This window comes from Botryllus schlosseri, chromosome 4, assembly GCF_051294905.1.
Source record: "Botryllus schlosseri isolate E-star chromosome 4, Bs_hap1, whole genome shotgun sequence".
Taxonomy (NCBI): Eukaryota; Metazoa; Chordata; class Ascidiacea; order Stolidobranchia; family Styelidae; genus Botryllus; species Botryllus schlosseri.
In genome coordinates this window covers 3888491-5041923 of record NC_137239.1, presented here as the reverse complement: position 1 = coordinate 5041923, position 1153433 = coordinate 3888491, and the positions used below count along the sequence as shown (strand labels likewise).

Genomic DNA, 1153433 nt, shown 5'->3' with positions numbered 1-1153433 from the left:
AGTGTTTCTCAAACTGGGGGCATGACCCCTTGGGCGGCGTGAAAGCATCTGAACAAGGCGCGACGCTCCAGTGAACTGAAATCTTTTCCTACGCTTGGCCCGATTCACCTCCGTTTTATGGTGGTTGCTCGGTGTATAGTCTGACTTTCGTATCGGAGAATTCTCTCATCAACAGTCATAACCTTCCATACCATCAAACTATATGTAAGGATTGCTAACTTTCTGGTTTCATTGTGTGCTATGACGATAATGGGGGGGGGGGGGGGGCACGGAATATTCACTGTCATAAAGGGGACGTGTCTAAAAAAGTTAGAGAAACAGTGGGCTAAACTAAATATTAATATTTCAAAAATGGATGAACAGCAAATAAACTCTTCTGAAACCTGTGCTGAACCATTTGCCATACCACGGTCAATTTTTTTTTTAAATCTCTGACTAGTAACGCGGCTTGTTGCAACAATAGCAAAAAAAATCGAGTTTTCAACCAATGCTTCATCAAACTTGATCAGCCATTTGTAGAGATGTTATCACAACCTTACCTCCAATCTTGGACAAATTTACTGGGGCCAGAAACTTTTCACACCCTAATTAAGTATCAAAGCAGATATTTGTGAAATAGCAAGAAATTGACATAGCTTGTCAATTAGAATAGACTAAGCTAACACTATTTTGAAGGTCAGATGCAGACCGTACCTCCGATGCCAAATGCCTTTATACCTATTCACTGAATAGACAAACACAGCCAGTTTGTCAAATACTATGGAAACGGCATCTAGTGAATGAAGCATGTGTTTTGGGTTATAAATCCGAACTGGTTGCCAGATGCCACATATTTCTCTGTATTACCAATTATGCCATTCCATAGAACAGGGCCGCAGCACGAGCAATTTTCTACGTTGATTGCATTGTACTTTTCCTTGCTCGACGGCCGCATTTTACTGCCAAATATAACACGATGTACCAAAATTTTACAAATTCTTTGTTGAGTAAAAATTTTCATGCATTGCGTTTTGCTATTATGAATTGTGTAATAGTGATCAGTGTTTTTTCGGAATTCCCTTAAACAAGGAAACGAGAATATCCTCTTTGGAATCCTTTTAAGAAGTCAGTCATTTTTAAATCTCGACAGGGTTACGAGTTGTATATATGGAATACTACTGTCAACATTTTTTATTTTGTTATCTCCTATCATTTGGACAGAATGGACAATGCTATAGCTCAGGGGTGTCAAACTCAAGTTGTGTCGTGGGCCGGATTCATACCTTCAACTGGCTCGCGGGCCGGACCAGTAACATTATTATAAAATGCTTCCTCAAAATCCATGCCTGGGTTACCCACTTCAATACTCAATTAGGCATCCTATGGATCATAGGGTTCTATTCTATCAACACCTTTATTCGCAAACAATGGAATAGGCAAAATGAGGACGATTATTCGGTTGAATACGGTTTTAAAAATTGCTAAAGCGGTGAGTTTAACGACGATATGCGTTGGCATATTGGTGTGACGGCTTTGTTTTAGTCGTAATCTGGCAATAGTCCTGTGTATGCGTTATGAGGAATAGACGAGATTTACCTGTAAACACAGACGTTGAAATTTGGTTCGTCGCTATTCTTTATTTTCCGGAAGTCGAGGAGCTGTGAATTCATGAGCGAAAATGAAGTACCACCATAGGTATTTTAATATGTCATTGTGTAAGGAATATGTTATCCATTTAGCCTGCATCTACCGGTTACTATCTGATGTCTTCACTTCTGTGAATGACTACGTTTAGGTCTATTTTTCGACAAAACTCCGAGTTCAATGTGTACTTTTTAGTTCTCGGAATTCGGGGTCAATGGCAGGGATTTATTGCTGATGGACAATACTGTGAAACCATAGTGTCCTATATGGTGTCGATACAAGCAAATCTCACGGCTCAGTGAAATTGTATCACGTCACAATTTCCATTTGGCTACAGGCAATTTGACTGCCATCTTTGACCGGCTTGGCGACCATTAAATTTGGTAAAACAGGTATCAATCGAAAGCTGACTTGGCACTGATTACGAAAATATAAATTTTATTCCACTCGCGGCCCTGGAACCCCAACACTCAGCCTCGAATTTTTCATTGTTTTGGATATTGGCATTGGGACCCAACAATGCTGTCTGGCGAAACGAGAGAGAAGCTTATGACGCAACAATGCTGTCTGGCGAAACGAGAGTGTAGCTCAAGAAAAATAGGTCAAAAAAGCATTGTTGCGTCCCAATGCCAGTCTCAATAACAATGAAAAATTTGAGGTTGATTGAGGGGGTTCCAGGGCCGCGAGTGAATCAGTGCAGAGTCAGCTTTCGATTGATATCCGTTTTACCAAATTTAATGCTCGGCAAGCCGGTCAAAAATGGCCGTCAAATTGCCTGTAGCCAAACGGAAATTGTGCCGTGATACAATTTCACCGAGCCGTGAGATTTGCTTGTGTTGACACCATATAGGACACTATGGTGAAACCGTAACACCACTGTCGGATGGTTTTAATGTGGCCTATGAAGATACTCATCCGTTTCTGTCTTGAGAGATTATTTATTGAGATTAATTCATACTAACATTCTCAACATTTATCAGAAAGGTGCTGGATAATGAAGCCCTTTCCCAGAATCGTTAGCGGGCAGGATGAAATCGTCTGGCGGGCCGTATGTTTGGCACAGCCTTGTATAAATAAATCCTGCTTTCCATTACGATGAAGAACTTCTTTTTAACATCAGGAATATATGTCATTGGCTATTCGTATTTCTCCAAAAAAGTAACTTACTTTCAACCTTGAAGTCGAAGTTATTATTGTGAATTGAATGATCGACCATTGTGATGTCATTGCTAATAGGTAATTTCACAGACGAGCTTGAAAAACAGGGCGTGAAAGTTTTAAATAGCTTGAATGACATTTTTTGCGAGATTTGAGGCGGCTAAAGGCCAGAAACATGTTTTACTAAGGATTGTGGTAGAGGAAATATGACAAAATCAGCTCAACTATTTTTGTTACCTATGGTGTAATCATCGGATCCGGATCCCCGAAGCTTTGAATTCGTAACGAAACTGGAGCATGAGCTCCACGTGAAATTCAAATTGAGCACATTAGGTGGACAATCTTTTTTGCCTTTGTGAATAAGTTCGCCAGTTTTTTACGTAACGATACAATTTTGACAAAATTTTGTCTTATTTTTACAAGTCAAGATAATCACTTTACTTTTTAAACAGACAGTGGCAGTCGATTGCAAGAATGCAGCATACATCAATAATACCAAATATACACATTGGTATGTAGGCATACATGTGTAAATACATGAATGTAGACCGAGGGGGTTATCAAGCTAAATGGTCTTCGGTTATTGGGATGTAATCATATTTCCAAACGAGACAATGACAATCCAATATTATTGCGTTTTAACTTAATATATGTTCCTAAAGTATTAAATAGGTACACATTTATAACCTGATGATTTGGTTTCGAGCCATCCAGACATGCGACAAAACATTATCATCATGTTCAAGGGGTGCGTAAATTGTAGCCAGTTCCTTCGAACGCTGCTTACGACTTAACACTAGCATACATAATCTCCAAATGCAGATGATATGTGAATGAGGTCACTGAAACGAGGCACTCGGCAGAAGACCATACATATGCTAATTCGTATTGGCCACAATAGCTCGGTTACTAGCAGTAATCTTGATATTCGACCATATGTCTCAAAATCGCGCGATAAGTGCATAGGAAATGCTGGTTCTCCTCCAGGATTTTCTGTACATCTGCTTTTCTGCGTACAAGATGTTGAATATCGCAATGATGCCCGCAAATCTTTACACATGGCTCGTGCTGCACATCTATCACGGGCGCTAACGACGCCTGTTCATGTTACCACATCGTACCATCGCCTACTGTCAAATCCTATTGGCTATTTTTTCATGTATATCTGTTCCATATAAATACCTCTCACTCTCATGAGTAATTTTTACACACACAATATTTGTCTCTTGCATCGGGACCACCCATCGGATCATTATACCATTTTGTCTTTGCGACGACTCTTGCATCGGGACCACATATCGGATCATTATATCAAACTGGAAATATTTATAGATCAGTCATGTCTACCTCAATTAGCTGAAATCAGGCTTTTCACTCGCTTTCTTGTCAGACCGGTCAAATCACAAAACCTTAGTGGAAAGCTTCATCTTCAATCATATTGGGTGTCAATATAAGATTTTATTCATTTACACGTTTACTGGTAAAATGGTATTGATAATAGTACATTGTACACCCAATTAAATACAATTGAAGCTGCTGAAACGGTTCTCTTAAAACCACATGTCAAAGCTATGCATGGATGCCTATTGCCCAGCGCCATTTGTTCAATCCGTGTACGATGTTGGTCCTGAATACGCCTTGTAAAGATTACATGAGTAAACTGGGTCAATACTATTTATTCACCATTCAGTTTTCAACATATGCGATTTTAGGTCCAGGCCAAACGTGTGGCTGAGACATTGAACCGAACCGATTTAATACACGAAAGAAAGTGTGAAAGGTGAATAAGTTAGTTGAGCGACACTACATCAAGGTCACAGTTGCCGGATGGATCCGCATCAAATAAATTTGAGAAGATACAACCGTTTAGGTCAGAACTCTGAAGTAACGTAAAATAGCGACCACAAATATTTGCAGTCTAGTTTTATTAGCACTTTAACTTGGATATAGCGGATTAGCTTTAGCGTATTAGCATTTGTGAATAACTAGATTTTGGTTCATATTCTTGTCTTGAACACTCTGCGTTTCCTGCATGCTTATGACTTTTTTGGCTTTATCTGAATTTGGCGTCGGCGTCACAGTCTTGTCAGTGATGGCGAATAGAGTGAAGACGCAATATGTCGTTTCGTACGGCTATAATGGGACTTATGAATAACGTTAGGCATATGATATGATTAAGGAACATTTACCTAAAGCATTTCTTACAAAAATATTATCTATTAATCTGTTGATAATATTAGCATTTCTTCCTTTACAATGCATTGCCAAACGCACCGCATGATTTAACTTAGCAGCATGCGGAAACAATCCCAGGAAAATATAAGGACTATAGGGATTAAGGGTGGGCTCTGGGTGGCGGTTCAGGGACGCTTGGCGTCCCCGTATATGATGTAGTAGGGTGATATGATTATATAGTAGAAAAACAGTTTTATACATATCTGAGGTATATAGCCTGACAAAATACAGCTGTATGTTTAGAAGATCATATGTGTACCGACCATAGGTTGCTTACATTGGAACTCCGTAGAAGTGTAACTACGTAACCGTTTCGATGCATATTTATACTTATTTGTATCCTTGGCTGGTTTGATTCGGGCATTAGTTATGATACAGCCGGTGTTTGTTTGTTTGTTTGTTGGGTATTCATGGTGTTTTTTTGACTACTATGGTCATTTACACCAGCCCGATATTCTTCTTATTTTCCGTAACAGCCGACTTATAGCACAACTCACCTCTAGGCTTTTGTAAGACACCGCTTACGCGGATGAGGTGGCGAGGAGGAGCCTAGGTAAACCTCCAACACTTAGGTATCGGAATTCGGAAGTCGACCTCTGTCGGACTCGATCCCGCACCCATCGGTGTTGCAGCCGCGGATTATACAACTGCGTATCTCGCTACTCTATTTGTAAATGGGTAATGGATTGCATCTTATTAATTCCTTTCGCTATTCTCGATTTTGGCTTGAATATTTAACTGACGCTATGCAATTACTTTCATATTTTAACAGTTCTACGTATATGTGAGCGACGCATCGCATGCATGTATATTTATTCGTTCATCGGCTTCAAATCAATGACCACTCAATCGGTATTTTAGACAGATAGCAAAATGCAATGACGTCAGCATGCCTCATACTTCGAAACGGCAACTTCACTAGTATTGTGACTTGACTCGTAATTTGACTTGACTTGACTAGACTTTACTCGAGTCACCTTGAAAATTTGAGTGACTTGACTTGACTCGAATCTCCTTCGAAAATCGATTGTATCAAAGTGTACATTGTTTCCCTCTCACTTGGAAACTAACGCACACATATCAGTAACGATATATATATAGGCCTACCACAATATTTATACACCACCGTTTTGTAAAGCACATTTGACCACAATTCTCAAAGACTAGTGCTATATGGTTACTATATATCAGGGGTCACCAACACGCGGCCCGCGAGGTCATATTTTGCGGCCCGCGGCCTGATTTGGAAAAATTTCGAAGAACGATTAGTGAAGCATTTTGAAATGCTGAAATTGATATTTTTGTCGTTCATCAAAGTTAGCCATTCTACTGTGCCCAATATCACTATTCTTCACTAGCTGATATACGGCTTCGGCATGATAATATCATTCCGTTGAGGAAGAATTACCCGGTATGAATGGGCATATTGCCTTGACGTGCAATTGACCACCACTGCCGAGACCTATACCCGTGAAAAACGACTTCGGGCTCTCCAAAAGACCATGCTTTACGAGGAGATCATTTTCCAGCAAGTAGACTACCGTGTCTAGCTAACCCAAATATCGATTCTTTAATCCAGGGGTGGCCAATCTGCGACAGTAGAAGGAAAATTATGCGGCTGTCGACATTTAATTCAATTAGGATGTGTTGGCGGCCGTCAATATGCAACTTGAATTTACGAATTGACTCTCGACAAATCTGATGGGAGGTCAAGAAATAACTGCATGCGGCTAAGGGGACTAATAGGAATTGACCCAACCAAAGATGCAGCACAGCATTAATAACTTCCCTAAGTTTTCGAAGACAACCCCTGCATCAGCTCTACTGGTGAATCAGATCACATTGGCCGAAAAAGGATAAATATTTTATAGTGATATATGAAACTATACCAATATTTATTGACGAAATTCACTCATGAACCTGGAAAATTTTTCGCGCTTCGCGCGAGTACAGGTCTAATCCGTCTGACTCTTTATATTATGACGATTTCGGTGCGCACAGTAAGTCGATATGCGTAAATATATTAGTCCGGAGTGTACCGGCGATGGACATGGACAGTCTAACGTGGGTATTTTCCATTTGGGCCCAGTTAGTTCACTACGACTATGCGGCCGCAGGCTATTTGAGTAATTGAAATGCCGCCATGAATAGGAAATAGGTTGGCCACCCCTGTTTTATTTGCGCTACAGAGTGTTGTCAGGTATCGTGCACAGATCATAGTTTAAAATATAATGAAATTGATGATCTTGATATTTTTTGTTGGATTTGTGTTTGTTCAATGAAATATTATTTCTTTTGTGGAGACTATAATATGCCCGTCGCCCATGCTACAGAGCACAGCATTGTACTAACGTAGAGTTATCAGACGTGGTTGTTAAACTGTGTCGCCGACTTTAATCTCGATATTGATGTCATGCGGCCCGCGGCCTCTAGGAATTTTGAAAGGTGGCCCGCGACCCATTTTGAGTTGGCGACCCCTGCTATATATGTACTCCATTAGAAGAAGTTGTCCTACTTTTCGAGGAAATCGAAAATATCTACGCCGACGATCCTCATTTATAGAAATGTGCCCTCCTTTAGAGGCTTTGACAGGCAGGATACTGGACATACATGACGCGGAATCTGCGGGTCATTAGGGAATAAGACAGAAACATAGCTTTTCAAAAACACCATGTTACTGCATGAAAAGAATGGGTAAATCTGGAGTCAACTCAATATAATGACTTTTTTCAGTCAACACCATATCAGTATACGTTAAAATGAGTAATACTGGATTCGGGCCGGAGAGATGACATTTTTTTAGTCAACACAATATGAATACTAGCACAAATTTTAGAATCCGCTAATCTGACTTTCATTATTTGTGAAAAGTGTCCTACTTCTTCGATTCCAAAATATGGTAACTCTCAAAAAGACTCGTTTATTAGGTTAATCGGTATTTAACAAGATTTGGAAGTGGATTTCATTGGTTCATTATCAACAAAAAACTAGGAAACGTAGTGGGACGAAAGCAGACAGCAGTTTCGTATATACACCGGTACGTGAAAAGAATATATGACATATGCATATTTTTGATGGACAGCTGATGCGTTTAAAATAACGAGTATGAGTAAGGATTATGCTACAGTATTCGGATAGCCTCGCCACATTGTCTGTTAAGTTTTGAGCGCCTGACTATTTCTCTGTTATGGTATTTGCAGTTAAGACTCGTTCTATTTTGAACGCCATTCAAATCTGACAAATGTGAATAAGCAAATGCAGGTTTCTTATATAATTTGGTACACGTCCTCTGTAACTAGGTCTTTTTGGCCGATAGGCATAACAGCTTCGATCCCGTATTCATTTTGTTTCGACAAGAAATTCTTCGTTAGATCGTAGCAGCACATGTAGTCGTTCTGAAAGCACAAACTAGATTAATTCAAGTAAACTGATACATTCATTTTTGAAATTCGATTGGGTAATTCTAATATTTTGCGTACCAAGTATTACAACTTATAGGCAACGAATGTTATTCAGTCGTACATGAGAGGTTTGTTTGTCAACAGTAATTTTCCCTTCATGGTTATTTGCGGGGACGAATTCTTTTCGCCCTATTTTATTTTAGTATGCCACCTAATAAAATAGTATTCTAGCTCTTAGCACCCTTTACTAATGCCGTATGGGTCACGACCAAAACATGGGCCGAGACGTCTGCAGAGCGATCTTTTAAAATGTATGTTATGTTTGTTTGATTTTTTGCATGATTTCCTATGGATGGTTTGTATATATCATAGATTTATGCGCAGGATAATATAACACATGAACGATATGGTATGGCTTCATCGTGAAAATGCGTTGATCCTTTGATTGCACAAATTGGTTTGAATACACGATAAGATTTTCCTACATTGTTTTTGCTGGAGAACTTCGTCGGTGACCGTTGTGAAACTTTAGTGTAGGGCGGTGATTCCCAAGCGTGGCCCCGGGGGCTGCATGCGGCCCCCATCAAAATATTAAGATATCGATTCATGATATAAAATAATATTTAAATTTATAACATACTCTGGCTTGGCTTTGAGTCTAGAGTTTTTCATTAGTATTGCAGGAAAGTTGTGAGTAGAGTGCTAACGTTACGGCACTGCTGTTACAATGCAATGTGCCCCAACTCTCCAGTTGGACGAGCAGTAGCTGTAGATATAAGTATTAATAAGTAATCTACGGATAGATGAAGGCTACACACGTGACTAACGGTCGAAGACGCCGAGATGCGTTCTGCTGACCATGCTAAAAGCATCATAATCGGTAGTCCTATAGCTCGCCACCCAAGCGTTCGAATAATTTGATATGTCTCGTCCTGATCGAATGCTGGTCCCGCTCTGATTCCGAAAATACGAATCGAAATCCGGCCAGAAAAATACAACTACTCCGAAATAGCCGCCGAGGGCCGATCGTTCTTGACAAAGGGAGCGCGGCAATGCAATGACCATAACAATGGCCAGTGGCGTCGAGCGATTGTTCGGAATTACGCCAATTTACATATTTTAATGAATATTTTGGTTTCATTTCATTGCCTTGGGTATATTTAAATTTGTATTTTCCGTATCACTGCGACAGTTACTTTCGATTAGGAATGTGTTCCTCAACCATATATTCCGCCGACGTACCATTTCGAGGTTTTATGCAGTGCTCGCCTATCACCTACATGAGTTACGCGCGCCGAAGACGATCAAAATGTTTCTACCGTGTGGAGCCGCCGAAGGCGCCGAAACAGAAAATAAATTGCCTATGTTAAGACGCAGTTTGTGATTTCTGCATTGGATCCATTTGGAATTTCTTGTGATCGAATGTATTAAAACAGAATTAAGTTAGGTAAGAATCCCAATGCTTTACAACTAGATCACTTCTAAGTACGCCGTCATTGGTGGGATTGCTACTTCCCATGACCAGGGCTGTGGAGTCGGTAAATTTTACCACCGACTCCGGCTCCGACTCCACACATTTTCAATGTACCGACTCCGACCCCGACTCCGACTCCAGCATTATTACCAATTTACTTCGAAAATTATATGCCACATTGTCGGTTGAATGACTATCATACAACCAATAAACATATGCAAACATATGAATAACGGTAGCATGCTAAATTGTATCATTGTCGTAGAGCTCGAATTATTCACTATGCAATCAACATGAAAGAAAGATTTGCTAAATGTCCTTCCTTTTTCTAGATTTTATATGACATGGACTCTCTATTATCCTGAAATGTATGAATCATTCGAGTATGGCAGATATCCAATCCTGTGTAATAAAAATGTATATAAAAATCCAAGTGCAGCTCTTGTGTATGAGTCAGCTACTAATGAAGATATTGGACTTCTAATTTTGTCATTGCACACTATCCTGATTACAAGCACACACACTCTTACTACTGGTCTTAACTGGCATTTAGTTATGTAGTCAAAGACCATAGCCTATGTCTAGTCTACATGTACTTTATCACGTATTCAAGGATTGGGACTTGCAGTCTTTCCTAATCATTTGTTCGGCCCAAACAGCTCAGCTACATTACAGATTTTTTTTTAATTTTGTGATTTGGGAAGCATTGTTTGGTGATATTTACATCATCTTACAATTCTACAAAACCAGTCGATGCAATTTCTCTCTCACAGTATCATGGTATAATTCCAAAAATTGCATCAATGTTGCCTGCATCGCGAAAACGCATTGGTGGTACATAAAACTTATATTGAAAATTATTTGAAAGCAAATGTTTTCATGATAGAGAAGTCGGAGTCGAAGTCAGGGTCATTCTAACAAACTCCGACTCCCGTCAGTATTTTCCCCACGACTTCAACTCAGACTCCAGTTATTATAGTTTTCACGACTCCGACTCCATCAAGCGAAAATTACCCAGACTCCGACTCAGACTTCACCGACTCCTATTCAAACTTCACAGCCCTGCCCACCTGGAAGAACTTTGCGTAGGCTGCCTCTAGTGGTACGCATAGTCTACCATAGGTTGGGAACAGACATATTAGACATATTAAATATGGACGCTCCGATCGCCAGTTATAGGACAATCAATCATGCTACTTTTATCGGGCACAGCAATAGGCCTTCCGGCGTTTAAACTGTGTGTCATGTGTCGCGCATCGATCCGTATGTTTGATATGAATGTTTAAGGCATTACCGAGCACCAGTTGTCCAGTTCCGCTCGCTTTTACTCTATTTCTCTAAATTTTTATTGATCTAAAGCATTCACAAGTTCTATACTGCTGCAATAAGTTAATCAGTCATTTCGTCAGTGTTGGGATCAAGTCACTACCTTCGAGTTACGAGTCATTGCTCATTTTGAATCGAGTCGAGTCAAGTCAATCGATTTTCGAAGGTGACTTGAGTCAAGTCAAGTCAATCGATTTTTGGAGGTGACTCGAGTCAAGTCGAGTCAAGTCAAGTCAAGTCAGGAGTCAAGTCAAAATTAAACTCAAGTTGCCTGTTCGAAGTACAAGGCATGCTTACGCCAATGCAATTTGCTAGCTGTCAGAAATTAAGATTGAGCGGTCATTGATTCTGGACTCATGAACGAATATAGAGTTCAATATAAACGCAAGAAGGCACTTCATTGCGCACATATACGTAGAAATGCTAAACTACATAAGTAATAGCATAGCCTCGGATTATAGTTACCAGCCACAATAGAGAACAGAGAAACGAATTGAGAAGATGCAATACATTACACGGTTACAAATTCATACAATTCGGGCCTGCGGTAATGGCTGTGGACTATATAAACTATATTAGAATTCAATTTCAATAAAACGAGTTTGGTTAAGTTAAGAACAGAGAACAGAAATATACATTTTGCTAATAAATTACTTTACTATAGTAGTTTACGACAGCGTAAGCTGTAAGCTTCGATCACCTCGTTTCCGATCAATATATTTGCGTGACAACAAAGGAGGTTCAGGAAAAAGCACCATCATTGAATGATTTTTTCGCTCTCACGGGTTACACCAGCGTTTCTCGTACAATCCGAACATATGCAAGACACAATGAATTTTATCGACATCGATTGCTTGATGACTCGAAATTGACTCATGCATTTTGCTCCGAGTAACGAGTCAATCCGCATTTCTGATACGCCGAGTCAAGTCATGTCAAGTCATTTTAGCAAAGTGACTGGAGTCAAGTCAAGTCATACGAAAAAGGTGACTCGAGTCATTCCAACACTGCATCTGGTTACGTTGGTAGGTGCTTCGATGCTTTATAATAGGGATACCATATTTTAGAAATCTGAAAAGAGGACACTTTTTCATAATTTTCAGGCTAAAAGAATAACTGGTGGAAAATCCTTAAAAAATGGAAAATATTCGACACCGTCCGACTAAAAAATATCAACTTTCCGACTCAGCTCCCGAAATACCCATTGAAGTGTTACTTCAGTAATGATCTACTGTAAGTTACTTGATTTTGCCCGATATTTGACTAATGTCCTCATAAAATAGGACAAAATCTCAAAAAAGGACATTTGGGCGTCCTTCGAGGAAACGTTAAAAAATGTAAAAAATTAGGAAAAATACTCTTAAAGGACGACGTATGGTAACCATACTATGAAATTTTGCTATACTTAATGAGTGTATTCGTGCGTGGCCCCAACCGCAGTCTTAAGTTCTAAATTTTGACCTGACATCTGAGAAGGTTGGGAACCACAGGTGTATGGTGAGCAACACGCTCCTGCGGGACTATGTGACTCAGTTAATGGGGAAATTTTCAGGCCCAGTGCAATTTGCCGCTCTCGGGAAACGGGGCGGGAACATGGGATCCCTGTCATTAGGTGGTACTTTTATCGCAACATAGTCCACTCAAATGTTCATTGCTGAACCATTTTTGTTTACGGGAGGTTATTAGTGGCGTGAATCCTACGTACCTGTGTTGGTATCATTCCGGGTCGAATATCTCTGAGATCTTTAACGGTACGAAAGACGTCGATCCTATTCTCCGACTGAAGTCTTGCAAGTACATTCAGAACCGCGATGAAAATTCCACTTCGTTTTAAGCCGTCCCTAAATGCGAATAGTAATATGAACGAATCCTTGTCATATCCTTACAGACACTGTATTTAGGTTTGTCGAATTCAATATATTAATAATGCCGAGTGAAATATATAGGACGACGACTGCTGATATAACAATTCAGAGGTAACTATTTTTTATCACTTTAAAATGCGATGTGAACCAAAACAGATCAGCGACAAACAGTTAAAATTCTAGCAGTATGCCCGTATTTACGTCTTAAGATCTATCAACAATATTACAACCCCACTTTCAAACCAAAACAATTGAATCTGGATATATATCGATGGGCAACTCTAAACGGCGGAACTAGCGGACCGAGGAACTATTAATACTAAACGGCAAACCAAGCGGAACTGCGAACCGAGCGGACCGATACAAAATAGCCCGAATCTAAACGGCGGAAAGCGGAACATGTGATACTAAACGACGGACCAAGCGGACCAAGACAAGTTAGCACAAATCTAAACGGCGGACCGAGCGGATCTGTGGACCGGTGGACCATCGCAAAATTTGCAATGTAAACCGTGGATCAGGCACATCTCAAAACATTCTCCTTTGTCAAGTGATTTTTTCCAGGACATTGTTGAATTGAAGATTATATTACGTTAAAAAATTTGTCAAGTAAAGTATTGTCTAGGTACAGCACAAGTTTATCCTATTCTATGTCGTTTTGTGCCATATATGTATTTCTATAAATCTTATGTTGCCATGAAATTGTAAGTTGACATCACAATGCGAAATTTCACGAAGGGCTAGAAGGGGAATAATGACTCTGGCTTTTAACGAAAAGTATGTAAGGTTTTGTTAATTATTAGTTCAGGAATATTTCCGAGCACCATTTTTGAAGTAGAGCTGCGAAATCTTTACGGTTTTCATTAGTAGCAACCATTCTATGAATTATCAACTCGACTTCCAACCGCATTCACTCACGTGCAGTGGACCAAAATGGTTGCCGTACTTTCCTGGTCAAAAGCAATGATGCGCCTCATTATGTTAATGATCTGATCCTCTTGTCCCGGCATATTTCCGATCCTCCAACCAAGGTATTGGCTTTGCTTAATAATCTAGAACACCAGACATTGTTAACCAGTGGTTCCTGGCTTTTTTCTTATCCGAACGCTCCATTTTAAAAGTGCTGTTAAACTATGCTTTCGAGACGTAGTGTGTTACAATATATAATGGCTAGTTCAAAACATTTTGTCGGAAAAACCACTAATTAGCGTGATGAAAATTTGTTACGGGAGATTTTACTTTCTTAAACTACGTGCATGAAGCGTAAAAACACATTTTAGATGAAATCCAGTAACCACTTCATTTGCGTAAACACTAAATTCTACGTCGGGTATATTTGGCGCGAAGTGCGTCAAAAATTATGGATAACTGATGAATTTTGTTTGGAATGAATGAATTTTGCAAGGAGATCTGAATGAGATATAGATCTATATAACTTTGTATCCCTATGAAAACTAATATATGTATTGTTACGACATTTTTCCGTCTGCGCCCGCATAACGTCTCAGCGCCCCAATATCGCACCCTGAATGTTTCCACCTCTTTAAAATCTAAATCACCCACAATGGGCGCTGGCGACATGATTAATAACCATGGACGTAAAATTTGCGGTTAAATTAATTAACTAACGAGTAGGGCTGGGCACAATGATTCGAGTACTCGAATCTAAATCGAGTAGGCTATTTATTTCAATGATTCGAGTCGAGTAGTAAAAGAAGATTTTTTTCCAGTAGGCCTACTTGCAAGTGAGGCCCTTTGCGACTGAAAATATTTCTATTTTCTATCGGTTGAATTTTTTCATTAGTCAGGCAACAATATCAAGTATCAGCACAGAAATTTTCCGCTATGGTAATAATACAATATATTATCCATGTAAAGATGAGGTTATACAATATACACCCTGACATTTCTTAATTCACGGTCTCTGACTACTCCGTAACCAATATGACGCAATAATGGGTAACGTGGTAATCCGATTTTGTGAGCGTGAGCCTGGTATGCCGTGGCTGTAATTTATACCGGTTGCAAAATTACACAAGCATGTTTAGCAGAGCGATGAGCAAAGCCTCGAAAGGAAGGAAGTCAGCGGCGTGGCAATACTTTGTTTCGCCTGTCGACGAAGGAAGCGATGGTCGGAAGGTAGCTTGTATACTTTGCTAAGAAAAGCTATCTTTCCTCGATAGCACCGCTAACCTACTGACGCACATAAAAAGCAAGCATCCTACCATTGATATGAACAGAAGATCGTACGAAGGACGTTGAAATCTCAACGCTGGACCTTCTACGTCAACATGAAGTCCGACGCAGCTCAAATTGGAATTTTCTTCCATGACCCCTTCTAGGCAAGAGCATATTATTAAAAAGATTGTCAAATTTATTGTGGGTGATTTAAGGTAATCCTCTGTTATTGAGGGGGAAAATTTCCAAAATTTGATTCCAAGCCCAGAACCTATGTATAGTATACCATCAAGACGTACTTTTGCACAACGCAAGAAGATCTATTTGTTGTCTCGAAAAGTAACCTGCAACATTCACTTTGCACAGTAACACATCTTGCACTGACATTTGATACATGGACCAGTATCAATATAGCGTCGGTATTTGCTGTTACAGGACATTTCATTGATGAATAGTTTTCCCGGCAATCATGGTTGCTGAGCTGTAAATTGCTAGACGACCGTCACACTGCCGTGAACATCTCAAGATGGGTTGAACAGATATTAGCAGAAGTCAATGTGAAGCTATCAGTATTCAGCAGTTACTTGTACAGTAAGGGACAATAGCTCAAATATGAAGTCAACAAAAGACATGTTACAAAGAAAGCGTGGTTGGTGCAGTCTAGGTTGCTCAATGCTCAGCGCACTCAATGCCACATTGTATCACACATGCTTTGGCAATCTCTTCATTTCAACAGTGCCTTGTTGACGTTAAAAGACTTGCAGATCATTTCAAAACAGTGGTGCCACTCCTAGTGTTTTAACACTAGATCTAGTGTTTTTTCGGTCGTCCTAGTGTTCTAGTGTTTTTTTTTTTCGCTAAATTTTGCTAATCCAGTGTTTTTCTGCAATCATGCGAATAATGAATATTCTAACGTTAGACGACTTAATTATACGCTAAATTTATTGCTAATGAGGCGATTCGGTGTCTCTGGCTGTGTTTGTTTTCAACAATTCCATGTGGTGGTGCAGTAACACGCAATTATTACGTAACAGGGTGCGCTGTGAATCCGTACTTATGAGCGAAAGTCTCTGAAAAAAATGAAGAGCGATTTCGCTCTGTCGTTTCTTGTTGAACTCAGTCTGCAGATTCGGGCAAGATTTTCATTTGCCGAGACAGACAGACAGTTTTATTGAACAAAATTGCAATAAAAATATAATCCATGCTGCAGCGATACGATCCTTGGGGATTCCTGCGGATCATCCCGCCAGCTGCATTGATGGAGTGCTAATCAAGCATTGTTCAATTCGAGTCTCGCGTCATCAATAAATATTGAAAAATGTAAGCAGGCCGAAGAATAGTAAGAAGAAGAATAGTAAAATCAATCATTCCTCTAGCTGTGCAATTTTCCTCTGTGATATTATTTGATGAACTTGAACTTTGGCAAGATCGCAAAATGAGCTGCAGTTTATCAGTCAATGCCATCCAACAGAATTTTTGTAAAAATTTAAATCTGTGCACAATGGATTCAGTGAATCAAAATTCCATTTACTGGGGAAGCTCATGACGAATCTCTTGTCATTGCCACATTCCACTGCATTCGTGGAATTGAAGTATGCTGCATATGGAAACCTCCCCATTGTTTGGTTGAAGATGTGCGGTAATGAGAAAGATGCCCCGCAAAAGATACTTATGTTTGATGGATGGTGTACAAATCGAAAGATAATTTTTATGATGCCGCACAATTCGAAAGCGACAAATTTGATTTTTTTTTTGCGCTGTTGAATTCGTTTCATTAATTTTCATTGAACAATCATGCAGTATATCATGCATATGTATCGAATTAATGTGTGGAACACTTCTTATCTGTGGATTTGTACCTTGGTCATCATGATTACTTGGCAAGGGCGAATTTTTCCAGCAATTCACTAATCTAGTGTTTTTTTCGCCAATCTAGTGTTTTTTCAGGACATAATCTTGTGTTTTTTCAGGACAGAATCTTGTGTTTTTCCGGTAACCTAGAGTGGCAACACCGTTTCAAAAGATCAGGGGTAGCAACATCATTACTAAAGCAGAAGTGCGAGGAGATGAAAATGGAGTTCAGAAAGCTTGTGATGGAAGTGGCAACCAGGTAAAACAGCAGGTACTACATGTTGCAGAGATTATTTGATATGCAGTGGCCAGTAATAGCTGTATTGAATGAGCAACAATCCCAAACTAGTAAATACATGCTGAAACAATTGGACAGGATTATAATGAAGCAACTTACAGACATATTGGAACCTTTTGCTGAAGCCACTGAGATCTTGGGTGCCGAAAGGCAAGTTTCAATATCACTCGGAAATCCGTACCGTATATTACATCATTGAAGAAACATGTCTGGGATGCAGCATCAGAAGCTAGCGGACCGATGAAAGAGTTTTGCAAAAGAACTGGGAGAGCAAATGTCCGTACGATTTCTTGAAATGCCTGTAGACGGTGACATTACTTGGAAATTGACCGCACTTGATCCAAGATATGAAGTCAAACGAATTCACTCCACACAATCTGTTAAACTTCGTAGTTTGCTTTGATGTGAACTGCTGGATGATGTAGGGGGCAAGGAAAAATGCTACTGTTATTACCAAAGCTACTCCCACAACAAACAGTGGTTCAAGACAAAGCTCTTCAATAAATAACCTGCTTGACGCAGGTTATGATTCCAATGAGTCAAGTGACAGCTCTAGCGACACTGATGTTAATTTAATTCATGATGAGCTTGAGCAATACTTCTGTGAAAAGGCTCACACAGGATCAGAATCCTCTGAACTAGTGGAAAGAGAATAAAGCCAAGTATCCAAACATTGTAAACATAGCATTGGAATTTCTGAGTGTGCCAGCTACTTCTACTCAATCAGAACGAGTATTTTCAACAGCTGAGAATACAGCATCTGCATTAAGATCGAGCCTTACACGGAGGCACGTGGAAGATCTCGCCTTTCTTAAATGCAACGGTTTATACTAACTAATTGTGAACTCCATTTTTATTTGCAGGTGTATCCAACATTTTGAATGGGCTGTGTACAACTAACTGAACAATATTGCAAGTGACCACATGTGACAATGTCATTTTCACATCAGTTTGTCATAAATTTTCTTTTGTACTAATATAAAATGTGGAAATGGGAGTGATTTCCGCTTGTTTTGAACATTGTGCCGCTTTTTGAGTGATGCTCGAATACTCGACTCGACTCGAAGGTTTATGCTTGATTCAGAATCGAATCAGCTAGGTACTCGATTTTGCCCAGCCCTACTAACGAGGTGAATTTCTTACTCGATCTTGCCGATTCCTTCTGTGCAGCAAAAAAGTCCTTCCCACCGTATTTCCTAGTTTGTGTTCACTTTGAAGTGTTATCGATATGCTGTTGCAGGTTACTGTCGCGTTGAGCTGTTCCGGCCAATATTCGCAAAAGTTGACTCCCTCACTCTGAAAAGGGAAATTTAATGATATATCTTTTGTGACGGCCTTTCGATAACTGAGTAGGTTAAGAAATGTTTTAGGCAACATGAAAAATAGGAGGCAGAATTTATCTCTACCCCAATACCATGCATCACGTGCTGCGTAGATCTCTGTAAATGCTATGATGTTATAAAACGGCTGGGCAAATTGCATCAACGTTTCTTGTTGCCCTAATGGCTAGTATAGTGTGAAATAGAGATTTTATTTTGATGAGCACTCACGAACAATTACGACATTTCCCACCTCTATAGCCTGTTCCAAAAATGCGGGGCGGGATTGAAGCATTACTCCCCGTTACTCGCTGAGAAATGGTGTAATGCATATTTACAGACATATAGAAGCATTGATCTAGCCCAGTGGTTCCCAGTCTGACGGGCACACCCCCGTTCGGGGCTTGAAAACATCTGAAAGGGGCCGCGAGGAAGCGGTCAACTGAATAACGTTTTCGTCCAATTCACGCGAGTTTTTCTTTATATCGACCGATTTTCATATTTTTGAATTCCCTCATCAACAGTTATACCCCTCCATGCCATCAAACAATTGAATAGGGTTGCTAGCATCCGTGTTGGAGTTCGTGATATGATAATGAGGGGGTGCGAAATTTTTCACTATCATAAAGGGGGTCGTGTTAACAAAAAGGTTGGGAACCACTGCTCCATCCGCAGCGTTGCCTTAACTAAATAAACGACTCTAAAGATCTATGAGACGTATATTATCATAAATATCGTTAAATAAAAAATGAAATAAAACTCTCCCATTTGTACGTAGGTATGTCAATGCCGCGCAGTCAAGCTACGCTGTAAAATACTTGCAACCGGCGGCAACCAATTAAAACCGGTAGCAACCCGATGACGCTGTAGATTCAGATACCTTCGCTTCCAGTGGAGGATTGTTGAGCATGATAACTTCCTCAACATGATTATCCCACAGAGCTATCAAGAACTTTTCTACGGTCATAACTGATGGTCCCCGGGATGCGATAAGACAAAGGTTTCCTTGATAAGCCTGTCAAAAAGTGATGTAGGTGTTGTGAATAAAAATACTACTTTCACAAACATCGAAGCGGTACATTTGTGTGTATCTGTGATTTCTGTGTTACTGATCCGGCGAAAGTCGATAACATATTTTCCGATGTTTCAAGCAAGGGTCATGTGAATCAGTCAGATCGGTCAATAGTTCAGCGCTCACATCAGCAGAACGGCCGTTCGAGATAAGATATCCAAATGTGCAAACTCATTATCATTGCGTGCTTGGCATTTACTCGGTGTGAATAAGTTGTTGAAGCACATGTCTTGTTATTTTGAGATGTTCCGGATTCGCAATGCTCATGTACATCTTAGTGCCATCATTTTCATATCACCGCTATGCCGAGCCGACGGTGCACACGTTAGACGTAACTCGCCATGCAGTGTGAAGTTAACTAACTTGAAACAAGTCGGAGATCAACTGACCCATTTCGGCCAGCTATTGATCATTTGAAACAGAAAAATGGATTATAGAATAATCACACAGGAGGCCCGAAACGATTCCTAATGGCCCGCGAAATGTTCGAAGCGCGAAAAAAACTATGGCCTATTTAAACTAAAAAGGGACATGGAATTTACTTCGAAATCAAGTGTGCTTATGTACCACGATGGTAATGTAACCTTGGTACGTCGTTTGAGCATTCCAATTTACAATGGAAGGTACATGTCGCTGTTTACACATTCAAGTTCATGTGTGATGGCATTGCTACATTAGGATATAATAGGTCTGTGCTTTGAACATTATATCATATCGTTCGAAATCCTTCATAAAATATTGCAATCATTGCACGTGATAACTTGTCATCATCTCACAAATGATGTTATGTAAAGAAATAAAAGGCCAAGCTGAACGCCGCCATGTCAACAAGATTTTGAGCTCTTAACATATTTACTGACGTCTGTCACGAACCAGTCATTTTAGGAGAGCGCACCGAACACATTTCTGTGAACAAAATTAAATGCGGAATTATAAGAGCAACCATACAATACATACATTCGGATGATACGTAGGCCTAACTCCTAGTGAAGCTAGCAAAACAGCAAACCTTTTTGACAAAGTCACAAATTGCTGGGGACGTAGCCTAATATGATTACGGCTACTTATTTACTGCTGTCAATATTTTAACAAACCTGGACTCCGTAGAATAAAGTAGGAACTTTTGTTTCGGCCAGCCCATGAATTTACTACTTCACATTTGATCCGTCGGGAGAAAATAATTGCTCACCCCTGGGTTATGCAGTGACATTTATTAAAAGAATTTTAAGGAATGTAATGAGTTCGTTTCTGATAACTTACTTATTCGGGTTGAAATTTGGTTTTCAGGTGAAATATTCATTTTGACAGTTGTCAGTCAGATTTGAAAGAATGATTTCCTTAAGAGCAGCCCTAATGCCATATCACTTGAGGGCGCGGTAAGCTCTCAGGAGGGGCGCGCGAATTTTTCAAAGTCTCTATATATCGTGACTAAACATGTCTTTCAAAACCATTCTGAAAACACGATTGTTGAAGATGAAACTTATTTCGTATTCAAGAAAGCTTGTCAGATTCAATCTCCAGCTGTCGCGCTCTACGGAGTATTCATTACTTAATTGCTCTGGCAGTAGCCTAAAGCTCGATGCGCTGGCTAGCTGTTGTTAATAGCTGGCGAACTGGACTGCCTAAGACTGACTTGGATGCCATATAGTTTGCCCGGTTTTGCATTGAATTAAGCTACCTTAAATCAATTCCAAATCTGATCAATCAAATCAAGCAATTCCAAAACTGATCACAATTAGCATGGCTGGACAGAGCGACGCCGTGCTTTCTGTAGCCACTACCAGCAAGTCCCGTAACTGCCGCACGGGATGTGCGAGCTCGAAGCGGGCCCTAAATTATTTCGTGAATTAGCATAAATTATGGAGTATTTTTCGAAGCTTCATGTAAATTGTTCAAAAATCTTTTCGCGCCAGCCCCGATTTCGGGTATTATTTTCTTAATTTTTGGGTTCTTTTCCTCCAAGAAAAAATACGCAAGATTCATAGAAATGGGCATTTTGGCGTTGGCCATTACCGCGCCACGACGCACCAAGACATATAAAGTAGGCCACATAGCATATGCGACTCCAAGAACGGTGACAAAACAATCCGCAGCGAGAAAACATTGGCCGAAAAGGACTGCCCTAATGCTGACCGAAAACTTCGTTATAAATACAAAATACTGTCTTGGCAAAATTTTTACCAGCGGGATGGTATTTGTCTTCTGAGGTTCAGATTGCAAAGACAGGAACATTCGGCGCCAGTCATTTAGGCGCCTATGGACAATTAAACCTATATGTATTTTGTATATATAACGAAGTCTTCGGTCAGCATACTGGCATACACCTTTTCGGCCAAGGTTTTCTCGCTGCCGATCGTTCTGGCACACTTCTTGGAGTCGCATGTTATATGGCCTAAAACTTGATTGTATGTCTTGGTGGGTCGTGGCGCGGTAATGGCCCAATACTGAGTAATATAGGACGAAGAGAAGGACGTAGTTTATTTTTGTCCTTGATGTTTTTGCGGATATACACCGACTCATGATACACATACACACGATCTGCGCATATGCATACCATGAGTGCATGATGTGCATATGCCACTGGACAAGGAAGTGCAGATATAGCCTTTACGGCTTTCTAAGTCATGCACCAGCCCTCCATGCTATCCTAGTAATGCATGAGCGCCAAGCAGGGAAGCCATGGATACCAGTGTTACTAATCAGGTCTTTGGTCTGACCCGGCCGGGAATCGAACCCACGACCTACCGATCAAGAAGCCGGACGCTTAACCATTAAGCTATCTTGTCGGTATGAAATGAAACACGCTATCTTGTCGGTATATAAATAAGCGGCTACTTGATTTTGAAAAAGTTGCATACATTTTTTACAAAAATACTCCATGATTCATGCTAATTCACGAAATAATTTTGGGCCCCCTTCGAGCTCGCCCCCCCCCCCAATTGGGGATTTGGGGTGCGGCAGTTACGGTGCTGCATACAATTCCTGATCTTATTGTCCGATTTTTTTTTATGAATTTTCCAACATTTTCGCGCATCGCGCTGGCTCACTGAGCAGTACAATTCATTTCGTCGCAAAAGCGAAGAAATTGATTGGGAGTAGGTTTATCCTGCTATGGGAGCCCCAGACCCGAGATTTTTTTTGTAGGGCCTGACGAAGTGCTGTTTCATTCCTGCCAACGGGTATACGCCCGAAGATGTTTGTTATAATATTTAGGGGTCCTACCTTTTCAAACACACCTCACTCAGCTCTACCTGTAAATCTTATTACGTGAGCAGAGACAGGACAAAAATTGATAGCAACATATTGCAATTTCCGATAATATTGACCGATTGAAGCATGAATTATAGGACATTTTTCGCTCATGGCGCGTTTAGGCGGGAAAAGCTGACCCAGTAAACGGCCACAGAAGTCTGGTTCATCAACACATGGGGGGGGGGCTAAGACCAACGTTTAGGGGTGGTGACGAAGTTCTGTTACGGACCTACCAGCATTAGCATTATAGTCTCAGGGTAACCTACGTTTAAATAAATTATTGGTGTCCTGTTGTCAATGTTTCCTGTTATTTTCAAACAAATTTGGGGAAATTTGTCACAAATGTAAAAGACTCAACAACTGGAATGCGGATTCAAACTTGGCGTAGGATAAACCACATGTATACTATTAGATCAGGGGTGGGCAGTCTGTGGCCGTAGAAGGAAATTTGTGCCGCCGTCGACTCCTAATTTAATTAATGCGTGTTGGCGGCCGACGACATGCAAATTGAAATTACGAATTCACTCCCGAATTTCTGAGAGATTTTATTTGATCTTGAAATCTTCTTCGCACTCCGCGAAATTTATCACGACTGTATTTTTCGATTTTACTATAGAAGCGCGCATCTTAATATAAGCCGGAATCGGAATCATGTGTTCCTCACGAAGGAAATTTGGTTATGGTACTTTTGGACGATTTCAATATATTTCCACTATCGATACAATCGACAATCTCGATGTAGCGGATAGGTCAAGAAATAACAGCATTCAACATAATGACTAATAACTAGGGCGATTTTTTTGACCTGAAAAACAGAAGATTTTGACCTAAAAAAAACTGAAATTTGACCAAATTTTGACCTTACGTATGCAAATTAGGTGGTTTCGAACATAATGTCAAAATTGTACTACTTATCTTCATTTCTGGTCGGAACTGTCTGTCCTTACAAAGTAGATCGGCCTGAAAGAACGTTTTGGGCACAAAAACTAGCAAATTTTTACATGAAAAAACTATTGAATAGTATATTCATATTGAAATGAACCGGAATATTTTCGGCTGACACTCGTCAGGGGTAATCGTCAGCAACTAGTAGAGAATTGGAAAGAGAATGGTATATCAACAATCGTATCACAAAATATGACGTCATTTGTGTGACTTGGAGTCGACTTTTATCAAAATACACCAACCAAAACTCTGTCAACAAAACGAGTTCGTGTTCCACCTAAGAATAGTAGGCTTCTTTCATGCTGGCGACGTCATATTTTGTGATACGATTGTTGATATACCATGTTCTTTCCAATTCTCTACTAGTTGCTGACGATTATCCCTGACGAGTGTCAGCCGAAAATATTCAGGTTCATTTCAATATGAATATACTATTCAATTGTATATTGAAGTTCTGTACCTCCAAGAAGCCCATGAAAAAACTAGTATCTTAACGAAATCTGGCCCTATGAAGAATTCCAGTAGTTACATTACGTATTATGGTGGAAATAATTAAAATTTGTTGTAGTACAACGAACGAAAGATAGCTTACTTTCCTACGTTCTCGGGTAGAACGTGTTTGTCCCTACTAAGTAGCTTGCCAAGAATGGAGAAAGAACGTTAAACAGCAGCGGTTTTTTGCTGACAACACTGAAGTTGTGTGCACACTGCTGGTGACACACCGTCTTGCTTCATTCTGACAATGTTGTATGTATCACAATTTATCAGCTTGCGCTTCTTGATAGAAGAATCATGCAATGTCCAAGCTGTCTTGCTTCAGTTAGAATATTGCGGTACGTTGACCATAAACCATGTAACTGTTTGTTTCATTTGATCGTTTATGATTCACAATGAGCAGACGATGGGTCGTTTACAACGGCAGGCCTATAAAGGAGGCTACAAGCTGTAAAATATCAAGTGATAAGTTCACCGACAGGGCAAAATCTACGACACAAACAAAATTCAGAGGTCAAAAAATGTTTGAATTTGTAAACAATTTTGACAAATTTTGACCTAACACTACAATTTTGACCTTATTTTGACTTTTTTCCCTAAATTTTCGAAAGCCCTCCCTCCATCAACTCTACCGGTGAATCTGATCACATAGGCTGCGAAAGGATACATGTTTTATAGTAGTATGTTACATTGCTACTAATAATTACCGTTCGTGAATCTGAAGAATTTTCGCGCAATGTGCGACAATATGCTATCCCACCAACTATTCATAACATTGCCACTCACCACTTCGGTGTGTACAATAGGTTGTTGTGAAAATTAGAATAGTCCAGAGATCACAGGTAATGAATATGGAAAGTTAAACGTGGGTATTTTGCGTCCAGTTAGTTCATTACGGCTACGCCCTGGAATGCAGCCTTAGGCTACATAAGTAATTGAAATGTGGCCGTGATTAGCAAAAAGGTTGCACACCTCTATGATAGATTACGTGCTATTTCTGACATGACGATAAGTGAAGGGGTGGATTTTTTTGACCATCGCCAAGGAATGCGCATGTTCAAAAAGGTTGATAACCGTTGGTATGGCACATAAGAATGGGAGGTATACACGACCCTGAAAATGATCAATATGTAGAACACATAAATAATGGTATTGTGTAGCGCTAAGTATTATTTTTCTACAAATAACATCCAACTACACTGTAAAAAATCTGGTAGATTTACTGGGAAATCTCTGTAAATTTTACAACGAATTACCAGTCGCAGCCAATAACTGTGCGTAGCTTGTAATTTGACATTTTGATATGTAATATTACCTTAGTTTAGCTGTGAAGTCAAGTTACCAGAATTTTTTCGCAAAATTACTGACAGTTACTCGTAACTGCAGTTTACCAGGCTATTGGGAAGATTGATTAGCTTCATAATCGCTGCAGCCAATATATACGTGGATATGAATGTTACTGATATATCATTCTCGTGGTGATTTGACTTGATTCAACTTCGTTTGCGAAACTGGGGTCTGTCGTACGTAAATTGTTGGCCCTAGTACCAATTTCAGTATACTACATAGTAGGGTACAAGAAACAACTGACAATCGTAGCTAATGTGGTTACACCATAGCCATTATTTATATTATAAGGCTATTGCTATACGGCCGTTCTCGCTGGTTACATTCGCTGTTACGGATAGGGCTGATAAGTTAGAAAATCAGTTTAGGAAGTATAATATTGTTCGGGAAACTAGAAATATCAGCACCGCATGCTCAGTTGACCATTTGCTAATGGCGGACAAGGCGACCTGTACTAGGTTACAATAGGTTACCGTTACGCGTTACTGGTTTTCTGAGATTCGTGGTAAACAGCCAACGCACAACTGTGACATCACAAGCAGCGTCTCGTTAAGTAAGTACAGTAAGTAGTGAACAACACTTGGGATAAATATCAATTTATACGAAATTAGATGGAAAAGAAAGGAACTATATGTTGTGATAAATGTTTCTGTATGAAAGAGAAATAACCTAAGTCAAACATTATAACGTGGCCAGCAAATATTATTGGTGGCATGTCAGCGGATGAATACCACTTATTTCGAAATCGTTCGAGTGTCGTATCGTTGTCTGGCCATTATTGAGATTGGAGCAAAGGGTGGAGCGAAGCTTGTGCTTGAAGAAAGTGGACACGATCGTGGAAGATTCCTAGGAACGCTGAATGGGATACGCATCGTAAAAGGTACAGTACTACATAGTATTTCTTACCGTGAATATCTGCGACTGTGCAATGTGCACACCACTTTGATTTCATGATTGAAATATTTCATTCTCCGCATTCTGTTCTATTTTGGGATATTAGTCGACCTATATAGTGACCTGTGACAACACATACTCCGCCGCGAAGGAGTTGAAACTGTTGGCTTGTTTATGTCATTTTCGGGCCATAGCATAGAGATGTTTTCATCCACTGCTGGATTTGTTTGGCACACATGTCACCTCAAATGAGGAACCTTTTGCTTCAATACATTATATAAAGTAAGTCATGAATCTCTGCTATATCATGTACAAGGCGGAGCCTTCATTACACAATGTACCAGTACCGGTACTTCAAAACATGTTACCGTGTATTTTTGTTAGCCTATTTGTCTTAATAGTCTTTATAATGTCATGTCTAGGTTAGGAAATTTGCTGTATATAGCGACTTACTCATGAATTCTTTTTAGTGGAACTGCAAGATACTAGTTACACAGAAGGATTGAGGACGAGGAAAAGAAACAATTGGAAGTTTGGCCGGTGGTGGAATTAATTCACCTTTTCTTGCGACCACTCGTGTTACTGCATGTCTCCTAAAGATGAATTAGACCTCCAGCAGCAATACTTTTCCATCGATTACCACTTCATCGTGATATCATGAATGAATATACAGTTTGTTCCAATGTCGTTTTGGGAGTGTGAAGAAAATTTTGCGATATTTTAGCATCGGGTTGCTTTGCGATAGGTATGGATGTACGTGAATTTACAAGCTGGTATGTAATCCTGATTTAGGTAGGTAGGTAGGCGGTCTCGGTCTCAAATGTACAGGAGAACATGTAGATTGGATATACCGGAGGGGACTGTAACATTACAGTCTGGCGTGTAAAGTGAGATTACCGGACGAGTGTAAGTTGAATTTGCATTGACTAACGGTAATGTTAGATTACCACGAAATGTCTGGCTACCGTGCTTCCAAACATTTCGCGGTAAATCGAGGTTTTTATTTTTTACAGTGTAACAGCTCAGTATCACAATACATATATTGAAAATAAATATTCCAAAAAGCTTTACCTCAACGGCAGTAACGTCGATCGTGGCCCATCCTTCATCAGTTGGTTCGCCTAAGGACATGTTTGCTTGACCTAAAACGTATGCGCAATATACTTCTCTAGTTTCCATCCGTGTTATAAAAGAAACTTTGTGTTATTATAATATTTATCAATGGGGCGTAATGAGAAATAATTATTATCCAAAGAAACACCGCGAAAATAATGACAATACCGTTGTTCTAGTAGCCAACACAAGTCGGCTACAGCTGAACATCCCCTAATAACATTGCCTTAAATCAGGGCTTTGGAGCCGGAGCCCGGAGCCGGACCCAAGGAGCCGTGCATTTTTGCGGGAGCTGGAGCCGGAGTTGGAGCCCTACATAATATTCATCCGGATCCGGAGCTGGAGCTAGGTATTTGAGAGGTAGCTCGGGCTCCGACGTAATACGTAGGATACTATATTCTATAATATAGTATAGAAGCTATATGCAACAACCATATCTGCTGAGTTCACATAATTCAACAGCAGGCCTTCGCGAAATTAAGAATTTTTTACCTTTGGCGCTACCTTTTCGGACTAACCATGTTCCTGGGGATTTCACAGCATAGCATTCATATATTCAATGTTCAATTTTCATACATGAGTTCCGAACCTCGGTATGCTAGTTAACCCTGTGAATATTGTGGGTATTGGGCATACCCGCTATTTCATCATCATCACAACCTTGTTGGCCAATTGTACGGTTCCAAAATAATGATAACTATGTAGGCTATCATGCGTAATGTGTGAGAGGATAAAAACGTGATTTCGTTGCACAAGTCGATATGACGAGCACGAGCCGAGAAATTCCATGTCATCGTTGATATGAATCGGATGAGCAGATATTCGTTCTTTCGTGGTAGTTGTTTAAATCGGGCCGCGAAATTGGACAGTGTTATTGAATATGCAATTATGCATGCGAATTGGAATTCATTACTGCGTATGATCGTCATTCACTCCAGTAAGGATTTTCGAGCGTGAATAGGGAATGCCAGAAGAGTAGCCTAAAACGCCGTTACACTTCATGAAAAATTGTCGCGGTGCGAGCTACTCAATGCAATGTCATGACCCCATGATATTTTATGATGGAAAAAATTATCTGATATGATACGCGATTTCCAATTTGTAATCATCTGTTTAGGAAATTCATTCTTGATGTCTGCTTGATACTCTAGTATTCCCGGATTATCGCGGACTGTGACTTGTAAATGTGCAATGTGCATACTGCATAGTTCAATTTGTTATGGGCATGGGTCGGAACTGATATTTTAGTCATAAACATCCCAAGTGTCGCGGTTTTTTGGTTGGCCTTGTAAGTTCACAATCCGAGAAAATCAATTTCGATAGTATAACAGAATTTCAATAATATATAAGGGGAAATTAGCTCGCGGGCCACTCAAAACTTTCTCGCGGGCAACATATGGCCCGCAGGCGGTGGGTTGCCCACCCCTGAAAGACAGACAAATTCGATAGTTTTCAGAGCCGGAGTTGGAGCCGGAGCAGTGGTAATAATGCCTGCTCCGGAGCTGGAACAATGCAAATTTACGGCTGCTCCAAAGCCCTGCCTCAAATCCAAATATTTGTTGCAACAATGTTTGCTCGTCATTCCATACTTAAGAATTCCGTATAGCTTTATCCAGTGAAGAACATTTATCAGAAGGTCATATGTAATGGGGCAGAATTGACTCATAAATTCCGCGCTCTCCTAACCACAAGCAGATCGTAAATATTATGAGCGTTATTGTTTCGGGTTTATCCCATCACCACGATATACAAATATTTACCTGAGTAATGCTTCCTTCGAGACGAAAGACGACTTTTTTTTAGTCATGCACCAACAAACTTTGGATAAACTTACCAATTTTTCTCGATTTAACTCCGGTATTGTAAGTTTGAAAATTTTGAAATATTAGTCTCTTTTCAGATTCCTGAAATACGGTAACCCTACAAATATTTACCCTGGCAATGCTCCTGTAGTGTAAAACTCGAAGCTTCTAAGTCTTTGAGGAGATCGAACTCCTTCATAACCCTGTGTAAAACGAATATTTAATTCTATCCTTTCGGGCCGAACATATTTTAAAGATTTTCAATGCTCTCGATTGTAAAAATAGAATAAAAATCACTATAGATCAGATCGAATATGAGAAGAGTAATTCCGCTTTGTATCCGGGTAGGACAGCGGTTCCTAACGTGGTCGATTGTATATACCAATTGGGCGAAACTACCAAAGCGTACAATTGGGGATAATAGGGTGCGGTAATGTTAGAACATCCAGAGAACGGGAGGAGACAATTTGTGTCGAGCTTGATAAGGGGTGATGCGTTGTGCAATGTTGGGAACCATTATTGTGAGAGATCTGAATATATATGTCTCATGCTATCTGGCCTATAGAGAAAGAAAATGGAAGCGAGGTTGAGCTGACGTCGATCATAAACAGCGACGTGCCCAAAAGATTATTATTTTAATAACTGTAATTGATCAACATCCCTAACATTATATTACGATGTTTATCACTGGTTGCTATTTGAAAATACTGATCAAAATCGAAAGTTGTTTTGATCAACTGTGCCTTCAGCTATATTGCCATGGATTGACAGAGCCAATGTTAGTTCAGCCCCAATATTTGTCTTTAGGTGATTGTACAGAAGTATCGGCTACTCCAACTGACTTATCGTCTGTTATCCAGGGAATTAGTTCCTAAATTTTGCAATTGATAATATATCGTTCGCACTTACTCAGAACCGTATTTGTGAAACAGCTTGCTTCGATCCATATCTGTCTCTCCAAAATGATAATGCTCTACCAACAATTGATGAAGCATCTCATATTGCTCCTATAGCAATATCCAATTTAGTTTTCGGAACAGAATATGACATGATGGTAAATGTAATGATCAATAGAGTTATAGTTCATTCGTGATGTCTTGAAGTCTTTCGAATATAAGTGCCGTACGGTCAAGTACATAAAATACCGCGATCGCTATAGTGGTGATACATTGGTGTACTCCTGAGGTACTTACCACAGTCTGGACTATGTTCACCCGTTGTTTATTCATTTCGAGCACAGAGTCGTAAATGTCCACACTAGTTTTACTCTTATCCGATAACAAATCAAATCCAATGAATATGCCTGTTCTGCCAGCACCTGAACTAAAGTGAATAATAGGAGATGAGAAGATTCAATGGATATATTACGGTTGCGTTTAGAACGCGATATATGGCACAGAGTCCGTAGGCTACATATGTGAATCACCGCTCTGTGTTGGGTCGGGATTGTTGGCATCGGGTATGGTTTTGGTACTTCGGGCTTTGTTATGGCTTGACTTTTGAAAATATGACGTGCATATAAAGGTCTAATCCACTGGTTCATTATGTACAGGACAGTCCACATATTTACGGACACACATGCGCGATTGCCGGTAACAGCTAACTGCGCTGGAATCTATGTTGACCTATCGATAATTTCAATTGAAAGTGTCCTCGGAGTATGCCTAAATGTCGTATTTTTTGGGAATGTGTCCTCTTTTTCTATACGTCGAAAAATGTTCAAAATCACCAGTTTTCTTGGAGCTTCAAGAATTGATGAATAGTGTCCTCTTTATGAGAACTAAGAATATGGTATCCTTATTTTAAAGCAGGGGCGGACAACATACAGCCCGAGGGGTGGATGCGGCCCGCGACAAGATTTTGATCAGCCGGCAGACAGTTTCAGTTTCCTTACATGATAATGCGGCCAGCGGGTCTATAGAAATTTTTGAGAAAAAATGCGACCTTCAACATTAACAAGACGAAGCTGCGTTCCCTTTTAACTAACGTTCACGCGCATATAAATGTTATATACATCCGACATGCAGCCAGAGTTAAAAGAGGTTGCGTAGACAACTTTTATCGGCCACAGATGTCTTATTGAACTCAACAGCTATTAAAGTAGACATAGGGTCACCATATTTTGGGATTCTGAAAAGAGGACACTTCTTCAAAATTTACAGACTTTCAATGCTAGAGAGAAATTGGTCAATTTACTCCATATTTGAAGTTGGTTAACAAATAAAATACTGGCTCAGCTCGCGAAAGGTCCTCCGAACCATTACTTGAGTGCTAATTCCCTGTATCTCAGTCCAATTTCCACACACATTTAAACAAAACTTTAAAACAATGGGACAAATTATCAAAAAAGGGGTCATTTGGGCGTCCTCCGAGGACACTTTGAAAAAAGAGGACATATCCTCTTAAAAGAGAACTTATGGCTACTCCTTAAGAATACATATCGTTAACAAACTCATAAAATAACGACTCTGGTCTCTATGCTTCAAATTTGAAGTTTACATTAAATACGATTTTTATATAGGATATAAAATTTGCGATTAAAGTATCGGTTCAATTATTTTGGCCCGCCATGTACCCCATATCCGGCCGGCGGAGTCTGGAAGCTGCCCGCCCCTGTTCTAAAGGGTATATAGCAGTTTTGGGTAGTGGGGATTACGGACTCGAGATAAATCTGACGGGGGGAATGAAGACAAAAAGGTTGGAAACCACTGGTCTAATCCTTTTAATATTCACTCTAGATTTTGCATCAATACGGGCGGATTTATGACGTTCGATATTATTGACGTCGTTTCAGTGGAATGATTCGGCGCTCGTAGATATGAGTTATGACAAGAATATTGGCCAATTTACGATATCGATACCGAAATTTTACCAAGGTCATGGACATATTGTCATGAATATAATGGGTGGTGTGAATTAGCAACGACTTGCAGCAGTCCATGTTAATTTTAATCCAGATTATGATATAATATATTTTTTAATATTGAGATTAGTCCTGTACGTTCCTCGTTTATTTGTCATTTCCATGCAATCAGAATAAACTATCGATAATACCAGTCAACTGTTGACCCGGCATCACGAGTATCAATACAACATGAGATAGCGTATGGTGTTGGCTATGGATATTTTGTCAACTAGCTATTGAAATAGTATTTTTCAGACTATACTCAAAGTAAAGAGTATAGAGGATATTTTGACGAATGCTGTCACACCAAATCAGCATTCGTTTATTGAAACCAGGGATATATAGAACTCCGGGATGGCTGACTTCTTTTTGGCCTATACATAAGTAGGGCTATATATCAACCTGCAATCTACCTCGAAATCTTCACTTTTTTCGCAAGTTAGCGATGTAGGTGTTTATACAATCAGGTTCCTTGACCTTTCGCCGCCTTCCTGGTGAGCAAGCAAGACATTCTAGAAAACATGGGTCTTCCCATACCTCAACCTTTATGGTAAGCAAACTCAGACAACGTTGAATATCAGCAATTTCATTCAGTAAATCATGAATACAGTTGTATACTTCAAATTAACCTGAATTTACCGACAGGTAATACATAGAAAGGTGGATAACGAAGAAAATCAGTATTTTCTAAACGTTCAAGACATTGTTTTCCAAACTTTTTCAGTGCGGGTGATAATTTTGAAAAGTATTTGGGAGAAGTAATATAAGTCAAGCAGGAAAGAGTAACTATATGATGCTGAGACTTTTTGAATTGTAAATAAAGGCTCTTTTGAATACTACAACACGCCCAATTTTCTCCACTTTTTCGTCGATAGACATTCCTGAGCTTTATCGTCATTGGCTGTGCAGTAGCAGTACATCCCGAATCAAGCTTCTGAAGGGTTCGATACTAATTCGCAAGTATTGGAAACTATGTGTATTGGTGATACGCCCGGCTTCTCGATCGGTAGGTCGTGGGTTCGATTCCCGGCCGGATCAGACCAAAGACTCGAAAACTGGTATCCGCGGCTATCCTGCTAGGCGCTCAGCATCCACGGATAGCATGCAGGAGAAAAAAAACGGGGTGCAGACTAGGTGACCTTACGGTCGTATAGCATCTCCGCCGTCAAAGCATCACGATGGTGCAGGCGAAAAAGAATATCATATCTCTCGCTCTCTCCAGAAGATTTTCGGACATGATAACTGATTCAATGGACTGAGTAGATATTAAAAGCGTCGCTGCTGAGACACAAGACCCAAATTTCCAGATTGAAGCCAATATTTGAAGATGGTAATGCAAGTATTGTATAGCAGCATATCCACTGATGATGTGCTGTACAGGATGGAACGTCGCATTTCGTTTCATGAATCTGCAACAAAAATTAACAATTTAGAGATACAAATCAACCATAAACCCAATCTTTAAGAACAGCTTGATCTGGGGATTCAACCCAGTGGTGCTAAACCGCCAAATATGTTAGATTTTTATATCTCAATATTACAAATGCATGAAGCTGGACGCTTGTCCATTAGAGAATGAAACATCAAAGTTCAGATTGAATCGGATTTTTCTGCATGGTGTCGTAATACAGAGCTCATAGTTTACTTTGGTCTTGACGTACGTCACAATGATGCAAGTGTACGGAACGAAATATCCTACACCTCTTTCAGCAACAGTTATATGTGAAAGCTATAAGACTATTAAAAAAAGTTCTTTAAATTTGGACAGTACAATTTAGCGATCTTTAGCAGTGGAATAGAGCTGTGCTAGAAAACTGATAAGCTGCTGGTATTTCTTTCAAAAGCAATCAAACAGTCAAACTGACGTTGGTGGCAGAACCCTTGCAGAAATTCATTAGCACCACCTATAATATCAAAAGGCATTAAATGTTGTTTCCAATATTTAGTTTTTAGTTGCATACATTTGTCCTATATGCAATTTAGGTTGCAAGGTGTGCAAGATAAAAAAAGTTGAGAAGTGACAACCACTGATTTAACCGCCATAATATTCCAGCTATTAATTATAATGTCGACAAAATGCACACTGCAAAGTTGACAAAATGGCAGAATGATCTTTACTATAGTATAGTATAGCAGTGCAATACAGGGGGTAGAAAACTGATGAGCTGCTGGTATTTCTTTCAAAAGCAATCAAACAGTCAAACTGAAGTTGGTGGCAGAACCCTTGCAGAAACTTCATCAGCACCACATATAATATCAAAAGGTATTCAATGTTGTTTCCAATATTTAGCTTCTAGTTTCATACATTTGTCCTATATGCAATTTAGGTTGCAAGGTGTGCGAGATCAAAACGGTTGAGAAGTGACAACCGCTGATTTAACTGCCATAATATTCCAACTATAGAGTACAATGTCGACAAAATGCACAGTTGATAAAATGGCAGGATGATCTTTTCCATAGCGTAGTACCTCAAGCCATAAGCAGTTGATTCGCTCAACACAAACACACACACACGACAATATATTTAAATGGATTTCAATCCTTGATTTGATATAGCTCACCAGAATCAGACAAACTTACCCATGCATGCTGAGCAGAGGTCCTGGCTGTGTCGCAAGGATTTGACGAAAACTTTTTAACTGTGATGCAGTTTCAAGAGTTCAATCTTCCTTCGCCACATAGGCCTATACAGCATTTCCCCATTGTCACATCCTGACGATAGAGTTAACTTATCCATCATGAGGGAGTGGTCAACATCAAGTCGATTGATGTGATGAATAGTCCTGTCTCTGTCTTGTATCTTCAAAAGTTTCAGTGGCCAGCAAATGACTTGGCTATATTTTACAGTTCACTGCAACGGAGGTATCTTTCCAGTATAGTGGCATTTGATTACCAGTCATTAACAAACATATTCAATTATTCATGTATCACTAGTAGCCTATCGGTATCTGTAAAGACAGATTGAATTTAAATGGTGCCTGGACTGTTATACAATAGGCTTACCATATTTTGGAAATCAAAAAAAAAGACACTTTTTCAGAAATTTGCAACTTGCAAAACCGGAGCAAAATTCTGAAAAACCGGTTAATTTTTCCCACTTTGTGATCGGTTGACTAAAAAAAAAAAAAAAGGTCATCAAAATAACGTTTTTTACTCCACATTGCCAGGTGGATGACTAAAAAAAAAAGCTCATCTTTTCGCTCAGAGCTAAAATCACCGTTTTTCACTCCGAAATACCCGCCGGAGCTTCACTTCTGTGCCAATATGCGGCATATCACTCGCGATTTGCTCTAAATCTGCCTAAATTTTCAAAAAAGAGGACAAATCTCAAAAAAGAGGACAAAAGGGCGTCCTCCGAGGACACTTTCAAAAAAGTAAAAAAAGAGGACAAATCCTCTTAAAAGAGGACGTATGGTAAGCCTATTATACAATTATGAAAACTTCTAACTACTGTGTATTGTATTGTACCACTTAACCACTACCATACTCCAAGGGTTTGTATTTTACGTAAAAGTCTAAAATTCATCCTGACTGTTTGATTGAAATGCAACTTGCATACTGGTACTTAGAGGCTGCAGTTCTTGGTCTTTTCACCCTATAAAAACTATATAACCGTTTTCTGGGAAACCACGGGTCGGTATAGAATCATTAGGCTCGTTCGATACTCCTTTCCTTTCCTTTATTCTCCATCATGTTCTACAATTAGGAACGTAGCATGGATAAACTATAATTATCAATTAACCTATTACATAAAATCCTGACAGACGAAGTCACTCTAAACTGGCGGCAGTTACTGTACTGTACACTGTACAGCCTAGGACTTGGGCTTATTATGCAATTCTATAGCATCAGATCAGTCATTAAAAGCATAACGTAATCAATACTAAAATCATCCTGAAATGTAATTCTAAACATTTTGCTACATCCTGATATGCACTGACGCTTATCAATGTAGCAAAACATACTCGATACGCGGAGATATTCCGAATACCAGCGATATATCGTACCGGCATACCGATACCGGTGGTGCCGATAATAACCTGCAGCTGAAGCTACATAACCAATACTGCTAAAATGATCAACTACCTGAACATCACATGAGCCCTCTAGCTTTATAAACGTTAATATATTGATATCATCTACCACCAATCACAAACTAGAAAGGCAATTCCGAATCTCCAAGTCATGCACAGACAAAGCGCTGTCAACAATCCTATCTGCAGTGAGTGCGCGAAAATGACCCTACTTGTGTATGACCGCGATGACGCAATCGACGGAGTCAGCCATCCCGGAGTTCTATATATCCCTGATTGAAACATATTCTATCTATATTTGTGGTAGGCTATGTCAAATATCGATTGCACTCAGTTGCAAAATTAATAGCCTGCCACGAATATTTGCGACCATTATATTTATGACCTTAACAAAATTTTGTTGGATTTATTTATGCAAATTATGGATTTTCCCACATAATTTTGGACTCGTACTACTTAACTTCATTTTTGGTTGAAACTGTCTGACCCTACGAAGTAGTTTGATCTGAAAGAACTCTTTCGACGTGGATACTGACAAATCTATACATTAGTACAAATTTATTTTGACGAAATCTGGTCCTATGAAGAATTCATGTAGTTCCATCACGCATTATGTTGTAAATTTAAAAAATAGTACATCGAAGGATACTTTCCTACATTCTCGGTTGAAAAGTGTCTGTCCTTACTAAATAGCTTGTCAAGAATGAACACGAAGCACCCAACAGCAGCTGTAGTTGGTGACACAGAGATTCTCTTCATTCTGACGATGTGGTCTACATCATAATTTTTTATCATTTGTTTCTCGATATCAGTATCAATGCTCACGTAGCCTTACTTCGGTTAGAATATTGAGGTACGTTGAGCATAACATCATGTCAACGTATTTGTTCCATCTGACGATTTATAATTCTCAATAAGCAGACACTGTGCCGTCTACAACGGTAAGCCTATAAAGTAGGCTACAAGCTCTAAAAGTTTACCTACAGCACAAATATCTACGATAAAACGAAATCCAATTGGCAAAAAAATGACTTTGTAAACAAGTTTTACAATTATAGACCTAATGCTACAATTATATCAAAATTTTGACCCAAAAAGCAGAAAGCAATATGTCTACAATTTTCATCTCGTGACGTAAACGATCACCACAATCGCACAATTTATTATAGGGACACGCACGTTAACTGCCTGGACTTACTTGCAATGAACAACGATAGACCGCTTCCCCGTGTTGTTCAGCTGGCCATTCACATGTTTGTGAAGTCGTAAAAATGATGAAGTAGTCGGTGGTATGCCGTTTTCTGGCCATCTTTGATACAGGTAATGGATTACCGAAATCACCTTCTGTAGATGAGATAACCTCCTCTCGTATCAAGTTGAAATTATTGCGATTATGAAGGCAAGATAGAAGGCACCGAGTAATTAACTTTCTATTGACACTGCGACTACGACGTCACAGTACATTTAAAGGGGCACTGTACTCTAAAAATGATGAGGTCTCATATTAGGGGCAATACGAAAACAATTTCTGGCCGCAGCCATTTTCTTCAGAACGCCACCGTAATGGAGATGTAATTTATTGAATTTTTTAGAGGACTTTCAGGCTTCAGCTGCCGCGGCTGCGCGTCATAATTTCTTGGTCGGTTCACAAAATTTATGTCACGATATCTTCACCGTCGCACTTGCTCGAGGCGATTAGGCAATAACTTGAAGAACGCACTTTAGATATTTGTCAGCCGATATTATGATGGAGATTTATCTTACATGACCTGTCAGTTTAGTTACGTTAAGTATAGGCGCAAGGTACCGACGCTCAATTTACGATGGTAAGTCAGGAGTATTTGTGTGTGAAGCTTGTCATGATATTTGCCAGTTGACTGATGCCATTGTGGGTTGTATATTGATGCAATAAAGCTATTCCTACAACTGTAATTGTCAAGCTGTCATTTTACAGCGGATTACCAACTGCACATTGCACAACCTTTAGAGTAGCCTAGTGGCCTTCTGGGAGAGACAGACACGGGCAATTTTGCACCATTTACCCATGTCATAGCAATGATCTTTATACGATCAAGCTTCGTTGTTCAAGACACTAATGTATAGTCATTATTCAACATTAGAATATAAATATTTTATTCTCATCAAATTTCAAATGTAGTTATGAGCTGCCAAATCGCGTGGAGCATGTGCGACGGTGAAGTCATGTCATCTAACTGGTTAACAAATGACGCGCAGCCGCGACAGCTGGGGCGTTAAGGTCTTGTGGGAATTTCAATAAATCGCAGCTCCGTCACGGTGGCGTTCTAAAGAAAATGGCACGGCGAAAAATGTCTTTTTTGTTTTGCCCTTCAAATTGCGACCACGTCCTTTTTAGATTCCAGTGCCCCCTTCATTGGGCATGGCGCGTTTATTGCCACGAATGTTACGATGAAGAGCTTTGAAAACGACAAATGCACTGGAATGTGAAAGGCGTGTAATTGAAGAAGTAGGAAATGATTAGCACATGAATAGTTTGACATAACACTGCCAAGAAATATCATGTCATTTCAAGCGGAGATACAAAAGCAGAATGTCATAAGAGTTTGGTTCTTCTCGATGTCATTGCAATATTGAAACTAAAACATACGCGACGCATCTACGTTTTGCGTTTATGTAGTTCATGCTGAAATTAGGTTATAGCATGGCGGGTACGGTACATATAGTTTCAGGGAGTATGTCTTCGTAGGAGTATAAATATATGTATGATCAAATAATCGCCCAATTTGAAGAAAATGGATAGTTTCTTATCGACTTCTGTCGAGCAATGTTTTTTATTGCAGAGAGGGTCCTTTCCTGTTATCGGACTTAGAATACCTGGATCTGGGCCCCGATTCATCGTATCAGAACGGATTTCGTTTTCGATAGAAAGTAAACCGCCTTTTGTACTTGCCTTATTGTCTGCGATTGTATGGAAGTTTGTAGTCAATCAATACGCTACGGGTCAGTAATCGCATCGATTGACAAGCGGTACACAGATTATTGATTGATTGATCGATCGATTGATTGTTCTTACCTGGCCGTTGGCTTTGACTTTGAGCTCCGTCTTTGCAATGCCATCCGACATCTTTTCGCCTACATTGGTTATTCCATAGGCCCCATAACTGACGTCGCAGTTAAGAGCCGGCCAGTATCTCTCGCATTGTGTCTAAACATGCACAAATATTCTAAACCAGTGGTTCTTAACCTTGCCCCCAGCGCCCCCCAGGGGGCGCTGGCGATTTTGAAGGGGGCGGAAGCGCTTAGGGGGCGATATGGGGGGCGCTGGGCTCAGGGGGCGGTATGGGGGGCGCTGGAGAAAAATGGCCTCGCAGTAGACTAGTAGAGGATGTGGTGGTAGGACATATCCTTAATGAGTATTCAGAGCAAATTAACACCGAAAACTTCGTTACATATAGCCTTCAAAATACATATAGGTTTAATTGTCCATGGGCGCCTAAATGACTGACACCGAATGTTCCTGTCTTCGCAATCTGAACCCCAGAAGACGAATTCCATCTGGCAGGGAAAAATTATATGTCAGTGAAGAAATACCAATCTGAAAACGTGTGCGTCTTTTAGTTTAGTACGATTGGGCGACAGGGATATTCCTGTTGGGCGATATCCCCGTTGAGCGATTCTATATTTTTTGATATTGCAGACAGGGGGTCATGAAATAACATCATGCAACGAAGTCATGCCAACGGGTTCGCCCGCCCGAATATGTTTCATTATTAGTAACGGGCCCTACAGTTTCCAAGAAACCTCACAATGTTCGCTTTAAGTTTTGATGAGTTTGCGCACACTCAACAACTCACTGCGCTGACCCTTGGACAACAGTGCGTAACGACTAAAAAAAGGTAATAACTTCGGATTAGTTGTGCGAAACGTAGATTTTCTGTGCGCAGAGACCGTGTCAGCAGTGCGCACGTGCGCAGCTTAGAGGGAACATTGCACCTCACTCAGCTCTACCGGTAAATGTGTTTACGTGAGCAGAGAGATGATAAAAATTGATCTCAATTTACATGCAATTCCCGATGATATTGACCAATTTATTCATTAATTAGTGAAATTTTTCGCGCTTCGCGCGACTAGGCCGGAATAGCTGCCTCAGTAAATGGACACCTAATGTAGATACCTAATAGGCTATCAGCAAATAGCGGACAGCCTAATGGGGGTCTGGGAGTGAAGTCCCCCGGAAGTTTGGTTTATCACCCGATGGGGGCCCTGGACCAACGTTTTTTGTTTGGAGGGGGCTGACGAAGTGCTGTTACGGCCCTGGTAACGAATAATTGTACCTGCGGGCACGCCCGAATATGTTTAATTATTAATTACGTGCCCTATATTTTCCTATACAACAGATCATTCAGTGCTACTGGTAAATCTGATTACGTGGGCTGAGAGGATAAAAAGTTTATAGCGACTTATATATGTAATTACCACCTATTCATTCATGCATTATAGAAAATTTTGGTACCTAGGGTGACCAGGCCACACAAACTTTGCTGACCATCAAAATCACGATATGGGGTTCGTGGGGGCGAAGCCCTCAGAGGTTCAGTTTATCACGCTATGGGTGCGCAAGGCAATCGTTTTTAGGGGGTTTGACGAAGTGCTGTTACGGCCCTCCCCCTTACTCATTGTCTTTATTACATTCCTTACAATATGAAGTTGGGGGGGGGAGGGGCGCTGGAGCACGATAATTTTTGAAAGGGGGCGCTGGAAGAAAAAAGGTTAAGAACCACTGTTCTAAACTGTTTATGTAGAAGACATACAACATGATGATTGATGAGCTTTAATGTATCTTTCTATATGCGTTAAGAGCGATGGACACTGGTTTACACTGAAGGCGAAGGTTATGTTTGTTTATTATCATTTCGAGCGCCTCATTACGCCTCACCATGCTTCATTACGCTTCGCCTGTTTTTTTCGTGGTGCAGGGAGGCGTACAGCGGTGGCATCTGGAAATTGAATGAGGTGGTAGGTGGTCGCGATACCGGAGTCGTTGAGTAGACGTAGCGAAAGATATGTATAGATATTAGCTGCCGCTTTTGGCGTTGAAATTACTCTACGTGATCGATTCCAAGGAAAAGAAAAGGCTGGCGCACCCAATATTGAACAGACGTGAAACTGCAAGTTTATAGACACAGTACCGATGAGCCAATATGGAACCGGCGTGTCTTGTGCACACTGCACAGTATACCATATATTTTGTTCACTATATATAGGCGTGACAGTGGGAACCATCTTGGTACACCAAACACATTAGGCTAAACGTACCAGGATTCCAACCTGACCGGTTTGGTCATATTTTGTCATGTCCAATAATGTTGCTGTGCTATATAGGACTTGCTTTCATCTAAATTTACCGTCGCTATTTTGAATTTCTAATGCAAAATTGCCTATGTCCAGCATTTTAGAGTGAACTAGGCCAACGGTCAATCTTGTCTGTCTTGCTGGCACGTCTATTTTGTTCATGCTATTGCTGTAGATCTATTTTGTGCATGTTCAATATAAAATAAAAATTATTGTTTTGGATAAACCTGCATAACTTTAATAATTGAAATTGTGATAAGTGCCGGAAAATCCTTGTCTGGAACACTGTTCTATATCCTTGTTTTGCAGATATTTATGACTGGCGTCTTCTATCAAACAATTGGATTTTCGTATGGAATGAGCAAATCTGCTGTTGCAGAAATTGCTCAATTGTGGATGTATTCCAACCTTGATTTATGACAAAATGAATAGACAAAGGTAGATCATGAATTCAACATGATGTGTCATTACAGAATTGCATTGGATTGAAAGCATGTTATGTTGCAACTTACAAGCACCCATCAGATTGGCCATCTCTGGCTCAATATTCTGTAATTATGAATAGTATATTGTTAGTGTGCTATTCGGAGTACGGTAGATGAAGTGATTCACATATGGTCGAGGTGATAGTTCAGTATTTACCAATTCCAACTGCAACAAACATATCATATTCATATTGAATCAGGAAATGTGTTGTTACACAAATTGTTATATGATAAAGTGAAAGGTAAAAGACAGCTGATGAATTCAGCATGGTATAACATTTCCGAATTGCCTTGGGTCTGTAATAAAAATGCATTGATATGTTTAAAGCAACAGCAAATTTTGGCTCATTATTTTTAAACTATAAAAGGTATATTAGTATGTCATTAGCAGTAGCTGATTCGTCATACAGAAATTGTTGGCGTTGATAGATTTTGTGATCAATGCGATAATTCATCATTGTCCAATTTTACTCAAATACTTTATAGAAGAAAAAAAATCGTTCGCAATCACCATTTGAGACCAATTTCCATATGAAGTGTCAGCATGAAAATGAGTGCACAGCGTACAGTACATGTCTGTTGTATTATTGGATAAACTGCTTTCATATTACTCCTGATGCCGTAATGTTCTGAATATTAAATTCAATTGGATTTGTTATATGCAGTCGGGGAAACTGCTGGTAAGGAAGGCAAACGGATTAAATCACAATGAAATGCTAGTCATCTTGCTGATTTGACCGAAAATATCAGTTTTGAAAAAATTGTATCTTCTTCGAATGATTAATATGTTGGTGGAAGACTGTGCGTCTTTGCATACCGTGCCGGGAATTACTTCATAGATTCGATCAATCGCTCAGTATCCTTCGACTAAGTTTGCATAGTGGCACCTATTGCACCATACTAGTAATGAGTAGTAACCGGGAGCTGGGAATGCCTGTTTACGACGGAGAGCGATCTCACAGGTCATGCGTGGCTGCATACGATTTACGCTGGCAGTGTGAACTTCAGCTTCGCTTAGGTTAGCTTCGTTTGGCTTAGCATAGCTTACACTCTGTGTAAACCGCCATTAAGCCTGGTCATTGTGAGCCAAGCTAATAACGAAGCAATGGTATGGGTTACATACCTTACCATTCTCTTGGCATTTTGTCAACATCACAATCACCGTACATGCCTGTTCCACAACCATTCGCCAGAAGTCAATGATTGTGTTTCTCATCGGTCCTTGAGTTGCAATGATTACTTTGTCACAGCCCTGCATACACGATAATCAACAGCGTGACTGATTTCGTCAGTCCAAGTAGTATTGATAATGAAGAGGTATCGATATACTCTTCTTACAAATGAAATAAATACTGGGCTAAGTATTCGTGGAGAAAGGCGGATGAAGAAAGGCATTAATAATAGGCAGCATGTAGTAAATAAAATTATATTAATGATCAAAGATATACAATTAATCCGTTGAAATTTTTACACTGGTAAAAGTAGAACATTTATTAAAATATAATTATAGTGTAGCAAACACGACGTCATATAGGCAATAAAAAAGTTCTCCGACCACTCTTCATTTGTGTACTTCTGTAATGCCGTGAATCAAAGTCGGAAATTCTAAAAATACTGTTATTATGAAGTAATATGACGATAAACAAACTCATATAGGTAGGCAGTGAGGTAGGTTTCAAAATATAATCTTTCTGTGAACTAGTGTCGAGCGAATCGAAAAATTCTTCAGTCCTACTCCGATCCTGTTTGCTAATGCTCTATTCCGACTCCGGTCCGACTCCTAGCCCGTATTCTAGAAATGACCATGATCCGTTCCGAAATACTCCGAAAATAATTATCTACTAACAGGCAGAGGTGGTCAAAGTAGTCAAGGAAGCTACTCAAGTAGAAGTAGCGACGGAAAAATCTACTCAAGTACAAGTAGAAGTAATTCTGCCATAAGCAACCAGAAACTACTTGAAGTAGAAGTAGAATTGACCGAATTTAAATCTACTCAAGTAAGTAAGTAGTTTTGAAAACAGTCTTAATTCGTTCGCATGGACTGTCAAAAGCTGCAAATTGAGCTATGCGGAACGTGCAGAGAGCTTAATTCGTATTGTTGCATCCCATGAGGTATCAATATTCGACAGAATAAGCATTCGTCCGCATCATGGGATGCAAATTATAGTATTGATATGAAAAGGTGATACTAAGTTTTTGTTTAGTAGAATACTACGTTTTAGATAAGGCCCCAAGTTTAGGCGAAGAGCAGAACGGAGAAGTTGTATCGGATACGTTTTCAACACTATGCGCGATTAGTATACGTTATTACCAAATATTGTGGATCGTAAAACTTATACTTAGTGTAACTTTATTTTCGGAAAATAGAGGCATTACTACAGTTGCGTTTATGCTTCAATATATGTTCTGCAGACAAAAAAACTGAACGTAATTAGAACTCAAAGTAAGTAGAATACTCGGAATTGAATGTGAAATACAAATGCCACTTCTAAAAAGCGGAAAATATATTTCATGTCTTTTGTCCATAAAGCTTCAAAGGTGATCTACTAAATCAGGTGTAGCGTTCAAAAATGCCGGATTTTCCAGATTAGCTGGACACGTCATGGGCTGCTAGATTAAGATATGATATGTAATTTCTATATTGAAAAACGTTAGTTTCAAACGTTATGGTTGGCCTTATTTACTGTCATGAAATATTTGATATGGGCGACAATGCGGTGTAAACGGAACCAAGCAATCCGGTACCTAAATTATATTCACTGATTCACTGATTCAGTTTCGTGACAACATATTCGTCACGCCATTACTACTGTGCGCGAAGCGCAACAAAATATCTGGGCTCTACTTGACTTTTATGAACATTAAATGTTGCTACTTCGTGAGAACAGATCCGAAATTTCTCAGGCTATCTTCCGTATTGGGGGATTAAACTACAGCCACTTGACAAACTGAAAATAGTGAAAGTAAGTAAGTAGATCACAAAATATTACGATGTAGAAGTAGAAGTAGAGAAAATCAGATCTACTTGAGTACCCTTTTAATGATAGATATTGAATCACACATGCAAAAACTGGAGACTATCGTTATACTACCTTTATGTAACTTGCGTTGATGTAGCTGTCACGACATTGACCCTTCAAACGAACCCGGTTGGTATCGTCTGAAAAGAGTAGTTTGAATTTTTGATTGATCAGTGAGCAAACGGAATGCATGCAAGTTATGCTTGCAACGAGAGGTGCCGCAAAACTAGCTGTGAATCTGTGGTTCTGACAGTGAACGAAATCCACCATAGAAACAAGTTCATTCTCTATCATTTGAAATAGTTTTAATGCAAAATTCAATGAAAATATTGTCTAATGTCACTCACTGTAATAATTGGTAAATGTTGAAATACATTATAGCCGATTTGACCAAATATAAGAACTATGATAAGTATATTGTAATTTGTTTTAATGTTTCAAGAGCATCTTGGACATTGTTGGTCATCCATCAGGTTTACGTCTGAAATGTGTATAGTAACTTTCATTGTTACCTTGGGCATGTGAATCCGCAACGAAAACATATACCAAGAGATGCTTGGATTCATGTCACATTACAAACATATAGCCTACTGTAAATATCTCAGACAAGATACAGCCAGACAGATGTAAGCCCATTGCGCTGTACTTTGATACGAATCAATTTGTATAACGTGGGGATACAGCTTAATAATCGAAAAACAATAATAGATTTAATTTCGCCCGAAACCCACAGGTTTGTGATGTGCACATCAATTTTTGTCATCCCTGTTCCTGTTCTCTTTTTTTATCGAGACAAGAAAAATAATTTTTTCCCATCCATATGCTAGTGGTTCCGAACCATTGGAGAATTCCCGACTGGTTTAGAAATCAATGGTTTTTGATGGACAACAGACGCATTTGTTAAACATTTTACACAGGATAGTGTATGTATTTACAGAGGTACACTCTAAATTCAAATGCGTGCAGAGGAACGCAAACTTACATGCCAAATCCGTTTTTTTTTTAACTACCACACAACGTGCTGGAGCCGATGTGTGCCTGGCTATCCTGTGTTTAGTGGTGGTGTGTTCATGTTGACTGGTGCAGAGCTCGAAATTAATACCAGCCATCCATGAATTTTTACTCAGCTTCGGCTCAAAAAAGATTTTATTGCAACGAAAGATCAATACAGAACATTCATTTGCAGACGAAAATGTGTGAATTTCTAGCTTGCACAATTGAAAAACTTGAGCTTATCCAAATAGAAATAAGAACTACAGCTACAAAGTTAACATAAATTAGATTCTAATTAGAGCAAAGAAACGTTTCACTAATTGGTGTGGAAATAGAATTATAGCGACACAGTTGCAACCACGAATTACATTTGAATCAGAGTAAAGAAACATCTCACAAATTGGGATAGAATTAGAATCATAGCGACACAGTTGTTATCACAAATTAGATTCTAATTAAAGCATAAAACATTTCGCATAAAACATTTCAAAGATTGGAGTAGAATTACAATCCTAGCGACACGGTTGTTTTAACAAATTACTTTCTAATTAGAGCAAAGAAACATTTCACAAATTGGTATGTGAATAGAATTATAGCGACACAGTTGTTATCACAAATTAGATTCGAATCAGAGCAAAGTAACATTTGAAAAATTGGAGTAGAATCAGAATAACTACTGCAGTATATTGTCTGAATTAGATTTAGAATCCATTTATAGAGGTAGTTTTTATTTCAAATTAGAGTAGAATTAGAAATATAGCTATACGGTAGTTGTTTTCTAAATTAGATTCGATTGAAAGCAAAGAAACATTTCACAAATTAGAGTAGCATCAGAATTTATAGCTACACAGCTTTTTCCAAATTAGAGTAGAATTAGATTTGTAGCTCGTTTTTTTCGAAATTAGAGTGGGATCAGAATTATAGTAACAGTTTTTTTCAAATTATAGAGAAGAATTAGAACTATAGCTACACTATTTTTCCAAATTAGAGTACAATTAGAATTATAGGTTCAGTTGTTTTCACAAATTAGATTCGAATGAGAGAGACGAAGCACTTCACGAATTAAAGTAGAATTATAATTATAGCTACTTTTTTTTCAAAATTAGAGTATAATCAGAATTTTAGCTACACATTTTATTTTCACTCTAATTAGACAACTGGACTAGTACTAGAATTGTATAGTTGTCCAAGTCAGCAAACCAAATCAAAATCATTACTGGGATTTCTGGAATCTGCTAATAAAACAGAGAAGTTTGTTGGATTGAAACCCAAATTTTTGTATCCAATCAGGACATACTGTAAAATTGACAGTATCTGTAAAACTTTTGGATATGGTCACAAACATAATAACACGCGAGAAGATCCAGCACCATCTCAAATGGTTTCGCTTTATTGTGAGACGATCCCTTTATGCGGATGCTATTCGCCACGATCCATGACTGCAGGTCGCCATTTTCATGGTACGCTAGTACGAGATGTCGAGGACTCAGCTTTGTGGCCGTTAATTAGACTGAATGGGCCTGGAATTGAAAGAAATATGTCAAGTAAAATTATATTGCCAATAATCCATGTGTGAATCGAAAGCACAAGATTAAGATTATGTAGAAATGCCTTTATGGGACTTCTGCATAATGCATATTGAATAAAAATAGAGCTGAATAGGTCAATATAGGTTTTTGCCAATATGGTTTAACAAGCTTAACTCATGGAAACAAGTGATAGCAAATTCTGTCGTCACGACATGCTGTCAAGTCGCTGACATGTATGGGTTTTTCCACATAATCATAAGTTTACTAACCTTTAATGATCCATTCAGATTTGATCAGTATACCATCATACAGGTTCCTTTTGGAACGGCACAAGTATTATGTTCACATACACTGATTCTATGCACTATATCCATGGTACCCATCCTCATGTACTCGAAGTCAGGAAAACCAAAAATTACATTAGCAGCAGAAATGATTTTCCATGTTGTGGGACGAAAACGAATTTACACCAGCTCATTCTAACTTGGATTTATAGCCCTATCAAAAATAATGATGTAATTGAAAAGCATTTAATAATCATTTATTTTTGGAGGCCTTCTTTCAGTTCGAGTGTTTATTGCACCGTCATAACGTAAACAGCGTCAATCAAAACGTAGGCTTACAATATTTTCGGCACCCAAAAACCAAATGTGGCACACGTCTGAGCTCAACAGACCCCGAGTTAGAACACATGTTTGTGTCGCAACTTGGAAATTAACAGACCGTCGAATTAGAACCAACTCAACATGCGCGCATGTTAAGCCATAAAATTTTCCAACAACTAGCACTACTTATGTGACGGTCTGTTAAGTTCAAACTTGTGCCAGATAGTGTCATGCAAAACGTTCAAGGTGTTACGGAAAACGCCGAATAACGTTTGCCGAAAAATCAGGACAAGAGTCGAAATCAGTACAAATCTGAAAAATCAGGATGTTATGGTACATCTATGTTCATTGTTCACACAGTTCCAGTTTAAGCAAGCAGCAAATCCTACAACTCACCTGATAAAGCGTTATCGCCTCAAATCCTGTTGTGATTCTCTCTTCAGTTACTGCATTTCGTAATTCCCTCAGGAGTATAACCGCAGCGGCTTGTTTTCCCTACAAATAAATATAAAGTAGAAGATTTGGTAAGGACATTCCACTTATTGCATTCCGGTTGATATGAAGGCAGGAGTTCTGACACAACAATGTTTAATATATAAAATTGCAACAAAAATAAACAGGATTATCCCAATTAATAAATTCATTCTAGAATAGTTAAATAATAATAACCTCTTCATCTGTCTCTAGCTCTACTCCAAATATTTCGTCTGGAGTAGTAAGTATTTCGCTTCGACACTCCTCGGAACGAACATTTGAAACCCCGCTCTGATCTATTACAAAGGCAAAGTGTTACTATAAAAGCAGCTATGTAGTGAGCTAAGCATGCACATTGCACACACACTTCTATGTGTTATATAGAGGGAACTTGATATGAATATAATAAGATTTATTTCACTGGATAATATCAACAATAATTATTATAATAGGTTCATGAATGAAATATCATGTTTTCGACCAATGAAAATGTCATGTAATTGGAAAAACAAGTGAGTCAACTGCGAAGCAAGATCTATATAACTTGGTCAAGAATTCTAGTTGTAAACCCATATTGCATCAAGTTAGAGGATTAACTGACATTCTGAAACTCAGTTTCGATGCTACTGCAAGTTGATCTAAAAGGCAATCTACCAATATTTCTCACACTGCTGCTTGCTGTAAGAACCCTCTTGACAACATACCGGTAATCATAACATATCGCATGTTGATATTCATGAACGAATTACCTTCAATTATTAAAGCAATGTGTTCTCTTGTAGTGCCGTACGCAATCAACATCTTCTTTATTCCTTCCGCTATGATGAGATTAGCGACACGTTCATCCACATCCACAAAGTCACTGTACTGCGACCTGTCGCTCCATTTAAATTTCACCCTTTGACCGTGACTGAGTTTCCGCCGTTACCGAGAGATGTGAAGCGTGAATGAGAGAGAGAGAGAGAGAGAGAGGGGGGGATAGCAATAGAGAAATTATAGATAACTAACCTACGTATAGAGAAACGTAGGTTAGTTATCTATAGAAAAATACAGAAATGTTCATTCAGTCAACAGTCGAAAGTAGAATACACTGATAATAACCTGGTAACACTAACGATTACTAAACAACGTACTTTAAAATTACATGGTGATGACAATGATTGATTGATTGATTTCTTCATTGCTGATATATGAATGATCAATAATGAGGAAACGCAATATAATGGAAATGATCAATTTCTTCTGCCAGTTTGGTAGGTAAATAAAATGAGAAGAGAAACGATCACAGAATCTAGTAAATGCAAGAAAGCGACACACTAAAATAATGGAGCGACATTGATGAAACAGCAGTCCACTTCATGGCTCCTAAGCAATGTGCCCTTTTAGGTACGCATGTGTGCAATTGATTTGAGCTGACGCGGTCTCTGCTCACATAAATTATCAGTTGCGCACAAAAAATCCGAAGAGATGACCTTTTTTTATTGGTTACGCACTGTTGTCCAAGGGACCGCGCAGCGAATAGGTGAGCGCTGGCTGCAGACTCGTCAAAATTAGAGGTAACATTGCTTCTGAGCTATATGTAAACGGGGCTAAAAGCACGCATTACTTACACGAGAGTCGTTATCACCGTTCAACATCTATTATAGAAATGCTGCATCATTTGAGAATCTATATCTTGCAGCTTGATTCCTCCCCTGCAAATAACCCAGCGGGAGCAAACGGACCCCAGGGTCATTGGGTTTACCGATGACGTCATGTTCGGCACACGAGTGTACCGTACCTTACCCTGGATGATCTGGTCATTTACCAGTGTCATTATGATTACATTTCAGCAGCGTTTCCAGCGTCGACCTCACAATCCCTCCCAATCTTACTGATCTCACAACTCGTGCGGCGACTTACCGGACTAAAAATGTATACGTAAACTCTTTCATAGTGATCAAAGCCGGCGATAGATGATAAGATGAGAGCAGAAGCACATATTTCGTAACTTTATCTGATGAAGTGTGGACTTGCACATATTATGACACCACTTCGGCGAAAGATTCGGGTCGACTTTATGTGTTTGTCCCATGTTGCATCTTTGTATGCACAATTTTGTGTCTAAATCGATGCTTTCGATTTAGAGTGTACCTGCGCGGTTACCGTTACCATAGTATACTGCTCTGGAATGTATGTATCAAAAATTATATTGCGTTGCGTGCTGTTCACAAAAGCTAATTTTTAACTCAGAACACCTAATGTTGGAGTCACGAACGCATCCAGCACGACCAGTATGCATTGAAATAAAGCTTTTGCTAAATTTTGAATGATACCAGTATCTGTTCATGATACGATTCATTTTGACCTTTCTTAGTCATCATAATAAAATTTATGCCCTTTTTAGGATTTCAAAATATGGTAACCCTATTTCAAAAGGTATTAGGAGTGTGGAAAGAGTGTGGAAAGAAGACTCATAATTGCTTTGGTGTTAGTTTATTAGGAATATATTAAACAATTAACCTAGACATGAAGTTAGCCATCATATATGCGAAAATCACACTACAAAGCTGGCAGAGGTGGTCAGTAACGAAGTACTTCTACTTTTTTAAAGTACTTGAGTAGTTTTCCTCTACTTCTACTTCGTAATATTTTCTGAACTACTTACTTACTTTTCGCTATTTTCAGTTTGTCAAGTAGAAGTAGTTTTGTCCACCTAGCAGGAAGATAGCCTGAGGAATTTCGTGGCTGTTTTCACGGAGTATCAGCATTTAACTTTCATGAAAGTTGAGAGTAAAACCAGAATATTCGTCGCGCTTCGCGCTCAGTGGATATGAAGTGACCAATATGATTTCACAAAGTATCGATGAATACAATTTAGGTGAGGGGATGCGTGGTTCCGTTCACACCGCAATGTCGCCCATATGAAATATTTCATCACAGTATATATGGCCCAACATAACGTTTGAAACTGATGTTTCGCATTCTAGCATTTACTTATCGTATCGTAATCTAGCAGTCCATGGCGTGTCCTAATCTGGAAAAGTGGACCCTGTTTCAGCATACCGCCTTTGAAACTTGTCTGGACTAAAGACATGAAATAAATTTTTCGCTTTTAGATGTAGTATTTATATTTCTCTTTCAATTCCCAGTATCATACTTTGAGTTCTAATTAGTTTCAGTTTTTTTTTATCTGGAGAACATACATGTTGAAGTATAGAAGCAAGTGTAGTGATGCCTGTAATTTCCGGTAATAAAGCTACACAATATGACATTTTTGCGATCCACCATATTTTTTATCAACGTTTACTGATCGCGCAAAGTGTTTTCACCGTATTCGATACTGCAGCTTCTTCGTATTGCTCTTCAAGTACACTCTACGGGCCTTATAATATGGGGGAGGGCCCCATACCACGATATTTTCTAAAATGGGCAGTTCGAGTGAACAGAGGATTAGTATCGCATTATCATATCAATAACAGCATTTTCCTCCCATGATGTTAACGAATGCTTATGTTGTCTAAAATTGGATACCTGCTGGTATGCATCAATATGAATCAAGCTCTGCACATTTCGCATAGCTGAATTTGCAGCTTTTTGACAATCCTCGCGAGCGAATTACGATCGTTTTCACAACTACTTACTTACTTGAGTAGATTTAAAATCAGAAAATTCTACTTCTACTTCAAGTAGTTTTAGGTTGCTTATGGAAGAAGTACTTCTACTCGTACTTGAGTAGATTTTTTCTTCGCTACTTCTACTTCTACTTGAGTAGCCTTCTTGACTACTTTGACCACCTCTGAAAGCTGGTAACAGAAGTACAGCATCATCGGCCTTCGTGAACTGCGTATGCCTAATCGTCGGGTAGATTTGGAACGCTGCGCCAATTCAAAGTAACTGAATAAGGCAATATATATATAGGTTCAAAATGAGAAAGGCAAAACCTCACTCAGCGATACGTGATATTGTGCATTATCGAAGGTACAGAAATCTGATATACAATTGAATGTTCGGGTTCATTTCAATATTAATAGTATTCAATCGGTTGTATTGTAGTCATTGTCAACATCAATTTGCCACTTACATGGCACGATATTCCTGTCCCTATTTTTATTCATTACTTCGTTTTTATAACCTTCTGTGGATACTGGTGCAACCAATCTCGATCTTTCCTGTAGTTCCTGTAAATCAGCAAGATACCTACAATTATACACGTGTTTATAACTATCAATTTGTCTTCTGACCTTGAACTGGTTCTGGAAACGCAAGCTGTCTTCCGATTTCATTGAAAGATAATATTCCCTCAGTCCATGTAAAGGTATTGCCGTTATGTGATTATGTTCTTGATACACCTCGTAAAGAGCTGATTATTGAGCATACTATCATTTTACGTGTATAAATAAAGAACATGAAATCGAATAGGGTATACTCACGTTCGTCCCCAATTACGTCATATAATGACATTGATCGAGCATCGCTTTTTGCTTCGAACTCTCTCGTGGATTTCCTGTTTACGAATGCATGTAGGCAAAGAATACAATATTGGATTTCAATGCCCAAAAGTTAGTAAATTCTATTTGCGCATGACACGATGCAAGCTGGACCTTATCTTCGTGATATTCTTACCTTCTGAAATAAATTAAGACTGCCGCTGCAACCGCTAAAAGTATGAGGGGAACCAAAACATACACCGTCAGCAATTTAAGTTCTGCAAAGACAAAAAAATCATATTTGTCGATACATCTTATTTAGAATATAATTTGGTGCAACTAACTACTGCATTCTTGCCCGGTGTACACTCTAAATCCGCAAGGTCGCATTGAACACCTCATAACATTTTATTCTGCGTAAAGACGCACTTTTTGGGCATATAAACTAGGGTTGCCATACGTCCGGAATTTCCCGGACCTGTGCAGAATTTCACTGAAAAATCTGCGTCCGGTAGGAATTTCTAAAATATGCCTAAATGTCCGGAAATTTGAAGGCTTGAAGTAGGCTCGAAAGTTTTGCGTAAATCAACATAAACAATATTAATTTCAAGCGCTGATTTATGCTATTCGAAATTCTTCTTCGCACTGCGCGCGAGCTATAGCAACGTATTTTGATATTAGTATTGGCACCAGGCACCACCCTCACCAAAAGCGAATAATATAAATAACCACCATTGACTGAAATAAGTGTAATGGTAATCGCAATTACAAGCTAACGGTATATTCCTAGAGTCGGTTACGGCCTATTAGATGCTTTAGTCACAGATAAGTGGTTCCAAATCTCGGGTTTTTTTGCCTTTATCTGGGGATCCCGATGAAGTTGGACATAATCACCTATAGGTCGGGAGTAAGTTTGGGAAAGCTGAATTTTTTCAGTAATCAGCTTATCAAGATTTGAGCAGGGCCACGGAACATTTTCAAGTTTGAAATGAGGTCGCGACCATCAAAGGTTGGAAATCACCGGATTTGCAACCTGCTGGTGCATTTTGTAGTATCCTATGGAAGAATCAATATTATTGACAGAATTCATTCACATAATTCAACAGCCAAATGCATATAGTATTTGCCCAAGTAGCCTAGTTATGTCGATTACCCTATGGCGGGCCCAAGATCAGTTCTTTTTTGGACGGAAGGGGGCAGAAAAAATGTTATTTCGGACCCGATTAAAACAATAAAATCAGATAGCCGCACCGACCTATCAGTAGCAGAGCTGTCAAACATAATCCAGTCAGGCCAGACACGACCCGCCGGACGGGTTTCATCTGACCAGTGGAGAAATCTATTGCAGACCCTAGCAAGTAGCAATCACCAGAGCTCACATCACAGATGGCAAAATTCATTACCTATGTTCCACTCCATTTCTGTATACAGTCGATTGACAATGCTTTGCTAGTATGACGTCATATTCGCAGACAATGCGTTTTACCTCATTTATAAAACCGCTAGTGGGCGCTGAAGAATGTCCGGGATTTACTGCACCAAATTATGGTAACCCTAATATAAACGTATTGGGCTATTATGGTCGCAACGCTTCTGCGTATTTCTCCGTTTATATGTAACACTTCGCGACTGCGGCTTACTTTCCATAAAATTTATGCTTGCTAATTTATCATCAATTTCGCATTCATAAACTATCGGTGCGTTTGTGCATCACATAAAACCATGATATATGTAAAATAATATTATTCAATTGACCAAACCACTAAGTTTGAGGGTAATATTTCAATAAAATATACATATTTTCCCGTGACGCAGAGGGGTCACCACCTTCGTTGCGGTGGAGCGCGCTCGATTTTAGGTTGGAATTTGAATTGGTGGTTCGTCAGGCTTCAGGCAGAGAGTTGGTTACACGAAAAGACTTGGCAGCAATGTTCCCTCTAAGCTGCGCACGTGCGCAAATGCGCAGTGCTGAAACGGTCTCGGCGCACAGAAAATCTAGGCTGCGCACAAAAAATCAGAAATGATGTTTTTTTTTATAGTTGTTGCGCACTGTTATCCAATGGACCACGCAGGCGCGCAGATTCGTGAAAATCAAAATGGAACATTGCCAGGGCCAAATAGTGTTATCATTGAAGTCTGAAACCGAGGTACAATTGCGCCCCGTAAAGGTAACTATTGCGCTTCGTGAAGAAATGAGGGTTCATAATCACCTGTGCCTCACGGAAGATATTTTTTTAGTATGGCCTCGTACACGTGAACGATACTGATATCATTTCAATAGCTCATTATTTTCTGGGAATGGCGAAATAACATGGTTTAACAAAGTTATAAATAACAATGGGCTAGCTTGAAGTTAATCTGCGAGAAACTAACGAATGATAGTCTTCTTCGCGTGGCATGAACATTGCGTAAGATTTACTCGGGACCGTAACTTTCGCACCCCAAACCCCCAATTGGAGGGGCCGAGCTCGAAGGGGGTCCAAAATTATTTCGTGAATTAACATAAATCATGGTGTATTATTTGAAATTTTTCAGGAATTTTTTTCGCGCTACGCGCGTTTTATTATTGTAAGATATCTGATTATTGGGTACCCTTTCCCAACATTAATTAGGCATGATTTATAGAAATAGGCAGTTGGGCGTCGGCCATTACCGCACCATGTCGCGCCAAGACATATGAAGTTAAAGGCTATGTAACATGCGAATCCACGAAATGCGCCAGAACGATCAGCAGCGAGAAAACCTTGGGGGCGAAAAAGACTGCCCCGGTGCTGACCGAAAACTCCGATATCTACAAATATATGTGTAATTGTCCATGTCCATTAGGGCGGTTCAAAAATAACATTTTTTTCTTAATCTTGCGGGCTACATGATTAAATCGTCAGGTTACCTTAAAAAACGACGCACACCAAATTTGAATTCATTCCAACCAATATTCGCGGTTTACGTAGAGTTTGAAAATTTTGAATTTGCCCAGAAACGCAAAAAAAAATTTTTTTCAAATTTTTCTGCTAACCCCATGAAATTGTTGGGCTGTCTTCAAAGACTATGCAAAACAAATTTGACTCAATTCTAAGCAGTAGAAGTGGAGTTATATCAGTTTTTCTTTGATAATTCTGGGATTATCCTTGATTGGTGCGTGCGTTTTACTGAGCCTCTATTGTTCTCTCACAAATAAATTTACCGCAAACGAAGTGATCGAAACTTACAGCTTACGTTGTCGTAAACCATAGCAAAATAATTTAACGTCAAAATATATATTTCTGTTCTTATCTTTACCAAACCTCTTGTTTCATTGAAATTGAATTCAAATATAGTTTATTTAGATCTCAACCTTTGGCGTGGCTCGAATCGTATCATATCAATTTATAAGCGGGTAATGTATTGCATCTGATCAATTCATTTCTCTATTCTCTATTCTGCTGCGAACTATAAACTGAGGCTATCTAATTGTACTTACGTAGTTTACCGGTTCTGCATATATATGAGTGATAGGCTACAAACACCTTCTAACGTGTATATTTAACTCTAGATTCGTACATCGTTTCAGAATCAATTATCACTAAATCTGTATTTCAGACCGCTAGCAAAATACAATGATGTAATCATGCCCCATGATTTGAAAAGGCAACTTGACTTGAATTGTGACCTGACTCGTGACTTGACTTGACTTGACTACACTTGACTCGAGTCACCTTCAAAAATCGATTGACTTGACTTGACTCGAGTCTAAATTTGCTATGACTCGAAATGAATCGTGACTCGAAGGTAGTGACTTAATCCCAACCAGGGATATATAGAACTCCGGGATGGCTGACTCCGTCGATTGCGTCATCGCGGTCATACACAAGTAGGGTCATTTTCGCGCACTCACTGCAGATAGGATTGTTGAGCGCGCTTTGTCTGTGCATGACTTGGAGATTCGGAATTGCCTTTCTAGTTTGTGATTGGTGGTAGATGATATCAATATATTAACGTTTATAAAGCTAGAGGACTCATGTGATGTTCAGGTAGTTGATCATTTTAGCAGTATTGGTTATGTAGCTTCAGCTGCAGGTTATTATCGGCACCACCGGTATCGGTATGCCGGTACGATATATCGCTGGTATTCGGAATATCTCCGCGTATCGAGTATGTTTTGCTACATTGATAAGCGTCAGTGCATATCAGGATGTAGCAAAATGTTTAGAATTACATTTCAGGATGATTTTAGTATCGATTACGTTATGCTTTTAATGACTGATCTGATGCTATAGAATTGCATAATAAGCCCAAGTCCTAGGCTGTACAGTGTACAGTACAGTAACTGCCGCCAGTTTAGAGTGACTTCGTCTGTCAGGATTTTATGTAATAGGTTAATTGATAATTATAGTTTATCTATGCTACGTTCCTAATTGTAGAACATGATGGAGAACAAAGGAAAGGAGTATCGAACGAGCCTAATGATTCTATACCGACCCGTGGTTTCCCAGAAAACAGTTATATAGTTTTATAGGGTGAAATGACCAAGAACTGCAGCCTCTAAGTACCAGTATGCAAGTTGCATTTCAATCAAACAGTCAGGATGAATTTTAGACTTTTACGTAAAATACAAACCCTTGGAGTATGGTAGTGGTTAAGTGGTACAATACAATACACAGTAGTTAGAAGTTTTCATAATTGTATAATAGGCTTACCATACGTCCTCTTTTGAGAGGATTTGTCCTCTTTTTTGACTTTTTTGAAAGTGTCCTCGGAGGACGCCCTTTTGTCCTCTTTTTTGAGATTTTGTCCTCTTTTTTGAAAATTTAGGCAGATTTAGAGCAAATCGCGAGTGATATGCCGCATATTGGCACAGAAGTGAAGCTCCGGCGGGTATTTCGGAGTGAAAAACGGTGATTTTAGCTCTGAGCGAAAAGATGAGCTTTTTTTTTTAGTCATCCACCTGGCAATGTGGAGTAAAAAACGTTATTTTGAGTGATGACCTTTTTTTTTTTTTTTAGTCAACCGATCACAAAGTGGGAAAAATTAACCGGTTTTTCAGAATTTTGCTCCGGTTTTGCAAGTTGCAAATTTCTGAAAAAGTGTCCTTTTTTTTATTTCCAAAATATGGTAAGCCTATTGTATAACAGTCCAGGCACCATTTAAATTCAATCTGTCTTTACAGATACCGATAGGCTACTAGTGATACATGAATAATTGAATATGTTTGTTAATGACTGGCAATCAAATGCCACTATACTGGAAAGATACCTCCGTTGCAGTGAACTGTAAAATATAGCCAAGTCATTTGCTGGCCACTGAAACTTTTGAAGATACAAGACAGAGACAGGACTATTCATCACATCAATCGACTTGATGTTGACCACTCCCTCATGATGGATAAGTTAACTCTATCGTCAGGATGTGACAATGGGGAAATGCTGTATAGGCCTATGTGGCGAAGGAAGATTGAACTCTTGAAACTGCATCACAGTTAAAAAGTTTTCGTCAAATCCTTGCGACACAGCCAGGACCTCTGCTCAGCATGCATGGGTAAGTTTGTCTGATTCTGGTGAGCTATATCAAATCAAGGATTGAAATCCATTTAAATATATTGTCGTGTGTGTGTGTGTGTGTTTGTGTTGAGCGAATCAACTGCTTATGGCTTGAGGTACTACGCTATGGAAAAGATCATCCTGCCATTTTATCAACTGTGCATTTTGTCGACATTGTACTCTATAGTTCGAATATTATGGCAGTTAAATCAGCGGTTGTCACTTCTCAACCTTTTTGATCTCGCACACCTTGCAACCTAAATTGCATATAGGACAAATGAATGAAACTAGAAGCTAAATATTGGAAACAACATTGAATATCTTTTGATATTATATGTGGTGCTGATGAAGTTTCTGCAAGGGTTCTGCCACCAACTTCAGTTTGACTGTTTGATTGCTTTTGAAAGAAATACCAGCAGCTCATCAGTTTTCTACCCCCTGTATTGCACTGCTATACTATACTATAGTAAAGATCATTCTGCCATTTTGTCAACTTTGCAGTGTGCATTTTGTCGACATTATAATTAATTGCTGGAATATTATGGCGGTTAAATCAGTGGTTGTCACTTCTCAACTTTTTTTATCTTGCACACCTTGCAACCTAAATTGCATATAGGACAAATGTATGCAACTAAAAACTAAATATTGGAAACAACATTTATTGCCTTTTGATATTATAGGTGGTGCTAATGAATTTCTGCAAGGGTTCTGCCACCAACGTCAGTTTGACTGTTTGATTGCTTTTGAAAGAAATACCAGCAGCTTATCAGTTTTCTAGCACAGCTCTATTCCACTGCTAAAGATCGCTAGATTGTACTGTCCAAATTTAAAGAACTTTTTTTAATAGTCTTATAGCTTTCACATATAACTGTTGCTGAAAGAGGTGTAGGATATTTCGTTCCGTACACTTGCATCATTGTGACGTACGTCAAGACCAAAGTAAACTATGAGCTCTGTATTACGACACCATGCAGAAAAATCCGATTCAATCTGAACTTTGATGTTTCATTCTCTAATGGACAAGCGTCCAGCTTCATGCATTTGTAATATTGAGATATAAAAATCTAACATATTTGGCGGTTTAGCACCACTGGGTTGAATCCCCAGATCAAGCTGTTCTTAAAGATTGGGTTTATGGTTGATTTGTATCTCTAAATTGTTAATTTTTGTTGCAGATTCATGAAACGAAATGCGACGTTCCATCCTGTACAGCACATCATCAGTGGATATGCTGCTATACAATACTTGCATTACCATCTTCAAATATTGGCTTCAATCTGGAAATTTGGGTCTTGTGTCTCAGCAGCGACGCTTTTAATATCTACTCAGTCCATTGAATCAGTTATCATGTCCGAAAATCTTCTGGAGAGAGCGAGAGATATGATATTCTTTTTCGCCTGCACCATCGTGATGCTTTGACGGCGGAGATGCTATACGACCGTAAGGTCACCTAGTCTGCACCCCGTTTTTTTTTTCTCCTCCATGCTATCCGTGGATGCTGAGCGCCTAGCAGGATAGCCGCGGATACCAGTTTTCGAGTCTTTGGTCTGATCCGGCCGGGAATCGAACCCACGACCTACCGATCGAGAAGCCGGGCGCATCACCATTACACATAGTTTCCAATACTTGCGAATTAGTATCGAACCCTTCAGAAGCTTGATTCGGGATGTACTGCTACTGCACAGCCAATGACGATAAAGCTCAGGAATGTCTATCGACGAAAAAGTGGAGAAAATTGGGCGTGTTGTAGTATTCAAAAGAGCCTTTATTTACAATTCAAAAAGTCTCAGCATCATATAGTTACTCTTTCCTGCTTGACTTATATTACTTCTCCCAAATACTTTTCAAAATTATCACCCGCACTGAAAAAGTTTGGAAAACAATGTCTTGAACGTTTAGAAAATACTGATTTTCTTCGTTATCCACCTTTCTATGTATTACCTGTCGGTAAATTCAGGTTAATTTGAAGTATACAACTGTATTCATGATTTACTGAATGAAATTGCTGATATTCAACGTTGTCTGAGTTTGCTTACCATAAAGGTTGAGGTATGGGAAGACCCATGTTTTCTAGAATGTCTTGCTTGCTCACCAGGAAGGCGGCGAAAGGTCAAGGAACCTGATTGTATAAACACCTACATCGCTAACTTGCGAAAAAAGTGAAGATTTCGAGGTAGATTGCAGGTTGATATATAGCCCTACTTATGTATAGGCCAAAAAGAAGTCAGCCATCCCGGAGTTCTATATATCCCTGATCCCAACACTGACTTGTACTTGTATATTATCATATCTCACCATATGTCATCAGATTCGCCTGATGACTTCGAAAATTCACGGCATGTAATTGCAGAGTAAATCCCAAACAAAGCTCATGCCACGCTCAAAATACTATTCGTTAGTTTCTCGCTGATCAACTTCAACCTAGCACATTGTTATTTATAACTTTGACAAACCATGTTATTTCGCATTCCCAGATAAGATTGCACTATTGAAATGCTATCAGTATCGCTTACGCGTACGCCAGTGGTTCCCAACCTGTGGTACGCGTACCACTAGTGGTCGGCGAAGGTCTTCCTGTTGGTACGCGAGTAGATTCTGTTTTTTTTTATCGACCGAAGGGAGTTATTAGTTAAGGTGGGGTTGAAGAAAAAGATTGTTATCCAATAAAATTCAAGCTTATCATGGCCTACTTGTACTTGACTCTAGTTTCTCACTCCACAGCTGCTAATTTTCCCTTCTACGTGGGAGTGCGACCAAGGATTTTCATCTCCGATGACCGACTTGTTGCGCCCATGCTTGACTTTAGATGTGCTTTGAGCAAACATATGCCACGCATCAACCAGCTAGTGCAGTGGTTCTCCAACTGGGGGGCTTGAAAGCATTTCAAGGGGGGCGCAAGTCTGCGACCAACTCCAATTTTTTTTCGCGCTTCGCGTGATTTACTTGCGATTCATTATTTCTACTCTGTGTATAGTCCTAATAGCATATTTGAGAATTCGATGATCAACTGTCATAATCTTCCAGGCCTTCAAATTATTCGTTGGGATTATTAGCATTCTGGTTACGTATTGTGATATTATAATAAGCGGGGCGAGAAATTTTCAACTATCATAAACTGAGACATGTCTAAAAGAGTTTAAGAACCACTGAGCTAGTGGAAAATAAGCAAATGCAGCCATCGCAGCATTGAAACAATTGACGTTTTTTGTTTGCTGCTATTTCATTGTGTTGTTCTTCTTGCGATTGGTGGTGAAGAAACAAACCCATGCATGGATTTTTTGTGCGCAGATTAGATTTTCTGTGCACAGAGACCGTTTCAGCATGCACATTGGCACTCGTGCGCTGCTTTGAGGGAACATTGATAAGGGGCGTGTCTAAAAAAGGTTGAGAACCACTAATCTAAATGAAGCAACAATATCATGAATACTAACCTGGAGTAAAGGTGGTCGTAGTGCTCACAACAGTTGTATCTTCTGTAAAAATATGGTTTGCACAATAAAAGCTGTAAGTTGATTCGCAAGGCATTGGTAATTAGTCAAATTCAATAACGTCTTATCAGATAGATTCGATGTTGTTTGATCATTGTACTCTGCTCAACAGATGTATCTTCTGTAAAAGAAGTTGATTGAATACCAAAGCCTATATTTTCATTATTAAGGTAGTAGAATTATTTCGACTTTAAAAATGTTGGCAGACTCACGTATGGTTCGAAACTAATCTAATGAATATCAAAATTAACAACAACATCATGCATGCTAACCTGTCGTTGGAATCATCGTAGTGTCCTCAACAGTCGTATCTTCTGTGAACGAAATGGGTCACATGCTAAAAACTATAATTTGATTTAGAGGATAAAAATTGATAGCAATTTAAATGCAATTCCCGATCATATTGACCGACTGAATAATGATTATGTAAATTTTTCGCGCTTTACGCGTCCAAGCGATACACCCACCAAACGGACACCCAATATTGATGATAAGTAGCGGCAAAAAAAAAACGTAAGGGGCGAGGGGGGTTATCACAATATGGGAGGCCTGGTTGCGCACATTCATCTATGGTCCTGCGCAGTGAGTTGACGTGTTTGCGCAGACTCGTCCTAAATTAGAGGGAACATTGATGCTTGTACCAGTGTTGGGATGACTCGAGTCATGACTTGACTCAAGTCAGACTCGAGTCACCCTTTTCATATGACTTGACTTGACTAGAGTCACCTTGCTAAAATGACTTGACTTGACTTGATTCAGCGTATCAGGAATGTGGATTGACTCGGTGACTCGGAGCAAAATTCACGAGTCAATTTTAAGTCATGTAGTAATCGGTGTCGATAAAAATCACTGTATCTTGCATATAGTAGCAATGTTCGCGAAACGCTTGTGTAGCCGGTGGGAGTGAGCAATTATTCAATGATCGTGCGTTTTATTGAGCCTCCATTGTTCTCTCACAAATAAATTTGCCGCAGACGAAGTGATCAAAACATACAGCGTACGTTGTCGTAAACCAGAGCAAAATAATTTAACGTCAAAATGTCTATTTTCGTTGAGCAGTGTCTGTCGTTCACAAAATTAAAGGCACCCAATATCATTCGCAGTGCATCATTTGCTCCATTCCTTGAGATGCAGTCTTTGAATCCACAGCTGAATGTCACCATAATATGGAATAAGGTTGCTGTCATTGCAGTCTTCTATAGTCACATTCCTCCTTGCGTATTTGCATTGGTGGCTTTTGGGGTAGGCAAGGTAGGTGGTCGACTAAGGCCCCCTGGTTGACTTACGCATTTTCGAGGGCCCTCCTGCCAGGCTTACGCGCTTTTTTAACCGTATCTCCAGTTTTCGCGATTTTTCAAATGTTAATATCTTCTGAATTACCACGGAAATCCTTAAAGCTATAAAGGATATACCACAGTACAGCGTAAAGAGGGATCAATCATCAATTCTTGGTTTTTAGTTATCATTTTGCGAATAACCGTTGGAATCTATTCACTCATGTAAGATATGGTACACAAATAGTAGTCGATCATTAAACTTCTGCACCCGCTACGAGATCTCACTTCGATTTAATTTTCTCTATCCATTTTCCCGATCAGCTAAAGGCCCCCTCCAACATTTACGCAAATTTTAGTTATCATTTTGCGAATAACCGTGAATATACACATAGCCTACTCATGTAAAATATGGTGCCGTAAACAGTGGTCTGTCTTTGACTTTCTGCAGCCGTTGAAAGAGCTTACTTTGATTTTATGAGGGCCCCCCTCCTACATCTATGCGATTTTGCGATAATTTTGAGAATAACCATGAAAATACATGTACCCATATAGAATATGGTACCGTAAAAGTGGTCCACAATAAGCCTAAATTTCTGTGCCCGTTAAAAGAGCTTACTTTGATTTTATGACCCCCTCCTACATGAACATGATAGCTCTTCCTGCTCATTTAATCGTGAAAATGGTGGAATTTTTACCAGGTCTGAAAATGAGCTTTTTAACCTCGTAAATTTGTTCTCCGTAGATACGTTGTGTAAATTGATCTAATATAAAGGTTTATTGTGTACACTCCTGTGTGTTACTCGAGTCGGAGGTCATTGCTCTTTGCAATCATATGAGTATTCCTCAAATTTTTTGTCAACTGAAAATTTTAGGTTTTGTTCATGTGGTCATATTGTAACATAGAATGAATTATTATTGAATATGTACTTTTTAGTGGCAGCAGTGTATATTTTAGGTCATCAGAATTTTCCAGTGTATGTTTGTTTGAGATTCTACTTGCTACCACTTGATGCCAGCTTTCATACGATATGTTAATTTTTAATTTTGTTATAGGTAGAGTTGTGCCAGAAATATTCAAAATTGGTGTGGAACATGAGTGTTTCTAGCAATTATTAGTGCTGACTCTGGTTAGGACGTCTAAACACATATTGTGGAAAAATTTTCCCTTGAGCTTCTATTCTATCCATAGACATACCGGTAGTGATTTGGTCTTGAGAGGTTGGCTACACTGGCAGGCAATGTAAAAAAGTAATTGAGTGACCACACACATTGCTGCCTAGTTTTTCGATATGGAATTACCCAGTAAAAAACTGAAAATCCCTGTATCCATCCATAAATAATATGGTGCGGTATGGTACATTGCCTTGTCATAATTACGGGTCCGTCATCAAATCTCTGCACTTAGTTTGGATGTACTCTAACCTTATGAAAGTGATTTCATCATTGAAGTGAAGTGTTCGGGTGTACCAATAATGCGTTATCATAGCAGTTGTGTACTGTATTATACTCAATTCTTGTGAATCATTTTTGCAGTGTGTGTGTGTAATGTGTATACTATAGTGCATGACATTGACATCATATGAGATCATATCCATATGGCAGGAAATTTAGTATTGCAAATAGCTAACTATAATTGATAATATCTGCCCATTATGGTACAACTGTCGATCCATAATTTTGAAATATTTCAATTTTTTACAGGCGTAGTCTAAAGGTATTCTAACCTATAGGAATACATAATTTGGACATATGAAGCACGCCCAGCAAGTCCACATTGAGTCTGTATATCCAAAATATTAAAGGAAATACTCGTTTGAAAGCAAAGGAAAACATATAGGCTACTATATATATTGTAATTTAATGAGCCATTCTCATCGGTCAGTCATTCAGTATGCTTTTATTCATTTCACCAACAAACACATGTAAATTGGTATGGATTGGGCGACGACGGGGGACCGGTAGGTCTCAGATTCAGTCGCCACCCAGTCATCACTCAACATTTTTGTCGTGATTTGTGCTGTGCCTTCAGATCTTTTCTGAATGGAAATCCATTCACAGGGTTGTCAGGATTGTAAGTTTGTTCATTATTTTTTTGCGGATTGGCAGCGTATGTTCAAACTTTACCATGACCAATGTGCACCCGGTACAGTCAATCAGGAAATGTTTCTAGTGTTCGCAGCAGGTGATTATTGTAACAGAGTTCCATGTTTTTCAAATGTTGATTTACTACAAATACCAGATAGATCTTGTTTACAGGAAAGGTTGCAGTGGCCTGATGCGTGATATTTTATACCCCAAAATTCTATGTCGGTACTTGAAAGTTTTGAATGGCTATCATAGTGAGAAAAGTGTACAGAAGGCTACATATGTTCAATTTGTTGTGATGTTTATAATTCAGCGTGATGTCACGGAAAAAGATTTTTTAAATTGTGACTAAGCAATTTGGATTGGAATCAATTTCAGCAGGGCAGAGGAAAGTATTAAATGATCAGGTGTTGCATGAGACAATTGTGACCATTGCATTCTTGAAATGCGCCTACCAGTTGAATAAAAAGATGACTCGGTAAACAGCATATTTGGTACTGCGCACTCGTCAGTTGATAACCGTACATTCAATTAGATACAAAGAGTTTGGTATCACTCATTTATATGTCATGTTGTAATTGGTAGCATTATTATCTCTTGAATATCTGATGCAATGCCTCGAGTATATGCTAAATGTAAGCCGGGATCTAAGAAAAGAAAGTTGGTTCAGATTCGGAAAGAAAGTGACAATGCAAATTTTGAACTGCTACACAAATAATTCAAGCCATCTATGTCAGCTCACGAATGTTCTGAACAAATTGAGGATGGTGCTGTTTTTCCATCAATGATAATGCCAGATGAGTAACTCCCTGTCGTAGTCGAAGGAGAAAGCTCAAGAGATCACTGTACCGAGGAATTATCAGTTACCACAGCGCAGCCAAAGTGAAGTGATTATGCGGGAGGTCAGCCTGCTAGTATTGTGAGCAAAATCTGTTGAATTACTGAAAATACTGTAGTTAATTCAGCAACAATCTCGCAACAGCCAAGCTTTAGTAGTACAGGCACCGCTGTAGGACCAGTCAGAAATGCCTCTTCTGACAACCCAGGTGCTGTCCAGATGGAATCTCAAGGCTGCTGTTCTACTTAGTCTCGGCCCAGATTGGAATCCGTATCGGAAAAATCTTGTCCTGCTGTTCATTCCATTACCATTACCAAAGAAGTGGCAGGGAAATTGGATGATATTGGAGTATGGCAATCTAGACTAAGTACATCATAGAAGAATGAAGTTGTTTTGAGGGAGGAGGTTCACGATGATTTGAGTTGTGTTGTGTCTCCTGTCACTAAAGACAGAAAGTTCTCTGTGATTCATTTTCAGAGGAAGCTGAAAACTCAGAAACTACAGAAGCGCTCTTAGTTGGTATACTCGAAGTCGACCGATTCAGCGTATTGCTTTCACTGTAAATTATTCTCCAGTGGTAAAAGTAGCCTGGTTCATGATGGTTGCAGCGACTGGAAAACTCTTGGTAAAATAAAAGTGAACATGAAGTTTCTGGAGATCATTTCAAAGAACTCCACTTGTTTTCGGAAAATAGTGCAGCTCTCAAAAATCTAACAGTTTTACAGAAGAATATCCAAAGTACGCACAGTGAACTCGGTGAATACTGGAGGTCTATTATTAAACGAGAGTTTGCAATCATCCAGTACTTAGCGAGACATAATTGTGCTTTACGCGGTACTGCTGGGCATGAACGGCTTGGGGATCCACATCAAGGCCAATTTCTTGGCCTTATAGAACTTCTGGCAAAGTTTGATCATGCCCTTTTAGAGCACACTAACAAAGTCAAAAATCGACAGATACCCAATCATTATTTGGGAAAAAATATTCAAAATGAGCTCATTTCTCTGTTGGGTAAGAATATTCTAGATGAAATATCTTCTAGTGTTCCTAGAAGCACACACTTCAGTGTCATTCTTGACTGTACTCCTGATTACAGTCATGAAGAACAAATGATGCTTATTGTCAGATACGTGAATACTGAAGGTGATGTTTCTGTGAAAGAACATTTCACTGGTTTTCTCAATGTTAAAAAACTTCCTCGGTGGGTCTAACCAAAGAATTGCTTGATCGACTGAAAGAGCTTGGTCTCGATATTGCTAATTGTCGAGGGCAAAGATATGATAATGGTGCAAATATGGCTGGTCAACATGCTGGTGTACCAAAAAAAAAATTGAATTTAAATCAACGTTCTTTCTTTATGCCCTGTGGATCACATCCCCTGAATCTGGTTCTCTGCGATGCCGCTAAATGTTGTACAAAATTCTATGTCTATTTTGGTTTTCTCCAAAAACTGTACTCTGCATTTTAATCGTCCACGAAACGATGGAATATTCTCAAGGAAAATTGCCGTAAAGTTGTTAAGTATCCCAGCGACACTCGTTGGGAGAGTAAAATTGCATGTGTGGAAGTGGTGAGATTTAATTTGGATGGAGTTATCAAGTCACTGTTAATGGTTTTGCAGAGTCCGCAGTCTGTAGGCGATGGGAGAAGTGCTGCAGATTTAACTGGGATTCTGAAAGAATTGTGTTCTTTTGAATTCATTCTCAGCTTCGTTATTTGGTACAAGGTCCTATTTCAAGTCCATGTTGTATCTCAGCATTTGCAAAAACAGCCAATCAAGGTATACATTATGCAGAGTAAGGTTTCCGGTCTCCTTGAATGGATCAGACGTTTTCGTGTTGATGGCTTTCAGCAATCTCTAGAAGAGGCAGAGTAGTTTGTCAGAGACATGGTGATTGATAGAGTGGAGGTACAAACGTCATTTCAGCAGCCAAGGCAGAGAAGCCGAATCTTATTTTTAACACGCGACTTCAGTCAACGAGGAAATTCTCTCAGCTCAAAAGAAATATGAAGTTGATGTATTCAATATGATGATAGACACTTTTATTCATTCCATGGAAGAACGATTTAGTCAATTAGGTAGATTTTATTCAACCTTCAGTGCATTGTTGAATATCGTGACCCTTGAGCCTAATGATATTATTCATCAATTTTCAGCTGAGGCATGTGATAAAATTGAGCATTTTCTTGGAGAGGACATTGATGAAGCTGTCCTGCTGGGGGAAATTGATACCTTTATTAGTATTCCAAATAAATGTCTCGGTGTAACGGCTCTGGGTGCCTTGCGGTACCTTGTCAAAACCGGCATGACTACTAGGGTGGAGTGAAAAATGGAAAATTTTGAATTTCAAAACGGACACTTGATACGTGGTGCCAAATTTCAAAAAACATAATTTCTATAATAATTTTGGGCGCGGGAACCCTTTAGTGGTCGTGCAATTTCACCGAATCAGCCAAAAATAGCCAATTTCGCTAAATAATGATGACCGCTTACTCTAGAAAGCTGATTTTGGGCTTAAAAGATGCGGAAGCAACGCGTTTCTATACCACCTCCATAAAACGTTGTCTTAAAAATGACCAGAAAAAAGGTAGAAGCAAATAATTGAATTTTATACCATTTTCGGTAAAATTAGGCACTGAAGCAGTGGGTATGAGGCCTAAAGCGTGTAGTGATTTGTGATTGACCTTATGACTGACAACTCCATATTGGAAGCATATGAATTGCAAATCCATATTGAAAACACAAAAACATCAATTCTATATTAAATAAAGATAGATTTCGAAGATGGTTTCACTACCAGAGTATTAGTCTGCACAACCTTTGAAATCTTGTTTCGTATTAAAGGATTCAATCTGCTTTCGAGACTTTCTGTTTTTGTCTGATTAAGCCATCTCTAGCAACGTTTATATCCTGAGACATGAGCATATGTTTCGGTTACCGCTTTAACGTCAGTTTCCACTGCCTGGTTGTGCCAAGGATGATTGAGCCTTAATGGTGACAACCTTAGATTTTCCAGCTCGATATATGGCAAGTTTTTTTTATTGCTGGTGTTCCACATTTTTAGATTGCAGTTTACAATTTGGTAGTATGATTTGACCTTGATGTTTAAAGTTGGGATTTAAACAATCTGATTCTAATGTCAACGTTGTTTTTAAGTTTCGGTATATTAACATATCCCCCTTCAAAGTCGCCAATTGGAGTCTGGTATTCTGTGTGATCTGCTCATAGTTGTAATTTTGTTACCTGCGAGACTTCTGAGACCCTCATCATCGTCACTGAGCACCCCCCCCCCAAGAAAAAACATTTTCCTGGTGTGCAAAATATGCCTTTCGTTGTACCAAAGATAGTGCAAAGTTACGAAATTGTGTATCAAAAAGCTTTGTATCATGAGAAAGTTTGTAGAAGTTTTTATAATAATCAACAATGGAATTGTCTATTTTTATTTCATGCCATGACGGCAAATAAACCTCCATGCAGAATTTTGTGGTTCTATGAGCGATAGAGTCAAGCAATCTAAAATATATTGCTCAATTTTGCATAAAGGTTCATTTTCTGTCATGGATTGAAACGAAAATGCACAATTATGGATAACTTGAACCCACATAGAACATGGCAAATTCCGAGGTTCTATGTGCGGCAGAGTCATCCATTAAAAACTATGACCTATATTGCTCAATTCTGCATCAACCATTGTTGATGGTTGAAGGCCTCAGAAGACTCGCAGTGAACAATATTACAACTATGTGCAGATCAAACAGAATACCAGACTCCAATTGGCGACTTTGAAGGATATGATAATGAACCAAAACCTAAAAACAACGTTGGCACTAGAATCACATTGTTCAAAATCCCAATTATAAAAATCAAGCCCAAATCATGCTACCAAATTGTCAGCTTGAATCTAAAAGATGTGGATCAGCCACCAGCAATCAAAAACTTATCAGATCTCGAGCTGGAAAATCTAAGGCCATCGCCATTCAGGCTCAATCATCCTTGGCACAACCAGGCAGTGGAAAGACACGTTAAAATGGTGACCTAAGCATCTGCCCATGTGTCGAGATTTAAACGTAGATATGACCTCATCAGAAAAAAACTGAAGTCTCGAAAGCAGATGAGATCCTTTATTACGTAACAAGATTTCAAAGTTTATGCAGACGAATACTCTGGTAGTGAAACGATCTTCGAAATATATCTTTTCCTAATATAGCATTGATATTTTTGTGTTTTCAATATGGATTTGCAATTTATGTGCTTTCAATATGGAGTTATTAGTCATAGGATCAATTAGTACACACTTTTGGCATCATACCCACGGCTTTAACACCTAATTTTACCTAAAACAGCGAAAAATCAATAACTTGCTTGTAACTTTTTTCTGTCCATTTTCAAGACAAAGTTCTGTGGAAGTGAGATAGAAACTTGTTGCTTTCGCATCTTTTAGGCCCAAAATCAGCTTTCTAGCATAAGGGGTTATCAATATAAAGCGAAATTAGCTATTTTTTAGCTTGTTCGGTGAAATTTCACGACCACCAGAGGGTGCACGAGCCCAAAATTATTATAGAAATTACTTTTTTTTCTTTATATTTGGCACTACATATCAAGTGTCCATTTTGAAATTCAAAATTTTCCATTTTTCACTCCACCCTAATGACTACTGATTACCATTATCTCTTCGAGGCCCTGCGTATAGTTCTAACAATGCCGGTGTCCCTGGCAAGTGATGAACGTTTATTCTCCAAATTGAAATTAATTAAGACGTATCTGAGATCTCGAATGAGCCAAGAGCGTCTGAATGGCTTGACACTAATGTTTATCGAAAGTGAAATTAATAAGAGCCTTGATCACAACTTACTTATTGACGAGTTTGCCAACCAAAAAGCTAGCAAATGCAGTTTTTCATGATTTTGTAAATCAGATCAGTTGGGAATTCCTAGATTTCCAAGGACGTGTGCTTACATTGCTACCATGCATTTTGTCTGATTACATTAGTATGATATGACTTCTAGTCTTTTTGCAAGGTGATATAGAACAGATGTGTAGGCCTTTAGTATAATTTGGGCCAACTATGCCAATTTGACATTCACGTATAGTAATTAGCATTTATTCTTCTCAAGGTGCTTTGTCATTGTTATTCTTTTTAGCTTGTTGACTTGAATGATGTAACACATAGTAATAGGTCCATTTTGTGAAAATGTATTCCCAACTTTGGTATCAGTTCAAACAAGGTAATATCCGATACCACTTTTTGCAACTTTCATCTTACTTTGAATTTGCAGTGAGAGATATCGATAATAAGTGTTACATCAATATTACCTTTATATCTGTGAGAAATATACAAACAACAAGTAAGTTTCTGGATAGAAACAATAATAACTTATGCAGTGTGTAACAATGATTTAATGACATTGCAACAAATTTTTGCTAGTAAGATCCGCTCAAAGAGGCATACCACTACCAGCATCTAAGCCCGCTTTAAAGATTTCAACAATACCTAAATCACTAAGGTAAGCTGATCTTACCCTGTAAAAACAAAATATTCCAACACCCGTCTGCCTTGCTCTGCTTGCATCAACTTAGGCCCTTTTCATACCGGATTTACGAAACTCTTTCGGGAACAAGTTCCGAAACAGGCGATGTTCACATAGAGAAAAAAATACCGAAACAGTTCCGGGAAATGAGCGCGTTCATACCTATTTAGAGTTACCGCGAACTTATGTTCATACAGGTCGTTTTTTCGGTTAATTCGCGGGAAATTATGGCCAGTATGAACGCGATTCTCCGTAAGTGTTGACAGTTACGAAACCATGTCTGTGGGGTGTTCCAGTTGTAATATGCTTGTGGAAAACGATGTGACAGAGGCATATTCGTGAGATGCGGAGAAATGGGCTCCAACTTTTTGCTATGGGATGTTGCGGATATGCCTTCTCGATGGGTATGGGGCTCCACTCAATATACCTGACCTGTATCAGTAATAGAGCCCGAGCATGTTCATGGCTTGTATATTATCAACCGAAGCTGAGAGCAGAAAATGGAAGCCAGCAAAGAGGATAGAGTCCTGGAATGAAAAGAGCCACCGGGGCAATTCCCTACACAGACAACCGATGTTCCCACCACTACCTCTCCAAATCTCATGAAATTTGGTACACGCACAGATGAGCTAATTCCGAACAGGATGAACTTTATTTTATGAAAATTGGACTTGGGGGTCAAAAGTTACGTCACTTTGAAAATTGACAATTTTCTGCTCATTTCGGGTCTGCACTTTCAGGTTTTATCAACGCAATATTCAAGAAGGTGTAGCTAGATGTTAGACGGCAGTTGAGATACGGTACTTGGATTTATCTGAAGCTTGTCTGATCGTCTATATTTCCAAGTAAAATTTAATGCCCTATAGGTTAGGGCCAAAGGTTAAATTGAGGGGGAATTTGGTCAATGGTCTAAAATCAGTCAGGCGTTACACGATTTAGACTGCGGATTGCTCAAAAACATATTAAAATATTTTAGAAAATAGGATCTTAAATGAAAGTTTGCTTCAAGGAGACTTCGTTCATAGCTGTTTGATTTTGGCTATTAGACTGTAAAGTGATGAAATTGCAGTTTCAAGAGCACACTTCATTTGCACATGGAAATGCAGTAGTAGTAGGGTGCGTTCGGACATCGAGTCTGGAGTGTGTGTGGATATCATGTCTGGGATGTGTTCCGACATCATGTCTTGGGTGTGTTCGGACTGTGTTGCCATTGAAACGTAGTGTCTGGGGTGAGTTCGGACTGTTTTGCCCCTCGGACATCGTGTCTTGGGTGGGTTCAGACAGTTTTGCAACTCGGACATCGGGCCGAGGGTGTGTTCGGAATGTGTTGCCATTCGGACATCGTGTCTAGGGCGTGTTCGGAGATCATGTCAGGGGTGTGTTGCTACTCGGGCATCGTGTCTGGGGGGGCTCGGACATCATGCCTGGAGTGTGTTAGGATTGTGTTGTCAATTGGACATCGTGTCTGGATATTTTTGTGCTGCGCCAGATATGCCTCAGACCTGATATCTGCGCACAATTCTTATCCAGACATGCTCCGGAGCTGATGCCTGCGTACTAAATACCTTCAGGCATTGTCCGAAACGGATATCTGCTCACTTAGTGGACACAGACATACGTCAGACGTGATACCCGCGCACTAAACGACGCGTGACCTATATATGACCTCTTTATTTGCGGTTTTTGCTTATATCTGCGAGAGCTGGGTATATTCACAGTAGTGATAGCTGAGTATATCCACATCCACAGTAGTGATAGCTGAGTACATCCACATCCACAGTAGTGATAGCTGAGTGTATCCACAGCTATCACTACTCTGGATATAGGGGAGATGTGGTACCGATGGATCACTGGGACCGAAAATACTTTGAAAATTCTCTATTATAATTCCATGATCATACTCCGTGAACTTGTCTACAATTGCATGCTGGCAAAATCTTTCCTCACATACAAAAAAATTCGACGTGCACGAGCTATGGGTTCTCTCACAGATGTTTTTTATTTTGGGGGGTGTAAACTAAATTTAGATGGACATAGACATTTTTCTTTGTAACCTTCAACACGAACAAACTAGCAATCATTTTTATTGTGAAGTGTAGGCTATAGGGCTTGTATCAGGCTATATAATGAGACCTATTATTTTATTCAGTACTTTCCTTGAGTGGACTTTTTTTCGATTCATGTATAAAATTCGTAGGGTGGGGACCGATGACACAATAGCCAAATCAAGCAAAATAATCAAGCATACTGATCATGAAACAAATGAAACATGCTTACGTACAGAAAATCTTTATGTAATAATTGCATATGATGTTTTATCGCTATAACGAGGTATTTGGAAGTCGCACTGTCGATATTCGGGCAATATGTATGTACCCTCAAATTTATAAGTCCGAGCCTAAATCGAAACGTGATTTTATGACAACATTTGAGTTAATATCTATTCTATTATTTGACAGTTGCGACCAAACATTCTTCTTTGGCTTGCTGTAGCTTAGATTAAAATACTGAGCAAGAAAAGAAGTCCCATCTGAGTTTTTTAGGGTATATGTGTCATAGGTCCCCGGGTCGTGTGCCATTGGACCCACCGGGTGGGGACCGATGACACGTTCGAGCAACAAATTTTGAACGTCCATAAATATTTTTTGAAAATACGGATATTCATATATATATGTGCGCTATAGGTAGAGCTTGTATCAAAGTGCTGAGCCGGCAAAAGATCTGTTGTTTTCGGTTGAACATTTCGGCGCCAGCGATCATTTTCCAATTTTTGATCCAACTGTACCACATCTCCCCTACTCACCTCAACTATCACAGATATCACTACTGCGGATGTGGAAATACTCAGCTGTCGCTACAGTGGATATACTCAGCTATCGCAGATATCACAAAAACCGCAAATATAGAGGTCATAGGTCAAACGTCGTTTAGGACGCGGGCATGACGTCCGACGCATGTCTATGTCTATTAAGTGCGCGGATATCCGGTTCGGACCATGCCTGGGGGTATTTAGCACACAGGTATCAGCTCCGGAGCATGTCCAGATAAAAATAGTGCGCAGATATCAGGTCTGAGGTGTTCGGATTGTTTTGCAACTCGGACATCGTGTCTTGGGGGTGTTCAGATATTATGTATTGGGTGTGTTCGGACTGTTTCGCAACGCGGACATCGTATCTGGGGGGAATTCGGATTGTGCTGTCACTCGGACATCGTGTCTGGAAGGTGTTCGGACATCATGCCTGTGGTGTGTCCGGACTGTGTTGTTACTCAGACATCGTGTCTGGGATATGTTTGTGATGCGCCAAACATGCCTCAGACCTGATATCTGCCACTATTTTAATCTGGACAGTGAACATGCGTCGTAGCTCTTACCTGCGCACCAAATACCCCCAGGCATATTCCGAATCTGATATCTGCGGGCTTAAGGGACACGTACATGCGTCAGACGTGATACCCGCGTCCTGAACGACATTTGACCAATATATGACCTCTATATTTGCGGTTTTTGCTGATATCTGCGATTGCTGGGTATATCTACAGCAGTGATAGCTGAGTATATCCACATCCACAGTAGTGATATCAGTGATAGCTGAGTATATCCACAGTAGTGATAGCTGTGGATGTACTCAGCTATCACTACTGTAAATTTGGATATACTCAGCTACCACTACTGTGGATATACCTAGCTATCGCAGATATCAGCAAAAACGCGTCGTTTAGGACGCGGGCATCACGTCTGACGCATGTCTGTGTCCAGATATCCGTTTCGGACAATGCCTGAAGGTATTTAGTGCGCAGGCATCAGCTCCAGAGCACGTCTGGATAAAAATAGTGCGCAGATATCAGGTCTGAGGCATGTCTGGCGCAGCACAAACATATCCCAGACACCATGTCCGATTGACAACACAATCCTAACACACTCCAGGCATGATGTCCGACCCCCCCCCCCGCCCAGACACGATGCCCGAGTTGCAACACAGTCCTAACACACCCCTGACATGATGTCCGAACACGCCCTAGACACGATGTCCGAATGGTTACACATTCCGAACACACCCTCGGCCCGATGTCCGAGTTGCAAAACTGTCCGAACCCACCCCAGACGCGATGTCCGAGGGGCAAAACAGTCCGAACTCACCCCAGACACTAAGTTTCAATGGCAACACAGTCCGAACACACCCAAGACATGATGTCGGAACACATCCCAGACATAATGTCCACACACACCCCAGACTCGATGTCCGAACGCACCCTACTACTACTGCATTTCCATGTGCAAATGAAGTGTGCTCTTGAAACTGCAATTTCATCACTTTACAGTCTAATAGCCAAAATCAAACAGCTATGAACGAAGTCTCCTTGAAGCAAACTTTCATTTAAGATCCTATTTTCTAAAATATTTTAATATGTTTTTGAGCAATCCGCAGTCTAAATCGTGTAACGCCTGACTGATTTTAGACCATTGACCAAATTCCCCCTCAATTTAACCTTTGGCCCTAACCTACAGGGCATTAAATTTTACTTGGAAATATAGACGATCAGACAAGCTTCAGATAAATCCAAGTACCGTATCTCAACTGCCGTCTAACATCTAGCTACACCTTCTTGAATATTGCATTGATAAAACCTGAAAGTGCAGACCCGAAATGAGCAGAAAATTGTCAATTTTCAAAGTGACGTAACTTTTGACCCCCAAGTCCAATTTACATAAAATAAAGTTCATCCTGTTTGGAATTAGCTCATCTATGCGTGTACCAAATTTCAGGAGATTTGGATAGGTAGTGGTGGGAACATCGGTTGTCTGTGCAGGGAATTGCCCACCGATCACATCTGCGTACGACAAAGTCAGTTTATCTTTGTGATTGCTGTATGATGGTTTTGGTAAATCTAATATTATGTATACTGTACAGAGAAACCAGGGAATTCTAGAAATCCGTGAGAGAAACATTTGGTATACTCTGCAACAAGCTTCGAGACCATAACGAAAAGCAGCCAGCAAATTATACGAACTCAATTTCTCTTGATTGCTGAGTAGCTGTCGCTCTTTGGAGGCTAGCCAATGAAGCCAATCGTTTATAGATCCAGGTAAACAACAGATGTATTCTATGAAGGCAACTGTCACAAGTTGATTTTAATAAAAATAATTGCTGGTGCCTATAGTAGGGCTAGCCACAATGATTCGAGTACTCGAATCTGAATCGAGCATTAACTTTATTGATTCGAGTCGAGTATAGTAAAATACTATTTTTTTGAGTACTGAAAGTTGATTTACTAATGAGAATTATACCGTAGTTTTGATACTATTTTCCACTGAGTAAGCCTTGAAACCTTGATTGGCCGTGTCGCAACATACGAGATATAGTACAAAGCTACGAACCTACGATCGTTGCTGGAAATAACACATTTCCGAAGTCGTGACCATTCCATAACACTGTCAAGCAGTGCAATGAAATCGGTATGGTCGAAAAACACCTAAGTATCTTTATGCGAGGGACAGTACCGTAGGCGTTATGTTCTTTGTGGTGGCATAAAAGGTAGCCTACACATTTGAATTTTGACATAGTACATTGTGTTGTGATGTCATCATGATGATACTCGACTCGAAGCGTAATAAGTGATTCGGAATCGAATCACTCAGGTACCCGATTTTGCCCATCCCTAGTGCATAGTAATATTTCTATATTTGTCATGACATGGCGGAATGTCAGCCAGTTTTTGAATGGCATACCACTACAAGAATTGATGGAAAATAGACTTAAACTGGAAACTGAGCAGTCAACACAATGACTTGGACTCGGACTAGAGTCATAAAACCATGACTCGAACTCGATGCTCTGCTCGATGAGTTGGTCTCGGATTTGAATCGGTGGTGAATTCAAAATGACTCGACTTGAATCTAGTCTGAACTTGGGACCCTGCTCACTCATCAAGTTGGTTTTAGTTACTAAACCTAAGTAATTCTAGTTGTGGATTTGAAAAAGTGAATACTTTCTGGTTTTAGTTGCGGATATTTGAGAGTAGTTCTAGGTCTAATTGCAGATTTCGAAAAGTTGATAGTTCTAGTTCAGGGCCGGCCTACCCGTGGTCCGCGAGTTAATTTCCGAAATAAGTAGTATTATTAAAAATTAATTGCACAGATTGTGAACTTGCAAGGCCAATCAAAAATTTGATTAGTCTGGCCGCAACACTTGAGATATGATGACTGAAATATCAGTTCCGACGCGGTGGTAGATCCATGAGCCAGTCACATTTTGGTAGATCTTCGTACACTACAATAAAGCAGAATACTTTGCGATAGATTTATCAAAAGTAAAAATTTTCTACACGCTTAGCGCAACATCTTGTAACTCGATTTCTTGCTTTTAATATTGTTACCCCTTCGTGAAAATGAAAGAACGCCTTATGTATCAGATTGAGTCTAACCATATATATTCGCGACCTCCCGATTACGCTCGCAGAAATACCGTCGACTATGAAACCTAGGCAAAAAATGATAGACGCATGTTGGACGAAGCTTTCGATATCAATATGTCCAGGTGCCGAATAGTCCAGTCCTTGCAAACTGAGCCCAGCAATATACAGCAGGCTTGCAATATAGTCAAGTGACAATATTATTAATTTATCTACTTGAAAAAATTTTCGCCCCTGGCGCGCGCGCCTTAGTGGCCCGCAGAATAGTTCGTCATCGAATGTGGCCCTTTGGCTGAAAAGGTTGACCACCCCTGTTCTAGTTGCTAGTTTGAAAAATTGGGTAGTTCTAGGTAAAGTTATGCATTTTAAAATTCCAGTACTTTGTACAAGTCTGAGTGTTCAGGGTGTGTAAAAAATTACCACATCAACATTTGTACCAAACATGCATTTGCTGCGTTCAAGTTTGTCAGGATGACTTCATGATTGGAAGCCTGAGGTTTCCGTACTAGCCTACATAACTGATGACGCAGCCTATCCCTTTCAGCCTCGACTCATGAAGCCTTTTCCCTGAAACACAAACAGCATAAGCCGAAGCTAATTTCAAATATGTAATATAAATTTCCTTTCTGCTGCCCTTAAAATTCACAATTGCTTTTTCAGAACTTAGCAAAGCACACATGAAGGTTGAAAGATTTTGGTCGACTGAAGGCACGGTGTCCGGAAACTGCAATCCGCTAAGGCCAGAATGATACAGAGGATGGTATACGCAATGAAGTCCTGGTGGTGATCCAAGTATCGCTGGCCCAGACGTTGGAAATGCCCTGTGTGACTTTCTCAATAAACAATGCTCTTGCTTAACCAGATGTGTTTGTGCTGTTTCATTTTATTCATGAGAGAGACTTTAATGCACAGTTCGGCCCTTTTCATCAGTATCCTCCATCTAGACCTGCGGAAAGATCAGATTAAGTTACGCTTGCCTAGCATTGCATAACAGAGGAATGAGATGGTAGTAACAAAAAATGAAGGCATAGGTGAAAACCAAATTATGGCTTGGATGATGTACGACCGTTGGTACAATTTGAATTTTGGTTAGTGAGTCAGAGCTAAGGACATCATTCTCTGCTGTGCTGCCACTATCAAAGCAGATGTTACTAAATCCCCTTTTCAGTAGGCGTATATGACGGTGACTAACCTACGCACAACATATCCGTGGTTAGAAACTTGCCTTTGATGTAACAAAGTTGGTTAGGGTCAAGATCACCTACCAAATCAGTGTTCAAGTCCTAAAGTTTTCAGGCAACTCACCCAATGCTGCATCATTTGGAGTTGGAGATGGTGTTCTACCTTTTTAGCCGTGCTCTGTTTACAAAACCACAGCAAAAAGAAGCTGACTAGTAGTCAGTGACTACGTATTGTGAGCATACAGAATAGAAATCCAAGAATAATACATTCCCAACACCATTACAAAATGCCGCAGGTAGCTGACCTCGAAATACAAGCAGTCGGAATGAACAGCGCGTTACCGTAACTAGAAGTTTGATTGACAGCGTTCCGGGAACCCAGCTGCGCCATTCGCGTTCATACTCAGTCGGTCCCGTAAAAATCTTCGAAAATAAGTGCGTTCATACCGCCCCGAAACACCAGTGTTGTGTTCACATAGAGGGGTTCCGGTAAACATTTTCGAGAAATGTTATTCCCGGAACTCCGGTATGAAAAGGGCCTATGCTTCCTTCCATATTGATGGACGTAGTCAGTCATCCAGAACTCTTCTGAATTTTTGTCATGTAATTTTTGGTTTGATTGAGAAACGACTTTGATGCGATAAGAAAAATCAGCCCCGCAATCAAGTTTCTGCTGCTGGTCTGTCTCAGACTCCAAATTCCAAATATCATGTATCAGCTTCAAAATTGGAAGTCACTGTCACTCGTCATTTAGTCAACTCCAAGGAGCGTCGATCGGTGCGTCAGTGATGCATCATGTATGTTTAGTGCATTGCAGTTCCATCAACTGTTTCATGGCGATGCGGGAATTAATTTACTGAAACCTGTGATGTGATCGTCGATTTCAGGAGTGTTAGTGGTAGTTAGTTCGAACTGACTAGTCTTCCATCGTCGTTTTAACATAATGACTGAAGCACCGTCGACGTCAAGCGGGTTACCCATAAAGACGAAGAAAAAGAGTGACATGTGGAAGGATTTCACTCTGATGGCGCATGATAATACCGGCCAGTATACTAGGTTTGCGAGAAGTCAAAATTTCGCAAGTCGGCATGCAGTGCGTCGAATCTTCTAAGGCATAGCGAAGCGTGTAGGAAGTATTGATCGCAGTTGAAGAAAGTTCCTTTCTTTCTTCCAACAAAAAAGTAAGCGACAAATCAAAAGAGAAGGTGATCATGAGCAACACTGATCGCCGGGTGAAGAATACCAAAGAAGTGCCGGATTGCCGTGCTGTTGTGCAGAAGACGTTTTGCCATCTAGATTTACGGTGAAACGTAAGTTGGATGAGGAGGCTTCATCTTTGAAGCAGAAGCTGCCAGAGGAACTAAAAGTTGCTAACAAGTCTTATGGGCTAGCTGGCATCACCACAGATATGTGAACCGATCTAAAGGGTCGCAGTTCTATTAGCTTGACTGTTCATTTTGTTGGGAAAAGCTTGACTCTCAGAAGTAATATTGCGACTGTTCGGCAATTCACTGACACTAAAAAAAACTAGTCTGAATATCAGACAGGCTGTCGAAAACATCGATTGGGATTCTTCGACAATGGTTTTCAATAGACCTCTACCGATATGGATGTTTCGGAGACTGGACAAGATTCTTCGGGTTATCTCGGAGTCTGGGATTGAGATCCACGGAGTCGGAGGGACTTTGCCTCAGAGACCAAATTCATCGGAGGGACTCGGAGTCTCAAAAGCAGACTCCGCTCATCACTGGTTATGAGACAATGTGGTAGGCGCCTAACCTAGAAAATCAACACGATAGAGAAAAACGGAAGTGATTTTTGAATTCAGCGCCCAAAAGTTAGTCAAAAACAACTGTACGATCAAAGTCAACAAAACCGTGTGGACCAGTGTAATCCAAGTCGGTGGTTCTCAAACTTTGTCTTCGCGGCCCCCTTTTGGACCGCCACGGAGCCCCGCTGGCCCGCTCAAGTTTACGTTCAAAATTACCTCAATTATCGTGCCACCATTATCTGTCGTGTGCAAATATTGATTGCAGGCTAGTGATAAACTGCCACAAAATCACTTTTCTATAAAATAACATACCAATACATGTAGGAATTGATCAGACTTTTGTTATTTCCAAACGAATTTTGGAGCGGTTTTTATTGTCTTGAAAATCCACGTATTAGATTGGATATGAACGAGTGCTTTAAGTCCATTTATACAAAGATATAGTACTGGCATATAAACGCCTGCTGCGTGTGTTTTTATTGAACATATCACTTCCAGCTTCTTCGTTTCCATCTAGCATCTCAGGTTGAAGTTATGCAGTGGTTATATCACAGTACAAAATTGGTTTCGCGGCGAGATTCCAATTGATTCATTGTGACAGATTAGAAAAAGTCAGGAATTTCTATTTCAAACTCGCGTTTACTAATTTTCTCTGAATCCAAAATGCTATCTCAAACATTTCGTTTTTTCGGAAACCCTAACAAAACGTCTCTACACAGTAATATGTTTAAAGCGGCACGCTATTGGTGATTTGATGAATGAAATGAGTTTGCATTGTCGGATATTTCATCTCAGATGACCATTTTAATGATTTGAGCTAACGTTATAGGAATGGTGTGACGAGACTGTATCATGCTTTTCCTATTTAAAAAAAGCATAAAAATTAGGTTGGCAATCACTTTAAAAATTTAGAGGTCTCGCGGACCACCTTAAAATGCTTCGCGGACCCCCGGCTGAGAACCACGGATCTCAGAGAACCAACAATGAGAGCCAAAATGTCATACATACTTACCAGTCGCTGGAATGAACGTAAGGTCCTCCACAAGAGTCGTATTTCCTGCTAAAGAAATGGTTTGTACACTATAAAAATTGTATCCAGATTCTTGAAGATGTAATGATACTGTCGATTCTAATTGAGTATTAGCGGGTAGCTTTAGCTAATCAGTGTATGGTTGGTCACCTTTTTATCAATAATCGAAGAAAAGCAACAATGCCATGCATACTAACCTGACGTTGGAATGATCGTGGGATCATTCGGAAAGATTGCATTTTCTGCAAAAGCAATGGTTTGCACAGTATAAAAACTGTAACTGAATTCTCAAGACAGTTAAGATACTGTCGACTCTATAATTAAGCGGGTGATGGTAGATTCCTATCAATATTATAAGACAGTGGTTTCCGACCTTTTTCCACTCATCGCCCCCTTTTCAAACTCCACGTCGATCATTGCCCCCCCCCACCCCCCTCCCCCCAAAATATTGGGAACACAAAAATGGGCATACAGACTGAAATCACCGGCGAGTGGAATAAGAAAAAAGGTCAACTTTCCGGCTCGACCTCGAAATTACACTTTTCCAGCTAAATTTTGGTGAGTTGACGAACAAAAAAGGTGATTTCTACGACTTGGTTCCCAAAGGACCGTAATAGCACTGCGCCAGCCACCCTATGCGTTGGTCTTGACCAATTCCACAGGACTATAAAGAAAATTTCTGCACCCCCCAGACCTAACTCCCCCGATACCTCTTCACCGCCACTTCCCAGCACAAATTGTTGGACTTCCTAATTTATATTATTCATGATGGAATCGGTCAATATGATCGGAGTTGCATAAATATTTCTGTCAATTTTCTATCCTCTCTCTGCTCATGTATTTAGATTTACCGGTAAAGCTAAGTGGGGTGTTTTGGAAAATGTAGGGCCCGTAAGTAATAATTGAACAGATTCATGCGGACCCGTGGGCATAATGACTTCGTTAGGTCATGAAATTTCGTGGCCTGTCTGCTATGTCAAAAAATATTCAAATCGCCCATACGCACTAAGACTAAAAGACGCACACGATTTCAAATTGTTATTTCTGCACTGGCAACTAATTTTTCTCCGAGAGATGGCATTTATTTGTGGGATTCTGATTGGACAGAACAGTAACATTTGGTGCCAGCTATTTGGCCTGAAACTTCATATGTCTTTGTGCGTCATGGTGTGATAATGGCTGACGCTGAGATGCCCATTTCTTCTATACCTCATGCGTATTATTTCATGGAGGAAGGGCATCCAATAAGCAATGAATATGTGACCACGAAATGGCTCGCAGCGCGAACTTTTTTTGAAAAAGTTTGCTAAATTTCCAAAATTATACTCTATTATTAATGTTAATTCACGAAAAAATTGTGGGCTCCCTTCGAGCTCGGGCCCCCCATCTCAATTGGGGACTTGGGTGTGGCAGTTACGGTCATGGACGCCAATATAGCCATTCCAACGCGCCATCGCATTCCCCTATCGCCCCCTTCGTCCAGTTCCGCCCCTATCGCCCCATTGGCTATTTCCGCCCCCCTGGACCGACAAATCGCCCCCCGGGGGGCGATATCGCCCACGTTGGGAAGCACTGTTATAAGAGAACCAACAACGTCATACATACTAACCAGTCGTTGGAATGATCGTAGGGTCCTCCGGAACAGTTGTTTTTTCTGCCAAAGAAATGGTTTGTATTAAAACTGTACCCAGACCCTTAAGGAAGTAATGATACTGTCGACTGTAATTAAAATTTAGTTGCATGAAAAATCTAAAAGGTGCAAAACGTCTCTTGAAAGAAATCAAGAAAAGGTGCAATACAAGATTCCTTCGAACAGCTGAAAACACCATGCTACACAACTTCCAAGCATTTAGACAGCTGTCGGAAGCTACAGAGAGAAGTTGCAAGAAGCTGCCCTGTGATCATTCAATTCTTTCCTCTTCCCCTCTCAAATTAATTACATAGCCTAATTGTTCGGTCACATTTTGAAGCATTTTTTTGTGACATCACATTAAATTTATCGGTCTAACAACAAAATGAATATATGTAGCATTCGGTACACCTTTCTCAATCATAGCCATTCAAATCTTCAATGTATTGACATCGATTTTGAGACATGAGATATCAGTTATCAGGCCGCTAGAACCTTTCCTGCATGCAAGATCTATTGTAAATGTATTTGTAGTACACCGCCAACTACAAGACATCCATTTCTGATAAATAAAAACTCTTTCTACCAACACTATAAACACTCTATGACTGACTTTACCAGGGGCATATTGAACAATGCACATGATGAAGCTTGGAAAATGCGATGTCAATCTGCAGACATGAAAGGAAAAAAATTGTCATAATGACAACCCTGAGAATGAACTTCCATTCAGAAAAGGCCCAAATCACATTAAATATGTCGAGTCATGAGAATGGCTCAGTGATTACCAATATATATAATAGCTTACATGCTTCCATTTGCTCTCAAATGACAATTTCTTTTGATATTTTGGACATTCTGACTGACATCACAAGTCGACAAGTGGTACGTCGAATCTTCGAAGACATAGCGAAGCGTGTAATAAGAATTAATCGCAGTTGAAGAAAGTTCATTTCTTTCTTCCAACAAAAAGTAAGCGACAAATCAGAGTAGAAGGTGATCATGGGGAGCTCTGATCGCCGGGTGGAGAATACCAAACAAGTGCCGGTTTGCCGTGCTGTTGTGCAGAAGACGTTTTGCCATCCAGATTTACGGTAAAACGTAAGTTGGATGAGGAGGCTTCATCTTTGAAGCAGAAGCTACCAGAGGAACTAAGAGTTTCAATCAAGTCTTATGGACTTGCTGGCATCACCACAGATATGTGAACCGATCTAAAGGGTCGCAGTTCTATTAGCTTGACTGTTCATTTTATTGGAAAGAGCTTGACTCTCAGAAGTAATGTTGCGACTGTTCGGCAATTCACTGACACTGAAAAAAAAACTAGTCTGAATATCAGACAGGCTGTCGAAAACATTTATTGAGATTCTTCGACAATGGTTTTCAATGGCCCTCTGCCGATATGGATGATTCGGAGACTGGACATGATTTTTAGGGTTGTCTCGGAGACTGGGATTGAGATCCCCAGAGTCGGAGGGACTTTGCCTCAGAGACAAAATTTGTCGGAGGGACTCGGAGTCTCGAAAAGCAGACTCTGCTCACCACCGGTTGTGAGACAATGTGGTGGGCGCCTAACCCAGAAAATCGACGCGATAGAAAAAAACGGAAGTGACTTTTGAATTCAGTGCCCAAAAGTTAGTCAAAAACAACTGTACGATCAAAGTCAACAAAAATACTGTTGACCAGTATAATCTAAGTCGGTGGTTCTCAAACTTTGTCTTCGCGGACCCCTTTTGGACCGCCACGGAGCCCCGCGGGCCCCCTCAAGTTTCCGTTCTAAATTCGCTCAATTATAGTGCCACCATTATCTGTCCTCTGCAAATATTGATTGCATGCTAGTGATCAACTGCCCCAAAATCACTTTTATATAAAATAGCATACCAATACATGTAAGAATTGATCAGACTTTTGCTATTTCCTAACGAATTTCGCAGCAGTTTTTATTGTCTTGAAAATCCACGTATTAGATTGGATATGAACGAGTGCTGTAAGTCCATTTCGACAAAGATATAGTGCTGGCATATGAACTCCTTCGGTGTGTGTTTTTATTGGACATATCACTTCAAGCTTCTTCGTTTCCATCTCAGGTTGAAGTTATGCAGTGGTTATATCACAGGAGAAAATTGATTTCGCGGCGAGGTTCCAATTGATTCATTGTGACAGATTAGGAAAAGTCAGGAATATTGTGTTCAAACTCGAGTTTACTAATTTTTTCAGAATCCAAACTGCTATCTCAAACATTTCATTTTTTCGGAAACCTCAAGAAAACGTCTGTACACAGTAATTTGTTTACAGCGACCGCGCTATTGGTGATTTGATGATTAAAATGAGTTTGCACTGTAGGATATTTCATCTCAGATGACCATTTTAATGATTTGAGCTAACGTTATAGGAACGGTGTGACGAGACTGTATCATTCTTTTCCTATTAAAAAAACAACCATAAAAATTAGGTTGGCAATCACTTTAAAAATTTAGAGGTCTCGTGGACCACCTGAGAATGCTTCGCGGACCCTCGGCTGAGAACCACGGATCTAAGAGAACCAACGATGAGAGCCAACAATATCATACATACTTACCGGTCGCTGGAATGAACGTAAAGTCCTCCACAAGAGCTGTACTTCCTGCTAAAGAAATGGTTTGTACACTATGAAAATTGTATCTAGATTCTTGAAGCTGTAATGATACTGTCGATTCTAATTAAGTATTAGCGGGTAGCTTCAGCTAATTAGTGTATGGTGGGTCACCTTTTTATCAATAATCGAAAAAAAACAGTGCTATGCATACTAACCTGACGTTGGAATGATCGTTGGATCATTCGGAAAGATTGCATTTTCTCCAAAAGCAATGGTTTGCACAGTATAAAAACTGTAACTGAATTCTCAAGACAGTTATGATACTGTCGACCCTATAATTAAGCGGATGATTGTATATTCCTATCAATATTATAAGACAGTGGTTCCCGACCTTTTTCGACTCATCCCCCCTTATTCAAACTCCACATCGATCATCGCCCCCCCCCCCAATATTGGGAACACAAAAATAGACATAAAAACTGAAATTACTGGCGAGTTGGATAAGAAAAAAGGTCAACTTTCCAGTTCGACTTCGAAATTACACTTTTCCAGCTAAATTTTGGTTAGTTGACGAACAAAAAAGGTGATTTCTATGACTTGATCCCCAAAGGACCGTAATAGCACTTCGTCAGCCCCCTATCCGTTGGTTTTGACCGACTCAATAGGGCTATAAAGAAAATTTCTGCACCCCCCAGACAAAACTCCCCAGATACCTCTTTACCGCCACTTCCCAGCACAAATTATTGGACTTCATAATTCATATTATTCATGATGGAATCGCTTAATATGATCAGATTTGCATAAATATTGCTGTCAGTTTTTTATCCTCTCTCTGCTCATGTATTTAGATTTACCGGTAAAGCTGAGTGAGGTGTTTTGGAAAATGTAGGGCCCGTAAATAATAATTGAACAGATTCATGCGGACCCGTGGGTATAATGACTACGTTAGGTCATGAAATTTCGTGGCCTGTCTGCTATGTCAAAAGATATTCAAATCGCCAATACGCACTAAAACTAAAAGACGCACACGATTTCAAATTGCTATTTCTGCACTGGCAACTAATTTTTCTCTGCGACATGGCATTTATTTGTGGGATTCTGATTGGACAGAGCAGTAACATTTGGTGCCAGTCATTTGGCCTGAAACTTCATATGTCTTGCTGCGTCATGGTATGATAATGGCTGACGCTGAGACGCCCATTTCTTCCATTAAGCAATGAATATGTGACCGCGAAATGGCTCGCAGCGCGAACTTTTTTTGAAAAAGTTGCCTAAATTACTAAAATAATACTCTATTATTCATGTTAATTCACGAAAAAAATATGGGCCCCCTTCGAGCTCGGGCCCCCCATGTCAATTGGGGACTTGGGTGTGGCAGTTACGGTCATGGACGCCAATATAGCCATTCCAACGCGCCATCGCATTCCCCTATCGCCCCCTTCGTCAATTTTCGGCCCCTATTGCCCCCTTGGGCTATTTTCGCCCCCCTGGACCGACTAATCGTCGCCCCCTTGGGGGGGGGGGCGATATTGCCCACGTTGGGAAGCACTGTTATAAGAGAACCATCAACGTCATACATACTAACCAGTCGTTGAAATGATCGTAGGGTCCTTGGGAACAGTTGTATTTTCTGCCAAGGAAATGGTTTGTTTTAAAACTGTACCCAGACCCTAAAGGATTGAATGATACTGTCGACTGTAATTAAAATTTAGTTGCATGAAAAATCGAAAAGCTGCAAAACGTCGCTTGAAAAAAATCAAGATCAGGTGCAATACAAGATTCCTCCAAACAGCTGAAAACACCATGCTACACAACTCCTAAGTATTTAGATAGCTGTCGGAAGCTACAGAGGAAAGTTGCTAGAAGTTGCCCTGTGATCATTCTATTCTTTCCTCTTTCCCTCTGAAATTCATTCCATAGCCTAACTGTTCGGTAACATTTTGGAACATTTTTTTTTGTGACATCACAATAAATGTATCGGTCCAACAACAAAATGAATATATGTAGCATTCGGTACACCTTTCTCAATCATAGCCATTTAAATCTTCCATGTGTTGACATCGATTTTTGAGACATGAGATATCAGTTATCAGGCCGCTAGAACCTTTCCTGCATTCACGATCTATTGTAAATGTATTTGTAGTACACCACCAATTACAAGACATCCACTTCTGATAAATAAAAACACTTTAGTCAAAACTATAAATACTCTCTGACTGACTTTACCAGGTGCACCTTGAACAATGCACATGATGAAGCTTGGAAAATGTGATGTCAATCCGCAGACATGAAATGAACAAATTTATCATCATGACAACCCTGAGAATGAACTTCCATTCAGAAAAGTCCAAATCACATTAAATATGTCGAGTCATGAGAATGGCTAAGTGATTACCAATATATATAATAGCCTACATGCTTTCATTTGCTCTCGAATGACAATTTCTTTTGATATTTTGGACATTCTGACTGACATCACAAGTCGACAAGTGGTACGTCGAATCTTCGAAGACATAGCGAAGCGTGTAATAAGAATTGATCGCAGTTGAAGAAAGTTCCTTTCTTTCTTCCAACAAAAAAATAAGCGACAAATCAAAGGAGAAGGTGATCATGGGGAACTCTGATCGCCGGGTGGAAATACCAAAGAAGTGCCGGTTTGCCCTGCTGTTGTACAGAAGACGTTTTGCCATCCAGATTTACGGTGAGACGTAAGTTGGATGAGGAGGCTTCATCTTTGAAGCAGAAGCTGCCAGAGGAAGAGTTGCTAACAAGTCTTATGGGCTGGCTGGCATCACCACAGATATGTGAACCGATCTAAAGGGTCGCGGTTCTATTAGCTTGACTGTTCATTTTGTTGGAAAGAGCTTGACTCTGAGAAGTAATGTTGCGACTGTTCGGCAATTCACTGACAATAAAAAAAAACTTGTCTGAATATCAGGCAGGCTATCGAAAACATCGATTGGGATTCTTCGACAATAGTTTTGAATAACTACCTCTACCGATTTGGATGTTTCGGAGACTGGACAAGATTCTTTGGGTTATCTCGGAGTCTGGGATTGGGATCCCCGGAGTCGGAGGGACTTTGCCTCAGAGACCAAAGTTGTCGGAGGGACTCGGAATCTCGAAAAGCAGACTCCGCTTATCACTGGTTATGAGACAATGTGGTGGGCGCCTAACCCAGAAAATCGACGCGATAGAGAAAAACGGAAGTGATTTTTGAATTCAGCGCCTAAAAGTTAGTCAAAAACAACTGTCTAATCAAAGTCAACAAAACTAGTGTTGACCAGTGTAATCTAAGTCGTTGGTTCTCAAACTTTGTCTTCGCAGACCCCTTTTGGACCGCAACGGAGCCCCGCGGGCCCGCTCAAGTTTCCGTTCAAAATTAGCTTAATTATCGTGCCACCATTATCTGTCTAGTGCAAATATTGATTGCAGGCTAGTGATAAATTGCAACAAAATCACTTTTCTATAAAATAACATACCAATACATGTAGGAATTGATCAGACTTTTGTTATTTCCAAACGAATTTTGGAGCAGTTTTTATTGTCTTGAAAATCCACGTATTAGATTGGATATGAGAGAGTGCTGTATGTCCATTTCGACAAAGATATAGTACTGGCATATAAACGCCTGAGGTGTGTGTTTTTATTGAACAATTCACTTCCAGCTTCTTCGTTTCCATCTAGCACAGGGGTGGGCAAACTACGGCACGCGAGCCGCATGCGGCCCGCAACACCGTTCTGTGCGGCCCGCGAGAGTCTAAAGAAACTTATTAAAAATATTGATAAAATGCGTATTAAAAATCGAATTAATGCAGGGACTTGATTAAACTTTTTCTTAGTATATTTAACCATGATAATTCTAAGGCTTGGGGTCCCAACCTTGGGAACGCATGCCCCTTGGGGTAATGAAAGCATCTGAAGGGGATCGCGAAGCTGAGCTCAACTGAAAAATTTGTCGCGCTTCGTGCGATTTACTTCCAGTTCATCATTATTGCTCTGTATTTAGTAAGAATTTCATATTTCAAAATCTCTCATCAATAGTCGTAACCTCCCATGCCACTAAACTATCCGTTAGGTTTGCTATAAAATCCTGGTGCGTTTTGTGATATGACGATAGGGGGCGCGAAATCTACACATATAGTAGATGCGTGTTTGAAGCTAACATGGTTATGTTATGATGCTGTCAGCATTGTGTGTCCTGAAACCGAGCCCAAAGCGCAATTAGTAAATCTGTGAACAGATCACTGCTCACAGATTTAAATTCCAATCCTGTTCCGAGAATCTGGACAACAGACTTTCATCTCTATAGTTTTGACAAATTGGTTATTGAGGTCGACCAGCCTATGAAATCTCGCCATTGTTTCTGGCTCGTGTACGATATCGTCATAGCAATGTTTAGTTTGTTTCAAATAAGCATATATATTATCTCCATGTCCTCACTATATAATCAGGAATTTCTATTTCAAACTCGCGTTTACTAATTTTCTCTGAATCCAAAATGCTATCTCAAACATTTCATTTTTTCGGAAACCCCAACAAAACGTCTCTACACAGTAATATGTTTACAGCGGCACGCTATTGGTGATTTGATGAATAAAATGAGTTTGCACTGTCGGATATTTCATCTCAGATGACCATTTTAATGATTTGAGCTAACGTCATAGGAATGATGTGACGAGACTGTATCATGCTTTTCCTATTTAAAAAAAAGCATAAAAATTAGGTTTGTAATCATTTTACAAATTTAGAGGTCTCGTGGACCACCTGAAAATGCTTCGCAGACCCTCGGCTTAGAACCGCGGATCAAAGAGAACCAACAAAGAGAGCCAACAATGTCATACATACTTACCAGTCGCTGGAATGAACGTAAGGTCCTCCACAAGAGTCGTATTTCCTGCTAAAGAAATGGTTTGTACACCATAAAAATTGTATCCAGATTCTTGAAGCTGTAATGATATTGTCGATTCTAATTAAGTATTAGCGTGTAGCTTTAGGTAATCAGTGTATGGTTGGTCACATTTTTATCAATAATCGAAGAAAACCAACAATGCCATGCATACTAACCTGACGTTGGCATGATCTTGGGATCATTCGGAAAAATTGCATTTTCTGCAAAAGCAATGGTTTGCACAGTACCGAAAACTTTAACCGAATTCTCAAGACAGTTATGATACTGTCGACTCTATAATTAAGCGGATGATGGTAGATTCCTAACAATTTTATTAGAGAGTGGTTCCTGACCTTTTCCCACTCATCGCCCCCTTTTCAAACTCCACACCGATCATCGCCCCCTCCCCCCTCAAATATTCGGAACATAAAAATGGGCATACAGACTGAAATCACCGGCGTGTTGAATAAGAAAAAGGTCAAATTTCCGGCTCGACCTCGAAATTAGACTCTTCCATCTAAATTTTGGTGAATTGACGAACAAAAAAGGTTATTTCTACGACTTGATTCCCAAAGAACCGTAACAGCACTTCGTCAGCCCCCTCCCCCCCATACATTGGTCTTGACCAACTCCATATAGCTATAAAGAAATGTTCTGCACCCCTCAGACCCAACTCCCCCGATACCTCTTAACCGCCACTTCCCAGCACAAATTGTTGGACTTCTCAATTTATATTATTCACGATGGAATCGGTCGATAAGATCGGATTAGCATAAATATTGCTGTCAATTTTTATCCTCTCTCTGCTCATGTATTTAGATTTACCGGTAAAGCTGAGTGAGTTGCTTGGAAAATGTAGGGCCCGTAAATAATAATTGAACATATTCGCGCGAACCCGTGGGTATAATGACTTCGTTAAGTAATGAAATTTCGTGGCCTGTCTGCTATGTCAAAAGATATTCAAATCACCAATACACACTAAAACTAAAAGACGCACACGATTTCAAATTGCTATTTCTGCACTGGCTACTAATTTTTCTCTGCGAGATGGAATTTATTTGTGGGATTTTGATTGGACAGAACAGTAACATTTGGCGCCAACCATTTGGCCTGAAACTTCATATGTCTTGGTGTGTCATGGTGTGATAATGGCTGACGCTGAGATGCCCATTTCTTCTATACCTCATGCGTATTATTTCTTGGAGGAAGGGCATTCAATAAGCAATAAATATGTGACCACGAAATGGCTCGAAGCGCGAACTTTTTCTGAAAAAGTTGCCTGGATTTCCAAAATATTACTCTATAATTAATGTTAATTCACGAAAAAATTGTGGACCCCCTTCGAGCTCGCCCCCCCCCCAATCTCAATTGGGAACTTTGGTGTGGCAGTTACGGTCATGGACGCCAATATAGCCATTCCAACGCGCAATCGCCCCCTTCGTCCATTTTCGCCCCCCTATCGCCCCCTTGGCTATTTTCGCCCCCTTGGACCGATAAATTGCCCCCTGCAGGGCGATATCGCCCACGTTGGGAAGCACTGTTATAAGAGAACCAACAACGTCATACATACTAACCAGTCGTTGGAATGATCGTAGGGTCCTTCGGAACAGTTGTATTTTCTGCAAAAGAAATGGTTTGTTTTAAAACTGTACCCAGACCCTAGGATGGAATGATACTGTCGACTGTAATTAAAATTTAGTTGCATGAAAAAACTAAAAGGTGCAAAACGTCGCTTGAAAAAAATCAAGAAAAAGGGCAATACAAGATTCCTCCAAACAGCTGAAAACACCATGCTACATAACTTCTAAGTATTCAGATAGCTGCAGGAAGCTACAGAGAAAAGTTGCAAGAACTTGCCCTGTGATCATTCAATTCTTTCCTCTTTCTTTCTGAAATTAATTCCATAGCCTAATTGTTCGGTCACATTTCGGAACATTCTTTTGTGACATCACATTAAATGTATCGGTCTAACAACGAAATGAATATATGCAGCATTCGGTACACCTTTCTCAATCATAGCCATTCAAATCTTCCGAGTATTGACATCGATTTTTAAGACATGAGATATCAGTTATCAGGCTGCTAGAACCTTACCTGCATGCAGGATCTATTGTAAATGTATTTGTAGTACACCACCAATTACAAGACATCCACTTCTGATAAATAAAAACACTTTAGTCAAAACTATAAATACTCTCTGACTGACTTTACCAGGTGCACCTTGAACAATGCACATGGTGAAGCTTGGAAAATGCGATGTCAATCCGCAGACATGAAATGAACAAATTTATCATCATGACAACCCTGAGAATGGACTTCCATTCAGAAAAGGCCCAAATCACATTCAATATGTCGAGTCATGAGAATGGCTCAGTGAGTACCAATACATATAATAGCCTACATGCTTTCATTTGCTTTCAAATGACTATTTCTTTTGATATTTTGGATTTTCTGACTCAGTGTGGACTTGCCTGATTCTAAACCAGTGTTTCTCAACCTTTTTTGCCTCGCGGACCGGTAAAGTTTAAAAAAATGTCTTGCTGACAGGTGATCCGTCCAAATTGAAATGAAGCCAAAATGTAAAGTATGCAATCGTTTTTTGCAATCATATGATGCTAGAGAATGATATTTGGAGGGTTTTGATCGCATTTAATTATATTCATGATGGCAAACATGTGATTTTATGCTAGTGAGTCTGACGAGTCGAGGTCAAATTACCTTGTCCAGATAAACGTGCTACCGCCTAGAGTCGTTTACAGTCTTTCGAACCGCAGGCCGTGGATTTAATCAACCACGCCAACTCCAATAATATTCTTCTCTTCGACAATATCAAGAGCAAAAGCGTATAGGAGTCGAACCAAGCACCTTGTCGTGCTACCTTGCTCATTGCCAACTGCCACCAGACACCCGCTACTCTGGCAACTACGAATACAATGCTTGCCACAACAACAAAAAAAAAACAGATTACAGCAGCTATACTGGCCATCCGCCAATCCAGGCCGAGAAAGCATTTCGTCAGCCCACCCCAAAAACGTTGGTATCGGGGGCTCTACAGGGCGATAAGCCAAACTTCCGGGGGCTTCGCCCCAAGACCCTACACTTGGGTGGATGTTTTCACTTGTACTTGTGATCACATCCATTCTACTCAGCGTAAGCAGAGAGTTTACCTTCTTGCTTATCGCGACGATAGCGAAAATTTTCGATCATTCACGTCTTGGTGCAGTAATGGCTGACGCCGAAATGCCCATGAATTACGCGAATTTCTCTGATAAGGTCATATAATAAGCACGACATTTAGGGACACTAAATCGTGCAAAGCCGAAAAAGAAATTGAAAAATGTTTGAAAAAGTTTCAAATAAAACGCTATGATTTATGTTCATTTGCGAAATAATTTTGGGACCTTTTCAAGCTCGGCCCCTCTCCGAATGGGCGGTTTGGGGTGCCCCAGTTACGGTCCTGCACAAAATAAATGAATCGAAAACCAATGATCAAACTACGCTGTTTAGCGATGAGTGAGCTCGTATCTGTTCTGTATTTGTCGCTCGCATGTCGTCAAATTAAACACCCTGAACTTTAAGTCAAATCGAGCTGATTCCAGTCCTAAATATTACCTCACGAAGTTTTGAATCAGATTAAAATTAGACATTTTATTTATTTTATCAAAGGACAAGCCTTGAACATTGCATCTTGAAATTAAAGTATAAAATTCTAAATATATCTCGCGGACCTGCAGGAATGCCGTCGCGGAGCGGCAACGGTCCGTGGACTGGCGGTTGAGAACCACTGTTCTAAACTAACATATCATATGAAAGCTGGCATCAAGAGGTAGCTAGTAGTATCTCAAACAAACACATACTGGAAAATTTTAATGAACTGAACTATTCACTGCTGCCACTAGGAAGTATATATTCTATAAAAATTCATTCCACGTTACAATATGTCCTCATTAACATAAAATCAAAGACCGCAGTGTTAACGTGCAAAGAAATTCAAATATCGAACACCGCTTACGGTACTATATTCAACATGAGAAGGCTTACGTGTATTATCACGGTCATTCGCAAAATGAAAACCAAAAATCCTTTAGATTTAGGAGGGGCCCCTCATAAAATCATTTAGAGTTAGTTTTTTGACGGGTGCATAAATTTAATTATCAACCACTGTTTACGGTACTATATTCCACATGGGGCATGTATTTTCAGTTATTTGCAAAATGATAATTAACGTTCGAGTAAATGTAGGAGGGGGCTTTAGATATTTGACAAAATGGATGGAGATCATAAAATCAATGTTAGCTCTTGTAACGGGTGTAGAAATTTAATGATCGACTACTGCTTACGCTACCGTATTCCATAATGATTCATGGATTATAATCATAGGCGCCGACTTACGCGGTTACTAGGTGGCGCAGTCACCTCGTGACCATATTTACGAGTAGGGCTGGGCACAATGATTCGAGTACTCGAATCTGAATCGAGTATTAATTTTAATGATTCGAGTCGAGTAGTAAAAGACGATATTTTCGAGTACTGAAATTACAAGCTCCTCGCCACTGAAAGTTAATTTATCAACGAGAATTATAGTTTTGATGCTAGTTTCCAATGTGGAAGGCTTGAAACACTGATTGGCTGCATTGAAGCATACCAAACATAGTACAATGCTACAAAGCTTACGTGAAATAACACATTTTCGAAGTCATAATCATCCCATAACCTTGTCACGAAGTGCAATGAAATCGGTATGGTCGAAAAAATATCAAAGCATCTTTAATGTGGTGGATAACAGCCTAAAAGGCATTATATTCTTTGCTGTGGCATAAAAGGTACATATTTGAACTTTGACATATGACATTCTGTTATGACGTCATAATGTGTGATACTCGAATACTCGACTCGACTCGAAGCATAATACGTGATTCAGAATCGAATCACTCAGGTACTCGATTTTGCCCAGCCCTATTTACGAGGTGGCGCCAATCTCGTGCAAGATGCTCAAACGCCTAAGTGATATTTGTTCAATCACCAGTAATTAATAATCAGGCGAATCGATGCAACCTCGTTAGAGACGTATTCGATTTTGATACACGCGTGTGCCAGGCTCGAAGCCACGGGGGTCCAAATTCCCTATTTGAAACGCGAAACCCTTGCTTTTGAAATGATAATTAGAACTTTAATACTCAATTGCAATTCAATAATTGCGTTTTCGGCGTTTCGCACGGCTGATTTGCGAGAAACGTGTTGTCAATTAGGGAGAAAAGTCTGTGATGATCTCCCGCTGAGATGGTCGCTAAATTAGATCATTCATTCTCGTGCGCGTGGCAATCGCGGCTTGCCTGATTTATCGCATGTCGAGCTAGCCTGGTTCCGCAGGCTTGAATAATCGCATCTGCAATAGGGCCAGTTCACACTAAATCATCGCTTTCCTGCGCAATCGCATCTGCATTGGCGGCTTCGCCCTGGTGTGCACGATATCATCGCTTTCCTGCGCAATTGCATCTGCATTGGCGGCTTCGCCCTGGGGTGCACGATATCATCGCAGGCCTACACAATAGCATCTGCAATAGGCCTTGTGTGAAAGGCTCTCGCTGGTTTTGAGACAATGAGGTCGAGTTTACGCTAATTAGTGATTGTTTTATGGCATATTCATCAAAAAGCGACATAGCGAAACTGAGCAACATCGAATCGCTGCAAACAGACTTTACCCTACGTAATTGATTCCCGCTAATACTTAACGTAACGATCAGAAGATGTGTATCATGGCTCGAGTTCTGAAAGACGACTAAGGTTTGAAAGCGGTGCCATCAAGTTCAGATTTCCGAACACTGTCGCCGAGACTGCGTAATACGCGCGCATATTTAATTGTTCACCAGATATCAGGGACTCGCTATTTGACAGCACTGCCGGACTCTTTGGCAAACTTATCATACGCCTATAATCGTCAATACGAAGAGATTATATGATCGCCATTTACACATGTACTTGACCCGAATTGAATCGATGTCATATTGGTAAATTTGAAAAAAATCAAAGTCCCTGTAATTTTTGCGACTGGCTACGTGCGTGGCGTGTACTGAGTAGCACCATTCTATATCTCCTATCCCGACCAGCCGCGCAAACGGACGTTCTGCTTTTCTGAAATCTAAATTATGTGCGCCCATATTCATTTACAAAACCATTCATGAGCTAGCTAGCTTCGTAATAGTCTTGGTAATCAGAGCGCGAAATTGGAGGGTGTGTGCCTGCAAATTGGAATTCATGATTCTGATTAGAATACACGTTTTCTCATTTGTCATCATCCGATCATTAGGGCTGGGCAAAATCGAGTACCTGAGTGATTCGATTCTGAATCACGTAATATGCTTCGATTCAAGTAATCGAGTATCACCCATTATTACGTCATAACAGAACGTAATACGTGATAGTTCAAATACTTACCGTTTATGCCACTACAAAGGATATACTGCCTTTTAACCGTCACATAGATGATACTTTGATATATTTCGACTATACCGATTTCATTCCACTTTGCGACAATGCTGTGGGATGATCATGACTTCGGAATTGCGCTACGTCCAGTAATCTTCGTAGCTTGTACTATATGTTTGGTATGCTACGATACCGCCAATCAAGGTTTCAAGGCTTCAACAGTGAAAATCGATAGTATCAAAACGACAATTCTCATTGATAAATTAACTTTCAGTGGCAAGAAGCGTACAATTTCAGTACTCGAAAAAATTCGTATTTTACTACTCGACTCGAATCATTAAAATTAATACCCGATTCAGATTCGAGTACTCGAATCATTGTGCCGAGCCCTACAGATCACCCATATTACCTGTTATTGACTTGATACATTCGTACTCCGAAATTGTCGCACAAAGTCATTTTCCGTGTTCCTTTCAATATTAACGTGCAGTAGGCCATGCCATGCCATTGTCAAACATTGATGCACCACAAGATTCTGGGTGGCTCAAATTCTTATTTTATTCGATTCGTTTGCACGACGATCAACTTAATTGCTGGATGTACCGGTACTCTTATCGAGATCAACAATATATTATTACAATATTAAACTATTAGACATTAGGCAGACAGTGGATTTCTATTGATAAGATCGCGCCATGCGCCCGGAAGTGGAATTAATTCTAGCCCAGGGGTGGCCAACCTGCGGCCGTAGAAGCAAATTTGTGCGGCTATCAACACGTAATTCAATTAGCTTGTGTTGGCGGCCTTCGACATACAAATTGAATTTGCGAATCGACCAATGTTTTCCCGAAATCGTATCGGGTAATGCACCAATGCCGCCCAAATCGCTGTTTTATAATCAGCAAACAATTTTCGCGATTCGAGTTGGTCGACGCGAAGCAAGAAACTGTAATAGACAATTACTGATTGGGTGCGCGATTTCGCGTTTGCAATCATCATTATTGTCTGTTTGAAATATTCGATAGTTGCCGTGTGTTACTTGCGAGGCCAGTGCGTATTGTATTTGGTTGCTGAACACGGCGAATTGCGCGTGAATAACATTGATGCAACTGCAGATTATCAGTGACATGAATTCTGAATTTTGTTCGGTGCATTCCGTCGGTAGCGCAGGCCGCAGTTACACTTTCGAATGATCGTACCGTTTCAAGATTCCATTTAATAATCGACTGCATGGTTTGATATTAATGAGTGCATGGCCGATATAAGGGTGGAGATAATAAAGTTAACTGATCCGGGAGAATGCTAATCATGTGATTAAAAACTTAATCGGAACCCATTTTAGGCAGTGATAATAAAGTTAGCTGATCCGAAAAAATGCTACTCGTGTGATTAAATACTGCTAATCACGACACATGAAATTCGAGAAGGTTACGCGCGGTGTTTAGTCCCGGTGACCCGAGTTCTCAATCAGTTACATAATAATGCAAATATGTGTTCTACATATAGGCTACTATAGTTGTTGAATGAAACTAGAGATCCCACAATCTCCATAATGAAACAGCAGCCTACTAATGCCGATACTGCCACTGTAATAGGTAGAATTATCATCATCGCAAAATGAAAGTCGTGTCAAATTCGTACGGTACAGCTAAGAAAATGTGTTTAACACTAACTTTATGCGGTGATTGCCGCGATCAACCAGCTTACTTAATCCATGATTGATAAATCCTGACGAACGCGCTAATGGACTACACTGCTAATCCAACTTCATTATCTTCACCCTAAAACGTCACTCGAATGGTTCAATTCTGCACGTACGCCAGCGGCATGTAGTAAAGTGCGTTTTCGTGCGACGATGACGTCATCGATATGGAACAATTATGATGCCACAAGACTTCGCCACCTCGTAAAAAAATAAAAGTCGGTGCTTATGATTATAATGGTTATTCGTAAAGTGACAACTAAAAAATGAGAATTGACGATTGACCAGTGACCACTCTCTACGGTACAATACCATAATTTTTATGGGTACAAGAATTTGCACAGTCATTAAGAAAATGGTAATACTTGAATAAGCTAGCGTAAACCGGAGAAAAAGTAGTTGAAAAAAGCGCATAAACCGAGGAGGGGCCTTCGAAAGCGCGTAAATAAACCAGGGGGCCTAGGCGACTGCCTACCTCGCCTACCATAAAAGTCATCATTGCGTACACCCGAGGGTGTGCCAGATTGTCTAAAGCAGTGGCTCCCAACGTGGGCGATTAGTCGGTCCAGGGTGGCGAAAATAGCCAATGGGGCGCTAGGGGGGCGAAAACGGACGAGTGGGGCGATAGGGGGGCGATGGCGCGTTTGAATGGCTACATTGGCGTCCATGACCGTAACTGCCACACCCAAGCCCCCAATTGAGATGGGGGCCCGAACTCGAAGGGGGGCCACAATTTCTTCGTGAATTAACATTAATTATAGAGTATTATTTTAAAAATTTAGGCAACAAAAAAAAAAATTCGCGCTGCGCGCCAATGCGTGGTCGCATATTCCTTGCTTATTGGATACCCTTCCTCCAAGAAATAATACGCATAAGGTATGGAAATGAGCATCTCGGCGTCAGCCATTATCACACCATGACGCACCAAGACATAATAATGAAGTTTCAGGCCATGCGACTCCGAGAAGTGTGCCAGAACGAGAAAACCTTGCCGGAAAAGGACTGCCTTTATGCTGACCGACTCCGATATAAGTACGATATACATATATATTCAATTGTCCATAGGCGCCTAAATGACTGGCGCCAAATGTTCCTGTCCTGTCCAATCAGAACCCCACAAAAAATGCCATCTCGCAGAGAAAAATTAATTGCTAGTGCGGAAATACCAATTTGAAATAGTGTACGTCTTTTAGTTTAGTAAGTTTGGGTGATTTGAATATCTTTTGGCATAGCAGGCAGGCCACGAAATGTCCTTACGTAGCGAAGTCATTATACCCACGGGTCCGGTTACGGGCCCTACATTTTCGAACACACGTCACTCAGCTTCACCGGTAAATCTGAGAGAGGATAAAAAATTGACAGCAATATTTATGCAAATCCCGATCATATTGACCGATTCAATCATGAATAATAGAAATTTTTCGCGCCTCGCGCGAATGAAAACGGCTAACTAAAGAGTCTAGCAATTTGTGCTGAGAAGTGGCGGTAAAGAGGTATCGGGGGAGTTGGGTCTGAGGGGTGCAGAAGTTTGCTTTATCGCCCTATGGAGGGGGGTCAAAACCAACGTATTGGGGGGGGGCTGACGAAGTGCTGTTACGGTCCTTTGGGAATCAAGTCGGAGAAATCATCTTTTTTGTTAGTCAACTCACCAAAATTTTGCTGGAAAAGTGTAATTTCGAGGTCTTGCCGAAAAGCTGACCTTTTTTCTTAGTCAACGCGCCGGTGATTTCAGTCTGTATGCCCATTCTTGTGTTCCAAATATTTGGGGGCGATGATCGGTGTGGAGTTTGAAAAGGGGGCGATGAGTCGAAAAAGGTTGGGAACCACTGGTCTAAAGGGTGTACGGCTCGGATGAGTGGTACCTGGGTGTACCAGATCTGTATTACAATGGACCGCTTTATGTTTCAGAACAGATTGACCGAATGTACAAATTGGAACAATGTTCATCGTTCATATCATATGAAGCTTTTAAATTACTTTCATTTCGTGATGTCATAAGCAAATAAATAGCCGAACTACGGTATCTGTGTCAAGGGTGTAGGAGTTTTGAGTAGAAGTGAAATGGGTGTAACAAGACGGAAAAGGATGAACAGCACTGAGACGAATGGGTAATTTCTCATCCTCTCACCAAGCCAAATTAGCAAAAAAGTGGGATTCGTTTAACATGGATGTTGTCAGGGCATGTGAAAACGGAAGAAAAACTGTAAATTAGGTGAGCATGTTCTCTTTTTCGAGCGATAAAGGTGTGCTGTGCAAAATATGCAGAAAAGCAAAACATGGAAAAGAATGGCATTCATTTTCTTTAGAAAGCCACCGCACTCGAACTGTAGTCAAAACACCCTCAAACTATGCACCCCAGAGCACGTGCGATATCAATGATGTCGAGGTTTATCGCATTTGCGGGTGAATGCTTCTTAGCCCTTTGTGTCACTACAGAGTCGCACGTGTGCATATCCCGAAAATATTTCAGCAGAAGCCCAAACGCGACGGCTTTCTGAAATAAAATGGCCTCACACATCATGTTTATAGAGCTTAGTTCCCCGTCTTCACTCATAATGTGAATATATGGTGTAATGCAATGTAACTAAATGTAAATGCTGTGTTTTGATTCTATCAATGAATCATGCGAGTCGAATGGATACACGCACGTCTGACTTTAGGCACAGGACCGTAACTGCCGCACCCCAAACCCCCCCCCCCCAATTGGTCGGCCCGAGCTCGAAGTGGAACAAAAATTATTTTGTGAATGAATATAAATCATGGAGTCAATTCTTGGACATTTATGCAACGTTTTCAAAGAAGAAATAACAATTTAAAATCGTGTGCGTCTTAGTTTAGTACGTTTGGGCGATTTCAATATCTTTTGACACAGCAGACAGGAGGACACCAAATAGCATCATGTATCGAAGTCATTACCAACAGGTACGACCGAAGATATTTGATTATTATTTGGGAGTAACACCTTTTCCTAACCCACCCTACTCGATCAGCTCTTCAGGTAAATCTAGGTACGTGAGCAGAGAGCGGGTGAAAATTTATAGCAACATATATGCAATTCCCGATCATATTGACCGATTGAATAATGATAATATAATTTTTTCGCGCTTCACGCGTCCAAGCGATACACCCACTAAACGGAATACCAATATTGATGATGAGTAGCGGCACAAAAACGTAAGGGGCTCGGTGGGTTATCACAATATGGGGTGCCTGGTTGAACACATTTTTCTATGGGCCTGCACAGTGAGTTGACGTGTTTGCGCAGACCCGTCCTAAATTAGAGGGAACATTGGTGCTTGTACCAGTGTTGGGATGACTCGAGTCATGACTTGACTCGCGTCAGACTCGAGTCACCCTTTTCCTACGACTTGACTTGACTCGAGTCACCTTGCTAAAATGACTTGACTTGACTTAATTCGGCGTATCAGAAATGTGGATTGACTCGTGACTCGGAGCAAAATTCACGAGTCAATTTCAAGTCATGTGGTAATCGGTGTCGATAAAAATCACTGTATCTTGCCTATGGTAGCAATGTTCGCGATACGCTTGTGTAACCGGTGGAAGTGAGCAATCATCAATGATCGTGCGTTTTACTGAGCCTCTATTGTTCTCTCACAAATAAATTTACCGCATACGAAGTGATCGAAACTTACAGCTTACGTTGTCGTAAACCATAGCAAAATAATTAACGTCAAAATGTCTATTTCTGTTCTTACCTTTACCACACCTCTTGTTTTATTGAAATTGAATTCGAATTTAGTTCATATAGATCTCAGCCCTTGGCGTAGGCTCGAATCGTATCATATCAATTTATAAGCGGGTAATGTATTGCATCTTATCAATTCATTTCTCTAATTTCTATTCTGCTGGGAACTATAAACTTAGGCTATGCAGTTTTACTTAAGTAGTTTACCGGTTCTGCATATATATGAGTCATGGGCTACAAACACCTTCTTATGTGTATATTTAACTCTAGATTCGTTCATGGGTTCAGAATCAATTACCACTCAATCTGTATTTCATACCGCTCGCAAAATACAATGACGTAATCATGCCGCCTGATTTGAAAAGGCAACTTGACTTGAATTGTGATTTGACTCGAGTCACCTCCATAACTCGAGTGACTTGACTTGCCTTGAGTCACCTTCGAAAATCGATTGACTTGACTCGAGTCAAAATTTGCAATGACTCGAAATGACTCGTGACTCGAAAGTATAGTGACTTGATCACAACACTTGCTTGTACTTGTATATTATCATATCTCACCATACGTCATCAGATTCGCCTGCTGGCTTCGCCTGATGACTTCGAAAATTCACGGCATGTAATTGCAGAGTAAATCATAAGCAAAGCTCATGTCACGCGGAAAAGACTATTCGTTAGTTTCACGCTGATTAACTTCGGCCTAGCACATTGGTATTCATAACTTTGACAAACCATGTTATTTCGCATTGCCAAAAAAGATTGCACTATTGAAATGCTATCAGTATCGCTTACGCGTACGGCAGTGGTTCCCAACTTGTTGTACGCGTACCACTAGTGGTCGGCAAAAGTCTTCCAGGTGGTACGCTAGTAGATTCTAATTTTTTTATCGACCGAAGGGAGTTATTAGTTAAGGTGGGGTTGAGGACAAAGATTGCTATCCAATAAACTTCAAGCTTAGCATGGCATCCTTGTACTTGACTCTAGTTTCTCACTCCACAGCTGCTAATTTTCCCTGCTACGTGAGAGTGCGACCAAGGATTTTCATCTCTGATGACCGACTTGTTGCGCCCATGCATGACTCTCGATGCGCTGTGAGCAAACATATGCCACGCATCGACCAGCTAGTGCACTGGTTCTTCAACTGGGGGGCTTTAAAGCATTTCAAGGTAGGCGCGAAGCTGCGGCCAACTGCAAATTGTTTTCGCGCTTCGCGCGATTTACTTCCGATTTCATGTTTCTACTCTGTGTATAGTCCTGATAGCATATTTGAGAATTTTATGATCAACTGTCATAATCTTCCAGGTATTCAAATTATTCGTTGGGATTATTAGCATTCTGGTTACATATTGTGATATTACGATCAGCGGGGCGAGAAATTTTCCACTATCATAAACGGAGACATGTCTAAAAAAGTTTGAGAACCGCTGAGCTAGTGGAAAATAAGCAAATGCAGCCATCGCAGCATTAAAAGAATTGACGTTTTTCGTTTGCTGCTATTTCGTTATGTTGTTCTTCTTGCGATTGGTGGTGAAAAAGCAATTTCATGCATCCCATTAACCATGGCTGATAATGCATAGTTTGATAGTATTTGCTATTACGGCTAGAATAGGTCAAATACGTCATTATGACGTCATTAGTGACGAACACGTTTTTTGACCGCCTGTAGCGCGCGTAACTTATGTAGGTGGTACGCGAGCACTGCATAAAACCTCGAAATGGTTCATGGGTGAAAAAAGGTTGGGAACCACTGGCGTACGGGACCATACTGAAAGAAAAATCTCTTTCGTGAGGCGCACGTGATTGCAAATTCTCGTTTCTTCTCGGAGCGCAATATCTACTTTTGCCGGCATCACTTGTATCTCGGTTTCAGACTTCAGCGATAGCAGTATTCGCCCCTGGCAATTTTCCCTCAATTTTTTCATGAGTCTGCGCACCTACGCCATTCCTTGGGCAACAGTGCGCAACGACTAAAAAATGTCATCACTTCGGATTTTTTGTGCGCAGCTTAGATTTTCTGTGCGCCGAGACCGTTTTAGCATGCGCATTTGCACACGTGCGCTGCTTAGAGGGAAAATTGATAAGGAGGCGTGTCTAAAAATGGTTGATAACCACTGATCTGAATGAAGCAACAAATCATGAATACTGACCTGGAGTAAAGGTGGTCGTATTGCTCACAACAGTTGTATCTTCTGTAAAAATATGGTTTGCACAATAAAAGCTGTAAGTTGATTCGCAAGGCATTGGTAATTAGTCAAATTCAATAAATTCTTATCAGATAGATTTGATGTTGTTTGATCATTGTTCTCTGCTGAACAGTTGTATCTTCTGTGAAAATAATTTTATTATTGAGGCAGTAGAAATACTTCGACTTGTAAAAAATGTTAGCAGACCCACGTATGGTTCGAAACATATCCAATAAAAATCAAATTTAACAACAACCTCATGCATGCTAACCTATCGTTGAAATCATCGTAATGTCCTCAACAGTCGTATCTTCTGTGAACGAAATGGATCACATGCTAAAAACTATAATTTGATTTACAAGTCAGTGGGAATAAATCGACTTTAAAATGTGTTATCAGATTGATTGCGCAGATCCGTGTACGTATAGCGACATATCTAATAAAAATCCAAATGTAGCAACGTTGTCATGAATTCTAACCTGGCGTTGAAACGATCGTCGTGTCCACATCAGTTGTATTTTCTGCAAAAGGAATAGATTGCATACTAAAAACTATAATCTTATTCTCAAGGCAGAACTAATAAATAGACTTCAAAAACGTGTTAGCAGATGGATTTATGTTCGCGCTGTATCTAATGAAAACGTAAATGAAGCAACAATATCATACATGCTACAGTGGCGCTGAAATGATCGTAATGTCCAAGTCAGTTGTATTATTTTCATAAGAAGTGGTTTGCAGAATAAATACTGTGATTTGATTCACACGGCAGTAGGAATAATTAAAATTTATTGGAGTGTAAGTAGAAAGATTTCGCCGATCGGCGTATGATTCGCGACATATCAAATGCAAATCTAAATGTAGCAACAATATCATGCATACTAACCTGGCGTTGAAACGATCGTATTGCCCTCAAAAGTTTCTTCAGTAGAAGATACGGATTGCATACTAAAAACTATAATTTTATTCTCAAGTCAATTTGAATACTTTCTACTCTAGTAATATGTTCGCATCCTTATTACGGCTTGATTCAGTCAAATCTCGTATGCGGTCAGACATTTCTAGCCTAAATGAAGAAACAGTATCAAAAATGCTAACCTGACGTTGAAATCATCGTAGTGTCTACAACAGTTGTATCTTCTGTAAAATGAGTGTCTCGATTCTCAAGGCAGTAGGAATTGATTGAATTTAGAAGAGTGTTAGCAGGTAGATTTAGCATATCAGCGATCTGGGTATGGCAGGGGTCTCCAATTCAACTCGGGTCGCGGGCTGGATTCAAAACTTTTTATCACTCGCGGGCCGGTCTAATCAAATGTTCCAAAATCTTACCTCCGAATCCATATACCATCGTCTTGTGTCTTACCAAAAAAGTGTTATAAATCATATCAGAGGCCATATGGGCTCTATTTTAGCAGCATCGTCATTTGCAAACAGTGGAATTGACAAAATGCGATGATTGGCCGATTGAATACACTTATAACCTTTGAGGTAGACTGGAGACAATTGTAACACTTTTTTTATTTTTTAACATTGGGTGCCTTTCTGTTGGGCATATCATTGCCAAAGTTTGATATAGAGAAGCTAACAACTCGATAGTTGATACAAAAACTAAAATGGAACTCAATCAAATATCAATCATTGAAATCTTGGGTCGCGAACATCATTGCTTAAATGACACAATCGCATCGTACCCAGGGGCAATTGTAATGCTCATGTGGGGCAAATATAACAGTGTTATCTATAACTGAAAGCAAACGAAATGAACAACAAAAACGTGAGTACAAATTGTATTTTTGCATTAAAAAGAGAAGTTTAGCTTCCAGGCTACGCCCAGTTCGCATTTTTGGCATCTGAATGAAGTATCACCCTTCGTGCCTTCTGCATGAGCTCAAAATTTACAAGAGACACTTTTATTCCATAATCTTCCTACCCATATTCGGCCTCTTCTACAAAGGTGCAGTAGTTCAGCGTGCATAATGGGTTGGACATTCGGTCACCTGCGAAGGTGCAAAACCGACCTAGCTGAAGTATCTTGGTGGAACGGGCCGATGATAGTGTAGCAAAACGAGGACACAACATGGAGTGGCGTCAAGGCTAATCGCATTTTTTTGTTCAGTACAAAATTAAAATGAATTGTTCACACTATATGACAAAATCTCAATGGGCCATGCTCAATGTCAGTAGGTGAGAATTCAATCATGAGCAAGTTCTTAAGTGATAATTGAAGGTCGACACACAAAAGTCGATCAAGATGGGAAAGTAAAGTAGATTCACGGAAATAAGCGAACCCTATTATTCACATCACCACTTCTGTATGGCCGTTCGGACAGAGAATCATGTTACAATTGGTATGGCATGGTAGTGTCTGTTCTGGTATCGTACTTCTGGCTGTTGCGAGATTCTACTGCAGTAGGTACATGATTATACCAACATATGAACACATATATTCAGCAGTGAAAAGATATTGTAACGGGGCAAAAGTAAAAGACTGTTATTATTGCTTCAGACACCCTCGACCATGATTATTGTCTCAGTATGGTATCTTCCCGGCGATCCAAGTCATAGTTTTCATATCATCACGTTAGACTATGGTAACATTGTTACAGCTACATATATTACCTTGTAACTACTACACGAGGTATTATTCTTCTGAACATATTATTCCAGACAAGAAAATATTTATTCAAGTGTTCGATTTTTTTTTCAAATTAGTTTGGAGCTTCGCGTCGTAACTCGATGTAACTTTAGGTATATTAGGAGACATGAGTCATGTGAATGTGAAAGTCAGTATGTCGCATGACTATATCGCATGCGCACTCAAAATATGAAGACTATTTCTTCATCCTACTGGAGGTAAGGTCGAATGTTACATTTTCCCCGTGTTACAGTGGCTACATCGACGATATAAGTTTACTAACTCAATGATCTCCTGGCTTTAATTATGATGCGTCGCGTGACCTGCGTATTCGTGGTGATGTATATAAAATACTGTAAACGAGGGCGCAGGAATTTTTATATCACCAATTGACCATTCGAATTCACTGGAATACGGAACTGAGTGTTTTCGGTCAGAGTAATATAAGCAGCAGTGTTGGGATGACTCGAGTCATGACTTGACTCGAGTCAGACTCGAGTCACCTTTTTCGTATGACTTGACTTGACTCGAGTCACTTTGCTAAAATGACTCGACTTGACTTGACTCGGCGTGTAAAAAATGTGGATTGACTCGTGACTCGGAGCAAATTTCACGAGTCAATTTCAAGTCATCAAGTAATTGGTGTCGATAAAAATCACGGTATCTTGCATTTGGTCGGATTGTACGCGAAACGTGGTGTAACCCGTGAGAGTTACCAATCATTCATTGATCTTGCGTTTTCCTGAGCCTCCATTGTTCTCTCACAAATAAATTGACCGCAAACGAAGTAATCGAAGCTAACACCTTACGGTATTGTAAACCATTATAGTGTAGTAGAACCCAACCTCTTGTTTTATTGAAATTGAATTCGAATATAGTTTATATAGACCTCAGCCATTGGCGTAGGCTCGAATTGTATCATATCAATTTGTAAATGGGTAATGTATTGCATCTTATCAATTCGTTTCTCTATTCTTTATTTTGGCTGGTAACTATAAACTGTGGCGATGCGATTACTTTTAGTTTAGCAGTTCTACGTTCATGTGAGCAATACAGCGCCTTCTTGCGTGTATCTTGAACTCTATATTCGTTCATTGCTTCAGAATCAATGACCACGCAATCTGTATTCCAGGGAACTAGCAAAATGCAATGACGTAATAATGCCTCATCCATCGAAAAGGCAACTTGACTTGAATTGTGACTTGACTCGTGACTTGACTTGACTTGACTCGACTTGACTCGAGTCACCTCCAAAAATCGAGTGACTTGACTTGACTCGAGTCACCTTCGAAAATCAATTGACTTGACTTGACTCGAGTCAAAATGTGCAATGACTCGAAATGACTCGTGACTCGAAGGTAGTGACTTGATCCCAACACTGATAAGCAGCAGTGGAAATAACGATATTTAAATTCTATTCGTCGTGTAGCTATTCTATTCTGCACGTATTTTACATGCAACGGTTTCGGATTGTCGCTTCCCCCTTTGTGAACAACTATATCATTTGGTCTATTTTCCCAGAAAACTCTGAACAGAATGTGGTATTTTTTGTCTTCCCATAATTTAGTGTCAATGTCACCATCTTGTTCCTGATGGCTACTTGAGTGAAAACTCAACACTATCGAAAGATAGTTTTATGGTTATAATGTGTCCGATAGACATGCTCCACATTTACAACTATGAGCAACGTAGGCCTACTGTATATATAACACATCAATTTTTCTATTACCTCAGAATGACCTCGCTGACCGGATGAAACTATCCGGTCAGCCGGATGCGACCCACGGACCGTATGTTTGACACCCCTGGCGTATGGTTTGTGATATATATAATAATACGTAAATAAAGCAACAATATAATCAGGGTTGCCATCGACAGGGACCTAAAAATAGGGACATTCGAAAAATTCGATTGCCCAGAAAAGCGATATTGTACATACTATGTATTTATGCGAGCCGTGGCATATCACATTACCTTTACTCAGGGCCCAAACAGCACTCTCTTAGCCCCTCCCTCAAAACGCATTGGTCTGCACCCCCCCCTCATTTGCTGATAAACAAAATGTCTTAACCTTGTTCTGATTAGAGGCGTCAACCAGGCTAGAAACAGGCTGTACATCAAGCTAATACAAATCCTTTTTCAGCGTATGGAGCAAAAACTCCAGTAACAATGCGTGTAGTCCTGGTCCTGGCCGAAGCAAACTTCTTTGCAATGTTGAAATCGAGGAATATATTGCATTGACTAGTTGCGATGTGCAATCCTTGTAGAGGAATGATTGCTAGTGTTTGACAGTATGGAATGCTCAGGTAGCCTCAGCAGCAGCTTCCTTAGTGTCCTGTGGTCGTTGGTGTTGATCGACTTGTGAAAAAATTATTCATCGACTGGCTCGAATCAATCATTATAACACTCTTCTTGCGTTTTGGGGTATCAATGTGAGGTGGAATATCAGTCTTTCCTATGACCTTAAGGTTAATGTCACAATTGCAGATAGTGCAACGTACGAAACACTCAGCCTTCAAGCTTCGTTTGATACCTTTGAATTCTCTCTCATAATCGTCACGAAAAACGTTTATACGCATCCTCATTTTAACTAAACAGATTTAGCCTTATTAGTAGCTGAAACTATATGTGCAATATAATATAGATAAATTTACCAATGATTGATAGCTGTACAACTTTCTAACCTAAGTGTCGACTGCACTGAGCCCTTTCCAGTAGGGGAGATGTGGTACCGATGGATCAAAAATTGGAAAATGATCGCTGGCCCCGAAATGTTCTGCCGAAAACAGCAGACCGTTTGCTGGCTCAGCACTTTGATACAAGCTCTACCTATCGCGCACATAAACATGAATATCCGCATCTTCAAAAAATATTTATGGACGTTCAAAATTTGTTGCTCGAACGTGTCATCGGTCCCCACCCGGTGGGTCCAATGGCACACGACCCCGGGACCTATGACACATATACCCTAAAAAACTCAGATGTGACTACTTTTCTTGCTCGGTATTATAATCTAAGCTACAGCAAGCCAAAGAAGAATGTTCGGTCGCAACTGTCAAAAAATAGAATAAATATTAACTCAAATGTTGTCATAAAATCACGTTTCGATTTAGGCTCGGACTTATAAATTTGATGGTACATACATATTGCCCGAAAATCGTCAGTGTGACTTCCAAATACGTCGTTATAGCGATAAAACATCATTTGCAATTATTACATAAAGATATTCTGTACGTAGGCATGTTTCATCTGTTTCATGATTAGTATGCTTGATTATTTTCCTTGATTTGGCTATTGTATCATCGGTCCCCACCCTACGAATTTTATACATGAATCGAAAAAAGTCTACTCAAGCAAAGTACTGAACAAAATATTAGGTGCCATTATATAGCCTGATACAAGCCGTACACTTCACAATAAAAATGATTGCTGCTTTGTTCGTGTTGAAGGTTACAAAGAAAAATGTATATGTCGATCTAAATTTAGTTTACACCCCCCAAAACAAAAAACATCTGTGAGAGACCTCATAGCTCATGCATGTCGATTTTTTTTTGTATGCGAGGAAAGCATTTGCCAGCATGCAATTGTAGACAAGTTCACGGAGTGTAATAATGGAATTATCATAGAGAATTTTCAAAGTATTTTCGGTCCCGGTGATCCATCGGTACCACATCTCCCCAACTCAATAAATGCTGCCTTCCCCTCTAGCTTATTTTGCGGACTATAGACGGTGCTACTAGTTACTGCTAAAATGACGTCCGCTGGGATAGCTTGGTGCTACTGAAACCTCTATACCACTCACTGCCCTAGCTATATCACCACTTAGAAATCAAATCTTGGCGTGTAGTGTGTACGTCACGGGAGTTCCTTTCATTTATGATATCAGAAAATCTCCCCGTCAAAGCATTATTTTAGAATAATATGCAACACGATGCCAGAGGAAAACGATCGAAGTTCTGCAGTTGTAGAAAACAAGACAAAATAAGGACGCAAGTCGAAAAGAACGACATTTCTTGGGAATAAGAAGAGTTGAGTATTCTAAGACGTGGCCATTGAAAATAAGGACAAATCTTAGCAATAAGGACGGTATGGCAACCCTGAATATAACAGTGATGGGATCAAGTCACTACCTTCGAGTCACGAGTCATTTCGAGTCATTGCACATTTCGACTCGAGTCAAGTCAAGTCAATCGATTTTCAAAGGTGACTCGAGTCAAGTCAAGTCACTCGATTTTTGGAGGTGACTCGAGTCAAGTCGAGTCAAGTCAAGTCAAGTCACGAGTCAAGTCACAATTCAAGTCAAGTTGCCTTTTCGAAGTATGAGGCATGATAACGTCATTGCATTTTGCTAGCTGTCTGAAATACAGATTGAGTGGTCATTGATTTTGAACCGATGAACGCATATAGAGTTAAATATACACGCAAGAATGCGCTGTATCGATCACATGTAAGTAGAACTGCTAAATCTCAGTTTATAGTTACCAGCAATGATGAAGAATAGATACGAATTGATAAGATGCAATGCATTGCGCATTTACAAATCGACATGATACAATTCGAGCCAGCGCCAATGGTTGAGGAATCTATAAACTATATTCGAATTCAGTTTCAATAAAACAATAGGTTTGGTTGAGGTAAAAACAGAGAACAGAATTTACTTTACTATACTAGTTTACGACAACGTAAGCTGTAAGCTTCGATCAATTCGTTTGCGGCCAATTTATTTGTGAGAGAACAATGGAGGCTCAGTAAAACGCACGATCATTAAATGATTGATCACTCTCACAGATCACACCAGCGTTTGGCGAACAATCCGAACATACGCAAGATGCAGTGATTTTGATCAAATCCGATTATTTGATGACTTGAAATTGACTCGTGAATTTTGCTCCGAGTCACGAGTCAATCCACATTTCTGATAGGCCGAGTCAAGTCAAGTCAAGTCATTTAGCAAAGTGACTCGAGTCAAGTCAAGTCATACGAAAAAGGTGACTCGAGTCTGACTCGAGTCAAGTCATGACTCGAGTCATCCCAACACTGGAATATAATAGATGGTAACATGGCGTTGAAATATTGGTAATGTCCAAATCAGTTGTTTCTTTTGTATTAGAAATCGTTTGCACAATAAATACTGTGATTTCATTGTCAAGGCAGTAGGAATAATTCAAATATAATGGAGTGTTAGCAGAAAGATTTCGCCGATCAGTGTATGATACCCGGCATGCATAATGAGAACCTACATGTAGCAACGACATCATGCATACTCACCTAGCGTTGAAATTGTCGTAGGGTCAACAACAGTTATACCTTCTGTCAAAGAAATTGATTGCATAATAAGAACTATAATTTTATTTTCAAGGCAGTAGGAATAAGTCGACTTTAAAAAAGTGTTAGATGATAAATTACGTAGATCTGCGTACGGCTAGCGACGTATTCAATAGAAATTCAAATGTAGCAACAATATCATGCATGCCAACCTGGCGTTGAAATGATCGCAGTGTCCACAACAGTTTTGTCTCCTGTAAAGGAAATGGTTTGAACGATAAAATCAGTAATTTGATTCTCCGGGCACTAGGAATAAGTCGAATTTGATAAAGTGTATGGTTCGTTACATTTCTAATAAAATGTGAATGTAGCAACAATATCAACAGCAGTTGTATGTTGTATAAATGAAATGGTTTGCACACTAAAAACTGTAATTTGATCTCAAGGGACTATGAACACTGTCGACTAGGGATGGTGTGAACAACTGAAAGGTCAAGCTTTGTGTGAACGCGAACCGTTTTGGAAGGTTCTGTGTGAACGCGAACGTATTGCTATTTCCAGCCCTATCTTTCAATAAAGTGATAGCCTATATTAATGTACACATTAATGTATCAACTCAAGCAATCAAATTATATAGTAATCCCATAAAATCAATATCTCCCGACGCTTTGCCGACAATTTCAAAGGGGACTCGTATTGCCAGGGAATATAAGCTTACGCCATAAAGTCTAGGCTAGACCGGACAACGCATTCGTGTCTGATTATTACCATATTGATATTGAGCAGTAAGAGGTTTCTATACTCGCTATTAATTTTTCCAACAAGTTATACAGCTGTAACCAACACCTCAATCGCACGGATTTTGCTATAATGATACTGTAAACCTACTACATTTGTTACATCAGAAAACGATATCAATCTCATTTACTGATTGGATAAGCATCATTTGCTGACTACATGTAGTGTATTTCTCTCGTGATTTTGTGTGAATGCAGGTAAATATCACAGCAGAGAACATGGAATAATCCAATTGACCATAATAGTACATCAAAAACAATGATTTCGTAACCTTTTATCGTTTCGGAGCAATTCTAAAATTTTGTTGGGTATAAATGAACAATCTGTCCGAATAGCACGAAAAAATACCAATACGGTAATAAAATTACCTGGTGAGGTGGTTTGTCCAACAGCCAGGGTGACGATTACAAAAATAGGTCCCAAAAGCTTGAATATATATCGCATACTTTCAATGCGACCACAGGTGTTACGTCGAAATTGTCGGTAATAGCAATGAATAATATTATTCCATCAATTCAGTTGGTTTACTGTATTAGATATCATTTTAAATGTGTTAATAACTAACGAGTGATGAAATCGTTCTTTATAAGGGAATTGCTACATATGCTCCACGTAATTCATATATTCCGTGTCACAAAGTTCAACTTGGAAGCAAAGGCATACCACGAGTTGGTTGATATTGAACCTTATCAGCAACTTCCTCCAGCGATTGAGCACTTAACTGATGCAGAGTTGGAAGAATGCCGCGAGAAGCCTCTGATTTTGTTTCATCCATGATAGAATCATACAGTGGAAGGACATGTAAAGCTCGTAAAAGAAGAATCAGCACAAGTTTCGGGATTTGAAAGACGAGATGGCGTCTCAATTGCCATAAAATTAAGTCTCGTAAACTGATGAAAAAATTTGACACAAAATGCATTTTCAATAAGTCGTTAAATGTGAGTGTTTCATTATGATGTTTTGAACTGATTTTAAAAGGACTGTGTTGTGAATATATTAGTATTATGGGCTCAATATTCGGTATTGTCAGTGTGTTACATTTAGATTAAAAAAAACTGATGACAGATCACAATTCGTCAGAATAAATGCTGAATTTCAACGAAAATGTGCGTATATATTGTTTTTTGACTATAACTCATTTTGTGTTCACAATACAGAAAACTTTCTTCTTAAGACAGATAGAAACATAATGCTTCCGCAGATTTTGAGCTATATATCATGGCTTTAAGACTAGCGGTTGCCGAGATGGGTCATCCCCCCTCCCCCCCACGCGCAGAAATTGGGGGGTTGCCGGCTGGAAAATGGTGGTAATACCCTGAAGTCACTTTTTATTGAAGTTTTGGGTCATTTGTCAGGATTGAGGGAGGCCTTTTTTGATTTGAAAAAAAAAAGTCATTTTCATTCCACCTTACGAAGCCTTACCATATTTTGAAAATGTAAAAAGAGGAAATTTGCAAGATGAAAAACCGGAGTAGAATTCTCAAAAACTGGTGAATTGTTCCCACTTCGTGATCAATTGACTAAAAAGAATAAAAAAAAAGGTCATCACTTCCGCTCAGAGCTCAAAATATTATTTTTTCTCCACATTGCCAGGTGGATGACTGAAAAAAGAAAAAAAAGGTCATCACTTCCGCTCAGAGCTCAAATTACTGTTTTTCTCTCCACATTGCCAGGTTGATGACTAAAAAAAGGTCATCTTTTCGCTCAGAGCTAAATTTACCGTTTTTTACACCGAAATATCCGCCGAACCGCCACTTCCGTGCTAATTTGCGGCATATCACTCGCAATTTGCTCTAAATCTGACCTAAATTTTCAAAAAAGAGGACAAAATCTCAAAAAGAGGACAAAAGGGCGTCCTCGGAGGACACTTTCAAAAAAGTCAAAAAAGAGGACAAATCCTCTTAAAAGAGGACGTATGGTAAGCCTAGGCTTACGCCATTGGACACCATGTCAGATGCACAACAATCTAGGTCATAGGACATCTGAATTATGAGTAGCTAATGAATATGGAGATCGTAATCACCGTAAACAAGCTCGTTAAATTGAACCTAAGGTAAATTTTATGCTCATTTTTTTGGATATCAATCTCTGCCATAGGGATTGGGCTTAAGACTATACACCACCTGTCCCTAACCTCTGGTACACGGAACACTAAGAATTCCATGAGGCAATCTCGGATGTTCTATAGAGGTGAAGACCAGGACCGAAACCGCATATGGTCGCCCCCCGCTCAAAAAAAAAGAAACATTACCAGACTTATGGGGATCTTAGCGCTATGATGAACCATATATACCGTTACAAAATATTTCATATGGGCGACAATGCGGTGTCAACGATACCACGCAACCCGCTACCTAAATTATATTCACCGATATACTTTCGTGAAATCATATTGGTCGCTCAATATCCACCGTGCGCGGAGCGCGACAAAAATTCTGGGCTTACTCAATTTTTCTGAAAATTAAATGTTGATACTCCGTGAAAACAGCCCAGACATTCCTCAGGCTATCTTCATGGTTGGAATATTAAACTACTTCTACTTGGCGAATTGAAAAGGGCGAAAAGTAAGTTAGTGGTTAACAAATTATTATGAAGTAGAGGTGGGAGTAGAGAAAATTAGTTCTACTTGAGTAAGTACCTGATGTAGAGGAAAACTACTTGAGTACTTCGAAAAAGTAGAAATACTTCGTTACTGACCACCTCTGGTAATTGCATAGCCTCAGTTTATAGGCATCAGCCGAAATAGAGAATAGGGAAACTGATTGATAAGATGCAATACATGACGAATTTACACAGCGATAGGATACACAATACATAAAGTATATTCGGATTCAATTTCAATGAAACACGAGGCATGGTTAACGTACGAATAGATAACAGAGATTGACATTTTGCTATTGAATTACTTTCCAATACCATAGTTTAGGACAACGTAAGCTGTAAGCTTGGATCACTTCGTTTGCGGTCAATTATTTGTGATAGAACGAAGAAGGCTCATTAAAACACACCATCATTGAATGATTTTTCGCTTTCACGGGTTACACCAGAGTTTCGCGAACAATCCGACCATATGTTAGATACAATGATTTTTATTGACACCGATTACTTGCTGACTCAAAATTGAGTCATGAATTTTGCTTCGAGTCCCGAGTCAATCCACATTTCTGATACACCGAGCCAAGTAAAGTGAAGTCATTTTAGCAAAGTGAGTCGCGGTAAGTCAAGTCATACAAAATAGGGTGACTCGAGTCTCACTCGAGTAAAGTCATGACTCGAGTCATTCCAACACTGATAGTGAGCCAGCTTATGAATTACGAGTGAATAGGTCAATATGATCGGGGATTGTATGTATATTGCTATCAATTTTTTTGAACTCTCTCAGCTCAGGTAATCAGATTTACCAGTAAAGCTGACTGAGATGTCTCAAAAATGTAAGGTCCGTAAATAATAATGAAACATATATGGGGCTGACTCGTTGGTATGATGACTTATTACATGATAATATTTCGTTATCTCCTGTCTCCCATGTCAAACGATATTGAAATCACCCAAACGTGCTAAACTAAAACACGCACACGATTTGAAATTGGTGGTAATTTTTTCTCTGTAGAATCACATTTGCCTTGTTGGGTTCAGATTGCCATGACATGAACATTCGATGCTAGCCGTTTAGTACCATATGGAGAATTAAACTTTTATGTACCCTATATATGTCGGAGTTATCGGCCAGCTTTAGGGCAGTCTTTTTGGCCAAGTTTTTCTCGTTTCCGATCGTTTTGGCACACTTTTCGGAGTCGCGTGTGACATCTCCAATATTTATAGGCGCATTTGTAATGCAGCAATCGGTATCACTCAATTGCGTTTCGACCAAACAATACATCGACACTTTCCGAAACGATAACTAGTGTTTTGAATTGATATATGAATAGTAACCGCATAGGTTACACTGATGCTCAATAAATATATGATAGAGTTTTCGTTTTGTGTGAAAATTATTCAATAACAATTTCTTTTTTACTAGTGTGCAAATGTGCATTCCATTTATGTGTACACATTCTGTAGCAATATCTTATATATCTAGTTAGACATGTATTGTGGTAGACCCAGCAAAAATTCGGGGATAATCGACGGCTTGGAGATTGTATTAGGTGTCCCGCGGTTAATTTTAGTGAACGTAAAGTACAGTTTTTCAAGCGGACCTGGGCAAAGTTTAGCCCGTGGAAGGTTTCTGGGAAATCAAACTTGCTTTTTCAATGACTAACGTCATAGGCTGTTTCAATTCAACAGGAAATTTGTTTCCTTGAAGCCTGAAATTTCCTGGAATTTAGAGGTCCACGTGCACAAAGGAACCTTAATAGGTTATGGACTGTGAACCTTTTTCATATATTACAATGTCTTCATGTAATTATAACACCTTTGGTCGATAGGCTATTCTTTGCATTTCGTCTCCGGATGAGACTATGCATGACGCTAGCCCCATAAAAAAGCAACACTCTGCTTGTTAATATTGAAGGGCTCTCTGCTGTAAGAACGAAATACACTACATTTGGAGGTTTACCTAGGTTTACCTAGGCTCCTCATCGCTATCTCATTCGCGCCAGCGGTGTCTTACAAAAGCCTAGAGGCGGGCCGTGCTATAAGTCGACAGTTACGGAAAATAAGAAGAATATCGGCCTGGTGTAAATGAGCATAGTAGTCGACAAACACCATGAATGCCCCAAAACAAACGGAAAGAAACACTACATTTGGGGAGTCAGCGAATGATGCTTAATCAAACAATCACGGATATTTATATATCGAATACATCATTGTCTAACGTAGAAAAATCTAGCAGGCGTACGGGATACATCTTGATTTGATATATATTTTATCATGAAAATAACTCTGCGACTGGCAACTATATTACTTGTTAATGGGGTAATATCGGTCGCAAGTATTGAAACCGGATTTAGACTCTGCTCAATACAAGTATAGCAATAGTCAGACGCCGCATACATTCTCCGGTCCAGCATAGACCGTTAAGGCTACCTTGTAATTGCAAGACCTCGTCGAGATTTGGTAGCAAAGCGACAGAAGATATTGATTTTATTATAGCATTTGATTGCTCCATTTGATGACGTGCACAACGTCAGCAAGCACTTAATTAGGCATTAAGACTTATGTGGCGTGGAATGTGGGGCTGGGTCACGTTCGCGTTCACACAGATCCTTTCAAAATACCATTGGTGCATGATGTGCATATGCCGCTGGGCAGGGAAGTGCAGATATAGCCTTTACGGCTTTCTAAGTCATGCACCACCCATCCATGTTATCCCTGTAATGCATGAGCGCCAAGCAGAGAAGTCATGGATACCAGTGTTACTAATCAGGTCTTTGGTCTGACCCGGCTAGGGATCGAACCCACGACCTTCCGATCAAGAAGCCGGACACCTAACCATTACGCTATCTTGTCGGTAGGATGAGGGCGGACTGTTGACTGAGGGATAGAAAATGCAAGCTTCGCTCAACAGCAAGGTTATATTTAGGCTGCATAGTGCACACGGCTCGAAAGGCAGCGACCAAGAAAATAAGCATACATATTTCAGCGCAGTGGTTCTCGAATGGGGGACGAAGCCGACGTTTATTGAAAACAATTATCCCGCTCCTTGCGATTTACCCCAAGATCACAGTCTTTGTTCTGTGTATTGTCCGACTTTCATATTTCATAATTCATTCATCAACAGTAAAAAAATCCCATGTCAACAAACTATCTATTGGCATTGCTAGCATTCTGACTGTACTTTCTTTATTATATATTTTGTGATATGATAATGAGGGGGCGTGAAATTTTTCACTACGCGTGCCTAAAAGGTTTGAAACCACTTTTTCACAGTCTTATCAAAGAACGTGGATACGGGGTTTAAAGAGAGTTAAGAATGTATATTGTTTAACATATTGTTTCGAATCATGACGGCACTTTCTCATTGTCTGACTTCTGTCTGTACTTCTCATGTGGCCCGCAAAGGAAAATAATTGTCCACCCCTGTTCTAGACTGCAGGCTAGAGTCTCGTGGATGAAGTTTTATTTAGGGTTAGGTTGCTTGAAGTGATAAAGTTAAGTAGATGTCCAAAAAGTTGTAAGTCACTGGTACAGATGATGGCCAGCAGTCTAAGGATGGTGCGAACTCCTGAAAGTTTCTGGTTCGCGTGAAAGCGATCATGAACGCGATGCTACGACCTCACGTGACCTCATCATGCATATTCCAGCACTACATTTCATTAAAGTGATATATTGATATACATCAGGGCCGGAAAGCTTCTGTATGCTGCATGTCGAAATGTCAAAAAATGTCAAAATATAAAAAAACTGGCGTGCAAAACATTTCAATTTTGTCATTTGTCGATTCAAACAAAGAATCACATGAACCGCTTTTCTGCAGTTGGCAACGGCATCGGATACGCCGGTGATTCTAAAAGTATTTGGTGCGAACCGTATAAATTTTTGTCGCTACCGCACTTGACCCATGGCTCAATCTACGTAATATTTGCATCAGGAATTTTTAGTAGCGCTATGATCGGTCTTCTGTGTTTGCTTAAGGTGGTTTTCTAGTCCACTGTGTTCGATACCATAGCCAATAATTGGCAGGCTCGTCAAAGTATTTATAATAATATGACCTGAGGGAGAGGAATGTGACAATGTGATGTGATCATACAAGTCTGTTTAATGCCATATCAATGTTGGTATGACACTAGATTTGCCTGCAAAGCTGCGAAGGTCGCAGTAAAGGATGTAGTTGCTACAGTCATATTGAAATCGCTTACACCGTTACACGTAGCCTACCATACGAAACTAAAAGAATATATCCTCTCGTGAGATGAACACGATATCATATCGCATTTCTACGTGAGATCATAACTTTCCTCAGCGGGTCTCCTTGATACTTGCCGCTAAAGCTGCAGGCTAACATTCGCAAATTATAATCACCTAATAGGATTCCGGTAAATCGCGCCAGCCGCGGAAAAACATGGCTACGAGCTTTTAAAAAAAAGAAAATTACTTTATGCAATAACATGGTAATAGTATGTTGTGCGCATCAAATCATTTGAAGCGCCATTAAACAAAAACGTCGCGCATGCCACAAATAGCACGCGTGACGGGGGTAGCCGACCCTGATATACATGATACCCAGCAACGATTTAGGCCACATTATGCCATAATTCCGAGAGAAACAAATGCTGATTTTTAATTTATCTCCAAATATATGGACTGGAGCAATCAAATGCTTTAATATTACAATAAAATCAACATCTTACGCCGATTTGGCAACGATTTTGACGAGGACTTGTACGGGAATATAAACGGTCTAGGCTAGACTGGATAATGTATTCATCGTCGACCTATTTGCTCCATTGATATTGATCGGAGTGTAATGTGGGGTTTTTATACTTGGTGCAACAGACACGGGATGATTACTTCACGAATGTTAGCAACCGCGATTACGAATACGATTACAGCAAAATCAGTAAGTAGTCGGTTACGATTGCCATTGTATTGAAAACAAACTGATGAAGATTAATCACGATATTTTGCTTCCTAGAACTTATATTTGAAAATTCATTGGAAGACAATATTGCAATTTTGACGAAGCCATCATGAGAGAACAACATTATTTTATAATGAGACGTCATGACGTCATTTTATGTTTATGGTAAAATATATCCATTGCTTAATTCATGAAAATGGGCATCTCGATGTTGTTCCCGGCCATTACCGAGCCATGACACACCATGAGTATGCATTCGCTGCCAACATGGGACGGGAAGTATGAGCTGTGACCAGAGGAAGACCTTGGTTTAAACCAGGGGTTACCAACACGCGGCCCGCGAGGTCGTATTTTGCGGCCCGCGACTCGATTCGAAATTTTGGAAGAAAGCTATAAGAAAACCATTTTGAAATCTTGAAATAGACTACAGTTTCAACACATTGTTGTTGTTGTTTCAAAATATCGCTATTCTCCGATGCCCAACATCATTATTCGTCACTAGATTTGGCTTTGGCGTTGTCAACAGCATTCCATCGAGGGAGAATAACTAACTGATAGGAATGAGCTGGGCCTATTGCCTTGACGTGCAATGGCTCCGACACTGCCGAGACCGAAACGTTCGGAAAACGGCATCGGCCCGTGGTTCTCAAACTGAAGGGCGCGCCCCTCTTGTGGGGGTGTGAAAGCATCAGAAAGGGACGCGCGGCTGTGCTCAACTGAAAAAAATTTTCGCGCCATGCGCGATTTGCAGCACATTCATATTTTGTGTATAGTCCGGAATTCATGTAATAAAATTCTATCATCAACTAGCAGTCATAGCCTTCCATGCCATCAAACTATCCGTTGAGATTGCTAGCATTCTGGTTGCACTTTGTGTTATGACGGTAAGAGGGGACCGAAATTTCTCAGTATCATAAAGGGGGCGTGTAGAAAAAGTTCAAGAACCACTGGCTTAGGGCTTCCCCGCAAGGTAAAGCTTAATGTGGAGATGGTCTTTCAGCTAGTAACATATCTCGCTTGCCCCAATATCGATTCCTTGGTGGCTGAAAAGCGTTCCCAGGTATCGTGCACAGCCCAAAGCTCAAAATAAAATGAACTTGATGATAATGATTTTTGTTGTATTTGTATTCCTTTAAAAAAATATTACTTGTTTTGTGGTCACAATGCCCATTGTCTATGTTAGTTAGCACGGCGTTGGACTGACGTTGAGTTTTAAAATGTTGTTGCGTAGTTTATATCGATATTGAATACTTGCAGTCCGCGGCCGCCACGAAATTTGAAAAGTGGCCCGCGACCCATTTTGAGTTGGCTACCCCTGGTCTAAACTATAGATATGTGTCTATTGTACATCACAACGCTGGGTAGCGGCGACTTCCTTTTTAATCCGAGCGCTACATTACAATTGCCGCTCGGGGCACCTTAATGATCACCTTTCGAAAATGAAAATTTCTGTGTAAGTCTCACTTACGTTTTTCTTCTAGATTTATTACGGTCTGCTACGTTAGGGCGACTCCAATACCTTCGAATAAAGAAGCAGACCGAAGTCACGAATAACCAACATAGAAAAAAGCAATAGCAACAACAGATCCACAAGAATAAGTTAAAATTATGAATTATGTGCTATAATTTTCGAATGCACCCCATCCCCCAGCTCTAACGGTGAATCTATTCACAGGGGCTGAGAGAGGATGGAAAAAATAGTAGTAAATGTAATTACAAAATGACAAAATCCAGACAAGAATTAGAGATTTTTTGCTCTCGGCACAACTTGACAACGATCACCCAGCGAATTAGGCGATTTCCCTCGCCAGAAATATCATTGATACCAATACTGGGGGCCCAAGACATCCATTTTTGGTGGAGAATGGTTGTTTTTGTCATGCTTATAGCTGCTACTCATGCTAACAATAATTTACGAGCTTTAGTGACAGATGCAAATATTGAATAAAGAATTGCGAAATAACGATTGACGCCTGTTTCAAGTAGGGCCATGTGAAACTAGGCTAAAGTGAACATAAGATTTTGCCAACAGTCCACTTAATGCGGATATTGCGATCTGACGTTTTACGAGTAAATACAACGGCTCAGTTATGATTTTTGTCGACAGCGTTCAATATGTAATACTTTGATGTGAAAATCAACATGTTATATTTGAGAAGTATGAAGTTTCAGATCTTTGTCCATACTTCTGTCCGGTGTACGTAGATAGGCATACTGCTGGTCAAGCAGCAACAGTCAAACTACGTTAAGCTAACCATAACAAACACCAATATACACGTTACTCTGAGACTGCAGAGCAGGGGTCGGCAACCTTTTGCGAGTCGCGAGCCAAATTTCGGGTGTACAACCTTTTGGCGGGCCGCATTTTTTCTCAGTAATATATTTTACGCTCACTTCGGTATATTATCCTACATTGCTGCAATCTCAATCATACCAATCCGAAGACACGTGTATTCACACTTCAACGACACAGAATAATTGTGACAATTGACGCAGCTTGCTTTGTGAAACGTTTTCAACTTCTGGTAACAAGTCAGATGAAACTAGAATCAGACCCTATTTAAAATGGACGTCCGAAATACGTGATCTTAGCTTGCTCATCGTGAATTTCATTGTTTAAGACTATTGTTCACGTGCGTACGTGCTTCCAAAAATCGATGCAATTTCTTTTGCATTGCCGGTCCAGCTGGGATAAAGACCAATCTCAAGAACGTACTGTTTGTCAAAGTCATGCAGCGATATGCTCTTTGTATAAAATTTGTCATTCAATTAAACTGCATCGCATTTTCGATAGGCCCATTTAAAATTTTCAGGCAATGGTATTAGCGCCCACATTAAACAGAGTACTGAATTGTCAGAATTCATTTTGTAGAGAAGGAATGTCGGAAAAGCGGGTGAATATTCAGTAGTTAAATTTCGTATCACAGTTACAAATGTGCGTTGGTTCTAGGTTTTCTCTCCTCAAGTATAGGAAAGTGAGCATAATTTTATTTGTACTGTTGACATTTTCAGAGTCACAGATTTGTTTGAATGCGACTCAACATCTCATTTATGCAGTTGTTTTCCCCTGAAGTTGCAAGTTCAATTTGTTCAGATGTGACGTTAAATGTACCAGAAAAGCAATATGAGATACCCATTTTCGATTACAAGATTATGAGCAATGTTCCCTCTAAGCTGCGCACGTGCGCAAATGCGCAGTGCTGAAATGGTCTCTGCGCACAGAAAATCTACGCTGCGCACAAAAAATCAGAAATGATGTTTTTTTTATAGTTGTTTCGCACTGTTGTCTAATAGAGCACGCAAGCGCGCATATTCGTGAAAATTAAGATAGAACATTGCGAGGGCCAATAGTATTATCACTGAAGTATGAAACCGAGGTACAAGTGCGCCCCGCAAAGGTAACTATTACGCTCCGTGAAGAAATTAGAGTTCACAATCACCTGCGCCTCACGGAAGATATTTTTCTAGTATGGCCTCGTACACGTGAGCGATACTGATATCATTTCTATAGCGCATTATTTTCTGGGAATGGCGAAATAACTTGGTTTAACAAAGTTATAAATAACAATGGGCTAGCTCGAAGTTAATCTGCGACAAACTAATGAATGATAGTTTTCTTCGCGTGGCATGTACATTGCGTAAGATTTACTCAGGACCATAACTTTTGCATCCCAAACCCCCCAATTGGAGGGATCGAGCTCGAAGGGGGTCCAAAAGTATTTCGAGAATTAACATAATTCATGATGTATTTTTTGAAAATTTTCAGGAATTTTTTTCGCGCTACGCGCGTTTTCTTATTGTAAGATATCTGATTATTGGGTACCATTTCCAAACAAAAATTAGCCATGATTTATAGAAATGGGCAGTTGGGCGACGGCCATTACCGCACCATGACGCGCCAAGACATATGAAGAGGCTATATGTAACATGCGAATCCAAGAAGTGCGCCAGAACGATCAGCAGCGAGAAAACCTTGGGCGAAAAAGACTGCCCCGGTGCTGACCGGAAACTTCGATATATACAAATATATGTGTAATTGTCCATGTCCATGGGCGCCTAAATGGCTGGCGCCGAGTGCTCCTGTCCTGGCGATTCGAGTTCCACAACAAGACAAATGCCATATTGAGGGTATATCATTTTCCAGTTAACAAGTACCAATTTGAAATCATGTACGTCTCTTACTTTCGTACGTTTTGACGATTTCAATATATTTTGACATAGCAGATAGGGGGTCACGAAATATCATCATGTCACGAAGTCATTATATCAACGGGTACGCCCGAAGATGTTGTCTTAATATTTAGAGGGCCGGTCTATTCCAACACACCTCACTGGATCCGCTCTACCGGTAAATCTGATTATGTGAGCAGGGAGAGGATAAAATTGATAGCAATATATATGCAATTTCCGATCGCATCGGCCGATGAAATCATGAATTATAGAAACTTTTTCGCGCTTCACGCGTTTAGGGACGCTACTACTAACTGGTCAATCAATGTACATGATAAGTACCGAGTAGTCAATTTTATCACCCTATTGGGGGGTGGTTGCGCACTGTTGTACGAGGGTCTGCGCAGTGAGTTTTCGTGTTTGCGCAAACTCTTGAAAAATTAGAGGGAACATTGATTATGAGTCGGCGATATATGTATTTTCGAGGAAAGTTGCTATTTCATTTCATTTCATACACTCGTGTAGGCATAGCTGCTCGACTCAATGAGCGAACATGACAGATATTGGCCTACATGACATCGCCATATTGATTCTCTGCTTCTATTAATATCTGGCGTAACTGATTCAGTTGATGAGACAAAAATCATATTACCAGTTTTCACCATTGTGGCCAAAACACTATTCAGGTTTGTTGTCTTGGCACACAATGCCTTCTGGAAAATTAAACTATAGACAGGCTAACTAACATACGTACGTTAATTGAATAGTTTGAAATTCCGTCATTGCGTCTGAGATGCTCCAAGCGTTTTCGAAGCAAAGGAAGAACACCTTTATTGTCACACCCCGTCAGAGTGATTAACCCTTTAAAAAGCATGGAACACCGTCGGTTGCGAGATACACTCGATTGATAAGCACTGATCTAGTCTAGTCTGTCTGCATCTCCTACTTCAACCATCGTAGCAATGCCGCATTTTATTCATGCAGCGCTGCACTACAGATTGAAACTCATCATGAAGCGGCGGGCCGTATTCTTGTGATAACTAAATACTATGTCGCGGGCCGGACGATTTCGCTTGACGGGCCGGATCCGGCCCACGGGCCGTAGGTTGCCGACCCTTGTTGTAGAGTGTAGGCTATGAAACTTTTAGAGTACTGCTGCGAGAAAGAGGCTTCTGGAGTGTATTGATCACCTAAAAGACACGTCAGGTGCTCTTACAATAACACTACTGAATGTACAATGAACATGGAATATTGATTTACCACGTGCGGATAATTCGATGCGCAACAAGTCAAGCTTGTGATTTAATAATGATCCGTGGCGTTTGGATATCTGACGTTTCTGTTATCAATAATCTGGTACAAATCGCACTCTTCATTGTTCTTGAATATGCAGTTTGTGTCATTGTGCGATTGCGGATACTAATTACGATTATGGCATGTCTGACTTGCAACCGATATCACTTCATTAACCAGTTATACAGTAGCCAACACTCCGATCGCGTGTATTTGGTTAAAATAATATATGGTTAGCATATTTTGAAAATCGATGAAGAAGAGTGTTTTTCAGAGTTTTCTGAATTGCAAAACCGGAGAAGAATTCCCAAAAATGGTGAATTTTACCCACTTTGTGGTCGGTTGACTACATAAAAGGTCAAATTTTCTCACTCGCTGCCCAAAATACTGTTTTTTCCTTTACATTGTCGGCTGGTTGACTGAAAAACGTCAACTATCCACTCGGCTCCGGAAATACTCGCTAGAGCGTCACTTTGCTGAGGATTTACGGTATCTCAGTCGAAATATGTTATAAATATGACCAGATTCTCAAAAATAGGACAAAATCTCAAATAAGAGGACAAACAGGCGTCCTCCGAGGACAATTTTGAAAAAGTCCAAAGAAGAAGACGTATGATAACCCTACAATAACATATCAAGATGGACCTTGTTCGCATTCTAGATTTTTACGTTTGGACAACGATGTATTCTTGATATAAATTTCGTTGATTCATTGAATAAGCAAAATTCGCTCACTATACAAACATATAGTGCATTTCATTCTTGATGGCGTGTGCTTGCGGGATAACCGTTAACAAGCAGACAGGTGACTATTTCGAGCAAACGCTCGTATCCAACAAAGTAATATTTTTAAAATCGGCAACGTGCATGCTCATTTAGTGTGGGATTTTTTATGCGGCCAGAGCCACGCAGATAGCGGTGTGAATTGAAAATGCAGAAAATATCAATCAAAGATGTTTCAATAAGGCTAAAATTGTGATATTTCAATGAAGTTCATAGTGCAGAACCAACAAGGCTCGTTTGTGAAAGTGAACCTCCAAAATTTTATGAGGGTCAAATACAGAACGCAAGTGTGAAAGTCACGTTCTCACCATCTCTACTGCAGTCGTGAACTATTCATGGATTAGATCAGTGCTTTTTAACCTGTGTGACGGTTCGCACTTGTGCGAATGAAAAAATTTGCAGAGCGAATGACGAACATGGTGCGAACGGTGCGAATGAAAATCGCGGATGAGTGCGAATGAAAATCGTGAATAATATTTGCTTTTCAAATAAACATAGTACGAAATTCAAGGGCAGTGTAACTTTAGTTGTTGCGACGCAATTGTAAAAACTTGTTTAACTTACGACGCACCACTAGTCGTAGCTCCAACAAGATGTAGTGAATTGATATTTTTGCACTATAATTATCACGTGACCAAAAGCCTAGTTTGGAAGCTGGTGTAGTGACAGACGTAAAGTAGCCCGTCTGAGGCTGGGAAAATGACGTTAAATTCACTTTCTGCTTACTTTCGCTAAGCAATCATCAATACTTCCGTAATACCTGTTCGTAACTTTAGTTGTTGCGACGCAATTGTCAAAACTTGTTAAACTTACGACGCACCACTAGTCGTACCTCTCACAAGGTGTAGTGAATTGATATTTTCGCACTATAATTATTACGTAACCAAAAGCCAAGTTTGGAAGCTGGTGTAGTGACAGACGTATAATAGCCCGTCTGAGAGTGGGAATATGACGCTAAATTCACTTTCTGCTTACTTTCGCTAAACAATCATCAATACTTCCGTAATACCTGTTCGATTAGTGCTAGTCACGAGGACAGTAGTAAATACTATCATTACCGACTGCCATTTGCAAGTTACAGTAACGCAAATTTTACCCTTGTAGGGGTTATTAATGTATAGACCGCAAAGGATATAATTTTGGGTCGACACGGTGCCAGGACTATCTATCTGTTCGACGTAGCTAGCCGAAAAAAGGGAGGGTGGTTGAAATAAAAGGGCGGGTTCGATTTTTACCGCATTTAGTAATATACAGGGCCGTAATAGCACTTCGTCAGCCCCCATATGGCGATAAGCGCGAACATTCTCGATAATTCATGATAAAGTAGGTCAATAGGATCGGGAATTGCATGTATATTGCTATCAATGTCTTGTCCTCTCTGATCTCGTAATGAGTTTTACCGGTAAAGCTGAGTAAGTTGTCTTTGAAGCTGTACAGTCCGTAAATAATGATTGAACATCTTCGGGCGGGCGGACCCGTTGATATGACTTCGTTACATGATGTTATTTCGTGACCTCCTGTCTGCTATATCAAGTATATAGAATCGCCCAAACGTACTAGACTATATATATATATATATCGGCTATCAATTAAATAAAAGGGCAAAAGTAAACAGGAATTAAATGAACATCAAGATAATGAGTTTTGGGCCCTTATTAACCGCCTTCATCGTGGGCGGTCGTGGGCGTCTTCGAGCGATAGCCCGCGTTGCGCTAGCTCGGTCTCTATTGTAGAGCGCCATGTGGTTCTATTCCAGCCACCTCTGCGCCATGGCTCCGTCGGAATGTGGTTGATGATGCGGCGGCTGGTTGATCGTCTTGATGCCGCACTAGATGACCGATTAAACGTAAGAGTCGTACAGAAGCCAGCAAACGGCATGGGGCTGTTTTTTGTGAGTTTGCGCAGAGCATTGGTAGATATGTGCTCCGGGTGGTGGATGCCGAGTGCGTAGAGGAGGAGAACATCGTAGTTGGCGTTGAGTGTCTTAGCCAGCTTTTCTGTCAGCGTGAGTGCTTCTATTCCGTAGAGAAGAACCTGCTCGACAGTGGCACGGAAGATGCGGGTCTTGAGCAGGGTTGAGGCACTTGAATGGAAGAGGCAATGCAGCCGTCTTGCCGCGCCCCAGGCCTTTGCTCGCCTCGCCTTGAGCGCTTTTCCAATACCGAGGTATACAAAACTCGTTACATACTTGAGATCGATATCTCCTAGTTGAATTGGTGTCGCGTTCGCCGGTAGAGCTGGTATGGCCAGAACCTCAGTCTTCTTAGCGTTGATCTGGAGGCCAACAAGAGCGGCGGCGGCCTCTAGCTGGTCGATCAGACGCTGTGCCGATGCGGTGTTCGGGGCAAGCAGGGCTAGGTCGTCTGCGTAGGCAAGAATACCTACGTGGATTGCCTCGCGAGTCGTACGCGTGCGCGTTCCTTGCCGTGGCCGCCATTCGAAGAAGTTCGTATTATCCGGGAAGGCCGTTCGTAGCACGAAGTCAAGGATGACCAGTGACCACAAACAAGAATGGTGCCAGAGTGTCACCTTGAAGCACACCAGCCGAAGTGTTGAAATCTCCGCTTGGGCCGTCATCTGTTCGGACTCGCGCTCGTGTGTCAGTGTAGCGAGCCATAATGGCGTACGTTATCACATCAGGAACTCCATAGAATCTGAGGATCTCCGCCATGGCTGGGCGCGAGACCGAGTCCGACTAGACTGAAAGATCACGCGGTTTCGGATTGGTATTTCTTCCCTGGCATATGATATTTTTTCTTGCAGGATGGTATTTGTCTTGTGTGTTTGTCTCGCTGCGATCGTTCTGGAACACTTCTTGGAGTCGCATGTTTCATGGCCTAAAACGTTATATGTCTTGGTGCCTCGTACCGCAGTAATGGCCAACACCGATATGCCCATTTCTATAAATCTTGCGTATTGTTTCTTGGGGGAAGAGCACCCAATAATCAAGATATTTGGCGATTTGAAATTGTGCCTAGCGCGAAGTATTTTTAAAAATATTGCATAAACTGGCTTTGGGGTGCGGCAGTTAAGGCCCTGGTAATATAGCACTAATTCATTAGGGTTAAGTACATGCGTAAATAACGATTATACAACGTCCTCGTATTGACGAATATACGCGTATGATAAGCTTGTCGACGAGTCCGAAAGAGCTGTTAATTAGCGATTCCCTGATCTGTAGTGAACAATTAAATACCCGCGCTTATCAAGGCATCGAACAATAAAATACGCGCGCTGACCAATGCGTCTTACGTAGCCCCGACCAAAGTACGGTAGGCCCATGACGCGTTTTTATCTTTCGTATACTAAGCCAATTGCAGATGCGATTGTGCAGGCCAGCGATGATATCGTGCGCACCAAGCCAATTCAGATGCGATAATGTAGACCAGCGATGATATCGTGCACACATAGGGCCAATTGCAGATGCGATTATTCAAGCCAGCGGAACTAGGCTTGTTGGAGACGCGATAAATCAGGCTAGCAATGATTGCCGAGCGCGCTGCAAAAAATGACCTGATTTCGCAATTATCTCAGCGGAAGATCGTGTCGCTCGTGTCACGTTACGTTTGCAATGCAATGCGCAATGACGAATTTCGCTAGTTGGTATCACGCCATTCGTTATTTGGCCGCGCGCAACACTGATAATACGACTTCTTGAATTGCAACCGAGTATTAGGGTCTGAGGGGCCATTTCAAAAGGATGGGGTTTCACGTTTAAGGAGAGATTTCGCGTTTCTAATGGGAGAATAGCACATTTTGAACAACGTCGACAATATTTTTAAACAGAAATGAATTTCAGTACTGGGCGTTCTTCTGAAAACAGATCCCGGGCCGCAAAATATGACATCGCGGGCCTCATGTAACCCTCGGGCCGCGTGTTGGTGACCCCTGCTTTAAGACCTGACCATCCATTAATAGAAGGGTTTTAGTGAAATAGCTGAAATCGAAACGAGTGAAAATAGTAGCATTTATCATGAGACACTTGATATCTTAAGATACATAGTAGCGAATTTGTTGCACATCTGAGCAAATAAATGTTGTATTTTCATATTCTTTTTGTATATCAATATTCGGTTAGTTTGTGCGAATGAAATTTATTTTACAAAAAAAGTGCGAATGAAGCTCAAAAAGGTTGAAAAGCACTGGATTAGATAAACTTGCTTCTGATTCTGGACGAACCCCGTAATCACGATATGATCATCTGATCACCAGCGGAAATTCATTCCGAGAATTCTCCTGTCCGCCACTCTGCAGCTTGAGGAGACAGATTTTTTACTATCCGCTTCAAACTGATCGACAAATAAATTCAGGTTTCGCGAAATACTTCTTACTACTAAATCTGCTGACATTGATATCTAGCTACAGTACTCACACATGATTCACGGTATTTCTTCACAAAACCACAACTACAAAAAGACTGTATAAAATAGGGATATTGCATTGATTCGCAATTTTTGGATTGTATAAAGGCTTACTACTCTCTAATGTTGAACCGTTGCAAGATATTTCAATTGACCTCTCCTCATCACACTACACTGTGTTTAACTGACTAACTAAATCTATTATCATAAATGTTGAAATAGTTGGTATAATATATAACCCGTGTACGAAGATAGACTGAGATTTCTATCTGATAAGTGTGCAACATTTTCGAGTCGATAATTAACGAATGCCAATATTGTATTGAATTAGTGGGTATATTGTAATGCTGTGTTGATAACGAATTTAGGTCATGAGATTTCAAACTATAAGTGTGTGTGCGTAGCGACTGTACTAATGATTAGCTATGAGACATATACGTCGCGGGAGAGGTTCAGCAAATGACGTTCATTTATTTTGTGTCAACTGTTCCACGTAAAACTATATTCTGAGTCGAAATTGACACTCGATGTTTCCAATAATGTATTTGCTTTCATAGCTATCGATATTGACAGAATTCCTGCTTTGGTATAAAAATTTACCCTCACTTGGGTTGCTGTATATTTTCAAGTGGAAAATCCGATATTAGGAGGTAATAGGCTGGCGATTCTAGAATTTGACTGCTATTTTCGTCACTGTGTAGTTTTTTGAAATATCATTCAAATATTTTATCATCATAAAAAGATTTTTTTGCCTGAGGGAAATCTGATAAATGGAATACATCACTGCATCTAAGACTATCTACGCCTATACGTCTTGGTAATTATGCTAATCGTCTGCTTAGGCCTTAGGCCACGACAAATAATTTGGTAAAGTTCAGTGTCTTTGCTTCCGTGGTCGACTTCTCATTATCACGCATTGCCACTCTTTACAGTACAGGGGTCACCAACAGAGGTGTACAGTATAGGATCATGACTAGAAAAAATCTTCAAAATTCTATGTGTCCTGTAGTCACAAATGATGAACTTTTGTGTCTTGATTTCAAACTTCACTAAAATTAATACTGTTTAAACAAAAATCTTCCGCCCAAAAATGTTTCACTTACCCGACTGACCAGGCCCAATATGTATCACATCTTTTGACACGGTTTGTTTCTATTGTACTCAATGCCGTTTAGTACCATATTTATAACTTTTTGTAATCGCTGCCACTGTTCGGTATATTAAAATCTGTCATGTCTAGATGCTGAACACTTGGAGATTGGAGTTGCAACACTGAAAAATCACCTCCACCTCAAAGCCCACCAGGCTGCAGGAGACTTTTTTGGTGCCTTGTTGACACAGAAAAGTATTGCAAAATACAACGATATGAGAAGTCTGATGTTTTGTGATCATTTTAGAGCAGCAGTCCTCAACCTTTTTTGATACGCCCCATTTTATGATAATCGATAGTTTCACGCCCGATTATCGCCATATCACAAAAATTTAACAGGGTGCTAGCAACCCCAATAGACTGTTTGATGGCATGGAAGGTTATGACTGTTGATTAGATAATTGAAAAATATGAAATTCGTTCTAGATAGAAATAAACACGCGTGAATGGCAGAAACATGAACAGTCCCCCCTGAACGAACAATAAAATATGTTCATATCCATCTACATTGGTTTGGTCCCATTTCTACCCGCTTTGAACAACAATTGATTTCTGCGGTTAGTAATTGTTACGAGACAGTCAAAACCAATCTGACATTTACGACTACGCAACTGTTACCTTCAACACGCAAAGGCGTGTTTCCTGCACTTCAACAAAGTAATGTAGTGTACGAATATAAGTGTCACTGTAATTGTGACTACGTGGAAAGAAAGTCAAAGCGTCTGCAGGAACGCATAAACCAACATGTCTCCATATTTATCTGAACACGTGTATCACGCTCGGTGAAAAGTTCACGCTTAACTCATTTACTCAAGCTTGATGCTGATCTATCGAAGGCCATTAATTGTGCAGTCGGCAAACATCTGTTGGATAGTCCGATTTGTGCGAATAATTATCGAGGCGAAAAATTATGCGTTGTTGTTGGTGGCCGTTCAGACTTCCACTTGTGTGCCTTTTCACTGTAAAAATTATTCTTGTTGATTTACAAGAAAATAATATGCTATAGACTCGATTACAAGTTTACAGGGTTAATCTTGTAAATCAGTACAAGCTCACAAGCCAATTCTTGTTAACTCAATACAAGCCCATAGCTTGTAACTCTCTTTTTCTCTCTCTCTCATTATACCTAAATCTTGCACCTGTACCGACAGTACTTATATGCAGAAAGACCCAATGCATTCGGTTTTCATGCTTGATCGCAAATGTATAGCAAAAGGTTCATTTAATTACAGCCAATTAACAACTGCAGCAGATCAGCGGGCTATATTCTTGCTCAAGCACAGATGGACAATGAACAGCAGCACTAGAAAAGGCAATTGTGTTAAAACAATATTTGCATGACTTGGCTTGCAACAAACTCAGCACGCTAACTCGAATATTTAGGCAAGAAGCAATAATAATGAAGAGGTGATAGGTGTAGCGGCAAGCTCATGAGCATTCAAATCTATCTCAATTTATTCCACAAAAGTGCAGCTTGACGACAGCATGCTGAAGATGAAATACTTGACAAGAACTCATGTAGTTTTAAAAGTAAATTATTTGGTCCAGTACAAACCTGTTCTATAACTATTTCTACTTTACAGCAGGGGTGTCTCAACACGCGGCCCGCAGCCGTTTGTTTTGTGGCCCGCGACGTCATTCATTATGAACGCAATCACTACTGTCGTTGTTACATATTAATTTAGCGACTTCGGCTGTCTCATCGCGCCGTCTCTGTTTCGTTTGATTACTCATTTCCTGCTGTTTTCTAGTTTATTGGTATATGCTCGACTTGATTGTTATTTTTTGAATCGGTATTCAGCTGTAGTCTTGTTCAAGAGAATCCCGCTGTGAAGTACTCTCTTAAAGATTCTTTCACTCACTGCTAATTGTTTGAACAGAAACAAAAACAAGGAACGGGAAATTAATCAGCGAAAACTGGGTAACTCGGTTGAAGAATGAATTTTCTTTCTTGGATATAAATGAAAAAATGATGTGCTATATATGTCAAAGAACATTTGTCGCAATGAAGCGTAGAAGTTGAAAATTAAAATGATACCATGTCAATTTCTTCTGTAGTTATACATATCACCTAATCTTAGAAAACGGCACTGTAGCTAGGTGTCAAGTAGAAAATCCATATTAGAGGCGCTGTTAAAATTGCCTAAGCCGCTACAGTCGCATCGCTCTGAATTGTTTGGTATATCGCTAAACCCAAGAACTATGCTGGAGAAGGTGTGATCTCAATATAACTTTAATATACTGTCCAAAACTTAAGCAGCAATTACAACATAAATTGACTAATTTCGAAGGTACAGCTATCTGATTCAACCGTGATCGCATGTTCTGAAACACGTTGGCAAGTATAGATTCACTTCAGCTGTTTCGCCTCCAAACCGGTCACTGTCGCCTGGCGGCTCACCTATTCAAAATAGGTTGCGGCGACTCCCCCCTTTGTAATGTGTGTTACGTACCCGACACGGTAGACCACATACTCCTGCATTGCGAAAAATATGACTTTCACCGAACATTTCTTGCCGACGCATGTACCACGCTCAATGTACCGCTTACTTTAACCAATTTACTCACCATGCCGCAATTATTTACGCCGGTCGCCGAGTTTATTATTGCATGTAACTTGTATATATAGTTTGAAATTTATTATAAGCCTATGTCCCAGAGCACGAAAACTCGATCCTTGATCACATATTTTGTCCGTGGTGCACAAGGCCGGAAACGGCGACACGCACCACTTAAAACTCATCATCAATAATAATAATAATAACTTCAGCTGTGTAGCATTGGACGAATACATCGACTCCACGGACATTGCATAGCTAAGTATATGGGTGCATTTTATCATAGTGGACGTATTTGCGAAGGAAATGCTGACAGGGGGAGGGGGCCAGCTTAAATCGACCGTGGACGCTTGACTCCTCATATCACTGAAAACTCAAAGTGATAATGGCCTTTCTCACGAAAACGTTACCATAATTTTGAATTTACTCGCTCACGCATTTAAACATACAGTTCAGTTACATGGTGAAAAGGTTGGGTTGAAGGTACATATGCGTAATTGGTGACAAATGCATGCATGCACCGCTCCATTACTTGCGCGCTGGAAAAAACATATTCTCACAAAAAAGAGCTACTGCAAAATACGAACGCTGTCCATTATTGCCCTAGAATGCATAAACATGTACTAAATGCCCGTATAAGACTTGTAAATAGGCTGCAGTGGCCTAAATTTAATTGTAGCCGATAAATACGTGGTAATAATGGTCTGCAACTCGCAGCGTTTATTTCCTGCTAAAATGCGGCCCGTTGAACAAGGGAAGTTGAGAATAGGGATGGTGTGCACCTCTGAAAGGTTCAGGTTCATGTGAACGCAAACATTTTTGAAAGGTTCTGTGTGAACGCGAACGTGAACCTCATGACGTCACGTGACGTCATATTGCTAATTCCAACCTTACATTTCAACGAAGCGATAGCCTATATTAATGTACAATTGTACACAATACACATAAAATGCCACAATGCTAAAATACATATTGACGTTTTTAGAGTCACCAAACGTATCAACTGGGGCAATCAAGTGATATATTAATCCCATAAAATCAATATCTTCTGTCGCTTTTCCTGGAATTTCGGCGAGGATTTGCAAGGGAATATAAGCTTACGACTCAACGGTCGAGGCCAGACCGGACAATGTATTGGGGGTCTGAGTATTGCTACGTTGATATTGAGCAGAAAGTAAAACGAGTTTCTATACTTGCTACCGATATTACCCCATTAGCAAGTTATACCGCAGTATCCAACACCTCAATCTCACAGATTTGATTTTTATGATACATAAACATATTAAATCGAGATGGACCCCGTATGCTTCCTAGATTTTATACATCAAAGAATATTCGAGCAAACGTTTGTAAAGCAAGTAAAATGCTTGGGATTTTCAAGGTGCATGCTCGTTTAATGTTAATTTTCATGCTGCTATAGCACCATGCATACAGCGCCCCGCAATTGAAATGTACTAAATTTCAGCCAAATATATTATAATGAAGTGAAAATCGTAAGATATGAAAAAGGTTCACAGTGCAGAACCTATCAAGGTTCGTTTGTGAACGTGAACCTCTAAATTTCTGAGGTTCACACACAGAACGCGAACGTGAACCTAAAGTTCACATCATCCCTAGTTGAGAACCCCTGATTTACAGCAATAAAACTATCAAGTAATGAATTATGCTGAAAACATAATCATTTAAAGCAAAATCTACTTTAGCACCCAAAAAAATATAAATACGTCATAACTTACCGATTTGTATATCAATGATCAAATGAATCTCAAAACTGCACTTCAATTTTTAATACCCATTGAAGCGACTGCAGACGGCATACGCAGCCCTTTCATTTTTGCAATGCAGATGGACAATAAATGTAAAGTATTATTCACACGGCGCGCGATCTGGATATTGAATACCCAATGCAGTGATACAATTAGAGCTAATGACTATGTGAAATCTACTACGTCAGTGGTTCCCAACTTTTTTGTGTCGTGCCCCCCGTGGCCGATATTTGAGCTAAAATCCCCCGCTCCCTATGAAAAAGTGGCCTGTGACTAAAAATGTGCTTTTTAACGCGTAACCATTTGGCCGAGCAATTAATGGCCTAACATATTCAGATATGTTCGAACTATGGCGAATGCGGACCACACTAAACTTTGATGCGAATGCGGACCGCACTAAACTTTGATAAGGTATACAGTCAAATGTGAGCTGTTTTTCTCCATTCGGGCAGTCGCTGACGAAAAATAAATCACCAAGTCTGCCTGCTATGTAGCGGAGATGTGGTACCGATGGATCTCTAATTGTAAAATGACCCTCTAATCTTCAGCCGAGAATAGCACATCTTTTGCTGTCTCAACACTTCGATACAAGCTCTACCTATCGCGGGCATTCACATGAATATCGACCTTTTCAAAAAATATTTATAAACGTTGAAATTTTATTGCCCGAACGTGTCATCGGTCCCCACCCGGTGCGTTCGAAGGCACACGACCATGGGACCTATGAGACATACTCTCAAAAACTCAAATTTGTTAACTTGTTTTGTTGTGAACTTAAAGCTAAGCTACAGCAAACCAATGAAGAATGTTTAGTCGCGACCTTCAAAAATAAAATAGAATATATCAACTCAAACGTTGGGATAAAATCATGTTTTGATTTACGCCCATACTTACAAAATTAATGCCACATACATATTACCCCTAAATCGACATTTCGACCCTCAGATACCTCGTAATTGCGATAAAACACCACAGGTACCTATGATATACATACAGCCTATATATATGTAGTCGAGTTTCTGTTTTTAATTGATTAGTTAGTCCATCTATTTCGCTTGATTTGGCTATTGTACCATAGGTCCCCCACCCCTAAATATTGTAATTGACTTCAAAACAGTTCACTCGAGGGTGGTATTGATTCAAAAAAGATGTGCCCTTATATACATACCTTGATACAAGCCCTATACTTCACAACAAAAATTATGGCGGGTTTGTTAGTCTGAGAGGTGATATAGAAAGATGCAATGTCGATCCAAATTTACTTTACACCCCCTAAAACGAAAATCATTCGTCATAGACTCCATAAATCACGCTGGTCGAATTTTTTTGCATGTGAGGAAAGATGCTGTCAACATGTAATTGCAGACAAATTCACGGAGTGTAATCATGAAATTATCATGGAGAATTTTTTCAGTATTTTCCGTCCCAATGATCCATCGGTACCACATCTCCCCTACTTGAGTTGAATCGATGAATTTGGTGCGGTATTTTTTTCACGTTAGCTCATATGTTGGCTCAAAAAGGCAAACAATTTCACTAGTGGTCTTGCGCTGAATTCGGCTTGACGTTTTCCTGCTTAGGAGCAATTTGGTCAAGAGGCTGTTGCGAACCCAATGGAATGGTCTCGTCAGCCTCACTTTAACATACACCAAGCTTGAAATCCGCGAAATAAACATACAATTGTAAAGAACTACATTCTAGTTACCAGTTTTATACCCTGAAATGTAAAAATCTTGTGAATCTGTTATGTTCGTGCATTTACGTTGGTATCGTTTCAATCTATTTTGTATAGGACTAGTAATTAGCGCCAATCATTATTTCCTCGTGTGCCTTACGTTGTACTTATACCCTGTGGTCTGTTGTCTCGTGTTATTTCGTTGAACTGTACTCTGGATCGTGTCGCTACCTTAAAATTATGCTGCTAATAATATACTGATTTCTTATTGCAACCTCGTCGCATTGGGTTATTGTTCAAATAAGACCAAGAACATAACAATAGCTGTCAGAAGTGGGATTCAAACCCACGCCTCCAATTGAAGCTTTCTACGCACTTCGAAGGCTCCATTCATGTTCAAGCAGCCAGGTACGAATTTTACCATTGCAACATTCAACCGGGACAATCGTATGCCGATTGAATCGCTACTCTACGCGGAATCTCCAAGGATTGCAACTTCACGAGCTCAAGAGAAGGCTGTGATCAAGAGAAGGCTGTGATCAAAGCCACGTTGATGAGCTAACGCGCAATCTCATCATTACAGAAACGCCGCACGCGGATGTGAAACAGCAATGTCTAACACAAAGCAATCCATCCCTTGACGTACTCAAGTAGCCGAAACACATGCGAGAACGCTTGAAACTGATAGGGTTATCCAGGGCGAAAGTAGTGGTAAAGACACTTCACTTCCATCGTTAACAAAATGACGAGAAGTTATCAGAAGGGGGAAAACCTTCCAAATCCATCCAGGGCAGATTCTCCAAAAGACTGAAATCCTGCAACCGCTGGTTCATCGATCACCAGAGAAAAGACTGTCAATATCGACATGCAGTATGTCAGTAATGTGGTCGTGAAGGTCATATCAAACCTGCGTGCACGTCTACCAAACCTAGTGTCACACAACAGGTGACATCCGTCAATTCCTGCTCAGTGCCACTCCTCTTCTTCGACTATATCGACGCGTAGGAAACCAGCTCTGGATCAACTCCAGCATCAACGACAGCCCGTTGCCGAATCACTGGGACTTTCATGTACCCTCCGCTATGGTGGGATTGACTGGGTACAAAACTTTGGGCTCTCTGAAACTCTCAGCATACCATTGCTCTTTCGTAGCGTACGGCGACAAGCCATTAAAAGTGAACGGTATGTGCAGGGGGATTCCAAACTTCGAGTTGGCTTGAAATTGATAGTTCTCGACGAGCACCGCGTGCAAAACATTTTTGGTCTCGATTGGAGCGATGCTTTCTCCATGACCGCTAAGGCAACGTTTGCTTTGGATGCAATTTCCTCGCAGATGGTCATATCGCAATCATATAATACCATCGACATCTCTGATTCCAACGACAAATTGGTATCTTTACAGTCCAAATTTCACTTCGTTTTCTCTAATGTATTAGGACGATGCACCAAGACAAAGGTTACCATTCACTTGAAACCTAATGCCAAGCCCGTATTTAACAAGCCACGTCCTTCGCCTTTCACAGGGGAAATCGCTGTTCAAACCGAATTGAATTGATTGGTCATTCAAGGTATTCTCGAACCAATCAATTACAGTGATTGGGCATCACCAAGTATTGCCGTCACTAAATCTAATGGATCAGTACGCATTTGTGGTGACTTCAAAGCATTGAATCAACAAAACCAGATAGATGAACATCCCCTGCCCTCCTTAGATGAAATTCTTAGTAAGTTACAGGGTGGTTGTATTTTTACGAAAATTGATTTTGCCGATGCGAAAACGTCCGGCCCGCAACGAAATAATTAGTTTCTACAAGAATACGGCCCGCAGATTCGTAATGAGTTCCAATCTGCAGTGCAGCACTGCTTGGAAAGAATGCGGCATTGCAATGTTATAAGTATCCTACGTCGTATTAACATATTGTTACGCCATAAAACTGGTGCGAAGGCGGTTGACTAGTAGTCTATTTTAACGCAGAGCGAACGTTTGTAGTTGTATAATTGTATAATTGACTCCAGAAGGTTGCGGTTACGATTCGCTGCGTGTTCCCTTGCGTTCGACGACCGGCGTAACCACGCCGTACGACCTTGTTGGCTGACGTACCACGAAGCCTGTCTCTTGCACACGTATTCGATGGATCACACTGACGAATATATTTTGTTTCTGTCTCCCCGACTTGTAACTTTATTGAAAATCACGTACGGCCCAAAATGCAATATATTTTCCACCCTATCAGCGAAATACTTATGAATGTCTATCGACTTCCGAACCAGCTAATAATCACCAACGCATGCATCAATGTCAGTACGTGGTATAACACACGTATATCTCGAATGGACACGAGAGATTACATGCACCAAACATCGTACGATTTATTTCTCTTATCTAAAATCACACGAATCACAAAGGTCTTATCAGGTTTTCACTTCAGGGAATTAGGTAAGTTCACAACACTCCCTATTGCTCAAATCCTAAAATGCCGAGAACAATATATTTCGTTAAACCTTTATCGTACTAAAAGTGGGAGGGAGATGGAGAATGTTTGTAGAGTAGACTAGACCAGTCATTATCAAGCGGGGGTAACGTGCAACCAAAGGTATACCATATTTTTAAGAGTTTGCCACTCTGCTAGGGTGCGACAATAAAGGTGCCGTTCCTAGGCTTCAAAAACGCTTGAACATCTCAGACGCAATGACAAAATCTAAAACTTTTCCTTTCATTATATATAGCCTGCGTAGGTCAGTCATCTGCGGTGTAAATCACCAGAAGACATTGTATGCCAAGACATCGAACCTGAATTGTGTTTTGGACACAGTGGTTAAATCTGATTTTTGCCTAACAAACCTATTCGCCGACAGTTAGCCTATACGGCCGTAAACCAAACTTTACGCTGATTGCTCGAGAGACAATGGCCATAGAAACGGCGCTGCAACGGAGGACGCTGCATTTAGCTTAGCCTAGTTGACATTACAATGTATTCCTATAGCCGTGTACACTGTAGACAAGATTACAGTTAAATGTTTATTTTTTCAGGAATAATAGAATTCGGAAAAGAAATAAAATATTTAGTAACACCTACTAGAATATAATGCCGAAATACTGCTGTGTTTATAAATGCAGTGTAACCAATGGCAATAAACTGATGATGAACAGTTCTTTCCATTTATTTCCTTCCAACGGAAAGTACAGGAAGGATTGGGAATGCAGAGTAAGAAGGAAAGAATTCGAGAATTTGCTCCTTCAGACGAAAATAACTGAATACATGAAATGTTGACGCGCATTCGAAACAAAACTACGACTCTTGGAATGTCAACATTGTAAATAGAATTATGCTCACTTTCCTATACTGGTGGAGAGTAAACCAAGTACAGGCACTACACATTTGTAGGTGTGATACGAAATTTAATTACTGAATTCAACCCGCTTTTCCGGCATTCGGTCTGTAAAAAATAAATTCTGACTACTTAGTATTCCGTTTGATGTTAACGCCAATACTATTGCGTGAAAATTTCAAATGGGCCCTTTTGAAATGCGATGCAGTTGAATTGAATGACAAATTTCATACAAAGAGCATATCGCTGCATGACTTTGACAAAGAGTACGTTCTTGAAATGGTTCTTCATCCCAGCTTGATCAACGATGCAATAAAATGGCATCGATTTCTGGAAGGACGCACGCATGTGAACAATAGTTTTCAACTATGAAATTCACGAACAGCAAGCTAAGATCACGTATTTCGGACGCCCATTTTGAATAGGGTCCGATTCTTGTTTCATCTGACTTGTTACCAGAAGTTGAAAACCTTTCACGAAGAAAGCTGCACCAATTGTCACATTTATACCGCATTGTTGAAGTGTGAATACTTGTGTTTTGCTCATTTTGTGATTTGTATGATTGAGATTGAAGCAATGTAGGGTACTATATCGACGTGAGCGTTAAATATTGTATTAAGAAAAATTCCGGCCCGCCAAAGAGCTGTGAACTCGGAACTTATCCCGTGACTAGCAAAGGTTGCCAACCCCTGGACTCTAAAGAAACATATTAAATATATTGCAAGGATATTGCGGGAACTATTGATTGAAAGCGTATACTAAGAATCGAATTAATGCTGGTACTTGATTCAACTTTTCCTTAGTATATTTCACCATGATACTTCTAAGGCAGTGGTTCTGAAACTGAAAGTATCTGAAGAGGGTCACGAAACCAAGCTCAATGATTTTTTTCCGCCCTCAACGCGATAACATATAATTCGTAATTATTGCTATGTATTTAGTCTGAATTTCATATTTAAAAATCTCCTATCCACATTCGTAACCTTCCATGCCATCAAACCATCAGTTAACATTTGCTAATGGTTGCATTTTGTGATATGACGATAAGTGGGGTGCGAAATATTTCACAATCACAAAGGGGGGGCGTGTCCTACAATTTTGAGAACCACTGGTCCAAGATGCAAAATTCCCATGTTCGTTTTTATGTTTAATTTCTGGCGCCACAACTCGATCTCAAAATCCACGCAATTTGAAAGGTCTCAACTGTCAATCATCACACAAATCCTATACGAGATCGTCATATCACGGATCACGAGTGTGATTTCAGATTGGCCACTCCAGCTTCAATTATTTCAGTGATGTGCTTGAAGCGCCAATCATTATTTCCTCGTGTGCCTTGCGTTGTATTTATACCCTGTGTTCTGTTGTCTCGTGGTCTTTCGTTTAACTGTACTCTGGATCGTGTCGTGCCTTAAAGTTATTCTGCTGATACTATACTGATTTCATATGCAACCTCTTCGTATTGAGTTATTGTTTAAATATATTCAAGAACAAAACCGAACCCAGTGTATCTCCCAATGCCAAAGCCAGATCCCCCACCCTAAAAATTTCAAAATTTCCCCTCGGTTGGGTACCACTGCTATTGGTAATGGAATAGAACAAACAATCTCATGAATACTGACCAGTCGTTGGAAGGGTCGTAGGGTCAACAATATCTGCATTTCCCACGAGAGAAATGGTTTGTACACTAAGAAAGCTGTAACTGGATTGTTAAAGCTGTAATAATACTGTCGACTCTAATTAGGAGCTAGCAGTTACCTTGAGCTACACAATGTACGGCTGGTCCCCGTTTTATTATTATTATGGAAGAACCAACAAGCTCATACGTACTAACCAGTCGTTGGGACGATCGCATGGTACACAATTGTTGTATTTCCTGTAAAAAATGATTTGCGCACTGTAGCGGCGACATAAGCGTCAACAAAACACTGGTCTAAAAATAACCGATGCTTGATGGCCAAACTTTTCGATATGGATATGCTGCGTTTTTGGCACGGAATAGTCCCGTTCTTGCAATCGGGGTAGACAAGCAGTGCAGCTGCGACACGCAGAGGAATTTAATTTTCTCTAATTTGAAATCGCGTGCGTCAGACATGTTTTGTAGAGCTGTGGTTGGTAGAATTGCGGTGTGCGCGTTCTGTATGTCATACATGTCCCCAAATCGTAGCTTACAGCTGTAATATTTAAAATGAATTTCTTTTCATGGGTGAGGCTTGGGTCGCAAGATGCCACAAGAACTCAGATCTTGGTGGTATAGTCTAAAACAGGGGTCGGCAACCTTTTGCTAGTCACGGGCCAAATTCCGAGTGCACAACTTTTTGGCGGGCCGGAAGTATTCTTAATACTATATTTAACGCTAACGTCGGTATAGTACCCTACAATGATGCAATCTCAATCCTCCAAATCACAAAAAGGGTAAAACACGTTTATTTACACTTCAACAACGCATGATAAATGTGACACTTGGTCAAGCTCGCTTTGTGAAAGGTTTTCAACATCTCGTAACAAGTCAGATGAAGCAAGAATCAGACGATATTCTAAATGGGCGTTGGTTACGTGATCTCAGCTTGCTCTTCGTGAATTTAATTTCATTTGCGTAGTGGGTCAAGCTGGGATGAAGACCCTTTTCTAACGGACTCTTTGTCGTGCAGCGATATGTTCGTGGTATGAAATTTGTCATTCAATTCAACTGCATCGCATTTCAAAAGGGCCCATTTGAAATTTCCAAGCAATGCTATTGGCGTTCACATTAAATGGAGTACTGAGCAATTGTCAGAATTAATTTTGTACAGAACGAATGTCAGAAAAGGGGGTGGCAATTCAGTAATTAAATTTCCTATCACAGTTATAAATGTATAGTGCTGGCTTACTCTCCTCCAGTATAGGAAAGTGAGCATAATTTTCTTTTTACTGTTGTAATTCCCAGAGTCGCAGTTTTGTTTCGAATGCGCCCCAACATCTCATGTACCGGTATTCAGTTATTTCCTCATGAAGTTGCAAATTCAATTTGTTTAGATGTGACGTTAAATGTATTACGAAAGCAAGATTCGATACCCATTTCGATGATAAGATTATGAGTCAGTGATGTTTGTATTTCCAAGGATAGTTGCTAATTCGTTTTTCAGTTCATACACTCGTGCAAGCATAGCTGCTCGACTTAATGCGCGGACATGGCAGATATACAGGACATCGCCATATTGATTCCCTGCTTCTAGTAATATATGGGGTAGGCTATCTGTCGGTGATTAAGTTTGTGAAACCAAAATCAGCTTTCGCCACTGTGTCCAAAACACTATTCAGGTTTGTTGTCTTGGCGTACAATGTCCTTTGGTGAATTGACTTGCAGACTACTAACCTATACGGAGGCTAGTTAGCTATGATAAAACGGAAAGTTATAGATTTTGTCATTGCGTTTTTGAAGCAGACGAACGGTACCTTTATTGTCGCACCTTATCAGAGTGTCAAACCCCTTAAAAAGGGTTGCCAGTAAACTCGCCCCAAAGTAAATTCAGCCCAGGCAAATTCGGCCATTACATCAGTAAATTCGGCCCACCGAGAATATTGTATTAAAATGTATTACCAACCGTTAACATGAATTAATTACATAATTATACTATTATTAAGTGATTTGGATGTCAGGGTATGCGTAGATCGCGTAATCACGGGAGATAGCGCGGATATTCACGGGGACCGAATTTACCGACGGCCGAATTCACCGGTCAATTTACTGGTTACTCGGTCAATTCTGCCATCGGAGAATTTTTTATAAAATTGTATTACCAACTATTAATGTGAATTAATTCCATAATTATATCATTACCAAGTGATTTGGAGAACAGGGTATGCGTATAAATATATATATGTATATATATATGCCAATGTTTGTTTGTTTGTTTGTTTGTTTTTTGGGTATTCATGGTGTTTATCGACTACTATGGTCATTTACACCAGGCCGATATTCTTTGTATTTTCCGCAACTGCCGACTTATAGCACGGCACACCTGTGGGCTTTTGTAAGACACCGCTGACGCCAATGTTTACGGGGCCGAATTTACCGACAGCCTAATTCAATCGGTATATTCGGCCCTCGGAGAACATTGTGTGAAATTGTATTACACGAACTGATAATTAGGGCTGGGCAATATCGAGTACCTGAGTGATTCGATTTTGAATCACGTAATTTGCTTCGAGTCGAGTCGAGTAATCGAGTATCACTCATTATGACGTCATAACAGAATGTAATACGTCAAAGTTCAAATATGTACCGTTTATGCCACCGCAAAGAATATAATTCCTGTTATCCATCTCATAAATGATACTTTGGTAAATTTCGACCATACCGATTTCATTTCACTTGGTGAGAATGTTGTGGGATAATCATGACTTCGGAAATGTTCTATGTCCAGTAATCTTCGTAGCTTTGTACTATATGTTTGGTATGCTACGATACCGCCAATCAAGGTTAGGATTAGAGTTAGGATTAGGGTTGGGTTAGGATTAGGTTAGGATTAGGGTTAGGTTAGGATTAGGGTTAGGGTCCAGGTTAGATAATAGTATTGCAACTGTTGTTGTTACACTGGCCCTGGCCGAATTTACCGAGGCCGGAATTCACTGACGGCCGAAGTGACCGAGGGCCGAATTCGACGGGCCGAATTTACCTTGGGCCGAGTTTACTGACAACCTTAAAAAAGTATGGTATACCTTTGGTTGCGCGATACACCCGCTTAATAAGCACTGGTCTAGTCTACTCTAGTACTCTAAAGATATTTTAGTACGAGATAGGCTACTAGTCAACCGCCTTCACATCAGTTTTATGGCGTAACAATAGACGTACGATACTGCATCGCAGCAATGCCGCATTCTCTCCAAGTACTGCTGCACTGCAGATTGAACTCATTACGAAACGGCGGGCCGTATTCTTGTGGTAACTAATTTCTTGGTCGCGGGCCGGACGATTTCGCTTGGCGGGCCGGATCCGGCACGCGGGCCGTAGGTTGCTGGCCCTTGGTCTAAAAACTGCTTTACTGTTGTTAAACTGTTATGAATTCTCAAGTTAGATCGAGATAAAGAGCAAAACACACGGCATCGTAATTTGCTCGTCTCATATAATCGCGAGACAAAAGTAAGAGCTCGCTACCTTATGCTCCGTTGCTCCACTGTGCCTACTCTCCGTGATCGTTTTCGCATCTTATGTTCCAAGACATAAGGCAAAAGCCCCAAAACAAACATGTGGGTTTTCCACCTTTTCGACGAACTGGAGCCTCCGGGACCTTTGTGTCAGCTCTCAAACACGATTTCTGCCAGCAGGCAATTTTCACTCATGACAAATACGCTATATTTTGGATAGTGGTGCAGAACAGATTTCAAGACCTGGCCATCGAAGCACTAGTAGACGTTCTTGTACAAAACCCACTTGATAGCTTAAGTTACACAGCAGCTAATTTGTTTGACATCTGAATAAAATGTTGTTAAGTATCTCCATCTCTTTGTATAAAAAATTTGTGCGAATGAAATTTATTTTACAAAAATTTATGTGAATGGAGCTCAAAAAGGTTGAAAAGCCCTGCCCTGGAGGATAGGGTCAAAGGGTAAATTGAGGGGGAAATCTAGAATCTATCCAGCGTTACACGATTTAGACAGCGGATTGCTCAATAACATATTAAAATATTTTGGATAAAGCGAACTTAAAAGAAAGTTTGCTTCAAGGAGAAGTAGTTCATAGCTGTTTGATTTCGATTTAGAAACTGTAAAATTATGAAATTGCAGTTTTAAAAGCAGACTTCATTTGTACATGGAAATGCAGTACTGGTAGGGCGTGTTGGGACATCGAGTCTGGAGTGTGTTCAGACTGTGTTGCCATTCGGACATCGTATCTGGGATGAGTTCCGACTGTTTTGCCCCTCGGACATCGTGTCTTGGGTGCGATCGGACAGTTTGCAACTCGGACTTCGTGCCTAGGGTGTGTTTGGAATGTGTCGCCATTCGGACGTCGTGTGTAGGGTGATACGACTGTACTGTCTGTCACTCGGATATCATGCTTGGGCTGTGTTTGGATGTCATTCGGACATCGTGTCTTGGGTGTATTCGGACATCATGTCTGGGGTGCGGTCGGACAGTTTTACAACTCGGACTTCGTGCCTAGGGTGTGTTCGGAATGTGTTGCCATTTTGACATCTAGATAGGGTTGCCATACGCCCGGAATTTTCCGGACATGTACAAAATTTCACTGTTCAAACTTGCGTCCGAGAGGAATTTCTAAAATATGCCATATGTCCGGAATTTGGAAGACTTGACGTAGGCTCATAATATTTCGTAAATCAGCATTAAAACGATATTGTTTGGTAATAATTAAGCTGATGCACGGTATTTTTCTTCGTGCTGCGCGCGATTTACTGTCACGTTTATTGATTTTAATACGGAGACTACAACCATTGTTCCTTCTAAGCTGCGCACGTGCGCAATTGTGCAGTGCTCACATGATATCTGCGCACAGAAAATCTATGCTGCGCACAAAAACTCCGAAGTGATGACCTTTTTTTAGTCATTATGCACTGTTCTCCAAGGGAACACGCAGTGAGTGCGCGCAGACTCGTGAAAAGTTAGAGAGAACATTGACTACAACCCGCGCAAAAACGGCAATAAAATATAAATAAAAACAAACCACAGACACTGGAATAAGCCTAATTGTGATCGCAATTGTAGGAGAGCGGTATTTTCCTAGAGATCGTAAGGACGTTTAAATGCTTTATTCAAAGGTATTGGTTCCAAACGAGGGTCGTTGCCTTTATTCGGGGTTGTTGAATATTGTGCAATTACGCTCCCTGTATTTTCGAATTCATTATCATCTAACAGCTCTACCGCTGACTCTAATCATGTGAGAGGAGAGTAGTGTCTAATCGTTGGGTTATAATTTTCATCTGTACAAGTCACACTCAATGGACAATGCGATAAGACACAATGCGATGTGTTGAAGAAATGGATATCGAACGACACGTAGTTGCGATCCTTTTTAGACTGACATCCACCTCGGCCTAGAGTGCCCGATGTAACAGTTATTTCCTATGTTGATTTTTTAAAACCACTGCCCTTTCTAGTTATTTCCATTCCTTGTGAGTGCTTTCTTTGTTTGCATATTTCTCCGGGCTTTTTTTTATCGCCGTAAGGACGGCGACGGCGGGAAAGAGGATCCATGACTACACACACAGCCTCATACTACTGAACCGGACACTGACCACCTCTGTGGTCTATGAGCAAAAGCCTTGCTAGTGTGACGTCATAACTCATTTCGAAATCCACCAGTGGGCGTTAAAGAGTGTCCGAATTTTCGTTGCTGAAATATGGTAACCCTAGTCCAGGAAGTGTTCCTACATCATGTCTGGGGTGTTTGGACTGTGTTGCCACTTGGACATCGCGTCTGGAGGGAGTTGTTCAGACGTCGTCATGTCTGGCGTGAATTCGGACTGTGTTTCACTCGGACATCGCGTCTGGAATATGATTGCGATGCGCCCGACATACCGCAGACCTGATATCTGCGCACTATTTTTATCTGGACATGCTCCGGTGCTGATACCTGTGCTCTAAATACCCCCAGGCATGGTCCGGGCCGTATATATGGGCGCTTATAATGGGCACAGACATGCATCAGACGTGATACCTGCGTCCTAAACGACGCATGACCTAGATAGGAGTTATGTCTGCAGTTTTTGCTGATATCTGCGATAGCTGAGTATATCCACACTCCACAGTTGTGATAGATTAATATATGTTTTTGATGCGCACTATTTTAATCTGAACATGCTTCGGAACTGATACCCGCGCACCAAATACTCCCAGGCATGGTCCGGGCTAAATTATCTGCGTGCTGAATGGACGCAGACATGTTTCAGGCGTGATACCCGCGTCCTAAATGACGCGTGATTTATATTTGACCTCTATGTTTACGGTTTTTGGTGAAGTCTGCAATAGCTTGTCTGTGATAGTCCGTGATAGCTTTTTTTTCGCGCTGTGAATATACTAAGCTATCACTACGGTGGATATACCCAGCTATCGCAGATATCAGCAAAAATCCCTGGCATCAGGATTACCATATACATCAGTGGTGATTTACCTTACCTCCAGCGCCCCCCAGGGGGCGCTGGCGATTTTGAAGGGGGCGGAAACGCTCAGGGGGCGCTGGGCTCAGAGGGGCGGTATGGGGGGCACTGGAGAAAAATAGCTTCGCAGTAGATGATGTAGGTGGTAGGACATATCCTTTATGAGTATTCATAGAAAATGAACACCGAAAACTTCGTTATACATAGCCTACAAAAGAGATATAGGTCTAATTGTCCATGGGCCCCTAAATGACTGGCACCGAATATTCCTATGTTGGCAATCTGAACCCCAGAAGACAAATTCCATCCGGCAGGGAAGAATTATATGCCAGTGAAGAAAAACCAATTTGAAATCGTGTTCGTCTTTTAGTTTAGTACGATTGGGCGACAGGGATATCTAAAACTAGATATTCTTGTTGGGCGATATCCCTGTTGGCAATGTTCCCTCTAAGCTGCGCACGTGCGCAAATGCGCAGTGCTGAACCGGTCTCTGCGCACAGAAAATCTTAGCTGCGCACAAAAAATCAGAAGATATGACTTTTTTTCTTATATCAATTGTTGTTCTCCGAGGGACCGCGCAAGCGCGCAGACTCGCGAAAAATTCGAGGAAACATTGGCAGGAGCAAGTCTGAAACCGAGGTTCAAGGGCGACCCGTTAAGGTAAATACTGCGCTCTGTGAAGAAATGATAGTTTGCAATGACGTGCGCCTCACGAAAGACATTTTTCTTTTAGTATGGCCTCGTACGCGTCAGCGATACTGATATCATTTCAGTAGCACAATCTTTTCTGGGAATGGCGAAATAACATGGTTTAACTAAAGAACAATGGGATAGCGCGAACGTAATCTGCAAGAAACTAACGAATAGTCTTCTCCGTGTGGCATGGACATTGCGTAAGATTTACTGTTAAATTACATGCCGTGAATTTTCGAAGTCATCACTTTCATCAGGCAAATCTGATCACTTATGGTGAGACGGGATAATATGCAGAATATGAAAGTACAAGCATCAACATTGTTGAAAAATCCATCCCCTCGCAAACGTTGATCGGGAAACGCTGCAACTGTGCACTGTAGGGCGTTGAATTACATCAGCTTCTATGCTGCAAAAATTTTGATATTATTCAATTCATTTGAACGGGAATCTTCTGTCGATAAGGTAATACCTAGGATTACCATATTTTGGAAAACTGAAAAGAGGACACTTAGACGGGGGCCAAAAATTATTTCGTGAATTAGCATAAATTATAGGGTATGTTTCAAAATTTTATGCAACTTTTGCCAAAATGTTTTCGCGTTGTGCGCGATTTCAAGTCGCCAAATATCTTGATTATTGGGTACTCTACCACTAGGAATAATTACGCTAGATTTATAGAAATGAGCATATCGTTGGCGATTACCGCGCCATGACGTATAAAGTTATAGGCCATGTAACATGCGACTCCAAGAAGTGTGCCAGAACTATCCGGCAGCGAGAAAATCATGGCCGTAAAGGACTGCCCTATGCTGACCGAAAACTTCGTTAGATATACAAAATACATATAGCTTTATTCGTCCATATAGGTGATGAACGATCTATCTTGACCTGATCCGTCGAGGCTTGAGATATATCTTCAATCGAAAGGCCCTAAGGTGCAGCTGGAATCACAAAATTTTCCAATTTTTTTTTATTGCAGAATCTTGAAGTATGAAACTAGTTCTTTCCAAAAATGTATTGCTCTTGTCTGATTTCGAATTAGAAGTATGTTAAAATACGATTTCAAATCCCCCGTTTTCGTAGAAATTTACCCCCCATTCACTTTCATTCATTTAAACTCACTCAAAATTGTCTATAAGCACTCTGCCAAGCTGATTTTATACAATAAATAGAGGAGCCATATGTCTAATCGATGAAGCGTGAGTTTCAAAACATCCAGCAAGCCAGCAGCCCAGCGGCCAGCAGCAGTGGTGCCGCTCCTAGTGTTTTAACACTAGATCTAGTGTTTTTTCGGTCGTCCTAGTGTTCTAGTGTTTTTTTTTCGCAAATTTTGCTAATCTAGTGTTTTTCTGCAATCGTGCGAACAGTGAATATTCTAACGTTAGGCTACGGTACTAAATTATACGCTAAATTTATTGCTTGATAAGGCGATTTAGTCTCTGGCTGTGTTTGTTTTCAATAATTCTATGTTGTGGTGCAGTAACAAGCAATTATTACGTAACAGGGTGCGCTGTGAATCCGTACTTATGAGCGAAAGTCTCTGAAAAAACGAAGAGCGATTTCGCTCTGATGCTCTGTCGTTTCTTATTAAACTCAGTCTGCAGATTCGGGCAAGATTTTCATTTGTCGAGGACAGCATACTGGAGTGTATTGAATCCGTTAACAGCCTATCAACACAAAGAATAGTAAAATCAATCATTCCTCTAGCTGTGCAATTTCCATCAGTGATATTATTTGATGAACTTGATGATTTGTTGGATGAATGGGCAGCTTTGGCAAGATCGCAAAATGAGCTGCAGGTTATCAGTCTATGCCCTACACCAGAATTTTTGCAAAAATTGAAATCTGTGCACAATGGATTCGGTGAATCAAAATTCCCCTTACTGGGGAAGCTCATGACGAATCTCTTGCAAATTGCCACATTCCACTGCATTCGTGGAAATGAAGTATGCTGCACAAGTGCACATGCACACCTGTGGTGTACAATCGAAAGATAATTTTTATGGCGCCGTACAATTCGAAAGCGACAATATTTGATCTTTTTTGTGCTATTGAATTCTTTTCATCAATTTTCGTTGAATAATCATGCAGTATATCGAGCATATGTATCGAATTCATGTGTGGAACACTTCTTATCTATGGATTTGTACCTTGGTCATCATGATTACTTGACAACGGCAAAGTTTTCCTGTAATTTACTAATCTAGTGTTTTTTTCGCCAATCTAGTGTTTTTTCACGACATAATCTTGTGTTTTTCCGGGAACCTAGAGTGGCAACACTGGCCAGCAGCCTATTGCTTACCTGGGAAGAGTTGAAAGCTGTTGATATTATGAGTGTTGTTTATCGTATTGTATATTTTTCAAGATTGCATTGGTATATTGTTGATAGCTATTAGCTAATCGCTTAATTGACGATTAGGACAAAGACATACACTACCAAGTCATTTGGCATAGGGAAAGATAAAACCATGGTAGAAAAGAACCTGAGCTGAACAATCGAAGAAATCTTTTGAAAAAGATAATGATGGTTCGAATTCGGCGTAATCGTTTTTCCTCGCAATTTCTACATTTTTGATGCAGTTGTTCTCAACACTGTGAATTGCCTGACTGTTGCTCATCCGGCAAAGGATATTGGAACTGCACAGAATATGCATAAGGGTTATGCAACTCAAATTAGTGTCGCAGTGTTATGATGAAATTGATGCTAAAAATTGTATGTTTGAAAGATGTTGGGGGGAATATGTGTGTAGTATCTTGACTCATACCAACTGAAATGGGTATTTTGACAATGTCACAATATTCTTGACATGTTGTTCCATTTTCACAACATCTAACTGATGTTTATTTCAAGGTTTGCAAATTTTCGAATATGGTATAGCAGTTTTGAGAAAAAATCATCAAATCAATCATACTTTATACGACTTATTTTGCATTTAGGCACATTCAATCGTCTTCAGATTTGGCTATATTCTGATTAAAGCATGCCTGCAGCATTTAAAAGCAACAAATTTCAAATACCTGCTTTACTTTTTCACCAAAATATTTTTGAATTTTCAAAGTTGATTTTCTCCCATTTCTAGTTTTTCGTAATATTATGTCACGGGGACAGAAAATTTTGATATCAGAAAACCTTCAATACTGATCAAACTTGGCTCAGTACAAGCAGTATAACGGTTCTACCTGCTGAACTTATTGTTTTTGCTATAGGAGTTTAGGTGTAGTTACTATGTTACTTATGATCTGAATTTTATGAAAAAAAGTTGAAAATTCGGCACCGTGCAGGTACCAAACAAATATTTTGGTAATTTTTTCGAAAATTCGTTAGTTTCAAGCAGTTCAGCAGGTGGTTATAGACCTCACCACACTTTATGAAGCTTTGGTTAGAATCTCTCAGCATCCATCGATGAGACAGGCGTTTCCCGTGCTACCCTTACGATTCACCAATCTCCCCCCCAATTTGGGCGCAAGGAATTATTGTGAAATGCTGAAATTTATACAGTATATGAAGTTGGGTATGAACAGCTTACACACCAATTTTCGAGAATCTAGGATTGTCTGTTTATAAAATATCGCAATTTGAAAATTTTGCGAGTCTAGCTGCACCTTAGGGCCTTAAATATATTTCGCAGAATCAGATATTCTGTTCTAACAGCAGCAAGTAGCATCCAGCGTAGACAACACAGGCAAATTAACAGCAAGCACTAGCTAACACACAAACGCATTTATACCCTACGTCTTAACCTAACAATCAAATAATCATTGACCCAATCACCAAATGAGAGAAACAGAAATACGAAATGAGAGTTCACAGGTCATAAGCAATTAAAGCTTCGCAACACTCCTTCTCTTATGACATGCAGCATCTCTCATTCAGGAATACGAGAAATTCCAATTTGCTCCCTCAAATTGCAGAAAGACTGTCGACATAGCGGCTTTGTAAATATGTCGGCAAGCTGCTTCTCAGTCGGGATGTATTCGATGTCAATCTTGTTCGCATCGAGCTCGTCTCGGATATATCCAAATTTCACGGCTATATGTTTCGTTGCTTGGTGATTAACCGGGTTTCGGCACATCGCGATCGCGCTTTGGTTGTCTTCAAAGATGGTGATCGGCACTTCGACGCTTTTTCCCATCTCTTCAAATAATTGGTGAAGCCATGCGGTTTCACGAGCGGCTAGATTCAGTACGATAAATTCTGCTTCAGCTGTGGACTGCGCCGTTACTGATTGTTTCTTCGATCTCCAACAAATGGGAGCACTTCCCATCAAGATAATGTACCCCGAGGTCGATTTCCTGTCATCACGGTCACCACCGAAATCAGCGTCTGCCAAAACTGTAACGGTGTTGACACCACTCCCATAAGTTATACCGTAATCAATAGTTCCTCGAATGTAACGCAATAAATGTTTAATCATTTGCCAATGATATACGGTTGGATCACTGTTGTATTGTGCTAGTTTAGCAACTGCGAACGCAATGTCAGGTCGAGTATACATCGCCAGATAAAGTAGTGACTGGCGAATGTTCCTATGTCTTGGCAATCTCAACCTCACAAGACAAATACCATCCCGCAGGAAAAATTATATGCCAGTAAAGAAATACCAATCCGAAATCGTGTGATCTTTCAGTTTACTACGTTTGGGTGATTCTATATTTTTTTGATATAGCAGACAGGAGGTCACGAAATATCATCATGTAACGAAGTCATACCAACGGGGCCGCCGCCCGAAAAGGATCAATTATTATTTACGGCTATGGAGTTTCAAAGACACCTCACTCAGCAATCCCGGTGAATCTGATTATACGTGAGCACTGCTAACTGAGCAGAGAGGACAAGAAATTGATAGCAATAAATATGCATTTCCCGATCCGATTGTATCATGAATTATCGAAACATTTTGTGCCCTGCGCTGGCTCACTATACAGTACGACTATACTTTCGTAGCAAAAGCGAACAATGTAATGGAGGGGGGGGGCAGATTATCATTCAAGTTTTTTGGGGAGGGGGGGGCTAACGAAGTATACAGGTATATACACTGGGGGATGTTAAATTATTATTGAGGGGTCTTATACCTTTTCATACACACCTCCCTCAGCTCTACCGGTAAATCAGATTACGTGAGCATAGAGAGGATAAAAATTGATAGCAATATATACACAATTCCCGAGCATATTGACTGATTCAGTAATGAATTATAAAAATTTCTCGCGCCTCCTGCGTTTCGCCGGGTAAAGGCGGCTTACTAAACGCAGAACCAATAAAGCAGGTGAGTAGGCCTAGCGATAAACAGCGTATAGCCTGAGGGAGGTCTGGGGCGAAGCCCCCACCAGTTCGGCTTATCGCCATATGGGGGGGCCTGGTTGCGCACTGTTGTCCAAGGGCCTGCGCAGTGAGTTGGCATGTTTGCGCAGACTCAAGAAAAATTAGAGGGAACATTGCCTGTTGGGCGATTCTATATTTTTTGATATAGCAGACAGGAGGTCACGAAATAACATCATGCAACGAAGTCATACCAACGGGTTCGCCCGACCGAATATGTTTAATTATTAGTTACGGGCCCTACAGTTTCCAAGACACCTCACATTGTTCGCTCCACGTTTTGATGAGTCTGCGCACACTCAATAAACTCACTGCGCAGACCCTTGGACAACAGTGCGTAACGACTAAAAAAAGGTCAAAACTTCGGATTAGTTGTGCGCAACGTAGGTTTTCTGTGCACAGATACAATGTCAGCACTGCGCACGTGAGCAGCTTAGACGGAACATTGCACCTCACTCAGCTCTACCGGTAAATCTGGTAACGTGAGCAGAGAGGACAAGAAATTAATAGCAATATACATGCAATTTCCGATCTTACTGACTGATTTTATCATGAATTATCGAAAGTTCTCGCACTTCGCACTGGCTCGCTAAATAGTACAGCTGATTTCGTGGCAAAACGAACAACGTGATTGGGGCGGTCGGTTTATCACCCTATGGGAGCCCAAGACCCAAGTTTTTTCGGGGGGGGGGGGGGGGGGCTGATGAAGTGCTGTTTCGTTCTTGCCAACGGGTATACGCCCGAAGTGTATATTTATTATTCAGTGGTCCTGCATTTTCAATCACACATCACTCAGCTCTACCGGTAAATTTTTTTACGTGAGCAGAGAGAGGATAAAATTCGATATCGATATACATGCAATTCCCGATAATATTTCCCAATTCAATCATTAATTATTGAAATTTTTCGCGCTTCGCGCGTCTAGGCGGGAATACCTGGCTCAGTAAATGGACACCCAATGTAGAAGACTAGTATCAGCAAATAGTGGATAGCCGAAAGGGGGTCTTTGGGCGAAGCCCCCCGGAAATTTGGTTTATCACCCGATGGGGGGGGGGGGCTAAGACCAACGTTTTTGGGGGGGGGTCTGACGAAGTGCTGTTACGGCCCTGGTAACGAAATAATTGTACCTACTGGCACGCCCGAATATGTTTAATTATTAATTACGTGCCCTTCATCTTCCCATACAACAGCTCAATCAGCGCTGCTGGTAAATCTGATTACGTGGGCTGAGAGGATAAAAAGTTTATAGCGACTTATATATGTAATTAGCACCTATTCATTCATGCATTGTAGAAAATTTTGTTACCTAGGACGACCATGCCACACAAACTTTGCTCACCATCGAAATCCCGTTACGGGGTTTTTGGGGGCGAAGCCCTCGGAAGTTTGGTTTATCACGCTATGGGTGCGCAAGGCAATCATTTTTAGGGGGATGACGCAGTGCTGTTACGGCCCTCCCTCTTACTCATTGTCTTTATTACATTCCTTACAATATGCGGTTGGGGGGCGCTGGAGCACGATAATTTTTGAAAGGGGGCGCTGGAGGAAAAAAGATTAAGAACCACTGATATACATGAACCCCAAAATATGGACAGTCGAAAAATAAGATTGGCATTTAAAAGCGTTTTTGTACATACTGTGTATTTATATATACGAGGCGTAGCATATCATTTCCATACTTTCGCCAGAAACAATCTGCTCCAGCAACTCATTGTTCTCAGAAAGTGATTCATTGATCTCACGACCGCTGAGGTCTAGGTTTATCTTTACTCAGGGCCGAAACTGCACTTGTCACCAACCCCCCCCCCCCACCCCAAAAAAAAGGCAATAGCCTACGATGGTCTTGGGCCCCCATAGGTTAATAAACCGAACTTCTTCACCTCGCTGTGATTGGAAGCGCCAACTAATATGGGAAAAGGCTGTACACCAAGTTCAGATAAAATCATTTTTGAGTGTATGGAGCAAGACCTCCAGTACCAAATCTTGTAGTCTTGGTCCTGGCCGAAGCAAACTCCTTGCGATGATATAATAGGGGAATATTGCGATGTGCAATCGTTGATAAAGAAGGATTGGTGTTTTTTGTCAGCATGGAATGCCCCGGGTATCTTCAGCAACAGCTGACACACTTCTTGTGTTTTGGGGTATCAATATAAGTTGAAATACCGGTCTTTTTCATCTGACCTCCAGGTCAATGTCACAATCGCAGATATTGCAACACAGATACCAGATGAAAATAATTCATTCCTTCGTCAATAAAAAATTTGCCGAATCAATAGGATATCTACAATACGCATGTGCCAAATCACTCAATCTTGCTTAGAGGGCAGGCAAATTATCATCGGAGCTCGCTTCGCGATAATATACACTCTAAATTCGAATGCGTGCAGAGGAACGCAAACTTACACGCCAAATCCGTTTTTTTTTTCTAACTACCACACAACGTGCTGGAGCCGATGTGTGCCTGGCTATCCTGTGTTTAGTGGTGGTGTGTTCATGTTGACTGGTGCAGAGCTCGAAATTAATACCAGCCATCCATGAATTTTTACTCAGCTTAGGCTCAAAAAAGATTTTATTGCAACGAAAGATCAATACAGAACATTCATTTGCAGACGAAAATGTGTGAATTTCTAGCTTGCACAATTGAAAAACTCAAACTTTTCCATATAGAAATAAGAACTACAGCTACAAAGTTATCATAAATTAGATTCTAATTAGAGCAAAGAAACGTTTCACTAATTGGTGCAGAATTAGAATTATAGCGACACAGTTGTTTTTGCAAATTAGAATCTAATTAGAGAAAAAAAGCATTTCACAAATTGGTGTGGAAATAGAATTATAGCGACACAGTTGCAACCACAAATTACATTTGAATCAGAGCAAAGAAACATTTCACAAATTGGGATAGAATTAGAATCATAGCGACACAGTTGTTATCACAAATTAGATTCTAATTAAAGCAAAAAACATTTCAAAAATTGGAGTAGAATTACAATCCTAGCGACACGGTTGTTTTAACAAATTACTTTCTAATTAGAGCAAAGAAACATTTCACAAATTGGTATGGAATTAGAATTATAGCGACCAGTTGCAGCCACAAATTACATTTGAATCAAAGCAAAGAAGCATTTCAAAAATTGGAGTAGAATTACAATCATAGCAACACAGTTGTTTTCACAAATTAGATTCTAATTAGTGCAAAAAAATATTTCCCAAATTGGAGTAGAATTAAAGTCATAGCGACACAGTTGTTATCACAAATTAGATTCTAGTTAGTGCAAAAAACATTTCATAAATTGGAGTAGAGTTAGAATCATAGCGACACAGTTCTTATCACGAATTAGATTCTAATTAGTGCAAAAAATATTTCCCAAATTGGAGTAGAATTAAAGTCATAGCGACACAGTTGTTATCACAAAATAGATTCTAATTAGAGCAGAAAGCATTTCAAAAATAGGAGTAGAATTACCATCACAGCAACACAGTTGTTATCACAAATTAGATTCTAGTTGGTGCAAAAAACATTTCATAAATTGGAGTAGAGTTAGAATAATAGCGACACAGTTCTTATCACAAATTACTTTCTAATTAGAGCAAAGAAACAATTCACAAATTGGTATGGAATTAGAATTATAGCGACCAGTTGCAGCCACAAATTACATTTGAATCAAAGCAAAGAAGCATTTCAAAAATTGGAGTAGAATTACAATCATAGCAACACAGTTGTTTTCACAAATTAGATTCTAATTAGTGCAAAAAAATATTTCCCAAATCGGAGTAGAATTAAAGTCATAGCGACACAGTTGTTATCACAAATTAGATTCTAATTAGTGCAAAAAAACATTTCATAAATTGGAGTAGAATTACCATCACAGCAACACAGTTGTTTTCACAAATTAGATTCTAATTAGTGCAAAAAAATATTTCCCAAATTGGAGTAGAATTGAAGTCATAGCGACACAGTTGTTATCACAAATTAGATTCGAATCAGAGCAAAGTAACATTTGAAAAATTGGAGTAGAATCAGAATAATTACTGCAGTATATTTTCTGAATTAGACTAGAATCCAATTGGAGGTAGTTTTTATTTCAAATTAGAGTGGAATTAGAAATATAGCTATACGGTAGTTGTTTTCTAAATTAGATTCGATTGAAAGCAAAGAAACATTTCACAAATTAGAGTAGCATCAGAATTTATAGCTACACAGCTTTTTCCAAATTAGAGTAGAATTAGATTTGTAGCTCGTTTTTTTTCGAAATTAGAGTGGGATCAGAATTATAGTAACAGTTTTTTTCTAATTATAGAAAAGAATTAGAACTATAGCTACACTGTTTTTTCCAAATTAGAGTACAATTAGAATTATAGGTTCAGTTGTTTTCACAAATTAGATTCGAGTGAGAGAGACGAAGCACTTCACGAATTAAAGTAGAATTATAATTATGGCTAGTTTTTTTTTCAAAATTAGAGTATAATCAGAATTTTAGCTACACATTTTTTTTCACTCTAATTAGACAACTAGACTAGTACTAGAATTGTATAGTTGTCCAAGTCAGCAAACGAAATCAAAATCATTACTGGGATTTCTTGAATCTGCTCATAAAACAGAAAAGCTTGTTGGATTGAAACACAAATTTTTGTCTCCAATCAGGACATACTGTAAAATTGACAGTATCTGGAAAACTTTCGGATATGCGGGGTCACAAACATACTAACACGAGAGAAGATCCAGCACCATCTCAAATGGTTTCGCTTTATTGTGAGACGATCCCTTTATGCGGATGCCATTCGCCACGATCCATGACTGCAGGTCACCATTTTCATGGTGCGCTAGTACGAGATGTCGAGGACTCAGCTTTGTGGCCGTTAATTGGACTGAATGGGCCTGGAATTGAAAAAAATATGTTAAGTAAAATTATATTGCCAATAATCCATGTGTGAATCGAAAGCACAAGATTTAGATTATGTAGAATTGCCTTTATGGGACTTCTGCATAATGCATATTGAATAAAAATAGAGCTGAATAGGTCAATATAGGTTTTTGCCAATATGGTTTAACAAGCTAACTCATGGAAACAAGTGATAGCAAATTCTGTCGTCACGACATGCTGTCTAGTCGTTGACATGAATGGGTTTTTCCACATAATCATAAGTTTACTAACCTTTAATGATCCATTCAGATTTGATCAGTATACCATCATACAGGTTCCTTTTGGAACGGCACAAGTATTATGTTCACATTCACTGATTCTATGCACTATATCCATGGTAGCCATCCTCATGGACTAGTAGCCAGGAAAACCAAAAATTACATTAGCAGCAGAAATGATTTTCCGTGGCGTGGGACGAAAACGAATTTACACCAGCTCATTCTAACTTGGATTTATAGCCTTATCAAAAATAATGATGTAATTGAAAAGCATTTAATAATCATTTATTTTTGGAGGCCTTCTTTCAGTTCGAGTGTTCATTGCACCGTCATAACGTAAACAGCGTCAATCAAAACATAGGCCTACTATATTTTCAGCCCCTAAAAACAAAATGTGGCACACGTCTGAGCTCAACAGACCCCGAATTAGAACACATGTTTGTGGCGCAACTTGGAAATTAACAGACCCCCGAATTAGAACCAACTCAACATGCGCGCATGTTAAGCCATAAAATTTTCAAACAACTAGCTGTACTTTTGTGACGGTCTGTTAAGTTCAAACTTGTGCCAGATAATGGCATGCAAAACGTCCAAGGTGTTACGGAAAACGCCGAAAAATGTTTGCCGAAAAATCAGGACAAGAGTCGAAATCAGTACAAATCTGAAAAATCAGGATGTTATGGTACATCTATGTTCATTGTTCACACAGTTCCAGGTTAATCAAGCAGCAAATCCTACAACTCACCTGATAAAGCGTTATCGCCCTCAAATCCTGTTGTGATTCTCTTTTCAGTTACTGCATTTCGTAACTCCCTCAGGAGCATAACCGCAGCTGCTTGTTTTCCCTACAAATAAATATAAAGTAGAAGATTTGGTTGAAGGACATCCCACTTATTGCATTCCGGTTGATATGAAGGCAAGAGTTCTGACACAACAATATTTAATATATAAAATTGCAACAAAAATAAACAGGATTATCCCAATTAATGAATTCATTCTAGAATAGTTAAATAATACTAACGGGTTATTCCAGCCCAAATCAACCGAGGCAGATAACCACGTGTTTCAAAATAAACATCAAATGCAATTCCTAAGCAACATAGATCAATTTCAAACTGAACAAAAGTTATTTCGCGGAAATACATTCAGCGGTTTTGGATTTATGGGGATTTGAAAAAGTGCACTTTTTGTGCTCAGTCAACCGTTAAAAGGTATCATTTTTTAGATCATGAACTTTAGAATTTTACTGTTAATTAGTCTTTCTCTGTGGCTTTAAATGGAGTACATTTTCAGAAAGTACATAGCCTAACACTCATTTTGAACATTTTTATTATGATAATAATCTAGCCGTTTGGGGTTGAAAGGGGGGCTAAAGGTAATGCTGGAGTAAAATCAGTCATGCGTGATGACTTTTTTCAGGTTGAATTGTGAAAAAAGGTATGCTTCAAATTTATTGAGTAAGGTATCATATGAAAGCTAAGAACGAGCACTGTCCAATAAAAGCAATGCCAATAGTGATTTCAAGGATCTAAGCTGCGTTATAACAAGAAAACTATATTCATATATTTCCCATGTGTCTAAAGGTATTTTGGGTTATATATTTTTTATACACCTTGACATATTATAGATTAATACTTCATTAAGCATATGTAATAGCTTGGGGCAGGGCTTACTTTATATTCCAGCCTTTTATATTTCATATTTTGGTGAGTGGTGCATAGATTATTAATGTTCAAATAGTCAGGCGGTATAGCAGCTGTGCATGGTTGAAAAAGATAATTTTGATAACTGCACTATGCACATATGATATTCTTTTTAAGTGGCAAAGATTCATCTGGAAAGCTCAATGTCATTTGTATGCGTCACCCGTCCAAGTGCATAACTGAAATTGTTCGCAAAATTGAGATTTGGGACTGGCATTGGTAGGGGCATGCGGTCAGAAGAGACAGTGCCTCATCAGTCATTCAAGCAAAACAAAACTTGAAACACGAAGTACATGTTCATGTTGTTCATAGTCACCCACAAAGTTTATGAATTATAATTGATAATTATCAATTGTAGAGACATTTTCCAAGTCGAGAACGTCTAATTTCCATTTTTCGTATTTCACAGTAGTAAAATTTGCGGGTTGATCACAAGTATATCGTCTTGCATGAATTCACATTCTCCAACCTCATCATGAACCAGATAGATACTTCAATCAGAAATCAGGCTGTGCCATCTCTGCATGGCATCAATGTAATATACCATGTATGCTGACAAGTTTATAATATATCCTGACTTGTACACTCAGTGTGATTACCATATTTGTTGGACCATTCAAATTGGATTATTTTCTATTAGTAAGGATTAAAATGACCACATTAACTACTTACAGATGATTTTTAAACTAATGGAGACAAATGGTCGAGAATTGCGGTTTTAAAGATAATGTATAAGAATGACGAACTGTTCAAAGAGAATGGCCAATATCGTATCACCACCCTGCCCAAACCATATTTTATCCAAAATGACCTTTCATTACAAAATTTGGTGTGAAATCCAAATACAATGACCTAGAAGCTTGATTGTATTGATATTAGTTTGCCAATTGAGGCGCTACCTGGTGAGCTAGAATATAAATATATTTCACCAAATTGTGACAAGATGAAGAAGGAGATGGAATTTAAGAGCACATGACTAATCAATCTCACCCTACGTTCAGTTCATTTTGTGACATTACAGCAACAAGTGACGTGCGAAGAAAAGTAACATAAAAGCGCGACAAAGTAGGCCTAATATAATTCTTTTTCTGATATTAGCCAGTAGTGGGTAATTTAATCTAAGGATAGGCGAGGTGCTCAAAGAAAGAACCGTTAGATACGAATTATGACACGAATTACAAAGCAATATTTGCAACTGATTGTGCTTTGAAAAGCAATCCGATGATATTTTCAATGATTCAAAATTTTGCATTCCGAAAATGCACCATACTCAACTTCATGAATTAAAATCTTGTGTTACGAAACAACAATACCCCGAAAGGCACACTCAAGGGTTCTGGCTATGACTGTTAATGTATTGGTTACTCGAAAATGTTAGAGTGAAATGTTATGTATAATATAGAACTAGGCACTTCCTTATATCTTTGACTGAATAATAGCTTGATTGAATGTTTGATATCACTTGCACCATGGAAGGAAATGGACAGTGCTAGCTAATTAATATACTTGATCACGTAACCAAAAACCAAGCATCTGTATAAATTATACCCCCCAAAATACCTTCAGACACGAGGGAAATATCATGACCTTAGTTTTCTTGCTATAACACTGCTTAGATCCTTGAAATCACTATTAAGATTCCTATTACTGCATTGTATTTGTTCTTAGCTTTCATTTGATACCTTACTCAATAAATTTGAAGTACACCTTTTTTCACAATTCGGCCCAGAAAATTCCGTCATGCATGACTGATTTCTTTGGGGGCCCAACCGTCTCTGCTCATTTGACCTATAAACTTTCGAAATATCCAGCATATTATAGTTCACATTCAAAGTTCACGTAACAACGGTCTCAAAAACGTTGATTCACCCACGAAAACTCAAGCCCATCATGTATAAAGATCCATGCAAAATAAGTTGTTCAGAAATGCCATTTCGACATGGTTCAATGAACGCAAAAAGTGGTATTTTTCTCACTACGATAAAATCTCAACGACTTATCCGATTTTGATAAAATCAAGTTTTTTTTCTGATCAGGGGATCACTGTCTCTCTTTGTGTGCGATTTGAATAAAATCCATGACCATAGGGTTATCTTTTGAAAAAAAAATTGGTTGATTTGGCAGGGAATGACCCTAACCTCTTCATCTGTCTCTAGCTCTACTACAAATATTTCGTCAGTAGTAAGTATTTCGCTTCGACACTCCTCGGAACGAACATTTGAAACCCCGCTCTGATATATTACAAAGGCAAAGTGTTACTATAAAAGCAGCTATGTAGTGAGCTAAGCATGCACATTGCACACACACTTCTATGTGTTATATAGAGGGAACTTGATATGAACATAAAAAGATTTATTTCACTGGATAATATTAACAATAATTATTATAATAGGTTCATGAATGAAATATCCTGTTTTCAACCAATGAAAATGTCATGTAATTGGAAAAACAAGTGAGTCAACTGCAAAGCAAGATCTATATAACTTGGTCACGAATTCTAGTTGTAAACCCATATTGCATCAAGTTAGAGAATTAACTGACATTCTGAAACTCAGTTTCGATGCTACTGCAAGTTGATCTAAAAGGCAATCTACCAATATTTCTCACACTGCTGCTTGCTGTAACTGTAAGAACCCTCTTGACAACATACTGGTAATCATAACATATCGCATGTTGATATTCTTGAACGAATTACCTTCAATTATTAAAGCAATGTGTTCTCTCGTAATGCCGTACGCAATCAACATCTTCTTTATTCCTTCCGCTATGATGAGATTAGCGACACGTTCATCCACATCCACAAAGTCATTGTACTGCGGCCTGTCGCTCCATTTAAATTTGACCCTTGACCGTGACTGAGTTCCCGCCGTTACCGAGAGATGTGAAGCGTGAATGAGAGAGAGAGAGAGAGAGAGCGGGATAGCAATAAAGAAATACAGAGATGTTTATTCAGTCAACAGTCAAAAGCAGAATGCACTGATAATAGCCAGGTAACACTAACGATTACTAAACAACGTACTTAAAAATTACATGGTGATGACAATGATTGATTGATTGATTGATTGATTTCTTCATTGCTATACTACTGATATATCAATGATCAATAATGAGGAAACGCAATATAATGGAAGTCTTAGTCAAGTCAGACAATCATGTGGTTGTAACAATGATATATATAATTGGGTTGAAATGATCAGTTTCTTCTGCCAGTTTGGCAGGTAAATAAAATGAGAAGAGAAACGTTCACAAAATCTAGTAAATGCAAGAAAGCGACACACTAAAATAATGGAGCGACATTGATGAAACAGCAGTTCACTTCAGGGCTCCTGAGCAATGTGCCCTTTTAGGTACGCATGTGTGCAATTGAATCGAGCTGACACGGTCTCTGCTCACATAAATTATAAGTTGCGCACAAAAGATCCGAAGAGATGACCTTTTTTTTAGTGGTTACGCACTGTTGTCCAAGAGTGAATAGGTGAGCGCTTGCTGCAGACTCGTCAAAATTAGAGGGAACATTGCTTCTGAGCTATATGTAAACGGGGCTAAAAGCACGCATTGCTTACACGAGAGTCGTTATTACCGTTCAACATCTATTATAGAAATGCTGCATCATTTTGGAATCTATATCTTGCAGCTTAATTCCTTCCCTGCAAATAACCCAGCGGGAGCAAACGGACCCCAGGGTCATTGGGTTACCGATGACGTCATGATCGGCACACGAGTGTACCGTACGTTACCCTGGATGATCTGGTCATTTACCAGTGACATTACGATTACATTTCAGCAGCGTTTCCAGCGTCGACCTGACAATCCCTCTCAATCTTACTGATCTCACAACTCGTGCGGCGACTTACCGGACTATTAAAATGTATACGTAAACTCTTTCATAGTGATCAAAGCCGGCGGCAGATGATAAGATGAGAGCAGAAGCACATATTTCGTATCTTTATCTGATGAAGTGTGGACTTGCACATATTATGACACCACTTCGGCGAAAGATTTGGGTCGACTTTAAGTGTTTGTCCCATATTGCATCTTTGAATGCACAATTTAGTGTCTAAATCGATGCTTTCGATTTAGAGTGTAGTTGGGCCATTAACACTTCAAATTCTGCGATTACCTTTTCACTTTTCATGGTAGTAGTTGGTAAACAAAAGTGGAGACCATGAGACAGTACAAACTCTTCAGTGGACGTGAGCTTGTAGTCCGATAAGTTAACAATATTTTTCCCGTCAAAACTAGCATTTTTGCCAAAGCGTTAGGTAATGATGAAAATGTATGATGAAAATGTATGTAGTGATGAAAATGTATGGGTCTGATGAAAATGTATATATACATTTACCGTTACGATAACGTAAAAACTAATGTTGTGTTTACCACCAAATAATTGCTTCCTGCAACGCGCAAAGATGTTCTTCTTGCTTCTCAACAAAGCAATATAGTCTATGATTCCAAGTGCCACTGTGATTGTCGGTACGTGGGAAGAACAACTCAGCGCTTGCAGGAACGCATCAAACAACATGTTCCGAGCGTTATTAGATCACGCACACTGGACTCTCGCGAAGACGCAGCCTCAACTGATCTGCGATTACTAGAACGTAATCAGGCCATGGCAATGAACTCTGCCATCGGCAAGCATTTGGCTGAGAATGCAACCTGCGCTAAAAACTATTGCAATGAAAGATTTTCTATGTTAGGCAGAGGCCGCTCTAATTTCCATCTGTCTGCACTGGAATCGACTTATATTAAAATCCACCGACCGCGCTTGTGTCAGCAGAAGGAATTTTTAGTGGATATGAAAATTGGCCACTAGCTGCGCTCGCGCTTTGCCTGTATTTCATGTTGTTTATTTCTATGACGTCATAATTGGTTGTATGCAATGTAGCTAGATGCATGTTTTTGAAATTCTCCATTTGCTGACGATTGCCCTTGAAAAGTGTCAGTTCGAAAAGCTTCGGGTTTTAATATATTTTCACTATGAATATAATATTAAAATGTATATTAAAATTTTAACATTCTGTGTGAAAACACTTAATTTGCATACATTAGAGTAATATTTTGTCAAAATTAAATTTGTAAGGTCAAAAATGTCAAAATCTTCTGTTTTACGTAAAAAAGCTCCCCTCATCATATCACCGCACTGCGGATGTCCATATTAATGTCCAAATCGACCTCTGAATGTGCTTTTCTGGTATTTTCAGTGAACAGGCGACATTGCAGAATAGACTTACAATAATTTAATTTAGGACAATCACCTTTATCTATGATTATGCAGCAGGCATTCACGGAATTCAGGGTATAGGCCAGGGGAGATCAACTTCTCTAGTGGGCGGGCCAGATGTAGGAAAACTGAGTACTTGGCGGGCCGGATTGCTGAATCGATACAATATTCGCCCAATCATCCACTTTTACAATGAATGTACCGTATTTAATTAATGTATTTCAACGACAGCAATGTCAGTTCAAATCCACTTCTCGCCAATGTAGATTTGAGAACACCATTGTCGTAGCGGCGTCGCCATGCGTCCTTCTTTCTGATCAATCAACATGCGTTGCAATCATAGTGTCTTATATGGTGTTTACACAAGCAAATCTAACGGCTCATCGAAATTGGTCTACGTCGCACTTTCCATTTGGTAAAAGGCAATTTGACAATTATTGTTGACCGGATGCCGAGCAATAAATTTGAATAAATTGCTATCAATCGAAAGCAATACCGTGGTATTGTTTTGGAAAATATAAATTTTATACTTCTCGTGGTCCTGGAGCCCCAGAATTTCAATTTATCACACTAATTGGGGTCCAACATCCACATTTTTGGGGAGCCTGGTGAAGTGCTGTTACGGCCCTGTATCATATGATTTCGTAACAATACCAAACGTTGTTACAATGACACATTCGAGGCTGATTTTGAGAGGTCCAGGACCATGATCAGAACAATATTTATTATTTCGAAATCAGTACCAGGGTAGCTTTCGATTGACACTCATTTGATCAAATTTAATGCTCGTCAAGCCGGTCAAAAACTACCGTGAAATTGTGTTCAACCAGAAGAAAAGTGTGAAGTAGACCAATGTCCCTTAATTACGCAACGCATATTATTGTTTCGATAGTATTTTTTTCCATTGTCGTAGCCATTGGTTCCCAACTTTCTCCGGTGTCGGAGCCACATTTCAAACGCCAGGGGAGGGAGCTGCATGAAAACACTCAAGTATTCTTCTTAGAACGCAAATTTAAATGTAGCTAGCCTACCCCTGGATCTCAACATCCAGCTACTTCAAAAACTTACACATACACTTCTCCTCGCCACCTCATCCGCGTCAGCTGTGTCTTACAAAAGCCTAGAGGTGGGCCGTGCTATAAGTCGGCAGTTACGGAAAAAAAGAAGAATATCGGCCTGGTGTAAATGACCACAGTAGTCGACAAACACCATGAATACCCCAAAAACAAACAAACAAACATACACTTCTATAGATTCCATATCCGTTATTTTAGCATGGATAGACGCAGTTGGCGAGTGCTATACTTTGAAATAAGCTGACATTGAAATAATCTGAAAATGCATATAATTACAACACATCCTTATGTCGTTATGTGATAGCTATGTGATGCACAAATCTGCTGGTGATTACACGCAGAGTAATATCGGACTTATTGCAATTTCACTTGACGATAAGCCGTTATTTTGATATTAGTAAAATTGTGTTGTAATTTCCTCTTCACGTATACGGTATTATAAGGGTATTTGACCAGCATAACTCGAGAAATATCCTTGTTCCGCGAGTATTCATCCATTCGTTTGACTCTAGTCTGCAAGAATTCTGTTTCCTGGTTTTTAGAAGCAGTCTGGGACTGCTTTAGACATAAATACTTCCCTCATTCTAGCATTCATATACAGAAATTGACTATAACGATTCCTAGAAACAAACATTAACTGTGGACTATTAAATATTGTGGCATATTTAGAGGCAGCGTTGTAACCAATGAACAAGGCTCCGAGTCACATCGCAACTAAATATCACTTTTACTGTTTTGACTTCAGTCATTTTCAATTCACCACCGAATCACGTCCGAGTCCAAGTCATCAGGCAGAGGGTCTATTCCGAGTGATGGTATCATGACTCGAGTCCGAGTCCAAGTCATTGTTTTGATTGCTCAGTTTCCCGTAAAAAGTTTCGCATTTATATCATACTAATTTTCCTCACTTTCAGCAGTTTCTGATCGCATTTTCAAGTACCAGTACCAATATTCGAAATCGCAACAGTATTGTTACTTTACTATTCTTCCAAATTACAATGAAATGTCGGTGCTGGCCGTCTGAGTCACGAGTCATACACTGCAAACCAAATAAGTGTAGTTAAAGGGTATCACCCCACTTATCCACGTGAATGGGTGGATTTGCAGTCCATACACGTTTTGGGTGTAACTTTTTGCAATTTCACCTTAAAATATCAGGTGATAATTGCCAGTATACACCCATAAACGGACAAGGATGGCATCAGATGTAGGGCCACGCCCCTAGGGGTGTATATTATCACCTGTATGGAGGAGGTGTGCTTCGTCAAAAAACACCCGACTACGTTAGACACGATTGGTCAGGAACCTTTTATGTCCGAAGAGCCATATTGGACCTGTTTTTTCATTTTAACTCTAAAAGAGTCATACATGTCAATCAACTGTTACGTCAAAATTTAAATCCGTGACATATGGTTGCACTAATTCGAATTCACTACATGGGATTCGGCATGTGCGCCACATGTCCTGTAAAAACTCGTACTAATCATGCTGGTTGCCTTATTGCATTGTGTGTGCGTGCGTTGGGCTGATAAAAATATAATCCGACGATTGATTGAATGATTGATTGATTGGCATATAAACGACCCCTGATGTCGCACGATTCATGCACTTTATTTTGATTCTACTTACACTGTCAATATTAATCGAATCTAACTGTCGGATTCCGAAAATCTACAAACTGATCGAATTCTCCGTTCTCAAAGTATTCGGCGGTAATAGATGACGTTGCGTTACACGCCTATTGCAATGTTTGTAATTCGAGTTTGTAATTGTGAATGTAACGCTCACGGCAGTTCAACTCGCGCCGTAGATCATGATGATCATGTGTACTGGAAATGCGTTGTCATATGGACATCGTCATGTCTGCTATTCTCCTTGATCAATTCAATAAAATAGGTATTTGGAAAAGAGCCATATTTTATTCCCAAATGAGCCATGGCTCGCGAGCCATAGGTTCCCGACCACTGGTATACACTGATTACATCGGCTTCACTCTGCATTCAGATCAATATATGATAAAAACTGGTAGATAAATTAGTACATATTATATCACGTGACGGGCGCATCGCGATTGAAACCTGCGATGTGATGAAGTCAGGTTTATTTTCAGTTATTGAGACGTTGCAGATAAATTTGCACCCGAAATTTTAAATTGCTCCACATCTACACAGTCTATAGCAAGGGTGGGCAAACTTTTGAGCTCGCAGGCCGCATTCAACATCTGAATCCATTCGCGGGCCGCATTACATAAAATTGGGATTATAAACCAAAACGCATTATTGATATTTGATTTTGTATTGAGGACATAGAGATAATATATGTGCGGGGTCTACGATATCGTAGGCCCCGATATGTGCTTATTTAAAACAAGCCAAACATTATTGTTTTGATGATATCGAACACGCGTCAGAAACATACAGTGGCGAGATTTCATAATGTGACTGAGCTCAAAAACCAATTTGTCAAAACAATAGAGATGAAAGTCGGTTGGCCCGATTCTTAGAACAGAATTGAAATTTAATTCTGTGAGCAGTGATCTATTCATAGATTTACTGATTCCACTTTTGGTTCAGTTCCAGGACACACAATGCTCACAGCATCATAACCATGTTAGCTTCATTTCAAACACGCTTCTAATATGTGTAGACAAAATATATATACCCCAATTCTACGCATACAGACAGCGAATCTACCTAAGACATGGCCGAATCGTTTTTTATAAGCACAACAATGAAATAATTAAAAATGGAGTGGCCAATCTGAAATCCCACTCGTGAACCAAATTACGCCAATCTCGTTGCAGCTGCCCCGCTGCGATAGTAAGTATTCAACTTAGATCAGTGGTTCTCAAACTTTTTAGGACGCCCTCCCCCGTTGCTTATAATGGTGAAAGATTTCGAGCCCCCTTATCGTCCCATCACAAAACGCTCCCAGAATGCTAGCAAACCTAACGGGTAGTTTGATGGCATGGACGGTTACGACTGTGGATTAGAGATTTTTTAATATGTAATTTAGACTAAATACAGACCAAAAACTTTTAATAGGAAGTAAATCGCGCGAAGCGCGAAAAAGTTTTCAGTTGAGCTCAGCTTCGCTCCCCCTTCAGATGTTTCACACCCCAAGGGGAGCGCGTCCACCGGTTTGAGAACCACTGTCTTAAAATTATCATGGTGACATATACTACGAAAAGTTAATCAAGTCTCTGCATTAATTCGATATTTTCACAAAAATTTCTTTAGACTCTCGCGAGCCGCACAGAACGGTGTTGCGGGCCGCATGCGGCCCGCGGGCCGTAGTTTGCCCACCCCTGGTATAGGCTATAAATTAATATCTGCTCGAGCCATAGTAGTCAACACAGATGCTGATAATGTAAATTTCGTCGTCTCTCCATCAGAATGTGGGCATTAATGTGTTTGTATATTTCATGTGTATCAATGCGAGTGCGCGCGATAAAATTATAAAACATAAATTGAAATTGTATTGAAATTATTTGATCAAAAAATTATGTTGGCGGACAGCCAAAAGAAAAAACATCTTCATCCGGACATGCTCTAGGTAGGAGTGATGCTTTCAAACTTACCATCATTAGAAATAATTGTTTGTGCCTGTGGTACAGTTTGAGTTAAAGGGGCACTGCTCTCTAAATATGATGTGGTCTCAAATTAATCAGTACAAAAATTTCATCCACATCAGCTATTCAGGACAGAAAGCCACTTAAAAGAAATTGTAGCTAAAATATTATTGAAACTATATCCATTTCACACTAGCTGCCCTTGCCTAAATAAAGGTATATTGCATGGAGGTTGCTTTGTTTTTGCTGCTTCCCCTGTTTCTGTATCCTGATTCTCCTACCATGGTTGATAGAATGAAGCGGACATTGATATCCCGATATGTACGCTTGTGTGTATGTTTGACCTGATTCTTTTTTGTTATATTAACAGACGCCCAAGTATGTACACCCTGTCATTTGCTTCAATATGGCGAATGAAGAGTGGACAGTCAGTTTTGAAGTGGAACGCGTGACACGAATACACAGCGTTCATGAGGTATTGGCAGTGATGATGTCAATTCATTGAGAATTGATCATGCAATTTTTGACCGAAGATTATAAAATCTCAGACTTTCATGTCTATTAATTTTCATAAGCCGTGATTGGCTCTGTATTGATTAGTCATCAAATCATATATGACACGTATTTGACACCTCCTTAGCAAAAAAGCACTTGCTCTATAGCAGGAAGGGGGGCATCCTTTTCAGCCAAATGGCCACATGAAATTTACGAACCATTGCGCGGGCCGCTCGAATTTGATGTCGTTTTTTCGCCGTTCTATTTGAGTAAACCAGATTAGGTAATGGTAGAAATAGAACTTATATTACTACGTGTAAAAATCGATAACAATAAGCCATCTGCTAGCTATTGACGTAGCCAGGAGCCAGGCACGTTTTCGTAGATCTTAGTACGGTATATGACCATAAAGTAGAATATTACACAGCGGATTTATTTCACTTCGAATTTTTCTTACCCCTTTACACGATTTATGGACACTTGATTTCTTGCGCCGAATTTACGGAAACGAGTTCAACTATATTCGAAAATATTAGAGAACGGGACCCGTGTCTTCCAACAAGCAACTTCACGTTTGCACTTGCAGAAAGATAGTCGGTGATGGCACCGTTGCACAAAATGACTGGCGCATGTTCGCCGAAATCTTCGATATTGATACGTCCAAAAGTTGTAAGCCGCCGAAGGCAGCATAGCGGTAAAAGCTTGAAACACTGCGCCCGTAAGGGCGCAGTCTAGGGCTTCTGCAAATGGATCCACCAGATTCCTTGTCGGGGTTTGAAGAGAATGTATTGCACAACAATTTGGTTAACAAGACATTCTGGTGTTCTACGATAGGATCTTCCTCGGTAAGATGTCATAGGCGGGCTTGACCCTACCGACAAGAATTCAAAGATTGGACGTTTTGGGTGGATATCATGTAACATAAAATCTGGGAATATTTAAGATTAGGGGTACTTATGGGAAGATAAAGTATAAATGAAGGTAAAGCCATAATAAGGAAAAAAATAAATAAATATTTAATTTATAGTGGAAGCATCAGAGGGAAGTAATGTAGCAGCGTGAATATGACTCAGTCCAAAGCAACTCTACCATGGCGCCTCACGTCGTCAGGGGTGATAAAGGCGTAGGTGGGTAGGTATGTCCAAAAGTGACACGCGCAATGGTTTGTTGGATTATTGTGGCCCTGTGCCGAAAAGGCTGGACGCCCCTGAACTGTAGTAATTGAAAGATTACAGCAATGTCATTAGGTAGTAAACTAGCTCCCCGCAGTAACTAACTCTGTATTTTTCACAGAATCTCGGATACCGGCCGTTTTTCATGAAAAGTATAACCACTTCCTATTGATTGATCAGGTACGAAGCTCATCAATGTTATTTGCATATGAATCGATTTGCAACTCCACTATGTAAATTATGCACCATTGGTATTTTGTTGCCGCAACTAATATAATTCGTTCAATGTTGGCGGCTAAAAAAAGATCGCCACTTTCACCTGGCTGCCACATCTGCATCTTTTATTCCAGCTGTACCAAGTTTAATTTTTTTTTCCAAAATCCATGGTATGCTCCGTATATTTTGACTGACTCTCCATTTATGTGTCCTAAATAAATTGACCGCCATCAATGTGATCACAGCTATGTTGTCATCAACTAGTGAACTTGCTCCCCGCAGTACCCAACTCCGGACCTTATTATTATATTTCTTACAGAATCTCAATGTAGATTGGATGGTCGAGTACCCGCCGTTTTTCACGAAAAGTATGATCAATTCCTATTGATTGATCAGGTACGAAGTTCATCATTGCCGAATTAGCATCTGAATCCATTACCAACTCCTATGTAAATTACGCACCAATAGCATTTTATTGCAATAACTAACATAATTCGTTCAATGCTGGTGACAAAAAAAAGATAGCAATTTTCACCTGACTGCATAATCTGCTTAGTTTATTCCAGCGATTCTCAAACTGTGTGTCACGGATTTTGAACAAAAAACCTTGTATAATATTCAATATAAGCAAAATGTTCACGCGAACCTGAACCTTACAGGGTTCTTGATCTTACCATCCCTTTATTCACGTTGTTCTGTTGATGTGAGCTCTGGGAGTTTTACTAGTAATGAAGCGAAACTGTCTCGTGATTTTCTGAACTATTTTGAGGCTTCGCGAACCCCCTGAAAATGCTTCGTCGACCCTCTGTTGAGAACCACTGGCCTAGAATCACCTTACATCTCAACAATCTACTTTTCAAGTTTTGCTTTAAACAAAATATGCCTGATCATGCTCTTCATGTTTCATGGGCTGATTACCAGTGTTGGGATGACTCGAGTCACCTTTTCATATGACTTGACTTGACTCGAGTCACTTGAGACGTAATCATACGTCTTACTTTGAAAAGGCAACTTGACTTGAATTCTGACTTGACTCGAGTCACTTAAGCCGTAATCATACACCTTACTTCAAAAAGGCAAATTGACTTGAATTCTGACTTGACTTGACTCGAATCACTTAAGACGTAATCATACATCTTACTTTGAAAAGGCAACTTGACCTGAATTCTGACTTGACTCGAGTCAAAATGACTCGTCAATCGTAGGTGGTGGCTTGATCCCAACGCTCCTGATTACTAAAAGTCTGCCTGTGTGATGTGCTGTGTAGATTTGACCTAATTCTTTTTTAATATAATAAAAGACACCCAAACACGGAAATGGATACCCTGTCATTCGTTTCTCGATACGACGAATGAAGAGTGGGCAGTCGGCTTTGAAGGGAACACGTGGCACAAATACGCAGCTTTCGTGAGGCATTGGTGGTGATTTATGTCAGCATGCATAACGAATACTTAATAAACCTCATAAACACCGATATGGCATTCACTCCAAAACGCTTAGCTAACGTAAATCGGGAACGCCGCCAAACCAATGCCGCCAAAATTCCTGTTTCAAGCTGCAAACAATTGCCGCGATGCGAGCTTCTCAATGCGAAGCCAGAAACCGCACGAAACAATTGCTGATTAGCTGCGCCATTTCGCGTTTGTAATCGTCATTATTGTCGGTTTGAAACCTCATGTTCGAGAGTTGTCGTGTGCTGCTTGCCAGTGCGTAGAGTATTTCGTTACTCACACTAACATTGATGCAACTTCAAATTCTTAGTGACGCAAATTCTGATTTTGTTCGATGCATTACGTCGGACGAATGATCTACCATTTTAAGATTCCGCTTAATAACTTGACTGCATGGTTGGTTAATAAAGGAAAGGACGTAGTTTATTTTTGTCCTTGATGTTCTTGCGGCATATACACCGACTCATGATACACATACACGCGATCTGCGCATATGCATACCATGAGTACATGATGTGCATATGCCGCTGGACCAGGAAGTGCAGATATAGCCTCTACAGCTTTCTAAGTCATGCACCACCCCTCCATGCTATCCCAGTAATGCATGAGCGCCAAGCAGGGATGCCATGGATACCAGTGTTACTATCAAGTCTTTGGTCTGACCCGGCCGGGAATCGAACCCACGCCCTACCGATCAAGAAGCAGGACGCTTAATCATTACGCTATCTTGTGAGAGTGCAGAGTCGGTATTAAAACGTAACGTAAAACTCAAACGGTTAACGCTGATCAATGAATCAATCAGTGATTGGCACTCTGCACTCCGGTGTACACCAGCGCCATGTAGGGAAGTGCGTTTTAGTGCGACGATGCCGTCATCGACACGGAACAATTATGACGTCACAAGACTTCGCCACCTCGTAAAAAAATAAAAGTCGGGCCTATGGGCATGATATTTTTAAGATAGAATAAAAGTAGCATTTTAAACTATCCATTTCTTTCATACTGCTATGGCATCATAATGAGTCGCTGAGCAGCCGTGCCGGAAGTACATATTCATATAACAATATATTGGATTAGTGCTTTTCAACCTATTTGATCCCCACTCGCACTTTTTTTTGTAAAATGAATTTCATTCGCACAAAGTAATCGAAAGTTGTTATACAAAAAGAAAATGAAGATAGGCTTGATTAACAACATTTCATCAAATGTGCAACGAATTGGATACCTATGTAGCGTAGCTTAAGCTATCAAGTGTATCATCAAAAAGGCAACTTTTTTCGCTCGTTCTGCTTCCAATTATTTCAATAAAACCTTTCTTGGCCAAACAAGTTGTTGGGTATTGTACAAGAACGTTTACTAGAGCTTGGAAGGCCAGGTCCTAAAATCTGTTCTGCACTCCTATCCAAAATACAGCGTATTTGTCGCGAGTGAAAAATGCTTAATGACAGATATCGTTTTTAAGAGCCGACACAAAGGTCCCGCGAGGCTCTAGTCTAGTTTGTCGAAAGGATGAAAACCTATATTTTGCGTTGAGGCTTTTGCCTTATGTCATTGCAGCATAAGGTGCAAATCGGTCAAAGAGATTAGGCATATTAGAGCTCACTACCTGATGATACGTTGCCCCAACTTCTGTCTCGCAAGTTTATGAGAAGAGCAAATGATAATGTGTGTTCTACTCTTTTGCTCAATCTAACGTGAGAATTCATAACAGTTTAATAACGGTAAATCAGCTTTAAGACTGCACCAAAATCTGAGTTTTTTGTGGCCTCTCGCAACCCGAGCCTCACCCCTGCAAAGCAATATATTTTCAATATCGCAGTGCAATGCTACGATGTTACGGGCATATATGACGTACAGAACGCGCGCATCGCAATTCTAACCAACACAGCTCTACAACACACATGTCTGCCGCACGCGATTTCAAATTAGGGCGAATTAAATTCGTCTGCGTATGGCAGTTGATCAACTGTCTACTCAGATAGCAAGAACGCGGCGATTCCGTGCCTAAAACGGAGCATATCCAATTTTTTTCGAAAGGTTAGACCATCCAGTATCAGTCATTTTTAAACCGTGGTTCTGTCGCCGCATATGTTTTTGGCACCGCATTTTCTCAGCGGTTTGATCGCCAAAACTTTACATTTTATGTGCCCCGACGCAGAAGGGGTTCGCCTCGAAATGAATGAGTCTCATATGCCTGAGCTCATCCGTTCCACACCCCTATACAAGTTCATCCCAACGGCCTTCGACCATGTTTTGCAGAAAAAAAAGTCGGACAAATCTGACCACGAATTTTCACAATAATGCCATATTTACTGCGCGTCTCACTTATTGCCTACAGTACCCAACACAGTGACCTTGACTATGCGAAAACGATCGCAGGATAAATATTATATATCTATATAAATATTAGATACATATTTATAGCAGATAGCTCTGGCATCGTGTCGACCAAAAATTATACTTTAATAATCGATCAAGGGGTAACAATTTGCGTTATAGTAAACTTGCAAAGGTGAGTCTACCATCGTCGTACCTCGCGCTATTCGAACAGTTATTACAAAAATAAGATGATTGTTTAGCGAAAGAGAGCAGACAGTCAATTTGACATCATTTTTCCATCTTGTCGCAGGCTCAGACGGACGTAATAATTATTGGGGGGATATTTTTTCACTACCGCTTGTAAGAGCTAGGATTAATGAATAATTGCGACCCACCTACAAAAGTTACACTGATTCCACGCCAGAAAAGTTAACAATTATTCACGATTTTCATTCGCACTTTATCTGGATTTTCATTCGCACTGTTCGCACCACCTTCGTCATTCGCACTACAGTTTTTTTCATTTGCACAAGTGCGAATCGTCACACCGGTTAAAAGCACTGTACTAGATTAATCGAATCAATACGTAATCTAACCTTATGCAATTGTGCATATATTATAAGATGACATGTTATTTATCGCAACATTTATTCCAATGATTTGTCATGTACATGACTTTCTGCAACATGATAGACATCTTCAATGAAGCTCCATACCGGATCTCTTTCATTAGTGCAAGAGGCTCCCAAGACACTACAGCAGGGGCGGGCAACTTCTCTAGTCAGCGGGCCGGATATAGGAAAATTAAGTACTTGGCGGGCCGGATTGCTGAATTGATACATTATTCGCCCATTTATCCATATATACAAAGAATAAATCGTATTTAATGAATGTATTTTAACGACAGCAATGTCACTTCAAAGCCATTTCTCGCCGATAATGGCGGAAGACAATAAGGATTTGAGAATAGCCTTGTCATGCAGGCGCCGCCATGTTTGTTTCTCTCTGATCAATCTACACACGCGGTGCAATCCCTAATTTAGATTTCAAGGCGTTCGATAAGCCCGGAAACCCTTATTTACTAAGATATCATTTCATTAGGGTTGAGTAGGTGACGAGATAGCGTCGTTGCTCAACTGTGTGGCCTAACTAATCTCGATATTGAATTCATGCGGCCTGCATCCTCTACGAAATTTGACCAATTTTGAGTTGGCGACCCCTTGTATAACCGGTGCTAACAAAAGGCTATAAGTGTGCCGTGCTAAAAGTCGGCGGTTACGGAATCAAAAATAGGAAATATCAGCCTGGTGACCATTTTAGTCGACAGAAATCATGATTACCACTGACCAAGTTAGGTTTGATTGTATCGTAAATGCCGATAATGCAGGTCTTCTCGCTTCGACGAACTTGACGTAAGCTTCACTCTCTCTCAACGCTGCGTATACACGTATATAACAACATACAGTCGATAAACGTAGTAAGCAAAAAGTTGGGGAATATCGGCAAACTGGGGCCTCGGGCCGCATTATCATGTAAGACAGAAAACTGGCGGCGGGCCGGACAAAATCCCTTCGCGGGCCGTATATTTCCCACCCCTGCTCTACAGGTACTAACTTTGAAATCAATTGAGAACGGAAAAGTTAAGTGGGCGCTTTGAACAACACGACATTATTATATCAATATTTGATTTTCAAAAAGACCTGGCGAACATAATGTAGAAAGAAAAAGTTCAGGAAGAGCTTCTTGGAGGTACAGAACTTCAATATAAAAATGCATAGTACATTCATATTGAAATGAACATGAATATTTTCGGCTGAAACTCGTCAGGGGTAAACTAGTTCTTTCCAATTTGCTACTAGTTGCTGACGATTACCCCTGACGAGTGTCAGCCGAGAATATTCGGGTTCGTTTCAATATGAATATACTATTCAAGAGTTTAAGAAGAGAAACCCACAAACCCAAGTGATGCTCGAATAACTCAGATATTATTGGAAAAATCCAGGCGAGGGGTCTCTGACCAGCACCCCTGCTTTGATAATGACACTAAGCCATTATTGCCAATCAAATCTTCTTCCTAATAGTCGGTAGAGTTTTTCGTTGTAAGGTCGGAAGAATTGACGTAGTTGGGAAATTGTTTCTGCAGAAGGTTCATGTCCCGAGTTTCCAAACCTTGTGCGACCTTTGGCGTGTTGTGGAAGGCAATCCAGCTTTTCGTTAACAACTGCTCGACTCCCGTCGACATTCACAACTTTAGGCGGACGAATACAGTAAAATCCATGAGGACCTTTGCCGAAATCTTCTTTCAGGAGAAGCTTTGGAACGCCAATAAAATCTTGAAGCTGTAACAAAAACGAAATATGTTCTTTAACGCACCTTTAGTATTTCAGTATACGCTCGAGACTTATCACAAGAGGTTCCTTCAGAAATCATAATAATACTCGAAGGTCGTCGCCTAACATAAAAGTAGGGTTACCATATTTTGGAGTCCGGAAAGAAGGATACATCTTAAAATTCATAAAATTTAGTTGAGCGACATCGAAATCAGCTGTTTTTGAAATTTTTACTGGATATCTTGCTGTGTTGATAAAAAAGTCAGTACTTCCGAAACCCACTTGGATGTTCTCATGACCCATTTCGCGTCATTCATTCCGATTTTCAGTTGGTTCAGTAGTTGTGAAAGCTGTATTGGAAGGCGAATTGCCGATATTTGGCGAATTGGCGATATAACGGTCTAGGGGGCGAAAATACAAGTATAGAGTAATTTTTTAGAAATTCGTGCAAAATTTTGGATTTGAATAAAATAGTATTTACGCTGACCGATTCTTTGTTTATTTATTATAGTTGTGATCACCGTAAATACTATTTTTTTCAAATCCAATTTTTTTGACGGCAATAACACCGCTTCCACTGGTTGGAATTGAACCGAATTTGGAGAGCATCGTTTCTATACACAACCTAACACTTTCATGGGCTGAACAGAAAATTTTCAATATTTATTTTTATATAATGAATAGAAACTTACTTCTCCTGTAGCAAAGCGGTTACTGGCTGGAATTGAACCAAATTTTGTGTGTAGGCCTAAATTAGGTAACCTAACAACTTTATCCAGTAACAAATACCATTTGAGAAAAAAAGTCATTTTGAAGAGCCCTAATGTCAATACCAGTGCTAAACAATAGAAAAACAATGTAGTCACCTCTTCAAATACTTTTCCCGGATCAGTTACCAATTCTTCGCCGTCAATAAAGAATATTTGCTTTCGATCAAATGAACGGAACCACCTAGAATGAAACGAACACCATCTTTTCACTAACTTCGTACGCGTAGCCTACTTGTGGAAGGAAAAGGCTAGCAAAATCTCTGCTTTGGTTCGTTGACCTGTGACATGTACTAAACCCTTTTGAAATACAACCTATGTTCAAACTGGGCCTAAGGAATCATTTCCGATGCCTTGTAATCAGGGGTTCGACCGTTAAGGTTCGATTTAGCTAATTGTAAGGGTCACTCACTACACGCGGGTTTGGAAAGCGCGGTTGCCAGGAGATCGTTGATATCGAGCTAGAAAATCTCGAATTATATATGAACACCGTATTCTGGCTCGAGCACGTTAGTCGTTTGGGCATCTGGAATATGATTAAAAAGATTCTAGTCGATGGTGTTTCCGCCCACTTTGAAATCCAAATCGCCCCAGGTGCGCAAGCGACGTGGTTAAGAACCACTAATTTAATCAAATCACATACCTCAGCACATGATAGTAATATAGAGCTGTGGACAGCATATGCCTTGGACCGCCTGAAAGATGCTTGAAAATTATGTTGATTGCATCTTTATCCTCCTTGGCCTCCAAAAGTTTCGTTGTTGTACTTATTATTCCGGGGATGTAGGAATCGAAATCACTTCCTTGAGGAATGCTTTTCATTATAATCTGAATGTCAACGGGTATAGGATCACAGTCACTTTATCTATAATAAATCATAATGTTCTCGATGCTCAATCATTGTTGCTAGTGTCTGTTTGGGGTCCCTATCAGTTCACTACATAACATTGTGTGCCTTGTATATCACATTGTGCATTGTGTGTTTGGTCTTGGGCAAATGAAAATATAATCGGTCGATTGATTGGTTGAAAGCAATGTGGGGCGGAATTCAGAATGTTTTTGGAATGCTCGGCTAGGTATATATTTCGGTTTTGCGATGAATTCCTCTTTGCGTGGCCAGCGGCTGTACCGAGTTATGCGAGGTTGGGATGCCAAGTTGTTACCATTGCTAGTTTCGGTATTTTTAAGAGTTAGACTGCCAGGATCCAACCATGCCAGGCGTTTTTGCGAAAGAGGATGTCTGAATTATCAAGGTTGGCATACCGAACACATGTGTGACATGAGCCTAACAGTGCACGATTGTACACTGTGTACGTACAACTGTACATTTACTGTACATTGGACATAATACATTTCGTCAATACCAAGTACCGGTATAGTGTAATAGCCAAACTCTCGCTGCGAGACGCAGCCTACACGTGCAAGGTTATTTGGTAAGTAGATCCAATATAGCAATCTCAGTGCATTGTTTCTATGTAAACCTTACCGTGAAATATTCGGCCTTACTTCATGAACGAAATCCGAATACGTTCTGTTTACTGGATCGCATAATATCACCACAAGTAGCGCGTTTGGAACCACTGACTTCACTCTTTCAGGAACATCATTTGACCCAAAATTGAAGTAGCTTGGTGTCTTTTCTGCAACTTTGTGATATTGTGCGGCATCAGGCATCTGGTCTCTGACAAATTCAAGAGAAAAGTAGTGCTCACTGCTCACTAGGATAAAGATGATAAGCGAAATTCTGGCAAATTGAGCATTGAACAACCGGGTCACGTGATTGTGGCATGAATCATTGACTTATTTCGTAAGACTCTTATTGCTAATTCGCAATGAAGAATTATGTTATAGTTTCGGATAAGTCTCTAATAGAAGAAATTGTTAGTTTTGCACGTATTGGCGATCAATCTCACTGGTGCCAATACAGTGCTGACATTGTTATCGTGTCATCATTGCCATTTGCCATCCGGTTTCTCTTCTTGGCAAACTCAAAATTATTCAGTCTCCCAAGTCGGGCTATTGTCCAACTTGGCAGGCGCCGCCGACCAAAACATAGCAATATAGTAGAGCAAAGGTTCTACGATACTGCTAAGGTCACTCAATACACTGTTTCCATGCATAAACTGTTTTCGTACGGTGGATGTCTTGCTGGTCTACAGGCAGCACGAGGGTCGAGAACTGGCGACCACTGGGTTAATCGTTTATTTATGTAATTCATTGAGTTATTTGCACATTGTTCGTGGTAGGAATTATTGGGAGCATAGGATGTAATGTCGCATTATTATGTTGATTGTATTGCTATTACATTACTTTTCTATCTGAAAACTCGTTGTTTCGATTGACATCTTTTTTGCGGGTATGCCGGGATAGGTGGGAAGCGTTTTTACAAGCAACGTAGGGATTGTATTTCGCCAACAAGGTCATCGGAGGGGACAAGCGTAATATAGCCGCATTTCCAATCAATACAACACGTGGTCTTTTAAACAAGGCAACGATTAAGCAAACTTACGTCACGAAGTCAAGCAAGGCCCAACTGCATTTATCGTCTATGTCAGGGGCGCTTTAGAACTCACGTGTAATATTTCACACCCTTGTGCCAGTTGTAGGTGAAGAATTGTGATTCCATGACTTTTGGAAATGTGAACATCGGATGATGCTCGAGAATATCTCTCCAGAAGCCAGTCCCGCACTTTTCCACGCCGATGTTAATAACATCCGGCAAACGTTTTTTCCGTTTCTGAAATTTAAACGCAAAATATCATTGTAACAGTCAGTCATTATACCATGGTAATAGATGTGAACGTCGTTTCATCGCGTCACTCAGCTGACTCAAGGTCATGAGTCTACTGAGGTCTTCTTTGGCATGTGGATTTCAACTTGCTAAGCATTGACTTGCCTTCGCACTCCGATTGCTACGGCTATTTGATAAGATGATTGATTCTTTCTTCTGGTTACCACACCTAATCTTATTATTATAATACTCTCTACTATATACGCACCATTGTTGGGGATTCCTCAGCCGCAGCGGCATTATCGAGGAATTCCAAGAATTGCTGCTGGCGCAGCCTCAGTTTGTCACCGCCACCCTGTTCCGGAATTGTCCACGTCTATTAAATAGATTTTATGCAGCATTATGACCGGTTCAGATTGGCATGTTTTCCAATAAAAGACGAAACGGAGATATTGTTGTTGCAATGCTGAACACACTGTAACTCCCAAAGAACTTCAGCTTGTATGGGAACTAGACGTTTATATTTGCACCACAGGCGACACTATTTGAAATACATTTGAAATTTACCGGCATTGAGTTTTCTTCAGTAGCATTATCGTGAGATAGGCTTCGACGACTACAAATTCCATTGCTCACAACGCATCGTTCTTCCTTGTCGCCAAACTGAATAGTGGCAGTCCTAATCACTAATATTAACAGTTTTAAGAAAGAGTGTATATTAGGGATGGTGTGAACCTCTGAAAGGTTCAGGTTCGTGTGAACGCGAACCTTTTTGAAAGGTTCTGTGTGAACGCGAACGTGAACCTCACGACGTAACGTAACGCCATATTGCTAATTCGAATCCTACATTTCAGTGGAGTGTTAGCCTTCATTAATGTAAACGATACCGAGCGGCGACTCAGGCCACATAATTCCGCAATGTTGAAATACATATTAAAGTTTTAAATGTCGCCAAATGTACCAGCTGGGGAAATCAAATGCTATATTAATCTCATAAAATCAATATCTTCCGTCGCTTTGACAACAGTTTCGACGAGAACATAAGCCTCATACGCCTTAATGGTCCAGGCCCGACCGGACAATGTATACGGCATCTGAGTATTGAGCGGAGTGCAAAATGGGTTTCTATACTTGCTACCGATATTACCCCATTGACAGTAGCCAACACCCCAATCGCACGAATTTGGTTTTATGATACAATAAATCAAGATTGACCGCGTACGCTTGTTAGATTTTTTACATCAGACGATATCAATTTCATTGATTGGTTGAATAAGCATCATTCGCTGACTACCTATATGTAGTGTATTTCGCTCTTGATTTGTGCTTGCGGGTCCAGGTCACAGCAGAGAGTGACTAAATATTCGAGCAAATTTTTGTAACAAAGCAAGTAAAATTTCTGAGATTTTCAAGGTGCATGCTCGTTTAGTGTTGGCTTTTTATGCTACCGGCGCCATGCATTTAGTGGCCAGCAGTTGCAATAAATTTCAACCAAAGATGTTATAATGAAGTGAAAACTGTAATATATGAAAAGGTTCACAGTGCAGAACCTACTAAGGTTCGTTTTTGAACTTGAACCGCTAAATTTCCGAGGTTCACACACAGAACGCGAACGTGAACCTCACGTTCACACCATCCCTAGTGCATATTACGCCTACAGCCCGCATACTATGCAGGCAACCGTGAATCCAGGGGTTAAGACCTCAGGGCCGGGTTTGACCGACTCACGTTATTTTCAATAGCTGGCAATCAGTTAAGAGATTTGTCATGGAGTACCTTCTTCTGATGCTGATAGGATATATATATATATATAATTATAACTATCCCATGTTAGTCAGATATTATAAAAATATGAGCGGAAATTTCCGATTTGAAAATCGGAAGTCGCAAAAATGATGCAACATTTACTTTTTCTCGGAATAGGAAATAGCCTACATAGGCCCATATGGAATTCTAACAGCAGACATGCCAAAACCAGGCTACCAGTTGTGAGCGGATCTATTGACAACGCATGAACGCAAGTTCCCTGAATAGTAGCACTAATAAACAAGAAATAAACCAGCTCAAACTTGGTAGTTGTAGCGTTTCAGCTGTTAGAGTTCAACAGTCCATGCTATCCCCCCATAAAATTTAGGGATTCTTACTAAGAAAGCTGAAGAGCATATGGAGCTGGAAGCGCGTGTATTTTATGCGTTATTTAAGTTGTCCCCGGTCAATGGGTAGTGCGCCGTAGCGCCATGTAACGCGTTACAGTTGTATATATACTCCAGCGTTGAAGTCTTACCTGGTTGGAAAGTACATGAATAGCGCTCAGAGCGACAATTCCAGCAATAAGAGGCACTGCTATCCTGGCGCATTTGGATACGTTCAATCCTCGATATAACAATCCCATGATGTAAGTTTTTTATTTCTGTATATATAATCAGAACCGTAACTGATGCACCACAAACTCCCCAATTGGGGGACGGGCGAGCTCGAAGAGGGCCCAAAATTACTTCCTGAATTGTTTAAATTTTCAACAAATACTGTCTAATTGATGTTAAACTTTTCAATTTTTTTCGCGCTGCGCACGATTTCAAGCCGCAAGATATCTTGATTATTTGGTACTCGTCCCCTAAGAAAAAACACGCAAGATTTATAGAAATGGACACATCGGCGTTTGCCATTACCGCACCGCGACGCACCAAGACATATACGGATTTAAGACATATTACATGCGACTCTAAGAAGTGCGCCAGAACGATCAGCAATGCAAAAACCCTGATAAAAAAGGACTGCCCCTACACTGACCGAAAACGTCGTTATATAGCCTATACAAAGTACATATATGGTTAATTGTCCATAGGCGCCTAAATGACTGGTGCCGAATTTTGCTGATTGAATGCAATGAATCGAATGTAATGAATGTATTGTAACGATACAATGTCACTTCAAAGCCATTTCTCGCAGATAATGACGAAGACAATAATGTGGATTTGAGAACACCATTGTCATGCATAGGCACCGCCATGTCTGCTTCTCTCTGAACGATTACCACACGCTGCAGTCCTTAATTAGGATTTCGCGGTGTTCGATATGCCCGGTACCATAATTCATCAATATATCAATTCATTATGGTTGAGTACATCGTAAATGCTGATAATGCAAGCCCTCTCGCTTCTACGAATTTACGGGTGAGCTCCACTTTCACAGGGATTCGCGGTAATGTCCATTATTGGTAATGGCTCTCTTGGTATAGGTATAGAACTCCCGCGGCGATGATCTGCCAAGATTCCCCACTACTTGCCTAATATGTAAAATTTCAGCAGAGGTTTTAAAAGTAGTCAAAAAATCTACTCAAGTAGAAGTAGAAGTACCGACGAAAAAATTTACTCAAGTACGAGTAGAAGTACTACTTCCATAAGCAACCGAAAACTACTTGATGTATAAGTAGAATTGACGGATTTTAAATCTACTCAAGTAAGTAACTAGTTGTGAAAACGATCCTAATTCGTTCACATGGACTGTCAAAAGCTGCATATTTAACCATGCGAAAGGTGCCGAGCTCGATTCATATTGATGCATACCAGAAAGGCATCCAATTTTCGACAGCATAAGCCTTCATGCGCATCATGGGATGAAAATGATGGTATTTAAATAAAAAATGCGATACTCATTCTCTGTTTACTCGAGCAGCACGTTGGAGAAAATATCATAGTAGCCTACGCCGCCCTCCCCCATATTATAAGGCCCGTAGTTTTACTCGATGAGAAATACGCAGAAGTTGTTTGGGATACGGTGTACACACTTTGCGCGATAAGTAAACGGTAATTAAAATATGGTTGACGTTAAATGCCATATTGTGTAGTTTCATTTCCGGAAATTACAGGCATTACTACACGTGATTTATATTTCAACATGTATGTTATCCCGACAAAAGAAATTATATTAATTAGAGCTCAAAGTATATGATACTGGGAATTGAAACTGCAATATAATCATACCGCTTCTAAAAGCGGAACTTGTATTTCATATCTTTAGTCCAGAACGTTTCAAAGGTAGTGTGCTGAAACCGCTCTAAAATCAAATAAAAAGTCAGAGTCCACTTTTCAAGATTAGGGCACGCCTTGGACGTGCAAGATTACGATAGTATAAGTTGCCTAAATGCTAAATTGATAGTTTCAAACGTAGTGACGAGCCATATATACTATGATGAAATATTTCATATTGGCAAAGTGGTATTGACATTGTGGTGTGAACGGAACAATGCCAACCCGCAGCCTACATTATATTCCCCGATACTTTTGTTAAATCATCCTGGTCACTCCGTATCCACTGCGCGCGAATCGCGACGAAAATTCAAGGCTTTACTCAATTTGTATGAAAATTAAATGTTAATCTCAGGGAAACAGCTTCGAAAGTATTCATGCTATCTTCCTGATTGCAGGTTTGAACTACTTCTACTTAATAAACTGAAAATAGCGAAAAGTAAGTAATTAGATACAAAGTTGAAGTAGAAGTAGCGTAATCAGATCTACTTGAGTAAGTACCAGAAGCAGAGAAAAACTACTTGAATACTTCGAAAAAGTAGAAGTACTTCGTTACTGACCACCTCTGAATTTCAGTGACTGTATGTTAGTATTTGTGTGTGTGCGCAGCGCGCGAGTGTCTTCTCGCTTCTACTTACTTGCGCGTGATCTCTACTCTCGCACGCTGCGCACACACGCAAATACTAACATACAGACACTAAAATTTGACGTAGTAAGCAAACAGTGGCGGATCTCGACATTGCGTTCTATACCAATACCGAGAAAACCATTTCCGAGAATGACAAATGCTAAGAATCTGACTTACTGCGATGCCGCTGTCGAGAAATTTATATATGAGGATCGCCATCGAATGTGGCTAGGCCATCATGCACATACACACGACCAGCAGATATGGATACCATGTCTGCATTCCAATTCCTGTCACCACTTTGTACCTGGAGGAGTATAATTTTTTACTATTCGCTTCAAACTCATAGACAAATAAAATCGGTTTCCGCGAAACACTTCTTACTGCTGACTATTCTAACATTGTATTCTCGATACAGTAGTACCAAATAGCCTAAATCACGTTAGTTTTTCGACAAACAACAATTTCACAACGACTATATAAACATGCATGGATTCGTAATTTTCGGACTGTGCAATGGCTTACTATACTGTCGTGTGGTTAATCCTGCATGATATTTCAGTTATTATTTCCTCATATCACTACACTGTGTTCAACTGACTATCTACAGGTCCTGTTCAACTGACTAACCATAGGTCTATTATCAAAATGATGCAACAGTTCGTATATTATAACACCTGTACAAAGATAGACTTTGGTTTATATCTGATAACGGAGCAACTTTGCTCAGTCGATGATTAACGAATGCCAATAATATATTGAATTATTGGTTTTGTTTAGTTATTAAGGGATTCAGTTTATTGGATTTCAAGCTATAAGTGAGTGTGTGTAGTGACTGTTTTAATGATTAGCTATGAGACATATACGCCCAGTGAGAGATTGAGCAAATGAAATTCTTCTATTTCGTGTACATAGTTCTACGTAAAACTAACTATATTCTGATTCGAAATTGTCACTAGATGTTTGAAGTCAAATATTTCTTTCATATCTATCGATAATGACAGAAATCCTGCTGATACATAAATTGACCCTAAGCTGGGCTGATGTATATTTGAGAGAGGAAATACGGATATTGCGAGTTATTATGATGGTCATTGCAGAATTTGAGTGTTGTTTTCGTCTCTCGGTATTTTTCAAATAATCATACAACTTTTTTGGGATTTGATTCAGATAAATATAATTTTGTATTTTTTTGGCTAATGTAAAATCTATGAAATGACATACATCAGTGCATCCAAGACTATCTACGCCAGGGGTGTCACACTCAAATTGCCTCGCGGACGGGATTCAAACCATCTAATGGCGCGCGGGCTGGACCATTCAGATCATTGAAATTCCATAAGCCTATATTTTGCTCGAATACTCCTTTAATAAGCCTACACAATGATATATTACATTGTAACGAATAAAAGTGTTCTTATCAAGTAACACCTTTGTTAGCGAACAATGAAATTAGCAAAATAAGAGTATGACTGGTTAAGTACGGTAATATAAACTGCTAAAAAGTAGCTTTGATGACGATATACCGCATCTGTATGCGTTAGGGGGAATGCAAGGGATATATTAAAGCTGGGTCATCAACGCGATTCGGGTTTTTCCGTATGTAGAAGTTCTGTTAAGACATAGGCGAAATTGGGAGTGCATCCACATATATTTGAATCATATTTTTGTCTAACAAATATATTCTTCATGTAACCTGCATATACCGGTACTATGGCGATTTCACTTCTGTGAATAACTACTTTTGGGTCCATTGCTCTGTAACACTCGGGATAGGGTGAGCACTTGTTGCGTTCTGGGAATTGAACGTAAATTACGGCTCTCCCTTGCTGATGGTGACTAGAATGAAATCACAACGCCACTCTGGGATGGTAAAAATGTGACCTGTATAAACAGCATACTCGAAATTGGCTATCTTGAGGGATTATTGAATGATAAATATCAACATTTGTAAAAAATGTGCTGAATAATAAATCAATTTTTAAATATAGCTTCGCGGGCCGGATGAAATGGTCTTGCGCGCCGTGTGTCTGACACCTCCGATCTATTCCGTCCTTATCGGAGATGATGCTCATCCCTTGTTCCGGGTAACACGACAATGCATTTGATAAAGGTCAGTGTCTTTGATTTTGTAGGCGACTTTCCATTCTCGCGCACTGACTCTTAGCACACTCTCTCCTTCTCCAGTGCATACTGCATATATACTAATGTAATGTAATGACATGCAGTGGTAAGTCCATTCGGTATTTTCTGGTTGCGAATTCACGCTTGAATCGTGTCCAAGGACCACTCGACTAAATAACGATATTATTTCTTTATGCGCTATATTTGGATTCAAATCGCGTTTGTTATAACAAGCATTCAGTACGGGCTCATACTAGCTGGTTCGAACCCGGTGTACACATTCCGTATTCACCTATTAGATTAGCAACATGGGAAAGTTGATTAAATGCGGTTTTGTTTTATTGCTTTGTGTAACTAGTGAATCAACCGGGAATGTGGTAGATGTCATCGCTCACATTGAATTTGGTACTGCAGTAATAGATATTGCCTTTAACATGTGGTTACCATATATCTGCAACCCCAATTCCGGACACTCTTCAGCGCCTACTAGTAGATTTCGAAGTCAGGTATGACGTCACACCAGCAGAGCTTTGCTCATAGACCAGAGGTGGGCACGATCCGGTTCAGGAGTAAGTGGCTGTGTGTTGTGTAACCACGACCGAAAGCACATGTTTTCAGTTACGCCATGTTCATGTCCTACCGATACGATTGTTTATCAGCCTTATGCCGGTGCGCACCACGGAGCTTTATAAACACCCCATATCCAGTGGTTTCAAACCTTTTATGGCCGCTACTCCATCTCCAATTTTAAAATGCTCCGTGACCCAGATCAAAATTTGACGAGCTGATTACTGGAAGAAGTCAGCACCTTTGCACAGTATTAATCACGGGCTATTTTGGAAGCTGATTACGTTCAACATATTCCAAAACCCCGGAATAAAGGCAAACGACCCCCGCGTTTGGAACCACTATCTTTCAACAAAGCATTTGGACGGCCTTGACGATTTCTAGGAATATACCGTTCTCCTATAAATGCGATTACAATTAGGCTTATTCCAGTAAATGAAGCTTGCTTTAATTTATATTTTATTGCAGTTTTTGCGAGTGTGGCAATCTCCATATTAAAGTTGTTAATAAATCTGATAGTAAATTGCGCGCAGCGCGATGAAAAATATCGTGCATCAGCATAAATATTCTCAAAAATAATGTTTTTATGTTGATTTAAGAAAAAAAATTATGAGCCCACGTCAAGTCTTCAAACAGATATGTGTTCGCGTGCCAATTTCCCAGTTTTTGATGACGCCGCTGGTCGCAGCATCAATATGAAATTTGGAAAGTTCATTGGTTATTGTCATTGTTGCTCATTTTGATAACTCTTCCAGTCACGCATCCATTCATCATCTCTCTCGTTTCCATTTAGTCCTCGTAAGTGCCTTTTGCAGCCTATTTACGAAGCTTGACCTAACTTGATCAATCTGGGATTTTGGTACGACTCTGCATACGCAGTGAGATCAGCGATGAGGAGCCCAGATTAAACCTCCAAGACCCTTCCTTCTCTTCTCCCCGGACTGCGAGTCTCCTTCAGACTCACTCGCTCTCTCTTTTCGGTGAGAAGAGCGAATCTAAGTAATTGCATGGCCTCGGATTATAGTTACCAGCCAGAATAGAGAATAGAGAATAGAGAAACGAATTGATAAGATGCAGTACAATACCCATTTACAAATTGATATGAAAGAATTGCAGCCTGCTCCGATGGTTGAGGACTATATTACCATATCGAAGTTCAATTTCAATAAAACAAGAGGTTTGGTTAAGTTAAGAACAGAGAACAGAAATAAACATTTTCTAGACTCTTTGAATGCATGGTGGAAAGTGCACCAGCGTATCTTCGTGAGCTAGTGACAATGTATAATCCCGGAAGAGCGCTACGTACTCAGTAGCAAAAGCTCTTGTCAGTTCCAAGAGTCAGAACATCGGCCTACGGCGAGAGAACGGCCTCCGCTTCCATTCTGTGGAACAATCTTTGTTTTTCTATCAGACCATGTGACTCGGTATATGTTTTCAAAGGCGAAATCAATACTTTCATTCACACTAGCATTCGAACTAGAGTATTGTTCGTTCCCTCCTACAACTATGCACTTCGTCTTTTATACATATCAATTAGTTTTATATTTTATTGCTTTTTATCTACACCGTTATGTAAAGCGTTATATTCGGCGCTCTATAAATTAATATATTATTAATAATAATATTATTTTGCTATATTAAATGTGTACGACTACGTAAGCTGTAGGCTTTGATCACTTCGTTTGCGATCAATTTATTCGTGAAAGAACTTAGAGGCTCATTAAAGAGCACAATCATTGAATAATTGGTCGCTCTCATGGATTACACCAGCGTTTCGCGTACAATCCCAGAATATGCAAGATACAATGATTTCTATCGACATCGATTGCGTGATGACTCGAAATTGACTCGTGAATTTTGCTCTGAGTCATGAGTCAATCCACATTTTAATACGACGAGTAATGTCAAGTCGGATCATTTTAGCAAAATGACTCGAGTCAAGTGAAGTCATACGAAAAAGGTGACTCGAGTCGGATTCGAGTTAGGGTTAGGGTTAGGGTTAGGGTTAGGAGTGTTTACGACATGTGTTTTGATAACTGTAGAGACTTAATTCATCTCAAATAAATCGCGCGTAGTTCACTGTTGGGATTAAGTCACTACCTTCGAGTCACGAGTCATTTCGACTCATTGCACATTTTGACTCGAGTCAAGTCAAGTCAATCGATTTTCAAGGGTGACTCGAGTCAAGTCAAGTCACTCGATTTTTGGAGGTGACTCGAGTCAAGTCGAGTCAAGTGAAGTCAAGTCAAGTCACGAGTCAAGTCAAAATTCAAGTCAAGTTTCCTTTTCGAAGTAAGAGGCATGATTACGACATTGCATTTTGGTAGCTGTCTGAAATACAGATTGAGTGGTCATAGATTCTGAACCAATTAACGAATATAGAGGTAAATATACACGCAGGAATGCGCTGTATTGCTCACATATACGTGTAACCATAGGCGCCGACTTTTATTTTTTTGCGAGGTGGCGAAGTCTTGTGCCGTCATAATCGTTCCATATCGATGACGTCGTCGTCGCTCTAAAACGCACTTTACTACATTCCGCTGGTTTACGTGCAGCGGTAAACTATTCGTGTGGCGTTTTAATACCGGCGTTTTAATGCGATCATTCATATCAAACCATTCAGTCGAGTTATTAAATGGAATCTTAAAACGATACGAGTACGATCGCACGAAAATGTAACTCCGCTACTAGTCTGTCCGACGGAATGCACCTGACAGAAATCAGAATTTACGTCACTGAGAATTTGGAGTTGTATCAATGTTATTCACGCGCAATGCGCTGTGATGTGAGTAGCTGAATACGCTACGCACTGGCCTGGCAAGTTCGCAATTAACACATGACAGCTCTCGAACATGAGGTTTCAAGCAGACAATAATGATGATTACAAACGTGAAATCGCGCAGCCAATCAATAGTTGTCTCTTGCGATTTCTGGCTTCGCGTTGATTAGCTCACATCGCGGCAATTGTTTGTCCATTAAAACAGCGATTTTGGCGGCATTGGTACATTTCCGATTTACGTTCGCGAAGCATTTTTGGAGTACATCGCTCAATTCGTAAATTCAATTTACATGTCGATGGCCGCCAACACATACTAATTGAATTACGTGTTGACGGCTGCACAAATTTCCTTCTACGGCCGCTGGTCGGATACCCCTGGGCCAGCACTAATTCCACTTCCGTGGCTCCGTGCGTATTCCGAGATCTCATCAATAGAAATTCACCGGCTACCAAATGCCAAATAGTTTAATATTCGATATTGTTGTTCTCGATACGAGTACATCCAGCAATCAAGTTGATCGAAAAAAAGAAGGTTCCCTGTTCAAAACAATCGAATAAAATCAGAATTTATGCCACCCAGAATCTCGTTATGCATCAATATTTGACAATGGCATGGCATCGCCTACTGAACGTTGATAACGAGAGGAATACTGAAAAATGACTTCGTGCGACAATTTCGGAGTACGAAAGTATCTAGTAGAAAACAAAAAATATGGATGGTTGCAAACGAGAAAGCGTGTATATTCTAATCAGTATCGCTACGAATCGGTTTTGAGTTTGACATAGTATTGAGTAGCTTTCGTCGCGTCAATTGTTTTCTCATTATATCGGTGTTTAAGCTGTATTGCTGCATTTCCCGATAAATATCAGTGGCAAAGCCTTCTTATAGAAACGAATATGCGCAGAAATGAATTCCAATTTGGAGGCACGCACCAACACACCATCCAATTTCGCGCCCCGATTACGAAGACTATCACACGAAACTAGCTAGCTTAAGAATGGTTTTGTAAACGAATGTGGGCGCACATCATTTAGGTTTTAGAAAAGCAGGTCGTCTATTTGGGCGAATGGTCGGGAGAGGAGATCTAGGATGGTGTTCATGTTTTACGATTACGACGATTTTACGTGTATGATAAGCTTGCCAAAGTGTCCGGAAGTGCTCTCAATTAGAGAGTCCCTGATCCCTGGTGAACAATTAAATACGCACGCGTATTATGCAACCTCAATGACAGCTTTGGCAAATCAAAATGGCGAACTTGACGGCACGGATTTCAGGTGGTTCAGACCTCTTTTAGAACTCAAGCCATGATACACATCTTCTGATCGTTACGTTCAAGTATTAGCGGGAATCGATCACGCAGGTTGAAGTCTTTTTACAGCGATTCGATGTTATTCAGTTTTGCGATGTCGCTCTTTAATCAATGTAACATAAAACAATCACCAATTAGCGTAAACTCGACCGCATTGTCTCCAAACCCGCAAGAGATAGAAGCCAAAGCATGCTAGGTCCGAGACGCGATAGGTAAGCCAGCAATGGTATCTTTCGCACCAGGCCTATCGCAGATGCTCATTGCTCATGTATACCCGCAATGATATCGTGTACGTCAGGCCGACGCCGCCAATACAAATGCGATTGTACAGGCAAGCGATGGTATAGTGTGAACTGGGCCTATTGCAGATGCAGGCTTGTTCGAGACGCGATAAATCGGGCCAGCGACGATTGCCACGCGCACGGGAATGAATGACCTAATTTCGCGACCATCTCAGCGGGAGATAATCACAGAATCTTCTCACTAATTGACAACAGGCTTCTCGTAAATCGACCCGCGGAACAGTGATAATACGATTATCGAATTGCAACTGAATATTAGAGTTAGAATGGTCGTTTCAAAATGACGTGGTTTCGGGTTTCAAAAGGTTTCGATCCCCGAAAGCCTCATGGCTTCGCGCCTGGCACACGCGCGTATCGAACTCTACGACGTCTCTAACGAGGTCGCGTCGATTCGCCTAATTATTAAATATTGGTCACAAATCACTTGGACGTTTGGGCATTTTGTACGAGGTGGCCGACACCTCGTCTCGTAAGTCGGCGCCTATGCGTGTAACTGTTAAACTGGGTAAGTAATTGCTTAGCATCGGTTTATAGTTACCATCCGAAATAGGGCATAGAGAATAAAGAAACGATTTGATAAGATGCAATATCATTTATACATATTGATATGATACAATTCGAATCTGCGCCAATGGTTAAGGAGTATATTATAAACTATCGACTTCAATTTCAATAAAACAAGAGGTTTGGTTAAAGTAAGAATAGAGAACAGAAATATACATTTTGCAATTAAGTTACTTTACTACTAGTTTACGACAACGTAAGCTGTAAGTTTCGATCGCTCCGTTGTGGTCAATTTATTTGTGATAGAACAATGGAGGCTTAGTAAAACGCAGGATCATTGAATGATTGGTCGCTTTCACGGGTTACAACAGCGATTCGTGAACAATCCGAAAATCTGGAAGATACAGTGACTTTTATCGACACCGTTTACTTGATGACTTGAAATTGACTCGTGAATTTTGCTCCGAGTCACGAGTCAATCCACATTTCTGAAGCGCCGAGGCAAGTCAAGTCAAGTCGTTTTTGCAAAGTGACTCGAGTCAAGTCAAGTCATACGTAAAAGTTGACTCGAGTCTGACTCGAGTCAAGTCATGACTCAAGTCATCCCTACATTGGCGTAGTTTTAGATCGTCAATTTCCCGTAAATCACTGCCGTCATAATTGCTAGGGTTGTTTGCAACAAAATGTTTCGAGCTAGGTATTATATCCTGCAGCGCACAGCGTGTGGAAATGGAATAAGGAGGCATGCCCTGTAAATCCCTTTTTGAAAGTAAGAGTCCCTACTACATAAAATGTGTTTATAAGCTTTGTGCACAAAATGAACCATTAAATATGCTTGTATTAGGGAGGTACAAAATTAAATCGTCAGAATATTTCTTTATCATATCATAAGGGATGACACTATCTAGTGTTGTGGTCCACAACCTCACATTACCGTTGTATAATATGAGCCGCTTTGTTTGGAATTCATTCATGTTGAAATTAATTACTGGTACAGTACTAAATTCAATGTGAGCAAATATCGTATGCATCCCATTCTCAGTTGACTTAATTAGTCACACAAAGCACTACAAAAAAAATACCATTAATTCCCCCGTATTGCCAATCGCAGATGTGAATTCGGGATGGTTCGAATTAATGTTTCTTCTAAGCTAGGCGCGTGCGTAACGCTGTCTCTGACACGGATCGAAGTACAGGGTATGACACCGTATACCTTATTGTTGTTATAACAACCCTGATATGAAACTGAATATTGTCGAGTGGTTCTTGAGCGCGAATAAATCGCGTAATATGTCCAATTCTAAAGTCCCAAAAAGACCGACTCGACTTTGACCAACCTCCAATCAGAGAGGGGGGATGCTCGAAGGGTGCCCTAAATTAGTCCGATAAATTACCATAGATTACACATAATGTTTAGACGACTCCCTTGCGAGTACATGCGCATAAGGAGGAATATGCATTTTGGTGTTGGCCAGCACCACGCCACGATGCACGAAGACATATGAAGGTCCGGCCAAGATGGGACTCGGAGAACTGTGCAAAACAATCGTCCGAGAGACAATTTTGTTGACCGTAAACTATGATGTATATAAGTCTAATTGTCCTTAAGTGCTTAAATCGCACGTGTCGAATTATCATGCCATCACAATCTGCACGCCACAGGACAAATAACACCCCGAGAAAACTTATTTGTCAGTGACGAAATAGCAATTTTTAATCGTGTGGTCACTTTAATTTAATAGGTCTACGCGTTTCATATCTTTTTGACTATATAGTGGACAATAGGTAACAGAATAACAACATGTAACGAAGTAATTGTACCAACGGCAACGCCCGAATATGTTTATTTATTTATTATGTGGCCTTCATCACAGCTCACACAGCGCTACTGGTAAATCAGATTACGTGAAATGAAAGGATAAAAAGTTCATAACCACATATATATGCAATTACCAAGTGTTAATTCATTTATTACAGAAAATTTTGGCACCCAGGCGACCAAGCCACAATCTTTGCCGACCATCGAAATCACGCGACGGGGTTCTTTAGAGCAAAACCCTCAACAGTCTTGTTTGCCACTGTGCGCAAGACAATCGTTTTTTAAGGAACTGATGAAGTGCTGTTACTACCCTTCCTCTTGCGCATTGTCTTTAAGATATTCTTTGCAATATGGGTGGGGGCTAGAGCACGATATTTTGTGAAATGGGGCGCTGGAGGAACAAAGGTTAAAAACCACTACTTTAAACAATGTGGCGAGATAGCGCAGTGGTATAACCCGCGGCTGCTACCCCTATAGATTGCGGGTTCGAGTCCGAACGAGGTCGACTTCGGAATTCCTGAACCTAAATGTTGGAGGTTTATCTCGGCTCCTCCTCGCCACCTCAACCGCGTAAGCGGTGTCTTACCAAAAGCCTTATAGCCTGCCGTGTTATAAGACGCCAGTTACGAAAGAAATATGAAAAGTGTCGGCCTGGTGTAAATGACCATAGCAGTCGAAAAATGCCATGAATACCACAAACAACAACAACGCTTTAAAAAGTTTCATTGTACGCGCCTTAAACAAGGCAAAGTACTTGCAAATGGGTTATGCCAACGCTGTAATCACAGATGAATGCTTTTATAAACACAAAAAGAAATTATACGCAAATTACAAGAATAATCTACGGGCATAGACCTAAATCTTTTGACATAATGATGCCGCATGCAGCCAAAACGAGTGATGTGGTAGACTCAATAAACCAGTACAAAAAACTAAAGATCTTCAAAGAGTATATCTTCACAATGTATCAGATTGGATGGAACCCATAAAATCTCACACTCTGCAAAGATTCTCCGAAAGATATCATAAATCCAGTGCTCTTGGAAATCGCCGAGAAAGGTATTCCATCTGCGAAGGGAATTCTTCATATAGAAAAGACGAGAGCTCCGACAGCCTGAATAAACATGCGTGCTGTACCCTCTGAAGTGGAGCAGGAAGAGATAGGTAGCAAACCCCTGCAATATGACTGCGGAAGCATCATTCCCGTCAGAATATATTGCAACGGCACCAAGATCCACAACGGATAGAGACAGGTAGATATTGAAGGGTACATCCCAAGTAGAATACCATATTTTGTGACTCTTGGCAAAGCACCCTGCTATGTATATCATCCACCGGGAGAGGACCATAAAAGATGTTTCAGATGCCTCCTGACAGGTCATACTGCCAACTAACTGTACAAATCTGACAGCCTGCTTCACATTCAAGCGGTATGAGCCAGTGTTGGGATGACTGGAGTCACCTTTTCCCTATGACTTGCCGTGAATCGAGTTACTCTGCTAAAATGGCTTTACTTGAATTGACTCGATGTATCAGAAATATGGATTGACTCCTGACTCGGAGCACAATTCCCAAGACAATTTCAAGTTACACCGAAACGCTGGTGTAGCCCGTGAAAGCGACCAAACATTTAATGGTCGTATGTTTTACTGGGCCTCCATTGTTCTCTCGCAACAAATACATTGATCACAACGAATTGATCGAAGCATATAGCTTCACGTTATCGAAAACAAGTAGTAATGTGATTTATTAGAAAATATCTGTTCTCCGTTCTCTTTTTACCCAAACCTCTAGTTTTATAAAAAATGCCTAATTTACTTACGACGTTTAGGAGTTCTACGTATGTGTGAGCAATACATCGCCTTATTGCGCGTATATTTACCTCTACATTCGTTCATCGGTGCAGAATCAATGACTACTCACTCTGTAATTCAGACAGCTAGAAAAATGCAATTATGTAATCCTGTTTCATGCTTCGAAAAGGCAACTTGACTTGAAATGTGACTTGGCACGTGACTTGACTTGAATTCTCCGAAAATCGAGTGAATTGACTTGACTCGAGTCAAAATGTGCAATGACTGGAAATCACTCCTGACTTGAAGGTAGTGACTTGATCCCAACACTGGTAAGAGCATGTGAAAGATCAATGCTCACAGAACAACATTGCCAAAGAATCTGCATCAAGGGTATTATAAAGGGTTGAAACAACATAAGTAACAACACTAATACCAATGCAAAACGAAACAGAGAGCAACAACGGAGATAAGCAACAACAACGACAGCAATAACAACAACAACAACAACAACAACAACAAGAAACAAATGACAAAACAGAAACGCAGACACAACATACAGACAGGGCAGACAGCAATCAAGCTCACTCACCAGAGAAACAGACAGCGCAAACAACCGAGACACAACCAAATCACCCAGATAAACAGGAAGACGAAAGGTAGAAAATAAACAAAGGCATAATAGATACAGACTCTAGCCAGCCCACACAAAGTGAATTGGAAGCGGAGGACCTGTTCCAGATAGTAAATGAACCAGCTGCAAACAAAGAAGCAAAATCCCAAAGCTCCAACAAACAACCAGAGAGCTGCGCCAAATCTTCGGCACCCACCGTGATAACGACCAACAAGGAGCTGTTCGCCCTTACCTGTTCCCCTATCAATAAGAGGAAACTGCACGAATGCAGCCCACTGTAACCCAAACTGGCGCATAGAATCAAGAAATGGTGCGGCAACCCAAAAAATGAAATATGAAAACCAATGCAATAGATAGATGATGCCTATTATTCTCCAACAAAATGAATTCGAATTTTATTTCTTTGAATGACAATCGGCTAATTGCTCACTGGCACAAAATAAAGAGATATCCTACAATACAAAAGCAGTGGGACGTCATATGCATACAACAAACGCATGTAGACCATATACATAAAATAAACAAATGGTCAGAACCAGGGCTGTGGAGTCGGAATCGGAGTCGGAGTTAGGCTAATCTTCGCTTGATGGAGTCGGAGTCGTGAAAACTGTATTGGCTGGAGTCGGAGTCGGAGTTTGTGGAAATGACCCTGACTTCCACTCCGACTCTAACTTCTTTTCCAGTTGCTTTCCATCTTTAAATTACTAAGGGTAGTCATTTAAGTCTTGTTTCCAATGTTAACCAACTCATTTCGTTCCTATCGGACGACTAATAAAAAGGTTATCAACATTCAAGCAGCCCGCGCCTTGCAACACCCCAACCACATTAACATGGACACGGAAGGGGCCGATGAGGAAGAAAAGGAGAGTTATACTATAAAGGAACAGGCATCTTCATCAGAAATAAAATCTCAAAAACCAATACGAAATAAAATGCAGGATTACCAAATAACATAGGATACAAACGTTATTCCTAACGGATAAACAGACTGGGCGAAGTACCAATATACTAAACGTGTACGGACCGCCTTACGTTGGGAAGACCTAAACCTTCAAGCAACTGACATATGAGCTATGTAGTAACCCGCATAATATACTGTTGTGAGCGGATATTTCAACATGATTCGAGAGCCGATAGACGCCAAATGCAATTCAAACTTAAAAAGGACGCTCGTGGCGAATATATGGAAACGATATGACGAGACGTATAAACTAAAAGACGTGGAGCAATCCAAATAAACGCCTGTACACAATAATCCAGGCAAGGCATAGCGAGAAGAGTTGATCGCATCTACGTGTGGAACGACCTTCTCGCCACAGTTCAAACGTGCGTGTACAAAGTAAACACGATCGCTGATCGCACATTTCTGCAGACTATACAGCTTCGGAAAACTGGCCAAACTGATGGGTCACAGGGTATAGGAAAAACGAATGTTGAGATTACGTTGACGATACGTTACAAAAGTAAATAAAAAGACTATACAAAAAGTGTACGCAAAGCGAGTCGAAATTTGACGACATATACCAGTGGTGCGACCACTTCAAAAACCAAGTAAGGGAAAATCTGATCCAACACAAAGCTCCGAAAAGAACAGCCGAAGAAAATCAGATCAGTAGCTGCGACAAAGAATAATAGAACTACAAAACTAAGAAAACAACGACAAGCAAGCCTATAACCTCATCAACGAGCTAAAAACATAGAGGACGACAACACCAGACGTCTCTGCAATATGTTTCAGCTCTTGGACATGGACAAAAACGAGAAGCTGTCATAATACCTCTTCCAGAAGATAAAGAATGTTCAATTTATATCTTGGTCCAGATAAAAGGTAATCTGTTACGATTATTTGAAAATGCCGAAACGTCGGTATCAATTACGAATACTAATCACGATTATCGCATGTCTGACTTGCAACCGATATTATTTCATGGACAAGTGATGCAAGGTAACACTCCAATCGCACGGATATTTTTTTCAGTGATGCAATACCATATCAAACCAAGATGGATCCTGTACGCCTGATGGATTTTTTCAACTTGGACTAATATACATCGTTGTCCATTTCATTGATTCGTTGTATAATCACAATTCACTGACTTTACAAACATTTCGTTCTGAATGGTGTGCGAACAAACAGGTAAATCTTTCGAAAAAACGTTTGTAACAAAGTAAGTCATATTTTTGAACTACGCAACGTGCATGCTCGTTTAGTGTAGGATTTTTCATGCGGCCAGAGCCATGCCAATAGCGCTCCGAAGTAAAAATGCAAATAAATTCAACCACCAAAGATGTTTCAAAGACGTTAAATATTGTGATAATTTTGAAAAGTTCATAGTGCAGAACCTAGAAGACTCGCTTGTGAATGCGAATCGCTAAATTTATGGGGTTCACGCACAGAACGCGAATGTGTTGCTGTTGCTGTTGTTTGTGTGACAAAAAATTTGGTGCTTATCGCCTGATGGCCTTTTGCACCACGGCGGAAGACATAATGTAAGCCTGTAGGGCGCTCAAGTACTTCGCGTGCCGAATAGCTGAATCGATACATCATTCGCCTATTTATCCACATATACAAGGAATGAATCGCATGTGATGAATGTATTGTAACGATAGCAATGTCATTTCTCGCCGATAATGACGAAGACAATGTGAATTTGAGAACGCCATGGTTCTATAATAATACTGAGAAAACTAATACCAAGAACGGCCAATGCTGAGAACTTGCTTAGATGACATTGTCGAGAAATTTACATACATATGAGAATCGACATCGAATGTGGCAAAGTCTTCATGCACATACACACTACCTACAGATATGCATAACATGCCTGCATTGCACACACTCCATTCTAGGTAATGTCCATTCACATGCTCAACTAAGGCGCGGGGCGGACAAAATCCCGTCGTTGGCAGAATCTTGTCCGTGGGCCGTATGTTGCCCGGCGCTGGATTAGGATACCTTGCTTCTAATCATGGACGGACCCCAATATTGAAGTATGATCAACTGATCACCAGCGGCTATCCGATTCGAAAATTGTCCTGTCACCACTTTAGAGCTGGAGGAAACTAATTTTTTACTATTCTATTCAAACTTATGGACAAATAAATTCCGTCATCGCGAAATATTTCTTACCGCTGAATATTCTGACATTGAAGTCTCGCTACATTAGTAGCGAACAGCCTGAATCACGTTATTTCTTCGACAAACAACAATTCCACAACGACTATATAAGCAGGCATAATTCATGGATTCATAATTTTCGGATTGTGCAATGGCTTACTATCGTGTCGGATGATGAATCGTTGCATGATATTTCAGTTGACATTTCCTCATCTAACTACACTGTGTTCAACTGACTAGCTATAGGTCCTGTTCAACTGACTAACTATAGCTCAATTATCAAAAATGATGCAACAGTTGGTATATTATAACGCGTGTACAAAGATAGAGTTTAATTTATATCTGATAACGGAGCAACTTTGTTCCGTCGATGATTAACGAATGCCAATAATATATTGAATTACTGGTATTGCTGAGTTGATAAGGGATTCGGGCTATTCGATTTCAAGCGATAAGTGAGTGTGTGTAGCGATTATACTAAAGATTAGCTATGAGACATATACGTCCATGGAAGATTCATAAAATGAAATTCTTCTATTCCGTGTAAATAGTTCTTGGTAAAACTATATATTAATTCAAAATTAAACTCGATGTTTGAAATCATGTATATTTTTTCATAGCTATCGATAATGACAGAATTCCTGCGATTTTACATAATAATTGGCCATTAGCTTAACAGCTGTCTATTTTAGACATTAAATACGGATATTGGGAGTTATTATGCTAGCGATTGCAGAATTTGCGGCTTCTTTTCGTCACTGGTTACTTTTTTTTCAAATAACAATATATATTTTTGAAGATTTGATTCACGTGAGTGAAATTTTGTCTTTTTTGGCTAAAGGAAAATCTATGAAATAGCATACATCACTGCATCCAAGACTATCTATTACGGTTCTTCAAAAATTGCTTTTTTCTCATATCGAACTGGCTACTAGATAAAATTGTTAGGTTACCTAATATAAGCCTACACATCAAATTTGGTTCATTTTCATTGCTACAGGAGAAGATAGTATATATTTATTATATAAAATTAATTTAAAATTTTCTGTTCACCCCATATGAAAGTGTTATGTCGTCAATGTTCACCAAATTTGGTTCAATTCCAACTAGTAAAAGCGGACTTATTGCCGTGGAAAAATTTGGATTATGAATGAAATAGTATTTACGGTGACCAAGTCTACAATTATTTATTGAATATTCTCATGATTACTATGATACAACTAAAGTCAAGAACTAATCGGAGGTTTCAAAACATATAGCGACCGCTCAAATAGTCTGAAAACGGAACTGAAAGTTGGCGAAGTCAAGTAATATCCAGTTTCAAAAGAGTTAGACTCTTAAAAAGATTAGAGTTTGTCCAGTAAGTGACAATTAGTTAAGTCCCGCCAGTGGCGGTTCTGTTATTCGTTACTTATTGTACTTATCAATTTTGTGATGCGATTGTTGACATACAATGTTCTTTCCATTTCTCTACTAGTTGCTGACGATTACCCCTGACGAGTGTCAGCCGAAAATATTCGGGTTCATTTCAATATGAATATACTAATCAATTGTATTTTGAAGTTCTGTACCTCCAAGAAGCTCTTCAAATATTTCTGTAAGCGGTACAGTGAAAGTCAGTTGCGTATCCTAAACCACAGTGGCGGCTCGTGACAATATCGGGTGGTGGGGCAAGGGCTGCGAGCGACTTTTATCAACATGACGTCACAATGGCGTTTTCCAACGTAAAAAAGTAACTTTATGATGGTCACATGAATTTCCCGACAACAGTGATTTTAACGTAGGTGCCGCGAGAGGTTTGCCGGTGAGCCGTGACTTGAAGTGTGGTAACAAATGTTTTATTCATTTATTTTTAATCGAAGGATTATTTTACAAAATGTACGTGAACTAAGAATCGTCCCTATGCCACGAATCAAGTATCAGGTCATCAGTAGCATGCGTTTTGATTTCATGGTAGAGTTATAGATTACGCAAATCGATAGACCCTAAAATCCGACCGTCACCCCAAATTCGAAATCCGGATCCAGTCCGGCCAGGTAAAAAAACATTGAAATCCTGCTCCTGAACCGGACTGTGGCCATCTCTGGTTACGACCAGGTGATAATAGGCAACCAAAGCGGAGGCACCCGGCGTACGATTGGATCAATAGACTGGACAACTTCTAGACCTCTCATTTTCGCTCTAAAGGCAACTGCGTAAACTACGTACGGAATAAAGATTCAATACGATTCATGTTCGCACTTGACTTGACCTGACTAATTCCAATGACTAGAACTCGAGAGATTGCGTAAGCCTAACTGGAAAGGTCAACGAGTTCGGACACATACGCAATTGTTATCTCATAGATTGGGCCTGTCATATTGAATCCAGAACATCAATTTGAATGGTATTTGAAGAACTAAGGACAGCAGCCTCGGAACTTCGGTCTCGGAACAACGTAGGACATTTTGGCCTTGAAACTGGAGACTGTGACACAACACATACGGCTCACTGTCTATAAGTCTGCTGCGAAATCGCCGTTGGACAATATATTAATATATAAATACATGAATAAAAGCCGTAACTTAGTATATTGTTACAAGAAATCATCGAGAAGTAGCATACGTAATCTCATAACCCATTCCGGTATGGTACACTGTCAAAATCAATGCAAACAGACGAACACCGAACTTTGAGTAAAATAGATCGAGGAATAGGCTGATCGAATGATCAGCTGTTAGCCGACATCGAAAATGAAATAGCTATCGCAATTGACAGGGGATTGTAAGCAAATGGTTTGAAGGCCACAATTTCACAGTGAAATGGACATTGGCGAACATAAAATTATGCGAATACTTGAATGCAAACCGAGAATCTTGGTTAGCTGTTTCATGCGATCATCGAGATATACCATTGGAAATATCATCACCGATCTCGTTATGGAACGCAGACTATAGATTAGCACAGAGCGACACCGGCTTTTGCGTGAGATCCGCAATGACGTAGGTAGGCTAAGTATCAGATCAGCGCGCATCTCTACCATACTCGACCTCGAAAACGAAATAACTGCCTCAATCATTGAGTGTCAACTTTAAGACTTTGGCACCGCGTTCGATACTAAAATCAAGACATACTGTGTGAAAGCTCATGACAGATCTAGGTATGGAACATCGTTAAAATCAATAGAGACCAGTAACGGCTTTTGCGTAAATTTGTTGGCGATGAATGAAGAGTCAGCTCTTACTCGACTTTGGAAACGAAATTACCACCCACATAGTTCAGTGACAAACTTAAAACTTGTTACATCGGTCGATACTAACACTTACCGTGCCAAATGTCATGACCGATCTCGGTATAGAACATCGTCAAAATCAATGGAGACCAATACCGGCTTTTGAGTAAAATCCGTTTGCTGTACTATGTACATGATAGATCAGCACACACTGAACTTCGGAAACGGAATTACTACCATTATCTTTAAGTAGCAAGCCTAAAACTTGGAGCAGTGTTAAATACTACCTTCACGACATATCATACCAAGTTTCAAGAATTATCATGGTGCGAAACACCGTCAAAATCGACCTATACCAGCAAAGGTCGACTCAACGCATATTACGGTAACCGAGTTCAGATATAGATACGATTGTTACATCACACCTTAGGGGCGAGTAGGCATATTTGCCCCGGTTGCTCGGCCATTTTACGAATAGGAGAGAGTAAATCACCGTTTCTTTATTGTGCGCGGCTTTGAGAGAATAGATAGTGAAAGCTTGTTATGAGCGCTACCGGGGCAAGCCCCGGCTAGGCATTCACAAAGCGAAAACACAGAAGAGAATTCGATTTTCGCAGAGACTTCGCTATGTATGGGCGTTTGCAAGCGAAAGCACAAGAAGAACGCGGGTTTCGCTGTGATCTCGGTATATATTGATTGCTGTGCGTCTATAAATGGTTAAATTGTTATTGAACAGAATTTTAGGTGGCGCAATGCCCCAGTTGCCCTATAGGACGAGCCGCCACTGCTAAACCAGCTGATAAAGTATCGACAACAGCCTTTTTGAAGGCTTGTATCGCAAAAAAGACGTTGCCAGCATTTATCAAAAACAGGATAGAAAAATCACGCGCCCGGCTCAATCCTAGCATGAAACGAGCGTTTTTATATGATGAGATTGGGGAGAATGAGAAGTTAGTTACTACTCTCCGCCATGTTTGTCGATCGCTGCAGAAGGAAGTACGTTCTATCCTGTCGTTTTTCGACTTATTTCGTTTCTGTCTTTATTGAGCATCGATAGATACTATCAAAGAAAAGCAGAATTAAACAAGGAACGAACGCGGCATCAACCGCTTAATTAACCAGCGTTTCGGTAGTAATGCAACTCCAAGCAAGAAGAACATACTCAACCTATGAGACCATAAGCGAAGCCCGACTGAAGAATTCGTTTTATCCCATGTGCTCAATATTTGTCTGTCACCTACCCATATCAAGAATGAGGAGGTATCTGCGGAATTTGAAGTTCTCCTCGGCCAATTAAAACACCATGAACCTAAATAAGACGAAGGTATACCTGCTCTTAAGGCTCGTTTATCAGATCTGGCGCATTTGTATTGTGGATGCCTGGTCGACAAGGTAGGCTTCCTGATGAGCAAGGAGTGTTTCCTTGCCATCAAAGCAATACGATCCAACCCCGAAATTCACATCACCAAACCAGACAAAGGATCCGGTGTTGTCATTCGGAACAAAGCTGACTACATTCCGAAAGTGGAATCAATATTGCATGACAAAACCAAATTTATCTCGCTTGGTTCGGTTTCGGAATTCGATAATACACCTAAAATTGAAAGACGGCGGACAGACCGTTTGCTGACCTTGAAGAGAAAATGATGTCCTAACGGTAGAAACATACAGCGCCATCAGACCAACGGGATCACAAAGACCACGCATGTAGCGACTGCCAAAAACTCACAAAGACAAGGTCCCAGTGAGACCTATACTTTCGATGATCGGGTCTGCTCAACATCAGCTGGCTAAATGGCTTATTGACATTTTGGAACCCGTTCGGGAATTGTACGTCACGGAATGTGTTCGCGATTCGTTTATGTTCGCTGATGAAATACGAAACCTGGATTTGCCGAATCCAGACGTGTTTCTGAGCTCATTCGATATCTCTAGTCTTTCTACAAATGTTCCGCTGCATGAGACTATTGATATTTGTGTATTTGTGCCAACACGCTTTACGGTGGCAAGTTACCAGCACCATCAATCCCGCGAAACGTCTTTGCTGAACTTTTACAAGCAGCAACATGTTGTTCCGTGGAGTTTAGCTTTAACGAGGTCATGTTTCGCCTAATAGACGGCGTGGCGATGGGTAGTCCCTTGGGACCTATTTTGGCCAACATTTCTGTAGGATATTACGAGGGCGAGCTTCTCTCCCAGCGTCAGTCTGTCAAACCATTATTGTACCACCGATATGTAGATGATACTTTTGTCATTTTCAGGAATGAGTCAGGGTGTGATCAATTTCTCATTCGCTTAAACTCGCTTCACCCGGCCTTACAATTCAAAATTGAAAATGAACGCAATAACTAACTATCATTTCTGGACGTTTTAGTCGAAAAGCGCAATGCAAACAAATTTGAAACGTCCGTCTTCAGGAAACCGACATTCACAGGCCAATACCTTTGCTTGAATTCATTTAATCCTCTACGCAGACAAATTTACCTCATAGGCACCCTCGTGCATAAAGCGTTGATGATATGTCCGGGTAACAAACTGAGTTTAGAACTTGACAACATCCGAAAAATCTCACTGGATGACGGTTACCCTGATCACGTCATCAGCCGCGGCATAGAGCGGAAATTAACGCAATTCAACGCAGAAAAACCGACACCGAGCGAAAAGTAAAAGATGTTTATATCCATCTACCTTGGATTGGCCAATTTCCACCCTCTTTGAAAAACAATTGATTTCTGTGGTCAGTAAGTGTTACAACCAATGTTCCCTGCTGCGCACCTTCGCAAATGCGCAGGTCTGACACGGTCTCTGCGCACAAAACATATAAGTTGCACACAAAAAATCCGATGTGATGACATTTATCCACTCGTTACCCACGGTTTTCCAAGGGTCTGCGAAGTGAGTTGGTGAGTGTGCGCAGGCTCGGCGAAAATTAGAGGGAATATTGGTTACAAAAACACAACTGCTCCCTTCAACACGCAAATACGCTCTCCCTGCACTTCAACAAAGTAATGTAGTGTACGAATATAAGTGCCACTGTGATTGTGGCTACGTGGGAAGAACGTCAAAACGTCTGAAGGAACGCATAAACCAATATGTCCCCAGATTTATCAGAACACGTGCTTCACGCTCAGTGAAAAGCTCACCCTTAACTCATCCGCTTAAGATTGATGCTGATCGATCAAAGGCTTATAATTCTGCCATCGACAAACATCTGTTAGATAATCCAATTTGTGCGAATAATTATCGAGACGACCGATTTCATTTGTGTGCCTTGGAGTCGACTTTTATCAAAATACACCAACTAAAACTCTGTCAACAAAAGGAGCTCGTGTAGCCTACCACCTAAAAGTAGTACATTGAACGCTCTCTCATTCACGAAATTCCATGCTGGTGACGTCATATTTTGCGATACGATTGTTGATATACGATGTTCTTTCCATTTCTCCACTAGTTGCTGACGATTACCCCCGACGAGTCTCACCCGAAAATATTCGGGTTCATTTCAATAAGAATATACCATTCAATTGTATATTGTAACCGGGACAGTCGTATGTCGATTGGATCGCTAAGGATTGTAACTTCACGTCAGAGATATCTGAAACTACGGGATGACGCAATCTCTCGTTTTCACCCTCGACACCGAGCGTTAGGAGTGTCACATGTTCTTTGTTTAAAGTTCACTCTCGCCGAGCTCTCGAGTCCGCTGGTTCTCGCTGTTAAGGAGATGTTGCAGTATTTATTCTACCTAGGTTTAGATAAATTTTGAATATGTAGACCAGGGGAGGGCAAATTACGGCCCGCGGGCCGCATGCGGCCCGCAACACCGTTTTGTGCGACCCGCGAGAGTCTAAACTCTAAAGAAACTTATTAGAAATATTGATGAAATGCGTACTAAAAATCGAATTAATGCAGGGACTTGATCAAACTTTTGCTTAGTATATTCCACCATGATGATTCTAAGAGAGTGGGTCTCAACATAGGGGCGTGTGCCCCTTGGGGTCATGAAAGCATCTGAAGGGGATCGCGAAGCTGAGTCAACTGATTTTTTTTCGCGCTTCGGGCGATATCCTTCAAATTCATAATTATTGCTCTGTATTTAGTATGAATTTCATGTTTTAAAATCTCTCATCAATAATCGTAACCTCCCATGCCACCAAACTATCCGCTAGGTTTGCTATAGCATCCTGGTTGCGTTTTGTGATATGACGATAAGGGAGCGCGAAATCTACACATATAGTAGAAGCATGTTTCAAGCTAACATGGTTATGATGCTGTCAGCATTGTATGTCCTGGAACTGAACCAAAAGCGGAATTAGTAAATCGATGAACAGATCACTGCTGATGGATTTAAATTTCAATCCTGTTCTAAGAATCGGGACAACAGACTTTCATCTCCATAGTTTTGACAAATTGGTTATTGAGGTCGACCAGCCTATGAAATCTCGCCATTGCTTCTGGCGCGTGTATGCCATACGATATCATCATAGCAATGTTTGGTTTGTTTCAAATAAGGATAATTATATCCATGTCCGCACTATATAATCAAATACCAGCAATATTGCGTTTTGGGTTATAATCCCAATTTCATATAGTGCGGCCCGCGAATGTATTCAGATGTTGAATGCGGCCCGCGAGCTCAAAAGTTTGCCCACCCCTGACGTAGACTAATCTATTGTACGTAATGGATGATCAGATATCCATATTCTAGTGTGTCGGCAATACCAGTATAAATTAATACCGGTAGGCCTACTGTGCTATATTTGATGCAACTGTTTTGATATAGTATTAGTTGTCAGTAACACATGTACTAGAGGGCCCCTCGGTTGTATTTGAAACTTTGTTAGTAGATTATCTAGTCGCTTAATTGAAAGCATAATTCGATATATATAGGGGCTTCCTTGTATTGTGTTAGTAGTTCGGACTCACTGCCCAGGCAATTCATCATATTTAGATATTTAGGATATACTAAGTTGTGTCTTTATTTAAATAACTACTAATTTGGTAACCCAGGGTGAATGACTATCACTGATAATTAGGATGCCGTATACTTGTTGCATTCCTGGATGCAGCACTGGGTATAGGTCTAGTAGCAAAACTGGTGTGACTTCCCCACTGTTCAAGTTTCCACGCGACGAAAAATCGAGGGAGAAATGGATTAGGGCATTGGTTCCCAACGTGGGCGATATCGCCCCCCAGGGGGCGATTTGTCGGTCCAGGGGGGCGAAAATAGCCAAGGGGGCAATAGGGGGGCGATGGCGCATTGAAATGGCTATATTGGCGTCCATGACCGTAACTTTCACACCGAATGCCCCAATTGAGATGGGGTGCCCGAGGTCGAAGGGGGCCCACAATTTTTTCGTGAATTAACATTAGTCATAGAGTATATTATTTTGGAAATTTGGGCAACTTTTTCAAATTTTTTTCGCCCTGCGCGCCATTTCGTAGTCACATATTTCTTGCTTATTGGATACCCTTCCACCAAGGAATAATACGCATGAGGTATATAAATGGGCCTCTCGGCGTAAGCCATTATCACACCAAGGCATATGAAGTTTTAAGTCATGTAACATGCGACACCGAGAAGTAAGCCACAACGAGAAAACCTTTGCGGAAAAGGACTGCCTTTATGCTGGCTGACTTCGATATATATACGATATACATATATATTTAATTTTCCATAGGCGCCTAAATGGCTGGCGCCAAATGTTCCTGTCCTGGCAATCAGAACCCCACAAATAAATGTCATCTCGCAGAAAAAAATTAATTGCCAGTGCAGAAATACCAATTTTAAATTGTGTGCGTGTTTTAGTTTAGTACGTATGCTCCATTTGAATATCTTTTGGCATCGCAGACTGACCACGAAATGTCATTACGTAACGAAGTCATTATACCACTGGTCTGCCCGAATATGTTCAATTATTATTTACGGGTCTACATTTTAAAAGACACCTCACTCAGCTTTACCGGTAAATCTGAATAGCTTACAGAGCGAAGAGAGGATAAAAAAAATTGACAGCGATATATATGCAATTCCCGATCCTATTGACCGATTCAATCATGAATGATGGAAATTTTTCGCGCGAATTAATCCGACCAACTAAGGAGTCCAACAATTTGTGCTGAGAAGTAGCGGTAAGAGGTACCGGGGGAGTTGGGTCTGAGGGGTGCAGAAGTTTGCTTTATCGCCCTATGGCGGCGGGTCAATACCAACGTATTGGGGTGGGGGGGCGAAGTGCTGTTACGGTCCTTCTGGAATCAAGTCGGAGAAATCACCTTTTTTGTTGGTCAACTCACCAAAATTTGGCTGGTAAAGTGTAATTTTGAGGTCTAGCCGAAAAGTTGACCTCTTTTCTTTGTCGACTTGCCGGCGATTTCAGTCTGTATGCCCAGTTTTCGGTTCCCAATATTTTGGGGGGCGATGACCGGTGTGGAGTTTAAAAAGGGAGCGATGAGTCGAAAAAGGTTGGAACCACTGGATTAGGGTGATACCGAGGCAGAACTAGACACTTTCGGTGAACCACCGGGCTCATAACATTTTACTCGTGACCATTTTGTAAACTAGCACCTATGACTAGACTGAGCGCCGTGCTCGCTAGCGTAAATCGGTGGGTTTAGTAAGACACATACATGTTAAGCTATTCAGATATTGGATGCATCATGGCATCGAATAAATAGGGTAGCCTACCTGCTACGGGTTTACCCGCACACATCTCTTATCAAAACATCATGCTATACAAGCAGCTGCGTCCTACATCTGCCAGCAGCGCAGGATTTGACTATACTAAACTAAACTATACTATACTATACTATACTATACTATACTTTTTCGATATACCAATAGCAGTAATTAACGTCCCAATTAACGTCGCAGTGAAAGAGAATAAAATTTATCTATCTTTTATTTTTCTAAGACGTGTGATGCATGCTAGGATCACCATTGTCCGAAAATCTGCCAAACTTCTGCAATTTCCGAAAAAGTTCTGACACTGCATACGTTGTCTTCATTATTGTCTTTGTTCTGGCGAAAGCACAGCCCCAAGGCCTTACTTCCTGGCAAGAAAGTCTCGTCGTTTTCTCTGAATGGTCTTTCTCGCCGTTGTTCAAGGTGAATCTTTATACTGATCGTCTTCGTGCTCCGTTGCTCGGCGGGCCGGTCGTCGTGATTGAGTGATCGTCAGAGGTCAACCATATAACGCAGAGCGAATGAGTGTCCGTTGCTCGGCCGTCCGGTCGGTCGTGATTGAGTGAACGTCGGAGGTCAACCATATAACGCAGAGCGAATGAGTGTCCGTTGCTCGGCCGTCCGGTCGGTCGTGATTGAGTGAACGTCGGAGGTCAACCATATAACGCAGAGTGAATGAGTGTTCGTTGTTCGGCCGGATGGTTGTTCGGCCGGCCGGTCGGTCGTGATTACTTTAACGTCGGAGGTCAACCATATAACGCAGAGTGAATCAGTGTTCGTTGTTCGGCCGGATGGTTGTTCGGCCGGCCGGTCGGTCGTGATTACTTTAACGTCGGAGGTCAACCATATAACGCAGAGCGAATGTTTGTAGATGTTATACTTTTATGATCTGACTCCAGAAGGTTACGTTTACAACTCGCTGCGTGTTCCCTTGCGTTCGACGGACCGGCGTAACCACGCCGTACGGCCCTGTTTATTGCACACGTATTCGATAGATCACACTGACGAATATATTTTGTTTCCGTCTTCACAACTTGTAACTTTATTGAATCACGTACGACAACTCCAAGGACTTCCGAATCAGCGAATATTGAATGAATTAATATCTCTACGTGGTATTACATACGCATATCTATCATAGCCGCGAGAGAGTACATGCACAAAACATCGGACGATTTCATATTCTGTAATCTACGTTCACACGACAAATATACGATTCACAGAAGTCTTATCAGGGAATTACGTGAATATTGAATATTATTAAAATGGCGTTATACCAATATATCCCGGTAAAGGAGACGTGGAAAACATAGAAGAACAGAGGTAATCTTCGATATACCCTTTACACCACGATAAGGAAAAGGACGTACGAACGGGACAAGAGAGTTTTCAAGAGGTACAAGTATTGTATGGTCGGATAGATCGATAGGCACATCCGATATGATGCCTCGACTTTCCACCGGTTGGGAACTTTGATAATTATGCTCATTATGCTCTGTTCTGTCTTTTCTGGTTGGGATGTCAACCGAGCTCTTCGCTCACATTGGATTTAGTACTGCGCTTATGGTTATTACCTTAACATACGTGACCGTATTCCAAGCAAAGGGACCCTTTTATATTTAACGTTCATGGGAGGTTGTAGGACACAACACTTGACAGTATCATCGTTGTTTATGGTAGGGTTATCCAACTGAAATGTGTTTGCGGGTCAATTTCCTAGTTTTTGATGACGCCGCGGGTCGCAGCATCAACAATCACTAAGCAACATTTTTCAACTTTTCGAATACTTTTTTCAAATTACGATTACCTATAATTCGACGATAGCGATTCCGAATTTGCCGTAAGAATTCACTCATCACGTCACAATTTTTAGAAAAAAAAATGTTTCCTCTAATTTTTGAATTTCCAACTTATTTCCAATAAATTTAGATGCAACTTTGATCAAAAAGAGTCAATTATTATCTCCAAATCAAGATTGGTAATAAGAAATAGGTGGTTTTTGTATGTGTTCTGAGTTGTTCAACAAATACACCCTCTTTAACTTTAGCTTCACTTACGTGAGGAAACTTTTCGTGAATGTTTTTAGAACTTGCACTCTCTTTACTCAGAGCTTTAATAACTTTTTCATGAGATCCAGTTTAAATATAATAATGGAAATACAACACAGTAAGTCTGTCGATAACTGCAGGCTTTGAAACTTTTTAAAGCCTGGTGTAAGATACTCATAAAATCGTCCACTTACGTTTAGTTCAACGATTTCCACTGTCCCATTCACATAAAAACAAGAACACTTTGTAGATCTGGACCGTTGAATCTGTATAATATTCATGAGTGCAAAATCAACTGAAACTTTTCACGTATTATTAGTTTGAGTACCATATTGCAACATGAAAGTAAAAGTTTCATATTCTCGTGAGACCCTTTGATGCTAGTTGTAAGAAGTACAGCTATACAAGACCATTGATTCATATAATGCAACAGAACTGCTTTCAGGTTTGATGCATAAATAAAGAGACGTAATTCGCTGTTAGTGTATTCACTATCACGATGCATATATCACGAAAAAGTGATATCAGTGCTGAGCATATGCTCGGCTTTCAATCTGAAACCCACAATCAGAGCAGTCTCTTTTGGCTACTTGAGATTCGCGACAAAGTCATTTAGTCTCGCTTGGTTCAACTTTATATAGCTGCGGATCACCATCATACTAATGCTAAGAGCATTCTTCAGCCATAGACTCTTCAATATTTTTCAACTGTTGGTAAAACTTATGAAGAGGATGAAATTGCGACATTTTGCCCATGAGAAATCGGTCGTAATGCGCAAGGCAAAATGGGTATTGAATTTTATGCTCATTTGTCACATTGCATCCCAAAACAACAGATGAGCAGAAGTCACTATCTTTCCCATGTCTATGTGGCTTTCTCCCTTCTCTTCACAGCCTCGAAGTGGCTTTCTTTTCCAATCAATGTGCTACGCATGCCTCTTCTTTTTACCGACTAGGCATAGGTGGGTGCCTGATTTCAAAAACTACTCCAAGTCGTTTCGACGACTTCCTATTTATTCATTTTGAAAGGAGGAAAATATTAATAAACTGATACTAATACCAAAAAATAGGCCTACCATACTTACTTTTTTACTTACTTATAAATAGTTACCTTTATTTCTGCTTAAGTACATGTGATAATTACTTTGACGACTTCTGATGACGTCGCAATGGTTATAACTACTACCCAACAGCAAGGAATACCTCACAGTTTTTAGAAATCTCGACATGATAGAAAAGAAGCGACTTCATATTCGTAATCATCGAACGAACATTGACTGAAACGTCACCATTTTGACCAGGAGGTAAAAATCATGTTTACCAGTGTAGTGAAAGTTGTAACTTTTATTAGTCTCTCTCTTTGGTGCTGTTTGTCGGACGACTATGTGCCCTCGTCAGTGTCTTTTGCTGCCGGTTTTTGGACCTTGACTTCACCAGACCAATCTGGACTTTTTCGTACGACATTGCATTCGCCCTACGCAGTGAGGTCAAGCTCCGATGAGGAGCCCGGATGAACCTCCGACACGTACAAACTGGGCAAAGTCGTTACTCGAACCATCAACCATTAGTGTCGTGACGGTGATCCGACATCCCTAGTTCTTTAGCACGGAGATAATATTAATATTAATTAGACAGGATTTGCCGACTTTTAGCACGGCCGAGATTCGTGTTATAGGGGTTATCAGATACCGCTTATAAAGACCAGAAGCCGATTATAAGTCGCAAATCGCGAACTCCCTGTGACTCAGGAGTTGACCTCAATCTGACAAATAACCTTCGACTCATTGGCTTCACCGCGATGAAGCGTATCACCCACCGCTTGTCATGAGCATTAAATAGGAATCTCATCTCTTGTCATATGATATCGGATATGTCTATATCTTAAGTATAATATGCTGGAGTGTATGTTCTATAGATGGGCATATTCCGTTAAGATGTCTTCAATTGTATGTAGACAACCACTTACGGCGTTGTAAATTTTCTTCGCTATCCTCGGATAAACTTTATTTCTGTTCGTTTCCAGTTTATCAGGATAAGCCAAAACCAATTTCTGTAATTGATCCCGAGTTATCATTATATTGTAATAATTGTGAAGTTTGTAATCGCTTCATTCACTTGTGGTTCATTTTTAGGAATAACATCACAAGATTTAGCAGTTTCAGAAGTGTATGTTATTCAATGACGAAGCATACTGCTGATCCATGCTTTGTTTCAAAAAGTTTTCCTCAAGTATACTGCGCCATAGGATGCAGATGACGCTTTAGAATCCCTGATACGACAACAGAAAATATATTGATTCAGGGAATTTTAAAAATATAGTTGACTATGCTCCGATCATAGGATGTTACTTTTATTATTTCACAAAATGTACCTGCATTAGTTGAATGAAATTTTCCGGTGGTGTAAAATTCCGGAGTATATATTCAATAGCGAAATCACTTAAAATATTCATATGTGTGAGCTAAAACGGAAGAAATAATGAAATAGATCAGTGGTTCGCAACCTATTTCGACTCATCGCCCCCTTTTCTAGGTCAACACAGATCATCGCCCCCAATACCTTGTGTACCGAAAATTGGGCATAAAAACTGTAATCATTGGCGGGTTGACTAGAAAAAGGTCAAATTTTCGGCTCAATGTCGGATTTGACAGACTTTTATAACTAAATTTCCGTGAGTTGACTAAAAAAAGGTCAGCCGCTTTAACGCGTCATCGCCCCCCTATTGCCCCATTCGCTGTTTTCGCCCCCCGTCGCCCCCTTTGTCCATTTTCGGTCCCATGTCGCCCCTTCGTCATTTTCGCCGCCCTAGACCGCCAAATCGCCCACGTTGGTAACCACTGGTATAGATTCCAATTTTCGAGCCAATGTACATTAATGTAAGTAAAACACTCAACTCAAATAATTTTTACATAATGACAATAAAAAGACAATACTTGTTTTTCTTGGACGTCACGAAGTTGCCCTCGGGCCCTGCTCCCCAGTGTTGAAATGACTCGAATCAGACTCGATTTACCATTTTCGTATGACTTGACTTGACTCGGTGCTTCAAAAATCTGGATCGACTCATGACTCGGAGCAAAATTCCCGAGTCAATTTCAAGTCATTAGGTGAGCTGTGCCGATTAAATAACCACATCTTATGTATGTTAGGATTTTTCTCGATACGCCGGTGTCACTAGTGAAAGCAACCAGTCATTCGGTGATTGTACGTTTGTACGTCTCCATTGTCACATCACAAATAATCTGACCGCCAACTAAACAATCACAGCTTACGTTATCGCAGTAGCAATAGATTAATCTAATAGAAACGTGCATCATCGTTTCTTAGACGGCTCATTGCTAACATTGCGGATGCCCTCTACTTTACCGACCATATTCTTTGATATAAATCGAACAAATATAGTTTACGCGTTTATATTCTCACGGATGTGTACACTGTTACAAAATATTCTATGCCAAATTACTGGTCTGGTCCTGGCAGCAGTTTTACGACTCTGAGACCAGTAAATTTGAAAAATATTTTCCCGTAAATATTATTGACCGTAATTTATTTTTACAAAGACTGACTGTTAAAATTTTTACGGAAAATTCCCGTTACCTGATGTAACGGAAAACGGCTGTAATACCAAGTTACTGGTCTAGTCCAGTGCAGCAGTTTTACGCTGATGAGACCAGTAAATTCGAAATAACTCTCCCCGTAATATGATTTTACATATGCTGACCGTAGGAAATTTTACGGAAAATTTCCGTAACCTAAGGTAACAGAAATCTGCTGTAATATCAATATACTCGTCTGGTCCCTTGCAGCAGTTTTACGTTCCTGAGACCAGTAAATTTGAATCAGGTTTATTTGGTGCGGGAACACGTAAAAAAAAAGTAAGTGTGGATAATGACGAAAATCCAGTCTTTCTTGTGGAGATCATCGGTCAGCAACTGCCTGAATGAAGAGGGCTTCATCAAAACTTCAGCAGCAGTTGAAGGACTGTACTTTGGGCCATGCTCTTTTGTAGGTTCTTCTATAATCTGAACAAAGATTATGCTGTCATCAACACCGTTACAATTTGGAAACTTTGAGACGCTATAGTATGACATACTGCGACTTTTCATATTCTTGTCAATTTCTCAAATAATGATGGCCCAGGATAGCGATGTCGAACATAAGGCCAGCAGGCCGCATGCGGCTTGCGAAGCAATTCTGAGTAGTTTGAAAAACCCCTGTATTACCCAGCACATTTTCTAACAAATGTTGAGATATTATTGTAAGAAATGCTTCCCGCAAGGCCACAAATGTCAAGATCATAGACCGTGATATAATTATCCGACAGTGGTGTTATGGTTTTACTCTAGTCATCATCAGGAACAAGTTGGTGATATTGACATCCAATTCCAAAAACTCCAAAAAGTGCACACTGAGTTCATATTTTTATGAAGAAATGAGCCAAAAAGTAGTTATTCGTGAAGTGAAAAAAAACTGTTATATGCAGGTCGCATGGAAAATATAATAGTTATAAAAAATACAATTCAAATATATTTGGTCGCACTGCTGTATCACTTCTACTCTAAGGCCCCAGACAGACAGAGAAACCCGAATGACGATTAATAATGAGCCAAATTCTAACGTCTGCGTTTACAATTAAATCACTTGTGTTCCTCAAAGCGCATACGATGAGTTAACGGCAGATTACGATTAAAACAAAGGGAGCATACAAATATGTCAGCTTATTCCGTGGTTAGAGTCAGTGTTTAAGCGGTTGAATTCAAACGATCAATCTTCGAATTTTTGCCAAACTTCCGTTGTTTGCGAGTAAAGGTGCTGCTAGAATATATCCATATGATATGATCGTGAATGTTATGTAATATACCAAAATGTATACAGGATTGATAATAAACTATTTAAGCGAAAAGTAAGGTCGGGCGTTTTGATGTACCGTAACATTTTGGAATGATTTGACTGATCCGACCCGCCAGCGGTTTGAAAGTTTGAATCTGGCCAGCGACGCAAGTTGAGTTTGATACGGATACCCTTGGCCTAGGACTTCGTACCTGAATCATCTTTTCCAGCGTGATTGTAAACTTTTCTGGCAATACTCCTTTGCATCGCACGTCCAATGTATTTCGCACGGCATCGTGCTAGAAGCGAGAGGCGAAATGATCCCTTTCTATCACATAAGCATTCGACGTCATGATTCATAATGCCATAACGCTTCCATTTTCGTGTAGTTCAATGTCAGAAAATGTAATACATTCTTATAAGCCATAGCTTCTGTTCACCATTAAACTGTAACGAAAATACATACGTCTTCAGAAACAGGACTGAGAATAACTTGCCAGATTTGAGCTCGGATACTGCTATACCTACAATATCTGCTATCAACACCTGCAATATTCTAAAGCTAGAGTTAAGCTGTGGCTTCGAAACCCTCAATATCTTACAGCAACGCATCTCGTTCTTATCCAATACGAAAACATCGCGTCGATATAATATCTATCTCGGAACATTCAGCCGCACGTGTTCAGGCTCAGATATGTCTGACGTCTGACGCCACTATGTCTGGAATATGTATGACGTCACAATGTACTGTTCGCTCGAGCAGCTACGAATTCATGATCAAACAATTCACAAGGCCATTCGCAGGAAAAAGGTAAAGGACGTCTACTACTCTCGTCTCAATGGCAAAGGAGCATGGCGGCTAAACACCAGCTCCAGTGTTTCGATATATAGTTTGCATCATACATGCGTTAAGGAGTCTACAATGGTGGCAGAACTGGTCCAACAGATAATTACACAAAAGATCATACCTGCAGTAAAACTACATAACATACCAAATTCGCTTGCGATCGCTTGCGATTGCTAGACCTTGATGTCTCAAAGGATACTATTTATGAAGCGATATAAACGATGGTATCTGCAATGCCCAAATGTTCGGATACCATTCACCGATTAGCAATCAGCACGGCCATCGATGTCGTAATTTGGTTGATGATTGAAACACGATGTAATTACGAAAATCACATATATACATGTACATAAGACCGTAAGCGTGTAAAATGATCGAATTGTGAGTTCAATAGCAATGTTGCAAATAATGATTATCCAGTAAATCGCTTTTACGAATGCAAAAGTAAATCCGGAATACTTATTATCCAGTAAATTGCTTTTACAAATCCAAAAGTAAATCTGAAATACTGGTTATCCCGTAAATTGCTTCTACGAATTTAATCTGTAATTTTTTTACCCTCTAAAAACAAGTAAATTTACTTTTGACGTGCCCGTATATTAATTTAACGGGTATTTACCGTTAATATAACTGACGGGACAAATATACCGGTAAAATTTGGGTAAATCTACGAATATTTCTAAGAGTGTAGTTGGGCAGTGCATTTTACCACATCAATTTCTTCAACTTCTCGAGGATTCGTATTTGATCTTCTATATTGACCGATAAGAAGTCATCAGACTGTAGCATGTAACTATACAATTACTCGCGTATTTTAGTAGACGTTCTTCGTTTGCGGGAGTGCTGCAACATCGTCTTGCATGTACATTTTACTTTATATTCGTTATTTGATTCAAGATAGATGGCCAATTCACCTATCCTTGATCAAGTTAGCAAAATGTAATGATTTTTCATCATCACTCATACTTCGAAAATTCAATTTGACTTGAATCGTGACTTGACTTGACTTGAATTGACTCGAGTCACCTCCAAAAAACGAGTGAGTTGACTTGACTCGAGTCACCTTTGAAAATTGATTGACTTGACATAACTCGAGTCAAAATGTGCAATGACTTGAGATGACTCGTGACTCGAAGGTAGTGACTTGATTCCAACACTTGCTCCATATCGCAGTGACGGCCTATCCATAATCCACATCAAGTTTCTCCATTCACTCGTGCCATACAGTAGCGTGTCTTAGACTATTAACTGCCAATTGGAATGTATTGTGATATCCGTATGTACGCCGGTAGTTGGTATGGTATACGTTCGGTTTCAATATCAACACCCGGCTGATTTATATTTTATGATTCCTGAGCTGCTGACTTACAGCCTGTGGATGGTTTTGTGTCTATGGATATTCCTCCTTATACTTGCTGTTAACCACGTCTCCATACCGGCATAGACACCTTTGCTAAATATTATAAGACAACAGGTTTTTAGAACCATTCATTTCTTCGTCTGCTACCCACAAATTAAGTACCTCCCCGAAGTCAAATATTATCAACAAATTGTGGAGCACTGCCTTGTGGACATTGGAAATATATGTGATCGATATGTATCTGCAAGTGGGGGTGTTTAGAATCATATTTAATTACTATACGCTCGTGGACGTTAAAGCTATCATGACAGTATTCGTGACCTGAACCACACAAATATGGACACTTAAGCGTGAAGAATGCATAAACATAATAAAAATTGTGATCGAAATATAGTCATAGGAACATGATGGTGTAATTCAACTGATGAGAGTGTGTATTAAATTTGTAGAAACATTTGTACGAAGCATAAGCGGTGTATTAGAAAACGCTATGAGTGGACCGTGCTGCATGTCGTCAGATATGGAATCACGATAAATATGAAAATAATAAATATGCACATGAGAAAATCAGCAAACGTCTTTGTGGTACACTAGAATATACGAAAGTATATTCGAGATTGGTAGAAATATGTCTGCTGATTAACTGGAATGTCGACGATTTCTCCAGTTTTCGATCACAAATGCCCCTTCGGTAGAATGGGGATGCCGCCTATAGGTAGCCGCTCGACGAGAGGTAACGTCGTAATGATGTTCATCCTCTGTTTCTCGCGTGTAAGGATTGCCGGGACCAGTGAAAGACGGGTTGGAATATTCACTGTGACGAACAGAGAAATAGAGCATATAACCATCATCAGTACATGAGTAACCTACAATTGAAGACCAGAATACGTTAAGTTTAGTCTCCATAAGTTCCCCGTAATCTATAATTGATGCGCGGTGGATAGTTGATAATTTTAATTAATTGCGGTAAATGTAATCCACTGGAATAATAAATATTGTAGCCACACATAGTGACACGCATGAGGGACCATGGCCATCGTAAAACATTTCGACAACCGTGAAATATCAAGATATCAGGTAGGTTGTTACCAAGTTATTCAACATTGTGGAGTTAGTTTTTGTTGTACTTCGACCCGTAGCTGGTATTGAGATTATAGTATTAGAGTCGATGTGATGTCACGTCTGATATTGAAGAGTTACCAATAACATAGCTTGATAATGCTGCGCAATATTTTACTATCGTTTCGACTTATTGTAGAAGCGTCATACGGGCTCAGAGAGCAAGTGTATATCGATGAATTATATCGTATGGTGATAATAAAAGTTGGTGCCATCAGATTTTAAAAGAATATTTGAATAGTATAGAGGGCGTAGCATGAATCGGAGCCGGATTGGATGTCCGATAGGATTATTTCATCTTTGACCGGAGCCGGATCGGTACTTTTTACTTACAATATTGCAGCCTTACCACTTACATCGTCGAATTAATAGGTAATGCCGAATATTCAATAAGATATACTACATGTTAAGTCCAAGTTGCCCTAATTACATCAGATAAGGGTTGGTTTTGATGCTTGAGTTTTTAATTTCCTGTTTGCATTGTTTTAATCAATATGCAATTCCACCCGATGAATAGATAATTATTATCGGAGTTATTCGGACCTGATCACGGTCATTTCTAGAATCCGGCCGACGAGTAGGACCGGAGTCGGGCGAGACCATTAAATATCAGGATCGGCGTAGGACCAGATAATTTGTCGATCCGCTTCTCACTAATTCCCAAGTCTGTAATAATTTGTAAACTCACCTTCTAACGCTTCGGATGGTTTCGGTATTATATTGACTTGTGTCCTTACCAAATCTGCCAGTCACAGAGCTAAATCTGCCTGATATTGAGTTTCGCACAACATCGTGTCGTAAAACAGCCAAAATGAGAATGAAAAGACCTGTTAATATATATCATTCGGAAAATATTATATACACATTTATTTGGGATAGAACTCATCGATCACGTGCTGGATTTAGCATCGGCTAAAATATAACCCAGTGGTATTAAACCTCTTCGACCACGCGGTACCCTCTCATAGGGGAAATTAGTTCGCGGAACCCTATAGCACTTTCAGTTACCCTGAATTGCGAAAAGCGTACTGGTACGTTGCACCGCTGCAACACACGCAGGTCGCTCCTAGGCTCGGCTCCTAATCATTCTCTGATCCGCATAAGCTAGGGTAACCATTAGGGTTGTTCAGAATTGACCGACTTTCAAAAAGTCTAGGTTTTCAGTCCGTTTCCCATGCCTTATACCTTAAAAACAAATTCTGGCAACTTTTTTTTGTAATTCACCCCCTGCATCCGTGTGCACATTGCCGTTTTTTCATGCACCTAAAAATTTATTCGGAATTAGGGGATTCCCCCGTTATCAGTGACTCGACGGGAATGGCGTGTGTTCTCACTGACGTGACGCGTATGTTCTAGCGCTGATGAAGCGCTGAGCACGGCTGTGAAACGGGGATCATTGATTAGTCAGGGGCCTTGCTGCTTTGTTGTTGATGGACTGTGTTTACGATTGAGGTGCAGGACTTATCAGGCGGCGTTTTGACTCATGCTATTAGCGAGTTTAGCGCGTGATTAGTGAACATAGTATTATAGCAGTATACAACTATTTGATATAATAGACCTGATACTCTTTTCCTTTCTACTGGGATAGAAACAAAGCTTGCAAATGTCTATTCCAGTGACTGGGGAAAACCGCCAGTCGGTTGCTCTACATTTTTTGTTTTATCCCAAGATATCAATATACTGGTATGAGTTTTTCCAATTTAGGAATAACTATCTTCGATAATCTATAACTAGATCTAATCTGGCTACTCCTGTGCAAGTTATGCAGTATGTGTTCGACCTAAAACTCTAAAAGAACTGAAATGTTTTCCACTATTCTTTGTTTCTTGACTGAGTTTATGTATATCTGTTTTTCTAGGATTAGCTGTAGTGCGAAATGTCTGAAAAAAAAGAAAATCGTCATCTAGTGCAGCAGTACCGAAGAAAGCTAGAAGAACACGATCGCAGACATAGCATTTCTTAGTTGTGCCATCTGAGGAAGCCATTACGGTATCGAAGTTGCCCGCTCTGAGGCAAGTTATGCAATATGTGCTACACCTGAGAGAGCATTCATTTTTAAAAAATGAACCAGTCAAGTCACACATCCAGATCGCAGTAGATGAAGTGATCGGTTTTTGGTTACTTGCTGGCATAAAGACTATCACAAAAGTCAATGCCACCAAAAGATTGGAAACAGTATGGAAACAATGGCTGTCACTAAAGAAAACTGCAGGCCGGCAATATGTATCAAAAAAACAAAGCGACTTTGAAGCCAAACTGAGTAAGCTATGGGATATAGGAGCCCCTGACGCGATAGCGACAATTGAAGCAAGTAGAGTTCTTTCTGACGATAAAAAACGTGAAGACATAGCATTTTATCAGGATCAAAGGGGTCCGAGATTAACAACGATCGGTGGCAAAGATAACGACAAAAGAGACGGACCATGAGTGCAAGAGAGTCTGCACCAGCATCAAGTAGCGAAGGTGAATTTACAGAGAGCTCATCTATATCTTCACAGGTAGCTGACACTTCTCACAGCACTGATTTCGAACTTGCACAGTCAACATCTGGTCATTCCGCTAAATTTGTGACTCTAAAAGCTCCTGTAAACCTATTCAGCGACGAAGACCTATGCCAGGTTTTTGATCGCTTGAAAGTCAGTGATAATGCCGCTACCATGATAACTGCAGCACTGATTAAAGCTTGCGATGGCAACCCTAATGACTTCCATCTTTCAAGATCTGGGACCTATCGACGACGCATTGCAAATCGTTTGAAAATTTCCGAATATATCTTTGAAAAAATATCCACCAATCCCCAGAGCACATTGCATTGCACTGGGATGGAAAGCGCACTAAGAGTAGTCTAGGATATCAATTTGAGGCCTTGGCAGTGCTCGCATCGTCTGCGTATTCCGGCGCATTTAAGAAAGGGAAACTTCTTGGCATTCAAACTCTGGAAAGTGCTACCGGAAAAGCACAGGCTGATGCATCATTTGAACTGCTGGAACTTTGGAATTTAACAAAATCTGGTAGAGCTCTTGTGTTTGACACAACATCCTCAAACACTGGTAAAAACAAAGGTGCGGTTCCGTTACTTGATGAATTGATTAACAGGAAAGTTTTCTACAATGCCTGTCGCCATCATATTTATGAACTGGTCATTCGAGAGGTTTGGAAGTGTTTGTTTGGATCGACAACCACAGGCCCTGAAAACACGGATTTTAATACCTTCAAGAAGAAGTGGAAACATATTGATAAATCAAGAAGCTATAAAACGCTGAAGTTTATTGAAGGCAGCTGGTTGGCGATTAAAGCTGATGAAGCAAAGCAAGAAATAATTCCACTGATGAAACCAATGATGGAAAGCAGAAAGAAGTATTGATAAGAGATTACTACAGAGAATGTGCAACAGGCACCTTGGCGATTTTGGATGACAAAAATGTTGATCATCGTTTTCGCAAGCCTGGTGCTACTCATAGCGCTACATGGATGAGTCAAGTCCTGTACTGTCAAAAAATGTTCATGTGGAGTGAGCAAATGGACTATTCTGAAGAGTTCATTGAAAAGTTCGAACGAATCAATACATTCATTGCTTTGTTTTATGTTCCAGCTTGGTTGAAAACTGGTATTGCATGTGACGCACCTTGGAATGATCTCAAATTCCTTCATGACATGAAAAACTGTTCATTATGCGATCTCACTGTTGCTGATGTGGCATACAAGAAATTGCGAAAACATCATTGGTATCTAACTGAGGAAAAGGTGGTATTTACCACGTTCTCGGCTAATCCAACGATTCCTGACAAACTGAAGGAAGCGATGGCTGCTAAATTGCTGAAAATGCCAATCCCTGAAAAATATCGCAGATGTATGCCTCTCAGTCTGATCTCTAACTCTGTCTCTGAGTCGATGAGTATGGTCGATTTGATTGGGCCAGAATCGTGGTTTCTATTTGATGCTATACATGTGGAACATGATTGGTTGAGTCTTCCAGTTTCGGAATGGCATCCTGATCCGGATTTCCTGACTGCTCAAGAATTTGTGAATACTGTTGAAGTAGTTAATGATGCAGCAGAGCGTATGGTAAAATTGAATACCGACTATACTGCGTTCAGAACGGATGACAAAAAACAGCGAGCGAGCCTCCTACAAGCTGTGGAAGATCACCGGAACAGATATGCAGATTTCTCGAAAGCAACCATTTCATCCACGTGATTTATGTAATATTTTGCCAAGTTGATCTCTTTCTTTGCCTTATTTTTTCGTTTCCTGTGATGTTTATTATGTGGCTGTGAGTGGATGTTACATTTACAGTTGTATTCTTGCACATGGGGATCCAGGAAATTGATGAACAGTGCCGGGTAGGTTTGAGGGGTGTAGGATATGTGATCCAACAAAATGACTATCAGTTTTAGGTAGTTTTGAGCAGTTCTAAGGCTGGGTGGGACATGGAAATGATATCCTGAACTCGGAATGCCTTATATAGTGGGGTTTATAGCACTCCAAACCGCAACAGCTGCATAAATCCATGTTATATGTCACTTTAACTTGGCTAGGTAAAATCGTGACACTCAGATTTTAGGGGAATCCCCTATTTTCAGCTGCTATTCTTCCAGCTCAATGTGCACACGGATGTGGGGGATGAATTACAAAAAAAAGTTGCCAGAATTTGTTTTTAAGGTATAAGGCATGGGAAACGGACTGAAAACCTAGACTTTTTGAAAGTCGGTCAATTCTGAACAACCCTAGTAACCATATTTCAGCAACCCAAATTGCGGACACTCTTTAGCGCTCACTAGTGGATTTAAAAAATGAGTCATGGCGTCACACTAGCAAAGCTTTGCTCATAGACCAGAGGTGGCCATGATCCGGTTAAGGAGTATGTGGCTGTGTGTTGTGTAACCGGGACCGTATGCACATGTTTTCAGCCCCCTCCTTCCCAAATAAACAATGATTTTGAGCCCACACTATAGGGTAATCGATGCAACTTCTGGGGGTGTGCTTGCTATATGAATCTGGTTTCTACATACATCTGGTCGTTAAATTATTTGACTGAATTCTTTCAATAATATTGGTCGTCGCATCTATTGATATATAGATACTGCTCCCCCCCCCCACATGATCACAGTTATTGGAGGTAGAGCTGGTGGAGGATGATGAGTTCGAAAAAAACAGGGAGCGTAATATTGCACACCGTTAAGTCATGTTCATGTCCTACCCCACATTCTGTGGTTTCCAACATTTTATGGTCGCGACTCCATCTTCAATTTAAAAATGTTCCGTGGACCAGATCAAAATTGATTACCAAAATAAGTCAGCACCTTCGCCCAGACTTACTCACGGGCTATTTTGGAAGCTGATTATGTTCAACATATTCGCAAACCCCAGAATAAAGCCCCCCCGTTTGGAACCACTGTCTTTTAATAAAGCATTTAAACAGCCTTAACGACCTCTAGGAATATCTCGTTATCCTATAATTGCGATTCCGATGAGGGTTATTCAAGTAAATGTAGGTTGTTTTTATTTATATTTTATTGTGGTTTTCGCGAGGGTCGTAGTCTCCATATTAAAACCAATAAATATGATAGCAAATCGCGCGCAGCGCGAAGAAAAATATCATGCCTCAGCATAAATATTCTCAAAAAATATTGTTTTTATGCTGATTTACGAAAAAATTATGATCCTACGTGAAGTCATCAAAATTCCGGACATTTTGCATATTTTAGAAATTCCTCCCGGACGCTAGCTTGGACAGTGAAATTCCGGACATGTCCGGGAAATGCCGGACGTATGGCAAAGCAGTGTATAAAAAACTGCCTGGAGCGAAAGTGGGCCGTGCAATTAGATGGCATCTCAGAAATCACAATAAGTAATATCGGTGTGGTGTGAAATGCCATAGATGTCTAAGATTTCAGAATATGATGACTATAGAAAGAAACATGAAATGATCTCAGATCTCCGTCATGTCATTGCGCAGCCTACGGTAAAATGTTCATAACTAACGTTCGGTCACATCTCAATATAGCGAGTAATGCCACGATTGGTTACATTTTTCTAGGTATCACCACCCCAAATACTAGTGCATACGTAGGCGAATTTGCGTATGACCATGATTGGCGGTGGAAGGGCTAGTTTCCAAACATACGTGGTGCAAAAGAAATAATCGGTCATAAGCGCCACTATACAAATAATAACACTTGTCAACAAATGAAAAATCTGGCAGTTTCTGGGGTTTTTAAGGTTGCTTATTACGAATATACCATTAGTTTTGTTAGATTGGCGCTAGAAAAGTAGATATTTACACCCCTAAAAAGCATAAAATTGCCTAAAATCACTGTATTTATTCATGAATATTTCACTTGGTAGGAAGGAAATCTTTGATTCTTCTACTTTTATACTGCGCATAAATAGATAATTGACTATGATGAACACTAATGTTGTTCTCAGATATTCCATCAATAATAACGTCACCTGATGTGAGAAATGTACATTGAACATTGAACTTTTGCAGCAGGGGTGGGCAATTATTTTACTCAGTGGGCCAAATGAGAAGTAGAAAATACGTTGGCGGGCCGAATGAAAATTGTTAGCTATATTCTCCAGAGTATTTAATTTTATTTTTAAATTACATTGTTAATAAATGCTGCTAAGTGAATGTGGTGATGTTGGGTAATGAGAAAGTGACAGGAAAATAGGAAAATATCTATTTGCCGTATTGATTCAAAACGATGTTAAACATGAGTTCCTTATATTAGGACTCTGAAACAGTGGTTCACAAACTTTTTAGGCACCTCCCGTGTTATGAAAAAATTCGAACCATCCTCATCGCGATATCACAAATATTAAAAAGTGAAACCAGAATGTTGGCAATACCTACGGATGGTTTGATGACATGAAAGGATACGGATGTTGTGGAAAGAATTCTGAAACATAGAAGTCGGATAATACGCAGAGCAATAACTGCTTTGTGTATGTCGCGCGTCGCGCAAAACAAAAATTTCCTAAAGTTCGGCTTCGCGCCCCCTTTTGATTCTTTCCTGCCCCGCAGTTCGAAAACCACTGCATTAAAAGTGAAATGCATGTGCAACGGTACAAAGCCTATTTTCTAGGTCGCTGTCTTCCAAGCAGTGTGCAATGTGCAGCTTATAAGCCTTGATATCGAGCGAAGTTTGCAGTTTGTCTGAACTTCGCCATCTCTTGATCAAGTGTTTCGTATTTTTGTCATACGACTGACTGACTGACTTAAATTAAAATTAAAAAGCTAATGTTTTATTCATTCAAAAAGCAAGTGTTATGTTTTGAATTCCAAGCAACCTTTCGCGGGCCTCACAGAATAGCTTCGCTGGTCGCACTTTGCCCAGGTCTGTTTTACACAATGGCAATATATTTTCTCCCGTACCAATCGGTCATTCTACCGAGATGAAAAAGGAGTATAAAGCTATCAAGTTTCTCTCTGGACAGCTTAACTAAAATACCCATATGCATCTCTTCTCTTTTCACTTGTGAATGGATAATTTTCCGCAAAGCTAACAAATTAGGTACACCTAGTATCCATATCTAACTAGAAGCTTAAATGAAGAATCTTTTATGGATCTCAGATTCGAATACCGACTACGGATTGCAATTTATTATTAAGAAAGGTGCTCACTGCATGGACAAGCAAGACAGCAAATGTCGAGTATGCTCGTATATGCCATATTATAATCACTTGACTACAATGTTTTGGTTTCACACTTTTTACCACTATAGGAACAAATCGGTGACATTGACAACCAATTTCGAAAAGGCAAATAAGTGCTCTCTGAGTTGAGTTTTATGGAAAAATATGCCGAGAAGCTGTTATTCACAGAAGGGAAAATGACAATGCTGGTCCGTTATATGAACTGCAACATGGATAATATATTATTTACACTGAAAATTTAATTCAAATATCACTGCATGATCGCACTGCTGTATCATCTTCGACTTAAAAGGTCCCCGGAATCTAGAGAAACCTGAATCGTGATTTATTAGGAATACAAGAAAATTAAAGTTACGGAATTTATTGTCTTGTATTCCTCAGAATGCATGCACCCAACTATCGCCAGGTTACGACTTAAGCAAAGGGAGTTTCGAAATAAGTGAACTTGCCGCTACTGTTGGAGCAGCGCTTCATAAGTGCACTCAACCATCCCATCATCGTCGTCAATCCAATTGTTCGCGAATAGAGGCATTGCTTGGTAATAATGTTTTCAAGAGAAGAAATGGGTGCGGCTTGCGAGCATTTGGAAGTTTTGAATCCGGCCCGCGACGTAATTTGAGTTTGACACAAACGGTTTACACATTATACTGTGTGAATATCCTATATATGATATATTATCTCATGCCGCCATTCTATACATGTGCTTACTGAAGCATTGAAAAAGTTACAAATTGGTTATCAATCATTTTGCAAATACAGAGGACTCGCGGACCCCCGGTTGGAAAGGAGTTTATTTTTGACCTTGATGTCCTTGCGGCATATACACCGAAGAGAGAGAACCGCTACTCTAGGGAATGCTAGATTAAGAAACGGCAACTGGTCGTTTAGACATCCTTGCGTCTGTCAATTGCATAGCATTGTACATCGAGTGTCTTGATTGGGTATACAACCATGAACCACCAACAATGCAACACTTAGAATATGGAATGCCTAACTTTTATTATACGTCGACCGCATTTGCTCGCGGCAGCCCTGACCAGTGCAATTGGAATAGTGTGCCGCGGCACACGGGTTGAAAGCCTCTGGCCTGACCGTTTTATAACGTGGGTGATTAGAACAAAATGTATATAATAAAAATTAGTTTGATTCCACATATCCTGCGATCAGCACATCATACGTGACGTGATTTGAATTTACACTCATAACTAAAAATACTGGAAAAACGTGGCACACTAGGGTTGCTCCTAAAACAAATGGCTGTTTCATAAATACTTTGTTTAAAACATGTTTTAAACGAAGGCTTTAATTTTTTTTAAAGTTGTATAACTATGCGCTAAGTATGTAAATACTTTCTCAAAAACATTATCTATGAGCCTTTACGATTATCATCCGATATAGCCGACGTATACGATAGGAGATGATCAGAATCCGTAAAATTGCGGGTTCAACAGCTATAGTACGTAGTAGGGATGGTGTGAACGTGGGGTTCACGTTCGTGTTCTGTGTATGAATAGCGGAAATTTAGATGTTGACGTAACAAACGAACCCTTGGTAGGTGCTGCACTGTGAACGTTTTTCATGTATTACAATTCTCGCTTCATTTTAAGAACTTTGGTTGAAATTTATCGCAATTCAACTGCGGGCCACTGTATGCATGCCACTGGCAGCATTAACATCAACACTGAACGAGCATCCACCATAACAATTTCAAAAATTTTACTTGCTTTGTTACAAAAGTTTGCTCGAATTCCGTTTGTGAATATTTAGTGACTTTCTGCTGTGAGTTTCACCCGCAATCACACAACATCAAGAGCGAAATACACTACATGTAGGGAGTAGGTGGTCATCGAATGATGCTTATTCAACTAATGATTTAAATTGATATCGTGGCCTGATGTAAAAAATCTAGCAGCCGTGCGGAGTCAATCTTGATTTCATATGTTTATTGTTTCATGAACACCGAATCCGAACGGTTGGGGTGTTGGCTGCTTATGTATAACTTGTTAAAGGAGTAATATCGATAGCAAGTACATAAATCCGTTTTACACTTTGCTCAATGTCAACGTAGCAATACTCAGACGCCGGATACATTGTCCTGGCTGGCCTAACGACCGTTAATACGTAAGCTTATATTCCCTTGCAAGCCCCCGTCGAAATTGTTGGCAAAGTGACGAAAGATGTAGATTTTATGGAATTAATATATCACTTGATTGCCCCAGTTGATACTATTGCCGACGTTTAAAGCGTCAATATGTAGCCTACTTCAGCTTCAGCATTGCGGCATTATGTGGCCCGAGTCGTCGCTAGGTACGTCGTCAACGTTCGCGTCCACACAGAACCTTTCAAAAAGGTTCGCGTTCACATGAACATGAACCTTTTAGAGGTTCACATCATCCCTAGTACGTATATATGCATCATTGGTACGAAATACATATTCTGATGATGATGACCAGCGACCGTAAAAATGCTGCATGACGATGTAGTCCTGGTCAAAGACGTTTTGGTCCATATGTGACAGTCGTTGGAAGCCTATTTCGTCAAAGGAGCTATATTGACCCAACATTTTCAATTTGCAATGTCAATCCGCTATGGCGTCACAATTAAATATTCGTGACGTCAATTACCCCCCCAAAAATATGTAACATCGTCTGCGAACTTAAGTGCCACTGTTTGTTTTTTGGTATTCATGGGGTTTGTCGACTACTATGGTCATTTACACCAGCCCGATATTGTTCAGTATTTTCCGTAACTGCCGATTTATAGCACGGCCCACCTCTAGGCATATTGTAAGACACCCCTTTCTCGGATGTGGTGGCGAGGAGGAGCCTAGGTAAACTTCCAACTCTTGGGAATCGGAATTCTGATGTCGACCTCGGTCGGACTCGAACTCGCACCCATTGGTGTTGCAGCCGCGGATCATACCACTGCGCTATCTCGCTTTAAGTGCCACTCTAATATTAGGTAAGTAGAACGTGCATCAAAAAGATTGTTTGAGCAGATAACGCAACACATCCCCAAATTGATTCGCTCAAAAACTTGCGCAAATGACCGTACGGAGTTAATATGCCAATGCAAATTATCTGCAAAAATGGACTCTTATGACGATTACTAAGCATACGTATTCGGTCAACATTCAAGTGAGAACCATTCTTGCGCTCAAAACTATAATGACGAATTGTTTACTGTCATTACGCGGGGAAGATCCATGTTACATTTAAAAGTGTTAGAATCAGCCATTGTCCAATTGACCAAGCCTATTTTATATGGACAGAGAGATTTTCTGCATAAATTAGAAATTTCCCTCTAGTGTATTCTAATTCGTGTTTGTTATTGTTAATTTTCAAATTGCGCTGTTACTTTAGTCCAGGTTTGCCAGTAAATTCGGCGTTCGGTAAATTCGGCCAGTGAATTCGGCAATGACCTCGGTAAATTCGGCCCTTCGAGAATATTGTATTAAAATGTATTACCACCCGTTAACATGAATTAATTACATAATTATACTATTAATAAGTGATTTGGATGTCAGGGTATGCGTCGATTGCGTAATCGTGGGAGATAGCGCGGATATTCACGGGGCGGAATTTACCGATGGCCGAATTTACTCGGTAAATTGGCCCCTCGGAGAATTTTGTATAAAAATGTATTACCAACTATTAATGAATTACATAATTATATTATTATCGAGTGATTTAGAGGTCAGGGTATGCGTATATCACACAGTCACGGGAGATAACGCTGATATTTACGGGGCCGAATTTACCGAGGGGCGAATTCACTGGCCGAATTTACCGAGGGCCGAATTTACTGGAAATCTTAGTACTGTACAGTTGAAGATTTGTTATTGTTGTCATTTTTACATGGCGGACTTCATGGTATATGTAAATTTGATTGTTACGTCATACTTTCACTTGTTGGTTTTGTTTTTCATTCAGTTTAAATTCCTTTAGTGTGCCGTTTACTCTTGAAAAGAGGCACCAGAAAACTCTTCGGGTTGAAAAAATATATTGCTACAATGAATGTTGTATTGAAAGCTATCTTCAAGATCTTTACCAAGAACCAGCTATTTACTAACAATTTGCTTCAAATTCGTTGTTCGTTACCTTGCAAAGATGTGGATATGGTGAATATATAAGCGAACGTAATAATAGTCTTTTCGTTCTTGGCAACCGCCACGAAGAATCCGAACACCCAAGATACACCTAGGTTGAAAACGATCGTAAAATTAGCCAAAAGTCTCTTCTTTTGCGATTGTCGAGTATTCTTCCAATATTTTCCCTGAAATTATATATTCACCACCAATTGAAATAAGGAATCCGTCACAATGTTTAAAATAGAGGCTTACTAGTTCAGAGTCCTTTGTCGTGAACAAACGATAAGTCAGCACGATATACACAGCAATGTTGAAGAAAATCATTAATGCCGTTGGTATTACGGCGAGATACAAAAGTTTTTCGGGATCTATCCAACATCTGAAAATATATTCGTAAAATAAACATCCGCTATGATGGAAGTCATATTTACTAATAATAGGTTTGTCCCATTAGCCTCGAAATGGTACGTAAATGAAATGTTAAGGTTGCCCTGCTCTGTGATGATGAGATGGTAGAATTCAATCGTATCACTTGACCACTAAAATTATGTAGACCTGCTATATTGCCTACCCGTTACCATTTTCAGTTTTGTTCCAGCAAATTTAAATTGACATATTATCTTATACGAATCAAATTTTAGACGCACCATACCTAACTCAACTTCAGAAACAACCTTGACAGTTTGTTGATTGCACGTTCATCAGTGTACTGAATTTGAACGAGTATGTACAAACTCCAGTATACACCACTAAGAAATGCGCGTCTTTACATAGTAAAGGCCGATGGACACTGGTTCACACTGAAAACAAAAGCTCTGTTTGTTTATAATAATTTTGAGCGCCTCATTACCCTTTGCTTCGCTCCACAACGGTGGTCGCGATACCGGTGCCGTTGAGTAGACGTCGAAAGAGATATGTATACTGTATAGCTACTGCTATCTGCATTTTGCTCTGAGATTACTCCGTGTGATCGATTCCAAGGGAAGAAAAAGATGAGTTCACCCAATATTGAAGAGACGAGAAACTTCAAGTATATAGACACGGTACCGGTGTGCCAATATGGAATGGGTGTCATGTGCACACTGCACAGCATAGCCTAGTAGAGATTTTGTTCACTACTCACAGGCGTGACTGTAGGAACCGTCTTGGCACCGAAAATACACTATGCTAAACCAGTGGTTCCCAAACGGTGGGGAATTTCCAACTACTACAGAATTCGGAGATTTCTGGCGAGGAACGGACGGAATTGCACAATAACTACATGCAACATTTGCTTATGTACGGGGGCATAACACCGCGATTACGGTTACAATTTCACTGGTCTGAAATATGTGCGTCGGTAATTTCATCGTGTGTTGTTCACTAAAACACATTTCGAACTCTGGATAACTAATATTGGGGTCTCAAACACGTCCAGTAGGCCTACACACACAAGAAGTTTTATGTTGCCGCAAAATACGATTGTTCATGCCTACTATCTGACGTTACTAAACGAGTTTCATTGGAGGGAACATTTTCAGGGTTCAATGGAGGAATTTTAGTTTCCGGGGAATATGGACCTTCAAAAATCAGAAGTGGGGAATGAATTTAAAAAGGTTGGGAACCACCGTGCTAAACATACCGAGCCCAGCTAGCACACCCACTTGGTATGGAAGTGGAATTTAGGTGGTTAGGTGGGGTGGAAAAACGAAATGGGTTGGTAACATGTATACCACATTGAACCCAAGCGGGATTTCCATCCATATAGATGCGTGGTTATACCATACCAATCCCAGGTAGATTCCAATAAGTCTATCTTCTCGTTAATGTTAATTGCACATATCTATTTGAACTCGGGAGAGTTTTACCTGTTGAGTTTTTGTAATCAAATCATCTTGAAACATGAGAAATCCACCTATAGAGAAGCTCAGATTTCCTATACATTACCCACACAGGAACCAACCTTATTTTCCATCAATGTTATTTGGTTTATTTAATCGAATAAGAAGGTGTTGCCATATGTAGTAAAGTTTTCTAGCTATTATGCGATCCCTGTTGGTCGCTCTAACATCGAACTTTAAAACTCCTACCAAGCTTTACTTTGTCCATGTGATTTGAACTGTTTAAAATTGTCCGTTTATCACACTGAAATGAACTGACATTTCCTTTGCTAGAGTACTCAACTCCTCAGAGTGTGTGATATAATTTTATAGCGTCGATCGGTAGAATAACGATAGAACCAACTGTCCGGATCCTCTAGAATTTTATTTTTTCGAGTTCAGTCAGCCATGAAAAGTTATAGTCAATCAAGCCCGCCAATTTCTTTGAACTTCCGTCTTTCGAAGCTCAAGTCGCTCTCGCTCGCTACCGTGGCTCTTTTGCACTGGGACGTGGAAGAAGTCCCTTTCAGTGCAGGTAGAAAAGTACAGACAGTATTTTTAGGTGACTGAATTGTCAGTTAGGTTGATAGTGATCTAGTTTAACTGAGAGATACTGATTGAAATGTAGTGAAGCCTGAAAGATAGTCTGTGCGTCGTAAAACAGGTTCATGGTTCGTATCATACCTTTATAGCAGTAATCCCAAAGCTATATGCATTATAGCCTCAATTATTTGCTAATTTCTCGGTTCAATATAATAGTTCTTTCTCTTGAAAAATATGGTATCTGATTATTTAGCTGCAGGTCAGTTGTTATAAGCTGCCTTGTACATAAGAGAATCAAAGTTCTCAAATGTATTGGCTTACCCCTATATTATCACCCGTAATTTTTGCTCTACCTGACCTATTGCTCGCCTTGGAATCTTGAGGATTGTACGGTGTTTTGATTGATGAAAGAGAAGCAGAAATGGCGACGCCTGTATGACAATTCTATTCTCTTATCTGCATTGTCTTGCTACGAGAATACAGGCTTGTTGTGGAACGTTACATTGTTCCTTAATTAGATAATTGACTAGGCCTAGTAGAGTAAAGTTAGCCTAACGATATTAGCTAGCACTTTTTCAATACTACGAAGGCATCAAAAAGTGTTCACCACGATCACCGCCTATACATGTTCTCCGTGAACATGTCAGAATTGATGATGTTTCACGTGGAAATCAGCTGTGCTCCCATTTTATGCTTTTTTCTCCTCACCCAGATATATCGCACAACTGATACGTTAATCTCTGGCGCATATCTTGCTGATTGTACCTTACACGTGGGGTTGTGAACATTCATTCATTCATTACATTCAGTACGCTTTAGCACCTATCTATAAAGCATGCATCATTTCCAATTGCCAAGACAAAAAGTGTCGGATATTTCGTTTGCGAGTGAGGTATGAGGGATTCTAGTTCATTACAAGACTTCTCCAGCATGGACATATACTATGGATATATTCGATTATATCAATATATATTATTGGGATGGCGAATGCGAGACCAAGGCTGGGCCTCCAAATTTTCTGATGTAATCTGTTCTCTGTGGATTCTGTTAAAAATCTTCTTCCTCAAAGGGTATATCGCCTTTTCTCAGTTTGGCGTAGTTTTACGTGATATCTGAAAGTTCCTTTCAAGATCACATTGATATCGTCAATCTCCATCCTACTGACGCAAGCCTATTTTGATTTCATATACTCGTGTTTTTCCACAGATGCAAGTATTGACTTCGCCTCTTGATTCGATAATTCGATAATGAAATACGCCGTGGAGATGAGTTTGTGAAAGACTTCGCTAAAAGCCTCGAGAGCAATCTGACGTCAAGTCTCATTCAAGTCTCAATTTGTTATATTGAGCTATCATTCCGAAACATGCCACTTCATTAGGCTATCTTCCCTTCTCTTCTGTTTCTTTATATTCAGTGTCTATCGTACAATGTACATATTGCAATGCGCCATATTATGACGTTGGTGCTTCTTTACACCGTCTTGTGGCTATTGGTAGCTATTGGTGACTGTCCAGCTTTAATAACTGCTTCATATCGTTTCAGTACCTTTCTATTTTTTCATTAAATCGCAATCTATTCGTGTTTTCAAAATGCTGAAATACCAACATCTGATTATCATCAGTTCGCTCCTGCATCACATATTGCCAAGCATGTCCTAGCGACACGAGCCTACAGCCTTGATTCCACCCGCTTATGTTTTCCATCGTTTGTGATGATGATTTTGCATGAGTTGACTTGACCTATTGATTCAATAGACCTCATTTTAATCACTCGATTAAAATTGGGGCAGTCATGTAATGAACTAGAACCCCTCATGGAGAACATGTATTGGTGGTGATTATGGTATTCACTTTGCGATGTCTTCCTACCATCGATGAAGTGCCTCAGTTTTCTGACGCTGAAGTTATTATCTTCCCAGTTTATAACCTGGTATATAGCTGACCGAACGCCCCTGCTTCGATCGAGGTGTAGTTATCATCGCGCGTGCTGTAGGGTCAGTCACACGGTTCGGAAAGATGCTGAAAATCATATGTTCGTGTACGCTTCTATAATCGTTAGCTTAGCGATAATGGTTGATTGATTGAGATGACCCTATAATATCGACTGAATAGGCTACACCACTGTGTTGACCTGATGCTCAATTTGTTTAACCTTTTGGAAAAAAGTGATTTCACTTTTTGGAAGTCGAGTTGAATTACCAAACATGTGTCAATGTTTTCACTGCATTTTTTGCTAACTGAAAGATCAGCCACAAAAACCTCACTGCAACAGTTGTTTACAGTATAGTTCGTGAATATTTGATTGATCAGTAATGGATATACCTAAAAGAACGCGGAGTCGGAGAAGAAAACAGGCTTATGAAATTTACCTTGGTGAAATTCAAGCTGAGGTGGCAAGAGGACCCTCTGATAGCTTGGAACAGGCTGAGGGGCAAATTCAAGCTGAGATCGCAAGAGGACCCTCTAATAGCTTGGAACAGGCTGAGAGGCATCGTGATAGCTCAGTTCGATGTGGTTACCCTGATGAATATGATACACAATGGAACCCCACTACTCGTCATGATCATTCCAATGATGGTGTCTTTCAAGTTACCAGTACTTCACATATTGATGCCAATACGTTTACTCAAATGGATGATGTTGCAGACTGGTCTAGTTCAGAAGAGGAGTCACCTGATGGTCGAAAAGTTGGTAATTTATCCGCACTACTTCGGGACTGGGCATGTAAGCATAATATAACTCATTGTGCATTTCGTGAATTGCTGATGATACTCCGCATTCACACTCAATCAGATTTGCCAAAGGATCCCCGAACGTTGCTGAAAACAATGAGAACGGACGACTATGAAATTAAAAATGTGTCAGGAGGTTTATATTATTACATAGGCCTGCAAAAGGCTATTGAAGGAGCAGTACTGAGGAGGAGCATACAGCAAATCACCATTGATGTTAACGTGGATGGAATACCTCTTTTCAAAAGTGCAAGATCATCCCTTTGGCCCATTCTTGCTCAAGTGAAAGAGTTGAAAGGATTCGATCCATTTGTCGTGGCCATATTTTATGGACCCGGAAAGCCATCATCAGTAGCAGAATATTTAAAAGACTTTGTCGAAGAAATGCAAGATCTTATGGTTAATGGAATGACGATTCAGGAAAAGACATATCAGGTGGCAATCAATGCTGTTATATGTGACTCACAAGCACGAAGTTTTATCAAAGGAATAAAGGGGCATAGTGGGTACAGCTCATGTGAGCGTTGCATACAAGAAGGCGAATTTGAAGGTAGAATGATCTTTCCAGAACTTCATGCAACACTCCGCACTGACGAATCCTTCTGCACGATGGAAGATGAAAACCACCATCTGCAGCAATCGCCTTTGGTGGAACTCGGTATCGGCATGGTGTCGCAGGTTGTTTTGGACTATCAGCATTTGATATGCTTGGGCGTTGTACGGAAAATACTGTATTATTGGGTATTTCCACCCGGCCCGTTGACAGTCAGACTGCATGCCAGGGATATCAGGAAGATTTCCGATACGCTGTTGAGTTTAAGGCCACATTTATCACAGGAATTTTCTCGGAAGCCAAGATCGCTCCTTGAATCAAAGTTGTGGAAAGCAACGGAATTTCGCCAATTCCTCCTATATACTGGTCCAGTATGTCTCAAGGGAATTTTGAAAAAGAAAGTATATAGAAATTTCCTGCTTTTGTCGGTTTGCATTCGGTGCTTACTACATGACAACGCGTATGGTTTGGACTATGACTACATCGAGTGCCTTCTAAAGATTTTTGTTCAAGAATTTTCCTGCATATATGGAAAGGAGTCATTGGTTTATAACGTTCACAGCGTAATCCATCTTGTTGCTGATGCGAAGCGCTATGGGTCATTACAAAATGTATCCTGCTTTCCTTTTGAATCCATGCTTGGAAAGTTGAAGGGCTTGGTTCGGAGCTCGCGCAATCCAATTGCCCAAATTCTTCGTAGGATTAATGAGAAAGAAAACTCTGAGAGGGAATGTGAGCCTGGGCATGATGAAGCATTGACTCCTCAGTTTTGTCAAGAGTACTATTCTGGACCCAAATCTGAGGGCCAGAGACAATTCCGTCGGTTTCGATCTGATGCTCTGTCCTTTTCCTTGAATGAAGGGGACAATTGTGTGAATATTCATAACAAAATATGTATGATTCAGAATATTTTGCAAAATTCCTCCGGAGGCTCCAGTGGTTCAGTAGTATATCAAATATTTCGACATTCTGAGAAATTCTTCGACCGTCCGTTTGATTCGACCTTGATTGGGATTAAACGGGTAAACCGTTTATCATCAAATCTGCATACCGCGAGTATAACAGATATCAGTCACAAGCTGGTAGTCTTGCCTGATGCAAATGATGTCAATGATGCGTACGTGGTTTTCCCTTTGATTCATCAATCCATATGATATGTGTGCGCTAAAAGTATTTAAAAAATCTGATCTTCAATTATAGGCCCAACACCTAATCATTTCTTGCCACGCGGTAGTGTCGTACCCACCTCATATATAGGTTTTCCCTGTGACAGTATTGACAACATGCATCTTGTTGTTTTTGACAGATCCATAATCGTAATGTCGAAGAAAGTATATTGTGTGGTTGAATTCCTAGACAGCAAGGACAAGGTGTCGGCAGCTGTCGTGCCAAAGACATGGCTTGGAAAAAATGGCCGATGCTCCTGGCCCTCGAAAATGTCATCTAACAAAATTGACAAGTTGCTGAAAAAGTTCAGAGATCCTGAAAAAACCTGGGCATTGCATGCCGTTAAAATTTTGGCCGAAACTAGTATGTTTCGTACGCGTATTGGATAGACCTATCCTTGCGTATTACTGTATTACTTATTATTTCCTAGATGACTATGCAGAGGCAAACAAGAAATTGCAAAGATCTCTGAGGCAGACGGATTGCGAGCTTTCGGAATCTGCTGGAGCACTTCCAGCTAAACGGAAGTAAAGCAAAATACTCTTAAAAGTCTTCTCTATGGAATGGAACTTCAAAATATGACTAATGATAACACAGGTCTACAAATTTCAAACAAACAAAAAAATGGTGGTGATAAGTCTTTCTCCTTTTTTCGACTTTTGAAAATATATATCGACGCAGCGTTTTCAGATGGTGGCAGTTTTCATCTTTATACATCATTAATGGTCAAAAAATTGTGTCTAATAACTCCATACTTCAGTTATTTCCTACCGTTATCATGGAATGTCTGCCCTGCATACTTAGTCGGTCAATATCCCATTTTTGTTTCAGAGTGATCCCTTCTCGGAAGAGAAGATTGATAGAAGAGACAAGCAGTGACACCGATGATGATGATAGCCCGATCATATGTCCACCACCTGTGTGGCGGCCAAATAATTCTAAGAAGTCAGGTACAGATCAAATCAATTATCCAATTTCTGATTCTGTAACTTGATGGCTAGCACAATGCTTTATCATTTTCCAGCAAAAAAGTATTGCTACTTGGAGGGGCAACATAGTCAGTCCCTCGGTGACAGGGAAGATGATCCTAGTGAGGAAGTACCCGCATCATTCACCAAGTCTCGCTGTTCGGACAGGCAATACAATGAACCTGATCGGTTTCTCGACAACACTGATATTGATAGTGGTGAAGAAGTGCCCTCCTCAGTTATATCCTCAACAAATCAATACAATCTTGGTGTGTATTGTATTGATATTCAGCAGATGCATAATATTAAAAAATATTATTTTATGCTACAGTTATATCGGCTGAATCGAAAACCATGGGTCGCAGATTGGTGAATCTTCAATCGGACGTCAATCGAATGTCGCGTAGCATCCAGAGAATAGAACATTTCATGGAGCTGATTCTGCCATACTTCAACGCGTCTATGACATCAGAACTACCTTCAGTGTTTCCAATACAAGACGGTGAAAAACTACAGAATTTGGATCAGCTTTTTGCAAGGGAGCCGGGAGTTTTCGAACGGATGGTAAACTTTTGCTTTTGCAAACAAAGATCTGTACTAACTCGTACGTTCGTACAGGTGAAGACTCTGGCTAATATTGGTGGCGATACTTCCGATGACTTCATGAGACGGGTAATGCCGAGATTATTGCAGAACGAATTCGCAAATCGCTGCAGCGTTTTCGGACGAAATGATAAATTTAAGCTGAAGAACACAATCATTTTTAAAGGGGTTTTTGGTAATACCCGAGTAATTTTTATGTCTTTTAATCGGTTATGAATTGATTTACCTTCGACAGCTGCAGTCAAGATGAACATCAACACAAAAGATTGCACCGAAAAAGATATTGAACGTGCCATGCGAAAGTGGATCACCAATTCAAGAGATCGTGCCGGTGGTTCAAGATTCATGACAAAGAAGAATTCATACCCAGGAGCGACACAGGATTGCAATCGTCTTCAACCAGAAATAGAAAAAAGCAACGCAGAATGATATCAATCATTTCATAAAATTGAGCACTCATCTGGCCGCTTCGGTGCTAGGACATACTGACAGTGGTGGTCAGTAACAAGTATTTTACTCTTTCAAAACGACGGATTATGTGTACTTGATTCGATTATCAATTTTTTTGATATTTCTACTTGAACAGTTTTTCATAGTGGTTGAAAATTTCAAGTAGTTTTGGTATACGTTCACACCAATTCTAGGTGTTGAATGACCACTTAGTGTGTGTCAAATCAGCATAAACATGTCAAATAGCTATAGCAGAACTTCTTGAATGTATTTTCAAGTATTGTACCAGTCAATTTATGGTGTAACTAGTCATTTTTGTTTGGTCGCTCGCGAAGAAACATCTTGTGATTTGAAAGTATGCGCCACCTCTGAGTGAGTATGAACGATTGAACATTATCGTTTTTGAAAAATGACTTTTTTTAAACAATTTCACTGGCTACTCGATCAAATTGTTAATTTGGCTAAGAAACTCTCAACATCATATACGGCTCCATTTGAAACAGTGGAACTGGAAGCGTAGTTACTGCATTACAAAAATTTGAATGCAAATAAAATAGTTGGTATCTATGGTGACCACCTAACAGTTTCATAAAGCAGACAGAATAATTGGAAAGAAATATTATTTAGATATTATATAGTCAATCCAAAACTTTCTCCTGTAGCAATGCGATTACAGATAGGAATTGAACCAAATTTGGTATGCAGCCAACTAACAATTTATCAAGTAGCCATTGAAATTTTAAAAAGAATTAATAAACAGCCCTGTTAGACTTGTGCACCACTGCTAGTCTATTGTATTTGTACATTTTCGTTTGTTTTGTTTATTATTTGCAATCTGTGAATTTACCAGACAGACTTGGACAACTAAAACATTTTCAGCTTTTCCAAATTAGATTAGGATTCGTCCTACAGTTTTTTTCCAAACCACATTAAAAATTGAATGTCGCTCCAAATTATATTCGATTGCTATAGTTGTCCAAGTCTGGTTCCAGATAACTGTGCAAGCCTGTCATCTTCGTTTGTTTGCAATATGCCAATTTTGGTATTTTCGTTTGTACGTTTGCAATATACCAATGTTCCAGGTAACTGTGGGAGCCTTTTTCTTATTAATATGGGTTCCCTGGTATGTAAGTGATAGATGATGGTTCATGGGATATGATTAGATCAGTTACGACTGTAGTGGGTGGATTGAGGTCTAAGCGTGGGATCCCCACATAAATGAATGGGTAACCCACATGGTGCCACAGAAAATACCTCTGTAATATGGGGCCAAAAAGGTACGGGTACCGATTGGTTTCCCCACTTGGTACCCGGACCTCGTCCCATTTTAATACCTTCCGGTACCCAAGTAGTCGTGCTACCTGGGAGATTCCAACCAGACCAGACTGGTCATATCTTCCCAAGTGTCATGTCAAATGATGTCTCCGTACAATACAAAACGGGATTTCTCCTATAATTTTGAATCGCTGATTTTAATTCGGGATACAAAACTGCTTTTGTGCATTCTATAGCAGTAGATCTATTTTTCGCATGCTAACCGTCTCACAAGGGGTGACCACAAGGATTCAAGTACTCTCATACAAATCTATTACCAAGTCTGATGGTGTAGTGAAAAGGGGTGGGGATGCTACTACTGGTAAAACTGCAATCGGGCCACTGCAAAAAGTACAACATAACGTACTCCGTATCATAGCAAGGGTCTCAAAGTGGCCTGATTGTCGATCCAACAAGTACAACACACGCGCGTCCACGTCATTGAAAATTCACATGATCTACCGAAAAGATCATCGCTCTGTCATATATGCCGTACCTGACGTTTGGAACAGATTCCCGCCGGCCACCCGACAGTTGACAAGCATGTCCACATTCATGTCGAAATACAAGCAATTTCTACTAAGTAAATACTAGTCTGCCCTCAAGATTACCAGACCACGATTTAACCTATTGTTCTTGCCTCCCGTGACATACCAGCCCTTTTTATCGCTTTCTTTCTATTATATTATCTTCTTTAACTTTTGATTCAGTGTACCTGCCTCCTTGTTACATCGCCTAGGCCAGGGGTTCTCAGCCCTTTCTTGGCCGTGGCTCATTTTCCGGTTTGAAAATGTGCTGTGGCCCACCTCTTATCTTAAAGACATAATCCTGTCCAATGCGTGGTAGTCCACGGCGCCGATATGCCTATTTATTTAATCTATCTGTTAATGTACTGATGACATTTAAATCGGAGCTGAGATCGCGCAATGCGCGACGAAAATTTTCGAGTTGAATAAATATCTTCCAACAAACGACCATCGAAATAATCTTGGGTCCCTTCGAGCTCCCCCAATCGGGAGTTCGGGTGCGGCAGTTATGGCCCTGGTAGCTCATAGGCTAAAACTCTTGTGTTTATTATGATCGTCCGCTGCTCCATTTTCGTCGCGAAACACAATGATCAAATCCCTGCATCCACTTTGTGATTAGGGTTTAACTGCCACTATGGCGGATAATGATATAATCATTCTGGTCCAGCTTCAAACAATGCGGTAATGAACGGGGTGCTACTACTACAGAGAAGTGGGGAAATAGTTTTTTAATATACATGCTGTACAATGTACATTATAGCCTATGTCTTGTACCAGACCAAATAAAGTTGTGATGTCAGAATATTCAATCCAATGATATAATCAATTCATGTGACTCTTACGTTATGTTCAATGATTTCCAGGCCCGATATTTTAAACCGACTCCAAATAATAATGCGCTCCGCTAAATCCTCAATCCATTACGATTCGTTGCGGTGGTGCAGTATGGCTTCACCAGAAGTTGCTAATTCAATTATAAATATTTTTGTCTTACAATAATACGACCGGTCGAAGTACAGTAAATCTATACATCAATTACACTTCATTCCAGTTAATTACACACCCTTTCAACGGCATAAGACGGCATATGACCCTGACAGAATACTTGGTTACTTCAGGATTACCCGCCAGTTATCAATCACATACCACCGACTCCGGCTTCGACTCCGACTCCACACATTTTCAATATACCGACTCCGACTCCGACTCCTGAGTCTTTAAACGAACCGACTCCGACTCCAGACTCAGACTCCAGCATTATTACCAATTTACTTCAAAAATTATATGCCACATTGTCGGTTGAATGACTATCATACAACCATCAAACATATGCAAACATATGATTAACAGTGGCGTGCTAAATTGTTTCATTGCGGAACAGCTCGAATTATCCACTATGCAATTAACACGAAAGAAAGATTTGCTAAATATCCTTCCATTTTCAAGTTTTCATAACACTGACTCTCTAATATCCTGAAATGTATGAATCATTCAAATATGGCAGATATCCAATCCTGTATCATAAAAATGTACATAAAAAATCCAAGTGCAGCTCTTGTGTATGAGTCAGCAACTAATAAAGAGATTGAACTTACTAATTTTGTCATTGCACACTATCCTGATTACAGGCACACACACTCTTATTACTAACAAACATTGGTGATAAATGGAATTTAGTTAAGTAGTCAAAGACCATAGCCTATGTCTAGTCTACATGTACTTAATCAAGTATTCAAGGATTGGGACTTGCAGTCTTTCTTAATCATTTGTTCCACACAAACAGCTAAGCTACACTACAAATATTTTTAATTTTGTCACGTGAGAAGCATCGTTTGGTCAAATTTACATCATTTTCACAGTTTTACAAAACCAGCCGATGCATTTGCTCTGTCACAGTATCATGGTATAATACCAAAAATTGCATCAATTTTGACTGTATCGCGAAAACGCATATTGCGATTTTCTTCCCCTGTGCAACTAAGATGTAATTTGCAAGTGATGCCTAATTTTATCTATATCAGGGGTGGGCAACTTTTTCGGCCAAAGGGACACACGAGATTTACGAACCATTGCGCGGGCAACTGGAATGTTGATAACCTTTTTTAGTCGTCCTATAGGAGCGAACCGAATTAGGTAACATTGCGAACAAGACTTATATTAATGCGCTCTAAAATTGGTAACAATATGTCATACAACTGTGCAGTGCGCAATCAGGCCCTGGTCACGCCAAGCACGAAATTTTTTTGCAAGATAATGACTGAATTATATCAATAAATATGTTGCCAACATACATTGGGGACGCATCTGTGTACCATTGGGCTAATTTGGCAGGGACAGGATTATTCGACGTTTAGACATAGCAAAATCGACGCAATCAGTGAACATGCCTTTATCATTTTGTGCAAATATTTTGTCGACGATCTCGCTGCGAGTGCACTTAGCGAAGCCGATGTCGGACAACACGTTATCTTCTAATTGCGAATATAGTTAGACTCAATTCTGTGAATAATATTTATTTATAATTTTCGGAAGGGGGCTCAAATACTGAATGCAAGAAATCGAGTGACAATGAATCATGCGAAGTACCGAGATAAATTGCAAGTCAAACAAATCTGCTATGAAATATTCTACTTCATGGTCATATACGAAGATCTGGGATAAATATCGCTGGCCCCTGGATATGTCAAGGCGTCAGAACTGTTGTTTTAGTCATCATCAAATTTCGCGGTCATGCTTATCAAATTTTGGTTGGCCGTGCAATTGTACCTGATGTCATAAATAATTTATAGAATTACATCGCAGGCAATACCTAACGTTCTCGTGTGCCAAATTTGGCCTGCGTGCCACGGGCTGGCCGCACCTGATCTGTATGGTTATTATTAACAGTGATTGGTGGTACATAAAAATTCTATTGAAAATTCTTTGAAAGCAAATGTTTTGATGATAGAGAAGTTGGAATCGGAGTCGGAGTCGAAGTAAGCGTCATTCTCACAAATTTCAACTCCGACTCCAGTCAGTATTTTCCCACCGACTCCGACTCCAGCTATTGTAGTTTTCACGACTCCGACTCCATCAAGCGAAAATTACCCAGACTCCGACTCCGACTCCACAGCCCTGGTCTATAACTAATTATCTTGACAAACTATACCAAGTACAACAACAATATTATTCAAATAGTTTGAAATATGATTATTTCGTGCCAGGGGTGAATTCACAATAGTAAATCACATTTTCACGATGTGATCCCATCAAAGAAGGCCTACTTGGAAATACTTCGAATATTGCTATTGTTGGTGCTGCGGCTCTCGGCGCTATCCAAAAGTAGAAAGTTGACCCGCGAGAATATTGCAGTTTGAGATCCCTGCCCTATATAATGTTGATGATGCGCTATAAAATAGTTTGGGTCCAGAAATACTTCATTATTTCGGATGCCCCAAAGATACATGTTTTCATGTCACATGTCACGTCGTAGACAAAACTTTCTAGGTATTTAACCATATAAAATAGGAAATTAGGTTTTGGAAAAGTTTCCATTACTTGAATGAGTGAAATTGTAATAAGTGCCAGATTTTTTTTTCTCGAACACCGGTCTATATTCTTGTTTTGCAGATATTGATGACTGACGACTTCTATTAAACAATTGAATTTTCGTATTTTATCAGCAAATCTGCTGTTGCGAAAATTGTTCTATCTGGGATGTACTCTACCCTTGATTTATGACGAAATGAATAGGAAAAGATCGCTGCTGAATTTATCAGGATGTGGCATTTCAGGATTGCCTTAGATCTATAGACAGAAAGCATGTTTCGTTGCAACTAGCAAGCACTCACCAGGTCAGGTATTTCTGGCCCAATCCCAGTTCAACAATCATATTCTATTCATATTGAATTAGGAAATTTATTGTTTCAAAATTGATTATATCATAAAGTGAATGCTAAAAGATAGTTGATGGATTTAACATGATATAACATTTTCCTAGTTACCTAGGATCTACAATGGAAATGTATGAATATGTTGGAAGCAACACACAGTGTTGGCTCATTATTTGTTAACTGTATTTCTATAAACATTTATATATTAGCATGCTATCAGCTGCAACTGATGCTTCATTCAGAAATTGTTGACATAGATGGATTTTGTGGTCAATGCGGTAATTCATCGTTCTCCGATTTTACTGAATTATTTTATAGAAGACAGTAAATTGGTCGTTATCACCATTTCAGATTAATTTCAATATGAAGTGCCAGTATAGAATTGAGTGCATACATGTATGTTTTGTTACTGTGCAAACTGCTTTTATACTACTCCTGATTCAGTGACGTTCTGAATATTAAATGCAATTGGATTTGTTACCTACAGTCGTTCAACACCGTAAAGGGGAAAATCTTGCTGAGTCTACCCAAAATAGCATCAATTTGGAATCGGTTGTATCTTTTTCGAATGATTCCCCCGTTGATAGAAGACTGTGCGACTTCGCATACAGTGCCTGGCATTACTTTATAAATTCAATCATTCGCTCGGCAGCCATCGACGAAGTTTGTATAAGTCGATATGTGCACCATATCAATCTAGTGAGTTGTGACAGGGAACCTGGAATGTCTGTTTACGACAGAAAGTCATGCGTGGCTTCATTCGATTTGCACCGACAGTGTGAACTTGAGCCGGTCTCAAGGGTTAGTGATTGGAATGCTGGCAATACTAACAAAGTTAAATGACATTTATGTCACTCAAATTTTCTTTACAGATTCCGGTAAATATTGATAAGGCAGAAGGGTTTTATTGTTATTTCTGTGTATGATCCAAAGTATTCTGGACCAATAAATTCTTAGTCCAACACTTGTTTGGTACATTTACGATTACAATTTAACAATCAACAAAACGCGGTTCGCTTGAAATCAGATCATGTAGCATATTAATGTTATCGATGTATACCAATACACGGTGATTTACAAGAATAGCATACTCATACTCACGTTATCGAGTTATATGTTTCGGGAACATCTCCATACACGTAGTTGTCGATATTAACTGCTGCAGATATCCCTACAAACAGTAGAGGCATTAGGACCGCCCATAATATCGACCACAGAACCACCCGCTTGCTCTCGACGTTATTTCTGTTGTAAATTGGCTGAAAGCAAATATACAATTATATTCAGGAATAAGACTTACACCTACATTCATCCTGAGAGGTGATGGACCAGACCTATAGGCACCGTCGTGATCAAAAGTTGGAAGCATTTGAATTGCCAAAATTTCTCAAATGATCATATGTAATCATTATGTGCACTTAGTTGATTATATTGCCTTGCACTATTTCAATTTAAGAAAGTTTCCTTGTTCAGAATTCGTGACGCGATATCATATTTATCAGAACCTTAACAACAAATATTATGCTATGTATTCTGATACATATATGTTAGGGTTGTTCAGAATTGATCGACTTTCAAAATGTCGTGGTTTTCAGTCCGATTCCCATGCCTTATACCATAAAAACCTATTCTAGGTACTTTTTTTTCGTAATTCATCCCTTGCATCCGTGTGCACATTGAGCTGGAAGAATATCGGCTAAAAATAGGGGATTCCCCTAAAATTTGAGTGTCGCTATTCGGACTAGGCTAGTAAAGCGTCATATATAAGCTGGTTTTATGTAGCTATTGCGGTTGGAGTGCTACATAACCTCACTATAGAAAGTATTGTCAGCTCAGGACACCATTTTCATATCCCACACTGCCTTAGAACTCCTCAAAACTGCCTAAGACTGATAGTCATTTTGTTGGATCACCTATCGTATACTCCTCAACCCTACCCGAGATTGTTCATCAATTGCCGGGATCACCACCTGCAAGAATACAACTGTAAATGTATCATTCACTCACAGTCACAATATAAACATCACATTGTTCAATTGAAACGAGACAAAAAGGCAAAGAAACAGATCGACTTGGCACATTGCATTGCACTGGGATGCAAAGCTCACTAGAAGTCGTTTCGGAGGGAAATTTGAGGCCTTGACAGTGCTGGCATAGTCTATGTATTCCAACGCATTTGAGAAAGGCAAACTTCTTGGCAATCGAACTCTGGAGAGTGCTACAGGAAAAGCACAGCCTGGTCTGTCATTTGAACTGCTGGAACTTCAAATTTAACAAATAATGTCAGAGCTCTTGTGTTTGACACAACACCCTCAAACAATGGGAGAAATAAAGGTGCGGTTCTGTTACTTGAAGAATTGATAAACAGGACAGTTTTCTACTTTCTACTTCTGCTTGTCGACATCATATTTATGAGCTAGTCATCCGGGGAGGTCTGGAAGTGAAGTGCGTTTGGATCTGCGACTACAGACCCTGAAAACACAGATTTTAATACCTTCCAAGAAGTGGAAAGATATTGATCAATCAAGAAGCTCTAAAATACTTCAGTTTGATGAATGTAGCAGGTTGGCGAACAAAGCTGATGGAGCTAAGCAAGAAATGATTCCACTGATGAAGCCATATAATGGAAAGCAGAAAGAAGTCTTGATAATAAATGACTACAGACAATGTGCAACAGGCACCTTGGCGATTGTAGCTGCCCAATATATTGATACTCGTTTTCGCAAGCCTGGTGCTACTAATAGCACTGGATGGATGAGTCAAGTGCTGTACTGTCAAAAATGTTCATGTGGAGAGAGCAAATGGGCTATTCTGAAAAGTTCATTAGAAAGTTGCCCTGTTTTATGTCCCAGCTTGGTTGAAAACTGGTAATGCATGTGACGCACAGTATATTGATCTCAAATTCCTTCATGGCATGACAGACTTTTCATTGTGCGATTTCACAGTTCCTGATGTGGCATATAAAAAGATGCGAGAACATCATTGGCATCTCACCGAGGAAACGGTGGTATCAACGATGTTCTCGGCTAAACCAAAGATTCCTGACAAGGTGAAGGAAGCGATGGCTGTTAAATTGCTGCAAATGCCAATCCTTGAACAATTCCGCAGAGGTAGGCTATACCTCTGAGTCTAATCTCCGACTCTGTCTCTGAGTCAATGAGTATGGTCTCTTTAATTGAACCGGAATCATGGTTTCTATTCAATGCTATACATGAAGAACATGATTGGTTTAGTCTTCCAGTTTCGGAATGGCATACTGATTCGCATTTCGTGACTGCTCAAGAATTTGTGAGTAGCGTTGAGCTTTGCATCCCAGTGCAATGCAATGTGCCAAGTCGATCTGTTTCTTTGCCTTTTTGTTGCGTTTCCTTTGAACAATGTGATGTTTATAATCTGGCTGTGAGTGAATGATACATTTACAGTTGTATTCTTGCAGGTGCTGATCCCGGCAATTGATGAACATTCTCGGGTAGGGTTGAGGAGTGTAGGATAGGTGATCCTTAGGCAGTTTTGGGGAGTTCTAAGGCAGTGTGGGACATGAAAATGGTGTCCTGAACCGACAATACTTTCTATGGTGAGGTTATGTACCACTCCAACCGCAATAGCTACATAAAACCAGCTTATAGATGACGTTTTACTAGCCTAGTCCGAATAGCGACACTCAAATTTTAGGGGAATCGCTATTTTTAGCCGATATTCTTCCAGCTCAATGTGCACACGGATGCAAGGGATGAATTACGAAAAAAAGTACCTAGAATATGTTTTTGTGGTATAAGGCGTGGGAAAAGGACTGAAAACCACGACATTTTGAAAGTCGATCAATTCTGAACAACCCTAATATATGTATTAAAATTTACCAGATTCCGTACAGATAATGAAACCGCTGATTTCTTCTTTAGCCGATATAATACGAACCTTCACGACTGCGATTCCGAAAACCACTGCCTCGCAGTTCATCCAAGCGCAAGATGACAGCATGAAAAGATGTAGAAAAATAGCAATCGTTATACACGAAGCGGAGTCGACGTCCGTTACAGCAGGGTGAGAGAGAGATGGTAGTTGACTCACGAGTAAAGTGATATTCATTCCCAGTAGTGAAACCGAGAGAGACACGAGGAGGAACGAGGCGTGATATCTTTTTCCACGCCATGATAATCTGATAGTATAAGATCAAACTCGCATTAAAAGCTGTATATGTGTTCCCATAATGTGTCTTGACATATAATATTTCATTCCTTATCAAGGTCATACATACACAGGGTATCGTCTATGAAGACATGCGGAATTCATTTAAAGGCCCGAAAGTCAATTGTGGGGTTTTCAATGATGGGATCCAATTATTACAGTGTTTCCCAACCTTTTTCGACTCATCGTACGCTTATCGAGCTGGACACAAATTTTCAGCTTCTACATTTACGGATCCTTAAAATAGTACATGTTAACGGGGAATTTAATCACGCAACTCTTATCGCTGTTGAATTGATTAAACAAAAATGACTTTCCCGAGGCTCAGAAAACCGATTTCTGCGACTGCTTACCGTTGTATTGGCCCATGTTTTTAGTCAAATTTGGTGTCATATGCAGAATAAACCGTCTTCACGTGCATTTTAGTCGTGTTAGTTAAATTTACGTAACTGGATGTTCTAGCATTTTCGCTCCCTATCACCCCTTTGGTATTTCCGCCACCTTTTTTTTAATGAACCAATGGGGGGGGGGGATATCGCCCAAGTTGGGAACTACTGAGTTATTAGTACAAAAAATAATTTGAAATGACCGATACTAGTCAAATATGGACGATAGCCACTCGTGTAGGCAGTGCCAGCATGAGTAACGTTGATTTGTTGAAGGTAAGTAAAGTAGACTGGTGGCCCATTACAAATTCTGTGAAATGAATAATTTCAAAATCATCAAAACTCGTCCAAGTAGTCACACTCTCAACTACAAGTAGAAGTAAAGCCGTAAAATTCTACTAAAGTAGACCTAGAACTAACGATTAGCAAGCAAGCAAAAAGTAAATATTGCGCGCCTACTTTTTCCTAAAAAGGTGCAAACTTTCATGAAGTTGAATTATTCTGAAATGATAACCACTTGAAGAACTTATTGCAAAATATAAATCAAGTATTTCGGAAACTAGACGTACTTCGCTACTGAAAAACTCGGAGAAGTACTACTCACGGTGCACAGAAAGCGTATATCAATATAACCGCGATAAGGGCCACAGATGATATCGAGCAACCGACGATGGTGATTATGTCCAGATTATATATCGCGGTAACGACGGAAGTGGTGTCCTGTTGAAGGTGTTACATTCGATAAGCTGTCCCGTGTATACCAGCGGCGACAAAATAAAAAGATCTTACAAGACTACATCAATTTATAGTCGTGAATGTGTGAAAAATCAAATAACACCTCAATATATATATATATATATATATACATTACAACAAATAAGATTGATGTATGTATTTTCCAATGCATAAAAAACAATGATTCGTTTGTATTAGTAATGAATACCCGAACTAAGCTACTTACATATAGGGCTGCGAAGTTAGTTAGATGGTTGCAAGTGCAGATCAGGGACCCGTTTGTGCTTTCATCGCTAACAGTACATCCGTCCGGTGACCAATCGGTGGCATTTTCCAGCCAATATGCGCATACCGACCTATTTTCGCTGTTTTCTAAAACTGGGAGCTGTAAAAATAATTTTCAGATGTCATTGAGAATTCCTAGTCACAAAGTATCAGCTTATTTCAGTTTAGCATTGAATCAACTCTGTTAGAACTGGTTAAAACAGTGGTTCCGACAGTTATGACCCGGGACGTCCGTGAGTTCACGAGGGCAGTCTCTCGAGATCCCATTGAGGCCAAGACAGACATTGAACACACGCACAAGATTTGTGGTCTCACGCGGATTTTAGTGATAGTCGAATAATGATTGTTGTAGCGACACGTAGTATTACTTGGTGAATGAGGGTGAAGTTGCTGTTCAAAGTTGGACCCCAATATTATGAATTTCCGATTACATCTCTAGTATCTGTCACTTTATCAGCTATTAAAGTAATTTGCATCATGCTGTTCCGTTTCCACCGAACAATATGATGACATTCCCCAATGTGAAGCCTCGCCATCTAAGTTACACTGATTCGCCATAAACATTATTTATAATGTTTTCGTTGTTTCAGAAAGTGATACTTTATTGGTTCTGTTTTAACACTCTTGTTGATGCACAGTCCATTCTGTCCATTAGTAAACCATAGTAATGAATGAGATGTGAAGTCCGGTAGTATTTTTGTTCTGATTTAGGTAAATATTCGTTCACCCAAGACGTGCAGATTAGCGTAGGTGTTTCCTGTTTTAAACAAAAGGAAAGTTGCAATTATATGACATCAGTGGTTATTTTAGTATGTTAATTCTCTGTCGAATCTCACTCATCGTTATCACATGTGCGGATGATTTTGTTAGTTGTGCGATGAAAATTAAATGTGAAAAAGAATATAAACAGGGGTACTTTCGGAATTTTGAGGCTATTAGCAAAAATTGTCCGGCTCGCTAGCAAAACGATGCACACCAAATTCAACTCAATTCGTACGAGTAGAAGAGACAGTATTACATTTTGTAATTTAATGTAATAAATTTATATCTTCTTTTTCAAATTTTACCATCTGACTCATGAGATTTTGTATTTGAATTTGAACAATGCAAAGCAAATTTGACTCAATTCCAGCTCGTATAAGTGAAGTTATACGTTTTTTCCCTAATAATTCTTGATTACCCACGGTAATTACTATGTTTTCAAATTTAAGATTTTCAACTCTAATACCTACGCTATGGTTGTGACTTGAATAAAAATTTGCCTGTGAGGAATTAATGAACATTTGGCTACAAATTAATAAAATCATAATTATTCTTTTAAATCGTAAAAAAATGTCCATTGTAAACTAACTTCTATTTTCGACATTTTTCCATATATAGATAAAATTTACAATTCAAAGGATACTATTTGCGAAATATTTAATCTTTAAATGTTTGTCCTTTTGCAGTTCTGGCAAAGTTCTTCTATCAATTTAACTTCTTTTTTCTGAAATTATGTTAGTGCCAGGGACATGGCAACGGACTTACCAGACTTCCAATTGGGTTTTAATGCACTTTATCGCCACAGGACATTCGAGCTCAAAGATGGCAACAAGTAATCTTTGGTAGATTCTAGAGCAGTGATTCCCAACCGCGGCCCTGAGGGCCGCATGCGGCTCCCAGCTAGACTTTTTGCGGCCCCCACAAAAATATTGAGAAATCGATTTATGAAAAAAATATACTTATAAAATACTCTTGCTTGGCTTGGAGTCCGGAGTTTTCAATTAGGATTGCAGGAAAGTTGTGAGTGAACTGCTAAGATGAGTGGACTGCTAAGATTACGTCACGTTTCAATGCAATGTGCCCTAACTTTCCAATTGAACGGGAAGTACCTGTAGATATAGGTATTGACAGGTCGGGCAGTACCTAAAGATATAGGTATTGAAAGTTCCGTAACTGTCGCACGCCAAACACCCCAATTGGGGGGAGCGAGCGCGAAGGGGGCTCAAAATTATTCAGTGAATTAGCATAAATAGAGTATTTTATGATATTTTTGCAACTTTCTCAAAGATTTTTCGCGCAGCGCACAATTTCAAGTTTTGAAGTACCTTAATTAGTGGGTACTCTTCGACCAAGATAAGATACGCAAGATTTATAGAAGTGGGCATATCGGCGTTGGCAATTACCGCGCCACGACGCATATAAAGTTTTAGGTCATGTAACATGCGACTCGAAGAAGTGTGCCAGAACGATCGGCAGCGAGAAAACCATGGCTGAAAAGGGCTGCCCTTACTTACGCAGACCGATAACTTCGTTATGTATATTCAAAATACACATAGGTATAATTGACCATAGGCGCCTAAATGACTGGCGCCGAATGTTCCTGTCTTGGCAATGTGAACGTCAGAAGACAAATAGGCTTATCATCCCGCAGGGAAGAATTATATGCCAGTGAAGAACTACCAATTTTAAATTGTGTGCATCTTTCAGTTTAGTACGTTTGGACCATTCTATATTTTTGATATAGCAGGCTGCAGGTCACGAAATAAAAATAACATCATGAATAACGAAGTCGTACCAACGGGTCCGCCCGTCCGAATATGTTTAATTATTATTTACGGGCCGTAAAGTTTAAAGACACCTTACTGAGCTCTACCGGTAAATCTGATTACGCGAGCAGAGAGGTCAAGTAATTGAAAGCAATATGCAATTCCCGATCTTATTAACCTATTTTATTTTCAATAATCGAAAATTTTCGCGCTCCACGCTGGCTCACTAAACGGGGATCTTGATTTCGTGGCAGAAGCGAACAACGGCAAGGAGGGTCGGTTTATCACCCTATGGAAGCTCAAGACCTAAGTGTTTTTGCGGGCCTGACAAAGTGGTGTTTCGTTCCTGCCAACGGGTATACGCATGAAGATGTGTAATTATTATTGAGTGGACCTACCTTTTCAAACACAACTCACTCGGCTCAACCGGTCAATCTGATTACGTGAGCAGCGAGAGGATAAAATTGATACCAATATATATTCAATTCCCGATTATATTGACCGATTCAATCATGAATTATAGAAATTTTTCGCGCCTCGCGCGATTTGTCGAGAGAAGCTGCCTAATACGGACACCCGATTTAGATGATCAATAGCGATAAATAGCCATCTAGCCTAAGGGGTCTGGGGGCTTCGAAGTTCGGTTTATCACCCTATGGGGGGGGGGGCAACAGACACGTGTTTATTTGGGGGGCGGGCTGACGAAGAGCTGTTACGGCCCTGGGTATTGATAACTAAAATTTACGGATAGATGGGCAATAAGTGACTCACGATTGAATACGCCGAGATGCGTACTGCTTAGCCGGCAAAAAGAAGCATAATTGGTAGTCCTATAGCTCGCGACCCAAGCGTCTGAATAATTTGATATGTCGGTGTTTATCGAAAGCGAGTGTGGCACTGATTCTAAAAATACGAATTGATGGCTCGCCAGGGCAATAAAACTACTCTGAAATAGCCAGCAAAGGTTGATTGTTCTGAACAACGGAAACGCGGCAACACAATGGCCAATGGCGTCAAGCGAATGATCGGAACAATGCCAATTTTCATATTTTGGTAACTATTTTGGGTTCCCTTCATTGCCCTGGTATTCGTGCGGCCCCGGTCGTACTCTAAAATTCTAAATTTGGCCCTGCCACCGAAAAAGGTTGGGAACCACTGGTGTACACGATACCTAGCGACGACTCGGGCCACATAATGTCACAATGCCGAAATACATATTGACGTTTTAAACGTCGCCAATTGTATCAACTGGGGCGATCAAATGATGTAATATTCTCAGTAAGTCATAATCTTCCGTCGCTTTGCCAACGATTTCGACGAAGACATGCAATGATATATAAGCTTACGCCTTAAAGGGGCACTGCGCTCTAAAAATGATGTGGTCTCAAATCGAAGGTGAAAACGAACAAAAATTTGGGGCCGCGGCCATTTCCTTCAGAACGCCACCGTATTGGAGCTGCAATTTATTGAAATTTCTACAAGACCGGCTGCCGCGGCTGCTTAACCCGTTACTTGGCACGATATCTTCACCGTCGCACTTGCTCGACGCGATTAGGCAGTCACGCAGAGAACGAATTTTAGATAGTTTTCAGCCGATGTTATGACGGAAATGTGTCTAAGTTTCGTTCTCTGCGTGACTGCCTTATCGCGTCGAGCAAGTGCGACGATGAAGACATCGTGCCATGTAACGGGTTAAGCAGCCGCGGCAGCTGGTCTTGTAGAAATTTCAATAAATTGCAGCTCCATTACGGTGGCGTTCTGAAAGAAATGGCCGCGGCCAAAAATTTTTGTTCGTTTTACCTTCAATTTGAGACCACATCATTTTTAGAGCGCATTGCCCCTTTAACGGTCGAGGCCAGACCGGACAATGTATTCAACGTCTCAGTATTGCTACGCTGATATCGGGCAAAGTGTAAAACGGTAGTCGCCAACAACCGGACCGCATGGATTTGGTTTTTATGGTACAATACACATATGAAATCAAGATTGAGCCCGTACCCCTGCTAGATTTTTTAAATCAGACAACGAGATCAATTTCATTGATTGGTTGAATAAGCATCATTCGCTGACTACCTACATGCGGTGTATTTCGCTCATGTTGTTGTTTGATTGCGGGTCAAGCTCACATCAGAGAGTCACTAAATATTTACAAACGGAAAGCTGGATAATTCGAACAAACTTTTGTAAGAAAGCAAGCATTTTTTTTATATTTTTCATATATTTTTTAATATTATAATGAAGTGAAAATTGTAATATTTGAAATGGATTCACAGTCCAGTTCCTACAAAAGGTTCGTTTGTGAACGTGAACCTTCATATTTCTGAGGTACTCACACAGAACGCGAACATGAACCTCACGTTCACACCATCCCTAATAGAGCTGGAAGTTTATACCATCCAGTTAGTGGTATAACCTACGATTTTCTTTGTAAAATCAGTCACCATCCTCGGTTTTCTAATATTTTCATCTACATTTCTGGCTTAGTGGATTGTACCAAGTTTTCGTAGTGTTTTACCACATTTGTACCAAATTTGTAGCTGAGAGTAGGATTTGTTGTAGACGTGGGATTGATGAAATCTGATATATGCTTTGAGACACGATATATGATGTTCACAACCAATATATTGCGGTTCATCAAAACCCTTGCTAATCATTTCATTTTGCAGTTTCACCACAACGCCATTCCGCCGCCTAGGATCAACAGATGCTGTTTCACATATGATATGACATTTTTAAATTTTCCCATGCATCATATTCCTCTAATCGGTTTTCTGGACCTCTGAAAATATTTTGAGTAGTTCTACTTTCACCTTTTGGAACACCCAGTTTGATTTGTGTCAGGCAAATTCAAATTATGCGATATATACATTCTACATCTATAATCGAAATGAATATTTATTTATTAATTATTTATTTTTGACTAGAAACAAGAAGACGATAGGATTAATTCAATCTGGGCAATCACAATTTACGAAAGTACTATTTTAAATCTTCGCAATTAGAATTGGGTCCGTTAAATTCCAATCAGTCGATTTCTATATTATATAATTTGTATCTACAAAAGGAAGTCCATCTTTCATACAGTGAAAATTGGAAAAATTTTGAGCTGGAGGTTTTTGTTTAAACCAGTGGTTCGTAACCTTGTCTCCAGCGCCCCCATGTGACGATTTGGATTTTGAAGGGGCGGAAGCGCTCAGGGCCGAAATGGGGGGGCGCTGGAGAAAAGTAACTTCGCAGTAAATGGTGTAGTAAAGACATTTGATTATATAGTAGAACAGTGGTAGTTCTATATATCCCTGAGTTCTCATTGCAACCTAACATGCGACAAAATCTGTCAAACCTAAACGTTTGTCGTTGCGCTCATCGCCAAATATCCACCGAAGACATTTTCATGAATGCAGTGGTTTATTTTATTTACTGTAAAGTGAATTTGGCGTACTTCTGGATTACAAATTTCCCTTTAAAAAATTGTTTTGAACTAGATGTTGTATCCTGAAGCGCACTACATGTCGATTTAGAACAGCCACTGTACTACGGGTACAGCTTTTGAGAGTAATGCCCTTTGTACATTGAAGATGTTTTGAAGCTTTTGGGCCAAAATGATTAACTAAATATACTTGCATTTGAGAGCTACAAAATTAAATCCACGGAATATTTCTTCATCGTATCATATAGCTTGATACAGCTTAGTGTTATTACCCCCATTCATGTTAAAGTTAAGAGCTTAGCGTAGTAATAAATTTAATGTGAGCAAATCTCTACCATATTCTCAGTTGATTTGGTAGTCACACAAAGCAATAAAATAAACCCCAATTCAATTAACTTCCCCGTAGTGCCAATAGTAGAGGAGAGTTCGGGATCTTTTCATCGATCTCGAACCAAATGCTATGAGCCCGAATATGATGGATATGATCCTGAACATAGCCCATACAATTATACCGTTAATTAGTCGGGTGTTCTAACAGTGAAGTCCCAACCAGAAACCGGACCACGTATCCGTTTTTTTTACTACACTCCTTAAAATAGGGGGGCTGCAGACCCAGGCAATTTTTGAAAGGAGGCACTGGAGGAAATAGGTTAAGAACAACTGGTTTAAACAGGCGTTACTTTTGTGAATTTTCAAATCAGTTCAACCAAGTTCATCATTGTGACTACAGGACACGCAAAAGTTTGAATTGTTTTTCAATTCTTAACCCTAACCTAAACTTCTAGCAGTTGAAATTGAGCCAAATTTGCTTTTTCTCGTTTTATCAGACCACTTGGTAATTCCATGGGGTTGACAGTAATTTTTCAGTTTCAGTTCTAATAGTCGGGATTGAGTCAATTTTGGTGCGCAACTTACCTTTAGCCAATCTTTTTTTGGATAATAGCTTCGAAAACCCAAGTGTAAACATTGAGTTATTGACTTGTTTGGTTAAAAAACAAATCGTTGGTGAACGCCGATTATTTATTCATACTGCTTACGGAAAATGTTATATTCTGCTGACTTAGTCCCTTGATACTATTCTCTGCCAGCACGTTTGCTGATAATATCATGTTGTCGGCAAGTTCGGCTTCATTTGACACGACTGCTGTGACATTTTCAGCACGAGATGCGCTGCGAGAAGTATTCCGCCGAAACAAAATGCTATCGCGGTAAACCACTATCCATGATCTTGAACCTGAAAATGCAATTTGCATCTTGTTATATACTAGGGTTCAGCACAGTGGTTCCTAACGTGGCGATATTGCTCCCATGGACGACATTGAGAGATAAGGGTGCGGAAATTCCCAAGGGGGTGGCTGGGAGGCGACAAGGGTGAAATTTTAGACCGTCCAGTGAGATATATATTTAATTACCACGGCCAAAAATGCATGTGAAAATGGCTTATTCAATATGACGAAAAATTCGACCACGCAAAAAGATGAACTCAGCGGCAAGTAGACACGAAAACCGGTTTGCCAAGCACCAACTCGAACAATGGCCTTTCTTCTAGGTCAAGTAACGATGGATCAGAGTCAGTTGATAGAATTTGCCGTTAATATGTTTCCTTTTTGGATCCGAAAATATGGGAAGAGGACGAAATGTTTTGTCGAGCTTTAAAAAAGGAGCGACGAGTCGTTGCAAAAGGTTGAGAACCACTGTTTATGTATCAGGATTGGAATACTCGTAGTTGAGGCCCGTCTCGAGTAGAGCAGTGATAAATCATTATTTGGCAACTGAAATTAAGCGCCTCTTTTCACTGTAACAGTGCTTACACGCTTTTTTGAAGTCGCGAACCAGTTTCAATGCTACTTCTATTACGCAACTACTACGAGATATGATCAAATAAAAGAAAAAACAATATTGGTAAACGAATCAATGCATACACATGCAATATACTATTAATGAGATATGAGTCAACTGAGCTTGCATGTAGCGTATATTCAGATTAAGTCTAGACATGATATTGACTTGATTTTCTTTCCCGGAAAATATCTCAGCTTTTGATTTAGATATGCTGAATGTTAATTTCATTTCTTTCCTTTACTTGGCATTGCGGCTCGGGCTGTGTTTGATATCCATAGTTTGGATATTCTTTGATCGGAGTAACGACAAATTTTAAAAGCTCGTCATAACCTATCGATATACTGTATCAGAAATCATTTAATTCCCGTCGTATATAAGCTCTAAATTAGCTATACGATGAAATAAAAATGTGCCGTCTATATATACATGAAAATTGTACAATGTACATACATCGTAATGAGGACCGATCATCAATTCCGGGAAATTACATTGTAACCACACGTTAACACAATATCATGATCAATATTAATTTCACCAGTAGCCGCCGCTTCTTCTGGAATGAATATGGAAGCTTGAACTCTGTTTCCGTCGATAAAGCTGCCGGCTGGGGTCGGTTTGCCAATGAACACAATCTGATCAGATCTGAATCCTTTTCCGGTGTCAGGTCTACGAAGTACAGCTACCCCGAATCCAGTTTTATCTAAGGACATGTTGTACCGTAAGTTCAGAACGAAAGGGTAATCATTCTGATTTAGATCTTAAAATGCCGACTATGTGTAACACGTTGAGATTGCAATCGATACTCATTTGTAATAATGTGATAAAAATATTGGTCAATCGTCGATCGAAAGCAATGATTTAATCATTAGAATGTGGAAAATTGCCATGCTGAATTCTGCTGTTTGGTTTTGTTATGGTAGAGTAATATATTTCCGAACGCAGAATTGTAATGGGACATGTAGTCGCTTAGAAATAGGGATCTGTCGAGTGCCAAGTTCAAGAAAGATAAATATATTACTTTCCCCAGAATCCACAGTTATTCGATTCATACCACTCGAAGTCAAGCGATATATGAAGATATCTACTACTTCCACTACTGCTACTACTACTTACGGTTACTTGATTGCATCAGTACACATGACGATTTCCTCATAAATGTATATTACCGAATATGTCCAGATCTTTTTGCATGTAGTGACGACATCATTTTATTTTGGTTACTCAGTCAAACGCAAATTCTGACGACAAAATTTCACCGCAAACAAATTTCAATACATTATCTTGAAACATAACGACCTCCAAAGAAAATAACAACTGATAGGACTATGATACGCCGTTCTTGCTTTTGAAAAATACACGTAGGAAGTGTTATGTGGTCAATCTTCCAGTAGTTTAGTGAAATAAACACTCGTCGATCAAAAAAACACCGACATTCCAATTTAAAATTAGTTCCATAAACATAAAACGTTGTTGGGACGGTACGTAATATGCGATGTGGTGCTGGTGTCCATGTCCCTGAGACAGGAAGGCACGTTCCAACTGGGGAGATTACGCGTTAGCGTACACAAGTAACATTCTGTATTCAATTCAGAACAATAGTATACTAACACTACACAGAAAACTCAGCTCTGCTTAGTACTTGACCACTCACTGTCTGAAACCAGCAGACCGACATCACCACTGATTGACGTGTAAGTCGATGCCGTAGCCGTATTTCTGAAACTGCGGGTTGGTGATGAGTCAGACGAGGTCAATTCCACTTTTTCTGCGACAGTGTCAAGCTGAACGATGAGCCTGCACAAAATATATCAATGACTTCTATGTTATGGTAATGTGATGGTCAAAGTAGCTGTCGTCGATGCTCAAGTAGAAGTAGAAGTAACAAGCTCAATTTCTGCTCAAGTAGTGCCAAAAGTGGCGATTTGAAAGTACGTGAAAAGTAAGTATTCCAGCTATAGTTTTGCATAGAAATGAAATCGGTCAAGCAGAAGTAGTATAAATCATAACCACTTCGGGAAGTAGTGAAAATGTACTGAACACTTCTGGTATTACCGTCACAGTCGCATGACTCAAGAGCAGTACAATTAGGTGACTATAGTATTCAAGTAATGTGAAAATCGATTGAACATCAAAAAGTTTTACGGCGTATACGGTGAACCAGGGATCGGCAATTATTTTTACCGTCGGTACACAGGTGAAGCATAGAGTATGTTGGCCGAGAAAAACAGCTATACTAAGATTTTTCGGCGTGAAGTTTTATTTCCAAATTGAAAGCAGTGAATTACATTGTTAACACATGTTGCTAAGTGGATGCGGTAATATTAGGCTGCGTTCCTAGTTGTGTTTTGTCCTAGTAAAATAACCTTGCTGTTTAGTGCTTCACTAGCAGGTCCACGTTAGTCAGTGTGTATATTCACTTTATGAGCTCGATGGGGGAACAAAATTATTTCGTGAATTAGCATGAATTATAAAGTATTCTTTGAAAATCTATGCAACTTTTTCAGCATATTTTGCGCTACGCGCGATTTCATGTGCACTTATGCTGACCGAAAACTTCGTTATATATACAAAATACATATAGGTTTAATTGACCACAGGCGCCTAATTGACTGGCGCAGAATGTTCCTGTCATGGCGATCTGAACCACACCAGACAAATACCAGCACGCAGAGAAAAATTATATGCCAGTGAAGAAATACCAATGTGAAATCGTGTGCGTCTTTTAGTTTAGTAGTATACGTTTGGGCGTCTCTCTATTTTTTTTATATGGTAGACATGGGGTCACGAAATAACATCTTGTTACAAAGTCATACCAGCGGGCCCTACAGTATCTAAGACATCTCACTAAGCTCTACCGGTATATCTGATGACGTGAACAGAGAGGACAACAAATTGATAGCAATATATATGCAATTTCCGATCTTATGGACCGATTTCATCATGAAAATTTTCGCGCTTCGCGCTTGCTCGCTGAACAGTGCGACTAATTTCTTGTCAAAACCGAACAACGTGATTGGGGGTAGCTTTATCACCCTATGGGAGTCCAAGACCCAAGTTTTCTGGGAGGGGCCTGACGACGTGCTGTTTCGTTCCTGCCAACGGTATTCGCCCGAAGATGTTCAATTATTATTGAGGGGTCCTGCCTTTTCAAACAAACTTCACTCAGCTCTACCTGTAAATCTGATTATATGAGCAGAGAGAGGCTAGAAATGGATAGCAATATATATGCAATTCACGATCATATTGACCGATTTATTCATGAATTATAGAAGTTGCTCGCGATTAGCGCATTTAGGCGAGACTAGCTGACTCAGTTAACGGCCTCCAATGTAGATGATAAGTAGCGGTAAAACAGCGTATAGCCCGAGGCGGGTCTGGGGGGAAGTCCCCCAGAAGTTAGAACAATGACCATATGGGGGACCAAGACCAACGTTTTTTTGGGGGGAGATGACGAAGTGCTGTTACGGCCCTGCTCAAATTATATTCCTTAAACACGGAGACTTTCTCGCTGTTCACCATAATCTGTAATTACCGGTTCACGGTAAATTCAGTGAACAAATATTTAGTGCTCGTTGAAAATGTAGGTCATTAGCCGCATCTTCATTACTGACATGCCGTCGATTGTGAGTGAGGATGACCGCTACTCACGTTCACTTGTTGCGTTATTTTACGAATTACGATTTGGAAACGTATTGCGAAACATTTTGAATCACATGCATGGGAATAAATAAGATTTCAAATTGAATCTGGAAATGATGACTTTGTAACTTTATTTGGTACGACATAAATTGCTTCATTGGCTCCCACCACTCACACGTCGTGAGAGAGTTACGTTATCACGGTACATAAATAAACTAGTCTTCCAAGTAGGCCTAAACGCATGCAGGATCAGTTATTACAGTAGTTCATTTCCACACATCAGCAGTAATACATATTAATAGTAATAGTAGTAAATTGTATTTTTCATCGATTTTCACAATATCGGCGGAATATTACCGACAGTTTAAAGCAAACTATTGCGCTTTAACTTCCTTCCAGTGGGTAAAAATGAGTCAAACACGTCGATTGCTATGGACATATATATCAGGGAGGTAGTTGGTTTTGTTTTTGTATGCTGACCCACGCCATCACAAAGAGGTGGTATTCCGAACCCACTACGCCTGTAGTATAAACCACCATAAGAATCGATGTACTCGACTCATATTCATGCGTCGCAATCGGCGTGGAAGCAATATTTCTTACCTGCAAGTATTATTCTACTAGTGTTTGCTCGCATATCGCATATGAATGTTCTTTCGATCACTTACTCCGATGAATCTGACGTATCTTCTATACTCGGCGAATCCATTAAGTTGCTGATGGTGGTAACGACGGAGTCCGCAACCTGTAAAGTAAAATGATAGCATGTGTTCCCAGAAATACCAGAGATGATATAAAATGATGTAATTATATATTCAGTATTCCTATTCATTCCCAAAGCTTTTCTGCTGATACTCATCAGGGAATGCCATCAACAATAATGCGAGTATTGAATAAACTATGTTTAGCAACATAAATATCAATTTGAATATATTATTCAATTTTGTCATGAAGTTCTGTACTCCAAAGCGTCTCCAAATAATGTAAATGTTACACCGAGTTGTGCTATTCGCACGTCAACGTCCTGAAATTAAATAACCGATATGAGCTTTCCAATAGCAGCGCTAACCTCAAATAGCTTCTTCTATCTATAAAGATTTCATGATAAAACAATAGAAGGTATTTGGAAAATAATAGGCTTCAATGTATGGCATTTCACACAAAATCGGTAATGCACGCCCCTCGATATTCAAAGGATTTTTGGATATGGCGAGCAAAACCAGTTGTAATCGACAATCAATAGATGACACTGATCAACACATTTTTTAGGCAGACAAAGTAAGAGTGGTATTGGGGGTTCTGAAGGGCACTGATTCCAAATATGACCTTGACTTTTTGAAATTGGCTCTTGTTGTGGATATCACCCATGGGGCTATTTTGACTGATATCTCCCATTTTCGCGATAATGACTAGATATAAAATCGGCTCAGTCGTACTATAAAGTTTAGAAAATCAATCTACTTGTTATTTCTACACACAGAAGTATCCTTTGAATCAAAATACAGCAACAGGGGTAATAGATTTATCATGGTTACAGATCTTCACGGATATCATGTACATAAATAAACTCCAGTCATGTACATAAGTATTTACCTTGATACTCAAATAAGGTGGCATTAATTCAATCAGTGTTACGTCAACCAGTTTTTGTAAAATTGAAATAATCAGTTGGAATATAATATTATTGATATATTTTAAATCACAATTGTTTTTTTGTAAGATTTTCGCCTGTAAGCTATTTAGTGCAGTTTCTTGAAAGCTTTCGGCAATGGTCTGACATAATATGTTCAATTGTTCATCTCATCTGCCCCGATATCTTTCTTTTGTTGTTCTGATGTCTTGGTAGAACCTCTCCTCTTGCTAATCAACAAGATGATCAGGAAATATATCAAGATTGCTGAACAGGAAGTGAACTTTTCTGCTCAGGTTTGTGCTCAAGTGTTCGATATGCAGATACGAATTTTCGGACCAACTCTTTGTGATTGGGTGATTTATGATTATCTGAAAGTATTATTTACTACATCTTAGGAGAAATTACATGCAGTGAACTTCTTCTTAATGTAAAATTGGAATCTTTCATCGGTATTCGAATATACCTGATACCAGATTCAAGCTTCTCGTTTGATAGGGTTACTAGGTATACCCACTTTGTTGACTCAGCGAAAAATTATCAATTTATCAGTCGAAAGAAAGAAGACGCATATGAGTATTGTAGTTAAGCCTTCCAGGGACAAATTTTTTAGTTTTATACTCCTCTTTTATCTTGGTAGAATGACCAATTGATACAGGAGAAAATGTATTTCCGTTGTGCAAAAGTACAAATTTTAGACTTCAAAAACTGCTTTTTTGGCAAACAAATGTTTCGCATCATGTCATGTTAATATTGATAGAACGACTTAGAATGACATGAGGATTCTCTATGGTCAATTAGTTATTTATACGCAGTATAACATTAGAAAAAACTACTATTTTCTTCGTACCATGTTAAATATTTGGGGGCAAAAACAGTAATTTTGGACTTTTTTTAGGGGTGTAAATATCTCCTGGAAAAGAGCCAATCCGACAAAACTGATGTATTCGTAATCAGCAACCTCAAAAACCCCAGAGACGGCTCTCAGATGTTCTGCCTAAAAAAAAATTCATTTTGTTGACCAGTGATCATCAACAACAACCTCAACAACATAAAATCGATGTTGGCGAAACCGTTTTCCATTACATATGGTCAATTATATGGGTTGGATACTTTGGGCAGTCGAATCCTAACTAGGTTTCAAATTTGAACTAGGTGCTGCAGAAAAAGCTAATCGAGGACTTCCAAAATTTCGTTTCTGATCTGTGGTGTGCACTACCTATGATGAACAATTTATACTAACAATATGAATCCATAGTAAAAGTTTCAACATTTACCATTCATGAAGTCATTGAAAGTGGTACGCAGACTCCAAGTTAGGAACCGTGGCCTATGCGGAGAGGTTAATTGATTGAAAAGGAATTGGATACGTTGCTACACTTCGGCTACACGAATCGCGGAGAGTATGGGTGGCGACTGTCGCTGTAATGGTTGGTTATTAGGTTTGACATAGGAAGCGAGCAAGAATCAAGATAGGGAATTTTACGATTAGACCCAGTTTATTCCAAACTTTTTAAATCTACTAGACATCTGGTTCCATAAGAGATACATTGGTTTAACTATTCGGAATGAAATCTCCGACTATGCTTACTCAGTCGGTTCTTGAGAAAACAAATAGTCTACGGCGCAACTACGTATTTATATCCGGTTCACTTGAAAAGCTCGTCGCATAACTCTGCATTCTTTCTTAAGATTGTTGTGAGGCATGTTTTTTCGAAAATGCGATATAACAAACCGAGTTATCGCACAAGCTTGCAATCGAGAATGATAGGAATTACTACCCATCCTGCGCTATGTGCATGGTGTTGGCAACTTGACACCAGATTCAACCTGTCCTAAAGTTTAACTATGTCAGCATAAATAATTCGACTGGTGTAAAGGATGGTCCACTATCATAACTTCATATTCTGGTATTATGTGAATAAAATATTTCATACATACCGATGTTGTTATATTTTCTGCAGATGTGACTTCTACGATGACTTCAGTCGTTGCGGCAATGTCCTCCTCATCCAACTCCTCCGGTTCAGACGTTAGGATTTCAAGATTACTGGAAGTCTCCTCACGGTTTTCATCAGTTATATTTTCAGTGGCAATTTCCTAAAATACATAATTCAAAGTTTGGATGTTGTTGAATTGTATTTCATGGCCGAGTCGGTACTTACCGTTATAGTTATATCACATTTGGAAAGCCACGTAGGTGTTCCCCACACACCTCCAAGAGTGCACGGTCGAGATCCGAACGGTCGGCCAGCTTGAATTGAAATTATTTGTGGTAAACATTACACAGGGCAACTAATTTGAACGAAATTTTGTTGACTTTGATTTTGCACTTGATTTAGGCTAATTTCGGTCTGCTGAATCCGAAAATGTCGATGATTTTCTTCTGTCACGTCAAGTTTTTGCTCCGCGATATATGCCCAAAATATGCAAATTTTCACGAATTTAGACATATTACTTTTCCATACCATATATAAATCCACACTTTTATGATATAATAAGTTATATAGCCAAGGGGTCAATTGAATTATTAGAAAGAAGTTACTGGTATCGATCTAGGTCGATGCATTCGCCCATTTTTGCCCATAAGATGATGCAGTCATACGAGGATATTTCGGAGACATATTGGATGTAAACTGCAGGATAAGGCAAGAAATATAAACATTACATTTACTATCATCTATACGCCCAATGCCTCCTTCAGTTTATCCAGGATAACTTGAAACTCTTATAAACTCGATAATTTGGATCAAAGTGAATATCTTACGCATGGCGGGCCTTATGCTGAAAATTTTGAAATCGGAGGTGATTCAGAACGTAGAGTAGTCCATCAACACAAGTTAAATGATCCGCATAGGCTCTGAGACTTGGAAGAGATATATTCGGAACCTTTAGCATCCTTGCGAATTGACAAAAGATTACTCGGTAAGATAGCAAAGATACCTCACTTTCGATCATGAGAAACGGCTTTTTCATCGTGGGGCTACTTTCGGTAGATTTTTGTATTGCAGTGATACTGGCATTGGCATGATACTGTTACCATAGGTTGCTGGAGGAGATTTAAATCGCGATATACAACTCAAGTGAATTGCAAATTATCTGCGGAGCTATGCATAGTACACCGATTTGCGCATTGCAAGCATCCTGTTGCGAAATGCCTCCGCACATTCGCCATAGGTACCTAAGCCTAAACTACCGATGTCTTCTGCTTAGTCATCCAGCGAGCAGCCACTCATCTCGGCACATTATCGAAGACTCGTGGCATGAAATATATCGTGTTATTAATCCGAGACTCAATACTTTTAACACGCTAACGAAGGCAGCTTGTTTTGAAAACATGGTGATCGAGCGATTCGATTCCCGTTCCCCTCCGTGGGATTTACCGATTCCATGCGTTGATATCGACCTTTCTAGGTTAGTCTCGAAACAGGACGTACCCCAGTACATCAAATGTAGATGTCTCGACTTTATCTTTGAAAGATACGGCGAACACGTCCATATATTTACTGATGGTTCAAAGACTGAATATGGTGCTGGACTTGGGGTCTACATCCCAGAATATTCGTATTGCTATAATCGGGCTTGCCTGACTCTATTTTCCTCATTCTCAGCCGAATTGGAAGCTATGGTCTTCGCGCTGATGTGGATATTACAACACAGCAGTTCCACGAATCGACGCTATTTGATCTTTTCCGACTGCCTGCCGGCCCTGCGGGCGTTGTCATCCCCGCATACTCGTAAGCCGCATAAGGAAATCTCTCTCTCATTTGATATTCTTTCACAGATAAAGACCACGGGTGGCATGGTAACATTTGCCTGGATACCAGGTCATGCCGGAATAGAGGGAAACGAGAAGGCTGACCAACTGGCTCGGGCTGCATCAAGTCAATCGCGGGAACCCGGTATCGATATCCCAACCGTAACATTATAAGAGGCAAAAGCGGTCACCCGTCAGCTCTGCAGAGACCTATGGCAGGCCGAGTTCACTGCAGAGGAGAGAGGGCACCACTACCAGATGTTGCGACCATCTATAGCAGTGGTTCTTAACCTTTTTTCTTCCAGCGCCCCTTTCAAAAATTATCGTGCTCCAGCGCCCCCCAACTTCATATTGTAAGGAATGTAATAAAGACAATGAGTAAGAGGGAGGGTCGTAATAGCACTTCGTCAACCCCCCTAAAACGATTGTTTGCGCACCAATAGCGTGATAAACTGAACCTCTGATGGCTTCGCCCCATCGAGCCCCATATCGTGATTTTGATGGTCAGCAAAGTTTGTGTGGCCTGGTCGCCCTAGGTACCAAAATTTTCTATAATGCATGAATGGAAAGGTGGTAATTACATATGTAACTTGCTATAAACTTTTTATCCTCTCAGCCTACGTAATCAGGTTTACCAGTAGCACTGAGTGAGCTGTTGTATAGGAAAATGAAGGGCACGTAATTAATAATTAAACATATTCGGGCGTGCCCGCAGGTACAATTATTCGTTACCAGGGCCGTAACAGCACTTCGTCAGCCCCCCTCCAAACAAAAAACGTTGGTCCAGGGCCGCCGTCGGGTGATAAACCAAACTTCCGTGAGACTTCACTCCCAGACCTCCATTAGGCTGTCCGCTATTGGCTGATAGCCTATTAAGGATCTACATTGGGTGTCCATTTACAAAGGCAGCTATGCTCGCCTAGTCGTGCGAAGCGCGAAAAATTTCACTAATTAATGAATTAATTGGTCAATATCATCGGGAATTGCATGTAAATTGAGATCAAAATTTATCCTCTCTCTGCTCAAGTAATCACATTTACCGGTAGAGATGAGTGAGGTGCAATGTTCCCTCTAAGCTGCGCACATGCGCAGTGCTGACACGGTCTCTGCGCACAGTTAATCTAGCCTACGTTGCGCACAACAAATCCGAAGTTATTACCTTTTTTTAGTCGTTACGCACTGTTATCCAAGGGTCAGCGCAGTGAGTTGTTGAGTGTGCGCAGACTCATCAAAACTTAAAGCGAACATTGTGAGGTTTCTTGAAAACTGTAGAGCCCGTTACTAATAATTAAACATGTTCGGACGGGCGAGCCCGTTGTTATGACTTCGTTGCATGATGTTATTTCGTGACCCCCTGTCTGCAATATCAAAAAATATAGAATCGCCCAACGGGGATATCGCCCAACAGGAATATCCGTGTCGCCCAATCGTACTAAACTAAAAGACGCACCAATTTCATATTGGTATTTCCTCACTGATATATAATTTTTCCCTGTCAGATGGAATTCGTCTTCTGGGGTTCAGATTGCCAAGACAGGGACATTCGGTGTCAGTCATTTAGGCACCCATGGACAATCAAACCTATATGTATTTGGAAGGGTATATGTAACGAAGTTTTCGATGTTAATTTGCCCTGAATACTCATTAAGGATAAATCATATCACCACGTCATCTACTGCGAAGCCATTTTTTCTCCAGCGCCCCCCATACCACCCCCTGAGCCCAGCGCCCCCCATATCGCCCCCTGAGCGCTTCCGCCCCCTGGGGGCGCTGTGGGCAAGGTTAAGAACCACTGATCTATAGCAACAGAGGCGCCATATTCCTACCAAAATCGCCTATTTGAAAAAATCCTTTTTCCCCTCCAAACCGGTCACTCTCGCCTGGCGCCTCACCTATTCAAAATAGGTTGCGCCGACTCCCCATTTGTAATGTGTGTTACGTACCCGACACGGTTGACCACATACTCCTGCATTGCGAAAAATATGACTTTCACCGAACCTTTCTTGCCGACGCATGTACCACGCTCAATGTACCGCTTACTTTAACCAATTTACTTACTATGCCGCAATTAATTACGCCGGTCGCCGAGTTTATTATTGCATGTAACTCGTATATATAGTTTGAAATTTATTATAATCCTATGACCCAGAGCACCAAAACTCGATCATTGATCACATATTTTGTCCGTGGTGCACAAGGCCGGAAACGGCGACACGAACCACTTAAAACTCATCATTAATAATAATATTAAAAATAAGTGAATGGCAAATGTCTCCAAAATGGAAACGTCTTAGGTGCGGTAACAATTGCACACTCAGTCATTATTCGTGAAAAATACATAAACATTTGAAATGTTGTGTTTTCTTGTTGGTCTGACAATAAGAATGCAAATGTAACCCTGATCCACGTGTGCCACTACCATGTGTTTCTGTTGGACAGCAGACATTCAAAAAACTGAAATATCCATATCATCTGCCAGAAAACCTTGACATAGTCAGCGATTAGGCAAGGAGAAAGTATTCCCCAATATCTGGATATGATTGTGTAAGATACTAGAGGAGATTGGAGCTTACATATGTTAGCTGACTATTGCTCGAGTATCAAATGAGACAACCCACATAATTTTGATTAATTAGCGTAAATTTGAACCCTAAAACTCGCACTTTATCTGTTCTGCCGAAGCTATATCAGATTAAATCAACCAAATAAAGCAGTCCAAATGTTAATTTGTAGTCTTTTGATTTACTTTCGATTTACAATGGGGTGGGTGCCTACCCCAGAAACTGGTTGTGGTAGAGAAAAACGGGCGTAATTTTTTAATTCAGCGCCCAAAAGTAAGTTGAATTCAATTGTCTGATTAAAGTCTGCAAAAGTTGTGTTTACCAGTGTTATGTTGCATACTATGATAATAATTGCCCTGGAGACAAGTTTCATTAAGTAAGCACTATTAGACGACATAATTTAAGCTTTTAATAACGGTCATAATAGAATATGTATATTAGGGTAGCACGGTAGATCCACATTGCAATAAAGTTCTTACTCCTTATGCATCTATGATCGAATAGGAAGGGGACAGTCAACACTCATCCATATGTATTGCCAACTATATGTTATATGAATGTAGCGTTCCGTAAATCACTGAGCTGTTGTTTCTCTGTAGAGAGACTGGTTGGTTCGTTACTTCCAAATGGATTAACTAAGGGGTGGGCAAACTAAGGCCCGCGGGCCGTATGCGGCCCGCAACGCCGTTCTGTGCGGCTCGCGAAAGCCTAAAGAAACTTATTAAAAATATTGATCAAATGCGTACTAAAAATCGAATTAATGCAGGGACTTGATTAAACTTTTTCTTAGTGTATTTCACCATGATAATTCTAAGGAAGTGGATCTCAACCTGGGGGACGCGTGCCCCTTGGAGTCATTAAAGCATCGGAAGGGGATCGCAAAGCTGAGCTCAACTGAAGCTTTTTTCGCGCTTCGCACGATTTCCTTCCAATTCCTAATTAGTGCTCTGTATTTAGTATGAATTTCATATTTCAAAATCTCTCATCAACAGTCGTAACCTCCCATGCTACCAAACAATCCGTTAGGTTTGCTACATAGCATCCTGGTTGCATTTTGTGATATGACGATAAGGGGGCCCAAAATCTACACAAATAGTAGAAGCGTGTTTGAAGCTAACATGGTTATGATGCTGTCAGCACTGTGTGTCCTGGACCTGAACTCAAAGCGGAATTAGTAAATCTATGAACAGATCACTGCTCACAGATTTAAATTTCAATCCTGTTCTAAGAATCGGGACAACAGACTTTCATCTGTATAGTTTTGACAAATTGGTTATTGAGGTCGACCACCCTATGAAATCTCGCCATTGTTTCTGGCGCGTGTACGAAATCATCAAACCAATGTTTGGTTTGTTTCAAATAAGCATATATATTATCTCAATGTCCTCACTATATAATCAAATACCAGCAATATTGCGTTTTGGTTTATGATACCAATTTTATATATAGTGCAGCCCGCGGATGGATTCAGATGTTGAATGCGGCCCGCTAGCTCAAAAGTTTACCCACCCCTGGATTAACTACATGAATGAATTGGTAAAGAGCACCAATTCCAAATAATGATTGTTGCAGTGTAAGGGGAAGCCGGGACAAATTGCTCGTCGTTTGTGGATTAATTTGTTGCTGCATTAGGAGTGTGAAACAGATCAAAACATTTCTTCATGGCGCGGAAGTCTGATAATGACATGCACTATTTCCTCGTTGTCGTCAATAAAATGTTTGGTTCCATAGTCACCAGCTATTGAAGCAGTTAGAACGCAAACCGAGCAATCTCAAATTGAAATTCCTACCATTTTTTGAAACAAACATTTTAATTTTGGATTGCGCGGATTCTATTGGTTGGAGATGAGTAAAATATGGTGTGCCTTCTCGTACCAAATTTGTCACTATGCCAGTGAAATTAAGACAATCTGGAACAGCGCAGTCGTATACTATATTTGCATACAAAGGTCAAGTATACGTACTGTTATATTCAGATCAAGTAGACACTGGCGACCAATTGGACATTTTAAAACTTCGTGACTTGGCTAGTTCGAATCTATAGGTGGCTGCTCGGTTGATGGACTATTAGGCTATAAATTGTCTTAGCTACATCCCATTTTAAACTGTATAACAGTTCTGTTTTAATGAAATGGTTCGAACTAAACCGAAATGAATATAACACTCCATTTCCTTTAACGGAATAACAGAATAGACCTGGCTGTTAACCTTGTAACATTACATTGATTGCCAGTGGTGAGATTATCTAGTGGTATGATATGCAGCTGCAGCCCAATAGATTGTGGGCTGGAGTCCGACCGAGACCGACAACAGCATCCCTTCCCAGGTGTTGACGGTTTATCTAGTCTCCTCCTCGCCATGTGATCCCCGTAAGCGGGATCTTGAAACCTACAATAGGCCGTGCTTCAAGTCGAAAGATACGGATTCATAGTAAAGAATATCAGCCTGATGTAAATGAACGTTGCATTCGAAAAATAAACATGATCAACACAAATAAAATCAACAACACCTGTATTGCGCATATCATGTCCATTAGCATTCACTCACCATTTTCCGTGTTATCTTCGCAGGTATTAATCGTGTTAGCAGTGTAACCAGCCAGAGTTGTCGGGAACCTAATCACTTCATCCGCCGACACGCATAGACTGGCGAACTGGTCATCATTACACGAGATAGTGGTATTTGAACACGCAACTGAATTTCAATAAATGAAGATTCGATAACACAGAAAGGCCTTTATCCTATTCACTCCCCATGAAATTATTAAAAATGGGCATAGGCATAGCCTACATATTGTGCATATATCCTGTGGAATTAGTCAGGCAGTTCTTTTTATAGGGGAGATACGGTACCGATGGATCAAAAATAGCAAAGTGATCTCTGGTCCCCAAATCTTAAGCCGATCAGAGCAGATCTATTGCTGACTCAAGACTTTGATGCCAGCTCTACCTAACGGACATATATACAATATACATGAATATCCGACTTTTCAAAATATATTTATGAAAGTTCAAAATTTGTCGCTTGAACGTATCATCGGCCCCCACCCGGTGGATTGTACCTGGAGACCAATGTGACATACATTCAAAAACTAAATTATCCAAGTTTTCATGTTGTGTGATATAATCCAAGCTACAGCAAGCCAAAGAATAATGTTTCATCGCAACCATCGAGAAAATATAATAAATAATACCTCACATGTTGCCATGAAAACACGTTTCGATTTAAACACAAAGGTGCAAATTTTAGGGTACATACAGATTGCCCGTAAATTGAGATTTTAACTTCCAGATAGCTCATTATAGTGAAAAACATCTCAGGAAATTATGAAATATGAAATATGTTGGCGTGTTTGTGTTATTGCATGACTAGTTAGTCCCCCTATTTTGCTTGATTTTGCTGCGGTATCATCGGCCTCCACTCTATAAATTTTGTAATGTAATTGAAAATAGTTCACCGAAGGGTAGTATTGAATAACAGAATATGAGCCGTTATATGTCCTGGTAGAAGCCACAAACTTCGCATTCAAAATGATTGCTGGTTTGATCGTGTTTAAGGTTTCAAAGAAGAATGAATGCGTCGATCGAAATTATTTTACACCACGCCAAACATAAAATATCTGTCAGAGACCCCATGACTCATGAAAGTCCAAGTTTTCTGCATGTGAGGAAAGACTCTGCCAGCATGCAATTGGAGACAAACTCACGGAGCGTAATAATGGGATTATCATAAAGAATACTTCAAGAATTTTCTTATCCAGTTTCTCATCGGAACACATCTTCCCTAGGTCACAATTCTTTTCGTTTAACCGCCAGACGAGCTAAGGTTAGTTACGTGCTTTGTAGCCGCAGTTTCCAACTTTGTGGTAAGTGTACCACTATAGTATATGCGAAGTCCAGGCACTGAATGCATATTTTTCGGTAAACGTAATTTATTCTAATGTAAAAAATGCGTTCATCGACTGCATAGCAGCGTAGGAGTGCAGTCACTACCTGAGTCACAAGTCACTAAAATCAAGTAAAGTTGAATTTTCAAAGTACAAGGCACTGTTCAAAATCATTGCATTTTGCTAGCTGATTCAAATAAAAATTGAGTTTCCATTTATTCAGAACTGAGGAACGAATATGCAGTTTATTATACCCAGAAAGGGCGTTTTATAGCTCACGCCTACGTATAACTGCTAACCCACGAATGTCACGGTAACGATCAATTCCATTATTATCCGGCTAAATACAGGATAGAATACGAAGCATCAGAAAATTGAAAAGGTATATGATGCTATGTACTACTACCCGCCTACTTTTACGTACTATTCAGATTAAGGCTGTTCCAATTGTTAATGAGTGACAAACCTATTATAAACTATATCCGAATAATACAAGAGGATTTGTTATCGGACCACTAGGCACTGTGAACTGTTTGTAGATCAGAGCTATTAGATTCCTTTACTTATAGTTTATGTAAGCTATAAGCTCTCATTACTGTGTTTACGGTGAATTCAATTGAGATATAACAATGGACGTTTCCGACCAACTACAATTCAAAACTATTCTCTTGCGAAATGATTTCACGCTTCCTACAGAATGCTCATATCAGCGAACCTACTTACGAGTCGACGAACAGAAGTACATGTTAATATATAACTGTAGATGAGTTTTCCCGAATGTTATATCATCACCGCAATTGGGACACTTCATAATATGTGTCATATTTGAGATCTTACTTTGCTCACAGTCACTGCCAGCTCTGCGATATCCATCGATGCAATCGCAGCTGAAGGATCCAGGTGAATTCCGACACAGTTCCGTATCTTCGACACATTCGTCTTTACATTCGTCAATATCTGAACCGATCGTTGAATGTCAGTTAAAGCAGTATTTATTACCCTTCATACCGCTCGTACTCCTTAAGCTGTCATGAAATGTTTCTCGTACCGCCTATCCAAAATCAAAACAGCATTTTGTTAGGCCGTCGAAAACGATGGTCTTGGGACACAGTACGGTTTTCGGTACAACTAATGTGAATTTCAGATACAGAAGATATATCAGCGACTGGGGGTATCAATATCGAAGGTTTCTTCCTACATGGTGTGTTTGTTTGTTTGTGGTGCTCGTGGTGTTTGTCGACTACAATGGTCATTTACACCAAACTGCTATTTCCAGTTTTTTTTTATGCCTAAGTTGCCGACCTGTAACACGACCAGTGGTGGCCTTGCGATTTTGGGGGTGGGGTCCGGGCAATAAATTCAGGGGACCCCTATAAGTATGTAATTGCAGTTTCCCCCAGACTCCCCTTTCGCATCTATTTTCAACAACTTCACTACAGTACAGCTACAGTACCCAACAAAGTGACCTTTGATATGTAAAAACTATGGCAGGATTTCTTGCAATAAATTCAAACAATATTACATATATATGAACAGATAGCTCTGGCACCGTGTCGACCCAAAATTATACCCTTTACGGTCAATACGTTAATAACCGGTAAATGGGGTAAAAATATGCGGTACAGTGACTTGCAAATGTGAGTCTATCCTCGTGCCTCGTGTTAATCGAACAGTTATTACGTAAATATGATGATTGTTTAGCGAAGGAAAGCAGAAAGTCAATTTTATATCAATTTTTCAGCTTGTCACAGGCTCAGGCGGACTGATATACTGTAGGTCTGCCAATACACCAGCTTCCAAATCAGGCTTTTGGTTACGTAATAATTATAGTGCGAATATATGGATTCGCTACGGTTTGTAAGAGCTACGATTAGTGGTGCGTCGTAACTGCGTAGTCAACAGAGTCTGATCCATGGCAGATATTGCGGCCAACGTGGATGCAGTAGTCTCCTCGGATAGTGCCAGGCTTGGAATCAGCAGGATTGGTTTCGCCTAACATTACACGGCCGGTTTTGACCACACCCAGGCCTTCCCAAACCATTGCAACAACAGGCCCGGAGCCCATGTATTTAACAAGCCCGGCAAAGAACGGATTGGCTTTCAAATCAGCGTAGTGCTCTTCCAAGTTACACTGCCCTTGAATTTCCTATTAGGCTTAAGTTATTAGTTAGTTTTGAAAACAGTCTTAATTCGTTCGCATGGACTGCCAAAAGCTGCAAATTGAGCTATGCGGAAGGTGCGGAGAGCTTGATTCGTATTGATGCATTCCAGGAGGTATCAATTTTCGACAGAATAAGAATTCTTTCACATCATGAGATGCAAGTTAGGGTATTGATATGAAAATGAGATATTAACCATTTGTTTACTAAAGACCCCGTTTTAGAGAATATCATGGCATGGAACCCAGCCCCATATTATAAGGCCCCAAGTTTAGGCGAAGAGCAATACGGGAAAGTAGTATCGGATACGGTTTCAACACTTTGCGCCATTAGTATACGTTAATAACAAATTTCGTGGATCGTAAAATTTAAATTTAGTGTAGCTTTATTTTCGGAAAATAGAGGCATTTACTTTTATGCTTCAACATGTATGTCCTGCAGACAAAAGAACTGAAAGTCATTTCAACTCAAAGTATGATACTCGGAATTGAAAGTGAAATATATAAATACTACTTCTAAAACTAGGAAACATATTTCATGCCTTTTGTCTATAAATCTTGAAAGGTGATCTGCTAAAACAGGTGTAACGATAAAAAAGCCGGATTTTCCAGATTAGCAGGACACGTCATAGGCTGCAAAATTATGGTATGATAAGTAATTGCTAGATTTCAAAACGGTAGTTTCAAACGTTATTGTGGGCCATTATTACTAAGATGAAGTACTTGATATGGGTGACAATGCGGTGTGAGCGGAACCAAGCAATCCGGTACCTAAATTATATTTACTGATACTTTCGTGAAAACATATATGTCACTCCTCAAGTACTGTGCGCGAAATTTCTGGGCTTTACTTGAGTTTTATGAATATTAAATGTTGGTAATCCGTGAAAACAGCCCGGAAATTCCTCAGGATATCTGTCATATTGGGGGATTAAACTACCTCTACTTGACAGACTGAAAATAGCGAAAAGTAAGTAAGTAGATCACAAAATATTACGAAGTAGCAGTAAAAGCTCAGAAAATCAGATCTACTTGAGTAAGTACCAGGAGTAGAGGAAAACTACTTTAGTAGTTCCAAAAAGTAGAAGTACTTCGTTACTGATCACCTCTGACCGTCACACAGGTTGAAAAGCGCTGTTGTAGACAATAGTTATATTTTCCGACTGGTTAAGATCATAATTATTGATTAAACGCTCCGATTGACTAATCCCCACCGAGAAAATCTGCAGTTTTAGCTAAAAGAGAGGTTCCAGACTCAAGTCCCATTTTCATACAAAATTTTGAGTTTGGTAATTGTACCATGTTCGCTATAATTGCTCGCCCTCTTAAATAAATCTGTTTTACCAGCATACGTGATTTGTCGTTTCTGAATGCCACCTTTCAGTGACCTTGCAATATAACCATGTAAATTTTCAAACCTTTACATGGTCCTTGTCCATCCTTTTCATAGCCTCGGTTGCATACGCACTCACCGTCGGGTCCGCAAGTGCTGTATTCGTCACATTCAAGCTCGACACAGGTTTCTTGTGCTGTTTCACGAATGTATATTTTAGCAATCGTAAACAAGTAGCGACTCGTGATAGCAATATATTAGTGGAAGCTAGGCCCACTTCACATACAGCAGGACAGATTAACTTGTGGCTAAAAACGAATTAGGTCTCAGTTACAGATACTACCGTTATCTGTCTACCTGCACTCGAAAACTAAGTCTAAGAGTCCCGCTCCTCTAACTTATGCAGACTTCATAATGACCAAAAAATAAATGATAAAAACGACGCACGTACCGAGTATACTGCACAATATTACTTCTTTACTGTTAGTCTAGGATGTAGAGTACTTATAATTGGTATTGCTACGCGATCTGCCTGAAGGTTCACGTGGTCTACCTAATGTGGCTCGGCGATCAACAGAGCCTAGTGAGCAATCCTGACATAGAGTATAGCGTGGGTCTCATCCGAGTGCTCGAATAGCATTCGCGTATTGACTATGGCGATTTCAGCCGAGTAGAAAGAGTAGTAAGTTTTTGCGAGTGCCCAATCTATAATTTATTTTCTGGAAGAATCCTTTCGGCACTTTATTCCCATCATTAAGGCCTTAAACCTCGAATTGGCTCAAGGGTAAATAAACTATCTCGTAGTAGTGATCTATTTGCGTGAAGATATTCGAAGGAAACGAAACGAAAGCGAATCGTCTTATCGGACCCATAATTCTGTGCTACTGCAATATCAACAACCATTTATCATTTAAAGACGAAAGTCACGGAAATAGCGTAATTGCAGCGGAAGTGAACTATTTATCAGAATTTTTTCCTGTCACTGCCTAGCCGGGTCATATATTTCTTTCCTGTGAGCGTTCATGACTAGCTTTCGTATAAATTTACCGAGAACATTGTTGTAGTTACGTGTTTTTAGTTAAGTTAGTTACGTTATTTACATAATTCGGAGAAATTAGTGGTCAACTCTTGATTTTAACGGTTGGATTTTCTCCTTTCCTTTATCTATTGTGTAAAAAGGGTATCTGTATATTCTCTTTCCGACATCATTGAATGTTAATGTCTACTGTTGCTTGCCTGTGTCAAACGTCAATTTTGATCGTGTCTACAGGATGATTCTTGATACTTCGTATGATATGCCTTGGTGGTTTAACTCCGTGTCATGTTTCAAGCGCAAGACTCACTGATTAGTGTAGTAGTTTTGTATGATCTGAACACTGAACAGTGAACAGTCATATACCCCATGTCAGATTTTATGCTGAAGCCGGTGCTTGTGTATCTCTTCATAATAGTATGTAATGAGGTGCCAAAACGACAATGCATAATCGTATTTACTGTAGCGCAACGATATTGCACAGACCAGTGTCGCCGCAGCAGTAACAACCGGACCGCAAAATAGCGTGACAGTTTTAATTAAAAAGAAGATTACCCGTATGCACTTTTCGCGTGCCATATCGCGCGTAGTGAAATCAGAAGGTAACTATTGAAGTCAGCAACTTATACTACTATATATGATGCGAGAAATGAATAGTACCCCAACATTAGCTTCTACTCAAACGCAATACTCGAATATACATAACATTATTGACTAAATTAAAAGTAGCTTTTTCTTATGTTGGGAAATCACTATGTAATTGTAAATAAGCATAAATCTCATCTGTAACTGTTTAATACATCGAATATAAGAGTTACAGATCGCTTACATTCGAGGCACTCGTCATTCGTCGCATCGTAGTAATAGCCATCAGTCTTGCAATCGCACTCATATGACCCAACCGTGTTCACACAGTCGAGGGCAGACTGTATGCCATTTGGACATTTTGCGGGTTGTTCATCTTCGCACTCATTGATATCTGTAAAAGATATGATGCGGTTTTACGAGCATGTATGAAAGTGATGAAGTGTAGAGAGCCATATCTATGCCACGCGTTGCTACTTGATCGTTGCAGGAATTTCTCAAGCTCAGGTACCCCTGCGATATGGTTATCTTCGATTGATTTTATCAAACTGGTTTTCATGAGTCACTTATTGGCTAATGCTCACACCATAGTGCAGGAGTGACCAGCCTTTTCAGCCAAAGAGCCACATTCGATTGACGAAATATTGCGCGGGCTACTGGCCGCGCGGGGCGCGAAAATTATTTGAAGTTAACAGCTCAATAATATTATCACTTGACTATATTGCGGGCCTGCTGTATATCGCTGGGCTCACTTTGCAAGGACTGCACTATTCGGTGCCTGGACATATAAATTTCGAAAGCTTTGACCAACATGTGTCAATCATTTTGTGCCTAGGTTTTATAGTTGATGGTCTTTCTGCGAGCGCAAACGCAAGGTCGCATGTTGAACGACACTTTGTCTCGTCATCGCGAATATAGTTAAACTTAATCTGATACATTAGGCGTTCTTTCATTTTCACAAAGGGGTAACAATATTAAAAGCAATAAATCGAGTGACAACATGTTGCGCGTTGCATGTAGAAAATTTTTACTTTTGCTAATTCTAACGCAAATTATTCTGCTTTATTGTAGTGTACGAAGATCTACCAAAGTGTGACTGGCTCATGGAAATGCCAATGCGTCGGAACTTATATTTTAGTCATCACATCTCAAGTGTTGCTGACAGATTAATCAAATTTTTGGTTGGCCTTGCAAGTTGACAATCTGTGCAATACATTTTTGCTAATATTACAAATTTTGGAAATTACCTCGCGGGCCACATGTGGCCCTCGGGCCAAGGGATGGCCGGCCCTGCCATAGTGGAATTCGAAAGTTCCCACAGAATAATTTTGTTCGAAGCAAATTCAGCAAATAGTACGTTCATAAAACGGTCGTTTGTGTCGCGACCTATAGTTTGAGGACCAATATATTGGGGATGGTGGGAACCTCTGAAAGGTTCTGTTCAGTGTGAACGCGAACGGGAACACTAAGCTATGACGTCACGTCATATTGCCAATTACAATCCTGCATTTCCGTAAAGTCTTATGATATTGTACAATGTACATGTTACCAGCGACGACTCAGGCTATATTTTGCCATAATCCTGGAGTAATAGCTCACTCTTTTAGCATCACCAAATTTATCAACTGGTACAATCAAATGCTATAATATTGCCAACAATATCAATTTCGTTGATGTTAATAATTGACCGTTCGAGCTCAATTAGTCGACAATATATACTTACATGTAGTGCATGTCGTTAGTTATGCTATTGCGTTATTGCTAGCAAAAGTACAAGTAAGAGAGTCACCAATAATCCGCAAATGAAAAACTGAATAGTTCGAGCTACCTTTACTAGCAAAGCAAATAATTTTTGAAATTGCAAAAGCGCATCCTCATTTAGCGCTGAAATGTTATTCATGCTATCATGCAGTGAGTGGTCCTATGTTGAAATGTAACGAATTTCAATCAAATATGTTATATTGACGTGAAAAAATGTAGTATATAATAATGTTTCACAGTGAAGAATCTATGAAGGTTCGTTGGCGAACGCGAACCTCACCATCTTTGTGGAAATGGATTTTCGGCACTCGTTAATTTCAAATCAACTGCGCGGGATTTCAACACACGACCGCGTATTTCAAAGAATATATATAGTCGTCAATTTCTCAAACTTTTCCTCGAAATAATAAACGTCTACTCAATTTCTACTTATAGTTTGCTGTTATTATAAGGAAAAGTCTTTTTGTGGCCGGTAAATCATTTTTAAGCTAATCATAATGTAGGTGGTACAAAAGACCTAATCGGTCATCAACGCCACTATCCAAATTATAATAATAATAAATATAATAATGTACCACAACCAAAATGAAACTGTGACACATCTCATGTCCGGCTGTGGTGCACTTGCAGCTACCGAATACACATGGAGACACAATAGGATTGGTCACTACATTCATCTTGAATTATGCAAACATTTTAACATCACCACTTCGACAAAAAATTGGTACGATTACAGCCCAGCACCAGTGACAGAAAACGACCAGGTAAAAATTCTGTGGGATGTACCAGTTATAACTGACCGCAAAATCAGAAGCAACCGACCGGATATGATAATCAAACTGAAAAAGAAAAGAGAATGCTTGTTCATTGAACTGGCTGTCCCAGCTGATCACAATATACTACAAAAAGAATCAGAAAAGCAGTCCAAATACGCAGACCTCAAAATGGAATGTGAGAAAATGTGGCGGTACAAAATAAACATTGTACCGATAGTCATTGGCGCTATAGGGGTCGTAAGCATGAGACATATCCGACAGATTCCGGGTAACGTTCGATTCGACATCATCCAAATGATTACGTTATTGGGCACTGTGCATATTCTTCGGAAGGCCTTGAATGCACCACTGGACTAAAATTATACTAGTGAATCACATCATCATTTCTGTAATTTCGATTCTTCATTTTCAATCATCTCTGCCTCTGCTCTGTAACCCTTGCCAATTCTTCATCTACTGCAATTCTGTACTCTGACTTTTCCATGTATTGCATAGGAATAACAATTTGACTGCATTACTGAAATTAAAAAAAAAATACTCCAATCTCGCCATTTTCATTTGGGTGCAGGTTGCTCCTCGGATTATGTGTGTATTGACCAGTTTCTTACTGTGAATAAACAATATAATAATTTTGTGGCTGTTAACTGATATTTGCACAAGATAGATGACCTTTGCACGATAATTGATCTAAAATTGACGTTTAGTTGAAGTATTGAGGGTCCATGACGGTCCGAAGGGGGTCCACGAAGACAAAAAGGTTGAGAACCACTGATCCAGGACGACTGTATTTCGATCTAGGATTTGTATATTACTTTGAATGTATTTTGAATATCATGGTATAATTGTTGATTCGGTCGTTGGAATTAAAGTGCGTTATGATGTATTTATTCGATTTAGCATATCCACGCTGGTAGCATTAGTCTAAATAAGGTAAGAAAAATCATCTTTATTAAGACAATACAATTTCGCCTGTACAGGCTACTTGTGACTCACCGACACAGCCTGTTCCGTCGAAATAATATCCTGGTCGGCATTCACATCTTTCAACCGGATCATAGCAAATTTCGTTTTCATCGCAAACAGGACATACTAAACACCAAAAGAATGCAATCGAATGAATATTATTGGTAATTTTTTTTTATTCATATTACCTTGTGTGCAGACCCCTCCTTGAAGCTCGTAGCTGTTACCCACGTCGCAAACACACGACTCGTCCAGTAGACAAGTTTGTCCGGCCCCGACACAAGTTTCATTACAGAAGGGCTCTTAATGAGAATGATTGAAATTTTTTAGTAGCACAGCCAATGATACACAACATGACAAGTTAACCATGCGCGTGTGGGTAAATTTTCACGCCCGCGAAAGAAATTTGTGAAGTAGCCTATTTCAAATCGCGCCGTTCGCATCTAAATTCATTTAAAATTATTGGGAAGCGAGTTGCACAGTTGGCTAAGTGACACCGGCACCTCACCGATGGTTTATGGCTCTGGTCAGCGCTCAGCCAAATTTCTATATGCTGGTGATTTATATAGGCCTGTCGTCACTGACTTCACTGTGTATGCAGTCTCGTACAAAAAGCCCAGATTGATCAAAGTAAACTCGTGCTTCGTAAATCAGCAGCAAAAGACACTGACGAGGACGCATGCAAGCGAGAGAGATTGATGAGGAATGGATGCGTGACTGGAAGCCGTATAGTACCCAATGCAAAGAACAATGAACATTACAACATTCATTATTAACCTGGTAAGGCGATAATCTCCAAAATTGTTGAATAAAACAAACAATTGAAATTACCAGATCGTTGTTTTCCACCCATCGTATTCGTCAGTATGTCATGCCAAAACATATATCATTTATTCTTTTATCAATTCAAGATGCCACCGATACGAATTCAAAACAACTTTCATGTCCAATCAGACTACCGGCTTGGCCGACAAAAGTAACAAAAATGAAAGACCCAGTTAAACTGGGGCATCGAGACAGAATGAGTAGTAGTAGCCTTTCCGCTTTTTACGAAAAGAGTCACGAGTCAAGTCACAATTCAAGTCAAGTTGCCTTTTCGAAGTACGAGGCATGATTGCGTCATTGCATTTTGCTAGCTATCTGAAATAAAGATTTAGGGGCCATTGATTCTGAGCCGATGAACGAATATAGAGTTATATATACAGTTATACACACAAGAAGGCGCTGCATCGCTCACATATACGTAGAGCTGCTAAACTACGTAAGTAATTGCATAGCCTCAGTTTATAGTTACCGCCAAAATAGAGAATTAAGAAACGAATTGATAAGATACAATACATTACCGATTTACAAATTGATATAATGCAATTCGAACCTGCTCCAATCGTTGAGGAGTATGTAAAATATATTCGAATTAGATTTCAATAAAACAATAGGTTTGGTTAAGGTAAGAACAGACAACAGAAATAGACATTTTGTTATTCAATTACTTTACTATACCAGTTTACGACAACGTAAGCTGTAAGCTTCGATCACTTCATTTGCGGTCAATTTATTTGTGAGAGGCTCAGTAAAACGCACGATCATTGAATGATTGTTCGCTCTCACGGGTTACACAAGCGTTTCGCGAACAATCCGACCATATGCAAGATGCAGTGATTAATATCGATACCGATTACTTGATGACTTGAAATTGACTCGTGGATTTTGCTCCAAGTCACGAGTCAATCCACATTTCTGATACGCCAAGTCAAGTCAAGTCAAGTCAAGTCATTTTAGCAAAGTGACTCGAGTCAAGTCAAGTCATACGAAAAAAGTGACTCGAGTCTGACTCGAGTCAAGTCATGACTCGAGTCATCCCAACACTGGTTACAGGCATGCCGATCGCTCACATGGTACTATTTTGGTAATTAGTTTGTCGCAGAACTGGATTTCGCTGGTAAGATTTAATATGTAACGAATAACAGAACCGTCGCAGACGATGATTAGAATACCGACAAATTCTCACTTATTTCTGATCCAACCCTAATCCTCTGTGAATTCGACGCTTATTCAAAAAGGTGTGAAATAATTGTAAAATCCTACGTCGCTGACACGATAATGCATCAGACATAGCGATCTAGTTATAGTACGGTGTCGGAATCCATTCGCGAGATGTTCTATAGGTAAATTGAGATAATCCGATACCAAATATTTTGACTTTGGCGTAGTGTGAATTGAAATAGGATCGACAAACATGACTACCATCTTTCCAAGTACCATTTCGATATTATACGCACATTGATTTGAAACAAGTAATGAAACATTACAACTCTATTCACGATCCGGCTTTCCGTTTGTAAAAGAGACATTTCAACATCTTACCATACGCAGAAGAATTATTCATAACATTAACCGGTGTTAAAAATATAGTTTTCACTTACTTGATTATATCATTACAACTCGCAAACCTGAATTAATTCATCCTGGTTGTATTCATATGACCGATAATTTTTATTCAACTGTAAAGGTCGTTACTATTCTGTAAGACAAAGTATTTAGTAATCGGTACATATACGACTTGACATAAACCTATAACATTTTGAGTATACGAGATTTGAATGTCTGAACAATAACTGAGAATTAAATTATCACAAGTGAATCCGTATATTACAGCGTAAAAGATATTGGAATGTCAGTAACTCTTTACGGTCATAGTTACAACCTCATTAACTAATTTACCCGACCAACACGTCATGATCATTCCTGAAATCAACACAAACGCGGCCACTGACTTGAGTTAACCACAAAACGGCATCAAGTTTTCAATGCATTTGTAGCTGACAGATTATTCGAAGGCATCGATGGAGAATATTATTGAACTCGTCGATATTGTTACTTCAACAATATATCGCTTACGCCGACTGCGAAAGTTAAGATCGAATGGTAAGACTTGATCGCATATTTGTTGAACACAGACACGACAAAGAACATTACCGAGATTTTATAAACTAGTCATATTACTTTTCACATCTATCAATATCAGAATACAAGTCATCAAACTTTTTGTTTAAAGTAACATTTCAGTTTTGGAATCGGATTCGTTATAGTCATACAAATTGTATTAAACCCAACACAAAAACAAAAGGACTTTTTAGTTCACTAAAATCAAATCATTCGTCTTCGACTTGTGTCTTATTAGATTGTACACGACAATTCGTTACGAATGAGCTGTAACCAAAGTTAAGAAATCTTTGTGTCCACAGATATAGAGCATGCATATAGCTAACACAATCACGAATCGACGTTTCAGAGTATTTCACGGATGTAATAAACTTGTTAGTGCCACCTATCTAAAAGTATGCATGCGTTCGATTTCCATACCGACTGTTGCGATGTTTAGGATTCCCTTACAATGACCAAGAGTGAGGATTTAACATCAATGTCGTTATTGTCGGTATTCGTAACAGAGAATTGAAACATTACACAGTGTGAAAATATCTCTTTGATATCAAAGCACTATCCCAAGTACACGATTAATACTCAACTCCGTTCACACTTTCTATAGAACGTGCTAAATATAAAATATCACGAGGTTGCACTCTAAGACTTTGATCATTACAAAAGTAAATTGGAATATGTTTGCTAGATACATTCAATTCAGCTAGAAATGTCTGGTGCACAACAATCGTAATATCAAGGAAGTACTTGCCACACTGTAATTCACAAAACGTGTTTTGTATTGTTGTTCATTTGTAGTATTGATTGAAATTGTTTTTGAACCTTCAAATAATAATTCCCGACATGAAACCAAGCCGCTGAAAGTCGTAACCATCATAACGAAAGAATTTGTACGATGTTTCCCAAATGTATCATATAGTCAGGTGTACTAGAATTATTTGTGTAACTGTAACACATACACCGACAATGCAATCGAAAATTTTTCCGTTGACATTCGCTAAAGTAAATGTCATCACAATACTCTGTCACTAAAAGACGTTACTTGTATGTGATTGAATCCCTAACAATTAACTCACTAAACCGAACTAAGAAATTTTACTCACTCGAAGGATATGAAACAGCGTCGCTTAATCGGTCTATATCGTTTTTCTAAAGGTAAATCATATCCATCCAATGGAAAACAATTTTCACTAGCTTGGTAATGAAACCGAGGAGTGGGTCTTCATTCAATATTTTGTTTGTGTCAAATACTTTGCAATAAACACACTGGAGTGGTTGAGCTTTACATCATCGGGCTGTAATCTGTAAATCAAGCTTACATCCGATTTGTAACTGTATTGTTTACCTAACCGAGTTGTATGCAGAGTTTGATATTTTTGTCATTTAGTGATTGCTGAACATACCACTTCGATACACTCCGTTGATCTTAATTCTCTTTGTCGTTATCATCGAAGTACATTTGTTTCGAGTTCGTAACAACCGACTTTTCTATGACATGATAAATTTTTGACAAGTTATGCTTAGAAGATTGGTGCATACCGCGAAAAATGATATACCACTCATATTGATACTGTTACTCCATTGATCGGTATTCTCGAACGGGTCGATTTTCAAACGAGTAAAATTTATTACTTGAGTTGTTCTGCTTACTATATTTAAATGTAAACTCACCCGTCTTTCAAAACCACAACAAACAATGATAAAAAAGTATGCAATCAAACACAACAAGATTTACTGAATGACACTAATTATTATCCCACATAACTCATTTCTTACCGAAGGCATATGAAATATATTCATGTTACACGAAAATACTCGATATTCCCATGCTACAAACCTGTACAATGATTGGTGGGGCTTTCAAACTGTTTCGATACCTCAAGAACTTTATTGTCTGAATGGTTGTTCATGTATCTTAATAATCAAATAGTTCAACACAGAACTAGTACGAACAGAAACATCAGAGTTGTTTACACAATGTTTGTATGTGTACAGTATGCGAATACCATGTGTAAGTCCAGCACAATTGCGGTATCTATCCGAGTGTAGTTAACACGAATCTATTACAACTAACCACGTAAACTTTCGTGAAAGAAAAGCATACTCACTTCCCGAGGGTTCTGTCAATGTCATTGCAATAAATCAGCTACTCCAACAACAGAGTACATATGTTTTCTAGTCACGGCACTTACATCTTTCACACAGATCAATCTACTTTGCTAACGAAAAGTGCTGAGTCTTCACATGATTGTCCTCACAACAAAACAACCAGTAGATGGAGCTGTATTAAAATTTCCTAACCCTTTGCACACCAGTGACAAATTGTTTAGTGAATCGAGTTGTTGTTCAGCGTCAAATCTCCATGTTGAAGCGTACATTAAATTAGCGCAATCACAATCCAATTAAAACCACGGATCTATTTTCATTTCCTCACAAACTGTCACATACAGAAAAATAAATTTTATTTTCCCAAAACATACTTGTAACCAATAGCTTTCATTAAACACACAACACCATAAAAGTATTTACTTTCTACAACATAGACATTCCGATGTAGTCAAGAAATATTTTTATTAATCTAAATCATCAACTTCTGTTTACGGTGTTAGTGTGTGCATGTCATACATGTGGGACCCGTATTAAAATGGACACGACACGACTGAATGTAAGGAGATAAAAGTCTATCGCATAGATTTACATGTGGTCTTCGCTACGGTTTCAAAAAACGAATCATCTCTTTTGAATTGATCGAGACCGAACAACTTAGTTACATGTATTCACGGTCATGATTGTGTTTGTCATATGCGAATGATAGGGTTACTGTCAAATCTACATACAACAACATTCTAACACTCATAATAGCAATTTCATTCTCTCCCTTCGTAATTGTATATTCACGACAAGTATATTGTACAAGTATATTGTGGTGTATTGAACTGATGAAATTGCTAATAAACCAATGATGATGATGAACTCGATAGCTACGTTTAACATGACCAACGACACCAAACCCACGACGTTTACCTATGTAAAATTACCACTTTCACTTGGCAGTCCATCGTTTACCTGAGTAAACATATCATTTTCCTTTGGAGATCTGACGTTTACCCAGAGTGACAATACATTTTCACTTGGAAATATATTTTTCTCCCTGAGCAACAAACAATTTTCACTTGGAAATATATTTTTCCCTGAGTAAGAAACCATTTTCACTTGGAAATATATTTTTGTCCTCAGCAACAAACCATTTTCACTTGGAAATATATTTTTTCCCTGAGCAACAAACCATTTTCACTTGGGGGTCTAGCGTTTCCTAGAGTCCGTGTATATTTCCGTCACTGTTCGTTGTAATCAATTTCAAACTGTCGCCAATACAACACATACCAAATTGATGCGTGTGGTTGTCCGATTTCGAAACGAAAATGGTATTATTACTCAGGTAAACATCACATCTATAAGCGAGAATGGTGTTGTTACTCAGGGAAATAATATATTTCCAAGTGAAAACGATATCGTTACTCTAGGAAAAGATAGATCGCCAAGTGAAAATGTATTGTTACTCCGGGTAAACGTTAGATTTTCAAAGGAAAATGATATGTTTACTCAGGTAAAAGACGGACTGCCAAGTGAAAATGTGTTGTTGCTCAGGGAAAATATAGATTTCCAAGTGACAATGGTTTGTTATACTCAAAGAAAAAATATATTTTCAAACGAAAATTGTTTCGTTACTCTAGGAAACGCTAGACCCCCAAGTGAAAATGGTTTGTTGCTCAGGGAAAAAATATATTTCCAAGTGAAAATGGTTTGTTGCTGAGGGAAAAAATATATTTCCAAGTGAAAATGGTTTCTTACTCAGGGAAAAATATATTTCCAAGTGAAAATCGTTTGTTGCTCAGGGAGAAAAATATATTTCCAAGTGAAAATGTATTGTCACTCTGGGTAAACGTCAGATCTCTAAAGGAAAATGATATGTTTACTTAGGTAAACGATGGACTGCCAAGTGAAAGTGGTAATTTTACATAGGTAAACGTCGTGGGTTCGTTGTCGTTGGTCTTGTTAAACGTAGCTATCGAGCTCATCATCATCATTGGTTTATTAGCAATTTTATCAGTTCAATACACCACAATATACTTGTACAATATACTTGTCGTGAATATACAATTACGAAGGGAGAGAATGAAATTGCTATTATGAGTGTCAAAGGGTTGTTGTATGTAGATTTGACGGTAACCCTATCATTCGCATATGACAAACACAATCATGACCGTGAATACATGTAACTAACTTGTTCGGTCTCGATCAATTCAAAAGAGATGATTCGTTTTTTGAAACCGTAGCGAAGACCACATGTAAATCTTTGCGATAGACTTCTATCTCCTTACATTCAGTCGTGTCGTGTCCATTTTAATACGGGTCCGACATGTATGACATGCACACACTAACACCGCAAACAGAAGTCGATGATTTAGATTAATAAAAATATTTCTTGACTACATCGGAATGTCTATGTTGTAGAAAGTAAATACTTTTATGGTGTTGTGTGTTTAATGAAAGCGATTAGTTACAAGTAAGTTTTGGGAAAATAAAATTTATTTTTCTGTATGTGACAGTTTGTGAGGAAATGAAAATAGATCCGTGGTTTTAATTGGATTGTGATTGCGCTGTTTTAATGTACGCTTCAACATGGAGACTTGACGCTGAACAACAACTCGATTCACTAAACAATTTGTCACTGGTGTGCAAAGGGTTAGGAAAATTTTTAATACAGCTCCATCTACTGGTTGTTTTGTTGTGAGGACAATCATGTGAAGACTCAGTACTTTTCGTTAGCAAAGTAGATTGATCTGTGTGAAAGATGTAAGTGCCGTGACTAGAAAACATATGTACTCTGTTGTTGGAGTAGCTGATTATTGCTATGGCATTGACATAACCCTCGGGAAGTGAGTATGCTTTTCTTTCACGAAAGTTTACGTGGTTATTTGTAATAGATTCGTGTTAACTACACTCGGATAGATACCGCAATTGTGCTGGAGTTACACATGGTATTCGCATACTGTACATCAGGGGTCACCAACACGTGGCCCGTGGGCCGCATGCGGCCCGCCAGGTCATATTTTGCGGCCCGCGACATGATTTGAGATTTCGGAAGAAAGTTAAGACAACATTTTGAAATTCTGAAATTGACGTGCAATGGCCCAAACACTTCCAATACCGGGACACCTAGAAAACTGCTTAGGGAAGTGGTTCTAAAACTAAGGGTACTCCCCCCATATGGGGGCGTGAAAGCATCTAAAGGGGCCGTGGAGCTGCGTTCAACTAAAAAAAATTTCGCGCTTTGCGCGATTTTCCTCGGATTCATAGTTATAGCTAGTGGTCTGTGTATAATCCGGAATTCATATTATAGAATTCTCTCGTCAACATTCATAACCTTCCATACCATCAAACTATCCGTTCGGATAGCCAGCATTATGGATGCATTTTGTGATATGACGATAAAGGGGCGCGAAATTTTTCAGTATCATATAGGGGGCATATCAAAAAAGGTTTGAGAACCACTGGCTCAGGGCTTACCCACAAGATTAACCTTCAAGTGGGGATGGTCTTTCAGCTAGTTACGTATCTGTCTTGTCCTAAAAAGTGTTTCTAGGTATCGTGCACAACTCGCAGTTTAAAATAAAATGAAATTGATGACAGTGATACTTTGTTGTATTTTTATTCCTTTAATAAAATATTACTTTTTTGTGGTCACTATACCCATTGCCAATGTTGGGTAGAACAGCGTTGTACTGACGTAGAGTTTTAAAACGTGGTTGCCCCCTTTATATCGATATTGAATTTATGCGGCCCGCGGCCGCTACGAAATTTGAAAAGTGGCTCGCGACCCGTTTTGAGTTGGCGACCCCTGCTGTACACATACAAACTTTGTGTAAACAACTCTGATGTTTCTCTTCGTACTAGTTATGTGTTGAACTATTTGATTATTAAGATACATGAATAACCATTCAGACAATAAAGTTCTTGAGGTATCGAAACAGTTTGAAAGCACCACCAATCATTGTACAAGTTTGCAGCATGGGAATATCGAGTATTTTCGTGTAACATGAATATATTTCATATGCCTTCGGTAAGAAATGAGTTATGTGGGATAATAATTAGTGTCCTACAGTAAATCTTGTTGTGTTTGATTGCATACTTTTTATCATTATTTGTTGTGGTTTTGAAAGACGGGTGAGTTTACATTCAAATATAGTAAGCAGAACAACTCAAGTAATAAATTTTACTCGTTTGAAAATCGACCCGTTCGAGAATACCGATCAATGGAGTAACAGTATCAATATGAGTGGTATATTATTTTTCTCGGTATGCACCAATCTTCCAAGCATAACTTGTCAACAATTTATCATGTCATTGAAAAGTCAGTTGTTACGAACTCGAAACAAATGTACTTCGATGATAACCACAAAGAGAGTTAAGATCAACGGAGTGTTTCGAAGTGGTATGTTCAGCAATCACTAAATGACAAAAATATCAAACTCTGCATACAACTCGGTTAGGTAAACAATACGGTTACAAATCGGATGTAAGCTTGATTTACAGATTACAGCCCGATGATGTAAAGCTCAACCACTCCAGTGTGTTTATTGCAAAGTATTTGACACAAACAAAATATGGAATGAAGACCTACCCTCGGTTTCATTACCAAGCTAGTGAAAATTGTTTTCTATTGGATGGATATGATTTACCTTTAGAAAAACGATATAGACCGATTAAGCGACGCAGTTTCATATCTTTCGAGTGAGTAAAATTTCTTAGTTCGGTTTAGTGAGTTAATTGTTAGGGATTCAATCACATACAAGTAACGTCTTTTAGTGACAGAGTATTGTGATGACATTTACTTTAGCGAATGACAACGGAAAGATTTTCGATTGCATTGTCGGTGTATGTGTTACAGTTACACAAATAATTCTAGTACACCTGACTATAGGATACATTTGGGAAACATCGTACAAATTCTTTCGTTATGATGGTTACGACTTTCAGCGGCTTGGTTTCATGTCGGGAATTATTATTTGAAGATTCAAAAACAATTTCAATCAATACTACAAATGAACAACAATACAAAACACGTTTAGTGAATTACAGTGTGGCAAGTACGTTTTTGATATTACGAGTGTTGTGAACTAGACACTTCTAGTTGAATTGGATGCATCTAACAAACATATCACAATTTACTTTTGTAATGATCAAAGTCTTAGAGTGTATAACCTCACGATATTTTACATTTAGCACGCACAATGGAGAGTTAATGAAATGATTAAGAATTGATCGCCCGCTTCGAACGGTACTCGATACTCAAAGTGATATTCTCACACTATGTAAGGTACGTATGTTTCAATTCTCTGTTACAAATTCCGACAATAAATCGTATCAATTGCTGGATTCAATAGTAACGATATTGTGATATACTGACTCTACACTTTGTCGTTTCAATTACCCGTTGCGAATCGGGATTATAAAGCATTTTGCATCGGATGTTCAATGTATGAATACTGGAATTATTACATCTTTAGCGCTGTTTATCGCAAACGATAGAGAGTAATAATTGTACTGATGTTGAATGTAATAATACCGATATTGTCGTTTCATATTTAGTCTTGGTTACTGGAAACAATTACATTTGTAAAAATATTTTCTGATATCCGCGATACGTAGAGTGATATGTACCAAGGTGGAACAATTTTTCAATCATGAACATTTCAGACACGCATATAGTTTTACAACTCAATATGTTAATAACAACGGTACTGAAAAGTTTGTTGCTGTCATAATAACCTTTACTACAACGCCTGGTCTAATTACCGCGAATAATTTAATAATCAAGTCATGATCAACTGTTACATATGTCTTTCAATAAGTCAATCCTTATGTTTACATCATGATAATATTCGATATAACGCCTGCGTTCGAATATAAGAAATGAATTCTCAACTATGTTGGTCAGACTTTCAAATCTCGTATACTCAAACATATTATGTTAATCTCAAGTCACCTGCACCGGGTAGTAATTACTTTTGTCTTACAAAATATATCGAGTAATAATTACTTTGTCTTGCAGAATATACCGCGTAGTAATTCCTCTATCTTACAGAATAGTAACGACTTTTAAAGTTGGATAAAAATGATGCGTCGTAGGGATATGAGTACCACCGAACTTGTTATGGATTTTAGGTTTTAGTGATTGTATGGACTCGTGTATGCTTGGCTGTTTTTCATACTGATACTGTTTGAGTTGGTCGGGTAACGGATTTACTTGACAATGTTTTTGTGGTTGACTCTTCGAATATGGTAAGATGGTAAGATGTCGAGACGTAATACTATTTCGTACACTCAATTACAACAAAACATAACCAGCATTCAAATAATCCGTAAGCTACAAGTGGATTTAAAACTTGATGCTGTTTTGTGGTTAACTCAAGTCAGTGGTCATGTTTGTGTTGATTTCAGGAATGATCATGACGAGTTGGTCGGGTAAATTAGGTTATGTGGTAGTAACTATGACCGTACAGAGTTGCTGATATTCCAATATCTTTTACGCTGTAATATACGGATTTAATTGTGATAAATTATTTCTCAGTTATTGTTCAGACCTTCAAATCTCGTATACTCAAAATATAATATGTTCATGTCAAGTCGTATATGTACCGATTAGTAAATACTTTGTCTTCAGAATAGTAACGACCTTTACAATCGAATAAAAAAGACCGATCATACGAATACAGCCAGAATGAATTAATTCAAGTTTGTGAGTTTTAGTGATATAATCAAGTAAGTGAAAACTAGATTTTTAACAATTGTTAATGTTGTGAATAATTATTTTGAGTATGGTAAGATGTTAAAATATCTCTTTGACAAACGGAAAGCGGGATCGCGAATAGAGTTGCAATGTTTCATTACTTGTTTCAAATCAATGTGCGTATAATATCGAAACGGGACGGGACACGTTTGTCAATCCTATTTCAATTCACACTACGCCAAAGTCAAAATATTCGGTTTCGGCTTATCTCAATTTACCTATAGAACACCGCGCGAATGGATTCCGACACCGTACTATAACTAGATCACTATGTCTGATGCATTATCGTGTCAGCGACGTAGGGTTTTACAATTATTTCACACCTTTTTGAATAAGTGTCAACTTCGCAAAGGATTGGGGCTGGATTAGAAATAAGTGAGAATTTGTCGGTATCCGAATCACCGTCTGCGACGGTTCTGGTATTCGTTACTTATTAAATCTTACCAGTGAAATCCAGTTCCGTGCCAAACTATCAAAATATTACCTTGTGAGCGATCGGTATGTATGTAACAGAAAGTCACGAGTGATCGCTATGCCTGAGGTGTTATCTTGTCATCGATCGCGGGATTTGTAACCTATTTCACACCTTTTTGAAGTGTTAGTTTGCGAGTGCGGTTATTGTTGGTATTGGAATCAACGTCTACGCCAGTTCTGTGTCAAACTAATTACCAAAATATTACTTGTGCGCAATTCCTACCTCTGTAACACCAAACCACGAGAGATGGCTATGTCTGATGTGTTATCTTGTGAGCGCTCGTAGGATTTTACAAATATTTCACACCTTTTCGAAGTGTTAGTATGTGAACGCGCCTATTGTTGGTATTCGAATCACCGTCTACGCCGGCTCTGTGGTGAACTAATTACCAAAATATTACCTTGCAAGTGATTCCTAAATTTAGCAAACTATTTCACACCCTTTTTGCTGAAAGTACGACATGTCGCTCGCAGCCTATACCCGGAAGTACGAATCACCGCCGCACCCATAAGAATAACGATATATCATTGTCGCACTCACCGTAAACGTTTGGATTAACCCGACTCGGTCATATATAATAATCTGCAAGATACACATCAAGTAAGGATCAACCACGTGACTATTTACTTGAAACATATTCAACACCATACGAAGTACGGCATGCCAACGCAACCTACACCTGAAAGTACGACTTGCCACCGCAGCCATAAGACACCGCACGAGGGATGTCTATACCTGAAAGTACGACGTGCGACCGGAGCCTATACCTAAAAGTACGATGTGCCAACACGAGTTTTCAATACGACGTGCGAGAGATGCCTATACCTAAAAGTACGATTTGCGAGCGCACCCATAAGAGCACATTACGATGTGCGACCGAGAGGGGGGGGTCAAAAAGTACGATGTGCCACCACGAGTTTCCAGGCGAATCACCGCCGCACCCATAAGAGTCCGGCCACCGGTTGTGCGATCTACTAAACTATTCACGTATTGTACTTTGTCGCATTAGATTATGAAGTGTCAAAATCGCCAAAATTCAGCAGGATAGTGACCGTAATTAAGTCGATACATGAACTTAGTAATATCTAAATTTCTGATTTGTCGTTCTTGGGCTACGTTCCTCATGTTTATTACTACCTGTAGACTAAGATGGGTATTTCATTGGTAGAATTTACCTAGTCGATTTAGTCTACTTCCACTTCGTCACTATTTTTTCAAATTTCTGGCGACATTTTCAAATGGTGAAATAGCAATAATGATTGACTGATATATAAGTTAAGTACGTACATGTATGTTACTACATATGTTTTATAATATTATCATATAGTATGATGAAGCTGTCGTTGCTGTATTTGCCCTGTATAGGTTGTGGTATTTATTGCGGGTCTACAGGCGCGGCAAGTTATATTTGCAAACATGAAATTGTAAAGGAAAATAAATTATAAATATAAACACTCACGTCTGCATGGTGCCGTATTATTATTGTGGATGCTGATGAATCCGAAATCGCATTTGCATAGTAGATCTTCGAGGTCACATGTGGAATTATTCGGGCAATCGGGATCGCAAACTGGAAAATCCGATATTTTCATAGTCAGTACATGGAAATAATTCTTTGCGGCACTATTCGCACAGTTGATCATTTCCAGATAAGACTTAAAATTGAGAATTACATTTCAATGGTAACTGGATATGATCCAAATATCACAACACTTAATACTTAGGCTAGGATCCATAAAATTGCTATGGATTTTTCGGAATCAGGTAAATCCACTTCGCCAACCTAGCCAAATTCGAATCCATGTAGAATTTATATTAAGACACATAACACAGGCCTACATGAACGAACCTGCTGGAGCGGTGGTCGGATCGACAATCGTTGTGCTTTCTGAAAGGGAAATATGTTCGTTGAATTTACAAGATGGGTGAAAATGGAACTAAATGTTCATCAAGCAATATTGCTAACGTATCATAATGGCCAATAAGTGAAACTATTATTGATTCGTTTTATTTTCGAGGAATATGATGATGAATTTTTGTGCTTAATTTGGATACCGAAACCTCATTTTGATCATCCTTTCTCATAATATTCAATGCTCAGATCTCGCAAGTAAAAAAAACACCGTTTCTTACTGTTCCTTGTCTATTACACTGTATGACACTATCACTGTATAATCTGAAAAAGAAATTATATGAACGCCCTGAGTTGTTACCTCGAAGTCGATACTCGGTAAATATAACTCAGTTACAACGTTATGACATAATAAGGTGCACACCCAAGCTGTGCTGTTAATGGAATGAAAACCATACCTAAAATATAAATAAGAATCAGAAAAATAAAGTATCAGTATTGATGACGTGTTCACCAATCAGCACTGCTGTGATTTCCTAACTACTTTCGAGTCACAAGTCATATCGAGTCATACTATTTCAGGGTGACTAGATTCAATTCAGGCCGCTCAATTTTTTAGAGCTGACTCGAGTAATAAGGTCTATTCACTCAATTGCTGTAGCATTAGTATCGATGCCGTGGTTCCCTCTCAGCAGTGTTGGGATCGAGTCACTACCTTCGATTCAAAAGTCACGTAGACACTAAGTCTTTTAAAATCGATTCAAGTCAAATCAAGTTACTCTAAGTTTTGAAGTGAATCGAGTCAATTCAAGTCACACTATTTCTGGAAATGACCCGAGTCAAATGAAAACAAGTCATGTTAAGTCTATTCACGAGTAAAGTCACAAAGTGATGTCGAATTTTCGAAGTACGAGGCATAATTCTAGTGATTGTATTTTGTTAGGTGATATGTGCAGATTGAGACATTGTAAATTCTGGATCGAGTTCTAACATACACTTGATATTGACTTGCTTTGTCAATAATTCTGTATTTCTATTGTTGAACGCTAATTAAACCTCCTCTCTATATTTCCTCAGAACTTTGTCAGCACCAACCTGTTGTTTGCGCAGTCGTTTCAGTAACCATTGTCGAATCTGTAAAACAATACAGAATGTTGTATATACATGAATGTAAAACAATTTATGGCAACGATGATGATCACATTTAATTGATTATAAATTGCCGTCGTGGATAACCAAGTGTATTATTGGCTGGCTAGTGGTGTAAATGACGGAGTGAGACAAAATGCGAGGAACTAAGGAAATCCAAGTAGCTCATAATCTGGAATATTCCTTATGTAATAAAGAAAAGCGATACGGCTATTATACAACATTGTGAAAGCAACAAAATAAATTAAATTTAGAAATGTGGGAGAGTTGTTGGATACTCTTGTTCGCCCATTTCTTGCATATCCTGACTGGATTGTACTACATGTTAAAAACATGTACTACATGTTTCTCGATATTCTATGCATATTCGATTTTGAAGTAGTCCATGTATGTCTCTATAGAGTGAGACTGCTCTGTTTACGGCCGCTTAGTTATCTGATTCTCCATTTCCTTATTTGTGTCTGTCATTCATTTCGCCTGAGGATAAATAGTCAGCCACTTAAAAATTTGGAAAAGACTGGCCTTCAGTATGTTATTCTAAGAATTTATCTTCTTTGTATTCTATTTCCTCTAAGTCAGCACGCACCTGTCGGCTCCTGAGAGGTTTCTGTAAACGCTGTTGTCTCTACAAAATACAAGAGAATATTGTATAATGAGTATGATGAAATGTAAGAGACAAAAGGATAAGAATAATCAATCTATCTGATCATGGATATGCTGACAGTTAAAGGTAACTAGTCTGTCGACTGAAAAAAATATAGGAAAATAGGAAATAGGACGATGGCAGAGTTTTATTTTTTGATTACACTGGGCAACAATTTTGAATTTGAAAAATTCGTTGACTTCGATTTCGCGCTTGATTTAGGCTAATTTTGGCGTGTTGATTCCAAAAATGCCGTTGGTTTTCTTCGATCACGTCAAGTTTTTGCTCTACGACATATGCCCAAAATATGCAAATGTTCACGAATTTAGCCATATTACTTTTCCATACCATATAAAAATCCACACCTTAACCATATAATAAGTTATCCAGCCCAAGGCTCAATTGAATTATTAAGAAAAAAGGTATTGGTATCGATCTAGGCCGAAGCTTTTTCCCATTTTTGCTTGGAGGATGCAACCGTCTGAGGATATTTCACACACATATTTGATGCAAACTGCAAGATATGGCAAGAAAAATAAACATTACATTTACTATCAGTTATAGGTTCAATGCCACATTCACCTTATCCAGTGTAACTTTAAACTGTTATATGCTCGATAATTCGGATCAAGATGACGATCTTAGCAGTGTTGGGATGACTCGAGTCAGACTCGAGTCACTTTTTTCGAATGACTTGACTTGACTTGACTCGGCGTATCAGAGATATGGATTGACTCATGACTCGGAGTAAAATTCACGAGTCAATTTCAAGTCATCAAGTATCGATAAAAATCACTGAATCATGCATATGTTCGGTTTGTTCGCAAAACGCTGATGTAACCGTGAGAGCGACCAATCATTCAATGAACGTGCGTTTTACTGAGCCTCCATTGTTCCCTCACAAATAAATTGACCGCAAACGAAGTGATCTAAGCTTACAGCTGACGTTGTCGTAAACTAGTATAGTAAAGTAATTATTCTCTGTTTTTACCATAACCAAACCTCTAGTTTTATTGAAATTAAATTTGAATATAGTTTATATAGTCCTCAACCATTGGCACAGGCTCGAATTGCATCATATCGATTTGTAAATGGCTAATGTATCGCATCCTATCAATTCGTATCTATTCTCTATTTTTGCTGGTAACTATAAACTGTGGTTTAGCATTTCTACGTATATGTGAGCGATACAGCGCCTTCTTGCGTGTATATTTAACTCTATATTCGTTCATTGGTACAAAATCAATTACCACTCAATCTGTATTTCAGACAGCTAGCAAAATGCAATGACGTCATCATGCCCCATACTTCGAAAAGGCAACTTGACTTGAATTGTGACTTGACTCGTGACTTGACTTAACTTGACACACCTCCAAAAATCGAGTGACTTGACTTGACTCGAGTCACCTTTGAAAATCGATTGACTTGACTTGACTCGAGTCAAACTGGGCAATGACTCGAAATGACTCGTGACTCGAAGGTAGTGACTTGATCCCAACCCTGGATCTTAGGGTAGAAGGCCTAATGATGTAGATTTTGAAATCGAAGATGATTCAGAATGTATAGTAGTCCCAAAACACAAGTTATTGATCTGACATAAGCTTTCGGACTTGGAATATAAATTTTCGGAACTTTTAACATCCTTACGAAGTGAGAAAAGATTACTTGGCAAGGTATAGAAGGTATCTCTCTTTCGATCAGGAGAATCAGCCTTTTCTTTGTCGGCCTACTTTCGGTAACTTTTTGTATTGCCATGATACTGGTATTGGCATGATACTGTCACCATGGATTACTGGAGGAGTTCGGAATCCCGATTTAGAACTCAAGTGAATGGCAAATGCCTATAGGTAGCTCATAAAGGATCCTAAAGTGTGGCATTCTCCAAAATGCCAACGTCTTGGACGCAGTAACAATTGCACACTTAGTTAGTCTTCGTGACTAATACCGAAACATTGAGAACATGCAGAAGCATAGAATTGTTGCAATAAGACGAGCAGGATTGCATCATATGTCTCAGCTTTGAAATATTGTGTTTTCTGTTGTGTTTAAGACAATAAGGATGCACAGCACATGTAACCCAGATACACATATGTCACTGCCATATGTTTATGTCGGACGGCAGACATTTAAAAAAAACGTAAATATTTTAATAGTTTCCTTGAAAACCTTGGGATAGTCAGCGATGGTCAAGGAGAAAATGTCCCCCAACATCTGAAGATGATAGGGATAAGATACCAGAGTAGATTGGAGCTTTCATATGATAGATGACTATTGCTCGGGTATCAAACTAGACAACCTACATAATTATGGGTTATTAGCGCAATTTGGAACCTGAAACTCGTACTTTATTTGTCCTGTAGAAGCAATATCAGTTCAAATCAACCAAATAAAGCAATGCAAATGTTTATTTGAAGTCTTATGAATTACCTTCGACTGGATGTAGTTTTTGAAACGTTTTATACAATAAACACTAACTATTAAAAGTAGTAATATTATGTGGGTTTTGAGGCAATGTGGGGGGTGCCTAACCGAAAAACTTGACGTGATAGAGAAAAACAGAAGTCATTTTTGAATTTCGCGCCCAAAAGTTAGTCACAATCAATTGACTGATCAAAGTCAACAAAAATTGTGTTGACCAGTGTTATGAATCAGTAATAATTCATTTTCTACCAAACAAAATTGCCAAATCGCAAACAAACATTGCCAATTTTGAATCGATCCTAGTTAAGTCACCTAATTTTTCAGGGTGACACTAGACTAGGGTTACCATATTTTTGTGGCTCAAATTACGGAACTCTTTAGCGACTATGACGTCACAATAGCAAAGATTTGCCGATCCACCGGGCCACCTGTAATGTGAGCTCTGATGATTGCCAGGGTCGGCAACAAATTTTCTCACTAGCCGGATGAAATCGTCGTGTGTTTGACTGCCCTGCTCTGTGGCGCAGTTATGCGGTTGTGTGTTGCAACTAGGACCGAATCCATATTTTTTTAGCGCTCTCCGGCCCCAAAAAGAAACTGATCTTGACCCACCATCGTGAAATTGATGAGACTTTTTGTGGTCTTAGTATATGCATCTGATTTCTATATACATCTGGTTTTTCCATATATTACTTTGACATACACCAGCAGGTTGCCCTCCGGTGGTGTCAAACCTTTATGGTCTTGCCGCCAGACACGAGGTGATTACTTCGTGATTGTAATCGATTGCGATTACGATTACTTCTGAATGACGCGATTACGATTACGATTACGATTACGATTACAGCAAAATCAGGAAGTAGTCGATTACGATTACGATTACATTGGAAAAGTAATCACGATTACTCACGATTACATATATTTTGCATCTTAGAAGCTATGTTGGAAGACAATATATGCATTGCGCTGAAGTGGCCTAATGATATAACAAACTAATTAACTTGAAAATCCTCTCTAGATCAGTGATTCCCAACCGCGGCTCCGAGCTTGCCTACTTGCGGCTCCCATTGACGTTGGAAAATCCAACAAAAAATATTGAAAAATCAATTTAGAACAAAAAAAAAATGATATTCAAAAATTGCACTTGCTTGGCTTGAAATCTGGAGTTTATAATTGAGGGTGGAGGGAGACCAATTTCGTTGGTGTCGAGTAGCGATTTTCTACTCAACAACGATTTCGTTACGCAACTCACGTCAAAAAGTATGCTCACACTCAAATGCGTTTGGATCGTCACTTAAATTTAAGTCTGCTCATCATCAGACTTAATTAAGTGCAGGTGGTGTTACAACACGTTTTACAACGCTATCTCACCATCAAACCAATATATCATTTGACTTGATTGTTAAGTTCAACGGCCGCATTGACGGAATGAATGCTTTTTCGCCCACGATGAAAATGTTTTCAAGTCCTATTGTAGTTAATGTGGCCACTGACCCTGGTCATTTACAACTTGAGTTGCTAGACATGCAGTCAGATATAAAGACCTGACAATTTGGTTGTGCGTCTCACGAAAGTGTTTCTTTTAGTCTGCTACGCTTTAGCCCAGGGCTGGCCAACCTTTTTAGCCAAAGGGCCACTATTTTTAGCGCGGGCCACTATCCACGCGAAGCGCGAAAATTTACTGAAGTTCATAGGTCAATAATATTTTCACTTGACTGTATTGCGGGCCTGCTGTATATCGCTGGGCTAAGTTTGCGAGGACTGGGCTAGTCGGCGGCTCGGCGCATGGACATATCGATATTGAAAGCTGCGACCAACATGCGTCAATCATATCGTGCCTAGGTTTCATAGTCGACAGTCTTACTGCGAGCGCAAACGCAAGGTCGCATATGTTGAACGACACCTTGTCTCGTAATCGCGAATATAGTTAGACTCAATCTGATACAATAGGTGTTCTTCCATTTTGGTAAAAGGGCAAAAATACTAAAAACAAGAAATCGAGTGACAACATATTGCGCTAAGCTTGTAGAAAATTTTTAACTTTGATAAATTTATCGCAAGTTATTCTGCTTTATTGTAGTGTGCGAATATATACCAATATGTGAATGACTGATGGAGCTGTCAATGCGTCGGAACTGATATTTTGGTCATCACATCTCAAGTGTTGCGGCCAGACTAATCAAATTTTTGGTTGACCTTGCAAGTTTACAATCTGTGCAATCCATTTTTGATGATATTAGAAATTTCGGAAATTAATTCGCGGGCCACTGAAAACCTTCTCGCGGGCCAGATGTGGCCCGCGGGCCACGGGTTGGCCGGCCCTGCTTTAGCCACTACAATATCGTTTGATTATATAACAAACCGGAGGTCACGAATTAACAACTAAAGTAATTATAACAAGATACCAGAGGTTATAATTATGAATTACGTGCCCCCAGCTCTACATGTAGGTAATTATGTGGCGAGATAGCGCAGTGGTATAATCAACGGCTGCAACGCCATTGGGTGCAGAATGCAGAAAATCGGCCTGGTGTAACTGACCGTTGTAGTCGACAAACACCAAGATTACAAACTCTGCAGGTAAATCTGACCATCGGGGGCAGAGAAAGGATTAAAAATGAATAGTAATATAATGCAATTATTGACGAAATTCAGTCTTCAACTTGCGATTATCATCCATGGGGGCGAAAGACTGGGGGACGAATTGCTGTTTCTGTCCTGATTCCAGCTACAACCCATGCTAGCATGATATATAAGCCCATGGCCATGGCGGCAGGTCCCAATGTTGAGTAAAGAATTGTGAAATAACGATTAGCGCCCGTTTCAAGTAGAATCATGTGAGAATAAGATTAAGCGAACATAAAATTCTGCCGTCAACTTAATACAGATATTGTACTGCAAGCTGCCGTTACGAGAAACGGCAAAAACGGGTCGGTTCTGATATATATATATATATATATATATCACCAGCTGTTGTTTTGTACTACTTCGTTATGGAAATCGCAATGGTTTATTTGACGAGTACAAAATTTCAACTATTTGTCCGGTGTACGTAGCCTACGTACTAGATAGGCCTACTGCTCGCCAAGCAGCTACGGTCAAATTGCGTTTAACTAAGCGTATGCATAACCAAACATCAACCCATAAGTTACTATTTTAAACTATAGGCAGAGCCGAGATATATTAAACTGCTGCGAGGTAGTGGCGTGTGGAACGTGTTGATGACCTGATATACAACACGGCGGATGTTCTTACTATGACACTAATGTACGACGTACGTGCATCGAATATCTATTTAGTGTGGATACTTCTTACGCAATGACGCGCAAAGCTAATAGGCTGCTTCTGACGTAATAATGAGCTGTGGCATTTGAAAATCAGACGTTTGTGCTGTCACGAGCCTGATATAATATCTCTTCCTTGTTCACGAATGTCTATTTTATTTCACAGTCCTTGCAAAAATAAAAAGTAATCGTTCTTTCACAGAGAAATCGATTAGATAAGGGAAGTAGTCGATTACGATTACGATTACTTCGTAAATTTTTCGAATGTAATCGATTGCGATTACGATTACTTGAAAATGCTGTAATCGTCGTAATCGATTACGATTACTAATCGCGATTACCCCATGTCTGCTTGCCGCCATTTACAAATTGAAGATGTTCCGTGGGCAAGCTCAAAATTTGATAAATTGAGTACTAAAAAATATCCACTTGTCTACATTTGCTCACTGCCTATTTTGGATGATGATTACGTTCAACATCTTCGCGATCCCAATAATAAAGGCAAAGGAAACTCATGTTTGGAACCGTTGTGTTTGACTTAAGCATCCATACGGCCTTTACTGATTTTAGGAATGCACTGTTCTCCTATAATCGCGATTACAATTAGACATGTATCAGTTCATGATGGTTATTTTTGTTTATTTTGGGTCGATTTTCTTGCGAGGGCGGTGGTCGCCTTAGTAAAATTATTACAGGTTACAGTAAATCGCACACAGCGTAAAGAAAGACTTCAAGCAGCATAAATCTTTTAAAAAATATTTCTGTTTATGATGATTTACGAAAAAATTTTCAGCCAATTTCTAGCCTCCAAAATTCCGGAAATTTAGACATATAATAGAATTTCCTCACGGATGCAGTTTGAACAGTGAGTCAAGCAAGTCAAGTCATTAGTGTTTGGAGGTGAAACGAGTCAACTCAAGGTTATTCAACGCATGAGTCCGGCCTCATATTCATGTCGATTTTTCTAAATACAAGGTATGGTTGACGTGATGATTTTTTTAATACGATAAGTGCAGATTGAGTCGCAGGAAATTCTGAATCAGGAAACAAATATGGAATTATTTGTGCCTTGGTTTTCCCATAAATCTGTACTTCCAATGTTAAATCTTAGAAAAAGCTCTTTATTCCTATGTTTTCTCCACATTTTTTCAGCACCAACCTGTTGTTTGCGCAGTCGTTTCAGTAACCATTGTAGAATCTGTAAAACAATAAACACCTTAGTAAAGGGGCGGGCAACATACGGACCGCAGAGAGTTACTTCCGCGAAAGTGAAATTCATATCTGAAATTATTGACAAACTATATGTATCACAGAATGAATCCAAGTTTGCCAACTCGAGGAAGATTGTCATGAAGCTACTTGTTATGTTTGAATGGACATATATTTGCGAGCAAGCATTGTCGACCATGAACATTAACAAGAAATGGCTGCGTTCCAATACAACTGATATATATCCGACATGCCGCCAGAGTTCAAAGAATTTGTTGACAACTTTGATCGACCACAGATATCCGATCGACCAAAACAGCTATTGAAGTACATTAGGGTAATAAATTCACATCGTTTTCGATCGCTAAGCTTTAAATTTAAGGCTTACATTAAATACCATTTATTCCTTGTATAGTTGGATAAATACGCGATCATGTATCGATTCTGTAATCCGGCCCGACAACTACGTTACATTCCCATATCAGACCAGACTACCGGAGAAGTTTCCCGCCCCTGTTTCAGTATATACAGGAATGTAGAACGAAATATGTCAACGAAAATGATCGCATTTAGTTGATCCATAATTTCAGTGGGAGGTATTGCAAGTGATCTTTTGGCTGGCTAGTGTTGTAAATGACGTTGGGAAACACTATGAGAGAAACTAAGGATATCCAGTAGCCCATAATCTGAAATATTTATTACTTAATGAAGAAGAAAAATGATACCCCAGTTATACAACAACGAGAGAATTTCAATGTTATAAAGTGGATGAACTGGTGGATACTGTTGTTCGCCCATTTTTTGAATATCCAGACTGGGTTGGAGTACATGATAAACAGTTTCCCAATAACTTATGCAAAATATTTTTGAAGTAGATATGTCTCAACAGAGTGGGACTGCTCTGTTCACGCTCACTATTAAAAACTGATTGATCCAATTCTTCATTTCCTTATTTGTGTCTGTCATTCACTCTATCCGCGGAAAAATAGTCAACGGGTTAAAAATTTGGAAAGGAGTGATATTGTGTAAGTTCTAAAAATTTATCGTTTTTGTATTCTCTTTTCTCCGAGTCAGCATGCACCTGTCGGTTGCTGAGAGGTTTCTGTAAATTATGTTGTATATACAAACACAAGAGAATATTGTATAATGTAGATGATGAAAAGTAATAGACAAAATGATAAAAATAATCAATATATCTGATCATCGACATTCTATCAGTTAAAGGTGACTCGTCCATCGACTAGAAATTATATAGAAAAAGGATAATTACAGAGTTTTATTTTCTAACTATGAATCAGTAATCATTCAATTTCGTTGAAAAAAAATTGCCAAATTGATACAAACATTGCCAATTTTGAAACTAGTCAATTCAAGTCACCTAATTTTTCAGGGTAAATCCACTCTAGGGTTGCCATATTTTGTGGCTCAAATTCCGGACACTCTTCAGCGCCTACTATTGGGTTATGCCAGGCCTGGGAAAAGTGCGTCCCGCGGGCAAAATGCAGCCCGCGACGCTATTCTGTGCGGCCCGCGAAAGGTTGCTTGAAATTGAAAATATAAATCCTACTTTTTAATGTTGCTGCGTTTACTAAAACCATAGGATGTATAAACTGAACCAGAAATTTACTATCAAGCCTGTTCATTAACATGCCGCAATTACGCAGCCTACACATTAGTGTCCCACATGCCTAATCCAGATTCAAAATAAAGTAAATGCAGCTAATTATGCCGTTACAATTACCGTCACAAGAAGTCCCCAAACCTTCTTTGTTGTCATTGTTACATTACGCATATTACGGTCTGTGTTTCAAATTGTTACGTGATGCGTTTCCAAATCCCTAATACGTAAAACAAGTCAAACAGTGCCCGTGATCTCTATGAGTATATCACCACCCATATAAAGGATGTCCAAAAAAAGAAATCCGAAAGTTGAAATTCAAAGATGATTCGGTTGACTAAATATTTGTTTACTACCCGTCTTTTTAGGAGTTAGTGCCGAGAACATCGTCGTGATCAAGGAGTATAATTTAGGTCAATTCTGTGACAAAAACACGAAGACATACACTCGATCAAGACACGGCGAATTTTGGAATAACTGTATACTTGGCAAAACAACAAGGACATCTCGGCAAGCTGCAGACTTCTCGGAAACCAGCTACCAAGACAATAAGCTTTATAGTATCCCCAGGACCGTAACTGCCGCACCCGAAACCACCCAATTGGGAGGCGAGCTCTAAGGGCGCCCAAAATTATTTCGTGAACGAACATAAATTATAGAGTATTTTTTGTACCTTCTTTCAAATAGGCGCGATTTAAATATCAATGGCTTATAGAATTGGTTATTTCGGCGTGATTCATTACCGTGCCACGACGCACCAACATATATGCAGTTCAGGCCAACACGGGATTCCGAGAAGGCACTGCAATTGCAACTGCTGATCAAATTAACTAAGTAAAGGGGATAAAGCTCGACAGCGAGAAAAGGACTGCCCTTACGCTGACCGAAAACCACGATGTCTAATTGTCCACAGGAAATACTTCCCAGTGAAAAAATAACAGTTGGGAATTGCGTGCGTCTTTTAGTTTAGTACGCTTTGGCGATTTCGATATCTTTTCACATAGCAGACATGACGTCACGAAATAACATGCAACGAAGTATTTATACCAACGGGCCCACCCGAATATTTCCAAGACAGCACCTCGCTCATTTCTAGCAGTAAAACTGATACGTGGGCTTAGAGAGGTTAAAATAATATAGCAATATATATATGCAATTACCAATATTATTGACTGATTGAATCATGAATCATGGAAATATTCCGCGCTTCGCGCGATTAGGACAGAAAACGTTACCAATTAGTGTATACAACAAATCCCACTCAGAAGTAGTACTAAAAACGTGCATCCCGATGGGGTCCGGTCTAGGGGTGAAGCCCCCAGGAGTTTGATTTATAACTCTATGGGGGGCCCAAGACCAGAGTTCTGGGGCTGACGACGGGTTGTTTCAGCCATCCCAAACACTTTATAATGCATTGATAGAAAAACGCGGATAGAGGTTTAGAAGGATCGAAATGTATCATGTTTAACATTGTTTCAAAACATGACGGCAAAAAAATATATTTTTGATAATCAACCGTCACTTTCTCATTCCCCAATATCAACACATCAACTGAGCAACGTTTAGTGCAAGTCACTGCTTTCAATTTAGAAATAAAATCAATACGCTGGAGAATAGAGCTAAAATTTCTGACACGACCCGCCAACATATTTTATGATTCTCATTTGGCCCGCGGAGAAAAAGAATGGCCCACCCCTGTGTTATGCAATGAGGTATGAACATCGCGTATGTTATTATTACGTCATAATAACAAAGCGTCACCGATTGATGTGTACGCCCCTTTTCAAAAATTGCGTGGGACTGGCGCCCCCCTATTTTAAGGACTGTAGTAAAAAACAATGGGTAAGTGTTCGAAGTGCGGTAGGTCTTTTCTGGTAGGACTTTACTGTTGGAAATATTTCGCGCTTGAATCGCGCTCAAGGATCACTCGAGTTATTAACGATATAATACTTGTATATGTGCTATGTTCGGGATTACATCAAGGTTAATTGTGATTTATGACAACCATCAGTAGGCCTGCCACATCGTTACCATCTGGTCCGAGTCCGTTGTTCACACCCCGTATTCACCTCTGCGTTTGGCAATACGGGGAAGTTAAATGTATTGGTATTTGTTTTATTGTTTTGTGTTACTAGTAAATCAACTGAGAATGTGGCTGAGCTCTTTGCTCACATTGAATTTAGTACTGCACCCACCTCTTAACTTTAAGATGAACGTATTACGAAACAAAGTAAACCATATTATATAACGTTCATGCGCGTTGCCGATCACAAAATTAAACAGTCTTATCTTTTATGATACGATGAAAAAATATTCTGACGAACTAATTTTGTAGCTCTCAAATACAATTGTATTGCGGTAATTATTTTTGCTGCAAAGCTTCAAAGCATCTTTAATGTACAAAGGGCATCACTCTCATAAGTACCTCTTCGATTTCGACGCAATATGCGCGGCAGGATACAATACCTAGCTGGAAACACTTTGTGGAAAATAACCCGTCCATGCGGTGCTTTCCAACCTCCATTGGTCTCGTCTCCATTTCTAATTTGAAAATGTTCCATGGCCCAGCACAAAATTTGATGACCTGGTTACTAAAAAATGTCCGCTTGCCTATATTTGCTCACTATCTTTTAGGCAGGCCGTGTTATTTTTGGCATATGCCAAAACTGCCAAAAATAACTTATTTTTGGCATTTTTTGATTTTTATTTTTAGCAGTTTTGGCATCGTCCTCTAAATAGATAGTTTCAGCCTCGAATAAGTCACAAAAACGCTTTATTTGGGCTAGTTTGTCAAAAGACACCACTAAATGTGCAGCATCCACGTATAATCAGTGCCAACAAACAATAATAAGAAGAAAAAACCTAACGATTTCATAGGTTAATAATATCAAACGAAACACAAAATGTGCAGTATCCATCGGAATCGGTGCCAATAAGCAAAAAAAAAAGAAAGAAAAGCCTAACAACACGCTCAACAGCTGATTGTTACAGCTGTTGAATAGACCTAAATCGTTTGCACTGTAACAGTGCATCCAAACTCAGGTCAGCTAAGTTTCTCCTAAATTCATTTCTCGCCCAGCGAATCTGGGAAATATCGGTTTCAACAGTAGCCGTTGAGGGAAAGAATGTTGCCAGTCATCCACAAAAGGTTTTCAGAGCTTCAAAATCTTTGGAGGGCCGAACCGGCTTCCATGCATCATGAAAAGAGATCACTTTGCAAGTGCCATCGATCTCATCGCGGAAAGAATTTTCTTCCCGATCCTTTTCCAGGAATTTCCTGTGTTGTCTCTCAACACATTCTATTTAGTAGCCCGACTATCATTTCTCCTTCAGTCTACCGATATATTTTCGGAGGACTTTTGTCACTTCAGGTGGCTTTAATATTACCAACTCGCATGGAAGAGTCCTGGGAAGGTAAGCTTGTTTAAGAACATTGACGCAACAAGACTGTCTGGCCAAACGAGACTATGCAGCTCAGAAATAGCCAGACAGTTTGTTGGGTCACAATGTTCAACTCTATCACAATACAAAAATCGTGGTTGATTTTTGGGGTTCCAGTTCCATGAGCAGAATATAATTTATATTTTAATAATTAGCACTGCGGCAGCTTCTCATTGATACACGCTTCATCAAATTTAGCGCTCGACAAGCCGATCAAAACTGGTCGTAAAATTGCCTTTGAACAAATGGAAAGTGTATGACGTAAACCAAATGCAGTCAGCCGTTCAATCTCGCTGTGCCCACACCATTTAGGACACCATGCTTTCACCCCTAATGGGTGGACAGGACCCAGATTAAGAAACCTGCCTTTCAGAAACGCTCTTCTCGCTTGTAACGCGGTCCTGTTAACACAACACCATGAACAAAATACACTATTTGGCAGGCCGTGTTATTTTTGGCATATGCCAAAAATTGCTTATTTTTGGCATTTTCAGATTTTTATTTTTGGCAGTTTTGGCATCTGGCTCCTGAAATGCCAAAAATAACACGGCCTGCTTTTAGGGAAGCTGAATACGTTCAACATCTTCGTGATCCCAATAATAAAGGCAAAGAACAGCCAGGTTTAGAGCCGCTGTCTGTGGCTTAAGTTTACAAACAGGTTTTACCGATTCTAGGAATGCACTTTTCTGCAATAATTGCGAGTACAGTTAAACTTATTTCAGTTATTGACGGTTATTTTAAAATAGTATATTCATATTGAAATGAACCCGAATATTTTCGGCTGACACTCGTCAGGGGTAATCGTCAGCAACTAGTAGAGAATTGGAAAGAACATTGTATATCAACAATCGTATCAAAAAATATGACGTCACCAGCATGAAAGAGAGAGCGTTCAATGTACTATTTTTAGGTGGTACACGAACTCCTTTTGTTGACAGAGTTTTGGTTGGTGTATTTTGATAAAAGTTGATTCCAAGGCACACAAATGGAATTGTGAGCGGCCTCGTCCTACGATTCGAAATCGGTCGTCTCGATAATTATTCGCACAAATCGGATTATCCAACAGATGTTTGCCGATGGCAGAATTAATGGCCTTTGATCGATCAGCATCAATTTTAAGTGGATGAATTAAGGGTGAGCTTTTCACTGAGCGTGTTCTGATAAAGCTGGGGACATGTTGGTTTATGCGGTCCTGCAGACGTCTTGACGTTCTTCCCACGTAGCCACAATCACAGTGGCACCTATATTCGTACACTACATTACTTTGTTGAAGTGCAGGAAGCATGTCTTTGCGTGTTGAAGGGAGCAGTTGTGTTGTTGTATAAATCACATTGGTTTTGACTGTGTCGTAACACTTACTGACAGCAGAAATCAATTGTTTTTCAAAGCGGGTGGAAATGGGGCCAATCCAAGGTAGATGGATATAAACATCTTTTATTGTTCGTGCGGTGGGCTCTGTTCGTTTTTCTGCGTTGAATTGCGTTAATTTCCTCTCCATGCCGCGGCTGATGACGTGTTCAGGGTAACCGTTATCCAGTAAGATTTTTCGGATGTAGTCAAGTTCTAAACTCAGTTTGTTACCCGAACATATCATCTTCGCTCTATGCACGAGTGTGCCTATGAGGTTAATTTTTATGCGCCGAGGACTAAATGAATTCCAGCGAAGGTATTGGCCTGTGAATGTCGGTTTCCTGAAAACAGACGTTTCAAATTTGTTGGTATTGCGCTTTTCAACTAATACGTCCAGAAATGATAATGAGTTATTGCGTTCTTTTTCTATTGTGAATTGCAAGGCCGGGTGAAGCGAGTTTAAGCGAATGAGAAATTGGTCACACTCCGATTCATTCCTGAAAATGACAAATGTATCATCTACGTATCGGCGATACAATAGTGGTTTGGCGGACTCACGCTGGGAGAGAAGCTCGCCCTCGTAATACCCTACGAAAATGTTGGCCAAAATAGGTCCCAGGGTACTACCCATGGCTAAGCCGTCTATTTGGCTAAACATGACCTCGTTAAAGCTAAATTCCACGGAGCAAGTTGCCGCTCGTAAAAGTCAGGGATATATAGAACTCCGGGATGGCTGACTTCTTTTTGGCCTATACATAAGTAGGGCTATATATCAACCTGCAATCTACCTCGAAATCTTCACTTTTTCGCAAGTTAGCGATGTAGGTGTTTATACAATCAGGTTCCTTGACCTTTCGCCGCCTTCCTGGTGAGCAAGCAAGACATTCTAGAAAACATGGGTCTTCCCATACCTCAACCTTTATGGTAAGCAAACTCAGACAACGTTGAATATCAGCAATTTCATTCAGTAAATCATGAATACAGTTGTATACTTCAAATTAACCTGAATTTACCGACAGGTAATACATAGAAAGGTGGATAACGAAGAAAATCAGTATTTTCTAAACGTTCAAGACATTGTTTTCCAAACTTTTTCAGTGCGGGTGATAATTTTGAAAAGTATTTGGGAGAAGTAATATAAGTCAAGCAGGAAAGAGTAACTATATGATGCTGAGACTTTTTGAGTTGTAAATAAAGGCTCTTTTGAATACTACAACACGCCCAATTTTCTCCACTTTTTCGTCGATAGACATTCCTGAGCTTTATCGTCATTGGCTGTGCAGTAGCAGTACATCCCGAATCAAGCTTCTGAAGGGTTCGATACTAATTCGCAAGTATTGGAAACTATGTGTAATGTGTAACTCGAAAACTGGTATCCGCGGCTATCCTGCTAGGCGCTCAGCATCCACGGATAGCATGGAGGAGAAAAAAACAGGGTGCAGACTAGGTGACCTTACGGTCGTATAGCATCTCCGCCGTCAAAGCATCACGATGGTGCAGGCGAAAAAGAATATCATATCTCTCGCTCTCTCCAGAAGATTTTCGGACATGATAACTGATTCAATGGACTGAGTAGATATTAAAAGCGTCGCTGCTGAGACACAAGACCCAAATTTCCAGATTGAAGCCAATATTTGAAGATGGTAATGCAAGTATTGTATAGCAGCAAATCCACTGATGATGTGCTGTACAGGATGGAACGTCGCATTTCGTTTCATGAATCTGCAACAAAAATTAACAATTTAGAGATACAAATCAACCATAAACCCAATCTTTAAGAACAGCTTGATCTGGGGATTCAACCCAGTGGTGCTAAACCGCCAAATATGTTAGATTTTTATATCTCAATATTACAAATGCATGAAGCTGGACGCTTGTCCATTAGAGAATGAAACATCAAAGTTCAGATTGAATCGGATTTTTCTGCATGGTGTCGTAATACAGAGCTCATAGTTTACTTTGGTCTTGACGTACGTCACAATGATGCAAGTGTACGGAACGAAATATCCTACACCTCTTTCAGCAACAGTTATATGTGAAAGCTATAAGACTATTAAAAAAAGTTCTTTAAATTTGGACAGTACAATTTAGCGATCTTTAGCAGTGGAATAGAGCTGTGCTAGAAAACTGATAAGCTGCTGGTATTTCTTTCAAAAGCAATCAAACAGTCAAACTGACGTTGATGGCAGAACCCTTGCAGAAATTCATTAGCACCACCTATCATATCAAAAGGCATTAAATGTTGTTTCCAATATTTAGTTTTTAGTTGCATACATTTGTCCTATATGCAATTTAGGTTGCAAGGTGTGCAAGATAAAAAAAGTTGAGAAGTGACAACCACTGATTTAACCGCCATAATATTCCAGCTATTAATTATAATGTCGACAAAATGCACACTGCAAAGTTGACAAAATGGCAGAATGATCTTTACTATAGTATAGTATAGCAGTGCAATACAGGGGGTAGAAAACTGATGAGCTGATGGTATTTCTTTCAAAAGCAATCAAACAGTCAAACTGAAGTTGGTGGCAGAACCCTTGCAGAAACTTCATCAGCACCACATATAATATCAAAAGGTATTCAATGTTGTTTCCAATATTTAGCTTCTAGTTTCATACATTTGTCCTATATGCAATTTAGGTTGCAAGGTGTGCGAGATCAAAAAGGTTGAGAAGTGACAACCGCTGATTTAACTGCCATAATATTCCAACTATAGAGTACAATGTCGACAAAATGCACAGTTGATAAAATGGCAGGATGATCTTTTTCATAGCGTAGTACCTCAAGCCATAAGCAGTTGATTCGCTCAACACAAACACACACAAACACACACGACAATATATTTAAATGGATTTCAATCCTTGATTTGATATAGCTCACCAGAATCAGACAAACTTACCCATGCATGCTGAGCAGAGGTCCTGGCTGTGTCGCAAGGATTTGACGAAAACTTTTTAACTGTGATGCAGTTTCAAGAGTTCAATCTTCCTTCGCCACATAGGCCTATACAGCATTTCCCCATTGTCACATCCTGACGATAGAGTTAACTTATCCATCATGAGGGAGTGGTCAACATCAAGTCGATTGATGTGATGAATAGTCCTGTCTCTGTCTTGTATCTTCAAAAGTTTCAGTGGCCAGCAAATGACTTGGCTATATTTTACAGTTCACTGCAACGGAGGTATCTTTCCAGTATAGTGGCATTTGATTGCCAGTCATTAACAAACATATTCAATTATTCATGTATCACTAGTAGCCTATCGGTATCTGTAAAGACAGATTGAATTTAAATGGTGCCTGGACTGTTATACAATAGGCTTACCATATTTTGGAAATCAAAAAAAAGGACACTTTTTCAGAAATTTGCAACTTGCAAAACCGGAGCAAAATTCTGAAAAACCGGTTAATTTTTCCCACTTTGTGATCGGTTGACTAAAAAAAAAAAAAAAGGTCATCACTTCTGCTCAGAGCTCAAAATAACGTTTTTTACTCCACATTGCCAGGTGGATGACTAAAAAAAAAAAGCTCAGCTTTTCGCTCAGAGCTAAAATCACCGTTTTTCACTCCGAAATACCCGCCGGAGCTTCACTTCTGTGCCAATATGCGGCATATCACTCGCGATTCGCTCTAAATCTGCCTAAATTTTCAAAAAAGAGGACAAAATCTCAAAAAAGAGGACAAAAGGGCGTCCTCCGAGGACACTTTCAAAAAAGTAAAAAAAGAGGACAAATCCTCTTAAAAGAGGACGTATGTTAAGCCTATTATACAATTATGAAAACTTCTAACTACTGTGTACTGTATTGTACCACTTAACCACTACCGTACTCCAAGGGTTTGTATTTTACGTAAAAGTCTAAAATTCATCCTGACTGTTTGATTGAAATGCAACTTGCATACTGGTACTTAGAGGCTGCAGTTCTTGGTCATTTCACCCTATAAAACTATATAACTGTTTTTTGGGAAACCACGGGTCGGTATAGAATCATTAGGCTCGTTCGATACTCCTTTCCTTTCCTTTGTTCTCCATCATGTTCTACAATTAGGAACGTAGCATGGATAAACTATAATTATCAATTAACCTATTACATAAAATCCTGACAGACGAAGTCACTCTAAACTGGCGGCAGTTACTGTACTGTACACTGTACAGCCTAGGACTTGGGCTTATTATGCAATTCTATAGCATCAGATCAGTCATTAAAAGCATAACGTAATCAATACTAAAATCATCCTGAAATGTAATTCTAAACATTTTGCTACATCCTGATATGCACTGACGCTTATTAATGTTGCAAAACATACTCGATACGCGGAGATATTCCGAATACCAGCGATATATCGTACCGGCATACCGATACCGGTGGTGCCGATAATAACCTGCAGCTGAAGCTACATAACCAATACTGCTAAAATGATCAACTACCTGAACATCACATGAGTCCTCTAGCTTTATAAACGTTAATATATTGATATCATCTACCACCAATCACAAACTAGAAAGGCAATTGCGAATCTCCAAGTCATGCACAGACAAAGCGCTGTCAACAATCCTATCTGCAGTGAGTGCGCGAAAATGACCCTACTTGTGTATGACCGCGACGACGCAATCGACGGAGTCAGCCATCCCGGAGTTCTATATATCCCTGGTAAAAGTTCAACAAAGACGTTACGCAGGATTGATGGTGGTGGTAACTTACCACCGTACAGCGCGTTGGCACAAATATCAATAGTCTCATGCAGCGGAACGTTCGTAAACAGACTAGAGATATCAATTGAGCTCAGAAACACGTCTGGATTCGGCAAATCCAGGTTTCGTATTTCACCAGCGAACGTGAACGAATCGCGAACACATTCCGTGCCGTACAATTCCCGAACCGGTTCCAGAATGTCAATAAGTCATTTTGCCAGCTGATGGTGAGCAGACCCGATCATGGAAAGTATAGGTCTCACTGGGACATTGTCTTTGTGGGTTTTTGGCAGACCGTACATGCGTGGTCTTTGCGATCCCGTTGGTCTGATGGCGCTGTACCTATGTTTCTGCCGTCAGGACACCGTTTTTCTTCAAGGTCAGCAAACGGTTTGTGAGTCGTCTTTCAAATTTAGGTGTATTATCAAATTCCGAAACCGAACCAAGCGAGATAAATTTGGTTTTGTCATGCAATATTGATTCCATTTTCGAAATGTAGTCAGCTTTGTTCAGAATGACCACACCGGATCCTTTGTCTGGTTTGGTGATGTGAATTTCAGGGTTGAATCGTAATGCTTTGATGGCAAGGAAACACTCTTTGTTAATCAGGAAGTCCACCTTGTCGACCGGGCATCCACAATATGAATGCGCCAGATTTATCAGAACACGCTCAGTGAAAAGCTCACCCTTAACTCATACACTTAAGATTGATGCTGATCGATCAAAGGCCATTAATTCTGCCATCGGCAAACATCTGTTGGAGAATCCGATTTGTGCGAATAATTATCGAGATGACCGATTTCGAATCGTAGGACGAGGCCGCTCACAATTCCATTTGTGTGCCTTGGAATCAACTTTTATCAAAATACACCAACCAAAACTCTGTCAACAAAAGGAGTTCGTGTACCACCTAAAATAGTACATTGAACGCTCTCTCTTTCATGCTGGTGACGTCATATTTTGTGATACGATTGTTGATATACAATGTTCTTTCCAATTCTCTACTAGTTGCTGACGATTACCCCTGACGAGTGTCAGCCGAAAATATTCGGGTTCATTTCAATATGAATATACTATTTAATTGTATATTGAAGTTCTGTACCTCCAAGAAGCTCTTCAAATGGTTATTTTTGGTTATTGTGGTTGCATTTCTTGCGAGGGCGGTGGTCACCATATTAAAATTAATATAAGACACACAAAATCGCGCACTGCGCTGAGAAAGAATTCAATTAGCATAAATCTGTTTGAAAATAATATTGTTTGTGCTGATTTATGAAACAATTTTCAGCCTGCTTCAAGCCTCCAAAGTTCTGGATTTTTAAATTTCCTCCCGGATGCAATTTGAACACAAAAATTCTGGACGTGTCCGGGAAATTCCAGACGTATGGCAACCCTACTCCTCTAGTAAAGTAAAGTAATTCAATATTTGGAGGTGACACGAGTAAAGTTGAGTCCATTCAAGTTATGAGTCGGGCCGGACATTCATGTAACATTTTTAAAGTACGAGGGATGATTCACGTGGTTGTCTTTTGTGACATGACAAGTGCGGATTGAGTCGCTGAAAATTCTCAATAGAGTAGCAAATACAGAATTAATTGTGCCTTGGTTTGCCGATAATTCTGTACTTCAAATGTTGAAGCTCTCTCTTTCTCTGTTTGCTTAAAATTCGATCAGCACCAACCTGTTGTCTGCGCAGTCGTTTCAGTAACCATTGTAGAATCTGTAAAACAATAAAGACCTTAGTAAAGTGGCGGACAACGTACGGCCCGCCGGGCGGATCAGGCCCGCAACGCGATTTTATACGGCCCGCAGAGAGTTACTTCCGCGAAAGCGAAATTCTAATCAGCAATTATTGACAAACTTTATGAGTCAAAGAATGAATCCAAGTTTGCCAACAGAAGAAAGGTCGTCATGAAACTAATTGTTCTGTTTGAATCTACATACACTAGCGAGCAAACATTGTCGACCATGAACTTTAACAAGACATGGCTGCGTTCCAATATAATGATGTTCACGTGCAGTCTTTATCAAGGTTTTCTACACCCGACATGCCTCCAGAATTCACATAACTTGACAACAACTTAGATCGCACACATATATCTGATTTACCATAAGAGCTATTGAATTACATTACGTTAATAAATTCAATAAATGTCGTTTTTGGTCTCTATGATTTAAACTTAAAGCAGAGCTTGTTAATCTTGTCGCCAGCTCCCCCCAAGGGGCGATTTTTAAAGGGCGATTTGGATTTTTAAGGGACGGAAACACCCTGGGGACGATATGGGGGCACTGGGTTCAGATGGCGGTATGGGGACGCTGAATAAAAAAGGCGTCGCAATATCAGGTGCAGTTGGGACAGAGTAGAACAAAACTTTAATATATCCCTGAGTTGTCATTGCATATTAACATTCGACAAAATCTGTCAAATCTTAACATTTTTCGTTGCGCTGTACGCGAGATATATGCCGGACATTTTTGCAACATGTTTCCATGTATGCAGGAGTTCATTATGATTAATATAAAATAAATTATCGTACTTCTAGATCGTCAACTCCCTGTGAAAATACTACCATCACATTATCTCGTGTTATTCTCCACAAAATGTTTCGATCTAGGTATTTAATCCCGCAGCTGACATCGCGTCGAAATGGAAGAAAGAGACACTGCACCACTTTTAACAGTGACGGTGAGAGCTCTTTGTACATTAAAGATGCTTTGATGCTTTTTTATCAAAATGATTAAATACATATATTCATATTTGAGAGCTATAAAATCAAATCTTCAGAGTATTTCTTCATCGTCCCATAATTGATGATACTGTTTAGTGTCGTGACCCGCAACCTTAGATGGACTTCATACAATACATTATGAGTTTCTTTGTTTGTAATACATTCATGTTAGAGGTAATAACTCGGTGCAGTACTCAATTCAATGTGAGCAAGGATCTCTACCACTATCCCAGTCCGTACGCGATGATTGCTATGACTCCCAAATTAGCACATGCAATTATCATAGCATCAATTAGTCTTTCGTGTTTTCCGAATGCAATTCAAGCTATTTCCAATAGTGAAGTCCCAATCAAAAAAGACCGGACTGAATTCGAACCCTTACCCCTTACCGTCCTTAAAATATGGGGGACGCCAGCCCCAGGCAATTTTCGAAAGGGGCGCTGCAGTAAAAAAAAGGCTAAGAACCCCTGACTTGAAGCTTACATAAAATACGATTGATTCCTTGTATAGTTGGATAAATACGCGATTATGTATCGATTCTGTAATCAGGCCCGACAACTACATAATATTCCAATATCAGGCCCGCCGACTAAATAAGTTCCCGCCCCTGCTTTAGTATATACATGAATGTAGAACGACTTATGGCAACGTTGACGATCACATTTATTTGATCTATAATTTTAGTGAGAGGTAATCCAATTGAACTTTTGACTGACTAGGGGTGTATATGATATTGGAAAACATTATGAGAGAAACTAAGGATATCCAGTAGCTCATAACCTGACATATTCGTAACCGAATAGATAAGATAAATGATACGCCAGATTTACAGGTTTGCAAAGCAACGAGATAATTTCAATTTTATAATGTCGGAGAGTTGTTGGATGCTCTTGTTCGCCCATGTTTTTAAATATCCAGACTGGACTGGAGTACGTGATAAACATTTTCCTAATAATCTATGCAAATTATTCTTTGAAGTAAGTATGTCTGTATAAAATGGGACTGTTCTGTTCATGCCCGCTATTTAACACTGATTTATTTGATTCTCCATTGCCTTAATTGTGTCTGTCATTCATTTTGTCTGCGGAAAAATACTCAGTGGGGTAAAAATTTACAAAAGACTGGTCTTGAGTAAGTTATTACAAAAATTTATCGTTTTTGTATTCTCTTTTTTCGGAGTCAGCACGCACCTGTCGGTTGCTGAGAGGTTTCCGTAACTGCTGTTGTATCTGCAAAACACAAGAGAATATTGTATAATGTATATGATGAAATGTAAGAGACAAAATGTTAAGAACAATCAACATATCTGATCATCGACATTCTTTAAGTTGAAGGTGACTCGTATGTCAAATGTAAAAACTATACAGGGAAATAAGAAATAGGATAATAACGAGTATGATTTTCTAATTATGAATCAGGAATAATTCTTTTTCTACGCAACAAAATTGCCAAATTGCTAACTAACATTGCCAGTTTTGATTCGAGTCAAGACCTCGAGCAGCATAAATCTTTTCAAAAATATTACTGTTCATGTTGATTTACGAAAAAATTTTTCGCCCACTTCTAGCCTCGAAAATTCCGGAAATTTAGACATATTATAGAATTTCCTCTCGGATGCAGTTTGAACAATGAGTCATGCAAGTCAAGTCATTAGTGATTGGAGGTGACACGAGTCAAGTCAAATCTATTCAACTCATGAGTCCAGCCTCACATTCATGTCGATGTTTTTAAATGCGAGGCAGGATTGACGTGATTGTATTTTTTAAGACGATAAGTGCAGATTGAGTCGAATGAAATTCTGAATCAGTTAACAAATATGGAATTAATTCTGCCTTGGTTTGCCAATAAATCTGTACTTCCAATATTAAATATTAGAAAAAGCTCTTTCTTCCTTTGTTTCCTCAAATTTTATCAGCACCAACCTGTTGTTTGCCCAGTCGTTTCAGTAACCATCGTAGAGTCTGTAAAACAATAAATACCTTAGTAATGGGGCTGGCAACATACGGCGCGCAGAGAGTTACTTCCGCCAAAGTGAAATTCTTATCTGAAATTATTGACAAACTTTATGTAGCACAGAATGAATCCAAGTTTGCCAACTCCAGAAAAATTGTCATGAAACTACTTGTTATGTTTGAATGTACATACATTGGCGAGCAAGCATTGTCGACCATGAACCTTAACAAGACATAGCTGCGTTCCAATATAACTGATATATATCCGACATGCCGCCAGAGTTCAAAGAACTTGTAGACAACTTCGATCGACCACAGATATCCGATTGACCAAAACAGCTATTGAAGTACACTAGGTTAATAAAGTCATTAAGTTTCGTTTTTGATCTCTGAGCTTTAAACTTAACGCTTACATTAAATACAATTTATTCCTTGTATAGGTTGATAAATACGCGATCATGTATCGATTCTGTAATCCGGCCCGACGAGTACTTTACATTCCCATATCAGCCCAGACTACCGGAGACGTTGCCCGGTCCTGTTTTAGGATATACATGAATGTAGAAAGAATTATGGCAACGATAATGATCACATTAAGTCGATCTCTAATTTCAGTGGGAGATCTCACAAGTGGTCATCTGGCTGGCTAGTGGTGGAAATGACGATGGAAACATTACGAGTGAAAGTAAGGATATCCAGTAGCCCATAAACTGAAATATTTATTACTTAATGAAGAAGAAAATGATACGCCAGGTACACAACAACGAGATAATTTTAATGTTATAATGTGGGAGAACTGTTGGATACTCTTGTTCGCCCATTTTTTTGAATATCGAGACTGGATTGGAGTACATGATAAACAGTTTCCCAATAAGTTATGCAAAATATTTTGAAGTAGATATGTCTCAACAAAGTGGGACTGCTCTTTCACGCTCGCTATTAAAAACTGATTTATCTAATTATCCATTTCCTCATTTGTGTCTGTCATTAACTTAGTCCGCGGAAAATAGTCAACGGGTTAACAATTTGGAAAAAAGTGTTTTTTTGTAAGGTATTATACAAATTTATGATTTTTGTTTTCTATTTCATCTAAGTCCGCACTCCCTTGTCGGTTCTTGAGAGGTTTCTGTAAAGGATGTTGTCTCTACAAAACACAAGATAATATGGTATAATGTAGATCAGTGGTTCTTAACCTTTTTTCCTCCAGCGCCCCCTTTCAAAAATTATCGTGCTCCAGCGCCCCCCCCCAACTTCATAATGTAAGGAATGTAATAAATACAATGAGTAAGAGGGAGGGCCGTAACAGCACTTCGTCAATCCCCTAAAACGATTGCCTTGCGCACCCATAACGTGATAAACCGAACTTCTGAGGGACTCGCCCCCACAAACCCCCTATCGTGATTTCGATGGTCAGCAAAGTTTGTGTGGCCTGGTCGCCCTCGGTACCACAATTTTCTATAATGCATGAATGAATAGGTGGTAATTACATATATAAGTCGCGATAAACTGAGTGAGCTGTTGTATAGGAAGATAAAGGGCACGTAATTAATAATTAAACATATTCGGGCGTGCCCGCAGGTACAATTATTCGTTACCAGGGCCGGAACAGCACTCCGTCAGCCCCCCCCAAAAAAACAAAAAACGTTGGTCCTGGGCCCCCATCGGGCGATAAACAAAGCTTCTGGGAGACTTCACTCCCAGACCCCCATTAGGCTGTCCTCTATTTGCTGAAAGCCTGTTAGGTATCTACATCGGGTGTCCATTTACTGAGGCAGCTATTCTCGCCTAGTCGCGCGAAGCGCGAAAAATTTCACTAATTATTGATTGAATTGGTCAATATCATCGGAAATTGCATGTAAATTAAGATTAATTTTTATCCTCTCACTGCTCACGTAAACACATTTACCGGTAGAGCTGAGTGAGGTTCAATGTTCCCTCTAAGCTGCGCACGTGCGCAGTGCTGACACGGTCTCTGCGCACAGGAAATCTACGTTGCGCACAACAAATCCGAAGTTATTACCTTTTTTAGTCGATACGCACTGTTGTCCAGGGGTCAGCGCAGTGAGTTGTTGAGTGTGCGCAGACTCATCAAAACTCAAAGCGAACATTGTGAGGTTTCTTGGAAACTGTAGGGCCCGTTACTAATAATTAAACATATTCGGGCGGGCTTCGTTGCATGATGTTATTTCGTGACCCCCTGTCTGCAATATCAAAAAATATAGAATCGCTCAACGGGGATATCGACCAACAGGAATATCCCTGTCGCCCAATCGTACTAAACTAAAAGACGCACACGATTTCAGATTGGTATTTCTTCACTGACATATAATTTTCCCCTGCCAGATGGAATTTGTCTTCTGGGGTTCAGATTGCCAAGACAGGAACATTCGGTGTCAGTCATTTAGGCGCCCATGGACAATTAAACCTATATGTATTTTGAAGGCTATATGTAACGAAGTTTTCGGTGTTAATTTGCTCTGAATACTCATTAAGGATATGTCCTATCACCACATCATCTACTGCGAAGCCATTTTCCTCCAGCGCACCCCATACCGCCCCCTGAGCCCAGCGCCCCCCATATCGCCCCCTGAGCGTTTCCGCCCCCCTTCAAAATCGCCAGCGCCCCCTGGGGGGCGCTGGGAGCAAGGTTAAGAACCACTGATGTAGATGATGAAATGTAAGAGACAAAATGGTAAGAATAATCAATATATCTGATCATCAACATTCTACCAGTGATCATCACAAGGTGACCCATCCATCGACTAGATATTATATAGAAAAAGGATAATTACAGACTTTTATTTTCTAACTACGAATCAGTAATCATTCATTTTTGATGAAAAAAAATTGCCAAATTGCAAACAAACATTGCCAATTTTGAATCGATTCTATTCAAGTCACTTGATTTTTCCAGGTAACTCTAGTCTACGGTTGCCATATTTTGTGGCTCAAATTCCGGACACTCTTCAGCGCCTACTATCGGGTTATGCAATGAGGTATGAACACCGCGTTTGTTATTATTACGTAACAATAACAAAGCTTCACCGATTGACTGTATACCGTATACAAGAGTCGGGCATAGGTCAAGATTTGCGCCATTTGCAATGTGAGCTCTGGAGATTGCTAGGGTCGGCAAAAATTTCCTCACTGTGTTTGACAGCCCTGCTCTACGGCGCATTTGTGTGGTTGCGTGTTGTAACCAGGACCGAGACAACATTTTTTCAACTGATCATAGCCCACGATCGTGTAATCGATGCAACTTCTTGGATTCTTACTCTATGCCTGGAATCTATATACATCTGGTATTTCCATATATTACTATGAAACGCACCAGCAGGTTGTCCATGCGGTGCTTTTCAACCTTCATTGGTCTCGTCTCCATTTCTAATTCGAAAATGTTCCATGGCCCAGCACAAAATTTGATGAGCTGGTTACTAAAAAATGTCCACTTGCCTATATTTGCTCACTGCCGTTCAGGAAAGCTGAATACCGTCAACACCTTCGCGATCCCAATAATAAAGGCAAAGGACAGCCAGGTTTAGAGCGGCTGCCTGTGACTTAAGTTTCAAAACAGCTGTTACCGATTCTGGGAATGCACTATTCTCCAGTAATTGCGAGTACAATTAGACTTATTACAGGCATTGATGGTTATTTTTGTTTATTTTGGTTGCATTTCTTGCGACGGCGATGGTCGCCATATTAAAATTAATATACGACACACTAAATCGCGCACCGCGCCAAGAAAGACTTCAACAAACATAAATCTATTTGAAAATAATACATATTATTTTTATTTAAGAAACAATTTTCAGCCTGCTTCAAGCCTTCAAAGTTCTGGAAACTTAGACGTATTTTAAAATTTCCAACCGGATGCAATTTGAACAGTTAAATTCTGGACATGTCCGGGAAATTCCAGACGTATGGCAACCCTACTCCTCTAGTCAAGTCAAGTAGTTCAACGTTTGGAGGTGACACGAGTAAAGTTGAGTCCATTCAAGTTATGAGTCGGGCCGGACATTCATGTAAAATTTTTATAGTACGAGAGATGATTCACGTGATTGACTTTTGTGACATGACAAGTGCGGATTGAGTCGCTGGAAATTCTCAATAGAGTAACAAATACATAATTAATTGTGCCTTGGTTATATATTATATATAATGCTGTACTTCAAATGTTGAAGCTTAAATAAACTCTCTCTTTCTCTGTTTGCTTAAATTTTGATCAGCACCAACCTGTTGTTTGCGCAGTCGTTTCAGTAACCATTGTGGAATCTGTAAAACAATAAAGACCTTAGTAAAAGGGCGGACAACGTACGGCCCGCCGGCCGGATCAGGCCCGCAACGCGATTCTATACGGCCCGCAGAGAGTTACTTCCGCGAAAGCGAAATTCTAATCAGAAATTATTGACAAACTTTATGAGTCACAGAATGAGTCCAAGTTAGCAAACACAAGAAAGGTCGTCATGAAACTAATTGTTCTGTTTGAATCTACATACACTTGCGAGCAAACATTGTCGACCATGAACTTTAACAAGACATGGCTGCGTTCCAATATAATGATGTTCACGCGCAGTCTTTATCAAGGTTTATACACCCGACATGCCGCCAGAGTTCAAATACCTTGTCGACAACTTAGATCGCACACACATATATCTGATTTACCACAAGAGCTATTTAAGTACATTAGGTTAATAAATTCAATAAATGTCGTTTTTGGTCTCTATGATTTAAACTTAAAGCAGAGCTTGCTAATCTTGCCGCCAGCTCCCCCCAAGGGGCGATTTTTAAAGGGCGATTTGAATTTTTAAGGGACGGAAACACCCTGGGGCCGATATGGGGGCACTGGGTTCAGATGGCGGTATGGGGTCGCTGAATAAAAAAGGCGTGGCAATAGCAGGTGCAGTTGGGACATAGTAGAACAAAACTTTTATATATCCCTGAGTTGTCATTGCATATTAACATTCGATAAAATCTGTCAAATCTTAAAAATTTTCGTCGCGCTTATACGCGAGATATATGCCGGCCATTTTTGCAACATGTTTCCATGTATGCAGGAGTTCATTATAATTCATATAAAAAAAATTCTCGTACTTCTAGATCGTCAACTCCCTGTGAAAATACTACCGTCACACTATCTCGGGTTATTTTCCACAAAATGTTTCGAACTAGGTATTTAATCCCGCAGCTGACATCGTGTCGAAATCGAAAAAAAGACACTGCACCACTTTTAAGAGCGACGGTGAGAGCCCTTTGTACATTAAAGATGCTTTGAAGCTTTTTGGTGAAAATGAATCAATCTATATATTTATAATTGAGAGCTACAAAATCAAATCTTCAGAGTATTTCTTCGTCGTCCCACAATGGATAATACTGTTTAGTGTGGTGACCCGCAACTATACATGGACTTTATACAATACAATTTGGGTTTCTTTGTTTGTAACACATTGATGTCAGAGGTAATAACTGGGTGGAGTACTCAATTCAATGTGAGCAAGGATCTCTACCACTATCCCAGTCCGTACCCTATGATATTATGACAACCTTGATTTCACCCCAAATTCGCACATGCAATTATCATAGCATTAATTAGTCGTTCGTGTTTTTCGATCGCGATCCAAGCTATTTCCAATAGTGAAGTCCCAATCCGAAATGATCGGCCTGACTTCGAACCCTTACCCCTTACCGTCCTTAAAATATGGGGGACGCCAGACCCACGCAATTTTCGAAAAGTGGCGCTGCAGGAAAAAAGGCTAACAACCCCCGACTTGAAACTTACATTAAATACGATTGATTCCTCGTATAGTTGGATAAATACGCGATTATGTATCGATTCTGTAATCAGGCCCGACAACTACCTAATATTCCCATATCAGGCCCACCGACTAGAGAAGTTCCCCGCCCCTGCTTTAGTATATACATGAATGTAGAACGAATTATGGCAACGATGATGATCACATTTATTTGATCCATAATTTTAGTGGGAGATAATCCAATTGAACTTTTGGCTGTCTAGGGGTGTATGTGATATTGGGAAACACTATGAAAGAAACTAAGGATATCCAGTAGCTCATAATCTGGAATATTCATTACCCAATAGATAAGAAAAATGACACCACAGTTTTACAAGATTGCGAAAGCTACGAGATAATGTCAATTTTATATTGTCGGAGAGTTGTTGGACGCTTTTGTTCGCCCATTTTTTGCATATCCAGACTGGACTGGAGTACATGATAAAAAATTTCCTAATAATATATACAAATTATTTTTTGAACTATGTAGGTCTGTATAGCAGTGGTCGGGAACCTATGGCTCGCGAGCCATATATGGCTCTTTTGGGCATAAGATATAGCTCCTTGCCAAATTTTTATTTCTGTGCTTAAATTTTTATTTGTGTGCTTAAATTTCTATTTGTGTGCTTAATTTATCAATATTGCCGCAACTTGTTATTAAATCTCCAGCACGACCAGTATAAATATTCTTGGGGCAGTAGAAACATGTGTTTGAGAGGTTAATACAATGGCGTATTCGGGGCTCGGCCCCCGTTTCCAAAATCCTTAAATTTGAGTTGCTGTCGCGCCGGCGACCAATATCACTCATGAATTCGATGTACTCACCACAAAATCTTCGATTGCACGATACATTGATTGATCTAAGAAACTAGGAGACATGGCGCCGCCTGTATCACAATATAGTTTTCGAATACACATTGTCTTCCTGATCCACGGCGGGAAATGAACTACGGCGAGAAAAGAACTATCGTGGAAGTGCCTTTCACAACTACATCTTCAAATTATAAACAACGCCGTAGCTATCCACGTTCTTGATTGATAACCGCTTTGTAGCCGCTGTTAAAATGTAGGCTTGTGGCGCAGTGTTATGTTACCGCCGAATTCTTTGAGAATTGAGAAGTCGAATCGGAATGAGTGCGACAATTACATTCGATTAATATCAGTTAATAAATATTCTATGATATTGACGATGAATTGCGCTATCACAGGTACGGCAACACCCGGCCGTGCCTCAGCGATGCCGTACCTCTGCCTTTACGCTTTATTCTCGAACAATAAGTAGGCAAGTTGCGTGATTTTGGTAGTAAAAAATGTTCAAAATCTAGTAGACAGATAAGGCACTGCCTCAATTGCCTCCCCTGACCCAACGTCACTGACTCATCACACATTACAGTGCGGTATGTATGCTGTTTTATAATGACTATCATGTTTGGCTCCACCTACAAGTCTTATGGTTACTTGTTTTTAAGATTAGCACTAAGACCAGAGGCAGGGCCGTTACAGCACTTCGTCAGGCCCCCCAAAAAAAACTTTGGTCTTGGGCCCCCCATAGGGTTATAGGCCAAACTTCTGGGGGGCTTCGCCCCCCACACCCCCCTCCGGCGATACCCCGTTGACCGCTATTTATCATATCAAAAAATACTCTATGATTTATGCTAATTCACGAAATAATTTTGGGTCCCTTCGAGCTCGGGCCCCCGCCAATTGGGAGGTTTGGGGTGCGGCAGTTACGGTGCTGACCAGAGGTATCAAACATGCGGCCCGCGAGCCCATTTTGTGCGGCCCGCGACGGTATTTTGGATTTTGAAGTATTCGACAATACTTACCTACCAATCATTTTTTCAATTTGAGAACTTCTAATTCGATTTAAAACTGCTCCAGAAGCCAGAAACTTCTCATCAAACTTCACTATTACATCACTTTCAAAAGTTACGACGCAGTGTAAGATTACGTATTACCTGACATTGCTTGTTTGTCATGGTTAAACAGGACCCGTTGACGATTCGTACTGAAAATTGTGATTTGGACTTGGGCGCGAACGTTTTGTAGAATTAATCGAACTCGGACTTAATGGGTGATAAAATAAAAATGTCTCGAGTTGAGTCGCGTCAAAAGATACAATCAAACAAGGGCTTTTGTGACGCGGAACGCCGTGACTTGGTACAACCACAGACGCAACAAACCATCAAACTGGTGTGGAAAATAGTAAAATATCAAAGATCGTAGCTTGCGTTTCTTAGCTTATTTAGATATTTAAGCAGATCGGTATGGCAACCATTGGCATTAAATTGCCCTCTTGATGTATAGTTGGTTACATCCTGTATCATCTTGGGTATCTTTATCCATGTTATTATCGCCAATTAAATGTGGCGAGTAAAAATTAGTCGTAGCCTACGATCCACAGCTGTAACACAAATGGATTATTCCGCGATTGAACATTTCTATTGCCATGGCACAGTAATCATTATATTCAAGTTGTTCTTGATCTGTTCTAATATTTGAAGGTCAATCTAACGCTGATTTAACTTGACTTTGTTAATGACATGATCAAGAGCCCAGTTATCAGGAGTATACTCAAGACCCGGATTAGGCTGCACTGCTTCAATGCTCTGATATCAGATCAATGATTGTAAAATTACAAAATTCTACCTATAATTGCGGCACGTCAAATGCCCGCTAGCTGCCAAATTGTAACGCGACAGCTTTTACGATGTCCTGATGCATTTGTACTCTGGCATGGTATCTACAACTAATTATTTTGACAAAATATGCCAAGTACAGCAACAATTGTATTAAAATATCTAAAAATGTTCTTTTTTCGTGACAGGCGTGAATTCACAATAGTAAATCACATTTGTGGAATGTCAGTCTGTAAGGTCCCGTCAAATAAGGCCAAATTGGAAATACATTCAAATCCACTATTATGGGTCCTGCGTCCCGTGGCGCCATCAAAAAGTAGGAAATTGGCCCGCGAGCATATTTGAATTTGAGAACTCTGACTAAGACTAACCTACGATCTCGTATGACTGAATAAAATCTAAAATTTTGTATGACGTTTAACCTCAACAATTATCAACCATACTACAAAGACATCAGGAATGCCATGCAACACCAAAAGACGCATTAACTGAGAAACCGTGTAAAAAATAGATTGGTAGGCTACTTTTACTGTTGTCTATGTCTGTTGGAAATCTAAATGGTAATTGTCCTAAGCTTTGAAAAATATCACATGCCTCTCAGTGCAATACAATCAAAAATATATAACTTGCAAAAGATCTATGTAACTCAAGTTTTGCATACTCATTACCTAAATAAAGACAACCACCATGAGCAGTACGCGTTTTTACTGAGAAAATGCAGTGCAAACGGTGAATCGCAGTGATTTCGAATTTGCGGTACAATGACGTCACGATTTTTCAATTGTGACGTAGTAGTTGATTGACATGAATTGCTCCTTTGGAGTTTGAATGGAAAATATAAGGTCAATATGGCTCTTCGGACGAAAAAGGATCCCGACCACTGCTGTATAGAGTGGGACTGCTCTGTTCACGCGTGCTATTTAACAGCGATTTATTTGATTCTCCATTGCCTTATTTGTGTCTGTTATTTATTTTGTGTGCGGAAAAATAGTCAGCGGGTTAAAAATTTGGAAAAGACTGGTCTTGAGTAGGTTATTCTAAAAATGTATCGTTTTTGCGTTCTATTTTCTCTGAGTCAGCACGCACCTGTCGGTTCCTGAGAGGTTTCTGTAAATGCTGTTGTCTCTAAAAAACACAAGAGAATATTGTATGATGTATATGATGAGATGCAAGAGACAAAATGGTTCGAATAATCAATATATCTGATCATCGACATTCTATCAGTTGAAGGGGACTCGTCTGTCGTCTGAAAAAAATTATACAGGGAAATATGAAATAGGATAAGTACAGAGTTTGGTTTTCTAATTATGAATCAGTAATAATTCTTTTTATACGCTACGAAATAGCCAAATTTTAAACAAACATTGCCAAATTTGATTCTAGTAAATTCAAGTCACTTAATTTTCCAGGGTGAATCTAGTCCAGGGTTGCGATATTTCGTGGCTCCAATTCCGGACACTCTTTAGCGCCTACTATCGGATTATAAAATGAGGGATGAACACCACGACTGCAAATATGACGTCACAACATCAAAACTTTGCTTATCGACTGTATAGTGCAGTGGTTCTCAAGCATTTTCAGGGGATCCGCAAAGCCTCTAAATTTACAACATAATTGAAAACGTAATTTATATTTTTTTAAACTGGGAAAATCATTATGCAGTTTCGCTTCATTGAAAACTCAAAAACTCACATCAACAGAATGACCGTCTGAAATGCAATATCCTGATGTGCATACTCATTTTAATTGCTAAATTGCCTATATCCTACTGATACAAAAATCTTGCTGTTTAGAGATGTGTTGTTTGGGATTGTGGTAAAATTAAAAGTTGAATCAGCAAGGTCAATAACGGTGAATTCGAAATCTTTACAAAAATCCATTTTCTACTTTGATATACATACATAGCCGTTTTTCACACAAGAATTTCAAGATGAGCTGCTAGATAGAAATGGCCATTGACCGGGCTTGCCGTAATATGTTCATTAAAAAAATTGTTTGTCAATTTTGGTGCCATTGTTGCGATCATACCCAAATGTGTCGTCGGAAATGTTACATGTTATTATTACATTCATCACCGCCTGTTTTTGTGGGTTTCTAGACGTATTTCAAGAAATGCAGTTGCAGAATTCACTTTGAAATAATAAAAGTTAATACGATTTCTACATAAATAGTATATGATCTTATTTTCAAGAACAGTCATTTCGTTGGTGTTTATCACCAGCCCACAGTTATGATTTGAACAGGACAGACGACGATTATATGATAATTGAGCTAAATTTGAACTAAAACTTCAGGGGGTCCATGATAGTCCAAAAGGGGTCAGCGAAGACAAAAAGATTGAGAACCACTGGAATAGTGTATACAAGAGTGGAATATAGGCCATGAATTGGGTGAGCTCTGGTGAATATTAGGGTCGGCAACAAATTTCCTTTAATTCTCTAATATGATAAGTGCAGATTGAGTCGCTGGAAATTCTGAATTGAGAAACAAATACAGAGGTAATGGTGTGTTGGGTTGTCAATAATTCTGTACTTCCAATGTTGAAGCTAAGAAAAATTCTCTCCTTTTCTGTTTGCCTAAAACTTCATCAGCACCAACCTGTTGTTTGCGCAGTCGATTCAGTAGTCATTGTTGTATCTGCAAAACGACAAAGCCGAATGGAGGCTATATACTTGAATGTAGAAAGAAATAAAGACATCATGATGATCACTTATAATTGATCTATAACTTTCATGATAGATAATAATCCGTTGACTCGGAAGCAGTGTTGGGATCAAGTCACTACCTTCGAGTCACGAATCATCTCGAGTCATTGCAGATTTTGACTCGAGTCAAGTCAAGTCAATCGATTTTCGAAAAGGACTCGAGTAAAGTCAAGTCACTTGATTTTTGGAAGTGACTCGAGTCAAGTCGAGTCAAGTCAAGTCAAGTCAAGTCACGAGTCAAGTCACAATTCAAGTAAAATTGAATTTTCGAAGTATGAGTGATGATTCAAAGTCATAGCATTTTGCCAGCTGTGTGGAAAACAGATTAATTAACCTTCATCTTGAACCAAATAACGAATATCTAGTTAAATATACAAGCAAAAAGGCGTTGTATCGCACTAACAAAATACTTGAGTAACTCTATAGTTACATGCTACAGTCTGTTCTTATCAGCCAAAACAGAGGGCCGAATATGAAGCCTCGAGAAGTTTAGACAAATTGTTATGGTACAATACACTAGTCATCTACACACCCGTGAGAATGTAAACGCCTAAACTATATTCATTCGATTTAAGTCATACAAGAGGGTTGGTAAAGGTTAGCACTGCGCCATCTAAGAAACAGCTATTAGATTAATCTACTACTACCACGGCAACGTAAGCTCCGATCATTTCGTTTTTGTTTATTTGTGATATAACAATGGAGGACCAATAAAATTGGAACGTACAATAAGTGAAAGACTGGTTGCTCTCGTGTCACTGGCGTATCGCGAATTATCCGAACATACACATGATACAGTGATTCAGTCGACACCATTTACTTATTGATGACTTGAAATTGACTCGTAAATTTTGCTCCGAGTCACGAGTCAATCAACATTTCTGAAGCGCCGAGTCAAGTCAAGTCATTTTTGCAAAGTGACTCGAGTCAAGTCAAGTCATACGAAAAAGTTGACTCGAGTCTGACTCGAGTCAAGTCATGACTCGAATCATCCCAACACTGCTGGGAAGTGGTGTCAATATCGCTTTGTGACACTATAATCAGCAATTAAGTAAATTCAGTTGGTCACAGCACGTTTAATGTAACAAGGAATAAAAATGATACGGCAGTTATGCAACATTTGTCAAAGAACGTAATAGTGTCAATTCGAAGTCGCTGGTGGGTTATTAAAGGATGCAGTAAATGCTGTCGCCCCCACAAATCAAAATAACGTATTGCATATGATTCAAATCAAGGAGAGACAAGGGTAAGAATAATGAATAAATCTGATCATCGATATGCTACAATAGTTAATGTAGACTCATATTTTGACTGTCTGAAAATAATATTGGAATATGGGAAGATAACAGTGCGTGATTTTCTATTTATGAGTCAATTACCGAGTATTGACTTACTGAAGATATGTCAGGTATGTATGTATGTATAATTGGGAATGATGCGTATAACTGTAAATGGATTTTTGCACCATGCCATTTCAAAATTGAAAGTTTTATACTATAGCATATCTAGTTTCATATTTCGTCGTTTGACAAACTTGACTCAAGTCATGTGAACACTGCCTCCAAGATTGTTTGCAAAGCATGTTTGTGATTCATGCAGTTTTAAATGCAGTGAGAGTAATTCCTATTCCTAAGTAGTTTTAGGTTGCTTTAAAACGCACTACTTCTACTTGTGCCTGAGTAATTTTAGGTCACTACTTGTACTTCTACTTGAGTCGCTTTCTTGATTACTTTGACTACCTCTGGATTTTGTCCATAAAACAGACTAGACCCGACTCCTCAACACTATATTGGCTGATGAATTGTAGCGCCACATGCTTGCAATGGATTTCATAAGCCAATGAGTTTACTCCATGATGGGGTTACTATATTTTGGGATCCCGCAAATAGGACTCATCTACAAATAACGAAATCTATAATATCGGACGATAAAACGTGTGATATGAAAAATTTACGGAAAATAATATTTTGGTAGCCATTTTGTAAACCCGGCTTCCGAAATACCCGCTCGAACTTTCAGATTTCAAATGTAGCGGCATTTAAGATTATGGTCATTTTTAGTGGTTCCAGTGCAATCGCCTGGCTCTCAAAGTTTGGACTTACGGTAACCCTACTTTATGATGACAACTGTATTCGTGAAACGTTCTGGGCTTATTAGCAATAAGGAAAAAACAAGATGCTTCTCAGCCACGTTGACAAATCGATTGTATTCCTCGAGAATAAATTACAGAGATTTGTCACAATGCTCTCAATATTTCTCAACTCGAACCTCGAGCTATATTTACGACTGAGTCTTTGACGCCTGTGACGTAAAATCATGCGATAACTATGATTAATCGCAGGAACAATATTAAACAATATAAATATCAGACTGTGTCGGTCGGTGTGTGGGACGCAGATCTCAGTATTTGTAACGAATGCATCCTTTACCTGTTCAAAATATACTTAGAAAATTGATTGATGATACATGCATAAGTTCCAATCATAGTGTTTATATTGCACTCGTGACTATGACCTGCGTGTAATTCATCCATCGGTCAATACCTCTGAAATCCGCCAAACGTACCAAATATATTATAGTAGCAATCGGTTCCCCATAGTTTAGTGACCGGCAACCACTAGTATGCAGCGAGACACGTCAATGTCAATGTATTACCAACTGGCATGTCCAGCATCTTTAGTTTTGTCAGATCGATCGTTTCAAGCAAGGAATCCCACCAACTGCTTATCTTAAGCTATTAGCCCCAACATTGGTTACGTCAGTGGTTCTCAAAGTATGTATACCAAAGTTATCGTTGAATTAATGTAATATTTGATTAATGTCATGCAAACAAAATATTCGCGCTGAGATATATCTTCTGTCAATTCATTCAGTAACAGATTACGCACTACCAGCTTATGGTTTCGCCCCAAACCGCTACCTTGAACGAATACGCAGTATGCAGAACATGGCTCTACGCATCTGCTGTGGAGCCATGCGCAGTACACCCATATGTACGCTGCAAGCTGAATGCCACGAAATGCCCTTTCATATTAGACATCAACACCTCTGTTATAACTATCGCAGTCATCTATTGAGTAAGTGTTCTGCCCACCCGTCTCGTTGCCTAACCGAAGATTCCTGGCATGAAATATATTATCTCATGAATGACAGATTGAATTCATTTAACACGGTCACTAAATCATTTTTCAGAGAAATCTCGTTGGATACGCGTGAGGTACTCGACAGTCCTCCGTGGATCATTCATCGGCCGCACGTAGAGTGACATCTCTCCACTGAAATTGATAGACACACGAAACCGAATTCGATGCATGTTTGCCTAGACCAGTGGTTCCCAACCTTTTTCCATCCACGTACCACTTCGAGGTTTTATGCAGTGCTCGTGTACCACCTACATAAGTTACGCGCGTGCCGTGGGCGGTCAAAAATGTTTTCACTATTTATGACTTCATAATCACGTATTTGACCTATGTGGGGTGTAAGAACTAGAGCGAATTTTTACCTAAAAAACGAAGGATTTTGACCTACAAAAACTTAATTTTGACCAAATGTTGACCTAATGTATGCAAATTAGGTGTTTTCGCTCATAATTGTAAAACTGTACTACTTATATTCAATTTTGGTTGGGACTGTCTGTCCTTACGAAGTAGTTTGACCTGAAATAGCGTTTATGACTTAAAAACAGACAAATTTTTACATGAAAAAACTTTATTTCAACGCTATCCAGCCCTATGAAGAATTCCAGTAGCTACACCACGTATTATGGTAGAACTGAATAAAATGTGTTGTAGTACTACGAAAGATACTTTCCTACATTCTCGGATAGAAAGTGTCTGTCCTTACTAAGTAGCTTGCCAAGAATGGAGAAAGAGCGTTCAACGGCAGCAGTTGTTGGCTGACAACACTGAAGTTGTGCGTAGGCCTACACTGCTGGTGACACACGATGTTGCTTTATTATGACAATGTTGTTAGCATCACAATTTTTCATCATGCGCTTCTTGATATAAGAAGCATGCAACGCGCAAACATTCTTGCTCCCGTTGGGATATTGCGGCACGTTGACCATAACACCATGTCAATTGTCTTCCTATTTGTTTCGATTGACCGTTCATGATTCACCATGAGCAGACAATGGGCCGTCTACAAGTGTAGGCCTATAAATTAGGCTATAAGCTGTAAAATATCAAATGATAAGTTCACCGACAGTGCAAACTCTACAAACGAAATGGAGAGGTCGAAAAAATCTTGATTTTGTAAACAATTTTGACAATTTTTTTACCTAACGCTTCAATTTCGACAAAATTTTGACTCATTTCGACATGTCAAAAAAAATCGCTCTAGTTATAACAAATTCCATTAAACTAGGCATTATCAGCCACGGCCGATGGGATGAAAGGGATCTTTTTTCACCACTAGTCAATAAGCTTCAAAAAATTCAAAATCAACCCCACCTGAACTAATAACTCCCTTCGGCAGAAAAAACAACAACACAGAATCTACTCGCGTACCACCTGGAAGACCTTCGCGTACCACTAGGGGTACGCGTACCACAGGTTGGGAACCACTGGCCTAGACTATGTCTTGGAAAGCTGTGCAGATTTGATTCCCGTATACACTGATGGTTCAAAATCGCGTGGTGGCTGTGGGCTAGCAGTGTGGATTCCATCCCATAAAACCATTTTATCAGAACGATGCCCTAGTGAACTGTCTATTTTCACTGTCGAGCTTTTGGCCATATCTATTGCGTTGCGTTGGATATTAGAACAGAATGCACCGTCGAAATACGTGATTCTTTCTGATTGCTTGAGTGCTCTAAAATTAATAAGTTCTTGCCCTTCTAGACCAATCGATGGATTCCTTGCAGAAATTTTCTCGCTACACGTGCGCATTACGGAAATAGGTGCCAGCTTCAAATTTGCATGGATACCAGGACACGCGGGGATACCTGGAAACGAATACGCCGACGAGCAAGCAAAACAAGCGATACAGAAAATGACATCTGCGCGTTACCCTGTCCCTCAGAAAGACGTTAAAGCACTTGTCCGCTATCACTGCGAAAGGGTATGGAACACTGAGTATCAATCCGATACCAGAGGCTCCCACTATAAACAGTTTGTGGAATCAATTTTCGTATTACCGCCTCAAGCATCCATTCGAGTATACGACCGTATATTATTCCGTCTGAGGACGGGTCATTGTCTCCTGAACTCGCATTTATACCGTATCAACTGCTCGGATACCCCCAATTGTGGAGCATGCGGCACTCCAGAAACAGTATCGCATTTTATATTATATTGTTCTCGATTTGGGTTTCACCGCCGATTTCTAGTTGAATCGTGCAACTATTACGGCATCGTATTTTCACTTGAGAATGTTCTCACGTCTCCTCAACTGGTAACCCCGGTGATGGAATTTGTTCTGTCGTGTGCTAAATATCTGTGAAATATTGTTTTCGCTAGTCATCTCGTACGTGGTGCAAAAGACCTAATCGGTTATAAGCGCCACTATTCAAATATTAATAATAATAATAATAATTCATTGGCCGTTTCCAAGTCCGCTGTGTTGTGATCTATGGTAAACACGTGGCCCAGTCACATGATAAGAACTTTGGATTAGGCTGCAATATTCGTGATTCACTGCACGAATCAAGTATAAGCATGAAATACGATTTTGCTTTGTTTCCTACATTTATCATATTGATGACTATTCACGGCGAATCAACAAAATACGTAGTACCTATTCCTATTAGGTGAAAGTCTGTGATATGTAAGCATACCAGCATGTACCGCCAATAATGATTTCTCACTCACTTGTCACAGGTTCATCAGTTGGGTCATCTCCAGAAGGGTACCAAGAGGAATCTGTGTGACGGAACATAAATTATTCCCAGTTATAAACAGTCATTTCACGAAAATCGTAAGAGGACGAAAATATTGAATTCACATATTGCAACGATTAATGATATACTGATTTTGTGAAGAGCAATGCGCCCACGGGGTGGTCGAGAACTGTGAGAATATCGGAATGGGAAGGTCAATAAAGCCGGATGTTTTTTATTATGTTTAGTTGTGGATGCGTTGCAGATTGCGATACACCAATACATTGCTGATTACAAATCAAAAGATTTTTTATGAACGCAGGCAAGATTATCTCAGTTGCAGCACAAGTCATTTATGACTGACGTCGGTTAACATATAAGATAATATATTAATTCTAGATAGATGAAAAATAAAGAACACTAAAATCAGGACGTTACTCTACTTCAAGATTCTTGGCACAATTACTATTTGTTTATTTATAATATTATTTCCTGTGATTCCGATTTATCAATGTTAACTGCGTAGAGAAAAGTACCTGGTAATTAGTGATCAAATCCCAAAGCTATTTGTAATTCATATTCCAACCGTTACACAACAAAAAAATAATTATTCGCTCCTTCTAAATTCCCAAACGATTACCAGTTAAAAATATGCGCGTTACATTGAAAACAGTGGTCGGATAGCTAGATGTGAAGCATGGCTTCTTAAACAGGGAATTTGGGGCACCAAATTTAGGGTTACGAAATGCATTAGCCGTGCGTCTTTCAGTGTTGGGATCAAGTCACTACCTTCGAGTCACGAGTCATATCGAGTCATTGCACATTTTGACTCGAGTCAAGTCAAGTCAATCGATTTTCAAAGGTGACTCGAGTCAAGTCAAGTCACTCGTTTTTTGGAGGTGACTCGAGTCAAGTCAAGTCAAGTCAAGTCAAGTCACGAGTCAAGTCACAATTCAAGTCAAATTGAATTTTCGAAGTATGAGTGATCGTTCAAATTCATTATATTTTACTAGCTGTGTTAAAGAGATCAATTTGCCATTTATCTTGAATCAAATAAGGAATATAAAGTTGGATATACATGCAAAAATGCGTTGTATCACTCACGCACACGTAAAACTGCTAATAAAATACGTCAGTAACTGTATAGCTACATTAGGGGTGTCAAACATACGACCCGCCAAATGATTCCATTCGGCCCGCGAATAAATTCTGAGTATATGTTGAAAATTGCGTGATTTTATCCAACACATGTCTCGAATTGTAGTACGAAATACTACTAAAAATATTCCTTCAAGATAGCAAATTTCGAGTATGTTCAGGTCACATTATAACCTCCCGACAGCGGAGTTGCGATAGTAGTCATCCTCAGGAGAAAATCACTGACATTGACACCCAATTTCGATAATGCGACAAACTACATATATTGAGTTAAGAGTTAGTAATATTTTGGAATCAGTTGACTGGTGCGGCCCGCGAGTGATCTGAATATTTGAACTCGACCCGCGACGTCAGTTGAGTTTGACAACTCTGAGCTACATGCTACATTCTCTTATTATCAGCCAAAATAGAGGAACGAATACGAAGCCTCGAGAAGATGAAAGAAATTGATATCGTACAATACACTTGCCATCTATACACACCCGTGAGAATATAAATGCATAAAATATATTTGTTCGATTTAAATCATACAAGAGGGTTAGTAAAGGTGAGCGCCGTGCAATGTATACACCGTGTTTGTTGGCTGCTACATTTGTATATGGATTAATAGATTGCTGAAACTGACACTCCATCCGTTCCAGTTGCTGACTTTATGAATTGATAGCCGCGTTCACTCGGCGTAATAATCGCCTACAGCAGGCAGCGCGACCGATATTACGCCTATCGAAATTTTGGAAAATTAGGTCAAACCTAACATCATGATGACTAACGCTAGAGAAATCGGTGATGTTTTACTGAGAGGGAAATATCACTATCTTTTAAGGAGCTGCATGTTCGAGACTGAGGCTATCAGGGTTCGCCCGATAAGTCATAAAAACTCCTAAAAATATCTCAACACATAAATATTTTCTCGCGTTCAGCACAATGTAGCTCTATGATGTATCTTGCGGTCAGCTGTTTCCATGGGGATAATACGCTAGAGGTGAATCTCCTGGTTACCACGATATACCCACGCTGCGATCTATAGCTTATATACAGATGTGACTTTATCTAAATTTTAGTGGGTCGAGTGAAATTCGAGGAAATCGTATAGATTTCATAACGTTACATCATTCCCTATATCAATCAATAAATCAATGGAATCTGTCAGAAATCATCAAATCCGTCATGTAACTAACAATAACATCACCGCGATCATCGCATTATGATATTCGCTGTGGCCTTGTTCTCGGATCGGATGTTCGTAGGTGTCGCTACGTTTACTGCTAGGATGTCCACGTGTCGCCATGTTTTAGTTCCAATATATTCGTACACCGGTTTTGCTGTTAATTGCCGTGCCATGGTGTTATAGTTTATCAGTGAGTCGGCGATAGGGAGAGAATCTGTAAGTGTCCAATGTGTAATCAATACCACACGAAACTAAATGCATTTAGATGAAGTGTGATATACAGATGAGCGTGACATAAGGAGGACAGGCTGATCGTTCATAACCTTCGTCGTTGATTTGGCTGGTCATTGCCAGCGTGATATGCCCACCCCTTCCGGTGTCCGGTCAATACCGAGAAAACCATTACCGAGAATGCCATTTCCGAGAATGGACACCACAGAGAATTGACATTACTGAGAATGGACACCACCGAGAATGGACATTACCGAGAATGCAATATATGCAATGCGGGCATGTTACTCATATGAACAGGACATGTATATATTTATCACGGTGTTGTCACATTCAGTGTCGATTCTCAGGTATAAATCTCGACAACGTCCGTCCTAGTAAGGCAGATTCTTGACATTGTTCATTCTCTGTAATGTCCATTCTCGATGCTGTCCATTCTCGGTAATGATTATTCTCGGTAATGAATATTCTCGGTAATTCTCGGTTGGGTCCATTCTCGGTAATTGTATTCTCGGTAATGTCCATTCTCGGAGGTGCATATTCTCGGTAATGACCATTCTCGGTAATGTCTATTCTCGATAGGGTCCATTCTCGGTAATGGTATTCTCGGTTATGTCCATTCTCGGTTGTGTCTATTCTCGGTAATGACCATTCTCGGTAAGGTTCCAGCTTCGGTAATGGTATTCTCAGTAATTTCCAACCTCGCATGCGGTTGACATCTCGCGTGACTCGGAATGCACTGAAAACGAGTCGACGTTTTGGGGAAAAAACTAGGAAACGGGTTGAATCGAGTCATATCCGAGCCTAAGCTCGGGATTTACCGAGGATATTTTTACAGTGTAAGGACAGAGCCGTCCAATAAACAGCGATGCGCATCTGTTAAATTAATCTGCTACTACGACAACGCAAGCTGTGATCAATTCGTTTGCGGTCAGCGTATTTGTGATGTAACAATGTACAATCAGTGAATGACTGGTTGCTCTCACAAGTCACACTGGCGTATCGTGAATAATCCGAACATGCACAAAATACATTGATTTAGTCGACACCGTTTACTCGATGACTTGAAATTGACTCGTAAATTTTGCTCCGAGTCACGAGTCAATCCACATTTTTGAAGCGCCGAGTCAAGTCAAGTCAAGTCATTTTTGCAAAGTGACTCGAGTCAAGTCAAGTCATTCGAAAAAGTTGACTCGAGTCTGACTCGAGTCAAGTCATGACTCGAGTCATCCCAACACTGGCGTCTTTTCGTTGTGCAATCCCGGAATTTATTAGCAATGGAAGAGTTTTGTGTTGGGAATCGTGTGTCTATTGATGGTAATGAAATTGTGCGTATCGCAAGTCGGTTTGAAACCCATATGGGACCCAAGACCCGAGTTTGTAGACTGCATGACAATGAACATTAGTTACAGGAGCACGGTTAGGGATGGTCTGTAGGGGTAAGAGCGCGAAAAAAAGGTCGAGAGAAACACTGATGAGAGACGTATAGATGTATATTTTACTTATGATAATCCGTAGTCTTTTACCATACTAAAACTACTTTCACCCGATCAAAGCCCGCAGGTATATGTGTAGAATAAACGCTCTACTGGACTCCTGCTAACGCAAGGACCGACGTTATCAACATTAATATCTTTTTAAATCTTTTTCGTCACCTTTTGTTTGGATTATTGGTAGAATATCATTGACTCCAAAAAATATGTAAACTTTTATTCACTCTATCGCAGTGTTTCTCAACCTTTCTGTCTTCGCGGACCCTATTTTGTCAAGCCCTCAAGTTTCTGGTAAAATTTAGCCTAATTATCGCACAACAGTGATATGATTTATCCTATAAATAATATCATACATTATGTAGAGATTGCAGTTTAGCCTAATTATCGCACAACCGTGATATGATTTATCCAATAAATATTATCATACATTATGTAGAAATTATTATCTCAATGCCATTTTATCTAGCAGCTCATCTTGAAGTTATTCTCCGAAAGTGGTTATGTATATTTCAGACGCAAATGAATGAAAAATTTCCATTTCTGGCGACTGATCACATCTTGATGAGACTAATAACTTTTAATCTTTCAAAGCCACCCTGATTGACCTTACTACCCTAACTTTTTATATTTTCACAAACCCCGACAAAACATCTTCAAATATCAATTTCTGTTTGTATCAATTTATCAATTAAAATGAGTTTGCATAGTAGGATATTTCATTTCCGACGGCAATTTTGGTAATGTGTGTCGATAAGTTTTACTAGTTTTGAAGCAAATTTGTCTCGTGATTTACCTAATTGAAAAATACAAATTAGGCTATCAATCATTATGCAAAGTTCGAGGTCTCGCGGACACCCTGAAATTGCTCCGCGGACCCCGGCTGAGAACCACTGCTTTATCGTATATATGAGCAGTAGGAATAACTCATATGTGGACAGGAAATACATACCAGTAGTAACTGCGGTGGCAGTCTCATTGTCAAAGATGGTCCACGTTGTTGTCGTCTCTGTAATGGAACGTTTGAGGTCAAGATATAACTAGGGTAACATTGAAACGTGTCGCGGAAATCCAGAATGGCTTAACGAAATCGGTAAATGATTGCGTTAAAAACAGGCATGTTGAAAACATCGTGCTTTCTCAAAACATGTTTTTTACTGTTTTATTTTTGTCTTTTAAACCACACATTTTACTTGTGGCGTCATGGTGGATGGACATTGGCAATTGAAAATATAAAGTAAATATGGCTCCTTCGACGAAAAAGCATTCCGGCCCTGTAATCAACGGACCATAAATGTTTTTAACCAGGACTACATCGTTTCGCAGCATTTTTACGGTCTACGGTCCATATCATCAGAATATCCATTCCGTACCAATCATCAATATCTACGTTCTATAATTATTAAACCGACGGGGATGTCGAGGGTTCCGACTATTCCATATCGCGTGCGTCGACTAAATCATTAACTTCAAATCATTGGTAGCCTCATACCATATACGTAAAGTATTAACTGAATTATAGCATAATAATGGAACTTTTGAAAACGAATAAAACACCACTTGGTTTTTCATAGAATAGCACTTTTTAAAACAAAAAAAAACATTTGTTTCAAATGCAACCCTAAATCTTTCTAAATACTTTTCAGCCAGCACTCGCAAGAATATTTTGAAGTCGCGGACAATCTGCGAATTGTAAATTACGGCACTAGCAATCTACATACCTCTACAGAGGGTTTGGGAGCGTAAAATCGGTCTGATCAATCATCTTTATGACTGGAAACGCGTTTGAATAATTTCAGGTTTCAGACTGCTTCCTATACTCTCGCTTAATTGGTACAGCAGTTTACTTTGCGGAGCTTCTTGGACGTAGAGAATTTCAATATTCAGTTTTATAGTATATTCATATTGAAATGAACCGGATTATTTTCCGCTGACACTCGGCAAGGGTAATCTTCAGCAACTATTAGAGAATTGCGAAGATCATTTTATGTCAACAATATCAACAAACAAATTTTGTGATACGATTGTTGAAGTGCAATGTTCTTTTCAATTCTCTACTAGTTGCTGACGATTACCCCTGGCGAGTCTCGTCCGAAAATATTCGGATTCATTTCAATATGAATATAACATTCAATTGTATATTGGAGTTTACTTAGCCTACATATGAGACCGACTGCATGTGAAGATCATGGATTAGGGCGCTGGAGGTTGATTCCTGCAATACCATAGTATGTTATAGAAAAAAGGAGCAAATTTAACGGTGAATTTAATTCCTGCCGGATAGATACTGGGCTTCACTTGAACGCGAGACATATACGATAATGTCAATGTTGTAATACCGAACCCGCGGATAGTGACGTTTATGTCAATTATTCGAATTATTCATGTTTCTCATAAATGCCGAGCTTGCTGTAAGAAATATATAAGACACATAAATCCTACTTTAGGTGGAAATTTAAAATGAAGAACTGACAAGTACTAAAGTAATTAGTTTCCAAAAGTATATTTAATCGGTAAGAAGTTAATTTTTAGCGGTTAATTGATGATTTTACTTCCAAAACTGCAACGCGCCTCTTAGTGACAACGGAAAATGACCATTACACAACAGATGTACTCAAATAGTTTCAGTCCTCGTGAAACAGGGGATATTTTGCTCTTTTCGCGTTTACAAAGTATCACAGGTGATTGAAAATCCCTCACAAATTACGTTCTACTTTACAAAATTAAAAGTGTGAAAGTTAGGTAGTTTCTCCTTAAAATACTGTTACGTATAATTGGGAGTACTTTAAAACATAAGCACTTGAGTTGGTAGTGCCCTTAGACATAACCTAGTTCGGTAGGCCGCAAGTAGAAGTACTTCGTTAATCACCGTGTCTAAGAATGAATTATAATGGTCATTGTTGCGGTAAAAATACATAATCCGGGAGCAACCCGCCCCTAAGTAAAATGACTAGTCCAAAGCAGACTTTAAAAATTTCAAAAATATTGTCAAATTATTATTCCTATTCGATGCATGAAAGGAGCAGAGTCCAGAAATACTGTAAATAAAGCATTGACAAGAGTTGCAGAGGCAGAGATGAATGAAAATGAAGAATCTGCATTAGAGAAATTATGCCAGGATTTTCGAGTACAACTGTAATTTTAGTCCAGTGGTGCATTCTAGGTCATCCGAAGAATATGCACGGCCCTCAATAACGTGATCTTTTCGATCACGTCGAAACGATCTTTTCCCGGAATCTATATGACATGTCTCATGAGATTTTTGCATCCGACGATTGTAGCGCCAATGACTATCGATGAGCATATAGAATGTTTATTTTGCATCAGAGTTGGATCAATCACAATAATTCCGTTCAATTGCAATTACAATTACTTCCTTGCATGTTTCAATTACACTACAATTACAATTACTCAATGTTAAAAATATCAAACTATAATTACAAATACAATTACTGTTTAACATGTAATAAATTACAATTACAATTACAATTACTGTTTAACATGTAATAAATTACAATTACAATTACAATTACTGTTAAACATGTAGTTGACTCGGTAGAAAGGTGTTCTTTGACAACCGTAGCGACGTAGGCTAATTAGAAACAATCTCAAGCTATTCATGTTTCATTCATGATACGTAGAATACCCATTAATTAAAAAAAATCCAACGTATTCGAGCTATTCCTAATCATGAGTACTGAAAACTACAAACACAGAAAAATGTTTCAAGCGACTGTTACCAACCAAGATTTTAAGTGACTAACAGCGAATAGGCTACAGGACAGTTAATGAAATGCAATCAAGCGTTTAGGCTAATCAGAGCTGAGTGAGGATAATGAAATGTAATTGGGAAGGCGTCAGCGATAAGGGTAATACAGATATGGTATGTAAAATTAAAATAAATGCAAAAGGAAATAACCGACTACGAATTACAACATTTTGGTTCGCATTTACATTTTCACTTGCTCGGAAAAATTGCATTTGATGAACATTAGGGTGCAGAAAGTTTCTGGCCCCAGTAAAGTTTGCCAAGATTGTAGGTAAGATTCGAATAACATCTCTACAAATGCGTGATCAAGTTTGATGAAGCGTTGGTTGGAAACTTGAATTTCTTTTTACAATTGTTGCAGCAAGCTTCGGTACTGGTCAGAGATTTAAAATATAAAAACGCTGACCGTGGCGTAGGAAATGGTTCAGCACGGGTTTTAGAAGAGTTTATTTGCTGCCTATCCATTTTTGAAATATTAGGATTTAGTTTTGCGCACTAGTTCTTTAACTTTTATAGACATGCCCCTCTTTATGACAGTGAAATATTTCGTGCCCCCCCCCCTGTCGTCATATCACACAATGAAACCACACCGTTAGCAATCCTTACAGATAATTTGATTGTATGGAAGTTTATGACTGTCGATGAGAGAATTCTCTTATATGAAATTCGGACTATACACAGATCATAACTAGGGCTGGGCAAAATCGAGTACCTGAGTGATTCGATTCTGAATCACGTTTTATGCTTCGAGTCGAGTCGAGTATTCGAGTATCACTCATTATGACGTCACAACAGAATGAACTATGTCAAATTTCAAATATATACCTTTTATGCCACCACAAAGAATATAATGCCTGGCATCCGTTACATTAAAGATACTTTGATAATTTTTCGACCATACCGATTTCATTGCACTTCGTGACAATGTTGTGGAATGATCATGACTTCGGAAATATGTTATTTCCAGTAACGTTCGCAGCTTTGAACAATGTCTCGTATGCTGCGACACGGCCAAACAAGATTTCAGTGCGTCGTCGGTGGAAAATAGTATGAAAACTATAATTCCCGTTAGTAAATTAACTTTCAGTGGCGAGAAGCGTATATTTTCATTACTCGAAGAAATCGTCTGTTACTACTCGACTCGAATCATTAAAATTAATGCTCGATTCAGATTCGAGTACTCGAATCATTGTGCCCAGCCCTAATCATAACAATGAAATGGAGGTGAATCGCGCCAAGCGCGAAAAAAATTCAGTTTACTGGAGCTTTGCGCCCCCTTTCAGATGCTTTCACGCCGCCCAAAATGGGACACGCCCCCCTCCCAGTTTTAGAACCACTGGTTTAGCCTATATTGTAATTCAGAAAGTTTTCTGTTGCTACTGAAGTATGGGAAACAGTTTAGCATGGCAGAATTATCTAGTTATAACTCGGCACCCATAGAACACCCCTGTAAATTGGCTAACTATTACAGGTGACGACGGTGTTCTAAGGCCTTAAGGTCCTGCAGAATGCGGCCCCTCGTCGTCATTCTGGCCCGTACCGGATTTTCCCTGGTGTGACAAATAAATGATTGATTGATTACACTGGTCAAGAAAATGCAAATATGTTTTTTAGGCAGCACATCTTAGAGCCGTTTCTGGGGTTTTTGAGGTTGCTGATTACGAATATCACATTAGTTTTGTCGGATTATCTCTTTGTCAGAAGATATTTATACCACTAAAAAGCCCAAAATTACTGTATTTATCCTTAAATATTTCACTTGGTAGAAAGAAAAACGTAGTTTTGTTCTAATTTTATACTGCGCATAAACAGCTAATTGACTATGAATAACCCGCATGTCATTCTCAGTCATTCTATCAATATTAATATGACATGATGCGAAATATATGCTTGTCAAAAAAGCAGTTTGTCAAGCCTAAAAATTGTACTTTTGCACATCGGAAATACAAATTCTCATCCCGAGATTAAAGAGGAGTATAAAACTATTAAATTTGTCCTTGAAAGGCCTGACTACAGTACCCATATGCTTCTCATTTCTTGTGACTGGTAAATGAATAATTTTCCGCTGAGTCAGCAAAGTGGGATACCTAGTAACCCTATCAAACGAGATGCTTAAATATGGTATCTGGTATATTCGAATACCGATGAAAGATTCCAATTTCACATTAGGATTTAGGATTTCACTGCATGTAATTTTACCTAAGATGTAGTAAATAAAACTTTTTTGATGATCACAAAACAGCCAACTACAAACAGTAGGTCCGAAAATTCGTATCTGCATATCGAAAACTTGAGCACAAGCATGAGCGTAAAAGATCACTTTCTGTTTCTGTTCAGTCAGCTTGATATATTTATTAATCATCTTGTTGATTAGCAAGGGGAGAGGTTCTACCAAGCCATCAGAACAGCAAAAGAAAAATATCAGCACAGATAAGATGAACAATTGATCATATTATGCCAGACCGTTGCCGGAACTATTCGAGAAACTGCACTAAATAGCTTACAGGCGAAAATCGAACAAAAAACAAATGTTATTTAAAATATATCAAAAATATCATATTCCAACTCACTATTTCAAATTTACAATAGGTGGTTGACGTGAAACTGCATGATTGAATTAATGTCTTATCCAGTTTTGTAACATTGGGAGAGCAACGAGATAATTTCAATGTTATAATGTGGGAGAGTTGTTGGATACTATTGTTCGCCCATTTTTTTAATATCCAGACTGAATTGCAGTACACCATAAACATTTTCCCAGTATTTTATGCAAATTATTTTTAGTAAGTATGTCACTACAGAGTGGTACTGCTCTGTTCACGCTCGCTATTGTAGTATCCTACCCGATGTCCGATATCACACGTATATTCCGTCTTATTCTGATCCATTATTCAATCCGCTTTCACTCTATCCCCCGCTTCACTATAAGTCTCATGCATACACGCGCACTGCGGTCATGAGACTCATATCCACAATGCCAAGACACTACAGCTATTAAACACTGATTTATCTAATTCTCCGTTTCCTTATTTGTGTCTGTCATTCACTTTGTCTGCGGAAAAATAGTCAGCTAGGCAAAAATTTAGAAATACTGGTATTGTGTAAGTTATTCTAAAAATTTATCGTTTTTGTATTCTATTTCATCTAAGTTCGCACGCACCTGTCGGTTTCTGAGAGGTTTCTGTAAATGCTGTTGTCTCTGCAAAACACAAAATAATATTGTAAAATATAGATTATGAAAAGTAAGAGACAAAATGGTAAGAATATTCAATATATTTGATCAGTGATCATTGACATTCTATCAGTTACAGGCGACTCGTCCATCGACTATAAATTATGTAGAAAAACGATCATTACAGAGTTTTATTTTCTAACTCTGAATCAGTAATAATTTATTTTGAATGCAAAAAAAGATTGCCAAATGACAAACAAACTTTGCCAATTTTGATTCAAATATATTCAAGTGACTTAATTTTTCAGGGTGACTCAGGTCTACGGTTGCCATATTTTGTGACACAAATTCCGGACATTCTTCAGCACCCACTATCGGGTTATGTAATGAGGTATGAACATCGCGTCTGTCATTATGACGTCACATTAGCTAAGCTTTACCGATTGCCTGTATACCTTATACAGGAGTAGGACATAGGTCAGGAATTGCGCCATCTGTATTGTGAGCTCTGGACATTGCTAGGGTCGGCAGTAAATTTCCTCAATGTGTTTTACAGTTCTGCTCTACGGTGCAGTCATGTGGTTGCGTATTGTAACCAATACCAACATTTTTCAACTGATCTTAGCCCACCATCGTCTACTAATCGATGCAACTTATTGGGGTATTACTCTATGCATCTGGTATCTATATACATCTGGTATTTCCATATATTACTGTGAAATGCATCAGCACGTTGTCCAATCGGTGGTTTCCAACCTTTTATGATCCGTTCTTCATTTCCAATTTGAAAATGATCCGGGGCACAGCACAAAATTTGATAAGCTGGTTACTAAAAAAGATCCACTTGCCGAAATTTGCTCACTGCCTATTAGGGAAGCTGATTACGTACATCATCTTCGCGATCCCAATAATAATGGCAAAGAACACCCAGTGTTAGAGCCACTGTCTTTGACTCTAATTTCCAAACAGCTTTTACCGATTCTAGGAATGGACCGTGCTCCAATTAGACTTATTTCAGTTGACGATGGATAGTTTCGTTTATATTGGTTGCATTTCTGGCAAGGGCGGTGGTCGTGATATTAAAATTAATATACTACACCCTAAATCGCGCACTGCGCTAAGAAAGACTTCGACTAGCATAAATCTGTTAAAAAATAATATTGTTTGTCTTGATTTACGAAACAAATTTCAGCCTGCCTCAGGCCTTCAAAATTCTGGAAATAAAGACATATTTTAGAATTTCCCCCCAATGCAATTTGAACAGTGAAATTCTGGACATGTCCGACAAATTCCAGACGTATGGCAAACCTACTACTCTAGTCAAGTCAAGTAATTCAATGTTTGGAGGTGACACGAGTCACGTTAAGTCGATTCAAGTTATGAGTCGGGCCACACATTCTTATAGAAATTCTTGAGTACGAGGCATGATTCACGTGATTTACTTTTGTGACATGATGAGTGCGGATTGAGTCGCTGGAAATGATGAATAGAGTAACAAATATAGAATTAATTGTGCCTCGGTTTGCCAATAATTCTGTACTTCAAATGTTGAAGCTTAAATAAACTCTCTCTTTCTCTGTTTGCTTAAAATTTTATCAGCACCAACCTGTTGTTTGCGCAGTCGTTTCAGTAACCATTGTTGAATCTGTAAAACGACAAAGACCTTAGTGAAGGGGCGGTCAACATACGGTCGGGAAAGCGATTTTATACGGACCGCAAAGAGTTACTTCCGCGAAAGTAATAGTGTAATCTAAAATTACTAACAAACTTTATGCGCCACAGAATGAATCCAAGTTTGTCAGCCCTAAAAATATCGTCATGAAACTGCTGGATCTGTTTGAATCTATAAACATTTGCGAGCAAACATTCTCGACCATGAACATTAACAGGACAAGGCTGTGGTACAATATTACTGATGTTCACGTGCAGTCTTTACTAAGGTTATCTACATCTGACATACCGTCAGAGTTCAAATAACTTGTCGACAACTTTGATCGACCACATATATCAGATTGACCACAACAGCTATTTAGGTATATTAGGTTAATAAATTCAATAAATATCGTTTTTGGTCTGTATGCTTTAAAATTAAAGCAGTGTTCCTTTAACCTTGTCACCAGCGCCCCCAAGGCGGATATGGATTTTTAAGGGGACGAACACACCCAGTGGGCGATATGAGGGGCGCTGGGTTCAATGGGACGCTATATATCGCTGAGTTGTCATTGCAAATTAACATTCGGCAAAATCCGTCAAATCTTGAAAATATTCGTAGCGCTACACGCGAAATATATGCCGGCCATTTTTGCAACATGTATCTATATAGGCTGGGTATATTATATTTCATATAAAAGAGTTGCGCGTACTTCTAGGACGCCAACTCCCCGTTAACCGATTGGCAACGGCTGCCATTTTCAAAAAAAATTTTACTGCATTTTTCAAAATCGAAAAATGGTACCTTGCTGGGACCCGAACACAGTGAACCAGGTATCGTTCGATTCAAAATGTCAACGCGCAGCCGATTGCGCCACTCAAATCGACGCCGACGATGTGTCTCATTACTTATATCAAGGGCAAGCCGAGAAAACGTTGGTTGGGAACAGAAATGCTAAATTGCGAACCTTATGAACCTTAGTATAGGTATTCGATGACGATAGAGTCTTATGTATTGTATAGGCGCAGTATTCATTGTTCTAGAGAGCCCTGAGTCGACACTCTACGTCTAACAGGCGATAATTTCTAATCAAAACACTACCGACCGTTTTAGTCAACTCGCGGCAGGCCGCCGAGAGAATGAGTCATGCGGCGAGTGACGCGCGCGTATGGTAACTTCGAAGGCTTATAACTGAAACTGTTGTGAACCTAAATCAGTCATTTTAGTCTTCCTAGACGGAGATTATACAGTCCTTACCACAATGATATACTGCAAATGCTTATCATTACTGCAACGTAAAGTTTATGATGTTATTTGGTAGCACGTCCAATATATACAACATTTTGCGGGTAATGTACACCGAGTAGTATTGCAGTTATTACGATATATACATGACTAATAACTGTTGTCTGATGTAGATATAATCTTATGGGCATGTACCCTTCACAGAAACAATCTAAGAATGTATATTACAAACAGAATTCAGGACATATCACTTTATGTTATGGATATTCGTCCCTGCGTTTGACACTACCGTGGTAGTCTGCAGCGATTTTCTTCGCGATTTTCAGAAGCGGCCTTGGGGTGACTTAGGCATAACTAATGTTGTTTACATTGGCCTTGTAGGTGGAGATTGACTAGTTCTATTGAATGAGACAAACCGCAAATACTTATCATTACTACAACGTAAGATATATATCGATGTACGACAGCTCTTTGTATATCTAGACGCACGCTTTTGCGTAGGTATAATCGCTGAGTAATTTTGTGCGTATTCCGAATTATACTTCACCGTTAGCCGTTATTTAGAATCATATAGGTAACAACAATCCACAGACACAATCTATGAAGGTCTATGGCTATTAGAACACGATATATATCACGTTATGTGACGGGTATTCATCCATCTGCTAGAAGCTGGTACGGTAGTCTGCGGGAATTCGCTTCCCGATTTCCAATGCAACCTTGAGCGGTGTGGAACTAACTAGTATAGTTGTTTTAGCAAAAAAACAGAAGCTGACAATCCCTATTCATAGCAACTAACTACAGCTGGTTATGACGAATAAAACCAAATGTACAACAGTATATATGACGGGTATGAGGAACGCGCGTCTGCGCAATGATGCTTCGGCGGATATTGTTGTCACGCGGCCTATCACATAGCTTTTGAACAGCTTATATGTAACTAATATCAGATATGAAGATATGTGTGGACTTGTATGAACGCTAGCTATTCACATAAGAAACAACTATGCCCTAAGCCGGCTAGAGCGAAACATACAGAACGTTATCTGAGAGTAGTCAATGACGCGCGAATTGCCGAGACAGTGTATTTTGCCCCATATTTATCTACGGTGTTTGTTATACGATTTTGACGTCTTAGATATAATAAATATTAAATAACAAGGTATCTATGAACTGGTATGAACAATATCTATTCACAGAAATGAACAGCAACGACCTAGCACGATTAATATGTAATATATCTTGGTTTCAATTACGGTACCCTTATCTCGTTTCGGCATGTCGAAAAATAGACACGCCGGTGCGAAACGGTAATACTACCATCACTCTACGTCGGGTTATTTTCCACAAATTTTTTTGAACTAGGCATTACATCCAGCAGCTAACAGCGTGTCGAAATCGAAGAAAGAGGCACCGCACCACTTATAACAGTGAAAGTGAGAGCCCATTGCACATGAAGGATGCTTTGAAGCTTTTTCGTCGACATGATTAAATACATAAGCTATATTTATATTTCAGAGCTACAAAATCAAATCTTAAGAATATTTATTCATCGTTCCATAATGGATGATGCTATTTAGTGCTGTGGCCTGCAACCTTACATGGACCTCTTACAATACAATTTGGGTTTCTTTGTTTGTAATACATTCATGATAGAGTTAATAACTGGGTGCAGTACTCCATTCAGTGTGAGCAAAGATCGCTACCACTGTCCCAGTCTGTGCCCGATGGTTGTTAGGACGACCTTGATTTCATTCCAAATATAGGTATATATTAGCTATACTATTATCATAGCAATAATTATTCGATCGTGTTTGTCAAGCGCAATTCAAGCTATTTCCAATAGTGAAGTCCCAACCCGAAAAGACCAACCTGACTTCGAACTCTTACCACTTACCATGCTTAAAATATGGGGGACACCAGACTCAGGTAATTTTAGAAATGGGGCGCTGCAGGAAAAGTGGTTAAAAACCACTGACTTGAAGCTTTCATCAAATACGATTGATTACTAGAATAGTTGGATAAATACGCGGTTATGTATCTATTCTGTAATCAGGCCCGACAACTACTTTATATTGACACATCAGGCCCGACGACCAAAGAAGTTCCCCGCCCCTGCTTTAGTATATACATGAATGTAGAACGAATTATGGCAACGATGATGATCACATTTATTTTAATTTCAGTGGGAGGTAATCCAAGTTAACTTTTGGCTAGCTAGTGGTGTAAATGACATTGGGAAACACCATGAGATAAACTAAGGATATCCAGTAGCTCACAATCTTAAATATTCATTACCCAATAGATAAGATAAAATGATACGCCAGTTTTACAAGAATGCGAAAGCAACAAGATGATTAAATTTCATAATGTCGGAGAGTTGTTGGATGCTCTTGTTCGCCCATTATTTGCATATCCAGACTGGATTGGAGTACACGAAAAAAATTTCCTAAAATTATATGCAAATTATTTTTTGAAGTATGTATGTCTGTATTGAGTGGAACTGCTCTGTTCACGCCTGCTATTTTACACTGATTTATCTGATTCTCCATTGCTTTACTTGTGTCTGCAATTCATTTTGTCTGCGGAAAAATAGTCAGCGGGTTAAAAATTTGGAAATACTGGTTTGAGTAAGGTATTCTAAAAATGTATCGTTTTTGTATTCTATTTCATCGAAGTCCGCACGCACCTGTCGGTTTTTGAGAGGTTTCTGTAAATGCTGTTGTCTCTACAAAACACAAATAATATTGTAAAATATAGATTATTAAAAGTAAGAGACAAATGGTAAGAATATTAAATATATTGATCAGTGCTCATTGACATTCCATCAGTTTCAGGCGACTCCTCCATCGACTATAATTTATGTAGAAAAAGGATCATTACAGAGTTTTATTTTCTAACTATGAATCAGTAATAATTCATTTTCTCTGAAAAAAAAGATTGCCAAATGACAAACAAACTTTGCCAATTTTGAATCAAGTCTATTAAAGTGACTTAATTTTTCAGGGTGACTCTGGTCTACGGTTGCCATATTTTGTGACGCAAATTCCGGACATTCTTCAGCGCCCACTATCGGGTTATGTAATGAGGTATGAACATCGCGTCTGTCATTATGACGTCACATTGGCAAAGCTTTACCGATTGCCTGTATACCTTATACATGAGTGGGACATAAACCAGGAATTGCGCCATCTGTTATGTGAGCTCTGGATATTGCTTGGGTCGGCAGCAAATTTCCTCACCGTGTTTTACAGTTTTGCTCTACGGTGCATTCATGTGGTTGCGTATTGTAACCAATACCAACATTTTTCAACTGATCTTAGCCCACCATCGTCTAATCGATGCAACTTTTTGGGGTATTACTCTATGCATTTGGTATCTATATACATCTGGTATTTCCATATATTACTGTGAAATGCAGCAGCAGGTTGTCCAATCAGTGTTTTCCAACCTTTTATGATACCTTCTTTATTTCCAATTTGAAATTGATCCGGGGCACAGCATAAAATTTGATAAGCTGGTTACTAAAAACTATCCGCTTTCCGATATTTGCTCACTGCCTATTAGGGAAGCTGATTACGTACAACATCTTCGCGATCCCTATAATAATCGCAAATAACACCCAGTTTTAGAGCCACTGTCTTTAACTCTAGTTTCCAAACAGGTTTTACCGATTCTAGGAATGGACCGTGCTCTAATTAGACTTATTTCAGTTGACGTTGGATAGTTTCGTTTATTTGGGTTGTATTTCTTGCAAGGGCGGTGGTCGTCATATTAAAATTAATATACGGCACCCTAAATCGCGCACTACGCCAAGAAAGACGTCGACTAGCATAAATCTGTGAAAAAATAATATTGTTTGGTTTGATTTAAGGAACAATTTTCAGCCTGCCTCAAGCCTTCAAAATTATGGAAATTAAGACATATTTTAGAATTTCCTCCCAATGCAATCTGAACAGTGAAATTCTGGACATGTCCGACAAATTCCAGACGTATAGCAACCCTAGTACTCTAGTCACGTCAAGTAATTCAATGTTTGGAGGTGACACGAGTCACGTTGAGTCGATTCAAGTTATGAGTCGAGCCACACATTCATATAGAAATTCCTGAGTACGAGGCATGATTCACGGGATTTACTTTTGTGACGTGATTATTGCGGATTGAGTCAATGGAAATGATGAATAGAGTACCAAATATAGAATTAATTGTGCCTCGGTTTGCCAATAATTCTGTACTTCAAATGTTGAAGCCTAAATAAACTCTCTCTTTCTCCGTTTGCCTAAAATTTTATCAGCACCAACCTGTAGTTTGCGCAGTCGTTTCAGTTACCATTGTTGAATCTGTAAAAGAATAAAGTCCTTAGTGAAGGGGCGGGCCACATACGGCCCGCAACGCGATTTCATACGGCCCGCAAAGAGTTACTTCCACGAAAGTGAAATTGTAATCTAAAATTATTAACAAACTTTATGCGTCACAGAATGATCCAAGTTTGCCAGCCCGAGAAAGATCGTCATTAAACTACTTGATCTGTTTGAATCTATATACATTTGCGAGCAAACTTTCTCGACCATGAACATTAACAGGACAAGCCTGTGTTCCAATATTACTGATGTTCACGTGCAGTCTTTACTAAGGTTTTCTACATCCGACATGCCGTCAGAGTTCAAATAACTTGCCGACAACTTTGATTTACCACATATATATCAGATTGACCACAACAGCTATTTAGGTATATTAGGTTAATAAATTCAATAAATATCGTTTTTGTTCTGTATGCTTTAAAATTAAAGCAGTGTTCCTTTAACCTTCTCGCCAGCGCCCCCAAGGGGGATAAGGATTTTTAGGGAGACGAATACACCCAGTGGGCGATATGAGGGGCGCTGGGTTAAGTGGGACGGTATATATCCCTGAGTTGTCATTGCAAATTAACATTCGACAAAATCCGTCAAATCTTGAGAATATTCGTAGCGCTACACGCGCAATATATGCCGGCCATTTTTGCAACATGTATCTATGTATGATAGTTTATTATATTTCCTGCAAAAAAATTGCGCGTACTTCTAGTTCGCCAACTCCCCGTTAAAATACTACCATCACGCTACCTCGGGTTATTTTCCACGAAATGTTTTGAACTAGGTATTTCATCCCGTAGCTAACAGCGTGTCGAAATCGAAGAAAGAGACATTGCACCACTTTTAAGAGTGAAAGTGAGAGCCCATTGCACATGGAGGATGCTTTGAAGCTTTTTCGTCGAAATGATTAAATACATATATTTATATTTCAGAGTGACAAAATCAAATCTTCAGAATATTTCTTCATCGTTCCATAATGGATGATGCTATTTAGTGTTGTGACCCGCAACCTTACATGGACTTCATACAATACAATTTGGATTTCTTTGTTTGTAATACATTTACGATAGAGTTAATAACCAGGTGCAGTACTCAATTCAATGTGAGCAAAGATCACTACCACTATCCCAGTCCGTGCCCGATGGTTGCTAGGATGACCTTGTTTTCATCCCAAATATAGCTATATATTCATCACGCACCTGTCGGTTCCTGAGATGTTTCTGTAAATGCTGTTGTCTCTACAAAACACAAGAGAATATTGTATAATGTATATGATGAAATGTAAGAAATAATCAATGTATCTTATCATCGACATTCTATCACTTGAAGGGGACTCGTGTGACCACTGAAAAAATTATACAGGAAAATAAGAAATAGGGTAATTACAGCGTTTGGTTTTCTAATTATGAATCAATAATAATTCTTTTTCTACGCAATAAAATTGCCAAATTGCAAACAACCATGGCCAATTTTGATTCTAGACAATTCAAGTAACTTAATTTTTAGGGGGACTCTAGTCTAGGGTTGCCATATTTTGTGGCTCCGATTCCGGACACTCTTCATCGCCTACTATCGGGTTATATAATGAGGTATGAACACCGCGACTGTCAATATGACGTCACAAAAGCAAACAATTTGCTGTTAGTGCAGTGGTTCTCAACCGGACCTCCGCGGACTCCTAGGGGTCCTAGAAGCATTTTCAGGGGTCTGCGAAGCCTCTAAATTTACAACATATTTGAAAACGTAATTTGTTTTTTTTTTAATTGGGAAAAACACTATGCAGTTTCGCTTTATAAAAATCACATCAACAGAATGGCCGTCTGAAATGAAATATCCCGCTTTGCAGACCCATCATAATTGCTAAATTGCCAATATCTTACTGATACAAATATCTTGCCGTTTAGAGATGTTTTGTTAGGGATTGTGGAAAAATTAAAAGTTGAATTAGCAAGGTCAATAACGGTGAATTCTAAATGTTTAGAAAAATCTATTTTCTACCGTGATATACATGCATAGTGGTTTTCCACAAGAACTTCAAGATGAGCTGCTAGATAAAAATGACCATTGACCAGGCTTTCCGTTATATGTTCATTAAAATTTGTTTGTCAATTTTGGTGCCATTGTTGCGATCATACCAAAATGTGTCGTCTGAAGCGCTACACGTTATTATTACATTAGTCACGACCTGTTTTTGTTGGTTTCTAGACACGACCACGTATTTCAAGAAATGCAGTTACAGAATTCGCCGTGAAATAATAAAAGTCAATACAATTTCGACATGAATAGTATATGACCTTATTTTCGAGAAAAGTCATTTTGTTGGTGTTTATCACTAGCCCACAGTTATGATTTGCACAGGCCAGATGATGATTATTCGATACTTGAGCTAAATTTGAACTAAGACTTCAGGGGGTCCTTGATAGTTCAAAAGGGGTCCGCGAAGACAGAAAGGTTGAGAACAGCTGCAATAGTGTATACAGGAGTTTATTATAGGCCATGAATTGCGTGAGCTCTGGTGATTAATAGGGTCGCTGGAAATTCTGAATTGAGAAACAAATATAGAATTAATTGTGTCGTGGGTTACCAATAATTCTGTACTTCTAATGTTGAAGCCAAGAAAAATTCTCTCATTTTCTGTTTGCCTAAAACTTCATCAGCACCAACCTGTTGTTTGCGCAGTCGATTCAGTAGTTATTGTTGTATCTGCAAAGTAATAAGCCCGAATGTAGGCTATATACTTGAATGAAGAAGGAAATATGGAGATGATGATGATCACGTCTAAATGATCTATAACTTTTATGGTTAATATTAGATCCGTTGACTGGAAAGTGGTGTCAGTATCGCTTGGTGACACTATAAACAGCAATTAAGTAAATTCATTTGGTCACAATACGTTTGAGGCAACAAGGAATGAAAATGATACGGCAGTTATGCAACATTTGTGAACGAGCAGAATAATTGCAATTCGAAGTCAGCACGCACTTGTGGGTTCTTGAAAAGTTTCAGTAAATGCTATTGTTCCCACAAATCAAAAGAACATATTGCATGTGATTAAAAAATTAGAGACAAGGGTAAGAATAATGAAGATATCTTATCATCGATATGCTACATTAGTTAATGTATAGATTGATATTTTGACTGTCTGAAAATAATATTGGAATATGGGAAGATAACAGTGCGTGATTTTCTATTTGTGAGACAATTACCGTTTATTGACTGACTAAGTCAGGTATGTATGTATGTATGTATGTATGTATAATTGGAAAGTCAGGTATAAGTGATAAGTCAGGTATGTATGTATGTATAATTCGACATGCTGCGTATAACTGCAAATGGTTTTTGCACCATGCCATTTCAAAATCGAAAGTCATGTGAACACTGCCTGCAATATTGTTTGCGAAGCATGTTTGTGATTCATGCAGTTTTAAATGCATTGAGAGTAATTCCTATTTCCAACTAGTTTTGGGTTGTTTTAAAACGCAATACTTCTACTTGTGCTTGGGTCGCTTTCTTGGCTACTTTGACTACCTCTAAATTTCTTCCATAAAACAGAATAGCCCAGACTGCTCAAACACTATATTGGCGGGTGGATTGTAGCCAGAGGTGGTCAGTAACGAAGCAATTCTACTTTTTCGAAGTACTCAAGTAGTTTTCCTCTACTTCTGGTACTTACTCAAGTAGATCTTATTTTCGCTACTTATACTTATACTTCGCAATATTTTGTGAACTACTTACTTACTTTTCGCTATTTTCAGTTTGTCAAGTAGAAGTAGTCTAATCGACCAAAAAGAAAGATAGTTTAAGAAATTTCAGGGCTGTTTTCACGTAGGACTGACATTTAATTCTCATAAAAGTTATGTAATACCCAGAATTTTCGTTGCGCTTCGCGCACAGTTTATATGGAGTGACAAATATGTTTTAGCGAAAGTATCCATGAATAAAATTTAGTTACCGGGCTGCGTGGTTCCGTTCACACCGCATTGTCGCCTATATCAAATATTTCATCGCGGTAATTATGGCCCCCAATAACGTTTGAAACTACCGTTTCGCAATCTAGCAATTGCCTATTATACCTAGCAGCCCATGACGTGTCCTAATCCGAAAAAGTATACTTGAACTTTTTTTAACGTTAGACCTGTTTTACCAAACCCCCGTTGAAACGTTCTGGACAAATGACATGAAATATATTCTCCGCTGTTTAGAAGTAGTATTTGTATTTGTATTTTTCTTTCAATTACGAGTATTATACGTTGTGTTCTAATTATAGTTTCAGTTCTCTTGTCAGGAGAACATACATGTTGAAGTATAAAAGCAAGTGTAGTAATGCCTTATATTTTCCGAAAATAAAGCCATACACTATATGGCATTTTTATGATCTACCATATTCTTAATCAACGTATACTAATCGCGCAAAGTGTTAAAGCCGTATCCACCACAACTTATCCGTGTTGCTCTTCGACAGAGCTAGGGGCCTTATAATATGCGGGAGGGCACCATGCCACGATATTCTCTAAAACCGGGTGTTCGAATAAACAAATGATTAGTATCGCATTTCCATATCAATACTATCATTTACATCCCGCATGATGTGGACGACTGCTTATTCTGTCAAAAATTGGGATGCATCAGTATGAATCGAGCTTTCTACACCTTCCGCATAGCGCCATTTGCAGCTTTTGACAGTCCATGCAAATGAATTACGATCGTTTTCACAACTACTTACTTACTTGAGTAGATTTAAAGTCGGTAAATTCTACTTCTACTTCAAGTAGTTTTCGGTTGCTTACGAAAGAAGTACTTCTACTCGTACTTGAGTAGATTTTTCCGTCGCTACTTCTACTTCTACTTGAGTAGCTTTCTTGACTACTTTGACCACCTTGTAGCACCACATGCTTGCAATGGATTTCGTAAGCCAATGAGTTTGCTCCATGATAGGGTTACTATATTTTGTGATCCCGCAAGGAGGACTGATCTACAAATCACGAAATCTATAATATCGGACGATAAGACATGTAATACGAAAAGCTTTACGGGAAATAATGTTTTGGTGATCATTGTGTAAAGTCGACTTCCGAAATACATGCTCTAACGTCCAGATTCCAGATTTCGCGTCATGTATGGTTATGGTTATGGCCATTTTAGTTGTGTCTGTGCAATCGCCTGGCTCTCAAAGTTTGGACTTACGGTAACCTAGGGTTGCCATATTTTAGGAACCCAAATTCCGGACACTCTTTAGCACCCACTAGTGGATTTCAAAATGAGTTATGGCGTAACACTAGCAAAGCTTTTCTCATGGACCAGAGGTGGTTGGTCATGATCACGATCCGGTTCAAGAGTATGTGGCTGTGTGTTGCGTAACCGGGACCGCAAGCACATGTTTTCAGCTCCCGCCCGCCAAAATATACAATGATTTTGAGCCCACACTATTGGGTAATCTATGCAACTTGCCGGTGCGCACGACGGAACTTTATAAAAAAACATCCAGTGGTTTCCAACCTTTTATGGTCGCGACTCCATCTCCAATTTAAGAAGTCAGCACCTTTGCCCAGAGTCACTCACGGGCTATTTTGGAAGCTGATTTCGCTCAAAATATTCGCAAACCCCAGAATAAAGGCAAACGACCCCCCCCCCCGATTTGGAACCACCATATTTTAATAAAGCATTTAAACGGCCTTAATGATGTCTAGGAATATACCGTTCTCCTATAATGGCGATTAGAATTAGGCTTATTCCAGTAAATGAAGGTTGTTTTTATTTATATTTTATTGCAGTTTTTGCGAGGGTGGTAGTCTCAATAACTCTGGTAGTAAATCGCGCGCAGCGCGAAGAAAATTATCATGCATCAGCATAAATATTCCCCAAAAATATTGTTGTTATGCTGATTTACGAAAAAGTTATGAGCCTACGTCAAATCTTCAAAATTCCGGACATTTGGCATATTTTAGAAATTCCTCCTGGACGCTAGTTTGAACAGTGAAATTCCGGACATGTCCGGGAAATTCCGGACGTATGGCAACCCTACGGGTAACCCTACTTTATGGTGATAACTGTATCCGTGACACGTTCATGGCTTCTTATCAATAAGGTGAAACAAGATGCTTCTCAGCCCCGTTGTCAAACCATTTTTGTTCTACGAGAATCAATTACAAAGATTTGCGTCAATGCTATCAATATTTTGTCAAGTCGAACCTCGTGTTATATTTACGACTGAGTCTTTGACGCCTGTGACGCAAAATCATGCGATAACTAGGTTTAATCGCAGGAACTATATTTGACAATATATAGGCCTACGTGAGACTGTGCCAGTCGGTGTGTGGGACGCAGATCTCAGTATTTGCAACGAATGCATCATTACCCTGTCCAAAATATATTGATTGATGATACACGCGTGAATTACAATCATAGTGTTTATATACCATTCGTGTCTATGGCCGACGTGTAATTCGTCCACCGGCCAATACCTCTAAAATCTTTTAAATGTACCAAATATAATATAGTAGCAATCAGTTTACCTTAGTTTAGTGATCGGCAACCACTATAGTATGCAGCGAGACACGTCAATGTCAAAGTATTACCTACTGGCATGTAAAACATTTTTAGTTTTGGCAGATCTATCGTTTCAAGCAAGGAATCCCACTAACTGCTTATCTGAAGCTATTAGCCCCGACATTGGTTACATCAGTGGTTCTCAAAGTATGGATCGTGAAGGTTGTAAATATTGGTCGCTACCGTACCAAAGTTATCGTTGAAATAATGTAATATTTGCCTAATTTCATGCAAACAAAATATTCGCGCAGTGATATATCTACTGTGAATTCATTGGCCGTTTCCAAGTTCACTGTGTTCCCATCCATGGTAAATATGCAAGAGACCCAGTCATATGATTAGAACTTTGGATTAGGCTGCAATATTCGTGATTGACTGCACGAATCAAGTATAAGCATGAAATAGGCCTACTATTTTATTTTGTTTCCTACGTTTCTCATATTGATTACTATTCATGGCGAATTACGGAAATACGTAATACCTATTCCTATTAGGTGAAAGTCTGTGATATGTAAGCATACCAGCATATACCGCCAATAATGATTTCTCACTCACTTGTCACAGGTTCATCAGTTGGTTCATCTCCAGAAGGGTACCAAGAGGAATCTGTGTCACGGAACATAAATTATTCCCATATATAAACAGCCATTTCACGAAAATCGTAAGAGGACGAAAATAGAGACTTCACATATCACAACGATAAATGATATACGTGACTTTGTGAAAAGCAATACGCCCGCGGGGTGGTCGAAAACTGTGAGAATATCGAAATGGGAAGGTCAATAAAGCCGAATGTTTTTTATCATGTTTAGTTGTGGATGTGTTGCAGATTGCGATACACCAACACGATGCTGATTACAGCAAAAGTCATATATGACTGACGTCGGTCAACATATTAGATAATATATTTCTAGATAGATGAAAAATAAAGAACACTAAAATTAGGACGTTACTCTATTTAAAGATTCTTGGCACAATGACTATTTGTTTATTTATAATAATATTCCTGTGATTCCGATTTATCAATGTTAACTGCGTAGAGAAAAGTACCTGTTAATTAGTGATACAAATCCCAAAGCTATTTGTAATTCATATTTCAACATTTATACCACAAAAAAATAATTATTCACTCCTTCAAAATTCCCAAACGATTACCAGTTAAAAATATACGCGTTACGCCGAAAACAGTGGTCGGATAGCTAGATGTGAAGCATGGTTCTTAACAAGAGAATTTGGGGCACCAAATTAAGGGTTACGAAATGCATTAGCCTTGCGTCTTTTCATTGTGCAATTTCGGAATTTATTCGCTATGGAAGAGTTTTGTGTTGGGAATCGTGTGTCTATTGATGGTAATGAAATCGTGCGTATCGCAAGTCGGTTTGAAACCCATATGGGACCCAAGACCGGAGTTTAGAGACTGCATGACAATGAACATGGGTTCAGGAGTACGGTTAGGGATGGTCTGTAGGGGTAAGAGCGCGAAAAAAGGTCGAGAGAAACACTGACGTATAATGAGAGACGTATATATGTATATTTACTTATGATAATCCGTAATCTTTTACCATACTAAAACTACTTTCACCCGATAAAAGCCCGCAGGTATATATGTAGAATAAATGCTGGACTCCTGCTAACGCAAGGACAGACGTTATCAACATTAATATATTTTTAAATCTTATTCGTCACCCTTTGTTTGAATTATTGGTAGAATATCATTGACTCAAAAAAATATGTAAACTTTTATTCACTCTATCGCAGTGGTTCTTAACCTTTTTGTCTTCGCGGACCCAATTTTGGCCGTCAGGAACTCCCGCGGAAGCCCTCAAGCTTCTGGTAAAATTTAGCCTAATTATCGTACAACCGTGATATGACTTATCCTGTAAATATTATCATACATTATGTAGAAATTATTATTTCAAAGCCATTTATCCAGCAGCTCATCTTGAAGTTCTTCTCCAATAGTGGTTATATAAATTTCAGACGTAAATGGATTAAAAATTTCCATTTCTAGCGACTGATCATTATCTTGATGAGACTGACAACTTGTAATCTTTCAAAGCCACCCTGATTGACCTTACTACCCTAACTTTTTATATTTTCACTAACCCCGACAAAACTTCTTCAAATTTTGGGTTCTGTTTGTATCATTAAGCTGATGTATATTTATCAATTAAAATGAGGTTGCACAGTAGGATATTTCATTTCCGACGGCAATTTTGGTAATGTGTGTCGAGAAGTTTTACTAGTTTTGAAGTGAATTTGTCTCGTGATTAACCTAATTGAAAAATACAGATAAGGCTATCAATCATTTTGCTAAGTCGGAAGTCTTGCGGACCCTTTGAAATTGCTTCGCGGACCCCCGGTTGAGAACCACTGCTTTATCGTATACATGAGCAGTACGAATAACTCATATGTGGACAGGAAATACATACCAGTAGTAACTCCGGTGGTAGTCTCATTGTCAAAGATGGTCCACGTAGTTGTCGTCTCTGTAATAGAACGTTTGAAGTCAAGATAGGGGCTGGAGCAACATTGGATGGCGTCGCGGAAATCCAGAATGGCTTACCGAAATCGGTAAAGGATTGCGTTAAAAACAGGCATGGTAATAAAACATCGTCCTTTCTCAAAACATGTTTTTACTGTTGTTGTTGTTTTTTGTGTCTTTTAAACCACACACTTTACTTGTGACGTCATGGTGGATGGACATTGGCAATTGAAAATATAGAGTAGTTATGACTCCTTTGACGAAAAAGGATTCCGGTAATAAACGGGCCATAAATGTTTTTAACCAGGACTAAATCGTTTCGCAGCATTTTTGCGGTCGGTTGTCCATATCATCAGAATATCCATTCCGTACCAATCATCAATATCTACGTTCTATAACTATTAAACCGACGGGGATGTCGAGGGCTCCGACCATTCCATATCGCGTACGCCGACGAAATCATCAAGTTCAAATCATCGGTAGCCTCATACTATACACGTAAAGTATTCACTGAATTATAGTATGATAATGCAACATTTGAAAACGAATAAACACATTTTTTTTCATAGAATAGCACTTTTTAAAATATGCAAATTGTTTTAAAACAATATTTGATTTAGATGCAACCCTAAATCGGTGAATATCTCTCTCGAATTCGATACCACATAGCGCAATTTATAACGTTTCTAAATATTTTTCATTTAGCACTCGCAAGAATGATTTGAAGTCGCGGACAATCTGCGAGTTGTAAATTACGGCACTAGCAATCTACATGACTTTACAGAGGGTTTGGGAGCGTAAAATCAGTCTGATCAATCCTCTTTTTGACTCGAAACGTGTTTGAATAATTTCACGTGTCAGACTGCTTCCTATACTCTCGCTTAATTTGTACAGCAGTCTACTTCGCAGAGCTTCTTGGAGGTAGAGAATTTCAATATACAATTGTATGGTATAGTCATATAAAAATGAACAGGACTATTTTCCGTTGACACTCGTCCAGGAGTAACCTTCAGCAACTAGTGGAGAATTATGACGAAAATTGTATATTAACAGTATCAACAACAAATTTTGTGATACCATTGTTGATATGCAATGTTCTTTTCAATCCTCTACTAGTTGCTGACGATTACCCCTGACGAGTGTCAGCATAAAAATATTCGGGCTCATTTCAATACGAATATAGCATTCAATTGTATATTGAAGTTTACTTAGCCTACATATGCGACCGACTGCATGGGAAAATCACGGGGTAAAGCGCTGGAGATTGATTCCTACAATAGTATAGTTGTTGCTGTTGTTAGTATTGTACATATGGTGTTCAGCTACTATGGCCTTTTACACCAGGTCTCAAGATTTTTACAATAGTATACTATGTTATAGAAAAAAGGAGCATATTTAAGGATGGATTCAATTCCTGTCGGCTAGATAATGGGCTTCACTTGAATGCAACACATATACGATACTATCAATGTTGTAATACCGAACCCCGTGGATATAGTGAGGTCTTTCACGCATGTTAGAATTATTCTCACAATCCCCGAGGAGCCTACTTTAAGCCATATATAAGACACATAAATATTACTTCAAGTGGAAATCGAGAATGATTAACTAAAAAGTACCAAAGTAATTAGTTTCCAAAAGTATATTTAATCGTCAAAGTAGGTTATTTTAAGCAGCTAATCGATGATTTTTACTTCCAAAACGGGAAAGCGCATCTTAGTGACCAACGGAAAATGACCAAATACACAACAAATGTACTCAAATACTTTCAGTCATCGTGAAACAGGAAATATTTTGCTCTTTTTGTGTTTACAAAATATCACAGGTGATTTAAAATTCCTCACAAACTAATTTCTATTTTACAAAATTAAAAGTGCGAAATTAGGTAGTTTCTCCCCAAAATACTGTTACGTATAGGTGGGAGTACTTTAAAACGTAAGCACTCGAGTAGGTAGTGCAGGTAGACAAAACCTAGTTCGGTAGGCCGTAAGTAGAAGTACTTCGTTAATCAACGCTTCTAAGGATGAATTGTATGGTCATTAAACGCGGTAACAATTCATAATCCGGGAAGCAACCTGACCCTAAATAAAATGGGGAGTTGGAAGTAGACTTTTAATTTTTTTGAAATATAGTCGAATCATTATTCCTATTGTCGCATGTAGCCTACTTTATATGTATTCGTGTGTCCCGGTGCGGAAATCGCCGGAACTAACATCAGTCCCTCAACCCCCATACTGAACTGACACCTCTAGACTCAATGAACCCAACGAACTCGTACTACTCTCCTGTATCCGCTGGCACCGTTGTATTCTCATAATCGAAAATGCATCTTAATTCAATTATGGGTATTTGTGGAATATATTTTTTCGGGATACCGATAATAAAATCAAGACTTGTACGGACACTAAATCGCGCCAAGCGCGAAAATTTTCTTAGGTTGCATTCATTCTTCCCAAAATACTGTTATATTTATTTATTTTACGAAAAGCTTCTAAAAGTTTGGGGGGAGGGATATGCCTACTCTCATATTTGCCCATCGCTGACTATGTCAAGGTTTCCCGGTAAAATATCTAGATATTTTAGCTTTTTTAAAATCTTTGCTGTCCGACATAAACATATGGCAGTGGCACATGTGTATCAGGGTTACATGTGCATCCTTGTTGTCTGAACACTAGGAATACCCAGTATTTCAAAGCTTACACATATTATCCAATCGTGCTAGTAATATTGCAAAAATTCAATGTTTATGTATTATTATTGATATTTCTGTATTATTCACGAAGACTACCTGAGTGTGCAATTGTTACTACACCTAAAACGTTGCAAATTTGAAGAATGCCACACTTTATGATCCTTTTTGAACTACAGATAGACATTTACCATTCACTTGAGTTGTAAATCCCAGCAACCCATGATAACAGTATCATGCCAATGCATTATCAGGGCAATATACAAAGCTATTGAAAGTGCAGCCCTATGATGAAAACGCCATTTCTCCGCGATGCAAAGTGAGATATCATCTCTCTCTTATCAAATAATATGTTCTCAATTCGCAAAGATGCTAAAAGTTCCAAATATTTTTCTTCGAAGTCCCAAAGCCTATGTCAGATCATTTAAGTCGTTTTGATAGACTACTCTTCGTTCTGAATCATCTTCGATTTCAAAATCTTCATCATTAGATCTGCTATCACTGAGATATTCATCTTGATACAAATTACCGAGCGTAGAGGAGTTTCAACTTACACTGAATATGCTGAATGTGTTATTGGACCTAACGTTGGTAGTAAATGTAACGTTTATTTGTCTTGCCATATCCTGCAGTTTGCATCAAATATGTATCTGAAACATCCTCTGATGATTGCATCCTCTAACCAAAAATGGGTGAAAGCATCATCCTAGATCGATACCAGTCCGTTTTCCCTAATAATTCAATTGACCTCTTGGCTATATAATACATTATATGATAAAGTGTGTATTTCTATATGGCATGGAAAAGTAATATAGCTATATTCATGAAAATTGCATATTTGGGATCTATGTCGTAGCACAAAAACATATTGTGATTGAAACAAACACCAGCACTTCAAAATTAGCATGAAACAAGTTCTAAATAAAGGTCAACAAATTTGTCGTTCAGAATTGTTGCTAAGTGTTATGATCGTGTCTAGAGACCAGTTTTGTGTGTACGCAGATAAAATTTAATGCGTGGTATGGATAATGTCTAGAATTCATGGCCCTTTTCGCAAGTAATAGCAACGACAACCACCAATAGGCAAACAGTTATAGCCTTCTAAGCATTCCAATGTTCCAGGTATGTCCCATAACTAAGGTTTGTCCACGTAGGGGGAATAGTTAATGTATAATTTTTCACATTGATATGGTCAAACAATAAGAATACTCGTGTGAGTTTTAAAGTGCAATGGTAATATTGATATGTGTGTATAGTTACTGCTTTTGTTGGTAGGCCTATCGTGACTTATCGATTACCACATTCCATAACATTACACACGAACTGTAATCTCTCTTGAAGTTCTTACCACCGTAGTTTCCCGACGGTCTCTCAGGAATATATATGTATATAAATTATATAAGGATCCAACAATCGCAAACCAAAAAATAAGAACAGGGTTGAGTCTAGGGTTTCCTTTAAAACAAAAATCAAATTAAAACAAACCTGTTTAAAACAAGGTCCTAATTTAAAACATTTTTTTTTATTGATTTTTATGTTTTTTTAATCATGTCATGACGTCACGAATATTCAATTGTGACCTCATAGTGGATTGACATCGACAAAATTGAAATATAGGGTAAATTTAGCTCGTTTGACGAAATATCTGCACTATTATTGTTGCGCTGACTATTCTGAAGGTTTCAACCATCCCATGTCAATATACGTAGGCTATATCGGTTTATAATTATCCGTAGGCTCATACATCACGTTTTTGGAAAGTATTCACACAGTTATGGCATAATTTTACGACTAAGAAAACACAATTTTTTGTAAAGGCCTTTTTTTAAAACACTGTTTGATTTAAATGCAACCCTAGGTGAGTCAATAAACACTCAATATTGCTTTCACAAAGTGACTTTGCTTTTAGCAAAAACTGTGTATAGATAAAACAGCATCTACCGTAAACAGCTAAGCTTGCGATGGAATATATACAGAGAACAAAACCAGGATTAAGAATGATGTGTCAAAGCGTGTTAATTCGCTAACAAGTCCGTCAAATTTCGATCGACATCCCGAGAATTGGCTTTCTGATTTCCGTGGTAGTTTCCGTTTTCATGTACAAGCATTGGCGTGGGACATATATTTTCATCACATCAGTCTAGCTCGGTGTTCACCAACTCAAAATCGGCCAAGGGTTTCTTTTCCCACTTGATAGTAGCCACAGGCCTCAATATTGCGATATCGAGACATACATGGATATTGTATATAGCCTACTATATAGGCTTTGGATAAGATTCTACCATTCTCCGTTACCGACACTTACTCGGGCATAGTCAAAATTATTTTTTTACGTTGAACATCGAGAATAAAAAAATCCAAATATTCAGATGTTATGGTGAGCCCTCCATTTTCATTTTGTATTAAGCCACGTCATATGCTTTGCAGCGTCAAAGCGGCCAAGTAGTTCACATTGGGTCACATTTTTAATGTATTAGCCTACGATCGTTTGCAAATGTTCATCATGCACTGGATAAGCGTAAGGTGGATTTATTTACATTCATTTCGTGAATTTGTAGGGATGAGGCAAAATATTTGTTGCAAAATCAAACATTACATAGAAGTACTATTTGTTATTTTTCGGGGCGATGTTGTGCTCTTTTGTCAAGAACTGGCGAACAAAACCACTTGCGTTATAATCGCCAATCAAAAAATATTCAACACCAAAATCTCAAGAAAGCTGAATGGCCCTCCGAGTACGCTGAAAATGGCCAAATGTCCTATATTTCGGAAATTTCGAGTTAGTTAACTCCACTTTCTACAAAACTCTTAGGCGACGCGTTGAAGATTCTATTCAATAGAGGCTGACGGGTTAGGAGGTGAAGGTAGTCATCAGATTAGCGCAGAATTATGAAGTAAACTAATCTACACTTGAGAAATTGCTCCATTACATGACTGTATCGCGATATCAAACATAATTGTGGATAATTACCGTTGATATTTGTTTCTGCGGTTGTAGTTTCCTCTGAAAAAGATGTTAAAAACGATTTGAATTGAGGATTTCGGATTATAAGAAATAATGATTCTCACCTCCAGACGCAGCAAATAATTCTCCTAGAAATGAAAATAATATTTATTACCATCAAGAAAATACATTCGGCATTGTATATATTCGTGCTTTTTTATAAAACCGAATTTCTCGCGCTTATCAGGAGACATTGATAACAGTTTATGTATCTTTCATTTGTCTTGAAACACCTAATATTTACTATATTGAATAATATAGTCAGGTGCATTTCATAATGAATATATTATTCAATTATGCATTCACGTTATGGTTTTGCAGACATTGTATAATAGTGTATTTAACTATATATTATTATTAAGCCCAGAGCGAACGTTCAGTTCACATTCGTAGTCGCTATGTAAAACATGATGATTCATATGTTAACTTTTGTAATCGAACCTTGGTCGGTTCTGCTTAACGTTTAGTCTGTTTGCGGGTAATCATGTGACTCGAATCCAGTAAAGCTTACTGTTTGACCAGTAGACGGGTTAGCAGCGTTATCAAAAGCATATCCACTCCCGCACAGTGGCAGTTAGTCGCCTGATACAACTGTATATGATGTTTATGTTTCCCATGATTGTTCGTGAGCTTCTAAGACCCGTACCGAATGTTCTTTGACAACCACTAGATGCCGGGTGGAATAATGGGAGCTTGTAGGCCTAATAGAAATAACCTTTCAACCGACAGATTGTTACCAATGAGTTATTCTGAAAAATACTACTGGAAATCGTTTGCTCGCTCTAGTAATATCCGTATAACTCATGTTTCGAATTGTATAAAGGGCGTTGTTTTTACTGCAGAACTTTTAAGCAATATATTTACATGCAGTGGCGTTGAAGAGAAACCAAACGGCACTTTCTATTACCAATCCTATCGACATAGGATAACAAACATTCAGCTGGATTCAGGAATGCTCTTTGTATATAAAACATATACAAATAGGTATATTCGCGCACTTGCAGGGACGTTGATATGACGTTGATGACGTTCAAAGGTGGCCATCCATAATTCGGATGAAGTCAATGGGACGCTTTCATACTTTAGAACAGTGGTTCTCAACCTGGTGGGCGTGAAAGCATCTGAGGGGGGATGGGGGGCGAAGAAGCTGTCGACTTTTTCGCGCTCGGCGCGATTTACCTCTAATTCATCGGTATTTCTCTATATATAGACCGAATTTCATATTTTTGAATTCTCTCATCAACAGCCAAAACCTTCCATGCCATCAAACAATCTGTTGGGATTGCTAGCATCCTGGTTGGATTTTGTGATATGACGATAATGGGGGCGCGAGATTTTTCACTATCATAAAGGGGGGCGTATCTAATAAAAGGTAGGGAACCACTGCTTTAGAACGAGAGCCGACAATTACGTTTTGTAAAACTACTTTTCCCTCAACACGTACACATTCATAGCCAACCGGAAAAGTGGTGTTTGAAATTAGTATTGTCACTTCAGAGGCTCGTATTCGCCTTCGTGTTCACACGAACCAGAACCTTTCTGCGTTTCGCACCATACCTATTTGTTATATTCACGGATCCTTTGTTTAGTTAGATCATCAGCGACACATGACACGCAATCCCGGATACTGATGTAAAACAGAGTGAATCATTTAAGAGCACCCTTTAAATGGGACATGAGGACGTCAACAAGGGTTTGTGTAAACAAGGATTGGAGAAGTGCTACGTCTAACACCCTCACACGATACGCATAGGCAATCAGTCGATCTCGAGGTTTGAGTCATTTCTGACGCTCTGGAAATGTCAATTCATGCCAAGGCGAGAAAGTGGAGATTGCATGCCACTTTATTTTTTGCTTCAGAGCTGCAAATGCTATCAGCAGCAGTATTACAATTGAATTGTACTTGAGACAGTATTTCACCTGCAAGGATAATCTACTTCTCTATTTATATTGTATATATCAAGAGCGCTACCGTGTACATGTCTTTCGAGATCATGCATCGAACTTTTATATCATGTAGAAGCCTATACTGTGTCGAAAATGCAATGAACTGAGTATGGCCGATCGTTCATGCATTTAGGTTGAGTAGTAAAGCTAACATGCGTAGATTGATGCCAGTTACGGTATGAATCGCACCTATCGTATATTGACATTGGAATGAATCAGACATTTCAAGTGGGATGTGGTGTCTTTCTCAAACGACAAACACGGCTTATAACATTGCGCAAAAGTATTGTGGGTTTAGTATACTTGCTGGGCTAGGGCAAGGGTCGTGCGTGCCGAATAAGAACCGGATCAAGGTGATGGGGCAATGTTCATAGAGACATTCAGCGGTATTATTGACATGATGAATTTAATTCTCTCAGCGTTAAACGTGGCGGTTCGTAAAGGTATCGATACAGTGGTATCATGCACACACGGACGTGGTATGTTATGTTAGTCACTCTATTTTGTTAACGACGATGAGCAAACGAATTTATTGCGATTCAATAAACGACATACCCCTATCGCAAACGTATTCCTGGTACCATTAAATGCGTGATATTTATGACATGATAAGTATATCCTAATGCGCGATGCGCCCGCTCTCATTCTATATTACCTTTTTGAGAAATGTATAAGGATATAATGACATTTGGGTTTCGGATTCGCAATGTTATAATATTAAATTATAGATACACCTCCCCTACTCTACACAATACAAATGCTGTGGGAGCATATTTATGTGAAACTTAAAACCAAAAGACATTTCCCAATGCACCATTAACCATTTTGCCACAAGGTAAATTGACTGACACTTTCCTGGTCTTGTGTAGTGCTTCTCAACCTATGGAGTGCTAGTTGAATCTTTCGCCACAAAAGGTTGTGTATATGGAAGTTTGCCAACAAGCATTCCCATGGATTACACTGGTCAACAAAATGAAATTTTTATTTAGGCAGAACATCTGAGAGCCGTTTCTGGGGTTTTTGGGGTTGCTGATCACGAATATCACAACAGTTTTGTCAAATTGGCTCTTTGTCAGAAGATATTTATACCCCTAAAAAAGACCAAAATTACTGTATTTGCCCCTAAATATTTCACTTGGTAGGAAGAAAATTGTAGTTTTTTCTAATTTTATACTGCGCATAAATGGCTAATTGACTATGAAGAACCCACATGTCACTCAGTCATTCTATCAGTATTAACATGGCGTGATGCGAAATATTTGTTTGTCAAAAACGCAGTTTGTCAAGCCTAAAAATTGTACTTTTGCACATCGGAAATTCATATTCTCCTGTATCAATTCGTCATTCTACCAAGATTAAAGAGGAGTATAAAACTATAAAATTTGTCCTTGAAAGGCTTAACTACAATACTCACATGTATCACATTTCTTTAAACTGGTAGATGGATAATTTTCCACTGAGTCAATAAAGTGGGTATACCTAGTTACCCTATCAAACGAGAAACTTAAATCTGGTATCTGATATATTCGAATACCGATGAAAGATTCCAATTTCACATTAGAAGGAGTTCACAGCATGTAATTTCTCCTAAGATGTAGTAAATAAAACTTTTTAGCTGATCATAAAGCACCCTACTACAAACTGTTGGTCCGAAAATTCCTATCTGGATATCGAAAACTAGGAACAAACATGAGCATTAAAGTTCACTTCCTGTTCAGTTATCTTGATATATTTCCCGATCATCTTGTTGATTAGCAAGGGGAGAGGTTCTACCAAGACATTAGAACAACAACAAAAAAAGATACCAGGGCAGATGAGATGAACCATTGAACATATTATGTCAGACCATTGCCGGAAACTTACGAGAAACTGCACTAATAGCTTACAGGCGAAAATCGTACAAAAAAAAATTTCGATTCAAAATATATCAATAATATTGTATTCCAACTGATTATTTCAAATTTACAATAGGTGGTTGACGTAAAACTGATTGAATTAATGGCACGTTATTTGAGTATCTAGGTAAATACTTATATACATGACTGGAGTATATTTATGTACATGATATCCGTGAAAGTCTGTAACTATGATAAATTTATTACCCCTAAATAGTGCTTTTGATGTATTTTGATTTAAAATTGTCTTCTGTGTGTAAAAATGACAATTAGATTAAATTTTTAAATTTTATACTACGACTAAGCCGATTTTATATCTAGTCATTACCGTGAAAATGGGAGATTTTGGTCAAAATAGCCACATGGGTTATCTCCACAACAAGAGCCAATTTGAAAAATATAAGTTCATATTTGCAAACAGTGCCCTTCAGAACCCCCAAAACCACTCTTACTTTGTCTGCCTAAAAATATGTGTTGACCAGTGTTATTATTTTTGATGCGATTATTGATAACTTTGGTAGACTTTGACTATAGCATCAACTTAATATGTTTTGCTCCATTTTGAATATATATTATTTCTCAAAACACATCGCCAAAATCGATAAGTAGCATCGACTACTATAGGGCTGTTAGGTTGTTTACTAAGCCATTTTTCAATTACAATTTTGATTTATTAATTCGAGCTTCGGACTATTTTGTATGTTCAGACACAGTGTTCCGAAGTGATTAAAATATACGAGAGAGATGCCACGCCTAGCCACCCTGCATTGTTTATTCGTGGCGCTTGTTGTGTCCCACACGACGGGCTCAAGTCGGGGAAGAGGAAACGAAGAACAATTGAAATCCACGCCTGACAGAAGACTGGTATTTTCAGTGTGTACTGCATGAGGGTACAACGGCGCAACCGTGGCCTTCGCGGACATCATCGTAGAAAAGTTTCCTGATATTAAAATAGAAGAGAAGACATATCCGCCTCCACCGATCAATCAGCAAGTAGCATCAGCAATATTTGCTTTCAAATTTATCTTTATCCTCTTGATTGTAAGTAAAGTAGACATTTTCCAGAAGATCGGAGTCGCCACGCCAACCTTGTATACGTGGTCGCTGAACAACGTAATTTACGCCTCGCTCATGACTTATTTCGTGTGTAAAGCCGTAGAAACACAACTGCTGTCGACCGGGGCATTCGAAATTACGATGGACAACACGTTGCTGTGGTCGAAATTGGACACTGGCCGAATTCCGACTGTGGATGAATTACTCAAGATAGTCGAAAATCATATTACGAAGAACTAAAATAATGAATACATCGTCTCCTAATTCCTAGTCAATTTTGGGTATATATTCTATAATTTGTTGTTTCAAAAGAAAAGGTATCCTCCACTTTTTAATTACGAAAGTATCAAATCAAGTCATTTTTCAAAAATAAGACAAACCATATATCCTAATCCGTTTCGGTCGCTTATTTTTTTTTTGAACTCGTTGACAACGTACGAAACGAACACCACGTATTTTCCCGATTTATACCCTAGCGCCGCGTAGAACTAACGCAAACGGCACTTTCTCGTACATAATCTCGTGATCACTTCCATGCTATCCCAAAAGCCGCATATAGGTGCAACACCTAAAGATAACCTATCACTACACCGCTGGGATAAATATCCCTAATCCGCGGTAAATTTGACGAGTTTTCAAGTATTGGAATGAGCGGGAAGGTGATCAATTTGGTACCAGAACGGGCCAGTATGCAGCTACGTTTGATCATAAGTTTTTCCAAAACACTTACAGGCAAGGCAATGATTCCATCGCCTGTATTTACATTGTACCGACGCATTTATGTCACATTTCAATATAACTGAGTGCAATAATTTGTTGCTGAGGCACAGTAATGTTTGGAACTATGTTTATGCTAGCATTGATTATAATTTGGAATTATGTGTACAAGTGCAGCCAATTTCGAGTCAAATATATTCATTAAGACAACATTATCATATATGGATGATTTTAGCCAATGTATTCAATATGTATGTGTCATTGAAATAGTTAGTTGAAGGTTTAAACAAAATATGTGTTTGCTTACTGCATTTCATGGAAAATCGCTATTTATAGATGGTGTATCCGTAACTGATTGGTCAGATCCATTGTTCTCTATTATAAAAGTATGAATGACGACGCGCTCGTAAAGCTTTCGCACGAACGTGTTTGATGAATGTCGGATGCCATTCGACTTATTCAATGTAGAAAATTGAACTGACTCAACTCATGCAGAAACATGAACTCAACGTTTTGTTTTCCTCATTAGAAACATCAATACAACAACTGACGCAATGGTGTTCTATTGGATGAGAGGTACGACCAGTCGCATGTTTCGTCAATTTGATTATCGATATGGGCTAAGCGTTCTGGTGACAGCAAGAAACCCAATAATCCGTATACCAATTACTTTGAATGGATACGTGGATCTTGGTATCCGTGACCAACTCTATTCCATTCAAACCCAATATACAACAACAGTGGGGTAAGTAGGGGAGATGTGGTACCAATGGATCACTGGGACCGAAAATACTTGAATAATTCTCCATGATAATTTCATGATTACAATCCGTGAATTTGACTACAATTACATGCTGACATAATCTTTCCTCACATGCAAAAAAATTCGACCTGCGTGAGTTATGGGGTCTGTGACGAATGATTTACGTTTTAGGAGGTGTAAAGTAAATTTGGAACGACATTTGCATTTTTCTATATCGCCTTTCAGACTAACAAACCCGCCATAATTTTTGATTTGAAGTATAGGGCTTGTATCAGGGTATATAATGACACATATTTTTGGAATCAATAACATCCTCGAGTGGACTATTTTCAAGTCAATTATCATATTTACGGGGTGGGGGTCCTATGGTACCATAGCCAAATCAAGCAAAATAGATGGACCAACTAATCACTTAACAACAGATACTCGCCTACATATATATAGGCTGTAAATAATAGTTACCTGTCGTGTTTTATCGCTATTACGAGGTATTTGAAAGTCAAAATGTCGATTTGCGGGTGATATGTATGTGCCATTAATTTTCTAAGTTTAGGCGTAAATCAATTCATGATTTTATGCCAACGTTTGAGTTGATATAAATTATTTTATTCTTGAAGGTTGCGACGAAACATTCTTCATTGGCTTGCTGTAACTTAGCTTATAGTACACAACAAAACAAGTTAACACATTTTGAGTTTTTGAGCGTGTCTCATAGGTCCCATGGTCGTGTGCCTTTGGACTGCGATTATGAACGGTCATTATACACCAGGGGCGGGCAACATACGGCCTTGCGAGATTGGAGCTTACGCGTAAGTTCGTCGAAGCGAGAAGACTTTCATTGTCGGCATTTGCGATGTACTCAACCCTAATGTCGTTTGTGGTATTCATGGTGTTTGTCGACTACAATGACCATTTACACCAGGCCGATATATCTTATTTTTTAATCCGTAACCGCCGACCTATAGCACGTCACACTTCTAGGCTTTCGTAAGGCACCGCTTATGCCAGGAGATGCCAGCTGAAAACGGGGCGCGGGCCACTTTTCCAATGTCGCGGAGGACGCGGGCCGCATGAATTCAATATCGAGATTCATTAGGCCACACAGTTGAACAACGACGCTATCTCGTCACTTACTCAACCCTAATGAATTGATATCTTTGTAAATTTGGGGTACCGGGCTTATCGAACGCGTTGAAATCTTGCACCGTGTGTTGATTGGTCAGAGAGAAGCAGACATGACACCTTTATGACAATGCTATTCTCAAATCCATATTGTCTTCGTCATTATCAGCGAGAAGTGACTTTGAAATGACATTGCTGTTGTTAAAGTACACTCATTAAATACGATTTATTCCTTGTATACCTGGATAAATGTGCTAATAATGTAGCGATTCAGCAATCCGGCTCGCCAAGTACTTAATTTCCCTATATCCAGCCCGCCGACTGGAGAAGTTGCCCGCCCTGTTATACACTGAGGAGACTTAGCCTACCGTTGCACGTTGGCGATGGCATGAAATTGTTGCTTTTATTTAGAAGTTGAAGCAGGATTCACTTTGAAAATGGACGTCAATTTCCTCCTAAATCCTATATATGTTACAAGCAAAATATTTCCGACACTTGTCTCCAGCTTTTCGTGGGCATATTTAGATAGTTTTTGAAATGATCTTGAACGATCTCCAAACTCACAACCCCATGTAATATCATCGTTCGAGGGCTTGGAAGGAAAGTATTACCACGAATTCGGATGTAGTAGAAAAATTGTAAAACAAATATGCTTGTAAACGGTGATAAGGGAGTTCAAATTTGTAAATGATGTCAGTATACACGTTTAATGGTTCGGCTATATAATGTGGATGTTGTAATGTAGGCCTACAGTAATAGCGTCACGTAGGCCACTATGACTAAGAATATTGAACAAGTCATTCAAATAGCTCGGAAAATACCAAAACAATGATCAGATTTACCTGGCACGGTGACTTGTCCAACAGCAGAAGCCACTAGAAGAATAATTCCCAAAACGTTTCGTAAATATTGCATATTTTCAATGTGACCTGAGGCGCCACGTCCAAGTTGTTGGTTATGGCGATGATTAATCCAATCCCATGAATGCAATTAGTTTACTGCAGTAGAAATATTTTCCTGGGAACAGATACAGGTTCACCGTATATTCAACGTAATGAGAAAAGTTTTTAGCAACTTTTTTCACACATCCAATACATTGTCGCGTAGACCTGTTGGGTTGATCTACGTTATTGGGAGCATGATATACGACATGTAAGTTATATCAGATAATTCGAGGATAGACAAAAACAGCGAAAGTAGTCGAACAAGGCAATTCATATTACAAATCATTTTACTTTCTATGGATTTGTAATGGGCAAGAAACTTCATCTACTGTACGTGTGTTTGAAATTGTGCTTATAATTTGCCCTCGACAAGTGACACTGAATAATTAGTATTCTCTTTGCATGATTGACTGTATTGTTAGTAAGAAGATGCTGCTGCTGAGAACGTTGGTGACGATTCTCCATTGATTGCACCGTGTACGACCGCGAGCGACGTGACCCCATAATAATCCATCTCAATTTGGTACACAGAGAGATCTATCCATTTGCGGATTTTCCCCAGCAGTTTCCTCTAGTCCAGAGTACAAACGTCCTCTCCTTCTCTCAGCGCGCTTAATCAACCAATTCGTAACTATCGTCACTTGGGGTTGCAAACTCACCCAGGAGGGGGGGGGCGCTGTGACCAACTATTCCATAGCTTATTCTTATTTTCTTCAACTTATTTTGTGGGGAGGGATATTGTTAGGGTGAGGTTCCCGTTCGTGTTTTGTGCGTGAACCTCAGAAAATTATAGATTCGCGTTCAGAAACGAACCTTTTATCATTTATTGCAATTTTTCACCTCGTTATCGCATCCTTAGCTGAAATTCATTGCAGCTCAATTTCGGGCCACTCTCTGCATGGCGCTGACAGCATAAAACAAATTCAACACTAACCGAGCATGCACCCTGCTAATTTCAGTAATTTTACTTGCTTTGTTACGAAAGTTGCTTGAAATATTCAACTTTTCGTTTGTGAATGGTCCGCAATCACACAGCGAAATGCACCATATGTAGGTTGTCAGCGAATTGTGTTTATTTGCAGAATCCATCATGGATGGATATGTTTATTGTAACACAGGGCCGTCAGCCCCCCTCAAAACGTATACCCGTTGGCAGGAACAAAACAGCACTTCGTCAGGTCCCCCCAAAGAACTTGGGTCTTGGGCTACCACAGGGTGATAAACCTACACCCAATCACGTTGTTCGCTTTTGCCACGAAATTAGCCGTACTGTGCAGTGAGGCAGCGCCACGCGCGAAAATTTTCGATAAATCATGATAAAGTCGGTCAAAAAGATAGGGAATTGCATATCTATTGCTATCAATTTCATGTCCTCTCTGCTCACGTAATCAGATTTACCGGTAGAGTTGAGTGAGGTGTCTTGGAAACAGTATAGGGCCATTTGGTATGACTCCGTAACATGATGTTATTTAGTGACCTCCTGTCTGCTATATGAAAATATATAGAATCGCCCAAACGTAGGCTACTAAAGTTAAAGACGCACACGATTTCGAATTGGTATTTCTTCACTGGCATATAATTTTTCCCTGCGGGATGGTATTTGTCTTGCGAGGTTCAGATTGACAAGACAGGAATATTCTGCGCCAGTCATTTAGGCGCCTATGGACAATTAAACCTAGTTGTATTTTGTATATATAACGAAGTTTTCGGTCAACATAAGGGCGGTCGCTTTCGGTCAAGGTTTTCTCGCTGTCGATCGTCCTGGAACACTTCTTGGAGTCACGTGTTACATGGCCTAAAACTTTATATGTCTTGGTAAATCGTGGCGCGGTAATGGCCAATGCCGACATGCCCATTTCTATAAATCTTGCGTATTTTTTCTTGGGGGAAGAGTACTCAAAATTCAAGACATTCGGCAACATGAAATCGCGCCTAGCGCGAAAAACTTTTGAAAATGTTGCATGAATTTTGAAAAAAAAAATACTCTATAATTTATGCTAATTCACGAAATAATTTTTGGCCCCTTCGAGCTCGCCCTCCCCCCAATTGAGGGTTTTGGGGTGCCTCAGTTACGGTGCTGTTGTAACACAAATCCAAATCCATGCGATTGGGGTGTTGGCTGCGGTATATTTTGTTTACGGGGTAATATCGGTAGCAAGTATGGAAACCCGTTCAAACTATGATCAATATCAAAGTAGTAATACTCAGACGATGAATACATTGAAAGATTTAGCCTAGACCGTTGATCGTAAGCTTTTATTTCCTTGCATGTCCTCGTCAATATTGTTGGCTAAGCGACGGAAAAAATTGATTTGATGGGATTACTATTGCATTTGAATGTTCCAGTTGAATCATTTAGTGATAGTTAAAAGTCAGCATGTACATCAGTATTGCGACATATTGCGGTCTGGGTCGTCGCTAGGTATCGTGTACATCAGGGCTCGGCAAACCCTGGCACGCGTGCCATTTGTGGCACGCGAGATGATTTTTCATGGCACACCAAATAATTTCACGCAAACGACATATTGAGATGATGTTTTTGCAAATAGTGAAACAGAAGTTTTCAAAATGTACAAACCTCGTAGGCGATCGAAAATTACTTCGTAAATAAACATAAAATATAGTCTTTTAGAGCCGATTCGCGCGATTTATTGGAACCTGATGCATTCATTATAATGTGGGAACCCCCAATAAATAAATATATATGTATAAAGAATTTTTTTAATATGAATATTATACAGAAATGAGTCACCGTATTACCAGTTATTAAGGAACGTCAACCGTATATAATATGAAACCGCTTGGATGCTTTCGTCTAGGAGTTTTCACTGTACGTGTACAGCCTACGGGAGCGCAACTAGTATATGAACCGGCATTTCGGCACTGGGCATTTTCACGCTGTAGCAGACAAGACCTAGGCATAAAGTTTTGAACAACATGCGACACGCCGTTCCCGTGTGGTGCATGCAGGGCCAAAATGATTGGTGGCGAAAAAACCTTGAAGCAGAATAAGCTTTGGCCAAAATGTTCGACATTGATATGTCCACTGTCATGTCAAGGCGCCGAAGTGACTAACGCCGAATAGTCCAGCGCCCACAGCTTGAGTCGCTCTATCAAATGAGACCCGCCGAGGAAAATAATGAGCCCCCCGTGTCGAAATGCGACTTTGGAATTGTGTTCGTGTCTCAAAAAAGATATTCCTTTAGCTTCGTCTGATGTGCAAGCGATTCCAATATATTTGGAGAAACGTCAATCTTTCCCTCCACATTTGCAGACAAATATAGTGTCAGACCAACGTTAATGTGACACCAAACTGACTTGAATGATATACAGGGGTGGGCACATTTTTCATCATCATCATACCATATCACTGTAACAACACTGGTAGGCCTGTCACGCATTGGATATGGTACCGAACAATGTCGACTTGGAAACGACCAAATCAAGATCGATCATTGCGCGACTGAAAATAATGTAAATATTACGTACATGCAAGCGATAGGTCGTGTGCGGTATCGACCAAAATTTATTCCCTTCGCGACCCATAATTCAAAAATCACTGGCGTAACGGATGCCGTTTCCAGCGACAGAAAAACGGTTGGAGGTATAACTTGCTTGTAACGTTAATGTTTGGCACGCAAGCTGGTAATAATTTGACATTTTTTGACATGTTGGCGCGCTGCACACAAAAGCTTGCCGGCCCCTGGTGTACATTAATATATTACTTTTGGGAAATGTAGGGTGATAATTAGCAATATGTCGTCATAGGTTCGAGTTCACGTTTTGTGCCCATAGAACCTGTTAAAATGTTTCGCGTTCACACGAACCAGAAACGTTCGGGGGTTCGCGTCATCCCTATTAGTTACTGATATCAACATTGGCAAGATATTGTAAAATTGGCTTACGTGCCTCGTATACCACGGACAAAGAGCACATTATTTGATTATCAAAGAATTCAAATCAACGGTTAGCAAAGAAATGCTCGGTAAATGAAAAAAAGACCAGTGATATCAGCACATTGCTATCTATCAAGGATTTGGTCTTTGATAGCAATACTTTCACAATAATAATCCCTCAATATAGCACATGTCGATTATCATCACATGTCGCATTCCATCGAGAGCAATGTTGCGTTTTCCTTCGAAGATCAGCATTAGTTGAAATTCTGTACATCAACCCCGACAAAATAAAAAAAGTACATCTGGAGTTCATATCAGAAAGAAAGTTATTCACAGATGCCTTTGCTAAAAAATTTAATGCAATTGACGCTGTGCTCAATGAATATAAAATGAAAATTACTCTTGTCGAACTATATGGTAGCCATTGAAAAATCGTCATTCGCGAATCGAACAAGTAATCGACAGCATCCATCTTGCATATACGTGAGGATTTGCTAAATCATAACCATGCAGTGGTCTACTTTGCAATTAATATACGATAATGATGCTTATTAACCCAATACTTGGGAATTCAACATTGACGTCGGTATGTTATCATTTATTGCCTGGAAAATGTGGCTATGATATATCTTTTTTCCATATTACAAAACATCACAATTCTGAGCAGCATTAGGGATACTAATGAATGTGACAACGGTAATCACCGTAAACGAGTCCATGAAATTGAGCTTTGGCTAAAATTGATGGTCCATTTATTAGTCTATCATTCTCCTCCATAGGGATTTGGATCATGAGCAGTGTTCGTTTTAGCGCTCGTACGCCTTGAGCTTTGAATAATATTCCTTGGACTCCCGATTCTTCGGACGCTACCCATAATAAAATAAAACACCCTCGATATAAGATGGCGCGAAGAAAATATTCGATTTGAATAAACCTGCCTGTCCAGAAAATGTTCCATTTTCTATTAATTTGAAAAATACTGTTGTACTCTAGCTAGAGCAGTGGTCTCAAACTCAAATGTGCTGGCGGGCCAATATCCTAGTTTTGGATGACGCCGCGGGCCGCAGCATCAATAATAAGGATATTCAATATATAATTTCCAAGTAGGCCTTATTTAACGGGAGCTTGCAAACAGCCATTCCACAAACATCGTGAAAATGTAATTTATTATTGTACTATTCACGCTTGACACGGAAAAATCACATTTTCAAATATTTGAATAAAATTATTTTGTGCCGGGCATAATTTGTTAAAATAATGAGTTATAGATATCATGCGAGAGGATGCGTCATAACATTTTCAAACTGTCGGGTTATAATATTGCAACTAGTGGACCTTTGACGTGCCACAATTTTATGTAGAATATTTTAAAATCTACTTTAGATTGAACTGATAGCAAATCATTCGAACGGTGTAGCCTAATCCGGGTTTTGATATATCCGTGATAACTATAGGCTATTTTTACTGTCATTGTCAGAGTCAAATAAAAAAAAAGTTGGTTTTTGCCTTCGATTACACTGGTCAACACATATTTTTAGGCAGACTAAGTAAGAGTGGTTTTGGGGGTTCTGAAGGGCACTGATTCCGAATATGACCTTAGTTTTTTCAAATTGACTCTTGTTGTGGAGATAACCCATGGGGCTATTTGGACCAAAATCTCCCATTTTCCCGGTAATGACTAGATATAAAGTCGGCTTAGTGGTACTATAAAGTTAGAAATTTATTATACTTGTTATTTTTACACACAGATCAAAATACAGCATCAGCACTATATTTTGGGGTATTAGATTTATCATAGCTACAGACTTTCACGGATACCATGTACATAAATAAACTCCAGTCATGTATATAAGTATTTACCTAGATACTCAAATAACGTGGCATTAATTCAATCAGTTTTACGTCAACCACCTATTGTAAATTTGAAATAATCGGCTGGAATATAATATTATTGATATCTTTTAAATCGAAATTGATTTTTTGTTGATTTTCGCCTGTAAGCTATTTAGTGAAGTTTCTCGAAAGGTACCGGCAACGGTCTGACATAATGTGTTCAATGGTTCATCTCATCTGCCCTGGTATCTTGCTATTGTTGTTCTGATGTCTTGTTAGAACCTTTCCCCTTGCTAATCGACGTGATGAAATATATCAAGATGACTGAACAGGAAGTGAACTTTTATGCTCATGTTTGTTCCAAGTTTTCGATATGCAGATACGAATTTTCGGACCAACTGTTTGTAGTTGGGTGCTTTGTGATCAGCTAAAAAGTTTTATGTACTACATCTTAGGAGAAATTACATGCTGTTGACTCCTCCGAATGTGAAATTGGAATCTTTCATCGGTATTCGAATATACCAGATACCAGATCTAAGCTTCTCGTTTGATAGGGTTACTAGGTATACCCACTTCCGTTGACTCAGTGGAAAATTATCCATTTACCAGTCAAAAGAAATGAGACACATATTGTTATTGTAGTTGAGCCTTACAAGGACAAATTTTATAGTTTTATACTCCTATTTAATCTTGGTAGAATGACCAATTGATACAGGAGAAGATGAATTTCCGTTTTGAAAAAGTACAATTTTTAGGCTTGACAAACTGCTTTTTTCACAAACACATGTCTCGCATCATGCCATGTTAATATTGATAGAATGACTGAGAATGACATGAGGGTTCTTCATAGTCAATTAGCCATTTTTGCGCAGTAAAGAATTAGAAAAAACGACGATTTTCTTCCCACCAAGTGAAATATGTAAGGGTAAATACAGTAATTTTGGGCTTTTTAGGGGTATAAATATATTTTGACAGAGAGCCAATCTGACAAAACTAATGTGATATTCGTAATCAGCAACCTCAAAAACCCCAGAAACGGCTCTCAGATGTTCCGCCTAAAAAAAATTTCATTGTTGACCAGTGTTATTATTTCACCATATCATTAACAAGTGAATATTATTATTATTGAGCCATTGTAATAGCATGGTTTCTGAACTCTAGCGATCGTACCCCTCGTGCTTGCATTAAGATTTCTCGTAGTCCCTGCTCATTTTAAACACAATTTCTGACGGCACCTATATTAAAATCAGACAGCCCATTCAAATCTTTTATATCGCATGGTAGCTTTTAAAAGTGATGTGATATTGTAGTGTAGTTTGTTGTTATTTCAGTGACTTTTAGATTAGTTTTAGGGTGAAATTTCAGTTCTTATATATAATAAAAGCTATGTGGCACTTGAATATGTTGTTGAATACTTGAAATTCCGTAATGCCGTCGCGGGCCGCATGTTTCAGACCTCTGCTCTAGAGATTGTTTCGCAATATTTCACAATGCATTTGGTGGTTCGCTTGGGGTTCACCTATTTAATAACCCATTGTCTATAGCAGGGGTGTCAAACATACGGCTCCCGGGCCGCATCCGGCTCGCCCGACGATTTCATCCAGCACGCGAAGCAATTCTGTGTAGATTTAGAAATTCTTATATTATTATCCACTATCCAGCACATTTGTAACAAATGAAGAGATTTACAGGAAATGGTTTCATTAAATATTCCCTCAAGACAGCAAAGGCCGAGCATGCCCAATTGTTCCTAGGCCACATTATAACCACTATGCGGTGGTGCTTTCACTCTGTCTGATTCCAGAATGCAAAACTGCACACTGACTTCAGAGTTTTATGGGAAAATGGACCCAAAAAGTAGCTATCCACAGAATTGAAAACGCCAATGCGGAACTGATATATGCAATTTACATGGAATATATATTAGTTACACAAAAATATATAATTCCAATATCTATGGCCCTACCATACTGATGTGTCACTTCCTATGCAATATAGGTCCCGGACTTGGGAAGAGAAACCCCCTTTCTGATTAAATAATAATAATATTAATAACCCAAATTCCTACGCCTGCGTTTACAGTTAATTATATTGTATTCCTCACAGCGCACACGAGCGGCTTACGCCAGATGCCGACTTATATTGTCTTTAGCGCCACTGTTTTATCGGATCTTAACTGTAGTCAACCGGACAATCATCGTATTTTTGCCAATACAATTGTTCACAAATAAAGGTGTTGCGACTCGCTGGATTAGGACCCCTATGATCCGTGTATTATCTATATATGCATGATAATAACTTTCAAGTGACAAGCATTGACACGGGGTTAAATTTGTGGATCAGTTGACTGATCCGGCCCGCGGGAGATTTGAAGGCCTGAATCCGGCCCGGGACGCAATTCGAGTTTGACACCCCTGGTCTAAAGCCAGAAAGTTGATATACCGATGGCTGACGTCCTTTGTACAGTCAGATTGTCAAGCCCTGCGCGTATAGGGTACTCGACCTGCTTAGCTACCGCGGGGGCAAAAAAGGTTCATATCAACTGGAGTATATGAAGGCCTGCAGTCGTGCACTATTCATACCTTACTGATCATCTGGCATAGCATTTTTTATCCTATTGAAAAACCGGAGAAGACGCATTTTTACTCTCTGTTTTAAACTCATTGACAAGTAAATTCCTCGTTTGCGGAATACATATCACTGCTACATCTTCTGAAATAACAAAAACTCGGTTCACTATCAACACATAAATCAAGTTATTTTAACAAAATGACTAGATATCACAGACACAATGCATGGTTTTGCAATTTCCGTAATGTGTGATGGCTTATTACAGTCTGATGCTCAGTCGTAGCACGATATTTCAATTGACTTTTCCTCCTCTCACTATGCGACTATACGCGGTGTTCAACTTACTAAGTTGGTCTATTATCATAAATGATGCAACAGTTTGTATAATATAACCCATGCACAAATATAGACTAGGATTTATATATGATAAAAGAGCAACATTGTCGAGTCGATGATTAACGAATGCCAGTAATATATTGAATTAATGGGGTATATGGTAGTGCTGTGTTGATAAAGAATTCGGGTCATCTGATTTCAAATTATAAGTGTATGTGCATAGCGATTGTATTAATGATTCGCTATTAGACATATACTCTGCGTGAGTGGTTCAGCAAATGATATTCTTCTACTTCGTGTCAACAGAAGTACGTAAATCTATGACTCAAGTCGAAACTGTCACTCGATGTTTGCAATAATAGAATTGTTTTCACAGCCATCGATAATGGCAGAATTGCCGTTGATATATAAGAATTAACCAGAAACAGGGTTTCTGCTTATTTTGGCGTGACAATATGGATATTGGAGTTTATTATATTATGCTGGTAATATCCATTCTCGGTCGTGTCTTGCTCGGTAATGTCAATTGTCGGTATAAATCTTGTTGTCGAATCTTTTTGACCAGGGCGCCAGCCGGACATGTTTCATCCGATTCCACCCTCGAGTAAAGAATTTGAATTCGCAATTACAAGTTTTGAATAGCAAATAGGCAGTGTTGGGATGACTCGAGTCATGACTTGATTCGAGTCAGACTCGAGTCACCTTTTTCGAATGACTTGACTTGACTCGAGTCACTTTGCTAAAATGACTTGACTTGACTTGACTCGGCGTATCAGAAATGTGGATTGACTCGTGACTCGGAGCAAAATTAACGAGTCAATTTCAAGTCATCAAGTAATCGGTTTCGATAAAAATCACTGTATTTTGCATATTTTCGGATTGTTCGCAAAACGCTTGTGTAACCCGCGAGAGCGACCAATCAGCCAATGTTCGTGCGTTTAACTGAGCCTCCATTATTTTCTCACAATTAAATTGACCACAAACGAAGTGATCGAAGCTTGCAGCTTACGTTGTCGTAAACTAGTATAGTAGAGTAATTTAATAGCAACATGTCTATTTCTATTCTCTGTCCATACCTCAATCAAACCTCTTGTTCTATTGAAATTGAATTCGAATATATAGTTTATATAGTCCTGAACCATTGGCGCAGGCTGGAATTGCATCATATCATTTCGTAAATGGGTAATGTATTGCATCTTATCAATTCGTTTCTCAATTCTCTATATTGGCTGGTTACTATAAGCTGAGGCTATGCAAATACGTACGTAGTTTAGCAGTCATATGTATATGTCACCGATACTACGCCTTCTTGCGTGTATATTCGTTCATCGGTTCAAAATCAATGACCACTCAATCCGTATGTCAGAAAACTAGCAAAATGCAATGACGTAATCATGCCCCATGCTTCGAAAAGGTAACTTGACTTGAATTGTGACTTGACTCGTGACTTGACTTGACTTGACTTGACTTGACTCGAGTCACCTCCAAAAATCGAGTGAATTGACTTGACTCGAGTCACCTTCGAAAATCGATTGACTTGACTTGACTCGAGTCAAAATATGAAATGGCTCGAAATGACTCGTGACTTGAAGGTAGTGACTTGATCCCAACACTGCAAATAGGACACTGCTGCCCAATCCTCGATTATTAAATTCGTGGGCCCATGACTGCGAACCTCACCGCATTCCGTTATCGAGTAGTGATTCGAGCACGTATTGCCCATCCTGTGTCGCGTGAGTAGCATCAATTACGGCTCCAGACACAATTTACATAACTTAATCCAACTAATTTACAAAGTATAATGTGATTATAGAAGTATAAACAGATATTCAAATCAAAACCAAATAGGCGAACTACGGACAGTAGATTGTCATTTTAAAGACAGGGCGCTAGACGGAAACAGGAGGAACTTGATTATAATAGTTATTCAGCAATGAAGAGTCCTGAAATCAATATTGAAGTTGGGTACCGACAGTCACACATTCCAGGATTTTAATAAAGTGCAACTGGTAATATCTATTAACCATCGGAAGCAAGTATTTTGCATAGGTTGCGGGTCACGTGTACTCACCTCTATTTTTCCTATTTCTATTAGTCGCGCAAGTGATGAATGTTTAACTTGAAAACTTAGATTGCACTGTAGATTTTTGAAGTAGAAACTAGTTTTGGATATGTATGCATTTCGTTTACGAATGAGATCGGCACAACGATAGCTTCAAATAGCCCGTGTATTTCAATAACTGATTACATTTCGAAAATTGCACCAATATGAAGTGCCATTTATTTTACGTTTATCAAGAAAAAGCTCCGTAAAATCCTGATAGTAGCCAACTTGAATAGGCTACTAAAAGTATACAATACCTACTTGAATAAACTGAAATAGGCATTTGAATATATAGGCTAAATATGACTCCTTGAAGAAAAAGGCTACTGACCGTTGTCTCAAACGGACCAAAAAAATCTCTGATCAGGCCTACATAGTTATTCAGTATTGTTACAGTCGGCGATAATTATTATCATAGCATCCAATCCGTACCAATGAGCTATATTCTATATCTACTTACTATAACAGATAAACCGACAAGTGCTTCGAGGTTTATAACTATTACATATCATATATACTTCGATTATATTTGGTGCAAATTGTCCGATGGCTCGTACTCATACAGTTTTTTTCAAAAGTATTTACACAATTATGGCACGAGAATTGAACTTAAAAAAAATAAAATTGAAAAGCCATTTTCCAAAACAATATTTAAAACAACTTCAAAAAAAGTGTTTTAAAACATCGTTTGTTTCAAATGCATCCCTACATGTGATGGTCTTTCTATAGCCGGCATTCTAAATATTGTACATTATGACGATGAGACATAATCGCGAGGATAACGAAAGTTTTCGGGTATAAACAGTGTAATAAAACGCATCCTTATCAATTGACTTTTCATCACCGGTCTCAAAGACATAAATTGTAGTTCGTAGCTCATTATCTTTTTGATCTGGAGAAGTTATTAATTAGTGTGCCGTCATCATAAAATTATTCAACTATAAAAGGGCAACACTTTCAAAGAGAAAATTATACTCCCCAGTCATGTCATGAACACAAAATTTAATTCATCAGTCCCATGGGCAATGACTAGGGCCATTTTTATATGACCTTAAAAAATCAATGATATGACTTTATTTTTTTGGAAAATATGACTTTATATGACTTTATGTGAAAATCGTGTATTTTTACATGTAACCAACTCATGGAACTGACGAGTAAAACATACGCAACATGACAGTTGCAGAGAATGCTTGTTGCAGAGCTGAGGAGCGGGTCGTTCTTGCTTCAATCCATTTCTCATGCTTGAGTGTTACAAGATAGTGTTCAACAAAAAAAAAAGGTTTCTCATGCTTCACAATGCAACTGCATTGCATACCTGACAGGACACTTTCTCTGTAGGGGAGATTTTGAAGTCCTTAAATTCATTTACAATAACTTTGACTTTCGATGCATTAGATTCTCTCACTTTTGGCATACTGAACCAGATGACTCGAGTCATCCCAACACTGCCCTCATGTCGTTCTAAGTCATTATATCAATATTAACATGACCTGGAACGAAATATCTGTTTGTCAAAAAAGCAATTTGTCAAGCTACAAACTGTACTTTTGCACAACGGAAATATATATTCTGCTATATCAATTTTTCATTCTCCAAAGTTTAAAAGTGAGTATAAAGTTAGAAAATTTGTCCTTGAAAAGCCTAACTACAATACTCATGTGCATCTCATTTCTTTTGACTTGTAAATGGATAATTTTCAGCCGAGTCAACAAAGTGGGTATACCCAGGACTGCATTGAAAACAAGAATCAACCAACATATTTAACACAAGGCCCTTGTTTGAAACAACTTTATTCAAGCCATGACGTCACGAATATTCAAGTGTGACGTCATAGTGAATTGACATTGACAATATAGGTTAAATATAGCTCCTTTGACGAAATATATGTAGGCCTACTATTGCTGTTGAACCGACTATTTTGAGGGTTCCAACCACTGCATATCGTATATGTCGATTATATCGGGTTGTAATCGTGTAGGCCCATACAACACGAATTCAATATCGGGATAAAAAAGGACCACATAGTCTAACAACCACTATTCTTTATCTTTACATCGTACAATGCTGCGCTCTCTAATGTGTGTGACGACGGGCATGGTAACTACAAAAAATATTTTTTTAAAAAGAAATACATCAAAATATCATGATATTACTTCCGTTCTATGTTAAGCAATGTTCTGCGCCAGATACCGGATAACATTTTTAGCGACTGCAGAATCCATATTGGGATTCGCAAGAAACGGTAATTGCTCATCGTAAAGCTTGATCTCGTGGATAACCTCATGTCGCTTTCTACTAGTCTCGGTCTTGGCATGGTCTGGGACATTGCACGTAAAGTTAATGTTCCCCGTCATATCAGATAATGAGAAATAGTGATGTTGAGCAGAGGAGAGTATCATATTTTGAACAACAGCAATAGCGTATTTTAAACGACAACAATATATTTAAATTACAGTCAATTTCAGCATTTCAAAATGCTTTACTTATAGTGTTCTTCGGAATTCTCAAATCATGTCGTGGGCCGCAAAACATGACCTAGTGGGCTGCATGCGGTCCGTGGGCCGTGTGTTGGTGACTCCAGGCTTATAGCATCACTATCACATGAGCAGCTTAAATCTGGTATATTTGATTGATATCAGATTCGAAGACGGATGAAAGATTCAAATTTCATTTTAGAAAGGTATTCACTGCATGAAATTTATCTTACGATGTAGTAAATTAAACTTTTTAGATGATCACAAAGCACCCGACTACAAACAGGTGGCCCGAAAGTTCGTATCTGTCTATGGAAAACTAGGCACAAACATGAGCATAAAAGTTCACTTCCTGTTCAGCCATCTTGATATATTTCCTGATGATCTTGTTGATTAGCAAGGGGAGAGGTTCCACCAAGACATTGAAACAACAACAAAAAAGATATTAAGGCAGATGAGATGAACATATTATAACAGATCATTGCTGGAACCTTTCGAGAAACTGCGCTAAATTGATTACAGGCGATAATCGTACATAAAACAATTGTGGTTTGAAACATATGAATAATATTATATTCCAACTGATTAATTCAAATTTACAATAGGTGGTTGACGTAAAACTGATTGAGTTAATGCCACGTTATTTGAGTATCTAGGTAAATACTTATATACATGACTGAAGTTTATTTATGTACATCAGTGGTTCTTAACCTTGCTCCCAGCGCCCCCCAGGGGGCGCTGGCGATGTTGAAGGGGGGCGGAAACGCTCAGGGGGCGATATGGGGGGCGCTGAGCTCAGGGGGGCGGTATGGGGGGCGCTGGAGAAAAATGGCTTTGCAGTAGATGATGTGGTGATAGGACATATCCTTAATGAGTATTCAGAGCAAATTAACACCGAAAACTTCGTTACATATAGCCTTCAAAATACATATAGGTTTAATTGTCCATGGGCGCCTAAATGACTGACACCGAATGTTCCTGTCTTGGCAATCTGAACCCCAGAAGACGAATTCCATCTGGCAGGGAAAAATTATATGTCAGTGAAGAAATACCAATCTGAAATCGTGTGCGTCTTTTAGTTTAGTACGATTGGGCGACAGGGATATTCCTGTTGGGCGATATCCCTGTTGAGCGATTCTATATTTTTTGATATTGCAGACAGGGGGTCAGGAAATAACATTATGCAACGAAGTCATACCAACGGGTTCGCCCGCCCGAATATTTTTAATTATTAGTAACGGGCCCTACAGTTTCCAAGAAACCTCACAATGTTCGCTTTAAGTTTTGATTAGTCTGCGCACACTCAACGACTCACTGCGCTGACCCTTGGACAACAGTGCGTAACGACTTAAAAAAGGTAATAACTCCGGATTTGTTGTGCGCAACGTAGATTTTCTGTGTGCAGAGACCGTGTCAGTACTGCGCACGTGCGCAGCTTACAGGGAACATTGCACCTCACTCAGCTCTACCGGTAAATGCGTTTACGTGAGCAGAGAGAGGATGAAAATTGATCTCAATTTACATGCAATTCCCGGTGATATTGACCAATTCAATCATTAATTAGTGAATTTTTTCGCACTTCGCGCGAATAGACGAGAATAGCTGCCTCAGTAAATGGACACCCAATGTAGATAGCTAATATGCTATCAGCAAATAGCGGACAGCCTAATGGGGGTCTGGGAGCGAAGTCCCCCGGAAGTTTGGTTTATCACCCGATGGGGGCCCCGGACCAACGTGTTTGGGGAGGGGGGCTGACGAAGTGCTGTTACGGCCCTGGTAACGAATAATTGTACCTGCGGGAACGCCCGAATATGTTTAATTATTAATTACGTGCCCCTTATTTTCCTATACAACAGCTCACTCAGTGCTACTGGTAAATCTGATTACGTGGGCTGAGAGGATAAAAAGTTTATAGCGACTTATGAATGTAATTACCATGCATTATAGAAAATATGCAATTACCATGCATTATAGCAAATTTTGGTACCTAGGGCGACCAGGCCACACAAACTTTGCTGACCATCAAAATCACGATATGGGGTTCGTGGGGGCGAAGCCCTCAGAAGTTCGGTTTATCACGCTATGGGTGCGAAAGGCAATCGTTTTTAGGGGGGTTGACGAAGTGCTGTTACGGCCCTCCCTCTAACTCATTGTCTTTATTACATTCCTTACAATATGAAGTTGAGGGGGGCGCTGGAGCACGATAATTTTTGAAAGGGGGCGCTGGACGAAAAAAGGTTAAGAACCACTGATGTACATAGTATCCGTGAATGTCTATAACAATGATAAATCTAATACCCCTAAATATAGTACTGTTGCTGTATTTTGATTTAGAAGAGTCTTCTGTGTGTCGAAATAACAAGTAGATTGAATTTCTAAGCTTTATAGTACGACTGAGCTGATTTTCTATCTGGCTATTAATCCGAAAATGAGAGATTTTTGTCAAAATAACCCCATGGGTTATCTCTAAAGCAAGAGCCAATATTTTCAAAAAGGTCATATTCGGAGTCAGTGCCCGTCAGAACCCCAAAAACCACTCTTACTTTGTCTGCCTAAAAATACGTATTTACCGATGTAATCCATACAGCAGCAATTGACAATCAACCTATATAGGCGCATTCTGCCAGGCTAAAAACTTTTTAAATTCCCAGCTCAGTTATGTGGTATACTGTTATCACGTGAAAACACTTTTTCCTATATTGCTGCATGACCTAATACTGTATTCCAGGAACGACTGCGCTATACAAACCCTTAATGTGTGGTTGGTTGTTATATTGTGATATAGTGTCCACAAAATATAATGTGTTTGTTGGTTTCGCAATATTGTACAATACAACCAGCCTGCTTTTATAAAGTATAATTTTCGTGCGCTTTGTACGACCCGCGGGTGAGTGAAGTTTAGCTTCAATTCATATTTTACCCAGCAGTACAATGTTTTAAATACTTTTCCTCCTTTACGTATGGCCGTGGAAGGAACAATTGATTTTCCAATTAGGCCGGTTAAAGCCGTTTCTACGTTTCATTCAGTCAATGGTGCGCGGAACCAAAGTTTCGAGTTTAGCAGAGTTGACTGTACATCGGTTTATATGTAACCCTAAACCCCATTCGGTGGCCGTGTTCTTGACGAATTCGGATATAGTCTTTCCAACAACACCGTGTTTGATATTCTCGATTCTCATGAATGAGACAATATTTCCGTTCCATTCCAGTTGCTCTTTCGAACGTGGAAGGATCAAATGCGTCAATTCGTTTGGAGTGGCAACATATGGTTGTTATGTCTGCTAGCCCGCGTGTAATATAGATTCTGAATCCTTATTACTAGATGTCGACAATTTTGCATTACTCGCATTAGGTGGTCGACTGGTCAATGGTCAATCGGACATGCATTATTAAAAATGCAATATTCGTCCACTAGGTGTCACCCGACTTTGGGTGGTGACCGCAGTTGTTACGTACGCGATACCGTTGTCAGAAACCTGTGGGCTGCTTTCCCGACTGTAAATAATGGCTACAACGTGCTCTACTTGAACCGTGAACTCGTTAAAGGATGAATTAAAACTTCGGAACGACGGCGGTCTGGCGACACCTAGTGTTTGGTGGACCCTATTGTCGTTCCGTGAAAATTCAGGTCGGAAACCACTGCTTCGAATGAACTCAAAATTTGGTCGCTATCTACAAGTTTGAGAAGCGTTGATACGGGGAAAAGAACAATACGTAATCTGTAGTAATAATTATAGTTAGTACTGCACTCGAAATACTTGAGAACGGAAGTATACGATGAGTTATGTAAAGAGCAATAAATGCAGACTATCTTACCCACTCATCGCCCTTATTTGATACAAACGCTTGGGGAAGTTGTGTAAACATTCCTGGACAGAAATCCGTGTTTGCATAACACTCTTACATCGGTATGCACGGCAATGATGTTAGCACTATGGGTGACTGAATTATGGGATCTAATCAGAAATCCGTGACCTACAATAACATAGGCTGTATTGTATCGTAAAGGTTACTGTTTATCCATAGTTATATACGATTCAACTTAATAAAGCAAATGATCATATCATTAGTGTAATCAAATGAATATGACACAGTCACCTTCAATCAACCGTTCATTCACGCTTCAATCATTCAACTAATGTACAAAGGTTCGTTTTCAATCAGTAGGTGTCAGCCCCGGGTGCTAGAACCTCAGGTAAACAAGACGCTGTCCCTCAGCGATGCGAGGAAGCTTGACATTGGAAAAGTTACAGTGGGTGTTAAAAAGTATGATGTATTGATCATTTCACATCGCGTTGTCTTTGTTATCAATATTCGTAAGGTTATAATTCGTAAATATGATCGATGCTAGTTAATTCGATTCCTGCCTCGCGCAGACATTGCTTCACTCTATTGCTAATAGTTTACTTCTATTGCAATTACATTGGTTACGGCCAGATCATGTTGGGACCGTGTATCAGGTTGATTCGGATGTGATGAGACTATAGTTGCCATTTAACTATCTAATACTATACATGCGTATTTTTCCTTATCATTCCTAATGTTGCCTATTCATTCTATATCGATTTCTTGGAATGGTTTGTGCTTCTTCTAGCTTACGTCACAATGCCGCAAGTGATGTAAGTAACAGTTTAAGGTGACTAGCAAGTCACAATTTCGAAAAAGCATCGAAGTTTTCAATTTCATTTTCTTGGCTGGAAATTTCAACATAGTACCTATACTCTGACCCCACGCCTTATCTTACCCAAAATATAACTAAAACGTCATAATTTCGATTCTAATCTGCACCGATTTAGTATCTTTTATTACTGGTAAATTGTTTATTAACGTTTTTCTTCATTGTAAAATTTTGTTGCACAGCTTCATGGTATATCAAAAATTTTCATGACATATATGTCGTATGGTATTCACTTTTTTGAAAAGGTGACATCGAGACCTATGTTATGCTTGGATTAGTTTGGCCTAGATATACCTCTGAATTACGGAGCTTCACAGCGAACTTTTTCAAAAAAAATTAAAATCAAATTTCTCCAAGAGGGGTTGCACAATGCACATATTCCTTCAAATTTTAGCATACCACAGCACTGTCCTAGTACTAAATAACGGAGGCGTTGGATTGAAAAAATGGGCTTCACTATTTTGATAATTTGCATTTCCTGTGTCTTTGCGTTTTTTCTCCTTCAAATCCATAATCTGCATAGTAGTAAAAGTGTTTTTATATATAGAATAGCGACATATAGCGACTATGAAAATTTCACGGTGATGGTGGTGGCCATCAGAAAGTTAGAATTTTGACTTGCTAGTTTCCATAAAAGTAGCCATCAGTTCGTTTGGAAATTTGTATGCATATATCTGAAAATTATAAGAAGACGTGTAAACACAGTTGGTAAAGTTTCTTTGGTATAATTCTGAGAAATTGCAGGATAATAGATGCTAACTAATAGCAGACTTACATTTCTTTTTCAAGAAACCGAAAATCGAGCTACATGTTATTTGCAGAAAATCCATCATGACTGCGTATGAGATATCTTACGTGAAAAGGCAGCTTTAATGAAACTTTCAGAATTTCCTTTTTCTTTGCACACATTTTTAGTAATTGCAATTTAGGTTAATTTCCGGTTATTGAAGATTCGCACGGCTGGTAACCAATGTTCGCTTTAAGCTGCACACGTGCGCAAATGCGCAGTACTGAAACGGTCTCTGCGCACAGAAAATCTAAGCTGCGCACAAAAAAATCCGAAAGGATGTTTTGTTTAGTCGTTTCTAACTGTTGTCCAATGGACCTCACAGGCGCGCAGACTCGTGAAAAAATTAGAGGGAACATTGTCGGGGCAAATAGTCACTGAAGTCTGAAACCGAGGTACAAGTGCGGCCCGCAAAGGTGAATATTGCGTTCCGTGAAGAAATTAGAATTTGCAATCACGTGCGCCTCACGAAAGAGATTTTTTTAGTATGGTCCAGTGTTGGGATCAAGTCACTACCTTCGAGTCACGAGTCATTTCGAGTCATTGCATATTTTGACTCGACTCAAGTCAAGTCAATTGATTTTCGAAGGTGACTCGAGTCAAGTCAAGTCATACGAAAAAGGTGACTCGAGTCACCCCGACACCGGTGTAGTCACTGGTCACGTAGGCTACGCGTGAGCGATACTGACATCATTTCAATAGCGCATTATTTTCTGGGAATGGCGAAATAACATTGTTTAACAAAGTTATAAATAACAACGGGCTAACACGAAGTTAATCTGCGAGAAAATAACGAATAGTCTTCTCCGAGTGGCATGGACATCGCGTAAGATTTATACTCAGGACCGTACCTGCCGCACCCAAAACCCCCCAATTGGAGGGGCTGAGCTCGAAGTAGGCACCAAATTATTTCGTGAATTTACATAAATCATGGTGTATTTTGTTGGAATTTTTCAAGAAATTTGTTCGCGCTTCGCGCGATTTCATATTGTCAGATATCTTGAGTATTGGGTACCCTATCTCAACCGCAAATACGCATGATTTATAGAAATGGGTATTTGGGCGTCGGCCATTACCACGCCGCGACGCGCCAATACATAAGCTACGAAGCTATGAGCTATTTACCAGTGCGCCAAAACGATCAGCAGCGAGAAAACCTTGGCCAAAAAGGACTGCCGTTGTGCTGACCGAAAACTTCGATATAAATAGGCTACAATACATATATGTTTAATTGTCTATAGGCATCTGCCACCTACATGGCCGACGCCGAATGTTCCTGTTCTGGCGATCCGAGTCCCACAACCAGACAATTGCCATATCGAGGGAACATTATTTGCCAGTAAAGAAATACCAATTTGAAATCGTGTACGTCTTTTAGTTTAGTACGTTTGGGCGATTTCAATATGTTTTGACAGCAGATAGGAGATCACGAAATAGCATCATGTAACGAAGTCATAATACCAACGGGTACGCCCGAAGATGTTTTATTATTATTTAGAGTGGCTATCTATTCCAACACACCTCACTCGATTAGCTCGACCGGTAAATCTGATTATGTGAACAGAGGGAGGATAAAAATTGATAGCAATAAATATGCAATTCCCGCCCATATTAACCGACTCAATCATGAATTATATAAATTTTTCGCACTCTGCGCGTGTAGACGACACAGCCACTAAACGGGCAGACAAGTAGATAATAAGGACCGTAAAAAGGCGGAGAGCCCGAGCGGGGTCTGGGGGGCGAATCCCCCAGAAATTAGTTTTATCACCCTATGCGGGGCCTGGTTGCGCACTGTTGTCCACGGGTCTGCGCAGTGAGTTGGTGTGTTTGCGCAGACTCGTGAGGGAACATTGCTGGTAACCAAATGATCTCCATTTTATCCAGCGAGAATCCTATTATACCACCAGTTTCAAAAAGGATACAATATCATGACATTATCTAACTCATTGGTTCTCAACCTTTTTTGACTCATTATCAATCTCGACAAAAATCCCCCTCCCTCATATTTGCGGATCCGACAAAGAGGACATATAATCGGGACATTTTTTCACCTAACTCTGATCGCAGGTTAATTCACTAAAAATGGCGAATTACCGATGTGGTGGGTGCTCGGAAAACCGGTTTCGCGTCTACTAGGTACATTCATTTCCCCTGAGCACTGCTTTACAAGAAGAGTCAGGTAAACAGTTTGGGGAATCCCCAATAATTAGGATATTTGACCCCTGATCTTTGAGAAAAAGGGAGATCACGATGAGGATCACATTTGGATCACAATGGCGGAAGTTTCCGGACAATTTTTTCAAATATGAATTCCCCTAATGTATACTTGAATAGTTTGAGCCATATTGATAGTACGGGTAGTGATTACAGAGAGCTCGGTTTTATTTCGTCTATACATCCAGTGTCAAATCCTAATATAATGTGTTGCCGTAATTGAAGGCAATATTAGGCAGCCAACATCACACAAATTGCCAGATCACTTGAAGACTACAGCGGCGAATCTAGGCATTCCGATTCAGCTCACAAAACTGTTATCAGATCCACGGATTGTACTACCAGTTGCTGAATTCGTTATCCTCACCGGCAGAGAGTTCTGACGCCAATGGATTAAACAGACGCAGAAGGCCATATGTTACAATACTAACAGCAGCAAAATCGAATTGCCAGATCGCGAGCAACTAACAAAACCGCCGCCGTCTGCAAGCAGTCATCAGCTGCCAAATCTATTGAGTAAAGACTCAAAACTGAGCAAAGCTCGAAATCTTTGCCAAATTCCAAACGCTCCCTCGAATAGAGCTTGGATCAGTATGTGCTCCGTTGAGCACGACTTGAGTTCGAGATAGAGACGTGCCACTCGCCTCCCTGTATATTATGTCTCCTATTATACAACCAGTTCAACAAAGGAAACTACTTTTTGACATTATCTAACTTGAGGTGACGAATTGAGGTGACAAAAACTTCCATACGAAGGTGTTCGATAAAATACGAGAATTTTCGCAAAATATATTATCATTCCTTACGCTACGAAGTTGTATCGTTGTATCTTTCGTTTTCCTACGGTATATAGCAATGCTACGCAGGTACGTCATAACAATTTTGAAAGACGAAATTGCTAACAAATGATATGCTATATTTACAGGTGCACTAAATACGATACATGAGGAAGAATCCGAATGTACTGGATTATAAATATATACTGGGTGACAAGATCATATATAGAATCATTCATATAGCACTGGTGTAGAATATATCAGGTAGTATTGGCTAATATCGATTTGTCAGCTTTGCAGGAACCATAATTCGAAGAGCGTAGAATTATAAGTTAGCTGGAGAGCATTCGGAAATAAATCTACGTCCCGCCCACGTTTTGATAGATTGGGTCTTCATTTTCTGTAGGTTCCTTTTGGAATGTAGGATTTTCATATACATTTCCTTGCATTGAGAATCGCCTCGCCATTTCATAACAACACTTATAGTCGCCCTGAAAAAGGAGTAGGGAAGTATATTAACTTTAAATTTAGACAAGAACAGGCAAGAAAGTCAAACAAAATGAATCAAAGCGCGGAATTCATTTTGGTGAGTGCAAAAACAGCTTCGTCAAAGCGATACATTTAAATTTTCGAATTAAGGTTAAGAATGTGGTAAAATTTCGGTAGGGATATGATTGGATTAGCAGTGATATTATTGGATATTGCATGCCACTGGCTGTACTGGGGACCGTGGTCTTCGACCACCCTCTGTTTCGAATGCACTGCAATTGTGACACTCGGTATTTCAATCCCACAGTAAACCCGAAAATAAGTCAAACGGCGTTCATGATTTGCTCGGTCCAATCTGCTGGAAATGAGATATCATTATTCTTTTATTATTTTACCAATGATCACAGCGTCAAGAAAAGCGTTGTCACCAATGCCAATTTAAAATATGTTGTGTTCAACGTGATTTTCTATATAGTGGTATAAAGTTGAATGACCATCGCCGTGGAACAGACACACAAAACATTCAATCCTATTCTGTCTCTTCAGCATACCAGATATATCAGTATCATTTCCACCAACAACCTCTGATTGTGAATTGTCATAAATTTATAATGGAATGATCTCCGGTGGAAACGGGTGCTTATATTCATATTATTGTACAATACCGCTTGCCGGAATACTTTGAATTACGTAATGAAGCGTGAAAACCAAAGCATATACCACGTCTAACAAATGCCCAAACTACATTCCTTTTAATGTGCACTACATATTCTCATCCTCTCCTTGACACCGCCTGGAAGCAGATGGAAGAGATTGTTAGTAAGTATTTTGGTATAAGTGTCTTCGCAAAAATCATCCGTCACTTTGATGGCCAAGGACGGTACCGATCCCGTTAAATTAGATCAAAATCGTGCCGGTATTGCGTTGGAGAATGAAACTGAACACATGAAATCCAGTTTTTGAAGCTCGCCCTGACGTAGAATCGCTGGTTTAGTTAGGGTACCAGTGTTACGTCAAAGTGCTTGTAATGCTCGCAATGTCTATATATAACTAACCAACAGATAGATACGCACACCAGTCGTCAGGCTTGCTTGACCGGAGGAAATTACTGCTCAGCAATCTGAACGCAACAATGGAACCTCTTTTAAATGCACCTCAAAGTTTAAAAATGTGCATTGTTCTAAACAATCGGAGAGACGCAGCACAATGACCATAACGATGGCCCTTGCGTGGTTGCGATTGTTTAGAACAATGCCGATTTTCAGACTTTGCGGTGTATTTCAAGGGGGTTCCATTGCCCTGATTAGATTTTAATGTATATTTTCGGAATCAGTGCCACAGCAGCTTTCAAATATGTTCAACTTGATTGAATTTAAGAACGCGGGTCGTCAGCTATGGGATTAGCAACTATGTTGCGTTCAGATTGCTGAGCAGTAATTCCCTCCGGACACTCAAGCGTGACAACGGGTGTAGCGTATCCATCCGTAGGTTAGTTATCTATACAAGGTCACACACGCGTTCTTGACTGCGTCTGCGTATATATATATAGATACACATAGTCTCTGTTTCATGCTATCACAGAAACTCTTGGCCTTGAAATTAGCAAGTCGCAATTCTGAAGTTGGAACTTCTACAGTCGTGCATATATTATCCAGTGTTGGGATGACTCGAGTCACCTTTTTCGTATGACTTGACTTGACTCGATTCACTTAGCTAAAATCACTTGACTTGACTTGACTCGGCCTATCATAAATGGCGATTGACTCGTGACTCGGAGCAAAATGAACTAGTCAATTTCAAATCATCAAGTAATCGGTGTCGATAAAAATCTCTTGTCTCTTGCACATGGTTAGAATGTTCGCGAAACGCTGCTGTAGCCCGTGAGAGCGACCAATCATTGAATGATCGTGCGTTTTGCTGAGCCTCCATTGTTCTCTCACAAATAAATTTACCGCAAACGAAGTGCTCGAAGCTTACAGCTTATGTTGTCGTAAACTAGTATAGTGAAGCAATTTAATATCAAAATGTCTATTTCTGTTCTCTGTTATTGCCTTATCCATACCTCTTCTGTCATTGAAATTGAATTCGAATTTAGTTTATGTAGTCCTCAAGCATTGGCGTAGGCTCGAATTGTATCATATCAATTCCTAAATGGGTAGTGTATTGCATCTTATCAATTCGTTCTCTACTCTCTATTTTGGCTGGGAACTATAAACTGAGGCTCTGCAATTAGTTACGTAGTTTAACATACAGCGCATTCTTGTGAGTATATTTACCTCTATATCCGTTCATCGGTTCAGAATCAACGACCACTCAATCTGTATTTCAGACAGCTAGTAAAATGCAATGACGTAATCATGTCTCATACTTTGAAAGGGCAACTTGACTTGAATTGTGACTTGACTCGTGACTTGACTTGACTTCACTCGACTTGACTCGAGTCCCCTCCAAAAATCAAGTGACTTGACTTGACTCGAGTCACCTTCGATAATCAATTGACTTGACTTGACTCGAGTCGAAATGTGCAATGACTCGAAATGACTCCGTGACTCGAAGGTACTGACTTGATCCCAACACTGATGTTATCTGAGAAATACATAATGGTCGACTTGACACTACCGCAATATTCCGAGTACACAATGGCTTTGTGCACTTATTCGTAAGTATACATTATAATATGGTGGTCAACCTATCTTTGGTTAAGTAATTGCTCACGTCTAAATGATAAGTTTTCAGATAGCAAGTCTTGGTAAATAACGAAAACCCAAAATTCCAAACTTACACTTCTTCCAATCCCAAGCCAACTTGACCGACACCTTAACGCAACCGCAACTTCAAATCATAGATCTAGCCATAACCACTGACGACGAAAAAAGCTAGCCTAGACCCCAACTATGAAGCGATATATTCTGTTTTTATTCGTTTCCTAACACTAGGGGACCAAGTCGCTAATCTTCTATTTAGAATGGCTTGCTATTTTGAATGCATCGCTATTTGTTATACAGTTGTTATTTCAACCGGCGATGAGTATTATATTTTTTCAATTAAAGTTAGATTACCAGTATTTAAATTAAACTTGACCAATATCATCATATCATAACATAAAACGGCACCCAATTATTACCAGAGTTTGAACGATTCCGGGTCGAATATCTTTGAGATCTTTGACGGTACGTACGACGTCAATGCGATTTTCGAACTGCAGTCTTGTGATAATGTTCGTAAGTGCTATGAAAACTCCCGTTCTTCCCAAACCGTTTCTGAAATTTGAAATAACGAAATAACTATAATGTCCCAAAGACGCCACGATGGTCGAAAATAACTAACTCTTATAATGGCTTATAGGCTACAACAGAAAAAGTTAATTTGATGGTATTGGACAACGATCTGTATACTGATTAAAAATTATTCATATCCCTTCTTCATCCTGATGTATTACGTTTGGTCGGATGTCACTATATCCTTAGCTAATGTAAAACTCCCAAACATTGCCTACATGTCGGTGAATTTGATTATAACATTGCTGAAATATTAGCGAGTCAAGCCAGTTTGCAAACGAATGAATTCAAACATTTAGACATCTCTGCTTCGCGTCGGAAGGCGTGCGTCGAACTATGGAATAACCGCTATTTACAATCGAAAAAGTCACAACAATACAAGGAAGGTTTTCCAACCGTTTACCGCGGTGCAGACGTGAATGGACTACCGAAAAGGCACCAAGCGATTTTGTTCCGACTACAAACCGTACATTGCAAGCTCACCTATTAAAATTGGGAATAGCAGATTCAGCCTATTGCTCAACATGCTGTCAAGAAGAGGGTGTCACCCATTATTCATTGATGTGTCGAAATTACACACACCAGAGAAGAGTTCTTGAGGACACGTGGCGAATAAAGACTATCGTTCCCACCGTAACGAACTTGTTGACTTACAAGCATATTTTCCCGTACGTTGTGGAATTTGTTCTCGCTACGAAGCCATACATTTGAGCTTAATTTATTCAATGTAATATCCATCCCTAGATGTTAAAAGCTTTCTTGGATACGGCGAACAAAACCAACTTGCGTTATAATCGTCAATCAATTAGTAATCAATAACAATAGCTACTGAAATATAATGATGGCTACATAGCAATGTACGGCAAATAAAGAATCAGCCACTTTCAGGGATTTAATAAATATGTATAGAATTTGACTCACGTGCAATGCACCAATACAGTTGCTCCATCCTTTGAGCTCTGCCTGATGATGTGTTGAATAAGATCAAGCAGCAGATCAGGTTTCTCGGGGGCATGGTCACATTCCCAATGTAAATATTGATAGTGTCTGATCGTCTGCAAAACATGAACCGCAAGATTTCCATCGATTCTGGCAGACGAATCGGGTATGAAAACAAACGAAATACAACAAACGCATCACAATTTGGTCGTTATGATGAAGGCCCTGATGGGGAAACGATATCATATGTATTAGTTCACTTGCTTCTCTCGATGTTGTTCGTTTTCTATGGGGAATGGTAATTAGCCTGTGGTAGAGACAGAGAGGGAAAGACTTGGAAAGAGAAAGAGTGAGAGAAAGAGAGAGAGAGAGAGAGAGCGAGAGAGAAAGAAAGAGTGAAAGGGAGAGAAAGAAAGAGGGAGTGAGTGAGAGAAAAAGGGAGAGAGAGTTTAGTAATTCCTGACTTCATGAGTGTATTTCCAATTACTATTAATCCCATTCCGCAAAATATTACCAATCGGGCACACCTGATGTGGTTAAATTAAGCATTGGGATCCTGGATACCGATATAGTTCTCATGGTATGGCGATATCATCATTACCATTTCTCGTATTACCGTGGTTTTATGACATACCAGAGTAAATCGTTCATGGAAAATAGCCTAACGAGATTCAGGGTCGTAACAGCACTTCGTCAGCCCCCCCCCAAAGCGTTGGTCGTGGGCCTCCCATATGATGATAAACCGAACTTATAGTGGGGGCTTCCAGACCCCAAGACCCCCCACGCTATGCACTGTTTTCCGCTCCTTATCATCTATATTGGGGGCGTTTAATGAGTCAGCTTTTCTCGCCTTAACGAGAAATTTCTGTCATTCATGATTTAATCGGACAATATGATCGGGAATTGCATATATATTGCTATCAATTGTTAACCTATCTCTGCTCACTTATTCAGATTAACAGGTAGAGCTGAGTTAGGTATGTTTGAAAAGGTAGGAACCCTCAATAACAATTAAGCATCTTCGGGTGTATACCCGTTTGCCTCGAAATTAGTCGTACTGTTTAGTGATCCAGCGCGAATAATTTCGATAATTCATGATAAAATCGGTTAATAACATCGGGAATTGCATGTATATTGTTATCAATTTCTTGTCCTCTCTGCTCACGTAATCAGATTTACCGGTAGAGCTGAGCGAGGTGTCTTGGAAACTGTAAGGCTTGTGGGTGACTAGGTAACATTATGCTATTTCGTGAACTCCTGTCTGCTATATAAAAAATATAGAATCGTCCAAACATAGGCTACTAAAGTGCGGGATGTGCTGTTCTATATACCATATTCATTTTAACCTATATAGACTATTATTAGTTTTAATATACGATTGACTCACTCTTGCTGGTTGATTACGTCTCTCGAGATAAAATGTCCTTTCCACCCACCCCCTTGCTGCTTGTTCACTCTGTAGCGTGATGGTAATGCTGTTGTAGGTTTCAGGCGAGTTTAGCTGAGTCGGCCAGTAATCGCAGAATTGACCGTGATTATCCTGGGCAAATGAAATAAAGAATATTGTTAGGTCATGATACGTTTAGCCTGTGTTCGAATGAGAGGCAAATTTTGCGTTCAATTATTATCAACTCGACATTTTATTGTGATGAATGTCATATCGATCGGCTTGCCACCTATATGACTGCAATGACGTATTAATCCTATCACAAAATATTACGTCACCAGCATGAAATTTCGAATTGGAGAGAGTTCATGGTACTATTATTAGATAGTTTACGAACTCTTTTTGTTGATACATCCCTGGCTGGTGTTCGTGTACCTTCTAAAATAGTGCACTGAACTCTCTGTTAATTCAAATTTCATGGTGGTGACGTCACATTTTGTGATAGGGTCATTTTTGCCCCTCGACACACCTACGAAGAGCCAGGCCAATAGGATAGACGGCTATAAAACCTTGCCTCCAAATAAGCTCAGCAAGCTGGCCGAAAATATGTCCAGGCGCCGAAATGATCAGCGCAAAATAACCACATGTCTTCAATATTGTTCTCGCGGTAGGAATGCCCACGCAAATAAACCTACTATGCCCTGAGGAGAAGTGCGAATTTCTGATCGCGTACATATCACGACAAATATTTTTTTCAGTTTGATCTGATACGTGTAAGCATCATGCTTCAACTGCGGATTTGTATTTAATACCAATTGGCCTGCTCGGAGCCAACCCGACTGAAACACGCTAATAGCCTTCACCGTCGGACATGCATATGGCTAAATATGTGAAACTACGCCTACGCCAAACATGCTTGATGTCTGTCCTCAACCGCCATTTTCACAGTAAATATGATCACATGGACTGAGAGACAATAATATTGATAGTATCATTGTATGCAATTTTCTAATGCCATTGCTAAAATTCATTCACAACCATTGTAATTTTTCGCGCCTGGCGCGATGGTATTTGTGTATTCAATGACGTACCCGTAGGCCCATATTATGGACTGTTCTATACCGGTACCAGAATAATGAATGGTCTTCAATAGTAAATATAATAACAATAATAATAATGATTAATGTTCTATTCATGGTCCGTGAACATGCCAAAGAAATTAGGGGTCCGCGGAGAAATAAGTTCAAGAAATCATGGTATGAATGTAATTGAATATTGCAAACCAGTGCTTCTTCGGATGGCTTGTTCAGCATAATGACATAGTCAACGAAGTTATCCCACAATGCACGTAGAAAATATTCCACTGTAGAATTTGAGGGTCCTACAGATGCGATGAAATACACCTGGTCTTGATATGCCTGCATTGTAAAAAAAAACTAATTAAATATAGATCACACAACATTAGAAACTTTGCATGGTAATTGACAAATCGCATTATGACACCAAAACAAGTTACAATGACACTCATCGAGCTACTTCATGATAGATATTTTTATAATATATATGCTTTTTGAAGTTCGGTAAAATCTGACATCTATTCGTGGTAGGTATCAATTGTCGTTGAAAGCGTTGCAACTCGAATTCAAGGAAACATCATCAAAACCTTAGGATTATGAATTAGCTAGACCTCTTCAATCATGACAATATAATTTTTTCACGTCGTACCTCCACAAATGTAGCATCAATCCTGACCCACTCGGTGTCTTCTGGTTGTCTTACAATGACAACGTTTGAAGAGTTCGCTGAAATATCAACAATATATTGAGCTGCATTTTCGATATTTTTTCGCTGAGCTGATTTGAGTAAAGCGACATACTGTTTGGTTTGATATTATTACATTTAGTCATGTGTTACGAGCCTAAAGCAATATTTGAATTGAATTTAAATTGAATTGAAACTATATCTATCGCATTCCCAAAATTGGATATTCAATGTCGCTAACTTGATATTCAAAGCATATAACTTCGAGGGTTGTTGTTGTTATTTGTGGTATTTATGGTGTTTGTCGACTACAATGTTTGTTTCCACAAGGCCGATTTACTTTATTTTGATTCCGAAGCTGTCGACAGCACGGCCCACTGCTAGTTTTTTTTCTCAAAACACCACTTACGCGGGGGAGATTGCGGTGAGGAGCCTAGAAAAACCTCCAGCACATACGTAGGAATTCTAGAGTCGACCTCAGTAGGACTCGAACCCGCAACCCATTGGCGTTGCAGCTGTGAATTATACCACTACGCTATCCCTCCACTTCGAGGGTGACTCCTACTATGTTTCAAAGTAATGCTTGAGAGGGATGGACATTTACTTTAGAGATATTTATCTTATACAACACCGCACCAAGATATATCGAAACTGCAATAAATCACATATCGGAGTTATACCGAATTATATTGAATTCTTCCGAATTGAAAATACATCTGACGTCACTTACATGGTGAATTTTGACGCCATTTTGGATGCATTGCGTCGAACATATTGAGCAGTGTTAACTCCTGACTCTCACTGCAACAAATAATATTCATCAATCCGTAGCTATAAATAACAGTCGACTTTCTGCTGGTTCATCACAGGCGATCTCACTAAGTTTCAGGTTGTTGTCTGAATTTCTCAGTACTAGCCTTGAGCAGTTATCTTATTCACATTTCATAGACGATGTATTTATCCGCCAGAGGGGGCCAGTGCTTCTTACTAGACACAAATCGCATTGATGGTCACCAGAAATGATACATATATATATATTTTTAATAGGCCTGCCTGGTTATTTAGCACCCACAGGACTAAATAATTTTCTCCGAAGGATTGATATTTCATTGTACACGTTGATAGGTAGCATCAAATATAATATTCAGGGTGTAAATGCTTCTGTTGAACTCCGTGAACCGAAAATATAATGCTACATGCTACTATATTCCATGACACAATCACTGCAAATATTGAGTGTGGTCAAATATTTGCCATCGTCATATCGCATGAGGAAGTCATGATAAAAAACATCGATTCTAATTCCAGCCTCACGCGAGAATTCCTACGCGGTAAATTACTTTCGCTTCGCTGCTGAAGCGATATTTGACTTACTCCCAATTCTTTTTCTCTTTTAGCAAGTCATTTCGGTCGAAGTCCGTCTCCCTGAAATATTGCCGCTCCATCATCAGTTTATGAAGCATCTGATATTGATCCTGTAATATATTTTAATTTGTCAACATCATAGTGAAAGTTGCTGAAAATGACGTATGTCTGAACACGTGCGCAATCAAAACAATTGAAAGTGATTGGAGCCTCCGCTAATATTTAACGTGTTCTTGGTATGGAGCAATGGTGGTAATGCGGCATGACTGTTGCTATATATCGGACATGGAAATGCGTATTAATTGTGATGATTCGAGGAGAGTGGCGAGAGATCATATTGACGAGCACCGATACTATACGCTGTTCCACCAACAATCTTATTATCAAAGAGAATTATAGTTCCGATACTTTTTCCACTGTGTAAGTTTTGGAACTTCGATTCGTCGTAGCACAGCATCGAAATCTCGCAGTAGAAATGCCATAAATTTAAATTCGCCATAGGTAGGGTGAATTCACAAAGAGCTTGCAATGTTTTCTTTATGCTCTCATGAAGGGATCACATGGACAATTTCCACATCGTTCACACTCCCACGAAAGTCATATTCAGAGCTGCTCGAATGCCCCCTTCAACTCGAAGCCAAATACCCGGTTAGGAATAGGATCACGCAGATATTTTGCTCAGTTTTGTCCAGCCTACTTAAATACCGGTTCGTCGTCAAATTACTCACGCTGGTTTGAACCATATCCACTCTCTGTTGTCGCATTTTCAGCACGCATTTGTAGACGTTCATCGCCCGATCACTTTCGCCAAGTAGTACATCGAATCCAATGAATGTACCAGTCCGTCCAACGCCAGCACTTAAATGGAGCATACACAAGGTTTCCGATTTACGAAGTATACAGTCAAGAATGCGCGGGGAACCTATTGGTTCAATTGGTAAATTGCCACAACGATGCAATCATTGAGAGCAGGTGCAAGATGCTATCCTTTCAAGTTTATGTGTGAGGGGGATCGTCATCGCTGGCTCGAAAAGTTCAATGAACGAGTTGGCCGCGCTCCAAGGTCAGCAGCAAAGTCCATATGGGGGAATGCAGAAGTGGATGTATAATTATCTGAGGTTACGAAATCAATGACCATATAAATTTACTTCATATCGTTGCGGAAAGGTGTTTTGCAGGATAATCTTAAGTCGAGCTTATTATTAGATACTATTGTGTATGTAACCAGAGACTTGAAGCAGTCAGTGATTGTGCGCAACTAAAAGTAGGAGAGAACGCCGTCATTTATTTAATAATTACAAGTAGAAGTAACGATTCTAAATACACGTCAAAGCTATTGCCAGTTTAAGAGGGATATGCAAATCTGAAAAGTGGTCAAGTACGTGGTTTCAAATAGTAGTTCTTCTCGAAAACACTTTTAAGATATTCAGAGGTGGCTACTTTCAAAACTTCATGGTGCATCTTCGCGACTAAATCAAATATAGCGTCCCCGTATATTCAGGGTATATCTATATATATCCCGTATAACGGTTTAGCATTGGTGTTTTCGCTTCTGTTATTAATTACTCATTCGTCCATTTTTTCCAGACCTCTGAACTCGGTGTGCACATTTTGCCATTCTGGAATTGAGCGCTAATGCCAGCGACTTAGTTCCTAATGGTGATTAAAGTCAAGCCATAACACCGCTGTCGCGTCGATATACTGTGGCGTTCAAGCATTTCTTCCTAAACACACTTTTTTTCATTCCCTCAAAATTGGTTCGCGGGCCGGATGAAATCTTTTGACACTCCTGCCTTGCAGTTTATACTATACAATATCCAAATTGTTGCAAGTTTTAAAAAGAAGGTTTGAAAATGAGTTCTGCATAAAACGAATTATTTGCAGTGGAACTATGGTATTATAGCATAACCACTTTAGTATGTAGTTAAAGTATGGAAGACGTAATTCAGTACTCAGAAGACGTAGACGCCATTTGGACATGACCGCTTGCGTCCTCACTGTTAATGTTCAATCTATACCTGCAATGTACTACGATTGGGGTCTTTGGATCCGTATTGTGGAACTGAGTCATCACTTGCTTGTGGAGACGGAAGAACGTCGTGGTCGTTTGTGGTACTCCATGGTCCGGCCATCTCACATAGTGATAATGTGTCACCGTGATCTCACTCTGTTACATATATAATTAATTAGTCATCGATCCAGCATACATAATCAGCAAAAAGTTTCAGCAATATTGTATTTTGCTTAAGTTAGCATTACAATTTACCGATGCTTACATAGTTACCACATCATCTATGCATGACTTCTTCATTGATGTTTGTATACAATGAATAAAACTGTGTAAACGCAGACGATGGTGCGTAAAACCATGCTTGAATCATAGGACGGTTGAATACTGGATACTCATTCGAGCCTAATATACTTTACATCTTCTCTATTTTGACTTACTCTAGTTGAGTTGAGATTCGTATACAACAGGGGTGGGCAACCAGTGGTCGTAAAAGGGCATTTGTGAGGCAGTCGACACGTAATTCATTTAGTATGTGTTGGCGTCCGTCGACATGCAAATGAAATTTCCGAATTGACTCCCGGAATTTTGAGGGATTTCAATTTAAAATTTAAATTTTCTTCCAGCTCTGCGCGATTCAATATGGCTTCATTTTTCGATTTTAATACAGTAACAATTTGCCCCCTTTGCAATCTGAGCCCAACAGTACAGACGCGGAGAACAGTGGAAATGATGCACGCCATACATAAATACCAACTTGGAATCACATCCTCATCATAAAAGAAAGTTGTTTCTGATACGCTTGGGCGATTTCAATATATTTCCAATATACCGACAATCCTGATGGGAGTTCAAGAAATAACAACATGCAACAAAGTGACTAATAACAATTGGATCACCGGAAGATATATCATCATCTTAACTAGCCCCCAGTTCATTGTGAATGGACATGGACATGGATATTTGGTGTAAGGTGGTTACGACTATGCCCTGGAATTCGGCCGTAGGCAACTTAAGTAATGGAAATGCGCCGTGAATGGCTAACAGGTTAGTCACTCCTGGTATACATGATGAAGCCAAATAAATTTTTACAACTGGAATTAATTGTGCGATTTATAATCGGAATCTAGGATGGATCACAGGGATCCCTGACTCTACAGAGACCATTATGAAGATACACCAACCTAGTCTGTGCCAAAGCGGTTAGTGTGCCGTCTAAAGCAGTGTTTCGCAAACTTATCTGAGCTGCCGCACCTCTGGACAACGAGGAAAATGTCAGTGCCCCCGACAGAAAATAAAGAAACGGATAATGCTGGTTTAATATTATCATCACCCTCGTCATATTAGGCCGGAATTTTGATGAGAACAATCTCATTCTGAAATCTACATGCAATCTTCGCATCACGTACTGTCAATATGCTTTCTGCTGTGAGTCAGAAACTTAGTCACGGTACTGAAAACACGTTCTATCAACAATAAGCGGGGAGGGGCAACGACGAAAAAGTCAACCTGACTCCACTGGGAGTATTTCCATTTGATTTAATTCAGAGGTCTCAAACACGCTGCCCGCGGTCCGCATGCGGCCCGCGAGACCATTTTGTGCGGCCCGCGACTGTATTTTGTATTTTGACGTGTTCGACAATATTTAACTGTCAAATATCTTTTCTTTGATTTGAAAACTGGAAATTCGCCCCAAAACTACTCCAGAAGCTGGAACTACTCATCAAACTTCACTATTACATCACTTTCAAAAGTTACCACGCAGTGGAAGATCAAGGAATACTTCGGCGATTGGACATTTCTATTGCTACGGCACAGTAATCATTATATTCAAGTTGCTATAGATCTGTTCCAATATTCGAAGGTAAATCTAACCCTGATTTAATTTTAGTTAGGTAATGACATGATCAACAGTCTTGTTATCAAGAGTATGCCCGAAACCCGGATTAGGCTGTAATGTTCTAATGCTCTTATATCAGATCAATATTTGTAAAATTCTAAAATATTCCACCTATAATTGTGACACGTCAAATGTCTGCTAGGAGCAAAATTATAACGCGACAGCTTTGACGATGTCATGATGCATTTGTACTCTTACATTATAGAATGTTTACATTCTATACTAGCATGGTGTCTACAAGTAAATATACAGCAACTGTGCCAAGTGCAGCAACAATTTTATTCAAAGACTTTAAAACGCGATTCTGTTTCGTGCCAGGCGTGAATTCCCAATACTAAATCACATTTTCAAGATGCGAGTCGAATGTCAGTCTGCAAGGTCCCGTCAAAATAATGCCTACTCAAAAATACATGGAATTTCCCTATTATTAATGCTGCGGCCCGCGGCGCCATCAAAAAGTAGGAAATTGACCCGCGAGCACATTTGAGTTTGAGACCTCTGATTTAATTGTATATCCAGAAAGGTTGATTGGACATATTAAACCTTGGTTAGAACTTAAAAGTTGTTCTATAATGTATCCCGCGCCTCAACCATTTCGTGCTCGGAAACTTTACATAATAGTTTGATTATCCGGTAAGAAATTTTTAATTGGAATATGTCCTGGAATGAAATCAACATATCCTTGTGCAATTTTCCGAGATGATTGATTTATGCTTCTCCAGCAATATCGGGTATGCGAGCTGGACCGGTAACTCGGACAAGCTTGAGAATTGCAACAGTTCAGGTCTCGCAAACTTTCTGTGATATATCACTCGCTTATCACTGAATGCGAACATTGCCATTTTCACTTTGATCAGGTTGCATCATTACTGACAAGGGATATATTCTGCTTATAAGTTTTGTAGAATATGCACGTTAAGTATAAACGAGCCAGTTTCTGGTAACCAGAGCACCGTGTCGAAGGCCACGGTCGTAGGACTGTGGAAAATCCACGATTGATCGAAACAGAGATTACCTCCAGTGAGCAATAACTGCTTAATTACTTGGTTGTTGTCACAGAACACAATGAACCACGCTTTCTGTGGATTCAGTAGACTGCTAAATTAATCCATTGATGGGCAGAATCAACATCGTCAAGTAACAATGTACTTTTTCCATACAGCTGATTAGATAGATCGACGGACGACCTTTACATTGTCCTGACTGAATCGATTTTGCATTTTTAGTGCGTATTTAGCTACTTCATTCATCAATCATTTCAACACTACGCAGCAGTTGTTTACTATACCTACACCACTCTCTTTTGCTTTCGGCGTACCATATCGTTCGATAATATGGCCCCCCACGCCCTAATCGCCCATTTCATGGCAAGCGCCCCCTTCGCACTCGCGAATGCCCCCAGTGCGTCCACTGCGAACGAACTATCTTAAATAGGGCTAGGAAAATAGGGTACTTGAGTGATTCGATTCTGAATCATGTAATACGCTTCGAGTTGAGTCAAGTATTCGAGTATCATACATTATAACGTCGCAACAGAATGTACCACGTCAAAGTTCAAATAGTTACCTTTTCTGCCATCACAAAGAATACAATGCCTGTTATCGGTCACATTAAAGATACTTGGGTATTTTTCGACCATACCGATTTCATTGCACTTCTTCACAATGTTGTGGGATAACCATGACACCAGAACTATGTTATTTCCAGTAACGTTCCTAGCTTTTGTACTATGTCTCGTATGTTGCGGCACGGCTTATCAAGATTTCAAGGCTTCCTCAGTGGAAAATAGTAATAAAAGCATAATTCTCGTTAGTAAACTAACTTTGAATTGCGAGTGGCGTATAATTTCAGTCCTCGAAAAAAATCGTCTTTTACTACTAGATTCGAATCAATAAAATGAATCCTTGATTCAGATTCTAGTAGGAAAGATGTGGTACCGATGAATCACCGGGACCGAAAATACTTGAAAAATTCTCCATGATAATTCCATGCTTACACTTCATGAATTTGTCTACAATTACATGCTGACAGAATCTTTCCTCACATGCAAAATTTCGACCTGCGTAAGTTATGGGGTCTGTGACGAATGATTTACGTTTTAGTGGGTGTAAAGTAAATTTGGATCGACATTTGCATTTTTCTATATCACCTTTCAGACTAACAAACCCGCCATAATTTTTGATGTGAAGTACAGGGCTTGTATCAGGGTATATAATGGCACATATTTTTTGAATCAATACCATCCTCGAGTAGACTATTTTCAAGTCAAATACAATATTTATGGGGTGGGGGACCTATGGTACCATAGCCAAATCAAGAAAAATAGATGGACCAACTAATCACTTACCAACAGAAACTCGCCTACAGGTATCTAGGCTGTAAATCATAGTTACCTGTGGTGCTTCATCGATATTACGAGGTATTTGAAAGTCAAAATGTCGATTTTCTAGTCATATTTATGTGGCATTAATTTTGAAAGTTTTGGCGTAAATCAAAACATGATTTTAGGCCAACATTTGAGTTGATATAATATATTTTATTTTTGAAGGTCGCGACGAAACATTCTTCATTGGCTTGCTGTAGCTTAGGTTATAGTGCACAAGAAAACAAGTGAACACATTTGAGTTTTTGAGCGTATGTCTCATAGGCCCCATGGTCGTGTGCCTTTGGACCCACCGGGTGGGGACCGATGACAAGCTCGAGCAACAAATTTTAAACGTTCATAAATATTTTTGGAAAAGGCGATTATTCATGTAAATGTCCGCGATAGGTAGAGCTTGTATCGAAGTGTTGACACAGCAAAAGATCTGCTATTCTCGGCTGAAGATTTGAGGGCCAGAGATAATTTTGCAATTTTTGATCCATCGGTACCACATCTTCACCACCCGAATCATTGCGCCCAGCCCTAATCTTAAGTAATACATTTCACTTCGCGCACACATGTGACGTATTATTTGGTGATACGATTAGTGATACGGTACACAATCTTATTTCTCGTTCTCTGCTATATCCGCCGAGTTCATTTCAATATGAACATAATATTCATTTATATAGAACTGGAATGTTTCCTGGCATACCACAATCGCTTGTTGTATAGCCGCGATTAACGACCTAGATCACGGGTATATTTGTCAGCACAATACAATGCCCGAATAAACTCGAAAACAAATATTTGAAGTGAGGCAAGGAAAATCGCGATAGTGCGTTTTCCTTGCAAAATAAATTTATAGTCATACTCTGATCCGCAGCAAAGTCAACACTATATGCTAATCCGATGTTTACCTGTTCGGGAACGTGTATTTTCAACACCGTCGTCAAAATCCCACCACACATCTTCTCGTTGATATTCCTGATACGATAGGACCCATGATATGCTTCTCTTTTAGATGGTGGCCAGTACATTTCGCATTTCCTCTAAATGTTTATAATGACATTCACAGGTGATTAGTTCAATGAAATAATTATCTAATGCATTCACACATTAAAATAATACAATGCTCAATTTGAAATGGAGAAAAGCCAATGCAGTACCTTTCCATTTTCTTCGCACTTTGTCAACATGACAATAATTTTGACACCCTGCTCCACTATCATTCTCCAAAAATCGGCGATTGTGTTAGGCAGCGGCCCTTGAGTCGCAATGAACGTTTTTTTGCTTCCCTGTAATTTCAAATTTTTCTATATCGTCTCAAAAACCAAGCTCGGAGGAATATAAAAGTAACCTTTATGTAGCTTGCGTTGATGTACGCGGTCTCGCCCTCTCCTTGCAAATATACTCGGTTATTGTCGTCTGTCGAGAGAGCCATAGTTTGTTGGTCAGTAATGACTTTGCCAAGACTTAATGAACTGATAAAATCATCTCAATTTTGGTAGAAATGTTTCACGCTTTACGTCAATTTCGGAAATTTATGCTACTTAAAATGCTATTCAAAATGTTACTTAAAATGCTGTTTAAAATGCTATTTACTCTATTCTCTATAGCAGTGATTCTCAACCGGGGGTCCGTGAAGCCTCAAAATAGTTGATAACCTAATATGTATTTTTAGGTCGGGAAAATCTCGAGGCAGTTTCGCCTCATTACTGGTAAAACTTCGGACCTCACATCAACAGAATGGTAATCTGAGATGAAATTTCCTACTGTGCAGACGCATATAAATGCTAAATTGCCAAAAGCCTACTGATACGAACATCTTGCTGTTTAGACATATTTTGTTGGGGATTGTGGGAAAAAAAAGTTGGTCAAGTAAGGTCAATCATGGTGACTTCAAAATGTTTACAAAAATCCATTTTATCCTTGTAATAAAAGCCTACACAACGATTTTCCATATTAACTTCAAGATAATCTGCTAGCCAGGGGTGACCAAGCTTTTCGGCCAAAGGGCTACATGAGATATACGAAACATTACGCGGATAACTTGTATGTTGATAACCCTTACCCGATTGGGTAATGGTGAAAACGATACTTATAATATTACCCATCAAAATCAATAACAAATATGACATGAAGAATCAGTGTGCATCCATGACCTAGACACGCGCAGCGCGAAACTTTTTCAATGCTAATGAATGAATTCGGTCAACAATAATGCTACTTGCACAAATTGTGGGTCGCCTCTGCATACCGCTGGAATCATTAGGCAAGGTCAACGATTATTTGGCATTTGTAATTTTCAATATCGAAGATTTCGGCGAATACGCGGAATATTCTACTTTATGGTCATATACGAGGATCTACGAAAAATGTGACTGGCACCTGGATACGCCAATACGTCGGAACTGATATTTTAGTCATCAACATACCAAATTTTGCGGTGAGGCTAATCTAATTTTTGGTTGGCCTTGCAAGTTTACAATAAATTACCTATGAGTAATTTAGTTTTTATAATATAACTAGTTTCAGTAATTGGACCGCGTGCCGCGTGTTGGCCGCCCCTGTGCTAGATAGAAATGACCAGGCTCGACGTAGTTATGTTCATTAAAATATTTTATTGTCAATTTTGGTGCCATATTTGTTGCGATCATACCAAAATGCGTTGTCGGAAGCGTTACGCGGTATTATTACATTCGTCGACACATATATTTGTGGAAATGGGTTTTCGGCACTTTCGCCGCGTATTTTCAAGACTCGACTACGTATTACAGGAAATGCAGTTGCAGAATTCGCTTTGAAATAATAGAAGTCAACCAAATTTCTACATGAATAGTATGATCATATTTTCAAGAAAAGTCATTTCGTTGCTGTTTATCACTAAGCCGACAGTTAGCATTTGCACAAGCAGCATTTGCACAAGACAGATGTCGATTGCACGATAATTGAGCTATATTTCAACTAAAACTTCGTTGGGGTTCGCGGGGGCCCGTGACGGTCCGAAAGGGGTTCACGAAGACAAAAAGGTGGAGCACCACTGCTCTATAGAATATTGTAATGAGCAATGTACCCTCTAAGCCCTCTAAGACAAAGCTCAGAAGCTCAGTAAAATGTGTGTTGTTTACAAAAAAGCCGAAGTGAGGTCTTATTTTAGTCGTTAAGCACTAATGTCCAAGGGACCGTGCAGTGAGTTGGCGAGTGCGCGCAGACTTTTGTAAAATTACAGTAAACATTGATAGTGAGACGTTTCGACTATCTACAGCACTTGGGCCTTTAATATGTCAATTATGGTAGCATTAATAACAATTACATCCTTATTATTGAGAAAGCTGTTTCGCATTGCTAAACGGAGTCTCGCTGAACTCCTTGAACTAAATTAAACCTTTGATTTCATATTTTATATCAACAACTCAAGCCAAAACCCGGCTGTCATCTCATAGCCCGTCCTTTAGACTAAATTGAAAACAGGAAATGAAATACCCGGTTCAAGCAACACCAAACAGCAACGCAGCGCATAAATAGATCATCAAACTTACACGGAAGTATATTTTTGAACCGATTCTTCATCATGACTTCAGCGCTTCCGGCATATGTAGACGACGGTGCTACTTTTTTAGCTTCTTGCTTGAGTTTCTAAAACATTGACAACTTTATTATTAGGGAATCTGAGAATATATGAACATCTATGTGCATAGGAATGGGTGTCCATGTTCATCTGCTCTATTCTAAGGTCGCGGGATTTGTCGATTGATCCCATCTGTAGTAAGCTATTGGGCTTGCAAAGGTTTGTGACTGTCATTTCTTCATCTCACATTGATTGATGGATCGCTCGATAATGTCTGATGAGCACTACCGAAAGAACGTATGAAGTTTTCATTAAGTATCCCTGCAGTACATGAATGATAATAGGTGCACCCTTCCCAGAAAACGGAAATGGAAGTGTAATACCGGCAGCTGCTACGATCACAATGTGAAGGTATTAGCATAAACTCTATAAAAGTGTAGCGTAGACCTTCCACAACATTGGCTATATCCAGAAACTCGATTTTGCCCAGCCATAATGATCAATAAAAAAGATGAAATGAGGTTGGATTTGTTTTATCACTATGTGTGTCCTGACTGTCGATTTCTAGTTAGTCTTAGGCTTATTGTCTATCTCCCCAATCATACGTGATGAGCATTAGCTGACTCATATTTGAGATTATGAATTCAAAAGTTTAGAAAGGCAATGGTAATAATTTGAAGGTTGTGAACGATGATTATTCCATATGTACTGAAATTGATTGCATGGTGCATCGCTATTTTTGTTCTGACATTCTGCCAATTATGACGCTTCTGGTTGACGGTCACCATGAGAGCTGAGGTACTTCATTCCATACCACCATTGACCTTAAAGACCACAAGATGGGAGAAGTGTGCCCAAAATCATCTTCACTTCGTCGCGGAAGTAATTCTAACCATAAACGATTACATAATGTCCGGAACTACTTAACGTCAATCTGATACACATCAAGTTTCCAAAAATTCATTAGTAGCAAATGAAGATCTGTATTATATTCGTAAATCCCAAAATTCAAGTTGTAGCTTTCAGAGGAGCTGCATACAAAGTCCATTTACCACAAATTGCTCTCTGAAGAGCATGCATTCATTTGCTTCCATTTGGAGATAATATTCCTTCAGCCTTTTCAAAGGAATGGTTGTGGGGTCGATAGTTTCGTATGGATCTGCAATGCGAAGTGCTGACAGCCAATAAGTTTACAAAAATTATAGTGTGATTTTTACCATGACCGATATCATCTAAAGACGATGTGGCGAATGTCGGACTTTCTCCACTCTTCTTCTCCAATGTATTTCTTAACGCAAGATTTATTTTAATGAGTGTACATGTGACGTAATCCTATTTACGTTGAAATGCAATAATTTCTCACTGACCTTTTATGTCTCATCCATGCAAAAACTGCTACCGCTATTATAATAATTGGTATCAAAACGCAAGCGGTAACCCAGACAAGACCTGTGATATTACAGAAAACACTGTATGAACATAGAGAGAAATCTATCTATTTCGTGAAGCCCTGTTACTGACTGGTGCCTTGGATAAACTTTGGCAGGTCCCCGATCGCTGTGTAGCTTTCATTGTAGGTCACGATTACGTTGCCATCGCTATCCGGAGACGTTGTCACTGTTAGTACGCTGGAAACAGATAAATGTGCAAGCATTAAAAGGGAAGAATACGTTTGCGAATTATGGATGAGGTTTCCTCACGATACAAACATTACATGGCTGAAAATATGTGAAATATATTTTCGTTAGCTATAGATCAGCCATTCCCAACCTATAGAAGTCGTCGAATGGTGCTCAACAAGGTTGAAAAGCATTGATCTACTAATGTATACAGTTAATACGCCTGATTCGGACACTAGGTAAATCAAATAATATCTCCATTAGGCTAAAATGATCCGGAACGGTACCAAAGAAAGCGTTGCACGCACGTTTAAAAATACCGTTAATTCGGTAAGGCGCGCGCAAGTCCTGCTATAATGTTATAACTAGGGCAAGTTTCTGTTGCATCAAATCTTGAGAAAGATGCACTTATATTTAATAAAAGTTTCAGAAAAAAGTTGCATCTATATTTTTTAGGATTATTTTGGTATGAGATACTGCGAACGTTGCGTTTTATAATGCAACAGTTTATGATCTTCAGGGTGTCTGCTTGTTCCGTTTTCTTCGCTTTTCAATCGATCATGCCTACATTTTAAAGATATATAGTCTAGGCTTGAAACCTAGATACGTGCATTTTGGTACTTTTCACGGACGGCATGACGAGACCGCCACTGCAAACTTGATCAAAGGCATTGCAGCAAAACTCAAGTTGTCTGCGACTGCAACAAAATCAATCGCCGGAAAAGGTGACCAAGTGATAGTGAAACTTTCGGCAGTCTCGCCTAGGCGTTCGTCAGAAGGGGAAGCACCTCAAATTTAAACAACAGTAAATCATTCAAGAGATCTGTATCTGCAAACATAGCTGTGAATGGTGAATAATCCCATAATTATAGAAGTACAACTCAAATACCTTCGATTCCACTGGTTAGAATTGCGTCAAATTAACTTTTCGTCGTTTTTTAGATAACTTAAGAATCTCAAGGGGTCGACCGTGAATTTTTTTCAATGTTTTAAAATAAATTCAAAAATTTCAATTGGCACTGCAGTGGATTCTGCAAATTTTAATTGAACCAAATTTGGTACGCAGCCTTTTTTTAGGCAACATAACAATCTAATCACTGAATGATTCATGGATAGCACCAGTACATTACGGGTCAATCACAAAATGGATGTGTTGTTTGTTGAATGCTACATGATGCCTGTTTTAATAGCGTCCTGAGAGTTACAGAATTACAGTCAGTCAAACAGTTGAATAGTATATTCATATTGAAATGAATCCGAATATTTTTGACCGACACTCGCCTGAAGTAATCGTCGTAAACTAGAGTAAACAATTGTTTATGAACAATCGTATCACCAAATATAACGCCATCGACATTAAATGTCCAATACTCGGGGTGAAGAGATTGCTTATGCTGAGAGCTCGGAAGAGTTCGTGTACCCTCTAAAAATAGTCCATTGAGCTTGAGCCATCCTTCTTCGTCGATTATTAGAAATTTCATGCCGAAAACATAATTATTAAATATTCGGGTTAATTTCAACATACCATTCAACTGCCTGTTTTGCCGGTGATATATGAATTTTGCGGGTATAGTCGGATATTTTAGGACTATATGCCTAAATACAATTAACCGCATCAATTGTTCGTTTTGTAAATCGAATCCAGGCTTCAAGATACAGTAGGTGGTTTTAGAGAGCATTATGAAACGCGAGGTATAGTCGTTTGGAGATCTGATGGTCGGCACACCTACATATTCGACAACTATTAGGTATGCCAGCTCTCTAGTAATAGAAAGTATCCCGGTACACATTTATTAAAATAGGGGTGCATTTATTTATTGCTAAACTGGACGTCACGTACAAATCACATGGTAAAAAATCAACTAGGGCTTACATACCTTCTTTTATATAATTATACATTTGTTATTTCAAAACATATACCATAAACCAAGTATATCTCGGTTAAACTATTTGAACTGACCTATATTCAACACCTCTATAATCCAGAGGGATATTCTTGGCAGCGATGAAACTTGAAGAATCAGTTTGTTCTCGTGATGTCATATCACGCAAAGCAGCATTGCAGCCTGTGGCACTATCATTTCCAAGGGTAACCTGAATCGTCTCCCCAATTTCCACTTCTCCTCTGTTATGCAATGAGGACATCGTCATCATTACTTTATCTGTATGTGTGCATTCTGTGATTATCATAAATCGGGTACGTGGTCACTGCATTGCAAGAAACAGACCAAGTTATCCAGGACAAAGATTATTGACCGCAGTCGCAACATATCTCGAACTAGATTCGCCATAACAGCATAGCGGTGCCGAAACGTCACTCGTTACTCCGTCATAGTCAAAATAATAACGTAGTGTACGTAAACATCTGTTCCATACAGGCTTCGTCATGCTGGGATGCTGCCTCTTCGGGATCGTTGTCAACTATAGGTAAGGCAGGGCACAATGAGTCGAGTATTCGAATCTGAATCGAGTATTAATTTTGATGATTCGAGTTTAGTGGTAAAACACGATTTTTCGCGTACTGAAATTATACGCGTCCCGCCACATAAAGTTAATTAATCAAGGAGAATTATAGTTTCGATACTAATTTACACTGTTGAATCCTTGAAACCTTGATTATCGGTATCGTGGCTAACGATACATATAGTACAAAGCTACGAAGGTTACTGGACGTAGCACATTTCCGAAGTCACGATTATTCCACAACATTGTCACTAAGTGGAATGAAATCGATATGGTCGAAAATATACAAAGGTATCATTAATAAAATGGATAACAGGAATTATATTTTTGTGATGGCATAAGCCGTAGATATCTGAAATTTGCCGTAGTGCATTCTGTTGTGACGCCATTGAGAGCGGTACTCAATTACTTGACTTGACTCGAAGCATAATACGTGATTCAGAAACGAATCACTCAGGTACTCGATTTTGCCCAGCCCTCCTAATAGGAATATTTCGACTAAACAACCCGATAGATCGGTTTGGATTTATATGACTGGAATGGGCGCAGTGAGATCAGTGATCTTGTTTGATGTTCATATGATTTTAACAAGGCAATTCTCGGGTGCAGTAGCGCGGGCGGTAACAAAGAACCTGTTTCCTTTATGCATGACTTACAATAATTTACAGGTAATGAACATTTTGACGGACTCCGTGAACTAATTCAATGGTAAAGCAGCATGTGCAAACGAAAGCATAAACACATGCTATGCATGAGCGAATAAGACTGCATTATATTTGATAATTAATCTGATCGACTTCGCAAGCTTGAGTTGTGAAATCGATGTATCATCGGCTATGCTTACCTGTTAATAGCCACGGCAATATAGCCGCCTTCAACTTTCTTAGCGCCTGCTTTTGACGACAACTGCTGCAAATCGCTGAATGATTGTGGAAGCGCACCTTCATTGTCTTTGTAAAGGATGACAAATAAACAGCTGTAGAGTGGAGTATGTTTACTTTTTTACGAACAGCGTAGATGCGTGTGACAACAATATCGTTAAAGTGATTTTTAACATTATGTGCCCCATGAATGCACGCGGCTAAACGGATTCCGTGTGAAATATCACGTCAAGTGTAAACCTATGTACTACGCCACATTCTTTCTACCAGTTTGCACCACGTACCAAGCATCATTCGGTAGGACACTCGAAAAATTATATACACTGAAAAATGCAGCGTATATGTAAATCATTTAGGATTATTTACCTGATTGCACCGTTTGATTCATCATTAACCATCTGAACGACAATTTCTTGGGTCTCTTGACGGACGTTTGTCACCACTTTATCAAGTGAAGGTGCTGGTATCTCATCAGGTCCTGCAAAACAACGGGTAACACCATAATGAACTCGATGTAACTTTATCTCAATTTAATGATTCTCTTTTTAAATCTAAATCTCAGGATCGCATTTCAAACCGATTGAACACAGTCAATATTTCTTGAGCTACATGTAATAACCAACAGTGTGACGATAGAAGTATATTGATATTACAGGTATTAGGCGGGAAAACGTATGTTACCGACCATCACAGGTTCAAATGACACAACAGACAGCAGTTCCGTTGCTGATTCATTCGCGACTCTAATCCCAAGGTACTGTGTCAAAGCATTGTCAGAGTAATTTTTTACCAATATATCCTATGAATTCTTCAAAGTAATAATAAAGAATTCCCCAGCATGAGTACACATGGTCGTACCACCTACTCTGGGTTTCGTAAGAAATAATTTCCTGTCATCCGTGCGTGAAACATACAATTCGTGCAATTTTACACGGCTGAAACGTTAATTTATTAGCAAATAAAGAAGATATATTGTTTTCAATATTGTTATGCAAATAATATATGCGTCATCATATAATTCATGTCTAGTCATATTTATGGTTGCATATTTATGACATTATGATATAATTTTTCTCATTCTATTGCCTAATGAAAAATGTCCATCTTGTAAACACTGGCGTATGATATAATAGAGGTAGCCCTGTATCACCGTGCCACCAATAAACACGAGAAACGCAACATGAATTAATTACAGTATCTCGAATTATATTAAGCTGCGTCGCGCAATCTATATAGAAGCATCGGCCTGAATAGCATATTGTAACTTGTAATGTGAATTCAAATGTATATGTAATGTGATTGCTTTTCATTGCTATGTGCTAAGGATATTATGGTATACAGTGATTGCTGACGAGTTAAATATCTAAATAGTCGTAACGTTCGGTCCACTATTTCTTTTGCTCTTTGCAGATGGGAATGGCTAACCTCCAAACACCAGTGTTTCTCAAACTGGGGAGCGTGAAAGCATCTGAAGCAGTCGCGAAGCCGCAGTCAACTTCTCCGCATTATGTACCTCCAATTCATAGTTTTTGATATGTGTGTAGTACGAATTACATATTTGAGAATTCTCTCGTTAACAGTCATAACATTTTATGCCATCAAACTATCGGTTGGTATTGCCAGCAATCGGGTTGCATTTTCCGATATGACGATAAGAGGGGCACAAAATTTTGACTATCATAAAGGCGGGTGTGTCTAGAAAAGTTTGAGAAACACTGCTATACACCAACAGTATACCTAAATTCTTCGAATAATAACGTTTACCTCTGAAACGGATTCTACAGATTGAATATAGTTACAATATATCGTGTTTATTGGCTGAAGTATATTATGTTAATTTCGTACTCCTCTGCTTCCACTTTTGTGGCATGGAATTTCTAAACCTATTCCGTGTAATTATATGCTATATATCAGATATACCCACCGAATCATGCAAAGAGTGGAAATAAACTGTACCTTCTATAGGTGTCCGGCACTCTCCTATAGCTTCAATTAAAGTTCCATTTCCCGCACACGTCCTTGCAGAAACTTTAACTTGGTAGATTTTGTTTGCTTTTGTTTGCAAATTGTAATTCATCTGTGGAGCGTCAACATAGTCTCCTCCTTCGATCTCATCCACCTCGTACGACAGTCCATCATTGATGTTAGCGGTCCATATTATCTGTTATGAAGTCAATAGGCGCTGCTATTACACAATCGGAGATTATATGTCGATATCCTTTTCGGTTTGCACGGTAGAACCTTCCAATACACTGGTTATTGACATTTTCTCTCTGGTGCTCCTAATTGCCATGCTCGGGCGCCCCATTTCCTATTATAAGGACTGCACTAAAATTGTTTGGGAAGAGGTCGAAGAGCTCTCGGTCTTTTCGGAATAGGAATTTCATACTGGAGGTTGTTGTTTTGTGGTATTCGTGGTGTTTGTACACTACAATGTTCATTTTCACCAGACCGATATTCCTGATTTTTGATTCCGTATCTGCAGACTTGTAGCACGGCCCACTTATACGCTCTTCGTAAGACACTGCTTACGCAGATGAGATGGCGATTAGGAGCCTAGAAAAAACTTTAACACTTAGGTAGGAATTCCGGAATCGACCTCCGTCGGACTCGAACCCACAACCCATTGGTGTTATAGCTATGGATGATACCACTACCACGCTATCTCGCCATACTGAAGGTATTTCGCACCTAAATTAAGCTCGTTGACCACCCTACTAATTAACGATCTAATAATTGCACAAACCATATTCGGGATCAAATGAATTGTGCTATAACAACCATCGGTTACGGGCTCATGCCCATTGAGTTCTTATCAAATGTGCACATCCCAAATCCCCCTCTGTGATTAACCATGGCGGAGCGTTACTTGTAATGGGTTTGTTGTTTCATTGTATAGTGCAACCAGTAAATCCACTGAAAATGTGGTTTAGACCTATATGATCACACTGAACTTAGTTCGCTAAAATATAGGAGATATACTATATCCAGTTCTTAGGTTTATCATGAATGTATTTCAAAAAACAAAGACTTCTTTTATTATTGTGAGGTTGTGAGTCACAACACTAAATGGACTTCTCCGTTTTGGTACGATGAATAAATATAGCGACGATTTGATTTTGCAGCTCTCAAACACACAGACTATCGGTGGGTAATCAATTTAGCTAAAAAGCTTCAAAGCATCTCTAATATATACAGAGGCCTCTAACTGTTAAAAGTCGTTCAGTGCCTCTTTCTCTCATTTCTGAACGCTGTTGTAAACATTCTATTGAAAACATCTATCTGGCGTGACCGAAGTGTGTTATGGGGGAATTTGCGATCTAGAAGTACGTGCATGATGCAGGTAACCTCCATTGTACATGAATTGTAACAAACAATTCATTATTAAAAGCATGGTGCACATATCGCTGTTATATTTTGCGCCGTCGACGACGAAAAAGAAAAACTGTTCAATGACAACCAAGGGATATGTAGAACTATTATTCTGTAACAGAATCATGTGTCCGTATAAAAACTGCTGCACCATAAGCTACGATGTACTATTTCATCAGTGCCGCAATATCGTCCCTGAGCGTTGAAAGTACATATCACACACCCTTGGGGATCTGCAGGCAAGGTTGAAACCATTGCTATAACACGAGTTACAAAAATTCTCTCTATTACGGATATAAGCATTTTGCAATAACAGCGTGCTGTTGTTTACTTTTATATTATAGCCCAGGGGTCGGAATGCTCTTTCGTCCAAAGAGCCATATTGTCCCATTATTTCCAATTTTAACTCCCAAAGAGCCATACATGTCAATCAACTGTTACATCAAATTGAAAATTCGTGACGTGTTGGTAGCACTAATATGGGATTCGTAGCGTGCGCCATATCTTTCTGCCCGCATGCGTAGGTGGAGTCAAACATGGTCACTACAGCACTATATATCCACTGTAAGGTATGATTTGTCAGTGACGTGGGGTTAGGGGAGGAAAGTGAGGCAGTGCCTCATATGTCAGTGATGAGCGACGAAAATTGTGAAACCTTGAATGATTATTGGTATTCTTTTATCGATCTTCAGAAATGTTTTGATTATAAACATTTCTATTTCCAAAACCACGGTATTTTCATATATATTGTTCCAAAGAAGAGCTAAGGCACAGACGGGCTAAGTCTCATCTGTGATGGCGCAACTCATCGTAAATACCTCAGAATTTATCATCAATGATATTATTCAAATAAATTTGTCGCGCTGATTCCGAAAATCTCAATATTAATCGACTTCTAAAATATTCGGCGTAACAACGCTACACATCTACATTTACGGCTGTTCTAAAATACTACCTACTTTACTAATCAAAGCTATGGCGTTTTTTATTTATTTTGAATTTGTAATTGTTAATGTCACTTTAAAGGAAGTTTATTTAACGCCATAAATCAGGTAGACAATGTGTATTTTAAAACTGCATTGTCCTGCAAGCGTAGCTATGTCAACGTATCAATCAAGGAACGCACGATGGCAGGTAGATCGAATTCGTCAGTGGTGTTAGTCGCCAGCGCAACCACAACTTAATTTGTGAATTTTTTAAGTGGGGGAACGAACCCCGTACCCTGGTTACCCCACTGTCTTGACCTCTCAAAGACATATTCATGCTGCCACGAAAATAATTATTTGTGCCGCAATGAAAATTTACCAATCAGTTGCTGCAATATTGATAAATTAGGTATGAAATTAAGAATTTGTCAAAGAGCCATATCTGATACCAAAAAGAGCCATACATGGCTCGCGAGCCATAGGTTCCCGACCAGTGTTGTATGTATGTATGTATTAATGGGTACAACACAGTGGAGCTTATCGCCGTTTAGGCCTTGTGCTTCACGACACGAATTTCATAATGTTCAGAGGTCTTTGCTTTTAGTATTCTTGGGAACGTCTTTCAATCTCTCTCGCAGTCATTCTTCATTCTCTCTCGCTCCCAAGCGTTCCCATCGAGGTCGTTGCTGCCGACTTGTAGCACGGCTCACTTTCAGTCTGGGCTTTTCAATGCACTGCAGTTGCAGTGAGGTCGGCGATGAGGAGCCCAGAGAAACCTCCGACACGTAGAAGTGGGTCAGAACCGTGACCCGACCAGTGTTATATAGCCTGTCTTCAATAACACGAATTATCCAGTTTGACGGGATTTACCTCGACCGTAAGTGATAGCGCATGAGTGCAACCAAAGTTTTTCGCTAATCGTCTCCTCGTTCGTCGATCACGCCTTTTATTAGTGGCATATATTTCTTGTTATAGTATACAGTTGAATATTATGACGGTAACCGGTGTTTGCAATCGGTTAACATCGGTTGACAGCAATCCATAACATTATAATCGGAGGTTGATCCGATGAAAGTCTGATTATATACTGTCATCTCACGACAAATGTTGAGAAAAAACTTCTGTAATTAATTCTGTGACATGAGGCCCAGTACTCGTTTTTACAGTGATGCAAGTGGAATATGACAGGAGAAAATGTCTTCTTTGCGATTGCGATGCATCTTGTCTTGTATGTTTCGTTATTTTGAAAAACTTCCAACGAATACATCACGCGGCATGACAATTCAATACACGAATACTCACGTTGTAACCTTCAACCTGGTCAATTGGAGTTTCTGCTGCATTCCAGGAAATTACGCATACCGTTGTTCCATCTCCATTCATTGTACTTGTGACATCACCGGGCAAGCCGTGGCCGGTGGTGGATATCGCGGTTTTGTTGAGTTTGGCGATGCAACAGTCTGACTCCGGACATACTTCCACCTTAAATGTAACTGCTTCGCTCCATTATGTATATTTAAATTCCCTACAGATGCCATATGAATCAGGAAAAAAATTAGACAGGATAAAATGAACACCGATCAGATACCAAAGACGAGCATGGATTTAGATCTTGCTTTGAAAAGGAATCAACTTGATCATCTCTATCTGACCCCGCGACGATTTTATACATCGTAAAATATGGCATTAGAATGTTATATTAGAGGCTTGCATTAGGTGCAGACTGTCAGACCGTAAAACAATTTCTTGTCCTATATAAAATAGATAGGCAATGCGTAGAAAATCGTGTGTTATCCAAGTGAAAATGACACTTACTTAGGTAGAGGTAGGGATTAAATACAACATGCAGACGCGAAACTGGTCAATTTTGCATTTACATAATTGCGCCTGTCTTACACTCATGGAAGCATTATGTCTTCGTCATTTAGCCGTCACTTGACCTTGTTACATTTTCCTGAAATGATTTTCTATCCGGCTTTTAATTACACTATATCTAGTGTAGGATACCCGTTATGCAGTGAAGATAACCTTTCGATGTCTAAACTCGACCAATGTAAGGATTTAGGAATAGCTTTTGTACTTGCTTATGACACAATTGTAACAGCCAACTCACGTGAATTGTATACGTCGTGTATGGGTCCAGTTCATCGAATAGCACCTGATTACCGTTAATTTCCGATTTGTTGGTGCTGTACGAGCCAGTGCCATTTTGTTGGGATATCGAAAATCTGTAAAATATATCGTGTATGAGGTAGAGTCCTTTCATGCAGAAGGCTTGATTGATCTCTGATGACAGATCCTTGGTGTATCAAACCCGTTATGCTTCCGCTTAGATATTCCATGTTTATAGTGGGGATAAATTTGTATAAAATGTTATGATTACATCTCGGAGGACGCCCAAATGTTCTCTTTTTTGAGACTTTGTCGTCATTTTTGAAAATTTTGGTTAAATGTATCTTAAAGTTCAACTAGGATATAGTAAATCAGTACTAAAGCAACGTTCTGACGGGTATTTCGGGAGTTGAATTGACATTTTACCAGTAAACCAACGGAGAATTCAATAGAAGACTGCATATCGAGTCGAGTCGGATAAATGACCTATTTTTTAGTCAATCAACTACTAACTCCCAATACATTTACCAAGTTTTCCGGATTATACTCCGGTATTGCAAGTGTGGAAATGTTTTAAAATGTCTTCATTTTCAGATTCCCAAAACATGATAATCCTAATGTGAACTGAATATTCAAAACATATAATCGGTAAAGATGTTTTTTTTTTAAACGGAGCATAACTCTAGCAATAACAGAATGGCTTAAGTGTATTTACAAGCGATTTCAAATTTACTTCCGGCTGAGAGCCAGTTAAGGTTACTCTAATTGTGGGCATATCTGTCTAGACTTGATTTGCTCCGTTTGTTTGTTTGTTTGTTTTTGGGTATTCATGGTGTTTGTCGACTACTATGGTCATTTACACCAGGCCGATATTCTTTGTATTTTCCGTAACTGCCGACTTATAGCACGGCCCACCTCTAGGCTTTTGTAAGACACCGCTGACGCGGATGAGGTGGCGAGGAGGAGCCTAGGTAAACCTCCAACACTTAGATATCGGAATTCGGAAGTCGACCTCGGTCGGACTAGAACCCGCACCCATTGGTGTTGCAGCCGCGGATTATACCACTGCGCTATCTCGCCACGATTTGCTCCGTTCTCAATCTACGGTTTCCGCCTGAATCCAATATGAATTAGACATTTTTGTAAGCTATAATATGCTAACGTAAATCCATTCATTCACCTGTGATCGATGTCATATGTGTTGGGGTCTGCATCCCAGTCTACCTTAATTTCACCTATTTCGGTACAAGGCGTGGCCACGGGCTTGAGGGTTATCGGTGCGCTGTAAACTAACATCGGATTTAATCCATTAATTCTGTCAGGGAAAATAGTTGATAATAACAGCTAAATAAACATGGAATTGAAATGAAAGAGTACCTTAAATAGTATCTTACCGGACAAGGTGACACTCGATTTTGCGTAACTGACATTGCTGTCATAAGCAACCATGTTCTCAGCATAGCAGGTATACTCTCCTCGATCTCCTGCGATTGCATTTTGAACGAACAATGTCGACTGAAGGCCGTCAATAGTCTGATGCACGCCATCATCTTCAGACTCGCCTAATTTCGATCCATTACGGTACCATCCATAGTCGGTTGGAGTTGGGGTTCCTCCAACGGTACATGTCACAATTTTCGTACATCCTTCAGATTGAGGAGCGTAGAGAGAAGTAGTCTCCAATTCATCCACATATGCGCGAACTAATATGAATGGGGGGATCAGTTAGTGCAAGCGGTAAAATTCTTCAATGAAAATTATATTTTGTTTGGAAGTAATGCGAGCTAACCAGCCACTTATTGCTAGCCTTTCCCGCACTCAGCACATCCTTTATCAAATGTCCTATTCATAGCTTACTTTACGAATATATCTATTCCATGGATGAACGGATGGAGGGATGGAGGGCTGCCTAAGTGAAGTGCTTTTGACATGTTTTCGGCAATCGTTACTCGAACATGTACTTGGTGGAATTCAGTGTTGGGATGACACGAGTAAGACTGGCGTCACCATTTTCGTATGACTTGACTTGACTAGACTCGGCGTTTAAAAAATGCGGATTGAAACTCGTGACTGGGGGAAACTTCACGAGTCAATTTCAAGACATCAAGTAATCAGTGTCGATAAAAATCGCAGGACAATTGTAATTCATACAATGATATTGGGTTTTAATGAAGCTTCATTGTTCGATAACCAATACATTGACCGCTTACAGCGTACGTTGTCACTGTAGTGATGTAATATAGTACCAACGTATTTATCTCTGTTCTATAGACCGTGGTGCTAGGTAATCACTTTCATTAAATCTCTTCTATGATCCAAATCGAATTCGAATATAGTTTATAAGGTAGTATTACTAGTCAAGCATTAGCGCAGGCCTATATTTTATCCCGTGAATATATAGTTTAGTGATGTATCATATCAATTCGCTTCCCCTGTCTGAGGTTTCGTATTCTATGCTCTATTTTGGCGGATAATTACAGACGGAGTGTATAAAACAGTTACGTATAGTTTGGCTGTAGCCTACTACGCCTTCGTGAGCTGTACTACGCCTTTTTTGCATGCGTATTTAACTCTATATTCATACCTCGAATAGAATTAATTAATGACTTAATCTGAATTTTAAGCAGATAGCCTAATGCAATGACTTTAATCATGCATCGCATTTCAAAAAGACAAGTTCACTTGAATTTTGACTTGATTCGTGACTCTACTTGACTTGACTTGACTCGATTTGACTCGAGTCACCACCGCAAATCGAGTGACTCTACTGTACTCCAGTCACATTCAAAAATCGACTGACTTCACGTGACTCAAAATTTCCAAAGACTCGAGATGACTTATGACTCACAGTCAGTGACTTGATCCCAAATCTCGTAGAATTTTACCATGTTACATAATCCTGCACTTAAATATCAACATTGACCAATTTCTCCACTCTGATTGCGTAACAGCAGGTGGAAACACTGATACTAATTAGAATTATATAACAGGGGTTGTCAAACTAATTTTAGCGCAGCCCATAAATCATTAAAGTAGTTGCTTGGGTCGCCTGGCTTTTACTGTACAAGTGTAAATACTCAAATTGGAAGAGGAAAGTTAGGGAAGTCTATGAAGAAAAAATGTCACCGTTTTCGGCCATTTCCCATCCATTGAAATACGGACTAACTGACGAACTACCTCATGACTGAAGCAAAAATCAAGTCAAAAAAGAGGACAGATCATATAAAAAGAGGACTTGTAGTTTCATAGTTTTTAGTTGCAGTTTCAACTTTTTCATTTACCGGAAAACTCACGACGGGTCCGAAAGTATCCGAAATTATCTTATATTTTGTAGTCATATGCACACAACAATTAAGGTTCTCCCAAAATCTTGGGACTTTATTTCTTGCTTCTGTGTCTGGTCCAGCAACGTCCGATCTGATATAGATAGACATATGATTGTAATGATTATGTCAAAGGCTTCGATGTAATATAGTTCCCCGAAATAGTATGACAGCTTTAAGCGAGTTTGCGAGCCGCCCTTCATGATCACAATTTACAGTACGCTCGTTATAACAATATAATGATATAATGTAAAATAGCCGGGGATCCATAGTTTTATTCCCCAACACACATCCTTTATAGTACAAATGTTACCAAAAAATATTAATTGAGATCCTGACAACGCCCGAATAAAATTTCCTTACCGTGCACAATCACTTCAGTAGAGGCTGACCGAACGTATTCACCGCTTTGTGAAGATGCAGTAAATGTGTATGTACTTCCATTGTCTGATGTTTGGACACTAACTATAAGGTAATTAACAGTCCCATTGTCGACATCGGTGAGCTCAGATTCTTTCGACCCGTCTTTCATAACAATAATAGTTAAAGGGCCATCAAAAGTTGTGATTTCGAATGATAAAGTAAGATTCTCATTTTCCACTCCTATTCGTTGTTCGTCAGATTCTATTGTTACCAGATCTGAACAAAGGCAAATAATTATGTTCCACGACGACGCCTAGTTAAGATGATAAATATACATAATTGTGTAATAGAAAGATAGAGTAATTTGGAATAGCAACTACTTGGTGATAAAAACGCAAAAATAGACTTTGAAATGGTGGTATTTAGCCTATTTTTTCATACTTGAATCCCGCTGGCTATGAGATACAAATTCGAATAATTAAAACGAAACTTATGAATGTGGTAAGTCAATAAGTACATTTAAATTAGAAGCTAACGCTAATTTGAAACAGCCAGGGATTGCCAATTATTCGCCCCGTTCTACGTCATGCTGCAGTGAAACACCTGCATCTGAAGCTGTTATGATGTTTATGAAGTATGAACTCAACGTAAACTCAAAGCTATCCTACCCACTCACATTGGACAGGTGTGGATATTCAAACATTTTCCACGGTGAAGTTTCAGGGCGGTGTCATACATGATAAATTTGTACTTGCGGAATAATTTGTACCTTGATCGCAATATCTCTGAAAATATCCTGCATCGCAGACACACATTGCTTGGCAACCGATTGCTCTGCATTCCCCATTCTGACAAGGATTATTGCTCTCCAAGCATGGCGAATCTTCGACAACTGCGCGGAACGAAACAGTTAAATAGATAAGGCAACCTGGCACTCCATGATTATTGAAATTTGTTCGCTGCTCCAGTGCATATTGCACTGAAACATATAAGGATAAAAAATGAGCAAGAGTAAAGGGCCTATAGCATCCTGACCTAATAAAAATAAAATAAATCACAACTGATTTTACAAGAAATCGCTCATCTGAGACGTACATTGTATAGATGGATGGTAAACCCTTTTATCAATACCGCTGGCAATTACGTATGTATATCGTTAGGGTACGGTTTGTCAGGATTTTGGTTGAAATTTTGTTTAAAACGCACAAATCCTTCATTACGTATAGAACTCGACAGCGGGCAATGCCTGCTGGTGCATCAATTAATAGTGATGTCATTTACAATTTTACTATAGTGAATATTTGTTTCGTATTATAGTATGCCTTGGTAAGTCCTAAGTTATATCGATTGGAATGATCATTCGATTAAAGCATTCTGCATTTACTCCAGATATATCAGATCAGATATTCCTAAGCGAAAGTATCTAGCAAATGATTTAAAAGATTACTATTTTTCGCCTCGGTGTGATCAACCTTTGAAGAATACTGCTATAGCAATGGTTCTAAACATATTTGACCTTGTGCACTGAATCAACTTCATGAGAGCTCAGCATTTCGAATAACGACTAAATACCGAATGTCAATAACTGAAGGTCCTATTTATTCTAGTCTCTCTGTGCTGGTTTGCGTAAATTTTACGTTAGGTCAGTGTTTCCTGAACTTTCTTAAACTACTGCACTCTCTGACTACGAATAAAGTGCCACCGCAGTGCAGGATTGATCTTAAAATTGATCTACACTACGATATAAGTAGCTCCTTAACCATTTGATGCTCGGAAACTTTACAGAATGGATTGTTAATGATGTAAAGAATCAATATAGACATGTAACAATTGAATTCATGACGTGAATAAACAGGCGGGCGAACCTATATAGCCCTGACAGAATTGATATTGCATTTTTACTGCGTATTTAGCTTAGGCTTACCATATTTTGGAAATCTAAAAAGAGGACACTTTTTCAGAAATTTGAGTCTAGCAAAACCGGAGAAGAATTCTCAAAAACCGGTGAAATTTTCCCACTTTGCGATAGGTTGACTAAAAAAAAAAAAAAAAGTCAAAATACCGTTTTTCTCTATACGCATTGCTAGGTGGATGACTAAAAAAAAAGGTCAACTTTCCGCTCAGAGCTAATATCACCGTTTTCCCTCGAAATAACCGCCGTAGCGTCACTTCTGTGCTAATTTACGACAAACCACTCGCACTTTGCTCTAAATCTTACCTAAATTTTCAAAAACGAGGACAAAATCTCAAAAAAGAGGGCAAAAGGGCGTCCTCCGTGGACACTTTCAAAAAAGTCAAAAAAGAGGACAAATCCTCAGAGGACGTATGGTAACCCTAATTTAGCTGCTTCATTCATCAATCGTTTCAGCACTACGCAACAGTTGCCTTCCAAACCTACACCGCCATCATTTGGTGTCAGCGCCTCCCTACCGCCTAATTTGATAGCCAGCGCTCCCCAATCACCCATTCCATGTTAAACGCCGCCTTCACGCTCACAAACGCCCCCATTGGGCGCTGGTGCCCACTTTGGGAAACACTGCCTTCGACTGAAACATAACTTAGTCTTAACTCTTTTTGGAATAGAACCAAGTATTCCAAACACTTTTAGGCATATCTACCGCTAATGACTTCGCCACTGATACCAAGTCTTGTAAAGATAACTGCTACGTCCGACCAATCATTTGTTTGCCAATAATATCGAGTCCGTATCATGCTTCATAAGAATGTCGGTAACTGCCAGTAAAGGTAACAAAATATCGGGAATCTCTGTGACGTCAGAGGATGATAGTGGGGAGTCAGGGGTCTATGACTATATGAGGACTATGCAACTGCTCGGCTTGGTATATTGGTATTTTTCTTGTAGCTCACAGGTGTACAGATGAAGCCTTTCTATTTTATTTCATATCTAAGCGTAACTGTAGTATTCGAATAAAATATCAGAAGTGTCATAAATGCTCCATAAGCTAGATGCTACATCCTTCATATGCCAAATGAATATAACGGCGTTATTGGTGAAAGTTCTATGTCTCGACTTTATTGGTATCGATTACAATCCGATATCTGACGGGCGATATCGCTGATAACTGTTATAAGCAAAAGGTGATACGCTCTGCTACCCAGTTACCACAAGAACTTTCCATCATGGAACGGAGGTAAGAGAGAACCTTTTCTGTTCTCAAGTAATACACAAAATATGTTTATAAATATCACCGTTAAGCTCACGAATTCTTTTGTGTACTGGTCTTCATCAGTGGTAATTTTTGATTATTTTCAAGTCAAAATGTAACGTATATATTATTGGCTTACAATGCGTGCCCTTGGAATGTGGCACCAACGGATTGAGTTACGACATTGAATCCGAAAATTATAATAGGCCACCATGACAAATATAGATCATCCCGCACATTTCTGTCGCAATGTCTTTGCATTTCACCGGAAGCGCAGATCAGTATATATTTTCATTTTTTACAGATTGGCCTATGTTTGTTATCGAGAGTTTATCTTGCTCATGATACAGTAAACTCACTGATTCAGCACGTACTTGAGACACTTAGTTAGCAGTTGCAGCATCGAGTAATTGAAATCTGTCAAATTATCATTATCTCATGTAAAATTGTCTTCGAGATCACATAAAAGGCTTTCCATATCGCCCATGCTGTAAATACGTCACTCAGGTACTCAATTTTCCCCGCCCTATAATTATCAGGACGTTGTCCAACTGATGTTGTCCAACGTTGTCCAACTTTTTTTTATGCGAGTCGGCGAACATAGCTTAAATTATATCCAATCGGTATTGTATCTGAAATGCCATTTTCATTCCAGCATAATCATAGAGCGACGAATTAATGCGTCCTGCATTGTGTCTCTGGTATCTGGCTTATTGCGAGTATCGCCTACTCAATAACTAACCGCAACGTTAAATAAAATCCATAAAATCCTCAAACAGGTTGAAGCTGTACCCAAAGTAATATAGGCTACCGTAGTCTTATAAAGCCTTATTATCTCACTCTTTCATAATCGAAGATATTGCCGTCATGTAATTTAAACTATACTTGTGTCGCCGTCTTATTTAATCAAAAGAATACGGCAACTATACCGCTATAAAGTAAACTAACTCCCAAGATGTCAATGCTACGCTTGGTACTGTTTGTCTGTTTCTAAATTCAGTAACCTTCCGTAACATGGACGATGTAGCATTAAAATGCGACGACGCAGTCTGAACACGAAATTTGCTCGTAAGTAATTGCGATCGAATACTGTGTCATTTAAAACCGCAAATTTGTGAATCCTCTGACATATCAATTGGAGAAAATATATATTGTTCATCATTTGGGATTTAACTCTCTGCTACAAGCGAACTAATGACGTTGTACTAGATAGCGAACTATTGATCGTGTAGTTTTCTGAGCGCTTCAGTAATTACGAGGTTGGAATTTAGAATATACCTTCGCGAATTTCATCTCTGTGATACTTTTATGCCAGTGGTTCCCAACCTTTTTCCACCCGCGTACCATTTCGAGGTTTTATGCAGTGCTCGCGTACCACCTACATAAATTACGCACCGAAGGCGGTGAAAAATGTAACCACCGGTTTGAGCTGCCGAAGGCAGCGAAACAGGATCTAAACTGCCCAATCTAAGGCGCAGTATATGATTTCTGTAATGGATCGATCTGGAATTCGTGTGGTCAAATATAATAAAACGGAAGTTGGTTTGGTAAGAATCTCAATGCTTAACGACTAGATCTCTTCCCCGTAGGCCAGGCATGTTGTAATTAACTATAGGTGGACGCCCAATGCCCACTTTATAGTGTTTATGTTCATTTCTGGCGAATTCCGGACTAATCTATTTAATCATATAGGCTTGCTATACGCACCGAAATCGCGAGTGGTCACAAAAGATGTTGTGGGGCTGCAGGAATTGCCGCGCGAGACGCGAAATCTTTTTCAGATTCACTAATGAATTTCGTGATTAATGTTAGTAGTTTTACGTATTGCTATCAAACATTTATCCTTTCTCACCCCATGAATGTGGTCAGATTCACCGGTAAAGTATAGGGCGGGCGTGTTTTCGAAAATTTTGGGCAAATTTCATAAATGATGATGCAATTTCGGGTGGGCCAATTGTTATTAGTCACTTTTGCTGCATGCTGTTATTTCTTGACCCCCCATCAGGATTCTCGGTATAGTGAGATGTACAAGATTCCCAAGTTTGTATATTTCTATATGGGATGCTTCATTTTCCTCTACTCCTCGAATCTGAAATGTGAGGCTCTAATTGCAAAGGGCCCTACTATATTTAAATCGAAAAAGACACATCGAATCGTGCCCAGCGCGAATAAAATTTCAAGATTAATTAAAATCTGTCACGAATTCAGGAGTCTATTCATAAATTCAAATTGCATGTCGACGGCCGCATACGCATACGAATTGAATTACGTGTCTACAGCCGCACAAATTCCCTTCTATGGCCGCATGCGGTCGCAGTTGGCCACTCTTGCCGTAGGCCGTCATTGGTGGGATCACCCCTACCCACGACGACGACGGCTTAAAAAAGCTTAAAGTCTGAACTGATAACTGATACCTGAACTAATAACTTCCTTCGGTCGAAAAAAACAGAATCTACTCGCGTACCACCTGGAAGACCTTCGCGTACCACTAGTGGTACGCGTACCACAGGTTGGGAACCACTGTTTTATGCCATCGCTACTTCAATAACCCTTGTATTTCAACATTGCCAGAGCTCAATAAAAGTCTCTTAATCACATGGGAAAACAAACAAAAAGCACATTTATATAATTGAAACATGATGCATATTCTATAAAGTGGGCTTGTGCACTATTACTATGGTAAAATATTTCAGATGTGCCCTAGCATTTGCAATTCTGTTCTATGATTAAGTTATGTAAGTTAATATTACGATAAGATTAGTTTATCATCCTGATCGCAATGTCACGCAGAGAAATTAGAATGCGGTAGCTTCGATACTCGCCGTTATCATAGAAATAAACTTAATTGGGAACTTACTGCACTGTGCTTACCTGGTTTTTCACAAATAATTCCAACATTTTCGTGACTTTTCGCAACACCATACCACTTCCATGCGTCGTGATTTCTTCTCATTAAAACACTTTCACCGATGCCGCTTGGCTCGTCTGCGGCCCAATTGTCATAGCCACTGTATCCAATTATCTCATCGTCCAACCATTTCCAAGAGCCATCCTTTTCACCGCCAATCCAAAAGTCGAAACCCGTATCATCATACATGTCATCGAATGTTAATTGGAGAAAAGTCTGAGTGCTATTTGTTTTAACCATAGATAAAGCTCCACCATAGTTCGTGCATTGCAATGTAGCGACATCGTAGGAATGCACTTCATTTTTGTTGATGTAATACTTGCAATCACCGTCATTGTAATATCGTTTATCTGAGGAATAATTGGTAACACTGTAAACACTGTTTCACAGAATGGGAAAGATATACAACCACTTATCTACGATTATATTGAAGTTCAGCCACCGCCGATTCCATTCATATACCATTTACACCAGAAGTAAGTCGAACCATAAATCATGCATATCAGAATCTTTTGTTATGTATCATCCACAACATGTGTTCGGTTGAGATATTACTTTGCAAGGCATTATATCTTTGTAATAATATCCGCAGTATCAATTGATTGATCCCTGTTTAGCAACGTTCGCGGTAGGGAATCAAGCCCAAAGATGGTCATAATTCCATTTCGTCCGATTGAGAGAATATTGCGAATCAAGCGAAATGAGTAGAGCTATTTGCCTGTATCTAAAGCAGTGTTGTCACTGGTGTTCTGAATGACGTACTCATAATACGGTGATCCTAAATGTGTTTATCTACTTGAAAAATGAGACATTATAAATGTCACATACACTGATAAATGTCAACATGAACAATGGAAATCAGTGCAGTTGGTTAATCTGCCACAGCCAAAAAGGACCCGATCGAAGGCGCATAGATCGATGAGACTGAAAGTTCAGAAAGCGTCTTTACAAGACATCCAAAAGATCAATATGGGGCTATTTTGTATATCGGTTATTAGTACTCACTGGTATTTTACCTGGTATTTTTCTCCATACCGATACATTAGCCTACATCTCACTGTGTCTTTTGTATCCCATTTACATTTTTTGTTGCGTCGATGATAGATAGAGAGATTGATACTCATAATGTATTCAGGTTTTATGTCTGGCAGATCATGTTATATATGTATGTTCAACAAATTAGTCCATGCCAAATTAGAGCGGGAAATACACATTTATGTTGATCATATGTGTTGACCTACATAGTTTTTATCGTCTTACTTTGACACTTTGTTCCGGTATATTCCGGTGGACAATTGCAATTATAACCTGCCGTTCCCAGTGTACTCGTACATGTCCCTCCGTTTTCGCAAGTTCCGGGATGAAAGTCACAGTAATCCACTGAAACAATTGCAGCATGATAGACACGAAGAGATTCACTACGTAATCGTGATCGAAATATATGCGATTACATAATCATCAGACAAAACATACGTGATCCCAGGGATCACCGCCAGACTCCATTCAATGTATATTTTTCACCAATTTAAGACCGTTGTGACAAAGACTGTTACATACCAGGCAATAATCGTCTGAAAATATTGCAAGTCAATCTCGATGAAATGTCGCACAGCTTTTGCCGACAGGTGGTTGAAGTAAACATAAACAAACTGCCTTAGTTAACTTTTCAATCGTCTACCAGTCTTTGTGCTCCTTATTGCGGCGTAGAAAATCAATATATTTTTAATTTGCATTTGTTGGCGGTTCTATTCAGGAACAATGAGTAGGCACTGATTACATGCACATTTATTGACCCGTTTTTATTCACAATAATTATACGATCGTGTAGTAACTATAAATTACAGTTCTCCACCGCGCAGAACGTAGATGTAAAACTGCAGATGTTGTATATCGCGCCGGATATTTGTGTGCTAGTTGGATATTTTCTTTTTCGGACCTTGAAATCACAGTTTATAAAGTAAAACAAAATCATAGGGCTCAGATGGCTGAGATGGCAACTTTCAAGACGTCGGAGAAACTCATTTATTTTATTCGAACGGCTCACCATTTCAGTGATCAAGCATCCGGTCGACAATAAGTTTAAGAATGATGCGAACCCCTGAATGGTTCAGCTTGGTGTGAATGTTAACCCTTTATGCAAGGATCTGTGTTAACACTAATGGTAGTCTATGACGTCACGTGATGCCAAATTGCTAATTCCAACGCTATGTTTCAGTGAAGCGATTTATTAAGGTAGACCAGTGGTTCCCAACCTTTTTCGACTCATCGCCCCCTTTTCAAACTCCACACCGATCATCGCCTCCCAAATATTGGGAACCGAAAAAATGGGCACACACACTGTAATCACCGGCGAGTTGACTAAAAAAAGGTCAACTTTTCTGCTCGACCTCTAAATTACACTTTTACAGCTAAATTTTGGTGAGTTGACTAACAAAAAAGGTGATTTCTCCGACTTGATTCCCAAAGAACCGTAACAGCACTTCGTTAACCCCCCCGCCACCCAATACGTTGGTCCTGTCCCCCATAGGGTGATAAAGAAAACTTCGAGGGGGCTGCACACCTCAGACTCAACGTCCGCGATACCTCTTTACTGCTACTTCCCAGCAAAAATTGTTGGACTTTTTAGTAAGTCGGCCTAATTCGCGCGAAGCGCGCAAAATTTCTGTCATTTTATAGGTTTTATAGGATTTACAGGTAAAGCTGAGTGTGATCTTGGAAAATGTAGGGCCCGTAAATAATAACTGAATATATTCGGTCGGACCCGTGGGTATAATGACTTCGTTACGTAATGGCATTTCATGGCCTGTCTGATATGTCAAAAGATATTCAAATCACCCATACGTACTAAACTAAAAGACGCACACGATTTCAAATTGGTATGTCTGCACTGGCAATTAATTTTCTCTGCGGGATGGCATTTGTCTTGTGGGGTTCTGATTGCCAGGACAGAACATTTAGCGCCAGCCATTTAGGTGCCTATGGACAATTAGGCCTAAACATATATGTATATCGTATATATATCGAAGTCGGTCAGCATAAAGGCAGTCCTTTTCAGCCAAGGTTTTCTCGTTCTGGCAAACTTCTCGGAGTCGCATGTCACATGGCCTGAAACTTCATGTTTTGGTGCGTCATGGCGTGGTAATGGATGGCGCCGAGATTCCCATTTCTATAACTCATGCGTATCATTTCTTGGAGGAAGGATGTCCAATAACCAAGAAATGTGGCACCATGATATGGCGCGCAGCGCGAAAATTTCTTGAAAAAATGGCATAAATTTCCAAAATAATACTCTATAACAGCGGTTCTCAACCTTTTTTGACACGCGCCTCCTTGGCGCTGGTCAAAAATATCGCGCGCCCCGTGACCCCCCTTACATTTATCATCATGTCAAAAATAGCACATCATCTAATACAGAGGTGGGCAACCTTCCTGCTAATGCCGCATTTCGATTACTTATGTAGCCTAAGGCCGCATTCCAGGGTATAGCCGCAATGAACGATCTGGACGCAAAATGCCTATGGTAAACTGTCCATATTCATTCCCGGTGAACTCCGTACTATTATACTTTTCACAACGGCCTATTGTACGCACCGAAGTCGCGAGTGGCAATGTTATGAATAGTCGCTGGGAAAGCATATTGTCGCGCCGGGCGCGAAAATTTTTCAGAGCCGCGTATGAATTGTTATTTCGTGATGATTCCCATTCCTGCTCCAATTAAGAAGGGCAATACTGCATTAAAATCGAAAAATGAAGTCTTGTTGAATTGCGCGGAGCGCGAAGAAAATTTCAAGATTAAATAAAATCTCTCGAAAATTCGGGAGTGAATTCGTAATTGAAATTTGCATGTCTACGGCTGCTAACACATACTAATTGAATTAGGCGTCGACGGCCGCACAAATTACCTTCTACGGCCGCATGCAGCTATACGGGCTGCCCACCCATACATAAGGTATATCTTACGCCAATTTTGAAAATAACAAAAAAAAAACATTGAAAAGGACATCAATTAATTTCAAGGTAGGTTGCACTGAGACTAATCCTGATGCTGGTAGTGACTACAGAGAGCACGGCGTCGCTCTGTCCTGCCATGCTAAATTTGATCAGTTTTGGAAATGAATTAAATTGTGTTGATTTATAGCCAAATTGAGTGCGAAACCGGACAACCTATATTGCATCTAAGTCTGTCTTAGGCAGTGCAGTTCGCCAGCTATCAACAACAGCTACCTAGCGCACAGAGATTTAGGCTACTGCCAAAGCTATAAAGTAATGAATGACTTGCACGTAGGAATTTCTCTAAATCTTCAAAGATTATCAAAAATTTTGATCAAATGAAGTTGAAGTCAGCCTATACCCCGTTGAGCGCGACTGCTGGAGTTTGAGTTTGTCAAGCTTTCTAGAATACGAATTAAGTTTAATCTTCAATAATCGTATCTTCAGAATGGTTGTGAAACACATGTTTAGTCACAATTTATACAGACATTGACCAAATTGACAAGAATTTCTCTCCCCCCTGAGAGCCCTCCGCGCCCCCCCAAGGTGGGCCCGCCTCCTAGGTTGAGAACCCCTGCTCTATAATTAATGTTGATTCACGAAAAAATTGTGGGCACCCTTCGAGCTCGTGTGCGGCAGTTACGGTCATGGACTCCAATATAGCCATTTTAACGCGCCATCATCCCCGTCGTCCGTTTCTCCCACCCATTTGCGCCCTTCGCTATTTTCGCCCCCTGGATCGCCAAATCGCTCCCTGGGGGGAGGGGATATCGCCCACGTTGGTAACCACTGATGTAGACGATACCTAACGAGGACGCAGACCACATTATGCTATGATGCTGATGTACATGATGACTTTTTAAAGATCACCATATATATCCACTTGGGCGATCAAATCCTATATTGATCCCATAAAATCAATATCTTCCGTCGCTTTGCCCGCAATTTCGACGAGGTATTGCAAGAGAATATAAACTTACGCCTTAACGCAGTGATTACCAGCCGATCGATATTCCCTTCCCCGTGGAGATAATATTGTAGTTTTTAGAAGGGATTTTTGCTTTAGAATTGTAACGGACTTACCAATTTTGTCATGTCCAAACTATCAAGTAGTAAACTATTTTTTCCGAATCTCTGTTCCTGCTGTCGTATTTAGCTGGGAGTATGTTAAAATGCTATTTAAAATATCTCATTAGGATACGAATTCCCCCTTAATTAGTTCAGATGTTCTGAAAGTGCATTTCTCCTAAACGGGCCAACATCAAGCTGACTTTATCACAACACAACTAGGTGAAAGTGAAAGTATTCGACTTATTTTCAGGTCAGCATTTTTCAGATAGTGAAAAAAAACTATCTCAAAGTCACCGATTCAAGTCTAAAAGGTAGCAAGTTAACTTGCTTTATTTTTAGTTTCAACAGCTACCCGAACGAAAAGAAATTACTGAACTTATTGTCAAAACGACAAATGACGAACTTTTTTCTTGTTCTCTATTTATTAGTGAGATGGCTAAAGGAGCCATGCCTTCACTTCTTGCATAATTTTTTGAATGAGTGATAAATAGAATAATTTTGGCAAATTCATTGAACCTGCAATATTGCTTTGCGCGCTTCGCGCGGTGAATACGCTTGATTGACATTTATATAATCTTAGTATTGCTTGAGGCTGTAGAAATGCATCAGTCTTGAGTTGGGCAGTAGGCTAGTGTGGGATCATTAGGCACATGTATATCCGTGCTAGGACACATCACGACATATAAACTTTTCGTGAAACATGCGACTCCAATAAGTGTGCTCTCAAAACCACCTAAAATCACAAACGACCGATACGTGTTTACCGAAATCGATGGTATTGATATGACTGCGCGGCTCCGAATGACGGCAATAAGTATTCCTGCCCTTGAAATCTGAGCCCCGCGGTACAAATGCGACCCGAAGAGAAAAACGCATCAACTGGTCAAGAAATAAGGGTTTTGAATCTTTCGATTAGCATAGCCCTAGAGTCAATTTTTACAGAAGGTCACGAAATAACAACTTGCTTCAACAAAGTAATGTGGACCCACTCGAAACTTCAATAATAGTCTTAACTGTGTGGCATGGCTGTCCTAAATTTTCGAAGACACCATTTCCATCAGCTCCAGCAGGAGATTTGATCACATGTGTGCTATACATAATATTATTATTGAACAAATTGTTGCATGAACTTCATAAAAACATCGCTCGGCCAGTAACTGCATGCATACTGATTTTTCGCAGCGGGTATATTAGCGATTTGTGCACACTAGGCTGACAAAAATGGTTGAGTTTAGCGTTCGTAACTAACACTGCCACATCTACGAATCGCGTGATTTCGGACTAAGTGTGGTGTGGAAAGGGTGTTTATGTGTGTGCTCGCCTGCTTGCCTTTGTGTTACTGTAAATTGTATGCATAAATGGAAATACCGGGTGTCTATCGAGTGAAACCCTGCTGAATTTGTATTGATTTGGATCAAGTCTTATGTTTTTGTTGACGTCAAGAAAGTGGTTTCACGGCACTGCTTGAATCAAACAATCTGTAGCGCCCGTCTTATTATTCAGTAGACAGGTGTTTACGCGGGAAAATGGCTATTTTTCTCATTCTAGGAAGGATTTTGGCTGAAATTTCGGCCGAAGGGGTCCACGAGATGAAAAAGGCTGAGAACCACTGACTTAACGGTCTAGCCCAGACAAGACAATGTTTTCGACATCTAACTATTGCTATACCTTTATGTTGAGCAGAGTGTAAAACGGGCATATCTACTTGCCTCCGATATATTAGGCTTACCCCATATACATGTGATCCAGTAACCCCGCCCCAAACGCACGGATTTGATTTTTATGATACAATAAATATATCAAATCAAGATGGATCCCGCACGCCCGTTAGATTTTTTACGTTTGACAACGATGTGTTCTTATTATCAATTTCATTGATTGGTTGAATAAGCATCATTCGCTACAAACTACATGCAGTGTATTTCGTTCTTGATATTGTGTGATTGCATGTCAAGCCCACAGCAGAGAGTCACTAAATAATCACAAACAGAATATTTCCAGTGAAGTTTTGTAACAAGGCAAGTATTATTTTTCTTCAGATTGAAAAAGTGCATGCTCGCTGGGTGTTAATTTTTTCTATGCTGCCAGCGCCAAGCATAAACTGGTCCGGCATTGAAATAAAATGAGTTTGAACCAAAGATTTGATAGTAACGTCAAAATGTGCAATATATGTAAAATGTTCACAGTGCAGAACCTAGCAAGGTACGTTTGTGAACGTGACCGTCTAAATCTCCGAGGTTCACACACAAATCGCGAACGTCGACATTACCGAGAAAAACAAGACCAATAATTGATATTGCAGAGAAGATAATAAAAACATTCAACGTCATTTAAAACGGGTGTCTTTATTTTGTACATTGAAGCTAATGAAAAGCTAATGAAGCTAATTAAACAAGGAAGGTAATGAAAAGCGAATGAAAAAAGCTAATGAAAAAAGGGAGCTAATTTCGAATACCACTGGTCTGTCTGAATGTGAATTGGCACTATTGCAATCATGATTCAAAAATATCTATAGTTGGAATCGCATATCCAGATAACGGACTCACAATAAAATTCAAATCTGAATAAAAAAACAACAACTTATAAATCTAAATTTGATGAAATTCTTTATCTGAATTTACCATTTTGGATTTAATAAATCCAGAAATATATGAGCAAAATCCCCATCTGCACACAAAGCTTCCTTGTTTCGTTAGCTTGTTTAAAGGTCAACTGCATGTTCGAAAAGACTTTCGCTTATATATGGAAAAAATGTGAAAATTGAAATTACGTGATAGTTTTCAAGTGATTTGAAACATAAATCGAAATGCCGAAAAACGGAAACGACCTCATCCAGCCGTGAAATGACGTCGAGTACTAGACACAGCGAAATTCATTGTTGTTCCAGATGCGATTGATTACTTATATTTACTGTGGATTTGACTCTTTGAGTGGGATCATGAAAGCTAGGACATAGAGATAAGGCATAGGGTTACCATACGCCATCTTTTAAGATGATTTGTCCTCGTTTCTCACTTTTTCGAAAGTGTCCTCGGAGGACCCCTGAAAACTTCTCTTTTATGATTTTGTCCTCTTTTTTAGAATTCTATTTAAATATATGTTATAATTGGAGTGAGATACAGTAAAACAGCACTGACGTAACGCTTCGGTGGCTATTTCGGGAGCTGGCCACGAAAGTTGGCTTTTTTGTTAGTCAACCGACCACGAAGTGGGAAAAATTTACCATGTTTACAGAATTTTCCTCCGGTATTGCAATTGTGAAAATTTTGAAAAAATGTCCACTTTTCAGATTCCCGAAATATGGTAACGCTAGCATAGAGGTGGGCTTTATGTCACGTATCATTGCTTTAATACTCAATATACCGTACCCAAAGTGTCTTTAGATCGCTGCCCAAACCCATATACCGACAGGCGACCGGACGCCTAGGTGAACGCCATTAAGACCAATAGTGCGGACTTATAGACAACTAAAGGCAAAGTCATTTTGCTTCAATGATGACTTTCAGCCATCTTGAAGTATCCGAGATACGCAATACACTAGCAAGCTAGCTTCGTTAGCTTTTCATTAGCTTTCTATTTTCATTAACTGGTTTCATTAGCTTAATTCGATTGGCATAAGCTTCCTTTTTCCATTAGCTTGTTTCATTAGCTCCATTAGCTTTGCATTAGCTTCCTTCTTTAATTAGCTTCATTAGATTTTCATTACCTTCAATGTACAAATAAGGACACCCCACGATAATATTCAGATCACTTGCTAGTAGGACTGGGCACAATGATTTGAGTACTCGAATCTGAATCGAATAAAAATTCTAGTGATTCGAGTCGAGTCTTGAAACACGGTGTTTTTCGAGTACTGAAATATACACTCCAAAGTTTAATTATCAACTGGAATTATAGTTTCAATACCATTTTCCACTGTTGAAACATTCTAACCTTGATTGGGCGTATCGCAGCATACGAAACACATAGTACAAAGCTACTAGCGTTACTGGAAATAACACATTCCTGAAGTCATGATCAACCGACAACACGCTTCAAAGTGCAATGAAGCCGGTATGATCGAAAAAATACCAAATGTCTTCAATGTGATGGAGAACAGGCATTATATTCTTTGTGGGTGTATAAAACGTACAAATTTGAACGTTGACATCTTACCGCTGTTGCGTCAAAATGAGTGATAGGCGCAGTCGAATACTCGACTCGAAGCATAATGCGTGATTCAGAAATGAATCACTCAGGAACTCGATATTGACCAGCCCTACTCGGGAGACGTATGTCCATTGCTGTCAGGCATTGTTTCCTCGCGCCATTGTTATGCTAATATGATAAGAGCTAATTCATGTGCCCGAGTATTTCTGCAGGACGATCAGTAATGAAATAATAATAAAATGCCCGCAGATGTTACTCTTTCAGGCGGAGTGAATCATCTCAAAATTTATCAGCCTGTTTCCTGGTGAAGCCCGTACCGCTGACGGGAAGGACCCATGATATTACCAACAAGAAAAGTGCGTAATATTTTAAATAAATATATTTAAAGTCAGTACTATTCTCGACGACACAATCTCCATCACAGTTTTGTGTTAAACAAAATTTTTCAATGTCAAGATGACAGTAAATTGAAATAGAAGAAATTTGGATCCCGAAGCTGAGATTACCGAAACCCTATGTGTGTAAATTCTGTGTCAAATCTCAGGCAGAGATCGTGTTCTCGGTAATGTCTATTCTTGGTCGTGTGTTTCTCGGCAATTTATGTTCTCTATTGAGTCTTTCGCGGACATGTCCATTCGCGGTAGTGTCCATTCTCGATAATATCCATTCCCGGTAATGACCACTCTTGGTAATATTTATTCTGGATTTGAAGCATTCACGGTAATGTTCATTCTCGGTATTTTCCACTCCCGGTGATGTTCATTCTTGATAATGTCCATTCTCGGTAATTGCATTCGCGGTATTAGAATGGAACAACTGCGAGTATCATGCGAGTAACAGCCCTGGGTTATACCATGCGCAATATACCGAATTGTAGAGTCTATTTTAGACCACAGGATCCCATATCACAGAGAAAAAAATCGACGCGAAGCTGTTGATCATAGTCCATCCGAGCTCAAATCTGTGGGAGCTGAATGACGGTGAACAGGTGTTTTTGTGGCTAACTTTCTACAAACAGTCCTATATAAGACTGAAATATTTGTTGGAAATGTTTCAGTTATTCCTGTGTGACCACTGCTAAACGCCCTCTCGGAATACGACCGATTGTAACGCAATTGTAGCCTGTATTGTAATCGAGTTCATGGCATTTTTAAATATTACTTTAAAATAACAATAATAGGCTACTGATCTACTTTTACATTGCTGAAGATTTCCCCGTTTCGGTAAATAAATTTATGTCAGGTAACGCAGGCTCTTGAAAATATACGATTGCTAAGCCAGTGCCCACTCCCCCTTACACAAACAAGTTCTAGTTCAAATTTACCTCCATTATCGTGCAGCCGACACCTGTCTTGTGCAATATGGCTGTTCAAAAAATGTTCTTCAGATATCACTTGCTACTCGATAAAATTGTTAGGTTGGTGAAAACAACGCTGCACACACACTTTGGCTTAGTTCCAACCAGAAGAAGCGATTTTCTTGCAGTAGAAAGTTTTGAAATTATCATTAAAAAACAAAGAAACTTATTTTTCAAAATTTTTCTGTCAACTACATAAAATTGTTATGCTGTCGGTGGAGATGATGCACATCGAATATGGCTCAATTCCAAACACTAGAAGCGACGTTACTGCATTTAAAAATTTAGATTAGAATGAAATTCTATTTACGGTGGCTAACTCTTTAATTATTCATCATAAAATGATGGAGTTGGAAATTTTGTTACTGCACCAACTTCGCTTCTAGTGATAAACAGCACCAAATTGACTTTTCCTTAAAAATAACATCATACTATTTTTGTAAAAATTGGGAAGAATTTTATTATTTTATAGCGAATTTTGCTGCTTCATTTCCTGAAATATGTGGTCGTGTCTTGTAAATTACCACCTTGGATTTAAATACGAACGAGTGCCGAAGATCTATTTCTATAAAAATAGGTTGTGCCGAATGCACGAATAACGCTTCCCACGACATCTTTCGGTAGGATCGCAAGATATATGGCAACGAAATTGAGAAGCAGATTATTATATTAACGGACATGTAACTTTCAGCCTAACCATTTCCATCCATTGCAGCTCATCTTGAAGTTATCCTGGAATGGTGGTTATATGTATATCACACGAGAAAATTGATTTTTTTTCATACATTTTGAATTTATCCTTATCGATCACTCTACCTTATTTTTCACTAACGCCAATAAAACATATCTGAGCGAAAATAGGTTTGCATCAGTAGGCAATTTTGCAATTAGAATGAGTTTGCATAGTATGATATTTAATCTCAGGCGAACATTCTGTTGGTGTCAGTATAGAGCAGTGCTCTTCAACCTTTTTCGACGTGGTACACCCTTTTAACGTTTGCTCAAAACTGGTACACCCCTGTTCATTAGGGGTCTTCAAAATGACTTTTTTCTCAAATCGTACTGGCTACTTGATAAAATTGTTAGGTTCAGTAACTTAAGCCTATACACACCAAATTTGGTCCAATTCCAACCAGTAGCCGCATGGCTACGGAAGAAGAAAGTTTCTATTTATAATATAAAAATAAATAACGAAAAACTTGAAATTTTTCTGTTCACCCCATGAAAGTATTAGGTTGTCTATAAAAATTATATTCATCAAATTTGTTTCAATTCCAGCGAGTAGAAGCGGAGTTATTGCCGTCAAAAATTTGGATTTGAATAAAATAGTATTTGGTCACAGAGTCTATTCGCAGCCAGTTAGGCCGCCCGCCACGCAAATTGGAATTTATTTCGTGTCAGCCCCAAAACAGCATGACATTGCGAACGATAATCAACCTAAATGTAACAGTATTGGGGAAAGAGTAGGTAAAGATACTGTTGCAGAAGCGGTAATTCTGATCAGCGATGATATCAGGCGCACCAGCCTAGTGCGTAACAGGCCTGCCCCACCCCACACACAGTCGATAGTAGCACATGGGCTGGAAGAGATGTCAGTAACCTCAGATCGTATGCCGCTATACACAGTCTATTGTCGCTAATTTGCATCACTAATAACAGAATACTGAATTGCAAATGTATAAAATCGGTAAAATCGGCATTTTAAAACAAAAGGGTTTCGATTCCAACATGGAAGCTGTTTCGACCCCGGGTGGCTACGTCACTTCATTTATGTGCATTGCGATATTTATTAACGTCGGGTAGGAAGTACCGATTCAAGAAGTCTGAGCCATCGCGGCGGTTTCCTCAAAAATCACTAAAATACAAATGACTAGCTGAACACATGTTTAATAACTGCATACTTTCCAACACCAAACGGAACCATTGGTCTATTGCCGACGGCTAAATGAATGCGAGAAATATTTGCTTATAATATCACAATCAAGCGGTGTATAGAATTACACTTGTGATAACATCGCACCATATTGCTCATTAACCTGTTCATCAACCTTTACTGACCCATAAACCTGTCTTTGTGATAGCTAGCGACCGGCTCATTGTAATTCGGATCTGGTACACCCCTGTACACCCCATCCGAGTGGTACACCCTTTGCAAATTCTGGTACACCCTAGGGCAGGGGTGGGCAAACTTTTGAGCTCGCGGGCCGTATTCAACATCTGAATTCATTCGCGGGCCGCACTATATTAGGCTTACCATATTTTGGAAATCTAAAAAGAGGACACTTTTTCATAAATTTTCAACTTTCAAAACCGGAGTAGAATTCTCAAAAACCGGTTAATTTTTCCCACTTTGTGACTGGTTAACTAAAAAAAAAAAAAAAAAGTCATATTTTCGCCCAGAGCTGAAATCACCGTTTTTCACCCGTCGGAGCTTCACGTCTGTGCTAATATATGGCATATCACTCGCAATTTGCTCTGTCTTAGAATTATCATGGTGAAATATAATAAGAAAAAGTTAATCAAGGCCCTGCATTAATTACATTTTTAGTAGGCCTACGCATTTTATCAAAATTTAAAAAAAGTTTATTTAGACTCTCGCGGGCCGCACAAAACGCCGTGGCGGGCCGCATGCGGCCCGCGGGCCGTAATTTGCCCACCCCTGCCCTAGGGTGTACGACAACCCCGGTTGAAGAGCACTGGTATAGAGTATGACTGGAGTGACGACTCGATTGTTCTCCCATTGTTAGCCCGCAGAATGGTCACGGTCAGATGGCTGCACCCAAAACAGGATCGCTCAGCGCTTGTTTCTATGGCGTTCAAGGCGATTCGTCGTGGATTTCTTGAAGCTGCGTCGGATTTAGTTAGACAGTTCAACATTTAGGTAGCGATGGCGAGTCGTTATGACTAGTGAATAATACCGTGTATCCTTTGTTATGTTTTTCGCCAGAATTAGATCATACTTCGTCACGCATAGAAGTCGGTATCATGGCTGATTCGGCCGCATCACTTTAGCCTTTGGGGATGACTGGAAGCGGGAGGGACTAACTGAAATGGAAATTGAAGAATGTTTCGAAGGACTCAATAACTGGAAAGGTGTATGTTTTGTGAGGAATTCGAAGCATCCTTTCCTACTGCGAAAGCTTTGAAGAAACATTACAAAAATCATGTTCTCACGAGTAATTGGAATATATCTGAGGATGCTGTAATTACTGTTTCGAAGAGGGCTTGTGTAAATAGCGAAATACTTTGAATGCGCGCCATCATTCGAGGAACTAGACATGACCAAAGCTGTTCCATTGGTGGAAAAACTCCATTCTGAATATTGTAAACTTAGTGTTGACGGATTTTATCAACATTACTCTAATATCCTGCCATCAAGCTAACAAATTTCTGGGTTTGCCACAATTGCCAGCTTCTTACTTTTACATTACTTTTGAAGATTTTTGGTTCTCTCGTCAGCGGTAAAGAGCAGCATCCAATCACAGAGATTGGAGGAGTCATCAGCAAGGAATCTGGTAAGTAAATAGCCTATACTTTGCCGTTCCATGGAAAAACTTTGACATGTTTTTAGACATACTTGAATATATTGGTGGAGTGCTTTTGGAAGCCATTTCTTAGCAAGCCAACGAAGCAATTGCCACATACGTAACAACTGCAGCGCCATCGGGAAACCTCATTAAAGTGATGCAGAAATGGCATGGTTCTCCGCTTTTATGTTATCCACAGTAAAGAAAAGGCAAAACTCCGGAAAAATATTTTTTTTTTCAGGGTACTTGAGGCAATTCAATGCGATCCATTCAATAACAAATTGATTCATACTGTATCTCTTCAATCTGTTTCAGACCTAAATGAGGTTGAGGATGTCATGGACAAGGCAATGAAACACTTGAATAACATCTGTTCTCACAATGTTTGCGAGATAGCTTGAAAAAAAATGAACAATATATGCTCTTTGAAAGTCATTGCTTTTTTGTTATTGCTGAAATTGTATTAGCCATAGTATTTCTTTACCAATCTGACAATTGCTGTCACTGTGGGGTTTACTATAATGTAAAGCAGGGGTGTCAAAGATACGGGCCGCATCCAGCCCGCCAGACAATTTCATCCGGCCCGCGAAGCAATTCCGAGTAGATTGAAATATTCTTATATTTTCCAGCATATCTGTTACAAATGTTGAGATTTTTTGCAGGAAATACTCATGTTCATAGGTCCCGTTATAACCACCCAACTATGTGGTTCCACTCTAGTTACCACTAGTAACAAGTCGGTGAAATTTACATCTAATTTCAGGAAGGCCAAAAGTGAACACTATATTCAGAGTTCTATACAAATATGGACCAAGAATATGGTCAACCTAGCAATTCGGCTTTTGAATGGTGTTATGGAATCAGTATCTTTCAGAGACCTAACACAAGATGTTCTGGAAGCAGCATTTGGATCTTTGGTAACTTCAGTTGACATTCATTAATATTATTCACGAATGTTAAAAGTTAACAGCGGTCTTCGATGAGATACAGCAGGAATTCGGATATTAGCCAAGTCAGTTGCTCAGTAAATATGCCTTATGCCAGCGTAAGGCTATAAAGAGAGAGAAAGGTGCCAATACAACATAATCCTTGGACAAAATCCTTGGACAAAAGTCGGCAAGTAACCCATGACCAAGAAAAGATGAAGCAAATGGAGCGAATGTAGTTTCTGGTAGTGTTAGTATAGTAGTTTTTTTGTCTCTGTGGCAAATGCTGCCTATTCACATCGAGATTCCCTACCTAAAAAAGGAAACCAATACGTTGGTAGAAACCTTGACGTGGTGCATTGGCTTTCTACTAATGTCGACTGGCAGAGGTCTTTCAAGGGTATTCTGGTATTTTGGGCAATGACAACGAGTTCCATTCAAGTGCGATTTTGCATAGTTCCAAGGAGTAGGCTCTAACTATTGTGAATCGAGATCAAGCAGAACATTGACATTACACAAGGCTCTGGTTCTAGTCATACTCAAGTTTCTGCGGTTATCGGACAGGCACACAAGACTACAAGACTGTTGCGATATTATTTGTTATATTCATACTCGAATTTCTGCAGTTAATATAGGATATATTTTCAATCAAAGCTATTGTGAACTGCATATCGATATAGTTCAAGATCTTTTCACTCGTTCACTTTGTAGTATTCTTCAGTCGTCCTTTCCATGAATTCATCTCACAATAGCGAATGCACACGAACCAGAAATTCTATATACCTTCTGTCATTATTTATATACGTAGCAAACTCCATAAAGGATCAAATCCACAATATCACATCGATCTCGTGAGAAATGTAACATAGGCTACACGGTAATATTCACTAGTCATAACGACTCGCCACCGCTACCTATATGTTGAACTGTCCAACTAAATCCGACGCAACTTCAAGAAATACACGACGAATCGCCTTGAACGCCATATAAACAAGCGCTGAGCGATCCTGTTTTGGGTGCAGCCATCTGACCGTGACCATTCTGCCGGCTACCAATGGGAGAACAATCGAGTCGTCACTTCAGTCATACTAGTGTCAGTAATAAAGCGAAACTGCGTGGGGATTTCCCTAATTTAAAAAAATGAAAAATTAGGTGTTCAACCATTTTATAAAATCTGAGCTTTCGCGGTCTCCCAGAAAAAAACTTTTCGTACCCCCGGCAGAGAACCAGTATAATTGCGCCAGATATTATCACAAAATTAAATTATACAGTTGCCAACATCCCAATCGGACGGATTTTTTTTATTGTCCAATTAGGATATCAAATCTATAAGGATCCCGCACATTATACATCGGTGCATTCTTTAGATCAATTTCTTCCATATAAATAATTGATTGGTTGACGAAGCGTAATTCGATGATTGCCCATACATGTAGTGTATCTCTTTCCTGCTATTGCATGATTGCGGGAAAAGATCACCGCAGAGAGTCGTGAAGATTAACGAACGGGAAGCTGAACATTCCGAACAGACTTTCGAGGAAATAAATTTTAAAATTGGCCAGGTGCGTGCTCGTTAACTGCTAAATTTCCTCTCATACTGCCAAGCGGCCAAGTATTTCAACTGCAGGCGTTATGATGACGTGAAAAATTGTAACACCTGCAAATGGTTCGCAGTGCAGAACCTACCTAGGTTCCTTTGTGAACCCCAAATTTCTGAGGTACACACACAGAACGCGAACGTGAACCTCACGTACACACCATCCACAAGAACTAGTATCACGGTCCTGTTGGCATCTGCCACCCATATATGACGAAATATTAACAAGTGATGTATTTACGTGAACAGGTAGCTTCGTAATATCCTGGGGTACATTGGCACTCATAGTATGGGTCAGTTGTGATGCCTTTGCAAGTTCCAACGTTCATGCATGGATTGTCATTCACCAACTCGTTAAATCGTCTCATAGCTATTCGCAACATATCAGATACAAGTAATACTTTTGGGGAGCTCTCTAACGAGTTTTTCGTCTTGGCTGTGCTGAGTGAGGCGTACGAAATATTTTCATATTTGATGATTTTGACTATCCATGGGGGCGGTATAGCATTTCCGACAGTAAATTGATCCAACATGATAGTAATCAATTCGTGACGCCTTCATTTGTAAATTTGAAACTAGCACATCATCCTATATTGACATTATGTCATCGAGATATGACAAAACATTAGCTTGTGATATATTTACCTGAACAGGTAGTTCCGTAATATCCTGCGGTACATTGACACTCATAGTATGGGTCAGTTGTAATGCCGCTGCACGTTCCACCGTTCTTGCACGGATTGCCATTGGCCTGGCAATAATCATCTGGAAAAATACATTTCACTCTTGTTAGAATTTCTCATAGCTTTTCCATCAGGCACTGACAAGTGATCTCCCTTGATTAGGGTTGCCATACTTCCGGAAGACTGGCATCTGTCATCCATATATGACGAAATATCAGCAAGTGATATATTCACCTGAACAGGTAGCTCCGTAATATCCTGGAGTACATTGACACTCATAGTATGGGTCAGTTATAATGCCTTTGCAAGTTCCACCGTTCTTGCACGGATTGCCATTGGCCTGGCAATAATCATCTGGAAAAATACGTTTCACTCTTGTTAGAATTTCTCATAGCTTTTCCATCAGGCACTGACAAGTGATCTCCCATGATTAGGGTTGCCATACGTCCGGAAGACTGGCATCTGTCATCCATATATGACGAAATATTAGCAAGTGATAATTCACCTGAACAGGTAGCTCCGTAATATCCTGGGGTACATTGACACTCATAGTATGGCTCAGTTGTAATGCCTTTGCAAGTTCCACCGTTTTTGCACGGATTGCCATTGGCCTGGCAATAATCATCTGGAAAAAATACATTTCACTCTTGTTAGAATTTCTCATAGCTTTGCAATCAGGCACGGGCAAGTGATCTCCCTTGATTAGGGTTGCCATACTTCCGGAAGACTGGCATCTGTCATCCATATATGACGAAATATCAGCAAGTGATATATTCACCTGAACAGGTAGCTCCGTAATATCCTGGAGTACATTGACACTCATAGTATGGGTCAGTTATAATGCCTTTGCAAGTTCCACCGTTCTTGCACGGATTGCCATTGGCCTGGCAATAATCATCTGGAAAAATACGTTTCACTCTTGTTAGAATTTCTCATAGCTTTTCCATCAGGCACTGACAAGTGATCTCCCTTGATTAGGGTTGCCATGCGTCCGGAGTACTGTCTGGAATTTCACTGTAAAAACTGCGTTCGGGAGAAAATTCTAAAATATGCCTAAATGTCCGGAATTTTGAAGGCTTGAAGTATACTCAATTTCTTTTCATAAATCAACGAAAAACAACAATTTTTTTTGGGGTGGATTTGCACATTAATTTTTTCTTCGCACTGCGCGCGATTTAGTATCACAAACTTGGATTTTCATATGGGCACTACCGCACTCGCAAAAAGTGCAATCAATATTAAATAGAAATAACGGTACTGATTTAAGTATAATCTATCTGTAATTGCAACGTAATATTGTACTTGTAATCCTAGGCTCCGAGAGACGGCGTGGGGCATTGGTGGGGTTACACATTTGTCGGGTGGTGGCCACCCCAAACGAAATGCTTAAACGCCCGCCCTATGTCAATTATCGAGTCCGTGATATCACGTAAATGACAACTACTCACCATTTATCGATACGCGCGCGATTAATTAGATACGTAGCTTCTTTGGCAACGACGAACTGCTGCTTAAAACGCCCCAATAAATTGTAATCCGTGATTAGTAGGGCAAGTTTTTGCAACTTTTGCAACTTTTTTTACAGCTTCCGGCAGCTTCCTAAATACTCGGAAAATATGTAGAATGCTGTCTTAAGCTGTTTGAAGGAATCTTATAGTGCAACTTTTGTCCATTTTTTCATGCAACTTTTTGCAACATTTTGCAACTTTTTCGATTTTACATGAAAGTATTTTCGATTTGGGTGAAATACCCGGCCGAATTAGACTGAAATACCGTATGTCAGCACTGAAGTAACGCTCTTACGGGTATTTCGGGAGCTGAGCCGGAATGTTGACCTTTTCATTTTAGTCAACCGTGTAAAATATGGTCTTTTATTGCAACTTTTGTAAATGCAACTTTTTACTGCAACTTTTGTCGAATATATATGCAACTTTCCACGGATTTAACTGTAATAAAAACTTGTCCTAGTGATTAGTAATCAATAGGGCGGTTTTTTTTGACATGTCAAAATTTGTCAAAATTTTGTCAAAATTGTAGCGTTAGGTCAAAATTGGTCAAAATTGTTCATAAAGTCAAAAATTTTTTGACGTCTTTATTTCGCTTGTATCGTAGATTTTGCACTGTCTGTTAGGCTTACCATATTTTGGAAATCAAAAAAGAGGACACTTGTTCAGAAATTTGCTAGTTGCGGAACCGGAGTGAAATTCTCAAAAATCGGTTAATTTATACCCACTTTGTAATCGGTTGACTAAAAAAAAAAAAAGCTCATCTATTCGCTCAGAGCTAAAATCCGCGTTTTTCAGCCGTCGGAGCTTCACTTCTGCGCTAATATGTGGCATTTCACTCGCAATTTGCTCTAAATCTGCTCTAAATCCTAAAAAAGAGGACAAAATCTTAAAAAAGAGGACAAAAGGGCGTCCTCCGAGGACACTTTCAAAAAACTCAAAAAAGAGGACAAATCCTCTTAAAAGAGGACGTATGGTAAGCCTAACTTTATAGGCCTACTGTTGTAAACGGCGCATTGTCTGCTCATACTGAATCATCAACGGTCAATGGTCAACGTACCGCAATATCCTAACTGGGGCATCATTCTCATATTGAGAAGCGCATGATGAAAAATTGTAATAGACAACATTGTCAGAATGAAGCAACATGGTGCGTCACCAGTAGTGTATGCACATTGCACAACTTGAGTATTGTAAGCCAACAACTGCTGCTGTTGAACGTCCTTGGCAAGTAAGGACATGCACTTTTTGCCCAAGAATATAGGAAAGTATCTCTCGTTGTACTACAATTTTTTAAAATTATTTCAACCATAATACGTATTGCAACCACTGGAATTCTTAATAGAGCCAGATTTCGTTAAAATATTGTTTTTTATATGTACAAAGTTGCCTGTTTCTAATCCAAAAGCGTTTTTTCATGCCAAACTACTACTTTGGGAGTCTTGGGACAGCCAGTTACAACCGGAAATGTAGATAACTGGTACAATTTTGACATTATTTGGGAAAACACCTAATTTGCATACGTTAGGTCAAAATTTGGTCAAAATTTTCTTTTTTTAGGTAAAAAAAAAACGCCCTAGTAATCATACAATTGAAGCGACCTCGTTTACGACGTTGATTTCGGCATGCGTACGCCAAGAAATACCATCTCCTCTCTCGACCAGACGAGCGAATTCACGTTTTACATATTAAATTGTATTTCCGCGCCTATTTGTTTACAAAATAATTTTTGAGTTAATTTCGTGATACTCTCTTTAATTCAGTGGTTCTCAACCTGTTGTCTTTGCGGACCCCAAAATAAGTTTTGGGTCTAGTTTAGCTCAGTCATGGTGCAACCGTGTCGTGTATCGTGCATTGAGCAAATAGTAACAGCATAGGCTAGTGATAAACAACAACAATTTGACTTTTCATGGAAATAGTATCATACTATGTGAAAATTCTGGAGACTTTCATTATTTAAAGTGAATTTTGCAGCTATATCTCGTGAAATGCGTGTTCGAGACTTGAAATTCCGCGCGTTCCATTTTATATGAACGGGAGGAAAAAATCCATGACCACAAAGATAGGTAGAACAAATAGAATATTAGCGCGCAACGCTAACGACGACACATTTATATACATTATGGAAACATCTTCGGCCCCAGAACAGTTCTGGCAGAACTCAGAAACACATTTTTTATTGAGCACATTACGATCCAGCCGCTCATCTTGGAAGAATTCTAGGATAGTGCATGAATGGAGAAAAGAGATTGCGCGCTGTGGTTTCAATCCCTTTCGAACAGATTTAAAAAAAAAATTGTATATTTGTATATTGTTGAATGTATATTTCAACCCACTGTTCACTTATGTTCTGAGACTGACTACTTCAAATAGGAAATATTTAGCAGACATTGCGAAGTTACCCAGATTATGAGTTTGCATTGAATGGGTTATTTATTCCCAGACGCCTGATCCGTTAATGTGAGTCCTGAAGGTTTAGCAGTTAAGAAGCGAAACTGCGTTAGGCTGCCCTTTCCCTTGTTTGGAAAATTAAAAATTAGGTTATCAACCGTGTTGTAAATTTAGAGGCTTTGCGGCCCCCCTGACCCCCAGGGGGTCCACGGACTCCCAGTTGAGGACCACTGCTTTAAATGGAGCGCGAAATAGGACAATGTGTTTGTGTATGCCTGCGAATTGAAAGTCATTCCTGCGCAAAGTGCGTATTTTCATTACGCTGACAAGGCTTAACTAACTTTTATCAGGAAATGCAGCAATGCAGCTCAAACGTCGTTGTGATGAGCAAACAATTGTCGCGATAACGGACTAGGAACCCCATTGTGCTGTACGCAAGTTAGGAATTACTGATTAGATGCGCCCGTTCTCGTTTGATATCACCTGTAGGTTACTAATTCTTGTCTGCTTTATACACTCGTATACCCTCGATGTCACTTGTCAGTGTTTGATTTGTTATTAATACTGCGCATTGTGCAGTGCACGGCGTTGAATTACGTTGTCAAATATTGATGCAACACGAGATTTTTGGAGGCGCAAATTCTGAATTTATTCGATTAGTTTGAGCGAGAACCGTATATGTCCCAATAAACTTCATTGCAAGACAGACTCTATAGTAGCCTTTTTCTAGATACCCTGCCCTTACTGATAGTGAAAAATTTTGCGCCCCTCTTATCGTCATATCACAAAATCCAACCGGGATGCTAGCAACTCCAACAGATTTTTTGATGGCATGGAAGGTTATAACTGTTGATGAGAGAATTACAAAATATGAAATTCGGTGTATATATAGAGAAACACGAGTGCAATTTTCAGCTGACTGCTTCTCCCCCCCCCCTTCCGAGCTTTCACGACCCCCCCCCCCCCGCCTCTCAGGTTGAGAACCATTGCTCTAAGGGTCGCGACCATATCGCGGATCGAATTTGCTGCAATAACATCTGGACAATTAAAATCCCACTCTTTCACGATCAAATTTGACTGGCTGATCGGGACCTACGTAGGCTGTAGGCCCCGGGATGATGTTGACCAGCTCGTTGTCGGTAATATAACCCTATATGCGTAGCCAGAGGGATTCTCATTTAAAAGTAGAAATCCCGTCCTTTTGAAATGCCGATTCACTAATTCGTATTATCGATGATGCGCACTGCAAATTAGCGAGAATCATTCGTATGCGAAATGGTTTATTGACATTTGATGTGCACTATCGTCGCTGATTTGATGTAGCACGTCCGCACGCAGGCCTGCGCGCTATAATCGATGGCATGAACTATCACGTGCACCAGGCTAGGCCTGACATAGATATACCAGCCTGAACTATCGAGTATACAGCAGGACAGCCGCATGTGATAACTTCGTTGGCCTAAATTATACCGTCGGGCGTCTGATTCAGGGCTCGCATGATTTGCCTGCGCCCTGCTATCTCTACGTGTGCTAGTGTTATGTCATACTGGCTTAGGAGTGACAGCGTGACATCATAGTGTCATATATGGTGTCGACACAAGCAAATCTTCAGTGAAATTGATTCACGTCACAATTTCCATTTGGCTATAGGCAATTTGACGGTCATTTTATACCGGCTTGCCGAGCATTAAATTTGGTAGAATCGGTATCAATCGAAACCTGACTCTGCACTGATTACGAAAATATAAAAAAAAATCGCTCGCGGGCCTGGAACCCCCACAATCAGCCTCGAATTTTTGATTGTTGTGGAGATTGGCATTGGGACGCAACAATGCTGTCTGGCGAAACGAGAGAGTAGCTCAAGAGCAAAAGAGGGCTGCGCAGCGAGAGTGGGAAACGCAGCTGGCGTCGCGGCAACGATATCGCTGTATTGCTTCTGACGCAAAAGGTCTCTCTGGCACTCGGAGAAAAACGAATGGTGATTGAATAATGATAAACCAAATTACAACGTGAACATCACTGTTCGGTTAAAACTCCTATATTCCTGACAAGTGTTATATAGGCCTAGGCTTGGTAATAGAGCATTGCAGTGAAAAACAAAGGTAAGGATTTGGTGGTAACATTTTGGAATATTTTGACTGGCCCGGCCCGCAACCTATCTAATAATGGATTGAATCCGGACCGCTATCCTAGTTTATTTCCACACCCATGCTGTAAACCTTTAATCAACATTTTACCTGCTGCATTCGCGAGCCAAGTCCTACCCTTACTGGTCAAGGAAAGGCTGGTAATGTGTGCTCAATTCATTCAAAACAATTTCACGATCCGATGCATATAGCAAGCCCCCAGAAGTTGCATCGATTACCCAATGGTGGGCTCGAGATTCAATTTTTCAATTCAATATCTCAGATCGGTGTTTATTTGGGCCGGAAGGGGCTGACAATATGGTTTCGGTCCTGGTTACAACTTACAACACACAATGACATACTCCTGAACCGGATCGTGACCAGATCTGGTCGATAGGCAAAGCTTTGCTTGTGTGACGTCATATTTACCGACAATGTGCTGATACCTCATTTTGAAATACGCTATTTGGCGCTAGATAGTGTTCGCAATTTAATGGGATGAACAGAAAATTTTAAATATTTTTTTATTCATTTTCATATACGGCTACTGGTTGGAATCGAACAAAATTTGGTGTGCAGGCTTCAATTAGGTAACCTAACAATTTTATTAGGTAGCCACTAGAATTTGAAAGAGAGAGTCATTTTTGTTGTTAAAAAAAAATCCAAATCTCACTAAATTATCAGGTTGTCCGATGGGACTTATCAACGAAAAACTCAAATAGCTCTGCTTCTACTAGTTGGAATTGAGTCAAATTTGTTTTGCATCGTCTTTGAAAACAACCCATCAATTTCATGGGGTTGACAAAAAAATTTGAAAATATTTAATTTTTATTTTTTTCCTAATAAATTAAAAATTTCACTTCAAGATTGCACGGCATTTACTGGTAGGAATTGAGTCAAATTTGGTGTGCATCGTTTTCTTAGACAATCTGATACTTTAGTCAACAAGCGAGTGAGATTTGAAAAAAAAAGTTTTTTTAAACAACCCTTTTGTACAGTGTACAGACATTTGCTATTCTCATGCTCATAAGATGAACTATGATTTGATATTAACGGAGTTTGATTCATTTTTTCACGATTTCAGTAATGCTAATTCGAATCTAATTAAAAAAAATGTTAGCAAGAATTATAATTATAATCTAATTTCAAACTGTGTAGCTATAAATTTAATTCTACTCTAATTCGGAAAAAAAACTTGTAGTTGTAATTTAATTCTAATCTAATTTGGAAAAAGGAAACGTTTTCTAGTCCAAGTTTGCCTGTTACATGCGGTGTTCATGAAAACTATCCATAAATTTCCATCTTGTCGATGCCTAATTGCCCACACATACAGTGATCGTGTGTGAATATGTTTCCTATAGCAGTAAGTTCACCCTATCAGGCCACAGTCTGCGTTGCAATGCCTTAGCAAGTGAAACTTCTAATTTTGTAGTAAGTACTTTGTGAAAATATATATACTTCGTAACGGCTTCTATTTTTGTGGTCTTTCGTTAAGTTATCAATCTTCCCGTTCATGCATGTTACCATGTGTGCCTGTTAATTGGGTTGTGAATATGCATTTTGATTTCAGGATGATGCCACAAGTTCTTGCTGAAGATAGTGACTCAACCTTCACCGTACAAGAGTGTTTTGCGGAAACCTGGAGGAGGTGACTTCCCAATATTACATGGGCAATGTTCTTCGAGCAGTATTTTCAGTGAATTTTTTTCTCCGTCGCTGGGATCTCTGTTTTTGTTATTTCATGACATATATTTCCATTTTATGTTATTATGGTTCAATTGACATCGAATATATGCAGTGAAGACTGTTTATTTGCAATAGTGCGCCATTTGGAAGAAGATACAGGATTTCAAGTAGGGTGTATATATTGAAATTACACCCCTATCAATTTTAATTGGTAGGGTGAAATATCCGATGTACACCGCAAGGAATGGGTTGAATTGTGGTCATATACACCCGCAGGGTTGCGTAAGTTCTGTTTTCGTGTACCGCGTCTTGGGGTGTGTATACCCACTCTTTTCGCTAAGAGGGCATGGCTTGTATGTCTTGTCTGTATACTGAATAGTGACGGTTTCACTTTTGCGTACTTTCGTCTTAGCTAGGCCCATTTAATGACAGTATGCGGAAACCTCAAGGTAGTTTGAAACTGACATGGGTGGGAAACGAGGAAAGAAAACCATCTTGTAACGATCCTAGTATATTTGGCGTGTACATAAATCATCTTTGCTATTACGAAAGATAAAATATTATCGACCGGCACAGCTACGTAAAGTATTTGGTCTCACCTGTGCAACGAGCACCTGAATAACCACCCTTGCATGTGCAAAATTTCAAATTGATGTCGTATTTACTGATGACGCATTCCTCGTTTTTGTTGCAATCGTTGTCACTGCTGCATGACGCTATCGGTAAAATTAAGAAGGTCATTTCAAGTATTACAAAAACAATTACACTGTATCGAGTATTGACTAGACTGCAAATAATTGGTTGATTTGGCTTTAAAAGTCTCTATCATGAGTATCATGAGCGGTGCCAATCTTCTAGTATATGTAACTGTAACTGTGGACGAAGGGAGTATTTTGTTAAAAGCTAGATTGTACATTCAAATTGTCAGACGGGGCTACCTCATTCAATCGATATAGGTGATTATAACCACCTTCGTAAGAACGGAGTTCTGTTTTTATATCGCCAATAACAATTATATGCTGTTGGCATAATCAGTTTTACCGGAGACTAGAGCATGGTATGGTATGAAATAAAATTGGTAATTTCCATACTCCATACCCCCCTAATCGTTCCATACCATACTTTTAACAATCTCCCATACCATAACAACTTCCTTCCATTCATGGAATCATGGAGGACCGAGCGTAAAATATTGACAGTATACACACGGGATTATTTTGCAACAGAATCTCATGAAATGTAGATCTTTATGTGGTATCGCCCCACTATAGCACTAACATAATCTACAACATTACATAAAACAAAGGTATTTTCAAATTAGAAGAGTGGTTCCCAATCTTTTTTCTTCATTACCCACAGCCTGGAATCTCTACTGTTGCCGTTTAAAATTTACCACTCCACTAAAATTTGAGAAGACATTTATAGTTGTGTGAAGACTTGCTATTGGCGAAAGTTAAGACCACCAGAATTGCACAGGAGGCAATACAATTAATGAGCAGTGAACAGGTAAGATGTTACCGCTCATGAAGTGTTGCGTCTCCGTGAAATGTATATGTAAGCCGACAAAAAATAGGAAGGAATTGAAATATTCATCAAATGTAGCGAGATATAGCATCAATTTTCATGTGTGAATGCCGGATAATGCATAGGTCTGATATACTTCCTGGTGTTGACGAGCTTATGCGTATGGTAGATATATGCCGCCACATGCTACACTTTCGCATGTTATATTATAACTCGAAAAGAAAGAAATATGTATTTCATCTGTAACGAGTTCAGCTATGCTATAAATTAGCGAGTCCGCGATCTCCCGTCGCATCGTGTCGTGTCTTACCACATTGTACATTGTGCGTGTATTATCAAGATGCAAACATAATTTGACGATTATTTTATCTTATATGGAATGTCATATTTATAGTATTGTAATTTTCCTCAGTTTTAACAGTTTCTGTCCCCATTTTTCAAATATCCGGAACGATAGACGAAATACGAATAATATGGTAAGTTAACTGTTCTTCGAAGTCTGTCTTGGTCTATGGTCCTATGGTCTCAAGTCATGTGACTTGGCTCGAGACATGAACGATGATTCGAGTACGAGTCAAGTCAATACAAAAATTGACTCGAGTCGGGTCGAGTCATTTCACGCATTTGAAAAAATGACTCGATTTGTTACAACCCTGCGTGAAAGTGTTAAATACAATATAGTAAAGAAATCAATATTTTTAATATTTCGATCATAGAAGAATACTTACGGAATTGACAGATGTACCTCCTCCTAGGTAAGTCACAGCCTCTGGCTTCCCATATGAGATTCTTGTACTCAGAGCAACTGCCAGAATCCGTATCCTGGTCTTTTCTAAATATAATATGTCAATTCAACAGCGATTCGCTATCCGGTTGGAATCTAATCCGGTTAGATCAGGGGTGGGCAAACTACGGCCCACGGGCCGCATGCGGCCCTCAACAACGTTCTGTGCGGCCCGCGAGAGTCTAAAGAAACTTATTAAAAATATTGATGAAATGCGTACTAAAAATCGAATTAATGCAGGGACTTGATTAAACTTTTTTTAGTATATTTAACTATAATAATTCTAAGACAGTTGTTGTCAAACGGAGGGGCGCGCCCTCCTTGCGGGTCGTGAAAGCATCTGAAGGGAACGCGAAGCTGAGCTCAACTGATTTTTTTTTTCGCGCTTCGCGTGATTTACATACAACTGTAGGGTAAATACTTCCTATCTCTTTTATGTTTAATTTCTGACAGCCCGATCTCAAGGTCCACGCAGTTTGAAAGGTTTCAACTGCCAAACATTACAAAAATCATCATACGATATTGACATAATTCGGATCACGAGTGTGATTTCAGATTGACCACTCCAGTTTTAATTATTTCGGTGGTGTGCTTATAAAAACGATTCGCGCGTGTCTTAGGTAGAAACGTTCTCTGTGTGCGTATAATTATAGGGGATTAATATTTTATCTACACATATAGTAGAAGGGTGTTTGAAGCTAACATGGTTATGATGCTGCCAGCATTGTGTGTCCTGGAACTGTACCAAAAGTGGAATTGGTAAATCTATGAACAGATCGCTGCTCACAGATTCAAATTTCAATCCTGTTATAAGAATCGGGACAACCGACTTTCATCTATATAGTTTTGACAAATTGGTTATTGAGGTTGACCAGCCTATGAAATCTCGCCACTGTTTCTCACACTTGTACGATATAATCAAAGTAATGTTTTTTTTCATACAAGCATATATATTATCTCCATGTCATCACTATATAATCAAATACCAATATTGCGTTTCGGTGTATAATCCCAATTTTGTATAGTGCGGCCCGCGAATGGATTCAGATGTTGAATGCGACCCGAGAGCTCAAAAGTTTGCCCACCCTTGGGTTAGATCATAAAGAAGAAAAAACCTAAAGTACGACAATTACGATTATGTAGGCTACCTATTATTTTGGAAATCAAAAAAGAGGACACTTTTTCAGAAATTTGCAACTTGCAAAACCGGAGTGAAATTCTCAAAAACCGGTTAATTTTTCCGACTTTATGATCGGTTGACTAAAAAAAAGAAGAATAAAAAAAGGTCATCTTTTCGCTCAGAGCTAAAATCACCGTTTTTCACTCCGAAATACCAGCCGGAGCTTCACTTATGTGCTAATATGCGGCATATCACTCGCAGTTTGCTCTAAATCTGCCTAAATTTTCAAAAAAGAGGACAAAATCTCAAAAAATAGGACAAAAGGGCGTCCTCCGAGGACAAATCCTGTTAGAAGAGGACGTATGGTAAGCCTAGATTATGTGATATCGCGTGTCGGGGCAGAATTTGAATAAAATTCGAATGAATTATCTTATCGGACAGTGTATTTTGCTGTTCAGTGTTGATGCGTCAATAGCATGGATACAAGGTGATTTTGCCGTATTTTAGTTAGATATCCGTCTAGATCTGACTCTCAGTAGAGAGACCGTTGAATTTAAATTAATCCAATCATCTTTAATAATATTCATCGTGTTTGACATCGTGGTCGTTTTACAGCTAGCTGATTATCATTACATTTAGGAGCAGGTCCATGTAAGGGCGGTTTTGAAACTATCATTTAAAATTACAAACTATATTGTAGATATTTATAAGGTCTTCACGAATGTGATGACGTTCTTCTACGCTGGACATGACAATTTTACGGCCAAATCAAGCCTGCGATGCGATTCCGATCGACTGGCGAAAATCCACTTTTGAACGTAATGCGTCGACGAAAACCACAGACGGTGTAAGTTGAACCGGTAGCGCTTTTACTTTGAACCCTATTTATTTAATTATAGACTACGTACCTACCAAGATCCAATATAGAGCCAATATAACAAAGCTTGTCGTCAGTCGTCACAAACCCATGCATATAACTGTTTCCATATAGCACGGTTGACCATCGCGGCTCATGGGTGCTTTATGTGATTGTTCGAGAGATCCGTGGAAGAGTAGCTTCAAAAACACTGTATTTTTATATATACCATCTGGCCTTATTTTTACTCAATTGACCTTGCCGAGAGCTGAGAACCTTTTAGTCATGAGGTTTTTGTTGAACTAGTTTTATCAATGGGGACCTTTAGCGAAAGTTATGACCGTTTTAAACATGAAGTAGAGCGATTTTTAATGAGATGTGGAAATAAGTCGAAATTTTGCAATGTCGGTGAATTTATCATTCTACATTTTACGGCTTGTAGCCAACTTGATAGGCCTACCGTTGTAGACGGGCCCCTGTCCGCTCATTGTGAGTCATGAACGTTCAAATGAAGCAAATAAGTTGACTTGGTTTTATGCTCATCGTACCGTAATATTCTAACTGAGGAAAGACTGCGTTGTCATTAGTTACATTGGCTCTTTTGTCAAGTAGCGCAGGATGAAAAATTGTGACGTAGACAACATTGTCAGAATGAAGCAACACGATGTGTCACCAGCAGTGTACACAAAACTTCAATGTTGTCAGCCAACTGCTGCTGTTGAACATTTTTACTCTATTCTTGGCAGGCTAAGCCTACTTAGTAAAGACAGACACTTTCTACCCGAGAATGTAGGTAACTATATTTCGTTGTACGACAACAAATTTAAACTATTTTTACAATAATTGAAGATGTATTAGAATTCTTTATACGTCTCGATTTCAATAAAATAAAGTTTTTCCATGTAAAATACTGTCAGTTTTCAACAAGTTTTTCAGGCCAAACTACATCGTAAGGATAGACAGTTCCAACCCGAAATAAAGATAAGTAGTGGAATTCTTATATTTTTCGTAAAATCACCTAATTTACATATATGAGGCACAATTGTTTCAAAATTCTATTTTTTAAAGCCAAAACATGTCAGAATTGTGCTTTTACAGGTCAAAGTATTCCGCTGTTCCAGTAAACAAATCTCCCTAGGTATCAAATAGCTCAAAGCGATGACATGTTTTTTACACTCCAAGTTTAGAAGTTATTTTGATTATATACCATACAATAAAGCAATTAAAACAACATATCACATGTTATAATTCTGAATTACTTGCCCCCAGCTCTACCGGTAAAATCTAACCATCGGGGGTTGAGAGGATTAAAAATGAATACTAATAATGTAAATACCAATATTTTGTCGAAATCCAGTGTTTAACCTGAAAATTGAACACCGTATGGGGCCCAAGATTAACGTTTGGAGTTGGGGTACGGCTTGCTGTTTGGGTCCTGATTCTAGCTACACCTATAACCCAAGCTAACATGGCGTATTAGCGGATGGCTATGGCGGCATTTCCAAATGTTGACTAAAGACTTGCGTAATTACGATTGGAGATCGTTTCAAGTAAAATCATAGGTGAAAAAGATCAAGTGAACATAAAATTTTGTCTTCCACTTAATACAGATTCTGCAAGCTGCTGTTACGAGAAACGGCAAACAACGGCTCTGTTATGACATATATCAGCAGCTTCATTGTGGAAATCGTAATGTTTCTTTCATTTGACGATTACAAAATTTCAAATCTTTGTCCGGTGTACATAGTAGGCCTACCTAAGTACATAGGCCTACTGGCCGCCAAGCAACAACGGTCAAGCCGCATTTAACTAAGCATAACCATAACCAAACACCAATGCCTAAGTTACTATTTGAAACTAGGCAGAGTGGTGATTATTATCCTGCTGCAAGGTAGTGGCGTCTGGAGTGTATTAATAACCTGATGTACAGAATGATAGGTTGCCCGACATATGAGCATGCGACACAATGGAAAACGACAGTTCAGCATGGAACACATCAGCATGCGTCACTTCAGCATGTGACTGTATAACCCAAAAACTTACCCTAACCCGAAACATAGCCTAACCTAACCTAACCTAGCCTAACCTAACCTAAACCCTAACCCTAACCCAACCATAAATCCAACCCTAACCTACCCCTAACCCGTAATTTAACCCACATGCTCATGTGTCGCATGCAAAATTGTCGCATGCCGTAGTCTCGCATGCCGTTATGTCGCATGCTCATATGTCCACGGACCGTTCCGTTCTTACAATCGCATTACAATGAACAGCGAATGTTTATTTCATATGGCTGTGGAGTGTGGATAGTTCTTACGCAATGACCAGCAAAGCTAATAGGCTACTTCTGACGTAATAATGAGCAGTGGCGTATAAAAATCTGACATTTGTGCTGTCAATAAACCTGGTATAATATATCGTTGTTCACGAATGTTCACTGTTCAGTTTATGTCATAGTCATTGTGAAAATATAAAGTAATCGCTCGTGCCCAAAGAAATCGATTACATATGTGAAGTAGTCGATTACGATTACGATTACTTCGGTATTTTTTCGAATGTAATCGATTGCGATTACGATTACTTGAAAATGCTGTAATCGTCGTAATCGATTACGATTACTAATCGCGATTACCCCATGTCTGGTTGGGAACACCGCTAATCACTTCGTAACCTTGCAGGAGCTCGTATCTACTAATATAATTGGCTGACAAAGGTGGCCTAGTGTACGCTTCATCCCATCGCAAACAATGCCACGATCCGGGATAGAAACCGGTTCATTGAATTGCTTGTAGAACAACACAATGCACAGCTTTGAAGCATATTCAAGTGTCCATATGACATAATCTCCATCGATATAACCAGGGTTGCATTTTAAACCCTTGTGTAAAACATGTTTTTGTTGTTTTTGTTTTTCATTTTTTAATACATGACGTCACGTATGTTCAATTGTGACGCCATTAGGAATTAAATATGAGAATTGAAACTATAGGGTAAATATCGCTCCTTTGCCGAAATATGTACGTACTTATAGCTGTTGAACCGACTGTTTTGAGGATTCCAACCGTCCCATATGGTTTACTTCAGCGGTATCAAACACGAGGCCCACGGGCCGCATGCGGCCCGCGAGAGCATTTTGTGCGGCCCGCAACGGCATTTTGGAATTTCAAGCATTCAACAATATATTCAAGTCCATATATATGTTTTAGATATAAGAACTTAGAGTTCACGCTAAAACAACTATAAAAATCAGTGAAATCTCAGCAAACATCACTATCACATCACTTTTAAAAGCTACCATGCGGTAGAAGGTCAGCTATTACGTTACATTTTAAGTTCATGATGATAAAAAATGACCCGTTGATGATTCGTGACTGAAAATTGTGATTTGGTTTGGTGCGACCTTCTCGTAAAATTACTCGATCTCGGATTGACTGGGTGACTAAATAAAAATGACTCGAGTTGAGTCCGGTCAAACGCTGAAATCGGAGAAGGACTAGCCACTCGGAATGATGAGTTGGTAATCCTACGGACGCATGAATTTATGCCACTGTCATGGGCAATAGAAATATATCAAAAGGTCATAGATTGCGTTGAGTAGGGTCTATAGCTATCTAATCAAGTCAGTATGGCAATCATGGGTATTCTGTTACCCCTGTGACGTATATAGTTGGTTACATGTTGAATGTTGTTTTTTTCTCTTCATCCATGTTATTATCGGTGGCGAGTAAGGTAGTAGCACGCTCTACAGCTAACACTAACGAATTCTTCGCCGGTTGGACATTTCTATTCCAGAGGTTCTTAACCAGGATCCGTAGACCCTATCGCACTACGAAGCACCACATCGGGGTGTAATAGATGAGTTGTAGAATTTGTGAACCTATATGCTGTGGAATATTTTCTTGGTCAATTTATTCAACTGGAAAATAGTTTTTGCGCTAAGCGCGATTTCGTGAATGGGCTTTCTGATTAAAATAGGTACCGTCAGAAATTGTGTTGAAAATGGACAGGGGCTACTAGAATCTTATTGGAAGCACAAGGGGTACGATCACTAAAAAGGTTAGGAAGCAATGCTTTTACTATGGCTCAATATTGAGTATATTTAAGTTGTTATTGATATATCTAAGGCAAAATCTTACGCTTATTTAATTTGAGTAGTGCAATGATAGTAACATTTGCCTATTTTTATCACGACTATATGAAAACCAGGAGTAGGCTACACCGCTCAATTGCTCTGATATCAGATCTATCTTCAGTAGATTTTAAAACATTCTACATAAAGTTGTTGATCGTCAAAGGTCCACTTTGCAATATTATAACCCGACAGTTTTACGATGTTGCATGATGCATTATAGATAACTAACCTACGGAGGTCAGTTACCTATAGACGCATCCCGTCACATTATAACTCGTTAATTATAAAAATTCTGCCCGGCACAAAAACGATTTTATTCAAATATTGGAAAATGTGATTTTTTCGTGTCAAGCGTTAATAGTACAATAGTAAATTACATTTCCATGATGTTTTTGGAATGGCTCTCTGCAAGTTCCCATCAAATAAGGCCATTGAATATCGCTATTATTGATGCTGACGGCCCGCGGCGTCATCAAAACTAAGAAAATGGCCCGCCAGCACATTCGAGTTTGAGACCTCTGGTATACGTCGTCTGACCTCTGGCGCGTAGTCAGGGGATGTCGAAACCCCTCCTTTTAAAACGCAAAATCCCGTCCTTTTGAAATGACCATTCTGACGCTAATGTTCAGTTGAAATTCAACAAGTCGTGTTATCAGTGTTACGAGGGAAAATTTCGAGATTCGTCTGTGCACGCACATCGCAGCGCACAATGTAACGCGACGCGATCTCCCGCTGAGATGATTGCGAAATTAGGTCATTGATTGCCGAAAGCTCGGCATTTGTCGCTGGACTTAGCAGTAACATGGCGCGACAATTCTGGGACACGAAAGACAGGCAAGAATGATGATTACAAACGCACGAATGATTACAAACCGCACAAACACAATGGGTTTTTACTTAGTATTTAGTAGCTCGCATCGCGACAATTGATTGCTGATTAAAACGTCGATTATGACTGCATTTCTGCATTTCCCGATCTACGTACGCGAATACTATCCAACCACTGTAATCACGAACCCAGGACGAGTATGGCCGCCAGGCCCTCATAGTCCGACCCCGGGATCTGAGGCCGCATCGATGGTCCAGTATCCCAGGCACAAGTACGGTGGCAGAGGGATCAGTGGCAGCAGACGCCCCTCTAAAGCCTGCTTGTGCCGATCGTTTGAACCTTGACGAAACTAAGACGAAAAAGGTAGAAAACGGAAGCAACCTTATGGGTGCCTTGTGTCCAATGACACAAAGGGCCCTATTACGGGCGCTTGTGGCACATAATGCTGTGGTGTAATGCCACAGGGCTCGTCACAAGCGTCACGGGGGATGCTTACTGCGGTTCCTCCAGACCCATAAAAATAGTATTGAGTAGATCACATCGCGACAATTGGTTGCTGATTAAAACATTGATTTTGACTGCATTGCTGCATTTCCTGATTTACGTTCGCACAGCATAATTGAATTAATATTATGGGCACTGGAATAAATTCCAACTAGCGGGCACACACAATAAATCACTGTTCAACTTGCGCTCCGAGAATATAAAATGGTTTACTAAATATTTTAAACGCGGCTTGCGGCCCTCATCGATGCAAATAATGCACTTTAATTTGTAGAAGGTGAACGGATATTTGGTCGTCAAATCGCGATAGGAGATGGAGTTTCTCAGAGCGCGCGATGAAATCTACGTTTCTAACGATGAGGTCGAATTTGTATATCTAATAAGGGTCGTTAGTTTGCTGAAATCAGCATCACTTCACTGTGCAAAATACATAGTAGTGATCAATTTTATCGGACTGTACATGTACAATCGGCCGGCAAGGTTGCGCTGATAACGAAATTGCAGACATGCCGCAAACCTGCAATAATTACAATTACAGGGTGCGCTATAGTCATACCTAAATACCCAGATTTGGCAATGGCAACGAGCACAATTTTTTCAGACGCGGGCATAAGTTTTAATCAAAAAGATACATAAACACAAACAATAATACACTCAGAGATTGTTACTGTTTGGCGAAAGTGTTTCTGCGGACGGTAGTAGTCCTGCATGCGGACGCGCTAAATTAAACCACCGTCGATAGTGCAGATGAGATATCGATGACCCATTTCGCATACAATTGATTCTCGCAAATTTGCAGTACGCAGCATCGATAATACGAATTAGTGAATTGGCATTTCAAAAGGACTGGATTTCTAGTTTTAAATGAGAAACTCACTGGCTACGCACCTAGGGTTTTAAAACCGATAACGCGCTGGGTAATATTAGCCAGGGGCCTACGGCATACGTAGGTCCTGATCAGCCAGTCGAGTTTGAGCGTGAAATGGTGCGATTTTAATTATCCAGGTGTTATAGCAGCAAGAGAAATATGGGCGCATGCCGCAACCTTATCAATAGAAATACAAATCCCGATGGTTTGAAATTCAATCCGCGACATGGTTGCGCCCGGAGTCCGTCCAGCGAAGTTGGTTCCCGCTCAAACTAATCGAATAAATTCAGAATTTCCGCCACCGAGGATCTCTTGTTGCGTCAATATTTGACACCATAATTCAACGCAGTGCACTGCACAATGCGCAGTTAGAATAACAAATCAAACACTCATAAGTGTCTTCGAGGGAATACGAGTGTATAAAGCAGACAAGAATTAGTGGCCTAGAGATGATAGCAAACGAGAAAGCGTGTATCTAATCAGTAATTCCTCAACTTGCGTATAGCACAATGGGGTTCTGAGTCTGACATCGCGACAATTGTTTGCAATTGAATATATGCGTCCTTTGCGCAGAAATGACTTTAAATTCGCAGGCATACACTAACACACTTTCCTATTTCATGGTGCAGGACTATCAAGAATTATTTTGTACACGAATATGCGCGCAAGGACAATTTAATTGAGAGAAGTAGAACGTGAATCCCCTGATCCAGTAGAGAGAGCTGGTGTTTCCCAGAGCACACGTGTCGAAATCGACGTCGTAAATGAGGTAACTTCGATTGTATGATTACTAATCACGGATTACAATTTATTGGGGCGTTTTAAGCACTAGTTTAAGCTGCGTATTCAATTATTCGCGCGCGTATCGGTTAACAGCAAATAGTTGGCATTTATGCGATAATCACAGACTCGGTAATTGACAGCACAGACGGCGGACGTATAAACATTTTGTATGGGGTGGCCGCCACCCCATAATTATGTCATGAGGTGTCTGCGCCACCCCGTCACCCCGTAACTCGGCGCCTAGGGATTGTCTTCTACATCGGTAATTGTCCATAGGCTCATACAACATGCATTTTTGGAAAGTTATTCACGCAATTAGGACGTAATTCTACAAAATGTTCAATGTTCAATGTTCAAATTCCTGTTTAAAACATGTTTTAAACAAAGCGTTTTAAACAACAACAACCATTTGTTTTAAATGCAATCATACGTATATCATAAAAAAATTACAACAGTATCAGTACGTTTTATCTAATTTGACCTGAGAAAAAACGAAACTACAAACCCGCTGGAAACGGACTTACAAACATTCGAGTCATATTTTCAAACCACACCTCATAGGATTTTCACCATCCCATTCATCTCCCTGAAGCCATGTCCACTTGCCGTCAATATTTTCAAGACCTTGGAGATAGGCTTCGGCACCACTATAAACAAAAATGAAATATAAGAAACATAGTTTTCAACAAACGGTTGCTTCCTAGCTTATTAGTCACAATTCTACGACATTAAACCAAACAGTTGTATGAAAATAGCAATCCGGTCCACGTTGTTGTATGATGACGCTTTGAGATGTCCAACTGTTTACTTTCAAATCTCATGAATTCGCAAGAATATGATTTGTGGTTTGATCGTAACGAATCAACCTAGATATGTATATTTGTGTTGCATTCAAAATAATGAGTGTCAAAACAGCAAGTGTCGTAATAGAGAGACATTCGAAAAATAGTAATTCAAAACAGCTAGTTTCATAATAGCGAGGCATGCAAAATATCATGAAATTATCACGAAAGCGACTCATTCAATATGATGTAAGCTAACCCGAACACACTTGGCCCCTAATGCTATCTCGTTATTTTGAATTACTCGCTTTTTTGTACGCCAACCTGTTTTGCCACTGGCTAATTTAAATGCTCCTCTAACTTTGAATCCTTGATATGATTATAACACCCGCTTGCTTTATTGCCTCGTGATTTTTACTCTTGTTGTTTTGACGGCGGTGATGTTACCCGGGTGCCAGATACATTACGTACATTCCATTCTTGATATAATCCACTATTTCCGGTGTCTTGGGTTCGTGCTGCCATCCGCCTGCGTTTGAACAAAATGCCTTGGAGTCTGGCACGGACCTGTAGTTGCAAGGAGCCCAGAAATAGAAGGCCGCTACTTCAAACACTTCATTTTGAAGTCCGCCTGTAAATGATAATAATAAACTGAATATAGGGTTGTGTTGTGAATTCAAATGCATTTAACACACAAATGGTCGAAACAACCTTCCTTTGACAAAATATGTATTTCATTAATTAGGTATTTCAGCCATAACTTAACCACCTATATATGAATATGGCATTTGAAATTACAATGTTTATGTGCACGATATGGAATGCTCGATATCTTTACCATAATCGTATTCAAGTAATATTTTCACGCGCATCATTTTATCTATTCATAATGATTGTATATTTTATCAATAAGCAGGTCGTCTTCCGTCTTGAATAGATTTGCATATTATACATTGAAAACATTTCATAATGATAATTATTCTGATTGCAATATCAAGAAAACGTTGACTTTAAAATATGTACATTTCGCCAGTTAGAACAACGGCGACCAAACTATCGACAGCGACCCTGATGATCAAATATTTGCGTCTAGGAAGAGATTCGTAAAACTTATAGAGATTTGTATTCAGCTAGCTCGGTAAGTAGCCTATCGTAGATATCATCTTCAACTACAGTATTCGAACTAACGTCGCTGAGAAAAACATCTTGCGCCCTTCCAAAAAAGGATAAAACTAAGCAACCGTGGTCAGTCTGAGAGTGTTGACATATATAATACGCCGGAACTTTATGCACTTTCACGACTATATATTCTTAGCGAAGAGACTATATTTTTCACCCACGTTCCATCCCTGATATAAGGGTGTGAATATACCCATGACACACGAAACCATAACTTACGTCATATTTATACCGCGATATAAATGGAGTACAACATTTTAATCCAAATTATACATGTACGTGGGAACGTAGGAAGGTATATGCAAATAGTCACGTAGGATTTATGACCGCGATATAATTCTGAGTTAGGTTCTGTTTTCGTGTATTGTAGTTGTTATGTTCGTGCATTTACGTTCAGTGTTGTTCAACTCCTAATTTCTATAGGACTAGTAGGCTAATTACCGCCAATCATTATTTCCTCGTGTGTCGTGCTTGTATTTATACCCTGTGTTCTGTTGTCTCGTCCTCTTTCAATTAACTATACTCTGGATCGTGTCGCTGCCTGAAGTTATTCTGCTGATAATATATACTGATTTCTTATTGCAACCTCGTCGTATTGAGTTATTGTTCAAACAAGATCAGGAACATAACAATTGGTGTCAGAAGTGGGATTCGAACCCACGCCTCCATTCGGTTCGAAGATCGGTCGGTCTTTTCGGGTTGGGACTTCACCATTGGAAATAGCTTGAATCGCGCCCGGGGACTACTCGACTAATTAACGCCATGAAAATTGTATTTGCTATATTCGGGATCAAATCAAAGTTGTCATAACAACGATCGGCTACGGGTGGATACCATATGATCAATTAATTTTCCAAACAAAGCAATCCTTATTATATAACATTCATGAAAATTTACGGATCACAACACTTAGTATCACCTTTTTATGATACGATGAAGAAATATTTCGAAGATTTAATTTTGTAGCTTTCAAATACAAATATATTTAGTTAATCATTTCGACCAAAAAGCTTCAAAGCATCTTTAATGTACAAAGGGCTCTGACTCTCGCTCCAAAAAGTGATTCAGTGCCTCTTCATTCGACTTCGACACGCTGTTCGCTGCGTGATAAAATAATTAGTTTGAAACTTTTTCTGGTAAATAACCCGAGATAGCGTGATGTTAATATTTTACCGGGGATTGGCGATCTAAAAGTATGCTCCATTCATTTTACATGTATTATAACAAACCACTGCATACATGGAAACACGTTGCAAATATGGCAGGCATATATTTCGCGCAACGCGCAACGAAAAATTTCGAGATTTGACAGATTTTGTCGAATGTTAATTTGCAATGAGAATTCAGGGATATATAGAACTGTTGTTGCACTATGTCCATACTGCACCCTCTATTGTGACGCCAGTTGTTCTTCAGCGCCCCCAATAGCGCCCCTAGAGACCTGCACCCCCAATTTCGCCCCCTGAGCATTTCCGCTCTCTTCAAAATCCAAAACGCCCCTTAGGGGGCGCTGGCGACAAGGTTAAGAGACACTGTGCTAGCTTAACTGAAATGCTATCATAATGCAATTTGCGTGGTCCAAAAATACCAAAGTTTACTTACTTTCGCAATCTGGTTCAGTAATCAGTGCTTGCAGTGGAGCTGAAATAATGATCAAGAGTTGACATATCATCCAATTTCTGTCAGTCATCGTTCGGCCGAAGTAGGGTAGCATCGCAACGATATTGAAATATATCCAACCCACTTCACGTCTGATGAATATGTGTTACGATATGCTGGTGCTAAATGCGATGACTCCGCTCACAGATAAAATATCTATTTCGTCAAGTGTAATCGCGAGTGTCTAAACAATAGTGTCACAATAGCAAGGCATTACAAATAGGCCTACCCTGTAAATCAGAATAATCCAAGTTAACAGCTAACACTAATCCTGCAAGTCGTGCTATTCACCGGATAAGCAAACAAAATCCTGAACGTAAACAAAGCGAACCTGATCTTACCCTGATCTTACCTGATCTTATCACAACCATAATTTCATAATCATAACCTTAACCATAATCCAAGCCAAAACTCAAGCCCAAACCTCATTCTACTCACCCATACACCAACCGTCACACTCTTACAAATCGAGGGATACTATGTTATGAGACACAAAAAAGAGGACACTTTTTACAAGCCAAAAAACATGAAGTAGTATTCAAATTTTACTGGTCAAATTGATGTGTTGAGGACATATGGTATATTGATACCTGAATAAGTAACCACAGCCTGCTTGCTAAATAACATGGACACGACATCTGGAGATTGAAGAATGCGTTATAGGTTATGTATGAACCCATATAGAATGATGGCTTCCATTGGCCAGTGAGATCCCAATAAATGCTAACGAACCACGATGTTTGTTAGTAATACCGATCCAAGTTTGTATAAAACCGAGTTGCCCAGACAATTTCCTATATTAGTCGCATTGCACTTTACCCTGCTATTAGCCATATTAAACCTCGCGAATATAACCATCGTATAGCCGCGACCCCGGGCTGTGAATTATCATCGGATTTTGAAGAGGTGCCATATGTGAAATTGAAATGGAGGAGGAACAGAATCTAGAGTCACTCGTTTGAAAAAATAGATCCAACTACTAAATAAGTCATAAGATTAAGGTTACCACATTTTGGCATCCGGAAAGTAGGAAACTTTTTAAAAAACAAATAAAGCTAGTTTAACGAAATTGAAAACAGCTTATTTGGCAATATTAGCTGGAAATCTTGATGTGTTGACTAAAAATCATCACTTTGACTCGGCTTCCAAATTACACGCTTTTTAACGTTGCTTTTGTGGTGCTGACTAAAAAATGTCATTACTTTGATTCGACTTCCGCATCACCCGCTCGAAATCCCGCATTACCTATTTTGGTTCATTTAGGCCGATTTCCAGTTGACCCTGTCCGTTATCCTAGCTGTAAAGTGTAAAAGCTGTAAAGAAGGATGAATTGCCATAAAGGAGGGCACTTATGAGTCCTCGGAGGACATTTTCAATTTCCTGAAAATGGAGGACAAATCCTACAAGGATGACATATGGCAACGCTACATAAGATGATGTGCTACTATTAGGAAAGAACACTTGATATATGCGATATAACCCTTCGTGCGTATGGTTTAACACTTTAGCTACCAAGGCCTATTATGGAAATTACCAGTAAATGGCAGCAAACAATGAATTTTCGACTAGTTGCATATTTAGCTAGAATCGGGCGTGCTACTAAGTATAAACTTTGTGCATCTTATGAAATTTTTCATTTTTTTCAATATCAAGGAATTATAAAAATAGTGCAATTTTTTGGCTGCTCATTTTATGAAAAGCCACCTAGTGGTCAAACCAAAAAAAGTTTGACCTATTTTACACAGATGTGATTTTTTTAAATACTTCCGGTAACGAAAATGGTTGTTTCTGACAACAAGCCTATTGAGTAGCTTCGAATACACCCGTAATCCGGACATAGAACCAATTCCGGACTTAACTGTACGCATTTGAAAAATATCCTAAATATAGGATCACTGGCACTTTATGGGATTGGGTAAAATCCTAAATTTAGGATTGTTGGCAGTCAAAGTGTCAAAGAACACTTCACTGTGCAGAATAAATGCTTTATGTTCATTGATGTTTCTTTTCGTAATGAGTATTCGGACCCGCAAAATATTCCAGATGAGTGTCTACCGTTAAACCACAGTTTCCGACTTATTGGAGCCGGAAGAGTATTATCTGAAGTAAAGCTGGAACCAGACTTGGACAACTAAATAATTCTAATTGTCTAATTCCTCTAAATTATAGCGAAATGTCAATAAAATATATTTCCAATTCTAATCTAATTTCCTGTGCTCCAATTGTAATCAAATTTGTTAAATTTTCTATGCTGTAATTTTAATCGAATTTATTGTTTTCCGGAGAATGACTGTTTGTCCGCGGCATTTTGCAGCGAGTTAACAACAGTGAAATCCAGTGCCAAGCCGGCATCGCATTACTCACACCATACAGTCATAGTAGTTGATACGACGAATAATAGCCATGCTGGCATATTAGCTTATAGTATGCGAACAACATTCTAGTTTTGATCGCAAACAGAACAGCAGCAAAACAAAAGAGATAAAGCAATATCGAGCCAAAATAGGAAACACAGTTTAGCAACCACGTTAAAAAAAATTCTGTCAGTACAACGCAGGTCACTTACATGGGCGATTGGCAAAAGTAGTAATATTTTGCTGAAGTAGTACAAAGACAAGAAAAAAATTCATATTCATAAAACATATTATATTTAGAACTATAAGCTGCGCACGATACCTGACAACGCTTTGCAGCGACTAACGAATAGGGCTGGGCAAAATCGAGTACCTTAGTGATTCGATTTTGAATCACGTAATATGATTCGAGTCGAGTCGAGTATTTGAGCATATATTATGACGTCATAACAAAATGGAAGAGGTCAAAATTCATATATGTACCTTTCATGCCACCCAAAAGAATATAACGCCTGTTATCCATCACATTAAACATACTTTGGTGTATTTTCGACCGTACCGAGTTAATTGCACTTTGTGAAAATGTTGTGGGATGGTCAGGACTTAGGAGATGTGGTATTTCTAGTAACGCTAGTAGCTTTGTACTCTATGTTTCGTATGTTGCGATATGGCCAACTAAGGTTTCAAGGCTTGCACAGTGGAAAATAACACGGAAACTGAAATTCTCGCCGATAAATAACGTTCAGTGGCGAGAAGCGTATAATTTCAGTGCTCGAAAAAATCGCCTACTCTACGCGAATCATGAAAATTATTACTCGATTCAGATTCGAGTACTCGAATCATTATGCCAAGCCCTATTAACGAGTCGATATTGTGGCTAGTGAGCAGGGCTGTGGAGTCGGAGTCGGAGTCGGTGGAGTCGGAGTCGGAGTCGGGGTAATTTTCGCTTGATGGAGTTGGAGTGGGAGTCGGAGTCGTGAAAGCTATAATAGCTGGAGTCGGAGTCGGAGTCGGAGTCGTGGAGAAAATACTGACTGGAGTCGGAGTCGGAGTTTGTGAGAATGACTATGACTTCGACTCCGACTCCGACTCCAACTTCTCGATCATGAAAACATTTGATTTCAAAGAGTTTTCAATGGAATTTTTATGTACCCATAATCACTGTTATTAATAACCATACAGACCGAGGCACGCAGGCCAAATTTGGCACACGAGAAGGTTAGGTGTGGTCTGCGAGGTAATTCTTGAAATTATTTATGACATCAGGTACAATTGCAAGGCCAACCAAAATTTGATTAGCATGACCGCGAAATTTGATGATAACTAAAACAGCAGTTCTGACGCATTGACGTATCCAGGGGCCAGCCACATTTATCCCAGATCTTCGTATATGACCATAAAGTAGAATATTTCATAGCAGATTTATTTGACTTCAAATTTTTCTCGGTACTTCGCATGATTCATTGTCACTAGATTTCTGGCATTCAGTAGTTGAGCCCCCTTCTGAAAATTATAAGTACATATTATTCACAGAATTGAGTCTAACTATATTCCCAATTAGGAGATAACGTGTCGTCCAACATGCGGATTCGCTTGTGCACTCGCAGCGAGATCGTCGACAAAACATTTGCACAAAATGATAGAGGCATGTTCACTGATACCGTCGATTTTGCTATGTCGAAACGTCGAATAATCCTATCCTTGCCAAATGAGCCCAGTAGTAGATACAGATGCGACACCCAATGTATGTCAGCAACATATTTATTGATATAATTCAGTCATTATCTTGCAAAAAAATTTCGTGCTTCGCGCGGCCAGGGCCTGATTGCATACTGCACAGTTGCATAACATATTGTTTTCAATTTTAGAGCGTATTAATATAAGTCTTGTTTGCAATGTTAGCTAATTCGGTTCGCTCCTATCGGACGATTAAAAAAAGGTTATCAATATCTCAGTTGCCCGCGCAATGGTTCGTAAATCTCATGTGTCCCTTTGGCCTAAAAAGACATTACTTGCAAGTTACAACTCAGTTGCACAGGGGAAGAAAATCGCGATATGCGTTTTCGCGACGCAGTCAAAATTGATGCAATTTTATACCATGATACTGTAACAGAGCAAATGCATCGGTTGGTTTTGTAAAATTGTAAAAAATGATGTAAATTTGCCCAAACGATGCTTCCCACTTGACAAAATTAAAAACATTTGTAGTGTAGCTTAGCTGTTTGGGTCGAACAAATGATTAAGAAAGACTGCAAGTACCAATCTTTGAATACTTGATTAATTACATGTAGACTAGACATAGGCTATGGTCTTTGACTACTTAACTAAATTCCATTTATGACCAATGTCTATTAGTAGTAAGAGTGTGTGTAAGAGTGCTCGTAATCAGTATAGTGTGAAATGGCAAAATTAGTAGGTTCAATCTCTTTATTAGTTGCTGACTCATACACAAGAGCTACACTACATCTACATTTTTAATATACAGGATTGGATATCTGCCACATTTGAATGATTCATACATTTCAGGATATTGGAGAGTCCATGTTATAAAAACTTGAAAAAGGAAGGATATTTAGCAAATCTTTCTTTCATGTTAATTGCATAGTGGATAATTCGAGCTGTGCCACAATGAAACAATTTAGCATGCCACCGTTAATCATATGTTTGCATATGTTTAATGGTTGTATGATAGTCATTCAACCGACAATGTGGCATATAATTTTCGAAGTAAATTGGTAATAATGCTGGAGTCGGAGTCGGGAGTCGGAGTCGGAGTCGGTACGTTCAAAGACCCAGGAGTCGGAGTCGGAGTCGGTACGTTTAAAGACTCAGGAGTCGGAGTCGGAGTCGGTACATTCAAAATATGTGGAGTCGGAGTCGGAGCCGGAGTCGGTGGTACAATTTACCGACTCCACAGCCCTGCTAGTGAGACATATGTAATTAGCTGAAAGACTATCTCGTCCTTAAGATTGATCTTGTGAGGAAACCTTAGGCCAATGGTTGTCAAACTTTTGTTTTCATGGACCCACTTTCGACCGCCACGGACCCCCATGGACCGTACTACAAGTTTTAGTTTAAATTTAGCTCAAGTATCGTGCAATTGCCAGCTGTCTCGTAAAAATGTCAACTGTTCTACAAAAAGCGACAAAGTGACTTTCTTGATAATACCATCATAGACACTTTTTATTTTTTAAAGATAATTCTGTAGCTGCATTTCATGAAATACACGGTCTTGTCTTGAAAATTTGCGCCGTCGATTTGATATGAACAAAGTACCGAAAATACATCTATATAAAGATAGGCGAAAGTAATAATAATGCGTTACACTTTCGAAGATCACTTTTGGCTGTGATCACAAGATCTATAGTAATTTGTTTGTGTCAGTAGTCTGTTGATGCAATTTAATAGCTTATTAATAGCTTGCAAAGAAGAATAGTCCGTCTCAGACGGTCATTCTGTTTATGTGAGTCGTCAAATTTTAGCAGTTCTGAAACGAAACTGCCTCGTAATTTCTTCCCTTAAAAAATTAGATTATCAGCCATTTTACAGTTTTGGAGCTTTCGCCGACCCCCGGTTTCTAAACGTCTCGATATTGACAGTATCTGGGCAATTGCACGCCAAAGTAATATGCTCATTCAAATCTCTCAGTCCATGGAATGTTGTTGCCATCGCCTAAGGCCTAAGTCATTTCAGATAGTATTTTGAATAATGTCGTTTGGCTCAGGCAAATAGCTTATTTTGAAGCAACAACAATATAATTTGAAACTGAAATCAGTTTCACCATTTCAAAATGCTTTAACTGGCGTTCGAACGTCCAGTTCAATAGCAGTGCGCTCTACAAACATCGATAAATCAGAAGTTCGTCGTTATTTGATTCAAGATAAATCTGCCTTTCACACAGCTAGCAAAATGTTATGACGCATCATCACTCATACTTCTAAAATTCGTTGTGACTTGAATTGTGACTTCACTCCTGACTTGACTCGAGTCATTTTTAAAAAACGAGTAACTTGACTTGACTCGAGTCGAGTCAAAATTTGCAATGACTCGAGATGACTCGTGACTCGAAGGTAGTGACTTGATCTCAACACTGCTTCAGTGTTGCCAGCCAACAACTGTTTTGTCTTAACGCTCTTCCATTAGTGGCAAGATACTTAGTTAGGACAAACACTTTCTACCCGAGAATGTAGTGAATGTATTTATTTCTACCATAAGGCGTGATGTAACAACTGGAATTCTTCGTGGGTCCAGATATTGTCATAATAAAGTTTTTTCGTGTAGGAATTTGTCAGTTTTCAAGTCAAATAAGTTTTTCCAGGCCAAACTACTTAGTAAGGACAGACAGTTTCAACCGGCAATGAAGATAAGTAGTAAAATTCTCACATTATGTGGGAAGACATCTAGTTTACATAAACGAGATCATATTTGGGCCAAAGTTAAGTTTTTAAGGGTCGAAAAATGTCAATTTTTTATTTTTTAGGTCAAAATCCTCAATTTCTCAGGTCGAAAAAATCGCCCTTGTAATATACTAATATGTAAACGTGATTGATAATAATATATTCCAGCGAAAGGCAAAGGCGTATATTTAGAGGTAACATATGGGAACCATTTGAGAGGTCCAGCCCGCGGTTCAAGTTGAGTTCACACCCCTTGGTTAGAGCAAGGTCATACGCCTATATATATTTTCACACAATGGTAGCTTTGGTTATAGTCCTGATACAGCGGTATATAATGTTTATATTCGATTGCACACGACCATTCCTTGGATCTGATTACGATTCAATGCCGATTGCAATGGGGGTCTTGTTAATATTGGGTTCAGATCTAATGAAATGTATCATGCGTTTTTTCTCTACCAATAGCAATTTGATTATTGTGAACCACTGAGGCACTGAGACAATATATCCTAATACACAGATAGTGGAAGTTGACATCAAGCAATGTTTCCTTTAATTCTACACGAGTCTGCGCGCACTCACCAACTCATTGCGCGTTAAATTGTAAAGCAGTGCGTAACAACTTAAAAAAGGGCATTCACTACGGCTTTCGTGTTCGCAGCTTAGATTTTCTCTGTGCAGAGACCGTGTCAGCACTGCTCAACTGCGCACGCGCGCGGCATAGAGGGAACCTAGACATTAGGATTACAGCAACTATCAATATCACAAAATATACACATCGGTATGTACGCATACATTTTTATATGTGTGAATGTGGTAGAGAGAGTTATCAAGGTCAAGGGTCTCCCTTGTGGATAAAGTTATTGTGACATCATCATATTTCCGAGCGAGAAAATGACAATCTGATGTTACTGCGATCTATAGAACTAACTACCTATCCCTGAAGTATTGAATACGTACACATTTACAGCCTTGTGGTCGTGACCTATGTTTGAAATTAGCATTGCGACTCGACAAGATGTTATCATCAATTCAAAACGCAATAATGTTGTATTCTCAGGTCACCACTGACTGATAAATAGGCCGTGGATAGTAGAGAGACAATTTTTCATAACAACTACTGACGATTATAGATCAAAGAACAATTCACCGTATTAGAAGATGTAGGCTTGACTATAATGAAGTGGATTTTGATATTCGTCAATACCTGGCGGGATGTCGCACAAAGTGCATAACAATGTTGGAACTCGTTCAGGATTTTCTGTATATCTGCATGGCTACCAACAAGTATATTGAATGGCGTGATGATATCAGCAAATCTTTCCCACATAACCCATTCTGCACATATATTTTCCTTGGGATCATTCAGACACTACCAACGCCTGTACATATGAACACATCCTGCCATTGTCTATACTGCCAGTACTAAAGCGGCTATTTGTCATGTTTATTGCGATATCTGTGCCGTAGAAATACCTCTCACTCTCGTAAGTAATGTTTACATACACAATATTTGTCTTTCCGACGACTCTTGCATCGGGATCGGATCATAAAGTCGAATATGAAATGTTTATAGATCAGGTATGTGTTACTGAATTTCTTATATTCAGGCTGATTGAACCAGTCAAATCTGAAAACCATCAGTGGTAATCCTCATCATGAATCTTACTAGAGATTAATATACGGTTCTATTCTTGCAATACGTTTACTAGAAAAATTGGATCGGTATTTATACATTATTCCGCTTATTGAATACATATACCAACCACTAAAACAGTTCTCCTAGAACAGTGGTTCCCAAACGGTGGGGAATTCCCCACTGGTAGGGAATTCAATGGTTTCTGGTGGGGAATAGACGCATTTGTTCAAAACTATATAGAGGACAGTCTACATCAGGGGTGGGCAAACTTTTGAGCTCGCGGGCCGCATTCAACATCTGAATCCATTCGCGGGCCGCACTATACATAATTGGATTACAAACCAAAACGCAATATTGGTATTTGATTAAAGGAAATGGAGATAATATGTATGCCTATTTCAAACAAACCAATTATTAGGACTCGAATGAGCACTTTCAAGTAAGCACTAGAGAATTCCCGTAAAAAAAAATTAATCAGCAGATTTCTAGCCCTAATACAATTTTGTGATTTCTTAAAAATGCCCTCCTTTCCACGTCCAAAAATATGGTAAGCCTGCCCATTGACATGCGTCATTTGTTCAATTCGTGATGCGGTGTTGGCTTTGAGTATGCGTTGTAAGGAATATAACCTTGCTAGCAGTAGACTAATTTCATCTATTGTACCTACTCAATATGTAATAAGTTTCACGATATTCGATTTCAGTCCAGACAAAACGGGTTATTGAACCGTCGCAATGAACCAACTTACTATACGAGAAAGAAAGCGTGAAATATGAAGAACATATTGTGCTGAAACTAATGTAAACTATACACATTTGCCGGAGCAACTAACTTTGTAACGCTGGAACCAAATAAGTCAGAAGTCAGAAGTTAAGTGGCATTGCGACCGAAGATATTCGCATTTTTTCAGCGCTGTACTTCGATATACTGCCCATATGCAGTGGCGTTTTCGCATGTTTAAATAAAATTTATATTTTGTTCGTTTTCCCTTGAATACTAAGTGTGTGTACTTTCTGCTCATCTCGAAATATTGAATTTATGTCACACTGTCACAGTCTTGTCAGTAATGACGAATGGAGGGAGGATGCAATATATCTGCAGGACGACTACCTTAGATTTTAATCCAGTAACCATATTGTGACACAAACCAGGTCACCTTATCATTGTGGTTATAGGATGAGCTCGGTCTCGATACCCAAAATTCCACCTTCTATAACAAACCGAAATGGTACCTGATCACAATTCAAGTCAGCAAATATATATCAACTGGGACTAAATGACATTTATGATTGACTAGGCATGACCAAATGACATATTATTATTAACTGTATATATGGAATGGGAAGTATGACTATATCCGTTGGCTAATATTGACGAATCTTTAGAACACGACAAATACATCTCGGCTATGCCAGTGTTCAACGAACCGGTGTCAAGTGACATCGTCATAATGACAAGTGGAAAAATTGGGAGGGGGCATTCGCACCTCTCGCTTCCTGCCTACATCAATGGACATTACGATATTTTTATTTCAAGACGTCAAAGGTAACTCACACCCATATGAGATACTACTACGCCTTTCTCAAGCGAATAGAAGTGAACAAATATTATATTTGATTGATTTCTCTTTCATTAGTAGCGAAAGTCACGAAGTTTTAGAAAAACTAATTACTTTGCCTTTTACCCAGACGTCTCACAACTATATTGGTCTTCAGGCACATCTAGATCGAAATAACTAAGAACGAGGCACGTGTTTCGCGGTCTTATGTAGCCACCATGTGGATACTATAAATTTAGTGGCACGATCCGGTACTGCGGTGTTTCTAAACCGGTGTGCAGATTGGTTTGCTGAGAGGTGCCGCGAGAAGATATGGTAAACGAGGTGAGACGGACTATCAGCATCCCCTTGACCACTCACTCGCCACAGATTATTTTCTGACCGGCCACAAATATTCCGTGGCCGGCCATGAAAAGTGCTATTCTATGCCCGGCCATAGGGGATTTCGTGACCGGCCATGAACTGTCGGTATGGCCAGCCGCGAATCAATTTCATCGCCAGTCATAACCAAATTTCATTTCCATATGTTGCAATATAAAATCAAGCCCCTGACTACTCAATACACTTGGTGGTATTACCATTTTCGAACGTGCGATATTAATAAAAGATGTTTACAAACCGGGGGAAGGTTATAAGTCTTATAACTCATGAAACGGATATCACTCGGCAATCTGGGGTTGCGATGTTAAAGTTTGGCCCGAGGTGTAGACCTTTGTCTGGTTACGCCCATCAGAACCTATGACTGAACTGAACACTGAACAGTGACATGACTCAGGTTGGTAATTTTTTCAGTTTCTTTTCGTAGTCATTATCTTGGTGTATCTTCGACACATATGGTTATTTTACACCAGACCGATATTGTTTATTATTATTCCTGGGGTGACAACTTATAGCACAGTCAACTTGCACTCCAAACGTAGTGTGAGACACCGCTTATGTAGTTCGTGGTGCGAGGACGAGCATAGATAAACCTCTAACACTTGGTAAGGGATTGTTGTGTCGAACGTTTTGCAGCTATGCAAGGTACCACTACGTTACTCTCCATTCAGGGTGCTCCAAGTACTATAAGGTTCGGCGAACTATTTCATCCCTTTTAGAGTTTGCCACGAGGTCTGAAATTTTGAGAACTAATGCAGTAGTGGGACAAGAGAATAGGGACAAGGGTCATTCGGTGTCAACTAAATCGCTGTAGCCTACTGTAAAATGTAGGGGAGATGTGGTACCGATGGATCAAAAATTGGAAAATGATCGCTGGCCCCAAAATGTTCAGCCGAAAACAGCAGGTATTTTGCTGGCTCAGCACTTTGATACAAGCTCTGCCTATCGCGCACATATACATGAATATCCGTCTTTTCAAAAATTATTTATGGACGTTCAAAATTTGTTGCTCGAACGTGTCATCGGTCCCCACCCGGTGGGTCCAATGGCACACGACCCGGGAACCTATGAGGACACATATAACCTAAAGACCTCAGATGTGACAACTTTTCTTGCTTAGTATTATAATCTAAGCTACAGTAGCCAAAGAAGAATGTTTGATCGCAACCGTCAAAAAATAGAATACATTTTAACTCAAATGTTGTCATAAAATCACGTTTCGATTTACGGTCGGACTTATAAATTTGAGGGTACATACATATTGCCCGAAAATCGACAGTGTGACTTCCAAATACCTTGTTATAGCTATAAAACATCATATGCAATTATTACATAAAGATTTTTTGTATGTAGGCATTTTTCATTTGTTTTATGCTTAGTATGCTTGATTATTTTGCTTGATTTGGCTATTGTATCATCGGTCCCCACCCTAGGAATTTTATACATGAATCGAAAAACATTCTACTCAAGGAAAGTACTGAAAAAATAATAGGTGCCATTATATAGCCTGATACAAGCCCTACACTTCACAATAAAAATGATTGCTGGATTGTTCGTGTTGAAGGTTACAAAAAAATGTATATGTCGATATAAATTTACTTTAGACCCCCCAAAACAAAAAACATCTGTGAGAGACCCCATAGCTCGCGCACGTCGAATTTTGTTGTATGTGAGGAAAGATTTTGCCAGCAAGCAATTGTAGACAAGTTCACGGAGTGTAATCATGGAATTATCATAGAGAATTTTCAAAGTATTTTCGGTCCCAGTGATCCATCGGTACCACACCTCCCCTACATGTAAAAAATTGCATATATTTTCTACACGCTGCTGATACAACTTGTACGAAGTACCAGCCGCAGTCGTTCAACAAACGTGAAAACTGGTTTTACTGAGCCACCACTGTTTCGTGAGATTAACGGAAAGGCAAACGTAGTGAATAACGCTTACGTTGTCCTAGAGTAGTAGCGATCCACCCATAGCAATGTATTTCTCTTTACAATAGACTTCTCAGCAGTGGTGCGATGACTCGAGTCATGACTTGATTCGAGTCAGATTCGAGTCAACTTTTTCGTATCAGCCTTTATCAAAGCGCCAAGAGTCCGATGGTTAGCCAGAGGCGACCAATTGTTTTGGTATGGCTGCTTGCTTACGTAACATTCATACTTAGAAATTCCTTCATCATCTATGTATACCTCAGCTGATCTCTGCATATGAGCGCCGACTACCACGCATCTTTGTCATCCAGCAGTGTGTTTTTTGGAGATATAGGCTACGTGTCGAACACAATTTGCATGATCACTTACCAATCAGGAGCTGGTTTCCTTAGAACTTGATAACTTACAACTTTTACTTCTGCTCGAGTAAACTCTAGCACTAGTGCTATAGAATAATTTTTCCCGCATATATAGCATAGGTGACTACATTGACCCATTTATGTAGCAACGCAGCATGTCTTTTGTGCAAAACAGTACAGAACAGAGCTTCTATTACTTCGTAAAAAAGATGGGTAGTTCACCTTGATCATTATGATTTGATCAGATATTCAATTATTGTAGCATGATTGTATCGAATATTAAATTTTATATGCCTGCTGGAATTTCCTCATACAATGTGCGACTCTGGGTATGCCTCTGGTCCCAGCTATTTAGCTGTTATTCTAAAAGACGCGTTGCAATGTCTCTGGAATATATTTAATAAAACCAATATGAACCCCGTCTGATACCTTAGTCATCGCTATCATAGTATGAGAGTAGTAGAGAGCTACCCGTGGAAGCTTAGTTGTAGTGAAATAGCCACGGATTCCAGTCATTCCATTTTTGGTCTGACTCGGCTGGGATTGAACCCATGAGCCATGACCTACCGATCAAGAAGCCAGACGCATCATCATTACGCTATCTTGCTCGGTAGAGAGCTATAAGTCTGTGGTTATCAACCGACTGTCCCGTTTCCTGTCGGTCCGCCAAATATGTTAAATTTTACATCTCAATTCCAAAGAAGGATTTGGACCCTTGTCGATTAATTAGTGGAATGAATCATCGAATTTCAAATTGATTCATAAGTTTGGAAAGTATTTTTCTGCGTGGTAATGAGTTCATGTTTGGGATTACGTCGCCATGATGCATGTGTTGTAGGAAACTGTTTGAAACTAGTCTAACCAACTTCGAACAAGATATATCTGAAAGCTACGGAAACTTTCAAATAAATTATGACGGTGCGAGTAAGCGAGAACATAGTACTATAGTATAGGATTGCCATACGTCCGGAATGTCCCGGACATGTCCGGAATTTCACTCTTGAAACTGCGTCCGGGAGGAATTTCTAAAATATGCCTAAATGTCCGGAATTTTGAAGGCCTGAAGTAACGCTCATAATTTTTTCGTAAATCAAAATAAACAATATTTTTTCTGGGCAGATTATGCTACATGAGATTTTTCTTCTCGCCGCTCGCGATCAAGCATCAAAACTGTGATTGCAAAATCTGCGACCAAAAATAACTAAAAATAACATTCATCATTTACAAAAATAAGTCTAATTTTAATCGCAATTACAATTACAATACAACGGTATATTCATAGAGTCGGTTTAAACCGTTTGGATGCTTTATTCAAATACAGTGGTTCAAACCTGGGGGTAGTTTGTCTTTATTCTGGGTTTCGCGAACATGTGTAACGTCATCAGCTTCCAAAATAGGCGGTGAGTAAGTCTGGGCAAATGTGCCGACCTTTAATTAGTAATAAGCTCATCAAATTTTGAGCTGGGATTCGGAACATTCTCAAATTGGATTCGCGACCATAAAAGGTTGGAAACAACCTGATGTGTGGTGTAAATATAGCCCAGTGCCCAGTGGTGCAGTGTGCACTGGCATTAGGCTGATAAATAATCTTATCAGTGTGACATGAACATGACTTAACAATGAATAATTACGCTTCTTGCATTTTTAAAGTCATCATTCTACACCAGCTCTACCGTAAACTCTGATTATGTGGGCGGAAAGAGGATCAAAATTATACAGTAACATTTGGCCAAATCAATATAGTATTGACACTATTCATTCACATCATTCAACGACCAGAAGTATTTAGTAACCCCCATACGTTGCATCGAATACCCTACGGTAGGCCCAAGATCAGTATTTAGTGGGGCTGGAGGGGCTGAAAAATGTGTCTTCGGCCCTGGTTACAACTTATAACACACATCCCCACACTCCTGAACGAGATCTTGACCACCTCTAGTCGATAGACGAAACTTTGCTGGTGTGACGTCATATTGATCGACAATGGGCTCATACATCATTTCGAAATCCGCAAGTGGGCGCTTAAGACCGTTCGGAATTTGTTCTTCCGCAAGAATATGGTAACTCTAGTATAGTAGAAGATATATCAAAGGGTACCGAACCACCACAATCACGTTTCTAGTCTTTAACAGGACTTGGCGAGCTTTGCCCAGGAATAACTTGAATAGAACCACGTATAAATATGTAATAGCAAAAGGACACCATTAAATGAAGTTTCAAATATTACATTTGAGTAGCATATATTTGTCGTAACTAGATTTCGGGTTAAATTTATTTTTGAAGGTTAACCGATCCGTAACAATTGTTTTGAAGTTTTACCAGTCTGCGAGGCCAAACATGTTAAGAACCACTACTATAAGTGGTTCAATCTGGAATCGTATCTCTTGGATGTCTTGTTCCAATGACTATGACAAATCTTTAAAAATCTACTGCTGCGCCTGTCGTTATAGGTCAGGTCACCGCTTAAGTGATATGAAAGGAGGCATTTATGTTGAAGTAAGTTTTGAAATTTATTTCGTAACAGCTAATACCGTGGTAAGAATATATAGTGCAATCTCTGCAGTCAAGCCATGATCGAATCAAGACATCTGTTACAGCATGACAATTTACTCGTTGTAAATTGCCATGGTAGTTGTAGAATTTTATTAACAAAATTCCCAAAAAAGATAAGCGACTTGCATACGGATAAATCAAGAGTCAAGACGAGAAATTTTTCCAACACCTCACACCGTGAGAGTTTAAATACGATGCCGTCTCTGCCCGTAATAGTCTTCGAAACGTGTCAATTAGGCGCGTCGTTCAACAAAGGTAACCGTCCTACAAGGCACTCAAAAACGAACTAGCTTACAAAGCACAAACCAACGTACACCTTAACACGCACTAGGTAATTAACCTAATGAAAACAGTCAAGCAATCAAGCCGGTTGGAACATCTTCGGCTTGCGTATCGCCCGACCACTTGACGTTCGCTTTACAACATCCTCCTCCCCCTGACTTACTTCGGAGTTAGTCAGAACTGGTTCCCGTTTAACAGACATTGTTGATATATCTTCTGGCACAAAACCATTCAGTACATCTGGACTCAAGTCCGTTGATTCCAGAACATGAAGTCTTTGCACAGGGCGACAAATGATTGCCTTCTGCTTTTTCACCAGCGCAGTCCTTACCAAACCGTCTTTACCAGAAAAGACATCAGTGACACGACCAAGAGGCCATTTAGGTCGTGACGTGATTTCTTCAGTGACCAAAACGACGTCACCAATATTGACCGGCGATTCTTCTTGCTTCCACTTGCCCCTTTGCTGCAATTTAGGCAAATATACATTGCTCCACCGCTTCAAAAAACGATTGAAGTAAGCTTTGTAGATATCGGAGACGCTTGCCGACAGATACGTTACCGCTTCCACGAATCACAGGCAATTCTCGTAGATTCCGTCCGATAGTTACTTGACTCGGCGTGATTGGTGTCGGATCCAAAGGATTAGAGCCGTGGTAAGCTAGGGGACGCTGATTAAGAGCCGCTTCAATGTCCGTTAGTATTGTGTACGACTCAGTATAGCGCAGTAAGGCATTCCCCAAAATCTTTCGTAGAGGCTCTTTCAAACTTCTGTTCATCCATTCCCAATATGCTCCTCTGAATGGACTTCTCTCGGTGATAAATCTCCAAGTAATACTGTTTTCCGCCATGAACCGCGACTTCTTTATAGAATCCATCTTCTCAAATAACCTGCCGGCGAATGTCACTTCGAGCAATTTCTTGGCCTTCTTGAACGTTCGGTGATTGTCCGATTTCATGGTCTTGAACCAACCCCGTCTGTTCATGAATCTTCTCAGAGCTTGAAGAAATTCGTCGGTTGTCATATCTAGGCAATGCTCGAAGTGGATCATCCGACTGTGGGGGCACGTGACAACTAGAATATACCCTTTCTTTACAACTTCACCATCTCGTATCAGTAACGCGCCGGTGTAATCTAAGCCCACGTCTGAAAAAGCGGGAGCAGGAACCACTCGATTAGGTGGACGATCTCCCCTTTTTTGCATGACTGGCTTCGTACGATAACGCTTGCAGATGCTGCACTTGTGTATTACACGTCGCACGACCTGTCGAGCGTGTACCACGTGGAATCTATGACGCAAAAGTGACAAAGTGGTTTCGGCTGCCGCGTGCTGGTTTGAAATATAATGGTGTTCCACTACGTGTTCCGTGAGTAGATCGTGGTCAGGTAGAATAATCGGGTATTTAAACATTTCCGGTAAGTTGGAATGCCGTAGTCGCCCACCAACACGCAATAGACCAGTTTCCTCGTCCATGAACGGATCGTAGCTGATTAACGGACTTTCCTCTGGCAAACGCTTCGCCGCCTTGAGCAATGCAATTTCCCCGCTGAAATGTAGTCTTTGCAAATCACGGAAGACCGAACTCCGCCGGTTCCAGCTCCTTAGCGGATAGCTCATACGGAACTTCGTTCGAAGTGCTTGATTGAGATTGCGCACTCACACGTTTCGCTTTCAAATCTAGATATCTGAGCATCCAAGCCAGCAGCCGTCTCGTTTTGCGATAACTGGAACATTTCGCTACGACGTTAGGCGGCAATTCACCTTCCCTTTGACTGGCAATCAAAGCTATTGGTGCTCTTTCCATTTCGAATGCAATAGCGTCTGCGGAGCGCTCGTCGATTCGGCCAGTCCGTCTGCAGTCCACGGTGGGTGCGGTCCACGGTGGGCCATTCCAGTACAAATCTGAGGCTTTCAATTCACGCAGAGTCACCCCACGGCTAACCACATCAGCCGGATTCTTTTCTCCCGGGCAATGACCCCACAAATTAGCGTTGAATAAGCTGTGAATCTCTTCAACACGGTTTCTGACGAAGATTTTCCATGTCGAACTCGGTTTGTGGATCCATGCGAGAACGATTTCAGAATCGGTCCAAAGACGCGTGCGTTGTACATCAAGATGTAATTGCTCGATGACATAACTTGTCAATCTCGCGAGAATTACTGCTCCCATGAGTTCAAGACGAGCGATGATTTGAGACTTTAAGGGCGCAACTCTTGCTTTAGCCATGACCAAAATGGAATTTTTCTTTCCACTGCCGTTGTGATATACAATGTATACCATTGCGTCGTATGCCTTTTCGGAGGCGTCGGAAAATCCATGAATTTGAACCTTCTGTTTGGCATGCCCTCGGAAAAGATGGCGAGGAACGGCAATTGACGATATGTCCTCTAGTTCCTCCGCCTATTTGCCAAAGTCGATTGCTTCCGTGCCTGGTAATGCCTCGTACCAATCGATTTTCAAACGCAAAATCCGTTGCATTTGTATCTTCGGTACGATTGTATATCCAGCGAGAAACCCGAACGCGTCATATATCGAACTCAATGTACGTAGAACAATACGCTTTGATGGCACTTCTTGGACGTTGACCAGTTTATCGGAAACGTTGACGAAGAAGGTATCAGATGCCGTATTCCAGCGTAGTCCAAGCGCAGTTGGTGTGATCACATCGTCTGCTCGGTCAGAAGCAATTACTGAATGCGGATGTCGATCGCGTGGCGGTATAACATCCATCACCTTTTCGGAATTCGATACAAACTCATGTGCCATCCACCGCAGTAGAACCACACCCAAATCAGGCTGTAGCGCAGGACCAGGTAAAAGACAACCATTTAACGAATTGCCGTTTTTATCATGATGGCTTGCATTGAATACCAACCGAAATTTGGTCGATACGCTCGACTCCTTGATCACGCCATGGTGTGGAATGAAATAGCAATCACCGTCGCGTTCGAAGCGATCAATCTCGCTCGCTGCAAGCTGCCTTGCAAACGTATGATCGACCAGTTCACGCATTGCTCGAATGTACCTATCCCTCATTTCTGGATTTTTCTCAATTCTTCTTTCCGTAGACTCGAGCAATTTTTTCGCAGTTCTATAATTGTTAGAGAGCTTCGGTGCGTCCTGTCGAAATGTCAGTGGGATTTCGTACCGTACCCCGTTAAATATAGTTTCTGCTTCAAACAACACAATCGCTCTCTCTTCATCTGCGGTCATTTTACCACAGCTGTCGGTGATACCGATGGCGTCAGGACTCAAAAATTTCTCAATATCGCAATTCAGTGCGCAGGTCTTAGTCTGATTGTTCTCACTATCGGCAGTGACGCTCGGCGCATGGACAAAAAGACACGATGGTTTTGGATCGCCGTGTCCTGAAATTGGTCCCAACAATGCGTATCCAAATATGATCTCGAACGCAGTTAAACGAGATTCTCCTCCCCTTGGCCTGATGACTCCGCTCAGCATAATTTAGCTCAGCAATGCACTACCGACCAAGATATCTATCTCAGCCCCTGCAGACACGTTGGGATCTGCCAGACGAACATCCTGTGCGGGTGATCTTCAAGCTGAATATTCACTAGGTGTAATGGTGGTCCGAGCGGCCCAGACTTGATGTAAGCTTCAAATGCGATAGTCGGTTCGTTAGCTATCAAATGCACAAGCTCCATCTCGGCTACTGATACCTTCGTTTTGGTTTCGTGTCCACCAAATCCTTGTACCGCAATTTGCTTTGTTGCCCTTGGAATTAGTTTTAACGTGTCTGCAACTCGTTGACTGACAAAGGTCTTCTCACTCAAGGTGTCGAGCGCAAGACGGACTCTCGTGTCTCGACCGCCACTTCTGACCCTTGCCAATGCTGTTGGTGGAACGACTCTGTCTTCATTGGAGACGATAGGCTTGCGTTTGGCGAGAAATGTTGAGTGACTTTAACTTGGTGCTGCGATGAGGCTCTTTGCCGTCTCCTCGGTCTTCAACTCAGGCGGGCAGCTGATCATTTCATTGTGACGATAGCCACACTCGCTGCATTTCTTCTTTCGGCAATGATGCTGTCGAGGCGAAAATGGTACGATAAGACAACGAAAACACAGCTTGTTGTCGTCCACAAATTGACGCCGCTCATCTTTGTTGAGACCGATGTCGTGCTTCGTATTTATACCCTGTGTTCTGTTGTATACTGGTCTTTCGTTTAAATGCACTCTGGATCGTGTCGCATGTCTCAAGTTATTCTGCTGATAATATACTGATTCCATATTGCAACCTCGTCGTATGAGTTATTGTTCAAACAAGATCAAGAACATAACAAATGAATTACTTGTACTTAATCCTCATACATTTTCAGGTTACTCAAGAAGATGTTGCCTGCATCCACTGCCTACTTGAGTGATTATGTTTTTTGGCTACTTTCACTTCTACTTGATCGTTTTTAAAAATCATCATACGTTTCACATGTCTGAAGAGCTTCTTGGAGGTACAGAACTTCAATATACAATTAAATAGTATATGTTCTTTCCAATTCTCTACTAGTTGCTGACGATTACCCCTGACGAGTGTCAGCCGAAAATATTCGGGTTCATTTCAATATGAATATACTATTTAATTGTTTCACATGTCGTATAATATAGGGTAGTTCGCGGATAAGTTCTTCACTGTTTGCTGTGTTTGAAATAAAACTGGACATGAAATACTTACTTTTGTATTCACTTATAAATCACTACTTGTGTGTAAATTTACGATTGTATTTCTACTTTAAATGACAATTTTGCAATAATTTTGTATAGTAGAAAACAGTTTTGGTGTTGTTTGCATCACTTTAAATATTATAGTTGTCATTACAACAGGGCAACATCAACCCAGCTTCAGTTAACTTTAAATGTTTTGGAAATGTTCGTCTATTTGTACCGTGAGTAGCCTTATTGTGTTAGCCACGAATTTCGTTTTTGATCTCCGAAGTAGCCAACTCCTATTAACTGATAAATGTATGCGACCAGGCGACTAAAATCAAGTTTTTGTTTATGAAATTACGTACTTGAGTAGTTTTCTTATAATCGTTTTCTACTTCGTTTTACAAGACACGCTAAAACTACTTTGTGTTGAAATAGAATACGAAAATTCTGAAAAATACTCAAGTCAGTAGCTTCAACAAGTAGATGCATCGTAATCGCCTGATTCACAATTTTCATATTCTCACAGCCGATCAATCGAATAAGCCTCATCGTAATGGCGTTATGGTGAGCTGGCTCATAGCGAGCCGCAAACAAACATTTGGAACGAGAATACATCGCACCTTTCATGAAATTAGACTACTCATAGTCATCGCAAATATGTTACTCAATGATACACAAACTATTTAATACGATATATCTTGCGGTTGATGAATCGTTTTGCAGTGGATTACAGTCGTTCTCAACCGCCGGTACGCGACGACATTCCTGCCGGTCCGCCAGGTATAAAACAATTTTATACCATAATTTCAAGATGCAATGTTGAAGGCGTAACCATTGACAAAATGAATAAAGTATCAAATTTTAAAATCATTCAGAACTTCGTGAGGTAACATTAGGTCTGGAAACATGTTAGATTTGACTTAAAGTTCAAGACGTGTCAGTACAGAAGTACAGAACAGATACGAGCTGACTCATCGCTAAACAGCGCAGTTTGCACGATCATTAGTTTTCGATTCATTCATTTTGTGCAGGACCGTAACTGCCCCCCCCCAATTGGAGAGGAGTCGAGCTTGAAAAGAGCCCAAAATTATTTTGCCAATTAACATAAATCATAGCGTATTTTTTAAAATCTTTTTCCAACATTTTCCAATTTCTTTTCGCGATTTAGTGTCACTAAATGTCTTGCTTATTAGGTGCCCTTCTCCGAGAAACACGCATGATTTATAAAAATAGGCATTTCGGCGTTAGCCATTACCGCGCCACGACGTACCAACACTTAATGAAGTTAAGGCTAACATGGGACTCCGAAAGGTGTGCCAAAATTCGGCAGCGAGAACACCGATTCAATCCTGACCGATTGAAAATGTTCGCTATTGGCGCGATTAAGCCACATAAACTCTCTGCTTACACTGAGTAGAATGAGTGCGCTCACAACTACATATGAAAACATCCACCCAACTGTAGGGCCCGGGGGCGAATCCCCCGGAAGTTGGGCTTATCGCCCTGTGGAGGCCCAAGACCAACGTTTTTGATGTGGGCTGACAACGTGTTTTTTCGTCCCGTATTTGCGGATGGCGGTATAGTTGCTGTAAGGTGTTGTATGTGTCTGGTGGCAGTGGGCAATGAGTAGGGCTGGGCAAACTCGATTCAGATTCGAGTACTCGAATCGCTGTGCCCAGCCCTAGCAATGAGCAAGGTAGAACGACAAGGTGCTTGGTTATGACTCCGAAACGCTTCGTCTCTCGATGTTGTCAAAGAGAAGAACCCACGGACTTCGTCGAAAAAGATTGTAAACGACTCTCGGCGGTAGCACGTTTATCTGGTCAAGGCAATTTTACCTCGACTCAGCAGACTGACTACCATAAAATCACCTGGATGCCATCTTTATGATAATTAATTACGATCAAAACCTTCTAAATGTCACTCTCTAGCACAGGGATGGGCAATTATTTTTCTCCGTGGGCCAAATGAGGTGCAGAAACATGTTGGCGGGCCGAGTCAGAAATTTTAGAATATCCAGCGTATTGATTTTATTTTTAAATTGGAAGCAGTGTATTACACGAATTAGTGCTCAGTCGATGTGTTGATATTGAGGAATGACAAAGTGACGGTTAATTACCCAAATAATATCTATTTGCCGTCATATATTTTGAAACAATGTTAAACATGATACATTTAAACTATATCTTTAAACCCCTATCCGCGTTTTTCTATCAATACCATCCCCCATCGAGATGCGCGATGCACGGGATGTCTTATATTCCGTAATCGCGCGAAGCGCGGAATTTTTTCATGATTCAATTGGGCAATAATATTGGTAATTGCAAATATATTGCCATATTTTTTAACTTCTCTCAGCCCACGTAGTGATCTACTCAGCTTTACCGCTAGAGCTGAGTGAGGTACTTTCTTGGAGATAGTCAGGAGGGCCCGTTGGTATAATTACTTCGTTACGTTGTTATTTCGTGACCTCCCGTCTGCTATGTGAAAAGATATTGAAATCGCCGAAGCGTACCAAACTATAAAGACGACTCCAATTGCAGATTGATATTTCTTCACTGGCAAATATTGCCTATGGACAATTGGAATTTGTGGTTTTCGGTCAACATAAGGGCAGTCCTTTTCGGCCAAGGTTTTCTCGCTGTCGAGCTTTATTCCCTTTACTTAGTTAATTTGATCAGCAGCTGCAATTGCAGTGCCTTCTCGGAATCCCGTGTTGGCCTAAAGTTCATTTATCTTGGTGCGTCGTGGCGCGGTAATGGCTAACGCCGAAATACCCATTCTAAAAACTATTGAATGAAGTTGCATAAATTTTCAAAAAAATACCCTATCATTTTTGTTTACTCATGAAATGATTTTCGGCATCCGTCGAGCTCGCCACGCAATTGGAGGGTTTGACGTGCGGTAGTTACGGTCCTAAGGATATTATATAGCCTATTGTCTTGGTAGCTGGTTTCTGAGAAGTGTGCAGCTTGCCGAAATGGCCTCGTTGATTAGCGAAGGTTGCAGTTATTAACCATCTTTGAATTTCAACTTTCGGCTTTCTTTTTTTGACATCCTTTATGGGTGGTGATATATTCATAGAAATCATGGGCATTGATTCACTGGTTTCATGAATTATGGATTTGGGAACACATCGCGTAACAAGTTTAAACACTGACCGTGTAATGTGTAATGTGACAATGGTACCAAAAAAGGTTAGGTGACTTCTGGTGACTTTAATTCTAACGGCATAACTTGCCACATTGACTTCAGTTTTAATCTGGATTAGGCATGTGAGGTATACGTAAGTAGTTATATAGATCGCTCGTGACCTGGTAGGAGCTCTTATGGGCCCGCTGGTGACTCGCCGCGAAACTCGTGTTGGTGATTCGCCCTTTTCGACCCCCCCTATCGCTGGTGAGTCGCCATGTGTTCTTATGGGTGCGGTCATGATTCGCCCTTTCAGGTATAGGCTGCGTCGGTGACTCGCCGCGAAAACTCGTGTTGGTGACTCGCCTTTTTTGCTATAGGCGATTCGCCTTTTTTGCTATAGGTGATTCGCCTGTCGTGTATTCTTACGGGTTCTGTGGTGATTTACCATATGTTCTTACGGGCGTGGCGGTGATTCGCACTTTCAGGTATCTCTCGCGTGGTGTTGAATATGCACGAGTCACCAACAATAACCGCGCAGACGGAAACGTGGCTTGTTGTGAGGATTAAGCAGTGCGACCTATATTTCGAATGACCTGCGCGCTGAATTGTTTCCGTGCAGTTGTGTGCTACTATCGATTATTACACTAGACCGGTCAGTGTGAAATAGTTTGATCGTAAATTATGATATATGATGTCGTAGTTTAGTCGTGTCAAATGACCGCTTTCCTCGCTATTGATTGCCACCTGAATAATACTTTCAGCTTATTCGCTGTTTCGCACCTATAGAATAGTCTGCTGTTCACAGTCGCAACAAGAATCACAAGTATACACATTTACACATTCGTTTATTACTCTGAAATCAAACTCTTCACAAAAGCACGTACAATCGTATCATTCACTTTTTTATCATCGCCAAAATTATCCAAGTATTCCTCGGTTGAAAACCCTTGAGCTCTTTTTATCAAGAATGCAATAGCATGATCTCCACACACATACGAAGTTTTACTCTGTAGCTGTTTCCCAGTCACGGAGAATTCATCCGGCTCCAGGAATTCGATTATCTGAGCAACAATAACCGCGTTCGCAAACTAACACTTCAAAAATGTGCAAAATAGTCTGCTAAATCTAGGAATCACTTGCAAGGTACTATTTTGGTAATTAGTTTACCGCAGAGCCGGCGTAGACGGCGATTCGAATATCAACAATAACCGCGTTCACAAACTAACACTTCAAAAATGTGTGAAATAGTTTGCTGATTCCAGGAATCACTCACAAGGTAATATTTTGGTAATTAGTTTACCACAGAGCCGGCGTAGACGGCGATTCGAATACCAACAATAGCCGCGTTCACATACTAACACTCCAAAAAGGTGTGAAATATTTGTAAAATCCTACGACCACTCACAAGATAACACATCAGAATAGTCATCTCTCGTGGTTTGATGTTACAAAGATAGGAATTACGCACAAGTAATATTTCGGTAATTAGTTTGTCACAGAACTGTCGCAGGTGGTGATTCGAAAACCAACAATTTGTCACTCGCCCGCGATCGCTATATGTTTCAAGCCTCCAGAATAGTGGCTGACTTTAGTTGCGTGATAAGATCCATGAAAATATGCAATCAATGTGTTAGTTTATCAACTTGAAATGAAACTCACTACACAAATCAAGTCGATTCGTATCTGAATGTTTTAAATCGGTACAACTCTAATCCTTTGACAAATCCCTTAACGCGTTTTTGTTGAATCGAACGTAACCGAATATTACTGACGCCGACTTTCAGCCACATCGAATTATTCGCACATTCCGCGTCGCTGTTTTCACACTTATAGAATCAATTCCAACTATAACTCTACAAGAATCAAGAATCACAAGTATGTGCATTACACAGTTATTGTCTTTATTAACTTGAAATCAAACACTTAACAAAAACACGCAACTAATCATTTGGCAACTCTAGCATTACCAAAAAATTCCAGTATTGTTGATTGAAAATCCTTGAGTCATTATTATCAAAAATGTTATAGTACCGCATCGGGATCCATTCGCGGGATGTACTAAAGGTAAATCCAAATAATCCACATTCGAGGGATGTACTAAAGGTAAATCCAAATAATCCACATTCGCGGGATGTACTAAAGGTAAATCCAAATAATCCACATTCGCGGGATGTACTAAAGGTAAATCCAAATAATCCAGAATGAAATATTTGGACTTTGACATAGTGTGAATTGAAATAGGATTGACAAACACGACTACCAACTTTGATCCAGCCACATTTCAAGATCATACTTTGAAACAAGTAATGTAACATTACAACTCTATTCACGATCCCGCTTTCCATTTGTCAAAGAGATATTTTAACATCTTACCATACTCAAAAGAATTATTCGCAACATTAACAATTGTTAAAAATCTAGTTTTCACTTACTTGATTATATCACTGCAACTCATAAATTTGAATTAATTCATCCTGGCTGTATTCGTATGCTCGGTCTTTTTTATTCAATTGTAAAGGTTGTTACTATTCTGAAGACAAAGTATTTACAAATCGGTGCATATACGATTTTACTTGGACATACTATATTTTGAGTATACGAGATTTGAATGGCTGAACAATAACTGAGAAATAATTTATCACAATTAAAACCGTAATATTACAGCGTAAAAGATATTGGAATGGCAGCAACTCTGTAAGGGCATAGTTACTACCACTAATTTACCCGACCAACTCGTCATGATCATTCCTGAAATCAACACAAACGTGACCACTGACTTGAGTTAACCACAAAACAGCATCAAGTTTTAAATCCACTTGTAGCTTACGGCTTATTTGAATGCGGGTTATGTTTTGTTGTAATTGAGTGTACGGAAATAGTATTACGTCTCGACATATCACCATGTCGGAATTTGTGACAGAGAATTGAAACATATGCACTTTACAGAGTGTGAAAATATCACTTTGAGTATCGAGTACCGTTCGAAGCTAGCGATCAATTCTTAATCATTTCAGTAACTCCCCATTGTGTGTGCTAAATGTAAAATATCGCGAGGTTATGCACTCTAAGACTTTGATCATTACAAAAGTAAATTGTGATATGTTTGTTAGATGCATCCAATTCAACTAGAAGTGTCTAGTGCCCAACACTCGTAATATCAAAAAAGTACTTGCTACACTGTTATTTGCTACGTGTTATGCATTGTTGTTCATTTGTAGTATTGAATGAAATTGTTCTTGAACCCTCAAATAATAATTCCCGACATGAAACCAAGCCGCTGAAAGTCGTTACCATCACGAAGATACAATGTGTACGATGTTTGTCAAATGTGTCCTACCTGGCCAACAGAAAACAATTTTCACTAGCTTGGCAATGAAACCGAAGTCTCCATTCGATATTTTGTTTGTGTCAAATACTTTGCAATGAACACATTTGGGTGGTTGAGCTTTACATCATCAGACTGTCATCTGTACATCAAGAATACATCCGACTTGTAACCGGATCGTTTACCTAACCGAGTTGTATGCACAGTTTGATATTTTTGTCATTTAGTGATTGCTGAACATACCACTTCGAAATACTGCGTTGATCTTAATTTCCATCATCGTGATAAGTGAAGTACATTTGTTTTGAATTCATAACAATAGGCTTTTCTACGACATGATAAATTATTGACAAGTTCTGCTTAGAAGATTGGTTGCATATCACGAAAAATAATATACCACACATATTATTACTGTTACTCCATTCATCGGTATTTTTTCCGTTGTCGATTTTCAAACGAGTAAAATTTATTACTTGAGTTGCTCTGCTTACTATATTTAAATGTAAACTCGCCCGTCTTTCAACAACAAACAATGATAAAAAAGTATGCAATCAAACACAACAAGTTTTACGATGCTAATTATTATCCCACATAACCCATTTCTTACCGAAGACATATGAAATATATTCATGTTACACGAAAATATTCGCTCATGCTACAAACCTGTACAATGATTGGTGGTGCTTTCAAACTGTTTCGATACCTCAAAGAACTTTATTGTCTGAACGGTTGTTCATGTATCGTAATAATCAAGTAGTTCAACATAGAAATAGTAGTAACAGAAACACCAGAGTTGTTTACACAAAAGTTTGTATGTGTACAGTATACGAATACCATTTGTAAATCCAGCACAATTGTGGTATCCATACGAGTTTAGTTAACACAATTTACGACACCGAGGTCGCGTCATCTTTCGTAAGACAACAAACCAAGGCTTCAGGATATGTCCATGTCATAGCAATAAATCAGTTACTCCAACAACAGAGTGCATATGTTCCTAGTTACGGCGCTTACATCTTACACACAAATCAATCTACTTTGCTAACGAAAAGTGGTGAGTCATCATATGGTTGTCCTCACAACTAAAACATACTATCATACAAAATGGTCGTTATAGTTTGCACAACAACGGTACATCGTACAAGTAACAAGTCTCGAGAATCCAGTTATTCAAAAAACGTGAAAGTATTTCTACACCAAGTCGTTATGTGGACGAAAGCGTATATTGTAATATCATGATCGATTTGCATTCGTTGGTCACAAACTATCACTACTCTAAATAATTCTTTTTCACTCAAACACAAACGCATACTTGTCACCATTCGTTTTCATCAAGCACGAGTTCAAGAAACTTACTTACTACGATATGAATTTTTATTTTTATGTTGTGTAAATAGGTAATAATTAATTCAAGTAACACTATATCAACATCATCGAGTTGTGCTAATAGATTTACATGTGGTCTTGTGGTTTTCGTCGGGACATACAGCACGAACTAACTGTAGACTCCTCTCTGTTGTACAGCTACTCGGTAATCGACATGCATTAACATGTAAACAACGATCTTGTTTCGTCACACCAAACATATGTTCACTGTCGCGATACTCCGCACAAGACGTACATAGCCTTTTCACACTCGTAATAGTATACCAACGTCAAGCGATAACGTTTAACAACACCAACGACACTAAACCCACGACGTTTACCTATGTAAAATTACCACTTTCACTTGTCAGTCCATCGTTTACCTGACTAAACATATTATTTTCCTTTGGAGATCTGACGTTTACCCAGAGTAAGAAACCATTTTCACCTGTAAATATTTTTTTTTCCTCGGCTAACAAACCTTTTTTCACTTGGAAATATATTTTTTCTCCGGTTAACAAACCTTTTTTCACTGGGAAATATATTTTTTCTCTGGGTAACAAACCTTTTTCACTTGGAAATATATTTTTTCTCTGGTTAACAAACCTTTTTTCACTTGGAAATATATTTTTGCCTTGGCTAACAAACCTTTTTTCACTCGGAAATATATTTTTTCTCTGGTTAACAAACCTTTTTCACTTGGAAATATATTTTTTCTCTGGTTAACAAACCTTTTTCACTTGGAAATATATTTTTTCTCTGGTTAACAAACCTTTTTTCCCTGAGCAACAAACCATTCTCACTTGGTGGTCCGTCGTTTAGCCGAGTAAAAATATCATTTTCTTTTGGAGATCCGGCGTTAACCCCGTGTAACAATACATTTTCACTTGGAAAAATACTTTTACCTAGAGTAACTAATCATTTTCTCCTGGGTAACAAACCCTTTTCCCTTAGAAATATATTTTTTCCCTGGGTACTAAACCATTTTCGTTTGGAAATATATTTTTTTCTCTGAGTAACAACGCCATTTTCTCTTGGAGATGTGATGTTTACCTAAGTAAAAATATCATTTTCGTTTTGAAATCTGACAACCACACGCATCAATTTGGTATTTGTTGTATTGGCGACAGTTTGAAATTGATTACAACGAACAGTGACGAAAATATAAACCGACAACCGGTTTCAGAGTATACCCGCATCGATCGCATCGCATCTATATCATCGGTTAACCACATGAAATAACAGCATACCATTGTATATCGAAATGTATGTTTTGGAAATCGACGGATATTGTATGTCCTGGTGTGTGTGTGTCTGTGTGTCTGTGTGTGTGTGTGTGTCCCGGTTCGTGCTTTAGCCTCCCACAGAGTCAATATGTTGAAATTAGCAACCTCCACGACTTTGGTAACTGCTTGGTACACGGATAATGGTTGAATTTAGGTTCTCGTCGTGCTAACAGTTCCGGACTACTTGTGAGTTTTCTCACACATGTTTACTATATTGTGTCACTCTTTATTGGTCAATACATATCCCACCGTTCAGTTTGAAATCGGAAACCCGAGAAAGTATTAACCGGATCCCGATATCAACTCTGAATCGACACACCAACGAACAATATTCAAACATGTTACACCCCGTGTTTCCATGAAAATAACAAGACATTACACATCCAGTATACTTCACGATTGTTCATAGATACCAAGAATTCGCGTAAACGAGATGTGTGACATTACATACATCATGGATAACATCATGGCCGGCATTACAAGCATCATGGATGACAAATTCATGTTCTCAAATCTCATACATGCACCGACTCTGTACATTCAATATGGGGGAAGATGACTTGGAGACAGAAAAACACACATATTTGACCGTAACATGGTCTTAGTATGAACCGACATGCATCCAACTTGTGGAAAAATGTGTCGCACTGACTTCGTGTTGTTCCCAGGGCTTGGAGCAGCCGTAAATTTTAACTGCTCCAGCTCCGGCTCCGGAGCACTCTTCTATCATACATTAGCTCCGGCTCCAGCTCCGGAGCCGCATTATAAACACTGCTCCAGCTCCGGCTCCGGCTATGAAATTAACGAAAATCCTGTCTATATCAGGGGTGGCCCGCAAATGTCGCCCACGAGAGGATTTTGCGTGGCCCGCGAGATAATGTCCTATTATATTCTCGAAAATGAATTGCTCAGATTGTGAACTTGCAATGCCAACCAAAAATGACAATTCTGGCTGCGACACTTGGGATGTTGATGACTGAAATATCAGTTCCGACGCATTGGCAGATCCAGGGTCCAGTCACATTTTCAGTAAATCGTCGTACATTACAATAAACCAAAATAGTAGCGAAATTTTTCTTCACGCTTCGCGTGTTTAATTTTCACACGACTTCTTGCTTGGTAGTCTACCCCCTACTGACAATGAAAAAAACGCCTAATTTACCCGATTGAGTCTAACTGTATTCGAAATTACGGAAGAAAGTCTTGTCGCGTTTACCCTCGCATAAAAATCGTCCACGGTGAAATGTAGTCACAAAATGATTGTCGCATATTATCAAAGACCTTCGATATCGATGTGTCAAGACGACGAATAGTCGTGTCCTTGCAAACTAAGCCTAGAGGGTAGTATACAATAGACCCGCAATACTCACCTAGTTTATTTATAAACTTACAAAATTTTACCCGCTCGGCATGGCTAGTGAACCGCGCACTCGTTCGTCAATTGCATGTGCCCCTTTAGCTGAAAAGGTTGGCCATTCCTGGTCTATATAGATTACTAATCTACTAATAGGTTGATTATCTATAGTAATCTAGAGAGTCCATCAGCCGTCATTAACATCCGATGTAGCAACAAATACATATAGGTGCCGCCGTGCAGGCTTGTGACTTCATACTGCATACTTGTCAATTATCGACAACATCATAGTTGCACTAGAACGCAATTTACTCCATGCCATTGCTGTGCACAAGCAGCATTAAAATTCAGTTCAATTGTGATCAATCAGCAGATGTGGTTGTTACAGATATTATACTAGCATCTTATGAAATAGGTCGGAGCCGGAGCTACTCCTCAAATAACGGGCTCCAGCTCCGGCTCCGGCTCCGGCTGAATTTTATGTAGAGCTCCGGCTCCGGCTCCAGCTCCGGTGAAAATGCACGGCTCCGGGGCTCCGGCTCCGGGCTCCGGCTCCGGCTCCAAAGCCCTGGTTGTTCCCCCGAAAGAGTGCGATGTCTATTTCAAACCTAGAGCAATTATAAAACGCATCTTCGAAACTTTTGGTCTAGTTCATCCGCTTGCATTTCGAAACGGACCATCACCACAAGACTCTAACCCACCACATCCGTGGTTTCAGTTGATCCTATCGAAGAATATCATGTCCATTCGTTTTACCACCCACAGATTTCGCCATCCTCACATGGTAGTGCTAAGACACAGACAAGACGCAGTGGTGGAAATATTGAAAATGAGAAGGAAGTGTCTACTCGTCCGGATCCGGACGAATAAAGTTCCTCAGGCTATTCGTCCGGCGTAAGCATGCCGCAACTGCAGAATGGGTGCCGGGATTTCCGGAACTGTGGGCCGTAACTGCGGCATGGATTCCGAGAGTAGGTTCGCCTCTTATGAAGACTTAAAAAGTGCTTTGGAGAAATACCAGAAAGAAAATTACGTCCAGCTCTACAAGAGAGATTCACGTACGCTCGATGCAGTAAGAAAGCGAACCACTCGGCGAAATTTCAATGATGCGCTCAAGTATGGCCAGATATCTTTTCACTGCATCCACGGCGGCCGCAGATTTCAGAGCTTATCTAAGGGTCTACGACCTAACCAACGGTAAGTAAGCGTTAAGTATGATACGGAATTTCCACCGGGTCCACAACCACATGAACATGAAGAAGCAATGTTCCCCATGAGCATTTTGTAGTCTTGGTATCGTGAAATTAGGGTTAAATTAGCCTCAGCCTAAACCCAAACCCATTCCTATGACACCCCACCACCTCATCTTACGACACCCTAATCCTAACCCACACGTGCTGACACCCCAATCCCTAACCCCACACATGCAACCGCAACCCCTATCCTAACCCACACGTGCTGACACCCCAATCCCTAACCCCACACATGCAACCGCAACCCCTATCCTAACCCCGCATTCCCACCCCAAACATGCAACTGGAACCCCACCACCTCATTTTACGCATACGCAACCCCGCACACGCAACTGCAACCACACCCCCACCACCTCACCCCACACATGCAACTGCAACCCCACCACCTCATCTTACGACACCCTAATCCAAACCCCACACATGCACCCTCATCTTACGACACCCTTCTAACCCCACACATGCAACCGCAACCCTGCCACCCCTATCCTAACCCCACACATGCAACCGCAACCCCTATCCTAACCCCGCATACGCAACCCCACACATGCAACCTCATCTTACGACACCCTAATCCTAACCCACGCGTGCTGACCCCCCAATCCTAACCCCACACATGCAACTGAAACCCTACCACCTCATCTTACGCATACGCAACCCGACACATGCAACTGCAACCCCACCACTTCATCTTACGACACCCCTAACCCCACGCGTGCCGACACCCCAATCCTAACCCCACACATGCAATTTATTTTAACGTTTATAAATTCTCACATGTTCATAGGAAGCATTGGTTTCATGGAGACCACTTCCTGATGTGTGGAGAATAACGAAGAAGTGCCCCCCTTTTAGCTCGCTACTGGACTACGAGTAGCGGCACTGCCACACATGCTGTGCATTACGCTTGAAATACAGGGTAACGTATCACGATTTCATTGCAGCACTTTCCGTAAAGAGTGCCAAGCTCATATCAAGTTTAGTACATCAGAGGATGGGCAGTATCTCATAGTGAAGAGTATTAATGAACAGCATAACCACGGGTTGAGCAAGGTAATATGCGATCATCACTATTGAATCAATAAATGACAACTAATGCATAATCACCGTTATATTTTTTCATTTTGATCTGATGATTCAATAAATGACAACTAATGCATAATCACCGTTATATTGTTGGAATTTATTGCAGGTCGCCTTCGATCACTTGCCACATCAGCGTAAGTTAGACTCGCAGCAGAAAGAAGAGATCAAAGAACTGCTGAGCCTGAAGGCAAATAAAAAGCTACTACAGAATCATTTACAGAATTCGTTAGGTCGGGTCGTGCTTCTAAAAGACCTGCACAACATCGCGACTGCTAGAAGTACCAATGAATTATCAGAACTAGAGGCGACAGTAAAGGAGCTGAAAGAAATTCCAGGTAAAACAATTATGTGACGGTACCCAATTTTGATACTTATACTGATACTGTGTTTAGGAGCTATTGTGGAAATAGTGGTATCAGAAGAAAATGTCTTGAATGGTATTTTTTTTCAAGACAAGGAAATGCGACTGACATATCAGCAATATCCTGAAATATTGTTCATTGATGCAACATACAAGTTGAACGACTTGAGAATGCCACTTTATCTGATGATTGTCGAAGATGGTAATGGAGAAAGTGTAGTAGTTGGTGTGTTTGCGTTGGCGTCGGAAGATGCAACATCCATAGCCCAGATGGCAAAAATCTTCAAAAGAAATAATAGTAGATGGAGTGAAACGGTCACAATCATGGCAGACAAAGATTTTACCGAGCGCCAAGTCTTCAAGGCAGAATTCCCAGATGCAAAAATTCTGATATGCCTATTTCATGTCTTGAGGACATTCCGCAGAGAATTGACATGCGACAAAATGGGAGTAACTGCATCACAGCGGCTTGAAACACAAGGTTAATAGATAATTTAGAAAAAATTATAATTCATAACACCGACTTTTATAACAGAAACTGAATCAATAAACCTCCAACGAAAGTCTGTACCTGGGACCAATAACACTACAGCAGGTACTGCCTCTGTACCTGGGACCAATAACACTACTGCAGGTACTGCCACTGTACCTGGGACTAATAACACTACAGCAGGTACGTCTATTGTGCACTCATTAACACTTGATATTTATTTCGGTATCCTATCCGTTTCTGGTAGGTTGTGTTGATTCGAACAAAGATGGATCTCATGCCTCTGCGAAGGAAAAGACGGTGGTGATTGTTGAGACATCAGGTTAGTTAGCATTTTACTTGAAATGTTATTCTAGTCTATTAGTTGCAGACAACACTACATCACCAAGTAATGTAGGCCTATCAGTCATTCATTCAATCAATCAACCATACATACACTATTCACAAGCAACATCTCAGGTTAATTAAGCTACCAGACATCATGTTATTAGGACTGCTTTCACAAAATATCAGTATCAATAAACTCCTATATTTGTTGCAATTTGATTACAATAAAGAAATTATCTTAAATCACAGACCAGGTCACTATACTCACTGGATTTAGATGTATGTTGCAATTTCATGATGTTTGCATGTTTGTTTACCTTCAGATTGCGCTATAGCAGTGTCCGAAGTCTGTGATGCAGAAAATAGCACCCCAGCAGTGTCCGTAGACTGTAGCAAAATCACCATGACACCAGACAAGTTCACGGGTTGGTGTCAAATAAATCCAAACTTTATCTTCCTACACTATAGTAAAACTGATCTTGCTGTTTCAGATCTTTCCAACATTCATCTGCCATCAAAACTGAAAAAAAGAGGACGCCCAAAAGGCTTGGAACAAACTGTGGTTGGCCTTCCGAAGAAGAAGAAATGTGACACTCCAGTTCCATTTAAAAAAATACATCCTAAAGACAGAGACCGATGTAAGTTTATTTCATGCAGAACTTCAGCAAATTTCACTTCTGCCTTATTCACAGTGATGCTGTCATGGTTTGTATCACCATCTGACACTAATGAAGCAGTGTATGGAAAGAAATTGGGCAGTAAGTCTGTCACGTCTGACACTCGTCTCATCCCCAACAGCTGCCTTGATGAGACTGTGAATATACTCCACATCAAGGATTACTTCGCATATGATGGATGGGCTGCTGTGATGAAGGCATTCCAAAGTAAATATAGTCAGAAAGACTGGTACTGTGGAGTATGCGACCTTCAACTTACAAAGAGCAATTCAATTCGTTGCGACTCCTGTCTCAACCGGGATCATCTTCTATGTGCTGGACTAAACACTTACCCTAAAAAAAAACAAATGGTTCTGTGGCCGCTGCAAAAAATAACAGATGCCTCTGTTAGAAAAATATGTAGCGGCAACTTTGACATTGAAAGTAGGCTACTTAGTTTTCATGATTGATGTTCCCAGTGAAAACACGCTATCAATGCTTGAATGTCTTGAAAGCAGCAAATTGTATGCACAGCATTTACTGTCACCTGCAATAAGGAATGTGCGGAAATGCCAGCATGCATACCAGATTAACACCCAATGATCATGTAAACATTGAAGGTGTACACAAATATTTTTCGAACAGTTTGTCGTATGTGTTCGATGACTTTTTCATACCTGCTTAAGTTGTTCACTCCCTTAATACAGGACCCTCACCGAAGGGAAATATCTACTTGGGCCCATTTAATAGTTACCTAACCAAGAGATCTATCGACTGACCTATCATTTTGAATGGATTACCATCTGTGAACTGCTGTATGGCAGATTATAAAAAAAAATACCTCATTACCTCTTGTCACCGTAATAACACTCTTGCCATACCTAATTACCTCTGATAGTCCTATTAACACTCTTGACCTACCTGATTACCTCTGATAGTCGTATTAACACTGTTACCCTACTTTGCCCAGACATTGCTTCATTCATTCATTCATTTGCTATCATTTAATTTTTCTTCATGTTTTCAGCTACAATTCGTTACAGACGGATGATGCAGAGACAATGTAGGCATATACTCGTTTCATGGGGTTTTTATCAGACCAATTGACTTCCAAGGCTGTATCGATCTCTCCTATCCGACACCAAATACTGGTATTTTTCTCCTATTAACACTGTTGCCCTACTTCGCCCAGACATTGCTTCATTCATTCATTTGCTATCATTTAATTTTTCTTCATCTTTTCAACTACGATTTGTTACAGTCAGATGATGCAGAGACAATGTGGGCATACTTGTTTCATGCGGGTTTTATCAGACCACTTGACTTCCATGGCTGTATCGATCTCTTCTATCCGACATCAAATACTGTGCATGCACATGTTTTCTGTATGATCATTGCTGCTGTCCATTTGTTCTGTATTTCTGTTGTATGAAAATAAAGACGCACAGTCTCTCTCAGTTGGTATTCCAATCATTACTGCGCAGCAACATCAAGTATGAGTACTCGTAGTACAGCAGAGGTGACAATTCCGTCTTAGCTGTGCAAGTTCACGTACAATTGGTTAGGTCAATGGCGCTTGCATGAGTTCAGAAATAGGTGGAGACAGCAAGAATTTCAGCGAATCGTTCGTGTTCTGACTGCATCCGGTTATTTAACGATAGCACTTTGGAGCTCTTCGTATGGCGCAAACATTCCCTCGGAGCTCCAATTATGAGCTTACAAATCACTATCCTACTTGTTCTTCTTACTACATTAAGCGTAGGTAAACATCTCTTGTAAAGGTAAAGGTGGGCGTCAAGTTCTGGTACTTTCACCACAGCTATTTGCAAGTATTAGTATGGCGTAAACTTTCCCTCGGAGCTATAATTATGAGCATACAAATCAGTAACAGTAACCATTGAAATCAGTAACCAGAAGGGCGAATAAATAATGTACAAAACCGAAGCCTGTCAAAAACGCATGCAGTCTCCATAGTAACGGGCCTACGTCACACGGTGCCGGACGAATAGCCTGAGGAACTTTATTCGTCCGGATCCGGACGAGTAGCCACTGCCAAATGAGAAAGCAGACCATGGTGTCATTTGATCTGGATTTTACACCCGATGAACCCTCCATTCGTACTGCGCATTGGGATGAGGATTCTATCATTGATGTCGAGGGAAAGGAGATGTACAGATTTGTTGGTGTCGTGAATATTCAACGAAAGTCGGGATATATGGTTGTGCATGGTTCGCGTATTTGACTGTGAAGATATCGCTATACATAACGTGCTGTTCACCGTATCGATAGCACCAACGAATATCAGTGAAAGGGTTGTAATCTCGGTGAAATAGTGAGCGACACATTTTTCCACAAGTTGGATGCATGTCGGTTCATACTAAGACCATGTTACGGTCAAATATATGTGTTTTTCTGTCTCCAAGTCATCTTCCCCCATATTGAATGTACAGAATCGGTGCATGTATGAGATTTGAGAACATGAATTTGTCATCCATGATGCTTGTAATGCCGGCCATGATGTTATCCATGATGTATGTAATGTCACACATCTCGTTTACGCGAATACTTGGTATCTATGAACAATCGTGAAGTATACTGGATGTGTAATGTCTTGTTATTTTCATGGAAACACGGGGTGTAACATGTTTGAATATTGTTCGTTGGTGTGTCGATTCAGAGTTGATATCCGGATCCGGTTAATACTTTCTCGGGTTTCCGATTTCAAACTGAACGGTGGGATATGTATTGACCAATAAAGAGTGACACAATATAGTAAACATGTGTGAGAAAACTCACAAGTAGTCCGGAAATGTTAGCACGACGAGAACCTAAATTCAACCATTATCCGTGTACCAAGCAGTTACCAAAGTCGTGGAGGTTGCTAATTTCAACATATTGACTCTGTGGGAGGCTAAAGCACGAACCGGGACACACACACACACACAGACACACACACACCAGGACATACAATATCCGTCGATTTCCAAAACATACATTTCGATATACAATGGTATGCTGTTATTTCATGTGGTTAACCGATGATATAGATGCGATGCGATCGATGCGGGTATACTCTGAAACCGGTTGTTTGTATTTTCGTCACTGTTCGTTGTAATCAATTTCAAACTGTCGCCAATACAACAAATACCAAATTGATGCGTGTGGTTGTCAGATTTCAAAACGAAAATGATATTTTTACTTAGGTAAACATCACATCTCCAAGAGAAAATGGCGTTGTTACTCAGAGAAAAAAATATATTTCCAAACGAAAATGGTTTAGTACCCAGGGAAAAAATATATTTCTGAGGGAAAAGGGTTTGTTACCCAGGAGAAAATGATTAGTTACTCTAGGTAAAAGTATTTTTCCAAGTGAAAATGTATTGTTACACGGGGTAAACGCCGGATCTCCAAAAGAAAATGATATTTTTACTCGGCTAAACGACGGACCACCAAGTGAGAATGGTTTGTTGCTCAGGGAAAAAAGGTTTGTTACCCAGGGAAAAATATATTTCCACGTGAAAAAGGTTTGTTAACCAGAGAAAAAATATATTTCCAAGTGAAAAAGGTTTGTTAACCAGAGAAAAAATATATTTCCAAGTGAAAAAGGTTTGTTAACCAGAGAAAAAATATATTTCCGAGTGAAAAAAGGTTTGTTAGCCAAGGCAAAAATATATTTCCAAGTGAAAAAAGGTTTGTTAACCAGAGAAAAAATATATTTCCAAGTGAAAAAGATTTGTTACCCAGAGAAAAAATATATTTCCCAGTGAAAAAAGGTTTGTTAACCAGAGAAAAAATATATTTCCAAGTGAAAAAAGGTTTGTTAGCCGAGGAAAAAAAATATTTACAGGTGAAAATGGTTTCTTACTCTGGGTAAACGTCAGATCTCCAAAGGAAAATAATATGTTTAGTCAGGTAAACGATGGACTGACAAGTGAAAGTGGTAATTTTACATAGGTAAACGTCGTGGGTTTAGTGTCGTTGGTGTTGTTAAACGTTATCGCTTGACGTTGGTATACTATTACGAGTGTGAAAAGGCTATGCACGTCTTGTGCGGAGTATCGCGACAGTGAACATATGTTTGGTGTGACGAAACAAGATCGTTGTTTACATGTTAATGCATGTCGATTACCGAGTAGCTGTACAACAGAGAGGAGTCTACAGTTAGTTCGTGCTGTATGTCCCGACGAAAACCACAAGACCGCATGTAAATCTATTAGCACAACTCGATGATGTTGATATAGTGTTACTTGAATTAATTATTACCTATTTACACAACATAAAAATAAAAATTCATATCGTAGTAAGCAAGTTTCTTGAACTCGTGCTTGATGAAAACGAATGGTGACAAGTATGCGTTTGTGTTTGAGTGAAAAAGAATTATTTAGAGTAGTGATAGTTTGTGACCAACGAATGCAAATCGATCATGATATTACAATATACGCTTTCGTCCACATAACGACTTGGTGTAGAAATACTTTCACGTTTTTTGAATAACTGGATTCTCGAGACTTGTTACTTGTACGATGTACCGTTGGTGTGCAAACTATAACGACCATTTTGTATGATAGTGTGTTTTAGTTGTGAGGACAACCATATGATGACTCACCACTTTTCGTTAGCAAAGTAGATTGATTTGTGTGTAAGATGTAAGCGCCGTAACTAGAAACATATGCACTCTGTTGTTGGTGTAACTGATTTATTGCTATGACATGGACATATCCTGAAGCCTTGGTTTGTTGTCTTACGAAAGATGACGCGACCTCGGTGTCGTAAATTGTGTTAACTAAACTCGTATGGATACCACAATTGTGCTGGATTTACAAATGGTATTCGTATACTGTACACATACAAACTTTTGTGTAAACAACTCTGGTGTTTCTGTTACTACTATTTCTATGTTGAACTACTTGATTATTACGATACATGAACAACCGTTCAGACAATAAAGTTCTTGAGGTATCGAAACAGTTTGAAAGCACCACCAATCATTGTACAGGTTTGTAGCATGAGCGAATATTTTCGTGTAACATGAATATATTTCATATGTCTTCGGTAAGAAATGGGTTATGTGGGATAATAATTAGCATCGTAAAACTTGTTGTGTTTGATTGCATACTTTTTTATCATTGTTTGTTGTTGAAAGACGGGCGAGTTTACATTTAAATATAGTAAGCAGAGCAACTCAAGTAATAAATTTTACTCGTTTGAAAATCGACAACGGAAAAAATACCGATGAATGGAGTAACAGTAATAATATGTGTGGTATATTATTTTTCGTGATATGCAACCAATCTTCTAAGCAGAACTTGTCAATAATTTATCATGTCGTAGAAAAGCCTATTGTTATGAATTCAAAACAAATGTACTTCACTTATCACGATGATGGAAATTAAGATCAACGCAGTATTTCGAAGTGGTATGTTCAGCAATCACTAAATGACAAAAATATCAAACTGTGCATACAACTCGGTTAGGTAAACGATCCGGTTACAAGTCGGATGTATTCTTGATGTACAGATGACAGTCTGATGATGTAAAGCTCAACCACCCAAATGTGTTCATTGCAAAGTATTTGACACAAACAAAATATCGAATGGAGACTTCGGTTTCATTACCAAGCTAGTGAAAATTGTTTTCTGTTGGCCAGGTAGGACACATTTGACAAACATCGTACACATTGTATCTTCGTGATGGTAACGACTTTCAGCGGCTTGGTTTCATGTCGGGAATTATTATTTGAGGGTTCAAGAACAATTTCATTCAATACTACAAATGAACAACAATGCATAACACGTAGCAAATAACAGTGTAGCAAGTACTTTTTTGATATTACGAGTGTTGGGCACTAGACACTTCTAGTTGAATTGGATGCATCTAACAAACATATCACAATTTACTTTTGTAACGATCAAAGTCTTAGAGTGCATAACCTCGCGATATTTTACATTTAGCACACACAATGGGGAGTTACTGAAATGATTAAGAATTGATCGCTAGCTTCGAACGGTACTCGATACTCAAAGTGATATTTTCACACTCTGTAAAGTGCATATGTTTCAATTCTCTGTCACAAATTCCGACATGGTGATATGTCGAGACGTAATACTATTTCCGTACACTCAATTACAACAAAACATAACCCGCATTCAAATAAGCCGTAAGCTACAAGTGGATTTAAAACTTGATGCTGTTTTGTGGTTAACTCAAGTCAGTGGTCACGTTTGTGTTGATTTCAGGAATGATCATGACGAGTTGGTCGGGTAAATTAGTGGTAGTAACTATGCCCTTACAGAGTTGCTGCCATTCCAATATCTTTTACGCTGTAATATTACGGTTTTAATTGTGATAAATTATTTCTCAGTTATTGTTCAGCCATTCAAATCTCGTATACTCAAAATATAGTATGTCCAAGTCAAATCGTATATGCACCGATTTGTAAATACTTTGTCTTCAGAATAGTAACAACCTTTACAATTGAATAAAAAAGACCGAGCATACGAATACAGCCAGGATGAATTAATTCAAATTTATGAGTTGCAGTAATATAATCAAGTAAGTGAAAACTAGATTTTTAACAATTGTTAATGTTGCGAATAATTCTTTTGAGTATGGTAAGATGTTAAAATATCTCTTTGACAAATGGAAAGCGGGATCGTGAATAGAGTTGTAATGTTACATTACTTGTTTCAAAGTATGATCTTGAAATGTGGCTGGATCAAAGTTGGTAGTCGTGTTTGTCAATCCTATTTCAATTCACACTATGTCAAAGTCCAAATATTTCATTCTGGATTATTTGGATTTACCTTTAGTACATCCCGCGAATGTGGATTATTTGGATTTACCTTTAGTACATCCCGCGAATGTGGATTATTTGGATTTACCTTTAGTACATCCCTCGAATGTGGATTATTTGGATTTACCTCTAGTACATCCCGCGAATGGATCCCGATGCGGTACTATAACATTTTTGATAATAATGACTCAAGGATTTTCAATCAACAATACTGGAATTTTTTGGTAATGCTAGAGTTGCCAAATGATTAGTTGCGTGTTTTTGTTAAGTGTTTGATTTCAAGTTAATAAAGACAATAACTGTGTAATGCACATACTTGTGATTCTTGATTCTTGTAGAGTTATAGTTGGTATTGATTCTATAAGTGTGAAAACAGCGACGCGGAATGTGCGAATAATTCGATGTGGCTGAAAGTCGGCGTCAGTAATATTCGGTTACGTTCGATTCAACAAAAACGTTAAGGGATTTGTCAAAGGATTAGAGTTGTACCGATTTAAAACATTCAGATACGAATCGACTTGATTTGTGTAGTGAGTTTCATTTCAAGTTGATAAACTAACACATTGATTGCATATTTTCATGGATCTTATCACGCAACTAAAGTCAGCCACTATTCTGGAGGCTTGAAACATATAGCGATCGCGGGCGAGTGACAAATTGTTGGTTTTCGAATCACCACCTGCGACAGTTCTGTGACAAACTAATTACCGAAATATTACTTGTGCGTAATCCCTATCTTTGTAACATCAAACCACGAGAGATGACTATTCTGATGTGTTATCTTGTGAGTGGTCGTAGGATTTTACAAATATTTCACACCTTTTTGGAGTGTTAGTATGTGAACGCGGCTATTGTTGGTATTCGAATCGCCGTCTACGCCGGCTCTGTGGTAAACTAATTACCAAAATATTACCTTGTGAGTGATTCCTGGAATCAGCAAACTATTTCACACATTTTTGAAGTGTTAGTTTGTGAACGCGGTTATTGTTGATATTCGAATCGCCGTCTACGCCGGCTCTGCGGTAAACTAATTACCAAAATAGTACCTTGCAAGTGATTCCTAGATTTAGCAGACTATTTTGCACATTTTTGAAGTGTTAGTTTGCGAACGCGGTTATTGTTGCTCAGATAATCGAATTCCTGGAGCCGGATGAATTCTCCGTGACTGGGAAACAGCTACAGAGTAAAACTTCGGATGTGTGTGGAGATCATGCTATTGCATTCTTGATAAAAAGAGCTCAAGGGTTTTCAACCGAGGAATACTTGGATAATTTTGGCGATGATAAAAAAGTGAATGATACGATTGTACGTGCTTTTGTGAAGAGTTTGATTTCAGAGTAATAAACGAATGTGTAAATGTGTATACTTGTGATTCTTGTTGCGACTGTGAACAGCAGACTATTCTATAGGTGCGAAACAGCGAATAAGCTGAAAGTATTATTCAGGTGGCAATCAATAGCGAGGAAAGCGGTCATTTGACACGACTAAACTACGACATCATATATCATAATTTACGATCAAACTATTTCACACTGACCGGTCTAGTGTAATAATCGATAGTAGCACACAACTGCACGGAAACAATTCAGCGCGCAGGTCATTCGAAATATAGGTCGCACTGCTTAATCCTCACAACAAGCCACGTTTCCGTCTGCGCGGTTATTGTTGGTGACTCGTGCATATTCAACACCACGCGAGAGATACCTGAAAGTGCGAATCACCGCCACGCCCGTAAGAACACATGGTAAATCACCACAGAACCCGTAAGAATACACGACAGGCGAATCACCGCCACCGCCTATAGCAAAAAAGGCGAGTCACCAACACGAGTTTTCGCGGCGAGTCACCGACGCAGCCTATACCTGAAAGGGCGAATCATGACCGCACCCATAAGAACACATGGCGACTCACCAGCGATAGGGGGGGTCGAAAAGGGCGAATCACCAACACGAGTTTCGCGGCGAGTCACCAGCGGGCCCATAAGAGCTCCTACCAGGTCACGAGCGATCTATATAACTAGTCGGCGTCAGTAATATTCGGTTATGGTTGAATCAAAAGATCACGAAAAGATTTCTCAAAATAATTAGAATTGTACCGAATTAACACATTCAGATACGAATCAACTTTGTTTGTGTAGTAAGTTTCATTTCGAGTTGGCAAATTGATACATTGGTTGAATATTCTCATAATTCTTATCGCGCAACTAAAGTCAGCCACTGTTCGAAGTGTCAAAACATATAGCGACCACCAGAAAGTGTCAAATTGTTGGTTTTCGAATCACCGTCTGCGACGGCTCTGTGACAAACTAAATACCGGAATATTACCTTGTGAGCGATTGGTATGTCTTTAACACCAAGTCACTAAAATGGTTATGTCCGAGACATTATCTTGTTAGCGATCGCGGGATTTGCAATCTATTTTACACTTTTTGAAGTGTTAATTTACGAGCGTGGTTATTTGTTGGTTGCTTTTTGTGTCACTGCTGAATACTGAATACTCCTGAATGTGATAGTACTGACTGGATTAGTGTAATAATCGATACGATAGTGCGCGCTCGAAATCCTCACATCAGGATGTGTTTAGTGGGTCACAAATGTCAAAACGCGGTCGCGAACATCTGTTTTTCAAAATCGACCAATGCACTGCGGTTTAGTGAATTTCCTGTTTAGCGATACTCGTGACTATTTACTTGATACATATTCAACACCGTGTGAGAGATTCCTATACCAGAAAGTACGATATGCCGACGCACCCATAAGAAATAATGACACATCACCAGAGATCCCGTAAGAATACATGACAGACACATTTATCGTCGTTAGCATGTCGCCGCACGTATACCAAAAAACATTAGCATGCGGCCGATCCCTATCTCTGTAACGCTACCATGCGACCGGAGCCTATACCCGAAAACGTTAGCATGCCATCACGAGTTTCGCGTTATCATGCGACCGCACCCATAAGACGAAAACGTTAGCATGCCACCCCCGCCATAAGACGAAAACGTTAGCATGCCACCCCCGCCATAAGACGAAAACGTTAGCATGCCACCCCCGGTTTCGCGTTAGCATGCGACCCCGCCCATAAGAACCCCATTACGAATCGCGACCGATCTACTATACTACTTACGTATAGGCTGCGTAATCACGGTATGTTAATCAACAGGCTTGATAGTAAACGAATTTCCGGTCCAGTTTATACATCGTATGGTTTTACTCCACGCAGCAACACTAAAATGAGGTTTGATATTTTAAATTTCAAGCAGCCTTTCGCGGGCCGCACAGAATCGCTCGGCGGGCCGCATTTGGCCCGCTGGCCACACTTTGCCCAGGCCTGCTAGCACCATATAATTGCAAAAAAACGGTTGCATACATTGCATTTTGGCTTCATTTCAATTTTGAAAGGTCACCGGTCCGCCATACATTTTTTGAAATTTTACCGGTCCGCGAGGTGAAAAAGGTTGAGAACCACTGGATTAGATGACCGCGGGTGAAGACTATAATTCACTACAATAGGTCAAATACCATCTGGTAAGATAATCCGATCACATTAAGCCTTTTCACTACCGTGAAAGCGAATGTTGCTGGATATTAATCTGCTAATGCTTTAAGTCTCGGGTTTAGTAGTAGTGCTGGCGATAACATCTATGAAGTTGTTAGAATATGGCAATTTGTAGGGAAATGGTTGATATTTGATTCCATTTACAGCGAAGACTCGGATTATAGTTTTTTTCCTTCATCAAAATTGAAAACATATATTGTAAAGGTTGTCGTTCGCGAACCGAGTTCTAGAGAGTATGGTTTGAGGCGTCTTCATTGGCAAACTATTGCATTGATCATAATAAATATGGCTTCGTGATGTAACAGCTTCAAAAATTTTCCCAGTACGGTCGCGTTCTCGATTACTGCAGTTTGAATACGTTTAAGCCGCTAAGTCGTCGCAGATAATGGTATATCAGTCGATATAATTTGTTAAGTCTTCAAGCCAATTTAGTTTATTTATTGTTTATCAGGTACGCTCAGGAGTGTCAGTCACCGATCAGACACTTTGATATCGCCAAATACAGGGTTATGGGATATTGAACATAATTATTGTAATGATACGGCGCACGACGTCTGACAAGCTTGGAAATTGATCTGTTAACGTTTGTTAGTCGCAAATCCCTGGTGGTTTCGTAGTTGTCGACTTTGAATAATGTTTGGACCACAGATTATACTCACATATTGCAATCAAATATTTATCTTTTATCAGCCCATGTGATCAGATCCACTGGTGGAGTTGATAGAAGTAGTGTCTTCCGAAATTTAGGGCAGTTGGTATTGGTCACTTTGTTGCATGCTATTATTTCCTGACCTTCGATCAGTATTGTAGGCTTAGCGGAAATATATTGGAATCGCCTGAACAGGTGGTTCCCAGCCTTTTTGGGTGTCGGGACCACATTTTAAACTTCAGAGTATACGAATAGAACCGCGTTCAGAGTATACGAATAGAACCGCAAGAAAACACTCAAGTATAGGCTACTTATAACGAAAATCTATAGGTAGCTAGCCTACCTCTGCTCTCACCATCCAGCTAATTCAAAAGCATGCACAATGCATATATTGCACATTGACTTCTATAGATTCTATATCGGTTAATATAGCATTGATACAAGCAAATTAGCGAGTCCTATAATGTCGTGATGTGATAGCTCTTCATACATTCATGCAATTTATGCACAAGTTTGCGTGGAATCATACGCTGAGCAATTTTGGATTTATTGCAATTTATACTTGTCTATGAGCCTTTACTTTGATGTTAGTAAAATTGTCTCGAAATTTACTCCTCGCAGAGACGATATATAAAGGTATATGACCAGCAGAACTCAAGATACATCGTTGTCTGACGGGTATTAATCCATGCGTTTGACGCCAGTCTGCAATATTAATTCTCTTTCCGAATTCTCTGAAGCGGCCTTGGACGGCTTTAGACATGAATAATGTCCCCCATTTTAGCATTCATATACAGAAATTGCCTATATCTATTCATAGAAACAAACAACAACTGCCCTCTATTATATTTTTGTGGCATATTTAGAGGTCAATCAGAGCTGTAAGAAGGCTTTCTTGGAGCCGCATGTGGCTCTGAGAGCGGCGGTTGGGAATCACTAGCCTAAAAGTAACAGAAACAAATTTCTTTTGTGAGAAGCACACTATACCAAGTTGATATTTCTATATGAGGCGCATCATTTTTATCTGCTGTACTGTGGGGCTCATATTGCAAAGGGCACTACTATGAAATATAGCATTGAATCGCGCCCAGCGCGCAGAAAATTGTAAGATTATTTAAAATTCAATTAATCAAGATTTCAATTTGCCCGTTGACGGCCGCCAACACATACTAATTAAATCACGTGTCACGGCCGCACAAATTTCCTTCCACGGCCGCAGGTTGCCCACCCCCGAGTTCTAGTTGATTCGATTCTGAATCGATCATAAACCTTCGAGTCGAGTCGAGTATTCGAGTATCACTCAAAAAGAGGTCATATGTTCAAAACAAGCAGAAAGCAGTCCCATTTCCACATTTTATATTAGTACAAAAGAAAATTTATGACAAACAGATGTCAAAATGACATTGCCACATGTGGTCACTTGAAATATTGTACAGTTACTTGTACACATGCAATTAAAAATGGGCTTGTCAATTGGTTAGTATAAACCGCTGCATTTCGAAAGACGAGAGCTTCCACGTGCCTCCATACCAGGCTAGATCTTAATGCAGATGCTGTGTTCCCAGCTGTTGAAAATACTGTTTCTGATGGAGTAGAAGTAGCTGGCACACCCAGATATTTCAATGCTAGGTTTACAATGTTTGGATAGTTGGCTTTATTCTCTTTCCACCCGTTCAGAGGCTTCTGATCCTCTGTGAGCCTTTTTCACAGAAGTATTTCTCAAGCTAATCATGAATTAAATTACCATCAGTGTCGCTAGAGCTGTCACTTGACTCACTGGAATCATAAACGGCGTCAAGCAGCTTATTTAATGAAGAGCTTTGACTTGGACCACTGTTAGTTGTGGTGTAGCTTTGGTAATAAAAGTAGCGTTTTCTTCCTTGCCCACTACATCCTACAGCAGTTCACACTCAGGCAAACCGCGGAGTTTAACGGATTTTGTTGAGTCAGGTCATTTGACTTTATATCTTGGATCAAGTTCGGTCGCTTTCCAAGTAATGTCACCGTCTACAGCAGTGGTTCCCAAACTTTGGGTAATTCCCCACTGGTGGGGAATTCAATGGTTTCTGGTGGGGTTCAAAATTATATACATGACAGTCTACATATTCACGGAGACACATGCGTAATTGCCGTTACCAGTTAACTGCTCTGGAATGTATGTATCGAAAATTCTATTGCGTGTTGTTCACAAAACCTCATTTTTATCTCCGGATCGCCAATGATGACGTCACAGACGCATTCAGCACGACTTGTTTGACTTGAAATAACGCTAGTTGTGAATATGCATTTTGATGCATATGTGCCTGTTAATTGGGTTGTGAATATGCATTTTGATTTCAGGATGATGCCACAAGTTCTTGCTGAAGATAGTGACTCAACCGTCGCCGAACAAGAGTGTTTTGCGTAAACCTGGAGGACACGACTTCCCAATATGACATGGGCAATGTTCTTCGAGCAGTCTTTTCAGTGAATTTTTTTCTCCGTCGCTGGGATCTCTGTTTTTGTTATTTCACGAAATATGTTTCCATTTTATGGTTCAATTGATATCGAATATATGCAATCAAGAATGTTCATTTGCAATAGTGTGCCATTTGGAAGAAGATACAGGATTTCAAGTAGGGTGTATATATTGAAATTACGCCCCTATCAATTCTACTGGCTAGGGTGGAATATTCGATGTACACCGCAAGGAATGGGGTGGATTCTGGTCATATACACCCGAAGGGTTACGTAAGTTCTGTTTTCGTGTACCACCTTTTGGGGTGTGTATAACCACTCTTTTCGCTAAGAGTGTGGTGCCTGAGAAAGAGGGGCATGTCGTTACACGAGGCCTCTAATACGCACCAGCGTTTTTATACATTTTGTGGAACTGCGCTCAAGAGGCTTTTCAGTGATTCAGGAACTGGAATTGACACTACTCCGTCCGTAAACATATCTAGAGATAGGAGCTTATCGGCCTGCGTGCGATTGTGGCAGGTGACGAGTAAGTCTCCAGACGGGAAGACACGGATCCCTTCATAATTACCAATCACTGCGTGTAAGCACTTGTTCACTGTGGTAGGATGATAGTGTTTCATCTTCCTATCCTTACCCTTTACAAATATTTTCAAATTTTGGGTGCGAGCTGAATCGGCTGAGCGGCCAGAATATTCTGCATAATACTTATTATTCATTGCTTTCAATGGCGGACTATCACCATCCGACTCGCTTTGTGAACCCCTTTTACTGCGTTTTGATGTGACAACAGTAAATTCCATGTCATCGTTACCAACATCCGCTGCCATCAGGCGGGATGGTGGCTTATACAGCTAATACCTTCTCACTGCACGTAACCCTACCCGAGTACCGCTAGAGTATAAGCCTTTACACCAGAAAACCGAAACCTCGCAACAAGCTCTCGACGCTGATTGCAGGATGAGCTGCTCAATCTAGACACGTCCGCACACCTCGGCGGTCAGACGCGAATGCGAATTTTCACTGTTGAAGCCTCGGAACCTTGTTTGGCCGTATCGTTGCATACGAAACATATAGTACAAAGCTACGAACGTTACTGGCGATAGCATATTTACAAAGTCATGATCATTCCACAATCTTGTCACCAAGTGCAATGAAATCGGTATGGTCGAAAAAATACCTAAGTATCGTAAGGTGATGGATAACAAGCAATATATTGTTTGTGGTCGCACAAATGGTGCATATTTGAAGTTTGACCTATTACATTCTGTTATGACGACATAATTAGTGATACTTGATCACCCGCCTCGACTCGAAGCATATTACGTGATTCAGAATCGAATCACTGAGGTACTCGATTTTGCCCCGCCATAGTTGCAGCAGACGAGAGATAGTACAAAGCTACGAACATTACTGGAAATTGCAGCAAACAATACGTTCATATTGCCAAATTTATTCCATTGAAAGCTTTTCGACTGGCTATCGTCAGCAGTGAACGCCAGTAAATGAGGTTAACCAAGTTCGAAGTTCGTTGTGACGTAATAAAGGACAAGTACACAGAGTCGCGAACGGCAGTATAGTAAACTACACGATGGGAACCTTCCACTAGTGTTGTTTGGTTATTCGGCTGTTTTACAGCTGATTTTGTGTATTCTGTACGGTAACCGTGCGCTGTTTACTGACGTCCGCGACTCTGTGTACTTGCCCTTTATTACGTCACAACGACAAAATTCTTTCTATATTTCGAACTTGGTTAACCTCATTTACTGACTTCTACTTCTAAAGAGAGTCAGTGGAATAAATGTGGCAATTTGAACGTATTGTTTGCTGCAATATTGAAGTTCTGTACTTCGATAAGCCTATTACTGGAAATAGCACAGTTCCGAAGTCATGACCATCCCACAACATGTCAAGTGCAGGGTCGAAAAAATACGAAACCATCTTTAACGTGACGGATAACAAACAATATATTCTTTGTGGTGGCATAGAAGGTACATATTTGAATCTTGATATACCACTGGAATACTCGACTCGACTCGAAGCGTAATGCGCGATTCGGAATCGAATCACTCAGGTGCTGTATTTTGCCCAACCATACTAGTAGTATTATACACAGTCTTTTGACCCCCACCAATAGTCATCGAGTATTTGATCACGTGACATCTGTTAGCCAATCAGAATGCAGAACAATGTGGGTGTGGTTCCAATACGAGAGAGGTTTTGGTTGTGCGAGAGATGGCATAGTTTCAGTCCAGTAACGCTGAGATATTTATTACGTCATTGCGTAAGTTGATTACCTTCAATATGATTGCGTATTGCAGCATGTTCATGATTACGTCATATGCGTAGTTGATTACTTTAGTTATTTCGAGAGCGTCTTTGCTTAGTTCCAGTAATGCTGAGATATGATTACGTCATGATTGCGTCTAGTTCCAGTCCAATAACACTGAGAAATAGTTACGTCATTATGATTGTGTAGTTGTTCATGTTCATGATTACGTCATATGCGTGGTTCCAATACGAGAGAGGTTTTGGTTGTGTGATAGATGTCATAGTCCCAGTCCAGTAACGCTGAGATATTATTACGTCATTATTACGTAGGTTGATTACCTTCAATATGATTGCGTATTGCAGTTAAAGCATGTACAGTATTGATTACGTCATATGCGGAGTTGATTACTTATATTATTACATTAGTTCTAACTTTGGAATAATAATTATTATATTGTTTTCATTATTCAATGAAATCATTGTCGCTTATAACGGTGAACATCTTTTTAATAATATTGTTGCTTTGTAAATATCTTATTGATTTTAGTTAAATTATCGATTATCTTGTGTTGTTGATGAATTAGTTTGTACAAAAGACGTTCACTGTTATAATCTACATGATTTGAATTTTAATAAAACAATTTTCGGTTTATTCGCAATCATATGCTCATGTATGCGAAACTGGTATTGCTTTTACATCGCAAATCTAAAAAGGGATTCTAATATCGAGAAAGTGTGCCAGGATCTCAAGGGAGCTCTATGCGTTGTTCTGAACGATTAGTAAATGTCGAGAAAGTATGTCAGGATCTCAAGGGAGCTCTACGCGTTGTTTTGTTGTAAATATGTTATCATTGCGAAATTAGCAATTATTTCGTGTTGTTGATGAAAATATTCAGCTTACGTTGTTATAAGCACCAAAACATGATTTAAATATGGTTAAAATATTCCATTTTTTAAATAATATTACTTTTGTTATAACTTTGGAATAATAATAATTATTATTAATAATATTTTTTCATTATTCATTGAAGTCATTGTAGCTTATAACGGTGAACATCTTTTGTACAGCAAGCTCCAAGTTTAATTAGAATTAGAGCAACACAAAATTCCAACACCTCGCAACTCTCATGAAAGTGCATCGTATCATTACACAATATTAAACTTCATTCAATAATCAACATTTCATTGTGACGTCATAAATTCGTATTTTGAATTTTTTGTGATGAGATGAGATTGTTTGATATGCAAGTCGCGCATGAAGCAGATCTGTCCACCCTGTACTATAGTAATGTGTTAAATGTGTACTCAAATGTATATTGTGAATAAGACCAGTTACGGTCCAGCTACCGTGCTTGTTAACCCATTGTGAAATGTCTGACGCCGTATCTTCACCGTCACACTTATATTCAACGCGAACGCTATATTGTAGCTTAATTTCTTTATGTAGTACGTGCAAACATATGATGTGTCTCTCTCAATTTACTTTCAAAATTCATATGATACAACAGCATGGACTCTGAATGCCACTTGCAACATATGTATATGTATTTGTATGATAATATTAGAAACAGCTGGTCTCTATAGGGAATTAACTGAATACATTCTTTGCCGATGGATAGTGTCGCAGTACCTTACCGTATGCACTACAAAACGATATAATTTTACAGTATTAATGAGACACAAACCAAAGTAAAATTATCAAAAAATTGACTAATATTATGAATATCTCATGATTTTGAGTTAAATTAGCCATTTTCTTGTGTTGTTATTGTTTCACTATCACTGATTATTCTAATAATATTGTTGCTTTGTGAATATCGTATCATTTTTTTTGATAAATTATCAATTATCTTGTGTTGTTGATGAAAATAATTCGCTTGTATAAAATACGTTCACTAATATAATCTACAGGATTTCAATGATTATTAAAAAATAAGCTTATGCAAGTTTCCAGAATGCTGATGCTGGCTATGCTATTGGAACCTTTTCAAATAGAATACGCAGTACGATTATCGATGGTGGATGCAAAACAATCCTAATTGTCAACAAATTTTAATTGTCTCGGAATCATACCTATTGCGATATCAACTCTCCGCATTTTGTTGTATTTAGGGCTATTGCACAAGCTATCTCTAATATGCTGCAATATAGACAGGTTCAAACTTGTCTAGGGTATTTACTTCCCGTCAACTAGCTTTTCAAGACGCATTAATAAGCGCGCGTATTTAATTATCTAATCGTTGGATTCCTGGCAGGCATAGATGTCCCCAGGGAACCGAGCTAACGTCGCTTCTATTCTTTTTGCATTGTTTGCAAAGCACGGGTATTTTGTGATTCCATTAGACTTCAATGGTTCTAGAATACTAAATTAATGAGAGTTGAATAAACCGTCAATTAATTTAGCATAAAGCATATGATATTCATATTACTTAGAGCTTACGTCGTTGAACAACCCTGATATGATCATACAGCGAAAGTATAGCCCTAAATAGCGGTAATATCTCCCAAGCATAAAAATAACGTGGTCGGAATGTACGTTTATTGCAAATCTATCTCTAAACAGAATGATCTGTAGCTTGTTGCATTCGAATTACTGAGCAGAATTGACATAGAACTATTAAGCAAAGCTGAAACATCTTCACTCCAGTTATCATTCCCTTGAGACTACTAGTTATAGCAGAGGCAGACAAACTGTGATTTGCGGTTGTAGCACTTCAATGATTTCATGTGTGTTTCGCCATTTTGTTAAAGAAGTTTAACCTGATTATATATTAATGCATTTATAGCGTATTAGCAATATGCGAATGGTGGCTATGGCGCTACAGGATTCAAAATTAGCAATTGAACTCTCGAATTGAACCTGATCATCAATCAATAACAAATCATTGTGCTCAATGCTATTTTTATGTGGTTCACTGATTCACAACTTTTACTGATCCACAAAGTACTTACGTTAGTCTTAAAACCTTCGCTGAACCACAAATTTTCGCTGAGTCATAAAACAAAAAATCTGGCAAAATATACATTCAACTACACATCTAATACTTTACTATAGTACAGGGCTGGGCAGAGCTGCTTCATGCGCGAGTCGCATATCAAAAATCTTATCTTTAAAAGAACCACAACACAAAAATCCAACATATGGATTTATGACGTCACAAGGAAATGTAGGCTATCGAATGAAATTTATTATTGTGTGATGATAGGATGTGCAATTGTGCATACACGAGGGTTCTAATTCCAATCTAATTTGGAAAAACTATGTAGCTCTAAGTCAAATTCTAATCTAGTTCTATTCCACCTGTTTCAGTTACACACGCTTTTCAGAGACACTGCGAGCTTCACGGATTTTAAATTTTCAAAATTAGGATTGATCGATAAATATGATACTATTTATCACTTGTATAAATATCACTGTGATATCAATCCAAGCTTATGCGGCTTTGTAATAATTGGTTGTTTAGCAAAATCAATATTATGCTCAAATTATATCAGATATGGCATTGAATATAGCTAATCAAATTTTTATTACATATTAGTAGCTGCAGTCGGATTTCAACATAACGACCAATTCCGATGCACATGCTACGTTTTCGAAACGACTACATTACTATTCGATAGCTGGACATATAAGTATTGTTTTCTAATGACTCGAGTCATTACAATCCTGCTAATGGATATCTAATTTAAACTTTGACTTGGACTTATCGATCAAGTAGGTAGTGGGGGTACCTGGTTTTGTTACCAGCCTCGAGGCTATATTCTTTGGCAGCCATGAGGCTATTTATGTTCATCGCTCAGCACTTGACTATGGCGATGTGTATTTAGCACTATGTATTGATAATTACTTGCTTCCGAGAAATAAATAACATTCATTATACGTTAGATGATACTTTCCACAGATATTCTATTATGTGTTTTGAGACTACAGCGAGTTGATAATATTAATGCGTGCGTACACTTTCAAGAAATAAGGACGTTGCTAACATTCAGATTTTGCGTAAATTTCGCGTGATCAACTATGTACGATTTTTGTGTATTTCAGACTATGTATGTTCATGTTCACGAAGACTGCGGTATGGCATGGATAAATGCATCATCACTAATAAATTACTTGAATGCGACTCGATAACATTTATCCCTTGTAACGTACTCAAACATGATTTTAGGTGTATTTAAGACTATTTATGTTCCTGAGATCTTTGATAGCGCAATGATTTCTATATTATTCCACTCTCGTTATTGGACTGCGGTGTGACGCTGAGCCTATCTCGATGCCCGGGCTTCCGCATTAACTTTTTTCGATTTCTTCTGCCTTATGTAGATTTAACATAAGGAAAGTTATTTCACTCATAAAATTTGAAATACGTATTTGCTCGAGTTAAAGCCATAACGCTTGGAGTCAAATTTTACGAGGTTTTCGTTAATATTCAACTGGGCTAATTTCGAAATGTAAATTGAAAAACTCAAATATCGCATAGTAGGACTTCGCAAATTTTCGATATATTTTTGCTATTTTTTCATGGTGACAAGTCATTCGGAACGGTGAAATGCATTATAGGAAATAGATAAAACTGGTTCAATTCATCAAGACCCCTGAAAAAAGTACATTGGATTTCAACATTTTACTAGCAGGTAATCGAAATACCACAAACTGGGCTAACCTTCGGAATTGTTAAGTAAAGAAGTACTCGTACTTCTTCGGAGTACCCAATACTCTCAAGTCCTTATTATATTGGAGTGCTTCAACTTCATGATAGTTATAGTATTAAGCAGAAATATACCTGGAGTACTAATGTTTTACTTACTAGGAAATGACTACTTCTGTCTTATTTTAAAGGATTCCTCGCTCGACGCGAAATTTTATTAGGTTTTGAATAATATCCAACATGTAGGTTCACTTTAAAGGGTACTTCGTAAAACTCAAATATTGTACAGTGAGAGTTCGCAAATTCTCGATGTATTTTTTGGTATTTTAATTGCGGTAAGTCATTCTGCAGCGCGAAAATGCATCGCAGGATATAGATGAAACTGACACCGCTCACCAAGACCACTGGACAACTGAAAAATGTACATTTCAACATTTCAGTAGCAGTAAATTCCTAGTAAAGTATAAGAAGTGATGATTTCCGAGTGAGTTAAAAAGTAAGTATTGAAGGTATAGTTTGGTCGAAAACCGAAAACTCTGAAATAGACGTAGATGCAGTGTAAAAAGGTAATCACTTGATTAAGTATAGCGCAATCGGACCAAACCTATACATGAGTACTCCAAAATGTACAAGTACTTCGCTATGGACTCCCTCCACGTAAAAAGTGACTAGGTTTTAGACTACTTTATCGGTACTTGACAGTTTCAGTTTTAGATAAAATTTGGAATAAAAACTAGCTCATTCACTCGCTTGGAAATCTCTTCTTTAACCTGTACTTGAGCGTAGCAAGTAAATCTCATTTATTATTCATTCTACACGTACACTTGATCATATTTTATGACTTACATAATTACTTTTCACTATATTTGAAGGCAAGTCTGTCAAATAGCAGTATATGTTACGATGAGCTTATATTCGATCTGTTTGATCATCTTGACTAACGATATTCACGCGGCGAGCTCTCCAGTGATAGCCTTGGGACTTGGAACAGTGTTATATGACATCATAGCGACACGAGGTTACGACAGTTTAAAATTAGCTACCTTACGACACCAAATTTCGTTAGTTCATCTCCACCTTCAAATCTTGTGTTATACAAATATTGTGTAAACGCAACAAATACATATATGGCTTTGTTGTTGCAATCTTCAAAAAAAGTACTTCCCTCAGTAAGCAATTTCTCGTAGGCTATGCATATGCATACAAACGAGGACAGTTACATCATTGAGTGGTACCTTGTTGTATTAAGTAGCTAGTAATTAGTGCATGTAAGTCCGCAGCTACTGTTCAAGACCTTTTCCGCGTTTTTGTCAAGCATCCTCGTAAGGACAGACAGTCCCAATCAGCTAATGTAAGTGTGTGTGTGTGTGTGTGTGTGTGTAGGCCTATGTATGTATGAGGGGTCTTATGCCGGTTGACGAATGAAGTTGGTCGTCTATTCTATTCCGAAATAATCAAGTTAGTGGTTTTTAACAGGACCTGACCTCATAGAAACTTCAGTAGAATAACTTATAACTCCTCATGTTTACTCAAGTAAATCTAATTTGATAATCATGTACTGAATCTTAATTTTCAAACGAGTTCAAATTTAACTCTAACTTATGAGATTAAATATAATAACTTTTCACGTTGCAGCGTATTTTACAGCATGAGCCAAGTGATTTCATAATTAACACACGATAATTAAATGAATTTCTAGACGATTATAAGATATTCGTGTCATCCTCCTTCGTATATCATAAAAGAATACCTACTGCTGTCGAATTGTAATTATTTGCGCGGTGTTTGATCAACTCAATCATGTTGCAGTGTTTTAATAACGAAACTCTTTTACAGCAGTGGTTCTTAACCTGGGGGTAATTACCCCCAAAGGGGTAATTTACCAATTTCTGGGGGGTAATTCAAATCTTTATACTTGTAAACGCTGCACTGAAGTATTTTCAAACGTAAACATGAATGTAGGCTAACATATGTTTTTGCGAGCTTGTATATCTTTCATTTCGCTTAACACGCCATGCCTGCTGTGATAATATAGTAACCATTATTGATTATGAATAACAGGGCCGAATGTAGTTTAATATAGTGCTAGGTAAGTCCAATTTATTTGCAGTATTTGCGGATCAAATATTGTTGCGCATGCTGACAAATTGTAAAACAACAAGGGGCGTTTAAGTTCAGCTTTACACCTATAATGCAGTAACAATATCGTAGAAATAGAGTTTTTAGTATTGAAAACTGTATTCTAGTCTAGTCGGTAAAATTAAGTCTGAAATCATCACAAAGCCTTCAAAGAAACGAGGAGAAGATTTTGAAACAATTTGGGTTCGCCTTGAAAAATGAAGAACCAATCCTTGTCGCAATGGCATCGAACCTTCGGCATTTCCTTCAGCCTATTGCTGTGAAGTAGGATTTTCTGCAATGGTACATCTATATCTTTCAAAACGAAATGAGTCTGCGATTGACAATTACATGAGAGATCCTGTCTATTATTATCCTCCCCTTTGTCTAGATTTGACCACTGGATAACACGAAAACAGCATCAGTATTCGCATTGACTTGATATTTTTAACGGTGTAGATGTCAGTGTACATTATGACGTCATGTTTGTCATTTTTATAAAGGGGTAATTGCATCCCGTCATTTTCTTCTCGGGGGTAACGATACAAAAAAGGTTAAGAACCACTGTTTTACAGCATAAACCAAATAATTTCATAATAAACACAAGCTAATTGAATGAATTTACTCAAATGTAGTATGCCGCGCTGATAAGATTAATTATAATATACTTGTCGTGCTACAGTGATTATTCAATAACGAAACTCTTTTACAGCACAAGCTAAGTAATTTCATAATAAGCATAAAATACCCGGTGTCGTTCATTTGTACTTATTTGCAGTCGATATTGTTTATATCCAATTCAGTCTTAGTTTGGTTATTGAGCCCATAAGGAATTTTCACTTCATCATGATCCGTAAGTACTAATTGATGATACATCCTCTTTTCAGCTTGAAGATGTGAACTATAAAATGTTGTATACCGCGCCGATGAGATTAATTATAACATATACTTATCATGTTACAGTGGTTTTTCAATAACTAAACTCATTTACAGCATAAGCAGAGTAATTTCATAATAAACATAAAATAACTGCTGTCGATGATTTGTACTAATTTGTGGCGTGTACAATTAACTCAAGCAGCTCTAAAACATAGGAAGCAGGGCGATGGGTATTCGTTGAGTTGAATAAACATAAAAAATATTTCCGCGCCCTACTAAACCTAATTATTCCTAACCCTACAACCTAGAAGGGCGCGGAAATATTTTTTATGTTTATTCAACTCAACGAATACCCATCGCCCTGCTTCCTATGTTTTAGAGCTGCTTGAGTTATTTCGGAATAGAATAGACGACCAACTTCATTCGTCAACCGGCATAAGACCCCTCATACATACATAGGCCTACACACACACACACACACACACTTACATTAGCTGATTGGGACTGTCTGTCCTTACGAGGATGCTTGACAAAAACGCGGAAAAGGTCTTGAACAGTAGCTGCGGACTTACATGCACTAATTAATAGCTACTTAATACAACAAGGTACCACTCAATGATGTAACTGTCCTCGTTTGTATGCATATGCATAGCCTACGAGAAATTGCTTACTGAGGGAAGTACTTTTTTTGAAGATTGCAACAACAAAGCCATATATGTATTTGTTGCGTTTACACAATATTTGTATAACACAAGATTTGAAGGTGGAGATGAACTAACGAAATTTGGTGTCGTAAGGTAGCTAATTTTAAACTGTCGTAACCTCGTGTCGCTATGATGTCATATAACACTGTTCCAAGTCCCAAGGCTATCACTGGAGAGCTCGCCGCGTGAATATCGTTAGTCAAGATGATCAAACAGAACGAATATAAGCTCATCGTAACATATACTGCTATTTGACAGACTTGACTTCAAATATAGTGAAAAGTAATTATGTAAGTCATAAAATATGATCAAGTGTACGTGTAGAATGAATAATAAATGAGATTTACTTGCTACGCTCAAGTACAGGTTAAAGAAGAGATTTCCAAGTGAGTGAATGAGCTAGTTTTTATTCCAAATTTTATCTAAAACTGAAACTGTCAAGTACCGATAAAGTAGTCTAAAACCTAGTCACTTTTTACGTGGAGGGAGTCCATAGCGAAGTACTTGTACATTTTGGAGTACTCAAGTATAGGTTTGGTCCGATTGCGCTATACTTAATCAAGTGATTACCTTTTTACACTGCATCTACTTCTATTTCAGAGTTTTCGGTTTTCGACCAAACTATACCTTCAATACTTACTTTTTAACTCACTCGGAAATCATCACTTCTTATACTTTACTAGGAATTTACTGCTACTGAAATGTTGAAATGTACATTTTTCAGTTGTCCAGTGGTCTTGGTGAGCGGTGTCAGTTTCATCTATATCCTGCGATGCATTTTCGCGCTGCAGAATGACTTACCGCAATTAAAATACCAAAAAATACATCGAGAATTTGCGAACTCTCACTGTACAATATTTGAGTTTTACGAAGTACCCTTTAAAGTGAACCTACATGTTGGATATTATTCAAAACCTAATAAAATTTCGCGTCGAGCGAGGAATCCTTTAAAATAAGACAGAAGTAGTCATTTCCTAGTAAGTAAAACATTAGTACTCCAGGTATATTTCTGCTTAATACTATAACTATCATGAAGTTGAAGCACTCCAATATAATAAGGACTTGAGAGTATTGGGTACTCCGAAGAAGTACGAGTACTTCTTTACTTAACAATTCCGAAGGTTAGCCCAGTTTGTGGTATTTCGATTACCTGCTAGTAAAATGTTGAAATCCAATGTACTTTTTTCAGGGGTCTTGATGAATTGAACCAGTTTTATCTATTTCCTATAATGCATTTCACCGTTCCGAATGACTTGTCACCATGAAAAAATAGCAAAAATATATCGAAAATTTGCGAAGTCCTACTATGCGATATTTGAGTTTTTCAATTTACATTTCGAAATTAGCCCAGTTGAATATTAACGAAAACCTCGTAAAATTTGACTCCAAGCGTTATGGCTTTAACTCGAGCAAATACGTATTTCAAATTTTATGAGTGAAATAACTTTCCTTATGTTAAATCTACATAAGGCAGAAGAAATCGAAAAAAGTTAATGCGGAAGCCCGGGCATCGAGATAGGCTCAGCGTCACACCGCAGTCCAATAACGAGAGTGGAATAATATAGAAATCATTGCGCTATCAAAGATCTCAGGAACATAAATAGTCTTAAATACACCTAAAATCATTTTTGAGTACGTTACAAGGGATAAATGTTATCGAGTCGCATTCAAGTAATTTATTAGTGATGATGCATTTATCCATGCCATACCGCAGTCTTCGTGAACATGAACATACATAGTCTGAAATACACAAAAATCGTACATAGTTGATCACGCGAAATTTACGCAAAATCTGAATGTTAGCAACGTCCTTATTTCTTGAAAGTGTACGCACGCATTAATATTATCAACTCGCTGTAGTCTCAAAACACATAATAGAATATCTGTGGAAAGTATCATCTAACGTATAATGAATGTTATTTATTTCTCGGAAGCAAGTAATTATCAATACATAGTGCTAAATACACATCGCCATAGTCAAGTGCTGAGCGATGAACATAAATAGCCTCATGGCTGCCAAAGAATATAGCCTCGAGGCTGGTAACAAAACCAGGTACCCCCACTACCTACTTGATCGATAAGTCCAAGTCAAAGTTTAAATTAGATATCCATTAGCAGGATTGTAATGACTCGAGTCATTAGAAAACAATACTTATATGTCCAGCTATCGAATAGTAATGTAGTCGTTTCGAAAACGTAGCATGTGCATCGGAATTGGTCGTTATGTTGAAATCCGACTGCAGCTACTAATATGTAATAAAAATTTGATTAGCTATATTCAATGCCATATCTGATATAATTTGAGCATAATATTGATTTTGCTAAACAACCAATTATTACAAAGCCGCATAAGCTTGGATTGATATCACAGTGATATTTATACAAGTGATAAATAGTATCATATTTATCGATCAATCCTAATTTTGAAAATTTAAAAATCCGTGAAGCTCGCAGTGTCTCTGAAAAGCGTGTGTAACTGAAACAGGTTGAATAGAACTAGATTAGAATTTGACTTAGACCTACATAGTTTTTCCAAATTAGATTGGAATTAAAACCCTCGTGTATGCACAATTGCACATCCTATCATCACACAATAATAAATTTCATTCGATAGCCTACATTTCCTTGTGACGTCATAAATCCATATGTTGGATTTTTGTGTTGTGGTTCTTTTAAAGATAAGATTTTTGATATGCGACTCGCGCATGAAGCAGCTCTGCCCAGCTCTGTACTATAGTAAAGTATTAGATGTGTAGTTGAATGTATATTTTGCCAGATTTTTTGTTTTATGACTCAGCGAAAATTTGTGGTTCAGCGAAGGTTTTAAGACTAACGTAAGTACTTTGTGGATCAGTAAAAGTTGTGAATCAGTGAACCACATAAAAATAGCATTGAGCACAATGATTTGTTATTGATTGATGATCAGGTTCAATTCGAGAGTTCAATTGCTAATTTTGAATCCTGTAGCGCCATAGCCACCATTCGCATATTGCTAATACGCTATAAATGCATTAATATATAATCAGGTTAAACTTCTTTAACAAAATGGCGAAACACACATGAAATCATTGAAGTGCTACAACCGCAAATCACAGTTTGTCTGCCTCTGCTATAACTAGTAGTCTCAAGGGAATGATAACTGGAGTGAAGATGTTTCAGCTTTGCTTAATAGTTCTATGTCAATTCTGCTCAGTAATTCGAATGCAACAAGCTACAGATCATTCTGTTTAGAGATAGATTTGCAATAAACGTACATTCCGACCACGTTATTTTTATGCTTGGGAGATATTACCGCTATTTAGGGCTATACTTTCGCTGTATGATCATATCAGGGTTGTTCAACGACGTAAGCTCTAAGTAATATGAATATCATATGCTTTATGCTAAATTAATTGACGGTTTATTCAACTCTCATTAATTTAGTATTCTAGAACCATTGAAGTCTAATGGAATCACAAAATACCCGTGCTTTGCAAACAATGCAAAAAGAATAGAAGCGACGTTAGCTCGGTTCCCTGGGGACATCTATGCCTGCCAGGAATCCAACGATTAGATAATTAAATACGCGCGCTTATTAATGCGTCTTGAAAAGCTAGTTGACGGGAAGTAAATACCCTAGACAAGTTGGAACCTGTCTATATTGCAGCATATTAGAGATAGCTTGTGCAATAGCCCTAAATACAACAAAATGCGGAGAGTTGATATCGCAATAGGTATGATTCCGAGACAATTAAAATTTGTTGACAATTAGGATTGTTTTGCATCCACCATCGATAATCGTACTGCGTATTCTATTTGAAAAGGTTCCAATAGCATAGCCAGCATCAGCATTCTGGAAACTTGCATAAGCTTATTTTTTAATAATCATTGAAATCCTGTAGATTATATTAGTGAACGTATTTTATACAAGCGAATTATTTTCATCAACAACACAAGATAATTGATAATTTATCAAAAAAAATGATACGATATTCACAAAGCAACAATATTATTAGAATAATCAGTGATAGTGAAACAATAACAACACAAGAAAATGGCTAATTTAACTCAAAATCATGAGATATTCATAATATTAGTCAATTTTTTGATAATTTTACTTTGGTTTGTGTCTCATTAATACTGTAAAATTATATCGTTTTGTAGTGCATACGGTAAGGTACTGCGACACTATCCATCGGCAAAGAATGTATTCAGTTAATTCCCTATAGAGACCAGCTGTTTCTAATATTATCATACAAATACATATACATATGTTGCAAGTGGCATTCAGAGTCCATGCTGTTGTATCATATGAATTTTGAAAGTAAATTGAGAGAGACACATCATATGTTTGCACGTACTACATAAAGAAATTAAGCTACAATATAGCGTTCGCGTTGAATATAAGTGTGACGGTGAAGATACGGCGTCAGACATTTCACAATGGGTTAACAAGCACGGTAGCTGGACCGTAACTGGTCTTATTCACAATATACATTTGAGTACACATTTAACACATTACTATAGTACAGGGTGGACAGTTCTGCTTCATGCGCGACTTGCATATCAAACAATCTCATCTCATCACAAAAAATTCAAAATACGAATTTATGACGTCACAATGAAATGTTGATTATTGAATGAAGTTTAATATTGTGTAATGATACGATGCACTTTCATGAGAGTTGCGAGGTGTTGGAATTTTGTGTTGCTCTAATTCTAATTAAACTTGGAGCTTGCTGTACAAAAGATGTTCACCGTTATAAGCTACAATGACTTCAATGAATAATGAAAAAATATTATTAATAATAATTATTATTATTCCAAAGTTATAACAAAAGTAATATTATTTAAAAAATGGAATATTTTAACCATATTTAAATCATGTTTTGGTGCTTATAACAACGTAAGCTGAATATTTTCATCAACAACACGAAATAATTGCTAATTTCGCAATGATAACATATTCACAACAAAACAACGCGTAGAGCTCCCTTGAGATCCTGACATACTTTCTCGACATTTACTAATCGTTCAGAACAACGCATAGAGCTCCCTTGAGATCCTGGCACACTTTCTCGATATTAGAATCCCTTTTTAGATTTGCGATGTAAAAGCAATACCAGTTTCGCATACATGAGCATATGATTGCGAATAAACCGAAAATTGTTTTATTAAAATTCAAATCATGTAGATTATAACAGTGAACGTCTTTTGTACAAACTAATTCATCAACAACACAAGATAATCGATAATTTAACTAAAATCAATAAGATATTTACAAAGCAACAATATTATTAACAAGATGTTCACCGTTATAAGCGACAATGATTTCATTGAATAATGAAAACAATATAATAATTATTATTCCAAAGTTAGAACTAATGTAATAATATAAGTAATCAACTCCGCATATGACGTAATCAATACTGTACATGCTTTAACTGCAATACGCAATCATATTGAAGGTAATCAACCTACGTAATAATGACGTAATAATATCTCAGCGTTACTGGACTGGGACTATGACATCTATCACACAACCAAAACCTCTCTCGTATTGGAACCACGCATATGACGTAATCATGAACATGAACAACTACACAATCATAATGACGTAACTATTTCTCAGTGTTATTGGACTGGAACTAGACGCAATCATGACGTAATCATATCTCAGCATTACTGGAAGTAAGCAAAGACGCTCTCGAAATAACTAAAGTAATCAACTACGCATATGACGTAATCATGAACATGCTGCAATACGCAATCATATTGAAGGTAATCAACTTACGCAATGACGTAATAAATATCTCAGCGTTACTGGACTGAAACTATGCCATCTCTCGCACAACCAAAACCTCTCTCGTATTGGAACCACACCCACATTGTTCTGCATTCTGATTGGCTAACAGATGTCACGTGATCAAATACTCGATGACTATTGGTGGGGGTCAAAAGACTGTGTATAATACTACTCATACTCCTGAGCCTCACGTTATCAGGGGCTGGAATTTCTACAGAAATCATTTACACATATAGATCTAGTCAAATTGAAATATGCATTGTAAAGAACTAGTTTGATACTTGTTTTTCAGTAGTAATAAAAAAACGTAAACCCTGTGTTATATTCCGATGCAGATTCCCCCTAAAAATTTCAAATTTCCCCGGTTAGGAACCACTGCGATGCTACATATGACCTAATCCAGCGCCTGGATCAAACCCTGACGTGGTGTGCTAACCAACCGATAGCTTTCCAAATTAATGTGGTCTATTTAGCCTGCGACAGTCGTATCGCTGCTCTATTATTTCACGCTACATGATATCAGGGCCGTAACAGCACTTCGTCAGCCCCCCCCCCCAAAACGTTGGTTTTGGGCCCCCCATAGGGTGGTAAACCAGACTTATAGGGGGCTTCATCCCCAGACCCCTCTAACGCTGTTTAAATTGGATCTACGCTGTTTCTTTATTGGGTCTCCGTTTAGTGGCTCAGCTTTGCCTGCTTAATCGCGCCAGGCGCGAAAAAATTCTATAATTCGTGACTGAATCGGTCAATATGATCGGTATTGCTTATTATTTCTATCAATTTTTATCCTCTCTCTGCTTCCGTTATCTAATTTACCGGTAGAGCTAAGTAAGGTGTACTTGAAAAAGTAGGACCTCCCCCAATAATAATTGTACATCTCCGGGTGCATACCAGTGATGAGCACCGGAGCGGAGTCGGAGTGGAGTCGGAGCGGAGTTTTCCCAATTTTGTGATACCCGGAGTGGAGTCGGAGTTTACAACAAATATTTTTCCGGAGTTTTACGGAGTATTGTAAGTTTTGCCCGGTGCCCCCGATATCTTTGACCAGAAGACACTATTGATTACAAACCAAAACACAGACAGTTGACACCTTGTAAAGTTGTAATATGACGGGTAACATGCAAAAATGATTGCCAAGTGCATTAAAATCAGCCATCTGCACTGCAATTGGGGACTGGAGAGTAACCTAGTGATCTAGCAAGGCATTTCCGTGGAGCAGTGTCTGTATAGTTCACAAACTTGAAGCCATCCAACATCATTCGCAGTGCATCATTCGCTTCCTGCCTTGAGATGCAGTCTTTGAATCCACTGCTGAATGTCACCATATTATGAGATAAGATCTTCCACGTTGCTGTCATTGCAATCCACGTTGCTGTCATTGCAGTCTTCTAGATAGTCACATTACATTCCTCCTTGCATATTTGTTTTGTGACTAATTCTCATGCTACCCCAGTAATTGTGCGAAACATTTACAATCAGCAACATACAGTGGGGCTTCCCTATGGTACAGCCTTTAGCTACCCTGATTCTTCCAGCAAGTTCATGATCATAACGGAATATATCCCATCATCCTGATGACATTCAACCAGAGGTGGTCAAAGTAGTCAAGAAAGCTACTCAAGTAGAAGTAGAAGTAGCCACGAAGAAATCTACTCAAGTACGAGTAGAAGTACTTCTTCCATAAGCAACCTAAAACTACTTGAAGTAGAAGTAGAATTGACTGACTTTAAAAGTACTCAAGTAAGTAAGTAGTTGTGAAAACTATCCTAATTTGTTCACATGGGTTGTATAAAGGTGCATATTGAGCTATATGCGAAAGGTGACGAGCTTGATTCATATTGATGCATACCAACAGGTATTCAATTCTCGATAGCATAAGCATTCGTCCACATCATGGGATGAAAATGATAGGATTGATATGGAAATGCGATACTTATCCTGTTTTCTCGAACAGCACGCTTAAGAAAATAGCATGGTATGGCGCCATCCCCCATATTATAAGGTCTGTGGTTTAGTCTAAGAGCAATACGGAGAAGTTGTATATGATACGGTGTAAACACTTTGCGCGATTAGTAAACGTTAATAAAAAGTATGGTGGACCGTAAAAATGCCATATTGTGTAGCTTTATTTCCGGAAATTAAAGGCATTACTACACTCGCCTTTATACTTCAACATGTATGTTATCAAGACAAAAGAACTGATATTAATTAACTCATAGTATAGTATGGTATAGTATAGTAACTCATAGTATATGATACTGGGAATTGAAAATGAAATATAAATACTAGTTCAAAAAGTGGAACTCGTTTTTCATGCCTTAAGTCCAGAAAGTTTCAAAGGTGGTATGCTGAAACAGCTCTAAAACTAACAAAAAATGTAAGAGTCCACTTTTCCGGGTTAGGACGCGTCATGGACATGCTAGATTACGATATGGCAAGTAAATGCTAGATTGCGAAACATCAGTTTCAAACGTTATGATGAGCCATATATACTGCGATGAATTATTTCACATGGGCGAAGGGCGACAATGTGGTGTGAACTCAGGGATATCTAGTTCTGGATATCCCTGTGTGAACGGAATCACGCCAACCCGCTACCTAAATTATATTCATCGATACTTTCCTGAAATTATACTGGTAACACCGTATCCACTGCGCGCGAAGCGCGACGAAAATTCGGGGCTTTACTCAACTTTTATGGAAATTAAATGTTGATACTCCGTGAAAACAGCCCCGAAATTCCTCAGGCTCTCTTCCTGATTGGAAGATTGAACTACTTCTACTTGACAAACTGAAAATAGCGAAAAGTAAGTAAGTAGATCACAAAATATTATGGAGTAGAAGTAGAAGTAGCAAAAATCAGATCTACTTGAGTAAGTACCAGAAGTAGAGGATAACTACTTGAGTACTTCGAAAAAGTAGAAGTACTTCGTTACTGACCACCTCTGCATTCAACATAGTAATAGGTCCATTTTGTGAAAATGTGTTCCCAACGTTGGTATCAGTTGAAACAAGATAATATCCGATACCACTTTTGTGATAACTTTTCGCAACTTTCATCGCACCGTACTTGCAATTTGCAGTGAGAGATATCGATAATAAGTGTTACATCAATATTACCTTTATATCTGTGAGAAATATACATACAACAAGCAAGTATCTGGATGGAAGCAATAACAACTTGTTACATGGCTTAATGATTGCATTTCTGAACAACCACACTAAATAACTACGGTACAGCCGTCTGCTCTGCTCTGCTCGCATCAACTCAACTACACTTCCTTCAATAGTGATTGACGTAGTCAGTCATCCAGAACTCTTCTGAATTTTCGTCATGTAATGTTTGGTTTGATTGAGAAATGACTTTGATGTGATAACAAAAATCAGCACCGCAATCAAGTTTCTGCTGCTGGTCTGTCTCAGACTCCAAATCCAGATATCATGTATCAGCTTCAAAATTGGTAGTCACTAGTCATTTCGTCAACTCCAAGGAGCGTTGATCGGTGCGTCAGTGATGCATCATGTATGTTTAGTGCAGTGCAGTTCCATCAACTGTTTCATGGCGATGCTGAACTTAATTTATAGAAACCTGTGATGTGATCGTCGATTTCACTGGTGTTGGTGGTAGTTAGTTCGAACTGACTGGTCTTCCTGCGTCGTTTTAATATAATGGCTGAAGCACCGTCGACGTCAAGTGGGTTACTCACAAAGACGCAGAAAAAGAGTGACGTGTGGAAGGATTTCACTCTGATGCTGGATGATAATAACGGCAAGTATACTGGGTTTGCGAGATGTCAAAATTGCAATGTTCAGCTTAAGCATCACAAGTTGACAAGTGGTACGTCGCATCTTCGAAGACATATCGAAGCGTGTAAGAAGAATTGATCGCAGTTGAAGAAAGTTCCTTTCTTCCAACAGAAAAGTAAGCAAGAAATCAAAGGAGAAGGTGATCATGGGGAACACTGAACGCCGGGTGGAGAATACCGAAGAAGTGCCGGTTTGCCGTGGTGTTGTGCAGAAGACGTGTTTTGCCATTCAGATTTACGGTGAAACGTAAGTTGGATGAGGAGGCTTTATCTTTGAAGCAGAAGCTGTCAGAGGAACTAAGAGTTGCTATCAAGTGTTATGGGCTGGCTGGCATCACCACAGATATGTGGACTGATCTAAAGAGTCGCAGTTCTATTAACTTGACTGTCCATTTTGTTGGAGAGAACTTGACTCTCAGAAGTAATGTTGCGACTGTTCGGCAATTCACGGATACTAAAAAACTGGTATGAATATCAGACAGGCTATCGAATACATCGACTGGGATTCTTCGACAATGGTCTGAATATGTTTCGGAGACTGGACAAGATTTTTCGGGTTATCTCAGAGTCTGGGATTGAGATCCCCGGAGTTGGAGGGACTTTGCCTCTGAGACCAAAGTTGTCGGAGGGACTCGGAGTCTCGAAAAGCAGACTCCGCTCATCACTGGTGCATACCCATTGGCAGGATTGAAACATCACTTTGTCAGGCCCCCCAAAAACTTGAGTCTTGGGCTTCCATAGGTTGATGAACCGACCCCCCTCCCAATCACGCTGTTCTATTTTGCCACGAAATTACAGTTGTACTGTACTGTTCAGTTAGCCAGCTCCAAGCGCGTAAATTTTAGAAAATTCATGATAAAATCGGTCAATAAGATCGGGAATTGCATATATATTGCTATCAATTTCTTGTCTTCTCTACTCACGTAATCAGATTTACCGGCAGAGCTGAGTGAGGGGTCTTTGGAACTGTAGAACCCGTAAATAATAATTAAACATCTTCTGACGGGTGGACTCGTTATTGGCATGACTTCGTTCCATGATGTTACTTCGTGACCTCCTATATCAAAAAATATAGGATCGCCCAAACGTACTAAACTAATAGATCACACGATTTCAAATTGGTATTTCTTCACTGGCATCTAATTTTTCCCTGCGGGGTGGTATTTGTTTTGTGAGGTTCAGACTACCAAGACAGGAACATTCGGCGCCAGTCATTTAGGCGCCTATGAACAAATAAACCTATGTGTATTTCGTATATATAACCAAGTTTTCGGTCACCGTAAGGGCAGTCCTCTTCGGCCAAGGTTTCTCGCTGCCGATCGTTCTGGCACGCTTCTTGGAGTCGCGTGATACATGGCCTAATACTGTATATGTCTTGGTGCGTCGTGCCGCGGTAATGGCCAACGCCGATATGCCCATTTTTATATATCTTGCGTATTTTGTCTTGGGGGAAGAGTACCCAATAATCATAACATTTGGCAACTCGAAATCGCGCGCAGCGCGAAAAATTTTTCAAAGAGTTGCATAAAGTTAAAATAAATACCCTATAATTTATGCTAATTCACCAAAAAATTTGGGGCCCCGTTTCGAGCTCGGCCCCCCCTCAATTGGGGGGTTTGGGGTGCGGCAGTTACGGTCCTGCATGATATACATATTCAACATGAAGACACGATGTATAGCTAGAGCAATTCAACATTTAAGCCTGCTTCAAACCGTGTTATAGTGTCAAACATATCACGTAATACCTTTCCGTATGGCGCACTAATATGAGGTTGGTAATAGTCGATGCTCTGCCCCCAGAAGCTCCGATGACGTACTTATAGGAGGCCCCGTGATAGTCTCGCCCAGCCCCTCCCACAATAGTCGGGCAAAAGGTTGAGAACCGCTAATGTGTATGAATCATTCAACGATGACATAGATCCAAGATCCAAAGAATGGCATTGGCAAATTACGATGATTGTCCGACTGAATACGGTTAACAAACAAAAAAAAACAGTAGCTCTCACGACGATGTAACTTTTAGTTCAATTTCAATTTCTCTGCTTTCTTTGCTGTAGACGTAATCTGGCATTAGCCCTGCTTACGCGTCATGAGGAATAGAAGATATCTAACTGTAAACGCGGACGTTGGAATTTGGATCATTACTATTAAATCGCGAGCCTGGTTTCTCCCAAGTTCAGGACCTATTGGTTTGAAAGTGACACACCAATGCGACCATATATGTTTGAATTATATGATTCTGTAACAAATATATTTTCCATTTATACTAATGACGGTTTCTCATCCACGTTTTCGTTTCTTTAACTAGCTGCTTTTGGGTCCATTTCCCATAAAACTGTGAACTCAACGTGCACTTTTTTACTTCCATAAATTGGGTGTCAATGTCACGGACTTGCGTCGAAACTAGAGTGAATCAAGAACGCCGTAGTCCAGTGGTTATAACAGGGCATATGTACATGAGCTTGCTCGACGATGCTGTCTTGCGGAAATATTGAATGGAAGTTTTTCATGCTAAAGAATCTCAACAGTTTCTGCAAATGTACTGGATATTACAAGAATTGCTTCACACGCCGATTGAAATAGTCTGGCTGCCGTATGTTTGACACCCCAGGAATAAGCAAATGAAGAATCTTAAATAATTTGGTACGCGGCGTCTGTAATTAGGTCTTCTGGGCCGATATTCGTAAGAGCTTCATTCACGTAATCATTTGGTTTCGACAGGAAATTCTTCGCGAGATCGTAGCAGCACACGTAGTCAATCTGAAATCACAATATACATTATTCAAGTGAATTATTACAGTTATTTTTGGAATTATGATCGGGGATCCCAAAATTCTGCGTAGCAAGTGTTACGATGTAAAAGAAAACAGGTGTTATTAACTCTCACATGAAGAGGTTTGGTTGAAAACAGGGCTTTACCGTCGATGATCATTTGCTTGGACAATTTAATTTAACACTAGAACGATCAAGTGGCTTTTTTGACGAATTTTCATTTTTGAAGAGCTGGCATTCAGTCAAATCTTACGCTGTTCGGCTGAAACTTCTTGACTTTTATTTATTTTATGTAGGCCACCTTACCCATGATTTTCATCACTCATCTAGTACAAATAAAAAAGTTATACACAGAACTACCTAAAACTACCGAGTGGCTTTTTTGACGCATTACACTTTTTCAACCTTCAGGCATCGCAGTTTCATATTCTTGATAGTGGTTATGTATCTGATAAACGCAGAAAACCCGTTTGTAACAACAGAACTTTGTTAATCTTAATATCGACTCGGTTTAACTGTGTTAGCAACAACATCCCTTGCAATAGAAGGCCCTGGATCTTCCTCGTTCCATGTCACCAAAGCTCTGTAATATTATATTTCTGAAGCTCAGCGTGTTACAGGACATGAAATTTGAAATGTACCATTAGATCAAGCCGACATCTGTATCGTCCATACTAATATACTAGGGTTGTACAAGGGCAAAGGGTCATTGCTCCGGTCTACGAGATGGATCTTCGGGGGGAGAGTGAGCTGAATCTAGTGAATTGAATGCATATGAGGACTGAGGGCATGGGTGCATTATATTTAGTCAGGCCCTCTCGAAGAACAGATTTATGGAAGTCATGAGCTTTCCATTGACATAAGGAGTAAAAAAAGGCGTGGATTCGATAAGATAATATGGTTTTCGTTGTATTTTGTATTTATTGAACAATTTTTGGCGCTTATCGCCGATAAGGTCATTTGCGCCCGATCATGAATATTGTCCGTTTTGCTTGGCCTTTGCTTGTAGTACGATTTCTCAGACTCTCATTCACGTCTTTCACGCGCGTCCTCGTCAGGGTCAGTTGCAGCCGATTTTCGTAAGCTCGACTTTACTTGCTTCGTCTGGGCTTTTCGTACGACACTGCATATGCAGTGAGGTCAGCGATGAGGAGCCCAGATAAACCCCCGACACATAGAAACATGGCAGAGCCGAGACTCGAACCAGCAACCATTGGTGTCGTGACTGCAGTGTTTTACCAACTGCGCCATGTGGTTTTCGTTCATTACATGGTCGAAATGCCAGCAAATAATTGTGGTAAAATTTCAGATGGTGGACGCTGCTGCTACCAAGTATCTGTACAAGGGCGTCTCATATTTAGGCAACGATAGGACAGGACACCCCTTCCATAATCTATACATTTGCCAAGCATGGTAATGTGGAGAGTCTGATGTAATCCATCTCGAAACAATGTCACGTGAATGTGGCTGCATACGCTTGGAGAAGCAAACGAAGTCCCAGTTGACACTATTGTCAAAAGTTGCTTGAAGCTACCCAGGACCACAGGCAGCTTCATGTAGCCACACTTTTCAAAGCTATCATCTTGTTGATATGCGTAACGGCGAGATGCCAGTGTAGAGATCGAATTTGTACACATATATATTGACTTCACTGCAACCTGAGGTAACTGTTTCCTTCAGAAACAACACAAGCAAGAAACCAGTGACGGTTAAATGTTATAACGAAACAAAACCAGGGGATATTATTGGTCAGGTTGCAAGGCAGTATTCTATGAGGGTACCAACAAGTCGACGATGGTCCGTGCATGTTTTCTTAGAATGTGATAGATCGTCTACTTGCCAAAATGCCGATACTCTAAAAATATGCAAATCGAGCTAAGTTGCAAAATTGAATAATGCAAATCTCATCTGATAAGCTTTATGATATGTCAGCAATAACTAACAATGATGATGTGGCTAAAGCGGATCTGGAACCTACTCTAAATTTTTAAAGAACGTGCTCAAATACCAAATGCGAACCAGAGCAACACTTATATGTTACACCAAAAAACGCCAATTTGTTTTATAAGTGTTGACCTAAGGTGTATGTAAAATATTGCAAGTAGCTATGAGCGCAATAAACAATGGTTTCTGATGCCTTTTGTTGAGATTTGTGCTGATTTTTAGCTCCGGTAAATGCATTTGATCGAAGAAAATTCAACATGCGTCAAAAAAGCCACATGGTAGTTCTAGGTAGTTCGAAGTTCCGGTAGTTCTAGTGTTAACCGTTTTTAAGATTAGTAATAAAATCGGGAACTAACTCACAGGACCCTTTGCAACACGGGTTCTTAAAACGTGGGTCGCGACCAGAAAATGGGCCGCGACGGCATCGGAACGATCTTTTACAATGTGTGTGATATTTGTTGCATTTATTGCAACTATTTTTCTTTCGAGCATTACGTAATTTCTGGAAGTTAGTTTGTATATATCAGAGTTCGCTGTGCTGGTTAATACAGCAAAAAGTCGTTACTACAATATTTCTTCATCGTGAAAATGCGTCAATCCTTGTTTTGTACAAATTGCTGTGAAGTGAATTCACGATAATATTTTCCTACATTGGTTTATCTGGAAAACTCCGTCAGCGACCGGGTGTGTTACACGCTGATGCGGGACTATGTGACACAATTAAACAGGACAATTTCCAGGCTAGTGCATTTTTCTCCTCTAGTGGAACGGGGCGAGAACCTGGGCTCCCTATCATTCGGTGGCAGTCTCATCGCAACATGGTTGCCTCAAATATCAAATACTTAACCATTTTGTTTACCGGAAGTTATCACTGACGTGGACCCTACGTACCTGTGTTGGTACCATTCCGGGTCGAATATCTCTGAGATCTTTGACGGTACGAAAGACATCGATCCTATTCTCTGACTGAAGCCTTGCAAGCATGTTCAAAACCGCAATGAAAATTCCACTTCGTTTTAAACCGTCCCTAAATGTGAATAGTAAAATTAACGATTCCTCTTTATGCCCTCGGAGACACAATATTTAGGTTTTTGTAATAAAATATATATTCAAAACGCCGAAAGAAATTAATAGGACGACGTCTGTTGATATAGGCCTAGTAATTAAGAGCTAAGGAATATTTCCCAGTTGCGATGTTTGCGGTAGTAAATTAAATATCGACGTGACTATTTAGGTATTCCGATTGACAGCAGCGTCAATGAGAATTTGGAACATGGTACTGCTTGTAGTTGACGATGCTTACGTCAATTGCCCCTGATACACAATTTACCACAAGATGACTGCTGGTAATCCGTTATACCATGGTACCGGTGTGTAGCTGACACAGTTTATGATAATGCACGCAGTTCAAGGAATCCCAAAAGGGAATGTGTATAATTCATAGTAGCAACTGTTCCATAAATTATCATTTCGGCTTCGGATCGCCTTGTTGTGGAACAGTACCCATCATAACCTCACCCCACATTTCACAAATTAGTATAGGCAGAATAGGTTACACGTTTCACGATGTTTCGTCATTTTTTTACGCATAGTAGGCCACTCACAATAGCAGATATGAATAAACCGATTCGATTAATTTCCAAAATTGTCGTCACCAATAAAACTATTTTCACATACGTGCAGTGGACCAAAATGGTTGCTGTAATTTCCTCGTCAAAAGCAATGATGCGCTTCATTATTTTAATGATCTGATCCTCTTGTGCAGGCATCTCTCCGATTCTCCAGCCAAGGTATTGGCTTTGTTTAATAATCTAGAACATCAGACATTGTAAACCAGTGGTTCTAAACCTTTATTCTACAAGAGCCCCCTTCGAAAATTTCCATGGTCTGCCCCCCTCATATTTTAAGTGCTGTAGTAAAGACGATTGGATAGAGGTCCAAGTACGGTCGATATATTGGGTTTTGGACTTGACTTATAGCAATATGTCGCGGTTAAGTCGCTCCTGATCGCCACTCGACTAGCTAACGATCGAATATTTATATGTACCCTTTCAGCGACCAAATAAGAGTTATTATAACAACTATGGTGTACGGGCTTATAACTCGAGCCCATTCAACGTACAGTTGTACAGTGTACACACCCCGATTCGGTGGAAGGTATTTTGTAGCTCTCGGAAATAAGTATGTTTGTCCAATCATACTGGTCAGAATCCTTCAAATCATGTATATACTGTACACATGTCTTCAACGCTCAAACGTGTATAAAAACCATGCTTCCAGATTTTGAGACGCGGTATGTTATAATATATCATGGCCAGTTCTAAACATTTTGTCTGAAAAATCCCTATCAAGTGTAATGGAACCGTATTAATCCTATACTGCTCAGGTTGGGGTCAAATTGATCCCAGGCGAGCAAATATATGAGTCTTATTTTCATGTGCGGTCAGATTGTCCTTGCCAGCCATGTAATCCTAAATGGTCATATGCACTATCAATTGGAATAAAGCATTAGCTGCTTATCTCTAATTCCTCGCCGCTATGAGCTATTGATTTACTATGGGTCAGATTCTGAAGGTATAGCGGTCAGACTAAGTATTATAAGTAATCGGACCGATTCAGACTGTTTATATGATTCTTTCGCATTGTTTATGTCACGTGGAGTCAACGAGATATGACGAATAGCTCCAATCTCTTTGCTGGTCAGTGAAAATCGGTTTTAGGTGGATTGAGTGTTACTACAGAAGATGTACCACATGTGAAACATGCATTGGACCGGATAAGGATTCTGATTGAATTTACCTTGTTGTAATAAATACCTGTTGTAATATTGTATCGTATTGTATAGTTGTATTGTATTGCAGGCCTACTGTATTGTTGTATTGTAATAATTGTTGTAATAAATAACTGATGGGTGGTGTTTGACCACAGCTCGCCATTCGTGTAATGGCATTAGGCCTCAGCGTGAACTTTGAAATGAGTAGAGAGTAGGGTTCAATGTTCCAAAAAGGTAGATGCATTGTTATAACGTCCCGCAGGAGGTTATTAGACAGCTGTATAGCGAAATTGGTAAGAGAAAAAGCATACTAGCTGATAGGGTCAATTTGAGCACTCCTGTAATGATATCCCACCTCAGTGGTCTAGGATGTGTAGGGAGTAGGGTTCAATGTACCAAAAAGGTAGATGCATCGTTATAACGTCCTGCAGGAGGTTATTAGACAGCTGTATAGCGAAATTGGTAAGAAAAGAAGCATATAAACTGATAGGCTCAATTTGACCCCACCTGAGCCATCGTGTAACGATATCCCGCCTGAGCAGTATAGGGTTAAGGGAGATTTTAATATCTAAAAGTACGCGTATGGAAAGCAAAAAACATATTTTTGATGAAACACAGAAACCAGTGCAATCGTGGAAACGACAAATACATCGTCGCTATTTTTCGTGCGAAGCGCGAAAAAATTTTTTGTTACTTGATGAATTTTGTTTGGAATGAATGAATGAACGAATTTTGTAATGAGATCTCAAGGATATTAAAATCTGTGGAACTTTGTATTCCTATGACAGCTACGATCTGTACTGACACGACATTTTTCTTCGGCAACCTCATAATGTTCCAGCGCCCCCATATCTCCACCTTATTATTTCTGACCCCTTTGAAATACAAGTAGCCCCAATCCGTAAGATTGAAATATTTAACTTACTCGATCTTGCCGATTCCTTCGGTGAAGCAAAAAAGTTCTTTCCACCGTGTTTCCTATTTTGTCCTCCCTTTGAAGTGTGATCGATATGCTGTTGTAGGTTACTGTCGTGTTAGGCTGTTTCGGCCAATATTCGCAAAAGGTGACTTCCATACTCTGAAAAGTGAAATTTAATGACATATATCTTGAAAGGGACGGTCGATAACTGAGTAGCATCGGAAATGGAAGGAAGCGAAATTTATCTCTTTAAATACTATGACTTTATGAAACGGCTGGAAAAATTGTATCAACGTTTCTGGTACTGGATAGTATATAGAGAAAAAGTCATCTTTTATTTTGAAGAGTACTAATGAACATTTATTACACATCGCGTCTCTACAGCCTGTTTCGCAAAAGTGGGGCGCCCCCACTTTGAGAACCAGTAGGCTACTCTAGAGGTAGAGTTGCCATAACAAAATAAAGGCTTTTAAAGAGGGTCAAGACGTATATGAACATAAACATCGTTATATAAAGAATAAAATAGAAATCGTCAAACGGTGTGATCATTATCATTATTACATTTACGCTTTTCCCACAAGTGTTAAATCGTCCAATGGGACTTAGTCATGCGCTGTTTTAAAACACTTTGTTTAAGACATGTTTTGAACAGTGATTTAAACAAAGACCATTTGAAAAAATTGTGTTTTCCAAGTTGTAAGTTGTAAGATAATGGATAGGTTGGAGTGAAATTGAGAATAATTGACGCTAAATAGAAAATTCGTGGTTCGAGCTGAGGCGACGACCTTTTTTTCAGTCAACACCTCTAATTTTAAATGTAAAACTGTCGAACGAACGTGATGACCTTCGTTTTGAGTCAACCAACCGCAAAGTTGGGTAAAATTAACCGTTTTCCGTATTTTTTTCCAGTGTTGTAAGTCTGAAAACTCGACAAGATAGCGTAATGGTTAAGCGTCCGGCTTCTTGATCGGTAGGTCGTGGGTTCGATTCCCGGCCGGGTCAGACCAAAGACCTGATTATAGTAACACTGGTATCTATGGCTTCCCTGCTTGGCGCTCATGCATTACTTGGAAAGCATGGAGGGGTGGTGTATGACTTAGAAAGCCGTACAAAGCTATATCTGCACCTTCCTTGTCCAGCGGCATATGCACATCATGCACTCATGATATGCATATGTGCAGATCGTGTGTATATGCCGCAAAAACATCAATGACAAAAATAAACTACGGGCTTACGTCCTGAAAACTATGGAAAAGTGACCTTCTTTCTCGATCTCAAAATATGGTAACCCTATGATATGGGATAGTTGAAACCCTCAAAATAGCTGGTTTAACAGCAATAGTCCATTTACAGCTATAGTTACCCTATATTTTCAGTTGTCAATCTCAATCCACTTTGACGTCACAATTGAATATTTGGGAGGTGATGTCATAAACAAATAACCACTAAAACATGATATAAGCAAGGGCCTGGTTTAAAATATGTTTGTTTTAAATCCATTTCTGTTTTAAATGCAAGCCTAGTGTAGAGCTTTGCCAACGGGACGACCAGCTAACACTGGTAGCAGCCCGCTGCCGATGCTGAATCAGATACCTTCGCTTCAAGTCGAGGATTGTTGAGCATGATAACTTCCTCAACATGATTATCCCAGAGCGCTATCAAAAACTTTTCTACGGTCGTAACTGATGGTCCCCGAGATGCGATAAGAAAAAGGTTCCCTTGATAAGCCTGTAAAAAGTGATAGAAGTGTTTTAAAAAAACATACTACTTTCACAAAGATCGAAGCGGTACATTATTGTATATTGGTGTCTCTGTGCTACCGATCTGGCGAAAGTTGATATCCTAATTTCCGATGTGTAAGCTGGGGTTATGTGAATCATTGAGATCGGTCAATATGCCTAATCCTCGTTAACATCAGCGAGATGAAATACCCTACTGTGCAAACTCGAGGTAATTGCATGTACGCCATTTGCTCGATGTGTATGGTATTGAAACTGTGCTGTTTGGAAACGTTGCGGATTCGCAAGGATCATGTATATCTTGCTTCCAATTATCATATCATCGTTCTACCAAGACGCGGGCCCACGCGCCATATACAACTTGCGATGCAGTGTTATGTAATTGGAAAAATTTCGTAGATTTAGCAACCCATTTTTGCCAACTATTGATCTTTTGAGACCGAATGGTGAACAATCTATTAATCTCGCAAGCGGCTCGAAGCGATTTTGAGCAGCCTGTTAAAAGTTCCCTGAAATTTAGGCTATAAAATCTATTTAATAATGATCATACGTGAACAAAAACTATAGGCTGTATTAACTGAAACTTAACCTTGGTACCTCGTTTGAGTAACCCAATTTACAATTAAACTTACAAGTCACTGTTTCCACATTCAAGTTCAAATCCTCTTTGATGCCATTGTTACATCATGAATTAAGAGGTGTGTGCTTTAAACTGTTACGTCATACGTTTTCAAATCCTAATTCGTAAAATATTGCAATCAGTGCAAGTGATTAGCCTTAATCACCTCACAAATGATGTTATGTCAAGAAATAAAAGGCTCAGCTTAAGCACATGTCAACAAGATTTTGAGCTCTAAATACATGTTTACTGTCGTCTGCGAAGCATCGGTCATATTTTATGGCGCGCAACGAACACGTTTCCGCGAACATGATTTAAGTCAGCATTTTAAGATGTTATAGCACTTAAAATGGGAGGTGCACGTCCCTGAAAAATGAAACAAATATAAACAACATAAATAATGATATTTATGATAAAGTATTACTTTTCTACAAATAAAATCAAACTAGCAGCTCAGTTTCACAATACATATATTGAACATGAATATTCCAAACATACTTACCTCAACGGCAGTAGCGTCGATCGTGGCCCATCCTTCATCAGTTGGTTCGCCTGATGACTTGTTTACTTGACCTAAAACGTGTATGAACGTGTAGACAGGGATTTCAAAGAGAAACTTTGTGTTATGACAACATTTACCAACGGGCGTAAAGGGAAATTATTCTTATCCAACGAAACCCTGTGACATAATGACAGTACTGTTGTTCTAGTACACAAATACAGCTGAACATCCTCTAACAACGAACTGCACGTTACAACATTGTTAGCTCGCTATTCTATACTTGTGCAGACCATATAGCTTTATCAAGTGAAGACATTTATCAGAAGGCAATGTGTAATGGGCAAGAGTTGACTCGTAAATTCAGAGCTCTCGTAACCACGGGCGGATCGGAAATATTATGGGCTGTGTTGTTTCAGTATTATCTCGTCACCACGATATACAAATATTTACATGAGAAATGCTCCTGTCGGGTCGAAAAGATGGCGTTATTCTTATTCAACCAACTACAAACTCGGAATAAATTTATCAATATTTCCGGTTTTTACTCCGGTATTGTAAGTTTTGAAAAGTGTCCTGTCTCAGATTCCCAAAATATGGTAACTCTACAAATATTTACCATGGCAATGCTCCTGTATTTTCAAAATCGATGCTTCTGAGTCTCTGAGAAGTTCGAACTCCTTCATAATCCTGTGTCAAACACATATATAATGTTACTTGATCCGATCTGAACATATTTTATGTATTTTCAATGCTCCGGATTTTTAAACTAGAATAAAAATCGCTATCTATGAAATCGAACTTGAGAACAGTAAATCCGGATTGTATCCGGGTAGGTCAGTGGTTCTCAACGTCGTAGATTATGTGTAATAATGGGAAAAACTACCAAAGTGGATGATTGGGGATGATAAGGTGTGGAAATGTTGGAACGCCCAGTGAGATATATTTATTCAACACGACAGAGAATAGATATGAAGGACGGCTTATTCTGCACAAGACGCGATAATCAGGTACATCAGACGAAACCGGTTTCCGAACAACTACTCGGAAAAACTACCTTTTTCCATTCGATTCATCAGCGATCAGAGTTGGGTGACAAATTTCCCGTTTGCATGTCCTCTTTTTCGGATCCGAAAGCAAAAAAGCGGGGTTGAGCTCACGTTGATCATAAACAGCAACGTGCCCAAAAGAATATTATTCTAATAACTGTAATTGATCAACATCCATAACATTGTATTGAGATGCAAAAATGTCTTGTGCCCGTTATTACTCCAAAATACTGAATAAAATCGAAAGTTATTCGCATCAACTGTGACTTCAGCTGCATTGCCAGGGATCGGTAGTGCCAATATTAGTTCAGCGTTAATATTTGTCTTTTCATGATTGCACAGAAATATACTCTGAATGACTTATTGTCTGTTATCCAGGGAATCAGCTCCTAAATTGTACTATTTATAATATATCGTTCGCACTTACTCAGAACCGTACTTTTGAAAGAGCTTCCTGCGATCCACGTCGGTCTCGCCGAAACAATGATGTTCTACCAACAGTTGATGAAGCGTCTCATATTGCTCCTATAGAAATATCGATTTTAGTTTTCGAAACATAACATGAAATGATAATGAATGTAATGATCAATATAGTTATAGTTCATTCGTGATGATTACCAAAGTATTTCGAAAACAAATCCCGTACAGTTAAGTAGGCTACATAAAATACAGCGATTGCTAGGACTGACTGGTGATACATGTGCAATGTGCATTCTCATCAAGTACTCACCAAAGTCTGGACCATATTCATCCGCTGTTTATTCATTTCGAGCACACAGTCGTAAATGTCCAAACTAGTTTTACTCTTGTCCGATAACAAATCAAATCCAATGAAAGTGCCTGTTCTACCAGCCCCGGAACTAAAGCGAATAATAGGAGATTAGGATATTCAATGTTTATGTTACGGGTGCTTCAAGAATGCGACATATGGCAAGGAGTCTGTACGTGTACACATGTGATTTACGGCTGGGTGTAGGGTGGGGATTGTTAGGATCGGTTATGATGCTGGTCACTTCGAGCTTCGTTAACGCTTGACTTTTAAAAATAGGACGTGCATATATCGGTCAAATCCTTTTAAACTCGAATATGGATTCTGTATTAATTCGGTCGGATTTATGAATTTCGATATGATTGACGTCGTTTCATTCGATTTTCTTAAAGTTCTGACTCTCGGATAAATATTTGAATGATTTGGTGTTCGTAGTTCTGACAAAAATATTAGAAAACATACGATGCCGAGCTTCATTGGATACCGAGGTCTTAACCTGAGGTCATGTACATAACTGAATGCTAAAAGTCTTAAAGTTCCGTTTCGAGGGAGGACATTATGTAATAATGGCATTCGGGCTATACTGTTAAAGATTGAACTATGATATCAATCAGCTGTTGACCGGCGTTGCGAGTATCATCGCAACATTGGACAGCGTATTGTGCTGGCTATGGATATCCTGTCAACTAGTCTACTACAACAGTATTTGTCAGAAGTACACTCAAAGCAAGAACTATAGACCAGTGTATTTGTATTTTTTTAATTTGAAAAATAACGAGGCAGTTTCGCTTCATAACTTCTAAAACATTAGAACTGACAAAGACAGAACGACAGTCTAAAATGAAATACTCTACTGTGCAAACTCATTTTAATTGTCAAATTGCCTATAGCCAACTGAAAGAAACATATTGCTGTTTAGTGATGTTTTCATGGCGTTTTGGAAATAAAAGTGTTTGCAAATATTCATTTTCTTCTGTGATAACCCGCTATGCCAGAAAATCATAAAGATGACTTGCTATTTAGAAATGGATATGCTGAACGTTATATGTTTATTAAGGATCTGTTTCTCAATTTATGCGCCATATATGTTGCGATCATACCCAAAGGTGTCGCCAGACGCGGCTAGCGTTATTATTAAATTCGCCATCACCCTTCTTAGTAGAAAGGCATTTTCGTTACTTCTCCATATCAAATCGACAGCGCAGATTTTCAAAATACGACCGAGTTTTTCACGAAGTACAGCATCAGAATTCGCTTCGAAATACTAAAAGTCTTCCTAGTTTTAACATAAATATATAATGTTATTTTCAAGAAAAGTCACTCTGTTACTGTTTAGCAGCACTCAGCAGCCTGCAGTTAATATTTACTTAAGATAGATGATGGTTGCACCAAAATTGAGCTAAACTTGAACTAAAACTGTGGGGTTCCGCAGGGGTTCGTGGCGGTCCAAAGGGTCCGCGAACACAAAAATGTTGAGAACCACTAGTATAGACGATAGTTTCTGGAATGATGTGACTCTAAATCAGAGGTCTCAAACTCAAATGTGCTCGCGGGCCAATTTCCTATTTTTGATGGCGCCGCGGGCCGCACCACCAATAATAGGGGAATTCAATGTATTTCAAAGTAGGCCTTATTTCCGGGTTTCGAGCATAGGTCTACTCCTGATAAGTAGGCTATATTGACATGTCATTACGGAAGTCAAATAGAATCAGCGTTTCATTTTACCTTCGAATGTTGGAACAGATCAATAACAACTTGAACATAATGGATCTGTGCAATAACAATAGAAATGTGCAATCGCCGAAGAATCCGTTCGTTACAGCTGTGAAGCGTAGGCTACGACTAGTTAATACTCGCCATATTAAATTGGCGACAATAACATATATAAAGATACCCAAAATGACACGGGATGTAACCAACTATATCAAAGGTGCAACATAATGCCAATGTCGGTTGCCATACCTATATGCTTAGATATCTACGGCCTTTTGATATTTTACTATTTCTCCTACCAGTTTGATAGTTTGTTCATAGTGTCCTATATGGTGTGGACACAAGCAAATCTCACGGGCCCAGTGGTGGCTTTTGGGTTGGGCGAGGTGGGCGGTCGCCCCCCCCCTATTTGGATGATGCGCTTTTTTCAAGGATAATAACGAATAAACATGGGAATCCGTGTACCAAGCAAGAATATGATTCCGTAGTCCGTACAGATGTGTCAATCATCATCAAATCTCTGCATTTGTTAGAAAAGTCCCGTTTCCCGATAATCATCACGTCTCTGCATGCGGTAGAATTACTAAGTTTTGATGTATAGTCTATCTTTGCACACATGCAATAATAGACAAGGCCGAATCCAGAACCTGACCGAACCTTACCGTGCTGAAAGATAGATAAGAATAAGAGATGCGAAAGGGGGGTTCGGGCGGAGACCCCCAGAAGTTACAGTTAGATGCTTATAGGGGCCCCCTGGTAAGTGGGTTTGGTATTGTGACGCAGCAATGCCATCTGGAAGCAGGTGAGGAGCACCGCAGGCTGCAAGCGTATTGACCATTGTTTCGCAAGCGATTGAGCATTCAGACTCTCACTCCCGTGCGCATTTGCTCCTGAGCTGCTCAGACGGCATGGTTGCGTCACAATACCAAACTCACTTACAATGTAACATTCGAGGCTTATTTTGTGGAGTTCCGGGGTTACGAATAGAATAAAATCTATATTTTCGCAATCAGTACGGTGATAGCTTCCCATTGATACCCGTTTTATCAAATTTAATGCTGGACAAGCCGGTCGAAAATTACCGTCAACATGTCTATGACCAAACGAAAAGTGTGACGTAGACCAATTTCACTAAGCCGTGAGATTTGCTTGTGTCCACACCATATTGGGCACCATGGTTTGTTGCGTCCGTGGTTGTACCAAGTCACGGCATTCCGAGTCACAAAAGTCCTTCTCTGATTGTAACGTTTGACGTGACGAGTACGAGTACGAGTAATTCTACAGAGGGTCGCGCTCAAGTCCAAATCACAATTTTCAGTCACGAATCATCAACGGTTCATGTTTTACCATATTAAACAAGTAATGTCACGTAATAGTTGATCTTCCACTGAGTGGTAACTGAGTGGTAAATGATGTATTAGTGAAGTTTGATGAGTAGTTTCAGGCTTCTGGAGTAGTATTAGAGCGAAGTTTAAGTTCTCAAAAATTGGTAGTAAAATATTGTCGAATACTTCGAAATCCAAAATGCCGTCGCGGGCCGCACAAAATGGTCTTGCGGGTCGCGTGTTTGAGACCTCTGCTCTAAATCATCCTTCGATTATTGAAATATATTCTACCCATATTTGTGGTATGTCAAATATCAATAGCACAAAGTTGCAAAATTAAAATACTGTCCAACGACTGGCGATTACTTCTACCAATTACGACATGGATTTTTGCAAAGATTATATTTATAACCTTAATGGTAATACTGCGGCCCGTGGTTTATGCCAAGCTGGGAAATTAACTAGTGTGCAACTTAGAGTTTCAGACTGCTGGGCTATATGATATTTTACTATGATGATTTAGTCGACATACCATTTATTGTAACGCTTAGAGCGATTTTTACCTGGAAATTCAAAATTATGACATTTTTGACCTTAAAAATGTAATTTTGACCAAATTTTGACCTCATGTATGCAAATTAGGAATTGTGCAACTTATATTCATTTCTGGTTGGATCTGCCTGTCCTTACGACGTGGTTTGGCCTGAAAATACGTTTTGACATAAAATCTGACCAATTTTTACATGAAATTTTTTTATTTTAACGAACTATAGACCTGTGAAGAATTCCGGCATTATGGTAGAAATAATTAGAAATAATTACAATTTGTTGCAGTATAACGAAAAATACTTTCCTACATTTTCGGGTGGAAAGTTTCTGTCGTTTCGCCAAGAATGAAGAAATAATGGTCAACCGCAGCAGTTGTTTGCTGTTGACACAGCGTGTTGCTTCATTCTGACAATGTTCTAAACATCACCATTTTTCATCATGCGCTTCTATATATATAAACTAATGCCCGCGCAGTCTTGCTTCAATTGTTCATATTGCGGTACGTTGAGCATAACACTATGCCAACATATCTGTTTGATTTATCCGTTTATAATTTACATTGAGCAGACAAGGGGCTGCCTACAAAGGTAAGCCTATAAAGATGTCTACTAGCTGAAAATGTTAAATGATAAGTTCACCGATAGTGCAAACATCTATAATAAAACGATGTACATGTGGCAAATTGTTTTTGACTTTGTAAACATTTTTGACCTAACGCTACAATTTTGACAAAATTTTGACTTCTCTTGACATGTAAAAAAAATACCGTAATTATGACACGTTATGTTAACAACTTTCATCTCGTAAACGACCATCACAATAGCACAATTTCTTATAGGCACACACACGTTAACTACACAGACTTACCTGCAATGAACAACGACAGTCCGCTTCCCCGTGTTGTTAAGCTGGCCATTCACATGTTTGTGAAGTCGTAAAAATGATGAAGTAGTTTGTAGTGTGCTGTGTTCTGGCCATCTTTGATACAGGTAATGGATTACAGAAATCTCCTTCTGTTAATGAGATAAACACCTCTCGTATCAAATTGAAATTATTGCTAATATAAAGACAAGATAGAAGGCACCGACTAATTAACTCGGCATTGGCACTGCGACGACACAATACAATTCAATTGGACATGACGCATTGATTGCCACGAAAGTAACGATGCGGTGATTCGAAAATGGCAAATGCGCTGAAATGGTAAAATCGGATTTTCGAAGTATAACTTGGAGAAATGCAAGAATAGTAAATGATTAGCTCATGAATAGTTTGATGTAATATTGCCGAGAAATATCAGGTAATTTTAAGTGGTGATATAAAAGCAAAATGCTATGATAGTTTGTTTTATCTCGATGTCATCGTAATATTGAAAGCAACACAGCATACGCAAGGCAGCTATTTTAGATATATTTAGTTCATGCTGAAATTATGTTATAGCATGGCAGGTTCGGTGCGTAGTGTAACGGAGTATCTCTTCGTAGGAGTATGAACATATGTATGATCAAATAACCTAATTTGACGATAAATACTAGTTTCTTATCGTCTTTTGTCGAGCAATGTTTCTCAATACAGAAAGGGTCTTCTGGGATTTAGATTACCTAGTTCTGGATCCCGTTTTGTCGTATCTGATATAATTTAGTTTTCAATTGAAAGGACACCACTTTTTGAGCTTGCCTCATTGTCTCGGATGCTATGGAGGTTTGTTGTTATCGAGTACGCTACCGGCTCATGATCCTATCAATTGCCAAGCGGCTCAAGGATTAATAATAATTGTTCTTACCTGACCGTTGGCTTTGACTTTGAGCTCCGTCTTTACAATGCCATCCGACACCTTTTGGCCTACATTAGCTATCCCATAAGCCCCATAACTGACTTCACAGTTAAGAGCCGGCCAGTATCTTTCGCATTGTTTCTAAATGTGCTCAATTATTTTATACTGTTTATATAGAAGACATGAAAATATGATGGGCTTTAATCCGCGCTGTGGAGCCGGTGTCGAAGTTTCGTTAAATTTTTTCTTGTTGGAGTCGGAGTCAAAGAAGATCTGTGGCACTCTTAGGAGTCAGAGTGGGAGTCGGAGTTTGGGAAGCACATACTGGCTGGAGTCGGAATCGGAGTTTAGTAAAAATGAACTGACTCCGACTCCAGGTGCTTTAAATGGAACCAAATGCAACCGAAAAGGGCGGTTGCAGTTGCAGAAGTCATCAAGTTTTTGCGCATTTGGACCATCATAAAGTTAATTTCTGTCTGTGACTACAGTTTCCATCATTTCTGTGAACCATACCCATCTGGGAATGCGATAGAGGTATAATTTACTGAGTAAATTTACAGTAATGTTGAAGTCGAACTCGGGGTTGGAGTCGTATTTGGTGAATTTGAAATCCACGGAGTCGAAAACAAAGTCGAAGTCCTTACATTCAAAAGGTCTTGAGTTGGAGTAGTAGTTGGAATCGGCTGTAAAAGGAACCGACTCCACAGTCCTGGCTTTATTGTATCTATATCTGTTTTGTGTATGCCAGTTCATTGTTAGCCAAGCTAATAACGCAGCAATTGTGTGCGTAGGATTACATACCTTGCCATTCTCTTCGCATTTTGCCAACATCACAATGACCGTACATGCCTGTTCCACAACCATTCGCCAGAAGTCAATGATGGTGTGTCTCATCGGTCCCTGAGTCGCAATGATTACTTTGTCATGGCCCTGAAGACACGATAATTACCAACTGGACTGGTTAGGTCCGTACAACTAGTATTGATGATGGACAGGTTTCGATATATTATTCTGTCACATGAAATAAATACTGGAATTAGTATTCGTGGAGAAAGGCGGATAGAGAAAGGCATTTTTAATAAACTCTATGAATATTTTTTAAAATTAATTAGAGAGATGCATGGAAATCAGTTGAATTGGACACTGTACAACTAGAACAGTTTATCAAATCTAGCAAAAACGAGGTCTGATAGGTAATAAATAAATTCCCGACCACCACTCATCCGTGCACATCAGTAATGGCGTTAATCGAATTCGAAATTTCTCAAAACACTCTTATTGTAAAGTAATTTTAGAATAAATAAACACATTTAAGTAGAAGTTGAGTTTTGTTTAAAATGGAATCGATCTTTGAACGAGTGCGGAGCGGGTGGACAAATTCTCTAGTCCAGTGGTTCCCAACCTTTTTGTCTTCGCGAACCCAACCCCTTTTGGACCACCACGGACCCTCACGTTTTCCTTCAAAATTAGCTCAATTAACGTGCAGCCGTCATCAGTCTCGTGCGAGTGTTGATTGTAGGCTAGTGATAAACAGCCACAAAATGATTTTTATGAAAATAACATCACGCTATATGTAGAAATTGGGTGGGATTTTAATATTTCGAAACGAATTTTGCTACTGTATTTATTTTCTTGAAAATCCGCGGTTTTGGCGGCGATTGCATATGAACGAGTGCCAAAAATGCATTTCCATAGAGATATATTGATGGCAAATGTAATATTAACGCGTAACGCTTCCCTGAATACAGCTATAGCTGTGTGAATGAACATAACACGTCCTGCCGAGTCAATTCTATCTATCATATCATGTTGAAAGTAAAAAAAAATAGTGGGTATATCACAGGAGAAAATGGATTTCCTGCCAAGGTTTCACTTCCTTCATCGGGACAGATGACAGATGACAGACAAATTTGATGAGACTGACAACTCCAAATCAAAAGTGCTATCTCCAACATTTCATTTTTTCACAAACCCCAACAAAACATCTCTAAACTGCAATATGTTAGCATCGGTAGGCTATTGGTAATTTGACGACTAAAATGAGTTTGCGTAGTGGGATATTTCATCTCAGACGGCCATTTTAATGATGTAAGTCCCAAAGTTTTAGCAACTATCAAGCGAAACTGTCTCGTGCTTTTCGTAATTAAAATAAAATAAAAGTAAGGTTATCGATCACTATACAAATTTAGAGTTTTCGCGGACGCCCAGGGGTCCGCGGACTCCCGGTTGAGAACCACTTCTCTAGTCCTACTCCGATCCTGTTTTTTGAACCACTGGTCCGGTACGACCCTTTGACCGGATTTTACAAATAACCGTTATCCGGTACGAAAAACTCCGTTAATAATTATCTAATCACAGGATAGTATTGAATATTGAATGAAACAATGCAAACTGGAAATTAAAAACCCAAAGATGAAGACCAACCCTTATCTGAAGTAATTAGGCCAACATGTGGTTTATTTCCATGAATTTTTCACTTTAACTATTGATTCGATGGGGGAAAAGGATAAGGATGTAATATTCTTAGTAAAAAGTACTGGTCCGGCTCCGATCCGATCAGGCCTTTTCGGAAAAAGTACTACTCCGGCTTCGAACCGGCTCGAGCCGAAAAAACACAGAAAAACCCGCCGGATATCCTTTTCGGCTCCGATCCAAGCCCCGCTCTGCTGTGAACGAGCAGATTCGGTAATAATACCGCAAAGCATCAACACATTGAAAATCTAATAAAAGGACCAAAGAGTGTAGTTCTGCTCTCACTTCAAATATCTGCGTGTTCTAGAATCATCATCGTCTTATCTTACCATCGCTACGATTCATATTCATGGTTGTTCCGTTGCTATTTTGTTTGTATAGTTCTTTCCTACCAATGGTTACAACTTAACACGGCTATTTAGTGTGTGATTGATTTGAGAGATTTTTCAGCGATGTCTCTGCTCCGGAATTATGCTCGGAAATGTCTTGCAAATATTTATCCGTAAGTTGTTATCAGCTGAGGCTGCTACTGACGTCATACCATATGTCAGATGTAATTCAAACATCAGTAGTAACATCAACTATAGTAATGCAGCAATTTTAATGATTGATATCGAATCGAACAAGAATTAGTGACTATCGCTATGCTACCTTAATATAACTTGCGTTGATGTAGCTGTCACGACCTTGACCCTTCAAACAAACCCGGTTGGTATCGTCTGAAAACAATACATTGGGATATTTGATTGATCAGTGAGCAAATGGAATGAATGCAAGTTATGCTTCCAATGAGAGGTGCCGTAATACTATATTTCTACATCTGTGGTTTCTGACCGTGAACGAAATCCACCGAATGAACTAATTTCTTATGTCTATCGTTAATCTTCAACGCGGAAATCATTGAAAATATTGTCTAACATCACACACTGTAATAAATAGCTTCTTGAGGTACAAAACTTCTATATACAATTGAATAGTATATTCGCATTGAAATGAACCCGAGTATTTTCGACTGAAACTGACTATTACCTCTCACGAGAGTCTGGCGAAAATATTCGGTTTCATTCCAATATGAATACACTATTCAATTGTATAATGAAGTTCTGTACGTCCATGAAGATCTTTATTACAGTGAGTGATGTTGGAAAATATTTTCAATATACTATTCGCTATAATAAGTGCCAAATATAAGAAGTATACTAATTATATGATATTTCCTTTTACCGTTTGTAGGGTGTCTTGGAATTTGTATGTTACCCACCAGGTTTACGTCTGAATTTTCTATGTGTTACTTAAAAGAAATACGTCTGATTTGAACTCTGCCATGGTAAGTGTGTAGCCAAACCTATATCGTCATTCATTAACGGTCAGCAAATGAGAATTATAGTATCAGATGATGAGCTGTATTTTGAGCAATAGAGCGTCATTTATCGAATTCAACTATACTTCCAGATGACATATAACCGCTTGATGTGAAAATAGATGCTTCATGTTTATCTAATTTATGATGTTCCTGATACTATGTATGGTATTTATCAGGGATGGTGTGAACGTGAGGTTCACGTTCGCGTTCTGTGTGTGCACCTCAGAAAGTTAAAGGTTCACGTTCACAAACGAACCTTAATAGGTTCTGAGCTGTGCATTTTTTCATATATTACAATTTTCATGTCATTTTAACATTTTGGTTGAAATCTAATGCATTTCAAGTACGGGCCACTATATGCATGGCGCTGGTTGCATAAAAAATCTCTGCTGTGAGCTTGACCCCCAATCAACAACATCAAGAGCAAAATACATTAGATGTAGGTAGTCAGCGAATGAAAATTATTCAACCGTTTAATGAAATTGATATCGTTGTCTGATGTAAAAAAAGCCAGCAGGCGTACAGGGTGAATATTGATTTCACATGTTTATTACTTTATTGTATCATAAAAACCAATCCGCGCTATTCGGGTGTTGGCTACTGCTGTATAACTTGTTATTGGGGTAATGTCGGTAGCAAGTATCGATATCCGTTTTACACTCTGCTCAATATCAACGTAGCAATACTCAGACGTCGAATACATTGTCTGGGCGGTCTGGTTTAGATCATTACGGCGTAACCTTATATTCACTTACTTCCCTGTCGAAATTGTTGGCAAAGCGACGGAAGATATTGATTTTAAAGTAGTATTATATCATTTGATTGCCGCAGGTGATACACTTGCCTACGTTTAAAACGTCAATATGTACTTTAGCATTGTTGCAGTATGTTACCCGACGGGTCGCTATCGTGTACAATAATGTATGCTATCACTTCACTGAAATTTAGGGTTCGAATTAGCAATAAGACGTTCGTGTTCACACATGACCCTTCAAAAAGGTTCGCGTTCACGCGAACTTGAACCTTTTTGAGGTTCACACCATCCCTAGTATCATGTACGAAGGATGGAGCAATACGAAAACAACGTTTTGATTTCCAATGAAAGCATTCGCATAGATCAGGGGTCGGGAACCTTTTTCGTCCGAAGAACCATTTTGACCCTTTATTTTCTATTTTGACTTCCAGCGAGCTATACATGTCAATCAGATATTACGTCACAATTGAAAACGGTGAAGTCATGGTAGCGCAAATTCGAAATCACAACATGTGATTCGTCGTTTGCAGCGTATTTTTACTGTCAAAACTCTTACAAATCGTGCTGGTTGCCTTATTTGAGCCAGGAGTATGCAAAACTTGAGTTACATGGATCTTTTCCAAGTTTTATATTTTTAATTGTATTGCACTGACGGGCATATCATTTTTTCGAGGCTTAAGACAATTGACATTTCGATTTCAAGGAATAAAAGTATGAATGTACTTTTCACACGTTTTTTACAGTTAATGAGTCATTCAATATGAATTTACTATTAAATTAGAAACAGTTTTATCGAAGAGTGACAGCAATGCAAGTAAATGCTGGTATCTGGAATCAGAATGGATAGGTGCACGAGATGATTGACATTGTTTTTGTCTCTCCCACCTCTTCCGCTTAGTAAAATCCGCTTAGTAAAATAAAATTTTGCTCGATATTCTATATTGGAACAGAGATGTCAATTTAAATATCACGCAATGACTTGATAATTTATATTCCTTATTATAATACGAAAATTATGCTACAGCCATGAGGAGTGTTGATATACTTTTATCGTTACCTTTGGCATGTGAATTCAAAACAAAGCATATACCAAGCGATGCTTGGATTCATGTCACAGTACGAACATATACTATAAATGTCTCAGTCGAGATACCTCCAGTTTAATCTGAGCCTGAATCATGGTTTTGTACTCAAATACCAGTCAATTTTATATACCGCGAAACATATTTAAAGTGGCATGAAGGGAAGACAATTATAATCCAAAATTAGGAAAACGCTAATATTGCTGAATGGATTTCACAGTTCAAATTAAAAAAAAATAATAATAAATCTGATTTCGCCTGAAACCCACAAATGCGTTTTTGTAATTCACTGATCTCTTTTTCTTGTCGAGAGAAGGAAAATACTTGTTGCGTCTCCAGTCAGTCAGTGGGTGCAGACGTCGACACTTAGGTCGGAATTACTATGGTGATTAATTTAGTGAGACTACATCAAACGATTAACTTAGACACGAACGTAGCCATCATATATGCAGGAATCAAACAACACAGCTGTGAACAGAAGTCGCGTACATCATCTTCGGCCTTTGTGAACTGCGTATGCCTAATCGTGAGGTAGGTTTTAACGCTGTGTCAATTCAAAATAATTATATCAGACAATATATAGATAGGTCTAACATGAGAACGGCAAGTCATCAATCAGCGATACATAATATTTTGGATTAGGATTATCGGGTGCATTTTGAAGATATTAATATACAATTGATAGTTCGGTTCATATCAATATGACTATACTATTCAATCGGATGCATTTTATATGTATAGATGCATCGTAGTCATTGATAGCAACTTCACAGCCACTCACATGGCAAGGTATTCCTGTCCCTATTTTTATTCATTACTTCTTCTTTAGAACCTTCTGTAGATACTGGTGCAACCAATTTCGATATTTCCTGTAGTTCCTGTAAAACAGCAAGAGACCTGCAATAATCCATGTAATTATACCTATTAATATGTCTTCTGACCTTGAACTGGTTCTGGAAACGCAAGCAGCCTTCCGATTTCATTGAAATGCAATATTCCTTCAGCCTATGTAGAGGTATTTCTGTTGTGTTTTCAGGTTCTTCATATATCTCGTAAACATCTGATTAACGATTAGGCACAATGTTATTTGGCGAATATAAATTAGGAACTGATATCGAATAGAGTACTCACGTTCGTCCACAATGCCTTCATATATTGACATCGCTCGATCATCGCTTTTCGCTTTCAGCTCTCTCAAGGATTTTCTGTTTATGAATATATTTAATTATATAGGCAATAAATTCAATATAGTAATACAATCCTCAAAAGCACGTAAGATTTCTTTGATCACGACAAGATGGTGCATGGACGTTATCTATATGACATTCTTACCTTCTACAATGAATTAAAACCGCTGCCGCAACTGCCAAAAGTATCAAAGGAACCGAAACATATGCCGCCACCCATTTAAGTTCTGCAAAGACGAATAATTAATAATAATCGATATATATCATTTATATTATAATTTATTGCATCTCACTGCTGCAATCTTGCCCGGTGTACTTAGGTGTGCACATGCAAGTGAAAGATTCGGTCCCAAGATTACTTTTACAAGTTCCCCCATTTTGGCAAAAAAATTCATACTGATTGCAGTAATCGTCTGTAAAATGGCTAAATGATAAAAAGGCAATGGTTACCATATCCAGGTTTGAACCATTCTGATGTGCTAGGATGCTTATTTATTCCGGTATATGGGACAGTGATTGGCCATAGGAATCTGACTATTAACAACATGACCACGAATCTTTAACCACACACACAATAGCAAACAACTTTGATATAAGTGAAAAATGACGCCCTCCGTCATTTATACAACTGGTAATGTAATACTTATACTAATTCCAGCTGAGTGTCGATTCTCTTACTTCAGATATAGAACATAAAACTATTTCGCCACAAGCTTGTGAGCCAACCGATTGTAATATTCTGTTCATTACAAGGACATTGACCACGTTATAAATTTTGTTCCAACATCTGCTTCGTCGACATGTAGAAGTTCTCTCCGTGGTATTCTTGATTACAAAATTTTTTGAACTTTAAACCTTAAACTTTTAAACTTATCTTCAAACTGCATAGTAGGATCGAACACTGCGTAGACGTATATTGGAATATTTTGCCGGGACCTGATACCTATGTTTTGTCCTGCCATGTCCTGAAAGATGAATGATGTCATTTTTACTGCGGGAGTATTAGGGTTACAATATGTCCTTCTTTAGGTGGATTTGTCCTTTATCCAGGAATTTGAAAATGTACTCCAATGTCGTGTAAATGTACCCCTTTTTGGCAATACGTCCTACTTTATAGTAGGGATGCTACGAACTCTGAATGGTTCAGGTTCGCGTAAATGCAAACCTTTTCGAAGTTTCTGTATGAACGCGAACGGGGCTCTATAACGTCACGTGGTGTCATATATTGCTAATTCCAGTTCTATATTTCAGTGCATGAAAAATGTTCATAGTGCAGAATCTACAAAGGTTCGTTTGTGAACTTAAAACTGTAAAATTCCGAGGTTCAGACACATAACGCGAAGGTGAACCTCACGTTCACACCACCCCTACTTTGTAGGTTTGACGGCCAAGGCAATGGAATGCGCAACCGAAAATCGCCCTAAACGACGTGAAACATGCAATGTGAACGTTCGAGCGGGTCTTCAGGGCGTTGAACTGGAAAAGTGACATGTGTTGGGTGAACACAAGAAGATTTCCTGTTAAAATGTTCAAATCAACTGTTTTCAACACCTGTATCTTACTTTTGTCATTTGTATGTGAGAGTATGTTTAAATAAAGAAACAGTAATGGGATTCAACTGTATTTGCGAGCATCGCTCCACATATTCAAATGTATAATATATATCTAAAATCTATACAAACTCACTTGTACAATTCTTTCCATAATATCCTTGGAGACAATCACATGTATAGTATGGGTAGTCTGTAGACCCAATGCATGTTCCATTGTACTGACATAGATCACCGTTTACCGCGCAGTAATTATCTGGAAAATCCCCGTATCAGTCAAATGGACGTGATAAGTAATCTACGTGGTGGATGAAATATCAAGTCTTCAGGTATACGGTTCTTAATAATTATCCATTTGTTGCTTTTTTTCTGTTAATATTTTAAATGTGCCCTGTCCATCGGGGCGTACCAATATTAACAGGCTTACGATGTTGATATAGTCTCATTAGATCCGACGTTGGCGATTATTTTTCCCAGTGAGCCAAACTTGAACCAGAAAATACCGAGATAAAGGTTCGGACTCTAATATGCGACCTGCCGTTTTACTTTTAAAATGGAAGCCGTGAATTAGAACGTTAGGTTAGGGCATCCAAATCCTGTATAGGGCCTCTATTATTTTATTCGCTCAAGACGTAGACTGTACAATACGATGTGATGAACAGATCGGCAGTGGTAGCTTTTGTGCTGTGTGAGGTGGGCGATCGCCCAGGGTCCGCCCTGGTTGATATACGTGCTTTCGAAGCCCCCTCTTTTGCTTACCCGCTTCTTCTAAGATTATTATTTGGCGAAAATCCGTGTACCCATAAATTAAATGATATCGTACACAGGAATCATTCATCGAATCTATGCATTCGTTAGAAACGCCCCACATACCTTTGTTTTCATTTAGGCCCACACTCTTTAGTTTGCGATTAACGCCATATCCAATAATGTCAAGCATATAAGGTAGCTCTCAACAAGCGCTATTGGTAACTAGGTCACTGGAGTTCCATTTCACAAATATTTTTATTGCATTTTGGCACAGTATATATGTAAGTCTAAGTAATGAAGACTATTATGTATGCTTCACAGTTAATGATCAGTAGGGCGATTTTTTTTGACATGTCAAAAAAAGTCAAAATTAGGTCAAAATTGTAGCGATAGGTCAAAATTTGTCAAACATTTTTTGACCTCTGCATTTCGTTTGTATCGTATATTTTGCGCTGTCGGTGAACTTATTATTTGATATTTTACAGCTTGTAGCCTACTTTATAGGCCTACCGTTATACACGGCCCCATCGTCTGCTCATTGTGAATTATAAACGGTCAAATGAAACAAATAGTGACATGGTTTTATGGTCAACGTACCGCAATATCCTAACTGAAGCAAGACAGCTTGGACATTGATGTTCTTATATCAAGGAGCGCAAGCTGAAAAATTGTGATATAGACAACATTGTCAGAATGAAGCAACACGGTGTGTCACCAGCAGTATGCACACAACTTCAGTATTGTCATCCAACAACTGCTGCTTTTGAACGTTCTTTCTTCATTCTTGACCACCCGAGAATGTAGGAAAGTATTTCGTTGTACTACAACAAATTTGAATTATTTCCACCATACTACGTACTGTAACTACTGGAATTCTTCATAGGGCCAGATTTTGTTAAAATACTAGTTTTTTTATGTAAAAATTTGTCAGGTTTTGAGTCAAAAACGTTTTTTTCAGGCCAATCTACTTTGTAAGGACAGACAGTTCTAATCAGAAATGAAAATATGTGGTACAATTTTCACATTATGTGCGAAAAAACCTAATTTGCATACGTGAGGTCAAAATCTGGTCAAATTTCAAAATTTAGATTTTTTAGGTCAAAATCTTCCGTTTTTTAGGTAAAAAAAAATCGCCCTAATGATCACCAAAAATATTCATATTCAAGGTACAATGTTAGATTCTGTGCACCATATCTAATATTATTGTCTAAATATAGGGAAGATCCACTCAACTGTTGCAACAATTTAATTGTTTAATCATAGTACTGTAGTTAATTTATTCAATAAAACTTTCAATTCATGTGTCTTTATTCTAGCAAGGGCATTGTTTACTCACTTCAATCAATCAATTAGTTTTTGTCCTCACATCGGTCGAATACTATATCCTATTTTCATTTGAAAAGTACACACTGTTATTTTTTTTGTTTCAATTGAATGTTATTGACACATTAGTTGTGACTACATCAAATCTTTACTTTACTAAGTAGGCTACTTGCGGTGTCCACGTTTGTTATAAAAATAGACGTACCATGCTCGGATGTACACAGCTCATGTAATTAAGATCATACGGCAATCTTATATGACGTTTTCAGCAGGCGCATGAAGAGGGAAGTTTTTTAACATTTTCTTTATATAGATAATGACCTTCCCCTAAGTACAGCTATTCATTAAGTGTTTTTGATGTTGACAAGAAGTGTTTTAGCAGAAGTAGAACATTTCTGAAATATGCCCTATAGTCTAGGCCAGGGTAACAATATTTTGGAAATCTGAAGAGGACGCTTTTTTAAAATTTCCAGACTTGCAGTACAGGAGGAAATCCTGAAATTTTAAATTCTTTGCATTTCGTGGTCGGTCGACTAAAAAAAGTCAACTTTCAGGTTCATCTCTCGAAATACTGTTTTTCTTTCACATAATCAGTTGATTGATTAAAAAAAGGTTAACTTTACAGCTCAGCTCTCGAAATAGCCACCGGAGCGTTTCTTCATTGCTGATTCACTGTTTCTCAGACAAACTGGGTCCTCTATTTGAAGAAAATCCTCAAAAAAGAGCACATGTCCTGCTAATAAAGAACGTATGGTTCCTCTACCCTAGTAATGTTGCTCATTTACTGACTTGTCGTATGCAATATATATAAATATAATATTACCCTCTATATAAACCGTCAATATAGCAGTATATAGCAGTTTCAGTGGTAGAATTGTACAGTATGCTATTTATTTCGCAGTTCACTGCAAATGACAGATCTTTATAGGTTCTAGGGGTCTTATGCCTGATCTGATATCTTTTACCTCGAAAATCTCCCGTCAATAGGTTTTACTGGCTAGCATGGAGAACAGTGTACAATACAGCAAGAATATTTAATAAGTTGTGATGCATTTGCTTAATGCAGAGGTCTCAAACCAAAATGTGCTCGCGGGCCAGTTTTCCAGTTTTGACGACGCCGCGGGCCGCAGCATATATAGGGGTATGTCTTTCCAAGTAGGCCTTATTGGGCGGGAATTAATTGTCCTATGGAAAGTGAGCCGATCCAGCAGACTGACAGTAAACACTCATCGTCAAAATGTGATTTACTCTTGTATCAATTTAGGCCTGCCACGAAAATAATCATCACATTTATAACTATTTGAATAGAATTGTTGTTGTCCTTCTTGTATATTAATTGTTAGATATAGACACCATATGGGCGGACAAATGTATGATGCCTTCACAAAAGCTCTCGGGTTAAAATGTTTCAGCTACTATGAATATTTTGAATTTAACAGATTGATAATAGAGACTGGTCTGGTATCGAAACATTTCTAAGTCGAGCATTGTAATTCCAATCCAGGATCCGGGAATACTTCTGATAAGTAGGCTATTAATCTCATGACCGAATATCTTCAAATATAGGAGCATAAAAATATAAATATAATATAAATATATTAATGAATGTGTCCTAGTGATTGAAATGTCGTAACGCCGAACGACCCATTGCTGTTACATCTTTAGAGCGTACCACTGCGGTATTCGGTACCTTTAAGTGGCCTTAATAACATCTTTTAGCGACCAAACATGTAACTAACAGATCGCCAATGGTTGCCATAACTACTTGCTTAGTTAGCGAAATACCACTCCGAGACATTCTGATCTATTACTATTCCCCTGATACGCGACATTTCGAGTCACTCCAAGTCCAAGTCCAATCGAGTCATTTTCATTTTGCTATCGAGTTAGCCCGAGTCTGAGTAATTCTAAGAAAGGTTGCGTACAAGTCCAACTCACAAATTTCAGTCACGAATCGTATAAAGGTCAGGTTTTGTCGTCACATCATGAATTGGAAATGTGGCGAACAAGTGAATCTTCCACTTCATGGTAGCGTTTGCAATTGATGTGACAGTGAAGTTTGATGAATAGTTTAAGGCTTCCGGAGCAATTTAAGAGGGAATTTTTACTTTATTACCTGAAAATATATATGTGACACTTATATATTGTCAAATCAATAAAAATTTAAAATGCCGTCGCGGGCCGCACAAAATGCTCTGGCGGGCCGCATGCGGCCCGCGGGCCGCGTGTTTGAGACCTCTGGCTTAATGTGACGTCAAATGTGATGTTATAGAAAAATGATTCTTTGCTTGGGAATCAATCGTAGTAGGGTAGATGAATGAATTGATTGATCTGGATATGATAGCACTGTACATGACCACCATCTTTCTCTTGAAATGGGCTTTATTATCAGTGAAATCTAGGGATGAGTTGGTAAACAGCATGTGTTACGAAGGCGCACTGGTCAGTGGACAACCACATTTCATTAGAAAACATGATTTCAAGAATGTTTCGTAATTGATTCTATCCATGGAAAAAAGAGAAGTGTATCGAACTCAAACTTTAGTACATTACCAAATATCATGACTCTCGAGCCTGATAATGATAGTCATCAAATTGTAGTTGACGCAAGTGATAAGATAGAGAATTTTTTTCGGTGAGTACATTGATGCGGTGCAGGTGTCTTGTTGGGAGAATTCGAGTCCGTCATTCGTATTCCAAATAAAGGACCTGGTGAAAAGACAGCTCTAGACGCTTTGTGGCGCCTATAGCCACAGCCGGGATGCGTTCTGACTTCCATTATCACTCTGCGGCTCTGCAAATAATTATGACTAGGGCATTTTGTTTATCTAAAGAACGCATGATTTTGACCAAAAATATCAAAGTTTTGACATTTTCTGACCCTATAAAACTTAATTAGACCGAACGTATGCATTAGGTGTTTTCCCGCATATTGTTAGAATTTTACTACTTATCTACATTGCTGGTTGGAACTGGCTGTCCTTACGAAGTAGTTAGGCCTGGAAAATAAATTTGACTCAAAAACTGAAAACTGTTACATGAAATAACTTTATTTTACCGAAATATAACCCTATGAAGAGTTCCAGTATAGTTACATCATGTATGATGGTAGAAATAATTAAAATTTGTTGTAGTACAACGAAAGATACTTTCCTACATTCTCGGGTAGAAACTGTCTGTCCTTACTAAGTAGCTTGTCAAGAATAGAGAAAGAATGTTCAACAGCAGCAGTTATTGGCTGACGACACTGAAGTTGTGTGTACACTGATGGTGACACACCGTGTTGCTTTTTTTTCTGACATTGGTGTCTACATCACAATTTTTGATCAGGCGCTTCTTATTATAAGAACCATGTAATGCCCACGCAGTCTTGCTTCAGTTAGGATATTGCGGTACGTTGAGCATAACACCATGTCAACCTATTTGTTTCATTTGAATGTTTATGATTCACAATAAGCAGACAATGGGCTGTGTACAACGGTAGACCTATAAAGAAGGCTACAAGCTGTAAAACGTCAAATGATAAGTTCGCCGGCAGTGCAAAATCTACGATACAAACGAATTGCAGGTTACAAAATATTATGTAAAACTTGCCAAAAAAAATTGATATCGAATGATTTATTAGTCTTTTTGCATGGTGATGTTAAAAGTGTGCATATGCTTAGCCCGATATTACAATTTGACATACACCTGTCGCCCAACTAGTTTATTTTTCTGAAGGGGTTGGTAATTGTTATTTCATCGAATTTGACGTGTTATGTATAATGCATTCAAATATGTATTCGGTATATAATTGTGATGCACATGAGTCTCCATGCTATTTGAGGGTTTTTAGGTTTGACATAGCCTCATTATAGGCATAAAAGGGGGCATGAGGAGGAGGCCTCCAGAGGCTACGAATACTTTGATGAAGGGGCCCCACTGGATGTTTTGCACCCCTCAATCATGCTGCCACCCACTGCAAATAGGAGAATGTCGTATAATGACCAAGTATATAGGTCTCTCAATCTTGCATCCCCTAATTAGCGATGTAAAGTTGATCGATATTGATCTTCCTTGTTTTCGGCTTCCTCACTCCTTTCATTTTCTTCCTTCAATTCGTACTTGACCTGGTATGTCTACGGGCGTTTGTAGTAAGTCCAATGTGAGCTCGCATGTATATCGCATGCATATAGCACGTACGAGGCAGTAATTGGGTTGTAATATTAGAGTCGAAACACTCGTACTGATTAAAACTATATGACATGGGTTGCAAAACTATTTTTAGCGCGGCCCCTAAATCATTTCAGGTAGGTAATTGCGTGGGTCGCATGACATTTACTGTAGGCTACATAATCAGGTTGTGAGGGGAAAGTTTATGAATGAAGAAGGTAATCAGGTTCGTCAGTTTCTCCGCCATTGGCGGGTGGACTAGCTGACGAGCTACCTGGTGGCGACTAAAGCAAAAATGAAATCAAAAATGAGGACAGATCATACAAAAAGAGAACGATGTAGTTTTAAAGTTTTAAGGTGCCGTTTCAACTTTTTATTTTCCCAGAAAATCTAAAACCTATCCACGGAGTCACGACGGATCCGAAAGTGTCCGAAAGCAGCAGATATTTTGTACTCATATGCAAACCAGAATAAACTTGTTTCCCAATAGATTGTTGGCAAAACTCATGGGTCTTTATATAGAACATAGATCACCAAAATAGTGTGGTGAATTTCAGCGAGTTTGAACGCCGCCTTCCCTGTTCACAGTTTACAGATGAGCACTTTATAACAATATAATGACATGATGGAAAATATAGTGTGGATGCAGAGCTTTATACCTCACAACGCATCCTTGATGCTAAAAATGCTACCAACAAATATCAACTGACATCTTGAAAACGCGCGAAAAATAAATTCTTACCGTGTACAATCACTTCGGTAGAGGCTGATCGAGTGTATGAACCACTCTGTGGAGATGCAATGAGCGTGTATGTACTTCCATTGTCTGATTTTTGGAGACTAGCTATCAGGTAATGAACAGTCCCATTGTCGACATCGACGAGAGTAGATACTTCCGATGCGTCTTTCATGACATTAATAGTTAAAGGGCCATCAAAAGTTGTGACTTCGAATGATAAAGTAAGGTTTTCATTTTCCATTCCTATCCGTACTTCGTCCGATTGTATTAATATCAGGTCTGAACAAAAGCAGATAATTATGTTCCATCGAGGACGTGTAGCTCAGATGATATGTAAGCCTATGCATAATGGTGCAATAGTGATAGAATAATTAGGAACAACAGCTGCTTGACGATTCATACGCCAGAATAATCTTTAATATGACGGTATTTAGATTATTTACTTATAATTGAATCCCGCTGACAATGAGACATTACGTAATAAAGTAGGTTAGTTTTGATTATTGGAATCGAAACTTGAAAGTGTATTAAGTCAATACGTAACTCGCAATTACATGCAAACCTGTACGTTTAAAAGCCTTGTATTGCCAATTATCCGTCTCGTCTAACATTACGTAGCAGTAATACCTGGATCTGATTGCAGTTATCATCTATATAATGTGCAAACTCAACATGAACTCAAAGCCCAATAATATTTGATATATGTGGATATCCTAACATTCTGCATGGTAGAATTTCAGTGTGGTGACATGCAAGATGAATTCGTACTTGAGGAATAATTTGTACCTTCATCGCAATATCTTTGAAAATATCCTGCATCACAGATACAAATTGCTTGGCACCCGATTGCTCTGCATTCCCCATTCTGGCAAGGATATTTGTTATCCAAGCATGGCGAATCTTCGACAACTGGTCGGAACGAAACAGTTAATTGGATGAGGCAGTCTGATACTCCATGATAATTGAAATTTGGTCGCCGCTTCCAGTGCTTATTGCACTGAAACGTACATGGATCAACAATGTCTCGACTGCGTCCTATGCGGCTGATCAATAGGATATAGCATCCGGACCCAATAAAAGTGAACTCAATCAAAATCGCTTTTACAAGAAATCTCTTATCTGAGACGTACATTTTATAGGTGACTAGAACAACCTTATTAAACCTCCTAAAATTAGGTATGTACAATATACATCGTTAGAGTACGGCTCGTCGGGATTTTGGTTGAAATTTGGTTTCAAATGAATAACTCCAATACCACGTAGAACTCGACATCGGGCAAAGCATGCTGGTGCAGGTCAGTTACAATTTTACTCCGGTTTATGAAGTGAATATTTTTTCCATATTACAGCATGCCTTCGTAACTCATAAGTTACTGCTATCGAAACGAATGCTAATTTGATCGAAGCTTTCTGCATTTACTCCAGAGATATCAGGTCAGAAATTTCTAAGGCAGGGGTTCTCAACCTGCGTCCCGCAGACGGATATTTTGCGGCCCGCGACGCCTTTCAATATGAATGCAATTACTACTGGCACTGTATTGTTACATATTAACTGTATCTGTAATTGTAATTGACTACTTATTCTTTGTTGTGTTTTCGTTTCTTGATATATGCTAGAGTTGATTGTTATTGTTTTGAATCGGTATTCAACTGGAATCCTGATTGTCCCAAGAGATTCCCGCAGTGGTGTAGTACATTTTAAAGAGTGTTTCACTCATCGCGAATGGTTTGAAAAGAAACAAGAACAAGGGACGGGAAATTGTACAGCGAAAACTGGGTTTGCTTTCTCAGATATTAATGGAAACCCGATGTGTCATGTTTATCGAAGAACAGTTGTCGTAACGAAACGTAGAACCTTAAAATGATACCACAAAACTTTCTTCTGTATAGTTATTTATATCACCTGATCTCAGAAAACGTTAATTTACCACCTAGGTGTCAAGCCAGAAATCCATATTCAGCGGCGTTGTTAAAACTACCGACGATGTTACAGTGACGCATCATTCCAAATGACTTGGTGTATCGCGAAACCCAAGAAGTGTGCAAGAGAAGCGGTCATTTCAATGAACCTTTAACCTGCTGTGCGACTATTTACTATTTCCGAATCTTAGCAGCAAGGACAACATCACCTGACAAATTACGAAGTTACAGTTATCTGATTCAACCGTGACGAGAAGAGTAACAGCAATGTCAGTCGCTCTTTTACCACATGTTCTGAAACACTTTGCCGCGTATAGACTCACTTTAGCCACCTAGCATTGGACAAATCCACCGAATGAATCCACAGACATTGCATATCTAATTATCTGGGTGCATTTTATCACAGTGGACATATTTGCAGAGAAAATACTGGCAGGGCAAACGTGGGAGGGGACCAGCGTAAATCATCAACTTGACCAAGCTGACTTCTGTAACTATTGGTGCACGGCTCCATCCATGGAAGGAAAGGAGAGGGGTTGATTTGTTTGCTCAGAAATGACCCCTTCTCATACCACTGAGAGCTCAGAGTGATAATGGCCTCTGTCACGAAAAAGTTACCGTAATTTTAAACTTTCTCGCTCACGCATTAAGACATAGAGTTAGGTTATATTGTGGACGGGCTAGTTAAAGCTGAAACGGTCTCTGCGCACAGAAAGTCTACGCTGCGCACAAAAAATCAGAAATGATGTTTTTTTTTATATAGTTGTTGCGCACTGTTGTCCAATGGATCACGCAGGCGCGCAGATTCGTTAAAGGTGCATATACCGAATTGGCAATGAATGCATTGCACGCCCCATTACTTGTGCCGCTGGGAGAAACATATTCTCCAGAACAAACAGGCTACTGTAGCCTAAATTTACCAATAGCCGACAAATTCATCGTAATAATGTTCTGCGGCCCGCAGCGTTTTTTGCTGTCAAAATGCGGCCCGTTATACAAGGGAAGTTGAGAACCCTGTTCTAAGGTGCTCGACCTAGAAAATGATATAAAATAGTAGTATTTTTTGCCTCGGCGGGATCAACCTCTGATAAAGACTGCTAGAGCCATGATTCTCAAGAGTTTTGATCTTGCGGTAGAGAGTTAGCGGGAACCAAGCAATAGATCAATTTCATGAGAGTTAAGCATTTGGAAAAACGACTTGAAATACCCAATGCCAATAATTGTAGGCCTTATTGATTCTGTGTCCTGATTTGTGGAAATGTTACCTGACATCAGTGTTTCCAAAACTTTTTTGTCCTACTACATCCATGGATTACGAATAAAGTGCATGCCAGCTCCCCCTACATCCCCTCCCAATGTTCCCTCTAAGCTGCGCACGTGCGCAAATGCGCAGTGCTGGAACGGTCTCTGCGCACAGAAAATCTACGCTGCGCACAAAAAATCAGGAATGATGTTTTTTTTTATAGTTGTTGCGCACTGTTGTTCTCCAATGGATCACGCAGGCGCGCAGATTCGTGAAAATTAAGATGGAACATTGCCAGGGCCAAATAGTGTTATCACTGAAGTCTGAAACCGAGGTACAAGTGCGCCCCGCAAAGGTAACTATTGCGATCCGTGATGAAATGAAAGTTCACAATCACCTGCGCCTCACGGAATATATTTTTTTAGGATGAACTCGTACACGTGAGCGATACTGATATCATTTCAATAGCGCAATATTTTTTGGGAATGGCGAAATAACATGGTTTAACAAAGTTATAAATAACAATGGGCTATAGCTCGAAGTTAATCTGCGAGAAACTAACGAATGATAGTCTTCTCCGCGTGGCATGAACATTGCGTAAGATTTACTCAGGACCGTAACTTTCGCACCCCAACTCACTCAATTGGAGGGGCCGAGCTCGAAGGGGGTCCAAAATTATTTCGAGAATCAACATAAATCATGGCGCGTTATATTATTGTAAGATATCTGATTATTGGGTACCATTTCCCAACAAAAATTAGGCATGATTTATAGAAATGGCAGTTGGGCGTCGGCCATTACCGCACCATGACGCGCCAAGACATATGAAGTTGAAGGCTAAGTAACATGCGAATCCAAGAAGTGCGCCAGAACGATCAGCAGCGAGTAAACCTTGGACGAAAAAGACTGTCCCGGTGCTGACCAAAAACTTCGATATATACCAATATATGTGTAATTGTCCATGTCCATGGGCGCCTAAATGGCTGGCGCCGAATGTTCCTGTCCTGGCGATCCGAGTCCCACAACAAGACAAATGCCATATCGAGGGAACATTATTTTCCAGTTAAGAAATACCAATTTGAAATCGTGTACGTCTTTTACTTTAGTACGTTTTGGCGATTTCAATATCTTTTGATATAGCAGATATAGGGGGTCACGAAATAGCATCATGTAACGAAGTCATTATATCAACGGGTACGCCCAAAGATGTTTCATTATTATTTCGAGGGCCTATCTATTCCAACAGACCTCACTGGATGAGCTCTACCGGTAAATCTGATTATGTGAGCAGGGAGAGGATATAAATTGATAGCAATATGTATGCAATTCCCGATCATATTGGCCGATGCAATCATGAATCATAGAATATTTTTTAGCGCTTCGCGCGTTCAGGGAGGCTACTACTAAATGGGCACCCAATGTACATGATAAGTACCGGAAGAAGACTAGAGCCGTAGGGGGGTCTGGGGGGCCAAGCCCCCCAGTAGCTTGTTTTATCATCATATTGGAGGTTGGTTGCGCACTGTTGTCCGAAGGTCTACGCAGTGAGTTGGCGTGTTTGCGCAGACTCTCGAAAAATTGGAGGGAACATTGCCCCCTCCCCCCAAAAAAAACCGACTGACCCCTCACCACGCCTATATCATTAAACCAAAGTTGTTTTGCATTTATTACACCATATGAGATGGATGAAGCTGTCGTATTATTATATTCTTTATTCACAGTAAAACTGGTAACTACACACATAATCCGGGGAGCAACCTGCCCCCAAACGAAAATGACTAGATTGGAGTAAATTTTTAAAATTTCAGTAATACATTCAAATTGTTATTCCTATGTAATGCATGGAGAAGTCAGATTACAGAATTGCAGCAGATGAAGAATTGGCAAGGGTTACAGAGCAGAGATAGAAATGATTGAAAATGAATAATCGAAATTACAGAAATTATGCTGTGATTCAAAAGTGTAATTTTAGTCCAGTGGTGCATTCAAGGCCTTCCGAAGAATGTGCACAGTGCCCAATAATGTGATCTTTTGGATCATGTCGAATCGAACGTTGCCCGTAATTTGTTGGATATGTCTCATGTGTTTTTTGCTTACGACCCCTGTAGCGCCAATGACTATCGGTATAATGTTTATTTTGCGTCGCCACATTTTCTCGCATTCCATTTTGAGGTCTGCGTATTTGGAGTGTTTTTCTGACTCTTTTTGCAGTATGTTGTGATCAGCTTGGACAGCCAGTTCAATGAATAATCATTCTCTTTTCTTTTTTAGTTAGACGATTATATCCGGGCGGTTGCTCCTGATTTCGCGGTCAGTTATAACTGGTACATCCCACTTAATTTTTACTTGTTCGTATTCTACCACTGGTGCTGGGCTGTAATCGTACCAATTTTTGTCGAAGTGGTGATGTTGAAATGATTGTATAACACTGGTCAACACAGTTTTTGTTGACTTTGATCACGCAATTGATTGTGACTAACTTTTGGGCGCTGAATTAAAAATGACTTCCGTTTTTTACTATCACGTCAAGTTTCTGGGTTATGTAGGCTACCCCCCACATTGCCTCAAAACCCCCATAATCGCACTACTTTTAGTGATTTGTGTTTATTGTATAAAACGTTTCAAAAACTACAACCAGTCAAAAGTAAATCATTAAAAAATAAACATTTGCACTGCTTTATTTAGTTGATTTAAACTGATATTGCTTGTACAGGACAAATAAAGTGCGAGTTTCAGGGTCCAAATTCACGCTGATCAGGGCTTTGGAGCAGCCGTAAATTTAAACTGCTCCAGCTCCGGCGCTCTCTTCTATCATACATTAGCTCCGGCTCCAGCTCCGGAGCCGCATTATTACCACTGCTCCGGCTCCGAAATTATCGAATGTGCCTATCTATATATCAGGGGTGGCCAACCCGCGGGACAAATGTGGCCACGAGAGGTTTTGCGTGGCCCGCGAGGTAAGTTCCTATTATATTAGTGAAAATGAATTGCTCAGATTGTGAACTTGCAATGCCAACCAAAAATTACAATTCTGACTGCGACACTTGGGATGTTGATGACTAAAATATCAGTTCCGACGCATTGGCAGATCCAGGGTCCAGTCACATTTTCATTAATTCGTCGTACATTAAAATAAACTAAAATAGTAGCGAAATTTTTCGTCACGCTTCACGTGTTTAATTGTCACACGGTTTCTTGCGTGGTAGCCTACGCCCTACTGACAATGAAAAAACGCCCAATTTACCCGATTGAGTCTAACTGTATTCGCAATTACGCGAGAAAGTCTTTTCGCGTTTGCGCTCGCATAAAGACGGTGAAATGTAAGCACAACATTATCGTCGCATATTATCGGAGACCTTCGATATCGACGTGACCAGACGCCGAATAGTCGTTTCCTTGCAAACTGAGCCTAGCGGGCGGTATACAATAGACCCGCAATACTCAAGTATTAATATTATTGACCTAGTTTATTTATAAACTTTGAAAATTTTACCCGGTTGGGGCGGCTAGTGGACCGCACACTCGTTCGTCAATTGCATGTGCCACTCTAGCCAAAAAGGTTGGCCATTCCTGGTCTATATAGATTACTAATCTACCCATAGGTTAGTTATCTTTAGTAATCTAGAGTCTGTCAGCCGCCAGTAACATCCGATGAAGCAACGAAGACATATAGGTGCCGCCGTGCCGGCTTGTCACGTCGTACTGAATACTTGTCAATTGTCGACAACATCATAGTCGCACTAGAACGCACTTTACTCTATGCCATTGCTGTGCACAGCATTAAAATTCAAGCCTGTTGTTCAATTATGATGAATCAGCAGATGTGGTTGTTGCATATATATATATAATGGCATCTTATGAAAAAGGTCGGAGCCGGAGCTACTCCTCAAATAGCGGGCTCCAGCTCCGGCTCCGACTCCGGCTGAATTTTAAGTAGAGCTCCGGCTCCGGCTTCAGCTCCGGTGAAAATGCACGGCTCCGGGGCTCCGGCTCCGGGCTCCGGCTCCGGCTCCAAAGCCCTGACGCTGATAACCCATAATTCTGTAGGTTGTCTAATTTGATACACGAGCAATAGTCAGCTAACATATATAAGCTCCAATCTACTCTGGTATCTTATCCCCATCATTTACAGATGTCGGGGGACATTTTCTCCTTGGCCATCTCTGACTATGTCAAGGTTTCCAGGGAAAATATTAAGATATTTTAGTTTATTTCAAATGTCTGCTGTCCGACATAAACATATGGCAGTGGCACATGTATATCAGGGTTGCATGTGCTGTGCATCCTTATTGTCTGAAAAACAATGAAAACACAACATTTCAAAGCTGACAATTACGATCCAATCGTGCTTGTGATATTGCAACAATTCGATGTTTCTGTATTGTTCTCAATGTTTCTGTATTATTCACGAAGACTAATTGAGTGTGCAATTGTTACTGCACCTAAGACTTTGCCATTTTGGGGAATGCCCCACTCTAGGATCCTTTCTGAGCTACCTATAGGAATTTGCCATTCACTTGAGGTCTAAATGGGTATTCCTAACTCCTCCAGTAATCCATGGTTACAGTATCATGCCAATGCCAGTATCATGGCAATACAAAAAGCTACCGAAAGTAGGCCTACGAAGAATTGGCTTTTTCTCCTGATCGAAAGTGAGGTACCTTCTCTACCTTGCCAAGTAATCTTTTCTCATTTCCTAAGGATGTTAAAAGTTCCGAAAATTTCTATTCCAAGTCCCAAAGCCTATGTCAGATCAATAACTTGTGTTCATGGACTACTCTACATTCTGAATCATCTTCAATTTCAAAATCTACATCATTAGGCCTGCTATCCCTGGAATCTTCATCTTGATCCAAATTATCGGGCATATAGCCGTTTAAAGTTACACCGGATAAACTGAATGGGGCATTGGACCTATAGCTGATAGTAAATTTAATGTTTATTTTTCTTGTCGTATCCTGCAGTTTGCATCAAATATGTGTGTGAAATATCATCGGTTGGTTGCATCCTCTAACCAAAAATGGGAGAAAGCATCGGCCTAGATCGATACCACTACTTTTATTCTTAATAATTCACTTGAACCCTTGGCTAGATAACTTATTATATGGCAAAATTTAGGTTTTTTATGCGTTATGGAAAAGTGATATGGATAAATTCGTGAAAATTTGCATATTTTGGGCAAAAATGTCGTAGAGCAAAAACTTGACGTGAAGTAAGAAGAAAACCAGTGGCATTTCTGCAATGAGCACGCCAAAATTAGCCTAAATCAAGTGCAAAATCAAAATCAACAAATTTTTTGTTCAAAATTGTTGCCCAGTGTAATTCAGGATGAATGTAGTGACCAATCCTATTGTGTCTCCATGTGTATTCGCTATCTGCAAGTTCACCACAGCCGGACATGAGATGTGCTACCTACAGTGTATTATTATTTTCATCCTCGTGGTATTGGCAATGTATCTGGAAGCTGCCACTTTTAGTCCAGAAATGTCAATGTCATTCCAGTAGCACTCCAACATAATGAAAGAGCAGCAAATCATGGCGCTCTGTAATATGTATGTGGTAAATGATTTATTGCGACTATTGCGTATCCGTTATGCCTAACACAGACGTGCATGTAGTCAGTGACTACACAATCACTAAATAATATAAAATTACATAAAATAATAAAATCCTACTCCTAACCAATGTTCCCTCTACGTTGCGCACAACAAATACAAAGTTATGACCTTTTTTAGTCTCTACGCACAGTTGTCCAACGGTCTGCGCAGTAAGTAGGTGAGTGTGGGCAGACTCGTCAAAAATTAGGAAAACACTGCTCCTAACGGATGGAAGCTAATCAAGGTAATATAGGCTGCCGTAGTCTTACAAGGCCTCATTATGTCGCTCCTTAATGATTGTTGATATTACCGTCATGTTATTTCCGCTGTTCTTGTGTCACCATATTATGCAAATAAAAGAATACCGTTTGCCGTTTAATTTCGCGTTTGTTTCTTCTTGTTTCTGCTCAAACCATTCGCGGTGAGTGAGACACTTTTTAAAAGTGTACTACGCAGCGGGATTCTCTCAAACCCGAGTCCAAATGAACGCCGATTTAAAAACAACCCAAACTCGAGCATATATCAAGAAACCAGAACCCATCAAAGAATGAGTATTCAAACGACACAGGGACGGTACGAATGTACGATAAGAGAGCTAAGTGGCTAAATTATTATACAACAATTATGTGCCAGTAGTAAAGGAGTCCATAATGCAAGACAAACTTCTGCGGACCGCGGGTTGATAACCTCTGACCTACACCCTGATAGTGTATTTCGCTGTTGATGTTGTATGATTGCGGGTCAAGCTCACAACAGACAGTCACCAAATATTCACAAACGAAAATCTGGATATTTCGAGCAAACTTCTCTAACAAGGCAACTAAAAATTTTGAGATGTCTCTTTTAGTGATGTTTTTTTTTTATGCTGCCAGCGCCATTGATAGAGTGGCCCGCTTGCTTTTCCATACTGTCTTCTTTTACTTTTCATCCAGTGTGCACGCCTCCTCTTTACATCGACTATAGCTAGGCCGGCCAAGGTGGTGTCTAATTCCAAAGACTACACCAAGTCGTTTCGACACCATCCTTCTTTTCATTGTATCACACATTTTGTGGTGATTTGAACTAAAAAAATTGCTAATAAAACCGAACCTAAAGATGTTATAATAAAGTGAAAATTGTAATATATGAAAAAGTTCAAGGACAGAACGCCAACGTGAACCTTACGTTCACAGCATCACTACTCCCTAGTAAAAACAATCAAAAAGCTCCTTTTATATAACTGAAACAATATGCATATACTATAAGGTAGACTTGTGCACTATAGCTACGGTAAAGTATTTCACATGCGTCCTGGCATTTGCAATTCTGGTCAATAATCAAGTTATGTAGTCTAATAGATATGAACAGTTCATCATCCCGAGCAGACTTTCATGTGGATAAATAAATTGAAATGCGGTAGCTTCGCTGTTCACCGTTATCATAGAGAGGATCTTAGTTGAGAACATACTGAACTGTGATCACCTGGTTTTTCACATATAATTCCAACATTTTCGTGACTTTTCTCAACTCCATACCACTTGCAGACGTCGTTATCCCTTCTCATTAAAACACTTTCCCCGTTGTCGTTTGGCTCATCCGTGTCCCAATCGTCATAGCCATTGTATCCGATTATCTCATCGTCCAACCATTTCCAAAGGTCGCCTTTTTCGCCACCAATCCAAACTTCAAAACCCGTATTACCATACATGTCAGCGAATTTTGATTGGAGAAAAGTCTGAATGCTATCTGTTTTAACCATGGATAAAGCTCCACCATACTTCGAGCATTGCTCCGTAGCGGCATCGTATGCATATACGTCATTTTTGTTGATGTAATACATGCAATCACCGTCATTGTAATATTGCTTGTCTGGGAAATAATGATAATCCATCACCAGTTTACACCGTAAACACTGATTCACAGAATTGGAAAGGTATGAAGCCACTTACATACGATAATATGGAAATTCAGCCACCGCCGATTGCATTCATATACCGGTTTACATCCAAAGTAAGTCGGACCATGAATTAATCATTTATATCACAAATATTTGTTTTTGTATGCCCTCCACAAAAGTGTTCGGATGAGATATTACTTGGCAAAGCATTATCATTGTATTCATTTCCGCATTATCATTTGATTGATCCTGGTTTTAACAACGTTCGCGCGGTCGGAAATCAAGCCCAAAGATGGTCATAATTCTATTTCGTCCGATGGAGAGAATATTGCGAATAAAGCGCAATGAGTAGAGCGATTTTTCTGTATCTGAAGCAGTGCTGTCACTATAGAGTTCTGAATGATGTACTTACAATACGGTGATCCTAACTGTGTTTATGTACTTCAAAGGTGAGACATTAAATGTCGCATACACTGATGAATATCTAGATGAAAAATGGAAAGTAGTGCAGTTGGGTAATCTGCCAAAGCCGCAAAATGACCCGATGAAAGGCGCATAGAAGAAGGATGCGACTGAAAAATCAGGAAGCGTCTTTACAAGACACCCAAAAGATGAAGAATGGGCAATGTTATATCGGTTATTAGTACTAATGGGTATTTTTGCCTGGTATTTTCCTTCATACCGATTCATTAGCCTACATCTCATTGTGTCTTGTCTATTCCATTTACATTTTTGATGCGTCGATGATAGATAGATATATAGATTGATTGATACACATAATGTATTCGGGTTGTATGTCTCGCAGACTATGTTATATATGCATGTTCAACAAAATACTTCATGCCAAATCAGAGCGCTAAATACAGTTTTATGTTGAGCAAATGTGCTGACCTACATAGTTTTTATCGTCTTACTTTCACAATTTGTTCCGGTATATTCCGGTGGACAATTGCAATTATAACCTGCCGATCCCAGTGTACTCGTACAGCTCCCTCCGTTTTCGCAAGTTCCGGGATGAAAGTCACAGTAATCGTCTGAAACAAATGCAGCATGATAGACACGATGAGATTCACTACGTAACCGTGATCCAGATGTATGCGATGAAATGCTCTGACAAAACATACGAGATCACAGGAATTGCCGCCCGACACCATTCAATGTATATTTTTGTCAATTTAAGACCAGTAAAAAGATCCTATTGGTCTCATGTCTTCGTGATATAACTAAATATTCACTCATTAAATATCAAACTGTACTAGTCGGTCCGTAAAATCCTAGCACACAATTCCAGTCGAACTACGGGTCAATCTGATTTCCATGGCAACTTCCTCCATTGATACAACGATTGTCATATGCCATGCAATATTCGTCTGGAAATAATGCATGTCAATCTCGATGAAATGTCGCACAGCTTCTGCCGAAAGGCGGTTGAAGTAAAGATATATAAACTTTCTTGGTTAACTTTTTAATCGTCTAACAGTCTTTGGGCTTCTGATTGCGGCGTAGGAAAGCAATATATTTTTAATTTGCATTTACTGGCGGTTCTATCCAGGAACAACGAGTAGTCACTTTTGATATACAAATTTATTGATTCTTTTTCGTTCACATTAAATATACGAACTTGTATTAAATATAAATTGCATTTCTCCACTGCGCAGAACGTAGATCTAGAACTGTAGATAGCCTACTGTATATCGCGTCTGATATTTGTGTGCTAGTTGGATATTTTCATTTTCAGAACTTGAAATCACAGTTTATAAAGCAGGGGTATCAAACTCAAATTGCGTCGTGGGCCGGATTCAAACCTTCAAATCGCTCGCGGGTCGGATCTACAATAACTGATTCCTAAAAGTGCTACCCGGAGGTCCTTGATTTTTACTGGAATGCTTTAGTATCAAGCAAAAATACATAATAGTATCAATGACATTATATCATATCACGGATCAAAGTGGTTCTATTCTAGCAATACCTTTATTCGCGAACAATGGAATTGACAAAATGTGACGATTGTTCGGTCTAGTGCGGTTATGTACCGCTAAAACAGTGGCGCTAGCGACTATATAAGTTGGCATTTTCCATTTTCCAGATATTTGAATTATATTCTTGAGCAGGGGTCACCAACACGCGGCCCGCGGGCCGCATGTGGCCCGCGAGGTCATATTTTGCGGCCCGCGACCTGATTTGAAATTTCGGAAGAACGCTTGGTAAAGTATTTTGAAATGCTGATTTCAGTTTAAACATATTGTTGTTGTTGTTGTTGTTTAAAGTAAGCTATTCTCCCGTGCCCAATATCACTGTTCCCCACTAGCTGATAAGAATTTGTTGATATGACCCACCACTGCAAAACCGAATCGCTTGAAAAACAACTTCGGGCTCTCCAAAAGATCAAGCTTTACGAGGAGATAGCTATCCAGCAAGAACCGTGTCTATTCCATTTGCAGCCAATCTGCGACAGTATAAGAAGGAAAATTATGCGGCCGTTGACAATGAATTCGATTAGGATGTGTTGGCGGCGGTCAATGCGCAAATTGAATTTACGAGTTGTCTCCCTAATTGTTGATAGATTTGAATTATTCTTGAAATTTTCTCCGCGCTGCGCGCAGTTCAATGCGTGTTGGTTTTCGATTTTAATATAGTAGTGTAGATTAGTATTTGATAAAGATTGATGAAACTATACTGATATTTTTGACGAAATTTCTCATGGTTATGAAAAATTTTCGCGCCTCGCGCGTCTAGAAAATGAATCCCTTCGGATATTCATAACATAACTAATCACGATTTCGGTGCGCATCGTAAACCGATATGAGTAAATAGATTAGTCTGGAGTTCATCGGCAATGGACACTGGCCATTAAACTGCATTGCTTATTATTATCTCGATATTGAAGTCATGCGGCCCTGCGGCCTCTACGAATTTTGAAAAGTGGCCCGCGACCCATTTTGAGTTGGCGACCCCTGTTCTTGAGTAATATATTTTACATGTATCCTGCATATAACGGTCCGCATCGGCGTTTTCGCCTCTGTGAATAACTGATTTTTGGTACATTTTTCCATAAAACTGTGAACGTAGTGTGCATTTTGTTGACTTTCTCAAAATTGCGTGTCAATAAAATCGACTTGTTGCTAATGGTAACTAGAGTAACACCGCAACACCGCAGTGGGGTGACTATAATGTGACCTATGAACATGAACATGCTCGATATTTGCCATATTGAGTGATTATTTATTGTAAGTTTCTACTACAAAAAAATCTCAACATTTGTTTCAAATGTGCCGGATTATACAAGCAATTTCAACATACTCAGAATTGCTTCGCGGGCCGGATGAAATCGTTTGACGGGCCGGTTGCGACCCGCGGGGCCGTATGTCTGACACCCCTGTTATAAAGCGAAATAAATTATAGGGCTCAGATGACTGAGATGGCAACTTTCTAGACGTCGGAGAAACTCATTTGCTCTATTTGAACGGCTCAACATTTCAAAGATAAATCATCCGATCGGCATTCAGTTTAAGGTTGGTTCGAACACCTGAACGGTTCAACTTCGTTTGATTGTGAACCTTTATGCAAGGATCTGCTTGGACACGAGCAGTGGTCTATGGCGTCACATTATGCCAAATTGCTAATTCCAACGCTATGTTTCAGTGAAGCGATTTATTAATGTAGACGATACCTAACTATGACGCAGGCTACATTATGTCACAATGCTGATATACATGCTGACTTTTTATAGATCACCATATATGTCAACCGGGGCAATCAAATACTATTTTGATCCCTTAAAATCAATATCTTCCGTCGCTTTTCCAACAATTTCTACGAGGTATTGCAAAGGAATGTAAACTTACGCCTTAACGCAGTGATTACCAGCCGATCGAAATTCCATCCCTCGTGGAGATAATATTGTAATTTTTAGGAGGGATTTTTTTCTTTAGAATTGTATCGGATTTACCAAATTTGTCATGTACAAACTATCAAGCACTAAACTATTTTTTCCGAATGTCTGTTTCTTTTGCCGTATTTCGCTGGAAGTATGGTAAAATGTAATTTGAAATATCTCCTTAGGATACAAATTCCCCCTTAACTAGTTCAGATGTGCTGAAAGTGAGGTTAGCGAGACAATTATGTTGGACCCACGACGGGCTCTCAACCAATTTTCTCCTAAACTGGCCAACATCATATACTGACTCTATCACAACGAGGTGTTTACTGAAAATCCTATTTTCAAGTCAACATTTTTCCGATAGTGAATAAAAGTATATTAAAGTCATCGATTCAAGTATGAAAGGTCCTAATCTGGACACATTAGCTTCCATGTTTCGTTAGCTTGTTTAAAGTTCAACTGCATGTTCGAAAAGACCCTCGCTAATTTCGTACATTATGTGGTTAGGAATATGGACAAATTTTGAAACTCAAAATTACAGGATAGTTTTCAAGTATTTCGAATTATAAATCGAAATGCCGAAAAAAGGAGACCAAGGCATCCAGCCATGGAATGACGTCGAATACTTGACACATTGAAAGTCATTGTTATTCCCGGTGGGATTAATTACTTATATTTGCTGTGGATCTCAGTATTTGAGTGGGATCATGAAAGCTAGGGCATAGAGATAAGGCATCGGGTCACCATACGTCCTCTTTTAAGAGGAATCGTCTTCTTTTTTGACTTTTTTGAAAGTGTACTCGGAGGACGCCAAAATGTCCTCTCTTTTACGATTTTTTCCTCTTTTTTTAGAATTTTGTTTACATATAGGGCAAAATTGAAGTGAGATACAGTAAAACAGCACTGACGTAACGCTCCAGTGGCTATTTGGGGAGCTGGGCTGATATGTAAAGTCTATTTTGGACCACAGGATCCAATCACAGAGAAAAAAATCGATGCGAGGCTGTTGGTCATACGCCATACTGAATAAAAAGGCTTCCGTCTGTAAGAGCTGAATGACGGTAAACAGGCGTGTTGGCCGCTTACTTTCTACAAAAAATCCTATAAAAGACAGAAATATTTGTTGGAATTGTTTCAGTTATTCCTGGGTGACCAATGGTAAACGCCCGCTCGGAAAAGCAACCGATTGTAACGCAATGGTAGCCTAAATTGTAATCGACTTCATGGCATTTTGTAAATATTACTCTAAAATAACAATATTAGGATACTGATCCACTTTTACATGGCAGAAGATTTCCCCGTTTCGTTAAATAAATATATGCCAGGTATCGCAGGCTCTTGAAAACGAACAATCGCTAAGCCAGTGGTCTTTCCCATTACACACACAAGTTTTAGTTCAATTTTGCCTCCATTATCGTGCAACCGACATCTGTCTTGTGCAATAGGGCTGTTCAAAAAATGTTTATCCTCAGATTTCACTGGCTACCTGATAGAATTGTTAGGTTAGTGAAAACAACGCTGCACACCAATTTGGCTCAATTCCAACCGGTAGAAGCGCTTTTCTTGCAGTGGAAAGTTTTGAATTTATAATTAGAAAACAAAGAAACAATATTTTTCAATATTTCTCTGTTGTTAGACTGTCAGTAGAGATGATGTATACCAAATTTGGCCCAATTCCAACGACAAGAAGCGTAGTTATTGCGGTAGAAAAATTTAGATAAGAATAAAACAGTGTTTACGTGGGTTTACTCTTTAATTATTTATCATAAAATCATGGAATTAGAAATATTTCTACTGTGATGAATTCGCTTCTAGTGATAAACAGCACCAAAATGACTTTTCCTTGAAAATAACATCATACAATTTCTGTAGAAATTGGGTGGAATTTTAATATTTCATAGCGAATTTTGCAGCTTAATTTCTTGAAATATGTGTCTTGAAAATTCCCACATCTGAATTAAATATGAACGATTGCCGAAGATCTATTTCTACAAAAATAGGTTGTGGTGAATGAGCGTATCTAACTCTTCTTTTCGGTAGGATCGCAAGATATATGGCATCGAAATTGAGAAGCAGATGTATTAATGGACATGTAACGTCCAGCCTAGCAATTTCCATCCATAGCGGCTCATCTTGAAGTTATTCTGGAATAGTGGATATATGTATTTCACAGAAGAAAATTGATTTTTTTTCATACGTTTTGAATTTATCCTTATTGATCTACTCAAACCTATCTTTCCACAAACGCCAACAAAACATCTCTGAGCGAAAATATGTTTGCATCAGTTGGCAATTTTGCAAGTAAAATGAGTCTGCATAGTATGATATTTAATCTCAGGCGACCATTATTCTGTTGATGTCAGTAATAAAGCGAAACTGCCTGGGGATGTCCTTAATTTATAAGATGAAAAATTAGGTGATCAACCATATTACAAAATCAGAGCTTTCGCGGACTCCCGGAAAAAAATGAAAAAACATTGCGGACCCCTGGTAGAGAACAACTGCATTTGCGCCAGGTATTACCACGGAATTGAGTTATACAGTTGCCAACATCGCAATCGGCCGGATTTGATTTTCATTGTATAACAAGGATACCAAATCTATATCGTTCCCGCTCGCCGAACAAGTTTTTTACCATTACAGATCGATGCAATCAATTTCTTCCATATAAATGATTGATTGATTGACGAAAAGTAATTCGATCATTGCTCACATGTAGTGTATCTCGTGCTTGCTATTGCATAATTCCGGATAAAGATCACCACAGAGAGTCGAAAAGATTCACGAACGGAAAGCTGAATATTCCAAACAAACTTTCGAGGAAATAAATTTCGAAATTGACCAAGTGCGTGCTCTTAAACTGCTAAATTTCCTTTCATGTTGCCAAGCTGCCAAGAATTTCAACTACAGGCGTTATGATGACGTGAAAAATTGCATCAACTGAAAAAGGTTCACAGTGCAGAACCTACCATGATTAGTTTGTGAACGCCAAATTTCTGAGGTTCACAGCATCCCCGGGAAATAGTAACACGGTCCTATTGGCTTCTCTCACCCATGTATGACGAAATATTAGCACGTGATATATTTACTTGAACAGGTAGCTCCGTAATATCCTGGGGTACATTGGCACTCATAGTATGGGTCAGTTGTAATGCCTTCGCAAGTTCCACTGTTCTTGCATGGATTGCCATTGGCCTGGCAATAATCGTCTGGAAAAATACATTTGACTTTTGTTAGAATTTCTCATAGCTTTGCCATCAGGCACTGACAAGTGATATCCCTTGATTATGGTTGCCATACGTCCGGAATACTAGCATCTGTCACCCAGATATGACATTATATTAGCACGTGATATATTTATTTGAGCAGGTAGCTCCGTAATATCCTGGGGTACATTGGCACTCATAGTATGGGTCGGTTGTAATGCCTTTGCAAGTTCCACCGTTCATGCACGGATTGCCATTGGCCTGGCAATAATCATCTGGAAAAATACATTTGACTTTTGTTTGAATTACCCATACCTTTCAAACTCCTTAGAACAGTGGTTCTCAACTTTATGTCTTCGCGGACCCCTTTTGTAGCGTGACGAACCCCGTGGACCCCAACAAGTTTTATTTAAAATTTAGCTCAATTATCGTGCAACCGTCTTCTGTCTTGTGGGTATATCAACTCCAGGTTATGTTAGGCAGTTACGGAAAATAACAAGAATATCGGCATGGTGTAAATGACCATAGTAGTCGACAAACATCATGAATACCCCTAAAACTAACAAACAAACAAACAAATAGTGATGAACAGCAACAAAATGAAGGTTCTTGAAAACAATATCATATTATATGTAGAAAAATGGATAGACTTTAATTATATCGGAGGGATTTCTGCAGCTGTATTTCTTATTTTTTGAAATATGCCACCCTGTCTTGAACATTCACGATTTGATATGAACGAGTGCCGAAAATCCATTTCCACAAAAGCATAGCTGGCGGCGAATGTAATATTAACGCCTGACGCTTCGGACGACACCTTTGAGCACGATCACATCATATATGGCACCATTAAGAAATTAAGAAAGAGATTTTTTAATGAAGTTATCACTTACAGACTTGTCATTTCTATACATCAGCTCATCTTCAAGATATTTTGGAATAGTGGTTATGTATGTCACAGAAGAAAATGGATTCCATGATGAGCCTTTAATCCCATTTTTTGAGACAGATTAGAAAGAAAAAACTATTTTTAACAAACCTCAGCAAAACATCTTCAAACATCAATTTGTTTGTATCAGTAGACTATTGGCAACTTAGAAATTAAAGTGAGTTTACACCAGGGGTGTCAAACATAGCCTACACCCCGCCAGACGATTTTATCCGGCCCGCGAAACCATTCCGAGCAAATAGAAAAATGCTTGTATTATCCAGCACATTTGTCACAAATGTTGATTTGTATGGAAGAAAATACTTCCGTTAAATATTCCCCCAAGACAGCAAATGTCAAGTCTGTTCGTAGGCAACATTATAAACACCAGACTACGGTGTTTGGGTTCCACACTTGTTACCACTATACGAACAAACCAGTGACATTGACACCCAACTTCGAAAAGGCAAAAAAGAGATGAGTTTTACGGAATAATGAGCCAAAAAGTACTTATTCACACAAGCGAAAACGACAATGCCGGACGGTTATATGAAGTTTACACGGATAATATATTATTTACACAAAAATATAATCCAAATATCAGTGCATGGTCGCGATGCTGTATCATTTCTGACTCAAATCCTGGAATCTATAGAAACCTGAATCGGGATTTAATAAGAATACAACAAATTCAAAAGTCGGCTTTTACAGTTTAATCTCTTGTATTCGTCACAACGCATACACACGGCTAACGCTATGAGCAAATGGACCATAAAATTGTAGTGAACTTGTATCGTCGTTACCGCCACTGTTTCAGCAGCGGTTCATAAGTGTATTCAACCAGCCAATCATCATCGTCAATTCCATTTTTCGCGAATAAAGGTGATGCAATCTTGATAGAATAAGGCCCCTATGATCCGTGATACGATTGTAATATACTATCATCTATATATGCTTGGTAATAAGGTGTTCAAGTGAACAGCAAAGCGTGCGACCCGCGAGCATTTGGGATGTTTGAATCCGTCCCGCGACGTAATTTGAGTTTGACAACCCTGGTTTACACGGTAGGGTATTTAATCTCGGACGGTCATTCTGTTGATGAGCTTACTAAAGCATTAGCAGTTTTAAACGAAACTGCTTCGTGATTTCCGTAATTTCAAAAAGTTACAAATTCGTTTCCAATAATTTTGCAAATTTAAAGGTCTCGCAGACCCCCTGAAAATGCTTCGCGGACCCCAGGTATAGAACCACCGCCTTAGAATGTCCCATAGCTATTGCTAACATATCGGAGACAAGCAATCATTTTAGGGAGCTTTTTAACGAGTTTTTCGTCTTGGCTCTTCTTAGTGCGGCGTAGAAAATATTTTCATATTTGATGATTTTTACTATCCATGGGATTGGTATAGCATTTCCGACAGTAAACAGATCCAACATCATCGTCATCAATCCGTGACGCCTTCATTTGTAAATTTCATACTACCACACCGGTCCTATATACATTATGAAATTCAGATATGACAAAATAGTAGCTTGTGATATATTTACATGAACAGGTAGCTCCGTAATATCCTGGGGTACATTGGCACTCGTAGTATGGGGCAGTTGTGATGCCTTTGCAAGTTCCACCGTTCATGCACGGATTGCCCTTTTCCGCGCAGTAGTCGTCTGGAAAGAATACATATCAGAGACAAGTAATCATTTTGGAGAGCTTTTTAACGAGTTTTCCGTCTTGGCTCTTCTGAGTGAGGCGTTACAAATATTATCATATTTGATGATTTTGGCTGTCCATGAGAGCGGTATAGCATTTCCGACAGTAAACAGATCCAACATCATCGTCATCAATCCGTGACGCCTTCATTTGTAAATTTCAAACTACTACACCGGTCCTATATACATTATGAAATTCAGATATGACAAAATAGTAGCTTGTGATATATTTACATGAACAGGTAGCTCCGTAATATCCTGGGGTACATTGGCACTCGTAGTATGGGGCAGTTGTGATGCCTTTGCAAGTTCCACTGTTCTTGCACGGATTGCCATTGGCCTGGCAATAATCATCTGGAAAAATACATTTGATTTTTGTTAGAATTTCTCATAGCTTAGCCATCAGGCACTGACAAGTGATCTCCCTTGATTAGAGTTGGCATACGTCCGGAATACTGGCATCTGTCACCCATATATGAGAAAATATTAGCACGTGATATATTTACTTGAACAGGTAGCTCCGTAATATCCTGAGATACATTGGCACTCATAGTATGGGTCAGCTGTAATGCCTTTGCAAGTTCCACCGTTCATGCACGGATTGCCATTGGCCTGGCAATAATCATCTGGAAAAATACATTTGACTTTTGTTAGAATTTCCATAGCTCAGTGGTCGGGAACCTTTTTCATCCGAAGAGCCATATTGAGCCTATATTTTCCATTTTAACTCTTAAAGAGCCATACATATCGATCAACAACACGTCACAATTGAAAATGGTGACGTCATAGTAGCAAACATTCGAAATCACTACACGGGATTCGTTGTTTGCACCTAGTTCCTCGGTAAAAACTCTTACTAATCATGCTGATCGTCATAGTTGAGTAATGATCATACCAAACTTGAGTTACATAGATCTTTTGCAAGTTAAATATTTCTAATCGTATTGCTATGGGTGGCCTGTAATATTTTTCGAAGCCCAAGAAAATTAACATTTAGAATTCCAACATACGTAGACAACAGCAAAAGTATGAATATACTTTTCCACGCTTTTTACAGTTAACCCTAGAATGCATACACGAAAAAACCTACGCTAATGCATAACAGGGGTCATTTTGACCCGTATTGCTAGTACGTGCAATTGTATTACAAAGACATTGAAAATTTTTCTCCTTGTTCTTTCCTCAGATCTTTCATTGGCGTAATGATGACATGTCTAGAGTTTCTGCTGTATTTTAAAGTGAAAACCGACGAAAAACAGTGTAAAGAAGTCGATGATAAAATGAAATAAAAGTCTAGAACAGTTCACACTACAAAGAATACCCTGATTCATTCACTGCATTTGTTGCCTATGATCATGGTCCCGCTGTATTCTGGGCACATCGGTCTGCAACATCTGGAGCAACTTTCTTATCCCTTGCGTCTGGACATAAGGAGTGGCTACCTACATGTAGCGTATTTGGATCTTGATGTTTTATGATTGCAAGTCAAGCCCCAGCAGAGAATCACTAAATATTCACAAACGGCAAGCAGGATATTTCGAGCAAACTTTTGTAACAAAGCAAGAAAAAGTATTTTAGATTGTCAAGGTGCATGCCCATTTGGTGTTGATTTGCCATGCATAGAGTGGCCCGCTAGTGAAATGCAATAAATTTCATACAAAGAGGGAAGTGAAAATTGTAATCTATCAAAAAGGTTCACAGTGCAGAACCTACCAAAAAGGTTCACAGTGCAGAACTTATCAAGCTTCGATTGTGGACGTGAACCTCTAAATTTCTGGGAGTTCAAACACAGAACGCTAACGTGAACCTCACTACAAATCACACCATCCCTAGCTAGGAACACCACTTCCTATTATGCAACGTGTTTGTTGATTGCGGGGATGAACTTCGAAAATCTATGCCAGCTCTCATCTAGCCTCTTCTGTGGCTATGTGGTGTTGCATTGTCTATCTTGTCATCATGTGGAGCAAAATGAGGCAGTTAGCAAGATATATCGATCAAACCTCATTGCTTTGAACCTTGTCCACTCGTATAACCAGGTTATACTTGTCTGAATATGGTAAATGCATTTAGAGCAGATTGTAAAATCGGACTACAGGCCATCAACAGGATTTTCGTTTGAAAGTATAAGTTTGAACCATTTGGTCAATCAAGTCAACACAAATCTTTGTCTGTTTATAAAATCTGATGATCTAAGGCTTCTTTTTCGGGTCCTTTTCTATTTCAATTTGCTGCGGGTCGAAATGACCCCTGTTATGCATTCTGGGGGTACTCAATGAAATATGCATTTTTATTGTCAAAGGTAAAATTTTTCAGAACAACTTTTTTTTCATCATGTGTAAGTATAAAAGACTAACAAAGTCAGGAAATTTCAGGATTCAATTCGCAATATGTGTTTAGCGTTTACAATGAATAGCACCGTCTGGGTCATTTTGACCCCTGTTATGCATTCTAGGGTTAATGCATCTTCTGGTGTTGCATGTTATTCCTGATGGCTTTGTAGTCTGGTTGATAATTGTTGTTCATACAAAATTTGAGACTTTCTTCAGTTATGCGATATCGTAGGTTCATTTCTGATGCCTCTCTTAGATGCGAGGAGCCATGATGGCATACGTAGGTCGAACCAAACATGGTCACTATACAGCAGTATACATACCCATTGTAATGTGTGATGTGTCAATGACGTGGGGTCAGGGGAGGCAAGTGAGCCAGCGCCTCACCTATCTACTATATTTTGAAAATTTCTACTGCCAAATTGTTCGACAATAAAGCGCGAAATGAGAGGTAAGGCATATGTGAAGCACGGCCGGGCCATGCCTTACTTGTGATAGCGCAATTCGGCGGAAATATCTTAGAACTTATAGTAACTGATATTAATCGAATGTAATTGTCGCACTGATGCCGATTCGATTTCTCAATTCTCAAAGCATTCGGCGGTAACATAACATTGCGGCACACATCCATATTTTAACAGCGACTACAAAGCTGTACGTTGTCAATCAATAACGTGGATTGCTATGGCGTTGTTTGTAATTTGAATTTGTAATTGTGAATGTCACTTCAACACACGACAATTCATTTCTCGCCGTAGATCGGTAAGAAAATATGCATTTGAAAACTGCATTGTGATACAGGCGCCTCCATGTCTCCTATAGGCTCTTTGATCAATCAACGTATCGTGCAATCCAAGATTTCGTGGCGGGTATATCGAAATCCAGAGTGATATTGGTCGCCGGAGATACATCAGCTTAAATCTGAGGATTTTGAAAAGGGGGTCCGAGCCCCAAACCCTGGTTACGCAACTGTATAAACCTCTCAAAGACATGTTTGTAATACCACAAGAACAATTATACTGGTGGTGCTGAAGATTTATGAACAAGCAGTTTTGATAAATTAAGCACAAAAACAAGGATTTCGAAAAGAGCCATATCTTATGCCCAAAAGAGCCATATATGGCTCGCGAGCCATAGGTTCCCGACCACTGCCATAGCTATTGCCAACACATTAGAGATAAGTGATCATTTTAGAGAGATTTTTAACGAGTTTTCCATCATGGATCTTCTGAGTGAGGCGTAGCAAATATTTTCATATTTGATGATTTTGACTATCCATGGGAACGGAATAGCATTTCCGTGAGTAAACTGATCCATCGTCATCGTCATTAATCCGTGACGCCTTCATTTGTAAATTTGAAACTAGTACACCGGTTCTATAGTTATTATCTCATCCAGATAAGACAAAATATTAGCACGTGATATATTTACTTGAACAGGTATCTCCGTAATATCCTGGGGCACATTGGCACTCATAGTATGGTTCAGTTGTAAGGCCTTTGCAAGTTCCACCGTTATTGCACGGATTGTCATTGGCCTGGCAATAATCATCTGGAAAAATACATTTGACTTTTGTTAGAATTTCTCATAGCTTTTCCATCAGGCACTGACAAGTGATCTCCCTTGATTACGGTTGCCATACGCCCGGAATACTGTCTGGAATTTCACTGTAAAAACTGCGTCCGGGTGGAAATTCCAAAATATGCCTAAATGTCCGGAATTTTGAAGGCTTGAAGTAGGCTCATAATTTTTTCATAAATCAACACAAACAGCATTATTTTTGGTTAGATATGGACATGAAGTTTTTCTTCGCGCCGTGCGCGATTTAGTATCACTTAATAGGATTTTACTATGAGGATTACCGTACTCGCAAAAAGTGCAATCAACAATAAATAAAAATAACGGTATTGAAAGAAGTCTAATCTAATTGTAACGTAATATTGTACCTGTAATTGCAACGTTGCAACGGTATATTCCTAGAGTCGGTTAAAGCCGTTTAGATGCTGCTTCTAAATCTGGGGGCAGTTTGCCTTTATTCTGGGGTTCGCGAAGATCTTGAACATTATCAGTTTCAAAAATAGGCCGCTAGTAAGTCTGGGCAAACGTCCTGACCTTTTCTTAATGAACAGCTCATCAAATTTTGAGCGGGCGGCCACGAAACATTTTTAAATTGGACTTGGAGTCTCGACTATAAAAGGTTCGAAACCACCGGATGAGTGGTGTTTATATAGCTCAGTAGTGCACAGAGACATTGGGCTGATAAATAATGTTATCAGTAGGGCGTTTTTTTTTTACCTATAAAGGAGAAGATTTTGACCTAAAAAATTGAAATTTTGACCAAATTTTGACCTAACGTATGCAAATTAGGTGTTTTCCCACATAATGTTATAATGGTACCACTTATATTCATTTCTGGTTGGAACTGGCTGTCCTAACCAAGTAGTTTGGCCTGAAATAACGTTTTGGCTGAGAAACAGTCAACTTTTTACATGACAAAAAACATTATTTTAACGAAATCTGCCCATATGAAGAATTCCAGTGGTTACAATACGTATTATGGTGGGAAGAAAATGTAGTACAACGAGAGATACTTTCCTACATTCTTGGGTAGAAAGTGCATGTCCTTACTAAGATACTTGCCAAGGACGTTCAACAGCAGCAGGTTTTGAATGACAACACTCAAGTTGTGCGTACACTGCTGGTGACACACCGTGTTGCTTCATTCTGACAATGATGTCTACATCACAATTTTTTATCATGCGCTTCTCAATATAAGAACGATGCAATGCCCAAGAAGATTTTTTTTCAGTTAGGATATTGCGGTACGTTGACCATAATGTCTACTATTTGTTTTATTTGACCGTTTTTGATTCACAATGAGCAGAAAATTAGCCGTTTACCACGGTAGGCCTGTAAAGTAGGCTAAAAGCTGTGAAATATCAAATGATACGTTCACCGATTAGTATAAAATCTACGATACAAACGAAATGCAGACGTCAAAAAAATTTTGACTCAATGAACAATTTTGACAAATTTTGACAAATTTTGACATGTCAAAAAAAAAAACGCCCTAGTTATCAGTGTTACATATTCGATGTCATTATCATCCACCATCTCTACCGCTAATTCTGATCATGTGGGCGGAGAGAGGATCAAAACTACACAGTGATATATGAAAGAACAAATTATATTGACACAATTGATTGAAAACAATTTAACGACCCTATGCATGTAGAAACCAGATGCATATAGGAAGCCTCCAGAAGTTGCATCGATTACCTGATGGTGGGCTCAAGATTCAATTATTCAATTTCAAAGATCAGTGTTTATTTGCACGGGAAGGGGCTGAAAATGTGGTTTCGGTCCTGGTTACTAGGGATGGTGTGAAATTTACAGGTTCGCGTTCACAAACGAACCTTGGTAGGTTCTGCACTGTGAACCTTTTTCATATATTACAATTTTCACTTCATTACAATATATTCTGTTGAAATATATTGCATTTTTACTACAGGCCGCTCTATGTATGGCGCTGGACGCATAAAATATCAACACTAAAAGAGCATGCACCTTGGGAATCTCAAAAAGTTTACTTGCTGTGTTACACAAAATTACTCGAAATATCCAGCTTTCCGTTTGTGAATATTTAGTGACTCTATGCTGTGAGCTTGACCCGCAATCACACAACATCAATAGAGAGAGAGAGAGAGATATGATATTCTTTTTCGCCTGCACCATCGAGATGCTTTGACGACGGAGTTGCGATACGGCCCCATGCTATCCGTGATTGCTGAACGCCTAGCAGGATAGCTGCGGATACCATTTTTCGAGTCTTTGGTATGAACCGGTCGGGGATCGAACCCACGACCTACCGCTCGAGAAGCCGGACGCATACCCACTACACTATCTTGCTCAATAGCGACATACACTACATGACTACATGTAGGTAGTCAGCGAATGATGCTTATTTAACCAATCAATGAAATTGATATCGGTTTCTGATGAAAAAAATCTAGCATGCGTACGGGGTCAATCTTGACTTCGTATGTTTATCGTATCGTACAGGGTGTTTGCTATACTGTTGTATAACTTGTTAATGGGGTAATATCGGTAGCAAGTATAGAAACCCATTTACGCTCTGCTCAATATCAACGAAGCAATCGTCGGACGTCAAATACATTGTCCTGTCTGGCCTTGACTGTTGATCTTATATTCCTTTGCATTGCAAGTAGGTCTACTCGTCGAAATTGTTTGCAAATCTATGGAAGATAGTGATTTTATGGGATGGTTATGTCATTTGATTGCCCCAGTTGATACAATTGGCGACGTTTAAAAACGTCAATTGTACTTAAGCATTGTGGCATTATCTGGTCCTAGTTGTCGCTGGGTATCGTGCACATTATTATCGTCTATCATTTCACTGCAATGTAGGGTTGGAATTAGCAAAATGACGTCACGTGACGTCATGAGGTTCACGTTCGCGTTCACACAGAACCTTTCAAAAAGGTTCGCGTTCACACGAACATGAACCTTTCAGAGGTTCACACCATCCCTACGGTTACAACTTACAACACACAACACAATCACATACTCCTGAACCGGATCGTGACCAGATCTGGTCGATAGGCAAAGCTTTGCTTGTGTTACGTCATATTGACCGACAATGTGCTCATACCTCATTCTAAAATCCGCTAGTTGGCGCGGAAGAGTGACCGGAATTTGAACTACAAAAAATTTGGTAACCCTACCTTTGATGTACTTTTCAACGAGATGCCCGTGTGTGTACTGCTGGTTTCGGAGTAGAACATATTACTGAAACTATACTCAGTATTTTGCGTTGTGTTTATGGCTTTATTTAGAAACTATAGGTTGTGATTAGGAATAGGCCTATGTAGATTCATTGCCCTTTTAAATTAATATAAATCTCACAATCATGGATTTATTAGACACTCAATTTGTTGCCACTTAGAACATGGGTGGAAATTTGCAGATGATTCACATCGGGCCCATTATTTGAATGCCAATACCAACGCAATATTGTGGTAAACCTTGCGGCAGGTTCGCGTGGTGTAGGTAAATTCTTCCTTTTTTGTATCTATATTCTCAGATTCGCATATATTCAATTTGATGCCATAACTGTAATAGACAATCATTATTAATGTGTGCATATTTAATTGCGATGTATGTAACGTCTCACATTCTCATGCAGCTTCTTTTTAGCGATTCTTGGAAACAATACTTTATTGTTGATTGGAATATCATCACTAGAGTAGAGACTGGTTGAGAGTGTTGAGCCAAATATAAAGCCTCGCAGAATTAAGTAATAGTAATCGTAAATTGACAGCCAAATGTCACAAGACAAAAACAAAACATCGACACATGTCAAAATATTTAACGTCGCCTTAATGTAATCGTGATTAATGTATCCTGTCTTGAATCAGCGTGAAATTAATTGAATATGATCACTTCATTTTGTTAATAGTTGGACCATCTGTTTTATGACTTTCTCCCTAAAACGACATCATTGATTGAACTGGTCAACACAAATTTTGGTGACAAGAAAGTTTCAAAGTTTTAGGGTAATTGCATGTTGCTGAATCCAAAAATGGCATTAGTTTTTCCGAATTGGCACTATTTTTGAGAGATTCTATATTTTAATTTCAAATACTGCTGAAAATAGCCAATTTTGACGTGGGTAAAATTCTATTTTTATGCAGCTTTGAGGAGTCTACATCTATCTTCAACCATGTGCATACCGTATTCTTCTAGTTCTGAAGCGATATCTCTAAACACGCAATCGATAACCCAGAACGCCTTGTAAACAGGAATCGTGTTTCATGTGAAGATTAAGCAAAAATTGGGTGATATTAGCAGTAAACAAAATCAGCTCACGTCAAAGCACAAACACTACTTTTATAAACGCTCAAAGTACATTCAGTAAGGTAGCAAGGCACCTTAAAGAACTATAGAACTACGCTATAAAATGAGATATTGTTGTCATATGATAACTGAAAGTAGTAGCCTACTGGACAATGGACATGTGATTAACAATACAAAGAAACCGCAGCTTAACAGAGTGATGTCACACTTCCATCGTTTGGATCACTGTATGATGCTGTACACCGTACAGTTTGCACAAAGCTGAGGAGATCACTGCTAACGGTAAAGATATACAATACAGCATCATACTGTCTATCTATATGCTGCAGCTAGATAACTTGTGCTGTCCAAAATAGTGTTTTCAATGTCTTGTTTATACAGTAATGCAGTGGTTCTCAACCTGGGGTCCGCGAAGCATTTTCAGGGGGTCCGCGAAGCCTCTAAACTTGCAAAATGATTGGTTATTATTACGAGTCTGTTTCGCTTCATTACTGCTACAACTTCGTGACTCACATCAACAGAATGGCCGCCTGGGATGAAATCTCTTATTGTGCAAACTCATTTTAATTGCCAAATTCTCAATAGCCTACTGATAAAAACATATTGCCGTTTAGAGATGTTTTGTTTGGGTTTGTGTAAAAGATGAAAAAGCTGGAATAATAAGGTCAATCATCGTGACTTCAAATGTTTGCATAAATCCACTCTTCCAGTGACATATACATAACCACTATCCCAGAACAACTTCAAGATGAGCTGCTAGATAGAAATTACTAGGATGGACGTTATATGTTCAATGAAAAATCCGAGTCTCAATTTCGGTGGTACCTATCAGAGATGAGCATTGGATTGGACTTGGATTGGACAGGATCAGGATTATGGGTTATTTTCGTTGGTACCGGATCGGACCGGATTGTGATTTTGAAAAAAAATGTCGGACCCGGATCGGACCGGATTGTGATTTTGAAAAAACAGGTTGGACTTGGATTTTGAGCATTTCAAAATCCGGACTCGGGCACACTGGTTTCGTAACCAGAAGTGAGGGGCAGCGGGAGAGAGGAATTATTGCCAGTGTTGCCAATTGACGCATTTAGAAGCCAAATTACGGAATTTTGGCACATTTTCATGCTGGTTAGCACCGTTGGTTCCGCTGTTCCGTCTTTTAGGGATGCCCGTATGGCACATTATCACTTTCGAATTTCTTCAACCAGAGCAATGTAAATTTGTTAACAGCACATTAGATATTATCAAGTGCTGTTTACATGAGCACCTAAGGAAGTATTTGATGTTAGAATTACAGAAATATGGAATTGATGTTCGTATATATAGGTGCATATCGAAATATTACGTCCAGGTCACTTTATCTGCTGCCAAGGCCCAAGTGCAAGTGGCGCAAGTGCAACAGCCTGTTTGTATAATGTTAACAATCCATCTGGGCTACTACATATGTTTCTCTTTCTCGGAGACATGGATTTAGGTCGAGTCGAGATACTTCTAGGTTTGCTGATCCATAGGAAAAGTTTGCCTAGTTCGTATTCGTATGCTTTATTCGTGCCACTTTCGCTGTTGTGGACTTCTTGATTTAACTTGAGTTGGATTCAACCCTATATTAGTAGAAGAGCACGAATTTTATCAAGTCGTGGTGGTACAATCTTCTCTCTGCAGCCTAAAGGACCAATTTCTTACAAAACTTTATAGGGAGGGGCAGCTACTATAAAAAAATGTGTATGCTTTTTACTATATTGAAAATTTTTGTGTTGTAATAACTTCGCTACTACAAGTTGGAATTGAAACGAATTTGATGTGCAGTGTTTATAACCGACCTAACATGTCCTTCTGTTTTTCAGCTTTAGAATTGTACTTTCGATTTTGAATTTTTTTTGGATCAGGATGGAGTTGGACTGAAAATCTGGCAAATATTTTTGGATCAGGATGGAGTAGGACTGAATTGAGAATTTTCAGGACTGGACTTGGACAGTAAATTTTGAAAAAAATTTTGGATCAGGATGGACTAGGACTGAATTGAAAATTTTCAGGACTGGACTTGGACCGAAAAATATTACAGTCCGCTCATCACTGGTACCTATATGCTGCGATCATACTCAAAAGGGTCGTCGGTGCCCGTTATTATATCATTCGCCACCACCTATGTTTGTAGAAATACATTTTCCGCACTAGTTCATATCAAATCGACGGGGCGGATTTTCCAGATACGACCACGTATTTCAAAAATGCAGCTGCAGAATTCGCTACCGTCTACCCAATTTCCACATAAGTAGTGTGATTCTAATTTTTTGCTATTCGACACTAGCCTGCAATTAGTATTCGCAAAACACAGATGACGGTTGCACGATAATTGAGCTTGTTTGTGGTATTTATGTTGTTGTTGTCGACTACTATGGTAATTCTCACCAGGCCAATTTTCTTCATTTTTATTCCGTAGCTGTCGACTTATAGCATGGTCCAATTCTAGGCTTTTATAAGCCACCGCTTACACGGATAAGATGGCAAGGAGTCGTTTAGATAAACCTCCACTTCATCGGTAGACAATCTGGAGTCGATCTCGGTTGGACTGGAACCCGCAACCCCAGTGGTGTTGCAGCTGTGGATTATGCCACTACGCTATCTCGCCAAATTGAGCTAAATTTGAACTAAAACTTTGGGGTCCGTGGGATCCTTTGACGGTCCAAAAGGGGTCCGCGAAGACAAAAATGTTGAAAACCACTGGGGTAATGGGATGATACTACTAGACACAGTGGAGTATCCGGTCTAGAATGAGTATTGTATTGGCTAAAGATACAATTATGTGTATGTGATGACACTTCTGTTCACATATGACAGTTGCTAAATTTAACGATTTTTATTATTTTTTATTTAAAAAAATATAACTATCTTCAGAAATATATCCAATTCAAAGAAACGAATGTCATTTTCGGACTCATCGGCCCAAAACTATCCAGGAACCATTAAAACAGCGCTGGCACTAAAATAAAAATGTTTGCCAGTGTTATTGTTGAAGGTGTAATGAGACTTTTATTGATATTGATATTCGTCTGACTACTGCATGTGTCTCCGTTAAATCCATTAAAGCATTGGCACGAGTACATTGAATTTCCCTTTGCGAGACATGTTCCGCCATCCGTGCATTCAGGCGAACAGTATTGATTTGAAACAATTATTATGGAATATAAACATAATATTGTTAGAGAAAGAGAGAGAGAGAGTGAGAGAGAGAGAGAGAGAGAGAGAGAAAGAGAGAGAGAAAGAGAGAGAGAGAGAGAGAGAGAGAGGGGGGGGGAGAGAGAGAGAGAGAAAGAGAGAGAGAGAGAGAGGGAGAGAGAGAGAGGGAGAGAGAGAGGGAGAGAGATAGAGAAAGAGAGGGAGAGAGAGGGAGAGAGAGAGAGAGAGAGAGGGAGGGAGATCAGTTTGATTTAATTTTGCCCGCACAATCGAGATGTTTTGACGATGGAGATGCGATGCTCTTTAAGCAAGGTCATCTAATTACATGTTTGAAGTCCATACCAATTAAAGTTTTAATTGAGGTATGGATGGATACAGATGAATATATCATGGCGAGTGGATGAGCTCGCCCAACCCTAAGCTATTTTCAAACCAATGAGATGATATGAGTCTCCGGTTATTTCCCCAAGTGGCTGACAATACTGCTCAAGGCATATAAACTTCATGCTTAATAGGAGGATGCATGGAAGCTGCGAAGACAGGCGGAACTCATATGCGTAGAGTGAACTTGTAGCAGAACTTATTTGCCGGTATATTTTGGTAAAATCGAGAGTTCTTATCGACCAACTTTACTTATTCGTCAAACCAGTTCTATCAACAATTCAATTGATGTTGTATATTTGTTTCTACAAATTATCATGCACTTTTGTCTCCGAATTTATGGAAGCCATCCGTTGTGGATTCGAATGGAACGACCAAGCTCCGAAACCACGCGATAAGTAGGCTATATAAACACAGATGTTCAACTGTGTATCCCGGCTAGTTACACGCAGACAATACGAATGTGATTACGCTGGTTGTAGTGATAATAAAATGCTAGTCAAGCCAGAAGGCGATTTTTCTACGATGTAGTTACAGAGGAAATTCATCATATCGAAAAGGAAAAAATGGAATCCTCTAAATAGAGGATTCGTATTGAAAACATTGTTATGTCTGTGATGTTCAAATGACTTCGCCAAGTACAATGCATGACAGTTCGAACATAGTGTCCTATATGGTGTCGACACAAGCAAATCTCATGGATCAGTGAAATTGGTCTACGTCACACTTTCCATTTGGCTGAAGGCAATTTGACGGTGATTTTTGACCGACTTTCCGAGCATTAAATTTGATAAAACGGGTATCAATCAAAAGCTGCCGTTGTACTGATTACGCAAATATAAATTTTATTTCACTCGTGGCCCCGGTACCCCAACAATCAGCCTCGAACTTATTTTTTATTGTTATGGAGAGTGGCATAGCGACGCAACAATGCTGTCTGGCGAAACGAGAGCGTCGGTCAGGAGCAAATGATAGCTGCGCGGCGAGAGTGAGTGCTCACCTGGCGTCGCGGCAATGGGCATTGGGCAATGATCTTGTATTTCGAAGTGCAATCGCGTCATGGAGAAACGTTGCGCTGGTAATACTTTCTATAGGCGCTTCGGTAGTAGCCAGCACACAAATTACCAGTTTTCCTTGACTTGTAAGAGTAAAACTGGGTCCACCGAACGCATTAGAGCACTACGAATTTTCGTGCAATGTCATTCAGCTAAAAGCGATATTTCCGTCAGGGATATTAAACTCAACATGCGTCGCGGGACGGATTCAAACCAGCAGATCACACGCGAGCCGGACAAAAATGTTACCTCAAAATCCATACCCTTGATTTTCCTTGAATACTTTATAATCAAGCATATATTAGAATATTGCTTCATATTACGAACCCGGTTCAATTACAGCAACACCTGTAACGCAAACAGCCGAATTGTCATAAGAAATACGCTGGTTGGACATTTCAATACCGTCATAGATTATTAAATCGCGATTCGGGTTCGTCTGTGGGCCAGGGACCTTTTGAGTCAGAAGTGATACAACAGTGCAACCACATATATTTGAATTATACCTTTGCGTAACCATTACATTCCCTATGTATCCTACACTGTAAATTCACAGCGCTGAATGACACACAACATTGTGCATAGGTATATACAATATTTGGCTGACACATATTATTGGCTGAGATCTGACATCGAGAATCCGCCATGTTGTGTGCACGTCCACACTTCATCAAGGAATGTTATAAGATGTGGGTTCATGCTCATATGATGTGTCTATGAGCTCACATGTATATCAGTAGTCATTCCGAACGAATTTTATGCGGTGTCAAACATTCATACCGGATATCAATTGGGAAGGAATTTGAAAAGCCTCGCAAAATGTGATTTTATAGAATGTAAACGTGCAATGGCAACGACCGATTTTGCAGCTTCGTTCCGCTTCGCTGAAGCTTTACTCAGACTTATTTTGCGGCAGCTACTGTGGGATTTCTGGCAATCCAAAAGTTGTCTTCCAGAGCTCAGAATTTACTGAATCTGGCCTAGATCGTAAGCTACTGTCGCACTGATTCCGAAATTATCAATCAAAATACGGTCAGGCTCCGTACCGAGATGAAAAATCACTCTCAACATCGAAAATCTGCTTTGTTCAGAACAATCGGATGACCGCAAAACAATGACCCATTGCGACTCTTCGATTGTTCGGACAATGCTCAGACTTGAGGGCGAATTCTAAGCGGTTCAGTGCCTGATCATATTTTCATTTACATTTTCGGAGTCAGTGTGACAGTAGATTTCGATCAATATGAGATTCAGTTAATTCTGCGCTCTGGAAGACGACTTTTAGATTGCCATAAATCTCACAGTTGCTGCCGTAAAATAAGTCTGAGTAAAGCTTCAGTGAAGCGGAACGAAGCTGCAAAATCGGTCGTTGCCACTCCACGTTTACATTCTATAGTGATTTGATCGGTATGGTTATTGACCTGAAGCTATAGATTTTCCATCAGGCTGCAGTGTTTGATTAGTAATATTATTACTGATATAAATAACCCAGGTTGTAGCCGACGGTGGTGCCGGGCTTGAAGCAAATAGGTAGGTGATCAGATATCATGGTCGTGCTGTACCAATACTTGACTGACGACTCGCTTTCTTGAGGTTTGCTCTGATCTGACTTCACATACCTACGATACTCACGTTACTCCTTGATGTTAGTGTTACTTTCTTAAATGTTCTTATAGTTAATCGCTTGTTTCTCATTCCAGTTTATTATAAACAAATTATCAGATCAACATACCAAAAGATTGCGATAAAATAAAAAGGTGATCGTATTATTTTCCTGCCGAACTTACTGAAGAAATTTGTTATACCAATATGTATGAAAAACCGCGACGCTGAACATTTTACTTGTATCCGGCACCGCTGCCATTGCCATCGAACAACAGTATAGCAATCATTCAGTTATTAGTAGTACCCGTTGTATTTTATTATTGATGAAATGAAAAATGGACTAGCTGTCTCTCCTTTACGCATGACTTACTGAGTCACGTGACTGTATGACGCAATCGATCGATACCACGCAGGATCGGAGTGAGTGAGGTATATCGTGAATCTTTCGGTCTTAGTTACGTGAATCTAAATAGCATATAGCGAGGAAATGGGGATGGATTTAGTGCAAAACGGAATCAAGAGGGAGCACATTGATTTACTGCAAGGTAATTCGTATTTGTAAATTTCCAACATCTGTAAATTAAGTCATGTTCATGTTATCGAGTTTCACACACAGCGCCCAGCGGGATGAGTTGACATAGATTACCTATTTTCGATCTAGCTGCTTGATGCACCATAAAAATGTGAGCTAATGCTGTTTAATAATTTCATCTGAAGATATATATTTGTAGACCTAGTGATGAAACCTCACTGGCAGATGAAGTTATATGCTGTACATCTTGCTTTGCAGTTGACCTGTTTCAATTACTTGATATGGTTTGGTAGAATGTCTAATGTAAAGTGTTAGTTGTGCCCTTATATCGGAACTACCGATTTGCTGTCTACACATTTATTGAGGCGTCACAGACAACATCCGAGTGTTGTCATGTCATGCGGGATCTGTGGCATAGTGTATTCAAAATATGAAAACACTGGGCCTGTTTTGCTATGAAGCACCGACCTCTCTTGACTATGACCTGCTGTGCATTCATGATCATATGCTTTTCAGTATTACTTCTCGAAGAAGCTTTCGCAAAAGTTGAGGAATATCATGCAAAAGACAAAAGCATCTGGTACATCTTCATAGAGAGTGCCAGCTTTGTGTCTATGCTCATCAGGTGATTGGGATGATTGTTATTCTTTTATTTAATCATTTATAAGTTTCATCTTATTCAAAAGGTCACCCCGATCTAACTATTGAAGATGCCAGGGTGCAGTTCGAAACAGAATTCAATAGACCTGGCGCCAATTGGCCGAATGTCATCGCTCTCATGAAGTACACTCATCACGACAGACGTAATCAGTTAAAGGTGCTAGAATTCGGTGGCGGTGCTGAAATTTTGAAGAGCTTTCCGATGCTGCAAGATATTAGACTGGTGAGTTCTTTCATTCCTTAAAGATGACTTTCAGTTGCAGCCATATAACTTCGAAAATCAGTAAAATGAAATTGTTTGTGTGCCTCGGCAAATTGAAAATTGTATTGCCTATGTATTTTCCTATTGCATCAATATATACACTGTTTTCCTATTACACGATATGTGTACACTGTACCAGGCTTGGACAACTATAGAAAATTTTAAGCTCTTTCAAATTGAATTAGATTAGAATTAGGGCGCTTTTTTTTTCAAATTAGATTTTGCTCAAATTAGATTTTGCTCAATTTGCAAAAACTTGAAAATTGACAGAAATTATGAATGACAAGGGAATCCTGCAGAATTCAAGTCTACTTCATACACTGTAAATTCACAGCGTTGAATGAGACACAACATTGTGCATAGGTATATACAATATTTGGCTGACACATATTATCGGCTGAGATCTGACATCGAGAATCCGCCATGTTGTGTGCACGTCCACACATCATCAGGGAATATCATAAGATGTAGGTTAATGCTCATATGATGTGTCTATGAGCTCACATGCATATCAGTATAGTCATTCCGGACAAATTTCCTGCGGTGTCAAACATTCATACCGGATATCAATTGAAAGGGAGTTTGAGAGGTCGCTGGCCAATCTTCACTATGAAACTTCACGAAGTTACTATTGACGTGATATATCATCCCAGGCAGCCTAAAGTGCGGTAATGGTAATATTGATACACGTCGAAAAGCCTCGCCAAATGTGATTTGATCGGTATGTCCTAAGCTAAAGATTTTTATTCAGGCTACAGTGTTTAATTAACAATATTATTACAGTTATAAATAAGGTTGTAACCGACGGTGGTACCGGGCTTCAAGCAAATAGGTTGCTGATCATATATTATGGTCGTGCTGTACCAATACCTGACTGACGACTCGCTCTCTTGAGGTTTGCTCTGATCTGACTTTACATACCCACGATAGTCACGTTAATCCTTATAGTTAATCGCTTATAAACAAAATATCAGATCAACATACCAAGAGATTGCGATAAAATAATAAGGTGATCATATTATTTCACTACCGAACTTACTGAAGAAATTTATAATACAAATATGTATGAAACACCCCGAAGTTGAACATTTTACTTGTATCCGGCACCGCTGTTATTGCCATCGAACAACAGTATAGCAATGATGCAGTTATAAGTAGTACCCTTTGTATTTTATCATTGATGAACTAAAAAGTTGACTCCGTCTCTTTACGCATGACTTACTGAGTCACGTGATTGTATGACGCAATCCTGAGACGATCGATCGTTATCACGCAGGACCAAAGTGAGTGAGATATACCGTGAATCTGTCGGTCTTTGTTACGTGAATCTAAATAGCATATAGCGAAGAAATGGAGATGTTTTTAGTTCAAAACGGAATGAAGATGGAGCACATTGATTTGCTGCAAGGTAATTCGTTTATGTAAATTTTCAACATCTGTAAATAATGTTATGTTCATGTTATCCGGTTTCACATACAGCACCAGTGCTCATCGGTATGAGTAGATATAGATTACCTATTTTCGATCTAGCAGCTTGATGCGCCATAAGAGCAGACCATGAAAATGTGAGCTAATGCTGTTTAATAATTTCATCTGAAGATATTATAATGGACCTAGTGATGAAACCTCATTTGCAGATGAAGTTATGTACGGTACATCTTTCGTTGCACATGACCTGTTATAATTACTTGATATGGTTTGGTAGAATGGCTAATGGAGAGTGTGGTTTGTGCCCTTTTATCGAAACTATCGATTTGCTGTCTACACATTTATTGTCACAGACAACATCCGATTGTTATCATGTCATGCAGGATCTGTGGCATAGTGTATTCAAAATATGAAGATCTCTGTATAGCCATTGTAAAAGGAGACACAAAAGTATGAAGACACTGTACTTGTTTTGCTGTATGAAGCACCGTCCTCTCCTAACTATGACCTACTGCCCGATTCCTCTCCGAATTCAATATATTTTGTATTAAAGTGCATTCATGATCAAATGCTTTTCAGTATTACTTCTCGAAAAAGCTGTCGCAAAAGTTGAAGAATCTCAGACAAAAGACAAAGGCATTTGGTACGTCTTCATGGAAAGCGCATGCTTTGTGTCCAGGCTCATCAGGTGATTGGGATGATTGTTATTCTTTTTCTTGTCATTATAAGTTTCATGTTATTCAAAAGGTCACCCTAATATAACGATTGAAGATGCCAGCGGGTGCAGTTGAAAACAGAATACAATAGACCTGGCGCCAATTGGCTGAATGTCATCACTCTCATGAAGTACACTCATCACGACAGACGTAATCAGTTGAAGGTGCTAGAATTTAGTGGCGTTGCTGAAATTTTGAAGAGATCTCCAATGTTGCAAGATATTAGACTGGTGAGTTCTTTCATTCCTTAGATGACTTCAATTTGCAGTCATAACTTCGAAAATCAGTAAAATGAAATTGTTTGTGTGCTTCGGCAAATTAAGCAATTATAATGCCTATGTATCTTCCTATTGCATTAATATACACTGTTTGCCTATTACACAACATGTGCACAGTGTACACTGTACCAGCCTTGGACAACTAGTAGATTTTCAGCTCTCTCAAATTGAATTAGATTGGAATTGAAGCGCGTTTTTTTTCAAATTAGATTACAATTAGAATTACTCAATTTGCAAAAACTTGAAAATTGACAGAAATTATGAATGACAAGGGAATCCAGCCAAATTCAAGCTTAGTTCATAGGAACGAGCATGAGATAGGTTAACGTCTGTGCACCATAGCTGAAAAGTTCGACGTGATGTTGCATGAGACAGATAATTTTGTTAGCTCACTACCAAATACCATAGTCAATTAGGCATTTTCAGAAGAATTATGAATATGATCAGAATTGAAAGAATATGGAAACATTCAACTAATTGGGTTAGAATTAGATTAATGAGATTTCGTGATACCATATGCTAAAAATAATTCAATTATTGTGACGATTAAATAAAGAAAATCTAATTATGTTCGTATCAAGATAAATCAGTGCACAAATATGTATTTTAAAATAAATAATATGGATGAATTTACTCACTCTAACTAACCTGTGCATATTCATGACTAACAGCTCTGAGTAACGCGTTGTTATTCCCAATAGATCAGACATGAGTTTCAACTGCTTGTTGATAGAAGTGTTGAAGAAATGCATGAGAAGTACATGGAAATGCTTCTCACTCTTGATAAAGTTTTTGGAGAGCAGACTGATCAAGAGGTTTGTATTATGTTTGATAATTAACAGTGCTACAGTCATAGGCGCCGACTTTTATTTTTGCATGGGGTGGCGGCAGGTGCGTAGCCAGGGGGTGTCGAGATCCCTCTTTTTAAAACGCAAAACAACGATCTTTTGAAATGACCATTCTGACTCTAATATTCAGTTGCAATTCAACAAGTCGTATTATCGGTGTTACACGGGGCCGCGACCAATTCGCGATATTCATCTGTGCACGCATGTCGCACAATGCTACGCGACGCGATTTCCTGCTGAAATATTTTGAACGCGGCTTGCGGCCCTCATTGATGCAAATAATGCACTTTAATTTGTAGAATGTGTATTTGTTCGTCAAATTGTGATAGGAGATAGTGTGTCTCAGAGCGTGCGATGAAATCTACGTTTCTAACGATGAGGTCGAATTTGTACATCTAATAACGAAATCAGCATAGAATGTTTTCGTTCAAACCAATCGAAGAAATTGAGAATTTGCGCCATCGAGACTCTCGTGTTGCATCAATTTTTGACAATGTAATTCAACCCCGTGTACTGCACAATGTGCAGTAACAATAACAAAACAAAACACTGACAAGTGACACCGAGGGAATACGAGTGTATAAAGCAGACAAGAATTAGTAGCCTTCAGATGATAGCAAACTAGATAGCGCGCATCTAATCAGTAATGCCACAACTTGCATACAGCGCTAATGCCCAAACTTGCCTTTATCTGAAATGGAATGTGATGGCTGGAATGGAAACTTCTGAATTGCAGGAATGCTCCTCGCCTGTCTATTATGGTTCTTATTAGTCCTTCACCTGTCTATTATGATTCTAATTGTTCGCAGGGAACTGAAGACGATGAAATACATATCCTGCTCGAACTGCAGAAGGCTCTCGAATAGACAAGAAAATAAAGTCGAACCATAGTTTGAGTGCGATGTGTCTTTGTCAGGTAAGATTTGCTACCAGTCTAGTATGGATCTGCTTCAGTTTAGATATACATAGAAGTTCTATAAAATAGAATCCTTATATATGGTCGAAATTCTTGAGCCGGTCCCATAACGAAGGTATATTATGCTATGCTAAACACTGCGCTCGACGTAATGGAGCTGCAAAATTTTGTATCAAGACCAACTGACGTGGCTGCGCGTCATCGATTCTTAACCCGTTGCGAAAATATGCGATGGTGAAGTTAACGCACTAGAAACGCGGAAGCTCGAGCGTAACGGGTCTTACGCAAAATTCATTTAATTTATGTTTATCATATTTTGGAATTCGGAAAAGTAGGATTTTCACACTAACAGTATTGGAGTTGCCAAAAAGGAAGACATTTGGGCGTCCTAGGACGACAATTTCAAAAACCTGAAAAAGGAGGACAAATCCTCCTAATAGAGGTCGTATGTTAACCCTAATTTAATTGCAGCACCATTACGGTAGCTTTCTGGAGGCAATGTCTACGGCAAATTTTTTCCGACCTGCGAGTTGATTTGAGACCTCAACATTTTTATAGCGCAGTGCCCCTCTAAGATTAAGCAGCTAACAAGTTATGATCGAACGAAGTCCGTGTTATTGGAACCCCTTGAAATTCTGATGATTTAGAGAAATTTATGCATCTGAACACAATTAATGCTTCAATTTATAACCGAATAATACAATGACTTTTAATCAATTTGCCCTTTGGAGCAAAGTTTGTTAACGGTTCTCTGCACTCTAAAAACTATGTGGTCTCAACTTCATGGGCGAAACGAGAAAATTTTTCAGGCCGCAGACATTTTCTTCAGAACGCCACCGTAATGGAGCTGTAATTTATTGAATTTTCCACATGGGAATCATACTCTAGCAGTCACGCAAAAATCGAAATTTAAATAGTTGTCAGCCGATGCTATGAAGGAAATATCTCGTACACGCCCTATGTCCCAAAAAATAGAATACACTAGGCCCGATTTTGACATAAATCTCCTGACTGAACATCTTCCGTTGAACGCGGTATCTAAACCACCTTTGCGTGTACGACGTATTTCCATCATAATAACATCGGCTGACAACGATATAAAGTTCGATTTCCGCGTGACTGCTGGAGCATGATTCCGATGTGGAAAATTCAATAAATTGCAGCTTCTTTACGGTGGCGTTCTGCAGTAAATGGCTGCGGCCTAAAAAAAATTCTTGTTTCGCCCTTCAATTTGAGACGACATGAGTGCACTGTCCCTTCAAACTATTCGCCGATTCAACTACACTTGAATCTTTAGTATGAGAAGCACTGTCGTAACCAAGTCACAAGGCTCCGAGTCACAACTCAAATCTTGCGTTTCATAGGATTGACTCGAGTCAAGTCCGAGTCCAAATCAACAAGTAGAGGTTAGAGTCCGATTCATGGTGTTATGAATCGAATCCAAGTCATTTTGTTGACTGCTCAAGTTTCCAGTTGAAGTCCTGTTAACCCACTTTTTATGACTGTTTTATTATTTAATCTGTTTATTATTTAATTTAATTTTCCTTACTTTTTAGTAGTTTCTGGTAGCAATTTAAAGTGCCAGTACCAATAGAAGAAATGCCAATAGTGTGGTTATTATTCTAGTATTCTTCGAAATAACGATGAAATGTCTTACTTGGCCATCTGAGTTGAGTCATATGACTTGGTTCGAGTCATGCGTAATGACTCAAGTCGAGTCAATACACAGATTGTGTCGAATCGAGTCATTTTTGTGTTTTGAGAAAATGACCCGAGTCATGAGAAAGTCATTACTCCAGTCATTACATCCCTGATGAGAAGTCTCCTCTAAGCATTTCTAGCTGAAGTTGGTCGTGTGCTCTGGATTTGCACGTGAATATTTAGCAAAATAATTTAAAGCTAACATATTGTTTTAATTCCAGGCACATACCGTCGATTTACCGACTTCAAAGTTGACTCCTCATCTTTTGATTGCACGTCATGAGAATGGAGATGAACAATCGTGGATGGCGGCCAATGGCATCACCATAGAGCACAGATCCGAAAACCAAAGACGACCGTTTGAGATGATAATTGATCTCGTAGCATACATGTGATCTTAGTTATCCCAAGGTCTTTCAAATAATGCAATTCATTCAACGTGTCCTTGTTGGTGATAAAAATTCGGGATTTCAATCGATCAAGTTCGTCAATTTTTGGAAAAAATATTAAAATGCCCAGCAATCGATTGAAAAAAAGTAGGCTAAATAATCTCCCTTGCTCCAAGTACTTGTACTGTGAGTACCGCTTTATTTTGGTATGGAATGTAACTGTACATAGTGGATTTTTTATTTTCACAATAATTCTGTATTTTTATGGCTAGACTTTTGCTATGCCTTCAATTAGTAAACTTTTCGTTTTTAGGGGTACTATACGAAGGGCTGTTCCAAAATAACATACTGTTGAGCCAAAATTGGTTTACTATGTTTTTTTTTTAGCAATTCAATCAATCATTTGATCATGAAACTAGTCAATTTGTAAGAAACAATATTTATTGACGACAGTACTGTACAGTGTACAGTACATACACCTTGCTTTAGTTCCGAATCCAGTTCTTTTATACTGTTATTACTGTTAGTATATTACTATTGAAATCAACCAGAATATTTTCGGCCGACACTGGTCAGCAAGTCTAGTAGAGAATTGGAAAGAACATTGTATATCAACAATCGTATCACAAAAATATGACGTCACCAGCATGAAATTTCGAGAGAGAGAGAGCATTCAATCCATTTCATTCCCAGGTGGTACACGAACTCTTGTTGACAGAGTTTGTGTAAACCACCTGCATGGGAATAGAGCATTGAATGCTCACTCTCGAAATTTCATGCTGGTGAAGGCATATTTTGTGATACGATTGCTGATATACAATGTTCTTTCGGATTCTCCACTAGTTGCTGACGAGTGTCAATCGAAAATATTCGGGTTCATTCAATATGAACTTGAATATACTATTTAATTGCGTATTGAAGTTCTGTACCTCGAAGCAGCTCTGTTATTACTCTATAAAATCCTGTCTTACTGTGTCAAAAAATTGTTGTTTTCAATTTGTATTGTCATATTTAACAGCAACTTACACTGTTTCTTTTATTGTACATTCTACAAGCAACTCATTTGAAATAAAATATTGTTTCCAGAAGAGCCTGTGGAGGTATTTCAGGTACATAATTTCGAGCTCTGCAGCGATAGGTACGGACATGCTACTTCAGACCACACAATATTATGACATACATCGCTACCACACAATGTGGCATCTAAAAAAAAATTCGAATATTGTGTGTTTTTTAGGTGCATAAATGCACGCGTTTAAGCTTACAGTGTAGGAAGGAGCATGAGATTGGTTAGCGTCTGTGCACCATAGCTGAAAAGTTGGACATGATGTTGCACGAGGCGGATATTTTTGTTAGCTCCCTACCAAATACCATAGTCAATTAGGCATTAGGCAAGAACAATGAATATGATGAGAATTAAAAGAGTATAGAAACTTTTAACTAATTAGGTTAGAATTAGATTAATGAGATTTCGTAATACTTGGGTGAAATTAGACAACTAGAATCATTTATTTGTCAAAGTCCAAGTGATACAATATGCTAAAAATAATTAAATTATTGTGATGAATAAATGAAGACAATCTAATTATGTTCGTATCAAGATAAGTTAGTGAATAACTATGTATTTTAAAATGAATATGAATGAATTTACTTACTCTAGCTAACGTGTTTTAACTGATGTGCATATTCATGACTAACAGCTCTGAGTAACGCGTTGTTATTCTCAATAGATCAGGCATGAGTTTCAACTGCTTGTTGATAGAAGTGTTGAAGAAATGCATGAGAAGTACATGGAAATGCTTCTCACTCTTGCTAAAGTTTTTGAAGAGCAGACTGATCAAGAGGTTGGTATTATGTTTGATAATTAACAGTGCTACAGTCATAGGCGCCGACTTTTATTTTTGCATGGGATGGCGGCAGGCGCGTAGCCAGGGGGTGTCGAGATCCCCTCGTTGAAACGCAAAACCATTTCCTTTTGAAATGAGCATTTTGACTCTAATATTCAACAAGTCGTATTATCAGTGTTACGCTGGGCCGCGACCAATTAGCGAGATTCATCACACAATGCTACGCGACGCGATTTCCCGCTGAAATATTTTAAACGCGGCTTGCGGCCCTCATCGATGCGAATAATGCACTTCAATTTGCAGAAGGTGTACGTATATTTGTTCGTCAAATCGCGATAGGAGATGGTGTTTCTCAGAGCGCGCGATGAAATCGACGTTTCTAACGATGATGTCGAATTTGTACATCTAATAACGATCGTTACTTTGAACAAATCAGCACGCTGGGCGAAATACATAGTAGTGATCAATTTTATCGGACTGGACAATCAACCGGCAAAGTTATGCTGATAAAGAAATTGCAGATATGCCGCAAACCCGCAATAATTACAATTACAGGGTGCGCTTGTCATACGTAAATACCCAGATTCGGCATTGGCAAAGAGCATAATTTGTTCAGACACGGGCATAAGTTTTAATCAAAAAGATACATAAACACGAACTGTTTGAGGAAAGTGTTTCGGCGGACAGTAGTAAGGCCTGCACGCGGACGCGCTATATCAAACCCCCCACGATAGTGCACATGAGATATTGATAACCCATTTTGCATACAAATGATTCTCGCTAATTTGCAGTAGGCCTACGCAGCATCGATAATACGAATTAGTGAATTGGCATTTCAAAAGGATGGGCTGGAATGGAAGCATTTGGAGTGCAGGAATGTCCCTCACCTGTATATTATGATTCTACTTGTTTGCAGGGAAATGAAGACGATGAAATCCATGTCCTGCTCAAACTGCAGAACCTCTCAAAGACAAGAAAATAAAGTCGAACCATGGTTTGAGTGCGACATGTCTTTGTCAGGTAAGATTTGCTACCTGTCTAGTATGGATCTGATTCAGTTCATATATATATAGAAGTTTTATAAAATATAATCCTTATATATGATAGAAATTCTTGAGCTGTCCCAAAACGAAGGTGTATTATGTTATGCTAAACACCGCGCTTGACGTAATGGAGCTGCAGAATTCCGTATTAAGGCCAACTGACTAGGCTGCGCGTCATCCATTCTTAACCCGTAGCGGACATATAGAAGTCGCGGCGAGTAAAGCGATTGTGACGTTATCGCACCAGAAATTTCACAACGGTTTAGGAAACGTGGAAGCTCGAGCGTAACAGGTCCTATGCGAAATTCAGGTCAGGTAAGTTTATGTTATTTTGGAGTAGGGAAAGGAGGATTTTCACAGTAACAGTACTGGAGTTGCCAAAAAGGAAGACATTTAGGCGTCCTAGGACGACAATTTCAAAAACATGAAAAAGGAGTACAAATCCTTCTAAAGGAGGTCGTATGGTAACCCTAAATTTATTTCAGCACCATTACGGTGGCGCTCTGAAGACAACGGTTGCAGTAAATTTTTTCTCGACCCACGAGTTAATTCGAGACCACATCATTTGTATAGCGCAGTGCCCCTTTCAGATTTACCAACTAACAATTTTTGATCGAACAAGGTCCATGGTACATTGGTACCCCTTAAGATTCTGATGATGTAGAGAAATTTATGCATCTGATCACAGTTGGTGCATCTAATAATGCTTCGATTTATAATCGAATAATATAATATGAAGGAAATATGTCGTGCACGCCCTATGTCCTAAAGAAATAGAATACACTAGGCCCAATTTTGACCTAAATCTCCTGACTGAACATCTTCCGTTGAATGTCGCTTCTAAACCACCTTGGCGTGTACGACATATTTCCTTCATAACATCGTGTGACAACGATATAAAGTTCGATCTTTGTGTGATGTTCTTGTGAAAATTTCAATAAATTGAAACTCTATTGCGGTGACGTTCTGAAGAAAATGGCTGCGGCCTAAAGTTTTATCGTTTGCCCTTCAATTAGGGACGACATCATTTTTAGAGTGCAGTGCCTCTTCAGACTATTCGTTGATTCAACTGCATTTATATCTTTAGTATGAGAAGCAGGGTCGTAACCAAGTCACAAGGCTCCGAGTCACAACTCAATCTCACTTTTATAGGATTGACTCGAGTCAAGTTGAGTTATTTTCAATTCACCACCGAGTCAAGTCCTAGTTCAAGTCAACAAGTAGAGGTTCGAGTCCGAGTCATGGTGTTATGACTCGAGTCCGAGTCCAAGTCATTGTGGTGACTGCTCAGTTCCAGTTGAAGTCTTGTTAAATCCACTTTTTATCACTGTTTGGTGATATCGAATGGTTCGCATTTATAATACACTAATTTTCCTTACTTTTAGTAGTTTCTGGTAGCATTTTCAAGTGCCAGTACCAATAGAAGAAATGCCAATAGTGTGGTTATTTTAGTTCTTCGAAATTACGATGAAATGTCTTTGTTGGCCGTCTGAGTCTCGATTCATATGACTTGGTTCGAGTCATGTGCAATGACTCGAGTCCAAGTCGAGTCGAGTCATTTTTTTGTTTTGATAAATTGACTCGAGTCAAGTCGAGTCATCAGAAAGTCGTGACTCAAGTCATTACAACCCTGATGAGAAGTCTCATAAAAGCATTTCTAGCTGAAGTTGGTCATGTGCTCTGGATTCGCACGTGAATATTTGGCAATATAATTTGAAGCTCACATATTGTTTTAATTCCAGGCACATACAGTCAATTTAACGACTTCAAAGTTGACTCCTTGTCGTTTGATTGCACGTCATGAGAATGGAGATGAACAATCGTGGATTTCGGCCAATAGCATCACCGTCAAGCACAGATCCGAAAACGAAAGAAGACCGCTTGAGAGGATAATTGATCTCGTAGCATGCTTTTACGCATGGGATCTTAGTTATGCCAAGGTGTTTCAAACAATGCCATTCATTCAACGTGTCCTTGTTGGTGATAAAAATTCGCGATTTCAGTCGAACAAGTTCGTCAATTTTTGGAAAAAATATCAAAATGTCCAGCAATCGATTGGAAAAATGTAGGCTAATTAATCTTCCCTGCTCCAAGTACTTGTACTGTGAGTACTACTTTCTAGGGCTGGGCAAAATCGAGTACCTGAGTCATTCGATTCTGAATCACATAAAATGCTTCGAGTCGAGTATCACTCATCATGACGTAATAACAGAATGTAATATGTCAAAGCTTAAATATGTACCTTTCATGCCACCACAAATAATATAATGCCTGTTATTGATCACACCAAAGATTGTTCGGCCATACGGGTTTCATTGCACTTTGTGACAATGTTGTGAGATGATCACGACTTGGGAAATATATATTTTCAGTAACGTTCGTAGCGTTGTACTGTATGTCACCAATGCTGCGATACGGCCAGTCAATGTTTCAAGGCATTCACGGAAAAATTGTATCGAAACTATAATTATCGTTGATAAATTAACGTGTAGTGGCGAGGAGCGTATAATTACAGTACTCGGAAAAATCGAATTTTACTACTCGACTCGAATCATTAGAATTATTACTCGATTCAGATTCGAGTACTCGAATCATTGTACCTAGCCCTACTGCTTTCTGTTGCCATGTAATGTACCTGTAAATATTGAATTTTGTTATTTTTTGCATTTGCACAATAATTCGTTTTTTTGTGGATAGACTTTTGCTATGCCTTCAATTTGTAGACTTTTTGTTTTTGGTGGCACTTGACACTTGTCAGTGGTAATCGTCAGCAAATCTAGTGGAGATTTGGAAAGGGCATTGTATATCAACAGTCGTATCGCAAAATATGACGTCATCAGCAGGAAATTTCGAGAGTGCACCATTCCCAGCTGGTACACGAAATCCTGTTGACAGAGTTTAGGCTGGTGTATTTTATACATGTCATTTCCGCTGCTATTAGTCCCTTCACTTCCACTATTACAATTGGGTTGTTGTATATCTCTTTGTTGGCGTTGAGTGTTTCGCGAATGTTTTTCTAGTACTTTGATTAGCACACTGTGGTTCACTTATCAAAATTCACCAGCAGGAACTCTGTCAACAGAAGGAGTTCGTGTACCAGCTGCATCGGAATAGTGCACTGAACGCTATCTCTCTCGAAATTTCATGCTGGCGACGTCATGTTTTGTGATACGATTTTGTTGATATACAATGTTCTTTCCAATTCTTTACTAGTTACTGACGATTGCCCCTGACGAGTGTCAGCCGAAAATATTCGGGCTCATTTCAATATGAACACATACTATTCAATTGTATATTGAAGTTCTGTACCTCCAAGAAGCTCTTTTATGACTGTATAAAATCCTGTCTTACTGTGTCAAAAAATTGTTGTTTTCAATTTTTATTGTCATATTTACAACGGCAATTTACAGTTTTAACGTACATTTTACAACCGATTCTTTTAAAATAAAATATTGTTTCAAGAGCCTGTGGAGGTATATCAGGTACATAATTTCGAGCTCTGCAGTGATAGGTAGGGACATGCCACTTCAGACCACACAATATTATGACATACATCGCTACCACACAATGTGGCATCTAAAAAAAATCGAATATTGTGTGTTTTTTAGGTGCATAAATGCACGCGTTTCAGTTTACAGTGTACATATAACGGTTTCGTATTGGCGTTTTCGCTGCAGTGAATATCTAGTTTTCAGTCCATTTGTCCAAAACACTCTGAACTCAGTGGGTTCACTTTTGTACCTTCTCGGAATTGGGTTTCAATGTCACCGACTATTGTTGCTAATAGCGACTAGAGTGAAACCACAAGTCCGCTGCCGGATGTTTATAATGTGGCCAATGAACATGAACAACAGTGATCATACTCGAAATTTGCTGTCTTGAGAGATTATTTATTGGAAGTATTTCTAACTAAAAATCTTAGAAATATTCTAAATAGTATTTCTGAGTCTACTCAGAATAGCTTCGCGGGCCAGACGAAATCACCTGGCGGGCCGTATGTGTGACACCCCTGGTCTAGGTATATGTATACATTGATATGTCAGATTATTTTGATGTCGATTGGCTTAGCCCGGTTGTTGTGTAGAGCTCCAGAGACACGTTGCACTGTTGATGGAGGGTGTCGATGGTGGAGGGTGTCGATACTTTCTATAGTCGCTTTGGTCAAGTGTGAGCACACATTACCATCCAGCCATTCCTTGACTTTTAGGCGTGGGATTTGGTCCGCAAATGCAGCAGGTAAAATGATTAATGGTTTCCAGCAGGTGTGTGGGGTCGCGGTCCGGATCTAATCCTTTAGTACAGTGGTTCCCAACCGGGGAGGAATTCCCCCCTTGGGGGGAATTTTGCAATTTTTAGGGAGGAATTCGACTTTAGAATTGTAACGGATTTCCCAAATTGTTCATGTTCGAACTGTCATGAAGTCAACCAGTTATATCCGTGCGTATGCTCCCTATGGCTGTTTTTTGTTTGCTGAAAATATGTTCAAATGCTCTTTGAAATTTCTGTTTTACATACAAATCCCCCCACCCCTTTTTTAACTAGTGCAGATGTGCTGCAGTTCGCAACACAATTTTGTAGGCTAGCGATGGCCTCTCGATCAAGTATATCCTAAGCGAGTAAATGTCGTGCCGAATCTATCACAACAAGGCCTCTAGTGAAAGTATTTATCTTATATTTTCAAGTCAACATTTTCAGAGAGTGACTAAATATTTCAACGTCATCGATCCAAGTCAAAGAGATCGCTAGCCTTGCTTCATTTTTAGTGAACAGCTGCCCGATCAAAAAAAAATACATGGTAAACTTGGTGCAATGTTGCCGAAACGTAATGGGTGTCCTAAATTTCAATGAGCTCCAGCAGGGAATCTGATCACGTGTGTGTTATATATCAGGGCTGTAACCCAGTCACGAGGCTTCGAGTCACAAGTCAATCTCACTTTCATAGTTTTGACTCGAGTCAAGTCGAGTCATTTTCAATTCACCATCGAGTCAAGTCCGAGTCCAAGTCTCCGAGCAGACGGTCGAGTTCGAGTCATGGTATTATGACTCGAGTACGAGTCCAAGTCACACTCAGGTCAACACTGTTTGGTGATATTGAATGATTTGGATTAATGATATATACTAATTTTCCTCACTGTGAGCAGTTTCTTGTCGCATTGTCATGTGCCAGGACCAATAGACGAAATTCCAACAGGGTGGTCACTTTACTGTTCTTCGAAATTACAATGAATTGTCGGTCTTAGCATTTTTATAGTCTTGGGTCATATGGCTTGGTTCGAGTCATGCACAATGACCCGAGTCCAAGTCGAGACAATCTTCGAGTCGTTTCTGTATTTTGAGAAAATGACTCGAGTCAAGTCGAGTTATCAGAAAATGGTGACTCGAGTCAAACTCGAGTCTGGTCAACCCTGCTATATATGAAAGTACCACTATTGTTGGCCAAACTTGAGAAAAAAATCGCGAGACCAGTAAATTTCGGATAACTCTGAATGTCGGAGACCTTTTGGGTCAGAAGTGATACATATCTATCATTGCCGCGATGCCAGCTGAGCAGTCACTCTCGCCACGCAGCCGTCATTTGCTCCTGACCCACGCTCTCGTTTCGCCAGCCAGACAGCATTGTTTCGTCACCATGCCACTCGCCATAACAATGAAAAATTCGAGGTTGATTGTGGGGGTCCCAGGGCCACGAGCGAAATAAGATTTATATTTTCTTAATCAGTACAGCAGTAGCTTACGATTGATACCCGTTTCATCAAATTTGATACTCGAAAAGTTGGTCAAAAATTACTGTCAAATTGCCTTCAGCCAAATGGAAAGTGGGTCGTAGACCGATTTCACTGATCCGTGAGGTTTGCTTGTGTCGACACCATATAGGACACGTTGGTTCGAAAATTGATTGAAATAGTTCTCTCCGATAAATTGTAAGCCAATTCATGGCGTGTCCGTATTAGCATAGCCTATAAGTATAATATGATCCTACTTCCTGTACATATGTTGTACAACTCCGAAGCTTTAAAATATCGCCAATGATTGGTGAAGAGTGAATGTTCCCCTCTCGCATACTTTGGTCTTGGCTAAGCGCATGTATTGACATTATGCGGAAACCTCTTGGTCAAGGGTCACCAACCTTTTTGCAACCAAGGGCTATTTTTGGGTACTGATTGAAGCGACGGGCTACCATTTACTCCCGCCGTTTACCCGTGTCAGACACAATTTCCGCTTTGATATTCATAGCATTGGGCAGGTATCGCATAGCGGTAAGACTTCTAAGAGGTTCTTTTAAATCAATACATCTCATTTCAACCAGCTAGCCAGCAAGACTTTTTAAGAAATCACGAATTACTTCGCACCGTGTTTATATAAATTATATAACAACTGTAAGCTCAGATTTTAAAATAAATCACGTCACAGGTTAGACTAGACATCGTCCTATCTGTTTCGAAGCCAGTCAGTGGGAGGCCTGACATTGCATGCTATCAACTAGTGCGCTATACTCTTTTATGTATCTTACACTGCAACTCTGAGTGAGTGATCCAGATGTGCATTAGTGAGGCGTGTTCTGTGTTTGTTACTTGATGAATGTCGTGTCCGCAAAGGCTGATTGACAACGATAAGTTGAACCAAACACGCTTGCAACATTCATAACTGCTGCTCATTCACCACTGTACTTTTCCGTGTCAACAAGGCACCAAAGTTTGCTGCAGCCTTGAGGGCTTTGTGGTGGAGGTGATTTTGCAGTGGTACAATTTCAATCTGTAACTGTTCAGCATCGAGACATGACCGATTTCATTATACCTGACAGCAGCATCGATTACAGAAAGTTAGAAACATGGTACTATAAATTGCGTTGGGTGTAAGAGAGACAAGCTGCGTGAAAAGATGCAATGCACATTGGGCATACTGCATCTGCTAGTACGTCACCGCCATTTGCTACCGGATAGTAATGTTGTTTACTACTTTGGCATTGTCCTGGACGTCGAGCTACCATAACGGAACCCCCACCATTGCAAGAAGACCGTGGATGGCATTCCGTCATATCGCCTGTATGGGCAGTACGCCGTAGGCCTATTCTACGTCTTCGATATCTTGTTATTCTACTACATGTTGGTATATTACTAATTGTAATTGGGGATATTCGATATTACTAATCGTAATTGGGGATATTTGATATCATCATTTTAAGTGTTTATATATATGTATTGTCATTTCCAAGTCACATGCTATAGTGTGATTTAAACAACAATAGCTAAATAACTAAATATATATATTTAAAAGCTCACTGGTGATAATCTGACGAATATTGGCAAATGCTGCTATTCGATCTATTTTTAGAACAGGCTTGCGGGCCACTCATCTGGTCCTCGCGGGCAACCAGGTTGGTGACCCCTGCTCTAGGTAGTTTGAAACCGACATCGGTAGGAAACGGGTAAATAAAACTATCTTGTAACAATCCTAGTATATTTGGTGTGTACTTAAATCGTCTTTGCTACCACGGAGTATTGAATATCATCGACCAGCACAGCTGCGTAAAGTATTTGGCCTCACCTGTACAACGAGTGCCTGAATAACCATCCTTGCATGTGCAAAACTTCAAATTGTTGTCATATCTACTGACGACGCAGTCCTCGTTTTGGTTGCAATCCTCGTCACTGCTGCATGACGCTATCGGTAAAATTAACTAGGTCAGTTCAAGTAGTAAAAAAAAATTATATGGAGCATTGACAAGACTGCAAGTAACTCGTATCATTGACTTTAAAAGTCTTCAGCATGAGTATCATGAACAGTGCCAATCTTCTGGTATATGTAACTATAACCGTGGACGAAAGGAGTATCTCATCAAAGCCAAGTTGTACATTCAAATTGTCAGATGGGGCTACCTCATTCAATCGATATAGGTGATTATAACCACCTTCTTGAAATATACTTTTGGGTTTTTATATCTTCAATAGCAATTATTTGTTTTTGGCATAATGAGTATTACCGGAGACCCGGTCATGGTATTGTATGGGATGGAATGGGATATTTCAATACTCCATACGCGCCCCAATCATTCCATACCATACTTAAAAATTTTCCATACCAGAGCAACTTTCTTCCATTCATGGAATCATGGAGGATCGAACATAAAATATAAACAGTGCACACACGGGATTATTCTGAAACAGATACTCATGAAATGTAGATCTATATGTGGTATCGCACCGCTAGCTTTAACATCGTCTACAAAATTACATAAAAGAAAGGTATTTTCAAATTATCCCCAATCTTTTTGCTTCATTCCTCACAGCCTGAAATTTCTATTCCCACCCTTTAAAATTGCCCATTTCACTACAACTTTGGAAGACTTAGTTTTGCGAAGACTTGCTATTAGCGAAAGTTAAGACCACCAGAAATGAACAGCACGCAATTAATTAATGAGCAGTGAACTGGTAAGAGGTAACCCTTCATGCAGTGTTGAGGCTCCGTAAAGTGCCTACAGAAAAATTGGAAGGAGTTGAAATGTTTTTCAAATGTACTGAGATATAACATCCATTTTCATGCGTAAATGCCGAATAATGCACAGGTCAGATAAACTTCCTGGTGTTGAAGAACTTACGCGTATGGTTGGCATATGCCGCCACAAGCTACACTTTAGCCCGGAATATTATAACTCGAAATAAATAAATATGTTATTTCACCTGTCAAGAGTCCGGCTATGCTATCAATTAGCGAGGCCGCGAATTCCCGTGAATACATATTTTACATATGAGCTATTATTATAACGAACCAGGAGATTTCAATTACACCAATTCGCATACAAATGAATAACAACCCATGCGAATGCTCACGCACCGCTGCAGAGTCGATTGCCGCTAATTAGAGGCATGGATAATACGTATTTGCTGAATTGCAATTGAGCTGAGAAATATTAGAGATACCATCGGCTTTTCATAACGACATTTATTAAAATTGGTAACCAATGTACAAAAAATCAAGCGCGTCTATTCCCAAACAGAAACCTCGAAATTCCCCCAAAAAACGACTGCATTAGAACATCGCTACAATCATTTCGCGACAACGGATCAAATGTCCAATTTCCCCGTCAGTCTGTGGGTTAAACACTCAAACATATTAGCTTCATTAGCCAACAGCAGGATGTCCATTTACTTATATTACAATGTTCTAAATCATTGTAACCTCTTTTGATAAAATTAATTGCATTTCAACTGCGGATCACTCCGTGCATGGCGCTGGCAGCATAAAAAGTCGACCCTAAACGAGCATGCACATTGCCAAGCTCAGGAATTTTTCTTGCTTTGTTACAAAACTTTCCTCGAAATATTCAGTTTTCCGTTGGAGAATATTTACTGACTCTCTGCCGTGAGCTTGACCCGCAATCACAGTACAGAAAATACGACATACACAACATGTAGGTATAGTCAGCGAATGATGCTTTTTCAACAAATCAATGAAATTGATAAAAGGAAAATTGTCGAATGTAAAGAAATCTAGCAGGCGTACGGGATCCATCTTGATTTGATATGTTTATTGTGTCATAAAACAAAATCCTTGCGATTGAAGTGTTGGCTAATGTATAACTTGTTATGGGGTTATATCGGCAGCAAGTTGCCTATAGAGCAGTGGTTCTTAACCCTTTTTCCTCCAGCGCCCCCTTTCAAAAATTATCGTGCTCCAGCGCCCCCCAACTTCATATTGTGAGGAATGTAATAAAGACAATGAGTAAGAGGGAGGGCCGTAACAGCACTTCGTCAACCCCCCTATAAACGACTGCCTTGCGCACCCATAGCGTGATAAACCAAACTTCTGAGGGCTTCGCTCTCACGAACCCAATAGCGTGATTTCGATGGTCAGCAAAGTTTGTGTGGCCTGGTCGCCCTAGTTACCAAAATTTTCTATAATGCAAGAATGAATAGTTGGTAATTACATATATAAGTCGCTATAAACTTTTTATCCTCTCAGCCCACGTAATCAGATTTACCAGTAGCGCTGAGTGAGCTGTTGTATAGGAAAATAAAGGGCACGTAATTAATAATTGAACATATTCGGGCGTGCCCGTAGGTACAAATATTCGTTACCAGGGCCATAACAGCACTTCGTCAGCCCCCAAACAAAAAACGTTGGTCCTGGGCCCCCATCGGGTGATAAACCAAACTTCCGGGGGACTTCACCCCCAGACCCCCATTCGGCTGTCCGCTATTTGCTGGTATCTACATTGGGTGTCCATTTACTGAAGCAGCTACTCTTGCCTAGACGCGCGGTGCGCGAAAAATTTCACTAATTAATGATTGAATTGGTCAAGATGATCGGAAATTGCATGTAAATTGAGATCAATTTTTATCCTCTCTCTGCTCACGTAAACAGATTTACCGGTAGAGCTGAGTGATGTGAGTTTGAAAAGGTAGGACCACTCAATAATAATTATACATCTTCGGGCGTATACCCGTTGGCAAGAACGAAACGTCACTTCGTCAGGCCCCCGAAAAAACTTGGGTCTTGGGCTCCCATAGGGTGATAAACCGACCGCCCCCCATCACGTTGTTCGCTTTTGCCACGGAATCAGATGTACTGTTTCGCGAGCCAGTGCGATGCGCGAAAACTTTCGATAATTCATGCTAAAATCGGTAAGTAAGATCGGGGATTGCAAATATATTGCTATCAATTTCTTGTCCTCTCTTCTAACGTTACCAGATTTACCGGTAGAGCTGAGTGAGATGCAATATTCCCTCTAAGCTGCGCGCGTGCGCAGTGCTGACACCGTCTCTGCGCACAGAAAATCTACGTTGCGCACAACAAATCCGAAGTTGTGACCTTTAATTAGTCGTTACGCACTGTTGTCCAAGGGTCAGCGCAGGGAGTTGTTGAGTGTGCGCAGACTCATCAAAACTTAAAGCGAACATTGTGAGGTGTCTTGGAAACTGTAGGGCCCGTAACTAATAATTAAACATATTCAGGCGGGCGAACCCGTTAATATGACTTCGTTGCATGATGTTATTTCGTGACCTTCTGTCTGCAATATCAAAAAATATAGAATCGCCCAACAGGGATATCGCCCAACAGGAATATCCTTGTCGCCCAATCGTACTAAACTAGGAGACACACACGATTTCAAATTGCTATTTCTTCACTGGTATATAATTTTTCCCTGCCAGATGGAATTCGTCTTCTGGGGTTCAGATTGCCAAGACAGGAACATTCGGTGCCAGTCATTTAGGCGCCCATGGAAAATTAAACCTATATGTATTTTGAAGGCTATATATAACGAAGTTTTCGGTGTTAATTTGCTCTGAATTCTCATTAAGGATATGTCCTATCACCACATCATCTACTGCGAAGTCATTTTTCTCCAGCGCCCCCATACCGCCCCCCTGAGCCCAGCGCCCCCCATATCGCCCCATGAGCGTTTCCGCCCCCTTCAAATGTATCAGACTCAAGCCCCGAGAAATCAAACATAGCTGGATTTTCGTCGAAACATTATTAATGTTTTTGTATAAAACATCCTGTCACAGTTTTTCTAATTCCCAATTTTCTGTGCCCGAGTATATGGAATACAATTTTGTGACAACGTGTGATATTGACCCATGAAATCTTATTCGTTACTTTGGTTTGAGTTTAGAATTCACTTATAAACGCATTTCTACTCGTTGCTGTTAACTCAGGATTGTCAAATTTTCGTCGGGTGATAAAAACTTCATTTTAGTTCGAATCAGCGAACAAAATATATTGATGTTTTCTCGTGATGAGACAAAGAGATTTGCACGGTGTGAATATAGCACCAATAATGTATTTCAAATTGAACAAAAAGTCAAAACGTTTCTTTGGAAAATTATCACGAATTATTTTTTTACTGTATGAAATCTATCAGCGGAGTCCTCGGATTTTTCATATTTATGAAGGCAGGGTTGTAGCCAAGTCACATGTTTCCAAGTCACAAATCAATCGCACTTTTATAGTTTTGACTCGAGTCAAGTCGAGTAATTTTCAATTCAGCTCCAGGTCAAGTCCGAATCCAATTCAGCTAGTAGATGGAGGAGTCCGTGTCAAAGTGTTTCGACTCCAGTCCGAGTCCAAGTCATTATGCTCACTGTTCAGTTTTCAGTTCAATGCAATTCTAATCAATTTTTTCAACTCCACTCTAGTGACAGCGTAGAGATAGCGTAGTGGTGGTGATAAGCGCCTCCGCGTGGGCGGCTCAGGTTCGATTCCGCGACGGAAGTTATTATAGGTTCCTCTTTCCGTCGTTATTACGGCGACAAAAAAGCCGAGATTAAGACCCGATGAACGAACGATTTAACAAGGAATGAAAAGAGCAACATAGAGCCGTGGAATATGGACATAAAATAATGAAAAACGGCGACATCGGGTATTAAGCCAAGGAGGTAGATGCGAGTTCTACTGTAACCACAACTGGTCGTCCGGCATCTTCCTATCTGTTCAGTACATCGCATTGTGTCCTACCGCATTGTCCATTGTGCGTGTATTGTTCAGATACTAATATACTTTTGCGATTATTTTATTTTATTTAGAATGTCATATTCATAATATAGTAATTTCCCTCAGTTTACTCAGAACAATGATTCGAGTGCAAGTCGAGTCAATACAAGAATTTACTCGACTCGGTTCCGGTCATTTCACGCATTTAAAAAAAATGACTCGATTTGTTACAACCATACGTGAATTTGTTAAATACAATATAGTAAAGAAATCAATTTTTCAATATTTCGATCATAGAAGAATACTTACGGAATTGACAGATGTACCTCCTCCTAGGTAAGTCACAGCCTCTGGCTTCCCATATGAGATTCCTGTAGTCGGAGCAACTGCCAGAATCCGTATCATGGTCTTTTCTAAATATAATATCTGAATTTAGTAGCGATTGGTTATCCGGTTGGATCAAAAGGAAGAAAAAAAACATAGGTTGCGTTCACCAAAGCTTCGCTACTGCCAACAAACATCTCGAAAAACGGATTTAATCATTGTTGCAATTGTGTGTCACATAAAAACGTTACTTTCTAAACTATGATTGGCTTTTATTACCCTTCCAATTTAAATAAATTCGGAGAGTAACAAGTACGACAAGTATGATGATGCGATAACGCGTGTCGGGGCAGAATGTGAATAAAATTCGAATGAATTATTATCTTATCGGACAGTGTATTTTGCTGTTGAGTGTTGATGCGTCAATTGCATGGATACAAGGTCATTTCCCCGTATGTTACTTAATTATCCGTCTAGATCTGACTCTCAGTAGAGATAGCGTTGAATGTGAATTATTCCAATCCTCCTTAATAATATCCATCGTGTTTTGACCAGGGCTTTGTAGTCGGAGCCGGAGCTAGGAGCTGGAGCCCGGAGCCGGAGCCGGAGCTGGAGCCCGGATCCGAAGCTGGAGCCCCGGAGTCGTGCATTTTTACCGGAGCCGGAGCCGGAGTTCTACATAAAATTAAGCCAGAGCCGGAGCTGGAGCCAGCTATTTGAGGAGTAGCTCCGGTTCGACGTATTTTATAAGATGCTATTATATATGCAAAAACCATATCTGATGAGTTGACATAATTCAACATCAGGCCTTCGCGAAATTCAGAATCTTTTCCTCCTTAGCACTACCTTTTCCGACTAACCATGTTCCTGGGGATGTAACAGCAGAGCAGTCATATGTTCAATGTTAAATTTTCCTACATGAGTGCCGAACCTCGGTATGCGAAATATGCCTGTGAATATTGTGCGTATTCGGCATATCCGCAATTTCATCATCAGCACAACCTTGTTGGTCAATTGTATACGGTTCGCAAATAATGATCACTATGTATTAAGCGAAATGAGAGAGGAAAAAAACGTGATTTCGTTGCACATGTCGACTAGGGCTGGGCACAATGATTCGAGTACTCGAATCTGAATCGAGTATTAATTGTGATGATTCGAGTCGAGTAGTAAAATACCATATTTTCGAGTACTGAAATGATACGCTTCTCGCCACTGAAAGTAAATTTATCAACAAGAATTATAGTTACGACAGTAATTTTCACTGTTGAAGCCTTGAAACCTTGATTGGCCGTATCGTAGCATACAAAACATCTAGCACAAAGCCACGAGCGTTTCTGGAACTAGCACATTTCAGAAGTCATGATCAACCCACCACATTGTCATGACCAAGTCGGTATGGTCGAAAAAACACCAAAGTATCTTTAATGTGATGGATAACAGGCAATATATTCTTTGTGGTGGCATAAAAGGTGCATATTTGAACTTTGACATATTACATTCCGTTATGACGTCATAATGAGTATTACTCCACTCAACTCAACTCGGAGCATATTGCGCGCTTCAGAATCGAATCACCCAGGTACTCGATTTTGCCCAGCCACGTTGACATGACGATCATGAGCCGAGAAATTCCATCTCATCGTTGCTATGAATCGGATAAGCAAATACTCGTTCTTTCGCGATAGTTCTTTAATTTGGCCGCGAAATCGGACAGTGTTATTGAGTAAACAATTATGCATGCTAATTGGAATTCATTACTGCGCATCATCGCCATTCACTCCAGTAATGATTTTCGAGCGTAAATAGGGGTTGGCAGAAGAGTAGCCGAAAATCCCATGTTTTTTTATGTTGGAGACAAATTACTGATTTGATACGCGATTTCCAATTTGTAATCATCTGCTTCGTAAATTCATTCTTGATGTCTGCTTGATACTTTAGTATTCCCTGATTATCGCACACTGTGACTTGTACATATGCAATGTGCTTATGTGCATACTGCGTAGTTCAATTCGTTATGGGCATGGCGCAATGTGTATGGCATAGTGTTTAATTCGATTATTCGATTTGTTTCAACGGAAAATATTATATTCCTATAAACTTAATCGACACCAGATGGACTGGTAACGAGTGCACTAATATCGAACGTCAAACCATTGGCCATTTGGTAGAAATCGAATTTCTATTGATCACGTCGTTTTATTCGCCCATATTGCTCTTACTACAGTTACAGTTGAATAATAATCGCTCATTGAAAGATTAAATTGAGCTGTATGGCTTAATGTTAACGAGTACAGTGCCAGTGTTAAAACGCCGCATAAGAATTTCAATGCTGTACAAGAGCAATGGCACGGAGTAAAGTGCGTTCTAGTGCAACTATGATGTTATTGACAATTGACAAGTATTCAGTATGTCGTCACAAGCCGGCACGACGGCACCTATGTCTTCATGTATCCGATGTTACTGACGGCTGACGGTATCTAGAGTACTATAGATAACTAATATACGGGTAAATTAGTAATCTATATAGACCAGGGTTGGCCAATCTTTTCGGCTAAAGGACCACATGAAATTGACGATCGAGTGCGCTGCCCACTACACTGTAAAAAATAAAAACCTCGATTTACCGCGAAATGTTTGGAAGCAAGGTAGCCAGACATTTCGTGGTAATCTAACATTACCGTTAGTCAATGTGAATTTAACTTACACTCGTCCGGTAATCTCACTTTACACGCCAGACTGTAATGTTACAGTCACCTCCGGTATATCTAATCTACATGTTCTCCTGTACATTTGCGATCGAGACTGTCATTTCACCGCCTACCTACCTATACATGCTGTCCCTGTAAATCAGGATTACATACCAGCTTGTAAATTCACGTACATCCATACCTATCGCAAAGTAACCCGATGCAAAAATATCGCAACATTTTCTTCACATCCCCAAAACGACATTGGAACAAACTGTATATTCATTCATGATATCACGATGAAGTGGTTATCGATGGAAAAATATTGCTGCTTGAGGTCAAATTCTTCTTTAGGAGACATGCAGTAACACGAGTGCATGGTCTCAAGAAAACGCGAATTAATTCCACCACCGGCCAAACTTCCAATTGTTTCCTTTTCTCGTTCTCATTCCTTCTGTGCAAGTAGTATCTTGCAGTTCCACTAAAAAGAATTCATGCGTAAGTCGCTATATAAAGCAAAGTTCCTAACCTGGACAGTGGACATGACATTATAAAGACTAAGACAAATAGGCTAACAAAAATATAACATGTTTTGAAGTACCGGTACTGGCACATTGTGTGATGACGGCTCCGCCTTTTACATGACATAGCAGAGATTCATGACTTTATATCTGTATTGAAGCAAAAGGTTCCTAATTTAAGGTGGCATGTGTGGCAAACAAATCCAGCAGTGGATGAAAACATATCTATGCTATGGCCCGAAAATGACATTACCAAGCCAACAGTTTCAACTCCTCAGCAGCGGAGTATGCGGTCACTATATAAGTCGACAAATATCCCAAAATAGAACAGAGAATGCGGCGAATGAAATATATCAATCATGAAATCAAAGTCATCGAGGGCTGGTGTGCAGAGTCAGATATTCACGGTAACAAATACTATGTAGTACTGTATTACCTTTTAAGATGCGTATTCCATTCAGCATTCCTAGGAATCTTCAACGATCGTGTCCACTTTCTTCAAGCACAACAAGCTTCGCCCCACCCTTTGCTCAAATCTCACTAATGGCCACTGGCCAGACGACACTCGAACGATTTCGAAATAAATGGTATTCATCCGCTGACACATGACACCAATAATATTTACTGGCCACGTTATAATGTTTGATCTGGGTCGTTTTTTCCATACAGAAACATTTAGCATTGCATATAGTCCCTTTTTCATCTAATTTCGTATAAATTGATATATATTCCATGTGTTGTTCACTACTTACTGTACTTACCTAACCAGACGCTGCTTGTGATGTCACAGTTGTGCGTTGGTTGTTTACAACGAATCTCAGAAAAAGCAGTCACCTAATGTAACCTATTACAGGTCGCCTTATCCGCTATTAACAAATGGTCAGCTGAGCATGCGGTGCTGATATTTCTAGTTTCCCCGAGCAATATTATACATCCTGAACTAATTTTCTAACTTATCAGCCTTATCCGTGACAACGAATGTAACCAGCGAGACTGGCCGTACAGCCATTGCCTTATAATATAATATGGCTACGGTGTACCACATTAGCTACGATTGTCAGTTATTTCTTGTACCCTACTAAGCTTAAATTGATACTAGGGCCAACAATTTCGGTATGACAGACCCCAGTCTCGCAAACGAGGTTCAATCAGGTCAAATCACCTCTAGAATGATATATCAGTAACATTCAGTTCTACGTATACATTGGCTGCAGCGATTTTGAAGCTAATCAATTTTGCCAATATCCCGGTAAACTGCAGTAACGAGTAACTGTCAGTAATTTTGCGAAGAAATTCTGGTAACTTACTTTACAGCTATATTAAGATAATATTACATATCAAAATGTAAAATGACAAGATACGCACAGTAATTGGCTGCGACCGGTAATTCGTGGTAAAATTTACAGAGATTTCCCAGTAAATCTACCAGATTTTTTACAGTGTAGCCGCGCCAGGCACGTAAAAATGTCAAATTTAATATTATTATTACTTGGGTATATTGCGGGTCGACTGTATACCACCCGCTGGGCTCAGTTTGTTAAGACAAGACTATTCGGCATCTGGACATATCGATATCGAAGATTCTCGCTAATATACGACAATCATTTTGTGCCTACATTTCATCGTCGACGATCTTTCTGCGAGCGCAAACGTGAAAAGACTTTCTCTCGTAATTGCGAATATAGTTACATTCAATCGGCTAAATCAGGCGTCTTATCATTGTCAGGTGGGGGTAGGCTACAAAGAAAGAAATCGTGTGACAATTAAACACGCGAAGCGTGAACAAAAATGTTACTACTTTTTTAGTTTATTGTAATGTACGACGATTTACTAAAAATGTGACTGGACCCTGGATATGTCAATGCGTCGGAACTGATATTATAGTCATCAACGTCCCAAGTGTCGCGGACAGACTAATCATATTTTTGGTTTGCCTTGCAAGTTCACAATCTGAGCAATTCAATTTCGATAATATAATGGGAAATTATCTCGCGGGCTACTCAAAACCTTCTCGCGGGCCACATATGGCCCGCAGGCCGCGGGTTGCCCACCCCTTATATAGACAGACACCTTCGATAGTTTTCAGAGCCGGAGCCGGAGCTGGAGCCGGAGTAGTAGTAGTAATGCGGCTCCGGAGCTGGAGCCGGAGCTAATGTATGATAGAAGAAAGCTCCGGAGCTGGAGCAACGCAAATTTAAGGCTGCTCCAAAGCCCTGGTTTTGACATCTCCGTACAGCTATCTGGTTATCCTCACATTTAGGATCAGGTCCGTGTAAGGGCAGTTTTGAAACTAGAATTCAAAATTACAAAATACATTGTAGATATTTATCAGGTCTTGAAGCAAGTGATGACCTTCTTTTACGCTGTACCTGACAATTTTACGGCGAAATCAGGTCCGCGACGAGATTCTGATCCGCTCGCGAAAAAACACATTTGAACGTAATGCGTCGATGAAAACCACAAACGGTGTAAATTTAACCGGTCGCGCTTTTACTTTGAACTCTATTTATTTAGGTATAGCCTGCGTACGTCATATGCCTATCAAGATCTAAAATAAAGCCAATATAACAAAGCCTGTCGTCACAAATAAATGCATGTAACTGTTTCCATGCAGCACGGTCGACCATCGCGGCTTACTGTTGCTTCTTGAGATTGTTTGAGAGATCATCATAATTTGTTTCTATATAACATCCGTCCCTATTTTTTTAATCAATTGACCTTGCCGAGGGCTGGGAAATACTTTTATCTTTATTAGCAGGATTACCTTGAACTAGTTTTATCAATGGGGCACCTCTAGCGAAAGTGATAACCGTTTTAGCCATGCAGTAGGGCGATTTTTAGTGAGATGCCTAAATAAGTCAAAATTTTGTAATGTCGGTGAACTTATCATTCTACATTTTACAGCTTGTAGCCTACTTGATGGGTCTAGCGTTATAGATGGGCCACTGTCCGCTATTTGTGAATCATAAACGTTCAAATCAAGCAAATAGGTTGATATGATTTTATGCTCATCGTACCGTAATATTCTAACCGAGACAAGACTCCCTTGTCATTGGTTACATTGGTTATTATATCAAGTAGCGCAGGATGAAAAATTTTGATGTAGCCAACATTTTCGGATTGAAGCAAAACTGTGTGTCACCAGCAGTTTACACAAAACTTCAATGTTGTCAGCCAACTGTTGCTGTTGAACGGTTTTTCTCTATTCTTGGCAAGCAACTTTTTAAGGACAGACACTTTCAACCCGAGAATGTAGGAAACTATCTTTCGTTGTGCGACATCAAATTCAAATAATTTCTACCATAATTCATGATGTAACTATTAGAATTCTTTATAGGTCTCGATTTCATTAAAATAAAGTTTTTCCATGTAAAATACTGTCAGTTTTCAACTCAAAAAAGATTTTTCAGGCCAAACTACATCGTAAGGATAGACAGTTCCAACCCGAAATAAAAATAAGTAATGGAATTCTAATATTATTCTTAATATCACCTAATTTACATATATGAGGCACAATTTTGTCAAAATTCGTTTTTTAAGCCAAAACATGTCAGAATTTTTATTTTACAGGTCAAAATATTCCGTTTTTCGAGTAAACAAATCTCCCTAGCTCAAAACGATGACCTGTTTTTTAGTCATTGACTTACCGTATTTTTACAAAACAAAAGAATATTAGCACATGTTTAAAGATTAAGGTAATTCGTCGTTTTTCTTTCAGGTGATTATATGTCATCTGACGAAGACTTCATCAGAATTGACAGTACCTTACAGTTGACATTGATATTTTAAATTAGCGATTTCCATTAGTGGGCCTCCGCAGAATTTCAGGTGTACCAGGAATATTTTTGATCTTTAGATAAAAACTGTATAAATATATTGAAAAGAGGCCTCAAGACTAGCATATGTCACTTAACTCTAGATCACTAAGGTTGGGGTCAATTTGACCCCATGTGAACGAATATGTGAGCCATATTTTCATGTGCGATCGGATTGTTCTTGCCAGCCATGTTATCCTAAATTGCTATTATATACACTATCAGTCGGAATAAAGCATTAGACGATTATCGCTAATACCTCGCCGCTATGAGCTATTGATTGAGCATGGGTCAGATTTTGAAAGTATAGTGGGCAGACTAAGTATTTTTCTCCTCATTGTAATCGGATCGATTCCGACTGTTTATGGCTCTTTCGCACTGTTTATCTCACGTGGAGTCAACGAGGCATGACGACAAGCTTTCAGATCTGATGTGGTCAGTTTGACCCCACCTCGCCATTCGTGTAATGGTGTTACGCCTCAGGCGGAACTTTGAAATGGGTAGACAGTACGATTAAAAAAGGGAGATTCGTCGTTATAACGTCCTCCAGGAGGTTATTAGACAGCTGTATAGCGAAATTAGTAAGGAAAAAAGCATATTAACTAGTGGGGTCAAATTGACCCCCCCCCCCCTCGCCATTCGTGTAACGGTTCAAGTCTTAGTGATCTAGGGCTAATGCCGTTTTAACTTCTTCAAAATTCGATAGATATGAGGCATGACCACGTGTGACAATGAAACCAAATATGTTATCACACAAGAACCGCAAAATGATGTCAAAAAATTTGCAGCCTCGTGGTTACGTGAACATGGCTTTTCCATTTTTAGCTGGACAAGCTGTGAACCAGTGGTTCGAAAATCTAGGGGGGCGTTAAACTATTGTAAGGGGTCTGCGAAGACGCCTGAAAGAATTTTTTTTAACTCTGGATGAGTATAAGATGTGTTGAAACTCCCAACTTTTGACAACGGAAATATTACTAATTGTATTGTGATTTAAATGAGATGTATGAGTTGTACCATCCCCACAATGATTTTAGATTTTTTCTGATACCGCACCTTCCACTGATCAGAAAATGTCTCTGAATTACAAGTAACTGGAGAATACATGTACCGTTTTGCGTGAGTTTATGGCCAGAGGCATGTTTGAGCGAAGATCAAGTAGTCTAATAAAAGGGATTCATTACAGTTGGAAATACCGCTAATCACTCCGTAACCTTGCAGGAGCTCGTATCTACTAATATAATTGGCTAGCAACGGTCGCCAAGAGTGTACGCTTCATCTCATCGAAAACAATGCCACGATCCGGGATAGAAACCAAGTCATTCAATTGTTTATAGAACAACATAATGTACAATTTTGAAGCATATTCAAGCATCCATATGATATAATCTCCATCGATATAGCCAGGGATGCATTTTAAACCCTGGTTTAAAACATGTTTTGTTTTTCATTTTTTTAAATACATGTCGTCGCGTATGTTCAAATGTGACGTAATTAGGAATTAAAAATGAGAATTGAAACTATAGGGTAAAGATAGCTCCTTTGCCAAAATATGTACGCACTTATATCTGTTGAACCGAATGTTTTTAGGGTTCCAACCATCCCATATGGTATACGTCGTCTACATCGGTAATTGTCCGTAGGCTCATACAACATACTTTTTTCGAAAGTCTTCACGCAATTAGAACATAATTTTACAAAATAAAAAACAATATTTTAAAGGGCATTTGTTCAAAACCCCGTTTAAAACATGTTTTAAACAAAGCGTTTTAAACAACAACAACCATTTGTTTTAAATGCAGCCCAACATATATCAGAGAAAATTACAACAGTATCTGTACGTTTTATCTTATTTGACCTGAGAAAAAACATAACTACAAATCCGTTGGAAACGGACTTACAAACATTCGAGATATATTTTCAAACCACACCTCATTGGATTTTGACCGTCCCATTCATCTCCCTGAAGCCATGTCCACTTGCCGTCAATTTTTTCCAGACCTTGGAGATAGACTTCGGCACCACTAGAAACAAAAATGATACATGAGAAAACATAGTTTTCAATAAACGGTTGGCTCCTAGCTTATTAGTCGCAATTCTACGACATTAAACCAGTAGTAGTATGGACATAGCAATCCGGTCCACGTTGTTGTAGGATGACGCTTTGAGATGTCCGAATGTTTATTTTCAAATCTCATGAATTCGCAAGAATATGATTTGTGGTTTGATAGACACGAATCAACCTAGATAGGTATATTTGTGTTACATCCAAAATACTGTGTATCAAAACAGCAAGTGTCATAATAGAGAGACATTCGAAAAATAGTTATTCAAAACAGCGAATTTCTAGCGAGGTATTCAAAATATCATGAAAGTATCATGAAAGCGACTCATTCAATATGATGTAAGCTAACCCGAACACACTTGGCCCCTAATGCTATCTCGTTATCTTGAATTACTCGCTTTTTTGAACGCCTACCTGTTTTGACACTGGCTATTTTAAACGCTCCTCGATCTTTAACGCCTTGATATTAGTATATCACCCGCTTGATTTATTGCCTCATGACTTTTATTATAGCTGTTTTGACACGGGTTATGTTACCCGGAAGCAAGATACAGTACGCACATGACGGCCTTTATATAATCCACTATTTCCTTTGTCTTGGGTTCGTGCTGCCATCCGCCTGCGTTTGAACAAAATGCCTTGGAGTCTGGTACGGACCTGTAGTTGCAAGGAGACCAGAAACAGAAGCCGGCTACTTCAAAAACTTCATTTTGAAGTCCGCCTGTAAATGATAATAATAAACTGAATATAGGGTTGTGTTGTGAATTCAAATGCATTTAACACACAGACGATCGAAACAACCTTCTCCTGACAATATTCATTTCTTTAATTTGCACCTGAATTCATCCATAACTCGGCCTCCTATATATGAATAAGCCATTTGAAATTACAATGTTTTATGAGCACGATATGGAATGCTCGAAATTTACAGCATAATCGTATTCAAGTAATATTCTCACGTAATGATGTCACTGAAAAGCGTTCAAGCAATGCACTATGAACAAGGAATTTCGTGGGTTTCGCATAGCTTCTTATCTATTAATAATTATTATCTATTTTATCAATTATCAGGTCGTCTTCCGTCATGAATAAATTTGCAAGATCAGGCATAATGCACATTTAAACGTCTTACAATGACAATTCTTCTGAAACGTTGACTTTGATTCAAAATATGTGCATTTCGCCTGTTTGAGTAACAGCGACCCAACTATCGAGTGCGACATGTAGTAGCATCTGATGACCAAGTAATTACGTTTAGGAAGAGATTCGTAAAACTTATAGAGATCTGTATTCAGCTAGCTGGGTATTGTAGACATGATCTTCCACTACAGTACTCGAACTAACGTCGCTGAGGAAAATATCTTGTGCCCGTCCAAAAAAGGATAAATCCATAGTGTCCTATATGGTGTCGACACAGGCAAATCTCACGGCTCAGTGAAATTGATTCACGTCACAATTTCCATTTGGCTACAGGCAATTTGACGGCCATTTTTGACCGGCTTTCCGAGCATTAAATTTTGTAAAACGGGTATCAATCGAAAGCTGACTCTGCACTGATTACGAAAATATAAATTTTATTCCGCTCGTGGCCCTGAAACTCCTAAAATCACCCTCGAATTTTTCATTGTTATGGAGATTGAAATTTTGACGCAACAATGCTGTCTGGCGAAACGAGAGAGTAGCTCAGGACGCAACAATGCTGTCTGGTGAAACGAGTGAGTAGCTCAAGAGAAAAAGAGCCAGACAGCATTGTTGCGTCCCAATGCCAATCTCCATAACAATGAAAAATTCGAGGCCGATTGTGGGAGTTCCAGGGCCACGAGCGGAATAAAATTTATATTTTCGTAATCAGTGCAGAATCAGCTTTCGATTGATACCCGTTTTACCTTATTTAATGCTCGGCAAGCCGGTCAAAAATTAACGTCGAATTGCTTGTAGCCAAATGGAAATTTTGACGTGATACAATTTCACTGAGTCGTGAGATTTGCCTGTGTCGACACCATATAGGACACTATAATAAAACTATGCAAACGTGGTCCGTCTTAGAGTGCTGACGTATAGATTACGCCGAGATTCCATGCACTTTCACGACTATATACTCTTAGCGAAAAGGGTGTGTATTTTTAACCCGTGTTCCACCCCTGATATACGGATGTGGATATAGTATATGAGCATGGATTAGGATTAGGATTTGAAAAAACAGGATTTGTGAAATTTTGTCGGATTTGGATTGGATTAGGATTAGAGATTTTGTTCTGAACGGATTAGGATTTGGATTGGATTTACCTATTTTCTGGGAGATTGATATGTCGTGTGGCGAATGGCGATAAACTTTATTCAGATCAGTTATAAATGTACTTAAGGTTACTAAGTTATCTTGAATCAAGGCAATCGTTGGCTGTGAAAGAAAATTTTCCAATCCCTCCCTTGCATAAATTAGCATTTTTTTCTGAATTTCCAGTTGGAATCGGATTAGGATTGGACATGGACTTGAATATGAAAAAGTTATGGATTAGGATTTGAAGATTCGGATTTGGATCGGATTAGGACATGGAAATTCCAAATCCGCTCATCTCTGGAATATACACACCTAACACAAGAAACCAGAACTTACGTCAGACTTATAAATCGAGTACAACATTTTATGACCGCGATATAATTCTGAGTTAGGTTTTGATTTCGTGTAGTGTAGTACTTTTTAGTGTCTTTGGGTGTGGATACACACTCTTTTCGCTAAGAATATACGGTGTAGAGCAGGGGCGGGCATCTTCTCCAGTCGGCGGGCCGGACACAGGAAAATTAGGAACTTTGCGGGCCGGATTGCTGAATCGATACATTATTCGCCAATTTATCCACATATACAAGGAATACATCGTATTTTAAGACGGTATTTTAACGACAGCAATATAACCTTAAAGTCATTTCCCGCCAATAATGACGAAGACAATGTGGATTTGAGAACAGCATTATCATACAGGCACCACAATGTCTGCTTCTCTCTGATCAATCAACACACGGTGCAATATCCTTAATTAAGATTTCAAGGCGTTCAATACGCCCGATGCCCCAAATGTTCTAAGATATCAATTCATTGGGGTTTAGTAGGTGACGACACAGCGTGGTTGTTCAACTGTGTGGCCTATTTTATCTTGATATTGAATTCATGCGGCCCGCGGCCTCTACGAAATTTGAAAGTGGCACCCGACCCGTGTTGAGTTGGCGACCCATGGCATAAGCGGTGTCTTACAGAAGCCTACACGTGTGCCGTGCTACAAATCGACGGTTACGGAATCAAAAATAAGAAATATCGACCTTGTGCAAATGATCATTGTATTCGACAGACACCATGATTACCGCAAATGACGTTAGGGTATAGTACATCGTAAATGCCGATAATGCAATAAGTCTTCTCGCTTCGACGAACTTACGCGTATAAGCGTCACCCTCGCTCGCTGCGCATACATGTGTATAATGACATACAGTCGGGTTGCCATACGTCCAAAATTTCCCGGACATGTCCGGAATGTCACTGTTAAAACTGCGTCCGGGATTAATTTCTAAAATATGCCTAAATGTCCGGAATTTTGAAGGCTTGAAGGAAGCTCATAATTTTTTCGTAAATCAACGTAAATTAATATTATTTTTGGGCAGATTTATGCTACATGAAATTGTTTTCGCTAAGTATCACGTATATGGGTTTTAATATGGGTACTGCCCCCCTCGCAAAAAGTGCGATCAAAAATAAATAAAAATAACATTCATCATTTACAAAAATAAGTCTAATCGCAATCGCAATTACAATATAACGGTAAATTCATAGAGTCGGTTTAGGTCGTTTGAATGATTTATTCAAAGACAATGGTTCTAAACCTTGGGGCAGTTTGTCTTTATTCCGGGGTTCGCGAAGATATTGAACGTAATCCGATTCCAATATAGGCCGTGAGTAGGTCTGGGCAAATGTGCCGACATTAATTAGTAATCAGTTCATCAAATTTTGAGCTTGTCTGCGGAACATTTTCAAATTGGAGATGTAGTCGCGACCATAAAAGGTTGGAAACAACCGGATGTGCGGTGTTTATACAGCTCAGTAGTCAGCCCAGTGGTGCAGTGCGCACCGTCATGAGGCTGATGAATAATCTTGTCGGTGTGATATGAACATGACTTAACAATGCACATGCACAATTCCGCTTCTTGCATTTTCGAAGTCATCATCCTACACCAGCTCTACCGCTAACTCTGATCATGTGAGCGGAGAGAGGATCAAAATTATATAGTGACATTGGCAGAATCAATATAGTATTGACACAATTCATTCAAATCATTCAACGACCGGGTGCATATAGAAACCAGATGCATATAGAAAGTCCCCAGAAGTTGCATCGATTACCCTATGGCGGGCCCAAGATCAGTGTTTATTTGGGAGGGAGGGGCCGGACTGAAAAAATGTGGTTTCGGCCCTGGTTACAACGCACAACCACATACTCCTGAACCGGATCGTGACCACCTCTAGTCGGTAGGCAGAGCTTTGCTGGTGTGACGTCATATTGATCGAAAATGCGCTCACACCTCAGTTTGAAATCCGCTAGTGGGCGCTAAAGAGCGTCCGGAATTTGTGCAACAAAAATATGGTAACCCTAGTATAGCCTAACTCTTTGTACGGTTTATACCAGTGAATCATAAACTTTTCAGACCGCGACCCCAATCTGAGCCATTTTAAAATTTCGCGCCCAAAACCTCACACATCTAAATAATGCATTTTTAATGTGATTATGCTACGTTTTTCTAGCAAGTATGAGATAGAAAGAGTGAAGTCCAGTTGTTCGCAACGCAGTTCTATGACACGTGTGTGACGCGCGCGATTTCAAATTGGTGTACGTTGCTTTCCTTGCGGGTCGCATTTGTCCTGTGGGAATCACCTTAAAGGGACGGGTCTATATTCTCTGCCGACTATTTCGACGTCCGGACATATCATTATCGAAGGTATTGGCCAACCATTGACGGTAATTTTTGGGCAATGTTTTATCGCCGCATCGGACGACACTATGCCAAGACGCATGTTGGTGAAAAAGTCATGTCTTTAAGTGTCCGGTGTGGAAAAGGGTTAACCGCGAAACAGCTGTGTCTAATAGTCTCGCATGCACGCATTGCACACCCCTTGACTAAAGAATCCCAACGATAAGCGATGCTAGGTAGGAATACACCTCTCTTTCACAATTGCCAATACAATTAGGTTCATTTCTTACAGGGTATGGCAAAACTACTTCTTTACTTGCAATTTAACTGAAATATACAGCAATACTTCTTCTTTTACTTGAGTATAGCAAGTAGGCTACTTGGCAGGGATTCCATACTGTGAGCCGCAACCCATTCTCAGGTGTGCCGCGATTCATTTTGTATATATTGGAAAATACCCTCATAAATATTTAAAACAAGACATGCATGCAAGCATATGTGACTTTGAAGCGTTCTATTTACTGCTTCATAGATGATAAATAAACCCACGTGGCCAACACAGTGGAACCAACCATTGCATTGCCGTTAAGTAGAGTAATTGCCACTTAATAATTGGGCTACCATGTGTCGAAAAAAGTCTTTACTTCGTTTCACGCTCCTATATTGAATTTAGTTATAAACAAAACAAAAAATACTTCGCATAACGTTGTCATGCTCCCTGCATTTAAACTTGCCCTGCAATTTTACTTCGCAGGACTTGTTGTACACAACTTCAGATGGATTATGGTTAGTTAGTCCATTTGGCAAGCAATGAATTAAGCAATCTTTATGCAGAATAACAGCTCATTGATTTACGAAACGGTCACTTTTTTAAAACGCTGTTTCCACAGAAATGGACCAGTTGTAGCTGTCGCCTTTCATATCTGATACCATTGTTTGTTCAATGGTAATCTGAAATTTACGGTCATTTGCAATAAAAGTCATCCATTCAATTCTGAAATTCTTCCTTCATATAGGCTAACTATTGTGTTGCATCCTACTCTGGGCCTACATTATTATATGCGTGTATTACTGGAAATGGTGAAAATCAGCCCGTAGTTATTTCATTACAGTCGTACTATCATCACCAATAATTAATTCTATATTGCAATGAAACGCTCATACTCAAAGCATTTACGCGAAAACTGACACCAAGTGCTATGCCTGAAATGTTATCATAATGCTATTTGCGTGGATCAAAAATACCAAAGTTTACTTACCTTCGCAAACTGGTTCAGTAATCAGTCCTTGCAGTGGAGCTGAAATAATGATCAATAGTTGACATATCATCCAATTTCTTTCAGTCATCGTTCGGCCAAAGTAGGGTAGCATCGCAACGATATTGGAATATATCCAGCCCACTTCACGTTTGATGGATATATGCGATTGCTCCGCGCACAGCTACAATATATATTTCATCAAGTGTAATAGCGAGTGTCTAAACAGTAGTGACACAATAGCAAGGCATTAAAAATACCCTGTAAATCACGTTAATCCAAGTTAACAGCTAACACTAATCCTTCAAGTCGTGCTATTCACCGGATAAGCAAACAAAATCCTGAACGTAAACAAAGCGCACCTGGTGTTACCCATAATCCCAACCATAATTTCATAATCATAACCTTAACCATAATCCAAGCCAAAACTAAAGCCCAAACCTAATTCTGCTCACGCATACACCAATTGTCACACTCCTTCAAATCTAGGGGTACCATGTTATGAGATACACCAAAGAGGACACTTTTTACAAGCCACAAAGAATGAGGTATAGCATTCAAATTTTACTGGTCATACTGATGTGTTGAGGACATACGGTACCCCTGTTGAAACCAGAATAAGTAATCATAGCCTGCTTGCGAAATGCCATGGACACGACGTCTGGATTTTGAAGGATGCGTTATGGGTCGCAAGCCCATACAGAATGATGGCTTTCTTTGGCACAATGAGATCACAGTGGCACAATGAGATCACAGTAAATGCTAACGAACGACGATATTTGTTACTAATACCGATCCAAGCATTGTATAAAACAGAGTTGCCAGGCGATTTTTTTATAATAGTCGCATTGCACTTTTCCCTGCTCTTAGCCATATTAACCCTCGCGATTATAACCATTGTTGCCGCGACCATGGGCTGTGTATTTTCATCGAATTTTGAGGAGGTGCCATATATGAAATTCAAATGGAGTAGGAACAGAATCTAGAGTCACTTGCTTGAAAAAATAGATCCGACTACTAAATAAGTCATAAGATTAGAGTTATCATATTTTGGGATCCGGAAAGTAGGAGACATTTTCAAAATCAATAAAGTAAGTATAGCGAAATTGAAAACTGATGATTTGGATATATTAGCTGGAAATCTCGTTGTGTTGCTGCTTCATTGCTTACAATATGCAGTGCTCGCCTTTATCTAGCCTCTTGTATGGTTAATCGAACTAATATCGTTTATTGGTTTATATTGTTACGGAAGTGCAGGTGGGTCCTCTGGGTAGTGGATTGTACTATATCAATTTGTTTCAACTTCTTCAGGCTTCGTATTCAATGCTCTATTTTAACAGACTGTAGCACGTAGAATACAGTTAATCACGCATTTCTACATGTTTATGAGCGATGGATGACCTTTTTTCATCTGTATCTAACTTTATATTCGTTATTTGATTCAAGATAAATATGCCTTTCACACAGCTAGCTAAATGTAATGACTTCGGCACTCATACTTCGAACATTCGTTGTGACTTAAATTGTTACTTAACTCCTCAATATGACTTGATTTGGGTTGACTCGAGTCACCTCCGAAAACGAGTGACTTGACTTGACTCGAGTCAAAATGTGCAATGACTCGAGAGGACTCGTGACTCGAAGGTAGTGACTTCATCCGAACACTGCTTCAGTGTTGCCAGCGAAGAACTGTTGTTTCTGAACGCTCTTTCTTCATTCGTGGCAAGCTATATAGTACCCGAGAATGTAGTGAATGTATTTATTTCTACCATAAGGCGTGATGTAACTACTGGAATTCTTTGTGGGTCCAGATATTGTTAGAATAAACTTTATTCATTTTAAAATCTGTCAGTTTTCAAGTCAAAAAAGATTTTCCAGGCCAAACTATTTAGTAAGAACAGACAGTCTCAACCAGAAATGAAGATGATAATAGTAAAATTCTAAATTCTGTGGGAGAACATCTACTTTACATAAACGAGATCAATATTGCGTTCAAGTTAAGTTTTTTAGGGTAAAAAATGTCAAAATTCTGATTTTTCAGGTCAACATCTTCCATTTCTCATGTCGAATAAAATCGCCTTTTTAATATACTTATATATAAATGTGATTGATAATAATGCATTCTAGCGAAAAGCAAAGGCGTATATTGAGAGGTAAAATATTGGAACCATTTGCGAGGTCTGGCCCGCGGCTCAAGTTGAGTTCCACACCCCTTGGCTAGAGCAAGGTCATACGCCTATATATATTTTCACACTATGGCATAGTTGGTTCTGTTCCTGATGCAACGGTATATAATATCTATATTCGATTTAGCACGACCATTCCTTGGATCTGGATTTACGATCCAATACCGATTGAAATGGGGGCCTTGGTAATATTGGGTTAAGATCGAATGAAATCTAACGAGAGTGTTTTCTCTACCACCTTGGACAACAGTGCGTAACGACTAAAAAAGGATCATCACTTCGGTTTTCTGTTTCGCAGAGATTTTATGTGCGCAGAGGCCGTGTCAGCACTGCTCAATTGCGCACGCGCGCAGCTTAGAGGGAACATTGACATTAGGGTTACAAGCTCTATCAATATCAAAAAATATACACATCGGTGTGTAGCATAAATTTAGATATGTGTGGATGTGTTAAGAGAGATTTATCAAAGTCAAGGGTATCTATTTTGGATGAAGTTATTGTGACATCATCATATTTCCGAACGAGAAAATGACAATTTGATGTTAATGCGATTTATAGAAATAACTACCTATCCCTGAAGTATTGAATACATACACATTTACCGCCTTGTGGTCTTGACCAGGGCCGTAACTGCCTCAGCCCAAACCTCACAATTGGGGGGGGGGTGAGCTCAAAGGGGACCCGAAATTATTTCGTGAATTAGCATTAATTATGGAATATTTTTTACATTGATTTTTTTTTAAATTGTTTACGCTACGCGTGGTTTCACGTTGCCAAGTTTCTATATTTTTGGGTACTCTTCCCCCAAGAAAATATACGCAAGGTTCCTAGAAATGGACATATCGGAGTTGGCCATTACCGGGCCGGGATGCACCAAGACATATAAAGTTTTAGGCCACGTAACATGCGACTCCGAAAAGTTGGCCAGAACGAACGACAGCGAGAAAACCTTGGCCGAAAAGAACTGCCCTTGTGCTGACAGAAAACTTCGTTAAACTTCGTTAAAACTCCGGTTGGTGCATTGTTGATACGAAAAAGTACAGTGGTGTATGCGCAGCAGCTATGAAGGTTGCAAGCGTCTATGGTTCAACTTATCGTTGTGTATCAGCCTTTTCGGACATGAACTTCATCAAAAACAAACACAAAACACGCTTACTTATTGCACATCTGGAACACTTGAACACAATTGCAGTGTCAAGTTAAATACCAGAGTACAGCGCACTAGTTGATATCATACAATTCCAGGCTTCCCACTGACTGCTATAGAAACAGATAACATGATGTACAGTCCTGCCCAGTTCTATGATTATCAAAGCGGAAATTCAGTGTGGTACGGGTAAACGGCGGGAGTAAATAGTAGCCCGCCGCTTCAATCATTATGCAAAAGTAGCCCTCGGTTGCAAAAAGGTTGCTGACCCCTGGCTTAGACTATCCGAAAGAATGGCAATACTATTACGACTTGACCGCTCGCATTGTCCGGAAACCCATTCCAGAGCTTTGTAGATCGCGAACAACTCTGCTGTTAATAATAAATATAGATGTTGTTTTGGGGATTTGAAATATCGAGGCGATGTTCAAAAGATTGTCATGAAAACTACTACCACATCCGCTGTCCATTTGAGAGCCATCGGTATATATTTTTAACTATAAGTCGCAGTTGGTCTCTACGTAGTCTTGACACTCACGTCCGAAAGATGAGTTAGGATGATGATAAAAGCCAAACTTCGAAGACATGTATCAACTTTTGCCGGTAGGTCAATCCATGGCGGAAGGAAAATTGGGGTGGAACCAGCAATGTCAAGTCCCCTTATGCTTGATATTTGAGTGTGCATATTAAAAGTGTTGAACTTGATCGAATCTGGGAAATTTCGTGCCAAGAGTTCTCGCATAGTGGCCGACATGGATGCGTAGGGTGAGATTGTACGTAGCACTTGTATATTCTGCAAGCTCTGCGGTGGCGAATGTGAATCGGTAATTCATTCGTTGTATGTTGGAGTGTACAAATCGGGGTGCTTTTCATTGCCCCGCAACAAATTCTTAAAGCGGCTTTTTGTATCCACTGGATACGGTTTGAATTGTATTTTGGGCTAAACATATATGCCTCAAAGCCAGACTCGATCACTGACCTTATAAGTACCCTATAACTACTCTCTGTTAATAAACATTCCGTGGACGCTCCCCAAGTTGTGCCATCTAGGAAATGTAGCAAATTCAATCGCGCAACGCATTTTTCTGCAACTACATTGGTGTGCGCTTTATAGGATAATCGTTTATCGAATACGACCCCGGGATATTTAAATTCATTACTGATAGGCACGGTTATCCCATCTATTTTCAGTCGGATATCTGGTAATTTACGTTTTTTGGTGAATATGATAGAGGAGCATTTATTTGCATTTATTCGAAATCCCCATTTTTTACACCAAACTTCTCCAATGACGCCTGGAGTGAACTGGCAATGTGTTCGATATTGAGACCAGTCTCCCACAAACAGATATGATTGATGCTTGATTCAATTTGATCAGGCAGATCGTTCATCATGAGGTTATACATGACCGGGCTTAAAACGCTGCCATGAGGTAGATCGTTTTCCAGCGGAAATATGTCTAAGTAAGAAGACCCCACCCAAACCTGACATTTTATATCCGATAAAAACAACCTCAACCAGTTAGTATGTTTCCTCGCAAACCCTGACCGTGTAGCTTGTGGATTAGTCCATTTATCCAAACCATGTCATACGCTTTCTCCTAGTCTATCAATACAGCTATTGCTGATCGCTGGTTCCATATGGGCTTGTAGACATCGTCATGTAGACTCATGATACAATCTTTTGCTGAAAGTCGACTTTGACACCCGGTGAGCGCGGGGTGGAGTAATTTTTTGCAATCGAGCCACCATTTCAATCTGTTATTGATCATTCGTTCGACACTGTTACATAAATTGCTCGTGAAGGAACTGGGGCCTGTACGAGGAAACGGATTCTTTCGGTTTACCAGGCCTGGGAATTGGTACAGCGATAGCGTGCTTACAGGATTGTGGGCATTTGCCGGTTTTCACGTTTCGTTTATGATCCCGATCAGTGCGGATAAGCTAGGGTTACCATACGTCCTCTTTTAAGAGGATTTGTCCTCTTTTTTGACTTTATTGAAAGTGTCCTCGGAGGACGCCCTTTTGTCTTATTTTTTGAGATTTTGTCCTCTTTTTTGAAAATTGAGGTCACATATAGAGCAAAATGCGAGTGATATGCCGTAAATTAGCTTGAGATTTTGTCCTCTTTTTTGAAAATTGAGGTCACATATAGAGCAAAATGCGAGTGATATGCCGTAAATTAGCACAGAAGCGACGCTCCGGCGGGTATTTCAGAGTGAAAAACGGTGATCTAAGCTCTGAGCGAAAAGTTGACATTTTTTTCACCGATTTTTTAGAATTCTTTGATTTTGCAAGTCTCAAATTTCTGAAAAAGTGTCCTCTTTTTAGATTTCCAAAATATGGTAAGCCTAGGATAAGCAATCTTCAGGCAGGTTTGCAAGCATTTGCTGACATACTCTGTCGATACCAGGGGCTGTGATCTTTCGTGTTTTGAGAACATTCTTCAGTTCGACCATTGTGAATTCTGAATTGATATCAACCGGTGACAAGCTACTTTGCACTGCAGCCGTTGCTTCGTTGTCGCGGAAGGATTTCTCAATCGAGAGGCGTTGGTTTCGAAATGTCGGATCGTAGTTTTCATCGCTGCTAACAGAGCGAAATTGATTTGCTAGGGTGTTTGCGATATTCATGTCTCCTGTAACTCTAGCTCCGTTCTGCGACAACACGCTGATATGGCTCCAAGTTTTGTAACCAATCATAGATTTGACTATTCTCCACACTTTGGATGGTTTGCAATTCTTATCAAGGGAGCTGCAAAATGACCGCCAAAATGTTTTCCCAGTCTCCAATATTGTTTTTCTGGCCTCTGCCTGCGCCTTTTGAATAATAATATTGCGCCTTCCCGGAATATGAGCTTCATTTATTTGAAGGCAGCTTTCTTCAACCTAATTGCCCGTGAGCAAGCATCGTTCCACCACGGCATCATAGGCTTCTTCTGGGGCGTTGTTGTCGGGATACAGATTGCGGCTGTGGAGATGAGGATTCTGGTGAAATCTTCCACCGTCAGCGAGTTCTGGGCTGATCCTTCAAGTTCTTGGTTGCACAGAACGGCGAATTTTTGTCAGTTGACACGTTTCACAGTCCACGATTCAACGTGAAATTCAGGGGTCCGGTCGGTAGTTGTGTCGATTTCATTAATGTTGATATAATGATCGCTGCCCAGCAGGTCGTCAGTGACCGTGGTAGAAATTCGGTGGGCAATGTCGGGAGTGGCCAGCGTCAGGTCAAGTATGCTATGCCGTGGCGTCGCGCTGAGGGAAAACTTCACTCGTGTTGGGACGTCTGTGTTTAGCGCAACCAAATCAAAACGATCCATCGCCGCGTTGATGTGTCGACCGTAAGAATTTGTGCTCTTAAACATCGGATGATGAGCGTTGAAATCACCCAGATAAATACATTTATTACTGTGTTGGGCGAAGACACGGTAGAATAAATCTCGTGATATAGTTCTTCCTGGAGGTACATAAACGTTGTATATGCGTGTCCCTTCTAACTCTATTGCTAACACTTCAATTGGCGAGAATCCGTGGAGAGGAATTTCAACGATTTTAATCATATTGCTGATGCTGATGAAGAATCACACACCTCCGCCATTAACGTCTCTATCTTTTCTTACGAGGGAGTAGCCATGTATAACAGGCACGTATTTGGATACTTCGTGAGATTCTTGGATGGCTATAATGTCGGGTTTCACAACCGAGTTTGTCAATAAGAGATTCAATTCGTGTAGCTTGTGATATATACCACGACAGTTCCATTGAAAAATGGATAAAGGTATCACGAAGGCGGCGAATCATTTCCCGGAGAATGTTCGTCGACTATATTGTGGGGTGGAAGAGAATCGTGGTTCTTTCGTAAGATCCAACACGCCATCGGGTTGCGATTGTGTGGTGGGAAACCTAGTCAATTCTGAAGTGGGGAATCCGAAAATCCCTTCTGCTGATTTTACGACTATTGCCTCTATGTCGAGTTGTTGATTTCCAGGCTCTTGATTTAAAAGGTGACATCGATAGTGCATCGAGATAAGAAGGTGTCGAAGATGGAAAGGCATCTCGTGACATTCGGCCTGGATCACACATATCGGGGTACTAGTTATTGCATTGGTACAGATCCGAAGGGCCTTATACTGTATTGATCGAATCTTCTTGAGATGGGTGGCAGGCGCAGAGAAGTATGCGGGCAACCCATAGTCCATAATAGATCTTATGAGTGCACGGTAGACGTACAAGAGGGTGCCCTTGCTGGCTCCCCAGCTCGTGCCACTCAAAACTCGCAGTAAGTTGAGCCTCTTACAACACTTGGACGAGATATATTCTATGTGAGGTTTGTATGAGAGTCTTCGGTCAAAAACAATACCAAGGTATTTGAAAGTTTCCACAAATGGAATTTCCGACCCATCCAGATGTAGCGAGATGGGGGGATGTTGCGCTTACGTGTAAAGTGCATCGCGACAGTTTTTTCCTTGGATAATATCAGGCCCCACTGATTACACCAATGCTGCAAGTCGTTCAATGAACTTTGTACTGTGTGGACAAGATTCGACACCGACAAAGAACTGTCCCAGATTAGAAGATCATCAGCAAATAGTGCGTGGGAGCAATCGGCCGTTGATGGAATATCAGAAACCATCACCGCAAAAAGGAGCGGGCTTATGACACTGCCTTGTGGAAGGCCATTTTCCAGATAGCGTACGTTAGACAAGTTATTACCAACACGAACTTGGAAAGAACGTGTTGACAAAAAGTTTTTGATCCAGTCTAGCATTTGACCCTTGACCCCATGCTTCGTCAATTTGAAGACGAGACCTTTTCTCCAGACCATATCGTAAGCGGACTGTATGTCCAAGAATACTGCAATTACAGAATACCGATTATTAATACCTTTATAGACATCGTCGTGTAACCGAAGAATATTGTCAAGCGTACTGCGCTCATGACGGAAACCAGATTGTTCATCGTTGATGAGACCATTTGATTCGAGGTACCATCTTAAGCGCTTAGTTACCATGACCTCCATAATCTTGCGCACATGGCTAGTAAGGGAGATGGGCCGATAGGATTTTGCGAGGGAAGGATCTTTGTCCTTTTTTGGAATTGGTACGATGACTGAGCGCTTCCATTTTTCAGGAAGTAATCCATAACTCCAGGAGGTGTTTATCATGTAGAGCAAGGGTCGGCAACCTACGGCCCGCGGGCCAAATCCGGCCCGCCAAGCGAAATCGTCCGGCCCGCGACATGATAATTAGTTATCACAAGAATACGGCCCGCCGCTTCATAATGAGTTTCAATCTGCAGTGCAGCGCTGCATGAAAAAAAATGCGGCATTGCTACGATATAATAGTAGCCTACATCGTATTAGTCTATTGTTACGCCATACAACGAAGGTGGTTGAAGTAGGAGATGGAGATAGACTAGACTGGATCAGTGCTTATCAATCGGGTGTATCTCGCAACCGAAGGTGTTCCATGCTTTTTAAAGGGCTGATCACTCTAACGGGGTGTGCCAATAAAGGTGTTCTTCCTTAGCTTCAAAAGCGCTTGGAGCATCTCAGACGCAATGACGGAATCTTAAACTATTAAATTATAGATAACTAGCCTCCGTATGTTAGTTAGCCTGTTTATAGTTTGATTTTCCAGAAGGCATTGTGTGCCAAGACAAAAAACCTGAATAGTGTTTTGGCCACAATGGTGAAAACTGTTAATATGATTTTTGTCTCATCAACTGTATCAGTTACGCCATATATCACTAGATGCAGAGAATCAATATGGCGATGTCATGTAGGCCTATATCTGTCATGTTCGCTCATTGAGTCGAGCAGCTATGCTTACACGAGTGTATGATCTGCAAAATGAAATAGCAACTTTCCTCGAAAATACAAATATCGCCGACTCATAATCTTGTAATCGAAAATGGGTATCTCATCTTGCTTTCCTGGTACATTTAACGTCACATCTGAACAAATTGAACTTGCACCTTCAGGGGGAAAACAACTACATACATGAGATGTTGAGGCGCATTCAAAACAAATCTGTGACTCTGGAAATGTCAACAGTACAACGAAAATTATGCTCACTTTCCTATACTGGAGGAGAGAAAACCTAGTACCAACACTACATTTGTAACTGTGATACGAAATTTAACTACTGAATATTCACCCGCTTTTCCGACATTCCTTGTCTACAAAATGAATTCTGACTATTCAGTACTCTGTTTAATATGGACGCCAATACCATTGCCTGAAAATTTCAAATGGGCCTTTCTGAAATGCGATGCAATTGAATTGAATGACAAATTTCATACAAAGAGCATATCGCTGCATGACTTTGACAAAGAGTACGTTCTTGAAATTGGTCTTTATCCCAGCTTGACCAGTAATGCCAAAAAATGCATCGATTTTTGAAAGCACGTACGCATGTCAACAATAGTTTTGAACAATGAAATTCACGAAGATCAAGCTAAGATCACGTATTTCGGACGTCCATTTTGAATAGGGTCTGATTCTTGTTTCATCTGACTTGTTACCAGAAGTTGAAAACCTTTCACAAAGCAAGCTGCGTCAATTGTCACAATTATTCTGTGTCGTTGAAGTGTAAATACATGTGTCTTCGGATTGGTATGATTGAGATTGCAGCAATGTAGGATAATATACCGAAGTGAGCGTAAAATATAGTACTAAGAAAAAATCCGGCCCGCCGAAAGGTTGTACACCCGAAATTTGGCCCGCGACTAGCAAAAGGTTGCCGACCCCTGATGTAGAGAATATAGGTGAGACTCTTCTCTGATAGATGATTCAGCATCGGCTATCTCGTCCTGACCGGGACTAGAATTTTTCCGCGAAGATATAGCTGCCTTCAACTTCAGCCATTGAAAAAGTGTGGTTAATGGCGTCGCAACTCGGTGGCGAGCTAGAGGTGCAAGAGTTTGCATTGTACTCTAAGGCATTTTTCCTTGCTTGAAATTCGGCAGGGTAATTGCAATCACTACTGACCGACTGAAAGCGTGCAGCTAATGCATTGGCTTTTGCTTTGTCACCGCATATTGCATCGCCATTGACTATGATTGGTGGTATGGGCTGATATGTTCTAACTCCTGAGAATGAGCGAACAACTTTCCAGACTTTTGAGTAATTGCTCTTATCGTTGAGACTAGAGCAGAACTCTTGCCAGCTCTCTTTTTTGGATACTAGGATAGTTTTGCGACATTCCGACCTTAGTCGTTTGAACTCGATGATGTCGGCCAAGATAAAACTCCTTTTCATTTTTAAGAATGCCGCTTTCTTACGTCTGACAGCTCTTTCGCACGAATTATTCCACCAAGGCACTGATGGCTTACGATGATGTGACGGACGTTTCCTCGGGATGTGCTTGTGAGCCGCACTGATAACGCATGCCGAAAGACGATCGTTAAGGGTATCGACATCAGTACAACCATGGGAGTCCAAGTTTCTCTCGACGACTTTGCTGAATGCCATCCAATCCGCTTTGCGGTAATTCCAAGAGAACTGTCTGGTATCTGACATCGGAACACGGTTGTTATAAGTAGTCGATATAACGAAATGGTCTCTTCCTAACAACGTATCCAAGACCTCTAAACAGCACCTCGACGATATGTCAGCAGATGCTATAGTGAGGTCGATGAGCGAATAACGATTAATTGCATTGGCTGCGATATTCAATCGGGTAGGAGTGTTGCTATTCAGCATCACCATGTGATTCCTATCGATAGCCCCGAAAAGGAGGTGCCCCCTTCTGTTGCTACTGCTTCCCCAAGATAGGTGGTGCGCATTAAAATCCCCAAATATGATCGACTGGGAGGACAGTGAATCCAGGAAGACGAAGGCGTCCTCTTCCAGGATAGCGTTTGGACTTACATAAACATTGCATATACGAAGATGCCCGATAGATACACACATGACTTCAATGCAAGACGGCGATAAGATATGAACATCCGCAGGAGAGTGTGTTTCTCGAACGAATATGGCAAGTCCACCCGAATGGAGTGTTTTGTCTTTGCGGAAGGTCCTGAATCCGGGTATATGGGGGGTGTACTTTTCAATAAGATGGGTCTCCTGCAGTAGGATGACGTCAGGCGGAGAAGGGAGGTTGTTAATAAATTGTTTCAATTCGGGTAACTTTCGGTAAATTCCCCGGCAGTTCCACTGCAAAAAGTGGAGGGCGTTAGCGGCCATTGCGATTGGGTACTGGAGCACTGAGGCCAAGCTCTAGACATGCTTTTGATACTATTTCGAGGGCATTACTTTCACCAGATTTGAATGCCTCCATGGTGAATTGTACAATCTGCACGAGTAGACTCAATAACTGGGGAAGGTCAGAATGACTTGTGTTAGAAGGTAGCAAAGATGAAGACATCACATTATTTGAAGAAACTTCCTTCTCTTGCGTTTGGTTCAAGTGCCGCAAATCACCATCGTTTGGAGCAGGAGTGGAGATGTACTTTTGACTACGGGTGGAATGAATCGGAGCTTTCGAGGGACGATGTTTCGGAGTTTTCACAGATTCACGGGAACGTTCGTCAATTGATTCACGAAGCACTTGACTAAAAGACCTGCTAGGCTGTTCAGGAAGCAAGGTGGTGTTTATGAGACTAGAACTAAGAATTTGTTTCGCTTCTGTATAGCTGACTTTGGTGCGCTCTTTGATTATCTGAAGTTTTGCTTCAGTTTTGTACACTTTGCAGCCACCGTAGGCAGCACTATGTGGCTTTTTACAGTTTACACAGAATTTGTCTTTGGTGCAGGATGAGTGCTCATGCTCAGAGCTGCCACATAAACTACAACATGCTTTACCTCTGCAAGAATCTTTATGGTGGCCATACCTGTTACAGCGATGGCATCTTAGCGGCGGTGGGTTATAGGGTTTTGTCCGGAACCGAAGGTAAGAGAAGGTTACACTTTCAGGGACCTTATCGCAGCGGAAGCACAGGAGAACTGATGAACACAATTCGTAGCCCTTAGCAGCTCTTTTCTTAAGGCGCTTGACGGAAGAGACACCAAATTCACCAAAGTTTTCGAGGAGTTCTGAGTCTGGAATGTCGAGTGGGACACCAGAAATAACCGCCCTGGCAGTGTAAGACCTATCATGATACAGAGAGGTTTTCATTTGAATTGACTTGCCCGAGACTTTATCGGTCAGGCAGTTGCACTGTAGAAGCGCTTTAACTTGCTTCTGAGTTTTGCAAGTTACGAGGAGGTCCCCCGATTTTAGAGGACGAGGCCCGTCGTATTCGCCAAGTATCGCAAAGAGGGCTCTATGGACTACAGTCGGGTGAAGACGTTTCATTGAAACATCCTCACCCGATACAACGACTTTCATTCCGCTGCTTATGCTATGTTCGGCCTTTCCATCATTGGGTAACTTCGTAGACTTGGATTGAAGAGTAGAAGGCTGCGTCGACGGCTGACTGGCAAAGTCCTTAGCTGACACTTTAGCATGAGTTGCACGTCCATCGCGGTCGCTATCACTGGCTAGTGAATCCGTAGCAACGTGCGCCAGTTTACGCTTACTGGACGACGATACTTCCATCAAACCCTAGCCCTCGATCACTAATCACTCTGGTAATTTACGATCTCGTAGTTTACGAATTGAGCGGCTGAAAAAGACGTGCGTACGCGACGACGTCTCAAACAGAATTAGGGACATCTGTAATTACACCCCTAGTCTCTTGCTGACACGTGACAAACAACTCTACTCGTACTTCCATTGGCGCTTTAGAGTCCCCTAGATTGTTACAAGCAAGCAACTTTGCAACCTGACTATTATTCGCGCAATTGACACATAATTCTCCTGAAGGGAGCACTCGCACATCTTCATAAGATCCCCCGATTGTGGCTCGTATGTTGCGGTTTATTATTACAGGGTTATATGAGAGAGTGGAAGAACGTCAAAGACCCGGAAAGATGATAACGCGAGACTGCATGAGAGAGTGGAAGAACGTCAAAGACCCGAAAAATGCAATTCATTGTACTGTCCGTGTAATTGTAATGCCGTGGAGCACAAAGCCTTAACCTGGCTAAAAGCACCACCATTGTGTCCCATAATAATAATAATAATAATAAGCAAAAAACTCATGAGACATATCCAACAAATTCCGGGTAACGTGCGATTCGACATGATCCAAAAGATCACATTATTGGCGCAGTTGGCACTGTGCACATACTTCGGAAGGCCTTGAATGCACCACTGGACGAAAATTACACCTGTGAATCACAGCATAATTTCTGTAATTTCGAATCTTCATCTTCAATCATCTCTACCTCTGCTCTGTAACCCTTGCCAATTCTTCATCTGCTGCAATTCTGTAATCTGACTTCTCCATGTATTGCATAGGAATAACAATTTGAATGTATTACTGAAATTTTAAAATTTACTCCGATCTCGCCATTTTCCTCTGGGGGCAGGTTGCTCCCCGGATTATGTGTTTTTGCCAGTTTTACTGTGAATAAAGAATAATAATAAATAATCTCTATGTATACGCTAACTAACAGTCTATTAAGAAGGCATCCGCAGATCCAATTAAAATTTTTAATTTATTATGGAAAATTAAAAAAAAAAAAAATTTCCAAATTTTTCTGCCAACCCCATGAAATTGTTGAGCCGTCTTCAAAGACGTTGCAAAACAAATTTGAGTCAATTCCGACCGGTAGAAGTGGAGTTATGTGAGTTTTTCGTTGATAAATCGCGGATTATCCACCAATCAAGGATAATCCGAGGATTATCATCGAAAAACTCACATAACCTCGCTTCTACTGGTCGGAATTGACTCAAATTTGTTTTGCAACGTCTTTGAAGACGGATCAACAATTTCATGGGGTTGGCAGAAAAATTTGGAAATTTTTTTTTTTAATTTTCCATAATAAATTAAAAATTTTAATTGGATCTGCGGATGCCTTTACTGATTGGAATCAAGTGAAATTTGGTGAGCAAGGTTTTCTACTGCAACCTGACGTTTTAAGAGGTGAACGGCTTGAATCGGGAAGAAAAAGTTATTTTTGAACAGCCCTACTGAACATCTTCCGTTGAACTCGGTATCTAAACCACCTTGGCGTGTACAACATATTTCATTCATATCATCGGCTGGGTTGCCCGACATATGAGCATGCGACACAATGGAAAACGACAGTTCAGCATGGAACACATCAGCATGCGTCACTTCAGCATGTGACTGTATAACCCAAAAACTTACCCTAACCCGAAAAATAGCCTAACCTAACCTAACCTAGCCTAACCTAACCTAAAGCCTAACCCTAACCCAACCATAAATCCAACCCTAACCTACCCCTAACCTGTAATTCAACCCACATGCTCACGTGTCGCATGCCAAATTGTCGCATGCTGAAGTCTCGCATGCTGTAATGTCGCATGCTCATATGTCCACGGACCCATCTGCTGACAACTATATAAAGTTCGATCTCTGCGTGACAGCTGGAGCGTGATGTGTTTGTGGAAAATTCAACACATTGCAGCTTCATTGCGGTGGCATTCTGAAGCAAACGGCTGCGGCCAAACTTTTGTTTTCGTTTTACCCTTCAATTTGAGACCACATAATTTTTAGAGTGCAGTGCCCCTTTAATATAAGTCACTATGATAATTTTAAGGCAGTGGCTCTCAAGCTGGGGGCGAGAAAGCATCTGTAGGGTGGCGTGAAGCTGAGCTCAACTGATTTTTTTTGCGCGCCGTGCGCGATTTCCACCCAACTTATATTCATTCTTCTGTATTTATTCTGAATTTCATATTTGAAAATCTCTCACCCACAGACGTAACCTTCCATTCCATTAAACTATCCGTTAGGTTTTCAAGCAGCCTGGTTGCGTTTTGTGATATGACGATACGGGGGCGCGAAATCTTTCACCGTCATAAGAGGGCGTGCCTTAAAAAGTTTGATAACCACTGTTTTAAGGTAAATACTTCCTATGTAATTTATTACGTTTAATTTCTGGCGCGGCAGTCCGATCTCAAGGCCCAGGCAGTTTGAGAAGTTTCAACTGCTAAACATCACAGAAATCATAAACGAGATTGACATATTTCAGATCGCGAGTGTAATTTCAGATTTGCCACTCCAGTTCTATTTAATTTAGTGATGTGCTTATAAAAATACTATTCGCGCGTGTCTTAGGAAGATTCGTTCTCTGTATGCGTAGAATAAGGGAAATTATATTTTATCTACATATCGTAGAAGCCTGTTTAAGTTATGATGCTGTCAGCATTGTGTGTCCTCGAACTGACCCAAAAGTGGAATTAGTGAATCTATGAACAGATCGCCGCTCACAGATTTAAATTTCAATCCTGTTCGAAGAATCGGGACAACCGACTTTCATCTCTATAGTTTTGACAAATTAGTTATTGAGGTCGACCAGCCTATGAAGTCTCGCCACTTTTTCTGACGCGTGTACGATATCATCAAAGCAATGTTTGGTTTGTTTTAAATAAGCATATATATTATCTCCATGTCCTCACTATATAATCAAATACCAATATTGTCTATTGGTTTATAATCCCAATTTTATATAGTGCGGCCCGCGAATGGATTCAGACGTTGAATGCGGCCCGCGAGCTCAGCAGTTTGCCCACCCCTGCTTTACAGTTTATACATGCTGTCGCATGTAGCATTGAGCACTTGCTACAATAGCTCACAGGATAGGTCAATTCAAAACGTAACAATATTGTATTCTCAGGTCGCCACTGACTGATATATAGGCCGTTGATAGTAAGGAGACAATTCTTCATAACAACTGCTGCCGAATATGGATCAAAGAACAATTCATCGTGTTAGAAGATGTAGGATTAACTACACTGACGTGGATTTTGATATTCGTCAATTCCTGGCGGAATGTCGCACAAACTTGTGCCACAAAGTGCATAACAATGTTGGATCTCGTTCAGGATTTTCTGTACATCTGCTTGGCTGCCTACTAGTATATTGAATGGAGTGATGATATCAGCTAATCTTTCGCAAATGGCGCATTCTGCAGATCTGTTCCTTGGGATCATTCGGACACTACCAACGCCTGTACATATGAACACATCCAGCCATTGTCTATGCTGCCAGCACTAAACCGGCTATTTTGCCATGTTTATTGCGATATCTGTGCCGTAGAAATACATCTCACATTAGTAAGTAATGTTTACATATACAATATTTGTCTTTCCGACGACTCTTGAATCGGGATCTAGTATCGGATCGTGAAGTCGAACAGGAAATATTTATAGATCAGGTATGTCTTACTGAATTTGTTGTATTCAGACTAATTGAACCAGTCAAATCAGAAAACCATCAGTGGGAATGCTCACCATGAATCTTACTAGGGATTAATATAGCGTTGTATTGTTGCAAGACGTTTACTAGAAAAATGGGATCGGTATTTATACATTATTCCGCTTATCGAATACATTTACCAACCACTAAAACAGTTCTCTAATAGCCACAGGTCATAACAGCATAAGCTAGGGTTACCATATCTCCTACTTAGGAGGATTTGTTCTCCTTTTTCAGAAAAATGTCGTCCGATGACGCCTCAATGTCCCCATTTCTGGGAATTAGCCCTCCTTTATAGCATTGACAGACATGCCACTGGACAGGCGCAACTAAAAAACGCCATAAACGACTCAAAATCTGTAATGTGAATGTTCGATAGGGGTTTTCGCGAGTAGAACTCAAAAAATGACCACTTACGCTCGTAACCAATGTTTACATACACAATATTTGTCTTTCCGACGACTCTTGCATCGGGACCTAGTATCGAATCATGATCTCGAACAGGAAATATTTATAGATCTGGTATGTCTAACACAATTTGCTGTATTAAGACTGATTGGTCCAGTCAAATCACAAAACCATCAGTGAGAATCTTCGTCATCAATAATCTTACTATGGATTAATATAGGGTTCTAGACGTTTACTAGAAACAAATGGGATTGGTATTGATTAGAGCCCGACCGATATTGGATTTTTGAGCCGATACCGATAAAACCGATATCCAGTACCTTCACCGATAACCCCGATATATTCAGCCGATATCCAAAAAATATGGAATCTAGCTCAAGGCGAATATTTAACACCTCAAGAGTATTTAATTGAACATATTTACAGCCATTGCTAACTTAACATGAAATGAATGATCTGGGGGGCAATAAAAATATATCAGTAGCACCAGTCTAGCAGTTTCAGATTACAGTTCACGAAGCATAATTTCTCGGCGTTTTCTCCAGGGAGTGAACTTGTGTGGTATTCATAAATGATGTAGGCTATACAGTACTAAACACAGTGAACAGTCTTTCACTTGGTACCGTAGCACAGCAAGAATTGGGAATCTTTGTTTATTTTGGTTCCACGACTGCAGGGGATCTTTTCTTCATTGGTTCCACCAAATATTGATATTCTTCTGGCAGTGCACCTGGAGCCTTCAGAACATCATCAACAGCTGAAGAGAATGGGCAAAACAACTCAAATTGTTCACGTCCGCTCCACCCATCCCCTTGACTATGACCAGCATTTCAACAATCAGTGGATCAATCTTTTACACACTGTCAGAATTGGCCCATGTCATTATGGAATCAAAAATATTCGTATGAATTGTTGGCTCTTCTCCCTTTTTGCTTGATTTTCTTGCACTCTATGCCCGCATATTCCTTATCATGGAGGCCCCTCGGTCAGATGACTCCATACATTACTGGTATTTTTCGCTTTGTTGGTACCGAGCCTTGGCTTGTGAGCTTCCTGCACAGACACCAACAGCACTATCTACAGGTAAATGTTTACACGAGACCCTTTTCTCTTTCATCACGACGGTCAGTCCAGCTTGAATGAAGTTTTCATTTATCAAATGAATCGATTGAAATCTTCTGCATACAACTTTCCATTCACTCGATGTCTGCTCTCTGCCTCTGGTGTTCGATCACCGCAGGGGGATTCCCACTGAAGTCACTGGGGCATAACGGTGAAAGTATATTTTTCACAAGGCTACTGGCCTGCGTGCATTGCAGCTTGGCCATTCATCTTTATAATTTACTGACATTCAGTGAAGATTTCGCGTCTTCTCTGACTCCGTACGACCATGTTGTGACGTCACGAAAATGGCCGATATTTTTTTACCTCCAATGGCCGATACCGATATTTCTTTCCAAGTGTGATATCGACTCGATATTATGTGGCGAGATAGCGCAGTGGTATAATCCGCGGCTGCAACACCAATGGGTGCGGGTTCGAGTCCGACCGAGGTCGACTCCCGAATTCCGATACCTAAGTGTTGGAGGTTTACCTAGGCTCCTCCTCGTCACCTCATCCGTGTATGCGGTGTCTTACAAAAGCCTGGAGGTGGGCCGTGCTAAAAGTCGGCAGTTACGGAAAATAAAAAAGAATATCGGCCTGGTGTAAATGACCATAGTAGTCGACAAACACCACGAATACTCCAAAAACAAAAAAGACTCGATATTATCGGCGAGCCGATAATCGGTCGGGCTCTAGTATTGATACATTTCCCGCTTATTGACTACATTTAACAACCACTGAAACAGTTCTCTTAGAACCACAGGCCAAAACGATATAGGCTAGGGTTACCATAACTGCTCCCGTAAGAAGATCTGTTCTCCTTCTCCAGAAAAAATGTCATCCGAGGACGCTTCAATGTCCTCGTTTGGGATTTCGTCCTCCTTTTTCGCGTTTACAGTCATGCACAGCCGCAGCTAAAAAAAAACGTAAATGACTAAAAATCTGTATTGTGGATTTTTGAGCGGGTTTTTCGGGAGTAGGACTCAACAAATGACATTTTTTTCACTCAGCGCATAATGATTTTCCGTCGAAATTTTAGAATCAGCAGTTTTCTAGCCGGTAATCCAATGTTGTGATTTGCTAACAGTGCCCTCCTTTCCGTATGCCTAAATATGGTAAGCTTGCCCATAGCCATGCGTCAATTGTTCGATTCGTGATGCGGTGTTGGCACTGAGTATGCGTTGTAAGGAATATAAGCTTGTTAGCAGCAGACTAATTTGATTCATTGTATTACTCAATCTGCATTTAGTTATCAAGATATGCGATTTCAATGTAGACAAAACGGGTTACTGAACCGTCGAAAATCGCAACGAACTAGACGGAAGAAAGCGTGAAAAGTGAAGAACATATTGTGCTGAAACGAAAGTCATTTGTAACCGCAACTAACTTTGGAACGCTGGAACCAAGTAAGTCAGAAGTTATGTAACATTACGACCGAAGATATTCACATCATATTTTTTCAGCCCTTTACCTCGATACTGCGAGTATGCCTTGACGTTTTCGGATATTTGAATAATATTTAAATTTTGTTCGTTTTCAGCTCGAAATTTGACATCAATGTCACAGTCTTGTCAGTAATGGCGAATGGAGTGAAGATGCAGTATATCCGCCGGACGGCAGCCTTAGATTTTGATCATGATACCATATCGTGACACAAACCAGGTCACCTGATCATTGTGTTTGTTTATCCTAGAGTGAGTTCGGGTCTCGATACCCTAAATTACAACTTATAACAAACCCAAAATAGTACCTGACTATAATTCAAGTAAGTGAATATATATCAACCAGGGTTTAACCAAGTCACAAGGCTCCGAGTCACAAGTCAATCTCACTTTTCTAATTTTGACTCGAGTCAAGTCGAGTCCGAGTCATGGTATTATGACTCGAGTCCGAGACCAAGTCATTGTTGTGACTGCTTCGTTTCCTGTTAAAAGCTTGTTAAACCCACTTTTTCACGTATCAAGGTCATCAAAACGATATCACTATCCATTAAAAAGTAACATCAATTGATATCACGATATGTAGAGAGTAACACAGGGACACAAAGTTACGACAGGGACACTTATTCTACCGACACGAAGTTCCGAACTGTAGATTCAGGTATTATATTTAAAATCGATTCTATATTTATATTCCCTACGTTTTTCGATCGGTCAGAACATGACAGTATTGTTGAACGACTAATAATCTAATACAGTCGTTCTCAACCTTTTCGGACATGCGCTCCCCATGGCGATGGTAAAAAAAATTGCGGCCCCTGACCCCCTGCACTTATGGTGATGTCAAAAAGAGCACATCATCTAATACAGGGGTAAGCAACCTTTTTGCTAATCACAGCCGTATTCCGATTACTTATGTAGCCTAAGGCCACATTCCAGGGCATAGCCGTTATGAACTAACTGCACGCAAAATACCTATGTTAATCTGTCCAGTCCATATCCATTTCCGGTGAATTACGGACCATTCTACTTTTCACACTGGCCTATTGTACGCACCGAAATCGCGATCGTCATTCGTATGAATATGGTTGCTGCGATTGTATATTGTCGCAATTTTACAGATTCACGAATGAATTCCGTAATTAATAGTAGCAGTATCACATATTACTTTCAAATATGTATCCTTTCTCAGCCCATGTGATCAGATTCACCGGTAGGCTTCATTGAGAGAGTGCTTTCAGAAATTTAGGGCAAGTTATAAATGAGAGTGCATCTTCGGGTGGACCAATTATTATTAGTCACTTTGTTGCATGCTGGTATTTCTTGGCCCCCCATCAGGATTGGCGATTATATCGGTCGTGGAAATAAATTTAAATCGCCCAAAAGTACCATAAACTATTTTTTCGTGAGGACCACACGATTCCGATTCCGGATCAGATTGAGAAGGGCGCTACTATATTAAAATCGAAAAATGAAGCTATGATGAATTAATTGCGCGGAGCGCGAAGAAAATTGCGTTGTATCAGGATAGCCTAATTGCGGGCGAAACCGGGCAACCTATATTACACCTGAGTCTGACTTGGGCAGCACAGATCGCCAGCTATTAACAACGACTACCAAACACACCGAGCTTTAGGCCACTACCAAAGCTTTGAAGTAATGAATGACTTACAAATGGGAATTGCTCTTAATCTTCAAAGAATATCAAAATTTTGCTCAAATAAAGTTGAAATCTCCTTTGAGGGCTACTGCTTGAGTTTGAATTTGGCGAGCTTTCTTGAATGCGAAATAAGTTTCATCTTCAACAATCGTCTTCTCAGAATGGTTGTGAAACTAGTTTTTAGTCAGAATTCATACAGACATTGTCAATTTATCGTGCCCCCTGAGAGCCTCCTGCGCCCCCCAGCTTGAGAACCGTTGATCTAATATATAGACAATGCAACATATTTTATAGTAATTTTTTGCATCTCACTGCTGCAATCTTTCCCGGTGTATTGAGGTGGACAAATGCAAGAGAAAGTTTCCGTCCCAGGATCGCTATTACAAGTTCCCCCATTTTGACAAGGATTTCCATACCCGTTGCAGTAATCATCTGTAAAACGGATAAACGATATAAACGTAATGGTTACTATAACCAGTTTCAGATTATTCTGGTGTGCAAGGATGCTTGTTTATTCCTGAATATAGGACAGCAATTGGTGTTAGGAATGCAACTTTTAACAACGTGACTACATTTTAACTATACTCACATAAATAGTTATCTCGTTTAAAAGCGACAAATAACGTCACATGACATAAAACAGTAATGCCGCCAACGTAATCAATATCGTTCAAACATCTGCTTAGACAACCTGTACAGTTCTGTCCGTGGTATCCTGGGTTACAAAAGCAGCTGTATTCTGGTATTCCAATTTCGCTTACGCAAGTTCCTTGTTTACCGCAACTATCTGGATTCGCTGTACAGTAATCGTCTGAAATATTAAATTGATCGGGCTAGTGGACTCATGCATACGTACAGGTTGGAGGATATCTGTGACCGTTACGAGTGGAAAATCTCAAATAATTAGCAGTATTTTCGTTCTATCAAAAAACATAGACATGATGTGGATGTAAAAAATATTTGACACGTGTAGGTGGCGACATGGCGTGGTGACATAATCCACAGCTGTAACAACAATGGATTGCGGATTCGAGTCGGACCGAGGTTGACTCCAGAATTCCAACCTAAGTGTTGGATGTTTATCTACGCTTATTTTCACGATCTCATACGTGTAAGCGACGTCTTATAAAAAGCCAAGAAGTGGATCGTGCTGCAACTCGGCATCTACGGCATAAAAATGCAGAAAAATGGCCTGGTGTAAATGTTCATAGTAGTAGACAAACACCATGAATACCACATACAAACAAACGGATTTGACACGTACGTATTACATGGATCCTACTGTAATGTGATATAATGCGATGTGGGTATGGTGCGAGGAAGCTGGTAGAACTCAACTATACTAACTTCTCTTTAAGGAGCCGCCGGTTAATTAGGCATCTGTTTCTAATGGTCAATTTGCTTATCTGATCCCAGAATGTGCCTAAAAAGTAATGGCATTTGTAAATGCCACAAGACGAATGACCTGACAATACGTGTCTTGAGTCATGGTGAGAAATGACTTCGTAGTCGGTGCACCAAATTCCCTCTCATCCAACTAACCAACCAACTAGGCCTATACATGCAACTTTTAAACTTATCTGCAAACTACATGGTGGGATTGAACATTGCGCGTAGCGAAATATTTTGCCTGGACCTTATACGTCTGATTTAGCCGGACAGTTCATTAAAGATTCATAGTGTCGTTCTTATTGCGGTAGTATGTTCATTTAAATAAATTGGAAATGGATTTAAATGTATTTGCGAGATCAGCTCTCACCTATTCAAATGTATGAATATAGGCTAGGCTCACCATATTTTGGAAATCTAAAAAGAGGACACTTTTTCAGAAATTTGCAACTTCCAGAACCGGAGTAGAATTCTCAAAGACCGGTGAATTTTTCCAACTTTGTGATCGGTTGACTAAAAAAAAAGTCATGTCTCCCGCTCAGAGCTCAAAATACCGTTTTCTCTCCACATTGCCAGGTGGATGACTAAAAAAAATGTCATCTTTTCGCTCAGAGCTAAAATCACCGTTTTTCACTCCGAAATATCCGCCGGAGCTTCACTTCTGTGCTCATTTGCGCCGTATCACTCGCAATTTGCTCTAACTATGACCTAAATTTTCAAAAAAGAGGACAAAATCTCAAAAAAGAGGACAAAAGGGCGTCCTCCGAGGACACTTTCAAAAAAGTCAAAAAAGAGGACAAATCCTCTTAGAAGAGGACGTATGGTAAGCCTAATATAGGCTATCTTAAATCTTCTGTACGCAGCAATGTTTCCCGGAATTTTCTGGCTCACAGGTATACAGACTCACTTGTACAATTCTTTCCGTAATATCCTTGGAGACAATCACATTTGTAGTATAGGTAATCCGTAGAATCAAGGCATGTACCATTGTACTGACAGAGATTATCTTTTACCGCGCAGTAATTATCTGGAAAAATCGTGCCGGTTTCAGTAGAATGGGTGTCATGAGTAATCTAATGGGTGGATGAGGTTTCCATGACCAATGTCCATCGCGTCCCAACAGTATCCCTACGGTTCCAGGTCAAAGTCACATTGGGTCGCTTTTCTGCGGTTGTAGTAGTTCTGTTTGAAATCTCTATAGTGAGGTTTACGGCAGTGGTTCAGTGGTACACGGAACACTCCAGGTTCCGCGAGTCAGTTTCAGGGGTCCAGTGGAGTTAAAGAGACACACCAAACTCATACATGTGACATGTGACGTGTGATGATAAGTCGCTCTTGGCCATCATGGCTTACAGGCAAGTTCGCCCGATCACGAAATGTGTACGTTGTGGTGGTGGTGTGCAGTGGTGTACGCATGAGAGTTGGGGTTTCTACAACGAATCCTCGTAGGCTACTTTTAAAATGACAATTCTCTCAAAAAAAATTTGTAAGCTCATTTGTAATCAAGCAATTGGACGGATGATGTTGCCTTTCCACAGAACACTACCATGGAACTTTCCAAGGTGAGCTCCCCCATTTCTCTACTGGTATCTGAAGGGGAACAGCTGAATTCGCGCTGAGTTGCAATAAATATTCATTATGCTACTTTCATTGAGATTAAAAACCACTGGTTTATAATTATTGAAGACATGAATATTTGTAAAGATTTTTATCTTATGTTAGTTTTACGATTTTACAGTCAATGTTAGTTTTACGATTTTACAGTCAATATACACCACGAGAATTTTAATGATACCGAAATGTAAGTAGCTGCAGATAGTATGATTGTGAATCGATGTCGTAATGTTTGAAAGCTAAATGCCATTGGCTATTATTGGTCGACATCAATACATTAAATCCTTTGATCCAAAGTTGACAATAAATGCAGGATTTTGTACCTTCCTGTGAGCAGATTCCTACATTTTTAGATTAATATGTGGACCCATATGACTCGTAACCTGGTTGAGAACTAATGGAAAGTTCTTTTATCTCAATGCGCCTCAATGTAATCTGAACTAGATGACGAGGTACCTGATGAGTAGTCATTATTATGGCTCTGTGTTAACAATTATAGAGCAACCAATTCAAATAAGGACATGTAGTATTCGATTTTACAGTATCAGTTTCCACATTAACTTTACATGGACCGCTGGAAACTAGTCCGCAGGATTCCAAGGGGCCTATGAACACCATTTAATAGTCCACGCTGAGGTAAAGATAAGTAAATCGACCCGATAATTGAATTTGAGATAAATTCCGACAATATCTTACCCGTGTCCTTCTGACTCTATCTTCAAGATATGTTAGATATTCCAAGTTAACAGCTACCACTCGTATTTTGAATTCGGGGTCATAGCTAGCCCAGCCCATCCTACATTTTTGATTGAACGAATAATTATTATCAATGCCATTTCCTGGCCAACATTATATTGGATTGATTTTTTTTTGTTCATAATGCGAGTGCTCAGTCTGCCCGTCTGTATAACATTTCATATACAAATCATAGTTGTGTCATCCATTTCTTCGTGGGTTTTATGATGAAAAATGACCTGTGGTCAATCTGCGAGATAACTTCTCACCTTTCCAAATGTAATATTAGATGTCTTAAATCTATTTAGAGACGCACATGTACAATTATTTCCATGATATCCTTGGATACAATTGCATGTGTAGTATGGATAGGCCGTCGACCCAACGCAAGTTCCATTGTGCTGACATGGATCGTCTTTCGCCTCGCAGTAATTATCTGGAAAAATAATTTCATTACTCTCAGTGATGCAGGCGTTAAAATTAATCTGATGGGTAGGTGAGATATAACGTCTTCTTGTGTTTCTCAATTTGCATTGGTTAACCATCAGATTTTTCCTGTTAACAACACATTTCAGTTTTCCCTGTTATGACTTGCCACTATCTCAATGATTGAAATGTTAATAGTCACACTAGCTCGCATTTCTTAGGCTGTGACTGGATGTTAAAGATTCACGGTTATCGAAGACATGTAAAGTTATAGACCTCTTTAATTCACGTTACTTTCACGAAAACAAATAACTACAGTTGATTGAAAATCGAATAGCGTCATGTATAAATGCTGAATGCTGCCAGCCATTATTGCTGTCCGTTCTAAATCCATGGAATTTATTCAGATTTGACCATAATTTCAAACTACGTTTTTATCAGTCACTTCCGTATGATATACACTGCTAAAACGTTACGTTGCAGCGACGCCCATTTTGAGATGAATGAAATCAGTTGAAAATGGCCCATTCTACTATAATTCGAGTTCCACGACTTTAATTAGCCTAATAAATGTAACAGATCCCAGGGCTTTCATGATACGTGTAGATACAAAACCTCACTACGGCGACTATTTTGAGTTCAGGACATCGTTTTCACTGACTTGAAAATTGTAAAGCCCACCATAGACTAATCTTCATGATTCACCATGTGGAACGGTTGATCCAGCATTTTACGTCAAGATGAAACTAGTTCATTCAAAATTTTGGTATACCAGTTTTTGCGCCTTCCGTAGATCGTACATTAAAACAGAACTCACCATATGAATTATTGTATTTGACTTATTTTCACCAATTGAAATGGATTGCATATTTCTCGTGCGAATTATTTGGAAAAAAATGCATTATGATGGAGTTAGTCTTCAAAAGTGTTTCGGGTGATATTATGATATCTCAATATGAAGTCGCGTTCATAATGTGACTGATTATGTATTTTATGATGTTGATTCCCCAAGACCACTACGATGATGCAGAAATATTGAAATAAATTAAATTGAAGCACAGTAAAGTTTAATTAATTAATAGTTTCGGTATAACATTCATCGAAGTTCGTTGTCAACCAATAATTTGAAATCAGTTAGCCAGTACTATTGGCATGTTGCACCACATACATGACAAAATTATACATAGTGATAGGGATGGTTTGAAAGTGAGGTTGGCGTTCGCGTTCTGTGTGAGAACCTCCGAAATTTGTTTGTTCGCGTTCACAAACGAATATTGATAGGTTCTGCACTGTGAACTATTTTCATGTAATACGATTTTTGACGTCATTACAACGTCTTTGTTTGAAATTATTTGCACTTCAACTCGAAACACTATCCACATGACGCTGGCAGCATGAAGAGAAATTCAGCACTAAACAGTATGCACCAGTGTTGGGATGAATCGAGACTCGAGTCAACTTTCTCGTATGACTTGACTTGACTCGAGTCACTTTGCAAAAAATGCCTTGACTTGACTTGACCCGGCGCTTTAAAAATGCGGATTGACTCGTGACTCGGAGCTAAATTTACGAGTCAATTTCAAGTCATCAAGTAAACGGTATCAATCAAATCACTGTATTTTGTGTATGTTCGTATTGTTCGCGATACGCCTGTGTCACTCGTGAGAGTAACCAGGCATCCACTGAATGTACGTTTGAATGATACTCCATTATTGCATCACAAAGATATTGACCATAAACGAAATATTCGCAGGTTACGTTGTCATAGTAGTAGTAGTAGTAGTAGTAGTTTTGTAGTAGTAGTAGTAGTAAGTAGTAAAAGAATAAAACAATAGCAATTAACGTACCTATGTTTCTTAGACGGCTCAGTGCTAACATTGCACAGTGATCACCTTTACCAACCCTATTGTATGATTCAAATCCATACCAATTTGTTACAACTTCTCGAGGCTTCCATCTATTCGATCCTATTGGCTAATATAATAACAGACTGTAGCATAGCTATATACGTCGCGTATTTTATTTGCGGTTCTAAGTTTGCGTGATAGACGCCTTCTTGCATGCATATTTAACTTTATGTTAGTTATTTGATGTAAAATAAATGGCAAATTATTCTGTCTTTCACACAGCTATAGCAAAAAATAGCAAAATCTAATGACTTTGGATCGTCACTGATACTACTACTGATTTGACTTGAATTGTGACTTGACTCCTGACTCGACTCGACTTGTCTTGACTTGACTCGAGTCACATCCAAAAAACGAGTGACTTGACTTGACTCGAGTCACCTTCAAAAATCGATTGACTTGTCTTGACTCGAGTCAAAATGTGCAATGATTCGAAATGACTCGTGACTCGAAGGTAGTGACTTGATCCCAACACTGGTATGCACCTTGTCAATTTCAAAATTTCAAAAATTATTTGCTTGAACTATTCAGATTTTCGTTTCGTAATCGTTAGTTGCTCTCTGCTGTGAGCTTTCCCCGCAATCACAATATAACAATAACGATAAAAACTGCTTGTAGGATTTTAGGGAATTGTGCTTAGTCAACTAATCAATTTTAAACATCAACGAAATTGATATAAGAAGGTATCGACGTCTAATGTAAAAAATCCAATCAGGCGTAAGGGACCTATTTTAATTTAATAACCCTATTGTATAATAAAACCCAGATATGCCCGATTGGGGTGTTGGATACTGTCTAACTTGTTTTCGAGATAATATTTGACGCAAAACCGGTGTTTGACTCTTAATAATACATCTGACTGGTGTAGCTGAGTCCTCGTAATTGTTGGCAAAGCGACGGTAGATATAGATTTGTTGAATTTATATAGCATTTGATTGATCCATTCGATACATTAGGTGACGTTCAAAAAGTCGACGTGTACTTCAGCATTGTGGCATAAAATGGCCTGAGTCGTCGCTACGGAAATGTAGCGTTCGAATTAGCAATATGACGTCACGTTCGCGTTCACATTGAAACTTTCAAAAAGGTTCCCGTTGATACGAACCAGAACATTTCAGATGTTCGCATCATCCCTAACTAGTGATGGAGTTACTTGTGCAGTTCGGTCCGTAAAATCCAGGTTTGCAATTGCACTCGTAAAACGGTCCAATTCGATTGTTATGACATGCTCCTCCGTTCTTGCAGGGGTTTCCGTATTTCGCGCAGTAATCGTCTGGGACAAATATATTGTTATCTAAGTAGGATCTGCAACTGTCCCAGTCAATATAATTGGTCAATACATCTTAAAACACCGTGATTGTGCATCAATTTTAAAGTATCTCTCAGTTTTTTTTTTATATTGGTCGCCATCTTTATAATTCGGAATTTTATTATGAAGCTGAAACAGCCGATCATCTGCCAGCAGAAGAAAAACATTACCATGATGAATATTTCAATAGTTTTCTGTGGTTATTCGGGATTCACCCGTGAGTGGTTATATGCCCTTCTCGCAGTGGAGGCTCGTCCTATATAGGGCAACTGGGGCATTGCCCCACCTGAAATTCGGTTCAATAACAATAATTTATCATTTATAGACGCACAGCAATCAATATATACCGACATCCCAACGCAAATCGCATTGTGCTTTCGCTTGTAAATGCCCATATATAGCGAAGTCTCTGCGAAAATGGAATTCTCTTCCGCGGTTTCGCTTTGCGAATGGCTAGCCAGGGCATGCCCCGGTAGCGCTCAAAACAAGCTTTCACTGTCTATTATCTCAAAGTCGCGCACAATAAAGAAACAATGATTTACTCTCTCCTATTCATAAAATTACCGAGCAGGTAGGGCAACATAGCCTCGTTGCCCATAAGGTGTTATGTAACAATCGTATCTATATCTGAACTCGGTAACCGTCATATGCGTGGAGTCGGTCTTTGCTGGTATAGGTCCATTTTGAGGGTGTTACACACCATAATAATTCTTGAAACTTGGTGTGTTCTATCGTTATGGTGGTATTTAACACTGTCCCAAGTTTCAGGGTTGGTACTTAGGCTACAGATTAGGACAGTAATTCCGTTTCCGAAATTGAGTGTGTGCTGATCCGTCATGTATCGCAAACAGATTTTACTCATAAGCCGGTATTGGTGTCCATTGATTTTGACGATGTTCCATACCGAGATCGGTAATGACATTTGGCACGGTAAGTCTTATTGTTAGAATCGAACGCTGTACCAAGTTTTAAGCTTGGCACTGAACTTTGTTAGTGGTAATTTCGTTTCCTAACTCGAGTGAGAGCTGACTCGTCATTTATCGCTAACAGATTTTACGCAAAGCTGGTGTTGGTCTCGATTGATTTTAACGATGCTCCTTACCTAGATTAATCGTGAGCTTTTGCACGGTATGTCTTGATTTTAGTATCGAACGCTGTGCCAAGTCTCAAGGTTGACACTCAATGATTAGGGCAGTATTTTCGTTATCGAGGTCGAGTATGGTAGAGATGTGCGCCGATCTGACACTAAGCCTACCTAACGCATTGCGGATTACACGCAAAAGCTGGTAACGTTAACTGTGTTCCATACTGAGATAGGTGATGAGACGATGATATCATGAAACAGTTAGCTAACATTCTCGGTTTGCATTCAAATACTTACTTTTATTTTATATTCTCCAATGTCAATTTCACCGTGAAATTATGGTCTTCAAGCCATTTGCTTACAACCCCCTGTCATGCGCGAAAGCTATTTCGTTTTCGATGACGGATAACAGCTGATCTGATCACTTGATCAGCCTTTTCCTCAGTAAATTTCGGTGTTGGTCTGTTCCGAACAGGCCGAAAAGGTATCCGGTTCCGGTTCTGGTTCCGAACATGTATTAATTTTGACAGTATCATACCGAGAAGGGTCATGAGGCTACTTCTCGATGATGTCATGTAACAGTTTACTAAGTTTACAGCTTTCATTCACGTATTTATTTGGTAATATATTTTCCAATGCCTATTTAGCAGCAGGCTTCTAGACATTAAGCCATTTGTGTTAGCCTATATCACAGTCTCGAGTTTCAAGGCCAAAATCTCCTATGTTGTTCCGAGACCGAAATTCCGAGGCTGCTTTCGTCTTAGTTCTTCAAATTTAAAATGATGTGTGGAGTCAATATGGCAGGTCCAATCTATGAGATAACAATGGCGTTTGTGTATGAACTCGTTGACCTTTGCGGTTAGGCTATATAGGTTATAGTCATGTCTGCAGATTGTTAGCCAGCGGCTAATTGCGAACATGAATCGTGTTGAATTTCTGCTCCTTACGCCATTTATGCAGTTTCCCTCAGAGCAATAATTAGAGGTAAAGAGACACGGTCCTTATCAGCCTAAAAATTGTCCATTGATCTAATTGTACGCGGGAGGAAAGCGCACTCTTACCTTTTTTCGCAACATATTTCGATAAAAATGACGGGCTGAGGTATAAGCGAGGATAAGGACGCCTTGTTATACACTTTTACACTGCTGGTGCCAGAGGCAGTTTATCTAGTTGGAACAAAATTGGGTATCGTGATCTGAATCATGTGGTCTCTACTGAAAACGGTGTCTCGATATTACCCGATCGTCGACATTACTAGGTTAGAGTTGACCGACTTATATTCCAATGCATCTTTTTTTCGAAGTAGTAACCAGTGGTGAACTTTCAAAATTCCTATAGTTGAAACATCGCTTTCTATCAACTTTGCTGCAGTAACTGGCTTTTTAAATATGATATTGGCCACTCCGATTTCATCCGAAGAATCCAAGCGTGGTTTCAGCACATTAAAACGCATCGAGACTTCTCTTAGAATCGGGATGTGTAAAGATATATGCTCGATGAGTTATAGTAGATGTGCTAAGGATTCTCAGCGCTGTCATTATGGGTATTCCAGATTTCAATGAATTCGTCATTGAACATCTTGCAACTATGAAATCACGCCGCGCGCAATACGCCTACTGATACAAACATTAAAATATGCAGGTATGAACTACTGTACTTCATATTTTCTTCCGAATACTTTGAAGAGTGTTAGCTCTAAAAGCTTCGGGTTTTAATATATTTCTGTCATCAATATATTATTAAAATTTGTAACGCGTAAGCCTAGTTAACCATGCCTAATATCTATACACCATACAAACTGTGTGTGACGACCACGAAGTCACATTTTCACGTCGGAGTGCACTATTGCGACGTCATTTAGATTATTAACATCGCATGTACCCCTTGCCCCACCACCCGATATTGTCACGAGCCGCCACTGCCTTGTCGTGTATGTTGACTTGTAATGATTTATAGATTTGGAATTTGGTTACCTGCATTCACAGAGGTTCACTCCCAGGAAGAGACAGTTCAACAGTTTGAAGCGGACTTATGGTGTTTTTTCGAAATTAAAGTACTACCTCCAAAAGCCTAAATATAATTTTGTAGAAATCCGCATCGCAACTTTATACACTGTATATTATTCGGAATTTTTCATTGGTAATTTTATTAAGATGAGCAAGGACATTTTGAGAGCTTTTTTTATGCATAGCTTTCATTTTCTTGATGGTCCGTAAGATGGATGATACCTCTTGCGAGTGAGTGATGTATCGGAAAAATAGCTTCATAAAACTTCATTGTCACTATAATCTGCGACGTGCGCAATACTCTAGTTGGAAATTAGAATAAATATCGTAATGACATCACGTCTACAAGATACGACGAAACATTCACTGTTGAATATTCACCTGCGCAGTTCGGTCCGTAAAATCCTGGCGTACAATTGCACTCGTAGTATGGGTCATTTGTATTGCCCTGACAAAATCCGCCGTTATTGCAGGCACTATCATATTCCGCGCAGTAATCATCTGGAAAGAATACCATTGTAATATCGTGAGAATTCCATTGCCAAGTGGTAATAGTGAAGAAGAATAGTCTTCCTCGGTTAACCTTTAAATTTGTATACGTCTGATCTCATCAAAAAATATTTTGATTTGGAGGTGCGTTGTAGAATGTAATTTGTAATGACAGTTAATCAGTGAGGAGTGAGGATACGTCAAGTAACTGCCCTTGTTAAATAATGCCACTTTTACAACCATTTAAGAAATAAACACTACAATTATATGCATGTAGGAGCGTGCATGCATGACTAAAGTTTCTCAACATCGTGCCGAATATTAGAATGATTGATAGAAATTGCTATTAGCATTCTTTAATGTGACAATGGCTGACACATATGATATTTTAGGTTAGAGATGCAGGAATACACCTGATTTAACACCTGCGACAGAGAAACAAATCCCGGCAATCCTTCAAATATTCTTTAGCATTCTTATCCATATGAGAAATCGGGCCAGACATTTTTGACATAATGTAAAGGCATGAATTTGGTTATTTGCATTAGAAAACGGGTATAAGAATATAGCTCAAAGATACTGCCATTTGCTAAATTTCGGGTCACTGTTTTATAAATGACTTCTTGCCGCCTTATCATGAGCTTTCAAGGTGTTAGTATATGCTTGCCGCATTATGAAGATATTGATAGTCAAGTCAGCTTACTGCTGCAATCCTGTCCGTAATATCCATCGACGCATTGACATGAGTACGTTGAAGGTGCCTCTACGACACATGTTCCGCCATTCCTGCATTCAGGTGAACAGTGTTGAGCTGAAATGATCCATATAACATTTAATGATGTGCCTAATGGAATGATCTTCACGTCAGCAGATCGGTAATAACAATGAGATAATTGTGATTACATAGCGCCATGTCCTTCTTATATCGACCTTGTCAAGATTGATATGGTTCATGATCTTTGACCATGTGCATTTTATCATATCCACCCCTCTGTTCAGTTTCTGTTGTTGTTAATAAGACGCATATCGGCCGCCGCATGGCTCCTTAGCCTATACAGTACCCCGTCATATTAAATGAACTTTCGTTTTAAATGCCTCTTTATTATGACACCGGCCGTTCTATTGCATCTCTGGTTTGATTCCCGCTATTATTCCGGGTGAATTAATCCATCTTTGAATATTCAATGTGGATATCTTGCCGCTCATATATTTGCATCATAGGTACGGTCATGCGAGAACGATATAACCTACTTTGAGGCAGTGTTTCCAAAACTTTTTTGAGCTGCCACCCCCTGGACAACGAATCAAGTGCCAGCGCCCCGACCCCCCTCGCCACGCCCTAGTCAAATGAAAGTTGTTCTGCGTTGATTACAGCTAATAATGGGATGGGTCAAGCTGATGTATCATTATCATCATACTCGTCATATTGGGTTTGAGTTTTGATACGAACAATCTCATTCAAAAATCTCCAGTCTCCACGCCCCGTGCTGTCAAGTCGGTTTCTGCTGCGAGTCAGAAACCTTGTCACGACACCGAAATCACAAACTGTTGAATATGAGCGGGGAAGGATGGCAACCTAAAAGTCAACCCGAATCCAGTGACAGTATTTCTAATTGATTTGATTCTGTATCCTCAACGATTGATGGTAATATTGAACTTCAGTTTGAACTATAAATTGTTCTACCCAAATTACAATGTAATCAGATCTTTAATCATTTCATGCTCAGAGGCGTAGAAGAGACATCGTTTCTCGCAACCAGAACGTCGTGTCGAAGGTCTCGGTCGTAACACTGTGGATAATCCACGATCGTTTGTAGCAGAGATTATAAAATCACGCAAGACAATTTCTGTCATATAGCCATCACAGCTTGCATTGGGCAATAACTACTCAAATACTTCGTAGTTCTCACAGCGGAGTATGGACCTACGCTTTCTGGGGATTCTGTCTCTACACAATTGATGGGCAGAATCAACATTGTCAAGTAACAATGGACTTCTCCGGTACAGCCAATAACCTGGACGGGCGACCCTAAATTTCCTTGAATAAATCGATTTAGCATTTTTACTCCACTTTTAGCCGCTTTATTCTTCAATCGTTTCAACACTACGCAGCTGCTGCGTTCTAAACCTACACTACCCCCATTTGCTTTCAGAGCCCCCTACCGCCCGAGTTTATAGCCAGCGCTCCCCAATCGCCCATTTCATGGTCAGAGCCCTATTCATGCTCGCGACCGCCCTCAGCGGGACGCTGGCGTCCATTTCGGGAACCACTGCTTCAAGGCATCTTAGAAGAGATGTGTGAACCCTTAGGTAGCTAGGAAGCGGCATCTGCGGGGACAAAGAATTAAAGAAAAAGTTCATCGTCGTTTTTATCATCACCATCATTTTTTGAAATTTCATCAAATCAAAACATCACAATATTGCAATAGAATGAAATGATGGGAGTCTGCCGAAACGACTTGAAATCGACTGTTATCAGAAACCTAGGCTGGCCTACAGCATGTAGAGATTTGGTCTTCGCATGAAACTGCAGAAGTTGAACTGTCTTGTACCCAGTGACGTGCGGTCCAATGAGGCAGGTGAGGCAGTGCCTCAACTGTCGCCAGGGTGAGTAAGGGAAAATTGTGGGAACCTTCCATGAGTCGTTGATTATATTGATATGTTACATCGATGCTCATAAATAACTAAATTTGAACATTTTTTCATCCAACATCATCAATTTGCATAATTATTCTTCAAAAATACAGCGCGAAAGGACAGGTGAGGCCCAGGTGAGGCACGGGATGGTCGTGCCTCACCTGCGACGATGCAATTCATCATAAATAGCTCGGAATTCATAATAACTGCTATCAATCAAATGCTATCGTCACACTGATTCCGAAAATCCAAATATTAACAGTGTCAGAGCGCCATAACCCCCAAAAATCGCCATGGAAGGGGACATTCGGCTTTATTACAGACAATGCCATCTCAGAGAAACAATGGCCAGGTGAGGCATTGCACTATTCGCTAACAATTGGACAATCGCAGCACAGTGAAACGCGCTATCGATTTCGGAATACAACAGTCCTGTAGGAATTATATAGCAGAGATGAGCATGGATTAAGATTAGTATTTGTAAAAAAAAACAGGATTTGTGAAATTTTGTCGGATTTGGATTGGATTAAGAAATGGAAATTCCAAATCCGCTCATCTGTTATATAGTAACGACGGCCAATACGTAATGCGGAGCAAATACATTACCTTACTTATGTAGCTGCTATGTATATTTTCCATCCATAGCTAAGTTAAATTGTGGTATGTGATAGCTACTTGCATAGGCTGCATTGCCGTTGTTTGTGACCTTTATGCTGTGCTCAACTGCAATATACTTACATAACCTGCGTTATCGTTGTTTGTGGTCAGTGGTGTCACTCCTAGTGTTTTTACACTAGTCTAGTGTATTTTGACTTGACCTAGTGTATTTTCTTTCGAAATTCGGCAAACCTAGTGTTTTTTTACTGAAAAAATATTTGTAAATGAGGATGCTATTTTAATGTGATTCGAATAATTTATACCGGTACTTGAATTATTATCCGTCTAAACTTTCCCATTTAGCACAATATCGACCAGTCCTTCAGTATTGTAGGATGAGGAATTGCAACGGCTATCAGTGTGCAAAGAAAATGCTCTCTATAACCGCTGCTGTTGTTATTCACATTTTGGGTCTTTCTATCAGGTACTTAACGTGCGTGCGCGTTTGTGTGTGTGTGTGTGTGTGCGGAGGGGGTCCGTGCCTCACCAGCCATGAACCTCACCGCACGTCACTGCTTCTACCTGATAGGCTTAAGTTACCTGATAGGCTTAAGTTAATTCGAATACGAGAGTCAAAAGTCAATATCATAAGTTGTACTGACAGTGACAACATTTCCAGGTTTTGACTGTCTTTATGCCCTACCTGCAAAATATCCTGAAATACCAATCATTGAGGTACATCTATTTTCGACCAAGAGGCAACCTCCACATGTAGGATCGCCAGTATCCCAAAAATTGAAGATTTATACGCATAAAATCGCTATCATATTAATTAGAAGATTGCTGGAATTGTATACCAGCCGAGGCCAAACCATCTAACTATTTATGATATATTTCATATAACATTAAAAAATTCTTCGGTTGGTCGTTTTGTCTATAATGCCGAAAACAATAGTAATAACAATACTGATAGTAGTCAAAAATTATCAAAAATAGTGAGTCGTAACCTTGTTATAGTCGCATCCACATTCGTATATCGGAATTAATACGTTTTTAACGCAATAGTGAAAACATTTCATAGTTTTCAGTAAGTTAGGCTGAAAGGTTGATTTCATTAATACAACATCACCAGAGGCGGTCAGTAACGAAGTAGATCTTCTAGTAAACAAAGGATTAGTATCGGCTTGTCATATCAATACTATAATGTACATCCCGTGATTCGAAAGAATGCTTATTCTGTAGAAAATTGATACCTCCTGGGATGCATCATTGCATCAATACGAATCAAGCTCTCTTCACCTTCCGCATAGCTAAATTTGCAGCTTTTGACGATCCATGCAAACGAATTGAGACTGTTTTCATAACTACATACTTACTTGAGTAGATTTAAAGTAAGTCAATTCTACTTCTACTTCAAGTAGTTTTAGGTGACTTATGTGAGAAGTACTTCTACTCGTACTTGAGTAGATTTTTTCGTCACCACTTTCACTTCTACTTGAGTAACTTTATTGACTACTTTGATCACCTCTGAACATCACCAATGACTCACGCGTACACTATCATAGTAAACTGTTTCCAGAAAATCAACATAAATACAAGTATAGTACTCCCGCCAATATTATCTTAGCTTCATTCTGTAACTAGAGGCGTTTTCAACCGAAAAGCGGCGAGTGGGAATTTACAAATTCTATAAAGAATGCTACGCACAATGTTAGTCTTGAAACAAATATGCAAGTTCTCTATCGATCTTAGAAGAATGCTTACGAAATTGACAGATATATCTCCTCCTTATTCCGTCGCAAGTATGTTGTCGCCAGATGAGCCCCTGGTGCAGAGAACACGTATAATCTCCAATATCTCCGATTTTTCTAAATAGAATGTAAAACTTGGAAATTAATGAATTATCGGGTTTAATATCTACAAAACAGGGGTTCTCGACCTTTTTCGCCTACCGGACCGGTAAAATTTCAAAAAATATATGTGGCGGATCGGTGGACGTTAAAAATTATAATGTGTGCACTGTGCAGCCGTTTTTCTTTAAGTATGTTACGAGCAGGGCTTTGGAGCCGGAGCCGGAGCCCGGAGCCGGAGCCCCGGAGCCGTGCATTTTCACCGGAGCTGGAGCCGGAGCTCTATATAAAATTCAGCCGGAGCCGGAGCCGGAGCTGGAGCCCGTTATTTGAGGAGTAGCTCCGGCTCCGACCTATTTCATAAGATGCTATTATATATGCAACGACCACATCTGCTGATTTGTCATAATTGAACAGCAGGCCAGAATTTTATTGCTGTTCAAAGCAATTGCATAAGAGTAAACTACGTTTTAGTGCAACTATGATGTTGTCGACAATTGAAAAGTATTCATTATGACGTCACACGCCGGCACGGCGGCACCTATATGTCTTCGTTGCTACATCGGATGTTACTGACGGCTGACAGACTCTCTAGATTACTATAGATAATTAACATTAGGCTTACCATACGTCCTCTTTTAAGAGGATTTGTCCTCTTTTTTGACTTTTTTGAAAGTGTCCTCGGAGGACGCCCTTTTGTCCTCTTTTTTGAGATTTTGTCCTCTTTTTAAGGATTTAGAGATGATTTAGAGCAAATTGCGAGTGAAATGCCACATATTAGCGCAGAAGTGACGCTGCGACGGCTGAAAAACGCTGATTTTACCTCTGAGCGAATAGAAGACCTTTTTTTTTTTTTTTTAGTCATCCACCTGGCGACGTGGAGTAAAAAACGTTATTTTGAGATCTGAGCAACCGATCACAAAGTGGGTATAAATTATCCGGTTTTTGAGAATTTCACTCCGGTTCTACCGGTTCTACAACTTGCAAATTTCTGAAAAAGTGTCCTCTTTTTTGATTTCCAAAATATGGTAAGCCTAATTAACCTAAATGTAGATTAGTAATCTATATAGACCAGGAATGGCCAACCTTTTCGGCTAAAGGGGCACATGCAATTGGCGGACGAGTGCGCGGTCCACTAGCCGCGCCAAGCGGGTAAAATTTTCAAAGTTTATGAATAAACTAGGTCAATAATATTATTACTTGAGTATTGCGGGTCTATTGTATACCGCCCGCTAGGCTCCGCTAGGCTCAGTTTGCAAGGACACGGCGTCTGGCCACATCGATATCGAAGGTCTCCGATAATATGCGACAATCATTTTGTGCCTACATTTCACCGTCGACGATCTTTATGCGAACGCAAACGCGAAAAGACTTTCTCCCGTAATTGAGAATACAGTTAAACTCAATTGGGTAAATTAGGCGTTTTTTTTTCATTTTCAGTTGGGGGCAGGCTACCAAGCAAGAAATCGTGTGACAATGAAACACGCGAGGCGTGGTGAAAAATTACGCTAATATTTTAGTTTATTGTAATGTACGACGATTTACTGAAAATGTGACTGGACCCTGGATCTGCCAATCCGTCGGAACTGATATCTTAGTCATCAACATCCCAAGTGTCGCAGCCAGAATTGTAATTTTTGGTTGGCATTGCAAGTTCGCAATCTGAGCAATTCATTTTCGATAACACAATAGGAAATTACCTCGCAGGCCACGCAAAACCCTCTACCGGGCCACATTTGGCTCGCGAAATGGCCACCCCTGATATATACAGACCCATTCGATAATTTCAGAGCCGGAGCCGGAGCTGGAGTCGGAGCAGTGGTAATAATGCGGCTCCGGAGCTGGAGCCGGAGCTAGTGTATGATAGAAGAAAGCTCCGGAGCCGGAGCTGGAGCAGTTTAAATTTACGGCTGCTCCAAAGCCCTGCTTACGAGATCAGGGGTGCCCAACCGTTTAGCTATTCACGGCCGCATTTCGATTGCATTCCAGGACATATAGTCGTAATTAACTAACTGAACGGAAAATTCCAATGTTAAACTGCGCATGTCCATCTCTGGAGAACTCCAGACAAATCTTCTTTTTCCTATCGTCATGTAGTCATGTTATGAGTAATTATCGCGATCGAATACGGTTGAATTTCGTCAGTAATATTCGTAGTTTCACACATTACAAGCAAATATGTATCATTTCTGGGCCAATGAAATCAGATTCATCGGTAGAGTTGATGGAGGGAGTGTTTTTGAAAATTGAGGGCAAGTTATTCATAAAGATGCATCTTCGGATGGGCCGATATTTAATATACTCACATTTTTACATGTTGTTATTTCTTAACCTCCCACCAGAATTGTCGGTATAGTGGAATGATATTTGAATCTCCCAAACATACCAGAAACAAATTTCTTTCGTGAGGAGCGCACGATGCCAAGTTGTTATTTCTATATGGGGTGCATCATTTTAATCCGCTGTTGGCATCTGTACTGTGGGGATCAGATGGTAAAGGGCGATACGTCTATATTAGAATAGAAAAATGAAGTCGCATTGAATTGCGCCTGGCGTGAAGAAATTTCAAGATTAATTGAAATATCTGAAAAATTCGGGAGTAAATACATAAATTCAATTTTCATGTCGACAGCCGCCAAAATATAATAATTGAATTACGTATACACAGCCGCACAAATTTCCTTATACGGCAGTAGGTTGGCCTCCTCTGTACTAGAGAGTGACATTTTAACGTTCTGTTCATTATTAAATATGTTTAAGATGGTATTCATGTGATTTAGCGGTAGTGTTTACTGAGTGCTGAGTCGAGGTAAAATTGTCTTGTCAAGATAAACATAGGTTAGTTTCCCGACGAGGGCCATGGATTAACCGACCGCGATAACTCGAATAATATTCTTCACTTGGACAATATCCAGAGATGGAGAATTTTGCAGTAGGACCAAGCACTTTGTCGAGCTATCTTGCTCATTCCCCACTACTCGAGCTATCTTGCTCATTCCCCACTACTAACAAACGTAGCTTACTTAGATTACAATGCGCCACACGAAAGCACCTGTCAACAGCGATACCTGGCCAAACACAAAATTAATGCATCGAAAACGTATGATCGTACGAATTTCGCGGTTTAGCGAGTCAGCAAGTCGCTCGTATGTCGTCACCGGAGACAGCTTGAACTTTCAGTCAAATCGAACATGATATGGCCTAATCTTACCTCACGAAGTTCTGCATCAGTTTAAAATTTTACGTTTTATTTATTTTACCAATCGACCAGTCTTCAACATCTTGCATCTTGAAATTGAGGTATAAAATCCTAATACATCTCGCGGGCCGCTGCCGGTCCGCGGACCATCGGTTGAGAACCACTGCCATAAAACATATATCATCTTTGCTAAAGCTTCCATAAGTGCAAACAATACTAAGCAATAAATAGATGTGATGAAAATCATTGTCACAATAGTAGAGCCCGACCGATTATCGGCTCACCGATAATATCAAGTCGATATCACACCTGGAAGGAAATATCGGTATCGGCCACTGGAGGTACAAATATCAGCCATTTTGGTGACGTCACAACAAGGTAGTAGGGAGTAAAAGAATACGTGAGGTCTTCATTGAATTTCGATAAATAATAAAAATAAATGGCCAAGATGCATACGTGCACAGGCCAGTATGTGAAAGATATACGTTCACCGTTATGCCCCGGAGATTTCATTGAGAATACCCCGCGACGATCGAACGCCAATCACCTGAGAGTAGACATCAAGTAGATATTCGTCAGTTGTCTGCGGAAGAGTTCTAGTAACCAAGTAAATGAGAACTTCATTTAAGCAAGATTGACCCTCGTGATGACAGAGAAAAGCGACGCATATTGTTCTGCAATTCGTCGAGTGATCGTCGCCGCGTGCGGAGCTCGTAATTGTCTCTGCTACAGGTAGATAATTGGTCGCCGAAAGCGTTCGAATACTGGAGAAAGTCGTTACCTGGAATTGCTTATAGCTAGTTGCATCCAGGTAAGTGCATCAAGTGAAGGGACAGATACGTTGCTCCCGTGCTGTTAAAATGGAGGTGTCGGATCACACTTCCCTAAGGAAGCGGGTCCGACCGGAAGACGAGAATCTTTGCGATAGCTATGAGAGTTGCAGTAAAGATGCTAAGATTCCTGCCAGACACTATGCGCCACCTTCATCGTCCAACCGTGCTGAAAATGTAGCTAGTGGCGCGCCGTGCTCCGAGAGAAATAACTTGAAGGTTTTGGTGACTGGTACAAATAGGCCGTTAAGGCAATATCACCCCACCGCAGTCAACAGTGCAATATTTCACCTTGTTGGTAGTTCGGAAAGCATTCGCATGCTCAACTCTGGCGATCTGCTTATATGTTGCGTTAACACCAAACAAGTAAAGAAACTCCTGGAATGCGATACGCTTACCCACGCAAAGACTAACATCCCGATTAAGGCATCCGTATTCTTACCCAACCCCCAACATCTAGGGCTGTGATCTGCGGCGTGCCCATAGAGATATCAGATGACGAGTTGCTAGATGGGTTCCAAATGTACAAGGTTTCATATGCAAAACGATTTCGTAGGAAGACAGACGAATGCTTTGAACCCTACCAATCAGTTCTTTTGAATTTTGCTAGCACTACAGTCCCCCGGTTTCTGACATTCGCCTATCTCCGATTCCAAACCCGACCGTACAACCCACCACCGACCACATGCTACAACTGCAACCGTTTCGGCCATACAGCGACTAAATGCCGTGGAAAACATAGCTGTGCCAAATGTGGGGGATCAGATCATAAGTCCAGCGACTATAAAAATTCAGTACAATGTCGCAATTGCAACAAACCGCATAGTGCGGCTTACGCAGGGTGCCCTAAACACAAGGAAGAAGCGCGGATACAAATAATTAAAGAACGCAATCAGGTTTCCTACTCCGAGGCGAAAGAGACCCTACTACTACGCGAAAATCCTAGCCCGATTGCGCCAGATGTAGAGCTCGCTAGTAATAATGTTCCAAGCCGAGACATTGCGAACTCGCAAGTGCTTAGACATGGTAGAAGGAATACATCGCGCATTACGACACCAGCCCCAAACGACGCCGACCTACGCTACTTCGTGCCTCGTAATAGCCAACGTTTCGATAATGAGCCCATATCCCGAGAACCCCCAGTCGGAGCACGTAGCACCTCCAACATAGCTGCATCAATAGCACAACTCGATCCAATTCGCCTACTTGCGCTTGTTGCGGAAATCGTATAACTTACTGTCACAGCATGCAAAGACGGGAATAGCAATGTATTTAACCTAGTCGCGGAAGTTTCTACCAAATACCTGGGGTACACAGTTGAGAGTGCAACCCTTAAATCAGTCTCTGACACTTGCATCAACCGTTGTCAGTCCTCTGTTCCGTCTGCATCAGAACAGCCTTCAGCTTGACCCAATCGCTGAACCTGATGCAATGGAACTGTCGCGGTATCTATCGAAAATTGCATGAACTCAAACATTATCTCGTGACGCTAGAAGCGAAACCTGACGTTATAATTCTGCAGGAGACGCATCTTGTTGAAAGGTACTCTCCTAGGATACATGGCTATACCATATATCGGCAAGACAAAACTCTTCACTCGGGTGGGTTATGCATTTTTGTTGTTGAATCTCTCTCATCAAGTCTTCTTTTTACAAAACAATCCAAACTCGAAGTTCTCGCGGTGAAGGTTTGCAATATTACCATCTGTAATGTGTACATACCCCCAGACTGTGCGTTGAATCGATGCGACGTGCAGTTTTTCGATAGTTTATCGTCAAGGGCCATTATATGCGGTGATTTCAACGCTCACTACACGTCGTGGAGTCACATGAACAACCGACGCGGAACGCTGCTTTACGATGTTATGGACCATCATAGCATGATATTACTAAATTCTCGGTCTCCTACCAGACTCAACATCTTAACTTAAATTCTTAAATTCTTAAATTCCTGCTCGCCTCTGCTGAGGAAACAATACCGCGTCTGAAGACCCCCGAAAAGAACCCCGTGCCTTGGTGGACTGCAACGTGTCAAAGAGCAATCCGTCGTAAAAAAGCAGCCTTTCAGAAAATGAAGCGGACATTCTCCACAGCAGACGTGTTGCAGTTCAAGAAGATGAGAGCAGAATGCCGAAAAACGATCTTGGCAGCAAAAGGCACATGTTGGGAGGAATTCTATGCATCCTTGAACGAGCACTCCAGTTTTAAAAAGGTATGGAATGTGGTAAGGTCAATCTCTGGTCAAACTGCATCTCGAGCAATCACACATATCGTTGACAATAATATCACTATTTTGGACGACTATGAAAAAGCTAATGACTCTTTCGTGATGTCAGCAGCTCCGATCACTACGCAGAGGCATTCTGGTCTCACCAAATGCTTGATAGCATGATTCAGCCTATTTTATCCTCTACTACTGCGGATCCAATTAATATTCCGTTCAGCCGGGAAGAAATGATGTCCGCAATTGCTTCACGTGGTAAATCGTCTCCCGGCGGTGACTCAATTTGCTATGAAATGCTGAGAAATTTATCTCAGCACTCTCTCACTGATCTTCTTGCGTTATTCAACAGATCATGGGACAAAAGTGAAATACCCAAATCCTGGAAGCGATCAGTTGTCGTCCCCATCCTGAAGAGTGGAAAAATTAAGTCTCAACCCAAGTCGTATAGGCCAATCTCATTAACTAGTCACATTTGTAAAGTAATGGAAACCATGATTGTGCACAGGTTGAAGTGGTACGTTGAATCGAACAATCTATTATCTCCCAGTCAATCCGGTTTTCGGCAACGTCGGAGCACTCTCGATCACATTCTGCGTCTCCACGATACCGCTTACAAGGCGATCAACAATCAGATATCAGTTGTTTCCGTTTTCATCGATTTCCAGAGCGCATAGGATATGGTATGGAGAAAAGGTTTGCTGTATAAACTTTCCCAGATGGGAATACGAGGTCAAATGCTTTTGTGGATTGAAAACTTTCTGACGGAGCGGGTGTTCCAAGTGAGAGTTGTAAACTCCTTTTCGGCAGAATATACCCTTGAAAATGGCTTGCCTCAGGGTTGTGTGGTTAGCCCGATTCTGTTTTCGATTATGATTATTGATCTACCACAGATTATTAAATGTGACCATGCGATGTATGCAGACGATGTTGCTGTTTGGGACAGTGGATTGTCTATCCCGTCACTGGTTGATAATGTGCAAATATCCCTCAACGCCATACACGACTGGTGCCAAAAGTGGGGCTTCATTATTTCGGAGTCCAAGACTGTGGCTATGATATTCTCTCGCAAACGCAATTTCCCCCAGGTGTCCTTGCATCTCGGAGGCGAATCCAATTCAGTACAAGATACGGTGAGGTATTTAGGAATGACTTTCGACAAAACATTGTCCTACAAATACCACATCGACAAGATCGACTCAACATTATACGAATTCTTACAGGTACGGCATGGGGCGCTGGTAAAAGATCCCTCTTGATGCTATATAGAGCATTGATACGTCCTGTCATAGAGTATGGGATGGTAGCATACTTCTTTGCCCCGAAGTGTCACCTTGCGAAAGTCCAAACAAACCAGAACCGTGCACTACGTCTCTACTGTGGGCAATGCGAAGCTCACCTATATGCGCGCTACAAGCTGCTTGTAATGAGATGCCGCTTAGTCTTCGTCATATTCAGCTGTGTCTCAACTCAACCTCCGTTGTAAATTGCAAACGGTGCCATCGATGATTACGTACCATGAACAGCTCATAGAAGGAACTTGGCACGAGATTTATCATCTAACAAACCCCAACTTCCGAACATTGAATATAATCACACACATACCCTCACTGCGAGAATTGAAACTGCAGACCAAGACAACCTCTTTTCCCGCCCCGTGGACCACGCCGTGTCCAAACGTCGATCTCGAACTTTGCGAGACTATATCGAAGTGCTCCCCGCCGCAGTTATCCTATCTAATAGCCTGGATTTCATTTTTGAAAAATACGCAGGTTTGCTAACGATGTGCACTGACGTTTCCAAGACTGAGAACGGTGTTGGCTGCGGCCTGTTCATTCCCGCCCACTCCGTTCAATTATCCAAAGCGTTGCCGAATGCATATTCCAGTTATTCCGCCGAATTGAGCGCCATTCTTCATGCCTTGAAGTGGATTACAGAACATGGCTCATCGTACTCTCGGTATATCATCCTGTCAGATTGTCTCGGTGCCCTCAAATCCATTTCAAATGTATCGCGAACACAGCTACCGTGCAGCACCAACGCTGTTTTACTAAATATTTTCGAATCCTTACTTCAGGTCACCAATCAGCGCCTTCATGTAACTCTGGCTTGGATCCCAGGACACAGTGGGATCCCGGGAAATAGCCAAGCGGATGTACTTGCTAGGACGGCATCGTTATGCCCTCCTCCAACCGATGCAGCGACAGTGTCACTACCAGAAGCCAAGGCCGCAATCTGATCACTGTGAGTTGACCTCTGGCAAGACCAATACTGTTCTTCCGACACCCGGTCGCACTACCGTCAATTCCGAGAATCAATCCTACCGCCTGCGCCGATGCTCTCCAATCGGTTGCCCGACATATGAGCATGCGACACAATGGAAAACGACAGTTCAGCATGGAACACATCAGCATGCGTCACTTCAGCATGTGACTGTATAACCCAAAAACGTACCCTAACCCGAAACATAGCCTAACTTAACATAAACTAGCCTAACCTAACCTAACCCTAACCCAACCATAAATCCAACCCTAACCTACCCCTGAACCGTAATTTAACCCACATGCTCATGTGTCGCATGCCAAATTGTCGCATGCCGAAGTCTCGCATGCTGTAATGTCGCATGCTCATATGTTCACGGACCCTCCAATCGTCTATTCGACTCCATCATGTTCCGGCTCCGCACTGGACACTGCAAGCTGAAGAGTCATCTGTTCAAAATCGGTTGTGTTCCCTCCCCCCTTTGCGAACGTTGTCACGTACCTTAAACGGTGTGCCATTTTGTTATTGTATGTCCGGAATATCAATTTTATCGCAGATTTCTGCGCGACGAGTGTACTAGGCTCAATCTTCATTGTACTCTGGTTCAAGTGTTGTCTAACCCAGCCTTATCGCCCACTGTTGCTGAATTTGTTCTATCAAGTGGTAGATACATCTGAGTGGCGTTGTCATGCTGAGTGCCTTTTCTTGAATTTGCCTGAGTGCCTTTTCTTGAATTCTTCCTGATCTTATTTGCGTCCGTGGTACACAAGACCTTAACAGGTGATAAGTGCCACTGAAACCTTTAATAATAATAATAATAATAATAATTCTGAAGCAAAACACGGACGGCAAATGCAGAATGTGCCACAACCAAAATGAAACTGTAGCACATCTCATGTCCGGGTGTGGTGCACTTGCGGCTACCGAATACACATGGAGACACAATAGGATTGGTCACTACATTCATCTTGAATTATGCAAACATTTTAACATCACCACATCGACAAAAAATTGGTACGATTACAGCCCAGCACCAGTGACAGAAAACGAACAAGTAAAAATTCTGTGGGATGTACCAGTTATAACTGACCGCGAAATCAGGAGCAACCGCCCGGATATAATCGTCAAACTAAAAAAGAAAAGAGAATGCTTATTCATTGAACTGGCTGTCCCAGCTGATCACAACCTACTGCAAAAAGAATCAGAAAAACACTCCAAATACGCAGACCTCAAAATGGAATGTGAGAAATGTGGCGATGCAAAATAAACATTGCACCGATAGTCATTGGTGCTACAGGGGTCGTGAGCAAAAAACTCATGAGGCATATCCAACAAATTCCGGGTAACGTTCGATTCGACATGATCCAGAAGATCACATTATTGGGCACCGTGCACATTCTTCGGAAGGCCTTGAATGCACCACTGGACTAAAATTACACTTGTGAATCACAGCATAATTTCTGTAATTTCGATTCTTCATCTTCAATCATCTCTACCTCTGCTCTGTAACCCTTGCCAATTCTTCATCTGCTGCAATTCTGTAATCTGACTTCTCCGTGTATTGCATAGGAATAACAATTTGAATGTATTACTGAAATTTTAAAAATTTACTCCAATCTCGCCATTTTCCTTTGGGGGCAGGTTGCTCCCCGGATTATGTGTGTATCTACCAGTTTTACTGTGAATAAAGAATATAATAATAATAATATTGTTCTGCAAACAGTGCTGGTGGTATCATTTTCGATCTGTGCAAGAAGCGCATAAGCCGAGGCTCGAGACTAACAAAGCGAAAAATACTAGTAATGTCATCCGAGGGGCCATCATGATAAGAAATACTGAATGCGCGGGCATTGAGTGCAAGAAAATCAAACCAAAGTGAAGTGAAACCAACAATTCAGAGGAATATTTTGGATTCCATAATGACATGGGCCAGTTCTGACAAAAGAGCGTAAAAGATTGATCAATTGGTCATCTGGTCATGGTCAGGACCTCAACGAGATGGGCGGAGCAGACGTGAACAATTCGACTAGTTTTGCACATTCTCTTCAGCTATTTGTTAATGATGTGCTGAAGGCTCCAGGTGCCCTGTCGCTGTCAGAAGTATATCAATAATTTCTGGAATCATCGAAGGACAAGAGAAATATCCCGTGCAGTGGTGGAACCAAAATAAAGAATGATTTTTTATTCTTGCTGTGCCACCAAGTATAGTACCGGGAGAAAGACTATGCACTGTGATCAGTGGCCTACTATATGCCTCATTTATGAAGACCACTCGTATCTTTAACAGCTAAGCATTCCAGATTAGGCAAAACATCCCGTTTATGTAGCCAAAAGTGGATAATTCCAGTCTGCCACCGAATTCCTGCTATTTGTTCACCATAACTCAACGATAATAAGTTTCAAATGAGTATGATTGTAATGACTTCAAGCAAAAAGTCGCAGTAGACGTCCGTAGCATTTCTCAGTGCTGAATATAATGAAAGTATTCTTTAAGAGTTGCCGCGACATATTTGAACATATCCACAACCACCACGAATTTCCCGTGTCATTGATCCTGAATTAACAAACTATTATTGGTGCAGGCGTTCCTGTGACAAGAGTATTCCATCCTACTGTCCATATCTGGGAATGGCAACACAGGCCATTCACATGCTTGTACCACATCACAATGTTGAGTTTCGACATATCCTCATGGAACTGAGTAGCCTATATGACAGAACATCAGAATTGGCATATCGCAGTACGTAAACTCGACGACGAATATATTTTGTTTTTAAAATGACATAATCAGTACGTTTTTCCTAATTTACTCGAAATTATAAATGCATCGCCATCTCATCTACAGCGCCGCGTAAATATTCCAATCGAATTTCAAAATCACACCTCGTTGGATTTGCACCGTCCCATACACCTCCCTGAAGCCATGTCCAGGCGCCGTCTATTTTTTCAAGACCTTGGTAATAGAATCCGGTACTCCAGGAAAAATATAATTTCAAATTAACGCTTGACTTTTAACTTATTAGCCTAATAATCTATATATATACAGAAGTTGAAACAAGCAGTTATCTGAGAATAACAATGTGTTTTATCCAAACTCATGAATTTGTAACACGACAATTTGTAATTTCATCGATTAATAACGAACTTTGGTACGTTCTATTTTGTTAACTTATAAGTTGCACGAAGAGAAGTTACCGTAGATTCATCTGCGATCGAAATTTCTTGAATTTCACATTATTATTACTCGTTGTGTCGTAGTAGCCGATGCAATTGTACGATTTAATATAAATACATTGTCCTCTTGTGATTGTGGTTAGGGAAATAACACGTTTTCTTCAACGTCAGGGAACGGGCTAGACGGAGATAGAGCATATGTTCGTGATCAGTAGCACCGTTCGGTTTACTCATACAACCGTATATACTATATGGTATGTGTGTTCCGTTCTGTCGGATAGTTTCCGGACTCTCCCCGAAGACGTTTTTGCATCCCTACAATACAGGTTCAAATGACAGATTCTTGGTGACCAAATAAGCCCTCAAATATGAGGTGATATTACCAACGAGATAGCATCCCAGGATAGGCATTCGTCCCGGCTGTATTGTTACGGCTTATTATGTTACCAATGGAACCAAGCGGATTTTGATCATTGACTTATCACTGCGAAAATAGCTCACTTTATGCCACCAAAAAGAACACAAAGAAAGACTTGCGATTGAAGAATGTAATATATATCAATCTTACTAAATCTATACATAGTTATATATTTATGTGTATATGTATATCCAGAAGTACAATGAATTCCCACGTGAATGTAGTCAGGGGGTGTTAAACTCAGGGGTGCCTGTGTATAGGTTTTTGATAAACTCAATGTGACACCATCGCATTGTAGAACGGTGCAATTCTGATCCGATAATATTGTGGGTCAGAAAACTGTAGGCTAATCTGTTCCTCAAATATGGTATCTAAAGTACACAGTTACATGCTGCAAAAACACTCCTGCAGTTTTGACACTAGCGCAAAGATGTCAAGTATATTACTCACAGGCCTACTGTCTTCATATAATCCACGATTTCTTTTGTCTTTGGTTCGTGCAGCCATCCACCCGCGCTTGAACATAACTCCTTGACATCGTGTGGAAACTTGTAGTTACAAGGGGCCCAGAAATAGAAGCCCGCTACTGCGAATGCTTCATTTTGAAGTTCCGCTGCCAGTGAGAACAATAAACTGTTACTAGGTTTGCGTTTGAAATGTAAATGCATTTCTAGGTTTGCGTTCGAAATGTAAATGCATTTAACAGTCACGTGTGTTCAGACAGGGTCCTATTATGGTTAGATGTACTTAATTATTTTATCCATGATCATGACATGATCATGACCATCTATAATATATAAAATAAATTCTGAAATTACAATACAGCTGACTCATCTTAATCAGGACACTTAGATTCCTCTGACATTTGGTCGAATGAAGCGGAAATCTATTGTTCGTTTTATGGTCATACGTTTAGGCGGATAACCTAATAAAAATAATGTATTGATGCGTAATAAGTGAATTCCAACAGTATTGCAGTAATTGGCAATGATTGCATGAAAAGCACAGGAAATACACTGCAGATTTGTTGTGTTGAACAGTATTTCGATTCGAAACGATATCTGCATTGTAGCACACACATGCATGGCTAAATAGTATACCAATTCTCCAAATACAGCACTAAGTATAAGCAGCAAGGCCGCAAAAGGGAGTTTTAACGTCATAAAAGTACAAGACAAAACAGTAGAAATTAAAAGAAAGAGCTTTCAGTGAATAATTTATTGAATGGGTAACAACTCTAACCGAAGACTAAATCCGTGAAACACAATGTATCGGTAGGCCATTACGTTTCCCAAACGTCCATAACTGCAGGCGACGGGTGAAGATTGACCAACTGACCATGCCGCGGTTGCTTCAAATAATAAATTTTCCTACTAACAATACCGGAACAAAATTGGTAAATTTATTCGGAGTTCATAGTTAGCTAACTAAAAAAAGTCGTCAATTTGATTCAACTGCCGAATTACCCAACTTTCCCGTTAATGTTATGGTGCTAACTAAAAAACATTGTCTTTCTGGCTAAACTCCCGAAATACCCGCCTGATTTTTACTTGAGTTGTGTCAGTCTGAATTTCACATACATTTGACCCAAATTCCCATAAAAGAGGACATTTGCGCGTCCTCCGAGGTCACTTTCAAAAAATCCAGAAACGAGGACAAATCCTCTTAAAAGAGGACGAATGGTAACCCTACTTCCAAGCAATTACCAAAAGGTCTACCTGGACTTCAATAAATACGCTACTGGCTCATTGCCATCGCATGGATTGTCACTATTTCACCATCTTGAGTTAAAATTAACAACGTACTTTGTATTTCTATATGCCATAATGTTCGGAATTGAGAGCCTGAACGGAATTTTATTACCTGTAACTTTTAATTTTTTTCAGTTCCTGATCGTTTTGGATGAATAAAGCGGCTATATGTATCGATGTTTGCAGTCAACAAAGGTCAGTTCTATTCGACCAAGGGAATCTCGCTGGCGAATTTTTGGCACAATTTTCCGAGTGCAATGTTAGCCTAAACTTCAATATGTATTGGTGAGTCGTGATGCGACAATGCTTGATACCAAAATGCCTATTGCAAAAAAATCATTCGTATTTCCTGAGCGAACGGCACCTAATCAGCAAGACATTTGCGCAAGACGCGCAAACAATTTGAAAAAAGTTGAATAAAGTTTAAAAAGCTCTATAATTTATATTCATTCACGAAATAAGTTCGGCCCTCCTTCAAGCTTAGCCACGTTCAATCCGGGGATATGAGTTGAGACAGTTCACGGTCCTGCAGAAAATGACGAAAAATCTAACACGTATGATCGTAGAAGCTGCGCGTTAGCGAGTCAGCTCGCACTTGCCGCTCACAAATGACACGGCTTGAACCTCAAATTAAGTCCAACATGTTTCCCGACCCAATGTTAACTCACGAAGTTCTGAACCAGTTTAGAATTTGACCTTTTTTATTTTATCAATGGATAAGCCTTCAACATATTGCATCTTGAAATTAAATAGTTGGTTCGTGGTACAGAACTTGAAAATAGCTTTCAATACAACATCCATTGCAGTAAAATATTTATTCAACTCAACAACTTTTCGGGTGCCTCTTTTCAAGAGTTAGCGGCACACTGAATGGATTTCAATAATGAGCGAGAGTGTCATAGGCTCTTTTTTAAATTGAATTGTTTCCACCCTGCTCTACAATTTACGGTGGAGAAAGAAATTGATTCAACACTTCCATTTTTAGACGTGTTGGTTGAGAGATCTGGAAAAATGTTTTTGACGTCAGTGTATGGAAAGCCGACGTTCACTGGCCATTATATCCGTTGGGATTCTTTCTGCCCGAAGCGGCGAAAACTCAACCTAATATCAACTCTGGCCTTGCGCCTCTGTTCGCCAGAAAAATTGCCACGTGAATTGGATGAGATCCATTCTATCCTCTCAAAAGATGGCTATCCTGAGCATATATTGAAATGCTCCATCGCAAGAGTGTTGAAACGTTCGGATCAACCTCCCAATTATGGACCAGAAAAATGTCCGTAATTTTTACATCTACCTTGGCTAGGTAACGTATCCAATCGTTTTGAAAAGTTGATCAAATCGGCGGTGCACCGTTGTTATTATAGTGTAAATGCGCATGTGATGTACACAACCAGACCACTTCTACCAAACTTCCGAAAGGATGTACGGATGCTTTAAATGCAAGTAACGTCGTTTACGAATTTAAGTGCCACTGTGATAGTAGGTATGTGGGACGTACATCACAAAGATTGTTTGAACGGATAACGGAACACTTTCCCAAATTGATTCGCTCAAAAACTTGCGCAAATGACCGTATGGAGCTCACACGCCAATGCAAATTAGCTGCAAAAACTGACTGTTATGACGATTATCAAGCATACGCTTCGTCAATCGGCCAACAATTTAAGTGATAACCTTTCTTGCCCTCAAAACTACAATGACCAAATGTTTACTGTCATTGCGCGAGGCAGATCCTTGTTTCATTTGAAAGTCTTAGAATCAACAATCACCCAATTGACCAAGCCTATTTTATGTAGACAAAAAGATTCCCTGTACAACTTACAAATTTCCCACTAGTGCGTTCTAATTCGTGTTTGTTATTGTTTAGTTTCCAATTGCTATGTTACTATAGTACCATTTAGTTCAAAGTTTGTTATTGTTGCCATTGTTACATTGCGGACTTCATGTTATGTAATTTCTGATTGTTGCGTCATACTTTGCCTTTCTGGTTTTGCTTTTCATTCTGCAATCCCTTCAGTGTGCCGTTAACTCTTGAAAGAGGCACCCGAAAAGTCTTCGAGTTGAATAAATATTTTACTGCAATGGATGTTGTATTGAAAGCTATCTTGAAATTAAGTTATAAAATTGAAATATAGCTGACGGTCCGGCAGGAAAGTCGGACCAGCACTGGCAGTTGAGAATCACTGAGCTCTAAACTACAGATAATTCTCGGTGGGGATGGGGTCGAATTTTAACGAGATTGAAAAGTTCATTTACATTAAACGTTAACCAATTACCAAGTCGAAATTAGTTTATGTGGCATTGTTCCGCAATCTATGATTTTTGCGATCGTATGGAAATTGACATTGCAAGCTAGGATAACAACAAAATAAAGGCCCACTTACATTCGCAAACTGGTTCAGTAATTAGTCCTTGCACTGGAGTTGAAATAATGATCAAGAATAGACATACCATCCAATTTTTTTCCGTCATCGTTCGGCCTAATTAGGATAAATCAGACTTAATACCAAGACATTCAACAATCAGAAGTGGTGAAGGTAGCCCTGAAGATATTGCGTACCGTAATCCTAAAGTGACATTACTCTGAACTCCTACGCTAACCCTGCAATACAAGCTATCGAAACTTCTGGTAAAATGACCATCTGACCGTTCACAAGGATTGTTGTAAAATCAAATATCCACCTTTAGTTGATCGCTAGTCTTCTTCAGATTGTAGACAGCGCATTTAAACTCCTTACTGATTTTATCTGATTGAGTTCCCACATATATTGTTGATAAAATACCCTGGACGAGACATTTCAGAGTGTATACGACTCTTTTTGAATTATAACCCTAACAGGTTGGCGGCTTCCTCGAACACAAAAAAGAACCTCTAAACTTTCTGGCAACGATTTCTGTGAGCATTACCTTTTTCGGCATTGTATAGAAAAGAGGTTCCTGATGTTTTTCTATTTAGGCCTTATTGAACTTCTTCCTGAGTGCGGACCGCGCTTTAACTTGAACTGTGTATATTACGTCAGAGTTACCAGCCTCCATCATTGCGAATAGAAAATCAACCAATCAATAATTGCGACATACTTTTTAAACTACATTTCCTTTCACTCTGGTGCGGAGACAACCCATTTCGGCGCTAGAAAATGTTCCATTTAGACCAGTGGTTCCCAACCCTTTTCGACTAATCGCCCCCTTTTGAAGCTCCACACCGATCATCGCCCCCCAAATATTGTGAACCAAAAAATGGGCGTACAAACCAGCGAGTTGACTAATGAAAAAGGTCCCATTTTCGGCTCGATCTCGAAATTCCACTTTGACAGCAAAATTTTCGTGAGTTGACTAAAAAAAGGTCATTCCACCGACTTGACTCCAATCAGGACCGTAACAGCACTTCGTCAGCCCCCCCCAAAAAACATCGGTCTTGGGCCCCCATTGGATGATAAACTAAATCAGACCCCCCTCAGCCAGTGGGCATTTTGTCGCTACATATCAGGTATACCCTATTCCATGTACTATTTGGTGAGTCACCGCATTTCGCCTAAACGCGCGAAGCACTACAAATTCATATAATTCATGTTTTAATCGGTCAATATGGTCGGGAATTGCATATATATTGCTATCAATTTTTTATCCTCTCTATACTCACGTAATCGGATTTACCGGTAGAGCTGGGTGTGGTGTGTTGGAAAAGGTAGGACCGTTAATTAATAATTAAACATCTTCGGGCAGGCCCGTTGTTATATTGACTTCGTTACATGATGCTATTTCGTGACCTTCTATATCTGCTATGTCAGAAGACATGGAAATCGCCTTCTTTACTGGCAAATAATTTTTCCCTGTGGGATGGCATTTGTCCTGTAGCGTTCAGATCGCCGGGACAGGAACATTCGACGCCAGCCATTGAGGCGCCTATGTACAATTAAACATATATGTATATATATCTAAGTTTTCGGTCAGCATAAGGGAATTCCTTTTCGGCCAAGGTCTTTTCCCGGCTGATAGTTCTGGCACACTTCTCGGAGTCGCATGTTACATGACCTATAACTTCATATGTCTTGGTGCGTCGTGGCGCAGTAATGGCCGACGCCGAAGTCTCCAATTTCCATAAATCATGTGTATTTTTGTTGGGTGACGGGTACCCCCAAATCAAGATATATGACAATGTGAAATCGCGCACAGCGCGAAAAATGTTTGAAAAAGTTGCATGAAGTTTAAAAAAAAGTTTAAAAAATATCCCCAGCGATAACTAATGCCTTGGCGACATCTACCGTGTCATAGTTTCGAACGCAAAATGATTTGATCACTGGTTCTCCAAGTGGACATTTTAAGATGCGAAAAGTATAAAGTATCGAGATTTACACTGTATTGTAACAGGGGTGGCCAACCCGAGGCTCGCAGGTCAAATATGACCCGCGTGAAGGTTTTGAGTGGCCCGCGAGGTAATTTTCGAATTTAGTCATATGATCAAAAACGGATTGCCCAGATTGTGAACTTGCCAATCCAACCAAAAATTGAATTAGTCTGATCGCTACACTTGGGATGTTGATGACTAAAATATCAGATCCGACGCATTGGGATCTCCATGGGCCAGTCACGTTTTTGGTAGATCTTCGTACATTACCATAAAGTAGAATATTTTGCGGTTGATTTATCTGAAGTAAAAAAAAATACGGTTCGCGCAATATGTTATCACTCGATTTTAATATTGTTAAGTACTCATGAAAATGTAAAGAAAACGCTTAATGCGCCAGATTGAGTCCAACCATGTTAGTAATTAGTTGAAAAAAATGTCTTCCAACATGCGATCTCGCAGAAAGACCTTCGACGATGAAACCTAGGCACAAAATGATTCACGCATATTGTCGGAAGCTTTCGATATCGATATGCTGAGGCGCCGAACAGTCCTGTCCTAGCAAACTTAGCCCAGCGATGCACGGCAAACCCGTAATATACTATTCTGCCTCACTTGCTTCCCCAGACCGCACTGCATTGGTTGCAGTGCATTCATATAGAAATCCATGTAAGTCCCGGACTGGATTCGGACCAGCTTATCGCTTGCAGGCCGGACCAGTTGAATAAGCACAGGAACGATACCTTTCTTTGACAGCTTACATATCAAGTCTATACATAATATAATATTACGACCGAAAATAAGGGTTAGCAGAACCTTTTTTTCGAACACAATGGGATCAGTAACAATGCAACAATGTTTGGCTGGTTGATACAGTCATAGCCCACCTAAAGGAAACCAATTCAATACGAGGGTCACGAGGACATAAACTGGCCAATAATTCAATGCTACCTTTGTTTTGATCATGATGAGGTAATGGACCTTCGCATGAGTTATCAAGATTACAATATAAATTGTTCTAAACGGCTTTGCTGAATCATTGTCTGCTACTGCTCATACGCGATTTTGGGGGCAAGGTAAAACAAGTCATTACCCTGACGTACTTAACCTACTGACGACACAATAGAAATGAGATGAACGATATCAGTTTATATGGGGAAATTTCTCGTGATTTTCTAGTAAATGTTGACGTACGATTCCTCTGGCACAGTGATTCTTAATCGATGTTCATGCCGTGTTATTTTTGACATTTGCCAAAAATACCAAAAATAGCTTATTTTGGGCATTTTCGGATTTTTAGCAATTTTGGCTGCGTCATGAATTCTTATTTATAGACTCGAAATAGCCATTTGGATTGCTACAGTTCGGTCTTTCTTATGAAGCGGACGTCACAAAGCATGCAGTATCCATATTCTGCCATCAAACAGCAATATTTAAATCAGAATTGAAAACGATGTTGGAGACCACATTTATCCGATACAAAACCGAGTGCTTCTGCAATATCTCAATAGTCGACTCACTATGCGTACAACATTACCGGTATTCACACAATACTTACAATACCAATTCAAAAATGGTTTTTATACGACTGACCGAACGAACGAATACAAATTATGAGGGAACTTCATAATCAATATGACATGAAAAATATTCACCCGGAAATGAAAAACAAGAGAGTGACTGCATGTATATATATGTATGTATGCTGCGTATAGATCTGGAGGCCTTTTGCACAGGCAGTGTTATTTTTGCATATGCCAAAAATAGCTTATTTTTGGCATTAGAAAAAAATTAATTTCGACAGTTTGGGCATTTGATGCCCAAAATTATATTATCTTTTTTCTTTTAACACTCTGTTTATGCACAGCTCATTTTGTGTACCAGTAATCTCGAGTAATGTATTAGATGTGTATTGAGATGCATATTTGTTTTATGACTCAGCGAAAATTGGGGGATTCTAGATTGCTCGAAGATTACCCAAAGTGTTCAGTTGGTTAGTAAAGGTCAAGAAGAACTGTTCTACCCTACTGTCGTGCGACTACGAAAGCTTCCTATGTACAAATTCCTGGATGAATATGCGACATTCATGAAAGTCAAGTATAATGTTGAATAAGTCGTTTCCTTGATTAGATATATTCTCTAGGCATGGTGTGAACCTTTAAAAGGTTCTGGTTTGTTTGAATTCGAACCTTTTTGAAAGATTCCGTGTGAACGCGAAAGTGAACCTCATGGCGTCACGTGACGTCATATTGCTAATTCAACCCTATCTTTCACTAAAGTGATAGCCTATATTAATGTGCACGATACCTAGGGACGACTCGGGCCACATAGTGTCACAATGCTGAAGTAGGGGAGATGTGGTACTGATGAAACACTGGGACCGAAAATACTTGAAAAATTCTGTGATACTCCCATGATTACAGTACGCGACTTTGTCTACAAAGGCATGCTGGCAGAATCCTTTCTCGCATGCAAAAAAATTCGATTTCTCGCATGCAAAAAAATTCGATCTGCGTGAGTTATGGGGTATGTGACAAATGATTTACGTTTTAGGGGGTGCAAAGTAAATTTGGATCGACATTTTTCTATATCACCTTCCAGACTAAAAAACCCGCATTAATTTTAGATGTGAATTATAGGATATAATGGCACATATGTTTTGAATCAATACCATCCTCGATTGGACTATTTTCAATTCAATTGCAATATTTATGGGGTTGGGGACCTTTGGTACCATAGCAAAAGCAAGCAAAATAGTAAAATAGCAAAATAATATCTGTAGGTGGTATTAATTTTGTAAGTCTCGTTGGAAAACAAAACGTTATTTTATTTCAACATTTGAGTTGATATAATCGATTTTATTCTTGTAGGTGGTGACGAAACATTCCTAATTGGCATGCTGTAGCTTAGATTGTAGCACACAACAAAACAAGTTGAAAAATTTGAGTTTTGAGCTTATGTCTCATAGGTCCCAGGGTCGTGTGCCATTGGACCCACCGGGTGGGGACCGATGACACGTTCGAGCAACAAATTTTAAACATCTATAAATATTTTATGAAAAGAAGGATATCCATGTAAATGTCCGCGATAGTTAGAGCTTGTATCAAAGTGTTTAGACAGCAAAAGATCCGCTATTCTCGACGGAACATTTGAGAGCCAGAGATCATTCTGCAATTCTTGATCCATCGGTACCACATCTCCCCTACATCTTGTCGTTTCAAACGTCGCTAAATGTATCAACTGAGGCAAACAAATGATATATTACTACCATAAAATCAATATCATCCGTCGCTTGCGAACAATTTCCATGAGGACTTTCCAGGAAGTATAAGCTTACGCCGTAACGGCCATGGCCAGACCGAACAATGTATTCGGCGTCTAAGTATTGCTACATTGATATGGAGCAGCGTGTAAAACAGGTTTCTATACTTGCTACCGATATTAGGCCACCCCACAAGTTATACAGCTGTAGCCAAAACCTCAATCGCACGGATTTGGTTTTAATGATACAGTAAACATATGAAGTCAAGATTGACCCCGTACGCCTGCTAGATTTGTTACATCAGAAAACGATATCAATCTCATTGATTGGTTAAATAAGCATCATTCGCTGACTCTATGTCGCTCGTGATGCTGTGTGATTGTGGGTCAAGCTAACAGCAGAGACTCACCAAATATCCACAAACGGAAAGCTGGATATTTCGAGCAAACTTTTGTAACAAAGCAAGTTTTGTGTTGATTTTTTATGCTGCCAGCGCAATGCATAGAGTGGCCCGCAGTTTAAATGCAATAAATTCGAACCAAAGATGTCATAATCCAGTGAAAATTGTAATATATGAAAAAGGTTCACAGTGCAGAACCTATCAAGGTTCTGTTGTGAACGCGAACCTCTAAATTTCCGAGGTTCACACTCAGAACGCGAACGTGAACCTCACGTTCACACCATCCCTAACATTCTCCCACTGGGTCGCTGTAAAATATCATGCATTCTGAAGGAAACAGCCAAATGTGATATCGTTAAATCATAATTGGAGCTACAGTACAGATACTTCGAATTATTGACTATTAATTGGAAGGGTTGTATTTTCCTGTATTTTACAGACTTTTTTCTGAAGCTACATAAACGTTGTTTTAATATAGCTATCTTGTCGAAGATGATTAAGATACAGTGAATCAACGGCATATTTAGTGTTGATAAGCATTGTTCATATTTCTCTACATAGGCATATAGTTCCTTCTGATGATAACAAAATAAAAAAACACCAACTACTATTGTATTACTAAAAGCTGTCCTAAATGGAATCGAAATACTACTGTAATCTCTATCAACATGTGTAATCTTCAAATAAAATTCTGACAACAGACGTAGACGTAATAAACCACGGCTTCCCAGTATTTGTATGGTCGCAACCCCAAAATTCAATTTGAAAGTGTTCCGCGACACCACCTCACAATTTTGCCTGCCGAGTTTAACTAAATTTTCGGCAGCTTCGCCCAAACCTTATCACGGGCTTTGTGAGAAGCCGGCGACTATGTGCGCAGTAATATCTATTGACGAATTTGAACTCGTCAACCTCCGCCAATCAAATACATAGCTCTTTTGGAGCGTCCATAAAAACCTGCTCAGTGCAATGAGACCATCCCGGAACAGTGGTCAATAGACATGGGGTAGTCGTGATTAGTAATCGTAATCGATTACGACAATTATCGAATTTTCAAGTATTCGTAATCGCAATAGATTGCATCCGAAAAAAATTCGAAGTAATCGTAATCGTAATCGATTATTTCGCATATCTAATCGATTTCTTTGTGAAAGCACGATATATATATTTACTTGTAAAAGGACTATGACAACCTACTATTCGTGAAGAAGGAAAAGTGCGATATTATATCAGGTTGTCGATCGCACGAATGTAGGATTTCCAAAGTCCACTGCTCAATATTAGCTCACGAGTATTAGCTTCGCTCGGCATTGCGTATCGAATTATCCACAAGTAGTAAATAGATACTCGATGTGTACATGTAGTATACTGCGATTGTATAAGAATCACGCATGTCGTTATGGTACGCATGTTCTTTGTTTAACTGTCAGGAATATTATTCTTATGTGGCCCGGGGCCTACGATATTTACGGCCTTATCTGGTACATTACACTTGCAAGAGCTAACAGGCCGATGCTCACAAAACAGAAATTCGCGATTACTATTGACGTATTAATGGGCGAAAGTTTTGATAGGACGATTACTCTCAACGTGACAACCGGCGATTGTCTCGATTTCGCTTCTCATACCGGACTCTTCGCCTTTTGAAGCGAGTTTTCGAGTTGAAGGTTGACAGCTATGTTTTAAGCTGCCGTTTTTACCGTCTTATACTATTAGGCAGGCTACAGTAATGCGATTGAAATACTCTGTAGCAGACCCCTCAAGTTTGAGTTGAAGTTTTTGAGCTCGTCGCCGCGTTTGAAATGTTACAGGATGATGTCGTGATTAGCTATATGCTCCAGGGACGATATTCCGTATACAGTGTAGTGGAAAACGTTTAGCTGTCGTTTTGACCGGATTACAGCGTGACGTAGGATACCGCTATGCAGTGGTTTAATAGTTCTTTATGGTGCGTACTGCGTATTATGTATATGGTGAAGAATTGGTGGTGAGCTTCATGTGACCTTTCTTCCAGTTAATTTTGACTGATTGTATATACTTGGTGACTCAGGTTTAGCTTAAGATAAAATAATTGATAATGGTCACTAAATGCTGTGCTTATGGTTGTATGGCTGGATATTTGACAACTAAACAAAAAGTTTCAATTTCCATTTGAGGATTTGGAGTTACAAAAAATGGTTATCTTTCGTGAATGGACGTGATTGGAAGCCAACGAAGAAGTCTGTAATTTGTGCGTTGTACTTCGAATAAAGTACATTAAAGACTGTGGATTTCGAAAAAAAAACTGCTCTTGGATAGAAAACCAGTTCCTACCATATCCGATCCGATATTTCAGAATGATCAGTTGAAAGATAATGACCAGTTTATAAGATTTGACCGAGTCCCACACTCCAGAAAGCTATACCATGTACAAAAGAGGGTAATCAATATGTAATTTTCTACCGTATGGAATTCAATGATGACTAGGTGTGGCGTGGCGCATTATTCAACTTCGCGAAAGATCTCAAAAATGTATGAGACAAATCCGAGCACAATTTACTGGTAGAACTTTTCGATCCAATAAATTTGTCTTTCCTCCATTCTCATTCGCCGTTGATTTTTCAGGCGCATCATCACCCAGCGGATTTATTGCATTGAGCGATATTCATAAAATCAGGGAATCTCATGATAATGATTCGAATTTGCGGAAAGCGCCAAAAGTGATATATGCCTCGTTACATCCAAGCAATAACAAGCAGAATGTCAACTTAGCTCTTGCTCCATTCTATGAGTTGACTATTGCAGCTTGCAAAAGTTACTTGCGTCTCACGGAAGATATGGCTTCATTCTTGAACCTGATTAATGCTTGGTTGACGATTCTGAAGGTATAGGCAAATGTGTGTGTGTGGGGGGGGGGGGGTAGGTTTCTGGTTGGTTCAACAGAAGTTACCAATTCTAAAAAGATAATACTGCTCTGTTCCATCCTAAAAATTGTCATCTAGCTCAACTCATTTTTACCATTCCAAGTCATTGAAGAAGTGGCTACGCATGTTATGATCATCGCGATCAAGCTTTGAATTTGGCGACAAAATCATTGTGAATATATATTACAATAACAATCAGAAGCTAGTTAATGCCTCTGTGAGAAAAAATGCTTTAAAAACGGACTTTAAAACAACGACAGTTGAGCAAGACGTAACTTCCATTCTTCGGTGATGCATTTCATTCTCATTACCGGTACTTATGGCCGTAGCTTGTATGCTGCAAGTTTGTTTTTGATACAAGTTGGTTATTGCAAGTAGTTTCTAATATGACATGTTATCCTTGTTATTGACACATTCAGTCCTTCACAGAGCTGTTACAACTCGACGGCGAGTTGGACTGGAGCAAGAATGATTTGTGATCCAGTTTCTTCTCGCGTGCGGCGAGGTGACTCGAGCGTAACCAACCATTAATACGGACAAAAATCCACCGTGACATAGCCGCCCCCGTGGCGGCGGCTATGCGTAATTGGAAAAAGGCAGTTATCGGTGAGCCACAGAAATAAATGAAGGAATGGTGGTTTTTTGGATTATGAAGACAATCGGGGCATGAAGAAATATGCAAGGCAAATGCAATGTATAGAAAGCTGATACAACGTCAGTAAGCGAAGGAAATGTACAGAAAACGTGCAATATGAGTAGGCAACAGTTATTTAATTTAAGGCAACACTATTTCGGATGCCACGACGAGTACCAGTTGTGTACAAAGCAGTAAGTTTACGATTGGAAGTCTGGTCTCATGATCCAGAATTTTTTCTTAAAATTAAGGACAGAACTTGTAGTAGCAGGATAGTGACGTATTATCAAAGCGGGTGACATTGTGCGGTAAAGTTATAGGTTTTTATGCTTCTCAAGGAAACTCAGAACGATTCAAGCCGGGACAGAAAAGAACATGACAGAATAAAATTAAAACATGTGAGGTAACGCGCGCGCGGAGCGATCCTGGTTCAAGGCGGTCGTTGACGGACGAAGGCGTTGAATCGAGCGGAGGTCGTTTGAATGCTGCGGAGCATTGCGGTCAGGGCTTTGGAGCCGGAGCCGGAGCCCGGAGCCGTGCATTTTCAATGGAGCTGGAGCCGGAGCTCTAAATAAAATTTAGCCGGAGCCGGAGCTGGAGCCCGTTATTTGAGGAGTAGCTCCGGCTCAGACCTATTTCATAAGATGCTATTAAATATGCAACAACCACACCTGCTGATTTATCATAATTGAACACCAGGCCTGAATTTAATTCTGTGCACAGCAATGGCATGGAGTAAATTGCGTTCTAGTGCAACTATCATGTTGTCGACAATTGACAAGTATTCAGTATGAAGTCACAAGCCAGCACGGCGGCACCTATATGTCTTTGTTGCTACATCGGATGTTACTGACGGCTGACGGACTCTATATTACTATAGATAACTAACCCATTAGTAGATTAGTAATCTATATAGACCAGGAATGGCCAACCGTTTCGGCTAAAGGGGCACATGCAATTTACGAACGAGTGCGCGGTCCACTAGCCACGCCAAGCGGGTAAAATTTTCTAAGTTTATAAATAAACTAGGTGAGTATTGAGGGTCTATTGTATACCACCCGCTAGGCTCAGTTTGCAAGGACACGACTATTCGGCGTCTGGACACATCGATATCGAAGGTCTCCAATAATATGCGACAATAATTTTGTGCCTACATTTCACCGTAGACGATTTTATGCGAGCGTAAACGCGAAAAGACTTTTCTTCCGTAATTGCGAATACGGTTAGACTCAATCGGGTAAATTAGGCGTTTTTTTCATTTTCAGTAGGGGGTAGGCTACCAAGCAAGAAATCGTGTGAAAATTAAACACGCGAAGCGTGAAGAAAAATTTCGCTACTATTTTAGTTTATTGTAATGTACGGCGATTTACTGAAAATGTGACTGGACCCGGATCTGCCATTGCGTCGGAACTGATATTTTAGTCATCAACATCCCAAGTGTCGCAGCCAGAATTGTAATTTTTAGTTGGCATTGCAAGTTCACAATCTGAGCAATTCATTTTCGATAATATAATAGGACATTACCTCGCGGGCCACGCAAAATCCTCTCGCGGGCCACATTTGCGGGCCACCCCTGATATAGACAGGACCATTCGATAATTCCAGAGCCGGAGCTGGAGCCGGAGCAGTGGTTATAATGCGGCTCCGGAGCTGGAGCCGGAGCTAATGTATGATAGGAGAGAGCTCCGGAGCTGGAGCAGTTTAAATTTACGGCTGCTCCAAAGCCCTGATTGCGGTGCTGTCGATACAGAAGCGAGCGGAGTCGATATCGTAGTCGAAATCTTTTACGTCTGTAGCAAGTTTGTTGCCGGATACGGCTGGGGCAAGTTGCAGTTTGCGTCTGCTTGGCATCTTTCGTTGTTGGGTATGGAAATGGATAGGTTCGAAAGTTCGTTCCGACGAAGGCAGCAAGTCCGGCGGAACGGCTTGAGTGTACCCTCGAGACGGACCCTCGTAGATATTTTCTGGGTTCTTTCGCGAATTTTGAAGGTCGGTTGTCGCGCGATTTCACGGCAGCTCCATTGTTGTAGGGCGGTTTGACAGTCTCCGTTTTCTTGAGCGGAAACACTTCGTGACGTAGGTTTGTTGTGTGCGGAGGCGCAGCGTCTTCTACGTTGGACAGAGGTTGCGTGTCGGCATCAGAGTTTACAGAAATGTCGAGTTTGCCATAACCAGGGGCACAGGAAGTCGGACTGTCACTTACAGTAACAGGTATCAGGTCTCCCCGTCCCTGCGGAGGGACATCGTTGTTTGCAGATATGACAGGCGCGGTATGGACATTGGTACTACTTGGAAGTATGACTGTTCGGAATTGGGCTCTGGGAACAGCCCCGAAGAGTTTCATGGTTAAATCTCCGAAGAGTTTGATGGTTACAGCAATATCATGATTAGGAGAGTCGCATGGACTAAGTTTAGGGTTTGGATAACTTGTCGGTGCGGGCGCCGGCCCATTAACGGGCCTCTGACCGACAGCACTGTGTGGCGTGTCAGATGCAGGCGTGAGGCTTTCGAAAAGCGTGCGGGGATAAGATGTGGGTTTGGTCCGGGCGGAGTGTGGGTTTGGTCCGGGCGGAGTGCTTATCGCTAGGATTTACATTTACGGGCTCAAGGACGCAATCGGGTTCGTAGTTAAAACTAAAAGTAGAAGCGACTTTATCGCGAGCATGAGAACTGTATTTGTTGTGCGCTGTATTTGTTGTGCGCTAAGGGCACGAGATCGGCATTTAAATCGTCTGTACGACGATGATTTGCGAGTTTATCGCGAGAGCGAGATCGTTGTGCCCGGTTGGCACATTACGAATATCGGCGGATTGACCGCGAGAACGAGGAGTAAGATCAGTGCGCACATTCGGCACATTACGAATACCGACGGATTGACCGCGAGAACGAGGAATGAGATCGTTGTGCCCGGTTGGCACATTACGAATATCGGCGGATTGACCGCGAGAACGAGAAGTTATATCATTAGATCTAAGGCCACTGTTCCACTGCAGAGGGCTTTGATAGTGCGAGGGAATGACCGGCCTCGAACCGGCGTTAAAACTGTGTGGTCGGTAACGGTTGGGTCATCGCCGGCTCAGAAACGAGCCTCTGCCCAGTACTGCTGACTGGTACATATGCAGGCGTGTACAAGGTAGTGATAGTCATTGCTTGAGTAGTGGGCGAAGGTAAGGGTTCAGTACTTACGGTAGTGTTTTTGTCAATTAGAGTGTTCGGCTTTTGTGATCCGACAAAGCGTTGCAAGAAGGCTTCTTGTTCTGCGAGTTCCAAGTTCGAGGTAGCTTCGAGAACCTCAAATCTACCTTCGAATTCAGCTCTTCTCTGTTCTTGTCTCAGTTTATTCTTTTCAAGTGCCAGCCTAGCGTTTCGGACTGCGGCTGACTTTCTTGAGGACGTGGCGGAATAAATACTCTGTGATTTATTGGAAGTTTGAGGTTTAATGCAGTCAAGGGTGACATTTGAAGATGAGTTCATGTTTTCCTCTCGGTAGGCTAGCGATGCACATTCCTCATGGTTGGCAAGCAGCAAGAATCAAGCTCACGCGATTACCATCTCGAATGGGATCTTTCGTTTATGCGTGCAGCCATTGTGACAAAATGTTCACTACGGCAACTGGACTGGGGTTGCATAAGAAAGCTCAGCATACGGTCATATTTCATGCCGAGGCTGCGGCGAAATCTGCTAAAAGAAAGCGACGATGGCAGCCAGAGGAAAAAGAGGCCCTGGCTATGACAGAAATATCCCTCGAAAAAGAACAGGGAACTGTGTCCAGCGAAGACCTTCACAGGGCATTCAAAGGCGGCAGAAGATCGCTGGACTCAATCAAATGCGAAAGAAAGAAGGCGAGATACACCGAAATGGTAAGTCGGTTGAGAGGCACACAGATGCCTAGGCGGTTCACCCGGAGCCGGGAAACGAAAGGAACTGGACCTCCAAGGCCAGTAAACGAGTTAACATGCATCAACGCACTGAATTGGTGTATAAGGCTAAGATGCGAATTGGAAGGACTCGAACCTGCCACGCTACCATCAGAGAAGGATATCGGAGATGAAGCGTACCTAGACTGGCTAATTACCAACCGGATTACCGGAGATGAACTCATTGCGGCATTGGAAACGCACGCAAAAGGTCTCGCAAGGAGACTGGGCCGAAGTTGCCCTAGTCGAAAGTGGAAGTCGCGACCCAAACATTTACATGCCCAAACGGGGCGGTCTACGACTAGATCAATGAGAAGGGAACGATATGCGAAGGTACAAGAATTGTACAAAAAGGACAGGACAGCCTGCGCTGGGCTAGTTATAAATGGTGGGTGGAGAATCAAAAGGATTGATCGAGAACCATCCCACGGAGACATTATAAAATTCTGGAGCAAAATTGCGGATGAACGTCCGATAAACTGGGAACTTGTTCAAGCTATTTCCAAAGAGGAAATCGAAGGAGCGCTGGCCTCCTCAAGACCTTCGGCGACTGGACCGGATGGAATTAAATTGGCAGCAGTGAAGCAAATAAGAACCACCTGCCTAATCAAGCTATTTAGTCTATGGCTCCTAAGTGGTTGTCTGCCAAAGCACCTCCATCAGGCAAGAACGGTGCTGATTCCGAAAATCATCAACCCAAAGGAGCCGGGGCAATACCGGCCAATAACAATTGGGTCTATCCTTGTGAGGACGTTTCACAAAATAATGGCACAGCGATTGAGCGACAGTTTTAAACTGAACAATATCCAGCGTGCCTTCATGCCGACTGACGGCTGCGGGGAAAATATCACCATGCTTGACGCTGTTATCGCGCAGGTAAGGAAAAAGAATCAAGGACTATGTGTGGTCTTCCTTGACCTCAAGAAAGCTTTCGACTCAGTGAAGCATGAAAGCATATTGAGAGCGGCAAAAAGATTGGGGACTACTGAGCCCCTCAGAAGATATATCGAATGGGGACTACTGAGCCCCCTCAGAAGATATATCGAAAGTTGCTATCAAGAGGCAACTACCAACCTCTACGGTTGCAATATCACCGTCTCGAGAGGGGTTAGACAAGGTGACCCGATGTCACCGGTTCTATTCAACGCAGTGCTTGATGAGGCCCTCTGCAGACTGGCTGTCATGGGCCCGAAAATAAAGGGGAAAACGATATCCGCACTAGGATTTGCGGACGACATTGCCTTATTAACCGAAACCCCGGAAGGCATGGAGAGACAATTGACGACGCTACTTTCGAATCTCAAAGAGACAGGTTTGAATGCTAACGCACTAAAGTGCAGATCGCTTACCTTTAAGGTAGACGGCAAAAGGCGACGAACGTTTGTCGACCTGGACACCACCTTCAGAGTGGATGATCAAGATTTCGTAGCAATGAAGCCAGATGAAACATTCAAATATCTGGGCATCGAGATCGGCAGAGGTGGCGCTCTGTCGTCGATTGGGAATATATTGGAAAGAGGACTAAAGGAAATAACTGAGGCCCCGTTGAAACCTCAGCAAAAGATGTTTCTGCTCAGGAACCACTTGATCCCAAAATGATCTACGGGGGCACGTTGGGAAACGTGAAGCAAAGCCTACTTAAGGTATTCGATATTAAAATACGAAGCAAAATCAGGAAGTGGTTGCACCTGCCGAAAGATACTGGGATACCATTCTTTCACACGGCCGCGAAGAGGGGCGGCTTAGATGTGCCCGAACTGGCAAGCCATCTAACACTCTTGAGAAGAAATAGGCTGACCAAAATGAAGGAGTCAACCGACGAAAAAGTCAGGGCACTGGGTCACAGCACCCATGTGTCAAAAGCAATTGGTAAGATGGGACTCCCCGTGATCAACGGGACACAGGTAGAAAACATGGCCGAAGCAAAAGCGGCACAAGCGGGTTGGTTTTATCAAACCCAAGACGGCTCGGGACTGAAGGAAGCCGCGGATGTGGAATGGCAACATTGGTGGGTGACCGACGGAACGGCACTCCTAAATGAAAAAACCTATATTGAGGCAATCAAAATCAGAGGGAGCCTAGCCCGCACTAGAAGTCGTGGAGCCAGGGGACGCCCCCGAAAAGACAAGTTCTGCCCCATAATGGGGTGCCATTCGGCGAAGAGAATTGAATCAATCGGCCACATCAGTCAATCCTGCCCGGATACTTGGGGTCTAAGGATAAATCGGCACAATGCCGTCATCAATATTCTTGTTGCAGGACTAATGAAAAATGGCTGGGAAACCCGGGTCGAACCAACGATACCGGTCGGGGATTCCAATAAGAAACCCGATATCATATGCTGGCAAGTGAAGGAAAAGAGGGCGTGGATAATAGACGTCCAGTCCAAATCGTCCTGGGCTCGCACATGGTCAAAGTTGGAGCGATGTCACGACAGGAAAAAGGGGAAATACGACCTAAAACCCATAAAAGATTGGGTCCGAGGAACTACAGGCGCTCGGGAGGTAAAGGTGACGACGGCAACCCTGTCTTGGAGGGGCTGCTGGGCAAAAGAGTCAGCATACGACCTTCAATGCATAGGTCTGAGACGATGCGACCTGAAAATTGCAACATTACGGGTGCTGCATGCGACCGCCCGGATGGTTACCGATCGGTTTAAGAAAGGTAGAAAACCGTCAAGGAAATAACAATGCTTGTCGTATTCGTTCAAATGCTTGCCTATTTAATAAATTTGCCTCCTTGCAAATTGTGGATTATGAATCGTGTGAGTCTCTTATAAGGTGGCAGGTCTCACTTCAGCTCCGAGCGAACTCTGAACGAGGGAGCAAGAACTCACCGACCGACGAAAAGGGAATTTCAGCCGCAAGGTAAGATATATATTCAAATATTCATTGCGGACCATAGGTCTGGCCGGGACAACCTGATACCAAGGTAAGTAGGACCTTCGGAGAGAAATGCCGTCCAAGTAGAAGGCATATAGACCGCACACCATGAACCATGGTGGTAGTAACGGACATGAAATTGACGATGTAACGACAAAAGGTAGAATTGCCTGACTGATTAACGGCAAAAGTAGAGCTATAAGTCGAAGTAGAAAAATGTAGAAGTGCCTGAAGGTAGAAGTAGTTGAAGGAAGCCAAATGAACGAGTGCAAATGGGTCGGCAGTAGCCCAGATGACGGATCAGAATACGATGCATGACCGGTTGGTCTGGCCGCCAAGGAGTTCTCTCAATCGCCCTAAAGAGCTACCGCCACGGTGAGAGGGGGTAATGCATGGGCGGGGTTGCGACTTGCCCGCTCCCCGGCGGCGTAGGTGAAGATCATTGGGCAAGCTGGAGGGGGATAGCATCCTCTGCAGTATGAAAATCGTAGCAAAATCGTGAAGAAGTCTGACCTAACCCCCTGCGGAGGGAGGCAGCAAGACGTCCCCTGATTGGAACGAAGGCCGAAAGTGAGCGGCCGCGATTGCGGGGTGGGCTCCCGTAAGATTCAATAACTTATCGATACCGTGGTGGGCATAGGTATCTCACTGAGAACCGATGGGCCTTGGCTCAAGACACCTGGAATCAAACTGGGATGCCCGCCTCGGGGGCGCGGGCGCACATCAGTAAGCTGGAATTGCCGGTCGGTACGAATGAGAAACATGCTTAGGTGGACCACGGCCGAATGTAAGCGAGGTTACCACGTGGACATAAGCGGACGAAAATTCAGTCGGGATGGTGGGCATTGGCTAGATGATTAAACCGAAAATCAGACCGAATACATAAGAGCCTTTGGCTCGATGGCTGAATTCCGCTATGAATAGTGTTTTTGTCAATTAGAGTGTTGGGCTTTTGTGATCCGACAAAGCGTTGCAAGAAGGCTTCTTGTTCTGCGAGTTCCAAGTTCGAGGTAGCTTCGAGAACCTCAAATCTACCTTCGAATTCTGCTCTTCTCTGTTCTTGTCTCAGTTTAATCTTTTCAAGTGCCAGCCTAGCGTTTCGGACTGCGGCTGACTTTCTTGAGGACGTGGCGGAATGAATACTCTGTGATTTATTGGAAGTTTGAGGTTAAATGCAGTCAAGGGTGACATTTGAAGATGAGTTCATGTTTTCTTCTCGGTAGGCATGGCAAGCGCGATGTGCATGGCGCTGACCACGCGCGACAGTTAATATCAGTAAATCTATTTCTTGGATGCTGTCACGAAGGTAGAGGTCTTTTTCCGCTTTTTCGTACAATCGGTCCAACTCGTCGGTGAGTTGAACGCAAACTTTGTGGAATTCGTCTTGACATTTGGTGACGTGTAGTAGCGATGCATATTGTATGGCGTGTGAGAAAGCGTGCTCGGCTCTCTGGTAAGCGGCGCTGGAATTTCGAAGGACTTAGTCGATATGCTGCTCGCTCAAAACCTGTCGACCGGCGGCTTGCAGTGTTCGATACATATCGATGTCAGTCTGCTCTCGTATTTTTTAACTTTATTGACACAATCAGTCCTTCACAGAACTGGTACAACTCGACGGCGAGTTGCACTGGAGCAATCGCTGCGAGTAATGACTGACTGAGTATAATTAACTGGCTAATAAGTCCGGACACAGTAAGTTTCCCCTTGTGTGTATTGTAGAATGTCGATCAAACAACCCAGACTATATCATACCGTAAAAAATACGCTGGCATATACTCTAAATGAGAAATTACATTAATTAGAGACAGATTCAGAGCGGCGTGGAAGCCCTGTTTACGGCACGACCGCTTTCGGAAAGAATGATTTGTGATCCAGTTTCTTCTCGCGTGCGGCGAGGTGACTCGAGCGTAACCAACCATTGATACGGACAAAAATCCACCGTGACACATGTGTACCAATTCTTCATCACGTGCTTGAATTGATTTTACCATGCAATAAAATGGTTTACATGAGCATGTCGGTCTTTTCTCACTACTTAGCTTACTTCTGCAATCGGTGGATAACTGCATCTGCGAGGCTGTCTCTTGTCACTTTCTGACGGTAAGGTACTAATTTGACCTGTTGTACGAATACAGACAGCTTATCTGAGGCTGGTAGCGAGAAGCGAAATCGCGCATAATCGCGAATTTCTGTTTTGTGAGCATCGGCCTGTTAGCTCTTGCAAGCATAATGTACCAGATAAGGCCGTGAATATCGTAGGCCCCGTGTGGCCATACTTGAAACAAGCATCAATCGGTAATTCGCAGTTCTTTACTTAACATTTAAATCTTCAACCATCTACAAACAGCGGTTGTTAACCGCCGGTCCGCGACAGATATATGAATTTTATACCTCAATTCCAAAATGCGTGAAGGTGGACGCTTTTCCATTAATGAGGGAAATGAAACATCGAATTGTAAATTTATTGAGAAGTTATATGCGAAAGCTGCGGAAGATTTTCAAACAAACGTCATTAAATTCCAACAGTGCAAATAAGCCATAATAGCAGTATAATAAGGCTTGGCAAAGAGCATCTAATCAATGTTTCAAAGGATACCGAAAAATCACGATTAAGTGGTGTTTAGCTGGACTTCGAAAGCCTCGCCTTGCGTAAACTTCAGCAGAATCACTGATAAATATTTGACGGTTTACCGGTCCGACACATTTTTGTTTTTGTAATTTTACCGGTCCGCGAAGTCACAAAAGGTTTAGAACCACTGCGAATCTATACCAGTAGGCCTATTCCAAACCTTTCTGTCTTCATTCCCCATTTCAGATTTTTTCCGAGTCTTCATTCCCCACTATAGGTCACTCACTAACCAAATTATCGTCGTATTTCCTTGTAATTTTTGGCATTACGGAGCAGTTATTTGCTTGTTTGAGTACACAAGACACACAACAACACCAGTACGCAAGACAATCGCTTCTAACTGCAACATAAAACCTATTGTGAACCGATACCAGTATCCTTAAAAATTTAGCGAAAGCGACGTTTCACGCCACACTGGTCGTACTGGATGCGTTTGTGACGCCATCATTGGTTATCCAGAGTTAAAAATGAGTTTTTGTGAAAAACGAGTTTTTGTGAAAAACACTCAATTTAATTTTCGATTACATTCCAGAGCAGTTAACTGGTAACGGTAATCGCGCATATCTCTCCTTAGATATGTAGACTATCCTGTAAATATATTGTTCAACATATGCGTCTATTCCCCATCAGAAAACATTGAATTCCCCACCGCGTGGGTTGTTGCCAGAATCAGGACTGATACAGTAATTCGTCAACCCTTCCCCCCAAACGTTGGTCTTGGACCCCCATGGGATCAGCAGCCCCTACTTAATGTTGGTCTTGGACCCCCATAGTGTGATTATTCAAACTTCTGATTCATGACTGAACTTCGTCAATAACATAGGTGAAGTAATAATTTCATTATAGATGATACAAAATGAAGGGGTGCATATCACCATTAAAGATCTGGTGCACCACTTGCAAAGTTAATCGTAAAGATTGACAAATCAGGACAAATACATATAACAGGGTTGAATAAGTCACAGCAAGGCGTGACAAGAGTCCACGAATTCGGTGACAGCAGTAAGAAGTTGACGGTTAATTAGACGGTTATAAGTAGTGGACTAGATATTTAGTCCATCATAGTAGGCTAATGGTAAAACGCCAACCAAAACTTGAAAATCCCTGGTCTAGAGTGAGGAAGACGTAGAACAGATTTGGTAACGATGTATCTAAAATCACAAAATTTTCTCTATCCTTCAAATGTTCAGTCGATAACAGCAGATCTTTTGTAGGCACGACACTTTGATCCAATCTCTACATACTGCGGATATACTCAGGAATATCCATCTTTCCCCACCTATCGATCCATCAGCACTTCAGAAATTAGAATAAATATTAAACCATATCTGGGCAGAAAATGACGTTTCTATTTAGGCTCCAACTTACACATTGGATGGTATATACATGTTGCCCGAAAATATACATTTTGACTTCCGAATAGTTCGTTATAGCGATAAAATACCACAGGTAATTATTTCATACAGCCTCTCTGTACGTAGGCGTGTTGCTGTTGTAGCATGATTAGTTGATCAAACTAATTCGCTCTTATTTGGCTATGTTATCACCGGTCCCAACGCAATAATTTTTGTATTAAAATTGAATTAAAAAGTCGACTCAAGGATGATATCGAATAGAAAAATATGTTTCATTGTATAGCCAGCTACAAGCCCTACATTCTACATTAAAAATGATTGCTGGTATGTTCGTGTTGAAGGGTGCAGAGAAGAATTCATGTGTCGATCGAAATTTATTTTATAAACCCAAAAACTAAAAACATGTGCCACAGACACCATGAGTCGCACAGGTCGAAGTTATTTGCATGTGTGGATAGATTCCTTCAGCATGCAGTAGTAAACAAATTGACAGAGCGTAACCATGTCAATATCATAAAAAATTTTTCAAGTATTTTCGGTCCCAGTGTCTCATCGGTACCAAATCTCCCCTACTCTAAGCTTATAGAAATGGGTGTCGTCGTTTTTTATCCAACAAGGAATTAAGTTCTTATAAACTGTTATTGTTTAGCACCACGGTCAGCATAAGTGGTAACAACGAGTAACTAACGATATATTATTTGCATGAACTGTATTCGTGATCAAATAGAGGTTGTAAAGGATTGGTTCTTAAACGGTGTGCCAATTGGCCTTCTCAGCGGTGCCGCGAGCGAATGTGGCAAAGAACGTCGGAATATAACAAAAAATAGGGAATCCAAAGTGTTGCATATTAGGTGGTTCTATTATTTAACCTGCTCACGACACACGATGAACAATGCGATGCAATGAACAGATATAAGGATGTCAAAACGACTATCTCTTGGCATCATATCAGCCTAATGTCAGTGTTCGATCTTCCTCGCTTTCTTTCTCCTTTCATCCTCTTCGTGTAATTGATACTTGATAGGGTCTTCCTAATCTAAATGCGCGGTGAGCACAGCGACACGGGGAGACGAATCTCAGCTATATATTTGACGCTTCGGAATTTTCAAGTGTCATGGAGTAAAACTGCGACCTCCGTCGTCAATGATGGTGATATTTGAAATTCACCTACATCTGGTGGCATTTTCTACATTGATAACTAACCAACTCAATATTCGTCGAGCAATTGGGTCGTGATGTTGAGGTGTGACCTAGTCGCCCCGATATAACCAGGTGCTGAACAGTGACATGATGCCGACTGATGACCTGAGATGCCAACATATAGCACGGCCCCTTTTGCCCATGACTGTGTGTAGTACATTACTTTAGTAAATCGGAGTGTGAAGCGGACCCGAGATAAATCTCTAACACTTGGTCAACGATTCTGGACTCGAACCCGCGACCCATTTGTGTTTCAGGATTGCAGTGCATGACTACGCTACTAGTCCCTCATGGTATAGTCGAAGTTTTATGGGAGTCGCGAATTATTTTCCCCTGTGAGAGTTGACGTGAGGTCGAAAAGGTTGGGAACACCTTTTCTAAGGTGTTAGCTTCGAGTGGGTCAATTGTTGCTAATTACTATTTTAAACATTTTGTTATTTCCTGACATACGTGGCATTTCTAGATACTCTAACGATATTGATATCACTCCCACGTTCCTGACCAAACGTCAAGACAAAAAACTCCTTCCTTGAGAAGGACGCGATTTATTTGAAATTCATATTTCATCACAGTCCACATTATTTGACTATTCGCATGGCATTGTACCACCGGGCTCGGGTTTCAGGGGCAGGGCTATTTTATGGCGGTTACATAGGCCTCTAGAGTTTACAAAAAGTATGGTTTTTATTGCTTCCTATCTCTTTGACAATGCAGGGTGGGACGCCGTGGGTCTTAGTGTGTTCCAGAACAAAATATATGTTTGGCACCGGAATGCCCGTGACCTGCGCTAGCATGTTTCATGTCTCTAAACCAAAGCATCCCAACGTTCCTTATCATTATATCATAAAAAGCAAGACATGTATCAGTAACTTATGTTGTATTTTTTGGTTTTTAACGTATCATTGTTTTGTCTGGAGAGTGGTACCCGAACTGAAAGCAACAAGGTCTCCACAAAACATCGAGCGAAGCGCGAAGAAAGTTTTCAAAGTGAATATTTCGAGCGAAAGATATATATTAATTTATGTTCCTCTTGCGCAATAATTTTGGGCCTTGAATAGCGTATGATTTCACAAGACTTCTCGTACCCTCAACTGATCCATGGACCCTTGGTAAAGACCATTGGTGTAGAATATAGATGGACTTATCTTGACACATCGAATCGAATTGAAACTGAACACTCGTAGTTGCTGAAATTTGCTGGAGGAATTAGAAGTCATAGTATGCTGACGGCGGTTGGAGAGTACCACTGCTCTGCTCTGTAGAACATAGTGTAGCGCAATTCTTCACAATATTGCAGAAATGAACGAATGCAAATGTATATACTGTAATTATCCTTATGTGTATATATGACCATACTGTATAAATATAAATGAAATATACAACAGAAGTATAAGTAAATAGCGACAAACTTAATCATTGTTGAAATTTTGTCAGATACAGCCACTATTTTGATTCCGATTGTTTATATGCAAATCTGATGTAGCAATCTATTTCTGATTAAAGTGAAACAACAATCATCGTGAACGTTTTTAAGAGCTTCCAAGATTGTGATAAATTGCATCCACGTCTTCAATTTCCGTTGTATCCGTCTGGAACGCCTCGTTTGTATAGATACTTTGCGGCGTCAAGAACTGCTTTGCGAGACTATAACAGCACTTATAGTCGCACTGAAAAATGATGAAAAGGAATTCTGTTCACTGCCAGAGGAAATTATGCAGCTTCTCGATAAATATTTAGGTCCAATATTCGAATTTACTAGTATAAATACCAGTAGCTAGAGAAAACTTTACAGCTACTGTGTAGCGTGATGAGAAGGCATCTTTGTCTTTGGTATTTGAGCACCATGATGCCAAAACTACTAATAATAAAAATTTAAAAATGTCAAAAATCAGATTTTATTAATTATTAAGTTTTTGCAACTTTTGCAACTTTTTTTTACAGCTTACGGCAGCTTCCTAAATACTCGTAAGATATGTAGAATGCTATTTTAAGCTGTTTGAAGGAATCTTATAGTGCAACTTTTTGCAGCTTTTGTCCATTTTTTTCATGCAACTCTTTTCAACATTTTGCAACTTTTCGATTTTTCATGAAAGTATTTTCGGTTTTGGTGAAATACACGACTGAAACACCGTAAATCAGCACCGAAGTACGGGCATTTCGGGAGCGGAGCCGGTGAATTGAACTTTTTTAGTTAACCGAGCAAAATGTGATCTTTTAGTGCAACTTTTGTCAAGAATAAATAAATAAACGCAACTTTCTGCGGATTTAACTGCAACAAAAACTTGCAACAAAAACTTGCCCTATTAATTAGTTAATTGAAAACTCCAATAAAAGCCGAGCTCATTATTGGCCACGGTCATTAAAATGAACTCGTTTTACGCGAGAAAGATAAGTGTGTGAAAAGCCATGATTTCCGCTTGGGGGTGAGTGAGTATACGAAGTATCGTTTGATATGAGGAATGTCTTTCGGTTACTGTTGACAGCCAGCTCAATCCTCCAAAGATTACGAATCGCAGAGGATTTTCTGTAGATGAGTGACAACAGTCTCTCCATCAATCTCTACTGTTGCAACAGCTATTTGTATTTGATAGGAGAAAAGTGAATTTCGAAGGAGCTTGAATAACCTGAGTTTAGAAGCACAGCTTCAGTGCAAACAATTTACGTTGAACAGCTGCAATAATATGATGTTTCTTGACACTGATTCTGAGTGGAGACTGCACATTTTGTCGTTTAGTTTGATAACATTGAGCGAATTGAAACGTTTTATATGGGATTACAATAAACAAGATGTGAGAAATTTCAAAAATATTCGAATTTTGAGATTTTCGGCATATGGCAGAATATACAATACATCCATGGTGATGCTCCCCACAATTCCGAAACGTAGTTAGTAGGCCTACTACATCATTGTCATTTTAGTCGTTCTGAAGTATATAAGATGTATTTTTCATCGCAGTATGGATTATATTCTAAGAATGTTTAACAGTACCTGTTTGCGAAGGCAACTTGATAACGATATTTAATATTGATTTATATATATACATTATTACACCTGGATCGGTGGTCCGCGAAGCCTCTGTATTTACAAAATAGTTGATAACCTCATTTTAATTTTTTTAATTATGAAAATCACGAGCCAGTCATTACTAGTAAAACTCCAGGGGCGGCATTACAAAACAACTACCGCACTGCGGAATCAACATTTACCGTCACAATTCGAGAGAAGCGGACAATCGCGATTACAAAACCCTCAATAACGATGTCTCCGAGAGCATTTTTACCGCTGACATTGACTTACCGCAAAACGTAGGGATCGAGAGAAAACGTTAACGATCTGCGTCACGAAAGTAGTGTAGTGATCTACTTTTGTTACGCACCCTCAGGCTATTTAGAATGTAAACTCTCTCATAATATAATTTGCGGTGGACTATGCCCGGTTTATGATGTCATCACAGACGAATTAGGCGACTGCAGTAGGTTATAGGCTCGATCCCCACTTATTCTGTTATGTGTATTTCCTGGATATTCTATTATGTATATTTGTATTAGTGAAATGCGTCTTGATAATATTAGTGCGTTAACTTTATAAAATGCGATTTTGAGCGCTGCGACTTGATAATATGAACCCCTACGCTTCTGATGCATGATTTTTTGTGATAAGGACCTAGGTAACATTCAGAGTCTGCAACGATTGTTTGGATATACATTATAGCAATACCCCCACTAAACTATAGGCGGTTATATTACTCTATTGCTCAGAGATAACTCATCCGTCCATATTTTAAACTTGATTTTATGTATACAAGTTACTGTCTCTGCAGCCTCCACATTTTACGACTTATTTTCATTAGACGCAGGCAAGCGATTCTCCAGTTCGGAGCTACGGAAACAAATCACTCGCATGTGCGCGTTCCGAATAGTCTTGTAGAATTTTCTAAAGTCGTAACAGCTTAGTAGCATATACGCGAATCCCAAGGTGAAAATAATCGAACGAACTATAGCCGTAGGCGTGCGATTCGCAGGGCTTTATTTATACAAACTCTATCGATGCCTGTACGCGAACCCCAGCGTTAAAACGATTAGGTCTAATTAACACGTTCTGAAGCCGAAAATTTAGTCAACATCATTGAGATAGCCATGATTTGAAGATGGTGATCAGACATGGGGTAATCGCGATTAGTAATCGTAATCGATTACGACGATTACAGCATTTTGAAGTAATCGTAATCGCAATCGATTACATTCGAAAAAAATCCGAAGTAATCGTAATCGTAATCGACTACTTCCCATATTTAATCGATTTTTTTTGTGAAAGAACGATTACTTTTTGTTTGTACAAGGACTATGACATTAACTGAGTATTCGTGAACAAGAATGAGATAATATACCACGTTAGCGGTAGCACAAACGTCTGTTTTCAAACGCCACTGACTCATTATTACGTCAGAAGTATTAGCTCCGCTCGTCATTGCGTAAGAAGTATCCACAAATAGTACAGAATATAATGCCTTTTATCGATCTCATAAATGATACTTTGGTATTTTTTCGGCCATACCGATTTCATTCCACTTGGTGACAATGTTGTGGGATAATCATGACTTCAAAAATGTGCTACGTCCAATAACAATCGTAGCTTCGTACCATATTTTTCGTATGCTACGATACCTCCAATCATGGTTTCAAGGCTTTAGCAGTGAAAAGTAGTATCGAAGCTATAATTCTCGTTGATAAATTAACTTTCAGTGGCGAGAAGCGTATAATTTCAGTACTCGAAAAAATCGTATTTTAGTACTCGACTCGAATCATTAAAATTAATACTCGATTCAGATTCGAGTACTCGCATCATTGTGCCCAGCCCTAATCGTAACCGAGCCGTGCTTAGCCGTTTCTCGTAACAGCAGCTCGCAGTATATGTATTAAGTTGAAGGCAGAATTTTTGTGTTCACTATATCTTATTCTCATATAACTTTACTTGAAACGGGCGTCAATCGTTATTTCACAGTTCGTTACTTAGCATTTGGACCTGCCGCCATAACCATCCGCTTATATAGCCTGACATGTTAGCGTGGGTTGTAGCTAGAATCAGCAATTCAGCCAAAACAGCAATTCGTCCCCCTGTCCAACCGTTGGTCAATTTTCAAAACTGAATTTAATCAATAATATCGGTAATTGCATTATATTACTATTCATTTATAACCTCTCTCAGCCCCGAGTGTCAGATTTACCTGTAGAGCTGGGGCACGTAATTCATAATCATAGCATCTGATATGTTGTTATAATTACTTTACTGTATATTGTTAATTCGCGACCTCAAATCTGTTGTATAATCAAAAGATATTGTACTCGCCCAAACGTAGCAGACTAAAAGAATATCTTTTGTGAGACGCACACACAAATTGTCATGGCTTTATTCCTTTGTGGATGCGCCGGGTGGCATTTGCATTGTGGGCCCAGATTGGAAGGACAGGAGTTATTAGTCACGCCCACCCAGCGCGGCTATTGACAATGGACGAATACCCTAAGTTTCGGCCATGGTATTTCTTTGGTATCACATCCCGCGGAGTTGCGTGTTGGCCGAAACCGCATATGTCTTTTGGTGTGTTGTGGGATCGTGGCGCGGTAATGACCGGCTCCGAAATGCCTCTTCCCATAAAATAGCCTATGCATGTTTTTTCTTGAGGGGAAGAGGTATGCATTTCAAACCCAGCTATCTACTGGAGCAGGGGTCACCAACCGTTTTGAAACAAAAAGCTACTTCTTGTGTAGTGTGTACTGATTATTGCTACGACCGACGGGTTACCACTTACTCCCGCCGTTTATCCATGTTCAGTTGGATTTCTCCACTTAGAGTAAGACAATCAGAGCACTGGGCCGGGTTTCCGCCCCTTACCAAGAACAAAAAACGCTCACTCGCCGGGACTCACACCAGCTCAGCTGCGTTGCTGCAGTGCGCGCCGAAGCGCAAATTTCCGATCTCCAATCTATAGATTCCCGTTGAGCCGCCGCGTGGGCGAAGACAAGCAATGCCCCGAGCGACTGCGTTCGTATCTTCCTTGGGGTCGGCCGACCCATGTTCAACTGCTGCTCATATGAAACCAGCTTCAACTTTCAAATCTCTCATTTGGGTATTCGCTACAGCGACCGCGGGCGACTCATTTGGTCCGCGTTGGTGACCCCTGTACTAGAGACATTTGAATCGCAAAGCTCGAAAAACATTTTTAAGAATTAATTAAATTCTCGAAAATACTCTATAATTTATGTTGGTTTACGAAAAACTTTTGAGTCCCCTTCGAGCACGCTCCCCACCCTATTAAGGAATTTGGGGTGCGGCAGGTAAAGACCTGGCAATAATGCAAATCGTTGGATGCGATAAATCATCCACTATAAAGTTGGGCAATTGGTATATTATGACGTAATAAGCAAATGACTCATGATGTATGAAGAGAGTTGATATCTCATTAAGCCTTTTCATCGCAATCCTTGTATTGTCTTCCAATATATCATTTGAGATTATAGTCCTAAGAAGCAAAACAAATGTAATCGTGAGTAATCGTGATTACTTTTCCAATGTAATCGTAATCGTAATCGACTACTTCCTGATTTTGCTGTAATCGTAATCGTAATCGTAATCGCGTGATTCCGAAGTAATCGTAATCGCAATCGATTACATTCATAAAGTAATCACCCCATGTCTGATGGTGATCGAGTGTGACAATAGCACTCGCCAAGGTTAGACAAACATAACCTTAAACTACTCTCTACTTCACAAAATATAAAGTTATAAAAGTAAGCAGATTTTGTCGATATTGCTTTGTGATGATTTTGATGTTGTTCCATACCGATTGGGAAGATAGCACACCTAATTTCGTAACTAACTACATAATCCCTAGTAACGTAGTAAGACGCATAACGGAATTTACGCAAAATCGGTATTGCTCTGCGATAATTCCGATCACTATGTTTTGATAATGACGTGCTTCCGAGAAATAAATAACATTCATTATACGTTAGATGATACTTTTCCTTGATATTCTATCATGTGTGTTTAGGACTAATGCAACATCACTATGTTTACGACATGTCTGATTTGAACACACTAATTTTGCGTATCACACCACAAACTGCGCAAGCCTTCAAAGTTGATAAGTAAACAAGTATTTGCACTCCATCAGAATACTAAAGTAGCTTTTCGCGTATATGTACCTGTAGCTAATACTAAAGTGCTTATGATTTCAGATTGCTTCAACTTCATGACATTTTCAGTATTAAACAGAAATATAGAACTAGAATACTAACTTTTATTCGTAAATAGCTACTTCTACCTTAAATTAATGGATTTATCTGAGATCATTGCTTTACTTAATCTCTCCAAAATGTGCATTGTACAAGTACCTCAGCATCGAAACCCTCTGGCTATAACTATCTGGCGGTATAATTGCAGCAATACTCGAGTACTAATTTAAAAGTAGCTTAGGTATCTAAATGAGCTCTGAGTCGCTGTTATCTCGCATCTGACCATGGAGTTAACACCGGTATTACCTTCGCTCACTGATGAAAAAGATGAAAGTTATTAAAGAAAGCAGATTTGTATGAAAACTCGTTAAATAGAAGTAAAAGTAGCCTTGAAACATAACTACTTACTGAAAAATCGTTACGTAGAAGTGGGGTTAGTCTACGAACATAAACACCTACTTACTTTTAAATCTCAACTTGTACTTGTATTCGTACTTTACCTTTACACGGCGTTTTTGTATAATGTATACTAATTTTATTAAAAATAAACCAAAAGGACAAATATAATTGATCAAATTCATTCATTTATGCAAAAAATTGAGAGTCTTGTCGTGATGGTCCGTTTCGAAATGCAAGCGGATAAACTAGACCAAAAGTTTCGAAGATGCGTTTTATAATTGCTCTAGGTGTGAAATAGACATCGCACTCTTGCGGGGAAACAACATGAATTCAGTCTTCACACCACAGAAACACAGCCTCTTGGTTAACATCACAAAACCGCAATTGAACTCAAGATTGCCATACACGGAATCGCTGTTAACGATGTCTGACTGCGGCGTTTCGACGAGTAACGAATTCTCGTATTTAGTATTGATTGTGACACATAGTCAAAACAGCGACAGTTTTCACAACCCGGTACATACATTGAACCAACTGATGTAAGGTGAAACACTACGTTCGCAGCAAAAAAAAGTTTGCAGGGTATGACCACCACCAACATATAGAGTAGTGAGTGAGTAATTAAACTACATACCCGGATTTTACTATATTCCGAGATCCGGATCACGATTCAAGTCTACCTGAGAATCCGAACTACCCTGTGAAGTTGATATATCAAGTTGCGAACCGTGAAAGGGTTGTAATCTCGGTGAAATAGTGTGCGACACATTTTTCCACAAGTCGAATGCATGTCGGTTCATACTAAGACCATTAGGAATTTGCACAATGACAGGTTATTGAAACCGATGCCAAAACTCAGTATAATAGATTGATATTGACCGCGTGTATGTTTGGCATATATGCAGCATCTTGGATCGGCGGTGGAGCACTGAATGGCACTGCAGAAGTCATCTACTCTCCTAAGCTTGGACTGATCTGGGCTATTGCGCCACTGTGTTACGGGTTTAGTGTTCAAGTACTTTATCTTTACACGATGTTTTTTGTAAAATGAATACTAATTTGATTGAAAACATAAAAAATAAAAAAGAGCGAAAAATTACATTATATCCCGGAACGCAACAAGAAAAGTCGTATGAATTTGTAAACTACTTGTTCATGACATAATAATAATTCTACTTGTACACTTTTTCACATTTTATAACACTTTAAGTAATACTTAACAGTTTCAGTTTTAAATAAAATACGGAATATAAAGTAATCGAAAAATTCGGTAACCAATTTCGCGTAGGCTATGCATGCATACAAATGAGGAAAGTTACATCAACGCGTGTTAAAGTAGCTGTATCGAGTTATCGAATGATTTTCTCCTTACATCAAAACAACTAGAATGTATAACTAAATTAAAAAACGTATCTAAATGAGCTCCAGGGCATTGTGATTATGCTGCATACCAAATTTCATCACACATTTCATGATGGAACAACTTTAAAACTAACGCAGTTCTATAGCAACTTTTGCCTAAGTCTGTGTTCGGTAGCGTGTACATATACACAGTCAGATTTAATAACAGAATTATCATGATAATATGTGACTCCTCACCTTGAAACTTGGTACGTAGTTGTAGGACATTGTGATTATGCAGCATACCAAATTTCCTCACGCATTTCATAATGGAACAACTTTAAAACTAACGCGGTTCTACATCGACTTTTTGCGTACATCTGTTTTGCGTAGGGGGCGTATAGCACGTACCTGTACATAGTCAACTTTAACAACGGAATTACCATGCTTAACATTGAATCCCAACTCGAAACTTGATACGTAGTTGTAGGACATTATGGTAATGCACCATGCTAAATTTCATCACACATCTAATGATGGAGCACCTTTAAAACTAACGCAGTCGAATACCTACTTTTACGCATATCTGTTTTGCGCGAACATAGCACATACCTATACATAGTCAATTTTAATAGCAGAATTACCGTGTTAAACATTGAATTCCCACCTTGAAAGTTGGTACGCGGTTATAGGAGATTATAACAATGCACCATACCAAATCCCATCACACATTTCATGATGGAACAACTTTAAAACTAACGCGGCTCTACATCGACTTTTTGCGTACATCTGTTTTGTGGGAGCGTATAGCACGTAGCCTACCCATACATAGCCAACTTTAATAACGGAATTACCATGCTTAACATTGAATCCCAACTCGAAACTTGATACGTAGTTATAGAACATTATGGCAATTCACCATGCTAAATTTCATCACACATCTAATGATGGAACACCTTTGAAACTATCGCAGTCGAATACCAACTTTTACGCATATCTGTTTTTCGTGAACATAGCATATACCCATTCATAGTCAATTTTAATAACAGAATTAGCATGCTACACATTAAATTCTCACCTTGAACGTTGATACGCGGTTGTAGGACATAATAACAATGCACCATACCAAATTTCGTCAGACATTTCATGATGTAACACCTTTAAAACCAACGCAGTTCTATACAGACTTTTGGCTAAATCTGTTTTTCCGTAGCGTAGCACGTACCTATACATAGTCAACTTTAATAACGGATTTACCATGTTAATAATCGACTTAGTTTTAAATAAAATACGGAATATAAACTAATCGAAAAATTCGGTAACCAATTTCGCGTAGGCTATGCATGCATACAAATGAGGAAAGTTACATCAACGCGTGTTAAAGTAGCTGTATCGAGTTATCGTATGATTTTCTCCTTACATCAAAACAACTAGAATGTATAACTAAATTAAAAAACGTATCTAAATGAGCTCCAGGGCATTGTGATTATGCTGCATACCAAATTTCATCACACATTTCATGATGGAACAACTTTAAAACTAACGCAGTTCTATAGCAACTTTTGCCTAAATCTGTTTACGGTAGTGTGTACATATACATAGTCAGATTTAATAACAGAATTATCATGCTAATATGTGACTCCTCACCTTGAAACTTGGTACGTAGTTGTAGGACATTGTGATTATGCAGCATACCAAATTTCTTCACGCATTTCATAATGGAACAACTTTAAAACTAACGCGGTTCTACATCGACTTTTTGCGTACATCTGTTTTGCGTGGGGGCGTATAGCACGTACCTATACATAGTCAACTTTAACAACGGAATTACCATGCTTAACATTGAATCCCAACTCGAAACTTGATACGTAGTTGTAGGTCATTATGGCAATGCACCATGCTAAATTTCATCACACATCTAATGATGGAACACCTTTAAAACTAACGCAGTCGAAAACCGACTTTTACGTATATCTGTTTTGCGTGAACATGGCATATCCCTATACATAGTCAATTTTAATAGCAGAATTACCGTGTTAAACATTGAATTCCCACCTTGAAAGTTGGTACGCGGTTATAGGAGATTATAACAATGCACCATACCAAATCCCATCACACATTTCATGATGGAACAACTTTATAACTAACGCGGCTCTACATCGACTTTTTGCGTACATCTGTTTTGTGGGAGCGTATAGCACGTAGCCTACCCAAACATAACCAACTTTAATAACGGAATTACCATGCTTAACATTGAATCCCAACTCGAAACTTGATACGTAGTTATAGGACATTATGGCAATTCACCATGCTAAATTTCATCACACATCTAATGATGGAACACCTTTGAAACTATCGCAGTCGAATACCAACTTTTACGCATATCTGTTTTTCGTGAACATAGCATAACATAGTCAATTTTAATAACAGAATTGGCATGCTAAACATTAGATTCTCACCTTGAACGTTGATACGCGGTTGTAGGACATAATAACAATGCACCATACCAAATTTCGTCAGACATTTCATGATGTAACACCTTTAAAACCAACGCAGTTCTATACAGACTTTTGGCTAAATCTGTTTTTCCGTAGCGTAGCACGTACCTATACATAGTCAACTTTAATAACATATTTAGCATGTTAATAACCGACTCCCCACCTTGAAACTCGGTACGCAGTTGTAAGACATTATGACAATGCACCATGTCAAATTTTGTTACGCATTTCATGATTGAACAACTTTAAAACTAACACAGCTCCATACCGACTTTTGCGAGTGCGTAGCACGTACCTATATGCATACTCAACTTTCATAACGGAATTACCGAGCTAAACATTGAATGCGCAACTTGAAGATTGGTTCACAGGTGTAGGGCAGTATGACAATGGAACACATCAAATTTCATCACACATTTCATGATGGAACACCTTTAAAACTAACGCAGTTCTATACCAACTTCGCGTGAATCTGTTTGCGGGAGCGTAGCACGTACCTATGCGTGATCAACTTTAGTGATGGAATTACATATGTGATTAAGTTTCAACACTTTTACAATGATTCGTCTTGCTTCGTATAACACCCCACTCGAGAAAATGCGTCGTAGGATATAGATGAAACTATAGTTATAGCACCACTCATCAAGACCGCTGAAAACAGTACATTTCAACATTTAATAGCAGTAAATTTCTAGTAAAGTACAAGACGTGATGATTTCCGAGTGAGTTAAAAAGTAAGTATTGCAGGTATAGTTTACCTGAAAACCGAATACTCTGAAATAGAAGTAGATGCAGTGTAAATAGTTAATCACTTAATTAAGTTTAGTGCAATCAGATAAAACCTATACTTGAGTAGTACAAAATGCACGAGTACTTCGCTATCGCCTCCATCCACGTAATAAGTGTCTACGGTTTAAGACTGCTTTTACCGATACTCGTCGGTTTCAGTTTTAGATAGAATTCGGAAACCAAATAATTTCATAAACATAAGCTAATTTAATGAATTTACTCGAATGTACTATGCCGCGCTGATAAGATTAATTATAATATACTTATCATGTTACAGCGATTTTTCTAGCGTAGAAATCTTTAAAATGTAGTAAGCAGGCCAAATGAAGATATTCGTTGAGCTGAATAAACATAAAAAATACTCTAGACTACTTTATCGATACTTTACAGTTACAGTTTTAGATAAAATTTGTCCCTTTCACCGATAATTACAACTCCTCGCTATCTAAACATGTTTAGAATATATTATTTGCGATGATACGAACCCGTGAAGTACTCAAGTTGCTTTTCGTAGGATATAGATGAAACTGACAACACTCACCAAGACCAGTGATCCACTGAAAAAAGTACATTGTAGCAGTAAAGTCCTACTAAAGTACAAGAAGTAATGATTTCCCAGTTAGTTAAAAAGTAAGTATTGAGGTATAGTTTGCTCGAAATAGCGAAAAACTCTGAAATAGAAGTAGATGCAGTGTAAATAGGTAATCACTTCATTAAGTATAGCGCAAGCAGGCCAAACCTATACTTAAGTACTGCAAATGTACAAGTACTTCGCTATGTTCTCCCTCCACGTAAAAAGTGACTAGGTTTTAGAGTACTTTATCGGTACTCGACAGTTTCAGTGTTAGATAAAATTTGGTAAGACTTTAAATTTTAAAGTAGTTTGAGCTTACGTTTGTATCCCCTTGACAAGTAACATTATCAGACATGAAAATGATACTATCACCGAATATAGAAGTTAACACGCGTCAATGTGCTTCGGAATTCACGAGAAATTGCTTACTAAGAGAAGTATATTGTTGTATACACAATAGTGGAGAGAATATTTAAAATGTAGTAAGCAGGCCGATGGGTATTCGTTTAGTTGTATAGACATAAAAAAACATTCCCGCGCGCTCTTAAACAAAACACTTCCTAACCCTACCACCTAATACTAAGACGCGCGCGGGAATGTTTTTTTTATGTCTATACAACTAAACGAATACCCATCGGCCTGCTTACTACATTTTAAATATTCTCTCCACTATTGTGTATACAACAATATACTTCTCTTAGTAAGCAATTTCTCGTGAATTCCGAAGCACATTGACGCGTGTTAACTTCTATATTCGGTGATAGTATCATTTTCATGTCTGATAATGTTACTTGTCAAGGGGATACAAACGTAAGCTCAAACTACTTTAAAATTTAAAGTCTTACCAAATTTTATCTAACACTGAAACTGTCGAGTACCGATAAAGTACTCTAAAACCTAGTCACTTTTTACGTGGAGGGAGAACATAGCGAAGTACTTGTACATTTGCAGTACTTAAGTATAGGTTTGGCCTGCTTGCGCTATACTTAATGAAGTGATTACCTATTTACACTGCATCTACTTCTATTTCAGAGTTTTTCGCTATTTCGAGCAAACTATACCTCAATACTTACTTTTTAACTAACTGGGAAATCATTACTTCTTGTACTTTAGTAGGACTTTACTGCTACAATGTACTTTTTTCAGTGGATCACTGGTCTTGGTGAGTGTTGTCAGTTTCATCTATATCCTACGAAAAGCAACTTGAGTACTTCACGGGTTCGTATCATCGCAAATAATATATTCTAAACATGTTTAGATAGCGAGGAGTTGTAATTATCGGTGAAAGGGACAAATTTTATCTAAAACTGTAACTGTAAAGTATCGATAAAGTAGTCTAGAGTATTTTTTATGTTTATTCAGCTCAACGAATATCTTCATTTGGCCTGCTTACTACATTTTAAAGATTTCTACGCTAGAAAAATCGCTGTAACATGATAAGTATATTATAATTAATCTTATCAGCGCGGCATAGTACATTCGAGTAAATTCATTAAATTAGCTTATGTTTATGAAATTATTTGGTTTCCGAATTCTATCTAAAACTGAAACCGACGAGTATCGGTAAAAGCAGTCTTAAACCGTAGACACTTATTACGTGGATGGAGGCGATAGCGAAGTACTCGTGCATTTTGTACTACTCAAGTATAGGTTTTATCTGATTGCACTAAACTTAATTAAGTGATTAACTATTTACACTGCATCTACTTCTATTTCAGAGTATTCGGTTTTCAGGTAAACTATACCTGCAATACTTACTTTGAACAAGTGATTTGTGGTACAGAACTTCAGAATAACGCGAAACAATAACTTCATATTGTTAATTTATTCGCTAAAAGCTTTTCGACTAACTCTCATCAGTAGCGAACGTTAGTGATGGGGTGAATCAAATTCGAAATGTAAGAACTATTTTGTCTGTATGACGTAATAATAACAAAAACAAACAACTAGTAGACGGGCTAGATACGGTAGTGACGCTACTGATGAGAGTTAGTCGAAAAGCTTTTAGCGAATAAATTAACAATATGAAGTTATTGTTTCGCGTTAATACTTACTTTTTAACTCACTCGGAAATCATCACGTCTTGTACTTTACTAGAAATTTACTGCTATTAAATGTTGAAATGTACTGTTTTCAGCGGTCTTGATGAGTGGTGCTATAACTATAGTTTCATCTATATCCTACGACGCATTTTCTCGAGTGGGGTGTTATACGAAGCAAGACGAATCATTGTAAAAGTGTTGAAACTTAATCACATATGTAATTCCATCACTAAAGTTGATCACGCATAGGTACGTGCTACGCTCCCGCAAACAGATTCACGCGAAGTTGGTATAGAACTGCGTTAGTTTTAAAGGTGTTCCATCATGAAATGTGTGATGAAATTTGATGTGTTCCATTGTCATACTGCCCTACACCTGTGAACCAATCTTCAAGTTGCGCATTCAATGTTTAGCTCGGTAATTCCGTTATGAAAGTTGAGTATGCATATAGGTACGTGCTACGCACTCGCAAAAGTCGGTATGGAGCTGTGTTAGTTTTAAAGTTGTTCAATCATGAAATGCGTAACAAAATTTGACATGGTGCATTGTCATAATGTCTTACAACTGCGTACCGAGTTTCAAGGTGGGGAGTCGGTTATTAACATGCTAAATATGTTATTAAAGTTGACTATGTATAGGTACGTGCTACGCTACGGAAAAACAGATTTAGCCAAAAGTCTGTATAGAACTGCGTTGGTTTTAAAGGTGTTACATCATGAAATGTCTGACGAAATTTGGTATGGTGCATTGTTATTATGTCCTACAACCGCGTATCAACGTTCAAGGTGAGAATCTAATGTTTAGCATGCCAATTCTGTTATTAAAATTGACTATGTTATGCTATGTTCACGAAAAACAGATATGCGTAAAAGTTGGTATTCGACTGCGATAGTTTCAAAGGTGTTCCATCATTAGATGTGTGATGAAATTTAGCATGGTGAATTGCCATAATGTCCTATAACTACGTATCAAGTTTCGAGTTGGGATTCAATGTTAAGCATGGTAATTCCGTTATTAAAGTTGGTTATGTTTGGGTAGGCTACGTGCTATACGCTCCCACAAAACAGATGTACGCAAAAAGTCGATGTAGAGCCGCGTTAGTTATAAAGTTGTTCCATCATGAAATGTGTGATGGGATTTGGTATGGTGCATTGTTATAATCTCCTATAACCGCGTACCAACTTTCAAGGTGGGAATTCAATGTTTAACACGGTAATTCTGCTATTAAAATTGACTATGTATAGGGATATGCCATGTTCACGCAAAACAGATATACGTAAAAGTCGGTTTTCGACTGCGTTAGTTTTAAAGGTGTTCCATCATTAGATGTGTGATGAAATTTAGCATGGTGCATTGCCATAATGACCTACAACTACGTATCAAGTTTCGAGTTGGGATTCAATGTTAAGCATGGTAATTCCGTTGTTAAAGTTGACTATGTATAGGTACGTGCTATACGCCCCCACGCAAAACAGATGTACGCAAAAAGTCGATGTAGAACCGCGTTAGTTTTAAAGTTGTTCCATTATGAAATGCGTGAAGAAATTTGGTATGCTGCATAATCACAATGTCCTACAACTACGTACCAAGTTTCAAGGTGAGGAGTCACATATTAGCATGATAATTCTGTTATTAAATCTGACTATGTATATGTACACACTACCGTAAACAGATTTAGGCAAAAGTTGCTATAGAACTGCGTTAGTTTTAAAGTTGTTCCATCATGAAATGTGTGATGAAATTTGGTATGCAGCATAATCACAATGCCCTGGAGCTCATTTAGATACGTTTTTTAATTTAGTTATACATTCTAGTTGTTTTGATGTAAGGAGAAAATCATACGATAACTCGATACAGCTACTTTAACACGCGTTGATGTAACTTTCCTCATTTGTATGCATGCATAGCCTACGCGAAATTGGTTACCGAATTTTTCGATTAGTTTATATTCCGTATTTTATTTAAAACTAAGTCGATTATTAACATGGTAAATCCGTTATTAAAGTTGACTATGTATAGGTACGTGCTACGCTACGGAAAAACAGATTTAGCCAAAAGTCTGTATAGAACTGCGTTGGTTTTAAAGGTGTTACATCATGAAATGTCTGACGAAATTTGGTATGGTGCATTGTTATTATGTCCTACAACCGCGTATCAACGTTCAAGGTGAGAATTTAATGTGTAGCATGCTAATTCTGTTATTAAAATTGACTATGAATGGGTATATGCTATGTTCACGAAAAACAGATATGCGTAAAAGTTGGTATTCGACTGCGATAGTTTCAAAGGTGTTCCATCATTAGATGTGTGATGAAATTTAGCATGGTGAATTGCCATAATGTTCTATAACTACGTATCAAGTTTCGAGTTGGGATTCAATGTTAAGCATGGTAATTCCGTTATTAAAGTTGGCTATGTATGGGTAGGCTACGTGCTATACGCTCCCACAAAACAGATGTACGCAAAAAGTCGATGTAGAGCCGCGTTAGTTTTAAAGTTGTTCCATCATGAAATGTGTGATGGGATTTGGTATGGTGCATTGTTATAATCTCCTATAACCGCGTACCAACTTTCAAGGTGGGAATTCAATGTTTAACACGGTAATTCTGCTATTAAAATTGACTATGTATAGGTATGTGCTATGTTCGCGCAAAACAGATATGCGTAAAAGTAGGTATTCGACTGCGTTAGTTTTAAAGGTGCTCCATCATTAGATGTGTGATGAAATTTAGCATGGTGCATTACCATAATGTCCTACAACTACGTATCAAGTTTCGAGTTGGGATTCAATGTTAAGCATGGTAATTCCGTTGTTAAAGTTGACTATGTACAGGTACGTGCTATACGCCCCCTACGCAAAACAGATGTACGCAAAAAGTCGATGTAGAACCGCGTTAGTTTTAAAGTTGTTCCATTATGAAATGCGTGAGGAAATTTGGTATGCTGCATAATCACAATGTCCTACAACTACGTACCAAGTTTCAAGGTGAGGAGTCACATATTATCATGATAATTCTGTTATTAAATCTGACTGTGTATATGTACACGCTACCGAACACAGACTTAGGCAAAAGTTGCTATAGAACTGCGTTAGTTTTAAAGTTGTTCCATCATGAAATGTGTGATGAAATTTGGTATGCAGCATAATCACAATGCCCTGGAGCTCATTTAGATACGTTTTTTAATTTAGTTATACATTCTAGTTGTTTTGATGTAAGGAGAAAATCATTCGATAACTCGATACAGCTACTTTAACACGCGTTGATGTAACTTTCCTCATTTGTATGCATGCATAGCCTACGCGAAATTGGTTACCGAATTTTTCGATTACTTTATATTCCGTATTTTATTTAAAACTGAAACTGTTAAGTATTACTTAAAGTGTTATAAAATGTGAAAAAGTGTACAAGTAGAATTATTATTATGTCATGAACAAGTAGTTTACAAATTCATACGACTTTTCTTGTTGCGTTCCGGGATATAATGTAATTTTTCGCTCTTTTTTATTTTTTATGTTTTCAATCAAATTAGTATTCATTTTACAAAAAACATCGTGTAAAGATAAAGTACTTGAACACTAAACCCGTAACACAGTGGCGCAATAGCCCAGATCAGTCCAAGCTTAGGAGAGTAGATGACTTCTGCAGTGCCATTCAGTGCTCCACCGCCGATCCAAGATGCTGCATATATGCCAAACATACACGCGGTCAATATCAATCTATTATACTGAGTTTTGGCATCGGTTTCAATAACCTGTCATTGTGCAAATTCCTAATGGTCTTAGTATGAACCGACATGCATTCGACTTGTGGAAAAATGTGTCGCACACTATTTCACCGAGATTACAACCCTTTCACGGTTCGCAACTTGATATATCAACTTCACAGGGTAGTTCGGATTCTCAGGTAGACTTGAATCGTGATCCGGATCTCGGAATATAGTAAAATCCGGGTATGTAGTTTAATTACTCACTCACTACTCTATATGTTGGTGGTGGTCATACCCTGCAAACTTTTTTTTGCTGCGAACGTAGTGTTTCACCTTACATCAGTTGGTTCAATGTATGTACCGGGTTGTGAAAACTGTCGCTGTTTTGACTATGTGTCACAATCAATACTAAATACGAGAATTCGTTACTCGTCGAAACGCCGCAGTCAGACATCGTTAACAGCGATTCCGTGTATGGCAATCTTGAGTTCAATTGCGGTTTTGTGATGTTAACCAAGAGGCTGTGTTTCTGTGGTGTGAAGACTGAATTCATGTTGTTTCCCCGCAAGAGTGCGATGTCTATTTCACACCTAGAGCAATTATAAAACGCATCTTCGAAACTTTTGGTCTAGTTTATCCGCTTGCATTTCGAAACGGACCATCACGACAAGACTCTCAATTTTTTGCATAAATGAATGAATTTGATCAATTATATTTGTCCTTTTGGTTTATTTTTAATAAAATTAGTATACATTATACAAAAACGCCGTGTAAAGGTAAAGTACGAATACAAGTACAAGTTGAGATTTAAAAGTAAGTAGGTGTTTATGTTCGTAGACTAACCCCACTTCTACGTAACGATTTTTCAGTAAGTAGTTATGTTTCAAGGCTACTTTTACTTCTATTTAACGAGTTTTCATACAAATCTGCTTTCTTTAATAACTTTCATCTTTTTCATCAGTGAGCGAAGGTAATACCGGTGTTAACTCCATGGTCAGATGCGAGATAACAGCGACTCAGAGCTCATTTAGATACCTAAGCTACTTTTAAATTAGTACTCGAGTATTGCTGCAATTATACCGCCAGATAGTTATAGCCAGAGGGTTTCGATGCTGAGGTACTTGTACAATGCACATTTTGGAGAGATTAAGTAAAGCAATGATCTCAGATAAATCCATTAATTTAAGGTAGAAGTAGCTATTTACGAATAAAAGTTAGTATTCTAGTTCTATATTTCTGTTTAATACTGAAAATGTCATGAAGTTGAAGCAATCTGAAATCATAAGCACTTTAGTATTAGCTACAGGTACATATACGCGAAAAGCTACTTTAGTATTCTGATGGAGTGCAAATACTTGTTTACTTATCAACTTTGAAGGCTTGCGCAGTTTGTGGTGTGATACGCAAAATTAGTGTGTTCAAATCAGACATGTCGTAAACATAGTGATGTTGCATTAGTCCTAAACACACATGATAGAATATCAAGGAAAAGTATCATCTAACGTATAATGAATGTTATTTATTTCTCGGAAGCACGTCATTATCAAAACATAGTGATCGGAATTATCGCAGAGCAATACCGATTTTGCGTAAATTCCGTTATGCGTCTTACTACGTTACTAGGGATTATGTAGTTAGTTACGAAATTAGGTGTGCTATCTTCCCAATCGGTATGGAACAACATCAAAATCATCACAAAGCAATATCGACAAAATCTGCTTACTTTTATAACTTTATATTTTGTGAAGTAGAGAGTAGTTTAAGGTTATGTTTGTCTAACCTTGGCGAGTGCTATTGTCACACTCGATCACCATCTTCAAATCATGGCTATCTCAATGATGTTGACTAAATTTTCGGCTTCAGAACGTGTTAATTAGACCTAATCGTTTTAACGCTGGGGTTCGCGTACAGGCATCGATAGAGTTTGTATAAATAAAGCCCTGCGAATCGCACGCCTACGGCTATAGTTCGTTCGATTATTTTCACCTTGGGATTCGCGTATATGCTACTAAGCTGTTACGACTTTAGAAAATTCTACAAGACTATTCGGAACGCGCACATGCGAGTGATTTGTTTCCGTAGCTCCGAACTGGAGAATCGCTTGCCTGCGTCTAATGAAAATAAGTCGTAAAATGTGGAGGCTGCAGAGACAGTAACTTGTATACATAAAATCAAGTTTAAAATATGGACGGATGAGTTATCTCTGAGCAATAGAGTAATATAACCGCCTATAGTTTAGTGGGGGTATTGCTATAATGTATATCCAAACAATCGTTGCAGACTCTGAATGTTACCTAGGTCCTTATCACAAAAAATCATGCATCAGAAGCGTAGGGGTTCATATTATCAAGTCGCAGCGCTCAAAATCGCATTTTATAAAGTTAACGCACTAATATTATCAAGACGCATTTCACTAATACAAATATACATAATAGAATATCCAGGAAATACACATAACAGAATAAGTGGGGATCGAGCCTATAACCTACTGCAGTCGCCTAATTCGTCTGTGATGACATCATAAACCGGGCATAGTCCACCGCAAATTATATTATGAGAGAGTTTACATTCTAAATAGCCTGAGGGTGCGTAACAAAAGTAGATCACTACACTACTCACGAACGTCACTATCCGCGAAGTTCAGTATTACAAAACTGAAATTAGCGCAGATTTCTCGCGGTAACTTACCGCTTAGCATCTAGCTGGCGGAGCTGAATCCGCGCCGGAAATTGCAGCTTTTTGAATTTACCCAATTGGGTTATATTTCGTAGGCCCAACTGTTAGTAATATCAAGCGAAATAAGGCAGTGGCGATATATAACGCTTATGAATTGAATTCTCATATAAGGACCAGTAAGTGCGTGGACTGAGTAGGCTACCTCGCCGTTGAAAGCCTGTATGAATATAACGGCGACTTGAGTTATATGTCGGAAGCATGCTATTATAACCTACCGAGGTTGGCAATCTATTGCCAAATAGATTTATTTAATATCCACTTTTTAACTTTGGCTAGCATATAGTGTGGTCGCTTTGTCAATAAGTAATCCGCTGCCGAACGGTAGAATTCAGTCCGATCAGGTGGGCCTATAAATTCGTTGCGAATTACGATCAGCGCCATGTTTCCAAAATGTTATACATGTATTGCTCCAACTGTATCATCCTCATACGAAGTTAACGCTCAATGCACGCGCGATACTTGACGCAGCGGCCTAAAGCAGACAAACTATAATGTACCGTACGCCTGTAATTTTGTTCTCTTCAAAGCAAATACCACAAACAATTAGGGTATTTCCATTTCCCTGTATGTGAAAGATTATCGCAGCTAAATTACAAATCGTTGCTGACCCCACAGCATTATAAACCCTCATTTGATGTCACCTTTTACTGAGATTATCGACTTGGCGAAATCACAAATTAGCGCGTTGATTGCGAAACGTTGTGTTGCGTCTGGAATTACGAGAGTTTACGTGAGTTCAAAGCGCTCCTACGTGAGCTGGCCGCAAAATGTTTTGAAATACCAATTTTTACATTATGCGGTAATCGCATTCGAGAGAGCTCGTTACCGCTGGCGGAGATTCTGATTTACCGCATTGTTTTGTAATGTCCCCCCAGAACTCAAATCAAGAGAATGGCCATCTGAGATGAAATATCCTACCGTTCCTAGACTCATTTTGATTGGTAAATTGGCAATAGCCTACATATAGAAATATTTTGCAGTTTAAATATGTTATATTGGGGATTTTGAAAAAATTTAAAAGTTTGCTTAGTAAGGTCCATCACGGTTACTTCGTCTTGTTTACAAAATCCATTTTCTCCGGTGATATACATAACCATTTTTAAATAGTATATTCATATTGAAATGAACCCGAATATTTTCGGCTGACACTCGTCAGGGGTAATCGTCAGCAACTAGTAGAGAATTGGAAAGAACATTGTATATCAACAATCGTATCACAAAATATGACGTCACCAGCATGAAATTTCGAATGAGAGAGCGTTCAATGTACTATTTTTAGGTGATACACGAACTCCTCTTGTTGACAGAGTTTTGGTTGATGTATTTTGATAAAAGTTGATTCCAAGGCACACAAATGGAATTGTGAACGGCCTCGACCTACGATTCGAAATCGGTCGTCTCGATAATTATTCGCACAAATCGGATTATCCAACAGATGTTTGCCGATGGCAGATGGCCCATGGATGTGATCAGATTAACCGGTGGAGTTAATGAAGGGGGTGTTTTCGAAAAGTTAGGGCAAGTTAAAATGATGATGCATCTTCGGGTAGGCCAATTGTTATTAGTCACTTTGTTGCATGGCGTTATTTCTTGACATCCGATCATCATCGTCGGTATAGTGAGGACTACACGATTCCGAGTTGGTATTTCAATATGGGGCGCAACATTTTCCTCTGCTTTTCGAATCTGTAATGTGGGGCTCTAATTGCAAAGTGCCCTACTATATTAAAATCGAAAAATTAGGTCACATTGAATCGCGAGCAGCGCGAAGAGAATTTCAAGATCCATAAAATCTATAAAGAAGTCGGGAGCCATTTCGTAAATACAAATTGCATGTCTACGGCCGCCAAAACATACTAATTGAATTTCGTGTCCACGGCCGCAGGTTGGCCACCCCTGCTATTGATAAATCCCTTCTTGTTCGGTAGATGCCGGTCACCTCAGGAGTGGTGATACACAGATTACACAGGGCAACACAATTTTTGTTGACTTCAACAAGACAGTTGTTTTCGACCAGCGTTTGGTTTCTGAATTCGGTTTTTCTCTATCACGTCACGTTTTTGGATTAGGGATCCGCCACATTGTCCCAGAGTCTACATAAAAGTAGCCTACCGCTTTAATCTTTTGTGTATGTTGTATAAAACGTTTTAAGAACCACCAGAAAATGAAAGTAACTCAATAGTCTTCAAATAAACATCTGTACTGCTCTATTTGGTTGACTTAAACTGGCATTACTTCTGAAGAACAAATAAAGTGCGAGTTTTAGGGTACAGATTTATGCTAATAACTCTAATTTTAGTGAGTTATGTCGCTTGATACTCGAGCAATACTTAGCTAACATATGTAAGCTCCAATCTACTCAGGTATGTTTCCTCCGTCGCCGTCAAATATCGAGGGGAACGTGCTTATCGCTGACTTTGCCGAAATGCTTGATATTTTAATGCTTGCATATGCTACAGATGCGTTCGCGGAAGCTTCTACGATAGCTTCCGAGCAATTCCGATACAATTCTATGTCCATGCATTCACAAGCGATTTGATGACACCATTTTCAAATGATAAACAAGCATTTCTTTCAAATATAAGAGTGACTCACTGAAACACTTATCTTTGATGAGTTGCAGAATTTATGAACCAACAAATGCACCAGCCATAACTTTTTTGACGACAGGCCAGAGGGTTGCCATACGTCCGGAATTTCCCGGGCATGTCCGGAACTTCACTGTTTTCACTGCGTCCGGGAGGAAAATCCAAAATATGCTCAAATGTCCGGAATTTTGAAGGCTTGAAAAAAGCTCATAATTTTTTCGTAAATGAACATAGACAAGATTGTTTTTGGGCAGATTTATAAAATTTTTCTTCGCGCCTAGCGCGATTTAGTATCGCATATATTCGTTTGGATATCGGAACTACCACCCTCTCAAAAACTGCGATAAAAATATAAAATAGAAATTATTTACAGAAATAAGTCTAATGGTAATCGCAATTACAAGGTAACGGTATATTCATAGAGTCGGTTGAGGCCGTTTGGATGCTTTATTCAAAGATAGTTTGCCTTTATTCTGGGGTTTACGAAGAGGTTGAACGTGATCAGCTTCCAAAATAGGCTGTGAATATAAATCTGGGAAAATAAATCTGCCGACCATTAATTAGTAATCAGCTGGGCATCGCCAAGTTGGAAATGGAGTCGCGACCATAAAAGGTTGGAAACCACCGAATGTGCGGTGTTTATGTAGCTCAGTCGTGCAGGCTGATAAATGATCTCATCGGTGTGACATGATCATGACGTACAATTACGCTACTTGCATTTTCGAATTCGTCATCCTCCACCAGCTCGACCGCTAACTCTGATCATGTGGGCGGAGAGAGGATCAAAATTATATATTAATGTATGGAAGAACCATTATTATTGACATAATTCCACATTACGCGAGGGAGATAGCGTAGTGGTGACGATCAGGTTTCACTAACCGGGCGGCGCCGGTACGATTCGCGCCGGAGGCTTATCTGGTCTCCTCTTTCCCCGCCGTAAAAAGCCCAGAAAAAGATCCGACGACAGAAAGCACTCACATGGAATAGAAAGAAGTATGAAGGGCCGCGGCTTCATAAAATGTCAACATCGAAAAGAACTGTGACGTCGGGCACTATAGGCCTATCTGTTCATTACAACGCATTGTGTCTTATCGCATTGTAGGCTACCTTGTGTGTCTTGTTCAGTTAAAAAAATGTATCCCAACGATAAATTATTATCACTATTTATATTGATTATCGATTATCGAAGTGGATTGGTTCTCCGCACTCTTCTGTAATTCAGTCAAATCATTTACGACCGGATGCATATAGTAATTAGTAAGCCCCCATAAATTGAATCGATTACCGTACTGTGGGCCGATCAGTGTTTATTTGTGCGGGAGTGAGGTGAAAAAATGTGGCTTCGGCCGTGGTTACAACTTACAACACACAACCACATACTCCTAAACCGGATCGTGACCACCTCTAGTCGATAGACAAGGCTTTGCTGGTGTGACGTCATATTGATCGAAATGTGCTCATAACTCATTTAAAATCCGCTAATGGGCGCTAAAGAGCGTCCAGAATTTGGGTCACAAAAATATGGTAACCTTAAGGAATTCTTGCTTTAAGGTGACAATTCTTTACCAAATATTTCTGTCAAACCAAAATTTATGCATGGGACTGGAAAATATTTATTTCTCTCTCAACTAGGGGCTCTTGTAAAATATTGCGATCAACAGATTCAAGGTCGAATCTCGGAGGCCCGTTCCTCATAACCCAGTGCTTTTTTTTAATGCCCTCAGTGTCTTATCACACAGAAAACGCAATATTTCAAAGTAATTATACATATGATCCAGTCGAGCTTTAATATTGCAACAATTCAATGTTTCTCTATTTCTTACGAAGACTAACTGAGTGTGCAATTCTTACTGCACCGTAGAGGTTTCCACACTTATGATCCTTTTAAGCTGAAAATGGACATTTGCCATTCACCTGAGTTGTAAGTTGGAATTTCAAATACCTCCGTTACTCCATCGTATCAGTATCATGCCGATGCCAGTATCACGGCAATACACAAAGCTACTGAAAGTAGACCTACGATGAAACAAAGGCTGTTTCTCCGGATCCAAAGTTAGATACCTTGTCGTCCTTACCAATCAATCCTTTTTAACTTCGTAAGGATGATGAAAGCTCCGAGGATTTATATTCCAAGTCAGGCCATTACCTTGCCCTGATGGACTACTCTAATTTCTGCATCATCTATAATTCATGAATCGTCAACATTACGCCTGCTATCTCTAAGATCGTCATCTTTATCAAAATCTTCAAGCGTATATGATTTGAGTGACACTGGATCAGTTGAATGAGGCATTGGGTGTATAGCTGACAGTAAATGTATGTATTGTTTACTTTTCTTACTATATCCCGCAGTTTGCATCAACGATGTGCGTAAAATTTCATTGGATGATTACATCGTATGACCGAGAAAGGACTAATGCAGTGGTTCTCAACCTTTTCGACTTCGCGGACCCCTTTTGACCGTCACGGAACCTCGCGGACCCCCTCAAGTTTCAGTTCAATTTTAGCTCTCTATCGTGCAACCTTCATCCATCCTGTGCAAATATGAACTGTAGGCTTATGATAAACAGCAAAATATTAATTTTTCTTGAAAATAATTTCATACTATTTATGTAGAAGTTGGTAGACTTTTATTATTTCAAAGCTAATTTTGCTGCTGTATTTCTTGAAGTACGTAGTCGTGTCTTGAAAATCCGCGTCTTCGTTTTGACATGAACGAGGAGTGCCGAAAATTATTTCCGCAAATATAGATGGAGGCTAATGCAATATTAACGCACAACGCTTCCGACGATACTTTTGGTGTGATCGCAACATTTATGACACCAAAATGAAGAAAAATATATTATATGAACATATCACGCCCAGTATCTAGCTCAGGGACAGGCAACATACGGACCGCGGGCCGGGTTCGGCCAGCAGAGAGTTTCCACCGTCAAATTTTATGCCCCAAAGAATGGATCCAAGTTTTCCAACCTGAGAAAGACTGTCATGAAACGACTTGTTATGTTCGGTTTACATATATATTTTCGAGCAAACATTTTCGACCACCAACAATTAAACATTAACAAGACAAGGTTGCATACCAATATAAATGGTGATATGAATTTCAGCGTTGGAGTGTAATGCTTTGATAGCAACGAAAGACTCCTTGGTCATCAAAAAACAGCCTCGTCGATAGGGCATCCGCAATAACAATGCGTCAAATCTGATAGCCGAGCTACATAACTTCAATATTGCAGCAAACAATACGTTCATATTGTCAAATTTATTCCACTGGAAGCTTTTCGACTGGCTTCGAAATCTTTACTACCAGCAACGCGTAAGAGAGCCAGTCGAAAAGCTTCCAGTGGAATAAATATGACAATATGAACGTATTGTTGCTGCAATATAAATATACTATGCAATTGTATATTGAAGTACTGTATTCCAAGAAGCTGTTCAAATAGTGGTTATGTTATATTACGGGGTAAAATGGATTTCGTTGCGAGGTTTCAATCCCTGCATTGGGACAAATTAGGAAATAGTTCGGATTTTTTTTATTTCAAACGACTGTTTACTAATGTGATGAGACTGACACCTTCAAATCAAGAAGGTTTCGCAAACATTACGAAGTCACCCTGATTGACGTTACTATCTCCATATTTTTATTTTTTCCACAATCTCCACTAAACGTCTCTTAACAGCAATATGTTTGTATCAGCAGGTTATTGGAAAATTGGCAAGGAATATGAATTTCCACACTACGATAGTTCATGTCAGACGATTATTATGATGATATGATTCATGAGGTTTTAGTAGTTGTGGTGTGAAACTGCCTCATGCTTTCTCAAATTAAAAAAATTATATTAAAATGAGGTTATCAACCATTTTGAAAGTTAAAGGCCTCGCGGAACCCCTGAAATTGCTTCGCGGAACCCCGGTTGAGAAGCGCTGGACTAATGTATCTGCCTGGATCGCTACATGTACCTTTTGGCCTAATAATTAAATTGATCCCTTTGGTATAAAACTTGATATATGATTAACGTGTGAATTTATATATGGTATGGGAAAGCTATATTGCTAAATTCGTGAAAATCTGCATATTTTTGGTACACGTTGTAGAGCTGAAACTGAACGTGATAGGAGAAAACTAGCGGGATTTTTTGGAATCAGCATACCAAATTTAGCCTGAATCAGGTGCAAAATCGAAGTCAACTAATTTTCTTTTAAAATTGTTTCCCAGTATTATGGTTTGATATTGAAGACTGTTGTCAAGTTGTCGCGAGTTGTTGCGTTGCGCGACTAACTACCGAGGTGTCTGTGCATTGCTGATATTGTCTTTTCAAATAAAATGAGACCATTTACTAACTAGATTTGGGACGATTCCTGGTCGAATATCTTTCAGATCTTTGACGGTACGAACGACGTCAATTTTGTCTTCCGCCTCCAGTCTTGCTATTATGTTCGCAACTGCTATGAAGATGCCCGTTCTTTTCAAACCGTCGCTAAAATTTGTAATATGAGAACTTATATATGTATAGCATATGACTTCTGCTTAGACCAAACAGAAGAATTTTCCTTGCATATTACAAGAATAATCTCACAGGACGGTTTTTGATAGACAATTTAGGAATGTCAATGAACACGTGTTTGTTCTAAATGATATTGGCTTTATTCATAAAGTTATGGATGAATATTCTGTAGCATACGAGATCAGCAGTATAGTAGGCCAATAGATGATATGAGATTTATATCCTGGCACAATGTACACTCACGTGCAATGGACCAATACCGTTGCTTCCTTTGCATAGCTACTAGTAACGGTGCGATTGATGAAGTCGATCAGCAGTTCAGAATGCTCGGGGTCTTGGTCAATTTCCCAGTGCAGGAATTGAAAATGTTTGATTGTCTAGGATACATTTGACAATTATTTTCAAGATATACGGCATTTTCATTCCCCTGACGATATAAGCTACACTTCGAATATACCATAGTTTTACTATAGCCTACAGCAGTGGTTCTCAACCGGGGCTCCGCGAAGAAATATCAGGGGATCCGCGAAATCTTTAAATTTAGAAAATGTATGATAACCTAATTTCTATTTTTTTTAGTTAGAGAAATCACGACGCAGACTGCTAAAACTTGAGGACTAACGTAAACAGAATGACCGTCTGAGATGAAATATTCTACTGTGCAAACTCATTTTATTCTCCAAATTTCCAACGGCGTACTGATACAAGCACATTGCTGTTTAGGGAGGTTTTGTTGAGGTTTCGGAATAAATCCGCTTGCAAAAAAAATACACTTCCCCTTGTGATATACATCACCGCTATTCCAGAATAAGTTCAAGATGAGTTGTTACATAGAAATGAATAGGCTGGACGTTATAACAATAAAATGATGATGGTGATATTGGTGCCAAGTATGTTGCGATCAGACCCATGAGTGTCGTCGGAAGCGTCGTGCGTTAGTACATTCGCCACCAGCTATATTTGTATAAGTTAATGGATTTTAAGCACGCGTTCATGTCAACTCGACGGCGCGGAATATCGAGACACGACAGTGTGTATCAAAAAACGCAGCGACAGCATACGCTTTAAAATAATAAACGTCTTCCCAATTACACATAAAAGTATGATGTAAGTTTCGAAAAGCGTCATTTTGTTGCCATTTGTCGCTGGCCCACAGTTAATATTTGCACATGACAGATGACGGTTGCACGGTAATAGAGCTAAATTCGAACTGAAACTCTGGTGGTCGGCAGGGGTCGGTGACGGTCCAGAGGACCAACCACTTGCCCCCACTTGCGAACCACTTGCGTTTTCAAGTTCTTTTGTTAGACAATATCAACATAATCTGATGTTGTCTCAAACGTTTTATTAGTTTGATTGGTTGTTAACGTGGTAGAAATTATATGACACGTAATACACATTGGGTCGAAGTCCGGTAACTTAACATGAATGTATTTCAAACGAAGCTATCGATGTTATATACCGTTCATGTGAGGTTGTGGGTCGCAACACTAAACATTATCATCCTTCATGATGCAAGCAAGTCTTATTCTGACGATTAAGTTTTTTAACTGCCAATTACAAGTGTAGTTAATAACCCTAGCCAGCGTGACGGGAGTGTTTAACGGGGAATTGGTGATACAAAAGTACGCCTAATTCATTTTACATGGATTATAATAGACCACTGCATTCAGCGAACATGGTAAAACAACCTCGACATATCACTCGCGAAGCGCGAAGAAGAATTTCGATATTTGACAGGTTTTCTCGAGTGTTAACTGAGAATTCGCATTGAATATATATATATATATAGAACTGTGGTGTCATTTGTCTTCAGCTCTCCCCCCCTATATCTGCCTGAACCCATCGACCCTGTATCGCACTCTTGGCTTTTCCGCTCCTTTCGAGCTCAGGTTAAGAACCACTGCTGTAGTGAGCCGAACAAACATTTTGGGTTTTCCACCCCTGGGTACATACATGGCTCGATTCATCGCGTTGCATGCATGATTAATTTTCAGTGATATGGAATGGTTCCTTCCAGACTTTTGATTTAGGAATTTCCTTTTAATTGGCTGAAGTATTTGCAATATCTAAAATCATATGTAAGTGTCGGGCTATCGTATAGTAGGCCCTAGGAATACTACAATGAATTTTTGTTAGGATATCAGCCGATTGTGCGATACGACGACGTCGATTATCGGGAAAGAATCACTTACTCGAGGTTCTTGATTTCGCCTCTCTAGATACAATACTCTTTCGATGGTTTCTCTAGCTTTGTTGCAACTGCGAAGGGTGATCGTAATGCTGTTGTATGTTACAGGTGAATTAAGCTGCGACGGCCAGTATTCACAGTATTGACCTTCGTTATTCTGAAAGATGAACAAATCTGTGAAGTTGTCTGTTTTTATCTTATCTTCTTTAATATTTATCCAGATGTGAATTTTATCGAACGTTGTTTTCTGGGCTACAGCGTGTTACAGCTAGGGGACTGAATCTGCAAAGGCATATGTATTGGGGGGGGGGTCCAATGCATGACGTGGCACTGAAGTCCTGTGATTCATTGCATATGCAACAGAGCGTGGTAAAAAATATCAAGGAAGTTGTCTTCATTTCAAATAATGGATTTATACAGGTACCAGCGAATTGAACGAATGGAAACTAGAGAGGGAAAGAAAATATGCAAAACCCTACTTCAACGAGCGGATTGTTCAGCATGATAATTTCGTCAACTTGGTTATCCCAGACTGTACGCAGGAAATATTCGACAGTGGCGTTCGACGGTCCTTCGGATGCAATGAAATGCATTCTTTCCTGATATGCCTGTGGTAAAAAGTGCATCAGATCGTTGCTTTAGATAACCATTAATTTATGACTGAGACAAAACGACAAAATAGAAATTAGTGCGTCCGAATGGATGCTTCATATTGGTATTTATCGTAATATCTCTTAGGACACTTGGGGTCTGTGTTCGGTATGATCTTCTTATTGCGTTAGACCACGGTTACACTTCCTGAAACTCTCATATCAACACAAACATATGTACAACAACGAAATTGATCAAAACGTATTCAATGATACCATTATTATCAAACAAATACTTGCCTCAACAAATGTAGCATCGATTTTGATCCATTCGGTATCTTCCGGTTGTCGAACGATGATAGCGTTTGAAGCATTTGCTAAAATTTATAACTACAGTTAGTATTATTTTTTTGGCGACAAATTAATAATTGATAGGCTACTTCAGTCTCTCCATGTCAATCTCTTATCTGTTGAAGTAGCCTATGAATTTAAATTACAGATTAGGAGAAGCCGTTGAAGACACGCATTCTGTTTGTCTAACTGTAAAACTAATGGTATCAATAATTTCTCATTCACAGTATTGGTTAATAAATGGAGATATATAATGAATAACATTGATCTCTGGTTCTCAGGATTTGTCACTATGTACACTACATTCATAATCTTTATCTTATTTTCGTTGTAAGCAGTGTATGTATTATGCCCTTATTCGTAAACCGTTGATGAATGGGGAACACTACCGGTAGTTTTAATGTGTGAATGCAGTAAAAGTATCCACGCGAGTTACATTCTGTAAATTGATATTCCGTAAAAATTAAGTTCGTTTCGAGACATAGATAAAAAAGAGCTTACTAAAATACTCGTGAAGGGCATATGAAGAAAGAAAACGAATCGTAATAGGATTAATTCGGGTGTCGATAATGGCTGGTAAAATATACGAATAACGTATTGAAGTAAGCTACAATCCTTTGTATCTTATTGAAATCATCTCGGAAATTTAGATTTTACTTACATGAGTTATTGTCACGTCTTTTTGAATTCAGAGCGTCAAACTCATTAAGAAGTAGTAGCTCTCCGTTTGCGCTGTAAACATAATATTTGAAAGTTAGCAAATGATATTTGCAATCAGTGGGCGATGAAATGCTCCCGACACAACTTGAGAAACATTGATGTTGGGTTTCGAAAGTCGGATATAAACACAACTAATTGTCGTAGTTCATGTTAGTTTAGTGGCTCCCAAACAGGGCATATTCCTCACTATACGAGTATTTGGAATTTGGCTTTAATTTTGTGAAGGCAGGTACACCACTTATCACCAAACTTTTTATTTTGAAGAACTGTTTTGTATGCGACTATTTATTTATTCAATCATATATATATTATATAAATAAGATTGATTCATTTTGCTTGCTTCCTACCTACAAGTATGTTCTGGTACTGTTTGAAATCCTACGTTTTCGTAAACTATCAATGTTTTTGGAAACTATTCAAAGTCAGCATATACCTGGTCAGTAGGATCGTTAGGTCTAAATTTTCTACAGAGTAGAAACTTTTTTGCAACCTGAATTTCGTTTATATCGTATCATTTGACATTTTACAGCTTGTAGCCTACCGCTGTAGACGGCCCATTGTCTGCTCATTGTGAACATTCAAAGGAAACATAGGTTGACATGGTGTTATGCTCAAAGTACCGCAATATCCTAACTCAGTGGTTCTCAACCGGGGGTCCGCGACGCATTATCAGGGGGTCCGCGAAACCTTAGAATTTGTAAATTATTGTTAACCTAATTTTCATTTTTTTGAATAGGAAAAGCATGAGACGGTTTAGCCTAATAATTGCTAAAACGTTAGGACTAACATCATTAAAATTGTCTTCTGAGGTGAAACATCCGACGGTGCAAACTAATTGTAATTGTTAAATTGCCAAGAGCCTGCCTATGCAAACATGTTTCTGTTTAGCGATGTTTAATGGGGCTTGTGGAAAAATGAAATGTTGGAGATAACAAGGTCAAACAGGGTGGCTTCGAAATCTTTGCAAAACATTTGTGGTCATTTTGTGGCTGTTTATCACTAGACTACAACTAATATTTACACAAGAAAGATGACGTCTGCACGATAATGGAACTAATCTTCAACGAAATCCTGTGGGAGTCCGCGGGGGTCGTTGACAGTCGAAATGGGGTCCACGAAGATAAAAAGGTTGAGAACCATTGTCCTAATTGAAGAAAGACTGCGTGGACATTGCGTGGTTCTTATATCAAGAAGCGCATGATGAAAATTGTGATGTTGACAACATTATCATAATGAAGCAATACGGTGTGTCACCTGCAGTGTACGCACAACTTCAGTGTTGCCAGCCAAAAACTGCCGCTGTTGAACGTTTTTTCTCCATTCTTGGCAAGCTACTTAGTGAACACATACACTTTTTAATCGAGAATGTGAGAAAGTATCATGAAAACAATTTGAAGATAATTTGTGCAATTCTAACATTATGTAGGAAAACACCTATTTTGCATAAGTTAGGTCAAAATTTTGTCAAAATTAAATTTTATAAGGTAAAAATTGTCAAAAATTTGACTTTTAAGGTCAACATATTCCATTGTAGGTCAAAACAATTTGCCCTACTGATCACAAATATAAACATACCCAATTTGATCGAAGTAATTCATAATCATCGGAAGCGAAAGCGGAAGCCTTAATTGATTTTAAACCTACAGCTACCGGATGGTGAAAAACACAACTCAAATGACGATCTATTTCTCTTCAATTATATATTTGTACGAGAGCAGTACACATCTCTCTCCAATGGAAGGCACCGTATTTTGTGATTTTTATTCAATTATGTATACATAAAATAGCAATAATTTAATAAATGTAATTCTTTCTGTTTGGTTCGTCCACATCATCGGGTCATCTCATCGCAGTCGTTGTCGTCGTAGTAGAAGTCGTAGTAGAATCCGCCGCTAATTGTAGTCGTAATTTAATCGTTATTGATGGTTGGTGGATAATTATGGTTGGTATTCAGGGAGGGGTATTGTTGGGGGAGTGATATGGGTTGGGAATATAGGATGGGCTGCGAGGTTAGGATGGCATAGGTTGTAGGTGAAATGGTAGAGTTTTGTGGGTCGACAAAACTTTAGTTGATTGGGCCAGCATATATTTGCGGTTGATTTTACTTCTTATGTCGTTGATGCGTTGGTTAGTGTTGTGGGCGTAGTCGAGTGCATTTTTCCATTCCCCCACTAAGGTTTTGACGTTCAGAAAACATTTTTTATTGGCGCAACTTCTGGTTCGTCGTATAAATTGCGCTTGATTTCGTCCAGTGTAGCGTCGATAGCCATTTGCAGGTCTATGTATATTGTTCCCGATCTTGTATGCTATTTGATAATTCATTAACGTTAATCGACTTTGGTTTCAATAGATTCGTAATCCATTCTGTTTCGAGAATTGTTGCGTTTGTTCTTATTATTATTATTATTCGGCTTTTTTGCTTGGCTGCATGCAGTTCCTCTGGTAGTCACTCTATCGCTCTGTCCATGTTTCACCGTCTCATCACAGCTGTTTGTCTGTTTCTGAGGTTTATAAGGTTTCATATCCGACTGCTTTTAGATGACTGGCTTTAGGGCTGTCTGTATTTCTCTTTGTTTGTCAGTATTGTATTTTTCCAACACCGCTTGCGCTCGGGTTGTGATCTATGGGATTAGCAAGTTCGTTGCCGTTTCATGCTATGAAGCGACAACAAACCTACCGACCATCGAATCACTTGACCGTGAATCACAAGTTACGCTTCTATCCCTTGGTTTTTTATCTATAGCTTGTCTCGTCGAAGCTTGGACCTGCGTTCTTCTGCACGATGACTCAGTCGTTTGCACATCGTGCATCCAAATTTTTTATTCGGGCATTCCCTTACAATATGTCCCGTCTGATTGTAGTTGTAACATCGCCTCTGGTAAGACATCCATACCCATCAACTTTTATATGGTAAAGCATGTTTTCGTTATTGAATTCTTCCACCCAGCTGTTAGTGAAACCATTGTACCTGTTAGTGTTTCTTATGAAGACTCTGGGCTGGTTGATGACCGTCAAGAAATCATATTCACTCAATTGTTCGGCTATATTATCCTCTTTAGATTCGTATGGTATTTCTTTAACAATGAGGTGTGTCGTTGTACGTCGTGGGAGTTCGAAAGTTATATTGCGGAATTTTGCTTCATTAAGGTTTTGTCTCATCTGGTGGTACAATTCATCTCTTAAGTTTTTTTCAATGGTTTCTGTGATCAAACTCATAATCCATATTCCTTTCCTCAGCTCAAATAAGCCTGCAATTTGATTGTAATATCTAGTTGTGATGCTGTTGCGTTGTAATTCTTCTATTATTGTAACGACCTGAATGTCTTCCTTTCCATTTATGTAGAAGGAATTTTGTCTGTTATGTTTGAACATCAGTATTTCCTGATTGGTATTCTCTGTACTGTTTTATTTTCTGCTCTTCCGTTACTGTTGCATATGATACCTATGTAGCAATTCTTCATGGATCGGTATCGTCAGCGTTGTACGTATTCATGGCCGTCGCCATTGTTAATCGGATAGTTCCTGAATTGTGACGACGTATATCCAGCTAAGCTGTATATGCAATATCATGTGTATCCAGTAGGCCTATATGTCGAGTATATTCAATATTCAGTAATATCTTGTCCTTTCCCGTACTAAATGGGTCCAAAAGCTAGTTATATTCCTCAGCGTCGAAATATTTAGTCAACTGGTTCTTGTACCATGAAGATGGTGTTCTTTAGTTCACGGAATTCTTCTACTTGGGGGTTAATTTCGGATAGAATATCGACTGAAGGGGCCCATGAAAAGAAATAGGTTGGACAAACCTGAATTAGGCAAATTACATTGATGGATTATCATATGGAATATTTTGCATGGATTATTCAACCCAAAAAGCTGCAGAAATTTTCGTCTATAGGTACATGCCTGCGCTTGGATAGTATTTACTATGTGTCAAAATTTTTGCGTCCTCATGACGTGGGAGCTACAAGCTCAAACGACGGTTCCAATTTACGATTTTCATGATAATGAGTTAATGACCAATCATGCAATGACTTTAATAAAGTATCAGTACACTTCACCTCCAATGGGATGACATACTTACTCTTCATTATAATTCGTTTTGAGCCATTCAGTAGGCTCCGAGTCGGTTTCCTTGAAATGGCATTGTTCCATTATCAGTTTATGAAGAAGCTGATATTGTTCCTGAAAAAATGGAAAAAATTAGGATTGACTAGAACATGGTGTGTGTATGAACTCACGAGTAATTATCCCTCGTGAAGGTAAATCAGGACTAGGGTCATAATATGCGAGATATTTCGATATGTGATATTCTCATCAATATGTACCCAAAGTCATGTGAGATCTAATTACTTACTTTGGTTTGAACCATATCTATCCGCTGTTGCCGCATTTCCAACACGTATTTATAGGCATTTATCTCATGATCACTCTCACCCAGAAGCAAATCGAATCCAATAAATGTACCTGTACGCCCCACACCAGCGCTGAAATAGAGGATGGGCAAACTATATGTTTTCTGTAATTATTAATTTAAATATACGTATAATGTACCTGCAATGGATCACGATCGGACTGTCTTTATCGGTAGCATGGAATTGAGTTATCATTTGCTTGTGCAAACGAAGAAATGCAGTAGTAGTTAGTGGCACTCCATGATCTGGCCAACTCATATACTGATTATGAGTCACCGTAATCTCTCCCTAATCGCACGAAGAGAATTCGTTAATATGTGTACGGAGATGGTTAGAACGAGTCATTGAAAGTCACTATGAAAATGACAGTAGTGTTTCAAATTTTATTTCATTCAGATAGGTACAGAGATACACGTATGAGGACATGCCGCGGCGAGCGACTTCAAGGGGAATCACAAACTTTCAAAATTGTGAGATACATCTTTGTGACTATCATAGATTTGTCAGTAACAGGGGAAATCAGCGTGCATAAGATGGATTGGCGGTGTCCGAATACTCTTTGGCAGTGCCATTAATGTAATCAAAATCACGTATTTTGGTAATGCTGCAAGACTTTGTTACTATCCTTTATATCAGGGGCGGGCAACTTCTCCAGTCGGCGGGCCGGATATAGGAAAATTTTGCTGAATCGATACATTATTCGCCCATTTATCCACATATACAAGGAATAAATCGTATTTAATGAATGCATTTTAACGACTGCAATGTCATTTCAAAGACATTTCTCGCCGATAATGACGAACACAATGTGGATTTGAGAATGGCATTGCCACACAGGTACCGCCATGTCTGCTTGTCTCTGATCAATTAAAACACGGTGCAATCCTTAATTAAGATTTGAAGGCGCTCGATAAGCCCGGTTCCCCAAATTTACCAATATATCAATTCATTAGGGTTGAGTAGGTGACGGGATAGCGTCGTTGTTCAACTGTGTGGCCTAATTTATCTCGATATTGAATTCATGCGGCCCGCGACCCGTTTTGAGTTGGCGACCCCTGGCATAAGCGGTGTCTTGCAAAAGCCTAGAAGTGTGCCGTACTACAGGTCGTCGGTTACGGAATCAAAAATAAGAACTATATCAGCCTGGTGTAACTGACCAGGGTTCGAAGGGTCGATTTGGGGTTAGCTTAGCGGGTTGGTTTGGTTAACCTCTTCAATAGTGTTTATTCATATTCAAGGGCCGTTTGGAAAAAAAGTACAATAATCTAAGATAGGCAAAAAAATACAAAATATTAGGAGCTACAATTTTCAAGAAGATGAGACTCTTACTACGACAATGCCAACAAATTATGCGTATTCCCTGATGAAATTCGTGGTCATACTCCAAGTAAGGATTGAATAAACGTAATATTGACCTGCTCGGGGACTTGTACTTTCAATAACGTCGTGACAATCCGGCCACATGTCTTCTCTTCAATGTTTCTGATGCGATAGGGACCGTACGAGACTTCTTTCTGAGGTTCCGGCCAGTACCTGTCACATTTTGGCTAAACGAGATAAGATTAATTAGGATAGGCGAAGGGAAATTAGATTTAATCCACCGTCAGCATAAAGATTTCTATTTTACGGTACCGTGAAATTCTCAAGATAACACTCTACGAATATAATTTAAACCTACCCTGCCGTTTTCTTCACATTTTGCCAACATGACAATAATTCTGCATCCTTGCTCCACTATCATTCTCCAGAAGTCAATGCTCGTACTAGGCAGAGGCCCCTGTGTCGCTATAAACATCTTTTTGCTGCCCTGGAGATTTAAGTGCGTAAATCAAGTCCTCCAATGCGTCTGGGCTATTGGCTCCCATGATGTGGGAAATCGCAGTTTTCATGTGTGGAACAGACGCACTTGCACAATCAATTCAAAATTCACGGTTACGGTTACAAATTACATGCTTCGGAATGTATAGGTCGCTAATTTTATGGCGAGCATGCTACAACAGTTTACAAAAACTCATTTTGCATTCCGGATAACTGATATTGGAGTCACAAACACATATAGCCGAGTCATAATGACATGCAATAAAGCTTTCGTATAATTTTAAAGGTTACCGGTGCACAAGAAGTGTTATTCTGCAGTGAAAGCCGTTTGTTTATGACTACTGTCAGACGTCCATGGGTTATAAAAATAGGTTGACCGTGGCATCCGGAATATCACTCTAGTTAGCTTAACGCAATGACTATAAATGTAATGACTAAACTAAAGTTAAAAGAAAACGCGACCATAGTTACCTCGAACTCACATTCACGTTTGTTCAGTAAAAAATATGTGCCCCACTGTCATTGGTTTTCATTAAATGGGTCGCCACTGTCAATCGTGGGGCGACTTAACTTCTATCCAACTAATCGAAAGTCCTTACTACTTTATTTGAGGGAACATTTATAAGGGTTGGATCGAAGGATTTGAGGTTGTGGGGAAGGAAGACTCGGAAACAATCAGAAGTGGGAAATGAAGTAAAATTGGATGGGAAACACTCGTCTAAGCTGAGTAGATCTCTCTGCACGAATTCAGATATTATCCACCACTATATTATATTAATAATAATATTTATGAAGATACCTTGATGTAACTTGCATTTATATACCCATCCGCACCTTCTCCTTTCAAACAAACCCGGTTATTGTCATCTGCAGAGAAAACGATTGCATGGCGGTAAGAAAATCAAATACTCCTGTCTTATATGGCGATGAAAAAAACGAATAATTCATAAACATATAGCTAAGGATTTTGCGCTTGAGGACATTTGTGATGCTGCTTTCTCCTAGGTCAGTGAAATGTGACAGTGGGAACTTCCGCATAATGGTGTAGCCATAATTAATCTAATAACAGTATGATAACTTTTTCTGGCGAACCCTCTCGACTTGGTGATTCACTTTTATCATAGTAGCTTATATATTTCTCTACATTGAATTTCAATTTATTATAATAATTGGTTTATAAAATTCTATCAAATTATGTACTGGGTAGGGCTGAACATGTCTTCAACAATGTTCCCAGCCGGTGGTGGATATGATGAAAGAACAAGTCTAAACACCAAAATAAGTTATAACAATCGTTAAAATACAAATCTCACACGGAAGAATGTTTTTGTATCGATTTTTCATGCTGACTTCATCGCCCGAAGCATATGTATAAGGTGGTGCATTTCTTTTAGCTTCCTGTTTCAGTTTCTAAACAAACGCAACAGTTCTTGAACAATTGATACCTCCACAACGTAGGATATGATAAGAACTGAATTAATGGTGGTATATTAACTCTCGATGAATAATCGAAATGTGAGTTACACAATATTTATCGCAGCCTACAGCAAGTAGCATTATATGATGATTCTGTATAATTGGTAGGACTTTCTACAAAGTTTTATTATAGCGGAGCACGCAAATTTATTCAGGTTAATTCATCAGCCAACTACACTGCATTGTAATTTTCACCTCCAACATGCACGTACCGTGAATTGCTCTTTGAAAAGCATGCACTCATCTGCTTCCATTTGATCATAATGATCCTTCAACCTCTTTAGAGGAATGACTGTCACGTCCATATTAACGTATGTTTCTGCAGAGTAACGTAATAATAACAGTTAATTGATACAAAACAAGACCGCAATTCATACCATCTTTTACTAACTCCTCCAGCTGCGTCGGTGGGAAATTTGTATTCGGCTCATATGTCGTCTTTGGTGCATTTCTGTATATTCAGGCTCATTACAATCTTTATACAGCATGTATTTCTGTGAACCAGTAATATTTCAGAACTGACCTTTTGTGACGAATCCATGCGAACACTAGTGTCGCTATGAGTATGAGTGGTGCCAGAACGCAAGCAGTCACCCAAATTAGGCCTGCGCATGACGAAAGTACATTTATTATCGCGTATAGAAATATCGCTGCTGATTTCCCGTGTATTCCTTACTTTGACCTTGAGTAAACGATGGCAAATCTTCCAGGTTTACGTAGGTACGACTATATGTTACGATCACTTCATCGTCGCTAACCGGAGTCGTTGTCACTGAGAGCACCCTGAAAATAGAACAAAATTATATAATCCACGGTTCACCTCAAGGTTTTGAGGGATTCTCATCTGAATTGTCCATAATACTGGTCGTGTTCCTGACTTATTTCATATTTGCTAAACAAGCTAATATTCGTCTTTTTATGTTTCTTGTGACGCATATAAGGAGACCATTTGTAAGATATGCCATAACGTCTTGTATTCAACGTTATGGTAAATTTATTAATTGAAGTTTCAAGTTACTATTTTATAACCATATACACCAAAATAAAGGGGCTTATACCGGGTATACAATATGTAATATTATACTTGTCAATATTTATAGACTGTACTTAGCTATAGTGAGAGAGCAATTCCCTAGAGCAGTGGTTCCCAAGCTTTTTTATCTTGTGGACCCCGAAATTTTGAGTCCAATTCCTCCCTAGGAGACATCAGACCGATAATTTAAAAAAGGTGATTTTCTCTCGCGAGAACCCCTGTCGACTGGAGAATAAGACGGACGCTGTCGAGTGGTTGTTTCAAGCAGGGAAATACCAACACTTTGTCGACGTCAAAAATAATGGTATTGGTCCCACACGACATGGCTTCTGCAGCGCTTCGCTCCAAGGACTCCCCATACATCATCTAATATTACGATTAACATTTACACTATCACGCACGCGCACACATATACTCAGCGAACTAAGTTCGGTATCACGCGATTCGTCGAGGTGGCAGTGTTAGGTAACGGCGAACGCAAAACTTATCCATTCATTTTGTAGGCTTACCAAGCATCAATCGCTAATATAACTGCTATGAAAAATCAGTATGTAAAAATTTCCTGATCGCGCGAATTTATTCTAAAGTTCATGCATGGATTTAGTCAATAATGTCGGTACTTCCACATATAGCTTACACGTGACCAGAATTCCTGCTGAAGGTGCTAGAAATGGAGTCTTCCAAAATTTTGGCCACCCATGTCACACAGTTAAGACTATAGATGAAGTTTCGGGTGGGTTCACATTACGTTTTAGAAGCATGTTACCTCGGCTAAAGATTGTTGATAGGCTACTCGAAAGATTCCAAATTAGTATTTTTTGACAGGTTGATGTGATTTCCTCTTCTGGTCACATTTGTATCGCATGGCTAAGATTTCAAGGGTATGACGATCCGTTGCCTTCATTTATCAGCCGTGCAGTCATATCAATATCGACGGTTTCAGTAAACATGTGTCGGTAATTTTCGATTCTTGGCGTTATCACCGTCGATCTTTCTGGGAACACACTTCTCAGAATTCCGGTCTCTCGAAATGTTTATATGTCATGATATGTCCGAGCGCGGATATGCATGTGTCTAATGTTCCCGCACTAGCCTACTGAGCAACCCTCTAGGCAGCGGTTCTCAACCGGGGGTCCGCGGACCCCTGGGGGTCCGCGAAGCAGTTTGAGGGGGTCCGCGAGACCTCTAAATTTTTAAAATTATTGATAACCTAGTTTTTAATATTTTTAATTTGAGAAAGCATGATGCAGTTTCGCACCACAAGTGCTAAAACCTCATGACTCATATCATCATCATAATAGTCTGACATGAAATATCCCACTGTTTTTCATTACCAAATCGCCAATAACCTGCCTATACAAATATATTGCTGTTTAGAGACGTTTTGTTAGGGTTTGTGAAAAAAATAAAAACATGAAGATAGTAAAGTCAGCCAGGGTGATTTCGTGATGTTTGCTCAACCTTTCCAATTTGAAGTTGTCAGTTTCATCAAATTAGGGAAGTTTTAAATAAAAATTTCGGAAGTATGTTCCCTAATTTGTCCCAATAAAGGGATTGGAACCTCGCCACAAAATACATTTTACCCTGTGATATCCATAACTAGGGCTGGGCAAAATCGAGCACCTGAGTGATTCGATTCTGAATCACGTAAAATGCTTCGAGTCGAGTCGAATATTCGAGTATCACTCATTATGACGTCACAATATAATGTACCATGTCAAAGTTCAAATATGTACCTTCTATGCCACCACGAAGAACAAAATGCCTGTTATCCGTCACATTAATGATACTTTGGTGTTTTTTCGACGATACCGATTTCATTGCACTTCTCGACAATGTCGTTGGATGATCATGACTTCGAAAATGTGTTATTTCCAGTAACGTTCGTAGCTTTGTACTATGTCTCTTATGCTGCGACACGGCCAATCAAGGTTTCAAGGCTTCCTCAGTGGAAAATAGTATCAAAACTATAATTCTCGTTAATAAATTAACTTTCAGTTGCTAGGAGCGTATAATTTCAGTACTCGAAAAAATCGTCTTTTACTACTCGACTCGAATCATTGAAATTATTACTCGATTCAGATTCGAGTACTCGAATCATTGTGCCCAGCCCTATCCATAACTACTATTCGTTAATATTGCATTAGCTTCTATCTATCTTTGTGGAAATAGATTTTCTGCACTCCTCGTTCATATCAAAAAGAAGACACGGATTTTCAAGACATGACCACGTAGGCCTACCTCAAGAGATACAGCTGCAAAATTAACTTTGAAATAATAAAAGTCTACCCAATTTTTACATAAATAGTATGATGTAATTTCATGAAAAATCATTTTTTGCTGTTTATCACAATCCTACAGTTCATATTTGCGCAAGACAGATGACGGCTGCACCATCACTGAGCTAAATTTGAGCTAAAACTTGAGGGGGTCCGCGAGGGTCCGTGACGGTCAAAAGGGGTCCACGAAGCCAAAAAGGTTGAGAACCACTGCTCTAGAGTCTAGACTGATGCATCTCCATGGCCACAAGAGATACTAAGAAAATACCGTCCTTTCATACGTGAGAATACAGTTTTGACTCAATTCTGTAAATCAAGCGTATTAAATGCATTAATTTTTCATTTATAGGTTCTAGGGGCACTAAATCGCGCAAAGCGCGCAAATAAATATTTCAGGTTGAATGAATTTGTTTAAAAATAGTATATTTATTACTAATTTAAATAAATCACAAAAGAATGTGAGGCAAGGTCCAATCGCCCAATCCCAAATAAATGTAGCACAAGAAGATAGTTCGTCACTTTTCGTATTGGTAACAAGTTTAAGCATGTTTTTTCGCTCGGGTTGCTGTTCATTAAAAATTAATCAATTTCCAGTGACTTTGACTTTAATCGATGACGTTGGAAAGTTTCGTCACTGTCTCAAAAATGTTGACTTGAAAATAAGATACTTTCACTAGAGGTCTCGCTCTGATAGATTCGACACGACGTTAGACTGCTTAGGATAAATTTCGTTGAGAGGTCGTCACGGGCTCAACAAAATGTTCTCGCGAACTGCAATTGTAGCGCATCTGCACTGGTTTGAACATAAGGAGGAATTTGTATAGAAAGGAAAGATTTCAAGTGGCATTTTAACATACTTCCGGCAATAACAGAGCCGAAAGGAACCTATGTTCGGAAATAACTAATTGACTACTTGAAAGTTCGGACATGAATGATTTGGTGAAACCGTTACGATCCGAAAGAAAAATCCCCCCCCCCCCCAAATAAAAAATTACAACATTTCCCCAAAGGGGGAATGCCCCTGGTGGTAACCCCTGCCCTAGCATATTGTGTCATTTCGATTTGCTGCAACATACTTTCGAATAATATTTCTATTGAAATATGACAACTGACCTGTATTGAACACCTCGATAATCCAGCGCTACATTTTTAGCTTTGATAACAGTTGGCTGAGCGATAGTTCTTTGTGATATTGTCATGGTTTTAGAGACATCACAACTTGTAGCCAGTCCATTTCCAAGGGTGACAGGGATTGCAATCCCAATATCCATTTTTTTCCTGTTACGGAGAGAACACCATACCAAGATTGCTCACCATGACATCTTGTCAAGAAAGCCACGTTAGGAGAATTTGAATGTGTACGATGCAGCAGATTCCCGAAACTCGTGCTGTTTTGCGATATCGTATTTCCGGGACCGCCAAACACTATCGCTTGTTACACAATTTCTTCAATCATTGCGAATTCATTTGAATAAAATCAGGTATGAAACCACGGTAAACTATCACTTACAGTTAAATAATCTATCACTTGGAACAACAAACAATTCAAGCATAGGCCTATCTATATTCATTTTACGCATCTCTGAATAACCTTACTGTGCCCTATGTAATCTGTAAGGGGGTGGATGGATGAATGAATAAATTGGCGCTAATGAATGAGAAAATGGCAATGTGACAAAAGTTGATATTCGACTTACAAAATCCAGCGATATACAGAGGCTTGGTATTGACAAACAATGCACGGGTTGGCCTAATGAAGTTACAATGCCATATTATCGCAATTCATTTTCGTGAAATTGATGACATCAGTAGAATAACATCTACATATAATGAAAATCAAGTAGGACTCGTGAATTCGAATAAAGATGTGTTTAAATCCACTTACCTTTCTAGAGCCATGGCAATATAACCGCCTTCCACTTTTTCGGAGAGCGCATTCGAAGACAACTGTTGCAAATCGTTTAACGATTTTGGAAGTTCGCCATTATTGTCTTTGTAAAGTATCACAAACAGACAGCTGTAGAGTTAAAAGATATCACCTCTTTCGTATATTCTGTATGCGTATTGGGCTAGCAATATTGCCGCCCTGATGCGATACAATAAGTTTAGTAAACTCATATATGATACAATTACGCCGTAAGAATAGACTTATCCGTTTAGTCTAGGTATGTTATACTGTAAAATTATTGTTATGCCTTTTGAAGCAGGTTTATGCCAAGATCGACTTTCAAATTGTAGTGTAAGTCGCCATTGACCATTGTACGGTTTTAGTTAGAATACAGGTTACACTATAGTTCAGTCGGTGGGGTGCCGTGTTTGGCATATATACTATCTATTTTAATTCATTACCTACAGCAGTCACATCAAACTCAATCCCTGCCACGCGTCGCTTTCAAAACACTTGTTTGTAAGTGTATTTTATCAAGCCTCGAAATAGGGATAATGATGTCTCCATTTTGGCAACTACTTTACCCGCGAACATTATAATTCGTTGAAATATAGCGATTGGTTGATTGAATAGAGATTTAAACTAATGGAAGTTATTGCGTTGTAAGCAATACAAGGTATTAAACTGTAGACTCGGACGGTCCTTATGTGGCTCAATATTTTAATTTAATCTTTCGGGTTTCGACGAATTTGGAAATATCAACCGACTACTGGCACTATAGGGAAAGTGGGAGTTGTTGAACAAGTATTTATACTTTAAAAGTACAAACTGTATGGGTAATTAGATAATATTTATTCGTGCAGCATTGATACTTCATGTATACGGTATATGTTTTCCGAGCACTCTGAGCACCCACTTCCATACAGTGCCCACATATATATACGAGCTTTTTTCTCTTCTAAAAAAGTAGCGTTGTTGTCACTAATTTGTGAGTATGGCGATTTGAGTAGTGAGCAACTACGTCGCCGGCGGGTGATAATGTGGTATATGACGATTTCACGAATTTGCTACCTTGCAGGACTATATACTTTTAAGTGTTATTTATGTTAACTTTTGATAGAAAACTGGTGGATAGTACTATAACTAGAATTTGCTCAGCATTGCGTCACGGATTCGATTAAATTTTTTGGCGGGAAGCATCCGGCCTTACGCCCATTATGACGGAGCTATAAAACCTGGATAAACACAATGTTCGAGCATCTTAATTCTACAATGGTGACGTTCGGAATCAAATCCAGAAAGAGCACCGTGTTTCCCTTGTTAGAGAATACGTTGCTATGTCGGATATACACCGCAACGTTACCTGATTGCCCCGTTTGATTCGTCAGTCACCATCGGAATCTGTAGCAGACGAGTCTCTTCACGTTGGCCGTTTGACGTCATGTCAATGATAGCTGGTGGCACGTCGTCAGGTCCTATAATGGAAATTTACAGCAATGGACGTTAGCGGTCTTAAAGCTGTTCCATCACGAGTTTCTGTGATATATTAACTAATCAAATGCTTTCCCCGTGCGATACTAAGTCGTTTCTAGAGTTGTAAAGGTGCAAGAATTACATAACTTTGTGAAGAAGTTTGAACTAGCGATGATTCATGTTACAGCCTACTCACGGCCAATCTGGGTGAAGCTTTATTTCAATTTCATACTCCATTTCGCTAATTCAAATGTATTTTAATTGAAGACACAAGATAGTGGTGCTGACCAAAAGATATTATTTTAGTTGTGGCAGAACAAATTAATTTAAATTCAGATACGGCGACCCAATCACGAGTGTCAATGGGGATGTCACAATTTCAATGCTTATTATAAGAGACAAAGATAGACAATTTTAACGGAGTCAATGATTGTGGCAGAATAATATATGCCTAATGAACCTCAATATCAAGTCATTGTCACCTACAACAAGGAGTTCTGAATATGTGTAACGTCGTCAATTCACTATGCATGAAACCATGCAAGACCTTTGTCGTCATAGTATACAGCGCTATCATCGAAACAACACTGTTCTTCCGACAGTTTACGTTTATTGTATTTATTAGTGATTCTAAACAAAGGGTTGATTCACTTCCATACTAAAGCAAGCTTTGTTAGTCTTCAGGTTATGACCCTGACGATCTATTCAATTTCGCATACCTATTTTCAATGAAGAATTTGTTTCCTGTTCATTGCACAGATGCTCAAAGTTTCTATATAAACTGACCTTCTCAATCTGTGACACAGCGCGAAAATAAATTCCTCACACAACTAGACACCTGCTGTCATGAATAAGTATTCTTAGAATTTAGTTCGTATTACACCATATCGAGTATTACTCGTAGTTAATCGTCGTTAATCGTCGTTAAAATAGAATAAATTTATGCATTTTCGTGCATTTCTTTACATTTAATTGCAACTTCACATTGATAAAAACTTTCAATTCACTTGGTCCTGCGCTCTAATATAGAATGTAGATTGGAATAGACACGTGCAGAATCGCACATATATAAGGGATGGTGCAAACCCCTTACTGGCTCTTGTTCGTGTGAACGCGAAATTTTTGAAAATGTTCGATGACAGTGGTCTGGAACCTATGGTTCGCGAACCATATATAGCTCCTTTAGGTATACGATATGGCTCTTCGCCAAATATTATTTTTGTACTGAATTGATCAATATTGCAGCAACTTGTTAGTAAATTTTCCTCACGGCCAGAATAATTGTTCTCGGGACAGTATAAACATGTCCTTGAGAGGTAAACACAATGCCGTCTTCAGGTTTAGAAGCCCGGACCCTCTTTTCAAAATCCTCAAATGTTAGTTGCTGTCGCGCCGACGACCAATATCTCTCGCGAATTCGGTGTACCCGACTTGAACTCTTGGATTGCACGATACGTTGATTGATCAAAGAGAATAGCAGACATGACGACGTCCATCAGACAACGCAGTTTTCAAATACACTGTCTTCCTGATCTGCGGTGCGTAATGAACTGCCGTGGACGTTACAATCACGATTACGAACTCAAATTACAAACAACGTCATGGCTATCCACGTTCATGATTGGTAAGTAGCTCTGTTGTAACGGCGATGAAATATAGGCCGGTAGCGCACCGTTATATGTTACCAATGAATACAATACTTTGATAATTTAAAGGTCAACTAGCATTTGGATTTTCAGAATCGATATAGAGTTACATTCGTTTAATATCAGTTATACGAAATTTACGATGAATAGCGTTACCAATAGCGAGTCTTGGACCATCTGAGCTTTACCTCTCATTTCGCGCTTTATTTTCTAAGAATAAATATACAAATTGTGGTATTTTGGGAGATAACTGTTCAAAATCAAGTCATTCATGAACTAATTAATCGATAGAAAATACCAATAGTAATTGAACGTTTCAAAATTTTCGTTTACTCACCCTGGCAATAAGTGAGGTACTGCCTGACTTGCCTCTCCTGACCCGACGTCAGTGAGGTATCACAGCTTAGAGTGGGTATGGGTATGGATATACACTGCTGTAAACATGTTTGGCTCCACCTACGCATGCGATCATTGGTTCTCGCATTTAAAGGAACATAACGACGAGCATGCCTTTTCGTAACTCAAGTTTCAATTCCAAACTTGACTAAGGCAGCCAGCATGATCAGTACGAGATGTTATAGAGAAAATGTGGCGAACGTGAACCCATTACGTCACGTGACGTAATATTCCTAATTCTGACCATACATTTGCAACGGCTTAGGCCAGGGGTGGGCAATTATTTTTCTTCGCGGGCCAAATGAGGAGCAGAAATATGTTAGCGGGCCAACTCAGAAATTTTAGAGTATCCAGCGCATTGATTTTATTTCTAAATTGGGAGCAGTGAATTACACGAATTGGTGCTCAGTGGATGTGTTGATATTGAGGAATGACAACGTGACGGTTAATTACTCATAAAAATATCTATTTGCCGTCACATTTTGAAACAATGTTAAACATGATACATTTTGAACTCTCTTTAAACCCCTATCCGCGTTTTTCTATCAATACCAACCCCATCGAGATGCACGAGATGTCCTGTAGGTAGGCCCTAATCGCGCGAAGCGCGGAATTTTTTTATGCTTCATGATTCAATCGGTCAATAATATTGGTAATTGCAAATATATTGCTATATTTTTTAACCTCTCTCAGCCCACGTAGTGGCCTACTCAGTTTTACCGCTAGAGTTGAGTGAGGTACTGTCTTGGAAATATTCGAGACGGCCGTTGGTATAATTACCTCGTTACATGTTGTTATTTCGTGACCCCCCGTCTGCTATGTGAAAAGATATTGAAATCGCCAAAGCGTACCGAACTAGAAAGACGACCCCGATTCCCGATTGGTATTTCTTCACTGGCAAATATTGCTTATGGACGACGGGACTTTGTGATTTGGTCAACATAAGGGTAGTCCTTTTCGACCAAGGTTTTCTCGCTGTCGAGGTTTATTCTCTTTACTTAGTCAATTTTATCAGCAGCTGCAATTGCAGTGCCTTCTCGGAATCCCGTGTTGGCCTAAAGTTCATTTATGTTGGTGCGTCGTGGCGCGGTAATGGCTAACGCCGAAATGCCCATTCTAAAAACCATTGAATAAAGTTGCATAAATTTTCAAAAAAATACCTTACAATTTATGTTCACTCATGAAATAATTTTGGGTGCCCGTCGAGCTCGCCACGCAAATGGGGGTTTGAGGTGCGGTAGTTAATTTTCTAAGGATCATATATAACTTATTGTCTTGGTAGCTGGTTTCTGAAAAGTGTGCAGCTTGCCGAAATGGCCTTGTTGATTAGCGAAGGTTGCAGTCATTAACCATCTTTGAATTTCAACTTTCGGCTTTCTTTTTTTGACATAATTTATGGGGGGTGATATATTCATAGAAATCATGGGCATTGATTCACTTGTTTCATGAATTATGGATTTGGAACAGGGTTGTAACCAAGTCACAAGGCTCCGAGTCACAAGTCAAATTCACTTTTATTGTTTTCACTCGAGTCAAGTCGATTCATTTTCAATTCACCATCGAGTCAAGTCCGAGTCCAAGTCATCGAGCAGAGGGTCAAGTCCGAGTCATGGTATCAGTCGAGTCGAAGTCGTTATGTTGACTGCTCAGTTTCCAGTTAAAGTCTTGTTAAACTCCCTTCATATAACTATATTTGGTGATATCGAATGTTTCGCATTTATAATATAATACTTTTCCTCACTTTTACCAGTTTCTGGTCGCATTTTCAGGTACCAGTAACAATCAGACGAAATCCCAGCAGGATGGTGACTTCACAATTCTTCGAAATTACCATGAAATGTCGGTCTTGGCCGTCTGAGTCTCGAGTCAATGACTTGGTCCAAGTCATGAGCAATGACTCGAGTACAAAGTCGAGTCAATACACACATTGACTCGAGTGTAGTCGAGTCATTTCCGTATTTTTTAAAAATGACTCGAGTCAAGTCGAGTCATCAGAAAATCGTGACTCGAGTCGGACTCGAGTAACAATTTGAAACACAGACCGTGTAATGCGCAATGTGACAATGGCACCAAAGAAGGTTTTGTGACTTCTTGTGACTGTAATTCGAACGGGATAACCTGCTACATTGACTTTAGTTTTAATCTGGATTAGGCATGTGAGGTATGTATAGGCTGCGTAATCACGGTATGTTAATGAACAGACTTGATAGTAAACGATTTTTAGGTCCAGTTTTTACATCGTATGGTTTTAGTTCACGCAGCAACACTAAAAAGTAGGTTTGATATTATAAATTTCAAGCAGCCTTTCGCGGGCCGCACAGAATCGCTCGGCGGGCCGCATTTGGCCCGCGGGCCGCACTTTGCCCAGGCCTGGCTTAGGCCATAATGATGAAGTAGATGCTGACCTTTTGAACATCTCCGACTGTATCGATAGAAAAAACAGATGCTATCCGTGGCAACATAGCGTGTTGGTATTAAGATTACTCACACTGAGGGTCTGGGCTATATTGCACAATGCATTTCTAAGGCGTGGTCAGACCATTGATATTGATTAGAGTGAAAAACTGGTCTCTATAGTTGCGACAGAAAATACCTTAAAACCAAACCTATAAAGAAGCCAACGAATCAATCAGATGGATTTGGGTTTAAGATACAATAAACATATTAAACCAAGATAGCACCGGTATATATATACCCCTACATGGATTTTTTACATTATACAACGATGCATTCCCTACCAGACATGGGGTGATTACTTCATGAATGTAATCGATTGCGATTACGATTACTTCCGAATGACGCGATTACGATTACGATTACGATTACAGCAAAATCAGGAGGTAGTCGATTACGATTACGATTACATTGGAAAAGTAATCACGATTACTCACGATTACATATATTTTACATCTTAGAAGCTATGCTGGAAGACAATATATGGATTGTGCCGAAAAAGCCTAAGGAGATAACAAACACGCTTTAAAAAAGATACGTAATTTGCTTGTTACGCCATAATGTACCTATTGCCCATTTTTATAGAGGTCAATTTATCGCGCCCAACGATTTGGATTCTTGGTCGGGCCATAACTGCCACACCAAAAATTTTCCAATAGGTTGGAGAGCGAGCTCAAAGGGGACTCCAAAAGTATTTCGTGAATCAACATAGTTATAGAGTATTTTCGAGAGATCTAATGAACTTGAAAATCCTCTCTAGATCAGTGATTCCCAACCACGGCTCCCAGCTCGCCTATACTTGCAGCTCCCATTGACGTTGGAAAATCCAACAAAAATTAAAAAAAATCAATCTATAACAAACAAAAAAATTGATATTCAAAAATTACACTTGCTTGGCTTGGAAACTGGAGTTTATAATTAAGGGTGGAGACCAATTCCTTTGCTGTCGAGTAACGATTCTCTACTCAGCATCGATTTCGTTACTCAAATCACGTCAGAAAGTATGCTCACACTCAAATTTAAGTTTGCTTATCATCAGACCTAATTAAGAGCAAGTGGTGTTACAACACGTTTCACAACGCTATCAGACCATCAAGCCAATGGATCTTTGACTTGATTGTTAAGTTCAACGGCCGAATTGACGGAAGGAATGCTTTTTTGCCCGTGATGAAATTGTTTTCAAGTCCTATTGTAGTTAAAGTGGCCACTGACCCTAGTAGTTTACAACTTGATTTGCTAGACATGCAGTCATGATATAAGACAATTTGTTTGTGCGTCTCACGATAGTTTTTCTTTTAGTCTGCTACGTTTGAGCCACTACAATACAATTATCTGTTGATTATATAACAAATCGGAGGTCACGAATTAACAACATACACTAAAGTAGGTAATTGTGTGGCGAGATAGCGCAGTGGTATAATCCATGGCTGCAACAGCAATGGTTCCTACCGAAGTGTTGGAGGTTTGTCTAGGCTCCTCCTTACCGCCTCATCCGCGTAAGCGGTGTCTTACAAAAAGCCTAGAAGTGGGCCGTGCTACAAGTTGGCAGATACCGAATCAGAAATATAGAAAATCGGCCTGGTGTAAATGACCGTTGTAGTCGACAAACACCATGGATACCTCAAACAAGCAAACAAACTCTACAGGTAGAGAGAGAGAGGATTAAAAACTGAGAGTAATATAATGCAATTACTAATATTATTGACGAAATTAAGTCTTCAACTTGAGATTGTCATCCTATGGGGCCAAAGACCAAAGCTTGGAGTGGGGGACGAATTGCTGCTTTGGTCCTGACTCCAGCTGCATCTCACGCTAACATTATGTTTAAGCATATGGCCATGGCGGTAGGTCCCAATTTTGAGTAAATGATTGTGAAATAACGATTGGCGCCCGTTTTAAGTAGAGTCATATGAGAATAAGAAGAAGCGAACATAAAATTCTGCCTTCAACTTAATCAATTTAATACTGCAAGCTGCAGTTACGAGAAACGGCAAAAACGGCTCGGTTATGATATATATACAATACATATATATATATATATTATATATATATCACCAGCTGTTGATTTTACTGCTTCGTTGTTGAAACCCCAATGTTTTATATGACGAGTACAAAATATCAAATCTTCGTCCGGTGTCATACGTACTTAGATAGGTCTACTGTTCGCCCAGCAACAGCGGTCAAACTGCGTTTAACTAAGCATAACCAAACATCAACACACAAGTTACTATTTTAAACTACGCAGAGCTGGACAAATTATACTACTACTGCTGCAAGGTAGTGGCGTGTGGAACGTGTTGATAACCTGATATAGAACACGGTGTTCTTACAATCACACTGATGCATGACGCACGTAGTACGTACATCGAACTTCTATTTACTGTTTATGCTTCTTACGCAATGACACGCAAAGCTAACTGCGGCTTCTGACGTAACAATGAGCAGTGGCGTTTGAAAATCAGACTCTTGTGCTATCACGAACCTGGTATAATATCTCTTCCTTGTTCACAAATGTTCAGTTTATGTCACAGTCCTTGTACAAATAAAAAGTAATCGTTCTTTCACAGAGAAATCGATTAAATATGGGAGGTAGTCGATTACGATTACGATTACTTCGGAATTTTTTCGAATGTAATCGATTGCGATTACGATTACTTGAAAATGCTGTAATCGTCGTAATCGATTACGATTACTAATCACGATTACCCCATGTCTGTTCCCTACATCAATTCTCTACATCACTTTATGCCAATATTTGATTGGTTAATTAGGCAAAATTTGCTGACTACCTACATCAGGGGTGTCAAACCCAAATTGCGTCTCGGGCCGGATTCAAACCCTCGAATCGCTCGCGGGCCGGACCAGTGAACTGGTTATAAAATGTTACCATATATGCTCTTCATTTTCAATTGAATACTTTATTATCAAGCCTTTATATATAGTTTGTTAGATTTATTACCATGTGTCACGCATCGTCTGGATTTTATTCTAGCAAGTAGCAACACCTTTATTCGCGAATAATAGAGTTTGCCAAAATGCCACGATTTCCTGTTGAATAAAGTTATAAACAACTGAAACAGTGGTTCTAACGACGATATAAGTGAATATATACTTCTATCCTCCCTCAGTCGTAATCGGGTGTTTGCCCTTGCGTATGTGTTGTGAGGAATATAAGATATTTTACTGTGAACGCTAGCGTTGGAATTTGACTGATTAATATTATATCTCGATTCCAGTTTGTCTGGAGGCCGGGAGCAATCCAAACACAGATATTTGATTAGAATTATCTATAACTGAGATATTCTCCATGTATGTCTACGAATAACTACTGCGGACAACTACTTACTAGGCAATTTTTATTAAAACTCAGAGTCGGAACTCAGTACGCACTTTTTGCCTTTTCGAAATAGTGTGTCAATATCACCGGCTTGTTCCTAGTGGTGACAAGAGTGAATCGACAACACCGTATTCTACTTGTTATAATGTGGCCTAATGAAAATGCTCGACATTTGCTGTCTTGAGGGATTATTTCATACAAAAAGATCTCAACATGTAATACGAGTTTTCTGGATAATATAAAGGTTTTCAATCTACTTAGAATTGCTTCGTGGGCCGGATGATATCGTCTGGTGGGCCGGATGTGGCACGTGGGCCGTTTGTTTGACAACCCTGACCGACATGTAATGTAGTTCGTTCTTGCTGTGATGTGATTATACAGACAATCCTCACAGTAGACAGTCACTTATTATGCACGAATGGAAAGATGCATATTTCTAGCAAACTTTTCTAACAAAGCAAGTAATTTTTGAAATTGGCACGGTGCAAGGTCGTTTAGTGCTGAATTTCTTTCCATTCTGCCAGCTTCCCATATTGAGTGGTTCTAAGTTGAAATGCAAAGAATTTCAACCAAAAATGTAATAATGATATATTCTAATAGATGAAAAAGTTTCCCAGTGCAGAACCTACCATGGTTCCGTTCGCGAACTCGAACCTCCAAATGTCCGAGGTCCACACAGAAAACGGGAACTTGAACCTCCCGTACATACCATCCAACTGCTATGCTAATTACAATACCCTCTTGGTCATAGCATACCTCGCGATGGTTTGTGAGGTAATGTTAATTAGATCGCATTAAAGCCGCATGGTCACCAAATATTATTAATATTCCATTTCATATTAGATCTTGAGTAAAATTACTTTCTCAAAACATTTTATGATAATGTTTCGTCGTATCAAGGAAGGCCTTGAGACTGTAGAATTAATACAAAAATAAACATACATATCGATGACATATTTATCAACATATAGGGAAGTGATATGAAAATATATTTGTACGCCGATTCAAATCTTTGTATTCCATTCATATTTTTGTCCCACTAGGTAGAAAACCTACCTGCTTTTGGTGTCCAACATTCTCCAGTAGAATTGATGAAATTTCCATTTCCAGCACACGATCTAGCTGAAACTTGGACTCGATAGATTTTGTTCGGTTTCGTTTCAATATTGTAATTCATGTTCGGTGCATCAACAAAATGGTGTCCATCTAAGTTGTCCACTTTGTATGATAACTTGTCTTTGATTTCAGCAGTCCATGATATCTGTTTTGAAACGTCCATAAATATTATAGATGCTGTTAGGTAAATCGAAAATTCTGTAATTCTGTATTCATTATTATGCCACATTGAGTTTACTAACTAATAAAATAAGGAATATGCCAATTATTCAGTGACACTTATGGACGGTAAGTTATCAGCAACGATCCAAACGCATCCACAAATGAGAATAATGACAATCTAAGCGCCCATCTCAGCAAAATGAAGAACGCTGATTTAGAAGAGAGATTGCATTGCATGATTGTTTCCACTAATTGTGACTGTCGTATAATTTGTAAAAAATGGAACTCCCAAATAATGTATATGGGGCTGCCAATAAATTAGATCAACGTAAAAAGTCAGCACGGCAATGTCGTGATTGTGCAATGAAATAAACATTTTTTTAGGGAGCAGGAAGATATTTGCTAAGAAATACCAATAGCGACGGGAAATGCGAGACATCTTCAATTTCAGGGTTAACACATGGGAACTTTCGTAATGTAGTTAATGAAAATATATCAATATACGCAGGACCGTAGCTGCCGCACCCAAACCCCAACTTTGAGGGGGAGCTCGAATGGGACCCAAAATTATTTGCCAGTGACGACATACCAGTTTGAAATCGTGCGCGTCTTTTCGTTTAATACGATTGAGCGATTTCAATGTCCTTTGACACAGCAGACGAAATAACATCATGTAACGATTAATGAAGTTGTTATGCCAACGGGTCCACCCAAAGCTGTTTAAATATTATTTACGGCCCCACGTTTTCCAAGAAACCTCACTCAGCTCTAGCGTTCAATCTGATTACTTGAGCAGAGAGAAAATGAAGAATTCGTTAGCAATTTATACGCAATTTTTGATCATATCGACCGATTCAATCGTGAATTATAGAAAGTCTTCGCGCCTTGCGCGTCTGGCCGCTAAAAGCCTATTCACTAAACAGAACAACGGATGTCCCTGATAAGTATCGGCAAAAACGTGCAACCTGGCGGGGGGTCTGGGGGCGATGCCCCCTGAAAGGTATATTTATTTCCGTATGGGGGGGGTGACGATGTGCTGTCTCGATCCTGCATGTATCATTTCACACTGCATAACATTATCTAATACTTACAAATCAGTTTATTGGCTTTATAGACTGCTGAGGCAGTCTGTAATCTTAACAGCTTGAGTAAGTATCCTTAGTGCTAATACGTATTTATCCGTATCGTACTTCGAGATCGGAGAAGCACTTGGTTATTAAAGTCCTCTTATTTTCCAACGTATATAGAGAGATTGAGAACGCGAAAACAAAAATACGGAAATCATTTATGCGCGATGACGATAAAAACACAAGTATACTTACGTTATAACCGTCAAGATGATTAGTTTGGTTTTCAGGCGCAGTCCAAAAAACTTGGCAGATTGCAGTGCCATTTCCTTCTATTTGACTCGAAACATCACCAGGCAACCCTTGGCCAGTGGTGGTGTAAACCGTACGATTGAGTTTTGCGATGCAGCAGGTGGCTTCCGGACATACCTCTATCTGTAGATATTAATTGTTCTGATAGCCACCACAGCAATTTTCACGTTCTTATCTCATAAACGATCGAATAAAATATAACTTAAGAGTAAGCACACTTTCCCGATTGATATCTGAATCGAGCTTACTGAATGATCTTGCAGCAAGAAGTTCTATATGTAGCCTGAATTTTTGGTCAAATCAGTTGATGAATTAATATAACAGATTCTGAGGAGATGAGGTGGCCAATACACTAGATAAGTGCTTTTCAACCTTTTGGGGCTTCCTTTGGACCTTTTTTGAAATAAATGTCTTTCGCACAAACTAACCGGAAATTGTTGTACCAAAAAAAGATGAAGATACTTAACATGTTTTTTTTCAGATGTGCAACAAATTGGCTACTGGGTAGCTTGAGCTATCGAGTATTTCGTTAAAACAGCAACTTTTAGGCTCGTTGTGATTGCAAATCTTTCACTAAAGTGAAAAATGCTTTCTGGTAGTTTTTAGAGCTCGCCACCTTATGATACGTTGCTACAACTTGTGTTCTGATTTTTTTTTTCCATTTTCTGTCTCGCTAGTATATCAGAAGAGCAAATAAACTCACGATACTGTATGCTCAGCTCTTTAGCTCAATGTAACTTGAGAATTCATATTAGTTTAATAACGAATAATCTCCTTTTTCGACTACCACCAAAATCTGAGTTTTTGTGGCAACTCGCGTGACCCGAGCCTCGCCCACGAAAAGAAATTTATTTTAACATTACATTAGTATGATACGATTTCACGGACATGAATTACGTAAAGAACTCTCCACCCAACAAAGCTGAACAGAAAATGTCTGATGCACGCGATTTCAAATTAGGGTGAATTTAATTTCTCTTCGGGTCGCAGTTGTACTGCTGTCTACCAAACACGTGTGTCGCTTCTTGGACAAAATACCCAACATAGTGCGAAGCAACTACAAAAGTTACACTGCCCTTGAATATCCTATTATATTTATTTGAATTATTCGACGTCACATAAAAATTAACAATTATTCACGATTTTCATTCGCACTCATGCGGAGTTTTCCTTCGCGCCATTCGCACCTCGTGCGTCATTCGCAATGCTATTATTTCTATTCGCACAAGTGCGAACCGCCACACAGGTTGAAAAGCCCAGCACTACGTAATAAGTTTTGTTGGGTGCCACATTAAAACGGAAATGTTACATGGATAATGTTGACCATGAATTGTGATAGAATGGGCTCGGCTACATACTGTAAGGTTGCCTTTTCTCACCGATCAGAATCACAGAACATGATGCGACCGAAATCATCACACTTCACCATGGTTCGATTTTGCAACCATCCTGAACTTACTTGGGAATGCAGAAACCCTAAGAAGTCGGATATATAGCCTACACACAGTAATAAATTTCCAGATACATGCTGTAATCGTCCAACCACGCTATGTTAGGATTTGTTTGTTTGATTTGGGATATTGATAGTGCTTGTCGACTACTATGGTCATTTACACCAGGTCGATATTCTTTATATTTTTTATTTTTCGTAACTGCCGACTTATAGCACGGCCCACCTCTAGGCTTTTGTAAGAAACCGCTGACGCGGATGAAGTGGCGAGGAGGAGCCTAGGTAAACCTCCAACTAGTGCGGGGCGGATCGACAAATTCTTTGGTCCGACTCCGATCCTGTTCCACAATTCTCTGGTCCGACTACACTCCGACTCCGAGGCCGGATACTTGAAATGAGCGATATCCGATCCAAAAAACTCCGATAATATTCATGTACGACTAGCTATTTCCAGTTAACTACAAATGCAGTAGATCATAGGCAATGGGTTCAGGTTATATTGAAACAAAAACTCACAGGTTTATATAGGATATGAAAACTACACTCACAGGCTGGCATCGAATTAAAAATGACAAGGTAGACTATACGCGGTCAAAGACTTGCAACGATATATCGTATCAGAAACTTTTTCTATACTATCTTCTTTACTTTCATTCAGTGTGCATTGCATGCCTTCTCTTTACATCGCCTAGGCCAAGGTGGGTGTCTGATTCCATAGACAACTCCAAGTCGCTTCGACATCTTCCTTTCTTTTCATTGTATCGCATTTTTTGTGGTGTATTGAACTGATAAAATTGCTAGTAAACCAATGATGATGATGATGTCAGTATCAGACACAACTATAGGGCAGTGACTATGCACGAACATCGAGGGCTGTAACGTGTGGTGCAGGACAGTCGACAACATGTGGCAAGCACATGTCAGTCTCTGATGTGCTGTCAGTGCAGATCTTATATTGCTTGCGTCATCCGTTACAAAATAACAGCAGTCTAGCATAGAGCTAGATAGTCCAATCTCAGTGCAACATTCATGGATTTTATTTAGCAGATTTACACCTGATTTCTGCTCCTCAAACTTTGTTGCAGATATTGCTACAGAGCGCAACTTATCCTCGCGAATGTAATGGGCTGTCAGTGACATTAATGTCTGCTTTTGACATCAGTCCACATATCCGTGGTGAGCCCAATCATCCCATATTCGCCAATAGTCGCTTTCACGATGATAGAAATTTTTTCCTTTTCCAGTGAAGCACGGCTTAGAACTTCCCTTTTAACGGTATGTCTGGATGGGTATTTCTTCTGCATTCATTCGACCATACACCGACCCTATATCCATAAATGTTTGAGCAAGTTCGACAAAACCATCACCTTTAACGATGGGAATGGTCTCAAATCCTTACAATGAATGGTGTGGTTGCTTTGAGCAATTGTATCCTTGGCCTTAGTCGGAGGTTGTCAGAAAGGATGACATTGAACGTTGGCCCGCTGATGGTATGACTTTCGATACACTGCATCTGGTTTTGATATGAGTGGCTAAATGTGTAGTGCCACTGTTCTTTCTGTAATGCTTGAATATCAAACCACAATGCCGACAGAGAACAAATCCTGAGTAGTCACCGCCGTCCTCACTGGTGCCAGGGCCAGTTAGCAAGGCAAAACTCTTCCACACCTCACTTTTATTTCCCTTCACATCAACCGCGTTTAGTTTCCCTTCTTCATACAGAGCTTTTGCTATTTTCGATGATCTTATAATACTAGGATTACTAGCCATCTCACTGCACGGCGTGCACGCTAAGGAGACCCCGCATCGACCACAAACAATGTAAACAAGGATGTTGGAGGTAATAAATGCTTAGTCATATAATAAATGCTACGATTGAATGAGTTTCCATAAATTTGGGTCATGGCTCAGTGATTTTACAAATATGGCTCGGTTATTTTCTCACTGTGGTTGGAAGTTACTATAGTCATGCTGTGGCCGGATCAAAAATATACTGATCCGGCTCCGGCCGTATCAGAAAAAATACTGATCCGGCTCCGATCCGGTCCGACCAAAATTGAAAAAATCCGGCCGGATATCCGATCCGGCTCCGGTCCATGCCCCGCACTACCTCCAACACTTGGGTATCGGAATTCAGAAGTCGACATCGGTCGGACGCGAACCCGCACCCATGGGTGTTGCAGCGGCGGATTATACCACTGCGCTATCTCGCCGCCTCTATGTTAGGATTAATGAAACCAAAAGAATCCGGCTTTCGGAGATCAGCAAGAATGCGAAAAATCTATTGAAGAATTACTTATTATCGGGAATTGATTTTTCTGATATTATATATTTCTTCCACTCTACACTCAAGTCGATATATTGGATTATCGCGAATCGAATGGGAATCCCCGGTTCACTTACGTGGATTTTGTAATCAGTATAAGGCTCCAATCCGTCGAATATGACTTGGTTACCGTTCATGGTTGTCTTATTGGCTCTATAAGCACCGGTGTCATTTACTGCGGTTATCCAAAATCTGTAATTAACAAAAGTGCATAACAGGGGTCGCCAAATCAAAACGGGTCGCAGGCCCTTTTTCGTATATGCTGCGGGTTGCATACATTGAATATCGAGGTAAAATAGGCCACACAGTTTAACAATCACATTTAAAGCATGGACGACGGGCATAGTTACAACGGACGAAAATATTAATTTACAAAAGAAACACAAACACAACAAAATATCATGATCATCACGTCCATTCTATTTTGAACAATGAGCTGCGCAAGATACCGAGAACACTTCTCAGCGAATTGATAATTGATAATGGGGTTACAGCTAGACATGGTACTTGCCGGAACACAATCTCATCATAAAGCGTGATCGCGGAAAGCTCGACGTCGCTTTGTAAGCGTCGCGGTCTTGGCAGTATCTCGGCCATCGCACGTTAAGACAATATGCCCATTTACATGGCTAATTCTTCACCATGGAATGCTAGTACCGTCGCCGAAGCCGTATCAGATAGCAATGAATAGTGATGTTGGGCACAGGAGAATAGCTTACTTTGAACATCAACAAGAATATCTTTAAATTGAAATAAATTTCGGCATTTCACAGCTCATTAAGCGTTTTTTCGAAACTTCAAATCAGGTCACAGGCCGTAAAATATGACCTTGCTGGCCAAGTTTTGGTGACCCCTGGTGTATAAGGTGATATATAAACTGAAAAGCGAGAATATAAATCCATCAAGAATGCGGATCAAAGATTCCTAGCAATATATATGCAATTCCCTGTGATATTAACCGATTCAATCATGAATTCCAGATTTTTTTTGCAGTTTCACGCGTTTATATAAGCTTACTCACTAAACAGTATACCAATCTAGCAGAAAAGTCGATACAAAAAGAGAATAGCTCGATGGGGGTATGGGTGTCGAAGCCCCCCAGAAGTTCGGTCTATCATCCTACGGGGGAGGGGGGGCCAACTTTTTATTTTGGGGAGGGTGGCGAAGTGATGTTACGGTCCTGCCTGTACACAGAAACTGAATACATTTTCAGGGATTTCTTTTATGAGTCAGTATCATCAGACATTTGTCAGTTTCAAAAGTAGTGACATACGATTACCTGCTATCCATATGGGAGTTCTCGATCAAATCATAGTATTGGAACTACTTTCCTTTGTTGCGGATTGCTACTTGTACTGGTAATTAGAATAAAGCTGGCAGTATTACTTGTACTTAAGTAGCAAAGAGGAGAACATTGAGAACCTCCGATAAGGAAATCATTCACTCACATGTGATTGACATCATCTGTAGCATTGTCCGCGATCCAAGTTATTCGGATTTCTGGTATAGCCAAACATGAATTCCTGAAAGGTGTTACTTCGATCGGCGCACTATAAACTAATGAATTATTTCCCGTTAGTTTCGAATGAAACGGATATTGCTTGCGAATAAAGTATGGTAATTTCCTGTCGTAATAGCGCTAACTACAAAAAAATTATCTCACCGGATAAAGTGACGTTGACTTGAGCATAACTAACGTTTTTCTCGCCAGCAACCGTATTTTCAGCGTAACACATATACTCTCCTTGATCTGGCAAGGTAGCATTTTGAACGTACAATATGGAGATGAAACCTTTGCGCATCTGATAAACGCCAAAATCTGTGGTCTCTTTCAATTTCATTCCTTTGTGATACCATCCATAGACGGTCGGGCTCGGTATTCCTCCAACGCTGCACGTTGGAGTTTTAATACATCCTTCGTTATCAGACTGAGGCGAGTAAATGGTTGTACCCGATACATTGACGAACGCTCGGACTGTTTTGAAAGTTGAGGTAGTAAGTGCAATGTAGGTTGTGGGTATGCGGTTCTTGTCATGAGACATAACGTGAAAAAATATAAAAGGATTGCATTCAAGGATATACATATGTATATACCTGTATATATATGTATATACCTCAGCAGCGACCGTTTTTGCAGGCTATGGGGGGCAAAATTTATAACATATAAACGTTTCACATTCAATTCAATGTAACTCATAATCAATTTTGAGACTATCCAAACTAGAGTTTAAAGTGGGGTTGGCCATCGGCTGAAACGTCGTTGTGGGACTAAAATCAAGCAAACATCGTACAGTTTGAACCGGTTTCGTAAAGATGTACGGTCCTAAACCACCTTTGATACTGAACTCCAACGAAATGCAGTTGTAGAGTTTATACGAAAACTGCTTTTCCGCCTCCATTTCAAAAACATTCATATAGAACCCGAACATATTCGAGCATGAATGTATTTTTTTTTCTCGATCAAGTTTTGGTTTGATGTGTTGGCAATGGTACAATACCAACCGCTCGTGAGGTTATTATCAACAGCTATAGCACTAGCATAAATTGACTCAATCGTTGATACTGTCTTAGAAACGAATACTTACCATCTACGGTAACATAAGTAGTGGTATTCCTAGTGTATCCACCACCATAGGATGAAGCACTGAATGTGTAAGTACTTCCATTATCTGATTTATCGACACCTATTACTGTATAATTGACGGTCCCATTATTGACATCATTGATCGTGTCCGCAATGGTGCCGTTTTTCACGACACTGATATTCAGCGGTCCGTCATAAGTTGATATTTCGAGTTGTACAATGAGGTTTTCATTCGCCACTGCGATTAAATGATCCGGAGATGAAATCGTTATCAGATCTGCACGAAAAAGTAATTTCAACATTACACACAATATCAAGGATCGAAACTTAACTTTGTTTTCAGCTTATCGATATCTGCAATAGAAAACACGGACCATGCGCGAGTGCTACTGCAATGTAAGTTATAATTGGTATGAATAAGGTTCGATTTGTATGATTATTCCCGTCATTCACATATTGACTAATATTTGATTTTGGATATCCTAATATAATATGTGCAATTTATATTTTTATACTCCGGATAGAAAATATTTTCAACCATACAAGTTCCTACAAGATTCTTAACTGCGATATACCTTTATCACAATATCGTTGGAAATATCCTTCATCGCAGACGCAGATTGACTGGCAGCCAATATTTTCACATATGCCGTTCACGCATGAGTTATTTTTCGTACATGGCTCGCTTCCGCTAACTGTGCAGTAGATAATAGTTGATTTCAGAATAACACATACACTTCATGTACAGTCGGGTTGTTGAAATTTTTTTTTACCAAATCTCACTCGCTTGATGACTAAATCGTCAAGTTGTCTAAGAAAACGATGCACACCAAATTTGACTCAATTCCAACCAGTAAATGCCGTGTAATCTTGAATTGAAATTTTTAATTTATTAGTGAAAATTTAAAAAATAAAATTTGAAATTTTTCTGTCAACCCCATGAAATTGTTGACCTGTATTCAAAGACGATGCAAAACAAATTTGAGTAAATTCTTACTAGTAGAAGCGGGAGTTATTTGAGTTTTTCGTTGACAATTCTCGGATTATCCTTGATCCGGGGATTATCAAAGAAAACCTCAAATAACTCTGGTTCTATTAGTCGGAATTGACTCATTGTTTCGCATCGTCTTTGTCGATTTGCGGGTAATATGTATGTGGCAATAATTTTTCTAAGTTTAGGCGTAAATCAAACCATGATTTTATGCCAACATTTGAGTTGATATAATCTATTTTATTCTTGAAGGTCGCGGCGAAACATTCTTCATTGACTTGCTGTAGCTTAACTTATAATGCACAACAAAACAAGTTAACAAATTTGAGTTTTTGAGCGTATGTCTCAAATGTCCCATGCTCGTGTGCCTTTGGTCCCACCGGGTGGAGATGACACGTTTGAGCAACAAATTTTAAACGTAAATAAACACTTTTTGAAAAGGCGGATATTCATGTAAATGTCCGCGATATGTAGCACTTGTATCGACGTGTTGAGACAGTAAAAGATCTGCATTTCTCGACTGGAGATTTGAGGGCCAGAGATCATTTTGCAATTTTTGGTCCATCGGTACCACATCTCCCCTACGTGATAGTACAGATCCCAGGGGTTCTAATGTAATTACACTAATATTCGCAAACATTAGAAGGCAAAAGTGCGAAAATTGGCGGGTTGAATACATTTATAAACCGCTAAAATATTGGCTCTAACGACGATAGAAGCTCATATATATCGTAATCTGGCGTTGGCCCTTAGTATGCGTTATGCGGAACACAATTTAACTACAAACGCTGTCATTGAAATTTGGTTCATCATTATTAAATCGGGATTAGGTTTTATGCCTATGCCGGGGACCGGGATGGTTTTACATGTGCGTTCTGGCTTCTGTGAAGGACGTTAGTTATAAATGAGCTGGATAATACAAAAAATTTTCCACTCTTCCAATAATAATTGCTTCGCGGGCCGGTTGAAATCGTCAGGCATGCGGCCTGCTGGCCGTGTGTTTGACTCTACTCTGTGGGCTTTCAAGATTTTCCATATTCACTATAACCCTGTTATGTATCGATAAGACAAATTATGGATATCTCACACATGTAGGGAGGGGGAGTGAAGAATGTTTTACATAACTTATGATGACCCCAAATCAAGCATATTTTATTTCTAAAAAATTACTTTATACGAACTTTTGGTGTGACTCGGCATTACCTGGTTTTTCACATATAATTCCTCCATATATACGACGCCGCTGAACTCCATACCATCGGATAACTTCGGAAAGGTTTTTCATCAGTATACTTTGCCCATCGGCTTGTGGCTGCTCTTCGGCCCAATTCGTATATCCACTTCCAATATTACCAATCAGTTCCCCATCCAACCATTTCCAAGTGCCATTGTTTTCACCACCAATCCAAACTTCAACAACCGCGTCATTGTACATTTTGTCAATCGTTGTATCGAGAAACGTCTGAATGATCTCATTCTTCACCATGGCTAGCTCCCCACCATTACTCTTGCATTTTTCCAGAGCTATGTCGTACTTCAGGGTGTTATTCTTATTGATATGGTACATGCAGTCAACGTTCGTGTAGTATCTGAGATCTGAGAAATACCATACATATTCCTCATTGCATTAATTAAAATATTGAACATGTTTTTATTGTTTTAATGATACTCAATTTGCATCTTGAATTTGTCAAACCGCAGAATGATAAGCTTACCATTAATATCGGAGGGACTAATGACTTAAAGAAAGATGTCGTGACGCAGTGCCGGCGTTTACTATGTTCTGGCAATAACTTGTTTATAAGCCAATATTGGACCAGTGCAATCGAGACAGATGTTTCTATCTTGATATGCGGAGCTGATGTGGGAATTAGTCTTGTTTATCGACATCCTGCCGGAACGGATTTGTAGTTGCAAAATTGGGATTTCACTAAGGTTGAATTTGCGAGTGGCGGAGTAGAGATTTCGACCATTTCAACATGACTCAAAGGCTTTCTCCCTCTTGATCAACAAAAAATTCAGGACTAAATTAGAAATGGTATGCGATTATATATATAGCATCACCGCTCGCGAATGCAATAATAGTTCCAGTTGACAAACATTGAATGGGGTTGACGAGATCTAAAATTATTTAATCGTGCTTTGATGACGCAGATGATAGTGACTTGATTGACTTCTCGACAACGGAAGGATAGTTATTCTGAATCTTTTCTTTGCTGTTGCAATATGAGACGAAAAATTTTTCACTCATTAAATATATCTGCTGGATTATTTCTTGCACTGTCTGAAAATTTGGACGGTTCCAAAATCTATGTGGACTTATGAAATCGTTTGGTTTAAATACATTTCATTGACAATATCAATTTAGTTGATAGTATAAGATCTGACTTCCCAGTATCACGCATTTTTTCTTTCTATTCCATTGCTCCATAACTTTTTTATTGCATGTATTTATGTTTATATTGACAACATTCGTCATTCTGACGGCAATCACCTGGAAAGATATTATTAATTTAATGTGTGCATCTCGCGAGCATCTTTATATTATTATGTATCGTCAATATATTGAACAACTTGCTATTGGTACTGCTAGGGATCAGTACTCATCCGTTAATTCCTTGCATTGACTTGATTATAATGACGGTGATCGACGCCTAAGTGTTGATTTATACCGCAAATGCATTCCTAAAATTCAGCGTTTAGAGGTGCCATTTTGATTATCTGATGTACTCAAATCATGAACTACTGGATATCCCAATGTTTTGATACAATGCACAAAAGTATATTTCAAAATCGGTAGGCCTACTCTCTTACTGCTACAATTTTTTCCATCGTATTCTGGTCGGCAATCGCAATTGTACAATTCGTATGTGTGAACGTTTTCACATTTTGCGTCATTTTCACATGGATTTTCATACGTCTCGCAATATCCCTCTGTAAAATGTGAGATGGAAGATTAACATTTTCGTTACATATCGCTAAGATATTGAAGTATACTCATGAACTAATATGTATGCCTATGTGGTGGTTCATGTTTTAGGTCTTACCACTATTATCACTATTATCACTATTACCACTGCCTGATGGTGGCAGTCACTGTATGATTGAATTGGCTGGAATACTTTGATTGACCGAAATTCAGGCACTGTAAGATTATTTCATTAGGGGTCACTTTCTGCAAAGAATAAAGTTACTAGTTGAACGAAAGTATTCAGTATGGTCTTATGTTACCGGTGCTTAACCACAGCCTTTTTTAACTCTGCCATTCAAGATCAGGTTTCACTAAAACGAATATCTTCATGCTTTATCCCTCAGCTGTGACGTTACCATTGGTACATTTCACGTTGATACATCCATAGCTAAGGGGTAGCAAAGTAGCCTACTTCTACTACTCAGGTAGGTTTTGCGTACTTATATACTGAAGTACTTTCGCGTTTAGACCAGTGCTTTTCAACCTTTTGGAGCTCCATTCGCACCAGCCAATCGGAATTTATTACACAAAAAGAAGATGAAGAAACTTATCACTTTTGTATTCGAAGAGCTTCTAGGAGGTATACGGCTTCATTATTTTACATTCAGCGTATCTTATTATTGAAAAATCAAGTAATAAAACCACTGCGGTAGAAAAATCACAGATATCGCACTCCCGTTGTTCTCAAAGTACTCTTTGCTTTTTCCAGTGTTATCGTGCAGAGATTTCTTTCGAAGCTTAAAGGGCGACCCCAAGATCAATATTCGCTCCCAACTATATCATATTTCCACTAAATCGCCATGTTACGTCATCGCGATGTGAATGTGTTCGCATTTAAAATGCAGAAATGAGTGAAACTGCACTTAGATCATAGCATCAATATTGCGACTAGCACCTTTGGTTATTTAGGCTACTGAAAACTTTCGAAAATATGCTTCACCGTAAAGGTATGTTAGCCAATTGGATGATAGGGTGGACGTAAAAACAGGGATGCATTGCTATACAAACCCACACAATCCGAGCAATTGATGACGGTTATTTCTGGATAGAATTAGGCTCCATTCACTTCTTATCTATGCAATGCACAAATCAACATATCTTTCAAGCACAATGTGCGGTATCTTTGTGGTTGTCAAATCCAACACTTATACCTTCTTGATATAATATTACATACATAAGATTCATGATTAACACACAGTTGAATAGGCCAGGGATGCCCACTGCGGTATAGCTCTTAAGGAAATCGTACAATATTAGCAACCGAACTGAAATAATGCCAATATTGCTAATAATGCCTGCGATCATCAGTCCAAGAACAGAAAAGAGTGTCTAAGCCTAAATGCTAAAGTTCGCATTACAAACAGGCTTTTGCAATGGTCAGTAGACAAACTGCAAAGTGACATCATAATTCGATGCAATGCAAGATAAAGATTCATCGGACGTAAGACACCATGTGCCTACTCTAATTTTATTTGTAACAGCCTTTAATAATTAGTTAGGTACACCACTCAACAACACATGTTACAGATCTAATGTGCTAATTGCTACAGTTGAAGAACGTCGAAAGTGTCAAGTGATAAACGTAAACTTCTGGTGAATATGTGCTAAAACTCCAACACTTTGTATTCAAAAATGACAACACTGCCATCGGCTGCTATTACCTACAAGTTTTGTAGTCTGTACAGTGTACACTAGGATAATGACTAAAAAAATTTGCCTGTAGCAGGAATTGATGACCATTTTGATATAAATTAATAAAATTATAATCATTTTGTTCGAATCGAAAAAAATGTCCCGCACAATCTAACATCAATTTTCGACACTGGTCCAAATATGGAAAAAATTTAAAATTCAAAGACATTCTTTGCTACAAATTAATATTCAAATATATGTCCTTTTGCACTTCTTGTAAAGTTCATCCATCAATTGACTTCCCTTTCTGTTATTATGTTAGTGCCAGGGACATCTACGACGGTCATATCCGACTTCCAATGGGGTTTAGGGGCATTCGACCTCTAAGATAGCAGCAAATAATCTTTGTTATATTCTAGAGCCCGACCGATATGGGATTTTGGGTCGATACCGATAAAACCAATATCCAATACCTTAGCCGATAATCCCAATACATTCAGCCGATATTTAAAAGAAGTTGGATGTATAAATAAGCACATTTTCAAATCTACAGAGGGCATTTATTTGAACATCTTTACGGCCGTTGTTATACTTGAACATAACATGAAATGAACTAGAAAAGCTGCATCTGGACACCTGTAAAGTGTAAGCTAGATGAAATAGATCAATATTCTCAGTCTAGCGATCAAAGATTATAGTTTTCTGGCTTCCTTCCGTCATGTTTTGACACACAAATTGCCGTTAATTTTTCAGCTCCAATGGCTGATACCGATAATTCTTTCAAAGTGTGATATCGTCTCGATATTATCGACGAACCGATACTAGGTCGTTTTCTAGTATATTCCATCTTTAGACATCAGGCTAGAATACCAGTCTTCTTGACACGCATTTGCGATAAATAAGCATATCCGGAGTTATTCTCTATCTGGGCAAGTGGGAGTACGCAATAATGGCCCTTGAGCACCCTCTCGCATTGCGTGGAGATGGAGGTTTATGTCATTTGATCAGTGGTAATATATACTATTTTCTTTGAAAGAACGGCATGTTCTGCACATGCCATTGATAGACTTAAAATCATCCCCACATCCTCGGTTTTCAAATATTTTCATCTGAAATTCGTACTTGGTGGATTGCACCTGGTTTTCGTAGTGTTTTACCCAGGGCTTTGGAGCTGGAGCCAGAGCCCTGAAGCCGTGCATTTTCACCGCAGATGGAGCCTGAGCCGGAGCCGGAGCTCTACATAAAATTCATCCGGACCCGAAGTCGGAGTTGGAGCCCGTTATTTGAGGAGTAGCTCCGGCTCCGAAGTATTTCATAAGATTCTATTATATATGCAACAACCAAATCAACTGATTGATCATAATGGAACAGCATGTGCACAGCAATGGCATAGAGTAAAGTGCGTTCCAGCGCAACTATGATGTCATCGACCATTGACGAGTAATCATTATGACGTCACAAGCCGACACGGTGACACATATGTCTTCGTTGCTACATCGGATGTTACTGACAGCTGACAGACTCTAGATTACTATAGATCAGGGGTGGGCAAACTTTTGAGCTCGCGGGCCGCATTCAACATCTGAATCCATTCGCGGGCCGCATTATATAAAATTGGGATTATAAACCAAAACGCAAGATTGGTATTTGATTATATAGTGAGGACATGGAGATAGTATATGTGCTTATTTAAAAAAACAACAACATTGCTTTGGTGATGTCTTACACGCGTCAGAAACATATAGTCGCGAGATTTCATAGGCTGGCCGACCTCAATAACCAACTTGTCAAAACTATAGAGATGAAAGTCGGTTATCCCGATTCTTAGAACAGGATTGAAATTTAAATCTGTGAGCAACGATCTGTTCATAGATTTACTGATTCCACTTTTGCCTAAATTCCAGAACACACAATGCTGACAGCATCATAACCATGTTTGCTTCAAACACGCAGGTGTAGATAAAATAATAATACCCCAATTATACGCATACACAGAACGAATATACCTCTAAGACTCGAGCGAATCGTTTTTATAAGCACATCCCTGAAATAATTAAAACAGGAGTAGCCAATCTGAAATCTTACTCGCGATCCGAATTATGTCAATCTAGTTTAGGATTTCTGTGATGTTTAGCAGTTGAAACCTTTTAAACTCTGTGGGCCTTGAGATCGGGCTGTCGCGCAGCAAAATGAAACATAAAAAATAATATAGGAAATATTAACCTTGGAACAGTGGTTCTCAAACTTTTTAAGACACGCCGCCCCTTATGATGGTGAAAGATTTTGCGCAACCTTCTTCGTTATATCACAAAACGCAGCCAGGATGCTAGCAAACCTAATGAATAGTTTGATGACATGGAAGGTTACGACTGTGGATGAGAGATTTTAAAATGTGAAATTCATACAAAATACAGAGCAATAAGTATGAATTGTATGTAAATCACCCGTAGCGCGAAAATTTTTTCAGTTGAGCTTAGCGTCACGCCCCCCTTCAGATGCTTTCACGCCCCCAAGTGGGTGCCCCCAGTTTGAGAACCACTGAATTATCATGGTGAATATAGTAAGAAAAAGTTTAATCAAGTCCCTGCACTATTTCGATTTTTAGTACGCATTTTATCAATATTTTTATAAAGTTTCTTTAGACTCTCGCGGGCCGCACAGAACCGTGTTGCGGGCCGCATGCGGCCCGCGGGCCGTAGTTTGCCCACCCCTGCTATAGATAAATAACCTATGAATAGGTTAGTAATCTATATAGACAGGAAATGGCAAACCTTTTAGGTTAAATGGGCAGTGGGCACATGCAATCGACGAACGAGTGCGTGGTCCACTAGCCGCGTCAAGCTGATAAAAATTTTTTCAAAGTTTATGAATAAACTAGGTCAATAATATTATTACTTGAGTATATTGCGGGTCTACTGTATCCGCCCGATAGGCTCAGTTTGCAAGGACACGACTATTCGGCGTCTGGCCATATCGATATCGACGGTCTCCAATAATATGCGACAATGATTTTGTGCCTTTATGTCCTCGTCGACGATCTTCATGCGAGCGCAAACGCGAAAAGACTTTCTCCCGTAATTGCGACTCAATTGGGTAAATTAGGCGTTTTCTTTTTCATTTTCAGTAGGGGGTAGGCTACCAACATGACAATTGAACACGCGAAGCGTGAAGAAAAATTACACTACTATTTTAGTCTATTGTAATGTACAACGATTTACTGAAAATGTGACTGGATCATGGATCTGCCAATGCGTCGGAACTGATAATTTAGTCATCAACATCTTAAGTGTCGTAGCCTGACTTGTAATTTTTGGTCGGCATTGTAAGTTCACAATCTGAGTAATTCAATTTCGATAATATAATATGAAATTACCTCGCGCGCTACGCAAAACCATCTCACGGGCCGCATTTGGCCCGCGGGTTGGCCACCCCTGATATAGACAGGCCCTTTCGATTATTTCAGAGCCGGAGCTGGAGCCGGAGTAGTGGTGATAATGCGGGATCCGGAGCTGGAGCCGGAGCTACTGTATGATAGAAGAAAGCTCCGGAGCCGGAGTTGGAGCAGTTAAAATTTACGGTTGCTCCCAAGCCCTGGTTTCACCACAGCATCCCCACATTTGTAGGTGAGAGTTGGATTTCTTGAAGACGTTTGATCGAAGAACTCTAATATATGCTTTAACAATCGATAATATGATGTTGGCACGGGATATGAATACCCATGCACATCATTGCATTTCGCAGTTCCGAAACAACGCCATTCTACCGTCCAGTATTAACAGATGCTACGGTGTCACATATGATATATGAGATTTTCAAATTTTCCTGTACATCATATTCTTCTAAGCGGTTTTCTAGACCGCTGAAAATACCTAGAGTTGTTCTACTTTCGCCTTTTCGAACACCCAGTTTGTTTGTGCCAGACGAATTGAAATGATACGATATATACTGTCTACATCTAAAATCGGAATTAATAATTATTTATTAATTATTTAATATTGACTGTGAACAAAAACACGATAGGAATAATTCAATCTGGACGATCAAAATGTACCAGTTAAATTCAAATCAGTCGATATATAAATTATATAGTTTGTATCTACTAAAGAAAGCCTATCCTTCATACAGTGAAAACTGGAAAAATTTTGTGGGGGAGGTTTTTGTTCAAACAGTGTTACCTTTTGTGAGTTTTGAGATCAGGACACAAAAGCTCATCATTTGTGAATACAGGACATTTTGAAATTTTTTTTCTAGTCATAACCCTAGCAGAATGGGCGGATGTTTCCGAGCAACTGATACCGATTCCACTATTTCTTTTTTTTTCAGGCAGTGACGTAAACCTCTCGCGCTGAAAAATCTCTTAAACTTTGAAATATAAACGCATCAGGAGCGTTCCTCACTTGTGAACTAGAAAAGCACAGCTAGCAACAACTTTCTAGACTTGCATCCATGCGACAAAATGTGCGGACTCACTGTACCTAACATCCTAAGTTTATTCGAATTACTCCACGTCAGAAAAAGTGAGAAATATGGACAATTTTCATTCGCTTGTCATTCGCCCTGAAATATTTTTTATTCGCACAAGTGCGAATTGTCACGCAGGTTGAAAAGCACTGGTTGGGACGACGCCACTTCTTCCGCACAAAGTTTTTATTTCTTTTAATAGAGTATTTTGTGAAGTGAAAAGTGGTTATAGGTTAGTTTGTATCAAACTTATGAGTGTAATTATCATCCCAAATGAGGGAAACTTGCCTCTATATTTGCCTAGATACTCGGACATTCCAGTTACGATGAGGGACAATAGGTGATCGCATTGAATTTCATGAAATATTTCTCACGCTGGATTAAAATGATAAATTGCACACAACTAAACATGTCCATTCTCGGTTCGTAGGCGATTTGTATCTGCGATCTGTGATCTATATCCACTGAACGCTCGTTCAACTTCTAATTCACCATTGCGAAATCTCAAATTGATACATCGATCCAAAGAACTTGTTATGCGGTCACCTCTTGCGTTGCGAAAAAGAATTATTTGCCTAGTGTCAGAGAGTTGGTTTGCCACCCCTTGCGATGTATTTTCAAGAATGTATTGTTTACAATTAATTTCGAATGATCCGTGACGTGACAACTCTCAAATTTGAAATTAGCTTAACGATGCAATATGCATGATATCTTCCACATATTACATGATATTGAATTGATATATTGTTACCTGCACAGTTACGTCCGTAATGTCCTGGTTTACAATTGCACTCGTAGAACGGGTCGATTTCTTCGCCTTTGCAAGTGCCATTGTTATTGCAAGGATTGGCGTACTGGTCACAGTAATCGTCTGCAAAGAATATATTTAAATCTCATTAGAACAGAGGTAGGCCAACTACGACAACATATTGTATGGTCCACAGAAACTCCCACAAGAGTTTTTATGAATATTCAATAAAGGCATAGGTATATTCTAATTACTGCCGAGAGTTGATTAAACTCTATCATAATATATTCGATCATGACATTGATAAGTTACAGACTTACTATGATATTTATTATTTGATTACTGGCGTAACACCCGAGTTCGAGACTCATGCATTTTTAAGTTGGCGGACATCCCAGAATGAGAGAGAGAGGAGGGGTATTCGTTTTTCGCCTGCACCTTCGAAATGATTTAACGGCGGAGATGCGATACGACCGAAGGTCAACAAGTCTGTAAGCTATCTTTTCACCGCCCTGATTTGCTTGACAGACGATATCAACTGAGGGGAAAATGTCGCCAAGAATTAGTGGGACACAAAAGTGTCTCCCAATTTTTTTGTACCCGAACTGCTACAAAAAAGTACGATTTTCCCCAAAGTAGCTTAGTAGGTAAGATCTCTTCCAACAAAAATATTTAAGCGCATGGTATGGAGGTGAAATGATAAATATAGATTTTCTCTTCAAATCAATTATTATCATTGCATCACGAGATAGGTTTACTATATGAACTGACGGAGATTACATAGCATCATGCTCTACTATTATAGACCTAACCTAGATCATTCTTTTCAGTATTTTTGTTCATGCGTGTGGTGCTCGCTATCGTCTAATTTTTGTTTTGTTATTATTGCTTGATTGGTTGACTGTCTGAACGTTATCTGCTGCAGGCCTAGCCTGTATAAAACCGTTGCCATTTCATTTCATTGTTTGTCTTAATTAGGAAAATCCTTGGCTGTAAAGAGATGTTTTCGATTCACAATGATGCGCATTCACAATAATGCAATTATTACACTCGTCCACACATATTTATAGGCGGCAAAGTAAGAGTGGTTTTGAGGGTTCTGAACGGACTGATTCCGAATATGATATTAGTTTTTTGAAATCGGCTCCATTTTTGGAGATAATCTATTGGGGCATTTTGACTAAAATCACATATTTTCGCTGTATTGGCTGGAAAGAAAATCGGCCAAGTCGTACCATAAAGTTCAGAAATTCAATCTACTTGTTATTTTGACACGCTGGAGATTGTTTTGCATCAAAAAACATCAACAGAATTATATTTCGTAGTATTAGATTTATCATAATTTGAGACTTACACCGATATCATGTACATAAATAAAGTGCAATCATGTATATAAGTATTTACCCAAATACTCAAATAACGTTGCAATAATTGAATCAGTTTAATGTCAACAGCCTATTTCAAAATTTAAATTAATCATTTTGGAGTATAATATTAATAAGTTATCCTAAACAAAATTGTTTCTTGTGCTATTCTCGGTTGTAAGCAATTTAGCGCAGTTTTTAAAATGGTTTCAGCTATAGTCTGAAATAATATGTTCGTCGCATCTGCACTGATATCTTTCTTTTGTTGTTTATATATAGTGGTGCAACCTTTCCCATTTTCTATTAACTCTAATCAACAATATTATCAGAAAATATATGATGGTGACTGAATAGGAAGTGAGATATAATGCTCATGCTTGCTCCACGGATTTCATATGTAGATACCAATTCTTGGACTAACTATTTGTAGTTGGGTGCTTTGCGATCTTTCAAGAAGTCTTATTTACGATGCGAGAAAGGATTCCATGTAGTGAGCACCTTTCCTAATATGAAGTTGTAATCCTTAGTTCGTATTCGAATTTGAGATCCATCAAACATTCCAGATTTAAGCATCTCGTTTGATATGGATACTAGGTATGCCCAGTTCGTTGGCTTTACGGAAAATTATCCATTTACAAGTGGAAAGAGAAGAGACGCATATGAGTATTTTAGTTAAGCTTTCAGGGAACAAACGTGATAGCTGTATACTCCTCTTTCATCTTGGTAGAAGGACAAATTGGTACAGTAGTAAAAATATTTCCATTGTGCAAAAGTACAATTTTTATGCTTTACAAACTGCTTTTTTAACAAACAAAGTTCTCGCATCGGGTCCTGTTAGTATTGATTGAATAACTGAGAACGTCATGAGTGCTCATCATAGTCTAGTGGTTCCCAACCAGGGAGGAATTCCCCCCTTGGGGGGAATTCGACTTTAGAATTGCAAGGGATTTCCCAAATTGTTGATATTCGAACAGTCATTTAGTCAACCAGTTATATCCGAAAGTCTACTCCTTATGACTGTTTTTGTTTGCTGAAAGTATGTTCAAATGCTATTTGATATTTCTTTTTCACATAGAAATCCCCCACCCCTTTTTCAATTAGTTCAGATGTGCTGCAGTTCACAAGACAATTTTGTAGGCCAGCGGCGGCCTCTCAATCACATATATCCTACGCAAGTAAATGTCGTGTCGAATCTATCACAACAAGGTCTCTAGTGAAAGTATTTATCTTATATTTTCAAGTCAACATTTTCAGATTGTGACTAAATATTCCAACGTCATCGATTCAAGTCAGAGAGATCGCTAGCCTTGCTTTATTTTTAGTGAACAGCTACCCGATCGAAAAAAGACATGGTAAACTTGGGTCATTGTTGCCGACACGTAATGGGTGTCCTAAATTTCAATCAGCTCCAGCAGGGAATCTGATCACGTGTATGTTATAAATCGGGGCTGTAACCCAGTCAAGAGGCTCCGAGTCACAAGTCAATCTCACTTTCATAGTTTTGACTCGAGTCAAGTCGAGTCATTTTCAATTCACCTTTGAGTCAAGTCCAAGTCACACTCAAGTCAACACTGTTTGGTGATATTTAATGATTTGGATTTATGATATACTAATTTTCCTCACTTTGAGTAGTTTCTTGTTGCATTGTCAAGTGCCAGGATCAATAGACGAACTTCCAACAGGGTGGTCACTTTACTGTTCTTCGAAATTACAATGACCAGACGGTCTTGGCCGTTTTATAATCTTTAGTCATATGACTTGGTTCGGGTCATGCACAATGACTAGAGTCCAAGTCGAGTCAATACCCAGATTGTCTCGAGTCGAGTCGTTTCCGTATTTTGAGAAAATGACTCGAGTCAAGTCGAGTTATCAGAAAATGGTGACTCGAGTCAAACTCGAGTCTGGTCAACCCTGCTATATATGAAAGTACCACTATTGTTGGCCAAATGCATACGCAAACTTGAGGAAAAAATCGCGAGACCAGTAAATTTATGGACACTGATTTTTCACAGCAGTTATATTAGCGATTGGTGCATGGTAAGCCGAAAACACAAATGGAAGTGTTGGGGTCTGTTGAGTCAATCCTTCAAGAATTTGTGTGATTGGGACCAAGACCATGGTTTTTGGAGGTATACAAAGTGTTATTACAGCACTGCTAGAAACAAACACTCGGTGCCCCCGTCTTATTCTCTCAGTCAACAGGTGTTTGCGCGGTAAAATGACCAATTTTAATCATCGGGCAGATTTATCTTAAGGAGGGAATTTTGGCTAAAATTTCGGCCAAGGGAGGCACGAGATGAAAAAGGTTGGGAACCACTGGTAGTCGAATCTGAGATCCATCAAAGATTCCATATTTAAGCTAGGGCCTACTCGTTTGTTATGGATACTAGGTATACCCTATAGGTATATCCTTGGCTGTAAAGAGATGTTTTCGAGTCACAATAATGCGCACTCTAGGTTTTCCATCCCTTTGTCCAGCTACTGCAATCGGTTATATATGATAAGTACGGCGATAATTTTTGGCTTCTCAAAAAATGTCAAAATAAATTTCAAAATTATCGCATTAGGTCAAATATTGTTAAAACTGTTTACGAAAAAAATCAATATTTGCGTTATCGTAGTATGCTCTAGAGCAGTGGTTCTCAACCGCCGGTCCGTGGTAACATTCTTGCCGGTCCGCAAGACATATTGAAGTTTTTGTATTTTAATGACAAAATGCAAGGTGATGAAACCTTGTACATTTACCAAGGACATGAAATAATAACTTCATACTGTATTTTATTTAGCAAATGCTTTTCAACTGACTCACATTAGTAGCCAACGTCTCGGATACAGGGAATCAATTTCGATATGTATGTAGTATATATACTGTGTATCGTAGTCGTGAAAATACAACTACAAAACAGCGAGGTGCGAAAATTATCGCTTCCGTCTTGAGAGTCAGTATGACAGCACAGAAGCGATAGTTCCGGCCGCCGCGTCAGATATCATATTACTACAAAGCACGTGACAATAACTACATTTCGCACGTAGAAATTGAAATCTGTAACATCGAGGTCTTGGTCCAGCGTCGCGTCTTCTATCATTCCTTACGTTCGATCAATGCAATGGTGCTAATGTCTCACCTGAGCAGCAGTATAGAAACGAAACAAATTACGTCTTTCTAATTCACACAAGTCACCAGCTAGTTTAGGCGGTTACATGCCTAGCAGAATTCTGGGTAGCCGCATACCCAAACACTTGTCTGGGTATGCGCGCTATACCCAGCATACCTGCGTCCGTCGTTTATGATCACAACAGATGCTGGCAAAGATGAATTGTTGTGTACAAACAATTGTTTGTCCTGTAATTGTCGAGCCTCCCAGACCAGTTGTATGCGAATGCTAAGAAGGCTTTGGCTAAAATCCAAATAAATTTGACCGTTATATTTCGGGGAAATCGACATTATTATGGAGTCTAGCAAACAGCAAAGTATTGAGCATTGAGAAGTTCTGAACGGCACAGTGGGAAATATAAACTATATACGTGGCCGAGCAATGCGAGCATTGCATTAGCGGTTTTTTGAGGCTTTGCTTGATAGCATTGGTGCGCAACATCAATATATTTTACTTCATGCAGAAGTAAGGCGGCTCTCGGGAGGACGTGTGCTCACTCGGCTATTTGAGTTGAGGGAGGAAGTCAAGTAGTTTATGTTGGACGGAAATTCTCTACTAAAAGAACTGTTATCAGATCAGATGTGGACCGCAAAGCAAGCGTATTTAGCAGACATATTCAGCCGCACGAATGACCTGGATAGATCGCTGCAAGCTAATCACACCAACATATTTACACTGCGTAACAAAACCGATGCCTTCAAACGCAAACTGATGTTTTGGAAGAACAATGTTGAGAAAGATGATATTGATTTTCTTCCCTCTTTGGAAGACGCCGCTTACGATGCTTCTGTAGACACACAGAAGTTATTTGTTATTATAAGTCAACACTTAGAGCTACTGGCAGTTTTGAAAAAAAAATCCGGAGAGTGCAGGCCCGCGAAATGGAAATTACTGGATTGTTAATCCTTTTACAGTCGATATTAATGAGTGTAATCTTAACAATATTGGGAAGGAATCGCTGACTGAGCTTTCCTGTTATGCCACCCTGATGTCTAAGTATAAAGACTAGCCGTTGTAACAGTTTTGGATATCACTGAAAAATTAATATCTCGAACTCAGTCAACGATTATGCCTCTCCGAATCGCTTGATTCTGCGAGGCGCCACATTCAAATATGACATTCTGCCATTGCTGTGACCGCAATTTGGCCATAGCGGTCAGGTACGGTCAGGCTGTCTGATAAAATCAGATATCTGATGGTTTGAGGCATTCCGGGAGATCCATTTTAGAGCGTGGAGCATGACTTGTGCTTGTATCAATTCGTTTCTGTATATGGGATGGAAACTATAAAAAATTAGTCACGTAGTTTAACAGTTCTACGCTTATGTGCGCGATACAGCGCCTTCTTGCGTGTATATTTATCGGTTCAGAATCAATGACCACTCAATCTGTATTTCAGACAGCTAGCAAAATGCAATGACGTAATCAACTAATTATGCATCATCCTTCGAAAAGGCAACTAGACTTGAATTGTGACTTGACTCGTGACTTGACTTGATTGGACTCGACTTGACTCGAATCACCTCCAAAAATCGATTGACTTGACTGGACAAGAGTCACCTTTGAAAATCGATTGACTTGACTTGACTCGAGTCAAAATATGCAATGACTCGAAATGACTCGTGACTCGAAGGCAGTGACTTGATCCCAACACTGACTGACAGTGAATAGCATGTTCTGTAGATTTTGAAGCATGATTGCTGAATGAATGGTTGGTGTTGACCTCGCAAGCTCGCAGATGGCATATTCATCAGTCTGTGCATAGACATATTTTCATGAATAGTTTGTTATCACGCGTGATATGGATCCTTTAATGTGGCTGTGGTGTCGTGTATGTATTCTTTTGATGTTTTAGGTGATTTACTTGAGCGGCTGATTTTGTTGATTTGTATTTCAATAGCCTGCATAAACCGAGTAATTCCAAGCTCGACTGCATGTTATGCGGTGAAGGTATTTTTTTTTCGTTTACTTTGCCCCTGCTGATAAATACCGTTAGTGTATTCAGTCCCTAGGATTAGTCTTATACCCCACGTATATGATTTGATATATTTCGTTGTTTTTTAAAAAAGTTGTTTTGGGTAAAAAGGGGGAATTATTACCGTATTATATCTTGTTTATTATCTTGGCGAATATAATCATCACACATATTAATTCTCATACATTAGCTCGAAACGAAATTTAGGAAGTAAGACCGCGATAGGACAAGGTTGCGTGATATGGTATCTGTGTCGTGTGAAGTACCGATAGAAAGTAATACATGTAAGACACATCGTGTACGACCTCGTATTGATGCAATATATTTGTGCAAAGCGAATGTCTTTATGATGTTAAACTTGCGTAATCTGAATCCAGAATGTTACTTGTACAATTCGGTGTGTGAACGGCATGTTGGCTGACGTACCACAGAGCCTGTCTTCCACACACGTCAATTGACGACACGGATAACATTCTTTTGTTCCTGTCTTCCCGACTTGCAGTTTATTCAATCGTTCCAAACGAATCGAATCGAAATCGAATGAATCAATTGAATGAACTCAATATACGTTGTAGTCCATGCACATCGCAAAAATACGAGGTCGTACAGTCTTATTAGCGTTTCCCATCACGAAAAGATAACTGATATTCCCTGGAGTACTTTTCAATTAGCAACTCGTGTGTGTATTGCTTATTGCGGAGTAGCAAATATTCTCGAACTAAATCAGGATATTTTGATTTTGTGCCGTGGATTATGGCTTTAACTAGCAACTAATAAACTGTCTATATATACCTTTGAATCCCCGCATGCCTAGTACAATATGGATGCGTTCATGTGACATACTCAGTTGTAGGATTATGCAGATCTTGAGCTACAGTTCAATGCAAAATATATTTATATTTCTGTATGCTGCTTTTGATGATAGTATAATATCAGTCGAAACTGACAGTGTTTTGTCGGCATTGTCGTTGCTGACGAGTGACGAGATTCACTATATTGAAAATGTCAATACAAATGGAATCGTCAAATACGACTGAGGAGATCAGAAGGTGCTGAGATGTATCATAAATGATGACTTGTAAATTGATGGAAAATTGGTCTCCGATTCATAGTCCCTACACATTACTTAGACCGCATTCTATCTTCGAAGTGGTAAATGTTGTAGGTGCATACATTCTACGTTTATACATCCCCGACTGAACAAATCCATCATTTTTTTAATCGCAAGTTATGCGAAATCGACTCATAAGTAAAACAAGGGTATGAATGAAGTGTACACTAGTAGTATATACAGATTTGGATAAAACAAAAATAAATATGACGACAAGTGGTAATAATGCGGCTCCGGAGCTGGAGCCGGAGCTAATGTATGATAGAAGAAAGCTCCTGAGCTGGAGCTGGAGCAGTTTAAATTTACGGCTGCACCAAAGCCCTGGTTGGGTACCATACTACGAAGATGTGACAATATATTTAAACGTGATTCACTCACTTGCACAGGTCGTTCCGTAATATCCTGATTTGCAATCACACTCGTAGTACGGGGCAATTGCTATGTCATTGCAAGTCCCTTGGTTCTGGCAAGGATTGTCGAATGCCGCGCAGTAGTTGTCTGGAATTAATATATTAATACGAAATAGATTCATGATAAGTAAAACAATCGTATCAATGCAAGCTAGCAGATTTGGAAATTATACTAATATATCTAACGAAAGATTATTCACAACTTTCCTAGAGATCTCATAAACAATTTGACGTTTTGCAATCGTTTAGAATTTTGCGGTACTTCATCCACCTTCCAATCTCTCCATGTATAAGTATTAATAATCAGATTCCATTATCCATACACCACCTGTGTGAATACTGTGACAAAGTTTAAGTCGAGCCAAAACTAGCTGAGTTCTGGTCATAATCCCTTCGCGGAAAGGACATCAAGATAAGGAAACATAAGTGTAGTATTGTCTCACATGGGTAGCAATTGTTCATATTTATTGTCTGTTTTTCAGAGATCTAATATAGAAGACGATGTTCTCTGTATCTATGGGGGAAATCAATATGAGGCGTGATCAATTATTACGAATATGAAGATGTTGAAGACTGAGCCCGTAATGTCAATGACTCACATTTGTTTAAGTGGGTACCCACAAAGGAAACTATTTCGCGGGTGATTTATTAAACTTGACATTTTTGTTCGAGGAAGGCACGATTTAGTTCCACTCGATCTCTGATGTCTAATTTTAGAATCGAGTCAGACCATATTAGCAATTATGAAAGAACATGTCCAACATGCGACTTCGCAGTCGCAAAAACTGTCCAAAATAAAATCTGAAAAATGTCCAAAATAAGCCCCTTTAGGCGTTTCTGGCAAAAACCAAATATTACACGGCCTTATCATAGCTCATTTGATCTGTCACGTCTCGGGCATCGCATTCTTTTGGCTCTTAACCCACCATGGTGTACACCAGAGGTCTCAAACTCAAATGTGCTCGCGGGCCAATTTTCTACTTTCTATGGTGGCGCCACGGGCCGCAGCACCAATAATAGGGGATTCATTGTATTTCGGAGCAGGCCTAATCAGACGAGACCTTGCAGACTGACATGTAAAAATGTGATTTAGTATTGTGAATTCACGCCTGGCACGAAAAAATAACATCTTCGATATTTGAATAAAATTGTTGCTGTACTTGTCATAGTTTGTCAAAATAATTAGTTGTAGACACCATGCAAGAGTACAAATGCATCAAGACATCGTAAAAGCTGTCGGCTGTCGAGATATAATTTTGCAGCGAGCTGACATTTGACGTGCCGCAATTATGGGTAGAATTTTAGAATTTTACAAAGATTGATATGATATCAGAGCATTGGAGCAGTACAGCCTAATCCGGGTTTCGGGCATACAACTGATAACTAAGCTATTGATCATGTCATTACCAAAGTCAAATTAAATCAGCGTTAGATTTACCTTCGAATATTGTAACAGATCAATAATAACTTGAATATAATGATTACTGTGACAAAGCAATGGAAATGTCCAATCGCCGAAGAATCCATTTGTGCTACAGCTGTGAAGCGTAGGCCACGGCTACTTTGTACTCGCCACATTGAATTGACGATAATAACACGGACAAAGATGCCCAAGATGACACAGGATGTAACAAACTATACATCAAGAGGGCAACATATTGCCACTGGTTGCCATACCGACCTGCTTATATATCTAAATAATATGATGGTATTTTACTATTTTCCATACCAGTTTGACAATTGTTGTGTCCGTGGTTGTACCAAGTCACGGCTTTGCGCGTCGCAAAAGTTCTTATCTGATTGTATCTTTTGACGCAACTCAACTCGAGTGATTTTTATTTTATCACCCTTTGAGTTCGAGTTTTTACAAAAGGTAGCGACCAAGTCCAAATCACAATTTTCAGTACGAATCATCAACGGGTCGTGTTTAACCATCATAAACAAGTAATGTCACGTAGGCTAATAGGTAATCATCCACTGCGTCGTAACTTTATAAAGTGATGTAATAGTGAAGTTTGATGAGAAGTTTCACGCTTCTAGAGTAGTTTTAGAGCAGGCTTCAACTTCTCAAGTTAAAAAAATTAATTGGTAGTTAAATATTGTCGAATACGTCGAAATCCAAAATGCCCTCGCGGGCCGCGTGTTTGAGACCTCTGGTGTAGACTATGTTACGGCTCTTCAAGATCAAACTCGATTTACGTATTGCGACGCTACCGGTAGTGAACGCGTACCACAACCAAATCCACACTTGTACATCCTTCAATATATTCGTTGACTAAAGCCAAGGCGCATGATTCGTCTTATAGCAGTGGAAATACGGAAGTGAAACGGTAAACTAAAAGTTACACAAAAACTCAATCAATACTAGCCTACTGTATCCTATCTAACAATGCAAATCTTACCAATTTATTCCGGCAACATTCCTAAACTAACATCACGCATCACGCATTTTTAAAGTTGTCACTGCGAAAATGCCTTCGTTAATTATATTATTGATGAAAAGTGGAGCGACGATTTTCCCCTGTGAGGTCAGGTGCGTCACCTCACGAAATCGGTTGTCCGATCGGTATACCAAAATGTGGGAAAACAGATTGACAAGTATGTACCACACGATAGAACATACTCTGTGACATGAGACAACATTTCGGGAATGATCAGTAGATTTACGAATGTTGCAGCGATTTTGAGCTCGCGCGCCCTGTCGAATAAAAAGTTTCGAAGAAAATCATATCGATGACAGTGCATCAAAGAATGCTCGACTGTTTCAGGTACAGTACAATGGTCGCATAGATCAGTATCGCCACATCTAATTTTGTATAAATGCGCTTTCAGACGGCAATGACCTGAACGAAGCCGAAATATCAATCGTTCGTGGAGCCTATGTCGATGCATAGATGGAAAGTGGCCATCATTCAATGCTCTATGGAAATTTCGATAGTGACCTTATTTAATTGATATTTGGCGTTCCAGGTCGCTCTACAATATTTCCGTACTTTCGTTTCTGCCTCGGTTTGGCTAATCTCGTCTGGAAGTGTCTTGAGAATGGGTATTTTCGATCTCGGCCCTAGCAGCTTGACAAGCCAATTTGTCATATAACTCATTACCACCGATATCAGCGTGTCCCGGTACTCAGGCCACTTCAACGATTATGCCTCTCCGAATCGCTTGAGTCACATTCAAATATAACATTATGCTCGTGCTGTGACCGCAAGTTGGCCATAGCGGTCAGGTACGGTCAGGCTGCCTGATAAAATCAGACATCTTTGATGGTTTGAGGCATTCTGGGAGATCCATTTTAGAGCGTGGAGCATGGCTTGTGTTTGTATGGAAAAGATTGAATTTAAGGTAGAACATGTTCTAGCAAAGTTTATCATCAGTGACAGGATAGTAAATGCATAACCGGCACCTTCTGCAGATTGAGACGCGTCCGTGTCTATTTCATGTGCATCGTTCTAACGTTCGAATATGAAGTCCAGGACTATGGGTTTATGTGACGGCGGTGCAATGCTTTTTAATGATTTTTGCAAGATCAATATCAATGTTTTGTTATTGCATCAGCCATTGGGAGAAATCTGGGAGAGTTTTTCTTTCAAGGACAGGGTTATTCAGAGATGCGACATTCGTGGTGATGTTGAAGGTAATGAATTTTGTGTCCATGAGGCTGTATATCTTCTTCCAAGAGTCTTCAAGCACTCCTACTGTAAGGTGTTCATGAGCCTGGTAGCGTCTGAAGTGGTGGCGATAGTTAAGGCTAAGCTGTTTGTAGCGTAGGTGGAGAGTAAGTTCGTCACACGATGCTTCCAATGCACAAATTGGGCTGCAGCGCATTGCTCCACAACAGAGGCGGATAGCTTGATTTCTTATGGTACATAACATGCATTCATGCGGATCACGAGTGGGGTTTAAAATGCAATTTCCACCAAGTTTATTATTTTTACGGCGGATCTTTGAATATACGATTTGTGGGTGTGTTAGGTATAGAGTCGCTCTTTCTGGACAGAAATCACAGTTATTTGTTGGTTCTCGTTGCTGACATTTTATAGTGAATAAGTGAACTTTATATGGTATATAGTTAACAATGTGCTGCCATAAATTAGGCGTTTCATTTGAAATATATGTAACATTTTGATATAGTCAGATATAATCTTTTACTATATTCAAGAAATGTTTAGATCGATTTCATCGTCTTTGGCCCAAACGTCTGATATCGATTATGGTTCAATTACAATCGTCACAGATCGCCGTGAGATAGTCATGTTCAAGAAATACAAAACTATTTCGAATATTATTCTTTGCGCGAATACCTATTCCTAACACCAATAGGAAAATGATACCTTAATAAATCATTTTATTATTCACCAGCTCGATTTGTGAAGTTCTCGAGAATCGGTAACATTTTTGACCGTACATGTTTTTCCTTATTTTGTATTCATTAAACTGTGATGAAGAGAGTAATATAAATTTTCGATTCGAGAAATTCCGAACGAAAATGGTAATATTACGGGAAGATGACAATATTTCGAAAAAATGTCCACAGTTCAAAATACGCCAATATTCGTTTGCGCAGTCCGCCACCGAAATATATTGTTTTAAATACCGAACAAGTGCGTTAAGATAACGTTCGCACAATCGCTAATTCTAGACAACACTTGGTTGCGGCACGGCAACTGCAGTTCATCGCGCATGCGTAGAACGTTTTCGGATACAAATTATTTTATAACCGGATCATAAGCATTGTTATATTTTGTTATCTAACTGGGTGGATTTATCTCAGCTTCTCTTCCCAATGCGATCCGTCTTCGGATGCAGGCGGTGTCTTACAAACGCACACAGCGCAAGTCGACAGTGACATTCTAAATGACTGTGAACCGGAAGCGCAGGTATAATAAAATATCAATCGTCTTGCGGATGTAAAAAAACGATCAACGTGAATGAAGCATAATAAGATATAGAACTGAGCCTAAATATCAAAATATTAGTAACTGTCAGCAACGTAGCCTTTGCTACTATATGTGCTACCATATCCACTATTCGAAACTGTCTGTTCGGTGGGAACTGAAGGCAATATGTCACGGCGCGACCATCACCATAATGAACATTGTGTTTTTCAGAATTGAAGATTCTGATTTTACCCGAACAATTCACTCCGTAAAATCCTGGTTCACAGTTGCACTCGTAATACGGTTCTGTTCGCTTGCCTTCGCAAGTTCCTTCATTCCGGCAGGGATTGCCGTGTTCCACGCAATAATCGTCTAGAAAGAAGACATTTCAATATAACTAGAATGTTACGTAGCGATAGCCAAAAGGCGTTAGCACATATATGTATACTATTCCTTGGTGACTTTTCAATCAGATTTACGTGTTAGGACTGCAATTATTCTGGAGACCAAACCGTATTATTGATTATGGGAAATGATGGCGGAAACCGGTAACTTTGAGCTTATGCAAACCCATAGTGTTTTGAATTCACAAGTTTTTCAATCAATATCTAATCCTAATATTTGTTTCGAAATGCATGCATAATTACCTGCACTCACTCAGATCACAATACCAGTTATGATAAAAATTCCCAAATTGTTGCTGACGCATTTTAATCACAGTCAATCACTCGCTGACCAGTGGTTAGAAATCACAAGTGGCTTTTTTTATTCAATGTCATATGAAAAAATATCCAATGGACAAATTAAAAAAAAAATAGTACAGCACAAATGTTTGCAGGCATGTGTATGGTACGCATTGAGGGGGTTACTTCTTGAAAACAGACTTGTCATTGAGCTCTTACCTAATTGCTTGATATCATTTACTACCCGGATTGGTTAATCCGCAGTATATCGTAAATCCAGATTTCAGTACTATACTTTTAGGCCTGGACCCTACGATTTTCATTCGCTTGACATAGGTCCCTTGGACGGTAGACCGCGGCCTTCCGAAGGGTTCACGGACCTCAATTCGAAGATTTACCATTACAAAGTCGGTGTTTCCCTTCAAACAAACTCGTTGCAATGCTTGTTGACATTTCTATCTGAAACTTTCATTAAAATCAATATTTTAAAAAATCCTTATTTTGTGCATTTCAAAATAATAATTATTGGCAGTTTTGGCAGTTGTTTCCCAAAGTGCCAAAAATTAAATGGTCGGACTATATCTATTTAAGTCTGCCATATTCCTGTGTAACATATAACTGTCCCACCAAAACCACTAACTCTCAAGGTTTCTATGGACAGAACTTTAAATATGAAGATACTGATATTCAGCTTACTGCTACAACTTTCTCCGTAATATCCATCGACGCATTGACACGAGTATGTTGAATCGGTCTTAACGACACATGTTCCGCCATTTGTACATTCAGTGTCACAGTATTGCGCTGAAACAATTAATATAAATTTATCAGCTTCTTGGAGGTAGATAACTTCAGTATACAATCGAAGAGTATATTCATAATTGAAATGAACCCGAATATATTCGACTGACAAATAACATAAATGCAACAAACAAACAAACGGTTCCTTATTTGTAGTCAGTCATGCGTAAGTGAAAATGCCATGCCTCTGTTTTGTTGTTGGGGTTGTTTATTTTATATGATAGTATCGGGTACTAAGGCCTTGTTTACCCGTTATTGTCCGTTGCGGTTTATATTTATGTCCGGCAAAGAGAACAAATTTGTCCACGGTAACATAATTGGGGTATCAAATAGTGTAGTTTAGTGAATCAAGGAGGTATGCATAATGTTGCCTCTGCAATTGCTTTTAAATGGTCCAGTTTGTCACATTGTGGAGATTAGGTCACAAGCTCCGACTCACAAGTCAATTCGAGTCAATACAAAGTTTATCAATTTAGAACGCTGAGTCCAATGCTACTTCAACTTTAGCAAGCAAGAAGCTTAACTAGGGGGACAAGAAACAAACGCGTCTTCGAGGCATCCATATGTGATGGCTTTGCATCGCTTGTTCTATTGCGAAGATTAAAATATCATGTACGTTAGTTCTAAGGTATTACCCAGCAAAACCATCTTAAAAAGAAAGCTCACTCACCTGTACAATGAGTGTCGAAATAGCCACCCTTGCATGTGCAGAACTTCAGAGAGTTGTTATCTTCACTTCTGACGCAGTACTCATTTTGATTGCAATCTTCACTAACATTACATGCGGCTATTGGTACAACAAAGATAATTACTTATTATGATAAATATTGGATTATACTTTAGAGCAGGGGTGGCCAAACTTTTCAGCTCGCGGGCCGCATTCAATATATGATTACATTCCGGGGCCGCACTATGGTGAAATCGTATTCATAAACCAAAACGCAAGCTTTCATGCGATTTTATCAGTGGTTCCAAACCTGTGGTAGTGGTACGCGAAGGTCTTCCAGGTGATAGGCGAGTATATTCTTTTTTTTCGACCAAAGGGGAGTTATTAGTTCTGGTGTTTATTTACAATCTCTTGAATGAATTTTGTCGATAATATTAGTAGTTTCAGATATTGCTGTCAAATATTTATACATTCTCAGGCCATATGTTCAGAATAACAGACCTAGCTGATGAAGGGGGTGTCTTTAAACGCTTCGGCGCAAAATTAGTGATGATGCATTTTGTTGCATGATGTTATATTTCTTGACCTCTTATTGGAATTGTCAATATAGTAAAGTTTATTGGAATCGCTCTAAAGTACCAGAAATAACTTCATTCGTGAGACGCACACGATTCTAACTTGATATTTCTTTATGGCGTAACTTATGTAGGGAGTACGCGAGTACTGCATAAAACCACGAAATGGTACATGAGTGGGAAAAGGTTGGGAACCACTGGATTATATAAAGCAGTTGTTCTTAAACTATTTTGACTGCGACCCAAATCCGAGTTTTAGTGACATCTCGTGACCCACGCATTCCACATCAAATCGTATAAATTTTAAATATAACTATGCTACATTTTACCGGCAGACACACGATATGGAGCGCGCGCAGTCAGCAATCGTATGCAATGCAGCTCCATGGAACACGTCCGTCTCGACGCGCGTTCAATTGATGGTGTATTATTTCACCATACGGGTCGCATTTGTACTAATGTCTACTCAGACTATTCAGTTCGGACCATTTCGACGACCGGACATATCAATATCGATGGTGTTAGCTAGCCATAGCGACGGTCATATTGGCCAGTGTTTTATCGCCGCCAATCTTTTTAGCACCGCACTGTACCAGTTGAAATAATGCCCAAAACTTAATGCCTTCATGTGTCCTGATGCGTAGGGTGTTGGCCTCGCAAATAGTCCCGCACGAGATCGTTGCACACCTTTACATTGAAGCATCTTAACGGTGCCCGACAGTGTTTTTCAGGGACAAAACAAGGTCGGAAAATAAATCCTGTTGTGAATTGAAACCAATTTATGTAATACAAAGATCGGCACATATTTATGATCAAGCCAAGTTGTTGCAATGACTTTTCCATATGTCTCTCTTATTGACCGATAGTAGCTAAGACAGTGTCCTCGGATATCTACAAACGATCCACCGTTTATACGACCCTTTCGTTTGTCCCTGACCGCGGTGCGAATGGCCGCCAGGCGATAAATGCCAAATCGTTATGTTTCATAAACAACAACAACAAATGATCCACAAGAAATCGCGCCACGCGCGAAGAATTTTTGTTGAAACTCAACAAAACACGTACTTATAAGCAGGGCTTTGGAGCCGGAGCCGGAGCCCGGAGCCGGAGCCTCGGAGCCGTCCATTTTCACCGGAGCTGGAGCCGGAGCCGGAGCTCTAAATAAAATTCAGCCGGAGCCGGAGCCGGAGCTGGAGCCCGTTATTTGAGGAGTAGCTCCGGCTCCGACCTATATCCTAAGATGCCATTATATATATGCAACAACCACATCTGCTGATTTATCATAATTAAATAGTATATTCATATTGAAATGAACCCGAATATTTTCGGCTGACACTCGTCAGGGGTAATCGTCAGCAACTAGTAGAGAATTGGAAAGAACATTGTATATCAACAATCGTATCACAAAATATGACGTCACCAGCATGAAATTTCGAATGAGAGAGCGTTCAATGTACTATTTTTAGGTGATACACGAACTCCTTTTGTTGACAGAGTTTTGGTTGGTGTATTTTGATAAAAGTTGATTCCAAGGCACACAAATGGAATTGTGAACGGCCTCGACCTACGATTCGAAATCGGTCATCTCGATAATTATTCGCACAAATCGGATTATCCAACAGATGTTTGCCGATGGCAGAATTAATGGCTTTTGATCGATCAGCATCAATCTTGAGTGGATGAGTTAAGGGTGAGCTTTTCACATCGCGTGACGCACGTGTTCTGATAAATCTGGGGACATGTTGGTTTATGCGGTCCTGCAGACGTCTTGACGTTCTTCCCACGTAGCCACAATCACAGTGGCACCTATATTCGTACACTGAACCCGTCATCAGCCGCGGCATGGAGAGGAAATTAACGCAATTCAACGCAGAAAAACGAACAGAGCCCACCGCACGAACAATAAAAGATGTTTATATCCATCTACCTTGGATTAGCCCCATTTTCACCCGCTTTGAAAAACAATTGATTTCTGCTGTCGGTAAATGTTACGATACAGTCAAAACCAATGTGATTTTTACAACAACACAACTGCTCCCTTCAACACGCAAAGACGTGCTTCCTGCACTTCAACAAAGTAATGTAGTGTACGAATATAGGTGCCACTGTGATTGTGGCTACGTGGGAAGAACGTCAAGACGTCTGCAGGACCGCATAAACCAACATGTCCCCAGATTTATCAGAACACGTGCGTCACGCGATGTGAAAAGCTCACCCTTAACTCATCCACTCAAGATTGATGCTGATCGATCAAAAGCCATTAATTCTGCCATCGGCAAACATCTGTTGGATAATCCGATTTGTGCGAATAATTATCGAGATGACCGATTTCGAATCGTAGGTCGAGGCCGTTCACAATTCCATTTGTGTGCCTTGGAATCAACTTTTATCAAAATACACCAACCAAAACTCTGTCAACAAAAGGAGTTCGTGTATCACCTAAAAATAGTACATTGAACGCTCTCTCATTCGAAATTTCATGCTGGTGACGTCATATTTTGTGATACGATTGTTGATATACAATGTTCTTTCCAATTCTCTACTAGTTGCTGACGATTACCCCTGACGAGTGTCAGCCGAAAATATTCGGGTTCATTTCAATATGAATATACTATTTAATTGTATATTGAAGTTCTGTACCTCCAAGAAGCTCTTCTGATTTATCATAATTGAACAGCAGGTCTGAATTTTAATACTGTGCACAGCAATGGCATAGAGTAAAAAGCAATCTAGTGCAACTATGATGTTGTCGACAATTGACAAGTATTCAGTATGACGTCACCAGCTGGCACGGCGGCACCTATATGTCTTCGTTGCTACATAGGATGTTCCTGACGACTGACAGGCTCTAGATTACTATAGATAACTAACCTATGGGTAGATTAGTAATCTATATAGACCAGGAATGGCCAACCTTTTCGGCGTAAGTGGCACATGCAATTGACGAACGAGTGTGCGGTCCACTAGCCGCGCCAAGCGGGTAAAATTATCTAAGTTTATAAATAAACTTGGTCAATATTATTACGTGAGTATTGCGGTTCTATTGTATACCGCCCACAAGGCTCAGTTTGCAAGGACACGACTATTCGGCGTCTGGTCACATCGATATCGAAGGTCTCCGATAATATGCGACAATCATGTTGTGCCTACATTTCACCGTCGACGATCTTTATGCGAGCGCAAACGCGAAAAGCATTTCTCCCGTAATTGCGAATACAGTTAGACTCAATCGGGTAAATTAGGCGTTTTTTTCATTTTCAGTAGGAGGTAGGCTACCTTGCAAGAAATCGTGTGACAATTAAACACGCGAAGCGTGAAGAAAAATTTCGCTACTATTTTAGTTTATTGTAATGTACGACGATTTACTAAAAATGTGACTGGACCCTGGATCTGCCAATGCGTCAGAAGTCGGAACTGATATTTTAGTCAGCAACATCCCAAGTGTTGCAGCCAGAGTTGTAATTTTGGGTTGGCATTGCGAGTTCACAATCTGAGCAATTCATTTTCAATAATATAATAGACAATTACCTCGCGGGCCACATTTGGCACGCGGGTTGGCCACCCCTGATATAGACAGGCCCATTCGATAATTTCAGAGCAGGAGCCGGAGCTGGAGCCGGAGCAGTGGTAATAATGCGGCTCCGGAGCTGGAGCCGGAGCTAATGTATGATAGAAGAGAGCTCCGGAGCCGGAGCTGGAGCAGTTTAAATTTACGGCTGCTCCAAAGCCCTGCTTATAAGATAGCTCTGATGCCATCGCGACCAAAAATTATGTCCTTCGCGACACATACTTTCAGAACCACTGATATAAAGTAACCGAAGACTTGGAGATAATACATATGTACATTAAAATAATTTAAATGTTGATTTTATTATAACACACATACGTCAGAAACATTACCGAGATTTTATAAACTGGCCATCCTGAATCAATTGGTCAAAATAAGGGACGAAAGTAGGTTGTGGCGATTCTTAGAATATGATGAAAATTTGAACATGTGAGCATAGATTGACTTATAGATATGGCGATTCCGCGTTTGTTCAAGCTTCAGAACAGACAATGCTGACACCAGCATGTTACATTTTAATGGGTTTCAGGAAAAAGCAAACTTTAATCAAGTCGCACTAGTAATTTGATTCTTAACTGCAAATTTTATCAATATTTGTATTACGTTTCTCGATGCCTTCGCCGGCAGCACGCGGCCCGCGGGACATAGTTTGCCCACCCATGCTTTAGAGCAGTGGTTCTTAACCTTGCCTCCAGCGCCCCCCAAGGGGCGCTGGCGATTTTGAAGGGGGCGGAAACGCTCAGGGGGCGATATGGGGGGCGCTGGGCTCAGGGGGGCGATATGGGGGGCGCTGGAGAAAAATGGCTCCGCAGTAGATGATGTGGTAGTAGGACATATCCTTAATGAGTATTCAGAGCGAATTAACACCGAAAACTTCGTTATATATAGCCTACAAAAGACATATAGGTTTAATTGTCCATGGGCGCCTAAATGACTGGCATCGAATGTTCCTGTCTTGGCAATCTGAACCTCAGAAGAAGAATTCCATCTGGCTGGGAAAAATTATATGCCAGTGAAAAAACACCAATTTGAAATCGTGTGTGTCTTTTAGTTTAGTACGATTGGGCGACAGGGATATATAGAACTAGATATCCTTGTTGGGCGATTCTATAATTTTTGATATAGCAGACAGGAGGTCACGAAATAACATCATACAACAAAGTCATACCAATGGGTCCGCCCGCCCGAATATGTTTAATTATTAGTTACGGGCCCGACAGTTTCCAAGACACCTCAAAATGTTCCCTCTACGTTTTGACGAGTCTGCGCACACTCACCAACTCACTGCGCAGACCCTTGGACAACAGTGCGTAACGACTAAAAAAGGTCATAACGTCGGATTTGTTGTGTGCAACGTAGATTTTCTGTGCGCAGAGACTGTGTCAGCACTGCGCACGTGCGCAGCTTAGAGGGAACATTGCACCTCACTCAGCTCTACCGGTAAATCTGGTAACGTGAGCAGAGAGGACAAGAAATTGATAGCAATATATATGCAATTCCCGATCTTATTGATCGATTTTATCATGAATTATCGAAAATTTTCGCGCTTCGCACTGGCTCGTTAAACAGTACAGCTGATTTCGTGGCAAAAGCGAACAACGTGATGGGGGCGGTCGGTTTTCACCCTATGGCAGCCCAAGACCCAAGTTTTTTCGCGGGGCCTGACGAAGTGTCGTTTTTTTCCTGCCAATGGGTATACGCCCGAAGATGCATAATCATTATTGAGAGTCTTACCTTTTCAATCACACATCGCTCAGCTCTACCGGTAAATCTGTTTACGTGAGCAGAGAGAGGTTAAAAACTGATATCAATGTATATGCAATTCCCGATCATATTGACCAATTCGATCAATAATTAGTGAAATTTTTCGCGCTTCGCGCGTCTAGGCGAGAATAGCTGGCTCAGTAAATGGACACCCAATGTAGATGACCAGTATCAGCAAATAGCGGATAGCCAAAGGCGGGTCTTGGGGCGAAGCCACCAGGAAGTTTGGTTTATCACCCTATGGGGGGCCCAAGACCAACGTTTTCTTGGGGGGGGGGCTGACGAAGTGCTGTTGCGGCCCTGGTAACGAATTAATTGTACCTACGGGCACGCCCGAATATGTTTAATTATCAATTACGTGCCCTTTATTTTCCAATACAACAGCTCACTCAGCGCTACTGGTAAATCTGATTACGTGGGCTGAGAGGATAAAAAGTTTATAGCGACGTATATAGGGCCTATGTAATTACCACCTATTCATTCATACATTATAGAAAATTTTGGCACCTAGGGCGACCAGGCCACACAAATTTTGCTGATTATCGAAATCACGCTTCGGGTTTCTTGGGGGCGAAGCCCTCAGAAGTTTGGTTTATCACGCTATGGGTGCGCAAGGCAATCGTTTTTAGGGGGGTTGTCGAAGTGCTGTTACGGCCTCCCTATTACTCATTGTCTTTATTACGTTGCTTAAAATATGAGGTTGGGGGGCGCTGGAGCACGATAATCTTTGAAAGGGGGCGCTGGAGGAAAAAAGGTTAAGAACCACTGCTTTAGAGCAACACTCGATCATTCCCAGGGCAGAAGTTAATTTGGACCGCATACGTGAAAATTCTCATGAGTATTTTGAACGGTACCAAATTCCTCGTAGGCTATATCAAACTATGATTCTAGATGACGAGTATGATTTCGCGAAGTAAAATTGTAGGCATACCGATTAACTCCCCGACGAAAGTTGATTCGTTATTCAGGTATTGGCGGTCAGTATAACGAATTTCGGGGGTTCTGAGTATATTATGAATGAAGTTGACTTCGATTGTATGACATCATGTATAATTCTCGGGTTCAATATCATAGGCAGCTCTCCCATCATTTTTGCAACTTGGATTAAATCCAATTTAAAATAACGCGAATACAAAAACATCTACCCTGATCCCGTTTCTATATATTAATTCAAGAGTCAACCCCCAAAGTACCACCCGGACTCATATAAGCATCAATCAACAAGAAATACACTAGATGTTGTTAAAGTAAGAATGCTACATATGTTACAAGAGGGTGGTGAACAATCACAATATCAATTGGCCAGATCTTTATATATATATATGATATTATGTTATATTTATAACAGTAACCAGCTGCGACAGTAAAACGATTCTGGGTCAGCACCTAACAATTTGCAGTAAACGATGGTACGCTAGCGATGGAGAGAAATAAACAAATGGTTTGCGAGTGACTCACTACATATGTAAATGGTTTATTTTCGAGTGCCTATTGATAGTCGTGAATGTTGAATCCGATGTTATGATTCTTACGACGATGCGATTCTTACGTGCACGAATAATAGTTTTCAATTAGTCACATGAAGTACGTAAATCGGGAGATCTTTCTCCGGTTCATTGGTGAGATCACGTTTGAAGTTGTCCTTTATTACTTTGGCAGTGGTTTTAGGATCGCTGCACCGGTCCCGCGTAATGTAACTGGGTCTTTGGTAATAAATTATCATGTTCCTACCATAAACTGCAATGTTTTGCTGGCTTTATGTGAAATATCGTATCGGACATACCTCGGTCTCTGTTTGCCTACCACCCATTGTACCACCATCCAAGTTTTTGGATAGAAACGTAGTATGATATCCCACATGATATATATTTTAATACTATTGTGTTCATTGTCAGTTATTTATAGTGGCATTTCTTCTCGTTGCCGTTAATTCTGAATTGTCATCATTCAGTCAAAGTGACATATATTTATTATAAGTCGAACCAGATAGCAACAATTATTGATTTGGCATTACTGTTTCAACCGATAGATGGACTACTTCACACAAAACCTGATACTCTTCGGCTGCTGCACAATGGCTCTCGCGACACGACAAAACGAGAGAATCGCGCCTGTCTGTAACAAAACCATGCACACCGCGTCGCCAGACTACACAACAAAGCGTCGGCGAGTGGGCTGCGCAACTTTGTCGCGAGTTGCGGGCCCAGTCGCAGTAGAAAATATGCACGCGTTCCAATTTCGACGGTGCTGTTGCAATCTTTTCTAATCGTTTAACTTCCTAATTTAACAATATCGTGTACCAGATGCGTACTTTATCTTGGGTTACACGGTGAAGGCTGTGCGGGATTGTAGCAGTGCGCTCTATGGTATCTAACAAGCCCAAAAAAACAATGATTCAATCTCAAGTTGATAACTCAAAGTTAGAAGAACGAAATGAAGATATATTTGATAATTAGATCACTATATGTTCACAATACAAGATGAATAACATAGAACATGACCGCTAGCCCGCCAATACCACTGATATGCTTGACATTACGAAAGTACCGGTAGGCCAAGAAGAGTAGGCCTATATATTATAAAGATATCTGATTGATGGACTTTGTCAGAGCGTTTCAACGATTAGACGCCTTCTCGTTAATATTCTTTGTATCTTGGGTACTGCCAATTGTGCATCTGCGTCTTGAGTTGAAATAATAAACTAAGTTTTTGAATTTCAGAATATCTTAGATCCGTTATGTTGTATTCCGTATCAAAATTCAGGGCATCAGCTAAATGCTGTCACTGTCAGTACTCATAGAAAACACATATGTATAGGAAGTATCTAGATGTGTTCTCCAATAGTAATAACCAAGAACCTATACTGTTACGAATTCGTTAAGTTGGTGCAGAGCAAATACGTTACGACTCCCTGCCCCAGTATGCAGCAGAACGCAACTACCGCGATCGTGAGCGCGACATGATCGGGGAATTACCTGTTTTAGTCGTGTCGCAAAGCCAGGTGCAGCAGCCTTTTGCTGATTTTGAACCCAGTCTTTCTAGATCACTGGTTAAGAAGTATGTATTTTGACCCGTATTTGTCAATATTGATGATATCATTGACTGGAATGATTTCAGAAAAGTGACCGTGACGCACATCAATTCAATATCTTTTTATTTGGTAAAATTTATTGCCTTTATTTAATTTCCGTGTAATAAATCGACATATAGCTGATGGAGATTTACTCAGTTTACAAAGAATGCTGCATAAATTATAGTAACCAACTAGCAATGTCTATTTCGATCTTAGAAGAATGCTTACTGAATTGACAGATGTACCTCCTCCTTGTTCCTTCGCAAGCATGTTGTTGCCAGGTAAGACTCAGGTGCACAGAACACTTATTACCACCATTGTCTACGGTCTTTCTGAATATAATATAAAACTCTAACAACAATGTATTGTCAGGTCGGCTTACATGCAAAAACAAACATTTATTCCGATCGCTCAATCTACGATAGTGCAAACAGGTACCTGTAATAAACAGATTCGAATAAAATTTAATGTGTGTATCATCGAAAACCTGATTTTAAGAAATATGACACCGTTTCGATGTGCTTTCTCCTCTATTTCCCGCAATGATAATTAAGCTCTGTGTTCCAAATTGAATAGTATGACCCCTCATAATAAACTGATAATTTTACAAGTGCGATACTTATGATGATGAGTTTTTATGAATTCATTCATTTTACACTTATAGTAAGGGCATTTTATGAAATATTTCACAAATCTGTGAACTATATTGTTACCAAACAATTTCTTCACCAATATGTCTTTCACGATCGCTTATAACATGTGTTAAAATGTTGAAGTTCCACTCTTGTGGGCAGTGGTGGCTTTTGGGGTAGGCGAGGTAGGCGGTCGCCTAGGGCCCCCCTCCTCAGTTTACGCGCTTTTTTCAACTATTTCGCCGGTTTACGCGCTTTTTTTCAAGTATTACCATTTTCCGAATAACCGCGGAATCCTTGTATCCATAAAGAATCTTGGTATTGTACCGTAAAGAAGGGTCATCAATCCACATATTTTTTGTGATCATTTTACGAATAACCACCAAAATCCATTCACCAATGTAGAATATGGTATCGTAAGCAGTTGTCGATCATTAAATTTCTGCACTTGGTGCAAGAGCTCACTTCGATTTTATAATCTCTATCCATTTTTCCATTAGTTAAAGGCCCCCTCCTACATTTACGCGAATGTTATCATTTTGCAAATAACTGTGAAAATACATGTACCCCTACCGTGAAAATATGTGTACTCATGTAGTATCTGGTACTGTAAACAGTAGTTGATCATTAAATTTCTGCATCCGCTAAATAGCTTACTTCGATTTTATGAGGCCCCCCTACATTTATGCGAATTTTCGTTATCATTTTGCGAATAACCGTGAAAATATATGTACCGATGTCGAATATGGTACCGTAAACACTCAGTCTATCATTAAATATATGCACCCGCTAAAATAGCTTACTTTGAGTTCATGAGGCCCCCCTGCCACATTTATGCGAATTTTAGTTATAATTTGGCGAATAACCGTGAAAATACATGCAGGCCTACCGATGTAGAATATGGTAGCCTACTATAAACGGTGTTCGATAATTGAATTTCTGTGCTTGTTAAAAGAGCTTACTTCGATTTTATGTCAATGAGGTCATATTATAACATGGAATGAATTATTACTGAATATAACTTCGTAGTGGCAGCAGTTTATATTTCAGTGCATCAAAATTTTCCACTATATGTTTGTGTGAGATTCTACTTGCTAGCTCTTGATGCCAGCTTTCATATGATATGTTAATTTCTAATGAAGCGAGTCCACACTGAGCCTGGATATCCAAAATATCAAAGGAAATAGTCATTTGAAAAGCCAATGAAAGCATGTAGGCTATTATAGCCTATATATTGTTGTTTACTGTGCCATTCTCATGACTCAACATATTTGTTGTGAATTAGGCCTTTTCTGAATGGAAATCCATTCTCAGGGTTGTCATGATTCGTTCATTTCTTGTCTGGCAGCTTCCTAAATACTCAAAAGTTATGTAGTATGGTGTTTTAGGCTGTTTGCAGGAATCTTAAATTGCAACTTTTCATTTTTTCAAGCAATTTTTTCATGCAGCTCACTTTTTACTGGAAATATTTGGTAGTATATGTAAATAGATCGCTTTATTATTTCACTGTCGTTTGAATTTGAGGTCATTTCAGATTTGACGTACAGTCAGGCTAGACCGCCGTAAATTATATTACCACTGGGTCAATTTTTTAAGGCCATTGATTGCGACAGTGCCTTGGATACGCATTGATTCGAGTATCTCATACCTTAATAATTTCAAGGAACTTATCCATAAATGTACCTTTTTAGTGTAACTCTAGTGAAAAATAAATGCAACTTTCCACGGATTTGACTGCAACAAAGATTTGCCCTAAGATCAGGTGTTGCATAAGACAATTTTGACCATTACATTCTTCTAATGGGCTAATGGGCAATATAAATATGACTCGGTAAACAGCATATTAAGTAAGGTGCACTCGTTAGTTGACAACCGTACATTTCATTAGCTACGATGAGTTTAGTATTACTCATTTAAAAGTTATGTCGTAATTTGTAGCACCAGTATCTCCTAATTACCATACCCTAGTCAAGTATCTGGTACAATGCCGCGAGTACATGCTAAATGTAAGTCAGGATCTCAGAAAATGATGTGGTTCAGATTCAGAAAGAAATGACAATGCAAATTTTGAACTGCTACACAAATATTTTAACCATCAATGTCAGCTCAGGAATGTTCTGCACAAATTGAGGATGATGCTGTTTTTCCAACAACTATAATGCCTTATGACTTGAATGATGTAACAGTGCTTTCAAATACGTATATGGTATTTGATTGTAGTGGTCTTTTGTCTATGCTATTTGTGGCATTTTAGGTTTAATCCAACAAGGCAAGTTCTTACAGATGTAACCGCTCGGTTCCGGAGCCATAATGACTCCGGACTATCTGGTTGCGAGACCAGTCATGCGTAAGGTAGCATGCGGCATTGGGAAAGAGGAAGTGATTGAAGTTAGTCTTTTGTTTGTAGTTGGGTTTTGTATGGAGTTGGTCTTGGAGTATCTTTGTGTGGAGTTGTTACTGTGTTAAGTCTTGGATTGGAAGTATTGATGTGTTTATTGTGCCTGCCTTCGTTGTAATATATCCGTCGAATCTGCAATGTGTCTCTGGGTCCAGTCGAACCTGAAGTAACTCAGCCGCATTCAGTTAGATAGCGAGGACTTCGACCGAACGGCTACAAATGGCGAGCACGCACCCTGATGCTGGATCCGGTATAGAGATGCCGCTTGCAGTAGGAGACGGACGCGGTGGACTTGTAGCAAGACATTTATTGAAAAAGAAAGAAGAAGTTGCACTTGCACGGTTTTTTAACAAGTTAGCAAAAGGAATGCTTGGGAAGGAAGCACCACAAATTGTGAAGTTATCTGACACTCGCGCTGTCGGGGAAATGGATAATGTGGCACGTGGTGGCTTGGAACATGTGTCGGTATGTTCGTCTGTTGGAAACTCTGTTGTTGATGTGTCCTTGGAAGAGGATTTTGAAAAACCGCATGTAGAGGAAATCGTTGAAAATGTGTTGGCATATGAGAGTAAAATGGATTCAGTGTCTGAAGAGACAGTTACTGCTCCTGTTGATTATATTGGATCTGAGATGGTAGTCATGGTACCATTGAAGTCGTGTGACGAGACAGATGATGATGACAGTCATGGTGAAGAAAGAAGTGAGATGGAACAACAATTGGCTGAGGATTGTGGAGATGAAAGTGCTATAGTGGCTTCGTCAATTGGGAACAAGGGCTTGGTTGGTCGTGAAGTAAATGTATTGGATATATTTGGTACTTTGAAGTTGTTGGTGGACTGTAAGCTAGCCATTGAACGTTTCAATGTGAATATAAAGGAGCCGTCACACCGTAAAGCTTTTCCTTCGAGAGATATTTGAATGAGATTGTGGGTCATTGGGATTCGACACCGGACTTGGACTACGCCCCTGATATTGAGATGTTTGAACTGTGATCTTGATTTGATAATGAACTGCTATTGTTGATGGGTATTGACACCTCGTGTCTTTGTTTCTGTTGTTGGCTTGGTTTTAGCGCATGGTGTTATGTTGTTGGAAACTGTCTGTGGCAAATGGTTGCTTTTACATTGTTGGTGGATTGTGTCTGTTGTTATGTATTGTTAACAGTTGAGTGAACTTTTGGAGATATTATGGTGGCCTTTGTGTTCTTGGTGGATCTCACGAATGTATTGTATTATTGGTGGTTGTAGGACGTTGTAACAAGCCTTGCTTGATTCTATTATTTTGTACATATTGTTGCCATTTTTTATACTTTTTGCATTTTTATACTTATTTTTTGTTTGTTTCATTTCTGCTCCTTCTTGTCGCTTGTGAGTGATCCTTGCTACTAGATCACTCAACTTGGGAACGGGGATGTGTAACCGCTCGGTTCCGGAGCCATAATGACTCCGGACTATCTGGTTGCGAGACCAGTCATGCGTAAGGTAGCATGCGGCATTGGGAAAGAGGAAGTGATTGGAGTTAGTCTTTTGTTTGTAGTTGGGTTTTGTATGGAGTTGGTCTTGGAGTATCTTTGTGTGGAGTTGTTACTGTGTTAAGTCTTGGATTGGAAGTATTGATGTGTTTATTGTGCCTGCCTTCGTTGTAATATATCCGTCGAATCTGCAATGTGTCTCTGGGTCCAGTCGAACCTGAAGTAACTTAGCCGCATTCAGTTAGATAGCGAGGAATTCGACCGAACGGCTACACAGACAAAAAGATTTTCGCTATAACTTACAAATTTCTCATTAGTGCGTGTTGTTTCGTGTGCGTAACTGTTTATTTACAAATTGCGCTGCTACTATAGTACCGTATGTCCAAATACTTCAAAGTTTGTTGTTGTTGCCATTGTTACAATGCGAATGTCATGGTTTGTGATTTTGATTGTTGCATCATACTTTGCCTTTTCGGTTTTGCTTTTAAATCTGTTTAAATCCCTTTGGTGTGCCGTTAACTCTTGAAAAGTGGCACCCGCAAATTCTTCGAGTGCAAGAAATAATATATTACAATGGATGTTGTATTGAAAGCTATATTCTTACTGATCGTGGAACTAGCTCTTCACAGGTTATAGGCTACCAGTGCTGATGGGTTCCTGTGGTATTACTGGTGTTGTACCACGTTGACGCACATTTTGCTCTATGCCTAATCATGCAACAAAACCTTCTAGGTAGAAAAAATATGGGCCCAATCCAGCAACTGGCTGAAACCTTGACGTGGTGTGCTGGCTTATTACTAATGTCAGCCGACAGCTTTCTGGATACACGTCCAATTTGGCGTGCAGTTGCCTTGGTATACTATTATGTCATGCTACATCCCATAATTCTTCTAAAAAGGTGGGTCTCGACACGCGCTATATTTCACTTGAGTCACTTGTTTTCAAATATGACAAATAGTACTTTGGCATGGCATTATAATTATTTTATATGGTTAAAGTTCTATCATGATGTACACTGTGCAGACAATGTACTACGGGAACAGTGTAGACGAGGTGTACAACAATAAAAGCTTCGTTCAACGTGAGTGTGGGGGGTTGCGATAATGTAGATAAGGGGGCCCCACGGAAGTTTCGCCTAGCCCCCCCCCCCCCCCCCCAATCGTAAGGTCACCACTGCTTGTGGGAAACCCAGAAAAAAAAAGCTATTAAATTTGACAAATTTGAAAAAAATTAAAAAAATAAAAAAAAGTGAATTTTTTTTATCGGCGTTAAGTATCTAAGGATGGGTAATAATGGTTTTTCATGATTCTCAATTGAATATTAAAATTTAAATTTTACTACAGACTGTTTTGTGGAAATAAATATAAAAGTAATGGCACTGATGGCATAGTTATACCGCGATAAGTACACCATTCCGTAATTCGATACCGAACGATTCAACAAATGCTGTATACAGTAATGCTTGGTAAAACACACATATATAGGCCTAAAACCAGTACAGTAATAATACAGTACCAAGCAATGCAGAAAGGGTTAAAACGGTATTTCTGTATCAATCCGTTTTGTAAGATAGACGCAATTGTACCGTAGTAAAAAAGCGACTATGAACCCAGCACGGCCTTGTGTAAGATCACTGTCAATTGTTACTGAATCGATCGTCGCTGTTTCACCATAATTTTATATCCTTGGCTCATGGATCAGCCTCTCATCTATCCAGGTAACACACTATGAGCAGCGGTTTGGGTCATTAAAGCCTACGATCTTGAGTTTCAACATTCCGACTGGGATGGCCAGAGGAAGAGAATCAATGCCAATGATGCATGCCCGTAGTTTAGTCCAAGAGCAACACGGAGAAAGCGTATAGGATACGATGTAAACACTTTGCGCGATTAGTAAACGTTAATAAAAAATATGGAGGACTGTAAAAATGCCATATTGTGTAGCTTTATTTCTGGAAATTGAACGCATTACTACACTTGCTTTAATACTTCAACATGTATGTTATCCAGGCAAAAGAACTGATATTAATTAGAACACAAAGTATATGATACGGGGAATTGAAATTGAAATATATATACTACTTCTAAAAACGGAAAATGAATTTAATGTCTTTAGTCCAGAAAGTTTCAAATTCAAAGGTAGTATGCTAAAACAGCTCTAAAACTAGAAATAAAGTGTCAGAGTCCACTTTTCCAGATTTGGACACGCCATGGACATGCTACATTACGATATGATGAGTAAATGCTAGATTGCGAAACATCAATTTCAAACGTTGTGATGAGCCATATATAGTGTGGTGAAATATTTCACATGGGCGAAGGGCGACAATGTGATGTGAACGGAACCACGCCAACCATTTACCTAAATTATATTCAACGATTCTTCCGTGAAACCATGCTGGTTATACCGTATCCACTGCGTGCGAAGCGCGACGAAAATTCTTGGCTCAACTTTTATGAAAATTAAATGTTGATACTCCGTGAAAACAGCCCCGAAATTCCTCAGGCTATCTTCCTGATTGGAGGATTGAACTACTTCTACATGACAAACTGAAAATAGCGAAAAGGAAGTAAGTAGGTAGATCACAAAATATTACGAAGTAGAAGTAGCGAAAATAAGATCTATTTGAGTAAGAACCAGAAGTAGAGGAAAACTACTTGAGTACCTCGAAAAAGTAGAACTACTTCGTTACTGACCACCTCTGGTTGTTTGTAATTCGAGTTTGTAATTGTGAATGTCACATCCACAATAGCTCATTTCGCACCGTAGATCAGGAAGACAATGTGTATTTGAAAACTGCGTTTTTAAATGGGCGTCGTCATGTCTGCTATGCTCTTTGAATGATTACATGGCTGGCAAGAACAATCCGACCGCACATGAAAATATGGCTCACATATTTGTTCGCCTGGGGTCAAATTGACCCCGACCTTAGTGATCTAGGGTTAATATTACCATGCATGTTTCTAGATCTTTAAGTACTTTACCATTATTCACGAATTTCCGAGCACTCGTGAAATGCGGATGCGAATACCAATGCCATTCTGAAACTGGAAGACTGGTCCACTGGTGTTCTACCACCATACCACCAATGTGAATTAATATTCTGCCTCAAGCTAATCAACGATCAAAAACCAGCAATAGATCTCTGTCGTTTATATGCTTTACATTGCTTTCAGAGTAATAAATTTAGATGGATGATCGGATATATATTGTGTCACTTCAAAATCACTGCTAAGGGGAGAATCAGCTGCTTGTGCAGGTATAGCAGAGTTCTCCATATATTTTCTGGTCCACTTGCTGCTGCGAACACTTCTAGCGCTTAAGTTTTTTTCTTGCTGCCCGAATTCAACAATTCTTCATATTTGGCCCAATCGTTCCTAATTTGGGACCCCCTATCATGTTATAATGCTATGACTCCAAATTTCATCAACATCTGCAAGAAGTCCGTTTGCTTGAACCGTCCCAGACCAAGGATAAATGGCAATATCACAAAGTGACTTTGTAGCTGTACTGCGTAAGCTATGGGATATAGGAAATGAGCTCCTGAAGCTATTTCGAAAATTGATGCAAAATGCTGATTTGAGACGAATGGGGAACAATATGATTAAAAAGGTCTCATATGAGGACGATTGGCGGCAAAAATGAAGTATTTATAGTTAAAATCAGACAACAATAAAAATACTGAATATAACTAGAAGACAGCCTGCACCATCATGAAGTAACGAAGGTGAATTTACGGCTAGAGCACATCTATATCTTATTCACAGGCAGCTGACACTAGGGATGGTGTGAACGTGAGGTTCACGTTCGCGTTCTGTGTGTGAACCTCGGAAATTTAGAGGTTCGCGTTCACAACAGAACCTTGGTAGGTTCTGCACTGTGAACCTTTTGGTAAATTGTAATTTTCACTCCATTATAAGATCGTTGGCTCAAATTTATAGCATTTCATCTGCGGGCCACTCCATGCATGGTGCTGGCAGCATAAAAAATCAACACTAAACGAGCATGCACCATGCACCTCGACAACCTTAAAAGTTTTACTTGCTTTGTTGCAAAAATTATCTCGGAATATCCGGCTTTCCGTTTGTGAATATTTAGTGACTCTCTGCTGTGAGCTTGACCCGCAATCACACAACATCACGAGCGATATACGTAGTCAGCGAATGTTGCTTATTCAACCAATCAATGACATTGATATCGTCTTCTGATGTAAAAAATCGAACGGGCGTACGGGGTCAATCTTGACTGTATCAATAAAACCAAATCCGTGCGATTAAGGTGCTTGCTACTGCTGCATAACTTGTTGTTGTTTGTGGTATCGGTAGCTAGTATAGAAACCCGTTGTACACTCTGCTCAATATAAATGTAGCAATACCCAGACTCCGAACACATTGTCCGGTCTGGCTAAGACCGTTAAGGCGTAAGCTTATATTCCTTGGTAAGTTCTCGTCGAAATTATTATATCCTTTGATTACCGCGGTTGATACATTTAGCGACGTTTAAAACGCCGATATGTACTTCAGCATTGTGGCATTATGTGGGCCGAGTCTTCGCTAGGTATCGTGTACATTAATATAGGGCATAGGCTATTACTTCATTGAAAGATAGGGTTGGAATTAGCACTATGACGTCACGAGGTTCACGTTCGTGTTCACACAGAACCTTTCAAAAAGGTTCACGTTCACACGAACCTGAACCTTTCAGAGGTTCACACCATCCCTAGCTGACACTCCCCAAAGCAGTGATTTCAAAGTTGCACAAAATGTACTATATTCCTCTGATGCTTCATTCAAATTTGGTGACTCTGAAAGCTCCCGTAAACGCATTAGACGACAGAGACTTACACGTGTGTTTGGTATGTATTTGATTGGGACAGAATCGTGGTTCATATTGATTCTATGGCTGCGGAACACCATCGGGTTGAGTCTTCCCATGTCAAAGTGGCGTAGTCATCCGCGTTTCATGAGTGCTCGGCAATTCGTGAATAGCGGTCAAGAACTTGAAGATGCAGCAGCGTGTATGATAAAATTAAATACCGAAAATGCTATGTACATTCTGACGACAGAAAACACGAGCTAGTATCTTACAAGCCGCGGGCGGAAGATCTCCGGAAAAGATTTCAAAAATTCGGAAAATCAATCTAGTCATTCACCTGATTGATGTTGCATTTTTGTCGCACTAATCCATTTCCTTGATATGTTGTTTCGTTTGTTTATCTGTTTCCCCGTTATTTCCTTACGTTTCATCGCATAACAAGATATTTACAATGTCGCGTTGCGATTGGATGGTGCATTCACAGTTTTACGCCAAGTTTTAGATAAGTTTGTGGAAAAAAATCCTGTTCCTTGGTGGAATTCGGAACGTGGCCGAGCGGTACGGCGCATATAGGGTTGCATTCCTCCAAATGAAGAGGACTTTCTGTTTGAATCATGTCATAGCTTTCAAGAAACTACGCGCTGACTGCTGGCGAACAATATTCCCGGCAAAACGAGAGGGATGGGAAAGCTTCCGTACCTCGCTGAATCGGAATACAAAATTATCAAAGGTATGGGGCGTAGTTAGATCCATGTCGAGTGGCTCGGCCTCGGGACCCCCGAACCCGAACCAGCTGTCTTTGTTGGACGATAAATCAATTGCTGATCGACTAGGGCTACATATTACCGGAGTCAGCACTAGTGATAACTACTCCGAAAGTTTTCTCCGGCATCCAGACCTCATAGTGGGCCCGGTTCCCGAGACTCGACCACTTTGGTCCGTCGACGTCATCAATGTTCCGTTCAATCTGAAAGAGCTGCTGGATGCAATTCGATCTCATCGAAACTCGTCTCCTTGCGCTGACGACCTCTCCTATGCCATGCACCTATCTGCGACCGTTCTTAACAACCATTTATGCAAAATCATGGAGGCTATGGTCAGTGGTGGCTTTTGGGGTGGGCGAGGTGGGCGGTGGCCCCCTGGTTGATTTACGCGCTTTCGAGCCCCCCCTCTTTTCCAACTACTCTCCGGTTTACGCGCTTTTTTTCAACTATTTCTCCGGTGTACGCGCTTCTTTCCAGCTATTACCATGATCTGAATAACCGTGGGAATCCTTGTATCCATGAAGAATATGGTACAGCACCGTAAAAGGGGTCAATCATAATTCTCATTGTTTTAGTTATCATTTTTCGAATAACCCTGAAAATCCATTCACCCATGTAGAATATGGTACCGTTAACAGTTGCCGATCATCAAATTTCTGTACGCGGTAAAAGAGTATACTTTGGTTTTATGACGGGGGCTCCCACATTTAAGCGATTTTTGGTTTTCATTTTGCAAATAACTGAAAATACATGCAGGCCTAACCATGTAGAATATAGTATTGTGAACAGGTGTCGATCATTAAATTTTGCATGCTTTGTACGAGCTTACCTCGATTTTATGAGGGGGGCCCTCCTACATTTGCGCAATTTTTGGTTATCATTTTTCAAATAACCGTGAACATATCTGTACCCATGTAGAATATGGTACCGTACACTGTTGTTGATCATTAAATTTCTGTGCACGTTAAAAGAGCTTACTTCGATTTTATGACGGGGGCCCTCCTACATTTACGCAATTTATAGTTATCATATTGCGAATAACCATGGATATCCATGCACCAATGTGGAATATGTTGTCGTAAAGAGGGGTCGATGATCTAATGTTTGCACCGATTAAAAGTGCATGTTTTATTTTGACTACCGTACTCTATTCATTTTGTAATTAGATGAAAATCTTCAAAATGCTCTTGAAGGCGACCCAGTTTATTAACATAATTGAGTACCCCGCCCAGAATCCTTGCAGATTTTGGTATCGCACTGTTCACTCACCAAGTATTCACATAATTTTGAAGACCCGGCTGCTACTCCTTTTCTTCTAATTTGTATTTAGGAGAGATTTGTGCGAGAGATGCGATCGCATCCGCTAACGTGAAATTTTGTCGTGAATGATTATCACTTTCATGATATTTTAAATAATATTCTAGACCAGGGGTGGGCAAACTTTTGAGCTCGCGGGCCGCATTCAATAACTGAATCCATTCGCGGGCCGCACTATATAAAATTGGGATTATAAACCAAAAACGCAATATGGGTATTTGATTATATAGTGAGGACAAGGAGATAATATATATGCTTATTTAAAACAATCTAAACTTTGCTTTGATGATATCGTACACGCGTCAGAAACAGTCGCGAGATTTCATAGGCCGGTCGACCACAATAACCAATTAGTCAGAACTATAGAGATGAAAGTAGGTTGTTCCGATTCTCAGAACAGGAATAAAATTTGAATATGTGAGCAGCGATCCCTTCATAGATTTGCTAATTCCACTTTTGGATCAGTTCCAACTCCAAGACACACAATACTGACAGCATCATAACCATGTTAGCTTTAAACACGCTTCTACTATGTGTAGATAAAATATAAATACCCTAATTCTGCGCACACAGAGAACGAATATACCTAAGCCACGCGCGAATCGTGTGTTATAAGCACATCGCTGAAATAATTAAAACTGGATTGGCCAATCTGTAATCACACAAGTGATCCGAATTATGCAATTCTCGTTGAGGATTTCTGTGATGTTTAGCAGTTGAAACCTTTCAACCGGCGGGGGCCTTGAGATCGGGATGTCGCGCCAGAAATTAAACATAAAAAATTCTATACGCAGTATTCACCTTAGTACAGTGGTTCTCAAACTTTTTAAGACACGCCACTCCACCCCCGTATGATGGTAAAGAGCTCACGCCCCGCTTATTGTAATTTCACAAAACGCAACCGATGCTAGCAAACCTAACGGATAGTTTTATGGCATGGAAGGTTACGACTGTGGATGGGAGATTTTGAAATATGAAATTCTGACTAAAATACAGAGTAACCAGTATGAATGGGACGGAAGTCGCGCGAAGCGCGAAAAATATTTTTAGTTGAGCTTAGCTTCGCGTCCATCTTTAGATGCTTTTACCCCCTCAAGGGGGGTGTGCCTCCAGTTTGAGAACCACTGCCTTAGGATTATCATGGTGAAATATACTTAGAAAAATTTAATCGAATCCCAGCTTTAATTCGATTTTTAGTACGCAGTTTATCAATATTTTCATTAATTTTCTTTATACTCTCGCGGGCCGCAAAGAACGGTGTGGAGGGCCGCATGCGGCCCGCGGGCCGTAGTTTGCCCACCCCTGTTCTAAACCTTTTTCTCAGTGCTTTAAATTAACAATACCATTAAAACTACTGCAGTGCATACAGTAAGTATATATTTTTAGTGATTGCTGCATCTCACTCATTTTCAGTAATAGGCTAACTCCATGTCAGTAGCCATAAAAATATAATGATTTATTTCACTTTTTAGATTTGACAGGAATTTGGATCAAGTGATTTTGAAATATATCCGAGTAGCCTACATCACAATTTCAAGTTTTTAAATTCAACATCCAGCTTTTCAAGTTGGCGCATGATAAAAAACAAGCTTTTCCGGCTCATTCAATCGTAATATTGATAGAATTTTTGGTAGGTCATACATAACTATCTTGTAGAAGTTGATCTAATATATCATTCAAGTTACAAGTGAGCTCTTTTGTGTACGGCACTCAAGTTTAAATTCATTGCTAACGAAAATTATTTGAGTATCCCTCTCATTTTTGTAAAATTAAATATATTCATCTCTAGTCATGACATGGAAGCTATTATAACATAGAATGCTGAAAATGAGTTTTTATTAAATATATATTTTCAAAGTTGTGACAGCAATGTAGCCTAAATTGTAGGCAGAAGTTGGAGATTTGGATAATGTTCAGCTCCTCTCGAAACTGGCGATCACAATCTTTGTGTGGACAGTGTTGCACCAACAATATTTGAATTTGACGCTGTATATGACTTGATTTTGAAAATTATTATGAGCCTGGGTCTGAGCCCTCACCTCATTTTATTGTCAGGTTCAAGAGCTTCTTCTATTTTATCTTTAGACGTTTAGACGAGGTGGTCTGGCTAAACTGTTTTATGACCAGTACCATAAACATGAAACTATATGTCTTGGTTAAGTCACTTCTGGGACCAATGGTGATTTTTAATATACCGGTATTTGTTCTTTTCCGTAGGTACGTTTTCTGTGTTAGCTGTTACGAATAAATAATTTTTCTTTCTCTGTAGAAATATAGTCCTTGTTGAGTGATCCAGTAATAATTCTTGATGACCATTACTTCCTCTTGGTTGAGTCATCTTGTCAAAGAAGGGAAGTCATTGTTGTTAGTTTTTGTTGTTGTTTTGAGTATTCATGAATCATGATGTTTCGAGTGCTTTGGTAAGTTTACACCAGGCCAATAGTTTCCGTTTAGTGGTTCTTTTTTACTTTCGGTGTCATATTTCCCATCATCATTTTAATTTCTACGTTTTTGAACTACTAAATGCATCAATTCAATTGTCCGGTCATAGTATTTTCTTCAGTCATTGGAAGGTTCAATTCTATGTACGTGTTCTATCAATTTCATTGTTTGGTCACCTTAGTGATCGATCAGCTCTTGGTCTCATTCAGGGTTGTAATTGAGTCAAATGTCAATCCTATTATTATATTTTGATCTGAGCCAAGTCGAGTCACCAAAATATCACGTCTCGAGTCATTGCAATCCTGTTATCGTTTCCTTGAAGAAGTATGAACTTTATCTTTTTGAGTTTCCATTGCCACTCTAATTGTAATAACTTTCACGCATGAATATCACATCTTGAACTTGAATGATACAGTTGCCTGTTGACTTTGTGATTGATTTTATAGTAAATAGTTACATAGAGCATAAACATTCCATAAACGTTGACGGAGTATATAGACATGTAATATAGGTAATAGTTGTATTTAGAGGGTTGGGGGTCTTAGGGGCGAAGCTCCCAGAAGCCGCGTTTATAGATATATGGGGGCCCCTGGAAATTTCAAAAGCACACCTCATTGGATTGTTTCCGTCCCACACATTTCCCCGAAGCCACGTCCAGGCGCCATCCATTTTTTCGAGACCTTGGTAATACTTTTCGTTACTCCTGGAAATAGACTAAATTTTATCACAAAATAGTTCCAACCAGAGGCTTGGCTATGTGCTGAATGATCGTGATTTTTATGTTGAACGGAACAGTTATATGAATATAGCAACCCGGTTTAAATTAGCGTAAAATGACATTTTGTGATGGTGATGTGTATTCTCAAATCTCTTGTATTCCCCACACAATATAGCGAGACATTTAAATGTGGAAAATTCGAAAAAGGATTGTTATAATAACGATTCAGATATATTAATGCATGTATGCGCTGAACTGATCCCTAGCCCTAACCGCAACTTGCTATTTTGAACATCTTTATAAAACGACTCTCGATGTTGCACAGATGATAGGTTTAATACTTACAGGCCTGCCCCCTTCATATAGTCCACTATTTCTTCTGTTTTGGGTTCGTGCTGCCAACCACCTGCGTTTGAACAAAATTCCTTCGCGTCTGGCAAAAACTTGTAGTTGCAAGGAGCCCAGAAATAGAAGCCCCCTACTTCAAACACCTCATTTTTAAGGTTATCTGCAAATAGGAATTATTAAACTGAAACTAAAGATGTTTTCTGAATTCAAATGCATTTAACACAGATGTGATCGTAAGAAGGCCTTTATAATCATATTTCTTTGATAATTTTCAAATGTCAATCATGACCTGAAAATTTATAAATGCTAATAACTCCTTGAATTACCATATTAACTAATTCAAATGATATGCAAAGTAGAAAGTCATACAATACTCTTATTCATGTATAATTTTCAGGTGATGAAATCAATGGACGGCGTCCACGCAAGAAAGTCTGGGCGAGCGATTGCTTGACTTTCGGGCAGTATTCTCACTATTTTACATATAACGTTCGTCTAACTTCTGGCGCATGACCGTAATATCAAAATTAAGCATGATGCCTATTCAAGACGTGTTACAATGAAAATTTTTCTACAAGTAATGTTTCCTTCTCTCAAGGATAATTATATGTTCTGGTATCTCGCCCAAATGTCGTTCTGTGATATGGCCGCTTTGATGAACAACTCATCGTGTTGGAAAGTGAATTCGAATAACGACTGCCTCAGGGTTTGACAGCGCATACTACCTCTACTTGTAATGCGAATATAGTCTCGATCTTGCTTTTTCGAAAGTAAGTGGCCATCATTAGACGATTCGAAGATTTTTTACGTAAAATAGCAATATCTATTTTTTCGGGGACATCTGTTCAGAACAGGTGTGCTTCAAAATACTATTTGTTTTATATGCAAGCCTGACTGGAAAATTACCCTTCGCAAATTGTAAGAAAATCAATAATATTATTTATGACACCTTGTTACGGTTCAATAACATAGAATTTTACGATTATTCGGTTCCCGGTCGTTACCTTGATATTCCGGAGTTACTATTGACGAACGAATCTAGGTAGGCTCTACACCAGTGGTTCTTAACCTTGCCCACAGCGCCCCCAGGGGGCGCTGGCGACTTTGAAGGGGGGCGGAAGCGCTCAGGAGGCGATATGGGGGGCGCTGGGCTCAGGGGGGCGGTATGGGGGGCGCTGGAGAAAAAATGGCTTTGCAGTAGATGATGTGGTGATAGGACTTATCCTTAATGAGTATTCAGGGCAAATTAACACCAAAAACTTCGCTACATATAGCCTTAAAAATACATATAGGTTTGATTGTCCATGGGCGCCTAAATGACTGACACCGAATGTTCCTGTCTTGGCAATCCGAACCCCAGAAGACGAATTCCATCTGGCAGGGAAAAATTATATGTCAGTGAGGAAATACCAATCTGAAATTGGTGCGTCTTTTAGTTTAGTACAATTGGGCGACAGGGATATTCCTGTTGGGCGATATCCCCGTTGAGCGATTCTATATTTTTTGATATTGCAGACAGGGGGTCACGAAATAACATCATGCAACGAAGTCATACCAACGGCCTCGCCCGCCCGAACATGTTTAATTATTAGTAACGGGCCCTACAGTTTTCAAGAAACCTCACAATGTTCGCTTCAAGTTTTGATGAGTCTGCGCACACTCAACAACTCACTGCGCTGACCCTTGGATGACAGTGCGTAACGACTAAAAAAAGGTAATAACTTCGGATTTGTTGTGCGCAACGTAGATTTCCTGTGCGCAGAGACCGTGTCAGCACTGCGCACGTGCGCAGCTTAGAGGGAACATTGCATCTCACTCAGCTCTACCGGTAAATGTGTTTACATGAGCAGAGAGAGGATCAAAATGGATCTCAATTTACATGCAATTCCCGATGATATTGACCAATTTAATCATTAATTATTGAAATTTTTCGCGCTTTGCGCGACTAGGCGAGCATAGCTGCCTCAGTAAATGGACACCCAATGTAGATACCTAATAGGCTATCAGCCAATAGCGGACAGCCTAATGGAGGTCTGGGAGTGAAGTCTCCCGGAAGTTTGGTTTATCACCCGATGGGGGCCCTGGACCAACGTTTTCTGTTTGGAGGGGGGCTGACGAAGTGCTGTTACGGCCCTGGTAACGAATAATTGTACCTGCGGGCACGCCCGAATATGTTTAATTATCAATTACGTGCCCTTGATTTTCCTATACAACAGCTCACTCAGTGCTACTGGTAAATCTGATTACGTGGGCTGAGAGGATAAAAGGTTTATACCGAGTTATATATGTAATTACCACCTTTCCATTCATGCATTATAGAAAATTTTGGTACCTAGGGCGACCAGGCCACACAAACTTTGCTGACCATCAAAATCACGATATGGGGCTCGTGGGGGCGAAGCCCTCAGAGGTTCAGTTTATCACGCTATGGGTGCGCAAGGCAATCGTTTTAGGGGGGTTGACGAAGTGCTATTACGACCCTCCCTCTTACTCATTGTCTTTATTACATTCCTTACAATATGAAGTTGGGGGGCGCTGGAGCACGATAATTTTTGAAAGGGGGCGCTGGAAGAAAAAAGGTTAAGAACCACTGCTCTACACTGTGAACCTTTTTGTGATAAGTGCGAATTTTAAAGTAATAATATCATCTTTGATGGGAATCACGTGAATTGTAACTTCCTATCACTTTGTGTACGGCGATTACTGCAGGGAAGGAATGAAGAGAAGAAGCTCATGTAAAGATAGCATAGTCTAAAACAGCGGTTCTAAACCTTTTTGTACACGCGCCCCCCTTAGCGATGGTCCAAAAAATTGCGCCCCCTGTCCCCGCGCACTTATCGTCATGTCAAAGAGAGCACAGCATCTAATACACAGGTGGGTAACCTTTTTGCTAATCACAGCCGCATTTCAATTACCTATGTAGCTCAAGGCCGCATTCCAGGGCATAGCCGTAATGAACTAACTGGACGCAAAATACCGTATCCATTCCCGGTGAACTCCGGACTATTCTACTTTTCACAGCGACCTATTGTACGCACCGAAATCGCGAGTGGCTATGTTATGAGTAGTAGCTGGGATCGCATATTGTCGCGCCGAGCGCGAACATTTTTCTGATTCACGAATGAATTCCGTAATTAATGGTAGCAGTATCAGATATTACTATCAAATGTTTATCCTTTCTCAGCCCATGTGATCAGATTCACCGGTAAAGTTTATGGAGGTAGGGCTTTCGAAAATTTGGGGCAAGTTATAAATTATAATGCAACTTTGGGTGGACCAATTGTTATTAGGCACTTGGTTTCATGCTGTTATTTCTTGACCCCCGATCAGGATAGTCGATTGTATCGGTAGTGGAAATATATTGAAATCGCCCAAATGTACCATAAGCAAATATCTTTCGTGAGGAGCACACAATTCCGATTCCGGCTCAGATTGAGGAGGGCGCTACTACATTATAATAGAAAAACGCAGTAATGGTGAATTGCGTGGACCCCAAAAAAAATTTCAAGAATAATTGAAATCTCCCAAAAAATCGGGAGTGAATTCGTAATTTCAATTTGCATGTCGACGGCCGCCAACACATACTAATTTAATTAGGTGTCGACGGCCGTAGAGATTCCTTTCTACAGCCGCAGGTTGCCCATCCCTGATCTAATAGTGTACATATGGTATGTGTTACGCCATTACGCATTCCAGTGGTTGAGTCTTTAACATTACTGACAAATTTCCCCAAACTTGTTTGAAAAGAGCAAAAAACAATGAACAGGGCATATCAATTTATTTCAAGGTAGGTCGCACTGAGACTAATCCAAATGGTAGTGACCACAGAGAGCACGGCGTCGTTCTGTACTGCCATGCTAAATTTGATCAGTTTTAGAATTGAATTAAATTTTGTTTAATAAGGGGAGCCTAATTGAGGGCGAAACCGGGCAATCTATATTGCATATAAGTCTGTCTTAGGCAGTGCAGTTCGCCAGCTATTAACAACAGGTACCCAGAGCACCGAGCATTTGGCTACTGCCAAAGATATGGAGTAATGAATGACTGACACCTGGGAATTGCCCTAAATCAGGGGTGTCAAACATACGACCCGCGGGCCGCATCCGGCCCGCCAGACGATTTCATCTAGCCCGCGAAGCAATTCTAAGTAGATTGAAAGTTCTTATATTTTCCAACACATTTGTATCAAATGATGAGATATTTTGCAGGAAATACTTCCGTGTTCATAAGCCCCATTATAACCACCCGGCTAGGCTTTTGTGGTTACACTCTTTACCACTAGTAACAAGTTGGTGAAACCGGCATGCAATTCCAAGAAGGCAGAAAGTACACACTAAGTTAAGAGTTTTATACAAATATGGAACAAAAAGTAGTGATTCACAGAAGCGAAACTGCCAATGCGGAACCGGTATATGCAGTTTACATGGAAATATATTAGTTGCACAAATATATAATTGAATTATCTATGGTCGCACTGCTGTGTCACTGTGTCGACCCAATAGATGCCCGGACACGAGAGAAACCTGAATCGTAGAATAAACCAAATTCCAACGTCCGCGTTTGCAATTAAATGTCTTGTATTCTTTACAACCGCATATGCAGGGCTAACGCGGGATTTGGACTAAATCACAGGTAGCATAGAATATGCCAACTTACATCGTCGTTAAAGCCACTGTTATAGCGGTTCTTATCTGTATTCAACCAGACAATCATTGTATTTTGCAAATTCAATTGCTCGCAAATAAAGGTGTTGCAACTTGCTACGTTTAAAACCCTATGATCCGTGTATTATATATATATATATATATATATTTACCTATTAGGCTACTTTGGGAGACAATCGTACTTATTTTTGTGGCAGTTGGGGGACGAAAAAAATTGGGAGACAATTTTGTGTCCCCCTAATTCTTGGCGACATTTTTCCCTCAGTTGTTATCGTCTGTCAAGCAAATCCGTTTGGGACCACGGTTATTGGTCCCTCATTTGTCCCTTACAAAAGAAATCAACCCAGGAAGTAGCAGGAATTTCGAGTTACAATGGCGACATTTTGACCCCTGTATAAACCCCGTATTTTGAAAAGTGGCATTAAGTCGACAACCAATAGGGGGGATTTTCTTCCACTTTTCGCGTGTATAAAATGACACCGCTTTGCATACATGATAGTTTTTCTTTTGGAATTACTCAGTTAAGAGCATCCCCGCATATATAGGAATTTTAAGCCTTTATACACTGTGTTAAAAAATGGCGACATAAAAAATGCTGACTACCATTGAGATGACTCGACATAAAGTCTAGTTGCGATCTTGGTAGACGCCGCGGGTCGTACGATTTTGATGTCGACTCCTAATATTGGGCCCTGGTTAGCTCTTAACAAAGGCGAAAAGGCATTATATCATTGTTACATGTTGTTGTTTAACACGCGTGATACATATTGTTAATAAGAATCACTGCTCTACCTTAATATAACTCCATCAAATATATGTATTGGTTATAGCATGATAAATATTCTGTAGTATGTCCCGCACCCGATATGTCGAGCTGATAGGTCGTTGATTTGCTTGTGTCAAGACCGCTTGAAGATGCTCTGTCAGTTGTGAGCAGAAGGCATATACTTTATGTCAGTGATTATCAACCCTTCTGTCTTTGCAGACCCCTTTTGGACCGTCGCGAGCCTCCGCGGACCCCCTACTTTTATTTCTAATTTAGCTCAAATTATTGTTTCCGCTCAAGCCAGACAATGTACAATGCGGTACAAAAGATGCATTGCGACATATTGAACAGAGAGGATAATGCTGAAACTACCAAGCACGCGCGGTCTTCAATCTAGCATCCATCTCGGCCTAATAATGGCCAAGGTGATTGGCTTCTATTTTGATCTCTTCAGCTGTGTTTCAGTTGCCTATCCTTGCAATTCACTGTTCACTTTTCTGGCATTCGCAAAGCCATGTCTTTGTCAAAGAATTAGCCAAGATAAACCGAGGAGGGTTGTTGTTCTGATCGTACAAATAAGAAAGGATTCCCTTGCAAATGCTCAAGAGAGAGCGAGAGTGAAAGAGAGAGAGAGAGAGAGAGTGAGAGAGGAAGCGAACAAACTTATTTTTATCCCAACCAGCGGATACCGTGGATACCAGTTTTCGAATCTTACGTCTAACCCGCCCGGAGATTGTACCCATGATTTACAGATCAAACAGAGGCGCGCAGCACTGCTATGCTACCCCCCCCCCCCATTCCTTCCATCAGTTCCGCCACACACAGATAATCCTACCCCACTTGGGAGGGGGTGCCGAAGGGTGTCGAAAATTATTTCGTGGAAGAACATTAATGATACGCTCTATATTTGAAAGTTTTTGCAACTTTTTAATCTTTCTCGCGCTGGGCGCGATTTCATGTAGATAAATGTTTTGATTATCAACCACCCTTCCTCCACGATAAATACGCATCATTTATGGAAGTAGACATTTAAGGGTTGGCCATTAACACGCCACGATGTATGAAGACATATGAAGTTTGGGCCAACATGGGTCTCAGAGAAGTGTGCCAAAAATATCGTCAGCGAGAAAGCATTATCCGAAAGAGGATTGCCCTTATGTAGACCGTAAACTTCGTTATAAAAATGTCTTTGTCCGGGTGCCTAAATTGCTGGCGCCGAATATTCATGTCGTGACAATCTGGACCTCACATGACAAATGACATCTCATCCCAAATAATTGTTTGACAGTGAAGAAATACCAATTTTGAATCGTGTGCTTCTTTTAGTTTAGTAGCCTACATATAGGCGAGTTAAATATCTTTTGATTACATAGCGCGCATGAAGTCAAGAAATAACAACATGTAGCTAAGTAATTCGTTGAACCGATAGCAGACGATATAGATAATAATAAGATCTTGGTTGCTTTCACACCTTATCGAACGTCCACTTGCAAAGTAATAAATATATTTATTATACGAGCTTTCGGAGCGCCGCTCCTTCATCAGGTGTTAAAGTGAAAGTAACGCAAAAGATTTTGAATCCAAACATATACGCATATTGTGACATCATAGACAAAAGTACTTTTAGATCAGAAAAATGTGTACATTTATGACGTCATAAACAGGAAACTCGAAGTTCATATTTTAAACGGCTACAGCAAGTTGTGGCACTGAAAATGAGATTTGATAGAGTGTTTACAGCAGTAATTGAATGCACACCCGCTGAATATATCAACTGCAGCTTCGCATGGTGTAATGTGACATGGAGCCTCGATCTATATTTAGCCCTTGATGGAACATGTTAAATATGTCGATGTATTTTTGTTCTGTGGCCTTGCGCATGATTGAGTTCTCGATGTTCCCGGCCAATACGTTGATTATCATATCATTTTCTTAGTGTCCTGCTGAAGAAAAGTGCTCATCGACAGGCTTCGATCTGTTGCATTTAGAAATGTCGTGTCGATGCTGACATTCTCTTATGGAGTGGTTGACCAGTTTCTCCAACGTACCAGGCATTGCCACATCCATTTCGGCAACGAATTAAATATATCAAGTCATTGGACTTGCATGTGTAGCTAAGTAATTGCACCAACGGGCCCGCCCGATTATGTTCATTTGTTCAATTATTAATTACGTGCCCTGAATATTCCTAGACAATACCTCACTCAGCTCTACAGGTAAATCTGATTACGTGGACTGAGAGGATACAAAATTTATAGCAATATATACGCAATTATCAATACTATTGACCGAATCAATCATTAATTATACAAAATTTTACGTGGTCGCATCTGAGTTGAAATTACATAGGTCAAAAGTGCTACATTCGGTCAAAGTTGGCGGTCACCGGATAGATATATGATTCTTGATTGTATCAATGTGAGGCGTGATGCTATGTAACAGTCACTGGATTAATGTCTTTTCCCTATACAAGAATAATATATTGCTCGGAGTGCAGTAGTCAACGCAGATGAATATAAAATGTGATCTAATATAGCCGCGGGTGTAATCATCCCCTTTCCGCATCCACACCAGTTTCGTTGCTAGCACCGACTAGCATCGCCATAGAAACTGCTTTACCGTCTGCGAAGTAACACGTGCTAATGATAACAATATATCTCGTCGTAATTCTCGGCCTACGGACCATGTGACCTCAATCAGCTTTCCATACCTTCGTAAGTTTGTAGCAATTCCATAAATGATTGTAATCACCCTATCATCGTCACCAGAAACGCATAGTTGAAAACGTGTGATATCAACCCAGCGTACGTTTAACAATAAATTCAACTGAAGTAGCTCATGTCATCCGCTCATACCATGCAGCAGTGTTGATTGAAAAATCGAGCTGGTTTATTCGTCATCACATACAAGGATAAAATGACTCTGCAAAGCTAACATAAACAAATATTGATGATCAGGCTGAAATGTGGCGATATAGGATTGGAAAGCAGCCAAGTGCAAATAGTTAATTAGTTGACTTGTTTGGCATTTCATAACGTCACAATGCTGCGACAGGAGAATGTCAAATCAAACAGCTATCAAACATATTGTGGTATCAGCTATAAATACTCAGAGTGTCGGATTCGCATGAAGCGCCGGTACAAAGCTCAGTATAGGCTTCAAACCCACAATCCTACATTATATGCGTTACATTAATACTTTCCATGGGTACAGATATTTTAGTTTCCTTATATTAAAACAAGGTAAGAAGCAGTCTGATTCGGGTATCGATTACGGCCCCCGTCTGTTCAAGTCAAGGCAAGGGCAACATTATATATATTGAATGACTGATGTTGAAGTGATCAGAGGGTATAACGTCATCATCGTTGCTCATTATGGCAGACTAGGGAGTGATATTCACATTTGCGTCTGGTTATAATGAAGCCTCCGCAGGCACTTATCGGTCACGCATTGAACAGAATTGCGTGACGGCAAATTCATTGGAGTGTCTTCCCAGCTACCTTAACGTCTCGATTATTTGCAGTGGCTGAAAAACAAGGCAGCGATGTAATGCCAAATTGTTAACTACATGCAAAGTACACACGTTTGGAGATGATACACAACTCCAGTAAATTGCAAAACAAAAATGCAACATGATAAGTTGCCTCATCAAGATTGAGCTTTACAATAGGCCACACACTGAATTTTACAACGAATCAATAAAACGAAAAGGCAGATGTTATCGTAACTATATGCTCCCTCACACAGCGTTAAAATACGATTTATAAATATCAATATTCATCAGTATCTAGTTGAATTATTTGAAATTAATCGGGAAACAATATAAAGTTAACGTTACGCGATCAAAATATTCTCAGATATATTGAGCGGGCAGTCAACATTTTACTAATTGAGTTATGTGAACACGTTATCAAGGAGGATTCTGAATCCGTTGCTACTCACATAGACGTTTAAAAATGTATCAGAAAGCGCGTTACGAAGTGAAAATCTATTACGACATGAATTGAATTAGTGAGGGAAAGATCATAGGCTGCAGTATCCGTTTGGCGACTGTCCTGTCCAGTATTTACCCGTTCGCGTGAAATATAACACAACAGAAGAGAAATGCGTTCTATATTCAATACTCACTTTTTGTCATGGAAATGGAGTCAGCGTGGCGATCCAAATCTATACGCTATTGTACGCAGAATTCAGCATCTATGTGGAATACTCTTCAATACGCAGAACGAATCGTTCGATGAAAACACTGATTGGGAAGTAACTCATTCACGCATGTTTGCATCCTAAACTTTTCTTATAAAATTCGTGTTTATAGGATTCATGCTAATATACTTGTCATGAAACTTTAGGGCCATGAGGTGCTAATACATCTTCTGCATCATTCTACATCATCTGCTAGTCCATCGTCCAAAGTAACGTCCATTTACAATAACCTGCTAATACGCTGAAACTAATCTTTCAATCACTCGGTGACAGCGGACATGAGACCTTACCAGTTGATGGCACGCAATTGGTCGCGCGTACGTATACAATACTAAAGTCATCGACCTAATTCAACATTGTGAATTGTGCCTATCTCTGTAAGAAAGGCGGCATGTTAAATTTTTTGTGATAAAAGTAGGCTATTCCTAAGCTACTGATCGATCTGTATATTCTGCGAATTCGGTAGCCTTTGGGAGACAAAAACCGACTTTTCAAACGCCAATACCGGGCCAACCCCGGGTCCCAAGCCGTTGAATCGGATATCATCGCGTTCGGTTCGACGAGAGGAAAACGGGGATAACTCTGTCGAACCCCTTAGACCAGCGGTTGTCGATCGGTATTTCGATATCTGTTCTGATACCGACCCATCAGAAAACCAATTGCGTAACCCGTATTGGCGTACAATCACTAGTTTTTGGAAGAAAACTTTTTTCTACGCGTCCCAGCCCCATTTCCCGGGCATCTTTGGAATCGTAATCGAATTACGCGTCTGCCGGTACCAAATTTATCCGGTTACGATATTCGGTTGGCGAGAAATCGGTGATTAAAAAAACTGTGAAAAAAGCGCTATACACTGTTTTTTGAAGGCCGATCCCGAGTCGGCTGAAAGTCCGATACGATCGTATCGGGTATCGGTCTACGCGGGGCCCGAAGACGAACGCAGCGGTACCTCGTATGGCCCAGTGGTGTGAACGACCGAGACGGAACCTCGGATAGCCCGCCTATGAAAAACGTGAACTTCTCGGATGATCCACCGATCCAGGATAATCCGAGGATTATAATCGAAAAACTCACATAACTCCGCTTCTACTGGTCGGAATTGAGTCAAATTTGTTTTGCATCGTCTTTGAAAACAGCTCAACGATTTCATGGGGTTGGCAGAAAAATTTGATTTTTTTTTAAATTTTACCTGATAAATTAAAAATTCTAATTTGATCTGCGGAGTCCTATGCTTGTTAGAATTGAACCAAATTTGGTGTGCAGTGTTTTTTTAGAGTAAGCTGACAATTTAATAAGTGAATGGCTGGAATCCGGAATTATTTTTTATGACATTTATGATCAGTGCGGGATTTGAAGCACAGGCCTGCAGACATGGGCGGAGCCTGGAGCCTATTAAATCATATTACGTCGCGTGCAATACCTCGGTTACAATGATGATGACCCCATCAAGCGCCAAGGTAATCAAGGAGGTTCGCAATTCGAAATGAAGATAGGTTGGGATTGGTTTATACAGGGTTTGACGCTTTGGCCATGTTGATAATTGTAATTATAATTGATCGGGCAGGGTTATTACCCGTAACATTTATGATACCTTACAAAACGCGTATTCAACGTAGTATTGGCGACAAATATAGCTTTAGTTACGAAATTACACATGAAGGAAATCTATCGGTATCAAGGTCAATATTAGGCTATACATGACTTCACTATTTCGAATCTGGTTTTACTGGTGGATGGCTGCATCAACAAACCCACTCTGACTGTTTTAGTATAGATTAGTGAAGATTCATTCGACTCCGAGCCGGTAAATCTAGGTTAATGTGTTTCAACTGCGAAAGTATGAACAGTGAACATAGACGATATCAGATCGATGCGATTCATGAAAGCAATTTTCACGCCGCAATATAGCGTACCCCAACAATTTTGGTCGTTATTGTTTGATATTCACGGTGCTCGACTACATTGTTCACATTTCACACCATGCCGATGTTTTTTATGCCATATTTACCTTCATAAGACAATGAATGAGATGCTACGTAGAAGCCGAGATAAACCTTTATTACCTTAGTACAAATTCTGGAGTCGACCTCGGTCGGACCCGAAACCGCAACCAGCTGGTCTTGCTGTTGTGGATTATTCCACTATACGCTATCTCGCCACGCTCTCACTAGCGAGCATGATTGAATTGGAGATCTAGGCGTGTCTATGAATGCGGCGAATGTTCGGTTAGGTTTGCTGGATTTCCCGCTGCGTAGAAGCCGAGGCCAGTCAAATGGAAATTTCGGTCATTTTTGAAATAATAGTATTTACGGTGACCAATTTCGTCACACCGACATGACCATAAATCGTGTTTCATTTATGCCTGAAGAGGCAGGGATGTCTTTTGGACTTGTTTTGATCTTGACAAGGGCCTACATCGCCAGTAAATGAAAGAAATTGATGACACATATTAGCTGTAAATTAGTCCACTTCATTGAAATAGACACGTTAAAACGATGGTGAGATAATTTTCCAATAGAGTAGTTTACACACTGAAATTCACGACCACAATAAGCACGCAAAATACGGGTAAATATATTTTTCAAGAGATAGTCAATATCTATATTCTTTATCGGTCCAAGGTGGATTCCTTCACGCTACAATTTGATATTTATGATATTCTATCATTTGCTCTGCAGCACTCCTATAGTACTCTTACAGGCGGATTATAAGACTAATTGGCATCGTGACGGATCTTATTCCTATCAAAAGTCATCGTCCTTTTTTCATGTCATCCTCCACATTCGGTGAATACCATCTAATAACTAATTGTATCCATATATCGTGTTAAATCACCAATGTTTTTTATTACTTCATGACAAGAAGGGGGTTCTGGTGATATTGAAAGACCAGAAAATATCTAATGTGCTTTATAAGCTCAGTGGGTTACCATTTAGTTTCCCTGAAGCTCGCAAAGTTTCCAGCACATACACAGCTCTAGTATCAACGCCTAAGTGAAGTACCATAAATGCTTTTTCAACTCATAAATACCATTCATTGGCATAGCCCATTCTCAATTGCAATCGGCATCATTTACGCCCTGGATCAGTCAATGTCAAGTGGCAGAGAAATATTCGAACGCTGAGTTGCTGAGGAATGCAATTGATGTCTCTGTGGATGAGATTTTAGGAATGGCGACTTTGCAATCAGTAAAAACTTCGAATCAAGGCAGAGAGACATCGGTGTGCCCTGCATAACTGGGATTGATTTCATGAAATCTAAATTGGTCCGACAAAAATACATGTTACTATCACTGGAGAAATATATTTACCCGTATTTTACCTGCTTGTCAGCTCATTTCATTTTCGTCGTCCTGAATTTCAAAAAATTATCCCACCACCCTTTAATGGAGTTATTTTAATGAAGTGGACTAATTTCCAGCTAATCCGTAACGATTTGAAGCGGCTATAACATGACGAGAGTCTGAGATAGGAGGTAGAGACATGTTAAAGTGGTCTTTATTCGAAGGTTTCTGTCTTGCAGCACTAGTAATAATTGATCAAAAAGTGTGCCTTACGTTAAGCCGAAAATTGCCTTATACCTGCTAATACACTCCAAGTCCATGAAACAAGAAGCTTCCGATGGATATTAGGGTCGATTATAATAAATGAATATATTTATTATTTTATGGTAACTGAGATCTGCTATCGCAGCAAGGTAGCTATTGAATGTCGTAGTTATTTGCATACTAGCCGTAGAGAACTGGTGATCTAATCTGCAGCATGGCCAACTGTTGCTTCTTATAAAGACACATGTTCCGTATTTTCACAGCAGTTTTCAAACGCAAATATGTGCGTGGTGAAATGGCGTGGTCATTGGTATAATCCACACCTGCAACACCAATGGGTTGTTGGTCCGAGTCCGGCTGAGGACGACACGAGAATTCCTACCCAAGTGTTGGAGGTTTATCTAGGCTCCTCGTCGTCATGTGATCCGCGTAAGCGGTGATTTATAAAAGCCTAGGAGTGGGCTGTGCTAAAAGTCGGTGAATACGGAATCAAAAAATGAATATAGGCATACTCTAAAACTACCAAATTAGTCAAAACACCATGAATAAAAAACAAACAAACGGCGAATTATGTATCGCGATCATCGATATCGTACAAGGATGACGTCGTGGATTTCAAATAGTGACGTCAAAAGTGATTGTCATTGGTAAATGACTCTTTTGACGAAACTTGTTCCCGAACCTTGTCATATAATACGAGGTCAATGTCCACCTTAGCTCAGTAACAGCAATGGTCATGGTCTGGTAATTCAAAATGGCGAATTGTCTCCCTAAGTAACAAATGTCCACTAAAGTGGTCTATTAGATATTGCAAAAGTTGGGAAAAATTAGGGCGACCGCAGTTGGAGGACATTTCGTGTATATTCTAAATGCTGCGATATAAACCGCAAATCACCAGTGACAAAGCGCGGAATCGATATTCCAAAACCAATCGAGTTATTTTCAGACGCCTAGCTTGTCTCCTTCTGTTGGCGATAATTGTCGCCCAACTGCTTCAAAACAGGACTGTCCACCAAAGTAGTCTAATAGGTAAATATATATGTATCTATGCTTTTAATCTAGTGAAAAGCAAGAGCACGAGGAACATGTTGGAATCTGTTGATTGATCCGGCCCGCGAGCGATTTGAGTTTGACACCCCTGCTCTAAATCTTCAATGAATATCAAAAATTTGCTCAAATTAAGTTGAACCCCCATCATCAGGATTGTCGATTGTATTGGTAGTGGAAATATATTGAAATCGCCCAAGTGTACCATAAGCAAATATCTTTCGTGAGGTGCACACGACTCCGATTCCGGCGCAGCTTGAGGAGGGCGCTACTATATTAAAATCGAAAAACGCAGTAAAGGTGAATTGCGCGGTGCGCGAAGAAAATTTCAAGATTAATTAAAATCTCTCGAAAAATCGGGAGTGAATTCGTAATTTCAATTTGCATGTCGACGGCCGCCAACACATACTAATTGAATTAGGTGTCGACGGCCGTAGATATTCCCTTCTACAGCCGCAGGTGCCTATCCCTGATCTAGTAGTGTACATATGGTATGTCTTACGCCATTACGCATTCCAGTGGTTGAGTCTTTAACATTACTGACAAATTTCCCCAAACTTGTTTGAAAAGAGCAAAAAACAATGAACAGGACATATCAATTTATTTCAAGGTAGGTTGCACTGAGACTAATCCAAATGGTAGTGACTACAGAGAGCACGGCGTCGTTCTATACTGTCATGCTAAAATTGATCAGTTTTAGAATTAAAGTAAATTGTGTTTGGGGAGCCTAATTGCGGGCGAAACCGGGCAACCTATATTGCATCAAAGTCTGTCTTGGGCAGTGCAGTTCGCCAGCTAACAACAGCTACCCAGAGCACCGAGCATTTGGCTACTGCCAAAGCTATGGAGTAATGAATGACTGACACCTGGGAATTGCCCTAAATCAGGGGTGTCAAACATATGACCCGCGGGCCACATCCGGCACGCCAGACGATTTCATCTGGCCCGCAAAGCAATTCTGAATAGATTGAAAGTTCTTATATTTTCCAACACATTTGTACCAAGTGATCTGGGCTTATCTGAGCTCCTCTTCCCCCGCTGTTGCCGTTCTTACGGCGACAAAGAGGCCCAGAAAAATACCCGATGAATAAAAGCACTGACAAGGAATGGAAAGAATTAGTAGAAAGGGCAGCGACTTCAACAAAATCAACATCGAAAAGAACTGCGACATCGGGCACTTTAGGCCGAGGTGGGTGTTAGAATAAAAGTATTGCAACTGCGTGCGTGTCTTTCGAAATCCTCCTATCTGTCCATTAGATCGCATTGTGTCTTATCGCATTCAACGTTGTGTGTGACTTGTTCAGAAGACAATTATATCCCATCGATTACTACTTGCTACTACGAAATAACTTTCATCTTCAACAATCGTCTTCTCAGAATAGTTGTGAAACACATGTTTAGTCAGAATTCATACAGACTTTGTCAATTTATCGCCCCCCTGACAGCCTCCCGCGCCCCCAAGGTTCAGAATCACTAGTCTAAAATGTCTTTGGATCGTTAAATTTTTCCGAAACGGAAATTCAACAACGGTTTTTCATATTTCTAGCTTTACAATCACTGGTATCTGATATCGGTGCATTCCAAATATGCCAGGATGTGATACGGAGCATGGGAGAACATGTTTTGTGTAAAACACATATTTTCTTGAATGCGTCTAAAACGCCAGTTAACGATAAATGTTGTACGGTCAATCGAACACTTTCTTTAGGTACATTCTCATGTGACCGAACACCCCCAATTTAGGGTTGTTCAGAATTGATCGACTTTCAAAATGTCGTGGTTTTCAGTCCGATTCCCATGCCTTATACCATAAAAACATATTCTAGGTACTTTTTTCGTAATTCATCCCTTGCATCCGTGTGCACATTGAGCTGGAAGAATATCGGCTAAAAATAGGGGATTCCCCTAAAATTTGAGTGTCGCTATTCGGACTAGGCTAGTAAAACGTCATATATAAGCTGGTTTTATGTAGCTATTGCGGTTGGAATGCTACATAACCTCACTATAGAAAGTATTGTCAGTTCAGGACACCATTTTCATGTCCCACACTGCCTTACAACATTTCAAAACTGCCTAAGACTGATAGTCATTTTTTTGGATCACCGATCCTACACTCCTCAACCCTAACCGAGATTGTTCATCAATTGCCGGGATCACCACGTGCAAGAATACAACTGTAAATGTATCAATCACTCACAGCCACATTATAAACATCACATTGTTCAAATGAAACGAAACAAAGAGGCAAAGAAACAGATCAACTTGCCACATTGCATTGCACTGGGATGCGAAGCTCACTAGAGGTCGTTTCGGAGGGAAATTTGAGGCCTTGGCAGTGCTGGCATAGTCTGCGTATTCCAACGCATTTGAGAAAGGCAAACTTCTTGGCAATCGAACTCTGGAGTGCTACAGGAAAAGCACAGGCTGATCTGTCATTCGAACTGCTGGAACTTTATAATTTAACAAATAATGTCAGAGCTCTTGTGTGTGACACAACACCCTCAAACAATGGAAAAAATAAAGGTGCGGTTCTGTTACTTGAAGAATTGATAAACAGGAAAGTTTTCTACTTTCTACTTCTGCTTGTCGCCATCATATTTATGAACTAGTCCCGGGGAGGTCTGGAAGTGAAGTGTGTTTGGGTCTGCGACCACAGGCCCTGAAAACACAGATTTTAATACCTTCCAAGAAGTGGAAAGATATTGATCAATTAAGAAGCTCTAAAACCCTTCAGTTTGATGAATGCAGCTGGTTGGCGATCAAAGCTGATGAAGCTAAGCAAGAAATAATTCCACTGATGAATCCGTATAATGGAAAGCAGAAAGAAGTCTTGATAATAAATGACTACAGAGAATGTGTAACAGGCACCTTGGCGATTGTAGCTGCCCAATATATTGATAATCGTTTTTGCAAGCCTGGTGCTACTAATAGCACTGGATGGATGAGTCAAGTGCTATACTGTCAAAAATGTTCATGTGGAGAGAGCAAATGGGCTATTCTGAAGAGTTCATTGGAAAGTTACCCTGTTTTATGTCCCAGCTTGGCTGAAAACTGGTAATGTATGTGACTCACAGTATATTGATCTCAAATTCCTTCATGGCATGACAGACTTTTCATTGTGCGATTTCACAGTTGCTGATGTGGCATATAAAAAGATGCGAGAACATCATTGGCATCTCACCGAAGAAACGGTGGTATCAACAATGTTCTCGGCTAAACCAAAGATTCCTGACAAAGTGAAGGAAGCGATGGATGCTAAATTGCTGCAAATGCCAATCCTTGAACAATTTCGCAGAGGTAGGCTATATACCTCTGAGTCTAATACCGACTTTGATGCTTTCAAAACAGATGACAAAGAACAGCGAGCGAGCCTCTTACAAGCCGTGGAAGATAACGGGAACAGATATGCCGATTTCTCTAAAGCAACCATTTCATCCGGACCTGATTTAAGTAGTATTTGCCAAGTTGATCTGTTTCTTTGCCTTTTTGTTTCGTTTCATTTGAACAATGTGATGTTTATAATGTGGCTGTGAGTGAATGATACATTTACAGTTGTATTCTTGCACGTGGTGATCCCGGCAATTGATGAACAATCTCGGGTAGGGTTGAGGAGTGTAGGATAGGTGATCCAACAAAATGACTATCAGTCTTAGGCAGTTTTGAGGAGTTCTAAGTCAGTGTGGGACATGAAAATGGTGTCCTGAACTGACAATACTTTCTATAGTGAGGTTATGTAGCACTCCAACCGCAATAGCTACATAAAACCAGCTTATATATGACGTTTTACTAGCCCAGTATGAATAGCGACACTCAAATTTTAGGGGAATCCCCTATTTTTAGCCGATATTCTTCCAGCTCAATGTGCACACGGATGCAAGGGATGAATTACGAAAAAAAGTACCTAGAATATGTTTTTATGGTATAAGGCATGGGAATCGGACTGAAAACCACGACATTTTGAAAGTCGATCAATTCTGAACAACCCTAACCCCCGTGGTCGTGATTAGTTGTAGAGCAGTAAGAACGTCCGTTGCAGAGCTCTGAGCCTAATCAAGGCTTCATTGAACGGAATCGCTTTTATTTTAGCTGCACGTCGACGACATAAGTTTTCAAGCCAACTGCATAGTTAAAGGATAGCTTGAAAAAATGATAAATAGACAGAAACTACTGGACTTACGCAACTCAATACCGTATTTGAAAATAAGCAAAGAAACGTGAAAACCTGAAAGGATTCTACACATCAACAGGAATTATCTAACCACACCCGGAAGACGATCTGGACGTAAATCTCCTCGACACATCCAGTTTCGTGTCAGCAACCACCGAACGCAAGTTCTTGGGCGCTGCAGGCTACTCGTACCTACCATGATATATGCCAGTCGAGATTGCCGAAAGAGAGTGTAGAGCAGAAGACGACCTCGATGATAAGATTTAACTGCCGCTCTATCAACAACAAGCTCACGTCGAGATTATACTCTCTCAAGACAGTGACTTGTTGGCGTTGACTGAAACCTGGCTTGGATTCGCAACAGATAACCAATCAGTACAGGAATTTCTTCCACCTAATTTCGATGCCATTCAGAGGTTCCGACTAGGTCGACGGGCCGGAGAAATAGCTCTAGTATTTAATGAGGTAACGCAGGCGAAAAGCATATCATGGAATGGATGTCCAATCACACAGTTCGAATTCCTCTCAACGCAAATCTCATTGTCCAGTTTTGTTTTGAACTTACACGTGATAAATCGCCCTCCACCTTCTAAGGCAGTGGTTCCTAACCTGTGGTACGCGTACCATTGGTGGTACGCGAAGGTCTTCCAGGTGGTACGCGAGTGGATTCTGTTTTTTTTCGACCGAAGGGAGGTATTAGTTCGGGTGGGGTTGACTTCAAGTTTTTTGAAGCCGTCGTTGTCGTGGATAGAGAGACTCCCACCAATGACGACCTACGGCAGGGGTGGCCAACCTGCGGCCGCATGCTGCCGTAGAAGGTAATTTGTGCGGCCGTGGACATGTAATTCAATTAGTATGTGTTGGCGGCCGCCGATATGCAATTTGCATTTACGAATTGACTCCCGATTTCTTGATAGATTTTAATTAATCTTGAAATTTTCTTCGCGCTATGCGCGAAGAGTAGAGGAAGATGATGCGCCTTATATAGAAATACCAACTCGAAATCGTGTATACCTGTAACTATACAGACAATCCTGATTGGTGGTCGAGAAATAGCAGCATGCAACAAAGTGACTAATAACAATTGGCCCACCCGAAGATGCATCATCATTTATAACTTGCCCTCAATTTCCGAAAACACCCCTCTATCAATTCCACCGGTGAATATGACCACATCCATGGGCTGGGAAAGGATAAATGTTTGATAGTAATATGTAAAACTTCTAATATTATTCACGAAATTCATTGGAAAATCTTTAAAAAAAATTCGCGCTTCGCGCGGCAATGTCTGCATTCCCGTGACATCACCAGTGACAACTCGCAATTTCGTTGCGTATACCAAGCCTATATGATTAAATCGATTATTTCACCAGAAATTGGCGTAGACACTCTAACGTGGGCATTTGGCGTCCATCTATAGCAGAGGTCTCAAACTCAAATGTGCTCGCGGGCCAATTTCCTACTTTTAATGGCGCCGCGGGCCGCAACACGAATAATAAGGGAATTCAGTGTATTTTCAAGTAGGGTTTATTTGACTGGACCTTGCAGACTGACATTCCACACGCATCGTGAAAATGTGATATACTATTGTGAATTCACGCCTGGCAAGGAAAAAAATCACATTATAAAATATTTGAATAATATTGTTGCTATAATTAGTTGTAGACACCATGCGAGAGAGCAAATGCATCAGGACATCGTAAAAGCTGTCGCGTTATAATTTTGCAGCTAGCGGTCATTTGACGTGCAACAATTATAGGTATAATTTAAGAATTTTACGAAGATTAAACTGATATCAGAGCATTGAATCAGTACAGCCTAATCCGGGTTTCGGGCATAGGCCTACCCCTGATAACTAGTCTATTGATCATGTCATTACCAAAGTGAAATAGAATCAGCGTTAGATTTACCTTCGAATATTGGAACAGATCAATAACAACTTGGACGTAATGAATACTGTGCCATAGCAATAGAAATGTGCAATCGTCGAAGAATTCATTGGTTTTACTTGTTACAGCTGTGAAGCGTATAGGCTACGACTACTTAATACTCGCCACATTTAATTGACGATCATAACATATATAATAGGCTTACCATATTTTGGAAATCTAAAAAGAGGACACTTTTTGAGAAATTTGCAACTTGCAAAACCGGAGTAGAATTCTCAAAAACCGGTTAATTTTTCCCGCTTTGTGATCGGTTGACTAAAAAAAAAAAAAAAAGGTCATCTTTTCGCTCAGAGCTAAAATCACCGTTTTATGCTCCGAAATACCCGCCGGGGCGTCACTTCTGTGCTAATTTACGGCATATCACTCCGAGGACACTTTCAAAAAAGAGGACAAAGAGGACGTATGGTAAGCCTAATATATAAAGGTATCAAAGATGACACAGGATGTAACCAACTATATACATCAAATACATCAACACAATGTCAATGGCGGTTGCCATACCGACCGGCTTAGATATCTAAATAAGCTACGCAACGCAAGCTACGACCTTTTGATATTTTACTATTTCTCATACCAGTTTAATAGTTTGTTGCGTCCGTGGTTGTACCAAGTCACGGCATTCCGAGTCACAAAGTCCTCTGATTATAACGTCTGACGCGACGAGTACGAGTACGAGTAATTCTACAGAAGGTCGCGCCCAAATCACAATTTTCAGTCACGAATCATCAACGGGTTATGTTTTACCATCATAACTAGTAATGCCACGTAATAGTTGATCTACCACTGCGTGATAACTTTTGGAAGTGATGTAACAGTGAAGTTTGATGAGTAGTTTCAGGCTTCTGGAGTAGTTTTAGAGCGAATTTTAAGTTCTCAAATTAAAAAAGAAAATTGGTAGTTAAATATTGTCGAATACTTCGAAATCCAAAATGCCGTCGCGGGCCGCACAAAATGGTCTCTCGGGCCGCATGCGGCCCGCGGGTCGCGTGTTTGAGACCTCTGGTCTACCGCATGGTAGCTTTCAAAAATGATGTGATAGTGACGGTTGTTGATATTTCAGTGGTTTGTACAGCAGTTTTAGCGTGAACTTTAAGTTGTTATATCTAAGAAAGATATATGACACTTGAATATATTGTTGAATACTTGAAATTCCAAAATGCCGTCGCGGGCCGCGTGTTTGAGACCTCTGGTCTAGAACATGGTTCACCAACCTTTTTGCAACCAAGAGCTACTTCCCTGGTACTGATTGAGGCGACGGGCTACAATTTACTCCCGCCGTTTACACGTGTCAGACTGAATTTCCGGTGAGATATTCATAGCACTGAGCAGGAATCACATTGCGGTAAGACTTCAAAGGGTCTTTTAAAAAAAATCTCATCTCAACCAGCTGGCCACTAAGATTTTTAAGAAATCACGAATTACTTTGCATCGCCCCATGATGGTATAAATTATACAACAACACTCAAGTCAATTTTTAAAATAAATCATGTCACACTTTAGACTGGACATCATGGCATCGGTTTCTTTATCAGTCAGTGGGAAGCCTGGCATTGCATGCTATCAACTAGTGCGCTGTACTCTGGTATGTAAGGTGTAGTGAGGCGTTGCTATTAACATTTGACTCAAAAATATCCCTAGATTACAAATGCGTTAGGTATGTTTTATTCAAATTGATGATCGCTATACTTTCCAAGTATGCTATTTGCATTATTGGTTTGCTCACATCGCATACGCAGGGCCAACGCCGCATCACGACCAAAACGAAGGAAGCGCGAATACGCGGTTGTTGAAGTAACTCTCACTGTTATATTCTTGTATTCCATTGCATAATAATTGCATATATTCAGATTCCATTTTTATTGAGGTTAGATGTGGATAGAATAGATTTTCTTCGATCCGTGATATTATATCCTACCTATATATACTTGATAATTATGCAATCCCACACACACAAAAAAGATATGGATGTAGACCAGGGGTGGGCAATTATGTTCCTCCACGGGCCAAATGACAAGTAGAAAATAAGTTGGCGGGCCGAGTGAAAATTTTTAGCTATATTTTCCAGCGTAATTTAACATTATTTATGAATTACATTGTTATTAATGATGCTTAGTGAATCTGTTGATGTAAGGCAATAAAAAAGGGGCGGTTAATTTAACAATCATCTATTTGTCGTCACGAATCGAAACACTGTTAAGCATGACACATTTTTCACTCTATTTAAACCCATATCCAGGTTCTTCTATTAAGTCATTAAAACAGTGGTTCTCGAACTTATATAGGCACATTTCCCTTTATGGTAGTGATAAATTTTACCCCCCCCCCCCTATCATGATATCACAAGATATTACAAAGAGCAACGAGAATGCCAGAAATCCCAACGGATGGCTTGATGGCATGTAAAGGTTATGGCTGATGATGAGAGAATTCTGAAATATCAACGTCGGACAATACACAGAGCCATAACTATAAAACCATAATCCCTGGGTGAATCGCGCCGTGCGCGAAAAAAATCATTTAGCTTCAGATGATTTCACGCCCCTCCAGTTCGAGAACCACTGCACTGAAAAGTATATCGCATAGTACAACGCTTATTGTCGGGTTGCTGCCTTCCGAGCAGCGTGCCGCTAAATAGCGTTGATGATGAGCGATGCTTCTTAAATTTGCCCTTCCTTGACCGAGTGTTTCGTGTTTTTGCCATAAATTGAAATCCTTAATATCGGCGACATGTCCGGCAAAAATGACCCAGTATACAAATATTTAGTGCTGTAACCTTTTTTGAATTTCAGCTTCAGGCTTTCTTTTTTGACATGCCCATTCATCCTCTACATGGGTGATATATATGATGAGCCATACAGTAATCGTGAGCACTGATTGACTTGTTTTACGAATTAGGGATTTGGAGACACCTCAATTAACAATTTAAAACAGATGTTGCATAATGCGTAAAGTGACAATGGCAACAACGAAGGTTTGGCCAAAACTATATGGCAGTGCTCGGGAATCTATGGCTTGCGAGCTATATATGGCTCTTTTGGGTCTAAGATATGGCTCTTTGCCAAATATTATTTTTGTACTGAATTGATCAACATTGCGGCGACTTGTTGGCAAATTTTTAATACGGCCCGGATTTATTATCGCTGCCGCAGAAACTTATTCTCTTGCTATTAAGAGGTAAAAGGGCTCGGATCTCCTCTGTTCAAAATTGTCAAATTTAAGTTACTGTCACGCCGCTGGTTAGCATCACTCCCGAATTCTATGTACCAGACTCGAAATTTTGAATTGTGCGATACGTTGATTAATCAAAGAGCCTAGCAGACATGACGAGGCCTATTTCAAAACGCAGTTTTTAAATGCGCATTGTCTTTCTGATTGTTGTGGATGTGATAATTACAAACTCGAATTACAAACAAGTCATATCTATATCCTCGTTCTTGGTTGGTCAGTATAGCTCTGTGTAGTACCGGCGATAAAATGTAGGCGTGTAGCGCAACGTTATGGTACAGCCGAAGAATTGAGAAGTTGATATGGATTTAGATTTTCATATACATTTTAATAATATATTCATAGTAAAATATATTAAAACCCGAAGCTTTTCGAGCTGACACTTTTCAAGGGCAATCGTCAGCAAATGGAGAATTTCAAAAACATGCATCTAGCTACATTGCATACAACCAATTATGACGTCATAAAAACAAACAACATGAAATACAGGCAAACCGCGAGCGCAGCTAGTGGACAATTTTTAGATTCACTAAAAATTCCTTCTGCTGACACAAGCGCGGTCGGTGGATTTTAATATAAGTCGATTCCAGTGCAGACAGATGGAAATTAGTGCGGCCTCTACCTAATATAGAAAATCTTTCATCGCGATAGTTTTTAGCGCAAGTTGCATTCTCAGCCAAATGACATTTTCGGAATCAGTGTGACAGTCACATCCGTCTAATTTCAATTACAATAAATTCTAAGCTACTTACGATGAATTGCGTTATTAATGGTGAGGCTTGGCCCGTCTCTGCTTTACCTCTCGTTTTGTGAATTATTTTCGAGCAATAAGTACCAGTTTTTATAGAGTGTAGTGAGCTCGAATTAGTGCTAGCAGGACGTCACGAGTTTTCATTTATGACGTAACAATTGATTTGCATGTATGGCTCTTTGGGGGTTGAGATGGAAAAAATCGGGCCAATATGGCTCTTCGGACGAAAAAGGTTCCCGACCACTGCTATATGGAAAGAGTGAATCCCCGTGACTCTAACTGCTACTCATTATTTGCCACATTGCCTTTATTTTGAATCTTGATTATGCATGCGAGGTACGTAGGCAGCGTAATTGTGCCATATAAATGAACAGGCTTCATAGTCAACAAATTTCCGGTTTACTTGATACAGCCTATGGTTTTAGTCCACGCGTCAACATTCAATTTTATGTTGTATGTTATGAATTCCAAGAAACATTTCGGGGGCCGCACAGAATGGCTTCGCGGGCCGCATTTGGCCCGCGGGCCGCACTTTGCCTAGGTTTGATGTAGACTGTAGAGCAGGGTGTCAAATTCAACTTGCATCGCTGATGGGATCGAACCTTCAGATTGCTCGAGGGCTGGATCAGTCAAGTTATTCAAAAATGTTTCCTCAAAATCCATGCCCTTGTTTTTCACTTGAATACTCTATTATCAAACCTGTATATTACTTTATATTACGGATCATAGGGGTTATATTCGAGCAACACCGTTATTCGCAAACAATGAAATTTATGAACCAATGACCCTTTATGTCAGTCGTAATCTGGCGTTAGCGCTGTATATGTGATGGAACCGTGAACTGTAAATGGTACATTGGAATTTAGTTCATTCTCAATCACAATGCGGGTTGCTCTGGACGTCGGGCGCCTCGTGAGCCAGAAAGTGATATAGCAGTGCGACAACAGGTGTCTTCATTCTACATGTCACGTATATAACGGTCATGCATTGTCGCTTTCGCGTGTCTGAATATAACTGGCTTTGAGTCCAGTTCTGCATGAAACTCGAAACTGAATGCGCACTTTTTTGCATTCCCGGAAGTAGGTGTAAATGGCAGCGACTTGTTCCTGATGATGACTAGAGTGAGACCACAACACCGGTGTCGGATGGTCGGTATGGGGCCTATGATCCTACTCGACATTTTCGGTCTCGTTGAATTATTTAAAGTAACATTTGTTATAAATGTGATGAATAACACCATGTAACAAAAATTTAGTTGAGCCTTTTTTTCATATTTCGTATACCATATATCTCAGTAAAATATGTTTCTGGCATTTATTTACCTCAAGTGTCGTTTAAAAGGTCATTTTAAGCTTTTTAAACTGTCCGCTCCATGTTTTACCAGCTCCTTTATTGAAAGCCATATTAACTGTGACGTCACATTGACCCACCATTCAATTCATAATAGTTGGCCGTTAGCAACAATCATCTTGTCAGTCTCAGTTAGACAGTATTGGCTGCAGCAAGCAATCTCAAATTCATTTTCGTTTTGTTCTGATTGTGGATCTGATTGTGGATCTAGTGAGTATAATCTCATCACTATGTAAACGTCACAAATGTAATCTGCCTGCTGGCTGATTTTGATATATCTATCTATGTATATCAGTTTGAAACAAGTAAAGCTCAAAATATAGATGGAAGTTAGGTTTTTATACTTATTAACTTTACTTTGGCATGAAGATTGGGGACAAAGATAAAAAAAAAACTCGGCGGGCATTTCATGTAGTCTGCGAAACATTCGGATGAAATATGGATGGATGGCAAAAAAGAGATCGGCATTCTATGTCATTTGTTATAAAAGAAGCTGTAGGGAAATTCGAAACCTTATAGATAACTGTTGTTTCTGTATTGGTGACATTCTAAGGCTCAGAATAACCAAAAAATGACTTGACAGTGCATATCCTTCTATGGGATGCCATCTACTCTTAAGCACTTGTTCTGTATTGCAGTAAGTTTTCACTGCCCAAACAAACTATCAGGCAAAAAAGCTCCAGAAGACTCGACCGGGCCTAAAGATACATAAAATGACTCCGATGACGGCTTCAACATCTCCCATGTAGACATAAATCCGAAACCACCCATTCATAACCAACACGAACTTGATTATTTAGTCTGGACTCACTAAAAATAAATGCGGAAATCTGACTCAAAGGTTGAAACTAGTAAACGATGTCCTCTGTCGAGAAAAGGGCATGGACAAATTTCATGGATTCTATAATAACATCAGATTTTTCAGTCTATAGACCAGACCTGTTGAAAGTGCAGCCCGCGAAGCTATTCTTTGCGGCCCGCGAAAGGCTGCTGGGAATTCCAAATATAAAAACCTGCTTTTGAATGATGATGCGTGAAATAAAACCATATAGTCTGTATCAACTGAACAGGAAATTTGTTTTCTTTGAAACGTGTTCAATAATATGCTACGATTACGCTGCCTCCGTACCTTGCATGCGTAATCCAGATTAAAAATGAAGTCAATGTAGCGAGGTATGAGTATCTAATAAAGTCACAAGAAACACTCTTTCCGTGCAGTTTATTTATTTCAAACCTTTTTTGCTGTCATGGTCACATTACGCATTATACGGTTTGTCTTTCATATTGCTGCGTGATACCGTTCCAAACCACAAATTCATAAAATAAGTGATTCAAAGAAGGTTTGGCGCACTAAATATTTGTATACAGGAGTCAGATGTAAACCTGTCCTTTTAGTTGTGCCGAGCAGGTCGCAGAGATTAAGGAAGTTAAAGTCGGTCTTATGACAAAAACACGATCACAGACAATCGGTCAAGGGATGGCGAATTTCAGACAAACTGAAAGCTTCGCTCAACATCAAGACTATTCGCCCAAGCTGCACGTGCACAGTGCACACTGCTCGGAAGGCAGCGATCAAGACAATAAGCTTTGTACTAATGCAAATACAATGCAGTTACCCTCAAACTGGAGGGGGCGTGAAAGCGTCTGAAGGGGGCACGAAGCCGTAAGAAAATGTTTTTTTTTCGTGCCCTAAAAATGATTGAAAACCGCTATTTTATTGTCTTCGTAGAGGAACATTGACAGGGGTTTAAAGAGAGTTAAGAGGTATCATGTTTACCATTGTTTCTTATCATGATGGGAAATAGATATTTTTCTAATTAATCGTCACTTTCTCATTATCAAACATCAACATATTCGCTGAGCAGCATTTATTAACAATGTAATTTAGAAATAAAATTAAAATACGCTAGAGAATATAGCTAAACATATTAACTCGGCCCGCCAACGTATTTTCCACCTCTAATTTGGCCCGCCGACAAAAATAATTGCTCACCCCTGCTATAGACCCAAATCATGCCAACAAAACCACTTCGGAATATTTTTGAAGTGTTTCCATCCTTTTATAATCTATGGTAGCCACTATTTATTCATATTCCTTCGTCTTGTTAGTGTCTTGTACGTCCAATAAGGGCAATTTCGAGTAAAACGAGAAATCACAAAAAGTGACATTTCTCAAAGACTAGGGAAACTTCAAAACAATTTTTTGTCTGTCAGTGATTGATTAGGAATACCAAAACACAACCCATAATTTTTTTTACTCAAATAAAATTTTGCAAAAATTCCTTACATGGTGTTATTTTTGGACCATAATAAGAGAATATTTCTCATTTCACTGACACAAGTCACGCAAACAAAACCAATTCTGACGATTTCTGAAATGTTGATTTGTTACTTGATGCATGAATAAGCTATATTGGTTCATATAAACCATTTCATTAGCGTTTTCTTACCTCCAATAAAGAATTATTGTGATTAATACGGAGCAATTATGAGAAAAATAAAAAAAATACAGAAATCGATATTTCTTCAAATTTGGGACAATTCAGGAAAAATTTTGGTATTTTTGTAATTAGATTGGAATAATAAACCACAATACATAAAAAAATTTAGCCAACTAAAACTTTTGCAAAATTTTGTTACATGGTGTAAAACAAAGATTTTTCAATCTACTTAGAATTGCTTCGAGGGCAGGATGGAATCGTCTGGCGGGTCGGATGCGGCCCGCGTGCCATATGTTTGAAACCCCTGGTGTAGAGGTATCAATTCGACATGGCCAGGCCATGGAAAGGTCTCATAAGTATAACTGGCTATCGATACCTTTGCATCACTTCCCAATCCGAAATCCGCCCTCGAATTAATTGATTACGGGCGCGTCGTCATTAGCAATAAATAATTTTACATTTCATTGAGCCATTCATGCACAAACTATTTAAGCGATCGCGAGGAATTCCGGCACCGAAAGCTCGTGGAAAAGGGTATGCTATCATATTTATATATCTGACGTAAAATATTAAATAGGCCCACTTACCTTCGCAAGTTGGTGTAGTAATCAGTCCTTGCAATGGAGTTGATATAATAATCAATATTTCACAAATCATCCAATTTCCATACGTCATGGTTCGGCAAAAGTAGGTTAGTAACAAAACGATATTGGAAATGTTGCTCTGCTTCAAGGTTGATTAGGCTACTTAATCTTGCCACGGACCTGGATGAAAATATAAGGACAGTAAAACGTAGCGGAAATGATTGTCGAAATATCAATAATGTGGTAACTTTTCTATTCGTCGAAGTTATAATGAGATGCCTGTCTCAGCCGTTCTAATCTCGGATCATATGCTTTGCTCGAGTCATGCGAAATGATTTGTGTACAAGTAGAGTCAACACACAAATTTACTCAAATCTAGTCGAGTCATTTTCTCTGTTGTGAGAAGATGAATTGGCTCACCGTCGAATCTGGAGTAGGCTATTATCAGCCTGGTTATCTCATTTAGAGGCTGGCTGATCGGAACACCTGCTTGGCACTTACTATAAGTATATTGAATTACGTTATAATATAGACGCAAACATTTCTCACGCGGCCTCCAGCTGCAAACCTGTGACTTTAAATCATAGGAGAAATATGAACGTCTGTACGTATCGCCACCTACTCCCATTATCTGTTCTCCGAACTGACTGAATACTTCCTAATTTATCTTGAAATATACGTTACGTATAAATTTCTTTCTCTCTATCAAATGTTATATTTGCACTCGTAATATTTGTATCTGTGATGACGTTGGCGCCACTCATCAGATCAGTAATTCAGTATCTCTAACGCAAAACGATCACGAAAAAGATGTCGTATTCAGTTTAGGTCGCTTGCTAGATTCAGACAGATAATCGTTTGCGGATAACAGCAGTGAAATAGTCCCATAATTATAAAAATCGTGGTTTTTCACTTTCATTACCAAGCCGATACATAATATATCACGCAAACGCTCATTTGGGCTCTAATCCAGTAACACCTTTTTCGAACTCAATAGGGTCGGAATCAATTCAAAATTTGACCGATTGACATAGTCATAAACCAATGAAAACTATACCCTTTCAACAAGAATGTCACCTGAATATCAAAGGGTCAATATTTTAATGGTACTATTGTTTTATGAATGTCGCGGTGTTAGCCCTCTGAATGAAAAGTTCAAATTACAATAGAGGTAGTTGTTGCATCACCATCCGGGTATTCTCACGAAGTTAAGCCACAGACAAAGACGTTATGAAGTCATTTCACTGAAACAACTCAACACACATCAGATATAAAAATATTGTTATCATTTGGTCGGGTGTAGATAACTCATGATAATCGAGTAAATGATAACATGAGATTCCTCAAAGTATTAACGCAAGACTCACGAAATAATATACATGTAAATGTTATGCATAAATCGATAATGCGATAACTCCGAAAGAAGAATATAATGTTGCATAAGAGGTAAATCGCTGCTTACTCTCGCACATGAGCTCTATAGTAGGAGTCATGCAGTCACAATAGTTACTTCCAGATTTTGACTATCACTTGGAAAGTATTATCTCCTGGTATTACCCTGGCTATTTATCTTTGTACGAGTTTATATCTACGCAGAGTTTTTTCTTTTGTAAATTATATCAACATTATTTTAAAACAGAGGTTGAGAGCGCTAGTAAAATATGAATTTTAATGAATCATCTCGACCCAAGTGTCGCACATTGAAATGAATGCATTTCTAATATTAATATGCTACAATTTATGTGGATGTATGATATAAAGAATGTACAAACAACCAATTGTATACAACGCGGTTCTATGAAACATGATTCATTACAAAAAGTCATTGATTCAGAGAGGATGATGTCGCATGACATTTATCCTTCATAGTATCATTTATGCGTGATTTATGATAGGGAATTAATTTGTAAGCAAATGACTCCTGCATCATTAAAATTGGCGATTGATGTTTTAGAATCAAGCATTGAAGCATATTTCGATGTATGATTCACAAACCCGCACGCACCTGCTGTTTCGGTAGCGTACAAAGTCTGCCATCTGCGAATCAAGACCCCTAATTGAAGAACCGAGCAAGATAGTATAACGGTTGTGCTTCCGGCTTCTCGATCGGTAGGTCGTGGGTTCGATCCCCGGCCGGGTCAGACCAAAGACTCAAAAAGTGGTATCCGCGGCTATCCTGCTAGGCGCTCAGCAATCACGATAGCATGGAGGAGAAAAAACGGGGGTGCAGACTAGATGTCCTCACTATAAAGGCCGTATCGCATCTCCGTCGTCAAAGCATCTCGATGGTTCAGGCGAAAAAGAATACCTTATCTCTCTCCCCTGTTTTAGAACAAGTTGAATAATTAACAACTAAGCACCGTCATATTAATTTCATTATGAATTTTCCTATAGGAACTTAGCAGCCTGATAATCTAACGACAATTTAAATGTTTATTTGAAAAGAAAAGTCGATTCAGACTGTGTATCACTGTACCTTACTTCACTAACTGCGATCGGGCTGAGCTCTTCCTTGACAAATACAACTAATTCCCGCGAACGTCCTAAAGTATGGCTTGCTCCAGCGATATTTCTGGTGTCCCGTTACTTTGAGACAGTATTTCGCAACAGGTTTTGTCTCTTGAAACAGGATGACGCTCGTTGACGGTATCAATTTGGATTAGTAAACTTTATATTGAGGTAATTATCGAAATATGCCTGTACACTATCACTGAAGTATTGTGGCTGGTATATTGTAGTTGCTCCTTTTGCGTTCAATGTGTTATTTCAACGAGTCGCGTCGACGTGTTAATCGGGATAGTGGTCCCTACACAACTGCATGTGATTGCAACCAGGGCTTTGGAGCCGGGGGAAGGAACCGGAGCCGTGTATTTTCAGCGCAGTCGAAGCTCTAAATTAAATTCTGATGGAGCCGGAGCTGGAACCGGTTGTTTGAAAAGTAGCTCCGGCTGCGATGTATTTTATAAAATGCTATGCTAATACTTATGGCTGAATTCACAAAAGTTTCCGGTAATCGTTCAAAAAATCAGGAATTTGTTACCCCGTTGGCGCAACCCTTTTTAAACTAAGCACGTTCAAATTGTACAGTACACATATATAACGCGCTAAACCTTGGTATGCGGTATATGCCATGCAATACTACATTCGGGGACGTGGTTATACGTCATACCCGTAATTTCGTCATCACCATAACACTGATGCCCCACACAGCGGATCGAAAAATATTGATCACTATGTATTTCACAAAATGGGACTGGTGCTTATGTGATTTGAGCAAATTAACTAATGAGTTATGATAGCCAGTAGTTCTCAAAGTGTCGTGTGCAACAGTGGCGCGCGAGAAATTCTGAGGTGGTAGGTGAAGAGTGCCGTGAGTAATGTCGCAACTTAGATTGTCGAGCTTCTGTATGAAAACAGTTGCAATTATGTTATTAAATTGTGCTTTCTAGCTAGCCGTCGGTGTTCCGTGTAGTACTAACACTAGGGTTACCATACGTCCTCTTTGAAGAGGATTTGTCCTGCTTTCTGACTTTTTTAAGAATTTTGGTTTAATCTAGGCTAAAATTCGACTGAGATACAATAAATCACCACTGAAGTAACGCTCTGGCGGCTATTTCGGAGGCTAAGCCGGAAAGGTTACCTTTTTTATTTTTTGCCAGACATACGACCTTTTGCATTTTTACCGGATATTACTCCAGTATTGTAAGTAAATTTGTAAGTCTGAAAATTGTGAAAAAGTGTCAGATTTCCCAAATGTGGTAACCGTAACTGACAGAAATAACCGACAAACGCCGGTACACTCAAGTAAAATAAATAATTCAGGAGGTACGACAAGTAGTGAAAAAAGTTAGTGGTACGCCGTGTGGTAAAAATTACATAAGTGTTACGCGATGGAAAAAAGTTCGAGAAACACCGAGTTAAATGAAGCGACGCCAGAGGATAAACGTGAACGCTGCTGCACTTGTACATGTCAATTTGGAGGCGCGCACGGTCTACTCTCTGAATTAGGCGAGCAGATGCCCGTTCTTTGGTGACAGCTTTCGTACGGCGAAATTCAACAGTGTGTTATTGTATATGCCTGCGAATTTGAATTCAATCCTGCGCATGATCGTGTGTTGCTGTAAGGATCTGCGAACGTAAACAGAGAAACGCATCCCAGAACGCCGTTATAGTCTGCGAACAATTTTTCCGACGCGAGCTAGTCAATTCGATGCCCGAACCCCATGCTCTTGGATATAATAGAGAGGATTTGATGATTGAATGCGAGTTTTGACGTATGTACGTATTTATCTGTTTTTCTTTTGCATATATTCTTGTCTGCTTGGAAACAGTCGTATTCCTGAATTATCACGCAATGAGCGTCTTTAGTTTAATTCTTTACTGACACGGTGTACTGCACACTAGATTCTCTAGTTCTGCGTTTATTTGTTTTTGTTTTTTTGACAGACAGCTTTATTCCAGTAATCTTGATCGACACCGGGTAGAAAGCGTGTTTCTAGTCGCGACACGCGCTCATGTTGCTCTTGCTGCATTTACACTTGAACAATCCCACAATTCAAGATTACAGTCAACTGTATGAGTTGCAGATATCAGCGGATTTGGAATTTCCATGCCCTAATCCAATCCAAATCCGGAACTACAAATCCTAATGCTAATCCTAATCCAGAACTTTTGTATATTCAAAGCCATGTCCCATCCTAATCCGACTCTAACTTGAAATTCAGTAAAAATGGTAATTTATGCAAAGGAGGAACTGGAAATTATGCTTTCACAACCAACAATTCTCTTGATTTAAGATAACTTAGCATCGGGCTGCACTTCTCGTGTTTATTGGCACCGAGTGTACCGTAGTGTAGTGTACCATAAGTACAATAATAACTGATCTGAATATAGTTTGTCACCATTCGCCTCACGACATATCAATCTCCGAAAAAATCCGTAAATCCAATCCAAATCCTAATCCATTCAGAAAAGAATCTCTAATCCTAATCCAATCCAAATCCGGCAAAATTTCACAAATCCGTTTTTTTCAAATCCTGATCCTAATCCATGTTCACATCTGATGGCTTGATATGATCGAGTGCAGGGCCGGTGTTAAAACGTCGCATCGGTGATTTGATGCGGTACGCAGTAATGCCGTTGAGTGAGTTCTCATTCGACTATGCCGAGTAATTATGACGTCACAGGACTGTGCAAACCCTCACAAAATAACGGTTCGGCGCGACGGCCCCCATCGCCACGGTAGTTATTGACTACACGACTGAGCCATTCGATAGTTTACGGAGTCGGAGCCGGAGCAGCGGTATTAATGAGTTCCGGAGCTCGGAGCCAGAGCTAATTCATCATAGAAGAGAGCTTCAGAGCCTGAGCGGGACCAGTTAAAAAGTTTTGCTAGCTCCAAAGCCCTGGTTGCAACATCACTAATTTTAGAGAGACCATCTCAATCGCAGTGGCAGACGATGTTGGATCATAATGTATATAGTTTGGTACAATAAGTGCTGCGAACGACTTTACTCTGACAATGGAGCACGCAAATATCAGGCTACTGGAAGTTACGAACCGTGATCAGATCTGATATCACCAATCGCCTGCGTCGATACCAATCAAAAGTTTATTTTTGTAGCTAACCATTGTATTGGTGACCTACAGCGACAATTCACCTGTCAAAAGCCGGATATTGGTGTGTTTGTTTACTGATGTGACTCTATTCACACCTGATTCGTCGGATGTATATGCTAAATATCTTGAAGGTACCGTATTTCCACGATTCAAGGGTCATATCATGCCATCAAAAGAGAAAACCTGAGGTTAAAGAACCTTGTTGTAATTGTAATGCATTATAAAAGGAATTGATATGCAGGAAATGAGTAACATTTTATATTTACTGGGCTAATTGCATCAACTTCACTCTGATCGTTGAACACTGGTATTCGTCGATATCTGTCGTATGCACGAGCTTTCACAAGTAATATTAGATCACATGAGCGTACACGGCACCACCGCGGAGCGATCGGAGATAGTGTAATAAATACGCCAAAATAATGTAACAATGATTTATACAAATACAGTTATAGCCTTATCGTCATGTTTATATATGTTCAAACTGTTAAAGTATAAATGATATATACACCAGATATCTACAGTGCATGGTGACAAATATAAATAGAAGATAACGTGCTACTTTTTGAAAATTGTTCATATAGAAGACCAATTAACCAGGTATAGCCATTCCTCTGATTCCGCTGTTCATGAAGATATGAAACCAAAATATGTTCATACACTCTGAAAGCAGCTCGCAATCAATGAGCCAGAACATTTTCACGCAGTTCACATGTTTGATAAATTGGATCTTCGCCTTCATTTCGGTTGTCATAGATTTTATTTGCGTCTTCATTCCCCGGTATATCCTACTGGGCTGTCAGATTAGCATAGATACATCGCGGCGTCAAGAATTGCATCACTAGGTTGTAACAACACTTACAGTCACACTGGAATATATGGCGAAAATTGTAGCTAACTGCTTCGCATCAACACGATAATTGCTTACATGAACAATTATTGAACATCGCTTACGAAGGGACAGTAATCTGATGTAGATTGTGGAGTGTGTTCATAGAAAAGTATATATGGAACATCAAATAATTATATGACGTTGTACGTATAATTTTTTTGCAGTATTTGCGGATTTGTGGTGAACCTAGGATTGCGGCTTTTGAAGTTAGGTATCCGAAGTGTTATTTACCACTAGGGTTGCATTAAAAACAAATGGTTGTTTAAAAAACACTTTCTTTAAAACATGTTTTAAATAGTGATTTAAACAAAGGCTTTTAAATAATTGTATTTTTAAGGTTGTATAAATATGCCAATAATTGTGTAATTAGACATAAAAAACATGTTGTTTGAGCCTAGGGACGACTATCACTCAATATAGTCACCGTATACGATATTGGATGGTTGGTCATCAAAGGAGCTACGTTTAACCCATATTTTCAATTTCCGATGTCATTCCATTTTGGAGTCACAATTGAATATTCCTGACGTCATGGTTTAAAAAATAAAAATAAAAACAATAACAAACATGGTTTAAACCAGGGCCATGTATCAAACATGTTTGTTTTAAATTGATTTTTTCAATACAACCCTATTTACTACAGTATGAGTCGCTCTACACAAACGGTCATATATATGCCGGTCCGGTGGTAAGTCTACGGATGGGATTTTAAACTTTTTAGATCGTTGGCCCCCTATGTTTCGTACGCGGCTGGGGTACCCAAAAATCCAAACGCCGATGACTACAATAAAGACAGAAGTTCATTACATCAAACAACAAGATCAACTCAGTTTAGGCTATTCCAGCAGTTTCCGACTTGACGACCACAGGTGCATTTGAGGTAGGCCACAGAGTAATTTGGAAAGTGGTGGGGATTGCAAAGTCAAGTTATATTTCCATATTATTCCCGGAAAACATCTGGTGATATTGGAAATCTTACCTAGAGATGGCAATGACAACCCAGGACTAACAGCACCGATAATACCTTATTTTCGATCATATAATTATTGGAAGTTGACGCAGCTTAAAAGAGTGTCCACCAGCCCAGCACTAACTTTTATTGGATGTAGTTATACAGTCCTACAGTAGGCTATGATTAGGGCGAATTTCTCACCTAAAAAAAGGTCGAATTTGACTAAAAAAACCTAATTCTGACCTCACGTATGCAAATAAGATGTTTTTCACATAATGTTAAAATTGCGCTACTTATCTTCATTTCTGGTTAGAACTGTCTGTCCTGACGAAGTAGTCTGGCCTGAAAAAATCTTTTTGACTTGAGAACCGACAAATTTTCACACGAAAAAACTATAGTTTAACGACATCTGGCCCCATAAAGAATTGCGGTATGATACTTCAACTGCAACTTATCATTCCTATCAGATTTTTCCTAATCGTTATCTTTTACATTTCTAGCTTGACTGTCAATCAGAATGAATGGTGTAGTCAAGTCATCTTAAACCTTTTCCGTCGTACCACTGATTTCCGATAACGATAGTCTTCTGAATTTATTCAGATAAAATCTTTAAAGAGATAGAATTTCATATATAGAACATTGTTTCCGTTGCATGATAAATGTTTTAAACGTCTACAAATCTACAAAAATTCCACATGAATATATTTAAAATATTATTGCAGGTCACTTTAATGCTTTTGACCTGCTGTCATCGTCATTCGCGTTACCTAATTTCATTACGGCATTCTGGAATAAAGATATGTTCAATGATTTGATTTCGATTAATCAATGTTGTCGATGAAGTATTGTAAGACTTTAATTTAGGTATGCAATTCTATTTGAGCCAATGCCCACTAATATTCCTATGCGTCATATGCCGATGATATAGCGATATATGTCAAATGTATATGTATATCTTATGCGTTGAAATAAAATGAAGACATAATGTATACTGTAGTTTTACAAGGTCTAGATGAGGGTTTAGACAAGATAATGTTCAATTTAAATTTACGTCGTAAAATACTCTAGATTTCATTCAGAATCAAATATTCTTTTCTCAGGCCCTCGGTTTTATAGTTTATGGTTTATGGTATTTGTTTGGGACATCTTTCAGTAATTATAGGATTTCCGCCCACTGAAATATATTTCTGCGCCGCAATAATCCTTATGTCAACCTATAATAATAGTTAATTTAGATACCGATTGATTTGAATTAGTCGACGACCTTTGCGGAAAATTCTACACAAAGTGACATGCACCATTCTGATTTTCAAAAATACATAAAAAAGATACAGCAGATTGATAGCTCATGCCATTTTATAAATAAACATGACATGATAGACCGGTTTAAAAATATATCATGGTCTCTGAGTCCGAAAATGTCGTTGCAATTGCTAAATCGGCTCTCGTTTTTTATACATTGGCTTTTACTACACATATCACGAAAAAATGTGTGCCAATGAGTTACATAGGTTAATTAAAACTCGAGACACGCGAAGTTTTGCCGTAATGATTATATCATCTCACATGTAGCACTAACTTAATCTTGATAACGTACTGAGAAGGCAATAGTTGGTTTTATCATGAAATTATCATTTTAGCGCTATTTGCCTGGATAGACAGCTTCCACCAATTCATCTTCCCACGTGAACCGATGGATTCTATCGAATGGCAGGTTAGAGAGCTCAACGTTAACATGCCTGTTGAAAATGATGATGTGTTACAATTGGCTACTCAGTTGTTTTCAAGGAACACTACTGATTGATAAGATGGTACTGAATAAACTTTTTAATACTGAGAATAGCTTCCTCTTATGACAAAAAGACAGGTACGCCAAATATGTCTCCGTTATTTGGTACTGGGATAGTCCAGCCTCTGACAAACACTGGATTTAAAAGGAATGGTACATACGGAGAAAAACTGTCGTGAATGAACGTTTCGTCACTTGTAAACGCATCCGTTCACCTCAATTGTTCATCGAAATAGATCTGATGAAACAGTTTGCCAAGGCCTTCGATAAAGAGGGTGCTTATTTTGATATGTTGTGCATAGTTTCTCCTGGTCTCGGTATTGAAAAGTTGGAAGGAGGAATTTTTGACGGGCCACAAATACAAAAATTATTTAAAGAGCACGTTTCCCATTGAATATGACTGAAGTGGAAAGGGCAGTTTGGACTCTTTCGTTGCAGTTGTGAGAGGATTTCTTGGAAACACAAAAGCAAGCAGCTATGTGTATCTCATAAAAGCTATGCCTACAAACTTTCATGCTCTTGGATCTCGGATGGGTATTAAAGCTCACTTCCATAAAAAGTCGGAAATATGAGCGAGGAACAGGGTTGAAGGTAGGTTTAATCAAGATATTATATTATTGGAAGAGAGATATCGATATAGGTAGATGGGATAGGCTACTCGCAGGCATATTACTGCTGCTGCCTAATGCGAAACTTTCCGCAACAATGCTACATCTATGGACTACGGAAACAACTAATATACGCTGTTCTGATATACTGGTACCTTATTTGAATATCTTGAAAAAATTACAATAATGTGCTTTCTTGATAACTAGAGCTAATTCGCATAAACTAATGCCATTTTCGAGCTCGGTGCCCCTGATATAACCTAAAATCGTTCATATCTTCAATTATGATTTTTTTATATGAACCAGTGTAGTAAATAGATATAAAATTAATAGTAATATTATGGAAATGATATTTAACAATTTGCCGACGTCCACAGTCAATCTGCGCCGTTGTAAGTTCGATCAAGATCGATGTGAGAAGAATTGCGCAAGACTGATTCGAGATTTGTGATATTTGAGTTTCTTTATGCCGCTGCATCAACTTATAAAGACATTGTGTTGGCAATGCTTTGCTTCCTATGAATTCTAAATCACAGCAAATCTATATGCAAGGAAATACATAGCTGTATCGCCCATACTGAAAAGGAGTTGATACGAATCCCTGAGATTCAAAACGAACATGCCCGAACCGTTAAAATGGAACAAGGCGTGTGATCATGATCAGTAGGCCAGTACGTAAATTTGATGTATGCATCATTCTCACGCCATCCGATAACAACCCGAGTCTCAAAATAAAGATTTTCAGTATCGAGGCATTAGAAATGACGAGTGTTAAAACAGCCTGTAATCCGATGTCTGTGACTATGCGAATGTGTCCTTTTTATATAACTTCGTATACTCCGTCGGTAACATGGTCTTTTTGGTCGACATGCATAACAGTTTCATTCACATATTCATTTTCTTTCGACAAGAGGTTCTTCGCGAGATTGTAGCAGCACATGTAGTCGATCTAAAATAATCAGCGATAGTTGAAATCAAATCAAGTAGAACAGTCATTATATTTCTATATTCTGATTGTTCATTCCAATATGTAGCCAGGAAAGTGCTAGAATTTTAAGCAAACAGGTGTAATTCCAACAATGTATCTAACAATATGGAACAGGGGTCTCGAACTCAAATGTGCTCGCGGTCAATTTCCCAGATTACTGATGTCGCCGCGAACATCAGCATCATAATATGGTTAATGAATGTATTTCCAAGTAGGCTTTATTTGCTGCGACCTGGTAGACTGGCATTCCATTCCATATGAATGTGAGTTACTATTGTAGCAATTAGCTATCGCCTGACACGATAAAAAATCACATTTAGGAATATTTGAATCAAATTGGTATTGTACTTGGTAGAGAGTTAGTAAAATTGGTCAAAATTATAAGATATAAACACCACGAGAGAAGAAAATGCATCATGACAAGACACCATAAAAGCGATAGCGGTTGTGCCAAAATTATAGGTAGAATATTTTGGAATTTAACAAAGTTTGATACATATCAAAGCATTTGAGAATTGTAGCTTAATCCTTGTTTCGGGCATATAAGTTGGCTAATAATCATGTCATTGCGAAAGGGTTAACTTTACCGTCGAATATTTGAACAAATAAATAGTAGCGAAAATATAATAAATAGTGATATAAATGTCCGATCGCTGAAAAATCCGTCGATGTTTTCTCTGTGAAACGTGCCAATACCTTACTCGCCACCTTTAATTGGCGAAAATAACTTGGATAAAAAATTGCAAGATGATGCAATATGCATATAACTATACTTAGAGGGGGCAAGGCAGAGGGTGCCGGGCAGATCGACAAATTATCTGATCCGATTCCGATCCTGTTTTTCAATTCTCTGGCCTGACTCTGGCCTACTCATATGCGGGATTCCAAAAATGACGTGATCCGATCCGAAAAATTCCGACCATTACTCACAGGTTGGTATTTGATAGAAACAGTACAAGCATGAAATTATAAACTCAAAGATCAAACCCATCCCTTGTCTAAAGTAATTATGTCAACTTGGTCTCAGCATGTGGTTTATTTCCATGATCTGTTCATTGTAACTATATTGATTCCAGAATGGAATAGGACAACGCTGCCCTTTTCTGGTCCGTCTCCGGCCGTATCACAAAAAATGAATATCCGACCCTAATCCAGCCCCGAACAAAATATCGAAAATACGGCCGATACCCCACTCTAATACTGACCTGCTTACATAGGAAAATACGCAACGCAATAAACTACGACCCTTTTGATACATTACTATTCCCCATAACAGTTTGATAGTTTGTTGCGTCCATGGTTCTGTCAAGTCCCTGTGTTCCGAATCACAAGCCATTCTTTGATTTTAACGTTTTACCCTAGTCAATTCGACTCATTTTCTTTTTATCACTCTGCGGGTCCGATTTCAGGTAGTTATACGAAAGGACGCTTCGTTCGTGGTAGCTTTTGCAAATGAAGTGATAGTTAGAGCTGATGGAGGTGGTGACAGACAGACAGACAGACGGACGCACGGAGACGGACGGACGGACGGACGGACAGACAGACAGATAGATAGCAAAACGCAGGACTATTCCGCACCTATATAGACAATTGACAATAGGCTATCAATATTGTTGGTTTCGGTCAACATGTGGATGCAATTTTAGGCCCAGGTATTATTTGGTAACCAACTTTGCGAAGTTGCATGTTGGTCGAAACTCCAGCAGTCTTGGTGTGCCGAGGAGAGGTAATGGCCGGCGCTAAAGTGCCTATTTTTACTAAATGTTGCGTAACATGGTCTTGGGGCGCTGCGGTACTGCTATTAAAAGGTATACATTCAACCACCACGAAACGCGATCGATAAAAATTTTGAAGTCACAAGTACGAAATCTTCAACAAACACTCTATAATTTCTCGCAAAATTATTTTGCGCTCCCTCAAGTTCGGGCTATTTCCCAATTGGGGGGTCACGGATGCGGCGGTTACGGCCCTGCTTATTGTATACAGTAGGTCATCAACATTTCACCACTTTAAATGATACCCGTCTCCAGGATCTCAGTTGCATCGACAACATATCAGCATGACTTAGGCCGGTTCCGTCTAATCAACGATTTTCAAGCAGCGTCGCTATAATTTGGAAATTATATGGTAAAGGGCTAAAAAAGATTATTTCCGGGCACAAGTTTCCCTGCACCCCTTGTAAAACGGGACGAGGAATGTAGCTACCCGCCATTCAGTGCTAGTGTCATCATAGCATGGGCGTCTGCAATTGTATTTCATCGAGTCGAATGAACAGCTATAACATCAGAAAAAATATTTGGGTACGGCCTATAGTAGACATGTGATACCAGTCACCGAACTTTCTTTATCTACAAGGCGTTACCACTGACGTCACACCGATGTATACCTGTGCTGGAATCATTCCGGGTCGAATATCTTTGAGATCTTTAACGGTACGAAAGACATCGATCTTTTTCTCCGACTGAAGTCTGGCGAGCATGTTCAGAACCGCTATGAAAATTCCACTTCGTCTCAAACCGTCCCTAAATAGGAATGGAATTTTGAATGATTCCATGTCATGCCCTTTGAAACACGAATAATCATGCTTGTACAATACAACATATTTGTGACGACCATGGAAACATATCATTTGATGTCTAATTATATAGTAATTAAGAGCAACGGAATTATTTCTGTATTCCAAATTGGAATTCCTACAAATATAGCGACAGTTTCTCTGGGCTGGAGGAGTGCAGCTTGACAATCGAGTTACAAAGTAGGCGCATCGATATTTTTTCCGCAGCTATTCCACTTAGTCGTTTGAATATTGAATTTACTAAAAATTCTTTGCGTAATAAAACATACAGCTCGTAAATAGACCACGTTTACTTCGGCTGACTAGCGCTGTCGTGGTTGTTTTGCTGTTGACCATCGATCGAATTTGGTATGATTCGATCCGTTCAGCTCGACTGATATATATCAACTACGATTTTAGGGCATATTATGATAACAGAACAGTAGCCTACGTATCAGGAAAACAAATGTTTCCAAACAAGAGAAATTGAATCAGCTTGTTATGACCCATTCGCCCACTGACACAAAACCAGAAAAACCTCATTTTACTTGCTAAAACATTAGTTTTAACCATTACTAACATCGGTGGCGCTTACGCTAATCTGCAAGCCTTTTCTAGGAATGTGATTTTTCGCTAACTCATAAAAACAAAAATCTATCACAATACAGATTTAATACATCACAATATATTATTTTCATGAAATCAACATAACATCAGCAAATTATATATATATATATCGGCTTTCAATTAAATAAAAGGGCAGAAGAAAACAGAAAACAAAGGAACATCAAGATAATCAGTTTTGGGCCCTTATTAAGCGCCTCCAGCGTGGGCGGTCGTGGGCGTCTTCGAGCGATAGCCCGCGTTGCGCTAGCTCGGTCTCTATTGTTGATTGCCATGTGGTACTATTCCAGCCACCTCTGCGCCATGGCTCCGTCGGAATGTGGTTGATGATGGTGGCGGCGGATTGATCGTCTTGATGCCGCACTAGATGACCGATGCGTAAGCGTCGTTCAGCAGCCAGCAAACGGCATGGGACCGTGTTTGTAAGTTTGCGCAGAGCATTGATGGATATGTGCTCCGGGTGGTGGATGCCGAGTGCGTAGCGGAGGAGTGCATCGTAGTTGGCGTTGAGTGTCTTAGCCAGCTTTTCTGCCAGCGTGAGTGCTTCTATTCCGTAAAGAAGAACCTGCTCGACAGTGGCACGGAAATGCGGGTCTTGAGTTGCGGTGAGGCACTTGAGTGGAAGAGGCAATGTAGCCGCCTTGCCGCGCCCCAGGCCTTTGCTCGCTTCGCCTTCAGTGCTTTGCCAGAGTCTGCGACGTCAATACCGAGGTATATAAAACTCTTGACATTCTTGAGCCTGACTTCTCCCAGTTGAATTGGTGTCGCGTTCTCCGGCAGAGCTGGTATGGCTAGAACCTCAGTCTTCTTGCCATTGATCTGGAGGCCAATAAGAGCGGCGGCGGCCTCTAGTTGGTTGATGAGGCGCTGTGCCGACGCGGTATTCGGGGCAAGCTAGGCGAGGTCGTCCGCGTAGGCAAGAATACCGACGTGGATAGCCTCGCGAGTCGTACGCGTACGCGTTCCTTGCCGTGGCCGCCATTCAAAGAAGTCCGAGTTGTCCGGGAAGGCCATTCGTAGCACGAAGTCAAGGATTATCACGAACAAGAATGGTGCAAAAGTGTCACCTTGTAGCACGCCAGCCGAAGTGGTAAAATCTCCGCTTGGACCGTCGTCTGTTCGGACTCGCGCTCGTGTGTCAATGTAGAGGGCCATATTGGCGTACCTTATCACCTCAGGAATTCCATAGAATCCGAGGATCTTCGCCATGGCTGGGCGCGAGACCGAGTCGAAGGCTTTCGCAAAGTCAACAAAGACAGCCACAACATTATTTTTGTGTGAGCGGCAGGTGTCAATGATTGTGCGCAGTGCCAGGATATGCTCTGTTGTACCGCGGGATGGTCGAAATCCATTCTGGACATTCAGGAGCTTGGTAGATACTTGCTCACGTATGCGAAGGAGCAGTACTCGGTCGAACAGCTTGACCGCGTTCTGCATGAGGGAGATGCCTCTGTAATTCGCTGGGTCACTCGCAGCGCCTTTCTTGTATATAGGCACGATTTCGCTCTCGAGCCACTCGGGCGGCACCGGGCCGCCTTCAAGGACACCGTTCATAACGTCGAGGAGAAAAGGTGCAACGCCCGGGGTGTACGCAGCCGTTGGGATGCCGTATCAGCAAATTGTTGAAATAATAAAACTATCAATATATGATGGTCACACGTAACGAAAAATGAAAATTTATTGCAAATCAATGAGCTACGCAGTTCCCTTCCATATACCAGATTAGAACTGCGAGTTTTCACCTAGGAAAGTGTTGTCGTATTAGACGCTCGAAACGCAACAGCGTGATACCATTACTGATAACACTGCGGCACTGAGGGCATTGATTCCGAATATGACCTTCATTTTTTTTCAAATTGGCTCTTGTTTTGGAGGTAACCCACGGTGCTATTTTGACCAAAATAGCTAGATAGAAAATCAACTGTGTGATACTATAAAGTTTAGAAATTCAATGTAGTTGTTGTTTTTACACACAAAAGACTCTTTTGAATCAAAACACAGCAACAACACCATATTTAGGGGTATTAGATTTATCATAGTTATAGACTTTCACGGATATCGTGTACATAAATAAACTCCAGTCATGTATATTTAAGTCATAAATAAGAATTTCCCTATATACTCCAATAACGCGGCATTATTTCAATCAGTTTTACGCCAACCGCCTATTGTAAATTTGAAATAAACAGTTGGAATATAATATTAATAATTTATTTTAAAGCACAATTGTTTTTGGACGATTTTCGGCTGTAAGATATTCAGTGCAGTTTCTTGAAAGGTTCCAGCAATGTTCCGTCATACTATGTTCATCTGATCTGCACTGATATCTTTCCTTTGTTGTTTTGATGTATTGGTGGAACCGCTCCTCTTGTTATTCAAGATTATCAGGAAATATATCAAGATGACTGAACAGGAAGTGAACATTTATGTTCGTGTTTGTTCCAAGTTTTCCATATGCAGATACAAATTTTCCAACCAACTATTTGTAGTTGGGTGCGTTGTTGTTGTTGTTGTTGTTTTTATTAACGCATATAATTGGCGCTTGCAACTCGTGGTTATTTGCGCCCACACAGTAAATTTCCTAATAGCATAATGGCATGTCTTCATGAACTTCAGTCTTTTTTCGGCTCATTTGCTGCCTCCTTTCACGGGTTCGGCTCTCTCTTCGTCTGGGCTTTTCAATGCGCTGTATTACAGCGGGATCGGCGATGAGGAGCCCAGACGTGCGTTGTGATTATCCAAAAAGTTTTATTTACTAAATCTTAGGAGAAATTCCATGCAGTGAGCTCCTTTCTAATATTAAATTGAAATATTTCAACGGTATTCGAATCAGAAATCTATCAAAGATAATAGACTTAAGCTTCGCGTTTGATAGGGATACTAGGTATACCCACTTTGTTCACTGAGAATGCAATTTTCCATTTACAAGCCAAATGAAATGAGACGCATATGAGTATTATAGTTAAGCTTTTCAAGGACAAATTTGATAGCCTAATACACCTTTATTTCTTTGTAGAATGACCAATTGATACAAGATAATGTGTATTTTCGTTGTGCGAAAGTACAAGTGTTAGGCCTGTCACACTTCTTTTTTGACCTACAAATATTTCGCATCAGTTTATGTTAATATTGATAGAATGACGGAAAACGACATGAGAGTTCTTCATAGTCAATTATCTATTCATGCAAAGTATAAAATTGGAAGAAAAAAACAGGTTTTCCTTCCTACCAAGTGAAATAATAAAGGGTAAATTTCGACTTTTTTAGGGGTTCAAATATCTTCGGAACAAGAGCCAATTTGGAGAACTAATATAATATTCGTATTCATCAACCTCGAAAACCCAGAAACGGCTCTCAGATGTTCTGCCAAAAAAACATTTTGTCGACTAGTGTATTAAATGAGCTTCTGAAAGCTAAATATTGAAGATATTATTGCCATTTTAGAAAGACTGGATATTGAACCCCAACATCTCCCGCGGAGATGATTGCACACCACACAAACCGCGAGAGTCACAGTTCGACTACTGATCGCGTCTGCAGCCAATGATGGCAAAGACGAACGTGTCATGACCATCACGAACCATATACAAAAGTGCATTGCGTGTCATGGCATCTCGGGATCTTCTGAGATCAGATCAGGGAGTCTAGTATTTCCAGGAAGTATAGGTTGAGAACCACACTAGCTTAGACTCGTAGATATGAATGACGATCGAAATATTACAATACTATTTTCAGCTTCTTAAAAGATCGGAATTATATGACACACAGATGCGGCTAAAACGCTATGGCAAATTTTTCGGGCTGTAATTTTGTTTTGAATGGGTAACATAGGAATCACGCAAAACAATATATATATTTTTTATTGCTACCATTAGGGGTGCGGATCTTTGTCAAATAAAAATTTCCGAGTCATGAAACGTGTCACGAATATGGTCGGCAAATCTTTTTTGAAAATATATTGCACCAGGAACCTGCTTCCAAAAACGTCGGTTTAGTATTGATTTTGGACATTGGATTTTGACAAATGACGTTTTGACAGTCGCTGCTGCGAACATTATCTGCCTCAAATATTCCGACGTGATCAAAACCGCATCGGGAAATTCATCCTATTTCGTCTTGTAATCGTTTTTTTTCCGCAGTGCATTGAAAAGCCCAGACTGAAAGTTAGTCGTGCTCAAAGTCGGCAGCAAAGACCACGATAGGGAAGCGTGGGAGCGAGAGAGACTGAAGTCTGAGTGAGAGTAAGAGTGAGAGACGTTGTCAAAAAGACGAAAGGCAATAAATTATGAACATTACAAATATTCGTGTCGTGGTGCACAAAACCTGAAAAAAGACCATAAGCGTCACTGTAAATGCGCCATTAATAATAATAATAATTCATTTTCGCAGCACAAGACCAATCGCTTCCTACAAAATACTATCGCAAAAGAATTCTGAAGCAAAACACGGACGGCAAATGAAACCAAAATGAAACTGTAGCACATCTCATGTCCGGCTGTGGTGCACTTGCAGCTACCGAATACACATGGAGACACAATAGGATTGGTCACTACATTCATCTTGAATTATGCAAACATTTTAACATCACCACTTCGACAAAAAATTGGTACGATTACAGCCCAGCACCAGTGACAGAAAACGAACAAGTAAAAATTCTGTGGGATGTACCAGTTATAACTGACCGCGAAATCAGGAGCAACCGCCCGGATATAATCGTCAAACTAAAAAAGAAAAGAGAATGCTTATTCATTGAACTGGCTGTCCCAGCTGATCACAACCTACTGCAAAAAGAATCAGAAAAATACTCCAAATACGCAGACCTCAAAATGGAATGTGAGAAAATGTGGCGATGCAAAATAAACATTGTACCGATAGTCATTGGTGCTACAGGGGTCGTGAGCAAAAAACTCATGAGACATATCCAACAAATTCCGGGTAACGTTCGATTCGACATGATCCAAAAGATCACATTATTGGGCACTGTGCACATTCTTCGGAAGGCCCTGAATGCACCACTGGACTAAAATTACACTTGTGAACCACAGCATAATTTCTGTAATTTCGATTCTTCATCTTCAATCATCTCTACCTCTGCTCTGTAACCCTTGCCAATTCTCCATCTGCTGCAATTCTGTAATCTGACTTCTCCGTGTATTGCATAGGAATAACAATTTGAATGTATTACTGAAATTTTAAAAATTTACTCCAATCTCGCCATTTTCCTTTGGGGGCAGGTTGCTCCCCGGATTATGTGTGTATCTACCAGTTTTACTGTGAATAAAGAGAATAATAATAATCCAAGTTTAACCATCACTTGGAAACGGAGTAAAATTGTTGCAGCTATCACACAACCTTATATGTCCTTCGACTCGTTTTTATGTCAGGAATATGTATATTGTGTGCACTCATGCATGGGTCACGAACACGGCGGCCGAAACTATTTCTATTTCTTGAAAGGCTACACGAAGGAGCAAAGGTTCTGATTTCAAACATTTAGTGCAGATTCAACATTGTTATGTCATATGTTAGTTCACACTCTTTTCCGAGCACCATTGACGACGCAGAACTCCAATTTATACGGTAATAATTAATTACAACGCCTTTTCCCCAAATAATCGGATTGGGATCGCCCGCTAGCGGAACAGGCGTGATGATATTCTCAGTACTCATATCACGAATTAGTACAAGCATAGTCGGCTACGTGTTCTATCGTGCTTTTATTTTTGTATTTTTTACCGCATAGCAGACTACTCATAAAAATACGCCTGAAAATACCAATTCGACGAACAGTTCAAACGTATTTCACTTACGTGCAATGGACCAGAATGGTTGCTGCACTTTCCTGGTCAAAATCAATGATGCGCTTGATCATTTCGATTATCTGATCCTCCTGATCCGGCAGCTTTCCGATTCTCCAACCAAGGTATTGACTTTGCTTAATCAGCTAAATGTACCAGTAGAGATGACATATGCCAAATAAAGAAATATAAAATATGCCATTATGTTTGCATCTTTTTCCCAGTGATTACATTTATGCTATGATTTTATATTGAAAATGACGGGAATCTTTAACATTGTAAATTTCTTACCCGATCTTGCCGATTCCTTCTGTGAAGCAGAAAAGTTCTTTCCACCTTTTTCCCCATTATTTGCTCACTTCGAAGTGTGATAGATATGCTATTGTAGGTTACTGTTGTGTTGAGATGTTTCGGCCAATATTCGCAGAAGTTTTCTTCCATATTCTGGAAATTTCAATCGATATCTTGGGGCAATTATTCGAGCTTTGAAACGTATGCTTTTTATGTATTAATATTCATTAAACTTCATTACGGCGACTCTGGGACAATTGTGGAGGTTATGATTAGTTATCGGTATGTATGCGGTGACCACACGTACAACTCGCGACAATCTCACTTTTCCACTAAGACGAGTGTTAGGTCATCATAGGATGAGGTATAGGTTCAATGAGTACGAATATGTCTTTCTCGAACGAGAATCTGTTCGGCTTTTCCGATACAGGTCTTACAAAGCTTTGAAGTTTCGTATAGTACATTCCATTTAATTCGTCATCATTTGAAAATATGTTTCGCCGTACATGGTATGTTATCGGGCCGGATGATACGGTAGAAGGAAAGCAGGGATAAAATTCTATACACACACACACACACTCTATAAGGCATTGCTGACAGAGATTTGTGGATGCAATAAATATCCAGCATGGGTTGGGTATCACGGATCCTTTTTTCATCATATGGACGAATGGATTCATCACTTCAACTCGTCCCATGCCGGTCGGCATATCAAAAATTCAACGCACCCAACACGGAAATTTCTGCGCCACCGTACATTGCACCACAACACTCCTCTATTATGCTGAGGTTGAAATCGGGATATTGTCAATTGAATTTTCATCTTTATCGTATACAGTGCCACGATGATGGTCGGGCATTTCCTGCTAGTGTGCGCAATAGGGCTGTTGAGAAGAAAAAAATTCTTCAGATTTCACTGGCTATGTCATAAATTATTAGGTTGGTTAAAACAACGCTGCACACCAAATTTGGCTCAATTCCAACCAGTAGAAGCGAGATTCTTGCAGTAAAAAGCTGTGAATTTATTAATTAAAAATAAGAACTGAACTTTACCCATAAAATTGCTAGACTGCATGGCAGTAAAGATGATGCATACCAAATTTGGCTCAATTCCAACCACTAGAAGCGAGGATGCTGCAGTAGAAAACTTTCAAAGTCCATGATTTTATAATAAATAATAGGGTTAGCCACCGTGAATACTATTTTATTCAAATCCGAATTTTTCCATTGCAATAATAAATTCAAAACTTTCTGCGGCAAAAACCTCGCTTCTACCGGTTGGAATAATGCCACATTTGGTGTGCAGCGTTTATTTAGCCAACATAATAATTTTATCACGTGGCCAGTGAACTTTGAAAGAGAAATTGTTTCTGAACAAGCGGAACCTTGTCTTCTTGACGGTGCGGGCCCTATTGTTTAGTCGATACACAATCCCGCCTGTTATTGAATTGGTATTAGTCACCTCACCTTTCTTTAACCAGATATATAATGGTCAGGTCCACAAGACTATAGTAGTATTGTATTGATACGACATTGCCTTATATGACTTTGTGTTCCTCGGAAATGGCACGGTGGCGATTTCAACAGTTCAATGATGTTTTTTTTTCATGGCAATTTTTCTTGCACTCCCTCTTGAACGGATCAGCCATTAATCATTCGTCGAATCATTGCTGCGGCTTTCAAGCTCACTTTACTTTTTGGGCTTTTAAATTCATTTCAATCGCAGTTTGGTCGGCGATGAGGATACCAGATAAACCTACGACGCATTGAAACTTGATAGAGCCGACACATTCAACAACCATTGGTGTCATGATCGTGTTGATTAGCACACTGCGCCACTCACTTCCCATATTAGTAGTAGATAACCATAGAGTATAGGCCATAGTAGTAGACAAGCACATATATAACACACATAACAAAAAAGTTTAGGAATCAGTTCGCTGGACGCCTCAAATCTTTGCTCTGGTATTTGCACACGGGTCGATATGTCTGGGTTTCCTGTCGCCGATATCACAAGCTCAGCACTCAGTGCATTTAAAAGCCCAGAATGATAGTGACCAGAGTTGGATCAATTACATTATTTCAGTTCAATTACAATTACAATTACAATTACTTTCATGAATGTTTCAATTACATTACAATTACAATTACTCCATGCTAAAAATATCAAATTACAATTACAATTACAATTACTCCTTGCATGCATCAATTACATTACAATTACAATTACTCCTTGCATGCATCAATTACATTACAATTACAATTGCTGCTGTTGAACATTTAATTGAATAGTCATAAATTCAACCGTGGTCCTTGACAACCGTAGCGTCGTATTTAACAACAATTCAAGTCTAGTTCAGATTGTGTAGTAATAATTGCGTTGATGTGCGTACATAGTATGCTATGTAAGATGTCACTGTGACGTAATGTAAGCGTGTTTTGTATGCTAGGTAATTATGGCTCACGTAATTGGAAATGTAAAATGTTATTTACCTAATTTCCTATGGGTTAGGATTGAGGATAGGGTGCAGTATGTCGTTGAAAAAGTATTATAATATATGCATGTGTTGGATTTGCGTATATAGTATATAATTAAAGAAACAATATTATTTTTATCGAGGGACGTAGGAATTAGGATGAGGAGTAAAAACAAAACCGTGCTTTGTCAGATAAGACGTTATATAATATCCAGTGGTCTGGTTAGTTAGCCAGACGAAATAACGATGCATCATCGTGATCTGAAATCGTATTGTAGATTGCCAACCCACGGATAGATGAGCAATATGTGAGTCACGGATGAATGTACCGACAAACGTACTGAAAAGTCGGCTAAAACCAGCAAACTTTATAGTCCTAGAGCTGGCGATCCATGCGTCCAAATTTGATGCATCTGGTTTTCATCGTAAGCTATTGATGTACTAATTCCGAAAATACAAAATAAAATCTCGTCAGGGCAATGTAACTGCTCCAAAATAGCCGTTTAAGGCCGACTGTTCTGAAAAGTGAGAGCGCTGCAGCAGTATGACTACAACAATTACCAGTTACGCCCATAGCGATTGTTCAGGACAATGCCGATTCCCATACTTTCACGACTATTTTGGGATGGTACCATTGCCTGGAAATATACTTTTATTGCGGAATCAGTGCGACACTAGCTTTCGATTACGACCATACATATCAAATTTCGACTCTTGGATCGCCAGCTATGGGACTATCAATTCTGCTGCTTTTAGCCGGCTCAGCAGTTCGCTTCTCGGCGTATTCAATCGTGAGCCACGTGTTGCGAATCCATCGGTTGGTTAGTAATTTAAAAATTGTATGGAATGGCAGCCGAGGCCAGCATAGCGGTAAAAATAAAAATAAACTCCGCCCGCAAGGGCGCGGTCAATGGCCTTCGCGAATGGATCCACCAAATTCCTTGTCGTTCGTTTAAAGAGAATGCATTATAAGTCAATTGTTTTATGCTGTGCTTGTCAGGTCTCAATAGCAATTTAATGTAATTGAAATTGTAATTGAGCAAAATTTTTGTCAAATTACAATTACAATTACAATTACACAAAATAAAAATGCTTCAATTACAATTACATTACAATTACATTGAAAAATGTAATTAATTACATTCAATTACAATTACAAATTACAATTGATCCAACTGTGATAGTGACCCTAGTTAAAGATAGGCTTCGGAAATTGACTCATGGCAGCGAGAGTCTAGTCAAAGTTTTCTGGAAGATTGCCAAAGTGAACGAACATTACTAGCATCAATAGTAACAAACTGCTGTTCCAATAGTATGTATAAAAACATAACAAAAACTTGTTTCTGTGATTTCACAAATATAGAATTTTTTGTTAATTCCGAGCAGAGCATTAAGAGGTGGGACACGGTCGATCACGGCTAATAAGAGGCGAAAGAGGAAAATAGATGTTAATATGATGTTGTCTCAAAATAAAGTTGAAACTGCGACAAATATTTTGATGTGAGTCATTTTCCTTACAAAGCCACAGTAGATGCGCTGCCTCCAAAAGAGATTCACAAGTGGTATGATTGCTCTTCATCCATATTTATGGTATCGAGATCACGCGTCTTCGCTCCTCAACGCTTTGTTAAGCTAGTTGAACGCAATTTTTCACTGACCTTTTTGAACGCGATTAAGCATTCATTCAGTAATCGAATTTTAGATAGATGTCGGCCGAAGTGACGAAGGAATTTTAGGAAGTGGTCACCCGATATTATCTATACATTTCGCAGAGGGTTAAGAAGGGAGGGCGTTGGGGCTCAATATCAAAGATATTGATTGCGTGAAGTATAACAACCCTAGAAAGTATTTAAGCCGCAGTTTCAATACTGCTGGTTTCTGAGAAAAATGACTGCTCTCAAATTTCCTTTCACTTTTAACTTAAATTTGAGTTCACGTAGTAATGAAAATGCATTTCTGAATAAACATAACTATTGAGCTGTATGACTTAGCCAATTATATACTTCTCAACAGGGATATATAGAACTCCGGGATGGCTGACTGCGTCAATTGCGTCATCGCGGTATTACCTAAGTGGGTCCAGATTCGCGCATTCAGTTTTGATTCACGTTACGGTCAGCCGCTTCATCTGTGTGTAATTTTAAGTTTTTGAGAGCGGTAGAGGCATATAATATCCGTGTTTATGTTATTATATAAAGCTAGAGGTTAACTAGGTTATGAGATGTTCAGGTAGTCTGAAACTTTGCGGTATTAGCCCTATTCCTTCAGCAGCAATTTACCGGTATACCGGTACGGCCATTTACTCGCCTTCGGAATATCTCTGCTTCTGTAGTATCTTATGTAACATGATTTGCTGCGCTGATAATCGTGAGAAGATAACAAAATGTAGAATAATTTCCAACGTTAACATTGATATCCGCAGTATGATTTTGATTACGCCTTGCGGTATGTTTTTCATTTACCGGCATGTTATGCGAATGTATGTCACCATCCAAGGCTGTACATTGCACAAGTACAAGTGTACATTTACACTGTGCCGTGTCAACTATGAATGCGACCGTTAGGAGGGACTTTGTCAGTTAAGATCTTGTACTATAGATTAATATGTGAATATGCAGGTAGTGCTGGCTGCTGGTATTGCAGGCTTACCGGTATTCCAGATCATTGCTGGATTATTCCTAGTAAGAATTGGAGCCACTGAGTACACCACCGGTGTGCAAGATTCAAGAGGAATTTCAATTGAGAATAACCAAACATTTGAATCTAATACAAACAACACAACGCGTCAAGGTCTTTGCAGTTGTGTAAGTGTCCATAACAACTGTTGAATCCAATCTCTTGTTACAGATACTATTCATCAGTAACATGTCTGGTAAAACAAGGCAGGCATATGTTTGTTAATGAGCGGCACCTCAATGCTACAGTACCGGAATTATACTTCAACAGAAGTGCACTGTTGTGAAGTGAACTACCAATGGCTGACTCCCAGTATATGGCCACAACATTTGTTGACCATTTGCTCTTACTGAGGCCATGAAGATGCCCACTCCCTTGAATGGATAAGCCAACACAATCGTCAGGACACGAGACGACCCTGAGATACGGCCTGTCTTTACCATATATAGTCTATAGGCTATAGGCCTGTACGATGGAGGAAGAGAAAACTCTGAAGATTGCTTTCAATTTGCAAGGTTTAGTCAAATCGTTGCAATAACGCATGGACCTCTCCTCAGTCGGCCCAAGGTAAGTTTGGCTGATTCTAGTGATACGTTATTACATGAGCGATTTACATTAATCTTGATGTGGTTAAAGTAGTCTGCATTGCTACTCAAGTAACAGTCGTCTTCCCGAGCGTACTGGTATTTAAACTTCCTTAAGTAGCTGTAAAGTGAAATGCCTGCAAGGTACTCAAGTTTGGAGATGGCTGCTTCAGAATTACAAGATGTATCTTCGAAAATAGGCAACAACTACTTGAGTACTGCAATGAAGTAGAAGTTCTTCACTACTGACCAACTCTGCATACATCTACATATATTCTTAAGGTTAATTTGTGTCTCTAAATAAATCATTTGTTTATTTTTGTTGCAGATTCCGGAAAAACAAACGCGATGTTCCAGCATTTGCATCACGTCAACAGTGGATATCCTGATATATTATACTGGGCACATTCCATTGAAATCTTGGCAAAGATGGCCACGATTTGAATATTTGGATCTCGTGCCTCCTCACCGAGATGATTTTTTTACATGGAATCATCTATCGCTCTATCGGAAAATCTGCAAGACAATGATACTGAATATTTCTCAACTGATAAATGGCATGAAATGCTTCAGGAGGCCCATTCGTGATGTACCGTTAAGCCATGGTGGCAATTTCTTCACTGCGGTCATGAAACTATTTCTCGGTGAACAAAATATCAGCTGAATTCAACAACTGGGTCTACCGAATGCTTCTTGAATTGATAATGATATGTACCGAACTTCTACCCGAGGCTACATTTGAACCTGAAGAGAAGTATCAATGGTGTGTTGATTTCTTGATCAACTTTCATTGAGTGACATAGAAGCTGACAATGCTGCTATCACAATTTCGAGTCCTTACAGGCCGTGCTATCTTTTTGTTATTGGAAATGCTCCATGGCAGGGGTGCATTTAAAATAAACGGTGTTTGAAATACTATGTTTAAAACATGCTTTAAACAGTGTTTTAAACAAAGGCCTTTTAAAAAAATTCTTCCAACGTTGTAAAATTATGCCATAATTGTGTAAATACTTTCTAAAATACGTGTTATATGAGCCTACGGACGATTACCACCCGATATAGCCGACTAATATCGATATGGGATGGCTGGAACCCTCAAAATAGTCGGTTCAACGGCAATAGCACAGATATTTCGTCAAAGGAGCTATATTTACACTATATTTGCAATTGTCAATGTCAATCCAATATGACGTCACTATTGAATATTCTTGACGTCATGGCTTAAAAAAAGTATATTGTATACAAGGGCCTGGTTTTAAATATGTTTGTTTTAAATGCAACCCTATACTCCATGGTAATTGTCGGTTAACGCGAATTGAAACGGTTGATTTAATCAATCCTATTACCCCCCCCCCCCCCCCATCCCAGCTGCAAGGTTTCCGACAATGGCTTGTAAATAGGTAGAAGACGCTGATATTATTCGTTATTCACTCTGTTATTTATGGCCTGATGCAGATTATATGATGTGTAGAAATTAAACACATTCATGATTTACTGAAATTCAGAGTTGTGATAGTTTCCTTAGTTGGCTATACAGCAGTGTTGAACTTTACTAGGTTGGCTATACAGCAGTAAGGTTGTGATAATGGAAGAATGTCTAGCTTAACTAACTATTCCGCAAAAGGTTGAGGATCGTTATTCTAGAAACAGCTGTATTGCTAGCTTGCAGAAAAGTGGATATTTCGAGGCAGATTGCAGGTAACTTTCTGGACCTACTTAGGTAATGGCCAAAATGAAGTCAGCCATCCCGGAGTTCTATATATCCCTGCTTCTCAATAATAATTCACAGTCACACGCACAATACTCAAATACCTTCGCTTCTCGTTGCGGATTGTTGAGCATGATAACCTCATCCACCTGATTATCCCATAGAGCTATCAGAAAGGGTTCTACGGTAGTAATTGATGGTCCACTAGATGCGATAAGAGAAACGTTTCCCTGATAACTCTGGTAAAAAGTAACAAAAAGTAATGTAATTTTCACCTACAAACCAACTATTTTCACAATCATGGAAGCAGAACTCTACTACATTTTATGTCGTCCTTTTCTCATCCACAACATTTCAATTGTAACTCAATTTTTTTTGGTTTAGCCCAAATATTGTCAACGGTAGTAGCTATATAGTAGGGTTACCATATTTTCGTTTCACAAATTCCGGACGCTCTTCAGCACCGACTAGCGGATTTCCAAATCTGGTTTGAGTACATTGTCGAATAATATGACGTCACAACGCCTTGTCTATCGACTAGAGGTGGTCACGATCCGATTCAGGAGTATATGGTTGTGTATTGTAAGTTGTAACCAGGGCCGAAGTCACATTTTTTCAGCCCCCTCCCGCCCAAATAAACACTGATCTTGGGCTCACCTTGGCGTAGGGTAGGCTATTCGATCCAACTTCTGGGGGCTAACTATGTGCGTCCGGTCGTTAAATGATTTGAATGAATTGTATCAATAATATTAGTTCGTCCATATATTACTGTATAATTTTGATCCTCTCTCCGCCCACATGATCAGAGTTAGCGGTAGAGCTTGATTAGGATGATGACTTCGAAAATGCAAGGAGCGTGATTCTACATCGTAAAGTCATGTTCATGTCACGCCGGTAACATTATTTATCAGCCTAATGCCGATGCGTACTGCACCACTGAGCTATATAAACACCGCATATCCGGTGTTTTCCGACCTTTTATGGTCGCGACTCCATTTCCAATTTGAAAAGGTGCCGCGGTCCAGCTCAAAGTTTGATGAGCTGATTACTAATTAGAGGTCGGCACATTTGCCCAGACTTACGGCCTATTTTGGAAGCTAATTACGTTCAACATCTCCGCGAACCCCAGAATAAAGGCAAACTACCCCCGGGTTTAGAACCACCATATTTGAATAAAGCATCCAAACGGCCTGCCCTAAACCGACTCTATTAAGAAACCGTTATCCTGTAATTGCGCTTAGAATTAGACTTCTTTTTGTAGATGAAGGTTATTTATTGTTTATTTTTGATCGCAGTTTTGACGAGGGTGGTAGTCCCCATATTAAAATCAGTATATATGATACTAAATCGCGCGCAGCGCGAAGAAAAATTTCATGTAGCATAAATCTGCCCAAAAATAATCTTGTTTATATTGATTTACGAAAAAAATTATAAGGCCTTCAAAATTCCGGACATTTAGCCACATTTTAGAAATTCCTCCCGGACGCAGTTTTTACAGTGAAATTCCGGACATGTCCGGGAAATTCCGGACGTATGGCAACCCTACTATATAGTCATTTCATTAGTACGAAGATGCATATCGCCACGGAGCTTGAAGAATAATAATGAGAGAATATGCAACTATTAGTTGAAGGAAAAGTAAATTGTTTTGGCCGTCAAAATATTGAGTTAGCCGAATCATTGGATTGTTATGTCGGAATTCTGAGGAATACTGGCGTTGTTGGTCCGTCCAATATTGCCAAATTTATTAAAAAGATGAGAATTCCAATCCGGTAACAATCTCAGTGTCTCATAACATTCATACATGTTGGTGTATTGATCCATATTTTATTATTATTTTATTTATTTATTAATAAAATTACGTTTAAGCGTGATAATTCAGTATTTTACTGACAGGTGAATGTGTTGCTACATAAGTAACTTTTCAGCAACCTCAGTATGAGTCAGCCCGCACGTGATACCGAGACAAAGACAAATGTAAGGAGCGTGACACAGATAATGAATACAAATACAGACGCTATAAAGTATAGGATTTGTATTGCGCAAAATAGTATTTACGCACAGGTAACATGAAAATAGCAGTTCCGTTATACATGCACTATTGGGCATAAATATTATATAAAAAAGTTTACCTCAACTGCCGTCGCATCAATCGTCACATAGCCTGCATCACGCGCTTCGGAAACTGCATCTTTTATTAGACCTGAAATGCATGCGAATACATCCTACAATAATATACAAGCTGTCATCCGTATTGGAGTATGATATTTAAATTGCAAATGCTATGTCATGTAATGTTAACATTCAAAAATTGAAAATCATGGAAAATAGTTTATATCAACCGAATTAGACCTGTGTTTCACAAACTTTTTCGAACTTCCGCCCCGAACATGAATAAACTATCAACGTGCTTAATACTAAATCCGGACAATTATATTTCACTTTTATCAGGTTTATTAATCACCACGATCGGATGAATTCGACTCATGATATTTGTAGACTATATCCGTTAAATTTGGGCCAAATGTGAAACAGAAAATATCCTGACGGGCAGTGGCGAGATAGCGCAGTGGTACGTTGCACATGCAGCTGCGACACCAATGGGTTGAGGTTCGAGTCCGACCGATGTCGACTCCCGATGTCGATTCTGATTGTGTTAAGATTTATAACGTATAACTATATAATATATTGGTATATAGTAATATTCCTCTGATGATGACACGATCAGGAAAAGACCAGCAAGCAATAATAGAACAAATCCGGATTCAACTTCCAGCAATCGTCAAGTCATGTCTTGCTGAGATCAACTCAGCGAATGCTTCTGAATCTGCTGCTCTGAAAGCTACTCTATCAGATATTAAATTATCACTAGATTCAATGAAGAAAGAGCTTGCTTATAAAAGTACAAGAAAGCCAGGAATTCATTGCTGCCAAGTTTGATGACTTCGAGAAACAACTTGAGAACAACACTGCAACAATAAAGAAAAATGAAGAGATTATAGAAACCCAAAAAGAACAGATCCAACTCCTGAGAGGGAGAACTGAAGAGATGGACAGACAAGCAAGATTAGACCTGCTAGAATTCCATGGTATTCCTGTTAGCTCGACAGAAGACACAGACTCACTGGTTATGGATGTCATAGCAAAAATCACCTCATTGGATGACAGTAATTGTATCAGCTTTTCGCACAGGAAATTCAAATCGAGTGATGCAAAAGCGAAGCCTCCTCCAATCATTGTCAAATTTACTTCGCGCAAAATTAGAAACAACATTTATGAAGCTCGTTCCATGCAAGCTTCGGCCAGCAGAAAATAGCCCCCAGGCTCATACAGATACACCTAAGGTTTTCATTGTTGAGAATCTTACAGAAAAAAACCGAAACTTACTCTTTGAGGCAAGAGACCTGAAGAAAGAGCTTGGATACGCTTACCTGTGGACCAACAACGGTAAAGTGCTTATAAGGAAAAACCGAAACAGTGCAGCTCTCCAAATCAACAGTATGGAGGACTTGAATAAGATGAACGAGAAGTCCAGCCACTGAATCCACTACATCCAGAAAAATTATTTTTGAAAATACCTTTCATACAATGGCTTCTCCAACGCATTATTTGCCTGATCCTAAGCTGATCAAAATGATACCGATAATCGCATAAGTTTTATAAATTCTCTACCATGTCAGGAATTATCTCCGGACGACCTGAAACAAATTGGAAGAAAACCGACTATCATGCATATGAATGTACGATCATTGCCAAAACATCACAATGACATTTGTACGATGTTGTCCTCCATGCAAAGGGCACCTTGCATACTTGCTATAACTGAGACTAGACTAAAAGCAAACTCATTTGAAGATGTTGATCTGCCCAGCTTCACTTTTCAGCACTCGCCCTCCAGTACAAATGCAGGCGGAGTCGGTATCTATGTCGAAGATGGATATACATCTATTCCCAGTACCACGTACCAACTCAACTGCCCATCTGTTGATGAAGTATGGACTGAGGCAGTGGCGGCTCGTCCTATAGGGCAACTGGGGCATTGCCCCACCTAAAATTCTGTTCAATAACAATTCTTTACCATTTATAGACGCACACTTATCTATATAAACCGAAATCACAGCGAAAATCGTATACTTCTTGTCCTTTCGCTTGTAAATGCCCATATATAGCGAAGTCTATGCGAAAATCAAATTCTCTTCTGTGTTTTCGCTTTGCGAATGCCTAGCCGGGGCTTGCCCCGGTAGCGCTCATAACAAGCTTTCACTGTCTATTCTCTCAAAACCGCGCATAATAAAGAAACGGTGATTTACTCTCTCCTATTCATAAAATTACCGAGCAACCGGGTCACGATAGCTCTGTGCCCTTAAGGTGTGATGTAACAATCGTATCTATAGCTGAACTCTGTTACCGTCATATGCGTTTAGTCGACCTTTGTTGGTATATGTCGATTTTAATGGGGTTTCACACCATGAAAACTCTTGAAACTTGTTATGTCATGTCGTGATGGTGGTATTTAACACTGCCCCAAGTTTCAGGGTTTCTACTTAAAGTTTAGGGTAGTACTTCCGTTTCCGAAGTTGAGTGTGTGCTGATCCGTCATGCATCGCAAACAGATTTTACTCAAAAGCCGGTATTGGTATCCATTGGTTTTGACGGTGTTCAATACTGAGATCGGTTATGACATTTGGCTCGGTAAGTCTTAATGTTAGTATCGAACGCTGTACCAAGTTTTAAGTTTGTCACTGAACTGTGTTAGTGGTAATTTCGTTTCCTAATTCGAGTGAGAGCTGACTCGTCATTCATCGCTAACAGATTATACGCAAAGCCGGTATTGGTCTCTATTGATTTTAACGATGCTCCTTACCTAGATCCGTCATAAGCTTTTGCACGGTATGTCTTGATTTTAGTATCGAACGCTGTGCCAAGTCTCAAGGTTGACACTCAATGATTAGGGCAGTAATTTCGTTATCAAGGTCGAGTATGGTAAAGATGTGCTCCGATCTGACACTTTAGCCTACAACACATTGCGGATTTCACGCAAAAGCCGGTGTATCTGCGGTAACGTTAAGTGAGATGATGATATCATTCTCAGTTTGCATTCAAATATTTACTTTGATCGTATATTCTCCAATGTCAATTTCACCGTGAAATTGTGGCCTTCAAGCCATTTGCGTACAACCCCTCGTCACTTGATCAGCCTATTCCTCAGTAAATTTTACGCAAAATTCGGTGTTGGTCTGTTCGCATTAATTTTGACAGTGTACCATACCGAAAAGGGCCATGAGGCCACTTCTCGATAATGTCATGTAACAGTGTACCAAGTTTAAGGCTTTCATCCACGTATTTATTCGGTAATATATTTTTCAAAGGCGATTTCGCAGCAGACCTATATGACAGTAATAAAAACGTATGTGTCGTGTTACAGTCTCCAGTTTCAAGGCCAAAATCTCTTATGCTGTACCGAGACCAAATTTCCGAGGCTGCTATTCTTAGTCCTTTACAATGATGTTTTGGATTCAATAGGACAGGCCCAATCTATGAGATAACAATTGCGTATCTGTCCGAATTCGTTGACCTTTCCAATTAGGCTTACGCTATCTCTCGAGTTATAGTCATTTCCATTTCTGCAGATAATTAGTCAGGTCTAATGCGAACATGAACCGTGTTGAATCTTTGTTCCGTACGCCGTTTACGCAGTTACCACACTTCAAGTCACAGCTCACCAGCGGACCTCTCGTGGCACATACGTTAAAATCACTGTTGCCGGGAAATTCATGTTACCGTACCATCATTAAGTTACTTGTTTACGTTGGAAAACGCCATTGTGACGTCATCTTGATAAAAAGTCGCTTGCAGCCCTTGCCACACCACCCGATATTGTCACGAGCCGCCACTGGACTGAGGTTACATTAAATCCCAACAACTCAATATCCTATGTCATTGGTGTACTTTATCGGCACCCCTCTGGTTGCTTGACAAATTTTTTAGACCTGTTTGAAAAATCGAATGAAAAACTAACCCATATGAGGAAAAAATTCATCATATTGGGTGATATCAATTTGAATCTAGTGAACGATACGATGCATACCAGACGGTACGAAAATTGCATCAACTCATTCGGTGCAGCCCAACTAATAACACTGCCGACTCGAATTACAACACACTCCCAGACACTACTGGATCACATCATCACAAATATCACTGATGTAGAACTTGGACCAGCAACTCTTGCCTATGACATTTCTGACCATTACCCAATCCTCTGCGAACTAGACCTTGTGCGAAAGACTTCTCCCCCCAACTATACGCTACGACGGGACCGAAGCAATTTGTCCAAAGATAACCTGTTACTTGATGCGTATGACAAGTTCAGTAATTTTGTAGATGTCCCTAACACTGCTGACTCAACCCTACTTAACATCAAGTTCAATAACTTTGTTCAAGACGTCAGAACCCTTATTGATTTCCATGCCCCACTTCAAAGAATTACAAGACGCAAGCAAAAACTCTATCTCAAACCTTGGCTCACACCAGGCATCCTACGTGCTATCAAGACCAGAAATTATCTTTATCGCAAATTTATCAAAAGCAGAGCACAGTGTGACATGGAACAACATAGACAATATGCGAAACAACTATCTTCAATAAAGAAAAAGGCAAAAGATTCCTACTATCGCAATCTATTTTCAAATTGTCATGGAAATCAGAAAGGGTCATGGAAACTTATCCGAGGGTTGATAGGCAAAAAGAAATCTTCACCACCATCTTTTCTGCGCTCTGATGAGGATAACAGCATAATTAAGGAGCCAATGGAGGTTGCCAACTGCTTCAACAGATTCTTCTCGTCCATTGGTCCAAGATTGGCTTCCACAATTCCAGCGTCCATGGTCAAACCGAGCAAATACCTGACAAGGGTCAGCTCTTCCATGTTCTTCGAACCATCAACACCAGAAGTTGAAGCTCAAATCTACTCTCTTAAATCTGTAAAAGCAACAGGACATGATCAAATCCCCAATGACCTCCTGAAAGTCATTGCGGGTGCAGTAAGCAAACCTTTATCTTGCTTTTTCAATATGTGTGTCAAACTAGGTTGTTTTCCTGAGTGCTTGAAAATAGCAAAAATATCGCCAGTCTATAAAGCAGGCTCTAGATACTCTACAGACAATTATAGACCCATATCGGTACTGCCTAGTTTTGCCATACTGTTTGAAAAACTGATGCATTCTCGATTAATGGAATTTTTATCGAAATACGCTGTGATTAATGTTCGACAATATGGTTTCCAATGCCTCCATTCAACCATCCATGCCCTCCTCGATATTCTCACTAATTATCACAATGTGCATGCATCAAATACCTACGGAATAGCCGTTTCCCTTGACTTGCGGAAAGCTTTTGATACTGTTGACCATTCGATATTAATTGATAAACTTGAGTGCTATGGTATTCGGGGGATTGTGCAGGATCTTTTTATGGATTACCTCACAGATCGTAAACAGTACACTTTTGTCAATGAACAAGCATCGAACTCTGCATCTGTTTCTTGTGGTATTCCACAGGAATCCGTACTTGGACCCACCCTGTTTTTACTATATATTAACGATATATCAGTATGCTCTGATTTTACTACAACTCTCTTTGCAGACGATACCCACCTCTCACTTTCCTCAAGAAACGCCGAGAACCTTGTGTTAAAATCCAATGCTCATCTTGACTATATAAGTACTTGGTTAGCTTGCAACAAATTGTCTGTCAATGTTAAAAAGTGCCAAGCACTTCCAATAGGCAAGGAAAAGTACAGATCAGAGTTATCAATTCCCAAATATGCAGGAAAGTTGGCAATTTCAGGCCAACAGCTAGACCTATGCAAGTCTATCAAGTACCTTGGTATTCATATAGATGCAGGTCTGACATGGCAACAGCATATTACCAATGTATGCGCAAAAGTTTCACGAAATATTGGTATACTATGGAAGGTTAACCAAATAGTTCCAAAACCTTTTCTACGCACTCTTTATTTTTCTATCATTCATTCCCACCTACAGTATGGTATTATAGTTTGGGGATCTGCTACCAAAACCCTACTGAACCAGCTGCATGTGATCCAGAACAAAGCTCTAAGAGCAATTGCCAGAATACCCCTCTATAGTCGACTTGATCCATATTACAAAAAATTGCGTATCCTAAAAATTAGAGATATCTATATCTTTGAACTGGCCAAAGTGATGTATAAAATTAATCAGCTGCAAGTCCCCGTCTCTCTGCAACACTATTTTCAATATTGCAGTGATGTTCATAGTCATAGCACACGGTCTGTCACGAACGCCAACCTATTCCGGTCCCACTCTGACAGAGGTTTCCCTCCATTCAAACGAGCAGGTATTGATGTATGGAACAAAGAGATTCCAGCACATTTCAAAGACTCAAATTATCGTTCATTCAAGACAGGGATGTTGGATTATCTCCTAAGTAAATACTAGTCGCACCTGAACACTAGGGTTGTTCAGAATTGACCGACTTTCAAAAAGTCCAGGTTTTCAGTCCGATTCCCATGCCTTATACCTTAAAAACATATTCTGGCTACTTTTTTTTTGTAACTCGTCCCCTGCATCCGTGTACACATTGAGCTGGAAGAATAGCAGCTGAAAATAGGGGATTCCCCTAAAATCTGAGTGTCACGATTTTACCTAGCCTAGTTAAAGTGACATATAACATGGATTTATGCAGCTGTTGCGGTTTGTAGTGCTACAAAACCCCACTATATAAGGCATTCCTTGTTCAGGATATCATTTCCATGTCCCACACTGCCTTAGAACTGCTCAAAACTACCTAAAACTGATAGTGATTTTGTTGGATCACATATCCTACACCCCTCAAACCTACCCGGCACTGTACATCAATTTCCTGGATCCCCATGTGCAAGAATACAACTTTAAATGTAACATCCACTCACAGCCACATAATAAACATCACAGGAAACGAAAAAATAAGGCAAAGAAAGAGATCAACTTGGCAAAATATCACATAAATCAGGTGGATGAAATGGTTGCTTTCGAGAAATCTGCATATCTGTTCCGGTGATCTTCCACAGCTTGTAGGAGGCTCGCTATCTGTTTTTTGTCATCCGTTATGAACGCAGCATAGTCGGTATTCAATTTTACCATACGCTCTGCTGCATCATTAACTACTTCAACAGTATTCAAAAATTCTTGAGTAGTCACGAAATCCGGATCAGTATGCCATTCCGAAACTGGAAGACTCAACCAATCATGTTCCACATGTATAGCATCAAATAGAAACAGGGATTTCTAAAACTGAATAGAAACCACGATTCTGGCCCAATCAAATCGACCATACTCATTGACTCAGAGACAGAGTCAGAGATCAGACTGAGAGGCATACCTCTGCGAAATCTTTCAGGGATTGGCATTTTCAGCAATTTAGCAGCCATCGCTTCCTTCAGTTTGTCAGGAATCTTTGGATTAGCCGAGAACATGGTAAATACCACCATTTCCTCAGTTAGATACCAATGATGTTTTCGCAATTTCTTGTATGCCACATCAGCAACAGTGAGATCGCATAATGAAAAGTTTTTAATGTCATGAAGGAATTTGAGATCATTCCAAGGTGCGTCACATGCAATACCAGTTTTCAACCAAGGTGGAACATAAAACAAAGCAATGAATGTATTGATTCGTTCCAACTTTTCAATGAACTCTTCAGCATAGTCCATTTTCTCACTCCACATGAACATTTTTTGACAGTACAGGACTTGACTCGTCCATCTGGCACTATGAGTAGCACCAGGCTTGCGAAAACGATGATCAACATATTTGTCATCCAAAATCGCCAAGGTGCCTGTTGCACATTCTCTGTAGTCATCTCTTATCAAGACTTCTTTCTGCTTTCCATCATTGGGTTTCATCAGTGGAATTATTTCTTGCTTTGCTTCATCAGCTTTCATCGCCAACCAGCTGCCTTCAATAAACTTCAGCGTTTTATAGCTTCTTGATTTATCAATATGTTTCCACTTCTTCTTGAAGGTATTAAAATCCGTGTTTTCAGGGCCTGTGGTTGTCGATCCAAACAAACACTTCCAAACCTCTCGAATGACCAGTTCATAAATATGATGGCGACAGGCATTGTAGAAAACTTTCCTGTTAATCAATTCTTCAAGTAACGGAACCGCACCTTTGTTTTTACCAGTGTTTGAGGATGTTGTGTCAAACACAAGAGCTCTAACAGATTTTGTTAAATTCCAAAGTTCCAGCAATTCAAATGATTCATCAGCCTGTGCTTTTCCTGTAGCACTTTCCAGAGTTTGAATGCCAAGAAGTTTCCCTTTCTTAAATGCGCCGGAATACGCAGACGATGTGAGCACTGCCAAGGTCTCAAATTGATATCCTAGACGACTCTTAGTGAGCTTTTCATCCCAGTGCAATGCAATGTGCTCTGGTGGATTGGTGGATATTTTTTCAAAGATAGATTCGGAAATTTTCAAACGATTTGCAATGCGTCGTCGATAGGTCCCAGATCTTGAAAGATGGAAGTCATTAGGGTTGCCATCGCAAGCTTTAATCAGTGCTGCAGTTATCATGGTAGCGGCATTATCACTGACTTTCAAGCGATCAAAAACCTGGCATAGGTCTTCGTCGCTGAATAGGTTTACAGGAGCTTTTATAGTCACAAATTTAGCGGAATGACCAGATGTCGACTGTGCAAGTTCAAAATCAGTGCTGTGAGAAGTGTCAGCTACCTGTGAAGATATAGATGAGCTCTCTGTAAATTCACCTTCGCTACTTGATGCTGATGCAGACTCTCTTGCAGTCATGGTCCGTCTCTTTTGTTGCATGATTTTCGCTTTCAACACTTTATCTTTGCCACAGATCGGACCTCTTTGATCTTGATAAAATGTTATGTCTTCACGTTTTTGATTGTCAGGAAGAAGTATACTTGCTTCAATTGTCGCTATCGCGTCAGGGGCTCCTATATCCCATAGCTTACTCAGTTTGGCTTCAAAGTCGCTTTGTTTTTTTGATACATATTGCCGGCCTGCAGTTTTCTTTAGTGACAGCCATTGTTTCCACACTGTTTCCAATCTTTTAGTGGCATTGGCTTTTGTGATAGTCTTTATGCCAGCAAGTAACCAAAAACCGATCACTTAATTTACTGCGATCTGGATGTGTGACTTGACTGGTTCATTTTAGAAAAATGAATGCTCTCTCAGGTGTAGCACATATTGCATACTTGCCACATAGTGGGCAACTTCGATCCCGTAATGGCTTCCTCAGATGGCCCAACTAAGAAATGCTGTGTCTGCGATCGTGTTCTTCTAGTTTTCTTCGGTACTGCTGCACTAGATGACGATTTTCTTTTTTTTCAGACATTTCGCACTACAGCTAATCCTAGAAAAACAGATATACATAAACTCAGTCAAGCAACAAAGAATAGTGGAAAACCTTTCAGTTCTATTAGAGTTTTAGGTCGAACACATACTGCATAACTTGCACAGGAGTAGCCAGATTAGATCCAGTTATAGATTATCGAAGATAGTTATTCCTAAATTGGAAAAACTCATACCAGTATATTGATATCTTGGGATATAACAAAAAATTTAGAGCAACCGACTGGCGGTTTTCCCCAGTCACTGGAATAGACATTTGCAAGCTTTGTTTCTATCCCAGTAGAAAGGAAAAGAGTATCAGGTCTATTATATCAAATAGTTGTATACTGCTATAATACTATGTTCACTAATCACGCGCTAAACTCGCTAATAGCATGAGTCAAAACGCCGCCTGATAAGTCCTGCACCTCTATCGTAAACACAGTCCATCAACAACAAAGCAGCAAGGCACCTGACTAATCAATGATCCCCGTTTCACAGCCGTGCTCAGCGCTTCATCAGCGCTAGAACCATACGCGTCACGTCAATGAGAACACGCGCCATTCCTGTCGAGTCACTGACAACGGGGGAATCCCCTAATTCCGAAGAAATTTTTAGTTGCATGAGAAAACGGCAATGTGCACACGGATGCAGGGGATGAATTACAAAAAAAAGTTGCCAGAATTTGTTTTTAAGGTATAAGGCATGGGAAACGGACTGAAAACCTAGACTTTTTGAAAGTCGGTCAATTCTGAACAACCCTAATGAGTATATACAATGATACTATTGCGCTATATTGCGTCTAAATCTGCACGGAAAGTCGGGTCGGATTATTGGGGACCGGCTCCGGTTCTGGCGGGTTCGGGATTTCAACTGTCTCAACTGCAGAAAATGGTTAGTGCATTATTCGGGCTACTCATTTTCGGACATTTGCCAAGTTTTAGCTACATTCTGTCGGACTGATGTAGTACTATACTGTTTACGCAATTTGATTCGAAATGTCCTGGCTATATCGACCATATAAAACGACTTGTTGGACTAATATAGTGCTCTGAATTAAGACCACAAATGCATTTGGCAAGTTACGAATTGATATTGGTTGTGAAGAAGACCATGTTACAGAAATGTTATTGGGGACACTGCCAATGTTTATCGAACTCAGGAGTCTCGAACAGCGACCCTGTCCTGTGGTCCCGTGGCCAGTCAGTTCGACGGTACGTTCGGCCGTGTCAATGTCCCGGTATATCGTACATAGCGTTATCATATCAATTTGATCCACGTGATGCCGTTTAGTTATTATTTCACATACGCTCAGAATCAACTCAGCAATTCACCGGGCTTCACTAGTGTCATCTCACCAGTAGGTAGCATATTATAGGTATTAATACGGGTTTCTTGTATATGCAGCTTGTGACATTTAAGCAAGTTCTCTAGCATAACCTAGTGTTTTGTAGTATATTATTGTGTATATATTGCAAAGTTTCAGGTGCTGCCATTGGCGGAGAAGTAGCGGGAAATATTATCTGTCAGGCGTATCCCCTGTCCCCACCACAATAAGTAGGCTAGGCTATATTTCGCATATGCTGTGACATCGAATCAACTCTTCTTTAAACGTAGCAGGTCATGTCTATGTACACTTGCGACATGTCGAACGACCATTACAGCTAAATAACAATAATTGATTCGACGAGCCGGCCTTGTGATAAAATGAGCTATTGGCCATCGGTCGACGTTCATATCTTCGTTTTCAGGATGCTGCAACACCAATTTTTGTCGATTGGGAAAATTTAAATTAATTGATTGCGCTCTTGTATTCCCAAGCTAAGAAATTGGCCTGCAAACGTAGATGTCGTTATGACCCCTGATACATATGGTATTTGATCAGGATGATTAGGTCTATAATACATCCAGTTCCGTGACTTAGTACAATTAAAGGTCGTGAAGGATACCTACCTGCAATGGACCACGATTGATTGCTTCCCCGTTTCACTAAACTGGTATATCACTTTCCTATAAAGTCGTATAAACGATGAAGTAGTTAGCGGTACCCCGTTTTCCGGCCATCTCTGAAACAGGTAGTGTGTTACCGCGATTTCCTGTAAATTAAATAACGTCCCATTTTACCGTATTTAAATTGTAGCAAATATGTAGACAAGCCTGAAGGAAACAGTTTATTGAATTTGCAATCACACTGGGGTGAATCGGTGTGGGTAATTTAGAATTCATTCGGGTAGATCGTATCGATTGCGACAAATTATCTGGGCCTCTGAAATGATAACACAAACTAGCATGCGATGCGGCATTTTCGAAGATGTAGAACCCGGGAAAGTTTCGGAATGGTGAGCGCCCGTGATTCGTTTGACGAAACATTGCAAATAAACAATACTAAAGTTAGGTTGCATGGTTTAAAGAAAATATCAATGACTTCAACTTTGTGCTTGCCGAGGTGTCCTCCGAGCGAGATAGTGTAATGGTTATGCGTCCGGCTTCTCGAGCGGTAGGTCGTGGGTTCGATTCCCGGCCGGGTCATACCAAAGACTCGAAAAATGGTATCCGCAGCTATCCTGCTAGGCGCTCAGCAATCACGGATAGCATGGAGGAGAAAAAAAAACGGGGGCGCAGACTAGATGACCCCATGGGGCCGTATCGCAACTCCGTCGCCAAAGCATCTCGATGGTGCAGGCGAGAAAGAATATCATATCTCTCTCTCTCTCTCTCTCTCATCATATTGACACTGTAGTCAATAGGTAGCGCTTTAGTAATTATGCAGAATCAAAGCTCTGGCATTTCACATTCACTGATAAACTTTTCTATAAGTATCAGTTACTTTACATCAGTGGTTCTTAACCTTTTTTCCTCCAGCGCCCTCTTTCAAAAATGGTCTGGGTCTGGCGCCCCCTATTTTAAGGAAAGTAGTAAGAAGCAATGGGTAAGCGGTCGAAGTCTGATTTCAGATTGGGACTTCAATATTAAAAAATATTTCACGCTTGAATTGCGCCCGAGGACCACCCGATTAATTAACGATATAATAATTGTGTGAGCTATATTTGGGATCAAAACAAGGTTCTTATAATAACCATCGGGTAAGGCCTACGGGCTCACACCATTTGGTTCGAGCTCGATGTACACATCCCGAATTCACTTGTGCGATTGTCAACACGGTCAAGTTAATTGTATTGGGTTTCGTTTTATTGCTTTGTGTGACTACTAAATCAACTGAGAATGTGGTAGAGGTATTTGCTCACATTGAATTTAGTACTAAACCAAGCTCTTAACTTGAACGTGAATGTGGGTCACAACACTAAGCAGTATCATCCTTTATGATATTGGACGATTAATTTTGCAGCTCTCAAATATTGTAGCTCTAATTTTTGACAATAAGCTTCAAAGCATCTTTACTGTACATGCACAAAGGGCATCACTCTCAAAAGTGGTAGAGTGCATTTTCGATTTCGACACTCTGTGCGCTGCAGGATACAATACCTATAGTTGGAAACATTTTGTGGAAAATAACACGAGCTAGTTTGACGGGAGTGTTATAACGGGGATTTGGCAATCAAAAAGTACGCGTAATTCATAACTGAATAAATGTATGAACTGGAACCACTTCATTCATGAAAGCATAGTCGGTGTATATTGCGCCCAGCGTGCAATGCTAGCTCAGGTATATGTGGAATTATTGTTCCACTGTATAATCATATGTCATTACTACACCATCTACTGTGAGGCCATTTTTCTTCAACGCCTCCTGAGCCCAGTGCTCCTCACATCGCCCCCTGATCGTTTCCACCCCGTTGAAAATCCAAGTCGCCCCTGGGTGCGCTGGAGACAAGGTTGAAAACCACTGCTTTAGATGGTTGGAGTCGATTGTAGACTGCTACATTAATGTAAGCCTTTTCATCAGTCATTAAGTTAACACGCCCATCTTGGTATCTTTCTATCAGTCATTAGACGGTTTATGATGTTTATTGGAAACGGTTAACAAGCGGGCTTTGAAATTAAAGTACAATCCTTTGTGCACTGAACATTTCCTGAGCCCGACAACGAAAACATGTGCAGTTATTCACCCGCTACAATATGAATATCTTTAAGGAAATGATTGTGAAAAGCAAATAAAACATGCTGTTTGTCGTTTTGTCTATCAATGCACTGGAATAGCTAAAGGCGAGCATTCGTGTCCCGGCTATTCGAATGCCTAGTTCTGGTCTTCGTGGTTTGGGATCTAAAATTACTCATTTGTCGACGGAAAGTAATCGACTTTTTTGCACAATCCATATAGCGGCAAATGTTATGGTACAATTATATTATTAAATACGCTGCCGCTTCAGACTGAAACTATTCGCCAAGAGTTTGCTTGCATGGTAGATTAATCATTCGATTGGTTGTTCTTACCTGTCCCTTGAAATTTACTTCAAGCTCAGTCTTGATACAGCCATCCGACACCTTCTCGTCCACATTGGTTTTCCGATAATCTCCATAACTGAATTCACAGTTGCGTGCTGGCCAGTATCTCTCGCATTGTCTCTAAACATTAGGACATATTTTATACGGACTCATAGCATATGATCATGATACTGTTAATGTAAACATGCATAAACATGGATTTATATGGCTGAGGATGGTTTTAACTCCGGAAAGTTTCTCATTGGTGTAAACACAATTCTATGACGCCACGCTTCACGTATCACCGGTAATTCTAAACTACATAGTAACGTATAAATGTATAATACCTTGAAGGTCTCGTGCAGTGTGTCTCAAACTGCGGGACGTGAAAGCGTATGACGGGCGTGAGGGGGATGGGAGTGGGGGCGAAGCCGCCAGAGAAAAAGGCGTTCCTTCTATAATTTTATTATTTTCTGAAACTTTCAAGTTCAACAACGTCAATAAGTATGTTTATATTGGGATTTTAGTGTCTTAATTGCATCGTAACATCCATACATCGATGCTAGATCTTGACTGATAACGGATGTTGCCCCGATCCGAAGATATCCAAGAATTATAAGTAACCGTTGAATGCATATAGCTGTTCGCTGATGCTTCTATAGTCGGTATGTCTATCACGCATCTGCTGTGCAGAGTGCGTTTGAAGCAGGGCTGTGGACTCGGTAAATTTTACCACCGACTCCGGCTCCGACTCCACACATTTTCAATATATCAACTCTGACTCCGACTCCCGAGTATTTAAACGTACCGACTCCGACTCCTGAGTCTTTAAATGTACCGACTCCGACTGCAACAGTATTGCCAATTTAATTCGAAAATTATATGCCACACTGTCGGTTGAATGACTATCATACAACCAATAAACATATGCAAACATATGATTAACGGTGGTATGCAAAATTGTTTCATTGTGGCACAGCTCGAATTAGCCACTATGCAATTAACATGAAACAATGATTTGCTAAATATCCTTCCTTTTTCATATTTTATAAGTTTGTATCACATGGACTCTCTAATATCCTAATATTTATGAATCATTCAAGCATAAGATGTATCCAATCCGGTATAAGTAAAATGTAGATAAAAAATCCAAGTGTAGCTCTTGCACATGTGTATGAGTCAGCAACTATTATAGAGATTGAACTTACTAATTTTCTTATTACACATGATTACAAGCACACCTCTTACTACTAGTAGACATTGGTCATAAATCAAATTTAGTAAGTAGTCAAACGCCATAGCTTACGTCTAGTTTTCATGTACATAGTCTAGTATTCAGTGGACTAGGACGTGCAGTCTTTCCTAATCATTTTTTGACCCAAAGTGCTAAGCTACACTACAAATATTTTTAATTTTGTCGAGTGGGAAGCATCGTTCGGTTATATTTACATCAATTTTACAATTTTACAAAACCAACCGATGCATTTGCTCTGTCACAGTAGGCCTATCATGGTATAATTTCAAATATTGCATCAATTCAGACTGCATCGAGAAAATGCGTATTGCGATTTTCTTCCTCTATGCAACTGAATTGTAATTTGAAAGTAATGACAAATTTTATCGATATCAGGGGTGGCTACTTTTCTCTATTTTTCATGTCAATTTTTACTGCAAATTTTTTCAAACACACAAAGGAGTGATTTAAAAACATGCCACAATCTATTTCTAGTACGGTTCTATACTCTTTGATTTGCAAAACAAATAGCGATATGATGTGTTAGCTGCATCTTACTATTAACCAGAGGTGGTCAGTAACGAAGTACTTCTACTTTTTCGAAGTACTCAAGTAGTTTTCCTCTACTTCTGGTACTTACTCAAGTAGATCTTTTTTTCGCCACTTCTACTTCTACTTCGTAATAATATGTGAACTACTTACTTACTTTTCGCTATTTTCAGTTTGTCAAGTAGAAGTAGTTTACCCCCAATAAGAAAGGTAGCCTAAGAAATTTCGGGGCTGTTTTCACGCAGTACCAACATTTAATTTTCATAAAAGTCATGTAATACCAAGAAATTTCGTTGCGCTTCGCGCACAGTAGATATGGTGTGGCAAATATGTTTTAACGGTAGTATCGCTGAATATAATTTAGATACCAGGTTGCGTGGTTCCGTTCACACCGCATTGTCACCTATATCAAATATTTCATCACAGTAAGTATGATCCCCCATAACGTTTAAAATATCGTTTCGCAATCTAGCAATAACCTGTTATACCAAGCAGCCCATGACGTGTCCTAATCTGGAAAACGTGGACTTTGATTTTTTTCAACAGTTCCCTGCATACACTATATAACAATTTCACGATCTGCCATATTTCTAATTAACATATACTAATCGCGCAAAGTGTTAAAGCCGTATCAGACACAACTTCTCCGTATAGCTTTTGAACTGAACTAGGGGCCTTATAATATGGGGGAGGGCGCCATGCCATGATATTCACTAAAACGGGGTGTTCGAGTAAACAAAGAATTAGTATCGCATTCCATAGCAATACTATCATTTACATCCCATGATATGGACGACTGTTATTCTGTCAAAAATTTACACCTCCTAGGATGTATCAATATGAATCAAGAGCTCCACACCTTCCGCATACCTCAATTTGCAGCTTTTGACAGTTCATGCGAACGAATTACGACCGTTTTCAAAACTACTTACTTACCTGAGTAGATTTAAAGCCAGCAAATTCTACTTCTACTTCAAGTAGTTTTAGGTTGCTTGTGAAATAAGTACTTCTACTCGTACTTGAGTAGAATTTTTCGTCGCTACTTCTACTTCTACTTGAGTAGCTTTCTTGACTACTTTGACCACCTCTGCTATTAACTATGACACAATGGCTTGCAAGCAAGAAGTTCAACTACCCCTGCCAAGCACGTTCGTGCCCGAACATTATGTAAATAGTTCGCTATATTAATTCTGTCGTTTAAATATGAAATAGTTTTCCATTTCACGAACGCCCGTGTAAAACAGCCCAAAATTACATTTTCACTGAGTCACCATTCTCGGGCTATTGCTTTTGTTAAAGTCACCGAAAGTGAGTTATTCTGTAATGCCTCGGCTCGAGTTTGCAGACATAAGGGGTTTGGGATGTAATATTTGACTTGTTTTAGTGGGAGGGGTTATAGCTATGCTGTTGGGTTTTTAAGGGGGAATTATTCCCGCATTACGTAGTTGTCTTGCTATGTGCCGTAAAAATGTGATTTTTAGCGGTGTTACCAGACCGTGCGTTAAATGGCAATAAAGTAACTAAGTGACAGCTCTACAGGAACTAGGTTATACAGCGGAACCTTTTGAATATCTCATACCGTTACAATTCAACAAAAAATTATAAATGCAACTTTTTACTGCAACATTTCTTAATATTAAGTGCAACTTTCTCGCGATTTTAGGGCAACAAAAACTTGCCCTGTTGATAACACTGGTCAACACATATTTTTAGACAGACAAAGTAAGAGAGGTTTTGGGTGTTCTGAAGGGCACTGATTCCGAATATGACCTGAGTATTTTTACAAATTGGCTCTTATTGTGGAGATAACTCATGGGGCTATTTTGACACAAAATCTCCCATTTTCGCGGTAATGACTAGATATAAAATCGGCTTTGTCGTACTATTAAGTTTAGAAATTCAGTATACTTGTTAATTTTACACACAGAAGACTATTTTAAATACAGCAACAGCTCTATATTTAGGGGTAATAGATTTATCATAGTTACAGACTTTCACGGATATCATGTACATAAATAAACTCTAGTCGTGTATATGAGTATTTACCTAGATACTCAGATAACGTGGCATTAATTCAATCAGTTTTACGTCAATCACCTATTGTAAATTTGAAATAATCTGTTGGAATCAGACTTGGACAACTAGTGAACTCTATTTGTCTAATTTCACTAAATTAGAGTGAAATGCCATTAATCTAATTCTAATCTACTTTGCGAAATGTTACTATGCTCCAATTCTAATTCTAATCTAATTTGGGATTTGTTGTTGTGTTCTAATTATAATTATAATCTAATTTGCGAAATATTCCTATGCTCTAATTTTAATTCTAATCTAATTTATTGTTCTCCTGAAAATGCCGGATTTTCCGCGGCATTTTACAGCGAGTTATCAAGAACATCCCTCTCGCAAAGAGAATCTAGTGGCAAGCCGCCATCGCATTACTTACACACCGTATACGATCATAAGTAGATATTGTGCGATGAATGATAGCCATGCTGGCATTGTTGTCTGCGAACATCAGTCTAGTTTCGATCACAAACAGAACAACAGCGAAGAAAAAAAGACAATCACAGGTTTGTTCACTTTCATGCCCTCAACTACACTCACAAAGAAGAGGGTGGTTACTTCAGATCTAACCAAATAAAATATATTAGAGGATGAGATGGAAAGATATTTCGCAGCAGAGAGTGTGATCATGGACTTTAATGTTTTGAGTTACTGGAAAAGAGAAAATCATTTTCCTCATCTCAAGGCTGCTGCTGTTCGAGAACTCGTAGGTATGACCGTAGGCCGTTTTCTAAGCGTCTCGGTCTTGGCAGTGGCCAAGCCATCGCACGTCAAGGAAATATACTTGTTTATATCAGCTGACTCTCCATCTATGGCAGTGGTTCCCAACCTTTTCCCACCCACGTACTATTTTGAGGTTTTATGCAGTGCTCGCGTACCACCTATACAAGTAACGCGCGTTTCCACCATTTATGACGTCGTCATACTCACGTATTTGACCTATGCGAGGTCTACAAATTCTATGAAACTATAGGTCAAACATACAGCCCGTGGGCTGGATCCGACCCGGATAGTAATTCTGAGTACATTGGGAAAAGATTACATTATCCATTACATCCACAGTAATAAACCAAATTACAACGTCTGCGTTGACGGTTGAATATCTTGTATTCATCACAACGCATATGCAGGGCTTGTATTCACCACAACGCCTACGCAGGGCTAACGCCTGATTATGACTAACGAGGGATTGGCCAACCTTTTTGCCGTTCACGGCCGCATTTCGACTATACTCGTGTAGCCTACGGCCGCATTCCATGGCATAGTCGTAATGAACGAGCTGGACGCCAAATACCCAGGTCAAAGTGTCTATGTCCATTTCTGGTGAACTTCGGACTAATCTATTTAATGATAGGCTTACTATGCGCACCGAAATCGCGAGTGGTCACTGGCAATGTTAAGGAAGAAAGTGTTCATAGCCGCGAGAAGGGCGAAAAAAATTCTGATTCACCATTGAATTTCGTCCTTGATATTAGTAGTTTTACATATTACCATGAAACATTTATCCTTTCTTATCCCGTGTGATCAGATTCACTGGTATAGAGTTGATGTAGGGGTGTTTTCAAAAAGGTAAAGCAAGTTATAAATTATAATGCATCTTCGGGTGGGCCAATTGATATTAGTCACTTTGTAGCATGCTGTTATTTCTTGACCTCCCATCCGGATTGTTAGTATAGTGAGGAGCACACGATTCCGAGCTGATATTTCCATATGTGAGGCGCATCATTTTCACTAATGTTCGCATCTGTATTGTGGGGCTCTGATTGCAAAGGGTGCTACTATATTAAAATCGGAAAATGTAGTTGAGTTGAATCGCGCGCAGCCCGAAGAAAATTTCAAGAATACTTAAAATCTTTCAAGAAATCGGGAGTCAATACGTAAATTCGAATTGCATGTCGACGGCCGCCAACACATACCAATTGAATTGCGTGTCTACGGCTGTACTAATTCCGTCTTACGGTCGCAGGTTGGCCACCCCTGGACTAAAGCAAAGGGAACACTGAAATATGTATACTTGTTTCGCCGGTAATGCCATTGTTTTAGCGGCTCTTAACTGTATTCAACCGGACAAACATCGTATTTTCGCCAATTTCATTGCTTGCCAATATTGGTGTTGCGACTCGCCAGAATGAAACTCCTACGATCCGTGTATTATCTATACATGCTTGATAATAAAGTATTCCAGAGAGAAGCAATGGCACGAGGCAACATTTTGGATTCCGTTGACTGGTCCAGCCCGCGAGTAATGTCATGACTTCGATCCCGCGATGCAATTTGAGTTTGACACCCCCTGAACTAGGCATTATCAGCCAGGGTTGATGGGATGTATGGAATTGTTTTTTCACCACCAGTCACAAGAAGAACAACATAAAATAAAAACACACAACAAAAGTCAATTTATTTAATGCGATGGCTGCATTTGTTTATTTTCCACTAGCTTGTCGATGCGTGGCATACGTTTGCTTACAGCGCATCGAAAGTCATGTATGGGCGCAACAAGTCGGTTTCGTTTCTTCGACTTGATAGTCATCATGGATGGAAATCCTTGCTCGCATTCCCACGTATAAGGGAAAATTAGCAGCTGGGGAATAGCGTGAGACGACGGCTTCAAAAAACTCAAAATCAATCTCACCTGCATTAATAACTCCCTCGGTCGAAAAAAAAAACAGAATCTACCCGCGTACCACCTGGAAGACCTTCGCGTACCACTAGTGGTACGCGTACCACAGGTTGGGAACCACTGATCTATGGAATGCTTTTGCCATCGCCGAAGCCATTTCAGCTAGTGATGAATAGTGTTATTAGGCACAGGCAATTTTCTTTGTTGAAACAACAACAATAATTTGAAACTGAAATCAATTTCATCATTTCAAAATTCTTTATTTCGCGTTCTTCCAAAATCACGAATCAGATCGCCGACCGCAAAATATGACCTCGTGGGCTGCATGTTGATGACCCCTGGTATACAGAGCAAAACGAACCAAGCTTGGTGTACAGACGCTAACCATAACCATTGTCATGGCTATTGGAATGCACTCTGATGTGATATGAACTGAACTTTTGGCTGTATTTATTTCTCATTCATAATTTCATTCAATTTTCAGGTTTTTGCGATTTCAGTAATTCTAATTCTAATTTTAATCTAATTCGGAAAAAAAATGTGTAGCTCTAATTCTAATTCTAATCTAATTTGGAAACATCTGCGTAGCTCTAATTCTAATTCTAATCTAATTTTGAAAACAACGTGTAGCTCTAATTCTAATTCTAATCTAATTTGAAAAAGCTGAAATTGTTCTAGTTGTCCAAGTCTGGTTGGAATACAATATTATAGGTATATTTTAATGAGAAATTGATTTTTGTACGATTTTCGCCTGTAAGCTATTTAGTGCAGCTTCTCGAAAGGTTCCGGCAATGGTCTGACATAATATGCTCATGCTCAATGGCTCATCTACTCTGCCCTCATATCTTTCTTTTGTTGTTCTGATGTCTTGGTAGAACCTCTCCCCTTGCTAATCCACAAGTTGATCGGGAAATATATCAAGATGACTGAACGGGAAGTGGACTTTTATGCTCATGTTTTTTCCAAGTTTTCGATATGCAGATACGAATTTTCGGACCAACTGTTTGTAGTTGGGTGCTTTGTGAGCATCTAAAAAGTTTTATTTACTACATCTTAGGAGAAATTATATGCTGTGAACTCCGCCTAATGTGAAATTGTAATCTTTCATCGGTATTCGAATATGCCAGATACCAGATTTAAGCTTCTCGTTTGATAGGGTTACTAGGTGTAGTACCCACTTCGTTGACTCCGTGGAAAATTATCCATTTACCAGTCAAAAGAAATGAGACACATATGAGTATTGTAGTTAAGCCTTTCAAGGACAAATTTTATAGTTTTATACTCCTCTTTAATCGTGGTAGAATGACCAATTGATACAGGAAAATATGAATTTCCGTTGTGCCAGAGTACAATTTTTAGGCTTGACAAACTGCTTTTTTGACAAACAAATATTTCGCATCATGCCCTGGTAATATTGATAGAATGACTGAGAATGACATCACGGTTCTTCATAGTCAATTAGCCATTTATGCGCTGCATAAGATTAGAAAAAAATACGATTTTCTTCCTACCAAGTGTAACATTTCAGGGTAAATACAGAAATTTTGGGCTTTTTTAGGGGTCTAAATATCTTCTGATAGAGAGCCAATCTGACAAAACTAATGTGATATTCGTAATCAGCAACCTCGAAAACCCTAGAAACGGCTCTCAGATGTTCTGCCTAATTTTTTTTCCATCATTTTGTTGATATTTTTTAGTCGTCCGATAGGAGCGAACCGAATTAGGTAACATTGTAAACAATACTGATATTAGTACGCTCTAAAATTGTAACAATTATGTCATGCAACTGTGCAGCGTGTAGTCGTGCCCTGGTCGCGCAAAGTGCGAAATTTTTTCAAAGGTAATGAAATGACTGAATTCTATCAATAAATATGTTACTAACATATATTGGGAGTCGCATCTGTATACCACTGGGCTCATTTGGCAAGGAGAGAATAACTCGACGTTTAGACATCAACGGTGTCGGTGAACAATTGAACATGCATCTATCATGTTATCTTCAAATTGCGAATATAGTTAGACTCAATTCTGTAAATAACATGTATTCATAATTTTCAGAAGGGGCTCCAATACTGAATGCAAGAAATCTAGTGACAATAAATCATGCGAAGTGCCAAGAGAAATTTCAAGTCAAATAAATCTGCTATGAAATATCCTACTTTATGGTCATATACGAAGATCTGCGATAAATGTGGCTGGCCCCTGGATACGTCAATGTGTCAGAACTGTTGTTTTAGTCATCATCAAATTTCGCGGTCGAGCTAATAAAATTTTGGTTGGCCTTGGAATTTTACCTGATGTTATGGATAATTTCGAGAATTACCACGCAGGTCACACAAAAGCTTCTCGCGGTATAGAATTTGGTCTGCGTGCCACGGGCTGGCCGCACCTGACCTGTATAGTTATTAACAACAGTGATTGGTGGTACATAAAAATTCTCATTAGAATCATTTGGAAGCAATTGTTTTAGTGATAGAGAAGTTGGAGTCGGAGTCGAAGTCAGGGTCATTTGCACAAACTCCGACTGCGACTCCAGTCTGTATTTTTTCGCACGACTCCGACTCCGACTCCAGCCATTATATTTTTTGCGACTCCGACTCCATCAAGCGAAAATTAGCCAAACTCCAACCCCACAGCCCGGATGGAAGGTACAAATTTATTGAGATAAGATATTTCCTTACATAAGATCATGTCATATGCCATATATGATGCCTTTTAAATGTGAGAAAGAAGGATTTAAATCAGGGGTGGGCAATTATTTTTCCCGGCGGTCCTAATGTGAAGCAGAAAATATGTTGGCGGGCTGAGACAAAAGGTTAGACTATATACTACAGCGTGGAGTTTTATTTATAAATTGTGAGAAGTGAATTACATTTTTAACACATGTTGCTAAGTGGATATCAGACTGCGACCCTAGCTGTGAGTAGCTCGGTAAAAGAGCATTGCTGTTTTTGCTATCTGGGTTAGAAGGTCCGCATCAGCCAAGTGTATGTATTCAATGCATTATTTTTCTCATAATGCCGCATCGAATTATATATCTTAAAGACGGGAACCTGATTGGTGTTCACGATAAAGTAAAAATACCGGTTTACGGATGAATTCAGAAAACAGATTTTTAATGCTCCAAATCTTTTTGAAATGTCGGCTCGACCTTCATCTGCATCTGTCATAGCTTGACGTAAAATCGCTTGTGAGTGAGGATGATCGCTAATTACGTGCACTGATTATATTATATTACAAATTGGGATTTGGACACGTATGATGTAAGAGTCTAGAACAGGCCAGGAAACACACAAAATTTAAACTTGAATACGGAAACAGCGACTTGTAATTTTAATTGGCACGGCATAACTTACTATATTTGCTTTATATTGAGCCTGGATTACTCACAAGACCTACGTAGTTACGTAATCGCCGTACGTAAATAAAGTAGACTTCAAAGTAAATGCATTTCAGGATCATTTTATACAGAAGTTTTTAATAAATAGATTTGTTAGTCTAAATTCAAATGAACATTTCGCGGTCCACCCAGAATCACCAGCGGGCCGGACAATGCCCAGGTCTTATTATTGATCGAAGTGACTTACAACGTCGCAGTAATCACTTCGAGTGTACACAACTAGGACACATATTCTAGAATGCAACTCTTGGAGAAGCGCATGTTATGGCAGCCCAAGAGTACTCAATTGAATTGTTCTCTTGCCGAACACCTGTAACCCGTAGAAAAAAACTATTTGTCCCGTGAAGAAATGACGCTTTGTTGTTCGACAATGGCAAATTATTTCCGCATTACGTTATTTCCGTGTGCGTGTAGGTAATAAATGGTATTTTAGGCGGTCTCGCCAGCCTCCATGAAAGGGGAAAGTACCAAATTCGACAGCTCTGCAAGAGCTGACAGCAAAATGCTGTCATGTAGGTTTCAAACCTGAAAAACATAAAAGTGTATGCATGATCTATTGCATAGCGTAAAACGAAACGGGACAAACAGATATGCTGCAAATCTTAAAAAACTGTTGGATTATACATGGAGCCGTTGAAGTTTTTCATACCCTACTAATATTATAAATATAAATACCACATATTACATTGTATTATAAATGCAAGTTCTTACAGCAACTTTTGTTACAATTAATTGCAACTTTCTCATGATTTTAGTGCAACAAAAAATTGCCTTACTAATTAGTAATCACAGGATAAAAATTGACATCGTGACAAAAATCTACATCATAATGTGCGCGCTGTTAAACTTACTTCTCTCGATTAGACGAGCAAACACGCATTCTCTAAATCAAATTGTTTTAGCGCCGATGACCGCCGTAAGCCATGTTGCCACGTTCACAATATTACTCAGCCAGATTTTCGTGTATTGCGTATAGTATTTCTTTTTGTATGCGCAACGTGAAAATTGGGATGAACTCGTGCATATATTCAGTATTCCAATTAGGCTTTGCAAAAGGTGATCGGCCAATGCAGCCATGCCGTTTTAATCAGCAAATAATTTCCGCTATCCAAGCTTTTAAATGCGATGTCAGAACCCCATTGCGTTAGAAGTAACAGACGGCGGACTGATTGGGTGCGAATTTGTAATCATCATGTATTCATTACTAACTTTTATTAAAATTGTATTACGAAATTGTAACGTAATGTAACATGACAATTCCTTTTTCACATGGCGCATTATGCTTTACATTACGTTCTCAAATAACGATGCAACGCCAAGTTATCATTGAAACGCTTTTTGATTTCAGTCGACTCGTCTGTACGCAAACCTTTCCTCAGATTCCAATTCAAGATGAAACGCGAACATATGACTTGTCATTAATTAATGAATTCAGTGCCGGTATAATAATCTCATATCAGTGTTTTACTAGTGTAGACAAAAATGGCAAGAAGGAACGCTCATTGTCGTGTGACTATGATGTCATAAAGACGGAGTTATGCCTGAGGTATATTGCATTAGTTACTAACTAACTATATCAGTATGTCCTATGTATAGGCTAATTCCCGTGGTATAGGCACCATTCATATTTAGGTATATTCACTGCTGGAAGGAAAAATCAGCAAATCCACATGCATAAATCAAAAGCTGCTATATTAGTCTGAATTCCGACAAGGCCAATATCTTCGATGTAAGCAATAATATCTCAGTTCGCCTCTTGTTTATGTAATATTTTTTTTGGTATGTCTTTTCATAGTAAGCTATAAAGACACATCAACTGCATGCATACGATTGCATACCCCACCATTGTCTTCGCATTTTGTCAGCATCACAATGATCCTGGATTCCTGTTCCACAATCATCCGCCAGAAGTCTATTATTGTGTTTCTCATTGGCCCCTGAGTTGCGATGAATATTTTGTCTCGGCCCTGCAGACACGACAAACACATATTGACTTCTGTTACCAGTACAGATACTAATGATAATGGACATATTATGATATGCCTGCAGTCACAGTAACAATCACAAGTGGAAGTCTCAGCTTTTTCGTGAGACACTCACGGATCACAGCTCATGACCGGCCATGCAAAGCGAATTTTTCATGGCCATCCATTACCAATTTTATGGCTGGCCATACGAATTCATCATGATCAACTACCAGGTAATGGGGCCCCAGTTCGATTCCCGTCGGAGGTTTATCAGGGCTCTTCCCTCATCGTCACCTTTCTTACGGTGAAAGAAACACCAGAAAAAGACCCGACGAAAGAAAGCACTCACGAGATCTGGAAAGGACTAGAAAGGTCCGCGGCTTCAAAAGATCGACAGCAAAAAGAATTGTGACATCGAGCACTCCAGGCCGATGAGGATGTAAGTCTAAAAGACAGCAACTGCCCGTCGTTCAGCATCCTTTTAGCTGTTCATTATATCGCATTGTGTCTTGAGGCGTTATAGGCTACAGCAGGGGTTCTCAACCCGCGGCCCGCAGACGTTTCTTTTGCGGCCCGCGACATCTTTCATTACGGAAGCAATTACTACTGGCATCGAATTGTTACATATTAATTTAGCTACTTAGCTTTCTTATCGCACTGTCTCTGTTTCGTTTGATTACTCATTCTTTGATGTGTTCTGGTATCATGATATAGGCCTATGCTGAAGTTTAGATTGATATTGTTTTGAATCGGTATTAGGCTGCACTCTGCTTCAAGATAATCCCGCTGCGTAGAACACTTTTAAAAAGTGTTTCACACACCGTGAGTGGCTTGAGCAGAAATAAGTACTATAGGAACGAGAACGTCGAAAGCTGGGTTTGTAACTCTGCGTGGAGCCATGAATTTGCTTCCCCAGATATAAATGGAAGACCGATGTGTCACATTTGTCAAAGAACAGTTGTCGTAACGAAGCGTCGAAGCTTAAAATGATACCACGCCTGAACCACGCCTGTTTTTCTGGCGTTTCACATATCGCCTGATCTTATAGAAAAAACGATGCTAGCTTGGTGGCAAGCCCAGCAATTCATATTTCTGGCATTGTTAAAATTGGCAGCGACGTTACAGACGCATTGTTCAAAATTGCTCAGAATATCGCTATACCAAAAGAATCTGCTAGAGAAGGTGTGATTTCAATAAGACTTCAAGATACTGTGCGAATATTCGCTGTTTCCCGAACTTAGCAGCGAGGACATCATGATCTGACAAATTTCGAAGCTACAGTTGTCTGATTCAACCGTGACCAGAAGAGTAACAGCGATGCCAGTCGATCTTTTATCGCATTTCTGAACCACGTTGCCGCGTAGACTACTTCAGCCTATAGCATTGGACGAATACACCGACTCCACAGACATGGCATAGCTAATTATCTGGGTGCATTTTATCAGAGTAGACATATTTGCAGAGGAAATGCGAAAAACAACAAATTTACAAAGCTGACTCCTGTAACTATTGGTGCAGGGCTCCATCAGCCATGGAAGGAAAGGAGAAGGGTGGATTGGTTTGCTCAGAAATGACCCCGAACAACAGACTTCTTTTCATATCACTGAGAGCTGAAAGTCATGATAATGGCCTCTGTAACGAACGAGTGGCCGTAATTTCATACTTGCTCACTCACGCATTGAAACAGGGAGTTCAGTTCTCTGTTGGAAGGGTTTGGGGTGCATATACCTACTTGGAAACGAATGCAATGCAGGCTCCATATGGGGATTTACTTGCGCCGCTGGAAGATACATATTCTCACAAAAAAAACAGCCACTGTAAACTTACGAACGCTGTCCAATGGACAGTGTCCATTAATGCCCCTGAATGCATGGAAATGTACTAAATGCCAGAATGCGACTGGTAAATAGGCTATAGTAGCCTGAATTGAATAGTAGCCCGCAAATACATGATAATAATATTCTGCGGTCCGCAGCGTCTTTATTTGTAAAAATGCGGCCCGTTGTACAAGGGAAGTTGAGAACCCCTGGGCTACAGTGTATGTTTCGTTCATATGAAAGTATAACTCGACGATTATTGATAATTCAATACGTATATATGCTATTTAGCGGCTAGGTTTATAGACAACTTCTACTGATATCACCCGTTCTGAAATGATGTCTTCGCTAACTTTTATATAGTAACATAAAGTACTTTCCAGCCCCAGCCCAACCCACTTAAAGAAATTATTCTATTTTTTGCGGAAAGTTCGTTCGTTCCGTCATCAATTTAACAAAATTCAAAACAAATATGATGATAGGATCACAATCAGTCAACTCTATGTAGAATTGTAGATAAATGAAATGAGTCGAATACATGCTCTTCTCAAAAGCATTCAGCGAGGCATGAGAAAGTCCGTCTCAAAATCACTGGAATTCGTGGATGAAGGTTGGTATTAATCTTCGCGCTCAGTGTATAACTAACATATATTACGGAATAATAATAACCAGAAATACCTAATAACCTGTGGGTAGTGAATTTAAATATTGATGATATTTATTTAGAGATGTACAAGTACTTGATTGAAGTTGGACAGGACACGAATAGAGGCAGGCAAGTCGTTGTGATATATTACAGAAGCAGCGGAAATTACTAGCTAGGCAAATGTGTCGATCTGCATGCCGCATAAACATCGTGAACAAATATGCAAAGTTCCTATTACTATTCATAATATTGGTAACGATATTCGAAGTTTTGGAAATACTTTGCGCTGGCCAAGTGATATTGGCATAAACAAACACAGGTATATATCGAATAATTCGGTATTAGTAGCTTTTATTAGTTTTTTTTTACAGCGATATCTAAAGCCTGAAGTTACACTCAATAATGTATAGCGCAATTTTTTTTATAATCGAACTAGTACAAGTACTCGCGACTATACGACTGACGTCATATCCACCTGACGGATATAATACGGAAGTCAGCTATCGCGGTGACAATAACTATAGAAGTGCAGTCAATTCAATGATGCATATCTTATCTCACTTATAATGATCCGAGATTATGACTATATTACCTTTATGTAACTTGCGTTGATATAGGTGTCACGGCCTTGCCCGTTCAAACAAACACGGTTCGCATCGTCTGCAGAGAATATATAGTGTGATATTTTGTTGATGATTTACCAAATGGCATTGTAAATGCTGTTTGAAATAAAAGTGTCGCATATGATGTGGTCTAACACTAAAAATATAAGTGTTAGAAAAATCTGACAGCAGTCATTTTCACTAGGTAGCTATGGGAATTTTAGCTAACAGATTTTTACAAAATGTGCATTTGAACGTTAGTCACAACGTTATATATAGCTGCGGTATCGACGTGACTCATGATCGCCGGTAATTCAATCTAAAAAAATAGGAAGTTTCTGGTTCGTGTTTCTACGTGGAGCGTATTTAGCCAATAGAAATAATCAAATACATATTACGTTTGTAGTCCAATCAACCTATTTGAAGGCACCTTAGTAAATTGTGTAATAGCGGACTTGGTTTGCTACGAAAATAGTATGTTCGTGAGTATTTGTGAACAGTATATGGCTATGCGAATGTGTTTCAATACCTAATTTTCAAAATATGTTCACCAATTCCCGCAATAATGCAAGGGTACCTGAGCTTATGGATTGTTTCCTTGCAAGAAGTTCGTGAAGAGAACAACGTTGAAAACCATTATTATTGTTGTTGTATTGTTGTATTGTTGTATAGCGTATTGTTGTCCAATACAAAAGAGTCGAACATAAATAACACTATGAAGGGTCATGTCACGTGACATCAATCTGGGTAAATCAATGACTTTTTCTGATGTATTATTTCATAGAACTGTTCGTCGGCGGGGTCGAAACGGCACTTAGTATAATGGTCAAACAGATATTGGAATCTCACAAACGTACCAGACTAAACACAATCAAAAAGAAAAAACGTCAGACGCATGTACGATACCAAGTTGACATCTTCACATGAAGCATAATTTTCTCAGATTGACAAGACAGGACTATCCAGCGGTGGTCACATATAATCGCCTAAATGATCAATTGACTATTTGGCATATACATTTATATATACTATACATATATGGAAGGTCTCGGCCAGCATGCGGCGGATTATTGAATTACATTTACACGTGCATCCTATTTGCTTTCACTCACATGGCACAATATTCCTGTCTCGATTTTTCATCGCAACTTCAGGCTTAAAACCTTCCGTCGACGAGGATGCGAGCTCTTTTGCTCTATGCTTCAGCTCCTTCAGAACAGCAGGATGACCGTAATTAGAAATGTAATAACACTAATAAATTATATCTACTGACTTTGAACTGGTTCTTGAAACGCATACCGTCTTCCGATTTCATTAAAACAAAGTATTCTTTTAGCGTATGCAAAGGTATTGCTGTTGAGTGTCCATGTTCTTTATACTTTTCGTAAGCTGCTGTTTAGCGATAAATCACAATGTTAGACGGTAAACTTAAAACTATGTAATAGAATAGAGCAGGGCTTTTCAATCTTTTTGAGGTCCATTCGCACTTTTTTGTAAAATAAATTTCATTCGCGCAAACTAACCTTAAATTGGTATACAAAAAGAATATGGGGACACATAACAGCATTTTGTTGTGCAACATATTGGCTACCATAGCTTAAGCAAATGGCTGTTAACCTTTTCTAAAATTGCTGAAGTACGCATATTTTAAGGACGGTAGTAGAAACAATGGTAAGAGTTATGACTCCGGTCGATCTTTTCGAGTTTGGACGACGCTATTAGAAATAACGCGAATCGCGCCCTAGCACCACTCGACCAATTAACACTTTAATTATTGTACGTGTTATATTAGGTCGATGTTGTTATAACAACCATCGGATACAGGCCCATGCCATCTGGTTCGAGCACGGTGTAGACATACTGAATTCACATCTGCGACTGTCAATACGGCGACGTTAATTGTATTGAGTTTTGTTTTATTGCCTTCTGTGAAAGTAAATCAACTTGGACAGTCATAGATCTTTACTCGTATTGAGTTTAGTACTGCACCTATAGGTAATACCTTTAATATTATTGTATTCCAAACAAAGCAACCAATAATAATAGAACGTTCATGTGATTTTGCGGGTCAAAGCATTAAGCAGTAGTATAATCCTCTATGATACGATGAAGAAATATTCAGATAATTTAATTTTGTAACTGTCACATACACATATATTTGGTAATTCAGTTTGACCAAAAATCTTCAAGGAAATTTAATGTACGAAGGGCTCTCACTCTCAAAAGTGATACAGTGCATCTTTCTTTGATTTCGGCACGCTGTGCGCTGCGGGTTAAAATACCTATAGTTCGAAACATTTTGTGGAAAGCAACCTGAGCTAGCGTGACGAGAGTATTTTAACGGGGAATTGTCGATCTAAAAGTACGTACGATAATTTTTATATATTACGCTGGCGACAAGGTTCAGAAACACTGTCTTAAGCTATCAAGTGTCTCATTAAAAAGGTTGGTCCTGAACTCGCGCGTTGCACAACCCTACACTAGCTCACTTCAACGGTCTTCGTCCATGTTTTCCAAAAAAACACATTCGCACAAATCATATCATGAATTCAAACCCCAAGGGTCGCTTGATTCTCATTCCCAAGCCATGTTTTCTGCTTGTCTCGCGTATTGGCTACAGTACGCAATACAGTGGCCTTGGATATGTAAAAACTATGGCAGAATTTTTTGCAATAAATTCAACAAATATTACATACATATTAACAGATGGCCTCGCACGGTGTGGACCCAAAATCACGCTCTTTGCGGTCCATATTTTAATAGCCTTTGAAGTGGTAAAAATTTGCGTTACAGTAACTTGCAAATGTGAGTCTGTAATGATGGTTATTACTACTATACTGATACCTCACACTAATCGAACAATTATTCCGAAATATGATGATTGTTTAGCGAAAGAAAGCAGAAAGTCAATTTGACGTCATTTTTCTAGCCGGACGCAAGGTCAGACGGGCTGATATACTGCATGTCTGCCTCTACACCAGATTTCGAACCAGGCTTTTGGTTTGGTAATAATATAGTTCGAAAATGATAATTCACTACGGCTTGTGCGAGCTACGATTAGGGGTACGTCGTAAGTCAAACAACGCTTTGCAATTGCGCCGCGACTACAAAAGTTACACTGACCTTGAATTTCCTATTAGGTTTATTTGAATTATTTCACGTCGAAGAAATTAACATATTATTCACGATTTTCATCAGCATTCATCCGGAATTTTATCCGCACCATTCGCACCATCTTCTTCATTAGCACTGCGTACCGTCACCAAGTTTGAAAAGTACTGGAATAGAGTACTCACGCTGATTTTTAATATCTTCATATTCTGACATTGATAGACTATTGTTTTTTGCTTTTATCTCTCCCGAAGATCTTCTGTTTACGAAAATATATAAAGGATATTATCAATAAGGGAAATTTATCCAGTAATGGTGGTAAAGTTTTCATGACTATGGCATTGTTGTGCATTGATGTTGACTTTAATACCGCACTCACCTTTTGTAATAAATTAATCCAGCTGCTGTAAGTGCCATGAGTACGATAGGGCCCAAAATATACGCCGCCAACCACCTGAGCTCTGCAGAGAATAAATAAATTAGTAGTCGATAAATAGTGCCGCGGTAGCATTCAGAAATGTGATAGTTTTTGAATATACTATGAGCGTGAATGAAAAATGGCAAATAATCCAGGGTTTTATAGTTTTTACTGTAAGTGAGGACTATGTTGTCGTTACCGCCTCAGGGGATCCTACCATAATGGTACTTTTTCTAACGCAATCGCAAATCATCCAGGTTGGTTTAGCAGACAGTGGTACAGTGGTTCGTAACCAGTGTTTCACTGGATGATATATTAGACTATTAGAGGTTCAAAATCATTGTATATATTGTTTAAACTACGCTCAATGACATGGCATAGCCATTGCATAGCAAGGTTTCAGGATCTCCGTATGCATCAAACAGAAATGTCAGAAACCGACGTATAAATGCATCATGATTTATTACACTTCAATTGACTGTAATTGGATAATATTTTCTATCCCGGTTCAGGACAACCGATATTTCCAGTTCCGTATTATCATGATATTTTATAACATATAATAAATTTAGGTTTTCTCTGTGACTTCAAATTAATTCCAATTGTTTAAGATGGCTGTCCGTATTTCTACTACTGCGTCAAATTCGATGTGGAATATTTATAGTAAGGATATCAGATACCAATCGACATCATAAATTGATGCCGCGACATGAACATGGCGCATTAACATAATTATTTGGAATGTTTGTTCGCCATCTCATTTTACGAACAAATTGTTAAAAACCGAATTATTCAAATATATTGAGCATACAATTCCAAAGCGTATTCCATCCAAACCAGCGATTTTCAATTTTTTTCGACACACCCCTTTGACTGTAGTGACAAATTTTTCACCTCCCTTTTCGTTATATAAAAAATATTAAAAATAGCGGCTAGAATTCTTGCAATCCCAACGCATTGTTATAAGGAAACAAGAAAGATCTTATGGCTGTTGAGATAGGGGAGATGTGGTACCGATGGATCACTGGGACCGAAAATACTTTGAGAATTCTCTATGACAATTCCATGATTACACTCCGTGAACTTGTCTACAATTGTATGCTGACAAAATCTTTCCTCACATACAAAAAAATTGGACGTGCGCGAGCTATGGGGTCTCTCACAGATGTTTTTTGTTTTGGGGGGTGTAAAGTAAATTTAGATAGACATATACATTTTTCTTTGTAACCTTCAACACGAACAAACCAGCAATCATTTTTATTGTGAAGTGTAGGGCTTGTATCAGACTATATATTGGCACCTATTATTTTTTTCAGTACTTTCCTTGAGTGGAATTTTTTTCGATTCATGTCTAAAATTCGTAGGGTGGGGACCGATGATACAATAGCCAAATCAAAGCAAAATAATCAAGCATACTAATCATGAAACAAATGAAACATGCCTACGTACAGAAGATCTTTATGTAATAATTGCATATGATGTTTTATCGCTATAATGAGGTATTTGGAAGTCACACTGTCGATTTTCGAGCAATATGTATGTACCCTAAAATTCATAACTCAGAGCCTAAATCGAAACGTGATTTTATGACAACATTTGAGTTGATATTTATTCTATGTTTTGACGGTTGCGATCAAACATTCTTCTTCGGCTTGCTGTAGCTTAGATTATAATACTGAGCAAGAAAAGTTGTCACATTTGAGCTTTGTAGGGTATATGTGTCATAGGTCCCAGGGTCGTGTGCCATTGGACCCACCGGGTGGGGACCGATGACACGTTCGAGCAACAAATTTTGAACGTCCATAAATATTTTTTGAAAAGACGGATATTCATGTATGTGTGCGCGATAGGTAGAGCTTGTATCAAAGTGCTGAGCCAGCAAAAGATCTGCTGTTTTCGGCTGAACATTTTGGGGCCAGCGATCATTTTCCAATTTTTGATCCATCGGTACCACATCTCCCCTACTTCTGAAACAAGTAATTCGACTATACACAGAGCAATACCCACGAGCTAGCGGTAAGTCGCACAGAGTGTGAAAAAATTCCACTTGAATATTTTGCTAAACATAACCATTTTCAATAGTAGCACCCGACACATAAATATTTTAGCGGTGTTGGTGGCTAATCCCCTCTATTGCCCTCTTTTGTTGTGAGTCCTAAAGTTTTAGCTATTATGATGCGAAACAGGCCAATGATTTTCCTAATTAAAAATTAAATAAAAATTAGGTTATCAAGCATTTTACAAATTTAGAGGCTTCGCGGACCCCCTGAAAAAGCTTCACCGACCCCCAGGGGTCCGCGGACCCCCGATTGAGAAACACTGTTTTTGACTATCACCAAAATCTGAGTTTTTGTGGCATCTCGCGACCCGAGCCTCACCCATGAAATGGAATTCATTTTTAATATTACAGTAGCATGCTACGATTTTACGGACATATATAACATACAGGACGCGCACACCACAAGTCTATCCAACACAGCTCTACAAAATATGTCTGACGCACGCGATTTCAAATTAGGGTGAATTAAATTCATCTGCGTGTCGCAGTTGTATTACTGTCTACTCAGATTGCAAGAACTGGACTATTTCGTGCCGACAACAGAACATATCCGTATCGATTGGTTTGGCCGTCCAGCGTCGTTTATTTTTAGCCAGTGTTTTGTCGACGCTTATGTTTTGGCACCGCACTTTATCAGCGGTTTGTTGGCCAAAACCTTACGTCGTCATGTGACCCGACGTAGAAGGGCTTGGCCTCAAAATGAATGAGTCTCATAGGCCTGAACTCGCTCGTTGCACATCCCTAGTCGCTACACTAGTTCATCTCAACGGTCTTCGACCATGTTCACCAGTCGGTCAAATCTTATCATGAATTCTCATGATGAAGCCATATTTTCTACGTGTCTCGCATATTGGCCACAGTACCGAACACCGTGACCTTAGATTTGTGAAAACTATCGCAGGATTTTTTGCAATAAATTCAACAAATATTACATACATATACAGTCACACAGATAGCTCCGGCACCGTGTCGACCCAAAATTATACCCTTTGCGGTCCATACTTTAATAACCCCTGATTGGGGAAAAATTTGCGTTACAACACCTTGCAAATGTGAGTCTGTAATGATGGTATTTACTATTATCCTCGTGCCTCGCACTAATCGAACAGGTATTGCGTAAGTATGATGATAGTTTAGCGAAAGAAAGCAGAAATTCAATTTGACGTAATTTTTCCAGCCTGTCGCAGGCTCAGACGGGCTGATATACTATATATCTGCAAATACACAAGCTTCCAAACCAGGCTTTTGGTCACGTAATAAATATAGTGCGGAAATAATAATTCACTACGGTTTGTGAGAGCTACGATTAGTGGTGAATCGTAAGTTAAACAAGTTTTTACAATTGCGTCGCAACAACAAAAGTTACACTGCCCTTGAATTTCCTATTAGGTTTATTTGAATTATTACAGGTCAGAAAAATTAACAAATATTATTCACGATTTTCATTCGCACTCATTCGGGAATTTTATTTGCACCATTCGCACCACCTTCGTCATTCGCACTCATCCGGGATTTTCATTCGGACCGTTCGCACCACCTTCGTCATTCGCACTGAAATTTTTTTCATTCGCACAGGTGCGAACCGTCACACAGGTTGAAAAGCACTGGAATAGACTTATCTGCTATATTTTGAATTCCTGTGCTTCGTGATAAATTCACAGAACAAGCCATTTTTATAAACTGCGCTACACTTTTGGAAAATTACAGCACAGCAATATTCTATTCAGGATATGTAATACTAATAAGTTATGCTGATAATATAATGAATTGCATCTTACTGCTGCAATATATTCCGGTGTATCCAGACGGACAACTACAAGTGAACGTTTCTGTTCCAAGTTCGCTTTCGCAAATTCCTCCATTTTGGCAAGGATTTCCATGTCCATCGCAGTAATCGTCTTCAAAGATTGCAGGATTATTCAAAAGCAGTAAATACAATACCTATGATTCGACCTGTTCCATTTGCGTGCGAGGGTACTCAAATATTTCAGTACATAGTTTACAACATGACGACCAATTTCAACCACACACTCATTAGGCAACTTGATTGAAATGTGTGATAAATGACTTCATAAATAATTAGTAAAACCGATATAGGTTAGCAAGCGGATCGCCTCCACCAATGTATGATTATTGACACCCCTGACGCGTGGCGTAGCACTGCTTTTCGATTTGTAAATCGCGCGATGCAAATATTTTTAATTTCTCTGATGACCATGAATGGCTGATGAGTTTGAGTATTTCTTATTGAACGAAAAGAAGTAACTTTCAGCCAAACATAAAATATTGTTTTAGTTCACGTAGTTGCCAGTTTTCCACGCATGCCGTGATTAGGTTTGTGCGAACGTGCTGGCAATTTTTCGAGTAATCCGCAGACGAAATTAAGAGGGGGTGTCACGGAATATTTTCAAATCGAAATTTAGGGTCGCGATTGCAAAAACGTTCGGTACTACTGGGTTAGGTAGTTCGATTAGCCCAATGAATCACGATAATTTGACGGCTTACACAAATCAGTTGTCATCATTCTTTCTTTGTTTTTCTTCGCGTATTTTGCCTGACCTCAATTCGGTGTTTCATCACTATAGTAGTAGGCTGATGGAAGTAATGCATTATAATATATCATATTGACGTATATTTTGGGATTTGCCGCAGTAGAGTTGGTAGCCGTTTACTATACAAGTAAGTATAAAATTTCTCAATATACAGTAATAGACTTCAGAAGTACCCGCGAACACAGGTATATGCCTAAATATGTCACGTTACTGAATCTGTTGCGCGGACATGATACATATCATCTGACTTGACAGCTGGTGGAAGATGTGAGATGTTGTTTTTACAGCGGGGGTATATTTGTTTGAAGACGTAGGCAATGAATTGAAATCGATTTGTGAGATAGCATCCCACCTTTCCTGAGATGAAAAATATACCTTTGATCGACATAGACTCACATGTACAGTTCTGTCCGTAATATCCTCGTGAACAATGACATGAGTAGTATGGGTAACCTGTAGACCAGCTGCAGGTTCCATTGTGCTGACATGGATCGCTGTTTTCAGCGCAGTAATTATCTGAAGAAAAACTCTCCAACATCAGTATGATGGTGCGATAAATAATCTAAGGGGTAAATGAGATCTCAATTATCCAGGTCTGAAATTTTCATTGGGTAAGCATTCGAATTTTCCTGTAAACATTCCAAATGTTCCATATTCATTGCGTCTTACCAATATCTCCAGGATTCCAATGTTAATAGTCACATTATGGAGCAGAAATTGGGTAGGAAGGTTTACGGTTATTGAAAAATTATAAAGCTACATATCCCTTATACCCACGTTACTTTCACGATTATTTAGCCAATATATACCACGCGTATTTTGATGATATCGCAATGCAAATACCTAGAGATGATGGAATTGCAGATCGACTAACGAAATATCTAATTGCTAAATTGTTTTTAGTATAACATACATTGCTCTAGTACAGTGGTTCCCAAACGGTGGGGAATTCCCCACTGTCGGGGAGTTCAATGGTTTCTGGTGGGGAATAGACCCATTTGTTCAATTTGTTCAACCTATGCGCAATTACCGTTACCAGTTTACCGCTCTGGAATGTATGTATCGAAAATTATATTGCGCGTTGTTCACAAAACCTCATTTTTAACTCTGGATGGCCAATGATGGCGTCACAAACGCATCCAGAACGACTAGTTTGACGAGAAATAATGCTTTCGCGAAATTTCGAGCGTTACTGGTATCGGTTTACAATACGTTTTATATTGCAGTTATAGGCGATTGTCTTGCGTACTGGCGTGGTTGTGTGTCTTGTGTAGTCAAACCAGCAAATAGCTGCTCTGTGATGACAAAAGTGCTGAGTAGTGGGGAACAGGACCGTAACTGCCGCACCCCATGCCCCCAATTGGGGGGACGGCGAACATAAATTTAAATATTATTTTAGAAATTTATGCCACTTTTTCAAAAAAAATTCGAGCTTAGTGCGTGATTTAATATTGCCGAATATCTGATTATTCGGTACCATTCCCCCACGAAAACACGTTGAATTTATAGAAATGGAGACCTCGGCGTCGGCCATTACTGCACCACGACAAACCAAGGCATATGAAGTTATAGGCCATGTAACATGCTGCAACTCCGACAAGTGTGCCAGAACGATCAGCAGCGAGAAGACCTTGGCCGAGAAGGAATGGCCTCGTGGTGACCAAAAACTTCGATATATACAATATACAGATTGTCCATAGGCAGCTAAATGGCTGGCGCCGAATGTTCCTGTCCTGGCGATCTGAAGCTCACAGGGCAAATCCAATCCCGCAGGAAAAATTATTTGCCAGTAAAGCAATACCAATTTGAAATCGTGTGTGCCTTTTAGTTTAGGCGATTTCCATATCTTTTGACATAGCAGATATAGAAGGTCACAGACTAGCATAATGTAACGAAGTCAATATACCAACGGGTCCGCCCGAAAAAGAAGATTCGTATTTAGAGGTTCTACCTTTTCCAACATACCTCACTCATCTCTGCCGGTAAATCTGATTAAGTGAGCAGAGAGGGGATAAAAAATTGACAACACAATATATGCAATACCCGATCATATTGACCGATTCAACCACGAATTATATAAATTTTTCGCGATTCGCGCGTTTAGTCGAAGTAAGGCGACGCACTAAACAGTAGACCCAATGTAGCTGATAAGTAGCGGGGGAAAAGCGTACAGGCTCAGCGCGGCTGAGGGGGCTCTGGGGTTATAACCATGTGGGGGCCCAAGACCAACGTTTTTTTGGTGGGGTTGATGAAGTGCTGTAACGGTCCTGGTGTGGAATGAAGGCTCGGAATAAATCTGAAGTGGGGAATGCAGACAAAAAGGTTGGGAACCACTGCTCTAGTACATATAATATACCTAGATTTTTTGGGGGTGCCTCTTTTCAAGATTTATCCGCACACTGCAAAGACAACAACAGATTCAAAAGTCAATCAAATACAGCAGAGTGAGACTTAACTAAGGAAATCACGTATCATTAGATCTACATTGTAACACGTGCAACAATAAACCTTGAATGATGCGAAATTGTGATATGACGTCAGCCATAATTCGACAACGGTAAAACAATAGTATTGGATATTGTCTCCATCAATCATGGTTCATGTTATTACCTGTACAGTTTCGTCCGTAAAATCCTGGTGTACAACGGCACACGTAGTACGGGTCAATTGTAACTCCTTCGCAGGTCGCTCCGTTAAGGCACGGATTGTAGTATTCCGCGCAATGATCGCCTGACAGAACATTATTTCAATCTTGTCAGCATTCTTTGTCTACTACCAATAATTCCCAATCAAAGCCTCCAACACATTGCAAGAAAAATATACTGATTGGTCCAAGCATTTCATAGCTTTGATGAGCAATTATACTAACTGCGGATTGCAGGCGTGGGCTTGTGGTGACCAAACATTGTTCTTTGGCATGCTGTGGTTTAAGTTATAGTGCACCGCAAGAAAAGCTGGCACAATCAAATTTGTGAGCGTATGTTTGATCAGTTCCCAGGTAGTGTGCTTTTGGACCCACCGAGTGCCAAGCTAAGATATGTTTGCGCAGGAAATTTTAAACCGTCAGATTTTTTTTTGATAGGGCGGATAGTCATGTTTTATCAACGTCGTAATCAGAATCGGCATGATCTCTGTGATGTATATCCAGAAGAATTGTAGTATTTGACCGATTTTCAGCCAATGAAATGGGGTCCAGATTTGCTATGCGATGTTAGGATATCTTTATATGACGTTGCGATAGTTGTGCGGCAAATGTTCATAATTATACTGAGGACGTGTTATTAATATTATGCCGAATGACGCCGATGGCCTAAGAACTAATAGCCTACGCTCCCTGATTCCCTATTACGACAATCCCAATGCTGAAGAACTATAAAGTTGAATTATTCTAGACATGCGATTCTGCTCAAATTAGTCGATTCACGAGTGGTAACATTTCGACAGCAATCGCATCTTTAATTAGTAAATCTCACCTGAACGAGGGTGAATATTTTGCCAATTCAGAAAAGTAAACTTAATGACGTATGCACCAATCATGCATTCCCGAAAGTACCCTAATCAAACTTGATCGCCATAACCTCTAACGCAGGGCCGGCCAACCCGTGGCCCGCGGGCCACATGTGGCCCGCGAGGTAATTTTCGAAATTACTAATATTCACAAAAATGGATTGCACAGATTATGAACTTGCAAGGCCAATCAAAAATTTAATTAGTCTGGCCGCAATACTTGAGATGTGAAGACATGAGATACTTGATATGTGAAGCATTGGCAGATCCAAGAGCCAGTCACATATTGGTAGATCTTCGTACACTACAACAAAGCAGAATTATTTGCGATCGATTTTTCAAAAGTAAAACTTTTCTACACGCTTCGCATATCATGTTGTCACTGGATTTCTTGCTTTTAATGTTGTTGCCCCTTTGTGAAAATGAAAGGAATCCTAATATATCAGATTGAGTCTACCTATATTCGCGATTACGAGACAAAGTGTCGTTTGCGTTCGCAGAAAGACCGTCGAATATGAAACCTAGGCACAAAATCATTGACGCATGTTGGTCGAAGCTTTCCATATCGATATGTCCAGGCGCCGAATAGCCCAGTCAGTCAGTCAGTCAGGTTTATTAATATTTTCATCGTTTCAAAACATCACAAGACTGCGATACAATGAAAAGATAGGAGGGTGTCGAAACAACTTGGAGTAGCCATTAAGATCAGACACCCACCTTAGTGCTCAGTCCTCGCAAACTGAGCCCAGCAATATACAGCAAGCCCGCAATATAGTCAAGTGACAATATTATTGACCTATAAACTTCAAAAAATTTTCGCGCTTAGCGCGGCTAGTGGCCCGCGCAATAGTTGGTCAATCGAATGTGGCCCTTTGGCTGAAAAGGTTGGCCACCCCTGCTCTAACGTATCTCTCGTCAATTTGAAATTGTTACAACGGTCCTATTGGCAACACGTTTTTAGATATGACAAAAAGTTAAACTCCTGTTATATTTACTCGCACAGTTCGGTCCGTAAAACCCTGGTTTACAGTTGCACTTGTAGTAAGAGTCAACTTGGATGTTCTGGCAGGCTCCTCCGTTCATGCAAGGATTGACATATGTCGTGCAGTAATCGTCTAAAAAGAGTACCTTTGAATCTCAATAATAATATCCCGTGTATTTCCGAAAGTATAACTCAATGAAACTTCATTGTCACTAATCGTGATTTTAGCCCTAATACGACACAAGTACTAGGATTCTGTTGACCTCATGTATCCTAGACATGACAAAACAGTCACTTGGTGAATATTTACCTGTACAGTTCCGTCCGTAAAATCCTGGTGTGCAATTGCACGCGTAGTATGGAGCGATTGAAATACCTTCGCAGGTCGCTCCGTTAAGGCACGGATTGTGGTATTCCGCGCAATAATCGCCTGACAGAAGATCATTTAAATATCGTTAGAATTCTCAGTCCACTTACTATATTTCCCAATCAAAGCCTACTGCACATCTCAAGTACAAAATATACTGATTGGTTCCTGCCTACAGTAAATGTGCACGATGACGATACCTAGCGACGACTGGGGCCACATAATGCCACGATGCTGAAGTACATATTGACGTTTTAAACGTCACCAAATGTATCATTCAGGGCAATCAAAGGATAAAATATCCCCATAAAATTAGCATCTTCCGTCTTATTGCCAACAATTTCGACGAGGACTTACAAGGGAATATAAACTTACGCCTTGACGGTCTATGCCTTAATGTTGAGCAGAGTGTAAAACGGGTCTCTGATTTGGCTGCCGATAGTACCCCTTTAGCAAGTTACACAGCAGTGGCCAACATCCCAATCATATTTTCATGATACAATAAATATATGAAATCACGATTGACCCCGTACGCCTGTTACATTTTTAACATCAAGCAAAGGAATCAATTTCATTGATTGGTTGAATAAGCATCATTCGCTGACTACCTACGGCTACATGTGTATTTCGCTCTTGATGTTGCCTGATTGCTGGTCAAGCTCCCAGTAGGGAGTCACTATTTATTCACAAACTCAAAGCTGGATATTTCGAGCAAACGTTTGTAACAAAGCAAGTAAAATGTTTGCGATTGGCAAGGTGCATGCTCGTTTGGAGTAGATTTTTATATGCTGCTAGCGCCATGCACGGAGTGGCCCGCATTGAAATGCAATAAATTTCAATGACCAAAGAAGTTATATTGAAGTGAAAATTGTAATATATGAAAAAATGTTCACAGTGCAGAACCTACCAATGTTCGTTTGTGAACGTGAATCTCTAAATTGACGAGGCTCACACACAGAACGCGAACGTGAACCTCACGTTCACACCATCCCTACAGGCAAATATTTCACCCTTGAGTGCGCCACCAACATCTGAGTACTAATGACATCTCGTGACCTAAGACTCGTCATTGAAATGAATGCATTCCTAATGCTAGTGTGCGATGATTTAGTGGCATGTTCGAAATGGAGAAGTTGAAGAGAACCAACTTTAGGCACTGCAGTTCCATGATACATAATTCATGAAAAAAGTTCATATGTTCGGCGAGGGTGATGTCACGTGACATTTATCCTTCATACTATTATTAATGCACGACTCTTTTATATTGTGCTTACTGCGTATATCAATTGTTACCTTTTTCCATTCATGTATTCGTTGTAGGGAAATAACTTGTAATATCAGGGACCCCTTCATCATTGTAATTGGCGATCGATTTTACAAAATAAGTACTTGGTGTTGTTGTTTGTGTTATACATGGTCTTTGTCGACAACTATGAATTTTTTAACCAGGCCAATTTTTTTTCATTTTTATCCGTAGATGCCGACTTGTAGCACGGCCCACTTCTAGGCTTTTGTAAGACACCGCCTACGCGGGCCTATCTAAGCCCAGATATACCGGTAGATCTGAAGTAAGTGGTGTCTTTTAAAATTGAAGGGTCGTAATTACTTTTACATCCTAATGGAAATATGTTTATGCGCAAGTACTTTTTAACGCGTGTCGCATATTGGCTGATCTCTAGCATACCTCACAACGTGGACTTGGATATTTATAATTCACCCATAAGAGATCGCGCGAAGCGTGAAGTAATTTGTCAGTTGCAAGAAATTATGAAAATATCAGATACATATTACACGATCGCTCTTGTGCGGTCGCGACCCTAATTTAGTGTCCTGACCTTTGCTTTAAAGACCATTGGTCCAGTGGACGAAAATCTATGGCTCTTTGGCAAATTTTTAATTTTGTACTCAATTTATCAATAGTGCAGCAACTTGTTATCAAATTTTATTGACTGCCAAAATAATTATTCTCGTGGCAACACAAACATGTCTTTGAGAGGTCAAGACATTGGGGTAACGCGGGTTAGGGGCTGATACCCCTGCTTCTCAAACTCCTCAGATTTAATTTGCTGTAGTGCGGGCATCAAACACCACTGGTGATTTCGATCTACCCACCATCGCGTGCCTCGAAATCTTGGATTGCACGATACCATGACCAAGCAAATTGATAGCCTGACATGGCGACTCTTCCAGGACAGCGCTGTTTTCAAATACACATTGTCTTCTTGATCTACGCCGATAAATAAACTTCCTGGGAACCGGCATTAGCCATTACAAATTAAAATTAAAAACAACGCGGTAGCTACCCAAGTTTTTTTATCGTTAGCGTAAGTAGCTTTATAGAACCACCGTAAAATGTATGTGTGTAGCGTTATGTAACGCCGAATTCTTTAGAAGTCGATCAATATTTAGATTTTGAGAACCAGCGCGACAGTTTCATTCGAATAATATCAGTGATGATAAATTCCAAGGTATTTGCGATTAGTTGCGCTATCACAGGTGTGGCTTGGCCCGTCTGTGCCTCATTTGTGCTCATTTGTGCCTCATCCAACTTTCGCGCTTTATTCTAGAACAATAAATATGAGAATTCCTTTATTTTAGTAATAGAAATGTTTAAAATCTTCTCAATCATAAACATCAAGAAATATATCAATGATCGATGAATTTTTCACAATTTTACCTCACTCGTCCCTGACGACATGTGAGGCACAGCCTCACTTTCCGGCCAGATAACCAAACTTCACTGACGTATCACACCGTGCAGTGGGTATGTACTGTTGTTGACTCCGCCAACGCATGTGGGCAGAAAAATATGGCGCACACTGCCAATCCCGTAAATTAGTACTACCAAATCGTCAGGAATTTTCAAATGTGACGTAACAGTTGATTGACATGTACGGAATTTGGGTGTTGCAATTCAAAATATTGGGTCAATAGGGCTCTTTGGTCGAAAAAGGTTCCCGGCCGTTGGTATAGCCAATACGTGACACGCGCAACATAGTCATTTTGCTAAGACAATACAAGACGTCTTGATGCCATAGTAAGATCTGCATGACATTTGCTTTTTTTGCGTCGGAGTTTAAAAGTGGCTAAGATTGATATCATGAAATCGCGATATGACGTCGATACCTGTGCAGCAAATAACCATAATGCCATAGCGTGTGTCCCGTGGTCAAATAAAAAGCTCTGCTGTTTTCAGGATAATAATTAATGGCCTGAGCCTTCCCGATTCCCTATTCAAGTCGTCGCAATATTGTGGAATGAATAGTTCAATTAATTTCTGATACACTTACGAGTATGCTAATTATGGTATAGAATGAAATATTGCACAGGAGAATATTGTTATTGCAAGGACAACATTTTTGTTATCGCATTTCAAATAAATAATTCTATTGGTAATTGCTGCTTTTAAAATGCATAAATATAAATTTAAATTGACGTTGGTCCGTGCGTTGGATGCCGCCGCTCGTGAGGGCGGAATATATATATATATAATATCGTGTATTTCCAAGATTCGTTTGCTCATAATTAATTGTCGCTATTCCGTTCATTTTATATTTTACTTTTACATGCCAGTGGTTCTGGAGTTGAACTATTTGGCATGGTCTCGATGACGTAAATACTACGGCCACATAATTTCTGTCTGTGAGCCTCATTTTTCAGAGCCAAGTGTCCACCTCAGCTGGAATTCTCAGTATAAGCAGTTGATGGATATCAACAAGGTATGGATGAGAGAACGGATTACGTTGCATCGATTAGGCATCAGGCAAGCAATCGTTCTTCGCACGTAAACACCGGAATACATAAACTCATCATGAAATATGGTTATTGCCGAAATAAGGCTGATTACAATCATTCAGACTATTACAGAACGATATGGTCCACTATTTCCGGCACACCGCATTCCGCACAGAGCACAGGTTCTCTTTAACCGAATCGACGCAAGTGATTGTTTAATCAGCAATGACCGCTATAAAATAGGATCAAGATCTAGCACGCTATTCGGTTTTGATGAGACCAAAAAGAAGCCGCTGCGCAATACTTTAGAAGCGTCCATTTTGTTATTTCCGTCACATTTGACAAGAATCCAGTTTCAGCCATCGCTCGTGAGAACGGGATGTATATTGTATTTTTGAGAGTAGCCTTCAATTACACTCAATTGTGACGCGTGTTTCAGCCATCGCTCGTGAGAACTGGATGCATCTTGTATCTTAGAGGGTAGCCTTCAATTACACTCAATTGTGACGCGTTCACGCGCAAATTTGACGTTAGTGCAACGGTCTTATTGGCGTCATGTCTCCCGGACATGACAAAATATTCACTAGTTCTATATTTACTAGCACATTTCCCTCCGTAAAATTCTTATTTACAATTGCATTTATAGCACGGCACAGTTTATTTCGCTTGGCAGGTTCCTCCGTTCTGGCAAGAACTGCCTAGATCCGCGCAGTAGATGTCTTAGGGGTACTAGCAAATCAAGAAGTTGCAAAAAAATATCTAAAAAATTTTGTGGTTTGAAATATTAATTAACATTGTATCTCTGCTGTCACCCCATAGCACCATATTGCACCCAAACAATACTAAAAACAGCACAATTTCAATTTTATTCTATATCTATATTATCTCCGGTTACAAATTTGTTACATTGTTATCAGTTGTCATTCAAGTATTCTGGTACTCATTCTTATCATTACATCGGTAACACTTCTTAATTGACTTTTTACTTTTTGACTGTTTTTCTAAATTATGAAATTTTGTTTTTAGTCCTAGGTCTACCATGTCGAGAGGTACAGAACGCCACAGTAAACTTACTGCAAATTTAAGAAAAAAATTGGGATTTTTTGGAATATTTAAATTTCAAAATGAAATTTCTCCGAGATGGGTATCACATAATCCTTGAAATTTTAGCAGAGCACAGCACTGTCCTAGTACTTCTCAAAGAAGGCGTTTGATTGGAAAAAGGGCTTCACATTTTAAAGATTTCTCATTCCCCGTGTCGGAGCATTTTCCCTCTTGAAATCCCAAAAAATCCACAATCTGCAGGGTAGAACAAATTTTTTTGTTTATAGCATAGCGACATCTAGCAACTGTGAAAATTTCATGGTGATGGGGTTAGCCATCCGAAATTTATGTTTTTGGGTTGCTAGTCCCCTTAAAATAATACATTTCAATCTAATTACGACATCCCATATCAATTACCAAAAGGCGTTACCAGAAAAAAGGAATGCCCCTTGATGAGCTTTTCAATCGGCTAGCCGTATGTCCAGAACCAAATCAGTAGCCAATTTTGCTAATTATGGGGGATGTTAGCAGCCTAAATTGAGAACTTTTGAAGTTATGGAAATTCCTCGCGTTTTTAATTCACAAATATTTTAATAATGAATCAAACATCCAGTGCCTGTAAAAATCTTTACATTCGGTCGTCAAAAAGTTATATAAAAAATTTCTGAAATTCGTAGCTGATTTGTCCTGTCGAAACCACCGAGTCAACACAACGTTTATAGTGCGGCATAATTTACTTATTTAGCACGGCCATTGCTCTGCATGTCTACTGTTGCGGTATACCAGGCGTTCTTAAGTATCGGTCGCTACCGCACCAAAGCGATCTTTGTTTGTCTCGTATAGGTCCGCCTATGTTTTCACGGATATGTGCGGCGTATGTGAAATGGTTACGGTAGAATTGTCTTTGGATTGCCATAACCACTCTGTTGTTACGTACGAGCGACACGGATTTGGTAGGAATGATTGGTTATCCCGCTGGGCAGCTTTTAACAGTGATAATGATATAGTAGAAGAAGGAGCTGACAGCAGTGCTGGGATGACTCGAGTCATGACTTGACTCGAGTCAGACTCGAGTCACCTTTTCCGTATGACTTGACTTGACTCGAGTCACTTTGCTAAAATGACTTGACTTGACTTGACTCGGCCCATCAGAAATGTGGATTGACTCGTGACTCGTAGCAAAAGTCACGAGTCAATTTCAAGTCATCAAGTAATCGGTGTCGATAAAAATCTCTGTATCTTCCATATGTTCGAATTGTTCGCGAAACGCTGGTGTAAGCCGTGAGAGCAACCGGTCATTCAATGATCGTGTGTTTTACTGAGCCTCTCTATTGTTCTCACATAAATAAATTGACCACAAACGAAGTGGTCGAAGGTTACAGCTTACGTTGTCGTAAACTAGTAGTAAAGTAATCCAATAGCAAAATATTAATTTCTGCTTTTTGTTCTTATACCTTAGCCAAAACCTTTATTGAAATTGAGTTCTAATATATTTTATATACTCCTCAAACATTGGCGCAGGCGCGTGTTGTATTATATCAATATGTAAATGGGTAATGTATTGCATCTTCTCAATTCGTTTCTCTATATCGGCTCGTAACTATAAAAAAAAATAGTCACGTAGTTTAACAGTTCTACGTTTATGTGCGCGATACTGCGCCTTCTTGCGTGTATATTTATCGGTTAAAAATCAATGACCACTCAATCTGTATTTCAGACAGCTAGCAAAATGCAATGACGTAATCAACTAATCATGCATCATCCTTCGAAAAGGCAACTTGACTTGAATTATGACTTGACTCGTGACTTGACTTGACTTGACTCGACTTGACTCGAGTCACCTCAAAAAATCGAGTGACTTGACTTGACTCGAGTCACCTTTGAAAATCGATTGTCTTGACTTGACTCGAGTCAAAATATGCAATGACCCGAAATGACTCGTTACTCGAAGGCAGTGACTTGCTCCCAACACTGGCTGACAGTGAATAGCATGTTCTGTAGATTGTGAAGCATGATTGCTGAATGAATATGGTCTTGACCTCGCAAGCACGCAGATGGCATATTCATCAGTCTGTACATAGACATATTTTCATGAATAGTTTGTTATCAAGCGTGATATGGATCCTTCAATGTTGCTCTAGTATCGTGTATGTATTCTTTTGATGTTTTAAGTGTGAGCGGCTGATTTTGTTGATTTGTATATCAATAGCTTGCATAAACAGAGTAGTTCCAAGATCGACTGCATGCTATGCTGTGAAAGTATATCGTTTTTTAGTTTACTTTGCCCCTGCTGATAAATACTGTTACTGTATTCAGTCCCTAGGATTAGTCTAATACCCCACGTATATGATTTGATGTATTCCGTTGTTTTTTAACAAAGTTGTTTTGGGTAAAAAGGGGAAATTAATACCGTATTATATCTTGTTTATTATCTTGGCGAATATAATTATCACATAGATTAATTCTCATATATTATAGTCCTGTAGAATTTGGTCTAAAAATGGGTCAACCTAGAAAAAAATCTTATAAACACGTATTATATACCGTTGGAAATATAATTTTACCAGCTTTTCAATGATAGGTTTTGTCACTTTTTTTTACCTTGGGGAAAAAGTTATGACCAAAAACGTGCCAAGGGGTAAAAATTGAAATTGGGGAAAAATTAACATAAAAATATGAACAAAAGGCTAGAAACTAATGAATTATCAACGGAAAAGCAGGATATAGATGCAAAAGGAGTCAATGAAAGCAAAAATATAATTTTATATCTGTTTCAGGAAGTAAGAGTGAGCAGGACAGGGGGAAGTGGGGGGGGGGGGCGCAAGTAGGGCTGTCGTTGTTCGTTATAACTTCATTATGTTATTATTTATTTACTATGGTCCGTCTCATTTACCTTGGTTGTTTTTTGAAATAGTGCTTAGTCAAAAAGAAATAGCAATTTGCGTTAAGTGTAGAAAAGGCTATCGGACTGGAGATTCAATGTGTCTCATTGGAGCTTATTTCTGCGAGAGTGATAGTACCACACACCCTTTAGACTAGAGTTGCATTTGAAACAAAAATCAATTAAAAACAAACATGTTTAAAAGAATGACCTAATTTAAAACATGTTTTTGTGTTTTTAAACCATGACGTCACGAATATTCAATTGTGGCGTCATGGATTGAAATTGACTATTGAAAATATAGGGTAAATATAACCTCTTTGACGAAATATCTGTACTACAACTGTTAAACCGACTATTTTGAGGGTTCCAACTTCCATCCATCCCATAACGATATACGTCGGCTAAATTGGGTGATAATTGTCCGTGTGCTCATACAACATGATTTTGGAGAGTATTTACACAATTATGGCATAATTTTAAACTTAAAAAAATACAATTTTTTTTTATATGGCTTTTGTTCAAAATATTTTTTAAATAAATTGTTTAACAACGGTGTTTCTTTTAAATGCAACCCTACTTTGGACACTATTATTGGTCATTCATTGAAACTGGATTGTGAAACGCTGATCGCAACTTTTCAGAAAAATTAAGAAAATGGCCATATTACGTACATCCACACATCATGCCGTAATTTCTTGGGAAACAATGCGAGATCCAAGAAACGTTTGTGGTGGCTTTATCGAAAAATTGGTATTTCTTCACTTGCAAATAATTTTTCTCTGAGAAATGTTATTTGACCTGTCGAGCCATTTAGGCAGCTATGGACAATTAGATAGGCTTATATTTATTTTGAAGTTCACGGTCAACATAAGGGCAATATTTTTCGGCAAAGGTTTTCTCGCAGGCGATCTATTGGCACACTTTTCAGCTTACTATATTGGCAAATACTTCGTATGTTTTTGTGCATCGCGGCGTGGTAATGGTCGAAGTCGAAATGCCTATTTTTATTTTCTATAAATCATGCTTTTTTTCGTGGGGGAAGGGTACTCAATAATCAAAAATTTGGCAACATGAAATCCCGTCCAGCGCGAAAGAAATTGATAAGAAGTGCATAAATTGTGAATAAGAGATGTATAAATAATTTATGTTCATTCACCGACATAATTTCGGGCCCCCTTCGAGCTCGGGACCTCCAATTGGACGATTTGGGTTGCGGCAGTTACGGTCCTGGTAAGAGATCAAAGCTTGGTCGCTGTTTCCTGGATGTGATTTTACTATTGGAAATATTTTGAGCTTCAATCGCATATATATATATTATTTGCATGTGGTGTGGTATATTCGGGGTCAAATCAAGGCTGTTATAACAGCCATCGCGGTCGGGCTCATACCATGTGCTTCGAATCAGATGTACGCAATCCGAATTCCCATCTGTGATTGGCAATACGGGAAATTAAATGTATTGGGTTTTGTTTTAGTGCTTTGTGTGACTATAGCAAATCAACATGGGAATGTCATGGATATATCTGCCCACATTGAATTTGGTATTGCACCCATTTATTCATTTTAACGCGAATGTATTCCAAACAAAGCTCCGCTCCGCGACGATGTTGACTGCATATGATTTCTTAAATATAGTAGCCTTAACAGCATCTTAAGCACGGTAACTGAATATATTTTCGAATATTCTACCAATGCATGGGTATTGTGTTATTATAAACATTTTGCGTTAGCCGAGAAGATACATGTTGCGATTTCGTATGTCGCCACCTCCGACTAACTGTCGAAAGTATGCAACCACCATCCCCCCGACCAAATATACTTATATATTTCTGCCACTTGAAGTAGTTTTCACGTGTCTTAGAAATTACTACTTATACTGTTAATTGAGTAGAAAATATAGGGCGTTACTTGTGCTACCTTTAGCAACACCAATCACTTTTACAATCTCTAGTTCAGTGGTTCTCAACCGGGGGTCTGCGAAGCCTCTAAATTTACAAAATAGTTGATAAACTAATATATATTTTTAAAATTAGGAAAATCACGAGGCTGCAGTTTTGCTTCATTACAGTAGAACTCACATCAACAGGAAGGTCGTCTGAGATGGAATATCCTGCTGTGTGGACTCATTTTAGTTGCTAAATTGCCAATAGCCCACTGATACAAATATTTGGCTGTATAAACGTGTTTTGTTGGGCATTGTGTAAAAAATAAATGGTTGGATTAGTAAAGTCAATCACGAAAACTTCGTAATGTTCGCAAAAATCCGTTTTCGCCTGTGATATAGGCCTACATAACCATTTCCCTAATAACTCCAAGCTGATCTGCTAGATATAAATTAACAGGTTTGACGTTTGTCAATTTTGGTGTCATCATTGTTGCTATCATACCCAAATGTGTCGTCGGAAGCTTTATGCCCTATTATTACATGGCCACCACCTTTCTTTGTCTAAATGGATTTTCAGCACTCGTTGATATGAAATCGAAGGCGCAGATTTTAAAGACACGACCACGCATTTCAAAAAATGCAGTTAAATAATTAGCTTTGAAATAATAAAAGTCAACCCAATTTCTGCATACATAGAATGCTGTTATTTTCAAGAAAAATAATTTTGTTGCTGTTTATCACTAGCCTACAGTTATCATTTGTACATGACAGATGACGATTGTACGATAATTGAGCTAAATTGGAACTTGAACTTCGTGAGGGGGGTCCGCGGGGGTCCGTGACGGCCAAAAAGGGTCCGCGAATACAAAAAGGTTGAAAACCACTGCTCAAGTTCATATTAAAATATTACGGCTAATCAGAAACCGCCAAAAATGTGAAGCTTTTTGTATATAGAATTGCCGTTTAATATTGCAAAACACAAACAAAAAGTCTCGATACCATTTAAAAACATCTCTGCCTCTGTTCCAATATGGTATTTGGTGTGGGTTTTTGAATTTGTTTACCAGTGTAATTTTATGGTCCGAAAAGAACTTCTGATTGAACGAAGATAGAGAATCACTGTAGCCAAGTTCACCGAAAACTCACTCATTCTGCATTACAACAACCCATGTTTCATGATAGATGATTTCAATAACAATATTTGAATTTTTGCTATTGTATGCTAACCGTGATGTCACTAACGAATACTGAAATTTGATTAATTTATGAAAATGAGAAAAATTGATACAGAAAAAATCTGACGTGATGGAGAAATTATTAGCACAGAATCGGATTTAGCAACCATAAATTAGCCTTAATCAATCATTGACATTTTTTACCCTAATTTTTGTTCGAAATTTGTAAACCAGTGTTATCTCCGTCTCGGTCAACTTTTGCCCCCTTAACGTATGATAAATACCTCTTACATGAAGTTATGTGTCATTATTTTGTGGTTCGATTGTTAGTTTGCTTTACTGGGGGTGATATTCAAATTTATGGTGTTGTATTCTGATACGAAGGTATCGTATTTTAGCTTATAATTGTATTTTAATGTTAGGCAAAATAGTGCTTCATCCCCTGGCACGTTTTTGGTCATAACTTTTCCCCCCCAAAGTAAAAAAAGTGACAAAACCCATCATTGAAAAGCTGATAAAATTATCTTTGCAACGGTATATAATACGTCTTTATAAGAATTTTTTCTATGTTGACCGAAAATTCTACAGGGCTATTAGCTCGAAACGATATTTAGGAAGTAAGACCCCGATAGGACAAGGTTGCGTGATATGCTATGTGTGTCGTGTGAAGTATCGTTAGGAAGTAATACATGTAAGACACACCGTGTACGACCTCGTATTCATGCGATATATTTGTGCAAAGCGAATGTCTTTATGATGTTAAACTTGCGTAATCTAAATCCAGAATGTTACATGTGCAATTCTCTGCGTTTAGTTCACTTTCGACGGATGGGCAGTGAGCGGGTTGTTGGCTAACGTACCACAGAGTCATCTTTCACACACGTCAATTGATGACACGGATAACGTTCTTTTGTTACTGTCCAGCAGTTTATTCAATCGTTATAAACGTAAGGTCGAATCGAAATCGAATGAATCAATTGAATGAACTCAATATACCTTGTAGTTCATGCACATATATATCACATGAATACGAGGTCGTACAGTCTTATTAGCGTTTCCCATCACATAAAGATAACTGATATTCCCTGGAGTACTTTTCCATTAGCTACTCGTGTGCGTACTGCTGATTGCGGCGTAGCAAATATTCTCGAAATAAATCAGGATATTTTGATTTTGTGCCGTGGATTATGGCTAAATTAGTAAACCTAAATATATACTTTTGAACCCCCGCATCCCTAGTACAAGATGGATGCGTTCATGTGTGATACTCAGTTGTAGGATTACGCAGATCTTGAGCTACAGTTCAATGCAAAATATATTTATATTTCTGTATGCTGCTTTTGATGATAGTATAATATCAGTCGAACCTGACAGTGTTTTGTCGGCATTGTCGTTGCTGACGAAATTCACTATATTGAAAATGTCAATACAAATGGAATCTTCAAATGCGACTGATAGGATCAGAAGGTGCTGAGCTGTATCATGCATGATGACTTGTAGGTTGATGGAAAATTGGTCCCCGATTCGTAGTCCCTACACATTACTTAGACCGCATTCTATCTTCGAAGTGTTAAATGTTTTAGGTGCATACATTCTACGTTTATACATCCCCGACTGAACAAATCCATCACTAATGTTGTTGATTTAATATTCATGGTGTTCCGACAGACATGGTAATTATACACCAGACAGACATTTTCTATTATTCCTGATCTGTCGACTTGCAGGGCAACTTACTTTTGTTCCAGGGTTTTGGAAGAAAGCACTTACCGCATTATTTCTAATATGAGCGTTGTAGAATGCTTGAATATCGAACAATGATCGGTTGGTAACTTGACAACATCATTTTATTTTTAATTCGCAAGTTATGCGAAATCGATTCATAAGTAAAACAAGGGTATGAATGAAGTGCACACTAGTAGTATACACAGATTTGGATATTACAAAAATAAACATGACGATAAGTTATTCACAAATTTTCTATATTACATTTCAAAATATACAATCTTACTTTTATGCAACTCATTAGAATTTTGCGCTAGCTAGTCAACCTAGCAATCTTCCCCCATGCATTGGTGTCAATGATTAGATTCCATTACTTAAAGCTTCACCACCGCTGGCAATACTATAAGAGCTGCTAAGTCCAGCATTGACTATAGTTGGGTAGTCCTCGAAAATTTGAAATTGGCGTAACGATCGTATTGTCACCATACCACCAAGATGTGACAGCATATTTAAACATGCTATACTCACTTGCACAGGTCGTTCCGTAATATCCTGGTTTGCAATCACACTCGTAGTACGGGGCGATTGCTATGTCATTGCAAGTCCCTTTATTCTGGCAAGGATTGTCGAATTCCGCGCAGTAGTTGTCTGGAATTAATATTATAATACGAAATAGATTCATGATAAGTAAAACAATCGTATCAATGCAAGCTAGCAGATTTGGAAATCATACCAATATATCTAACGAAAGATTATTCACAAATTTCCCAGAGATCTCAAAAACAATTCGACGTTTTGCAATCGATTAGAATTTTGCGGTACTTCATCAACCTTCCAATCTCTCTATGTATAAGTATCAATAATCAGATTCCATTATCCATACACCACCTGTGTCAATACTGTGACAGAGTTTAAGTCGGGCCAAAACTAGCTGAGTTCTGGTCATAATCCCTTCGCGGAAAGGACATCAAGAACGAAACATAAGTGTAGTATTGTATCATATGGGTAGCAATTGTTGATATTTATTGTCCGCTTTTCAGAGATCTAATATAGAAGACGATGCCCTTTTTATCTATGCGGGAAATTAATATGAGGCGTGATCAATTATTACGAATATGAGGATGTTGAAGACTGAGCCCGTAATGCCGATGACTCACATTTGTTTAAGTGGATACCCACAACGTAAACTATTTGGCGGGTGATTTATTAAACTTGACATTTTTGTTCGAGGAAGGCACGATTTAGTGCCACTCGATCTCTTATGTCTAATTTTAGAATCGAGTCAGACCATATTAGCAATTATGAAAGAACATGTCCAACATGCGATTTCGCTGTCGCGAAAACTGTCCAAAATAAAATCTGAAAAATGTCCAAAATAACCCACTTTAGGCGTTTCTGGCAAAAACCAAATATTAGACGGCCTTATCATAGCTCATTTGAACTGTCACGTCTCGGACCTCGCGTTCTTTTGGCTCGTAACCCACCATGGTGTAGACCAGAAGTCTTAAACTCAAATGTGCTCGCGGGCCAATTTTCTACTTTTTGATGGCGCCACGGGCCGCAGCACCAATAATAGGGGATTCAATGTATTTCAAAGCAGGCCTAATCAGACGAGACCTTGCAGACTGACATTCCACGCGCATCGTAAAAATGTGATTTAGTATTGTGAATTCACACCTGGCACGAAAAAATAACATTTTCGATATTTGAATAAAATTGTAGCTGTACTTGGCATAGTTTGTCAAAATAATTAGTTGTAGACACCATGCAAGAGTACAAATGCATCAAGACATCGTAAAAGCTGTCGGCAGTCGCGGTATAATTTTGCAGCGAGCTGACATTTGACGTGCCTCAATTGTGGGTAGAGTTTTAGAATTTTACAAAGATTGATTTGATATCAGAGCATTGGAGCAGTACAGCCTAATCCGGGTTTCGGGCATACTCCTGATAACTAGGCTATTGATCATGTCATTACCAAAGTCAAATTAAATCAGCGTTAGATTTACCTTCGAATATTGGAACAGATCAATAATAACTTGAATATAATGATTACCGTGACATAGCAATAGAAATGTCCAATCGCTGAAGAATCCATTTGTGTTACAGCTATGAAGCGTAGGCCGCGACTACTTTGTACTCGCCACATAGAATTGACGATAATAACATGGACAAAGATGCCCAAGATGACACAGGATGTAACAAACTATACATCAAGAGGGCAACATATTGCCATTGGTTGCCATACCGACCTGCTCATATATCTAAATAATATGATAGTATTTTACTATTTTCCATACCAGTTTGACAATTATTGTGTGTCCGTGGTTATACCAAGTCACGGCTTTCCGCGTCGCAAAAGTTCTTCTCTGATTGTACCATTTGACGCAACTCATCTCGAGTCATTTTTATTTTATCACCCTTCGAGTTTGAGTTTTTACAAATGGTAGCGACCAAGTCCAAATCACAATTTTCAGTACGAATCATCAATGGGTCGTGTCTTACCATCATAAACAAGTAATGTCACGTAGGCTAATAGGTAATCTTCCACTGCGTCGTAACTTTATAAAGTGATGTTTGGTAGTTAAATATTGGCGAATACGTTGAAATCCAAAATGCCCTCGCGGGCCGCGTGCTTGAGACCTTTGGTGTAGACTATGTTACGGCTCTTCAAGATCAAACTCGAATTACATATTGCGACGCTCCCGGTAGTCAACGCGTACCACAACCAAATCCACACTTGTACATCCTTCAATATATTCGTTGACTAAAGCCAAGGCGCATGATTCGTCCTATAGCAGTGGAAATACGGAAGTGAAACGGTAAACTAAAAGTTACACAAAAACTGAATCAATACTAGCCTATTGTATCCTATCTAGTAATGCAGATCTTACCAATTTATTCCGGCAACATTCCTACACTAACATCACGCATCACGCATTTTTAAAGTTGTCACTGCGAAAATGCCTTCGGTAATATTATTATTGATGAAAAGTGGAGTGACTATTTTCCCCTGTGAGGTCAGGTGCGTCACCTGCGAAAATTGCTCCTGTCCCGGGTGGCTCGGCTCTGAAGACTATGTCATATCGAGCCTCCCGCCTACCTTGCATGTCGCATTTCACTGTTACATTTTTGTAGTGTTATGTTGATATGTAATGTATACAAATAAAGATTCTCTCTCCCTCTCTCTCTCTCTTACGGACTAGGATGTGCGATCGGTATACCAAAATGTGGGAAAGAACAGATTGACAAGTATGTTCCACACGATAGAACATAATCTGCAACATGAGACAACATTTCGGGAATGATCAGTAGATTTACGAATGTCGCAGCGATTTTGAGCTCGCGCGTCCTGTCGAATAAAAAGTTTCAAAGAAAATCACATCGATGACAGTGCATCAAAGAATGCTCGACTGTTTCAGGTACAGAACAATGGTCGCATAGATCAGTATCGCTACATTCAATTTTGTATAAATGCGCTTTCAGACGGCAATGACCTGAACGAAGCCGAAATATTAATCGTTCGTAGAGCCTATGTCGATGCATAGATGGAAAATGGCCATCATTCAATGCTCTATGGAAATTTCGATAGTTACCTTATTTAATTGATATTTTGCGTTCCAGATCGCTCTACAATATTGCCGTACTTTCGCCTTCGCCTCGGTGTGGCTAATCTCGTTTGGAAGTGTCTTGAGAAGGGGTATTTTCGATCTCGGCCCTAGCAGCTTGACAAGCCAATTTGTCATATAATTCATTACCACCGATATCAGCGTGTCCCGGTACTCAGGCCACGTTATCAATTATGCTTCTCCGAATCGCTTGATTCTGCGAGCCACCACATTCAAATATAACATTCTGCTCTTGCTGTGACCGCAAGTTGGCCATAGCAGTCAGCAGCAGATATCTTTGATGGTTTGAGCCATTCTGGTATATCCATTTCAGAGCGTGGAGAATGGCTTGTGCTTGTATGGAGAAGACTGACTTTAGGGTAGAACAGGTTTGAGCAAAGTTTATCATCAGCGACGGGATAGTAAATTTATAACCGGCTCCTTCTGCAGATTTAGACCCGTCAGGGTATATTTCATGGGCATCGTTCTAACGTTCGAATATGAAGTCCAGGACTATGGGTTTATGTGACGGCCGTGCAATACCTTTTTAATGATTTTTGCAAGGTCAATATCAATATTTGGGTATTGCATCAGCCATTGGGGGAAATCTGGGAGAGTTTTTCTTTCAAAGACAGGGTTATTCAAAGACGCGACATTCGTGGTGATGTTGAAGGTAATGAATTTTGAATCCATGAGGCTGCATATCTCCTGCCAAAAGTCTTCACGCACTCCTATTGTAGGATGTTCGTGAGCCTGGTAACGTCTGAGGTGGCAGCGATAGTTACGGCTAAGCCATTTGTAGCGTAGGTGGAGAGGAAGTTCGTCACACGATGCTTCCAGTGCACTAATGGGACTGCTGCGCATTGCTCCGCAGCAGAGACGGAGAGCTTGATTTCTTATGATACATAACATGCATTCATGTGGATCACGAGTGTGGTTAAAATGCAATTTCCATAAAGTTTACTATTTTTACGACGGATATTTGAATATACGATTTGTGGGTGTGTTAGGTATAGAGTCGCTTTTTCTGGACTGAAATAATAGTTATTTGTTGGTTCTCGTTGCTGTCATTTTATTGTGAATAAGTGAACTTCATATGGGATATAATTAACAATGTGTTGTCATGAATTAGAAGTTTTACTTGAAATATGTAACATTTTGATATAGTCAGATATAACCTTTTACTATATTCAAGAAATGTTTAGATCGATGTCATCGTCTTTGGTCGTCACATATAGCCGTGAAATAGTCATGTTCAAGAAATACAAAACTATTTCGAATATTATTCTTTTCGCGAATACCTATTCCTAACACCACTAGGAAAACTACCCTAATAATCATTATAATATTCACCACGTCGCATTGTGAAGTTCTCGAGAATCGGTAACATTTTTTGCCGTACATGTTTTTTTCTCATTTTGTATTCATTAAACCTTAATGACACTGTGATGAAAAGAGTAATATAAATTTCAATTCGAGAAATTCCGCACGAAAATGGTAATATTACAATAAGATGACAATAATTCGAGAATATGTCCACTGTTTAAAATACTCCAATAATCGTTTGCTCACTCCGCCACCGAAATATCTTGTTTCAAATACCGAACACGAGCGTTAAGATAACGTTCGCACAATCCCCAATTTTGAATAGCACTTGGTTGCGGTACGGCAACTTCAGCTCCTCGCGCATGCGTGGAAAGTTTTCGGATAGAAATTATTTTATAACCGGGTTAGATTATAAGCATTGTTATACTTCGTTATCTAACTGGATGCATTTATCTGAGCTTCTGTTCCCCATCCGATCCGTCTTCGGATGCGGGCGTTGTCTTACAAAGACACACAACGAAAGTCGACAGTGACATTCTAAATTACTGTGAACCGGATGCGCAGGTATTACAAAATATCAATCGTCTTGCGGATGTAAAAACGATCAACGTGAATGAAGCATAATAAAATATAGATCTGAACCTAAATATCAGAATAACAGTAACTGTCCGAAATAGAGCCTTAGCTACTATACATGCTATCATTGCCACTGTTTGAAACTGCATGACTGGTGGGAACTGAAGGCAGTATGTCACGGCGCGACCACCACCAATATAAACATTGTGTTTTTCAGATTTGAAATCTTTGTTTTTACCCGAACAAGTCACTCCGTAAAATCCTGGTTCACAATTGCACTTGTAGTACGGTTCAGTTTGATTGCCTTCGCAAGTTCCTTCATTCTGGCAGGGATTGCCGTGTTCCGCGCAGTAATCGTCTTGAAAGAATACATTTCAATATAATCAGAATGTTACATAGCGATAGCCGAAAGGCGGTAGCACATATGCGTTCTATTCCTTGGTGACTTTTCAATCGGCTTCACGTCTTAGGACTGCAATTATTCTGGAGACCAAACCGTATTTTTGATGATGTGGAACGATGATCGGTAACTTTGAGTTTATGCAAATCCATCGTGTTTTTCAAATCACAACTTTTTTCAATCACGAAAAAAATTTACAGTAACTGCTAAAAATTTTGCAATTAGTCGGCATAAATTACATTTTAATCGGCACAAAATAATTGATAGCTTATTGTCCCCGACAACACCATCGTTCAGGTGAAGTAAGTTCCTACAAAGTTGCACTGTTCTACAAAACGAGTTGGTACCTTAAGCAAAGGAAAATGTTGTTGACTTATATCATTTGGCTACTGGTTTTCAGAGTGGACCGTAAATAAAGTGTGACATATCTCAAGTAGGATCAAATCAGGTAGCAAAATTTTCCAGAACTAAATGAAAACAATGACACAAATAAAATACACCATTTCAAGGCGTCACGATAATTTAGAAGCTACTGGCGCGTACTTTGTACCAGCGAGTAATTATTGAACTATGTCCAGGGAGTGTCATTTCTGGTATATGCCAAAGATACCAAAAGTATAGCTTATTTTTGACATCATCAGGAATCCATGTTTGTATACTCAAATTTACGGTGTAAAACGCTGTATATTATAATCCTTCATATCGAACGAAAGTCAGAAAACGTGCAGGGCTGTGTATGGTACGCAATGAGGGGGGCTACTTCTTGGAAACGGACTTGTCATTAAGCTCATCCCTAATAGCATGATATCATTTACTACCCGGGTTTGTCAATACTCAGTATATCGTTAATCTAGATTTCAGTACAAGACTTTTTAACCTAGACCCTACGATTTGCATTCGCTTGACATATAGGTCCTTTGGGCGGTAGACCGCGGCCTTCCGAAGGGTTCACGGACCTCAATTCGAAGATTTAGCTTTACAAACTTGTTGTGTCTCTTCATACAAACTCATTGCTATACTTGTTGACATTTCTATCTGAAACTTTCATTCAAATCTATATTTAAAAAAAAGCTTTATTTTGTGCATTTCAAAATATAAATTATTGGTAGTTTTGGCACTTGGTTCCCTAAGTGCCAAAAATAAAATGGTCGGACTATATCCATTGAACTCTGCCAGATTCCTGTGTAACATATTACTGTCTCACCAAAAACCATTACCTATCAAGGTTTTTGTGGACAGAGCTTTTAATATGAAGATACTGATATTCAGCTTACTGCTACAGCTTTCTCCGTAATATCCGTCGACGCATTGACATGAGTATGTGGAATCAGCCTCAACGATACACGTTCCACCATTCGTGCACCCTGGCTCGCAGTGTTCCACTAAAACGATTAATATGGAGTTTTAAAATGGAACGAATACCATTATCACATATCGACATTGGTAATCACCGTGGGCTATCCATGATTTTCTAGTATTACACCCTACCAACACCGACCTTGCCTCGATTATTCGGTAGGGTTGCCATACGTCCGGAATTTTCCGGACAGGGCCGAAATTCCACTGTGAAAACTGCGTCCGGGAGGAAATCTTAATACATGCCTAAATGTTCGGAATTTTGAAGGCTTGAGCTGGGCTCTAATTTTTTTCGTAAATCACTATAAATACGCCGTGTTATATTTAAGCAGATTTATGTCATTCCAAATTTTTCTTCGCGCTGCGCGCGAATTAGTGAAACTTTTGTAGATATTAATATGGGGACCACTCACCACTTTCGCAAAAAATACAATCGACAATAACTAAAAATAACCATCATTTACTGAATTAAGTCTAATTGTAATCGCAATTATAAGAAACGGCATATTCCTAGAATTGGTAAGGACGTTTGGATGCTTTTGTCAAAGACAGTGTTTCTAAACCTGGGGGTAGTTTACCTTTATTCCGGGGATCGCGAAGACGTTGTACGTTATCAACTACACCAAAATAGGCCGTGAGTAAGTCTGGGCGAACCATAAAAGGTTGAAAAGCACCTGGTGGGAAACCTGATGTTGCATTTTTTAATAATATATGGAATAACCGATATTATATGCATAGTTCATTCGAGAAATGTAACAACCAGATGCATTTAGTAAGCCCTCAAAAAGTTTCATCGATTACTCTCTGGTCAGCCCAATATCAGTGCTTTTTCGAGCTGACGGGGGCTAGAAAAATGATGTGTTGGACCTGGTTACAACACAGAACTCGATAACTGCACCGATTTAACACGGCTAACAAGTAACAATATAGCAAGGCTGTAAAAATCACGGCCAGCGGACTGCCATACGATTTCATTCCGTCCCCGAAGAAATCTGTTTCAGACCCAAGCAATCAATGCAGCTCACATTAGAGATGTCCCAATTCATAACCTATATTACACTCCACTCCTGTGTAGAGTCGGTAATCGAAGCTTTGCAAGTGTGACGTCATATTTATGGACAATGTGTTCATACCTCATTGTAAAATCCGCTAGTAGGCGCCACAGAGTGTCCAGGATTTGAACCACAAATATATTGCGACACTACCCTAACCCACCTCCAACCCTAATAACATCCATATCCAACACTAATATACCCCGCCCAAACTCTAATATTCGTCTCCCATAACCCTTATCTTAAAGCGAAAAATAATTTATTTTTGACGTGTTCGTGAGAAACATTTATTGGTATCATGGTCAACAGTGACTTGTTACGATCGTAGAACGAAGAAGCGCCCACGATTTTGGGGTCAGTATCGCAATGAGTATCAATTGTTTCCGTACCATGTAAGGTTTGATTTGGAGTATTGGGATAATTTTTTTAGTACTGTTGGCGTTGTTTTATTCCTAGTTTTTTGTTGTTAATTTTTCCCACATATTAACCCAGAATTTTCGTTTGCATTTATAATTGACTTTCCAGAGTTCGATCCGTTTTGGCATAAAATTGTTCGGTAAATTTGAGGATTTCTGTTTTACGTCCTTTTAGTCCTTGTCCTGCCGCAAAACATGAGGATAAAAATAAACTACGTCATCCGCGTAATTAAGTGGTTTCAAAGGAAACCAGGTAGCAGTATGTCCTAGAACGAAATGAAAACAATGACACAAATAAAGTAATGTATTTTGCGGCATCGCAAAAACTTGGAAGTTACTGTCCTTGTACCAACGTGTATGTCCAGCTAATTTTGCCGAAATACTTTGTCACTGTCTTATAACTGTCTTCCCAAAACCAAATACCATCAAAATTTCCGTGGACAGATATTGTAATATGAAGAAACTGATGTTCAGCTTACTGCTACATCATATTGTCCTATATGGTGTCGACACAGGCAAATCTCACGCCTCAGTGAAATTGTATCACGTCACAATTTCCATTTGGCTACAGGCAATTTGACGGTCATTTTTGACCGGCTTGCCGAGCATTAAATTTGGTAAATCGGTTATCAATCGAAAGCTGACTCTCCACTGATTACGAAAATATAAATTTTATTCCGCTCGTGGCTCTGGAACTCCCACAATCAGCCTCGAATTTTTCATTGTTATGGAGATTGGCATTGGGACGCAACAATGCTGTCTGGCGAAACGAGAGAGTAGCTCAGGACGTAACAATGCAGTCTGGCGTAACGAGATAGTAGCTCAAGAGAAAAAGAGCCAGACACCATTGTTGCGTCCCAATGCCAATCTCTATAACAATGAAAAATTCGAGGCTGATTGTGGGAGTTCCAGGGATACGAGCGGAATAAAATTTATATTTTCGTAATCAGTGGAGAGTCAGCTTTTGTTTGACACCCGTTTTACCAAACTTAAAGATCGGCAAGCCGGTCAAGAATGACCGTCAAATTGCCTGTAGCCAAATGGAAATTGTGACGTGATACAATTTCACTGAGGCGTGAGATTTGCTTGTGTCGACACCATTGTCGACTGAAATGGCTCAGTTTGTAACATTGTGGAGATTAGGTCACAAGCTTCGACTCACAAGTCAATTCCAGTCAATGCAAATACTATCAATTCAGATCGCTGAGTCCAATACTACTTCAACTTTAGCAAGCATGCAACTTAACGAGGGGAAAGAAACAAACGCGTCTTCGAGGCATCCATATTTGGTGTCTTTGAATCGCCTGTTCTATTGCGAAGATTAAAATATCATTCACGTTAGTTCTAAGGTATTACCCATCAAAACCATCTTAAAAAGCAAGCACACTCACCTGTACAATGAGTGTCGAAATAACCACCCTTGCATGTGCAGAACTTCAGAGAGTTGTTATATTCACTTCTAACGCAGTACTCGTATTGATTGCAATCTTCACTAACATTGCATGTCGCTATTTATACAATGAAGATAATTACTTAATATGATCAATATTAGATTAGACACTCGATCATTCCCAGGGCAGAAGTTAATTCGGACCGGATACGTGAAAAGTCTCGTGACTATTTTGAACGGTCATAAATTCCACGTCGGTTATATCAAACTATGTTTCTGGATGGATTGCATAATTTCTCGAAGTAAAATTGTAGGCCTGCCGATAAATTCCCAGACGAAAGTTAAACCGTTTCCAGGTATTTGCGGCAAGTAAAACGAAATTCGGGGGTTCCGAGTATATTATGAAGGAGGTTTGACTCCGCTTATATGACATAATGTATAATTCTCCGGTACTAATATCATAGGCAGCTCTCCCATCATTTTCTGCATCTTGGATTGAATCCAATTTGAAATATTGCGAATACACAAACATATATCCTGATCCCGTTTCTATATAATAATTCAAGAGTCAAACCCCAACGTACCCGTCCGGACTTATATAAGCATCAATCAATAAGAACTCGACTGGATGTTGGTAAAGTAAGAATGCTACATACGTTATAAAAGGGTAGTGAACAATTACAATATCAATTGGCCAGATCTGTATGCATCCATGACAATATGTGTTATATTTATAACCGTAACTAGCTGAGCCATTAAAACGATTCTGGGTCAGCTCCTAACATTTTGCAGTAAACAATGTTACGCTAGAGATGGAGAGAAAAAACAAATGGCTTTCCAGTGACTCACTACTTATATAAATGGCTTATTTTCGAGTGCCTGTTGATAGTCGTGAATGTTGAATCCGATGTTATGACTCTTACGACGATACGATGCGAGACTTACTCGCACGAATAATAGTATTCAATTAGCCACATGAACCACACAAATTAGGAAATCTTTCTCCGGTTTATTGGTGAGATCACGTTTCAAGATGTCCTGTATTACTTTCGCAGTTGTTTTAGGGTCACGACACCGGTCCCGTGTATTGGAACTGGGTCTTTGGTAATAAATTATCATGTTTCCACCATAAACTGCAGTGTTTTGCTGGTTATATGTGAAATAATATCGTATCGGACATTCCTCGGTCTCTGTTTGCCTACCACCCATTGTACCACCATCCAAGTTTTTGGATAGCAACTTAAACGCAATATGATATTCCCACATGAGATATATTTTATTACTATTGTGTTTATTGTAAGTTATTTATAGTGGCATTTCTTCTCGTTGCCGTTAATTCTGAATTGTCATCATTCAGTCAAAGTGACATACAGTTATTATAATTCGGATCAGATAGCAACAATTATTGAACTTCTCTCGCAATGGCTGGACGTAAATTGATTTGGCATTACTGTTTCAACCGAATAAATAGACTATTGACACAAACCTGATACTCTTCATAGCTGATTTCGGACCCAGCTTTTCTGGACCACTAATTGAGAAGTATGTAGGTTGACTAGTATTTTGTCAATATTCTTGATATAATTGAATGGAATGATTTCAAAAAAGCTACCGTGACCCAAATCAATTCAATATATTTTGTCTTTGGTGAAATTTCTCGCTTTTATTTAATTTCCGTGTAATAAATCGACATGTAGCTGATAATGATTTACTCAGTTTAGAAATAATGTTGCATAAACTGTAGTAACCAACTAGCAATGTATATTTCGATCTTGGAAGAATGCTTACTGAATTGACAGATGTACCTCCTCCTTGTTCCTTCGCAGGCATGTTGTCGCCAGATGAGCCTCTCGTGCACAGAACACTTATTACCACCACTGTCTACGGTCTTTCTGAATAGAATATAAAAGTCTAACAACATTGTATTGTCAGGTCGGCCTACATGCAACAACAAAATTTATTCCGATCGCTCAATCTACGATAGTGCAAACAAGTACCTGTAATAAACAGATTCGAATAAAATTGCAAGTGTGTATCATTGAAAACCTGATTTTGATAAATATGAGACCGTTTCCATGTGCTTTCTTCTCTATTTTCCGCAATGATAATTAAGCTTTGTGTTGAAAACTGAATAGTATGCCTCCACCATCTCTAACAAATTGATGACAATTTAACTAGTGCGAAACTTATAATGATGAGTTTTTGTGAATTCATTCATTTTACACTTAGATGGGAATATTCGTATTTGGTATTCGAAAACGAACCTAGGCAAATTCCGCACTGTAAACATCTTTCATATATGACAATTTTGATTTGTTTTCTTCTTCCATATATGACAAAATAACTTGCTTTGTTAGAAAAGTTTTCTCGAAATATTCAGCTTTTTGAATATTTATTGACTCTCTGCTGTGAGATTTGCCCTCCAACACACAGTAAAAAGAGCGTGTAGGTGTAGGTTGTTATCGAATGGCGCTAAATCGATCAGTCAAATATTACCATTAGTCATTCGCAAAGTGTGCACAAGTGCCCCACACGGCGCTGGCAGAACATCAACATTAAAATGTCCCACGCAATGGCTCGTAAATCTTATGGGGCTCTTTGGTCGAAAATATTGGCCACCCCTGGCCTAGACCATTGCGTAAGGTTATATTCCCTCGCACGTCCTCAACGGAATTTGTGGCAAATCGACTAAAATACGGATTCCATGGAATGAATTATCAAAGCACTTGATCGTTCCAGTTGAACCTTGCTGATCCTTAAAAATCAACCTGCACTTTAGCATTGTGCCATAACATACAATAGGCTAAGGTATTATTTTACGGAAATGTTGGGTTGACTTGATATGACGTCGTAGGTTCGTGTTCACGTTCGCGGGAACATATTCAAAACCTTTCAGGGGTCGCACTATCCCTAGTATTTACAATTACCGATCTACAGACTTAAGCCACGGCCTTCTTTCGATCTCGAACATGGAATAGGTGGTCATAAATCCCCGGGTCGGAGGTCGGCAGTCCCGGACTAGCATTATCGGGTCTGTCAACATACAATTATGAAATCATTACAATGAACACAAAACTATTTTGTCCTTGTTGAAATGATCGGAATAAAATGAACTTTATTTTCTATCGTCATCAATTTCACTTTTCTCATAAGTTCTAGCCGTCCCACATTTCTTTATTCACGTCGACTGCGAACCATATTTCTCCAGTTTGGAATTTGTCCGGGCCAAGGTCACAATAGGGGGCCCACGAATGCACTCAAATATATTCAATGGTTCGACCTCCGGGAAGTTTAAGAACCTCTGCTCCAGAGTGTTCTAGTCTTTTTTCAGTACACGTAACACGACTTATGCTGATTGGAAGGTAATAAGTAGCCACGATAAACATGTAAAAATAGGGAGGTGATTCTTGAGCTGATCTCGGTAGTTCTCGAACCTGATATACTCTTCTCTACACACATGCTACTGGCCACATCGTCTTTCATTCAGATTGTCATATTATGCAGATAGTAATGGATATCAGTAGTTATCGCAGCAACATGGAATATTTGCCATTATTATATTAATAGTGTTCCATTGTGAAACAACTATTGACTAAATATAGGACTAGTAAAGAATTTCACGACAATAGTCAAATCGGATCAATTTGTTAAAATCAAATCTGCTAGCATGATAGCAGACGTTTGATTTATTTACAAGCAAACTGGCGAGAGATCTCATGATATAAATGGAAAATTACGACTGCGAGATATGGTGAAGAAGTCTATGGCGGTATGTTATGGAATAATTAAGAAGGAAGGATATTCAGCACTGTGTACGGTATGCTCTTATAGCTAAGGCGATATTTTTTTACCTGAAAACGGAAGATTTTGACCTGAAAAAAAATTTATCATTTGTTACCTTAAAAAAATAACCTTGACAAAATTTCGACCTAGTGTAATATAATTGGGTGGTTTCGCACAAAATCTTAGAATTGTACTACTTATCTTCATTTCTGGATGGTTACAGTTGTACTGCGAGTTTGATCGTGCAAAATGTTAACCTCTCACAGGATTAGCGTTGGAACAGAAATCGTCAATTTGTTTCTTTTCAAGGCATTACCGAAAGCTGATTCTGAGATCTCGTAATTATTCGGTAATCTTTCAGTGATCGCAGGTTTTGGCAACAAACGAATTGCCTAATATTATCTCATCAACGAGGAACATGAATACAACACCAAGTCACGAGAGATACCTATGTCTGAAACGCTAACTTGTCAGGTTTTTGTAATAGACTAATTACTTATCACTTCGCGACTGACCGTAGGTTTTTAGTCATTATAACCTCAATACCTTCTTATTAAGTTGTCACCAGACGTGGATTTTTGGTCATTATAAGCTCACTAAATTGTTAATATCTTGCCCCAAACGTAGGTTTTAATGGTTATACCTGAACTTATTGCTTATTATCTTGCTACCGACAGCACTCCCGATAACTTACTACTACCATGTCATTGATCGTTGGGTCGTCAACTCATCCCGACATGCCACCGTCCCTATACCCGGAAAAGTCCCCCTGTAACTGATCCCCATACCTGTAACGTTAACATGCTACTACGCTTATACCTGAAAACGTTAGCATGCCACCGCAGGTTTACGCGTTATGATGCCACCGCACCCATCTGAAGCCCTGGCACACCACTGCTGATCTATTACACCACTCTCATGCCAAGTATAGCACCAAGCACATTGTTATTATTGACTACCACGAAAACAATATCTTATTATACAAGCACCGCAAAATAAAGTATTAATCATGGTAAGTAACATATTTTGTACGCAGTTTGATTCAAATTCTACATCTTATGTGTTTACTGCCGTTGTAATTGGAACTTGTTGCTTGCTGTGCCAATTCCGCGTCAATCAATACTTCGCAGATTGACATACCATGCACAAAAGTAAGAAATCTCGAAACCCGTTTCCATCTTGGTGGGCAATAAATGTTTTATGACGTGACTTGCAGCAACACAATTTTCAACTTCATAAATAAATTAATATAATTTTGCCGTTGACGATCAAAAAGTGATCGTATTCGTCCAAAGTCACTCTGACTTATCTCTTCACTCTGATTCAATTATTAATATTTTTATTATTATTGATACATCACAGTGGCGCTTATATTTAAAAATGAAATGCTCCCTATATTTTTCATAATTTACCATAATTTAAAAATAAATTATTATTGCGTTCGAAGTCGATTTGTAGCACCTTACAAACATTCGACTCATATTTTACCTCATTGGATTGTTTCCGTCCCATTCACCTCCCTGAAGCCATGTCCAGTTGTCATCCATTTTTTCGAGACCTTGGTAATAGATTTCGTTACCCCTAGAAACAAGCTAAATTTTATCACAAAGCAGTTCCAACCCAGCGCCTGGCTGTGTGCAGAACAATCGTCACTTTTATGTTAAACGAAACAGTTATATGGATATAGCTGCCTGGTTTAAGTTGGCGTACGGTGGCGTTTTGTGATGTTGATAGCAGAGTTGGACCAATTACATTATTTCAGTTCAATTACAATTACAATTACAATTACTTTCATGCATGTTTCAATTACATTACAATTACAATTACTCCATGCTAAAAATATCAAATTACAATTACAATTACAATTACTCCTTGCATGCTTCAATTACATTACAATTACAATTACAATTGCTGCTGTTGAACATGTAATTGAATAATGATAAATTCAACCGTGCTCCTTGACAACCGTAGCGTCGTAATTAACAACAATTCAAGTATTCATGTTTCATTCATGATACGCAAATACCCGGTAATTAATAAAAGAAAAACGTTTTCGAACTATTCTAGTATGCAGTATGTCGTTGAAAAAAGTATTATAATCATGCACGGGTTGGATTTGCGTATATAGTATATAGTTAAAGAAATAATATTATTTTTATCGAGGGACGTAGGAATTAGGATGAGGGGTGAAAACAAAACCGTGCTTTGTCAGATAAGACGTTATATAATATCCAGTGGTCTGGTTAGTTAGACAGACGAAGTAACGATGCAGCATCGTGATCTGAAATCGTATTGTAGATTGCCAACCCACGGATAGATGCGCAAGATGTGAGTAACAGATGAATGCACCGACAAAGGTACTGCAGAGCCGGCTAAAAGCAGCAAACTTTATAGTCCTAGAGCTGGCGATTCAGGCGTCCAAATTTGATGCATCTGGTCTTTATCGTAAGCTATTGATGCACTAATTCCGAAAATACAAATTAAAATCTCGTCAGGGCAATGTAACTGCTCCAAAATAGCCGTTTAAGGCCGACTGTTCTGAAAAGTGAGAGCGCCGCAGCAGCATGACCACAACAATGACCAATTACTCCCAGCGATTGTTCAGAACAATGCCGATTCCCAGACTTTCACGACTATTTTGGGATGGTACCTTTGCCTGGAAATATACTTTTATTGCGGAATCAGTGCGACACTAGCTTTTGATTAGGACCATACATATCAAATTTCGACGCTTGGATCGTTAGCTATGGGACTATCAGTTCTGCTGCCTTTAGCCGGCTCAGCAGTTCGCTTCTCGGCGTATTCAATCGTGAGTCACGTGTTGCGAATCCATCCGTTGGTTAGTAATCTAATAATTGTTTACAATGGCAGCCGAGGCCAGCATAGCGGTAAAAAAATTATTTTATGTTGTGCTTGTCAGGTCTCAATAGCAATTTAATGTAATTGAAATTGTAATTGAGCAAAATTTTTGTCAAATTACAATTACAATTACAATTACACAAAAGAAAAATGCTTCAATTACAATTACATTACAATTACATTGAAATATGTAATTAATTACAATCAATTACATTGCAAATTTCAATTGATCCAACTCTGGTTGATAGGTGTATTGTCAAATCTCTTGTATTCCTAACACATTGATAACGAAACCTTTGAATAGCGAAAGTCCAAACAAGGAGTTTCATATCACTGATAGAGATATATTAATACATGCATGCGCCGAACTGACCCCTATCCCTAACCGCAACTTGCTATTTTGACCATCTCTATAAAATGTATGTCGATGTTTTGATACTCGCGATGTCGCACAGACGATAGGTATATTACTTACAGCCCTGCTCCCTTCATATAGTCCACTATTTCCTTTGTTTTAGGTTCGTGCTGCCAACCACCTGCGTTTGAACAAAATTCCTTGGCCTGTGCCAGATGCCTGTAGTTGCAAGGAGCCCAGAAATAGTATCCACCAACTTCAAACACCTCATTGTCAAGATTCTCTGCAAATAAAAAAAAATATCCTGAAAGTTGATATGTTTTCTGAACGCAAATGCATTTAACACGCATGTGATCGTATGAAGACTCTTTCAGTCGCATTTATTTTATAATTTATAAATGTCAATCATGAACTGAAAAGCTATTAATGACTATAACAACTTGAATTACCATATTTACATATATTTAGATCAGTGCTTCTCAATCAGTGGGTCGCGACCCACCAGTAGGTCGTGAAGCTATTTAAAGTGGGCCGCGAAGACGTTCTAAATGTTACAATTTCGTAATCAATTTTTCAAATATTCCAAACACTTGATATGCTCAAGATTAGAAGAGTAAATACACATTCTCCCCCTTTAAATTAAATTGTGTTATGCCCATAAGCGCCACAAGCCACGTTGTCGTGCCCACAAAAATTCATGAAACAGATTTTCGTCACAGTCATATTGATTGGACCATGAAATCCGATAGTGCGTTATTGTGTATGCGTGAGATTGAAATTCATTTTTCCCTCCAAAGTCCTTGAGAACGTTGACCGGGAAATCCAGCAACCCAGCGAAATTTGTCGTTATAATCCGCAAACAATTGCCGCGACGCAGCCTCCTTATAACCCCTTTGTGTTCGACGTAATGGAGGAATTGCAGATTGGGTACGTGCTTTCCCGCATGTTGTTGTTTGTGATATTCATGGTGTTTTCTACTACAGTGGTAATTTACACCAAGCCGATATTATTTATTATGATTGCGCATCTGCCGAGTTGGAGCACGGTCAACTTCCAGATCTTTTTTAAAACACCGCCTTAGCAGATCGGATGGCGAGAAGCCATGTAAGCCTTCCACGTCTGTAATCATCTTTTACACACACGACCTTAACTGCCGCACCCCAACCCCCCCCCCCCCGCCCAATTGGTGCATCGATCTCGAAGAGGGGCAAAAAATTATCTCATGAATAAACATATAAAATGAAGTATTTGATTGGAAAATTATTGAACTTCTTTCAAATTTTCTTCGCGCCGCGCACGATTTGACTTCGTCCGATGTCTTGGTATCAATGGAGCTACCCATGCCAACATGCGACTCCGCGAACTATACTTCCAAAAAGATCGGTAGTGAGAAGACCTCTGTCGAAAAGGATCGAAATCTTCGGGAAATATATGCCGAATTCTCCATTGACTATCTATAGGTATTTTCCAATATAACAGTACGACGCGACTGTTTCGTTTTCTGTTATGTCCCCATTATCGAATGTGACAAAGACCTAAATTTTTAGCTGACATGAGAAGTTCACACTCGATCAATGTTTCAGGAGAAATATATCAATGTGTGATTTTTTACAGAAGCGAAGATGGGCACAATCCTCAACCTATGAAATCAAAATTTGAGAATAATACAAATATATATGGCGGCGTTGCTATTAACATTTGACTCAAAAGGATCCCTAGCTTACAAATACGTGGTTATATTCAAACATATGATCGCTATACTTTCCAAGTATGCTAGTTGCATTATTGGTTTGCTCACATCGCATACGCAGGGCCAACGTCGCATCACGACCAAAACGAAGGAAGCACGAATACGAAAACATGTGTCGGTTGCTGAAGTAAGTCCCAGTGTTATATTCTGGTATTCAATTGTACAATCATTGCATACCTTACAATTCCATTTTTATCGAATTCAGATGTGGATAGAATCGTCTTCCTGCGATCCGTGATATTGTATAGTACCTTTACATACTTGATAATGATGCATTCCACACGCACAAAAAGATATGGATGTAGAGGTATCAGTTCGACATAATCAGGCCATGTGAGGATTTCAGTGGTATAACTGGCTATCGCAATTTAGCTTTGCGTCACTTCCCAATTCAAAATCCGCCCTTGACTTATTTGATTACAGTCGCGTCGCCATTAGCAAAAAATAATTTTACATTTCATCGAGCCCTTCATGCACAAACGATTTAAAGGGGTGTTAAACTCAACTGGCGTCGCGGGCCGGATTCAAACCTTCAGATCGCTCGCGGGCCGGACCAGTCAAATAATTTCAAAATTGTGCCTCAAAATCCATGCCCTCGTTTCTCACATGTATACTTTGTTATCAAGCCTTATACAATCGTATATTATATTAAATTACGGATCACAGGGGTTTATTATCGCAGCAGATATGTTAGCAAACGATGGAATTGGCGAGAATGAGATAATTGGCAGTTTTAATGCAGTTATAAACTGATGAAAAGTGACTCTAATGAAGATATATGCTGGCATATTTCTATGTGTTCATTTGCGCAGACGTAGGAATTGCTTCACTATTATTGAATCGCGACTCGGGTTTTTCTGGAGGCCGTGATTTTTTGAGTCAGAAGTGATACAGCAGTGCGACCACATAAATCCGAAGCATACATTTGTGTATAACTATTTTCATTCTCCATGTAACATGCACATAAGGGTCTGTCATTGGCGTTTTCGCTGCTGTAAATAGCTCATTTCTGGTCCATGTTTCCATAAAACTATGAGCTCAGTGTGCAATTCTATGCCTTCCGGAATTGGGTGTCAATGACGTATTCCTAATGGTGAGCAGAATGACACCTGAACAGCGATGGTTATAATGACAACTATGAACATACTCATCATTTGCAGTCTTGAGGGATTATTTAATAGGTGAATTTATTACTAAAAATCACAACAATTGTTAGAGATATGCTGGAGAATACATGCATTTTTTCAATCTACTGAGAATAGCTTCACGGGCCGGATGAAATGGTCTGGCGGGCCGGATGCGGCCCGCAGGCCGTATGTTTGACACCCCTGATTCAAGCGATCGTAAGGAAATCTGCCACCGAAAGCTCGTTGAAAAGGGTATGCTATCATGTTTCTATATCTGACGACTGACGTACAATAATAAATAGGCCCACTTACGTTCGCAAATTGGTTTAGTAATCAGTCCTTGCAATGGAGTTGATATGATAATCAATAATTGACAAACCATCCAATTCCCATACGTCATGGTTCGGCAAAAGTACGATAGTAACAAAACGATATTGGAAATGTTCCTCTGCTTCAAGGTTGATTAGGCTAATTAACTTTTCCACGTACATGGATGAAAAAATAAGGACAGTAAAATTTAGCGGAAATGATTGTCGACATATCAATAATGTGGTAATTTTTCTATTCGTCGAAGTTATAATGAAATACCTGACTTAGCCGTTCTGGTCTCGAATCAAATGTTTTGCTCGAGTCATGTGAAATGACTTGTTTAAAAGTAGAGTCAATACACAAATTGACACAAATCTAGACGAGTCATTTTCCGTATCTTGGGAAGATGAATTGTGTCACCAACAAATCTGGACTAGGCTATTATCACCCTGGCTATCTGATTTAGAGACTGATATGTATACCTGCTTGACGCCTACTATAATTATATTGCATTGCGTTATAACATAGACGCAAACCTATCTCACGCTGCCTCAAGCTGCAGACCTGTGGCTTTAAATCATAGAGGAAATCTGAACATATGTACGAATCGTTACATACTGCCATCATCTGCTTTCCACACTCACTGAATATTTCTTAATTTATCTTGAAATATACGCCACGTATAAATCTCTTTCTCTTTCTCTTTCAAAAGTTATATTTTCACTCGTAATATTTGTATCTGTGATGACGTTGGCGACACATATTAGATCAGTATCTCAAACGTATAACGATTACGAAATAGATGTCGTATTCAGTTTAGGTCGCTGGCTAGATTCAGACTGCTAATCACTTGCGCGTAAGAGCAGTTACATAGTCCCATAATCAAAATCGTGGTTTTTCAATTTCAATACCAAGCCGATACATACTATATCATGCTAACGCTCATTAGGACTCTAATACAGTAACACCTTTTTCGAAAACAATAGGGTCGGAAACAATGCAAACTTTGACCGATTGACATATTCATAAACCAACAAAATGTACACCTTTTCAACACGAGCGTCACCTGAATATCAACGGGCCAATATTTAATGGTGCATGGTTATAGGCATGTAGCAGTGTTAGCCCTGCGAATGAGAGGTTCATATTACAATAGAGGTAGTTGTTGCCTCAACATCCGGGTATTCTCACATGCAAAGTTTAGCCACAGACAAAAACGTTATGAAGCCACTTCACTGAAAGAACTCAACATACAAAAGGTATAAAAATAACGTTATCATTTGGTTGGTGGTAGATAACTCATGATTATCGTGTAAAATGTAAATGATATCATGAGATTACTCAAAGTAGTATGGCGAGATTCACGAAATAACCAATATGTAAATGTTATGCATAAATCGATAATGTGATAACTCTGAAAGGAGAATATAATGTCGCATAAGTAGTAATTCGCTGCCTACTCTCGCACAGGAGCTCTAGTAGGAGGCATGCAGTCTGAAAAAAGGACAGTAAATCGTGAACTAGTGAAATCTTGATTGGTACCACAAGAGTTACTTCCAGATATTGACTATCACTTGGAAAGTATTATTTCCTGGATTTACCCGACCTATTTATCTTTGTGTGAGTTGATATCTACGCAGAAATATTTTTTGAGGTTGAGAGCGCTACTAAAATATGGCTCAAGTGTCGCGCATTGAAATGAATGCCTTTCTAATGTTAATATGCTACAATTTACGGGGATGTATGAAATAAAGAATGTACAAACAACCAATTTTAACAACGCGGTTCTATGAAACATGATTCATTACAAAAAAGTTTTTGATTCAAAGAGGTTGATGTCACATGACATTTATCCTCCATAGTATCATTCATGCATGATTTATGACATGGCATTAATTTGTAATCAAAGAACCCCTGCATCATTAAAATTGGCGACTGATGTTTCAAAATTAAGCATTGAATCACATTTCAGTATATAATAATTCACAAGCACGCACGCACCAGCTCTTTCGGTAGCGAACTAAGTCTGCTATCATGTGACTCAATGTCGATCCGGAATAGCTATAGTAGGGTCCTCTTTTAGGACGATTCGTCCTATTTTTTGACTTTTTTGAAAGTGTCCACGGATGACGCCCTAATGTCCTCTTTTTTAGGAATTCTGGTTAAGTATAGGGTAAAATTCGTAAATTCGACTGAGATACAGTAATTCAGCACTGAAGTAACGCTCCGGCGGCTAGTTCATGGACTGGGCCGTAAAGTTGACCTTTTTTTAGTCCACCAACGGAGAATTCAACAAAAGTCCGAATCTCTGGAGCCGAGCCGGAAAAATTAACTTTTTTTGTCAACCAACCACAAAGTCGGGGAAAATTTACTATTTTTCCGGATTTACTGCAGTATTGTAAGTCTGAAGATTTGTAAAAAGTGTTCTCTTATCAGATTTCCAGAATGTGGCAACCCTAACAAACAAGAATAACCGACAAACGCCGACAAGTAATTCAGGTGGTACGACATGTAGTGAAAAAAGGTTAGTGGTACGCCGTGTGGTGAAAAAAACACATTACTGGTGCGCGATGGGGAAAAGTTTGAGAAACACTGAGTTGAATGAGGCGACACCAGAGGATAAACGTGAAGGCTGCATGATTCAATGTTCGTTCTTTGGTGATTGATTTTTAATCAAACTGCGTAATTCAACAGTGTGTTATTATGTGTGCCTGCGAATTGGAATTCTGTCCTGCGCATGATCGTGTATTGCTGTGAGCAGTGGTGGCTTTTGGGGTGGGCGAGGTGGGCGGTCGCCCAGCCCCCCTGGTTGAGAAGGGGGGCCCCCTCCTCGGTTTACGCGCTTTTTTTCAACTATTTATCCGGTTTACGCGCTTTTTACCAACTATTTCTCCGGTTTATGTGCTTTCTTCCAACTATTACCATTTTCTAAATAACCGTGGAAATCCTTGTATCCATGTAGAAAATGGTCCCGTAAACAGTTATCGATCATCAAATTTCTGCGCGCGTTAAAAGAGCTTACTTTGATTTTATGAGGGAAGGCCCTCCTACATTTATGCGATTTTTGGTTATCATTTTGCGAAGAACCGTGAAAATACATGCAGGCCTACCCATGTAGAATATGGTAGGCCAACCGTAAACAGTGGTCGATCATTAAATTTCTGCACCGGTTAAAAGAGCTTACTTTTATTTTAGGGGGGGGGGGGGCTCATTTACGCAATTTATAGTTATCATTTTACGAATAAACGTGGAAAGACATGTTGGCCTACCCATGTAGTACCGTAAACAGTTTTCAATCATCAAATTTCTGTGCGTGGTAAAAGAGCTTACTTTGATTTTATAAGGGGGGGGGGGGGGGGGCTTCTACATTTACGCGATTTTTGGTTATCCATTTGCAAATAAATGTGAAAATATATGTAGGCCTACCCATGTAAAAGATGGTACCGTAAACAGTTGTCGATCATTAAATCCGGCACGCGTTGTACAGAGCTTACTTAGATTTCATGAGGTGGGGATCCTACATTTACGCAATTTTTGGTTATCATTTTGCGAATAACTGAAAATACATGCCGGCCCACCCATGTAGAATATGGTACTGTAAACAGTTGTCGATAATTAAATTTCTGCACGCGTTATAAGAGCATACTTATATTTTATGAGGGAGGCCCCTGCTACATTTATGAAATTTATAGTTATCGTTTTGCGAATAACCGTGAAAATATATGTACCCATGTAAAATATGGTACCGTGAACGGTTGTCGATCATCAAATTGGTGATTTGTGTGGGAGACGCGATCGCATCCGCTAACGTAAAATTTTGTCGTGAATGATTATCACTTCCAGTATATTTTTGAATAATATTCAACACCTTTTTCTCAGTGCTATAAAATTACAATAACATTCACAAGAAACTACTACAGTGTATACAGGAAGTATATATTTTCAGTGACTGGTACATCTCATTCATTTTCAGTATAGGCTAACTCCAGTCAGTAGCCCTAAAACAATTTGATGGTTTATTTCAGTTTTTAGATTTGACGGAAATTTGGATCAATTGATTTTGAAATATATCCGAGTAGCCTACATCATAATTTCAAGATTTGAAATTCAATTGTCTGGTCATAGTAGTTTCTTCATTCATAGAAAGTTTCAATTCTATGGATGTGTTCTATAAACTTCATTGTTTGGTCACCTTAGTGATCGATTAGCTCTTGGTCCTCATTCAGGGTTGTAACCGAGTCAAATATCAATTCTGCTTTTATATTTTGATCTGAGCCAAGTCGAGTCACCAAAATATCACCATTCGAGTCATTGGAATCCTGCCACCGTTTCCTTGAAAAAGTGTGAACTTCTTCTTTTTTAGTTTCCATTGCCACTGTATTTGTGATTACTTTCACGCATGAAAATTTCATATTGAACTTGAATGACACAGTTGCCTGTGTACATTGTGATTGATTTTATAGTAAATAGTTACATATAGGATCGACATTCCGTATAGTATCACAGAAACTGTAGACATTCAATATATAATAGTTGTATGGATAGGGGAGGGGGTCTGGGGGACGTAGCCCCCAATAAGCTGCGTTTATAGATATATGCCCCCCCTGGAAGTTTCGCCCAGGGCCCCCCCAATCCTAGGGCCACCACTGGCTGTGAGGATCTGCATCCCAGAACGCCGTTATAGTCCGCGAAAAATTTTTGCGACGCGACCTAGTCAATTCGATGCCCGAACCCCATGCTGTTATATAATAGAGAGGAATTAGTGATTGAATGCGCGCCTTTCCGTATGTAATCATCAGTTTTGTGCATTTATTCTTGTCTGCTTGGAACAGTCGTATTACTGAATTGTCTCGCAATGAGCGTCTATAGTTTAATTCGTTACTGACACGGTGAACTGCACATTAGATTCTCAGTGGCACTATAGTTCTGCATTTATTCGGTTCTTTTTAAGGAAAGCTTTATTCCAGTAAACTTGATCGACACCGTGTAGAAAGCGAGTTTGTGATCGCGACATGCGCTCATGTTGTGCTTGCTGCAGTTACACTTGAACAATCCCACAATTTCAAAATTACAGTCAACTGTGTGGCGTGATATGATCAAGTGCAGCGCCGGTGTTAAAACGCCGTGGTGGGGATTTGATGCGGTACGCAGCAATGCCGTGGAGTGGGTTCTCATCCAACTATGACGAGTATTTATGACGCCACAGGACTGGCCACACCCTCACACAATAACGGTTCGGCGCGACGCCCCCCGGCGCCACGGTAGTTATTGACGACACGACTGAACTATTCGATAGTTTACGGAGCCGGAGCTAGAGCCGGAGCAACGACATCAATGAGCTCTTGAGCTCGGAGCCGGAGCTAATTCATCATAGGAGAGAGCTCCGGAACCGGAGCTGGAGCAGTTTAAAATTCGGGTAGCTCCAAAGCACTGGTTGCAACATCACTAATTTTAGCGAGATCATCGCTGTGGCAGACGCTGTTGGATCATAAGATATATTTCAGTACAATAAGTGGTTTTTGGCTGATGAAGCATACTTTAAAATAGGTCCTCCTTCACTCCGTTCTATTCTTCAAGAGTTTAAACGGCAGAACTGGGTCTTCAGCTAAGCCAGTGGTTCCCAACCTTTTTCGACTCATCGCCCCCTTTTGAAGCTTCACACCGATCATCGCCCCCCAAATATTGGAAAACTAAAAACAGCACTTCGTCACCCCCCCCAAAAAAAAAACCACCAGACCCCCTCAGCCAGTGGGCCTTTTGTCACTACATATCAGCCATACCCTATTTCATGTACTGCTTGGTGAGTCACCGTATTTCGCCTAAACGCGCCAAGCGAGACAAAATTTATATAATTTATGTTCGAATCGGTCAATATGATCGGGAATTGCATATATATTGCAATCAATTTTTTATCCTCTTTCTGCTCGCGTAATTAGATTTACCAGTAGAGCTGTATGTGGTGTGCTAGAGAAGGTAGGACCCCTAAATATTAATTAAACATCTTCGGCGGAATCGTTGTTATACTGACTTCGTTACATGATGCTATTTCATGACCTCCTATATTTGCTATGTCAGAAGAAATGGAAATCGTCAAAACGTACCAAACTAAAAGACGCACATGATTTCAAATTGGTATTTCTGCACTTTTAAATAATTTTTTACTTGCGGGATGGAATTTGTCCTGCAGGGTTAAGGTCGCCAGGACAGGAACATTCGACGCCAGCCATTGAAGCTTCTACAATTAAACATATATGTATATATATCGAAGTTTTCGGTCAGCACAAGGGCATTCCTTTTCGGCCAAGGCCTTCTCGCTGCTGATCGTTCTGGCACACTTCTCGGAGTCGCATGTTACATGGCCTCTAACTTCACATGTCTTGATGCGTCGTGGCGCAGTAATGGCTGACGCCGAAGTCTCCCATTTCCATAAATAATGCATATTTTTGTTGGGTGACTGGTACCTCAAAATCAAGATACATGATAATACTAAATCGCACCCCAGTTGCATGAATTTCTAAAAGATTACTATATAATTAATGTTAATTCACGAAATAATTTTGGCCCCCCTCGAGTTCAGGCCCTCACCCCCAATTGGAGAGTTTGAGATGCGGTAGTTACGGTCCCGACTCCAATATAGCCGCTTTAATGCGCCATCGCCCCCTTCGTTGCTTTCGCCCCCTATCGCCCCCTTCGTCCGTTTTCGCCCCCCTATCGCCCCCTTCGTTATTTCCGCCCCCCTAGATCGCCAAATCGCCCCCTGGGGGCGATATCGCCCACGTTGGGAACCACTGAGCTAAGCAGTCAAGACACTGCCAGTGACAGAACTTTTTGGTCGAATTTAGAAAGTGCATGAATTTGATTAGGGCTCATAAACCGCAGTTCCGCATATAATTAAATTTCCAAGAATAAATTCAGCGTATCGAAAAATCAATATGCAACGTCCCAAACGATAAAATGACTCCAACAGATCTCACCATTCGAGTTTGCATTCGGCGCCATTTGCATTCGGTATTAAATCTTCGGAAGGAACCAGCGCGGGAGAGCACTTACAACTAAACCATCAAATTACAATTAGATTTACATTTCTGGTTACACATTCACGCAGGATAAATATTAGGAATAGTTCGGGCGTTCTGTTCAGTGCTTACCTTTACACCTCTTTCCACGGCAACATTGACTACTTTGAGAGCACTTCATTTTGCTGTGAGAGTCTAATAAGTACCCATGAAGCATAAACGGCTGATTCAGCCAATCCCTAGAGCAGGGGTCACCAACCTTTTTGCAACCAAGGGCTACTTTTGGGTACTGAATGAAGCGACGGGCTACCATTTACTCCGGTCGTTTACCCGTGTCAGACACAATTTCCGCTTTGATATTCATAGCATTGGGCAGGTATCGCATAGCGGTAAGACTTCTAAGCGATTCTTTTAAATCAAAACATCTCATTTCAACCAGCTAGCCACCAAGACTTTTTAAGAAATCACGAATTACTTCGCACCGTGTTTATGTAAATTATATCACAACTGTAAGCTCAGATTTTAAAATAAATCTCGTCACACGTTAGAGTGGACATCGTGTTATCTTTTTCTAAACCAGTCAGTGGGAGGCCTAGCATTGCATGCTATTAACTAGTGCGCTGTACTCTGGTATGTAACTTACACTGCAACTCTGAGTGAGTGTTCCAGATGTGCATTAGTGAGGCGGGATCTGTGTTTGTTATTTGATGAATGTCGTGTCCGCAAAGGCTGATTCACGACGATAAGTTGAACCAAACATGCTTGCAACCTTCATAGCTGCTGCGCAATGCGCATTCACCACTGTACTTTTCCGTGTCAACAAGGCACCAAAAGTTTGCTGCAGCCTTGTGGGCTTTGAGGTGGAGGTGATTACAGAAAGTTAGAAGCATGGTACTATAAATTGCGTTGAGTGTAAGAGAGACAAGCTGTGTCAAAAGATGCAATACACGTTGGGCATACTGCATCTGCTAGTAGGCTACGTCACCGCCATTTGCTACCGGATAGTAATGTTGTTTACTACTTTGGCATTGTCCGGGACGTCGAGCTACCATAACGGAACCCCCACCATTTCAAGAAGACCGTGGATGGCATGCCGTCATATCGCCTGTATGGGCAGTACGCCGTAGGCCTATTCTACGTCTTCGATATCTTGTTATTCTACTACATGTTGGTATATTTCTAATTGTAATTGGGGATATTTGATATCATCATTTTAAGTGTTTATATATATATGTATTGTCAGTTCTAAGTCACATGTTATAGTGTGATTTAAACAACAATAGATAAATCACTCAAATTATATATTTAAAAGCTCACTGGTGATAATCTGACGAATATTGGCAAATGGTGCTGTTCGATCTATTTTTAGAACAGGCTCGCGGGCCACTCATCTGATCCTCGCGGGCTACCTGGTGCCCACGGGCACAAGGTTGGTGACCCCTGCCCTAGAGCATCCTAGACTTCAGTTATATAGCATGACTGGAGCCTAGTAAGATCAGACAAAGTAGTTTCATTGTTAAGCTTTATATTTGTATTCAATGATGATGCATCCCTTCTGAAACAAGAAATCCGGTCACCACTTGCATAGGCGCCTTTGCAATATTTCTCCGCGTGTTATGTGCTTTCCATCGGTCTAAACCAGAGGTCTCAAACTCAAATGTCCTCGCGGGCCAGTTTTCCAGTTTTGACGACGCCGCGGGCCGCAGCATATATAGGAGTATTATATCTCTTTCCAAGTAGGCTTTATTTGACGGGATGAAATTGTCCTATTGAAAGTGAGCCGATCCAGCAGGATGAAAATAAACACACATCGTCAAAATGTGATTTACTCTTGTATCAATTTAGACCTGGCAGGAAAAAATCATCACATTTATAACTATTTGAATATAATTTTTGTTGTACTTGATATATATTAATTATAAAATATAGACACGATATCAGCGGACAAATGTATGATGTCATCATCAAAGTTATCGCCTTTTGATATTTCGAATTTAACAGAGTGATAATAGCAGGGCTTTGGAGCAGCCGTAAATTTAAACTGCTCCAGCTCCGGCTCCGGAGCTCTCTTCTATCATACATTAGCTCCGGCTCCAGCTCCGGAGCCGCATTATTACCACTGCTCCGGCTCCAGCTCCGGCCCCGGCTCTGAAATTATCGAATTGGCCAGTCTATATCAGGGGTGGCAAACCCGCGGGCCACATGTTGCCCGCGACCGCGAGAGGGTTTTGCGTGGCCCGCGAGGAAATTTCCTATTATATTATCGAAAATGATTGTGAACTTGCAATGCCAACCAGAAATTACAATTCTGACTGCGACACTTGGGATGTTGCTGACTAAAATATCAGTTCCGACGCATTGACAGATCCTGGGTCCAGTCACATTTTCAGTAAATCGTCGTACATTACGATAAACTAAAATAGTAGCGAAATTTTTCTTCACACTTTGCGTGTTTAATTGTCACACGATTTCTTGCTTGGTAGCCTACCCCCTACTGAAAATGAAAAAAAAAACGCCTAATTTACCCGATTGAGTCTAACTGTATTCGCAATTACGGGAGAAAGTATTTTCGCGTTTGCGCTCGCATCAAGATCGTCGACGGTGAAATGTAGGCACAAAATGATTGTCGCATATTATCGGAGACCTTCGATATCGATGTGGCCAGACGCCGAATAGTCGTGTCCTTGCAAACTGAGCCTAGCGGACGGTATACAATAGACCCGCAATACTTAAGTAATAATATTATTGACCTAGTTTAATTATAAACTTGGAAAATTTTACCCGCTTGGCGCGGCTAGTGAACCGCGCACTCGTTCGTCAATTCCATGTGCCCCTTTAGCCGAAAAGGTTGGCCATTCCTGGTGTATATAGATTACTAATCTACCCATAGGTTAGTTGTGTATAGTAATCTAGAGTCTGTCAGCCGTCAGCAACATCCGATATATGTAGCAACGAAGACCTATAGGTGCCGCTGTGCCGGCTTGTGACGTCATGCTCAATAATTGTCAATTGTCGACAACATCATAGTTGCACTAGAACGAACTTTACTATATGCCATTGCTGTGCGCAGCATTAAAATTCATGTCTGGTGTTCAATTATGATAAATCAACAGATGTGGTTGTTGCAGATATGCATATAGCATCTTATGAAATAGGTCGGAGCCGGAGCTACTTCTCAAATAACGGGCTCCAGCTCCGGCTCCGGCTCCGGCTGAATTTTATGTAGAGCTCCGGCTCCGGCTCCAGCTCCGGTGAAAATGCACGGCTCCGGGGCTCCGGCTCCGGGCTCCGGCTCCGGCTCCAAAGCCCTGGATAATAGAGACGGATCTGATATCACAACATTTTTGGGTTGGGCAGTGTAATTCCAATCCAGGATTCGGGTACTCCTGATAAGTAGGCTATTAATCTCATGGTCAAATATCTTCGAAAATAGGAGCGGAAAAATATATAAATAAAGTATCAATATATTAATGATTGCGTCCTAGTAATAGAAATGTCGGAACGCCGAACGGCCCATCGTTTGAGCCTACCACTACGGTACTCGGTACCTTGAAGTGGCCTTAATAACATGGTTCAGCGACTAAGCGACCGAAGATGTAACTAATAGATTGCCACTGATTGCCATAACTACTTGCTTAGTTAGCGAAATACCAAACTGCGACCTTCTGATTTATTTATTCCCATGACACGCGATTAGTTTGTTGCGTCCATGGTTCTAACAAATTCACGGCATTCCGAGTCACTCCGAGTCCACTCGAGTCATTTTCATTTTTCGATCGAGTCAGCCCGAGTTCGAGTAATTTTATAAAAGGTCGCGTCCAAGTCCAACTCACAAATTCCAGTCACGAGTCGTCTAAGGGTCAGGTTTTATCATCATGAAGTGAAAATGTGGCGAAATAGTGAATCTTCCACTGCATGGTAGCGTTTGCAATCAGGGCTTTGGAGCAGCCGTAAATTTTAACTGCTCCAGCTCCGGCTCCGGAGCTCTCTTCTATCATACATTAGCTCCGGCTCCAGCTCCGGAGCCGCATTATAACCACTGCTCCGGCTCCAGCTCCGGCTCTAAAATTATCGAATGGTCCTGTCTATATCAGGGGTGGCCCGCGAGAGGGTTTAGCGTGGCCCGCGAGGTAATTTCCTATTATATTATCGAAAATGAATCGCTCAGATTGTGAACTTGCAGTGCCAACCAAAAATTCTAATTCTGGCTGCAACACTTGGGATGTTGATGACTAAAATATCAGTTCCGACGCATTGGCAGATCCAGGGTCCAGTCAAATTTTGAGTAAATCGTCGTACATTACAATAAACTAAAACAGTAGCGAAATTTTTCTTCACGCTTCGCGTGTTTATTTGTCACACGATTTCTTACTTGGCAGCCTACCCCCTACTGAAAATGAAAAAAACGCCTAATTTACCCGATTGAGTCTAACTGTATTCGCAATTACGGAGGAAAAACTTTTCGCGTTTGCGCTCGCATAAAATCGTCGACGGTGACATGTAGGCACAAAATGATTGTCGCATACTATCGGAGACCTTCGATATCGATGTGTCCAGACGCCGAATAGTCGTGTCCTTGCAAACTGAGCCTAGCGGGTGGTATACAATAGACCCGCAATAATCACCTAGTTTATTTATAAACATAGAAAATTTTACCCGCTTGACGTGGCTAGTGGACCGCGCACTCGTTCGTCAATTTCATGTGCCCCTTTAGCCGAAAAGGTTGGTCATTCCTGGTCTATATAGATTATAATCTACTAATAGGTTAGTTATCTATAGTAATCCAGAGTCCGTCAGCCGTCAGTACCATCCGATGTAGCAACAAAGACATATAGGTGCCGCCGTGCCGGCTTTTGACTTCATACTGAATACTTGTCAATTGTCGACAACATCATAGTTGCACTAGAACGCAATTTACTCCATGCCATTGCTGCGCACAGCATTAAAATTCAGGCCTGGTGTTCAATTATGATAAATCAGGAGATGTAGTTGTTGCATATAAAATAGCATCTTATGAAATAGGTCGGAGCCGGAGCTACTCCTCAAATAACGGGCTCCAGCTCCGGCTCCGGCTAAATTTTATGTAGAGCTCCGGCTCCGGCTCCGGTGAAAATGCTCGGCTCCGGGGCTCCGGCTCCGGGCTCCGGCTCCGGCTCCAAAGCCCTGTTTGCAATTGATGTGATGGTGAAGTTTGATGAATAGTTTCATGCTTTCATAGCAATTCTAGAGGGAATTTACACTTTATAACCTGAAAAGATATATGTGACACTTATATATTGTCAAATTATTAAAAATCAAAAATGTCATCGCGGGCCGCACAAAATGCTCTGGCGGGCCGCGTGTTTGAGACCTCTGGTCTAAACAGACATGTGGGATGCTGCGGTTTCCGTTACAATAAGCCAGTCATACTATAAGGTTATGCGAAGCAGCGGTTGTTTGTTTATCATCATGTATTTAGTAACTCAACATGACCTGAACTAATTTTAAATTATTATCTGCCAACCACCCCACAATGCGCTTACAGAATCACCGCCGTTAGCAAACTCATTTAACAACTAATCAGCAAGCCACCACCGTCGTGCTCATTGAAGCATAGCCCATTAGCCAACCGAGAGTCGCGATTTCCTGATTACTAGTCCTGTTGCCGTTCTATGGTCGCTGGTACGCCCACTCGTCGGAAGATACTTTGAAACGCTTTGCGACAAATATTAACGACTTTCCATATTTTTAGGCAGACAAAGTAAGAGTGGTTTGTGGGGTTTTGAAGGGCACTGATTCCGAATATGACCTTAGTTTTTTTCAAAGTTTTCAAATTGGCTCTGGTTGTGGAGATAACCCATGGGGATATTTTGCCGAAATCTCCCATTTACGCGGTCATGACTAGAAATAAAATCGACTCAATCGTACTAAAAAGTTTAGTAAATCAATCTACTTGTTATTTTTACACACAGAAGACTTTTTTAAATCAAGATATAGCAACAGCACTTTATTTAGGGGTAATAGATTCATCATAGTTACAGATTTTCACGGATATCGTGTACATAAATAAACAGTCATGTACATAAGTAGGCTATTTATCTATATACTCAAATAACGTGACATTAATTCAATCAGTTTTACGTCAACGACCTATTGTAAATTTGAAATTGTCAGTTGGAATATAATATTATTGATCTTTAAGCGGGCAACAAGTTTATTGTAAGCAGCACTTGCGCGAAGCACAAAGCACAATCAACGGCTTTATATATAAAGCGACATGAAAATAAATGAAAGCACTGTACGCTTCGATGACCGCAGTGGTGGTGCCGCATGGTGTCGCCACATAGGGCAGTTCAGGCCTGGTAACGTTGCGGAGGCCGAGTGTGACGTCGTGGTCTTCCTCGTGGCTTCGGTGGAGCTACGGGAACTGGCATGGAGAGGTCCACGTGCACCGGTTTCAAACGGTCGATAGAAATCGTCTCTTCCCTTCCCCCAACTTGAAGCTTGAATGTCTTTGTGGTCCTTTCGAGGACCTTGAAGAGACCGTCGTACGGTTTCGTCAGTGGAGGTCTGTGTGTATCTCGCCGTACGAACACGTAACTGCAATCTGTCAAACAATTTGGAATTAATACTCGTGTATTGCCGTGCCTGGACATTGACGTAGGCAGTAACTTGCGAAGCGTTTCTCGCAGCGACGGCATAAACTTTTCCGCTTCTTGTGTGGCTTCCGGGGAGATAAACTGGCCAGGTACGTTGAGTGTAGTCCCGTAAACCAGTTCGGCTGATGTAGTCTTTAGATCTTCCTTGGGAGCGGTCCGGATCCCGAGCAAAACCCACGGGAGGTGGTCGACCCAGTTTGCATCGGTCAAACGAGCCATTAACGCACTTTTCAGATGTCGATGAAACCGTTCCACCAAACCGTTTTTGCTTGTGGATGGAAAGATGTAGTGCGGTGAAGTTCGATACCTAAAAGTTGGTTGATTGCTGACCACAATTCCGATGTAAATTGGGGCCCACGATCGGAAGACAGATGATAGGGAACACCAAACCTAGAAATCCAATGAAATATGAACGCCTTGGCGCACGTGATAGTTGTGGAGTTTTCAATTGGGATCGCTTCTGGCCAACGAGTGTATCGGTCGACAATTGTAAGTAAATAGGTTTTGCCTTGGCATTGAGGCAAAGGGCCTACCAGATCAATGTTTATATGGCTGAAGCGCGCTGAGGGTGTTGGGTAATCTTGAACCGGCGAAGAAACATGCTGATGTATTTTCGAACGCTGGCACGCCAGGCATTGCTTGGCCCACAACCCCACTTCTTTCTGCATACCGTGCCAAACGAATTTCGAGCTCACGAGTTTTTTCGTTATGCGAATGGACGGATGTGACAAACCGTGGATTGTTTCGAAAACTTTCCTTCTCCAAGGTTTGGTAACCACGGGTCGAGGTTGTCCGCAAGAGATGTCGCATAGCAGCGTGACTGACGAGTTTCGACGCTGCTGAGTTTCCGATGGGAATGTCTGTGAGCTGTAGGTTGTGTAACCGCAGTGAGATAAGCTCGTACCTCGGCGGTTTCTTGGGCTTTAGCTAAGTTTTCGAGGTTTAGGTCTAAAAGCGTCGGCGGTTGGCCGGTAGTAGCGATCGTTGGTCTCGAAAGTGCGTCCGCGACCGTGTTGTTTTTTCCTTTGATGTGCTTGACATCACTGGTATATTCGGAAATCGCGCAAAGGTGCCGCTGGTGTTGTGCTGACCAAGGTTCCGAAAGTTTTCTGAATGCGTAGGTGAGTGGCTTCTGGTCGGAAAAAGCTGTGAAAGGGCGTCCCTCTAGGAAATATCGGAAATGCCTGATGCACAAATGTAGCTCCAAAAGTTCTCGGTCGAAAGCGCTGTATTTTGTCTCCGGCTTACGAAGCTTCCGACTGAAAAAGGCAAGGGGACACCATTCCCCTTCGACCAGTTGTTCTAGGACTCCCCCGACTGCCGTTTGTGAAGCGTCGACAGTGAGGGCGGTTTTAGCAGCGCATCTTGGATGGTGCAACATTGTTGCGTTGGCTAACGCTTCCTTCGCTGCATTGAAAGCTTTTTCTAGCTCGGGGCCCCAGACTAAGTTTCGTGGCTTGCCGGCCAGCGCACGATAAAGGGGTCTCATGATGTCGGCAATTGCAGGGATGAATCTGTGATAGAAATTAATCATCCCATTAAATTCTTGCAGAGCCTTGAGGGTTTTGGGCGGCGGAAATTGCGTGATTGCCTCTACTTTGGTGGGCAAGGGTTCAATTCCTCGTTGGTCCACGATGTGACCCAAGAACTCGAGCTTGTCCTTCCCAAATTGGCACTTCTCTTTGTTGATCACTAGGCCGTGATCGCACAGTCTCTGAAAGAGAGTGCGAAGATGCTCGAGATGCGTCTCGAAGTTCGGGCTACCCACCAAGATGTCATCAAGATAAACGTACACGAATGGTAAATCTTGACAGACGGTGTCCCTTAGACGTTGAAACGTCTAGGCAGCGTTCTTTAGACCAAATGGCATGCGAAGGAACTCGAATAGTCCAAAAGGTGTGATAACCGCGGTTTTGGGAATGTCGGCGGGTGCTACCGGGACTTGGTGGTATCCTCTGACGAGGTCCACTTTCGAAAATATGCGACTCCCCGCTAAGCGAGCGGTGAAGTCGTGTATATGCGGAATGGAGTAACGGTCTGGTGTTGTTGCAGCGTTTAGACGCCGATAGTCCCGGTAGGGTCGCCAGCAATGTTCCCTCTAAGCTGTGCACTAGGGTTGTTCAAAAATAACTTTTTTTTCCCGATTCAAGCCGTTCACCTCTTAAATCGTCAGGATGCAGTAGAAAACCTTGCTCACCAAATTTCACTCGATTCCAACCAGTAAAGGCCTCCGCAGACCAAATTGAAAGTTCCACGATCTTCGAAATGATAATATTTAGGCTCATTATTTGACTCGTTTGTGAAATAGCAACGGCATCGATGGAAATAATGGAGTCATCGGAGTCATCGAATCTGGGGGAGTTTGAAATGGATGTTTTCGGGTAGATTACCTACATTCATCATGTTCAAAGAGCTTGTTTCAACTGTATACAACAAATGATATGCATTCTCTATCGATAAATCAAAGGAATACGAATTTAATAAATCTCAAACGTCGGTGCTTCGTCGATACGCCCTTCCTTTCGTCCCGTTGTCGGTTTAGTGGTACTCTCGTAGAAAGATCACGAGATCAGCTGGTATGCGAGGATCGGAAGCGTCAAAATGCTTCAGTTTTTGTTTATAGATCATTTAACGTGATATATTTGTAGATTGATAGGATACGTCTCTGTAGTCAGTTGTGAAACCCGTAGTATCGATGGACCGATCACCCAAGGATGTAAAGTTGCCCATCATAGGAGAAGTCAGAAGAGAAATCTTCATTTCTTCCAGATTACCAACTAATGGTGAAGTTCTGCAACGTTTTATGTTCTACATGAAAGTGGACAAGACTACAACAAGGTATGCGATAGCCTCAGTCAGGAGAGAACTTTCTGCGATTTGGAGAAAACTTGTCAGAAGTAGGACACCGCGGTACATCTGTCATCAAACAGATAAACAAATTTCATGCAAAATAACAAAACTATGCACAAAGCACAACAATGTTAAAAAGAAAAACGTCCGAGATTATCGAAAGACTCTAAAATCAATCGCAGAATTGCAAGGGTTTGAAAGTGAATTGAGGTATTTGTTCGATATTGCCAAGCAAGATGTCATGGAACACTTGAGTAAAGATCGCTGTGCCTTTTTGGAGCATCAGCGTGAACTGAACAAAGTTATTACCGGTAGCCCACGCAAGCGATTCAGTCCGAAACCCACACATGATGTATCATGCCCCAGCGGAAGCAACAGGGCTGATTTCATCTCGATCCGAATGCCAAGAAGAGTATCATCCTTGCCCGAAGTAGTGGCTGCTGCTGACAGATACAAACTTTCCCGTAGAGGATTGGAGGACATCTATGCTACACTTATTAGAGAATGCAGTGGTCGGGATCATCAGTAGATGATTCATGCGATTTCATTCGATGTTGAGATCTAATTTTTATTCATATTCTTTGGCGCAATGTAAGTTTGCAATGTGAGATTACCGTAATTTGACGCTAGATATCGATTGTTTTGCAATATACTGTTTTGGGTGTATTCTGAAGTCATAGCCTATTAATTTGATGCAGGTTACTGCTTGCAATAACTTTAATATGTTGTGATGATCTTTTACAGGGTATTTACAGCATATAGGTTACTTTGGGAATTCCTGAATTGGACAAAAATAAATCCAACTGCTGTGAAACCCTTTGGATCACTTCAAGATGCAGCGACGCTCTAGCTCAAGGGATATTGAATTACCCTTCATTGGAAAAACCAGAAGGGAAACCTTTAGTCCGTTGAGACTTCCTACTGCTGGTGAAGTGCTACAACGCTTTGCATTTTTTTTGAAAGTAAATAAGAAGACAGTTTTCGTTGCTACTAGAGGTCTCGTCTGGAATGAACTCGTGGCCATTTGGAGCAAACTTGCTGGAGGTGCAACGCCGGGATATATCTGCTATAAAACTAGGAAACAATTTACCACAAAAATAGACTCGTTATGGCACACGTACGAAAATATTAGAAAAAAAATGACTCAGTGACCCCGAAGACTCGGAATACAATTGGAGAAATCGAGAAATTTGAACATGAATTGAGTTGTCTGTTTGATATTGCAAAGGAAGATGTCTTGAAACATTTGAATGAGGAGGACCGTGTGTTTTTAAAGGATCAGCGGGGGCCACGTAGATTCACATTTGGCTATAAAGACCAGGCTCTAATTCAACAGCTCGGTCGTAAACGTGTCGCAGAGGATGCCGAAACGGATCGCAGAAAAAAATCGAAAGAAGAACGCGAGTTCTCTTCTATTGTAATATCACCGGACTCAATTATATCTACTAGCGATACTGAGGGCTCTTCTGCCTCGGTCAGATCGACAGAAGATGAAATGCCCGGCTGCAGTGGCGTGAAAAATCCTGATTTTATATTTTTGAAAGTTCCACGAAAAACGTCAGCTTTAGGTAGAGTATTTGCTGCTGCCGATAGGCATAAGCTTTCAAGCAATGCATTGAATGATGTGCTATCATCACTCATTCTAGATTGTGGCGGTAATGTTGAAGATTTTGTGATGAGTACATCAACAACGTTGCGGTCGAGAAATACTGCGCGCAGCAAAATGTTCACAGATATTAAGGACAAATTCAAATTTCCAACCAAAGGCAGATCAATCACAATTCATTGGGATGAAAAGCTGCTAAGGACTGGGAATGAAATGTCTTCTAAAGAGTACATTGCGATATTGGCAAGTTTTCAAGACAACATAAAGCTGCTTGGAACAACAGCATTGGCATCTGGCACAGGATTGAATCAATCCACCGCAATACATGATATGCTGAATGAATGGGGCATAGCGGACCATTGCTTATCCATGTGTTTCGACACAACCTCATCCAACACAGGAAGATTCAATGGTGCATGTATTCTGTTGGAAGCACTACTTGGCCGCCCACTACTTTGGACCGCATGTCGTCACCATGTGCTTGAGATCATTCTCTCCTGGGTGTTTAAGCAGATCTTCGGCACATCTACCGGGCCCAAAGTGGATATATTTGAGGTTTTGAAAGGAAAGTGGCAGTCTTTGAATTTTCAGAATGAAACCAATCATTTGCTTATTGGATTGAATATTGAAGAAGCCGATGTGCTGTTCGCAAAAACATCCTTGGAAGAAATTCATAAAACCAGTCACTACTTACCCCGGGATGATTACGAAGAGTTGCTTCGCCTTTCGTTGTTTTATATTGATAAAACAACAATTCCGGACTTCAAATTTCGAAAACCAGGCGCACATCACCGAGCACGGTGGATGTCGTCTGCGATTTACATATTAAAGATGCTGCTCTTGAAAGACCAGCTACCACTTGACGAAGCAATGGTGACCAAGATGAGGCAGTTTGGTGATTTTGTTGCATGCTTTTATACAAATTATTGGCTGCGATCTCCACTCGCCTCAGAGGCTGCATTCAACGATTTGCAGCTCTATAAAAAAATGCTGGAACTCAAGGTTGGGGATGGCCCAATGGCGGAAATTGCTGCGACTGTGATTGAAGCATTCCGACGCCATTTATGGTATTTAACGGAAGAACTCATACCATTTCCCCTATGTTCGAAGAAATTGCGGGTGTATGACAAACAAATCATTGCGCACAAAGTTTATGAAGCTTATGATTTCTTTTCTGAACGGCCAATGTTACCCCAGAAGCCAGTCTTTCCAAATATATCAGAAGGAACTGAACCGTATGAACTGGTTGGTGAACGATCCATCCTAATATTCAAACACATGAGTTTCAGTGCGGAGGATATGGGATTTCTCCAATATGATGTTTCGAGTTGGCAAGACTTTCCTGAATATAATCATCTACAAAACATTGTCACATCTATGAACGTAGTTAATGATGCTGCCGAAAGAGGTATTCATCTGTTGGATGAATACAAGGACATTCTGACACATGACTCCAATCAGAGAAATGTAATTTTGCAATGTGTGGAACACATTCGCAAAGTACGCCCAGACTTCAAAAAGACTACTTTGGGAAAGTGAATATTGTTAATTCCTGTGTATACATTATTACGTGTGGGTGCTTCATTCAGTTCATTTCTTGTTTTCTTATTTCAAACTAAATGCTGTGATTCTGGTTTCTAAATGCTGTGATGTTGGTTTCTTTCAATAAAAGTTCACAAATTTGCAGGAAATTGGTGTGGGTTTTATTATAACTAATCATCAATATATCTTACTTGGACTTTACTGCAGGCGTTCAGATGGGTCAGGACATGTAAGATACGGGTTAGCATTCATTCACACAAACTGGACAACACTTTTCAATCGTAGAAAAAAGATGAAAAAATTTCACCGCAAATGGTATTTTTCCAAAAATGTCCGAAATTTCAATTTGGTCTGCGGCGGCCTTTACTGGTTGGAATCGAGTGAAATTTGGTGAGAAAGGTTTTTTCAGGCAACCTGACGATTTAAGAGGTGAACGGCTGGAATCGGGAAAAAAAAGTTATTTTTGAACAGCCCTACTGTGCACGTGCGCAGTGCTGAAACGGTCTCTGCGCACAGAAAATCTACGCTGCGCACAGATTCGTGAAAATTAAGATGGAACATTGCCAGGGCCAAATAGTGTTATCACTGAAGTCTGAAACCGAGGTACAAGTGCGCCCCGCAAAGGTAACTATTGCGCTCCGTGAAGAAATTAGAGTTCACAATCACCTGCGCCTCACGGAAGATATTTTTTTAGTATGGCCTCGTACACGTGAGCGATACTGATATCATTTCAATAGCGAATTATTTTCTGGGAATGGCGAAATAACATGGTTTAACAAAGTTATAAATAACAATGGGCTAGCTCGAAATTAATCTGCGAGAAACAACGAATGATAGTCTTCTTCGCGTGGCATGAACATTGCGTAAGATTTACTCAGGACCGTAACTTTCACACCCCAAACCCCTCAATTGGAGGGGCCGAGCTCGAAGGGGGTCTAAAATTATTTCGAGGATTAACATAAATCATGGTGTATTTTTTGAAATTTTTCAGGATTTTTTTTCGCGCGTTTTATTATTGTAAGATATCTGATTATTGGGTACCCTTTCCCAACAAAAATTAGGCATGATTTATAGAAATGGGCAGTTGGGCGTCGGCCATTACCGCACCATGACGCGCCAAGACATATGAAGTTAAAGGCTATGTAAAATGCGAATCCAAGAAGTGCGCCAGAACGATCAGCAGCGAGAAAACCTTGGGCGAAAAATACTGCCACGGTGCTGACCGAAAACTTCGATATATACAAATATGTGTGTAATTGTCCATGTCCCATGGGCGCCTAAATGGCTGGCACCGAATGTTCCTGTCCTGGCGATCCGAGTCCCACAACAAGACAAATGCCATATCGAGGGAACATTATTTTCCAGTTAAGAAATACCAATTTGAAATCATGTACGTCTTTTAGTTTAGTACGTTTTGGCGATTTCAATATCTTTTGACATAGCAGACAGGGGGTCAAGAAATACCATCATGTAACGAAGTCATTATATCAACGGGTACGCCCGAAGATGTTTTATTATTATTTAGAGGGCCTATCTATTCCAACACACCTCACTGGATCAGCTCTACCGGTAAATCTGATGATGTGAGCAGGAACAGGATAAAAATTGATAGCAATATATATGCAATTCCCGATCATAGTGGCCGATGCAATCATGAATTATAGAAATTTCAGCGTTTAGGGACGCTACTACTAAATGGGCACCCAATGTACATGATAAGCACCGGAAGAAGCCTAGAGCTGTAGGGGGGTCTGGGGGGCGAAGCCCCCCAGTAGTTAGTTTTATCACCCTATTGGAGGGTGGTTGCGCACTGTTGTCCGAGGGCCTGCGCAGTGAGTTGGCGTGTTTGCGCAGACTCTTGAAAAATTAGAGGGAACATTGGTCGCCAGCCCACGGATGACTTCGGAACCATGTGTAAAGGTGACGACCAAGGACTGGATAATCTCCGGACAATTCCCAAACTTATCATTCGTTGGAACTCCGCTTTGGCAATAGCTAATCTGTCTGGTGGAAGACGCCTTGCCCGTGCGTGTACTGGCTGTCCTGAAGTCACTATGTCTCGTTGACGACGAAGAGAACTTGGGGACCGACAGTTGGGGGTGCGTGGCAAGAAGCTTGTCATACGGAGAAGCTATCGTGTTCAGCTGTGGTGCAGGCTGAGCGTACCTGCTCACTGGGTAGGTTTTGCGCTGATTTGGGTTGATAAGAAGCTGCTTGTGCATGTCGATCAGCAAATGATGGGCGCGCAGGAAGTCGGCTCCGATGAGTGGTTGAGAGACGTCGGCCAGGATAAACTTCCAAGTGAATGTCCCCGCGGGGATGTTGACCGTCGCGTTTCTGTGACCGTATGTGGTTATTATGCTGCCGTTAGCTGCTTGCAACGGAGCGCGTTTCTCGTTGCATCGGCGTTCGTAGTTTGTAGGCGGTAGTGCACTAACTTCCGCGCCGGTGTCTATGAGGAAAATTTTCCGGGAGACGAGATCGTGCACTAAAAAAGGCTAGAATGTTGACCGGTTGCTCCAGCCATCAAGGGCAACCGGCCCTGGTGTTTCCCTGATGGGAACAAGGAGGAGAGCATTCGCGTGCTTTGTCGCCGAAATTCTTGTGATAGTAGCACATGTCCGCATAAGTACTGCTGCTATCTGTATTAACTTGTTTTGGGCGCTTTTTTGATATGTCAATCGCATATTCTGCGTGTGTGCTACGTGCGTGCCATAGCAAGTCGGCTCGCTTGGCCAACTCCCTAGGATTTGAGATATTTTGCTCGACGAGTGCGAGGCGAATATCCTCGTGCATATGCTGCAAGAAGAGGTGTTCGAATAGTAAACACGGTTGATTATCACCTAGTAAAGATAGCATCTCGTCCATGAGTGCGGAAGGCTTACGATTGCTCGAACGCGGGATGCTAATTAGTCTCGCTGCGCGCTCTTGTCGTGGAATGTCGAAAGTGTCAAGAAGGCGTTGTTTTATTGCTTTGTATTTGTTCTCCTGTGGAGGCTGCTCTGAAATATCGACGAGTCGACTTGCTGTTTCCTGGTCTAATGCGGAGACCACGTAGTAGAACTTTGTACTGTCTGTTGTGATTCGTCGAATCTGGAATTGGGCCTCGGCCTGGCAAAACCAGGTGCGCGGCTGAGCGGCCCAAAAGGCAGGAAGCTTGATAGCCACTGCGTTCTCCGCTGGTGTATCTAAACCTGCCTGATTCTCTGGATTCATTTTTCTGCGTGAACTATCCAGAATTCTCTGGATCGCGGGGTCACCAGTTAAGCGGACAAAAAGTTTATTGTAAGCAGCACTTGAGCGAACTGACCAAAAGCACAATCAACGGCTTTATATATCAAGCGACATGAAAATAAATGAATGCACTGTAAGCTTCGATGACCGCAGTGGTGGTGCCGCATGGTGTCGCCACAATATATTTTAAACCACAATTGTTTTTGTAATATTTTCGCCTGTAAGGTACTTAGTGCAATTTCTTGAAAGGTTCCGGCAATGGTCTGACTTAATATGTTCAATTTTTCATCTCATCTGCCGTGATATCTTTCTTTTGTTGTTCTGATGTCTTGGTATAGAACCTCTTCCCTTGCTAATCAACAAGATGATCAGGAAATATATCAAGATGTCATAACGAGAAGTGAACTTTTATGGTCATGTTTGTGCTCAAGTGTTCGATATGCATATACGAATTTTACCACCAACTGTTTGTGGTTGGGTGCTGTATGATCATCTAAAAGTTTTATTTACTACTTCTTAGGAGAAATTACATGCAGCGAACTCCTTCCTAATGTGAAATTGGAATCTTTCATCGGTATTCGAATATACCAGATACCAGATTTAAGCTTCTCGTTTGATAGAGTTACCAGGTATAACCCCTTTGTTGAGCCACCGGAAAAATCCATTTACCAGACAAAAGAAAGAAGACGCTTATGGGTATTGTAGTTAAGCCTTCCAGGGACAAATGTTATAGTTTTATACTCCTCTTTATTCTTGGTAGAATGACCAATAGATACAGGAGAATATGTATTTCCGTTGTGCAAAAGTACAATTTTTAGGATTGACAACACTGCTTTTTTGACAAACAAATATTTCGCATCATGTCATCTTAATATTGATAGAATGACTGAGAATGACATGGGGGTTCTTCATAGTCAATTAGTTATTTATGCGCAGTATAATATTTAAAAAGAACAAGTGAAATATTTATGGGTAAATACAGTAATTTTGGGCTTCTTTAGGGGTTTAAATAGTTTCTGACAAAGAGCCAATCTCACAAAACTAATGTGATATTCGTAATCAGCAACCTCAAAAACCCCAGAAACGGCTCTCAGAAGTTTTGCCTAAAAATTTCATTTTCATTCTGTTGACCAGTGTAATCTATCGAATGAGACATTGATACCCAACACTTTTGTGATTTTCCAAATTTTGGACAACCCTAAGTTCAAGGTTGCGTAGCATGTGCACCGTGGTGGAATAATGCCACTGATTTGACTTGCTTATTACCTCCGCGAACGACTTCAGTCTGAGAATTGCGCACGCAAATATCAGACTACTGGGAGCGAATAGTGATCAGAAGTCTGATATTCCCAATCGCTTGCGTCGATACCAATCAAAAGTTTATTTTGGTAGCGTGTATTGTTGACCTACAGCGACAATTCACCTATACAAAAGCCGGATATTGGTGTGTGTGTTTACTGATGTTATTCTATTCACACCAGATTCGTCGGATGTATATGCTAAATATCTTGAAGGTACAGTATTTCCACGATTCAAGGGCCATTTCATGCCATCAAAAGAGAGAACCTAAGGAGAACCTTGTTGTAATGCATTATAAAATGAATTGATATGCAGCAAATGAGTAACATTATATATTTACTGGGCTATTTGCATCGACTTCACACTGAGCGTTGAACACTGGTATTCGACGATATCCGACGTATGCTCGAGTTTTCACAAGTAATATTAGATCACATGAGCGTACACGGCACCGCCGCTGAGCGATCGGAGATAGTGTAATAAATACGCCAAAATAATGTAACAATGATTTATGCAAATACAGTTATAGTCTTGCATCATTTTATCGTCATGTTTATATATGTTCAAACTGTGAAAGTATAAATGAACACGAGTGCACGTGTGCATGGTGACAAATATAAATAGAAGATAACGTGGTACTTGTTGAAAATTGTTCATATAGCAGACTAATCAACCAGGTAGGTACACTGTAAAAAATAAAAACCTCGATTTACCGCGAAATGTTTGGAAGCACGGTAGCCAGACATTTCGTGGTAATTAAACATTACCGTTAGTCAATGTAAATTGAACTTACATTCGTCCGGTAATCTCACTTTACACGCCAGACTGTAATGTTACAGTCACCTCCGGTATATCCAATCTACATTTTATCCTGTATATTTGCCACTCAGACTGTAATTTTACCGCCTACCTACCTACATGCTGTCTGTGTAAATCAGGATTACATACCAGCTTGTAAATTCACGTACATCCCATACCTATCGCAAAACAACCTGATGCTAAAATATCGCAAAAGCTTCTTCACAGCCCCAAAACGAGATTGGAACAAACTGTATATTCATTCATGATTCACGATGAGAAGATTATCGATGGAAAAGTATTGCGACTGGAGGTCTAATTCTTCTTTAGGAGACATGCAGGAACACGAGTGGTCTCCCACCATCGGCCAAACTTCCAATTGTTTCTCTTTCTCGTCCTCATTCCTTCTGTGTAGCTAGTATCTTGCAGCTCCACTAAAAAGAATGGTTGCCGGAGAACCCGGCCTTTGGAGAACCCGTCCCTACCAACCCGGCCCTTGGAGAACCCGGCCCTTGGAGAACCCGGCCCTCGGTGAATTCCTCGGGAAATTTAGAAATTAAGTGTATTCACAAGTATTAATATGAATTAATAAAGTAATAATGTTATTATCAACTGATTTGTCGGTCTTGTAAGGAGGTCAGGGCATGCGTAGGTCACGCAGTCACGGCGTGATCAGATCACGTGATCACGGATTGCGCAAGCGCCAAGCGCTGGAGAGAACGCGACGTTCACATATCGATCACGCGTGGTCGGCTCATTGTTGAATTGACTTGGCGAGAAGCAGACGTGTGATTTTCGAAAATATGGATATTAGGGTTGCCGGGGGTGGGATATTAGGGTTGCCGGGGGTGGGATATTAGGGTTGCCAAGGGTGGGATATTAGGGTTGCCGGGGGTGGGATATTAGGGTTGCCGGGGGTGGAATATTAGGGTTGGTGGAGGTGGGATATTAGGGTTGCCGGGGATGGGATATTAGGGTTGCCGGGGGTGGGATATTAGGGTTGGTTGAGGTGGGATATTAGGGATGCCGGGGGTGGGATATTAGGGTTGCCGGGGGTGGGATATTAGGGTTGCCGGAGTTGGGATATTAGGGTTGGTGGAGGTGGGATATTAGGGTTGCCGGGGGTGGGATATTAGGGTTGCCGGGGGTGGGATATTAGGGTTGCCGGAGGTGGGATATTAGGGTTGGGGGAGGGGGATATTAGGGTTAGGATATTAGGGTTGCCGGGGGTGGGATATTAGGGTTGCCGGAGTTGGGATATTAGGGTTGGTGGAGGTGGGATATTAGGGTTGCCGGGGGTGGGATATTAGGGTTGCCGGGGGTGGGATATTAGGGTTGCCGGAGGTGGGATATTAGGGTTGGGGGAGGGGGATATTAGGGTTGCCGGGGGTGGGATATTAGGGTTGGTGGAGGTGGGATATTAGGGTTGCCGGAAGTGGGATATTAGGGTTGCCGGAGGTGGGATATTAGGATTGCCGGTGAATACAAAATTTCCAAAGGGCCGGGTACACATTTCTTGCATTTTTAATTCAAAATTGTTCGAGGGCCGCATTCACCGAGGTCCAGAGTAGTCGAAAAACACCGTGAATACCACAATAAGTAGACCACGCGTGCTTGATATACAAAAATTCCCGAGGGCCGGGTTCTCCAAGGGCCGGGTTCTTCAAAGGCCGGGTTCTCCAAGGGCCGGGTTCTCCAAGGGCCGGGTTGGTTGGGACGGGTTCTCCAAAGGCCGGGTTCTCTGGTAATCAAAAGAATTCATGAGTAAGTCGCTATAACAAGCAAAGATCCTAACCTAGACATGACATTATAAAGACTACTAAGACAAAGAGGGTAACAAAAATATAACAATTTTTGAAGTACCGGTACTGATACATTGTGTGGTGACGGCTCCGCCTTTTACATGATATAGCAGAGGTTCATGACCTACTTCACCATGCACTTTATTGCATGCTGTTATTTCTTGACCCCCGATCAGGATTGTCCAATGTCCAGCGTATCGGTAGTGGAAATATATTGAAATCGCCCAAATGTACCATAAAAAAATTCTTTCGTGAGGAGCACACGATTCTGATTCCTGGTCAGATTTAGAAGGGCGCTACTATATTAAAATCGAAAAATTAAGTCATGTTGAATTGCGCGGAGCGCGAAAAAAATTTCAAGAATAATTAAAATCTCTAAAAAAATTGGGAGTGAATTAGTAATTTCAATTTGCATGTCGACGGATGCTAACACATACTAATTGAATTAGATGTTGGCGGCCGCAAAAATTCCCATCTCCGGCAGCAGGTTTCCCATCCCTGATCTTATGTCTTACGCCATTGAATCCATATTCCAGTCTTTAACATTTTTGACAAATTTCCCCAAACTTGTTTGAAAATAGCAAAAAAACATTGGAGAGGACACAAAGTTGTTTCAAGGTAGGTTGCACTGAGACTAACCCTAATGCTGGTAGTGTCTACAGAGAACAAGGCGTCGTTCTGTACTGCCATGCCCAATTTGATCAGTTTTGGAATTGAATTGAAATAAATTGTGTTGATATAGGGTAGCTTAATTGAGGGCGAAACCGAGCGACCTATATTGCATCGAAGTCTGTCTTACGCAGTGCAGTTCGCCAGCTATTAACAACAGCTATCCAGCGCAACGAGCTTTAGGCTACTGCCAAAGCTATCAAGTAATGAATGACTTACACGTGGGAATTCCTCTAAATCTTCAAAGAATATCACAAATTTGCTTAAATGAAGTTGAGCGCGACTGCTGGAGTTTGAATTTGGCGAGCTTTCTTGAATACGAAATGAGTTTCATCTTCAACAATCGTCTTCTGAAAATGGTTGTGAAACACATGTTTAGTCAGTAATTCATACAGACTTTGTCAATTTCTCGCGTTCCCCAGGTTGAGGACCACTGATCTTATGTATTGAAGCGCATTTGAGGTGGCATGTGTACCAAACAAATCTAGCAGTGGATGGAAACATGTCTATGCTATGGCCCAAAATGACATAAACATACCAAAAGTTTCAACTACTCCGCGGCAGAGTATGTTAGGTCGACTAACATCCCAAAATAGAACAGAGAATGCGGCGAATGAAATATTTCAATCATGAAATCAAAGTCATCCCGGTGGTGTGCACATTCGTAGATATTCAAGGTAATGAATACTATGTAGTACTGTACCTTTTACGATGCGTATCCCAATCATCATTCCTAGGAATCTTCAACGATCGTGTCCACTTTCTTCAAGCACAAGCTTCGCTCCACCCCTTGCCCAAATCTCTATAATGGCCAGACGACGATACGCCACTCTAACGATTTCAAAATAAGTGCTATTCATCCGCTGACATGCCACCAATAATATTTACTGGTCACTGCGTTATAAGGTTTGATTTAGGTCGTTTTTTTTACAAAAACATTTATCATTACATCTAGTCCTTTTCTTTCCCATCTAATTGCGTATAAATTGATATTTATTCCATGTGATGTCACTACTTACCGTACTTACGTAACCAGACGCTGCTTGTGATGTCACAGTGGTGCGTTGGTTGTTTACTACGAATCTCAGAAAAATCAGTAACTCGTAACGGTAACCTAATGTAAGCTATTACAGGTCGCCCTGTTCGCCATTAACAACTGGTCAACTTAGCATACGGCGCTGATATTTCTAGTTTCCCGAACAATATTATACATCCTAAACTGATATTCCAACTCATCAGTCCTATCCGTGACAACGAATGTAACCAGCGAGACCGGCCGATAGCCACAGCCTTATAATATAATATAGTGGCTATATCTACGATTGTCAGTTGTTTCTTTTACCCTACTATGTACTGTGCTGAAATGGGTACTACGGCCAACAATTTCCGTATGACAGACCCCAGTCTCGCGAACGAGGTTGAATCAGGTCAAATCACCACGAGAATGATATCAGTAACATTCAGTTCCACGTATACATTGGCTGCAGAGATTTTCAAGCTAATCAATTTTGCCAATAGCCTGGTAAACTTCAGAAACTTCAGTAATTTTGCGAAGAAATTCTGGAAACTTGACTTTAGAGCTAAATTGAGGTAATATTGCAAATCAAAATGTAAATTTACAAGCTACGCACAGTTATTGGCAGCTACCGGTAATTCGTTGCAAAATTTACGGAGATTTCCCAGTAAATCTACCAGATTTTTTACAGTGTACACTGTAAAAAAAACACCTCGATTTACCGCGAAATGTTTGGAAGCACGGTAGCCAGACATTTCGTGGTAATGTAACATTACCCTTAGTCAATGTAAATTCAACTTACACTCGTCCGGTAATCTCAATTTACACGGCAGACTGTAATGTAACAGTCACCTCCGGTATATCCAATCTACATTTCATCCTGTATATTTGCCACTCAGACTGTAATTTTACCGCCTACCTACATACATGCTGTCTGTGTAAATTAGGATTACATACCAGCTTGTAAATTCACGTACATCCCATACCTATCGCAAAGCAACCCGATGCTAAAATATCGCAAAAGCTTTATCACACCCCCAAAACGACATTGGAACAAACTGTATATTCATTCATGATTCACGATGAGAAGATTATCGATGGAAAAGTATTGCTGCTGGAGGTCTAATTCTTCTTTAGGAGACATGCAGTAGTACGAGTGGTCTCCCACCATCGGCCAAACTTCCAATTGTTTCTTTTTCTCGTCCTCATTCCTTCTGTGTAGCTAGTATCTTGCAGTTCCACTAAAAATAATTCATGCATAAGTCGCTATATTAAGCAAAGTTCCTAACCCAGACATGACATTATATGACAATTTTTGAAGTAGCGATACTGGTACATTGTGTGGTGACGGCTCCGCCTTTTACATGATATCGTAGAGATTCATGACTTACTTCATCTAATGCAACGGTTATCAAGCTTTTTGTACATGCGCCCTCCTTGGCGATGGCCAAAGAATTTGCGACCCCTGCACTTATCGTCATGTCAAAAAGAGCACATCATCTAATATAAAAATAGGCTATGTTAATCTGTCCATATCCATTGCCGGTGAACTCCAGAGTCCGGACTATTATACTTTTCATGAAGGCCTATTTTATGCACCGAAATCGCGGGTGGCAATGTTATGAGTAGTTTCTGGAATTCCATATTTTCGCGCAGAGTGGAACGCGAAATTTATTTAGATTCACAAATGAATACCTGCTCAGATTTAGAAGAGCGCTACTATATTAGAATCGAAAAATTAGGTTATGTTGAATTGCGTGGAGCGCGAAGAAAATTTCAATAATAATTAAAATTGGGAGTGAATTAGTAATTTCAATTTGCATGTCGACGGATGCTAACAAATACTAATTGAATTAGGTGTCGACGGCCGCACAAATTCCCATCTACGGCAGCAGGTTGCCCATCCATGATCTAATAGTATGCATATGGTATGTCTTACGCCAAGTTTGAATCCATATTCCAGTCTTTAACATTTTTGACAAATTTTCTTTAACTTGTTTGAAAATAGCAAAAAAACATTGGACAGGACATCAATTTGTTTCAAGGTAGGTTGCACTGAGACTAATAATCCTAATGCCGGTACAGAGAACAAGGCGTCGTTTTGTACTGCCATGCTCAATTTGATCAGTTTTGGAATTGAATTAAATTGTGTTGATATAGGGTAGCTTAATTTAGGGCGAAACCAAGCAACCTATACTGCATCTAAGTCTGTCTTACGCAGTGCAGTTCGCCAGCTATTAACAACAGCTACGGTACCCAGCGCACCCAGCTTTAGGCTAGGCTACTGCCAAAGCTATGAAGTAATAAATGACTTACACTTGGGAATTCCTCTAAATCTTCAAAGAATATCAAAAATTTGCTCAAATGAAGTTGAGCACGACTGCTGGAGTTTGAATTTGGCGAGCTTTCTTGAATACGAAATGAGTTTCATCTTCAACAATCGTCTTCTGAAAATGGTTGCGAAACACATGTTTAGTCAGAATTCATACAGACTCAGTCAATTTCTCGCGTTCCCCAGATTGCGAAGCACTGATCTCAGATATTGAAGCAAAAGGTTCCTAATTTGAGGTGGCATGTGTGTGTGCCAAACAAATCCAGCAGTGGATGAAAACATCTCTATGCTATGGCCCAAAAATGACATAAACATGCCAACAGTTTCAACTACTCCGCGGCAGAGTATGCGGTGTCACAGGTCAGTATATAGGTCGACTAATATCCCAAAATAGAACAGAGAATGCGGCGAAAGAAATATTTCAATCATGAAATCAAAGTTATCCCGGTGGTGTGCACAGTCGTAGATATTCACGGTAACGAATACTATGTAGTAGTGTACCTTTTACGATGCGTATCCCAATCAGCATTCATAGGAATATTCATCGATCGTGTCCACTTTGTTCAAGCACAAGCTTCGCTCCACCCTTTGCTCATTGCTCAACTCTCAATAATAGCCAGACGACGATACGACACTTAACGATTTTGAAATAAGTGGTATTCATCCGCTGACATGCCACCAATAATATTTACTGGCCACTGCGTTATAATGTTTGATTTAGGTCGTTCTTTTCATACAGCGACATTTATCATTACATATAGTCCCTTTCCTTTCCATCTAATTGCGTAAAATTGATATTTATTCCATGTATTGTTCACTACTTACCGTACTTACTTAACCAGACGCTGCTTGTGATGTCACAGTTGTGCGTTGGTTGTTTACTACGAATCTCAGAAAAAGCAGTAACGCGTAACGGTAACCTAATGTAAAATATTACAGGTCGCCTTGTTCGCCATTAACAAATGGTCACCTTAGCATGCGGTGCTGATATTTCTAGTTTCCCGAACTGATATTCTAACTCATCAGTCGTATCCGTGACAACGAATGCAACCAGCGAGACCGGTCGTATAGACATAGCCTTATAATATAATAAGTGGCTATGGTGTAACCATAGTGTCCTATATGGTGTCGACACAAGCAAATCGCACGGTTCAATGAAATTGTATCACGTCACAGTTTCCATTTGGCTACAGGCAATTTGACGGTGATTTTTGACCGGCTTGCCGAGCAGGCGGCGAGAGTGGGATCAGCTGACGTCGCGGCAATAGCAATGTGCAACCGCGCCACAGAGAAACGCTGCGCTGTTGATACTTTTTCTATGCGCTTCGGTACAAGCGAGCACACACCAGCCTTTCCTTGACTTGTAAGGGTAGAACTGGGTCCACAGAATGTATTAGGGCCCTACCAATTTTCGCGCAATATCCTTCAGCTGATAAAGATATGTAGGCTACGTCTAAGTAGTCTACATTGGATATGTCAGATTATAATGATATCGATTGCCTTAGCTCGCTTGTTGCGTAGGGCTCCAGAGATGCGTGGCGCTTTTGATACTTTCTATAGGCGCTTCGCTAAAAGCGAGTACACACCAGCCTTTCCTTGATTTGTAATGGTAGAACTGGGTCCACAGAATGTATTTGGTCCCTACCAATTTTCGCGCAATATCCTTCAGCTGATAGAGATATTTCTAGTAAGAAAAATATACTTTCAAGTAATAAGATTCACACAAGACAGCAAATTCAGATAATGTAAATATACCATATCGTAGTAATACAACTACAGTGTTGAGTTTTCACTCTAGTCCCCATAAGCACCACGTCGGTGACCTTGACACCAAATACCGAGAAGGCGAAAAAGTGCAAACTCTGTTGGGCGGAATGGACAATGGACATTCAGTTATTCACAGATGCGAAAAAAATACTACAAATCCGTATTACGTAAGTTACATTAGGAATATAAATACAGGCTACAGAATGAATCTAATTCAAATATCTGTGATACCACTGTATTACTTTTGACGCAAAAGGTCTCCGGCATTCAAAAAACTGTTTGGTGATTGAAAAATGCCAAACCAAATTCCAACGTCAACGTTTATAGTGATATCAGATATATTCCAGTGAAAAAAGGTATGAATTTGGTGGTAACAATTTGGAATCATTTGGCAGGTATGGCCCGCAAGCTTTCTAGTAACGGATTGAATCCGGACAGCGATACCAATTTAATTCGACACTCCTGCTGTTAAACTTTATTCAACAATCAACATTTTACCTGCTGCATTCGCGGACCAAGTCCTAACCATACGGATCAAATAAAAGCTTGTAATGTATGCTCATGCTCAATGCTCCTTGCTCACACTTGACCATAAAAGCGACTATAGAAAGTATCGACACCCGCCATCAACAGCGCGACGTGTCTCTGGAGCCCTAAGCAACAAGCGGGCTAACGCAATCGATATCATAATAATCTGACATATCCAATGTATACTATACTTAGACGTAGCCTACATATCTCTATCAGCTGAAGGATATTGCGCGAAAATTGGTAGGGCCATAATACATTCTGTGGACCCAGTTCTACCCTTACAAGTCAAGGAAAGGCTGGTGTGTGCTCGCTTGTACCGAAGCGCATAGAAAAAGTATCAACAGCGCAGCGTTTCTCTGTGGCGCGGTTGCACATTGCTATTGCCGCGACGTCAGCTGATCCCACTCTCGCCGCATCCTTGCTCTTGAGCTAGTCTCTCGTTTCGCCAGACAGCATTGTTGCGTCACACTGCCAATCTACTCGACAATGAATAATTTGGGGCTGATTGTGGGGGTTCCAGGGCCATGAGTGGAATATAATTTATATTTTCGCAAGCAGTACAGCGTCAGCTTTCGATTGATACCCAATTCATCAAATTTAATGCTCGGCAAGCCGGTCAAAAATCACCGTCAAATTGCCTGTAGCCAAATGGAAACTGTGACGTGATACAATTTCATTGAACCGTGCGATTTGCTTGTGTCGACACCATATAGGACACTATGGTGTAACCATAGCCTTTACAAAGGCTATGGTGTAACCACATTAGCTACGATTGTCAGTTGTTTCTTTTACCCTACTACGTACTATACTGAAATTGGTACTAGGGCCAACAATTTCCGTATGACAGACCCCAGTCTCGCAAACGAGGTTGAATCAGGTAAAATCACCACGAGAATGATATCAGTAACATTCAGTTCCACGTACACATTGGTTGCAGAGATTTTCAAGCTAATCATTTTGCCAATAGCCTGGTAAACTTCAGTAACGAGTAACTGTCAGTAATTTTGCGAAGAAATTCTGGTAACTTGACTTTAGAGCTATATTGAGGTAATATTACATATCACAATGTACAATTACAAGCTATGCACAGTTATTGGCTGCTACCGGTAATTCGTTGCAAAATTTACAGAGATTTCCCAGTAAATCTACCAGATTTTTTACAGTGTATAGACATTCCTCAGATTCCGCTGTTTATGAAGTTATGAAACCACAATATGTTCATACACTCTGAAAGAAGCTCGAAATCAATGAGCTCGAACATTTTTACGCAGTTCACATGTTTGATGGATTGGATCATCGCCTTCATTTCGGTTGTCATAGATTTTATTTGCGTCTTCATTCCCCGGTATATCCTACTGGGCTGTCAGATGAGCATAGATACACTGCGGCGTCAAGAATTGCATCACAAGGTTGTAACAGCACTTACAGTCACTCTGTAATATATGGAGAAAATTGTAGCTAACTGCTTCGCATCAACACGATAATTGTCGACATGAACATCGCTTACGAAGGGACAGCAACCTGATGTAGATTGTGGAGTGTGTTCGGAAATTGAATGGTTTAAACCAAGGGCCATGTATCAAACATGTTTGTTTTAAATTGATTTTTTTTGAGCAACCCTATTTACTACAGTATGAGTCGCTCTACACAAACGGTCATATGCCGGTCCGGTGGTAAGTCTACGGATGGGATTTTAAACTTTTTAGATCGTTGGCCCCTTCATGTTTCGTACGCGGCTGGGGAGCCCCAAAAAATCCAAACGCCGTTGACTACAATAAAGGCAGAAGTTCATCACATCAAACTACAAGATAAACTCAATTTAGGCTATTCCAGTAGTTTCCGACTTGTCGACCACAGGTGAATTTGAGGTAGGCCACATAGTTATTTGGAAAGTTGTGGAGATTGCAAAAGTCAAGTTATATTTCCATATTATTCCCGGAAAACATCTGCTGATATTAGAAATCTAAGTATGCCCCATCATGCTTACAATTTGACTCCGCTAAATGAGATCTAGTGACACCCAGGGCGTCCCGATGTCCAAGTCGAAAATGAAAGGGGAGAGAAAGCGTTTTCCCCCTAGAGATATGATGACAATAACAACCCAGGACTAACAGCACCGATAATACCCTAATTTCGATCATATAATTATTGGAAGTTGATGCAGCAGAGTGTCCACCAGCGCAGCACCAACATTTATTGGATGTAGTTATACAGTACTACAGTAGGCCATGATTATGGCGCATTTTTACCAAAAAGCGGGCGATTTTGACCAAAAACACCTGATTCTGACCTCACGTATGCAAATAAGATGTTTTCTCACATAATGTTGAAATTGCGCTACTTATCTTCATTTCTGGTTAGAACTGTCTGTCCTGACGAAGTAGTTTGGCCTGAAAAAAACTTTTTGACTTGAAAACCGACAAATATTCACATGAAAAAAAAATATTTTAACGACATCATGCCCTATGAAGAATTCCAGTAGTTACATGATGTATTAGGGTAGAAATATTAAAAATTTGTTGTTACAACGAATGATACTTCAACTGCAACTTATAATCAATATTTGCCTAATTTCGAGCTTGACTGTCATTCAGCGTGGATCGTGTAGGCAAGTGATCTTGAACCTTTTTCGTCGAGCCACTGATTTCCGATAACGATAGTCTACTGAATTTATTCAGATATAATCGTTAAAGAGATAGAATTTCATATATAAAACATTGTTTCCGTTGCATGATAAATGTTTTACACGTCTACGAATCTACAAAAATTCCATATGAATATATTTAAAATCTAATTGCAGGCCACTTCAATACTTTTTACCTGCCGTCATCGTCATTCGCGTTACTTAATTTCATTACGGCATCCTGGAATAAAGATGTGTTCAATGATTTGATTTCGATTAATCAATGTTGTCGATGAAGTATTGTAAGACTTTAATTTAGGTATGTAATTCTATTTGAGCCAATGCCCACTAATATTCCAATGCGTCATATGCCGATGATATAGCGATATATGTCAAATGTATATGTATATCTTATGCGTTGAAATAAAATGAAGACATAATGTATACTGTAGTTTTGCAAGGTCTAGATGAGGGTTTAGACAAGGTAATGTTCAATTTAAATTTACGTCGTAAAATACTCTTAGTGGGGCAGCATAGCAAACCTATTGTGCATTTTGTGATACAAGCACCAAATTTGGCACACATGTATATTAACATGTTGCGAACATTTTCAGATATTGAGCCACTCGGAATTCTCTCTTTATGTCCACCATATTGGATTTCAAAATGGCCGCCATTTGAAATCTACATTTGCGATGATGTCTGGGTCAAATGCTACTGTTGACTTCATTTTGGTGTCAAAATGTATGATTTTTGGGTCAAGGAATCCAATGGTACCAATTTCACAATCCAATGCTCAAACCAATGCACAGTTCTAAGGCACTAATCTAAATCAAATGCACAAATCTAAAATTTTGAAACACAAATCTAAATCAAATGCACAAATCTAAGATTCTAATGCACAAATCTAAATCAAATGCACAAATCTAAAATTCTAATATACAAATCTAAATCAAATGCAATGCACAAACCTAATCCAATGCACAATCCAATGGTACGAATTCCAACTTAATGTTATCTTTCATAGTCTGTTGTATAAATGTAATTACAACTTATCTAGGAAATATTTGATTGGGCACGATACGCGTACATAAACAGTGTCATATTAACAAGTTTAGCACTGCCACAAGTACATGTATGTTGTGGACTCATCGTCTTGTGCAGTCCCCGTCACACACACAGAGGGCTGTGCACTGAAGGCCAGCCTTCTTGCATTTGCAGCGCTTCAAACACCCTTTCCGGCACTTGCAAGAAATCAGCTCAATGCAGCTGTGCGCTGCCTCAGGTAGCCTGGTCCAGTATGGTGTGTACTGTCCTCCAGTCATTGACCAACCCCAGTTGGTTGGTGGAGGGAGCTCAGGTGCTGGCAGCAATATCTGACCCCACACATATCCACCTTGATACACTGCCCTCTTGACATGTTCCTCTAAAGCTGCCTTCGTTGGAGGTATCAGCTGCACATCGTTCTTCCGTGCAAAGAGTTTCCTCCTGGCCGTGTCAATGTCCGTGCATTTGCTGGTTCGATCATACAACAAGATCACAAACCTCTCGATGATGCACATTGCATCATTTGGTATGTCACGTGGTGCGGAGGACAGCAGCAGCAGCGCCTCAGTGAGTTCTGGCAGTACCGTCCAGACTGCCCACGCAGTCTTCTTGCCATGTGTGACAAAACTAGACACAGTGTCGCATCCAGTTAGAGTGTGGAACATTGGCAGTCGACCAATTCCTTCTTGCGGGTATGTGCATGCAACATCATCCCGATGCATGTTGGAAGTGGGGTCTCCTGTGCAACACTGTGCCGGACACAAGTGTATGATGTGGTGACACGTGTTCGCTTGTGCTTTACGCTGTTGAACTTCAGTATCTGGGCTGCGGTAATTGCTGCAGGGTTAGTGTCTGTCATCTGGTATTTGATGCTGGGTCCCTCTAGGATCATGCTGACTAGGGCAAGCAGCAACGGTGGTACTGGTTTTTCTTGACATCCTCCGGGGAATCCTGTGAAGGGCTTAGCTTCTCCAAACATTTCACGGCGAACAATGTGTGCAGCACGGGCAAGATGGACTGCATCACTGTCACTGTCCAGCTCGCAGGCTTTGTCAATAGCAGAACCGAGATCTTTTTCAAATGCCATCAGGATGTCTCTCCCCTTGGAGTATGTCCGCAAGTCAGGAAAGTGAGATAGCAGTCTCTGTTTCAGTCGTGTGGAGTGAACTCTCGTGTCGAGCTGCACTCCAAGCTGTTCCATTCTGGAATGATAGAGGTGGACAAGATCGGCCAATCTGAATACTGTTGCCGTCCCCTCATCTTGTCTGGTTTCTTCAATGTAGAGTGCGAGTTCACCGAAGACAACTGTCGACATTGCTCGCTCTTGGTCTGAGTCCTGTGGTAATGTTGACTGGACCTTTCTTGTGCGGTTATAAAGTCCTATCAAGCACTGTGGGTGATACTGGGCGTCCAACGCTACCATGTCCCCACCACGGAGCCGGCCAAGTAGTTATGTATCACCAAGAAGGGTTGCACAGGCACGCACCCGTCTCTCCATTTGGAATGTTGCAGTTTTTCGAAGACTGTTAGCTAGCCCCAGCAGGTTGTGCACAGAAGAAACAAGTTTCTGGGACCTTTTCTGTAACCGATGAACGAGAATGTCCCCTGGTGCGTTTGCATACAGATTGTTCCTCGTCGATTTGACCTTCTTTCTTGAGTGCTATTTTTTGTGCCCTCTGCAGTTTGGTGTTGTTGTACTGGAGCCTGCACGTGTGGTGATATTGTGCACCGTGTGCAACCATCGCAGCTTCAATGCCATGACCATCATCGAATCGTTCCAACTGAAATGATCCTGGAAGCTCTCCAAGTTCACTGAATTTGATCAAGTTCTCTGCGAGTGAACTGTACCCACTACCAATGTCTTTTCTCTTTAATTGGTCGGGTTTGGTCAGTGTCTCCGCCTTGTCCTTCTGACATATGAGGCATAAACTCCAGTCAGTTGTGGTGAGGTGTGGTGATGTTAATGGTGAAGTTCTCTCAGAAGGAGCTAGTCTGAATCTTGAGCATAGTAGAACTGTCTTCAGATTAATATCAGCTAGCACCGTCAGTTTACAGACATGCATGCATCACTAGGAACCTGGAATGACACAAAGTAACATTTCTGTTATCGTCACTGCACTACAGCTACCACTGCAACAACTACTCTACCACCACCACCACCAGAATCGAGTCATTAGACTATAATAACGACAAATGTACATAGATAAGTGGCCATGTAATGTGAAGCCGCCATTTTCAAATCCAATATGGCGGCACATTGGTAAAAATATGCATTGCAGATTGTTACCATTGGATTCCTTGATCCAAAAAACATACATTTAGATACCAAAATAAAGTCAATAGCAGCATTAGGCCCAGAGATAATCGCAAATGTAGATTTCAAATAGCGGCCATTTTTAAATTCAATATGGCGGACATAAAGAGAGAATTCCGAGTGGCTCAATATCTGAAAATGTTCGCAACATGTTAATATACATGTGTGCCAAATTTGGTGCTTGTATCACAAAATGCACAATCCTTTTGAATATTTCGGCTAAACCGCCCCACTATCTAGATTTCATTCAGAATCAAATATTCTTTACTCAGGTCCTCGGTTTTATAGTTTATGGTTTATGGTATTTGTTTGGGACATCTTCCAGTAATTATTGGATTTCGCGTCGCCCACTGAAATATATTTCTGCGCCGCAATATTCCTTATGTCAACCTATAATAATAGTTCATTTAGATAACGATTGATTTGAATTATCCGAAGACCTTTACGGAAAAGTCTACACAAAGTGACATTGCACCATTCCGATTTTCAAAAATACATAAAAAAGATACAGCAGATTGATAGCTCATGCCATTTTATTTCAAAACATGACATGATAGACCGGCTCAAGAATATACTATGGTCTCTGAGTCCGAAAATGTCGTAACAGTTGCTAAATCGGCTCACGTTGACTATACATTGGCTTATACTGCTCATATCACGAAAAAATGTATGCCAATGAGTTACATAGGTTAATTAAAAGTCGAGACACGCGAAGTTTTGCCGTATTGATTATGTCATCTCACTTGTAACACTAACTTAATCTTGATAACGTACTGAGAAGGCAATGGTTGGTTTTATCATAAACTTATCATTTCAACGCTATTTCCCTGGATAGACAGCTTTCTCCAATTCATCCTTCCACGTGAACCGAGGGATTCTATCGAATGGCAGGTTAGAGAGCTCAACGTTAACATGCCTGTTGAAAATGATGTGTTACAATTGGCCACTCAGTTGTTTTCAAGGAACACTACTGATTGATAAGATGGTGCTGAAGATAATTAGAATACTGAGAATAGCTCGGCCTTTTCCTTTCGTTTGAAATTTGTCAACTTCCTCTTATGACAAAAAGGCGGGTACACCAAATATGTCTCCTTTATTTGGTGCTGGGATAGTTCAGCCTCTGACAAACACTGGATTTAAAAGGAATGGTACATACGGAGACGTCGTGAATGAACGTTTCGTCACTCGTAATCGCATCCGTTCACATCAATTGTTCATCGAAATAGGTCTGATGAAACAGTTTGCCAAGGCCTTCGATAAAGAGGGTGCTTATTTTGATATGCTGTGCAAAGGATTCTCCTGGCCTCGGTATTGAAAAGTTGGAAGAAGGAATTTTTGACGGGCTACAAATACAAATATTTCTTAAAGAGCACGTTTTCCATTGAATATGACTGAAGTGAAAAATGCAGCTTGGTACTCTTTCGTTGCAGTTGTGAGAGGAATTCTTGGAAACACAAAAGCAAGCAACTAAGTGTATCGCATAAAAGGTATTCCTACAAACTTTCATACACTTGGATCCCGGATGGGTATTAAAGTTCACTTCCATGAAAACTCGGAAATATGAGTGAGGAACAGGGTTGAAGGTAGGTTTAATGAAGATATTATATTCTTGGAAGAGAGATATCGATATAGGTAGATGGGAGAGGCTATACTCGCATGGAGGCACATTACTGCTGCTGCCTAATGCGAAACTGTCCGCAACAATGCTACATCCATGGACTACGGAACAACTAATATACGCTGTTCTGATATATTGGTACCTTATTTGAATATCATGAGAAAATTACAATTATGTGCTTTCTTGATAACTATAAGAGATAATTCGCATAAACTAATGCCATTTACGAGCTCGGTGCCCCTGATATGCCCTAAACTCGTTCTTATCTTCAATCATGATTTTTTTATATCAGCCAGTGTAGTAGATAGATATGGAATTAATAGTAATAATATGGAAATGATATTTAACAAATTGCCGACGTCCACAGTCAATCTGTGCCGTTGTAAGCAGGGCTTTGGAGCCGGAGCTGGAGCCCGGATCTGGAGCCCCGGAGCCGTGCATTTTCACCGGAGCTGGAGCCGGAGCCGGAGCTCTACATAAAATTCAGCCGGAGCCGGAGCCGGAGCTGGAGCCCGTTATTTGAGGAGTAGCTCCGGCTCCGACTTATTTCATAAGATGCTATTATATATGCAACAACCACATCTGCTGATTTATCATAAGTGAACTGAATTTTAATGCTGTGCACAGAAATGGCATGGAGTAAATTGCGTTTTAGTGCAACTATGATGTTGTCGATAATTGACAAGTATTCAGTATGAACTCACAAGCCTGCACGGCGGCACCTATATGTCTTTGTTGCTACATCGGATGTTAATGACGGCTGACGGACTCTAGATTACTATAGATAACTAACCTATTAGTAGATTAGTAATCTATATAGACCAGGAATGGCCAACCTTTTCAGCTAAAGGGGCACATGCAATTGACGAACGAGTGCGCGGTTCACTAGCCATGCCGAGCGGGTAAAATTTTCTAAGTTTATAAATAAACTAGGTGAGTATTGCGGGTCTATTGTATACCACCCTCTAGGCTCAGTTTGCAAGAACACGACTATTCGTCGTCTTGACACATCGATATCGAAGGTCTCTGATAATATTCGACAATCATTTTGTGCCTACATTTTACTGTCGACGATTTTTATGCGAGGGAAAACGCGACAAGACTTTCTTCCGTAATTTCGAATATAGTTAGACTCAATCGGGTAAATTAGGCGTTTTTTTCATTTTCAGTAGGGGGTAGGCTACCAAGCAAGAAGTCGTGTGACAATTAAACACGCGAAGCGTGAAGAAAAATTTCGCTACTATTTTAGTTTATTGTAATGTACGACGATTTACTGAAAATGTGACTGGACCCTGGATCTGCCAATGCGTCGGAACTGATATTTTAGTCATCCACATCCCAAGTGTCGCAGCCAGAATTGTCATTTTTGGTTAGCATTACAAGTTCACAATCTGAGCAATTCATTTTCGAGAATATAATAGGACATTATCTCGCGGGCCACGCAAAACCCTCTCGTGGGCCACATTTGCGGGCCACCCCTGATATAGACAGGATATTCGTTAATTTCAGAGCCGGAGCCGGAGCTGGAGCCGGAGCAGTGTTTATAATGCGGCTCCGGAGCTGGAGCCGGAGCTAATGTATGATAGAAGAGAGCTCCGGAGCCGGAGCTGGAGCAGTTTAAATTTACGGCTGCTCCGCAGCCCTGGTTGTAAGTTCGATCAAGATCGATGTGAGAAGAATTGCGGAAGACTGATTCGAGTTTTGTGGTATTCGAGTTTCTTTATGCCGCTGCAACTTATAAAGATATCGTGTTGGCAATGCTTTGCTTTCCTATGAATTCTAAATTACAGCAAATCTATATGCAAGGAAATACATAGCTGTGTCGCCCATACTGTAAAGGAGTCGATACGAATCCCTGAGATTCAAAACTAACATGCCCGAACCGGAAAAACGTAAATTTGATGTATGCATCATTCTCGCGTCATCCGAGTCTCAAAATAAAGAGTTTCAGTATCGAGGCATTCGAAATGACGAGTGTTAAAACAGCCTGTAATCCGATGTATGTGACTTTTTATATAACTTCGTATACACCGTCGGTAGCATGGTCTTTTTGGTCGACATGCATAACAGTTTCATTCACATATTCATTTTCTTTCGACAAGAGGTTCTTCGCGAGATTGTAGCAGCACATGTAGTCGATCTAAAATAATCAACTAGATGAATTCAAATCAAGTATAGAACAGTCGTTATATTTCTATATTCTGATTGTTCATTCCAATATGTAGCCAAGAAAGTGCTAGAATTTTAAGCAAACATGTGCATTGCACATTGTGCAATTCCAACAATGTATCTAACAATATGGAACAGGGGTCTCGAAATCAAATGTGCTCGTGGTCAATTTCACAGTTTATTGATGTCGCCGCAAACAGCTGCATCATAATATGGTTAATGAATGTATTTTCAAGTAGGATCTATTTGCTGCGACCTGGTAGACTGGCATTCCATTCCATGAAAATGTGATTTACTATTGTAGCAATTAGCAATCGCCTGACACGATAAAAAAAATCGCATTTAGGAATATTTGAATCAAATTGTTATTGTACTTGGTAGACAGTAAGTAAAATTGGTCAAAATGATAAGATATAGACTCCGCGGGAGAAGAAAATGCATCATGACAAGACACCATAAAAGCGATCGCGTTATAACTTTACAGCTGACCATGGACGTGCCAATGGATGTGCCAAAATTATAGGGTAGAATATTTTGGAATTTAACAAAGTTTGATCTGATATCAAAGCATTTCAGAATTGTAGCTTAATCCTTGTTTCGGGCATAAGTGGGCTATTAATATTGTCATTGCGAAAGGGTTTGATTTACCTTTGAATATTTTAACAAATAAGTAGCAGCGAAAATATATTAAATAGTGATAGAAATGTTCGATCGCTGAACAATCCGTTGATGTTTTCTCTGTGAAACGTGCCAATACCTTACTCGCCACCTTTATTTGGCGAAAAGAACTTGGATAAAGAGGTCCAAGATGATACAATATGCAAATAACTATACATCAAGGGGGCAAGGCAGAGGGTACCGGGCAGATCGACAAATTCTCTGATCCGATTCCGATCCTGTTTTTTAATTCTCTGGGCTGACTCCGCGTGCTACTCATATGCCGTATTCGAAAAATGACGCGATCCGATCCGAAAAACTACGACCATTATCATTTACTCACATGTTGGTATTAAATATTGATTGAAACAGTACAAGCATGAAATTATAAACTCAAATATCAAACTCCACCATGACTTGTCTGAAGTAATTTTGTCAACTTGGTCTCTGCATGCGGTTTATTTCCATGAACTGTTCATTGTAACTATATTGATTCCAGGATGGAAGAGGACAACGCTGCCCTTTTCTGTCCGTCTCCGGCCGTATCACAAAAAGTGAATATCCGACCATAATCCAGCGGGTACGGCCTACAGTAGACATGTAATACCAGTCACCGAACTTTCTTTATCTACAAGGCGTTACCACTGACGTCACACCGATGTACCTGTGCTGGAATCATTCCGGGTCGAATATCTTTGAGATCTTTAACGGTACGAAAGACATCGATCTTATTCTCTGACTGAAGTCTGGCGAGTATGTTCAGAACCGCTATGAAAATTCCACTTCTTTTCAAACCGTCCCTGAATTGGAATTGAATTCGAATTTACGAATTGAATCCCGATTTCTTGAAAGATTTTAGTTATTCTTGAAATTTTCTTCGCGCTGCGCGCGATTCAATGCAACTACATTTTTCGATTTGAATATAGTAGCACCCTTTGCAATCAGAGCGCCACAATACAGATGCGAACATCAGTGAAAATGATGCGCCTCACATGGAAATATCAGCTCGGAATCGTGTGCTTCTCACTATACTAACAATTCTGATGGGAGTTCAAGAAATAACATCATGCTACAAAGTGACTAATACCAATTGGGCCACCCGAAGATGCATCATAATTTATAACTTGCTTTAAATTTTCGAAAACACCCCAACATCAACTCTATACCAGTGAATCTGATCACACGGGATGAGAAAGGATAAATGTTTGATGATAATATGTAAAACTACTAATATAAATGACGAAATTCATTGGTGAATCTAAATTTTTTTTCGCGCTTGGCGCGACTATGAGGATTTCCTTCCTTATCATTACCAGTGACCGCGATTTTGAAGCGCATAGTAAGCCTATCATTAAATAGATTAGACCGGAGTTCACCAGAAATGGACATAGACACTTTAACCTGGGTTTGGCGTCCAGCTCGTTCATTACGACTATGCCCTGGAATGGGGCCGTAGGCTACACGAGTGGTCGAAATGCGGTCGTGAATAGTAAAAAAGTTGACCACCCCTGCGTTAGTCATAATCTGGCGTTAGCCCTGCGTATGCGTTGTGATGAATACAACATATTTAACTGCCAACGCGGACGTTGTAATTTGGTTTATTACTGTGGATGTGATGGATGATATAAGCTTTTTTCAATGTACTCAGAATTGCTATGCGGACCGGATAAAATCGTCTGACGGGCCGGATCCGGCCACCGGGCCGTATGTTTGACATCCCTGGCCTAGTTTAATAGAATCCTCGCATAGGCCAAATACGTGAGTATGACGTCATAAATGGTGGAAACGCGCATAACTTTTATAGGTGGTACGCGAGCACTGCATAAAACCTCAAAATGATACGTGGGTGGAAAAAGGTTGGGAACCACTGCCCTATATACTCCAATAAAGCGGCATTATTTCAATCAGTTTTACGTCAACCACCTATTGTAAATTTGAAATGAACTGTTGGAATATAATATTATAAATTTATTTTAAAGCACAATTCTTTTTGTACGATTTTCGCAGGGTTGTAATGACTCGAGTCATGACTCGACTCCAGTCAGACTCGAGTCACGATTTTCTGATGACTCGACTAGACTCGAGTCAATATGTGTATTGACTGGACTTGGACTCGAGTCATTGCGCATGACTCGAACGAAGTCATATGACTCGAGATTCAGACGGTAAAGACCGATATTTCAATGTAATTTTGAAGAACAGTTAAGTCACCACCCTATTATGATTTCGTCTATTGGTACTCGTACTTGAAAATGCGACTTTTGAAAGTGAGGAAAATTATTATTTGATATATGCGGATCATTCGATATCACCAAACAGAGTTATAAAACTGGGTTTAACAAGACTTCAACTGAAACTGAGCACTGAGCAGTCAACACAATGGCTTGGACTCGGACTCGAGTCATTATACCATGACTCGGACTCGAATCTCTGCTTGATGACTTGGACTCGGACTTGACTCGGTGGTGAATTGAAAATGACTCGACTGGACTCGAGTCAAAACTATAAAAGTGAGATTGACTTGTGACACGGAGCTTAGTGACTTGGTTACAACCCTGGATTTTCGACTGTAAGATATTTAGTGCAGTTTCATGAATGGTTCACGCCATAGTATGTTCATCTCATCTGCACTCATATCTTTCTTTTGTTTTTTTAATGTATTGGTGGAACCTCTCCTCTTGTTATTCAACAAGATAATCAGGAAATATATCAAAATGACTGAACAGGAAGTGAACCTTTATGTTCGTGTTTGTTCCAAGCTTTCCATATGTAGATACAAATTTGCGGACCAACTGTTTGTAGTTGGGTGCGTTGTGATTATCCAAAAAGGTTTAATTACTACATCTTAGGAGATATTCCATGCAGTGAACTCCTTTCTAATATTAAATCGAAATCTTTCATCCGTATACGAATCATAAATCTATCAAATATAACAGACTTAAGCTTCGCGTTTGATAGGGATACTAGGTATACCGACTTTGTTCACTTTGAATGCAATTTTCCATTTACAAGCCAAATGAAATGAGTCGCATATGAGTATTATAGTTGAGCTTTTCAAGGACAAATTTTATAGCCTAATATACCTTTTTATTATTTGTAGAATGATCAATTGATACAGGTTAATATGTATTTTCGTTGTGAAAAACTACCACTATTAGGCTTGACACACTGCTTTTTTGACAAACAAATATGTCGCATCAGGTCATGTAAATATTGATAGAATGACTGAAACGAAATGAGAGTTTTTCATAGTCAATTATCTATTCATGCGAAGTATCAAATTGGAAGAAAAAAACAGGATTTTCTTCCTACCAAGTGAAATATTAAAGGGTAAATTTCGACTTTTTTAGGGGCTCAAATATCTTCGGAACAAGAGCCAGTTTGGAGAACTAATATAATATTCGTAATCATCTACCACGAAAACCCCAGAAACAGCTCTCAGATGTACTGTCAAAAAATCATTTTGTTGACTAGTGTAATAAATGAGCCTATGAAAGTTAAATATTGAAGATATTATTGCCATTTTAGAAAGACTGGATATTGAACCCCAACATCTCCCGCGAAGATGATTGCCCACCACACAAACCATAAGAATCACAGTTCGACTACTGATTGCGTCTGCAGCCAATGATGGCAAAGACGAACGTGTCATGACCATCACGAACCATTAACAAAAGTGCATTGCGTGGCATGGCATCTCGGATTCTTCTGAGATCGGATCAGGGAGTCTGTAGTATTTCCAGGAAGTATAGGTTGAGGACCACACTAGCTTAGACTCGTAGATATGAATGACGATCTGAAATATTACAATACTATTTGCAGTCTCTTTCGATTTTAAGAACTTTTCATAGGTGAATGCGGACCGGGGAGCGTATTCAAAGATAGGAACTGTATGACACACAAGTAGTGTTATGATCCTTTTTATACGCCGGCCAATCAGAGAGCGCCACGTCATCCTAATTGCCACGCCCATTTTCATGCCCTAAGGGTACATTCATCTGCTACGTCATCTGTGCCACATCATCAAGCGCCACGCCTATAGTGCCACATCATCCATCCATTGCTATATCATCGCTGCATTGATTGCCGCATCTTGATACTTTTCTCAGATATTGTATTATGTGTATTTAGGACTAATATCATCCGTCCACATTTTTTAAACTTGATTTTATGTGTACAAGTTACGGTTTCTGCAGTTTCCACATTTTACGACTTATGATTGCTGCGTCAAAACTTACCTTGGCTAGAATCGACAGATTTTCTATTATGTGTATTTAGGACTATGTATTTAAATTCCTATTCAGATTATACATAAATGCGAAAACTATGATGTCTATGTAAGTTTATATTCTCCGGATAATATTATTAATATCAAAATTCTACACATCATCACTAATTACTTAATATAAAATGCGATTTTGAGCGCTGCGACTTGCGATCCGAGCTCTTGCGTTCGATCTGACCGTTTTGTTTGATGTAGCGATCACTGGCTTGTAGTATATACGATACGAGCGGAAGGTCGGGATTAGGAACAACAACGCACAGGCAGTCTCACACACTTTGCTGCATCTGAGCTTCGTACTAATACATGCATAATTTTTGCATGACGAGAATACGGGTAATACGGTCAATAAACGCCGGAGGCGAGTCATTTAAACCTTGTTGCTAGATAATACCACTTTCGGCTACAACAAAGTTGCCCTGCAACAAAAAATAGAAGCCCTAATGATCATGCAGAGTAAAGTTCAATTATACATCGAATTATTCGAATAGACTTGTGTAGGTATGAAGTGAAATAGAACGGAGTTTACGCAAAAGTTGCTATTGATCATAGACCAAGCTTGCTTTCAGAGCTGGAAACTAAATGCATATGAAAATTTACCTAGGTTTTCCCCACACGCATCAAATGTAGGCCTACTCAAGTGTTTATGAGGTGGCGAATAGTTCGAAGGTTGTTGGCATGTAAGGACGTCACATAGAATTGTGGAGTTTTCTGTAAACTATAATCCAGTGATCTATTTTCAATCACTATATTTTTCATTAATCTAAACTTCGCAGTTACGCTTTCTACAGTTTACACATTTTACGACTTATTTTCTTTAGACCCATACAAGTGATCCCCAATGTCGGGGCTATGGAGACAAATCAAGCATGCGTACGTAAATCTTGAGCTTAGATCACCGAGACTCTTGTATGCAACTAACATTACAGACAACCATTCGACAATATTCAACTAGCATTAATGCTTTCGATATAGTGCATCATGTACAGCGACACGCTGATCAATTCAAATTCAACAATGGGATCCCCCGCACAATCATGAAGCCCGATTTGCGTTGAATATTAACGATACCAACAAATCGGAAGATCTCTTTTCCCTCTACATCTATGATAGAGGTACCATTCCATTGACTACGAATAACTTGAGATTCTGTGGGATTGAAATCGCAATCAAATAATATGAGAGTATCTTTTCCAGCTTTCAGAACTTGGACAATCGTATCAGGACTATATCGCAACACCGCAGTATGTGTGCGTGCAAAACGATACACAGTTATTTTTAGTGGCATCCGTACGACTTATGTTCAACTTGCAGTGCAACTGATGATTTATTTGCGACCGATGCATTAATGACTTTAATACTATGTACTTTAAATTATCCACACCTATGAGTCGAAATGTTGTTAAGTAACTCATGTTTTCAGCATAACCTAAAAGCAAAGTGGACGAATTTCCATGCGACCGATGCATTAATGACTTTAATACTATGTACTTTAAATTATCCACACCTATGAGTCGAAATGTTGTTAAGTAACTCATGTTTTCAGCATAACCTAAAAGCAAAGTGGACGAATTTCCATGTTGATCAAATACCCCAAACACTGCTTGCTTTCATAGTTAGTAATTAAGCGCATCACAGAATTTACCCAAAAAAGTCGGTACTCCGAAAATTTTGTAAAGTAGAGCTTTTGGCGTTGGACTAAGTTCAAATGAACAAGTGTTCCCGTAGGTTCGAGGTCTGAATGAGTCTTTTAAAGCATATAGAAACGAAAAAACTAATCTAAAAAATTTACGAAGTTTGGATGCGGCATATTTGGGTTTTTTAAAAATTATTTATACCCACGATTCGAAATATTGTTAACTAACTTATGTTTTCGACATAAGATAAGCGTGAAGTGTACAAATTTCGATGTTGCGCAAATACCACAAACTTTGCTTGCTTTCAGAGCTGACAACTAAATGCAAGACAGACTTTACGCAAAAAACTTATACTTGAGCACTACGAAATGTACAAGTACTTACCTTTACACGACGTTTTTTGTAAAATGAATACTAATTTTATTAAAAAATAAAAAAGAGCGAAGCTGTTAACGATGTCTGACTGCGGCGTTTCGACGAGTAACGAATTCTCGTATTTGGTATTGATTGTGACACATAGTCAAAACAGCGACAGTTTTCACAACCCGATACATACATTGAACCAACTGATGTAAGGTGAAACACTACGTTCGCAGCAAAAAAGTTTGCAGGGTATGACCACCACCAACATATAGAGTAGTGAGTGAGTAATTATCCTACATACCCCGATTTATGCCTGATAACTGAAAATAATAAACAATAAAATTAAAAAGCGCGAAAATTACATTTTATCCCGGAACGCAACACGAAAAATCGTATGACTTTTTTAAAGTAGAAAGAAAACTACACTATTCCGATGCACTAAAGACTTTTACACTCCGGATTTTGTATAGTATATAATAATTTTACATTGCGGGGTATTCAGTAAACTTTAATCCAGTGATCCTCCGTCTATTTTCAAACACGCTCCTCTTATTAGTCTAGGTTTCGAACCACACATCCAGTAGGTTTTATGGGGATTAATATTTTTAGACTCAAATACTTTTCCAATGTACTAAAGTCTTGCAGTACGGATTTTGTAGAGTAGTTAGAAAACTACCTTTTGAGTCGATAGCGAAGTACTTGTTCATTTTGGAGTACTCAAGTATTGGTTTGGCCTTGGTAGCAACATACTCAATCAAGTGATTATCTATTTACAGCGCATCTACTTCTATTTCAGAGTTTTCGGTTTTCAGACAAACTATACCTTCAATACTAACTGATTTACTCGTTCGGAAATCATCGCTTCTTACACTTTACTAAAAATTTACTAATCTTGGTACGCAGTTGTAGGATAATATGAAAATGCACTATACTAAATTTCGTTCCCTATGTTAATTTACCATAAGAAAGACAATTTGACTCCTAAAGTCCGAAATACTTGTTCGCTTGAGCTAAGTCGCAGCGCTTCGAGTAGAATTTTATAGTTCTTGTAAAAAGTTGTTTGTACACAATATATGTTTAAGGTAAGTTCTACGCATTCATGATTTCGTCCGAGTTTGCAGTTTAGTAGTATATACTAATTTACGATAGCGCGTTTGTAACTTGTGCAAGTACAGGAAAATCATGGTTCTTGAACCGTGCTCAATGAATAATAGAACATTTTTTGCTATTTTTCATTGCCATAAGTCATTCTGGTCCGCGTAAACGCATTGTACGATATATATGAAACTTATGCAAATCCTAGGATCCTCATTTTCGAAATTAGTATTCATTTTACAATAGCCTTATTCAGTATTCGAAATGATAAAGCTTCAGCCGTGATATTCTGGTGATTTTTTCAATATAGTTGAGAAATGATATAACGCATCATAGTAACATCATGAATATATTTTATTTACAAAATTGACGATTTCGAAGTCATGTCAAACGACTACAAGTTGCAATAAGTAGTGTTAGCTTTGCTTTAAAAACTACAGTAGTAGAAGTGTGAATAGTAAATAAAAGTGGTAGTAAAAGTAGTGCGAGTACGGGAAATCTATGAAGTAATTTGCTACTTACCACCGCTGTGTCCAATTTAGAGACAAATCCTCATTTTCAAGTAGCTTAGATCTCGAAATAAGCTCTGACTCGCTATTTTCCTCAAAGCATGGAATTACCACGAGTATCACCTTCGATCGCTGAAGAAAAGGATGAGATTATATCCGAAGCATATTCCTTGACCAGGAATTTTATCATGTACGAACTCGATGGCTCATGCGTTAAGGTAAATACGAAAGCAGAGAGAACCTTACGTCGAGTTGGGGATGAAATGTTCGAGCGCCATCGAACTGTCCTAAACGCAGTCTCCAAACGTCTCCGCTATAGCGATGTCGAAGTCAATGAAAAATATAAAGAATATTTACCCGATGAGCGAATGTTCCTGATGATAGCTGATGAAATTTGCAAAGATACCAAAGAAAACTGGGGTAGGATTGTCTCCCTTTTTGTGGTCGGTAGCATTCTTGCTCGCAAGAACGAGGATGAACATCATGGGAAGCATATAGAAGCTATCATACAGACAGTCGGAAATTACATTGCTAGCAGAAGACTAAAGTGGATAGTGCGAAATGGAGGATGGGTGGGTGATTTACATGCTTTGCTTAGGATTTACAAATTATATTTTAGCATGAGATATATAGTGTATCCGCTCCCCAGAGCCCATATCATCTCTCGATGATGAAACTCAGCTTTACCTTCCAATTCGGTTCCCGATACGATAACTTTCATCCGTATGATCATTAAGGCTTCTATTTTTGTTATAGGATGGCTTTGTAGAATTCTTTGATAATACCGCTTTCGACTACAATAAAGTTTGGAAGGGACTCGTGTTTGTCGGGATCGGACTGACATCTATTGCAATGGCATTATCAAGATAATGGATGTTCGCGTGTTTTGTCTCATGTAATATTTTAAGAATAAAATTCTTCATCGTTTAATCGCATTCATTTTACTGTAGGACCTATACAGTTTCTTCTGAGAATACTCGAAGGATTGCCCCATATGGAAACCTTCTTTATACTTTTAATTTTTCTAATTTCTACAGCTACGTAAGGAAATTGTTAGGATTACCCAGAATACATTGCATGTCAAATTTGATTCGATTACGAACATTATAGCGACAGAGATTTACGATAGTGTAAAATGACCTACCTTACGACATCAAATTTCGTCTTCGCATTTCATGATGGAACACCTTGGAAACTAACGCACTTCTATACCAACTTCGCGTGAATCTGTTTGCGGGAGCGTGGTACGTACCTATGCGTAAACAAGTTTAGTGATGGAATTACAGATGTAATTAAGTTTCAACACTTTTACAATGATTCGTCTTGCTTCCTATAACACCCCACTCGATGCCTTCGTTATTAAGCTGTAATCTCAGATTTGATACCTAAAGTACGAAATACTTTTTCGCTTGAGCTAAGCCGCAGCGCCTGGAGTGGAATTTTACGGGGTATGTGGACTCATTTCGTAGGGCTCTATGCCATAGGAGCATACTTTACGCTCCAATTCGATTCCCACACATTCCATATAATTACTAACAGAACCATTGAGTACCAGCCTTGACATTTTCCGTAGTACTAGATGGCATGTATACAATTTCACGACATCCGACATTACGACGAAGACTATCAAAATATCGAAAGAAGCCCTCTATTCTTTTCTGAAATAATCAAGGTTTTATCAGGACTTCCCTTCATATAAACTCCACCAGAATCACTAATAACCTCTCAAGTGTACTCAATTTACTCTAATTTGATACTCGTGTACCAAATCCCTATTTTCCGCAAGTATGATAGAGGCTATCGCTCGATACTCAACGATTCGTAATTTTGCTGGAATACAAGTACAATTAGTTTAAAGTAGTTTGAGGTTACGTTTGTATCACCTCGACAAGTGCTATTATCAAAAAATGCTTTTGCTAAACTCTTACACTTTCACTAAACTTCTACACTGAATCTTGTAAAGTAGATAGAAAAGGAAAACTATTAACATAAGGCAAGTGAGAAGCACGCAAATTTCGATTGCATACAAATGCCACAAACTGCGCTAACTTCCAGAGTTGTTAAGTATAGAAGTACTCGTACGTCTTGAGAATACCCAAGTAGGTTTTTTGCCTACATGTACCAAATACTCTCAAGTCCTTATGATATTGGAGTACATCAACTTCATGATAGCTACAGTATTAAACAGAAATAGACCTAGAGTACTAACGTTTTTGTGCAGTGAGAGTTCGCAAATTATCGAAGTACTTTTGTTATTTTTATTGCGATAAGTCATTCTGCAGCGCAAAAATGCGTCGTAGGATATAGATGAAACTAGCACCACTCATCAAGACCGCTGATAACAGTACATTTCAACATTTAGTTGCAGTAAATTTCGAGTAAAGTACAAGAAGTGATGATTTCCGAGTGAGTTAAAAAGTACGTATTGCAGGTATAGTTTACCTGAAAACCGAATACTCTGAAATAGAAGTAGATGCAGTGTAAATAGTTAATCACTTGATTAAGTATAGCGCAAGCAGATAAACCTATACTTGAGTACTACAAAATACACGAGTACTTCGCTATCGACTCCCTCCACGTAATAAGTGACTACGGTTTAAGACTGCTTTTACCGATACTCGTCAGTTTCCGTTTTAGATAGAATTCGGAAACCAAATAATTTCATAAACATAAGCTAATTAAATGAATTTACTCGAATGTACTATGCCGCGCTGATAAGATTAATTATAATATACTTATCATGTTAGAGCTATTTTTCTAGCGTAGAAAATCTTTAAAATGTAGTAAGCAGGCCAATATGAAGATATTCGTTGAGCTGAATAAACATAAAAAATACTCTAGACTACTTTATCGGTACTTTACAGTTTCAGTTTTAGATAAAATTTGTCCCTTTCACTCCTCGCTATCTAACATGTTTAGAATATATTATTTGCGATGATACGAACCCGTAAAGTACTCAAGTAGCTTTTCGTTGGATATAGATGAAACTGACACCACTCACCAAGACCACTGGCCCACTGACAAAAAGTACATTTCAACATTTTAGTAACAGTAAAGTCCTACTAAAGTACAAGAAGTCATGATTTCCGAGTGAGTTGAAAAGTAAGTATTGAAGGTATAGTTTGCTCGAAAACCGAAAAAACTCTGAAATAGAAGTAGATGCAGTGTAAATAGTCAATCACTTCATTTAGTATAGCGCAAGCAGGCCAAACCTATACTGGAGTACTCCAAAATATACAAGTACTCCCTCCACGTAAAAAGCGACTAGGGTTTAGACTACTTTATCGGTACTTGACAGTTTTAGATAAAATTTGGTGAGACTTTAAATTTTAAAGTAGTTTGAGCTTACGTTTGTATCACCTTGACAAGTATCATTATCAGACATGAAAATGATACTATCACCTAATACAGAAGTTAACACACGTCAATGTGCTTCGTAATTCACGAGAAATTGCTTACTAAGAGAAGTATATTCTTGTATACACAATAGTGGAGAGAATCTTTAAAATGTAGTAAGCAGGCCGATGGGTATTCATTGAGTTGTATAAGCATAAAAAACATTCCCGCGCGCTCCTAAACCTAACACTTCCTACCCTACCACCTAATACTAAGATGCGCGCGGGAATGTTTTTTATGCTTATACAACTCAATGAATACCCATCGGCCTGCTTACTACATTTTAAAGATTCTCTCCACTATTGTGTATACAAGAATATACTTCTCTTAGTAAGCAATTTCTTGTGAATTACGAAGCACATTGACGTGTGTTAACTTCTGTATTAGGTGATAGTATCATTTTCATGTCTGATAATGATACTTGTCAAGGTGATACAAACGTAAGCTCAAACTACTTTAAAATTTAAAGTCTCACCAAATTCTAAAACTGTCAAGTACCGATAAAGTAGTCTAAACCCTAGTCGCTTTTTACGTGGAGGGAGTACTTGTATATTTTGGAGTACTCCAGTATAGGTTTGGCCTGCTTGCGCTATACTAAATGAAGTGATTGACTATTTACACTGCATCTACTTCTATTTCAGAGTTTTTTCGGTTTTCGAGCAAACTATACCTTCAATACTTACTTTTCAACTCACTCGGAAATCATGACTTCTTGTACTTTAGTAGGACTTTACTGTTACTAAAATGTTGAAATGTACTTTTTGTCAGTGTGCCAGTGGTCTTGGTGAGTGGTGTCAGTTTCATCTATATCCAACGAAAAGCTACTTGAGTACTTTACTGGTTCGTATCATCGCAAATAATATATTCTAAACATGTTAGATAGCGAGGAGTGAAAGGGACAAATTTTATCTAAAACTGAAACTGTAAAGTACCGATAAAGTAGTCTAGAGTATTTTTTATGTTTATTCAGCTCAACGAATATCTTCATATTGGCCTGCTTACTACATTTTAAAGATTTTCTACGCTAGAAAAATCGCTCTAACATGATAAGTATATTATAATTAATCTTATCAGCGCGGCATAGTACATTCGAGTAAATTCATTTAATTAGCTTATGTTTATGAAATTATTTGGTTTCCGAATTCTATCTAAAACGGAAACTGACGAGTATCGGTAAAAGCAGTCTTAAACCGTAGTCACTTATTACGTGGAGGGAGTCGATAGCGAAGTACTCGTGTATTTTGTAGTACTCAAGTATAGGTTTTATCTGCTTGCGCTATACTTAATCAAGTGGTTAACTATTTACACTGCATCTACTTCTATTTCAGAGTATTCGGTTTTCAGGTAAACTATACCTGCAACACTTACTTTTTAACTCACTCGGAAATCATCACTTCTTGTACTTTACTCGAAATTTACTGCCATTAAATGTTGAAATGTACTGTTATCAGCGGTCTTGATGAGTGGTGCTAGTTTCATCTATATCCTACGACGCATTTTTGCGCTGCAGAATGACTTATCGCAATAAAAATAACAAAAGTACTTCGATAATTTGCGAACTCTCACTGCACAAAAACGTTAGTACTCTAGGTCTATTTCTGTTTAATACTGTAGCTATCATGAAGTTGATGTACTCCAATATCATAAGGACTTGAGAGTATTTGGTACATGTAGGCAAAAAACCTACTTGGGTATTCTCAAGACGTACGAGTACTTCTATACTTAACAACTCTGGAAGTTAGCGCAGTTTGTGGCATTTGTATGCAATCGAAATTTGCGTGCTTCTCACTTGCCTTATGTTAATAGTTTTCCTTTTCTATCTACTTTACAAGATTCAGTGTAGAAGTTTAGTGAAAGTGTAAGAGTTTAGCAAAAGCATTTTTTGATAATAGCACTTGTCGAGGTGATACAAACGTAACCTCAAACTACTTTAAACTAATTGTACTTGTATTCCAGCAAAATTACGAATCGTTGAGTATCGAGCGATAGCCTCTATCATACTTGCGGAAAATAGAGATTTGGTACACGAGTATCAAATTAGAGTAAATTGAGTACACTTGAGAGGTTATTAGTGATTCTGGTGGAGTTTATATGAAGGGAAGTCCTGATAAAACCTTGATTATTTCAGAAAAGAATAGAGGGCTTCTTTCGATATTTTGATAGTCTTCGTCGTAATGTCGGATGTCGTGAAATTGTATACATGCCATCTAGTACTACGGAAAATGTCAAGGCTGGTACTCAATGGTTCTGTTAGTAATTATATGGAATGTGTGGGAATCGAATTGGAGCGTAAAGTATGCTCCTATGGCATAGAGCCCTACGAAATGAGTCCACATACCCCGTAAAATTCCACTCCAGGCGCTGCGGCTTAGCTCAAGCGAAAAAGTATTTCGTACTTTAGGTATCAAATCTGAGATTACAGCTTAATAACGAAGGCATCGAGTGGGGTGTTATAGGAAGCAAGACGAATCATTGTAAAAGTGTTGAAACTTAATTACATCTGTAATTCCATCACTAAACTTGTTCACGCATAGGTACGTACCACGCTCCCGCAAACAGATTCACGCGAAGTTGGTATAGAAGTGCGTTAGTTTCCAAGGTGTTCCATCATGAAATGCGAGGACGAAATTTGATGTCGTAAGGTAGGTCATTTTACACTATCGTAAATCTCTGTCGCTATAATGTTCGTAATCGAATCAAATTTGACATGCAATGTATTCTGGGTAATCCTAACAATTTCCTTACGTAGCTGTAGAAATTAGAAAAATTAAAAGTATAAAGAAGGTTTCCATATGGGGCAATCCTTCGAGTATTCTCAGAAGAAACTGTATAGGTCCTACAGTAAAATGAATGCGATTAAACGATGAAGAATTTTATTCTTAAAATATTACATGAGACAAAACACGCGAACATCCATTATCTTGATAATGCCATTGCAATAGATGTCAGTCCGATCCCGACAAACACGAGTCCCTTCCAAACTTTATTGTAGTCGAAAGCGGTATTATCAAAGAATTCTACAAAGCCATCCTATAACAAAAATAGAAGCCTTAATGATCATACGGATGAAAGTTATCGTATCGGGAACCGAATTGGAAGGTAAAGCTGAGTTTCATCATCGAGAGATGATATGGGCTCTGGGGAGCGGATACACTATATATCTCATGCTAAAATATAATTTGTAAATCCTAAGCAAAGCATGTAAATCACCCACCCATCCTCCATTTCGCACTATCCACTTTAGTCTTCTGCTAGCAATGTAATTTCCGACTGTCTGTATGATAGCTTCTATATGCTTCCCATGATGTTCATCCTCGTTCTTGCGAGCAAGAATGCTACCGACCACAAAAAGGGAGACAATCCTACCCCAGTTTTCTTTGGTATCTTTGCAAATTTCATCAGCTATCATCAGGAACATTCGCTCATCGGGTAAATATTCTTTATATTTTTCATTGACTTCGACATCGCTATAGCGGAGACGTTTGGAGACTGCGTTTAGGACAGTTCGATGGCGCTCGAACATTTCATCCCCAACTCGACGTAAGGTTCTCTCTGCTTTCGTATTTACCTTAACGCATGAGCCATCGAGTTCGTACATGATAAAATTCCTGGTCAAGGAATATGCTTCGGATATAATCTCATCCTTTTCTTCAGCGATCGAAGGTGATACTCGTGGTAATTCCATGCTTTGAGGAAAATAGCGAGTCAGAGCTTATTTCGAGATCTAAGCTACTTGAAAATGAGGATTTGTCTCTAAATTGGACACAGCGGTGGTAAGTAGCAAATTACTTCATAGATTTCCCGTACTCGCACTACTTTTACTACCACTTTTATTTACTATTCACACTTCTACTACTGTAGTTTTTAAAGCAAAGCTAACACTACTTATTGCAACTTGTAGTCGTTTGACATGACTTCGAAATCGTCAATTTTGTAAATAAAATATATTCATGATGTTACTATGATGCGTTATATCATTTCTCAACTATATTGAAAAAATCACCAGAATATCACGGCTGAAGCTTTATCATTTCGAATACTGAATAAGGCTATTGTAAAATGAATACTAATTTCGAAAATGAGGATCCTAGGATTTGCATAAGTTTCATATATATCGTACAATGCGTTTACGCGGACCAGAATGACTTATGGCAATGAAAAATAGCAAAAAATGTTCTATTATTCATTGAGCACGGTTCAAGAACCATGATTTTCCTGTACTTGCACAAGTTACAAACGCGCTATCGTAAATTAGTATATACTACTAAACTGCAAACTCGGACGAAATCATGAATGCGTAGAACTTACCTTAAACATATATTGTGTACAAACAACTTTTTACAAGAACTATAAAATTCTACTCGAAGCGCTGCGACTTAGCTCAAGCGAACAAGTATTTCGGACTTTAGGAGTCAAATTGTCTTTCTTATGGTAAATTAACATAGGGAACGAAATTTAGTATGGTGCATTTTCATATTATCCTACAACTGCGTACCAAGATTAGTAAATTTTTAGTAAAGTGTAAGAAGCGATGATTTCCGAACGAGTAAATCAGTTAGTATTGAAGGTATAGTTTGTCTGAAAACCGAAAACTCTGAAATAGAAGTAGATGCGCTGTAAATAGATAATCACTTGATTGAGTATGTTGCTACCAAGGCCAAACCAATACTTGAGTACTCCAAAATGAACAAGTACTTCGCTATCGACTCAAAAGGTAGTTTTCTAACTACTCTACAAAATCCGTACTGCAAGACTTTAGTACATTGGAAAAGTATTTGAGTCTAAAAATATTAATCCCCATAAAACCTACTGGATGTGTGGTTCGAAACCTAGACTAATAAGAGGAGCGTGTTTGAAAATAGACGGAGGATCACTGGATTAAAGTTTACTGAATACCCCGCAATGTAAAATTATTATATACTATACAAAATCCGGAGTGTAAAAGTCTTTAGTGCATCGGAATAGTGTAGTTTTCTTTCTACTTTAAAAAAGTCATACGATTTTTCGTGTTGCGTTCCGGGATAAAATGTAATTTTCGCGCTTTTTAATTTTATTGTTTATTATTTTCAGTTATCAGGCATAAATCGGGGTATGTAGGATAATTACTCACTCACTACTCTATATGTTGGTGGTGGTCATACCCTGCAAACTTTTTTGCTGCGAACGTAGTGTTTCACCTTACATCAGTTGGTTCAATGTATGTATCGGGTTGTGAAAACTGTCGCTGTTTTGACTATGTGTCACAATCAATACCAAATACGAGAATTCGTTACTCGTCGAAACGCCGCAGTCAGACATCGTTAACAGCTTCGCTCTTTTTTATTTTTTAATAAAATTAGTATTCATTTTACAAAAAACGTCGTGTAAAGGTAAGTACTTGTACATTTCGTAGTGCTCAAGTATAAGTTTTTTGCGTAAAGTCTGTCTTGCATTTAGTTGTCAGCTCTGAAAGCAAGCAAAGTTTGTGGTATTTGCGCAACATCGAAATTTGTACACTTCACGCTTATCTTATGTCGAAAACATAAGTTAGTTAACAATATTTCGAATCGTGGGTATAAATAATTTTTAAAAAACCCAAATATGCCGCATCCAAACTTCGTAAATTTTTTAGATTAGTTTTTTCGTTTCTATATGCTTTAAAAGACTCATTCAGACCTCGAACCTACGGGAACACTTGTTCATTTGAACTTAGTCCAACGCCAAAAGCTCTACTTTACAAAATTTTCGGAGTACCGACTTTTTTGGGTAAATTCTGTGATGCGCTTAATTACTAACTATGAAAGCAAGCAGTGTTTGGGGTATTTGATCAACATGGAAATTCGTCCACTTTGCTTTTAGGTTATGCTGAAAACATGAGTTACTTAACAACATTTCGACTCATAGGTGTGGATAATTTAAAGTACATAGTATTAAAGTCATTAATGCATCGGTCGCATGGAAATTCGTCCACTTTGCTTTTAGGTTATGCTGAAAACATGAGTTACTTAACAACATTTCGACTCATAGGTGTGGATAATTTAAAGTACATAGTATTAAAGTCATTAATGCATCGGTCGCAAATAAATCATCAGTTGCACTGCAAGTTGAACATAAGTCGTACGGATGCCACTAAAAATAACTGTGTATCGTTTTGCACGCACACATACTGCGGTGTTGCGATATAGTCCTGATACGATTGTCCAAGTTCTGAAAGCTGGAAAAGATACTCTCATATTATTTGATTGCGATTTCAATCCCACAGAATCTCAAGTTATTCGTAGTCAATGGAATGGTACCTCTATCATAGATGTAGAGGGAAAAGAGATCTTCCGATTTGTTGGTATCGTTAATATTCAACGCAAATCGGGCTTCATGATTGTGCGGGGGATCCCATTGTTGAATTTGAATTGATCAGCGTGTCGCTGTACATGATGCACTATATCGAAAGCATTAATGCTAGTTGAATATTGTCGAATGGTTGTCTGTAATGTTAGTTGCATACAAGAGTCTCGGTGATCTAAGCTCAAGATTTACGTACGCATGCTTGATTTGTCTCCATAGCCCCGACATTGGGGATCACTTGTATGGGTCTAAAGAAAATAAGTCGTAAAATGTGTAAACTGTAGAAAGCGTAACTGCGAAGTTTATATTAATGAAAAATATAGTGATTGAAAATAGATCACTGGATTATAGTTTACAGAAAACTCCACAATTCTATGTGACGTCCTTACATGCCAACAACCTTCGAACTATTCGCCACCTCATAAACACTTGAGTAGGCCTACATTTGATGCGTGTGGGGAAAACCTAGGTAAATTTTCATATGCATTTAGTTTCCAGCTCTGAAAGCAAGCTTGGTCTATGATCAATAGCAACTTTTGCGTAAACTCCGTTCTATTTCACTTCATACCTACACAAGTCTATTCGAATAATTCGATGTATAATTGAACTTTACTCTGCATGATCATTAGGGCTTCTATTTTTTGTTGCAGGGCAACTTTGTTGTAGCCGAAAGTGGTATTATCTAGCAACAAGGTTTAAATGACTCGCCTCCGGCGTTTATTGACCGTATTACCCGTATTCTCGTCATGCAAAAATTATGCATGTATTAGTACGAAGCTCAGATGCAGCAAAGTGTGTGAGACTGCCTGTGCGTTGTTGTTCCTAATCCCGACCTTCCGCTCGTATCGTATATACTACAAGCCAGTGATCGCTACATCAAACAAAACGGTCAGATCGAACGCAAGAGCTCGGATCGCAAGTCGCAGCGCTCAAAATCGCATTTTATATTAAGTAATTAGTGATGATGTGTAGAATTTTGATATTAATAATATTATCCGGAGAATATAAACTTACATAGACATCATAGTTTTCGCATTTATGTATAATCTGAATAGGAATTTAAATACATAGTCCTAAATACACATAATAGAAAATCTGTCGATTCTAGCCAAGGTAAGTTTTGACGCAGCAATCATAAGTCGTAAAATGTGGAAACTGCAGAAACCGTAACTTGTACACATAAAATCAAGTTTAAAAAATATGGACGGATGATATTAGTCCTAAATACACATAATACAATATCTGAGAAAAGTATCAAGATGCGGCAATCAATGCAGCGATGATATAGCAATGGATGGATGATGTGGCACTATAGGCGTGGCGCTTGATGATGTGGCACAGATGACGTAGCAGATGAATGTACCCTTAGGGCATGAAAATGGGCGTGGCAATTAGGATGACGTGGCGCTCTCTGATTGGCCGGCGTATAAAAAGGATCATAACACTACTCACACAGATGCGGTTAAAACGCTATGGAAAATTTTTCGGACTGTAATTTTGTTTTGAATGGGTAATATAGGCATCACGCCAAATAAGATATACATTTTTTATTGCTACCATTAGGGTTGAGGATCTTCGTCAAATAAAAAATTCCGAGTCATGAAACGTGTCACGAACATGGTCGGCAAATCTTTTTTGAAAATATATTGCACCAGGAACCTGCCTCCAAAAACGTCGGTTTAGTATTGATTTTGGACATTGGATTTTGACAAATGACGTTTTGACAGTTGCTGCTGCGAACATCATCTGCCTCTAATATTCCGACGTGATCAAAACCGCATCGGGAAATTCATCCTATTTCGTCTTGTAATCGTTTTTTTTCCGCAGTGCATTGAAAAGCCCAGACTGAAAGTTAGTCGTGCTCAAAGTCGGCAGCAAGAGAGACTGAAGTCTGAGTGAGAGTAAGAGTGAAAGACGTTATCAAGAAGACGAAAGGCAATAAATTATGAACATTACAAATATTCGTGTCGTGGTGCACAAAACCTGAAAAAAGACCATAAGCGTCACTGTAATAATAATAATCCAAGTTTAACCATCACTTGGAAACGGAGTAAAATTGTTGCAGCTATCACACAACCTTATATGTCCTTCGACTCGTTTTTATGTCAGGAATATGTATATTGTGTGCACTCATGCATGGGTCACGAACACGGCGGCCGAAGCTATTTCTATTTCTTGAAAGGCTACACGAAGGAGTAAAGGTTCTGATTTCAAACATTTGGTGCAGATCCAACATTGTTATGTCACTTGTTAGTTCACACTCTTATCCGAGCACCATTGACGACGCAGAACTCCTATTTATACGGTAATAATAAATTACAAAACCCTTTCCCCAAATTATCGGATTGGGATCGCCCGCTAGCGATGATATTCTCAATACTCATATCACGAATTAGTACAAGCATACTCGTAACTCTACGTGTTCTGTCGTGTTTTTATTTTTGTATTTTTTACCACATAGCAGACTACTCATAAAAATACGCCTGAAAATACCAATTCGACGAACAGTTCAAACGTATTTCACTAACGTGCAATGGACCAGAATGGTAGCTGCACTTTCCTGGTCAAAATCGATGATGCGCTTGATCATTTCGATTATCTGATCCTCCTGATCCGGCAGCTTTCCGATTCTCCAACCAAGGTATTGACTTTGCTTAATCATCTAAATGTACCCGTAGAGATGACATATGCCAAATAGAGAAATATAAAATATGCCATTATGTTTGCATCTTTTTCCCAGTGATTACATTTATGCTATGATTCTATATTGAAAATGACGGGAATCTTTAACATTGTAAATTTCTTACCCGATCTTGCCGATTCCTTCTGTGAAGCAGAAAAGTTCTTTCCACCTTTTTCCCCACTATTTGCTCACTTCGAAGGGTGATAGATATGCTATTGTAGGTTACTGTTGTGTTGAGCTGTTTCGGCCAATATTCGCAGAAGTTTTCTTCCATATTCTGGAAATTTCAATCGATATCTTGGGGTATTTATTCGAGCTTTGAAACGTACGCTTTTTATGTATTAATATTCATTAAACTTCATTACGGCGACTCTGGGACAATTGTGGAGGTTATGATTAGTTATCGGTATGTATGCGGTGACCACACGTACAACTCGCGACAATCTCACTTTTCCACTAAGACGAGTGTTAGGTCATCATAGGATGAGGAATAGGTTCACTGAGTACGAATATGTTCTTCTTCAACGAGAATCTGTTCGGCTGTTCCGATACAGGTCTTACAAAGCTTCAAAGTTGCGCATAGTACATTTCATTTAATTGGTCATCATTTGAAAATATGTTTCGCCGTACATGGTATGTTATCTGGTCGGATGATACGGTAGAAGGAAAGCAGGGATAAAATGCTATACACACACACACACACACACATACACACACACACACACACACACACATGCACACACACACACACACTATAAGGCATTGCTGACAGAGGTTTGTGGATGCAATAAATATCCAGCATGGGTTGGGTATCACGTATCCTTTTTTCATCATATAGACCAGTGGTTCTTAACCTTGCCTCCAGCGCCCCCCAAGGGGCGATGGCGATTTTGAAGGGGCGGAAACGCTCAGGGGGCGATATGGGGGGCGCTGGGCGAAGGGGGGGGGGCAATATGGGGGGCGCTGAAAAAATGGCTTCGCAGTAGTAGGACATATCCTTAATGAGTATTCAGAGCGAATTAACATCGAAAACTTCGTTACATATAGACTACAAAATACATATAGGTTTAATTGTCCATGGGCGCCTAAATGACTGGCACCGAATGTTCCTGTCTTGGCAATCGGAACCTCAGAAGACGAATTCCATCTGGCTGGGAAAAATTATGTGCCAATTAATGAAGAAATACCAATTTGAAATCGTGTGCGTCTTTTAGTTAAAGGGGCACTGCGCTCTAAAAATGATGAGGTCTCATATTGAAGGTAAAAATGAACAAAAATTTTCGGCCGCAACCAGTTCCTTCAGAACGCCACCGTAATGGAGCTGCAATTTATTGAAATTTCTACAAGACCAGCTGTCGCGGCTGCTTAACCCGTTACATGGCACGATGTCTTCATCGTCGCACTTGCTCGACGCGATAAGGCAGTCACGCAGAGAACGAAACTTAGACACATTTCCTTCATAACATCGGCTCACAGCTATCTAAAATTCGTTCTCTGCGTGACTGCCTAATCGCGTCCAGCAAGTGCGACGGTGAAGACATCGTGCCATGTGACGGGTTAAGCAGCCGCAGCAGCTGGTCTTGTAGAAATTTCAATAAAATGCAGCTCTATTACGGTGGCGTTCCGAAGGAAATAGCCGTGGCCAAAAATTTTTGTTCGTTTTTACCTTCAATTTGAGACCACATCATTTTTAGAGCGCAGTGCCCCTTTAAGTACGATTGGGCGACAGGGATATGTCTCACTAGATATCCCTGTTGGGCGATTCTATATTTTTTGATATAGCAGACAGGAGGTCACGAAATAACATCATGCAACGAAGTCATACCAATGGGTCCGCCCGCCCGAATATGTTTAATTAATAGTTACGGGCCCTACAGTTTCCAAGACACCTCACAATGTTCCCTCTACGTTTTGACGGGTCTGCGCACACTCACCAACTCACTGCACAGACCCTTGAACAACAGTGCGTAGCGACTAAAAAAAGTCCATAACATCGGATTTGTTGTGCGCAACGTAGATTGTCTGTGCGCAGAGACCGTGTTAGCACTGCGCACGCGCGCAGCTCAGAGGATCATTGCACCTCACTCAGCTCTACCGGTAAATCTGGTAACGTGAGCAGAGAGGACAAGAAATTGATAGCAATATATATGCAATTCCCGATCTTATTGACCAATTTTGTCATGAATTATCTAAAATTTTCGCGCTTTGCACTGGCTCGCCAAACAGTACAGCTGATTTCGTAGCAAAAGCGAACAACGTGATGGGGGGGGGGGGGGGGCAGACGTTTATCACCATATGGGAGCCCAATACCCAAGTTTTTTCGGGGGCCAGACGAAGTGTCGTTTCGTTCCTGCCAACGGGTATACGCCCGAAGATGCATAATAATTATTGAGGGGTCCTACTTTTTCAATAACACATCACTCAGCTCTACCGGTAAATCTGTTTACGTGAGCAGAGAGAGGACAAAAATTGACATCTACATATATGCAATTCCCGATCATATTGACCAATTAAATCAATGAATAGTGAAATTTTTCGCGCTTCGCGCGTCTAGGCGAGAATAGCAGGCTCAGTAAAAGGACATCCAATGTAGATGACCAGTATCAGCAAATAGCGGATAGCCAAAGGGGGGTCTTGGGGCGAAGCCACCCGGAAGTTTGGGTTATCACCCTATGGGGGGCCCAAGACCACCGTTTTTTGGGGGGGGGGGGGGGTGACGAAGTGCTGTTACGGCCCTGGTAACGAATTAATTGTACCTACGGGCACGCCCTAATATGTTGAATTATCAATTACGTGCCCTTTATTTTCCAATACAATAGCTCACTCAGCGGTACTGGTAAATCTGATTACGTGGGCTGAGAGGATAAAAAGTTTATAGCGACGTATATATGTAATTACCACCTATTAATTCATGCATTATAGAAAATTTTGGCACCTAGGGAGACCAGGCCACACAAACTTTGCTGACCATCGAAATCACGCTACGGGGTTCTTGGGGGCGAAGCCCTCAGAAGTTTGGTTTATCAAGGTATGGGTGCGCAAGGCAATCGTTTTTAGGGGTGTTGACATAGTGCTGTTACGGCCCTCCCTCTTACTCATTGTCTTTATTACATTCCTTACAATATGAGGTTGGGGGGCGCTGGAGCACAATAATCTTTGAAAGGGGGCGCTGGAGGAAAAAAGGTTAAGAACCACTGATATAGACGAATGGATTCATCACTTCAACTCGTCCCATGCCGGTCGGCATATCAAAAATTCAACGCACCCAACAGGGAAATTCCTGCGCCACCGAACATTGCACCACAACACTCCTCTATTATGCTGAGGTTGAAATCGGGACATTGTCAATTGAATTTTCATCTTTATCGTATACAGTGCCACGATGATGGTCGGGCACTTCCTGCTAGTGTGCGCAATAGGTCTGTTGAGAAGAAAAAAATTCTTCAGATTTCACTGGCTATGTGATAAATTGTTAGGTTGGTTTAAACAACGCTGCACACCAAATTTGGCTCAATTCCAACCAGTAGAAGCGAGATTCTTGCAGTAAAAAGCTGTGAATTTATTAATTAAAAATAAGAACTGAAGTTTACCCATAAAATTGCTCGACTGGCAGTAGAAATGATGCATACCAAATTAGGCTCAATCCCAACCACTAAAAGCGAGGTTACTGCAGTAGAAAACTTTCAAAGTCCATGATTTTATAATAAATAATTAAAGGGTTAGCCACCGTGAATACTATTTTATTCAAATCCGAATTTTTCCACTGCAATAATAAATTCAAAACTTTCTGCGGCACAAACCTCGCTTCTACCGGTTGGAATTGAGCCACATTTGGTGTGCAACGTTTATTTAGCCAACATAATAATTTTATCACGTAGCCAGTGAACTTTGAAAGAGAAATTGTTTCTGAACAGGCGGAACCTTGTCTACTTGACGATGCGGGCCCTATTGTTGAGTCGATACACAATTCCGCCTGTTATTGAATTGGTATTAATCACCTCACCTTTCTTTAACCAGATATATAATGGTCAGGTGCACAAGACTAGAGTAGTATTGTATTGATACGACTTAGCTTCATGTGACTTTGTGCTCCTCGGCAATGGCACGGTGGCGATTTCAACAGTTCAATGGTGTTTTTTTTCATGGCAATTTTTCTTGCACTCCCTCTTGCACGAATCAGCCATTAATCATTCGCCGAATCATTGCTGTGGCTTTCAAGCTCACTTTACTTTTTAGGCTTTTTAATTCATTTCAATCGCAGTGAGGTCGGCGATGAGGATACCAGATAAACCTACGACGCATTGAAACTTGGTAGTGCCGAGACATTCAACAACCATTGGTGTCATCAGGGCCGTAACAGCACTTCGTCAGGCACCCCCAAAACGTTGGTCTTTGGCCCCCCATAGTGTTATAGACCGAACGTCGGGGGGGCGAAGCCCCCCAGACCCCCCTCCGGCGATATACACTGTTTACCACTATTCATCGTTTTCATTGGGAGTTTCTTTAGTGAATCAGCTTTAGTCGCCTAAGCGCGCGAAGCGCGCAAAATCTCTAGTATTCATGATTTCATCGGTCAGTATGATCGGGAATTGCATACATTGTTATCAATTTTTATCTTCTCTCTGCTCACGTAATCAGATTTGCCGGTAGAGCTGAGTGAGGTGTGTTTGAAAAGGTAGGACCACTCAATAATAATTAAACATATTCGGGCGTATACCCGTTGGCAGGAACAAAACAGCACCTCGTCAGGCCCCCAAAAACGTGGGTCTTGGGCTCCCATAGGGTGATAAAACGCCCCCTCCCCCATCACGTTGTTCGCGTTTGTCACGAAATTACCCGTAGCCTACTGTATTGTGAGCCAGCGCAAGGCGCGAAAATTTTCGATAATTTATGATAAAATCGGTCAATCAGATCGGCGACTGCATATATAATATACTATCAATATATTGTCCTCTCTACTCACGTAATCAGATTTGCCGGTAGAGCTGAGTGAGGTGTGTTTGATATGGTAGGACCACTCAATAATAATTAAACATCTTCGGGCGTATACCCGTTGGCAGGAACGAAACAGTACCTCGTCAGGCCCCCAAGAACGTGGGTCTTGGGCTCCCATAGGGTGATAAAACGACCCACCATCACGTTGTTCACGTTTGTCACGAAATTACCCGTACTGTATTGAGAGCCAGCGCCAATCGCGAAAATTTTCGATAATTTATGAGAAAATCGGTAAATCAGATCGGCGACTGCATATATAATATGCTATCAATTTATTGTCTTCTCTACTCACGTAATTAGATTTACCGGTAGAGCTTAGTGAAGTGTCTTGAAAACGGAAGGGCCCGTAAATAATGATTAAACATCTTCGGGCGGGCGGAACCGTTGATATGACTTCGTTACATGATGTTATTTCGTGACTTCCAGTCTGCTATATCAGAAAATATAGAAGCGCCCAAACTTAGGCTTCTAAACTAAGAGAAGCACACGATTTCAAATTGGTATTTCTTCACTGGCATAAAATTTTTCCCAGCTGGATGGTATTTGTCTTGTGAGGTTCAGATTGCAAAGACAGGAACATTCGGCGCAAGTCATTTAGGCGCCTGGACAATTAAACCTATATGTATTTTGTATATATAGCGAAGTCTTTGATCTGCATAAGGGCATAGACCTTTTCGGCCAAGCTTTTCTCGCTGCCAATCGTTCTGGCACACTTCTTGGAGTCGCATGTTATATGGCCTAAAACTTGATTGTATGTCTTGGTGGGTCGTGGCGCGGTAATGGCCCAATACCCAACAAGAAAGATAAATGGCTACGTGAATTCGCGCGCAGCGCGAAAAAATTTTGAAAAAATTGCATAAATTTTCAAAAAATACTCTATGATTTATGCTAATTCACGAAATAATTTTGGGCCCCCCATCGAGCTCGGGGCCCCCCAATTGGGGGGTTTGGGGTGCGGCAGTTACGGTGCTGGGTGTCATGATCGTGTTGATTAGCACACTGCGCCACTCACTTCCCATATTAGTAGTAGATAACCATAGAGTATAGGCCATAGTAGTAGACAAGCACATATATAACACACATAACAAAAAAGTTTAGGAATCAGTTCGCTGGACGCCTCAAATCGTCGCTCTGGTATTTGCACACGGGTCGATATGTCTGGGTTTCCTATCGCCGATATCACAATGCTCAGCACTCAGTGCATTTAAAAGCCCAGAATGATAGTGACCCTAGTTAAAGATAGGCTTCGGAAATTGACTCATGGCAGCGAGAGTCTAGTCAAAGTTTTCTGGAAGATTGCCAAAGTGAACGAACATTACTAGCATCCATAGTAACAAACTGCTGTTCCAATAGTATGTATAAAAACATAACAAAAACTTGTTTCTGCGATTTCACAAATATAGAATTTTTTGTTAATTCCGAGCAGAGCATTAAGAGGTGGGACACGGTCGATCACGGCTAATAAGAGGCGAAAGAGGAAAATAGATGTTAATATGATGTTGTCTCAAAATAAAGTTGAAACTGCGACAAATATTTTGATATGAGTCATTTTCCTTACAAAGCCACAGTATATGCGCTGCCTCCAAAAGAGATTCACAAGTGGTACGATTGCTCTTCATCCATATTTATGGTATCGAGATCACGCGTTTTCGCTCCTCAGCGCTTTGTTAAACTAGTTGAACGCAATTTTTCACTGACCTTTTTGAACGCGATTAAGCATTCATTCAGTAATCGAATTTTAGATAGATGTCGGCCGAAGTGACGAAGGAATTTTAGGAAGTGGTCACCCGATATTATCTATACATTTCGCAGAGGGTTAAGAAGGGAGGGCGTTGGGGCTCAATATCAAAGATATTGATTGCGTGAAGTATAACAACCCTTGAAAATATTTAAGCCGCAGTTTCAATACTGCTGGTTTCTGAGGAAAATGACTGCTCTGAAATTTCCTTTCACTTTTAACTTAAATTTGAGTTCTCGTAGTAATGAAAATGCATTTCTCAATAAACATAACTATTGAGCTGTATGACTTAGCCAATTTTATACTTCTCAATAATAATTCACAGTCACACGCACAATACTCAAATACCTTCGCTTCTCGTTGCGGATTGTTGAGCATGATAACCTCATCCACCTGATTATCCCATAGAACTATCAGAAAGGGTTCTACGGTAGTAATTGATGGTCCACTAGATGCGATAAGAGAAACGTTTCCCTGATAACTCTGGTAAAAAGTAACAAAAAGTAATGTACTTTTCACCTACAAACCAACTATTTTCACAATCATGGAAGCAGAACTCTACTACATTTTATGTCGTACTTTTCTCTTCCACAACATATCAATTGTAACTCATTTTTTTTTGGTTTAGCCCAAATATTGTCAACGGTAGTAGCTATATAGTCATTTCATTAGTACGAAGATGCATATCGCCACGGAGCTTGAAGAGTAATAATGAGAGAATATGCAACTATTAGTTGAAGGAAAAGTAAATTGTTTTGGCCGTCAAAATATTGAGTTAGCCGAATCATTGGATTGTTATGTCGGAATTCTGAGGAATACTGGCGTTGTTGGTCCGTCCAATATTGCCAAATTTATTAAAAAGATGAGAATTCCAATCCGGTAATAATCTCAGTGTCTCATAACATTCATACATGTTGGTGTATTGATCCATATTTTATTATTATTTTATTTATTTATTAATAAAATTACGTTTAAGCGTAAAAATTCAGTATTTTACTGACATGTGAATGTGTTGCTACATAAGTAACTTTTCAGCAACCTCTGTATGAGTCAGTCCGCACATGATACCGAGACACGGACAAATGTAAGGAGCGTGACACAGATAATGAATACAAATACAGACGCTATAAAGTGAAGGATTTGTATTGCGCAAAATAGTATTTACGGACAGGTAACATGAAAGTATCAGTTCCGTTATACATGCGCTATTGGGCATAAATATTATATAAAAACATTTTACCTCAACGGCCGTCGCATCAATCGTCACATAGCCTGCATCACGAGCTTCGGCAATTGCATCTTTTATTAGACCTGAAATGCATGCGAATACATCCTACAATAATATACAAGCTGTCATCCGTATTGGAGGATGGTATTTAAATAGCGAATGCTATGTCATGTAATGTTAACATTCAACACTTGAAAAATCATTGAAAATAGTTTATATCCACCAAATTAGACCTATGTTTCCCTAACTTTTTCGATCTTCCGCCCGGACATGAATAAACTATCAACGTGCTTAAAACTGAATCCGGACAATTCCATTTTCACTTTTATCAGATTTCATCATGACCAAGACCGGATAAACTCGACTCATGATATTTGTAGACTATATCCGTCAAATTTCGGCCAAATGTGAAACGGAAAATATTCTGACGGCAGTGGCAAGATAGTGACTGGTACGTTCCACAGCTGCGACACCAATGGGTTGCGGGTTCGATTCCGATCGAGGTCGACTCCAGGATTCCTACCTAAGCGTCGGATGTTGTCCATACAAGCTACTAAGTGGATATGTTAATGTTAGGCTGCGTCCCACGCTCTGTGTGGTTTGGCAAACAGCCTTGCTGTTTTGCCAGTATCGCTTAGCTGTATGTATGTCTTTCAAGGCAATATTTTTTCTCATAATGTCAACTCAAATAATGATACTCAAAGACTGTGACCTGCTCGAGCTCACCATCAACTGAAAATAGTTCGAATTTGGAAACGTATGACGTAAGTTTAAAGCGCAGGCCTGCCAAGAAACAAGATCTGCACTTGAATATGGAAACAGTGACTTTCAACTTTTATTGTTACGACATGCCTTAATACAGTGGCTTTATTTTAACGTTGATTAAGTAGCTTACGTTGCTTACGTAATCACAGTAGGCCTGCATAAATATACTACGACCACGACCTCGCCTCTACAGCGTAATCGGCCACGGCCTCCACTAAAGTAGCGACCACAATCATTGCTTCTACCACGGTATCCACTACGACTATGGCTTCGACCACGGCCTCCACAACAACTGCATCGACCACAGTCGCACAGTTTGTACGAGGACACATTAGTCATCGACAAAAGTATATACAGCCTATAGTTTTTGTCGACGCATTAACATACAGACTAATTTCCAAACAATATTTTGCGGGCGGCTCAGAATCGCATCGCGGGCCACCGGGTCGCACAATGCCCCGCTATGTAGTATACTCTTGCAATCTTTATATATATTTCGATTAGCAAAATATCAGCATCATGATATTTATATCAGGCAAAATATTACTCATAAAGTCATAAGCTCGCGTAATCGGTAGCAGTTCAGAATTATTATGATGCTTCGATTTTGATTTCGGATTTCTCATCGCCACGAGATATAGATATTTACCTGGGCAATGCTCCTGAAGTTTTGAATTCAATGCTTCTGATTCTATGAGAAGATCGAACTCCTTGATAGCCCTGTGTCAAAGGTATCTATAATGTTACGCTGACAGGTTCGAGTAGTTTTTACAGATTTTGGAGCAAAATCGGGCTTTAAACTAGAATAGAAAATCAGTATATATCAAATCAAACTTGAATACCGTATATTCGAATTGCTATCGTGCATAAATGTGAATATGTATTGTAGATATGGAAGCAGGATCGATCTCGTGTTGCGCGATAAGACGGATGTCCATGACAGATTAATATAGTTAGTGTCCATGGATATATAGATGCAGATATAGCGCTATACCCGTATAATTGTCATTATCTGCATCTGAATATTGTATTCAGATATGAAGTCCGTTGCAAGTCCTACAATTAAACGATATTAAGACGTTTAAGGCTGGACAGCAGCCAAAATAGCTGATTAGAATCAATAGGCATTAGACACCTGTGAGAATATACAGGTACATTGAGGTTTAGCCGTGGGGTCACAGAAAGTTTAGCGCAAATATTTTCGTTTCAACTTCGAATGTCATAATGTCTGATATACCGGCATTAATTCAACTGTTTTACTATATATATTATATATTTCACACTCACTCCGAACTGTATTTGTTAAGCAGCTTTCTTCCATCCATATCTTTCTCTCCGAAATAATAATGCTCTACCATCAGTTGATGAAGCATCTCATATTGCTCCTATGATGAAAACGTTTTTTGTATTTGAAATAAAATATTAAATGAAATCATAGGATCTTGAATGTAATGATCAATAGATCTAGAGTTCAATCGCCTAGACAAGTTTTTCAACTATAGAGAAAACACAGTTATTTCTACTATGATGTATTAGTGTACGCACAATATACTCACAACAGTTTGGACCATGTTCACCCGCTGCTTCCTCATTTCGAGCACACATTCGTAAATGTCTAAACAGGTTTCTTTTCTATCCGTTAACAAATCAAATCCAATAAATGTGCCCGTTCTACCAGCACCAGAGCTACAAGGAAAATAGTAGAATATGAGAATATACAATGATAGTATTACGCTATATTGCGTCTACATCTGTACGGAAAGTCGGGTCGGATTATTTGGGAGCGGCTGCGGTTCTGGCGGGTTCGGGATTTCAACTGTCTCAACTGTAGAAAATGGTTAGTGCATTATTCGGGCTACTCATTTTCGGACATTTATCAAGTTTCAGCTACATTCTGTCGGACTGATGTAGTACTATACTGTGTGCGCCATTTGATGCAAAATGTCCTAGCTCTATCGATCATAGAAAACTACTTGTTAGACTAATATAGTGCTCTGAATTAAGCCCACAAATGCATTTGGCAAGTAACGAATTGATATTGGTTGTGAAGAAGACCATGTTACAGAAATGTTATTGGGGACACTGGCAATGTTTATCGAACTCAGGAGTCTCGAACAGCGACCCTGTCCTGTGGTCATGTGGCCAGTCCGTTCGACGGTACGTTAGGCCGTGTCAATGTCCCGGTATATCGTACATAGCGTTATCATATTAAGTTGATCCACGTGATGCCGTTTAGTTATTATTTCACATACGCTCAGAATCAACTCAGCAATTCATCGACCTTCACTAGTATCATCTCATCAGTAGGTACCATATTATAGGTATTAATACGGGTTTCTTGTATATGCAGCTTGTGACATTTAAGCAAGTTCTATAGCATAAACTAGTGTTTTGTAGCATATTAATGTGTACATATTGCAAAGTTTCAGGAGCTGCCATTGGCGGAGAAGTAGCGGGAAATAGTATCTATCAGGTGTATTCCCAGTCCCCAACACAATAAGTAGGCTAGGCTATATTTGGCATATGCTGTGACATTGAATCAACCCTTCTTTAAACATAGCAGGTCATGTCTATGTACACTTGCGACATGTCAAACGACGATTACAGCTAAATAACATTAATTGATTCGACGAGCAGGCCTTGTGATAAAATGAGCTATTGGCCATCGGTCGACGGGCATATCTTCGTTTTCACGATGCCTACTCCGTCCAAACTACGACATCAATTTTTGTCGATTGGGAAAATTTAAATTAATTGATTTCGCTCTTGTTTCCCAAGCTAAGAAATTGGCCTGCAAACGTAGATGACGTTATGACCCCTGATATGTATGATGTTTGATCAGGATGATTAGGTCTATAATACATCCAGTTCCGTGACTCAGTACAATTAAAGGTCGTGAAGGATACCTACTTGCAATGGACCACGATTGATTGCTTCCCCGTTTGACTAAACTGGTATATCACTTTCCTATAAAGTCGTATAAACGATGAAGTAGTTATCGGTACCCCGTTTTCCGGCCATCTCTGAAACAGGTAGTGTGTTACCGCGATTTCCTGTAAATTAAATAACTACCATTTTACCGTATTTAAATTGTAGCAAATATGTAGACAAGCCTGAAGGAAACAGTTTATTGAATTTGCAATCACACTGGGGTGAATCGGTGTGGGTAATTTAGAATTCATTCGGGTAGATCGTATCGATTGCGACAAATTATCTGGGCCTCTGAAATGATAACACAAACTAGCATGCGATGCGGCATTTTCGAAGATGTAGAACCTGGGAAAGTTTCGGAATGGTGAGTGGTGATTAGTTTGACAAAACATTGCAAATAAACAATACCAAAGTTCCATGGGTTAAAGAAAATATCAATGACTTCAACTTTGTGCTTGCCGAGGTGTCCACATGATATTGACACTGTAGCCAATAGTTAGCGCTTTAGAAATTATGCAGAATCAAAGCTCTGGCATTTCACATTCACTGATAAACTTTTCTATAAGTATCAGTTACTTTACATCAGTGGTTCTTAACCTTTTTCCTCCAGCGCCCTCTTTCAAAAATGGCATGGGTCTGGTGCCCCCTATTTTAAGGAATGTAGTAAGAAACAATGGGTAAGTGGTCGAAGTCTGATTTCAGATTGGGACTTCAATATTACAAATACTTCACGCTTGAATTGCGCCCGAGGACCACGCGATTAATTAACGACATAATAATTGTGTGAGCTATATTCGGGATCAAATCAAGGCTCTTATAATCAATCGGGTAAGGCCTACTGGCTCACACCATTTGGTTCGAGATCGATGTACACATCCCGAATTCACTTGTGCGTTTGGCAACAGGATCAAGTAAATTGTATTGGTTTCGTTTTATTGCTTTGGGTGACTACTAAATCAACTGAGAGTGTGGTAGAGGTATTTGCTCACATTGAATTTAGTACTAAACCAAGCTCTTAACTTGAACGTGAATGTAGGTCAGAACAATGAGCAGTATCATCCTTTATGATGCGATAAAGAAATATTCAGACGATTAATTTTGCAGTTCTCAAATATTGTAGCTCTAATTTTGGACAATAAGCTTCAAAGCATCTTTAATGTAGTACATCCACAAAGGGCATATCACTCTCAAAAGTGGTACAGTGCCTTTTCGATTTCGACACTCTGTGCGCTGCAGGATACAATACCTATAGTTGGAAACATTTTGTGGAAAATGAGACGAGCTAGTTTGATGGGAGTGTTATAACGGTAATTTGGCAATCAAAAAGTACGCGCAATTCATTTTACATGAATTAAAATAAACCACTTCACTCATGGAAACGTAGTCGGTATATATTGCAATGCGAGCTCAGGGATATATAGAACTATTGTGGAACTATCTACTGTATAAGCATATGTCATTATCACACTATCTACTGCGAGGCCATTTTTCTTCTTCGCCCCCATACCGCCCCCTGATCCCAGAGCTCCACACACCCCTGAGCGTTTCCACCCCCTTAAACATCCAAATCTTCCTCTGGGGTCGCTTGAGACAAGGCTAAGAACCACCGCTTTAGATCAGTGGTTCTCAACCTTTTTGAGCTCGCGGACCGGTAAAATTTCAAAAAATAGTCGGCGGACCGGTGGACCTTCAAAAATTGAATAAACTCGAAATGCAATTGCGATAAAAGCATGCAACCTTTTTTGCAAGAATGCTACTAGAGAGTGACATTTTGAGAATTTTATTTGTGTTCATGACGACATTCATGAAATTCTGTGGTAGTGTTTCGAAGGACGAAGGCCTTGAATTAACCGACTAGGAGTTCCCAACCTTTTTATGGTCGCGACCTCAAGACACCTAATTCCGATTTGAAAATGTTCCGCGACCCCACCTCTCAATTTGGCGTGCTGACTACAAATAAATGGTGAGCACCCTGCCGAAACGTACTCCTGGTCTATATGGAAAGCTGACGACCATGCAATTTTTGAAGTGTCAATCTCGTTCTCCGTCCCAGACTATATACCAATATATCGTTGTTTTGGAACGATTTCTATCTATATCGAATCAAAGAAGTCGAGTACTGTTACGTGAAATTCTGCGTCACGTGAAATACAGACAACAATCTATATGTTGCTCGGCCGCGCTCAGCGTGTTTATTTGTTCCGTTAACTCCGTGGTTCTCAAACTTTTAGGAAAACTTCACGAAACGTTCGCTTTGCAATCTTTTGCATGACTCAAGACCCCTTACCAAATTAACGCAAAACACCCAAAAACGGTGGTCTTGGTAGTCAAAGGGCGATCAACTTAATTTCTGGGGAAAGAATTCTTCAGACCCCTCTCACCGCTTCCGTTGATTTCAACACTACCCTTTCGCGAAGTTTTTTATGGAGTAAATTTTTTCGATATTACAGTAATTAATTTGTTGAAGCATGTTGTTATGTCGTGAACCCAGGTAATGATTGTGACTGATCGAATAATATAGGAGTCGCTAACACGGAACAGACTAAAATAAAGAAAAATCATTTTGCAATTCGCATTTCAACACTGGAAGAATATTATTTTCCTCCACGGGTCGCATTTGTTCCACACGCGGCTTAGATTAGGACTACTCCGTGACGACTATTTCGGTGACTGAACATATCAATATCGAAGGTTCCGGCCAACATACCGCCAGTAATCTTTTTTACAGCGCAGTTCTCGTGAAGTCGCTCTATGTCTTGGTGTGTCCTGGCGCGGAAACGTTCAGCGCCGAAATGCCGATAGCGCAGCCGCTCTTTACGCGCTCCTAGATTGAAGTATTTAACGGCCTTAAGCGATGCTCGCGTAATTTCGAATGCAGGAATATTCTTTAGATTTCAATTTTGTAAGATTATGTGTATTTTGTTCCTCGGTGGAAATACGCACAATAAAAGAAAAATAAATTTATAGTGAAACTAAAGCGCGCGAGGTGAAACTCAAATTTAATATTGGATAAATTAGCACTAAAATATTCTACTTTTTGTTAATTAATGATATTATTTCGTCCACCATCGAGTTTGATTTAACAATAAGTTGCCTGAATGTTTTTATATTCCAAAATTTATTTTTTTCTCGATGGTTTGGATTTTTCGGAACATGTCTCGGAGACCCCCAACGAACCTTGGAACCCAGTTTGAGAACCACTATGTTAATACATAGCACTATCGGCCACTTGCAGTTTTCCTGGAAGGAAAATTACCATCTCGTTGATTTCTAGGCTCACGACATTTTAATTTTAATAGAGGTGGCCAGACACCAACATTACGTTATAGTGGGTGGCGCTTTAGTATGACCCTTCGACTAATCTGATACCTTGTTTGCCGAATTCCCATTTTTCAGAGGTCGTTTTTTTTTCTATTTTGCAAAATGAACGAAAACATTCAGAAATGAACTGCCGATAGCAACCGGTTCAATGGCGTTCTTGCAATGGTCATTGGTATTCAATTTCTATCCCCGCGACTCCGTAGAATAGGTAAACGGCCCGGTTGGGGTCGTGACCCCTAGGTTGGGAACCCCTGGAATACCCCAACTTGAATATTTTTCTTCGGTTCGATAATATCGAGAGGAGAAGCGTTTCGAAGTCGGGACGAACACCTTTGCTCATTTCCCACTACCACCAGACGTATACGAAATGCGTAGTACGTATAAAATGGGGATGTTTTCATTCAGTTTTAAATGTGATGTGTTGCTTTTTTTGTCAATTAAGAAGCCTTCAACTCATTTTATTTTACAATTGAAGCATAAAATTACAAAATGTCTGGCGGACCGGCAGAATAGTCGCCGCGGACCGGTGCCGGTCCGCGGACCGGCGGTTGAGAACCACTGCTTTAGATGACTGGTGTCGATTGTAGACTGCTACATTAATGTAAGCCTGCTCAGCAGTCACAATACTAACACGTCCCTCTTGGAATCTTTCTATCAGCCATTGGACGGTTTATGATGTTTATTGGCGACGGCAATCCTTTGGGGACTGCACATTTATTGAGCCCGACTACGAAAGTATGTGCAGGGTGAATCCCCGCACGTGACCTCAGTTATTTACCCGTTACAATATCAATATATGTAGGGAAATGAGTTTGAAAAGCAAAGAAAACATGCTGTTTGTCGTTTTGTCCATAAATGTACTGGAATAGATAAAGGCGAGCATTCGTGTGCCGGCTATTCGAATACCTAGTTCTGGCCTTCGTGAACTGGGATATAAAATTACTCATTTGCTCAATCCATATAGCGCCAAATGTTATGGAACAATTATATTATTCAATACGCTGCCGCCCCATACTCAAACTATTCGTCAAGTGTTTGCTTGCGTGGTAGAATAATCCTTCGATTGGTTGTTCTTACCTGCCCCTTAAAATTTACTTTAAGCTCAGTCTTGATACAGCCATCCGACACCCTCTCGTCCACATTGGTTATCCGATAATCTCCATAACTGATTTCACAGTTGCGTGCTGGCCAGTATCTCTCGCATTGTCTCTAAACATTATGACATATTTTATACTGACTCATAGCATATGATCATGATACTGTAAATGTAAAGGTGCATAAACATAGATGTATATGGCTAAGGACGGTTTTAACTCCGGAAAGTTTCTCATTTGTATGAACACTATTCTATGATGCCACGTGAAGTATCATCGGTAATTCTAAACTACATAGTAACGTATAAATGTACAATCAGTTGAAGGTCTCGTACAGTGTGGCTCAAATTGGCGGACGTGAAAGCATATGAAGGGCGTGAGGGGGTGGGGTGTGGGGGCAAATCCACCAGAAAAAAAAGCGTTCCTTCTATAATTTTAATATGTTCTGAAACTTTCAAGTTCAACAACGTCAATAAGTATGTTTATATTAGGATTTTATTGTCATAATTGCATCGTAACATCCATACACCGATGCTAGATTTTGACTGATAACGGATATTGCCCCGATCCTAAGATATCCCAGAATTATAAGTAGCCGTTGAATGCATGTAGCTGTTATCTGATGCTTTTATTGTCGGGTCTGTCTATCACGCATCTGTGCATAGTGCGTTGGAAGGTACACATTTATTGAGATAATATATTTCCTTATATAAGATCATGTCATAGACCAGTGGTCGGGAACCTTTTTTGTCCGAAGAGGAATATTGGCCCTATTTTTTCCATCTCAACTCCCAAAGAGCTATACATGATAATCAACTGTTACATCACACTTGAAAATTCGTGAGGTCATAGTAGCACTAATTCGAACTCACTACCTGGGATTTCCCGTGTGCGACACATTTTCTTTGTAAAACCCGGTATTTATTGTTCAAAAATGAAGCTCGAAACGAGAGGTAAGACGCCGACGGACAAAGCCTCACCATTGTCACCAATTAAAACGCAATTAATCGTAAGCAGCTTAGAATATATTACAGCTGACATTACCGAATGTGACTGTCACACTGATTTCGAAAATCTAAATACTTATCGACTTCTCAATTCTCAAAAGTATTCGGCGGTAACATAACGTTGCGCTACAAGCATACATTTTATCACCGGCACTACCCTGAACGTGGAACGTGGATAGCTATGGCGTTGTTTGTAATTCGAGTTTGTAATTGTGGATTTCACATCCACAACAGTTCATTTCTCGCCGTAGATCGGGATGACGATGTGTGTTTGAAAACTGCGTTTTTAAATGGGCGTCACCATGTCTGCTATGCTCTTTGATTCAATGTGTCGCACAATTCAAGCTTTCGATTCTGATACATCGCCAGGAGTGTTGAGTCACGAGTCATTTCGATGGCGTGGGTTCGTATCCCATCGCTGCCACCGCGCCAGGATAAAGAGCCTGTACTCCCTGTTGCACCACGAAACGCAACCAAACAACTAATCATTAGCCTGTCAATTAACAAGAGCCACTCCAGTATAATGCAAAAATACTGGCGCATAGATTTCGTGAGTGATGCTGGCCGCCGGCGTGACAGTAACTTAGATTGGATGATTTTGAAGAGAGGGGTCCGAGCCCCAAAACCTGAAGACGGCATTGTCTTTACCTCTCAAAGACATGTTTATATTGCCACGAGAATAATTATTTTAGCCGTGATGAAAATTTACTAACAAGTCGCTGCAATATTGATCAATTCAGTTCAAAAATAAATATTTGGCAAAGAAGAAATAAAATAGGAAATAAATAAATAGGAAAAATCTTATACCCAAAAGAGCCATAATATGGTTCGCGAGCCATATGTTCCCGATCACTGTCATAGACCATGTATGATGTCTTTTAAATGTGATAAAGAAGGATTTAAATCGGGGTGCGCAATTATTTTTCCCTTGGGGCCGAATGTGAAGCAGAAAATATGTTGGCGTGCGGAGACAAAAGGTTAGCCGGTATTTCATATTGTTTGTTTCTATGACGTCATAATTGGTTGCATGCAATTTAGCTAGATGCATGTTTTTGAAATTCTCCATTTGCTGACGATGCCCTTGAAGAGTGTCAGAGTGGTTTTAATATATTTCTGCAATGAATATATTATTAAAATGTATAATAAGAGTATTGTATGACTTTCTACTTCGCCTATCATCCAAATATGTTCAAGCTGGTATTAGTATTTATAAATTTTCAGGTCATGATTGACATCTGAAAATTATAAAATAAATATGACTAAAAAGGCTTTAGTGCGATCACATGTGTGTTAAATTCATTTGAATTCGGAAAACGGCTTTAGTTTTAGTTTAATATTCCTATTTGCAGAAAACCTTAGAAATGAGGTGTTTGAAGTAGGTTGCTTCTATTTCTGGGCTCATTCCAACTACAAATTTTTGCCAGACGCCAAGGAATTTTGTTCAAACGCAGGTGGTTGGCAGCACGAACCCAAATCAGAGGAAATAGTGGACTATATGAAGGGAGGATGCCTGTAAGTAATATACCTATCATCTGTGCAACATCAAGAGTAATTTTATAAAGATTATCAAAATAGCAATTTGCGGTTAGGGCTATGGATCAGTTCAGCCCATGCATGCATTAATATATCTGAATCGTTATTATGATACTGCTTTTTCGGACTTTCAATATTTAAATGTCTTGCTATATTGTGTTAGGAATACAAGAGATTTGAGAATACACATCAACATCTCAAAACGTCATTTTATGCCAATTTAGACCGGGTTGCAATATTCACACAACTGTTTCGCTCAACATAAAAACAACGATTATTCAGCACTTAGCCAAGCGTTTGCTTAATAAAATTTAGTCTATTTCTAGGAGTGACGGAATCTGTTACCAGGTCTCGAAAAAATGGATGGCAACTGGACAAGGCTTCGGGGAGATGTATGGTACGGAAACAATCCAATGAGGTATGCATTTAAAATTTGAATAGAATATTTGTAAGTTGCTAATTTGCCTTCGAACGCATTGATAATTTATTTTCAAACTATGTTAAATTATGTATAATGTACTGATCATGTCATTTCTGAAAGTAATTTCATAACCACTTCGTGTAAAAGAAAACTAGTCTGTTGATAATCAATCGTCCTTCATATAGTTACCTTATTTAAAATATACTTCAAAACTATACAGCAGGGGTGGCCAACCTTTTCGGCATTTCATTGACGAACCATCGCGCGGGACATTAGCCGCGCTAGGCGCGAAGATTTTTCATGGTTTATAGGTCAGTATTATTGTTACTTGAGTATATTGCGGGTCTGCTGTATATTGCTGGGCTCAGTTTGCAAGAACTGGACTATTCCGCTTTATTGTAATGAACAAAGATCTACCAAAATTTGACTGGCCCATGGATCTGCCAATGCGTCGGAACTGATTTTTAGTCGTCACATCTAGGGATGGGCACAATGATTCGAGTACTCGAATCTGAATCGAGTATTAATTTTAATGATTCGAGTCGAGTAGTAAAATACGATTCTTTCGAGCACTGAAATTATACGCTCCTCACCACTGAAAGTTGATTTATCAACGAGGAGTTTATCAACGATCAACGAGTTTATGCTGATTTCACTGTTGAAGCCTTGAAACCTTGATTGGCAGTATCGTAGCATACGAAACATGAAGTACAAAGCTACGAACGTTACTGGAAATAGCACATTTCCGAAGTTATGATCATCTCACAATATTGCCACCAAGTGCAATGAAATCGGTATGGTCGAAAAAAATAACAAAGTATCCTTAATATGATGGATAACAGGCATTATATTCTTTGTGGTCGCTTAAAAGGTACATATTTGAACTTTGACAAATAATATTCTGCTATACCGTCATAATGAGTGATACTCGATTACTCGACTCGACGCATTTTACGTGATTCAGAATCGAATCACTCAGGTACTCGATTTGCCCAGCCCTAGTCACATCCCAAATGTTGCGACCATACTAATCAATTTTTTACTTGGCCATGCCAGTTCACAATCTTGGCAAGCCATTTTTGGTAATAATACTAATTTGTAAAATTACCCCCATCAGGGTCTTGAGCCCCCATAGGGTTATAAACCAAATCCAAGACCCCTCAGCCAGAGGGCTTTACGTTGCTACATATCAGCTATACCCTATTTTATGTACCATTTGGTGAGTCACCGTATTTCGCCCAAAGGCGCGAAGCGCGACAAATTTCTATAATTCATGTTTGAATCGGTCAGTAAATGGTCGATAATCCCATATATATTGCTAACAATTTTTTATCCTCTCTCAGCTCACGTAAACAGATTTACCGGTACACCTGAGTTGTGGTGTACTGAATAATAATAATTAAACATCTTCGGGCGGACCCGTTGTTGTATTGACTTCGTTACATGATGCTATTTCGTGACTTCCTGTATCTGCGATGTCAAAAGATATGGAAATCGCCAAAACGTACCAAACTAAAAGACACACATGGTTTCAAATTTATATGTCCTCACTGGCAAATAATTTTTCTCTGCGGAGATGGCATTTGTCCTGTAGGGTTCAGATCGGCAGGACAGGAACATTTGACAATTAAACATAGATGTATATATATCGGAGTTTTCGGTCGGCACAAGAGCATTCCTTCTCGCTGCTGATCGACCTGGCCCACTTCTTGAAGTCACATGTTACATGGCCGAAGTCTTCGATGCCATAAATCATGCGTATTTTTGTTGAGGGAAGGGTACCACAAAATTCAGATATATAACAATAGGAAATGGCGCGCAGCGCGAAAAATTTCTGAGAAAGTTGCTTATAGAGTAATTTCTAAAAAAGATTTTTAATGCTTCAAATCTTTTTGAAATGTAGGGTCGGCCTTCAACTGCATCTGTCATAACTTGACGTAAAATCGCTTGTGAGTGAGGATGACCGCCGACTACGTCGACTGATTGTATTATATTACAAATTCGGATTTGGACATGTATGATGTAAGAGCCTAGAACAGATCTGGAAAAAAACAAAATTTAAACTTGATAATGGAAACAGCGACTTGTAACTTTAATTAGCACCGCATAATTTGCTATATTTGCTTTATTTTGAGCCTGGATTACTCACACGCCCTACGTAGATACGTAATCGCCGTACATAAATAAAGTAGAATTCAAAGTAAATGCATTTCAGGATCAGTTTATACAGAAGCTTTTAAGAAGCTTTTTTAGTCTAAATTCAAATGAACATTTCGCGGTCCCCCCAGAATCACCCACGGGTCGGACAATGCCCAGGTAATATTATTGATCGAAGTGACTTACAACGTCGCAGTAATCACTTCGAGTGTACACAACTAGGACACATTTTCTAGAATGCCAATCTTGAAGAAGTGCATGTTATGGCAGCCCGGAAGTACTCAATTGAATTGTTCTCTTGCCGAATAGCCTACCTGTAACCCGTAGAAAAAAAACCATTTGTCTCATGAAGAAATGACGCTTTGCTGTTTGACAATGGCAAAATACTTCCGCATTACGTTATTTCCGTGAGCGTGTAGGTCAGGCCTGGGCAAAGTGCGATCCCGCGGGCCACATGCGGCCCGCGAAGCTATTTTATGCGGCCCGCGACAGATTGCTTGGAATTCAAAACATAAAACTTGCTTTTTGAATGACTAAATTCATAGGCTGTATCAACTCAACAGGAAATTCGTTTACTTTGAAGCCTGTTCATTAATCTGCCACGATTACGCTGCCTATATGTACATCGCATGGGTAATCCATATTCAAAATAGAGGCAATGTGGCAAAGTATGAGTAGCAATTAAAGTTACAACAAATCACTTCTTTGTTGCCCTTGTCACATTACGCAGTATACGGTATGTGTTTAAAATTGTTACGTGCTACGTTTCCAAATCCCTAATTCGTAAAACAAGTCAATCAGTGCTCTCGATTACTATATGGCTCATCATATATATCACGGTCCATAAAGGAATAACGGGCATGCCAAAAAAGAAAGCCGAAACCTGAAATTCAAAGAAGATTCAGACTTAAAACTTTCTAGCACTAAATATTTGTATATTGGAGTCACAGGTGAACCTGTCCTTTAAGTTTTTTCCGACCATGACGCCGATATTATGTATTTAATTGATGTCGGTCTTATGACAAAAGTACGAAACACTCGGTCAAGGGAGGGCGAAGTTCAGAAAAACGCAAACTTCGCTCAACATCATGGGGCTATTTAATCTGCACATGGCTCGGAAGTCAGTGACCAAGAAAATAAGCTTTGTACTATTGCGCATACATTTCAGTGCAGTGGTTATCGAAGTGGGGGGCGTGAAAGCATCAGAAGAGGGGCGCGAAGCCGAAATTTGATGAAAAAATTGTCCGCGCTTCGCGCGATTTACCCACAGATTACATTTATTGCTCTGTGTATTGTCCGACTTTGATAGTTCATAATTCACTCATCAACAGCCATAAACTTCCATGCCATCAAACTATCCGTTGGGATTGCTAGCATTCTTGTTGCACTTTTTAATATTTTCTGATATCATGAAAAGGGGGCGAGAAATGTTTCATTATCATAAAGGGAGAAGACGTGCCTAAAAAAGTTTGAGAACCACAGTGCTATAGTCTTAATATAGGCACGTGGATAGCGGTTTAAAGAGAGTTAAAAATGTATCATGTTTAACATTGTTTCGAATCATGACAGCAAATAGATTTTTTAATTAAATGTCAATTTCTCATTACCTGACATGAACACATTCACTGCGCAGCATGTAGTAACAATGTAATTTCGAAATAAAATTAAAATACGCTGGGGAATATAACTAAAATGATTCACTCGGCCCGCCGACGTATTTTTGACTTCTCATTTGGCCCACGGAGTAAAATAATTGCCCGCCCCTGGTGTAGGTAATAAATCGTATTTTCGGCGGTCTCGCCAGCCTCCATGAAAGGGAAAAGTACCAAATTCGACAGCTCTGCAAGAGCTGACAGCAAAATGCTGTCATGTAGGTTTCAAACTTGAAGAACATAAAAGTGTATGCATGATCTATTGCACTGCATAAAACGAAACGGGACAAACAGATATGCTGCAAACCTTAAACTGTTGGATTATACATGGAGCCTTTGAAGTTTCTCATACCCTAATAATATTATGAATATAAATACCACATATTACATTGTATCAGAAGTGCAAGTCTTACTGAAATTTTGTAACAATTAATGGCAACTTTCTCATGATTTTAGTGCAACAAAAACTTGCCTTTCTAATTAGTAATCACAGGATAAAAATTGACATCGTGAGAAAAATCCACCTCAAAATGTGCGCGCTTTTAAACTTCTCTCGATTAGACGAGCAAAGACGCCTTCTCTAAATCAAATTGTTTTAGCGCTGATGTCCGCCGTAAGCCATGTTGACACGATCACAAGATTACTCAGCCAGATTTTCATGTATTGCGTATAGTATTTCTTTTTTGTATGCGCAACGTGAAAATTGGGATGAACTCGTGCATATATTCAGTATTCCAATTAGGCTTTGCAAAAGGTGATCGGCCAATGCAGCCATGCCGTTTTAATCAGCAAATAATTTCCGCTATCCGAGCTGCTCAATGCGATGTCAGAACCCCATTGCGTTGGAAGTAACAGGTTTGCGAACTGATTGGGTGCGAGTTTGTAATCATCATGTATTCACTGTTACCTTTTATTAAACTTGTATTCCAAAATTGTCACGTAATGTAACATGACAATTCCTTTTTCACGTGGCGCATTGTGCTTTACATTTCGTTCTAAAATAACGATGCACCACCAAGTTATCATTGAAACGCTTTTTCATTTCAGTCGACTCGTCTTTAGGCCAACCTTTCCTCGTATTCCAATTCAAGATGAAACTCATATAAGTGTTTTACTAGTGTACAAAAAAATGGCAAGTCGGAACGCACATTGTCGTGTAACTATGATGTCATAAAGACGGAGTTATGCATGAGGTATATTGCATTAGTTACTAACTAACTATATGAGTATGTACTATGTATATGTAATGTATAGGCTAATACCCGTGGTATAGGCCACATTCCTTGTACATATTTAGGCATATTCACTGCTGGAAACGAAATCAGCAAATCCACATGCATAAATCAAAAGGTGGTATATTACTCTGAATTCCGATAAGGCCAATATCTTTGATGTAAGCAATAATATCTCAGTTCGCCTCTTGTTTATGTAATAAATTTTTTTGGGTATGTCTTTTCATAGTAAGCTATAAAGACACATCAACTGCGTGCATACGATTACATACCCCACCATTTTCTTCGCATTTTGTCAACATCACAATGATCCTTGATTCCTGTTCCACAATCATCCGCCAGAAGTCAATTATTGTGTTTCTCATTGGTCCCTGAGTTGCAATGAACATTTTGTCTCGGCCCTGCAGACACGACAAACACATATTGACTTCTGTTACCAGTACAGATACTAATGATAATGGACATATTTTGATATGCCTGCAGTCACAGTAACAATCACAGGAGCAAGTCTCAGCTATATCGTGAGACACTCACGGACCACAGATTTTTCTATGGTCCGCCACAAATATCTCATGACCGGCCATGAAATAGTGAATTTTTCATGGCCATCCACAACCAATTTTATGACTGGCCAGTGGCCATACGAATTCATCGTGATCGAATACCAGGTAATGACCAGTTTGTGATTTTCGCACATCTATTTGGATAAAAATAATGCCTTTTCATCAACTTATTTGACATCTCCAGCAGATCTTTGCCATATGCGGAGGGGATAGCGTAGCGGGGACGAAACGCGTGAGGCCCCGGTTCGATTCCCGTCGGAGGTTTATCTGGGTTCCTCCTCCCCCGTCGTCACCTTTCTTACGGTGAAAGAAACACCAGAAATAGAACCGACGAAAGAAAGCACTCACGAGGACTGGAAAGGACTAGAAAAGGCCGCGGCTTCAAAGGATCAACAGCAAAAAGAACTGTGACATCGAGCACTCCAGGCCGAGGAGGATGTAATTCTAAAAGACAGCAACTGCCCGTCGTTCAACATCCTTTTAGCTGCTCAATACATCACATTGTAACTTGTGGCATTGTAGGCTGCAGTGTGTGTTTTGTTCATATGAAAGTATAACTCAACGATTATTGACAATTCACTACGTATGCATGCTATTTAGCGGCTAGGTTTATAGACAACTTCCACTGATATCAACCGTTCTGAAATGATATCTCCACTAACTTTTATATAGTAACATAAAGTAATTTCCAGCCCCCAGCCCTACCAACTTAACGAAATTCTTCTGTTTTTTGCGGAAAGTTCGTTCGTTCCGTCATCAATTTAACAAAATTCAAAACAAATATAGAGATATGATCACAAAAAGTCAACTCTGTGTAGATCAGAGGTCTCAAATTCAAATGTGTTCGCGGGCCGCAGCACAGCAGTTCAATATATCTCCAAGTAGGCCTTATGTGACGGGACCTTGCAGACTGACATTCCACTCCCATCGTGTAAATGTGATTTATAATTGTGAATTCACGGATGCATGCCTGTCACGAAAAAAATCACATTTTGAAATATTTTAATGAAATTGTTGCTGCACTTGGCATAGTTCCTGTATTTTTAGTTGTAGACACAATGCGAGAGTACGAATGCATCAGTACATCGTAATAACTACCACGTTATAATTTTGCAGCTAGCGGACATTTGACGTTACACAATTATAGGAAGAATATTTTAGAATTTACAAAGATTGATCTGATATCAGAGCATTGGAGCTGTATAGGCCATACTCCTGATAAGTAGGCTATTGATCATGTCATTACCAAAGTTAAATGAAATCAGCGTTGAATTCAACTTCAAATATTGGAACGGATCTATAACAACTTGAATATAATGATTACCGTGCCATACCAAAAGAAATGTCCGGTCGCTGAAGAATCCATTGGTGTTACAGCTTTGAAGCGTACGCTACGACTACTTTATACTCGCCACATTTAATTGGCGATGGTAACAAGGATAAAAATACCCAAGATGTTACATGATGAAACTAACTCTTCATCAAGAGGGCAACATAATGCCAATGGTAGCCATACCGACCTCCTCAAATATCTAACCCTAGACTGCTCAGGTGGAATATCGTTACACGATCGCTCTGGTGGGGTCGATTAGACCCCATCAGTTAATATGCTTTTTGTCTTACCAATTTCGCTATACAGCTGTCTAATAACCTCTTGCATGACGTTATAACGATGCATCTTCCCTTTTTGAACCCTACTGTCTACCCATTTAATAGTTCCCGCTCTGGCGTAACACCAATACGCAAATGGCGATATGGGGTCAAACACCCCCCACTGATTAATTATAATAACAAAGAAATAACAAAAAGACAATACAAGACAATACAGCAATACAACAGAATAACAACGACAACAACAAAGTAGATTCAATCCGAATCCTCCGGCTCCATGCACTCTTGACATGTCACTATTTTTACAGAGTGAGCCTTGCAGACAAATTCCCCACATTTTCCACATTTCTCGATTGTTTTCCGGTCTTGTGCTCTACCGCAAAGACAGCATCTGCCACGTACAGCTTTGGAGAGCTTTGCTGGTGGCATTTTACTGTCTTCTCCCGGAAAAAGTCTTTTAGACGCGAGTCTTGTGCGGACGCGCAAGTGAGCATTTGATTGCCTGGACACTGCATTTTTCTTTGTTAGGGCCAGTGCAATTTCCACTATAAATCCTCTGTGTGTTTGTTTCTTCGCGCGGTTACCTTCAGCTAGCAAAGATAATATATAGCCGTTGCAAGCAGACAAGTTCATCAATCCAAAGAAGATTGTCAGAGGCCAGCGCTTACTATTGCGAGAACAGGAATAGTTTGCCACCATTCTGTCTGCCACGTCGACGCCACCTTTTGTTTGATTATAAAATGTTATTATATCTGATTTCCGAGCGTCACCAGAGCTTTCATCAATTTTATCATCCTGATGCTGGCTGCTCACCATGGTGAGAATTTTCTTTGAGCCTTTGCCCTTTGGAAGATATGACAGCAGTGTCATATCTTTTTGAAATCCAAAAATGCAGCTGTACACCTCCCTCCCCCGCAGAGAAATAAACGCAGGAGGTATCTCTCTCTTGTTCTTTCGAAGGGTGCCAACTGCTGTCAGTTTATGGTCGTGAAGCAATGACGACACCAATGGTATACTGGTGTACCAGTTATCGAATGTGATGTTTCGGCCAGATCCTGATATATCAGACACCAGCCGTGTCACTACTTCTTTGGCCGAGTTGTCGACTTTGTACGGCCCGTCCAGTTGCGTCCCGCAATAAATTTCAAAATTGTGGGTGTAGTAAGTCTTTGCATCACACAAGGCATGTAGTTTGATGCCATATTATGCCGGTTTGTTTCGAATATACTGTCGGAAAGAACAACGTCCTCGAAACCCCCAAAGCATTTCATCAATTGTCACAAATTCAGACAACACGTAATTTTTCTTGAAGGTGTTCAGTATCATATCCGATATTGTTCGAATTTTCGCTAATTTGTCATTTTTTCTATCTTCGCGAGTGGTAATGTCATCAAACCGAAGACATCGCAAAATGAATCGGAATCTTTCGCATGACATTGTTACCTTGAAGATATCAAGTCCTGTGCCGTCATCTGCCCAAAACTCATCAAGTGACAATCTTGAGCTTTTATGAACCCCAGCTAGAAGAAGAAGACCAATGACAGCTTCCATCTCCGCCGAATTAGTTGGCCCTACCCTGTACTTCTCTTTGTAGTTTTGGGCTTCTTCAGGTATCTTCTTGTTTGTAAATTCAACAAGTAAATCTTAACTTGTGGTGTAAAGAAGAGCTTCCAATAATCAATGCAGTTATCAGCTTCTAGGGCAGGCCCAGTGAGACCCGGTGAAAACTTTATCATATTCGCTGCACTTCTTCGACTAGCAGTCGGAGCAGTCTTTCTCCAAAACGTGGTGGCGTCTTTTCCTAACCAACCATCACAGGGAGCTTCACCTTCTTCGGCATTTTCTTGATCATCTTGCTCTTCGTCTGAAGAGCTCTCAGAAATTGCATGGTCCGGAATATACTCTTGTTCGTCTTCTTCTTCACTACCGGACGATATAGTAAGTTCGGTAAGTTCAGCTAACACCTCTTCTCCCGTCAACCAGCGCATTATTTCGACACTCAATCCAGATAAAACTGCCTGCCTCTGGCCAACAAAGAGGTCTGAAAGCATGCCGTCATGCCTCGTTGACTGCACGTGACAGAAACAATGCCAAGCAGCAACAAAAAGTCGAAATCCATCCGATCACAATGAGGAGATAATTACTTAGTCTGCCCACTGTACCTGCAACATCAGACCCATGCGCAATCAATAGCTCATTGCGCCGAGGTATTAGCGATAATCAGCTAATGCTTTATTCCGAATGATAGTGTATAACACCATTGAGGATTACATGTCTGGCAAGAACAATCCGACCGCACATAAAAATATGGCTCACATTTTTGTTCGCCTGGGGTCGTTTAGACCCCAACCTGAGCAGTCTAGGGCTAAATAAGCTTTTTATATGAATATATTACCATTCCCCATACCAATTTGATAGTCTGTTGCGTCCTTGGTTGTACCAAGTCACGGTGTTCCGAGTCACAATAAGTAATACTGTTATTGTAACATATCACTCGACTCAATACGAATAATTTTAATTTTATCATCCAGTAAATCCGAATTCGAGTAATTTTACGAACGGTCGCGGCCATGTCCAAATCACAATTTCCAGCTTCTGGACTAGTTTTAGAGCGAATTTCCAGTTCTTAAATAAATAAATAAATAAAGATATATGGCAGTTAAATATTCTCGAATACTTCGAACTCCAAAATGCCGTCGCGGGCCGCGGGCTTCGTGTTTGAGACCTCTGATGTAGATGAATGAAATGAGTCGAATACATGCTCTTCTCAAAAGCATTCAGCGTGGCATGAGAAAGTCCGTCTCAAAATCACTGGAATTAGTATTTATGGATGAAGGTAGATGTTAATCTTCGCGCTCAGTGTATAGCTAACATATATTACGGAATAATAATAACATGAAATGCCTAATAACCAGTGAGTGGTGAATTTAAAGGTTGATGATATTTATTTAGAGACATACAGGTACTTGATTGAAGTTGAACACGAATAGAGGCAGGCAAGTCGATGGGATATATTAGAAAAGCAGCGGATTTGACTTGGTAGGCAATATGTGTCGATCTGTATGCCGCATAAACATCGAGAACAAATATTCAAAGTTCCTATTACTATTCATAATATTGGTAACGATATTCGAAGTTTTGGAAATACTTTGCGCTGGCCAAGTGATATTGGCATAAACAAACACAGGTGTATATCGAATAATTCGGTATTGGTAGCTTTTAATATTTTTTTACAGCGGTATCCAAAGCCTGAAATTACACTCAATAACGTATAGCGCAAATTTTATAATTGAACTAGTATAAGTACTTGCAACTATACGACTGACGTCATATCCACCTGACGGATATAATACGGAAGTCCGCTATCACGGTGACAATAACTATAGAAGTGCAGTCAATTCAATGATGCATATCTTATCTCACTTACAATGATCCGATATTATGACTATAATACCTTTATGTAACTTGCGTTGATATAGGTGTCACGGCATTTCCCGTTCAAACAAACACGGTTTGCATCGTCTGCAGAGAAAATATAGTTTGATATTTTGTTGATGATTTACCAAATGGCATTGTAAATGCTGTTTGAATTACAAGTGTCGTATATGATGTGGTCTAACACTAAAAATATAAGTGTAGAAAAAAGTCTGACAGCAGTCATTCTCACTAGGAAGCTATGGGAATTTCAGTCAATAGATATTTACAAAATGTGCATTCGAACGCTAGCCACAACGTTATATATAGCTGTGGTATCGACGTGACTCATGCTCGCCTGTACCTCAATCTAAAAAATAGGAAGTTTCTGGTTAGTGTTTCTAAAACCTCCTTATGATTTTGAAGCCTATTTAGCCAATAGAAATAATCAAATACATAGGCCAACCTATTTGAGGGCACCTTAGTCAATCGTGTAATACCGGACTTGGTTCGCTACGAAAATAGTATGATCGTGAGTATTTATGAACAGTATATGACTATGCGAATGTGCTTCAATAGCTAATATTCAAAATATTATCAGCAATTCCCACAATAATGCAGGAGTACCTGAGCCTATGGATTATTTCCTTACATGGAGTTTGTGAAGACAACAAAAACGTTGAAAACCATTATTATAAGCATATTGTTGTCCAATACAAAATAGTCGAACATAAATAACACTATTAAGGGTAATGTCACGTGATATCAATCTAGGTAAATCAATGACTTTTTCTGATGTATTATTTCATAGAACTGGTTGTCTGCGGGGTGGAAACGGCACTTATTATACGGTCAAACAGATATTGGAATCCCACAAACGTACCAGACTAAACACAAAGAAAAAGAAAAAACGTCAGACGCTTACGACACCAAATTGACATTTTCACATGAAGCATAATTTCCTCAGATTGACAAGACAGGACTATTCGGCGGTGGTCATATATAATCGCCTAAATGATCAATTGACTATTTGAAATATATATTTATATATACTATACATATATGGAAGGTCTCGGCCAGCATGCGACGGATTATTGAATTAAATTTACACGTGCATCCTATTTGTTTTCACTCACATGGCACGATATTCCTGTCCCGATTTTTCATCGCAACTTCAGGCTTAAAACCTTCCGTCGATGAGGATGCAAGCTCTTTTGCTCTATGCTCCAGTTCCTTTAGAACAGCAGGAGGACCGTAATTAGGAATGTAATAACACCAATAAATTATATCTACTGACTTTGAACTGGTTCTTGAAACGCATACTGTCTTCCGATTTCATCAAAACAAAGTATTCTTTTAGCGTATGTAAAGGTATTGCTGTTGAGTGTCCATGTTCTTGATACTTTTCGTAAGCCGCTGTTTAGCGATAAATCCCAATATTAGACGGTAAACTCAAAACTATGTAATGGAATAGAGCAGTGCTTTTCAACCTTTTTAAGCTCCATTCGCACTTTTTTGTAAAATAAATTTCGTTCGCACAAACTAACCTTAAATTGGAATACAAAAAGAATATGAGGATACATAACAGCATTTCGTTGTGCAACAAATTGGCTACCATAGCCAATGATATATATACAATGATTGGAAACTGCCACGCCGCCTAACGCTGTAAGGTTTACTCCCGCCGAAATCAGCGTGTGCGCGGATATGGTTGACTGCATACACTTCATTGAGTAATGTTGACTGAGGTGGAGTGCTGCTATCACCTTTGCTGGCAGATATTTCACTGTTTTCTCGTTTGTTGGTTGATTGTAAACAAGTTTTGCGAGCATAGTGAGACAATACTACATACTAAGGTCTAATCAAACTTCCGCCAATGCGCAATCTTCAGGTACTGACTAGCTGTTTCTGTTTTTGCATTTGTATATGAGCGGAAAAAGATTGAAAATTTATGACTGATTCAGATACTTATATGAGTGATCTTATTGCTGGTGGGTGGCTTAGAAGTCGATGAGACCCATTCTAATAGAAAGCAACCAGGCTACTTATAACTCTTTCCCGGGTCAGGGGAATGGAACCTCTTCGCTTCTCTTAAATCATCATTGAAAAGGAAAATTGGCATTTCGAAGAACAAAGTGCATGAGTGAAATAATGCAGCAATAATACTGGTGTCCGGTAGTCAGCATGATGTTCCGTTTGATGTAAGTTATTTCTCAAGCAATATAACACCCCTCTGTAAAAATCTTACACCGGAATATATTTGCACAGATTTTACATGTACACTAGGGTTGTTCAAAATTCGGAAAATGTTTGAAATACTGCGTATCCATGACTTATTTTGTGTAGATTATTGTTAAAAAACGATATTGGGCCTGAAAGAAGCTCGCAGGAAAGCCGGCAAGATTTGTCTAAATGTGTACATTGTACACACACGTGTTAGTTGAGAAGTTACTTCTCACCATAATAATGACTATTTATTTTGATCCGATGGTATGGTTGACTGGCAAAACAGACAAAACGAGTTTCGTATCTAATGTCTTATAATGTATTTGTTGACAGGGCGTATATTGAACAATTCCAACCTTTAATTTACCAGAAAAGAGTGCTCGCATGAAACACGCAGACACCACCTCCAACTGGGAGCAAGTAAGAACGGGCTGCATACTACAAGAAGTTGAAGGATATTGAAAAATGTGCAATTCGTTCCCAGTCTGGAACTGCCATCGGATCGATTGATGCGGGAAAACCACTATTGCTGGAATAATCTGTGTTTGCCAGGGAATCACATCTGTGACAATTATAGTTCAAAATATGCTGGTATTATCACGCACTAAAGGAATGTCATATGTAGGCTCAGAGGAAATGCTTACAGTTCCTCCCACAACGTGTGTGGACATACTGACATTTATTGAAGGTTTTAGTATTCAATTCATCGTTATCTACTCCTAGCTCTTTTAACATTGATATCATATACAGCAGGGGCGGGCAACTTCTCCAGTCGGCGGGCCGGATATAGGAAAATTAAATACTTAGCGGGCCGGATTGCTGAATCGAAACATTATTCGCCCATTTATCCACATACACAATAAATAAATCGTATTTAATGAATGTATTTTAATAGGGACGAAGACAATGTTGATTTGAGAACAGCATTGTCATACAGGCACCACCGTGTTTGCTTCTCGCTGATCGATCAACACGTTACAATCCCTAATTAAGATTTGAAGGCGTTCGATAAGCCCGGTACCACAAATTCACCAAGATATCTCTTCATTAGAGTTTAGTACAGGGGTGGCCAACCTTTTTGCCATTCACGGCCGCATTTCGACTACTCGTGTAGCCTACGGCCGCATTCCAGGTATAGTCGTAATGAACTATCTGGACGCCAAATACACATGCTAAAGTGTCCATGTCCTTTTCCGATGAACTCCGGACTTATCTATTGCATGACATAGGCTTACTATACGCACCGACTTCGCGAGTGGTCACTGGTTACTGGTCAATGTGGTCATGTTATGGGCCCTACATAATCGCGCGAAGCGCGAAAATATTTTCTGGTTCACTTATGAATTTCGTCATAAATAATAGTATATTTCCTATTATTTCTCATCCCATGTCATCAGATTCAACTGTATTTTTGATTTTTCGAAAATATAGGACAAGATATAAATGATGATGCATCTTCGGGTGGGCCAATTATAATTAGTCACTTGGTTGCATCCTGTTATTTCTTGACCTACCATCAAGATTGTCCGTAAAGTGAGGAGTACAAGACTCCGAGTTGGTACTTCTATATGAGGCGCATCATTTTCCTCTGCTGTTCACGTCTGTAATGTAGGGCTATGATTGCAAAGGGCGCCACTATATTAAAATCGATAAACGAAGTCACATTGAATCGCGCCCAGCGCGAAGAAATTTTCAAGATTAATTAGGATCTCTCAAAAAATCGAGACTCAATTTGTAAATTCAAATTGCATGTCGACGGCCGCCAACACATACGGTACTAATTGAATTACTTGCCCACGGCCGCATAAATTTCCCTTCTACGGCCGCAGGTTGGCCACCCTGGTTTAGTAGGTGATGAGACATAGCGTGGTTGTTCAACTGTGTGGCCTATTTTATCTCGATATTGAATTCATGCGGCCCGCGGCCTCTACGAAATTTCAAAGTGGCCCGCGACCCGTTTCGAGTTGGCGACCCCTGGCATAAGTGATGTCTTACAAAAGCCTAGAAGTGTGCCGTGCTACAAGTCGACGGTTACGGAATCACAAATATGAAATATCGGCCTAGTGTAAATGACCATTGTAGCCTAGTTGACAAACACCATGATTACCACAAATGACATTCGGGTTCAGTACATCGTAAATGCCGATAATGCAAGTCTTCTCGCTTCGACTAACTTACGAGTAAGCACCACCCTCGCTCACTGCGCAGTGCGCATACATGTGTATAATAACATACAGTCACTACAATTTGACGTTTACGCAATAGTAGGGAATCTCTGAATACTAGGACCGCGGGCCACATTATCATGTATGACAGAAAACTGTCCGCGGGCCGGACAAAATCCCTTTGCGGGCCGGATCCGGCCCGCGGGCCGTATGTTGCCCACCCCTGATATACAGTTACAGAAAATGTTCCCCTTCGTACCATTGATTCGGGCAAGAGCAAGCTAACATCTAAACAAGGCAGCTGATTTCATCACGAGTAGATAAGGCATCTTTCAGGTCGTAATTGGCCACTTTTGAGCTACCAAAGCGAGTGTACTATTGCATTTTTGAAGGAAATTTTCCCAAGTTGAAGATGACAAAAATTGATATCTAGCACTGTTATTGCTTAAAAGATCACACATAAACTGTTTTTGTTGTCCACATTGTTACTTTTGCATCGATCTATTTCTGTACCGTTGCATATTAGTGTTTGTTTTTCAAATGCATGCATCATTTCGTTTCTAAACGCATGAATTAGGGATTTGAAAATTCAATACTGCATTCGTAAATGTTACATCTGTGAAGTATATGTATCTAGTTTTATCATTCCTCATTTCTTTGCATAACATGATGGGATCCTGAAAAGTCGACCTGGATTTTGTGGCATGATCATGGATAGGCGAGGTTTTGTCAGAGAAGATTGATGTATACAGCGTTGCTACTGAAGTATTGCTGCAATGATTTACTCAGGTTCAAATAGAAGTAGCGAAAATAGAAATCTGTGACGTACACAGTTAGTTGGAAATAGTCACATTTGAAATTGGAGGGTGAAGCTTTTATGACTACCACAAAATGACCATCCAATGAATATGTGGGTGCTATTTTCAAATACATTCAAAACCCAGGGATATCAAGATAACCCTGGCAAAAACCAAGTTGTGATGCTGTTGTTTGGTAAGTGGTATGGAAGCACAGCAATTACCCGATGAAGTAGGCAAACCTACCCGAGTACTCGGAAAAACTAGAATTACTTCTCTAAAAACTACCTCCACTTGATATTTATTTATATATGATGTAGGCCTATTGATGTTATTGATGTACCAATATGATGGAAAAGTGACACCTCCATTTGGAATGAAGGTTGTGTCACTTGCAACAGTGGTTGAACGTCCGCGGCTGTGTGAATGTACGCCGCGTTGGCCGTCCCAAGGCTACTGCGTTGTGATTGCGTATAACCGTGAGTCGTCGAAGTGTGAATTAGATTTGCAATACGTGCATGACGCGCGAAATTCAACCTAACTTGACCGCGTTTATATGGCAGTAGTTCGCTAGCTTAATCAGAAAAAAATCCCAGCCGCGAGTAAGAAATGCGTATTTAAAACTATTCAACACGTTAACGTTGTATTTCACTGATAAATATACCCAATGTATCATATATCATTGCTAGTTCCATAAAGAAGTATTGCTGAGGATTGAGGAAGCTTTTGTTTACAGCACAACTGTGTATGCGATGAAGCGTGACCTGGTACACGCTGAAACGCAGAGCTCACGGTAGTTTCCAATCATTGTATATATATCATTGCCATAGCTTAAGCCAGTGGCTGTTAACCTTTTCTAAAATTGCTGAAGTCCGCATATTTTAAGGACGGTAGTAGAAACAATGGTAAGAGTTATGACTCCGGTCGATCTTTTCGAATTGGGACGTCACTAGGGCTGGGCACAATGATTCGAGTACTCGAATCTGAATCGAGTATTAATTTTAATGATTCGAGTCGAGTAATAAAAGAAGATTTTTTCGAGTACTGAAATTATATACTCTCCTCGCCACTGAAAGCTAATCTATCAACGAGAATTATAGTTTCGATACTAATTTTCACTGTTGAAGCCTTGGAGCCTTGATTGGCCGTATCGTAGCATACCAAACATATAGTACACAAGCTACGAACGTTACTAGAAATAACACACTTCCGAAGTCATGATTATCCCACAACATTGTCACCAAGTGCAATGAAATCGGTATGGTCGAAAAAATACCAAAGTATCTTTAATGTGATGGATAACAGGAATTATAGTCTTTGTGGTCGCATAAAAGGTACATATTTGAAATTTGACATATTGCATTCCGTTGTGACGTCATAATGGGTGATACTCGATTACTCGACTCGACTCAAAGCATTTCACGTGATTCAGAATCGAATCACTCAGGTACTCGATTTTGCCCAGCCCTAGACGTCACTATTAGAAATATCGTGAATCGCGACCCAGCACCACTCGACCAATTAACACTTTAGTTATTGTACGTGTTATATTAGGTCGATGTGGTTATAACAACCATCGGATACAGGCCCATACCATCTGGTTCGAGCACGGTGTACACATCCTGAATTCACATCTGCGACTGGCAATACGGCGACGTTAATTGCATTGAGTTTTGTTTTATTGCCTGCTGTGACAAGTAAATCAACTTGGACAGTCATAGATTTTTGCTCGTACTGAGTTTAGTAATGCACCTATAGGTAATACCTTTAATATTATTGTATTCCAAACAAAGCAACCAATAATAATAGAACGTTCATGTGATGTTGCGGGTGACAGCACTAAACAGTAGTATAATCCTCTACGATACGATGAAGAAATATTCAGATAATTTAATTTTGTTCAGTTTGACCAAAATTCTTCAAGGAAATTTGATGTACGAAGGGTTCTCACTCTCAAAAGTGATACAGTGCTTCTTTCTTTGATTTTGGCAGGCTGTGCGCTGCGGGTTAAAATACCTATAGTTCGAAACATTTTGTGGAAAGCAACCTGAGCTAGCGTGACGAGAGTATTTTAACGAGGAATTGGCGATCGAAAAGTACGAACAATAGTTTTTTACATTACGCTGGCGACAAGGTTCAGAAACACTGGCTTAAGCTATCAAGTGTCTCATTAAAAAGGTTGGTCCTGAACTCGCGCGTTGCACAACCCTACACTAGTTCACTTCAACGGTCTTTGTCCATGTTTTCCAAAAACACATTCGGACAAATCATATCATGAATTCAAACCAAAGGTCCCCTGATTCTCAATCCCAAGCCATGTTTTCTGCTTGTCTCACGTATTGGCTAGAGTACCCAATCCAGTTGCCTTGGATATGTAAAAACTATGGCAGGATTTTTTGTAATAAATTCAACAAATATTACATACATATTAACAGATGGCCTCGCACGCTGTGGACCCAAAATCATGCTCTTTGCGGTCCATATTTTAATAATCTTTGAAGTGGTAAAAATTTGCGTTACAGTAACTTGCCAATGTGAGTCTGTAATGATGGTTATTACTACTATATTGATGCCTCACACTAATCAAACAATTATTCCGAAATGTGATGATTGTTCAGCGAAAGAAAGCAAAGAGTCAATTTGACGTCATTTTTCTAGCCGGACGCAAACTCAGACGGGCTGATATACTGCATGTCTGCCACTACACCAAATTTCGAACCAGGCTTTTGGTTTGGTAATGATATAGTGCGAAAATGATAATTCACTACGGCTTGTGAGAGCTACGATTAGTGGTACGTCGTAAGTCAAACAACGTTTTACAATTGCGCCGCGACTACAAAAGTTACATTGACCTTGAATTTCCTAATAGGTTTATTTGAATTATTTCACGTCAAAGAAATTAACATATTATTCACAATTTTCATCAGCATTCATCCGGAATTTTATCCGCACCATTCGCACCATCTTCTTCATTAGCACTGCGTACCGTCACCAAGGTTGAAAAGTACTGGAATAGAGTACTCACCCTCGTTTTTAATATCTTCATATTCTGACATTGATAGACTATTGTTTTTTGCTTTTACCTCTCCCGAAGATCTTCTGTTTACGAAAATATATAAAGTTTTCATGACTATGACATTGTTGTGCATGGATGTTGACTTTAATACCGCACTCACCTTTTGTAATAAATTAAACCAGCTGCTGTAAGTGCCATGAGTACGACAGGGCCCAAAATATACGCCGCCAACCACCTAAGCTCTGCAAATAATAAATAAAGTGATAGTCGATAAATAGTGCCGCGGTAGCATTCAGAAATGTGATAGTTTTTAAATATACTATGTGCGTGAATGAAAAATGGCAAATAATTCAGGGTTTTATAGTTTTTACTGTAAGTGAGGACTATGTCGCCGTTACCGCCTCAGGCGATCCTACCATAATGGTATATTTTTTCCAACGCAATCGCAAATCATCCAGGTTGGTTTAGAAGACATTGGTGCAGTGATTCCTAACCAGTGTTTCACGGGACGATATATTGATTAGACTATTAGAGGTTCAAAATCATTGTATATATTGTTTAAACTACGCTCAATGGCATGGCATAGCCATTGCATGGCAAAATTTCAGGATCTCCGTATGCATCAAACAGAAATGTCAGAAGCCGACGTATAAATGCATCATGATTAAGGACACTTCAGTTGACTGTAATTGGATAATATATTCTATCCCGGTTCAGGACAACCGATATTTCCAGTTCCGTATTGTAGTAATATTTTATAACATATAATAAATTTTGGTTTTCTCTGTAACTTCAAATCAATTCTATTTGTTTAAGATGGCTGTCCGTATTTCTACTACTGCGTCAAATTCGATGTTGAATATATAGTGAGGATATCAGATACCAATCGATATCATAAATTGATGCCGCGACATGAACATGGCGCATGAACATAAATTATTTGTGGAAAGTTTGTCGCCCGTCTCATTTTACGTACAAGCTGTTTAAAACCGAATTATTCAAATATATTGAGCATACAATTCAAATGCGTATTCCATTCAAATCAGTAGTTTTCAAACTTTTTTCCACACACACCCTTAACTGTAGAGTAAAGTTTCCCGCCTCGCTTCTAGTCATGTAAAAAATAGTTGAAAAAGCGACCAGAATTCATTCAATCCCAACGCATTGTTAGGAAATTTGAAAGATGCTATGGTTGTTGAGATACTTCTCAAGCATGGAATTCGACTATACACACAGCAATACCCACGAGCAGGCGGTAAGTCGCGCAGAGAGTGAAAAAAATCCACTTGAATATTTTGTTAAACATAACCATTTTCAATAGTAGCAGCCGAAACATAGATATTTTAGCGGTGTCGGTGGCTAATCCCTTCTATTACCCTGTTTTAGTCTGGCTCGAACGTAACTTAAAATAAATGAAAATCCAATGGCAAAGCTACACAGATGCACGAGTGGAAAGTACATGGAAAAGTACAGCGCAGCAATATTCTATTCAGGATATGTAATACTAATAACTTATACTGACAATATAATTAATTGCATCTTACTACTGCAATATGTTCCGGTGTATCCAGACGGACAACTACATGTGAACGTTTCTGCTCCAAGTTCGATCTCACAAATTCCTCCATTTTTGCAAGGATTTTCATGTCCATCGCAGTAATCGTCTTCAAAGATCGCAGGATTATACAAAAGCAGTAAATACAATACCTATGATTCGACCTGTTCTATTTACGTGCGAGGATACTCGAATATTTCAGTACATATTTTACAACATGATGACCAGTTTCAACCACACACTCATTAGACAACTTGATTAAAATGTGTGATAAATGACTTCATCAATCATTAGTAAAACTGATATAGGTGAGCAAGCGGATTGCCTCCACCAATGTAAGATTATTGACACCACTGTCGCATGGCGTAACACTGCTTTTCGATTTGTAAATCGCGCAATGCAAATATTTTCAATATCTCTGATGACCATGAATGGCTGATGAGTTTGAGTATTTCTTATTGAACTAAAATAAGTAACTTTCAGCGAAACATAAAATATTGTTTTAGGTCACATAGTTGACAGCTTTCCACGCATGCCGTGAGTAGGTTTGTGCTAATGTGCTAGCAATTTTTCGAGTAATCAGCAGACGAAATTAAGAGGGGTGTCACGGAATATTTTCAAATCGAAATTTAGGGTCGCGATTGCAAAAAAGTTCGGCACTACTGGGTTAGGTAGTTCGATCAGCCCAATGAATCACGATAATTTGACGGCTTATACAAATCAGTTGTCATTATTCTTTCTTCGTGTTTCTTCGCGTATTTTGCCTGGCCTCAATTCGGTGTTTCGTCACTATAGTAGTAGGCTGATGGAAGTAATGCATAATGATATATCTTATTGACGTATATTTTGGGATTTGCCGTGGTAGAGTTGGTAGTCGTTTACCATACAAGCAAGTATAAAATTTCTCAATAATCAACAATAGACTGCAGAAGTACCCGCGAACACAGGTATATGCCTAAATATGTCACGTTACTGAATCTGTTGCGCGGACAGGGTTGACTTGACAGAAGATGTGATATGTTGTTTTTACTGCGGCAGTAGATTTGTTTGAAGAAGTAGGCAATGAATTGAAATCGATTTGTGAGATGGCATCTCACCTTTCCTGATATGAAAAATAGATCTTTAATCGACATAGACTTACATGTACAGTTCTGTCCGTAATATCCTCGTAAACAATGACATGAGTAGTATGGATAACCTGTGGACCCGATGCAGGTTCCATTGTTCTGACATGGATCGCTGTTTTCAGCGCAGTAATTATCTGAAAAAAATAACTCTCCAACATCAGTATGATGGTAAGATAAGTAATCCAAGGGGTAAATGAGATCTCAATTATTCAGGTCTGAAATTTTCATTGGGTAAGCATTCGAATTTTCCTGTAAACATTCCAAATCTTTCATGCATATTACGTCTCACCAATATCTCCAGGATTCCAATGTTAATAGTCACATAGATAGTGTGTTTGAAGCAGAAATTGGGTAGAAACGTTTACGGTTATTGAAGACATATCAAGCTACATACCCCTTAAACCCGCGTTACTTTCACGATTATTTAGCCAATATATACCACGCGTATTTTGATGATATCGCAATGCAAATACCTAGAGATGGTGGAAATGCAGATCGACTAACGAATAATTTACTTGCTATATTGCTTTTACTACAACATACATTGCTCTTATACACATAATATAACTCGATTTTTGGGGTGGCTCTTTTCAAGATTTATCTGCACACTGCAAAAACAACACAAGATTCGAAAGTAAATCAAATATAGCAGAGGGAGACTTAATAATGGAAATTACGTACCGTTGGATCTAAATTGTAAAACGTGTAACAACAAACCTTGAATGATGCGAAGTCAGTAGTATAGTAGATCGCTCGCGAATCGTCATGATGGCTTATGGGTGCGGTCGCACGCGGCTGCGAAACTCGTGGTGGTACGGTAACCCTATTGACCCCCCCTCTCGGTCGCACGCGGCCATTGCGTCTTATGGCCCCTCTCGCACGGTAACCCTTTTCAGTATAGGGATCGCTCGCACGCGGCTTCGAAATCTCGTGTTCGCACGCTTGCGGCTATTGTGTCCTGTCGTCGCGTGGTAACCCTTTCACGTACAGCACCCGCTCAGAAGGGGCTTCGTTGTTGGCATGTCGTACTTTCGGGTATAGGAAAGGACGTAGTTTATTTTTGTCCTTGATGTTTTTGCGGCATATACACCGACTCATGATACACATACAGGCGATCTGCGCATATGCATACCATGAGTACATGATGTGCATATGCCGCTGGACAAGGAAGTGCAGATATAGCCTTTACAGCTTTCTAAGTCATGCACCACCCCTCCATGCTATCCCAGTAATGCATGAGCGCCAAGCAGGGAAGCCATGGATACCAGTGTTACTAATCAGGTCTTTGGTCTGAGCCCGGCCGGGAATCGAACCCACGACCTACCGATCAAGAAGCGGGACGCTTAACCGTTACGCTATCTTGTCGGTATAGGCATCTCTCGTGTGGTGTCTTATGGCCGCGGTCGTGATTCGCCTTTTCGGGTAAAGGCATCTCTCGCGCGGTGTTGATTATGTATCAGGTACGGTAAATAGTCACATGATCGATCCTTAGTTAATGTGTATATCGCAAATTATTATATATGACCAATTTGAAGTAATCCCAACGTTTACGGTGAGTGCGACAATGATATATCGTTATTCTTATGGACGCGGCGGTGATTCGTACTTTCGGTGATTCGTACTTTAAATCTAGGAGTCACTTGCAAGGTAATATTTTGGTAATTAGTTTACCACAGAGCCGGCGTAGACGGCGATTCGAATACCAACAATAGCCGCGTTCACATACTAAAACTCCAAAAAGGTGTGACCCCTCACAAGATAACACATCAGAATAGCCATCTCTCGTGGCTTGATGTTACAAAGGTAGGAATTACGCACAAGAAACATTTTGGTAATTAGTTTGCCACAGAGCCAGCGTAGACGGCGATTCGAATATCAACAATAGCCGCGTTCACAAACTAACTCTTCAAAAAGGTGTGAAATATGTTGCAAATCCCACGATCGCTCAAGAGATAACACCTAAGACATAGCCATCTCTCGCAAATTGCTGTTACATACATTCCTATCGCCACAATGTAATATTTTGATAATCAGTATGTCACAAAACTGGATTTCACTGGTACAATTTAATAAGTAACGAATAACAGAACAGTCGCAGACGGTGATTCGAATACCGACAAAATCTCACTTATTTCTGATCCAACCCTAATCCTTTGCGAAGTTGACGCATATTCAAAAAGGTGTGAAATAATTGTAAAACCATACGTCGCTGACAAGATAATGCATCAGACATAGCCATCTAGTTATTGCACGGGTCGGAATCCATTCCCGTGATGTTCTATAGGTAAATTGAGGTAATCCGAAACGAAATATTTTGACTTGGTGTAGTGTGAATTGAAATAGGATTGACAAACATGACTACCATCTTTCCTAGTACCATTTCCATATTATACGCACATTGATTTGAAACAAGTAATGAAATATTACAACTCTATTCACGATCCGGCTTTCCGTTTGTCAAAGAGACATTTTAACATCTTACCATACTCAAAAGAATTATTCATAACTTTAACCGGTGTTAAAAATATAGTTTGCACTTACTTGATTATATCACTACAACTCGCAAACTTAAATTAATTCATCCTGGTTGTATTCATATGACCGATAATTTGTATTCAAGTGTAAAGGTCGTTACTATACTGTAAGACAAAGTATTAACTAATCGGTGCATATACGACTTGACATAAACCTACTACATTTTGAGTATACGAGATTTGAATGTCTGAACAATAACTGAGAATTAAATTATCAAAAGTGAATCCGTATATTACAGCGTAAAAAGATATTGGAATGTCAGCAACTCTGTACGGTCATCATAGTTACTGCCACATTACCTAATTTACCCGGCCAACTCGTCATGATCATTCCTGAAATCAACACAAACATGACCACTGACTTGAGTTAACCACAAAACAGCATCAAGTTTTAAGTCCACTTGTAGCTTACGGACTATTTGAATGCGGGTTATGTTTTGTTGTAATTGAGTGTACGGAAATAGTATTACGTCTCGACTAGGGTTGGGACTTCGGGATCAAATATCAAATCCCGGGATCGGGATTTCCCGGGATTTTCGCTCCTCAAACCCCGGGATTTCCCGCGATTAGCAAAGTATCAAAATGGACATACAAGCTACACAAACAACATATATTCCTCATAATATTGACGCAAAAACATGCTCCCGTGAATACGAATGAAACCCAGCGATCGAAAGCCACCCTGACAATGAGCGTTTAAATTCATGTACCGCATGTTTCGTGTAGGAGTTGATTTGTCCAACGTGATCGAAAAACGTCCATCATTCCGTCACATTACCATAAGCTCTTCTTCCACACTCTTGCGGATTTTTTGCTGTGCTCGATCACGAAGTCCCGAACCCGTTTGTGACATATTGGCAAGTCATAGCCGTCAGCCTTGAAGGTCCGACAAATTCGCTCACTTTGGAAAAATTTGTTTAAATCCTAGCCCGTCCCCAGCAATTAGCTGTCTAGGAAGTTCACCGGACCGAGGATTTTGCGATTTATAAAAGGAATCGATCTTCCTCGTCTTCATTTTTGACTGATCTTTCTTTGACGTGCCCGATTGAGTCATGGATGATTTAATTACTATCATGTGTGCGGACCTCAAATGCGTTACCAGTCCCGTTGTGTTATACCAGTGGTTCCCAACCTTTTTTGACTAATCGTCCCCTTATCAAGCTCGACACAAATTTTCACCCCCCATCCCCTATCTCCCCATATTTACGGATCTGAAGAAGAGGACATATAAACGGGAAATTTATTCACCTAACTTTGATCGCCAAAGAAATGAGTAGATAAAATGTATTTTTTCCGCGTTGGTGCTCGAAAAACCGGTTTCCGCCGTTAAGTTGACCATTTTATTCGTATGCAGAATAAGCCATCTTCACGTACATTTTCTTGCCGTGATGATTATATATATTTCACTGAACGTCGTAAGATTTTCGCCCACTAATTGCCCCCTTGTTTCTCAAAATCGCCCACTGTGGGGAGATATCGACCACGTTGGGAACAGCTGTGCTAGACCCGGAAGCTTTCAAAACGTCTTGACACAAGTTGCATTTGGCATTTTCTGTAGATTTGCAAGACAAAAAGTTTTGCCGCACATCTGATTTTTTCTTCGCACTGACATCTTCGAAATTTGCTATTACCCCGACCTGTATTTGACCTCCGCAGCACCGTCTACAATCCATAGACTACGACGGAAGTGATTGTGCTGTTCATTGCCATGCCATAGTTGGTTTTATTATCACATAATTGGGAATTGCTTTGGACAATCAGCCGAGTTTGTAACAATGCTTTATTTTCCAAAATAAGAGATATTGCGCTACGTAAGCCTTGGTAGATGTTGTTTGCTAATCCCGGGATTTCATTGCGATTAATCCCGGGATCGGGATTGCTTCAAATACCGGGATCCCGGGATCGGGATTTCCCGGGGTCCCAACGCTAGTCTCGACATCTTACCATCTTACCATATTCAAAGAGCCAACCGCAAAAACATTCTCAAGTAAATCCGTTTGTAACTTACCCAACCAACTCAAACAGTATCAGTATGAAAAACAGCCAAGCATACACGAGTCCATACAATCACTAAAACCTAAAATCCATAGCAAGAACGGTTGTATTCATATCCCTACGACGCATCTTTTTTATTCAACTTTAAAAGTCGTTACTATTCTGTAAGATAGAGGAATTACTACTCGGTGTATTCTGCAAGACAAAGTAATTATTACTCGATATATTTTGTAAGACAAAAGTAATTACTCTTCGGTACAGGCGACTTTAGATTAACATAATATGTTTGAGTATACGAGATTTGAAAGTCTGACCAACGTAGTTGAGAATTCATTTGTTACAATCGAACGCTGGTGTTATATCGAAAGTTGTCATTCTGTAAACATAAGGATTGATACATTGATGTGACATATGTAATAGTTGATCATGACTTGATTATTAAATTATTCGCGTTAATTAGACCCGACGATGTGGTAAAGGTCATTATGACAGCAACAAACTTTTCATTACCATGGTTATTAACATGTTGAGTTGTAAAACTATACTTGTCTGAAATGTTCTTGATTGGAAAATTATTAGGCGTTGGTACAAATCACTCTGCGTATCGCGGATATCAGAAAATATTTTGCAAATGTAATCGTTTCCGGTGACCAAGACTAAAGATGAAACAACAATCTCGTTTGTTGATTAAAAACCGGTACAATACATTATTGTCATGATCTGTGACAGTGAATTGAAACATACGAACCCTACACAGCACGAATAAATCATTTTGGACTCCGGGCGGCGTCATTTAATCCGTGTTAAACTCTGTTCACACTCTCTGTCGAACGCGTGAAATGTAAAACAATACGAGGTTACACTCTAAGACTTTGATCAACAGAGAAGCAATTTTGAATATCTTTACTGGATGGATCCTATTAAACCGACCTTGGTTAATACAAAACTCATAACAATAATAAAATCGAAGTATGTGCTACACTGAAATCTCGAAAAATGTGTTTGTATTGTTGTTCATAGTATTGATATCGATTTGAACCTGCAGAATAATTGTCATCATCTAACCAAACTAATGAAAGTCGTTGTCAATTTGTATGATGTTCACTGAATGCATACTAGAACTATTTGTGCTACACACACGAGCAGAGAAATTGGAAATTTTCCCATTGCCATTCGTCAAAGTAAATGTCGTCACAATACACAGTCACTAAAAGACCATATACTTGTATGTGATTGAATCACCAGCAATTAACTTGCTAAATCAAATCCTAAGGTAATTTCACGCACTCATCGGATATTAAACAACGTCGCTTTACCGGTGTGGGTCGTTTTTTCTAAATACAAATCATATCTGTCCAGCAGAAAACAATTTTCACTCACTTGGGTAATGAAACCAGTGTGCAATATCAATACAAGATATTTTCGTGACACAAAAAATAATCAACTTACTCGATATTCTCGTAAAACGAAACTGTACAAAGGTTTAATGTTTTTGTATGACATGGAATTAATACCGATCGAAGTAACCGTGTTGGAAATGACTTTCATACAAAGACACTCTATGTGGTTAACATTCTCATCGATTCTATTGTGGTCAATGTATACTATATGTATTCTGGATTCATTTCGATATGGTTAAACATTCAACCTCGACAGATACGAATTGTCACACACTCAACTAATATCATACCAAATAGTTATTTACAACAACCAAGACACAGAAAATTTGTTTTGTCCGTTTCGATTTTATTACTGGACGTACTCATCACTTCGCTTAATACAATTATAGATTTGAACTCCATCGAACCTTTGGTGTCTATCGTTTTACTGGATACGAATTATGTTAGTCTAGCAGTAATCAATTTTCGCTATCTTGTATTATGAATTCAATGTGTTGGCGGTCATTCATTATTTTGTTTGTATCAACTAGTTACTTTGTAGGGCAGCGGTCGGGAACCTATGGCTCGCGAGCCATATATGGCTCTTTTGGGCATAAGATATGGCTCTTTGCGAATTTTTTATTTTTGTGCCTAATCTATCAATATTGCAGCAACTTTTTAATAAATCTTCAGCGCTACCTGTATAATTATTCTTGTGGCAGTATAAACATGCCTCTGAGAGGTTAATACAGTGGCGTATTCAGGGCTGGGGGCTCGGATCCCCTTTTCAAATTCCTCAAACTTAAGTTGTTGTCGCGCCGGAGACCAATATCACTTCAAATTTCGATTAACCCGCCTCGAAATCTTGGATTGCACGATATACGTTGATTGATCTGACAAATTAGGAGACATGCCGGTGCCGGTGCCTTTATCAAAATGCAGTTTTCAGATACACATTGTCTTCCTGATCTAAGGCGAGAAATGAACTGCCGCGGAAGTGACATTCACAAATACAAATTCAAATTACAAACAATGCCATCGCTATTCACACTCTTGATTGATAACGAAGCTTTGTATAGTTGCTGTTTAAATGCAGGCGTGTGGCGCAACGTTATGTTGCCGCCGAATACTTTGAGAATTGAGAAGTCGAATCGGAATCAGTGCGACAATTGAATTCGATAAATATCAATTATTATAAATTCTAAGAGATTTAGGATGAATTGCGGCCATGCCTCACCTATGTCTTACCTCTCCTTTCACGGTTTATTTTGGAACGATAAATAGACAAGTTGCGTGATACATGTCTGGCTCCACCTACGTATGTCCTCATGGGTCCCCGCATTTAAGAACAGCATCAAGACGAACCTTCGATCTCGTATAACTGACGAAAGTCTCAAATATTGCAAGAAGCTTCACCTCAACAATTATCAACCAGACTAAAAGGCCATCAGGAATATCATGCACCACCAAAACGCATTAACTGTAAAAGAGCGTGTAAAAAGTACATTCATACTTTTACTTTTCTCTACGTCTGTTGGAAATCTAAATGTTAATTGTCTTAAGTTTCGAAAAGTATCATGCCTCTCATTGCAATACAATTAAAATATATACCTTTCAAAAGATCTATCTAACTCCAGTTTAGCATAGGCGCCTACTCATTACTCCAAGGCAACCAGCATGATTAGTACGAGTTTTTACAAGAAAATACGATGCAAACGACTAATCCCAGGTAGTGATTTCGAATTTGCGATAACATGACGTCACAATTTTTCAATTGTGACGTAGCAGTTGATTGACATGTATGGCTCTTTTGGAGTTCAAATGGAAAATATAGGGTCAATATGGCTCTTCGGACGAGAAAGGTTCCCGACCACTGTTGTAGGGTATGAATGAGCACCCCCACAACTCTTACGAAAGTACGAAGGATATTTACATCACACAAAGTAGTCGACTTTACTTCATATCCTCACACTACGAAACCAAATGGTTGTTTAGACTCCACTAAGTTTTTGGTATCACAAGAACTTTTTTACACGTGGTCACAATGGTCACATATCTAAATATTCAAATTATCCAACACACAACTATAGTACTTACAGAAATATCATAGTTCTTGTAACAAAGTGGTTTATCGTAAGTCCTACACAGTCATGATATCCGTCCGAGTTTGACTTTTAGAAAATATTATATCGATATCGATACATCTTTCAAAAACAAAACCATGGTCACTGCTTGAGAGACCTACCAATGATATCACAGTAATACAGTTACTTCCACAATAGAGTATGTATTCGACTTACTTTCCACAAATCTAACACGCAAAACAGTTTACTTTGCTAACGAAAAGTGCTGAGTCATCATATGATTGTCCTCACAACAATACAACTAAAACGTACTATCATACAAAATGGTCGTTATAGTTTGCACCCCAACGGTACATCGTAAAAGTAACAAATTTCCAGAATCGAGTTATCGAATAACGTGAAAGTGTTTTTCAGTGTCAAGTCGTTATGTTGACGAAAGCGTATATTGTAATATCATGATCGATTTGCATTCGTTGGTCACAAACTGTCACTACTTTTCACTCAAACACAAAAGCATACTTGTCACCATTCGTTTTCATCAAGCACGAGTTCAAAAAACTTACTTACTACGACATGAATTGTTATTTTTATGTTGTGTAAATAGGTAATAATTAATTTTAGTAACACTATATCAACGTCATCGAGTTGTGCGAATAGATTTACATGTGGTCTTGTGGTTTTAATCGAAGCACACAGCATGGTCTAATGTAGAGTTATCTCTATTGTACAGCAACTCGGTAATCGAAATGCATGTATTAACATTTGAACAACGATCTTGTTTCGTCACGCGAAAAATATCGTCACTGTCGTGATACTCTACACAAGATGTGTAAATCCTTTTCACACTCATAATAGTACACAAAAGGGATACCGACGTCAAGCGACAACGTTTAACAACATCACTGACACTGAACATACGATACCTACCCAAGTAAAAATATCATTTTCGTTTTGACAACTGACGTTTACCTGTGTAAAATTACCATTTTCACTCGGTTGTTGTTCACTCGGTCACATGGTTGTTTAGACTCTACAAACTGTTTTGGTATCACAAGAACTATGATATTTCTGTAAGTACTATAGTTGTGTGTTGGATTATTTGAATATTTAGATGTGTAACCATTCGTGTAAAAAAGTTCTTGTGATACCAAAACAGTTTGTAGAGTCTAAACAACCATTTGGTTTCGTAGTGTGAGGATATGAAGTAAAGTCGACTACTTTGTGTGATGTAAATATCCTTCGTACTTTTGTAAGAGTTGTGGGGGTGCTCATTCATACCCTACAAAGTAACTAGTTGATACAAACAAAAATAATGAATGACCGCCAACACATTGAATTCATAGTCCAAGATAGTGAAAATTGTTTACTGTTAGACTAACATAATAAAATCGAAACTGCCAAAACAAATTTTCTGTGTCTTGGTTGTTGTAAATAACTATTTGGTATGATATTAGTTGAGTGTGTGACAGTTCTTATCTGTCGAGGTTGAATGTTTAACCATATCGAAATGAATCCAGAATACATATAGTATACATTGATCACAATAGAATCGATGAGAATGTTAACCACATAGAGTGTCTTTGTATGAAAGTCATTTCCAACACGGTTACTTCGATCGGTATTAATTCCATGTCATATAAAAACATTGAACCTTTGTACAGTTTCGTTTTACGAGAATATCGAGTCAGTAGAATATTTTTTGTGTCACGAAAATATCTTGTATTGATATTTCACACTGGTTTCATTACCCAAGTGAGTGAAAATTGTTTTCTGCTGGACAGATATGATTTGTATTTAGAAAAAACGACCCACACCGGTGAAGCGACGTTGTTTAATATCCGATGAGTGCGTGAAATTACCTTAGAATTTGATTTAGCGAGTTAAATGCTTGTGATTCAATCACATACAAGTATATGGTGTTTTAGTGTTTGACTATTGTGACGACATTTACTTTGACGAATGGCAATGGGAAAATTTCCAATTTCTCTGCTCGTGTGTGTTGCACAAATAGTTCTAGTATGCATTCAGTGAACATCATACCAATTGACAACGACTTTCATTAGTTTGGTTAGATGATGACAATTATTCTGCAGGTTCAAATAGATATCACTACTGTGAACAACAATACAAACACATTTTTCGAGATTTCAGTGTAGCACATACTTCGATTTTATTATTGTTATGAGTTTTGTAATAACCAAGGTCGGTTGAATAGGATCCATCCAGTAAAGATATTCAAACTTGCTTCTCTGTTGATCAAAGTCTTAGAGTGTAACCTCGTAATGTTTAACATTTCACGCGTTCGACAGAGAGTGTGAACAGAGTTTTACACGGATTAAATGACGCCGCCCGGAGTCCAAAGTCATTTATTCGTATTGTGTAAGGTTCGTATGTTTCAATTCACTGTCACAGATTATGACAATAATGTATTGTACCGGTTGTTAATCAACAAACGAGATTGGTGTTTCATCTTTAGTCTTGGTTACCGGAAACAATTCCATTTGCAAAATATTTTCTGATATCCGCGATACGCAGAGTGATTTGTACCAACGCGGAATAATTTTCCAATCAAGAATATTTCAGACAAGTATAGTTTTACAACTCAACATGTTAATAACCATGGTAGTGAAAAGTTTGTTGCTGTCATAATAACCTTTACCACATCGTCGGGTCTAATCAACGCGAATAATTTAATAAACAAGTCATGATCAACTATTACATATGTCACATCAATGCATCAATCCTTATGTTTACAGAGTGACAACTTTCGATATAACACCAGCGTTCGATTGTAAGAAATGAATTCTCAACTACGTTGGCCAGACTTTCAAATCTCGTATACTCAAACATATTATGTTAATCTCAAGTCGCCTGTTCCGAAGAGTTATTACTTTTGTCTTACAAAATATATCGAGTAATAATTACTTTGTCTTGCAGAATACACCGAGTAGTAATTCCTCTATCTTACAGAATAGTAACGACTTTAAAAGTTGAATAAAAAAGATGCGTCGTGGGGATATGAATACAACCGGACTTGTTATGGATTTTAGGTTTTAGTGATTGTATGGACTCGTATATGCTTGGCTGTTTTTCATACTGATACTGTTTGAGTTGGTTTGGTAAGTTACAAACGGATTTACTTGACAATGTTTTTGCGGTTGACTCTTTGAATATGGTAAGATGGTAAGGTGTCGAGACGTAATACTATTTCCGTACACTCAAATTACAACAAAACATAACCCGCATTCAAATAATCCGTAAGCTACAAGTGGACTTAAAACTTGATGCTGTTTTGTGTTTAACTCAAGTCAGTGGTCATGTTTGTGTTGATTTCAGGAATGATGATGACGGGTTGGCCGGGTAAATTAGGTAATGTGGCAGTAACTATGACCGTACAGAGTTGCTGACATTCCAATATCTTTTACGCTGTAATATACGGATTCACTTGTGATAATTTAATTCTCAGTATTGTTCAGACATTCAAATCTCGTATACTCAAAATGTAATAGGTTTATGTCAAGTCGTATATGCACCGATTAGTAAATACTTTGTCCTACAGAATAGTAACGATCTTTACAGTTGATTAAAAATTATCCGTCATATGAATACAACCAGGATGAATTAATTTAAGTTTGCGAGTTGTAGTGATATAATCAAGTAAGTGAAAACTATATTTTTAACACCGGTTAATGTTATGAATAATTCTTTTGAGTATGGTAAGATGTTAAAATGTCTCTTTGACAAACGGAAAGCCGGATCGTGAACAGAGTTGTAATGTTTCATTACTTGTTTCAAATCAATGTGCGTATAATATCGAAATGGTACTTGGAAAGATGGTAGTCATGTATGTCAATCCTATTTCAATTCACACTACACCAAGCCGAAATATTTCGTTTCGGATTACCTCAATTTACCAATAGAACATCTCGCGAATGGATTCCCGTGCTATAACTAGATCGCTATGTCTGATGCATTATCCTGTCAGCGACGTATGGTTTTACAATTATTTCACACCTTTTTGAATAAGCGTCAACTTCGCAAAGGATTAGGGTTGGATCAGAAATAGGTGAGAATTTGTCGGTATTCGAATCACCGTCTGCGACGGTTCTTTTATTCGTTACTTATTAAATTTTACCAGTGAAATCCAGTTCTGTGACATACTGATTATCAAAATATTACATTGTGGCGATAGGAATGTATGTAACAGCAATTTGCGAGAGATGGCTATGTCTTAGGTGTTATCTCTTGAGCGATCGTGGGATTTGCAATCTATTTCACACCTTTTTGAAGTGTTAGTTTTTGAACGCGGCTATTGTTGATATTCGGAGCGCCGTCTACGCCGGCTCTGTGGCAAACTAATTACCAAAATATTACTTGTGCGTAATTCATACCTTTGTAACATCAAACCACGAGAGATGCCTATTCTGATGTGTTATCTTGTGAGCGGTCGTAGGATTTTACAAATATTTCACACCTTTTTGGAGTGTTAGTATGTGAACGCGGCTATTGTTGGTATTCGAATCGCCGTCTACGCCGGCTCTGTGGTAAACTAATTACCAAAATATTACCTTGCAAGTGATTCCTAGATTTAACAAACTATTTCAAACTTTTTTTGCTGAAAGTGCGACATGCCACCCGCAGTCTATAACCGAAAGTACGAATCACCGCCGCGTCCATAAGAATAACGATATATCATTGTCGCACTAACCGTAAACGTTGGGATTACTTCAAATTGGTCATATATAATAATTTGCGATATACACATTAACCAAGGATCAATCACGTGACTATTTACCATACCTGACACATATTCAACACCGCGTGAGAGATGCCTTTACCCGAAAGGGCGAATCACGACCGCAGCCATAAGACACCACACGAGAGATGCCTATACCCGAAAGTACGACATGCCAACAACGAAGCCGCGTCTGAGCGGGTGCTATACCTGAAAGGGTTACCATGCGACCACAAGACACAATAGCCGCGTGCGAGCGACAGGGGGTCAAAAACGGTGGTCGTGCGAACACGAGATTTCGAAGCCGCGTGCGAGCGATCCATATACTGAAAAGGGTTACCGTGCGAGAGGGGCCATAAGATGCAATGGCCGCGTGCGACCGAGAGGGGGGGGTCAAAAGGGTTACCGTGCCATCACGAGTTTTGCAGCCGCGTGCGACCGCACCCATAAGCCACCATTACGATTCGCGAGCGATCTACTATACTACTGACGTCAGCAATAATTCGACAACGGTACAGCAATGGTATTGGGATATTGTCTCCATCATGGTTCATGCCTTTACCTGTACAGTTTCGTCCGTAAAATCCTGGTGCACAACGGCAGACGTAGTACGGGTCAATTGTAACTCCCTCGCAGGTCGCTTCGTTAAGGCACGTATTGTCGAATTTTGCGCAATGATCGCCTGACAGAACATTACTTCAATCTTGTCAGCATTCTCTCTCTGTCCACTACCAATAATCCCCAATCAACGCCTCCAACACATTGCAAGAAAAATTTACTGATTGACCCAAGCATTTCAAGGCTTTGATGAGGAATTATAGTAACTGCGGATACGCAGGCGGTGGGCATGGGGTGACCAAACATTGTTCTTTGGCATGCTGTAGTTTAAGTTATAGTGCAACGCAAGAAAAGCTGGCGTATGTCCCAGGTAGTGTGCTTTTGGACCCACCGAGTGCCAAGATAAGATATGTTTACACAGGAAACTTTAAACCGTCAGAATCTTTTTGATGGGGCGAATATTCATGTTTTATCAACATCGTAATCAGAATCGGCATGATCTCCTAAAGAATTGTAGTATTTGGCTGATTTTCACCCAATGATATGGGGTCAAGATTTGCTATGCGATGTTAGGATATCTTTATATGACGTTGCGATAGTTGTGCGGCAAATGTTCATAATTATACTAAGAACGTGTTATTAATATTATATCGAATGACGCCGATTGTCTAAGAGGGGCAACTAATAGCCTACCCTCCCTGATTCCCTATTACTACAATCCCGATGCTGAAGAACTATAAAATTGAATTCTTGCAGACACGTAGTGGTAAAATTTCGACAGCAGAATATAGTTGCTCACATCATTTCTTTCAATCGTATCTTACATTAATAAATCTCACTAAGACGAGGGGGATTATTTTGCGAATTTGGAAAAGTAAACTTAATGACTTATATACCAATCATGTATTTCCGAAAGTACCCTAATCAAACTTGATCGCCATAATCTCTGACGTATTTCTCGTCAATTTCAAATTATTACAACTGTCTTATTGGCAATACGTTCTTAGATATGACAAACATTTAAACTCCTGTTATATTTACTCGCACAGTTCGGTCCATAAAACCCTGGTTTACAGTTGCACTTGTAGTAAGAGTCAACTTGAATGTGCTGGCAGGCTCCTGCGTTCATGCAAGGATTGCCATATGTCGTGCAGTAATCGTCTAAAAAGAATAAATACCTTTGGTTATTAATATTCCGCGTATTTCCGAAAGTATAGCCCAATCAAACTTCATTATCACAAATTCGTGATTTTAGCCATAATTCGACAAAAGTACTAGGATTCTATTGACCTCATGTATCCTAGATATGACAAAGCAGTCACTTGTCGAATATTTACCTGCACAGTTTCGTCCGTAAAATCCTGGTGTGCAATTGCACGCGTAATACGGAGCGATTGAAATACCTTGGCAGGTCGCTCCGTTAACGCACGGATTGTGGTATTCAGCGCAATAGTCGCCTGTCAGAAGATCATTGAAATATCGTTAGAATTCTCAGTCCACTTACTATATTTCCCAATCAAAGCCTATTGTACATCGCAAGTACAAGTTCAAGCCTTTGCAGACTTTGACTATGGCAACTAATCACTATGCGGATATGCAAGACGATGTTCTCTTTTTATTCCCATCCCTTATATTATACAATCCTGTAACGAAAATATATACATCATAGATCTCTGCCATCAAAAATACTTAAGCGAAGAGTATGGACGTGAAATGATTAATATATATTTTCTCTTCAAATCAATTATTATCATTGCATCACGAGATTGGTAATTACTATGAGCTGACTGTGATTGCATAGCATCATGCTCTGCCATCATAGACCTTACCTAGTTAATTCTTTTCAGTATGTGCTCATGCGTGTAATGTTTGCTATCGTCTCAATTTTGTTTTGTTATTATTGATTGATTGGTTGATTCTCTGAACATTATCTGGTGTAGGCATGTAAGATTGTAGGCCTATAAACCATTGCCATTTCCTTTCATTGTTTGTTTTGGTTAATGAAGTCCTTAGCTGTAAATATATGTTTTCGAGTCACAATAATGCTCATTCTAGGTTTTCCATTCCTTTGTCTAGTTACTGCAATGGGTTATAAATGATAAGTACGGCGATAATGTTTGGCTTGTCAAAGATAGTCAAAAGTAATTTCCTAATTATCGCATTAGGTCAAATATTGTTATAACAGTCTAAAAAAAAATCAATACTTGCATTATCTTAGTTTGCTATCCTTCGTCCGGCTGCATGGGTACAATTGTACCTATTCCAATTTTAAAATACGACAGTCTTTTTTCTTGAAACCTGAAACTTCCAGACATCTCTACATTTCTGTGTTAGATTATGCAGACTAAATGTCGGCAAAAAATCTTTACACGTTACCGAGATGTAGGGTCGAGTTGTTTTTACACCCTTTACAGGCGGTATGGGTACAATTGCACCCTTGCACATTGTGTATCTAAATAATGCCAGTATACATAACACAAATACAATTTTTTGAATGTTGAATGAAACAGAGTACAGAAATGATTTATTTGACACAGAAATATGAAAGAAAACTTAGTCGAGATGGGTTTAGTCAGTGTCACAAGTCATACACTTTGTTTTTGTTATGGAGTGTTCGTCGCACACAGGCTGAACGCAAGCCACGCAGCCCTTCCTGGTTTTACGTCGTTTTCGTTTCTGATCTCTGCAGACATAGCAACCGCCAACAATCGGTGTATCTCCTCGATTTCCATGGGGTTCTTTGGGGTTAGCTTCTGCCCCTTCTGGCGGTGTCGCAATGGGCCGTCCTAGAATCATTTCCACTGCAGCTCGAAAGAAGCGGTTTCTCGTCATCATGCGGTTGGTAGTGCGAGCTTCCACTGAAGGTATGCATAGCTGTTTCGCAAGATCCTTCAGGAACTTTCTCCGTTGGTCCTTTTTCCTAAACACTAGCTTGTGTTCCCTGTAGATGATAAACGACGCTAAGCCAGTGACTTCGTTCATGTTATAGAAAAACGCCAAAGGCCAATGCCATGTCGTCTTACTGTGTTTTCACCCAGCATTTTGTCCATTGTGTCCATCCCCCTTTGGTTTTATTATAGTACTGGATGATCTCTGGTTTGCTTGATTGTGTTGCTTCGACTTCTCCGGTCATGTGCATGGATGATAGAAGCACAACTGATCTGTTTTTCTTTGGCACATATGAAAAGACTGTTGCAGCTCGATGGTAGGCGAAATTGGTCGAGAGAAGTGCTCTTTCCTTGCCAGGCTGCATGTTGCTTGGCACAAACCTCTTGTTTTTTCGGACTGTTCCAACTAAAGTCATGTCCCAGGTGTTCAATACTTTAGCTAGCTGCATACCTGTGAAGAAATTATCGGTGGTGACATTTCTTCCAGAGCCTTTATACAAACAGACCAGGCCCAAAACTGTTCGCTCAACAACATTTGTTTGTCGGGGACAATCTATTTGTTTTCCAGTATAAAGCTGACCATGCAGCGGGTAGGCGTTTGATGCATCACAAGCCCAGAAAACCTTGATACCATATTTAGCTGGTTTAGATGGTATATACTGTGGGAAGTTGGTATGTCCTCGAAATGGAAACAATTGTTCATCTATCGTGATACATTCATGTGGCTTGTAGGCTCTCTCCAAATTTTTATTCAGCATTAGCCACAGATCTCGTATTGGTGCAGCTTTATCTGTTTGCACACGCTCTGCACGTGTATTATCGTTGTCAAATCTGATAAATCTAAGCATCAACTTGAAGCGGTCACGAGACATAGCTGCACGTATAAGAGGCAAAGCATCTACTTTCCACATATCGTCCAGATTCTCTTTGTTATTCCTGTGTACACCAGCAGCAATAAGGATGCCAATAAATGCACTGAGCTCAACTTCAGTAAAGGGCTCGAATGTTCTTAGTGGTGGCCGTTCAGAAGCATTACGAAATATTTCTGCGAGATTGTTGTTGAAAGCTTCATAAAGTCTTCTAGCCCTTCGATTTGTTTCTCTTAGTATGATGTCACACATCTCTGGACTCATGATGGATTTGAACAGCTCTTTTTCTGTAAATAGATTGCTGGTTGCTGCAGGCCCACCTCTTTGTCGTGGGATGTTACGAGATCTTGTTTGGGCAGTTGGCAGCGGATCTCTATGCCATTCGGTTCCATCCTTAGCAATCGAAATGCTATCAACATGTTGAGACATGGCAGGGACATCTTCAACACTCTCGTCTGAGTCGTATTCTTCTTCCTGTTCAACCACCATTTCTTCTTCAATGCCATCATCTGCTTCTGGTATGTAGTATATCTGAAAGGCAGCAAAAAAGTAAATAAATGTGTATAATGTTTCTTTGTGAAATACCGATACTTCAAAAGTAGGCGATAAGCTGGACACAAAATGATACTGACCTCAATCGTCGTGTTCTTCGATTATCGTAAATGCTAGATTCAGCATCACCATCACTCATGATTTCTTCACCAACCTTCCAACCTTCCAAAAGTCCTACTCAAATCAGTGTTGGGATCAAGTCACTACCTTCGAGTCACGAGTCATCTCGAGTCATTGCAGATTTTGACTCGAGTCAAGTCAAGTCAATCGATGTTCAAAGGTGACTCGAGTCAAGTCAAGTCACTCGTTTTTTGGAGGTGACTCGAGTCAAGTCGAGTCAAGTCAAGTCAAGTCACGAGTCAAGTCACAATTCAAGTCAAATTGAATTTTCGAAGTATGAGTTATGATTCAAAGACATTACATTTTGCTAGCTGTGTGAAAGACAAATTAATCAATCATTTATCTTAATCAAATAACAAATATCCCATTAAATATACATGCAGAAAGACGGTGTATCGCTCACGCACAGGTAGAACTGCTAATAAAGTACGTGAGTAACTGTACAACTACATACTACAGTCAGTTCTTATCAGCCAAAATATAGGACCTAATACGAATCTTTGAGAAGTTGAAACAAATTGATATGGTACAATAGCCTACACTACCCATCTACACATCCGTGAGAATATAAACGCACACAATATATTCGTTCGATTTAAATAATACAAGAGGATTGGTAAATGTGAGAATGAGCACTGGGCAACGTCAGCATTGAGCCATCTAAGAAACAGAGACACATTGCTATTTAGGATAAGTTTCGACTTTTCGGTCAATTTTTTGTGATCTAACAATAGCAGTGTTGGGATCAAGTCACTACCGTCGAGTCACGAGTCATTTCGAGTCACTGCACATTTTGACTCGAGTCAAGTCAAGTCAATCGATTTTGAAAGGTGACTAGAGTCAAGTCAAGTCACTCGATTTTTGAAGGTGACTCGAGTCAAGTCGAGTCAAGTCAAGTCAAGTCACGAGTCAAGTCACAATTCAAGTCAAGTTGCCTTTTCGAAGTATGGGGCATGATAACGTCAGTTCATTCTGCTAGCTGTCTGAAATACAGATTGGGTGTTCATTGATTTTGAACCGATGAACGAATATAGAGTTAAATATACACTGTATCGCTCACATATACGAAGAACTGCTAAACCGCAGTTTATAGTTACCAGCCAAAATAGAGAATAGATACGAATTGATAGGAAGCAATACATTACCCATTTGCAAATCGATATGATACAATTCGAGCCTGCGTCAATGGTTGAGGACAATATAAACTATGTTCGAATTCAATTTCAATGAAAGAAGAAGTTTGGTTCCTACTTCGCTATACTAGTTTATGACAACGTAAGCTGTAAGCGTCGATCACTTCGTTTGCGATCAATTTATTTGTGAGGGAGCAATGGAGGCTCAGTAAAACGCACGATCATTAAATGATTGGTCGCTCTCACGGTTACACCAGCGTTTCGCGAAAGTTTCAATATTAAGCAATTCCTTGAGTGCATTGGACGCGATCAAACATTCTGGACTATATCACACGGCACTGGTGAATGACATTATTGAGCTGAATCATCAGTTACAGACAGCAGAAATCATCATATCGTTTGTATGGGTGCCTGGGCACTCCGGAATACGCGGTAATGAATCTGCAGATCAATTAGCGAGGGCGGGAGCCTCTAATAGGCCTACACTAAGACGCCGGAATCATGTCATACCACTCGCCGACGTACGGTCATACTTGCTAAAGAGCTGCAAAGATGAGTGGGACCGCATCTATCAATCCACAGATACTGGGAGAGCGTACAAAGATCTGCGACCCTCAGTACATGACAGACTATCTGAAGTGGACACAAGGTTCGGAAACTCGATTATGCTGCGGTTAAGAACGACGCATTGCAGACTAAATTACCATCTCAACAATATTGGATGCATCGACTCGCAATTGTGCGAAGCATGTAGTATTGATGAAACCGTAGAGCAATATCTAATGAATTTAAGAAAATACCGCTATCAAAGAGAATGCTTACGACGCCATGCAGTGTCGAAGAAGGTAAATTTCGACATGCGGACACTACTGACAGTTTCACAAATACTGCGATAAGTTGTTGAATATCGACGTGAGGAATATTTTAAAACCTTTTTATGTGCACATGTGTATCTATACCTCCCTTATATATTATGAACATTCTGTAGCGCAAAAAGCCTTTAGTTGTGATAAGAGCCATTCATGCCAATGTTTTTTTCAAATCTATAATCGAGCGTTTCGCGAACAATCCGAACATATGCAAGATTCATTGATTTTTATCGACATCGATTACTTGATGAGTTGAAATTGACTCGTGAATTTTACTCCGAGTCACGAGTCAATCCATATTTCTGATACGCCGGGTCAAGTCAAGTCAAGTCATTTTAGCAAATTGACTCGAGTCAAGTCAAGTCATTGTAAAAAGGTGACTCGAGTCATCCCAACACTGAACAATAGAGGAACCTTTGTAACGAACAATCAGTGAATGACTGGTTGTTCTCACAAGTGACACCGATGTATCTCGAACAATCAGAACATACACAAGATACAGTGATTTATTCGACACCGTTTACTTGATGACTTGAAATTGACTCGTAAATTTTGCTCCGAGTCACGAGTCAATGCACATTTTTGAAGCTCCGAGTCAAGTCAAGTCATTTTTTCAAAGTGACTCGAGTCAAGTCAAGTCATTCGAAAAAGTTGACTCGAGTCATCCCAACACTGACTCAAATATAATCAAAAACTCTAATACTGCACGTGCCTTGTCTTATCTAAGGCAAGAGACGAAGGGAGAGGAAACGAAGTGGAACGACTGGCAAGACGATAGCTGATCGCAGGGGCAGGAAGGATCTTAAAAATAAAAGGGGAATGGAGAGAGAACTGGTGCAGCAACACGTGCTATACTTCCCTAGAGCACAGTATTTAAACGCTCTGACCAATAAATACCGCATACCGTACAAAAAATATAACTAACTTGGAAATTTCAATGGAAAATGTAAGTGGGTACAATTGTACCCATGCCGCCTGTTAGCGGTTTACAAATATGCAGTAGGACAAAGGCTATAGAGGTTGACAGGCCTGTAACTTCATTTACATTTCACATCTTGTGGTCTGCTTTATAATCTAGTAAGTATCGTGTCCTACTATGAGTTATAAACGACTTGGTGAAATAATTAGGTTCAGAGGGCATGACGCGGTGGAAAGTACGCCTAGTTCTTATTTCACAGGGGTTTTCAAATTATAAATGGCTAAAGATTTAAATTTGGGTCGCAGCTATACTTGAGCAATCGTTCTTTGCATGAAATATTTGCTAAATTTCTTAAATATATATATATATTTATATATTTACCTATTAGGCTACTTTGGGAGACAATCGTACTTAATTTTGTAGTAGTTGGGGGACGAAAAAATTGGGAGACAATTTTGTGTCCCCCTAATTCTTGGCGACATTTTTCCCTCGGTTGCTATCGTCTGGGACCTCACTTATTAGTCCCTCATTTGTCCCTTGCAAAAGAAATCAAACCATGAAGTAGCAGGAATTTCGAGTTACGATGGCGACATTTTGACCCCTGTATAAACCCCGTATTTTGAAAAGTGGCATTAGGTCGACAACCAAATAGGGGGGAATTTCTTCCACTTTTCGCGTGTATAAACTGACACCGCTTTGCATACATGATAGTTTTTGTTTAGGATTCACTCAGTTTAGACCAGGGGTCGCGGGCCACTTTTCAAATTTCGTAGCGGCCGCGGGCCGCATGAATTCTATATCGATATAACGTAGGTATAACCGCGTTTCAAAACTCTACGTCAGTACAACGCTGTGCTACCTAACATAGGCGATGGGCATAGTGATCACAAAAGAAGTAACATTTTATTAAATGAATAAAAATAGAACAGAATATCACCGTCATCAATTTCATTTTATTTTGAACTCTGAGCTGTGTACGATGCCTTGAAACACTTTTTGAGGCTACCAAGATACGTTACTAGATGAAAGACCATCTCCACGTAAAGCTTGATCTTGTGAAGAAGCCCTAAGCCAGTGGTTCTCAAACCTTTTTAGACATGTCCAGCTTTATGATACTGAAAATTGTCGTCACCCCTTATTGTCACATCACAAAATGCATCCATTAAGCTAGCAATCCGAACGGATAGTTTAATGGCATGGATGGTTATGAATGTTGATGAGATAATTCTATAATATGGATTCGGGACTGTACACAGAGCAATAACTATAAGTCTTAACTGGAGGTAAATCGCGCGCAGCGCGAAAATTTTTTCAGTTGACTGCAGCTCCGCGCCCCCTTCAGATGGTTGCACGCCCCCACAAGGGGACGCGCCACAGAGTTTCAGAACCACTGTCCTAAGCCGTTTTCTAAGCGTCATGGTCTTGGCAGTATTTTGGCCATTGCAGGTCAATTTCAGTATTTGCAAAATGTTTTCTTAGCTTTCTTCCGAAATCTCAAATCAAGTCGCGGGCCGCAAAATATGACCTCGTGGGCCGCATGCGGCCCGCGGGCCGCGTGTTGGTGACCCCTGGTTTAGAGCATTCCGGTATATATAGGGATTTTAAAACTTTATACACTGTGTTAAAAAATGACGACATAAAAAATGCTGACTACCATTGTGATGACTCGACATAAGTTCTAGTTGCGATCTTGGTAGACACCGCGGATCGTACGATTTTAATGTCGACTCCTAATATTTGGGCCCTGATTAGCTCTTAGCAAAGGCGAAAGGGCACTATACCATCATTAAATTTTGTTGTTTAACACTCGTGATACATATTGTGAAAAAGAATCCTTGCTTTACCTTAATACAACTCCATCAAATGTATGTATTGGTTATAGCATGATAAATATTCTGTAGTATTTTACGCACCCAATATATCGATCTGATAGGTCGTTGATTTGCTTGTGTCAAGACAGCTTTAAGATGCTCTGTCAGTTGCGAGCGTAAGGCATATACCTTGAGTCAGTTATTCTCATTCTTTCATGTCTTTGCGGACCCCTTTTGAACCGTCGCGAGCCTCCGCGGACCCCGACTTTTATTTCTAATTTAGCTCAAATTATTGTTTCCGCTCAAGCCAGACAATGTGCAATGCGGTACAAAAGATGCATTGCGACATATTGGACAGAGAGGAGAATGCTAAAACTACCAAGCACGGTTATTATTAATCTATAGCAGGTGCTTTTCAACCTGTGTGACGGCTCGCACTGGTGCGAATGAAAAAAATTGCAGTCCGAATGACGAAGGTGGTGCGAACGGTGCGAATGAAAAATACGGATGAGTGCGAATGAAAATCGTGAATAATTGTTCATTTTTCTGACGTGGAATAATTCAAATAAACCTAATAGAAAATGCAAGGGCCGTGTTTGTAGTTGAGACGCAATTGTAGAAAAATGTTTAATTTGACGCACCACTAATCGGAGCCCTCACAAGCCGTAATGAATTATAGCTTTCGCATTATAATTATTACGTAATCAAAAGCCTGGTTTAGAAGCTGGTGCAGTCGCAGACATACAGTTATATTTGTTGAATTTATTGCAAAGATCCTGCCATAGTTTTTACATATCCAAGGGCACGGTGTTGGGTACTGTAGTCAATAAGCGAGACAAGCAGAAAATATGGCTTGACCATAAGAATCAGCGGACCTTTGGTTTGAATTCATGATAAGATTTGTCCAATTTTTTTTTCTTCTGGAAAATTTGGACGAAGACCGTTGGGATGAACTAGTGTAGGGGTGTGCAACAAGCGAGTTCAGGCCTATGAGATTCATTCATTTTGAGGCCAACACCTTCTGCGTAGGATCACATCAACGCGTGAAGTTTCGGCCAACACCTTTGATGAAATGCGGAGCCGCTGAAAAAATACGGTGCCAAAAACATCAGCCGCTACAAAACCTTGGTCAAAAATCAACGTCGCTTAAAGGCCAAACCTTTCGATATGGATATGCTCAGCAGTTGTCGGCACGGAATAGTCCCGTTCTTGCAATCTGAGTAGACAAGTACAAATGCAACACGCAGAGAAATTTACTTCACCCTGATTTGAAATCGCGTGCGCCAGACATATTTTATAGAGCTGTGTTTGGTAGAATTGTGGTGTGCGCGTTCTGTATGTCATACGTGCTCGTAAAATCGAAGCATACTACTCTAATACTAAAAATTAATTCCTTTTCATAGGTGAGGCTCGGGTTGGGAGATGCCACAAAAATTCAGATTTTGGTGGAAGTCTAAAAATCTGGTTTAAGGTTATTAAACTGCTATGAATATTCAAGTAAGATTGAACTAAAGAGTCGATCAAACAATATCGTGACTTTGTTTGATCTTCTCATATACTCGCGAGACAGAAAATGGGATATCGAAAAAAATCATAACTCATGATGAAGCAACGTTTCATAAGGTAGCGAGCTCTAATATGCCTACTCCCCTTGACAGTATTGGAGCTTATTTTCCAAGACATCAGGTACAAACCTCAACCCAAGCATGTGGATTTTTCACCTTTTCGACAACCTGGAGCCTCCGGGACCTTTGTGTCATCTCTCAAAAACGATTTCTGCCAGCAAGCGTTTTTCATTCGCCTTTTGGATAGGAGTGCAGAACAGCTCTTACGACCTGGCCATCCAAGCACTATGGTCGGCGTTATTGTATAAAATCTGCCGAGAAGCGTTTTAGTAAAATAGTTGAAATCAAAACGAGGGAAAAGAGTTGCCTTTTTAATGAGACACTTCATGGCGTAACAGCTATGGTAGGCAATTTGTTGCACATTTGAATAGAATATCTTCTTTTTGTATAGCAATTTTCGGTAGGCGTGTGCGAATGAAGCTCAAAAAGGTTGAAAAGCACTGATCTATAGCATCCATCTCGGCCTAATCGCCAAGATGATTGGCTTCTATTTTGATCTCTTCAGCTGTGTTTCAGTTGCTTGTCCTTGCAATTCAGTGTTCGCTTTCCTGGCATTCGCAAATCCATGTCTTTGTCGGAGGAGTAGCCCAGATAAACCAAGGAGGGTTGTTGCTCTAATGAGAAAGGATTCACCTTGCAAATGCTCAAGAGAGAGAAAGAGAGAAAGCGAACAAACTTATTTTTATCTTAACCATCGGATACCGTGGATATCAGTTTTCGAATCTTAGGTCTGACCCGCCCGGGGATTGAACCAACGATTTACAGATCAAAAAGCCGCACGCATCACTGCTACGCTATCTCCCCCCATTCCTGCCACATCCAGATATTCCTACCCCGCTTGGGGGAGGACGAGCTCGAATGGTTCCAAAAATTATTTCGTGAATGAACAATGAACAATAATTATTCGTTATTTATTTGAAAATTTTTTAACTTTTTAATTTTTCTCGCGCTGTACGCGATTTCATGTAGATAAATGTCTTGATTATTAGGCACCCTTCCTCCACAAAAATACGCATCATTTATGGACGTAGGCATCTAAGCGTTGGCCATTACCACGCCACGATGTAAGAGGGCATATAAAGTTTGGGCCAACATGGGTCTCAGAGAAGTGAGCCAAAAAGATCGTCAGCAAGAAAACATTAGCCGAAAAGGATTGCCCTTATGTTGGCCGTAAACTTCGATATAAAAATGTGTTTGTCCGGGTACCTAAATTGCTGGCGCCGAATATTCATGTCGTGTCAATCTGGAACAGATAAATATAAAATGTGACCTAATATGGCCGCGGGTGTAATCATCCCTCCCCACATCCACAATAATTTCGTTGCTAGAGAGAGGAGAACAGCACCGACTACACTGTTAAAAATATTCTATTCCAAATTACTGGTCTGGTCCTGGCAGCAGTTTTACGACTCTGAGACCAGTAAATATGCTAAATATTTTCCCGTAAATAATATTGACCGTAATTTATTTTTACTAAGACTGACAGTTATAACTTCTACGGAAAATTCCCGTTACTTGAAGTAACGGAAAACGGCTGTAATACCAAGTTACTGGTCTGGTCCAGTGCAGCAGTTTTACGCTGATGAGACCAGTAAATTCGAAATAACTCTCCTCGTATTATGATTTTACATATGCTGACCGTAGAAAATTTTACGGAAAATTTCCGTTACTAAACGTAACAGAAATCTGCTGTAATATCAATATACTCGTCTGGTCCCTTGCAGCAGTTTTACGTTCCTGAGACCAGTAAATTTGAATCAGGTTTATTTGATGCGGGAACACGTAAAAAAAAGTGAATGTGACGAAAATCCAGTCTATCTTGTGGAGATCATCAGTCAGCAGTCGCCTGAATGAAGAGGGCTTCATCAAAACTTCAGCAGCAGTTGAAGGACTGTACTTCGGGCCATGCTCTTTTGTAGGTTCTTCTATAATCTGAACAAAAATTAGGCAGTCATCAATACATTTACAATTTGAAACTTTGAGACGGTATAGTATGACATACTGCGACTTTTCATATTCTTGTCAATTTCTCGAATAATGTTGGCCTAGGATAGGGGTGTTGAACATACGGCCCGCAGGCCACATGTAGCTTGCAAAGCAATTCTGAGTAGTTTGAAAAACCCCAGTATTTCCCAGCACATTTGTTGAGATATTATTGTAAGAAATACTTCCCGGAGTTCTCGCAAGGCCACAAATGTCAATATCATAGGCCGTAATATAATTATCCGGCGCTGGTGTTATGGCTTTACTCTAGTCATCATCAGGAACAAGCTGGTGATACTGACATCCAATTCCCAAGATCCAAAAAGTGAACACTGAGTTCAGATTTTTATGAAAAAATTAGACATAAAGTAGTTCTTCGTAAAGTGAAAAAGAAACTGTTATATGCAGGTCGCATGGAGAATATAATAGTGAAAAAGAAAAAGTAATATATTTGGTCGCACTGCTGTATCACTTCTACTCAAAGGCCCCAGACAGACAGAGAAACCCGAATGACGATTAATAATGAGTAGGGCTGGGCACAATGATTCGAGTACTCGAATCTGAATCGAGTATTAATTTTAATGATTCGAGTCGAGTAGTAAAATACGATTTATTCGAGTACGCTTCTCGGCACTGAATCAACGAGAATAATAGTTTCGATACCAATATCCATTGTTGAAGCCTTGAAACCGTTATTGGCGGTATCGTAGCATACGAAAATATAGTACAAAGCTACGAAGGTTACTGGACGTAGCACATTTCCGAAGTCATGACTATCCCACAACATTGTCACCAAAGGAAATGAAATCGATATGGTCGAAAAAATACCAAAGTATCATTTTATGAGATGGAAAATAGGCATTATATTCTTTGTGGGGGCATAAACGCTACATATTTGAACTTTGACGTATACCTTCTGCTATGACGTCATAATGAGTGATACTCGATTACTCGACTCGACTCGAAGCATATTACATGATTCAGAATCGAATCACTGAGGTACTCGATTTTGCCCAGCCCTAATAATGAGCCAAATTCCAACGTCTGCGTTTACAATTAAATCACTTGTGTTCCTTAAAACGTATACGCCGAGTAAACGGCAGATTACGAATAAAACAAAGGAAGCATACAAATATGTCAGCTTATTCCGTCGTTAGAGTCAATGTCTTAGCGGTTGAATTCAAAAGATCATTCATTGAATTTTTTCCAAAATTCCGTTGTTTGCGAGTAAAGGTGCTGCTAGAATATATCCATATGATATGATCGTGAATGTTATGTAATATACCAAAATGTATACAGCATCGATAATAAACTATTCAAGCGAAAAGTAAGGGTGGGCCTTTTGAGGTACCGTAACATTTTGGAATGATTTGACTGCTGATCCGGCCCGCGAGCGGTTTGAAGGTTTGAATCCGGCCAGCAACGCAAATTGAGTTTGATACCCCTGGCCTAGGACTTCGTACCTGAATCATCTTTTCCAGCGTGATTGCAAACTTTTCTGGCAATATTCCTTTGCATCGCACGTCCAACGTATTTCGCACGGCACCGTGCTACTAAGCGAGAGGCGAAATGATCTATCACACAAGCATTCGGCGTCATGATTCATAATGTCATAACGCTTCCATTTTCGTGTAGTTCAATGTCAGAAAATATAATACATTCTTATAAGCCATAGCTTCTGTCACCATTAAACTGTAACGAAAATAGATACGCCTTCAGAAACAGGACTGAGAGCAACTTGCCAGGTTTGAGCTCGGATACTGCTATACCTACAATATCTACTATCAACAACTGCAATATTCTAAAGCTAAAGTTAAGCTGTGGCTTCGAAACCCTCAATATCTTACTGCAACGCATCTCGTTATTATCCAATACGAAAACATCGCGTTGATATAATATCTATCTCGGAACATTCAGCCGCACGTGCTCAGATATGTCTGACGTCTGACGCCGCTACGTCTGGAATATGTATGACGTCATAATGTACTGTTCGCTCGAGAAGTTACGAATTCATGATCAAACAATTCATAAGGCTATTCGCAGGAAAAAGGTAAAGGACGTATACTACTCTCGTCGCAATGGCAAAGGAGCAAGGCGGCTATACGCCAGCACCAGTGTTTCGATATATAGTTTGCATCATACATGCGTTAAGGAGTCTACAATGGTGGCAGAACTGGTCCAGCAGATAATTACACAAAAGATCATACCTGCAGTAAAACTACATAACATACCGAATTCGCTTGGCATGACCTTGATGTCTCAAATAATACTATTTATAAATCGATATAAACCAGGGGTCGCCAACACAAAATAGGTCGCGGGCCACTTTTCCAAATTCCTGGAGGCCGCGGGCCGCATGACATCAATATCGATATAAAAGTAGGCAACGCAGTTCAACAACCACGTCTGTTAACTCTACGTTATTACAATGCTGTGCTTTCTAACATAGGCGACGGTTATAGTCACCACAAAAGAACTAATATTTTATTGAACAAACACAAATACAACAAAAAGTATCATGATCATCAATGTCATTATATTTTGGACTATGAGCTGTACACGATACCTGACAATGACAACACTCTTTAGCCGCTAAAACACGGGTGGCCAACATTTTTGTAATTCACGGCCGCATTTCGCGTACTCATGTAGCCTGCGGCCGCATACCGGTGGTTAGTCGTGATAAACTAGCTGGGGCCAAATACCCACGTTATCATGTCCATGTCCATTGCCAGTACACTCCGAACTAATCTATATGCACATATCGGCTTACTATGCGCACCAAATCGTTAGTAGTTATGTTGTAAAGAGCCACAGAGAACCAATCTGTAGTCGCGCGAAGCGCGAAAAATTTTTCATGTTCATGAGTGAATTTCGTCAATAAATATTAGTATAGTTTCACATATTACTATAAAATATTTATCCTTTCTCGGCCAATGTGATCAGATTCCCAGATACAGCTGATGCAGGGGGTATCTGTGAAAACTTAGGGTTGTTATTACAAGTGTCGACAGCCGCATAATTTTCCTTCTACTGCTGCAGATTGGCCACCCATGGATTGAAGAATCAATATTGGGGTTAGCTATACACGGTAGGCCTACTTGCTAGACAACTATCTCCTCGTAAAGCATGGTCTTTTGGAGCGCCCGAAGTCGTTTTGCAGGCGTCTCGGTCTTGGCAGTGGTGGGCCATTGCACGTCAAGGCTATATGCCCATTCGTACCAGCAAATTCCTCATCCATGGAATGATATTACCATGCCGAAGCCGTATCAACTAGTGAGTAATAGTGATAGTGGGCACATAGAATGGCTCACTTTGAAAAACAACAACATTATGTTTCAACTGAAATCAATTTTAGCGTTTCAACATGATTTACTAAGCGTTTTTCTGAATTTTTTTCAAATCAGGTCGCGGGCCGCAAAATAGGACCTCGCGGGCCGCATGCGGCCCGCGGGCCGCGTGTTGGAGACCCCTGATATAAACGATGGTATCTGCAATGCCCAAATGTTCGGATACCATTCACCGATTAGCATTCAACACGGCCATCGATGTCCTTATTTGCTTGATGATTGAAACATGATGTAATGACGAAAATCACATATATATGTCCATAATAAGACCGTAAGCGTATAAAATGATCGAATTGTAAGTGCGATAGCAATGTTGCAAATAATGATTATCCAGTAAATCTTTTTTACGAATGCAAAAGTAAATCCTGAATACTGATTATCCAGTAAATTGCTTTTACAAATCAAAAAGTAAATCTGAAATACTGGTTATCCCGTAAATTGCTTCTACGAACTTAATCTGTAATTTTTTTAACCTTTAAAAACAAGTGAATTTACTTTTGACGTGCCCGTATATTAATTTAACGGGGATTTACCGTTAATATAACTGACGGGACAAATTTACCGGTATAATTTGGGTAAATCTACGAATATTTCTAAAAGTGTAGCATAATAACAATATATCTCGTCGTACTTTTCGAATTATGCGCAAGGTTCAACGGACCATGTGACCTCAATCAGCTTTCCATACCTCCGTAAGTTTGTGGCAATTCCTTAAATGATTGTAATCACCCTATCATCTTCACCAGAAACGCATATCTGGGTTGAAAACGCGTGATATCAATCAAGCGTACTATTAACATTAAATTCAACTGACGTAGCTCATGTCATCCGCTCATACCATGCAGCAGTGTTGATTGAAAAATCAAACTCGTTTATTCGTCATCACATACAAGGATAAAATGACTCTGCAAAGCTAACATAAACAAATAATGATGATCAGACTGAAATGTGGCGATATAGGATTGGAAAGCAGCCAACTGCAAAGTTGACTTGTTTTGTCATTTCATAACGTCACAATGCTGCGGCAGGAGAGTGTCCATTCAAACACCTATCAGACATATTGTGGTATCAGCTGTAAATACCCAGACTGTCGGTTTCGCACAATGCGCCGGTTACAACGCTCAGTATAGGCTAGGCTTATAACCGATAATCTTACATTATATGCGTTGCACTAACTAAGACTTTCCATGGGTACAGATATTCTCTAGTTTCCTTATATCAACACACGGTAAGAAGCAGTCAGATTCGGCTATCAATTACGGCCCCTTCCGTTCAAGCCAAGGCAACATTACAGATATTGACATTGACAGTCTGATGTTTAAGTGATCAGAGCCTAACGTCATCATCGTTGATCATTATGACATACTATGGAGTGATGTTTTCACATTTGCGTCTGGTTATAATGGAGCCTCCGCAGGCACTTATCGGTCAGAGAGAGAGATATGATATTCTTTCTCGCCTGCACCATCGAGATGCTTTGGCGACGGAGTTGCGATACGGCCCCATGAGGTCATCTAGTCTGCGCCCCCGTTTTTTTTTCTCCTCCATGCTATCCGTGATTGCTGAGCGCCTAGCAGGATAGCTGCGGATACCATTTTTCGAGTCTTTGGTATGACCCGGCCGGGGATCGAACCCACGACCTACCGCTCGAGAAGCCGGACGCATAACCATTACACTATCTCGCTCGGTTCACGCATTGAAAAGAATTGCTTGACGGCAAATTCATTAGAGTGTCTTCCCAGCTATCTTGACGTCTCGATTGTTTGCTGTGGCTGAGAAACAAGGCAGCGATCTAATGCCAAATTGTTAACTCCATGCACACTATGCAGAGTACACACGTTTGAAGATTATACACAACTCCAGTAAATTTCAAATCAAAAATGCATCATGATCGGTTGCTTCATCAAGATGGAGCTTTATCATATAGGCCACACGCTTGATTTTGAAAAGAATCAATAAAACGAAAAGGCAGATGTTATCGTGACTATGTGCTCTCTCACACAGCGTGAACACGTTTTCAAGGAAGATTCTAAATCCGTTGCTACTCACATAGACGTTTAATAATCTGTCAGAAAGCGCGTTACGCAGTGAAAATCTACCACGACCTGAATTGAATTAGTGAGCGAAAGATCACAGGACGCAGCCTCCGTTTGGCGACTGTCCTGTCCAGTATTTACGAAATATAACACTTATAACAGAAGGGAAATGCATTCTATACTTAATACTCACTTTTTGTCATGGAAAAGAAGTCAGCGTGGCGATCCAAATTTGTACGCTATTGTACGCATAATTCAGCAGCTATGTAGAATACTCTTCAATACGCAGAACGAATCGTTCGACGAAAACACTGATTGGGAAGTAACTCCATCACGCATGTTTGCGTCTAACTTTTCATATAAGATTCGTGTTTAGGATTCATGCTAATATACTTGTCATGAAACTAGAGGGCCATGAGCTGTTGATTCATAGTACAGCTTTCAAAGTAACGTCCATTTACAATAACCTGCTAATACGCTGAGACGAATCTTTCAAACAGCGGACATAAGACTTTACCAGTTGATAAAGCGCAATTACTCGCGCGTATACGTATACAATACTAAAGTCATCGGCCTAATTCAACTTTGTGAATAGACACTTACGTGACCTTTGACACGAACAAATCAGGTTGCAGCAGGATGTAAACAAACATCAAGCCCGGGCAAACTTACTATGAGCTCTTATGGAAAAGGGTTGAAAAATGAAGGTTTTTAGCAAAATGACATTTAATTGGGGATAGCTGGCTTTGGTGAATGGTAATAACGTTGAGCTAGTACGTATTTGCAGTGTTATAACCTAGAATAAACCTGAATGGTGGCAAGCAACCATCAGCACGGTATGTCCAAATGAATGGATTTCTGACAACTTTTCGGATGAAACAACTATTGCGGTGTTATCATTAGTCGTAAACAATACTATAGGATTGTCGTACCGAATAGCATGTATTAGAGGAATCTTGAGTCAGCATAGGTGGGGTATTCATTATGTGTGCTCGGTGTTATATGCGTTCTATTTAGGGAATCATATACGGAACAGTCTGTATCACTATCTAGCAAATTATACTGTTACACTCAGGGTTGTAATGACTCGAGTCATGACTCGACTCGAGTCACGATTTTATGATGACTCGACTCATTTTCTTAAAATACGGAAATGACTCGACTCGAATCAATCTGTGTATTGACTTGACTTGGACTCGAGTCATTGTGCATGACTCGAGACTCTGACGGCCAAGACCGACATTTTATTGTAATTTCGAAGAATAGTAAAGTAACCACACTATTGGGATTTCGTCTATTGGTACTGATACTTGAAAACGCGACCAGAAACTGCTAAAAATGAGGAAAATTAGTATTATAAATGCGAACCATTCGATATCACCAAACTGAGTTATAAAAAGTGGATTCAGCAAGATTTAGCAACTGATCAGTCGACACAATAACTTGGACTCGACTCGAGTCATGGTGGACTCGGCCCTCTGATCGCTGACTTGGACTTGACTCGGTGGTGAATTGAAAATGACTCGAGTCAAAACTATAAACGTGTGATTGACTTGTGACTTGGTTACAACCCTGGTTACACTGGACACTTGTCTGCATATTCTATAATCAACATGTTACTATAATATATGTGTTAGGCAACATGATCCGACCACAGCTGAAATTGCCATTTTTTGTTCTAGCTCATGTATTGAATCCATCAGGATAAATGCCGGATAAACACAGCAGCTAAACTGCTAATAGCCTACCTACGGGTGAAACTTGGAGATTGCTACCCAGAACGTTCCTGGTGTGCGCTTCTACCTTTCCCAGAGCCAATAACATGCATGGAAGAATGTAAAATCTGGATAAAGGCATGTGGACTTCCTTATAGTCATCTGAATTCTCATTTTATTGATAAAATGTCTGAATTCTCATTTTATTGATAAAATGACGTATGTATTATTGTACCAAAAATATTGAATCGTCACATAATTTAGTAGATAGAACAATGAGTCCAAACTGATATGCAGTCACACCGCTTTCGTTGTTGATGCCACAATCGACTTGGTGTGTGTCTCATATTATTCCGCTCCAGTGTTGTTGCTTGATGGTGTAAAATGGATTGAAATTGTTGAAAGCAATATATTCAATGATAAGATGGATAGTTGATGACATTGGTAGGGGTCGACATGAGTCGCACGAGCACGCCTTGATGGGTGCCTGTACAGCAGTGTTGTTGCTCTGTAAAATAAACATATTATATATTTTATGCAGGCTTGATGGATATCCTTTATGACGCTGCAGAAAGAGGAAGTAGAGGGATAAAACGCAAGAAAATCAAATTTCTGGAAGAAGTATAGAAGCACAAAACAGGAAACTCTTCCAGGAAAATTACAAATTGACGGACAATTATTGCTAGTGAAGTTCAGCTCTCAGAGCACCATAGTGTCAAAAGATGTGGAGAAGCTGATGAAATTTTATACTGGACTACATTAAATTCTTTCTGAATTGCCCGACTTATCCTACTGACGTCAAATTCCTATTATTGTAGTAAGCATAGTATTAAACCATTAGGTGAATCGTATGTAACTGCTTCATTAAATTTCGATTTGGCTATGTAGAGATGTGGTTCTTAAAAATGCAGCATTTGCATCCATTCGCGAATTCTCAAATCTAGAATGATTATTGACTGTACTGAACTGATGAAGACAAACCCCGCCGTGCTCACAATATCTTTGTCTATAAATCACATACAACTTTGAAAGGATTGATGGATTGTGGTGTACTAACTTTTGTGCGAGAACCAGTGTTGGTATGACTCAAGTCATGACACTTTGCTAAAATGACTTGACTCGGCATGTCAGAAATGTGGATTGACTAGTGACTCGGAGCAAAATTCATGAGTCAATTTCAAGTCCTCAAGTCATCGGTGTCAATAAAAACCACTGTATCTTGCACACTGTATGTTCGGACTGTTCACGAAACGCTGGTGAGAGTGACCAACCAACCCGTGAGAGTGACCAACCATTCAATGATCGAGCGTTTTACTGAGCCTTCATTGTTCTCTCACAAATATATTTTTATCGCAAACGAATCTTACAGCTTACGTTGTCGTAAACTAGTATACCGTAGTGAAGTAATTTAATAGCAAAATGTCTATTTCTGTTCTACATTTTTACCGTAACCAAATGTCTTGTTTTATTGAAATTGATTGGAATATAGGCTAGTTTATATAGTCCTTAACCATTGACGAAGGCTCGAATTGTATCATATCAATTTGTAAATGGGTAATGTATTGCATCTTATCAATTCGTTTCTCTATTCTCTATTTTGGATGTTAACTATAAACTGAGGCTATGCAATCACGTAGTTTAGCAGTTCTACGTATACGTGAGCGACACAACGCCTTCTTGTGTGTATAACTCTGTATTCGTTCATTGGTGTGTGTGACTTGACTCGTGGCTCGACTTGACTCGAGTCAAAATGTGCAATGACTCGAAATGACTTGTGACTCGAAGGTAGTGACTTGATCCCAACACTGGCGAGAACTATTCACATGGAGCTATGGTGCACTAAGAGATGCTATCATGGCAGAAAAGGGATTCGCAATTGAGCCTGAAATCAAGAAATTAAATCTAGATTTTATATTCCTGCACATGATTTGGCACATCGTCAAATGTCGGGGCCAAACTGTTCCGCAACAAGAAAGATGACGAGACATCATATTCATATTAAACAACTGATCGGAAGAATCAAGGAGTGTGAAATTTTGTCCGGTGTCATAATATGCAGCATTGTCTATCAACTAACCGAATATGGACTAATTGCTTACTCTAATTCAAGATTAGAAATGAATGACGCAACATATTCAGCATTTGTGCAAATTCAGTTCCATTGTGAATATCGTAATGACTAATAGCATGCTACAGATCCTAATTGCATGGTGCCATGGTCAGTGTGTGCCAACAGTGCATGTCTATACCAGTGTTGGGATCAAGTCACTACCTTCGAGTCATTGCACATTTTGACTCGAGTCAAGTCAAGTCAATCGATTTTCAAAGGTGACTCGAGTCAGGTCAAGTCACTCGATTTTTGGAGGTGACTCGAGTCAAGTCGAGTCAAGTCAAGTCAAGTCACGAGTCAAGTCACATTTCAAGTCAAGTTGCCTTTTCGATGTATGTATGAGGAATGATTACGTCACTGCAATTTGCTAGCTGTCTGAAATACAGTTTGAGTGGTCATTGGTCATTGATTTCGAACCGATGAACGAATATAGAGTTAAATATACACGCAAGAAGGCGCTTTATGGCTCACATATACGTAGAACTGTGAAACTACGTAATTGCATAGCCTCAGTTTATAGTTACCAGCCAAAATAGAGAATAGGGAAACGAATTGATAAGATGCAATACGTTACCCATTTACAAATAGATATGATACCATTCGAGCCTGTGCCCATGGTTGAGGACTATATAAACTATATTCGACTTCAATTTCAATAAAACAATCGGTTTGGTTAAGGTAAGATGAGAACAGAAACAGACATTTTGCTATTCTATTACTTTACCACTAGAGTTACGACAACGTAAGCTTTAAGCTTCGATCACTTCGTTTGCAGTCAATCTATTTGTGAAAGAACAATCGAGGCTCGGTGAAATGCACGCTTATTGAATGATTGGTCGCTCTCAGTCACAGGGGTTACACAAGCGTTTCGCGAACAATCCGAACATATCCAAGATAAAGTGATTTTTATTGACACCCATTAGGCTACTTGATGACTTGAAATTGACTCGTGAATTTTGCTCCGAGTCACGAGTCAATCCACATTTCTGATACGCCGAGTCAAGTCAAGTCAAGTCATTTTGGCAAAGTGACTCGAGTCAAGTCAAGTCATGCGAAAAAGGTGACTCGAGTCTGACTCGAGTCAAGTCATGACTCGAGTCATCCCAACACTGGTCTATACATACTATATTCCAGTGGTGTGGTGTGCATTGAATCTCATGTAGATGCCCAATTTGTTGAATAAACAGTTCTCCAGGTACAGATGTTGTAGGATTATTTGTGTTTGGTGTAATGTTATAAAATCGAAGACACCAGACACACCAAAATCTACCTAGAGGCAGTAGTTGATGGGTTGCGAGTACGGTCAAGAGATGGCTTGGCAATCACGATCGAGCTCACTGATGCTGACGCAAATCACAATGTATGTCTTTCAGCCCTTGTAGCTTCAGGTGTTGGATTGTCTTGATCCTTGCATAACTGCATATGCATGAGAGCATATCAGAACCTAATCTGAAAATAAAACCATGGTTACAATATCTATTGCATGAGTCTCTGAAGAAATGCCTTTTTCCTTACTTACCCTGTTTTACAAGTGCAAGACGAATCAATATTAGATTTTCCGAGATATTTCCATCAGGTGTGGTATCTCACTTTTCTGCAAGTTTTTTCTGCGATAACATTGGCTGTTCACTAGAATATTGCTTCCACAATAAGAGTGGATTGTCTCCTCAATCTTTATCCCTAAGTCGTGTACGTAGCTTCGTAGCTTTCTCCGCGGTGATAGAAGAAAATACTGTCCCACTCAAATCCGAAAATCCGATAGAATATCCATAGCTTTCAATCAATATATACCAAAATTGTACTGTGTGGCAGCGGCTATATTTAACATATATTTCTGAACAGGAGATATTATGCTTGGAGATTTTACTCGTGCCCTGAGCCTATGAAATCGTCAAGTATGCATTACCACAATCCGATAGTATAGTATACATCAATCGTTGCTTAATCCTAAAAGTTGTCAAAACTCCATGCATTTGGACACACCATGCTGATGCGCACTTGCCACCATTCATGTTCAAATTGTTCATTCTAGATTAAAACGCTGCATCTACATACTAGCTCTGCGCTATTACTATTCATCAGGTCCAGCCATCTCCAATTCAATGTAATTTTGCTAAAAACCTTCATTTTTCAACCCTTTTCCATAAGAGCTCATAGTAAGCTTGCCCGGGCTTGATGTTTGTTTACATCCTGCAGCAACCTGATTGGTTCGTGTCAAAGGTCACGTAAGTGTCTATTGCGCCTATCTCTGTAAGAAAGGCGGCATGTTAAATTGTTTGTGATAAAAGTAAGCTATTCCTAAGCTACTGATCGGTCTTTAGATTCTGCGAATTAGGTAGCCCCTAGGACGCAAAAACCGACTTTTCAAATGCCGATACCGGGTCAACCCCAGGTCCCACGCCGTCGAATCGGGTATCGTCGCGTTCAGTTCGACGAGACGAAAACGGGGATACCTCTGCTGAACCCCTAATACCAGCGGTTGTCGATCGGGGCTATATATATATATATATATATATATATATATATTGCGGTACGTGCATTGTTTTAGCAAACAAACATGTCTTTGAGAGGTCAAGACATTGGGGTAAACCAGGTTAGGGGCTCGTACCCCCGCTTCCCAAATTCCTCAAATTTAAGTTGCTGTCGTGCGGGCGTCAAACACCACCTGTGATTTCGATCTACCCGCCATCGCGTGCCTCGAACTCTTGGATTGCACGATACCTTGAAATGGCAAATTGATATCCTGACATGGCGACATTTCCAGGACAGTGCTGTTTTCAAATACTCATTGTCTTCCTGATCTACGCCGATAAATAAACTTCCTGAGAATTGGCATTAACCATTACAAATTAAAATTAAAGACAACGCGATACCTACCCAACCTTTTTATCGTTTGCGTAAGTAGCTTTCTAGAACCGCCGTATGTGTATGTGTGTAGCGTTATGTTACGCCGAAGACTTTAGAAGTCGATCAATATTTAGATTTTGAGAACCAGCGAGACAGTTTCATTCGAATAATATCAGTGATGATAAATTCCAAGGTATTTGCGATTAGTTGCGCTATCACAGGTGTGGCTTGGCCATTCTGTGCCTCATCTGTGCCTTAATCAACTTTCGCGCTTTATTTTAGAACAATAAATATGAAAATTTCTTTATTTTAGTAATAGAAATGTTTAAAATCTTCTCATTCATAAACATCAAGAAATATACCAATGTTCGATGAAGGGTTTCACAATTTTACCTCACTCATCCATGACGACATGTGAGGCACAGCCTCACTTTCCGGCCAGATAACCCCACGTCACTGACGTATCACACCCTGCAATGGGTACGTACTGCTGTTGACTCCGCCTACGCATGTGGGCAGAACAATATGGCGCACACAACCAATCCCATATAGTAGTACTACCATTTCGTCAGAAATTTTCAAATGTGGCGTAACAGTTGATTGAAATGTATGGAATTTGGGTGTTGCAATTGAAAATATTGGGTCAATAGACCTCTCTGGTCGAAAAAGGTTCCCGACCCCTGGTATAGCCAATACTCGACACGCGCACCATAGTAATTTTGCTGAGACAATACAGAACGTCTTAATGCCATAGTAAGATCTGCATGACATTTGCTTTCTTTGCGTCGGAGTTTAAAAGTGGCTGAGATTGATATCATGAAATCGCGATATGACGTCGATACCTGTGCAGCAAGTAACCACAATGCCATAGCGTGTGTCCCGTGGTCAAATAAAAAGCTCCGCTGTTTTCAGGTGAATAATTGATGTCCTGAGCCTTCCCGATTCCCTATACAAGTCGTCGCTTTGTTGTGGAATGGATAGTTCAATTAATTTCTGATACACATACGAGTATGCTAATTAGGCCTATAGTATATGGAATGAAATATTGCACAGGAGAATATTGTTCTTGCAAGGACAACATTTTTGTTATCGCATTTCAAATAAATATTTATATTGGTTATTGCTGCTTTTAAATGCATAAATATAAATTTAAATTGACGTTGGTCCGTTCGTTGGATGACGCCGCTCGTGATATCGTATATTTCTAAGATTCGTCGGCTCATAAATAATTGTCGCTATTCCGTTCACTCACTAATATCGAAGTATGCTGTGGCATCATGTGTTCCACATATAACAAGATATTGGCTTTATAAATATTTTACTTTTACATGCAAGTGGTTCTGGAGTTGAACTATTTGGCATGGTCTCGATGAATTTCTGTATGTGAGCCTCATTTTTCAGAGCCAAGTGTCGACCTCAGCTAGAATTCTCATTATAAGCAGTTGATGGATATCCACAATGTTGGCACAATCTTATTCTTTTTACTTCATTATTATTGTCACTCACCAACTATGTACTAAAAAGGGGGATCAATGTTATTGCAGCGCAATGGCTGGTTTTAAAGGGCGAATATGTTTAGTTGAATCTCAATGTATTGGAGAACAAACATGATGATAGCACATAGTAACACGTCTAGGACAGGTGCCGGGACGTCATTGTGAGAGGATCATGGAGCAGGGTGGTGTTTATGAAGGTATGAATGAGAGAACGGATTACGTTGCATCGATCAGACATCAGGCATCGTTCTTCGCACGTAAACACCGGAATACATAAACTCTTCATAGAATATGGTTATTGCCGAAATAAGGCTGATTACAATCATTCAGATTACTACAGAACGAAATGGTCCACTATTTCTGGCACGCCGCATCCCGCACACAGCATAGGTTCTCTTTACCCGAATCGACGCAAGTGATTGTTTAATCAGCAATGACCGCTATCAAATCGGATCAAGATCTAGCTCGCTATTCCGTTTTGATGAGGCCAAAAAGAAGTCGCTGCGTAATACTTGAGAAACGTCCATTATGTTATTTCTGCCACATTTGACAGGAATCCAGTTTCAGTCGTCGCTCGTGAGAACGGGAGGTATCTTGTATTTATGAGAGTAGCCTTCAATTCCAGTCAATTTTTACGTGTTCACGCGCAAATTTGCTTGGCAGGTTCCTCCGTTCTGGCAAGATCCGCGCAGCAAATGTCTTAAGGGTACTAGCAAATCAAGAAGTTGTAAAAAAATCCCACAACATTATATCTCTGCTGTCACCCCATTGCACCTTATTGCACCCAAATCATAACTAAAAACTGCGAAATTTCAATTTTATTTTTCTTTGATGAGGGGGGGTGTTCAAGTTCCGATAACTCTATAAAATTCATGGTTTGACCGTTAGAAAATGTATCTATATCTATATTATCTCCGGGTACAAATTTATTACATTGTTATCAGTTGTCATTCAAGCATTCTGGTACTCATTCTTATCATTACATCGGTAACACTTCTAAATTGACTTTTTACTTTTTGACTCTTTTTCTCAATTAAAAAAAATTGTTACGTCGCATTTTGGTAAACCAAGAATTTGAATGAAGTATTTGCACTAAATGACTCACGCAAGGGTTTTTGGAAATATGACATTCGGATCTGCGCTATGCTAAAAGTTTTTAGTCCTAGGTCTACCATGTCGATAGGTAGGGGTCACAGTAAACTTACGGCAAATTTATAACAAAACTTGGGATTTTTTGGAATATTTAAATTTCGAAATGAAATTTTTCCGAGATGGGTTTCACATAACCCTTGAAATTTTAGCATAGCACAGCACTGCCCTAGTACTTCCTAAAGAAGGCGTTAGATTGGAAAAAGGGCTTCACATTTAAAAGATTTTTCATTTCCCGTGTCGGTGCATTTTTCTCCTTGAAATCCCAAAAAATCCACAATCTGCAGGGTAGAACGAAAATTTGTTGTTTATAGCATAGCGACATCTAACAACTGCGAAAATTTCATGGTGATGGGGTTAGCCATCCGAAATTTTTGTTAGCATAAAAAAAGGAATGCCCCTTGATGAGCTTTTCAATCGGCTAGCCGTATGTCCAGAACCAAATCAGTAGCATATTTTGCTAATTATGGTGGGTGTTAGCAGCTTAAATTGAGAACTTTTGAAGTTATGGAAATTCCTCGCGTTTTTAACTCGCAAATATTTTAATCATGAATCAAACATCCACTGCCTGTAAAAATCTTTACATTCGGTCGTCAAAACGTTATATAAAAATTTTCAGAAATTCGTAGCTGATTGGTCCTGTAAAAACCACCCAGTCAACACAACGTTTATAGTGCGGCATAAGCTACTTATTTGGCACAGTCATTGCTCTGCATGTCTACTGTTGCGGTATACGAGGCGTTCTCAAAGGGACACTGCGCTCTAACAATGATGTGGTCTCAAATGGAAGGTAAAAACGAACAAAAATTTTTGGCCGTTGTCAGCCGATGTTATGAAGGAAATGTGTCTAAGTTTCGTTCTCTGCGTGACTGGCTTATCGCGTCGAGCAAGTGCGACGAGGACGACATCGTGCCATGTAACGGGTTAAGCAGCCGCGGCAGCTGGTCTTCTAGAAATTGCAATAACTTGCAGCTCCATTACGGTGGCGTTCTGAAGGAAATGGCTGTGGTCAAAATTTTTTGTTCGTTTCTACCTTCCATTTGAGACCACATCATTTTTAGAGCGCAGTGCCCCTTTAAGTATCGGTCGCTACCGCACCAAAGTGTTCTTTAAATATGTATGTATTATATGAATAGTATATTCATATTGAAATGAACCCATATATTATCGACTGACAATCGAGAGGGGTAATCTTTAACAACTAGTAGAGAATTGGAATGAACACCTTATATCAATATTCATATTACAAAACATGACGCCACTAGCAAAAAGTGTAATCTCAAATGAGATAGCATTCAATGTACTATTTTAAAATTGTACACGTACTATTTTCGTATTTGTCGCACCAGCTTAATTATTCAACTGATGTTTGCTAATAGCAGAATTTATAGCCGTTATTCGGTCGGAGTAAAGAGTGCGCTTTTCATCGAGCGTACTGCACATGACTTGATAGTGACATGCTAGTGACATGCTGGTTTGTGTGTTCATGAAAACGCTTCGACGTAGCGATATAACGCAGTGGTATAATCCAATGGGTGCTAGTCTCTTGCTCGCCACCTCACCACGTAAGCGCTGTCTTACAAAAAGTCTAGAGGTGAGCCGTGCTATAAGTCGGCATTTACGGAAAATAATGAAATATAACGGCCTGATGAAAATGACCATAGCAGTCGACAAACACCAGCAATACCACAAAACAAACAAACGCTTCGACGTTCTTCCCACGTAGCCACAATCACAATGTGACTTATATTCCTATACAAGATTTCTTTGTTGAAGTGCAGGAAGCACGTCTTTGCGTATTGAAGGGAGCAGTCATGACTTGACTCGAGTCAGATTCGAGTCACCTTCTTCGTATGTCTTGACTTGACTCGAGTCACTTTGCTAAAATGACTTGACTTGACTTGACTCGGCCCATCAGAAATTTGAATTGACTCGTGACTCGGAGCGAAAGTCACGAGTCAATTTCAAGTCATCAAGTAATCGGTGTCGATAAAAATCTCTGTATCTTCCATATGTTCGAATTTTTTGCGAAACGCTGGTGTAAGCCGTGAGAGCTACCGATCATTCAATGACCGTGTGTTTTACTGAGCCTCTTTATTGTTTTCACATAAATAAATTGACCACAAACGAAGTGATCGAAGGTTACGGCTTACGTTTTCGCCAACTAGTAGGAGGGTAATCCAATAGCAAAATATTCATTTCTGCTTTTTGTTCTTATACCTTAGCCAAACCTCTTGTTTTATTGAAAGTGAGTTCGAATATAGTTTATAGACTCCTCAACCATTGGTGCAGGCTCGAGTTGTATTATATCAATAGGTAAATGGGTAATGTATTGCATCTTATCAATTCGTTTCTCTATATCAGATGGTAGCTATAAAAGATTAATCACGTAGTTTAACAGTTCTACGTTTATGTGCGCGATACAGCGAATTCTTGCGTGTATATTTATCGGTTCAGAATCAATGACCACTCAATCTGTATTTCAGACAGCTAGCAAAATGCAATGACGTAATCAACTAATCATCCTTCGAAAAGGCAACTTGACTTGAATTATGACTTGACTCGTGACTTGACTAGACTTGACTCGAGTCACCTCCAAACATCGAGTGACTTGAATTGACAAGAGCCACCTTTGAAAATCGATTGACTTGACTTGACTCGCGTCAAAATATGCAATGACTAGAAGGCAGTGACTTGATCCCAACACTGGCTGACAGTGAATAGCATGTTCTGTAGATTTTGTTGCATGATTGCTGAATGAATGGTCGGTGTTGACCTCGCAAGCACGCAGATGGTATATTCATCAGTCTGTGCATAAACATGTTTTCATGAATAAATTGTTATCACGCGTGATATGGATCCTTTAATGTTGCTGTCGTTTCGTGTATGTATTCTTTCGATGTTTTAGGTGGTTCATTATTTCAGTTGATTTGTATTTCAATAGCCAGTTCGACTGAATGTTATGCTGTGAAGGTATTTCGTTTTTTTAGTTTACTTTGCCCCTGCTGATAAATGCTGTTAGTGTATTCAGTTCCTAGGATTAGTCTAATACCCAACGTATATGATTTGATGTATTCTGTTGTTTTTTAACGAAGTTGTTTATGGGTAAAAAGGGGAAATTATTACCGTATTATATCTTGTTTATTATCTTGGCGAATATAATTATCACACAGATTAATTCTCATACATTAGCTCGAAACGATATTTAGGAAGTAAGACCCCCATAGGACAAGGTTGCGTGATATGCTATGTCTGTCGTGTGAAGTACCGATAGGAAGTAATACATGTAAGACACATCGTGTACGAGCTCGTATTCATGCGATATATTTCTGCAAAGCGAATGTATTTGTGATGTTAAACTTGCGTAATCTGAATCCAGAATGTTACTTCGCTGTGTCTATTTCACTTTCGACGGATGGGCAGTGAACGGATTGTTGGCTAACGTACCACAGAGTCTGTCTTCCACACACGTCAATTGATGACACGGATAACGTTCTTTGTTACTGTCTAGCTAGCAGTTTATTCAAAATTTTCAAACTCTACGAAATCCGCGAATATTGGTTGGAATGAATTCATATTTGATGTGCGTCGTTTTTAAGGCAACCTAACGATTTAATCAAGTAATCAGCAAGATTCAGGAAAAAAGGTTATTTTTGAACAGCCCTAATGTACATATATATCGCTTGAATACGAGGTCGTACAGTCATATAAGCGTTTCCCATCACGAAAAGATAATGATATTCCCTCGAGTACTTTTCAATTAGCTACTCGTGTGTGTATTGCTGATTGCGGCGTAGCAAATATTCTCGAAATAAATCAGGATATTTTGATTTTGTGCCGTGGATTATGGCTTTAACTAGCAAATGATAAATTGAATTAGTAAACCTAAATATATACCTTTGAACCCCCGCATGCCTATTACAAGATGGATGCGTTCATGTGTGATACTCAGTTGTAGGATTACGCAGATCTTGAGCTACAGTTCAATGCAAAATATATTTATATTTCTGTATGCTGCTTTTGATGATAGTATAATATCAGTCGAAGCTGACAGTGTTTTGTCGGCATTGTCGTTGCTGACGAAATTCACTATATTGAAAATGTCAATACAAATGGAATCGTCATATACGACTGAGAGGATCAGAAGGTGCTGAGATGTATCATGTATGATGACTTGTAAATTGATGGAAGATTGGTCCTCGATTCATAGTCCCTACACATTACTTAGACTGCAATCTATCTTAAAAGTGTTAAATATTGTAGATGCATACATTCTACGTTTATACATCCCCGACTGAACAAATCCATCACTAATGTTGTTGGTTTAATATTCATGGTGTGTAATTATACACCAGACATACATTTTCTATTATTCCTGTCGACTTGCAGGGCAACCTACTTTCGTTCCAGGGTATTGGAAGAAAGCACTTACGACATTATATCTAATATGAGCCTTGTAGAATGCATGAATATCGAACAATGAACGGTTGGTAACTTGACAACATCATTTTTTTAAATCGCAAGTTATGCGAAATCGACTCATAAGTAAAACAAGGGTATGAATGAAGTGCACACTAGTAGTATATACAAATTTGGATATAACAAAAATAAACATGACGAGAAGTTATTCACAAATTCTCTATATTACATTTCAAAATACAATCTTATACTATTATGAAACCCATTAGAATTTGGCGATAGCTAGTAAACCTAGCGATTTTCCTCATGCATTGGTGTCAATGAATAGATTCCATTACTTAAAGCTCCACCACCGTTGGCAATATGGGGGCTGCTAAGTCTAGCTTTGACTATAGTTGGGTACTCCTCGAAACTTTGAAATTAGCGTAACGATCGCATTGCCAACATACCACGAATATGTGGCAATATATTTAAACGTGATTCACTCACTTGAACAGGTCGTTCCGTAATATCCTGGTTTGCAATCACACTCGTAGTACGGGGCAATTGCTATGTCATTGCAAGTCCCTTGGTTCTGGCAAGGATTGCCGAATTCCGCGCAGTAGTTGTCTGGAATTAATATATTAATACGAAATAGATTCATGATAAGTAAAACAATCGTATCAATGCAAGCTTGCAGATTTGGAAATTATACCAATATATCTAACGAAAGATTATTCATAAATTTCCTAGAGATCTCAAAAAACAATTCGACGTTTTTCAAGCGATTAGAATTTTGCAGTACTTCGTCAACCTTCCAATCTCTCCATGTATAAGTATCAATGATTAGATTCCATTATCCATACACCACCTGTGTCAATACTGTGACAGAGTTTAAGTCGGGCCAATACTAGCTGAGTTCTGGTCATAATTCCTTCGCGGAAAGGACATCAAGATAACGAAACATAAGTGTAATATTGTATCACATGGGTAGCAATTGTTGATATTTATTGTCCGCTTATCAGAGATCTAATATAGAAGACGATGTCCTTTGTATCCATGGGGGAAATCAATATGAGGCGTGATCAATTATCAGGAATATGAAGATGTTGAAGACTGAGCCCGTAATGCCGATGACTTACATTTGTTTAAGTGGATACCCACAAGTAAACTATTTCGCGGGTGATTTATTAAACTTGAAATTTTATTCGGGGAAGGCACGATTTAGTGCCCCTCGATCTTGTATGTCTAATTTTGGAATCGAGTCGGACCATATTAGTAATTATGAAAGAACATGTCCAACATGCGACTTCGCAGTCACGAAGACTGTCCAAAACAAAATCTGAAAAATGTCCAAAATAACCCACTTTAGGCGTTTCTGGCAAAAACCGAATATTAGACAAATAAAGCCAATTTGTCATATAACTCATTACCACCGATATCAGCGTGTCCCGGTACTCAGGTCACATCAACGATTATGCCTCTCCGAATCGCTTGATTCTGCAATGCGCCACATTCAGATATAACATTCTGCTCTTGCTGTGACCGCAAGTTGGCCATAGAGATCATGTACGGTCAGGCTGTCTGATAAAATCAGATATCTTTGATGGTTTGAGGCATCATCATCATCATCATCATTGGTTTATTAGCAATTTTATCAGTTCAATACACCACAAAAAATGCAATACAATGGAAAGAAAGGAAGATGTCGAAGCGACTAGGAGTTGTCTATGGAATCGGACACCCACCTTGGCCTAGGCGATGTAAAGAGGAGGCATGCACACTGAATGAAAGTAAAGAAGATAGTATAGAAAAAGGAAGCGACAAGAAATGGGCAGCATGTCATGGGAAGCGAGATCGATAGGTCAGTCGTGGTCCGGTAATCTTGAGGATGGACTAGTATTTATTTAGTAGTAATTGCTTGTATTTCGACTTGAATGTGGACATGCTCGTCGACTGCCGGATGGCCGGCGGGATGCTGTTCCACACATCAGGTCCTGCATATTTGATGGAGCGATGATCTTTTCGGTCGATCATATGATATTTGGACGACGTGGACGAGCGTGTGTTGTAGGCCTACTTGTGCGCTTTTGATTCAGAGGTAAAGAAGTCATTGAAATATTCAAGGCAACGACCGCAGTGAAACTAATACATAAACTTGGCGATTTCTAGTTTCCGCATATCTTCTATGTTTAGGACGCCGAATCTCTTCAGCAGCGACTTATTGGATGGGCAGCCCGGCCCCTTTGGGGCCCTAGCTATGATTCGGAGTACTTTATGCTGTAGTTTCTGAAGTGGCTTGAGTGCAATTTTACTGGCAGCCCCCCAACAGAGGATGCCATAATGTAACTTCGATTGGATTAAGGATTTAAAGAGTACCAGAAGGACCCATGCTGGCATGAAGCGCCCAAGGCTGTAGAACAGGCCGCACTTCGGTGATAATTTAGTTTCTAGGGGCTGAATATGACTCTTCCAGGACATGTTCGAGTCCAGTAAAACCCCGAGATATTTGGCATTATCTGTGTTGGAAACGGGCTGACCAGCGATATTAACGGTTAGGTTATTTTTTGAATTTACTGTCAGCAATTGGGATTTCGAGGCGTTTATGCAAAGGTTGTTCTGGGCCGTCCACTCATGGACTTTAGGCATTTGGTCACCAGTCAGGGCATCCAGCTCTGCCGTCGAAGATGCAGAAGAGAGGAGGTGAGTATTATCAGCGAACATGGCATTCTGGGATATCCATTTTAGAGCGTGGAGCATGGCTTGTGCTAGTATCAATTCGTTTCTCTATATCGGGCGGTAACTATAAAAAATTAGTCACGTTGTTTAACAGTTCTACGTTTATGTGCGCGATACAGCGCCTTCTCGCGTGTATATTTATCGAATCAGAATCAATGACCACTCAATCTGTATTTCAGACAGCTAGCAAATGCCATGACGTTATCAACTAATCATGCATCATCCTTCGAAAAGGCAACTTGACTTGAATTATGACTTGACTCGTAACTTGACTTGACTTGACTCGACTTGACTCGAGTCACCTCCAAAAATCGAGTGACTTGACTTGACAAGAGTCACCTTTGAAAATCGATCGACTTGACTTGACTCGAGTCTAAATATGCAATGACTCGAAACGACTCGTAACTCGAAGGCAGTGACTTGATCCCAACAATGGCTGACAGTGAATAGCACGTTCCGTAGATTTTGAAGCATGATTGCTGAATGAATGGTTGTTGTTGACCTCGCAAGCACGCACATGGCATATTCATCAGTCTGTACATAGACATATTTTCATGAATAGTTTCTTATCACCCATGATATGGATCCTTTAATGTTGCTGTGGTATCGTGTATGTATTCTTTTGATGTTTTAGCTGATTTTTTTGAGCGGCTGATTTTGTTGATTTGGATTTCAATAGCCGGCATAAAGGGAGTAATTCCAAGCTCGAATGCATATTATGCTGTCAAGTTATTTCGTTTTTTTAGTTTACTTTGCCCCTGCTGATAAATACTGTTAGTGTATTCAGTCCCTAGGATTAGTCTAATACCCCACCCTTATGATTTGATATATTCCGTTGTTTTTTAACAAAGATGTTTTGGGTAAAAAGGGGAAATTATTACCTTATGATATCTTGTTGATTATCTTGGCGAATATAATTATCACACAGATTAATTCTCATACATTAGCTCGAAACGATATTTAGGAAGTAAGACCCCGATAGGACAAAGTTGCGTGATATGCTATTTGTGTCGTGTGAAGTACCGATAGGAAGTAATACATGTAAGACACATCGTGTACCAACTCGTATTCATGCGATATATTTGTGCAAAGCGAATGTATTTGTGATGTTAAACTTGCGTAATCTGAATCCAGAATGATACTTGTGCAATTCGCTGTGTCTATTTTACTTTCGACGGACGACCAATGAACGGATTGTTGGCTAACGTACCACAGATTCTGTCTTCCACACACGTCAATTGATGACACGGATAACGTTCTTATGTTACTGTCTAGCAGTTTATTCAATCGTTATAAACGTAAGGTCGAATCGAAATCGAATGAAACAATTGAATGAGCTCAATATACGTTGTAGTCCATGCACATATATATCGCTTGAATACGAGGTCGTACAGTCTTATTAGCGTTTCCCATCACGAAAAGATAACTGATATTCCCTGGAACTTTTCAATTAACTACTCGTGTGTGTATTGCTGATTGCGGCGTAGCAAATATTCTCGAAATAAGTCAGGATATTTTAATTTTGTGCCGTGGATTATGGCTTTAACTAGCAACTGATAAATTAAATTAGTAAACTTAAATATAAACCTTCGAACCCCCGCATGCCTAGTACAAGATGGATGCGTTCATTTGTGATACTCAGTTGTAGGATTACGCAGATCTTGTGTTACAGTTCAATGCAAAATATATTTATATTTCTGTTTGCTGCTTTCAATGATAGTATAATAACAATCGAAGCTGACAGTGTTTTGTCGGCATTGTCATTGCTGACGAAATTCACTATATTGAAAATGTAAATACAAATGGAATCGTCAAATACAACTGAGAGGATCAGAAGGTGCTGAGATGTATCATGTATGATGACTTGTAAATTGATGGAAAATTGGTCCTCGATTCATAGTCCCTACACATTACTTAGACTGCAATCTATCTTCGAAGTGTTAAATGTTGTAGGTGCATACATTCTACGTTTATACATCCCCGACTAAACAAATCCATCACTGATGTTGTTGGTTTAATATTCATGGTGTTCCGACAGACATGGTAATTATACACCAGACATACATTTTCTATTATTCCTGATCTGTCGACTTGCAGGGCAACCTACTTTCGTTCCAGGGTTTTGGAAGAAAGCACTTACGACATTATATCTAATATGAGCGTTGTAGAATGCTTGAATATCGAACAATGAACGGTTGGTAACTTGACAACATCATTTTTTTAAATCGCAAGTTATGCGAAATCGACTCATAAGTAAAACAAGGGTAGGAATGAAGCGCACACTTGTGGTATATACAGATTTGGATATTACAAAATAAATATGACGAGAATTTTTTCACAAATTTTCTATATTACATTTCAAAATACAATCTTACTGTTATGAAATCCATTAGAATTTGGCGCTAGCTAGTAAACCTAGCGATTTTCCTCATGCATTGGTGTCAGTGATTAGATTCCATTACTTAAAGCTCCACCACCGTTGGCAATACTATAAGAGCTGCTAAGTCCAGCATTGACAATATTTGGGTACTCCTCGAAAATTTGAAATTAGCGTAACGGTCGTATTGCCACCATACCACGAAGATGTGGCAATATATATAAACGTGATTCACTCACTTGCACAGGTCGTTCCGTAATATCCTGGTTTGCAATCACACTCGTAGTACGGGGCAATTGCTATGTCATTGCAAGTCCCTTGGTTCTGGCAAGGATTGTCGAATTCCGCGCAGTAGTTGTCTGGAATTAATATATAATACGAAATAGATTCATGATAAGTAAAACAATCGTATCAATGCAAGCTAGCAGATTTGGAAATTATACCAATATATCTAACGAAAGATTATTCACAAATTTCCTAGAGATCTGAAAAACAACTTGACGTTTCGCAATCGATTAGAATTTTGCGGTTCTTCGTCAACCTTCCAATCTCTCCATGTATAAGTATCAATAATCAGACTCATTATCCATACACCAGCTGTGTCAATACTGTGACAGAGTTTAAGCATACTTGTTAGAATCGAACCAAATTTGGTGTGCAGTGTTTTTAGGGTAACCTGACAATTTAATCAGTGAATGGCTGGAATCTGAAAAAAAAAGTTATTTTTGAACAGCCCTATTGTACATTAAGTCACATATATTGCAGAAAGATAAAATAGTTGGGTTGAGCATATCCCATGTTTCGCTAATTTACATACATTAATGAATGCACTAACAAATGATGTCAAAGCCATAACCACAGCACGCCATGATCCGGTGAGGGGTACCGACACTCTTCCGCGGTTTAGCATTAAAATATCGACGTAACGGTAGTACGCATTACGTTCAGAGCACTCATAACTTGACTAGTATCACGCTGTTCGCTGTCGCCAATCTGACATTTCAGGACACGGAAAACTATAAGCATTCATACAGGGCCGTAACAGCACTTCGTCAGCCCCCCCAAAAAACTTTGGTCTTGGCCCCCCATAGGGTTGTAGGCCGAACTTCTGGGGGGGGGGCTTCGCCCCCAGACCCCCCTCCGGCGATACACTGTTGACCCCTGTTTATCATTTTCATTGGGATTTTGTTTAGAGAATCAGCTTTTGTCGCCTAAGCGCGCCAAGCGCCGAAAATTTCTACAAATCATAATTGAATCGGTTATTATGATCGGGGATTGCATATATATTGTTATCAATTTTTATCTTATCTGTTCACGTAATCAGATTTACCGGTTGAGCTGAGTGAGTTTGAAAAGGTAGGACCACTCAATAATAATTAAACATCTTCAGGCGTATACCCGTTGGCAGGAACGAAACAGTACCTCGTCAGGCCCCAAAAACGTGGGTCTTTGGGCTCCCATAGGGTGTAAAACAAACTCCCATCACGTTGTTCGCGTTTATCACGAAATCATCTGTACTGTATTGAGAGGCAGCGCGAAGCACGAACATTTTCGATGATTTATGATAAAATCGGTCAATCAGATCGGCGATTGCATATATATTATGCTATCAATTTATTGTCCTCTCTACTCACGTAATTATACTGACCGGTAGAGCTGAGTGAAGTGTCTTGAAGACGGGAGGGACCGTAAATAATAATTAAACATCTTCGGGCGGGCGGACCCGTTGATATGACTTCGTTACATGATGTTATTTCGTGACTTCAAGTCTGCTATATCAAAAAATATAGAATCGCCCAAACGTAGGCTTCTAAACTAAGAGACGCACACGATTTCAAATTGGTATTTCTTCACTGGCATAAAATTTTTCCCAGCGGGATGGTATTTGTCTTGTGAGGTTCAGATTGCAAAGACAGGAACATTCGGCGCCAGTTATTTAGGCGCCTATGGACAAGTAAACCTATATGTATTTTGTATATATAACGAAGTCTTCGGTCAGCATACGGCAGGGGCGGGCGACTTCTCCAGTCGGCGGGCCGGATATAGGAAGATTAAGAACTTGGCGGACCGGATTGCTGAATCGATACATTATTCGCCCATTTATCACATATAAAAGGAATAAATCGTATTTAAGGAATGTATTTTAACGACAGCAATGTAACTTCAAAGCCATTTCTCGCCAATAATGACGAAGACCATGTGGATTTGACAATAGCATTGTCATACAGGCACCACCATGTATGCTTCTCTCTGATCAATCAACACACGGTGCAATTCTTAATTAAGATTTCCAGGCGTTCGATAAGCCCGGTACCCCCAGTTTACCAAGATATCAATTCATTAGGGTTTGGTAGGTGACGAGATAGCGTGGTTGCTCAATAGGGTGGTTCAAAAATAACCTTTTTTCCTGAATCTTGCTGGTTACTTGATTAAATCGTTAGGTTGCCTTAAAAAACGACGCACACCAAATTTGAATTCATTCCAACCAATATTCGCAGATTTCATAGAGTTTGAAAATTTTGAATTTGCCTAAAAATGCAAAAAAAATTTTTTTTCCAATTTTCCTTCCAACCTTATGAAATTGTTGCGCTGTCTTCAAAAACGATGGAAAACAAATTTGACTCAATTCCAAGCTGCAGAAGCGGAGTTATTCAAGTTTTTGGTGATAATTCTGGGATAATCCACCAATCAAGGATAATCCCAGAATTATCAAAGAAAAACTGAAATAACTCCACTTCTACAGCTTGGAATTGAGTCAAATTTGTTTTCGATCGTTTTTGAAGACAGCGCAACAATTTCATGGGGTTGGCAGAAAATTTGGAAAATTTTTTTTTTTGCATTTTCAGGCAAATTCAAAATTTTCAAACTCTACGAAATCCGCGAATATTGGTTGGAATGAATTCAAATTTGGTGTGCGTCGTTTTTTAAGGCAACCTAACGATTTAATCAAGTAACCAGCAAGATTCAGGAAAAAAGGTTATTTTTGAACCACCCTATTGCTCAACTATGTGGCCTATTTTATCTCGATATTGAATTCATGCGCCCCGCGGCCTCCACGAAATTGTAAAGTGAGAGAGTTGGCGACCCCTGGCATAAGCGGTGTCTTACAGAAGCATAGAAGTGTGCCATGCTACAAGTCGACGGTTACGGAATCAAAAATAAGAAATTGGCCTGGTGTAAATCACCATTGTAGTCGACAAATACCATCATGATTATCACAAATAACATTAGGGTTGAGTACATCGTAAATGCCGTTAATGCAATAAGTCTTCTCGCTACAAAGAATATAGGCTACGCGTAAACTCCACCCTCGCTCGTTGCGCACGTGCGCACACATGTGAATAATGACATACAGTCACGAAAATGTAAGCAAGTAGTGGGGAATCTCGGAAGACTGGATCCGCGGGCCACACAATCATGTAATACGGAAAACTGTCCGCGGGCCGGGCAAAATCCCTTCGCGGGCCGGATCCGGCCCGCGGGCCGTATGTTGCCCGCCTCTGGCATACGGGCATAGACCCTTTCGGTCAAGGTTTTCTCGCTGCCGATCGTTCTTGCACACTTCTTGGAGTCGCATGTTATATGGCCTAAAACTTGATAGTATGTCTTGGTAGGTCATGGCGTGGTAATGACCCAATACCCAATCCTCACCTCATCCGCGTCAGCGGTGTCTTACAAAAGCCTAGAGGTGGGCCGTGCTATAAGTCGGCAGTTACGGAAAATACAAAAGAATATCGGTCTGGTTTAAATGACCATAGTAGTCGAGAAACACCATGAATACCCCAAAACAAAACCCAATAATAAACATAAATGGCTACTTGAATTCGCGCGCAGCGCGCAAAAATTTTGAATAAATTGCATAAATTTTCAAAAAATACTCTATGATTTATGCTAATTCACGAAATAATTTTGGGCCCCCTTCGAGCTCGCGCCCCCAATTGGGGGGTTTGGGGTGCGGCAGTTACGGTGCTGCATTCATATCAAGTTCTAATATAGAAGCCTAACGCACACAAGCAGTTAATCTGACTGAACTGCTATTCGAAATACCATTTGAATATCGATACACATCCAAGCAAGCATGTAAAAAATTTCCCGAAATATCCCTTGCTCAACTTATCTCAACGAAGAACTTCATTCATATTGCCTTCCAACGCTATAATCTCGGAAATACAATTCGCCGGTATAGACGGAATGTTATTCAAACTAAGTGTACAGCGGTAAACAACATCCGATGACATATGACATCACAATCACTCCACGCTCAAGTACTCACGAACCTGGCTAAGCTAGGCAGAAGAAACGTCACGGTGAAACCGCGTGATAATCAAGCGCAAATAGATTGCTTAAAAACGCTTAACACCAATCTCTCTGGCCGACCGATGGAAAGGAGAACAGTCGATCTTCTGAATTCGAGAGCGATCGGTTTTTGTACATCAAAGGTGCCGCCTCGCTGTAGTGTCAAAACCGGGGTTGTAACCAAGACCTAATGCTCCGAGTCACAAGTCAATCTCAGTTTTATAGTTTTGACTCGAGTCAAGTCGAGTCATTTTCAATTCACCACCGAGTGAAGTCCGAGTCCAAGTCACCGAGCAGAGGGTCGAGTCCGAGTCATGGTATTATGATTCGAGTCGAGTCAAAGTCATTGTGTTGACTGCCCAGTTTCCAGTTAAAGGCTTGTTAAATCCACTCTTTGGTGATATCGAATGGTTCGCATTTATAATATACTAATTTTCGTCATTTTTAGAAGTTTCTGGGCGCATTTTCAAGTACCAGTACCAATAGACGAAATTCCAATAGTGTGATTACTTTACTATTCCTCGAAATTACAATGAAAGGTCGGTCTTGGCCGTCTCAGTCTCGAGTCATGGGCAATACACAAATTGACTCGAGTCGAGTCTAGTCAGTACCGAAATTAGAGAAAATGACTCGAGTCTAGTCGAGTCATCTGAAAAACGTGACTCGAGTTGGACTCGAGTCGAGTCATGACTCGAGTCATTACAACCCTGGTCAAAACGGTTGCGTTCACTTCACTCCTGCACTTTCTTCGCCTGTTTCGGCATTGAATGTACACACTTTTGTTGACTGGGAAGGCGCATGATTCGTCTTATAGCAGTGGAAATACGGAAGTGAAACGGTAAACTGAAAGTTACACAAAAACTGAATCAATACTAGCCTACTTTATCCTATCTAACAATGCAAATCTTACCGATTTATTCCGGCAACATTCCTACACTAAAATCACGCATCACGCATTTTTAACCCTAGACCGCTCAGGTGAGATATCGTTACACGATCGGTGCGTTGGGGTCAAATTGACCCCATCAATTAATTTGCTTTTTGTCTTACCAATTTCGCTATACAGCTGTCTAATGACCTCTCGCATGACGTTATAACGATTCATCTTCCCTTTTTGAACCCTACTGTCTACCTATTTAAAAGTTCCCGCTGAGGCGTAACACCATTACACTAATGGCGATATGGGATCAAACACCCCCCACCAGTTAATTATAATAACAAAAGAAATAAAAACAAGACAATGCAACGATACAACAGAGTAACAACGACAACAACAAAGTAGATTCAATCCGAATCCTCCGGCTCCATGCATTTTTGACATGTCACTATTTTCACAGAGTGTGCCTGGAAGACAAATTCCCCACATTTTACACATTTCTCGCTTGTTTTCTTGTCTTGCGTTGTTCTCGCAAAGACAGCATCTGCCACGTGCAGGTTTGGAGAACTTCGCTGGTGGCATTTACTGTCTTCTTCCGGAAAAAATTCACTACCGAACGATTTGGTTTCGGTAATTTGAGCTAACACCTCTTCTGCCGTATGCCTAAGCATTATTTCCGCACTCCATCCAGATACAACTGACTTCCTCTGACCAACAAAGAGATCTGGAAGCTTGCCGTCGTGCCTCGTTGACTGCAAGTGACAGAAACAATGCCAAAGAGCAACAAACAGTCGAAATCCATCCGATCACAATGAGGAGATAATTTCTTAGTCTGCCCACTACACCTGCAAAATCTAACCCATGCGCAATCGATAGCTCATTACGGCGAGGTATTAGCGATAATCAGCTAATGCTTTATTCCACATGATAGTGTATAACACCATTTAGGATTACATGTCTGGCAAGAACAATCCGACCGCACATATAAATATTGCTCACATTTTTGTTCGCCTGGGGTCAATTTGACCAAACCTGAGCAGTCTAGGGTTGTTGTCACTGCGAAAATATTATTATTGATGAAAAGTGGAGTGACTATTTTCCCCTGTGAGGTCAGGTGCGTCACCTCACGGACTCGGATGTGCGATCGGTATACCAAAATGTGGGAAAGAACAGATTGACAAGTATGTACCACACGATAGAACATAATCTGAAACATGAGACAAGATTTCGGGAATGATCAGTAGATTTACGAATGTTGCAGCGATTTTGAGCTCGCGCGCCCTGTCAAATAAAAAGTTTCGAAGAAAATCATATCGATGACAGTGCATCAAAGGATGCTTGACTATTTCAGGTACAGTACAATGGTCGCATAGATCAATATCCAATTTTACATCTAATTTTGTATAAATGCGCTTTCAGACGGCAATGACCTGAACGAAGCCTAAATATTAATCGTTCGTATAGAGCAGAGGGCTCAAACACGCGGTCCGCGGGCTGCATGCGACCATTTTGTGCGGCCCGCGACGGCATTTTGGATTTCGAAGTATTTGACACTATTTAACTACCAATTTTCTTCTTTTAATTTGAGAACTTAAAATTTGCTCTGAAACTACTCCAGAAGCCTGAAGCTACTCATCAAACTTCACTATTACATCACTTTCAAAAGTTACCACGCAGTGGAAGACCAACTATTACGTGACATTACTTGTTTATGATGGTAAAACATGACCCGTTGATGATTCGTTACTGAAATTTGTGATTTGGACTTGGGCGCGACCTTCTGTAGAATTACTCGTACTCGTCGCGTCAAACGTTACAATCAGAGGATTTTTGTGACTCGGAATGACGTGACTAGGTACAACCATGGACGCAACATACTATCAAACTGGTATGAGAAATAGTAAAATATCAAAAGGTCGTTGTTGTGTCTTTATTCACATAACAAAATAAGCCTCGAAACAGAAAACTCAGAGCACTTATAAGCAACGTAAAGGCACCAATTAGTAGACACGAGAAATGATCATTAGACGTGATTGCACTGACGTAATACACCACATCTCCTCCCCAACTGATACTACATTTCCTCGATCAAACGTCTGGGTCGTCGTCGTATTCTTTGTGACGGTGGGCGCAAAGGCGGCACTGTATTTTCAGTGTTTTGGCGCACATGCGGCACTGAATGTTCAGTGTTTTGGCGCTCAGGTGCCAATAGTTCATTGTCAACGTCCGCTACATTATCGTTGCTTGGACTGATTACAGGTATAGGTATATTTTCTGTTTCCACTGGTGTTGGACTGGATGGAAGGCGAGGACTTGTGAGACGATGATCTGGTGTTGGTGTCATGCTCGGTAATACGACTGGATCGACGATCTCTTCATCTTCCTGGTCGCAAAACCGTGACGCCGACAGATCTCGGATTTGGTCGATATGTCGCTTCCAGAGTAGGTCACCAACTTGAACGCGATACGTTGCAGGACCCAACTTCTCGATAACAACTCCTCTTGCCCAGACTGGGGGGCGCTGTCGATAGTCCTTGACCATAACCGGATCGCCTACTTCCTGCAGACGAGACTTAAGAAGTTCGGTCGGTTTGCAAGCTGGATGATCCTTCTGCAACGTGGACTCCAACTGTGGGTGCACTAAATGCAACCGTGTCCGCAACTCCCGTCCGAACATCGCTCTAGCAGGAGATACCTTTGTTGTTGAATGCGGAGTCGTTCGGTAGTGCAGCAACATCGACTGTAGCTTCCTCTTGATATCCGTTCCTCTGTTCGCTTCCTTCTTTAAAAATTCCTTTAAAACACGAACAAATCGTTCCGCAGAACCGTTGGTTTTGGGACTAAAGGGAGCAGTTCTAATGTGCTTAACACCATTCTGAGTCAAAAACAACTCGAACTGTTTAGACGTGAAAGGTGGTCCGTTATAACTTACTAGCTCATCCGGCAGACCATGCGTTGAGAAAATCTTACCAAGTACGGATATCGTATTTTCAGCAGTAATTGAACTCATCTGATGCACTTCCGGCCATTTCGTCCGAGCATCCACTAGTACCAGGAAGTACTTTCCCATACGAGGTCCGGCAAAATCCACGTGTACTCGCTGCCATGCACGAGTTGGCCAGACCCAAGGATTCAAAACTTCTGGCCTTCTGCTTTCACATTGTCTGCAGATAGCACAATCTCTAACCTTCTGTTCGACGTTACTGTCCAGATTGGGCCACCACACATGCATTCTGGCTTTTATCTTCATCCTTACGATCCCAGGATGGTGTTCATGCAATAAATCAAGGATCTGTTGCTGATATCGCGCCGGGATAACTACTCGGATACCCCAAAGTAAGCAGTCCTGCTCGACTGTCAGTTCGTTCCTGCGAAAATAGAACGGTTGATATTCTGGGGATAAGCCGCCAGCGGGCCACCCGTTTATCACATAGTAATGTACACGAGATAAAAGGGGGTCTCGGCGCGTCGCAAGGCCAATCTTTTTCGCCGTGATTGGCAGATTGTCAACTTGTATTGCATTTATCTCGTTGGCTTCCTGCGTTGATGGATCCACATCGCCTGATGCAATCGAGGGACTTCTCGAAAGCCAATCCGCCGTAACATTCTGCTTACCCGGTTTGTAACGAATTTCGTAATTATAACACGCGAGTTTTATTGCCCAACGTTGCAACCTGGATACGGCTAGCACGGGTATACCAGTCTTTGGACCTAGAATCATCGTCAAGGGCTTGTGGTCCGTAAATAGGGTAAACTTCCTCGCGAACAAGTAGTGATGAAATCTCTGTAACCCGAAGATTATGGCCAGAGCTTCTTTCTCGATGTGAGAATAGTTTTTCTCGGCTGGTGACAATGTACGAGAGGCGTACGCAACTGGGCGCTCACGTTCTCCATCGGGTTGCACGATTACGGCTCCTAAACCATCTGGGGACGCGTCTACTGACAGGGTAATCGGCTTATCAGGGTCATAGTGAGCCAATACCAAATCGGAGGTAAGCCAATTTTTCAAGGCTCCGAAGGCCTTTTCGCAAGTATCATCCCACTTCCACTTCACGTCCTTTCTTAGCAAGTTCGTTAACGGTTGCAACAGACTGGATAGGTTTGGTATGAATTTTCTATGGACATTTACCATCCCGAGAAAAGACCGCAGTACATTCACGTTGTCTGGACGGCAAGCAGAAGTCACTGATCGCAAATTTGAGTTGCTCGGTCGTATGCCATTCTTGTCAATTACATAGCCTAAATATTCCAGGGACTCTTCCAGGAAACAACACTTGGACTTTTTAGCTTTCAAACCATATTTATCCAAACGATTACATACAGTTGATAGCAGCTTAAGATTTTCCTTCTCCGAAGACCCGGTGATTAAGATGTCGTCTAGCAAACACGGTACATTCAGTCCTTGTAGCACCTGATCCATCAGTTGCTGAAAAATCGCCGGCGCTGATGCCACTCCAAACGGAAGTCGGGTGTATCTGAACAATCCAAGATGGGTGTTAATCACCACGTACTTACGCGAGTCGTCATCAAGCTCCACTTGCGTATACGCTTGTGATAAATCGATCTTGCTAAAATACGAACTTTTCCTTCCGTTAAGAAGCGCCAGCAAGTCGTCGGGGGTCGGTAATGGATATTCGGGTATATCCAACTGCGGATTAATCGTAACTTTGAAGTCGCCACAAATACGAACTTCCCCGGACGCCTTTAGCACAGGCACAATTGGACTCGCCCAGTCGGAGTGCTCAACCTTTTCCAACACTCCAGTATCCACTAACCTACGGATTTCTGTTTCCACTTTATCAAGTAAAGCGTATGGCACTTTACGCGCTTTGTAAAATTTCGGTACGGCGTTGGGTTTCATGTGGAGCCGTGCTTTAATGCCGACAACCTTCCCTAGTTGCGTTTCAAAGATGCTAGTATCCCTCAATAGCCTGCTTAGGTAATCTCTCGAATTCTCACTCTGACCGCTATCCGAGACCATTCCGATTAATTTTCGTAAATTCATTTGTATTTGACGCATCCAGTTCCTACCGAACAACGGCGGAGCTTCCATATCCAAAACAATCAAAGGCAATTTACAATCATGTCCCTGATAGCTCACCATCACCAAGGTTTTACCCAATACCGGCAGAATATCGCCATTGTAGGCCTTCAATTTAATGTTGCATGGCTCCAGCGTCGCAAGAGGAAATTTCTCCCACAGTAAATACTTCGAAATTACGGATACTGCAGCACCTGTATCGAATATCATAGAAATGATAATACCGTTAATGCCAATATCTACGCGAATCTCATCTTTCCCTTCTACGAAGTTGATATTCATCAAGATACTCACACTGTCGTCTGCCGAGGACTCGGAACCGCAGTCGTCACCGTTACCAGCATCATCAGTTGATTGCTTTTCCGTCGATCCGCTCAAACAGTTAATCTTGCATGCGGTCTTACTCTTTCGCCTTGTACTTTTTCCGGGGCACATCTTCCTTATGTGTCCGACCCGTCTGCACGCATGACACAGCGCTGTGCGAAAGATACAATTGTCTTCTCCGTGGTTAGATTTCCCGCAGCGCTTGCATTCCTGGTATTCTCGAGTCACCCGCTGTTCCCTTCGTACCATCGCGGTGCTGTAACTACCAGTATCGAAAAGTTGTCTCCCAGCTGCTTCCATTGCGACAGCCTTTTTAACGGCATCTTCTAAGCTCAAATCATTCTCCAACAGTAAGCGCTCCTGGATAGGTCTCGAGCGCAGACCGCAGATGAGCCGATCTCGAATGGCCTGGGTTAAGAATGCCCCGAATTCGCAATGTTCCGACAATTTCTTCAGTGCCGCGACGAAGGCATTGACAGGTTCACCCTCGTCTTGGACCCGTACATTAAATTTATACCGCTCTGCCACTAACAACGGCTTCGGCGTAAGATGATCCCCGAGCAATTTAACTATTTGTCGGTAGCTCTTATCTTTCGGTTTTTCTGGTGTCGAGAGATTTCGAACGAGACTATACGCTTTCGCCCCACATACCGTTAGCAAGACAGCTTTCATTTTTCCTTCGTCGGCAATACCATTCGCTTCGAAGTAAAGCTCCAAGCGTTCGACATACTCGTCCCACTCGTCTTCACCCAAGTTGAACTCGGGCACTTTCCCGTATCCCCGGCTTCCGGCCGCAGGAGTGTCGTTGTTCATCCTCGTCGCCAATGTTGTGTCTTTATTCACATAACAAAATAAGCCTCGAAACAGAAAACTCAGAGCACTTATAAGCAACGTAAAGGCACCAATTAGTAGACACGAGAAATGATCATTAGACGTGATTGCACTGACGTAATACACCACAGTCGTAGCTGGCGTTGCGTAGCTTATTTAGATATCCAAGCAGGTTGGTATATGGCAACCGCCATTGGCATTATGTTGCCCCTTTGATGTATATGGTTGGTTACATCCTGTGTCATCTTTGGTACCTTTATATATGTTATTATCGCCAATGAAATGGCGAGTATTAAGTAGTCGTAGCCTACGCTTCACAGCTGTAACAAGTAATACCAATGGATTCTTCAACGATTGCACATTTCTATTGCTATGCCACAGTATTCATTATACGTTCAAGTTGTTATTGACCTGTTCCAATATTCGTAGGTAAATCTAACGCTGTTTCTATTTGACTTTGGTAATGATATGATCAATATAGCCTAGTTACCAGTAGGGCTATGTCCAATGCTCTGATATCAGTTCAATCTTTGTAAAATTCTTAAATTCTACCTATAATTGTGGCACGTCAAATGTCCGCGCTACCTGCAAGGTTATAACGCGACAGCTTTTACGATGTCCTGATGCATTTGTACTCTCGCATAGTATCTACAACTAATTACAGCAACAATTTTATTCAAATATTTTATAATGTGATTTTTGTTCTTGCCAGGCTTGAATTCACAATGGTAGGCTACATCACATTTTGACGATGCGTGTGGAATGTCAGTCTGCAATGTCCCGTCAAATAAAGCCTACTTGAAAATACACTGATTTCCCCTTTTATTGGTGCTGCGGCCCGCGGCGCCATCAAAAGTAGGAAATTGGCCCGCGAGGACATTTGAGTTTGAGACCTCTGGTATAGAGCCTATGTCGATGCATAGATGGAAAGTGGCCATCAGCGAATGCTCTATGGAAATTTCGATAGTGACCTTATATTTAATTAATATTTGGCGTTCCAGGTCGCTCTACAATATAGCCGTACTTTCGCTTTTGCCTCGGTGTGACTAAACTCGTCTGGAAGTGTCTTGAGAAGAGTCTTTATTATTCACAACCTCGATTTGTGAAGTTCTCGAGAATCGGTAACATTTTTGACCGCACATGTTTTTTATTATTATGTATTCAATAAAACTTATTGTCACTGTGATGAAGGGAGTAATATAAATTTTCAATTCGGGAAATTCTAACGAAAATGGTATGATTACGTTAAGTTGACAATAATTTGAAAAAATGTTCACAGTTTAAAATACTCCAATATTCGTTTGCTCACACCGATATATCTTGTTCTAAATACCGAACACAAGCGTTAAGATAACGTTCACATAATCCCCAATTCTAAATAGTACTTGGTTGCGACACGGCAACTGCAGCTAATCCCGCATGAATGGGACGTTTTCGGATACAAATTATTTTATAACCGGGTTAGATCATAAGCATTTATATACTTCGTTGTCTAACTGGGTAGATTTATCTGAGCTTCTCTTCCCCATCCCATACGTCTTCGGATGCAGGCGGTGTCTTACAAAGGCACACAGCGAAAGTCGACAGTGACACTCTAAATTACTTTGAATCTGTAGCGCAGGTATTTTAAAATATAAATCTTCTTGCGGATGTAAAAAACGATCAACATGATTGAAGCATAATAAAATCTAGACCTACCTGAATATCAAAATAACAGTAACCTCCCGCAACATAGCCTTTGCTACTATATTTGCTATCATTGCCCCTGTTTGAAACTGGCTGTTAGACGGGAACTGAAGGCAATATGTCACGTAGCGACCAACAACAAAATCAACATTGTGTTTTTCAGATTTGCATTTTTTACCCGAACAATTCACTCCGTAAGATCCTGGTTCACAATTACAACGATGGCGGGGATCGGTAACTTTGAGCTTATGCAAATCCATCGCGTTTTTCAATTAACAACTTTTTCAATGATGAAACTAGTATACAGTAACCGCTAAATTTTCGCAAAAGGTTGGCATAAATTACATTATAATCGGTACAAGATTATTGTTAGCTTATTGTTCCCGACAAAAGCATCGTTAAGGCGAAGTTAAGTTCCTACAAAGTTCCACTGTCCCTCCAAAACGAGTTAGTACCTTAAGCAACGGAGAATGTTGTTGACTGATATCATTTGGATACTGGTTTTTGGATGGACCATAAATACAGTGTTGCATAGTCAAGTAGGATCAAATCAGCCACCAAAATCCCCCAGAACCAAATGAAAACAATGACACTAATGAAATACTATATTTTAAGGCGTCACGATAATTTGAAAGTTCCTGGCTCTTGCCTTGTACCCTCGAGTAAGTAATGGACTATGTCTAGGCAGTGTTATTTTTGGCATATGCAAAAAATACCAAAAGTAGCTTATTTCTGGTATTTTTAAGATTACATTTTTGGCAGTTTCAGCAGCGCCAGGAATTCAAATTTGTATACTCGAATTAACGATGTAAAACGCTGTATTCAACAGAATATATTGGTATAACGCCATTTTAATAATATCCAATAAGGAGCTGGTAAACCTTACGTAATTCTCTGGAGTGAGACTCGATAAGACCTTTGTGAATCGTATATTTGTCGTGTGAACGTAGATAACAGAAGACGAAACCGTGCGATGTTGTGTGCATGTACTCTCTCGTGGCTATGATAGATATGCGTATGTAATACCACGTAGAGATATTCATTCATTCATTATTCGCTGGTTCGGATGTCCGTTGCATTGTCGTACGTGATTCAATAAAGTTACAAGTCGTGGAGACAGAAACAAAATATATTCGTCGGTGTGATCCATCGAATACGTGTACAATAGACCAGCTTCGTGGTACGTCAGCCAACAAGGCCGTGGTTACGCCGGTTCGTCGAACGCAAGGGAACACGCAGCGAATAGTAAACGTAACCTTCTGGAGTCAGATTACACAAGTATAACATCTCCAAACATTCGCTCTGCGTTATACTGTATATTTTATTCTTTCATATCAAACAAAAGTCGCAAATCGCGTAGTATCCACTTTCTGTCATCAAAAAGCGAGCGTAAAAAACGAATCGACAACGGTGTTGAAGAGTCAATTCACCCAATACAAAACCGACCAACTGCTTCTGCAATGTTTAATCCTAATAGTTGATTCAAAATGCATGCATAATTACCTGCATTCACTCAGATCACAATGTCAGTTATGATCAAAATTCTAAATTGTTGCTGACTCCTTTGGTTAGCGAGTGATTGACTGTGAGTCAATGATTAGAAATCACGAGTGGCTTTAATATTCAATATCATATGAAAAATTTTCAATGGGCAAAAAAAAAACAGTATAGGACCAATGTTTGTGTGGTACGCATTGAGAGGAGAGGGGGGGGGGTACTTCTTGGCGACTGAGGCATTTTGCCCTGTGAAAGTGTTATGTTCAATTTGTCGATGATGAAACTATATCCTTATTGTCAAATGGGGCCGCAGTCTATCAGTGATGGGACCATACACTGACATCTACATCATC

General features: G+C 39.7%; 19 protein-coding genes and 14 long non-coding RNA genes across 75 annotated transcripts; 11 read left to right on the top strand and 22 right to left on the bottom strand.

Annotated features, from left to right (window-relative positions):
• Positions 1–7860: 7860 nt before the first annotated feature.
• Positions 7861–45560, bottom strand: LOC145437892 (receptor-type tyrosine-protein phosphatase epsilon-like). Its single transcript, XM_080315275.1, has 13 exons — positions 45496–45560; positions 43527–43655; positions 39640–39771; positions 37786–37931; positions 30842–30971; positions 30558–30655; positions 29781–29851; positions 27805–27875; positions 19609–19743; positions 18553–18705; positions 14001–14134; positions 12923–13058; positions 7861–8411 (listed from the first exon to the last, which is right to left on the bottom strand). The coding sequence occupies exons 2-13, from the start codon at positions 43617–43619 to the stop codon at positions 8283–8285; spliced, it is 1428 nt and encodes a 475-aa protein (XP_080171401.1). The 5' UTR covers positions 43620–43655; positions 45496–45560; the 3' UTR covers positions 7861–8282.
• LOC145436883 (uncharacterized) lies at positions 26103–27456 on the top strand. The gene is made up of 2 exons (XR_013914464.1): positions 26103–26719; positions 27204–27456. It is a non-coding gene; the product is annotated as an uncharacterized LOC145436883 (long non-coding RNA).
• Positions 45561–57854: 12294 nt separating the features above from the next.
• On the top strand, positions 57855–60965 carry LOC145436882 (uncharacterized). Its single transcript, XR_013914463.1, has 2 exons — positions 57855–58947; positions 60125–60965. It is a non-coding gene; the product is annotated as an uncharacterized LOC145436882 (long non-coding RNA).
• A 1430-nt stretch (positions 60966–62395) lies between these two features.
• On the bottom strand, positions 62396–106809 carry LOC145437920 (uncharacterized). The gene is made up of 3 exons (XR_013914785.1): positions 106764–106809; positions 62710–62751; positions 62396–62422 (listed from the first exon to the last, which is right to left on the bottom strand). It is a non-coding gene; the product is annotated as an uncharacterized LOC145437920 (long non-coding RNA).
• On the top strand, positions 76991–79486 carry LOC145436880 (uncharacterized). The gene is made up of 3 exons (XR_013914461.1): positions 76991–77010; positions 77077–77264; positions 79250–79486. It is a non-coding gene; the product is annotated as an uncharacterized LOC145436880 (long non-coding RNA).
• Positions 79168–80296, bottom strand: LOC145436881 (uncharacterized). Its single transcript, XR_013914462.1, has 2 exons — positions 79883–80296; positions 79168–79523 (listed from the first exon to the last, which is right to left on the bottom strand). It is a non-coding gene; the product is annotated as an uncharacterized LOC145436881 (long non-coding RNA).
• Positions 106810–159458: 52649 nt separating the features above from the next.
• LOC145436878 (uncharacterized) lies at positions 159459–166567 on the bottom strand. Of its 2 annotated transcripts, XR_013914460.1 has the most exons (3): positions 166065–166567; positions 162969–163068; positions 159459–161959 (listed from the first exon to the last, which is right to left on the bottom strand). It is a non-coding gene; the product is annotated as an uncharacterized LOC145436878 (long non-coding RNA). The 2 variants fall into 2 exon arrangements; XR_013914459.1 differs by lacking the exon at positions 166065–166567 and having other exon boundaries at positions 162969–164297.
• A 14817-nt stretch (positions 166568–181384) lies between these two features.
• On the bottom strand, positions 181385–187692 carry LOC145436877 (heparan sulfate glucosamine 3-O-sulfotransferase 1-like). Its single transcript, XM_080314080.1, has 7 exons — positions 187560–187692; positions 185544–185651; positions 185118–185281; positions 184051–184225; positions 183188–183372; positions 182644–182728; positions 181385–181786 (listed from the first exon to the last, which is right to left on the bottom strand). The coding sequence occupies exons 1-7, from the start codon at positions 187665–187667 to the stop codon at positions 181499–181501; spliced, it is 1113 nt and encodes a 370-aa protein (XP_080170206.1). The 5' UTR covers positions 187668–187692; the 3' UTR covers positions 181385–181498.
• Positions 187693–220653: 32961 nt separating this feature from the next.
• LOC145436876 (uncharacterized) lies at positions 220654–222653 on the bottom strand. The gene is made up of 2 exons (XR_013914458.1): positions 221867–222653; positions 220654–220846 (listed from the first exon to the last, which is right to left on the bottom strand). It is a non-coding gene; the product is annotated as an uncharacterized LOC145436876 (long non-coding RNA).
• Positions 222654–224046: 1393 nt separating this feature from the next.
• Positions 224047–385818, bottom strand: LOC145437880 (adhesion G-protein coupled receptor G7-like). 38 transcript variants are annotated; one of them, XM_080315224.1, is made up of 41 exons: positions 385648–385818; positions 377371–377394; positions 377273–377305; positions 371560–371616; positions 369683–369733; positions 365246–365284; positions 363781–363819; positions 360919–360957; positions 356940–356978; positions 355322–355360; positions 349345–349401; positions 344338–344388; positions 338421–338459; positions 336909–336947; positions 331628–331666; positions 324395–324433; positions 311568–311606; positions 304647–304685; positions 304007–304045; positions 302909–302947; positions 302519–302629; positions 288979–289092; positions 288821–288916; positions 285535–285684; positions 283758–283868; positions 281019–281138; positions 278843–278989; positions 272143–272231; positions 271919–272077; positions 269016–269092; positions 266360–266502; positions 265244–265408; positions 263904–264100; positions 256853–257011; positions 256496–256611; positions 255236–255476; positions 252422–252579; positions 236986–237112; positions 236744–236918; positions 225669–225807; positions 224047–224675 (listed from the first exon to the last, which is right to left on the bottom strand). In XM_080315224.1, exons 1-41 carry the CDS (start codon positions 385718–385720, stop codon positions 224501–224503), a joined length of 3822 nt encoding a protein of 1273 aa, XP_080171350.1. In that variant the 5' UTR covers positions 385721–385818; the 3' UTR covers positions 224047–224500. The 38 variants fall into 38 exon arrangements, with proteins under 38 accessions (XP_080171350.1, XP_080171354.1, XP_080171352.1 ...); XM_080315228.1 differs by lacking the exon at positions 304647–304685; XM_080315226.1 differs by lacking the exon at positions 324395–324433.
• Positions 244832–246954, top strand: LOC145436875 (uncharacterized). The gene is made up of 3 exons (XM_080314079.1): positions 244832–245118; positions 245173–245332; positions 245393–246954. The coding sequence occupies exons 1-3, from the start codon at positions 244909–244911 to the stop codon at positions 245584–245586; spliced, it is 564 nt and encodes a 187-aa protein (XP_080170205.1). The 5' UTR covers positions 244832–244908; the 3' UTR covers positions 245587–246954.
• A 21728-nt stretch (positions 385819–407546) lies between the features above and the next one.
• LOC145437976 (uncharacterized) lies at positions 407547–981839 on the bottom strand. Its single transcript, XM_080315344.1, has 39 exons — positions 981755–981839; positions 980831–980993; positions 978985–979077; positions 975502–975605; positions 973715–973831; positions 970774–970881; positions 969338–969457; positions 825442–825561; positions 820278–820397; positions 601438–601557; positions 600109–600495; positions 442316–442438; positions 441547–441822; positions 439255–439563; positions 439041–439149; positions 437862–437976; positions 437051–437230; positions 433407–433611; positions 431817–431928; positions 431414–431545; positions 430067–430231; positions 428009–428115; positions 427855–427936; positions 427705–427775; positions 427540–427646; positions 426459–426555; positions 424277–424344; positions 424086–424214; positions 423837–423968; positions 418665–418813; positions 417375–417504; positions 416656–416756; positions 416012–416082; positions 415246–415322; positions 414804–414938; positions 413521–413673; positions 412116–412249; positions 411041–411176; positions 407547–407918 (listed from the first exon to the last, which is right to left on the bottom strand). The coding sequence occupies exons 1-39, from the start codon at positions 981837–981839 to the stop codon at positions 407787–407789; spliced, it is 5274 nt and encodes a 1757-aa protein (XP_080171470.1). The 3' UTR covers positions 407547–407786.
• On the top strand, positions 519065–523314 carry LOC145436874 (uncharacterized). 2 transcript variants are annotated; one of them, XM_080314078.1, is made up of 8 exons: positions 519069–519429; positions 520427–520535; positions 520675–520903; positions 521465–521602; positions 521667–521741; positions 522070–522171; positions 522238–522384; positions 522439–523314. In XM_080314078.1, the coding sequence occupies exons 1-8, from the start codon at positions 519149–519151 to the stop codon at positions 522870–522872; spliced, it is 1515 nt and encodes a 504-aa protein (XP_080170204.1). In that variant the 5' UTR covers positions 519069–519148; the 3' UTR covers positions 522873–523314. The 2 variants fall into 2 exon arrangements, with proteins under 2 accessions (XP_080170203.1, XP_080170204.1); XM_080314077.1 differs by having other exon boundaries at positions 519065–519429; positions 522238–523314.
• LOC145437929 (receptor-type tyrosine-protein phosphatase epsilon-like) lies at positions 558328–590751 on the bottom strand. The gene is made up of 22 exons (XM_080315301.1): positions 590674–590751; positions 590450–590537; positions 589891–590166; positions 583060–583179; positions 581667–581786; positions 581519–581600; positions 581318–581391; positions 581128–581246; positions 580968–581064; positions 577639–577706; positions 575317–575445; positions 574525–574656; positions 573609–573754; positions 569116–569245; positions 568813–568910; positions 567956–568026; positions 567340–567410; positions 566073–566207; positions 564486–564638; positions 562465–562598; positions 561679–561814; positions 558328–558831 (listed from the first exon to the last, which is right to left on the bottom strand). Exons 1-22 carry the CDS (start codon positions 590749–590751, stop codon positions 558703–558705), a joined length of 2586 nt encoding a protein of 861 aa, XP_080171427.1. The 3' UTR covers positions 558328–558702.
• On the top strand, positions 624927–638921 carry LOC145436873 (uncharacterized). Of its 4 annotated transcripts, XR_013914454.1 has the most exons (6): positions 624928–625217; positions 625721–625829; positions 625891–626087; positions 629250–629363; positions 635166–635269; positions 637035–638921. It is a non-coding gene; the product is annotated as an uncharacterized LOC145436873 (long non-coding RNA). The 4 variants fall into 4 exon arrangements; XR_013914455.1 differs by lacking the exon at positions 637035–638921 and having other exon boundaries at positions 624927–625217; positions 635166–635370; XR_013914456.1 differs by lacking the exons at positions 635166–635269; positions 637035–638921 and adding an exon at positions 630206–630789 and having other exon boundaries at positions 624929–625217.
• Positions 650968–652694, bottom strand: LOC145437914 (uncharacterized). Its single transcript, XR_013914779.1, has 2 exons — positions 651696–652694; positions 650968–651219 (listed from the first exon to the last, which is right to left on the bottom strand). It is a non-coding gene; the product is annotated as an uncharacterized LOC145437914 (long non-coding RNA).
• LOC145437898 (receptor-type tyrosine-protein phosphatase epsilon-like) lies at positions 739287–769365 on the bottom strand. The gene is made up of 5 exons (XM_080315285.1): positions 769079–769365; positions 768604–768756; positions 766652–766785; positions 766246–766381; positions 739287–739653 (listed from the first exon to the last, which is right to left on the bottom strand). Exons 1-5 carry the CDS (start codon positions 769223–769225, stop codon positions 739516–739518), a joined length of 708 nt encoding a protein of 235 aa, XP_080171411.1. The 5' UTR covers positions 769226–769365; the 3' UTR covers positions 739287–739515.
• LOC145437884 (receptor-type tyrosine-protein phosphatase eta-like) lies at positions 769430–805416 on the bottom strand. Its single transcript, XM_080315264.1, has 25 exons — positions 805298–805416; positions 803687–804079; positions 802068–802187; positions 801494–801769; positions 800572–800883; positions 800357–800465; positions 798986–799100; positions 795076–795255; positions 793532–793736; positions 784533–784644; positions 783167–783298; positions 782395–782559; positions 778646–778752; positions 778493–778574; positions 778347–778420; positions 778182–778288; positions 777807–777903; positions 777293–777360; positions 776354–776482; positions 776091–776222; positions 774815–774963; positions 774618–774747; positions 774345–774445; positions 770202–770272; positions 769430–769566 (listed from the first exon to the last, which is right to left on the bottom strand). Exons 2-25 carry the CDS (start codon positions 804048–804050, stop codon positions 769445–769447), a joined length of 3459 nt encoding a protein of 1152 aa, XP_080171390.1. The 5' UTR covers positions 804051–804079; positions 805298–805416; the 3' UTR covers positions 769430–769444.
• On the top strand, positions 839237–902642 carry LOC145437899 (uncharacterized). Its single transcript, XM_080315286.1, has 2 exons — positions 839237–840882; positions 902090–902642. Exon 1 carries the CDS (start codon positions 839570–839572, stop codon positions 840266–840268), a length of 699 nt encoding a protein of 232 aa, XP_080171412.1. The 5' UTR covers positions 839237–839569; the 3' UTR covers positions 840269–840882; positions 902090–902642.
• On the top strand, positions 868505–869120 carry LOC145438393 (uncharacterized). Its single transcript, XM_080315795.1, has 2 exons — positions 868505–868749; positions 868801–869120. The coding sequence occupies exons 1-2, from the start codon at positions 868554–868556 to the stop codon at positions 868983–868985; spliced, it is 381 nt and encodes a 126-aa protein (XP_080171921.1). The 5' UTR covers positions 868505–868553; the 3' UTR covers positions 868986–869120.
• On the bottom strand, positions 889705–907715 carry LOC145437902 (receptor-type tyrosine-protein phosphatase epsilon-like). Its single transcript, XM_080315288.1, has 5 exons — positions 907585–907715; positions 900036–900188; positions 899757–899890; positions 893155–893290; positions 889705–890729 (listed from the first exon to the last, which is right to left on the bottom strand). Exons 1-5 carry the CDS (start codon positions 907612–907614, stop codon positions 890601–890603), a joined length of 582 nt encoding a protein of 193 aa, XP_080171414.1. The 5' UTR covers positions 907615–907715; the 3' UTR covers positions 889705–890600.
• Positions 905614–907272, top strand: LOC145436871 (uncharacterized). The gene is made up of 2 exons (XR_013914453.1): positions 905614–905755; positions 906101–907272. It is a non-coding gene; the product is annotated as an uncharacterized LOC145436871 (long non-coding RNA).
• Positions 916398–1110754, bottom strand: LOC145437891 (uncharacterized). Its single transcript, XM_080315274.1, has 2 exons — positions 1110737–1110754; positions 916398–918885 (listed from the first exon to the last, which is right to left on the bottom strand). Exon 2 carries the CDS (start codon positions 918330–918332, stop codon positions 916740–916742), a length of 1593 nt encoding a protein of 530 aa, XP_080171400.1. The 5' UTR covers positions 918333–918885; positions 1110737–1110754; the 3' UTR covers positions 916398–916739.
• Positions 920685–941097, bottom strand: LOC145437928 (tyrosine-protein phosphatase non-receptor type 7-like). The gene is made up of 7 exons (XM_080315299.1): positions 939422–941097; positions 939261–939357; positions 938139–938206; positions 934955–935083; positions 923256–923387; positions 920817–920959; positions 920685–920697 (listed from the first exon to the last, which is right to left on the bottom strand). The coding sequence occupies exons 1-7, from the start codon at positions 939461–939463 to the stop codon at positions 920685–920687; spliced, it is 624 nt and encodes a 207-aa protein (XP_080171425.1). The 5' UTR covers positions 939464–941097.
• On the bottom strand, positions 997245–999950 carry LOC145437975 (uncharacterized). Its single transcript, XM_080315343.1, has 3 exons — positions 999945–999950; positions 998284–999264; positions 997245–997940 (listed from the first exon to the last, which is right to left on the bottom strand). Exons 1-3 carry the CDS (start codon positions 999948–999950, stop codon positions 997245–997247), a joined length of 1683 nt encoding a protein of 560 aa, XP_080171469.1.
• On the bottom strand, positions 1006011–1006956 carry LOC145436869 (uncharacterized). The gene has a single exon (XM_080314073.1). The coding sequence runs from the start codon at positions 1006762–1006764 to the stop codon at positions 1006075–1006077; it is 690 nt and encodes a 229-aa protein (XP_080170199.1). The 5' UTR covers positions 1006765–1006956; the 3' UTR covers positions 1006011–1006074.
• LOC145436868 (uncharacterized) lies at positions 1013414–1014919 on the bottom strand. Its single transcript, XR_013914452.1, has 2 exons — positions 1014682–1014919; positions 1013414–1013606 (listed from the first exon to the last, which is right to left on the bottom strand). It is a non-coding gene; the product is annotated as an uncharacterized LOC145436868 (long non-coding RNA).
• Positions 1024991–1063905, bottom strand: LOC145436867 (receptor-type tyrosine-protein phosphatase epsilon-like). Its single transcript, XM_080314072.1, has 11 exons — positions 1063765–1063905; positions 1059346–1059488; positions 1057992–1058121; positions 1057723–1057820; positions 1057085–1057155; positions 1055683–1055753; positions 1054791–1054925; positions 1047834–1047986; positions 1047555–1047688; positions 1028088–1028223; positions 1024991–1026737 (listed from the first exon to the last, which is right to left on the bottom strand). Exons 3-11 carry the CDS (start codon positions 1058025–1058027, stop codon positions 1026609–1026611), a joined length of 963 nt encoding a protein of 320 aa, XP_080170198.1. The 5' UTR covers positions 1058028–1058121; positions 1059346–1059488; positions 1063765–1063905; the 3' UTR covers positions 1024991–1026608.
• On the top strand, positions 1035197–1037827 carry LOC145436866 (induced myeloid leukemia cell differentiation protein Mcl-1 homolog). The gene is made up of 2 exons (XM_080314071.1): positions 1035197–1035881; positions 1036066–1037827. Exons 1-2 carry the CDS (start codon positions 1035411–1035413, stop codon positions 1036177–1036179), a joined length of 585 nt encoding a protein of 194 aa, XP_080170197.1. The 5' UTR covers positions 1035197–1035410; the 3' UTR covers positions 1036180–1037827.
• LOC145436865 (induced myeloid leukemia cell differentiation protein Mcl-1 homolog) lies at positions 1041423–1042604 on the bottom strand. Its single transcript, XM_080314070.1, has 2 exons — positions 1041920–1042604; positions 1041423–1041735 (listed from the first exon to the last, which is right to left on the bottom strand). Exons 1-2 carry the CDS (start codon positions 1042388–1042390, stop codon positions 1041622–1041624), a joined length of 585 nt encoding a protein of 194 aa, XP_080170196.1. The 5' UTR covers positions 1042391–1042604; the 3' UTR covers positions 1041423–1041621.
• Positions 1110755–1114025: 3271 nt separating the features above from the next.
• On the bottom strand, positions 1114026–1116290 carry LOC145436864 (uncharacterized). The gene is made up of 2 exons (XR_013914451.1): positions 1115775–1116290; positions 1114026–1114260 (listed from the first exon to the last, which is right to left on the bottom strand). It is a non-coding gene; the product is annotated as an uncharacterized LOC145436864 (long non-coding RNA).
• A 4750-nt stretch (positions 1116291–1121040) lies between these two features.
• LOC145437915 (uncharacterized) lies at positions 1121041–1125767 on the bottom strand. Its single transcript, XR_013914780.1, has 2 exons — positions 1124793–1125767; positions 1121041–1121920 (listed from the first exon to the last, which is right to left on the bottom strand). It is a non-coding gene; the product is annotated as an uncharacterized LOC145437915 (long non-coding RNA).
• LOC145437917 (uncharacterized) lies at positions 1121411–1124720 on the top strand. The gene is made up of 2 exons (XR_013914782.1): positions 1121411–1121550; positions 1121954–1124720. It is a non-coding gene; the product is annotated as an uncharacterized LOC145437917 (long non-coding RNA).
• Positions 1125768–1153433: the final 27666 nt, after the last annotated feature.

Coding starts and splice junctions, on each gene's coding strand:
- LOC145436875 (XM_080314079.1), top strand. CDS start 244,909: ATGGGTCGCAGATTGGTGAATCTTCAATCGGACGTCAATCGAATGTCG. Junction 245,119..245,172: donor CGGGAGTTTTCGAACGGATG/GTAAACTTTTGC, acceptor ACGTTCGTACAG/GTGAAGACTCTGGCTAATAT. Junction 245,333..245,392: donor CATTTTTAAAGGGGTTTTTG/GTAATACCCGAG, acceptor TACCTTCGACAG/CTGCAGTCAAGATGAACATC.
- LOC145437928 (XM_080315299.1), bottom strand. CDS start 939,463: ATGAAATCGGAAGACGGTATGCGTTTCAAGAACCAGTTCAAA. Junction 939,358..939,421: donor GTTTCAAGAACCAGTTCAAA/GTCAGTAGATAT, acceptor GCTGTTCTGAAG/GAGCTGAAGCATAGAGCAAA. Junction 920,960..923,255: donor AAGTAAATTTCAAGGGACAG/GTAAGAACAACC, acceptor TTTAATTTACAG/GAAATCGCGGTAACACACTA.
- LOC145437898 (XM_080315285.1), bottom strand. CDS start 769,225: ATGCACTTTTTACCACAGGCATATCAGGAAAGAATGCATTTCATTGCA. Junction 766,382..766,651: donor ACGGTATTGGTCCATTGCAC/GTGAGTGTACAT, acceptor TACAAATTTTAG/CGACGGTTTGAAAAGAACGG. Junction 739,654..766,245: donor CAGGAATCGTCCCAAATCTA/GTTAGTAAATGG, acceptor ATCATTTTTCAG/TGCGACTATAAGTGCTGTTA.
- LOC145437884 (XM_080315264.1), bottom strand. CDS start 804,050: ATGTACCATATCAATAAGAATAACACCCTGAAGTACGACATAGCTCTG. Junction 783,299..784,532: donor GAATCAAACGGGGCAATCAG/GTAACGTTGCGG, acceptor TTAACTCTACAG/CTGTCTGTTTGTGATACTTT. Junction 776,223..776,353: donor AATGTGAAGAAAACGGCAGG/GTAGGTTTAAAT, acceptor TATCTCGTTTAG/CCAAAATGTGACAGGTACTG.
- LOC145437891 (XM_080315274.1), bottom strand. CDS start 918,332: ATGCAACAAAAGAGACGGACCATGACTGCAAGAGAGTCTGCATCAGCA.
- LOC145437892 (XM_080315275.1), bottom strand. CDS start 43,619: ATGAGAAACACAATCATTGACTTCTGGCGAATGGTTGTGGAACAGGCA. Junction 39,772..43,526: donor AATGCCAAGAGAATGGTAAG/GTATGTAACCCA, acceptor GTGCATGTTTAG/ACACAATGCGAGAGATACTG. Junction 27,876..29,780: donor ACTACAGGAGCATTGCCAGG/GTAAATATTTGT, acceptor CATACGTTTTAG/GTCAAGCAAACATGTCCTTA.
- LOC145438393 (XM_080315795.1), top strand. CDS start 868,554: ATGACAGACTTTTCATTGTGCGATTTCACAGTTGCTGATGTGGCATAT. Junction 868,750..868,800: donor CCTTGAACAATTTCGCAGAG/GTAGGCTATATA, acceptor CTTTCAAAACAG/ATGACAAAGAACAGCGAGCG.
- LOC145436874 (XM_080314077.1), top strand. CDS start 519,149: ATGGGTGCCGGGATTTCCGGAACTGTGGGCCGTAACTGCGGCATGGAT. Junction 519,430..520,426: donor GGTCTACGACCTAACCAACG/GTAAGTAAGCGT, acceptor ATTTCATTGCAG/CACTTTCCGTAAAGAGTGCC. Junction 521,742..522,069: donor GGTGATTGTTGAGACATCAG/GTTAGTTAGCAT, acceptor GTTTACCTTCAG/ATTGCGCTATAGCAGTGTCC.
- LOC145436865 (XM_080314070.1), bottom strand. CDS start 1,042,390: ATGGAATTACCACGAGTATCACCTTCGATCGCTGAAGAAAAGGATGAG. Junction 1,041,736..1,041,919: donor TAGTGCGAAATGGAGGATGG/GTGGGTGATTTA, acceptor TTTTTGTTATAG/GATGGCTTTGTAGAATTCTT.
- LOC145437880 (XM_080315224.1), bottom strand. CDS start 385,720: ATGCAATATTTACGAAACGTTTTGGGAATTATTCTTCTAGTGGCTTCT. Junction 266,503..269,015: donor GATACGTCAGATTCATCGGA/GTAAGTGATCGA, acceptor TATTTTGTGCAG/GCTCATCGTTCAGCTTGACA. Junction 255,477..256,495: donor ATATACGCTTTCTGTGCACC/GTGAGTAGTACT, acceptor TTATACTATCAG/ATTATCATGGCGTGGAAAAA.
- LOC145436866 (XM_080314071.1), top strand. CDS start 1,035,411: ATGGAATTACCACGAGTATCACCTTCGATCGCTGAAGAAAAGGATGAG. Junction 1,035,882..1,036,065: donor TAGTGCGAAATGGAGGATGG/GTGGGTGATTTA, acceptor TTTTTGTTATAG/GATGGCTTTGTAGAATTCTT.
- LOC145437975 (XM_080315343.1), bottom strand. Junction 997,941..998,283: donor AGTTTTCGAAACAATCCACG/GTTTGTCACATC, acceptor TTGGATTTCTAG/GTTTGGTGTTCCCTATCATC.
- LOC145436877 (XM_080314080.1), bottom strand. CDS start 187,667: ATGGGATTGTTATATCGAGGATTGAACGTATCCAAATGCGCCAGGATA. Junction 183,373..184,050: donor ATTCGGATTTCGTTCATGAA/GTAAGGCCGAAT, acceptor GTTGACATTCAG/ATTATAATGAAAAGCATTCC. Junction 181,787..182,643: donor CGGGAAAAGTATTTGAAGAG/GTGACTACATTG, acceptor TTTTTGTTACAG/CTTCAAGATTTTATTGGCGT.
- LOC145437899 (XM_080315286.1), top strand. CDS start 839,570: ATGGCGAGCACGCACCCTGATGCTGGATCCGGTATAGAGATGCCGCTT.
- LOC145436867 (XM_080314072.1), bottom strand. CDS start 1,058,027: ATGAGGAAGCAGCGGGTGAACATGGTCCAAACTGTT. Junction 1,047,987..1,054,790: donor ATCCGCAACGAGAAGCGAAG/GTATTTGAGTAT, acceptor TGAAATTTCCAG/AATATGGAAGAAAACTTCTG. Junction 1,047,689..1,047,833: donor GAAGGAATCGGCAAGATCGG/GTAAGAAATTTA, acceptor GGGTACATTTAG/ATGATTAAGCAAAGTCAATA.
- LOC145437902 (XM_080315288.1), bottom strand. CDS start 907,614: ATGCTCAACAATCCGCAACGAGAAGCGAAG. Junction 899,891..900,035: donor GAAGGAATCGGCAAGATCGG/GTAAGAAATTTA, acceptor TGGTACATTTAG/CTGATTAAGCAAAGTCAATA. Junction 890,730..893,154: donor CCGGAATGATTCCAGCACAG/GTATACATCGGT, acceptor TGATTATTTTAG/ATCGACTACATGTGCTGCTA.
- LOC145437929 (XM_080315301.1), bottom strand. CDS start 590,751: ATGGGGAATGCAGAGCAATCGGGTGCCAAGCAATTTGTATCTGTGATG. Junction 590,538..590,673: donor TCAAAGATATTGCGATGAAG/GTACAAATTATT, acceptor CACATTATATAG/ATGATAACTGCAATCAGATC. Junction 590,167..590,449: donor CAAGGCTTTTAAACGTACAG/GTTTGCATGTAA, acceptor GCTTTTGTTCAG/ACCTGATATTAATACAATCG.
- LOC145437976 (XM_080315344.1), bottom strand. CDS start 981,839: ATGATTACAGACGTGGAAGGCTTACATGGCTTCTCGCCATCCGATCTG. Junction 970,882..973,714: donor TTTCGACACTCATTGTACAG/GTGAGTGTGCTT, acceptor TAATCGTTTTAG/TGGAACACTGCGAGCCAGGG. Junction 427,776..427,854: donor GCATGGATGAGACATAAAAG/GTCAGTGAGAAA, acceptor TCTTGCGTTAAG/AAATACATTGGAGAAGAAGA.
- LOC145436869 (XM_080314073.1), bottom strand. CDS start 1,006,764: ATGAATCCAGAGAATCAGGCAGGTTTAGATACACCAGCGGAGAACGCA.